The following is a 1,153,433-nucleotide window of genomic DNA, read 5'->3' on the forward strand; positions in this document are numbered from 1 at the left end:
GATGACTCCGATAGTTGGCTGTAGTGAACATCAAATCAAACACTTAGCTTTTCATTGAGAAAATTAAACAGGTTAGAGTTTTCCCAAATAATATTTTAGTCAGTCTGGATGTGGTCTCACTATTTATAAAGGTTCCTGTGGAGGACACATTGAAACTGTTGCCAGAGAGTTGTTTTCCTGTATCGCTAAAGTTGCTTCGACATGTCATGTGCAGCACGCCGACATATACTGATTTATATCTGAGCGCCCAGTGTTTTCACCATCCAGTAAAGAAGAGAGCGGCTTTAAATACAGTGGTACCCTAAGAAAAAACTATTCCTGGCGAAGACCACTTGGACTCCGAAATCAATCACCTGAAGTACGTGTTCCGGAAGAACAGTTAGTGGACACGTGATATCAAGTCAGCATTCACCAGGAAAAGAAACATTCACGTGATGAGCCACTTATTGCATTCCTTCCGCTCTGCGGCGCTATATCCAGCAAAATAGGCACAGTTCTAGGAAGACGACGTATCAGATCTGTTTTACAACGTCCCTGCTAAGGACAATCTCAGCCTCAGTATTCCTGGAATTTGCAGCACCCATGTGAATGCGGAAGCAGTTACATCGGTCAGTCCATCCGCATCGTATCCAACACCTGTGCAGGACATCAACGCACATTAAAAATCGTGAGCTGGAGAAATCCGCGGTTGCTGAGAACAGCGTCAAAAACAAACATAAAATACTGTTTCACGAAACAAAAGTTTTGTCCCAGGATCCCACATACTGCGACTCTATAATTAAAGAAGCTGTGGAAATAATAATGGATGAAAAAAACTTCAACCGTGAGAAGGTATATAATCGCATGGTAGCGAGCCCTCGATCCAGAAAAGACCCATAGATATTCGTCGCAAAATTTACGCTACGGTGGGAGCGCCACCAACGCAGAGGTTGACATATGCGACAGCATGACGTAACTACAGACCAATCAGCAGCCGTCTTTGGATTATATAAGGACACCACAGCAGCGATTTTGACAGTCAGTTGCTCGTGACGATGAAGACAGTGGAAATCGTCTAAAGCTCGATGTTTCATCCTGAGCTGACGTGGCAAGAAGTCTGAGAACGTTTTATACAATTTTCATAAAGTTTACACTGCTCTAACTGAAAAACGTTAATTCATAGTAAGATGAAAGCTGTAGGACAACAGGAGTGTTTCTTGCTTAATAATCTCATATAAGGTTGATCGCACTAGTTCTGATACTGACTTTTATTATAATTTTCTTGGAAGATCAGTAAATTACAACTCCTTTTTTCCGGTCTGTGCCTGGAACCCATGCATCAACTATTTATCTTACGTAGATGCTTGGAACTTTGAGTATACATTAAAATCTCGCATACCTTAAAGGTAGGCTACAATCACGTCATTTCAGTCACCATTTATTATTCTAGAATATTTACAACTGACAGTCAAAATTATGGTAACGTTTTCATAATTTTCAGTGTGTATTTTTCATCCTGTTGGAAGTACGTTAGCGTCTGTACTCTTCTTTCCTCCAAACAGTATCATGATGAACATCCCAAAAAATTTGAGATCTCAGGTGCAAATAGATTTTTTGTGCGTAAAATAAACTTGCCTGAAAATTCAGTTCTCATGAAATTCAGTATAAAGTTGTATATGATCACGACTCACCTCTGTTGTTCCTAACGCATTCCAGTTGCACAATCTTGGTTTACACTTGCCTCATTTTCTTTCTCCCTTGCCTTCTTTCACCTTGTTATTCTGGCCTCTTTAGTTGCGTCAAGAATGCTATTTTAACTTCCAGCCAACCTCATGGAATCAATTGCCGTTAGTGATTTTATGGTGACAACGCCATTCAGTAACAGGTAACCACACCTTTCCAAGTAACATCAAAGCCTGCAGCTAAGCCAGTGTCACATTCATTGCACACCACCGTCACTTCCAGTGCTTTCTTCAAAGAGACAGCAGTCGCATGACCAAAGCTGTCAACCAGTAACTGTATGTATTGCTTAAATCTTGGAGGTGATGGTAAATCCAGCTCTTCTACACTTCCCAATACCCCTCTCCATACGCTAGTCTGATATTTGAATTATAATCTTTTCCTTTGAACAGTCCAATTATTGAATCACATTCAGTTATATTGTGTTGATCAGTCCTCTTAGAAGTTAACAGTCTGCGTCTCAAAATATTCGAGCTTCTTGCTAGAGGCACTTGATGGAGTTGACTTAATACCCAGTCGACTTGTAGATGTACTTCACAGACTAATATCTGGTGAGGTGAACCGACTGCATTAAAACTTGCGTTTTCCAGTACCGAAACACCTCTTTGAGGGCATAATAACTTTGATAATGATAGAAAGCAACAACTCATACTAGACAAAACTTAATAAGCATAACAACGCACAAAAACTAAAGATCTACAACGAAAAATAGAGGAACATCACAAAGAGCATCTAATAGAACTGCCAACTCTAAAAACGGTTGTATAGTAAACCTTTCTCGAATGGGAGTGTAACAACAACATTTCAGGCGTGAAAGCAATCGAAACACAACAATGACTAACAACATCCCCATACCCAATTAAATACTTTTAACTACCAATTTGTTCATAAAACTCTAAACATCTACTTAAAAAAACAAAAATTCAGTGTTCTGAAGCCGATTCCCAAGCAAGTGATCTTTTGACAGTGCGTGATAGAGTATTTCTTGTAGAATCAGAGCTTTAAGAAGAAAGGCAATACAAAGGAGAGGCTGAACGGCGAAACAGAGAGAAACCTCAGAGAAATACGAGGGCTGACTGGAAAGTAATGCCTAAACCTTGGTAGCTCTTCAACAGTTGGCAGCATTGGGATGCGGCAGGTAATGGCTTGTTTCGTAGCCTCTTTTATACAGCTCTAGTTGGAGGGAAGCCTTAGCATTGAACGGTTCTGTTGTTGCAGTGTTAAGTATGGAACCCTGCGCAGACAGTCGGTCAATGCGATTTAAGCAACGTGCAGTCACTGAATTCTTGACAGCAGAAGGTGTCACCCCAAAGGAGTTTCAAATGGTTCAAATGGCTCTGATGTCCTTAGGTTAGTTAGGTTTAAGTAGTTCTAAGTTCTAGGGGACTGATGACCTCAGCAGTTAAGTTGCATAGTGCTCAGAGCCATTTGAACCTTTTTTTCTCTCACCCAGACTCATTTCAACTTATTTACAAAGCCAGTACACACACACACACACACACACACACACACACACACACACACACACACACACACAAACAAACAAACAATACTCGCTACCTACACCAAAAAGAAATGAAGAAATACAAACATTGTCCTGAGTGTGAAACACGTAAAAACCACAATACTGTGTCTTCTGGTGTTTACAAAAGGGAGGTGACGTGGAAAGCGGCACAAGTGCTCTGTGTAAGAAAAGGCGTTTCATAAAATTTGAAGAATTGCGAAAAGTAAATCTGCAACAAAGTCTTTTTTTATTTTTTACTAGTAACAAAAATTCTATTAGTAGATTCTGCGGCAGTTTTTTGAATAAATTCTGTTTTTACCTTCAGATACTAAAATGTAAAGACATATAGTGTATACCATACTTTATTTTCGTATATGAAATCCAAACGTGTCTGGTGAAAAATACTCTTTAATTGCAATAAGTAGAAGACGGACAAACCAAGTATTAAGAGGTTTGGAACTTAAATAGTGGCAACTATTTATTCACAACCGATACAAAAGAGTTACATGTTTGCACCTGTTACTGTCCTTCAAAGTAGTCACCAGCGTTGTGTAGAACCCGTTGCCAGCGATGTGGAAGGCATAGTATACCATTAGCAGAGCCTGATCTGTTGATGGGGGGAATGGAGCGGTCTACTGCCTGTCGAATTTCTGGAGCAGTTCTGAAGCGAATGCCACCGTCAATGCACAGTATTACTGTTCGTTTTTGGAGCATCACCTGCGACCAGCTTTGCAAATGAAACGCCGACACTTTTTGCACAACCGACCCATAATTTTGCACGACAATGCGCGGGCGCATAAAGTGCAGGCTGTGGCTACTCTGTTCGGTCGATGGAAGTGGGAACCTTCCACCATACTCCCCGGACGTAGATACTTGTGACTTTGATTTGATTCCGAAGATGAAGGAACCACTTCGTGGCATTCGCTTCAGAACTGTTCCAGATATTCGACAGGCAGTAGACCGCTCCATTCGCACCATCAACAGAACAGGCTCTGCTAACGGCATACTACGCCTTACACATCGCTGGCAATGGGTTCTACACAACTCTGGTGACTGCTTTGAAGGACAGCAGCAGGTCGAAATATGTAACTGTTTTGTATCGGTTGTAATTAAATAGTTGCCGCTATTTAAGTTCCTATCCTCCTATATTATGAAGTGACAGCGCTAGTTCTCCAGGCATTTAAATGTACCTGGGGAAAATTAGAAACAGCGGTCCCCTGTGCTGGTTTCGCCAGTGTTGTCAGTTACCAGGGAAGGGAACAGCTGGGACATTAGCGACGTCCCTCTCTGTGCAGAATACGTCACATTACCACCATCTTACTTGAACACCACTTCAGTAAGTGAACTGTTCGATGTGCTTCGTAGTCAGGTATATTTAGAATCCTCAGAGGTTCCTGACTGTACGGCAGAAAATAAATGAGACCAACTCACATTGGTGGGACCCATGATAACACTCTTTTATGTCCTAACTCCGGTTAAAACTATGGTACTGAGACACTAGGGTTAACGTCCCGCCTACAGCGGCACTCCAAGAACAGTCCACTCCCTTAAATGGACCTTCTCGGTGGTCTGCCACGCAACTCATGAACTTTGTCAATGCAATGGAAAAACACCATCACTCATGCATAACTTTCATGTGGGTATAAACAGTAGTTTTCCATTAATAAGGAGATGGTCAGGAGCAAAATTTTCTAAATGTCTATTCCAAGAAATCAGAGCTTAACCCCACAAATCGTGAGGACGTCTGTTACGGTGGAAATGAACTGAAACATGGTTGAAGGATTACTGCAAGTAAAAATGTTGCGAACGTCCATCTGAGGTTATCTTTCTTGAACAAATAATCGATAAAATTCATGGAATCATGATTGAAGACCATCGTATTACCATTTTGAGATGTTGATGTATGAAACGCTACAGAATATCATCAAAGGACAGAATACAATTTCTGGATATGGAGCCCTGCAGTGTTGGAAAATAACTAGCACTGGGCGATACCAACGCATAGACCATTGCTGCAGTGGCCACCCTCGCGGTTTGTTAACCGAGTTTTGTCACAGAAGCCTACATATTCATACATCAACCAAGTCCTAGAGAGTAGTCAAAATGAAATTGGCCAGGAAAGAATCTCTTGCACCTTAAAATAGACAACCCAACTTACATCATCCTTACCCTGGTTCTGATGATGTAAGTTCGGTTGCCTGTCTTAAGGTGAACGAGATTCTTTCCTGGTTACTTTTATTCTGACCACCCTGCACATATCAAAAACTGAGTTCGCTGGATGCCACGTTTCTTGTCTCCAGACCAAAACCTACATTCAGATACTCATTTTCCCGATTGACCACTTGCCTGTTAATTGTAGCAGATTTACACTTGCATCTAGATTGTTGTCTAGCTACCCCTACAGACTGATATATCTACTTAACGATGACGTACTCAGAAAAAAAATGTGGCCAGCAGTTTAAGCAACGCAATGGCCAGCGACCTTGAGTAATGATGCGAAGGCAGTGTCGCTGTAGTCCTTCACTACTGTAAAGTGACAACTTGTGATCTTGCATCCTCAGGGCAATGTTCTATCTAAGTTATATTCCATACTTACGTACAATTAATGAACTGAATATGAGAAGTAAATGTCGCTAGATCTGAATTAAATTTGATGAAAATCAAATTTAAGTGTTTCTAAAGTGACCAAGAGATTATAATAATAAAACAATGTTCCAGAGGATTGGGGTGTTTCCCCATGATTTCTGCAATCCCCCACATACAATGCGTATAAAATTACTTGGCTCCAAGTTTCACAGATGGCACTGTAGGGCAGGGGACAATAGTGGCGGTGAAGATTCCTTCCTTTCTGATAGGATACCATGGCATGGGGGGATGTAGCCTGAGGGGGGGGGGGGTGTATAGCCTGATAGCTGAAGCCTTCCCACAGTCTCCTATCTCGGAGCGCTTCTAAGCTACAGTTAGCAAGTCTGCAAATGGTAATGTTAACAGATTTTGCATATATGACCAATAATTCGACAAGTCTGCCGTTTAATATTAAAAACACATCGAGTTACTTAACTAATTTAGAGAAATCCTCTTCAGTTGTATTAATTATTTATTCAGACCACGATCGGTTTCGAGATTTTGAAATCCCACCTTCAGGTATACGAAACTATTGTATTTGATAACACATAACATGCGGTCGAGCCAGTCGGTGCTCCGGCGTGGTCTCCACTCGCTAGTAGTTGGCGTTCCTGCCATGTGGCTGCCGGCCGGAGGCCAGTGACTGGAGCTCGAGCACTGGCTGTAAAATCCCGAAACTGATCACGGTTTGAATAAACAATTAATAAAACTGAAGTAGATCTCTCTAAATAACTATCAAGTCTCTCAGATGCGGATGTTGGGTGGCTGATTTGGTGGAGGGGACCAAGCAGCGAGGTCATCGGTGGCATCGCGTGAGGGAAGGATGCAGAAGGAAATGGGCCGTGCCCTTTCAAAGGAACCATCCCGTCATTTGCCTGAAGTGATTTAGAGAAGTCACGGAAAACCTAAATTAGGATGGCCGAACGCGGGGTTGAACCGTCGTCCTCCCAAATGCAAGTCCAGTGTCCAAACCACTGCGCCACCTCGCTCGGTGTTGCAGATGTCATACGTACCATGTCTTCTGCAGTTGGTTGCAGGATTGTGCTGAAACTGCAAATGTAAGAGCAGTTGCAGTAGTGACATAATCCTGAAAGGCTCTGTTATTAAACGAGCAATTGAGAGCACGTCAGATCAATAGCTTATGAAAAACTTATGTTCGGTACGAGTGATTCCTTCACTTATGTTTTTACAAATCCACACTAATTATCATTTCATGAGGTTTCAGGAGCCCGTAAAATAATTATTTTGTTTTGTTGGAATAGTCTGTAGTTACTTATATAATGGCAACAGATAAGGAAGATTTGCGTGTTAACTGGATGGCATAAAATTCTCCACTTTGCATGCTATCGTTTGCTAAAAATACTTTTTGTTATTTCACACCGTTTATTAATTATGGAGGATGATATGAATATTTCACTTTCACTCTATTGCTTCCATATGTGATCATTAGTAAGTGCATTGAATACAAAATGTTTTCTAAAGATTGGAGATAAATACGAATATATAAGGGGCAATTAAAAAGCTTCCATTCAAAGGCCATATTAACCCTACATGTCGGTGGTCATACACCCGCATCGGTGTCGTGCTGGGTTACATATACGTTGTAGAAAGGACCTCAAATGGAAACTTTTTGATAGCCTCATATAGATCTCTTCTCAAGTTTTAATAAATATTAAATACATTAAACATGCACCAAATTCAAACTCAAAAACTAAAGCGACCACTATTCTTTATTGCAAACTTTTCGAATTTCATGTAGTGCCATACTTAATATCGAAATATCAGAATGACTCTGACCGTTAGCGAAACAATAGGGAGTTCACCATGAAGCTGACAAATGAAGCTGTGAGATGCCAGATAGTTATATTTTTATCATTTAATTTCTTTCAAATCGTCTGTGAAAGATTACTGAACAGGTGGTGTGCACACACCTCTGTTCCTGTAGTGTAGCCAAAGCAGGCAGAGAACGTGCAGTTGCGATAATACTGTGTCCCGGATGGCGCAATGGTTACAGGAAACAGGAAATCCCGGGTTCGAATCCCGTTCCGGTACATATTTTCACTCTTTTCACTCGTCGCCCCTGATTCCACCTAATGTCACGTTGAGGCTGAAAGCAGTGCTCTCTCTTCCATTCTACACATAGTGAACGTTTCGTTCAGAGAGCATGCAGCACACGGCTAAGCAGACGACAAGAAACTGAGGTAGACATCTCTTCGAAGCATGTTGTTAGACTCGCCGAACGCTGAGATCGAGAATGTATTTCTGCACAGAGGGGGTAGGGTTCCTGTACTTAACTTAGGATCCACTTGGCAACTAATAAATGAACGAAACTCGCCGTTGCCAAATTTACCTTTATTGTAATTTTAATTAACGTGGAAACCATAAAAACACCGAACATGGAGGCAAAATGTACGCATGTAAAGGCTACTTAAAAAAGGAATAAAATCACTTAAATTTGTCTCCACAAGAGGAGAATACAACGTCCCAATTCGGACCTGGCTAACAGTTACATTTTACTGACATTAAATATAACAAGAAAAATAATGATACATGTGACGCGAACAAATGAATAACACTATCAATCTTTACAGATGATAATACGACTATATCCACGAAGGTTCGCGCCCTGGCAAGGGAGATACTTAACTACAACATACAAGGTGAATACAGTAAGCCCTAATTCCACTCGACAAACATAGTAACGATATGAGCGAGACAAATGTACTGAAGGAGTACATCCGGATACGCCGTAGTAAAAAGGGTCACTATCAACCCCGTCAGGACGCGACCCCCGTGAACACGTCAGTTTCAGCTACATGCAACATACACAGAGTCATTTTAGCTTCTTAAAAACAATTAACATGAAAAGACACAACGCGTAACACGCTAATAAAATATAAACGACTATTTCATAGAACTAGCTCCTCTTTAGACAAAGCAAACAGCAGAATATTAATAACACGTAAAACACTTCTAACCTATAACAAGCTAAGGTACCACGTAATGGAATACCGTTTTGAGCTCATAGACTTGCCTGTTTATAGGTCTTACAACTCAACAGTGTGAGCTTAAGCAAACCCTCGAATACAAAACTCGAAATATGACAGGAATAATGATTGAAGCCACTGACAATGCTAGGCTGCCGCACAGAGGAGACAATATCAATTTACAGCCGCACACAACCGACCTTACATCTCCAATTTACTATAATCGGAATAAACAATTTTGTGTTTAATAATTACTTACAGTACCATGACAACCTCCGAATAACACTTATTACCTAAGGTAGGTGTTGGTATCGAAAGGCACCTTTAGTAATACAGAGTTCGAGTGCATTCACTTATTGGAAGGATTTCAACTTTACATCCCTTTCCTCATAGCTCTCTGTTTACACACTTCTATAACTTCTGCAACTAAAGAACGACGTATAAATGCTCATACAAGTGACACAGATTTAAGCAGCATAAACAGTACCTTAGTATGTCGCAAATGGCTTGATTTGCTTTACACGTGGGATATCTTCACTATTCAGTAATTCCGAAATATATTCAACAACGCGTGAGAGGAGGACTTCACCGTGGTATCAGCTATTTACTTCACGTAATTTCTTGCACAGACACAAGGCAGATTAAGCGTTTTCACATGCAACAGCTCCGAGCATCACACATTGAGCCACGGCTCAAGAGGTAAGTTCTTTTTCACAAGTTCTAATAGTATCAATAAGTTACAGATTATCGCCATGATGTCGATTTCCGTTAAAATGAAGTCTCCGTGCGATACAAGTCTTCCTTCTCAGGTAGTGTTGCACTTTTAAGGTGGAGTTGGCAGCTGAAAGACGACAGCCTGACAACATAACACCCCAGAGTGATACTTCCACACTCTGCTACGAGTATCCATTTTGACTGATAATCGAAAGTATTACCTTTCTGATCAGTCAATCGTTTTCTCGGGGCCAGACGTTTTAAATAGGATGCAACAAGAAAAGGCGTGTGAGTTTTTAGTTGGTTTTCGAGAAAATGAAACCGGTGGCACAATCAGCCTGTGAGTCGTTTGGAACTGTTGAGTTTGCCCGAATGTGTGTTGAACCCTCATCAGCTTAAGGCACACTGTATATTTTCGACGAGCAATCGTTTTAGTCATGTTAATGCTTGCTATTCACGATAACTCTCTTAGCTGACGTAGCGATGATGATTTGAACGTATGATTTACGCTAACATACGAGATCAGCCACGTTGCTGCTCAGGTAACAACGTTCTACTTGTACTGTATCATTATTTGACGACATATGTCTACTTCGCTTCATTATTGTAGTGTCTTTACTTATTATGGTCTGTATTCTCCAGCTGACAAAGTAACGATAGACGGATTAAATTCATGTTTATTTTAAACAACTTAAGCACCCATTGCCACTTATTTCAGAATGATTACATTTGACAAACATTAAGCTTCTTTCTAAATGTAACTGAAGATTTCAGTATACCTGTTTATTTGTGTCTGAATACGGCTCTTATTTCTATAGTGTTGTAAACATGTATTATGTTAATTATGGCTAAAGAAAAGACTTTGTTTAATTAAGACTGTGAGGAGGGAACGAAAGCCAAAGCTTAGATCATGGGCAGCATAGGACGCTACCAGGCAAATTTCCACTTCAACAGGACGTGACAATACAGGGGGGAGAATTTCGTCGTTTAGCGACCATTACACGTCCTGGTTTTTTACAAACTGTAATGTCCTAACAGAGTTCCACCCACAGCCTGCAGTGGCAGCCATTAGACGTCACGAGTTCCACGTGCCACGTCTACCCACTGTCGAATCCAGATTCCTACATGTTCAGAAATGAGGCTGGGCACTTCACCTTCCAGGTCCAAAAACACACCAGGCTCTCCTAGTTTCCTTACCTGTTAACATTCAAGTGTACTAAGCGAATTAAGGACTAAGCATGAGAGGCGAGCACTGGCAATTTCCTGGAATTCCAGAGGTGAGATCAAATTCTCATCGCCCTCTCCTGGTACTTATCTGTACCACGTTGTTCAGCGTTGTTCAACTGCGAGGTTTGAAGAAAGTGACAAAAGTAAAGCCATTGAGCGCTAAGCTCCTGGCAACTTCCCTGGGACCTTCATGGTAACAACTAATTTACACAGTCATCAGGAGACCCTTATTCAAGCTATTTATCTTGATGCAAGCATCTCAAAGGGTGAAAAGTTCTCAGTTTACTTTCCGCTTCTAATACGGTTAAAATCCAGAGCTTCCGATGATTGCCTTTATCATCGTTATCAGAGGGTTAGACTGACTGTCATGAAACTGACTAGGTTCCCACTGTTATGCCCAAAAGGCGGCATCTGATTGGCTACATTACGTCATGATGACATCACGGAAATGGCGCATGCTGTGGCGGTGTTCTCTATTTCCACAGGTTATGCTAGCGTCCTCTACCCAACGAATCATGCACCGCATGCACTTGCATGAGGCAGTGATCTACCTGAAATGTTCCCTACAGTCTCTCTTAATCATTTTCACGCTTCCATGCATTGCTAAGTGCATACATAGCAGGTGTCTCTATTCAAGTTGTTTTCAAAAATGGTTCCAATGACTCTGAGCACTACGGGACTTAACTTCTGAGGTCATCAGTCCCCTAGTACTTAAACCTAACTAACCTAAGGATATCACACACACCCATGCCCGAGGCAGGATTCGAACCTGCGACATAGCAGTCGCGCGGTTCCAGACTGTAGCGCGGTTCCAGACTGTAGCTCCTAGAACCGCTCGGCCACACCGGCCGTCCAAGTTGTTTTCACGTAACCTAATTTCAATTGTTTTCCTGATTACAGAGTCCAATAGTTTTATGCATGAGTAAGTATTCTCATTTGTTCGAACAATATGTTGTGTTTATTTTACAGGCTGTGCTCGGCAACAGCTGATTTTTCGAAATTCCTGTATTGGAGATGAAGCTGCTGCTGCTCGAACAGCGACTGGAAGCAGTCCATATAGACTGGCACTTACAACTCTGGACAAGGAATATTATAAATCTCTTACGCTCTCAGACTGCGCTTATCTTTAACGGGTCGGAACAATTCTTCCATTTCCCTGGATGGCGAGAAGACTGGTCTGATTCCTTGCACTAGTTGTTGCATCGCAGAATGGAAGCTGTGCTACATATTGATCCTCTGGACTTGGCTGAGTGGTATCACATTTTGATTTCCGCGACAGCGCTGACCTAATATCACAGACAGACTTCCAATTGCTTCTGAACTTCGTTATTAGATGGTTAACCTCAGAGCTAGAATCGAAAGTGTTCAGTATAGTTCTTTTCTGAGCTGGATGGTGAAAGTTACACCCGTTCATATACAAGTTTATATACATCCGTTTTCTATACACTGAATGGTCGAGTCAACCATTTCACTTCCATTCGACCAACACACCTATGAAAGGCAACTTCCTGTCCTTCTGCACTACCGCTTTAAATCTTGTTTTTGGAAGTATATCATTCACACGGTAGATTAACTGCCGTGGCGCCTTATTGCCATGTAGACAGGTTAAAAATGTATTGCCAACACATCTGAAGAAGCAGGATGGACATGAGGGAGCGTTGTTTAACACTTGTTCTTCAAAATCCTCGATGAAAAGTTATGCAAATAATAAGTGGACATAAAAGTTTTCTGGATATTGGGTACCGCGTCATAATGTAAAGAAACTACTGCTGCTGGATAAAAATTATGACGTAATGGCACGCGCAGTGAACAGTAACAACAAAATATAAAGGACACTGCATAGCTAGAACGCACCGTTAGACCCAGAAGAAGGCCGCTGCAACCGTGGCCGAAACGTTGGTTTTTCTCCAGCAGCAGTAGTTTCATACATTATGACGCAGTACCATACCCAGAAAACTTTTATGTCGACTGACTGTGGCCGCGGAAGCCTACGCAGTCATACAATATAATAAGTCGTTGTCAAGATGTGATGAAATGACTTTAAAATTTCAAGGCTAAAATGGGCGGTCAGTAATTTTAATATATCTTCCACTGGCACCTTCGTAAAATGACCTCACTTGAGCGTATCCTCATCTGCTTTATAATATCAATAAACATTTTTTGAGTTCTTAACCAATGTCTACAGTGGCCGATTATAGGTGCAAATAATTTATTTAAGTACTGCCAGCCTTTACTTGGGACAGCCAATAGCACTAACAATCGGTATCAGTGCTACACCATCTGTGTCTGTTTTAGGCAGACCATACAACCTATTTGGCCTGAGTGGACTTTGCCTAAAATTCTTCACAAGTCCGTAAGGGAGGCCGGAGTTGTTTAGTATCTCTCCTGCCATACCACTTTCAAAGTGGAATACACCTTGAAAATCCGATATGTGCTATATTCCAGTAACAGACTACTTCCTTATGACAATCTGTGGCACTGAGGATAACCATAGATTAGGTCTGCCGGTAAGACAGCAAACACTTCATGCTTCTCCAAAGATTTCAGGTCTTGTTTTTTCACATCTGTAATGTTGGATGTTTCATTGCTTGTTCTACTCCAGTAATAATCTTGGCCACTGCTAACGTTTGTGGAGCTGGAGAAAAGTTCAGTTCTTTACTGAGTACCGACGTGACAGTCCCGTAAGTCCAATATTAGCAGAATGGAAAAGCAAGGTCTTTAATCCTCAGAGAAGGTTTGAAGAGCTGTGTGCCTTACCAGTCAACAGGGGAAATACTACGGTTATCCTCAGTCGACAAATTACCGTATGGAAATGGGTCTGTTAGTGGAGAACAGAACATACTAGTTTCTCATATAGGATCCCATTTTGGTATTCAGCAGGAAGACAGAGGAGTGTTACTTGGTCTCCCAGATTACTGTTGTTCCGTCCCAGCACATCGTTCTCTGTCATCATGACCAGCATTTTTTTGAAGTTACTCTGTATTTCCATTGTATTCTTAATGCTGAACCAACAGACAGAAATACATCTTCAAAAACAAGTTAACGCTATGAAAGTGACGAGCTCCCTACAGCTACAACTGCCTCTTAAAGAGATATTACATTGCTGATGCAGGTAAGTTTGTTGACTTGTTACCAAACGCAGCTTCTTATTTCGAAAAATAATACGAATTTTATATAAATCATTGAATTTTGATGCGTAATACTCTGTTATTACTGTCATCAGTTAAGGCTGTAATGAAATGTAGCACCACAACTATTTTTTATGGTTAATTAAAGTGACGACACTGCTATGGCTAATGCAAGAGGCCAGAGAAGTGGCACAGACCAGGGCCGAACAGACGCTGTCGCTACGAGGCTGGCCAATTGCCACATCGCTGGACCAGAGTTGCTATATCATCAACGCAGCAGAAAGGCAGCGCCTCAGAGGCTTTGTAAACCTGATTGCTTCATGCCTGAGCTTGGGTTGTCTTGATACTTATATCATGGGAACTAATGCCTTATCAAAACAGACATGCACCAAGCCAATTTAAATACACCTCATATTTAGACAGATGCATGCAGTCTGACAACGGAAAGCTTCAGGAGGGGTCTGCGCCAGTCTATGGGTCGACATCGATCTACACTCATGTTCATAAATTAAGGATAATTGCAGAGTGTGGTGCCACACAACGTGGCACTACACAAATCTGACACTAATAGCATAAGCACATAGCGAACACACACGACACGGATCTGTAAGTCCACAGTATTGGTGGTAAGTTGAGGAAACCGTCCCGAAACGCATGTACTACAAAACTCCACCGTTTGCAGCGCATGTAACCCGACATCAATATGGATTATGATCACCATGCACAGGTTCGATGGGGTTTTGATCTGGAGAACAGGCAGGCCTCTCTATTCGCCTGATATCTTCTGTTTCAAGGTACTCCTCCACGATGGCAGCTCGGAGGAGCCGTGCGTTATCATCCATCAGGAGGAAGGTGGTACCCACTGCACTCCTGAAAAGGAGGACATACTGGTGCAAAATGACGTCCCGATGCACCTGACCTGTTACAGTTCCTCTCTCAAAGACATGCAGGGGTGTAGATGCACCAATCACAATCCCACCCCACACCATCAAACCACGACCTCCGTACAGATCCCTTTCAAGGACATTAAGGGTTTCGTATCTGGTTCCCGGTTCACTCCAGACGAAAACCCGGCGAGAATCACTGTTCAAACTATACCTGGATTCGTCCGTGTACATAACCTGGGACCACTGTTCCAATGACCATGTACTGTGTTCTTGACACCAGGCTTTAAGGGTTCTCCTGTAACCAGGGGTCAGTGGAATGAACCTTGCAGGTCTCCGTGAGAATAAATCATGTCTGTTAATTCGTCTCTGGACTGTGTATCTGGAGACAACTGTTCCAGTGGCTGAGGTAAGGTCCCGAGCAAGGCTACCTGCCGTACTCCGTGGCTGTTCAAAATGGCTCTGAGCACTATGGGACTTAACATCTATGGTCATCAGTCCCCTAGAACTTAGACATACTTAAACCTAACTAAGCTAAGGACATCACACAACACCCAGCCATCACGAGGCAGAGAAAATCCCTGACCCCGCCGGGAATCGAACCCGGGAACCCGGGCGTGGGAAGCGAGAACGCTACCGCACGACCACGAGATGAGGGCTCCGTGGCTGTCTTTGGGCACTGATGGTGAGATATCGGTCTTCTTGTGGTGTTGTACACTGTGGACGTCCCGTACTGTGGACACGTTTCCTGTTTGCTGGAATCGTTGACATAATCGTGAGATCACATTTTGTGGCACACGGAGGGCCCATGCTATGACCTGCTGTGTTTGCCCAGCCTCCAGTCACCCTAGTACCCTCATAATGTCATCAATATGTGTTCTTTGAGCCATTTTCAACACACAGTCAGCATTATCAAGCCTGAAAATGTCTGCACACTTACTCGCTGCACCGTACTCTGACATGCACCAGGACACATCTGCGTATGTGGACAGCTGTCAGCGCCACTGTGAGACGACCGCAGCTCAAATGCACCACACGGTCATACCTCGAGGTGATTTAAATCCACAAACCGCCAACCAGATCGTTCTTTCACAATGTATCAGCATTATCCTTAATTCATGAGTGTAGAAGCTGCCACCGTGAGACTTGGATTTCTGCAACTGCAGGCCTGAGTCGGATGTTGACTACGCGCCTTCCAAATGGTCAGCCACCAGCGAGCCTACTTCCAGTCACCCAGCCCCCTACCCTAGAGAGCTACTGTCCGAGAACAAGGCCGGGCAGCCACTCAGCACATTCGCCTGTGAGGGAACACTGCACTACACCTGAGAGCTGTCTTGCTTTACGGTATCCACGCCTTGCCGCGTTTCCTGGCCTGCGCTGTGAAGCTGCGTCCAGTTGTCTTACACACGGCCCAGGCCGTCCAGACCCCTGGAGCCAGTATCCTCACTGAGTTGCTGGCGTCACGCTTTCCCCGAGGGTGCGACACTGCAGACTGCCACGCACTGCTGGCCACTTGCTCGCCTCAGCTCCTCCACTCACGCTGTGTACAGCACACGCCCTGCGAAGGAGAAGAGGCCGATGCCACCGTCTAGCGTCGCTGAGGCTGTTTTAATTTGATCACTATTAAAATGAATGTATAATCAGTCAGAATACAAGAATAGTACACAGAAGAAAGAGAAAGAGCATTGAGGATGTGTTAAGTGACAATCAGTTTGGCTTTAGGAAAGATTAAAGACCAAGAGCAGAATACACTAAGCAGATTCAGAAGGATGTAGGCTGCAGTACGTACTGGGAGATGAAGCAGCTTGCTCAGGTTAGAGTAGCATGGAGAGCTGCATCAAACCAGTCTCAGGACTGAAGACCACAACAACAACGCGCAAGATAGTCAGTTCTGACGTTTTAGTTGATAACAGAAGCAAGACTAAAGAAAAATCAAGACACGTTAATAGGTTTTGTCGACATGGAAAAAGCACTCGACAATGTCAAATCGTGCAAGATGTTCGAAAGTCTGAGAAGGGTGGGGTTAAGCTACAGGGAAAGTCGGGTGACATACACTACGTACAAGAACGGGTGTAAGACAGGGGAGTAGTTTTTCGCCTCTAGTGTTCAATCTACACAGCGAAGAAGCAACGACGGAAATGAAAGAAAAGTTCAAGAGTGGAATTAAAATTCCAGTTCAATGGATATGTAGCGTCGATAGTACGATGCCGCAACGTAAGTGCACGCTCTCGTAAGTTTGGCACTACGAGAGAGGACTGACTACGCTGACCACAGCGCCCTCTGGCCGACGCTGTCTTGATTTCGGCCCATTTCATCGAGAACAGTAGGCCTGGAAACATCGCTTCTACTATCGAGTGGGCTAGCTTGCTATTGAAACTTTGTATTATTTACGTTCAGTTAAAGTTTGGACAGCAACGAGTATTTGTTAGATTTGAGATTATACAGAACAGTCATCCTAACTTCACAAGATTAGACATGAACTACGGCTTCACTCCTACGTGCTCATCCTAGACAAAGTTATTTATGCATTTGGTACTTACTTGTGTTTTTGACTCTATTAAAAGTGTTAAAGTTACCTGCAATACCGAAGTGCTTCACCTCTCCTTCTCCTACTGGCTTCCTTCACTCTCGGCATACATTACAGAAGCAGTTCACAGGAGCGGACCCACGCACCACTTATCCAGGTGGGATACAGAAGGATAGGAATGATAAGGTTCACTGATGACATTGCTACCTCAATGAAAGTTAACAAGAATTACAGGATCTGCTGAATGGAATAAACAGTCTAATGAGTACATAATATGGACTGGCAGTCAGTCGAAGAAATAGCAAAGCAATGAAATGAGCGGAAATGAGAACCATGGGAAACTAAACATCAGGATTGGTGATCACGAAGTAGAAAAGTTAAGGAATCCTGCTACCTAGGCTGCAACATAACCCATGACGGACAGATGAAGGAGAACATAAAAAGCAGTCTAGCACTGGCAAAAAGGATATTCCTAGCCAAGGGAAGTCCACTAGTGTCAAATATAGACCTTAATTTGAGGAAGGACTGTCTGAGAATATGCGTTTGGAGCACAGTATTGTGTGGTAGTGAAACATGAACTATGGGAAAACTGGAAAGAATGTTGAAAATTAAATGGAATGATAAGAAATGAGGAGGTTCTCCGAAAAATCGGCGAGGAAAGCAATATGTGGGAAACTGATAATAAGAACTGATAGAATGGCAGCACACCAGTTAAGACATTAGGGAATAACTTAAATGAAACTATAGGGAGCTGTAGAGGGTAAAAATTGTAGAGGAAGACAGAGATTGGAATACATCCAGCAAATAACTGAGAACGTACTTTGCAAAAGCTACTCCAAGATGAAGAGGTTGGCACAGGAGAGGAATTCGTGCCGGCCTCATCAAACTAGACGGAAGACTGATGAAAAATAATTATGTTTCCAATGACTTATCTGGCTTCAACCAGACAACCACCGGCCGCTCCTCTGCTGTCCTATTCAGGATGGTGAACTGCCGGCTTCCTGACACAACCTATTCCACCATCCGCTGTAGTGGCTAGCCACATCCGGCAAGAAGTAAAAGTAATATGAAATAAAAGTAATATTATCTTTAAAGAAATGAGACGGGGCGCCAAATGACATTTCTCTTGCATGAAAAAACTTTGTCGAACCGGTTCTGGATGCGCACTATTCTTCGATCCCTTTCTTCAGTACATTGCGCCATAAAATTCTTTTTAGCCGAATTCGATCCACTACCTCCTCATTTGTTATTCGATCTACCTATCTAATCTTTAGCATTCTGTTTCAGCACCACATTTCAAAAGTTTCTATTCTCCTCTTGTCTGAATTGTTTATAATCAACGTTCTATTTTAGCAAAAGCTTACACCTTCAGGAAACACATTCAACACTTAAATTTATATTGGATGTTAACAAATTTCTCTTCGTCCGAAATTTTAACCTCGCTATTGCCTGTCTGTAAATCACATCATTTGTTCTTCAGTCATCATCAGCCCGTCTATTACCTTTAGTGACTCAGTTCTTAATTTGATTCTCTCAACATCGTCTGATTTAATTCCACTTCGTTCCATAGCCCTGTTTTACAGTGTTAATGTTCATCTTACAAACTCTTTTTAAGACTCTATTCATTTCGATATACTTCAAAGTTCTTTACCGTCTCTGACAGAATTAAAATATCATCGGAAATCCTCGAAGTCTTTATTTTTTCTCCCTGAACTTTAATTCCATTTCCAAATTTGTCCTTGATTTCCTTTACTGCTTGCTCAGTGCACAGACTGAATAACATGGCGGATGGGCTACAACTCTGTCTCACTTCCTTCTCAATAACTCATTCCCTTTCAAGTAGTTCATTTCTTATAACTTGATTCTGGTTTCGGTTAAAGTTTTTATCTCCCTGCATTTTATCCCCGCTACCTTGAAAATTTTTAAAGGTTAGTCAATCCAACATTGCCAAAAGCTTGCTCTGAGTCTACAAATGCTCTATAAACATATGCCTGTCTTTCCTTAATTTATCTTCTAAATTAAGTCGTAGAGTCTGTAGCATACAGTTCTCTGCCTACAGTTCCTACAGTTCTCTAAAAGCAGTGTTTTTATTCCCCGAGGTCGCCTTTCACCAGTTTTTCGATTCTTCTGGCTTATTATCACGGACGTCCGCCCCCGGTAGCTGAGTGGTCAGCGCGACAAAATGTCAAACCTAAGGGCCCGAGTTCGATTCACGGCTGGGTCGGAGATTTTCTCCGCTCAGGAACTGGGTGTTGTGTTGTCCTAATCACTATCATTTCATCCCCATCGACGAGCAAGTCGCCTAAGTGGCGTCAAATCGAAAGACTTGCACCCGGCGAACGGTCTACCTGACAGGAGTCCCTAGCACACGACATTCACATTCGTTATAAGGAACGATCAAAAAATTACCGTTCTACGCTCGTGTGGTCTAGAATCGGTACGCCAATCAGCCAAAACTGCCATGAGTATTGAGACAATCATCCCACCGAGACACCAGGTTTAAGATACGCGTTTGACAGAACACCATGTCCCGTTGCATGAAGCAGTCCGCAACTCCCTGCTGCACATCCTTGTCCACAGGAATCCTCTACCCTTTAAGGCCTTTTTTAAGGGACCGAAGGCTTGATAAGAGCATGAGGAGAGATGAGGACTACGGGGCAGGTGCCCGTTTGTCTCCAATTTGATGAGACTTGCCTCCCAGGTCGACCTGAATCTTATGTCCAATCGCGACCAGCGCCGAAGTTGGTGCACCATACCACAAAGGTGCAGATATTTTGCACCATACGCTCTTCATTCTCCGATAGATGTCTGCAGGTGTTTGTCCTTCGGCAACCAAGAAAAGTATGGCGGCACGTTGGTCCTGTTTGGATGCATTTCACGCATCCGTATTTACCGCATGCATGTCGGCGAGACAAATATGCCACTTTAATCCGTTGCCTACACGTCGGTGCTTGTGTACCTGCATCGGAGTCGCCATACGCATATGCGCTTCAGTAACGTCTTTAAAAGAAAACTTTTTGATCGCCCTTGAGCAGTTATTTTTTATATTTAGCAATACAGGTCTTTTTTTGGAACTGGAACTTTTACATTATTCTTTAAATCCAACGGTATTTGGCCTGTTACTTGTGTCTGACATACCAAGTGGAATAGTTTTGTCATGGCTGCTCTCCCAAGTTAGCAACAAGGCTCAAGAGAGAGTCATAAAGAACAGTGTCTGATGACACCCAAGTAATCCCTCTGGACACGAGGCCCGGGGAACGTTTACTGAGACATAACGCTCAGTTACTTTGTTCTCTTCACTTGCCTTTTGATCCTGGAAAAGAGGACAGGAGATGGGCGTAGAGCAAAATCAATGACCTGGGCTCCTCAGAGACCGAAAGTTTTGGAAGCGCTGATAGGTACAAACACAATGTTCTCACCGCTGCTAGCCAAACACGTGTAGGTAATTATGTAAGTGGCGTGTATAAAAGGTCGCTATGTGTAAGGTGCGTGCAGCACACTTTGAATGTATCCTGATGTCTAAAAAAGCCACGCGCACTTTCAATAAGAAAAAGTTATCCGACATTGAAATCAACATAAAAGATTGGGTCGAAACCAACTCTAGCCACATCGACAAATAAGGAGTTGGGCTGAGTCGGAAAGTTAATCAGTTTATTCACAAAAAAAAATCATAAAAGAGCATTCATTGCAAAAGTCACTCATAAAGAATGCGATGTAATTATTATTATGGTCTAGGCATTGTTCCCATGAATCAAATATTAAAATAAAGTAAAAAGTGCGTGAATACTGTGCATAAGAGCAGTTTGCAGCAACACTTCTGAAAACAAGATCTATTCTAAAGCATTTGTTTTAAATAAAAAGGGAACACTAATCAATGGACCTGTAGGCATGAAAACGCCATGGATGGGCTAACAAGGAAACTACAAATTAATGTGACTTCGTAGGCTTTCCCGGCGTAATAAGTCTTGAAAATCTCTTCGGGTTTGCTGCCGAATCCTAAAATCAACTTGACTCGATATTTCGGCGATCCAACTGGTCGCCATCTTCAGGAGAATGCTGCTTGCTGATGAGTCCCGCTGAGAACTAACGCCTGGCTGCAAAACGACGTCCTATATAGCCCACCGTGCAGTACACGGCGCGTGCGCCGCCCGTCACAGTTGCTGCCCTCCAAGACAGGGAAGGGGCGCCGCCCCTGGTAGAACTTTGCGGCAACGATATATCGCACTCATGGTCGCACCGAAGAACGTTCAATTTTGATGCGGGATAGTACCGGATTCCACGTCCTGCTAAGAGGAAACCCATTGTCTCTATTGATTAAATTATCCGCCAACCTAATTTCAATCGCCTCTTTATAAACACTATTCCAAAAACGGGAAATGTTGGCAACTACCACCGTTTCGTCATATTTCATGCCGTGTCCCTCATTTAAACAGTGTTCTGCTACTGCCGATTTTTCCGGCTGTTGTAGCCTCGTATGGCGTCGATGTTCCACACACCTGTCATGAACTGTGCGAATCGAACGACCAATGTAAGCTTTCCCACACTGACACGGAATTTTGTATACACCGGGTTTCCTAAGCCCCAGATCATCTTTTACAGAGCCAAGTAGTGCCCTAATCTTAGAAGGCGGTCGGAACACACTTTTGATGTTAAAATTCCTTAAAATTCGTCCAATCTTAAACGATATACCTCCTGTCTTGGAGGGCAGCAACTGTGACGGGCGGCGCACGCGCCGTATACTGCACGGTGGGCTATATAGGACGTCGTTTTGCAGCCAGGCGTTAGTTCTCAGCGGGACTCATCAGCAAGCAGCATTCTCCTGGAGATGGCGACCAGTTGGATCGCCGAAATATCGAGTCAAGTTGATTTTAGGATCCTGCAGCAAACCCGAAGAGATTTTCAAATTACAAATTAGATTGCATAGGTAATAGAGACGTGACATCAGTACACAGGACAAGATTGGCGGCAAAATTATTTACTCCTTAAAACATTGAGGTAATGCATCCATATAACTGCTGTTGCCTGGTAACTAAGTACAATTTCTTGTGGAACGGTACACCATTTACAATACAGTCGTATAACCACGTGTTTTTCGGGGACACAGTTTCTACGAACAATTGACATTTTTCAGAAAGCATATGTGAATATACAAAGGGTAGCGGCAGTGGACCAACAAACTCTAACATTAAACCACGTGGATGGTTTCCAACGGACATAATGTAAATGAGACAATGAAAATTCACGAAGAGGCAAAATTATTAACATTCAGGAAAGATTAGAAGGTATACAGACGCAGCTGCAGGCAGACAAACATTCACACTGAACCGAGGGAGCAATTCTTACATGTGCAACACATTTGTGTTACGTTCTTCTTACGGATTATAGTCTGCATTGGGAATCAAACTGGAAGTCTGAAAAAGCTCCCCTCTCGCTACGATACAACGCGCCACCAACTCACCCTCCTTCGGTGCGAGCTTGGCTGCAGACCCTCAGCACGCTGGAAGCAGACTGACCGTCTCACACACTCCAACCTATCCCACGCGACCCCGTGGCTAGGAAAAACCCAGAGGTGAGGATTCCGCCACCAACCTAACACCGGTAACTTTCACACAAGGGGAGCAAACCTCTTTGTCGACCTAAAAACTACAAGGATTGGCCATTCTGTGCGACTACCGTTGATTCCCTGCAACAGACTAAACCACTGTCTAGCAAAATAAAACACATCCACATTCATTCATTCACTCACGCATGCCAGAGAGTTCTGTTTCATTGGAAAGCAAATAAAATGATAATGAAATGGGACCCTTCAATTATTACACGGAATTTTATTTCTGAGGGAATTTAAAGAACTCTAAACTCGCTGAACTGCATAGATTGAACTTAATGGGAATTTTGTCGAAAAATAAACATTTATTCTGAAAAAATATGTTATTTATTGTGTTTTTAGCAAACTTATCAAGTGAATCTAGTAAACCTATCGCCACACAGTATCGGGTGATCAAAAAGTCAATATAAATTTGAAAACTGAATAAATCACGGAATAATGTAGATAGAGAGGTACAAATTGACACACATGCTTGGAATGACATGGGGTTTTATTAGAACAGAAAAAATACAAACGTTCAAAAAATGTCCAACGGATGGCACTTCATCTGATCAGAATAGCAATAATAAGCATAACAAAGTAAGACAAAACAAAGACAATGTTCTTTACAGGAAATGCTCAATATGTCCACCATCATTCCTCAACAATAGCTGTAGTCGAGGAATAATGTTGTGAACAGCACTGTAAAGCATGTCCGGAGTTATGGTAAGGCATTGGCGTCTGATGTTGTCTTTCAGCATTCCTAGAGATGTCGGTCGATCACAATACACTTGCGACTTCAGGTAACCCCAAAGCCGATAATCGCACGACTGAGGTCTGCGGACCTGGGAGGCCAAGCATGACGAAAGTGGCGGCTGAGCGCACGATCATCACCAAACAATGCGCGCAAGAGATCTCTCACACGTCTAGCAATACTTTTTTTTTGTTCGAATAAAACCCCATGTCATTCCAAGCATGTGTGTCAATGTTTACCTCTCTAGCTACATTATTCCGTGGTTTATTAAGTTTTCAAATTTATACTTTTTGATCTCTCGGTACTTAATCTTTGACCATAGTAGGGCACAATACTACCAAAAGCTACTTCGTGTTAAAGCGTCTGACGCTGTTTGAAATACGAGACATTTAGTATAAGGTTATCGCTTCGAGAATCTACATTCGTATAAAACACTTGTAAAATCAGTCCATTTTGAACGCAAGACTAAGAAATTTTAGGTGAAGTAATAATAGAGAGAGACCGAAAGTGCTTTGCGCATAATTGTTTGAAAGCTTAAAAGCGTCTTTTCAAATAGAGGATTACTGTTTCCAATTTGTGGCTGTCTAAAGGACAGGAAGGCTGAAATTGCAGCAGCAGCGTCAGCTGCGTAACGCAGAGTAAAATTGCGAACGACTCTGGGCATTAAATTGCGCGACAAATAACGGGTCCGCTTTCAGACCACCTCGTATTCGAGTAAAGCTCTACACAGCTGCAACTGAGATGCTCTTCCTTTCGTATTGGAGAGGCTGCGGCCTAATGGGACACCATTAGGAGTACAAAGAGCAGCTCTCTCTCTCTCTCTCTCTCTCTCTCTCTCTCTCTCTCTCTCTCTCACACACACACACACACACACACACACACACACACACACACACACACAAGTGGAACTGTCCTTTCGTCATGCACGAAAGGAAAGAAGAATGGTAACGATAATAATAGGAACTGTTCAAGCATCAACAGTAAATATAACTTTCTAGGATGAATTTTCACACTCTGCAGCGGAGTGTGCGGTCATTTTCTTTCTTTTCTTTTCTTTTTTTCTCAGACTGCCTGGCAGATAAAAACTATGTAGGAGATATTACTTTGTACTATAATTATTAATAAACCGGGGAGCGTATATCGCGAACCGGGGGTCGAGGATGCAACAGTTTGAAAAAAAATCGAGAACATAGTGCCGCACTGCCCCTCTGAGCGCCTAGCGAGTCGGTGACGCAACCCGCCCGACATCGCTCGGCACACCAGGGTACGCGTGCTGCGAGCGCGACTACAGCTAGAATTCGAGCCTGGGCCTTTGCAAGTATTCTACCATCTTATATATCCTAGGACTACTCGCAAGCCGCCCTCACAGCTTCACTTCCGCCAGCACCTCTTCTCATTACATTTTAACTAACTCTGTATCCACAAACTCTGATACCTTTCTGTGTTTAGGGCAGTCAAATTACGAGGGCTATTCGTTTACCAAGGACGGAGTGAAAATCAGAAATGTTTTATTTCCTACATCTTGCAAGACCTTCCAGCTATTTCTCCACGTAGTCGACACTCCGACTTAGACGTTTGTCGTAGCGTTGTAACAACTTCGTTGTTATAGAAGGCAGCTGATTGTCTTACTCCGGTCTGCAGCTCGTCTGTGCCACAATGTTGTCTTTATAGCCAGCGGTTCACATGAGCAGAGACGAAACTCAGAGGGAGCCAAGTTCGGGCTGTAAGGTGAGTGATCAAACACTTCCCATCGAAAACGCTGCAGGAGCATCTTCATTGCCCTTGAAGTGTGTAGCTGAGAATTTTCGTGAAGAAGAAAATGCATAACAGTTACGTTATGTGTTCTGCATGAAATCAGACGAAATCTGCCAACAAGCTCTCAAACTAGCAGGAGACACTATTTTAAGGCGTCTTTAAATTTTCATTGGGCGCTCAGAAATGCAAAAAAAGAGTGACATGACTCGATGGATGAGCATGCTAGAGACTCTGCCCAACACATTCGTGCAAACCGTCATCGGATTATCACCGTGGATTCAGTTTCACGACCGGTCGGACGCTAATAAACGAACTGTCCTTGCATATGTGTGCTGCGGACTCCTTCCGGTGGCATTGTGATGAAGGTATTACGTGAATTCTGTGGAGGTATTGCCGATAGCAGCTGTGTTTGAATTTCTGTTTCGAAGCAGTCCTTGTAAACTGGTCTCTAGTTGCCTTTGCCAATGCAGTTAAGTTTCGTAGCCCACTTTTCAGCGCACCATTGTACGTTTAGTATATTTGGGTAGATTTGTGTGTACTAAGCACACTTCTTCTGCAGACTTCGGCCTTCCACCATTTGGTCCACTACCTTCCACTTGGTCGTCCCTCTCGTCCCCAACAATCCCGGAACATACACCGGCGCGTACAAACGACGCTTTTGTACTGTTTCTTCGAACGGTCACATTCACAGCACGCGGCTGCGTCCCCTGTTCGTGACTGCGTGTAGACCAGAATTGTGGACCCATTCACCTGATCGGAATCCGGCTGTTTTATTACATGACTTACCACCGTTTAGCGGTGTTTTATTCTGACGGACCACGAATGTGTTTTAGAAAGTTTCGAGCTTCTCAGCTCTAATGTTTTAGTTATATGCTCATCTGAAGATATAAGTTTTAGTGCCAAGAAACAGGTAGTGACCTAAAAATAAAGGACTAAATATAACTGAAGCAGGTTATTAATACCAAAAGCTTGTTCATAAAATGCCGCTCAGAGCATCTGGAAATGGCGTTTGAAGGCCTGCAGCCGTTATGATTCTACCATTAAAAAGCGATTGTGCTTAAAACAAAACATAATACTTCACAAAGGTTTTGTACCATTAACACTGAGGCAAGTGTCGTTAACACTGAAGCACTATGTTTTATTTCTGAAAATACAGCTACAGAAACGGAGTAAGATGGCGTAGTGGTTTGCACACTGGACTCGCTTACGAGAGGACGATGGTTCAGATCACCGTCTGGCTATCCACACAAAGGTTTTCCATGATTTCTCTAAATCACTCAATGCAAATGGCTCTGTGGTTCCTTTGTAAGGACACGGTCGATTTACGTCCCTAATACGAGTTTGTGCTCTTTACTAATGACCTCATTCTCAATGAAATGTTAAACATTAATCTTTCTCCCCTCTTTCTTCAAGTACAGAAGCACAGCTGTAATGGTTCTATCTCACTGAATTTTAGCCAACTAATACCTTTTATCACACTTTTGAAATTCTTTTCAAGAGAATACAAAATTCACTGTTGACTTTTTTTCATACACAGATCCATTTTTGGGATCAGATGTTGCAAAGATTACTATAAAACTCCCTGTGCTGTCGAGGAAGAAATGACAATATCGTCTTTCTGTCATGCAACTGAAAAACGTGGCTCGTTTTTCATGTAAAATATGGCATGCCATCCATCAGCTGTGGTCTTTCCTCTTTTGAGCACGAGTACATTCAAGTTCTCCATTCCTATGTTCCAGAGTAAGCAATTTTAATAACAATTTGAAATGACTATGAGACACTTTGATGATACCAAATTTGGAGCTCTCACACACTTGCATTGACAACAGCGTTTCAGGAGCATCTGGAAGGAAATCAGTGCTATAAATTGGGATAGATAAAATGGGTTCATAGGTATAGCTGACTAAATAGTCTTGCGTAGATCTTGCTGAACGAAGACTTTAATGAACGGCACTTGGAGTTCCAGAGGGAAGAATTGCTTCGCGTAGAGACCTTGCACCCTCTATTAGTGAATGTCTTAAACATTCTCTCAATTATCTGGCACTTTCAACAAGTCAAGAGACACACAACAGAGTATCGAGAAAACAATAAAGCTAAAAACGCATTTCGTTAAAAAATGGCACTAATGACGTTTGCATTTCCGCTATTCACATGTTTATGTACCAAAGGCACACATGATGCATCAGAAATCGTTAAAGTTCAATGTGCCCACCTTGTATGTCAACACAAAGAGACCATCTTTCCGCTATAGCCCGGAAAACGATATGAAGTTTCAGCACCATCAGTGGACTTTTACTTTCTTTCAATTAATCAATTAGAAAAATGCTCTTTACTACGAAGGCGTGCTGGAAAATAAAGTCTCCGAATTTTTATGTGGAAACTATTAAAGCATTTTGAATTAAGCAAACATCAGTCACATTCTGTCTCTTTATTCTTCATGTGTAAATATTTGCAGCCCTCTACTACTAGAAGGCTCCGAATTCTAGCGCGTTACAAGGCAGTGTGTAACGTAACTATGTCGGTGGGTGAAAAACAGTGTGCTCTAATCGAGTTTCGAATTCGAAGAGTTAGTCCACACATTGAGTACCCCCTCCTTCAGCATGACAATGCGAGACCACACACGTGAGATGCGACATCTGCAGCAATACGACGCATTGTGTTCGCAGTCGTCGATAGTCCTCTATATAGTCAGGACTTGGTCCCATCCAAAACTTAAAGAACACCTTCGAGGATTTCACTTTGATGGTGATGAAGTCGTGCGAGCAGTTGTGGCTCTGCTGACAAAATCAAACATTCTACAGTGACGCTATCAGCAAACTGGTCTCCCTCATTGGGAGAAATGTGTTCGTCGCCACGGTGACTATAATGAGAAATAAATATGTAGACATGAGGAATAAAGAAGCAGCATGCTAATAACGTTTGTTTTATTTTAAAAGCGTATCTACTTGTACATACATATATCCTATTTTCTAATATTGTATTTACAAAATTGAGAAACAAACAAGAATTTGTTTACATATCTTGTTACCACAAGCCGCGGTTTTTCTGTAGTTTTCTATTTCTTTAATTTTGCGTTACAGTTGTTTTCGTTTCACGCTTTATCATCTGCTATTATATAACTTAATGTACAAAAGTTATTTTCGTCGAGATTTTTACAGCTGGGAATATTATGCTTGCACCTACCGTCATTAAATTCTCTGTGGAATTGTGTGTGTTTGTATATGTACGTGTGTGTGTAGGTGCGTGTGTGTGTGTTTGTGTATGGGTGTGTTTATGAATTGCTGTTATCAGATAGTTCTTTAAGGGCAGTTCCTCCTTCTTCTACAGAGAGCATTTCGATTACGCATGAAAGAAGAAACGATTACATTAATGTTTTCATGAAAAATGAACCATCACTTTTAGGACACGCCGTATTTGCTATGGTAAATGGTAGTTCTCTTCGTCCTTACCAACTGACATACATGTACATCTATGTGATTACCGTGCAGTTCACAATTAAGTGCCTGGCAGAGGGTTCATCGAACCGCCATCAAGCTCTTTCTCTACCGTTGCACTCACGAACGGTGGGCAGGAAAAATAGGCACATAAATCTTTCTGTGCGAGCTCTGATTTCTCTTATTTTACCGAGATGATCGTTTGTCCCTGTGTAGATGGTCACCAAAAGAACATTTTCGCAATCGAATGAGGAAGTTGGTGACTGAAATTTCACTAGCAGATCCTGTCGCAACGAAAAACTCATTTTTTTAGTGATTGCTACCCCAGTACACGTATCATGTACTTGTCACTCTATCCCCTATTTCGCGATAATACAAAACGAGCTACCCTGCTTGGAACTTCTTCGATGTCCTCAGCCAGTCCCATCTGATGCGGATCCTACACCGCACAGCAGTACTCCAGAGTAGGGCAGACAAGTGTGGTGTAAGCAGTCTCTTATTAGACCTGTTGCACAGTCTAAGTGTTCTGCAGATAAATAGTAGTATTTGGTTTGCTTTCCTCACAACATTATCTATTACTCGTTCAAAAATGTGTCAAATGGCTCTGAGTACTATGAGACTTAACTTCTGTGGTCATCAGTCCCCTAGAACTTAGAACTACTTAAACCTAACTAACCTAAGGACGTCACACACTTCCATCCCCGAGGCAGGATTCGAACCTGCGACCGTAGCGGTCGCGCGGTTCCAGACTGTAGCGCCTATAACCGCTTGGCCATAAGTTACTCTAATTGTAATACCGAAGTATTAGTTGATTTCACAGTCTTTAGATTTGTGTGATTTATCGTGTAACCGAAATTTAGCAGATTTCTTTTAGTACTCGTGTAGATGAGTTCACACGTCTCATTATATACGAGTAGTGTCAGCTGGAGATGGTAACTGCAACATGGAGAGTAAGTGCATCATTATTGCGATATGGTCAACTTGCATCATCGTGCCGAATCTTAGCGCCCTGTCAATGGCTAAGAGATTCACGCGAAAACTGGCGCTTCTGTGTATAGAGTGATGCTTTTTTTTTCTTTTTTTAAATTTTACATAGGCACAGCCAGTGGACTCATCCTGTTCAGACTGAGCATTTGGTCATTGCTGGTAAAGATTTTCAAATTGCTGTTCTTGATCACTAGGTTAGGGGAGAAGTCTGCAATAAATTGTCATTCTAGTATCTGGCGGAAGACTATTGTTGCCGAATCTTCAGCATCTCACAGTTTGATGAATCGCACACAGAGCGGCATCGGCTTCAACGGTGGCCCTGTGAAGCAACTCCTGCAAGTTGTAATAATTTAAGAATTTTTAGCATATTGCAGCCCCGTCAGCAACTGTGATAGACTACTATATTGAAATATCCGCCTCAGTTGCGAAAATTTTTGGTCCTTACCCAGGTTTCGGCTACAATAATCTAGCCTTCTTCAGAAGCATAGAATTACTGTAACATGCCAGAGTAAGGCACAGTCAACATCAAAATTAAAACCTATAGTATCGTGGTACCCTGTCGAATTAAAATTAAGTAATGCCGGGGCTGGACTTCAGTTAAGTAGTTTTAATTCGACATGGTACCACGGTACTATAGGTTTTAATTTTTAATGTTGGCTGTGCCTTACTCAAGGATCTTATAGTAATTTTATGCTTCTGAAGAAGGCATGGGCAGCTGTACCTGTACACGCCATCCAATTTCTGTTTGACTCAATGCCCAGCAGTATCAAGGCCGTTATTACGGCCAGAGATGATTGTTCTGGGTACTGATTTCTCAGGATATATGCACCCAAATTGCGTGCAAATGTAATCACATGTCAGTTCTAGTATAATATATTTGTCCAATGAATACTCGTTTATCATCTGCATTTCTTCTTGGTGTAGCAATTTTAATGGCCAGTAGTGTATATCAGAATTAACCGTGCGCTGTACATTCTAGTACTGTTTAGCAATGTTATCTCCAAGCCAAGTAAAGTTATTGCAGCAGAGATAAGATTATTAGATTCCATTTGTGTGTCTACGGAATTAGTTATTTCCAATGGAGTTCGAACTGAATTCAAAAATTCATCGTCAGCACCAGATACGCACTTCGATAAACAGCGATGCGAAGAAATGAAAATTGTTTTCGAAACTGTGTAATACAATTAACTGCATATCATCGATAATCGGTTTTTCATTCCAAGTAGGTGAAGTTACGCTTCATCTAATTGATAGGGGAATGTGTGCGAATTCAGGTCGTGTCTAACTGAGCCATTAATCGTTGAGATTCAGATGCTTCATTTTAGCGTAAAAATTGTGCCGACACAACACTCTTGGCATAACCGTATGATCCATTTTTATTCCACATTACGGGTAATTTGTAAGTACTCGCATGTGTAAGCATTTCTAAAAATTTTAATTTGAGTTTTGTTGATATTATGTCAATGCATACGTCTTAAAGAAACAAAATTTGCTACTGTACGTATATTTGCTGCCTGAGGCTGTGTAAGAAGAAAATAAAACAAGTCGAAAGAGGCTTCTTATGCGAAGTAATACTAGGTGATAGCCAATGTACAAAACACAATAAATCAGTAATATTTTGTTCGAAAAACGATGAATATTTGCTATAAAAGGTCATTTTAAATTTTACAACATGGAAATTGCCTGTAAATGTAAAATTTGACACGACACAAAGTGTTCAGTGCGAATCAAAAGTGATAGAAAATTTTGGACCAAACGTTATAGGAACAGATTTTTCCCACTACAAAGGAAACCAGTGTGAGCATTACTCTATTGACAAATTGTTTTGTGAGGACGTTTGTTTCACTTGAAGGAAAACTGTTTAAACGAACCCGCAGCTTTAACAGGTTAAAATTAGTGCGCTTTGAACGTTCTAGGACACCTACTACATGATTTATTCACATAAACACAGCTCCTGAAGTACTATACTGACGGCTTCCATAAACATTGCAGAGCAACGTATTTTGTCATCTGGGAGAGATCTTAACCTTCAGAATATATTATATAATGCAAAAATTGCCAATACTGTGTTGCGCCTTGTAGTTGATCGTCGAAGTTATTATCCATTGAAGACATCGCAGGGAGAAGAATAAAAGGAAACAAAAAGAGAGATAAAGACGAAGAACAGGGTAGGGAGAGAGAGAGAGAGAGAGAGAGAGAGAGAGAGAGAGCTCTACGAGAGCAGTGTCATATACGGGTCAATGACTTTGACAATTAACTGTCACTTCCACCTTCCATCTGCAAGTAAATAAAGAACTCGTCTCATAAATACTGAATTCAATAGGATCCGAACATTTATCGTAAGAGTTCCAGAAAGGTTGAGTCTGCCCTCTTGGGTAGAGAAAGGAAAATGAAAGAATGGGGTCACATTTAATCTTCTGCAGAGAAAGTTGCTCAGTTCATTGAGTGACGAACAGAAAATAATATGTTTCGATAGATGAAAATGAAATGAGACTAAAGTGTTTTATTCCTTTGTTTTTGTAAATGTTTCGGTAAAGATTAAAGGCAACACGAACAGCATTTCATGACATTAATGAGTACTAATCTCTATCAAACTGGTTGTGATACAAATATAAACTTTAATTTTACGACTAGCTATGTCTCGTTTTGCTTCTGTTGTGCGTTACTGGTATTTTGCTACTTTTTAATATTTTGCCTGATGCTCAGATTTCATTCTCAATCAACAAAGTATTGTGATGTTGCCTTCAGATTGACGTCTTCAACAGAACATTTCTATTTAAATGGAAATTTCCAAAAATGAAACATTTCAGACATTTATTGTCGATTGGTGCAATTATTACTACTTTATGTCAGCAGAACATAGCAACCAACTAGGTAGTTTCGTGAGTAATTACGGAATCGACAGCAAGATGGCCACGGTAATTAGATCCTACCAGGAAACCCTGCCACTCCCAGTCCTTTAAAGAAACGAATCCCCATGTATAAAACAGTTTCAAAAGACTGATTATTTTACAAAGAGAATTTAAGAGAGAAACGTTTAGAAATGCTTTGAAATGACGTTTAAGATTTGTTGTAAGTCACTAAGTGATCTCATCAAACAGTGGATTGGTTAGTCCGGATAATTTGCGGTCTATTTTAAGCAACACTAAGTTTTGCAAGGATCTCAATGTTTATGGTACCGTATGTCATGAACTATGTGTCGTTCAATGATATTATTTTGCAGGTACATGCAGTAGTATCTGGAAATACTGTATGCAAAATGTGTTGTGAATAACATTAGTAGTAAAGAAATAATACATTGAAACTCCATGCCTGATGCTGAAGATTTGCTGCATGAAAAGTGAAAATGCACTAAGCGATAAACTTTTTTCTTCTTGTCATCTTGCAGACGTATCAGGGAGAAACACTTTCGAAAACGTTTGAAATTATGTGTAAAACTTGTTGAAAATCGCTAAGTGCTCTCATTCTCAAATAGTGGATGAATATAATGTGTAATTTGTGTGCCATGAGTTACACTGCCTCCAAATGCATACATAGTTTCTAACTATAGCACTTGTATTAAAGTGTTAAGCTTTAAGATAAGATTATAGCTCTTAACGAGCAGATTATGACAACATTTTAAATTTGTTCTGTAGTTATATGGAATAATAAAAATCAAATTTTTGTTACTATGGAAGCTGTCAGATACGGAACCTGCAACTGGGGTCGTGCACCATCTATCCGGTTAGCCCCAGTCATTGACCTCCATCCACACCTACACATACGCTAAGACGAAATGCATGCGTCAGGGGAAACAAACGAAGAAGAATACGATGAGCTCTTTGGTACATATCTTCCACGAATGTCGCGAGATGATGATGAGAACATTTCTTCGAACGTCACCAAGGAAGATGTATTAGAAATCGCGTGCAGCTCCCCTGCTAGGAAATCTCCAGGGCCTGATGGACTGCCCATTGAATTCTATAAATTATTTTGGACCCTAATAGGAGAAAAGTTCACCGAAATTGTCAATGAAGTCTTACAGGGAAAGCCAGTGCCTCCAGAGTTCAAACAATGCAAAATCGTCTTGATCCCGAAGAACAGAGGCTGCAAAAAAATATACAACCTACGGCCGATTTCGCTTTTAAATTCGGATTATAGAATTATAGCTCGAGTAATTAACAAGCGCTTTACACCATGCACCGCTGACATCATAGGCCAACAGTATACTTGTGCTTTCGGAAGCACAAACTGCGGCTTTATATCGCGATGTCCTTGCGCTAGCACTGGCAAGTAACATAAAATGTGGACTGCTTTTCATAGACTTCCATAAGGCATTTGATCAAATTAATCACAAATACCTGATAGAGACAATGCGCCGAATGGACTTCCTGCCAAAAACCATCGACATCATCAAGAACATGGCAATGGGTGTTACTGCACAAATCTCCGTTAACTGTGAACTGACAAAGCAAATAGAAATAAAAAGGGGTGTTACCCAAGGAAGCTCCTTGTCCATGCTCCTGTTCGTTATATCGCTGTAAAATTTCTGGAGACAGCTACAGCACAGGCTGACAGGCTTTACCAGTCAAGGAACAAAGACCGTGGTAGGTGCTTAGGCGGACGATGTAGGCGTAATCATCAGAGACCAAACAGATGTGACACAACTAGAGATGGTACTTGCAAAATACTGTTCCGCATCAGGTGCGAGGGTAAATGAAAACAAAAGAAAATTTCTAAATATGAAGCGGATTGCTAGCTTGCGCATTGAATGGGCAAACCATGTTAATGAACACAAAGCTCTTGGAATGGCATTGACAACTCCGCTTTTAAAAATGATAGCAATAAATTGGCGGGAGGTGGCAAGAAAAATCAAGGGAACTTTGATTGAAACCCGTCAACATAACATAGAGCAGTTCCAGAGAATACTGTTTATCAACACGTATATTTTATCCAAGGCCTACTACATAGCACAGGTTCTCCCCATTCCATCAATGGTGGCGAAGACGATCATGTCCACCTTAGCAAAGTTCTTGTGGAAAGGGGAATTGTTTCGAGTGCCGATGAAGACAGCAGTTTTGGATCCAAGCAATGGAGGAAAGGGTGTAACCGACATCAAGTCCAAAGCGATGGCATTGTATGTCAAACGAACATGGAGCATAATGTGTAATGATCCAGGGTGCATTACAGCAAAACTATACGATATTGTCAGGCCAGAAAGTGTAGGGCCGCCGATAAATACACAAAAATAAGTTTTAAGCTAAAACACATTAGGGAGTATTATCTTGAACTAAGTTATCTCAGCAAAAAGCTTTTAAGCTCCAAAAACGTTACAGCAAAGGCGATTTTAGCTGAAAGACGGAAACATGAAAGGAAAAATAACATAGAAACTAAATATGCTGGAATAGAATGGAATGTGGTCTGGAAAAACATCAGTAGTGATGTCCTTTCGTCTGACGTGAGAACAGCGTGGTACAAGGTAGTCAATAACATCATCATCAGCAATAATGATCGTCTCTTTGCCATCGGTTTTAGTGACACTAACCTCTGCAGCAAATGCAATCTCGTAGATAGTGTGCCTCATCTTTACACATGTGGAGATCGGACTACCAACTAGAGGTGAACCAGGGAGATAATTGCTCAAATAACAAGAACTTCAGCAAACAATGTACCGAGTAGCATTTTCTTCAGACCAGAGGAAAGTTACTACCCTCAGGCAAAAAATAACGCAGTGATTTGGTTAATGGGTAAATATACAAGTTATGTTTTTAACAATATTGGTAGTTTATTTAATAAATACATGACATTTATCGTAATTATAATTGCTACAATCGACGATAAGAACAGCTTTTGGTTTACACTCATTGTTGAGTTATAGCGATTGTTATAACTGAAGGTGTAGCACGTCAACAATCACCACTCGCAGTCAACCGGTAAACAGTGTGGTGAGTGGGAGGTAATATCTATGTGGCATTTGACAGAATGTACAAGAAGATGAAATTGACTGATGACGAAATTAGAAATTTGCTTGAGAGTTCAGACAATGAATTTAGTGGTGAACTATCCGAAAGCTCAGGCAGTGAAACTGCAGATGTAGTCATGGAAATTCTAGATCACGTAGTTTCTGACAGCAGCGGGTTGGATGAAAGTGAACAGGGTAAGTATTGGCTTTTATTACTTTTTGCAGATTTTTTTAGTATATTAGGATGTGTGTCTCTGTAGAGTGCTTAGTTTGTTAGTGTTCGGTTCTGTTTTCATATTTTTATAGATCTTTAACCAATAAAAAGACGACCCAGGCCGAAAGCACAAAATTGATCAACTTGAAAAAGACCCGTCAGGTATGATATGGAAGAGAAGCCCTTATGTAAATCAAAGGAGGAGGTCTGTTGCTAACGTTATGAGAACCCCGAAAGGAACTAATCCAGGGATAAAACCTGATACACCAGGTAAATCTTTTCTCATGTGATGATGATAACATCCTGGATAACATTTTTATGTGCACCAATCAAAAGCTTGGAAATCTTAGGGAATCATCCGAAGATATTTTCGTAAAAAATTCGGAATCATTTGAAAGGTAAGAAATTGTGTCAGTAATTTGAATTACATTTAGTAAAGAAAACTTTCCGATGTACCGAGCTTCATTTTCGGAGCACAGACTGAGGCTCTTACTGAAGTGTTTGCGTTTTGATGATGCTCTAACTCGAGCAGCTAGAAAACAGACCGGCAAATTTGTTCCTATCGGGGATATATGGAACACGATAGTTAGCAAATTAACTGAGTTTTATAATCCTAGTGAGTCAGTCACAGTGGATGAAGAAAGTGTGACCTTCTATGGGCGATGCCCATTCAGGCTATATATTCCAACAAAACCAGGAAAATATGGAATAGAGGAGAACCTGTTATGTGATTCAGATACGAAATACTGCTTCGCTCCGGATCCCTACGCTGGAAAGCACTCTAATGAGAAGAACCGTAACAGTGGCCCTGAAGTAGTTAGAAGATTGTTTGAAATGTCTAACTTGAAACAATCTGGAAGAAATTTTGCCATGGACAGAAAGTTCACTACCGTTCCACTCACATCTGATCTTTTGAAAGAGAAAATAGCTACAGTTGGTACTATTCGAAGTGACAAACGCGATGTTCCTACAGAACTCCGTCCTGTTTCTCTAACGAAAGCTACACCGGGAACAATCCGATTTGCCTTTGGTGATGATGCCACTTTAGTCAGTTATGTGCCTAAGAAAGGAAAGGTTGTTACAGTATTGTCAACCCAACATCATGACATGAATGTGACTGAAGAGAAGCCAGACAACATCCTATTCTACAATTGTACAGAGTCAGGAGTGGATACATTCGATAAGTGTGTAAGAACGTACAGCTGCCATCGAGTAATGCGTCGATGGCCAATGGCGGTGTTTTTCAACTTGACTGACATTGCAGCATACAATTCATATGTTGTATTTCAAGATACACGCAAGGAATGGACATAGAAGTACCCGACAAAGAGTTCTGGAAGAAAGAAGTACCTGAAAGATCTTGCTCGTGAACTTTGTGACCTCAACATGAAAAGACGCATTCAAAATGCTGTAGGCCTACACTCATAATACACTACAGCGTTATCAACTTTTGGGTATGAGTGTAATCAAAATCAAGGTACTGTGAGCAGAGGAATCAACGTTACGGAGCCGCAAAGGAAAGTAACACGTCAGCTGTGCATAATCTGCCAAAGAAAGGACGCTGTTACTTATGCACCAGAAGCAAAGACCGTAAGTACGTGAAGGCTTGCACTTCTTGCAGGAAGTATATCTGCCCTGCACACACCAAGAAAGGAGAAGTAGTTCGTATTGTAAAGTGTTCTGAATGTGAATGTGAGTAATCCGTGTAATTGTGAAATTAATACAAACAAATGTAAAAAACTTTTTATTTTTTACTAAAAATGTCCCAGAAGCCCTTTCCCAGTAATAATAATCAACATTTTAATCTTCTAATCCGCCAAAATTATGTAAATACATAAGTAATGTGATTTATCCTAGATAGAGAATGTGTGATGGTTGTGTGGTCAGTCGCTGACCCTTCCTATTGGCGTTGGCCAGTGCAACATACAGCATTGGTATGCAAATGTTAATTTTAATTGATGTTGGTTCATTCCGGTGTGAGCTGAGTAAAGTTAGCCGCTTACTTCAGGGTAGAGGGGTAAGTAGCACAGGCCCTGCAGGGTTAGAGGGTGTGAGAGAGGGAATTTTTTGTTGTTTCTCTTCCAGTACTTCCAGCTCTGAAAACTCGCGGGCTTGCGCCAACGTACCAAGTAGCTGCTGAAAGTAACATGGATTCAAAAATGCGCATTACGCCGAGGTGACAAATGTCAAGGGTTACCTCCCAGGCATAGTACAGCATCTCGACGTGGCATGGACTCGACAAGTCGTTGGGAGTCCCCTGCAGAAATACTGAGCCATGCTGTCTCTATAGCCATCCATAACTGCGTAAGTGTCGCAGGTTTGTGGACGAACTGACCTCTCGATTATGTCCCATAAATGTGCGAAGGGATGCATGTCGGGCGATCTGGGAGTCAAAGCATTCTCTCGAATTGTCCAGAATGCTTTGCAACCCAAACGCAAACAACTGTGGCCCGGTGATATGGAGAACTGTCATCTATAAAAATTCCACCACTGCCTGAGGACATAAAGTCCCTGAATGACTCCAGATGGTCTCCAAGTAGCCGAACATAACGATCGATTCACTATTTGATGTTGCTGAGCAACAGGCATACAATATTTTTTTAAAGGAACACACCGCCTTTTGCCTATTGGTTTCGTGAGGAGCCAATATTTTTCTTCATTTATGCTCAAATTTTGAGCCTGACAACATGTTAAGTGTCCTGCAATATACAGGGTGTAAATTTTAAGTTGACAAACCAGAATAACTCGAAAAATAAGCTTCACTCGAAAAAATGTGTAGAATCCAAAGTTTATTATTTTCGAGGTGGACATCTGCTGGTGGTAAAATTAGCCCCCCCCCCCACCCCAGCCCCAGGTGGTGGGGCAGGATGTAACTTTCAAATTTCAAGTGGGAACCCCCATTTGTTATTGCAGATTCAGATTCTAACATAAAAAACTACGAACATTTTGTCTTGGTTCAAAAATGGTTCAAACGGCTCTGAGCAGTATGGGACTTAACATCTGAGGTCATCAGTTCCCTAGAACTTGGAACTACTTAAACCTAACTAACCTAAGGACATCACACACATTCATGCCCGAGGCAGGATTCGAACCTGCGACCGTAGCGGTCACGAGATTCCAGACGGAAGCGCCTAAAGCCGCTCGGCCACACTGGTCGGCGTACATTTCGTCTTAAACATTTGTTTGATTCTTGGTAGTTGGCGCTGTAATTCAAGAAAATCCATGTTCGCATTTTTTCGTGGAAAATGGTTATGGGTATATAAAAATTTTGATTCGCTAAAACTAAAACTGTCCCTCTTTCTCCATCGGGTGGGGCTTGAGAAAGAGGAACTGTGGTTTTATAAATGTTGACCCAAACAAGAGTTATTACTCCAAAACTAATAAAAAATTAGGTTCGTGAGTGAGTTAGTTTTTTAGCTAAAGAGTTGACTCGTTAGTAAGTAGTATGTTTGGTTAGTTAGTTAGATAGTCAGATGATTTGTTTGATAACTTAAAGTTATGTGGCCTCATGACCACAAAACAAACAAAACTTATGCCAATCTGCGCAAAAAATTAATATTTGGGTCAACATTTGTAAAACTCTAATTCCTGTCTCTCAAACCTCACCCTATGAGGAGAAAGGAGGATTTTTAGTTTTAGCGACTCAAAATTTACGATTAAATAGGTATTTTTATTTATCCGTAACCATTTTCCACGCAAAAATGAGAATATGGATTTTCTTGAATTACAGCGCCAACTACAAAGATTCAAAAGAAATGTTTAATATAAAATTTACGTAGTTTTTTAAGTAGTTGCTGATTCTGTAATAAAAAGTTGGAGTTTCCATTTGAAAGTTTGAAGTTGCCTCCCGCCCAACCCCCAAGGGGCTGGGATGGCGGGCTAATTTTAGCACCATCAGATGTCCCCCTCGAAAATAATCAACTTTGGATTCTACACATTTTTTCACGTGAAGCTTATTTTCGAGTTATTCTGGTTTGTCAGCTTAAAATTTACACCCCGTATATTAAAGACATAAAATCAACTACTTGAAAATGGCATAACATGTAGTTAAATAAACAATGAGACAGTCAAATGGTGGTGTCTTCCTTTAAAAAAATGATCGATTCAGTTGAATCAGAGGACTCAGCCCATGCCATTATATAGTCACGAATAGTTTGCATAGTGCATTTTTGACAGGTTTTGTCCATGGCTTCGTGGTCTCTGCGCCTCACTCGAATCCGAGCACTACGTTTTAGCAAATGAAATCAGGACTCATCTCTCCAGGCCACTATTTTCCAGTCCTCTATGGTCCAACAGATATGGTCACGAGCCAGGAGAGGCATCGCAGGCGATGTCGTGCTGCTTGCAAAGGCTTTCGCGTCGGTTATTTGCTGCCTTGGCCCATTAGCGCAAAATTTCGCCTCCGTGTCCTAATGGATACGTTCGTCGCACGTCCCAGATTGTTTTTTCACGTAATGTTGCTTGTTTTTTCCACTCTGTACAAAGGCCGATCCTCTCGGTCGACAAGTGAAGGATGTCGACGACTGCGTTGTCTGTAGTGAGAGGTAATGCCTGAAATTTGGTATCTCATGCGTCTAGCTCCAACCACTATTCCGCGTTCAAAGTCTTTTCATTCCCATCGTGAGGCCATAATCACGTAGGAAACCTTTTCACGTGAAACATCTGACTGTAAATGTCAGCTCCGCCAATGAACTGCACTTTTACACCTTGTATGCGCGATACCACCGTTATCTATACAGAGTGAGTCACTAACTATTGCCACCACGAATAACTCCGAAAGTATGAAAGAGTCTGAAACGTTTGTGGGACAAATGTTGCACGGGACAACGGGGGCCGCAATATGACGTTCGTTTTTTGTTGCTAGGTGGGGTCGCTTCAGAGATATGAAGGTCAACTTTGTCCTTTTAAATGGGATGCCATAGTTTGGTACTTATTTTCTGATAGCGGCTATCGAGACGAATCCAATGATGTGTAACAGTAAGATCTTTGAAGGTCAACGAAGCTCACAAAGGGAGAATAAACGTCCATTTACAGATGGTGTTCGAAGTGATGACTAATGGTATCAGTGCAGTGCTCCAATCTTCTCATCATCGACTGAATGGTATTCCTTATCACATCAGCACATATAGAAGTACATGCGCTGACAATTCTCTCTCGCATATCTTCAGGTGTAGTTGGAACGTCTTTATAAACAATGTCTTTTACGAATCCCCACAAGAAAACATCCAGACATCCAGAAGAGAAGTCCGGCGAACGAGCCGGACACGCCACGTCTCCTCCGCGTCCAATCCAACGGTTTGCGAAATGTCTCTGCATCTCATTTCTAGCCATCAGTGAAAAATCTGCCGGACACCAATCGCGTTGATACCACATCCTGTTCCTTGTTCCTTAAGGTATTTCTTCCAATAACACACTTAATGTTTCTTGCAGGAATGTGGTGTACTTCCTACCATTAAGATTTCCTTCGAGGAAATAATTCTGTCCTCCAAAATCCCACACCACACATTCACTGACCACGGTTTTTGGTGTGCAACTTGTCGCAGCAAACATGGACTTTCAGTTGACCTATCATGCACGCTACGCAAATTAACATTTCCATGGTTCATGAATGTAGCCTCACCAGTAAATAAAATCAATTTAATAAACGTGTCATCCCTCTGAATCTGAAGTTGAGCCCATCGGCAAAATTCAACGCGACGCATACAATCCCTACCAGTTAATTCTTGGTGGAGAATGATATGGTAAGGATGATATTTATGGCGATGCAGAACACGAACAACACTACTCTGGCTCAAGCCAGATTCCACTGCGATTTGAAGCGAACCAACACAAGCATTCGAAACATTTCCTTTTCCTCTTTAATAACTTTCTTTTGCCGAATATGTTTCCGATGCGTTAAAGACCTAGTTGTTCTCAATTTATCAAGCACATATTTAAATGTACGATGTATAGGTTGGGTACGTTGAGGGTATCTTTCATTATATAAGTCTCTAAATCTCACTGAATTTCGTTGGCATTCTCCGTAAATGAGAAGCATATCGACTTGTCCTTCGAAGGAATGCATCATTCACATTCGCTTGATTCGACGATACAAGTCTTACCGTTCCTATTACTGTTGTATTGCGAAACCGTCGAATGGTGTTTACATGTCAATGGCACGATAGATGGATACGCCGTATTCCACGAATATTTACCATTTGCACGATATACGAGACAGAATTGTCAAAGTATGTGCTTAAATAAGTGCCGATGTGGTAAGGAATACCGTAGGTCTCTAGAAGAGCGTAGCGTTCCAAAAGATTGGAATAGGGCACAGGCCATCCCCGTTTTCAAGAAGGGACGTCGAACAGATATGCAGAACTATAGACCTATATCTCTAAAGTCGATCAGTTGTAGAATTTTGGAACACGTATTGTGTTCGAGAGTAATGACTTTTCTGGGGACTAGAAATCTACTCTGTAGGAATCAGCATGGGTTTAGAAAAAGACGATCGTGTGAAACTCAGCTCGCGCTACTCGTCCACGAGGGCTATAGATACGGGTTCCCAGGTAGACGCCGTGTTTCTTGACTTCCGCAAGGCGTTTGATACAGTTCTCCACAGTCGTTTAATGAACAAAGTAAGAGCATATGTACTATCAGACCACTTGTGTGATTGGATTGAAGAGTTCCTAGATAACAGAACGCAGTATGTCATTCTCAATGGAGAGAAGCCTTCCGAAGTAAGAATGATTTCAGGTGTGCCGCAGGGGAGTATCGTAGGACCGTTGCTATTCACAATGTATATAAATTACCTTATGGACAAAATCGGAATTTCACTCTAGGTTTTTGCGAATGATGCTGTAGAACATCGAGAGGTTGTAACAATGGAAAATTGTACTGAAATGCAAGAGGATCTGCACGAATTGACGCATGGTGCAGGGAATGGCAATTGAATCTCAATGTAGACAAGTGTAATGTGCTGCGAATACTTAGAAACATACTTTATCATTGAGCTACAATATAGTCGTTCAGCAACTAGAATCAGTTAATTCCATAAATTATCTGGAAGTAGTCATTAGGAGTGATTTAAAATGGAATGACCATATAAAATTGGTAAAGCAGACGCCATACTGAGAGATACATTGGAAGAATACTAAGGAAATGAAATCCGAAAATAAAGGAAGTAGGTTACAGTACGCTTGTTCGCCCACTGCTTGAATACTGCTCAGCAGTGTGGGATCCGTACCAGATAGGGTTGATAGAAGAGATAGAAGATCCAACGGAGAGCAGCGCGCTTGGTTACAGGATCATTTAGTATTCGCGAAAGCGTTACGGAGATGATAGACAAACTGCAGTGGAAGATTCTGTAAGAGAGACGCTCAGTAGCTCGGTACTGGCTTTTGTTAAAGTTTCGAGAACATACCTTCACCGAAGAGTCAAGCAGTATATTGCTCCCTCCTACGTATATCTCACGAAGAGACCATGAGGATAAAATCAGAGAGATTAGAGGCCACACAGAGGCATACCGACAATCTTTCTTTCCACGAACAATATGAGACTGTAATAGCTGGGAGAACCGATAGAGGTACTCAAAGTACCCTCCGCCACACACCGTCAGGTGGCTTGCGGAGTATAGATGTAGATGTAGATGTAGAATACCACTCAATCCATGATAAGAAGATTGCTGCACTGCATTGATACCAATGGTCATCACTTCGAACAGCTTCTGTAAATGGACGTTCAAGCCCCCTTTGTGACCTTCGTTGACCTCCAAAGACATTCCTGTTACACATCATTGGATTCGTCTCGATAGCCGCTTTAAGAAAATAAGTACCAAACTATAGCATCCCGTTTAAAAAAACAAAGTCCTCGTGTCTCAGACGCGATCTCACCGAGCAAGAAAAAAACCAACATCATATTGTGGCCCCCGTTGTCCCATGCAACATTTGTTCCACAAACGTTTCAGCTGCTGTCATACTTTCGGAGTTATTATAGATGGCAAGAGTTAGTGACTCACCCTGTACATGTGCATATCACTATCCCATTACTTTTGTCACCCCAGAGTATTTCAGAAGGTAACTCAAAGAAATACTCAGTGAAACGAACAGAAATGATACATTACTCAAGAATTATATTTACGCTAAAGTCGCCGCGATTCATGATGGTCTCACAGATGTTACAAAAGGTGGGACTTCGGTCGTAAAACGTTGTGTGATCAACACAGACAGCATTGCTTGCTCTGCCAATTGCTCCCATGCTGTCCACATGGTTGGCAAAAAGTTCTTGTGGAAGGGCATTCGCCGGCCTCGGTGGCCGAACGGTTCTAGGAGCTCCAGTCCGGAACCGCGCGACTGCTACGGTCGTAGGTTCGAATCCTGTTTCGGGCATGGATGTGTGTAATGTCCTTAGGTTAGTTAGGTTTAAGTAGTTCTAAGTTCTAGGGAACTGATGACCTCAGATGTTGAGTCCCAAAGTGCTTAGAGCCATTTGAACCATTTGGTAGGGCATTCCATTCCTCCACCAGCGCAGCTGAGAACTGCAGAATGGTTGTTGGTGCGTGTGGACTTGCTGCAATAAGCCTCCCCAACGTATCCCACACGTTCTCGATGGGATTGTTTGCCGCGGAACTAGACATGTCCGTCCATTGGCCAAGTATTCTCTCGTTCCAAGATCTTCATCTGCACTGTTCGATGCGGCGGCGCATTGTCATCGATAAACATGAAGGCAGGGCTCAATGTGCCCGTAAAAAGACGCACAGTGGGAAAACGTACCGTGTCACAATAATGTTGAATGGCAAGTGTACCGTACTCAAAGATTTGAAGTTCACTGCGCCCTTGAAACATTATACCTCCCCTACGCCATAGCTCTCGGACTATCAAAACGTTCGCAAACGTTCCTGGCTGCATTACATGCTCACATCTGTCGCCATAAGAGGGTACGTACATATTGTGGAACATGGTCGTTTTAGTGATCCATGTGTTATGTTGCAGGGACGCATAATGTTACATTGGCGTACTTGAGAGGTTCCATGCCCTCTTTTTCATGTCGCCTCTCATTTTCGTTAATTTTATTAATGTTCTATGTCATTGCACGGTAGTAACAGACCGAATAAGGTTATTGTAATGAGAGTATTTGTACTGAGAGATCAAAAAAAAACCTTTTCATTTGGTTCCTAAGCATGCTGGGTTACTTCCCTAGGTGGAGTGTGCGAGGCAAGCAACGGAGGACGCGGCACACTGTGTTTCCGGTTGGGGGCAGCACTTCCCTGAATTCTGTGGGGTTCGTACAATAGGCTTAAGTGCCTGGCGGGACGGCTGACGTCGGTCGAGTTTCGCCTATTGTATGCAGGGCGAAACGACCTGCGAGACGTCTGAGAGTAGCTGCAGTTTATGTGTTTACCGTTCTGGCGCATATGGAACGAAGACTCCTGGCACCGACTGACTGCATTGTCCTCCTGATTCTGAGAATCCTTGTGGACTGTGCCGTGCTGACCGCGACTGCCTGACGCCGGATAGCAGGTGATCTAGGCAGGTTGTTTTCGTAGCCGGTCAAACGGCAAGTTCAGTGCCCTCAGCTGAATGGCAGAGGCACGGTCAACTTAAACTGAGGACAGTTGACATCATAAATCCCTGCTCGAAATTGGAGGGAACGGTCGCTATTGGCGCGAATGATGTTCTGAGAAAGTGTAGGGGAATTTGGGAATTGGAACTGAATGCTGGTTCGTGCTTTTCGAGGAGTGTAGGGATTTGAGCAATGTTGGCTTCGCTCTTGCGTTGCGCGGGCACAGAGGGGATTGGGGATCTGATCTTCGTGGGAGTCGGACAGTCTTGCGACTTGGTTGCTCTTTTTCGGAAGGACTTAGAATTCTCGGGCAGCCTTCGAGGCCATGGTTTGACACAGAGTTGCCTCACGGCAGAAGTCGGCGCCTACATCATCAGGACGCTGCCTATAGACGACGTGCTGCAGACTTCAATACTGGAACAGTATTTTTCAGCTCCGGCATTGTAGGACCTTATCAGTTTTATACTGAATCCCTCAGCAGCACGCGCGCTCACTTTGCTACAAGTCCACCTTGCTTGTTTCTCCATGTGATCCCATTTCAGCTGTCACTGCTAACTGCGATACTGCTTTATAGTCAGGAGATTAATATTTGATTCATTAGGACCTCCAGTCATTATTGTCAATCTATTGCATCCCTAGTTCTCGAGCCAACTCTTATTCTCATAATATTTCAGTATACCTATCTTTTAACCTACAGTTTGTGTCGATAATCATGTGCATTTATGTTCTGATGTATAATAAATGTCATTTTAATATTTAATCAGCATATCATTTCGTAGATATATGCAGAATCCCATTTCCTGTTGTTTATTATGATAAAGTTCTCTTTTGTTGAGTAGATTACGATTTTTATTAAATTATTGTGAGTGTGCGCCCTTTATTTTACCAACTAGCAGGGTCCACCATCATTTCCTTCCGTTAACGTTGTGAGCATAATTAATTAGCTGGTAGATAAGGAGGGGGTCGGTTGCATGTCTCGTTCTGATGCAAAATTCGTCTGAATTAAAGAAATACAAACTCTTCTCCACTCCGGCACCTCACATACTGACCTCCAAACCTTTGAACATTCTCGCTATATGTCCCAGCTTGGGGCACTTTGGTAGTAACTCAGTGAATACACTTACAAATCAATTTATGAACACAATCAGTTTGTGTTCACAAAAGTAATTTCTGTGTTCCGTTAACAATTCAAAGCAAAAAAGAAAAATTCTTCTTGAAAATAAAGGAGTGGCTTCTTTGACAAATTAAAGTTCTTGGAAAACGATATAAATAAATCTTTCCGTGAGACTATCCTCTGAAAAGTTCTCTTGCAAACGAAAACGACTATCTTCTTAGACACGCACAGTAGGCAGAAAATTCAAGTCCCATCTCACGAACAGTACAAGGACTTCCAGCCTGAGAGCTCACAGCTGGAGCAGTGGGTCGCGATGGTCCGGGCGGCGGCGTCGTGGTGGCGAACTTCTGCCTGCTGCTCGCAGCGCAAGAGCAGTTATACGCACGCGGCGGATGACTGCTAGATAGCTATTGGTCTAGTTATACGGGCTCGAATTGGCTGAGGAAAACGGCCCGGTGGATGCACCGAAGGAAGCCTCTATTGCTCTTGTGCGTGCCCCCAGAACTATCCTGCTTCCCGCAGTCCATGCTAAGTGCTGCTGACTTCAGCCGGTGCGCCTGCGGAGCTGGAGCGATGACCCGCATAGCGTTGCAACGTTGAGGGTTAGTGGCGTTGTAGGAGCCTCCGGAAACACGCCAGTTTGTACTTCTTCCCTATGTGCAATTTTTCGGGAATGCATTCGGCTCTGACTTCAGTTTTATGGATGACAAAGCGCGACCGTGTCTAACTGCACAGGCGGCATAGCTCTGGAACGAGAGGATAAGAGGTGAATGGACACCCGTCGAGCACGCGTGGAATTTCTTTGAAGTGGCTTATGTCTATTCAGAGCAGCGTAGCCAGGCCAGGATTCGATTTCTTTTCCTTTGCTAAACAAATTCAGTATCCCAAAGATATCTACCGTGCCTATTGGTGGGATGTTTCCCTTAAAAAAAATCACGATCTATTTCCTTTGCCACCTTGCCCAGTTCAAGATGAAGCTCACTTTCTAACGTCCTCGTCAGCAACAGAAATTTAAATCCTAATCATTCTTTCTTGCACTTCATATTTGATAACTTACCTCGAGAAATGACCTTTCTGGATGCTCTAATTACTAACAGACATGGAAACCACGTTGAGTGAAAGCAGGGGGAAAATTCTGTAATGAAATATCATCTGATATTGCAATTTTTGTATTGATAACTAGGTCCTTGCCGAGATACCATCAAAGTACAAGTCACACAGATGAATAAAGGGGACTGTGCTCCTTCAATAGCCGAGGCTGCTAATGTATGTTATCACAGTGGCGGTCGACTAGTAGATAGTCTTTCAATTCCTGGTGGTTCAAATCCAGGTGGTGAAAGAACTTTACACCAGCAGTATTTGACAACCAAGGACACGAGAGGCAGTTTTGTTTAGTTCCCCATGACCAAACTTTGCACCGGTGTCCTGTGCTAAATTGCAAACCTCTTCACAGTGTCTCGTTCGAATGGGGACATTTACCTCTACATCTCCCTTATCCTTAATAACAACGCAAGCACGATACTAGAACTCCACAAACATTCATCACAGGCACTTACAGTCAACGGATATTTTGAGACCCTATTGTGCGTGAAGAAAGAAAGTCTTTCTTATTTGTGTCTTTCAGCCAAATACGTCTCAATACGTCGCTTTTAATGTGGAAAACCGTTGATTCTCTGAGTTGTTTCACAACACTTCTCGTAAATGGGTATAATAGGCATTCTGTATATGTCTAAAACAGAACTCCTCTGTTCACAGATCGAGATGACTGGGTGTTTGTGTTGTCCTCATCATTTCATCATCATTCATGAAAGTGGAGAGATTGGACTGAGCAACGGGTGGGAATTTATACGGGCGCTGATAACCGCGCAGCTGAGCGCCCCACAAACCAAACATCATCGTCATCATCATCTGTTCATAGCCAATTCCTGGTACTGAACAGCTCAGTACAAAATTAATCCTGAACAGACAATAAAATCCCCGAAATGCACTGCATGACAAAAAAGTGAAGCACCCAGAAGACACAGTAGGATGTGAATATTACTTCGTACACGAAAACACCGCAAGCGGGTGTGTAGATGGTTCTCTCTGAAAAGTAGAACGGTCGCCAGAGTGCATTAGTGGCGTTCATGCTTACTGTTGTTACCAGACCCGACAGACTGTGTTATGGGCGTGAACAGCGTAATTCTTTGAAAGAGATCTCATTTTGGGCCTCCATTTGATCGGCTGGTCGAATAGTGCAGTACTTGTGAGGCACTCAGATGTGACAGTGGTCCATGTTGGACTGCATGGGAGCATGAGGGCAACCAAGGTTGCGGTCGACCACGTTTCTCCACCACAAAAGAGAATTGCCGCTTTGTGTCTCAGGCACATTATAACCGCTTCAGCATCTGCCATCCAAGAACAAGTAATTGATTCCTTACAACATTCTGTGTCATCCGTACCATTAGTAGAAGTCTAGCAGCAACTGGACTAAGGACTTATTGTCCCAAGTGTTATGATGATGTTTAGTTTGTGGGGCGCTCAACTGAGTGGTAATCAGCACCCATACAAAGTTCAAATTTTTACACAGTTCAATTTTTTTTACACAGTCCAATCTAGCCACTGTCACGAATGATGATGACGAGGAAGAGGAGGACAACACAAACACTCAGTCGCCGAGCACGGAAAATCCACAACCAGGCCGGGGATCGAACTCAGGACCCCATGATCCAGAGGCAGCAACGCTGGTCATTATGTCACGAGCTGCGGCCGGCCCCAAGCCTACTCTACCGTTAACACAGCAACACAAACAGCTGTGTTTGCAGTGGTGTCGTGATAGGGAACCATGGACTGATGATGAATTGTGTCACATAGTGTCAAGCCATGAATCGCAGGTCTGCTCTACCCCCGAGGACCATCGTCCTCTATGACGGCGACCTCGGGAGAGGCTCCGCTCTTCCAGCGTTTTGGACAGCGTCATGGTAAGGGGAACCATCGCGTATGACTCCGGATCATGGCTGGTGGCGACTGAGGGAACTCTGGTGGCAGAGTGGTGTGTCACAGCATCCTGTTTTCTCATGTGTTTCATATTCTGCAACAGTATAGTAACGACTTTTGCATGGCACATGTCTCTATGAACTATCTGCATCATGTTGTCCTTCCGTGACCAGAAGGATGTGTCACCGATGTGAAGTACCAGCTCGGACGTCAACTCTATCTAATTCAGGATATCAAGGAGCATTCACAACAGGTGAGACGAAGCTAAAAGTTAATTGGGATGGTACCGAGTTGTAACACTGCTTTACGCCTAAATACCTTAGAGTTACTTTATATAGGTCTTTAACGTACCGTAAAAACTGTCTCGTCACCAAGCTAAAAGTGTGAGACTGAAATAATATCATTTGGAAAATCATTGGCGGTAACTGGGATCAGAACGTCCGCCTTGGAACTCTGTTTCTCTGCAGGGAAGGTATGCGTGCAGCGTACGGTTCATCTCTACCCTTACAAAGGAGGTCTCGTCGAAATGAATGAAATTAAACGATTGAAAAATGCATGTCTGAGACCGGCACCTACAGACAAGGTTACCTGCTTGGCAGATATTACGCGTAATGTTATATGACGTAAAGTAGTCGCAGACGTTGAAAGGAAAACGTTTGAACCAAATCATTTACACTTTCTCCATGACCAGCGACCACTAAGATCGAGGCTGAAATCCAGAAGCAGTTTCATGCCAGAGGACAATTGAAGGCAGCCAGATGTGACCCACTTCAAACGCAGATGAAATTTGCTGAGTGTTTATTGTACGGAGGTACGAGGGTAATCCCAAAAGTAAGGTCTCCTATTATATTATAAGTACAGAACTCTGTTTGTGTGGCAGTTGGTCACACTGCTATGAAGAGTGGTTCACGCGCAGTGTGTAAGCATGCGCACGCCGCGCTGAGGCGCTCAGTCTTGGCTTGGCAGCAGTTGAGAATGGAGCTCCCGTTGGATGTTACCACCAAGTGTGAATTGCGCGCAGTTATTCGGTTTTTTAAAGCAAAGGGCACTGCGCCGATTAAAAGCCATCGCCAACTGACGGAAGTGCATGGTGAGTGGGGCATGGATGTCAAAAATGCTCGTAAGAGGAGTAGAGAGTTTACAGCTGGTCGGACCGAAATTCACGACGAACAAAGGAGCGGGAGACCGTCAATTTCTGAGGAGACAGTGTTGAAGGTTGAGCAAAGCATTCGTGAAGATCGGTGGATCACCCTGGATGATCTCTACACTTTGGTTCCTGAGGTTTCCCGAAGCGGCGCTCACAAAATTTTAACAGAAATATTGAACTACCGGAAGGTGTGCGCAAGATGGATGCCACGCATGCTGACTGAGGACCACATGTGGTAACAAGTTGATGCTTCCAGCGCATTTCTTCACCGCCTTGCAGCCGAACAGGACAACGTTCTGGACTGGTTAGAGGAACATTTTGCTGGAAAGTGATTCATCTCCGACGACGAGGTGAAAGAAGAGGTTCATAACTTTCATAACAGCAGGGCGGCGTGCTGGTATGACATGGTCATACAAAAACTGCCACAGAGCCTACAAAAATGCAGCGACAGAAATGGTGATTATGTAGAAAAATAGATAAATGTTCAAGCTGTAAACTGATGTAAATCATTGTAGAAATAAACAGGTCTATGTGGTTTTAAAAAATAGGAGACCTTACTTTTGGGATTACCCTCACAGTTTTGATTGGTCCACCTGGAGATCTCTGAACTGGCTACGATTAGGTGTTAGTGAACCCAGGGACACATTTGTGGAATGGGGATTTTCCGGAATGCCGATACAATCTGAATACAGAAGGGAACTGACAAGGGATCACTTATGCCACTCTCCATGCTGCCCTGAGTCACGCAGTGATGAACAGCTGATGATCGCTGAAGGTGGTACAATTGCTGTTGCTCAATTCTGAACAAAACGCACTTAGTTGATTATGTTAACCATGTAAATTGTAAACTGTGGAAATTTTTGTTTAAATAGTATCCCTTAATATTGTTCATTCGAGTGATGTGAAGTTTTGTACAGCTTCTGACTCGAATAAATAAATGCAACAATTGTGGGTCAGTTCGCCTGAGGAGAGGATACAATGGCTTCATGACACCCTTCCCAAGAAAATCAATGCAAGCGTCCCTCCGTGCATCCATCCTGATAAGTGAGTGCTTACTGCCAAGTTGTTCGTAAATCTGACTCTCTTTTGTAAACACTGAAATAACATCATACACCTTCATTACCTTTGAAGTTCCCTCTTCCCAACCAGGGAGCTTCACTATCTTTTTGTTTTTGTTTTTTAGGTAGAGGATAATCTGCTCGAGTTGAATTATATCAATAGAGTTATCCCAACAAAGTCATCATACTGGGTAAAACCCTATCTCTCCTTCTATACTTCCCAAGTGCTATGGTCTTTGGCTGTACGCAATCATCTTGCGTTTTTTTTTTTTTTTTTTTTTTTTTTTTTTTTTTTTTTTTTTTTTTTTTTTTTTTTTTTTTACGGCTTCTCCTCGCCTTCTACTGCGTTACACCGAGCGAATTTGCGCACTGGTTATCACGCTAGACTCAGTTTGGGATGACAACAGTTCAAACTCGCATCCCACGTTCCTGATTTAGGTTTTCCGTGATTTCTCTAAATCGCCTCAGGCAAATGCCAGATTGGCTCCTTTGTGTGGGCACGACAAATTTCCCTCCTTCTCCGTTCCTAATCCGATCTTGTGCTCCGTCTCTAGTGACCTCGTTGTCGACGGGATGGTACACACTAATAAAGAACTTCCTTCCTCCATCTGCCGTTCATTCGTCTGGCTACATGTTCTCCCCACCAACACTCCAATTGCATTACCATTGTAATTACACCTGCGACTCTAGCCTACTAGCTGATCCATTTGTTCGATTTCCTCTCTCTCTCTCTCTCTCTCTCTCTCTCTCTCTCTCTCTCTTTCTCTCTTTCTCCCTCACTCTCTCCCCCAAAATTACAGACCGATATCATTAACGTCAGTTTGCTGCGCAGTTCTTGAGCTCAAATTCTTAAGTTCGAGTGGAAAATTTTTTCTTGAGACAGAAATGTTTCTGTGCACAAATCAGCACGGATTTAAAAAGCATCGCTCGTGTGAAATTAAGTTTGTCCTTTTCTCGCACGATAGTGAACCATGGATGAAGGGGAACAGGCGTACTCCTATATTTCCGAAATGCATTTGTCACTGTGCCCCACTGCAGATTTTAACGAAAGTCTGCTGAGGATTCGGAATAGATTCTCAAATACATGAATACAGTGCAAGGCGAATGTTTATCAAAGATCTGGGAATCACAAGAACTTTCCCATGGAAATATGATACGACGTCTCTTATTCTTTGTGTAACTAAACAATCTGACGGACAGGGATGGCTGGTGTCACTGTACTGTATGGTAAATTGCTGTCGTTGAGTGATTGTAGAAGGATGCAGGATGACTTAGGTAGAATTTTTGTTCAGCACGATGTAGAGCAGCTTGCTGTAAACGTGAAAATATGTGAATTAGTGCAATATAGTATTAGTGGTGTGCTGCTGGACACAACCATGTCGATTAACTACGAGTGGTGTAATGTCGCAAAGCCATATCAAATGGAACAAGCAAGGAAGGACAGCAACATGGAAGGCGAGTGGTCCATTTCTGTATGCTGCGAGCGTTTTAGGAAAGTGTATTTATTATACAAATGAAACAGCGTATAGATTACTCGTGGGGCCCATTCTTGATCACTACTCGAGTATTTGAGCTCCCCGCCATGTCGAATTAAAGGAAGACATCCAAGTAATTTAGGGGTCTGCTGCTGAATTTCTTACCGGTATGTTCGACCAACCCACGAGTGTTACGAGATGCCTCGTGAACTCAAACGGGAATCGCTTGAAGGAAGGCAACGTTCGCTTCATGAGGCACTATTGAGGAAATCTGAGGAACAGGCATTTGCTGCTAACCATAGAAGGATTCTACTGCAGCTAAAGTACATTTCGCGTAAGGTTCAAAATGGCTCTGAGCACTATGGGACTCAACTGCTGTGGTCATTAGTCCCCTAGAACTTAGAACTACTTAAACCTAACTAACCTAAGGACATCACACACATCCATGCCCGAGGCAGGATTCGAACCTGCGACCGTAGCAGTCGCACGGTTCCGGACTGCGCGCCTAGAACCGCGAGACCACCGCGGCCGGCTTCGCGTAAGGACCGCGCAGAGGAGATAAGAGAAATTAAGACTAGTGCGGAGGCATACAGGCAGTCGTCTTCCCCTCGCTCTATTGGCAAGTAGAATAAGAAAGTAAATCAATATTATTCATATAAGATACCCTCAGACACACACCAGACAGTGTCTTGCGGAGTATGTATGTCGATGTAGAGTAACACCACAGTGCCTCTCGGAATCTTTGGAAGAATGGGACCAAAAATGTTCAAATGTGTGTGAAATCTTATGGGACTTAACTCCTAAGGTCATCAGTCCCTAAGCTTATACACTACTTAACCTAAATTAACCTAAGGACAAGCACACACACCCATGCCCGAGGTAGGACTCGAACCTCCGCCGGGACCAGCGCCTTAGAGAATGGGACCTCTCCCATAGTCGCCGCCATACTTGTTGGTGATGGTCATCGGAGGCAATGCAGAAAATTGATTCATCGCTGAACGCAATGCGACTCCACTCATCAGCACATCATACTTCTCGGCCACGGCACCACCCCAGGCTATACGTTCGCGTGAAGGTGTTAACGAAAGACTATACGTGGGACGGTAATTTTCTTGTGTGGTTGCTACCTGGTCTCCGGCTAGTAGTGTGGGATGACACACAATGTTGCTGGAACCCCGTTACTCGTTCTCCTCCGGCTGAAGACCATATCATGTGGTTGGTGCAAAATAAGGCGATTCTTCTCTCTATCTCTCTCTCTCTTCCTTGTGGTGATCATACACGGTCGACCGGAACTTTCACGATGCATGTGACTGCTCTCGCTTTCCCACGCAGTCTAACATTGGACCACTGTCACATCCGAATGCTCAACAAATCAAGATATTGTTCAATTCGACCAGTTAACCAAATGGAGACTGACAGTGAAGCCATTTTCAACTCTTGTTGATGCACTGTTTCACAAGAGTAAATGGCATCTCGGGTATGGATGTGAGTGTTGTCCTTAGCGTTAAGTTAGTTTAAGTAGTGTGTAAGTGTAGGGACCAATGACCTCAGAGGTTTGGTCCGATAGGAATTCACTCACACAGAATTAAGGAAGATGAAAGTTGCTTTGTCAAGAAAGTCACTAAAGGCGAATGCTAAGACACGAAAGGGTTGAGGTTTATTCGGACGTGCTAAGCTGTGAAAAGAAATCACGAAATAAGAATTTACAGAAGGCTTTACAGACAGCTGAACCTATTATTTTTCGAACACCACTCTGGTGCCTTAAGAAATGTTTGCATATATTGCATATGGCTCTTGTACGAATCGTTGTTATAAGCAAGGAAAACATTGGTACAGGTTTACAAGACAGCATAAAGAGATTAAAAACGCACTGTACTCGATAGTGTCTTTACGTTACGTAAAAACTGTCTAGGGATTAAAACCACCAAGTTTTCAGTGCAGATATCCAACATAGAATCAGTGTGTGAACCGATGTACATTTCCTCATTTCATCTTTCACGAATGTTTGTGTAGTATCGATAAATGGACGTGAAATTGTAATAGACAATGGGTGACAAAATGACGTCATAGGACATTTCCACAGAAACCATGCTTAGCATTGTCGTACTTCTATATAAGGAAAGACGCTGGAAAGTCCAGGCAGTGTTTCAGAGAACAGATCGCTGCGAGCAGACACCATGCCGCAGAAGGCGAAAGTATTTCGACGACGCCACATCATTGTACAGGTCGCTGGAAGCAAAGCTGAGGAGGTGGCGGCGTCGATGCTCTTAGCGAACGATACAAAGGTATGCTGTGGTGTCTGAGTACGTACGAGCTCCCACGATTCGCAGTAAACTTTTGCTCATGTACTCTCGTGTTTTTCAGATACTTGCATTTATTTGAGCACGAGGACGATGCCGCCTTGTGTACAACTCATTGGAAGCGCAAAAGTTGGCGAGATTGCGCTTCACAGCTGTTCCGAACGATACGAAGAATTTTTCAAAAGTACGATTGGTTTGACGTGTAAGTACGACGACTCGGCCACCGTGTACAGTGTACAGTTCGCTAGCAGAGCGACAGCTGAGGAGGTGGAGGTGCCGAAGCTGTTTGCGAACGATAGGTAGGTATGCTGTAGTGTCTGTGTGTGTACAAGCTCCCACGGCTCGCAGTAAACTTTCGCTCACGTGTTCTCTTCTTTTTTCACAGGAGTGGATTTACTTGAGTACAACGACGACTCGGCCGCGCTGTACAAGTCGCTGAAAACCCAAAAGCTGAGTAAGTGCGGCATCGATGATGATTGAGAACTATACGACGATATAGCATGTTGTCCGAGCACATACGAATTCCAACGATCCGCAGTAAACTTTTGATTATGTACTCTTTTTTTCTTAATTCTAACTATCCGCAGAAAACTTTTGATTAATGTACTCTTTTTTTCAGAGACTACGACGACGCACCGTACTAGCCGCTTGTAGCGTAAAACCTGGGGAGATGGCTGTGTCAATGCTGTTTGCGTCCTCTACCTTATTGTGTGAGCACGTACGAGCTTACATGATTTGCAGTAAATAGTTTCTCATGTACCTTCTTTTTTTTCAGAGCCTTTGATTTATCTGAGTACGACGACCCCACCACCGTGTGCAATTCGCTGGCAGCACAAAAGCTGAAGAAGTGACGGCATCGAAACTTTTTGCAGACGACGCGAAAGTATACAGCGATGTCTGACAGATTTGACCATTAGAAGACTCAAGACACGTGGTGATGGCGGAGGAGCAATCTAAACACCCTGTAACTGAAGAGCATAGAAGACGGAGCGTGCGCGCTTAATTTCTGGACTCAATATTAATGCATTTGAAAATAACGTAAAATAAAACTGTAATAATTAAACTAATTTTGTTATACCTGCTACACCGGTAGACATATCGAAGATATATTGGTTTAAGTACATAATATTCACAAGATACGCAAAAATATTTCCTCACACTCTTGTAAATACAAAAAAAAACCGTACATAAAAGGGTTTAAGTTTAAATGTGATAATTGCTCTTGTTCTGTCACACGAATAGAACATATACAATCAGACTCATAATACCAATCTGAGGCTCATAATTTGTACCTCAGAAGCAAAAATAATACCCCCATACACAGCCCATACGGAGGAACGTTATAGAAAGCCACATGTTTCTCAGAAATGTGTTGCCAATGAAGAAGCGCCTACGATTATTGCTTATAATTGTATCGCACATAGAGCCTATGGCTGCAACTTCTGTACATGCTGGCGCCACGTTGATCTTTTGTGCAACGTGGCATCGAGGTAATGCACAATTCTGCTTCCAAACGAATGATCGCTGACACACAAGACTCGGAATTGTTAATGGATGCAAACAGGTTTTTATATGTGGATGCGAACAGGCTAATGGTCACGTAATTCAGGTGTGGCCGGCCGGGGTGGCCGAGCTGTTCTGGGCGCTACAGTCTGGAACCGCGTGACCGCTACGGTCGCAGGTTCGAATCCTGCCTCGGGCGTGGATGTATGTGATGGCTCTGTGCACTATGGGACTTAACTTCTAAGGTCATCAGTCGCCTAGAACTTAGAACTACTTAAACCTAGCACAAACATCCATGCCCGAGGCAGGATTCGAACCTGCGACCGTAGCGGTCGCGCGGTTCCAGACTGTAGCGTCCAGAACTGCTCGGCCACTCCGGCCGGCGGATGTACGAGGTGATATCCGTAGGTTAGTTAGGTTTAAGTAGTTCTAAAGTTCTAGGGGACTGATGACCTCAGCAGTTAAGTTCCATAGTGTTCAGAGCCATTTGAACCAATTCAGGTGCCGTTGACGGCAAACGCGACGATGATAATACAACTCAGTGGGTCCCGGTATGTTTCTTTTCTTCGGGATGGTTTTCTTCCCCATAGAGTGGAGCTGTCATTCGTGGTATCTTTGGAGATCACACAGAATCGTTCAGTCAGTAGCATGTTACGGGTGATAGGGCACTATGGTATCAGATGACTGACTATTCACTATGGCACGAAAATGTGTAACCACGTTCCGTAAGCAGATCTTCTTGAAGAGGTATGACGGTAAATCAGTCTTCATTGAACAACAAGTGGCATTTAGTATACCAACATAGAAGAAGACATATTGCAGATATAGTGGAGAACATCCCTGAACAACAAATGCACAGAAAATTCCTCGTCGCAATTTTTCGTCTTCACTTTAATCACCTCTGTCGTCTACAATGGACGGTACCATACAACATTCAGTGTGTGTGTGTGTGTGTGTGTGTGTGTGTGTGTGTGTGTGTGTGTGTGTGTGTGTGGTGTGGTGTGGTGTGGTGTGTGTGTGTGTGTGTGTGTGTTGACAGTAGCCCAGAGCTCTCCCCTTAAGTTATAATCCAGCTAAGAAGTATGCGTTGCGTGTATTCACGCAATCACGACTCTTAATTACATCTGGCTGACGTATTAGGCCGAGAGTAATAGTCTTCATTCTCCCATTAACTTCTGAAACAAACTGTGTTTGTAAATTATTAGAGAGCAAGTAACCAAATAACTGGATCTCGTAATAGTCATTAGCTAGCAACTGAACATAGCAATGTAGTGTCCAAATACAGCTACTTTTGATCCAGTACACCATTTGAATACGACATTTACTGAAAACTCCCCTCGAGCCGAACACGCGAACAACATCTGCAACAGACACATACTTCCCCCCCCCCCCCCCACGCTCACTCTCTCTCTCTCTCTCTCTCTCTCTCTCTCTCTCTCTCTCTCTCTCTCCCTCCCTCCCTTCCTCCTTCCCTCGCTCCCTCTCCATCACCCTCTCCTTCCCTCCCTCCCTCCCTCCCTCTCCATCTCCCTCTCCCTCCCTCCCTCCCTCCCTCCTCTCTCTCTCTTTCTTCATCCGCTTCCTAAGGAAACTACCCCGGATTCGATCCATTGCGGTAAGTTTCTCGACCTTCGTATGGAACTTAGCGATAGTACCTTGGTGTACATTGATGGCCACAAGACTGACCGTAGTGTGGGGTGTGACTTCGTCATTGGCACAGACGATTTTAGGTGTCGGCTTCCTGAACACTGCTCAACCTTTACAGTAGAGTTCTTCACCTTCTATCAGGGCACGTTGTACATCCGGCGACACAGGCTTTTTAATTATGCCATGTGCTCCGATTCTCTCAGTGTGCTTCAGAGTCTCTGTGTGCTGTACACCCATTAGAAAAAGCTGTCACTTGCTCGCTCTTGATGGAGCCACTATGACGTTTATGTGGGTTCCTGGGCACGTCGGTCTGACGGGAAACGAAGCAGTCCTACCTCGGCCCGCTAGCTCTGCCATTCCTTCGGATGATCTCTGTGTTGCCGTTTGACGACACGCGGTGTCACTTTGGCATCATCTCTTGTCTTCTGTTCACGGGAACAAGCTCCAGAGAATTAGACCTCTCCTAGTAACATGGTCGACCTCCTCTCGACCCTCTTGCAGCGATGAGATTATTTTAGCTAGGTTGTGGAGATTATTTTAGCTAGGTTGTGTATAGGGCACTGTCGTTTTAGCCATCGTCATTTTTTAGGCGGTGATCCCCTGGGACTATGCGCTCATTGTCGTCAGTCTTTGCGGGAGCGCCATTTGCCGAATGTATGCCCCATGTTGTGTTTTTTTGGTTTTTGTTTTTTGTTTTAACCATTTTTCATGCTAGTGATTCTTTGCCGTCTGAGTTATTCGCCATTTTAGTGAACTTCGCACGGACTGTCAACCACGTTTTACTTTTTATCCGTATTAGTAATATGGCGGACCTTTAGTTCTGGGCCTCTGTTGCCTCTATGGGGTAGGGCCGGCCGAAGTGGCCGTGCGGTTCTAGGCGCTACAGTCTGGAACCGCGTGACCGCTACGGTCACAGGTTCGAATCCTGCCTCGGGCATGGATGTGTGTGATGTCCTTAGGTTAGTTAGGATTAAGTAGTTCTAAGTTCTAGGGGACTGATGACCACAGCAGTTAAGTCCCATAGTGCTCAGAGCCATTTCTCTACAGGATATTTTGTGCACGTTTCGCCAAGAGGAAGCCTTTGTCCTTAGCTCTATTTCCTTCCATCGATTCGGTTTAGCGTGTAGTGACTTTTAACTTCTTTTTCGTATTAGTGTTCCAAGGTTTTGACAGAGGCATGGATGACCTCAGGTGTTTTTGCGCCCTAAAACAAAACAAAGCAGAACATAACAACCCCATACCCCTCAATGTACATTAGCGGTTACTTCTGTTGTGTAGCAGGCTGTGGCATTACGAAGTGATGTGAGAAAGGCCGAAAGCTTCAGTTAGTGAGCTGCAATTGAAATTAACGAACTTCAAAAGCGCCAATAATATTGTTAAATTTCTAGATCACACCATCATTACTATGAACCAAGAGAGGCAGTACTTTTAAGGCACACAGACTGAAATTTTGTTTCAATATTTGAGTTTCGATTACTTAGACCTTTAAAATAAGACATTTATTTTGTGGAAAATATCGATGTGGTAGAACAAGATACAAGGGATTTCCAGAATCTGTGTTGGTTGCAGAACACATATTTTTGAGAAATCGTTCTCCAAAAATTTTTAAAACATAGGCTTGTGTAATCAACACTGCGCCACACAACTGAAGGGCCAGTTTTTCGAAATGCCTTGATTGAGTGTCACTGCAGCGTATATACACTCCTGGAAATAGAAATAAGAACACCGTGAATTCATTGTCCCAGGAAGGGGAACCTTTATTGACACATTCCTGGGGTCAGATACATCACATGATCACACTGACAGAACCACAGGCACATAGACACAGGCAACAGAGCATGCACAATGTCGGCACTAGTGCAGTGTACATCCACCTTTGGCAGCAATGCAGGCTGCTATTCTCCCATGGAGACGATCGTAGAGATGCTGGATGTAGTCCTGTGGAACGGCTTGCCATGCCATTTCCACCTGGCGCCTCAGTTGGACCAGCGTTCGTGCTGGACGTGCAGACCGCGTGAGACGACGCTTCATCCAGTCCCAAACATGCTCAATGGGGGACAGATCCGGAAATCTTGCTGGCCAGGGTAGTTGACTTACACCTTCTAGAGCACGTTGGGTGGCACGGGATACATGCGGACGTGCATTGTCCTGTTGGAACAGCAAGTTCCCTTGCCGGTCTAGGAATGGTAGAACGATGGGTTCGATGACGGTTTGGATGTACCGTGCACTATTGAGTGTCCCCTCGACGATCACCAGAGGTGTACGGCCAGTGTAGGAGATCGCTCCCCACACCATGATGCCGGGTGTTGGCCCTGTGTGCCTCGGTCGTATGCAGTCCTGATTGTGGCGCTCACCTGCACGGCGCCAAACACGCATACGACCATCATTGGCACCAAGGCAGAAGCGACTCTCATCGCTGAAGACGACACGTCTCCATTCGTCCCTCCATTCACGCCTGTCGCGACACCATTGGAGGTGGGCTGCACGATGTTGGGGCGTGAGCGGAAGACGGCCTAACGGTGTGCGGGACCGTAGCCCAGCTTCATGGAGACGGTTGCGAATGGTCCTCGCCGATACCCCAGGAGCAACAGTGTCCCTAATTTGCTGGGAAGTGGCGGTGCGGTCGCCTACGGCACTGCGTAGGATCCTACGGTCTTGGCGTGCATCCGTGCGTCGCTGCGGTCCGGTCCCAGGTCGACGGGCACGTGCACCTTCCGCCGACCACTGGCGACAACATCGATGTACTGTGGAGACCTCACGCCCCACGTGTTGAGCAATTCGGCGGTACGTCCACCCGGCCTCCCGCATGCCCACTATACGCCCTCGCTCAAAGTCCGTCAACTGCACATACGGTTCACGCCCACGCTGTCGCGGCATGCTATCAGTGTTAAAGACTGCGATGGAGCTCCGTATGCCACGGCAAACTGGCTGACACTGACGGCGGCGGTGCACAAATGCTGCGCAGCTAGCGCCATTCGACGGCCAACACCGCGGTTCCTGGTGTGTCCGCTGTGCCGTGCGTGTGATCATTGCTTGTACAGCCCTCTCGCAGTGCCCGGAGCAAGTATGGTGGGTCTGACACACCGGTGTCAATGTGTTCTTTTTTCCATTTCCAGGAGTGTATATTATTCTTGTCAGTAACTTGGATGCATGGGCTGTTAAGCTGATTGTGCGAAAATTCACGAACTTGTCAGTTCTTTCAGTGTTCGGAACTGTGTGGATGATATTTTTCCAAAAGTCACATGGTATGTCACCAGACTCAGTCATTCTACACACCAATGTGAACAGTTGTTTTGTTTCTGCTTCCCCCAATGATTTTAGAACTTCTGGCGGGGTGTTATCTGTCTCTTCTGTTTGTGTGATCGTAAGTCCCCAAAAGCTCCTTTAAATTCTGGTTCTAATACTGGATCCCCTGTCTCTTCTAAATCGACTTCCGTTTCTTCTTCTATCACATGAGGCGAATCTTCCCCCTCATAGAGGCCTTCAATGTACTCTTTCCATCTATCCGCTCTCTCAGCTGCATTTAATAGCGCCTTCCCCCTTGCACTCTTGAAGTTACCGCTCCTGTTTTTATTTCAGCGAAGGTTGTTTTGACTTTCTTATATGCTGTGTCAGTTCTTTCAAAAATTATTTCTTTTTTGATTTCTTCACTTTTTCGTGCAGCCATTTCGTCTTAGTTACCCTGCACTTCCTTTTTATTTTATGCCATAGTGACTTGTAATTCTATATTCCATTTTTTTACTTCCTTCTTTCATCGATCAACTGAAGTATTTCTCGTTGCCCATGGTTTCTCCGCAATTGCCTTCTTTGTACTTATGCTTTTCTTGCTAAATTTTGTGACTGCCCTTTTTCGAAACGTCCATACTTCTTCAACTGTGCTACCTATTCAGCTATTCCTTATTGCTGTATCTATAACCTGACAGAACTTCAAGCAGGCCGCTTTGTTCCTTACTACTTCCGTATCCCACTTCTTTGCCCACTGATTCCTCCTGACCGGTCCCTTAAACTTCAGTCCTTTCTTCATCACTATTAAATTGTGATCTGAGTCTATATCTGCTCCTGGATACACCTTACAATCCAGTTTCCGATTTCGGAATTTCCGCCTGACCTAACCGTAATCTTCCCGTATCTCCCAGCCTTTTCCAAGTATACCACCTGCTCTTGTGATTCATGAACAGAGTATTCGTTGTTAGTAGCTGAAATTTATTGCAGAACTCCATTATTCTTTCTCCTCTCTCATTCCTAGCACCAAGCCCATACTCTCCCATAACCATTTCTCTTACTTCTTCTTTTACAATCGCATTAAACTCCCTCATGACTATTACAGTATCATCTCCTATTAGATACTGAATTAACCGCTCAAAATCCTCATATATCTTTCCTATATTTCCATCCTCAGCTTTCAAAGTCGAATTTATACATCAACTATCGTTGTTGGTGTTGGTTTACTGTTAGTTCTGATGAGAACAATCATGTTTACAGCAACAAACTCTCTGTACTACATTCCTCTTTATATCGACTCCTACTCACATTATAACATTTTCTGCTGTTGTTTATATTACCCTATACTCAACGGATCAGAAATACTTATATTCAACCCATTTCACAACACTGATATCCACTATATCCTGACTAAGCCTTTGCATTTCCATTTTCAAATTTTATACCTTCCCTACTGCATTCAGATTACTGACACTCCACTCCCCGACTCGTAGAACCTTATCCTTTCACTGACTATTCAGTCTTTTTCTCATGGTCACCTATCCTTGGAAGTCCCTCCCTGAGATCCGAATGGAGGGCTATTCCGGGATGTTTTGCTAATGAAGAGATCATTATGACACTTTTCCAGTTACTTCCCAAATGTCCTGTGGATACACATCATGACTTTGAAGCAGCAGTTCCCATTGCCATCTGCATCCTCATGCCGTTGATCAGTGATAGTTCTTCCGCCTTTAGGGGCAGTATCACACACCAAGGGCAAGAGAGTGCCATGAACCTCTCTCTGCTCCACCATGATCTTTGACAAAGCTGTTGGCAGAATGAGGGTGATTTTTTGTGCCGGAAGTCTTAGAGCCACTAAAGACGATGATTTTTACTCAAAATTTTAGTGGTGGCATAGTTCTAACCATGAAAAGAGCATGTTTTGATAACTAATCAAAGATGCTGCCCCTACACTATGGGTTCGCTATTCCAGTATATCTCAGACAATAAAATCCTTACACATGTATGCATATCATCAACAGAAATAAGCCTTTTTCGCTGTACAAATGCAGCAACATCAAACAAATGCGACGCTCTGTGCTTCATGAATTTATGGAAATTATGTGAACTGTTACCAATTGAAACCGGATCCGCCGTTTTTCCATGCATCCAATTCACATGTAACCAAACTGCTTCATGTTTTCGTAGCAGGGAAACCATTTCTTTTTAACTACAAGACTAGCACATTATAGCTATTGTAATAACTGTTTCCTTTAAATGACGCTTGATATGGTACCCTTTCCAATTGTTTTTTCTTCCCATAAAAATACATACTTTCGTCCACTCAGTGAAACATTGATGCTAAATCTGCACCATGCCACTATTACTAATTTTCCAGGTTTTAACAATATTTTATTACTCAATCATTCACATAAAACCTAGCGGAATATTGACAACTTAAGCAACAAATTTCTTTTGGAGTTCACTCCCAAGTGTGGTGTGAATAACAGTACTCATTTGCAATAGTTTCAATACACATCAAAGACTATAACACTGAATACACTGAACTGCTTACCCTGTAATTTTATCAGCACCACAGTAGCGAATTGATTGTTGACTGATGCATCCAATTCACACGTAACCAATTTGCTTCATCTTTTTGTAGCAGGGGAACATTTCTTTTTAACTACGATACTAGCACTTTATAGATATTGCACTTTATAGGTACGGTACGACAGTCCATCCAAAAAAATACAATGAAGATTTGTGGTCGCCAGCTCTGAAGGAGCAATTTAACTCTATTCTTTCAAAAATTATTAACTGTTACTGAAACTTCGATGTCCTGCTTGGGGTCCAGATGCATACAGGCTGTGAAATTCTTACATAGCTCAATGGCTCAAACTTTAATATTTTGCAGTTATGTGTTACTGAAACCTGGATAACTAAACATTAATTAAACTCACTCTCAGAATTTGTAGCTTTAAGTAATGATCAATGCGACCAGTTTATTTTGTATCCACACAAGTAAATTTAAAGCTGAGTTTTACACATATTCATTCTTGTGACAATCTTCCATTGTCATGGATCTGAAATTATTTTGTATTATCTTAGTTAGCACCATTCAGAATGACCCAAAACTATTTAAACAAATTAACAAGGAATTTAGTATTCATTTCGGTTACTCTAACACTTAAAAAAATTAATATCTTCAGTAATTAAATATGATGCCTCTGACTGTAATATCCAATACACTTCGTAAACGCTTTTGCTTGACTATTACAGTTGATGTGGTGCTATAGATGACAGTTGCAGGATGATAACTGGGTAGATTCTTCACATCCCCAGAGAGATGGGTTTAATAATTTGTTACTACCATGTAGCTATTTTCTTTGAAGTTGCTTTGGCTCCTCATCCCACTGTAGATAAATGTTGGATACTCTAACTGATCAAATCCCCATAACTTCTAGAGAATACTTTAGGACACAAACACCACTGTCAAACTAACTTTAATTCACATAAGCACCGATAGTTACATCGCTAGACATAGCACAACCACATACTAACACATACTAACGCCACACTACCCTGCCTGTAACAAAGAGATGTAAAAGCAGAACAGACTTTTTAGCAAGTCTTGATTAATGGAATGGACTTGATATCAGATAGTGAGAGTCAGGACTTCAGTAGGATATTAGACCTAATAGAGAAATACATGGAAGAGACTAGGTGGTTATTTCCAACTTACTGCCAAGAAAACTACTGATTTTGGCGCAAGTATGTTACAAAATTTCAACAATTAATGAACACATTAAATCATGAAAGTACATGTTTTACTCCTGAAGAAATTTTAAAAAAGAGAGAAATCAAAGAGTCTAGTGGAAATCTTCCTAGATTTTTTTCCATTTAGGGAATTCATATGGTTCAAATGGTTCTGAGCACTATGGGACTTAACATATGTGGTCATCAGTCCCCTAGAACTTAGAACTACTTAAACCTAACTAACCTAAGGACATCACACACATCCATGCCCAAGGCAGGATTCGAACCTGCGACTGTAGCGGTCAAACGGTTCCAGACTGAAGCGCCTAGAACTGTCATATTTGGCGAATCTCTTTTCAAGCCGTCGGCCATTCTACTACCATTTATAGCAACAACTGCCAAATTACTCTCTTACCCATCTCTCATCCCATTTGGTAGCACCCATTCGCAATTAACTGTAAAATTCGACGGATGCCAACCCCTCTATTTTATTTGAGAATTGTATTTATCCTCTTTGCTCAGTAGTTCCGAATTGTACACAACCAAGGCAGTACTACTCGCTTTATATTGCAATTCAATACGTAATGATTCTACGTCATAACGAATTTGTGTAGTCACATAATCTACACTGTTTAGTGCATGTGTAAAACCGGAAGGTACTTTCGTAAATCTGTCTTTGAGGGGCCGGCCGCGGTGGTCATGTGGCTGTAGGTGCTGCAGTCCGGAACTGCGGGACTGCTACGGTCGCAGGTTCGAATCCTACCTTGGGCTTGGATGTGTGTGGTGTCCTTAGGTTAGTTAGGTTTAAGTAGTTCTAAGTTCTAGGGGACTGATAACCTAAGATGTTAAGTCCCATAGTGCTCAGAGACATTTGAACCATTTTTTGTCTTTGAGGGCTATGAAAACAGCTGTTGTTTCGTCTGTACTAAATCTCTGCTACTGGAACGAGTTCCTGCAATTTATTCCCTGCAATCAATTCTATTTGTCTTAAGTATGAAGTCTACTGGTTACCTCGTTCTGGACTTCTATCAAGTCACTTTTTACTGAAGAAATAGAAACACTTATTTCAATAAACATTTGGCTCTGTAAATTCAATATTTCCAAATTCTATTCTGCCTTATTCGTTAATTTCTCATACGAATTTGAACTTTTAGTCACCAGTTTCTGGTTTTGAATTTCCAACTTTTGGGTCTCATTATGTATTTGATTTGTGTTGTAATTTGAGTTTCCAACATTTGCATCTCAGTTTGAGTATGACTCATAATATTAGTTTGAAGAAACCCCTGTTTCATTTCACTGTAGTCCTGTTTATTGACATGTCTTTCAACATTTCCATAATGTCAGAGATAGACAGTCGCTGGTCTGTCCCCATTGTTCCCACCTGGTCAACGTATTCCTGATCGAAAAATGTAATTCCATTCTCTATTTTGATCAACACCAGTGTGGATTCGCTCAGTAGGTGGTTAATCTCAAGCACGCTGTCACTAGCCAAAGGTGGTGACCATTGTCAGCTCTTGCTTTCTGTCTCTCCAGTTGCACATATGCGATCAGCAACTCCTTTGTCATTTCTAACACTGTCGAGCAACATCTTGATTTTTTCTGGTCCCCGATTGTGATTAGGATTTGCCATACTAGCTCATTCTTTTTCTTGCCTCATTAGTATCCTAATCCAATACAAACTGTCACACTGTCCTGAACTGCTTTCTTTTCGATATTTTTCAAGTTGTTCTCCCTTAGTTTCAAAATTTCTAGTATTTCAATTTTTTCGTGAACAGAACTAAAGTTCTTTTCATCAGAAAAGTTGAAATAGTCCTCATATGGCCGCGCCATGTACCAGAACCCACTGATTCCTTGTGCAACTGTTGTTGTTGTTGTGGATTTCAGTCCAGAGACAGGTTTGATGCAGCTCTCTACACTACTCTATTGTGTGCAAGCTTCTTCATTTCCCAGTACCCACTGCAATCTACATTCTTCTGAATCTGCTTAGTGTATTCATCTCTTCGTCTTCCTCTACAATTTTTACCCTCCAATACTAAATTGGTGTTCTCTTGGTGCCTCACAACATGTCCTACCTACCGAACCCTTCTTCTAGTCAAGTTGTACCACAAATTCCTCTTCTCCCCAATTCTATCCAGTACCTCCTCATTAGTTATGTGATCTATCCATCTAATCTTCAGCATTCTTCTGTAGCACTACGTTTTGAAAGCGCCTATTCTCTTCTTGTCCAAACTATTTATCGTCCATGTTTCACTTCCATATATGGCTACACTCCACACAAATACAAATACAATCGCAAAACTCATCAACTACTTTAAGTGTCCCATTTCCTAATCTAATTTCCTCAGCATCACCCATTTCATTTGACTACATTCCATTGTCCTCATTTTGCTTTTGTTGATGTTCATCGTTCAAATGCTCTTCCAGGTCCTTTGCTGTCTCTGACAGAATTACAATGACATTGGCAAACCTCAAAGTTTTTATTTCTTCTCCATGGATTTTAATTACTATCCCAAATTTTTCTTTTGCTTCCTCAATAAAAAGATTGAATAATGTTGGGAATAGGCTGCAACCCTGTCTCACTCACTTTCCAACTATTGCTTCCCTCTCATGCCCTTCGACTCTTACAGCTACCATCTGGTTTCTGTACAAATTGTAAGTAGCCTTTCATTCCTTGTATTTTGCCGCTGCCACCTTCAGAATTTGAAATAGAGTATTCCAGTCAATATTGTCAAAAGCTTTCCCTAAGTCTACAAATGCTAGAAACGTAGGTTTGCCATTCCTTAATTTATCTTCTAAGGCAAGTCATAGATTCAGTATTGCCCCATGTGTTCAGACGTTACTCCAGAATCCAAACAGATCTTCCCCAAGATTGGCTTCTACAAGTTTCTCCATTTGTCTGTAAAGAATACGTGTTAGTATTCTGCAGACGTACATTGTTAAACTGATAGCCCAGTAATTTTCACATCTGCCAACTCCTGCTTTCTTTGGGGTTGGAATTATTATATTCTTCTTGAAGTCTGAGGGTATTTCGCCTGTATCATACATCTTGCTCACCAGATGGTAGAGTTTTGTCAGGGATGGCGCTCCCAAGGTTATCAGTAGCTCTAATGGAATGTTGTCTACTCATACGGCCTTGTTTTGACTCGGGTCTTTCAGGGTTTTGTCAAACTCGTCACGGAGTATTGTATGTCCCATTTCATCGGCATCTACATCCTCTTCCATTTTCATAATGTTGCCCTCCAATTCATTGCCCTTGTATAGACTCCCTATATATTCCTTCCACCTTTTCTTGGAACTGGGTTTCCATTCTAGCTATTGATATTCATACAAGTGGCTCTCTTTCTTCAAAAGTCTCTTTAATATTCCTGTAGACAGTATCTGTCTTACCCCTAGTGATATATTCCTTACATTTGTCCTCTAGCTATCCCTGTTTAGCTATTTTGCACTTCCTGTCGATCTCATTTTTGAGACGTTTGTATTCCTTTTTGTCTGCTTCATTTACTGCATTGTTATATTTTCTCCTTTCATCAATAAAATTCAATATATCTTCCATTACCGAATGATTTCTACTAGCCTTCATCTTTTTACCTACTCTTCTACACTATTTCCTCCCCCCATTCTTGTCAATCGTTCCCTAATGCACTCCCTGATACTCTCTACAACCTCTGATTCTTTGAGTTTATCCAGGTCCCATCTCCTAAAAATTCCCACCTTTTTACAGTTTCTTCAGTTTTAATCTACAGTTCATAACCAATAGATTGTAGTCAGAGTCAATATCTGCCGCTGAAAATGTCTTAAAATTAAAAACTGGTACCTAAACCTCTGACTTAGAATTATATAATCTATCTGAAACCTTCCAGTGTCTCCAAGCCTATTCCATGTATATAACCTTCTTTCATGATTCTTGAACCAAGTGTTAGCCTATGATTAAGTTATGATCTGTGCAAAATTCTACCAGGCTCTTCTTCTTCCATTCCTTACCCCCACTGCATATTCACCTACTACTTTTCCTTCTCTTCCTTTTCCTGCTATCGAATTCCAGTCCCCCAATGTCTATTAAATTTTTGTCTCCCCTCACTACCTGAATGATTTCTGTTATCTCATCACACATTTCTTCAGTCTACTCAACATCTGCAGAGCTAGTTGCCATATAAACTTGTACTACTGTGTTAGGCATGGGCTTCATGTGTATCTACAGTAATGCATTCACTATGCTGTTCATAGTAGCTTACCCATGCTCCTATTTTTTTTATTCATTATTAAACCTCCTCCTGCATTACTCCATCTTGAGTTTGTATTTACAACCCTTTATTCACGTGACCTGAAGTCTTGTTGCTCCTACCACCGACCGTCACTAATTCCCACTATACCTAACTTCAACCCACCCATTTCCCTTTTAAAATTTTATTACTTACCTGCCCGATTAAGGGATCTGACGTTACATGTTCCAATTTGTAGCAAGCCATCTCCCGAATGGAATGCCATGCCCGAATGGAATCTCCCGGTAACCATCTCCTCCTGAGTATTCCCCACCTGGAGATCTGAATGGAAGATTATTTTCCTCCAGAATATTTTACCCGAGAGGTAAAGCTGCATGCCCTTGGGAAAAATTTTAGTTGCAGTTTCCCCTTGCTTTCAGCCATTTGCAGAATCCATCAACAAGGATGTTTTGGTTAATGTTACAAGGTCATAGCAGTCAATCATCCAGACTGTTGCTCTTGTAACTACTGAAAAGGCTGCTGCCCTTCTCAAGGAACCACACACTTGTCTGGGTTCTCAACAGATACCCCTCTGTTGTGGTTTCACCTACAGCACACAATTCCCCCACCAACGAAAATCTACATTATTCGTGGGGGAGTATCTCTATAGCATGCCCTACTCGAAAGTTTTAACATTTTCGCTGGCCACAGTTGCCGAGCGGTTTTAGGCCCTTCAGTCTGGAACCGCATAACCTCTACACTCGCAGGTTCGAATCCTGCCTCAAGCATGGATGTGTGTGATGTCCTTAGGTTAGTTAGGTTTAAGTAGTTCTAAGTTCTAGGGGACTGTTGTCCTCAGATGTTAAGTCCCATAGTGCTCTGAGCCATTTTAACCATTAACATTTTCGTAGCAGGGAAAATATTAATTTTTAAACATGAAACTAGCAATTTTCAGTTATTGTAATAGCTGTGTTTGCTTTAAATGATGCTTGGTACGATACAGAATAATCTTTTAAATTAATAGAAAGGCAAAACATCGATGTCTGTGAGACCACAGAAATCACATGTTTACATTGTCCACTTTTAGGACAGTGTGGCACTTATCGCCAGAGAAAATCAGTTCCCCCTTCGCACCTGTTTTTTCTTCCAAAACAATGCAGACTTTCTTCTCCTCAGTTATGCTTTGACATTAAATATGCACTATATCATTTTTGCTACTTTTTCTGATTTTAACAATATTTTATTACTGCATGGAACATGTATAACCAAAACAGTATTTTTAACTTAACTTACACAGTGGGTTAGTTTAGGTTAGCACTCCCAATTGTGTTGTGGGTAATGGGGCTCCATTTGCAATAGTCTTGGTACACAACAAAGAACATTCCACTGAATGTTATGCACTGCCTATCTTGTAGTTTTATCTGCACCACAGTAGCAAACAGACTGTTGCCCGGTATAGCCTTATTGTAAGGCAGTGCCTCTGAAAAGATACTAATACCACGAATATTTGTGGTTGTCAGTTTTGAAGGAGCAGTTTAACTTTATTCTTTCAGAAGTTATTTAACTGTTACTCAAATGATCTTGTGTTATTACTGCTAAATTTGAATGTTCTTCTTGAAGTCAAGATAGATACAAGCTGTGAAATCCTTACACAGTACAATGGTTACCAACTTTAAAATTTTGCAGCTACATATTACTAAAACTTGGATAACTGAACATTATGTAAAAGAAATCTCCAAATCTGAAGCTTTACGTGACATAGCAATATGACCAGATAATTTGGTATCAACACTAATAAATTTGAAATTGAGTTTCAAAAGTATATACTTCTGTGACAATGTTTCTTTGCAATGAATCTGAAATTATTTTGACCATCTTTTGAGCGTTGAAAATTATTTATACAAAACTGGTGAGGAATTTAGGATTTAGTTAGTTACTATATGATAGTGACTTTAATAAAAACTTCAGAATAAAACTTAATATAATGAGTAATTAAACATGACACTTTTGTCTGAAGTATCCATTACATTTCTCATTACTTGGGTTAAATAAAAAGTCTTGCCTCAATTATTGCAGTCTATGCAGTGATGTATGTGATTCTTGCAGAATGATAGCTCGGTAGACTCTTCACATCTCCAGTGAAATGTAACAAATAATTCGTCACTATGGTGCTGCTTATGATAGCCATTTTCCTTTAACTTGCTCTGACTGCTGATTCCATCTTACATAAATGTTGGATATTCTTGCTGTCCAAAAACCTCTATTTCAGGAGTCGACTTTAAGACACAAAGGCCACTGTCACACCAACTTTCACTAGTACAAGCATAAGCAACGTTTTAGCATCTACAGTACTGTTGAATCGCCAGGCATAGCGCAACCATGTATGTACACATGCTACCTCGCTGCAACTACCATATTTTCGTTTTGTTCCATTCTTTCCATCGAACCACTAGCGCCAAGGTTATCTATACAATAGCCAGTTGAAAACCCAAACTGGATACCCAGCTTTCTTACATACACTGTAAAAATGAATATACACTTTTAAATAACTTATGAATATTAAAATTAATAAGTTTATAAAAAAAATACCTTGTAACGTTTTTGGGTTCTTTAAACAATATATACTACTTAATTTGTTTTTTTACAACTTCTCAGAGACCTTCAACATAGTTCGTATACATTGATAACCTTAACATAATTAGAAAACATCGATAATTTTGTGTCGACTTTTGTATTCAAAATTTAAATGAGAATTTTTATTAAATTTTGTATGTAAATTAAGCAGTTACATTACACAATGTTAACTACCTCCACATAAATCGCTACAAATCAATGTTCTAACACACTGTTTATATGTGAACCAAGGCTGCAAAAATACATTCAGTAATCACACTGTCTGAGCACTTATCAAAGAAAGTACATTCTAGAGCTAGCAGTTGTGAACTTTGTATCATAACAACTTTTCACATCTGTTGACAACATATAGTTATAGGTGATGACATAGTCACAACGTGCAAGGAACAAGATAGCAGAATTTATTGGTAACAGAAGAGCATGAAAATACATATGTTATCTGTTCTAAAGGTTTCACACACACACACATACAGAACACGACAGCAGGAATCTTACATGTTACTTTGTTCATGTATACATTGCATCTAATCTTACCCCTATCAGTCTACATCTGCTCATCTCTTCACTAATCTATACAGGCTGTTATAAAAAGGTACGGCCAAACTTTCAGGAAACATTCCTCACACACAAAGAAAGAAAATATGTTGTGTGGACATGAGTCCGAAAACGCTTACTTTCAGTGTTAGAGCTCATTTTATTACTACTCTTAAAATCATATTAACCATGGAATGGAAACACACAGCAACAGAACGTACCAGCGTGACTTCAAACACTTTGTTACAGGAAATGTTCAAAATGTCCTCCGTTAGCTAGGATACATGCATCCACCCTCCATCGTATGGAATCCCTTATGCGCTGATGCAGCCCTGGAGAATGGCATATTCTATCACAGCCATCCACAATACGAGCACGAAGAGTCTCTACATGTGGTACCGGGGTTGCGTAGACAAGAGCTTTCAAATGCCCCCATAAATGAAAGTCAAGAGGGTTGAGGTCAGGAGAGCGTGGAGGCCATGGAATTGGTCCGACTCTACCAATCCATCGGTCACCGAATGAAATCATGATAACGTGCTCCATTGAGCATAGGTGGAAGAACATGGGGCCCAATCAAGACATCACCAACAATGCCTGTCCAAATGTTTACAGAAAATCTGTGTTGATGACGTGATCAATTGCGTGCGGGTTCTCGTCAGCCCACACATGTTGATTGTGAAAATTTACAATTTGATCACGTTGGAATGAAGCCTCATCCGTAAAGAGAACATTTGCATTGAAATGAGGATTGACACATTGTTGGATGAACCATTCGCAGAAGTGTACCCGTGGAGGCCAATCAGCTGCTGATAGTGCCTGCACATGCTGTACATGGTACGGAAACAACTGGTTCTCCCGTAGCACTCTCCATACAGTGACGTGGTCAACGTTACCTTGTACAGCAGCAACTTCTCTGACGCTGACATTAGGGTTATCGTCAACTGCACAAAGGATTGCCTCGTCCACTACAGGTGTCCTCGTCGTTCTAGGTCTTCCCCAGCCGCGAGTCATAGGCTGGAATGTTCCATGCTTCCTAAGACGCCTATCAACTGCTTCGAACGTCTTCCTGTTGGGACACCTTCGTTCTGGAAATCTGTCTCGATACAAACGTACTGCACCACGGCTATTGCCCCGTGCCAAACCATACATCAAATGGGCATTTGCCTACTCCGCATTTGTAAACATTGCACTGACTGCAGAACCACGTTTGTGATGAACACTATCCTATTGATGCTATGTACTAATGTGCTTGATGCTAGTACTGTAGAGCAATGAGTCGCATGTCAACAGAAGCATTGAAGTCAACATTACCTTCCTTCAATTGGGCCAACTGGCAGTGAATCGAGGAAGTACAGTACATACTGACGAACGTAAAATAAGCTCTAACATGGAAATTAAGCATTTCCGGACACATGTCCACATAACATCTTTTCTTTATTTGTGTGTGAGGAATGTTCAAATGGCTCTGAGCACTATGGGACTCAACTGCTGTGGTCATTAGTCCACTAGAACTTAGAACTACTTAAACCTAACTAACCTAAGGACATCACACACATCCATGCCCGAGGCAGGATTCAAACCTGCGACCGTAGCAGTCGCACGGTTCCGGACTGCGCGCCTAGAACCGCGAGACTACCGCGGCCGGCTGAGGAATGTTTCCTGAAAGTTTGACCTTACATTTTTGTAACACCCTGTATATCTATTTTAGTGTCAGTTGCACAATCCAGGGTTAGGTAACTGGGGAGTAGGCTAGCCATGGGTTAAATTGGTGTGCATGTTGTATGGCTCTATTTTATTCCCTGGCTTTGCTAGGTTTCGCCAGGTATAAATTTCTTACATTTATATATGTAAGTTGCGAAAGTTGAAAAATGTTCTACTTTCTTGCATGATATCAATCCCCACAATTGTGTATGAACTTCAGCTACTGCTGGGGGGCAGACCTGCTCTCATTGTGCTCTAGTTTATTCCGCAGCACACATCCTGAATCGTTTCGTTATGTACATGGAAGGCTAGCATCATGACAGAATGATTGGCTTAGTGTTCAACTACGTAAATAAATGCTTTCTAAAGTGGGAAAACCTTCTTCAACAGTTTAATAGAAATTTCATTCTAATATTTAACAACTCCTTATATTCACGTATTTCTAACAGAGTAACACACCATGATCTGAAGTGATGGAATGGATTAAAAAGTATTTAAACTGAGGTTGGGAACATTCTGAGGTCTGTATTACTGCAAAATAGTCAATACTGTAAGGGTATTTTTTTATTTTAGTGCACTTATAACATTTTGTTGCTGTTGTCTTTGAGTGTAAATATAACTGTGAAATGGAAATTTATTAGTGGCTTAGAGATTTTAAATGATTCTGGACCTCATAAAAATCCCTTGTAAATATCACAGTGTTTGTATTGGCGCCATCATTGAGTATGACTGTTCTGCACATTAGTACAATGTCTGGTTACGAAATACAGTACGATACCGGTTTAAAAACGTGTATTTACAGCACCTATAACCTATCAGAACATTGACTAACTCTGAAAATCAAAATAAACTGAACTGTTGAGATAAACACAATTCATATTCAGTGTCTTATAGATAACATACAAATTCACAAATAGTGCTCTCCAGAATACAATATGCATATTGCAGTGACTGAAGTTCCCAGGTATTCCGGGTTATTTGTAAGTAATGCCACCTGCTACAACATCTTGTAGTAGTGTATTACACTCAAAAATATTACAAAATTGATTTTTATCATTTGAAAATGATTTTCGAACGAAATATCGTTGTCCAAAGATACCTTTATTATTAGTGTACTGGATGTTTTGAAATGATTCCTACTAGTGCGTATTTCCATACCAAACATCACTGGGTACTATCTATGGCCTTACGCCCTTTGGATGTGATCTATGGCTCTACTCCCATGAACGACATCGTACAAGAAAGACAAATGCCTTTTAACTTTAGTAACACAATCTAACACACACACAGTCGCAAATTGTTACAGTCTGACACCTGGTGCAACACTAACGCCCCTACCGGTGAGAAAGCCGTAAGATTAATGTCTGCGTTTAATTCTTTTTCTAATTAATTAGCGAAAACGTTCTGAAACTTTAATGTTACAAACATTATTAAATTAATAAGAGACATGAATTATAATGAAATAAATGTGAAAACAGGCGAATCTCACTGAGTCTGTGACGTAACCACAACTTATGGATGAAATACTTTCGAATATGTGAGTAACTGCAGCTTACTCCACTAGACACAAGAGAATATAAGCACATAAGTCATGCATGAGAAGCATATATAATATTTTTTTGTTGTCTGTTCTTATTATCACAGGCACTTTCCTTGACATTTAGCAGCTTAGTAGGGAGCCTAACGTTTCGCAAAGACTCGTCTTCCTAATACGTGAATATTTTTTGTAAATGTAATAACATTTGATTTAAATGCGGATGTGTTGAAGATTCTTGCCGTTTGGAGCTCAGATGCAACAACAGTTTTGGAGTTGGTTTCTCCTTTGTGGGGAAACAGATTTATTGCTTTTGTTCTTTTATTACCACTTCTCTGTAGTTTTTTCCTTCAGTTTCAGCTGTGGCGTATTATCTCGTACGTTAAAAAAGTAAGTATTGTATTCCATACATGTTTTCTATGTTCCACATTCCGTGATTTCGCTGGAAGTCTAGTGAAGATAACTTCACATTCCGGAAGATATATATGATGTCTTTCTGCAAATGGTCTGGTCTCCTGCTGTTCACGAGCATTTTTTTTTTTTCTTAAAAGAACACCAGTTTCTCCAGTAAATAGCTGTAAGTTACAAGAAAATTATGAATGAACATGCGTGTTATGTAGCGGTTCACACCTCCTACGGTCCTTAGGAAACCTTCAAAAAAGACAGATGTGCTATCTTCTTCTTCTTCTTGTTACTGCAACTTATTGGGCTAAAGACGCTCCCGTTCGTAAAAGACATTCAGCAGACCAATACAAACAATTACAATTCTCTTTCACTTTCACAAAATTACGCTGAACTCAACAGTGTAACTCCCCGGCCGACTATCGGGCTGTTACCACAGTGGGTAACAAGAAAGAGAGGTACTGTCGCGGCATTTGTGTGTGTGTAACTCTTTCTAACTCGTTCGTATCGATCTGACGGTCGACGTCATTACAAACCCGTAAGCATCGCTTCGACATTGATACACTTTGACCAACTGAAGCGGGTGTTCAAAGCATCATGAAGGTTATGTTTACTTTCGATAATGGCTGAAAGTGCGCACTAATGTACGAAACACACAAGAAATATGAAGTTCAGGGGTAAGATGACGGAGGTATTATGTATAAAGCAGTTTTCAAGTGAGTAAAGTTAGCTTAATGAGATACCATTGCATAATCTATATGGTAGGATCTTTTATTAATTCTTTCTGCACAATTCTTCATAACAGATATAATCGGAGCCTTGGCAAAACTGGCGAAAGACTGCAAGTTGCGAATAACACCGGACAAGATATTTTTCACTGTGTCGGATGGTTCGACTCTGGAGCGACCATTGGCATATTGTATTATAGAACAGGCCCATTTCTTCAACGAGTATACAGTGGTCGGTGTCTCCAACACACACAACATGATATGTTTAATTTTTTCGCCAGGTAAGAATGCCGACAGTAAGTATTCTTACTATGTCATTTAATCAGAATGTTAACAGCAGTTCCCTTGTTTCAGACCTACTGGCGCGGGCTACGGCCAACTTGAGGACATCAGCGAGTACTAAATCAGTGAAAATGAAACTGACCAACAAAATGTCACCTTGCCTCACTTTTGAGATAGAATCGGTAATTTAGGAAACTTTTCGCATTTGTTTTCGATGACTAATAATGATGTTCTTATTCTTAGTATCGAAAATTTGTCACGTAAAGGTTTAAGAGTGTGTTTTGCAGAGAGTATTGTAAATCTAATCCGGTCCCTTTTTTTTCTAGGGACAATCACGGCTTTGTGTACACGACATTCCTGTGACTGTTGTCCCACGGAGACAGTGGGGGAGCCTTGAAGACCCTGTCCTGCCAACTTTTGATGTATGCCACTGTTTGTTTTATTTCCATCTTATTAAGGTTTAGTTACTTACAGTATTTGTGATCAGCTTTTCAGTTTCGTTGAACCTGTTTGCTCTTAAAAGAATCAAAAATGTCACTAGGCCTAAATAATTTACGAAGGATAGTAATTTTATTGTATTATTTTCTCGGGCTTTAGAAATCAGTTGTATTCAGAGAGTCATATTGTAGTTCCCTTCAAGTATTTGTATCTTATTTGTGTTGTTTATTGTCATTGTGACCATTGGAAGGAATGTCACCGGGCTGACAAATGCCTTAACAAATGAGTTAAGCTCCACTGATCGTAGCATTATGTTCTTGGCATTTGTATGCAGACAACAATAGCATGCCAAAAGATAAAACAGTGTGATAATACTGAGATGAACAATGTGCATAAAAGTTGTAATTTAAAATAGTCCTTACTGCAAGTAATTTAATGAGGGCCAAGAGGAATGTTAGATACAAGTTGTCAACTTTGCCTAGTGACATAGCTTTAGTGGCCACTGTCACGTCTCCTTTTGGCGCATATATTCACAGTTCTATTGTTAGTTGGAAGGTAACAGTGTGGTTGTAAGTTGGCAAAGCCAACAAATGTGATTCTGAAAACACCTGGTTGTGGCAACAGACTGGTCTGTAACTTTGCAACGTTTGCCATGTGTTCCCTATCTCCTTGATCCATGCCAATGACTTGTATCAAACATTCCTGTTATCCATTTGCTGATTTATTATGTGATTATTTTATCTCCCCTAACACAGTGACTAGTCTGTAGCAATTACATTGAGGAATCCATCTTTATGAGAATAGAATGCTGTACAGCTGCAGGCTATATTACTGTTTAAAAACCCATAGATATTCCGAATAAATTGATGTTATTGCATTAATTTTGTGAAAATGACTACTCTGTTTCCTTTGACTGAGTAGGTGTACTAGGTAAATAGCAAAACTTTAAAAAGTAAAATAGAAATTGACAAAAAACATCGATAGAAATATCTGTTAAACCCTACTTCTGTTTAGAAATGTCTCTTATTCACACTGTTTTAATGCAGCGTGTTCTGTTGCATTACATGCATGAAGTAGTGTGAGCATAATTCTCAACCACAATACATAAAATACATAGCATGTTTCTGGAGTAAGCAGAAATAGGAGTCGGCAGTATAGCGAGAGCTTCTTATTAATACAGAGGGCTCTTGCCTTTGGTTAACATAGACCTTGACACTTTCCACATCACTAAAGATTTTTCTGCTAAACTTAATCTACTTGGAACACAACGAATAAAGTAATTAATTTACAAACAATGGAAAATCCAGGATAGAACAATGACTCACAACCACCCAGGAATGGAGTAACTGAATCACATTCTCTGCCAGGGTTTCTACCACCTCTCATTGTTATTCCACTGCCCACTGAACCCACACAATGTTGTTCTCCATCCCTACATAACCCATGCTCCGAACCCCTTGCCTCATGGTCCCCTGTAATGGACTTTGATGCAAGACCTATCCCATACATCCTCCCATGACCACCTACTCCAGGCTGGTCACAAGCATCGACTATCCCATCAAAGGCAGGGCTACCTGTGAAATCAGTCATGTGATCAAGAATCTCAGCTGCAACCACTGTGCTGCATTCTTTGTGGGCATGATAGCCAACAAGATGTCTGTCCACATGAATGATCACTAACAAATTCTGGCCAGAAAAAAGCTTGACCACGCAGTTGGTGAGCACACTGCCCAATACAATGTTCTTCATTTTAATGGCTGCAACGCAGCCTGTGCCACCTGGATCCTTCCTACTAGCAGCAGCGCTTCTGAATTGCTCTGGTGGAACTCTTCCTGCAGTATATCTTACATTCCCATTCCCCTCATGGCCTCAGTGTCCTACAATCATCTGTTCCCACAAGCAGCACTTGACCGTGCTCCACCCCTACCGTGCTATCTATGCCCAACCCACCCCAGCCTCCTCCTCCTCCCCCTCCCCCCCCCCCCCCCCCCCATATTGATTCTCCCATCATGTGCTGCTGTTTGTAGTCTGGCCCAGTAGCCAGAGTCACTGTTTTTTGTGTGTGTGTGTGTTTTATTTTGCATAATTAACGTGTCTAAAACACGCACACGTACACACACCTGTGTTTTGGTGGCTGCCTGCCACAAAATATGCGTAATCTAGCGCAAAAAGTGTTTCTCTGGAAACTAGCTAAATTTTCAGTTTTCTTTTTGTGCCTTTTGATGATTCAACACCTCAGCTATTCAGTTACTTTTACTTCTTATATGATTTATATTGTGTTCTACACTTTAAAGCATAGTATGCGTAGAGCTGTGTAGCAGTTAAACATTTAGAAAAAACACGAAGTAACTTGTAAAAAATTGGCTGTTTCCCTTGATTCACTTTTGCATCTACATCTATACTCTGCAAACCACTGTCAGATGTATGGTAGAAGTTGCATCCCATTGTACCAGTTATTATGGTTTCTTCGTGTTCCAACCATGCATGGGAAAACTGACTGTTTCAATGCTTCTGTGAGTGTAGTAATTATTGTAATATTATCATCATGACCCCTGTGTGAACAATACATATAGGGTTGTATTATATCACTAGAATAATCCTTTAAAGCTGGTTCTTGAATATTTGTTAATAAACTTTCTTGGGTGGGCTTAAGACTGTCCTCAAAAGTCTGCCAGTTCAGCTCCTTAAGTATCTTTGTGACACTCCCATGAAGTAAACACACTAGTGACCATTCATGTTGCCCTTCTCTGTAAATGTTCAATATCATCTGTTAGTCCTATTTGGTTCGGGTCTCACACACTTAAGCAATATTGTAGACCCAATAACACGAGCGATTTGTAAGCAATCTCTTTTGTAGACTTTATATCCTTTTATGTACTGACTTTCTAATGAATAGTAGTAAGATATGGATTTTCACCAGCAGCTACAGTAACTAACCACACTTAGATGGACATAATATTAGTTATTTGGAGATGATGAGGCTCACACAGGATAGAGTACCATCGAGGCTGCATCAAACCAGCCTTCATTCTGAAGACCACAACACAGACACAACATGCCTCTATGCTCTATGATGGTGGATTTTAGCATTTAATTTGCAACAGCCTTGTGGTGGCATTTGGTTACTGCTGTCATTAGACCTGTAATTAAGATCAAGGTTAAGTATGTGTTATTACCTGTCAACATAAGTACAAAACATCTTAATTACAGATCCGATTATGGCTTTCACCATGATCATGGACTCCATTAGGAAATTTATTTCTTTTATTAATAAAGTCATCATTAATTTATTGGTCAGAGAGGAACAAAACACAGGTATTACTAAAAACAGTGAGTTGCTCTTTACTGAAAATTTGGAACTGATCCTTTACTGGTACGGTAGAGCCCTGGTATTTCAAGGTTCTGTGTAATTCGAGCTGGTCTTAATAAAATTAAAATTTGATGTAGAACTAGAGAAAAAGTCCGTTCTAATATGTTGTGCACATGTGCATATTACACACTTTCGAATGCATTACATTTTGAACTTACTTTCAACTTTCAGTGTACAGTACAGGTAAAACTGTCCCACATAGAGCTCTTGTTCATAATGCACAGAAACAACCTTAGCCTCAGGCTGCTAATGCATTTCTATAACTAATGGACAGGTACTGTTAGGTATTGAGGAGTGGGATGCTCTTTGTTTGTGGAACCAACACTAATTGAGACTGCTTGACAATCAGATGTACAGTGCATACCATTGTTACTGTTGAACCTTACTAGCACCAGTGTTCATTAAAGTACAGTATGCCTAACTAACAATACAGTACACATTTTACAACATTGACTGACTGTTGTTGTGTGTACTATAGTTGGTTGTGTAGTAACAGCAGCACTGTCGTGAACCCATCTGTCTCACATTAATTTTAAAGTTTTTTTATGTATGTACAGTGTACTGTATGTATGTAATTTTATGCATTTTAGTGTTTTAATTCACACATTGCAGTGAGTGGTAGATGTAAGAGAAAATTTGAGCCATTGAACGTAAAGTCAGTAAAGCACTTTCCCACATAAGGCAAAGGTCCCAAGTTTGAGTCTATCTCCGGCACACAATTTTCATATCAGTGCACTCTCCGCTGTGGAATGAAAATTTTATTCTGTGAAACTGGATGCTTTGAAAGGACCAAAAGAGAAATATGAAAAAGTCTTGTTGCTATGGAGTTGGTGAAATGACAGTTAGAGATTGACATTGAAACAGAGACAAAATTGAGAAGTTTTCATCGGGCAAGTGTTTTATTTCATCATATGAGGAAGTCAGTGAAGAAATCTGAGTATGAAAAAAAATGAGTGAAGCTTGTTTCGTTTTTACCCAACAAAGACGAAACAGAAATCTAATTTCAGGGCCTGTTCTGCAAGAAAAAGCTGATTTATGAGTGAAAGGATGGCGAAGAAGATTTTACTGCAAGTTCAGGATGGTTGTAGAAGTGGAAGAAGTAATATGGCATAAGGAAGCTTGAAATTTGTGATTGAAAACTTTCTGCAGATTCTCAGTCTGTTACAAATATTTGTGAGAAATTAAGAAAAATCATAAAAGAAGATAACCTTATCCAACCAACTGGATAATTGTGGCGAAACAGGGCTAAATTATACAATGCTTCCATCTACAGCTATAGCCTCAAAAGAAGAAAAGGCTGCCCGTGGCTACAAAAAACTTAAAGGAGGTCAACAGTTCTTGCTGCATCAAATGCAAGTGGAGACCATAAACTGAAGCTGCTGGTAACAGGGAAGCCTCGAGCTTTAAAAAATATCACTACTTCTGCATTGCCCATGACATATGTTCACCAAAAATGCTCGTGTGGACAAAAATATTTTTAACAAGTGGTTTTATGGCAATTTTGTTCCAGAGACTGCCTTTGAGAGCAGTCTCAATACTTGACAACATTGCTTCACACCCCAATGAGGAAGAATTACAATGTTATAGTATGTCCGCATTATTGTTATACCCCCCTCCCCCCCCTAGCATGACAAGTTAAATGCAGTCGGTAGACCAAGTTGTTTTACAGTGCTTGGAAAAAGGTATCGTCGTCATTTGCTTCGGGTGCTTCTACAAACAACAGAAGGTGAAGGGACCATCAAAGAACTTCTAAAAAACAATGATAGCTGATTGATGGTCTGAAATAAAGGTGGAGGCATTGAAAAGTTTTGGAACCAGATTTTATGGAATGAAACAGATACCTACATTACAGACGAAGATGAGTTACGGTTGGCAGAACTTATTTAATGACAAAGCTTGCTGGATCTGAAAATGTGAATGCGTGTGATGTTTAGGAATGGATGAATGGTTTGAAGTGACCAATCTTGCAATCGCTGAAATGGTTAGTGAACCTGCTGAAGACAGTGGTGATCTGGAATTGCACAAAAGAAACTGTACCAGTGATCACTCACACCAAGGTTTTGGCAGCACTAGATGTGGCACTGTGTTATATCGAAGAGCAAGCAGAAGCTACCACCACTGACACAATGCTTCTTAGAAAACGGCACAACATTGTTGCTAAAAAATGAAGCTCTATTTTAAAACAGAGGGCAACGGACTGTTTCTTTAAAATGTAACTTACATTTTTTGCAGCTTGGAAATTTGTACCTATTTATGTACATATAACACAGATAAGAACTGAATTGTTTTTTATTTTTAATGGCTATTGTGCTTATTAAACTTTTATTCATGATTTACCCTTTGATTTAGTGATAGTTAACTGATTTTTGTAATTTGAGATAGCCTCAGCCTCGGTTAGCTCAAATTACCATGGGATTTACTGTATTCCTTCATAGAAAGAAAGGGAGAAGTAGGTATGAACCACTCCTTCTAAATTATCAGCAAAAAGAAAAATAGAAATATCTTTACTCTCAACAGAATACCCGGCTGTGTCCTGATCCAAGTCAGTGAAAACCTGAAAATTGTGGCATCACATGTTGGCTTTGAGCTGTAACACCTTCAAACTGGTGGACATCCTTATTTCAAACTTATACAACATGGTGACCATGACGTCACTCATTGCACACAAAAAGACACATATAATACAAAATATAAATTGCAGAAACAAGATGAAACTAATAGGACAACCACATGAATTACAGGATTTCTAAAATATGTGGCAGTCCTAATAACAAAGAAACATCAAAACAGAGATGAACACAAAAAGAAGCCCACCAAATCTTTAGCAACCAACAAAACTGCACTAAGAAAAACCTGAAGATAAAAAACAAACCAACAGCAACACTGGTGTCAGAAATTTTCCTCAACCTTTATAACTCAAACAAAGTCCACTGCACCATGAATTGACACGCAGCTCCAAAAAGTTGTACCAGAAATTTCACTTGACCCGTAAAGCTCAAAATGAAACCCACGATATAGCTAAAATAATAATAATAATAGTGACCAGTCACATTCCATCATAATTACCTTCAACCAACAGTGCAACCCAAGAAATGCATAAAAAATTGTGTTAACACTAGTTTTGATACACAAGAAATACACAGTTATGCGCATATACTATACATACTGCAATTTAAAAAAAAAAAGCATATAAATGTGCTTCCCATCCAAAGTTAGCTGACACGCAGATATAGGGATACCAAAAATGTTTCAGCACAATCTTTCAAATGGCCTGTCTCAAACCAGGAAACAATCGAGCTACTATGCCATACATTGTCCTGCTGATGTCATATCCTGATGAAAGAGGCAGCGATTCAAATGTTCTCCAAAAATTTACAGCTTCACATACTCAGTAATTAGACCAAACAACTGTAGAAATGTAATATTAATCACATGCTGTCCCCCATTGTGGCATGCAGGGATCCACTCATGTAACACTTTGTAATACTCATGTAATACTTTGTTACATCCACAATTAACAAAATATGATACACGAAATTAAATGTCCAAGCATAAGCTACATACTGCACTAATGATTCTAAACCCAAAAATGACTATTGCCTACAAGTGCCAACCTCAAAATAACTCCGTAACAAACTGCCTGAAACTCTTACAATATCTCACAAACAGCACTCAAGCAGTCCAGTGAGTCATTAACAGGCTCACAAACCATTTAAAAACAAATGACCCACACAAGGAAGTGCCGCCACATACTCCAACACACTCTGTACAAACACATTTCACACACACCGCATTGCCATGACATTACACAACACAGTTAAATCGCTGGTCAAAGCAGACAGGTGGTACTGCAAAGTTTGGTTGACCCCAAATAAGTTGCTGTTGTGTAATATTATTTGGTGTATATGGCACACCTGTGAAAGTTGTTTGCACTGCAAGAGACATCATGAACATGAAACAAATGTGAAAATTCTGTTCTGTTTTTACGTTGTCAGTCTCAGTGAATGCAAGTTGGAGAGTGGGAAACTGAAATACACATTGGTTTTGTATATTGAAAATGTGTGTATTTTAGATCTTTTAACCTCATTAGTGTCTAACAAGATTAGTAATGGTACTGACAACTCTAGCATTGAACTGGCTAATATCAGCTTATTGTCATTAGCCATCCAGTTTGTATTCACAAGTGCCCTTAATATATAGTAACTTGTTCAGCAACTACAGTTTTGATCTGATCTAATATTGTTGCACAACAATTGCACTGAAAACCATTTACAACAAAAACAATTGCTTAAGGAGCTCCAAATACAAGAAACTTCGTGATTTTCTTGAAACTGTGTAGATAAATCTCTTTGTGTATGAAACTACATTTAAACTGCACAAGCTCTGTTGTGTTATTTCTTTTCTTCCCCTTACATTGTGATTGTCATGCAGAACAACACTGGAAAGCTATAGACAAATCTCAATGTACAATCTGTATGCCTGCTCCTCAAACTTGTCAAATCTTGGTAGTATAACTGATTTTTCTTATTCTTAAATGTTGAATATTATATAAAAGTGATCACAACAGAAACTCTGCCATAGTGTTGTGCAAATCCCAGATTAAAATAGTCTGTGGCTAGCAGTTCATGCTTCAGCTGAACCAAATAATGATATTACCAACATTACAAATTATACAAACAGTAAATTTTCTGCATTTTTTCATGTGATATTTAAGCTTAAAACTTAGTATCTGAACATGAAATTTCTTTTATGTGAAGCAATTGCATATCAGAAATGGCATAACTTTTACTTACAGCCAATTGAGGAATATATTTCAAAGTTCTAATTTTATTCTTTACTGCGTTGAAAATTCATTATTCATTTGGACAACTTGTATAATTTTTCATTTAATTGATATTGTAGTATATTTGCCTTTAGCCCTTTACTCAGTATTCTGGTTTCCTAATATGACTGCATTCTTTCTACTTGTGAAGCAACTTTTTGATGTGTTTGTGCTCAATGCTACTGGCAGCAATTTGAAGATTAATGGTGGAGAACTACACAGTTTTATATAAATTTCATTTGCAAGGGAATTCAGTAACATTATTTCAGGAAATTCTAGGAATGAAACTTGATTTAAAGGTCAGCTAGGACACATTTCCCCCATTGTATTTGAATTTTGATAGATTTCATAGTGCAAATAAGTTCATTTTTAATTAATTAGTCAACCTAAATATGGTCACATTGTGATAAAACCGTGTTTTTTTTCCCACACACAATGATTCAGAAACAAATTTCTGTCACATTTGGAAAGAGGTATATTGCTGGCAGTTACATTGTCTTTATTTCATGGTATCCTATTTGTTAGGTAATTGATGAGCAGTTTTCTCGTGGATATTGGATCATGCAAATGACTCTCAGCTACTTATAGACAGGACATTCAGTGTGCAAGTATTTAATTGGCTTTATGAAGATAGGTTAATAAAACAGTTAGTGAAAGCTGAGTGTGAAGAGAACAGCAAACAACTCTGTTCTTGGAACATATGTTGCACCATTGCTGTGTAAAATTGATGTGACATAAAATTACTGGTAATGGCTATATAGAATAGCAATAGGTTTAGGTATGTTCATTTTTGGATATGCTTTTTAAATAAATATCATGCGAAAAGAACCTTTTCTAAGTAGAATCTTTAAGGATTTTTACTGTGCACATCACTCTGGATTTCATAAGTCTCATATCCCGAAGTAGCTGCTGAGCATTTATCATCATTCATGATGGTAAATAACGTGTCGATGTTTACTACATCCACACTATTCCTTAAGTTGATACACTTATCATAAATGATCCTCATAAATCTGAATGTGGCTCTCTGTGGAACACACAAGGTAGTGCTGAATGGTTGGTCCATTAAGTGCTTATTATGACAGGAGAAGGGTTATGGGTTATGATGGCAATTTCTGAAGACTATAAGCTGTGGTGCTTTGTCTGTCATCACTGGCTACAATGCTGTGGCATTCCTTCTTAAAGAGACTTAAGACTCTTGTTGAATGAAGGAAAGTATCAACAATATGTTGAGCTTACCATATCCATAGTGCTAGATAAGAAACACACACAGTCTTGTTCTGCCAAATGGTTAAAAACTTGAGAATGGTCCAGGAAATATGATATGGCTATGCCAAAGCCAAAGCAGCATGTGTAACATAACATATTTACACTAATATCTTTAGCAAGGATTTAATACACAATTAGCATTGTTTTGTGTTTGCCAAAGACAAAAACAGATATATTTATAAGATACAGAAAAATTGGAAACGATATCATTTTTTGTGCTGTATATGACTTTTTTCAAAGTAAAAAATTCTGCTTAAGTACAGCTTTACAGTTGGCACCAGTGTAACTGCTAGATGAATCTTGTATACCATCACATCTTGAGGTGCTCACAGCCATACTGGAAATATTTTATGGGAGAGTGTCTGCTATTTCCCCTGTGTCTCCAGGTAAAAATATACAAAACTAATGAAATCTGACAGTATCTGGTTGCATATTCAGTTATACAAATACCTATTTACTCAAATGAGCTAACAACTACAATTAATTACATCATGGACCTGCACAATTGTTTGAGACTCGTGTAAAGAAGAAACTGTCATATAGATGGTAATATTTGATATAGCGGTGTGGGGCAACAACACATTGTCATCATTAGACACTGTGTTATTAATATCACCCATAACTGAGTCAAGCAAGAAACTGTTAGTGGCCTTTATAAAGAAAACAATGCTCCTTGCACAGGGAAATTAATTTTGGTTCTGCACACAAGAGATGCATTTTACAGTGTGTGCTATTTTTTTATTCATACATTCCATATTTTATGTTGCTCATATCACAAGGAAGAACCTTCAGGGATATGAAATTAATCACAAACATAAAAGAAGCAGTTCTTAGATTTAATAACTAACGTATTGGACTTCTACACTCTGTTTGTTCACACTCATGCTAAAATTATGTATGTTTGAATGAGCTGCTACTTGCTTGGTTACAATAAAAAGCTTCTGTTTCTCCTGTTAGTGTCTTCGGCTTGATACCTCTGACATTTGTCCTACAAATGTTGCTTATGTGTCACGAGAATAGAGAAAAAGCACTGCTTGTAATGGAATTAACATGAATCTTAAATCCTTGAATCTGGATACTCAGACAAGTTTTAGGAGGGCTGGCGACTAAGGTACTTTTCATTTTGTAGTATTTATTTTTTGTGTTCCTCTAGGTCTTGCATTATTAGACGGGATCATGTCAAAGACTTTCACACCAGAACACAGAAACAAATTCTGAACCCTACATAAGAAGGCAAAGTCTACATGCAGATTATTTTCCTGTTTTGTTTTTTATAGTTATGGTCTTCATTGTGAAGAATGGTTTGATGCAATCCTCGATAGTAGTTTATCCTGTGCAAGCCTCATCATCTCTGTATAACTACTGCAGCCTACATCTATTTGAACCTACTTCCTTTAGTCAGGCCTTGACCTTCCTTCATAGTTCAATTGTTACTCTCCTCCTCCCCCCTCCCCCCCCTCCCCCCCCCCCCCCCGCTCCAGAACACACACACACACACACACACACACACACACACACACACACACACACACACACACACACACTCTTTCACTTCACTACCAAAGTGAAGAGAAGATTCCTTGATACCGCAAGAGTTTTATGGATTGTGAATCAAAATACAACCCATGCTCAGTTTATGGTAATGGAACAGCTTTGGTGGAATATAAATAATGCAAGAAGTACAGCTAACAGCTCATCGTGCTGTTGAGTTGTTGACCGGAACATAAGATAAGACTGAGAATGATGTTAAATTTCATACGAAATCTTCCTCAGAGCTCCTGGAAGATTCATGTACATGCATGGTTGTATTGTCTTGACTGACTATATCGTGCTGGCATTGCAGCTCAACTGGGTTCAGGAGCTGTGTCAGATGGAGTGAACAAGGAGAGAATGGAGGTGAGAAATGGAAGGGAGGGTCGGGAAATGATGACTGACAGCTGGGGGGGGGGGGGGGAGGTAGTAGTTGTATGTTGTAGGTCTGTGGCACTGTTGAGCCTGTTCTGGCTTCAGGCAGGAGGAATTGTGCACAGCACATAGTAAAATGGAGGGATGCTTTGGGAAGGGGAGATAGAAGAGAGAGTTTGCAGAGATAAGGTTGTCATTGCAAAATGAGTGAAGCTAGGGTCATGAGGCAGGAGTGAAGGTGGGATGATGATGATGATGATTAGTGTTTTAGGGCGAACAACAATGAGGTTATCAGTGCCCGTTCTCAAAAGAAATTTTGACGAGTGCAGCCAAGATCTGTTAAACAAGGATCAATTTAGAGTCGATTTGTGCGAGAATTGTAAATGCTTGAATTTACAGACTGGACACAGCACATCAATACAGGTAGATAAAACTAAAAATAAAATAGCAGTGTGAAGGTGGGGCATGGGCTAGCAGAGATTGAGGCTAGGAAGCTTATGAGATCAAAGAAGATAAGCTGGTGTTGGGGATAGAAGGATTCAGAGGGCTCTGGTTGTGAAGTAGCCATTATCATCAGGCATCTTGTGCTAAACTGTATGTTCTGCCACTGGCTCATCAACACTGCTATTAGCCACAGTTTGGCAGTGGCCATTCATTTTGATAAACAGCTGGCTGGTGGTCGTGCCCATGTAAAACACTGCAGAAGTTACAACAGTGTATGATGCGACACCCTTTCACAAGTGGCTTTACTTTTGATAGACTAGGATATGTCTGTGACAGGACTGGAGTAAGATGTGCTGAGTGGGTGCATTAGACACGTCTTGTATCCTCATCTTCTACATCTACATGTAATCATAGGCAAGGTGGCAGCATAATACTGCTTTGAGAGGAATGGGAGGGATGGAGAGTAGGAGGAGCAAACAGTCTATCTCCAAACCATTATTCTGAATTATCAGTTCATAATACTCACTAAATATGTAAATAGCAATATAAGCTGTGCTCCAAAGCTAAAATATTGTTGAACTATATTAAGACTGTAATGTTTATGTTACTGCATGATCTTAAGAATATGTCACGTCTTTCTATTTTTCAGGTTAGTATAGATTTCCCAAATTTCAGGATTTTGCGAACAATAGCAGAACGTATGCGTAACATCAACTTGTATTTGGAAGTTGGGGCCAATTCACTGGGAACACTTGTAATTGAAACACGAACGGATATTGTCAGACTAAGAACTCAGTTCAATGATCTCAATATAAACAGCACAGCAAGTAAGTTTATTGAAAATTGTCTGTAAATGCTGAACCACATGTGCTTTATACATCATAAGTTCAATTTCAGCAATGCTTAACTCAGTTAATGTGTAGATGATTGCATGAATTAAACTTCTGGCTTTTACCAAAACTTTCCTACTTCTGAACATATAATTTTTGGGTATTATACTAACTAATCTGCCTGAAATAGTTTTCTGTTTCAAAGTCCATTGAAACACTGGATTTTTATATGACTAATTTAATATTGCCATATGATAATCAAACATGCTATTAAAAATTAAAAAATACTAATCAAGTCATAATTATAATGTGGATGTGTAAGATATACATGTTTCACATAGCTATTGTTTTGATTTTTGCATGTGATTTTTCTCATTTAGTTCATTTAATAAGCATATCTATGTTCTGCAAACCACCTTACTTTGTGTGGCAGAAGGAACTTTGGTAACATTTCCTTTTCCCACCTTGACTGTTCCATTTATAAATGGTGCATGGAAAGAACAATTGTCACTCTAGCTTTGTGTGAGCTCATAATATTATTTTCTCATCATGACCATTTTGCAAGGGATATGAGGGTGTAAGTACTATGTTGTCCAATTCTTAGAATTTCAGCATTAAATCTTTCTGTGGTGCACAATGCCTCTTTTGTATGATTTGTCATTGGAGTTTGTTTAGCACCTTCAAACTCTCCTACACTGAATAAACGAAAGTATGATGGAATACATCACTTTTCTATTAATCCTACTCAGGAAAGCGTTCCAGATTGAATAAGTCAAACAAGTAATTGACAAGCATAATCTATTATGAATGAATTACATTTCCTTAATATTCTCCCTACAAATCTCAGCTCGACTTCCTGTAGTATTTGTTTTATATGTTCAGGCCTTCTTATGTCAGTACAGATAGTTTCTCATATTTATTTTGCGGTAGTTAATATTTCCAGTGATTTGTCGCCTATAGTGTTATTAAACAGTAGTGGATTTCTTCACCTTATTGTGCACAATATATTACATTCATCATTATTTGCCAAGCCCTGCATCAGTCATCAATTCTCTATAGCTTTTCCAGCATTTTTCTACAGTCTTCTGGCATTGCAACCTTCTTACAGACAACAAAGTTGTCCTTGAATAGCCTCATGGGACCTTCAACATATCCACTAGAAAGATCATTAATATAAACTGTGTCCGCCGGGGTTGCCGAGCGGTTCTAGGCGTTACAGTCTGGAACCGCGCGACTACAGTCGCAGGTTCGAATCCTGCCTCGGGCATGGATGTGTGTGATATTCTTAGGTTAGTTAGGTTTAAGTAGTTCTAAGTTCTAGAGGACTGACGGCCTCAGAAGTTAAGTCCCATAGTGCTCAGAGCTATTTGAGCCATTTGAATATAAACTGTAAACAGTAACAGCCTTGTAACACTCTCTTGGGGTACTCCCAGAGTTACTTCTAAATATAATATGACTGCAAGGTGTCTGTTCTTTTGAACATGTCCAAAAGAACAGACACCATACGGAATCTGCAGCTGTGATGCATGTTATGTGTATTAATTTAATTGGATAGATAAAAAATCCACTCATCAATCTGTGGCTAACACACATAAAAGAAGGTTATAATTAAAGAAGCTTTTGGAGCCAGGGCTTCTCCTTCAGGCAGAAGGGTCAAAGGGGAAGGAAGAGGGATGAAGGAAAAGGACTGGAAAGGTCTAGAAAAAAGGGTAGACTTCAGGAACGTCACCCTGAACTGCAGGTAATGGGAGACTTACCAGACAGGATGAGAAGGAAAGATCAAGTGCTGGGGACTGCATTGTATGAGATTTGAAAACCTGAGATCTCAAATGTGGAACACAGGGTAAAATGCAAGACAGTGATTACTGCTTAAACATCATGCTTGAGTTAGTAAGAGTAAAAAGCTAAGTGCATTATACGTAACAGAGGTGGGAAGGGGAGGGGGTGAAAAATAGATGGTTAACACAATGAAAGATGTAGAAAACTAAAACAGAGCGAAGAAAAAAGCAGTTACTGTCAGGAAATGCTGAGACAGAAGAAATTAAGGCCAGGTGGGTGGCGAGAACCAAGGACATGTTATAGCACTAGTTCCCATCTGCGGATTTCTGTGAATCCAGATGGCGCATGTCGTGAAGCAGTCATCGAGGTCACGATTGTCATGTTGTAGAGCAACAGGATATTGCTTGTTGCCAATATACACTCCCTGTGTGTGTGTGTGTGTGTGTGTGTGTGTGTGTGTGTGTGTGTGTGTGGGCGCGCACGTGCGCGTGTCTGTGTGTGTTCTGCTACCACTTGGTGAGACTATTGTTGTCAGCTGCAAAGAGACTTCACGCGAAATTAGATGCAACAGGTGAAAATGTATACCAGACCAGATTAGAACCCAGGATCTCCTGCTTACCAGGTAGTAGCTTTAAGCACTGCACCACCCAGACACAATGTTTCTCACACTTGTGTGGACTATCTCCCCCCCCTCAGTGCCAGCTATCTACAGTCTCTGTCCATGCCCTCCACTTTGAGTTTCCCACATGAGGTTGGAAGTTATTGTGCATCTGCACTGAAGCCGGTGGATTCATCACCCGTCAAGGTGAATTCGTATAATTCGATTCATCTTGATGGGCAATGAATCCACTATCTTCAGTGTGGATGCACAATAACGTTCAACATCCTGTGGGTATCTCAAAGTAGCGAGCATGAGGGACATGTATAGGGCTGTGGATAGGTGGCGCTAAGTGGAATGTGAGTCTGCCGAAAGGCGTGCCAAATAGAGCACACATTTGCAATAAACACTGTGTCCAGGTGGCTCATTGATTAACGCAACTGTATTGTAAGCAGGAGATCCTGGGTTTGATTTCTAGTTCGGCACACAGTTTCACTCATTGCTGCTGATTCCACTGAAGTCCTGCTGCAGCTGACATTAACAGTACCTTTCCTTTTTATCTCCCCCCCTTCACCTTCAATCTGCATAACCTTTAAATGTACTGATTTTATTCCGTTAAGGCTGATATGTTGAATTCTGTCTGTAAGAAACCCCTGAATCCAAACACAATTCTGATCCAATACTTGTTAATCTCATATTGTGTTCCCTAAAAGACAGTGCAGTAATGTGTCGAACGCCCTCCGAAATTCAAGGACACATGGAACCAACGTAGATCTCGTGGGTGAACAGAGTGAACTGGGATTCAAAAGATCTTTGTTTGCAGAATCTGTGTTGGTTTTAATAGATGAGAGTTTAAACTCTTCAAAAACTTCAAAATCTGTGTTAGCGTTAGATGTGTTCCATAATTCTAGAACAAATTGACGACTATGATACGGGCCTGAGCATTATGTGGGTGAAGATGGGAATGACCTGAACTTCTTTCTGGTCATTATGTGCTCTTAATTCCTTCAGTGACCTACAGTAAACTACTCTTGGTAGAGGAACAAGTACTTTTGCATTATGTCTGTAGAAGTAAGTGTCCCTTCTGTTCCAGAAGTCTATCACTGCTGAGCCATTTTAGTTCGATTTCTGTTTTGCTAGGCTTATCCCAATATATATGCCAATTTGGCATTCATGTTGTTGTTGAACAGAGGAGCAGTATTACATTTTTTTAGCAGTGAAACAAATTCAAAAAACCAAATTTGGTGTTTCATCCTTCTCTCTTTCTTCTGTTTTTGTGCCAATATGGTCACCGAGTGGCTGTATAAATGATTTTAATCCACTTACAGATTTTAGATAAGACTGAAACTTCTGAAGAGTTTTAGTCATATAATTTGGCAAAATTTTTCTTTAAAATTAATTGAATGTGTAGTGGTTGGCGTCCTTTGTTTGTTGTCCTCGGTGCTGACGTACTGGCTAAAAAAATAGGAGGTGGAAGTACAGTACTGTCTTCTGTAAATTATGTAGCCGACAGATGCACAATTGCATTTCACAGTCTTTCACTTTTCACAACCACCCAATAATGCACAGTTATATATGGCCACTGCACTATTGTTCTAACTTCCTATAAGCTTCACTAATAGTTAGTAGGCAAGCCATCCACATAATGCTACAATAGTTTACTGTTGAACATCTGCGAGCAGTAAAAGCCTAACCACAAAGTTCACAGTTATTGAAGAATAGAAAGGTACATATGGAGCAGACACTGTCGCTGCTTTAACACACGGCCTGATTAGGTAACACTTACTACACTGTTAAGTTGATGCATTGTTGCCGCTCTAACGAACACTGGTTCCTTGTCTGAAACTCGGCCGTGGACTGACTGTCTCGTGATCAAAAATCGGGCCCTTATATATTGTCACAATAATAGGTACTGAACTTACACATTGTTTGAAGTTAAATTAACAGAAATTACAATTAAAACTTACTTCACACGATTAACTGTGTACATCAAAAAATTGATTCTTTTTAACAGTTTCTTTTACTACTGGGGTTGTGACGAATTATTGTTTTAAATCATGAAATTAACTTATATAGTTACGTAAACAATACTTTTGACACAGCTGTTAATTACTTTGGAATTAATTGTAGGCTGGCTTTGCTAACATGTTTACAAAAAGAGCTGAATAGATACTTTTAAGATTACTAGTATTTCGTATTCCAAATGTTTATAAGTAGTATGGAATTTATTTGTTTATGCATCAACAATAGAATTTAAGTAATGAAACAATTATTGATTTCACCCTATAATGAAAGATATTAACTAGGCATAGTCAAAATAAATTAGAAAATCAATTACATACATAAAATGAGGGTAAGGAATGAAAGAGGAAGCCGCCTGGTAGAATTTTGCACAGAGCATAACTTAATCATAGGCTAACACTTGGTTCAAGAATCAAGAAAGAAGGCTGTATACGTGGAGACACTGGGAGGTTTCAGGTAGATTATGTAATGATAAGACAGAGATTTAGGAACCAGTTTTTAAATTGTAAGACATTTTCAGAGACAGATGTGGACTCTGACCACAATCTATTGGTTATGAACTGTAGATTAAAACTGAAGAAATTGCAAAAAGGTGGGAATTTAAGAAGATGAGACCTGGATACATGAAAGAACCAGAGGTTGTAGAGAGTTTCACAGAGTGCATTAGGGAACCAATGTTTCTAGAATTTGTAGACTTACAGAAAGCTTTTGACAATGTTGACTGGAATAATCTGTTTCAAATTCTGAAGGTGGCAGGAGTAAAATACAGGGAGCGAAAGGCTATTTACAATTTGTACAGAAATCAGATGGCAGTTACAAGAGTCGAGGGACATGAAAGGGAAGCAGTGGTTGGGAAGGGAGTGAGACAGGGTTGTAGCCTCTCCCCGATGCTATTAACTCTGTATATTGAGCAAGCAGTAAAGGAAACAAAAGAAATGAAATGAAAACTTTGAGGTTTGCCAGTGGCATTGTAATTCTGTCAGAGATAGCAAAGGACTTCAAAGAGCAGTTGAACGGAATGGACAGTGTCTTGAAAGGAGGATATAAGATGAACATCAACAAAAGCAAAACGGGGATAATGGAATGTAGTCGAATTAAGTCGGGTGATGCTGAGGGAATTAGATTAGGAAATGAGACAAAGTAGTAAAGGAGTTTCGCTATTTGGGGAGCAAAATAACTGATAATGGTCGAAGTAGGAAGGAAATAAAATGTAGAGTGACAATGGCAAGGAAAGCGTTTCTGAAGAAGAGAAATTTGTTAACATCGAGTATAGATTTAAGTGTCAGGAAGTCATTTCTGAAAGTATTTGTATGGAGTGTAGCCATGTATGGAAGTGAAACATGGACGATAAATAGTTTGGACAAGAAGAGAATAGAAGCTTTCGAAATGTGGTGTTACAGAAGAATGCTGAAGATTAGATGGGTAGATCACATAATTAATGAGGAAGTATTGAATCAGAAGGGGGATAAGAGAAGTTTGTGGCACAAATTGACTAGAAGAAGGGATCGGTTGGTAGGACATGTTATGAGGCATCAAGGGATCACCAATTTAGTATTGGAGGGCAGTGTGGAGAGTAAAAACCATAGAGGGAGACCAAGAGATGAATACATTAAGCAGATTCAGAAGGATGTAGGTTGCAGTACGCACTGGGAGATGGAGCATGCACAGGATAGAGTAGCATGGAGAGCTGCATAGAAACAGTCTCAGGACTGAAGACCATAACAACAACAGCTGTGAAAAGTGTAGTTACTAGCTATTTTACAGCTGATGCATTTCAGGCCATACATCACCTCATACCACATATAGCTAATGTATCTCAATTGTTTATATTCCATAGCGCTTGCAGCATATTATAAGTCAGCAAGTGACATTTATAAGGAGTGTCCAGCATCACTGGAGAGTGATATTAATTTTTATTTCTTTACATTTTCACTATGTATCTGTTTCAGCTAAACTGTTGTTATCAGGCGACCTGTGTCACAATGTCAGTTACATTATTTTCATTATATATATTTGTGTTACATTAGGACATGGTACATGGATTGCTACTTACATGTATATTGTCTAGATGGATTGACATACATATAACATTGTTGGCAACAGTATTTTGACTGCTCTGTGTATGTTGAATTAAGGTAGTAATTAATTTCTTATGACAATAACTTGACTGTTTTGGGGCTATGATGTTGAATGTTTACATAGTACAGTGTGTTTCACAACGTTTTGACATTCTAAAATTTGAATAATATGCTCAATAAACAAGATACAGCAATGGCGGCACCATCTATAAGTAGCACAGAGTGTCAAGTTTCATCCCATATACAGGGCAGTAATCATTTCATATTGGTTGAAGCAACTTTGTGATGGAGTGCTGTTTCCACTATGACAAATCTATTGTGCATTTTCAGCATGTCTCTCTTAAGCATTTCAAGATTCACCTATGATATCCAATTCCTGCTCGGAGAACATTGTTGAAGAGGATGAGAAACTTCCATGCAACTACCAGTGTATGGAATCAAAATCAAACAGTCTTTGGAAAACCATATGACCTCCAGAGTGCATTGAACATGTGTGTAGCAGTTTACAGGCAAACTCTCACCATTTGTTACCAGAACTTTCTCAAATGGCTGGCCAAGTAGCTATCAGCAGTTAAAAGATAGAATTCGCAATGAGATTTCCAGAATCCCTCCAGCAGTTATGAAAGATGTGTTCAAAAACTGAGTGAAATGCCTCTAGTGTTGTCTAGCTGTGAATGGTCATCATTGTTCCAATATAGTGTTTATAAGTAAATGTGGGTAAATGTTGTTCTTTGTGAAAATGTTCAGCTTTGTTTTGCAACTAGTTTGCATATTATTCAAATTTGAAATCGACAAAACTTTGTGAAACATCCTGTATACGCACTGTTACACAGATGATATGTACATTATTTAGTTGTGTATATATATCTGTGGTTGCTGTATGCAGTAGTAGTAGTAGTAGTAGCAGCAGCAGTAGCAGTCTGTGTTTATAGCAATTGTAGATGCTATTAATTTTTGTGTGTTTATTGGGTAAGAAATTTTTTTACTTGTATGCTTTTGTTAATTTTTCTTTTCAATAATACTGTTGCCGATGATATTATATGTATGTTAATCCGTCTAGACAATATGTATCATAAGTATCAATCCACGTTCAGTGTTCTACAATAACATTTATATATAGTGAAAATAATGTCACCCACATCATACCGCAGGTCACTCAATAATGGCAATTTAGCCTAAACAGATATTTAGTAAAAGTGGAAGGAAATGAAAATTAATATCATACAGCAGCGAATCTGGACATTCCTTATAAATATGTCATACTTAAATTTATTTTAACGTTGAAAGAAGTGCCATGCTTCCTTCCACTCTTAAGATCTCTCTTGCATTTCTCTTTTTCGTACACTGCTGATCCAAGCTTAAGCACTGCCACTCCAGCGATGGTAACTTCAAATCCAGCAATGTTTCTTCTGAATACACCTCAAGCTGAAATGTGTATTACTTTGTGAAACTGAAATGTTGTAGAAATACTATTCTAGATTTATTAACTTGCAACCATTATTTATATACGTACCACATGGTATTAATGATGATGTAAATAAAATAGAAAGAAACTTCCACATGGGAAAAATATATTAAAAACAAAGATCCCAAGACTTACCAAGCGGGAAAGCGCCGGCAGACAGGCACATGAACAAAACACACAAACACACACACAGAATTACGAGCTTTCGCAACTGGCAGTTGCTTCGTCAGGAAAGATGGAAGGAGAGGGAAAAATGAAAGGATGTGGGTTTTAAGGGAGAGGGTAAGGAGTCATTCCAATCCCGGGAGCGGAAAGACTTCCCTTAGGGGGAAAAAAGGGACAGGTGTACACTCGCACACACACACCCACACACATATCCATCCGCACATACACAGACACAAGCAGACATATTTAAAGGCAAAGAGTAAGGGCAGAGATGTCAGTCGAGGCGGAAGTACAGAGGCAAAGAAGTTGTTGAAAGACAGGTGAGGTATGAGCGGCGGCAACTTGAAATTAGCGGAGGTTGAGGCCTGGCGGATATCGAGAAGAGAGGATATACTGAAGGGCGAGTTCCCATCTCCGGAGTTCGGATAGGTTGGTGTTGGTGGGAAGTATCCAGATAACTCGGACGGTGTAACACTGTGCCAAGATGTGCTGGCCGTGCATCAAGGCATGTTTAGCCACAGGGTGATCCTCATTACCAACAAACACTGCACTGTCTGCCTGTGTCCATTCATGCGAATGGACAGTTTGTTGCTGGTCATTCCCACATAGAAAGCATCACAGTGCAGGCAGGTCAGTTGGTAAATCACGTGGGTGCTTTCACATGTGGCTCTCCCTTTGATCGTGTACACCTTCCGGGTTACAGGACTGGAGTAGGTGGTGGTGGGAGGGTGCATAGGACAGGTTTTACACCGGGGGCGGTTGCAAGGGTAGGAGCCAGAGGGTAGGGAAGGTGGTTTGGGGATTTCATAGGGATGAACCAAGAGGTTACGAAGGTTAGGTGGACGGCGGAAAGACACTCTTGGTGGAGTGGGGAGGATTTCATGAAGGATGGATCTCATTTCGGGGCAGGATTTTAGGAAGTCGTATCCCTGCTGGAGAGCCACATTCAAGGTCTGATCCAGTCCCGGGAAGTATTCTGTCACAAGTGGGGCACTTTTGGGGTTCTTCTGTGAGAGGTTCTGGGTTTGAGGGGATGAGGAAGTGGCTCTGGTTATCTGCTTCTGTGCCAGGTTGGGAGGGTAGTTGCGGGATGCGAAAGCTGTTTTCAGGTTGTTGGTGTAATGGTCGAGGGATTCAGGACTGGAGCAGATTCGTTTGCCACGAAGGCCTAGGCTGTAGGGAAGGGACCGTTTGATATGGAATGGGTGGCAGCTGTCATAATGGAGGTACTGTTGCTTGTTGGTGGGTTTGATGTGGACGGATGTGTGCAGCTGGCCATTGGACAGATGGAGGTCAACGTCTAGGAAAGTGGCATGGGATTTGGAGTAGGACCAGGTGAATCTGATGGAACCAAAGGAGTTGAGGTTGGAGAGGAAATTCTGGAGTTGTTCTTCACTGTGAGTCCAGATCATGAAGATGTCATCAATAAATCTGTACCAAACTTTGCGTTGGCAGGCTTGGGTAACCAAGAAGGCTTCCTCTAAGCGACCCATCAATAGGTTGGCATACGAGGGGGCCATCCTGGTACCCATGGCTGTTCCCTTTAATTGTTGGTATGTCTGGCCTTCAAAAGTGAAGAAGTTATGGGTCAGGATGAAGCTGGCTAAGGTGACGAGGAAAGAGGTTTTAGGTAGGGTGGCAGGTGATCGGCGTGAAAGGAAGTGCTCCATTGCAGCGAGGCCCTGGACGTGCGGGATATTCGTGTATAGGGAAGTGGCATCAATGGTTACAAGGATGGTTTCCGGGGGTAACAGACTGGGTACGGATTCCAGGCGTTCGAGAAAGTGGTTGGTGTCTTTGATGAAGGATGGGAGACTGCATGTAATGGGTTGAAGGTGTTGATCTACGTAGGCAGAGATACGTTCTGTGGGGGCTTGGTAACCAGCTACAATGGGGCGGCCAGGATGTTTGGGTTTGTGAATTTTAGGAAGTAGGTAGAAGGTAGGGGTGCGAGGTGTCGGTGGGGTGAGGAGTTTGATGGAGTCAGGTGAAAGGTTTTGTAGGGGGCCTAAGGTTCTGAGGATTCCTTGAAGCTCCGCCTGGACATCAGGAATGGGATTATGTATGTAGAGTTGTCTGAAAGCTGACGCAGTCCCTCAGCCACATACTCCCAACGATCAAGTACCACGGTCGTGGAACCCTTGTCAGCCGGAAGAATGATGATGGATCGGTCAGCTTTCAGATCACGGATAGCCTGGGATTCGGCTGTGGTGATGTTGGGAGTAGGATTAAGGTTTTTCAAGAAAGATTGAGAGGCAAGGCTGGAAGTGAGAAATTCCTGGAAGGTTTGGAGAGGGTGATTTTGAGGAAGAGGAGGTGGGTCCCGCTGTGATGGAGGACGGAACTCACACATCCGTCCACATCAAACCCACCAACAAGCAACAGTACCTCCATTATGACAGCTGCCACCCATTCCATATCAAACGGTCCCTTCCCTACAGCCTAGGCCTTCGTGGCAAACGAATCTGCTCCAGTCCTGAATCCCTCGACCATTACACCAACAACCTGAAAACAGCTTTCGCATCCCGCAACTACCCTCCCAACCTGGCACAGAAGCAGATAACCAGAGCCACTTCCTCATCCCCTCAAACCCAGAACCTCTCACAGAAGAACCCCAAAAGTGCCCCACTTGTGACAGAATACTTCCCGGGACTGGATCAGACCTTGAATGTGGCTCTCCAGCAGGGATACGACTTCCTAAAATCCTGCCCCGAAATGAGATCCATCCTTCATGAAATCCTCCCCACTCCACCAAGAGTGTCTTTCCGCCGTCCACCTAACCTTCGTAACCTCTTGGTTCATCCCTATGAAATCCCCAAACCACCTTCCCTACCCTCTGGCTCCTACCCTTGCAACCGCCCCCGGTGTAAAACCTGTCCTATGCACCCTCCCACCACCACCTACTCCAGTCCTGTAACCCGGAAGGTGTACACGATCAAAGGGAGAGCCACATGTGAAAGCACCCACGTGATTTACCAACTGACCTGCCTGCACTGTGACGCTTTCTATGTGGGAATGACCAGCAACAAACTGTCCATTCGCATGAATGGACACAGGCAGACAGTGTTTGTTGGTAATGAGGATCACCCTGTGGCTAAACATGCCTTGATGCACGGCCAGCACATCTTGGCACAGTGTTACACCGTCCGAGTTATCTGGATACTTCCCACCAACACCAACCTATCCGAACTCCGGAGATGGGAACTCACCCTTCAGTATATCCTCTCTTCTCGATATCCGCCAGGCCTCAACCTCCGCTAATTTCAAGTTGCCGCCGCTCATACCTCACCTGTCTTTCAACAACTTCTTTGCCTCTGTACTTCCGCCTCGACTGACATCTCTGCCCTTACTCTTTGCCTTTAAATATGTCTGCTTGTGTCTGTGTATGTGCGGATGGATATGTGTGTGGGTGTGTGTGTGCGAGTGTACACCTGTCCCTTTTTTTCCCCTAAGGGAAGTCTTTCCGCTCCCGGGATTGGAATGTCTCCTTACCCTCTCCCTTAAAACCCACATCCTTTCATTTTTCCCTCCCCTTCCCTCTTTCCTGACGAAGCAACTGCCAGTTGCGAAAGCTCGTAATTCTGTGTGTGTGTGTTTGTGTGTTTTGTTCATGTGCCTGTCTGCCGGCGCTTTCCCGCTTGGTAAGTCTTGGAATCTTTGTTTTTAATATATTTTTCCCACATGGTATTAAGTGCCATATTATGTGTTCTTATTAGAAATAAGCTTTTGATAGTGTCATTTTTAACGACACTGAAATACTCGCACAAATTTACTTTATTGTAATGAGCAGTTTCTCAGTAAGTTGAAAATTTTTGTCCTGCCTTGTCAGAGTAGCTGACACTAGTTGCTTCAAGAAGTGTAAGCTATCTGGAGTCATTTATGGTATTTCTGTTTGCATTGAGAGAGTTAATGAGAAACCACAATGAAACTATGTTTGATATTTGTAGCGCTGAACAGGTGCTCCAAGTAATTATGGTTTTTCAGTTTTCGGAGCTTTAAATAATGATAAAACACAGTGTGAGGGCGGTCTGAAAAGTGCTCAGCCCAATAGCGTTAATGACAATTTATGCTTTTAAAGAAGTTTTACTTTTCCATATAAACTTCTGCAATATTAATATGTTTCATCCAGTGGTGATCCAATGCCATTGCCCCTTCTCTGTTGTGTTTCTCCAGAAGAGCTGCAAAGTACCCATCCACAGCGACAGTAGCTTCTTGACTGGAGGAAAAGTGCTGACCAGCAAGTAATTTATTCAGTTTTGAGACTGAGGGAGCCAAATCTGCAGAATAGAGTGGATGTCCCAGCACTTCATAATGCACATCCCTCAGATTCCCCATTGCCAAGACACTTTTTTGTATGGAATATGACTATTTTGTACCTTTTTGAAGATAGTCAACCAACAAAATTCCTTTCGCATGCCAAAACACTGATTCCAACATCTTTCCCATCGGTGGGACTGTCCTTGGGTTCTCTGGAGATGAATAACCAGCTTCTGTCCACTACATAGACCACTGTTTGGATTTGGGTGTGGAGTGGTAAATTCATGTTTCATCCACTGTCACATATCAATGCAAAAAATCACTTCTGTCCCTTTTTTTTATCGTCACATCAAGCACTTTTTGGAAAGTGTTGTGAATGCATTTGTGATCAGCAGTGAGAACATGTCACCCATCGTGCGCAAAGCTTTCTGGTGTCCTTGGCAATTTCACTCACTTTAATATGCTGACCTTCCAAAATCATATCATGCACTTTGTCGATGATTTCTGCTGTGCTTGCACTTTTTGACTTTTCAGACATCCTTCACTTGGATCATGTTGTAGGCTTTCATGACCATGTTTAAACTTAGTTGCCCATTTCTCCATGATGAAGATTGATTAATTAATTCTTCTTGTATGAAGAATTTAATTGCTGCACAATATTCAGTTTTTTTTTCCATTTTCAACACCATGGGTGTCACAACTGTTTCAGATGACTTGCTACAGTCAACTGCTGCCTGAAATTAATTGCATCTGTATATAGCATCTACTAACATATGTACCAATGTAAGGGGAAGATGCACACAAGTGGTGCTGCAATCTCTGGGCAAGGCAGAGAACTTTTCGAACAGCTAATGTAACATCCTCTTTTGAACAGTTCATGATAGCAACTCAAGCAGAATGTGATTCGTGATGTGTTGTTGCCTGCTGTATCATTCCATTGTAAACATTAGTGTTGCACAGATAAGCATCACATCATGCATATTTTATTGTGATGTATTGTATCACACATCACTGGTATCCACACCTTAGGGTTTAAACTATGTGATATAGCTTACTTTTAACTTTGATTTGACTCCTAGTGGGATCCACTGTGGTTGCCAGAGCCATAAAGTGTCATTGTGTTGGTAAGTATCGTAGTTCCTGTGTCTGAGTGGAATTCCATTTTATAGCTGTTGATGATCAGCTTGACTACTAGTTTAGCTGACTCCATTTACTGGCAGGAGTGGTGTGATGGCGTAAAACAGTGGTGCTGATACAATGTAGTTATGCATTTGTATGTGTGTGTTTCCTTTTTAGTCTATTAACTCTGGATATTGTACAAATTCTTAAGAATGACTTCATTCTTGTTTGCAAGAGTGTCAACCACTCTAATGTAAGTTGAGTTACTTTTCTTTTTCCATGATTTGTATTCTGTACAAGTGTATCACAATATCCAAATCCTCAACCAGCCATTCTTATGTAGGTATGCTGTGATTTTCCTGAATTACTTGAAATGAATAACAGGGTAGTCCATTAAACAGGACATCAATTTGTTCCCCCAGCTCCTACAACACTCCATTTATAGTGACATAATCCTCAGTGAAATAGTGGACTCTATCCATAATTCTTTCCTTTCTCTCCCTTCATAAAAATGATGTTCCATTTATTACAACGAAGCAGGCTTCTCTTTGTGTGTGTGTGTGTGTGTGTGTGTGTGTGTGTGTGTGTGTGTGTTTTAGCTTAAACTAATATCTATTTTATTCACCTGACAATGAAGGTTCAATTATTTTTTCAGGCTTTCATAATTTCAATGAGTTTTTCTCTTACAGAATTAAATGTAATTACTCTCATTGTTCCAGATGCATTGCCTGATCCAGAAAAGATTCGATCAGTGAGAGTGGATGTCCGAAAATTTGTACAAGTTCTGGCTAGTGAACAGTTGCACCCAAACAAAATGCAGTGTGATATAGCTGATGGCCGCTTGTTGCACCTCTTAGTCATACATGAGGATGTGACTTTGCATTACTTTTTGTCACATTATGACAGCTGAGATATGGAAGTAACGCTTCTTTCTTCCTCAAGTAGTGCGGGAGGAAGGGGGGGGGGGGGGGACAGAGAGAGAGAGAGAGAGAGAGAGAGAGAGAGAGAGAGAGAGAGAGAGAGAGAGAGAGAGCTGTTGGATCACACATCTATCAGAGTCATGATTATGGTGGATGGACTACTGTGGGATAGTAACTTACTGATGTGTGAAAATGCATTTCCTAATCATCTACACAGAAAAGTTTGTCTGCCTGTGGGCAGTAATTGACATGTACAGAAAGAATGTTTGAGCGCATGCTGCTCACGCTAGAAGTGATGGTGTAACACAAATATATTGTTCCTGAGAGAACATGATTGTGAAATTGATTGTACTGAAATATTTCTATTGTAGTGGCATAACAGTATCGATTACCTTGTTCTATATTACCATTTACTACTACTACTACTGTCAAGGAGAACATGAAGTTTGTTATACAGTTTATATTATTCACTGGTGTCAGCTTTATTATCAAGCATACAAGTTTTCCCTAACCATATAACAAAATTTTTGTTTATATGTGCATATACGTAGCATATACGTATCAGCATATGCTGATACATATAGCTTCTTAGTAATTTATTATTGATTCTGTATTATCTTTATTAAAGGTGTTGTCTTGCTAAGTTTGTGGTTATTGTGCTCATTGAGTAGAAAATCAACAATATCAGGAATACACATACTGGATTCTGTTGGTACCATTCCAAGCTAAGTTACAAATAAAATGCACTATACAGGGTGTCTCACCTAACTTTGCCACCTCAAATATCTTTGGAACAACAATAGCTATTCAAAGACGGTTTTCACCAGCATGCACGTACGACAGAGACTTACGAAACCAAATACTATGCAAAATTTTAAAACGTAAACAAATACTGTTTTCAACAAAAACTTGTGTATTTTTTAAATGGACACCAACTATTATTTCATATACAGTTAATAGGATGAAAAATCAAAAAATAATGGCATTGGTTGCACTGTAATACATCAGTCACATCCAGAAAAATTGCAAAGCGAAGTTGATGCTTGAAATAAATAAAGCGCACAGCTAGCGCACGTCCTGAGATTCAAGCATACACCTCTCGCTGTAGGTAATTGTGATTTGGTTGACATACTATGTCAGTAGAGTGTTAATGTATGCTGGGGTATTGTATGACAACACATCATTAACCCATATTTCATTTATGGCTCTCCTAAAGGGGGATAGTTTAGCTCCTACTTGAGCTGGTCCACCTCTTATAATGTATCTAATAATGTGGTATCAGAATGATGGATGTCCTGCACATAATGTTTATTGTTGCAAAATCACAACTAGAGGTATAATTAGTGGTAACACACTTGGTTTCACATTTTTAAACCTCATAAGTTCTGAAATGTGTGGCTTGTAAAGGATAGCAATGGCGTCACACATTCTGACGTAATGCATCGCATGTAGCACTGTGCTCAGTGAAGTGTACACATGAGTCTCAGGACATGCGCTAGCTGTGCACTTCATTTATTTCAAGTGTCAACTTTGCTTCACAATTTTTCGGGATGTAATTGACATATTGCGATGCAACCAACACCATTATTTTCGTGATTTTTCATGCTATTGATTGCATGTGAAATAATTGTAGGCGTCCATTTAAAATACACATGTTTGTGTTGAAAATAGTATTTGTGTACATTTTAAAATTTCGCGTAGTATTTGGTTTCCTAAGCCCATGCCGTACATTCATGCTTGTGAAAACTTTTTTGAATGTCTATTGTTGTTCCAGAGATATTTGGGGTGGCAGAGTTAGGTGAGACACCCTGTGTAATGAACATTCATCATCATCATCATCATCATTATTATTATTATTATTATTATTATTATTATTATTATTATTATTATTATTATTGTAGCAGTTTGACTATTGCAGGTGCAGCAACTACATTTGCGATTGAGTGCCGAGTAGAATTGTAAAACTACCGTAGGCATAAGCAAGCATACACTATGGTGATTTTCCAGTATCTTTGGTCAGTTACAGTTGTACCCACGTCACCTGTATGTTAGGTGTGTTGCATATCTGTCGGGCGTTACGTCATAATGACCACTTCCTTTCCATATGTGATCAGTGCCTTACTAGATTCCCGTAGAAACAGGAAGCGGTGAATCTTCTGGAAACTGAGTGAACATATATAAAGGGTCATGGAATGTACAGAACATTTTTCTTCTACATAGTTATCCTTTGAGAGCTACTTAAAAGTAAACATTATTTATAGCAAAACTGAAGCTCTCAACATTCAATGCAGGTTTTATTCAAGAATGGTTGATTTGTGACCAGTAATGGTGGGATGTTGTGAAAATATAGAAAATAAATAAATAAATGGCATGTGACAAGGGCCTCCCGTCAGTAGACCGCTCACCTGGTGCAAGTCTTTCGATTTGATGCCACTTCGGCGACTTGAGTGTCGATGGGGATGAAATGATGATGATTAAGACAACATGACATCCAGTCCCTGAGCGGAGAAAATCTCCGACCCAGCCGGGAATCGAACCCAGGCCCTTTCGATTGACAGTCTGTCGCACTGACCACTCAGGTACCGGGGGCGGACAATATAGAAAATGATACAGATTTATCATATTGCTCTAAAAAATACAATTTCCTTCACAAAAAGGTAAAATAAATTAAAAATGCTAAACAAAATGTATCAACTATTGCTTTAATACTTCATCAAAGTTATATAAAACATGTTTCTGTTATTCATAAACAACTTTCGCATTTATCTTGTCTTTGATCATGATGAAAAACATTCTGTTGAGTAAAAAATAACAACAGTAATTGTATTTTTTGTGTGTGTATATTCAAACTGTACTTCCATCAAAAGTAAATGCTTTGCTTACATAAAAGCTCAAAATTTGAGTGATCACCTAACTTTTATTTCTTACAAAATGCAAGTGAATGATATGCGGCTCTAATTATGTCAAACAAAAACAAAACAAAAAAATCATTGGCTTGCAGTTTCTCTCTTAAACACTGAGGTGACAAAGGTCATGAGATAGCCATAGGCACATATATAGATGGTGGTAGCGTAACTTACACAAAGTATAAAAGGCCAGTGCATTGGCAGTGCTGTCATTTGCACCCAGGTGATTCTTGTGAAAAGGTGTCCGACATGATAATGGCCGCACAATGGAAATCAACGGACTTTGAAGGTGGAATCGTAGTTGGATCTAGGAGCACAGAAACTCACTATTCATGGATCCACAATGTCAAGTGTGCTGAGAATACCAAATTTCAGGCATTACCTCTCACTGCATACAACACAGTGGCCAATGGCCTTCACTTAACGACCGAGAGCAGCAGTGTCTGCATAGAATTAATAGTGCTGACAGACAAGCAACTTTGTGTGAAATAACCGCAGAAATAAATGTGGGACATACGACAAATGTATCCATTAAGGCAGCGTAGCGAAATTTGGCGTTAATGGGCTGTTCCAGCTGATGACTAAAGGGAGTGCCTTCGCTAACAGCAGATCATCAGCAGTGCCTCACCTGGGCGCATAAACATATTAGTTGGACCCTAGATGACTGGAAAACCATGACCTGACATCCCAGGAATCATGAAGCCATGTACCCAAGTTATTATCAAGGCTCCATGCAAGCTGATGATAGCTCCATAGTGGAGTGGATGGTGTCGACATGAAATGTACTGGGTCCTCTGGTCCAACCGAAGCAATCATCGACTGGAAATGGTTATGTTTGGCTACTTGAAGACCATTTGCAGCCACATTTGGACTTCATGTTACCAAACAGGTTAGCAGGCCACAGTTTTTTGCAGTTAGTTTGAGGAATGTTCTAGGCAATTCGAGCAAATCATTTGGCCACACACATCGCCCGATATGAACCCCATTGAAGAAAGGGCATAATCAAGAGGTCAATTTGTGCACATGTCCAAAAGAACAGACACCATGCAGTCTTAATAATTGATTCTCCTCAATGGGCGTGATCTTCAGTGCAGATGCACAATATTGTTTGACCTCTGGCAGGAATCTAGAAATTAGCAAGTACGAAGGATGTGAACAGAGACTGCGGATAGGTGGTAATGGGGGTTAGTTGGGTAGTGTGCCAAGACATCAATGCATTTGTGATAAACACTGTGTCTGGATGGCACAGTGGATATGCAACTGCCTGTTAGGTAGGAGATCCTGGTTTTGAGTCCTGGTCTGGCACACATTTTCATTCATTGCCGGTGATTCCATATAAAAGTCCCGGTGCAGGCGATATCATCAGTTCCTTCCCTTTCCTTTCTCCCCCTGCCCCCTTCCACCTTCAGTTTACATAATACTATTGAGTTGTGTTGCTTTGAACTAGAACTTGGAGTACTACATCAATGCCCATTGAGTGCAAATTTCAAATGAAGGTTTAATAGTCACAATTTATCACACTTGTCAATTATGTGTGGACCATCATGGATTAAAATGTTTAAACATTCCTCATCAGAACTAATAGGTCTTTTTGAATGCGAATAATCATTTATATCATAATGACTCTTCTTGAAATCGGACATGGTGGCACTCGCCCCATAAATGTTTCAAGCTGGCTTTGCCCACTAAACCCAAACAGAACAGCACTTCACAAGTGTTAGGGCTTTGGCACTTGATGCACCATTTTCCAACATTTAAACAACACTAGAACTTTAAAGAAAATAACTACTGAGAAATGCACTCATAGCAGCCTTTGCATAAAAATACAAAAACAATAAAAATAAAAAAATTTACAGACCTGTGCAATGGTAGTTTCTTTACGTAAATTTTAACTGTGATGATAAATCACATTTGTAAACGTTCCTTGGATTGTGTGTTGAGTGAGCTGTGGCCACATCGTTGTTGTTACTGCATTGTTCATGGAAGATATTGTGCATGGAAACTCACTTTCCTTTTATCAGTCCTCTGACTGTTACGAAACAGCCTGTCCCAAATCATACTGTCCCTCCTCCTCCTCCTCCTCCTCCTCCTCCTCCTACTACTACTACTACTACTACTACTACTACTACTACTACTCACCAATGTTTTCTCAATGTCCCTCTCCCCAGCAACCTCCTCGTTTCTTATCTTATCAGCGTACCTCGTTTTCATCATCCTTCTGCAGCTCCACATTGCAAATGCTTCAGTTCTCTTCTTTTCCAGTTTTCCCACAGTCTGTGACTCACTTCCATACAATGATGTGCTCCTGATGTTCATTGTCAGAAAGGCCAATTTTGGACGCTAGCAGGTTTCTTTTGGCCAGCAGTGCTCTGTTTTATCTGTGCTAGTTTGCTTTTTATGCCACACTTGCTTTGACCACTATGTATCATTTTGCTTCTGAGGTAGCAGAATTCCTTCACTTAGTCTAATTTTTGGGCACCAATTTTGATGTTGAGTTTATCATTAACCTGATTTCTGCTACTTATTACTTTCTCTTTCTTCATTTGCTCTCAACCTGTAACTTGTTTTTATTACATTGTTCATTCCCTTCAACAAATCCTGTAATTCTTCCTCACTTACACAGAGGATAGCAAAAGAGAATCTTATCATTGATATCATACTCTTTCTAATCCAAGCATTTCCTTGTTGGTTTTTAATTTATATTTTTTCCACTTCGTTCTTGTACATGTTGTATACTGCTCACCTTTTGCTAAAACTTACATTTATTTTACTGACAATATTGAATTTCTTGCACATTTTACGTTGCTGAACGCATCCTATGAACATGTCTTGATTTTTCTTAAGTCAGCTTCGATTGTCAAGTACAGCACACAACAGTCCCTTCTTATAGTCTAACTGTTCATCATCAAACAGATCCCCAGTTTTCTTTTCCATTTTTCTGTATGTTAGTCTTTTCACCAACTTTGATGTATGGCCTCTTAAGCTGATAGTGCAGTAGTTGCTGCCCATATCTGTTCTTGCTATCCTCAGAATTAGATGGATGATATTTTTCTGAAAATCAGGCTTAAAAATTCCACAAACCAACTTGAGTAGTCACCTGGCTGCCACTTCCATCAAAGGTTTTACAAATTTCGAAGGAATGTTAAATTATACCCTCCACCTAACTTATCGCAAGTTGTCCAAAAGCACTGATTCTAGTACTGGATCCGTTTGTCTTTCGTACTGATTCCCATTTCTTCTTTCATCTTGTCATCTGATTTTGGAATCTCTGTCTGACCATGATGTAATCGAGCTGGATTCTTCCCCTGCCTCCAGGCTTTTTCCAACTACACCACCTCCTTTTAAATAGTGTTAGCTGAAATTTATTGTAGAACTCACTTTATTGTAGAACTCAATTCATTACTACCAAGCTCATATTTCACTGTAACTCTGTCTTCTATTTGTTCCATTGCCACAGCATTCTAGTCACCCATTATTAATAGATTTGTACCTCTCTTTATATACCGGATTACACATTCAGTATCCTGATATATGTGTTTTTATTTCTTCATACTCTCATTGCGAAGTCGGAATGCATACCTGAACTACTGTTGCTGCTGCTGCTGCTGCTGCAGCTGGTGGTCTTCTGTTGTCAAAGCTGATGAGAGCAATCCGATCAGTGAACTGTTCACAGGCACTCATTCTCTGTCCTGCTTACCTATTCATGGCAAATCCTACGTCTGTTGCACCATTTTCTAATGCTGTTGATAACCCTACTTTCACCTGACCGGTTCATTAACTGGCCATCGAGCGAGGTGGCGCAGTGGTTAGCACACTGGACTCGCATTCGGGAGGACGACTGTTCAATCCCGTCTCCGGCCATCCTGATTTAGGTTTTCCGTGATGTCCCTAAATCGCTTCAGGCAACTGCCGGGATGGTTCCTTTGAAAGGGCACGGCCGATTTTCTTCCCCATCATTCCCTCACCCGAGCTTGCGCTCCGTCTCTAATGACCTCGTTGTCGACGGGACGTTAAACACTAATCTCCTCCTCTCTCCATTAACTGCCACTATATGTAGGGAAAGCCTTTGCATTTCCATTTTCATATTTTATAGCTGCCCTATCACACTCTGCTTTCTGACCTTTCACGCTGAATGATTTTTAGAATATTACCATTTTGTTGTGTATTCCATCATTTTTGCATGGTACCTCCCTTTTGGCAGTCCCATGTCAGAGATGTGGGGGGACTAATCCAGAACCTATTGCTAATGGAGAGATCATCCTGAGACATTATTCAATTACAGGGCACATGTCCTGAAGATACATGTTATTTGTCATTAGTGCAGTTGTTTACATTGCCTTGTGATGTTGATCATTGCTGACTCTTCCCCATCTTAGGGACAATTTTCCACCCCAAGGGCAAGAAGGCACCTTTAATCTCAGTCATTTCAACACCGTCTTTGATGAGGCCACTGTCAGAATGAGGGTAGTTCCTTACACCAGAAGCATTCAGCCACCATTGCTGATGATTTTTGTATTCAAAACCTAGGGCATTTTGATTACTAGCCAAAGACACTACCTCTGGATTGTAGTGATTGATGGAGCCCACATTACAATCATAGATAAATTCATGATTGTCAAAATTAGTTCAGCAATATGCACTGTAAATCACAAGTGCATGGTAGTATGTTTCACTATCACCTGCAGACAGCATCCAGTGGCTAGTGATCACTGCTTGAAATGCAAACTCTCAAGCAGATAATGTCTCAAGCTGGACAGACAGTTACAAGCTCTTTCAAGGAAACATTTTTGGAAGCTTTCATTATTACTGGCCGCTGGTCAGAAAGTGAACTAAGTTACTGTGCTTCTATCAGACTAATACTATGAGTTATGAAGGAAACGCTATTTTTAAAAATTAGGAAGTAGGTGGGCTCAAACTTTCCTTTTACATTGTGCATTGTTTTCCACTAGCCCACCAATAGATACAAAACCATAAATGCTCAAGTGGAAGAAAACACTTCGTCCAGTACTTCAGTATCCAAGCGTTGTCACCTCACGCAAAAGTTTAGGATAAGGAGTCTGAGTTTCAGTTAAGTTTATTGCCATCTTAAGTGAACAATTTGAACTTGCAATTGTTCTCTGCACTGTCTAGATTTTATGTCAAAGACATACATCTCTGAAGCAAAAATCACTAACTTTTCACTATAATCATGAAGGGCCAAAATAGCAGTGAAGCAATCAAGTTTGTCAAATCTCACGTTTCTTTGCTTTGACAATGAAATTTTTTTTTCTTTTGTATTTGGCCCCTGAGCACAAATAAAATTGAGTTGGTTTATTTACGAGATATCTCATCAGGTAGTGTGCTAGAAAATCTTAAAAGATAGACGATTTATACCGGCCAATTTGTGTAACTTAGGATTGTTACCAGAATGAGATTTTCTGCAGCGGAGTGTGCGCTGATATGAAACTTCCTGACAGATTAAAACTGTGTGCCCGACCGAGACTCGAACTCGGGACCTTTGCCTTTCGCGGGTAAGTGCTCTACCATCAGAGCTACCGAAGCACAACTCACGCCCGGTACTCACAGCTGAGCCAGATTTACTGGCAGAAGTAAAGCTGTGAGTACCGGGTGTGAGTCGTGCTTCGGTAGCTCAGATGGTAGAGCACTTGCCCTCGAAAGGCAAAGGTCCCAAGTTCGAGTCTCGGTCGGGCACACAGTTTTAATCTGTTAGGATTGTAACTTCAAGCTTCTGTAAAAAAGCCATGAGCATTCTCACTAGTGAGAAGTCTCTCTCTCACTGTCAGCTTTTGTATGCCAAAAACTACTACTTATGCTGATGTATGATTTTATTAAAGAAACAGAGATGTACATTGCCTTTGTGGAAAAGTACTTTGCCTGTGTGGAAAAGCATAATGAAGAGGTGCAGCACAAGGCTACAACAAATACTCCAAGTGAACAAATCATACTGCAAGGTGAATAGGATAGAAATATGGCTCTCTGAATTGAGGTGGCCACAGCACGCAGATAACTCAGTGGCAGTTTATATATATCCCAGCATTCAGAGGCTGAGTAGGTAGCATGAACACCTACAGCTGTTTAGGAATAGCAGATTGATGCAGACTATGACATCCACAGCAATCAGTGGGTTATTAATTGTGTGTTTCAAGGATTCTGTACCCTCATCATGACAGTAAATACATTTCTCCTGTGTTCCCATAATGACACCTACCCTTCCTTGAAGTAGAAATGTAGAGAATTCTATTGGCTCACTTTGCCACAGACTGTACCAGAAACCTACCAGTACTGATACACACGTCTGTGATTGAGAGGCCATGTGACAAAAGTGTGTTTAGTAAATATTTGACTAAGTTACTTATAGGCATTTGTTATCGTCATATCAGTATTGGAAAGTGTCAACAGGTTGATGATAACTGCCGGCCGCTGTGGCCGAGCGGTTCTAGGCGGTTCAGTCTGGAACCATGCTGCTGCTATGGTCGCAGGTTCGAATCCTGCCTCTGGCATGGATGCGTGTGATGTCCTTAGGTTAGATAGGTTTAAGTAGTTCTAAGTTGGGGACCTCAGCTGTTAAGTGCCATAGTGCTTAGAGCCATTTGAACCATTTTGCTGATAACTTCTCATTGCACAATGGACCTTTGCATGCAAGTTTGTTCATTCCGTATGCCAAGATATTTTAGAAATACCTTTGTACCACCTCTTCAGGATGGGAATCTCTGTGCCCCTGAGGCAGATCAGTAAGGACATAAACCCCGAGGCCTACAATTTCAGTATAATAGTCTGTATTGTAAGATATTTATGAGTAAGGTAAGAATAAAAGACACACTGTTGTTCCAGCCACCACTGGGTATCATACAAACATAATACAACACCAGCATAACAGCTTGCCCCTCATTTTTATAGCAGTCAATAGGAATTAAAATGAAACTAATGTCAGTAAAAAACGCCAGTCCCACCTCTCCACTCCTACTACCAAATTAAAAATAAGGTTCCAATACTTTCTTGACACACTGCATCAAAGAGAAAATGAAAATTACGCAATATAATATCAAAATGTGGCCCTGGCTGAGCAGTAATCACAACACCCCTGAGGCCATTTGAGTTTGGGAGCAGAGAATGTGTTATAGGGGTAACTCCAATCTTCACAGTTCAGAATAGCTGGTGGTGGAAAGGAGGATCCAGATGGCCTAAGTTGTGAAACAGCCATTGAAATCAAGCCTTTTATGTACAGCTGCATATTGTGTCACAGAGTGGTTTACATTGCTCCTGACCACAATTCGGCAGTGCCCATTCATCCTGATGGCCAACTGGTTGGTTGTCATGCCAATATATAAAGCTGAGTAATGATAGGAACAAAGCTGGAATATGACATGGCTGCTTTCACAGGTGGCCTGGCCTCTGAAGGCATAGGATAAGCCTAGACCCTGCCTATCTGACCTTTTCAACTTGGATCTTCCCAAAAACTCACATCTGGCACTCGACTAAATCCAAAACCGAAACAATCCCAGAACACTTTTGTTAACCTTTCCACCAAAATCCTCAGTCCCACAGAAGTTTCAGTCCTATCCAGTGGCCTCACCTTCAGCTTTACATCGAAATTTCAGCTTGCTGGACTTGTCAGTGACTTACTCTCTCCCTGCAATGAAAACTCTTCTTTGTTACCAGTTCTTCCAACCAAAGCCAATCTGATCCCAACACTGAACCTTGCCCCTTGCAGTTTGCACCAGCTGTGGTCCTCCCCTCACCTAACCACCGTTAGTCTCTTCCAGGAATTCCTTACCACCAACTTGGCCTCACCATCCTTCTCCAGGTCCCTTCCAAAAAACACCAAGCTTCCAGCAGAGGAAAGGACACCATTCACAGCCTCAAAGTACATCCCAACCAAGTCATTCTACTGCAGACAAAGGTTCCTCCACTGTTATTACGAATTACAGTGGCTACCTGACGGAGGCCTCTGCCAATTGTCTGACACCTCCACCTTTAAACTCCGCCAGAGTGATCCCATCCCAGAAGTCCTACATAACCTCCGATAACTGCTCAAAGTCTTAGACCCTACCCAGAATTCTCTCCTCAATCCATTTCCCTCCTCATTGTTACGATACTCTGCACACCCACTTTCTACATGCTCCTGAGAATCCAAAAACCCGATTATGCTGGACGACCCATTGTAGCTGGTTATTGTACCCACACTCCCAGCCCTCATTGAACTCACACACTACAACCTATTGCCTCCCACATCAAAGATACCAACCACTTCCTTCACCTACTGTCCACCATCCCCACCTCTTCACCTCTTGGATCCCTACTCATCACTATTGACGGCACTTTCCTATACACCAACATGTCATGCTCATCATCTTGTACTACTAACACTACCTCCCCAACATCCTTCACATTCAAATCCACTACCCCATTCCTTACATCTTACTAACTATATACTAACACACAACTACTACTTTGAAGGGAAGATACACAAACAAATCCATTGGACAGCCATGGGTACCCACATAACACCCTCATGTGCCAACCTGTTTATGGTCCATCCAGAGGAAACCTTCCTAGCTTCCCAAAACCCCAAACCTCTGGTCGGGGTGGTTCAGGTTTATCAATGATATCTTCACGATCTGGACTTACGGCCAGGACACCCTATCCTGATTCCTTCACAACCTCAACACCTTCTCTCCCATCCAATTCACTCAACACAGTGTGCCACTTCTGCACATTGGCCATCTCCTTTCTGATGGCTCCATCCACACCTTCGTCCACATTAAACTCACCAACCACCAACATTACCTGCTTTTTGACTGCTGTCATCACTTTCACATTAAACAATCCCTCTCATAAAGCCTGCCACCCTGCGACAATGTATATGCAGTGATAGGAGCTCTGTTCCCTGATTTGCTGAAGGTCTCACAGGGATGCACTATCCTCTAGATCCAGTACGCAAACAGATTTCCCATGCCATATCTCCACATACTCCCAATTCTCCCACCACCCCAAGAACCAGCTACAAAAAGCGCCCTATCACCCAATGTCACCCTGGAATGGAACAAATTAACCACATCTTTGGTCAGGGCTTTGATTATCTATCATCATGTCCTGACGTTAGGGGCATCGTACCTGAGATGCTTCCCACCCTCATAAAGTGATGTTCTGTCACCCACACAACATCCTAGTCCATCCCTATGCCACACCCAATCCCATCCCATCGCCACAGGGATCTTATCTCTATGGAAGACCAAGGTGCAAGACCTGTCCAGTCCACCAACCCAGCACTTCCTATACCCATCCTGTCATGGGCTTATCCTATCCCATCATAGGCTGGACAACCAGTGAAAGCAGCCTTGTCATATTCCAGCTGTGCTGCAATAATTGCTCAGCTTCTTCTATTGGTGTCATGACCATCCATTTGTCAACCAGGATGAGTGGCCAGCGTCAAACTGTTGGCAAGAGCAAAGTGGACCATCATGTGGCACAATGTGCAGCCAAATATAATACACTTCATTTCACTGGATGCTTTACAATCCAGACCATCTGTATCGTTCCCTCTACCACTAGCTTCTCTGAACTGTGCTGATGCCAGTTATCCTTACACCACCACTCCTGAAATCATCCTGGCTTCAACCTGCAGTAACCTACTGTCCCCACAGCCTCCTCATAGCTGTTTCGTCTCCCTCTGTCCTCTCATCTCCTCACCATTCGCCTGCCCTCATAGTCTTTGTGCACTGCTCTCTGCCTTTCCCCGCTCATGTCCTTTCTGCTCCCTGTTTTCTCCTCTCTTCCTCCCCCACAGCCTCAAAGTGCTGCACCTGGAAGCCCTGCCCTGCCACATTTAGTCCCTGCATGCTCCATCAGGCAGTGCTGATTCTGGTTCTTCACCCCCCCCCCTTCTCCCACTTCCCTCCCCCCTTCTCCACCCCATTCTCGATTGTTCCTCTTGTTTGACGCATTACTGTTGCAGTCTGGCCTGAGATAGTGGTCTTGTCTGTGCGTGTGTGTGCATGCTTTTCATCATCCTTCTAACCTGTGCAACATATTTGTCAAACTATATTATAGTCCCAGACTATTTATCCGTACTTTTCTAAATGCATGAGACACAATTGTATTTATAGTCTTTTATTTTTGCTGGTTTCGCTGTTGTACAATCATCTCAGTATAAACAGCTCAGTTTTTAATCACATGTCATATCATCTATCATTATGGAAATCCAAATAATGTGTGTCTTACATAAACTATTACAAATGTCAAAGATGATGCTACAACACCAGTTGGTTTTGTGTATATGTGCAACTGTTTAGTTGGCACATGTATTATATGGATTTCCATATTGATAAATAAAATGATCATATGGCATTGTTGCCTGGGAGACCCCATCTGGGGTTGTTCGACTGCCTAGTGCAAGTCTTTATTCGACACCACTTAAATGACTTACGTGATGGTGGTGGTGATGATGATGATGATGATGATGATGATGATGACGACAACACAACAACCAGTCCTTGAGTGGATAAGTCTCTGAGCAGGCTGGTAATCGAACCCAGATCACCTACTTGGCAGCCAGCCGCACTGACCATTCGGCAAGAGAGACAGATGTATTGATAAATTATATGACATACAATTGATGACTAAGCTTTTCATAATGAGATGACGGTGACAGTAAGAAAAGACTATTAATTCAGCTGTGTGTCACACACTTAAAAAAAAAATACATTACTGCTATTGGAAATCGCCCAGCAAACATTTATTATCACTGCCCCAAAGTTCCTACAGTTTGTCAATGATCAGTTGACGATTGGCACAGTGGCTCTTGGCAATGGCTATGGCCCCACATTACGGCAGTCGATGGGAGATGAGTGGTGAGGAGAAGGCAGTGTCAGTTGCTTGCAGCAGTGCTGGCACCATTACTTGCATTTTGTGCCCAACAACAAATCAGAGGTGGCACTTGAGGAAATATTTCGTGCCTAAGTGACACGTCTATTGCACTGGAAACCACCAAATTTGTTGACGTATTCATGTCAGAGGTTTACCTAAAATTTATGTATTATTATGTATGTATTATTATTATGATTTGTGTCGTAACAAAAACAAAAGTAGATGAATGCACAACTTAAGATACAATTAACTGATTGTTGGAATCTGTAAACACAGCACAGCAGTAATGTTTAAAAGGTGTAATTAACTATGCCTGAAAGAATTGTCAAAATGATGTTTACTAAAGATAACTGCCATTTATGTTTTATTCAAGATCATGACCACCACCCCTGCCCACCACCACCTGAGGGTGTGGCACTACTGATAACTTCATCGATACCCACTTCCATTATTTCATCTTGTGTCCATTACTCTTGCCCCAGCTGCACTTTCCTGCAGTAATTTTGCCAGTCCTGTGGCAGTAACTTAAAGGAAAGCAGCATAACAACATTCTGCAATACTTTCTTCAAAATGTCAGCAGTGACTTGTTATCCTGAAATTGTGTTTTATTTTGTCCCAGGCCAGTTCTATGTAATCTTGACAGCAGTTGCAGGGTGGTAAACTGATTGCTTTGTGGCCTCTGCTGTCAGCGGTTTTATCCATGCTATACACTTTTCATGGCTGGTTTGTTGTCCTTTCTTTTAGACAACTATTCAGCCTTCCTCACTGAGTGATTGCAGTTTATTTGCCTGTCTTGGAACCACTCTAACATCGTAATCATGAAATCATGGCTGTGTGGTCTGAGACAAGGTCACGGTTTGCATGGCTCCCCCCATTGGAGGTTCGAGTCCTCCTTCAGGTGTGTGTGTGTGTGTGTGTGTGTGTGTGTGTGTGTGTGTGTGTGTGTGTGTGTGTGTGTGGTGTTGTTGTTGTTGTTGTTGTTGTTGTTAGTGATAGTTTATGTAAGCTTAGAGACCGATGACCTCAGCTGTTTGGTACTATAAGATCTTACCACAAATTTCCAAATTTTTCCTGGAATCATATTTATTAGGCATTCTCTCGAATTTTTGCTGTGGTGTGGCACAATACGTACACAATCACAGAATTGGTTGGAATACTAGGAACAACAAAATCTTAAACACACCCCTCCCCCCTTTCTAGTTTATATTAGTCATATTTGTAACTTCATGAAAGTTCACAAGTTAATGAATTTCGACTGATTGCCAGATGTGGTTTCCAGGTTAAAGTCCTGGTGCATCACACTGTTTTAATTTATCAGGAAGTTTCAAATAGGTGCATGTTTTGCTGCAACATGAAAATTCAGCCAAGATTTTTGCATCTTGCACCAAGTTCTTGCATAAGTTTTCCTCAAACTGACAGATGTTGTGTTCGTTCAGCACTGGTTTGAAATTATCAGTGTTTAAAAGTAGAATGGCACAAAGGCAGATGGTCTGAAACAACTGTACCATTGGAATCCTTAAACACATGTAACTGACCACCAGTCAAGAAAGTGGGAAATGAGTTTACAAATCAATTTCAGAAAGTAAAGTAGAATGTCAGTACAGAAATCTTTAAACTTTAGCTGTTTTTTTTTTTTTTTTTTTTTTTTTTTTTTTTTTTTTTTTTTTACCTCTAACTAATTAACTGAATTGTGTTTCTTGGTAACTTCAATATGTACTCGCCCAACATATTTTTTCTATTTTTTTGTTTTGTCTTTGATTTTTATTCATTATTAATAATAAAGCAACAACAGTGGCGACTGGTTGAGTGTCTAAGAATAAATGCTCTTCTGTAACGAGTATTTCTAGCAAGTTCCTTACTTCAGTGTCTTAAAGAAGTAACTTGAGAACATTTTGTTCTAATGTAGACACCTCAGTAAGTGCTTACAGAAATTACTTGCTGGAGGGGACAAGCCTTTCTTAATACTTTGCATCTAGGGGAAGCTTGATGTTGGCAGCACTTACAAAGAAATAAATATATTTCACGTAGTGCCGATTTTCTCCACTTCTGGCAGCACTAGCAAAACTGTCAAGTTATTGTGGCTAGACACTACATCTCCAGTTGTTATCACTGTAAAACCTGTCCCAAGCATCCAACTTGCTCTTACTCTAGGCTCATCACTGGTAATTCCTGCACCACACAGGCCAATTGCATCTTCCAACCCAGCACTAGCTTCCCTGAACTCTGGATATGGAAGCATTCTCTCCAACATGTCCTTGCATCCAACCATCCTCCTAGACTTAACCTCTGTTAACACACTATCACCTTTCTCATTTTTTCCTGCATTATTATTTATTTTATTGTATGTTTATTTAAATTTATTTATTTACGTACATCAGTTAATTTCTTTGTTGCCTTCTAATTTGTATTTTCTTCTCTCACTTCAAACTGCCTATTCATTTCACTTCTCGTTTCTCTTCCTCGTAATCCAGTTTTACTTCTCACTTGGTAAGCTGTGCTTGCTATTCGGTTCTCTCTGATACCTCCTCCTCCATCTTTGTCTCCCCTCTTATGCACAACATGAGATCTGAGTGATTTTCCACTGTTTTCTAAGCTTCCCCATCCAATCCCTCTTTCCTCCCACAGAAAGGAATTAATAGTTACAGAATGTAGAGTTTTTTTGTACCTTTAAATGTATATATTAGCGGAATTGGAATTTTGGCTGCTTAAGATACATTCTGTCCAACTATTCTTTATATTTTATAGTTTATAGTTTTCTCCCTTCTCATATGTTATACATCATTTGGCACATCAACCATAGCTGTAACAAACATGAAACAGGGTACCTCCACTCACAATGGCAAGTAATCAAATATATGCATTTTCCAAAACACTCATGAATACAGAATTAAACTGATTAGTCTATTAAAACATGACAAACATTTAAAAAGAATAATTGTTCAGTTATCAAAATTTGTAATACTAATGATTATGCAATTCATCCATAAAATTTCCTGTCTTTCACATTTGGAAAATTATGCTCACTTTTTTCCTACAACAGATTCTATTATGCGGGTAATCACTTCTTTATTTAAAGAAACAGTGTTTCTACCAACCTGAAGTTTTTAACCAGAGAAGTGAGAAAAATCACTTGTGGCAGAATCAAAAGTATAAGGCAGTTGAAAAATCAATCCAGTGCCAACTGTTGCCTTTGTTACTATTTTCATTGCTTCTGTGTGGCCGGTATATGTATCCTAATGAAAAAGAAGCACATCCTCATGTGCTAATTAAGGGTTGTTTTTAAACAATATGTTCCCAATTATTCAACAGTCAGGCATCTGTTTATTATACAGTAGTAATTCTAAAATCAGTGGTTATTAATATTCTGGCTTGAAAATGTTTTTCTGTTGTGTACTCTCACAATAACTTGTATATTGTTTGGACTCTTGGAAAGTTATGGATCCAAAGTGCAGGGTTTATCCCAAAAATAAGTTGAATAATCCAGGAGAACAAGTTATTGAAAATAAAAATACAAATGTTTACCATTCTTCAAAATAGCACCCTTGGGTGTCAATACACTTTTATTAGCGATTTTGCCATCTCTGATAGGAACCTCCTTCAGACACCTCATCACCGTGACTTTAAAAGGATCTACCATCCCAAACCAATGACCGTTTAAGCTTCTCTTTATTCAAGGAAACAAAAAAAAAGTCTTCTGTATGGCGGCTGGGGCAGTGTTGCCACACCATGCCTGGTCGGGAATACACTAACAATCAAGGAGGTATGAGACAATGCATTGCTGTGATGGAATCGCCATTTTCCACTGATCTGCTTCCTGGTGTGAAGCACCCTGTTTCAGAGTCTTTCAAGGTCTTCATGTAAAACTTGCTGTTGACAGTTTATCCCTGTGGCACGAACTATGAGCGGACAATGCCTCTGGGATCGAAAAAGGCAAAGGGCATTACCTGCAATTGAAATTTCAACATTCTTGCTTTTTTGGCTCATTAACATTGTGACTGTCATGGAGCCTGACATAACAGGGAATGTAATGGCATTTTGCTGTTCAGTGAATCATGGCATTTGGATCTCCCAGTGCGTCACTCGAAGGCAGGTATATACCATGAACAATCTGCTCTGGGCAACGGCCAGCAGGGAACTGTCAAGGGCTATGTTGGCCACACTAGTCACAATGTTGCAACCTTCCAAGTTGGCAGAAAAATCATTCCACTTACTTTCCAGACACACTCTGTAAAAAAAAAAAAAAGACCAATTTCCACAAAAATTTTGTGGATTTCACTATTACATGTTAGTAATTTTGGTACACAGACTGCAGAAACCTTCTCTTGTGCAGGATATGCAAAATATCCTGCTATGCCTACCATTACCACTTTTTTGGAATCAAAATGATTCACCCAATAGGTGGAATTGAGAGGGTGCCAAAGCTGAAGAACAGACAGAATGTTCTAATCTCCTTTGCATGGCATGATACAAGCCATAACCCTTCCCAGTCAGTGAAATTGGCCATCTCATGAGCTGTATGTGGAAGTAATATGTTACCAGACTCTTGAAACATACTCCTTGAATTTCAGCAGTAAATCTCTCTGTGATGCACAGCAGTTATCTTGTAAAGGGTCCAGCAGAAAGAACACGCTTATTAGTGAATCTAAGAAAAATGAAACTAAGTAAGATAGGAGACTTTTATTATCTATAAACACACAATTTTGTTTAGGAATACCCAATATTAATATGTTTTAAACAATATGTCACTCAAGTGCCTGCCTCTATTGTTGATGCATTGGTTGAGCCATTTTCTGAAGCTGTTCATTACTCTGTGAGTCATGTTGGGTATGGATGCTTCAACTTCTTGAGTTATTATATCCTTGAAGGTTTCTAAAGTTTGAGAGCAATATTGGTACACATTGGATTTTAGATAGCCCCACAGAAAAAAATTACAAGGTGTCAAGTCTGATGAATGTGGTGGCCACCCAGTATCACCACACAAAGAAATTGTGTGTCTAGGAAACTTTTCCCTCACTAGTGCCAGTGATGGAGGTGTTGTATGGGCTGTAGCACAATCTTGTTGTAACCATACGTTCTCAAGGTCATCAAACTGTTCACCTAGTTTTCACTGTAGGAAGTCACAGAGCGTGGTACAGTACAGACTGCTGTTTACAGTAACACACACTTCATTTGCTTCACAAAAATATGGACCAATCACACAAAAATTAAAAACAGCGCACCACTCTGTTACTTCGGAACTATGGAGTGGTTGTTGATGGAGATCCTGGGGGTTGTTTTCAGGCTAGTACCTGCAATTTTGTTTGTTTACTGTAGCTGACAGAAAAGACAAAAATGTCTCTCATCTGAAAAAAAATCATGACACCTTCTTGATGAACATTCTGAAGCATGTCTCCACACAATCTTGTATGGACTTTATAATCTCTTCCACTCAGTTTTTTGACCAAAACAGTCTTGTAGGGATGCATTTTCAAACCTGAGTGCAAGATTCTCCTTACACTTCAATCAGATAATCATAAGTCTAATATGTACTTTCTTGTGGAACATTGAGGAGATTATTGAACTGAATCTCTCTCAGCAGCAACATTTTTGGAACCTGTAGCAGTCTGTTTCGAACCTTGGGGTTTACATTTTAATTCAGAATGGATCTCTCGAAAATTCAAAACCCAAGAATAAACGTTTTTCTTATTGGGAACAGAGTCTCGTTGACCAAGCGCGAAGCAAATACAGAAGCCAAGTTGAGTAGCTAATGGCACTCTGCCTTTTTGAATACACTGCAATGTTCATCTGACCAAGCCATGGCATACATTGAAAACAACACATATGTAGTAAGTCAAGGACACGTCTCCATCACTTTACTCTGTCATTGCATACTGCCTCTCAAATCAGTATGTTCTTTCTGCTGCACCCTGTAACTTCTGCCACTGGAGCTCAATGTGCACCTCCATGATCTTCACATTTCCTAAATAAACTCATGATGCATCATGTCAATATTCTTTGGCCCTTCTCTACCTCTTCTATTAGTTCTATCTGCTGAGGATCTCACACCAACTGACAGTATTCAATAATCAGTCGAAATGGAGTTCTGTAAGGCAAGTTACATTTTCTTAGGATGTTACCAATGAGGTTCAGGATGGCGTCTGCTGTTCTTGAAACCATGCTTAATCAGAAAACAAAAAGCAGCTCAAGCTTAACCTCCTGTGTTGCACAAATTGCAATAGCCAGTTGCAGTACTGATAAAAGGCAACAGCATCTGAATCAGTCTGTGATTGCACAACCAAAAGTAGAATCTGAAAATTTAGCATCTATTTTTGGCAAAATTTGCATCTGTTTTTTGTCAATGATCAGATATACATGTTGAAAAGTTTGTCACACTTCATGCCTGCAGATGAAGCCTTATTGCTTTGTAATTGACTGGAGAAAAATGGGTGAAGTGGAATGTTTCTGACTGGAATGTTTGCTTTTGCAAAAACTTCAACAATTTTCCAAAACATTCTTTGCTTCTTTGTTTTGGCTCTATTTAAGTTTTCAGTAAGTGATTGGTTCTCTCAGAAGCAGCACGATTTTCATGCCTTTGATGTAAGTGCTTTCCCATTATCATTCTTCTTTTCCCGCCCAGTTCAATAATTACAAAATATGTTAGAGTACTGATTTAGACTTTACATGGGAATTCATATCCACGCAACCAATATTTGACAGTGCTACAGATAGAACCAACATGGTCCCCTGGAAATAACTCTATTTGCATGTTTGAGGAACACTTTTGGCAGGGTCAAAATACATTACCAAGTTTTGTTTGCCAGAGTGCGGAGAGTATAAAACGGCAGTTGACCACAAGCATAAACAAAGTAGAATTGTTACACCCAGAAGGAAGAGGAGCAATGTGAGGAAACAAGTCCTTTCACAGGGCAGCCATTATACAAGTGTGTTCTGTTTTTCTGGAAAAGCAGAACTTGATATGGTTATAGGGATCACAGATCCCTCCTGGTATTTGGTAGTTGTAATCACGTTCCTTGATGGACAAGGATTAGTTTCTTCACTCATTTCAAAATAAGAGAAGAAAACAATGCACATTGCAAAGCATTCATTAACAGTTATTGTGCAATTGCTTACTGATGCTGCCAGTATCTTAAAACAAGGTGGTTAAGGCTCAAGTTCAACCACAGTTCAAAACACCAGCCACTTCAAACTGTCATGTTAAAGTTCTCCACTGGCTCCAAAAGCTTGCTTAATTGTAATCTTTTATGCATGTGTTCTGCCAGCGCTTGGTGAGTAGATTCTTTTTATCCATCTAATTACATTTTTTTGACAAAAATTGATTGTTTTTATTGTTAAAGAACTAAGTTTGTCTGCTAGCCAAATTTCAAAAGTCAGTATAACGTGGGCACTGCAATGTTCCACAAGAACGCACATATTAGCCTTATGATTATCTGATTGAAGTGTGAGAAGAATCTTGCATTGAGGTTTGAAAATACATCCCTACAACACTGTGTTGGTTCAAGTATCTGTCTCTTTGATAGTGTAAGTTTTGCCGGTTATCGGGCTGGTATAGGTGGCGGTGGTGTAGCATCGCGGGTTAATCTGCGACCGCTGTTTTTTCCAATACGTTTTGTTGCATTATGACAAACTGTATTGGAAGCCTGCAGTATAGCAGCATCCAGCGGCGGCCGACTTGTGGCCTACCGATTGTGTCATCAACCACCTGCCCTTCTGCCCAAGCGTGTGAATGCTTTTGTGTGCCACATATAGAGTCCAATTATTCACCTCACCTTAGAAACAAGATAACTATGTTAAATATCATGTTTTATTCCAAAAGTGGTACAGGACCTTTTGTTATTCAGACAAATAGCGTGTCAAAATTTGATACTGCTACCTATAATAACTTCGGAGATATGAAAAACCCATTAAAAAAGTACTTGACCAAAACAAACGAAAGGAAATTCAGATAGGAACCATAACAGTTTATATTTCTTTTGTTATTTGAAAACAGTAATAGCACTCTGTGTGCCAATTTATTTTTTATAAAGATTTTCAATTCTAAACTTTCGATAATCTTTCTTTTGTAATGAAAATAAGTTAATATTTAATTTTTATATTTTGTCTTAGGGTGGTGAGAGTGAATGTGAGTGCATATGGGAGACATGTGTAAAATTTCAAATTTATATGGTAATACACCTTACATTACCAGCAAGTGTTACGCCACCAGGGTGTCATGAAAATTGTAAATAGCAGCCATCCAGAAAGTCGGTAATGATATAATCAGTTTACTAAAGTTATCTCAAGATTAATTTTTGTTTAGTTTCAATTAATAAACATTATAGTAATAGTTTGCTTGTCGAAGTGATGCCAATGAGTCTGATGTAGTGATTGGCTCAGAACATTTTTGGTGCGAGTAAGATCTAGAATGTATGATCAGATTGCCTGGCCTTCTTGAACAGCCAATCGGAATTCAGTATGGTTCCAGTGCACTGCAAGATACTTAGGTCGTATCAGTAACTGGAGGGGAGGAGTCATGGACTAGCTTTTCAAACGCAAAGGTCATGTTAAATGTGACCGTCCATGAAATGTGTAAGATGAAGAAAAGTTCAGTCCTTCGCAGTCAGATGGATTTGAAATGGTAGATTTTCTTGGTACGAACATTTTGTAAAAGTTCGAGAGACACACATGTGACTTTTTGTACTCAGAAATTTCCAGATGGCGATGTTTTGCGTTTTACTTCAGAATATATTCAGCGCGCAATCTTTGTGAAAGAAATCCACTGAATGACTTATGTAAGAAATTAACATTATGTGTAGAAAGTAACTGTATATTCAAGTGATTATTTCTGGAACGGACTTAGGAGAATTCTGGGAACTTATAATAGCAGTTTTGCATATTAAATGTGGGATGATGACATGTTTCAGCAAAGAAAGTAAAACCTACTTTTACCAGATTTCCGAACTTTCAAAGAGGATCAGGACTCCGTTTTTCCACCTGAAAATATATTATGAATATTTAAAGGAACAATTATAACGAGATTTACACAGCCTCAGTAATTGTAGATATTAGGTGCTGTTTTCATCCCCCCCTCAGGGTAGCCGAGGGCACTAACACGCTTCTTCCTGGACTCAGGTAGGTGCATGCCCCAGATTGAATCTGCCCAGCGGATTAACGATGAGGGCCGGTGTGCCGGCCAGCCTGGATGTGGTTTTTAGGTGGTTTTCCACATCCTGCAAGGCAAATACTGGGCTGGTCCCACATTCCACCTCACACAGCTCGCTCGCATCTGACCACATTCACACTATTCCATGGATTATACTAGATGCAGACAGTTGGGGTACACTAATTCCTTCCCGGAGGGGTACGTAGTGGAGACAGGAAGAGTGTCTGCCATCTCTTCAAATTAACATGCTACATCCAATTAACCAGCAGACCCTGCCAGTTAGGATTAATGCTTAGGAGAGGGGGGGGGGGGGAGATGCTGTTTTCATCAATGATGCTTTTTCATCATCCCTTGTAAATATCTACGTTGCAGACTGAAGGGACACTGAGCAAATGTTGATCAGAGGTAGGTGAATATCAATTTGTAGCTTGCTTCAGTGACAGTGGACTAAGAGACAGTTCTGTCACAGTGGCAGGGTGCATAAGGCAAGTCTTGCAGTGGGGATGGTCACAGGAGTAGGAGCCATAGGGTAGGAGATGGGTGCAGGAGCAGCATAGGGTCTGACAAGAATATTGAGGAGATTTAGGGGAGGGGGGGGGGGGGGAGACAAAACGTTATTTTAGGTGTGGTGGGAAGAATCTCAGACAGAATGTATCTCATTTCAGGGCATGATTTTAAGGAGTTGTGGCCTTGTCGAAGTAGCTGATTAATAGTACCAGGTTTGGATGTGAACGGCTGGGAAATCTGCTTTTGAACGAGGCTGGTGGGGTAATTACGTCCAGTGAAGGCTGAGGTGAGAATGATGGTGTATTGGTGTAAGGTGTCTGCATCCAAACAAATACATTTACCTTGAATGCCAAGGCTGCATGGCAGGGAACGTTTAATGCATTAAGCAGTAATCTCTGCCTTGCATATTACCCTGTCTTCCACCTTTGAGCTCTCAGGTTTTCAAATCTCATCCAATGCAGTCTCCAACAATCCTTCTTATCCCAACCGGTAAGTCTCCCCTGAACTGCAGTTCTGGATGACTTTGTCAAATCTATCCGTTTTCCTAGACCTCTCCAGTCCTTTTCCATCACCCCTCTTTCTTCCCCATCAACCCTTCTGCCTGAGCTACTGGCTCCAAAAGCTTGTTTAATTGTAATCTTTTATGTGTGTGCTCTGTCACCACTTGGTGAGTACATCTTTATTATCTATCCACTTACCTAATATTAAAGGTTCCTTTGTACTGAGATGGTAGCTCCAATGGTTGATTCCTATGTTGCATTATGTGGCATGTATTTTGTACAGACCATTCAATGGCCAAAACTGGCATGACCCCAGAGCATTGATTGCACTAGTACAAAATTGCATGTGTGCACTTTTTATTTTGGAAACATGTTCTTACACACATTATCCTTAGAAACTGTGCTTCACTAGATGATTCTCAATAGCAGTAACCAAAAACTGAGTAAATTTTCAGTATTTATACATAAAAAATAAAGCTATTTTAAACTCTCGCACAAAAAAGAGTATCTGGATACTATTTACCTAATAGATGCTATTTCATAGTAATGTTGTGTTTTTGTATTTTGAGACAGAATTAGTGTCTGTCATATATTGTGAATTTTTCTGGTCCCTAAGCATTACTTTGTACAGTTTCAGTGTGTGTGTGCAGTTCTGTTAACATATACTGCTAATACTCTGATTTAAAATGCTGAATATTGCAACAATATTCTCTGAATTCTTTCCAAGGTTACTCCTATTTCACCTAGTTTAGCTAAAACCAATATAATGCCTAACAAAATGTGTATGCGGCCATATCACTTTGACTGTATGTGAAACACCCTGTGCTTTCAGCTATCAGAGAAAAAAAACTGACAGTATGTGAGAGTTGGCATGAAGCTGCCTCAGTAAATGGATGCGATTTTACATCAATTGAAAGTAAATTGTACATTGTTACAATCAATAAGAAAGAATAATATCTCTGGTATTTGAGGAGATAAATAAAAATACTAACATAATATTTAATTTAATTTACTTTTGAAGCTTTGCTTCTAATTATTGCATGCATTTGTAACAAATTTTAATATTTCAGTAAATTTCCTAAAGAGTATTATATATTTGATTCTTTCTTAATAAATCTTTTGCTGTTCCACATTACAACATTTAATTCTTTATTCACAGGAAGCTTTCATTCCTCACTTTACAAAGCAGCAGTTTAGCACCACAAGCAGTTACAACTAAATCAATTGCATTTTACTTAGAAGACAGTGAAAAAAGAAACTGCATCTATTTTTAAGAAAAAAGTCAAAGTAATGGACAACATATTTGTGTTTACAAATGAATAAAAGTTATCATCACAATATACATTTGTCTTCTCTCTCATTGAAAAAATCTGTAGTTGATGGACAAACGTAATCCACAGATTTTTTTCTTTGCACTAATGGACTACTAACTAGGGGAGTTAAAGAGGTATAACTCAATCCATAAGATATGCGAATGCCATAACCGGCATGGTAGTCTGAAACCAGAACAAGACACTCTGTGCAACTGTGAAATTTTTTTCCAAATTAATTTCAAATATCTAGCAACCATGATTTCAATAGTGGAGCCACTGGGAAAATGTAAAAGTCTATTCTTTTCAACATTTAATACTAAATCCAGCAACAATACCCCAAGAAACAGGAAAAAATATAAAGTTATAGTGTCTTTAAACAAAGACTAGAAAGGTGAATATATACCAGCCACTAAAAGAAATAAACTGTCTTATTACTCATAACAATGTGGCATAAAGCATATACATTTCATGATTTTAGAACCATGTCAGAATTTAGACAGATGAGAAATATGGGCAACTGGAAGAAAAGCACACAATGTGTGAAATATGTGATGAATCTTTCAGGTAATTTTATGTAGCAGATAGTGGTTAGAAATGAAACTGTCAGAACTATGTTTAGTCTCATGATTTTCAAAGCTATGATGGGGGTACCAATATGTTTTAACAAATCATTGTCAGCTCAGTAATGGAATGAACTTTTGAGTACATGTGACTGCACATTATAATTTATTTTACATGGGAAATTGATAGTTGTGAATTTCACAGCAGTGTTTCAGGTGAATAATAAATTATTTATTTCAGGAGAGAGAGAGAGAGAGAGAGAGAGAGAGAGAGAGAGAGAGAGAGAGAGAGAGAGAGAGAGAACAAAAATGACAGACTACTCAATGGATTGAGAACTTAATTGTGATGTACAGTCAAGGCTAAAATGACTATAAAACATAGTTCTGTTCACACAATTCTGATTCGTGTGCACTTGTAATTATGCATATACATAAATAAAGTTCTGATAAATAACAAATAAAACTTAATACATGCAGTTATAAATTTATAATACAAGTAAATAATATATACAAATATTTATGTTGCAGGTCAGTAAGAGGATTTTAAAAACTGAATCAAATCTGTGTTTTGTTAATTCAGTTTCTGTTTATAAACAATAGCATAAAACAAGGATCAGGTCAGGATTTTCTTTACAATAATTTTGTGAAATATATCAAATAAAATCATTTTCTCTTTATGATAAACATCTGCTTTCCCTAATCGAAAGCAAAATTTAATAACAATTTATTGCAATTTACATATTAAAAGTATATTGAGAAAGTGGCAATGTAATGCAAAAATTGAAATTTACTGTAGCTGCCAGGATTTCATGCAGTGCATTTCCTTCAACCAATATCAGATTTTTTATTTAAATTTGAGTCTTAGGTTTTGGGCCAACTTCTTGCTCAGTACAAAAGTACAGTAGTATGTGTAAAGCTTGTGAGGGAACTGACTGTCAGATTTTGAATTTTAAAGTAGAATTGTAATTATTTGAGTTTTTTAATGCTGACTTAGAATGAAATTAGCTCTCAAAAGATAACATGAATTATGCACTTAAACTGCCAAGAGAAGAAGAGTAATTGCAGTAGTCACATCATCTGCTGTACATTTTCTGTGAGGCATTTTCCTATAAAAATGAAGCAGTTGACAAGTATCAATAAACAGAGAGAGAGAGAGAGAGAGAGAGAGAGAGAGAGAGAGAGAGAGAGAGAGAGAGAGAGAGAGAGAGAGAGAGTGAGCACGCGCGCGCGTGTTTTGTCAGTTACAGCAGTACAAGTAATTGTAGACTTAAATATAAGCTTCAATTTGCAGTAAGTTATGTTAACTGCATCAGACTACCTTGTGCGTGTTTGCAAGCACGCCAATGGTAGAGTCTGCTTGCAATGACAATTATTTCATTTCATATTGCTGATTACAGACTGATGATATCACGGCAAAAACAGATGGCTTTCTTAGCAGAAGATGTCAGAAATGTTGTAAGTGAAAATGTACTGTTATATTATGGCAAGGACATTATTTATTCATGAGAGAGAGAGACACTTTTGTATCTGATGACTGGGACAGATCATAGCTGTTACTGTTATAATGTGCCACACTGCTGTGGAAAGAAAATAAACTGGAGCATTCATCAATAAGACCGAGCTGTCGTAATGCTTCCACTTACAGTATTTAATCAACATTATTGCTACTTAGACAATCCAAATATAAAATTAGTAATAAAAAGGACATAGTTCAGAAGAGATATTTATGAGAGGGCACTCACATCTTCTAGCGCTGTGTATGTAGTTTCTCAGTCACATTTCACATAGGAAAATCAACAACAGGTGCTAATTTGTAGTGTACTTAATAGCATAGTGACATTAAATAATGTAATTTTCTTATGACATGGCAATTTGTTCATTAAATTTCAATAATCTATGTGCATTCTGACTGTGTGAAAAACTCTAATGCATTTCCTTGTTTAGGCCTTTGTTGATAATCTTTGTTTGCACATCAAAATTCCTGTTTGCAGTCTCTTGCACTGTTACTACAAATCTCTTCTACAACCTTTTTAGGCTCTTTTCCATTTCAAATTTTTCTGGGCATTACACCAAGAGTTTGAGATTACAGTTTATACCTTTTCAGCCTTATACCCTAAACAATATATACCCCAAAGAGATACAATATACTTCTCCATTCACTTGGCATGTTATTGTGCCATGTATTTTCCTGCAACACGCACTGAACCTGATAGCTATGTCTGACAAATAACCTTTCACTCAGGACTACCTGTGTCTTCCTGTTGTAATTCTCCTTAAAATTTTGAAAAACCCCACACTTAAGTAGAAAAATCTTATTACTGGCTTTAAAAATCAACTGAAACAACTAAACGCACAGTTTCAGTTGTCATCTAAGTGACAATTTGTCATTAACTAAGACTTCATTCCCAGTTCCCATTTCTGTTCACTAGGGAATTTACTGTTTATTAAAATTTGATGTATCTAACAAATTAATGTAACCTTTAGATATATTGGGCATCCAATCAGATTTGAATATCAGATTTCATCATTTACCTGACAAGCTAAAGCTGTGGTGGAGGCACACAAAGAGCTGCTAAAACAGAATGAACTTTACCACTTTGTAATTGTTATACAAACGTTTCTGTAAGGGCAACAGTACTGACCAGTAACAGAGCACCAAGTAATCACTCTTTCAGTGTCCATATGAAAATAACGTAAGAACACTATTCAATACAAATGAGCTACAGGAGATACACAAAAACCTGTATTAAATAAAAATTAACAAATATATCCTATTTACAAAATTTAGTGCTGTATAATCACACCTTACATCATTTTACCTACAAGAGAGAAAGATAAATGTTTATATTTAAGAGAAGAATTACATGAGACGTATTGCATAGTTTTATATAATGTGCTACATGCAAATCTCAAACACTATTTCTCAATCAGATAGCAAAACCTGATTTATTTTTCAATGACTTAACCTGCTATTCAACTGATACACTGCTTTTGCCAAATGCATTGAATGCAAATGCAATAATGCTTTGCAAGAAAGTTTGGCCAAGAAAATGTTCTCTCAAAAATTTGTATCATGTGAGAAATAGAAACTGAGAGTTACACAACTTGCATTTACTTACTTTTACTTCACAATGAACAAAGGTATTGCTAAAATTGCTCCATTCAGTAGAAACCACAGAAGATATAAAATGAATAACTGCAACCTTAAAACAACTGCAGTTGATGAAACAACATTAACACTTTATTCAAAAGGTCTGCTTAGTTTCTAGTTCCTCAAGGATCATTTAAAGGCTAATGACATATGTAACACAAGAGTAAAAGTACAAAATATGTAGATATTAAGTGTGCAAACACATTATTGTACATCCCACAGAGTTACAATTCTTAATCTTGCTATGACTGTATCCAAAATATATTTAATCAGAGAAGCTTCTAAAGCAGTTGTACTTCAACAATTGCCTTCAAGTGAGACAAATGGAATGAAAATAAGTATTATAATCCTAACATACTGTGGTAATATGTACTATTATGTTTTTTAAAAATGTCATGGAAAATAAGGTTCAGCTGCTTGAAATGGAGGGAGGAATGCATTTTCAAATAGTTGCTAGCACACAGCATATGTTATTCTACAGAACGGAAGTTCTGAAACTAGATTCACCGCACCCTCCATAGGTTCAGCAGGGTAGATGTGGCAGTGGATGGACACCATGGACGGGGTGTAGCATATGCTATGCTCAGTCAAAATTCACATTTCTGTGAGTTGTGTCAAACTGGAGTACCAAAATCAGGGTCACCAAAGCTGTCAGTACCCACAGAGCGAGAAGATCCACTAACTGAAGGAGGAGAGATGTCTTGTGCAAGGCGTTGTGCCCTCCCACTTCTGTGACCAGTATCTGCAAACTTTGTCACCCCTGTACTACTCCTACCAGTTCTTTGTCCATGGGTTTCCACAACAGAAGTCCCTGCTGAACGCTTTTTGTGCCCTCGAGTCTTTTGACTTTCCCTAGATTTGCTTCGGCACTTTTCAGATATCAAACTTGATGTGTCACCAGGAGATTGATCACTTGTTGAATCTATACTAGAGGTCTTCTTAATTTTTGCAGAATGTCTCTGCACATCATCATGTTTGGCACCAGTGGTAGCAGTATTCTCTAAACTGTTCTTATTTGAATCAAGAATAACACTTCCTAGTGAAACACTGTCTACTGCATCAGATGAAATGTGGTTTTTTGTGTCTGGTGATGCAGAGGGATTAGGGAATGTGTTTCCAAATATATGTTGTAATGTGGTGACACCAATGTTCATCAAGTTGTACTTGTCATCTTCATTAGTGACAGACTGTCTGTTATTATTATTGTTTGGAGTTGATGGAACAGAGATGCTTGTGTCACTATCTTTGTAGTAATTTTGGCCTGTGTGGTCTTTAATAGGACTCCTGACCAATGAATCTTCACTCACAGATGATCTGCCATCTGTTGAAACTTGCATTGGTGAGTATGGAGAAGGATCCATGTTCACAGCAGAGAAATTTGTATCTGAGTGGCTAGGAGAATTTGTGGAACAGCTAACAGCAAAAGAAGATGAAAGCTGTTCTGCAAAGCCAGCTTCATGCTCTCCAGCAGAATGTGGCTCAAGCTGTTCCTTTTCATTCATCAATGGACTTCCCGGGATGCTGCAGTCTGAGTAATTCCTGGAAACATAATTAATTCCCCTTATCAGGCTAGCACAACTGGAGTTCAATTATTTAAGTAAAAATGATAAATAAACTGTTTATTATCACAAAAGCTGCTTCTGCATTTGCTGCAATGAATGACAACACTTTTAACAAATTTTGTTTGTAGTTCACTGTTGAAGATTTTTTTAGGTTTATTCATTGTGTTCCAAAGGAATCATCATGAGATGAAACATTTAAGGAGGTGATGTAAGTGAAGCTATATATTAGACAGGGAGAAGTAGCTGTCAAACTACTCATGGAAGCTATATTAATTATTCACTAATAAGGGAATGGTCCAACCTGACATGTTGAAACCTACACTGAAATTTTTCACGTGGGGAAAAAATACACTGAAAGGAATGCACTGTCAAAATTCTCACTGCTAAGGCACACTAAGTTTTTGTTCTTTTTTATTTTATTTGCTTTTTATGTTGAATATTGTCAAATTCACAGCTCACCTGGTGGCTGGAGAAGTATACACCTGCTGTAGCTATAGCCAATAGTGCACATCCACCAGACAGTGGGCACAATGCGATCATAATTTGTAAAGTGAGTTTCATTTTCCACCGATATTTTTATTGACACAGTCATTCACAGTTACTATTCACTCAAATTTGTAACTCATTTAATATTCATAATGATTAGCAGTTGTCTCTGCAACATCACTAAGTGTTAACAATGGGCGTGAAACTGAATTAATTCTTTTTGTTTTCTTCATATATTTTTGCTAATATCATCTGTCGTTATGCAGGTTCCAGAGTTTCACAGTAATGTGGTATCCAATTAATATTTCCAACATTACAAAATAGATGCAACAAAATGAAACTTGCAAAAGTGTGAAAGTTTTCGAACTGATTATGAGAGTTAATGCACCATTCCTAAAACAATTCTATAAGACTAGGCACTCCAAATTGCACGTGAGATGAAAATTACTGATGTCCAGATTTCTTTGACACGGTTAAGCAGATTCAGAAAATTAAGCAGAAATTAAGTTGCAAAATTATGAACTGCAAAGATGTACAGGTGATGTCATTAATAGGCAATACTACAGACAAATTCATAGCTTTTTGTTATTCCTTAAAATGCTGTGTATAAAGCCATCCAGTAATTTTTTCCCCCAATTTGCATGCAGTTCTTGCACAAAAAAAGACAATTTCACTTGTGCAAATGCCACATTCGTATACAACAATATCAGTGATAAGTATCAAAAGATTACTGTTACTGCAGCTTTATCTCTGTCTTCAAGAAGCTCAAGGCAGCTTAGGGCTGACAATTCAAAAGCCTGCTTAGCTGCAAAAATCTTGTAATCTACCTAGCAAACTTTGAAAAAATCAGAGGAATAATTTTACATCTAAAGCACCTACTTACCAGCTGCAGAAAATAGTCATTGCTTTTGGTGGATTCTTAAGGACGATAAAGACAAAACTGTTAATGTAATTCAGATTCAGCCCTCCATAATGAAATTTGACAGCTTTAACCATTCTTCTGAAAATTTTTGGACAGTATAATTTCCAAAAGGTCTTTGTCATTTCAGATTATCAACAGAACAGTGCTGTTAAACTTCCAACAATTGTGCACTGTTAGTCTGCATCATCTATCTAAAACTAAATTCCATTTAAACTGGCCTTGAAGGCCCAATGAACGGAACCAACTTGATGGCGTTTTATGAATTTTACCAAATATACCTGGTACACAGCACAATATGCATAAGAACAGCCAAAACTGTTCCTTTCTCCATCCCAATCCTGTCTAAATAAAACTTGTAATTACTTTGAAGTGCCTGAATGCATTAATTTTTCTTTTATCAAGTGTGCTGTGTGTAGGGAAAATGTCTGGTTTAGCCATCCAATAGATGCTTTGTATTTTTGAGACTATCTCAGGGAATAAATAAGGAACTGTTTCAGTGTCAGTAAAATATACATTATTTAAAAATCATTATAAGAATTGTACTACAGGAATTGTTATAAATTTTACATGTCAACAAATTAAAGTTAATTAATACAGTGTGTCAGTTTTGTCTCTTCTACTGATCACTTGTGTAATAATCATGTAGTTACAAAAAGTTGACAATGTGAGACATTTTAGGTATGTGCTTAATATTCACATATGTACATTTTTGACTTATGCTATACTGCATTATATTGTCTGGTCATGGCTGTGTCTGCTTATTAATTGATCCATGCACTAGGCAGCAAGGGCTGCACAAAATTCTGTTATCAGCAGTTCTTTGTGTGACAAAACTGGGCAATATTTTTTTTTTCTTTTTAAATGCTTGCATTGTGTCTTTAAAATTTTGACAGTGCATTTCTTTCAATGAAAACTTTCATGTTAGGTTGGACATTTCCTTGCAAGTTTAATGGTAACATACTACGTTGGACTCCTGTTTGAAAAGACCCTACAAATGGACATTTATACAATTACCCACAAAGATGCATTTTAACAGGCTACTGTTTAAGGTATTTTCATAGCTGCTGTTAATTCACTATTGCTTCCTTAACAATCATATAAGTGCGTAATCATCAACGAATAACAGCAAAATTGTACACTGGAAAACTGGTGGTATTATTACTACCTGGGAATCCAAGAATGTAAAGAATTTGTACGACATTTGACTGATATAACACTTATTAAAGCATTACAGTTATTAACATCCTAAAAAAAGTGAGGCCTACTTACTAGAGAATCTCTTAAACATAGCTGTTTAATCCTCAAATAAAAATACTCAGATGGCTAGTATGAGATGTTTTTAACCTACTTTTACATGTATATAGGTTCCTAAATTACTGCATTAAGTCTGTAGCCAACTGCCAAAGTATTTTGCACCCAAAAAATGAATCCCCCATTCTGAATCCAATACAGGGAAAAACAGTTTACAAGGAAATTGCTTTTGTTTTCTATTATATTATCTGCAAGGAACTCTTTGAAAAACAGCCAGCTAATCTTTATCCTGGTAAAAGTAGCCTCTGAATTGTCAAATTATTTAAGTGGTGCTCATACCAATAATTTTAGAGTCAACATCTATAAGCAGTTCACTAACTTTAACAACTCTTATATTTTGATGAAATATGCTAATTCCTTCTCTACTTGGAAACATGAAGTCCTCTAAAGGTGATTCCTTAGATAATGTTTGAGAAAGGAAGGAATTGGTTTTTAATATCACATTGATAATGAGACCTTTAGAGACAGAGCACAAGCTTGCATTAGGGAAGGCAATTGGCTGTGTCCTTTCAAAGCAGTAATCTTAGCATTTGCTTTAAGTAATTTAGAAAAAACCTAAATGTGGATGGCCAGAGTAGGATCTGAAGCACAACCATCCTCAATGTGAGTCTAATGTCTTACTACTGCTTGGTGTAATGTCTGGCCTCCACCAATATTGCTATAAACAGCAGTTTTATGTATTTGATACATTAAGTATGAAGATAAATAAACTAATAAATGTTTCAAATGGCTCTGAGCACTATGGGACTTAATAACATCAGAGGTCATCAGTCCCCTAGAACTTAGAACTACTTAAACCTAACTAACCTAAGGACATCACACACATCCATGCCCGAGGCAGGATTCGAACCTGCGACTGTAGCAGTCGCGCGGTTCCGGACTGAAGCGTCTAGAACCGCTTGGCCACTGTGGCCGCCAATAAATTAATAAGTGAGCAGTATATTTTTCGTTTTTACATTATTGGCAGTAATTCACTTGTAACATGTGGCTTTCTGTTTCTCTTCCAGAAGTCAAACCAAAGGTCTCTTAGCAAGTTCTCAGGAATACAAACCAGGCTGTTATTGACTTTAAAAAAAGACTATACATTCAATTTAGACATCATGAAATAAAAGACTTATTCTCTTTCATCCACTCTGTGCGGCTGAATTGCTTCTTTCCCACTCACCCTGGTGTCTGAAACGCACCCGATGTCTATGACCTTCCTGCATTTCCATAGTACCATACTTTTGTAGCCTTCCAGAAATTCCTCACCTCCAACCTTTTGTTGTCTTCATTCACAGGTTCCAAACTGTTTCCAACCTGACTGTCTTTTAAGTAATCAGTCTACTGACTGCTTTGAGTAGTATACCACAAATTCCTCTCATGTGCCAACTTTTTAATCTCAGAGTATCGCTTTTAGTCTACATCATCAATTATTTACTGGATATATTCCATTATCTGTCTCCCTCTACAGTTTTTGCCCTCTACAGGTTCCCTTATATCATACAAGTTATGCCATGATGTCTTAACACATGCCCTATCATCCTTGTCACTGTTATCCTTTGGTTGTTTTCCTCACCGATTCTATGGAGAACCCCCCTTTCCTTACATTCTCAGTTCACCTAAGTTTCAACACTCTTCTGTAGCACCACATCTCAAATGCTTCTATTCTGTTCTAGTCTGGTTTTCCCACAGCCCGTCTTTCACATTGTAATGATTCATTCTGCTCCTCCGTTTTAGACAGGTACGTGCCAAGTAAAACTGTGAGGGAAGGGAAAAACCCACCGTGGTTCAACAACAAAGTTAGGAAACTACTGCGAAAGCAAACAGAGCTCCACTGCAAGTTTAAATGCAGCCAAAACCTCCCAGACAAACAGAAGCTAAATGATGTCAAAGTTAGCGTAAGGAGGGCTACGCATGAAGCGTTCAGTGAATTCGAAAGTAAAATTCTATGTACCGACTTGACAGAAAATCCTACGAAGTTCTGGTCTTACGTTAAATCAGTAAGTGGCTTGAAACAGCATATCCAGACACTCTGGGATGATGATGGCATTGAAACAGAGGATGACACGCGTAAAGCTGAAATACTAAACACTTTTTTCCAAAGCTGTTTCACAGAGGAAGACCGCACTGCAGTTCCTTCTCTAAATCCTCGCACAAACGAAAAAATGGCCGACATTGAAATAAGAGTCGAAGGAATAGAAAAGCAACTGAAATCACTCAACAGAAGAAAGTCCACTGGACCTGATGGGATACCAATTTGATTCTACACAGAGTACACTAAACACCTTGCCCCCCCCCCCCCCCCCCCCTTCTAACAGCCGTGTACCGCAAGTCTCTAGAGGAACGGAAGATTACAAATGATTGGAAAAGAGCACAGGTAGTCCCAGTCTTCAAGAAGGGTCATCGAGCAGATGTGCAAAACTATAGGCCTATATCTCTCACATCGATCTGTTGTAGAATTTTAGAACATGTTTTTTGCTCGAGTATCATGTCGTTTTTGGAAACCCAGAATCTACTCTGTAGGAATCAACATGGATTCCAGAAACAGCAATTGTGTGAGACCCAACTCGCTTTATTTGTTCATGAGACCCAGAAAATATTACATACAGGCTCCCAGGTAGATGCCATCTTCCTTGACTTCCGGAAGGCGTTCGATACAGTTCCGCACTGTCATCTGATGAACAGAGTAAGAGCCTACGGAATATCGGACCAGCTGTGTGGCTGGATTGAAGAGTTTTTAGCAAACAGAACACAACATGTTGTTATCAATGGAGAGACATCTACAGACGTTAAAGTAACCTCTGGCGTGCCACAGGGGAGTGTTATGGGCCCATTGCTTTTCACAATATATATAAATGACCTAGTAGATAGTGTCGGAAGTTCTGTGCGGCTTTTTACGGATAATGCTGTAGTATACAGAAAAGTTGCAGCATTAGAAAATTGCAGCGAAATGCAGGAAGGTCTGCAGCGGATAGGCACTTGGTGCAGGGACTGGCAATTGACCAATGTGATGTTGCAGATACATAGAAAGAAGGATCCTTTATTGTAGGATTATATGATAGCGGAACAAACACTGGTAGCAGTTACTTCTGTAAAATATCTGGCAGTATGCGTGCGGAATGATTTGAAGTGGAATGATTATATAAAATTAATTGTTGGTAAGGCTGGTGCCAGGTTGAGATTCATTGGGAGAGTCCTTAGAAAATTTAGTCCATCAACAAAGGAGGTGGCTTACAAACCACTCGTTCAACTCGTTGCCCATCAGTGTGGGATCTGTACCAGGTCGGGTTGACAGAGGAGCTAGAGAAGATCCTAAGAAGGGCGGCGCGTTTCATCACAGGGTTATTTGGTAAGCGTGATAGCATTACGGAGATGTTTAGCAAACTCAAGTGGCAGATTCTGCAAGAGAGGCACTCTGCGTCACGGTGTAGCTTGCTGTCCAGGTTTTGAGAGGGTGTGTTTCTGCATGAGGTATCAAATATATTGCTTCCCCCTACTTATACCTCCTCCCGCAAACCATACGCGACTGGAACAATAAAGGGAGGTAATGACAGTGGCACGTGAAGTGCCCTCTGCCACACACCGTTGGATGGCTTGCAGAGTATAAATGTAGATGAAGATGTAGAAAATTACCTTTTACTTAAAGAGAGAGAGAGAGAAACAACCGATACCATGTATACTCTAAAATCTTGTATAGGTTAAAATTATCTCAGCTGTTTCATTAAAAGAATTCATATGATTTTGTATGTGATGTATTATATTTCAGGCTAAAAGGTATAAAAAGAAATTTATGTACGAGGGCATTTCAAAAAGTAAAGATACAATGGCTCTCAGTCCTTAAATAGAACATTTATTTAGAAAATGTCAGTTACATCCTATTAACTGCATTATTTATTATTTTTCGACATAATCACCCCCGTTATCCAAACATTTGTTAAGTTGGTGCACAAGCTTTTGTATCCCACAGTCATAGAAGGTTGCCGCCTGTTGTCAGAACCACATTTCAGATTCATCTTGGATCTCTTCATCGTCGTGGAATGATTTTCCACCAAGATGTGACTTCAGGTAAAGGAAGACATGGAAGTCAGTGGGCGCAAGGGTCCGGGCTGTATGGCGGATGGTCCAATACGTCCCATTTGAATTGTTTGAGTAGTGCTTTGGTTACGAGCGCTGCGCGAGGCTGAGCATTGTCATGAAGCAAGCGGACTCCACTTGTCAGCATTCCCCTGCATTTGTTTTGAATTGCCCTTCGAAGGCGTTTCAAAGTCTGGCAGCAGCATTAATTGTCATTCCAGGAGGCATAAATTCCAACAGAAGAATGCCTTGTCTGTCCCAAAAAACAGAAGCCACGATTTTCTTCGCTGAAATCGACGTTTTGCATTTCTTGGCTTTTGGTGAATTTGAATGGTGCCATTGCATTGATTGTTGCTTGGATTCAGGTGTATGGTTATAAACCCACGTCTCGTCACCTGTCACAATGTGATCAAGGAACTCACCAACTGCTTCAGCATAGCATGTGAGGAAGTCGAGTGCAAAGCCCATCCTTTTCTTTTTGTGTTCTTCCGTTAACAGTATTGGAACCCAGCGCGCACACAATTTCCTGTACCCTAACTTGACAATCACAACGTCATAAAGAGTTGTCACTGACCCGTCTGGTATGATCTGATGCAATGCTTTCAATGTGATACGTCTATTCGCATGAATTGCTTCCTCCGTTCTCCAAAGAAGGGCATCAAAGATCATAGATGGCCGACCTGTTCTTTGTTCGTCAGGAACATTGGTCCTACCTTCAGAGCAATGATGACACCATTTTGTTAGATTTTGTTGACTCATAATTTTCCCATAAACAGAAACAATTTCTTTGTGAATATCCACTGGTCGCTGACCTTTTTGCATGAAGACAACGTATGATGGAGCGCACTTCGCATTTGGCGGGATTCTTAATTGGCGCAGCCATTTTAAACATGACCTACTCCAACCAGAAGCAACATTCAACTGCCGAACGACTGCAAGGAGAAAGCTAACGGTTCAAGGTTGACACCAGTGTTGCCAACTTGCTCGCAAAACTCTTCTGTTCCTCTGGCGTACGGTATATCTTTACTTTCCGAAATACCCCCGTATAACATTGATATGTACTAACAGTTAAAATTATGCTTCTTTTAAAAAATATTTGAAATTACAAAATTTGTGGCATATTTAAAATTCATATTATTAATTGTGCAGTCAAACACTAATTATTAAATTTGTTTGTGTATTAATTTATGAAATAATGATATAATTTTGGAGAAAGTTTGTAAACTCTCTTACTTTGTTAACTCTCTGGAAAGTATGAGTACTGCAAAATGTAAGTAGTGGTGGGCATGCCTCTGATGGAAATGCATATTTTTGCTTGTCAACAACAATGTAATTATTGGTTTTCTTGAATATGGAAATTGTAAATTCAGTGTGACTTAGAAGAATGGAATAAAATAAAAGGATGTTCATAGCAACAGGCAGTTCTTCAGCAGTTACTATGTCATCACAAACGTAAGAAATCGAAATTTTCAGCTGCAAGAAAGTATTCTTAGACAAGACTTTGAACGATCTACAACAACAATGAGATAATCAAGATCAGTAAAACGCTCTTCTTTTGTAATCTTACTCCTCTCATAATTTGCAAAAAATTGTGCAGAAAATTATAACTTTAATGGTGATGTGTGGGAAGGTAAGATTACAATATCCATACAATGCTGTACTCCAAACGTACATTCTTACAAATATCTTCCTAAATTAAGGCCTATGTTTGATACAAGTACATTTCTCTTGGCCAGGAATGCCCTTTTTGCCAGTGCTAGTCTGCTTTTATGTCTATCTTGCTCTGACCATCCTGGGTTATTCTTCTGCTTAGGTAACATTCCTGAACTTCATCTACTTCGTGATCAACACTGTAAGTTTCTCACTCTTCTCATTTCTGCTACTTCTAATTACTTTCATCTTTCTTCAATTTACCCTCAATCCATATTTGGCACTCATTAGATTCCGCATTTCATTCAACAGCGCCTGTAATTCTTCTTCGTATTCTTTGAGATTAACCATGTCATCAGCAGATCATCTTATTGATAACCTTTCACCTTGAATATTAATGGCACTCTCAAACTTTTCTTTTATTTCCACCCTAACTTCTTTGATGAACAGGTTGAACAGTAGGGGCAAAACACTACATCACTCTCTTACCCATTTTTAACTAAAGCACTTCATTCTTGGTCTTCCAGTCTTGTTGTTCACTCTTGGTTCCTGCACACGTTGTATATTAGTAAACCTGGCATTGCTTCACAACTGCTCAGAAAGTACTGGAATTGGACACATGTTGTAATCTCCTCCTCTACCCTCTCTCTATCCACCACCTTCTTCACAGCTCTCACGATCCCCTCTTTCCCTTGTTTCTTTGTCCATCTCCCCCTTCTCCCTTTCTATGTCCATTTCCTCCCTCCTCTACAACCCTCTCTCTAACTTTCAGCCTTGAGTATTGCTATTGAAAACAAAACTTTGATTGGGAATTTTAGTTACTTAAAATAAGTGGGTAAATCAACTGGGATCATTGATATACAGCTTATCAGAGAAACCTCTCCAGCAGCTGGATCTATGAGGATAGTAGCTTCTAGGAGGTATTTTGCACAGTTTTAATCTGTGAACAGCTAAGATTACAAAGTTTTGGATGATTCAGATTCTGAAGTAGTATTACACACACACACACACACACACACACACACACACACACACACACACACACACAGAGAGAGAGAGAGAGAGAGAGAGAGAGAGAGAGAGAGAGTATTTATGGGAAAAATTACTTGTCTAATGTCCTAATAACATAGTTACTTTTTCAGTTCACAGGGCAGCATTTTCTTTCTCACAGCCAGTTTTAACAGAAAACCTGTATATTTTTTATTAAAAAGATATGCAGTCTATGTCCATATGAATACTTATAGAGTAACATGTAAAAATTTGAAGTAAAGTGATCAAGAACTTTCTGAGATTTTTGCTAACAATTTTCCCCTTTACATATTATACATATGTTTATATACTATATGTATTTTAATATATGAAGCTTATGTCTGTCTGAACATTTATCAGAGCATCATGTAAATATTCAAAGTTAATCACTCAAGAACTTTTCAAGATTTTTGCTAACAAAGTTTCCCTGCTATATGACATATTTGTATTACATATATTTGAAAAATCTATAGCTTATGTCCATTCAATTGTTTATTACAGGGAAGCTAGAAAATCTGGAAAGGGAAATGCTACGGCTTTGTCTAGATATACTGGGGGTTGCTGAAATGAAAAGGGAAAAAAAGACAAGGTTGAAGTAAAACAGTCAAGAACTTTTCGAGATTTTTGGTAACAACATTAAACAACAAATTGCCTTTAGTACAGATTACCCATCTACATCTATAGTTTATCCCTATTTCTCACAGAATTTCAAACATCTTACACCATTTTACATTAGTGGACGTTTTTTACAGGTCGACTAATCCTCTCAACGTGTTTGATTACTCTTCAGTGTTGCTTCCACTAACAACCCCAACATCAGAAATGCCTCTCTGTTGCTTTTATCTTTCTTAAAGACCAAACTGATCTTCATCTAACAGATTGTCAATTTTCTTTTCCATTCTTCTGTATGTTATTCTTATCTGAAATTGGACTGCATGAGTTGTTAAACTGACTGTGATAATTCCCACACTTGTCAGCTCTTACAATCTTGGGAATTGCATGCAAGGATGTCTGCTGGTGTATCACCAGTCTCAAAACCCTACACCCAAATGTGAATAGTTGCTTCGTTGCAAGTTCCATAATGATTTTAGAAATCCCTGTGGAATGTCATCTATCTCTTCAGCTTTATTTGATCTTATTCCGATTCTATTACTGGATTTCCTGTCTCTTCCCTTTCGACTCCTATTTCTACTTCTGTCATATCATCAGGCAAGTCCCCTCCCCCAGAGGCTTCCAATATACTCTTCCAACCTATCCTCTCCCTCCTCTGCATATTAGATTGCAATTCCCACAGCACTCTCTTAATGTTTCTGCCCTTGCTTTTAATTCATTTTGACTTTTCTGTTTTCTGAGTCAGTCTTCTGGACAATCCTTTCTTTTTTTATTCCTTCACTTTTTTCATGCAGCCAATTTGCCTTAGCTTCCCTGCACTCCCTATTTATTTCATTTACCAGTGACTTTTACCTCTGTGTTCTTTAATTTACCTGGACATTTTTGTACTTCTTTCCTTCTCGTATTAACTGAAGTATTTCTTCTGTTACTGATGGTTTTTCATTGTTATTTCTTTTTACCTGTTTTTCTTTCCAACTTCTGTGATTGTCCATTTTACAGATGTCCATTCCTCTTCAACTGAACTGCCTACTGAACAATCATTAGTACAGTATCTATAGTCTCAGAGAACTTCAAGCACATCTTATCATTTCAAACTACTCCTGTAGCCCACATCATTGTGCACTGATTCTTCCTAACTAGTCTGTTACACTTCACACTACTCTTAATCAAAGTCAAATTATGCTCCATACCACCTCCTAGGTACACCTTACAATCCAATATTTGATTTCGCAACCTCTGACTGAGCATGATGTAATCCAATTGAAATTTTCCCATGTCCCCTGCCCCCCCTCCTCCTCCCCTTCCCCCCCCCCCCCCCTCGACCCTTGTGATTCTTGAAAATTTATTGCAGAACTCACTTAGTCTGTCTCCTCTCTTATTGCTACTACTAAGCCCATATTCTCTTGTAAACATTTCTTCTGCTACTTTCCCTACAACTGCATTCCAATCCCCCATGAATATTAGAATTTTACCTTCCCTTACGTACTGAATTACCGGTTCAATATCCTCATACTTTCTCTCGTCATCTTCTCCTAATGTCAGCATATATACCTGAGCTATTGCTGTCAGTGTTGGTTTGTTGCTGATTCTAATGAGAACAACTCTATCACTGAACTGTTCATGGTAACTCACACTCTTCTTTACATTCCTATTCATAACAAATCCTACTCCCATTATACCATTTTCTGCTGCTGTTGATATTATACTATACTTATCTGGCCAAAAATCCTAGACTTCTTTCCATTTCACCTCACTGACCCTGCTACATCTAGATTGATCCTTAGTATCTCCCTTTTCAGGTTTCCTAGCTTACCTACCAAATTCAAACTTCTGACATCCCATGCTCTGCCTCACAGAACATAACGGTTTCATTGGTTATTCCACCTTTTTCTTGTGGCCACCTCCCCGTTGGCGGTCCCCTCCCAGAAATCCAAATGGGGGGCTAATTCAGGATTTTTTTCCAATGGCGAGATAATCATGATACTTTTTCAATTACCTGCCACATATCCCGTGCATATTAACTGTGCTTATTTAATGTAGTGGTTTCTGTTCTACATCCTCATGCCACCAGTAACTGCTGACTTTTCCACCTTTTAGGAGTATTTTGCCACTGCAAGGGCAAGATAGTGACCTAAACCTATGTCTGCTCCTCCACTCCATTTGACAATGCCCTTGTCAGAATGAGGGTGGCTTCTTACGCTGGAAGTCTTTTGCCGCCATTGCTGGAGATTTGTATTCAAAATTTAAGCACGGTTCAAACCCAGGACCAATAACATTTTAATTACTTGTCAAAGACCATAGCTTACACCTTACTTGCAGATAAAGCCCCAACCATTGTAGTGATGAACTGCAGTGATTAGTGAGTGGGCAATTTATGCCAACACCTTCACTTACAAACTTCAGTAACTGGTCACATCCTTAGGCTCATCATCTGACATTTTCACATGAGTCCAACCTGTTCCCCTCCATTCCTACCACCTCATGCAATAGCTCCCCAGAACAAACAGTCACAATAAATTCCACAATTTGCCTGTTTACTCTGTTGCCATTAAACATAACGCTTAATCCTCATCCCTTGTATCACTACATGTAACACAGAACTGCCTTTATGTACACCTAGATAAGCATTCTCCACACTTGTTTTCTGAGTAATTCCATTTCAAATAAAGTTTAGTTTCATTATCTAATATTACTCTAAACTGCAGACTTATCTGGTCATTGGTTATTTAAAAACTGCATATATTGTATTTCTGGCAAGATTATAATATATCATGTGTAACTGGAATGTATAATCAACGAGTTGTTCATTGTAATTTTCTGTCACTATTTTTGTTATGTGGCACAATTAGGTGAGGGTTCAGTGGATAGCGGAATAATAAAGCAGACTGAAGAATTATTTAATTACACCAATAGAGAGCAAAAAATCTTGCCAATTTCACACTAAATCTTTGTATTCAAGCTCTTGTCCCTTTAGGGACTACAAAAGATAACAATTTATAATACGTTTTAAGTTAGTTCCACGCAATCACAGTGCCAATAATATTTCAAGATACTATTACATTACTCCTGGTATGTATAGCTGAATACTTGAGGTCATGACCTGCCACAACAAAAATCATAAATCATACAATCTTACTTGTGTGGCAGAAATAATACCCTGCATTAGTTCACTGTCAGTAACAGTAATAATAAATCTATATAAAGTAAAACTTCATTTATAAGTTTTTGGTTGCCGGGAAGTGGATCGGTAAGGCCGATATTAGACTATAATAAAATTTGATAGTGTAATAAGGAACTTTGTCAAAATTAGGCATTGGCCAAATTTTCTTTGATAAAATCTAGCGCCCCCCCTTAGATGTTTTATCAAAGGAAGCATTCACCTTATGTTTTATTGCATGGAGAAATTAACCACGTGGAGCACTAGCATTGCTGCAGCTGTCTGACACACAATGTTTATCAATATGACTCCCAGATTTACATGGTGCATCGCATATATAACGAAATTGACAGAAATATTCAAGGCTGATGAACCACTGTGTAGCTTACGACATCCCGAGTACAAAAACAGAATAAAAAGTGAAAGCTACAAAAAAATTGCTGATGCTATTAGCCTTGAAGTATGGCCAGGATATACCCCCCAGAATATAAAGGAGAAAATCTACAACTTCTGTAGATTTTTCATGACTGCAGTATGTATTAAATTTATTTGCCTTCATGTATTCCTCCTCCCGTGTGTTATAAATAGCTTCAAACATTTCTGGTATTATTTTCGTCAATGTGCACTGCAGCATTAGTGTGCTATAACGGTACTATAAACTAGAGTAGCTACAAATCGCAGTATTATGGTAAGTCTGTCTTTTGCTGATGTAGCACTTCTGAGGAGAGTGTTTAGCTTCATAATATGAGGAGCCACTTTCTTGAGCACATACTGAAATGCAGTTTCGTCCATTCCCAAACAGATTTTCATGCAACTTTACATCTTCGGCTTGCAGCTTCTGAAGCAAATTTTGTTGTGTATCTTTTGCATCTCGCCATGAAGTTTACAGCTTAACCCAAGTATCTTTTCTTTTCTTCTCTTTCTCTTGCAAATGGAATGACAATTTCAATTGCAGTGCATACAACTGCAGACTATGTATAATTTTACTTAGGGCATCAGTGACTTAGTGTGTTGATGTTGGCAACGACCATTCATTGCTGGGGATTCATTTCACCACAAAGTAAATAGTTAAAGCTGTTCTTGCTCTATGGTTTACAGATTCTTGTATGAACCCTTGTCTGCTCAGTAAATTAGTTATACTCATAAAATGAACATTTCATAACAAAACTTTTGCATTATATGAAGATGGTGTTGCTAATATCAGCACACTACACCGCCGATTCTGTAAGTAAAATTAAACTGCAGAGAATAGTATTAAGTTGTTATCGGCCATTATGAAGGAACTTTGAGGAAATATTTGATGACAGTGAAATGCCTCTTTTTGCACCACGTCAAAGATCATTGTGAAAGAAAATTTGATAGCATAATACTGGCCTAAACTCCATCTATTAACACAGCACTGCGGTTGACAACATGAAAATCTCTTTGTCTCGAGCATCTGAATACAATAACACTTAATTTTTAATGTGACAGATACACAACAACAGTATAAACTGCAATTATAGAGTCATCACAAAAACCAGATGTTACACAGAGATTGTACAGTATTGGAAAGTACAGTACAACATATGAAGCTTACTACTACACAAGTGGTGACAGCCATAGGGAAGGCTGGTAGTGGGTGTAGAACTCATTTGTTTTCCTAAAATTACATGACTTCTGCTGAACTATGGCACAACTGGACAAGAATTGTTGCGTGTCACTCGGGAATCACGAAACACATCACACCTCATACTGTATAGGCTAAAGTACTGTATTACTGTATTTCTAATTATTTTGAGAACTGGTAACATGAGTGGAAGAAAAAAGAAAAGCATAACTATTGATGAAAAGCTATAAATTTTTAGAGTTGTGAAGGAAAACAATAATTGAAAGTGAGTGGATATTGCTAAGGAATTAGGAATTTCTGCATTTACTTTAAATTCTATAGTAGCAAAGGCAAAGGAGATTGAAGATAGTGCATGTGTGTTCGGAATTTCTACTAGTAAGCAGACATGCATCTAGGGCAGGAAATATGAGGGCATGGAAGATAGATTGTTGCAGTGGTTCAGACAACATAGAGCAGAAGGCCTTCCTATTAGTGGGCCAATGCTTTGTGAAAAAGCAAAGGATTTTGCAATTCAGCTCGGTGGGGAAAATTTCACTGCTTCATCAGGTTAGCTGCACAAATTTAAGATAAGACATGGCATCAGCTGTCAGAAAGTATGTGGAGAAAGCAAAAGAATTGATCCCGAAACAGTGAGAGATTGGAAGGAAAACCATTTGAAAGAACTGACATCCCAATATGCTCCTAAAAACATTTTCAATGCAGATGAGACAGGCTTGTTTTACAATATAATGTCTGACACACAGTGGCATTCAAACCCAAGAACTGCCATGGAGGAAAACAAAGTAAACAACGTGTAACAGTGCTGTTATGTGCTAATAGTGATGGGAGTGAGAAACTCCCCGCACTTGCGATCAGCAAATTTGCCATGCCCCATTGTTTTAAGAACACTGTCACATTTCCCACAAAATACACCAGTAACAAGAAATCATGGATTATGACAAAAGTTTTCAAAAGCTACCTTTGACATGTCGATGCAAAAATGGGTGCAGCAGCCCATCCTTTCCTTACTTCCTGTTTGAGAAATGTGACTATGAAATTCTTTCCAGCAAATTGCACAAGTGAGCCCCAGCCACTTGACTTTGGAGTAATACATAATTTCAAGCTGCATTATTGCAAAATGTTTGTGCAGCATGCCATCAGGTGTGTAAACATTGAAAAAAAGTAAGAAATGAAAACAAACATTTTACAGGTAAGAGTTTTACTTGCCATTTATTTCATGTTGTGCTACCAGAGCCAAAGAACACTTTGAAAAATTATTAATGACTTTGTTTCTTCTGATAAGCAATGTACTACACTGAAGCTTCACTGCACTGTTTCAGACGATACCATTCGGAATTGTTTCTGAAAAGTCGGATTTGGAAATGAAGTCCATGATCATGGTGGAAATGATCACACTGATGATATTTACTTAATGATGATGAATGGAATTAACTTGAACAGGCATCATTTGAGGATTATGTGAACGTTGATAAAACCTCGTCACTACAGAACCCATGACTACCACTGAGATAGTTCAATGTGCATCGCAGGACCTGGACGAGGAAGAAACTGATGATGAGGATGACACAGAAGAGCCTCAGCATTCCTCCATGATGTTTAACAATGCAGTAAATGCATTAGAAATAATTAAACAATTTGTGATCTGCCACAGTCTTTCTGACAAAATAATGACAGAGTTATTCCGTTTTGAGAGTACAGTGTACGCTGTTGCCACATCAAAGAAAAAACGAGCAAAAATTATCAACTTTTTTTACAAAATGACACTTTCTTCTGTGTAGAGGTTTACATTTTTCTTTATATCTTTGTTCAGTATGGTACCTAGTAAGCCTGTATAACATTATGTAGAATGTAACTTTTTATTTACTGGATTGTTCATTTTTGTTACCAATTAATTTGATAGAATGGTGCTATATTTCATATATACATTTTTCACACTTATACTTTTTCCTATAGTCCATTGAAAAACATATAAACGAAGTTTTAATGTATAACATTCGTTCTCAGGGTCTGCTTTTATTCTTTAGTAAGTACGAAAATGCAGTTATTAACCTTCTGCCAGTAAATTCATTCACCTGTTTTGTTCATTTGGTGATTCTGGTGTCCTTGGTGCAGTAGGTGTTGTTATTAACGCACAATCAGTATTATTTTTATAGCTGATATAACCATTCTGTAATGGATGCAGGGTGACAGGATCGCTTCCATCTAGAACCTCATCATCAAAAAATCTGTACCTGCAACAAGGTATTTTTCAAGTTATTTCATTTCTGTTGTAATCATCAAATAATGAAACATACTGTGTGAAACTTTATTGACTTGTCCCATTAATTTCTTATAATTAAATACAGTGAATATGTCTGCCTTTAGAGGGCTGTTGCAGGAGATCACACAATTTAAACATATTATGTACTGGAAAACTTAAAATGACCCTGTTTCCTTATATTGCTAAAAAGACGAAAAGAAACAAATGTAACTGATAAAGATGTAAGTGGAAGAAACTTGTACCAGTGCAAATTACTCAAGTATTTTCTCCACAGATAAAACCAATGCCGTCAAATTATTATCTAAAACTTTGCATAGGTTTACCCTCTATAAGGATAATTGAATACAGAACCTCAATGACAACAGCTTCCGCTTCCTTGTTTTTATGTATATGCCATCTTCTGGCATTGAAGACTGCAAAACTTATTCCAATGTTTGCATTCTATCATTCATGATTTTGTAGGAAACTTATATAAAAGATATGATGTATCATCATGGTCAATTTGTTGTAAATTGTGTTGTAACTAGCTCTCAGTAAGCCTATAATAAATATGGATGTGGGATCTCACTTTTCTAAACAGTGTATCCTGATAAAACTATTGTCTTGTTCTACTACATTGGCTACTTTTTTTGCAACTTCTGGTTCATGACTCCCAACAAAACTGTAGCCAAAGAGGGAAAAATTTACTACCTACAGCTTTCTGGATTCTTGGGCAGACATTAAGTAAAGGGTCATGAGTTGTGCACTTGTACATAAAAGGCAAAGGTCCCAAGCCCGAGTCTCAGTCTGGCATACAGTTTTAATCTGCCAGGAAGTTTCATTAACTGTTGTATCAATTTTCTTATGATTATTTGGTCTCATTTGCATAATCTTGTCTCAGATGCATGTTTAAAAATTTATTTGGTCAATGTCAACATCTGTTGTGCAGCTGAAATTCGTGATCCTTATTTATGGGATACATGCTCTGCCATCTATCTAAAATGACATGTATACCAAACATTTTATTTTGCACAAGTATTTTCAGTAATCTGAAAATGCACTATAATTGTGAATAGTGTAAGAGGAGAATATGCTCAAAATTTATGACAATTTTGATTCAATTTTCATAAACTTTCAATGCACACAAATCTGTCTTAACACCAATAGAGTAAAATAAAATCAACAGATAATGAATCATAGACATTATTTCTATGATTGGTGTAAGTGCAAGAAAACAACATTTTGATTGATTATTAAATAAAATTAGCTGGTTACATGCCACTGCCCAGTTATTTATTTGTCTTGATCTTATATTAGCTAGGAATAACAATGAAACCTGTATATATATTGCAAAACCAAACTTAGTTTATTTAGATCACTTAAAAAATACAAAATCAGTATATAAATTATACAGAAAAAAACTTTTGCAAATTCACTGCAGTATTAATATAATACAAAACTTGATTATCTCCAATTCTGGTTTAAACTGTTCCAAACGCTTTATATTTATAATTTAGACCAAAGTCTTCCATACTTACACCCCCACCCTTAGTAGGTTAATGTCACCAGTCCACTTATATACTTTCTTCTCAATTATTTTTACATGGCATCACTTACAGGTTGTTTATTTCATGGCAGCTTCATTTATAGCTTATGTGTCACCCATTTTCACTCCAATCATCACAAATAAGAGTTACAAAATGTTGTACAGTGAAGAGACATTATGAATAAAACTTGTAAAATAATAAATTTAGCTATGATATTCTTCAGAAAGGTAACTGTTTGCAGCTTCTACTCCTTATCCTTTTTCCAACCAACTACATAAAACAGTCTGCATAAAATTTCCACTCAATCTGACAATTGTTAGGTGTCCTCTTAACTGCCCTGAAAGTAGTATGTGCTTTGATCAGGTTCATTCACAAGTGTTATCTCTTCTCCATTTCCATCATTTGCTCTTTTATTCTTACAAGGAGAGGTACACATGGGTGGGACTGACATAAAAAAAAAACTGAACATAATTTACCACATAATATAATCCAAAATTTCCTGAAAATGTGAAAAATTCAAGAAAAATTATATATTATTTAATAATACGCAATATTTCTCTAACAGAAATGTATTTTTATTTACAACTTCTATTGAACTAAAACATGATGTGAGCAAACAGATATCTAAGATTATTTTTTTCCTAAGAAACAATATGGTAGCAGCTGTATACTGTGTGTGTTCTCCAGCAACCATTTGGGAAACAAATTATTCCTCAGTTTCATCTTTTGTGAGATTACTCCTGTAATATTGTTCGAGTATGAATCTCTTTTCTGATTTTTTTTCCAATTCCACTGTTACAACAAGGAGCATTGCTTCATTGTGAAGGGATTTTGTGCGCAGAAGTCAGTTATGATGCACAATCTCCTGAAGAAAGTTTTTGTACCGAATGTGGCAAAAGATGAGAACTAAAAGTCTGTACAAAATACAAAATCTCTTCAAAGCAGACTAATGTGTGTTCAGCCGTCTCCTTCCTTCCATCTTGTTAAGCTTCATCTGGTTGCCGCATAGCTTTTACTATAGTTGCCACAACATACCTAAGAACAGAGTCTCAGATTCATGAACTATGTACCAGAGATAGTTGTAAAATCTTATCACAGCAACCTTATCAATTATCCAATCAATATTTTGATGGTTTTTGGTTGACTCATTAATAGGAACTCATGATAAAGTGTGTACATAAATTTGAGCAAGAAAAATATACCTTTTTCTTAAAGAGTTATTCCTCCCATAATTGAAAATGATCTTGAAATAGATCAAGTTCTTGAATGCCTTTGTCATACAACAGGATAGGCTTACAACTAATGAAATAAAAAACAATATCCTGTTGTTCTAAAAACAGTTATTTAGCTCCAAAAGTTCTCTGTAACCATTTTGCTGTTATTTCAGTGTGGGGAAGTAGTTTTCAAGCAATCCAAGAATAATAAAGCAGATGCCATCATATACTACAATGCTGCCAGTTATGTAAATATAACTGTTGTTTTCTGCCAAGGTTTTCTCTGAATCTTTTGGAAAGCATCATGTCAGGACCAGAGCATCAAAAAAGCTTCTCTAAACTAACTAAAATGTGGCGACAGTAAGGGAAGTACAAGAGATCATGACCAAACAATTTTTTCTTTACAATTGTACTGGAACTGTTTAGTCAACCTGAATTTCTTGCTGTTGTATCTCAATACAGTGCCTGAAGCAGGGCTTTCACCTTGGAATTGCCAACAAGTGGCCACAAAAGCTTCAAAATTTTGTGGATTATAATCCAATTTTCAACTGTTCAGTAAGGAGCCATGGCTTGCTCTTCTCCTGAAGATACTATTACTGCATCCTATCAATCTTTTCAACAGCTCTCTATGGTGGGAGCTTATTTCCATCATACTGCAACACTAACTCTTGAGTCACTGAGGTTAAATTATCTGGTTTTGCTGTAACAAGCAGATGAATGGTAAAACGCTGTTCCATTTCTTCATAAGTCCTGTCGCTCCTGGCAGTTTACAATGCCGTGGACTTCAATGATCTGTCTTCCTTGTGTTTTTTATCTGCAGCAACCATGGAGGTCACTCAATCTTTTTGATGTGTAAATGGTGGTGGTTAGTGTTTAACGTCCCGTAGACAACGAGGTCATTAGAGACGGAGCGCAAGCTCAGGTTAGGGAAGGATTGGGGAGGAAATCGGCCGTGCTCTTTCAAAGGAACCATCCCGGCATTTGCCTTAAACAATTTAGGGAAATCACGGAAAACCTAAATCAGGATGGCTGGAGACAGGATTGAACAGTCGTCCTTCCGAATGCAAGTCCATGATGTGTAACTGTTGTGAAGAGAGAAAAAAATCTTGTCTGCAGTTCAAGTCCAGTATATTTGTAAACCTTACTTTTCATCATAGACTTTGACTAATTTATCAATGCCATGAAACAGAAACTCTTTGGATCATTAATGCTGTGCTTCCATTTTTTTTAGATTTATGGCTCTTAAGTTTTAGGAAAAAGGTTTACAATTTTTTGACTTGAAAGTACTTTGACTACAATGACTTGTTTGGAAATATAGCTAATAACAGAGATATAAAATGATTTCTTAATTTCTATGATGAACTACCAGAATAAGCTAATGCTATTTTACAAACCTAGAAAGGCCACACTACAGATAACACAAATTGTTTGGAACAACAACTGAAAAATCACCTACAAAGAGAACATAATAATAATAATAATAATAATAATAATAATAATAATAATAATAATAATAATAATAATATGATGGCTTTGTTTTTTTTTTCAACCTCCCATTGTTTAGTATAGACACTATGCAAGCAGCAGAAAGTGGACATGCACTGTAGGCTACTGCACAACTCTCACACTACACACTTCGCCACTGCCGACCTCAAGCGACATAAACATGACTGCCTTCATTGTTGCTCCCGCCAAGTGTCAATTATGAAATGTAATTCAGTTTCTGCAAGTAAAAGGGAATAGTGCAGCAGAAGTTCATCGGAGAATGAGCCGAGTGTATGGTGATAACTTCATTACTGACAATGTTGTGCATGAATGGTGCCGAAAGTTTAAAGATGGCCAAAATGACGTGCATGATGAAGGGGCCAAGGACGCATGTCTGTTGTTACAGCTGACCTTGTTGAACAAGTTGACAGAATGGTTACAGAAAATTGTAGGTTCACCATAACTGCTTTGTCTATGGAAATTCCAGATGTTTCAAGATCTGTCTTACACTCTATCGTTACTGAACATATAGGCTACAAAAAATTTTGTGTCACTGGGTTCCAAAAATATTGACGGGTGCCCACAAAAGTCACCGAATGTCATCAGCTTTGAATTTCCTTGACCGTTATCACGATGAAGGAGCACACTTTTTGAAATCAATTGTTACTGGAGAGGAAATTTGGATCCAATAAGACACGCCAAAAACAAAACGACAATGACAACAATGGATACATCCAAATTCACCAAACAAACCAAAAATATTCAACAAACAGTCAACAACAGAAAGGTTATGGCTACAGTGTTTTAGGACCGAAAAGATGTTGCTTGTAGAGTTTATGCAGCCTGGAACCACTATCTATGCAGCTGCTTATTGTGAAACTTTACGACTTTTGCAGAGAACCATTCAAAATAAACGAAGAGGAATGCTGACTTCAGGAATTGTGTTGATCCATGACAATGCTAGTCCACACACTGCTGGCACAACCCAACAGCTCCTTGAACAATTTCAATGGGACATTTTCAATCATCCGCCATACAGTCCTGACTTAGCAACCAGTGACTTTCACCTTTCCCTGAACTGAAGACGTGGCTAGGATGGCAGCAGTTTCAAACCAATGAAGATCTTCAAAACAATGTCAATGCTCATTTGAAATCATTGGCGACAACATTTTTTGAAGAGGATATTGCAAACCTAGTCCACAGGTACGATAAATGTATCAATCTTTTCGGTGATTATGTTGAAAAGTAACCATTAGTGTACAAAACTTTTGGTACTAAAATAACTGTTTTCTATGAACTTGTCTTTTACTTATAGTATAAGTCTCATAACAACAGTGCAAGTTAACCTACAATTATTTATGAAAAATCAGTCAACATAGTTCATATGGAGAATATTTGTTATTTTTTCCATCTTATCTTAGTAACAGAAAAATCATGTATTACTGGAAACAAAGCTCACTTGTTAATTAAGTTAATGAAAACTCACATTATTATCCATTACTGGTGCCTAAAACTAATTTCAAATAAAAGTGAAAAAACAATTACCTGAAATAAACAGTTATCTGGAAATGATGTTCAGAGTGAAAAATTCAGAACTTCTGGGTCATTGTAGATTTTCACTCAGTTGTTTGATTTGGCTAAAATGTTGCACACATTTTATACTGGAACAAAATAATGGCGTGGGAATTGAACTTTTTGAAAGGTGAAAAAATAAGGCTTTGTCATTCCTGTTTAATCTTCCAGAACTTATCCCTCCTTCTTTACCACAGAAGGAACTAACATCTCCAAAAGCTAGGATTGTGTTGTGTACTATTACTTTTAAATCTGTGCATCTGCTGTGCTAAATGTTTTGCCTCCATAAGGCAAGTACTGGTCAGCAATGCATGCAGCTACAGATCACGTGCTGCCTAACAGAAAGCACGGCGGAACTCGCAATAAGGAAAGTAAATTAGAAGTGTTACAATATTTTACAGTAAAGAAACAGTATAAATAAAATTTGTGAAATAGTGTTGTTAGAATCATTAATTAAGAAATGTCTAATTTTGATCTTTACCAGTGGGCCAGTCTATGATTTTTTTGGGTACATTTCCTACTGCATTACTAATTTGATTTCAAAAGTATGCAGTTAACACAATTATTTGTGAACTTGACAGTTAATTTAATTTGTCCATAATTAGAAGAGCAGGCAATACGTGAGACTGGCTTCTAAAAATTTTAGTGCATAATACATGGTCAATTTTGTCATTATATATTACAATATTTTGTTATGAGGGGAGATACGAAAATACTAAATCTATCAAAAACATGTAGACAGTTTCAGAAATACAGTCACAATATTTTCTATTGCTATTGTACATAATCTACTGAACATATCTGTTATCCTTTAACAGAGTACACATATTTTAAGTAGGTTATTTACCGGAATCCATATAAATCTTCTCCCAGAGAGTTGTCTTCATCACTGTCTTCAGTTGATACATATTGCACTTCAAGAATGATATCACCCGTTTGGGCTGATAGGATTTCCACAGCCTCTTGGTGGCAAGCCTGTCAAAGAAATTTTTCATTAATCAAGCTTATTCATAAACCATGCTATATGAACCAAATACACACATTTATAGTAAATCAACACATTGCATTATAAAGAAAGGTACATAATTTTGCTACATTTGTGCAGGAAAAATCCAGCAGGGTTTCCAGGAACACACACAGTGAAAATCCAAGGCATGGAGAGTCACTGTTCAAACATTCACTGGTCAGTCAAAGAATGAGTAAATACAAAATGCCAGTGGAGTGTAATTTTTCAACTGAGCACCTACTTATCAATACTAGTAGGAATTCTGAAAAGATCAGGGCAAGTTGCAACGGCACTTTTGTAGAGGGGACACATTTAGAAGCCGTTGCAGGAGCTGAATGCAAATATTAAGGTGATAATATCGAAGTATATCCTTTCACACAAAAAGAAAAGTTTTAGACCAAAAGCAGACCATTTGTGCTGTTAATTCACAGGCCTTACGGTACGCCACTGTTTCACAAGCTAATGATCTTTCACTGGTACCAAAGCGCACCTACCGACTCGTGAGATGCATGTCTGACAATGTGTACTTGATTAGGGGAAACAGCAATGTTTATTAAAAGAATATGGCACAGATGATCAATGTTTTATGTGATGAGCACATTTTGAGATACATCCAAAATAGCGTGCATTACACTGGGACCATTATTTCCCATGGACATCTATGAAACAGTGTATGAGAAACCACAGGATTTTTAGACTTTTCTCCTGATAAGATTCTTTTCCCTGTAGTGATATTTTAGACACATTTCACTGTGTTATTGGAAAGTAATTCACTAGAATGAATGAAATAGTAGACTGTATTGTCCATGTACAAGTAATTTAGGTCTATTTGCTAATGATGTTACAATTATAACCCACCAAAATGAATTCAAAGATAGAAAAATCTTTCCTCGTATAAAGGATTCATGGCTTATTTGACACAATTGTCCGATTCAGGTTTTTTACTGTTCCCCAAATCACTCTATGAAAATTCTGGGATAGTTTCTACAAGTAAGACATGGTAAATATTGTCCCCTTTCCTTGGGCAAATTTATTTTTGTTTAACTTTATATTTGTTCTGGAATTAAAGAGTTTAGTGTGATATTTTCTGATTTTATTTGAAAAATTTTAGGGTATGATGTGACATGTTCTATAACATTATGTAACTGATATTGGCATCTAATTGTATTCAAATAAACTGCAGCAGACATTATCTCTTGTTTACTGCCCTGCAGAATGACATAGTACTTTGCTAACAGCAGAATTGCTAAGAAAATCAACCCAAACCAAAAGCAGTTGCTTTTCTGGAGGTGACTTATGCATGCACAAGCCAGTACTGATTGTCCAGTCAGCAATGTAACTCCACCGTGTCAAAACACATAATCATGGATTTAGAAGTGGTTTTTTGAATCATCAGTCTTTTGACTGGCTTGGTGCAGCACCCATGAATTCCACTTCTGTGCCAACCTTTTCTTCTCAAACAACATCCTCAATTGTTTGTTGGATGTATTTCAGTATCTGTCTACCTCTACAGTTTTTACCCTCTACAGCTCCCTCTAGTACCATGTAAGTTTCCCCTCTAGTACCATGTAAGTTATTCCCTGATGCTTTAACAGATTTCCCACCATCCTGTCCCTTCTTCCAGTCAGTGTTTTCCATGCATTCCTTTCCTCACCAAGTCTGTGGAGATAAATTAAGGCCTATGTGTGATACTAATAGCTTTCTCTTAGCCAGAAATGCCCATTTTTCCACTGCTAATCTGCTTTTTATGTCCTCCTTGCTCTATCTGTCATGGGTTGTTTTGCTGTGTAGGTAGCAGAATTACCTAACTTCAGCTACTTCATGATCACTAATTCTGATGTCAAGTTTCTCACTGTTCTCATTTCTGCTAATTCTCTTTACTTTTGTTTTACTTTGATTTACCTTCATACATATATACCTAGAAGAGGGAGAGAACATGAAACAGACAAACACCTTTCCATGAATCATTTCACTGACACAGTGGCAAAGTGATAGTATGGACAAAAATCAATAGGCCATAAAGCAATGCAAGGCTTATAATGAAACAATGCTACACAATTAATTAATTAATCAATTAATTAATTAATTGTTAATCCAATACCATAAATGCCACAGATTATGGTAAGACAGCTGACTTTTATATTATGTCATTCAAATGTCAAAGCACCAAAAGAGGAGGTGCAAATTTATGGCAAACACTGCCATGATTTCTTAATGAAGTTATATTCTCTGTTTAACTAATGGTTCCAGTTATTTGTTAAAAACAGGCTCACTGTACATGGACACAAAATAATCACTGGAACTGAATTATTCCTGAACCTTTCACCTAACAATTTTATTCTCCACAAACATGCACTCTTCCAGTGTTTTCTACATGTTCCTCCTAACTCACCCTCCGAAATAGGTCAATAACTTTTCATGGACTCTCAAATGTGGTACTTGTCCACTAAGGAATATCACATACTGTAGCCTACTGACTCCATGATTCTGGAGATAGTATAATCAACAATCACAGTAACTGACAATGAATTCAGGAACTAAAAGTCAGCATGTCTAGAATATAAATAAAACAGTGTTTAAATAGTAATGAGTCATCATCAGAATTTTTTCCACTGCAAGATAACCATTAGTATTGGACACAATTTGTTTTCAGGACATTTACTTTAATAATCATGAGGATCAGCAGCTAATACACCTCATACACAATTATCTGTGTTTGTGTCTAGCACCCACTGTCAAGCCTTTCAAAAACATAAGAGAACTATCTGGAAAGCAACACCCCGATTTTGATGTAGTGTGTGAAGCTGTGGAGCAGGAAACAGTGAGGGGACAACAGAGTTATGGTAGCAGTAAAGTCACATGAATGCTGGTTCAACTACAACAGTTGTTCTAAATGAGCACTGCAATTGAAAATTCCACCAAATGCGAAATCCATTCCTTAATACCATGTTTAGTGGCTAAAGAATCTCAAGCTGTTAAAATTCACCACAAAATCTGTGGTGTATATAGCTCAAAGGTAATAAATTAGGATCTTTTACATTAATGATGAGTTTAAGGATGAATGGAAAAATGTTTCTATGGTTGTCATTCAGTAGCCAGCAATGATCTCATATAGGCAAGTGACAAATACTTCATGGAACTTAGAATTTTATGCAAAGAGCTTAAATAACTAGGTTGAGAGGGTGACAAATAGTTAAATCTGAATGGGGATTACATAGAAAAATTATACAAGTCTGTCAAAAGAAGACTTCTCACATAAGTTACTTTATTGCAGCCAAACAAAGTTTCCTTCCTAGATAGCCCTCAGTAATGTTTCTAGAGGTGTCAGTTTGAGGTATGCGAGTTCGTTTTGTTAGGTATCAGACCCTCCATTTGTCAAAGCAAAGTGATATTTATCAGCTACTTTTGTCTTTTTCATGTGTAGAGTTTGCTTATGTCATTAGACTGTCCATTCTGGAGTAGCAGTTGTATACATAATGCTTATGCAAGTGTCTGTACCACATCCAAAAGGCTATTGACAAAAGAAAATAGAATACTTTTCTAATCATAATATGAAATGTTCCAAGTAATTATTTCATTTTTATTTATGGACATTTGAATACAGATTAATAAGACAGCCTATGGCAGTTATGTGTGCTCTTTTTCCAACAAAAGGTGGGTACTGAAGCTTATGTGTAAATGTCTTTAAATTGTGTCTGCCCACAACTTAATGTGTAATGTTTACAATAAGTAGCAATCTGTCTCTTCCTGCATTACTGATATTCCTACCTGGAGTTCTCACGGTCTTGTATACTATCTTTGTTATGTATTGGTAACTATAAATATCTGTGACAAATTTTGGTGGGATCCTGTATCAAAAAGCCACAGTTCTCGAATGACAACATACGAGTGTAATTATAAAGTTCAATTTTGTGATTAAAAATCAAATGTTTTAGCTCAGATTAAATAAAATAATGCCAACATAAAAAATTCTGAAGAAATTAATTTCCAACAAAACTGTAACATCACTAATTTCACTGACGCATACACAAATTAAGAAAAATCCAGGACAAGAATGGAAACTACAAATCATCACCCTGCAATAAAGCTTCAAGAAAAACAAACCCAATATAAAAGATAAGTAAAAGGCATATCATGCTTCTTGTTATCACATAACTTTTGAAACAGTGCAATTATCCCATTATTTTGGTGGAATATCACATTAAAAATCAGACCTTGAAAATTTTTAGTACTTGGGAATGGTAACAGAAGTGTTACACCTCTTAAAAATACATTCTATGCTATGTCCTCTCATTGTTGGGGTACCCACATAAGGAACCATTTAATTGGTATGCATAGCAAATTCAGTATTAGGTACATGACTCATGAAACTCACATCAATGGAGATCTATAGAAGATACCTGCGAACAATGACAGTAGTGGTGACAAAATTGTACTGTTATTTCCAATGAACAGTAGTTACTAATTATGACCAAACAACCCTTTCATCTGCAATTACTCATAAGTAAAATTTCCATTTGAAATTCTCTTGCTCGAATTTATAAGGAATGAAAGTACACCAGAGTATAAGAAAGTGACAATAATAGTGTCTCAGTTTCCAGACTATCACATTTAAACATAAAACAATTTTTCTCTATTAAAAGCTCTTACCCAATAAAAAATATGGCGTAGACATACCTGTCTGAGATCAATACTATTAACACACAGCACTGCATCACCTACATATAGGTTGCCACATCTTGCTGCAGGTCCATCAGGGTCTAGTTCAGATATGAGAATTGGAACTCCATGCTCCCTACCACCCTGCAACCATTTTTGAATTAGTTTGACATTACTGATAAACTATTTTGCCATCCACAGAATCACAATTAACAAATCATTGCAGGAGTCATTTACATATTTATATGGTAATCACACAATGAATGACACAGAGAAAAATGGCTCTAAGCACTATGGGGCTTAACATCTGAGGTCATCAGTCCCCTAGACTTAGAACTACTTAAACCTAACTAACCTAAGGACATCCCCAAGGCAACCTGTGACCCCAGCAGCAGTGCAGTTCCAGACTTAAGTGTCTAGAAATGCTCAGCCACAGTGGCTGGCACACAGAGAAAAATATGTTCCATGCCTTCATCAGAGAGAGAGAGAGAGAGAGAGAGAGAGAGAGAGAGAGAGAGAGAGAGAGAGAATGCTATGGAAATAATAATTAACTACAAGCCAAGGTTCAAATTACAGAGCACTTCTAGCAATAAGCTGTTGTAGTCAGTGAATTATAGAATGAAGGGCTGTGGAAGAGAGAGAATAGAAAGGTAAGCATATACTACATAAATGTGAATGGCAATATCCAAGTTTACCTCTGCATCTTTGCAGCCTTGGCCTGCATGGCTCACAAACAAAAACTGCAGACTAGACTTTCTACTTGATAAATAATCTCCTTATTGGTAAGATCTTCTACATGCACATAGAGGTTTCAGAGGGTGAACTTGCAAAATAATAATGAACTGAATGCTCCATCTGTTAACTGGTTTAAAACTATGAATACCTCTGGTTCCAAGAGTTGTCTGACATTCTGCAAAGTGTTGTGCAAGGTTAGAAGTGAATGATTAACAGCCTCTTCAGAAATTAAATAAATGTTAACTTTGGTGACATTAATATTACAAAACAAAGTAATCTGCTGCAGATAAAATTTGATTTCCTAAGGATCTTTGTAAAATTTCCTTTTGTGTTAATTGCTTATAACTGTTGGTCCTATGCCACTACACTCAGTTTTTCTGTGGCTAGTTGTAAAGAATGACCACCAAGCACTGGTTTTAAAATCATTTTCGTAAAAGTTGATTTTAATTGGCCTGCAAAACCATCAATTTTTTTAAAAATAATTTTACGTGTATGTTTGATGAATCCAGTCACAATTTCTTGAATTTTGTGAACCATGGAGACATGTTTCTTGTCATTAGATATAATGCAAAGACACTGTAGTAATCTATCACATTCAGTTTTTTTTATTCCCACATTAATTATAACAGTATGTATAATTCAATGTGTCTAATGGTATCGCTGAGCTTCACTGTGGATAGTAAAAAAGAGTGATTTTTACTGAAGTCCATTATTTCTATGGTAACACTTGTAACAGATAATTCTTTAACTGTTTTATTTTATTTTGATTGAGACTTACAAATGTAAGAATGTGTCACAACAATATTAGGAAACGGACAGATGGAACCACCAGAAAGGTGACCCACTGAGATGCAGAAAGCTACAATGAAAAGACTGTTACACATTTAGCTTTCAGTCACAGCCTTCTTGAGAACAGAAAACACACACACACATTCATGCGAGCAAGCACTCTTCACATCTCCAGCAGCCTGGACTGGTGTATAACTGTTACATTAAATGAAAGTAGCAATCTGGAATGGGGCCAGGAAGGGGAAGGGTTATCAGGGTACATGTAGAAGGCGAGAAGAGCTGTCTGGTGGAAAATGCAAGAGCTACATGAAGGCATGACAAATCCTGCTAGGTGCAGTGTTGGGAGGCTGTGAGGCAGGTAGGTGGAGGGGAGTGGTGGGAATGGGCGCAATGAGGAGCAGAAAACGGGAAAGACAGGCACGTGCATCAGCAGAGAGGGTTATGCACCATTAGATTGAATGGATGTGAACAGGGAGGAAAGGATAGGACAGAGGGAGCAGAAACAGTTGGGAAGAGAGTGCAGGGAGGGTAGGTTACTGTAGGTCGACAACAGAACAATTTCAGGAGTGTGGGAATGCGTTTTAAGTGTAACTCACATCTGCACCGTTCAGAAAAGCAGGTGGTGGAGGGGAGGATCCAGATGGCCTGGGCTTGAAGCAGCCATTGAAATCTAGAATGTTTTGTTCAGGTGCATGTAGTGCCACAGTGCGGTCTACTATGCTCCTGGCCACAGTTTGGCTATAGCCATTCATGCTGGTGGACAGCTAGATGGTAGTCATACTAGTATAAGAAGCTGTGCAGTGGTTGCAGTAGAGCTGGTATACGACGTGGCTGCTTTCACAGGTGGCCTGGCCTCTTAAGAGGTAGGACAAGCCTGTGAGAGGAATGGAATAGGAAGTGCTGGGGGGTGGATTGGACATGTCTTGCACCTCGTCTTCCACAAGAATTTGATCCCTGTGTCAACAGCTTGGGATTTAGAGTGGTATAGTTGGTGGGAAGCATCTTGGGTATCACCTCCCTCATTTTAGAGCATCATGATACACAATCAAAGCCCTGATGAAGAATGTGGTTCATTTGTTTCAGTCCTGGGTGATGAAGGGAGCACTCGTTTGTAGTTGGCTCCTGGGGGTGGTGGGAGGACTGGCAATGTGTGGGAAAATGGCACGGGAGTTTATGGACTAGGTCTGGTGGACAGTGCCCATCTGTGAAACCCTGGGTGAGACCTTCAGCATACTGGGCAAGAGAGCTCTGTCGCTGCAGATACGTCATCCCCATGTGCCCAGGCTGTATGAGAGAAAGTTTTTGGCATGAAAGGGATGGTAGCTATCAAAATGCACGTACTTCTAGTAGGTGGGTTTAATGTGGACAGAGATGTGGATGGTGCCATCAGAGAGGGGGAGGTCAGTGTCCAGGAAGGTGGCACACAAGATTGAGGAGGACCAGTGAAGTGAACAGTAGAAAAGGTGTGAGGTTGTAAAGGATTGAGGATGAGTGTCCTGGCCCTGCACCCAAATCATGAAGATATCACTGATAACTCTGAACTACACCAGGGGTTTGTGGTTTTGGAAGGCTAGGAAGGTTTCCTCTAGAAGGCACATACAAGTGTGCCATGCGGGTGCCCACAGTTGCGCTGTGGACTTCTTTGTATAGCTTCCCTTCACAGGAGAGGTAGTTTGTGTTAGGATACAGTTAGTAAAGTGTATTGGGAATGAGATAATGGGTTGGAGGCATAAGGACAATGGGAGACGTAGTGTTCAGTAGTGGCAGGACCATAGGTATGAGGGATGTTCGTGTTAGGAAATTGTAGTCAACATTGACAATTAGGGATCCAGGAGGTGGGATGGCGATGGTGAAGGGAGAGGTTGGCACCTTTGATGTGAGAGGGTATATGTCAGGCAGTTGGTTGGAGGTGTTGGCCAATGAAGGCTCAAATTCTTTCAATGGGGGGCACAATAACCAGCTACAATAAAGCATCCAGGATTGTTGGGTTTGCAGATTTTGAGAAGCATGTTGAACTTGGGTGTGTGGCATGTCATAGGGGTAAGGATGGAAATGGATTCAGAGGAGAGGTTCTGAGAAGGGCCTAAGGTTTTAAGCACAGACTGGAGCTTATGTTAGACTTCTGGGGTGGGATCTCTCTGGCGAGTTTATATGGGGTTCATTCAATTGAAACCTTGTCAGTGCATCTACATTTGCCTTATAGGAAACGTGGCAAACTTATAACTGCGGGTATGGTGGCACCATCTATTGGTAGAGAGACTGACGCGTGCATACTGTTTGATGCTGCTTAGTGCCAGTGTGGTTTCAAGCTGAAGAGAAGGTGGTCACACAAGCTACTGTCCACTACTGAATATGCAAGCAAGCAAGCAGGAACAATTAGGACCAATTCGATTTTTGGTGGTGGAGGGAGTTGGAGGCCGTGAATTGTATTGACAGATGAAGGCTGTGTATGGTTAGTACAGTCCGAATCATTCAAGTGTTGTGGAATGGTGCAAACAATTCCTTGAGGGGCATGAGTCACTGGAAGATGATTCTCGTCCTTTACAGGCTCATCATGTCACAACACTGGACATGGTTGTGGAAGTGAATACTTTAGTTTTGGACAACTGCAGAATCATTGTGGATGAGATCCATTGGTTACTGGGTATTAGCGTGGGCAACTCCCACACCATAATGCATCAACACTTGAACTTTTGAAAAATCTGTGCCCCAGTGGGTTCCCCAGTAACTGACCACTGAACTGTGCAATACTCGAATGTGTCTTTGAGTCATCCGCAATTTTATCATGAGGAGGAACATGGCTTTCTGTCATGTATTGTCACAGGTGATGAAACATGGCATCACTGTTTTGAACTGGAAAGCAAGAAGTGGAAACATGCAACTTCACCACCTCCAAGGAAATCAAAGGCCATGCACACCAGTTCTGGTAAGGTCATGATGTCCTCCTTTTTTGACCACAAGGGCCCATTGCTTGTAGAGTTCCTGGAATGGGAAACCACTATCAATGCCCAGCAACATCGAGTTGCTTTACAGTACCTTAGAAGAGCTATCAAGTCGAAACGCCGTGGCATGTTGTCCAATGGCATTATCCTCCTGCATGATAATACCCGCCCACACAGCCAAAGCAGTGAAGATGACACTACCAGTTTCAGTGGGAAATGTTGGAACATCCATCATACAGTCTGACCTTTCACCAAGTGACTTTCATGTGTTTGGCCCTCTAAAACAAGCTATTTGCAGACATTGATTTGCAATAGATGACAAAGTGTGTGACTGGTTCCAGGCCTGGATCCAACAGCAGCCTACTAGCTTCTTCAAGGATGGAATCAACTGGCTAGTGTTGCAATGGGATAAATAGGCCAACAGTTTTGGTGACTATTTTTGAGTATGTGTACTGTGTATAACTACATTTTTAAGTTAATAAAATCATTACCGTTACTTTACACCAGTGACCAGGTTTCATTTGAATGCCCCTTGTACATGGAGGTGTCAGTCAACTGGCATAGGTCTTCCACTAGGTACTCACTGAGATTCAAAAGGACAGTGGTAGAAAACTTTGTCTGCAAGTAAGATGATAAGGTCAGGATATGTTTTGAGGCTGTGCAGGGCTTTCCCTTCTTCTTTTTCTTCTTCTCCTTCTTCTGAAAAATTGGTGTTCTTAAGAGAGGACCGGGGGAAGGATGGTGAGGCCAAGGTGGAGGTAAGGAATTTCTGGAAGGAACCAAGGAGTGGTTGGGGAAAGGGAGAGGGGAAGTATCACAGTTTGGTGGTGGTATGAATTCTGAGAGGAATGGTTCAGTGTTGGAATTAGGTTGGCTTTGGTTGGAGGTATTGGTGGCCAAGAAGTGATTTCCTTTCAGGGATCAGGAGGAGGACAGTAGGTCTCTGACAAGTCCAACAAGGATAGTTGTGTGTTCGGCTAAAGATGAGGCCTTTGGATAGGACAAACTTCTATGGAGCTAAAGATTTTGGTGGAAAAATTGACAACAGTGTTCTGGGATTATTTTTGGCTCTGTATTTAATGGAGTGTTGGTAGGGAATGTGGGGGGATGCAGCAAGTTGAAAAGATGAGATTGACAAGATCTAGGTTGTATAAGGGTTCGACAAAGACAATACTGTGGGTAGGATAAGAGCCGGATAGTGGTGCCCCAAATAGCAGTAGAATGTTAGCCAGTTGGATAAATTATGGAGACCAAGGGACACAATTTCAGTGAACTGATGTTCGTACTCATTTGTTTGCTAGAAATTTGTTACTAAATCAGTTACTTAATTTTTCAGTTTCTTCCCTCTTTTCAGGCTTCATTTTGCAAAGAAACCATTTTTTCTTTAAAAATATTTTGCGATTGGCATACTGAGTATTCATTTTATTTTGAATTTTTTGTCTAAACCATTTAAGTGAGATAGGGATAGTCATGAACTTAAACTTTTTTCTTCAAACAAAGGCCTATTGTTCCTTATGTTATTAAACTGCATGTCCATATCCCATCAAGGCATGTACCTTGTATAACATTTACATCTGTGGTGCTTTAGGATAAATAATTTAGCTAAGTACAATAAACTTTGATGTTATCGTACAATACACGCATCCTTCAGGACCTTCACCATCATTGCATTGACCAAGGACATTTGCCCTGCTTCTATTCCTCATTTGCTTTCTGTCATTTTAAGTCCTAAATCACCAACTGGAAGAAATTGTCAGTTTTCAGAAGAGTGTATGTGCTCCCATCAGAAAATATTGTTGTTTCTACTGTATATAGTATTGTTCAAAAAACTGGATTAATTTAGACTTCTTGCTGAGCCAGTTTCTTTTATAAGTTTAACCACTTAAAATACCAGCTCAATCAAACGTGTATCATTTGGGACCCTTGAAAACTTCAATGTTATATTTTATGTTCAAGACGCAATGAAAAACTATTATTTGTTGTAAAAGCAAAGGAACAAAACACCATTCACTTCCTTTTCTCAAGTCATAATCCATAGTTTAAGGATTATCATTAAAAAACTTTTTGGAGGTTATTTCTTTCCCTTTATGTGACAGTCAATATGTAATTGTGAACTGTAGTTTTTTGCAAAATAAAATACAAAAATGTCAGTATACATTTTTTCCTGTGTTGATGCTTTTACTTAAATGCACAACATATTGTTCTCTGCAGTCCTTACACTGTAGGAGAACACAAACTCCACGTTTCACATTATTTTGATTATTAAGTATAAAAAAGCAATTTATTTTAAAATTTTTATCAAATGTTGTTTTGAGCCGTTACAGTGTTAAAAATGACAAAACTTCCAAACTGTAAAGTACCATACCATTAAAAAAACAAAGACAAAAAGCTGAAATTTGCTGAAGTTATTTATCTCAATAGGGAAAACAAATAAGCCAATGATCCTATTGTAAGTTTCCATACCAGATATCTTAATACTTAATTTCAACAATTATAAGTGTGAGTAGATTAGCTGTAGTCATAATGTGTTGTTTGTATATATTAAGAAGTAGCTTGCTATGGCTTCTTCAGCCTAAACAATGGATAATGTATAATGTAACTCATTCCACATTCTTTCAGGCTCTCTTCTGGACATGATTTTCAGCTAATGATGTGCTGAATAATATATCTCAGTACAATGGCTTTTCTTAGATTTCATTATGACAGAATTCACGATTGATGGAGGAATCTGGAAAGGAGATTTCATACTACCATACAATTAGCAGCAGTCCTAAGGCAAGTTTTCAGATCCTGAAACTGGGAAAATGAAGAAGGAATACAGTATCTGATCACAGTTGTAAGTGGGTATTAATATAGGATGTCCCAACCTCTGCCATTATGACAATTTGGACTCTACTGGGGACACTTTCAATGAGATGTCTGAACATCTGTAAAGGAATGGCAACACATTTCTTCTGAAGTGCCAAAACAAAGAAGGGAGTGATGTTCTATGCTGGATCTAGAGCAAAATCAATGTTTTCTCTCTTCCTAAATGTGTTCCACTACGTTCAGGCCTGGACTTTGATTAGATAGTGTGTGTGCGTGTGTCATTGTAACATATCAAGTTATCTCTTATTTGCTAATGACATCACACTGCTTGTCTATAGTGCAAATAAACTTTAACAATGAATGGAAGAACATAATAGAAGAAGCCTGAAATGGTTTGCAATCAATTATATTAAGGCTCAAACAATGTACGAACAACATACTTAAAGAATTCATTATCCAGGTTGCCGCGGGTTTCCCCAAGTGAAATTCCACGATATTTCCCTAATTTCCAGACAAGTGTTAGCATCTTTCCCTGAAAAATTTTGAAATCTCATGGGTGAGTTAAGACGTAAGTTGACAATCTGTCTTTGCAGGTAAGGTACAAGAAACGTTAGTACAAACAAGGAAATACCTAAAGGAAAAAAAAAACAAAAAGAAAAAAAGACCTTCAAGCAAATGGCATTTCATGATTTGAGCGAAAATCTTAAGTACTAACATCAACGTCTTTTGTAATGAATTGTTTTCAGGTGCAGAAAGTAAGCCAAATGGTGTACGTGTTCCATTAAGACCACTGATGTTATTTTATTTCAATAAAACTAAACAAATTTGGTGACAAAAATATGCACTTCCTTGGAATCACAAGACATATTTAAAATACTTTCACTGATTTCAGAAATAACCTAAGAAAAAGTAGGCCTCTTGAAAGAAGTGTATAAGGCGGAGAAGAATTTTGCAAACCAACACTGTAGGTGAGTGCCAATAAAATGATGGTTCTACTATGTTTGTTATTGTTGGTTATTACCCACTGTGTTAATTAATATTTTACTGGTATTGTGTGATTTTTCTTGCATAAATATATGTGTACATAGCCTACAAACTGCCAGCAACTAACACAGTTTTCTTCTTCTTCTTCTTCTTCTTCTTATCGTCCATACTTTCAAACATATAAACTCCTTTTTAAGTGCCAAAATGTACTAGAACAAATAAAATGTGTATAAAATGCCACACTGTACAATTCACTTGTGGTGAGACAGCTGCAACGGATAAACCATGAAAGTCCGCTGCATTATGCCACACACAAACAGGCAGTGCCCAAGCATTTGTGGGAACTGAACAGCTTCAGATCAGCAGGCCCAATCCATTACAGATACCCACAGAAATGGCCTGCAGTTCTGGCCCATCATGGAAATCCACTTGTTTGGCCAGCTACTGATGAGCCACAGACAGCATGTTGATGACATGAGACCATGGTGATCAATTAATGCAACAGATAACTTATTCAAATACTCTGAGAATCAATAATAATGAGGATAGGTAGCAACTCACTGTAAAGATGATTGCTGAGCCACAGACAGGCATATAGAAAAGACAATCATACTCTCACAACTAAATTTTCAGTCATAGCTTTTGTTAGAAAACGAGAACACACACACATTCACAAAATCACTCAGACACATCTCATGCACACATGACCACCATCTCCAGCCACTGCCACTACAGTCCGAGAATCAGATCCAAACAAACCCCTCCTGATGCCTCCCTACTTCTTGTCAGGAGCAGCTACGCTTGTGGCAAGACATGCTGGGAGCACTGACTGCAAGCTGAGGGGAGTGGTGGGGAGGGGAGAAGCAGTAGTAATGAGGGAGTAGGGAAGTGGTGAATGTACTCAGCTGCAACCAGCCAGTGATGATGCATGACACCTTAGTAAACTGACTATTTCATCTACCGAGACAAAGACGAGGTTTTTCCAGTGTTTTTTTCAAATTTCCCTGATATTTCACTAATTTCCCTGGCACTTGAAATGCCCTGATTTCCAGAACCTGTGGCAACTCTGATTACAAATTACAAGTGAGGTCACAAAATTAGTTGACAAGTTTTTGTATTTGATAAAGTTGAAGATGAATACTCAATGAACAACAAAAGAAATACACAGAAAAACCAAAAATTGTAGTACTTTCAGAAAACCAAATAGCTCTTAAAATAAAGCTCAGAGTGTAATAAATTAAATAATTTACCATCAGTGTGACGTATAACAGTGAGGCATACACTTATAACCCAATGGCATCACATTTAAATAGTCTTGGTTGCTGTGAAATCAGATTCAATATGTATCAGTAGAACAACTGCTTTACATACCAAATAGTATGGTAGAACTCAAAATAGTATTTTAAAAGTAGAACACCACCACACATTTTACACTGCCATTCACTTTCACATCTTTCCTCTGTGGCTACTGCTCATCATTCAGTGTGACTGGGTTAATGATAAAACCGTTCAGAGGGGTGCATGTTGCCAACTATGAGAGGCAAGAAAACGAATGATTCAAGCAATGGCCTGATGTCAAACACACAAGCATGACCATAAGACTGGAGGTGGACAGGTTTCAAGCAGTTGGAAAATGGCTGAATACTTCACAAAAAATGTCTAAAAATGAGGCATAGATACACATCATACTAAATGTTTAGTTCTGGTGAATTTGACAGCATGATGTTGATGGGGCAAAGCAGGAAATGGCAGGATGGTTAATTCTTTTCAGGTAAGGCAAGGGAAACATTTTGTAAGTTGCAAATATCAGTTAACTAGCCTAGCAATGGATCATCATAGCCATCAAGAAATTTATGAAGTATCCATTTACAGATGAGATTTATTGACATAATATTTTCGCATTTAGTTGAAAGTAGCACTGAGAAGCAATGCCTTATCCAAAATTAAGAGAATTCTGTAAGAAGAATTTGCACATGCATTACACATTGTCTTCTTGAACTGCATAGTTGCAATCAAGCACTGTAATACCAAGTACTTAAAGAAACATGAAGATATGAACCGAGCAAAATTCATGGAAAACATTTTAGAAATAAATCCATTTTACAGAAAGATTGCTTTTCTTTTCGAACTGACATATTGCAAAGGGAAACAACATCCAGTACTGATGTTCATTTTTGCTAACAGTTTTACAGCATACATTTTCATGAAGTTTACCAGTCTCAGGACTGAAAACCACAACAAACAACAACTAGTGCATTATCACCAACTGACTGAAATAATCAAAATGCTAACCGTGATGGATATCCCAAGCCCTTCACCTGGCTCCCTCCGCACAGTAACTGTCCGTGGCTCCCCAATTCCCTGTGACCCACAGCTAGTGCTGGCTACTTCTGCAGCAGCCTTCTCTGATGCACTGGACTGCTGCTGTTCTTGCTGCTGGTGTTGTTGCTGATGCTGGTTCTGTTCTTGTTGTTGTGGCGATAATGGCTGATGCTGCTGTGGCTGTGAATGCGACTGGGAGGTATTCAGTGGTGGACCAGAGGTACCTGATCCAGCATTCCTACTTCGACATGCCCTTACAACTGTTTTGTGCCTATGCAGTAGTATCTCTGCCTCAAGCTGCCTCCACAGTTTATCCCGTATTTCACCACGCATCTCTCGTCCCAGCAGTTGGAGCTGCTGGATCCTGAAAATAATCAAAAATAGAAATCACAATGAAACATATGAAACACAAGAAACCCTACAATGAAATATCTTATCAATAAAAGTATAGAATTACTATTAACAATAATAAACAGGAAAATTAATTTGTTAATGTATTGAAATGTTTGATTCCACAGAAGATAAACTGTTAACAGTTAACAATACCTCTTTTCATACATCAATGTTGGTTGCACATGCATTATTTGATGAGACACGATTACTATCAACTGCACTAAATATAACACCGAGTATACAACAATCTTACTGGTTCAATACTACTGCTTGAAAGTAGACACTCATAATCACAACTTATCATGAAACTTATCTATTCGGAGAACACGTATACATATAGGTAAAATAAAACAATAATAAAAGAGGTAATCTAAAGTACAAACTTTACACAAAGCACATTAGTATCATGTTAAGAAAAAGGAAGTTTGCCTCGCTCACCTGCCAGCCAGTTCCTTATCAAGATACTTCGCAGCTAATTTAGCACCATAGAGCTCAGAGTGGAGTGCAAGAAGTGTGTTGCGCAGAGCAGTATTCTCTCGTCTCAGTTGTACTGCTTCACTCTGTAATGTTGCTACTTCAGCTAAGCCCAGTTGAAGACTGCCATCCTTATCTATTAAATAAATTAAATAAAATAACTGAAGATTACTGATTTATAAATGTAAGTACAAATATAAAAATTTTTATGACAGTATAGGTTAACTGTACACTTTGCTATGATAGCTTTCCTATTATTGTTGTGACAAAGTAAAGAAAATACCTTTGGCAAAGTATATTTATTTGTAGAGCTCTAGTAAACATATAGTTATTCAAATGTCTACTGTTATATATAAAAATGCTTCTTGATGAGTCTATCACTACCTGATTTCTATATAGTCCTCAGCATTTTTTATAAGATGAATTGTTAATTGAAATTTGAAAACTTATTGTTTATTATGTTACACAGCCTGTATAAATTGTAGACATGACATGATGTAACACCTTAAGCTACTGTTCCATTTATTTTGCGACCAGTTTCGGTCAAAGAGCATTTTCCACCACAAATTTTTGTTAACAGCAAGAGTTACATATACTCTTCTATGTACATGTAAACTTTATTTAGAAATACTGTAATTCTGATGCTGTGTTTTTAACGTATATAAGTAAATTCTTGCTGTTAACAAAAATCCATGCTGGACCATAGTCTTTGACCAAAACCAATAGCACAATAGCGAATAAAATGAACAGCAGCTTAATGTGTTTCAGGTGGCCTTTCCACAATCTGAAATTTGATCACCAGGATAAGGTGAGAAAACTGTCTGAAGTATGCATAAGATTCATACAGTTTGAGAAAATTGACATGATTCAATCTGGTAAACCAATTAGAGATATCAAAATGTAGCTTGCAATGTGTCTGAACAGGGAAAGTTATCAATCAGTGCAACTCACAGAAGTGAGACATTAAATGAGAGTTCTTCAGGGAGCAAAGGAAAAATGCATGTTTGAAATTACCAGGCAGACAGAAAAACAACCAAACCGATCAAGGAACAAATTGAAGAGGAAGACATGTCTACAACAACAATGGCCCACATAATCTACAACAAATTTAGGCTACTTCAAGATTTATATGCATATCAAAGGGCAGACCTTGGCAATATTGATGGTTTTGAAGGACACACTTTGGCATATAAACTTTTAAAAATGTGTGTTCCAAAATAAAACATAGCAGAATATATTTCTCAGGCTCACTGGGAAGTACAAAACAACATCTGCAACAGTTCTGCAACTGTTTCTTGGCCTCTACTCAGTAAATCTATGTATGATGCGACACAGTGCCACTGGTTTGTTCCAAACAGGAAACAGAGGTAAGACACGCGAGATCATAGAGTGCAACTGGGGGGAACATGAGTGAACTAACACAATGGATAAAAAATGAATGATTGCAGACTTTTTTTGGAAACAGCAGAAGAGTTCCTCGGCTACTTGTCGATATCAAGTAATGGAACAGAACCATCTTTTTTTTTCTCCTCCTCCTCCTCCTCCTCCTCCTCCTCCTCCTCCTCCTCCTCCTCAGCCTAACACCCTTCCTGCCAGAAGTTATCAGTTTAACTAAGAGAGCTACATTGTGTGGGCCACTTGTCTGTGAATTGTATGAAGTTTGTTTTCTGGTTACCTTATTTTAATTGTTTGCAAAGTGTGGTTTCTAAGGCAGACACTGGGTACAAGTCCAGTGTTTAGGAAACTGTGTACAAATGACACATGCTGGTAGGTGTCTGGCTCACCACTCACTCTCATAAGCAGTAGTGTGGGGCAATACTGGATTTGTAATGGATGCACCAGTAGCCAATATCAATGCCTCTGACAAAAACAAATCAGAACTGCAAATTTTGAGATGTGGCGCTGCAGTTGAAGCGATGTAATAACTATGTCTTTCAGCTGAACGAACAGTATACAATTAAACCATTTCATGAGTAGCTTTTTGTGAAGTGTGAGAGCTTTGGTGGAAATTATGAAAACAAAACAAAACAAAGTATCTCACAAATTTGCTTCTGTAGACAACTAACATCAAGAAAATTTCATTGTTGTCCAGTGAACGTGAAGGAGGGTTTTCCTCAAATGATTCTGATCATTACTGATGGTAGAGCCTCTCTGTCAACAAAAAGAGTTCTTCACTACTTTTTCTGAAGCTGAATGGCCCATAACTGGTGTGTGTTGACCCTACAAAGTAAGTAAAATATTGACTGGTACATGGACGATATTCCACTGTGGGCACAAACAGGAAGGAAAGAGAAAGTGGAGGAACATACAAAGAAAACATTTCAAAGCTTTGGACAGTTTACACGGGTTCATCTTACTGAAATTTCTTTTCTGGAAAAAATCGTAAATTGAGCAATAATATTAACTTAATCAATAAAACATGCAATAAAAGATAAAGATAAAACTTATCTTTTACCAGAACAAATGCTCTATTCACACTTTTAAAATGCTCAGAAAACCATTAAAATGACAGTTTCAAAAGTCTACATTCCAAAAACACTCCTCCCTCCCCTGGAAGGTCACAGTACCAGGACCTCTTTTTTTAAATATCAAGTGCTGTTATGGGGAAACATTATACAAGCAATCATAACACAATAGAGCAAAGCACTTAAAATCAGTATGGGAATGAAGCTGTAACAGGGCACAGACTTCACTCCAATTAACTAAGATTTACAGCAAAACAGATGTCAGCGTGAAGCTGCTAGTATTTCTTAACATGCAATGTCTGGAAAATGGCACTGGTGTTGAAAGTGAAGGCCTAAATTCTGTAAGGAAGTGGGTGCACAACAGTTAACGAATACTTACAAATAAGAACAGGGAATCAGTGATCATAAGGCCGTTGCAGCATCCCTGAATATGGGAGTTGATAGGAATATAAAAAAAGGGAGGAAGGTTAATCTGTTTAGCAAGGGTAATAGAAGGCAGATTTCAGACTACTTAACAGATCAAAACGAAAATTTCTGTTCCGACACTGACAATGTTGAGTGTTTATGGAAAAACTTCAAGGCAATCGTAAAATGCGTTTTGATAGGTATGTGCCGAGTAAAACTGTGAGGGACGGGAAAAACCCACAGTGGTACAACAACAAAGGTAGGAAAAAATGGCTCTGAACACTATGCGACTTAACATCTGTGGTCATCAGTCGCCTAGAACTTAGAACTAATTAAACCTAACTAACCTAAGGACATCACACACATCCATGCCCGAGGCAGGATTCGAACCTGCGACCGTAGCAGTCGCGCGGTTCCGGAATGTGCGCCTAGAACCGCGAGACCACCGCGGCCGGCCAACAAAGTTAGGAAACTACTGCGAAATCAAAGAGAGCTTCACTCCAAGTTTAAACGCAGCCAAAACCCCTCAGACCAACAGAAGCTAAACGATGTCAAAGTTAGCGTAAGGAGGGCTATGCGTGAAGCGTTCAGTGAATTCGAAAGTAAAATTCTATGCACCGACTTGACAGAAAATCCTAGGAAGTTCTGGTCTTACGTTAATCAGTAAGTGGCTCGAAACAGCATATGCAGACACTCTGGGACGATGATGGCATTGACACGCGTAAAGCTGAAATACTAAACACCTTTTTCCAAAGCTGTTTCACAGAGGAAGACCGCACTGCAGTTCCTTCTCTAAATCCTCGCACAAACGAAAAAATGGCCGACATTGAAATAAGTGTCCAAGGAATAGAAAAGCAACTGGAATCACTCAACAGAGGAAAGTCCACTGGACCTGACGGGATACCAATTCGATTATACACAGAGTACACGAAAGAACTTGCCCCCCTTCTAACAGCCGTGTACCGCAAGTCTCTAGAGGAACGGAAGGTTCCAGATGATTGGAAAAGAGCACAGGTAGTCCCAGTCTTCAAGAAGGGTCGTCGAGCAGATGCGCAAGACTATAGACCTATATCTCTGACGTCGATCTGTTGTAGAATTTTAGAACATGTTTTTTGCTCGAGTATCATGTCGTTTTTGGAAACCCAGAATCTACTCTGTAGAAATCAACATGGCTTCCGGAAACAGCGATAGTGTGAGACCCAACTCGATTTTTTTTTTTTTTCCATGAGACCCAGAAAAATATTAGATACAGGCTCCCAGGTAGATGCTATTTTCCTTGATTTCCGGAAGGCGTTCAATACAGTTCCGCACTGTCGCCTGATAAACAAAGTAAGAGCCTATGGAATATCAGACCAGCTCTGTGGCTGGATTGAAGAGTTTTTAGCAAACAGAACACAGCATGTTGTTATCAATGGAGGTACGTCTACAGACGTTAAAGTAACCTCTGGCGTGCCACAGGGGAGTGTTATGGGACCATTGCTTTTCACAATATATATAAATGACCTAGTAGGTAGTGTCGGAAGTTCCATGTGGCTTTTCGCGGATGATGCTGTAGTATACAGAGAAGTTGCAGCATTAGAAAATTGTAGCAAAATGCAGGAAGATCTGCAGCGGATAGGTACTTGGTGCAGGGAGTGGCAACTGACACTTAACATAGACAAATATAATGTATTGCGAATACATAGGAAGGAGGATCCTTTATTGTATGATTATATGATAGCGGAACAAACACTGGTAGCAGTTACTTCTGTAAAATATCTGGGAGTATGCGTGCGGAACGATTTGAAGTGGAATGATCATATCAAATTAATTGTTGGTAAGGTAGGTACCAGGTTGAGATTCATTGGGAGAGTCCTTAGAAAATGTAGTCCATCAACAAAGGAGGTGGCTTACAAAACACTCGTTCGACCTATACTTGAGTATTACTCATCAATGTGGGATCCGTACCAGATCGGGTTGACGGAGGAGATAGAGAAGATCCAAAGAAGAGCAGCGCGTTTCGTCACAGGGTTATTTGGTAACCGTGATAGCGTTACGGAGATGTTTAACAAACTCAAGTGGCAGACTCTGCAAGAGAGGCGCTCTGCATCGCGGTGTAGTTTGCTCGCCACGTTTCGAGAGGGTGCGTTTCTGGATGCGGTATCGAATATATTGCTTCCCCCTACTTATACCTCCCGAGGAGATCACGAATGTAAAATTAGAGAGATTACAGCGCGCACGGAGGCTTTCAGACAGTCTTTCTTCCCGCGAACCATACGCAACTGGAACAGGAAAGGGAGGTAATGACAGTGGCACGTAAAGTGCCTTCCGCCACACACCGTTGGGTGGCTTGCGGAGTATAAATGTAGATGAAGACCTCGTGCACAGTTTTATAGAGTGATGAATAATTATTCACTGACAACAAACATACAACAATACTAAATTTCAGAGAGAACAGGTGAGTTGAAGCTACGGAATTAGCACCAGCAAGCAGAACAGATGTAGCTGTACAAGGTTAAGTAATAACAAAATAAGACCTTAATAATAAAATTGCATGGAAACATATACACACACACACACACACAACGAAAAGTTGTGTTGCAGGATGAACAATGGTTCCTTAACTTTATGCCACAAAGGAGTCATGATCTAGTCGTATGCACCCATACAGTAGTGTATAAGCTACTGCTACACCTCTTTTGATGAATAAGAACAATGAGGATTATTTGCTTTTATTTCGTAAAAAATTACATTTTATAGAATCTTCAGCACACAATGAACAAACAGCATGGAGACAAACATTAAAATAAATTATCAGTGTACGAGGATGAAAATATTGAAATACAGAAGGCACAATGTCAGTGATAGTGACAATGACAGTGGCATGTGTGACCAGGATGCTTGAGAACTGAGACAGTGAAACAAAAGATCACCCAGGCAATTTGTGTCAACAGGCATAAGTGTTGAGGAAATTGTCACAGATGTCATCATTCATCACCAATCTACATAAAGTCCTTGTTTAGGACCTTGGCTAATGAATGTATTGAACATATTGAATCAATGAGGATCAAGAAAGCTGCCCGATTGCCTGTGTGTGTGTGTGTGTGTGTGTGTGTGTGTGTGTGTGTGTGTGTGTGTGTGTGTGGGCGCGCGCGTGTGCGCGTGTGCGCACCACCCAATGTCTTGGTTGAATTTGGACTAGGTTTCCTCAATTGAACTTTGACCGGAGATGAGTTCTGTGTGCACATCACAAGCAAGAGAGAAAGAGATTATGAAAGCAGTGGCAGCATGCATCATCTCCATTCAGGAAACAATCAGAGGTGCAGGCATCCACTACGAAGTTATACTGATGAACTTTTGGGTTGTAGGAGGAGATGACGTCACTAGAGATGGAGCACAAGCTTGGATTTACAGAAGGATGGAGAAGGAAATCATCTGTTCTGTTTCAAAAGAATCATCCCAGCATTTGCCTTAAGTGATTCAGGGAAATCATGGAAAACCCAAACCAGGATGGACGGACACAAGATTGAATGGTCGTCCTCCAGAAGGCAAGTCCAGTGTGCTAACCACTGCACAACCCCACTCAGTTTTTTGGGTTGTAAGGCGCCCTACCCTGGGTGTTTTTCCAGAACAATTAGCGAAACAGTGACCAGTATTCCTTGCTGTCAGATCGTCAGTTGAAGTTCTGCTAAGTCCCAGTCACAAGAGATGCCAAACTGTCACATTCGCAATGGTGACAAGAGGGGTTTCTCTCTAACTCAGCAACTATCTTTAATTCAGTGCACATGTATACCTGTGAAATAAATGGCAGTTTATCAAGATTTAAGGGAGTTTGAATGTGGTGTAATAGCTGGCGCACGAGCGATGGTCACCATATGCTGTGAGGTAGCGATAAAATGGGGATTTTCCCATATGACCATTTCAAAATTGTACCGTGAATACCGGTAATTCGGTAAAACATCAAATCTCTGACATTGCTGCAACCAGTAAAAAATCCTGCTTGAATTTCATTGGATTTCTTTTCACGTGGAGCGGAAAGCCAAGCTGTTTACAGCCACATACGACCATAAGGATCTGTGATGTGTTACATGGACATAAAATGAGCGATAATGCTCAGCTTTACCGGCGCATTAAACTAGGACAGCATTGGCCAGCCAGCGGTCCAACTAACCAGCAAAGAAACAATATAGCTTCGAATGTCATTTAATTTTTACTGATAGTGAAATAATATTCGGCAAAACTTCAGCACTACCGCACGCTTCTTAGGTGACCAGACGGAAAGCATAAAATGCTCTCGTTCCCATCTGACATTGCATTCTAATTAAAAACAAGAGTAATGAAATTCCTAACTTTAACATAGGATACTTTTTCTCAACAAGCCAAGTGTGACGCAAAAGCATACTTAAAGGATTTCACCTTACTGTTGAATACTGAAGCCACTGAAGGTATTTATTACTGTCAGTCATCTGTTAATCTCTTAGCTCCTTCCTTATCCGAATCCGAGAAATACATTGCAGTTCTGGAACCGTCGTCTGCTACGTTGATAACAACAAAACCAAGAAACCAACCAAGCGCCGCATTTTCTTCTTTTGAAAAAGCTGCGTGCGTTCGTTCCAGTATTCTGGCAGCTTAACAGTCTTGTTATTTCTCGGGCCAATTCCCTTAAATTGGCTCCTGATCAGTTCTGTTTGGTTCATATTGTAATCGTACAGTGGAAAATGTAAAAATGCAGCATTTGTTTGGTGTGTTCGATGATGTGAAAATGATTGTTTTTCATGTTTCTACGACATGTTTCTGTGGTACAATGAAGAGTACTTGGTTTTTCATTTTTGCCTTAAAAAATTAAACTTGTGTTTTCATAACTTAAGCAGCTTGTATTAAATGTCTTTCATACAATATCGATAACAAATAATTTATATAAACAGGAATTTCACGTGCAGTGCGTAATTAGAAACAAGAACACGTGCATTTTTCATAGAAATGATGACGAATTTTACAATTACGAGACGTACGTATTTCAAATTGAGTGAGAAAAAAAAAAAATGACTCAGGGGAGACTTGGACCAGCGAACAACGGAAAACTTTGAAGCCGGTTACCTCTGTACATTTATGAAAAATACTAAGAACTACATATTTCGCCACGCTTTTAACCATGTTCCACACACGTATTTCACTACGGAACATCAAGCAGCCTCAGCCATTTTCATACCACGTATTAACAGCGCGACAATCAGAGCACAACAGTGCGGAGACTGTGACTGTACACGATTTTTTAAATAAAAACTACTTAGCTAAAGCGTAATTAAGAAAAAACGTTAATGGCTGTTAACAGATTTGAATATCTTGACGTTTCATTTAACGAAACTTAGTAATAACATATCTAATACATAAGTAGGATCTACTTCCGAGAGCGTAACACCACCAGCGTACGTGTGCTAGAGCAAGACTAATCTAGGTCTGCCAACAAACATTTCTGAGTTAATCGTAAGAGCAAATAGACATGTAACGTGTCTCACGAGGTGGTAGTATGTGGATTCTGCATGTGGTCATGAAATAGACTTTGCTTGAGGCCATGGAAGCACCGAGAATTAGAGAAAATCAATGATTCACAGTTTATAGATTTTTCACTCTAATGCATTATATGCGTTCCAAACAAAAAATATATTAACACTAGGAGACATCAGAGTATTACCTCTTAACACTACCTCTCGTCATGATAATGGCATTCTTTCTTCAGGTATGCCACATCCAGCTGAAGCCACTGCTACCAAACTGTGGGGATGATTATTACTACATTGCATCCATGGTCCCAGTAATATTACAGTAAATGTCTGGAACCAATATTGGGTGACTGAGTGTGCCAGTTGAAGTGTGAAACGCTGCCTGAGTGTTCATGAAACCAAGAATGTATGCATGCAGCTCTGTCAGCACAATCTTTCTCATCTTGTCGTGAAGATGTACACGTAAGAATATTGAAATAAATAGCCTGCTTCATATTCAAAGTAATCAGCGTGAGTGGTTCCAAGTCAAGATACAACCCCCCCCCCCCCCCCCCCCCGAAACATCACACAACCACATCTGGCCTCAACTGCGCCCTAGATACAACACAGATTAAATGCTTCATTGTTTCATCTGTGCCCTCAATGCCATGTAGCATTTTAAAAACGGTTAAATCAATAAATGTTAGTTAACATTGCCTCCAGTCAGCTACTGTCCAGTTTCTGTGTTGTTCTGCCCTTTCAAGATGTGCTGATTTATGTGCCACTGCAAGCAGTGATCTTTTGCATGAAAGTCGACACCAAATTTCGACTGTATGCAATTCTCGTCGAAATGTTCCCTCAAAAACTGGTCGATATGAACCTGCACTGACTAACAGCAGAAATTCTTGTCAACTTTTAACTCAATTGTCATTGGCAAGGCGTGAGACTTGGGCCAGGTTTATGTTGGTTAGGATCTTCCTGTGACCACATATGTTGCGGCACACACCGTGTTGGTACACCGTTTACTTTATTCAAGGCGTGCTCGTGGGCACACTCAAATATGATAGGGTTTTTTTTTTTTTACTGTTGGTCTGCCAGCTACTCAGCCGTCCGCCTCGATAGCAGAATGACCAGCGCGACGGAGTGCCATGCTAAGGGGTCCAGATTCTGAAATTTTCTCCGCTCAGCGACTGGGTGTTGTGATCTCTTTATCATCATCATCATCATCATCATCATCATCATCATCATCGACGCGCAAGTCGACAAAGTGGCGTGAACTCAAAATACATTCACCAGGCGACCGGTCTACCCGATGGGAGGCCCTAGCCACATAACATTTCAGCTATTCAGCAGAGTAGTTGTTTCCATTTTACACACAACATTTCAATGAGTGACCCTGATGTGTTCTTCTGACTGGTGGAATCCAGACACTACGTACATAACCACTAGCACCCAGAACAGATGATTGGGTCAGTTATCAAAACACCGAGCATAAATTGGAAGCAACAAATCGGCCTAATAACCAGAAGACCACAATTAACCAATCATGCTGAGAAACCTGCCAGAACATGATAGCTTCTTTTCGTCAATCTACCAAATCTCAACGCGGATCCCACTTTATTACACCGATTCCATACAGCCGCTTGGCACATACTACTGGACTGCCATGACTTACACCAGCGGTGGAGCAGAAAGTGACCACCTGGTAGAGGTCTGCATCATTTACAGCTCTCAACAGCAACCAGTGTGCGCAGAAAGAACGAACACCTATATCTTTCCTTACGAGCTCTTATTTCCTTTTTTTTATCGTGGTGATCGTTTCTCCCTATGTAGGTCGGTGTCAACAAAATATTTTCACATTCGGAAGAGAAAGTTGGTGATTGGAATTTCGTGAGAAGATTCCATCGCAACGAAAAACGCCTTTCTGTTAATGATTTCCAGCCCAAATCCTGTACTATTTCAGTGACACTTTCTCCCATATTTCGCGATAATACAAAACGTGCTGCCCTTCTTTGAACTTTTTCGATGTACTCCGTCAGTCCTATCTGGTAAGGACCCCACACCGCGCAGCAGTATTCTAAAAGAGGACGGACAAGTGTAGTGTAGTGTAGGTAGTCTCCTTAGTAGATCTGTCACATTTTCTAGGTGTCCTGCCAATAAAAAGCAGTCTTCCCCACGACATTTTCTGTGTGTTCCTTCCAATTTTAGTTGTTTTTAATTGTAATTTCTAGGAATTTCGTTGGATTTACAGTCTTTAGATTTGACTGATTTATCACGTAACCGAATTCCTTCCAGCACTCACGTGGATGATCTCACACATTTCGTTATTTAGCATCAACTGCCAATTTTCGCACAATTCAGATATCTTTTCTGAATCTGTTTTACAATTTGTTCTGATATCCTGGTGCCTTTATAAGTAGTTAAGGTACAGCAAAGGGCCTATAACAGTACCTTGGGGAACGTCAGAAATCACTTCTGTTTTACTCCATGACTTTCCGTCAGTTTCTACAAACTGTGACCTCTCTGCCAGGAAATCACAAATCCAGATACATAACTGAGACTATATTCCATAAGCACGCATTTCACTACAAGCAGCTTGTGTGGTACAGTGTCAAAAGTCTCCCGGAAATCCAGAAATGCGGAATAGATCTGAAAGCCCTTGTCAATAGCACTCAATACTTCATGCGAATAAAGAGCTAGTTGTGACTCGCAAGAACGATGTTTTGTAAACCCATGTTGACTGTGTGTCAGTAGACCGTTTTCTTCAAGGTAATTCACGATGTACGAACACAATATACTGATATGAGCCTCTAATTAACTGGATTACTCCTAACCTTTCATGAATATTGGTGGGACCTGTGCAACTTTCCGGTCTTTGGGTACAGGTATTTTGTCGAGCGAACGGCTGGTTATGATTGTTAAGTATGGAGCTAATGCATCAGCATACTCTGAAAGGAACCTAACTGGTATACAATCTGGACCAGAAGACTTGCTTTTATTAAGTGATTTAAGCTCCTTCACTGCTCCGAGGATATTTCAAAAAATGGTTCAAATGGCTCTGAGCACTATGGGACTTAACATCTGTGGTCATCAGTCCCCTAGAACTTAAAACTACTTAAACCTAACTAACCTAAGGACATCACACACATCCATGCCCGAGGCAGGATTCGAACCAGCGACCGTAGCGGTCACACGCTTCCAGACTGAATCGCCTAGAACCGCACGGCCACATAGGCCGGCCTCGAGGACATTTATTCACCGTTACTGATGTTCGCAGCTGTTCTTGATTCGATTTCTGGAAAATTTACTTCGTCTGCTTTTGTGAAGGCATTTCGGAAGGCTGTTTTTAGTAACTCTGCTTTGGTAGCTCTGTCTTCGATAGTTTCTCAATTGCTATCGCGCGGAGAAGGCACTGATTGTTTCTTGCCGCTAAAATACTTCACATACGACCAGAACCTCTTTGGATTTTCTGCCTGGTTTCGAGGTAACGTTTCGTTGTAGAAACAGTTACAAGCATCTCGCATTGAAGTCAGCGGTTAATTTCGATCTTCTGTAAAAGATCGCCAATCTTGGGGATTATGCGTACGTTTAAATTTGGCATGTTTCTATCGTTGTTTCTGCAAGAGTGTTCTGACCCGTTTTGTGTACCAAGGAGGATCAGCTCCGTCGTTTGTTAATTTATTTGATATAAATCTCTGAATTGCTGCTGATACTATTTCTTTAAATTCAAGCCAAATCTGGTCTACACTTATATTAGTAATTTGGATGGAGTGGAGATTGTCTCTCGGGTAGGTGTCAAGTGAATTTTTATCTGCTTTTTTGAATAGGTATCTTTTCGTTTATTTTTGGAAAATCTGGGGTTTACAATATTCAGTCTGACTCCGACAACCCGGTGTTCACTAATCCCTGTATCCGTGTTGAGGCCCGTTATTAACTCAGGATTATTTGTTGCTATGATGTCATGTGTGTCTTCCCAATCTTTTACTATTCACGTGGGCTCATGAACTAACTGCTCGAAATAATTTTCAGAGAATGCGTTTACCACAACTTCGGATGATGTTTTAAGAGTACCTCCGGAATTAAACGTGTATTTTGTCAAAAATTGAATGAGTCGAGTACATGTTTGAATCAAACGCAAGTTTTCTTTGACCCTTCCAGCAACTGTATCATCTGAATTGGGAGGTCGGTAAGAGGATCCAATTGCTATTTTATTCCGGTTGCCAACGATGACCTCTGCCCATACTAACTCACAGGAACGATCTACTTCAATTCCACGAAAAGATAAACTACCTGTAACAGCTACAAACACGCTTCCGTCAACCGTGTTTAGCATATCCTTTTGGAACACAGTTAGGTTATCCGCAAAAATTTTGGCTGAGCTTATCTCCGGCTTTAGCCAGCTTTCAGCGCCTATAACGATTTGACCATCAGTGCTTTCTATTACCGCGTGGAACTCTGGTACTTTCCCAACACAGCTACAATTTACACATGTTATACCGATGGTTCATGTATCTAGGTTCTTCCTGTGTTCGACCTGCACCCTTTGTGACAGAAGTCCTCCTTGTGTTTTGGCAGGACCCTCTAACCTACAAAACCGCCCAAATCTGTGACAGATTCAAGTTAGACGGACTGGAATGTCATAGTGGTAAGTGGGCGCAGACTGCCAAGTTCTTTGTAAATCTGACTTAACTTAGTAATCACCGAAATAACACCCCGTACCGTCTCAAACTGTACAGTTTTATTTCGTTTTCTCCTCCCCTGCTGGGTGTTCCACGTAGTACTTTATCTGGCGAGTTTATCTAACAACGTGGTCACGTGTTTTGGATTGTCATACACTACCTGCTTAAGACACTAGTCGGCAGGTTACAAAAGGAAAAAAGTGATACTGACTGGAGCGCTGCTGGCGGGAGGGCGATCTCTGCAGCTCCTCCTCGAGCCGGCGGCGGATGCGCTCGGCATCTGCGTCCAGCGGCGCGGCGCCGGGCAGCCTCTGAAGCTGGATGGCGTGCAGCCGCAGCAGCAGCGCGTGCAGCTCCTCCTCCAGCGAGCCGCGCCGCGCCACCGCCTCCACCAGCTCCGCGCGCAGATGCACCAGCTCCGCCTGCAACAATAGCACTTCGTCTCGTACACACACAAACACACACCCTGGATGGCAGTCACTAGGCACCAAACAAGAGCACAACACTGGGAAAGTGCGCACCTATCTTTACATACACCAGTAAAAATGGTTCAAATGGCTCTGAGCCCTATGGGACTTAACATCTATGGTCATCAGTCCCCTAGAACTTAGAACTACTTAAACCTAACTAACCTAAGGACAACACACAACACCCAGCCATCACGAGGCAGAGAAAATCCCTGACCCCGCCGGGAATAAAATCTGGGCGCGGGAAGCGAGAACGCTACCGCACGACCACGAAATGCGGGCATACACCAGCAGTTCCCAGGCTTTTTTTTTTTTTTTTTTTTTTTTTTTTTTTTTTGGTCATCAGTCTACTGACTGGTTTGATGCGGCCCGCCACGAATTCCTTTCCTGTGCTAACTTCTTCATCTCAGAGTAGCACTTGCAACCTACGTCCTCAATTATTTGCTTGACGTATTCCAATCTCTGTCTTCCTCTACAGTTTCTGCCCTCTACAGCTCCCTCTAGTAACATGGAAGTCATTCCCTCACGTCTTAGCAGATGTCCTATCATCCTGTCCCTTCTCCTTATCAGTGTTTTCCACACATTCCTTTCCTCTCCGATTCTGCGTAGAACCTCCTCATTCCTTACCTTATCAGTCCACCTAATTTTCAACATTCGTCTATAGCTCCACATCTCAAATGCTTCGATTCTCTTCTGTTCCGCTTTTCCCACAGTCCATGTTTCACTACCATACAATGCTGTACTCCCGACGTACATCCACAGAAATTTCTTCCTCAAATTAAGGCCGTTATTTGATATTAGTAGACTTCTCTTGGCCAGAAATGGCTTTTTTTGCCGTAGCGAGTCTGCTTTTGATGTCCTCCTTGCTCCGTCCATCATTGGTTATTTTACTGCCTAGGTAGCAGAATTCTTTAACTTCATTGACTTCGTGACCATCAATCCTGATGTTAAGTTTCTCGCTGTTCTCATTTCTACTACTTCTCATTACCTTCGTCTTTCTCCGATTTACTCTCAAACCATACTGTGTACTCATTAGACTGTTCATTCCGTTCAGCAGATCATTTAATTCTTCTTCACTTTCACTTAGGATAGCAATGTCATCAGCGAATCGTATCATTAATATCCTTTCACCTTGTATTTTAATTCCACCCCTGAACCTTTCTTTTATTTCCATCATTGCTTCCTCGATGTACAGATTGAAGAGTGGGGGTGAAAGGCTACAGCCTTGTCTTACACCCTTCTTAATACGAGCACTTCGTTCTTGATCATCCACTCTTATTATTCCCTCTTGGTTGTTGTACATATTGTATATGACCCGTCTCTCCCTATAGCTTACCCCTACTTTTTTCAGAATCTCGAACAGCTTGCACCATTTTATATTGTCGAACGCTTTTTCCAGGTCGACAAATCCTATGAACGTGTCTTGATTTTTCTTTAGCCTTGCTTCCATTATTAGCCGTAACGTCAGTATTGCCTCTCTCGTGCCTTTACTTTTCCTAAAGCCAAACTGATCGTCACCTAGCGCATTCTCAATTTTCTTTTCCATTCTTCTGTATATTACTCTTGTAAGCAGCTTCGATGCATGAGCTGTTAAGCTGATTGTGCGATAATTCTCGCACTTGTCAGCTCTTGCCGTCTTCGGAATTGTGTGGATGATGCTTTTCCGAAAGTCAGATGGTATGTCGCCTGACTCATATATTCTACACACCAACGTGAATAGTCGTTTTGTTGCCACTTCCCCTAATGATTTTAGAAATTCTGATTGAATGTTATCTATCCCTTCTGCCTTATTTGACCGTAAGTCCTCCAAAGCTCTTTTAAATTCCGATTCTAATACTGGATCCCCTATCGCTTCTAAATCGACTCCTGTTTCTTCTTCTATCACATCAGACAAATCTTTACCCTTATAGAAGCTTTCAATGTATTCTTTCCACCTATCTGCTCTCTCCTCTGCATTTAACAGTGGAATTCCCGTTGCACTCTCAATGTTACCACCGTTGCTCTTAATGTCACCAAAGGTTGTTTTGACTTTCCTGTATGCTGAGTCTGTCCTTCCGACAATCATATCTTTTTCGATGTCTTCACATTTTTCCTGCAGCCATTTCGTCTTAGCTTCCCTGCACTTCCTATTTATTTATTTCCTCAGCGACTTTTATTTCTGTATTCCTGATTTTCCCGCAACATTCAGAGCTAACATATTTCTGTTTTTCGTAAGGGTCTTACAATTACAAATCTGCATTCCGCTCTACTCCAACCATCGTCACTTACGTGCAGTTTGCTGCCCAAATAGCAAAACTCGTCTACTTCTTTTAATGATTCTTTTCCTAATCTAATTCCCTGAGCATCATATGATTTAATTTCGTTCCATTCCATTATCCTTGTTTTATTTTCTTGATATTCATCTAATAAACTCTTTTCAAGACACTGACCGTTTTGTTCAACTTCTCTTTCAGGTCCTCCACCGCGTGTGGCAGAACTACAATCCCCTTTCCAAATGTTCTTGGTGTGGAATTGTACTTTCTCAGCTAAGTACAATGTAGATAGATGGCTCAAATGGCTCTGAGCACTATGGGACTTAACATCGATGGTCATCAGTCCCCTAGAACTTAGAACTACTTAAACCTAGCTAACCAAGGACATCACACAACACCCAGTCATCACGAGACAGAGAAAATCCCTGACCCCGCCGGGAACCCGGGAACCCAGGCGTGGGAAGCGAGAACGCTACCGCACGACCACGAGCTGCGGACTGTAGATAGATCCGCCACTATTTACAGCGTAACAAATGATCTAGCTGAAAACATTGGAAGCTCTTGGAGACTGTTGGCAGGTGATGACAAAGTGGTAACACCAGAAGGCAGTATCGATTTTCAGGATGACCTGCAGAGGACTGATGAGTGGTGCAGTCCCTGTGCAATTGACTCTGGTCGTGAATAAATTCAACATATCGCGCATACTTAAGAAAAAAAAGAGAATTACTGATGGAGACTTGCTGGAAACAGTATCTACCGTATAATATCTGGAAGCAACTATTCAGTGCGACCCTAAGTTGAATGACCACATAAAACAAATAGTACGAAAAACAGATGGTCGACAAAGCCATACAAACAACCTTAACGGAATGCAACTCATCCACAAAGGACGTGGCTTACACGACGTTTGTTCGAGCGATTTTTGAATATTGGGCTTCAGGCGATCAGTTAGCAGTGCCAGAAGTACACTCGAAGTGGTGGCATTCACGGACTGGATTAAGTCCGTGTAGCGCGTAAGACTGTGCACAACGCCTACAACTCAGTTTTAATAATCTAGCAGTCGGCTACTCTGCAGGGAACTAAAGTCGACTCTTTGTTGTTGAGTTTAGTTGCAGCGTTGCCAATTTAGCTACTTTGTCACTTGATTAATCGATATTTTGACATCAAAAGTGACATTTTGAAGTTGTTTAGCGACTAAATTTATTTAGCAACTTCTCTTGCGACTTTTTGAACTACGTTTCTTCAACTACCACATGCAAATTATCTTGAGAACATATACGCCGTAACTTTTAGTTCAACCCGAAAACGCTAACCAAACTGAAAAAGAACAGCTGTTTGATGCTTCAAAAAGCTACAGCAATTCACTTTGAAATCGGCATTTGTCTCGTGCCACTTCGAAACTTTTCGGGTAGCTTGGAATCGTTAGCTGTCTCATGCCATTTCGGAAGTGTTCGCATAGCTTGGGGGTGGCATTGTTCGCTAAGGCTAGGTTCTTGTGTATTTTTGCACGTATTCTTTTCTTTGTGTTGCGTCTTGTATGGTCAGCTAATACAATCGGGTGTAATGGAATTACCGGTGAAGAAAAAGTGCTACACTCAAGAATACAAAAAAGAAGGGTATAAAACTGCATTTAATTGACAGCTGACACCCGTTCCGGAAATATTAAAGGTATGTGTTCCTACGGCCAAACTGAATTTTATGCTGAAGTGGCGATATAGAAGAACAGGCTGAAACTAAAAAGCATAAAATGAGACTTCACATAAAATCGGTACAGAAAAAAATTGCCAGTACAAAGAATGGACAATATTAGACCTTCCAGTAAAGCAGAAGCATCACTTGCATTTTTCATTGCTGAACAGTGTTCGGTTATGACTACAGAACATCTGGGAGAATTGTATAAAAATACGTTTTCTGACTCTAAATACACCACAAACCTGCAATAACATCGAACGAAGTGTTGGGTCCATATTTCAAAGAAGTACTGCGAGCTGATATCGGCAACGAAAAATCTAGTCTGCTGGCAGATGAATCCACTGACTCCAGTGTTGTAAAGCATCTAAAGGGAAGAAAGGGAAAGGGGAGAAGGGGAGAAAGGGAAGAAGTAGGAAATAGTATCCGAGACCTTTGCAAGAAGCAACGGAACCCACAATTAAGAGAAGAAGAAGCAAAGAAACAAAAGAGAAAGCTGATTCTGATCAAGCCAACAAAAAGAAAACAAAGCAAAACGTAAAATACATCGACGGAAAATTCACAAACTTCCACTGTCCAGGTTGTGCTGAAAAGTACAATAACCCAACCACAGAACACTGGATTCAAAATCTAATTTGCGAGCAGTGGTGGCATGAATACTTCTCGTCATGAAGGTTCTGGACAGTTCATTTGTAATATCTGTTAAACAGCATTTCCTCAATTGGAATATTTTCGCAGTGTTTTGTTCACAAACCCCAGAATTGTCCATTAAATCAAATAATGTGTTAACAGTAACTGTTATGAAACTTCCTGGCAGATTAAAACTGTGTGCCCGACCGAGACTCGAACTCGGGACCTTTGCCTTTCGCGGGCAAGTGCTCTACCATCTGAGCTACCGAAGCACGACTCACGCCCGGTACTCACAGCTTTACTTCTGCCGGTATCCGTCTCCTACCTTCCAAACTTTACAGAAGCTCTCCTGCGAACCTTGCAGAACTAGCACTCCTGAAAGAAAGGATATTGCTAAGACATGGCTTAGCCACAGCCTGGGGGATGTTTCCAGAATGATATCAGCGCAGAATGATATCAGAATCATATCAGCGCACACTCCGCAGATTTTGCAATGTCTTACAGTACGCTGCTGCATGATTGTCTCATTACGAGGAAGAAATTCCACAAGCAGTACTCCTTTTCTGTCCCAAAAAACTGTGCAGATGATTTTCTGGGCAAAAATTGTTAGCTTAAACTTCACTTTTCTGGATGAATCTCAATGCCGCCATTCCATGGACTGTTGCTTTTATTCTAGTGTGACGTAGGCCATCCATGTTTCATCTTGAAGAAACACCTGGGTGATCAGCGTCTTCAAGACGACGACGAAGTCAAACAGTGGTGATGCAGTGGTTAACAAGTCAGGCGGCAGACTTCTATGAGGAGGGTATTCAAAAACTGTTACAACTTTATGAGAAGTGGCTCAATATCGACGGAAATCATGTAGAAAGGTAGATCAAGGTACAGGCTTTCATGTAAAAATAAAATTATTGAGATATCTTAGTACGTCATTTTTTAATTTCAAGACGGTACTTACTTAAAAAACACGCCTCGTGCTAGGACATGAAAATGCCAAGAAAATGTGCCGGAAATCAGATATAGAAACAAAGGATCCTGTTGCGATGGCACTGACCACAATACTCGCTTAAATACCATGCGGGTACGTGAGACACCGCGTGCTGTAATGGTGTCTCTAACCGCAAAAAACATCTCCTTCAATATGAAAATGCCAAACCGCACAGCAGCGATGCGACATCTCCAACAATCCAAAGCCTCTGGTTCATTGTCATTCATCATCCTCCATGCATTCCCGACTTCGCCCATCCGAGTTTCATCTGTATTCAAAACTTAAAGGGCATCTTCGACAACATTACTTTGAGTGGTGCAAGCAGCGGTGAAACTGTGGCTCCGTCGAAAAAGTCAAACATACCTCAGTGACGGTATCAACAAACTGGTATCTCGTTGGGAGAAATGTGTTCATTACCAGGATGTCTAAGTTGAGAAATAAGTATGTAGACACGAGGAACGAAGATGCAGAATGTTAATAACGTTTGTTTTAATCAGCTTTAAGCCTTTTCACATAAAAATTCGGAGACATTAGTTTCCAGCAAGCTCTCGTATTTAGGGGTAATACTAACCGTAGAAACGAAATGGAGAAAACACTTTAAATATGCAGTATGGAAGATGAGTGGAAAATAGATTTCATGCAAGGATTATGGGAAAGTGTAATCTAACTGCAATGGAAACTGCATAGGCGGCGGTGCTCTACCAATTCTAGAGCACTGTTCCAATCAATTAAGCACGGCAGGAAATACCGAAATCACGGAAGTGCTACTTACACAGACTGGTATACTCAATACTAAAATGTAAAAAGGATCGCGAAGAACAGTTGGCTCATTTTAGAGAACTGGTGTTCGAGGGTGTCTACAATTCTGCTGCCTATGCCTTGCCTAGGGCTCACGAGACTTTGGTAAGAGAAGTTGGTGCGCGAAGAGTGTTTCTTTCCTCGTTAAATATTTGCGACTGCTATAGGATAAAAATAGATAATGTTGGTATGAAGTAAACTACGCTACAGACTGTGCAGCAGTGGTTTGCAGAATTTATACGTAAATTTGTATGAATGAATGCCAAAAGTTATTCTTTCCGCGCGATATTTTCGAACTCAATTGAAAAGGGGTAAATCAGTACTGGTTATGGTAGCCACCATTCCTCGTACACCGTGGCGGTGAGCAAATGTAGGTGTGTATTACATTACCGTGAGATTGAACACGTGAAACAAATAAAGTAGCCGTAATTTTGAGTCAACCTGCAAATTTACTTCTATACAGTATAGAACAGCGAACGCAGTCTTTCTACAATTATCTTACCCCGGCCTGATTACCCCAGACACAAAAAATACGCTGGGTGACTATGTCTGTGATGGCATCCGCGACATTCTGATCGGAAACAGGCTGAAGAGAATTTTTGATGGCACCAAGCACGCAACTCTCGCTGTTCGGTTCCGGCATGGAATTGGAACCTAAATATAATTGGTTGGCTCTGGCCTAGTTCTACAGCACTACTAGCATGGGTCGATAACTCGGAAAAGTCTATATCAGGATGAGCTGAGGGGAGCAAGTTGGTTCAAATGGCTCTGAGCACTATGGGACTCAACTGCTGCGGTCATTAGTCCCCTAGAACTTAGAACTACTTAAACCTAACTAACCTAAGGACATCACACACATCCATGCCCGAGGCAGGATTCGAACCTGCGACCGTAGCAGTCGCACGGTTCCGGACTGCGCGCCTAGAACCGCGAGACCACCGCGGCCGGCGGGGAGCAAGTGTACGGTTCCTGCTGAGCGGGAGTTAACATTACCGCTTCCCTTGCAATAAAAAAATCAGAAGTCTAATAAACAGTATTCTAGAGGCATGAGGTTTTTGGGGTGATTTTAAGGTCAAGTACGAGAAAGTCGCACTTATTTAAACATGAAATGCGTGACAGTACCGTCTTGCGTGGATCAGTGGTAACTTCAAAAACGCAAATGTGGGATACGTTTTGACAGCAAATGTAAGTTTGGCGGGGAGGGGGGGGGGTGCGAAGGGAACAACGTCCACTGGAAAGATCGTTGCACAGATTTTTCTTTTAGAAATCACATCTTCTCTCTCTTGATCTTGCTACGACAGGACTCAGACAATCACAATAAACTCCGTGCAATATTCGTTGGTGGACGCTCATGCTTTTATATTCTTATTCGCATCACGAAATTTCAAATGACGCTAGTTTACTGATTCTGCTGAACGTTCGAATAATTTTGGAGACGTTGTCACTAAAGTCATAAAGTCTTACTTTATTTGTTTGTAGATGCTGTACTTAAAAGCCATTAGTATTGGATCAGCATTTACAGACGACTGAAACTGTAGCATTCTTTTCAACATTAACTCCATATAGAATATCACCTATTGCTACACCTTCCCGATGCATATAGCGCATCGTGATGGCGCTGCCTTTCACTGCTTGCATCCATAAAGTGTAATTCGCCTCATCTAACTTAAGTGCTGGGACTATAAGTGTTCCTTCATGCAGTTATCACATCACCGCTGACAGATTTTATTGTAGATACACTCAGTTTCAGAACATTAAGACGGGAGAGATATTAGCGGATTATATGACATGCTTGCAGGTCATTAAGTACGTATTACTTACACATAATGCTTATTATAGAGTACTGTACGTAGATGTGTCGTTCGCGGTAAATCTTAAACCTTTAAATTGTAACCTAATCAGGTATTACGGATAGATTATGTTGCAATAACGGGTCCAGCTTCCTTCTGATGAGCTGTGTGGAACGATATTCATACCTTCGTCACCCTCTTCCCCATTATTTCCACTTAGACAATCTATGATCTACACAAAAGCATCGCAAATTATTAGAACCCGCAAATCATTTCACGCAGTCTTCTGCAGTTCCCTTTACTTGTGCAGCGTGATGTCAATCGCTTCAGAGTTATCAGCTGCAGGCTTGTAAATGTTTCTTGCTGATATGTTTTCTTTAATTGTGCTTCAAATCAGGTAAAGTGGATTCTCGTCGCTGTGTTGGGATGAAACCGTACAAAGGAAGAACTGTTTTCTTCTGAAACCTGCCCACGATGTGCACAGTGACTACAAAAGAAATTAGAGGTCATGGGCGTCCGCGGAAATTTCTCCAAGAGGGAGTGAATTCTACAAATGCCGTTTTTCATGCAGCTAATTCAGAGAGTTTGAGAACGCAACGTACTTTTAAGGTAGATTACTTAGGTACCTAAACGACATGTATATTTAAATAACGCAGATAGTTTTCTGGTACTATTTATATTAAATATATGAATTTACCATTTTTAATCAACAATCTGAAATTATGTCATCAGGGTAACCAATTAATTGTGAATATAGGTATAAAGAAACTTTCAGGACGTCTCAGAAAATCCTGTTGGGTTTCAAAAAAGTAACTAACAGAAAAATTCCACTTTAATTTTCAACGAAGTGAAGAAACGGAAATAAACTTGAACAAACATTAGTTGAAGTTTGATGTTACCTACCACACCTTGTCTGCTTACGAAATTTCACATCTGACCACGATAATGGATTTACTGCATTTCTTCTTTAAATGTTTACTGTTGTAACTAAAACCGAATCAAATGTGTTTTAAAAGCTACTTTTTTGGGTTGGTTGAATAAAGGATATCTCAGGGCTCGACTAGATGAACGCTGAAATTTCCCAAAACCATCCTCAAATTAACCGGTGGAACCGACTTATCTGCCTGGGACTGAATCAAGACGATCATTGTGTCTTCACTTTGCAACATTATTGTGCAGTTAGGCCAATTGTAGTCCTCAGTTTCTAGATCTATGAATTTTGGGACTGTATCGCAACCCATAGAGTTTGAAGCTTTCGGCACCTGCAGAGAACATATGTTCAACCTTGAAATTTCAAACTTTTTGTCCTCTCTTCTACCGCAGAAAACAGCCTTTTTTCGAACAATTTATTTAACTTCCAAGTGCAGTACAGTATGGTATGGTCGTGTCCTCCATTGAGTACTGCACTAGCTCTGCTGAGTAAAACCGAATATTATCCAGCATGTCCTCACGGGGCTTTTTCATCAACAGAAAACTATAAGCTACTGCTGTGATTTCGTTGTGCAGTCCACAGATACTTAAGGGCTCTATGGAAAACTGACAAAATACTGATGACTTTATTTCGACATGTCTGAAAAGTTCTGCTCCCATCGCAACTGCAGAACAGTGGCGAAACCGTCGCCGCAGAGTCGCCGATAGAAATATGACGAATAACTACTCTCCTCCTAAATATCAGGAGGTGGCAAGTGCCCACCCAGTGGACGCCTTCGTTTGAGATATGTCGTTCCAGTAACCAGTTATCATGAACATGCTTGCTTTTTACTTACATAGGTTGTAACGGGTATAAGCGTAAATAGTTTTATATATTGTATCTTAATATGTGCATACACCAGCGTGTTGGCTGTTTTTTTTTCCGAACAGTCTTCCCGCAAACACGTCACATAATATACTACCTGATGTTTTCTGCGTTGTCGTAACTGCGACACTAAGCGGACTGCGCCCGTCAATATAGAGCAACCGTTTTGCATCCACATTTGAGCACCTGACCTGCTACCCTGGAGAAAATAAGCATTAATGGTTTGCTCTTACGACACGTGCTTGGAGGTAATAACCAACTTAACAACATACTCTCCTAATAGCTATAATTCTTAGCCTGCAAATGAAGTAGATACTGATGTAACTTTGTTCAGTCCACCGTTCCACACTGTTCTCAGTCACCAATAAAAATATCTGCACTTATACAAATTAAACCTCATATAAGGAAAAAAAAATGTAGCAAGCATTCTTCCGTTTTCTTTAACAGTAGCTGCGGTAAGGGTTGTGCCTGCCGCTTATAGGAGGACATACGATACTCTCGCTAACCAGTCCTTGCCAGATCACAAGTTCTTGCAGCACACTAATGAAATATAACTCAGTCTCTAGCCATGATAATGAACTCAGTTCGGAAAAAACGAGAGTGCAAAAGTTTCTTCAGGTGCTCCAAGTCCATTTGACGCCAGATTTACCAAATTCCAGGCATGCTGACTGCTACGTTTCAGCTGCTGTTCCAAACGGCCCCAGACATTTTTCTATGGGATTAAGATCGGGTGATTAGCGGCCCACTCGATGTGCGATTAGGTGCGGGAGCGTTCGTCAATCAGGAGCGTATACGTGCAGCCATGTAAACACCTTGGAAGACAGGAGTGTCCTGAGCAAAACCATAATGAAGATTTAGAAGAAAGGGCAACACTTGCTCACACAGAATGTTAATTTCAACATACTGCTTCGAGTTCACTGAAACCTGAATGAGTGCGCCCGCGTGGTAATACGAAAATACCCCCCCCCCCCCACCCAAATAAAAAAAAAGCACAGAATTAGCTTGGGCCTGACACCACCCTTCCCAGAGTACAGGTTCAATACCATACTGGGTCGTTTGTGTGCGCAACGCCTTGCGCCAGACTATACGTCTCCAGTCAGCTACTGTCCAGTTACTGTGTTCTTTGTCACATGGATGACGTGTAGCTTAGGTGCCGGAGTGAACAATGGATTTTTCCGAGTTACCCGAATAGTAATGTCCATTGAATGCAGTCCCCTTCGCTACTTTCGCTTGAAAACTAGGCAGATGGACCTGTATTCATTGACAGCAGCAGTTCCTGTTTGGTTTGAAACGAACTGTTACTGATAACGAGTGACCACAATTCTTACGCCCTGTTGCATGGCTGCGAGTTGTACACCGTTCCTTGTAGACGCGCTGGACGGACTGCGTTAATACATCTATAAATCGGGCAACTTAAATCAATGTGTGGTCGTGGCCGTTTCCAAACACACACTCCGTAATGTCTCCTCGTTGACCCTCTTACTGCGTTGACTACATACAACCGATTCATACACACACATCACTTTGATACCATGCTTCACGTCTGTGGTAGAGGGTCTCATGATTGGCCGGTACCAATGATACTTATTTACAGCGCTCCAAAATGACCGGTTTGTTCTTTTAACGGCGTGACTAATATTCTGTTCGGATATACTGTTACAGACAGACTACAAAAATTATGAGTTTTTAGAATGAGATTTCCACTTGGAGTGCTAGTTCTGCAAGGTTCGCAGGAGAGCTTCTGTAAAGTTTGGAAGGTAGGAGACGAGGAACTGGCAGAAGTAAAGCTGTAAAGACGGGGCGTGAGTCGTGCTTGGGTAGCTCAGTTGGTAGAGCACTTGCCCGCGAAAGGCAAAGGTCCCGAGTTCGAGTCTCGGTCCGGCACACAGTTTTAATCTGCCAGGACGTTATATGCAAGTTTTTTATTTCATGTCGCCATAGTTTGGAATTCCCAGGTGCTCTGACTTTGGTAACAAAAATTAGTCTATCAACTAGCCATATTGAGAAAAACTGGCCCTAAGTACTGGTTCCTACAGCATGGAAAATTAGACCATAATTATTTCAAACCTTACACTAATTTATTTGTAATGCCATCGCAGTGTAAGTCGTTTCAAAAAATGTTTCAAATGGCTCTAAGCACAATGCGACTTAACATCTGAGGTCATCAGTCCCCTAGACTTACAATTACTTAAACCTAACTAACCTAAGAACATCACACACATCCATGCCCGAGGCAGGATTCTAACCTGCGACAGCAGCAGCTGCGCGGTTCCGGACTGAAGCGCCTAGAACCGTTCGGTCACAGCGGACGGCGTAAGTGGTTTCTTTTTCTCACTGAGTTCATTTTTCTATCCGCTCAAATCATGTGATTTTACCCCAAATCAATTTTAGACCTTATTTACAGTCTGATTACAGCACTAATTACTTGCCTCGTATGGAATTGGGTAGTCCACAGTTAACCTTGGGGAGCTACAGATGCGCTCCGCCTATGCATGCGTTAGAGGATCCCGCTCTTCACAATTGAGTCCTAGTTCGGCGTGCTAAGTGACAGGAGACTTAATTTCGATCTGGCGAAAATGCGGAACTCATTATCAGTCATCTAGCATCTGCGGAGAGGATGCCTTTGAGCAAAGCAGAGAGAGATATGGTACAATGTCGTAGTGGTCTGACAGACCTACGCAAGCTCGTATATAGATCTCTGGCAGAGTGTGGCTGTAGGGAAGACTACCTCCGCAATGCTTACGTACGCACTTATGCCGATGCACGGTAGTGATTTCATCTTGCAACATGTGGACGCTCCACCATGGTCGAAGGATGGAATGAGCCGAATTAAGTATGCAGCTATACAGAGAGCTCGTAGGTCTGATTCCGCAACGCCCAGTTTAGACCATCTTAATGAAGATTATCTCTAGCTGCAAGCCAATGGGCGAGATATTTCGGTTAAAAGTTAATAAAAGGACAATAAGAGAAATGGTACGCAACCGTCGCGCCATGTGCCTGAGCAAATCGCAGCGACTACGTTATACAGTTCCCAGAATGCGTTTACAACGAACCGCAGTAGTATTATGAAGTTGCGCGTTACGATTCGGCTACTTCCGCAACCGAATGAGCGTCCGCTTTGTTAAGTACCGCTGTATTGGCGTACAAACACGACAGTTATCCCTAAAGACTCTGTAATTACCGTACGGCAGACGCAGAATGCTACAATTAAAGCCTCCGTCTTTGGAGGTCCTTTGCACTGGGCGGCAATTCTTGCTACCTATGGCCTCCAAGGGTGCTTATTACGACCTCGAAAGGCGCGCAGGTCTGGAGCGGATTCAGCCTACACGCATTATCGCATAACGTGTAGTCCATGTCGACCAGCGCAGGTGCCTTGCTAAAGTCCTGCAGGGGCATGTTTATAAGGGGCTACACGCCTTTCAGAGACGGCAGGCCAAATCCTGCTATTCCGATTAGATGAAGTAGGGGAGAACGGAACAAACTATGCTAGTAAAGTAGGCGGGGATCAATAATAGCGGCCTAATGCTTCACATGTTTTCCCACCTCATCATCTGAAGATTGACAGGAGCGTACCGACGGGAAACTCATGGAAACCAGTCTGCTTTTGTACGCTGGGCACTTTCGTAGGTAGGCATCCTCTATGTCTGCCAGTACTCCGCCGTGAATGCCTGCACCGTGAGGAATACAGTGGCGTCATCTGTTCTCAAGCGCAACAAATGAACACTGGAAACCGGATATTACTGACGCTATGTAAATTTGAAAATGGCTTTATTCAGCTTTCTCCCTCGGTATTACTATTCACTATAAACAAACAATTTGTCAGACAGGATCAGCAGCACTATGACACTGTTAGCCGACTAAGCAGTTGTATACAGGAAGAGATCGTTGTTAGAGGCTCGTAAGGAACTGCACAAAGATTTTGACAAAACTTTCACTTGGTCTAGAGAAGAGTGGATGTCTTTAAATGTGAATGTATGTTAGATAATGCCTAAAACCCAAAGATAGAATCCAATAGTATTCGATTAGTGGTGCACGACTTGCGTACGTCACATCGTGATAGTGCCGGCCGCTGTGGCCGAGCGGTTCTAGGCGCTTCAGTACGCATCCGCGCTGCAGCTACGGTCGCAGGTTCGAATCCTGCCTCGGGGATGGATGTGTGTGATGTCCCTAGGTTAGTTAGGTTTAAGTAGTTCTAAGTTCTAGGAGACTGATGACCTCAGATGTTAAGTACCATAGCGCTTAAGACCACATCGTGAAAGTGTAAAGGGTAGTCAAACGAAAACGAAAACGAGACGGATGAAAAAAAACAAAACAATAAGTAAACTTAATTGTTGCAAAAGTAATCGCCATAAGAAGTGAATACATTTATCCCGCTGTAAGACAAGACGGTGAATGCCTTCATGGAAAAATGTTTGCGACTCTGCCGGCCGCGGTGGTCTAGCGGTTCTAGGCGCTCAGTCCGGAACCGCGCAACTGCTACGGTCGCAGGTTCGAATCCTACCTCGGGCATGGATGTGTGTGATGTCCTTAGGTTAGTTAGGTTTAAGTAGTTCTAAGTTCTAGGGAACTGATGACCACATATGTTAACTCCCACAGTGCTCAGAGTCATTTGAACCATTTTTTTTGTTTGCGGCTGCCTATGGAAAAATGATTCTACCTGGTATGAACCTCTTCGTCAAGCTCCAAAACTGTGGAAATCACATGCGGAGACATCGGAGCGGTATAGAAGAAGTGTAACGACTTCCCAGCTCAACTCCCACATGTTACCATGGTTGTTTCGACTACGATGTAGAAGTTCCACTGGGAAGCGCTTACATATCTTCCATGAAGTCCCGATCTCTCCCCTAAACGTATTAATAGTTATGCCGATTAATTTTGCAATAATAGTGTAAGCACTTTTTTCCATCTGTCTCGTTTTCATTTGACTGCCCCTTGTAGTTAGGGGTAGGTTAAGAAGCGGTATGAAGTATCAGTCGGAGTGGCCGAGCGGTTGTAGGCGCTTCAGTCTGGAACCGTGCGACTGCTACCGCTCCTGCCTCGGGGCATGGATGTGTGTGATGACCTCAGGTTAGTTCGGTTGAAGTAGTTCTAAGTTCTGGGGGACTGATGACCTCAGAAGTTAAGTCCCACAGTGCTCAGAGCCATTTGATTTTTGAAGTATCAGCATCAAGAAAGTCAAATCGAAGACTTAAAATTTCTGGTAAATAAATGTCGTGTGACTAGGGCGTCCCGTCTGGTAGACCGCCGGGTGCAAATCTTCCGATCTGACGCCACTTCGGCGACTTGCGCGTCGATGGGGATGAAATGATGATGATTAGGACAACACAACAACCAGTCTCTGAGCAGAGAAAATCTCCGACTCAGCCGGCAATCGAATCTGCGCCCTTAGGATTGACATTCTGTCGCGCTGACTACTCAGCTATCGGGGACGGACAGGTTTCTGGTAAAATGCAATCATGTGTAAAGGAAACTACGTACAAGACACTGATGCGAGCAATTACAGAGTACAGTTCCAGAGTACTTATCTTATAGGCATGACAACAGACATCGTTCTAACTCAGAAGCGTGCGGCCAAGATCGTGACAGATCAGTATAGTCCATAAGAAAACGCAACAAATGCTCGTGGAACTTAACGGGTAGCTGTGGAAGGAAGACGATATACAGGATGTATAAAAAAAGAATCACCCGATTTGACACATCTGTATTTCTGAAACTAATAAAAATATAATATGTATTTTGTTTTTTTGGTGAAGGCGAAACTCAAAAAGCATTTTTCATACATTTTCATAGGTGTTCAACACGTCTCCCTTGAGATGCACGGCATATGTCAATGTGATATTCAAATCGTTCCCACACTGCGACCGATCCATCGTTCAGTAATCCTTTGACTTAAAAGTTCCCACACTTCCTGATAGATGCCAGTGTGGCGTTGCCCCATCGTGTTGGTAAATGAAGTCGTTTGAATCAGTCTCCAACTGTGTAAAAAGAAAGTTCTCAAGCATATCGAGATACGTGCTTTCTGCAACAGTGTTCTCGGCAAAGAAAAATGAACCATACACATTTTCCCGTGCAACTGCACAACACACATTACATTTTGGAGAGTCCCTCTCATGTTGTACAATTTCATGTGATTGTTCCACACACCCCATATTCACACATTATGTCGATTCACCTTTCCATTTAAATGGAATTTTGCCTCGTCACTAAACATTAAGCGTGGAAGAAAACTGTCATCCTCCATCACGCCAAGAACAAAATTACAGAGCTCCACACGCTGTTGTTTGTCACCTTCACTAAGAGCTTGCAGCAGTTGAATTTTGTATGGTATCGTGTGTAAACGGCGACGCAACACACGCCAGATGGAGATCGGGGGCATGCTGAGCTGTCGTGCTGCACGGCGAACGGATTTCTGCGGGCTCCTTGCGAGACTACGGCGGATGCGTTTGACGTCCATGTCAGATACTTGGGGATGTCCGGGCGATTTATCTTTACACAAACAACCTGTTTCTCTGAATAGTTCATGCCATCGTCTAATGCTCTGTGCTGGAGGAGGATCCACACCATACCTAGTACGAAAGTCACGCTGAACAGTTATTACTGACGCGCACTGCGCAAAACGTAGAACACAAAACGCTTCCTGTTGTCCCGACACCATTCTTACCAGAACTGACGTGGGCGCATGCTGCTGCTACCTATGGGGCACCATGTGAAAGTCGAGTGTTTGCTCTTCCCAACAGTACTTTGTTCACGTACATGTCTCAAATAACATAAGTTACGATTTTTGTTAAATCAGATGATTCTTTTTTGGTACACACTGTAATTGTCACAAAACGCTGTTGGGTAAACTAAGAAACCCCGTATTCGAATATGACTACGCGCCCGTTATGCTGCTACCAAATTATATTCCGTGTAGGGGCAATGAAAGAAAAGATACTGAATAGGAAAGAAAAAATAATATTATCCTTATGATCTACCCTCGGCCACGATCCGTAGTGTGTATTGCCGGGTGTATAAAAAAGTATACGTGAGACGGTGTACGCACTACGGCCAAGTTCGACTTTTCTCTGCCTCGTGATGGCTGGGTGTTGCGTAATGTCCTTAGGTTAGTTAGGTTTAGGTAGTTCTAAGTCTAGGGGACTGATGACCTCCGATGTTAAGTCCTATAGTGCTCAAAGCCATTTGAACCAAGTTCGACTGCTCTGTGCCTCGCTTTTTACCAGGAATTGCTGAAAAGTAGTGTCTCCGACATTTTTTTTTTCTTTTCTCAAAATCGGCTGAGGTGTTACATGTCATGCATATTAATCATTCAACTTTCCCGCTTCGATGGTGCAACTTGCAACTATCTGCCGATAGAGGGCTCCGAATTTTAGCGTGTAACATGGCGGTGTGTAACGTAACTATGCCAGGACGTTAGAAGCAGCATACTGTAATAGAGTTTCTGAAAACATGAAGTTGGAAGAGTTCGTGCATACATGAAGCACCCTCTCCTTCAGCAAGACAATTCCATATCACGCACGAGCGCTACGACATCTGCAACAACCCGAGGGCTTTAGTTCAGTTTCATCGATCATCCGACTTGGTCCCATCCGACTTTAATCTGCTTACCGTATCACTTTGATAGTGATGAAGCGGTGCATACGCACGCGAGCCTTTGGCTCCGTCAAAATAATTCAAACATTCAACGATGACGTTATTAACAAACTGGTCCCTCGTTGCGAGAAATGTGTTCGTCACGAGGGTAATTATGTTGAGAAATAAATACGTAGATAAGAACAGAGATGTAGAATGTTAAAAAATTGTTTTATTTAAAAAGCTTTAAGCGTTTTCACATGCAAAATATGGAGGTATTAGGAGATAAAAGAAATTATTCAGGTTGTGAAGGGAGACGAAAATTTAATAGTCATGGGTGACTGGAATTCGTCAGTAGGAAAAGGGAGAGACAGAAACATAGTGGGTGAATATGGATTGGGGCTAAGAAATGAAAGAGAAAGCCGTCTGGTAGAATTTTGCACAGAGCATAACTTAATCATAGCTAACACTTGGTTTAAGAATCATAAAAAAAGGTTGTATACATTGAAGAATCCTGGAGATACTAAAAGGTATCAGATAGATTATATAATGGTAAGACGGAGATTTAGGAATCAGGTTTTAAATTGTAGAACATTTCCAGGGGTAGATGTGGACTCTGACCACAATCTATTGGTTATGACCTGTAGACTAAAACTGAAGAAACAGCAAAAAGAAGGGAATTTAAGGGCATGGGATCTGGATAAGCTGAAAGAACCAGAGGTTGTACAGAGTTTCAAGGAGAGCATACGGAAACAATTGACAAGAATGGGGGAAAGAAATACAGTAGAAGAAGAATGGGTAGCTCTGAGAGATGAAATAGTGAAGGCAGCAGAGGATAAAGTAGGTAAAAAGACGAGGGCTAGTAGAAATCCTTGGGTAACAGAAGAAATATTGAATTTAATTGATGAAAGGAGAAAATATAAAAATGCAGAAAATGAAGCAGGCAAAAAGGAATACAAACGTCTCAAAACTGAGATCTACAGGAGGTGCAAAATGGCTAAGCAGGGATGGCTAGAGGACAAATGTAAGGATGTAGAAGCTTATCTCACGAGGGGTAAGATAGATACTGCCTACAGGAAAATTAAAGAGACCTTTGGAGGGAAGAGAACCACTTGTATGAATATCAAGCGCTCAGATGGCAACCCAGTTCTAAGCAAAGAAGGGAAAGCAGAAAGGTGGAAGGAGTATATAGAGGGTTTATACAAGGACGATGTTCTTGAGGACAATATTATGGAAATGGAAGAGGATGTAGATGAAGATGAAATGGGAGATACGATACTGCGTGAAGAGTTTGACAGAGCACTGAAAGACCTGAGCCGAAACAAGGCCCCGGGAGTAGACAACATTCCATTAGAACTACTGACGGCCTTGGGAGAGCCAGTCATGACAAAACTCTACCAGCTGGTGAGCAAGATGTATGAGACAGGCGAAATACCCTCAGACTTCAAGAAGAATATAATAATTCCAATCCTAAAGAAGGCAGGTGCTGACAGATGTGAAAATTACAGAACTATCAGTTTAATAAGTCACAGCTGCAAAATACTAACGCGAATTCTTTACAGACGAATGGAAAATCTGGTACATGTGGACCTCAGGGAGGATCAGTTTGGATTCCGTCGAAATGTTGGAACACGTGAGGCAATACTGATCTTACGACTTATCTCAGAAGAAAGATTAAGGAAAGGCAAATCTAAGTTTCTAGCATTTGTAGACTTGGAGAAAGCTTTTGACAATGTTGACTGGAATACTCTCTTTCAAATTCTGAAGGTGGCAGGCATAAAATACTGGGAGCGAAATTCTATTTACAATTTGCACAGAAACCAGATGGCAGTCATAAGAGTCGAGGGGCATGAAAGGGAAGCAGTGGTTGGGAAAGGGGTGAGACAGGGTTGTAGCCTCTCCCCGATGTTATTCAATCTGTATATTGAGCAAGCAGTAAAGGAAATAAAAGAAAAATTTGGAGTAGGTATTAAAATTCATGGAGAAGAAGTAAAAACTTTGAGGTTTGCCGACAACATTGAAATTCTGTCAGAGACAGCAAAGGACTTGGAAGAGCAGTTGACCGGAATGGATAGTGTTTTGAAAGGAGGATATAAGATGAACATCAACAAAAGCAAAACGAGGATAATGGAATGTAGTCGAATTAAGTCGGGTGATGTTGAGGGTATTAGATTAGGAAATGAGACACTCAAAGTAGTAAAAGAGTTTTGCTATTTAGGAAGTAAAGTAACTGATGATGGTCGAAGTAGAGAGGATATAAAATGTAGACTGGCAATGGCAAGGAAAGCGTTTCTGAAGAAAAGAAATTTGTTAACATCGAGTATAGATTTAAATGTCAGGAAGTCGTTTCTGAAAGTATTTGTATGGAGTGTAGCCATGTATGGAAGTGGAAAATGGACAATAAATAATTTGGATAAGAAGAGAATAGAAACTTTCGAAATGTGGTGCTACAGAAGAATGCTGAAGATTAGATGGGTAGATCACATAACTAATGAGGAGGTACTGAACAGGATTGGGGAGAAGAGAAGTTTGTGGCACAACTTGACTAGAAGAAGGGATCGGTTAGTAGGACATGTTCTGAGGCATCAAGGGATCACAAATTTAGCATTGGAGGGCAGCGTGGAGGGTAAAAATCGTAGAGGGAGACCAAGAGACGAATACACTAAGCAGATTCAGAAGGATGTAGGTTGCAGTAGCTACTGGGAGATGAAGAAGCTTGCACAGGACAGAGAAACATGGAGAGCTGCATCAAACCAGTCTCAGGACTGAAGACAGCAACAACAACGGTTTTCAGCACGCCGTCGTAGTAATTGATTTAAGGTGCTGACTTCATGAAGCAGAAACTAATCGCAAGAATAGCTCAACACAGTTTCTCCTTCACCCCAGGCACGATGGAGACAGCGCTCTCATGAAGCGAACGCTTGTCTTTCACCGTGTGGCCTGTGATGCAACAGGAAGACCAACACGGAAGCTCTAAACAGACCCACGTCAAAACCCACTGGCTGTCAGCAATCTGAATCACGTTCCAAATCCAGCTTGTAGGTCAGGCAAACGCTAAACAACAAAAGGACTATCTCTATTATGTAGTCGTCTTTTTGCTGTATAAATGTTTAATTATTTTTATTGAAGAATTCCTCCATGGTATAGGAGGAGTCGTGGGAAACTTCTTCAATAGACATTTCAAAACACTTCTATCTGTCAAAGATTTTATTTCCACCAGCAGATCGTCAAAGAGTTATACAGCTGAATGTTTCACCCCTTTCTGTGCCAAAATTAGGTTCACTTTAGGGTAATGCACATCACTTTTCTGTTCGTTGTCCTATTTCTGAATATCTGTTACAAACAAACTCAGATGGATTGTTGATAGCATATTTCAGAAGCGAACAAATGTACTGCGAAGCTGTGAAAAGTATGATGGTCTTGTGTGCGTCTCCTACTACATCTGGGTCTTTTGGATATTATTTATTGTAACAGAAGCTATGTTTTTCTAGTTACACTGAAGTTGTTCGCTTCAAATCATGTAGTGACAAGATGGTTACGCTTTGCTTCTGCTTGATAATAGTGCACTCATCGAAACCGGTAACATTGGGCATAAAAATAAAAAGCTGACGATCACCACAGTGAAGTTTCACATTCCTAGTCGTTTAAAGAGATGTCCACAACAACTACAGGTGTCAACCGCACACAAATTCTAATCAATTTATTTTGTGCAATAAACAAATTTTGACTAAGTGAGGAGTTACCCCAAAACATTATGCCGTAAGACGCCAGCGGATGACAATGTGCAAAATATGTTAACTTCTTGACTTCAGTATCTCCAAATTTACTAATTATTCTTATGGCAAAACCAACCAAACATAAAAGTTTTAGCAGGTTTACTGTAAGGTGTTACGGTTTCAAGCTTTCACCAATGTGCACACCAAAGAACTTGCAATTTTCTACCCTGTTTATTATGATACGTTAACAGGAGGTGGAACATTTTTGACAGTACAAAACTGAATGAGGCTAATTCGGGCCCATTTCGAAAAATCGTTAATTTTCACAGAAACTACGTTTAGGATTTTCTCTGTTGCCTTTTCTTTGCTCGGCTTCACATCTATCACTGTATCATCTGCATACATGACTCGTAATGCCTGTTGATTCAAATAAAATGGATGCTCATTAACAAAATGCAAGAATAGTACTGCGCAAATGATCGAACCCTGTGGGTCTCTAATTGTAATTTCTCCCCGTGTAGATGATGTGGCGTCGCTCTCCGTATTACCGAGCAGCGTAGGGTAGCTTTGTGCGTTGTTATTTAAGTAACAACTAAATCAAACAGGTGCTGAACTATGTATTCCGTAAGTACTTAATGTCTCTAATATGTCTGAAAAGGCCGCTCACAATATGATGCTTTGAGAGGAGCGGTTGGGGGAGGGGGAGAGGGTCTTGGCGCTCGGTTCCAATTTGATTGTGAGATAGGAACATGGAATAAAAAGATTTTGGTTTAGCCCGGACCAGCGGCTATTTTTATACCCATTCGAACATCTGTCTTACTGTAGCTATGTTACAATACGTGTATTAAGCATGGTTTGAACAACTGAGCTGGCGCCCAGACAAATTGTGCGCATCGACTAATTCCTCTTGCAAGATATTTGAAACGAGCTGAAATTAATGCAGTGCTAATGGCACCATCCTTATGTCCAGCGCTCTGATTTTAAGCGCAAAATCAGTCACTCGAACACCGGAGTGGAGCGAGACTAATGGTTCAAATGTGGGTCCACCAGTGTATCGAACCTTGGTCTAAAAAATGTTTCAATCGTTTCAAAAAATCCTGCTTCATCTGGATTTTACGTGCGAAAGACACGTTTTTCCTGGAGGTTTTAGAAACGAGCCAGTTCAAAACTAAACTTTTAGAAAGCGGTTCGCACATTGCGCAAAAGTGGATAAACAGCTTTTTATCCAATTATCTTTGTCCACTGTAGAGATCCTACAGTTCAACGTCGAGCTAAATGTAAAACTTAAATTCGTTCTTACGCGAACTGAATGGGGGAAACGATATAAAGTGAAAGAAATTTTAAAAAATGCATTCTTACAGTATAATTGAAAACTCGCTTTTAAAAATACAGAGTGTGTATAAACTCTAGGAACACTTTCAAATATTTATAGCACAAGAACCAAACATTGTACAGCTATCATACATACGTCATTTTGAAGAGAACCTCTGAAAGCTTTTTTCATGTTTACCGCCACAGCGTAGTTTGGTAATTTGGCGATAGTCAGCGCTAGCGGGGAACATGGCGGCCGTGCTACAGAAGGAGAAAGCCGTTTCATGAAATGGCCTCCTCGATCGGCAAATCTCACTCCGCGTGACTTTTTTCTGGGGGACACATTGAAGATCTGGTGTATGTACCGCCTCTACCACTTGATGTAGCAGAGCTCCGGAAGAGAATACGAAAAGCGACTGCCACATTCGACGATGCCAGGCTGGGACGGATATGGCAAGAATTCGATTAGCCATTGACGTCTGCCGGGTCACTCGTGGTTCGCATATCAAATGTTTGTAAAAAAAAAAAAACTTTCACAGCTTCTCTTCAAAATACAACATGTGAGACATCTGTACAATGTTTAGTTCTTGTGCAATAAATAATTGAAAATGCTCCCGAACTTCAAGTACACCCTGTATTACTTCATCCAGATTTTATATGTAAAATAAAAACCGTTTTGTGAGCTTTTTTAAGCGCATCTTTTCTATGTTTCTAATTTCTGCAAACAGTTCAAATTTTGTAAACCGGTAGACAGATACATGTAATTAATGGTCATCCTGTTGTTTTGTGAAAGCTTTATCCGTTGTCACGATATAAGCAACGTGGTTCGAGCAACGATTAAAAAAAAAACTACACCGTATTAGTCGTCGCCGGAGTTAACTAAAATCAAAATCGGTTGCCAAGATACGGAGCTCTAATGTCAAAATTATTCTAAAGTAAAAGCTGGGGACTAGAACGAAAAATGCTCATATTGTAACAAGAAAATGGGCAGAGCTAGAAATGCAAGAGAAGGAAACTAGCTTTCCGACTTGCCTGGCAGCTTCAAAGACATTGAAATCAAGACATGTTGACATATTCGAGCTTTTCATTAGCTAACCGTACTTCCCCAGTGCAGGGAGCTACCTTAGACCCGCCCCCTATTACTCGTATGGTGAGGGTTGTAAGAACAAATAGACTCACATTTGTGTGTTTCAAGAGAGTGAATTCGTCTGAAAAGTATCCGGCATTTGGGGTTCACGCATCCTAAACATTAATGAGATGTTGCGCCATATTGCATGACATGAGAAATGGAATGTTCGATGACATGACGACATGTGCCATGTTATAAGACATGACATCATGTATGATGTTACCTTACCTGACATGATGCGCTGTATTACGTGACATGGGTACTAAAACTAACTAGTAAAAAGGCGCGAATATGTCAATATATTTCGATTAAATGTCTATGAAGCTCCCAGGTAAGTTGAAAAGCTAGTTACCTGCTTTTACATCCCGACCTCTCCTCAGGAGATATTTGCCTTTTACTGCTACGATAGGAGCATTTTTCATTCTAGTATAATACAGTTAAGAGCCAAAGAAACTGGCACACCTGCCTAACATCATGTGGGGCCCCCGCGAGCACACAGAAGTGAAGTGCTGCAACACAACTTGGCATGGACTGGACTAATGCATGAAGTAGTGCTGGAGGGAACTGACACCATGAATCCTGCAGCGCTGTCCATAAATCCGTACGAGTATGAGTGCGTGGAGATCTCTTTTGAACAGCACGTTGCAAGGTATCTCCGATATGCTCAACAATATTCATGTCTGGCGAGTTTGGTGGCCAACAGAAGTGTTCAAACTCAGAAGACTGTTCCTGCATCCACTCTGCAGCTCTTCTGGACATGTGGAGTGTCGCATTGTCCTGCTGGAATTGCCCAAATGCGTCGGGATGAACTATGGACATGAATGGATGTAGGTGATCAGACAGGATGCTTACGTCCGTGTAACCTATCAGACTCGTATCTAGATGTATCAGGGGTCCCACATATATATCACTCCAACTTCACACGCCCCCACATCACTACAGAGCCTCCACCAAATTGAACAGTCCCCTGCTGACATTCACGGTCCATGGACTCTCTAGGTTGTCTCCATACCCGTACACGTGAGACCGCTCGATACAATCTGAAACGAGACTCGTCCGACCAGGCAATATTTTTCCCAGTCATCAACAGTCCAATATCGGTGTTGACGTGCCCAAGCGACGCGTAGAGCTTTGTGTCGTGCAGTCCAGTCGTCAAGGGTACAGGAGTGGGCCTTCGGCTTCGGAAGCCCATATAGACGATGTTTCGTTGAATGTTTCGCTCGCTGACACTTGTTGATGGCCCACCATTGAAATCTGCAGCAGTTTGCGAACGGTTGCACTTCTGTCACGTTGAACGATTCTTTTCAGTTATCGTGGGTTCCGTTCTTGCAGGATCTTTTTCCGGCCGCAGCGATTGCGGAGATATGATGTTTTACCGGATTCCTGATATTAACGGTACATTCATGAAATGGTCGTACGGGAAAATCCTCACTTATCGCTACATCGGAGATGCTGTGTCCCATCGCTCGTGCGCCAACTGTAACACCACTTCAAACTCAATTAAATCTTGATAATCTGCCATTATAGCAGCAGTAACCGATCTAACAACTGCGACAGACACTTGTTGTCTTATATGGGCGATGCCGACCGCAGCGCCGTATTTTGCCTGTTTACGTATCTCTGTTTATTTGAATACGCATGCCTATACGAGATTCTTTGTCGCTTCAGTGTCAGTGTACTATGACTGACAGAATTAAATTCTTTCGGCGAATCACCGGACATCCCAACTGGCCATTTTTTTTCATTTAATGATTGCATTATGCGCTCAGAAAATGTATAAATATCTGTGTCAGTAGAGTGGCTTCTATGAAATACAAATTATGACTGGTTAAGTCTCCCATCACTACACAGATGGATGACAAGCCTAGAGTACATTATCTTATCAAAAATTTTAGAAAATGATGTGGAGAGTGACACTCTGTAATAGTTGCTGACCTCTGTGGAGTTATCCTCATTTTACGGAGGACTAACAGTGGCCTGTTTCAGCCTGGCTGGGAACACGATCTGAGTTAATGACAAGTGACTGAGAACGTTACATATTATAGCGTCCTAAGAATGTTATTTAGGAAATTCATGAAAGGCTTATACCTGGTGCGCCAGATTGAGGTTTGGAATCCCGTTTCTTCCAAGATGACAGACCTCTGCCGTAATCACTGTGCCATCTCGCTTAAAAGAAATCCTGTAAGTTGAACTGGTAACTGAAATACTGTATACTGGTAAGATACAGGCATGTTTTACACACGAGACTGGAGCAGAAGCCACTTTCTTTACTACGTTTGATGTCGTTAGTAAACAATTCGAATGTAGTGATTCTACATCTGAGGCATTAGTTGCAGCATCGACAAATATAACTGTTGGCTAACTTTGGAAAACGCCGACGAGATTTTTTTTTTACGTAAATATTTAGGTGTTCCGTTTTTATAAGTGTAAAACACTTCGTATTTCCTAGGCAATAAGCTTATTTGTCGTAGATGACATGTAATGATACTATAGTTCTATGGCAAGGTGTGTTTTAAAACAGCTACTAGCCAATAAACAGGTGAAATATTTTAACAGTATTTTATTCTTTTTTCCATTTCCAGTCTAGAACATTTTGTTAATCATCAGACGACTGCAAGGCATTTACAGCACGAAGTCTTAATCAGCTGTTGAACATCTCTGTATAATGAGCGATTTTAAAATAAGAAATATTCGAAAAGGAAATGAAAATTCCTTGTATTAAATTACTTGGAAACATTCCCTCCAACCTCGGGTTCATCCTGTGCGTATATGTAACTTATATGATTTGTATAGAGCTATCAAACAATGGAATATATAGGTCAGAATGTAACCATATTATAAAAAAGAAAGTTGCTACTCAGCATATAGCGAGGATGCTGACTGGTAGATAGGCACAACAAAGAGACTTGTCACAATATAAGCTATATGCTGAGTAGCAACTTTTCCTTTTCATAATGTTGTTACGTATGGTAACGGATTATATATATATATATATATATATATATATATATATATATATATATATATATAGAGAGAGAGAGAGAGAGAGAGAGAGAGAGAGAGAGAGAGAGAGAGAGAGAGAGAGAGAGCGAGAGAGAGAGCGAGAGAGAGCGAGAGAGAGCGAGAGAGAGCGAGAGAGAGCGAGAGAGCGAGAGAGAGCGAGAGAGAGCGAGAGAGAGCGAGAGAGAGCGAGAGAGCGAGAGAGCGAGAGAGAGCGAGAGAGCGAGAGAGCGAGAGAGCGAGAGAGCGAGAGAGAGAGAGAGAGAGAGAGATGAGAGAGATGAGAGAGAGCTGAGAGAGAGAGAGAGAGAGAGAGAGAGAGAGCGAGAGAGCGAGAGAGAGAGAGAGAGCGAGAGAGCGAGAGAGAGAGAGAGAGAGCGAGAGAGAGAGAGAGCGAGAGAGCGAGAGAGCGAGAGAGAGAGAGAGCGAGAGAGAGAGAGAGAGAGAGAGAGAGAGGAGAGCGAGAGCGCGCGCGCGCAAGTACTGATTTGTCGTTCCCCATCTCTGTCCCTTTTTCTATATGAAAGGTATTGTCTTACGACGGTTTCCTTACATTAACTTCTTTAGAGTTTGGGGTAACTTTAAGTGAGTCTTACATTTTCATGAAACTGTTTTATTCTTTGACTATAGCAAAGACCAACAACAGCTGCACCGGGCTTTGGCTGAACTAGAAAGTAATGGAAATTATTAAGGCTTTGGAGAATAACGACGCTCTATATCGCATCACCATATTAAATCTTTGTAAAACATTTAAAAAGACCAGCGCTTTTATATACACTCCTGGAAATGGAAAAAAGAACACATTGAAACCGGTGTGTCAGACCCACCATACTTGCTCCGGACACTGCGAGAGGGCTGTACAAGCAATGATCACACGCACGGCACAGCGGACACACCAGGAACCGCGGTGTTGGCCGTCGAATGGCGCTAGCTGCGCAGCATTTGTGCACCGCCGCCGTCAGTGTCAGCCAGTTTGCCGTGGCATACGGAGCTCCATCGCAGTCTTTAACACTGGTAGCATGCCGCGACAGCGTGGACGTGAACCGTATGTGCAGTTGACGGACTTTGAGCGAGGGCGTATAGTGGGCATGCGGGAGGGCGGGTGGACGTACCGCCGAATTGCTCAACACGTGGGGCGTGAGGTCTCCACAGTACATCGATGTTGCCGCCAGTGGTCGGTGGAAGGTGCACGTGCCCGTCGACCTGGGACCGGACCGCAGCGACGCACGGATGCACGCCAAGACCGTAGGATCCTACGCAGTGCCGTAGGGGACCGTACCGCCACTTCCCAGCAAATTAGGGACACTGTTGCTCCTGGGGTATCGGCGAGGACCATTCGCAACCGTCTCCATGAAGCTGGGCTACGGTCCCGCACACCGTTAGGCCGTCTTCCGCTCACGCCCAAACATCGCGCAGCCCGCCTCCAGTGGTGTCGCGACAGGCGTGAATGGAGACGTGTCGTCTTCAGCGATGAGAGTCGCTTCTGCCTTGGTGCCAATGATGGTCGTATGCGTGTTTGGCGCCGTGCAGGTGAACGCCACAATCAGGACTGCATACGACCGAGGCACACAGGGCCAACACCCGGCATCATGGTGTGGGGAGCGATCTCCTACACTGGCCGTACACCTCTGGTGATCGTCGACGGGACACTGAATAGTGCACGGTACATCCAAACCGTCATCGAACCCATCGTTCTACCATTCCTAGACCGGCAAGGGAACTTGTTGTTCGAACAGGACAATGCACGTCCGCATGTATCCCGTGCCACCCAACGTGCTCTATAAGGTGTAAGTCAACTACCCGGCCAGCAAGATCTCCGGATCTGTCCCCCATTGAGCATGTTTGGGACTGGATGATGCGTCGTCTCACGCGGTCTGTACGTCCAGCACGAACGCTGGTCCAACTGAGGCGCCAGGTGGAAATGGCATGGCAAGCCGTTCCACAGGACTACATCCAGCATCTCTACGATCGTCTACATGGGAGAATAGCAGCCTGCATTGCTGCGAAAGGTGGATATACACTGTACTAGTGCCGACATTGTGCATGCTGTGATGCCTGTGTCTATGTGACTGTGGTTCTGTCAGTGTGATCATGTGATGTATATGACCCCAGGAATGTGTCAATAAAGTTTCCCCTTCCTGGGACAATGAATTCACGGTGTTCTTATTTCAATTTCCAGGAGTGTATTTCAAATGGCTCTGAGCACTACGGGACTTACCTTCGGAAGTCTTCAGTCATGTTGTTGATGTTGTCTTCAGTCCTGAGACTGGTTTGATGCACCTCTCCATGCTACTCTATCCTGTGCAAGCTTCTTCATCTGACAATACCTGCTGCAGCCTACATCCTTCTGAATCTGCTTCGTATATTCATCTCTTGTTCTCCCTCTACGATTTTTACCCTCCACGCTGCCCCCCAGTACCAAATTGGTGATCCCTTGTTGCTTCAGAACATGTCCTACCAACCGATCCCTGTGCCACAAACTCCTCCCCAATTCTATTCAATACCTCATTTGTTATGTGATCTACCCATCTAATCTTCAGCATTCTTCTGTAGCACCACATTTTGAGAGCTTCTATTCTCTTCTTGTCTAAACTATTTATCGTCCACGTTTCACTTCCATACATGGCTACACTCCATACAAATACTTTCAGAAACGACTTCATGACACTTAAATCTATACTCGATGGTAACAAATTTTTCTTCTTCAGAAACGCTTTCCTTGCCATTGCCAGTCTACATTTTATATCTTCTCTACTTCGACCATCATTAGTTATTTTGCTCCCCCAAATAGCAAAATTCCTTTACTACTTTAAGTGTCTCATTTACTAATCTAATTCCCTCAGCATCACAAGATTTAATTCGACTACATTCCATTATCCTCGTTTTGCTTTTGTTGATGTTCACCTTATACCCTCCTTTCAAGACACTGTCCATTCCGTTCAACTGCTCTTCCAAGTCCTTTGCTGTCTCTGACAGAATTACAATGTCATCGGCGAACCTCAAAGTTTTTATTTCTTCTCCATGGATTTTAATACTTCTCCGAACATTCCTTTTGTTTCCTTTACTGCCAATATACAGATTGAATAGCATCGGGGAGAGACTACAACCCTGTCTCACTCCCCTCCTAACCACTGCTTCCCTTTCATGACCCTCACTCTTATAACTGCCATCTGGTTTCTGTACAAAATGTAAATAGCCTTTCGCTCCCTGTATTTCATCCCTGCCGCCTTCAGAATTTGAAAGAGTATTCCAGTGAACATTGTCAAAAGCTTTCTCTAAGTCTACAAATGCTAGAAACGTAGGTTTACCTTTCGTTAATCTTTCTTCTAAGATGAGTCGTAGGGTCAGTATTGACTAACGTGTTCCAACACTTCTACGGAATCCAAACTAAATCTCCCCGAGGTCCGCATCTACCAGTTTTTCCATTCGTCTGTAAAAAATTCGCGTTAGTATTTTGCAGCTGTGACTTATTAAACTGATAGTTCTGTAATTTTCACATCTGTCAGCACCTGCTTTCTTTGGGATTGGAATTATTATATTATTCTTAATGTCTGAGGGTATTTCGCCTGTCTCATACATCTTGCTCACCAGCTGGTAGAGTTTTGTCATGATTGGCTCTCCCAAGGCCGTCAGTAGTTCTAATGGAATGTTGTCTACTCCCGGGGCCTTGTTTCGGCTCAGGTCTTTCAGTGCTCTGTCAAACTCTTCACGCAGTATCGTATCTCCCATTTCATCTTCATCTACATCCTCTTCCATTTCCATAATATTGTCCTCAAGTACATCGCCCTTGTATAGACCCTCTATATACTCCTTCCACCTTTCTGCCTTCCCTTCTTTGCTTAGAACTGGGTTGCCATCTAAGCTCTTGATATTCATACAAGTGGTTCTCTTTTCTCCAAAGGTCTCTTTAATTTTCCTGTACGCAGTATCTATCTCACCCCTCGTGAGATAAGCCTCTACATCCTTACATTTGTCCTGTAGCCATGCCTGCTTAGCCATTTTGCACTTCCTGTCGACCTCATTTTTGAGACGTATGACACATACTGCATTTTTGTATTTTCTCCTTTCATCAATTAAATTCAGTATCTCTTCTGTTACCCAAGGGTTTCTACTAGCCCTCGTCTTTTTACCTATTTGATCCTCTGCTGCTTTCACTATTTCATCCCTCAAAGCTACCCATTCTTTTTCTACTGTATTTCTTTCCCCAATTACTGTCAATTGTTCCTTTATGCTCTCCCTGAAACTCTGTACAACCTCTTGTTCTTTCAGTTTATTCAGGTCCCATCTCCTGAAATTCCCACCTTTTTGCAGTTTCTTCAGTTTTAATCTACAGGTCATAACCAATAGATTGTGGTCAGAGTCCACATCTGCCCCTGGAAATGTCTTGCAATTTAAAACCTGATTCCTAAATCTCCGTCTTACCATTATATAATCTATCTGATACCTTTTAGTATCTCCAGGATTCTTCCATGTATACAACCTTCTTTCATGGTTCTTAAACCAAGTGTTAGCTATGATTAAGTTGTGATCTGTACAAAATTCTACCAGGCGGCTTCCTCTTTGATTTCTCTCCCCCAATCCATATTCACCTACTTCATTTTCATCTCTCCCTTTTCCTACTACCGAATTCCAGTCACCCATGACTATTAAATTTTCGTCTCCCTTCACTAACTGAATAATTTCTTTTATCTCATCATACATTTCATCAATTTCTTCATCATCTGCGGAGCTAGTTGGCATATAAACTTTTACTACTGTAGTAGGCGTGGGCTTATCTTGGCCACAATAATGCGTTCACTATGCTGTTTGTAGTAGCTTACCCGCACTCCTATTGTTTTTATTTATTATTATACCAACTCCTGCATTACCCCTATTTGATTTTGTGTTTATAACCCTGTAGTCACCAGACCAGAAGTCTTGTTCCTCCTGCCACCGAACTTCACTAATTACCACTATATCTAACTTTAACCTATCCATTTCCCTTTTTAAATTTTCTAACCAACCTGCCCGATTAAGGGATCTGACATTCCATGCTCTGATCCGTAGAACGCCAGTTTTCTTTCTCTTGATAACGACATCGTCTTGAGTAGTCCCTGCCCGGAGATCCGAATGGGGGACTATTTTACCTCCGGAATATTTTACCCAAGAGGGCGCCATCATCATTTAATCATACACTACAGCTGCATGCCTTCGGGAAAAATTACGGCTGTAGTTTCCCCTTGCTTTCAGCCGTTCGCAGTACCACAACAGCAAGGCCGTTTTGGTTAGTGTTACAGGGCCAGATCAGTAAATCACCCACACTGTTGCCCCTGCAACTACTGAAAAGGCTGCTGCCCCTCTTCAGGAACCACTTGTTTGTCTGGCCTCTCAACAGATACCCCTCCGTTGTGGTTGCACCTACGGTACGGCTATCTGTATCGTTGAGGCACGCAAGCCTCCCCACCAACGGCATGGTTCATGGGGGGGGATCATCAGTCATATATTGCAGAAATGGTACCAGCGAGATTGAGGTGCGCAGGGCATGTTGCAACGGTGCGTAATACTGACGTAGCTAAAACGATGTTAGACAGAAATCCTCGGGGTCAGAAACGACGAAGTCGGCAGAGAACCACATGCATGCTTGACAAAAGAAGTGAAGCAGCCAGAAAGGGAGGAGGAAACGAAATGAGATTTCACGGGCTTGAGAGGGTATGCGTTGTAATTTTAGTGACTATATATCGAGTCAGATTTACACAGAAATTGAAAGTATGCGCCCACTTATCAGTATGACGCACTGAACTCCCTCTGGTCTTGATGCATGCACTGTTTGTATTCGGAAGAGAGTCATAAAGCTTTTGCATTCTCACCTCAGGCGAAATGGCCAGCAAGTGTTGTGACTGTTCCCTGATATCCTAGATACTGGCATTGGGCGAAGTTTAAGTCCGAGCTGGTCCCATACATGTTCTATCGGTGGCAGGTCTGGTGATCTCGCTCGCCACGGCATCAAGTAGACCAATCATAGGGCCACGTACCATGTGTGGACAGTTGAAAATGGGCACCACGATACTGTCACATGAGGGATAATACACAAGGATACTAGATGTACGTGACGAACCGTTGCGACGGCGTCTTAGTACTTTCAGTCACTTCCAACCGTTCATCTGAGGTAATGCAGACCGTGATTCGTCGCTGAACACAGAGCGGTGCCATTAATCAGCAGTCCATGGTTTCCCATCACGACACCACTCCAAACGCAGCCGTTTGTATCGTGGTGTTAATACGCATGGGTCATAAGTCCATAGCCCGACTGCTACTAGTCCCCGGTCAATGATGCGGGATGAGAGGATACTGTATTGTGCAGGGAGTCCATTACTTGCTTTAGGACGGCGGACGCAGATGTGAAGGAGTTACGGTGTGCTTGGTGCACAATATCGCGAGACCCCCCCCCCTCCCGCCCATTGTGGTGGTTACATGTGTTCGACTGAGACCTTGACGACGAGTATATTTGCCCTAATGTTCCCATACAGACAAATATTGGGCCATTGCCCAACAAATTAGGATATTGCGCTAGTAGATCGGCCAGCCAAATGGACACTTAACAGAGCTCTTTCAAGTGCTAACAACGCAGTGTCTCACGAGTATGTGGCTTCTCCTCATCTTTGACAGTGATCACTCAACATCTGATGCTGTTCACGCTTCTTATATAGCCTATAAGGCCTGGTAACAACACTAAATACTAACACCACTGAAGCGCTCTGGTGGTCGTTTCCATACCTGCTGGTGTTGTATACGAAGTTACGTTAACTTTCTTTTTTTTTCTTGTCTGGCAGTCTTGTTAGGCGGTGTCATGGAAGGCCTCCAGAAAATAAGCTGTAGGGGATGGATAGCTCGAGCTTTGGATCGTGGTAATTGGCAGCGAATTATTTACGATATTACGGTTCGCAACGATCTGTCGAGCCGCCGAAGAAGAAGAACAACAACAACAACAACAACAACAACAACAACAACTATCAAGCCTGAGCTGTTTACATTTCTTCGTTTGATCCTGGTTGTCGCTTTTGGGACATTCCTGCGAGCAATAAGTTGGCTAAGATACCAGCCGTCTTCCCGTGGAGTTTAACTTAATTTAATTTATTCCCTGTTATTGAAGTTGACCAGCGGTATCTTCTGACTTGTGGCCGTCGACGTTCCGATTACCTGCCCTTGTCGTTGACGTAATTTTCGGCAGCGTATTTTCCTCGTCATGTTGTTGCTGTCAACTGCGGAGTGTAGATCGACAGCTGAGGTGTTGTTAGTCGTTGTGGGCGCCAATATTCTGTGTGCCGTTGTATTGAAATCTTGTTGTTTTGCTGACTGCGTGGAACGGAACTGATCTTGTTGATTGGTCGGTCGGCTGTCTGTCGGTTGGATTACCTTCAGATTAGGAAGTCGTTGGACAGGCTGCCTGTCTCACATAAACAGGTGTTCGTGTTACAATCACAGGCCGACCCTTGGAAACTTCTAAGCGCCCTTCCTTGTGTGTTACGTAGTGATTTCCCTGTTTGTGTTTTAGTTATTTGGTTGATGTGTGAGTATAAATATCTCTTAAATTTATGTTCTAGTCTTGCCCTTATGGCACGCGATTGTTATTGTTTTATGTGGGGCCTTCAGCCGAATTTTGCATCGAATGTTTTAGGATAAGACCTGCCTTTTGACTGAAATTTTTCTTGTTGCTCAATATGCTGCCTCCAGCCAAGTTGCATTAAAATTAAATTGCTAAGGCCTTCAGCCTGTTTAGATTAAGGGTTTAGAAAATATTTTTGGGTGAAACCTACAGAAGAACTTCGTATTTCGAGTGTGGCCGTCAGCCGATCTAAAGTTAATCAAAGGAGGTGAATAAGTTTTGAGTGATTTGCATCATAGTTGTAATATTGTGTGTTGATAAATAATTTTTTTACGTTGAGTGCAACTGACAGCAACTTATTTTGGCCCCTTTCCACAACCTAATCCGCTCTGTCCTGCTAGCCTAGGCATTTCAAACAACAACCAACAACAACAACCACAGCAAGGGAAGACGATAGGAACAAGCAGAAGAAGACGGGAGACAATCATAAAGGCGGCGCATAGCGTGTCCCACTCACAATTTGGTTAGAAGCCGAACAGGGAGTAACGAAATCTGCACTTGATAGCTGGCGAAGACAACGAGGGAAATTGTCGAAACATCCTGGAAGGACTGGCTGCAAACTCAGACAATCAAGTGTTAATATTGTTCGCTACCTTGTAGGAGAGCCGACCTCGCTGTTGTAAACAGATATCCGCCCGCAAGCGTCCGCTGAGAAAGAACCAGAAGGGGCAGGAGGGTATTCTGCGACCGGCATACGAATGAGCGCGGTATGCAAAGTGGTGGTGCGCCGCCTGGCCTCTGTCCAGGGCGGGGGTGGAGTGGAGTGAGGTGCAACACAGGCTGGGGGACGTGATTTCCGGCGGCTGCCGCAGCGGGGGATACCGGCACGAGTGCTCGTACTCGCGGCGGTGGTCGCGGCGGCGGCGGCGGCAGCTCTGACAAGGGCGCGTCTACCGTCCGCGCGCGCATGCGCAGAATCCTGGAAGAGCAGCCAGGCACGCTTACCTGCATATTTACTACGAGTCTGGCCATATTCACGACGTGGACAGCAAGATTCCACGCGGCTTCTTTCAAAACCTCTGCCAACGCCGACCACAGAACGGGCGGATTCATCATCGGTTCTGTTCAACACTATCACCGTTAGCCTTTTTCCAACCGACAATCGATGCAACTATTATTATCGTCGTTTTGCTTTTACGGAAAAATTCTTTAACAATCAATCACCACAGATGAGTTTCACGTTAGCACCTTGATGAGACACGTGAAAAACAACTACGACGAGTAAAAATGTCCCGAATACACAATGTTAAAAGTGAAAGGTTATAACGCGTCTGGCTTGCCTTCTCCCATTTATATGCTCCTCCTTGTCACAACTGGAGCTAGGCCGCACACTCTAGTTTCATCACAATATAAGTCTCCTGACGTTATTGAATGCGGGAGAAAGAAAATGTATCTTATAAAACTGCAGTGGTTGTCGATCAAAGCTTGCAACTCCAGTCTACGAATGAGTGAGAACCTCTGAGTTTGCACTCAACTCTGAGAGCGACAGGGGAGACCACAAGACGTTCAGAGGCTTTATTCCGGCTTATTCGTGCTCAAAGAGCCACCTGACGGGGCTTACGGAACTCTCCTATCAATCACATTAAAGACTGCTTCGCGGTATCCGGGTCTATAGAAGGCTGTAGTCTCAAGTGCTGGCTGAAATTTCACAATTTATGGCAATGGAAATGAGCGTCTGGAGTCATTGGCCAGGAGGCCCCTTAAGGGGCAGGTCCAGCCGCCTTAGTGCAGGTCTTTATTACATTCGACGCCACGCTGGGCGACCTGCGCGCCACATGGGGGTGAAATTATGATGAAGACAACGCAACACCCAGTCCGTCAGCGGATAAAATCCCCGACCCAGGTGAGAAATATCAAGTCGGAAAGTCTGGATCTATGCGATGTGGGAAGCACCGTCGCAGAGTTCCTGTCATGTTAGTTACGCTTCTGGAAATTCAGAACAAAGCTATGATTTGAAACTTCCTGACAGATTAAAACTGTGTGCCGGATCGAGACTCGAACTCGGGATCTTTGCCTTTCGCGGGCAAGTGCTCTACCAACTGAGCTACCCAAGCACGACTCAAGACCCGTCCTCACAGCTTCAATTCTGCCAGTACCTGTGAGGACGGGTCGTGAGTCTTGCTTGGGTAGCTCAGTTGTTAGAGCACTTGCCCGCGAAAGGCAAAGGTCCCGAGTTCGAGTCTCAGACTGGCACACAGTTTTAACCTGTCAGGAAGTTTCATATCAGCGCACACTCCGCTGCGGAGTGAAAATCTCGTTCTGGAAACGCTAAGATTTGTCCATCGCCTACTAACGCCAGACGGGACTTTCCCGTACCTGGACAAATTCTGTGGTGAGAATACATTAAACTTGGCAGTTTTCACGACATTGACGGAAAACGTACCATTTTTTCTAACTTGCGGTTGCGGCCGGAATAGCGCAAACAGCAGACTCGGCATTAGGGACACCTGGAGATCGACACTCTTGGTTTGTATGCAGAAGGCGAAAGGTCGCTGGTTTTAGACGTCGAGTGGATGGGAATTCACGCCGTCAGAGTCCTGACAAGGGAGATTCTGGTTCTTCACATGCGACACTGGTTCCAATGACAGTATTGTTCTCATTTATTATTCAATCAACCACTGGAGCAACTAAAACATTTGGTGTGTTGCATTCATATTAGTGACTCAATGTGTAGCTAGGATATGGTAATGCTTCTCCCAGTTTCTTCATATCTTTACTGCAATCTCAATGTCTCCGAGTCTTATGCCATCTCATTCCTTTTAATGTAATAAAACATCAGTTTACTTTTATTTGTATTTCATTTGAAGAAACTTGTGGTTTCCTTCAGTTCATTATTTATTATTTTTGTTGTAATTTGTCGGTTGAGTAAAAATAGTCATTCAGTAGACTTTATAGCAATTCTCTACCTTATGTTTCAGCGTCATTTTCGAGATAGCGATTCCATTAAGCAATTAAAATTTAACATCGGGTCGTAAGGAGTGTGTGCGGAGTATGGGCAGTTCCACCATGCGGGTAAGATTTCACATTTATACACGGTGGCTGATTTGAACATCGAATTGCTTTACTAGGCATAATCCCAATGCATTTCTCCGACCGTAGAAGTGACAGGCAGCCAGTTATAGCGGGACCTACAGTTTAACGTGGACGCGGAACCATTGTCTGACTGAGTATTTTAACATTAACAAACAGTGTCAAAGAATGAAGTGGAAAGTCACGGATGAAAACCCTAGGACTGTCCGAGAATCGAATCCCGAAAATTTCGTTCCGGGAACTGACGCTTAACCACAGAGCCATCGCTGCCATGTCACCTACAAGAAATAACACACGGAAAACCATATCAAAACATATTAGAAGGGAGCACCACGTCATACAAAACACGCTGTACCACCATCAGTGCCCCACTGATTGAAATGAACTGAACTCCTCCATCAGGTCAACACGACCGCGAGATGCTAAACGGCCGCCATGTTGTCGTCATCTGGATGCGGTATTTACGAGCATGAGGTGAACACACCGCTCTCCCGGCTGTTGTCGGCTTTCCAGACTTTAGAGTCACTACTTTTCACTAAACAACCACCTAAAGTCTGCTGTTGAAATTCCTAACCTGGAAGTGTCGGGAAAACGTCAATTTCTCAGACACACAGGTCTCACGAAATGACCACAAGCAGAAAAACATGGCTGTCGGGGCTAATATCGAGATTTACAGACTTCCCATGTTTCATTTGGGAATGGAATGGGGAAGGGGGAAAATTTTGTGGAATCAGAATTACCCTTCGCCACACACGTAACGTGGGATGCAGAGTGTAAGTGTAAATTCCTCATTCCATCCTTTCCTACTCCTAACTAATGATCCTGAAGTTAAACACAACTCTAATCTGCCTTAATTTTTTATGGAGCGTATCGCGTACATCAATGTATCGTAAGTGTTGTACATGAGCAAATATCTGTTTCAATTTGAAAGAAATTATCACGAGTGCTGGGCTGCGACAATTTGGAACTGTAGCAACTCTCTGCAGAAAACGACGGATCAGGCACGGAGTGCGACGTAGTGATAGAAAGTGAACAGAATGTAAAAGATTGTCCTCTTTCATGAATTGCTTCGTCACAAATCAACCATCCACGGCGACCTTGTGACCCCTCGGCGAACTGTGCCACCGACGTCACAGTCGCTTCATTGTGTGTTATCGCTATGGAGTAGCCTCTTAACTGCCCATATATTAATCAGCGTGGTCATTTGTTGGAAGCTTCGCCGCTGTTATCAAGGAATTCCATTCACTGTGTCTTAATGCGCCTTATTCCGCATCAGATACCCCCAACGGAAATTTACGGCATCAGTAAAACTGTAGCGCACAGCACTGTTCGCTGGTCCGTTTACGGCCGAGCGTTCCGACACACGCATGGACGATGTATCATCAGCATAAAGCCTATCGGGGAATGCATCTACTCATCTAGATTTCGGGCAGGACAGTCTCCATAAATTTATAGTTTCGTACACTTGGTCTGACAGACACTGGGAATAAGTACCAGTAACGTGTGAGAGCCGTAAATATAATCGTAAAGTTTCTTATGCCATTACGCAGCGCCGATAAAATACTTCTGCTCATCGGAGTTAGCGATAGCATCGGTCTTGGCTTTTACCTGACTCAAGAGCAAAAATCTATCAGTTTTTTTTGTTTTGTTTTGTATACTGTGAATTGGCGTTTACATACTTGTTCTTGAGCAACACGCCACTACGAATCGCGCTGGATGTGTTGAACTTAATTACAGACTGTTGATATATGCGATATCATACTTCAGTACTACGTAACGTGTTTGTTGAGAGTCCCGCATTCTATCCAAGATCACAAAAATTTGCCATAATATCTAAACAGTGTGAAAATCACCGTTGTATCAAGGAAACTTATCGTACTGTACATTATGCATTAATTGGATAAAACATTTTTTATTTATTTTTCCACGGAAGAAAAATTCTTTTCTGCTCCAGTGCCTCGTCTAAAACGTGACAAAATTCTACGTCTATGCAGGATATCAGTTATCTTTTTATCTTAGGCAGCTAATGCTTTTTATTGTAAGCGAGCGAGATAGCACAAATGCTATGTCGGTGTTAGAGAAATGGGGTTCAAACAGCCAAGCGACCATCCAAAGCTGGGTTCTCCATGATTTGCCTATATGGTGTAATGCAAATGTATGAGCCATTGCTTCGAAAAAGATCCTATCAATTCATTTCCCCAACTCCAATTTACACTGTGTAAAACCAAGTGCAGCTAAATTCTGTGTATATTTGTGCACATAGGTTAATAATGTGCATTATAGGAAGAGATCTGATATGGATTCCACAAGGCAGTGCACTCACCAGCACTGCATCAAGCTACACTTGGTCTGCAACATAATGTTCTTGCACCTCCATCTGATAGTGAGCCTGCAGGGGCTCCAAATCAAGTTGATGGTTGAATAAATCGTAAAAAAAAAGCGATTGGTTGCATATTTATTACAGACAAATCGCCAATTTAAATCACAGACGCAGTTCGTCATCCACAATGAATATACTGAAAATAATAAATAAGATATAAACTTCAAAATTCTTAATTGTACATTTTGATGAGAATTAAATGTGGAAAAAACACATTTTTGAATTCCTAAAACAACTTCGTTCAGCGACATTTGAAGTTAGAATCATTGCAGATCTTGGGGATACACAAATCAGTAAGTCGATGTATTTTGCATATTTTCATCCTATAATATCATACTGAATGATGTTCTGGGGTAACCTATCTTTAAGAAAGAAAGTCTTCATGGCTCAAAAACATGCTTTAAGAATAATATGTGGTGCGCACCCACTGCTTCACAGATTATTTATTCCTCATGGAAGTTTGTTGTAAATAATCCTCTGTAATTTTAAAAGCAACAGTGATGAACATAATTACAATACCAGAAGGAAAAATGACATTCATTACTCCACATTAAGGTTGTCTTTAGCACAAAAAGAGGTGCAGAATGCCGGAACTAAAATTTTTGAGCATTTGCCCAGCGATATGAAAGTCTAAGAGAGAGAAGGTAATTTGAAAACAAACTGAAATAGTTTCTGGCAGACAATCCCCTCTATTCCATACACACACGGTCCATTAATCGTGACCGGGCCAAATATTCCACAAATAAGCCTCAAACGAAAAAACTACAAAGAACTAAACTACTTTAGCTTGAAGGGGAAACCAGATAGCGCTATGGTTGGCCCGCTAGATGGCTCTGCCATAGGTCAAACGGACAGCAAATGCGCTTTTTTTCCACTTAGGAACTCCCATTTTTTGTTACATATTCTTGTAGTACGTAAAGAAATATGAATGTTTCAGTTGGACAACTTTTTTCGCTTTGTGATAGATGGCGCTGTAATAGTCACAAACACATGGCTCACAATTTTAGACGAACAGCTGGTAACAGGTAGGTTTTTTTTTAAATTAAAATACAGAACGTAGGTACGTTTGAACATTTTATTTCGGTTGTTCCAATGTGATACATGTACCTTTGTGAACTTATCATTTCTGAGAACAAATGCTGTTACAGCGTGATTATCTGTAAATGGGTCTGAGCACTAAGATTACCTGTAAATACCACATTAATGCAATAAATGCTCAGAATGATGTCCGTCAACCTCAATCCATTTGGCAATACCTGTAACGACATTCCTCTAAACAGCGAGTAGTTCGCCTTCCGTAATGTTCGCACATGCACTGACAATGCAATGGCGCATGTAGTCAAGTGCTGTCGGTGGATCACGATAGCAATTACCCTTCAACTTTCCCCACAGAAAAAAATCCGGGGACGTTAGATCCGGTGAACGTGCGGGCCATGGTATGGTATGCTGCTTCGACGACCAATCTACCTGTAATGAAATATGCTATTCAATACCGCTTCAACCGCACGCGAGCTATGTCCCGGACACCCATCATGTTGGAAGTACATCGCCATTCTGTCATGCAGTGAAACACCTTGTACTAACATCGAAAGAACATTACGCAGGAAATCAGCATACATTGCACCATTTAGATTGCCATCAATAAAGTGAGGAACAATTATCCTTCCTCCCATAATGCCGCAGCATACATTAACCCGCCAAGGTCGCTGATGTTCCACTTGCCGCAGCCAACGTGGATTTTCCATTGCCCAATAATGCATGTTATCCCATTTTAAGTTACCATTGTTGGTGAATGACACTTCGTCGCTAAATAGAACGCGTGCAAAGAATCTGTCATCGTCCTGTAATTTCTCTTGTGCCCAGTGGTAGAACTGTACACGACGTTCAAAGTCGTCGCCATGCAACTCCTGGTGCATAGAAATATTGTGTTCAAGCCTTAAGAAATTTTGGTCTAATGTAAAGTCAGATAACGGTTGGAAATAATCTATTCGGTCGCTCAGTGAACGTACTGGCGCCGAAACAGGGCCTGGCAGAGAGAAGGTCGTTGTACTGAACTCGGTCTTTCGAAACTGTTTCACCGCGGAAGATTGTAATTCGTCCCCTCCCTTCAATCATTGCACAAACGCCGGAATGACACTATTGAAATACGTTTTCTCATAACAGAAAAGCAACTAAATCGGTTAGTAATCCACTACTGTACGATTACACTATTGTCGACGAATCACTGGAAACAATAAGAACCGTAAAATATTAAGAAGTAAAAATCTAGAGCGACCTAAAGTAAAACAAACTCTAGGAACAGCATATGCTAGGCTGAGGTTTATTTTGGAAGAATCCTACGGGAACGCAATTCTCCAACAAAAGAAATGCCTTGCAAAAAAACTTGTTGGGCCGATTCCTGAGTATTGCTCATCACTCTGGGATACGGATGGCGGATATCGCTGAAAAAAACCGGTTTTTGGTTACACATTTTTTTCCTTCTCCAGATTAAACTGACTTAAAACGGTTCAAAATAACCGTTTTTTCAATAACCATTTTCGTTTTTTAATTATTATTATTATTATTGCCGGTTATAAATGTAGACGTCGAAGAAAGGCTGAATAATTCTTACACTCCCTCAGACTTTTGCGGTTTTGTTTCAAGATAAGTGGAATTAAGCTATCAAGTAAAATAGTAAAGTAAAATAAAATTTAGTCCGTCCACCGTTCGCTGCCTTTTTAGAAGAGTATTTCGGGACTGAATAGTACAAAAAAATCAGCGGTATTCTCCTAATGATTTTAATTTTTTGAAACTCTGCTCCTACGAGGTGCATTCAAGTTCTAAGGCCTCCGATTTTTATTCTAATTAACTGCTCACCCAAAATCGATGAAACTGGTGTTACTTCTCGACGTAATCGCCCTGCAGACGTACACATTTTTCACAACGCTGACGCCATGATTCCATGGCAGCGGCGAAGGCTTCTTTAGGTGTCCGTTTTGACCTCTGGAAAATCGCTGAGGCAATAGCAGGACGGCTGGTGAATGTGCGGCCACGGAGAGTGTCTTTTATTGTTGGAAAAAGCCAAAAGTCACTAGGAGACAGGTCAGGTGAGTAGGGAGCATGAGGAATCACTTCAAAGTTGTCATCACGAAGAAACTGTTGCGTAACGTTAGATCGATGTGCGGGTGCGTTGTCTTGTTGAAACAGCACACGCGCAGCGCTTCCCGGACGTTTTTGTTGCAATGTAGGAAGGAAATTGTTCTTCAAAACATTTTCGTAGGATGTACCTGTTACCGTAGTGCCCTTTGGAACGCTATGGTTAAGGATTACGCCCTCGCTGTCCCAGAACATGGAGACCATTTTTTCAGCACCCGAAATTTTTTTGGTGGCGGTGAATCTGTGTGCTTCCATTGAGCTGACTGGCGCTTTGTTTCTGGAATGAAAAATGGCATCCACGTCTCATCCATTGTCACAACCGACAAAAAGAAAGTCCCATTCAAGCTGTCGTTGCGCGTCAACATTGCTTGGCAACATGCCACACGGGCAGCCATGTGGTCGTCCGTCAGCATTCGTGGCACCCACCTGGATGACACTTTTCGCATTTTCAGGTCGTCATGCAGGATTGTGGCACAGAAACCACAGAAATGTCAACTCTGGAGGCGATCTGTTCAAGTCATTCGGCGATCCCCCAAAACAATTCTCTCCACTTTCTCGATCACGTCCTCAGACCGGCTTGTGCAAGCCCGAGGTTGTTTCGGTTTGTTGTCACACGATGTTCTGCCTTCATTAAACTGTCGCACCCACGAACGCACTTTCGACACATCATAACTCCATCACCACATGTCTTCTTCAACTGTCGATGAATTTCAATTGGTTTCACACCACGCAAATTCAGAAAACGATTGATTGCACGCTGTTCAAGTATGGAAAACGTCGCCATTTTAAGTATTTAAAACAGTTCTCATTCTCGCCGCTGGCGGTAAAATTCCATCTGCCGTACGATGTTGACATCTCTGGGACGTATTGACAATGAACGCGGCCTCATTTTAATACACTGCGCATGTTTCTATCTCTTTCGAGTCCGGAGAAAAAAAAAATTGGAGGCCTTAGAACTTGAATGCACATCATAAGTCGTGTTGTAATCCAGGATAATATCACTATACTGGACATTACGAATAGTTGATGCTGAAGGGTGAAAGTTGAGATTGGAGAACTCAAGTTTTCGTGTTCAGCTGTCCGTTTCCGCGGGCTACAAGCAGATAAGGGCACATTGTCTAGACATTGCAAAACAGCTACTTTCTGGCTTTATATAAAACTATGAATGAATTTTTAAGATTTTAATTAATATTTTTACCATAATTTCATTTCTCTTTTATTATTTCTTAGAAGTGACAAACAATTATAAGCTTTTGTGTAAAACTTGTAGCGTTCTTTTTCTTCATCTACATCTACATTTATACTCCGCAAGCCACCCAACGGTGTGTGGCGGAGGGCACTTTCCGTGCCACTGCCATTACCTCCCTTTCCTGTTCCAGTCGCGTATGGTTCGCGGGAAGAACGACTTTCTGAAAGCCTCCGTGCGCGCTCTAATCTCTCTAATTTTACATTCGTGATCTCCTCGGGAGGTAAAGTAGGGGGAAGCAATATATTCGATACCTCATCCAGAAACGCACCCTCTCGAAACCTGGACAGCAAGCTACACCGCGATGCAGAGCGCCTCTCTTGCAGAGTCTGCCACTTGAGTTTGTTAAACATCTCCGTAACGCCATCATGGTTACCAAATAACCCTGTGACGAAACGCGCCGCCCTTCTTTGGATATTCTCTAGCTCCTCCGTCAAGCCGATCTGGTACGGATCCCACACTGATGAGCAATACTCAAGTATAGGTCGAACGAGTGTTTTGTAAGCCGCCTCCTTTGTTGATGGACTACATTTTCTAAGGACTCTCCCAATGAATCTCAACCTGGTACCCGCCTTACCAACAATTAATTTTATATGATCATTCCACTTCAAATCGTTCCGCACGCATACTCCCAGATATTTCACAGAAGTACTGCTACCAGTGTTTGTTCCGCTATCATATAATCATACAATAAAGGATCCTTCTTTCCATGTATTCGCAACACATTACATTTGTCTATGTTAAGGGTCAGTTGCCACTCCCTGCACCAAGTGCCTATCCGCTGCATATCTTCCTGCATTTCGCTATAATTATCTAATGCTGCAAGTTCTCTGTATACTACAGCATCATCCGCGGAAAGCCGCATGGAACTTCCGACACTATCTACTAGGTCATTTATACATATTGTGAAAAGCAATGGTCCCATAAGACTCCCCTGAGGCACGCCAGAGGTTACTTTAACGTCTGTAGACGTCTCTCCATTGATAACAACATGCTGTGTTCTGTTTGCTAAAAACTCTTCAATCCAGCCATACAGCTGGTCTGATATTCCGTAGGCTCTTACTTTGTTTATCAGGCGACAGTGCGGAACTGTATCGAACACCTTCCGGAAGTCAAGAAAAATAGCATCTACCTGGAAGCCTGTATCTAATATTTTCTGGGTGTCATGAACAAATAAAGCGAGTTGGGTCTCACACGATCGCTGTTTCCGGAATCCATGTTGATTCCTACAGAGTAGATTCTGGGTTTCCAAAAACGACATGATACTCGAGCAAAAAACATGTTCTAAAATTCTACAACAGATCGACGTCAGAGATATAGGTCTATAGTTTTGCGCATCTGCTCGACGACCCTTCTTGAAGGCTGTGACTACCTGTGCACTTTTCCAATCATTTGGAACCTTCCGTTCCTCTAGAGACTTGCGGTACACGGCTGTTAGAAGGGGGGAAAGTTCTTTCGCGTACTCTGTGTAGAATCGAACTGGTATACCGTCAAGTCCAGGTGATTTCAGTTGCTTTTCTATTCCTTGGACACTTATTTCGATGTCAGCCATTTTTTCGTTTGTGCGAGGATTTAAAGAAGAACCTACAGTACGGTCTTCCTCTGTGAAACAGCTTTGGAAAAAGGTGTTTATTATTTCAGCTTTACGCGTGTCATCCTCTGTTTCAATGCTATCATCATCCTTGAGTGTCTGGATATGCTGTTTTGAGCCACTTACTGATTTAACGTAAGACCAGAACTTCCTAGGATTTTCTGTCAAGTCGGTACATAGAATTTTACTTTCGAATTCACTGAACACATCACGCATAGCCCTCCTTACGCTAACTTTGACATCGTTTAGCTTCTGTTTGTCAGAGGTTTTGGCTACGTTTAAACTTGGAGTGAAGCTCTCTTTGCTTTCGCAGTAGTTTCCTTACTTTGTTGTTGTAGCACGGTGGGTTTTTCCCGTCCCTCACAGTTTTACTCGGCACGTACCTGTCTAAAACGTATTTTACGATTGACTTGAACTTTTTCCATAAACACTCAACATTGCCAGTGTCGGAACAGAAATTTTCGTTTTGATCTGTTAGGTAGTCTGAAATCTGCCTTCTATTACTCTTGCTAAACAGATAAAACTTACTCCCTTTTTTTATATTCCTATTAATTTCCGTATTCAGGGACGCTGCTACGGCCTTATGATCACTTATTCCCTGTTCTGCACATACAGAGTCGAAAAGTCGGGGTTGTTTGTTAATAGTAGGTCCAAGATGTTATCTCCACGAGTCGGTTCTCTGTTTAATTGCTCGAGGTAATTTTCGGATAGTGCATTCAGTATAATGTCACTCGATGCTCTGTCCCTACCACCCGTCGTAAACATCTGAGTGTCCCATTGTTCTTCAGTTATTTCCGGTGAAAATATCGTTTTGCAGTCAAATTTACTTTTCAACTAAAATTTGAATTCAGTTAATTTTTTGCTAAAAAACAAAGTTCTCTTTCAAAAAATTCAAATGAACAGTTTAGGTAACGTGCAAAATTCTTCACCACGAACAATTACATGACAGTAATTAAAATTTCGATAATTAATTAATCCATTGACCACTATTTATTGTTCAGTCTGTTAATAAATACTCGATTATGATGTGTTGTTCTGTAACTCGACCCCTTTCGTCAGAAACATTCAAATCGAACCATTGTTTCAGAGGACGACGGTTCAATCCCGTCTCCAGCCATCCTGATTTAGGTTTTCCGTGATTTCCCTAAATCGTTTCAGGGAAATGCCGGGACGGTTCCTCTGAAAGGGCACGGCCGATTTCCTTCCCAATCCTTCCCTAACCCGAGCTTGCGCTCCGTCTCTAATGACCTCGTTGTCGACGGGACGTTAAACACTAACCACCACCACCACCACCACCACCACCACCACCACCACCATTGTTTCAGAGGCCACAGAACTTCCTACCAAAGATAAAAATTTTTGCGCTACAAATGAAGAGAAGCCTGGCACACACCGTTTACACTGATCCTAAAGAGCGAAAGATCACTACTGTTTCCGGACAGTAAAAATGCTGAAACTAAAGCTCTGTTTCCTGCTGAGACAAACTTTCACGATGTTGTGTAGACACCTTTCCAGTCCTCCCAGGAAAGGAAAAAGGCCCTGGCTGTACCGGGAATCGAACACAGGTTCTCCGTATGGCAGTGAGACACGCTGACCGCCTCAGCTTCGGAGGCGGACCAGTAGCCGACTAATGTAGCTTGGAAAGCCTTAGTTAGTTACTTTCATGTTTCACGGATCATTCTTAATGATAAATCGTAAATATGTGCAACGAGTCATTCTACATTCACGTCGCACATCAATTTGTAAATACAGGGTACCGTTTCCACGCAGACATGAAAACATGTCTGCAAGGTAGGTATGCAACTGGGTAGTCACTGTGTGTGTGTGTGTGGGGGGGGGGGGGGGGGGGGGTTGATTACATCGCATCGGCTAATGTCATTGGACGTCTGTCCAACCCGCTCACCCGGTTCGAGCCTCATTCAAGTGTCTGTCAGTGTCAGAGCAACATGGTTAAGTACGCGTTAGCAGAATATTCAGATATGATTCTCCTGTATGGCGAAGCTCACGGTTATAGAAAAGCCGCTCGTCACCTTTATCAAGATTGTTCTCCACAACGTCCGACTCCACCGCACACCCTTTTCGCCATAATTACTCAACAGCTTCGAGAAAGAGTACCTTCACGTCAGCAGCCGTGCCTCTGGTATGCCAAAAAGATACCGCGCACACCAATTGGAAGGTGCCGTACTGCATCACGCTGAAGACAACCAGTCAACGAGTACAACAGCAATTTCTATGGCTACTGAGGGGAATCATAAAACAAGTTCAAATGTTCAAATGTGTGTGAAATCGTATGGGGCTTAACTGCTAAGGTCATCAGTTCCTAAGCTTACGCATTACTTAACCTAAATTATCCTAAAGACAAACACACACACGCCCATTCCCGAGGGAGGACTCGAACCTCCGCCGGGACCAGCCGTACACATAAAACAAGTGATTTACTGCTTCACGCCGAATTAATTACTTTAAAGTAGTCGCGTTTCCAACATGTTTTAAAATTGTTATGGCGCGGAAGCGGTACGTTTCCAGACATGCGTTCAAATTCAAAATATTATCTACTCACTCCCCTCTACAGACCTTAGGAGTTCGTAACGGGAATTGTCGAATGGGTATAACACTACACTCTTAACATTCATAAGGTTTATATACAGGGTGTTACAAAAAGGTACGGCCGAACTTTCAGGAAACATTCCTCACACACAACTAAAGAAAAGATGTTATATGGACATGTGTCCGGAAACGCTTAATTTCCATGTTAGAGCTCATTTTAGTTTCTTCCACCTACGCTCAATGGAGCACGTTATCATGATTTCATATTAGATACTCTACCTGTGCTGCTAGAACATGCGCCTTTACAAGTACAACAGAACATGTGGTTCATTTACGATGGAGCTCCTACACATTTCAGTCGAAGTGTTCGTACGCTTCTCAACAACAGATTCGGTGACCGATGGATTGGTAGAGGCGGACCAATTCCATGGCCTCCACGCTCTCCTGACCTCAACCCTCTTGACTTTCATTTATGGGGGCATTTGAAAGCTCTTGTCTACGCAACCCCGGTACCAAACGTAGAGACTCTTCGGGCTCGTATTGCGGACGGCTGTGATACAATACGCCAATCTCCAGGGCTGCATCAGCGCATCAGGGATTCCATCCGACGGAGGGTGGATGCATGTATCCTCGCTAATGGAGGACTTTTTGAACATTTACTGTAACAAAAAATTGAAGTCACGCTTGTACGTTCTGTTGCTGTGTTTTTCCATTCCATGATTAATGTGATTTGAAGAGAAGTAATAAAATGAGTTCTAACTTGGAAAGTAAGCGTTTCCGGACACATGTCCACATAACATCTTTTGTTTCTTTGTGTGTGAGGAATGTTTCCTGGCCGGCCGGTGTGGCCGAGCGGTTCTAGGCGCTTCAGTCTGGAACCGCGCGACCGCTACGGTCGCAGGTTCGAATCCTGCCTCGGGCATGGATGTGTGTGATGTCCTTAGGTTAGTTAGGTTCAAGTATTTTTAAGTTCTAGGGGACTGATGACCTCATCAGATGTTAAGTCCCATAGTGCTCAGAGCCATTTGAACCATTTTTGAATGTTTCCTGAAAGTTTGGCCGTATCTTTTTGTAACACCCTGTATACAGGGTGGTCCATTGATTGCGACCGGGCAAAATATCTAACGAAATAGCGTCAAACGAAAAACTACAAAGAACGAAACTTGTCTAGCTTGATTGGAGAAACCAGATGGCGCTGTGGATGGCCCGCTAGATGGTGCTACCATAGGTCAAACGGGTATAAGCTGCGTTTTTTTAAAACGGAACCCCCATTTTTTATTACATATTCGTGTAGTACGTAAAGAAATATGAATGTTTTAGTTGGACCAATTTTTTTTGCTTTGTGATAGATGGCGCTGTAATAGTCCGACAAACTGCGCGAGAATCGGGGATCTCAAAACTGTCGGTGTTGAGAATGTCGTCGGCACATTTTACTTCCAAATTCATTGAACGCTTCTCGCATCGCTCTCCTGGCGCTCATTTTCGCTAGTTCAGTTTTTGTTTGGCAGCTACGCTTTGAATTCCCGCTCACCTTGTTATGAAGCTCTCTTTGCTTTCATAGTAACTTCCTAGCGCGACTACTGAATACGGAACAGCAGTTTGTCTTTCCCATTCCTTAAAACCTTGTTCCAAGGCAAGCCCTCTCTTCGGCTCCCAGCACTATGTTCGCTACTTTACCCATCTGCGAGTGCAGCTCCGGCGCGTGCCTAACGATAGTTCCTGCTCCTGGGCCCGATAACTATCGCCACTGCGCGTATCTTTCAGAGACGAATGCACCAACGATCACCACTTGAAAATGTCGAACAGCTCTCTCGATGAAATATTGTGGGCCTCGCACAATGTTACAAGACAAGAAAAGTCACAAAGTGCTTCTTCATGTTGGACAGCTAAGAAATGGATGGTTGCATCCAATCATGACGTACGTCTTTCGAAGATGATTCACTAGAAGTAAGTCTCAAAATAGCAACTACGTACGATCATTTCAAGGTAGCACAGGACGATCGGAAGTATTTTCAACTGACGGTGTTTGTAAATTTTCGATGTACTGCGGCAAACGCAAACAGTTTCAAAATCAATTGCTTTAACATCTATCGCGATGGTATTTAGGAGCTGCCGTTGGCCGTCTCTACTATGAAGCACAATATTTCATCGGGCACCTGCCAGAAATCTTCCTGCGAGCCGCTGAAGAGCGAGATTGGAGTGCCACGTTGCATTTCGCGCACCCAACGATGTTGCAAGTGCGAACTTCAGTTATCCCGTGGGTTACCGTTCGCCGTTGCCCTCAACGTATTCTCTCATCTTCGCCGAGAGCGGACTGCGGAAATAATGGGATTCCATGCATTATCCAATTACTCACAGCCGCTGCCCCGGTAAATACAGTTTGCCGGCATGCCTATACCCACGGACCCTTTAATAATGGAATCCCGAAGCGATGTAACCAGTAGCCAAAATTCTGCGTGATTCAGAAAGATTCATCCGATTTCAGAAGACTTCAACCATACAGAAATGAAGATAGAAAGTTGGGATGAATTTTAACTTACGCATAGCACTTGGATGTTTTTCTTTTCAGAAGAAGCATCAGATTCACAAGGGTGTATCTTTTACATGATCGCACATACAGTCCAGTGTAACTTTTATGATAGAAGCTTTCAGGTACCTTTTACTAATATTCGAAGTTCCCTCCAGGTAGCTCAGACTCAGTGTTATCGAAAGAAACATTGTACTGCATTTTCTGTTTTGTTTCCATGTTATAAGTTTTTGACTGGTTCCGATCTAGTTTTCAGTCGTTTACTATCTTACTCTAACCTTCCTATCTCGACGTGCTCAATATCTTCTACAATCTGTTACGCATATTCTAGTCTTTATCTGTCCCAGTATATTCTCCCCTTCTATTTCACCTTCCTCTGTGAAGTTAACCATTCATGGATTTTACTCGAGTTGATGACAGTGAGAATGCTTTGGACGTCCTATTTGCTCAATGATGACCAGTAGAAAAGCAAACGTAAAACAGATGTTGGACAGTATTAAACATCGAGTCTTACTATTTCTACCGTTGATACCAGCTCACTTCCATTCATTTGCACAGCTAAAGGACTTTGTGGCTATAAAACACTTGGGAGGCGAGTGAAGAATTAAACTTATTCGTCTGGAGCTCCGCAATGAGTAAATAAATTAATAAAAACCACCGTAGATGTATTTTAGGCCAGGGCTGGTTTCGCTCTAAATGAACATCTTCAGGTGACCTGCAGTTCAAGGAGATAAAGATTACGCTACAAGGCACTAAAATATGCAAATAACGCTATTACACATATTGTGTATAAGCAACTAACATCGAAAATAGTACTCTTCGTAACTAGTTCTCACAAAGTGGCATGAATGTGTCCATGTCATGACTCAAATGTGTCAAACCGCCATACCAACGGTAAAAAGCACATCCTGAAACTGATTACATGCAGGGAGCGTGACGGCTGCGCTATACTGGAATGTTGCGAAAGAATTAAACGTGTAACCATCCTACTCGTCCATCTAGCGAGTGTGGTACATCGATTTTAGGATATCACAATCGAGTCAGACAAAGGTAATATCTAAATACGAGAGTGAAACCTAAGAAATGAGTATAGATACTAAATCTAGCTAAAAGTAAAATACAAAAAAATGGTTCAAATGGCTCTGAGCACTATGGGACTTAACATCTGAGGTCATCAGTCCCCTAAACTTAGAACTACTTAAACCTAACTACCCTAAGGGCATGACACACAGCCACGCCCGAGACAGGATTCGAAACTGCGACCGTAGCAGCACCGCGGTTCCGGACTGAAGTGCATAGAAACGCTCGGCCACAACGGTCGGCTAATAAAATACAAAATTGCTTTCTACACTATTTAGCAAAAAGGAGAAGTAATTCAGAAATTAGTCGCAAATCCTATAATTTTAGTGCATATCTGTTTTTCAGCTATTGAATAACTGTCTTTAGTCCATTTAACAGGGTCGTATTGTCTCGTCAAGTATATGACAATATACGTTACTTACTACACGACTTTAAAGACGTATATGGACAGATTCTAACAATCTGGTCTTTAAAGTTCTGCACTACAATGTATTGTCACAAAATTGACGAGTCTACATGACTCTGTTAAAGACACTACAGATAGCTATTCAACAGATGAAATCTAGAGCTGTAACAAAACTACAGATTGGATTTGTGAATGATTGTGGTACATTTCAACAAGAAAAAGGAATTCAGCAGTCGCTTTGCACAACAGTCCCATGGAATCTAACTTCGTTACACTATTTACGTCGTCAATCAGCACATCTTGCATGAATGCATAGGCGCAATTTCTCCATGAACATTGCTGGAGGACGTTCAGTGTGAGTTACGTTATATTATTTGTGTACGATATTACGTGTATTTTTAATGGCTTTTATCTGACTCTGTATCTTAATGAATATTTTGTTGAACTCCATGTCATCAAAAGAAGTACATTTAGACCAGTGCTTCCCAATTTTAGGTAATTATCGCTTGCGGGATAAAATTAAATTTTCCGAGGCGTAAAAACAAAAGGGTTCCATTGTGTTTTGGTCACGACATTAAACCATTTTAAAAGATCATTAGTTTACCACTATTTCGCAAGCCTGTAAAACTAATTACATATATCACCAATAACTACATTTTTTCCAAATACTAGTATTAATCCGTGACAGAATATGGTAGAGGTTAAAGCTTGCGAAACGCATGTGTGAACATCCTAATCACTATGAAAGTAAAATTGAGCCATTTATCACATATGCTTAAATATTTCACGAAAATGAGTTGCAGGTAGTTCCAGCAATAGGCCACATATTGCTTCATTACTGGCTTAGCAACAATAAACTAACCGGCAAAAATTGTTCAATTGGCTCTGAGCACTATGGGATTTAACATCTGAGGTCATCAGTCCCCTAGACTCTGAACTACTTAAACCTAACTAACCTAAGGACATCACACACATCCATGCCCGAGGCAGGATTCGAACCTGCGACCGTACCGGTCACACGGTTCCGGACTGAAGCGCCTAGAACCGCACGACCACAACTAAACTTACAACCAGCATAATATAACGGTTCCTGTGTAGTGGCTAGTATGCTACTGCACAGCCTCCCCATCACCACCACCACCACCACCACCACCACCACCACCACCACCACCACTTCCACCACCATTGTTATTAACAACGGCAGTGATCACCACAAAGCACTGGCAGCCCGAAATCTTTCGATTTCCGCCATTCCAGAGGTAATGATTTCAGCAATCATATGACTTACAAACAGTAAATATAGTGAACACATTTTAGCTTGATTGATTTCAAATAGGGGTTTAGTGTGTCAGAGAAGCATGTGTTAAAGGGAGAGCAGTGTCGCAGAGGAAGCATATTTTGTAACAAGTCTCTACCGTAAATAGTGGATAGTTGGATTTCTTTTCTGGCAAGGAGTTGTACGTAGCACTCGCGATGCATTTATAATTGATTCAGCATTCTAGAGAGAAAAAGTTGTTAGAAATAAGCAGCACGAACACGCTCACTCACTAACCAATGCCTTGTTTAATAAAACACCCACAAAAACTACGGATCATTTATCTTACGTTATTCAAGAAGTCAGAATCTTCCTTTTGGTTTTAAAGTTTAGTTAAGCGCTAATGCTGGTGATAAGGGGAGGGGGTTGTAGATAGTATCTGGTTGCACTCATAAGTAATGGCGACAGAAACATTGGGAACCGCAGATTTAGAACGCAAATGGTGTGTGTACTTGAAATACAGCTGTTCTGGTTTTCATTAACATTAACATTGACATTTACGAAGTTTTCGCAGCCGCATATTTTGCAAAACTTCCAGAACACGCTTGAGGGATGGAATGAACTAACCGAAAAAAAGACAAGAATGCACAGCTCTAAAATACCACTGAGTTGAAAAATGTAAGTATTTTTGATCAATAAAACAAACAGTGACTATTGAAGTTTTACAATAATTGAAAACTGCAGCACTGACTCGCACTATTCTGAGTCCCAGAAACAATCCTTCGTGCGCTACCTCAGTTGTGTACGTACAAGAAAGCTACATTCTTCATGCAGCAGATCGGATTTCAGTGAGTTTTATCTTCTCGTCACATCCCTCCAGGAATTCGGCTGTTTACCGATTCCAAAGCCATCGTATGGTCATACGCGCCACACCTACTGCTCGAACATAACATGTCCCCCATGCTAGTACGTTACAGAATAAGAAAGGACAAGACACTCTATACGTGATGACTTGCACCTAAAGCGTTTAGAGGCAGTGTTGATATCATCTTTTAGAGATAGATGTCACTTAGAACTGCAACTCGAAAGCAGCTAATTCTTAAAATGGATTGGAGGTTATGGTCGCCTCTTGTCAATGATTTTAATGCAGCCAAGGTGAGATTGCAAAATGAAAAACCATAAACGTCCAGCAAAGTTTTTTGTTACCTATTACGTCTACGTAGTATCTTACCAGCAACTAAAATTGACACTTTTTTTAAAGTGTTTTACTAAATGGTACACTATTCCGGCATATGGACGCGATCACCCATCCTCATAGATTTCTTTTGTGTGTTTGTTTGCTGATCGTATCTCCAACATTCCTGTTTTCGTCGAGTGATGCTCAACTGCCTTAAAAATGTTTTCAGTTATTAATTCGGCAATCCCACGCCTTTCGTTTTATACCAGAAAGGAAAATAAGCAAGTGAACTATTACGGGTAACACATAGTGGGATATATGAAGCGTTGTTCGGATAGCCGAAGCGAGTAAGGGGACAGCTCGCGTAAAGCGGGAAATCCGAGTTCGAGTCCCGGCCCGTCACAAATTTTCATTTGTCTGCAATAAACTGTGCATGCATGGATGTCCGAAGGAACATTGCATCGAACTTTACAGAGATCGTAAATACAGACACTGCACTAATGTATTACCTGTGCGCTACCTTCAATCTTCTATGCCCACTGAAAATCCGGTACTAACATGAAGCAAAGCAGTCCCGTTTTTAGAACTTTTGAACAAAAACGGTTCAAATGGCTCTGAGCACTATGGGACTTAACTTCCGAGGTCATCAGTCCTCTAGAACTAGGAACTACTTAAACCTAACTAACCTAAGGACATCACACACATCCATGCCCGAGGCAGGATTCGAACCTGCGATCGTAGCGGTCGCGCGGTTCCAGACTGTAGCGCCTACAACCGCTCGGTCACCCCCGGCCGGCAACTTTTGAAAATCCGCAGGTTGAGAACAACTCTTCTAGTCAGTTTCAACCCTGCCATGTCACAACACTGTTCCCAACTAAACACTATGTTTTTTTTTTTCAGGATATAAAAAAGAAAGAGTGGTGAAAGCTGTTTCCAGGAAACCGTAAAAAAGCGTACCAGGTGACGGTAAAATACATCCAAAAATTAAATTTTGCACGAACACTCTTGGCGAAACAGTCCGTTGACAAATTTATACTGCAACCTTACTTCATACAACTAGAAGTAGAGAAAAAAAATAGAGGATCCAGAGGACAGGGTCAAACGCCATTGTAACTTCGAGCACGAACGCACAAGCGGTGGGTATGTAAATTAATAGCTTGCAGTGCTCTCTGAAAGCTAAAATGGCCACCAGAGTGCATTAGTGCTGTTCGTGTTCGATGTTGTTACAGAGCCTGGAATGGGAAAATAAGAGGCGTGAACAGTATCGGATGGTAAGTGATCACTGAAAAGGACACGGAAATGCCGCGTACTTGTGAGACAGTACCTGACAGTGTTTGAAAGGGGCGTTATTGTAGGTCTCCATTTGGCCGTCTGGTCGAATAGTGAAACATCCAGATTTCTGGGGCATTCGGATGTCAGCCACCATATGTACCAAATGAGAACGATGGAATTTCATAGGTTGGAAGTTCTGATGTGAGACTCTACGAGGGATTCACGCGAGCAGCAAAAAGAAAGAGGGCTGGAATGCTATGAGAACAGTCGGAGCTGTTAGCGGACCAGACAAGGGCTTCATTTTCTCGCCCTTCGCTCCCCTTCTGGCAGCCGTATCGAAACGGGTGGAAGACGTCGGAGCTGTTTAAGAGGCTGCCCCGCCTACTCACCCTCCAGTCATCCGACACCCTTGTTTTCTCAACACGCAACGGCTGACGCCGCGCCTGCGCATTCTCCACCAAGAACAACATCTCTGCGGGAAAACATTGCCTCCATTCGCCACAAATAAACCGCATATTTCAGTTCCAGGCTATGCAGCACTCATACTTAATTCATGCCAGCTATGGGTTGATTACACTACCCACGATTTGTCTGACGACTAAATAAGCTGCGTAGTTACTTCACGACTAATAGGAAAAGTGAAGCGTTCTTTCCTGCAAATAAATAAAATTAAAATCCGTCAGCAGCTACCCCTCACCACACATAAGAGAAAGGAAGCAGAGAGCGCGAGCTTTTCTTCCCTGCACAAATTTTTACCCACCACTACACTGCTAATGCTAATCAGTAATATGATTCACCTTTCACTATTCGTTGTAAATGGTACCCATCATATTTTCGTATTTACACACATAAAAAAAATTTTTGCATCACCCCAGTTCCAAGAACTCCTGAAGATAGACGTTGACAGTTCACAGGTGTCTCTCAACCCGCCCAAAGGTGGAAAAAAAAAAAGAAAAAAAAGCCATGCATGAGCAGTGCCTATTAGACCGAGGGGGTCCGACAGCCGATCAGTTTCCGTCATTTCACCAGAAAGAAGGTACACGGCTCGTGTTGCCTGTAGTTCAACCATGCCTAGACGTTCAATACCGCGGTTCGATAGCGTCCGCATTGTTGGTTTGTGCCAGGAAGGGCTCTCAACAAGGGGAGTGTCCAGGCGTCTCTGAGTGAACGAAAGCGTTGTTGTTCAGACATGGAGGAGATACAGACAGGAACTGTTGATTACATGCCTCGCTCGTGAGGCCGACGCATGTCGCTGGTGGTCATGGAGGGCGCCGTAACGGCTGTACGATACGTGAATGCCATCCTCCGACCGACAGCGCAACCACATCGGCAGCATATTGGCGAGGCATTCGTCTTCATAGACGATAATTCGCGCACATCTTGTGAATGACTGCCTTCAGGATAACAACGTCGCTCCACTAGAGTGGCCAGCATGTTCTCCAGACATGAACCCTATCGAACATGCCTGGGATAGACTGGAAATGGCTGTTTATAGACGAAGTGACCCACCAACCACTCTGAGGGACCTACGCCGTACCGTCGTAGAGGAGTGGGACAATATGGACTAACAGTGGCTTGGTGAACTTGTGGATAGTATGCCACGACGAATACAGGCATACATCAATGCAAGGGGGTATTAGAGGTACCAGTGTGTACAGCAATCTGGGATACCACCTCTGAAGGTTACGCTGTATGGTGCTGCAACATTCAATGTATGGTTTTCATGAGCAATAAAAAGAGCGAAAATGTTTATCTTTATCTCTATTGCAATTTTCTGTACAGTCTCCGGAACTCTCGGAGCCGAGGTGATGCAAAACTTTTTTTGATGTATGTATATGAAATCACTTCGACAAAATGTTTTACTTGCAATTACTTTCAACCCCATGAGATTATTAGCTGACTCAAATTCGACATTTCAGCTCTTGTCCATTTCAAACACAACGTCTAAGTACGCGCAAAAATTTGTGTTTGAACTATTTGTTGGCTTGCGTTAAATTTGGCAAAACCGAAGTATTTGTACAGATTTTGACGTCACTACTGTCATCCAAAAACACCGCAATGTTGAATTTTTTTTGGAGCTCATGAGTACGATCTTACGCGGATTGAAGCCGTTTGCAAATAAGTTGCCTCGAGGCAACTTCAGTTGTCAATATGACGCGAAACAAATTTTACTATTTAGAAGATGATTTTCTTAATTTTCATATATATTTACATCTACATGACTAGTCTCCAATTAATACTTAAGTATCTGGCATCGAACCACCTTGAAACTATTCCTCTACCGTTCCACTCTCAAAAAGCGCGCGAGAAAAACGAACACTTTTTGCGTGCTAGCTCTGCCTTCTCTTATTTTATTACAATGTTCTTTTTCCCTGTGTACGTGGGCGTCAACAAAATACTTTCACATTCGAAGGAGAAAGTTACTGATTGAAAACCCCTCAAATGATTTCGGCAAAATGAAAAAAGCCTTTGTTTTAATGAATGCCATTCCAACTCGCTTATCATATCCGTGAGACACTCTCCCCTATTTCGCGATTATACCGAACGAGCTGCCCTCTTTTAGACGTTTTCAAGGTCCTCAGCTAATACTGACTAGTAAGGGTCGAATTCATGAAGCAGTTCTGCAGAAGACGTGGTACAGGCAGTCTCTTTAGCAAACCTGTTACATCTTTTAAGTGTTCTGCCAACAAAACACAGTCTTTGGTTCGCTTTCCCCAGAATATTATTACGGGATTGTTCTAATTCAAGGTGCTTTCAATTGTCGTTCCTGGGTATTTAGTTGGATTAACAAACTTTGGATTTGTATGATTTATCGTGTAACCGAAATTTAACGGATTTCTTTTAGTACCCGTGTGGGTAAATTCACACTTCTCATTATTAGAGTCAATTGGCACTTTTCGCACCATAAAGATATCCTGTCAACATAATTTTGCTATTAGTTGTGATTTTGCGATGAGTTTACTAGACGGTAGATGACAGCATCATCTGCAAACAATCCAAAAGGCTACTCAGATTGTCTCTTAAATAGTTTACATAAATTACGAACAGTAGAGTTACTTTAACACTTGCTTGGGGTACGCCAGATACCAGTTTTGTTTTATTCGATGACTTTCCTTCGATTACTACTGTATTGTGAGAAGATAATTTAGTTGGTTAAGGTTTTGGGCGCAAAACTCTTTAAAACTAGTACTTATCTCAACGTATCATGAACACAGATATTAAAAAAATATCGGAGAAGAACTGCATCCTTGTCGTAAGCCTAAATTTGTCTCACTTCAACATTTTCTTCCCTGGTAATAGCAGTTTTGGTTGAAGTCTTGGTACATTTATTTTATTACTCTTAGCAACTGCTGTAGTGTGTGCCTCTCCTGTCTAGCATTTTAATTTATTGTGAATACTTGCATTTTTATACGATTAGTAAGTGGAAATTGAAAGTAAAAGGTTTTTTATTAAAATTATCATTCAATATCTGTTAATTACCACTTCAGTTTCATGATAAGTTCCGAAATCAAATAAAAGTAAGGAAAAAAAGATTGTTGCCAATTAGATTCGAATCAATGCTATTTCAAACATGGAGCGCTACACAGACTATTGCCTTGTTAAAAAATTCGAAATGTTTCACACTTGACAGTGCTTGGATATCCTCTAAGTTGTTTTTTTTCTTTTTTTTTGAGAAATGCGTCGTACTGCATCAGGAAATTCATGTCCGAAAACTGACCTTGAAACCCTAAAAGCATGAAGGAAATCTGAAAGGGCCCATCCGTGAGGTCACCCTGCTAGAAAATTTACGTAAGTTGTTTTCAGGCTGACATTCGCTCATACACTGCCCGTCCAAAAAGTTTCGAGACTGCTTTATTCCTGAGGTATAAGTGACGTCAGCTCAGTAACTGCGCTGGCAACTGTAACTAACAACTGTAAACAATAAACATGCATTCGACCATTCAGTTGTGAGCAGGCAGTGTTAAGTAGTGGAGGTGCGACAGTGGAGTGTCAGTGTTGTTCCGTCAGAAATGGGCAATGGACCGACATCTCTAAGACATGGGTTCAGGTCGTTCTCCAGAATGCTTGCAGAAGAGAAAAGTGTGTGTACAGTCTGTCCCGCATACCTTGACCCCGCCGGAAAAGTACTACGCGGGGCGCCTGCCGCCACCTGACTGAAAATGCAAAACCTGGACAATTCAGTTCTGGAAAAAACTGATCACAGGTGACGATACTGCTGTTATCAATACGAACGTACCACAAAATAACGAAGTGCAGAAATTCACATGAAAAGTCAACGCCTTGACGACACAGCCGCCAATCAAATCAATGTGACGCGAGTGTTGAAAAACATCCGAAAGAAAAACTTGTTTGGCAGTTTAACATGGTTGTTTGTACGTATGTGCGTTGACCTTAAGTGGAGGGATACTGTGTAGAATATCTGAAGCATTAAAACCATTATATTTTTATTAATCCAGTCTTGAAACATTTTGGACTGACAGGCTATTTTTAGTCTCCTTACATGTCGTTCCCATAAAGATTACGATAAAATAAATCCGTTAACACAACAGAAAGAAAGCTTCAATTAAAAAAAAAATTGTTCAAATGGCTCTGAGCACTATGGGACTTGACATCTGTGGTCATCAGTCCCCTAGAACTTAGAACTACTTAAACCAAACTAACCTAAGGATATCACACACATCTATGCCCGAGGCAGGACTCGAACCTGCGACCGTAGAGGTCACGCGGTTCCAGACTGAAGCGCCTAGAACCGCACGGCCACACCAGCCGGCGCTTCAATTAAGGGAATATCAGAACTACCATCTGCCACGCAACTTATAGCGATATGCTGCATGCAGGTATACATGTGAATTCCTGTAAATGTGACTGAGCTCACGATCTAAAATTTACAAAACCGATACCCTGTGAATATGATTGTTGAACCTGGCTCCTAATCACACACTTACATGAGGTACAACAACGGTGCTTTGTTACGGAGAGAGTTACAGCGGTTTCTCTAAACTCATGACCAATACGTTGACCTCAGAAGTTTCTATTTATGTAGGTTTCTAACTTTTTGGTCTTGCTGCGCTTCACGAAAAATGACTGTGATGTTCCGCAGTGATTCGATGAGTTGACGTCATGCACAAGAGAGGAGGAACCAGAAGGCGGCGAGGAGGCATTTAGCACTGCATCGAGAGACGAATATGATTTACAGCGGTGTGCAAGAACTGACAAGAAACGCAAAAGGGCGAGTCGCCTGCTGCACACACACACACACACACACACACACACACACAGTGGGACAAAAGGGACAAACTAACGAGAGGAGAAGGTGGGAGGTGGGCGAGGTATACAGGGTAAAAAACAATTATATGCAAAATTTTAGAGTGTTCAGAGGAGCTGAGCGTATCTGGGATGCCTTGCAACGTGCTGATCAGATGAAATCTCCACCGCTCCTACTCTTGCGGATTTATGGACAGCCCTGCATAATTCATGGTGTCAGTTCCCTCCAGCTCTACTTCAGACATTAGACGAGTCCATGCCACGTCGTGTTGCGGCACTTCTGAGTGCTAGCGGGGGCCCTACACGATATTACCCGGGTGTACCAGTTTCTTTGGCTCTTCAGTGTATATTCCTGTCGCATGACTAACATTCTATAATCAATGTAGTCTTAGACATAAAAACTGACCGCCGTCCGGCTGCCACAGAGACTAAGTTCGAGTCGTTCACTTAAGATGGCCAATAAAACAGACTGCCCCTGACAACGCTAAGTCCGGCCATCTGCACGATCTGTCAACACTGCTACATGTGGAACTGCAGGAGGAAGTGTTATCTACTTCCGAGGTGTAGTTGTGTTGGGTGAGTCCGTGGTATAGTGGCAATCGTCGCGAATTCTAAACTTATAGTCGCGTGTTCGCATCCAACTGCATTTTTTTTTACCCCATTTCTGCCCTCGTCTAAACTTATGAGCCTGATTAAACATTGAAGATAATTCGCTTCACATTCTACCCACCAGCAGTAACTAGTACCCCCAGAAACAATTCAGCAGGACAGCTCGTGGCTGCGTCACGATCATAACAGCTTAAGCTCGAGCGTTTCCTCGCGCTGCAGCGGCTACCGGCCACCGGGCCAGACGCCACCCGCCACCTGCCGCCTGAAATCCGGCGCCGCCCAAGTGAAGGCAAAGCGACGCTGTTAGTGTGTGTATCACGAGTCATTGTCGAATTTGAAGTTCTAGTTATCATCTTGCAGTTAAGTATTGGATTTTGCATACTTGAAAATCATGAACTACGGTAAAATGTTGTAAAATTGAGTCACAAGTGGAAAAAGGTGTAACATCTGCAACACTATATTTGCTTTTGGTATAACAGAGGGGTGGATGCAAAGGAGGCAGCTAGAAAGATTTGAATTGTGTGTGGAGCGAGTACTTTTGGTAAAAATAAGCCAGAAAAAGATATTCTTGTTTCAACAAAGATCGTTCTGGCATGAATGATTTTTCACATTATGGAAGTCTCGACTACTGATATATGTGATGGACCACCATTGAACCGTCATGCGACATTTGCATTCAACAGGCATAGTTCAGAAGTCTGGTGTAGGAGTACTGGATGCTCTAATTCTAAACAACAAAAATCATTATTTAACATCATCAGATCGCTCATTGAGATTCCTGTGCAGTACTGTTACTGGTGACGAGTTATGATACCTTTACCGTTAACTTCCTAAGAAGAAATGAAAGGCTGAGCCTCACCAAAAGACGTAAACTCGAAGAAAGAGTAATGTGAACATAATATTTTACATCCGGTAGCTCTGGAAGTGTGTTTTGCGCTACGATTTCAGCCCCAAGGGAGTGTGCATCACAGCTGAGACACCTTGCGGTCGCAGTGTAAGAAAATCAACCGACAGCACTACATCACGTTTGCTACTGCATGATAAGGCACTAAGGGGTACTAAAAGTAGCAAGACGAATTTCACTCGACCGTTTTCTTACGATTCCGTTATTGAGTTTCTATCTGCCTGCATGTAGCTCTGCTACAAACGAAATAAAAATCTGGCTTCCATAGTCTCGAAAGGCGAACGAAAGAAGCTTGCACCTGGTAACCAAGCATGTTACCTGGGAAATGGTTTTTTCCTGAAGTGGGTAGACATCATTTTGAGATTGAATTGTTGGCAAATGTCAGTCAGAGATGTGCCGTTGGTGTAAGTGTTTCGGTGTGTTGTATTTGTGCCAATAATTTATGTATAGGCTTTTTCTGTCCCAAATAGAGAGTTGAAGTCTCCCATTAGTATTTTAACGTCTTCTTGATGAATTTTGATCATGGTGTTTTCGAGTGTGTTCCTGAATGTTCCGACATTTTTTGGTGTTTTTCTTATTTTCGATGATGGTGGGGGCATGTGGATTGATGAGTGTATATTTTTTATTAGGGGTTTGAATGAGCCTAGTCATAAGTCGATAGTTGATTGGTGTGATTTCTTTGACAGAGTTGACGATAGATACCTGTATATGTGCGACTTCGCTACCTTTTGTTGTGTTTTGCTCTTGAAGATGTGATAATTTCCGTAATGCAAATTAATTGTCAGTTAGTCGTGGCTATTGAAGAGCAAGGATTAGAATTTTTTGTCGGTCAATTTCTTATGTGAGATTATTTAGTTTTCGTATTTGGATCAATGTATCGATGTTTAATTTTCAAATGCATATTTTCTGCTTATAGGGAAATTTACCAGAGATCTTCGATATTCTCTGCCGTGCTAGCCTGGACTCTCCAGAATCCGAAAATCCAGCTGCCGCCTGTCGACCTGCGGGTTGTGTACCACTTGTGGTAAAGTTGACTTTGCTTGCTCATTTCATGTTTCCTGTGTTTCATTGGTTTGACCTGGGTGATACCAGGACCGGACAGGACCAGAGGGTGTTGAAGCCTTTTGTATTGTGAAATATTACGTTCACACTACTCTTCGTTCGAGTTTACGTCTTTTGGTGGGGCTCAGCCTTTTATTTCTTCTTAGGAAGTTAACGATAAAGGCATCATAACTCGTCATCAGTAACGGCACTGCACAGGAATGCTCAATGAGCGATCTGATGATGTTAAATAATAGTCACTTAGTTGAATTTTGTTGTTTCGAATTAGAGCATGCAGTACTCCTACACCAGACTTCTGAACTTTGCCTGTTGACTCCAAATGTCGCATGATGGTTAAATGGTAATCAATCACATATATCAGTAGTCGAGACTACCCCTAATGTGGAAAATCGTTCATGCCAGAACGATCTTTGTTGAAACAAGAATATCTTTTTCTGGCGTATTTTTCCCAAAAGGGAAATCCACACACAATTCAAATCTTTCTAGCTGCCTCCTCTGCATTCACCCCTCTGTTATACCAAAAGTAAATACTGTGTTGCAGAAGTTACACCTTTTTCCACTTGTGACTCAATTTTACAACGTTTAACCGTGGGTTCATGATTTTCAAGTATGCAAAATCAAATGCTGAACTGCAAGATGATAACTAGAATTTCTATTTAGAAAATGCCAGCTGATACACACACTGACAACGTCGCGCAGCGTTCACCTGGGCGGTGCCAGATTTCAGGCGGCGGGTGACCGGTGGCCGGTAGCCGCTGTAGCGCTAGGAAACGCTCGACCGTAAGCTGTGCTGAACGCGACGCAGCCACGAGCTGCCCGCGGAATTGTTTATGGAGGCACTTGTTATTGCTGGTGGGTAGAAAGAGAAGAGAACTATCTTCGATGTTTAATCAGACTCATAAGTTTATCCGAGGGCCGAAATGTGGTAAAAAAAAAAAAAAATACAGTTGGATGCGAACACGCAACTATAAGTTTAGAATTCGCGATGATTACCACTAGACCACTGTCTCACCCAACACAACTACATCTCGTAAGTAGATAACACTTCCTCCTGACAGTTCCACATCTAGCAGTGTTGCCAGATCGTGCAGATGGCCGGACTTAGCGTTGTCAAGGGCGGTCGGTTTTATTGGCCACCTTAAGTGAACGACTCGAACTTAGTCTGTGTGGCGGCCGATCGTCGGTCAGTATTTATGTCTGAGACTGTACAGTATGAAAATTGCCAATACCACAGACACCTCTATGACCATAGCTAGAGTTTATCATTTTGTGGAAAAGAAACAATGTGGGGAAATTTGAACACGGATCTCCCGCTTTGCAGTTCAACAACGTAACCACCACGCTAAGGTTACTGCAGTGCGCTCCATGTTGCATCTCTTGCGCTTGGACTGTTCACTGTTTCTATTATGTTTCTTTTTCACAGTTCAATACAATTCCTTCCTGTTTTTATGCTTGATCGGTGTTCAGTTTTTGACGGGCTATCCACTCGGCTATTTTACCACCAAATCTGAAGGAAGGGGTCAGGGGAAGTTTCCCTTATAAGTATACCCTACCTTCCGCTATTTACGCTAAGTGACTTGCGGATAGCAGATCAAGAGCAGAAACCAGCGAGTAATTACACCCCGAGGGGTAAAATTGAATTTTCTGAGGGATAAAAACAAAAGGGTTCGCCTTTATTTCCGTAAAAAAACTAAATTACATTTCAAAAATCATCAATTTCATAAGAACTGTAACTCGGATCGAATATTTTTTTCGATCTCCGGCATTAATAAGTGACACAATGTGGTGGAACTGACAACTTGTGGAACGAATCTATGAATATCTTCGTCACATAGTCCACTCATTACACACGTATTTTCTAATTTGTACCATGCGGTTACGATAGTAGAACTGAGACATATACGGTCACACGTGCTTAAGTATCTCACGGTAAAGCCTACTCCGAGAATAGGTAGTTCCAGTAATGGACCAGATATTGCTTCATTATCACGTCGCAAAGATAAACGAATTAAGTGGCAGCATAACAGTTACTATGCAATGGATAGTACACTACTGTAGGTCTTACACTTAATAATAATAATAATAATAATAATAATAATAATAATAATAATAATAATTAGTGGTAGTCATTGGGCACAAAGCAACGGAGGCCTAAAGTGTTCCAGTTTCTGTCCGTTCGAAATTAAGGAGGCCAATAATCAAGGGATGTACAAACAGTAAATGTAATGGACACATTTTAACTGGTTGGTTTTAGATGGGAGTTTTGGGTACGGGTGATGAAATTGTCGCTAGGGAGAAGAGAAGTGCAGAAAAAGTGTGTTTTATGCCAAGTGTCTATCCTCATGTTAATAGTTAGCTCGCCCTGCACTGAGCATTGTTTAATCATTCTACAAGAAAAGGGTGTTACAAACAATCAGTATGTGTTTTCTCATTGACTTATTAGTTCTCAGTTTAATAAAGACCGAAAAAAGCTGAATAATCATTTATCATTCGTCCTTTTGTAGTGTTCGAAGAAAATTCTTCTTAAGTTAATATCTTCTGGATTATTAGGCCGCATCATATTTCTTCAAACGATCGCCGTTTCAACCCTTCTGCTTGCATTTCTTCAGGTTTTTGTGGTGTACATTGTAAGATTGAGCACTGTCAGAGACCATTGTCGCCTTCTCTTATAAAAGAGAGTTTAAACTCGCTTTTGCTGGGGAAGTGGGGTTATTGGCTAAAACACTTGCGGCTACCATTGGTGGGCCAATGTCTTTGGTTAGAATTGAGTTTTTCCCACACTTACTCTGGAGAAGAGCTATTGCCCTCTCAGACCCTCTGGCTATAATAGTGTACGTTAACATTAAGCGTCTATTAGCTGCAACCTAAGTATTTTTCCTCAATGGTATCCTCATGCAGACATCTATGAATGTTCAATCTTTTCATCATGCACAAGTGCTCCCGCCTGTTGGGCATCACTACAAAAATATCAACAAGCGAATGTACTAGTCCGCATCATCTTGTGACCACCAAAATTCGAGGAAGTTGTTCGCTAGTAATACTCCACGGTATAAATGAATATTATTAGTGTTATTTTGCATGGTAATTCAATTATCAATTTATTTATTACAACAGTAAATATTTCAAAATTATTTGTTTCTCCATGAAAAGAAGCCGCATGTTCAGAGCAAGTACTGAAAACTAGTACATATATTTGTATAAATAATGCATCTAAATCATTAAAAAATCACTTAAGAACATTAGAGCACGAAGAAAAATTTTTCTTCCTCCAGAAAAAATTCAGGTCTGGAAGGGTTCAAATTCCTCCCGCTGCTACTGGTGAGGGAAAATCCCTTTCTAACCGATGAGGTTGGCCCACCAAAGGTAGCTCAAGAGTTTTAGCCAGTAACCCCCCCCCCCCCCCTTTTTCGGCACCAGAGCGGGGAAACTTCTCTTAGTTTCTACCCAATGACCATGGCCCACCAACGGTAGCCAAAGATTTTTTACCCAATAAACCTACTTCTCCAACTCGAGCGCGCATTAGGAAACTTCCTTCTATAAGAGAAGGCGACACTGGTCTGACAGTTCTGAATTTTACAGTGGACACTACAAGATTGTGAAGACGATCCCAGCAGAGTGGTCGAAACGTAGGTCATCTGAAGAAGTATGACGCGGTCTAACAACTCAGAAGATATTAAATTCAGTGGCAACGGCCACAAGTTACATAAATGATGAAGATGATGATTATGTATTTAACGGAACGTCACTACTGGGTCATCAGTCCATCCTTATCACGAGGTAAACACACAAAAAGGTAAAAAGCGAAAAAAATGGGTCCTTGGTTGCTCCAACTACATAAGCAAATCAAAGAATTTAAAAGGGCGTCACAGTAGTTGAATCACGATAGGTAAAAGAAAACACAGATAACCCAGGCAGTATCTTGCACGAGATAGTCTAAAGGCACAAGAAAAAGAAGGGTGAAGAAAGTAACCTTAACTTGCGGTCGCATACGGTGTACACCCCCCCCCCCCCCCCCCCCCCCCCCCACACACACACACAAACACACAAGCGCCTCTAACACTGGAAGCGGAGGACTATAACAACTTAGTTCAAAAACTGCTCTCCCTCAGCAAATGCAACTCCTTTGGTAGTGACTATTTCGTCATCCGCAAGCATCCGAGGTAGTGAGGTAGGCAAGCTGAGAGCGTGTCGCAGATCGACCAGCAGGGCGCACTCAACAAGAACACGCGCTATCGCCACTAGACTATCGCAGCTGCAGTGAGGAGGATCGTACCAACGCAGAAGCAACTTGTGGGTAAGTCTCTTGTAGTCGACACAATGCTATAGCATCTTTCCAAGAGGCCTGGAAAGATGTATACCACACCTTAGTGGACCTTTTAAGCTCTCTTAAATTGTTTTGGATCGTAGTAGCTTGCCATTCCAATTTCCAGAGCCTCAAAATATTTCGTCGAAGTTGTAATTGTTAGTCTGTGTCCGGTATCCTGACGTCAAGTTGATCTCCTGTAGTCGCGTTTTTAGCTAGACTGTGCAAGTTCATTTCCTGTTATGCCTATGTGGTTCCGTGTACAGATAATGGTCACTGTTTTTCTGAGCTGTAGAGGTCAACCAGTAGGTTCTGGATGTTGGCGACGAAAGAGTTCTCGGATAGCAAAGGGTGACGCCTTTTGAGCGACTCATGGAACCGCTACAGATAAGGAAGTTCGCCGCGGCCTGGGATTTGACGTACGATTTGGGAACCGACTCTACAGTGTATGCACTGCAGGCACTCGGTAGAAAAGTTTACTAAAGCGCTAATGTTGACGCTAGCGGCGGGAGGGAGGGAGGGAGATAGCAGCCAGTTTCTGGTTACACTTAGGGGCTATGGTCTCAGGAAGATTGGGAACTATTGATAAAGAGAGCCTGTGAAACTGGTTATGATCCGTTCGTAGGAAGTGGGCAGTCTAGGTTCACCCGTTGGAGTTGCTCCACAGTGGTCGGTTCGTATCGGCGGTGGTTTTTAATCTCATCTTTCCTTCTAATTATCATCGTGTAATTACACGCTGAATAGAGAAGTTGTTATATCTGATAATAGAAAGCGTTCTTCTCGTAGTGCAACTACAAGTTCAACTGTAGTCCAACTGTGCAGACCAATTTTCACGAAATGAAGAAAACCGCAACAGTTGTTGAACCAATGTGGACGAGCGGTTCTAGGCGCTACAGTCTGGAACCGCACGACCGCTACGGTCGCAGGTTCGAATCCTGCCTCGGGCATGGCTGTTTGTGATGTCCTTAGGTTAGTTAGGTTTAAGTGGTTCTAAGTTCTAGGGGACTGATTACCTCAGAAGTTAAGTACCATAGTGCTCAGAGCCATTTGAACCATTTGATTTGAACATATAATATTTTATTTGTTATAGGTTCAACAACTGTTGCGGTTTTCTTCATTTCGTGAAAGTGGTTAGCACAAAGGTTTTTGTCAGACTTTTGTAACTTTCAAAGTCACTAAGAAAATGCTACAGTTCTTCATCTTTCAGGACACTATATAAACAAGTACAAAGCCATGAGGAAGAAATCGTGAGAAGCGAATGGAGCATGCACAGAAATTCAACTTGGGCAATAACCGAGCGGCAGCTGAAGGAGACTAATGCACCTGTTCGCAAGTCTTCCAGCTGAGAGCCGAAGCGCAACTAGACAAAACGCCACGCCACGCAGGTGGGCCATAAATTACGACAAAAACAAACAAAACCATTGGTAGCCTGCTAGCCCAGCGTGTATGAAAAATTAGAGGTGGCCGCACCCCGCCATAAATCGCGCTTTATCGCAAGCACTGACTGCAGGTCGCGGGGCGGAGGGAAGGAACCGAAAGAGATTCACCTGCACAGCGCCCAGGTGGCGCCCCCGTCAATACGGCGGCGGCCTCGTAAAAATCTGGCAGATTGGCCCGCGCCTCTAACAAGCACGCTACACGACCGGGCTCGTTAGCGTGTCTAATTAAAAACCCCGATAGACGGCCGCACCCATCGATCGATATTCCTATCAGCCTTATTAAACGGAGGCTCTATCAGGCATGACAAGTACTAGGTCTTATGATTGCTCATCACATTGCTCAAATGAGCAACACGTCCAGGAGAATTTTTTTTTTACAAGTGTCAGCGGCATTATTAGCTTGAATCGAATTAACATACTACTCTTTAGTTTAACTGTGAATAGCTCTTTGTAAGCCTCTGAACTGTCCCCAAATCTTAACACACTAAATATAGACGGTGCAAGCATTCGTAATTTGGCGAGATACTGATACTTCTTGTCAATTTTATGGCAGAAACAGCCTTTTTTTGTTACGGTCATGAACTTCACATATGGGCGAGTAAGAGCCCAAACCCTACCACTGACGTTTACCACAGTCTGCTAATGCATTGCTGCCGCGGTTGTGAATAGCTACATCATTACGGGATTTTTTCCTTCTTTTGGGTCATTTGAACGTAACAATTTTTGTGCCATAGTGTTTCCCGTTTATTCAAGGCATCTTCAGCGGCGCGTTTCGCGGAGGTTCTTCTGCATGTGTTTTTGTTCCACTGTTATCGCTGTTCTTCGTCTTACAATTGCCATTTGAAATTTAGTTTTCAGACTTCACAGCAGTAGGAACTGGACACTTGTTTTGATATTATATTTTCTGTCCAGTTCCTGGTGCTGTGAAGAAAGGGCAGCGAAACTTGAAATCATCATTACGTGCTTTGTGGGCTTTGCAGGAACACAAAGGACTTAAATCTGATGCTTCCCTCCTCCTCCTCACTTATCAGTTCCCAGTACTGTGATACCCACTATATATCAATCTTGCACTTGGTCGCCCCTTCCAAATAAATTATACAGCAAACCGCAACGTAAACTATTTAAGACCAGAAAACTCAAGAGGTTCACAGATGAATTAAATAAAGAAAAGATTTTAATAGCGGGGCTCCAGGAAATGGGAAACACGATAGAGGACAATTTGGAATCACAAGGATATAAAATTTATAACGGGAAACCAGGACAAAGGCTTCTTAAGCAATGTCCCCAATCTGTAACAGGATTTATAGTAAATATAAAAATAACACAATAACTGATTTTCAAGCAATGCGGCCAACAATTGCAGCTCTGATTTTTACAAAATACGAATAAAACTTACACAGTTATGACTGCTCACGATCTTACAAATGAAAAAGGTTTTCTACCAAAAACGAAGGAAGAGAGACAGAAATTTTGGGACCTTCTCGAACAAACTGTGAACGGAACAAATAAAACGAATGTAAGAATCTTTCTTAAATGCTTCAACGCCCAGCAGGGAAAATAAAGGAAATATAAAGAAATAATTGGAAAATGTATTCCACATAATTGTACAAACAAGAATGGCCAACTTTTGTCTCAATCAACATACTTGACGAGGAAGCCAAATAAATTTAAAACATGGAAACATCCAGACTGGAGGAAGCGGCAACGGCAGCTGGACCATGTCTCTAGGAAAAAAAATTTCTTAAGCAAATCTACACTGTTACAGTATTGAGAGGAGCAGACACAGGCTGACACCAGTACTTACTTAAAATAAAAATCAAGTTCAATCCATTAAGTGGAAAGAATGGAACAACTAATAAAACGAAAAGGAGGTATGAACCGCATCGGCAAATTAAAAATTACAAATACCATCAATTAACAAAAACTATTAAAATAATAGATGAATTAGAAGAACTGGTATCAGGTCTCAAGAAACAGGCCGACGATCTAGCTCCCTTGAATCCACCAAGGAAACATGCATGGTGAACATAAGAATGTGACAAATTCCATGAAAAGAGACACCAAGCACAGTTAAAGTTTCAAACACACAAAACATTAGAATAATTAGGAGAGTATTCCATACAGACATAATAAATTTCATAGAAGATATTTACCACAAGACAAATTTAAGGAACTAATATAAAATCTTTGGGAAGCAACAACAGTATGAGCCCTCCACGCTAATACTAAAAGATGAAAACGGAAGAATGGCACACAATATCAAATAATATTTTGGTATCACGACGAAAGCATTTAATAAACTTTTGCATTGTGAACAACCCAAAGAACTCCTACAAATCGACGTAAATACCACTTAAAAACCGAACCTAACAAATTAGACTCTCCAACTTTCTAAGAAGTAGGAAGAGCCCTCAAATGACGAAGTTTTAGGCATGCGGAGAAAATAAGGCTTTTGTTGAAATGTGGAAATATTAAAGGGACGCATTTCAGACCTCTTTACACATGGCTCTAAGAAAAACCTGGATAACAGAACAATTCTCTGGACACTGGACCATGGTCATCATCCTCCAACTACACATGAAGGGAGATAAGAATAATCCGAACAACTGCAGAGGAATCTCTCTCCTAGACTGCACATACAAGATTATATCCAAGATCCTACATGGAAGAATCAAGGAACAGCTAGAATACGAGTTAGGGAAGTAGCAGGGACGATTCAGACCATGGAGAAGACGTGCAAAGCAGATCATTAATTTAAAACTGACTACGGCATACTAGAGGAAATGGAGCAAATCTATGGCAATAACAATCCTAGATTTTAAGAAGACATATCAGTGTCTCCACAGATCTTCAGTATCAAAAATTTGAAGGAATCTCCGATCCCGCTAGAAACTAAAAAAGTAATACGACTTAATCTAATAAAAACCAAATCGAAAGTGAAGTTTACAGGAGAAATTTCTAAAACATTCTCATGAAACAGGCTTAAGACAAGACGACTATCTATCACCATTACTGTTCAGGTGTGCACTGGAATACTTAATGAGAGAATGGTACAATGATACCCCACAGAATATATGAACTGGAAGTACGAAATATTCAAGAAACCAGATAACAAATCACTATAAGAAATAGCACAGAAAATTAGCCTTAACATATATCATTTGAAAATTAACAGATACTATGCGAACTGACTCACCACTTGCAAACAGAATTATAATAGAAGAACAAGAAATCTCAATCGTTCATAGATTTAAATATTTAGGTAAAATTACAACACAGAATCTAAATGAGAAATCCCCACAGCAAAATACAACAAAAAACTGAACAAAGAAAATTAAATTAGCAAAAATATATACACCAAAAAGGTCTTCCATATATGTGAAATTAAAACATTATAGAACATTTACACAGACATAAATAACGTATCAGCAAAAAACCATCTACAAAAAAAAAAAAGGAACACAGCAGACACTGAAAAAATACTAACGATAAAAGGAAGAATAATTAAGAAAAGCATAAATAAATTATATCAAGTAAATGGGCATTGGAGAGTAGCTTCAAATGAAACACTCTACAATAAAATAGAACCAGTAATGAGCACCATCAAGAAGAAACGCCTTGGGCATCTGATGAGAACGTCAAAAAACAGAATTAGTACGGAAATCATGGAAAAATTGCGGAATAGTAAGAGTAACATCAAATGGATCACAGAAATTACGGAAGATACAAGGGAGCTCCAAATTACAGTAGATGACCTAAAAAACAAAACAGAGGAAACCAAAATACCGCAAGCCACACAAACCAGACTACAAAAGGATAACGATAACAGCACTACAGGAAGAGTAATTTCATATGAAGAAAGAAAGGAAATATCTGAAAGAATTAAGCCGCATAAGGCAGAAAGAGGAGCAAAACACCCTTCATATACTAAATTATAATAATCCTTGTATGACTACTATGCTATTTAATTGTCGAACTATTAATGAACTGAACTGTATTAGTAAATAACAACAACTTGTATGAACTTTTGTTTAACTGACCACAGTGGTCCAAAATAACATAAAATACAAAATATAAAAATAAATAAATTCGATGTTCTCCATAAAGCAAACAAAGGCATGAAAGTAACATTAGTTGAAATTCTGGGTATCAAACACAAACCACAGAATCCTTAATTTATTCTTAATGATCAGAGTTCAATTATTCATCCTTGTTAAAATAGCAGCCGTTAATATTTTTCACATCATAAGATAACAAGCATATAATAAAGAAAACAACTGCCTCCCCTTCCCCAAACCCCGCACATTCCACTGACTCCTTTCACCCCTCTGCCTCCCCTCCCTTTTTCGTCTGCTCACCACAATGAGCAGTTTTTTGTGAATGTGAGATAGTAGTCTGTGCTAGTAATCACTTGGCACTTTTTTAATATTACGCTCTTATACTTCCAATCTTCCAGGGTAATATAATGTAAGGTTTATTTGTTCATAGCTTCTTTGTGCATTACAAATCAAAAATGGTTCTAATGGTTCTGAGCAGTATGGGACTCAACATCTGAGGTCATCAGTCCCCTAGAACTTAGAACTACTTAAACCTAACTTACCTAAGGACATCACACACATCCATGCCCGGGGTAGGATTCGAACCTTCGGCCGTAGCGGTTGCGCGGTTCCAGACTGAAACGCCTAGAACCGCTCGGCCACAACGGGCGGCTGTGTATTACACTATGTTTCTTCGTGTATTTCAATAAGCTTGCGTTTTTCGTTCATAGATATATATAGTCGTAGACGTTCACGTACATTCGGAAAAACAATCTTTGTACAGATACAAACTCTCGCTGATGTTATGTAGACTACCTGATTAGTCTTAATCCGTGTGAGGACGGGAAAGAAAGTCGAAAGCCGTTTCACAAAGAACTATAAAATAATCAGATCCAAATCCATATGATTCCGTTAAGGTTAACAATCGTTGAATACAGACAATGGAGGAAAGAACGGCTATCGATCGCAAAATCCGTTCTTTTATTACAGCAGATCTATTTTTCAATCTATTACATAGTCATCTTCAGTGTCTATAACAACAGGTGACGTTAGTCCAAAGTGTCACGTAGTAAACAATATTGGACTAACGCCACCTGTTGTTATATGCACTGAAGATGTGTATGTAATAGTTGAAATTTAGATCTCCTGTAACAAAAAGACGGATTTAGAATGCTGTTTTTTTCTCCACTGTCTACAAAATGCATAGTATTGTGGAACAATTTGCCTATGTTCGTCCAGCAGCGACGGAATACTATACAACGTGTTCGGAAATTACCATTACAAACTTCTAGGACTTGTGGAGAGGAGTGAGTGGATGCTATTTTGAATTGGAACCGACGTCCGGAAACGTACCATTCCCGTGCTACAACCATTCGAAAACACGTCGGTAACATGACCACTTTTACAAGTAATTATTTAGGCGTCACCCAGTACATCACTTGTTTTACAATTCCATTCATTAACAGCCAAATAAATTGCTGGTATACTCGTTGACGGGTTCTGTTCAGCGCGATGCAGGACGTCGTCTTCCAACTCGCGTGCACAGCGTCTCCTTGGAGCACCACAGTCAGGCCTGCTGACGGTGAAGGTACCGTATCTCGAAGCCGTTGGGTAACTGTGGCGAAAAGGGAGTCGGACGTTGTGGACGACGATAGTGATAAAGCCGAAGAGCAGCTCTTCCTCTTCTTTCAGCATCGCCATTGAGAAGGATGAGGTCGGTGTACTCTGCTAACGTGTACTCAACCCCGTTGCTTTGACACTGACACGTGGATGAGGATCGACCGAGGTCAGAGAGATAGGATCCACGTCAAATGACATCAGCCGTTCCGACGTAACCACGTCCCACTATGATTGCCCTGTTGCGTAACTATCTGGCAAACACGTTTTCAAACGGCTATAGCACGGACACGGTACGATTCCGAGACATGGGTTCCTATTCAAAATTTTATGTACCCGCTCTCTTCCACAAGGCGAAGAAGTTTGTAACGTGAATTTCCGAACACACTGTATAACTGATATCTTAATATATTATAATGTTTTAGGAAATAATAAAAACAACAGTCGACTGAACATTACGCAACACTGTGACAGCTGCTGAGCACTCTTCTATTGCCGTTTGGGACCAGGTGCCGAACGCACCAGCAGGATAACCTCACGAAGCATTACAGAACATGTGACATGATATCTGAACTAGAATTCAAGTCAAAATTCTCAAGAAAACATTCAAGACATTTACTCTCCGCAACCTAACATGAGGCATTAATAGCATGAATGAGTGCAGTTACGAAAAGTGATAACACGAATATAAAGAGTGAAAAGAAAAAGATAGTATTCCGCTTTAAAATCACATACAAAAATTAGAGCCCATTTTTTCTGTAACATTTCTCGATAACTTTCGAAATTATTCGTTTCCGTGTCAAATTTTATATCTGAAAAAGAAGGAAGGTAAGGATTTAACACCCCGCCGACATCGTTGTCATTACAGATGGACAAGTTGCCTCACTACAGATTGTTGGCGAAGGTCCGAGCCTACGGATCGCATTTACAGATACGTGGATGGCTCTAAGACTTTCTAAGTAAAGAACCCAGTATAGTATTGTATTGTATTGTATTGTATTGTATTGTCCGCAGCTCGTGGTCGTGCAGTAGCGTTCTCGCTTCCCGCGCCCGGGTTTCCCGGCTCCGATTCCCGGCGGGATAAGGGATTTTCTCTGCCTCGTGATGACTGGGTGTTGTGTGATGTCCTTAGGTTAGTTAGGTTTAAGTAATTCTAAGTTCTAGCGGACTGATGACCATAGATGTTAAGTCTCATAGTGCTCAGAGCCATGTGAACCATTTTTTAGTATTGTATTGTACTGTACTGTATTGTATTTTATTTTATGTTAACCGGGGGCCTAGAAGCGACGGAGAGGCTCCGTCCTCGCCGCACCCGCAGTGGTCCACAACCCCACGACGACTACCGCACTACACTTCACCCCTCCGCCACCCCACACCGAACCACTCTTTCAGAGTTATTGTGCGGTTCGGTCGTCGTCGTCATCCAGAAATGAGTCCAGTGTCTTACTACTGCACCTCTTCGCTCGTTACATGGTTCAATAATGGTTCAAATGGCTCTGAGCACTATGTGACTTAACTTCTGAAGTCATCAGTCCCCTACAACTTACAACTACTTAAACCTAACTAACCTAAGGACATTACACACATGCATGCCCGAGGCAGGATTCGAACCTGCGACCGTAGCGGTCCCGCGGTTCCAGACTGTAGCACCTATAACCGCTCGGCCACTCCGGCCGGCGTTCGTTACATCTGATATTCTTAGCGCAAAAGCGTTTGCTTACAGTGGAAACAGAAGCCACACGAAATATATCAGTTTCCCTTAGACTTTACGATACCAACACATTGCGCCGTTTGTATAACACAACCATATCTGTTGTTATAAAATTTTGGTACTAATGTACCATAAAGTTATAACAACTTATGAAGATACCATGATTACGAAACTTAAGATTTTAACAGTCACTATTTGCTGGGTTATCATCTTTTCGATTGGTCACAAGATTTCTGCTCTCCTCGAATTTAGAAGCCTATGCTGTATCTCATGGCACTGGAAGCTCTATAAAATTCAATACATATCTCATTGTAAATCTATTTTGAAATTTAAGACATACATATCTTCATAACAAAGTGCCACAGCTAAAAATGCATAGCTGCTGTATCTTTCTTTATTTACTTTGCGTCAGATCTACAAGAAACCAATGATGGGTCACGGGTTACATGTACTTAAAAAAGCGAAATAATTATTACAAATGACCGCAGAAGAAAATAACAGACCAGAATACACATAAATAATAAACATCACAGGGTTTAACTATAGCGGGCCAAAGTGAAGACATATGATAAATAGCACCAGACTAAACTACTCACTCAGCATGATTGAGCTGATAAGTACACAAAGACAAAAATGCTTCGATAAAATCTGTGAATATGCAATCTTTTATTAAGCCACAACACAAAAATTTAAGTATTAAGTGATTTTTCAAGATTTCTGTGTTCCTCCAGGACATGAACATAAATTTCTGTGAAACGATTTTTGCTGTATGTGAGAGGTCAGGGCCGCAATTTGTTATTTTTTAGCACATTTGAATTCTAACTTATTACTGACTTTTCAGCTTCCATCTTGGACTGAGAGCTAGATATATTCGAAACAGGTTATTTTTATTGTTCAAGAAATAATGTTCTGTCGTAAGAACTGGTAACAAAGTTATTGCAGAAAACTTATAAATTTCTTTGTAATACAGTACATAATATTCCCATTGTGAAAACTCAAATTAGAGATACAAGACGCAATATTTCGTCATTCAGTGTATGACAGTCTTCCACCAATGGTAACACAGGTGAATACAAACAAAATCACAGTATTCACGAACGCAGTTATATGACAGATTCACTCCCGTATTACACACAGATAAAGCAGTGGAGAAGTGTCAACGCAGCCCTACAATCTACGGACAATAACAAAGACTCCCAAGGTAGATGAGTGCACGGAGGATGCTTAGAGTGAGCAACAAAACAAAACGCACTGCAATGCTTCGTCTTTATTTACGTGACGATTCCGTAACTGACAGTTCTGCAACAATAAATCTGATCAAGTCATTTGTAATAAAACTACTCAAGATATCGGTTTCAATCAGCGAACAAAATTGCTCTGAGCACTATGGGACTTAACTTCTGAGGGCATCAGTCCCCTAGAACTTAGAACTACTTAAACCTAACTAACCTAAAGACATCACACACATCCATGCCCGAGGCACTATTCGAGCCTGCGCCTATAGCCACTCGGCCACTCTGGCTGGCAATCAGGGAACAATTCAAACCTGTAAGCCCTCCAGCGTGATTCTTTAAAGAATCCAACTCCCATGTATCAAATGTGCTATCTCATGAACTAAGTGCCGTACGATGATATATTTTCGCACGTACGTATACGTGGCTACTGTATGCAAAATGTTTCGTGAAGAGAGTTAGAAGTAATGAATCAAAACGTCGTGCCCGATCCTGCAGTTTTACTACATGAACAGCGGAAATGTAGTAAGCGATAGACTGTTTTCCGTTCATTATTTAGGAGGAGTTTCGGAAGGCTTGAAATTATGTTTAAGGTATGCTGGAAGTCGCTAGTGTTCTCGTTCGCAAACACTGGACGAATATTGTCTGGATAATTTGCGCGGCATGAGTTACACTGCCCGACGACAAACACCGTTTGTAACATTAATACTTAACTTATTGTGTTAAAATTTCAACAGATGATTGTACTTGTTAATAAGAAGATCATTAAAAATTTTAATTTTAAATTTGGTCAATAATTATATGAAATACTGAAAATCAAATTTCTCTTGTCTCTGGAAGTCGGTAGACAACCAACCTCCAGTTGGGACCGTGCTCCGATTAGAATTTTTCACGAATTCTGGAGTCTTTAACACCCTGACTTCTTAAAGCAAATCTATTTCCCTCATAATTGGACGTTTTTTAGGCAAATCACCAACCTAGCTGATACAAATGTAAGCAACTTTGGCCATAGGCACAAGACAGCAACATCGAAAGGTGCAACTAATTCCAGAAACGAGGTACGACCCCTGTGTCGTTTCATTATCGTTTCCGGGGGAATCCAATGTGATACACACGGCACGTATCCGGCGGTCTATCTATAGGTACCAGTTGCCTCAGCCGTAGGCAAGATATCAATTCGGGAACCGCAGATGCAATCCGATACAGTCGACTCCATCTACGGCACGTCCACTGTCAGACTCCTCGTTCTCTTCTTTCACCAACCCAGCCGTCTTTCGAGTATCCTTTTTCTTTTATTGCCTCGCCACCGAGTCCGAAGACCGCACGGGTGGCCGTCTCCTTTAGAAGCAGCCCGCGGGACCTCCGCGCATGATGGATGCAGAGAGCCTCTGTCGAATACGAGACGACCAGTGTATGGCGAGACTATCAGAATAATGTGACACTAATACACTGACGAGTCAAAACACCGTAACCGCTGCCCACCACGAAACTGAACGCCTCCTGGTGCTGTTACGGGCACGTGACGCAGTAAGGAAAGAAGAATGTAAGCGGAAGAGAGACGAATGAGTACTGATTATAGCGAAGTTACTGGCGGCAAATGCGGAAATCCACTGATATAAGCGGTTTTGATAAACGGCACATCGTTGTGGCGCTGGAATTGAGAATCTCTGAAACGGTGAAGATGGTCGCCTGCTGTTGTGCTACTGTCGTGAGCACATACGGAAAGTGGTTGAAGGTTGGTGAAATAACGAGTAGGCCATATGGTATTAGACGACCACGTCTCATCACAAAACGTAGATGTCAGAGAATCACCCACAATGCAATTCAGGACAGGCAGTGATCTGTGGCAGATCTGACGTCAGAGTACAATGTTGCTATCGGCACAAGTTCCGGAGCACACTGTTCAAAGGCCATTGTTGAACATGCGAGCTCCACATCTCAACCCTACGTGTTCCTGTGTTGACCCAACGGTATCGTCGGTTACGATGGCAGTGGACAGAGCATCACCGCGGATCAATAGAAACGTGTCGTCTGAATCGCATTTTTCGTTACACCAGATCGATGTTTGTGTCACTACACGCCGCCATGCAAGAGAATGGCTGCTTGAGACGTGCACCGCGCCACAGATGCAGGCCGGTGAGAAAGAATTACACAGTGGGGTACAGTGAGATCTGCGGTGATAATCGAATGCACCACGACATCAGTGAACTACGTGAACATTAATGCTGACTTCTTGCATCGCTTCATGCTTGAAGTCTCCCCCTACGGCGATGGAATCTTCCACCAGGATAACTGTCGTGTTGCAAGATCAGAATCGTGCTACGGAGGTTTGAGAGACATTGTAGTGAACTCACACTGATGTCTTGAGCAGTAAGTGTGCATGATCTGTACCGACTGGACACGTACCAGGCGCCAGCTGCGTGTCCACAAACCACCACCACGTAATGTGTAGGAATTTCTTGATCTGTGCGTAGACACCCGGTGCCACACACTTCTGAAATCCTGTCAAGGACTAAGCAGAACCTCTGCCTTGCTGTGTTCGAAAAGTGGAACAACACGCTATTAAACAGGTGGTCATAACGTTTTGGCTCATGGGTGTATTAGGCAAGCGTCCAGCATGCTAAGCTGTTATGGGCGGTTTCTGATGTTGACCGGAACTGAACAGATGTCGCAACTCGCTCCTCTCCTTCCGTGCTGTATTTACCAAATCTCTTGGGGACGGCCCTCCTAGTCCTGTTACGGCATCATGAATGTATCTGAGTCATTTCACATCATTATTTAAAGTTATAATTCATGTATTCGGTGGCCGCCATTGGCTACTTGTCGGTCATTTTATGTCAATTGTTCTTGCCCTATGGTTCACAGCGCGTGGCATGCCCGTACCAGCATAGGCTATTCTCCGGAAGCTTTTCTGCAATGTTTGCTACCTTCAACGCGCCACGGATATGGTCGTTTCTTACTATTGTCTTTCAGGCCCACTCCTCAAGGCCAGCGCAGCACCGTTCTTCTCGTAAACGGAAGCTTCCATTCTTCTGATGTGAGCATGGTCCAACATTCTTAACCCTGCTCTTATCACTTGCTTGTATACAAACTGGTGTGTAAAACTTACGAGCGAAAGTAACTTTCGCATGACTTGTCACTGCCATGTAACATAGATCGACACACAGAAAGAACTGCTACAATACAGTACTCACGATGACTGAAAGAAATCCGCAACGTGATGAACAGAAATGACACCTTCATTTAAACTCAATAATTACACTGAAATCACAGCTGCATCTTAATAAAGGTGAGACATCGTTTTTAATAGAGTGTGTACGGACGCCAATACGTGCCGTGCAACGTACTCCCACCCTGGCCACAAGGTTGGTTAGAAGTTCTTGTGATAGGTCGTTTCATTCCTCCACCAGCAGCTGGATGGTCATTGGTGTACGTGGACGTGCTGTAATACGCCCCCCAACGCATCCCACACGTATTCCATGGGATTTAAGTCCGGGGAGAGAGAAGAGCAGTCCATTCGCCAAATATCATCTCGTTCCAAGAGCTGCTCCACTGCACTGTTCGATGCGGTCGCGCGCTGTCATCCGTAAAACTGAAAGAGTGGAATGGATCCCTCGAAAGACGCACGTGGGGAAAGAGTACAGTGTCACAATAACGTGCTGGACGTAGCCTCATATGGCGAGAGGTGGGAACGCGTGATGCACCCAGGAACACTGTCGGATATGATCATTTTGGCGCTCTAGATGTTACTGTCTGGGGAGGCATAAACTTGAATAGGCGTACTGACCACATATCTGACCACGGTACACTCACAGGTCAACGTCATTGTGACACGACACTGTGATACGTTCGTCGGAGGATGACATTGCGCTCGACTGACATCTCCCTGCTATTCGTGAGGAGCAGGCTGTGTGTCGATGCCAGATTCCACGACACTCCATAAATACCCGCTGGCATCCACACAATTCCGTCAAACATCTGATTCATGATCCGCAATTCCAAAGAACGTAATGTCGTACCACCGTCAGCAGGACCATATCAAATAAACAATATGGGCTTTCCACACAATGTTATCGGGTTCAAATGCATCAAACAGTGTAAGGGTGCATTCATACGCACTGAGTTGAGTCATGAAAAATGTAACGTCAATTAAGGGGTGCGATGATGTGTTAAACATTTTTGTTTTATTTGTCCGCCCCTCATAAGTAAGCACAGGCGCACCAAGAACCCGGTATGTTGCAGTGCCATCCACCTACACCTGCTGCTGTTAACGTTGAATACTTCAGCTGCCTTTCTTTGTAAGTTCATGTTCAACCGAAAACGAATAGCTAAGTTTAAGATTGTGTTGCCTGGCACCTTTTCTTCGCTGGAACGTGATCCTTGTTTACTAAGTAGTCTGTGTAAAAAATGTGTTTCTGGCGTCAACATGCGAGAAGAAAGTTACATAGCAATAGTCGAAGTTACGCTGAGAAGCAATCACGTCTAACCTATATAGCTCGCCAGTGCAAATAATGCCACTCCCCCCTCCCCCTTTAAGTCGCAAAACAAAAGGAGACATTGAACGTTCCGACTTATCATGTATACAATAATACGTAATTACTCGTGTTTGAAGACATCACTCTTCGAGACTGCTACTCTAAAGAAGAGGATCCGACGACGACTGGGGAAAGGTGACGGACTCTTCCGAAATGCGCTCTAGAGATACGATACGACAAACTTATTTCGTGTTTGAAAGGAGACTTAAATTCTTTCTCCGTATTTACTAGAGAACAGCTGATACAATGGAGAAATGCCTGTATGAGGAATTGATAGCTTCTGCAATACTACTGCGCTACCTGCAGCTGATTTTCCGTTAAATGCCACTGTTTCTAAAGCGCTGTTTTCTAATAATAAGCCAGTCCGCAATGCGGTGCTAGGGACAGAACGAATAACAGCAACATCACAATAGCCGGCGGTGGCTAACAATGCAGCCGCAGCCATGTATAACGACTTGTGCTCAAAAGTGAACTGCTTTCAGTCACTCGATCAATACGAGACATGCAACACGATCAGCATGGCGCGAGACCTATACAAACTTCATTACAATGAAAACAGAGTATTCAACGCCGAAGTTGTTTTGATGCGAAATGTGTCTTTTATTCCCGGCCCCTCCGTCCCCCGCCACTCACGGAACAAAAGCTCATAAGAATTCACAGTTTTCACGTATCAGATAAAATGTGTGTCCGGAAATTTGTTTTCTCACAAGGTGTCATTCGCTAACAGATAAGGAAAAATGCTCAGCGTGACGGGTTTAAATAAAAGTGTGTTTAAAAATGAATATACGAATTTTTAAGGCTTTATAGCATTTAATAAATTCAGCTTATAATTATAAATAATACGTCAAATGAAAGAGTAACTCAAACAGATTCGTTTGTATATCTGTGCTGAAAGAGGAGAGTATGGAACGACCGCAAGTGACTGAAAAACGTGTTGAATGAGTGAGATTTTCACGCTTAGCCGCAAGAATTCAGTTCGGAAGGCTTGTCGTGAATCAGCAATTCCACTGAAATCTCTGTGGGAATTTATGAGGACGCTTACAGTTACGTCCTTATTGTTTGCAGTTGGCCGGCCAGTGTGGCCGTGCGGTTCAAGGCGCTTCAGTCTGGAACCGCTTGACCGCTACAGTCGCAGGTTCGAATCCTGCCTCGGGCATGGATGCATGTGATGTCCTTAGGTTAGTTAGGTTTAAGTAGTTATAAGTTCTAGGGGACTGATGACCACAGATGGTAAGTCCCATAGTGCTCAGAGCCATTTGAACCATTTTGTTTGCAGTTGTTACAAGCTCTAACGACTACATACTACGGTTTAAGTGCCAACTTTGGAAACGAAATGTTGTAGCATGAAGAAGATTTTCTGGATCGTGTCGGCTTCAGTGATGAATCGACATTTCACTTAAGTGGAAATGTGAACATAACATGAAGTGCGTATCTGGGGGAGATGATACAGTTTACAACGGGCACCCCTAACTTGAAAGTTTTTTGTGGCCGCATCCCGGCGGAAAGTTTAGGGGCCTTTCTTTTTCGATGACGCAAATGTAATACGTGTTTCTTATCTTGATGCATAAGAACTATGGTTCAACCCTCAATTGGAAGCAACTCAACCACAGAATTTTATTTGGCAACAAGATGGTGTGTCATTTCGTTGGCATAACTCAGTACGTAATTGGTTAAATGGCGTTGTACCTAACCAATGGATTGGCCGCAAGGGGCTGGATGACGGATCTTGTTTTGTATGACCTCCACATTCACATACGATCTGACGCTATTCGAATTCTAGCTCTGGGGTTTCATGTGTATGTGCTGCCACTATTACCTGATCCACCCGAGTATATAAAGAGTATTGTTGGAACAACTGACCCAGACACTCTGATCAAGAATCGGGAAGAACTCGCTTATTGGTTCGATGTGTAACTAAAATAGTACTCACGTTGAACACTTGGAAGAAAAACTATTTCATTTGCTGTATCATTTGATGTATTATTTATAATGTTAAGTGGAATGTACAAAATGCTACAAAGTCTTAAAATCATTATTCCCTTAGAAACTCCTTGCGTTTGTTTAAGAAAACGTATTAACTGTTAAAGACGTATGAACACATGTCGCCACAGGAGAAAAGTACATCAGAAAATTTTGTGTATAAAAACAGTTTAAAATGATCAGAAGGTAAGTCATCTCTCTCGGTGGATGTTAAGCTGCAAATTAATCAGACACTTGTGTTCAAATGGCTATGAGCACTATGGGACTTAACTTCTAAAGGTCATCAGCCCCCTACAACTTAGAACTACTTAAACGGAACTAACCTAAGGGCATCACACACTTCCATGCCCGAGGCAGGATTCGAACTTGCGACAGCAGCGGTCGCGCGGTTCCAGACTGTAGCGCCTAGAACCGCTCGTCCACTCCGACCGGCAGACATATGGGAATGTTGATCGTAAGTATTTATAAACAATCAGATAAATACTTTAACTCTCGGGTAAGGAGTATAAATGTGAAGATCGTCTACCTTCGAAGTTCCGAATTTTTAAATATATTTAGATAAGTGTCTATTGTTCTACACTTGCGCATTCAAATAAACAGAGTATTTCATTATTTACACATGCCGTAGGAACTGCTGTGTGTTTCGAGCATTTTGGTTGCGAACAGACGAATTAATTGACAAGTTTTCAGACAAACAATAGATTGTTTCTAATTTTCGACTGATATTGATCAGCCAACCAGGTATAATTCGTAGCTAACTTGGATTCTTGCTTATGCAAGTTTAACTGTTTCTCCTGAAAACCCTTTACGTCATGGAGTATCGACTCAGCTGTGTGGCTGGACTAGATTTCCTGTCACAGACGTCAGAGTTCGTAATAATACACAGGGAGGCACCTAGTCGCCGGTACGGTAGCTCGGCGTGTTCGGTCAGAGAACTGGGTGGTCTCGGTAATAAAAAAAACTGAGTGAACGGATCAACAACGAACTTCGACGGATGTCATTTGACACCCGCTACGACCAAACACAACGAACAATAACCAAGGAAGATGTTAAAAAAGAGGGTCAGTGCGACGGAATGTCAGTCCTAATGGTCCGAGTTCGATTCCCGGATGGGTCGGAGATTTTCTACGCTCAAGGACTGGGTGCTGTGTTGTCCTAATCATCATCATTTCATCCCCATCGACGCGCTAGTTTCCGAAGTGGCGTCAAATAGAAATACTTGCACCCGGCGAAAGGTCTACCCGACGGGAGGCCCTAGTCACAGGACATTTTATCTAGTAAAACCGAAGTGATATCTACGGTTCCCCAAAGGCTCTCTACGTTCCCAATCTATATACGACCGTAAACGATTTAAGACACTATGTGCGCAGCCCTCTCAAATGGTTTGTAGATGATGTCATTTGGCGTCTAGTAAAGTCATCAGAAGATCAAAAAGAATTTCAAAGTGATTCAGCAAGAAATCTGACGGTGCAAAAAGTAGCAACTGACGCTAAACATAAAAAGTGTAACGTCCTCCATATGAGTACTAAAGAGACTCCCTTAAATTTCGATTACACGATAAATCACACGAATTTAAAGGTTATCGTCTCAAAACATACCTAGAGATTACAGTTGCTAGCAACTGAAACTGGAATCATGAAAGAGGAATTGCTTTGGGGAGAACGAACAGGGAACTTTGTTTTATTGGCAGACGACTAACAGCGGGCAAAAAACCACCAAAACGTCTGCCCACCCTATGCGTTTCTGTTCTTGTCAGGAGCATTACTGTGCGGTATGGATTCCTTACCAGATAGGATTGACGGTATGCATCAAAAAAGTTCAAAGAAGAGCAGCTCATTTTGTATTATCACGACCATGCGCAATAGTCAAGTATATGATAAGAGGGTGGGTGGGGGGGGGGGGGGGGTGGCAAACGTTAGAACACAGAGGATTTTTGATTTGGCGACATTTTTCCACGATATATCAAATACCAAAATATTTTGTCGAGTGGCACCAAAATAATGGAAATCGTGATAAAATAAGATAAATTACAGTTTGCATGTAAACATTTGAATTTTAATTTTTCCCATGTGCTTTTTCGAGAGAGGAATAGTAGAAAAATAGTCTGGAATTGGTTCTATGCACACTCTGCGATGCGCCTAAGGGTGGATTCCTCGATGATGCCATTAGATACGATAATACAATTTCTCAAGAGAAACAAATATGGATACTCAAGGATGACACTGGCCACTATGCGGGATATTTAGTAGTGTCTTGCTCCAGGTTGTGACGCACTGTTGTCCAACCGAGCACAGGAGGGTGTGAGGAAACATTTTATGACTTTCATGTGGAGTGCGATGTCCAAACAACGGCTGGGTCTTATTCGAATCAACTTATGTCCATTCACATTTTGCAGCCACTTAGGGCGACGCAATATCAGCGAAACAGTAGAGTTTTCAAAGAACGTTCGCTTGAAATATCCAGAATTCACTCTACAGCATTCATCACAGTCTGTAGCGGTCGCGTTTGTATGGGGTGAGCCACATCACAGGGGGATCACATACTCTGCGGGAGAGAAGCTGACAGCGCAGAATTGGCTGTGCTTCTTATTCGCAGGAGATAAATTTTCACGGAACGTTAATTCCGGATGTGATTCGCTGTGAGGGAAGCAATTTGATTATATCGCTGATTTTAAAATGCTCTCCACAAGTGAACGGAATAAGTAAAAGCTGGGTGGTATTTATGGTCATTTCGGCTAGGTCACTTACTAGCAACAGTGGATCCATGCGCAACAGTGGTAAAACATTCCCATTCGCCCACTATGATTTACTTTTTCCGTATCTCCCCGGCGTCAAATGTGATGCTTTATTCAACAAGACCAACGAAGAATATTTTTTTGATAGCCTTCCAAACTGAGTCAGTGTTTCGTGTATTTGATTGTCGACTAGACCTTCTTCCTGATAAATAACAGATGTACGTGAATCAGTTTAACCTCATTTTGTGGACCCCGAGCACTATAATACATAAATCAGCAGGAATCAATGTCAACTGCGCGGCAGAGGGCACTTTTTTTCCCCTTCCTCCACGAAAGGACGGATTTTGACAAACAGGACAGTTTGTAGCTGTATGAGCTGCTTCTTGTATAACTTTATCTAAATGTTATCTATGATGTTTCTCGTTACTTTGAACTTATGTCTACCCCACACACATCAAAATTCCAATAAGTGTCATACACACAGTCCGTAATCAATTTGTTTGCTACACAATCCGCAGTATCCCACTATTCTACTAATGAATTGTAACGTTCTATTTTCTTTACCTACAGCCGAGTTCATGTGGTAGTTCTATTTCATATCGTTATATACTCGCGCATTGTTACTCCCCGGTACTTGCAGGACACAGCTGACGTAATTTCTCCGTTGTTGTTGTTGTGGTCTTCAGTCCAGAGACTGGTTTGATACAGCTCTCCATTTTACTCTATCCTGTGCGAGCTTCAACATCTCCCAGTACCTACTGCAACTTACGTCCTTCTGAATCTGTTCAGTGTTTTTATCTCTTGGTCTCCCTCTAAGATTTTTACTCTCCACACTGCCCTCTTATACTAAATTGGTGGTCCCTTGATGCCTCATAAAATATCCTACCAACCGATCCCTTCTTCTAGTCAAGTTGTGCCACAAACTTCTTCTCCCCAATCCTATTCAATACTTCGTCATTAGTTATGTGATTTACCAATCTAATCTTCAGCATTCTTATGTAGCACCACATTTCGAAAACTCCTATTCTCTTCTTGTCTAAACAATTTATCATCCACGTTTCACTTCCATACATGGCTACACTCCACACAAAAACTTTCAGAAACGGCTTCCTGACACTTAAATCAATACTCAATGTTAACAAATTTCTCTTCTTCACAAACGGTTTCCTTGCCACTGCCAGTCTACATTTTATATCCTCTCTACTTCGACCAGCATCAGTTATTTTGCTCCCAAATAGCAAAACTCATTTACTACTTTAAGCCTCTCATTTCCTAATGTAATTCTCTCAGCATCACCCGAATTAATTCGACTACATTCCATTATCCTCGTTTTGTTTTTGTTGATGTTCATCTCATGTCCTCCTTTTCTCCTTTATTATTTGTTAAGTCCAAGATTATAATATTTATCGTAACGGGAGCTGCACGATCTATCAAGACATAATCATCAGCATCTGAACCGGACAGAACTTCTTTCTTGATCTACTTGGCTATTCCTAAATCTTTTATCGGATAACATTCCCTAAAGTGAATAATGACAGCCCCAACACATTTGCCTTGGTCACATCCCGAGTTACTTTCAGTTCACGTCGAATACCGCACAGAAAAGCTTCTTGACCTAACGTTCTCAGATAGTATGGGTATACACAGTACATCTACCTCATAGTCCACAAGCCACCTAACGGTGTGTGGCGGAGGGTACTTCAGGTATCACTAACTGACCCCCTATCCCCCTGCACTTGCGAATATCGCATGGGAAGAACGACTGTCGGTAAGCCTCTGCATTAGCTCTAATTTCTCGAATTTTCTCGTCGTGGTCGTTTCGCGGGGTGTATGTTGAAGGAAGCGACACGTTGTCAGACTCTCCATGGAAAGTGCTCTTTCGAAATTTCGAAAGTAAACTTCTCCGTGATGCACAACGCCACTCTTGTAGCGTCTGTCACTGGAGTTTGTTGAGCATCTATGTAACACACCGTTGGGTGGCTTGCGGAGTATAAATGTAGAATGTAGAACGCTCTCGCGTCGACTAAACGATCCCATGACGAAACGCACCGCTCGTCGTTGAATCTTTTCCCTCTCTTGTATCAGTCCTGCCTGGCAAGGGTCCCATGGTGACGAACGCTACTTGAGACTCGAACAAGCGCCTTATGAGGCACTTCCTTCATGGACGAGTTACATTCCCTTAAAATTCTTCCTAAGAATCTCAGTCTGACATCTGCTTTTTCTATAATTTATTTTATGTGGCCATTCCACTTAATGTCGCTCTGTATAGTTACTCAAGATACACTCATGCTCATAAATTAAGGATAATTGCAGAATGTGGTGCCACACAATGTGGCACTACACAGAACTGGCGCTAATAGCAAATGGATATAGGTAACACACACGACACAGATGTGTCAGTCCACGGTATTGGTGATAAGTTGAGAAAACCGTCCCGAAACACATGTGCTACAAAACGCCACTGTTTCCTGCGCATTTACCCCGACATCAATATAGGATATGATCACTATGCACACGTATACAGGCCGCACAACGCGTTGGCATACTCTGTATCAGGTGGTCGAGCAGCTGCTGGGGTAGAGCCTCCCTTTCTTGCACCACTTCCTGTCGGAGCTCCTGAAGTGTCGTAGGGGATTGAAGACGTGCAGTGATACGTCGACCGAGAGCATCCCATACGTGCTCGATGGGGTTTTGGGGCTGGAGAACAGGCAAGCCACTCCATTCGCCTGAGATCTTCTGTTTCAAGTTGCTCCTCCACGATGGCAGCTCAGAAGGACCGTGCTTTATCACCCATCACGAGGAAGGTGGGACCCACTGCACCCCTGGAAAGGCGGACATACTGGTGCAAAATAAATGAAGTCCCGATACACCTAACCTGTTACAGTTCCTCTGTCAAAGACAGGCAGTGGTGTACGTGCACCAATCATAATCCCACCCCACACCATCAAACCACGACCTCCATACACATCCCTTTCAAGGACATTAAGGGGTTGGTAACTGGTTCCTGGTTCACTCCAGATGAAAACCTGGCGAGAATCTCTGTTCACACTATACCTGGACTCGTGCATGAACATAACCTGCGACCACTGTTCCAATGACCATGTACTCTGTTCTTGACACCATGCTATACGGGATCTCCTGTGACCAGGGGTCAGTGGAATGCACCTTGCAGATCTCCGGGCGAATAAACCATGTCTTTTCAGTCATCTGTAGACTGTGTGTCCGGAGACAACTGTTCCAGAGGCTGCGGTAAGGTCCCGAGCAAGGCTACCTGCAGTACTCCGTGGCCGTATGCGGACGCTGATGGTGAGATATCTGTCTTCTTGTGGTGTACACTGTGGACGTCCCGTAATGTAGCGCCTGGACACGTTTTCTGTCTGCTGGAATCGTTGCCATAACCTTGAGATCACACTTTGTGCCACATGGAGGGCCCGTGCTACGACTTGCTGTGTTTGACCAGCCTCCAGTCGCCCTGATATTCTAGCCCCCATAACGTCATCAATATGTGTTCTTTGAGCCATTTGCAACACACAGTCACCATTAGCACGTTTGAAAACGTCTGCACACTTACTCGCTGCACCGTACTCAGACATGCACCAAGTCGACAGCTGCCAGCGCCACTGTACGACGACCGCAGGTCAAATGCACCGCTTGGTCATACCCCGAGGTGATTTAAACCCACAAACCGCCCACCAGAGCGTTGTTTCACCAAGTATCATCATTATCATTAATTTATGAGTATGGGTGTATTTTACGGTAGATACTGCTTCCAACAATTTATCATCAACACTGCAGTTGTACAGTAGTGGATTTCGTATCCTATGTATGCGCAATGTATTACATTTATTTACGTTCAGGGTCAACTGCCAGAACCTTGTCCATTCATCACTCCTCTGCAGGTTATTCTGCAAATAGTAAACCTCTTCCGGCGTTGCTTCCTTCATATGGACAACAGCATCATCTGCTAAGAGTCAGAGAGCTTCCGATACTTTCTAGTAGACTACTTATAAACACTGTAAACAGGAAATGTCCCATAACAATTCGCTGGGGTACTCCGGAAATTACCTGTACATCTGTCGATTTTGTTCCGTTACGAGCTACGTGTTGAGTTCTATCTGGAACGAAGTCTTGAATCCAGAGGCAAATCTGGTCCGATACGAGATAAGTTCGTAATTATTCAATTAACCGGCAGTATGGAACAGTGCCAAATGTCTTCCTGCAGCCAAGGAATACAGAATCAAACTGACCGCCGTTGTCTACAGTGCTATGGATACCATGTAGTAACGTTACGCCGTTAGAATATCGTTGCGAAAGTCATGATGTCTTCAAGATCATCATCGTAGGCAACTCAGTATAAATAAGTAAATACAGAGTATGGCAATCTGCTTGGATTCATAACCGTTACCAAGAAGGCAGACATGCAATATGTCAACATGCGCTAAAGACCCGCCATACAAGTACTGCCGTTATTGTCATGGCCCCACATTTGCTAGCTTCACGAACTCGCAACCTAGATCTAGAGCTATGCTAGAGATCATTGTGTTTGAAATTAATAAACTGCCCTAAATGAAATCAGAGGATCAATGGAGATATAATTAGTGAACATGCAACGACATGAAATTGCGTCAGTACATACCATTCAGATATCCTGTAATGTAATGACCATATATAATGACAATCGAAAATTTTCTCACATCGTATCAGAATGCCACCACAGCTGAGATTACGCTTTCAGATTATTGGCTTCACAAAATCATGACTTTCTACTGCAGCCAAGACCTCAGTCTACACCACTTATCAGTTTGTCATCAGAACATACATTCCAAACAACTAATACAGGAGCAAAATAAATACTGCGAACTGTCTCTCTTCAGCAGTTGGCGCCCCACACCTTGCAGATATATACGGAGTACCGTGTTGTGTTATCATCAGCTGCTACGAAAACTTATCATTGCTACTGGTTTCGATTATTACTAGTTATTACACACAATAATAATTCGATCACAATATCTGTGTGGATACGCACACGACTACCCATCCGACTCTGCATAACGTTAAGAACAAGAACTTCGACTTCGTGCTTTTGACATTATGCAGCGTCGGATGGAAAGTCATGCGCGTATCCACTGTAAAGGAAACAATTCTCGTGGCCAATAATCAGTAATAATCCAAAATAGCAGCAATAATAAGTGTTTTTTACGGTAGATACTGCTTCCAACAATTTATCATCAACACTGCAGTTGTACAGTAGTGGATTTCGTATCCTATGTATGCGCAATGTATTACATTTATTTACGTTCAGGGTCAACTGCCAGAACCTTGTCCATTCATCACTCCTCTGCAGGTTATTCTGCAAATAGTAAACCTCTTCCGGCGTTGCTTCCTTCATATGGACAACAGCATCATCTGCTAAGAGTCAGAGAGCTTCCGATACTTTCTAGTAGACTACTTATAAACACTGTAAACAGGAAATGTCCCATAACAATTCGCTGGGGTACTCCGGAAATTACCTGTACATCTGTCGATTTTGTTCCGTTACGAGCTACGTGTTGAGTTCTATCTGGAACGAAGTCTTGAATCCAGAGGCAAATCTGGTCCGATACGAGATAAGTTCGTAATTATTCAATTAACCGGCAGTATGGAACAGTGCCAAATGTCTTCCTGCAGCCAAGGAATACAGAATCAAACTGACCGCCGTTGTCTACAGTGCTATGGATACCATGTAGTAACGTTACGCCGTTAGAATATCGTTGCGAAAGTCATGATGTCTTCAAGATCATCATCGTAGGCAACTCAGTATAAATAAGTAAATACAGAGTATGGCAATCTGCTTGGATTCATAACCGTTACCAAGAAGGCAGACATGCAATATGTCAACATGCGCTAAAGACCCGCCATACAAGTACTGCCGTTATTGTCATGGCCCCACATTTGCTAGCTTCACGAACTCGCAACCTAGATCTAGAGCTATGCTAGAGATCATTGTGTTTGAAATTAATAAATTGCCCTAAATGAAATCAGAGGATCAATGGAGATATAATTAGTGAACATGCAACGACATGAAATTGCGTCAGTACATACCATTCAGATATCCTGTAATGTAATGACCATATATAATGACAATCGAAAATTTTCTCACATCGTATCAGAATGCCACCACAGCTGAGATTACGCTTTCAGATTATTGGCTTCACAAAATCATGACTTTCTACTGCAGCCAAGACCTCAGTCTACACCACTTATCAGTTTGTCATCAGAACATACATTCCAAACAACTAATACAGGAGCAAAATAAATACTGCGAACTGTCTCTCTTCAGCAGTTGGCGCCCCACACCTTGCAGATATATACGGAGTACCGTGTTGTGTTATCATCAGCTGCTACGAAAACTTATCATTGCTACTGGTTTCGATTATTACTAGTTATTACACACAATAATAATTCGATCACAATATCTGTGTGGATACGCACACGACTACCCATCCGACTCTGCATAACGTTAAGAACAAGAACTTCGACTTCGTGCTTTTGACATTATGCAGCGTCGGATGGAAAGTCATGCGCGTATCCACTGTAAAGGAAACAATTCTCGTGGCCAATAATCAGTAATAATCCAAAATAGCAGCAATAATAAGTGTTTTGAAAACAGCTGACTGCGATTCATGTGTTTCGACGTTCTATCTTTGGGCACGAATGACGTCAAACAGCCCTTATGTCACAACCCATAGCCGATGCACGATATCGGTAGATTTAACCCGCCCATAAATATACGTTATGTAATGAGCAAAAACAGCCGAAAACAACCGATATCTTTTGAGTAGACTAGTCAACGGAATCTCTTTCTATATCCAGGTATGGATGCACCAAAAAAAAGCAAGACATTACCACGCCTAATACGGTGTAGGAAAACAGTTGGCGCTCGAAACAGCTTGCAGCCGTCTCAGAATGAATAAATATATGTCCTGTATGGTTTTCAAAGGACTCTTAAAACCATTCTTCCTGCAAAATAGTGGCACATTCAGATGGATGGCGACCACGCACCCTTATGACAAAAGCTCAATAATTTTGAGAAATGATGATTGTGGTGGCCGAGGAAGATGCGAAATTTCGTCCTAGTGCTCAAAAAATTAGTCCAGGAAAGATGCCAAGCTGTGTGAACAGGGACCCTACTGTCTCGGAATACATCATCGTTGAGGAACAAACTTTGTAAAATGAGATGGTCCTGACCCGCCAAAATGTTCACGGTTGGTTGATTTTGATTTTTTTTGGAGGGGGGGGGGGAGGGGGGAAGAGACCAAACAGAGAAGTCATCGGTACCACCGGACTAGGGAAGGACGAGGAAGAAAATCAGCCGTGTTCTTTCAGAGGAATTATACCGAAATTTGCCTGAAGCCATTTAGAAAAATCACGGAAAACCTCAATCAGGATGGCCGGACGCGGGTTTGAACCGTCGTCCTCCCGAAAGCGAGTCCAGTGTGCTAATCACTGCGCCACCTCGCTCGGTGGCAGTAGTGCGATCTTGGAGTACCACGGTATCACTTCTAAAATCATCACCGAATCCCCGTCATGTTTCAGACTCGGCACGAAGCAGTCTACATCGTAGACTTGGGGCGGCTTACAGCAGACAAACTGGGTCAGAAGTTGAAAACAGCGTGAAAGAAGATTCATCCAGTCAAATGACGTTCTTCCATTGCTCCATAGTCAACGTTTATGGCTTGGGCTTCCTTTTAAGGACTTTCGAGTTAATGACGTATGGTTTCGGAATTCACACTCGCCCTGCAATTCCCAGTTTATGGTGCTCTATTGGTGTTGTTTTGGTGCTGACATGGTTCGCGAGTGCGACATTCAGTTCTGCAGTGACTCTTACAGCTGTCTTCATCATCATCTTAAAATGTCACATTTCCCCTCAATGATCGTCTGTCACAATCACTCAACACACATTTTCGTTCGCGTTCTTACATAGCGAAAGATGATTCTCCTTATTGCCTGTAAGCCGTATAAATTTCGATACGATACCTTTTTCAGACATCAAATACAGGGTGTACATAAAGTCCGGGAACACTTTCAATTATTTATTGCACAAGTACCGAACACTGTACAGATATCATACCTATGAGAAACCCTGAAAGTTTTTCTTTCCTCCAAGTATACCGCCAAAGTGTAGTTTGGTAATTTGCAGATAGTCGCAAACATGGCGAGTTCAGGTGCAGTGCGAGCTTCCTGTGTATTGGAGTTCGACAAAAAGAAGTGTGCCACAGTTGTTCAACGGATATTTAGAACCAAGTACGGTAAGAAGCCACCGACAAGGAAGACCATTTACCACTGGCACAACAAATTCGTTACGACGGATTGCTTGTGCCCCGCAAAGAGAAACGGACGTCCCAGTGTAAGTGAAGTGAATGTGGAGCGCGTACGAGAGACATTCATAAGGAGTCCAATTGTTGCATATCGAATGTAAAAAAAAAATAAAAATTAAAAATGAAAAAAACCACTTCCAGAGATTCTCTTCAAAATGTAATATGTATGACATCTGTAAAATGTTTAGTTCTTGTGCAATAAATAATTGAAAGTGTTCCCGGACTTTATGTACACCCGGTACTTTGGCTGCCTTGGCTACGGAGGTACCCACCACGCGAGCACTATTTGCTCATGATCGAATTCACTTAGCTCAAACGTAACGCACTCACAACTAAGCAGAACAGTGTTCTGAGCACTGCTCACACTTTTATCGTATTGAGGACAATGCACCGGTGCAGTTCGTGGAAAAATTCAAGAGCTCAAGAAGTTTCCGTATTTATTTATTGAAAGAATCGCAAGAAAACGTATTTCATCCGTAGAGCAATTCACTTACAAATCCGTCGTTCAATGAACTCTTTAGTCGTTTTTGTCGGTTTGGGGTGCTAACCAACCGACTAGGATTAACAGATGAGGCAGAGAAGAATCAAAGACGATATTTGCCACTTCGCCACGGGGCTAGTTAACTCAGTGCACGCGTGGCACAAAAATGTTAAAAACATTGCTGTAGGGAACAATACGAGAGAAGTGCTGTAAATCGTGGAGGGCATTAACAAAAAAATAAGTGAGACCACGTCACATTGCAGTATGACTCAAGAAACTTATTTTGACAATCCAGGTGTATATAGTGTAATGACCACGAGGGCAAAATGAGAAAATTCCGATATGCACAGGGGAGCAGTGAAAACATTTTCTGTGGACAATGAGCGAATGAGAAACGCTAGAGGCACAGGGAAGTGATGATAATTTTGATTGGACGATGTCCCTCCACCGTACTTCGTACGGTGACCTGCGAAGTAGAGATAGAGTTGTTGTACTTTTGCATCTGACGATCACTCTCCTTCAATGGTAAAGCGCTGTGTACCACGTGTCAAAAGGATCCGAATCCGGTCACAAATCTCGCTGCAAATCCCACACTAGCGTCCTTCCTTAGTACCCGTCAGCATTTTCGAAAGTCTACGAACTCCGAATCCACAGCCGCATATGCTCACTAACTATTCAGTAATTCCCAACAAACCTTTCTTTTTACCACGATTACCTTCCATTGTGTGCCTCGTTTCTCCGTCAAGTAAGCTGTATGTCCAAGTTTGGAATAAAGAAAATTACTCTGTATGAACGAGAAATGTAGCTGAAGGCAATTTGAAATTTCAAGGCAGCAAAATAAGTCTTCTTTCCAACACACATGGAAACACGTCAGACTTTAACAGACAACTGAGTCTGGCGGCATAACCATTGCCAAGTGGATCGACCGGTGGGGGAAGACGTCAGTCCCCTGTTCGGCAGAAATAACGGACACTGAAACTTCCAAAATGGAGAGGCTGTCGCGGAACAGAGACGCACGAAAAAGTGACGTCTTTCCGCTGTGATTGTAAGGCCGACACTCTGAAGAACGGCCGAAGTCTCTAATCCACCACAAACACAGGGTATAACCACTTTTCATTACTATATGTAGAAGTAATAGTAAAATGTAGTTGTAGTAGTAGTAGTAGTAATTGTTGTTTATTAATCCGTGGAGCACTTTCATAAGGATATTTGACGCGTGTGTATGTGTGTGTGTGTGTGTGTGTGTGTGTGTGTGTGTGTGTGTGTGAACATTTTTTCAGGTCTAGTTGGACAAATATGGGAGAGGTATTTGCCCGTGGCCTTTTAGCAGGAACCATCCCGCCAGGTCCTGTAGATCTCTTCATCTAATAGCACTAATATGTTGCCAATCTCTCGCTCAGAGCGTAGTCTCGAGGGACTGAACGAAACTGGCCAGGTGCTAGTACGACTTCGCACTGAGGGTTCGCTACAAACTTAATTATGTATACAGACAGTTCACCGACTACGCGAACCGAGAGTTTCGGACATTTTTTGCCTGTTACCGACATTGCGATTGGCAAGATATCGATCCCAGGGATTCCAATATTTTCAAGAACGTTTTAATTAAAAATATGATAACAAATGACGAAAGAAATATTTTTCTTGTGATATAATTACAAAACAGTACTTTCCGGATTTTTTCGCTTACTTGTACTGTGAAATCTTTCTTCTTGCCAAATTTCATGAGTCTGGGACAACCCTATAGGTTACGATAAGTGAGTTCGCAAGTACCAAAACACGTGACATAAATGGCCCTATCTTTTTATTGCATTGGCTTAGAAGGAGCATAGGTCTTAGTAAGTGACAAATTTCAAGTTCACACGTGCACCCTTTCGTGAGAAAAAATGTTTTTAACAGACGGACCGACTGACTGACTGACAACAAAGTGATCGTATAAGGGTTTCTTTTCTACCGACTGAGGTGCAGACTCTATTAAAAAGAGCAGGTTTCTCCCGTATATAATAATGGTAAAGAACTGACCCGCAAAATTACAAACCAATATCCTGCAGAATTTTTGAACATATTCTAAGCTCGAATATACCAAAATTTCTAGATACAGAAAAGCTTCTGTCCAAAAACCAGCGCGCATCGAGAAAGCATTTCACGTGCAAAACTCAGCCTGCCCTTTCTTCACATGATATCCTGCGAACCTCGCTCAGTTTGCGGGAAGAACAGGAAAGGAGATGAGTAGTAGTGATACAAGCGACTCTCCACTACACATCACACGGAGGCTTGCAGAATATGCATATAGATGTACAATTCATCAGAAAGGTCCGCCTAGATAGCTGAACGGTCAGCGCGGCAGAATGCCATGCAAAGGGGCCCGGGTTCGATTCCGGCTTGGTCGGAGGTTTTTCCGCTCAGGGACTCCGTGTTGTGTCGTCGTCGTCTTCTTCTTCTTCTTCTTCTTCTTCTTCTTCTTCTTCTTCATCATCATCATCATCATCATCATCTCCTCCCCATCGACGCGCAAGTCGCCGAAGTAGCGTCAACTAAAAAGACTTGCACCAGGCGACCGGTCTATCCGACGGGAGGCCCCAGCCACACGACATTTCATTTCGTTTCATTTCATGAGAAAGGCCTCAATCATAAAAACAACATTACCGCATTTGATGAAAACAACATTACCGCATTTGATGAAAACAACATTACCGCATTTGATGAATCATTACTATCTAGAGCAATGGGGGCCAAATACCCTCTACCTTAAGCTACAATCATACACTGCATGTCCAGTGTAGTAAATCAAGCTAGGCGACTGGCTTAGTGCAAGCAGTGCCCTACGGCTTGAAAGAAATAAATCCCGAAAAATTTTGCAGAAGTATCCATTTTACGGGATCCTGGAGCATGTAACTTTTAACGTAGTGACCTTCCTTAAGAGGAAGCGGCGCCATGCTGAACACTGGTCGCCATCTTTAACATGATGTATTACGTAACGTCGGCACATTCGAATTCGAAAAGACTGATTCCGTCTTCCAAGATCAGGATGAGGGAATGACATCATTCCATTTCGACGTCTGAAGGGGTGTAAAACGCCTTCTTTCGATCAATTTAACCAATGGAGACGGTACTGATGAACCGATCTTCAAAATTTTTTTTAGGTCATTTTACCCCGCTTCTGAATGAAAGTAGTTCTATTTATCTCTGTCACTTATCTCTCACAGGGATCAAAAAACTAGTGTAAGAGAATTCAGGGAGCGTACTTGCTCCGTACGTGAAAATTTAACCGAGTGAGAACTAACTAACATTGATAGGAAACAGCTTCCGCCATGTATTAAACAGTCCTTCTGAAGTACTCATAGATGCTGACTTTCCCGAGAAAGACTATAATGAATTTCCAGGCTGGCACTCGTTCATTAAATCACGCATCTTATTCCGTAAGCTGCGTTTTTTTCTACTACCTCAAAGCATTTACGTAACTATAGTATCAGCTGTCTGTACTCTGGAAAAGTCAAGGCTTATTTTATATAAAAGAGTTATTCTGAATCTACATTCCTGAGTCTAAATAGTCTGAAAAATGGTAGGAGGAATGACTAACGAGATATTCCTAAGTTCTTGGATAGCTGGGCATTTTCTTTTCCTGCGTGGTGTGTGCAGTTAACGTATCATACAGTTTTGCTCCAGAAAATACAACTAATTCTGCTCAGTATTCAGGTGGAAGCCAAGCACCGAATCTTCCAGCATGCCGTATGCAATCTTTCCCAACTTCGAATTTAGTATTGTTCCTGTCGTACCACTTGTTAGTGTTACTCTGTTTTCTATTGCTAACGTATGACTCCAGTTATGCAACGCGAATACCTTTAAAGCGATGCAATTTTAGTTTCCCTGGTAGAATTTATGATCTGTACAGGGAATAACTTAGCGAAAGCACAAAAAACAACAAAAGGCTATTTTTCTTGTTTACTTGTTTCATGCATGTGAGAGATGTATTTCCATCTACGCACAGAATTACTAACTGAACTACTGTTGAAAGATAATTCTGTGGCCTGGTGTATGAAACCGATAAGCCACATTTTCTAAGAAAATCGTTTAACACTAATGAGTAGCTGCTAATGCCATCCGTTACCATTTGCTAAATAACATAGTTCACATCTCTTTCCATTCTCACTCCACAGAGGCCACTAGTAGTTCTGTGTATTTGTAACTACGCATCAGCTTGTGCAAGAACCTCTGGAAAATACTTAACAAAATAACAACAAATTTTCTGCTACAAGAAAGCTTGACTTTTCAGTGTCAGCGGAACCAAATTAACCAGGTAATCTACTCTGGGTTTCAAATATTGAATTATATTATTAATTCGATAAACATAAGAATTTATTTATTGCGAAATTCACTGTTTCAATTAACATAAACAAAGGTGGGTACCGTGTCATCACTAGTGGCAAAATATAATAAGCTTACATTCTATTTTCCATATTAATTTCGGGTTAGAGAACATCTAAAGAAAAATGAAGAAAGCATAAGCATAATGAATCACCATGCGACAGTAACAAACAAGCAATGAATCGTAGACAAGGAAAGATGTACATCGACTAAAAAGGAAGGCATGTTTCTGAAATTAAAGGAGATAAACGATGTAACTGCCGGAAGAAATGCTTCAACATTCAACAATACGCCAGTTCCAAAATCCGACTTCAATATGACAGCCTTCCTCACGCCACCGCTTAGAGATTATTTGTCTCTAAATGCATTATTCTCTTGTCACCTGCCCGCCTGCTTAGCTGGGTGGTAGCGTGCTTGCCTCCCATGCACTGGGCCCGGGTTCGATTCAGGGCCGGGTTGGAGATTTTCTCCCCTCAGGGACTGAGTATTGTGTTGTAGTGCGCATCATCATCATCGGCCGCAAGTCGCCCAATGCGGCGCCGACTGAAATTAGACTTCTACTTGGTGGCCGAAACCGACTGGGATCTCCCGGCTAACAATGCCATACGATCATTTCATTTTGACACCGAAGACGTGTTGTGCAGCTAGTCCACAAAAAAAAGAACTAACAGCGTACAATATAGCCTATATGTAAGTACAGAAAACATTATAATTTGTGAACAAGCGCTAACCAATTGTCTTGGAATTAAAATAGCAAAAATTTATTATACAACCGATATGATGAAAGTGAATGGAACTCCGACAACAGACAAAAGGGGGAAAAGACCAAACAAGGAATCTGAAGAATAGAGACATATTATTCGAGATTTCATTAACAGAATACCCAAATGCAGGAATCATTACACAAGGAGACATAATCCTATTAGAAAATACCTGTCTCGAAAACTCCTTGAAAGAAAGCTATATGATGGAAAGTTGTACTGGCAACGCACAAGAAACAAGAACATTCGCCTTCTTCACGTAAGAACTGTTTACTAGTGGATGAATATTCTCTTAGCAGCCATCTTTTCAAAAATGGCCAAGAATACGTAGAGGAAGCAGATGAGTACATAATTGGCAGTCAGTTGTCTGACTTCTCTTTCGTGCTGTCGTCGTCTGCTACTACTACTACTACTACTACTACTACTACTTCTTCTTCTTCTTCTTCTTCTTCTTCAGTCTGAAGGATGGTTTAATGTTGCCGTTCACAATAGTCTATCCCACGCAAGCTTCTTCATCACTATCTAACTACTGCAATTTACATCCATTTGAATTTGATTTCAATGGCTGCACTACCATCCATTACGAGCGCATCAGCTGATCCCTTCTTCTTTTACTCCAGTTGTGCCATAAATTACGTCCACTGTCTCACTAGTTATAAGATCCACTGAACTAGTATTCAGCATTCTACTGTAACGCTGTATTTCAAAAGTTCCTATTCTCTCCTGGTCCTAACTGTTTATCGCCTACGTTTCACATCCGTATTAGTCTACACTCCAGGCAATTACCTTCAGAACAGACTCCCTAACACTTAAACTTATATTTGATCTCCACAAATTTCTCTTTCTCAGAAATGCATCTCTTACTACTGCCAGTCTGCATTTTTCATCTACTCTAGTCCCGCCATTATCGCCGGCCGAGGTGGCCGAGCGGTTCTAGGCGCTACAGTTTGGAACCGCGCGACCGCTACGATCACAGGTTCGAATCCTGCCTCGGGCATGGATGTATGTGAAGTCCTTAGATTAGTTAGGTTTAAGAAGTTTAGAACTACTTAAACTCTAGGGGACTGATAACCTCAGAAGTTTAAGTCCCACAGTGCTCGGAGCCACTTGAACCATTTGAACCGCCATTGTCAGTTATTTTGTTGCCCGAATATAAAAACTCATCTATTACTTTTAGTGTCTCATTTCCTTATCCAGTTTTCTCAGCATTGCCTGATCAATTTCGAATCATTCCAATAGCTTAGTTTTGTTTTGTTGTTGATCAACATATAATGAATTTGAAGACACTATCCCATTCCGTTCAGCTGCTCTTCCAAATAATCTTCCACCTCTGATGGAATTACAGCATCTTGGGCAAATCTCAAAGTTTTTATTTCTTCTCCCTTTCCGGATTTCTCCTTAGTCCCTTCTACTACTTGTTCGATGAACAGATTGAACAACATCGGCGATAGGCTACAACCGTGTCTCACTCCATTCACAACTACAGCTTCCCTTCCGTCCTCCGACAATTAGAATTGCAGTCTGGTTTCTGTACAGGTTTTAGATAGCCTTTGGCTGCCTACAATTTAACCCTGATACCTTCAGATTTTCAAAACGTGTATTCCAGTTAACATTATCAAAACTTTTATACATTGGCACTACGATTACGTATTTCAGACTCACTCGGCGACTGGCTATAAAGCTCAAACGAGTTATGGTTTTCAATTACTGGTTGACAATCGTAATTTCAGACATAGTGCACCGTTGCCAGATGCCTCCGCGAGAGGCTGCTCTCTACGTAACGCGATAGCTCGGTTTGGCGGCCCTGTCGCTGCAGCTATCGATCGGCGATCGACCGGCCCGGCTGACGCAGCGCTCTGTCAATGAGAGGAGGCGAAGAGGACGTGTCTGGCTATTCAAGCCAGGCCGCGCCCGCCTTGCCACTGCTCGCCCCCTCCGCCTCCTCCGCTTATTTCTCTATCCCAGCAGCCCTTCAGCACCAGCGTCGCATTCAGCGACCGACAGCGGCGAGGCGACTCTTTCGAGCCGCCCTCACAAGGGACGCGAAGGCCGACGAGAACGTGGAACTGGGCTATTTTTGTGGCATCACTATATGGAATTTCACGTTACGGAGCATTAAAAGCGTGAAAGGGAGAATAAGACGCGTCACATTTTTGTGACCTGGAGAGTACCGTAGCTAATGACGAGGTAAGATGATCTTTACGTCACGAGCAGAACTCAATAGATGCTATATTTGGATTACGTCCTCTGTAGTTTTAGCTTTATTTGGTGGTTTCTACATTATAACTCAATTGCCGCAAAGCACGCCACAGCGAGGGACTGTCTAAAACGTGTCATTTTTTTTCTTTAGTTTATTATAGTAAAACGATGGTAAACGACGTATCGCTGGTTAAAGGCTTCTCGTATTTGAAATATAACTTAAGAGTTATGAAATTAGACCGTTTCAAAGAAAAGGAGATGGAATATTTAACAGAAACTATTTTTGGTACGATTTGTTGTAAGTAAATGTCAGGTAATGACATACCGGCGTTTAAACCCTTTCACGGTCATGCCTTAACATATGATCATGCCGAGAACCTGAGAAAATTTTGGTCCTAGGTAAAATCGCTTTTTTATGTACTTATTTATCTATTTACCGTATCACATACAGCGCCATTCTTATACGCTTTATATACAATTCAATCACAAACTGACATCCAGGCAGTGAATATAATCGATAGCCTCCTCTGTTGCAGCTAGGAAGTCGATGATGTTCACTTGAAAGCTCGAACTGGCCATTCTTCCACCATGTGCTGGATCGTTAGTTTTTCAGCACAGCAGTCGCAATTCGGAGTTGGTATCTTTCCCTACTTGTAGAGGGCGTTAGCATTTCTTCAGTGGCCAATGCGTATTCGGTTTAAAGTTTTCCACACTTTCCGGGACTGACTGAAACCGGGCGGATTTTCATTTATATCAAACCTGGAGTAGTGGCGGCCTTCTCGATTTAAGCCTTCTGCGCTCCAGGTCAGCTTTATCATTTATGAACAGCTGAAGGTTATAAATATTTTTGTTATATTCTCAGAGGAGATAATTTTTTCGCCGTATCTCTTATGGTGGTATCTGACTCAGGGTTGGCAGCCATACGGTAGGAGTAGATTTCATTGCGCCACTGATTTGCCTGGTGTCCTTTAATACCACATCGACCCTGTTTGTCTAAGGGCTATTAACGTACTATATGATCAAAACTATCCGTAAACCTGGCTGTAAATGACTACCAATTCGTGGCGCTCTCTATCGGCAATGCTGAAATTCATATGGTGTTGGTCCACCCTTAGCCTTGATGGCATCTTCCACTCGCAGGCATACGTCCAATCAGGTGCGGAAGGTTTCTTGGGTAATGGTAGCCCATTCTTCACGAAGCGCTGTACTGAGGAGAGGAACCGATGCCGGTCAGTGAGACATGGCACGAAGTCGGCGATCCAAAACATCCAAAGGTGTTGTATAGGATTCAGATCATGACTCGCATGTTACTGTCGCGTAACCACTCCACCACAGGCCGTGCATTATGAGCAGGTGTCCGATCGTGTGCAATCGCCAACCCCGAAATGCTCTTCAACAGTGGGCAGCAGGAAGGTGACTGAAATATCAATGTAGGCCTGTGCTGTGATAGTGCCACGCAAAACGACAAGAGGTGCAAGTCTCCTCCATGAAAAATACGAGCACAACACAACACCACCGCCTCCAAATTTTAGTGTTGGCACTACACACGCTGGCAGATGACGTTCACCGGCCATTCGCCATACCCACATCCTGCCATCGAGTCGCCACGTTGTGTACCGTGACTCGTCACTCCACTCAAAGTTTTTCCACTGTTCAATCGTCCAATGTTTACTTACACCAACCTACTTACACTAAGTGAGTCGTCGTTTGGTATTTACCGGCGTAATGTGTGGATTATGAACAGCTGCTTGACCATGAAATCCAAGTTTTCCCACCCCCCGCCAAACTGTCACAGTACTTGCAGAGGATCCTGGTGCACTTTGGAATTACTGTGTGATGGCCTGGATAGATGTCTGCCTATTACACATTACGACCCTTCTCAACTGTCGGTGGTCTCTGTCAGCCAACAGACGAGGTGGGCCTGTACGCTTTTCTTCTGTACGTGTCCCTTCACGTTTCCACTTCACTATCACATCTGAAACAGTGGACATAGGGAGGTATGTGGAAATCTCGCATACAGACGTATGATACAACTTACACCGAATCGCATGACCACGTTCGACTTCCGAGAGTTCTACGGAGGGCCCCATTCCGCTCTATCGCGATGTCTAATGACTACTGAGGTCGCTGATATGGAGTACCTGGCAGCACAATGCACGTAATACGAAAAACATATGTTTGTGGGGATGTGCGGATACTTTTGATTATATAGCGCACATACTGGAACGCAGTATTCTGCCACTTGAGTACACAAGCCTAATTGCCGACGTGAGGAGAGTGTTTGCTGTAGAGCCCCGAGTAGTGTCGCACAATTGATGGATGATACGATGTTTTTGTTGTCGTTTTGCCTGCAGTCTTTCTCAGGGCTCCTTGTGAGAGAGCGCCCTGACTCCTAAATATTTGGGGTAGTTGTTATGGTTAAGGCGTTCACTTACAAGAAAACATTGAGATCTCTTCTTGCCGAGTTGCGGATTCGGCTGAAGTGAAGTGTAAAAGTAGCCAGTCGGCGATTTCAGATCGGAGCACAATATGTTTTCAGTGGCCTCAAATGATCCGTGTTGTGCAGCTAGGGCCCAGTAGTCAGTGTAGCCAAACTTCCTAGATTGTGTGTTTGGAATGTAAAGACTGAGTAACAATGGGGGGCAAGAACTGGACCCTGTGGTAGCCCTTTGTTGGAGCCCGTTAGTGGAGCTCTTTTTTTCCCTAGCGAGCACTTTAAAAGCTCTCACAGCAGACATGTTACCGATCAGTCTGAATCCTGCTTGTTCGCCTGGAACTGATTCCAGTATTTTTGGGCTCAATTTGTTATACAGGAGTCTCTCAAGCACCTTACGTATGACACTGGGCAGTGTGATTGGTCTATAGCTCTTTGGCTGGTCGCTTGGTTTTTCCCGCTTAACCAGTGCGATGATCTTGGAATTCTTCATTTTCTGTGGTATGTCCGTGTTGTCATTACAGTTGTATAAAATTCTGAAAGCCATTTTGTGCCGTACTTCCCAAAGTGAAGAAGAAATTTGGATGTATTACATCTGGTTCAGGTGCCTTTCCTGCCTTGACGTTCTTCAGCGCGTTTCTGATTTCAGTAGTGGTAAATTTGGAAAAATATTGATGCAAAGATGTGCTGCTTGTCTTAAGGGCACCCTTAAGGGAACTAAGGTCACAGCATATTGTTCTTGTGTGGTTTCTGTTCCTTGGATCCCCGTATGTAGCCTGTATGTGAGCTGCAATCCTATTTGCAGAAATATCTGGACAGCTATGATGTGTTAGCTCCACCTAGTTTTCGGAGGAGACACCAGGTCTTACTACAAGATGTTTTGAAATCAAGCGACTCTAATAAAAATTGCTAAGCCGATCGAAGGCTTGTATCTAGTCACTCGTCGATAAATCGGGCATGGCAGGACGAGGCAGCAAAAGGAAAACTGAACTTTTAAACTTCGCATCTAAGACATCGTTCAATCACGACGACCCGTACACAGATCCCATCGACCGACCGTCGCACAAACTCCCGCTTGAAGGTTATAGTAGTAGGCATCCCTGGCGCAGAGAAACAACTAAAAGAGTTGAAAACAAAGAAGTCGCCAGGTCCGGATGGAATCCCAGTTCTGTTATACAGAGAGTACGCTACGACATTCGCCACTTACTTAAACAAATCTATTGCCCAGCGCAAAGTCCCAAGCGACTGAAAAAATGCGCAGGTGGCTCCCTCATGCAGGGTGTCTCAAACTTTTTGAGTCAAATTGAAACGAGCGGGTCGATAATGGATTACATTGAGATAAGGAAGCTATGGTCGGAAAAGCATATTTATTTTGTTATGTACATACACAGCGTACAATGCTTAACAACTTACAATTAGGATGACGCCTGTTGGGAAAACATTCTACGTACATTCGTGCTGTTTTACGGGCGTTACACCCGCCGCAACGTACATTAAAGTCTCATCTGCCAATTTTCATGATGAGTAACGTTCGATATTTGACTACTGGTCATGCACTGTACACAGTAACACACATGCACATAGGCACATCACAAGTTGTCTGATGCAATAGACAACTGACACCACAGATTGTGGTGTGCGCGCAGCACAGGTTAATGGGTCGGTACGATGCACGCAGTCGTCACGTGACACTTGTGCTTGGAACTGAGTTGCGTACAGTATATCTATCTGATGGTCAGGATGTACGCTGTTTATCACCCGCTGCCTGATGCGCCATTGTAATACATGTACTGAGAGTGGCGGTCGCCACTTTCAACAATTATTACCATGAGCTACTTGTTGTTATGCGGTTTATGCCCATAATACAGTAAATATGCATTTGCGACTATTGGTTCCTCATCTCATCATACTTGGTTGTGGTTGTGAACCCACTATCAACTGTCTAAAATTTGAACCCTGTCCCTACTAGGCAACAGGACAAACGCTAACCGAGGTGACTGAAATGCTAATCATTTCTGCATAACATACTAATAATGCACATGTCCTGTGAATATGAACGTCATATCTCTAGTCGCTTAAGGTGTTCTGGTTTTTATGAACACGAGTGTACAAAGGAGACGTTTTATTCCCAAACGTCTATAAAATACATTTCGCATTACATATAAATTATTTTAAATTGAAATTTAAAATTGAATTAGAGCATAATCTATGATATAATTCTTGTTACTAGACTTCTGGTTTGAAATTGGTGTACATTTGTGAAAGTCAGAACCGGAAGCCTAGAATCGGATTTTTATGAATGCCACAAGTTAAGACATATTTGTTTAACGCATTACGTTGGCACCCAGTGATAGAAATATGTCCTATTTAAAGGGACTGCAGTTCCCCATGCTGCTTGCATTCGCTATGAGTATCAACAAGGCACAGGGCCAATCACTTGGTGTGGTAGAACTTACCGGATCTGTTGAAACAGAAAGAGAAAAAGAAACCGTGCTGTGAAAATGTGTGGTCAGTTTCAACCGCAGCAACAAAGCATTTAAATTCTTACACAAATTGTTTCTCCCATGTCTTGATACATTCAAAATGCCATAGGCGTCTTTAGTTGTTTATGCATAAAAATGCGACAGGCGCCTTCGGTTTCTTTGTGTGTTCATATGCTCTTTCTCGAGTTACAACTAAATATACAGCTCCTTGATTCGTAGGTAGTGTATTGACAAAGGTGCCAGGTATTATCGAACTATTTTATAGATTACCGATGAAGCACGAAACATTTTAAAAAGCCGAAAAAATGTTATATTTAAATTTGGACGGTTTGTTTATCAATTTGTCCGGCTCCTTTAACTTCTGTTTATATATTTCCAATTCCTCAAGTGTATGTAACTTTGTTTCTGTATGTGGCACTTGGATACAGGCTACACTGATGTGATGTAAAAACGTATTATGTAAAGGAAAACATTACAAATGCTAGTGTGTGATAAAATATTTATATTACTTCTGTAATCTGTGCAAACTAAATCTTTGAAACGCTGTATTTCATGTTTTGTTAATAACATCATAGTTTCTAATGCAGGCAACAGTTAAAGAATGGAAGAAAATGCTCTTAACTAATCACTAATGAAAATATTATTTTCAACTGTGATGGAAACCTAAGTACCAACACATTGTTGAAATTATGAAAATTATATATGCTACCCTGAAAATCTGAGAGTCATGTTTTTGTGTGATTCTTTCCCTACTGACTTTGAACTACATTCATGTCTTTTTTTGCGGTGATTATGGGCGAGGTATCCTAGAAACCAGGTGCCGATGGTGTATGCAACAGTTTGAGGTGAATACATTCCAGTCTGGCGGTAGAATTTAGGAATTTTTTCTTAAATAATTATGATAGTTACAGGGCTTTTATTTCTTGAGTATGGAATTGTGAAAAACGTAGCTCTGTTTAATGGGTCAAAGTGAGGTTGCCGAGCGTTGCTTAAAATGATTTTACATGTGAAACAGTGCAGATAATTAATCTACATTCACCAATTAACGTTTCCAATTACATCTGTGGAGAAGTACATCACTTATTTGTGGTTGGCGCAGCATATCGACAAGAGAGGCGCTGCCTATCAACAAGAGAGCGTGGATTCTAGCCGTGGCCACCAGCTTGATTTCGCGCGACCCTACGGAAGCTGACGGAGACTGTATGGAATAAAATATGTCTTGCAGCGGCAATCATCTCTTGTAGACCATTTTCATCTCTGCACCACCACTTTAAAGCCTCGTCAACTCCAACGTACGTTAGAATATAGTAACCGACTTCATCTGCAACGGAAAATTTGTTGGTATTCCACTCCTTGAAAGAAAATGCCCAGTTGCAGCGTCAGCCCTTTCTGCTGGAGGAAGTATTAAAGGAAAAATGGAAATCGAACGTAGCTTTCCTTTCAATAACAACGAATTCCTCACAATACCACTTCCAAAGCCTGGGACTATTCTTGAAGAGTTGGTCCCAGATAAATATGCTCCAGATACACAACGTCAAATCCAGAACTGAAGTATCGGAAAAGACGAGCACTTCATCCAAGTCCATCCAACAAATGAGGTGTCATTACAGAAGCTAAAGCTCAAGCTGTTAATTACTATCACCGTTATAGATTTGCAAATATGAGAGGCTACAGTAATAAAATATTTTTAATTATAAAATTTGTAGCTATTTTACTGCAAACAGATTGAAACCGAAATACACAGACTAAATTTCGCTGTCTGTCAAGAGACACTTTGATATTACGGACCCTTTGTTTACGGCGCTACGTTACGGAGTATTAACGTACGACGGCGTCCTGAAAAGTAATGCCTCCGAAATTTTTATTCTGTCCTCAACATCGGTTGAGGTATCACATGTCATGCATATTATTCGGTCGATTTTCCGCCTCGCTGATGCAAATTGCAAACCTCTGCCGCTAAAAAGGGCTCCGAATTTTAGCGTATAACAACAGGGCGGTGTGTAACGTAACAATGTCGGTGCATCAAAAACAGCGTGTTGTTATCGAGCTTCGAATTTGAAGATTTCGTCCACACACTGAGCATCCTCGTCTTCAGCGTGAAAATTCCAGGCCACACCTGAGCGAGACGACATCTGCGACATCCGACGCCCTAGGTTCACTAAATCGATCATCCTCAATACTGTCCCGAGTTGTTCCCATCCGATTTTCACCTTTTTTCAAGACATAATGAGCACCTTAGAGGACTTCACTTTGATAGTGAAGAATGGTGCAAGTAACTTTAATAGTGGTGAAGTGGTGCCACGTAGAAGTGAGGTTGTCGCTCCGTCAACGAAGTCAAACATTCTAAAGTGACGGTATGAGGAAACTGGTCTCTCGTTGGCAGAAATGTGTTTGTCGCCAGAGAGACCGTGCAGAGAAATATGTATGCATACGTGAAGAATAAACTTGTGTTTCATTTAAAGAGCGTTAAAGAGTTTTCACACAAAGAATTCGGAAACATTACTTTTCAGCGCGGCCTCGCAATATCATGATTTATCCTATTTGTTACACCAGTTACCAGTGTTTCTGCAAAAATACGTTCACTACAATGCAAAGACCATAATACGCAATCATCAGAACGTACAGCACAAAACATCCAACCCTCAATGCGGAAGAACTGTAATGTGGTTTCTGTCGATACGGGAACGTCGAGCATAGCGTAGCGTCGTCGTGGAGCTGTACCGCTGCTTTTGGTGGAACCAAGCAAGAGGTGTATATTGGGCAAAACTTCATCAGCAAAGCTATGCACACTGCTGTGTACCACTGTTGACGAAAATTAACACCGACGGAAAACCACATCAGAGTCAGAACTGTGCAGTACTGAATACCAGCTTGAAGACAAAGAGTGAAGTGGACACTACTGTTTTCAACAGCAAGTGCCGTAAAAGAACAGAGTAAGTTTATTCCCCAAGAAGACACACAGCGCACACAATCGACATTTGCAATACTGTGCAGATACGATCAGTGAAATATAGATACAAAGAAACTGGCGGTAAGAAATAAATCGAAATTCAATTACTCTTCAATGGTGCACCGGAGACCACGGGTTCCATATATCAAAACACAAGGGGAGGCCACGACGTTGGGATCATCGATTTACTTCAAACTTTTGTACAACTTTAGAAGGCGATTAAAAAGAACATAATCTACAAATAGTAAGGTGCGCTCCTGTAGCAGCTTCGAGAAAATCACAACAGCAATTTTACGCGTCTCTTATGTGGCTTACGTATCCGTGCTTAGGTGCCGGACGTTGGACTTCATGGTGGTCAAGGTAGTATTAGCATTCGAGCTTCGTAAGACGGACATGTATGGGGGCGACGGCTCGACTCTCCCTCAAATTGGATTATACATCTACTTTTTTCCATCACTGGTCATATTTAATTTCTATGACATTTCAGAGGTATTATAATGAGAAAAAAACACGTGTATTTGCATGAAATATTTGAATGAAATTTCAGTTATGTTTTCCATGTATGTATGAAAAATACCATCCTGCAACGTGTGATGTCGAGAGCACATCCAACGAATAATTATACATTACTCTTGTGGGTTGGCACATTGTGACTTACTTTATTATTGCTAGTGGGTAACGTCATTCACATCATTATTTATCGAGGTTTGACTCGAGCTTTCCAAACCTGTCCTTAGTCCTTGGCCGGCCGGGGTGGCTGAGCGGTTCTAGGCACTACAGTCTGGAAGCGCGCGACTGCTACGGTAGCAGGTTCGTATCCAGCCTCGGGCATGGATGTGTGTGATGTCCTTAGGTTACTTAGGTTTAAGTAGTTCTAAGTTCTATGGGACTGATGACCTCAGAAGTTAAGTCTCATAGTGCTCAAAACCATTTGAACCTTCGTCCTTGAACATTTAATAACAAATAGTAAATAGTCACGGAACATATGAAATTCATTACAACTTGGTGAAAATGGACGTGTTTTCTCATTATATTACTTCTCGAATGTCATGTACAGGTAAATTTAATAATGTATCCAGCGATCAAAAAATACAGATTAAAAAAGTAATTGACAGCGGGATTCAAACAGTCGCCTCATGAGCAGCCGCCGAGAGAGGACGCGCAGCAGATCAGCAGTAGCACTTGTGTGATAAACTGTAAATTAGTTTAGTCTTTTTTTTGCTCAAGTCCTTCTGCAAAGAAGTGAAGTGTGTAATTTACTGTGTAGACTAATAATTAGAAAAATAATCATCGTCTTTCTTTCTGCGTAAGTCTTGTGAATATCCTCGTATAGGGTGGCTCTCTAGTGTAAATTTTCCGTGCAGAGAAATTTATTTCTGTTTAATAGCTTGCGGTCTCAGAGTTCAGTGAGAAATCTGCACACCAAATTTTAGTGTTACTTTATTCTCCTTTGGTATATTTTCAACCTCAGTAGCGCTATTTGAGACCTTATATCTATTTTATACGCAGTACGTTATGACTATGGACTGTGCTTGTTGTAAGCGGGCACAAGGAGAGTTGGCTGCTGTCCGTAAACAGCTGGAAGATGCGTCGGCTACCGTCGACAAGCTTCTACCTAATGCTCGAAGTTGCGGTGACGTCGGGGGGCCAGTGACGAGACCTGCGATACCTTTGGTGTCACTGGAATCCCCTGGTGGCCCCGACGTCGCTACGGCTTCGGATACGCAACATCTGATTGGTCCGTCCTCACTCCAGAGCGGATGGCAGACAGTGTTGGGTTCGCGTGTCAATGGGCGGAAAGCGAAAGAGGGAGCAGGCCTTGCGGCTGGTTCCCTACTTCTTAGCAACAGGTACGCGGTGCTTCCCAGTGATGATAACTCTGAGCCAGCACGGGATGAATCTCCTGTTGGACCAGCGGTCGATTTTCCTGCGCAGTCCAGACAAGTAAAGAGGGTGGGGATGTTAGTCATTGGGAGCTTCAATGTTAGGCGGATGATGGAGCCCCTCAGGGAGATAGCAGTAGTGATGGGGAGCTCGTGAATGAGTCGCTCAAATGAACGCTTCACTCCAGTGAAGTGTGAACTAACCACTCAGTTTCAATGAACTGCTACTTCAAATTCCTCACAGATAGCACACTCCACACTTTTTTCTAGTTCATTCACTCTCTTCCCCTCTCCCTCTTCCACTACATCGGCGTTACGTCACTCATCCCCCCTTCACTTCATTCCTCCCTCTACTGCCTGTCGACGAATCGCGCGGTGTTTGTGGGGAACGATAGGTTTACGCGGGGTTGAGGAGGTGAGGGGCGAGGGGAAGGCAACGTCAGCTGCTTCCTGCAGTGCTGACATCATTACCCGTGACTATTTGTGAAGTTAAACTTCGCGTCTACGGGTAGCCTTCTGTGTGAGCACGCACAGTCAACATGAAAATAAAAGGTTTGTAAATAACACTGAAAGTGGTATTTCACCTGAAATCGTACCAATGACTACAGGTGACAGTTAACGTTTTGAATCTGGAGGTTTATTATTCACAACAAAAATAAAATCTACAGGAAAACTTCTGAATAATTACTTAACGTAAGTATATAGACTTTGTGACAGTGGTAAACATACTCATTCTATTTTGGATTAAATTTTAAAAGGAACATAAAATTGGACTGCATTTCGTTGGTAGCACTAGTTTTCAGTCCATGAATAAATGGTTCAAATAGCTCTGAGCACTATGCGACTTAACTTCTGAGGTCATCAGTCGCCAAGAACTTAGAACTAATTAAACTTAACTAACCTTAGGACATCACACACATCCATGCCCGAGGCTGGATTCGAACCTGCTCGGCACCAGACTGTAGCGCCTAGAACCGCACGGCCACTCCGGTCGGCAGTCCATGAATCCAACAAATAATGTTTCATTTGGCAGATAAAGACTTTTTTGGGTGCTTCATGAGGAAATGTCGAGCAAGATTAATGTAATACCTTCTTTATATGTGACATGCTTATCTGTTTATCTTTCCTTTGTCCCCTACGACCATGCTCTATTTAAGTTAACTCAGACGCTGTAAGAGCGTAAAACGTTGCGTGCACGTTACTGCATAGTTCGGCCATCTGTTGGTAAAATTATGAAGTATTACAAAGCTTTATTGTACGAGCGAGGCAAACCGAGCGAAGCCGCGGCTGAGTGGCGAACTTCGCCAGGCTTCCTTAATTCATGAATGAACTACCTCATTTGAACGCTTCACGGCAAAGAGTGAAATGAATGAAGTAGTTCACGGCAATGAACGAGTTCAACCCATCTCTAGATAGCAGGCAAGGCGGGAAAGAATTCCAGTGAACATTCGGTATGTTTGCCGGGAGGTCGCATCCGTGATGTGGAGGAGGCTCTGCCGGCGGCTATCGAGCGCACTGGCTGCAACCGGCTGCACGTAGTGGCACATATCGGCACGAATGACGCCTGGCGCTTCGGTTCTGAGGCCATCCTCGGTTCCTTTCGGCGGCTAGTTGATTTGGTGAAGGCAACTAGCAACGGACGCGGGGAGCAGGCTAAGCTGTCTATTTGTAGCATCGTACCCAGGGTTGATCGCGGTCCTCTGATTTGTAGCAGAGTGAAAGGTCTAAACCAGAGGCTCAGACCGCTCTGCGACGGTATCGGATGCTAATTTCTCGACGGTATCGGATGCGAATTTTTCGACCTCCGCTATCGGGTGCAGAACTGTAGGTTTCCCCTACACTCAGGAAGTGGCTACTAGGGTAGCGGAGTACGTGTGGGGTGAACATGGAGCTTTTTTTAGGGTAGAGGACGCCTCTCTTGGGAGCAAACACCATTTGCCTGTTAAAAAAGCCACACCGACCCCAGAGAATCTTGGCCCTCGCAGATCAGAGATAGAAAAGATTAATATGATTTTAGTAAACTGCAGGAGCATCCAAGGAAAGATCCCAGAATTAGTATCGCTTTTTGAAGGTTATAATGCACAGATAATATTGAGAACAGAAAGCTAGTTGAAGTCCGACGTCAATGACAACGAGATCATAAGTTCAACTGGTTCAAATGGCTCTGAGCACTATGAGACTTAACAGCTGAGGTCATCAGTACCCTAGAACTTAGAACTACTTAACTAACCTAAGGAAATCACACACATCCATGCCCGAGGCAGGATTCGAACCTGCGACCGTCGCGGTCGCGCGGTTTCAGACTGAAGCGCCTAGAACCGCTCGGCCACACCGGCCTGCCCCTAAGTTCAAACTGAAATATTTATCGTAAGGATAGGTTAGTCGCCAATGGTGGTTGCAGTTAAAAAAATTCGATAAAATCTAGCGAGGTTATCACGGATCCCGAATGTGAATTAATGTGAGTGAAATTAAGTATTAAAGAACAGTCAAAAACGGTGATCGGATGCTTTCATAGACCACCTGGGTCAGGATCTGTAGTTGTAGAGCGCTTCAGACAGAGTTTGCAGAATATAATTAGTAATTTGCTGATGATGCCGTTGTCATAGGGGGTGATTTCAACTTGCCAGGTATAGATTGGAAGCGTTATGCCATCACCAACTGGTGCCAGAGATGGGCAATTGTGTAGCATTGTTCTGGATGTCTTGTCCGAAAATTAGCTTGAGCAGGCATATAGAGAACCAACCCGTGAGGATAAGGTCTTAGACCTCCTGGCAACAAACAGACCTGAACTTACCGAATCAGTTAACGTAGAGGAGGGTATCAGTGATCATAATGCTGTAGCAGAATCTATGACGACTGATACTACTAGGAATGTTAAGAAAGGTAGGAAGATATATTTGCTTAGCAAAGGTGACAGGATGCAAATTTCAGAATATCTCATCAGTTAGCATCAAATATTCGGTGATGAGGACGAAGATGTGGAGAACAAATGGAAAAAATTCAAAGGCATCGTTCAATATGCCCTAGACAAGTATGTTCCGAGTAAGGTATTAAGGGATGTGAAAGCCTCACCATGGGTTAATAGCCGTGTTAGAAAAGCGCTACGTAAGCAAAGAGCACTTTATCTCAGATTCAAGAGAAGTAAAAACCTAGCTGACAAACAAAAACCGAAAGAAGCGAAAATAGCGTAAGGAGAGCAATGAGAGAGGCGTTCAACGATTTTGAAAGTAAGACGTTATCAACCGACCTGATAAAAACATTTAGATTTTTTGGTCGTATTTAAAATCAGTAAGTGGGTCAAAATTATCTACATATTCTCTCAGCGACCACGCGCGCACCGAAACGGAAGATAACAGAGAGAAGGCCGAAATACTGAATTCGGTCTTCGAAAGTTGTTTCACCGCGGAAGATCGTAACACTGTCCCTCCTTTCAATCGTCGTGCGAACGTCAAAATGGCAGATATTGAGATAACCGATCGCGGAACTGAAAAGCAGACACAATCGCTTAGTAATGGAAAGGCTTCAGGACCAGATGAGATACTATAAGATTCTGTAAGGATTATGCGAAAGAACTTGCTCCCCTTCTATCAGTAATTTGTCGTAGATGGCTTCAGCAATGAAAGATGCCTAACGACTGGAAAAAAGCGCAGGTCATTCCCGTTTTTAAGAAAGGCCGTAATACAGATACACATAATTACAGACCTATGTCTTTGACGTCAATCTGTCGTAGAATTATGGAACATGTTTTATGCTCTTGGAAAATAAACATCCTCTATAAAAATCAACACGGATTCCGCAAACAGAGATCCTGCGAAACTCAGCTCGCTCTGTTGCTGCATGAGATCAACAGCGCAGTGGACAACTGCACTTAGGCCTGTGCCGTGTTCCTTGACTTCAGTAAGGCATTTGACACCGTCCCGTATTGCCGTTTAATGAAAAAAAAAAAAAAAAAAGAGCTAACGGAGTATCGGAGCAGACCTGCGATTGGATTCAAGACTTCCTTGCAGACAGAACTCAACACGCCGCTCTTAACAGATCTAATTCAAAAGACGTAAAGGTAATATCCGGAGTACCACAGGGAAGCGTGATCGGACTGTTGCTGTTCACAATATACATAAGTTATCTAGTAGAAAGCGTCGGTTCTCTTTAAGGCTATTCGCAGGTGATGCAGTTGTTTATACCAAAGTAGCAACACCATAAGATAGTAAGAATTCGCAGAACGACCTGCAGAGAAGTGATGAATGGTGCAGACCCTGAACGTAAATAAATGTAACATGCGCGCCCGCCCGGTTGGCCGTGCGGTCTCACGCACTGCTTTCCGGGCGGGAAGGAGCGCCGGTCCCCGGCACGAATCCGCCCGGCCGATGTGTGTCGAGGTCCGGAGAGCCGGCCAGTCTGTGGATGGTTTTTAGGCAGTTTTCCCTTCTGCCTCGGCGAATGCGGGCTAGTTCCCCTTATTCCGCCTCAGTTACACTATGTCGGCGATTGCTGCGCAAACAAGTTCTCCATGTACGCGTACACCACCATTACTCTACCACGCAAACATAGGGGTTACACTCGTCTGGTGTCGCCGAACCGCACAATAACCCTGGGTTCATGTGGGGCGGCGGAGGGGTGAAGTGGACTGGGGTAGTCGTCGTGGGGTTGCGGACCACTGCGGCTGCGTGCGACGGGAACGGAGTTTCTCAGTTGTTTCTAGGTCAACGGTTAACTTAACATAACATAACATAACATACTGTGCATACACAGGAAAAGAAATCCGCTACTGTACGGCTACACTTACGATGACAAACAGCTGGAGACAGCGTGTGCCGTAAAGTACTAGGCGTAACTATGGAATGACCATATGAAACATATAGTGGGAAAAGTAGACACCAGACTCATATTCATCGGAAGAATCTTAAGGAAATGTAGCTCATCCACGAAGGAAGTGGCTTGTAAGGAGCTTAGTTCGCCCGAGAGAAGATCCATCGAAGAGCGGCGCGTATCGTCACGGGATCGTTTAGCTGGCGAGAGAGCGTTACGGAGGTGCTAAACAAACTCCACAGGCAGACGTTACAAGACAGACGTTGTGCATCACGGAGAGATTTGCTACTGAAATTTCGGGACAGCACTTTTCAGGAGGAGTCAGACAACATATTACTTCTCCCCATAGACATATCGCGTATTGACCACGAGGAGAAAATTAGAGTAATTAGAGCCAATACAGAGGCTTAACGACAATCATTCTTCCCAGGCACTATTCACGAGTGGAACACGGGTGGAGGGATTAGACAGTGGTACCGAAAATACTCTCCGCCACACACCAATAGGTTGCTTGCGGAGTATGATTTAGATGGAGACTCGTAAAACTTCCCTCGCGATTTTCTTGCATCCGTGATCCCAAGGTTCGTGGCCTCCTCTTGTCACAAAATATTCAACAGCCACCGAAACGATGGAGGCGGTTTTAGGCTCACCCTGCATATCTAATTTTGCCCAACTACTAATATGCTAAAGAAGCAAGAGTTAGTGTAGTGCAGATAGAAGCCCCAGTCGTGCACTCGGCAGATGTTAAACTCACAAGAAAAGAGAATGCTGGTAAAAAAAAAAACGAATGCCGTTATCTTGACAGGAGGAGGAGGAGGGAAAGGGAGGGAAAGAGAGAGAGGAAGAGAGAGAGAGAGAGAGAGAGAGAGAGAGAGAGAGAGAGAGAGAGAGAGGAGATGCTCTCCACCGGATGGTACAGTTACACGCCTAAGGGTAATGCGGATGGGATTCAGCCGGCAGCTAAAAGTGGCGGAAGCTGAGCCGGAAGACTTGGATGTGGCGCAATACTTGTGGTCTGCTTGCCTCTCGAGGCCACTGACGCTTCACTCTACGCTTCTCCTGCGTAACGGTTCGCTGACGGGCAAGCGGGCAAGCGCGTAAGCTCCTCTTCGGGTCCTACCTTCCATCTCAGCAAGAAACTATTAAGTAACACAATATTTTCCCCTCATTTGGTTTTATTTATTAGTCTACAAAGCCTATCATGATTTAGGCCTCGATGTCCATACTCAAATGTTCAATATTGTACGAATAATTCACAAAAATCGTGCGTAAAAACCAAATTAAATCAGTTACTCGCACCTAAACCTTAGTTTATTTACCCAGTAAATAATGCATTTCCGTATTCATTAACAACTTACACTGATGTACAGATGTCAGTGAGGCAGCTATCTGGTCACATACACTGATCACTTGATACTAGTCATAAATGCTCAAATCGTAAAAATACAACCCAATCTGTAAAAAATGAAGTCGATAATTTTATAAATGCTGTTGACCACAGTTCTAAGAAAGAAATGGTTGTAGGAGGGTTGTTTGTTTTCTTTTTTTAATCTCCACTGCTTATGTAATGATGCGTTAACATCAGAGGAAAACTCTGGTTTCATGAAGGGCGAATCGTTTACAGGCAATAAACCCGCCACTGAAACGATTGAGAGGAGGGAGAACAGTGCTAAAAACATCTTGGCTCTTACAGATAAGCATTCAACAACCTAGACAAGAATGTTCTCGAAACATGTAGTAGCAGCAAGAAAGAAACTATCAGAGGACAAGGACCCTGACTCAAAACCAGTCGAGTATATCGAAAGAGATAACTAACGCGATTTATCACCAACACTTTTTTTTTTACATTTACATGGACTACGTACCTACAAGACGCTATCAAACAGTCGTCTCCAACCTTGGAAGTATTTACCCACTAAGTGATACGACGTAATTTTTGGGGGGATAAAAACCAAAAGGTTCAATCGTGTATCAGTCACGAAACTAAATTATTTTGAAAATATCATTGCTCTTATCACTATTTCGTAAGGCCGCAATACTTACTGCTGATGTTACCAATATTTTTAAACAAATGGTATCATTAATACTTGGCATAATGTGGTGGAGGTCACACCATGAAACGAATGCATGAACATCTTTCTCACATAGTCCACCCAATAAACACACACTTTGACCATGCATTTATGACATCAAAACTGAAAGATATACGTACATAACATACGCTTAAATAACTCATGAAAATACCTTATCCGAATTTTTGGTAGTTCTCGCAGTTGACCGGAAATTGCGTCATGATTCACTTCGCACAATAGAAGAACTGACACCACAACCCAACCGTAACTATGTAAGGGGTAGGGCCTAGCACTAGTTTAGAGCCTACACTGTTTTATTTTCTTATTATGATTATTACTAACACATTATCAGCCTGAAGCCTTCCAATTTCTGCGAATTAAAAGTATGAAGTCCATCAATCACGTGGTTTACAAACACAAGGTCTGAGAAATGCGCACGCATTTTAAACTTGAGTGCAAGGGGTGTTGCAGCAAGTGCCGCTAAGGAGAGAAGCATTGCATATTTATAGTAAGTGTCTACCCCATTGTGAGGAGTTTGTTCCCTTCAGCTACTCCTCAGAAAAGGAAGCTCCCGCAACACTCTTAGACCTGCTTCATCATTCTACGGAAAAAAAAATAGAAATAACAGTACCAGTTGTCTGACTCATTAGCTCATGTTTTAGTAAAACAGCTACAATAAATAAGATCAGGTATCATCTGTCTTCCGTCATTTTAAAAATGAAAGTGTTCCAAGAAAATTCTTTTCCGTTCTAAAGTTAAGTAACGGGCTAATGTTGAGAAAGGTGGAGTGTGATTACACTCAGGGAAAATGGTTTCAGAAACGCTGGGAAACACTGCTACTTCCTCTTTTCTGAGGAGTTTTGATGATGACGCCGACGATGATGGACGTGGAGGGCTCAACAGCATGGTCGTCAGCACCCTTATGACGTGTCAACATGCCATTCCACAGGTGGAGATGCTTATAACGCATGACAGTCCGCCTAGCAGAGAGAGAGAGAGAGAGAGAGAGAGAGAGAGACCGCAGTCATGACACACTGAAAACCGACGAACAAAAATTCCAAACTGCCTGAGCAAGCTAGCATCCACAGCACGCTGAATTCCCTCCCCAGCACTTTAGGGACAGTTAAGCAGTTTTGGCAGACTATGAAGACAACTTGCAATGAGTCACAGACTACATGGAATCCGAAAATATCTCCACAGAAACCAAATGTCACGGCTTTCAGGTGACAACAACTCGTCGGTGACAAGAATGTTGTAGATAATTTAAGAAGTCAATTTCTGTATCTCTTTTTATACCACGATAGAATCGCTTGCGTGTTCATCTTAGTTGTTATAATTCAATCAAAACGTAAGACAGTACGCAGGCAGCTCTTTGGCGATATTTACATAACGAAACAAGGTGTTCAATAGGAAATATTAAGTAAAAGGGGCGAGTACTCAGACGTAAGGTAGTTAACTTCTTTATCTATCGGGATACTAAGTTAACGATTCATAGCATCTATTAACCAGGTTACAGCAGTATAATTTTTTATGTTCGCAGAAAATGACATCTATTACGTAAATATAAATTAATCTGACCCTTGCAAATAAGCATACTCCACAAAAAATTATTCACCCCCTCCTCTCCCAGGCAACTTGCAAAGAGTGAGTGTCTACATGCAAGAACTACGATCCGAAAATACCCGTACAGAAACCAAAAGTCGCGGCTAAACAAGAATCTCGTGTGTCTTATCGGCGTGAATGTATTAAATTCGAAACCTAATTGTTGAGAACACATAAGAATGTCCATTATTATTTTTATTGGTTAAAATGGCTCTGAGCACTATGGGACTTAATTGCTGAGGTCATCAGTCTCCTAGACCTTAGAACTACTTAAACCTAACTAACAGTAAGGACATCACACACATCCATGCCCGAGGCAGTATTCGAACCTGTGACCGTAGCTGTCGCGCGGTTCCAGACTGTAGCGCCTAGAACCGCTTGGTCATCCCGGCCAGCTATGATTTTTATTCATCCTAGACGAACGAACATCTAAAAATTTTGCCGCACTTTATGCTCATTTACTATGTAGTTCTTTTGTTGAGGATATTAAACACCGCCGACAATGCTTTAAAGACAGGGATCATGCTCAGGAAATGATTAGAATGTAGGGAGAGATATCGTATTGTGGGGATCACTCCAACGACCATACCTTCATTTACCCAGTGCGTTTACTAGTAATGTTAGCACCTTTCGGACACTGATACCGAATACACGTCCCTTACATCTACACATCATTCTATCGCACAGTGTTAACTGCCAATTTCTCCACATGGAGTAAACTGCAAATAAAACCAGGGCTTTAACGATGGAAAGCAAGGATACAAAAGGAAGCAACGCTAACGGAAAGCGTAAATAGGTGAAGGATGGTGGCACAATAAAGTTGGGTAGGAGCGTCGACCGACAACATAATCAGCATTGTCCGTCCGGATAGCAGCTGCTTCCGCAGGAAAGACTCGAAACCCACGTCATCTGGAACGTTTTCTGCGTTGTTCCAAGCGTAATGTAGTACCTCTTACATCTACTTACATACCGATATTCAGAGAACGACATTTGACTTAATAATGTATGGTGCTATTCAGCAGATTCATAGCCGTGATTTAATAACTTTACCATCGTATCATTAATTGAAGTCCAATATATCGACATAAAGGTAAATAAATTTTTTGTGGACAATTCAAGTTTTACATCTCAAAAAATAACAGCAACATAGAACTTTTGATAGCAACGTCTAGTAAGAGCTTATATAAGCACAATTCACACTAAGAACTCAAGATTCTGGCCGCTTTATAACGTTTTTACATCATTTTTCGCGAAATAAGTAACTTGGAGACTAATCTTTATTACACTAACGTGAAACGCTCCATTTACAAGAAACTTAAGTCTACTTTTAAAGATAGTGCTTTCCCTACACGTATTTCTTTCTTCTTTGTGCTTTGAAGTAGATAATAAACATACTGCAAAATATAAAACAGATTTTAATACATTTTAATATTATTACTGAGAGATTTTCTCAGGCTCCACTCTTCTTTCATCTTCTCACTATACATGTACTTCTTTTTTTCCGGCCAAGTTGTTCCACTTGAATTTCTTGATCTTAAAGAGTCAATTCCAACGAGAGTACTTCGTGGATGAATGCTTGTGTCTTGTATTTGAATCTGTCATCGCAACATCCTTCAGGTTTTTCTCTGACTTCGGTGATCCACTTCGTTTTCTTAATGCTATTTGTGTTCTTAAAGATTTATTTACTTTGTCGGGTTCCGGCTTTCTCTTGATATGCCCTTAAAACTTCTATCGACGCTTATTCATACCTTGTGCTATGTTAGATATCTGTTCGGTCTCCTAACTACTCCGCACTTGTAGCCTTCTCCTGCTTTTTGGTCCCTTGGATTTTTCTAGTGTTTATTCTCTATTATTATTATTATTGGTATTATTATATTCAAATGCGGTTATTTGAAGAATTATACTCAAAAGAATAAAAATTTTAAAACATTTTCTTCGTGCGGCATCGTATTTAAACTACAGATCGCTACCGAACACACAATACTTTTAAAGGCTGAATCAAATGCAGGGATATGAATAATTTACTAACCACTCGGTACATTATTTGTACTAATTACTAGAACGGTACTCTTGTATCCAATATTTCATCCCATTTACTGAGGGTAGCTCTCTCCATCGGTAGGATCAAATTGAATTCCGTAATTATAGTTTATTATTACGTACGAAAAGAAGTAAGGCAATACGAAGGAGACCACTGCACATTTGGCATATTATTAATCAGTTTATAATGGTCCGTCATAGCCAACAACTTATTGAGGTACTTACACTTGTTAAACAAACAATTGTTTCTAGATAAAGTAACACTGGCATTTCAATGCGGGAGATCCTTACACTTATTGAATGAGCGACGTTTTTCTGTGTTAAGGCACTCGCATTCTGAAGGACCAGACTTCGAATCCACGTAACTAAAGCTCTTGGTCGTAGTTCCGTTAATAAGGGTTGGTTTGGTACAAACTAAAAAGTCATTCGGAAGTCAAGAAATACTGAATCCAACTGACTGCCTTAATCTACGGCTTCCACGATGTCGTGAGGAAAAAAGAAAAAAAAATGCAAGTTGGGTTAAGCACGAGCGAAGTTTTCCGGATTCATCTCGGTTAGCATAGAGGTTATTCTGTTGGAGATACTTGATATTTTTTGGCAAATACCATAATCGTCTCCAGGGAAGACAGCGATCCTGTAATTAATGTACAGATAAATCGCCACAGGTCGGGAATTATTTAGTTTATTTGACAGGTTTCACTTATCAGGCTCGAGCACTCACATACACTGCCGGAAATAGAAAGTAAATACACTCATGGACAAGACCATTTTATTGACGTGACAGGTAATTCATCACTGTAGGAGTACACACTGAGGTAACAAAAATTAAGGGATCATCCTAATATCGTGTCGGACTTCCTTCTGCCCGGTGTAGTGCAGCAACTCGACGTGGCATGGACTCAACAAGTCGCTAGAAGAACCCTACAGAAATACCGAGCCATGCTGCATCTATAGCCGTCCATAATTGCCAAAGTGTTGCCGGTGCAGGATTTTTTGCACGAAATGACCTCTCATTACATCCCTTAAATGTTCGAAAAGACGTCGGGCGATCTAGGTGACGAAATCATTCGCTCGAACTGTCCAGAATGTTCTTCAAACCAATCGCGAACAATTGTGGCTCGGTGACTTGGCACATTTGTCAGCCGTAAAAGCAAATCGTCGTTTGGGAACGTGAAGTCCATGAATGGCTGCAAATAGTCTCAAAGAAGCCGAGAGTATAGAGAAACCAGTCCATTCCATGTACACCAGCCCATACCATAACGGAGCCAACACCAGCTTGCACTGTGCCTTGTTAACAACTTGGGTCCATGGCTTCGTGCGGTCTGCGCCACACTTGACCATCAGCTTTTACGGACTGGATTCGGGAACACCTGACCAGGCCACGGTTTTCTAGTCGTATACGGTCCAACCGACATGGTCACGATCTCAGGAGATGCGCTGTAGGCCAGGTTGTGCTGTTTGCTAAGGCACTTGTGTGGGCCGTCTGCTGCCGTAGCTGCCATAAACGCCAAATTCCATCGCACTGTCTTAACGGATACGTTTGTCGTACGTTCCACATTCATTCCTGTGGTTGCTTGTGTGTTATCACTGACAGCTCTACACAAACGTTGCTGCCGTCGGTCGTTAAGTGAACGCCGTTGGCCACTGCGTTGTCCGAGGTAAGAGGTAAAACATGGAAATGAGCGTATGGCATCGTTGGCCGGGAGGCCCCTATTCGGGGACGTTCTGCCGCCAGGTGCAAGTCTTATTTCATTCGACGCCACACTGGGCGACTTGCGCACCAGTGATGAGGATGAAATGATGATGAGGGCAACACAAAACCCAGTCCTTGAGCGGAGACAATCTCCGCCGCAGCCGGGAATCGAACCCAGGCCCTCTTGGATGGGAGGCGAGCTCGTTACCACCCAGCTAAGCACGCGAACGAGGTAAGAGGTAATGCCAGAAAAGTGGTGTTTTCGGCACACTCTTGACACTGTGTATCTCAAACTATTGAATTCCCCAACGATATCCGAAATGGAATGTCCCATGCGTGTAGCTAGAATTACCATTCCGCGTTGAAAGTCAGTTCATTCCCGTCTTGCGAACATAATCACGTCGGAAACCTTTCAGCAGCATACTGCCATCATCAGGTGCTTTAAGAACTGTAACATCAACTAACTCGCACAACTTTGAGAATCTCATAATTTACATAACGTGAAATAGAAGTGTGCACTCAGTGTTACATGTTTTTCCAATTAGTACTACGGTTGTCAGTACAAGTCTGCTGAGTACGTCTACAAGAACGCGTGAATGGAAAGGAGTGCTGTTTCTTTCGGTCTTACACGTATTTTTGGTAAGTCAGACTTGGCATTTTTTGTTACTGTAGGGCTTTCCCCTTTCTGGCTTAGACTATCTTACTAAATGTTCTACTTGTAGTCTTTCCACCTGAGTAGAAACGACACATTCGCCAACGCAACGCCCTTTCATACCTTGTGTATACGATACTACTGCTATCTGTATGAGCGCATATCGATATTCTATGACTTTTGTCACCTCAGTGTTTTGACAAGTGGAGTAGCACGTAGTTCCGTCATCGTATAAGCGGCGTCCAAAAAGAAACGAGCCGGAGGCATAATTACAGAAACCAGTACCTGTATGTTAGAAGTATTGACCCTGGCTGTTGAGACACTTGTCTCACTACGAGACAACGCGGTGAATGGCTGTCTCATAAAATTGCTGGCGCTCCGATATTAACCAGTTCCGCACGTACAGCTGGATGTCATGTCGTCGTCCAAGGTGAATCGTTTGCCCCTCAGAGCCTTCTTAAGGGGACCAAAAATGGCGTAATGGCAGTGAGAGAGGTCCAGACTGTATGGACGGTGGCCGAGAATCTTCTATTTGAATTTCTGCAGGAGTGCTGCGACTGTGTTGGCCGTATGAGGCTTTGCATTGATGTGGACCACAATGACCCAACGGCTGAGATTACCTGCTTGCTTTGATTTGATCGCTTGGCAAAAGGTGATCAAGGTTTGCGAGTAACTCTGGGCATTCACTGTTGTCCCGAGCTGCAGGAAGTGAATCAGAAGGCGGCAATCTTGGTCGAAGAAGAACGTCAGCCTAACCTTTGCTGCACTCGTGTGGATGGCCTTGGCTTCTTTTTGGTGGTGGTGACCCGGGATGCTTCCACTGGAGACTTTGTCGTTTTGATTCTGGTTCGAAGTGATGACACCATGACTCATCTCCAGCCACCACTCGTACCAGGAACGCATTCCCTTCCCGAGCATAGCGTTGCAGATGAGCAAGACAGTGGGCCGTTCGACATGCTTCCTGGTGTGGTTGAAGACTGTGGGGCACCCATTGGGCACACACTTTGCGCATGTGCAGTCGTTCGTTCAAAATAGTTGAACACTTTCGACGCTCAATCCCACCACGGCGGCTATGGCTTTCACTGTGCTGTTTCTTTCGGTCTTACACGTATTTTTGTTAAGTCAGACTTGGCATTTTTTGTTACTGTAGAGCTTTTCCCTTTCTGGCTTAGACTATCTTACTAAATGTTCTACTTGTAGTCTTTCCACATCCCTTGTCATTTTTGATGAGCACAGTATTCATGCTACTTAATTACTGTTGGAAAATTGGCTGAAATATTTAAAAAGTATCAATGCTTTGCGTGAACTACTGTTTGAGGGAGGGGTGGTCATGACCCTCATGAGGCACCTCGCCGCTCCCGCTTTGGATCCGCGTCTTCTTCTGCCAAAATACTCATAAAATATAGTTCAACAACTTCCAAAATTTAGTCGGTAGAGTTTGGCCTCACTCCGTATTATTCGCAGTGTCCTGTATGCTGAGAATGAGATTGCTGGCCCAAGACATACATTCACATTTATTACAAAACGAAGAAAAATTCACGAGAGTACTTTCAACGGTGACAAAAATAGTGAAAAACAAAAAATAAGAAATTAAAAAAACTGCGTAACAGCCCACAGTGAACCTTATTTTCGTGACGCTCCAGTCACAATCGTAGCTGCTGCTCTATTTTTCGACTCGTCCTGAATGCGTGAGTAGATGGAGGCTTCATTAGTTAGCAGCACGTTCATCCAGACTGAGAGGGCAACGCTCCAGGCGTTCGAAACGGGGCGATCGCGGCGGCCATCAAGCGAGGGCGAGAAGAGCTGCTCGGGAATGCGAGAAGGCGCGCGGGCGCGCACAAGAAGAGGAAGAAGAATCGCCGACACCGCCGAGGCGCTCCCGCGGTTGCTGCTGCTGTTGCTTGCTACAGAGCGCTGTAAACACGCGCTCCGTTAGAGAGCCGGCGCCGGTACCGCCAGGCCGAGATTATAAATCAGCAGCAGGCCGGCTGCACCAGAAGAAAACGTCTGGAAAATAAAACATACGCCCCTTGCGCATGCGCGCGCCGAAGGTGCGAGCTTCGTCTCGAGTAATTGCCGACTTGCTGGCGAGAGAAGCAGCACAGTGTTTTACTAAACCTGCGCTTTATCAAAACAACGATTTGATAGTTTTGGCAGAGGACACAAGTGACGCTGTGAAACGAAATGAAATAATTGTGTGGCGCTGTTGGCCGGGAAGCCCCGTCGGGGGAAGTACTGCCGGCGGGTGCGAGTGTTATTTCGGGTGACGTCACATTCGACAACTTGCGCGTCGATGATTATGACAACACAACAGCCAGTTCACGGGCGGAAAAAATTCCATACCCGCAAGGAATCTAATCTGGGGCTGCTGCATGCTAGGCAAGTTTGTTACTACTCAGCTAAGCATGAAATTGTACGATTTCGGTAGCACTGGTAGGGAAAGAAGAATGAATGTGTAAGAGAGAAACTGGGAGACGAAGTTTTTTTTTCTCCCCTTCACCTAATCAGAACCGCGCATCTTTCGTTGCTAGTCCAATGTGTATTTTACATCCTTACAGAATACCAACTGCATTTTACAAGTAATAAAAAGTAACTGATCGCGTAGCTTCTGCGTTTTTTATGTAACCAAAGCAATTGTTTTTTATGCAAATACAGTTTACACACACGCACACGCGCGCACACGCACACACACAACATACATGTGTAATCGTTATTATTTTGTGTTCAATAGAATGATCATCGTGATCAAGGCAAGAGTTGCCTGTTATTACTGATAAATGATAAATTTTTTTTTTATGAATTACAGAAACATGTTTTACATTAAGTCGATGAAGTACTGAAGCAATGTTTGGTATATCTTTATTTATGATATATTTGTATTGTTTTCTTTGTTTTTTACTACGACGTACCTGTGATCGATGTCACAAATCAATGTTTTTCGAACAAAACTTGAATGAAACATTGGCATTTCCAATGTGTCTATAAATACTGTTTATTTTAAGTAGCGTACGGGAGGTTAACCACGTGGGACAAAAATGTTCCGTAGATGGCGCGGTAGTTTGTATATCCTCACTGTTTCTTGACGGTTCTCCGGTTTCGCTTTCTTGAGGAATCTAGTAAGACTGATTGCATACGTAAAGGAAGCGATCGCTATGAGGTAACGCCCACTCGTTATGCAACACACCTAACGTACAGGCAACCTATGTATGACCCTACCGATCAAAGCTACCACGACAACTAATTAGTCCACGCGTACGTGTGAGAGGCCATGGTAGCCTCCTGAAATTTTAAAACACTAGCTTTAACACGTAGACTCGTGACACTCCTGCTTATTTCTTCTACATACTGGCGAAAGAATCGCGCCAACGGCCAGTAAGCTGCACGGAACAATGCGACGATGCGAATACTATCGTTTATATTGATTTGTAACGTGGCTTGTACAACACGGAGCGTACGTATCGCAATAAACTGTAGGAGAAATAAATAAATTCTTCAAGGCCCATGGCAGATGCGAACAGAACATTATAGGACTGTTTAGTTACGGTTCTCTTGTGGCACACACAATTTACTATGGAATAACGTTATTTTTAAGAATAAGAAATGGATCATAAATAACAGAAAACAAGATCTACTGCTAGGGATGGACAAAAATACGGAAACACCTCGAGAAAGGTACGCTTGAACATAAATGGATGTGCTAATCAGGCACGGATGTTGCGCTGTTGTATCTGACCAGGAACGGCACCTGTGCAGGACCCTCAATACGTTGCAAGTGTCAGTCGTACTCAGAACTCGGTGTAGAAATGTGGTGTGTTAAAGGGAGTGGCTACCCCGAGCAGTCAGCAACAGAAATCTATGCTTCTTATGCGAGAAATACCGTGTTTATATTGTCTTTGTCTCAGCAGCGTTAAGTTGCCGTTTAGTGCAATTTCAAGAATATTTCTTAATCAAGACATTGTAGCCAGTTCATTCATTCTAGAGTTTTGGTTCGATTTAAATTTATTTTACAATCGTTGAAGACTCTCAATTTCCCTATCAAGTGTGACGCAAAAATACAGGCCTACTATGAATGACTCATTTTCAAAGCTCTAAATTCTCCAAAGTATTGTATGTCCGAATATGACTAATGTCTATTCCAACACACAAACACTTTTTTCCACCCAGCTCCGTGTCCGATGTCCCAAACGCATGCTTGTGCGGTGGCGCTCGACCCGGGGGTAAGCCAGTGCGAATCCTGGTACTGGAAAAAAAATTTCTCTGCCAGTATTTGGCCGTCAAGGGGAGTAGAGGTACTGGTACCAGGTTTCTGACCACCAGACTTTGCGCCCATGTCCTGGTTTACAAACCAAACCTCTCCGCAGTGTCTCATGAAGTGAGGGCATGCGAGACTGTTGATGTTTATCTGTCACTTGGGGGGACATTAAGTTTGGCGGACCCTTCGTGCTACTAGCTAGAAGTAAGCTATGTGCCGGCACCTAGTTTCACTCTCTCCCTTCTCTCATCATCGCGAAGATCATACAACGCGCACATTAGACTCCACTCCTCTCCTCTGCAAACACACACAGGCAATGCAAACATCTAGTCTTCTAGTTTTTGTAAGGGAGCATTTTTGAAAATAAATGAACAAAAAAACTCTCTTCCTTGCTTTGCCGTCATTTTGTCAAGGAACTGCACGCCAACTGGTGGGCACAATGCAAACTTAGTGAGTTAACGGTCGCGTTCATGCATCAGCCGTATTTGAATATGCAATACTTTGGAGAAAATAGAACTTTGAAAGCGAATGAATTTTTATAGTAATCCTGTGCAGCAACGATTTCGTAAATTAAGTAGAAAAAGAATGATAGACAAGTATTAATCTTATGAGACGCAAGACGTTAAGGGGAGACGTTCATGAAACACACTATTCAAAACATGCACCAAATCCACAATTTTGAAGATACGGCAATGAAATTTTGTACCGTGATTTATATGAAATTAACACGTCTACTGTTGAATTTCTTGGAAAATATATTATGGAATTGAAAGTTTTATTTAAAAAATAATAGATACATTTCTTTCTCAGAAACTGTTCGAGAGATTACTACGAAATTTTCTCTGTTTAATCTCTTTACATATAGCAACCTTCTGTGATGAGGTTTTTTGAATATATCGAATACACGAATTTTTAAAATTTGAAATTGTAATTCTGTAAGTATAACATAAAATTGATGCAAAATTCGAATCACTTTGCCTCATATCTCAGCTTACACTCAGAATTTCGAAATTTACTCTTGAGACAGCATTTAATGAGCCTATAGAACTAAAGGAGAAAGAGGTACATCAACTTAAAAAAAATTCTAGGAAATGCAATTAAAATTACAACCAAACGTTCTTTCTTATGTGAACTCTTCAGAAGACCACAGATTTGTACTCAGGTTCCTCTTTCGCTTCAAGGCTTCTCTTCTCGTTTCTTGTTTTCTTCCTTACTTTCTTTCCTGTGTGTTCAATAGGCTTTTCAGTTGCAAAGAGACTCTGTAAATTAATTTTTCTCTGATGTCTTGAGTGAAATTTCATATCTTCCCGTTCTCTCTAATACCTTCATCCTCCCTACCTTCCAATCATTGAAAACAAGAACTGCATCATAAGTTTCAATGCTGACAACTTAGCAGATGAAAATGATGTTTCAGGGCGCGCTCCCACGCGAGTGAAAATCAGACTCACATGGATTCTCGATTTTGCCATGAACACACTTTCTTAGAAGTTCAGGATCAGTCAGAAACCTGTAAGTGGGCTTCGAAACATTCACGATACAGTCTGGAAGCCGCCTCCTCTTGTGAATGCCCACTGATCAACTAGAACATTGTGACCACCTACCTAATAGCCGGTATGTCCACCTTCCAGCTTTGGCACGGATAACAGTGTCGATGCGTCGTGACATGGCCTTGGTAGGTCGCTGGATGGAGTTGGCACCACATCTGCACTCTCGAGTCGCCGAATTCCCTTAGGTTCTGGGAAGGTGGCGATGAGCTCTGACACCAAGTCCAATCACGTCCCACAGGCGTTCGATGCGGTTCAGATCTGACGAGCCGAGGAACCAGCACATCAATTGAAACTCGTCAGGGTGTTCCTCTAACCACTCCATCATACTCGTGGCCTTGTGACATGGCGCACTATCTTGTTGAAAAAATGCCACTGCCGTCGGGAAACATGATCGTCATGAAGAGGTACACGTGGTCTGTAACCTGCAACCTCCTTGTCCATCATGCTGCCTAGTACAAGCTCCACTGGACCCATGGATGTCCACGTGAATGTTCCCCAGAGCATAATGGTCTCGCCACCAGTTTGTCTCCGTCCCGCAGTACAGGTATTAAGGAGCTGTTCCACTGGAAGAACGACGAATTGGCGCCCTCGCATCTACATGATGAAGGACGTACCGGAATTTATCAGACGAGACGATGGAACGCTCTGCCACCACGCCAACGCCCAATGCCGATGGCCACGTGCTCATTTCAGTCGTAGTTGCCGATGTCGTGGTATGAACATTGGCACATGCATGGGTCGTCGGCTGCGGACGCCCATCGTTAAGCCGTCGGCACACGGAGCGTGCTGTCGAAGGTTAACGTTGAGTGTGCCAAGTTCAGCGTGCTGCTGAACGTTCAGGAACGATGCGACTTGTGCATACGGTACATGGGCCCCAACGTGGTATACGCGATCGCAACGCACTCCAGCGGCAGTTGAGGGATGCTTCTAGTTCGTACACCATACTGTTTACTCAACGCACATTTCCTCCACCGTCCACGAAAAGGAAAGTACCATGTCCAGTCAATAAGGACACAGGCTAATAAAAGTTCCATTGCAAACAGTGCATTACAAATTTAGAATATTTCCCCGCATAAGATAAACATTATTTCATAATTCCCACATTTTAATAAAAACCCCAAGGTCAGCCTTACTTGATCACTGTAGCAGAATCTTTGCAACATGTGAATTACGAAGCGTAAAAGAAAAAGGAGCAAAATATCTTTATACAAGTAGCGCAAGCTGTCTTGTAGATTAAGCCAATCGAACAAAGTCACCCCTCAAAAAAAGGTTTACACAACATCAAATACCAAAGTATATATTTATATTAAACTACTAATGAAGTATCAAAACATGGTTCAAATGGCTCTGAGCACTATGGGACTTGACATATGTGGTCATCAGTCCCCTAGAACTCAGAACTACTTAAACCTAACTAACCTAAGGACATCACACACACCCATGCCCGAGGCAGGATTCGAACCTGCGACGGTAGCAGCCGCGCGGTTCCGGACTGAGCGCCTAGAACCGATAGACAACCGCGGCCGGCAATAAAGTATCAGAACCTAATAAAAACGCGAATGTCAGAAAAAAAATTTGGTTGTATGTAGACGCGAACCACCGCCCCAACTAGCAACTCTGTACAGGACAGTGAGCTACTCTTTACGCTAAACCAACATCACGCTCTAAGCATATTACCTTACCCTTCCTGAAAACCTTAATCGTAGATATGTTACTAATTGAAATTTAATTGTAACAAATTGTACCAAGAACATTGCGTTTTGGGTGGATCTTCAGTGTTTTATTGGAACGAATCACACAGTTAACAATCGGGTTTTCCAGTGTTGATCAATCTGCTGGTGCTCAGAAAAGGCATATATATATATATATATATATATATATATATATATATATATATATATATATATATATATATATATATATAGGCTTGAAATGAATGCCAATATGGCGCCTCACAACTCTGTACTGAAAGGAGACTGTGTGTTTGTGACGTAGGCGGCGTTGACCATCTCATTGATCAACGCTCACACGCACGCTCAGAATATCTGACATGCCAGATACTGCTCTGCACGTTCGGAAAGACTCCCAAGCGTGCTATTTCACGCTATGACGACAGAAACTCGGCTCGCTCAACGTTCGGATGCACGGTCCGTGTGCCGACGGCTTTAGGAGTGTTCGGTGCACTGCGTGTTCAAACACACTCACACCCCGGCCAGCATTAAAATCTGATGTTAGTTCCTCCACAGTTGGCCGCCTGTCCTGTTTTAACAGTTTGCCCAGCCTTCGACGTCCGACATCTGTAATGAGGCCTGGCCGCCCAGCCACACGACGTGTGGACGTGGTTTCACCTAGGTTTCGCCACTTCTTGAAGACACTCACCACAACACTCCTCGAACACCCGACAAGCCATGCAATTTCCGAAATGTTCGTATCGAGCCTCTGGTCCACCACGACACACACACCACGCTCACTGATACCACATACGTGCACCGCGCGTGTGTCTGATTGTTAGTCATTCCTCGCTAGGTGACGCTGCTGTAGCCTGGACAGTTTTGTATCTACTGTAGGTTAGTGGTCATAGTATTCTGGTTGAACAGCGTAATCCACGAAATCTTGCTAGTATCGAAGTGTTGCTTTAAAAAGTGCAGTCATGTATAATTTTTCTAAGGGGAAATTTCATTATGTCGACCCATAGCCGAGGATACCTCACTGGAATCTTCTGATTTTTTTTCTTTTAGTTTGTGTAATTAGTGTAGATTTTGTTTATTGCTAGCGGTAATTGTAGACAGAATCTCCTTTGTAGTTGTTGTCTTTCATTGTTGTACAGTAAAACAAGTGTGGCACGCATGTAAATTTGCACGAAGTATTTCGCAGCTGCGCTTGCTATTAACTAGATATTATTTTCAGTGCTATGTTAATGTATTTTCTTATTTTGCTCTTTAAATTCTGGTTTTCTGTGTTATCGTGTGAAATACTGTGACAATAATGGCGTGTGAAAAACGTAATACTAGGCTCCAAAGTAAACTGAGAAATGACAGTGAAGTTATGAATTAACTAATGTTCAAAGTAGTAATTTGGTAATTGTGCATAGGGAAATGGAGCGGGCGGCAAATAATGGCGTAGACAGTGAAACAGGTTTGTGAACAGGGAAGCATTATCGATCGATCGGTCGGCAACAGCTCGCCTCAGGAATCCGAAATGACAGGGCACAATCTTGCAAATACTGTAGATTCAGGTTCTGCGTCTTCACCGTTTTCTCAAATAAGTCAAGACACATTTTCTGCTCTTCAAAATGCGAATATTGCCGGTTAAAATACACTGCCGAATAGCACTGAGGAACATGTTTTAGACACCAGTGCATTGTTATTACAGTTAATGCAACAAATGGGACAAAAGCTTCACAAGTTACACACAATGGAACAAAATCTTCGGAGCTTAGACACCACGCTTGAACAAACACGCGAAGATTTAACTAATGAGTTACATAACATTGAATCGAATTGTCAAAAAGTCTGTAATGACATAAAAACACAAATTTGTGAGCATTTTCAACCTATTTTTTCGCGGCATGAAAATGCATTACAGAATCACGAAGCAGCCATAAAAGAACTGCAAACTATTGATCATGAAAATCATGAGACCTTGCAAGCTAAAATTGACTCAGTTGCATCTACCGATTCGGTTACGCAATTTGCAAAAACTCAGGAAAATTTAAAGGACACAGTAGATACGATTTCAACACAAATGGACAGTCTGAAACTTGGTTCAGAAAATCACACTGAGGAAATTAGTTCATTATCAGAGTAACTAGTTGAATTTTCGGATCAACTAAATAATTTATCTACGAAGGTAGATCATAATCTGAATGACACAAAACCGGTAGTCTTTAATGACACAGAAGAGTGCGAACAAATTAGGAAATTCAAACAAAATCAGAATCAAATTTACACGCAACACCAAACAGAAATCCGGAAAGTAAAAGATCAGCTGACACAGGTAATACAAGATTACGTATTTCAGAGGACACTCGCGCTCCAATACGGGAAGAGGGACATAGAAATACGGAATAGCCACAAAATAACAACACAGGGCACTTCGGAAATTATGAAAGAAATTGGCAAGGTACACCGAATTTTGAGATGGAACCGCCGAAACGACGTAACAATGACCGACATGCGACTCGTCAACATGATGATTTTGACTATAAGCTGTTCATTACTACACGTAAATTCAAAACATTTAAGAATTCTGGCAACGACATTCATCCACAAGCGTGGCTTCATCAATTCTCTTATTGTTTTCCTCCCAACTGGTCATTAGAACACAGATTAGAATGTGTGGCTACTTAGAGAATGAACCAGTTGTAAGAATGCGATCGGTCAGTCACGATTGCCACAGTGAAGGAGAATTTTACATGCCTTCCTCTCAGCATATTGGTCTCAAGCCACACAAGACCGAGTAAAACATGGCATCATAATGATTAAACATTTCGAACAATCTGAATTTTCCTGTCTTGTGAAATATTTTGAAGACATGTCGCACAAGAATCAGTATCTTTCAAACCCATACAGCCCCTCAGAACTCATCAGCATTTGCTTAATCAAATTACCTGAACATTTGCGACATATTATTTTGGCAGGACGTTGCAAAGACAACACTGAAGCTTTTCAGGGACTCTTACAAGAATTAGAAATTGACACTGACAATCGCGGAACCCGAAAACAGGAACACAACAATTACAGTCACATTCATCACAATTCCGCGATGAAAGAAATAATAACTGGACACGACAAGGCTATTCTCATAACGCAAATAGTGACCAAAAAAGACACCACCTGTATGACAACCGTTGGCAGAGTAGTAATATTACAGAGAAAAATCGCATTTCCGTAGTAATGAATATGACAGAGACAATCACAGAAACGGACAATATGGCAACCAGAACTATTATTATCACGGGAGACAGAATAACTTCAGACGCAACGGTCCACCGTGCAGTCATAATTCATGGAGAAATTCTCCACCACTTAACCGACAAGAAAGAACCTACTGGCACTACCGACATGACGACAGACGATATCATCATAACGACAGACCTGAATTGCATCAGAACTGGCGAGATTCAAACAGAGCAGGGCACTCTCGGCAAGGTGAATTTGTAGAAGTTAGGTCTCCTAATCCCAATAACGACGCGCGCCAACAAAGAGACAATGACTCGCACCGCAGGCAGCCATGTGCGCCGGCTGGCTCACAGAAAAATAACATAGACGCTAACCTTGAGAAAAATAACATAGACGCTAACCTTGAGAAAAATTCCAGTATTCTTTACCGACGTATACCGCAAGATAATTGCATTCAAGTTCAAACTCTGAGCACTATGAAGAGTAAAGGATTGCACTACACTTCACATGTGAAACCGTTTATTGAGAGATAATCTGCGTTATAACTTTGTCTTAGCCATAAAACCTTTCACTTCACATTTCTAGTATGCTTTGTGAGATTTAAGAAACTGTTAACATGCAACAATGTTTCAAGTTAAATATCCAGTCTAGGGAACATTTTTAAACAGAAATTACGAATGCATTGTTATAGTGAACAGACGACATAGTGTTGTTATTTGAACATTCTTGCTTGTTAGTTGCACGATTATGTAACGACTATCAGGCTTACATACTTAGAACATATACTGGTACTGCTAATGAGATTTTAATGCAACCTTTTGATTTACTTGAAAATACATTCTGGATTTAAAGTACTTTCTGTGAGATACCAGATGACACAGTGGTTAGTGTGTATGTGACAGCTACACGATTATATCACGACGCTACTAATGAGTGACAATTTATAATGTTGCTTTTGCGGTGTATCTGTTTTATATCTGCACAGTTTTTCTGAATTATTCTGAAAAGTAAAACATGTTTTACTAGTACGTTTTGTGGTATAGCTACAATGAGACAGCCTTTTCCGTAGCACAACAATACGTTACAGCACAGTACTTTCTTCATCACGACAATAAGCCTAACAACTAAGATATTTATACGCAAAACATTTCACTTTTGTTTATCATGAGGTAAGTATGAGGTAAGTACATTGACTTCTGCAGAACTTAGCTTTTGGAGGACGACAACTACGACACTTCCACAGAGATTATCTTACAACATGACGCACAGTTTAGCGCTACAGTACACGTATTTGAGTGCTTAATTTTGTACTTAAAACATTTATTTTTAAAGATATTTGAAGTACAATGATACAAAGGTTTTCCGTGATACATTTCATTCCATTGCTGTAATCTGTAACAGCTGAGGATATAATTACATTAATCCTCACGGGGGGTACACGCCTACTTTGTGTACCATCTGTTTGGCAAGCACAAGGAGCGCTAGCTAATATGGTATTTGCTTATACAACTTTACACATCGGTACCATATTTCTCCAACACAGAATTACACAGCTACCTGGTTATTTAACAGAGAAACAAACATTTTTTTTTGCTGCGTCAGTGACAGATGTTTACGCAATTACACAGTTGGATAACTTCACACTTACGAAATTGTATTTTGTCTGTACTTTGTGAACCATTGTGATACTACGAAAGCTTTGAATGATGTATTTGGTATGGGATCATGATTTTTAAAGTACGTTTGAGGTAGATGACACTTTTGACAGGAGCAGAGAATTTTTTTAGGTTTTGAAATTATTGAAGGAAGCTACGACGATTTTGAGATTTGGCTGAGGTTTTATGATGTTATGCTGACGATGTGTATTACGCTGTTGCGGTATGTTTATGATCAATAAGGTGATGCTATATGAGGAATTTGATTATGCTACGTATTTATTATGATGAAATATTGAAGAAGTGTCTACGAATATGTATATGTATAATAAGGTAAAGAATAATGAGTAGTGGTTAGGGACTCTGATCTGTGTAAAAGGATGTTGGAAACCGAGAATCGTACTTTAAGAGTTATGAAATGCGTGTATATGCGTGAATTTATCACTATGCTGGCGAAAATTTTTTGGACACTGTTATATTTACAGGATTTTGTTTCTATAGATTTGAAATGCAAATTCTCGACCTGTGAAATTTTTATATGACACTGTCACTGCTGTCGTAAATATTTCGGTAAGAAAGTTAAGTGACCACCTTCACGTAATGCGTCGTGGGCACCCAGCTGCGCGACCATCGCCTGGAAAAAGCCATTAGTGTGTGCCTTTCAGAGGCACAGGTGAGAGAAAAAATAAAAAAAATGCCGTTATCCTCGATATTGACATTTATTTGGCGAAAGCATCGCAAATACGACGCGCTCAAACTTGAAAACATATGATTATACTGTGGAGCTCTTAATTTATGATATTTACTAAAATGCCTAATGAAACGTTGAGGAACATTTCACAGCTATTGTCTTGCTAGTTGAGAGAAATGCCATATGACTTGCTTTATGTATTTATTTACTCATTTTGTTTAATATCTAATTTCTAGCTACACTGCAGCATTGGTTAAAATAAAATTTAATAGATGTAATAATATAGTTATTTTATGCCTACAGATCCAGTAAAAAAAAAAATTCATGATCTACTTCCAAGAAAACGAGGGAACATTAATAGACATTTCCCTTCACAGGAACTGCATAAATAATTTTTTTACAATTTGGTAACTTCTCTGTTAGAGTAGGTTCTCGTGATGCATCACGCTAGTGTCAAGATGTAACATAGGTATTAAACATGGCCATTTTTAATGTAATATTTTTTTCTGCTTGAGCTTTGTCATGTTTAGATATAACTTATTGCATTTGCTGCGGCTGTTTGCCAGGCATAGTGCTACTAAATTTCACTTTGTATTACTCTGTTAAGCTAGTTTTACTACTGATTCATTTTTCTTGTTGCTGCACATTGGCTCATATTAGTTGTGATGTTGCATTGCTTGGTTATTTAGATTTACTGTAGCTTGCTTTGCCAATTTCCATTTTTTTGTCATTGCTGTTTGTGTTAATCGTTTTGTGCTGCTGCATTGCCTCATCCCTTAGTTTATGCATCTGAGCTCAGTAGATTTAAGTTAGCTTAAGAGGGGGGAGCCTTTATAAGAGAATAAGTTGTGGTGAATTTGAAGAAATGCACTGAGAGGTTATACGAGAGAAGTACAGAAAGCAGGTATAGATACGACTTTTTGGAAATAATGAAAAACGAAGGCAGATCTCTGAGAAGTAAAGAAAGTTTTCTTTGCAAAATACTGCAGTAAAACGAACCCTGTCCTTTCCTTGTGTTATCCCACTATGTGTTTGTGTACTCTTGTGTATTAATATTCTTCCTGTCTTTATATGTTTATCTGATAAGACTTATTTTGTAGAATTTTTCTAATACTCCGCTACATGAACTATGATGAGGAATACTGTTATCCTCAAATATAATTTGCATTAATAATACGTTATTTACTTTGTAAAGATGTTAGACATTATTAATTATGCTCTGTTTTCATGCTCATGTGTGAAGTTGATGTTTCAAAAGTTATTCTGATCTTTTATGTATGTACTTATGTCATAATTCTTGTAACACTGATGTACATGTTTATTTATATTCTTTTGTAAATCCTGTCTTACTACAAATGTTATCTATATTGTTATGTTCTTTAATGATGTATTTTGTACCTTTGTTATTATATTCTTATGTTATAAAATTGTAATTGATACCAGTTCATCAAATTAAGTAACTTGTAAGGTACATTTCACTGCACACGTTTCTGTTGGTCATAGTACATGGACAATATGTGAGAAGTAGGGACTGATAGTGTTTGCACGTGTGTTGACAATTCAGCAAAGGACTGGTTAACAGCATTGCTGGTTCTAAGGATAATTCCAAAACTTTGTGAGTGCAAAGGTGGTGGTTTATGGACTTGCTATATTCTCCGCAAGACCTTTCGATGGTAATTGTGCTCCTGCACAGTCGCAACACATGGCTGCTGGCCGTCTCTACATGGACTACAGTCGGTGTGCATCTTTGATGGCCCACCAATACCATAATCTCTACCAGGACTCGAGTAGGTCTGTTCTGTGATGACCTACCTACCAATATTCTTCAAAACTTCGACTGACTCTGCGGTGGGTTTGCTCTGTTGTGGCCCATTACCTGTCAAGAGTCAGCACTGTCTTTCCGTTGGAAGGACAACACTACTTCTTCAAGACTGCATGGAAATCCACTACTTCCGTGTGCACTGTCTTTTACTGCTCAGACTTTGAGAAAACAAATGGCAGTTTTACTGTGATGAATGATCAGGACTGTCCTTACGCAATGTGAGAAAATTTTACCTTTTGACCAACATTGTATTAATAAGTGCGTACATTTGATATGTTTGTTATTGTAATTATGAAAAAAATTTTCAAATCTGTATTGGCCAGTGCCCAAAACAATTTGTAAAATTTTTTGTGAGGAGCATGGGGGCTATGTAAGTAGGCTGTTTAGGTTCTTACGTTGGTAACGCCGCCGCCATGTAGCACTCTGTATGAAAATCACTGGCTGTGCTGTGTGCAGTCTGTGGCTGGTTTGCATTGTTGTCTGCCATTGTAGTGTTAGGCTGTTGGCTGTTAACAGCGCGTAGCGTTGCGCAGTTGGAGTTGAGCCGCAAGCAGTGGTGGATGTGGGGAGAGAGATGGCGGAGTTTTGAAATTTGTAAGACTGGATGTCATATATACATTATGACTTTTGAATACTATTGAGGTAAATACATTGTTTGTTCTCTATCAGAATCTTTCATTTGCTAACTATGCCTATCAGTAGTCAGTAGTTTGAATCTTTTATTTAGCTGGCAGTAGTGGCGCTCGCGGTATTGCAGTAGCTTGAGTAACGAAGATTTTTGTGAGGTAAGTGATTTGTGAAAGATATAGGTTAATCAGTCAGGGCCATTCTTTTGTAGCGATTTTTGAAAGTCAGATTGCGTTGCGCTAAAAATATTGTGTGTCAGTTTAAGCACAGTCATGTATAATTTTTCTAAGGGGACGTTTCAACCGTGCTAGTATTGAAGTGTTGCTTTAAAAAGTGCAGGGCAGGAAGGTCGCGTCACACATTTAATTATTTTTCAGGTACTTCGGAAGCGATTTCACTATCGAAAATTTGGGAAGTCAACGAGCATGAATTGTACTAATAAATAAAAAATAAATTGCAAACGGACATTCTTGTTCAGTTTCATGAACGTCCCTCCGTAAGTAACGGTCGGCTTTCTCGCCGCTAGGGGCGCTAGTGTCTGTCCAACTGTGAGACGGTAACAGCAGAGCATGGCGCGACTGTGTATGTCCGACTGCGGCAGAAGATAGAGGAGTGTGAGCGGCATTCGGCATGCGATTCGGCCAGATTAGGGCGGTAGCCTCCCGGGACAGGAGACAAGCACCTTCATTGAGCGGCGGCGGCAGCGCCACGCCGGGATCAGCGGACAGGGGCGGCACACACAGAGAGCGGCGTTCAGGGGCGGCGCTACATGTAATGGGCGGCGGCGACGACGGCCCGGCGCAGGTTTTTGTGCACCGATCGCGCCGCCGCGCTTCTTGCTCGGCTGACTTTACTGTGCGTCGTAGCACAAGCGGCGCCTTGTGGACCGGACAGTGGCCGCGCGGGCTCAGAGTAGCTGTAGGTGACGGCGTCTCCTTTAGGTGATAGATTGTCTTTCCACTACAGTGGCTTCTACACAGTACGTCTCAATTGTATTTGGCCTGCAACACTGCTCGATCAAAAAATGTTCAAATGTGTGAGAAATCTTATGGGACTTAACTGCTAAGGTCCTCAGTCCCTAAGCCTACTCACTACTTAACCTAAATTATCCTAAGGACAAACAAACACACCCAGGCCCGAGGGAGGACTCGAACCTCTGCCGGGACCAGTCGCACAGTACATGACTACTGGATCGATTTAACTACCCACCTAAGGCGGTGTTGCATGGCGACTTGAGCAAGAACCAGTGTTACACAAGGCTAAGTGTTTAAAGAAAGCTTCGCCACAGCCTCATGGGCAACAGAAACTGAAAGAAGAATTTGTCTTTTTTTTAGCTGTGCGTGAAGCGTTCAACGAATTGTAAAGTTATGTCTACTGCCTTGAAAGACAATGCTACGTAGTTTGCTCTTAACGTCGAATCAGTAGCCCACTGACGCTATTTATCCACAGACACTGCACCCATAATCCCATCAAGACAGAGGATGACACAAACAAGCCTCAATTCTAAACGTCTTTTTTCCAAAATCGTTTCACTGAGCAAGATCGTACCGTAGTTCTTCCTTTATATCGCACAAAAACACTAAAATGATTTATCGAAATAAGCGAGAATGGAATAGAAAAGCAACTGAAATCGATGAACAGAGGCAAGGCAACTGGGCCTGAGGGGATACGACTTCGATTCCACACAGTTTGTCCGAAAGAACTTACCCCTCTCCTACCAGTAGTGTACTGCGCGTCGCTAGAGGAATAAATCGTCCCTTCTGATTGGGAAAAGCCACAGGTCATTCTCGTTTCCAAGAAGGGTCGTCCAACAGACCCAAAGGCCTATAGCCCAGTATCTCTGACGTCGATCTATCGCAAAATTTTGGAACATGTTTTATGGTCGCGTGTTATGACATTTCTGGAAATCAAGAATCTTCTCTGTAGAAATTAAAACGGGTTCCGAAAACACCCCTGTCTCTGTTCGTACCCGAGAGCCGGAAAGCAATAGATACCGGCCCCCGAGTTCATGCTGTGTGTACTAACTTTTGGAAGACGTTTGATACAGTTTCGTTTCGAAATATGGGCGTACGCAATATCCGGCCAGCTGTCTGACAGGGATGAAAAGTTTATACCAAACAGGATACAGTATGTCTATTGCAATGGAGAGAAATCTTACGATGTTAAAGTATCGCGCACGAACAGGTTTAACACCCACTATTGGATGATTAGACGACTGCAGAACGATCACTCAAAACAGTCACGTCTATAAAATACACCATGTGATCAAAGTATCCGGACATCTGGCTGAAAATGACTTACAAGTTCGTGGCGCCCTCCATCCGTAATGCTGGAATTCATTATGGTCTTTGACCACCCTTAACTTTGATGACAGCTTCCACTCTCGCAGGTACACGTTCAATCAGGTACTGGAAGGTTTCTTGCGGAATGGCAGCCCATTCTTCACGGAGTGCTGCACTGAGGAGAGGTATCGATGTCGGTCGGTGAGGCCTGGCACGAAGTCGGCGTTGCAAAACATCTCAAAGGTATTCTATAGGATTCAGGTCAGGACTCTGTGCAGGTCAGTCCATTACAGGCATGTTATTGTCGTGTAACCACTCCGCCACAGGCCGTGCGTTATGAACAGGCGCTCTATCCTGTTGAAAGATGCAGTCGCGATCCCTGAATTGCTGTTCAACAGTGGGAAGCAAGAATGTAGACCTGTGCCACGTAAAACAACAAGGAGTGCAAGCCCCCTCCATGAAAAGCATGACCACACCATAATACCACCGCCTCCGCATTTTACTGTTGGCACTACACACGCTGGCAGATGACGTTCACTGGACATTGACCACACCCACACACTGCCATTGGATCGCCACATTGCGTGTCACACCAAGCGAGGCGTCGTTTGGCATTTACCGGCATGATGTGTGGCTTATGAGCAGCCACTCGACCATGAAATCCAAGTTTTGTCACCTAGCGCCTAACTCTCATGGTACTTGCAGTGGATCCTGATGCAGTTTGATATTCCTATTGATGGTCTGGATAGATGTCTGACTATTACACCTTACGACCCTCTTCAACTGTCAGCGGTCTCTGCCAGTCGACAGACGAGGTCGGCCTGAACGCTTTTGTGCTGTACGTTTCCACTTCACTATCACATTGAAAACAATGGACCTAGGGATGTTTAAGTGTGTGGAAACCTCGCCTACAGCCGTGCGACACAGGTGACACCCAAACACCTGACCACTTTCGAAGTCCGTGAGCTCCGCGGAGCGCTCCATTCTGCTCTCTCCTGATATCTAATGACTACTGAGGACGATGATATGAAGTACCTGGTAGTAGGTGGCTGCACAATGCCCCTAATATGAAAAACATATGTTTCTGGGGGTTTCCTGATACTTTTGATCACTTGTATCTAGGAGCAATTTAAGATAGAACGATCACATGTAACTAATCGCACGTAAGGCAAATGTCAAAACAGGGATTTCATCCTCAGGAAGTTCAGTTCACCCACAAAGGAGGTAGTTCGTAAAACTTTCGTTCTGTCAATACTTGAATGTCGCTTGTCAGTCTGGCATCTGCACCAAATGCGGTTGATAGGGGAAATAGAGAATATCCAGCGAAGAGCAGCGCGTTTCGTTACACTTCATTTAGTAAACGACAAAGTATCACGGAGATTCTCGGCCAACACCAATGGCAGACGCTGCAGAAGACGCATTCTGCATCACGGAGTGCTGTAACACTAAAGATGCGATAGCTTAATCTCCTAAAAGAGCCAACCAACATACTGCTTTCTCCCCCGTACATCTCGAGAAAATATCCTGAGGATAATATTTGAAAGATTCAAGCTCACACAGAGGGTTACCAGCAGTCGTTCTTACCGCAAACCTTTCTCAACTGGAACGAAGAAAGAGGAACTAGCAGTGGTACACAGTGACGTTCTTAACACTTTGTAATGTGGGTTGTGGGATACTGAGGGTGTAAACGGTAACTGTTTACAACGTACAGCAGTGGTGTAGAAGTAGTGGAGACGCAAAACTTGATATAAAACGCTTGCGATCTGTCAAGCCGCAAAACCATCTAAAATCGGCCTGGGAAAACCGCCTACGCTACAGTGTATGCGCGTCGCGCCCCATTTTTCAATATTCCCTATTCCCCCTCTCCTTCCTCTCTCTCTCTCTCTCTCTCTCTCTCTCTCTCTCTCTCTCAAAAACTATTCGTTACAGAGGAAAAATAGAACCTTTTTTCTTTAGGAAACTTTATGCAGTTTAATTTTGTACTGGGACGGGTTTTACTGCAAGCCGCGGTTTTCGAGTTACTCAAGAAAAACCTACGTAAGATACCTTCAAATGCACCCACGCAATATCCCAAACTGGTCAGCATTTTTAGTATGTTGTTCATCGAACATCCTCCTACCACTGTACAAAAATTTGCGACTACACGAATTATTTCCGATATTCGACCTTTTTTAGTCTTTGATTGCGTCCTTAGTAAGTATATTTTTTTTTACATTAGTGTGTCCCTAATCTATTTCTATAGTTATACATTCTTCAATCCATAACAAAACCAATGGCCACAAATGAAGAAACCGCTGAATCGTATGACTTACTGTTAAACGTACCTGTTACCATCATTTCCATTACTTTTGGGGTTAGACATTCTTCCCTTCTCTATGTTAAACACAAATCTTCTGTTTCGACGTCACTTACCTGCAACAAAAAGAAAGTTCTTTTATAAAACATCATTGTAAAACCTAACAAAAAGTAGTTCTATGAACTTTATATACCCAGTTTAACATTTTACTTCTGACAAGGGACCCCCTGAATACGAGGTCACATGTTCAATCTTCAGTAAGGCAAAAATGACTCACCACGTGGATCAGGAGAGCGACAGAAAATGAGTGTCCTTGAGTTGCACAGGCCAACGTTTTATGGAATGTATGTATTACACTTTACAAAATGGACATCGTCGACATTCGCGGTATATTCAAAACCAACTTTCACAACGAACACTGAATGAAAAATAGCGCGACACAGTAATCACATAGGTTCGCAGCATCAAGATCGAAGGTGAATTCCCTGCGAGTTACAAAGCGTGCACAACGTTCAGCTAGGTATCCACTCTTACAGAATGCATATTGGTATAAAGAGGTGATGAGAACTGATGGAATATAATGGCATGCAAACGAGTGCGAAACAGTCTGTCGTGAAGCTTATCATGAAATTGGCCGTCCTTTAAGGTGTAGCCGCAGTTAGAGCGATAATATGCTTTATAGGCACTGAAAAAAGCATCCACGTGCTGAATTTGTCCAGTTGTTCCACATGGTACGAACTGCAACGTCACAAGTTTTTCAGGAGGGATCGTTTGCTCTTTTATAGGCAGACCAGGAATCAGCAAAAGCAAGTTACTTTGATCAGCTATTGGTCAAAAGCAGTGCTCATACCATAGCTGTGGTGCTCTTACTCCCATTTTCTCACTCTCGCTTGCTGTGACGTACAAATTTCCTGATGTCTTTGCAAGATGACGAACACGAGAAAGAATCGCAGGGGCAGAGCACCTCCAACTTCTAGCAGCACGCAGCCAATTTGCCGGATTAATAGTCGGCATAATTAAATACGGATGCGTCAAGGCATTGATGTTAGCTGCTCTTGTGAAGACTCTCTTGGTACCTCTAATTTGCAGGGTTCCTTTCATAGGCATTTCCTCTTCAAATCTCTAGAGGTCGGAGTTGTCTAAAATTCCTTACTGAACGATGGGATAACTTTGTTTATCTCACCTACAAATTTTCAGTCTGATTTCGCAGTTTGCTGAGCATCGTCACCTTGACGCTCTGTTTGAAATTTCGTTACCTTACGTGCTCCGATTCTGTAGCACTGTTTGGAGTTATGTAACCATCCACTGCTTCCCTTGAAATCACTGCAACCTTGTTACGCGCAGTTTGATGCGCATAATGCAGTAGGTCACTATTATGTACATGCTACAAACTGTATAGTGCACCTTTAAACGGGCAAACAACAGTTTTTGTAATAAGGGCGCCTTGTCCTCACTTTAATTTCCGTAGTTTTTCTTGTGCACTACACTGTCATACTGCTGCGGACTTTTTCGAAATCTTTTCCGAATTGTTTTTTTTTAATATCATGCGAAATATCTTCCATGTACGTAATGATGTTTAGTAACCGCTCGTTGGACAACAATTGTCATCTACTACGTTGCACTGGAGACGGGATATGTGGTTACTTGCCAGACAAGGACGAAGAACTATGTGGCTAGACACAACACTTTACTCGCTAAGGATGTATAGTATCGTCATCAGTGCACTCCTCATGTACACCGTCCGGACACTCGAGCGTGTACGAACCACACATTCCACTTACTCATCTTGTAGAAACGCTAATATTTATCTGTCATTTCTTTCTCGCCGTTGCCATTGTTCTGCTTAGTATCAACACCACTAGAACTGTACACTTTTGTGAGTCACTCAACGACTAAGCAGTTCAACTACGCTTAATAACCTCATGACGTGCTCACTATTAGATCACTCCGGTCCCACCCCCTGTTGCCATTAGCACTCAATATTCTGGTTGCGCGGTACACAACATGTGCGGCTTCGAATACTATAATCATCAACGGCCTTCCGCGACTTCACATTCAAGGGGTTCCATGCGAGTCAGTAAGTAATGAGGTTACTCAATAGATTTTTGCTTCAGTAATGTGTAGTCCCATTTGGTTCTGCCCCATTTTTTCCACTAAGTCTCTATTTCTCCTTGGTGCTGACAAATAACTCATTTTTTCGTTTGAGTATGCAGAAGTGTTCCCATTACATTCCTGACATTTCTCTTAATCTCAGGCTAGCCCAAGAGCTCTTGCGAAATTCGAAACCTTACCTTCCCCAAGCGCTAAACCACACTGTTTACAGAATTGAACTCCATCTGTTATAGGGTGCCGACAAAAGGAAGTATTCATTCTTGCACATGGGCTGGGGACACATCTGGTGCGAAATGGCTTCGAAAAGCAATAGTTGAAAGGAAATCATCCCCTTGTGCAGTGGTAAGTCGCGCCCATCCCTCACAATACCAGCACCACCACCACCACCACCACCACCACCACCACCATCTACATCATCTACGGATTAGGTTGCTACACATGAACGCAGGAAACAAGTGTTCCGTTCTGGGTTACTATCTCCGATTTTTCTACAGTGGAAAGAAATGGAATGGGGCCCACTCAGCATCGCGAGGTCAAAAGAGAGCGTAATCGATAAAAGAAGTGAAACCTGCACGTTGAATGGTTCGCATGCTGACGCTTGTTGATGGCCCAGCATCGAAATCTGCAGCAATTTGCGAAAGGATTGCACTTCTGTCACGTTGAACGATTCTCTTCAGTCGTCGTTGGTCCCGTTCCTGCAGGATCTTTCTCCGGCCGCAGCGATGTCTGAGATTTTATGTTTTACCGGATTCCTGATATTCACAGTACACTCGTGAAACGGTCGTACGGGAAAATCCCTACTTCGTCGCTACCTCGGATATGCTGTGACCCATCGCTCGTAGAAGTTGATAACTTGCGATTGTAGCAGCAGTAACCGATCTAACAACTGCCCCAGACACTCGTTGCCTTACATAGGCATGGCCGTCCGCGGCGCCGTATTCTGCCTGTTTACACATATCTGTATTTGAATACGCATGCATATACCAGTTTCTTTGGCGCTTCTGTGTAATTCACTATTGTGAAAAGCCTACTATATAAGCTCAGAAATGGTGCAGCGAAATTCTACAGAAGAAAATACAACGTCACCTACTTCTAGAGTAAGAAAATTACCTAGAATTGAACATTTAGCCCTGTTCCGTTTCATGGAATGCGAAAGCCTCGCTTGTTACACCAGAAAACAATCGTTGCTCGACGAGCTTACGAATTTATTCAGGTACTCGATACAACTGACAAAGACAAACTGTATGATACCTGGATCGGCGCATGAGCACATGAATTCAAGTCACGATCCCTGCTTATAGCATTCCAGCCTGTTACCGCTGCACCACCTTCCCCGTCGTCACTTCCACTTCAGTACGCCTCTCGCAGTGCTAACTTCTGTGGCGGCATGCGAAGGACCAGTGCGTTCAAAGGTGTAGATTTCTGCCAAGTGGCGGCAGCAACGCATTCGCGTGACGCACGTGCCTCAGCCCACTGGGCGTACAGGTGGGTCGGCCGCAGTGCCGCGCGACGCCGGCTCATTATGCACGCTTAGGCCACGCCGGGGCTGTTATGGGCTATATACGGCACCGCCCCAGCAACGTTTTATTGGGCTGTTCAGACGGCCTACGTGCTACTCCCTGGACGGCATTAATCCGCCCCTTAGTCCTCGAGCTTTAAGCGCTACATCTCCTACTGGAACTAGAAACGGGGTAACTGTCGTGATATCCATGCTACGAAATATCGGCAAATTTCTGGCAGGGAATTCTTTCTTACATTGCTCACACGAAAAAAAAATTCTCTCATGAAATTTATCTTCAATTATCATTAGTGTGTGACATTTTAGAATTTCAGGATAAAAGAAACTTTTGCAGTAAAAATCGTTCGGCAGCGGTTCGTTGTTAACATACGAATTATTTTGGAACCATCAGATATCTTTAGTGGTACAGTGCCGTAAACCGGTTGAGTTAAAAAAAAGGGGGAGGGGGGCATGTGTTACTTCCATTGCACAATATATTCGTATTGTAGGAACATGTTGAACCCGAAATTTCGTACCAGATAAAACTGCAGAGCTGGATTGGGCTCTGAAACATAATACTTATCTTCCAGGAGCACCATTCTTACCAACGTAGGCTAATTACAAAGGTTTGCGGGATTAGATGTTTGGGTTGTTATCTTGGTACCGCCACGTAGTGCTCTGTATGAAATCGCTGACTGCGCTGTGTGCAGTCTGTGGCTGGTTGGACTCACTATTGGAATATTCGCTAGTGTAGCGTTGGGCAGTTGGATGTGAACAGCGTATAGTGTTGGGCAGTTGGAGGTGAGCCGCCAGCAATGGTGGATGTGTGGAGAGAGGTTACTATGAGCGGACGATCTGGACGTGTGTCCATTATATATATAACTTTTGAACACTATTAAAGTAAATAATAGTTTGTCCTCTATCAAAATCTTTCATTTGCTAACTGTGCCTATTAGTCGTTAGTGCCTTCAGTAGTTAGTATCTTTTATTTAGCTGGCAGTATTGGCGCTCGCTGTATTGCAGTAGTTTGAGTAACGAAGATTTTTGTGAGGTAAGTGATTCATGAAAAGTATAGGCTATTGTTAGGGCCATTCTTTTGTAGGGATTATTGAAAGTCAGTTTGCATTGCGCTAAAAATATTGTGTGTCAATTTAGTGATGTTTGAAAATCAAATAACTTAAGAGTTTTTCCAGCACTGTCATTCTTTACATACAAAGGGGAAGTTTGGCCTTAAGTGCGAGAAATTCATTTTTTATTCTAAAGGAACTTTCGGTATTTTTTCATGTTCTGTTACTTGCTTTGTGTTTTCGCATGGTCTGACGCCGTTTTGATTTTTTTCGTCGTTGTACCTCGTCTTTTAAACATTTATTGCTTTCTGTTACATAAAATTATGTTTCGAATTTATAGCCATTAGGGCTAAGTCTTTTCAGAGCTGATTCCCGAAAATTTGATGATCATTACCACCACCAGTAGCAGCAAAAGTCCTTTCACGCTAGACACACAACCATGCATTACGGTACTCATGTATATGCATTACCGTGTGAGGTCGCGCAGTGGTTAGCACAGTGGATTCGCATCCGGGAGGACGACGGTTCAAATCAGCGTCCGGCCATCCTGATGTAGGTTTACCGTGATGTCTCTAAATCGCTTCAGGCAAATGGCGGGATGGTTCCTTTGAAAGGGCACGGCCGACTTTCTTCCCCATCCTTACCTAATCCGACGGGACCGATGACCTCGCTGTTTGGTCCCCTCCCCCCAAATCAACCAACCAAACATGTATAAGCTCAAGTAATTTCTCTTTGCCACCTACTCTCTAGACATTAGATAGTTGACTCAGTCATGCGATCCACTGAAAGTATGATTAGTGCATCTACCATCTCCACGGCTGCAGGTTTCACCCACCTCCTATTTAACGTCGTGATAATCATAATTACGTCTTTGGGCTCAATCTGTCCCTGATTTGTTTGTTTCTCTTTGCATCGTCTCTTGTGATCCAACTCGCAAATATCTATCACTCGCCGACTAACCGCCAGTTTGAATCGTTTTCTTATCGAAAGTCCGTTTCTCACTGCCCTGAAGTCACAAATGGCAACATGCCCAGACACTAAACTTCACGCTTTATATTTGTCGGAATCTTAGTTTTGGAAATTCTTTTTAACCTGGAAAGCACCCCACGTCATTCTTTTTCTACCCAACCAGCCGTTAGATATAATTCCCTTCAAAATAAAAATTAAGAACTAGTTCTATGTTTCACTGTTATCTTTTCGATATATTTATTTTACAGTATTTTACTCGTATTAGAACTGTTTTATAGGTCTCCATTCAAAGTTTCTCTCTATAGCGTTTCCATTCGCTGCTAGTGTCCACCTGCAGATATAATGACAACCTCGAAAACGAAAGGTTAATGTATGTTAAATTAACACGAATACCTTCTCCGTTCAGGAATCTCAAAATTTCCTCTAGGGCTAATGCGACTAATTTTTGTGATAAGAATGTCCCTGTCTGAACCGTGTTTACTGTTAAATGTCACTGCCCTGATGATCTAATGAAAGATGTAGCACTGGCTAAGATACTCTTCAGTATACTTACATAGCTAAGTGTTTGATTCAGTTTTAACAAAATCTGTAAGAATTGCCGCTAAGAAACAAAGTGAGTACACTGAAGAATGTATTCTCCACTCTATTTCAGTTCCATATTTAATTGTATTGTCACAGAATACTTGGGTATAATTTCTTTCTTCGACTTCGCCCAGCTATGCACCACGTGAAGTTAACTTCCTTATAGTGTTCTTTCCTGATTTTTATTCTTTCCAAGATTTCTTCGTTGTTTCACTGGTTTTTTTTTCTCCATTCTTCTGTCCATACAGGGAAGCGCTTTCCGATCTTTCCCTGAAAACCCTCATACTTCCTAATATTGATTCGAAAAACTGGCCTGATTAGAATTTCTGCTTTAGTAATGTTTATTTCTGCTAAGTCCTTTTTCACTTTCCAGAACCAACTGATTTGTATTTTGGGATTTCTGTCGAAACGGTCAAATACTTTTTAGTCAGTCTTTTCCGGCTCATGAGAACCAACTGACCATAAAACGAAATTCTGCTTTTCCTCAGGAGTATCATATTGCATTTCAGTTTGGATGTAGATTTCTTCATTACTTCTTGTCATCGACTTTTCTTGGACCGAATATTTTCCGTAGTAACTTTCTTTTGTTTTTCTCCAACTATTCGATTAAGATTTTTTTGAGGACCGAACATTCCGCTCCAGAAAGGCACTCCAACTTTATGAGCGTTGTAGCGTTGGATTTTTGTTTTCACTGGGAGTGATTTTTAATAATAAATATCCTCCGTTAACTGACAAGTCATTTCCATTTTCTGGGCTTCATTTTAATTTGCTTCTTTATCCAAACCATTTGGCTCTATTATTTCCTGTAAGTACTTAAATCTGTTCACTGCGTTGATTCTATTGTATCTTGTGCTTAGGAATCTTTGAGTATATTCACAGTGTGATTATTTTTGCGGGGACTCCACTACAACTGCCCAGAACTCGCATTTTGCGGTGCGATTCACAATTTTCGTTTTGTGCCTTGAAAATATTTAAAACAAAAACCTGGCATGATTGCGTATGGTTTGGTTCAACTCCTTCCCACTTACACCAGATAGGAATGAAACCCTTTCTGCGACTGTCGGAAGGAAGGAAGGAAGGAAGGAAGGGAATGTAAATCACTTCAGTTTTCCGGCATTTTCTTCGAAGCATAGCAAATCTGCTTGCCACAAAACCTTGTGAAATGAAGGTGCTCTTTGGACAAGTGCTCCTGTTTCACTCTGTCGAATCCACTTCTTCTGTTATGTGAGATAGTAATTTATGAAATTTGTTATTCACTCAGTGATTAGCGCAATTTTTTAACCTTCAAGCGTATGTATTTGTATCTCCAATGAGGTGTTATTAATGTTCCATTCTGTACACAGTTGGTATCATTTCAGACTTATTTATTTATACTTACTGATAAGTAAGTGTACGGTAACAATTTTAAATCACTGTTCAGCTGTTGGCAATATAATTCAATAACTACAGTAATATCATTAAAAAGTTTGAAAAGATGGTGAAAATGTAAGAAAGGTTTAAATTAAATCACAACAGCCAATAGGTATGAGCACATATTATTCTTCATCAGTCTTGGCGACGTGAGCCTACACGCTACGCTACGTTGCGCAGTGGTTAAAACACTGGACTTGCGTATAGGGGAGAGCGTGGCTCTAATTCTCGTCCAAATTTTGTGGTTGCCGTGGTTTCTCTAATCCACTCAAGGAAAATCCCTGGATGGTTCCCCTGAAAAAGAACGTGTCCCACATTTCCCTCAAATTCGAGCTTGTGCTCTGGGTCTAATGACGTCGTCGTCGACGGTACATTAAACCCCTAGACTTTCCTCCTCTTTGTCTTTTCTTGTACGAACAGAGGCCGTGCCGAGGGGTTAGGATCCTTTCGTCAGTAAGCTAAGACTTCAGATTTCGTGTCACATACGCTTGTACCTTCGCCGCCACCGAACAAAGGCCGCACACACACAGAATCTCAAGTGTAGTAAACGCAGGCGGTCCGCAAGAAGACGAAAGTCCGGTGACCGTGAGCACAGAAGCAACCGTGAATAACGAACAACAGTGTGGAAAGCGATAACTCTGCGTCAGATTATGTTGCCCAGTGAAAATGATGTCAACTGCAGCCGCAAATGCTTTTATTTTAAGACTGTGGCACAAACACGGTTCCTACTGCCAGAGAGAAATTGTAACTGAGAGAGTCGCGTAGCAGAGTAAAAGGATGTCCTTAAATGGAGGAAGTATTAAAATGAGAAAGGTTGAACAGTGTAATGAGCGAAAAGTAATCCGTATGCTATTGTTTACGTGGGAATTAAGAGTGTCAGCCGCAGCATGTCTCCTGCCCTGAAGCGTAGTTCAACTCAAGAGTCGAGTCCCCGCACTAGCAATGACGTACGGCGTGGCAGAACATGTTGAAAACCTCAGGTGTGGGAGGGTGCGTTCAGCATTTTTTTGGTGAATAAACAATGCACTTTAACGTTCTCGCAACAATTGTCTGTGTGGCGCAATTTCTGGACAGCGCCTTGTGTGGCTGGTCCTGCGTAACCTTATTTTGAATAACTTAAATAGTATGGTAATGGATTTACTTACGAATCATTTTATTCTGTAGATCTGGCTATTTAATGTTTATTTGTGTAGGATTTCGCTGTGCGCACAGTTTTTTTATGAGGTGACATTATGCACGATTTGGTCTGGTTGATCCATGCTGTTTTTTTTTTTTGTTTTACTCGAAGAAACAGTCTCTCTCTTTTCGTGAATGGGATAGTTTTGGTTCACATCATTTTGGTACTTTCACTCAGTATTTTCTACGCTGATTTTTTTAATGCATTTTAATACGGACATTTTTAATACCGATCTTTTTATGAAGTTCGTACTACAGCAAATTTCCTATTACACGGTTTAATGCGGGCCTGAGATTGCAGCGATTATCGAAATGCATAGACAATGGCAAGATACTAACGATTTCGGTGGAGACTAAAATTTACTGTACTTTAAAGAAAAATAATAAAAAAAAGGATACGTGACCCATTTGAAATCGCACTACATAACTATGCGTTACGCGCCAGAATCGGATGAATTATTTACCTAATTATCCTTAAAAAACCATATTCGTATAATTTGTTTTCAATTCAATTTCGGGAAATAACAGTACAGTTTTCTCTGTTCGTGTTCTTCATTTCCTTTTCTCTTTACGATGGTTATTACCTACCAGAGAGTTAACGCACATATGTAGTCAACAGGATTTTGTGCTCCATGCTGAGGGAATTATCTTAGGTAATGACACACTGAAGAGAGAAGATGAGATTCGTTATTTAGGTAGCTAAACATCTGATTATGGTCGAAGTAGGGGGGATATACAATGCAGAGTGGCTAGAGCAAGAAAGGCATTGACGAAAGAGAGGATTTTTTTATGTAAAATAAATTTGTGCTTTGGGAAGTCTTTTCTGAAGAAATCTGTATGGAGTGTAGCCTTTCAAAGAAGTGAAACATGGAAACTTAGCAGTTCAGACAAGACGAGAATAAAAGATCTTGACATATTGTGCTACAGAAGAATGCTGCAGATTACATGCGTAGATGGAGTAACTAATGATTCTGAATAGAAATGAGGAGATAAAAGGAATCACTTGACTAAAGCCGGCCGCGGTGGTCTAGCGGTTCAGGCGCTCAGTCCGGAACCGCGGGACTGCTACGGTCGCAGGTTCGACTCCTGCCTCGCGCATGGATGTGTGTGATGTCTTTAGGTTAGTTAGGTTTAAGTAGTTCTAAGTTCTAGGGGACTGATGACCACAGATGTTAAGTCCCATAGTGCTCAGAGCCATTTGAACTTGACTAAAAGAAGGGACCACTTGGTAGCAAACATTCATCAGCATTAATCAATCGCCAGTTTGGTAACGGAGGAAAGTACGAGTAAGTGTTGTTGTTGTCTTCAGTCCTGAGACTGGTTTGATGCAGCTCTCCATGCTACTCTATCCTGTGCAAGCTGCTTCATCTCCCAGTACCTACTGCAACCTACATCCTTCTGAATCTGCTTGGTGTACTCATCTCTCGGTCTCCCTCTACGATTTTTACCCTCCACGCTGCCCTCCAATGCTAAATTTGTGATCCCTTGATGCCTCAAAACATGTCCTACCAACCGATCCCTTCTTCTAGTCAAGTTGTGCCACAAACTTCTCTTCTCCCCAATCCTATTCAATACCTCCTCATTAGTTACGTGATCTATCCACCTTATCTTCAGTATTCTTCTGTAGCACCACATTTCGAAAGCTTCTATTCTCTTCTTGTCCAAACTAGTTATCGTCCATGTTTCACTTCCATACATGGCTACACTCCAAACAAATACTTTCAGAAAGGACTTCCTGATACATAAATCTATATTCGATGTTAACAAATTTCTCTTCTTCAGAAACGCTTTCCTTGCCATTGCCAGTCTACATTTTATATCCTCTCTACTTCGACCATCATCAGTTATTTTACTTCCTAAATAGCAAAACTCCTTTACTACTTTAAGTGCCTCATTTCCTAATCTAATTCCCTCAGCATCACCCGATTTAATTTGACTACATTCCATTATCCTCGTTTTGCTTTTGTTAATGTTCATCTTATATCCTCCTTTCAAGACACTGTCCATTCCGTTCAACTGCTCTTCCAAGTCCTTTGCCGTCTCTGACAGAATTACAATGTCATCGGCGAACCTCAAAGTTTTTACTTCGTCTCCATGAATTTTAATACCTACTCCAAATTTTTCTTTTGTTTCCTTTACTGCTTGCTCAATATACAGATTGAATAACATCGGGGAGAGGCTACAACCCTGTCTCACTCCTTTCCCAACCACTGCTTCCCTTTCATGCCCCTCGACTCTTATTACTGCCATCTGGTTTCTGTACAAATTATAAATAGCCTTTCGCTCCCTGTATTTTACCCCTGCCACCTTTAGAATTTGAAAAAGAGTATTCCAGTCAACATTGTCAAAAGCTTTCTCTAAGTCTACAAATGCTAGAAACGTAGGTTTGCCTTTTCTTAATCTTTCTTCTAAGATAAGTCGTAAGGTCAGTATTGCCTCACGTGTTCCAACATTTCTACGGAATCCAAACTGATCTTCCCCGAGGTCTGCATCTATCAGTTTTTCCATTCGTCTGTAAAGAATTCGCGTTAGTATTTTGCAGCCGTGGCTTATTAAACTGATAGTTCGGTAATTTTCACATCTGTCAGCACCTGCTTTCTTTGGGATTGGAATTATTATATTCTTCTTGAAGTCTGAGGGTATTTCGCCTGTCTCATACATCTTGCTCACCAGCTGGTAGAGTTTTGTCATTACTGGCTCTCCCAAGGCCGTCAGTAGTTCTAATGGAATGTTGTCTACTCCGGGGGCCTTGTTTCGACTCAGGTCTTTCAGTGCTCTGTCAAACTCTTCACGCAGTATCGTATCTCCCATTTCGTCTTCATCTACATCCTCTTCTATTTCCATAATATTGTCCTCAAGTACATCGCTCTTGTATAAACCTTCTATATACTCCTTCCACCTTTTTGCCTTCCCTTCTTTGCTTAGAACTGGGCTGCCATCTGAGCTCTTGATATTCATACACGTGGTTCTCTTCTCTCCAAAGGTCTCTTTAATTTTCCTGTAGGCAATATCTATCTTACCCCTAGTGAGATAAGCTTCTACATCCTTACATTTGTCCTCTAGCCATCCCTGTTTAGCCATTTTGCACTTCCTGTCGATCTCATTTTTGAGACGTTTGTATTCCTTTTTGCCTGCTTCATTTACTGCATTTTTATATTTTCTCCTTTCATCAATTAAATTCAATATTTCTTCTGTTACCCAAGGATTTCTAGCAGCCCTCGTCTTTGTACCTACTTTATCCTCTGCTGCCTTCACTACTACATCCCTCAGAGCTACCCATTCTTCTTCTACTGTATTTCTTTCCCCTATTCCTGTCAATTGTTCCCTTATGCTCTCTCTGAAACTCTGTACAACCTCTGGTTCTTTCAGTTTATCCAGGTAAGTATGGTTTGTGAAAGGAAGGAGAAGCAGGTGGACGGGGGGGGGGGGGGGGGGGGGGGAGAAGGCAGATTGGCGAGGGAGACCACGGGATGAATACAGTAAAGCAGGTTCAAATGAATGTAGCTTGCAGCAGTTTGTCTGATGATGATGCTTGGCGTATGGGAAGGTGTCATCTTTGAGTGACTCTAGGAGGATGCAAGAGGACTTGATCAAATTTTCTAGCAGCTGTGATGAATGACAGCTTGTTGAATAAGGAAAAACAACCATATTATGTTCGAATGCAGCATTAGTAGTTTACTGCTTGACACACGTCGTTTAAATGTCTACGGGTAACCAGATGAAGTTTCCACTCTGAAGCGGAGTGTGCGCTGCTTTGAAATTTCCTGGCAGGTTAAAACTGTGTGCCGGACAGAGAGTCGAACTCAGCGCACACTCCGCTGCAGAGTGAAAACTTCACGCTTGAAACGTCCCGCAGCCTGTGGCTAAGCCGTGTCTCCGCAACATCCTTTCTTCCAAGAGTGCTGGTCTTACAAAGTTTCGCAGGATAGTGTTTGTAAAGTTTGGAAGGTGGGAGATTTGTTACTGGCGGAAGTAAAGCTATTAGGACGGACAGTGAGTCGTGCTTGGGTAATTCACACGGTATAGCACTTTCCCGCGAAAGGCAAAGGCTCAGAGCTCCAGTCTCGGTCCGGCAGAGTTTTAATTTGCCGAGTGGATTCATCTAGGCGTAACGGTGCAAAGCGATATGAAATGAACACGTAAGGACGTTAGTAGGAAAGGCGAATGGTCGACTTCGGTTTATTGGGGGAATTTTAGGAAAGGGTGATCCTTCGGTAAAAGACAGTGCATACAGAATACTAGTACGACCCATTCTTGAGTACTGTTACATTGTTTAGGACCCTCACCAGACCGGATTAGAGATACATCGGAGCAATTCAAAGGCGGGCTGCTAGATTTGTTACCTGTAGATCGATCAACACGCGCATATTACGGTCGTGCCTCGTGAATTCAAATGACAATTCCTGGAGGGAAGAAGCCGTTCTTCTAGCGGAGCGTTCTTGAGAAAATTTAGAGAACCGGCATTTGAAACTGACTGCAAAACGATTCTACTGCTACCAACATACATAAGGACTGCGAAGACGATACAAGAGAAATAAGGGCTCGTGCGGTGTATGCTCAGTCGTTGTCCATTTGCGAGTGCAACAGGAAAGGAAATGACGTGCAGTGGTACTGGTACCCTCCGCTACGCACCATACCGTGGCTTGTGAGTTATGTATGTAGGGGGCACATGTACGCAGAAGTGAAGAGGCCTGCACAGGATTAGCGTGCAGAGCTGCATCGAAACTGCTTTCTGACCGACGACAAAGGCGGCAGCAGCAGCAGCAGCAGCAGCAGCAGCAACAACAACAACAACAACAGCAGCGAGTTTAACTGTACGTCAACGTATTTCACTTCCGCTGTGTAGGTAATGAAACACGTGTCCAATGTATGTCAGTGTATTCCAAACCGAACTATTCCTTCAAATTATAACTAAAAACTTCAAACTTACTCTTAACTTTTCCAAAGAACAGCCAAAATACGCTCAGTTAATCCTTAAATCTGATAAGTCGCACCCGGACAATCAGGAGCTTGCTGTACTCATAAATCTTGTTTAACAAATATTGTAGGGTCGTGACCAAGGCACCACTGAAGCATTTCTCACATTTACCGCTCAGAACATTTCATATTACTCCAGAAAGCAGCAATTACTCAGAGGCTGGCAACCGCTGCTCTTAATCCACATACATTCCCAGATATACAGCTGGTGCAACACTTATTTTGAGTCGTTCTTTTTTTGTGTGTGATGCAGCGTCTTGAACTTGTTCTCACAAACCGTGGTGTCATCAATACAATTCAGTGTAGTGAAGAACTTAAAGCTGTATTCTTAAATGTAGCGCTGAGTAACGTATGATAGAATTCAGCACAATGAGGAAACAAGCAGACAGGCGTCAACATAAGGAGGACGAGACCTAGCCCGCTAACCTCCCTTTCGTGGCAGCACCGCTAATGAAGTAATTACTTGCGAACGGCCGCCGCCGGTCGCTTTAAGTTACGACCACCGAGAACGCCGCAGTCTCCTAGGAAGGGTATCTCACCGCGCCCATCGGAGACATCGTAATTAGGAGCAATGAGGGCCAATCTGGAGGAGGACGGGCCTCTCTCTGTAAATACCAAGGCGGCCAGAGCGCGCCTAATGAGCGGAAGCAGACTTTCCTGCTCGGCTCCTGCCTCTAAGAGGCGGCGGCGGTGGCAGGCTCGGTACTCCAGCGGATGTACACGGACATTGTACGAGGGAAATGTTAAAGATTATATTTTTATGTCTAAGGTCAAACTTTCTGAACTTTAGTTAATTTAGCTGCACATCACAACTATGCAACATTCACTACTTAAGATCAAGTATCCAATTGTCTTCATTATATCTGAAGTACTAGGTTAACAACAGGAAGACTTCAAACGAAACAACAGTTTTACTGTTACCAGTCACTGTTTATTTCCACGACGCGTTTCAAAGGTTTAAACTTCCATCATCAAGTGGATTTACATTTGTTAGTATGACGTGTGTGTTGTGTTACGATTTTTGGTGGAACTTATTGCACTGTCTAGTGGAGAAACAAAACACAATTTCAGACATGGTTTTGTGTTTCTTTTGACAAGGAACTAAACATATATCTAACGGTAAAAATACGTAAAATAGAGTGCTTCCAGTGGTCAAAGGTTCCTTTCACTCTCGTAACACATCACACGTATACTGTCAAACGTTGTAAATAAATATGCCGTCTGAAAACAATTTGGTGCAAGGGACATCCAGCAAAAGAGAACCACTATCACAAAGCACAAAGAATACACATCATAACATTATTACAGAATAAGTTTGAATAGATTCCACACTGGAGGAGCAATTCTAAAAGACCTGCAAAGTACCCATCTATGGCTGCCCTAATCTTTTCAACAGACTGAAGGCATTTCAGATCGATCTATTGACGTGGAAACTGACGGTCGTCAGAGTGTGCCGGATCTGAAGCAAAAGGTGCGCGTTCCGAAAGTTCCTACTCCACTTCTCCTGATTTGCCATTATCAATACAGCTGTCTCGGCAAGTAGATTTGAAATACTACTACTTTAATTGCAGTGTTAGGAAATATTGGAGATCATGACGGGATTGATTAACGGCCGAAGAGCTCCGTTTAGTGCACAATACACACTTATCACCTACTACTAATTTTCTGTTCCACTTAGTATATGCTGAAGCCAAATGCTCGTAAAATTCGAGATTCTGTTCGGTTTTATAACTACCTCGAAGCTAACGAGACTTACAGCTGTAACAACAGTTGTTCATTTCGAGCTCTCAGCTGTGAAACGCGTTCGCTAGCTTTTCGAGACACAGTGGGGCCGACAAGTAATGAATAATTCGTGATAAATGATTTGTGACTGAAAAACGGATCACCTGTTTATTTCTCGTCTCCACATCGACCTTAACTTTGTTTGATTTTCCATCTGTTTTACCTCTTTTTAGGAGCGGATAGTACGGACGTCCGTAGTTTACCCTGCTATAGGGATATAACGTATTCGCCTGTTGTATTAGTTCCACTGAAATGTAGTTACTGGAATGGGTGGAGATTACATTCGAGAATTATAGTGAAATCCAGTTTGAAATTTTGGGCATGCAATGTGAAAAAAATTTCGGGAGAAATGAGGCACTAAGCTTGGCCTGTTTCGAAACGCGTCACAGGCTCATCGCGAGCAGTTGATTGCTACCAATAAGCGAATCGAGCACACTCGCAGGACCGACTCCAATTTAGTGTCACTGTTGCTTCCTGCCTGTTACTCCTGACCGCGACAACCGCGCCCCATTGTCTTAGGCAAGAGTTCCATACTTCTTAGGAAAGGAGGTCGTAAGACACACTTGATGATGGTACTGTCGTAATGGACGTTTAGGCGCTCTCCTGGAGCTAAGTCGGAATTTACCATAGTTAGCTGGTTAGTTATTTGCATGTTTCCTGAACCCTATTCACAATGTCGAACGTTAAAGTGATACAAAAGTAGTCCTTTTCTTCTACGGAATATATGGATTAATACATGCTCGACATTAGGTGAGTGACTTTTATTGTATTTAAATTAAATTTAATCTATGGTTTAATTTTATGACTGCAAACCACACAAAAATGTTGACTTCTGTTTAATAATCTCACTTTGGCTCGACAGGAACTGTTAAGAAAACTTTATTTGTTTCCAGTTTGTTTTGTTTGTCAGGATCTAAGACCCTTGGGAGGCTAGTGAATGTCCTCAGAATCCAAAATCCGCTCTCATTTTCCTGAGACTAAGATTAACTCGTTGAGAGCAGATGTTATTTGTACAACGAGGATATTATTTTACTGCCGAAAAAGTGTAACAAAGTTCAAAAATGTAGCAGGCTCACACTCGAAGGAAGACGCCATACAATCCGAGAGAATCTGCTAGTAAACTGGAAGATCCTTCTTTCAGAGCTGAACCTACAAATATTCTGCAGCTCCCTATGTATCTATCCATTGGGTTATCAGCAGAAAGAGGCGAATAACAGCTCACACAGGCGTTCGTGCAGCCGGTCTTCCCACTCCGTGCACTGGACGAATCGTTGTACACACATCAAAGGAGTAGCACGTCCTCTTGCATTCACGCATGCTTGTATTCGTCGTGGCATACTACCCACAATTTCATGAAGGAACTGTTGGTCCAGATTGTCCCACTCCTCAACGGCGATTCGGCGTAGATCCCTCAGAGTGGTTGGTGGGTCACGTCGTCCATAAAGAGCTCTTTTCAATCAATCCCAGACATGTTCAAAAGTTTTCACGTCTGGAGGGCATGCTGGACACACTAGTCGGGCGATGTCGTTGTCTTGAAGGAAGTCATTCACAAGATGTGCACGACGGGGGGAGGGGAGGGAGGGGGGGGGGGGCGAATTGTCGTCCATGAAGGCGACTGCCTCGCCAACATGCTGCCGATATGGTTGCACTGTTGGTCGGAGGATGGCATTCACGTATCACACAGCCGTTACGACGGCTTCCATGACCACCAGTGGCATACGTCAGCCCCACATAATGCCACCCCAAAACAGCAGGGAACCTCCACCTAGCTGCACCCGCTGGACTGTGTGTGTAAGGCGTTCAGCCTGACCGGGTTGCGTCCAAACACGCCTCCGTCGATTGTCTAGTTGAAGGAATATGCGACACTCTTCGGTGAAGAGAACGTGATGCCAATCCTGAGCGGTCCATTCGTCATGTTGTTGGGCCCATCTGTACCGCGCTGCATGGTGTCGTGGTTGCAAAGATCGACCTCGCCACGGACGTCGGAAGTGAAGTTGCGCATCATGCAGTCTATTGCGCACAGTCGTAACACGACGTCCTGCGGCTGCACGAAAAGCATTATTCAACGTGGTGGCGTTGCTGTCAGGGTACCTCCGAGCCATAATCCGTAGGTAGCGGTCATCCATTGCAGTAGTAGCCCTTGGACGGCCTGAGCGAGGCATGTCATCGACAATTCTTGTCTCTCTGTATCTCCTCCATGTCCGAACAACATCGCTTTAATTCGCTCCGAGAGGCCAAGACGTTTCCCTTGTTAAGAGCCCTTCATTGAACAAAGTAACAATGCGGACGCGATCTAACCGCGCTATTGGCCGTCTAGGCATGGTTTAACTACAGACAACACGAGCCGTGTACCTCCTTCCTGGTGGAATGACTGGAACTGAACGGCTGTCTAATAGGCGTTGCTCACGCATGGTTGTTTACATCTTCGGACGTTTTTAGTGACATCTCTGAACAGTGAGAGGGACTGTGTCTGTGATGCAACATCCACAGTCAACGTCTGTCTTCAGCGGTTTTGGGAACCGGGCTGATGCAAAACTTTTTTTGATGCACGGATTAGCATCTGCCCAGCATAGAGTAGCGATGTAAATGCCCACTACCTCGTCACAAGTATCAAGGAACATATTAGTGGACATTAATATGGTGTGCGTTCAAAAATGGCTGTGAGCACAATGGGACTTAACTTCTAAGGTCATCAGTCCCCTAGAACTTAGAACTACTTAAACCTAACTAACCTAAGGACATCACACACATCCATGCCCGAGGCAGGATTCGAATCTGCGACCGTAGCGGTCACGCAGTTCCAGACTGAAGCGCCTAGAACCGCAAGGCCACACCGGCCGGCTATAGTGTGTGTGTCATGCGTGACACTTTCAGTAAGGTGATTGAATGCCTGTGGAGGAATGACAGCCCATTTTCCTCGGGAACCAAAATCGGAGAACGTAGCGATATTGAAAGCTGTGCTCTGGAAGGAAATGACCGTCCAACTTACTCTAAAGGTGTTCCATTGACTTCAGGCCGGATCTCGAGGCGGACCAATGTATTTTACGAATGTTGAGGTCCACAAACCATTATCTCACAGACGCTGCTGCTTTATGAAAGGGTGCCTTGTCATGCTGACACTAACAAGTAGCATATCCGATCTACTTCTCTACTATCCGCAGTACATAATGCTGTAAAATATGTTCATACCCTTCCTTATTTTTCTCGGGAACAGTAAGTGGACAACACCCCAACAACGAAACGCAACGCCATAATATAACACCACTTCCTTCGTTATTCACTTTTCACAGTACACATGATGACAGAAAACGTCCCTCACGCAGTTCACCAAACTGAAGCCCTTCTATGTGATTGCCAAAGGAAATATGAAACGTCCCCTTAGAAAAATTATACAGGACTGTGCTTAAACTGAAACACAATATTTTTGGCGCAACGCAATCTGACTTCCAAAAATCCCTACGAAAGAATGGCCCTGACTAACATTAACCTATACGTTTCACAAATCACTTACCTCACAAAAATCTTCGTTACTCAAGCCACTGCAATACAGCGAGCGCCACTACTGCCAGCTAAATAAAAGATTCAAACTACTGAAGGCACTAACTACTGATAGGCAAAGTTAGCAAATGAAAGATTTTAATACAGAACAAACAATGTATTTACCTTAATAGTCATAATATATATATATATCAGTTCATGACACCAATTCTTACAAATTTCAAAACTCCGCCATCTCTCTCCCCACGTCCACCACTGCTGGCGGCTCACCTCCAACTGCGCAACGCTACGCGCTGTTAGCATCCAGCTGCCGCTGCCCAACACTACAATGGCAGACAACAATGCAAACCAGCCACAGACTGCACACGGCACAGCCAGTGATTTTTCATACAGAGCGCTATGTGGCGTTACCAATAAGAAAACCTAAACAGCCTACTTACAAATAGTGTGATTCATCACTTCATATCACTTTCTTCCAGTCACCTACTGTCCAGCAGCGACACTCTTTATAGCACCTCAAGCGCCACTTGGCACTGACTGTAGTAACTTGTGGCTAATGAGGATTTGCTCGAACATTATACTCTACAACTCTTAACTTCCGACGCACAATTATTGTGGTAGTTCGGCCGCTGGTAGAACTCAGGGACCTAGAGCGATTTCATCCGCTGATTTCATGCCGCTTTTACATCCTCCGTTGACAATGCTTGACGGTTTGCTTCTGTCAGTTCATCTTTAGTACGTTATAAACTGCTCTGCATGTGGGGACAGCCTTCATCCCCAACCATCAGATTTCATGTTGAATTTTCGTCACGGCGCTGATGACCGTGATGTCGAGTGCCCCCTGAACCCCAACTCCTCGTCTGTCAGTTTATGAGGTGTCCCTGGTCTTAGTTTAGAAGTGCTTGTTTCTGTGCATTTCCACTTCATAATAACGTCACCGACAGGAGAGTCGGGCAGCTTTAAAGAATCAAAAAATGTCCCTGATGAATCTGTTACTCGGGTGACATCCAATGACTAGTCCACGTTCGAAGTCACTGAGAGCTCGTGACAGATCCATTTCGCCATTACTGCTTCGCTTGGCACAACAATACTCTTCACGTCCTTTTATACTGGCGGATCCGCCTCTAGTGACATCTCGTGGTCAATACGGCATTAAACAACGGCGCTCAGATACTTTCCTTCAGATAGTGTATGTAAGAAGCTGCTACTAGTGTTAGATTTTTATGACAGTCATCGACGAACTTCATACTGGAACATTACGAGATTGTCGAGAATACGGCTTTGGAATTTTCTGATAAGAGGGCGTTTCAGCATGTACTCTAGATAATGCACCAAAAGCATAGTTTTGTGGGATGATTTCTTCGTGTTAAAAATGTTGCAGAATTTCATACGACATTAAAAATGGAAAACGTAGAGCAAACGCTCTGGAATGGAGTTTACGATATTTCTAGTGCAGATATTCGTCAGTTTTGTTTCTGTTTTAGGTGTAATTTTTTCCCTGGATCTCAGTTATCTACAGATAATGACCTCGCCACATTGTTCTTTGAAGAGTACTATGGTTTTTTTGATGTGTGAGTGTACGCTCATTGCTGGAATCCCGTTCAGTAAAATTCTTTTGACTGTTCCAAGAGTGATAGTGACGTAAGTTACTTACAGTAGAATGAAAGAAATGGTAGAAGCAGACGTCGTGGGAAGATCAGCTTGCGTTCCAGTAACATGCAACGACTGTCGAGGCAGTACTGACTCTCTGACCTTAAGTGTAGGTTGAAGGACAAACCTACGTTTACAGCATTCACAGGTTATAAAGAGTTTTTGACAATATTGACTGGAATATACTCTTAGAAACTCTGACAATAAGGAGGGAGCGAAAGGTTATCAACAACTTGTTCGTAAACCAGATTGTAGTTAAAACGGCCGAACGACATGAAAGGAAAGCAGTAGTTGAGAAGGGAGTGAGACACGGTTGTAGGCTGTACAGTGGACAAGCATTAAAAGAAATCAAAGACAAATTTGGAGAGGGAATTAAAGTTGAGGGAGAAGAAATAAAAGCTTTGCAGTTTGACAGAATTACAACGTCGTCGGCAGACGGCGAAGGCCTGGGAAAAACAGTTGAACGGAGTGGATAGTGTCTTGAAAAGAGGTTATAAGATGAACGTCGACAACAGTTAAACAAGGGTAATGTAGTGCAGTGTAAACATTGACCTGCACTATCTGACGACAGATCAAAATAGCAAATGAATGAATACGTCACATATTAAAATATCTTTCAAAAAATCCCACCAAGATTCAGGTTTGTAAATATAATTAAATAAATAAACAACTAGCGTTCGACTTCTCGTTTCGTTTTATCATCAGATAGCCGAAAAAAACTGCATCACACTAGTAATTTCAAAATTGACCCTGAGAAAATACGTATACGGGTATTAATGTTAGCTGAATCGAGTCAGTCAGCTAATAAGAAGATTAATAAATTTATCTAGCTCACTGTCCAAGATGGGTAATTTAATATTGCAATATAAGCAATACACATTGTAATATGACATACAGAGGCGCTAGTCGTATAAACATCTAACCTCTGCAGAACAAAATGAAGATTTTCTCAGATATAATTTACTCGTATATTTTTAATATTGGAGCGAGGAAAAAAGGCAGCTGACAAAGATTCAAAGCTCCCATACAGAGGTCGATGTATTATTACGATCGATACAGCACAGATTGTTTACTGTAGCAAGAGGTGGTGGGGAGGAGAGGGGGATAGATGAACAGACAGGGACAGGATAGACTAAGCAGAGAGCTATCGAACCAGTCACTGGACATCAACAAGAAAAATGCGAGTCGTCATAAGCGAAAATAAAAATAATATTTCCATTTTATTTTCACAATGAAAGTTATTATTTGTTCAGTCACAGAGATTTAAACAGGATACCGAAGGATTGTACCTCGCCACACATGTCTAATTTTAGAATTCATTCGCAGACAAGCGCTATGGCAGAGGGAGATAAATACGTTGTGTGGTCTGCTGTTAGACTTGGAGGCTAATGAATACACAGACATCTCCGCGGAGTAACATGACACATAATTAGATGGCACTGCATTGTCTTGTAAGATTTCGCTTTATGTGGACAGTCCCGTTACTGAAGGCTGATTATCTCGGTTAGGTCTGTCGTACGCTCTGGGTAAACGGTCCATCTCCGCGCTTCCAGAGCAACGCCCGACTTTATGACGACCAACGCGTTCGGCTCTTTGTATGCATATTATACACGGCTATTGCGTAGGAACTTTAAGCCCTCCACGCTTTACCGGATGGAACTATCTCGGGAAAAGCGGCGCCATTGCTTTCCTCACAGGTAGTTCCCTTATCTCTGGGAAGCAGCTATGGACTTGCTACGCCGTTGCGTACGTCGATCAGATACTCGAGCCCGAACTTCGTGATGGCACGAAATTACAGAAATTTCGTGGAAACCCTTCGCTTGCCGAGCAACGATGTTTTTTTCTCCGCTCTCTCCGGAAGGCAGGAACGACCTTAGCGGTCATAGAAATTCTGAAACTGATGTAATCAGATTGGGTAATTTTTTCACCTTCACTGGCGGACGCTGGAATCGTCTAGTCGGAAACGGAGGCACAGCACCGCAGTGCTACGCGCTGCCTTGGAAATAGATAATGAAAAACAGAGGAGATTAGCTAAAAATTTATTTACACTGTAAGCAAACATTTACACAATATTCCTTTTCTAAAATAATGTGAGAGATCTCATACGCAACGCTGTGCAACAAAAAGATGGCCTACGGAGTCATCTGGCGCTACTGACAGAGAGATCCGAAGTGTAAGTTAAGCTGCCTAACCAGAAAGGGTATTCTTCTTATGCACAGAATGGCCCCTTTCCACATAGTTATCAAGTTGCTTCTTAGAGAGTAGGAGACTGTATCGCCGAGTTTAAAGTCCTCATCTTATTGGACGGACCATCATCAAGTGTCACATGTCCTCACATCAGAGATTTAAATGCAGTCTAGTAGCCATGTGACCAGCGTTTTCGACCATTTTTTCTTTCGCTTTCCAGTCGAATTCCGGTGGTGAAAATTCTGACACCAGGATTCGAACCGTCTACATCCGACTCGAGGGAGTGCGTTAGTGACCTCAGCTATGGAGGCATGTGTCACCTATGAAGAACAATTGCACTACTTTTTGTTTTGGTTTTGATGGGCTGTGCAATTTATAAGTTTATACAAGATAGTACTCAAGGGTAAATGAAGATTGGTAATGATGGTTCATGCTATTGTCTCTTGCATCGATAAGATAGCGGAACACTGAAGGGGTCGCAAGAGAAGAGTATTCGTACAGTTGTATGAAGACTGCCAGATTTGTGACGATAAAAAGACTAACTCCAACGAGATGTACTTACACTAAAGAGCCATCAACGTAATAACACCCACGTCGTCGCTATTACAGGATTATTCTGAATTGAAAGTTTAAGATAAGATTGCGAAGTAACTTACTTTTCTCAACCAAGTAGCAAATTAACGGTAATGGGAATCTTGTATGCGTTAAATGACAATATTCTTGGTGAAACTTCATAACTTTTCAATCCAATCAGTTGTCTTCCGCTATTTTCGTGGAAGCCGTTTTTCCTCCCTTCTCTCTCTCTCCCTCTGTTTCTCCCCCCCCCCCCCCAAATCCATTATCAGTAACTTACATAGATATAATAGCAACAAAGCGACCAGATAAAATAATCCGCGCCAATCAGACATCCGCTCCGGGACTCTCTGCTCATGACGTGATATTCTTAAATTACTCAGTGCATACTACCAAAGAAAAATCTCACCTGGTAACCTACAGAAACTTAAAAAATGTTAACCATGACGCTCTTCAAAAGGATTGCTCAGACATCCCTTGGCATGATATAAGCAATGAACCGACTTTAGACGGAAAAATTCGGCAATTATGTAGCAAAATTATTGCACTGTATGATAAACATGCTCCTCAACGCACTGTCAAGGTAAAGAGAGCTCCTGCTCCATGGCTCACCACTGCATTACGCCAGTTAATGAATAAACGTGATGCTGCACACAGGGCCTTCAAGCGTAACCCAACTCCCGAGGCGTACGAAGCTTATAGGAAACTCCGAAACAGAACGAGGCAAAGCGTGAGAAATGCCAAAATCAGACATGCCCGCTCTGTCGTATGCGGCATATCAAAACCTGCTGCACTGTGGAAAAAGCTGCGCAGTTTCGGTATAGGGAAGCGAAGATATGACGCTGTTTATCAAGCGTCTGCAGAAGAATTAAACGATTTCTTCTCAACAGCTGTAATCTGCCACGCAGCGACAAATTACCAGCCCCAAGATATCAATCTCTTGAGAGACAAGTTTTTCCTAAAACATGTCACTACCGGCACAGTACACAAGGCAATTATGAGAATCTCTTCCGAGGCAGTAGGAAATGATGGAGTGAGCATTGGCATGATTAAAAACGTCGTAGCCACTATTATTCCAGTTATCACAGACATCTTCAACCTGTCTCTTGTCAGTAGTATATATCCTACTGAGTGGAAGCAAAGTTTAATCCAGCCTATACCCAAGACTGACAACCCTAAGTCGCCAGGTGACTACAGGCCGATCAGCATACTACCTGCAATATCTAAAGCCCTAGAATACATCGTCCATGAACAGCTGACGGATTACCTCAAAACTCAGAACATCCATGACGAATATCAGTCAGGCTTTCGAAAGCACCATAGTACAGCAACTGCATTAATCAAAGTAACTGATGACATTAAACATGCTATGGACAGACGTGAAGCTACTATCCTAACACTGCTTGACTTTAGCAAGGCTTTTGACACAGTTGACTTCGATATATTACTAATTAAAATGAAACAGCTGAATTTCTCAATCAGCGCAATACACTGGTTCGACAGCTACCTCAAAAACAGAAGTCAACAAGTCGTTTGTGGGTCGGAAAAGTCATCATGGAAAAGCGTGCACTCTGGAGTTCCCCAAGGCTCCGTCCTTGGTCCACTACTCTTCTCACTGTATATTAATGATATTTCTTCAGTGATTCACTCCTGCAGCTACCACCTATATGCTGACGACATCCAACTGTACATAAGTGCAAGCCCCAAAAACATTGCTGGCGCAGTAGCGAGTATGAACGCAGATCTTTGCTCTGTTTCTCGATGGGCACAGAACCTAGGTCTGAAACTAAACCCCAAGAAATCCCAGGTCACACTTATATCTCATCCAAAGTTAATCAGCCGGTACTTTCGCGAAACGGACCCTAAAATACTCCTCAATGGTACCCAACTACCATACCAAAAAACAGTAAAAGACCTTGGAATAATCTTGGATGAACACCTAAACTGGGAAGAACAAACAGTCACAGCTTGCCGGAAATCGCTCTCCTCCCTACATGCAATTCAAAAATTTAGAAAAATATTTCCAACCCATGTTAAACAAAAATTAGTCCAAACACTAGTCTTGCCTAATCTTTACTACTGCGATGTAGTTCAACACGGCACGAATAGTGAAAATTCTAGATGCCTCGAGCTAGTGATGAATGCTTGCGTCAGATACGTGTGCAATATTCGGTTGTATGATCATATCAGTCCTTCATACTCCCAGCTAGGTTGGATACGCCCACATAAGGCACGCGATCTCCACACGATGTGCTTACTTCATCGATTTCTTAGCCACTGGTGCCCTCAATACTTATCTTCTCACATTAAACATCTATCACCATTCCACAATCGCAATACCAGATCGGATACGTCTATCATCTTGGCTGTACCTTTACATAACACAAAATCTTTCTCCGTGTCATTCTCCATCTCAGCCATACGACTATGGAACGCACTCCCCTGTGATCTGCGTCTTATCCAGAACTACTCAACATTCAAGAGGGAACTCAAAACTTACATATTAGGGACGGTATAGCCACCATTGTTGTGCCCCTAACATCTCTTTCTTTCTTCTCTCCATCACAGCTTCGAATTTTACCATTCTTTTTCTCTTCTTCAAACCTATCTACCTCTTATATATCTCTTTCACCCCATTCTATCGTCTTATGTCTCTGCTCGATGAGAATAACTCACAAGCTGCAAGAATATAACGAGAAAATTCCCAACTAACTGACATTCACAAAAGAAATGTATGTTTACTTTCATATACTTAGTCACTATTATTATTATTATTACTATTATCATTATTATTATCATTATTATCGTTGATTGTTATAATTATTTTTATTGTTATAACTATCATTGTACTACTGTTATAATCTCAAATTTTTTTCGTTTGACATCAATACTGCATAATACGTTAAATGTTCTTAATGTTATTTAGTAACTGTAACTCGTTCAATCTGAGTATGCCTGGTCAGGTGTAAGAGAGGGCCTGAAGGCCCTAATCTTGCCAGGTAAAATAAATGCATAAATAAATAAATAAATAAATTAGTAGAGTAGAACTCTAAGATGCTGGGGAAGACCGCGAAACATAGGAAACGCTGGTACAAAGATGGTGTTAGTAACAGAAAAATATTTTTGCTCTGTTGGTCCATGTCGCACAAGAACATTAACTTGTTCTGCCAGATAGAGGGTGGGGGTGAGCGACAGCGACAGTGACAGCTCTCTCTCTCTCTCTCTCTCTCTCTCTCTCTCTCTCTCTCTCTCTCTCTCTCTCTCTCTCTGAGAGCCAAGTCGTATAACGTAATTATCGATTGTAGTCGTACCAATATCTTAAACAGAGTCACTTTGTGCCATTACTAACTTAATGACGGTGTCCCGAATTGATAAGTATCCAGTAGAACACCAGTGTAGTCTTCACGGTTATCTCTTTCTGAAGATATTACTCTTTTCATTAGGGGTATTCAGACTCTGAATTGCTTATTTATGTGGCCTGTCGTTAGCTTAGATCCGTAAAGCACTCGTCACTGATATGGTTCTGAATTATATCTGATGTATCTGAAGATACGCTGTATCTGAAATCAGTCAAGTATTTATTTCCTCTTGCACGTGTTTGTTAGATCACTTTTCCCATGCATGCAAGGCCTAATTTTTATTTTATTATTTTATTTGTGTGAATTTGCTTTGTTGTCAATGTGCGTTGCAACATATACAGTCTTTCATGGCTCAACGTATCTTACATAAAATTTAAATATTTAAGACCTTTAGCTACATAATTATATATCATGTATTTGGTTTTTGTTTTGCTGATAAGCATTGGGTCTAACTCAGTTCCTGTACTTTGTAGCAATCTCCTTAATTTGCATTTTCTCTTCAGCCACCGTGCTTTTATTTTTAAATAGTCAGATTACTGTCAATTTGTGTGTTTATTGCGCTCGTGTCTCATGCCTGTAGTTGCAAAACCGAACAGAATCTCGAATTTTACGAGCATAGGAGAAAGAGGGGAACGTAGCACTTCTCGCTGCAGCTGATCACTTAAAAATAAGAAAAATATACTTTAGGACGGTTCAATGTGGATTTTAACTCACCTGTCGCAAACAGGAGTCCACTGTCTTAACCTGTGTTACCTCACTCAGTCTGTTGTCAGGTTTCGAATCCCACTGCACATATACGTCTTATTACTTTAACCACTTACATAAATTTATTGAGCATTCTGCATCAAGAGCTTACTGAACAGCAGTTACAGAACTCGGAGAAGCGTCAATATGTATGTCTACAGCTAAACGCTTATCGATATTTTGTCTACGAAAAAATTGCAAACTACCTGCCACTGAAATACAATAGTTAAATGAATGCATCTAATTTATTTTAATCACTGACAGGACTGGTGTGTTCGAGAAACAATAAAATCCGTCAGCCGCAATTATTAATGAAGAAAAAAGGGCCGGCCGGAGTGGCCGTGTGGTTCTAGGCGCTACAGTCTAGAACCGAGCGACCGCTAGGTTCTAGGCGACTGATGACCTCAAAAGTTAAGTCGCATAGTGCTCAGAGTTTTTTTTAAGAAAAAAGGACGCCGTTACTTGGGGACAAAACAATGGAAAATAGCGGTTGGTAAGAAACTATTATCTCCTTATATATACATATGATAACTGCTATCGCAAAAGAGCCTAAATATATTTCTTATGCAATCAGTGCATGTAAAAGCATTACACCATTACACATCCATTGTCTGGGCACAAAATTATGAGATACCTTCAGTGTGATTCCATGGCAAATGATCTATTATTTTAGTTTGCAGCCTTGGCTCACAAAACTGATATTATGACCGGTTTCAACGTCTTTAAAATATCAGTCGTCAGAGGTAACGAGAGTCGTCATGTTTTTAACTACTATGTGACAAATTCAAGTATCATCTGATGACTTTGTAACAAATCGAAACCGGCTACGATACCTCTGCTGTATGTCCTACACGAGAAAAATAAAATAAATTTGTTTTCAAGACAGTCCTTGTATTTACCTTTTGCAGTCTACCTTGGTTATCATATGGTATTATGTGAAAAGTTTAACTGCAGTCTGGGTTCTCTTGAGCTTTCTCTCTTAAAATTCAAAGGGTCAGTAAACGTGTTGTAAAACGCTTTGTCATACACATAATTAATGAGACACTAAGTTCAATAAGCAGTCAAGAAGCATTTGTTATTAACTTCGATTCGACTTAGTAACAGCGGCTCCAGTTTCAATTAAACGTGAGTACTTAAACTGCTCATTACACACCACTGTAGTTAGACTTGAAAGAATAATAATTCACATTTCGATTCATGTTAAGAAAATTTGAATACGCACACGCATATCAAGGAATCGGTCCATTAAAACAATCTCAGCACAATTTCGTGTCTCTCAGAGGATGCTTTTCCCCGCTTTCAAATCACAGTGGCTGAGTATAATCAGAGCAGTTCATGCACTGTTCGCCGCTATGACTCATCATTGTTAAAGCGACTAGCAGATGCTACTTGACTGCTTGTGAAACTCCTGCTTGATTTACTTTGCCGGACATATCGTTTTAAGTCACGTTATAATTGACTATCTTCGAATTTAAAGAAGTTCCACCGTAAATCCAAGTACTGTGAAACGTTCAGATAACTTCCGACAAGGTTGCCGGGTGATATCGTTGACAACCGCCGATATTTCGACAGGTGTGTGTGTGTGTGTGTGTGTGTGTGTGTGTGTGTGTGTGTGTGTGTGTGTACTGGATATACTAGTTCTTTCGTGAAACAAACTCTGCAACGTCACGACGAAGTGCCCCGTTTGCAAGGAGGGTTGCATATCCACCAGGCGTACATGACGGGCAGTAACATTCATACAACATCCACATGTGGAAGCCCGATATTGGTAGCACTGCTTTAACCAGGAACTGAAATGAATACAAGTTACAGCAGGAGTAACCTTAACGGAAGTATGAGCAGGTGAAGTAACAACGAAAACGATGGCTACTGAAGCTGCCCTTGTCTTCTTACAAGCTGCTTCCAGTTTGGAGCGGAAATACAGTTCAGGCGCTTTCATAGTTACTATGGAAGTGAGAGAACCAGTTTTTTTTTTAAGTATATAATTACTGCTGAAAGGGGACCATGAGGCAATTTCTGGAATAGTGCGTTTAAATTTTGATTTCTGTTTTCGTGGCGTGAAAGCTAGGCATATGAGCACGTATGTGAACCTACCTCGTACACTACTAACAATTACTAGATATTAAAATGAATAAAACGAGTCTCGTGGTTGATTGACCGGTGAGGACGGAGAAAACAAGGAATCAGCCACTCTGACATTAAACTCTACCTTTAATCACATGATCAGTAGCTTGATCAATATACAAAACTTTAAAACGATTCTCACATACTAATCTTACTGCCTCTTTAAAATGGAAATAAGATCAGTAGCATACTCTCCAGCCGGCCGCTGGTGGCCGAGCGGTTCTAGGCGCTTCAGTCTGGAACCGCGCGACCGCTACGGTCGCGCACGTACGAATCCTGCCTCCAACACTGATGTGTGTGATGTCCTTAGGTTAGTTAGGTTTAAGTAGTTCTAAGTTCTAGGGGACTGATGACCTGAGATGTTTAGTCCCATAGTGCCCAGAGCCATTAAGAAGCATATTCTGGCCGTGGCCTCCCGTCAGAGTACAAAACAAAGCCTGAAAAATGTGTTGTATCGCTTAGAACACACGCTGCATGCTGAAGAGGAAACCGAAATCTGGATAGGCAGACCGAGATTTTAAACTCCGTCCTCCTTAATGAGAATCCAGTGACTTCACACAGCCCCAGTTCGATGGCTCGAGGATTGGATCCTTCCTTCGAAATAGTTCAACATCCTCTATGATGAGGACTATTTTGTTCCGTGGAGACTGAGGACGATTATTCTCCCTGAAAACAAGAAAGAAATTAATCAAACAATTCAGAGCTGTGTAGCCCGAATATTCTGAGGAAGCTTGTCAACCACGTTAAAACATTTCGACCATATTTCATACTATTCTTGTTTCCGGTGAGTCACTACAATCTGTTAATCTTCCGTCTATCGTCCTGCCCGAAAATGGAGTACACTTTACTACATTATGAGATACCGAAAACTATACGACCCAAGCATCGAAGTAAATAGGGAAGCAGTGGCCAGTTCGGAGGCACGATGGGATGGCTTTGTACCGTTCCAGTCAGCGGAAGCACGGTGTATTGCGGGTGTTAATTTGACGATGTAGCTTCTTAATCCATCACTTCCAGAGCCTCATTCTCCCATCCCACATACACTGCTTCGTCCTAGAAATATGTAGGAGAGAACACAATGAGCATGCGATTAAAAATGTCATCTTAATGATAAGGACTTTAAACTTTCTGGCTGGTGACGGGCCGGGAGTCGAACCTGGCACATTTGCCTTTCGCGACCGAGCTATCCAGGCACCACTCACGTACCGAGCACACAGCTTCAACTTTGATAGTCTGTCTCCCCTACTTTCTAGACTATACAGAAACTCTCCTGCGTATCTTGCCAGTCCGCATTCCTGGAACAGACGGGTCTGGTGATCTTAAATTTATCCATGTCATACAATGTTAAAAAGAAGCATGCAATTAAGCTATACCAAATTTATTTCTTGATGATGACATCTTGCAGGAGAGCTCTATTTTTGGGCAAAAACCTGCAGTCTCTTAGATAAATTGACCACGGTTCTTAGGTTAACAGGAATATCAGCAATTGCTTCTCCGATCTTAAATTTAATTTCTTCTGTGTTAGCAGGTCGACTACGATACGCTTCGCTTCAAAGGTGACCCCATAAGAAGAGATCGCACGCTGACAGATGAGGGAACTGGGGCCATCTGAAATACCACCGTTTCTCGGAACTACTCGGTTGTCAAACAACTGACGTACAGCACTTTTGGATATTCGTGTTGTGTGTTACGTTGATCCGTATTGCTGAGATCAGCCGTTCTTAATAATTTATGGAAACGTCTGCAGTTTCTGCGCAGCAAAATTTTGGACCATATCTGAAGAAACTTGGCATCGTACTTCTGAACAGCACAGGCACTATATCACAATATTTACCCGCCGAAATCGGGAAGGCGACATTACAGTAAAATTTCTCACCTGTACGGACATGTACACAATGGATGTACGAATGAAGGCAGTAGACACATGACTGGCGACATACGGAAGTCTGTGTCTGCCCGTGAGTTTGCCCGGATCGCCTAATGTTAAGCCTATGTTAAGCTCACAGTAAACGGGGAATTCCGATTCGAGTCCTCATCCGTTACAAATTTTTATTGTCGTCATTCCTTTATATAGCTGATTGTTGTCCATATTCCCAACTGCGAATATATGTCATGTATTTCATCTATGCTGTGGAGATTACAGGTTCCTCACGTAGTCCACCGACTATATACTCGGCACTTTATGCAGTACTCAGATGGCAGGGACATACTCTATGTGATCAAAAGTATTCTGACACCTGACTAAAAATGACTTAAAAGTTCGTGGCGCCCTCCATCGGTAATGTTGGAATTCGATAAATTCAATACGGTGTTGGCCCACCCTTAGCCTTGATGACAGCTTCCACTCTCGCAGGCATACGTTCAATCAGGTGCCGGCAGGTTTCTTGGGGAATGGCAGCCCATTCTTCACGGAGTGCTGCACTGAGGAGAAGTATCGATGTCGGTCGGTGAGGCACGGCATGAAGTCGGCGTTCCAGAACATCCAAAAGGTGTTCTGTAGGATTCAGGTCAGGACTATGTGCACGCCAGTCCATTACATGGATGTTATTCTCGTGTAACCACTCCTCCACAGGCCGTGCATAATGAACAGGTTCTCGATCGTATTGAAAGATGTAATCGCCATCCCCGAATTTCTCTTCAACAGTGGGAAGCATGAAGGTGCTTAAAACATCAATGTAGGCTTGTGCTGTGACAGTGCCACGCAAAACAACAAGAAGTGCAAGCTCCCTCCATGAAAAACACGACCACACCATAATACCATAGCCTCCGAATTTTACTGTTTGCACTACACAGGCTGGCAGATGAAGTTCACCGGCCATTCGACATACCCACACCCTGCCATCGGATCGCCACATTGTGTACCGTTATTCGTCACTCCACATAACGTTTCCCCACTGTTCAATCATCCAATGTTTACGCTCCTACTTCAAGCGTGGCGTCGTTTGGCATTAACCGATATGATGTGTGGCTTATCAGCAGCCGCTCGACCATGAAATCCAAGTTTTCCCCCCTCCGCGAAAGTGTCGTTGTACTTTCAGTGTATCCTGATGCAGTTTGGAATTCCTGTGTGATAGTCTGGATAGCTGTCTGTCTATTACACATTACGACCCTCTTCAACAGTCAGCGGTCTCGGTCAGTCAAGAGACGCGGTCGGTCTGTACGCTTTTGTGCTGTACGTGTCCCATCAAGTTTCCACTTCACTATCACATCGAAAACAATGGACCTAGGGATGCTTAGGAGTGTGGAAATCTCGCGTACAGACGTATGACCCAAGTGACACCCAACCACCTGACCACGTTGGAAGTCCGTGATTTCCGCGGAGCTCCCCATCCTCCTCTCTCACGATGTCTAATGACTACTGAGGTCGCTGTTATGGAGTACATGGCAGTAGGTGACAGCGCAATGCACCTAACACGAAAAACGTATGTTTTTGGGGGTGTCCGGATACTTTTGATCACATGGTGTACGTATATGTAACAAACACTAAATACCTCATGAAAATGTCTTCTCCAAGTCGGTGATAGTTGCTGCAATAGATTAGAAAATGCTTCATCACTCACTTCGAAACAGATAACCTAATAGACAGCAAGACAACAGTAACTACGTAAGTGCCACTATAGCGCTGCGCACATTATTAACAGCCTGAGGACTTCCAATTTCTTCCAGTTCGGATGTAAAGAGTCGAGCAATCAACTGATTTAAGGACAGTAAGTATAGTTCAATATTTTAACTCGTGGCTGAGAGTGTATGGTGCTGGTGAAGCAAGTGCAGTTGGGGAGTGTACACAAAACCTGGAAGATGTGGTATTCAAAATTCAGCTGAAAATAGATTTTTGACTACGACAGCAATGAAAATAAAAATACAGAACTGAATGGATTTGGAGCATTATTTATTATGTACACGGACTCGGAAAAACTCAAATATGAAAACAAGATTGCTGGTCGTAAACAGTACCAATTCTCCCATGGTCTCATTATTTCGAGGCTTAATGAAAGAATCGCAAAAATTAAATACACTTCTCAACAGAATTAGAGGAAAATGACTTGGGGCGTCTGCCATACTGTATTGAGTAACTTTCGAGGACAGGCTATGTCACCATATTATATCTTTATCTATCACAAATTAAGAACAGAACCGAACATTCTCGGTCGTTTACATAAAAAGACCTGAAATGTCCGACAGGACAAAGTGGAAACAATCATTCATCCACTAATCCCGGCTGGTTCTGATTGCACTTTGGGAGCTTCAGTAATGTGTATGCCCTCAGTGAGCGTTTATCATTGCCTGAGACCTACGTGGCAGGCTCCGTGGAAGTCTACAGCGGTCACCCTGTCGTATCCGTTCCCATTCTTCAGTGAGAGCTCAAGAGAGCTCTTGGAGAGTCTACGGTGGAACAGGACGGCCACGAACACGTCTCTCAAGGAAGTCCCAGACATGCACGATGGTGTTCAGGTCGGGACTCACCGCTGGTCATTCCATTTCTTTAATGTCCTGGCTTCCCACGACTTTCCTACTGACGCCCGCCACACATGCCCTGGCGTGGAAAGGAATTCAGGGCGATCACCGTATGCAGCATCCACCACAAGGTCCAACACGATATGTTCGATTTATTGCATGGCCGTTAGGCGACCATGTACAACGACAAGATCCCTATGGCTGTTAACACTAAAACATCGTCACGACACCACAAAACCTTGTAAATACGTCGATTTCCTGGACAACGTTTGGTAGGTACCGCACACCAAGTGTGTCGACACCGAACATGGCCATCACCTTGCGTCAGAGAATATACGGATTCGTCCGTGAGTAACACGTCTCGCCAGTGAGGAAGTCGCCTGTTGATATGGGAACAGCATAAGACGCGCAGCAGGATGTTGTCATGTCAAGCGAAGTAATCCAACAGAGCGTCTGAGTCATAAGGCCCTTTCTCGCAACCTGTTCATGACAACAGTCTGATCAGACACAGCGATTCCAGCGACCCTTCTCAGATCATCTTGTAGTACTCCGGTGGTATCCGTGCGACGGTGCAACGCAGAAATTGTCGGATATAGGTCTTCACATAGGGTTGTAACGCGTCGGCGCACTTGTCCATCTCGCGTTATGTAACTACGTGAATCCGTATAGCATTGTCCACAACGTATGGATGGCAGGTGGAGAAACATTGGCATCTGCAAGCAATACGACGGAGTGTTCGTCCTTTTTTTTTTATCAAACTTAACGCCCTTTGCTACTTGTATTGCATTAAGATGTGGCATTGCATGTGCTTGATTGAATACAACGTCCACGAACTAGTAGTGCCATCAGTGTACGTCACTAAAAACAATGGGACACGAGAACTCACTTCTTCTGAGGTGTCACCTGATACTGTAAAGCACACCACGGCCAACAGATGGTGTATGACTTCAATTGTTGCACACGCTGAAAGCGAAGGTCTCAGACCACGCAACAAGATCACAGGTACCGCTTGCATCAAAACAGATGTAACACACAGGTCGCCCTAATTCTTTTGAACAGGGTATCATTCATCTTTCGTCATTTTAAGAACAAAAGTGTTGGCAGAGAAGTGTAAGTGTTGGCAGAGAAGTGTAAGTGTTGGCAGAGAAGTGTAAGTGTCGGCAGAGAAGTGTAAGTGTCGGCAGAGAAGTGTAAGTGTCGGCAGAGAAGTGCAAGTGTCGGCAGAGAAGTGCAAGTGTCGGCAGAGAAGTGCAAGTGTCGGCAGAGAAGTGCAAGTGTCGGCAGAGAAGTGCAAGTGTCGGTAGAGAAGTGCAAGTGTCGGCAGAGAAGTGCAAGTATCGGCAGAGAAGTGCAAGTGTCGGCAGAGAAGTGCAAGTGTTGGCAGAGAAGTGCAAGTGTTGGCAGAGAAGTGTAAGTGTTGGCAGAAAATTCTTTTTCATTTTACAGTTTAATTAGGCACTAAAGTTGATTGATTTGGGGGGGAGAGGGGATGGAAGGGAGATAATGACTAATATCAGATTGCACTTAGGGCTAAGGGTCCAAGAAAGTTTGGAAACCACTGGTGTTGTAGCTCTAAATGGGCATAATAAATGTTGTCTTCTCTTTCCCGGGATACTTAGTTGTGGATACTCCGTTCCGTTCTGCTTCGCTGATGACCTATGTGATGGCAGCCATTTGAAATGCATTGCGCAATGTTTTGAGGTCCCGTTCCGTCAAGTGTGAACTGCATATAAAACGCAAATTACCAGCGCTACCCCATTCCGTCTCCGGGGATCACGGGGTCCCGCCGGCTGCCATGTGAAACTGCCGCCTAGGGGAGATAGGCATCGCAGGTAGGCGCCGGCCAACGACCGCCCCGGGCGCAGCCCAACACGCGATGCGGAGCCCGCAGATTGGCGCGGTTACTGCCGGCGCCCTCGGCGAGTAGTGGCGATTACGTCGCGCCTGAAACGCGCCGCCCGGCGCCTCCTGGAACCACGCGGCGGTACGGGGGAAGAGGAAAAACGACGAGCGGCAGGCAGGAAGGGGAGGAAAGACGAGAGCCCGCCTGATGGAGATACGGCGTCGGCGCTGCGCCCGCCAGTTTTACGCGCAGCTCGTACACGGGCCTAGCTAATTGAGACATCTCCCTGCCTCTTACGTCAGCAGGGGCGACGTAAAGCGCGCCAGCAACACAGTCCAAACGGTGTTGCCTTTCGCTTCTACTGCGCGTTCGTACGGGCTACCAGGTGATTCGAAAGCATCAGAAAACGTGGAACCTCAGTAATTCAGTGGTATACTATTATCCTGAAACACTTTTCACAGTAACGCACCCAAAGAGACAGTAAAGTTCTGAGCTAATACTAACAAACAATACAGCATTACAGACCATTTCTTCAACAACAGTTCTACAATGGTAGAATCTATTCTCAGCTTAAACTTCATTATGCATACTGAACAGAATGAGCCTGCCATGCCGACCAGCAAGGATTCCGAAAACATATGTCGAGGGAAAGTGAACTCTACTACCACCACCACCACCACCACCACCACCACCACTCCTCGGCATTTGTCACGCAGTGCAGCAGAGTTCGCTGTCTCTGGCTCTGTCTCCACTCGACGCGATCTAGCATATGGTCAAGGATTGGCCTGCTATCATCTTGGGGTCAACATCTACATCCACAATTGAAGTACCCGACAGAGGTTTCTTATTACCATCTTCAGACTGTTCCTCTACTGTACGAGCTCTGATTTCTCTTATTAATTACGATGACCATTTCTCTCCACAAAGGTTGGCGACAATAAAATAGTTTCGCATTCAGAGAAGAAAGTCGGTTATTGAAATTTCTTGAAAAGATCTTGCCGCAACGAAAAACGCTTATGTTTTAATGATTGCCACCCTAACTCGTTTATCATATCCGTGACCCTCTCTCTCACAGTTCGCGATAATTCAAAACGAGCTGCCCTTCTTTGGACTTTATCGATGTTCTCCGTCAATCGTATCTTGTAAGAATCCCATACAGCACAACAGTACTGCATCAGAGGACGAATAAGCTTAGTGTAGGCAATCTCTTTAGTAGACCTGTTGCATCATCTAAGCTTTGTGCCAATAACGACATTGACCATGTCATTTCAAAATGGTGCAAATGGCTCTGAGCTCTATGGGAATTAACATCTGAGGTCATCAGTCCCCTAGAACGTAGAACTACTTAAACCTAACTAACATAAGGACATCACACACACCTATGCCCGAGGCAGGATTCGATCCTGCGATCGTAGCGGTCGCGCGGTTCCAGACTGTAGGGCCTAGAACTGCTTGGCCACCCGGCCGGCTGTCACAGTTCAAACTTAAGTTTTTCATAATTGTAATGTCTAGAGATTTAGTGGAATTGACAGCATTTAAATGTATGTGATTTATGATGTAACCGAAATTTAACAGACTTCTTTTCGTACTAATACGGATGTCATCACATTTTTCCTTATTCGGAGTAATACTCATTTTTCACACCATACGGATATCGTGTCTAAGTCGTTTGTCAGTTGGCTCTGACCTTCTGACTTTTCTAGACAAAAAATGGACAGCATAATCTGCAAACAACTATTTATTTACTACATTCCATTGGAGACTATTACTAACAACTTAAACACAGACTGCACTGTCTCTTACAGAAAATATATAATATGCATTACTACTTAATTTTATCCAACACAATACTACCTGCCTGGTTGCAGGGAAGGATTTCCCTGTTGTGAGGGAGCATCGTTATCGCCGGCGACGAGTGCAGTCACAAGGAGGCCCACGTCACCCCGGTTCTGGTTGCTTGGGTGGCCAGATAAGGACCAAGGCTGCGTTTCTCTCTGCTCTTGTTACGATGGCTGCGCATACTGTGTTGGCAGTTGTTCTGCCGCAACTGTTTACCTCGCCTGCCTTCGCTCCGCTGCTTCCCCATCTTCTGTCACAACCCCTCGCAGTGCAGTAAACGGGGATTGGTTCACAAGATAGCGTGCTATGCAAGCCTTTCTCAAAACAGCGTCAACAACGCTGTCCGACTTCTGCCATTCTGTTTCGCAACGCGGTATCTCCTTGACATCGGGTCTTCCGTTTCTATTCATTTGCTGCTGATCGGTATCAACTACATCGACATACAGCGGACATCTCCAGATACTGTGTTGAGGAATACCTCCTCCTTCACCACAGGCACACTCGGAGGTCTGTCTTCTACCAATCCGACGCGAATAGGCGGCGTAGGGCCCATGGCCACTCAAGAAATGTCAGGCCTCTTCAACTATTCAGGTGCTTCATTCCCAGTCTCTCTATTATATCTGTCGAAAAACCATAGGTGGGCATCGCTGGTTGGGCACCATCCTATCGTTTATGCCGTAGGTGGAGGATCTGAGCGTGAATTTGCTCTTTACCTTATGGCCCGTATTCCTATTAAATTCAGCACTTCATGATATTGTACATATGTAAACACACTGCGAGGGCTGCTCAGACTGTCTCCAACATCAGTAATATAGATGAGGAACAGCATGCACCCTACAGCACTTCCTTGGGGAATGCCAGATAATATTTCTGCATAACTCGATGACTTTCCTTAGATTACTATAGCTACTGTGACCTTTCTGTCAGTAAATCACGAGCATAGACGCACAATTGAACTGATAATCAATAGGCACACAATTTGAATTTAAGTGTCTTGTGAGGAAAGTTGTCCAAAGCCTTGTGGAAATCTAGACATATGGAATAAATCTGAGATCCATCGTTGATAGCTGATTATTTCGTGCGAATAAGAAGCTAGTTGAACGATATTTTCAGATTCCATGCTCTGTTGTGAGCGTACAACCTGTGGCAGGAGATTAGAGCGGCAGTTTCCCGCCATAGAGCACGTGGCTGGCGTTGCCACGGGGCCATGCGAGCAGCTGCAGTTAACGTGGTCTTGGAAAAACCGGAGTGGAAGTTGGCAGGGCGCGTACGGACGTGTTTTCGCGCTTGGAGGAATTTATATGCCAGAGAAAGATTGATAAGAACAGAACTAAAAGTGACATGGATGTGCGAGTTGGCACTGACGGAAAGAAAAATATGTAAAGCTACATTATCTAGGCCGGCCGACGTGGCCGAGCGGTTCTAGGCGCTTCAGTCTGGGACCGCTACGGTCGCAGGTTCGAATCCTGCCTCGGGCATGGGTGTGTAATGTCCTTAGGTTAGTCAGGTTTAAGTAGTTCTGTAAGTCCCATAGTGCTTAGAGCCATTAGAACCATTTAAATTATCTAGACGCCCCACAAAAATATATAATAGTTTAAAAGTTATTGTTGTCTTAAAGTAGTAAATTTATGAAATTCAAAAGCTAGCATCTCAGCAACGTTTTGGCCGATTAATATGAACCAAGTGTTTAAGGATGGGCAAGTAGAGCTGCATCGAGCAATCATAGCCGATTTAGCAGAATATATACCATGAGTGGTCGGAATAAGGGATTCGACTGAGAGAAACTGTGTTTTTGGTAATAAATAAATTTAAAGAGATGAAATTAGCGGCGGTACTCTAAAATTTACAGAGGTACGTGAGTAATTAAGTAATTTTTATTTGTTTATTATGTTTAGTATCAAAAATCGGGGAAAAGCAATATCTTGTCAAGAGCTTTATTTGTGAGAAAACGGTCACAGATGCAAAAAAATTGGGCTTTAGATTGTTACTGCCCGGAAAATTTCTGTATCTTTCAATGTATCATGTGTGTTTTTGTGTTTAGTTTTAGAATATTCGTAATTTTTTGTCAAACATGAGTTGTGCAATCGTTTTGAGGGTGCACAGGGCGGCCATCTTTGACGAAAGATGAGTTGCGTTTGAGCGACGCGAAGAGCAGAACGTGCCGCCCATCTAGAGGTAATATTGGAATGGTAGCCACGATCTGGGACAAGTATGTACGTAGCGACGTCCGAAAACTATCAACTTGAGCGCAATATAGTGGTTTAGGACAGCAGACAAGTGTATTTTGTGAACTGTGAACAGACTGTCGAGTGCCGTGATCGCGACATATGAATTATAGTGAACTGTTGTAGCATCGGTTATTAACGACCGCTCTTACGTAATAGCCCCTCAGACTGCATTTTAAGTGTTTAGTCAATATATTGGAGACTATTCGCTGAAAAATAGAAATAAACTACTTGTTCAAATTATAAATCAACGTGAGTGATTCAATATTTTCAAATTTCACCGCAATACCTGATTGCATTGTTTTTTTATATTTTATTTCGGCTTGAAAACTGAGTTTACGACAGGTGAGAGCTGGCACCCTATGACGAAAAACATAGTCAAACACTGAGACCAGCCCCAGCTCTGGGCCGCTCAATTAACCCGAGTGTTGACTGTAACAAATATATAAATTTTCGTGCCATAGCACGTGGGGGCTCAAGCCAAACTATTTAATCTACAGAGCGTAGTGCCCAGTACCATTGTACTGTGTGTCAATGGACCGTTACATTGGAGGTAGTTCATAATGTTAGAACGCAGCAGATGTTCCAAAAGTCTACCGCAAATCGACGTCAGCTTTACCATTGGTATCGCACAGTGTCTTGCCGCTGTTGTATTTTACATAAGACCGGAATCTCTTTCGATTTTCTGTCTGTCAGATTTCGATACATAGTTTCCTTGTGGAAGCTATGAAAAGCATCTCGCATTGAAGTCTGTTTATATTTTACTGAAGCTCGAAACTTAACGCAATCTTGGAGTTTTTTGTTCTTTTAAATTTAGTTTGCATTTTCTTTGCTTCTGCAAAAGTGTACTGATTTTTTTGTGCACCTTAAGGGTTGAGTACCATCATTTATTAATTTACTCGTTACAAAAGTCTAAACTGCCTTAGATACTGTTTTTTTGAATCCACACCGCATCTGATCTAAACTTACACGGTTAGTTGGGAAGCAGTGGAGACCGTCTCTTAGGAAGACGTCAACCGAATGTTTATCAGCTTTTTTTAATAATACACTCCTGGAAATTGAAATAAGAACACCGTGAATTCATTCTCCCAGGAAGGGGAAACTTTATTGACACATTCCTGGGGTCAGATACATCACATGATCACACTGACAGAACCACAGGCACATAGACACATGCAACAGCGCATGCACAATGTCGGCACTAGTACAGTGTATGTCCACCTTTCGCAGCAATGGAAAAAAGAACACATTGACACCGGTGTGTCAGACCCACCATACTTGCTCCGGACACTGCGAGAGGGCTGTACAAGCAATGATCACACGCACGGCACAGCGGACACGCCAGGAACCGCAGTGTTGGCCGTCGAATGGCGCTAGCTGCGCAGCATTTGTGCACCGCCGCCGTCAGTGTCAGCCAGTTTGCCGTGGCATACGGAGCTCCATCGCAGTCTTTAACACTGGTAGCATGCCGCGACAGCGTGGACGTGAACCGTATCTGCAGTTGACGGACTTTGAGCGAGGGCGTATAGTGGGCATGCGGGAGGATGGGTGGACGTACCGCCGAATTGCTCAACACGTGGGGCGTGAGGTCTCCACAGTACATCGATGTTGTCGCCAGTGGTCGGCGCAAGGTGCACGTGCACGTGCCCGTCGACCTGGGACCGGACCGCAGCGACGCACGGATACACGCCAAGACCGTAGGATCCTACGCAGCGCCGTAGGGGACCGCACCGCCACTTCCCAGCAAATTAGGGACACTGTTGCTCCTGGGGTATCGGCGAGGACCATTCGCAACCGACTCCATGAAGCTGGGCTACGGTCCCGCACACCGTTAGGCCGTCTTCCGCTCACGCCCCAACATCGTGCAGCCGGCCTCCAGTGGTGTCGCGACAGGCGTGAATGGAGGGACGAATGGAGACGTGTCGTCTTCAGCGATGAGAGTCGCTTCTGCCTTGGTGCCAATGATGGTCGTATGCGTGTTTGGCGCCGTGCAGGTGAGCGCCACAATCAGGACTGCATACGACCGAGGCACACAGGGCCTACACCCGGCATCATGGTGTGGGGAGCGATCTCCTTCACTGGCCGTACAGCTCTGGTGATCGTCGATGGGAGACTGAATAGTGCACGGTACATCCAAACCGTCATCGAACCCATCGTTCTACCATTCCTAGACCGGCAAGGGAACTTGCTGTTCCAACAGGACAATGCACGTCCGCATGTATCCCGTGCCACCCAACGTGCTATAGAAGGTGTAAGTCAACTACTCTGGCCAGCAAGATCTCCGGATCTGTCCCCTATTGAGCATGTTTGGGACTGGATGAATCGTCGTCTCACGCGGTCTGCACGTCCAGCACGAACGCTGGTCCAACTGAGGCGCCAGGTGGAAATGGCATGGCAAGCCGTTCCACAGGACTACATCCAGCATCTCTACGATCGTCTCCATGGGAGAATAGCAGCCTGCATTGCTGCCTGTGTCTATGTGCCTGTGGTTCTGTCAGTGTGATCATGTGATCATGTGATGTATCTGACCCCAGGAATGTGTCAATAAAGTTTCCCCTTCCTGGGACAATGAATTCACGGTGTTCTTATTTCAATTTCCAGGAGTGTATTTCTGAAAACCCAAGGAAATTATGGTCTTACGTAAAATCAGCTCTATACATCAAGGTGCTTCACTCTTCCATTTTCCGAATGAACTTCTGTATGAAACGTAGTTAAGGTTTTCATTTAGACCGCTATCGTAAAATGTTTGCTTACTTGACGCCTGCACTACATAAATTATTTTGTGGGCCTCTTACCAAAACATTTTCCCGTTAAGTTCAACAACAGAACCTGCTAACTGCGAAAACAAAATGAAGGGATATATACTAAATGCGACGGGTAGGGAGCGATGTTCAGTACGCAATTGAAGGTGTGTTACATGACTGAAATAATGGCAAAAATGACAATAGTATTCCATTTCTCCCTTATTGTATTCTATAGAACACATATTCTGGTGAGTACTGAAGTGCATACGAGTATCTATGACGCGGTGATGTAGGAAGCACCCGTGATCTAGGGGTAGATTCTTTAATTAAAAATCACAACGTCCTCGGTCCCGTGTTCGTACAACGCCACCGCTTAAACTTTGAATAAAAATCATAAGCAATGACATACGAAGTCGTCCGCACTCTGTCACGGTCTTGTCACAGAGAACGCTGAAGCGGACAGAGGTTCGGGGCACACTGTTGCCCAAGGAAGAAGGAAACTGACCCTAAAAGCGGAAGCATAGGCAATGATCAAGGGCATGAGGAGGAAGAAGACATTGGAAACCACTGCATTGAAGACATACTGTATATCCGCAGGACATGCGGCCTGTAAATAATGAAGTGTCACGATGACATCTCCACTGGCAAGAGATTCCAGACTAGTCCCTCATTCGGATCTACGGGAGGAAACGCCAAGGAAGCGGTGATCATGGGGGGGGGGGGGGGGGGGGGGAGAGAGAGAGAGAGAGAGAGAGAGAGAGAGAGAGAGAGAGAGAGAGAGAGAGAGAGAGAAGATGGGATAACCAACGAAAGGGTAATGTTAAACAACGAGTCGGTGTGTGAAAAGTCGAAAGTTTGAACGTGGTAGGGGAACTAGAATATCTGTAAAGGAAAATGCTAAGGGTGAATCTACTTATACTGGGCGTCATTGTAAAATGGAAAGCAGAAAGGCTTTCTGGTCAACTGAGTATACGGTAATATCAACAGTAGAAGCAATTGGTAAAACAGGAGTGGAATTCTTCATGAATAGGAAGCTAGGGCAGAGAGTGAGTTACTGTGAACAGTCCAGCAATAGAACTGTTCTCATTAGAATCGACAGCAAATCAACACCGACAATAATATTTCAGCTACTTATGTCGACGTCGCAAGCCAAGGATGAAGAGACAGCGTATACGAGGTTACTGAACGGGTAATTCAGTATATAAAAGGAAATAAAAATCTAACAGTCTGGTTGTAGGGGAAGGAGTAGAAGAAAGGGTTAGGGGAGAATATAGGCTTGGTACCAAGAAAGAGGAGAAAGATTAATTGGGTTCTGCAATAAATTTCACCCAGTAATAGCGAATACTCTATTCGAGAATCACAAGAGGAGAAGGTATTCTGGGAAAAGGCCGGGAGATCTCAAAAGATTTCAGTTACTTTACATCAAGGTCAGGCAGACATTCCGAAATCAAATACTGGATTGTAAGACGTACCTAGAAAGACATATACACTCAGATCACAATATAGTAGTGATGAAGAACAGGCTGAGGTTTAGGATATTAGATGGGAATATGAAGGTGCAAAGTAGTGAGATGTGGAAGTACTAAGGAATGAGGAGATAAGATTGAAGGTATCTGAGGCTATAGATACTGCGGTAAGGAATAGCTCCGTATACAGTTCAGTGCTTCCCTTGATCTGGCTGCGCTGCTTTACCTGTTTCTCATAGTAAGCCGACGGTCTTATTCGAACGCTTTATGCTACTGTTTTAATACACTTTCCTTTTAGTTTGGATCCCACGTTTACAAAACCCAGCAAGCAAGAGAAGCAATTAAAATGCTAAATGAGATTCTGTGGAGCCGGGAAATAACAAAGGAGACAAAGAAGAGTATTCTGCAAACAGTTGTGGAAAATATTTTAAACTACGGCGCATAAGGATGGACCCTGCGAGAACTGAAGAGGAGCAGAGTACAGATAGAGATGGTTGGAATAAGGAGGCCAGCCAAAATATACAAGACAGAGCGGAGAAGAACTGAGGAAATTAGGAAGATAATGGATACGGAAAAACAAGTCGTCCAAAGAATTGAGCTCTTCAGTGGTACAGCCACATACGGCGAACGGAGCCAGGAAATGATGGCCACAAGCAATCCTGGAGTGGTCGCCGCCAGGAAGGAGGAAGCGTGGACAGCCGATATTAGCACAGATAGCGGGCATAATTGGGACGACAAGGAAGAGAGGTGTGAAAGGGGAAGACTGCCATTATCGTGGCAGCTGGCGAATGGGCATACAAGGCAACTGATGGAGAATGGAGATGCACTTAAAATTAAGTAAGTTAGACCTTTTCTTTTGAAATTGTCTGAAGTCCATTCTTTTGAACTTACAAAACCGTATTCAAGTTCGTTGCGCCTGGCTGATAGGTAATCAACATACGTTAGTGTTTTGATGGTAACATAATTGGTAGAGTATAGCGTGAGCTACCTGTGACGCATGCAGGCGCGAACGTGTTAACCATCGAAGGGCCTAACTGATGAAACAACTTCTAGACTAACGTAGAATTATGTATTTTTTGTTTTAGTCAGAGTTCGACTTCCAGCATAATTTAGTTATGACTAAGATCAGTTAGTTTCTTGAACTTTAGTCTATCGAGTGTGTCGTCAACAGCAAAGAAATGAAGAATAACAGGCGGTAAGTGATCGGGAAGATTTCACATCGAACAGCCCTGCTGCTATATTGGAGGGCGTGACCACAACATATTTCTTGCTGCCATCACGGACCGAGCACCTGCTCTCATCTACTCAACAGAATTCATAGTGATTATCTCTTGACGTAGACAAGCCAACCGGGAAGTGTGTTGCTGCGCGCCGAATACAGAAGCAGGTAGTTCCCGCCGCGGAAAGAGGGCGTAATTGGATGCGGTGCTGAGTAAAGAATATATGCACCAATGACGTTCAACGGACCCAAAGCGAAAGCCGTAGATTCAAGGGGCCATCTCGCGGCCGTCAGTAGTGGCACATATGGCGCTGTACAAACAGGAAGAGAACATAATAACCGGTCAATGACCGATCAGCAAACCTGCCGCTTAGAAGACCTGTCCCAGCTCCGTTCGCCGTCCTATCGAAAACTGTCGAATTAATTCAGCAGGCGGGCGGGCTTCACCGTCCGGTTGCCATCAGTGTGATAACGACGCCAATAACAGGCTCCTCTTTTTGGCTCGGATCTGCGGAAGAAGTCTGTGGAACGCGATAAATATCAACGGTAAAACGCACAGCATAGTTGTATAATGAAAGGTTCTTCGAAAGCATCAGGTTTATCACCAACAGCCTCGCACACAGTATAATTAAATTACGTCTAAACGCGCTGTTAGGAAGATAAACGTTTGTTAGTGTTATGTTCCTTCCTCGTACATTGGTGTCGCCATTAATATTCACAGCCCAAAATGTGGACTCTTGGCAACCCCTCAGAAACATCGAAGAGTCGGCCCGCCTTCTTCGGGCCCAAGGCACTGTTACGAAACCGTCACATAAACAAACGGATAAACTGTCCACCCACAGCAGCATACCCGTGGCTTTCGACATAGTCTCAAGGTGCGATTATGATGCAGCCTCGCTGTCCGCAAATCGCCTGCACGGCTTGATGGTGATGAAACAGGCCTGCTGTGGGTCTTAAAATTAGCATCCATCTTCAAGTGTCTGTTCAGTATCCTTAAATAGGTTGCCCAAGTGTCTAGTTTACAATCTCCTTCGTAGAGCAATTGCATTATCGCAATATCTTACCAAAGATATCACCAAACGCAGATAACAGTGCTTCTTGTCCGACTAGGACATAATGTACACAATACAAGTGACATTTTACAACTGTTACTTACTTCAGCATTATCTGAATGGACATTTAACTGACATGAGAGGGCCCGCATCTCGTGGTCGTGCGGTAGCGTTCTCACTTCCCATGCCAGGGTTCCCGGGTTCGATTCCCGGCGGGGTCAAGGATTTTCTCTGCTTCGTGATGGCTGGGTGTTGTCTGATGTCCTTAGGTTAGTTAGGTTTAAGTAGTTCTAAGTTCTAGGGGACTGATGACCATAGATGTGAAGTCCCATAGTGCTCAGAGCCATTTGAACCATTTTGACATGAGAGGCTTACAGATAACCACAAACCACTTCTTAGAGTACACGAAGGGCGTTCAATAAAGGATGCAACACATTTTTTCAACCAATTTTGGTTGAAAATGTGGGACATCGTGTAATATTCCCACTTCATATAGTTTCATGAAGATAAGATACGTGATGGCTCAATACGTAGCCTACAAAATAGCGACTGTAACGGGAGTGCGTTCCAATCAGAAAACTTGTCATTGAGTATATCTTATTATTTCGTTTATTTTTTGCGGAAACACAGTTTCGTGATATTCAGAGGCGCCTGCAGAAAGCATACGGACACCTGGCAGTGAACACAAGCACGGTGAGTCGTTGGACGAGGCCTCTGTCACTACGGCAGCAAGAACGCCTAATCGCGTCGCATCTCCCGCGTTCCGGCCTGCCGCACACAGCTGTGACTCCAGTAGTGTTGGAACGTGCGGACACACACTTTCGAGGTGACCGGCGGATTACTGTTAAACGCCTCACTGCAAAACTAAACGTCTCCGTTGGTAAAGCTGATACACTCGTCCACCAATTGGGGTGGTCAAAGGTGTGTGCCCACTGGGTTCGTCGCCGCCTAACGAAGGCCATAATGAACAACGAAGGAACATCTGTGCGGAACTGCTTGCTCGTTACGAGGCTAATTCTGACATTTTTTGTCGAACATCGTGACAGGCAATGATATAAGGGTTCATCGCTTCGAACCGGAAACAGAACGGCAATCCGTCAAGTGGCGACACACCACCTCTCCTCCGAAAAAACGTTCAAAGCAGCACCCTCACTCAGCTAGTGAATTCTCGACGACTGTCTTTTGGAATCCTGAAGGGTTATTCAGTTTGATGTCCTCCCTCACCGCGCAAAGATCACTTCGAAAGTGTACTGTGATACCCTCAGGATATTGAAGACACGAGATCAGCTTATTCGTCGCCATAAAAGTGCAAATCAACTTTTCCTTCTCCGTGACAACGCAAGGCCTCACACAAGTCTGCGCCCCAGAGAGGAGCTCAAAAAATTCTGCTGGACTCGTCTTCCTCGTTCAACCTACAGGCCGGATCTTGCACCTTTCGACTGTCATGTGTTTGGCCCAATGAAGGATGAACTCCGCGGGAATCGATACGTGGATGAGGGGAAGGCTACTGCTGCAACAAAACGTTCGCTCCGACGTCGACCTGTACAGTGGTACTATGCAGGTATACAGGTCCTCCCAGTTACATGCCGTAAGACAGTCGCATTGAACGAAGATTATGTTGAAAAAAAGGATTTTGCAGTCAGAATAGTGGGTAATTATATAGTGTATTCGAATCCTGAATAAAAAGAATTTGCTTTCAGAAAAAAATGCGTTGCAGTACTTACTGAATGCACCTCGTAATATTAGTTCTAATATTTTTTTAAATGTAGGCCTCTGTTTCAGTCAATTTATCGGGTTTATAACCCCGTAAAATATCACGATCAAAATGTTCCTGTGGAAGATGTAACGCATGAAATGGTTGCAGATAACTAACGAAATATTACCTCAGAGGGAGTAATCCTACCAACAGTTCCATCATAGAGATTGTATTAAAAATGTTACATGCAGTATCTTCATAGGTTTAACCTGTTTCTGGGCCAATAATACTTAAAATAAACAGAAAAATTTGTTGTGACATTCTTTTAAAACCCAGTAGGTGATGGCCTGGAGGTCCATGCATCAGGTATCTACGATCACATGCGCTGATTTCTGAGCTGTTGTTACAATGGTGAAAGTGTCGACAGCGTGAACGCTTCTGTATCCTTTTCTCTGTCAAAGGCATTGAGCGCCATTTCATCAAGAACGACCACTGTTAGTATCGTCAGACGATGTGGAGACTATCGTTCTCGCTTCACAACAATACAAGAAAGGCAAGATTAGATTGTTTGCAGATAATTATGTTATTTACCGTCTTGTAAAGTCATCCGATGACCAAAACAAATTGTATGTTGCGAAAAGTGGCAGTTGACCCTGAATAAAGAAAAGTGTGTAGTTATTCATATGAGTACTAAAAGAAATCCGTAAATTTTGATCACGCGACAAGTCACACAAAATTTCTCAAGGCTTTAAATTCAACTAAATACTTAAGGATTACAATTACAAAGAACCTAAATTGGAACGATCACATAGATAATGTTGTAGGTAGAGGAAACCAAAAACTGCGATTTACTGGCAGAACACTTAAAAGGTGCAACAGGTCTACTAAACAGACTGCTTACGCCACGCTTGTCCGCCCTATTCTGCACTATTAATGTGCGGTATGGGATCCGCATCAGGTGGGATTGACGGATGTATTATCGGAAAATAGGGGAGTAGTGCCACAGACATGATACATGAACTGGAGTGGCAGTCATTAAAACAAAGACGTTTTTCGCTGCGACGAGATCTTCTCATGAAATTTTAATCATCGGTTTTCTCCTCCGATTGCGAAAGCGTTCTGTTGGCACCAACCTACATAGGGAGAAATGATCATCACGATAAAATAAGAGAAATCAGGGCTCGCACAGAAAAGTTGAGTGCTCGTTTTTCTCGCGCGCCGTTCAGAAGAGGAACGGTAGAGAAACAGCTTGAAGGTGGTTCATTGAACCCTCTGCCAGGCACTTTATTGTGAATGGTAGAGTAATCATGTAGATGAACTAGCGATGTGAGCATTACAGGATGAAGGCCCCCTGTGAGCAGGGCGTGCCAGCAGCGAGACTGCAGCATGAATGCGCCCTTACTGCGTCACTGGCGTGTACGAGCGTGGTATCGCGACTCGTCAGTGCATGTGTTTTATCACTGTTCGAGGTTCCGATGATAGTTGAGTTCCTAAGCCTCGCGCTAATGAATGGTACGGCTATACAGCAATTTTTGTTGTCTACTACCGAACTGACATGCTATTCGAGACACTGTGGCTTGTCTAGTTTCCATTACAAACAGCGATAGCTGACAGTGATGTGTATCATCAACAACTGTTCGTCGTAGTCGTCGACTCTGGCGGTGGCAGATTTCTCAGAATCGAAATATTCGTGGCACATTTTTGTCACGATGAAACTTTTAAAACCCAGTAGGTGATGGCCTGGAGGTCCATGCATCAGGTATCTACGATCACATGCGCTGAAGTCGCATGTCTTGCCCATGATGCTTTCAACTAAATCCCAGACTAGCTGTGGCGACATGCCTGTTACGTGACACGCCAAAATATTTCATTCCCCTTGGCGATGGCACAACTCTCTTTCAAACATAGCAGATATAATTAAGTCTATTGCTTGGACTGCACGTATATTTCCTCCTCCACTCCACTGAGAAACTTTTTATCATACATTTATCGTCGTGCAGACATCCTTAACCGTTTGCTTGTGTGACAAACCTGTGTGCTGTATACAATATGTAATCATTAACCGTGCACGTCCTCTTTTTGCTTCCTGGACTTAAGGTCTCAAACGGGCCTGCGTTGTGTGGGATTTTTGTGGTTTTCTTAGGATTTGCTGACCTGGAATAAGCGTTCGACAACGTAAAATGGTGCAAGACGCTCGAAATTCTAAGAAAACTGGGGTAAGCTTTGGAGGAAGACAAGTAATTTACAATGCTTACAGGAGCCAAGAGGGAACAATGAGTGTGGAAGATCAAGGACGAATCGCTGCGATTAAAAATCTTGTAAGACAGGGATGTACTCTTTCGGACCCTACTATTCAATATATACATCGAAGAAGCAATTATGTAAATAAAATTAATATTCGAAGTGGAATTAAAGTTTAAAGTGAAAGGATACCAATGATAAGATTCACTGATGACATTTCTGTCCAACAGTGAAAGTGAAGAAGAATTACACTGTCCGCTAAATGAAGGGTCTAATGAGTAGAGAATATGGATTTAGAGTAAATCGAAGAAGGAAGAAGGTAATGAGATGTAGTAGACATGTTAACAGCGAGGAACTTAATTGATGGTCACGAAATAGATGAAGTTATGGAATTCTGCTACCTGGGCAACATAACAACCCATCACGGACCGTGCAAGGAGGCCATCAAAAGCGGCACTGGCAGAAAGGGCATTCCTGGCCAAGAGAAGTCTACCAGTATCAAACATAGGCCTTAATTTGAGGAAGACATTTCTGAGACTCTACGTTTGGAGCACAGCATTGTATGGCCGCGGAACATAGACTTGTGCGAAAACCGCAACAGAAGAGAATCGAAGCATTTGAGATGCGGTGCTATAGATGAATGTTGAAAATGGACAGATAAGGTAAAGAATGACGAGATTATGGTCAGACTCAGAGAGGAAAGGAATATGTGTAAAACACTGATAAGGAGCAGGGAAAGGATGATAGGACATTGTTAAGACACCACAGAATAACTTCGATGGTACTAGAGGCAGTTGTAGAGAGCAAAAACTGTACAGGAAGACAGAAAGTGGAATACATTCAGCAATTAATTGAGGACGTAGGTTGCAAGTGCTACTCCGAGATAAAGAGGTTGGCACAGGAGAGGAATTCATGGCGGGCCGCATCAAAGCAGTCAGAAGACTGAGGTCTCAAAAGAATCTGCTAGTTGACACGTAAATGGGAGTCACGTAGAGCATCGATCGCTAAACTCCACACGTGTTCGAGACAGATGAAATCATGACCTGGGGCCAGTTCGCAATTTAATAGTCTACTCAGTGATCTTGTCACAAATTTACCGGAAATGTCCAATGGAAGATGTGTTCTCTTCAAATATGCAGTCACCACAGAAACAGAGAAATCTCTCTCTCTCTCTCTCTCTCTCTCTCTCTCTCTCTCTCTCTCTCTCACACACACACACACACACACACACACACACACACACACACACACACTTACTTGCCTAGGTTTACGGCAACCCGTGAATGGAGTAGAAACTGTAACGTTTCATACAGTAAAAAAAATTCTTTTTCAGGGTCGATCGTGGAATTGGCATGCTCGTTGCGCGAGCATAGTCATTTCCATTTATGAGCCTACGTGACGTCCGAGTGATGCAGTAGACGTCCTTCTGAATAGCCACTACGTGAGGGAGTGGAACGTATTGTCATGAGAGATACGATCAATGTTATTTTGAGCGGACAACTACCCTAAAGGGTCTCTCGATGCATACCAATCGCTGAAACCGGAGTGCGCCTGTGCTAGCAGCTACAGCCTCAGCTGTCCTTGCCTTCTGGGGATGCCGTTTCTTGACTCCTCGGAGCTGAAACCAATCTGTATACCTTCAAGTTCGGGTGAGCACTAACATCGAGCAACAACAGCCGTCGGTGAGTCGTAGCCCAGGGTATCTACATCCTGACTATCATATCAACCCCAGATAAATTTTTCAATTCCTTAATCATGTCTGAACACTAGCTATCTAGCAGCTAAGAGCGACTTTTTTATCTTTATTATGCACATCAAAGTAAGATGATTACTGGAAAGCGACAAGTAAGCATACGGGCAGAGCTAAAGAAACTGCCTTCGATCATCGTAGAGATATTGTGGACATTCGCATAATCACTCTTTGCACTTGCCATCTTTGTTCCAGTAAAATAACAATAAATACAAGATAGTTCTTTACATGCTAAACTGACATCGTTCTTACTAAAAGAGGCACTACAGCCCGTTTATTCATCCAGGAATACCTACTGCTCGTAAGTTACGAAATCGATGTTTCTTTAACGTGAACGGACACGATTTAGACTGTCTTCCAGTCATTTTCACCAGCACTCTGTCCCGTGTCAAACATGTCGCGCGTGTAGTTTCCTTACTATTATTATGTAGCTTCAGATACAAACCTGAATCAACACAGAGTTCGCTTTCACAGGCGAATAAAAAGTTTAAAATTCGCGCGCCAAGGGCGGATGATCCGAAGTGCTATTAGACCCAACTATCTTCTTCGTTCTGAAAACCAACACTTAGTTAAGCAGTTCCACAACGAATAATTTTCATTTTCTCTTTCACACTATGCACTGGATATAATCAGCGTTGCGACTAGAACGTGGCCATCGGATACGGAATTAACGCCGTCTCAGTAAGTGTATTCTGACAAGCGCAAATAAGCCCTTTTTCTAAGGAATAAGTGGAATTTCTGACATTCCCCGCAATGTAGGGGCATAGTATTAACAGACCGTTGTCATCTACAATAAAACTTTTCCGTGTACACATCATCGTCATGTTTTCTAACCCACGCATCGGTCATTTCTGCAAATGGTATTCATAATGTGTATTTACTACTGGAACGGCTACGTTCAGATCTTATATAGTGTAATTTCATTCTGCTGTTAGTACCAGTTTATAAAGAACGTCACTGAATCGCCTTTTTCATCTGATACTATAATCGGGGAACTGGGTACTGCCATCCTTTGATAATAGTTTTTAATTTAATTTCTGTTCACTGACTTCCGCCAATGACGAGCCAAGCCACTACAATGACGTAGTGTGCACAGCTGCGCAAAACGTTAGGACGAAAACAACTTTCGCGTCTTGTGTCACTGCCAAGTAGCGCAGCTCGATGAAACTTGGACCACACATCGAAAGAATGCTACAGCACAGTACAGATAGTAACTGAAAGAGACGCACGGCAAGACGAGACAAAAAGACACTTTCATTGAAGTCATCGCGATTTATGAAAATACGTGGACATTACAATAGGCTACATATGGTTCATCATAGGGAGAGCGATCACCGAGGACGGCAATGTTGGCCAGACGGTTAGTAACGAGTTCCTGTCGTAGGTCCCGTTCCTCCACCAGCGCGATTGACAATTTTTTTTTCCTTTTTTAAAAAAGATGTGGTAAGTTCCTATGGGCCAAACTGCTGAGGTCATCGGTCCCTAGGATTTTTTTTTTCATCAGTCTACTGACTGATTTGATGCGGCCCGCCACGAATTCCTTTCCTGTGCTAACCTGTTCATCTCAGAGTAGCACTTGCAACCTACGTCCTCAATTATTTGCTTGACGTATTCAATCTCTGCCTTCCTCTACAGTTTCTGCCCTCTACAGCTCCCTCTAGTACAGTGGAAGTCATTCCTTCATGTCTTAGCAGATGTCCTATCATCCTGTCCCTTCTCCTTATCAGTGTTTTCCACATATTCCTTTCCTCTCCGATTCTGCGTAGAACCTCTTCATTCCTTACCGCCGACCGCGGTGGTTTCGCGGTTCTAGGCGCTCAGTCCGGAACCGCGCGACTGCTACGGTCGCAGGTTCGAATCCTGCCTCGGGCAGTTAGGTTTAATTAGTTCTAAGTTCTAGGTGACTGATGACCACAGATGTTAAGTCGCATAGTGCTCAGAGCCATTTGAACCATTCATTCCTTACCTTATCACTGCACCTAATTTTCAACATTCGTCTATAGCTCCACATCTCAAATGCTTCGATTCTCTTCTGTTCGGTTTTCCTGCAGTCCATGTTTCACTACCATACAATGCTGTACTCCAGACTTACATCCTCAGAAATTTCTTCCTCAAATTAAGGCCGCTATTTGATATTAGTAGACTTCTCTTGGCCAGAAATGCCTTTTTGCCATAGCGAGTCTGCTTTTGATGTCTACCTTGCTCCGTCCGTCATTGGTTATTTTACTACCTACGTAGCGGAATTCCTTAACTTCACTGACTTCGTGACCATCAATCCTGATGTTAAGTTTCTCGCTGTTCTCATTTCTCCTACTTCTCATTACCTTCGTCTTTCTCCGATTTACTCTCAAACCATACTGTGTACTCATTAGACTGTTCATTCCGTTCAGCAGATCATTTAATTCTTCTTCACTTTCACTCACGATAACAATGTCATCAGCGACTCGTATCATTAATATCCTTTCACCTTGTATTTTAATTCCACTCCTGAACCTTTCTTTTATTTCCATCATTGCTTCCTCGATGTACAGATTGAAGAGTAGGGGCGAAAGGCTACAGCCTTGTCTTACACCCTTCATAATACCAGCACTTCGTTCTTGATCGTCCACTCTTATTATTCCCTCTTGGTTGTTGTACATATTGTATATGACCCGTCTCTCCCTATAGCTTACCCCTACTTTTTTCAGAATCTCGAACAGCTTGCACCATTTTATATTGTCGAACGCTTTTTCCAGGTCGACAAATCCTATGAACGTGTCTTGATTTTTCTTTAGCCTTGCTTCCATTATTAGCCGTAACGTCAGAATTGCCTCTCTCGTGCCTTTACTTTTCCTAAAGCCAAACTGATCGTCACCTAGCGCATTCTCAATTTTCTTTTCCATTCTTCTGTATTTTATTCTTGTAAGCAGCTTCGATGCATGAGCTGTTAAGCTGATTGTGCTATGATTCTCGCACTTGTCAGCTCTTGCCGTCTTCGGAATTGTGTGGATGATGCTTTTCCGAAAGTCAGATGGTATGTCGCCAGACTCATATATTCCACACACCAACGTGAATAGTCGTTTTGTTGCCACTTCCCCTAATGATTTTAGCAATTCTGATGGAATGTTATCTATCCCTTCTACCTTATTTGACCGTACGTCCTCCAAAGCTCTTTTAAATTCCGATTCTAATACTGGATCCCCTATCTCTTCTAAATCGACTCCTGTTTCTTCTTCTATCACATCAGACAAACCTTCACCCTCATACAGGCTTTCAATGTATTCTTTCCACCTATCTGCTCCCTCCTCTGCATTTAACAGTGGAATTCCCGTTGCACTCTTAATGTTACCACCGTTGCTTTTAATGTCACCAAAGGTTGTTTTGACTTTCCTGTATGCTGAGTGTGTCCTTCCGACAATCATATCTTTTTCGATGTCTTCACATTTTTCCTGCAGCCATTTCGTCTTAGCTTCCCTGCACTTCGTATTTATTTCATCCCTCAGCGACTTGTATGTCTGTATTCCTGATTTACCCATGGTTTCTTCGCAGCTACCTTCTTTGTACCTATGTTTTCCTTCCCAACTTCTGTGATGGCCCATTTTAGAGATGTCCACTCCTCTTCAACTGTGCTGCCTACTGCGCTATTCCTTATTGCTGTATCTATAGCGTTAGAGAACTTCAAACGTATTTCGTCATTCCTTGGAACTTCCGTATCCCACTTCTTTGCGTACTGATTCTTCCTGACTAATGTCTTGAACTTCAGCCTACTCTTCATCACTACTATATTGTGATCTGAGTCTATATCTGCTCCTGGGTATGCCTTACAATCCAGTATCTGATTTCGGAATCTCTGTCTCACCATGATGTAATCTAATTGAAATCTTCCCGTATCTCCCGGCCTTTTCCAAGTATACCTCCTCCTCTTGTGATTCTTGAACAGGGTATTCGCTATTACTAGCTGAAACTTGTTTCAGAACTCAATCAGTCTTTCTCCTCTTTCATTCCTTGTCCCAAGCCCATATTCTCCTGCAACCTTTTCTTCTACTCCTTCCCCTACAACTGCATTCCAGTCGCCCATGACTATTGGATTTTCGTCCTCCTTTACATACTGCATTACCCTTTCAATATCCTCATTCACGTTCTCCATCTGTTCATCTTCAGCTAGCGACGTCGGCATGTATACCTGAACTATCGTTGTCGGTGTTGGTGTTGGTCTGCTGTCGATTCTGATTAGAACAACCCAGTCACTGAACTGTTCCCAGTAACACACCCTCTGCCCTACCTTCCTATTCATAACGTATCCTACACCTGTTATACCATTTTCTGCTGCTGTTGATATTACCCGATACTCATCTGACCAGAAATCCTTGTCTTCATTCCACTTCACTTCACTGACCCCTACTATATCTACATTGAGCCTTTGCATTTCCCTTTTCAGATTTTCTAGTTTCCCTACTACGTTCAAGCTTCTGACATTCCACGTCCCGACTCGTAGAACGTTATCCTTTCGTTGATTATTCAATCTTTTTCTCGTGGTAACCTCCCCCTTGGCAGTCCCCTCCCGGAGATCCGAATGAGGGACTATTCCGGAATATTTTGCCAATGGAGAGATCATCATGACACTTCTTCAACTACAGGCCACATGTCCTGTGGATACACGTTACGTATCTTTAATGCAGTGGTTTCCATTGCCTTCTGCATCCTCATGTCGTTGATCTTTGCTGATTCTTCCGCCTTTAGCGACAATTTCCCACCCCTAGGACAAGAGAGTGCCCTGAACCTCTATCCGCTCCTCCGCCCTCTTTGACAAGGCCGTTGGCAGAATGAGACTGACTTCGGCCGCCAATGCTGATTATTTATCAAAATTTAGGCAGTTGCGGGGATCGAACTCGGGACCCAAGACTTTTTGATTATGAATCAAAGACGCTACTCTTAGACCACGGCACTGCCGAGGCTTACACACTACTTAATCAAACTTACACCAACTTACGCTAAGGATAAAACACACACACACACACACACACACACACACACACACACACACACACACACACACACACACACCGATGCCCGAGGGAGGACTCGAACTTCCGACGTGGGAGACGCGCGAACCGTGGCAAGGCGTTTGAGACCGCGTAGCTACCTCGCGCGGCGTTGACAATTTGTTGATCGCAGTTGATGCATGACGATGTGCTGCAATAAGTATCCCCAACGCTTCCCACACGTGCTCTATGGAATTTACGTTGGTGGAAGGCGTAGGCCAGTTCATTCGCCGAATGTCCTCTCTTTGCAAGAGCTTCTCGACCTTCGTTGCTCGATGCGGTCGCGCATTATCAGTCATTGAAATGAAGTGAGGAATGCGTCTCTGAAAAGATGCACATGCGGAGGGAGTAGTGTCGCAAGATTCGGAGTGCGTTTAACGTTATGTCTCCCCACACTATAACATATGAACCACCAAAACGATCATGTTCGACAATACTGTACGTCCCATCATAAGGTGAGAGGAGTGAACACGTAATGCAACACGGAAAACTGTCGACCATGATCGTTGTGGTGATCCAGGTGTTATAGTGTGGGGAGGTATATTGTTGCTTGGACGTACAGACCTCCAGATCTTTGAACACAGTACACTCATTGGTCAACGATATTTTGACACTGCACTCCTTCCTCATGCGCGTGTATTAGACACTAACTTCATTTTTATGGACGACAATGAACGACCACATGGAATTGCGCAAGTGGAGCAGCTCTTGGAACGAAAGCATATTTGGCGAATACACTGGCCTGCTCGTTCCCCCGACTTGAATCCCATCTGAGGCTTTTAAGCTGCTGTGAGGAGACGCACGGCACTACGTCACGTGCACCATTGCCCACCCAGTAGTGTCAACAGTCGTGATGGGGGAGTGGATCGCCCTACCGCAAGAACCCCGTACCTTTTCGCCAGCTTGGCAGCAAGTTTCAGACCATGAATTTCCAGCTATGGTTATCATACACACTATTGAGAACCATGTCTCGCAGTTTGTTGTGACCAGAGGACAATTGCAAATCGCGGTGATTTCAATGTAATTGTTATCTGTGAATACAAATGTCATTCTGTTCGTCTCATTACGTATTTCTTTCAGTTACCTTCTGCACTATACTGCAGCAGTTCGTTCTCTGTATGGTCCACGTTTCATCGAGACTTATTCCAGCACCTCACGTGTGTGGCGATGACACGTACGGCGAAAGTAAGTTTCGTTCTGAAGTTTTGTACACCAGTGTAAGTTACCGTTGGCCGACACTTTTACTCTCAGCAACCAAGACGATTCGTTCTTTGTCGCGTTTCACGTCAGTAGGCATTAGTGCTTTCAGTCTCCTTTCCACCTTTAAGCGAGCGGCTCCCTAGCTAATATTGGTGTTTCCCTGAACAAGTTTTTCCACAGTCATGATGATGATCCGCCATCGTTGACAAGCGTTGTCAGAGCAAAATGTGCCTCTCGTATTCCTTTATTCGTGAGGTAATAGGACGTTTGATTCCAACAATATACAGCCAACTACTCCACACTCGCAGCTGAATGTTGATGGCAACACTACTGCGGCCAAATTGCCGTAAACTACGGCTCGTGTAGACGAACCTTCGCCACTGACAACTGTTTACCCTCGAATTGCTGGTGTTAGGGCTGGAGTACAAGTTTGACTTCTGACATGCAAGGTGCATTCAAACACAAACAAGCCAGGGGCGGTAAAACGAAAACCGCTGAAAGGTTCGCAATGCCATTGCCTGCGGAAGGAAACATGCCCATTTACGGGCGGTGACGTCCCAAACTCGCCGCTAGACACACACGGGTGCACACTGACGTCAGACAGAGTGAATACGTGCACGCATCGACCGTCCACTGCACTCAGCCGTGGTGAAAACAGAGAACGGGAGAGTGCAAAAGAACATTACTTTAATGTTAGCATGTTTTCTGACAACGGAATGCGTACGAGAAACGGAAATTCGTCGAAGAATGGCACAAGTGTGCGAAGCGCACTTCTTGTCTGTTGGAGAGGTTTACAAGCTTTTCAGGAAAGGACTGTCTGTAACGCTGCACCGCATTACCGATGCCACTGCCCAGCACGTGGGTGCTCTATTATTCGAGACTAGCGAGTTACGGCAGCAGCCATTGCCCCAGAGAGAGGGTTGAGCGTAGGAAGTGTTCACGCCACCATTAAGGACAAACTGGAACTTCGCCCGCGCAATGCCTCACAGTCCTCAAACTAGCGCAAGAAGCATGTTGAATGGGGCTCTCTTTTGGACATCTTGAAGGAATGAGTTCCTGTCACGAGTGATCGCTGGAGATGAGACATGCTGTCATTACTTTGGGTGAGTCAAATCCTTCGCATAGTCGCCCCCGACCTAAATCGCACTACACCGCTTTGGTCTTCTTTCGAAACCTCCAATCACTATTTTTAACACGACAGAGTGCGTGTTATCACTCTGCCTTCACGTGACCTCAGTGCTCTTATATTGGTCGTAACTTTTTCCGCATTACTGTCCTTTCGCCGGTTTTCATTTGACTGCTTCTGCCTTGTTTCTTTCTGAGTGCACCTTATACAGATTGTCCCAGGACGAACGGTCAATATTCAGGCATATGGCAGCAACGAGCATTCGAAGAATAAAAGTCTAGTTAACATGGGCTCTACAATGTGTATCTTACAAGCTATGAGCACTTGTTCAGTAGAAGAGACGTGTTTCACAGCAGGAAAATGAACAAGTGTTCATAGCTTTAAAGACAGGCACTTTGGAGCCTATGATTACTGGCGGTTTCTCTTCGAGAGGTCATTCCCATCATATCCCTGAATATTGACCATTCCTCCTGGGCACCATGTGTTAGTCAAGAAAGAGTGGGGCCCATAAAAGAAAAACAACAGATTACTTCCATCTCACTTCAGAACTGTCATAATCAGACAGGCTGTACTGCTTTAACGCACTAAAAACTCGCTCTGTGGTCCAGCTTTAAGTGTACTGGCGACGAATCGGGAGAATAAGAAGCCGAATGAGGCGGTTGTTGGGTAATTCGAAACCACATAATTGATATGGCGGGGCGTGTCAGTTGACACACTGCGGCACGTGATACATGACAGAGACGCTGCACCTACAAGGATATCGGCTTTCGCGGCGTCCTCGAGCGGTGACGGACGCGGATTAAAACGTACGCGCGCCCGCCCGTACCGCTACGCGGGAGGTCCGCACCGGTCGCCTCTCGAGCAGTATGTGACTACCGACCCAGGAGTGGAAGCTGCGCGCGCACCTCTTTCAGCCACTCGTAACTCGTCGACACAATGTCGTTCCGTGCCGGGGAAATGACAAGACGAGCAGTCTGCCCGCAGAGCTTGCCAACAGGTGCTCGCACTGAGCGTGGGCGCGAATCCATTAACGAATTCCCCGCTCGGCGTTTGTTTTCTCGCTAGTGAGGTCACTTCCGCCAACCCGCGCCACTCGCTTGTCTTTCCAGTCTGCCGCTCTAAATATACAGCTGGGCAACTGGCGGAGCAGATCTCAAAAGTGCAGGGCGGACAGCACCCGTTTTCGCTAACAGTGCTGGCGACAGTCAAATTCTCTGGTACAAACTTGTTATGAGAAGGTAGCCAACTACGAACAATAAATAACACACTGGACCTAAGTGAACTTTGTGATATCACGACAAATACGTATACCACCCAACTGTGAGCTACTGACAATTTCGTCTATCTTTACTGTTAAATAGGAAGGCTGTTAATTTAATTTTGATTAATCAAGTGTTAAGGAAATCATTTATACGAATAACAAAAGACATCATCAAATTTATACTGACAAATTATCCAAATAAAGGCCGCAGTGGCGGAGCGGTTCTAGACGCTTCAGTCTGGAGCCGCGCGACCGCTACGGTCACAGGTTCGAATCCTGCCTCGTGCATGGATGTGTGTGATGTCCTTGAGTTAGTTAGGTTTAAGTAGTTCTAAGTTCTAGGGGACTGATAACCTCTGATGTTAAGTCCCATAGTGCTCAGAGCCATTTGAACTATTTTTTATCCAAATAAAAGTAATACGAAGTTACAACTGCAGAGTACTTTATTCACCTTGAACAACCCAAGTAGTAGTTGTAGATTTCCCACTAAGAATATACACTGAGAAGCCAAAGAAACTCGTACACCCACCTAGTGCCGCTTAGGAAGTGCCGCAACACGGCGTGGCATGGACTCCACTATTGTCTGAAGAAGTTCTGGAGGGAATTGACACCATAAATGCTGCAGATCTGTCCATAAATCCGTAACAGTAAGAGCGAGCGAAGATCTGTTCTGAAAAGCCCTTTACAAGGCATTCCACATATGCACAATGATGTTATGTCTGAGGAGTTTGGTGGCCGGCGGAAGCGTTTAACTCAGAAGAGTGTTCCTGGAACCACTCTGTAGCAGTTCTGGACGTGTGGGATCACGCATAGATATGCTGGAATTGCCCGTCCGTCGGAATGCAACATAGACATGAATGGATGCAGATGATCAGACAGGATGCTTACGTATGTGTCAGCTGTCAAGAGTCATATATAGAGGTATCAGGGGTCCCGTATCACTTCAACTGCACAAGCCCCACACCATTACAGAGCCTCCACCACCTTCAACAGCCCCTTCAGACATGGATTCATGAGGTTGTCTCCACACCCGTACTCGTCCATCCGCTCGGTACAACATGAAACGAGACTCGTCCGACCGGGCAACATGTTTCCTGTCATCAACAGTCCATTGTCGATGTTGACGGGCCAAGGTGAAGCGTGATGCTTTGTGTCGTGCAGTCATCAAGGGTACACGAATGGACCTTCGGCTCCGAAAGCAAATATCGATGGTGTTTCGTTGAATGGTTCGTAAGCTAACGCTTGTTGATGGCCCAGCAGTGAAATCTGCAGCAATTTGTGGAAGGGTTGCACTTTTTGTCACGTTGAACTATTCTCTTCAGTCGTCGTTGGTCCTGTTCTTGTACGATCTTTTCCCGGCCGCAGCGATGTCAGACTATGTTTTACCGGATTCCAGATATTCACTGTAGGTACGTGAAATGATCGTGTGGAAAAATCTCCACTTCGTCGCTACATCGGAGATGCTGTGTCCCATCGCTCGTGCGCCGACTATAGCACCGCGTTCAATTCAGTTAAATCTTGGTAGTCTGACATTGTAGCAACAGGAACCGACCTAGTAACTAAGCCAGACTACTGCTTGCATACAGGCGTTGCTGACCGCAACGCCTTATTCTGCCTGTTTACAAACAGTATCTTTGTATTTGAATGCACATGCCGATACCAGTTTCTCTGACGCTTCAGTGTACTTGACCAAATACCATATAAATCTACCTTTTTAGCTGTAAAAGGCTCCGTTTCAAGTCTATATGAGATGAAACGAGCACGCAAGGATGGTAGTAGGGAAAGTGTATGATCGATTTCGCTTTACTGGGAGAATTTTAGGACAGTGTGGTTCATCTGTAAGGGATACCGCGTCCCTAACACTCGTCCGAACCATTCTTGTATACTACACGAGCGTTGGGGATTCCCATTACGTCGGATTTAAGAAAGACATCAAAGCATTTCAGAGGCGTGCTGCTAAGATTTTTTACCAGTTTGTTCGGTTACCACATGTGTATTACGGAAATCCTTCGTGAACTCAAATCCCTCCTCCTTTCGAGGAACACTGTCGAGAAAATTATCGAGAGATACGACACTTGCAGAACGATTCTACTGCTGCCAACGTACATTTTGCGGAAAGACTACAAAGACAAAACCAAACAAGACAAGAGAATTTAGGTCACGTAGTCAACACACTAACCATGGTATTTCCTCGCTTCGTTTTCGAGTGGACAGAAAATGGAAAGGCTACTAGTGGTACAATATATCCTCTCACCACGGAACCTATGGCGGTTTCTCGGGTACGTATGTAGATATAGAAAGGTACATTCCTCAATCAATTAAAAGAATACCATTATTTATATTATCCACCCTGGACGCTACACTTCGCCACTGGTTAAATAGCGGATGAGTTGTGTGAAAGATGCAACCAATCGCTTCACAATATCTGAAAAATTCTTGAGTGTCCCATTAGCTAACTTTCAGCTTAGAGCATGTTCATCATCAAACGGTGGATATTCACGCAAACTTTATATGCTACAGCAGACGCAACTAGTCGCTCGGATTGCTGCGATGTGAATTAATCGTGTAAGTAGCGAGTATGGCATTTCAGGAAGATGCATTATATACTGGCGCAAAATACGCAGCGCTCAGATGCACGCGGTTTGTCGTATGATCAATAAAGTGCGTGTACGTGCCACAGTCCCAACTTGCGCGGGGTTGTACGACATCGCCAAAACCCCAGTGGCACAATATAAACACTCACAATGACAAGTTCGCAGTGGCTCGAAAACTGAATAAGGCTAAAATTAAGTTTTTAAAAGGATACCGAGCGATTGGTCGCAGTTTCCAACAATCACTGCTGAAGACAATATTTAATAAATATCAGTGACCTTAGCGAATAATTACAATCAGCTATAGAAATACTACTGCCACAGCACAGTGTCGAATAAATATGATGAACAAAATTTTCAGATTTTTGTGTAATAATTTTATACTTTATATAATTTTTGTACTTAAATATGCAACAATTTCTGTCGGCGTTACTGCCTAAAAAGTGATGGTGTAGGCTTGTTCTACTACCCATTTCTCTAAAGCGTTGCAGGTGGATAATACCCTTTAGGCACTCACCTTGCGTTTTCTATAATTGCGCCCCCTTACGTAGAAGATACCACACGGTCATAAGTTAGTTCTAGCACTCATGCTTGACAGCAGTGAACATCGCTACAAATGATTAACCACTTAGTGTCGAGTGTCACGAATTCGCATCATATTAAAGTGAAGTTAATGAATGCAAGGTTATTAGTTTTTGAATGTCAGTGACGGCAGGTGCAGGTTCGTGCATGCAAGATATGGAATCAAATGAAGTGAAAGCAAATATTTCCGTTGACCTGTAGCTACAAAATACTTCAGTGACCAGCTGTGTTCGTTATTCACTTATACATTCAAAACGGCTCCAAGCACTATGGGACTTAACATCTGAGGTCATCAGTCCCCTAGACTCAGAACTACTTAAACCTAACTAACCTAAGAACATCACACACATCCATGGCCGAGGCAGGATTCGAACCTACGACCGTAGCGGCCGCGTGGTTCCCGACTGAAGCGACTAGAACCGCTCGGCCACACAGCTGTAGCGTACGTATACAGTAATTTATTTCAAGTGTCCAATAGTTGACGTGAATATCCAGCCCAAACACTGTTTCGACTGATTATATTTCAGTTTTACTGAGATTTGGAAATTCTAATAAACTGCTAATGCTCTGAAGCTTTTATTTAATTTGCAATGGATCTCAATGTTTTATGCCCCACGAAATGTAAACGAAGATTTGACAACTCCTGTGCCATCTGCGGAGAAGGACTGTGACATTTCAAAATTCCGAGTAACAATCAAAATAAGACTAGAATTCAAACCCAGAGTAACAAAAACACTCAGGAAGCAAACAAAAGACGTGGCAAATAAAAACAAAGAGAGGCCTTCAGACAGTATGGTTGCACAAATACTATGCAAGCAGCATCAAGGTCCAACAAAACTGGTTCAAGGTAAGTCTAGCCGAACTGATACAGCAGGTCATTGGTCTCAGCTTATAGACATAAAACAAAAATGTAAAGGACCAAACTGTAAAGGGCAGACTGTATTCACGTGTAGTTTAATCTGTGTCTAAACATAACAATAAACTACAACATTCATCTGTGTCCAAACAAGAGAATAAACTATTTTGAAGACTTTTACAAATAAGGCTATTTTGTGTGAAATGTAACTATTTAAAATATGTGCAATCATGTTTTTTTTTTAATTTTTAGTCATGTGAATCCTATCAATGTGTCCTCAAAATGTGAAATAATTATCTATTACTCTATGAAATGCTTTAGGAATTCAGTTTCTCAATCGCCTGATGTCGCAGATCTACGACATATGCGTTTATACCTGACAGGTATAACGTTTGAAGAGATTTCGGGACTTCAGCCGGTCGTCGCAAACTTTACTCCGTGATATTTCGACTCAACATCTGCCAGTCATCTGCAGGTGAGCATCTTCGATGAACCGGCTCCAATCCAGAAATCTCTTCGAACACTGAATTCGCCGGGAAAACTTTAAATTTCAAGAGTATAACGTATCTTAAATTTGACATTACGTACGTGTACGTACGTGTACGTACGTGTACGTACGTGTACGTACGTGGTTTTTAATTTTTCTTTTCAAGTAGAAATTTATTCAGGTATGCTTGGCTGTTGGAAATGACTCCTGAAGCATTTCTTGGAATGTCTGGAAGTTTTTTTATTATTTATCACGAGAACTATACTTGTCGAATGCGTATCACTCGTATTCACAATCACTGTGGAAATGCATCACTGACGACTCAAGTAACACATAATTAAAATCGGCAGCATTTACAAGTGCTGTGTAAATCACTCGACGAGCGTGTAATCAGAGGCGAGGAAAGGCAACGATTTCTTATAAGGATGTGCTTTGGGCAGCCAATGGGAGACGAGGAACGTGTTTCTCACTTGTTTTACATATTTGGCCACGCATTCAGTGCATGATCACGACTCAGTAGATGTCACACAGTTGACGAGTTTCACACATTACGCAATATTAGATGTTACACACGTTGCATTATTTGGCTGGAAAGATTGTCTCCAAATAAATGAAAATCATGTTTAAGATTTAGTAGGTCTCAGCACAGGGCCAACTAGCCATCAACATTAAAAGTGTACATATTTCAGATGAGACTTTTACAATTTTATGCGGTGAAACAACATTCACTGTCAGTTTGTCACGATTCTAGTTATTCCTAACTCTGCTGGACACCATATTTAGTTGTATGTCGTATAAATACGGGCAAAGAAAACACTCAGCTGGTAGGTTTTAGTGACAAAAACAAAGTAAAGGACTCTATTCTCTGTGTCCGTCCGTTTCACAACACAAAAATGGGCCCTGCGAAATGATAACACAACGTTTTCTTCTCTAATGAAGAATTATTTATCCTCGCCACCGGACGTCCTTTCGACGTGGTCCCGGTTTGCAATCCCAGGGATTGAGGTGTAAATCTGCGCTCAGAGCCGGCCGCTAAGCGTTTCGCAGCTGTTCGCAGCCTTCGGCGCGGCGCAGAAATAGAAGGCCACCTTCAAAGGCTGTGTATATTTGTTCGCCATTCATGTGGCTAGGCATTTCGTACCGCCGCTGTTTTGATACTTTCTCCGCTCTGAATGAATGAGGCCTCTTACCTCCTCCTCCTCCTCCTCCCCCCCCCCCCCCCCCCTCACACACCGGCTCTCTTCACTCTCCGGAGTCCGGTTGTTGCTCCGGTGTTGCCTGGTTAGTCTGATTGATCTTCCATCATCAGAGATTTTAGTTATTCTTATACTTAGTAACCACTTTCATTAAGTCCAATGTTTTGCACTTCGAAAACACAGTTGATAATTTGTTTTTCTGTTCTTAGTACAGTGCATTGCGAGTGATATTTTTTTCTTTTCTCTAGTTTCTTTTCACTACGCATTTGTCTTTGACGGTTCAGATTTTTTTGTCCTATAATATGGACTGTAACTATGCTTTAGTTCATTCATGTTACACCACAAATCTCTTATTAATTGGCAAGCATGCGACAGCAAGCGCCAACGAGTGCGTTCCAGAACACTGCGCATACGAACAGGATTCTTCCGGCGTTCAAACTTCGAGTTCTCTTGGTGGCAGTATGCTACCGTCAAGTGTTTTGGAGCGTCCTTGGGCTACAGACAATTTGTACATCTAACTGAAGTATCGTTTTAATGTCATCATCCTACAGTACAGGGGCAGAATATGAATACTGAACACTTCGTCCTACTTAGCAAAATGGAAGGAATCAGTTGGTTCTTTCTGCGTTCGATGGAGTGTGCAGTAAGCCTTAACGGACTTACGGAGGCACCAGTAGTACCCAGGCGATTCCTTATAACTACGAAAACCAAGCCGCGGATTCAAAGACAGTTATTCACAGCAAATAGCTGAAATTTTTATGATATATTCCTAAGATCCAGATCTCGAACAAACTTTAAGATTATATTGCTTTCTTTATCTGTTTCTGGGATACATGGGTTCTTTTTTTTTTATCTTAGGCGGGGCAAAAAATTATTGCATATTGCGTGGAGAAATACAGGGTGGCGCAAGAAATGTGTTACCATTTTGTTTTTGAATATAAACTTTACTGTCAATACAATCTGAAAGTAACATATACTACAATGAAGAGCCGTCCATGGAGATTTGCTCTAACACAGCACATGCTCAATATGTCCACCATTTCGTTTCCTAACTTCCTTCCACCATTACGTTTCCTAACTTCCTTCAAACGAACACAGAAGTTAGTGATTAACCACACGGCACATGTCTTCCGTAATTTCACTGCAAGCTAATCCCTCGCGGCAGAGATAGTGACAGTGAAAAGAGAGGGAAAGAGTGAATGAGATAGTAGCAGTGACAGAGGCCAAGAGGGAGACAGTGACAGTGTCATTGAGAGGAGACCGAAGCCGGACAGAACGAAGGAGGCTGTGGCTGTCAGACAGAGAGAGAGAGAGAGAGAGAGAGAGAGAGAGAGAGAGAGAGAGAGAGAGAGACAGAAATAATGACAATGAGTTGGGCTGAATGAGTGAGTGAGGATGGGCAACTGGAACTCGATGGGTATGGGCGACTTAAAGTGATGTACTAGCGGGTGTGCGCGCGTTATAGTAAGGGGAGCTTGTGGGAGTGAGAGGTGAGTTGCGTGTTAAAAAGAGCGAGAATACTCAAGAGACCTTTTACAAAGGAGCGAAATCGCCTTTTGTGTGCTCCGATAGAAATATTTACCCTCTGGTATTAATACAAACGTCTCAAAAATGATGTCGACACGAAGTGTAAGATGGCTAAGCAGGGATGGCTAGAGGACAAATGTAAAGGATGTAGAGGCTTATCTCACTAGGGGTAAGATAGATACTGCCTCAGAAAAATTAAAGAGACCTTCGGAAAAAGGAGATCCACTTGCATGAATATCAAGAGCTTTGATGGAAACCCAGTTCTAAGCAAAGAAGGGAAAACAGAAAGGTGAAAAGAGTACATAGAGGCTCTATACAAGGGCGATGTACTTAAGGACAATATTATAGAAATGGCAGAGGATGTAGATGAAGATGAAATTGGAGATATGATAATGACACTGCGTGAAGTGTTTGACAAAACTCTACCATCTGGTGAGTAGGCGAAATACCCTCAGACTTCAAGAAGAATATAATAATTCCAATCCCAAAGAAAGCAGGTGTTGACAGATGTGAAAATTACCGAACTATCAGTTTAATAAGTCACAGCTGCAAAATACTAACGCGAATTCTTTACAGACGAATGGAAAAACTGATAGAAGCCGACCTCAGTGAAGATCAGTTTGGATTCCGTAGAAATGTTGGAATACGTGAGGCAATACTGACCCTACGACTTATCTTAGAAGCTAGATTAAGGAAGGGCAAACCTACGTTTTTAGCATTTGTAGACTTAGAGAAAGCTTTTGACAATGTTGACTAGAATACTCTCTTTCAAATTCTGAAGATGGCAGGGGTAAAATACAGGGAGCGAAAGGCTATTTACAATTTGTACAGAAACCAGATGGCAGTCATAAGAGTCGAGGGGCATGAAAGAGAAGCAGTGGTTGGGAAAGGAGTGAGACAGGGTTGTAGCCTATCCCCCATGTTATTCAATCTGTATATTGAGCAAGCAATAAAGGAAACAAAAGTGCGGGTTACGTATTAAAATCCACAGAGAATAAATAAAAACTTTGAGGTTCGCCAATGACATTGTAATTCTGTCAGAGACAGCAAAAGACTGGGAAGACCAGTTGAACGGAATGGACAGTGTCTTGAAAGGAGGATGTAAGATGAACATCAACAAAAGCAAAACTAGGATAATGGAATGTAGTCGAATTAAGTTGGGTGATGGTGTGGGAATTAGATTAGGAAATGAGATACTTGAAGTAGTAAAGGAGTTTTCCCATTTGAGGAGCAAAATAAATGATGATGGTCGAAGTAGAGAGGATATAAAATGAGAATGGCAATGGCAAGGAAAGCGTTTCTGAAGAAGAAAAATTTGTTAATATCGAGTATTGATTTAAGTGTCAGGAAGTCGTTTCCGAAAGTATTTGTATGGAGTGTAGCCATGTATGGAAGTGAAACGTGGACGATAAATAGTTTGGACAAGAAGAGAATAGAAGCTTTCGAAATGTGATGCTACAGAAGAATGCTGAAGATTAGGTGGGTAGATCACATAAGTAATGAGGAGGTACTGAATAGAATTGGGGAGAAGAGGAGCTTGTGGCACAACTTGACTAGAAGAAGGGAGGACATGTTCTGAGACATCGAGGGATGACCAGTTTAGTATTGGAGGGCAGCGTGGAGGGTAGAAGTCGTAGAGGGAGACCAAGAGATGAATACTCTTGCAGATTCAGAAGGATGTAGGCTGCAGTAGGTACTGGGAGATGAAGCTTGCACAGGATAGAGTAGCATGAAGAGCTGCAACCAGTCTCAGGACTGAAGACCACAACAACAACAACAACAACATTTTTATTCTTAGTTTTGAGTATGCAAATGTTTAAATTTTCGTTTATCTTACATGTAATACCTTTATGAAATACAACGCGTAAAACTGAATGTAGCGAATAGAACTCCTACAAGAACTGTGATACAAGTGCGATAACGTTATTTACAGTGAACAGAAACAGCTAGTGTGTGTGTGTGTGTGTGTGTGTGTGTGTGTGTGTGTGTGTGTGTGTGTGTACGCGCGAGTGGACAGTGATTGTCTTCACTAGAGCCAAATTGTTTTCCAGTTAAGGGAGTTGCAGAAACTAATGAAGTTTAAGGGTTTCATTCGATTTGCAACTTCAGCGCACGTTAAATTGTTTACCGTCGCTACAGAAACCGTTACACTATTTACTACATGTGAAACTGTTTCGTCGAACTGTGAATTCGCGAATGTTCTAGCATGTTGAAAACTGACGAGCGTAAGAACGGATGAGCTAACTTCAATTAACAGGGAGTTATAGTGGATTTTAAATTCTGTCGAAGCTGTGTATTCGATATTATCAGCTTCAACATGTGTGTCAGCAACGTTATTGGCGAACAATAATGGATTCCAATTCAAACAGTATGAAAAATTACTAACGACATCCCTTTGTCCAAAGGAATACGACGGACGATAATATTAACGCCAGCAGAATCACATACCGAGCAAGAGTACGTATCCGCTGCAAATCACAAGTGATTGACATATTTCAATTATGCAGCCGCCACCGACAAGCTGTCGACATTTTCACGCATCACCGACCACTCACAAATAAGCCGCAGCGCGAAGTTCTGGCTCTCTACAAAGACTCAGAAAGAACTTTCAACTTGTTAAATGTAATTTCTTTCTTTGTAACGAACTTTTGGCAATCAACGGTTTTATTTAAAGAAGCAAGTAGTTTTTCAGTGGAAGTATCTACAATCAAGCGCTGTTTATCGTATTATTAGTGGTAGTGATTACTGGTAAGAGGAATTCCGCCTTATGCAAGACACCTTTTCTCTCTTTTGTTTCACCCAGCCATGTTTCAGCACTTTTGTGCCTTCTTCAGTGGGTTATTTTTATTTTCTCACTGTAAAATTGTTGTTACATGTTAATATTTAGCGAATCTTTTGGTACATCATATTTACAATTGTGAATGAATAATTGTTGTAAAATATTATACATCATTTGTTCATTGTTTACAGTTCAGATATTTATTAACGACCTGATGCACTACGTGTTGTTTATAACATTATGTCAAAAAGAGTAGATGTATGCATTGGTTTACATACCTTACATGATACTACTGGACATTTATTTTAGTGGTTATTCTGCTGCACAATCTACAACTTCTCATCTGCAAAACAGCAAAACGTATTTTTTATTTTACTGTTTATTATGTATTTACAAACGGATATATATATATATATATATATATATATATATATATATATATATATATATATATATATATATAAACGTTTTTTCGTGTGTAACTTACGGTTTTGATATTGTGGTCCTTTCTCATATGTTGTTGGCGAAGTGAATAGACATTTCGTGACCTATGGTCGCTTCACTCTGCACTTTTTCCGATTTTTCAAAACATAGGCAGAATTTTCGCCCCCAATACGTGTGGCTGTGTAGTGTTCATTTGTTTCGTAGAATGTTTGGCTAGATGAGGCGCCCGAGTTTGAAGTGTATTTGGCATCTGTGATCGGTGTGTGTGTGTGTGTGTGTGTGTGTGTGTGTGTGTGTGTGTGTGTGTAAGACGAACATTATTGACATAATGTTATAAACAACACCGTAAGGTCTTGATTTAAGGATGTGTAAGTCACTTTCAATGTTGGTTGAGTGGTGATTGTGTGCTGTCAGGTAGTCTGCGAATGTTGAGTATGAGCTATTGCTGTTCAGTGCTCTGAGGCGTTCTGTGTTCCTGGTTCTGAAATTCCTGCATGTTTGACCCACATATACAGACTGACAGCAGTTGCAAGTAAGTTGGTATATACCGGACTGGCTGTATTTGTCAGTATTGGTGGTATTTCTTCCAAGTCTGCTTTGTATTGTGTTGTTGGTTCTGTATGCTATGTGGAGTCCTTGTTTCTTTAGTATATTACCCACGTGTGTGTGTGTGTGTGTGTGTGTGTGTGTGTGTGTGTGTGTGTGTGTATTTTGTGGCTTATTTTGTCTACTCTCTTTGCATCGTATCCATTCTCCTGGGAAATTTGTTTTACTGTGTTCAGTTCTTTTGTGTAGAAGTGTTTGTTCATGAGTATTTTGTTCAGTCTGTGTAGTAAATATCTGAAGGTGGCTTCTTTGTGAGTTAATGGGGTGACTGGATTGGTTATGAATAATGGTGCTGGTGATTGTGGGTTTTCTGTAGATTGTGAATTAAAGTTTGTTGTTTCTTTTCTGTATGGTGAGATCTAAGAAATCAAGTTTTTGATCTGTTAGTGTTTCAGTAGTGAACTGTATTTGTGGGTGGATGGAGTCTATGTTGTCATGAAGTTGTTTCATGCGAGAGAGGATGTAGATTGTGTAGCAGAATAGCTACCAAAATAAATGTCCAATACTACCATGTAAGGTACGTAAACTAATGCATACATCCACTCTTATTGCCGATTACCTATAAATAGAACATTATATCAAAATTATAAACAACACCGTAAGGTCTTGATTTAATTATCATTTCATAGTGCATCAGGTCGTTAATATCTCAACTGAACTCTGAACAATTAATGTATAATATTTTACAACAATTATTCGTTTATAATTGTAAATATTATGTACCAAATGTTTAGCTAAATGTTAATATGTAACAACAATTTTACGGTTAGAAAATAAAAAATAACCCACTGAAAATAGCGCAAAATGTGCTGAAACATACCCGGGTGAAATAAAACGCTGAAGAAAAACGAACTGCATGTAGGAGTGGACATGGTCCGCAAGGATAAACGAACACTTGTTTTGATCCACTGTGCCTTCCACTATGACGAGATCACCCACGGAACCCCAGAAAACACCGCCGAGACCAAAACACTCCCTCCATATTTGAGTTCAGACATGCCACGCCAAACATGTCAACAGCCACCTGTCCAGTAGCGTTACTGGCGTGCAAATTCCAGCCTTCGTCGCCGATGAACACCGCGTCACCGTGGATTCACGAACCAGGCGCATGCTACGGAGGCCCAAAAGCAGTAACGTTCGCTGAACGGTCGCTGAGAAGACACTGTTGGTAGTGTTTAGCTGCTTAACAGTTGCACATCTGTTAGCCCGTACACATCTCCGCAGGCGTCGTTCAGCCCTGCATCTGTAGCTAGTGGTGCGGGATGCGAGCGGTTTACAAATTTAGCCGTTTCAGAAATTCTTCCGCCCCTGGCCCGAAAACCAGTGATTATGCTCTTGTGGACGTCAGATAAGTCGCTCCGTTTCGGCGTTACGATAATGACTGCACTGTTTTCCGTGTCCCGCCGACACGCTTCACCTTCCACTGCTAATGCTGCAACGTGCCGTCTGTATGTTGACGTCACACACAGGCGGTGGTCGCATTAACGTGACCTTGCAGTTTCCAGTTTTGGAGTATAATAGTTCAAATCCCATACCACCAGTCGCACTTTGATTTTCCACGGTTTCCGTAAATCGCTTAAAGCGAATTCTGGAATGATTCATTTGAAAAAGATACGTCCGATTTCTTAACCCATCCTACTCACACCAGAGTTTATGATCCGTCTCTTTAAACCCTCTCTTCCTCCCTTCCGTTCTTTTTCCGTAAGAATAGGCTATGGTAAAGGGTCCCCATACATGTTTGTTTCCTGATAAATATGAATTCCTGGCCGCCTACTGGACGGTTCGAGGTCGCTTTGAGTCCCCTAGGGCCTGAGGCAGACATGGGGAAGCAAGGGCCGAGAAACGCCCTGTGTTCGACAATAGCGACAGATGCAGCTTCCAAATTTCCATTAAAGAAGCGAATATTATACTTACTTACATACAAGTACATACAAGTACATACATTCGAGCAGTCTTCAAAGAAACCTGTCCTCCTCCTAATTAATCGTTTGACTTCACCATAAGCAAAACTCTAATGTAAATATATTTTAAAGTATGAACGTTTGAGGCTGAGGTGAAATGAGTTACATACGTGTATCATCTGAATTACGGTTACCATTGTAATTCCCAACGCATAGTAGAGCTGAAAGTGCCACCTTAGTATGGGGACATATTGTAACCCTCCCACTCTAAGATACTGGTCATTCATATGTATGCTTAATAGGTCGAAAAATCATGGCTATCGTCGTCAAAAAACGATTATAAAAAGGGTAAGTGTGCAGTCGGTTAGTAGACTAAGCAATGAAAACATAGAACATTATATAAAATTGTGCAGTTACGCACTACGGAATAATAAAAGCAAGACATACTGTAAGCTGCCCACAACATAACGTCATTGCCTAACCAGTTTATTATTCGATTTGTATTTCTAGGCAATTATTTTGAATAATTATTTTGAATCCTGTACACTGAAAACATATTTTTTGCCTGTACTTAGTATTTATCGATCATTATACAAAATATGTCCAAACTTTCTCAAAATCCTCAAATCCAAAGTAAAGCTACCTGAATAACAATCCTTGTCTACTAAAGGCAATCTGGTAGATGGTATTCAAGAACTAATCGGCGAGTGTTTTACTTCGAAATATTGTCTGAAGAGGATCTTCCCTCACTTACAGCGGGGTTAAGAAACCCCAAATCTTTCAGCAAAAAGCGGATCTATCACAGACTATACTCCTTTGGTGCTAGTATTTTGTCTTTCGGGCCGTAGTCTCATTAGATCTCACCTTTAAGGACGGAGAGATTTGCAACATACTGGCAAACTACTCTGAAGAGCCAAAGAAACAGGTACACCTGCCTGCACGCAGAAGTGCCGCAACACGACGTGGCATGGACTCAACTATTGTCCGAAGTAGTGCTGGAGGGAATTGACACCAAAAATGCTGCAAATCTGTCCATTAATCCATAAGAGTACGACGGGGTGGAGATCTCTTCTGAGCAGCACGTTGCAAGGCACCCCAGATATGCTCCATAATGTTCAAGTCTGTGGAGTTGGGTGTCCAGCAGAAGTGTTTAAACTCAGAAGAGTGTCCCTGGAGTCACTCTGTATTAATTCTGGACGTGTAGGGTGTCGCATTGTCCTGCTGGAATTGCCCAAGTCCGTCGGGATGCACAATGGATATGAATGAATGAATGCAGGTGATCAGACAGGATGCTTACGTACATGTCACCTGACAGAGTCGTATCTAGACGTATCAGGGGTGCCGTATCACTCCAGCTCCACACGCTCACACCATTACAACACGTCCACCAACTTAAAATAGTCCCCTGGTGACATGCAGGGTCCATGGATTCAATGAGTTTGTCTAAATACCCATACACGTCCATCCATTCGATACAATTTGAAACGGGACTCGTCCGCCCAGGCAACTTATTTCCAGTCATCAACAGTCCAATGACGGTGTTGACGGGCCGAGGCGAGGCGTGAAGCTTTGTGTCGTGCAGTCATCAAGGGCACAGGAGTGGGTCTTCGGCTTTGAAAGCTCATGTCGATGATGTTTCGTTTGATGGTTCGCACGCTGACACTTGATGATGGAATCTGTAGCAGTCGTCGTTGGTCCAGTTCTTACAGTATCTTTTTTCAGGTCACAGCGATGTCGGACATTTGGTGTTTTACTGGATTCCTGATATTCACGGAACACTCCTCAAAGGAAAATCCCCACTTCATCGTTACCTCGGAGATGCTGTGTTCCTTCGCTCGTCCGTTGACTATAACACAACGTCCAAATCACTTAAATCTTGATATCCTGCCATTGTAGCAGCACTAACCGATCTAACAACTGCGTCAGACACTTGTCTTATATATGCGTTGCCGACCGCGGCGGCGTATACTGCCTGTTTACATATCTCTGAATTTCAATACGCATGCCTATATGAGTTCCTTTGGCGCTTCAGTGTATATCGTCTTAAACAAAAGCGTCAGGTCTTAAATATAACGACGCCCGACAAACTGAAGAAAGGCAATGAGGCACTTACTGCAGCTCTTCGCCAACAGCAAAAGTAAAATTTATTCTTCCACTGCAGCAGCCGCTGGTGAAGTTTCAGTGCAGCAGCGAGTCGCATATTTAGCTTTCATATATGTTTTGTAGTTTGATTCTTCTTTCCGAGTATTTGTGCGCTTGCATATTTAATTACATAAAATTCTTGCGTATTCTCGTATTTGAGAGGAGTTATATTGCTTATTGACAGCTGTAAAGTATAAATTCGCGGAGTCGTTAGTCAGTTGTTTGTTATGGACAGCCAGTGCTTTCTGTTTATTTCGTAAAGTCAGTCAGCAGCAGACAGAGGCCAGTGCAGTTTCATCTGTGCTTGCAGAGTGACGTGTGCGAGCAGCAGTACCAGAAACTAGTCTTATATTCACTTTATCCTATTAGTTCCGCAGGTTTAATTCAAATTACTTTGTGTGTTTGTGAGCCTACATGGCGAAATTTTTCGGATCTTTGCGTATTTTCGAACTAGAAAGGGTAGTATCAAATTTTAATAACGGTAGAGTGTAACATCGCGTAGGCGGTTGTCATTTGTACTAAGAAAGGGGTAGGATCACACTGTAATATCTGTATAGTGGCGTAGTCGTGGTCATTTGATGCTTAGTTCGTAAGCAATTGTTCATATATCGCAGCTCAGTCTGGCGGTGGTGACGCAACTGTGCAGTCGCATATTGCTGTTTTATTTGTCGCAACTCTATACGTCCAGATATTAGCAGTAGGATGGATAGGGTGTGTGCGTGCTGTGTCTGGCACGTCGCTTCAGACACCCCAGGTGTCGCTTGCTGCGTCCACTAACTCAGTCGCCGAGGCACCTTCTAGTGTACCCGGCGCATTGGTGCCACCCTCACCTCAGGATGAGTGGCGGACTGCAACGCGTTCGCGTCGTTCGAGGCGGAGGGCCAATGTGGAGGCTGGGCGGCTGGCCTCGCCCGTTCATCCTGTCAGTGGGCAGGTGGCCGCTCCTTCAGCAGGGCCCGAGCAGGCACACGGGGCAAAGGCTTGCTGGTTATTGAGAGCTCCAACGTTAGGCGGGTGATGGAGCCCCTTAGCGAAACAGCGCACAGGACTGGAAAGAATTCCAACGTACACTTGGTTTGTCTGCCATGGGGCCTCATCCAAGATGTGGAGGCGGCCTTGCCTGCGGCTATCGAGCGTACGGGGTGCAGTCGTCTGCAAGTAGTTGCTCACGTCGGCACCAATGATTCCTGTCGCATAGGTTGAGGCGATCCTCAGTTCGTACAGGCGACTGGCAGATTTGGTGAAGAGCGCTGGCCTCGCACGCAGAGTGCAAGAAAAGGTCTCTATTTGCAGCATCGTTCCCAGAGTGAATCGGGGTCCTTTGGTTTGGAGCCGAGGGGAGGGTCTCAACCAGAGGCTTCGTCGACTCTGTGACGATCTTGGTTGCAGACTTCTAGACTTACGCTATTGGCTGGGGAATTGTAGGACGCCCCTAGACAGGTCAGGGGTGCACTACACAAAGGAAGCGGCTACTCGGGTAGCAGAGTACTTGTGGCGTGCACATGGCGTTTTTATAGGCTAGGCAGTAGTGCGAGATGTCCTGATGAACATTCACCAGTCTACGCGCAGGCAGGGATATCAGGACGCGCTCAGTGTAAAGACACTTCAGCTATCAAGATATTAGCAGCAAATTTTCAGAGTGTTCGGAAAAAAAGTTCCTGAACTTGCTGCCCTCCAGGAAGCGTGTGGCGCAAATTATTCTCGGGACTGAGACCTGGATGAACCCTGAGATAGGAAGTTCTGAAATATTTAGTGAGGGTTGGAACGTGAATCGGAAAGACAGATTAGATTCCGTAGGAAGTGGTGTCTTCATTGCAGTTGACAAAAATATTGTGTTTACTGAGGTCGAAGTAGAGTGTGATTGTGAAGCTATCTGGACACCTTTAACAGGGCAAGGAGAAATGAACTTAATTGTTGGATGTTATTATCGGACACCAGGTTCCACTGTGACAGTTCTAGAATCCTCCAAAGGGAGTGTACACTCTGTTTCGCAGAAGTACCCGGATCATGCTATATTAGTCGGAGGTGACTTCAACCTACCTACAATAGACTGGGATGTGTATGGATTCATTACAGGTGGTTCAGACGAGCCGTCGTGTGAATTAATTTTGAACACATTATCCGAAAACTGTCTTCAGCAGCTAAATCGACAGCCAAAGCGTAATGGTAATATTTTAGATCTGGCAGCCACGAACAGACCAGACCAGACCAGACCTCATCGACGGTGTCAGTGTTGAGACATGCATTAGTGATCATGATGTTGTCATTACGACTATGGTTACGAAAATTAAAAAGTCTGTCAAGAAGGCTAGGAGAGTATTCTTACTAGAAAGATGAGATAAGCAGTTGTTAGCATCGCACTCAGTAAATGAATCGACTTCATTTACTTCCGGTACGATGGACGTGGAAGAACTATGGGCAAATTTGAAACGCATTGTAAATCACGCCTTGGATAAGTATGTGCCGATAAAGTGGGTTACGGACGGAGAAGACCCACTGTGGTTTAACAGTGCAATTCGGAAATGCTCAGGAAGCAAAGACAGTTGCACTCGCGGTACAGGGAAGATTGGGAGAATGATGACAGGCAAAAGTTAGTAGAGATTCTTGCTGCTGTAAAAAGAGCGATGCGCGAAGCATACAACCACTAACACTGTCATACCTTAGCAAAATATACACTCCTGGAAATGGAAAAAAGAACACATTGACACCGGTGTGTCAGACCCACCATACTTGCTCCTGACACTGCGAGAGGGCTGTACAAGCAATGATCACACGCACGGCACAGCGGACACACCAGGAGCCGCAGTGTTGGCCGTCGAATGGCGCTAGCTGCGCAGCATTTGTGCACCGCCGCCGTCAGTGTCAGCCAGTTTGCCGTGGCATACGGAGCTCCATCGCAGTCTTTAACACTGGTAGCATGCCGCGACAGCGTGGACGTGAACCGTATGTGCAGTTGACGGACTTTGAGCGAGGGCGTACCGCCGAATTGCTCAACACGTGGGGCGTGAGGTCTCCACAGTACATCGATGTTGTCGCCAGTGGTCGGCGGAAGGTGCACGTGCCCGTCGACCTGGGACCGGACCGCAGCGACGCACGGATGCACGCCAAGACCGTAGGATCCTACGCAGTGCCGTAGGGGACCGCACCGCCACTTCCCAGCAAATTAGGGACACTGTTGCTCCTGGGGTATCGGCGAGGACCATTCGCAACCGTCTCCATGAAGCTGGGCTACAGTCCCGCACACCGTTAGGCCGTCTTCCGCTCACGCCCCAACATCGTGCAGCCCGCCTCCAGTGGTATCACGACAGGCGTGAATGGAGGGACGAATGGAGACGTGTCGTCTTCAGCGATGAGAGTCGCTTCTGCCTTGGTGCCAATGATGGTCGTATGCGTGTTTGGCGCCGTGCAGGTGAGCGCCACAATCAGGACTGCATACGACCAAGGCACACAGGGCCAACACCCGGCATCATGATGTGGGGAGCGATCTCCTACACTGGCCGTACACCTCTGGTGATCGTCGAGGGGACACTGAATAGTGCACGGTACATCCAAACCGTCATCGAACCCATCGTTCTACCATTCCTAGACCGGCAAGGGAACTTGCTGTTCCAACAGGACAATGCACGTCCGCATGTATCCCGTGCCACCCAACGTGCTCTAGAAGGTGTAAGTCAACTACCCTGGCCAGCAAGATCTCCGGATCTGTCCCCCATTGAGCATGTTTGGGACTGGATGAAGCGTCGTCTCACGCGGTGTGCACGTCCAGCACGAACGCTGGTCCAACTGAGGCGCCAGGTGGAAATGGCATGGCAAGCCGTTCCACAGGACTACATCCAGCATCTCTACGATCGTCTCCATGGGAGAATAGCAGCCTGCATTGCTGCGAAAGGTGGATATACACTGTACTAGTGCCGACATTGTGCATGCTCTGTTGCCTGTGTCTATGTGCCTGTGGTTCTGTCAGTGTGATCATATGATGTATCTGACCCCAGGAATGTGTCAATAAAGTTTCCCCTTCCTGGGACAATGAATTTCAATTTCCAGCAGTGTATTTCTGAAAACCCAAGGAAATTATGGTCTTACGTAAAATCGGTAAGCGGGTCGAAGGCTTCCATCCAGTCACTTACTGATCAGTCTGGCCTGGCAACGAAAGACAGCAAAACGAAAGTTGAAATTTTAAATTTGGCATTTGAGAAGAATCTTTCACGCAAGAGGATCGTACAAACATACCGCCGTTTGAGTCTCGTACAGATTCCCGTATGGAGGACATAGTGAGAGACATCCCTGGGGTTGGGAAGCAGTTGAATGGGTTGCAAATAAATAAATCGCCAGGTCCTGAAGGGATTCCAATTCAGTTTTACAGAGAGTACTCTACTGCATTGGCTCCTTACTTAGCTTGCATTTATCGCGAGACTCTTGCGCAACGTCAAGTCCCGAGCGATTGGAAAAAAGCGCAGGTGACGCCTGTATACAGGGTGTTACAAAAAGGTACGACCAAACTTTCAGGAAACATTCTTCACGCACAAATAAAGAAAAGATGTTATGTGGACATGCGTCCGGAAAGGCTTAATTTCCATGTTAGAGCTAATTTTAGTTTCGTCAGTATGTACTGTACTTCCTCGATTCACCACCAGTTGGCCCAATTGAAGGAAGGTAATGTTGACTTCGGTATTTGTGTTGACGTGCGACTCATTGCTCTACAGTACTAGCATCAAGCACTTCAGTACGTAGCATCAACAGGTTAGTGTTCATCACGAACGTGGTTTTGCAGTCAGTGCAATGTTTACAAATGCGGAGTTGGCAGATGCCCATTTGATGCATGGATTAGCACGGGGCAATAGCCGAGGCGCGGTACGTTTGTATCGAGACAGATTTCCAGAACGAAGGTGTCCCAACAGGAAGACGTTCGAAGCAATTGATCGGCGTCTTAGGGAGCACGGAACATTGCAGCCGGGGAAGACCTAGGACGACGAGGACACCTGCAACGGATGAGGCAATCCTTCGTGCAGTTGACGATAACCCTAATGTCAGCGTCAGAAAAGTTGCTGCTGTACAAGGTAGCGTTGACCACGTCACCAAATGGAGAGTGCTACGGGAGAACCAGTTGTTTCCGTACCATATACAGCGTGTGCAGGCAATATCAGCAGCTGATCGGCCTACACGGGTACACTTCTGCTAATGGTTCATCCAACAATGTGTCAATCCTCATTTCAGTGCAAATGCTCCCTTTACGGATGAGGCTTCATTCCAACGTGATCAAATTGTAAATTTTCACAATCAACATATGTGGGCTGACGAGAATCCGCACGCAATTGTGCAATCACGTCATCATCACAGATTTTCTGTGAACGTTTGGGCAGGCATTGATAGCAATGTCTTGATTGGGCCCCATGTTGTTCCACCTACGCTCAATGGAGCACGTTATCATGATTTCACACGGGATACTCTACCTGTGCTGCTAGAACATGTGCCTTTACAAATACGACACAACATGTGGTTCATGCCCGATGGAGCTTCTGCACATTTCAGTCGAAGTGTTCGTACGCTTCTTAACAACAGATTCGGTGACCGATGGATTGGTAGAGGCGGACCAATTCCATGACCTCCACGCTCTCCTGACCTCAACCCTCTTGACTTCCATTTATGGGGGCATTTGAAAGCTCTGTCTATGCAACCCCGGTACCAAACGTAGAGACACTTCGTGCTCGTATTGTGGACGGCTGTGATACAATACGCCATTCTCCAGGGCTGCATCAGCACATCAGGGATTCCATGCGACGGAGGGTGGATGCGTGTGTCCTCGCAAACGGAGGACATTCTGAACATTTCCTCTAACAAAGTGTTTGAAGTCAACGCTGGTACGTTCTGTTGCTGTGTGTTTCCAGTCCATGATTAATGTGATTTGAAGAGAAGTAATAAAATGAGCTCTAACATGGAAAGTAAGCGTTTCCGGACACATGTCCACATAACATATTTTCTTTCTTTGTGTGTGAGGAATGTTTCCTGAAAGTTTGGCCGTACCTTTTTGTAACACCCTCTATAAGAAGGGCAGAAGGACGGATCCTCAAAATTACAGACCAATATCCTTAACATCGGTTTGTTGCAGGATTCTCGAACATATTCTCAGTTCGAATATAATGAATATCCTTGAGACAGAGAAGTTGCTGTCCATGCATCAGCACGGCTTTACAAAGCATAGCTCCTGCGAAACGCAACTCGCCCTTTTCTCACATGATATCGTGCGAACCATGGATGACAGGTATCAGACGGATGCCATATTCCTTGACTTCCGGAAAGCGTTTGACTCGGTGCCCCACTGCAGACTCCTAACTAAGGTACGAGCATATGGGATTGGTTCCCAAATATGTCAGTGGCTCGAAGACTTAAGTAATAGAACCCAGTACGTTGTCCTCCATGGTGAGTGTTCATCGGAGGTGAGGGTATCATCTGGAGTACCCCAGGGAGGTGTGGTAGGTCCGCTGTTGTTTTCTATCTACATAAATGATCTTTTGGATAGGGTTGATAGCAATGTGCGGCTGTTTGCTGATGATGCTGTGGTGTACGGGAAGGTGTCGTCGTTGAGTGACTGTAGGAGGATACAAGATGACTTGGACAGAATTTGTGATTGGTGTAAAGAATGGTAGTTAACTCTAAATATAGATAAATGTAAATTAATGCAGATGAATAGGAAAAAGAATCCAGTAATGTTTGAATATTCCATTAGTAGTGTAGCGCTTGCCACAGTCGCGTCGATTAAATATTTGGGCGTAACATAGCACAGCAGTTGTGGGGAAGGAGGATAGTCGTCTTCGGTTCATTGGTAGAATTATGGGAAGATTTGGTTTATCTGTAAAAGAGACCGCTCATAAAACACTAATATGACCTATTCTTGAGTACTGCTCGAGCGTTTGTGATCCCTATCAGGTCGGATTGAGGGAGGACATAGAAGCAATTCAGAGCGGGCTGCTAAATTTGTTACTGGTAGGTTTGATCATCACGCGAGTGTTACGGAAATGCTTCAGGAACTCGGGTGGGGGTCTCTAGAGTAAAGGAGGCTTTCTTTTCGTGAATCGCTACTGAGAAAATTTAGAGAACCAGCATTTGAGGCTGACTGCAGTACAATTTTACTGCCGCCAACTTATATTTCGCGGAAAGACCAGAAAGGTAAGAGAGATTAGGGCTCCTACAGCGGCATATAGGCAGTCGTTTTTCCCTCGTTCTGTTTGGGAGTGGAACAGGGAAAGAAGATGCTAGTTGTGGTACGAGGTACCCTTCGCCACGCACCGTATGGTGTATGTATGTAGATATCACTATTCCACCAGTATAGCAACAATAATTCCAAAGGATCTTTAACGTGCTTTCCAAAATATGGAAGAACTGATGATCATATTGACAGGTTAAGTCATACAGCGTCGTTAATGGAATCACAATGGTAGATATTTTTGTTAAAGAGCCACTCACAACATAGAATTTAGCCACGGCTGACTACCTGTTACCGATTTCCTACGAAGCGCTAAAGATCTTTAACTAGATAAGTATCGAGCATGGTGGGAGTCTTCTACAAGTGTGGGAAAACACTTCGCACTTACTCTCGCTAGCAGTGTGTCACGGATATGGCATCTGCACGGCGCCGGTTTCACACCATTCTTACTGTGTAAATAAGGGTTATAATGAGGATAATATCCGTATCTTCCTCGATTAAATAATTTTTCATGATTACACAAATTTCCTGTTGAAATATTTGTTGGAAATGGCTTGCCGACAATAGTTATCATCAGACAACGTACACAAGATGTTACGTATGTTTCAGTCTACTTGGAAATCCACATTTAGTAATGAAGGTTGTGGAAAACTGATATCAAGTTGTAAACTGATTATTAGACAGCAATGTACAGGATGTCCCACATACAACCGGTGTGTCTCACGTACCGGTTCATCATGTCTAGTTTAATTGCTCTTGAAGTGGCAACAATGCCGCCAATGTTGGCTACACTGCATTTTATCGGAAAGTTGAGTGCAGCTGTATGATCAGTTGTTGTGAGAAGCTCATATTATTGAGTTGTTACAGAAATGGGGCAGTTTACTTTAAAACAGCGAATTGGTATTGTGGAGTGTTAAACAAAGACAGGCTTCAGCAAGGCATGTAAAGAAGCGAAGTATCCTGGTACAAACTGCCGGCGACCTGCACTGTTCGAGATCTGTATAAGAAATCGAGGGCTGTAGGAAAAGGTAATCGACAGTAAGCACCCCTGAAACTGCATACAGAATTCGCACGGACATTACGAGACATCTCCGCCAGTCGGTGAGAAGGTTATCGCAGCCGGTTTGTGTATCTCGTTCATCGTGCATTAAAACATATGAAATTAAAACCTGTCGTGTGAGTATGGTGCAAGGGTTAAAATTTGAGGAGCAGTTCGGAGGAAAAAAAATTCGTTATTGCAGCTGGTTCCCTTGCTTTATACTATGTCAGAAGAGACCTGGTTTCATTTGTCATGTTATATAATTAGTATGCAGATACTAATCGCAGGACAATCCATATATTCTGTATGAAGAATCTCTTTAGACGTAACAGGTGTTTGATGTGCGTCGTCCGGCATGCGCATTATTGGCCCAATATTTTTCAATTACACCTTAAAACAGTACTGTATATATAGAGTTCTTTGACTCTTTCTATGCACAGTTAACAGATGCAGAGAAGCTGTAAGCAGTATTCAAACAAGATGGGCCAACCGCTCACGCATCAACCCGAAGTATGGCAAACATCACCAAAGTGTTCCCCGAAGACAGATTTGTCAATAGAGGCCTCTGGCCCCCCCAAGCTTCTTGGACTTCACATCGTGTGATTTTTATTTATGGGGCGCACTAAAAGCAAATTGCACGCTGGCGGTCCTCGCACAACAGATGATCATAATGGAACATTACTAGAGAAATTAACATCATCATTCCTCCAGAATCATTATGGTACGTGTTCCTGGTAACGTCATCAGATGACGTCAGCGAAGTCGTCGGGATGCCCACGGCCACCGCTTCCAGCATGTCTTTTAACAAGTAAGTATATTTTTAACGTTACTATTATTTATTCTTTTCTAGTTAGTTCATTGTTATTTGAATCTTGGGCGTGAGGCGCACCAATTTTATGTGGGGCACTCTGTACAATTAATTGTAAGTAAAATAGCGGGCCTGCCGTTGTGCCCAAGTGGTTCTAGGCGCTTCAGTCTGGACCCGCGCGACCGCTACGGTCGCAGGTTCGAATCCTGCCTCGGGCATGGATGTGTATGATGTCCTTAGGTCAGTTAACTTCAAGTAGTTCTAAGTTCTAGGGGACTGATGACCTCAGATGTTAAGTCCCATAGTGCTAAGAGCCATTTAAATCATTTTATAACAGTGCCGCCGTATGAGATCTGACACGCCAGTAATAAAAACAATGATGACGACAGACAAGCTAAAAGAAAGTGAGACTTGACTGATACCGATTCGACTCTCAGCACAGCAAATTACGAACAATAGGACCTGTTGACTCACAATCACTTCTCCATTCTCTCCATGTAGGTTCATTTCTCCTATTCTTGCAGCTCACTATATCCACCGGTATTCTGATAGAAACGGTGAATTTCGTGTATGTACGAATTTATATGGTGTTAAATTAGTTCGGGATCTAAGCAGTCTGAAGGCATTACTTTTAATTATGTTTATGGGTGGAGTTCCACTTGCTATGTCAACACAACTATTATTGCTTGTACAAGTATTTCAGCAACGAAAGTCAAGCGCAGAGCATTGTTGCATAAACTAGGTCATTCAACAAACAGTAGGATAATGCCCCATAATATTACATGGAAATTAGTATCGTTTATTATAACTGCACAATATCGTGCCAAGGAATACTACAGAAAGTGGTGAAGTTTTAAGTACTCTCAAGCAGCTTTCTTCCGTTCTTGGCGCAAATTTGCAAGACATTTGCACCGCCTTCCGTAACACCTGTTGATGGTGCTGCAATTAATGACCGCTAGTCACGGAACATGGAAATTAGTTCCACAAGGAAAGCGACGGACAAAGGCGAAGCCGCTGGTAGTAAACCGTACTGACTCAAAGGTGTAAGAGAAACTATCTCAGCGAAATATATGTTACATTAATTAATCTTTCTCTTACGCGCTGCCACATGATGTCCCAATTTCGTCAACTTCTGTTTCTATCTCTTGATCGACGTCATTTACGTTGAGAATTTCATTTTAAGCATGTACAAAGATGGTGTTTTTCTAGTCACGTTCTGCTGTTCGGAATCGGAGAGCAAACTGGTCTGGTTACATCCCCAGCTTACATTAACATTACTGCCGGATATTTTTACAGATCTGTTTCACAATACTGCACCGCTCTCTACTGAATTATGTCTATTTAGAATGCGATTCCTAATCAGTACCGAAGCAGGGAAAGGGAAAGTAACGTCATATTACGTATCTTGCAGAAATATTTTTGTTTAGGTACCTTTCAACTGCAGCAACACTATTAAACTCATTAAATGTTAGACATTGAATTACGTACTTGCATTTCCTTACATGACCTGCGGAAATTGCTCGTATTCCGGGTATTATTCTAGTGATTGTATTTCCTGTCTGTTTCATGCCGACTGCAGGATGAACCATTTTAGTTATACCAGCTTAACTCGACTCAATGACATATCAAAACTTATTACATGGACTGGTTCTTTGGTATAGTCGTTAGGGTTACATGTTATTTATTAGGACATCCTACTGTCGATTCTTCGGAACCACCTCGATTTTTATGCAATCGGAAGATTTGGAAAAGAATCCTGTAGAGACAGGCCAAACAAGAAGCTATTTCTACAAATAATAATCAAAACTGATGCGAACGCCGCCGGAGTGATTGCACCAGGATGGCAGCTACATAATTCGTCAAGTGTGAAATATTTCTAGCACCAAAAATCTGCTGTGCGCACTTTTGTTTACGTTTTATATTTTCTCAAAGCCCACAGAGACCATGACAATATTGTGAAGTCGCATCTTTAACATAATTTATACAGGTGAAGTCTTTAACGATTCGAGAGTGAACTATGCCTTAAGAATAAAGTATGCATGTGCCTATCCCAACGAGGGAGAGACGACTAGTTTCTATTCGTGTGCGAATATACTAATTCTACCCGCATTAATATAAAATTAATAAGATTCCATTTTCACAACTCAATACGACCACAAAACGTGAAAACTTTGAAAATTATAGGAACTATGAAATACTGACGCGTCCCTTTCTTCTCTCGAGGTTACTTACCGTCGGCTTGGAAGAATATTAACGATATCAGAAACAGAAAAAAAGCTTTGGCACAATGTTTTAGATTTACTCAATAGAAGGTACACTTATCTACAACAACAGACAGAGCAACATTAACACATACAAGCTACTGATACCGTTGTGATCTGTCTGCTAGACAAGTATAACGCCTATCATTCACTCATTTAAGTTAACCCATCACGGACTTTGGTATCTTGAAAATAACGCGTTTCATAATGTTACTTGGGCTTGTGCGGCCCATGTATCTAATGGCTGTCTGATCTTCTAGTCTCTCCTCAGCAATTCGAATATCACGGTGCTGATTTTATCAAAGAAGGAAAACTTTTCAATATTAACACGTCTGCTTAAATTGTAATTATTCACAGTACACAATTGTCATCTGACACAAGACAGATGGATTCCAGGACTTCTAGGCGAATCACTAAAGAGAAATTGGACCTTAATTTTGCGAGGAACACAAACGACGTTACTTTCATAAAAGAAAAGTAAAAAAAAAAAAATCTGGAATAACGAGTTTGTTGAGCTCGATTTATTGTTGTCACACTCATTATCCATGAACAGCTCGAGTGATGAAATGTCGCAATACTCAGCATTTCCAAACTCGCCTCAGTGAGAACTGGATGTCTAAAGAGCACTGGGTAGGTAACAGATTATGTGAATAGAAGTAATGGTCGCAGACGAAGGCTTGTTGCTGCTGAGCGACAGGAACTTGAAAACTGTGTGTTCCATACTGGCGTTCATCTACCGGATGAAAGTGTGATGGTAACTCTCAAACGTTCCGATGATTATTACATATGTAGTGAAATAAAGTAAATGATGGGAAAGTGGGCTTTGCTAACCACTGTTGCAGAAATTAAACGGAATACGGAGCATCAGTAGGGAAAGATACGCAATAAGAGACATGAATATTGCGTGTTCCGTGTAGAAGTCCACTTAGAGCTGGGTGTTACCACTTGAGTCAGTCAGTTATAAATGCAGTATTGTTTAACACATTACGTGCCGCTGTCACGAATTTGTTAAAAGACAGCTCCATTTTCAACTTTGGTTGATATGCAGACACTGTTCTGTATATTATACGATCAACTGATTTCAGTGCTGTCCCATTTTCGAGTCTTACTCTTATTCTCGTGTAAAATTACGATACGAGTAAAACCTGAAAATTGTAACGTGTTTAAATCAGCTGATCGTGTAATATACATGACAGAGTTTATGGCACACAGAAGTTGGAAAATGGAGTTCTCTCTTAATAAACGCAGTAAGAGCTAGAGTCGGATAAAATTAGTACTCCTCATTCCAAAATAATAATTTCACCTGTTTGTTCCTGTAGCGTAGCAGTGTTTTGCTCTGGATGTGGTTAATTGCTTGAAATCACTGCCCACCTGGCAGCTTCCATACTGTCCTATGTACAGCCCTAATTTCAGTGGATACTCTGCAAGTAGTACGTGGCATCACTGCACCTGAAGTTTCACTCTTATCATGTCGACGAACCCTCGTGTTGTGGTTTTGTCGGAACCGTGTCAGAAAGCAACGCCAAGGCTCGATGCACACGAACGCTGTATTATCGCCAGCTCCCAGCACTACTTCTTCTTCGAGAGGTTAGCAATAAGTGTAATACTTAAGGAGCAATGCACACTTTGGCAGTGAAGTTGCGACCTCGCCGCGAAGACGCAAGCAGAGAACTGGGCGATGCACAGGTATGCGCAACCCTAGCACCAGCTGCTGTCAGCCTGCCGTGGATGTAATCGATTTGGATGTGGAATTAGTCACTGAAAATGTGAAGAAATACCCTGAAATTGGGACACTTCCCGAACGAGTATCACGATAAGATGAAGAAGAAAGCCTCTTGGTTACAAGTGTATGAAAAGTTTTGTGACTTTTGCTGTGAAACCCGATTAGGGGAGAAATAGTATAGGCAATTATCACTGTTAACCTATTTTGTAGAGCACCAGCCTGTGAAAGGCAAGGTCCCGACTTCCAGTCTCGATCCGGCATACAGTTTTAATTTATCAGCGCACATTCCGCTGCACAGTGCAAATTTCGTTCTGGTACCTATTTTGTGTTTTTGCCCGAATGCGACCATTCAAAACTTGAAATAGCCGAAACCATCAAATGGTTGCAACCTGGAGAGTGTCCTTTTCATCTGAATGAAGCTTCACAATTTAAAATACACTGCTCTGCAAAACTAGAGGAAAATAACTTCCGTGTGATGTGTCACTGCCGAGTAACACGGTTCCATGAAACTTGCGACACACATAGAAAGAAACGCTGCAGTAGAGTTGTTGTTGTTGTTGTTGTTGTCTTCAGTCCTGAGACTGCTTTGATGCAGCTCTCCATGCTACTCTATCCTGTGCAAGCTGCTTCATCTCCCAGTACCTACTACAACCTACATCCTTCTGAATCTGCTTAGTGTACTCATCTCTCGGTGTCCCTCTACGATTTTTACCCTCCACACTGCCCTCCAATGCTAAATTTGTGATCCCTTGATGCCTCAAAACATGTCCTACCAACCCTTCTTCTAGTCAAGTTGTGCCACAAACTTCTCTTCTCCCCAATTCTATTCAATACCTCCTCATTAGTTACGTGATCTATCCACCTTATCTTCAGTATTCTTCTGTAGCACCACATTTCGAAAGCTTCTATTCTCTTCTTGTCCAAACTAGTTATCGTCCATGTTTCACTTCCATACATGGCTACACTCCAAACAAATATTTTCAGAAATGACTTCCTGACACTTAAATCTATATTCGATGTTAACAAATTTCTCTTCTTCAGAAACGCTTTCCTTGCCATTGCCAGTCTACATTTTATATCCTCTCTACTTCGACCATCATCAGTTATTTTACTTCCTAAATAGCAAAACTCCTTTACTACTTTAAGTGTCTCATTTCCTAATCTAATTCCCTCAGCATCACCCGATTTAATTTGACTACATTCCATTATCCTCGTTTTGCTTTTGTTGATGTTCATCTTATATCCTCCTTTCAAGACACTGTCCATTCCATTCAACTGCTCTTCCAAGTCCTTTGCCGTCTCTGACAGAATTACAATGTCATCGGCGAACCTCAAAGTCTTTACTTCGTCTCCATGAATTTTAATACCTACTCCAAATTTTTCTTTTGTTTCCTTTACTGCTTGCTCAATATACCAGATTGAATAACATCGGGGAGAGGCTACAACCCTGTCTCACTCCTTTCCCAACCACTGCTTCCCTTTCATGCCCCTCGACTCTTATGACTGCCATCTGGTTTCTGTACAAGTTGTAAATAGCCTTTCGCTCCCTGTATTTTACCCCTGCTACCTTTAGAATTTGAAAAAGAGTATTCCAGTCAACATTGTCAAAAGCTTTCTCTAGGTCTACAAATGCTAGAAACGTAGGTTTGCCTTTTCTTAATCTTTCTTCTAAGATAAGTCGTAAGGTCAGTATTGCCTCACGTGTTCCAGCATTTCGACGGAATCCAAACTGATCCTCCCCGAGGTCCGCATCTACCAGTTTTTCCATTCGTCTGTAAAGAATTCGCGTTAGTATTTTGCAGCTGTGACTTATTAAACTGATAGTTCGGTAATTTTCACATCTGTCAGCACCTGCTTTCTTTGGGATTGGAATTATTATATTCTTCTTGAAGTCTGAGGGTATTTCGCCTGTCTCATACATCTTGCTCACCAGCTGGTAGAGTTTTGTCATGACTGGCTCTCCCAAGGCTGTCAGTAGTTCTAACGGAATGTTGTCTACTCCGGGGGCCTTGTTTTGACTCAGGTCTTTCAGTGCTCTGTCAAACTCTTCACGCAGTATCGTATCTCCCATTTCGTCTTCATCTACATCCTCTTCCATTTCCATAATATTGTCCTCAAGTACATCACCCTTGTATAAACCTTCTATATACTCCTTCCACCTTTCTGCCTTCCCTTCTTTGCTTAGAACTGGGTTGCCATCTGAACTCTTGATATTCATATAGGTGGTTCTCTTTTCTCCAAAGGTCTCTTTAATTTTCCTGTAGGCAGTATATATCTTACCCCTAGTGAGATAAGCTTCTACATCCTTACATTTGTCCTCTAGCCATCCCTGTTTAGCCATTTTGCACTTCCTGTCGATCTCATTTTTGAGACGTTTGTATTCCTTTTTGCCTGCTTCATTTACTGCATTTTTATATTTTCTCCTTTCATCAATTAAATTCAATATTTCTTTTGTTACCCAAGGATTTCTAGCAGCCCTCGTCTTTTTACCTACTTTATCCTCTGCTGCCTTCACTACTTCATCCCTCAGAGCTACCCATTCTTCTTCTACTGTATTTCTTTCCCCTATTCCTGTCAATTGTTCCCTTATGCTCTCCCTGAAACTCTGTACAACCTCTGGTTCTTTCAGTTTATCCAGGTCCCATCTCCTTAATTTCCCACATTTTTGCAGTTTCTTCAGTTTTAATCTACAGGTCATAACCAATAGATTGTGGTCAGAGTCCACATCTGCCCCTGGAAATGTCTTACACCTTAAAACCTGGTTCCTAAATCTCTGACTTGCCATTATATAATCTATCTGATACCTTTTAGTATCTCCAGGGTTCTTCCACGTATACAACCTTCTTTCATGATTCTTAAACCAAGTGTTACCTATGATTAAGTTGTGCTCTGTACAAAATTCTACTAGGCGGCTTCCTCTTTCATTTCTTAGCCCCAATCCATATTCACCTACTATGTTTCCTTCTCTCCCTTTTCCTACACTCGAATTCTAGTCACCCATTACTATTAAATTTTCGTCTCCCTTCACTATCTGAATAATTTCTTTTATTTCATCGTACATTTCTTCAATTTCTTCGTCATCTGCAGAGCTAGTTGGCACATAAACTTGTACTACTGTAGTAGGTGTGGGCTTCGTATCTATCTTGGCCACAATAATGCGTTCACTATGCTGTTTGTAGTAGCTTACCCGCATTCCTATTTTCCTATTCATTATTAAACATACTCCTGCATTACCCCTATTTGATTTTGTGTTTATAACCCTGTAGTCACCTGACCAGAAGTCTTGTTCCTCCTGCCACCGAACTTCACTAATTCCCACTATATCTAACTTTAACCTATCAATTTCCCTTTTTAAATTTTCTAACCTATCTGCCCGATTAAGGGATCTGACATTCCACGCTCCGATCCGTAGAACGCCAGTTTTCTTTCTCCTGATAACGACATCCTCCTGAGTAGTCCCCGCCCGGATATTCGAATGGGGGACTATTTTACCTCCGGAATATTTTACCCAAGAGGATGCCATCATCATTTGATCATACAGTAAAGCTGCATGTCCTCGGGAAAAATTACGGCTGTAGTTTCCCCTTGCTTTCAGCCGTTCGCAGTACCAGCACAGCAAGGCCGTTTTGGTTAATGTTGCAAGGCCAGATCAGTCAATCATCCAGACTGTTGCCCCTGCAACTACTGAAAAGGCTGCTGCCCCTCTTCAGGAACCACACGTTTGTCTGGCCTCTCAACAGATACCCCTCCGTTGTGGTTGCACCTACGGTACGGCCATCTGTATCGCTGAGGCACGCAAGCCTCCCCACCAACGGCAAGGTCCATGAGTACAGAATGTAAATGAAAGAGGTATGCAACGCTTTTACTACACTGTAGAAAATACTGCAACTAGGCACAAGTTTTCTTGGAATGATTATTTTATATCATTGCCCGTTTAGGGCCTGCAGACGCTAGCGTTGGCTTCTTTTACATGTGTGTCATTTGCAGTACTGCACTTTCACGATTGCTCTTCATTTTCGCTTCAATATACTTTGGAATCGCCTTTTAAGCGAGACATTTTTTGTTTAATGCTATAGCAAGTATTTATTTTGGTTAGCAGCCGTGTTCTCCAACCAAAATGGACAAAATAATGTTTTTATTGCCACGCCATAAAAGAGAACTACGCATGACTTCAGAAAATGCATGCTTCAGCTAATAACACTTACTTCTGCATTTAACAAAAATGTATAGCTGAAAAAGTGATTCCAAAGTACATCAAAGTGAACATCAAGAACAACTGTGAAAGTGCACAATTATCAAAGGACACAAATAGAACAGAAGTCAGCGCTACGATCTGATGATTGGCTCAGGCCCTAAACTAGTTATCGTATAATAAAAAAATTCAAGGAAACTTGTTGCTGGTTGCAGAACTTCCTACAGCGTAATTTTCAAAAACAGCTGCGGTGTTCTCCAACGAAAATGGATAGAATAATTACAGTGTTATTCGAAGGCAATACATACACTTTAAGTCATCGCGGTTCATGATGGTCCGCTGTACAGTACAAAAGGCGAGACATGGTTCTCAATATGGTGAGTGATCGCGAAGGACGATAGTACATGTCTTGCCACGCATTCGCATGCTGGCTACAATGTTGGTTAGCGGTTCTTATGGTGGGGCGTTCCCCCAGAGCAGTGACAGTTGCTGGATGCTCGTTCGTGGACTTGTACGTCCTGCAGTATGTCTCCTTAACATATCTTCCACCACAGGCGCGACGTGATTTGAATTGTTTCAAGAGCTGCTCCACCTCCGCAGTTCAGTGCAGCCAGACACTGCAACCGATAAAAATGAAATCAGGGGCGAGCGTACCCCTGAACATCCGCAGGTGGGGAAGAAGTATAGTAACACAATATGCTGATTGCTGAATGCACCGCGCTCAAAAGCCTGGAGATCAGTACAACAATGCACCATTATTCCTCCACACACCATAAAATCTAGACCACTAAAACCATCATGTCTTAACATGTTCGTGAGTGCACTGTGTGTTCGCATCTGCCGCGTTATGTCGATACGTACAGCATCACTACTCAAGACTGTATCTGCTCTCATCCAAGAACAGCACGCGAACCCACTCCTCGCTGGTCCAGTCTCGATACGCTTGACACCGTCGCTCGAAGTACTGGTCGTCGAAAAGAGAGACCACCTCAATGGAGTCATCGTGCAACTACGAAGCGTTGGATTGCGTGCCTTGCAGTCCAGTAAATCTGGTCGCAGCTGCACACGCTGTTCGAAGCGGATATTCCTTTTTGCCAGTTGGACGACGTATCAGTGATCTGCTGCTACAGTTGACCGTGATCACTGAGCACCTCTCCTTCGGGCACGTCCGCAGCCCTGAGTCTTGTGCCTAGCGTTGCTGCCTCTGGATCGCGGGGTCCAGAGTTCGATTCCCGGCCAGGTTGGGGATTTCCTCTGTCCGGTGGCTGGCTATCTGTGTTTTCATCATCATCATCATCATCATCATCCTCCTCCTCCTCCTCCTCCTCCTCCTCCTCCTCCTCCTCCTCTTTCGGGCAGGGGTGCCTGCGGTTCGCAACGCTTCTCATGCACGTGACACAATGCTGTGAACAGTACTAAACTCCTGAACTACACACTTCGCCCTCTTCCAGTTTCCCCATAATTCTTCCCCGTGTGAGAGAAGTCAACCGAATGATGGCTCCGGGCCATGTTTTAATGAAGAAAACTGCCACAATGCACGGTAGCTGCTCGCTAATGATCTTCTTCTGTCCCTGCAAATGCCTAGACTTGCGGGGCCAGCCCATGAGGCGCTGTAGTCATGCTGGTGTGTGTGTGTGTGTGTGTGTGTGTGTGTGTGTGTTTTTGTGGCTTACGGGCGCTCAACGTCGAGGTCATCAGCGCCCTGACACATTAAAAGAAACGAATCTGGACTTAGCAAAACCTAAGCGCACACGAAAAGAAAGCAGCAGAAGACGGAAAATGCTATATAAAAAAAGGAAAACTTGAGGAAAACGAAAACGTAGCATCAAGAATGCCACAGGAAATTGTCATTGACTGGCCACTTACATAAAATATTGGGGAGCTTGTCACACACTGAGCAAATTAAGACCCTCTCCCTAAAATCTTTGTAAAAACATTTGACAAGTCACAGAACTTTAAAACTTTAACCACATTCGTTCGAGTGTTTCCTAAAAGAGATGGCAGATCGGCCGGCAAGTCAGCCGCGGCCCGCTGACCAGAAAATAAAACGCAATCCAATAAAACGTGGCGCACAGTGACCTGGACGCCACAAGCACCACACATTGGAGGGTCCTCTCGCGGAAGCAGGAAGCAATGCGTCTAGGGCTGTGGCCTATCCGAAGCCGAGTGAGGAGAACCTCGTCCCGTCTACGGGACTGAAAGGAAGTACACTACACACGCGTTGGGGGCTTGACTAAACTCATCCTACTAGGAGACCCCCCTGGCAACTTGCCTCTGCACTTTCATTCGTTTTAACCGAGTCGTTACTACGTTACGTTACTCTGTCCATCTCGTCCTGTGGTTTTACAGAGCAGTGTCTATCCTGTTAATTGAGCCGGTTCAGTGCAGTCACTGCATTATTGCCACAAAGCCTGACTACTAATGCCTAGGCCCACACTGGTTGCCTTCCAGTCTAGCACAGTTGCGCGACTGTCGCTGCGATGTCGCCGTGTCGCGACCACGCGAGGTTATTACTGGATACTGTGCATCGAGCCTACTTCAGCTCTTCTCAGCAGCTTTCTCCAACGGACAAAAACGAGGTACAACAGGCTCCAAGGTGCTTACATTTTCTCAAATGAATCACAGATGTGCTCAGCAAAATATCGGTCAGGAAACTCAATCGTCACGCAAGCAACTACGCAGTATACCCAGCACGGTTTGTGTTCTATTTTCCCTAAGTAAACTTTGCCAGCGAAGAGCTCCAACGCTAGAAACTCCTATAGAAGACCGCTGCGTAGGTCCGTGTGTCATTTGTCTGTGAGAATTGACAGTAGACTTGACATTTCTCCACAGAAGTCACAGTTAAGAGCCTGAAATATAACCTACCCGGCCTTCGTGGCCTTATTGTAACACTGCTATTTCATACACGACATGATGTGGTAATAAACATGCGTTCCAGATGACACCACACTAATAAAATCAAAAATGTTTGAAGGACTCGCCCCCTTGCGGGCGGCGTAGCTTCAAATACATAGATTCATCAATTCAATGGAAATATTCCACGTTTCGATGGAAATATTCCATCTTTCGGGCATCCAATAGCGGTGTTACTCTTCTCGAACTAATCTGTAATTCTTAAGTCGCCAATGGTACGCCGATAATGATGTGTGTTCGGCAATTCTCAGGAAATACTGCAATATGTGACATCTTGGGGCCGGCCGCGGTGGTCTCGCGGTTCTAGGCGCGCAGTCCGGAACCGTGCGCCTGCTACGGTCGCAGGTTCGAATCCTGCCTCGGGCATGGATGTGTGTGATGTCCTTAGGTTAGTTAGGTTTAAGTAGTTCTAAGTTCTAGGGGACTTATGACCACAGATGTTAAGACCCATAGTGTTCAGAGCCATTTGTAACCATTTGACATCTTGGGTAAGACGGAAACCGAATTTTGGAAATCATTTTTCACTGTTAAAGGCTGAAGTGAATTTGCGAGCCCAGTCAAACATTACGTCTGGGAGAAAATTGGCCCAGATTCTGATTTAGTCAGAAAACCACTTTCTCTTCAGTCAGATAGTAGAGGTGTATACAGCTTCATGGTCAGACTAATATTTCTGCCTCTCCCTCACTGTACAAAAAGCCACTCCGTACAAATTAGCCGAAATTTTTTAGAAAGAAGACGAAGCGTGACAACACATACACGATTCAAAAACGTCTGTGGAGTTACATGGGGGCGAAAATCGACTGTGGTTGTGCAAAACCGGCAGCTACAAACGGATTTCCAGAGTCAATTTTGGAATATTTATTGACAAATCAGATGAGTTTTTGGGAAATCGGTTCATGAAATCTGATTTTCGGAGTCAATGGAAAAACAGTGAGTGAGGAGCTAATTCCAAATAGGGTGGTCGCTTCGCTTTCCTTTTCGGTTGCTTGTAGACTGTATTTAAGGGAGCAGCTGTCTGCCAAGTAGCCCACATAATATTTTCAGCCAATGCCTTGATGACCGACCCACGGTGTGAATGCCGTACCTGTGTTGCATTAGGTAGCTGTTCGCCCTTGCCTTAGGCAATTACGTATCAGGCGCCCCTGAATGCCACTGACGCAGACTGGTGGCACAAGGGAGTTAGCGGCGATAGTAAGTATCAGCCACCCCGGCTGGGCAATACCATTAGTAGTGCGTTTTGGTCCAGCAGTAAAGATATCACAGGTGGCGCGACCGCAGAGAGAGCCAGCGGGCAACGTAAGTGAGGACGCGCTGAGGACAGCCGAGGCCGGCCGGTGTGATAGGCGGTGTTTTCTCGGGACTGACGACGGGACTATCTGCGCCGGAATCCCACAGCCGGGACACACACGAAGCGAGCTGAGGGGGGGGGGGGGGGGGGGGGGCGCTTGGCTGGCGCCGTCCCGAGTTCCACGCAGCTCTGATGCATCATCAGCTGCGGCACGCAAGCACGCACGCGCCCTGCACGCAGCCGGCCCCTGTGGGTGGGCCATCAGCAGGGGACCGAGAGGTGGTGGAGGGGAGCGGCGGGAATGGGGGGGGGGGGGGGGATCTTGCTAATCGACGGCATCGTCACAGTCTCGGCTGCGCTTCTCGCAGCTCGCCGGCAGCTGCGCGCTCTGGGTCTCCAATCGCCGTCCAACTAGCAAGAGACTATTCTACTTGTTCTTTCCAGCGACGGGAACACAATCCTGCACACGAGCGACTACCTTCAAGCAAATATCATCTTTACGAATAAATCCATCATCACACGACAGAAAAACATACTTTATTAAGAGAGATGACACCTTCAGCTGTATTTAAGCGACTGGCGTTCAAATTATTTCGGAAAAGCTGGTTGGTTTTATTCAGGATTCCAATTCATCATGTTACTCCCCATTCTTCTGGCTACAAAACACTTTTTTCTCAATACAATCTCCGTTCAATGCAATGGCCTTATGCCAACTTAGTGGTTGGATCTGTACGCCTGCAGGTTACCACTCTACTGGTCGACGTCAGAGCCAACGTCTTTTTGCATCAATAAACTCGTCATCCACGTACTGCTTCCCACGGAGTGCTTCCTTCATTATGTCAAACAGATGAAGTCGGAAGGTGAGCGAACCCAGCAGGTAGACACCTTTCAGTATCCCAACTAATGGACCAAAGTGTCAGCACTACCAGCAGAAGATGTCCAGTTGTGCAGCGAGGCGTTTGTTTGTGACCCGTCGATCACCTCGAATGAGAGTGTCCGCACGTTCCAACATTGAAGGAGTCACACCTTTGTGCGTCCAGCCGGCACGTGGGAGGTCGGACAGGTTTGCGCTACCTCGTTTTCATGACGGCAGGCGCCTCGCCCAACAACTCACTGTGCTTTTGTTCAATGGCAGGTTTCCGTAGACATTCTGCAAGCGTCTACGAGTATCTGCAATGCTCTGCTTTTCCGCCAAAAGAAACCCAGTGACAGCTCTCTGCTTGAAATGCCCCTTCCTATGCAGACGACATTTTAAAGATTAACTGTCGCGCCGACATCTATGGGAACTCCAACAAACTAGAAGCTGAGGCGGCAATAATCCACGCTGCCCCACAACAAATTCCCTATTTTTCGATCGAAATCGGCCGAAAAAAAGAGAGTGTTGCATTACATATCAGACGTCCCACGTAAATCTTACTTTATTTTCAATCGTTTTCAATGTTACCAGCGAATTTCGAGCGTGTGGTCAGACAGGAATCCAAGAGCACAACTTAAATTAATGCGAATGAAACTAGCAGCAATCGTCTTTATACTTTAGCTTGCCAAGTATTTATCTACGACCGAATCCTTAACAACAGAAGATAGAGACGAAAGATTCCCGCCACAATATCTATAGACTATACCACCATATACGAAACATTTTGATTCATCAGATGCATCTTATAAACTACAACGAATTTCTATAGCTTCAATCGCCACACGGTCTTGAAAATACGATTTCTTTTTGAAATTTTGTTTTTATGAACCAAATCGTAGCTTCATCATATAATGAAGTAGGCTGATTCATCATTTGGATCTCCAGGAGCGAGTTACAACCACATTCTATGCATGTTCTTATTCAGGTTCGTGGAGATGTGTTCCGTCTATGCAACTAACTGAAAACAGTTTGTTTATTGCCACATGCGTTTCGCTTCTTTTATTTGTGAAGCATCTACACGAATATAAGAAGCGACACGAATAGGGCATGGACGGAAGGTACCTCCAGCCGGCCGGTGTGGCCGAGCGGTTCTAGGCGCTTCAGTCTGGAACCGCGTGACCGCTACGTTCGCAGGTTCGAATCCTGCCTCGGGCATGGATGTGGGTGATGTCCTTAGGTTAGTTAGAAATACTTAAACCTAAGTTCTAGGGGACTGATGACCTTAGATGTTAAGTCCCATAGTGCTCAGAGCCATTTGAACAATTTTTTGAACGTACTTCCATGAATTTGGAAGAACTAAGGAACGACGGAAAACAGAAAAAATGAATTTTTCTGGTATTTCTATACATGTATTTGTACTATGTATTAATACACTCCATTCCTAACTCATATTCCGAAATGTAAAATCCAAAACAAGACGTCGATGTGAATGAGAATAAAATGACATAATGTGATATTTATGACGATTTCCAGAACACAGTCAATATTCTATCTTTACCACGCATTTATGGAAGCACATGGTCACATTTGAACAGTATTACGCACTGTAACCACACTTTTCGGCACGGGTGCCTGTGTCGGCTCCTAGCCGCTTCAGGTTCGGGCTGCTATGGCGCTGCAGTGCGCTAGCGCGGATCTGAGGCAGATTGCTTTTGATTGGTTGGCGTGAAGAGAACTGACAACAGCGTTTCGGTTCGCTGGACCGTTCGGTATCGCTTATGAAATGCTTACAGAATAATGTTGGGGCTCTCCTTCGAAAACAAGAGCGTTCGGTGCGTTCGCGTACAGAGTCGTTCGGCAAAATGGAGGAAAGATACAGAATTAGTCGCCTAGGCAGTACACCGGTCTCCCGCGGTTTTTGCAGAATTTCTGCGCAGTGGAACCGCTACTATTCTGTTACGGAGATCCACAACTGACATTACAAGGCTGAGTGCACTCCCTACTACCTTCTCACCATGCAAAAATCCTTGACAGTACCGGGAATCAACTCTGTTCAAAAAAATGGTTCAATTGGCTCTGAGCACTATGGGACTCAACTGCTGTGGTCATCAGTCCCCTAGAACTTAGAACTACTTAAACCTAACTAACCTAAGGACATCACACACATCCATGCCCGAGGCAGGATTCGAACCTGCGACCGTAGCAGTCGCACGGCTCCGGACTGCGCGCCTAGGACCGCGAGACCACCGCGGCCGGCAACTCAGTTCCTGCATGGCATCTATCTACAGTAACAACATAGCTACACAAGCGGACTGCGAGGTACATTGTTTCTCTTTAAATGTAAGATTACTCTTGAGTATATAACTCTTTCGAATATTTTGAAAAATTATGTCAGTAAGAGATTTGGATGGTAATTATTTAACTCTTTATGAACAGGTGTAAAAGTTGCCTTTTTTAATCTCTCTGGAAAAAATCCCTGTGCCAGTGATGCATTCTCTTATCAATAAGCACATTACTTAGCAAGTTATAACCACTTTTCAGAATTCTGTTTGCAATTCCATCAACACCACATGAGATTTCGTTTTTTAGAATTTTTAGAATTCTATAAATTTTTGAGAGCGATATTGGTGCTACTTCTAGTTGCTTAAAGTTTCGTGGAAAGACATTAAAGTATTCATTTGCTTCTTTAACTGTAACAATTCTGTTTCGCTGCTACTTGTCACAGAGGTTACAACAAATCGCTGTCCTCTGTATGGAACCTTCTTTCCAGCTATGTGCTGCCGCTCTTCAACCCATTAACAGGAATGGTGGCTCAGCATAGAGGACGTCCATTTTTTTTACTGCCTATGAGACGTATAATGATTATTATACGGTATCTACATGATCACCTGTAATCACATATGGGTCTGAAGACATCGAAATGACTGCACATGATGTAAACCTATACATGTACCTGAAGGTGTCATCCCTTCTACAATGAAGCGGTATAAAGTGGTATAGGCATGCGTATTGAAATACAAAGACATGTAAACAGGCAGAATATTGTGTGCGGTCGCCAATGCCTTTATAACAAATCAAGCACATGGCGCAGTTGTTAGATCAGTTACTGCTGCTACAATGGCAGATTATCAAGATTTAAGTGTGTTTGAATGTGGTGTTATAGTCAGTGCACGAGCGATGGGACACAGCATCTTCGAGGTACCGATGAAGTGATTTTTCCCTACAACCATTTCACTTGTGTACCGTGAATATCAGGAATCCGGTAAAACATCAAATCTCCGGCATTTCTGTGGCCGGAAAAAGATCCTGCAAGAACGGGACCAACGACGACTGAAGACAATCGTTCAACGTGACAGAAGTGCAACCCTTTCGCAAATTGCTGCAGATTTCAATGCTAGGCCATCAAGTGTCAGCGTGCGTACCATTCAATGAAATATCATTGATATGGACCTTCGGAGCCGAGGGCCCAATCGTCTATCTTTCATGACTGCACTACACAAAGCTTCATTCCTCGCCTGGGCCCATCAAAACAAACATTGGACTGTTGATGACCGGAAACCTGTTGTCTGGTCGGACGAGTCTCATTTCAAATTGTATCGAATGGGTGGACGTGATAGGTATAGAGACAGCCTCATGAATACATGGACCCTTTATGTCAGCAGGGGACTGTTCAAGCTGGTGGAGATTTTGTAAAGATGTGGGGGGCGTACAGTAGGAGTTATACGGGACCCCTGATACGTCTAGATAAGTCTCTGACAGGTGACACGTACGTAAGCATCCTGTGTGATCACCTCCATCCATTCATGTCCATTGGGCATTCCGACGGACTTGGGCAATTAGAGCAGGACAACGCGATACCCCATACATCCACAATTGCTACAGAGTGGCTCCAGGAACACATTTCTGAGTTTAAACAGTTCCGCTGGTCACCACACTCCCCAGAACATGAACATTATTGAGCATATCTGGGATGCCCTGCAACGTGCTGTTTAGAAGAGGTCTCCAACCCCTTGTACTCTGATGGATTAATGGACAGCCCTGCAGGATTCATGGTGTTAGTTCCCTCCCGCACTATTTCAGACATTAGTCGAGTACATGGCACTTCGTGTTGCGGCATTTCTGCGTACTCGCGGGAGCCCTACACGATATTAGACAGGTGCACTAGTTTCTCTGGCTCTTCGGTGTGCAAAAAAAATGTATTTAGAGCAGTTGTGTCATGGTATATAGGTAGACAGACAGAGAGAAAACCATTCGTCGAAGCAATCAGCCTAGAGCAACTATAGCAAAAACGCTCCGGAGCGACTCTTTTAGTTGTGGTCTTCTGTCTGAAGACGAATAATAAATGTATGCAATTCTCCACGTTAGTCTATACTGCACAATACTCTATCTCTGCGGAACGAAGGACACTCATTCGATAGCTTTTTTAGCTTCTAGAGGGGGAGGGGCTAGACTTGGAGTTATTAACTATTTTTAATATTTTGGAAGACGAACAGAGGCATGTAAGTAGCCATAAAATAATTCCGGTCCTGACCCTAATAAAAAATACGTAATACAGACTTTGAAATTATTTTCTTGAAATAAAAACACTTGACTACACAATTTTTTCCTTTCCCTGAGAGAATAGGGGAGAGGTACCCCCAACCCCTTTGCCCCTAATCATGAGTGCCATTCTGTATAACCTCTGCAATCTATATCCATTTCAACTTCACTTTAGTGTCCCTCTAAGTTTTACGCTCCGTTCTTCCCTTGGTTACCAAACTGACAATTCCTTGATGCCTCTTGAAGCGTTCTATCAAACGATACGTTCTTTCGCTCTTGCTGTGCCACACATTTCCTTTCTCCTCAGTTCGATTTAACACCTCTTTGGTTATTCGATCTGTCGGTCTAATCTTCAACAGACAATTTTCTTCAGAAAAGTCTTCCCAACATTAAAATTCATATTCGCTGCTAAATTTCTCTTTATTTTAGAAACCATCGGTGAAGAAACAGTACATAGTTACTGATACACTGCTGATTTTCCGCGCAAATGGAAACGCGTTTGGCAGCAGCATATAGTTGTTGCTCTTAGAGAGTAGCGAATGAAGTAGAGTATTGTTTCTGAGAGTGACTGAAACCTATCAGTCACTGCACAAATCGTCGATCCAATACTATATCTTCCTATAGCATTCAAGCGTTGGAACTTCCTTACAGAAAACAGCATCGTTCGCGAACAGCGTCACGCAGCTTTTGACAGTGCAGATACACGGTACTTCGTTGTTTTGCAATTATTCAAAATATACGCTTTTTATTTTTTATTTTGCAGCCCGAATAAAATAGTATTCTACTATCTTTAATTTTTTTTCTAATCTAATTTCCTGCGCCTCGTCTGACATAATCTGACTACATTACGTTACTATTGTGTTACTTTTATTGATGTTCTTCTTATGGTATCTTTACAAGACGCTATCCATTTTAATCAACTGAGTTTGTTATTATATCTTCTCCCTGAACTACCTTCGACGAAACACTTTCAACAGCGAGCAGCTACCCCGCGCGGCGCGCCAATATTTGCAACGGTACTACGCCCGCCGCTTGCCACAGCAGTAGTATACAAAATCCCTTGCACTTGTGGCCAAGTGTGTGTATACAAACAACAAAACGAAGCATTAGCACCTGTAAGGGACGTACGAGCAACTGTCGCCAGGGCAGTAGCAAATAATGCACTGGAACCAGGGAACCACCAAATTCTCTTCTCTGATGTTGTGGTATTTATCGACGTCTAATCGTTACTACACCAGGCTGTACAGAGGGGTCACACCAATTCAAAAGCACAAAAACAAAATTAACAGGAAGGACTGAGATTAACAAGTTGTGGGTCTTAGTGTTACACGTAAATAAAACCAACAGCGCCAACTCCTCCCCACTACAAGCTCGTAGTACACGTCGATTCGACTCCGTGATCTCAGGAGCGGTCTGATGACGTCACGAACCGACCGCTGTGTGGATGCGTACATATAGTTCGGCTTGCTGAGCGCGTCTGAGACTGTAACTGTTTTCCGAGTCCAGCCGAGCGGTCTAGGCCGCTGCAGTCATGGACTGTGCAGCTGGTCCCGGCGGAGGTTCGAGCCCTCCCTCGGGCATGGGTGTGCGTGCGTGCGTGTGTGTGTTACGTAGTGTGTAAGCTTGGGGACTGATAACCTGAACATTTAAGTCCCATAAGATTTCACACACATTTGAATATTGTTTTCCGAGTCGTTCAAGCCTCTGATGATGTACCCAGCATTGGAATATGAAACGCCAGGAAGAGAATTATGCCGAGGACCACGGATTAATGTCCATGAAACAAACATCATCAAATAGAGTGTAAACACCTTGGAAAATGTTACAATTTACAATAATTCATAAATTGCTTCAAATTATTTTAGTAGTTCCCACTAGGATTATTTTTCTATTTTAATTTCCGTGGTACACTGGATAAGTTCAGTCTTCTCATTGTACCACAATTATTAACAAAAAGACTACTGCACACCGATTACTACAGCGTACGTTACGACTACTCCTACATCCCAACACCATGAACCCATACTTGGTCAGCTTCTTCATGGTTTTGCATCCGATAGAGGACAGGAGCCTTCTGATATTCGGGAACTGTGCGTTTCGCTCGGAATCCCCGTGGTCGTGAATGGTCTTGACGCCCGCTGTCCTGCCTGGAAATCAAAACAATTATCTTCCCAACGTATGATCAGAATCTTCATACAATATCACTTAACTAAACAGCGACAGTCAAGGAGGTAATGTATACTAAACATCAGCAGCTAATGAAATAGGTGGCAAACGCACATGTCCAACGTTGAATGGTTGTGGGCGTTATATCTGCAGCATCCGTCGGTTTTACCATGTCAATTCTTCACACGCACAATTGAGAGGGCTGCAGCCAAACAAGGTATGTGACTACCACACGCGATGTTTACTTTACTAACTCCTCTTCGCATGTGCATCTCAGTACCTCGCATCAGAGATTAATCACCTGTCACCTCACTATAATGGAAATACCGATCTCACATACTTATATGGGTTGACGCCGTTCGCTATTTATTGAACCTAGCAATATTACGGCCAGGAGGTGGTCTTTTACATCTAGCGAAGAATTCTGTATGTTCTACGTTATATTCATTACCCCAAGCATATCATAAGTTTTATATGAGTTCTAAAATTTAGAAAATCCTATAAGATAAACAGCACAGAAAGAAGCGAAGACAAATTGCATGCAGGTAGATTTAAATTGAGTACTAATAACAGCTTATACGAGTAGCGATGGAAGATGCATATCAGCGCCCGGTAGCTGCTGAAGGTATTGAAATATAATTCCAATTTCGATCTCACATACATTATCAGAGCCACAAAACAAAAACATTCGCAAGCCAGTCCTCTGCTGCTGCCGTCCGCATCCGTAACGAGCTACCCTGCACTCAGCGCCCGATGCTTTTAAGAGTTGAAGCGTTTCGTTCGGTCAACCTCAAAACGTCTGCACAACTACCTTCTAACAAACAATGAAGCAATTCCTCCCATCTTCGTCCAATCTTTTCCTCACCTTCAGAAATTGTGTGTTGTCATATTCCTCCTCCTCCTCCTCCTTCTCTCTCTCTCTCTCTCTCTCTCTCTCTCTCTCTCTCTCTCTCTCTCTCTCTCTCTCTCTCTCGGTGTTATCATCACTCAATTTAAATCTACCTGCATGCAATTTGTCTTTGCTTCTTTCTGTACTGTTTATGTTATAGGATTTTCTAAATTTTAGATCCCATATAAAATTGTGATATGCTTGAGGTAATGAATATAACGTAGAACATACACAATATCTCGCTAGATGTAAAAGACCACCTCCTGGCCATAATATTGCTTGGTTCAATAAATAGGGAACGGCGTCAACCGCCTGGCATGTATAGAAGAATTTCTCTGATCATACCAAGGTTTGCTAAGTAATCTAGTAAACATGTTTCTATGTGTGCGTAGTATTATCTAAGGTCGGAGGCTGCATCTTTTTGGTCCGTGGATATGTACAATGCAATACAAAAGTTCTGTCCGTCAGCAGTTCTTCTCATATTGTCGCTTTAGTTATACTTCGATTAAAACAACCTTATGATTGACGATTCAAGTGGAAGAGGCTAAACAGTCTCAGTTGTTCACAGAGTGCAACGTTATAGATAGCCTGCCCGTTTCGTACGTACATACAGAGATCGGAAAGCTTAGCTCGCTGCACGCCGCTGTACTCTGCCAGTCAGCAATTCACCATCAAGGAATAACAGTTTCTTCAAACTGAGGATACCGATCAAACTTGCCTAAGTGGACAATAATCGTAGTCAGTGTCCTCCATAGGAAAAATTCCTTCATACTCACTTGCAGTAACGTATACAGACATGGGACTTGTGATTGGCACATGAACAAGTGTTCTCTGACAACAGCGAGGTACTCCTTACACTAATATTGCAACTATTTGCGTTACTGGGCCGTAGGGGTTTCTGTGAGGGCGCGCGAGATCCTACTGGCGCCACTTGTGCGCGCGTTCCATCGATTCTGGTCCTCTTCGTATCATCTTTGCTTGGTTGTGTGTTCCCTCTGGGGCGGTGTGGTAGTGAGTGATGTTTGGGACACGGAGTTAGACGGATGCGCCTGAGCACTCGGCGTCCTGGTGATTGCAGCGAATTGAAACCGTTGAGTTCGGCTATGGGGCTCGTGTTTTCCTACAGCGGTGACAGTTGCTACTGGCGAGTTTGGCGGGTAATGAGCGGCTCTCTTCGCACGCAACCTGGTCACGAAGTGCATCAGTCAGTTGTGGTGTGCTAAATACCCCGGGATGTACTGAAGAACTTGCTGGCAGCTACGAACAGGAGGGCAGTATTATCCGGTGCCTACCCGTAGTGCTGAAGCTATTGGCCTCCTTGGCATTTATCTGAAATTATGTACGAAGACTGTTCAGTAAGTACTGTACTTAAAGACTTAATTCTGCCACGGTGTGAGCTGGCAGTTCCTTTATGCCTTTCAGTGACCCCTTTTGGGTCTCTCTCTCTCTCTCTCTCTCTCTCTCTCTCTCTCTCTCTCTCTCTCTGTGTGTGTGTGTGTGTGTGTGTGTGTGTGTGTATCATTGACTATTTGACACTACTGACTCAAATTTATTTGTTGTCGACCTTGTGGCCTTTCCTGGGGCGAGTTATTAGATTTTGCCTTTGACTAAAGTTGCGTGCGCTCAGCCTAAAGGTATGCACGTTTCGGTAACGTATGTCCGCTCGTGCTTGTATTTGCACACACTCTTATTCCATGTTGAGGGTCTTTCCGGTTATAGGTATACATTTTAACCGCCCATATGCCACTTAGTGTCTGTTTGTCCAAAATTAGGCTCCATTAAAGGAATACCTTGACTTATTTAATGTTTATTTATTATGAGGTGATTATTCTTTTAAATGACTTTGTACATCGGTTCTGGTTATTGATAGAAAGGCTAACTTGCAATGATTATGAGCCGGCCGCTCCTGTGATAGTTGGTTTCCTTGAAAATAATCTTTAATTGCCCGTTTAAGTACTGCTTTGTATGTTAACTTCTGCCAAACTTGTGCTGTTTCTTGTTTGCTACACGCTGACAGCCTTGTATTGGCACAAGTTCACGATTTGCTGTTCTGCTGGTCCGGGGCAGGGAAGCGTTTTCCTTCCGTTTCGGACGCTTGCCCGTCATCGCAGGAGACCTAGGTGTTGGCTGATCACACGCGCTTTTGCGCATCTCCCGTTCCAGCCCCACGTTGAATGGTTTATTGCCGTTCTTTTAGAATCGTGCTGCGGCGGGGTTGGACCAGGACTAGTTTTAGGGACTTTGAGAAGGCAATTTACTCTGTGTTTCTATTATTGTAAGGTCCTTGTGGGCGTGTGAAGGAAGCCTTTAGGCAACCTGAGCACTGAATTTCTTGATTTCTTTAAAGAAATGAGTTTAATTATCATTGTCATTTTAATGGTGTTCTACGGGACTGGTAGTTTATTTAAGTAGTTGGTTTATGTGTAACGGCCTTGTGGTTAATCAGTGAAGTATTACTGTCTCTTTCGGGTTTTACACGTGGGTAGCGTTTGGTCAGCTTGGTCGTATTTGTCTATGTGGGAGCAGAATAACATTTTCTTATGACACCAAATTATCGTCATTTGCTTTACGCTCGCTGGTATTGTTAGTAAAGGGAAAATTTAAAGTGAAGGTTTACCTCTAGTGATGAGGCGGCTAACGGACTTTGGACACCAACATTATATGCACTTGTGTCTAATTTACTGCCTTGGTGTAGGCCTGGAGCTTACCGTTGCAGTGGTGATGTATGACCTTTAATGTATTTTATTTAACATTTGTTGAACTTCTGCTCAAGTCCTTGTGGGATCAGCCTACAGTTGTGGTGATAGTCACGCGGACAGTGTGTAGCCGCGGGTTTATTTAGTCAATTAACTGTTTGTAATCGGACCCCCACTGTATTGCACATTTGATATGTTCTTGGAGTACCATTTTCAATTTTATGTGTAATGCAAATGCCCTTATCCGTTGTGATATTAACTTAAAAACCTTAACTATTGGTATGAATTGGACAAGAATCTTGGTAACTCTTAGTCTGATTATGGTTGAATTATTATTAATAATAAATATTTGTTAGGGAATGGTAAATAAAGCATAAAGTTCGGCCACCCTTGCATTTGTTTTCCTTAAACTAATTCCAATCCTTTTGCCGGGTCTCAGATCCTTTCCAACGCAAAGCTAGGTTGATAAAAACTCGGGGGGGGGGGGGGGGGGGGACGTTGACGTTAGAATTCACACATTAGAACTAAACAAATTTACACGTGGCGATCAAAAGTTTTCCGTTTGAGGACGTTGCTGCAGCGTATATGCAGTGTAGCACGACACCGATGCAGATATACGGTTCAAATGGCTCTGAGCATTATGGGACTTAACGTCTGAGGTCATGAGTCCCCTAGACTTAGAACTACTTAAACCTAGCTAACCTAAGGACATCACACACATCCCTGCCCGAGGCAGGATTCGAACCTGCGACCATAGCAGCAGCGCGGTTCCGGAGTGAAGCGCCTCGAACCGCTCGGCCACAGTGGCCGGTCAGATATACGGGATGAGGCTTTTAAAACTAAATATTTAGCGAAATACACGTCGAATTAAAAAAAAGCAGTAATAAACGTTGTTCACATCCACTAACATAACGCTGTAATCTCTCTTCACCACAAGCGGGCTGGGAGGGGGGGGGGGGGGGGGGAGGGCTGACTTAGAAATCTTAAATAGGAACCCCTTTTTTTTATTGCAAATTTGGATTCTACGTGGAAAAGTATGTAACTTTTGTATGAAACATTTCTTTCGTTTCATGATAGATGGCGCTGCAGTCGGCAAACATGGAAACAAGGTGACAACTGTTGCAAAACGGTACTATCTCAAACAAATGCACACCCGAATACGGCAATCAAAGTACCTTTTAATATTTCATGCGACACATCCCACAATCGAATGAAACACAAACTGTGATCCTGCGCTCAGTCCGCTGTCAGACTGTGCGTGTTACTTCAATGATTCGGACTGTACACATCTCGTCGCAATTGTTCCACGACGTTAACGATTGCAGAGAGCGTCGATATCATTGTCGCATACGCTGAGACCCAGAAAAATGTTGGCGGAGCTCGTCAAGGGTATGGTGCTGTTACCCGATAGGAATGTTCCGTTTTCAAAGACGTTTCGTAGTATTGTTCACCTGTTAGCTGAAAAGGGAACTGTTAAACCTAGAGGAGTCCGACCGCGGCCTGTGACAAATGAAAATAACAGTGAATGTTTTAGCTGCGTTGCTACAAATCAAACTGCGCGAGGTTCACGAATTTCGCAAAAAAAGTGTTCCATATATATTGCATGCACACAAATGGCATAAATTCGATTTATCGCTGCATGAAAAACTGCATGGGGATTTTCACAATCTCCTGAATTTCTGCAACTGGATACAGGTACAATAGGCAGTCAATGTCATTTCACACACTTTTCTCTGATTAATCAAATTTTACGAATCGTAGCAAGTGAATCTACATAATATGCATTATTGGTTGGTGGAGGACCCCCATTGGGTAAGGCAAGCTGAACATCAACGCCCATGGACTGTCAACGTCTGGTGCCGTATTTTAGGTACGCAGGTAATTGGATCATACTTCATAGAAGGTAACCTGACTGCTCAAGTGTACACGACATTGTGGATAATGTTTTACCCATACTAATGGATGATGTTCCACTTCAAACAAGACTGGATATGTGTTTTCAAGATGATGGATGCCCAGCGCATTATTCACAACTAGTTCGAAGAGTTTTGAATCGAAACTATCCGGTTTAACGGATTGGACGTGGCTCGCGCTTTCACCCGGTTTCACTTCTGCCGATTTTTTACAATGGGGATGGCTAAAAGAGTGTGTTTACATAGATATCAGATTGTCATTCAGACACAGAGTTGCAATGTGCATTACAAACAACGGACAACATTTGGAACATTTGCTGGACTGAAACGCTTGTGAGAAGCATGGGGACTCTCACTAATCATGCACCCCGAGATAGTGAGAGGCAAGGGGCTCATCAAAATCAAGCACCCAGAAGAGAGCACATTATTACTACGTCCACGTCGTCTTTCCTGGGTAACGCTAAATGTAGTCTAAGGATGCACTGCGGGGTGGGGGGGGTGATATTCTGTGCCACATGACAGCATTCTCCCAAATATCAAATAATTTACTTTGATTTCCAACAATTGTCACCCCATTTTCTTGTGTTCAGATTGCACCATATCTATAATGAAACGAAATATGTATGTTTTATACAAAAGCCATATTTTTCATGGAAAATCCAAATCTGAAAAAAAAGAGGAGTTCCTATTTAGAATTTCAAAGTCTCCCCCGTCCCGCCCCCGCGAGTGGTGCAGGTGGGTCAAGTGTTACGTTAATGGATATCCCTCTACGAGGTGAACAATGTTTATTACAACTTTTTTTAATCCGATGTGTATTTTGCCAAGTATTCCGAGTTTTAAATGCCTCACCTTGTATTAGTGTGGCATTCGTCTCTTTCCGACAAGGGCACGGTTAATTTGGAAAATTGAACTATGGCGACGTCATTACCAAATGGGACCAAACTTGGACAAACGTGCTGCTGTTCTTTTCTTGTCCGCCGAAGGAGGAACACCACCTCATCCCTCCCCATGCAATTATCACACTTATGGTCCATTCAAAAGGCTTTGACCGATGACGATTCTCGTCAGAAGAGGCACTTATAGACTACTTCACACAGCAGGACACAGTGTTAGCACACATGTATCATCAACCTGGTGTGTTGGTGGTGTGATTGTCTCAATGCTCATGGCGACTCTGCCTGAGTGGCATACCCATTCTGAGTGGCGTCCGTCTTACATTGATCTTTGCAAGAAACATGCATTCCTTAAACCGAAATGGTCCAGTTTGGAGTCTGATAATACCGGCTTTGTACAGGACACGTAAAGTCGCACGGAGAAATAGTTTTCAACTGCTGCTTTGCACCTCTATCGAAATCCTGGAAACACGAAATAGCACGGAAGATCCCAATACTGGCAGCAGTGAGATGAACGTGAACAGGAATTTAACAGTCATATGTGCCTAACCTCGTAGACAAATTCGATGATAGGTAACTTCTGGGCTAAGAGAGAGGGGGTGGAGGGAGAGGGGCATGCAGGGAGAGGGGCGGAGGGGCGGTGGAGGGAGGGGGCAGTGCATAAGGAGAACGAGGGGGAGAGGGGGTGGAGGGGGTGGAGGGACAGTGGCGGTGGAGGGCAGTGCATAAGGAGAGGGAGGGGAAGAGGGGGCCAGAGGAAGGAGAGGGGCAGATAAAGAGAGTGGGTGCGGAGGGTAGAGGGGAGTGGTGGCCGCGGAGGGAGGGGGGTGGACAGAGAGAGGTGGGGGTGGACGGAGAGGGGGGGGGTGGACGGAAAGGGGGGGTGGACGGAAAGGGGGGTGGACGGAGACGGGGGGTGGACGGAGACGGGGGGGGTGGACGGAGAGGGGGGGGTGGACGGAGAGGGGGGGGTGGACGGAGAGGGGGGGGTGGACGGAGAGGGGGGGGGTGGACGGAGAGGGGGGGGTGGACGGAGAGGGGGGGGTGGACGGAGAGGGGGGGGTGGACGGAGAGGGGGGGGTGGACGGAGAGGGGGGGGTGGACGGAGAGGGGGGTGTGGACGGAGAGGGGGGGTGGACGGAGAGGGGGGGTGGACGGAGAGGGGGGGTGGACGGAGAGGGGGGTGGACGGAGAGGGGGGGTGGACGGAGAGGGGGGGTGGACGGAGAGGGGGGGTGGACGGAGAGGGGGGGTGGACGGAGGGGGGGGGTGGACGGAGGGGGGGGGTGGACGGAGGGGGGGGTGGACGGAGAGGGGGAGTTGGACGGAGAGGGGGGGTTGGACGGAGAGGGGGGGTGGACGGAGAGGGGGGGTGGACGGACAGGGGGGGTGGACGGACAGGGGGGGTGGACGGACAGGGGGGGTGGACGGACAGGGGGGGTGGACGGACAGGGGGGGTGGACGGACAGGGGGGGTGGACGGACAGGGGGGGTGGACGGACAGGGGGGGTGGACGGACAGGGGGGGTGGACGGACAGGGGGGGTGGACGGACAGGGGGGGTGGACGGACAGGGGGGGTGGACGGACAGGGGGGGTGGACGGACAGGGGGGGTGGACGGACAGGGGGGGTGGACGGACAGGGGGGGTGGACGGACAGGGGGGGTGGACGGAGAGGGGGGGTGGACGGAGAGGGGGGGTGGACGGAGAGGGGGGGTGGACGGAGAGGGGGGGTGGACGGAGAGGGGGGGTGGACGGAGAGGGGGGGTGGACGGAGAGGGGGGGTGGACGGAGAGGGGGGGTGGACGGAGAGGGGGGGTGGACGGAGAGGGGGGGTGGACGGAGAGGGGGGGTGGACGGAGAGGGGGGGTGGACGGAGAGGGGGGTGGACGGAGAGGGGGGGTGGACGGAGAGGGGGGGTGGACGGAGAGGGGGGGTGGACGGAGAGGGGGGTGGACGGAGAGGGGGGGGTGGACGGAGAGGGGGGGGTGGACGGAGAGGGGGGGTGGACGGAGAGGGTGGGGTGGACGGAGAGGGGGGGGTGGACGGAGAGGGGGGGTTGGACGGAGAGGGGGGGGTGGACGGAGAGGGGCGGTGGACGGAGAGGGGCGGTGGACGGAGAGGGGCGGTGGACGGAGAGGGGGGTGGACGGAGAGGGGGGGTGGACGGAGAGGGGGGGTGGACGGAGAGGGGGGGTTGGACGGAGAGGGGGGGTTGGAGGGAGAGGGGGCGTGGAGGGAGAGGGGGCGTGGAGGGAGAGTGGGGGTGGAGGGAGAGTGGGGGGTGGAGGGAGAGGGGGGGTGGAGGGGGAGGGGGGTGGAGGGAGAGGGGGGGTGGAGGGAGAGGGGGGGTGGAGGGAGAGGGGGGGTGGAGGGAGAGGGGGGGTGGAGGGAGAGTGGGGGTGGAGGGAGAGTGGGGGTGGAGGGAGAGGGGGGGTGGAGGGAGAGGGGGGTGGAGGGAGAGGGGGGTGGAGGGAGAGGGGGGGTGGAGGGAGAGGGGGGGTGGAGGGAGAGGGGGGGTGGAGGGAGAGGGGGGTGGAGGGAGAGGGGGGGTGGAGGGAGAGGGGGGGTGGAGGGAGAGGGGGGGTGGAGGTAGAGGAGGGTGGAGAGGAGGGTGGAGGGAGAGGGGGGGGTGGAGGGAGAGGGGGGGGGTGGTGTGAGAGGGGGGGGTGGAGGGAGAGGGGGAGTGGAGGGAGAGGGGGGGTGGAGGGAGAGGGGGGGTGGAGGGAGAGGGGGGGTGGAGGGAGAGGGGGGTGGTAGAGGGAGAGGGGGGTGGTAGAGGGAGAGGGGGGTGGTAGAGGGAGAGGGGGGTGGTAGAGGGAGAGGGGGGTGGTAGAGGGAGAGGGTGGTGGAGGGCAGTGCATAAGGAGAGGGAGGGGCAGGAGAGGGGAGAGCCAAGATGGAGGTTAAAGACCAAGAGGGGGTTGGGTGAGGGCCAAGGAGTGTTGAGAATGAGAGAGAGGGGGAAGGAGAGGGGACCAGAGGGAGGGTAGTGTGTGGGAGATGATTGAAAAGGGGGGCAGGAGAGGGTCACAAGAGGATGGAAGAGGGGGGCAGGGATAAAAAGGAAACAGAAGACCATAAAGAGCAACAAAAATTGGCCCAATGAAGGAGGCACTCTGTGAGGGGGAGTACGTGAATAATGGGCATGTTATTGATGCAGCAAGATGTTGGCTCCAACGTCGGTTATTAGAGTGGTAGCATGCGGTTATACAGGTCCTCTCAGTAGGTTGGCCGAAGGAGGTCGCACTGAACGGATTTACATTGAAAAATAAGATTTTTTAGGCGAAAGAGTGGGGAATAGTATGGTTGTATCCCAGAATAAAACCACACTGCTTTCAGAAAAATAGTGTGTTCCATTACATATTTAATGTTCTTCGTTTGTTGTCTCTTGGTTTTATCTTCTGTCCTGTTAGTTCTAGATATTTCCTAAATTCTTCATAAATGTCTAACCCAAAATTGGAGTATGGACTATATCGTAATATTTTGTTGGGGATGATTAGATTTCATTCTGTGTTTGCCATTCTGTTGGCTAGGTGGAATGAGCTGTTTGTTCACCTACCTCGAATGTACTGCATTCTCTCTCTCTCTCTCTCTCTCTCTCTCTCGCACACACACACACACACACACACACACACACACACACACACACACACACACACACAATACGCAAGAGTAACCCTATATACATTTTGCGTGTGGTTGCGCTGAAATGTTTATACGAAAGTTCATCTACACTACAACACAAAGACAGATCGGTGTTTAACGTTCCTGACCTATTTATTTCAAACACGACACACTATTGAACATTGAAACGGACATGGGCTCTATATTTTTAAACGATAATCTACACGTTTTCTATTACAACCGACTGCGAGACTGAAAATACTGTGCTGTGAAGATGCGTGGTTTCGTTTCCTTTCTCGCAAACAGTTTCAGCTGACAGCAGGGGGGACAAATTGTTCTTCCCATGTGTGTTCTTTTGATGTATAATTCGGAACAGTGACTGTGTACACGTACTGTTTTGTATTTTGTCTTCTTCCTCGCAACACTATTTTAACAGAAAACAGGTTATTTGTGTTTATGGCTTGTCGCCTTATTATTTGAATACTACTACAGTATTTGAATAGTCCGAAGTCTTGTAATCAAACCCATTTATAGATTAGTACTATGAAAAATCTTATCAATGAAGCTACTGTCCTCATAGATCCAGCAGCAACATGAAATGTCTCATACCCTGTAAACCAATGACCCCAACCAATATATCTATTCATTTTAAGCGACTTTATTTCCCGTCTAGGTCTCGTTGGCAAACACAATGAACATCGCTCAAGGTGTGAGACATTGGGAGGAATGGGCATGGAAAGGGGGAGGAGGGAACGGACAGTGAGGTGGGAGGGAGGGAGGGAGGGAGGGAGGGAGGGAGGGAGGAGGAGTGGCGAGAAACGGACAGAAAGATGGGGAGGTGACGATACACAGATGGAGGGGTTGGAGGAGACGGACAGAGAGAGAAAAGGTGGGGGGGGGGGGGGGGGTTGATTAGGACATATATCCAGTGCCCATAGGTTTTTTTTTTTAAGTTATTGTAAAGCACTGCCGGGTTCGTTAGTAAACTTATGCTATCAGTTGTACGGAGTTCATGTGGTAGAATTAGATTCTCATGGGAAATCTTGAGACAGTATCGTACTCATAGCCATCTTGATGCCGTTGTAACCAGCTGATTTCGACCACGACAAAGTGAAATAATGATATTCTTTCTGAGAACGGCTGCTAGGCGGATTTAGGAAACGTAATTATTTTTGCTCCCCTCCCTATAATGGAACGAGACAGGGAAAGAGTGTCAGTTAGTGATAGTCCTCACTGTCACTTACCATGCGCTGTGAAGACTCTTCCGCAATATTTATCTGGCTGAACAACAAACGCCATGCCCAATGCCTGTGTGTTTCAGTCAGCTTCTAAACGCAATATGTAAAAGCACACTCTGTTCTTGACTTGTCTGCTGCTACGTATGAAAAACACATTTTAAGAAGGAATTTTCCGTTGTCTGGACGGGAATTTTTCTAATTACAACGACAAGCCACGCGTTACGCGGATACAAGCATAGCTTCTCCCTATTATAGCACACATTGGACGCTAGAATATTCTCGTACTTAAAGGGTATTCCATGTCCCACCAACGGTTCTTCATTCCAACTGGTATTCCTGACACGTACCACTTGAATGCCTCACGTCCCAACGAGACAAATGACTCCCACTTCCAGTGGAACAACTCTTCTCAATCGTGAGCGGACCACACTGCTCGGTTCCCAACAAACATTCAAGCATGCCGCACAGATAAAAATAAAGACACTTTACGGTCTTCCTCAGTGCAGGTACCGAAAGGCATTTCTTTCCCGAACAGTACTGTAGTGGATCTCTCGATAACAAGATCATCATCAATATCAACAACGCTACAAGATGTCCTTTTACTATAGTATGACAAAGAAATGGCACAAAGAGCGTAAAAAAAGAAAGCAAGCTTAGAAAAGAATACGCAGCGAACCCGTCTCAAAAACAATTTGTTTCATTGTTAATTAAGCTAAGACCGAGTTACTTTGCAGCACACACTTAGTCTACCATTAGTTTACAACTGTTTAATTCTGCAGTTTACTGGTTGTATGGTCAATTAAATTCATGTACACTTTTATTAAAGTAATTATATGAATAAAGTTCAAAGAAAAAATTTTTCCTCCTAACGAGGTTTAAGTTAAGACTCTAAGAACTGTTGGAGTACTCTGCAGTACAAAAATTCAAATTGGTCTGAGCACTATGGGACTTAACATCTCAGGTCATCAGTACCCTAGAACTTAGAACTACTTATACCTAACCAACCTAGGCACATCATACACATACATGCCCGAGGCAGGATTCGAACCTGCGACCGTAGCAGTCACGCGGTTCCGGACTGAAGCGCCTAGAACAGCACGGCGAACGCGGCCGGCTGTTCTGCAGTAACATCACAAATCATAAACAATCAAATGTATAAATTTTCTGGTTGCGCTTGACTGGGTTACTTTTTGTTTGTTTGCGTGGTCTTTATCCGCAGCTAAAACAGAAATATTCGTTTTGTAAATGAAAACCACCTTTTCTTTCTGCACTGTTATTTTATTTCTTCCAGACGCTTTTCGCCTTTTACTTGAAGACACCTTCGGTGAAATCTAGAATTGTAATTCTGTTTTGATATGCGGTATCTGTAGATTTTAACAGTTCACGTCTTATTTATTACGTAAGTAAGTGATTACTTACAGTTCTTCGCATTTTTGATTAGTCTCTGCGTTTTCTCTCATATTGTCAAATGCTGGAGGTTACACTACTACTTCACTTACGGAACAAACACGCTTTCATGTTACGAACATTTTTCTTCACAATTTTCGTGTTCTTTGCCCTTATTGCTGTGGAGCATTATTGTTCGTAAAATGAAAACGTGTTTATTTTGTAGGTAATAGTGCGACGTCGAACATGAGACCAGATGGAAAGAAACACAGAGGCCAACCAAAAAGAACTGTAAGTAATCAATTATTTACGTAATTAAACGAAACGTGCTTTGTTTTATAATCTGCAAATATCGCATATCAACTGTATCACACTAGATTCCACTGAAGATGCCTTGACGTAAAAGGCGAAACGCGTCTGGAAGAAATGAAACACATTTCAGCAAGAGAAGACTGTTTTTATTTGCAAAACAAATGTGGCTTGCTTTTATTTCAGTACATTCACACCGATTTCCATTTTTTCCAAGATGGAAATCCCACTTCGCTTAACTGTTAAACGCCTCAGACATCACCGTTGTGTTTCCGACTCCAGAACTGCTTACAGAGACACTTTAAATGAGCTGCCACCTTCAAATAAATACAAAACTCCAGAAGTCTAACTACATTAATAAAGCTCTGTTGGTTCTTATTAGTATTAACAAGAATCAGAACTGTAGAGCTCAGGCTGATCAAGGAACACGAGCAGTAATGAAAAAAATCCACAGAGGCGAATGTCTCACTTTGCGGCTCATATGTGGAAGCCGTGATCTTCACTCAACATCTATTTATATAGAGCTCTAGATGGCTAACTGGTGTCACCTCTCTACTATCTTGAAAGATAAATCCACAGTCCTCTCCTGAACACTTTTCCACTTCTGTTTAACTTGTGCTACTTTCATTCATCCTGCAGTAAGATGTCTTCTGTCCCATCTCTTATTACCGCTACTTCGTATTCGGTGACACCTCTCAGAAATGAATCCAGTGTCGAACAAAATGGTCAAGCGATCAGATTTCCGCATGAACAGTTAAATCTAGATGGGGTGAAGCCCGCGTCCTGTGATAGAATGGATCGTAACCCGCGATGGAGGAATGTATTTCATCTGATGTCTTTCTCTCACATTGCAAGGAACACACAGATGCATCGTCCCATTGTGCCTGCATCTCAATTATCCTACCACTCCCGCATGGTTCTTCCAAAAACTCTGCTCTTTGTTCTAATATCTGTCACTTTTACTGTGCTGCATTCTTCACAGTTAGTCGCTTTAAGGGACACAGAACTAATATTATGGAAAGAGCATCCACAGCAGTGGCCCTATACGCACCTTTATATTACTTCCACAGAATACCAAATACTTGCAACCATTCATCTGCGCTAAAATAAACCTCTGCATGAATAATAATAAGACAGAAGAACACGAGGTGTAAAGAAGTTACAAGGGATATCCGAATTAATCCAGAAGGCGACTGCCACTCAGAAACAAACAGAAAAATCCCAAAGGTTTCCATGATAACTTCAAGAAGACTGTGCCAAGGGTCAGAAGGAAGATAGAGAAATGTGGTAGGAAGTTGAAACAGTTGCTACAACCGTAGTTCATAATGGCTAATGCGTAAAAGAAGAAGATAAAAAAGAACGAAGGAACGAAATGAACGAAAATAGTGTTCACTATGACATCTTATGGAACGGTCTCACCAAATATGGCGAGAATATGTAAGCCTCGAGCCATCAAAACTGCATTCCAGGCTAATAATTTAGTGACGTATAGCCTGATACATGACGCTGATAACAAGAAATACAAAATTTAAAAGTTTGCGGTATATAAAATACAGTGCACGTCCTGTGTTGCAAAATATGCTGGACAGACTGGAAGAACATTTTCGGCCAGATACGAAGAACATTGAAACGCTTCCAGAGTGAGGAATTACAACTAATCAGCAGTAGCCAACACTAAGTCATCAAAAAGCATAGAAAATGACTTGGAAATCCTGCACATGGAAAGGAAAGAAAGAAACCTAAAGTTGCTCAAAGAATCAGGAATAGCCATTCAGGGGGGGGGGGGGGGGGAAGTTTAACAATCATCTTAACGTGCCAATGAATGACAACAGAACTACACTTTACAGATTATTTAGGTTTATTTATCGTAATGCAGATGAATAAACGCATTTAATACTTCAGGTAAGTAATAGCCAGAGGGTGGCTCAATAAAGTATTTGGAAACATACTCAAGTTTGCATGCACAGTGGTACTTCCCATGGACACAGTAACTCACAAACCAGGAAAGAGAGTCAAGTTGGTACTCTTAGACACTACACACGAAGAAGACACGGCCTGCTGCGCGGTTGCCGTGTGTGGAATGGACGATTTTATGTAACACGAGGTTCCATAGTTCAATGCATATTTTATTTTATGAACGCCACAAATTGAGGGTCAGGGCAATGAGAGCATCGCCTCTTACAACGCATAATTTAATTGTATCAAGTATGTCTGAGAGCAAGTAATTATTACAGACCCTAAGCCCACTGGCGGACAATTTTTGTTTCGCAAAATTTCGCTTCTCATAAAAAACAGCAGCGCGTATGTGGTGGGATTTTAGGCGCAGGTCACACCAATATTCAAGAAAGGAAACACGGGTAATCAGCTGTATTACAGACCACACTGACATTTATTTACAGTAAGATTTTGGAACATGTTCTGTTTTCGAACATTATGAAACACATCGTATAAAACGATCAATTGACACACCGTCAGCTCGGATTCTGGAAGTATGATTATTCTGAAACAAAAATGGCTCTTGAGTTCTATCAACAGGTATCTCAAACTTATACTATAGTACTATATTCCGGAATTCTTTTCAACCGTTACTCACACGCGCTGTCTAATCAAATTGCGTGCCTATCGAGTATCTCAGTTGTGCGACTGTTGTGACTTCCTGTCAGAAAGGTCACAGCACGTAAAGTCATCGAGGGAAACGTATGTCATATCCGACTTTCCACAAAGTATCTTCTTGGTCTTCTGCTGCTCCCAATATAACTAAACGATTTAAGAGACAATCTGAGCAGTCCTCACAGACTGCTTGGAGATGATGCTCTCGTTTATCGTCCGTAACGTCATCAGAAGATAAAAACCAATTGCAAAATGATTTCGAGACGATATCTGCATGGTGTAAAAAGTGGCAACTGACCAACCAATAAGAAGTGTGAGGTAATCTACATGAGGACTAGAAGGAACCCGTTGCATTTCGGTTACTCGATAAATCACACAAACCAAAAGGCTGTCATTCAACTAAACGTTTACTACGAACAACTTGGGACGATCACGTAGATAATGTTGTGGGGAAGGCAAACAAAATCCTGTGTTGTCTTGACAGAACACTTAAAAGCTGCAATAGATCTACTAGAGAGACTGCCTTCACTAAGGCTGCCTTCACTAAGACTGGCCGCCCTCTTCTGTAGCATTGCGGTGTGGGATCCGCATCAAATAGACTGAGGATATCGGAAACATTCATAGGACAGATCTTTTTATACTACCGCGAAATAAGGACCAGAATGCCACGGACATGATAACGCGAAATGGGGTGACAATCATTCACACAAAGGCGTTTTCCGTTGCAGCAAGATCTTTCCACGAAATTTCAAAACTTTCTCCACCGGATGCGAAGAGATTGTGTTGACTCCCAACAACAAAGGCAGAAACTACCATTGCGATAAGGGAACTGAGCTCGCACGGAAAGATTTAGATGTCCATTTTTCCCATATGATATTGGTTCAAATGGTTCAAAAGGCTCTGAGCACTATGGGACTTGACATCTGAGGTCATCAGTCCACTAGAACTTAGAACTACTTAAACCTACCTAACCTAAGGATATCACACACATCCATGCCCGAGGCAGGATTCGAACCTGCGACCGTAGCGGTGCGTTTCCACACTGTAGCGGCTAGAACCGCTCGGTCACAGCGGACGGCTATGATATTGGAAAGTGGATCGATTTAAAAGCAGCCTGAAAGAACACGAAATGCAATCACAAACTGAGAATACGATAATACACCAGCTGAACCATTTACTAGAAACACATGAAAATTTGTGTCGGACTGGCTCTAGAACCCGGATTCCCGCCTTACCACAAACTCTCGCCTTTACCACTTTGGCTATCCGAGCACACCTTCAGGTCCGATCCAAATCTCCATCTGTCGTCCTATTTGGAGGCGTCCTCGGACAGCCGAAGGTGTTAAGGCGGCCGCTCGCCAAAAGCGCGAAATCCGGGTTCGAGTACTGCCACGGCGGCTATCCGAGCATGCGCGCAGACAACACTATGTCAATGTAGATATGTATCGGACCTGGAGGCGTATAGCTGAAGAGATTGAGGCGACAGCTAGCGAGTGAGGAGGGAGACGTGTTAAGGTTGTCCGTACAGTTGTGCAAAGCCACAGCAACAGAATGGCCTAGGGGTTAGTGCATCTGCCTGCTGAGCAGGAGGACAGGGTTCGCATTACCGCCTTAGCATAAATTTTCATTCATAATTTCAGTCTACATGTAATGATGACGAGATCCCATACTCAGAGGCGCGTAGGGGGACGATGCGGGAAACCTGCTCCGCCCACTAGGCAAGGAACTAGCGGAGTTGGTTTGCCATTGCCTTCCTACGACCGTAATGGGGATACATCATAAATGTTCACGTGTTTCTAGTAAATGATACAGCTGGTGCATAATCGTATTCGCAATTTGCGAATAAATTTCATGATTTTAATACAGCAGTAGACTGTAAGCACTGTCTCTTCCTTCACATATGCATGCATGAATGAGAGATTTACATCGAACTACAAAACACTGTAAAATGTAGACACTGCTATAACTGTAGTTTGCTGTGAGCCTTCTGCCAAGCACTGAAGTATGAATTGCACAGTAGTCGTGAAAAAGTGAATGCAGATGCGGATAAGCGCGCACCTAAGGGGGCGACGTCCTGGCTCGGGCTCCAGCGACGTAGGCGCCGTCGCTCTATGAGGCGGCGCCGGTCAATCTAGCATCGCAGGCCGCGTCCGGCCCCACTTCACTTGTTGGGTCGGCGGATCAATACGAGCGGCTCGCAGCCAGACGGGCGGGCGGGCTAGCGAGAGGACGCAGACGGAACGAGCTGACAGGACGCACGTGAGCAGGAGAGGACTCTTGGTCGGCACACGGGGCGTGGACGCGTCTTAGAGAGCAGACCCAGCGATGCCGCCCGTACACACACACCTTCACGGCGCACGGGCGGCCTCGGAAACCGCGCCGGTTAACGAGCCCGTCTCAAAGCGCCGGCCCTCGGAATGGCTTGACCCGTAGGTTAGCGTTTCCTGATTACCTCGCTGCCGCGCTCGTCCGTCCCGATCTGATGACCCCCCCCCCCCCCCACACACACACACACACACCCCCACACAAAGCGAGAAGAGGAGGGTGCCCGCCGCGCTGTTTCGACGAAGCAGCAATATCTTCCCCTAACGCCGCGCTTATCAGCAAACTGTCTAGTTCACCCACGTGTGCAACTACATCTTGCGACTGCTGAACAGGTGCAGAGTGTGCGTCAAGATAGACAAGGTGTGGACGTTTTTAAAGAATTCGTGTACAGGGGGCTCTGTGCAATGAACTGAAATTTGCCTTCTTGAGCCAATTAGCTTCGGTCTTCTCACAGACAGACAGCCAGAAGAGACAATGCGGACCAACTGATGCGTGTCCAGAGCAAAAGGATGTGACGTGCCATTGAGGGGGGGGGCGGGGGATATGAATGAAGGAAATATTCGTTCTTTAGACAATTTTATTCAGCATTCGTGTTTTAAGTCCTATTATAACCGTTTAGCGATTTTTTAAAATTCAAAATTACTCATGCACGCCATCTGTGAGAGTTTCCGCCTTTACGAGCGCTAGGACGAATGCTTAACTTTTTACATGCTTGAAGTCTTCAACAGTGTTTGTCAGGTTTTACTATACTGCATTTAAATGAAGCCAATGTCCGTAATTCTGTACGAGCGGTCCTATTGCAGCACCGCCATACCTGGCTTTGTGTTTGTGTGTCGCCCTATTCAGCGCGATCTTGACCTTACAGCATAGGAGTAAACAATCATATGATGCCCTAAAACGACGGAACATTGTGTTAAACAGTAACTATTGCATCCAAAACTTTTTCTTCAAAATAACCTTTATACGTTTGCTGTAGCATCCAACCTGATGGAAAGGATACGTCAACACTGACATTGGACTGTTGATGACAGGAAACATGTTGTCTGGTCGGACGAGTCTCATTTCAAATTTCATCGACCGGGTAGAGGTGTACAGGTATGGGAACAACCTCATGAATCCATGGACCCTGCATATCAGCAGGGGAATGTTCGAGCGGGTGGAGGCTCTGTAATGTTGTGGGGCGTGTGCACTAGGAGTGATATGGGTCCCTGATACGTCTAGATACGACTGACAGGTGACACGTACGTAAGCATCCTGTCTGATCTCTTGCATCCATTCATGTTCGTTGCGAACACCGACGGACTTGGCCAATTCCACCAGGACAATGCGACACTCCACACGTCCAGAATTACTACAGAGTGGCTCCAGAAACACTTTTCTGAGTTAAAACACTTCCGCTGATAACCAAACGTCCCAGACTTGAACATTATTGGGCATATCTGAGATTCCTTGCAACGTGCACATATCCACCACCTAGTACTCTTACGGATTTATGGACAGCCCTGCAGGATTCATGGCGTCAACGGCTTCCAGCACTACTTCAGACATTAGTCGAGTCCATGCCACGTCGTGTTGCGGCACTTCAGCGTGCTCGCAGGGGGCCTACCGCTATTAGGCAGGTGTACCACTTTCTTTGTCTCTTCGGCGTATATAATCTTCGTAAATAGCTTTACGTCGATTTCATTTTGAATCTATAGTTTCCTGTGCAAAGTAGTTTTCTTAGCCGCTGTTTCTCCTTCCGAGTAGTTTGTGTCTAATTTAGAATTAGGGACATTCGTGTTTTTTTTCTGTCTTCTACATCCCATAGTCCCTTATTCATGAGGTATGTGCATATCGCACTGACTTTTGTATACGGTGGTATACGGTTGCAGAAGAAGCATTCACGATGTGGCTGCGATAAGCCTTCTTTTACGTTGTAAATTACAGTTAAATTCAAGTTATAATTTTCGTATGTATTTGGAAACCACTTCTGAAATCAGTTGCGTTGTTGGATTTAGAATTGACGATCATCAAACTTGAAAGTCCGTGTGAGAGTGTTTCAAATTTAAAACTGTCTTGTAGGGTCTGCCAATGGAGTTAGTTGTATGTCTCCATAATGCTCTTGCGTTTACTTTGCGATCCCAAGAAGAGATTAAGCAATTTTCAACGAATCTTCTCTATCTTATTAATGGAAGCGTGTAACGGACGTAGACTGAAGAATCGGTCGAGCGAGTGTTAAGGCCTGACGTATTTAAATGCCGACTTTTCCTTATTAACGCAGCATGACGAATTGGTCTGCACAAAGAGAGAGCAGGAACATAACGAATGAGTGAAATGAATGGCATATATTATATTATGAAACGGCTTAGTTTAAGGCAGGCTTCAAAACATTATTCAAGTAGTAGAACATGGGCGGGTTGGTAAGCACCTGCAGTATTACAAATGAATTGGCATGGATAGAACAAAATTAATGTGGCATATTTTGAATTTGATAGCCTGTCTTTGTAGCAGCAGTAACCGATCTAGCAACTGAGCCAGATAACTGTTGTCTTATGTAGGCGCTTTCGACCGTAGTGCCGTATTTTACCTGTTTACATATATCTGTATTTGAATACGTATGTATATACCAGTTTCTTTGGCGCTTCAGTGTAATTGTAATACGTCTATTCAAGATAAGTAAAGCCCCCAAACTTAACTTGGGATAATCGAAGTGGCTGGTTGCTGTACTGTATATGTTAAAGCAATAGAAGTGTATGATAGATTAGTTCAGGCAAAAGAAGAAAGATTTTATTGCAAGGAAGCTTAGAAATCATGGATTTTGTCAACGTTGATGTCTTCAGAGATGGGGCGCAAGCTCCGATTGGCTAAAGATGGGGCAAGGAAATTGGGCATGGCCTTGTTGCAATGTGAAGCTTCGACTTACTTACGGACACAGCAGAAACCTCACATCTGCGTGGCCTGTTGGGACTAGAATCCGGCTCCTCTCCAATAGGAGTCCGCTGCGCCACCTAGCTTGATGGTGATAGTCAAAGCCATGGACGCGAAAAAACAACTAGAGAATTGGAAGCTAAAGAGTTCTTGACTGATTAAAAAAGGGAAGAAAATGACAGGCAACGGAACCCAGTACAACTGGGGCATTATTAATCAGTCACGGTGATCTGAGCAAGAGCATTACCTAGGCGATAGATGTATTACCAAAAATTTACAGTTTAACGACAATCATACCTGTCATTCCAACTTCATCACTTTTAGAGGATTCCACAGAATGTACCTTGCCAGCATCGATGTCACTTACCTGGAACAAAATGAAATAATTATTGTAAACTGTGTAATTTTAATTTCAACTACACAAATAACAAATACAATAATCTATAGGGTGACCCAAAGATCAATTAACATTTGAAAATGCACTAATTCGCGAAATAATGTAAGTAGAGAAGTAAAGATTGTCACATATAGCCGAAAACACATGGCTGTTTGTTGAAACCCGAAAAGGATGCAAAAACTGGACAACAGATGACGCCGAATGAGAATAGTGTATAGGATTAGCTATAGTGAGCGAGGGAGTGGGATGTGCCATAAATCGCGCAGTCTTCACTTTACCACAAAAGGCACAAGAACGGTATTCGAACGTGTGAAAGTCCCGTGACAAGTTTGGCTGTGAACAAAACGATCACGAGGCTAGAAGCCACTGGCTGTTTACACGATCAGCCCCGCAGTGGGCGACCAGACACAAGTGCTACTCCTAGTCGCACGTTCAGGAAGAAAAAAAAGACGTTAGAGGCGGTTCATCTCCGTATGGTGGCCAGCGTCCGCCAAGTCGCACATCGCACCGGCATTCCGCGCACTGTGCTTGAAAAGCACTAAAGCGTTCCCCCGCATGGTATCCGTACAAAATCCGGCGTCGTCATAATTTGTCAGCCACCGATTTTGTGACGCGGAGAGTATCTGCGGCGTAGGCACTTCAAAACCTGGAGAAAGATTACGATTGGCTGTCTAACGTGTTGACAGACGAAGTCCACACTCCGAGGGTCTGTCAACACCCTCAACTGCAGAACTTGGGCTACCGAAAATCTCAGCACTGTCATGGAAAACCTCTGCATGATGAAAAATTCACAGTACGGTCTGGTTTACCACATCAATCGTGACCGGACCAATTTTCTTCGAGGAAATGCGAAATGCTGCTTTCTAGACTGTTAGCGTGAGGGGTGCGAGGTACGCTAGTATTGTACCAAATTGCATCATTCCTAGCCTCGCTGATGAATACGACTTTTCTGCAGTTGAGGGTGTTGACAGACCCTCGGAGTGTTCAATGGGTTTCGCTTGTCACAGTACGTTAGGCAGCCAATCGTAATCTTCCCCCACGCATTATTTGTTGAGGATCGCGTGTCAATCCACCATCTCCGTCACGCTCGACTTACCAGGTCCGCAGAACTCATTCCGTGTTTGTGGTGTTACATGAAGTCTCAATCTACCGCGACCGTCCGAATCATTACGGGAGATAAAAAACAATATTCGACGACAATTTCTCGCCGTACCTACTGATATGCGGTACAGTGTTGTTCACAACATTGTTCCTCGACTACCACTATTTTGGTGAATGATGGCCGAAATGTTGAAGTTGTTATACAGAATATCGTCTTCACTAAAAATTGTTATGCTATTTATTGCTTTTGTTTCACATGAAGAGTGGTCTGTTGGTTAACTTTTGCACTTCTTTTCTTTAAATAAAAGCACATGCTATTTCACGTTTGTGTGTATTTTTCCTCTCCACCTACATTATTTCATAAAGAATTAAATTTTCAATTGTTAACGGACTTTCGGGTCACCCTACATAAAACAATAGTAATCAGTGGGTACAGTAAAAACCGTAAAAAAAAATTCGGCAGTATGAGTGCGGAGCGCCTGAAGTGGGACAACTACATGGAACAAGTTCGAAAAGCAAATACCAGGCTAGTTTCAGGGGTAGACTTCTACGCAGCTTATTTCATCCCCGAAAGAAGTGGCTAACAATGATACGAAGGTCCGAAAGAAAATCGGCTCGCTTTGTCACGGGTTCCGAAAGTAATCGTGAGAGCATCACACAGAGATCCCCATCAACTTTCTATGGTAGACGTTAGAAGAGAGGAATTGCGTCACGGATAGGTTTACTGTTACAATTCATGGCATTTACGTTCCAAAAGCTGTTGCACAACATACTCGTATTACCTCCACTGGAAACTAACATGACACGACAAACTTAAGAAATTAGAATTCATACAGAGTCTTCCTACAACTGCTCTTCCCACGCACCAATAGGACAGAAGAATGGGATGGGGAAATTATATTGGTACCAAAAAGACTCGTCGCTACCCACTGTAAAGTGTCTTTCGCGGCGTAGGTAGCAAAACTATGCGAACTATAACATTTTGGGAACTAATATGAAAAATACACAAACATTAACTGTAAGTACTCAGCAGTGATAAAACTTAACGAAAAAAAAAACTATTTAGATGTGAAAAATATGAAGCAAATATTGATTTTCATAAGTATTACTATTTAATATGTGTCTAACAGAAATGAACGACTGCATAAAGCTCGCAATACGTATAAAGTTCACTGTGTAATAACACTGGAATTGACTAGATTATTACTGTTATTTCGAATAGGCCACATTACAGAGAAAATTTAGTTTTCAGCAAACTTATGATGGAAGAACGAAATACAGACGAAATCGAATATAACAGTATTACATAGACAGAAATGGGAAGGGAGTGAGCGTAGATGCGCGCCGAGAATAGATCAAAAGGGATGCAGAGAGGTTAATTACGTTCTGAATGATTTTGCACAGCAGACTGCGACAACAGCGTAGCGTCGGTAAATTGCATGCAGTTTTTTAAGTTCCACTGTGTCTGGATCGGTTCAAAGGGCGGTATTCTGAATACGAACACAAGCGTAGTAAAGTATTCGCTATCATATTAAGAGTATTAAACATAAGACAAAAGCAAGCGCGGTACAGCCGATGCATCACGTATAGATTACTGAGGAATAGCGTGTAACTGCGTTCAATTCGAAGAGAAACAGCAAATGGATCAGCTAGCTGAGAATGATCCGTGACCACACTTTAAAACAAAAACATTTTCGCTATAAAATCTGTGACTGTCTACAAAAGACAGTTCAAGGACACGGAAATAGAAAACACAGTTAATTTACTTTTTACAGCCACATTTTTCTCCGTTTCACGTTCGGACGTCGTGTACAGTTTGTTGTTGTTGAATACTTGCAAATCAGGTTCCCCACAAATCTCGTTCACGGCATTCGAACCACTGCAAGTATGTAGCGAAGTGTCAACATGAGGAATGTCACGCTGAAGATGCCCACACAACGACGAGAGACTCTCGGGATACGTGTGTCAAAAGCAATCACAGGGCTGTTGACGCGTGCAATTTTTCAGAACAGGACAATATCTCCTAAGGAGTTCATCACGGACACACTTTTTCTGCCGCCATCATTCACTGTCATGTCGTCAAAGATTATCGCGGAAAATATGTCGTCAACTACACATCATTGAGAGGTACGACGAGGTACGACTTAAATGTTGGATTAGTATTTCTTTTCTAAAACGTCCCCGAAGGAACAGATGATGCGACATAATGTACATTTGGAATACTGAAACATTATTTATTCTTACAGGCAAAGTGTGTGCACCATGTCCTTTCTATGCCACATTAAGAACTTCAGTACCGAGTAAGGTGGTGCAATCGTCATACACTGGACTCGCAATCGCGGTTCAAAATTTCGTCCGGCCAACCAGATTTTGGTTTCCCGTGCTGTTTCGTAATAGCTTATGCCAAATTCCTCAACAGTTCCTTTGAAAGACAACGGCAGACTTCATTCCCCTTCCTTCCTAATCCACGTTTGTACTGTCTCTCAAGATCTCGTCGTCGACAGATAATTAAACTCTGACATTTCTTCTCTCCTTCTACGAACTTTAATGCATCAAAACTGACACTCAACAGATCTGAAAGGCAACCGATTCTATTTTGCCACAGTGACAAGGTTAACAAAAACTGTTAAGTTGGATAACAACAAATTAGAAAAAAGTCTTGACTTATACTGATACGCAATAAAGAACGATAATAGCATAAAAACTAATTCTCAAAAGATTACGAACCAAAAACTGGTGTCATGCAATCCCCCGAATGCCTTACACAGATGTTACACCTTCATGGCAGTTATACTGGAGATAACAAAACGTTAAAGTTATCAAGAAATGAAGGGGAGAGTACAAAATAGAAAAGAATGGTTGCGCCGGAAAGCTGGTGACTGATGACGGAGGTAACACAGAATGACAAGATGGGGTGAAAGGGAACGGGGACCCCAGTGTACAGAGTGTCATTTATAAACATTGTAACTCCTCGTCATCTTTAATGGTGTGTGTTGTACAGGGTGCTCAGAGAGGGATTGATAAAAGTTGTTGCAGCATACGCTCTGCCGAGAAATAATTCTTAAGAAAAGAAAAATCGATACGTGTGCCGTTTCGAAGTTAGTTAGCCAATCAAGCCGTTGTAGGCGCAAATTAAAGCGGCCCGCCATATACAATTAGTGTCCTTTCTTCTCTGAGCGTAGATGATAGCGAACGAGACTATTCAGCCTTTATCTCGGATTCGATCTTCATACCGTCCCAAGTTCAACAGTTAGATTTTAGGGACAGAAAAAAAGAACACGTTAGGCGACACCGTCCCAGGCGCGCGGCTTGAATTTACGTGCAGTGCAACGGCCTGATTGGCTACCTTCCATGCTAATTAACTCGGAAACAGCGCTACGTATCTAATTTCTTCTTAACAATTATTTCTACGCACAACCTACCCTGAATCGTCTTTACAGTCTTTTCAGACTGTTTCTGACCATCCTTTATACAGAGTGTTACAAAAAGGTGCGGCCAAACTTTCAGGAAACATTCCTCACACACAAATAAAGAAAAGATGTTGTGTGGACATGTGTCCGGAAACGCTTAATTTCCATGTTAGAGCTCATTTTAGTTTCCTCAGTATGTACTGTACTTCCTCGATTCACCGCCAGTTGGCCTAATTGAAGGAAGGTAATGTTGACTTCGGTGCTTGTGTTGACATGCGACTCATTGCTCTACAGTACTAGCATCAAGCACATCAGTACGTAGCATCAACAGGTTAGTGTTCATCACGAACGTGGTTTTGCAGTCAGTGCAATGTTTACAAATGCGGAGTTGGCAGATGCCCATTTGATGCATGGATTAGCACGGGGCAATAGCCGAGGCGTGGTACGTTTGTATCGAGACAGATTTCCAGAACGAAGGTGTCCCAACAGGAAAACGTTCGAAGCAATTGATCGGCGTCTTAGGGGGCACGGAACATTCCAGCTTATGACCCGCGACTGTGGAAGACCTAGAACGACGAGGACACCTGCAATGAACGAGTCAATTGTTCGTGCAGTTGGCGATAACCCTAATGTCAGCGTCAGAGAAATTGCTGCTGTACAAGGTAACGACAACCACGTCACTGAATGGAGAGTGCTACGGGAGAACCAGTTGTTTCCGTACCATGTACAGCGTGTGCAGCCACAATCAGCAGCTGATTGGCCTCCACGGGTACACTTCTGCGAATGGTTCATCCAACAATGTGTCAATCCTCATTTCAGTGCAAATGTTCTCTTTGCGGATGAGGCTTCATTCCAACGTGATCAAATTGTAAATTTTCACAATCAACATGTGTGGGATGACGAGAATCCGCACGCAATTGCGCAATCACGTCATCAACACCGATTTTCTGTGAACGTTTGGGCAGGCATTGACAGCGATGTCTTGATTGGACCCCATGTTCTTCCAACTACGTTCAATGGAACACGTTATCATGATTTCATACGGGATACTCCACCTGTGTTGCTAGAACATGTGCCTTTACAAGTATGACACAACATGTGGTTCATGCACGATGGAGCTCCTGCACATTTCAGATGAAGCGTTCGTTCGCTTCTCAACAACAGATTCGGTGACCGATGGATTGGTAGAGGCGGACCAATTCCATGGCCTCCCCGCTCTCCTGACCTCAACCCTCTTGACTTTCATTTATGGGGGCATTTGAAAGTTCTTGTCTACGCAACCCCGGTACCAAATGTAGAAACTCTTCGTGCTCGTATTGTGGACAGCTGTGATAAAATACGCCATTCTCCAGGGGTGCATCAGCGCATCAGGGATTCCATGCCGTGGAGGGTGGATGCATGTATCCTCGCTGACGGAGGACATTTTGAACACTTCCTGTAACAATGTGTTTGAAGTCAAGCTGGTACGTTCTGTTGCTATATGGTTCCATTCCATAATTAATGTGATTTGAAGAGAAGTAATAAAATGAGTTCTAACATGGGAAGTAAGCGTTCCGGACACATGTCCACATAACATATTTTTTTCCTTTGTGTGTGAGGAATGTTTCCTGAAAGTTTGGCCGTACCTTTTTGTAACACCCTATATCCCATGTAAGCCAACTTTCAGAGAAAGTGCTATAAAATTGATTCAATGGTTAGCAGGAGGTTCGCTAGGACCAAATGCACCTATTCTTAGTATTACGCCTGGCACAGTTAAAACAGTTGACAAATGTGGTGGATGATACTGACCTACTACCCGCAGCTCAAAAGCTTGTGACCAACAGGAATGAGAGCCGGTGACAAGCTCCAGGCAGTAGTACGTGCCATTCTTAAACCACTTTCAGAAATGCAATTACATGAAGATTGTTACTTCCACCTGAATGGTTTCGAGGGATGTAATAATAGGGTGTGCCTGAATTCCGTTTTAAGACTTTGAGGACGGGTTCCTCGCATCAGAACAAAAAAAGAGATCAAGTAAACATCGGGTATAAAACGCTTACTTCAATGGGTACGAGCACTTGCTCATCTTCGCCACTTGTGGAACACGTGTTTTATACTGAACAAGTGGTTATAGCTCGTAAGGTACGCATTTCAGCGCCTATGTTTCAAGACTTTTTCTCGTTTTCTTGTAAGGAACCTGACATCAAAGTCTGTAAACGGAATTTAGTTACACTCTGTGCTGTATATTAATCAGTGTACTGATATTTCTAAAATAATCAAAGTCTCCATTTGTGTCTAGGTAGTATCAATAGCTGCTGCTTCAGTAGCAGTAGTAATAGTTTGATTCACCCACAGATGTCTTTTATATGGTTACTGGGCATTCATGGTATTACAATTTAAAAACAAAGTAATCAAAATATCCACGGGTGTACTGCCGGTCTAGAGTGTCCAACGGGCACAATATTTCGGCGATCAAACATGTCGCCATCATCAGGTGAACTGACGGACTGAGCTCCTGTGAACGTGCCGGCACGGAGATCCGTACGCTATGGCTGCTCAGGGGGAACTGGGTTCGGTCGCGGCGGCGGCGGATTTAAATACCCTCCGCCCGCGGCGCGCTCCCTCCGCCGTCCGCGCCCCGCGCCACGGTCTCGCGGTGGAACAGATTGCGACGGCGTCTGAGATGACGTCGGTGTGACAAAGTAATTCATATACACAGGCTTACTGGTTGCGACAAATAATAGTCAGTGGGCTTCCAGTAGGAACCATCCCGCCATTTGCTGAAGCAATTTAGCGAAACCACAGAAAACCTAAATTAGGACGGCTGGATGAAGATTTGAAACCTCCAACCTGCAGAATACAAGGCCACTTTGATTACATCTAGTGTACAAAACTGTTTTACAAAAGTTATTTAATAATTTAAAGGCTAATGCTACACTGCTCATTTATCACTCCCAGTCACTGTACACACTACACACACAATATCAGCCGAAGGCAGGACCATTTTATTTACCGCCAGTTCCCATTTGCTAGCCTGAAAAACTGAGTCGTCATCCCTCTATAATGAGTGAGATGTTCAGCTTAGAAAAAGGATAAGTTAACAGCATTATAACATTGCATACCTTTGGGAATGGATTTTTCCAGAAAATGGAAAAAAGAAGGAAAAATACAGTGTGAAAGTGTTGGGTCAAATAACAGATGTTTTATTAACGTTATTATTATTTATTTCTGTTACGTTTTTTACCAAACAATTCGAAAGAATGATTTGGCCCCCGAGATCGACCGAGCCAGCCAGAGTGGCCGAACGGTTCTAGGCGCTTCAGTCTGGAACCGCGCGACCGCTACGGTCGCAGGTTCGAATCCTGCCTCGGGCATGAATGTATGTGATGTCCGTAGGTTAGTTAGGTTTAAGAAGTTCTACGTTCTAGGGGACTGATGACCTCCGATGTTAAGTTCCATACTGGTCAGAGCCATTTGAATCATTTTAAGATCGACCGACATGAATCCCATCGAACATTTATGGGACATAATCGTGAGGTCAGGAAGTGTACAAAATCCTACATCGGAAATACTTTCGCAATTATGGACGGCTATAGAAGAAGCATGGCTCAATATTTCTGCAGGGAATTTCCAATGACTTGTTGAGTATATGCTGCGTCGAGTTTCTGCAGTATGGCGGATAAAAAGAGGCCCGAAACGATATTAGGAGGTATCCCATGACTTGTCACCTCAGTGTATGGCATGCAGAATAAATCTGAAGAATTTGCTTACAGACAAAACTTCATGAAAATGGCAATAGAGTGCACAAACTTTTTGCCGGGGAGGTTATTGGAGACGTACTACCGATTCAGCTGAAGGAGGATATGAGGAAGAATCTCTCCTGATTTCTTGAAGGAATCATTTAAGCATTCGGCTCAGAGTATGAAACGTAAGTACTGTAAGTTGAGAACGTGATTACCACTTGTGAAGAACGCCAGTGCAGTATCTTCGCCACTGTGGCACATCAGCGAAGTGCTTTGAAAGCACGAAGTTATAAAGGAGGCTATGTAATAAGCTATTTTGAAACCTATTCCGAAAATAGCTAATTTTCAGTTGCGTGTTGCGGCGCAGGGCAGACTTATTGAACTTTTTGGCACGTCGCCGATTCGTAGAAGACTTGGCTTCTATCCGCTAGCTAGGTCCTTTGTACTGCTATCACGACGAGGTGCGAACGGTTCGCCAGACGCTCGCGCACGCATGCATTCATTGTGCGTGGCTGCAGCACGCAGGAAGCCGCCTCGCCTCACACGTGAATGTCGATGCTGAATATTACTGACACTGAATGCGTAACACCTGTCTCTGGGCAGGAAACGACACGTCGCGAGAACTGTCAACCGCTGTTTCCGGCACCACCTCGAATAGTTTCACTGTGACGCGTCTGTTGCATATTATTTCCCGGGACATGGCTGCAGTGTATTACTCTGTGCTTCAAGGTCTTTATAGGAGCAGAATGTAACTATAAAAAATCAAGAAGATACATGCAGATGTACAGATGAAGGAACAGATACTGCTGGCATTAAGATGCGCTACCTGTGCGGGGTTTTAACCTTGAAGATCTCTCTATCCTGTCTCAAGTCTCTGCCGGATGCCAAAAAGTGACAAGAGGAAATTACGGGTTGGTCCTTGTCGATTTTATTATCATACTTTTCTTATTAGAAATGACAAGAGTACTCGGTCCTACGATGTATAATGCAATTCTACAAAGTACCAAAGATTTCCAAAGTTTTAACATAGCTGCTGCTAGGTGGGCGCGTCGGTCCAATAACTACACTATGTGATCAAAAGTATCGAGCACCCCCAAGAACATACGTTTTTCATACTAGGCGCATTGTGCTGCCACCTACTGCCAGGTACTCCATATCAGCGACCTCACTAGTTATCAGACATCGTGAGAGCAGAATGGGGCGCTCCGCGGAACTCACGGGCTTCGAACGTGGTCAGGTGATTGGGTGTCGCTTGTGTCGCACGTCTCTACGCGAGATTTCCACACTCCTAAACTTCCCTAGGTCCACGGTTTACCATGTGATAGTGAAGTTGAAACGTGAAGGGACACGTACAGCAAAAAAGCGTTCAGACCGACCTCGTCTGTCGACTGACAGAGAGCGCCGACTGTTGAAGAGGGTCGTAATGTGTAATAGGCAGACATCTATCCAGACTAGCACACAGGAATTCGAAACTGCATCGGCGTCCACTGCAAGTACTGTGACAGTTAGGTGGGATGTGATAAAACCTGGACTTCGTGGTCGAGTGGCTGCTCATAAGCCACACATCACGCCGATAAATGGCAAACGACGCCTCGCTTGGTGGAAGCAGCGTAAACATTGGACGATTGAGCAGCGGAAAAATATTGTGTGGAGTGGCGAATCACGGTACACAATGTGGCGTTCCAATGGCAGCGTGCTGACATGGCGAATTCTCGGTGTGGTGTTATGGTGTGGTCGTGTTTTTCATGGAAGGGGCTTGCACCCCTTGTTGTTTTGTGTGGCACCATCACAGCATAGGCCTATATTGATGTTTTAAGCACTTTCTTGCTTCCCACTGTTGAAGAGCAATTCGGCGATGGCGATTGCATCTTTCAACGCAGTCCGGCACCTGATCATAATGCACGGCCTGTGGCAGAGTGGTTACACGGCAATAACATCCCTGTAATGGGATGCCCTGCACAGAGTCCTGACCTGAATACTATAGAACACCTTTGGGATGTTTTGGAACGCCGACATCGTGCCAGACCTCACCGACCGACATCGATACCTCTCCTCAGTGCAACATCCGTCAAGAATGGGCTGCCATTCCCCAAGAAACCTTCCAACACCAGATTGAAAGTATGCCTGCGAGAGTGGAAGCTTTCATCAAGGCTAAGTGTAGGCCAACAATATATTGAATTCCAGCATTACCGATTGAGGGCGCCACGAACTTTTAAGTCATTTTCAGCCAGGTGTCCGGATACTTTCGATCACATAATGTATGTCGCTGGTTGGAACGTCACTAAGCGTCGTTTTTTAAAACTATCAATTCGGATTCAGTATTTGTTTTCAAACTCAAATGTTAATTGAAAAGGGTGCATCTACCCTTCGTGTTTATGACGGCTTGCACTCTGCTGCGGACATTTTCAATTGTGTGTGTCGATTTCTGCGGAGGAATGGCAGCCCATTCTTTCTTAACAGCAGAAACCAGAGGACGGTAGCGGTGCTGGACTCCGACGTCTGGAGTTAAGCTGACATTCTAACTCATCTCAAAGCTGTTCCATTAGATGCAGTCTCCGCACTTCACTGTTGGCGCTACATGAGATGGGAGATAGCGCTCTCCAGTCATTCGCCAATGCGAAACCCTTCCATCGGACTGCCACAGGGTACAGCATGATTAATCAATACAAATCATTCGTCCTCAGCCATCCACTATCCAGTGACGTCGCTCTTTACACTACCTCAAGAGTAGCTTAGCACTGACTACGAAACGTGTGGCTTATGAGGAGCTGCTCGACCATCCTAGATGGACTACTTACTAGTGGCACTCGAACTCGCGGGTGATTCCTTTCACCAATTTCATGCGAATTTTTACAACCACCTTCTGCAATACTCAACAGCCCCTTTTCCTTAGTATGTGAGGTTTACTTGGTCTTGCTTTGTATGTGAATGTTTCTTCGCGTTTCCATTTCACAGGGTCATCACCAACTGCCGACATGACCAGATTTAGAACAGTTGCAATGTTCCTGATAGAGTTGTTACTCAGATGACATGCATTGAGTGACCCGCCATGTTAGCCGAGGGCGCTTATGTGCTGCTCCGTGGACTCGGGTACGCGCGCCGACCCCGGATCGAATCCGCCCGGCGGATTAACGACGAAGGCCGGTGTGGCAGCCAGCCTGCATGTGGTTTTTCGGCGGTTTTCCACACACCCCTAGGTGAATACCGGGCTCGCCTCCACGTCCCGCGTTAATTACACAACTCGCAGGCACTTGAAAACGTTCGCACTCTTTCATGGCTTACACTAGACGCAGACAGATGAGGTACACTATTTCCATCCTGGGGTGTTCAGTGTGGCGACAGGAAGGGCATCTGGCCACCACCTGACATCATCATCATTGTTGTTGTTGTTTTCAGTCCTGAGACTGGTTTTATGCAGCTCTCCATGCTACTCTATCTTGTGCAAGCTGCTTCATCTCTCGTCTGACATTAACAACGCCAAATGCATAGTAACAAGGCCGACCTCGCATTTAAGTGGAAAAGACCCAAAGCAAATGATGACGACATGCACTGAGTAGTCTACGTTTGGAGTCGCTCAGTTCTCCAGACCGACCTATTACGCTGTTAGTGCCTCTCTACTGGCAACACAACACTTCTCACCTCCTTTTGTACTGGCGAGTCAACCTCTCGTGTCATCTAGTGGTCGATTCTGCGTTACATAGCGGTTTTTTGCTGCGGTAATGGTTGTGTAATAAACTACGCTACGACGAAGTGAAACATTGGTAGCATCAACGGCCAGAATTTAAATGAAATTAGGTGCTTATATCAAAGTACTGCTCTCAGTGCTGCGTTCGAAATACAATCGTTGCGATTCTTTTCCCCTTTACACTGAGGAGACAAGAGTCAAGGGATATCACCTAATGTCGTGTCGGACCTCATACTGCCCGGTGTAATACAGCATCTCGATGTGGCATGAACTAAACAAGTCGTTGGTTATTCCTTGCGGAAATATTGATCCAAGCTACCTTCATAGCCGCCCATAATGGTGAAAGTGTTGACACTGCAGGATTCCGTGCACGAACTGCCCTCTCGATTACGTCCCTAAATGTCAGATGGGATTCATGTCGGGAAACCTGCGTGACCGAATCACTCCCTCGAATTGTCCAGTGTTCTTCAAACCAATTGCCGACAATTAGGACCCGGTGACTGAGTACTGTCATCCAAAAAAATTCCGTAGTTGTTTGGGATATGAAGTCCGTGAATGGCAGCGACTGGTCAATGATCGGTTCAGTTGGACTAGAGATCCCAGTCCATTCCGTGCAAACGGAGCTCACACTGTAAGTAGGCTGTTTAGGTTTATTTATTGGTAACGCCACGTAGCGCTCTGTATGAAAATCACTGGCTGTGCTGTGTGCAGTCAGTCGCTGGTTGGCATTGTTGTAATACTCGCCATTGTAGTATTGGGCAGCTGGATGTTAACAGCGCGTAGCGTTGCGCAGTTGGAGGTGAGCCGCCAGTAGTGGTGGATGTGGGGAGAGAGATGCGGAGTTTTGAAATTTGTAAGACTGGATGTCATGAACTGCTAAATACATTATTACTTTTGAACACTAGTAAGGTAAATGTATTGTTTGTTCTCTATCAAAATCTTTCATTCGCTATGCCTATTAGTTAGTGCCTTCAGTAGTTCGAATCTTTTATTTAGCTGACAGTAGTGGCGCTCGCTGTATTGCAGTAGTTCGAGTAACGAAGATTTTTGGGAAGTAAGTGATTTGTGAAACGCATAGGTTAATGTTAGTCAGGGCTATTATTTTATACGGATTACTGAAAGTCAGATTGCGTTGCGCTAAAAATTGTGTCAGTTTAAGCACAGTCGTGTACAATTTTTCTAAGGGGACGTTTCAACACCACTATGGAGCCACCACCAGCTTGCACAGTGCCTTATTGAAAACTTGAATCCCTGGCTTCGTGGGGTCTGCGCCACACACTAACCCTACCACTAGTTCTTACCAACTGAAATCGAGACTCCTCTGGCCAGCCACGGTTTCCAGTCGTCCGCAGTCCAACCGATGCCATATGGTCATGAGCCCAGGAGAGGGGATGTCGTGCTGCTAGCAAAGGTGCTCGCGTCGATTATCTGCTGCCATAGCCCATTAACGCTGAATTTCGCCTAACGTTCTAACGGATACATTCGTCGTACGACGTCCCACTTTGGTTCCTGCGATTATTTCACGAAGTGGTGTGTCTGTTAGCACTGACAATTCTACGTAAACGCCGCTGCTCTCAGTCGTTAAGTGAAGGTCGTCGGCCACTGCGTAACCCGTGGTGAGAGGTTAATACCTGAAATTTGGTATTCTCGGCACACTGTGGCTCTCGGAATATTGAAATCCCTAACGATTACCGAAACTGAATGTTCCGCGAGTTTAGCACCAACTATCAATCACGTTCAGAGTCTGTTAATTCCCATCGACCTTTCCACATGAGTCCCCTGACTACAAATGACAGCTCCGTGAGTGCCCTGCCATTTTATACCTTCGGTATGCGGTACTACCACCATCTGCGTATGTGCATACCGCTATTCCATGACTTGGGTCACGTCAGTGTTAAGTTACAGCAGGTTCGCTATGCTAAATCTTGTTCAGCTCCCCTCATGTAGCTGCGTTACAAAAAACAGTTTCGAACGTATCTTCCTGTTACAAAAAGACACGTAATCAACCATCTGCTGAGCTGCCTGCAGAACGCTTCAACCTCTGCAGTTTTCTTTTTAACCTTTCCTGGAGGAAACGGCTCCATTGTGGGAACAGCTGGATTTTATTATAGCGATGCATCCGACGTTAAAACAAGACAGTCCGTTTTTAGACCAGCAGAAGCGGTGTACGTTATTAATGACTGTAAACACTGATGTGCAAAATTGGAGCAACAAATAGGAAGTTTGCAAGGTTGAGTTTATTTTCCACAAAACGGTATAAACAGGCGACAGTATAGCAGAAAAAATGTAAAGAATACAAAACGTTATCAATTGCAACATGCATGACGATGGACAAAAACGTTCTTCCTTTTATTCCACGTTAGTAGATTTGCACACACATTCTGACAACTGATTAACGTGCTCAGTATGGCGCATGAGTATCTCTGGCACCAATACACGCCTAACAACGACAGGACATGCTGTGAATGATGCAGAGCTGCTCAGAAGTCTTGGAGAGTCGTTGGTGGATGCTGACTTGATGCAATCCGTCTCCCTAGTGCATCCAAGACATGCGCTATGGGATTCAAATCGGGAGAGTGAACGCCGCGCGTGCCTTAGCTTCCTTGGCCAAAATAACATCAACCACCCGAGCTCTATGAGGCCGAGCGTTGTCGTCCATCGATACGAAGTCTGGGCTGACAGCACCTCACAAGAACCGCGCATGAGATCCCAAGAGCTCTTCACGGTATCTGACAGCAGTTAAATCTTGCTGATTCACCCGTACAATTTTCTGAAGAGGTGTTCGAGTGGTCAGCATAACCCCTTCTCACACCATTAGGAATCTTCGATACCGTTCTCTTTCCACAATGTATGGATCCCGAAACAGTGTTCCACGTGCCCTTCAGATGCTGTTACTTTCGAGACCAAATCGGGACTCATCTGTGAAAAGGACATTGGCCCACTGTTCGACTGTCCAGATGGCATGTTGACGGCTCCGTTCTGGACGTTCCCTTCTGTGCAAACATGCCATAGGTAAACAAACAGCAGACCTCCGACTATTAAGGCCACTCTACGGAAGCCTTCTCTACACCGTTTGCCACGAAAAAACACGTTCAGGGGATGGTGCGAGGTCCGATGCCAGTTGCATTTCAGTACTGAGGTGGTACTGTCGCGCCCTTACAGCCAAATAACGGTCCTCTCTCTCTGGCCCTGTCCTGGTCTCCGGGACACAGTTTCAGTCTCTCTAAATTATCGTCTCATCCGAGAAACGACAGGAGAGTTAACATTAAGCCATCGGGCCACATCAGTTTGTGACTGTCCTGCTTCCATTCCTCCTATGGCACTCCACATCAGAGTCTGTAGGCGTCTTCTCTGTGCCACGCTGCACTGTCTGTGACAGTGTACATAACGATTGTAGATGTGGGACTATCCTGGAAATACTACCGCAGCTTGCCCTGACTTCATTGTTGACATTGTTGTCTGTTGATCGCAATGCCATTTTCCGTGCAGAACACGATCGTAACGACATCTGATGACAATTGACAGTTTATGTAATTATATCGTGAATTATACGCAAGACGGGGAAACAGCAGTTTGTTGCCTAAATTGTGGATACCAGTATGTGGCTGCGCCCACTACCTTGTAAACTTTTCAGACACTGACTACTGCCAGGTGCAATGTGGTATGTTCGAGCACGACAGGTCTGCACCTGAGGCAACTGGTCCCAAGGTCTGTAACTGTAGGACTACGCCTGTTTCCAGAATGAATTTTCTCTTCGCGATTTAGTGTGGCTGATGTGAAAACTTCCCGGCAAATTAAAACTGTGCGCCGGACCGGCGCTCAAACGCGGTCAAGTGTTCTACCAACTGGGTTTCAGTATGTCTGTTTCTTATAGTTCACCGTTAGCCGTAATCTGCTAATTATTATTCATGTTTTCGCGCTGTTCCACAACGATATGCAGATGGACGTGTCACGTAAAAGCAACTAAGAAAACAGAAGAAGAAAGAGGAAAAATAGAACGAAAGAAAGAAAAACTATACGAAACTTAATTATTCTTGTACTCAACAGATTAAAAATTTATGGACGATGTCTGTTCCTAAGTGGCCGTATTAAAGAGGAGAACACTTGTTATAGATCTGCTAAGAGTAACAAAAGCAGCTAACTGAATTCGTTCGAAGAAACCACAACAAACAACCCAATATTGCCAGTGCTAAGAAGTGAACTTCGTTTCTTCTTTGCACGAATGTTCGGAAGACGTATCCACCCTCCCCGTAGCTCTTTACACTGTCCACGAAACGCTTATATGAGATGTCTAATCGAATCGGGGAGAAAAAATTTTATTTCATGGGTAATTGTGCAGAGTCAGTCTCTCTCTTTCCTAGAGCAGATAATAATAGATACCTAAACAGAAATGCAAAAATTGAGGATTTTTCCCTCAAGCACAAATATACTCAAGCACATAAACATACTTCCCAACATTGCACCCGTGGAACGTCATTTTTGTATAGCCTGTCGGCTATTTAACTGTTGTTTGAAGTGCAGAAATGATCAGACATGTCATCGTAGAAATACTGCGATCTTACCGACTAATTCCGCATCGCCGAAGGCTCTTCCTAGAGTCATTTAGCGACTTTGGTCATGAAATGTAGTTCAGTAGGCTTTTCTCATATTTGCCACCTGTGGAAACGCAAATCATTTTACCATATTCAGCAATTCCCTTTGTAAGATTTTTTTCCAGCCTCATCGTTTTAATGAAGTACTGCTGTATTTACTAGCAGTTTGAGATGCAAGATACAGTCAAAGACGAAACTGCTCCTGAACAGCTACTTAGCGAAGTGTGCCAAGACTGCACTGGCACTAAGCAACAATATCCCATCGAAGTAAGCAATCATGTAAGGTCAAAAGTATCAGAATCACAGTATATAACGAAGTTCATTATAAATAGAGATTTGCTGATTTTTAAATTTTAAAAATCTCTACACGAATTCTGAAGGAACAGATGTGCAGGTATCGATGAAATAAGAGTGGAATTCGTACGTCCATTAGACCAAACGGCGAATCAAGTGCTGTGCAAGATAGAGAATGAAATTTATTTAACTGGGAAAGTTCCAACAGATTATGAAAAAAGAGTGGATGGATTTGTAAATTAGTCCTCAATCAGATTCGTATCACATACATCAAAAATACGGAGAAGATTACTGCTTCCAAAAAGGGAGAGGGAAGCAAAGAACATTAGGAGAGGGAAAGTTTGGTCTTAGGAGAAGCAGAGATACTCCACAAGAGATTTCAGCGCTCTGACTAATAACAGTTGGTGGTTTTCGGAAAAACAAAGAAAGATTGCAGTCGCACATGTGAAGAAGGCTTCCGATAATGTGTAATACGATATGTTTCCCATTCGTAGACAGCGTAGTATCAACAGGAAGGTATTCCACTCTTATTTACGTTCAAGCGGACGGAAATGGCACTGACTGAATTGTACAAATGCCAAAATCAGGACTAGCGTATATCAGGGTTATTCATTATCATCACTAATATTTTATTTGTACATTGAAGAGGCAGTCATGGAAGTAAAAGATTATCTCAACGCGGAAGGAGTCTGGCAGAAAATGAGCGTAACAGTATTTGCTCGTGGCACAGCACCGGTCGCCGAAAATGAATAGGAACTGAGTCGTGCACTCAGTGAGATGGGACGTTTGTTAACACGGTACTGGTGTGCGTAGTGGGTAAACATGCTGGATGGCTACAATTCATCTTAAATCGTCTAACTCCTCAATGGTTACTTATCTAATATTGTGTCGAAAGAAGAATAGATAATGAAAGACTACGCAAGAAAAACATGAAGTAGAACAAATAAAGAAGGGCTATGCAAGAAAAGCATAGTAACAAAGGCCGGCCGGGGTGGCCGAGCGGTTCTAGGCGCTTCAGTCGGGAACCGCGCGACCGCTACGGTCGCAGGTTCGAATCCTGCCTCGGGCATGGATGTGTGTGATGTCCTTAGGTTAGTTACGTTTAAGTAGTTATAAGTTCTAGGGGACTGATGAGCTCAGCTGTTAAGTCTCATAGTGCTGAGAGTCATTTGAACCATTGTAACAAGACACGGACAAGGCAAATGAACGTTAGTTAACAAGAAACAGCTGTTAACATCCAAAAGTACAAATCTTGAGACCAAAAAAATTTAGTGAGCACAGTTCCGGAGACTTCGAAATGTGGACTTGCAGGATATTATTGAAGATCAGTAGGACTGAGCGAAGTAAGAAATAAAGTGTTCTTAAATGAGTGAAAGAGAAATAAATACTAATAAACTAACAGGTAAAAGAGAGTAAATGGGTGCTGAATACTGTAGTTGAAGGTATGTTGGAAGGAAAAAAAATCAATGGGGCAGGTCTAGTCGTATGGCGTTGTTGGCTTGGAGACCACGGGGGCAGCCTCATGCGCATAATTGACATGGGTTTTCGTATCCTTCGCGCACATTGGCGCCTTTCCTTTGCGAAGCGTTAGAGTATATGATACGTGTAGATGACGCGCGCGTGTGTGTGTGTGTGTGTGTGTGTGTGTGTGTGTGTGTGTGTGTGTGTGTGTGGGAGAAGGTGAAACCGGGTGCCGGCATATAGTCTACTCCTCTCGACAGCACCAAGGAGGCCGCCGATCGTAACGCCCCCATTCGGCGGACGGATCACCGCCAACAGCATCACATGCCCTCACTCCATGAGACACTGCGGTGAGCGTTAAAATTTAATCCAGGACTAGAGCGCAAATTTAATCGGGTCAAACGTGCAAAGTTGTTGAGAAGATAAGGGTACTTCCAACTGCATCCAGCAGAAAGAACTAACACATACTGTTGGTTCTTGATATTCATTTATTCTCATAAGTGTAAAGAGAGGAGAAAAAAAGCAGGTTGGGGGAGTCAGATCTTCGTCTGCTGCTGTAGGAGACGTCGCCAGGTGACCTACAGCAAACTTGCAGTCTTTTAACTGATAATTCCACACTGAATTGTAGCAACGTATGGTTATTTTGACAAGAAATCATGGAAGTGCTTCTATTGAGAGAGCTTGAGTAAAAGGTCATCAATTTTTTGCACTTTTCTTCACAGTATCTAAAAGTATCCGCTCCAGGAGCCGAAACGTCAAGTCACATAGGCACTCCTGCGACAAGCTGAATATACCAACAATAACAAAACTAACGGCTGCAAAGGCCTGAATTGCGCTGAACGTGCTCACCCGCTGCAAATCTTTAGAAAAAGGCCTGCATGTTACGGCACGATCGCTGGAGGCAAATATAAACACAACGGGGAAGGAAGGACGAAAGAGGAAGAAAGAGAGAGGCTGCTGTTTCACACGGCGTTGCTCAAGCAGCTGTCTCGGCTGGGCTGCGTCAGCTTCTAAACGGGCGTCTTTCAGGAACCTTCAGTACCCGGACGACTATATCCTTTCCTTGCGCAGGCTAGGCGCACGCTCAACTTCCAGGTCTCTTCAGATGACAATTTACTAGTTACCATGTACCCAAGTCATGTGGTGGCGACGAGTTGCTAATAGATCGAAACCGATTACGGCACTATTATGTGACCTGAGCGTGAAAAATGCAGGTGTCCAGCTTGTTATTTTCTCACATGGTATCCTGTGAACCATGGATGAAAAGCAATAGGCACGGTGCCCACTGCCCACTATTAACGAGTATACGAACATACGTAATAGGTTCTACACCTCCACCTACATCTACATTGATACTTCGCAAGCCATACGGTGCATGGGGTGGGGTGGGGCGGGGGGTGATGATACCCTTTATCACTATCTAGTCATTTTCTTTCTGTTCCAGTCGCAAATAGGGCGAGGGAAAAACGGCTATCTATATGCCTCCGTATGAGCCCTAATTTCTCGAATCTCATCTTCGTCGTTCTTACGGGCAACGTTTTACTTATTTCTTTCATTAACAGTACAGAGTAACTCGCCGCCACGAAGTGTAAGGTGGATCGGATGTTCTAAATCTAACCGCAAAGAGTTATTATTACAATATTATTGTGAAGCACTTGTTAACGCTATTTTAAATAATATAAAGAACACATTCTGAAATCTTAGATACATACACACCTGGAGACGTACAGATTATATACAGACTGAGCATTTGAAGCATGCAATACATAAATTTTAGCTTTACGTGAAGAATACACTGATGGTTGTAAATCTGTTAGGAGAAACAGAATGTAGTTCATTGATACTCAAGTGCAGCATCCCTTAAATAAGTTAATACATTACACTTTTAGTTTTATAATGGTTTATATAAAAATACATTTTATATAAAAATACACTGATTGTAACTTTACATAAAAAAGCGGCTATACTTCTGTCTACACCTATTAAGACGATTAATACATTACTGCTTGTGTGCAATATACTTTAACCATATGCAATCTGTCATTGGGGAAGTCGAGCCCCGGAATAGAAGTTCTTCGGGGTCTTCTCCTCTCAAGCGACGTTACCTTATTACTGGAGTCTTAGTACTTGATGTCACTGCTTCTATCCGTGTCTGTTTGTTTAATAATTGTTACTGGTTGATGTGTTATTTGTGACTGCGTTATGGCATGCACTGTCACGTGTTGGTTTGGGACCCTCCCGTGCTGATCCCTTCTGAGTCATGTTCACTTAGTGCGTTGGTTCCTTCCTCTGTTTCGGAGTCTGTGGTCGTGATTGTGTCCTCCCATGCGGTTTGTTGTGTTGTTCGCGCTTGTCTACGCCTCTTTCCGTATGGGTTTCGGCGCTTGTATTCTCCGTGCAGTGTGTTCGATACAATACCGGCTACGCTATTTACTGTGTTCCAGTCATCGGAATTACGCGCTGTTCTGGTGATGTCACGGCCGTTCTGTACAGGTCTCACTTGTGCAAGCGTGTTGCATATATGTGTGACATGTTCTGGTATCCCAGCTTCTCCGCAAATGCGTATTTTAATGTTGTTAGTCCAATGCGGTTTAAGTGCACCGGGTACGGCCCGTGTTCGGCAAGGAAATTGACCATCCCTCGGCTTCGGTCGACATGTTTTAGCTGTCATCTTTCGGACATGTTTTAGCTGTCATCTTTCGCGTAAGCCAGGAAAGAAAGAGTGTTCAATATTTAATCCGCCACTGTTTCATTTAGGTTTTGTTAACAATGTTGGTTCCTGTAATCTCGGTGACTTTATCTAACCTGTCCGTATTAAGCCTGTAAACTGCAGCTCTATAATGTATGGACAAGTCCCTATCACAAAGGAAAGTGCCTCTAGTGATGCGGTGTTGAAGGCTCCGCTCATTCTCAGCAGCACACTACGTTGACCTCTTCTTCCAATTGTCTTGTTAGTCTGTATGTTCGTCTTTGAGCCCAAGCACTTGCGGCGAAGCATGCGATAGATTCAAATATCACAATCTGCTAGGTCTTTATCGTCTTAACAGGTAATGTTCACTGAGTCGTGTTGAGTCTAGCTAGTTTCTGCTTAATTTTGGAGGCTTTGTTAATTGTCAGTTTGATATGACCGTTGAAGGTTTGTTTTTCGTCAAGATGCAGTCCTGGATAACGTGTCCTTATATGCTAGTGCTGTCTAATTTTAGAATTAGGTTCCACTGTATAGTGTCCCTCTGACTAGTAAATATAAAGTTTTGTTAGGCACAATTTTTAATTTATTTTCTTTCCACCAACCGTTAATTTTCTGGAACAGTTGCGTGCCTTTGGTCTCTACTGCTGCTCTCGAGTTGGCTGCACCACTACAAGCAGGACATCTGCCTACGTCACCACACGTTTTACCGCGTCGTCACCGCCCAGGGTGTTCAGTAAGGGCTCGATTGCTATACCCCCAAAATACTGGTCCGCAGATCGAGCCCTGTGGGCATCCCTTTGTTGTTCTCTTTACAACCTTGCGTGTACCAGCCCTCCACTCCGCCACTCTGCCTACGCAGTAGTCGAGGAGGCTGTTCTAGAGGGACGCTGGCAGCCGCACTTCACTTAACCTAACCTAGTGAAGAGGGATGGCCACCACACGTTATCTAAAGTCCCGGCTACGACGATTAGTATGGCGGCCACGCATTTGTCGCCGATGTCATTTGTTACTGTCAGTGCTTGGTTGACCGTGTCTTCTATTGCTGTACCTTCCCTGTAGCTGAATTGATGGGGTGTTAAGCCGAGGAGGCGATTGTAGGGGGTCACACAGGAGCCTGCCCTGTACCTTGGAGAGAGTGTTTAAGACGCATATCGGTCGACAAGTTTTGGAGTCTGTTGGCTCTTTGTCTTCTGATTTCCTCCTGATAATTACTAGATAAGCAGTTTTCCAGAGGTTTGGAATTCTGCCTGTTAGTAGTGCCTCGTTGAACATACTCGTAACAAAGGATGTGATTTGTGTTACTGTTTGTTTTAACTGAAAGTATTTTGTCTGGGCCCGGTGCTTTTCAGTTTTTAAGCATGCTGATTGCCGTCGCGATCTCTTCTTGTGAGAATGGTATGGTTACACTGCCACTGATGTGTGGAGCCTCATCCTTTCATAGTGGTGACGCTCGTCTAGTGTGGGATCGCCATCTGGGAGAAGGCTGTTCAGGAGGTATTCTGCTGCGCTTCTCCTTCCTCTGGTCATTGTGCCGTCAGTTAAGTGTTGACAGAACTGTCTGTGTCTTAACTCGTTCTGTTTCTGTCTTAAATGGTTGTCCCCAGATGTCGTTCTGTAGTTAGGTTTTGAAGACATTGGTCAAATAGTCTTGCCTTGTTGTCTTTAGGTGATTTTGGTATTTCTGTTTAGCGTCACGATACAGGTCGAGTCTTATCTGTCTTTCAGGAGCTGTCGTTGTTGTTGTTGGTATTACTTTCTTTTGTTCCGTGAATCCTTCCTTAATCTTTCTAGTTCTGTCGACCACGGTTGCTTCTGTCGCCATACAGTTTTTGCTCGGGATATAGCTGCTTCAGGTGTTCTTTGTAGGACCTCTGTCAGAAAGTGCACTTTGTAATCTACATTGCCTTGAACATTGTGTAGTGGCGAAGCTTCAACAAGGTCTCTTACTTTTTCGCAGTTCGTCCTTCCTTTGAGTGGATGCTGCTGCTAATAACAGATGTTATGTATACTTACGTATCTGTCTGCGCTTATGACGATTGCGTTGTGGTGGCTGTGCATGGTGGCTCTAATACCCTTCTTATGTTGACTACTGGAAGAGATTTTGAGTTCCCTAGACACAGATCTATTTTACTTACGGCACCAGTGTCTCCGCGGTAGGTAGGTGGCTGTCCCTACCTTTCAATATGGAGAGGTTTGATTAATTTACCACGTCGAACACTAGTTGTCCTCTGACGTCAGTTCTGAATTCCAGAATGGGAATTTTGCATTCATACTAGTTCTAAGTTTTAGGGGACTCATGACCTCAGATGTTAAGTCCCATAGTGCTCAGAGCCATCTGAACCATTTTTTTTTCCTATCCGCCTGTTATTTATGTTGTGCAGATGTGTTCAGAGCAAAACTGGGTGATCTGTGTTATTGTGAGGTTTTTATTAACCACTATTATCGTGGCTTTCGCATTTGGCTATTGTGATGTAACAAAAGGGTAGCCCTGCAAGTTTCTCGCCTCGCGGGCGATGTCTGCTTCGGTTTCGTCTAAGAGCCTGTTTAGTTCGATGTTTACTGGGGTACTACCCTGGCAATTTTGTTGTGTCCAAAAGGGGTATCTAGTGAAGAAAACACTTGAGTGTGGTTACTTTAAAATCCAGAAACACACGTCCATGTTCCCCCACCAAGTCCTTTTATACTTTCCTTAGGTTTAGGCCCTCTCCTCTTCGCGCACATGCCTCCCCTATGTGCCGTACGTCGAAACCTTCCGCAAAGTATGATATTTTTTGACTTTGTACCTGTCTGGTGGAATCGCTGGTTGTATATAATCCCTTTGCCACAGAGGCTTGTGGTGCGAATGTGTTGGCCGGCACCTCACCAGTCCTTCGCAGTTCCTAACATACCACCCTAAAGGTTTGCATGGTTGTTTGTGGTTCGGTGGCAGATTTTCAACCCTTTGGATCATGCTGTCAGTTTGTTCTGTAGTTGGGAAACAGATTTCATGCTTATTTCGTATTACATAGCGAACAGCTGTTTCAAATATATCCGTGTTTTCTAGTCTGCTAAGCCATATGCTAGCTTATAAGTTTTCATAATATATGTGATTAACGGTATTCAGCTTGGTGTCCTTCGTTGTGTCTGGTAGGTGTTCTTGACTGTCCGTTTGTTGCCCCGACTTCGAGTAATTTTGTAGTGTTGCGTGTTTCCCTGTTTTATCGTTTCTGGTAATGTGGAGATTGAAGTGTGTTCGTTGAGCATTTCTCCTGACAGTGACTTGTTGGTTTTAATCTCCAACGGGCACTTACTCATGAATGCTGGCTGTGTGTGGTGTATCTGGGGTGGCTGTGTGTGGTGTTTCTGGGGTGGCTGTGTGTGGTGTTTTGACGGTGCAAGGTGAGTCTTTGTGTTCAGCTACCTTCCTGTTTTGTTTTTCATAGTAACTGTGTATTTGCTACCACCCTTAGACAAAACAAACTGGTGGTGAAAAGCGTGTACACTTGTTTGAATCATATTCTACTTGTTGTGCAGGTGCTGTGTAGTTTGTTTGTGCTTGCCTGTGAGATGTTGCATTTCTTTGAACTCTGTAACATCTTCATTCTCAGGACGTTTACGAATGTAGTTACATTTCTCTGTACGGTCTCGCAGTTTTTCGTCTTCCAGTTCGTCAAATTGTAAAGGAGACCAGCCTGGAATCAAACATGTGACGTTTAAGATGCCTAGACACTTCATATTCAACTATACTCTGCTTACACATATCGTCTACGTAGTCGGTAATTCTGAAGTACCTAAATTTTATTGTCTCCCAAGACTGAGGCGTTACATTAGTATTAATGAGGAAAATTCGGCGACAATGCAGTCGAAGGACATTTCATCCTCACGCCTTACAGTGCGGATTTTCATTCTTAGCTTAAAAATATGCGTCTGTCTTCGGGTAAAATGCATTTGTAACGAAATAATTTTTTTTCATCAGAATGACATGACAGTAGTTTTGCGTAAACTATGCATAAATAACGAACAAAGGTTGCAATTTTTCGTTGTACCTGCTGTTTATTTAGGCCAAGTACTGCCCTATTATCCGTAATGTCCTTGTAGCAAGTAGTGGAGTGCGTCTTACACATTTACTGCTTCCAGGAGGTTCCATCGTGGCACTACAGTTAAAGCTAATCCGACTGCATCAAAGCTCCTTTCTTCCAAACTTGACACACTGCCTGAAACAGACCCGAGGAAAATTATAGACATGATGCACGACAGTTTTGTATTAATGAACTGGAGAACACGTCTATTGTCCGTGCAGTACGTTTCTGGCTTACTTCCGACCGCCTTGTTCTTAAGAACAGCAGCACTGAACTGCCAAGTCACCGCAGCAGGTAGAAGGGAGGTGATAGCTAAAGTGGAAGGGAGAACAACCTGTTTTAATCTTGTCTCAAGTTTAGTAGAGTCATAACAACGTCATAAATTATAAAACTTTGTTGCCTCAACCGATGAGACAAGTGCTTAAAATTAAGCAACAGTTGTACCTCCTGTTTGCTGAACGAAACCAACCACACCCACAGTCATAACCGAAAGTTTTCTGTACAGAGGCAAGTTGAAGAAGCATTACAGTTTGCAACGTGGAGCTAAAAATCTCTGCCTAGAACTATCTACTCTAGACGTAACGTGTTGAATCCTAAAACTGTTAAATTTCATGAGGCGTGTTTAGGAAAACGTATGGGAGAATATTTTATCCGCAGGTACTGACCATGTTCCGGAGCCATGGCTGTTCGTTCATCGCTCTAGCACTAGATAGAAAAACTTAAAGGCTGTCACATGTTACAAAACGTAAACCGGAGTACATATTTATTAGAAGGCCATTCCATAACACACTTACGATTGTGCTAGGTCTGCGTCGTGCTCAGGCTACCTGACGTAAAAAAAAAAAGGCAAGGCAATATTGCAAAATTTTCCTGGTCAGCTTATCGTATCACCTAGTCGTTCTACGTGCATTCATTTTTCACGCGTAATACAGTGGACACAGAGCATAAAACAGAAAGGAAATTATCAAGAACTAACCGAGCGGCGGAATGTACGAGAAACTACGGGGCTCGCTACTGCACTGATATAACTACAGAGTCACTGTTTTGTATGAAGCACTGAATCGCACGAATATTGTTTACTCACAACACATGTCTGACGCCTGTCTACTGATACCCTTTCTTCTTCTTTTTCCTCGCCTTATTCCGTATCTCCACATGGTCGGCATCTTTACCTAGATTTGACAATGTTAGCAGTAGACGTTGACCGAATGTCCTTGTCCCTATCCGTTCCCCACGGGGACAAGATGTGTGTACCTCGCGTCTGCGTCTAGTGTGGAAGTGTTTTTCGAAATGTATGCGAATCGTTTAACTGAGGCGGGACTTGGGAATCGGGCCTGTAGTTACCTAACAGGATGTGGGCAAACTGTCTAAAAACGACATCCAGGCTAGCCGGCACACCGGCTGTCGTCGCCAATCTGCGGATTCGATCCTGAGACGGCCCACCTCCCCGAATTCCGGTAGCGTCGTGCTAATGCGCGTAGTCATCCGCTCAGGTCTCAATTCTGTCTACTGACGATTCGGATATGTATTTCAAAGATGACTGCACGTTTTCCAAAATCAGTTTCTTGGCACGAGTGATTCACAATTACGTACTTAGATAATTCTCATTTCTTATCCAACTGAAAGAGTAACTTCAAGTCACACTAAATCAATGAATAAGATCTTCTAAAAAATCGAAATAAACAGTCACTGACAGTGTATGCTAGAAGCATAGAAATACTAGTGCAATAAGACACCCTTCTACGAAGTTTCTAGTTCTGAACAAAAGAACATTTCCAAAAGTGTTTTTGAGAAGTGTTATTTATAATTCGTCTTGATTGTAAAACTGTTTATTCGCATGACCGGTTTCGGTTCCTCTAGAAAGATATTCAGATCTGCAATTTCAGTTACAGGAGTAACCCGACCACACACAGCAACCTTCACAGGCTGCGTCACAGATCTGAAGATGGTTCTAGAGGAACCGAAACCTGTCATGTGAATAAACAGTTTTGCCATGAAGACAGATTATAAGTAACATTGTATAACCAGTGATTGCGGTATCCCATCAGACATTTTGTCTGTTTTTGCAAAATTTATGAGAACTGTTTAACTGGTAAACAGTTTACTACCTAAGAAGAGGACACAAACAGTTATTAAAACTTATCAGTGAACGGGATATTAATTTCATTTATATAAAGTTTAATTACTATAAATGAAATTATCCATCGTTGGTAAAACAAAAAAGTTTTGCACTGAGGAATGAATGTGCAGAGAAGGACTAACACCTAGTTTCAAGATCGCTGTTATATTTTTTCTAGGGTCTGCACTGCCAGCTGCGGTATTGCGCGCCTCGGGGCAGCGCAGTGTTGGCGCCGCTTCGCAAGCACGCTCGTGCAGGCGCGCAGTTGCGCAAATATCTGCGGGTGTCTGGCAGGCGGGCAGGAAGCTCTTTATCCAGCTATCGCAGAAAGCAGCCGTCCCCCAGAAGGGCGGCTCCCGTCCGGTACGTATCGCGGCAGAATGGGCGCTGGTTGGCTGGTGCGGCCGGACCACCTCGCGGGCAGACACAAAGGGGCCTTCTGACGCGCTGCGCCACTGCCAGGCGGCGGGGGCTGCGCCCATTAAAGGAGCTAATTTCACCAAGGCGCCGTAATTAAACACTTGTTGCACAAGAAGACCGGCAACAAGACACTGAAGGAGGAAGGGGAGGAACAGGTAGTCTTTGTCATCACACTATTCCTTCATCAACACTCTCTCTCTCTCTCTCTCTCTCTCTCTCTCTCTCTCTCTCTCTCTCTGTGTGTGTGTGTGTGTGTGTGTGTGTGTGTGTGTGTGTGTGTGTGTAAAGGATGCCGCCGCTTCTGCTTATTACCAGCTCTTCCCCTACTATGTAACGCAAAGTAAAATCAATAAAACCAATCCTTACACCACCTCACCGACAACTTTTTCCTACAAAAGGCTACGAGAGCTAGTTGAGTAAGCAACAAATAAAGTACCAGGAAAATTTTTGAAACTGTCCGTTTTTCTTTTGTTATCGCACGGGTGATCAGCACTGTCGGCGAGGTGATTGGTAGGATGGAGGAGGGGGTTGGACGAGTAAGCTGGGAAAATGTGTATGAAAGAGCCGCCGCAGGTCCAGAGGGGAGCTCATTAATTTACGGCTGGCAGCGGGCGGACGCGCGCTCCTCTCTTGCGATCAGCGTCGTGAATGCTCGTAGTTTAGCCTCATTAGCAGCAGATACCTGGAGTAATGGCGTGTCTCTGCCGACAGCAAAGAGGAGGCAGGGTGTACTATGAAACAGAAAGGGGGCCTGTCTCCGCAGCTGAGGTCGCTGATGCGTTCAGAGCCCGACAGCTCGAAACTTGTTGACGGCAAAATGTCCACCGGTAGCTATTGCCTGGAAAGGGTGAAGGGCTGATGGCCTATGACTAAGCACCAGTGTCGAGGGCTGAATCCCAAAATCCTTTCCTCAGCGAAACACGTTTTATAACAGCTACCAGCCACTAAACCGATGGAATAGTTTTTTGATCATTTTCACATATTCCTTGCCGATGCCAGTTTCGAATGTTTCATTCGTCATCAGATAAGTGCATTGGATACCGACAACTAACTATTAAAATCAAATGTTCCCCACTCGCAGCGTCTTTGTTTCCATCGCGATGTATAGTAAGGAACACACTGCTGTGTAGTCACCACACACCACCTCACGCTCTTCCGTGAAAAAAATTATATACCTTCAATAGTTTAATTTTTAGTTGGGACAACACACTCAATCAAGGACGAAGACTCAGAAATAAATTAATGTTTCAAACTGCCGGTTCCGACCAAGCGCTTCGAGACGTTTCCCTTGGATGTAAGGCGTATGCCGGAACAGGTAAGCCCTACCATTTATTCCCAACTGGGATCCCTCATTTGTCCCTCAGCTTCTCTGATAATTGGCTGAAAAGAACCTCGACTCTTAATGAGCCGCATGTCAAACGTCCCGCTTCACTCCTAGGAGTGGTAAAAAAATCTATGCAGTCACCTTCACGTCATTCCGCACAGTAATGCCTACGAACACAAGCTGCGGCGTTACACAAGCTGCGGCGTTACACAATACATATAGAGTCAAAAATACTCTTAAAACACCATGTCTTTCGTATTACGGTAGGGGTAAAATAGGCATTACATGGCAGGACGGTGACGATGTATCATATTATTCATCACAGCAATTACAGATAATAAAAGTAGGTATTTAAATATACGTCATCCATTTAGTAAAAACTTTCCCAGGTTGCTCTAAAAAGCTCGGCAGGAATGTAAGGTTATTCTTTGTCGAAGAGGAGGAAGAAGAATATTGATGTTTAACGTCACGTTGACGACGATGTTAGTTGGTTGATTTGGGGGAGGAGACCCAACAGCGAGATCATCCGTTCCATCGCGTTAGGGAAAGATGGGAAAGGAAGTTGGCCGTGCCCTTCGTAAAGGAACCATCCCGGCATTTGCGTGACGATGTTATTAAGAGTCTAAGCGTAGTGAAGGGTTGGGTGGGAGAGTGGAGGAAAATAGGGTGTGTACTCTTTAATAAACGATCCCTGAAACTGCTCTAAGCGATGAAGGGAATGACAGGAACCTTAAACACGGATGGTGTGACCGCAGTAGGAACCCCGCCCACTCCTGAATGTGTGTCCAGTGCCCTAATCCAATACGCCACTTTGGTCGGTGATCCTTTATAGTCATAGACAATTTACTGTCATAAGCCGCCGCCAAATCTATTACGTGTTACATTTGTGCGCGTTGGACTGTGGATAAATTTATTTATACAACGTGAAAAAATAAATGTGTAAGTCTCCTTAATCATATAAAATGAACTATCCAGAAATACTGAATCTTCAGGGGAAAATGTTCAAATGGCTCTAAGCACTATGGGACTTAACATCTGAGGTCATCAGTCCCCAAGACTTAGAACTTCTTAAACGTAACTAACCCAAGGACATCACACACATCCATGCCCGAGGAAGGTTTCGAACCTGCGACCGTAACAGCAGCCCGGTTCCGGACTGTAGCGCCTAGAAACGCTCGGGCACAGCGGCCGGCAATCTTCAGGGAAATAAAGAAGAATAACATATGGAACGCTTTACCATTTGCGTGTCGTTAGTATTACTTTATGCACAAAATCGAATATTTGCAGCTTACGTCAAAACAGACTATGCACTTTTGTCCTTCAGACAAGTTCTCATTTATAAGAACTTTTATTGCTTACAGGAGATAAGTTATTCTCCAGCTATTTTCTTTTCGCATTCTACCATACATCCTTTATGCAAATAAGCCCTCCAAGAACAGAAGTATAAGTTCCTCTTCCTCGCAAGAAACCGGTAAGGCGAGTCTGTACAGGAAACATACTTCGCGATTTAATTTTAAATGGAGGTTTTCTGCTTCAGAAGTCAATGAACCCTGTTTCGTACCACCGTAAGAACAGTGCGTCCCAAGAATTTCTCGTCAAAAAATTTAGTGTTTCCTCCTAAACGACAAGTGACAGAAACTGAAGAATAAGGGGGAGTGCGTTTCGAGGTTACGTAATACTGTCTTAAATGTCAGAAGTAGAGTCAGAAAAGTCGTCTGTACGTGTGTGCCACGGACGTTGTACGACTTACGTTTCTTTTTAACTCCGGCGCGTTTTGTTTCTCTAGCGTGAAAGTTTGGAGACTGCTGCCAGAGAGATACGCAGCCGATTCCATGCCCGCCGGCAAGCGCACTCGTCAGCTTTCGCTGAGAGACTTCGTTTCTATTCCAAGCGCAACCGTCAGCAGCGACCTTCAAGTAATGTTTCCTGGTCCAGCCACGTTGGTCTGTACCAAACGTTTAGAACTACGTGGAGAGCAATTAATAAGTGTGTAGAAATACAATGATTCATGTTCCTCTTTTTCTCAATGTAACTTTTTTTCTGAAACATTTGCATTTGGAAGCTCTGTGGCAAGAACATTAGGTCAGATATCCTACCTCAGAAGCAATTTATAATAGTATTTCTCTACTTGCTTTTGTCAGGCAAGACGCTTCTGGCAGCTGACGACGACGACGACGACGGCGACGTGGACGATGATACTAACAAATGTTTTTGGCATTTATGATTGGCATAGGAAGTGATAATATGTAAGACGTAAACAAAGCTACCTTACGATTGACTCTTCACGGGAAACAGTGTCACATTTTTTGTTTAAACTTTACACACTTTTTAAACAAATGCTCCGAATTGTAATTGTAATTAAAAAGAAAATGCTATTGCGCAGGAACATAAATTGTTTTTCTAGCAAACAGATCTAACGTTAACGCTCATTAACACAGTAACAGTTTCTTTAGCTTAATTCATCAAGGACTACATTATTATTATTTCATAACGAGCTACAAGCGTTTTTTGATTATTTGCTTTTTGCTGGAGTTGCCACTCATTAAGTGCATGATACGACAATGGAATCCTTAATAAAAATCAACTGCAGTAGACCTTCATCCGGCTTAACTGTAAAAATGGGTGTATGGAAATGCAAGAACCGGGATATAAATTTGGGATCCACTATGTATAATCCAGAGCGCCCAGATTCTTGCTGAACTCCGTGAATCCGCAAGCTACTTGCTGCACAAGGGAAAATCAAAATGAATATTGCGATTACTAACGGGTATATTTAATGCATAGCGACACATCGATAAAAATTACAGACTGTAAATGCAAGTTCAAAAAATTTTATATGCTTGGTAAGTGTTCCATATTAGTCTCCTTGGTCATACTGACAACATCTAAAAGATATCCATTTCACGACTTATGGTGTTGTGGCCTTCACTCCAAAGACTGACTTGGTGCAGTTCTCATTCTATCTTGTGCGAGCCTCTTCACTCCGAGTAGCTACTGCAACCTACATCTTTCTGAATCTGCTTACTGTACTTATCTCTTGGTCTCTCTCTACGATGTTCACCCCCCACACTTTCCTCCAGTACTAAATTGGTGATTCCTTTACGTCTCAGAATGTGTCCTACCAACTGATCCCTTCTTCTAGTCAGGTTGTGCCACAAATTTCTTCTCTCTCCAGTTCTATTCAGTACCTCTTCATTATTTACGTAACACACCCATCTAATCCTCACTATTCTTCTGTAGCACCATATTTCAAACGCTTCTATTTTCTTCTTGTCTAAACTTCCACACAAATACTTTTAGAAAAGACTTCCCAACACTTATTCTATATTCGATGTTAACAAAGTTCTCTTCTTCAGAAATGCTTTTCTTGGTCGGTCTGCATCGTATATCTGCCATCATCATTTATTTTGCTACCCAAATAGTAAAACTCGTCTACTACTTTAAGTGTCTCGTTTCCTAATCTAATTTCGTTAGCACCACCTGATTTAATTCAACTACATTCCATTATCCTTGTTTTGCCTTTGATGATGTTCATCTTATATCAACGACGTAAATCCTCAAGCGTACGTTGAATCACTGACGCTGGGGCGTTATGCACATTTTGAGTTGTGCAATTGTTTTCGGCAAAGGAGGCACATATACAGCATATTTTCATGGCGTCGTTATGTCAGTACAATCAATACAACGGTTTTGAAAATGTCGATTCAAAAAATTGCGAACCTCCAAACGAAAACTAAGATCATATTAGTTTCTGACAGTTGAGTGTTGGAAGCAATTTGTCTTCTCAAGGTCTTACTAGTTCTGTGCCTTATGTGTCCGGCATGAACTTCCGAGCTGAGGTAATATTTATTTTATTTTCTTACAGATTTATTTAAGCCGGTAATATTTGGGGGCCATCACTTCCTCTTTTACATCGAAACAGGCATTTTACGCCTCCGCTCTTAAAGCTTTTTAAATAAAAAAAACAGTATTATCTATTACATGTCTACGTATTTGCAGCCCTCTGGGGCTAGAGGGCTCCGAACTGTAGCGTGCAACCTAGCAGTGGGTAGTGTTATTACGCACGCACAGTCCCAACTTCGTCCAATCCGATTTTCATCTGCTTCTAAGACTTAAAGAAAACCTTGAAGGACTTCACATTGATAGTGATTAAACAGCGCAAGCGTAGGTGAAGTTGTGGCTCCGTCAACATTTCTACTGTGACGGTATCAACTAGCTGCTATCTGGTAGGGAGAAATGTGTTCGTCACCAGGATGACTATGTTGAGAAATACATATACGTCTACGTGATTACTATGGAATTCATAATTAAGCGCCTAGCAGAGTGTTCGTCGAGTCACCTTCAAAGGTTTTTCTCTACCGCCCCACTCTCGAACGGCGCGCGGGAAAAAACAAGAACGTAAATCTTACTTTGTGGGCATTCATTTCTCTTTTTTTTATCATGATCGTGATTTGTTCCTATGTAAGTGGGCGTCAACAGAATATTTTCGCAGTCGTAGGAGAAACTGGTGACTGAAATTTCACGGGAAGATACTGCCGCAACGAAAGACGCTTTTGCTTTTATGATTGCCACTCCAATTCACGTATCATGCACATGGCAATCTCTACAACACGGTAAACGACAGCATCATCTGCAAACATTCTAAGATGGCTGCTGAGACTGTCTCCTATCGTTTATGTAGAGCAGGAACAGCAGAGGGCCTGTAACACTTCCTTGGGGAACGCACGTATTATTTTTGTTTTAATCGATGACCTTCTGTCAGTCGCTACGAACTGAGACCTTTCCGACAGGAAATCAAGACTCTAGTCACACAACTGAGACGATACTACACAATCAAGCAATTTGATTAGAAGGCGCTTATCAGGAACGGCGTCGAAAGCCTTCTGGAAATCTACAAACGTGGAATAAATTTGAAATCCCTTGTCGACAGCACTAATTACTTCACGGGTATGAAGAGGTAGTGCGTTACCCAGGAACGCTATTTGCTGAATCCGTTCGAACACACTACATGTTCCAAAATCATACTTCAAATCGATGTCAGTGATATGGGTCTTTCATTCCAACGGATTGCTCCTATTTCCTTTCTTGGGCATTGGTGTGACTTGGCCAACTTTCATTCTTTACGTAGAGATCTTTCGACCCGCGACCGATTGTTCGTGACTACTAAGTGTCGAGCTAATGCATCAGCATACTCTGAAAGGAACCTAAGTGGTATAGAATCTGGACTGGAGGCCTTGCCTTTATTAAGTGACTTAAGCTGCTTTGCTACACCGAAGGTGTCTGATTCTAAGTTGCTCATGCTGGCAGTTATCCTTGATTGGATTTATGGAATATTTACTTCGTTTTATTTGACGAAAGAGTTTCGAAGAACTGTGTGTTACTAACTGTGTTTTAGTGGCACTGCCATCAGTGACATCCCCATTGTTAATCGCGCAGTGATTGCGTCTTGTGGCCGATGTACACACGACCAACATCTTTTCAGTTTTCTGGCAGATTGTGAGACGCGAGTTTCGATGTGGAAACTGTTAAAAGCATGACGGATTGAAGTTCGCGCTGTATTTCGAACTTCTGTAATACTTCGCCAAACTTGGGGCTTTTGCGGTCTTTTAAATTTGGCATGCTTTTTTCCTTGCTTCTGCAACAGTGTTCTGTATACCGTGAGGTATCAGTACCATCTGTCATTAATTAACGTGGAATATGGATCACTCAACTGCCGTCGAGATTATTTCTTTGAATTCAAACCACAGCTGGTTTACGCACACACAGTCAGATCGGAAGGAGTGGAAACTGTGTCTCAGGGAGACCTCAACCGAATTTTTATCAGCTTTTTTTAAATAGATGTATTTTGCCTTTATCTTTGGTGGGTTTGGATGTTACGGTATCAAGTCTCGCTACAACAACTTTGTGGTCACTAATCCCTGCATCCGTGATGATGCTCCCTATTTTCTCAGGATTATTTGTTGCTAATAGGCCAAGTACGTTTTTGCAACCATTTGCACTTCGAGTGAGCTCCTGAACTGATTGTTCGAAATAATTGTTCGAAATAATTTTCTGAGAAAGCATTCAGTACAATTGCGGACTACTGCTACGCCTATCGCCGGCTTTAAACATGTATTTTTCCCAAAATATCGAGGGCAGACTGAAGTAACCACCAACAAAAAATGTATGGGTGGGGGTAGGGGTACCTATTTGAAATGAGTTTCAAATTTTCACTTAACTGTTCAGCAACTGCATCGTCAGAGTCAGGGCGTCGGTAAAACGAACCAATTATTAATTTATTCCGGTTGTCAAGTATAACCCCCATCGATATTAACTCTCAGAAACTAACTCAATATCACTACAAGGTAAACTATTTCTGGTGACAATAAACACTCCACCGCCGACTGTATTTAATCTGTCCTTCCTTAACACGATTAGGTTCTCTGAAAACATTTTGGCTGAACTTATTTCCAGTTTTAGTCAGCTTTCCGATCCTACACTATGTCATCAAAGTATGTGGACACCCCCCAAAACATACGTTTTTCATATTAGGTGCGATGGGCTGCCACATACTGCCAGGTACTCCATATAAGCGACAGCAGTAGTCAGTAGACATGGAGAGCAGAATGGGGCCCTATACGGAACTGACTGACTTACTTCGAATGTGGTCAGGTGATTGGGTGTCACTTCTCATACGTCTGTACACGACATTTCCACAGTCCTAAACATCCCTAGGTCAACTGTTTCCGATGTGATAGTGAAGTGGATACGTGAAGGGACACGTACAGCACAAAAGCGTATTGTCCGACCTCGACTGTTGACTGGCATAGACGGTCGACAGTTGAAGAGGGTCGTAATGTGTAATAGGCACACATCCACCAGATCATCACACAGTAATTCCAAACTGCATCAGCATCCACTGCAAGTACTATGACAGTTAGGCGGGAGGGGAGAAAATTTTAATTTCATGGTTGAGTGGCTGCTCATAAGCCACACATCACGCTAAATGCCAACCAATGTATCTTTTAGTGTAAGGAGCGTAAGCATTGGACGATTTAACAGTGGAAAAACATTGTGTGGAGTGACGAAGCACGGTACACAATGTGGCGATCCGAGAAGAGGGTGGGGGTAAGGCGAATGGACGATGAACGTCATGTACCAGCGTTTGTAGTGCCAACTGTAAAATTAGGAGGTGGTGATGTTATGGTGTGGCTGTGTTTTTCATGGAGGGGGCTTGCACTGCTTGTTGTTTTGCGTGGCACTATCACAGCACAAACCTACATTGATGTTTTAAGCACCTTCCTGCTTCCCACTGTTTAAGAGCAATTCGGGGATGGCCATTGCATCTTTTAACACGATCGAGAACCTGTTCATAATGCAGGGCCTGTGGCATAGTGGTTACACAACAATAGCATCCCTGTAATGGGATGCCCTGCGCAGAGTCCTGACTTGAATCCTATAAAATACCTTTGAGATGTTTTGGAACTCCGACTTCGTGCCAGACCTCACCGACTGACATCGATACCTCTCCTCAGTGCAACGCTCCGTGAAGAATGGGCTGCCATTCCCCAAGAAACCGCCCAGCATCTGATTGAACGTATGCCTGCGAGAGTGGAAGCTGTCTTCAAGGCTAAGTGTAGGCCAACAATATATTGAATTCCAGCATTACCGATGTAGAGCGCCACGAACTTTTAAGTCATTTTCAGCCAGGTGTCCAGATACTTTTGATCACCTAGTGTAAAGCGATTTGAGATTCGGTGCCTTATAAGTAGCGCCTGCAGCTCTACTCGTTTCCTAACACAGCTACGACAATTTGCAACTACAATACCGATTATTGCTAAGTCTACCTTCCTGTATTTGCTTTGCACCCTTTTCGACTAATGCCCTTTCTGTAGTTTTCCGAGACCTTCTGATCTAAGAAACAGCCCACACAGCCCCTGTTGCCCGTATAGCCACTTCCTGTGTGTAGTCGACCCCTGATCTATTACGCGGAACTCAGAAATCCACCACACGACAGATCAAGTCGAAGAATCTGCAGCCTACACACTGGCAGAAGCATCTGAGCCTCCGATTCAGACACTCCCCATTTGGCTCTGTAGCAAAGGAACACAATCTGTTCTGTCGAAGATGCTGCAGGTGATGAGCTCCGCCTTGGCCACTTCAGCTATCCAGCTCAGTCAGAATCTGTTCAGATCCAAAGCGACACACTTCACTGGTACCGACATGAGCCATTACCTGCATTTGGCTACACTGAGTGCTCTTTATGTCATCCGGCAGCACATGGTCTTCGTCAGCCGCAGACAGAGTCAGAAACCCGTTTGGTAGACGGACTGGGGAGGCCCTCTTATCGGACTTCGGGAAATCTTTCGCTGCCCACCACAGCTTGGAACGACATTCCACTGTACCAAGGGCGAATGGTCAACCTCAGAGCAAGCATTACCCGGATGGCCTCAGTTGTGGAGCGATAGGGGGACTCATGTGATGTGCTGAACGTCTCTTGGATCCCCATGTCTAACGCCCCCCTCCCCCCATCCCACCCCACTGGCTCCTTAACTCGTCAGATCTGAATCCGATCGAATACATCTGGAATATTACTGAACGTGGAATCAGGCCTCATCGCCGCCCCCCCCCCCCCCTTTATGTGCTCAGATGTGGAGCCAACAAGCTCCAATGACCTACGAAGGTCTCAATGCTTTCATGTCTCGACGCGCTGGCTGCTCAGTGCAAATTTTGCACGCTGCAGGCACTTCTCCCTGTCGGTGAACTTGTTGCCACGTTAAAACAAGTAGCAGACAGGAACTCCATACAGAACCACGTTTATTGCGAGAAAATGTCCTTACCGTCACAGCTATCCAGGCACGACTGATTACCCGTTTCATTTTTGCCAGTGCTTCACTCTCACCCCCGAAATACCATGAAGTTCCCTGACAGCGGAATGCAAGGTGTCGAATTAGAATCTCGGTCTAGGGCACAGTTTCAGTCTGCAGAGCAAATGATTCATTCTGTAAGAGTTTCTCCTAATGGCTTATCGTGTAGGGGCTGCCAGTAAGTTTCAGAGGGAAAGCTGATTATTAGCTAACTGCCGGCCGGAGACAGAAGTCTGTCCAACTCTAAAGACTGTAATTATCCACTTTACGACCATAAGCAGTGACACGTTGGCTACGGAATTCGCTGTTCGGTGTATGGCTCAGTGCGTGCCCTCGGATGTGCACAGAAGAAAAAAAACCTAATTTGATTGTTAGTAATATGAAGTCAGACATGGTGGCCTAGCCGTAAAATGCGTGCCTGGAAAGGTACCATTTGAAATCCAGGCTTTGTACGCACTTCTGAGTCTCGCAGCTACTCTTACACTCTACACTAGACGGGAAAGTGCAAAGGATAGCATCGGCAGTGGATGGAAGAGGAGCAGAAATCCAGGAAGAATGAAAGACGGAGGGACGAATAGCGCGCTAAACGGTTCGTCGATGTCAGAGTCTTTGGAAACTGCCCTACTGTTCAGTTGGGCAAGAACGGAGGAGAAATATAGTTTCTATCAGCTTACCTTCCATCCGGAAAGTGAGTGCACTCAGCGGCTGTTATGTGGCAGTCAAAGAAATGTGACTGACGCCCGAACAACAGGGACTTACATGCATCGTGAACAGAAAGTAGTACATTGAGAATGGCTATCCACTTGCCGAAATCTGGATTTCCGTAATAAAATCTAAAAAAGGACGACTGATTGCTTCATTCTATAACTTATAAACTAGTTTCTACTTGACAAAGGAACTACTACAACTTTAGACGGAAGTACTTACTGGAACTAGAGATAACCTTTCAAATCGTCAAGGGACACTGAAATAATAAGAGTAGCCAATCGTTATAAAGCAGAACTAGCCAACTGCAAACTCGAGTTTGCATCTGTTACTTCCACTAGTTCTTTTTTGCCTGCCAAGTTTTCCCGATGTCCTCCCCGGTAGCTGCACGTTCAACGCGGCGGATTGCTAATCGAAGAGGCCCGGGTTCGATTCCTGGCTGCGTCGAAGATTTTCTCCGCTTGGGGACTGCATGTTGTTTTGTCCTTTCATTCGTATTGTCGTAACTGGCATTCCACTATTAGGATAGCTCTATGGGCATGTCCCGGAAGCCAATAAAAGAAGCTCTTTCGACAGCGACTTATGTCCAGGACTGCTGTTGCAACACGCTGCTGTCATCCTTCACAGATCGCTAAGGTATTATTTCGAAAGTAGTATCTGCGACAAGAGAAAGCTCAGGCTGCGATCGCTCAGTAGACTAAAGACTGGTGTTACAACTAAGAAACAGCGTCATATTCTCATTCAGCTGCTCACTTTTAATTTACGACGACGAACTAATATAAAGTCTTTGCATGAAGGGTATATTATTTTCCTCGTATTTTTTACTGGGGTAAGGTCTACCTTCTGGTCAAGTCAAATATGAGTGAATATGTCCTACACCGAATAAGTAATAGTTATGTACTCAGTGCACTTCTAATTATAAGTAAGAATCAGTGTACACGGAGAAATAATATGAAGAGAAAAGATAAGAGAGAGAGAGAGAGAGAGAGAGAGAGAGAGAGAGAGAGAGAGAGAGAGAGCAATAAGGAAAACAAACATTAAGGGCAACAAAGAACACCAGCACGAAAGAAGCTACTGCTTTGTCCATTTTACACAATACGGCAATGACAACAATCTGATCCATGGCTAGGAACCCCCTGGGGGCTGTGTTTACAACGTGGGCAAAATATAACTAGCGCAGAAAATGCGACCCCAATGTCGCATTTTGCGGCAATGTGGTCTAAACAGCAAAGAGATCATTATAACAGGGATAGACCTGGAGCAACAGCATACAACGGACATGCAACACTAGCGGGTTTAACAGTACTCTTCACGATGTTCCTTCGAGTTGCTATTTTCATAAAATGGATATAAATCTCGCCAAGACAGTCTGAGAGATCACAACATTGGCAGAAGTTCATCTGTTACTTAAAAAAAAAAAAAAATTATGTCCTGGTCAGATAGATGTGAAGGCTTAAACAAGGCTTGGAAGTTTTACACCCAGGTGTGACTTACTTTGTTATGGTAAAGTTTATTATTGACACAGCAGTGTCAGTATTTCTTTTTTAAGACCTGCATTCGCTTTACAGATAAGGGAAAACCTCCCTGGTGAAAAACCGGCTGCGGTTGTGTGGCTGTTGTCACACCGTGATGTGCAGAACTTAAGGGGGAAAATAACTATATCTTGGTGATTCATTGTCAAGTAACATTTCTCGATGAAATTTGGGCCATACGTAGAAACAACTGCTAGAATATAGTACGGAACGTAGCTGAAAGAAATAGACAATGGGGTGAACACAAATGACACTTTTACTCAAAGACAATAACTACACTGAAGCCACTGCGATTCATGATTCCTAGCCATAACAAAGGCGGAACATGGTTCTTAATGGGTGTATGTCACCCAGTTCATGCTCTGAAATTTGCTCCAATACTGGCCATGAGGTATGTAAGGACTTCATCTCGTAGGGCCTTCCATTCCTCCACGAGGGCGGTTGACAATTGCTGGGCGGTGGTCGGCACATGTGGACGTACTGCAATGCCTCTGCATCCCACACGTGATCAGTAGGATTTATCTCCATGTGTTTTTTAACCTAACCTAACCTAACCTAACCTAACCTAACCTTGAGCTCCAGACAGAAGAAATTTCCTCAAGTTCGCTTCAGTCTTGCAAACAGCAGCAGCTACACCAAACAAAATTGTAAATTGTAAATTTCTCGGCTTGAGAATAACACTACCTGGTCTCTCTCTTGAAAAACCGTCCCACCTCGTCATGAACGGAATGGATCGTGTGAAGGTCACTCCATCGTCATCGCTCTCGAGTTGGAAGATTCAAGACTAATCTTCACAAAAGGTATTTCTCTGTGGATACCAGCAACTGTGACTGCTGAGAACCAAAGACCATGGAGCACACTGGATTGTCAACAGTACCCTGCATCTTGTGCTGAAGAATCTTGTGCTTCTGACTCCCAGCGCAATAGAATTTTCATGATTTTGGTCAACAGTAGTGTAACATAATTTTTCTTTTATTTTCTTTTTATGATAACAACCATGTATTGTATCTGTTTCTGACTGGAGCAAATAATAAGCCATCTTGTAGGTTTCTGTCACCAATAAAAGGAATCTAAAATAAAACAGGGCATTCCAGTACTGGACTGTAAAGAAAAATGTAACAGAAAGAAAACCTCCCACTACCCATTAACAGTACGACTGCAGCTATCGAGCAGGTTTGTGACGGTACAGATCGAAACCGCAATCGGACGGGGTATGTTTCTTGCGGGCGGATCGGCGAAGTGTCAAGAGGTTAAATACCTTACGAGCGCGTAATCACGAAAACGTGAGTTCCTCCCAAAACCTTCCTCCCCGCTTCCCTCCCGCAGTTCCCAGCCGGCGTCTTCTTGTGGATGGAGACGTGCGTGGGATCGCAAGGAGGCGGAAGTCTGCACAAAGCACGTGGCTGCCCCCTGCCCACACATTAGGAGCATCGGCGGCCGATGACCTCTTTCCACTTGTTACATATAAGCTAGCACACAATTTCGTTTCTCGTCTAGTTTGAGGTCATTACTGGCGGCGCAGCCGTGGCCTGTCCCTGCAGTTAATTGATAAATCCTAAAATTAACTGGTGAAACCTAAGACTTGCCATCACGGAGTGGTTAAAGTCCGAACTTTTTTACTACATGCATAGATTTCGAACTTTTACCAAGAGACATTGGTAAATCTTAGGATGTATCCATACCAGTTGGTAAAACCGTATTCATTAAAAAAAACAGTTTAGCAATTTATTGAAATAGGTTGTATTTAATGTAAATTTATGTATGTCAAACATTCTTGCATTCCAATTCGATTATAATGAGTAATATTCCATGTTAGTGAAAAATGTTGTAACATAGCTGACTATCGTGGCATTATGAATTACATAATGAGGAAGACGATTTACAGAAGCATTGTTTAGTTGAACACTTTTTAAAGTAACTGCACTTTTTGATCCATTGTCCTCCATCAAAATATTGTTTGGCAACCACTTCCCAGAGACTAATTTCTTCTCTTGCTACTTCTTCGACGTTGATAAAATTTTCTTTGCACAATGTAAATTGGTTGCTACGCAGTGGTGGGCGGATTGGGAACTCGTAATTTCCAACATAGAAACTTACATGAACACAAATTTGGCAACAATGAAACTTGTCTGAACCTGAACGACGGAGGCGGGAATCTTCGATCCCGCTATTACCACTTTGCACTGGTAAATCTTAGGACTGACCAATGTCTCTTGGTAAAAGTCCGAAATCTATGCACATAATGAGAAATTTCGGACTTTTACCATACCATGATGGTAAATCTTAGGCTTTACCAATTATTTAACTTTTACAGTAACACCAGGCTTCCCGAATGGGTATTTGTACCCAGCTCTCCTCAGTGGAGGTACCAGCCCACATAAATTCTGTATCACAATATCTTGTAGTTGCCCAAAATTTGTTTTATTTCAATTGATTTTGACCCTGTACTTATACACGCATGTACACACACAATTTCTAATCCTTACTACTCAATTCCTAAACTGTCTTAGCATCTTTTTAATTCACGTCAATAGATCGCATACATCGTTTTTATTATTAACTAGTTGGAGATATGTAACGAGTTAGAACGAAGGCTCAGAATTAGACACTATGTGGTGTCACGTTAGGTCTGTTAAAGAACTTGAGGCAGCAAAAGGGAGATGAAGTCGTAATGTAAGTTATTCTTACACAGCCAGGTAATTACTAATTTATATAAGAAAAGTGAAGTGCCATGAAGTACTGGAAAGGATAAAGGAACAAACAACTCACCTGTAACTGGCTAACAGAAGGAAACCAACTTGGGTGGGACATATATTGCACGAAAAGAAAATATAACAACAGGAACGGAATGTACAGTAGAAGGACAGAATAAAATAGAAAGGAATAGCATCAGATAGAGACAGCAATAGCGTCAGGGACCTGCCAACAAACTGAACATAATGATTATTATTATTTCTTTCCTTTTTCAGACGTTGTGTCTGATTAAAAATTGAGAGTGACGCGGACCTTGATCAAGCGTGACTTCCTTTTAACTGTACGGTATAGGTTACATTGCATTTAGGAACTTTCGGATAATTGAACATGTATCAATAATTACAGATTTCTGTAGTTGTATACATACGTTTGGAAGTAGCTGTATTGCGTTGATGTGGTATGGCTCTTGTAGTTGATAGTACAATTGGTATAATGTCAACTTTATCCTGGTGACACATGACCTTGACTTCCTCAGCCAGTTGGATGTATTTTTCAATTTCTTCTCCTTTTTTCATCTGTGTATTTGTTGTATTGGGTATGGATATTTCAATTAGTTTTGTTAATTTCTTCTTTTTATTGGTGAGTATGATGTCAGGTTTGTTATGTGGTGTTGTTTTGCCTGTTATAATGGTTCTGTTCCAGTATAATTTGTATTCTTCATTCTCCAGTACATTTTGTGGTGCATACTTGTATGTGGGAACGTGTTGTTTTATTAGTTTATGTTGTATGGCAAGTTGTTGATGTATAATTTTTGCTACATTGTCATGTCTTCTGGTGTATTTGCTAGTATTGTACATCCGCTTGTGATGTGATCTACTGTTTCTATTTGTTGTTTGCAAAGTCTGCATTTATCTGTTGTGGTATTGGGATCTTTAATAATATGCTTGCTGTAATATCTGGTGTTTGTTTGATCCTGTATTGCAATCATAAATCCTTCCGTCTCACTGTATGTATTGCCTTTTCTTAGCCATGTGTTGGATGAGTCTTGATCGATGTGTGGCTGTGTTAGATCATATGGGTGCTTGCTATATAGTGTTTTCTTTTTCCAATTCACTTTCTTTGTACCTGTTGATGTTATGTGATCTAAAGGGTTGTAGAAGTGGTTATGAAATTGCAATGGTGTAGCCGATGTATTTATATGAGTGATCGCTTTGTGTATTTTGCTAGTTTCTGTTCGTTCTATAAAGAATTTTCTTAAATTGTCTACTTGTGCATAATGTAGGTTTTTTATGTCGATAAATCCCCTTCCTCCTTCCTTTCTGCTTAATGTGAATCTTTCTGTTGCTGAATGTATGTGATGTGTTCTATATTTGTGCCATTGTGATCGTGAAAGTGTATCGAGAACTTCTAGTTCTGTGTTACTCCATTTCACTACTCCAAATGAATAGGTCAGTATTGGTATAGCATAAGTATTTACAGCTTTTGTCTTATTTCTTGCTGTCAATTCTGTTTTCAGTATTTTTGTTAGTCTTTGTCTATGTTTTTCTTTTAGTTCTTCTTTAATATTTGTATTATCTGTTCCTATTTTTTGCCTGTATCAAATGGTTCAAATGGCTTTGAGCACTATGGGAATCAACATCTGAGTCATCAGTCCCCTAAACATAGAACTACTTACACCTAAGGATCACACACATCCATGCCCGAGGCAGGATTCGAACCTGTGACCGTAGCAGCAGCGCGGTTCCGGACTGGAGCTAAAACCGCTAGGCCACTGCGGCCAGCTTGCCTGTATCCTAGATATTTATGGGCATCTGTTTTTTCCATCGCTTCTATGCAGTCGCTGTGGTTATCCAATAAGTAATCATCTTGTTTAGTGTGTTTTCCTTTGACTATGCTATTTTTCTTAGATCTGTCTGTTCCGAAAGTATATTTATATCATTGCTGAATACTTCTGTTATATTTAGTAATTGGTTGAGTTGTTGATTTGTTGCTGCCAGTAGTTTTAGATCATCAGTGTATAGCAAATGTGTGATTTTGTGTTGGTATGTTCCAGTAATATTGTATCCATAATTTGTATTATTTAGGATGTTGAATAGTGGGCTCAGAGCAAGGCAGAACCAGAAAGGACTTAATGAGTCTCCTTGGTATATTCCACGCTTAATCTGTATTGGCTGTGATGTGATATTATTTGAATTTGTTTGGATATTAAGTGTGGTTTTTCAATTTTTCATTACTATGTTTAGGAACTGTATCAATTTAGGATCTACTTTGTATATTTCCAATATCCGTAGTAAGCATGATTGGGGTACACTATCAAAAGCTTCTTGGTAATCAATGTATGCGTAGTGTAGCGACCTTTGTTTGGTTTTAGCTGCATCTATTATCAGTTGCTCTTTACATCCTCGTGCTCCTTTGCAACAGCCTTTTTGTTCTTTATTTATGATTTTGTTCTGTGTTGCATGTGTCATTAATTTCTGTGTAATGACTGAAGTTAATATTTTGTATATTGGGGCGATAATTAGCTGGGTTTGCTGTGTCTGCTTGATCTTTAGGTTTCAGATAAGTTATTCCTCGTGTAAGTGTATCAGGGACTGTGTATGGGTCTACAATGTAGCTGTTAAATAATTTAGTCAAATGTGAATGTGTTGAGGTGAACTTCTTTAGCCAGAAAGTCGCTATTTTATCTTTTCCAGGGGCTTTCCAATTGTGCGTAGAATTAATTACTCGGGTGACTTCATGTTGCAAAATTATCACTTGAGGCAATTGTGGTATCATCTTGTATGTGTCTGTTACTGCTTATATCCACCGTGCATGTCTTATGTTGTACCGGGTTTGACCATATGTTGGTCCAGAAGTGTTCCATGTTTTATGTTTGGTGGATTGTCTATTTTAATGTGTGTGTTATCTATTGTCTGATAAAATTTCTTTTGGTTTGTGTTGAATGTTTGGGTTTGTTTCCTTCTATTTTCACTTTTTTTGTATCTTCCAAGTCGTTTGGCCAATGCTTGAAATTTCTGCTTCTTTTCATCTAATTGCTCTATCGCATTATGTTGTGAGATTTTACCTAACCTTTTTCGTTTTGTCTGATAATTTCATTTCTTATAAATTGTGTTACCTGTCCAAAGTCTTATCTCAGTTTTTCTATTCTGATCTGTAGCCTGTGTTGCCATGCTTTTTTTTGGGGGGGGGGGGGGGGGTTTCTTCTGTGTGTTGGTTGGTTCTGATCTCTGCCTAGTGTGTATATTTAGTGTAGTGAGTGCTCCTATATAAACCAGTAGTTGTAACTCTTCCATAGTTGTATCTTCATTTATTTTGTTGTGTATGATTGTGTTGATAGTTGTTATTGTTGTTCCGACTTGTGGGTTATTTGGTGGTCTATGCGAGAATGGTCTAATGTCTGTATTTGCGTCTTTGTAATCTATATATGTAACACGTGTGTCGCTTGGTGTTCTATTTGTGCTTGTTCTGGTGGCTGTCTTAACATTTCGTTTTCCTCTGATTATTTAATTGATGCGTGTTTATTATTATTATTATTATTATTATAGTAACCCCATTTTAACAACGGTTCATCACATTTTCTCTCCGATTTATCGTATCTTATCACATATTTAACCTTGACTCACACAGAAGGAGAAGAAATTGCTTGTATGTCATGTAGTCTCTTGTCACCAGGACAGTCAGCACATAAGCTTGAAGATATGAACATTTTGACAACACGAGGCGACGAATCGATATTGAGATTGTTGTACTCAATTATGCCATCTGAAGAGCAGGCAGTTCACATGAATAGGTGGTTCGCATCCGCCGCGATTTCAAAACTGTGTGAATGCGGTGTAGACGTTGGCTGAAGCATGCATGACAAACTTAATCTTGCTACAGTAAAAACAAATTTCCCTGCCGGCTAGTTCTTCGCGTAGCGAAATCCGGTTAGTATTTCTGGTGATATAATGGCATCTGCTTTCGAGAATTCTCCCAATTCTTTGTTGTACTCATTCCTCGTTAGTTTTCTATATTTTTGGAGAAAGACGTTTGATGATACTTGAAGCTTTTCTTCTCTGTCGTACATTGCCTGTTTGGCGAAAGTCTCTGTAGTTTCGTTTCCTTTTATTCCACATTTACCATGTCGCAATACATTTGCTGTTGCCATTTACTGTCTTGGATTTTTCTCAACACGTCCACTATTTTGTATTCTACGGAGTGATCCTTTCGGTGTTGCTGTTCTTTGGCATACTGAGTGGTGGTGATGTTTGGTTAGTGGGGCGCTCAACTGCACGGTCATCAGCGCCCGTACAAAGTCCCAATTTTTACACAGTACAATCTTTTTGGACAATCAAATCTAGCCACTGTCAATATGATGATGATGATATGATGAGGAAAACTCAAACACCCAGACCTCGGGCAGAGAAATCCCCAACCTGGCCGGGAATCGATCCCGGGACCCCGTGATCCAGAGGCAGCAACGCTAGCACTAGACCACGATCAGCGGACGGCATACTGAGTGCTGATCTGAATCAGACAAATAAGGACATTGCTTTCGGTAATGTACAGAATAGAAATAAGAGTTTAGAAGCTGTCATGGCGCTTTGCTAATTTCTGAAAGTTTTAAGAAAAAAATCGTACTTTTTAAAACGATATAACGTTGAAGCGAATTTTGCTCTTAAAATTGGCTATCTTCATAAAACTGCGGTTCACTAACAGCGTGCAGGAGGCCGCATGAATACTACACGAACTCTTTCTGTATCGATCAACAAGAATATCAGGCACTATACAAGATGGTGATTAACAGGTGAAAACAGTTACTTTAGTTTTCCTGCATAAGTTGTACAACAAATTTGAGACATTAAGCAACAGAAACTTGATAAAAGACCTTTATAACTGCTGAACAGAATATCTTTAATCCTTACACATAAGGATCTGAAGTCATTTACTCAGTCTTTCTTTCTGAAATTGAAAATAATTACGTACTGGTTACGTAAAATATACTGGTTCAGGTTTTACAAGATTACACATAAAGAAGATTGAAAATGTGATAAGTTAGAGGTTGTTTTCGTCTGTTTCCTACTATCTTCAACGCACACGAATTTTTAAAGCCGAAAATAAAGCCTTTGGGCAGAATTTACATGGCCTTGTCCAAATTTTTAGTTGTTAATCCAACTGACGTAAACGAATAAAGTAAGCCAGTAGTCAGTTTCACGGTCCTGCCTACATAGTATCTACCAGTAAAACGATAGCTCTATTAAAAATTGATTTCAAGAGCAAAACTCAAAAATTTTATTTTACTACATATTATGCGCTCTTAAAGTTTTGGAAATGCATTGAATGTTCTAGAGCAAGATTAAAGCACCTGCCATCCCCCATTTTTATTCTACGAGAAATCTGTGTTTCAACCATTGCACCACCTGCTTGGTATTTTATTAAATACTGTTTGCATCCAAATGATGAGCTGCTTTTACACACTTGTGAGTTGGAATGATGAAGCTGTAATAATACGATCAATTACAGAATGTTCAGGAAGTATGCAATGATGAATCTATAAATTTGTATGCGTCGCAGTACTATACCGTTGAACATATCTTATCCGCAGCTTACAAAGTAAATTTCCACAATGTTTGAGTAGGCCTACTGGCTACAGAGGCATCATCAGAGTAGCTGGATGACATTCCCAGAAAATCGAAGTATTTTACGCCATTCCGATAAAGCTGTACACAGAGTGTCTGAAAATAAGGTATGGAATGTGAAGTCTACTCTGATTGGAACGAAAAAGCGTTCTCCAGAATTGTTTCTTCGGTGGATACAAAAAGGTGAACAGCGATTCGGGAGAAAATAGTAACTTCAGTTGGGAGCTGACGCGCTGCACGTGTAGTAGTACGTATCATCCTCTGCTGTTTCATAAATATCTACCAAATAGTAACTAAGCCCAGCGACTATACTGAGCTGATTGTCAATTTCTTGATCCTATCTGCGCTTTGTTTTCCAATAAAATCATATTCGTTACGAAATTTTTATGTTGTTATCAATATTCAACGCCAAAGTTTAGTTGCATATTGAATGCTGGACGGAGTAGGTCCCACATTATGGAAGAAACCGACAACGAATACAGATCAAACCATTCAGGACCAATGAATGAAGGACCCTTTCTTACATTGTTCGGAATATGAGATTCATACTTTTCTAGAAATTTATTATATATCATGCCTATGCTCCTTTCTTCGCACACGGAGTATCTACTGGAAGATGTGAACACCGATTGGGTGTTTTTATCCGTATTGTAATTAAGTAAGAGAGGATTTAATTTTTCATACACCGCACAACACATTCTAATCGAGTATTACAACACTGCATAGGTTGGGGAGGGAGTCAGACACTGTGCTACATCATCATTCATCAGCATCTCCAGACACATTTTTAGCATTTTTCCTGATAGTGACACAAAAATAACGTTTTTGTCCATTCGTTATTGGTTGACTGGACACAAAAACTGTGCAGGGGTAAATTTAATGGGCAGAACAATATTGTTTGATGATATTTTAACCAGTGAGTAATGTGTTGCACTAAGACGCAGTAGGACGGATCAATGGGTATTCGCGCTGGGCACACAAAGCACAATTTCACCTCGCTTGTCTTAGACGAAACGTAATTTCTTGGTTCGTGTAATTTTCCAAGTCACAAAATCGTAAGTTACATTTGGGTACATGAATCTGAAACATCTCAGACAATGATAAACAATGTTGAAATGCCGCTGGCGTTCACAAAGACTTTGTTAAAATACCTGCAATTTCTGTTATTTCACTTATTTTGATGTCAGTGGCATGTAGTGTGTTGTATGAGAACTGGATTCTAGACACTTACAGGCTTTAAGAAGTTCCGAAATTTCGGTGTTACAAGTATTGTTTTTCATTCTTATTTTTAACCTCGTACGGAATCACATTCTGTCTCAGTCGTTCCTCATAGTATTTGAAACGAGCTTCTCGCAGTATCTGAAGACTATGGATTTGTACACGTATCTATGTACAAATGACATAGCAAGAACTTTCTACGAAACGAGAAAATATGACTAAGAAAAATGCCCCTTTTCCTGTAAGACTCCTGTAAACTTTTGCTCGACTGAACAAGACAATTCCAAATTATATATATATATATGGCTCTTGAAGAAGGGAAATGATTAGAAGGTAAATGGTTGACATGGCTCTGAGCACTATGGGACTTAACATCTGAGGTCATTAGTCCCCTATAACTTAGAATACTTAAACCTAACTAACCTAAGGACATCACACACAACCATGCCCGAAGCAGGATTCGAACCTGCGACCGTAGCAGTCGCGCGATTCCTGACTGAAGTGCGTAGAACCGCTCGGCCACACACCGGCCGGCTTAGAAGGTGACTAGGAAACTTACGGCATCGAGATCTTCGAATAATCTCTTATTGGACTAGGATTTGGCTGTGGCCTTGTCGGTGGAAGAAGCAAGACAAAGGTTTAACGTTCCATTGACGGTAGCTCATTACAGACGGAGCAGATACTCTTGATTAGGAGAGGATGGTGGTAGGAAATGGGTCGCGACCTTTTCAACGGAACGATTTATGTTCAGCGATTTGGAAAGATCATGAAGAAATGAAGATAACAGGGCGTTGGTTTCAACCACCGTCCAGTCTGCTAACCACTACACCACACACTCTCAACCTCTTCAGTGGGCTCATTTTTTTATGATTTCGGAATCTATGGCTGTGGTTTTGGCAGCATATGACACTAGTAATACTATAGTCCGATCTTTGGCGTCCTACACAGATTCACTACGGGACTGTTAGGTGGTCTTTTTACGCGCAAGCAGCGGGCTTTGTTGCCCTAGTCTCTGACGCCGGAAGCTGTCAGTTCCTTCCATTATCACGCAAAGCCCTCAAGAGCCTGAAGGACGAACGCAAGCTGTCGCTTATGTCTTCAAGTCCACAGTTTTGCTCTCTCTCGGGTCGTCAGCATCCAGCTCGTAGACGACTATTATTCCCGGTTCGTTCACCAACGATAAGTAAGAGGGCAGAGTCCAGTTTCGCTCCAGCAGCACTAGCGCTAGCAAAGCTTTGCGAAGACAGCTGACAGCACGAAGCGATGGGACTGAACAACAGTACAGAACATGAAGCCTGCTATAAATCATGGCCTCCTGGCAAAACTACCGTTAATTGCTTTGTGTTACACGAAACTGAACAAAATTCGTCTCGGCTTCACATAACCGTGCGACATTTACGGGCAGGTGGTTACCCTCATTCGCCGGTTCATGTGCGGATACACCGTCAGAGTATCTGCATATCTGCGTCGCAAACTGGCGACTGTGGACAGAAAAAATACGAATTATAGCGTCGTAATAGAAACTTATTTTTCCGGAGAAGCTGTGAAATCCACGAACTAAAAACGCATGACGTGGATTATAATAAAGATACACACTGACTTACGTAATACAGAACCGCTACGATGACAGCGACCACTATTACTTCAAGTTGAACGCGAGCATCATTAAATAAGAACTGCGGAAAAATATGAAGACACGTACGGAAACATACTACAAATTACCAGTAACATCTAATGATGCCATAACAAAAAGGTCAACAACGGCATCGACATGGAGGACGCTATAATAATAATCAGATTGTAACCGATACCCGCTATAAGCATCGCATGATAATGAATTAATCGTCCCCTGATATCTCGCGAAATGAATGAGCGATGGATTCGTTAGCCAAGCACTATTGCCCATCTCCACCTATGAACCACTGTGTCTCGATTAATTCAGAATCTTTTGGCGCCAATACTGTGTCATGCGGAAGCAGCCGTTACTGTCCGTCTGCACTCAATTTACTAACGAAAAATTCTTATGTATTGATGACACTGGAATCATGTATCCTTTAACCTTAAGTGTATTCTGTACAATGAAAAGAAATGTGAAATGTGCGTGTGGTTAGGGCCTCTAGTCAGGTAGACCGGTCGTCTGGTGTAAGACTTAAGTTGGCGCCACTTAGGCGACTTGCGTGCCGAATCTGTACAATATATGCTTTTTTAAAAAACATTTGTGCAACACTGATAACCTCTCAGGAGGCAGGACTGTGTGGTAACTATCACGTGGGATACTGCAGCAAGCAATCTGAGAAGATACGTACATGTAAACAGAAACACCTATTACGTCTGTGACCTATCAAAATGTCGTCAAAGTGAAAATGGTTCAAGTGGCTCTGAGCACTATGGGACTTAGCAGCTGAGGTTATCAGTCCCCTAGAACTTAGAACTACTTAAACCTAACTAACCTAAGGACATCACACACAGCCATGCTCGAGGCAGGATTCGAACCTGCAACCGTAGCGGTCGCGCGGTTCCAGACTGAAGCGCCTGTCGATTTCGCCCAGCTAAGAACGACGTGTTGAGTACGCTCAGATATAGGAGATCGTAGGGGTGGTTACAGTTTGTTTTTCCCCGCCCGCCCCACCCCCTCCTCCTCCTCCCTTCCCCTGAATCAAAGATAACATGCCCTCAAGCTCATTTTTAACAAGCCACAGATGCCAAAGATTTAAAAACTACTATTATTATTATCACTATTATTATATTAAAACATTTTATACCATTTGCTTACATCAGTGCTTAGTGCAACTTGCAGGAAATTGCACTTCAAATAACTACATCAAGGATGTGGCTTGTAACGGTCTGAAGAACTGCAACAACAGACTTCCACAATTGCGACAATTTCGTAATTTATACGGAACAATATCGAAGGTTTGGGTTTGGTTGTTTGGGGAAGGAGACCAGACAGCGTGGTCTTCGGTCTCATCGGATTAGGGAAGGAAGTCGGCCGTGCCCTTTCGGAGGAACCATCCCGGTATTTGCCTGGAGTGATCTAGGGAAATCACAACAATTTCGAACTGAGGGCCTACAGTTACCAGCATTTCACTTTGTTCTAAGATTCTGAATGCAGCTCTGCAGGCTTCGCCTACGCGACTGTACACAGGAAGCCCCCAGGAGGAATGGTCAATATTCTGAGATATAACAGGAACGATCACTCGAAGAAAAAAGACTTCATATGGTCGTATGCCACATTCCAAATGGTTTCCGAGATAAAACACATTTAATGTACATTGTGACTCTTTTTTGTGTTATTCAATAGACAAAAATGACTTCTAAAGCAGAATTTTATGCGGGCATTCGATAAAGAGGTCCCAGATTTGTCTAGCGCGATACTCGCTTTATCTACATGTATTAATAGCGACAGCTCAACATCAAGAATATCCAGTATTCTAGCAACGACAGCACCGCCTTCGTCTGCGCTGATTACTACCAGTATAGTGCAGATTATTATTATGTGTGTCTGACTGACCTTGCCAATACATGTCGATAAACAACTACCGCAGTGGACTAATAAGACTGTTCTGTCGAATGGGCCCGTAAAATTCCTATTTAAAAATCATTTTTTCTGTATTGAATATACATTAAATGTTTTCTATCTCGGAAACAATTCAGAATAAGGCCTATGTCCAAATGAAGTTTGTTACAGACGATCGTTCCTGTAATATCCCAGAATACTCACCATTCCAACCTGAGACACCCTGTGTATGCTGTATCTTTCCGTCTTTTGCAACTAGGTTCGGTAAAAGTCATCCTTTCTATTAAATTTTCCTAATGGATTATCTTTCCTTTTCTTTCTTGCTTTCCCTCAACTTCCTGTAGAGTGAGTGTGTGTGTGTGTGTGTGTGTGTGTGTGGTTTTCCCATGTCATGAAGCGTGTGGGTGTATTGTTGGCTGCAGGTATGGTCACGAGCCGGTGAATGGGCGAGTTTTCCTGGCTGAAATGCTTTACGTAGCCAGTCAGCCTGCAAAACAAACCACTTGGAACGCAAATGGACAGAATCTTGTGCTAAACGAAACTTCAGAATTTCATGTCTTTTTCGAAAAATCTGGAAATTAATGTAGGCAAAAAATGCTTTTACTTAAATATTGTTAGGTGGAGGGGCGTCATGAACCCCATGACTTAGTTCGCCCTCCTCCGGCTTCGGATTCACGCTTGGTGTTGTGTACTGTTTGTTATACATCTGCTTCGAAAGTCGGCCAGTTGGTATGGTATTTTTTCACTAAACAACATTGCCGAAGCCGGCCGCCGTGGTCTCGCGGTTCTAAGCGCGCAGTCGGGAACCGTGCGACTGCTACGGTCGCAGGTTCGAATCCTGCCTCGGGCATGGCTGTGTGTGATGTCCTTAGGTTAGTTAGGTTTAAGTAGTTCTAAGTTCTAGAGGACTAATGACCACAGCAGTTGAGTCCCATAGTGCTCAGAGCCAGCCAACATTGCCGAACACTGTCGAATGGCTTCCGGAAGTCAAGGAACAATTCAGCAACTTAAGCGTCGTTCTAGACAGTGCCCTGGATCTCATGGAGGAACAGCGAGCTGTTTGCGGAATCGAGGTTTAATATTATAGAGGAGATACTTGCTCTCCAAACCGGTCAATTTGGGGTTTTTATGTTGCGACTACAGGGGATATTCATACGTTCCGCGCAGCAGCTACCAACACTTCCCAGGTCGTATCCGTAGCTCGTGGTCTTGTGCTCGGCCAGGTGCCTCTACATCATGGAGTCCCGGGCTCGGTTCTCGGCCGCGCCGATTTTGTTCCCTCGGGGACAGCGCGTATGCGTCGCCCTAATGATTTCATTTAATCTTCTTCAACACGCAAGTCGCCGAAGTAACGTCGAGAAGAAAGACTTTAACCAGGCGGCCGAACAAGCCCGGACAGGGTGCCGAGTTCCTCTAACTCAATTTGCCATTCCTAGCGCCTGTTAGCAAACTGGACGCGTCAGCTTTTCAAGTATTAGCTGGTCCCTGTCTGGGAATCTCGCAACTGTATTAACGAGCGCCTACCCGTACCTTTGTTCCGGGGGAGACAGGTTCTGTTGAGGAGCTGCAGTGATCGGACGAGGGAGTTACCTGGACAAATATGCAACGAGCAGATGCGTCGCAGCCAGGCAAGCACCTCATTGAGAGGACGCGAGAAGTGGCGTTTGTTCGCTGTTGTAGCTGTGGCGTACGGGAAGATGTCTTCGTTGGGTGGCTGTAGGATGATACTCGATGAAAGACAAAATTTCTAGTTTGCGTGATTCATAGCAGCTAGCTCCAATTGAAATATGGGTTAACGCGGATTAAAATTTAAAAAAATCTGTTTGACAGTTACGTCGTTCCAATATCTAGGCGAAACGTTGCAAATCTATATGAAATGGAACAAGCGGGGGAGTGTGGTAAGGTACGGCGAATGGCCGAGTTCAGTATATTGGATGACCTACTCTTGAGTACCGCTCGAATATTTGGGAACCGCACCAGACGCCAAAGCAATTCAGAGGCGGGCTGCTATATTTGTCACCGGGAGGTTCGAGCAACACGCATTATTACGGAGATCCTTCAGAAACTGAAATGGCAATACCTGGAGGGAGGCTACGTTCTTTTCGAGGAATACGCACTATTGAGATAATTTAGAAAATCGGCATTTGAAGCTGACTGCCCAACGATTTTACTGCCGCCAACACACATTTCGCCTAAGGAACCTAAGAGCAGAGAAATTAGGCTCGTACAGAGGCATGTAGACAGTCAATTTTCCCTCGCTCAATTCGAGAAATGAAAAGTAGTGGTATATGGTACACTCTGCCACGTCCTGTATGGTGGCTTGCGGTGTATGGATGTAGATATGTAGGTGTAGACTTAGCAGTTAGCAAACGTATGCCTCGAACAGCGAAGGGACGCAGCTCGCGGACACCATGTACACTTTGTGAAGTATAACAGCGCCTTGTACAGTTTCTGAAGTATTAGGGATGTAACATGTTGTTTTGGAGTGGAAGTAAAGCGAGAGCAATGAGCCCTCACGCACTGTCCGTTCAACATTCAAAACTTAAATGTACCAATGCAGGACGACAGTCCAGGAAGTGAACTGCCTACACATTGTCTCCCGGCCAATAATGCCATACGATCATTTCAGTTCATCGGGTAAGTTCACTTTCTTCTGATCAGATTCAGTGTAACAGACTGGGCGGCCGGTGTGGCCGAGCGGTTCTAGGCGCTTCAGTCTGGAACAGAGCGACCGCTACGGCGGCAGGTTCGAATCCTGCCTTGGGCATGGATGTGTGTGGTGTCCTTAGGTTAGTTAGGTTTAAGTAGTTTTAAGTTCTAGGGGACTGAAGACCTCAGATGTTAAGTCCCATTTGAACCATTACATTCAGTATAACAGACTGTTCTGTAAAAGCAAGTGAAGAGTCAGGGGATAAGTCACCCGTTACGAGGTAGGTCAAAGTAGGCGCGGTAGGGAAGTGTTTGGTCGAGCCAGTAGTGACAGCCGAGCACCAAGTGGAGGAAGCGTCAAGTGTCAGCAGAGTGAGATGGCTCGAGGCGCACGGCGCAGCCTTCGCCGGCCGCCCGGCTGGACCAACTGGCTCAGCTGTGCGGCTGGTGTCTGGTGGGGTGTGGTGGTGCGTGGTGGGGGCAGGCAGAAGCCCGCTGGACCTCCTCCGGGCGCCGCGGCTGCTGGCAGCAAGGCCACACCAGTCTGCGGCGGCCCGTCAGCCGGGCACTCAGTCAGTGAGGGAGTCGGTGAGTCGGCCGCACCACCATGTGGCTGGCCGCGTTCGGCCCACTGTTGCTCGCAGCTCTGCTCGAGGTCGCGGTCGCGGCCGAAGGCGCGGCGTCCGCAGCGCCGGCGGCCTCTGCCGGGACGGCGGCTTCTGCGGCGACGGCGACTCACGGGCACCACCACCACCAGCAACAGCAGCAGCAGGTGTCTGGCGGCAGCGTGGGGATCGCCGCTGCGCAGTCGTGGATCCCCTACCGGCACTCCGCGCTATCCCTCCAGGTAAGGCGACAGGGCGCACCTCATCACACGTCCAAATTATAGCACCCGACATTTTTGTTAATGTATGTTTAGCGGGGCAGTACCTATTCCCAAAGATTTTTGCTTGATGGAAAAACAAATCATCATCTCGAAGGGGGAGGCGGCATAACCCGCCCCTCCCCCCATCACCACAAAACATTATTTTAGTCAACGCATTTACATTCCTACCTACGCCAGTTTCTAAATTCCTCAGCTCATGTTCGGAGAAGAAAGAAGCCAGAAAAAGGAAGAGTCTGCAAAATGCCAAGGAATTCCTTGAAATCACCGGCTACGTTTAGCAGGGACACTTGCTTGAGGGACTGTTCAAGTCGATGGGCTTGCAGCCTGACTGCCTGTACAGGCAAAGGCTGACTACCTGTTGTCAAAAACAAACCGGACATGGTTCCTGAGTCCCGGTATACAATCGGCGAACAATAGAATGTGGAGTGAGGGAACACAAAAAGGGATAAACCCTTCACTAAGAAATAAACTAACGAGAAGAGTGACATCTTGACTACGCAAAAGAGACTGGAAGAAGCAGCATCGCCATTTACAGTCTCGCGTCGACAGTCTGCACACTTATGTTCACAGTTGTGGCAGAATATGCATAATGTTGAGTGCAGGCTTCGATTTTATTATGTAATAATGACGTCTACGGATTTGTGAAAGTGCGTGGGTATTACAGCTCTTAAATAAAATGCATTATATATCTGCCGGCACTCTTCAAATTTTCGTACGAATACTTTTTCCCTGATCTGAAATTTCTTGCACGTTACGGTAAAATGTACTAACCACTGATACAAACAAATTATTATAATATTGAAACATTTTATATATCTGCTATTGTCTTTAAAATCCCGGGCATCTGTGTTGTGTTAAAACAAGGAGTAACGTCAAGAGAGAGGGGTAGACAACAACAAAATGGAACCCCCTCCCACCCCAATCTCCCCACCCGCCCAGAAACGAACCCTTGATTCACGCAGCGTCGTGAAGACAATTGAAGAACTACTCGAAGCCCAACAAACGGTCTTGGCTTAAATGGCTCTGAGCACTGTGGGACTTAACAGCTGAGGTCATCAGTCCCCTAGAACATAGAACTTCTTAAACCTAACTAACCTAAGGACATCACACACATCCATGCCCTAGCCAGGATTCGAACTTGCGACCGTAGCGGTCGCGCGGTTCCAGACTGAAGCGCCTAGAACCGCTCGGCCACACTGGCTAGCCAAACGGTCTTGGCTTCGATAGTTCATGTTAATGGCCGGGTGCTAGCGATATGGAGTTCCAATATTCGCGTTCAATGATGCGTTAGGCCGAGAACGAACAGCCGTCAGTAACCAGCATCGCGATCTCTCGTAAGGCCGAATCACAGTGGCACGTTCTCTGTGTTGGACAAGAGCGTGTGGAACCATATCAGCGATCTTCACCGCCCGAATTCTGGCTGTTATGAAGAAGTACACTCCCAATGTGAAGAACAAGCTGTTGACAACTGTCCTGTACACTTCCTGTTGCTTCATCCATGTGGCTACGCGTAACATAAATGCAACCCTATTATCGTTAACTGGTTAAGCGGAAATGGTATACCTCACAAATGTACTTCTCATGTCTGGTGTGCATCATTTAAGATTCACCGATGCATCGTTAATTCAGATGCTTCGTGTCATCAATATGGGAAAAAAATTATACATTTTCACCGGCACCAAGTACTACATCGACGTCCTTCAGTGTCAGCACGTGTGTCCTGCCAGTGAAGAGGGAACGCTTCAAGTGAGCAAAAGAAACTCACATCGTTGAGACTAGACGAACGAAAACTGCAGTCTTTACGACTCTCACTGCAAACCACGTATTAGTTCGTTTGCTGTTATTCTTCTGTCAACTCCGAATCTTGCTTTCCACGATATTCCATGTTAACACTAAACCTACGCCTGTCAGGTATTGCTCAGGCAACTGTGCTATCGTGTCAAAACTGAAAACCTATTATGATGTGGTCAAGGTCATTTGTTCTGTATGTGACGAGACAAAGTTTAACAGTTCAAGACTGTGGATGTAACGGATGTTATGAAGTCTTGACAATTTCGCCTACTTGGAAATGCTGACTTAGAATATACGAAAAACCTGAGGGAATTAATGATTATGGTTTCACCCACAAAAATTCTCTGAACGTAATCATCCTAACAACAACGAATCTTAATGTACTAATTCTCTGAAGAAGTTAAACCACAATCTTCCTTCCTTTCATTAATATACTACGCAAACACGTCAAATAATAAGATGATGGAGCTACCACGGTTGTCACTACTATGAAGCCCAATGGGATAGAATCACTAAGTGTATGGTATTCACCTGCCTTGTCCTCTGTATAAAACTTTTACAGTATCCATACTAAGAAAACGAAACACTTCAGTTAGCCGGGTAATGTTTTGCTAAACTATGATATTAATAGTTAGTGAGCGCCAAATACAGTAGATAAAGCGAAAATGTGACTTCAGAAACACTCATTAGAAGGATCTCATGAACGGCGTAATCACAGAACCAGAAACAGTAGAACAGTCATGCAGGAGTACGGAACATTACCACAGAATACTACTTTAAGATTCCATGAGGCGCTCTCTCCTCAGAGAAGCTTTACTGACGACAGAAGCTGTTACGACGTGCCACAGGCGCTACGCTATCTCATAGCGGACGCGGTTCACGAATTGGGCTGGCCCACCAGATAACCCACTAGAAGCGTCTCCAGGTTGCGTTATACTAAAAAAATCAAAGTCAATAATTTCTGTCTGTGACGTCCGCTGCTGGTCTGTCATACTGGAGTAAAAACACACCATCAATTAAACACGTTTTAATCTCTCACACTAACGATTAATAATTTCACTGGCGTGAATTAGTCTGATTACATAAACAGCCGAGTCTGAAGTATCTGAACTACTATGCTTATAACAAAAATAAGAAATTATTTACTTTAAAATAGATTTTTTTTCTTCTTAGACAGCCACTCTCTAAAACATGCACTGGTAAAGCGCCAGATGTCTACAGGACATTTGTGATCGATTATTCTTCTGCCACACATTCACTGCTGTCAATATTAACATCGAAGATACTATAGTGCACATGTATGAAAATTCTGCGAAGAATAAAAGCGTTTTTATTTACATATACGCAGCTTTATTCTTAACTAAGTTAGTCTTATTTCGTAATGGCTAGCCACATTTCAAGTAATACCTGCGAAGTATCCAGCGTACACACTGTATCAAATAAACACGATGTAACTGGTGCATGTGCAGATAATTTCATATGTGGTACCTTGATATGTACACACATCAGTATGTTGATTATATTTTTCCGCATCTAACAATCCTCCCACAAATACATCACAAACTTTATGTTCTGATGTTTTCTGCATGGTCTTACCTGTCCACACAGCCATCTGCACCACTAAGTGGACTACGCCTGTAACTATGGACTACACGTTTTGCGTCAATGTTTCAACACCTGACCTGCTGTTCGGAGTAAATAATGCATTAATGGTTTGCTCTAGCCAAATGTGCTTAGAGGTATTATCTAACTATAGAACATACAATTTGAAATAGCTGTTATTATTATTATTAGTTTGTGAATGACGTAAATACTGATGTAATATTGTTCAGTGCAGCGTCCTCTGCCAATAAAATTATCTGCAGTTACACCCGTCACTCTCTGTATAACCAAAGTAGTATGGACAGTGCACCATGGGATCCTCATTGAAAATAAGCACGAGATGTGGGAGCACTTATATGTCTCATGCTTTTGTTCTTCTTTGTAAGAGAGTGAACTGTGTGTGTGTGTGTGTGTGTGTGTGTGTGTGTGTGTGTGTGTGTGTGTGTTTATAACATTTGCATGTGGTACAAGAAGAGCTGCGTGTTGACAAATTGGTAGATGTGTAAGCTACATGATCAAACCGTAGTAGTATACGTGTTTAACGTCGAATGAAAGTAGTAGTATAGGCAGAGTGGGTTGGAGTTTCGTTCGAGATCGAATACTACTACAATTTGACGAGCGTAAGCGTGAAAATTACTTGTCTCGCTGCTGGATCTTTTATTCGCCCCAGTATTTAGAGAAGCAATGCGAAAGCTAAATCAAATAGCTTGAAACATAGTTGCCACTCCTGAATGAGTGTTCCGTGTCTTAAACACTATGCCACTTCGCCCACAATAACCTAGGAGTAAATACGGGTATACACTGGAAACCTTAGAGAAATTGTGCTTCTTCCCTCCTGTAAATTTCTGGGTTTTGATGCAGAATCAGCCGGCTGCTGTGGCCGAGCGGTTGTAGGCGCTTCACTCTAACCTTAGGTTAGTTAGGTTTAAGTAGTTCTAAGTTCTAGGGGACTCATTACCTCACATGTTAAGTCCCATAGTGCCCAGAGCCATTTGAACCACTTTTTTTTTTTTTAGCAGAATCGATTGAACTACAAGTCATTGCGACACGTAAGAGGCAGTATAAACACAAGGTGTTTGTAAATGCGTTTCACATACTCGGAGTGGTTGTAATTGGTGGCGAATGCTAGACATAGGTAAGTGTGATGTATACACATATTGTTTTTCAATTTGCTGGCTTTCCAGATGTGCTTATACAGCTCAATAGCGGGATGTCAATTATGACGATACTGAATTAAGGAGAACACAAAACCCATTCACTAAGCGGAGAAAATCTCCGACTCGGCCGAGAATCGAATCTGGGTCCCTATGGTTAAGGAATCCGCCGCGCTGACCGCACGGCTACGGAGGCGGACCATTTTACATTTGTTACCGTAACTTTCCTATTTGAATCTGTAAAATATCTGTCCACAGTACAAGCCCTTAAAGATTATGTTTTGTACTGACCTTTAATTGCAATGTGCAACGAAATGTGAGGTATGTGTGCAACGTATCTTGGACGAAAGCTTACAAACACTAAGAAATTGCCATATACACCGCGGGTAAAATATACGAAATAGTGTACATTTATAAGTATTCACAATGCTCTTTAAGTCGATAACAAACTTCAAGTCGAAAAATTTTGGCGTAGTATTCGCGGGTTAAATGATCTTTAAGTTCGCTGTATCACTTCAAGGTAAGAACAACTGTCTGACAAACACGGTGTTACATTCCAATATGAATTCATGGCCTATACATAGGAGGAAGGTATACAGTGCAGGCTCTACACCTACATATGTACTCATTAAGCTAGTGTACAATGTGTGGTAGTGGTATACGTAGTATTGCAGTATTATTTCTCGCCATTCCTTTTACACAGTGTACAAGAAGAAACCTGGTGATAAGCGGGAATTTCTCAAATTTTACAGATTTGCAGATTATGGATCGTGCATGTTGGAAGAAATAATATTCTGCTCGACTCGTTTAGGAACGTGTGCTTCCAGAATTTCTTGAAACGTCTCCTACTGCGTTTTGTTGATCATTATAAGCATTTCCATGGGCAGCGTGCAGCTCTTCTTTCCATGACCCCCCCCCCTCTCTCTCTCTCTCTTTCTCTCTCTCTCTCTCTCTCTCTCTCTCTCTCTCTCTCTCTCTCTCTCTCTCTCACTCATACGACTTTGTGAGAGTCATTCCCAGGCCGCCGAACAATGGTAAACAAACAAAAGAGCTTTGCAAACTGCTACCTCCGTGATGAATTACACTTCCTTAAATTTTTTTCAATAAATCTCACTTCGTAATTTGCCTTCCCCACTATTAGATTTACGCTGTCGCTCCGCCTTAAAGCGCTACAGAGATATACGGCAACATATGATTGACGCTGTTTCCAGACACTAATCGCTGATCATTTAGGTAACCGCTACTGCACCTTTTTGTGTATTTATGCGATCCACATTAAATTTAACCTTGCAGTGGCCCAGTTTGCCAATCTTTCAGACACGTGCTGATCAGTACACAACCCATAGGTGCACGAGTTGTGCGCATGAGCAACTAGTGTGATAATGTTTATTGCTCATGACGCTTGCAGCAGATACATTCAATAGTGATGATGTCAGCGGAGAATTGCGGCACACGTTGATGGCTCGCAGTTAGCGAACTTTGTTTACTGGTCTAACGAACTGGAAGTCTCTGGCGCTCATTGGACAGGCGTGTGTTTACAGATCGGCCAGTAGTTCAGCTGTGGTTTAATCGCCGCCCTGAATGCGTGTATTCAGGCGCCAGGAATACACGCCGGCGCCGAGCTGAGGAAACAGTGATAACTCTCGTGACAGCTGTAATCAGCGCCGCTGTTGTATCTGTATAGCTGGCGCTCTGTCAATAGCGTTGGCGCCTAATGTGGAACTCGGGGGTGACAGACGCGGCTAAGGACAGATTCCAACGCATGGAATTCTGGCCACAAAGAAGGAAACCTTCCTCAAGTGTCACATAAAACTGAACCACAACAGGTAATTATTTCATTGGTTCAAAAGAATTTTTTTTTCTCTAAATGCGAGCTTCGTTTACTAAACGGCAAGGATACGTGAAACACTTATGTTTTGCCTGGAGTGCCAACGAGCCTCAGAGAAAGTAATTTCGACATTCGTGATGTTTCAACATTTTTTTAGGATTGACAGCTTTTTATACAGCGATATTTTTCTATTCCCTCACGCCCTTCCTAACACGCACGTGAAAAAGACTATCGCTACTGAACAGTGTTTTACATTTTTAAATACACTCAATGAACTTCATACAAAGTTTAACTGATCTTTGCATTTATCAGTAAAAGCGTTCATTTCGTCTTGCTGCGAACTGGCAACTTCAAATGCGCTTAGCTATTGCGTGGCATTCTAAAACATCACTTTCACGTATCACAATGTAAGCAGCTTGTATAAATCATAATGAAAGCAATGCGTTAATTGAGCCAGCTAAGTGTACTGACATTTCACAGTGGGCGCGTCTTCACTAGTCTTGGGTAATAAATGCTATTTTAGAAGTGTATGTTTGAAAACTACACAGAGCTGACAGAAGTCAAACGATACCTACTCATCTCGTGTCGGACCTCCTTTCGCCCGGTCTAGTGCTATAATTCGAAGTAACATGGTATCTGCAAATCTTTGCAAACCCCCTGCAGAAACATTGAGCCATGCTGCCTCTATCGGCGTTCATAACTGCGGAAATGTTGCCGGTTCACGATTTTGTGCACGAGCTGACCTTTCGATTATGTCCCATAAATGCTTGATGGGATTCATGTCGGGCGACCTGTGCGACTAAATCATTCGCTGTAACTGTCTGGAATGTTCTTCAAACCAATCGCCGACAATTCTGGCCCGGTGACAATGGTACATTAACAGCCATAAAAATTCGATCGTTTTCAGGAACATGGGAGTCCATGGCTGCAAATGGTCTCATAGTAGCCGAACACAAAGACTTTCAGTCAATGATCAGTTCAGTTGGAACCGAGGATCCAAACTATTCCGTGTAAACACACCCACACCATTATGGAGTCACTACCACCTAGCACAGTGTCTTTTTGACAACTTTGGTCCACGGCCTTGTGTGGTCTACGCCATACACTAAACTCCACATTCAGCTCTTACCAAATGGAATCGGGACTCAGCTGATCAGGCCACGGTTTTCTAGTCGTCTAACGTCCAAGCGATACGGTTACGAGCCAGGAGAGGCGATACAGGCGGTGTTGTGCTGTTAGCAAAGGCAATCACGTCGGTCGTGTGCTGCCATAGCCCATTAACGCCAGATTTAGCCCCACTGTCCTCAAGGTACGTTCGTCGTACGCCCCACATTGATTTCTGCGCTCATTTCATACAGTGTTGCTTGTCTATTAGCACTGACAACTGTATCCAATTACTCTCGGTCGTTAAGTGCAGGCCGACGGCCACTGCGTCGTCCGTGGTGAGGGGTGATGCTAGAAAGTTGCTACTTTCGGCGCCCTCTTGACACTGTGGTTCCTGAAGTACTGAATTCCGTAACGATTTCCAAAATGGAATGTTCCACGCATATAGCTCCAACTAACATTCCGCGTTGAAAGGCGTCCTCGTTTACGGCCATAATTACGTCGGACACTTTTCATGTGAATCACTTGAGTACAAACGATAGCCCGCCAGCGCATTGTCCTTTTATATGTTGTGTACGCAGTGCTACATTTATTTGTAATTGTGCATATTGCTATCCAGTGACTTGTCAGCTCAGTGTATACAAGAGTTAAATGTAAATTGATAACTGTAGTAAGAACGTTATATGCTTTCCACTGGATGTGCTTTCGTTCTGACGATCGAATGAATGCTGCAGTTAATGGTTCAAATGGCTCTAAGCACTATGGGACTTAACATCTGAGGTCATCAGTCCCCTGGACTTAGAACTACTTAAACCTAACTAAACTAAGGACATCACACACATCCATGCCCGAGGTAGGATTCGAACCTGCGATCGTAGCAGCAGCGCGGTTCCGGACTGAAGCGCCTAGGAACCGCTCGGCCACAACGGCCGACTGCTGCGATTAATGAAAAAAATCTAATTATGGTCAAAATACCAGGTATGTTAAGATGTGCAGACCGATGATGATTGATAAGCATGAATACAAATTACAAAATAGCAACCGCATGTAATTTAACCAAACAGACATTAATCCCTGTTACTTCAACAGTGTACTCAACTGGATTGCTTGGAGATGCACAGTTTTACATTAGGTCCGCTCTAAGAAGGGTTTCGCTTTCTTCCGAGAAAGAAGAATGCAGATTTGTGAAGAGATACTTAAAATATACTTTTCTGATGTACGAAATGTACGCGACCGAAACAGAAATCTTTAAGACGAGCTTTCTTCCGCATCGCGTCTATCTTCTTGTCGCCGGATGCAGTCTACACTGAACTTTCTATCCATTCCCCTGTATTGTGGCGCAATGGTTTAAGGCAGTGGATTCATATTCCCGAGGACAGGAAATCCGTATCCAGTCGTCCGAACTGAAATTTTCCCTCATTTTCGTAAATTCCTTTAGACGAATACCAGGAAGGTTCCTATAATAAAGCTTTGGACGTGTCCCTGCAAGAGCTCTCCCAATTACACAGTGCTCAGTCTTTAATTATGACAATGTCGACGAGGCTAACTAAGCACTATTTTGTTCCTCCTCTAAATAAAATGCCGGCCGGGCCGAGCGGTTCTAGACGCTACAGTCTGGAACCACGCGACTGGTACGGTCGCAGGTTCTAATCCTGCGTCGTGCATGGATGTGTGTGATGTCCTTAGGTTAGTTAGGTTTAAGTAGTTCTAAGTTCTAGGGGACTGATAACCTCTGATGTTAAGTCCCATAGTGCTCAGAGCCATTTGAACCATTTGAAATAAAATAAAGTTACGTACTTTTCGAAAGTGTTTTGGAGTGGTTAAGATTCTATTTTAGGACTCTCTGTTGCGTACTACCTGAGAAGATACGTTAAGATCTTCGCTTGTCTCACTTTAACGGCTGTGAAAGTAAAATGCGCCTCCTTAAAACGCAGAGCAGATACAGCGCTATGCATCTACAAACAAGTATTTCTGTCAGAGGAGGCTTCGTCGAAAGCTCGACATCCAAACATTCCACGGACGAAGCATGCACGCGGTGAACGGGAAGCACCTTGACAACTGTTGGAGGCGAGCGGTGATGGCGAAGGCAGTGACACGGCGGCTTACGTCATTTCTGACGCCGCGTCATGACTGCGCGATCCACACGCAGTGAGAATGTCTAGGAACTCGCCCGTGCCGACAAAGAGTACAGAAATAAAACTTTGTTTCTGACTATCAGAAGGTCGTGAATAACTCCGAAGAAACACAGACACGCACGACAATTACAAGGTGGCTTTACCGTCGACAAAATGTACGTGCCTCTCAAGCTGATTAGGTATGGGCAGTTCATAAATACTACACATAATTATAATGTATGTAACAGCTGCGAAGCTGTCATTCGGTATGACGCCGCTTAGGCAGACAGCTTATTTTCTTAGGAGCTTTTGATTTCGCTTCGCGTGGAACGCCGTTCCACAGTATCCTGCGGTACAAAAATTCCAGGTCAGCGAGAAGAGAACAACTCGACCGCTGACGGATTTTTTTTTCCATTAGAACTGTAGATATTCCGTTTCATCGTGTATTAAATCATCGACTTGCTCTGATCTTTTAAGCACTAACCTATTCTTTGTCGTCTAGAATGTATGCCAGCGACTCACTCTTATCGTCAAAATGTGCTCTGCAAGAGCGTTGCTTGGTGGATTATGGAAGAGTATCACTAAGAATGGGTTACTTACAATCACTAAACTGTTCACTTTTTTACGAATACTCGGCTCTTATTCGCTCTCCGTTCTGTTCTGGTAAGACTAATGAAAGGAGGGAAATATGAAGTTCCTCTCAACATCAAGGCCTCTACTATAGGAGAATACGTTTATGAGCGAGCCTGGTGTCGAAATGAATGTTGAACCAGGAAGGGCTCGCTATATGAGTGTCTCCTCAGCACCACGACTGTGCTACTGACGCCAACTTGCAGTTAAATGAATATCCGAAAGAAATTTGGTAACTTTACAATTTAGCATGTAGCCGATATACAGTTTACTGGAAAGGAAGCACAAAAACGCATAAAAATCTGTCGTGATCTTTACAGAGGGCCCATCCGAGAAATCGCCACAAAGAACACCTACACATAGATTTCTTCTTCAATTCAAAAGACAATTTGTGAACTACTACTTGTACAATGTGAAAGTCGGGGAGCAGGTGCTTCCCTGGTAAATACCGCAAACGTGTCGCTACCCAGTTTCGTACCTGCAACAAGGAAGGCGTTTTCTTGTACAGGGATATTAGCGACCAACATCATTCCAGGGCGTTTAGATTTGAACGGCGATTCCGCAGCGCTGATAATTCGCCGTCTTTGAAAAGTGGTGACGACAGTCGTACACTATGTACTGTCTGCCACACAGGAACGCACAGTATTAAAGACGACGTAAGATGCCTTTAGTGTTTCAAAACGATGGTACGTCTGTGATAGCCCTGAAATCCTGCTCTTTCAAGCATGGAAAGAGGACTTTTCTTCACACCCAGTGAACGTAGATAGGGTCCCTGCCTCTCAAAAACCAGTCACCAAAAAAGTGTTTGGAAAACAATGCCAGCAGAGGCACTTACAGACTTCCGTCAAAAATCAGGACCCATTGTACATTTTCCTCGGTTTGCCAGCATGATTGTGCGGATGTGATGGACGCCATCGCTCGACGCAGTCCATGACAATTCCCCAGTGCCACATGCCACTGGGAACAAGGTTACTCCCCTCGTCTGCAGTCACTGTTCTATTCCCCGCGGAAGCTACGCCTCGCTAGATAAGCCGCGACCACCCAGTTGTGTTTTGCCGTCGTCCGAAGCGCCCTCTTCCGAACCGAAACAGCGGTCAAACGAAACAAGTTCACCCATTACACGGCGAAGTATACGGAAGTCTTTATCCGAGTGGTAGCACTGTCATGTTTCTGCCTGAGAAAAGGTGAAGGAGGTATTGACGGACTACAGTAGTCTTACAAGTTGATCGCTGTTAAACGCTACACGTTTATTCGCCAGTGCCTTGCATAGTAGAACAATTAAACACTGATCGGCAATTCCAAGTAACAACATTTATCGCAGACAACATTTCGTTTCGTTTGAATAAACTTCAGGCTGCTTTAATTCTGGCCCATCTTATCGTGAAAATCGCAAGTAATATTCTTTTTGTAAACTCTTGCGCATACGTGACGGCGCATTTATTTAGGCGCCTTCAAGACCATGTCTATGGAAAGAACATTGTTTCTCAAAGTTCCCTTTCTTCCCCTTCCACGATGGTCGTGAAAGACTCTCAAATTACCATTTTTACGCAATTAAGTTGGTCAGTTTCGAGATGTGTCAAACCACGAAGACTATTTTCTACAGGTACTAGAATTGGCTAAACGAGATTCTTAGCAAAATACGGGAACTATCACTTCTAGACGTGCGTGAGAGTTGGGTAATGAATAAAAACTCTGCACTTCAGAATACGGAGGGGGGAAGCGCGATGACCGCGATGACAAGTCCCACTCCTGAACACTGCGCACCACCTGCTGTAATTTGCAATCCACTGACTTGCCCATTCCGTCACTTCGTTCGCGAGTACCGTCATTCCATTTACCATCAAGTCATCATCAATAGCTTTAACACTTAACAACACCAGATGTTTAGACTGACGTTAGTAACTTTGTGGGATAGTTTTCGACTCCAAAAACAAAACCCTCTGAAACTAACCAACTGCTATGTTTCTCGAAAATGTTGTTGACGAATCAATAAAAGAAATGCTTGTATTTACGAAAAATTAATCTTTATTGAAACAGGAAACATGACCTTACCAACATTGAACTCTTAAACGGAACCTTTGGAATTAACTTAAAAAAAAGAAAAAACAAAAATCATCTTATTTTTTGTTCAGAAACATTTTTGACATGAAGTGATGATCAATTAAGTAAACCATAAAAAATAATAAACGGTTACTTTCAATAAAAGATGATAGTAGGTATGTAAACGAATCAAACAACCACTTATTTTCGGCCATCACAATCAAGGTATACGTTTTTATCAATGGAATTGTCGCATCGTTATACCTTTGATTTTAGGGTGACTCGGTCGCACTTGCACTGCAGATTCATCTACCCCGGTATCATTTTCGAAATTTTTGCAAAGAACTTCGTCCATTGCTCTCTACGAATTTCTACAAAAATTTCTGGAATTCATTTCCCTCTTTGATATTTGCTTTGATCAATGCAGTGCCGGCTTATTTTATAAAATCTTGGTGCACCATCTTCTTACTCTTTTTTATACAAGTTTTTCCATAGAAATAGCCCGACTGTCTTAGTACTTCTTGGTTTTCTATGCGAACATTCTCGTCTTCTGGCCCTTCAACGTCCTCTATTTCACGGTCAGTTTCGCGAGTAGATATTTTTGTTTCAATGTCACTAAACCTGACTGCACCTTGAAAAGAATCTTGCGTATCTAATGAGTCAGTAGTCTCAACAATAGCTCGAAAATTTGATGATATTCGAACGTTGCTCCCTTCTGTCTTAAAACAATTAAAAAGAATTTTTTATGAAAGGTAAGGAATGTAAAGTTTATAACGTCATGAGGTAGATTTCGACACGAAGTGGTACGTACCTGCGGAAATAATTATCGCATATGCCTACATAATGCAAAAGTGCAGCGGGTATTAAGATTATAGAGAAGCGGAGTGGCAACGCTGCAGTAGGAACGGAAATTTAAACGAAAGAGCGACGCATGGGGCAATAAATTAACCCACGATACAGTTAAGGGTTAAATTTGGTGACTAGCTATGCTTGCACTGCGAGGTGACGGCGCGCAGTATGTTGAATTGGAACTTGACTTAACCTGGCCGCAACATCCGAGCATATGGTTCGATTCGTGGACTAATATACTCCTCAAATTGGTTTCAGTTCAGGAAAATAACACCGGTATAATGAATTATCAATTCTTTGCTACTTTCACACTCTGTTTATTTTAACGAAATACAGCGTTGTGTTGTGTGTGGCAAGAAACGTTTTTATTACAGTTAAGTCTTCATTAATTATTTATGCACAGCCTTATTTCGAGAGTATAAAGGCAATTACCATCACTGAAACAATACGAACGTCAAGGGTGTCAACAAAAGGCTTTGTACGTAGAGTGATGAAAGCTACAGGCGAGTCACATAATGACGGTACATTAACGACAACCTGTAATTTTTAACGCAGCTCTTAATTGACCTCTTACAATAATTTCATTCCCGTTATCCTCTTGAACATTCCTATACTGAATATGGCAATCGAGTGCCGGTGCTGAGAAAATTACATTAAAAAGGAAGCTCGGTTGACGCCTAGTGGGCCGTCGACTTCTAAGTGCTTAGAAACGAAACAATAACGTATCTGAAGATTGTGGAAAATATTCCCATGGGAAATTAGGGAACCATGGAATACATAGATTTAGACTTCCGGGCGGATATTTTATCATCTACTTGGATGCGGAACTTGGTGCGATTGCATCAGTTTTCGATAGGAGCATATGCCCATTGAAGTGTGTACAAAGTGTCTCGTTATTCTTGTAATAACTGTGACTCAAAATTTTCCAAGCAATAACGACGAACAACAAATATGTACCTCAGAGTCTACTGCAAAAACAAGTATGAGATAATATGAAGTGACGTCGACAAAGAGGTCATTACAATCGGCGCACAATCTTGCACTAGAGATGGATGAGTCTGAAAACGGGTGCTATGTTTTTCGCAGGATCTATCCCAGCATTCGTTTTATTCAATTTAGGGAAAACTAAACGTAGCAGAACAAGCATTTGAACCCTGCTCCTCGCTAATGAGACTCCAATGTACTGCATTGCAATAATGTTTTAAAATCATAGCAGGCCTACTCCAAGAGACTCTGAAGATAAATAATTAAAATATATTACTTGTGCATGTCAACGGTTCCTTCAGACGTTCCTTCCCAACTCTAGGCATCGTGAGCGTGGTTGTGTCCATGCGACACACACTGTGCAGTGTTTCCTCTATGCATTAGAATTGAAAAACAATGTATTTCATTACGAACAAGTAAATATGTCAGTCATCCTCCTCCGTAGGTGAGTTATCAGTAAATGACTGCCACGCGTAGGACCCGGGTTCGATTCTTGTTACCGCCAAGGATTTTCCCCTCGGTGTGCGGTCTAGTATGGAGTGCACTCATTTGTCGCCCTCGTGAAGCCGATGGAGAAGCTACTTGACCGAAGAGTGGCGGCTCCCCGGGATGGAAAGTCTACAAAACAGCCGGGAGAGCGGTGTGCTCACCGCATGTCTTTCCACGCCGCACTCGCATGACGCCGCAAGGCGGAGGATGACGTGGCGGCCGGTAGACATCCTATGGGACTCCACGGCCTGGACAAGGAACTTGTTAAATACGTCATTTCAAAGTATCTTCCAGTGCCAGAGTGCGTTAAATTTGTGTGCGTTCTGTAATTTGGAAGGGGGCATTACTTACAGTATTAACTGTGGTGCAGGCAGGGCTGGTTCAGATGGGACCACGATCAAGCTGTTCGCGGGCTTTCTGTTCTGAGCAGTCGCGGCGAGCATTACTCTTAAAAGCAATAAAGTGAAGTATTTGTTCTAACTGAGGCTTTCTTTCTGCTCAGACAATTGCGTGGACTTTAAAATACTAAAATAACCGCCGAGTGGGAAAGTACCACCCATAAGCTCATCTCCTAGACAACAAGAATTTGAGCCCTTGAACCCTGACAACTTATTTATTTTACGCGAAAAGAAGAACGAGAATATGCCATACAAGGAAGTCATCAGGAAAAACGTTCCCACACCAAAGACATGCACAAAATAAACTAGTATTGAAAACGATTAAGGGTGATAAGTACAAATGAAGGAGGTTACCTTATCCACTGGCTTGTGATTTAAACCGCAGTTTATGACGAAAACTGCGTTACAAAATGACTAGAGTTTGATCTTTTCCTTAATGTTACATAGTGACTACAGCGACTCATTTTTTCTACTCCCCATGAAGAGTGAGAACTTACAAAGTCTAAGAACGTGCTTTTTCACATTGCGGAACGCGCGGTTGCAGAAGACTGTGTAAATCAGAACAAAATGATCATGCAACAACTGAAGGAGAAAAAAAAAAAACTTCGCGCACTTGGAATGCCTACAAAACATGTGCTCTCAGATTGGTTCAGGATTTCATCATCTGACTGACATACAGCTACACCAACAAAGCGGTGCTATATAGTAGCCAATACGAGTACAAAGAGTAAATATATACCAAAATAGTTTAATATATTTTCAGAAACACTGCCACTAGTCAGCAGTGTCTCATCAGAACAACATACAGTAAAAGCACCAGTAATTTCCTGCAGTTGTGGAGGAATGGCTAGTTTGGTATTATTAACACAATACTGGAAAATTCTACAGCGCTGTTCTCCGAGAAGGAACTTGAATTACATGACCTAAAAAGGAGAACCTCGGTACACAGACATCACATAAATTTAGGGAACTATTCCTAAAATTTTACGGATACCTATGTAGGACAGATAAAAACAGAATAACAAGTTTTTTAACATTGTTAATGCAAACAAATTAAAGATTACTCGGATGGAAGGAACAAAAGAGGACCTGCAACAATTTAAAATTGCGGATGAAGAAATTCAGAACAGAACACAGTTCAGAAGTAAAATTAAACGCAAGAAGCTTGAACAAGTCAACAAAAGAAACAACAGGGAAAAATGGACAGATGAAAGGGAGGAAAAGCACAGTGACTTAATGAGGATGTTTAGGAGAAGAAGGAAATGAAATGAAGTAGTGATTGACTCAAGCACAAACGCTCTCAAAGTGAAAGAACCGAAAACTATGTATACACTTCATAGGGACCTCGTTTCAAGATAGAGAAAGTGAAGCAACTCTCTAACTAGAAGCGAGGTCTCCTTGAAGTGTAGAAATCATATCGTAAATTATGCGCTCTGAGAACATAAAAGTAGCCACGTGCCATGTGAGTTGTGCCTAGATGACAAACTTCAATCCCTCAAGATGACAAATTTAACAGATGCTTGGAAAACATTCTTTTTTGTAGGCGCAGGTTCTCAGACACTTTCACCCTTCACGAGTAGGTTACTCACGCACTCCGAAAAAGGACGTTTGAGGCCAACACGCACGGTATACGCAATGTGTGTGTTTTTGAATAGCGCCTCTTACTGCTTTCGTAAACACTACTACCAAAACATCTGAAAGCATTCAGTAGGGATCTCGTGCTCACGTGAGTTTGGAAACACAGCAAAAGGAAAGCAGCCTCGAACTACCGCACGGATGTATATTCCTTAACTTCTTGCTGTTAGACGCGTTAACGGGGCAGAAAATAAGTTAATTCGGTGGGAGTTATTTTTATAAGACTAAATAGAGACCTTCCTCGGTTTTAGCCTCAGTGTTAGGGTGAAGCGGAAGAGACAATTTACCGAAACCAGCATGACATAATTCCATTCACGAAGATGTCGTATCAACCAATAAGAGCTGATTAGATATGGAAGATGGCTCTGAGCACTATGGGACTTAACATCTATGGTCATCAGTCACCTAGAACTTATAACTACTTAAACCTAACTAACCTAAGGATAACACACAACACCCAGCCATCACGAGGCAGAGAAAATCCCTGACCCCGCCGGGAATCGAACCCGGGAACCCGGGCGCGGGAAGCGAGAACGCTACCGGACGACAACGAGATGCGGGCAATATGGAAGATGCCACGGAGTGTTACTCGTCCCCCTCTCCTATGATACTAACTCGAATTTACATTTTTTAAAGCTCACTCCTAGCACATTAACAGTAACTCAATCCATTATATATAATGACTCAATCGTTATGATGTTATACCATCTTCATTCGTCACGGTCTACTTACTTAGCTGTCGTGTGCGTCACAGCGGACAGTGAGAGAGCGAGTACTTATAACGGCAAGTGTAAACAGAGGCTGCGCAACTTACGGATTTAATCGACCTGTTTTTCGACAGCGACTGTTTTAATACAATCTTCGCCACCATTATTGAGGCGTATTTTTATACGAGCCAACTGGTTGTCAAATGGAACGCTCCTGCAAAGTCAGTCGCAAGTAAAGCAAGTGACCGACTTCGGTTTATTGCTACGATACTAACAATCAGATCATGCAGTCTACAAACGAAATTGCTTGCAAAACACTCGTGCGTGCAATCCTGGAATATCGCCTACGTATGCGGGCCATCAAGTCCGAAACCAACACAAAAACTGAACTAACAAGGGACGTTAAACATCTAAGGTAAATGAAGATATTTTCGTAATTCAGATGATTGGTGGTAAATTTTTGTTGGAGGGGTGATGCGCCACTTCGGCTTGTTGAGTCCGGAGACATCACTGTTGGCAAATAACGTGGACCTAGATGAATTGTGAAAATTCGAAATCGGTAACGGTATGTTTTGAATAAAGTAATCTAAAACCAATTTGTGACTGACTGCTGTACATCAACTATTTATTAAGATCACGGGTTTGTCCGACCCACTAGAGAGAGTAACGGAGTTGCTGAAAAAACTGAAGTTGCAGACACGTTAAGATGCACACGAACTATCTCGAGAAAGCGTACTTACAACGCTACAATAACCAGCATTAAGCAAGGAATGCAATCATGTGCTAAAACCTCCTACATGTCGCTCCTTTACAGATCGTGAGTACAAGATAAGGCTGCTTGCAGCATGCGGAAAGGCGTTTAAGCCGTCAGTTTTCCTCACATTCCATACGTGAACGGAACGGGAGGAAGTTGTAAGAACTGGCATACGGGCAAGTACTTTGTCATGCACTTCACAGTCGTTTTACCGAGTTTATATGTAGATGAAGATACTACTGACAAATTCCGCTACAGCAAGTGAAGCGGCGACGTAAATACTGTCGTCAAAAGCGTCTAACAGTCCTGTCATGTATCGGTAACTTTACGTGTTTGGGGTAAAGAACAAACATGGACAGAAATTCCACACTGACGTCACGGAGCGACTTTGGTAGCACAATGAGGCGCCGAATACGGAGTTTGTGCTTTTGCTGGAGACTGCCACACAATGCGACCCGGCTGCCGTGGCGCGTTCCAGAACCACCGTGTTCGCAGACGGCAGTTCTTTTTCCTAAGAAGGCGTCGCGAAAACACACGCCATTTCTTCTCTGCCGTTTCGCCTTTCACGATATACGCCAAAGGGAATTAAGTGGGAATAACGTGTAATAAATTAACGACGCTGTCCATGACAATATTTGGAATTCTTTTCAACTGCCGTTTCAGAAGAAAGGCTGTAAGTTCTCTCAAAGGGAATTAACTGATTCTGAAGATGCATAATATATTGAATAGTCACAGCAAGGCAGTAACTTCGAAGTTTAAGACAAATCCACCACGCCGGCCGGAGTGGCCGTGCGGTTCTAGGCGCTTCAGTCTAGAGCCGAGCGACCGCTACGGTCGCCGGTTCGAATCCTGCCTCGGGCATGGATGTGTGTGATGTCCTTAGGTTAGTTAGGTTTAATTAGTTCTAAGTTCTAGGCGACTGCTGACCTCAGAAGTTAAGTCGCATAGTGCTCAGAGCCAATTGAACCATTTGAACAACTCCACCACCTACTTTGCCCATGGAACGTTTCTATCGGACTCAAACGTTGACATTTGACTTACCGAATTAAAATAATAATTTTTATGTTGCATTTAGCAGTCACGTGGTGGCTGTTACGCATTAATTGTTTGCCCAACTATGAGCCCATCAAAACGAAGTTTTCAATAACCCTGAACTGTCTCACAGCGACAAAAATTTTCCACTAAATTACTCACAGATATGTCCGTCTTTGTAGCGGGACTCTACGGTCGTGATGCTCACTCGAAAGAGAGAGTTCGACTTATAAGGGACACTGTTGAGGATGATTCTTGCGTCTGAAGAAGAACCTTAACATTCTTTACCCCCCCCTCCCCCCCAAAGATCTATATTCTACAGAAGTGGGTTACAAGCCTATAGAGTATCCTATTACATACACCACTCTTGTCCCTTCATTCCGTATTTATGCAAAAAAAATCTTTTACCTATGGAGTTACTTGAAGGCGACAGTGTACTCCGACCGGCCGAGAATCTCCAATTCACAATGAACTATCCAAACTCCCTCCAACAGTTACGAAAGTAGTATTTCGTAAGTAAATCTGAATAAATATTGCACCATGTGCAAAATTTTAAATTTTATTTCGCGATTAATTTGTGCGTCATTCAAATCTGAAATCGTCAAACCATTGTGAAACAGCCTGTAGCAGCGTGTTTGGTCCACCACCAGATGTATTATACACTGAAGAGACAAACAAACTCTTACACCTGCCTAATATCGCGCACGCCCCCGCAAGCACGCAGAACTGCCGCAACAGGACGTGGGATGGACGCGACTGTCTGAAGTAGTGCTGGAGGGAACTGACACCATGAATTCTGCAGGGCTGTCCGTAAATCCATAAAAGTACGAAGGGGTGGAGATCTCTTCTGAACAGCACGTTGCAAGGCATCCCAGATATTGTCGATGATATTCACATCTGGGGAGCTTGGTGGCCAGCAGGAATTTTTAAACACAGAAGAGTGTTTCTGGAGCCATTCTGTAGCAATTCTGGACATGTGGGGTAACGCATTGTCCTGCTGGAACTGCCAAAGTCCGCCGGAATGCACAATGGACATGAATGGATGCAGGTGATCAGACAGGATGCTTACGTATGCATCACTCCAACCGCACAAGCGCCACACCATTACAGAGTCTCTACCATCCTGCTGACATGGATTCATGACGTTGTCTCCGTACTCGTACATGTCCATCCACTCGATACAATTTGAAGAGAGACTCGTCCGACCAGGCAACATGTTTCCGGTCATCAACAGTCCAATGCCGGTATTGAAGAGCCCAGGCGAGGCATAAAGCTTTAGTGTCGTGCAGTCAGCACGGGTACAAGAGTGGGTCTTTCGGCTCTGAAAGCCCATATCGATGTTTCACTGGATGGTTCGCGCGCTGACATTTGTTAATGGCCCAGCATTGAAATCTGCAGTAATTTTCGGGAGGGTTGCACTTCTGTCACGTTGAAAGACTCTTCAGTCGTCTTTGTCCCGTTCTTGCAGGATCTTTTTCCGGCCGCTGCGATGTCTGAGATTTGATGTTTTATCGGATTGCTGATATTCACATTACATTCGTCAAATGGTCGTACAGGGAAATCCCCACTTCATCGCTACCTCGGAAGTTTTGCGTCCTATCGCTCGGGCGCCAACTATAACACCACGTTCAAACTCACTTAAATCTTGATAACCTGCCATTGTAGCAGCAGTAACCGATCTAACAACTGCTCGAAACACTTGTTTGCTTATATGGGCGTTACCGACTGCATCGCGATATTCTGCCTGTTTAAGTATCTCTGTATTTGAATACGCATATCTATACCAGTTTCTTTGGCGTTTCTGTGTATGTCTCTAACGTTTACCGTTTCCTATAGGCGTAGAGCGTACAGCTCTCCAGGAGGAGTATCTTTCGGCAGTCTCTCTCTTCTTTCTCACCTCGTGACGGAGATACTAGCTGCAGGCAAAAGATCTCATCAACAAAAGTGAAATTCAGCTTTATCCCTTAAGATGACAGACTTAAGCGATGCTGTTCCACGAGACTTACGATAGCAGCAGCAACAGAAGCACTGCCGGGAAAGCCTGAAACAATCCCGACCTTTTGCTGTTTATATTCACTGTTCACTTGCAACGCCTACTGTAATGCCTTGATCGCTGCCTGAACAGCATCGGTTACACTGATACTGATAACGGTGTTAGTGCAATACACTGATGTCGTTATTGCTTTTTTATAGGTCTGAGCGTGGCGTATTTGTGCAACAACGGGACTATCAGCGGGATTTAGTAGGATAAACTGGGCACTATTAACACCTAACTCGAGCAACTTGAAACCGGTCTTTCGACAGAGAAAAAAAATCTCCCGAAACTCCATCCAGAGCACTGCTCCACAGTAACGTATGACCCATCGCGATCTTTTACCGCGTGTCTTTTTCTACAAGACGAAGCACCATCACAAATGAAGCTTGCATAAGCAAATCATCAATTAAACTACTTGAAAGGAAAACGAAATCTTGAGTGAAGCAGAAAAACAGCTGCTGCGTGGTAAAAAAAAAAAAAAAGTTGTGACCAGCCACCGAAGAGCCGCCTGTGTGTACAGAAGTTAATTTACTGGGCCCGATGGGCCAAAGGCATTCCACCGCAGAGAGAGAACGCCAGAGCTGGCTAAAAGCGTCGCCTGGTGCTCGGTTTCACCCCCCATCCCTTTCCGCCACCCTTCTATCCTGCTGCAGACACCGCCCCCTCTGTTTGGAGTCTGCTCATACAATACTGCCGCTTGTTAGTTCCTTAAGCTGTGTTTTCTGTAACGGATATGGGCACTGTAGAAACGCATGCCTCATTCGGTTCGTAAATGACGGCGCTGTCTATATAACTAGAGCTGTATCAGTTATCCTCAAACTAACGTACGGTATACGGGAGAGAGTTTTGCTTCGCATTACATTCACAACCAGCACCCGAGAAGAATTTATCCTCTATTTCCTCCCATTTTACCGTCGTAAGGATTACTAAGTATGTGGGAGAAACTAATATGTTTCTGAACACTGAACTGCTCCAGGGTTTCGGAACATAAATTTTTCGAACATTACGAAATACCTCCAAGAAATCTATTTATTGACACAAAACCAATAGGGATTCACAAAGTGTGAGACACAAATGCCTCTTCATTCACACTAAGTAGTGAATGCTTTCGACGGGGGATCTCAAGTTGATTCCACATTTCTCGGTTTAAGGCTTTTAACACCGGTCTCCGTAAGGAGCTTCCAATCACATTGCGTACGACTGGATTCGTGATTTCCTGTCAGGAAGGTCATAGTTTTTAATAACTGACGATATGTCATCAGCTGGAAAAGAAGTAATATCTGAGGTTTCCCAACGAAGTATTATTCGCCCTCTACTGTTCTTTATCTATATAAACGATCTGGAAGCCGATCTGAGCAACCCTTTTCCATTGTTTGCATTTGACACTTTTACCCTCTAGTTTAGTCATCAGAAGATCGAAGTGGATTGCAAAATAATTTAGACAAGATACCTATATTCCACAAAAAAGTGACAATCCCACACAATTCAAAGTAGGAGCCCTCCACACGAGTTTTACAAAAATGGTATATTTCCGTTACACTATAAATCACATTATTTTAAAGGTGTTCTATTCAATCAAATACCTGGAGGTTACAATTATGAACAGCTAAATTGGAATACCCCATAGTAAATGTTGTGGTGAAGGCAGACAGAACACTTAGAAGGTGCAGCAAGACCCCTGGAGAAACTGTCTCCATTACGCTTTTTCGTCCTCTTCTGGATTACTGCTGCGCAGTGTTGGATTCTTACCAGACAGAATTGACGGAGGGCATCGAAAACGAAGCAGAACAGCTCTTTCTCGCGTAATACAGGAGAGAGTATAACGGATATGAGCGAGCTGGGGTGACAATCGGCAAATCAAAGGCATTTTACGCTGCGGCGCCGTTTATATGAACTCGTCTCGGAAAGGACGCTCTTGTGATCTTATCAGTACCTAAGCTTTTGGCTGATACTCGACGTCTCTCATGTTCCTTCGCACACGGAAGACGATGGAGTAGTTATCGCCGCTACTACTGTAGCTGAGAAAAAGCCACATAGCACGACATTCATTCCTTTTCTATCTACTCCATCAATCCAACTTTATCAATGTTCGACCCTGATCACGTAACTCAAGAATCGGCGGAAAGTATTTTCTCGGAGGCATTTACGTTTGTGAAATACACTTCCTTAGTATTATCCAAATCTGATATCTATCTTCCATATACTTACTGTTACGGAATAGTCCTATCTTATAACACTCAACGGTACAAGACACATAGCAAGACTAAATGACTGAAAGTGAACTAGTAAAACACTTTCCACAACACTTCTTGCAAACATACGACCTAGACGAATGCATTCAGACCGTGGACAACAGGAAACTATTGAAAACGATTCTAGTGGAGGGGTCGAAACGTCGAGTATTTTAATAACTAGAAGAGGGAAATGTCGCGGTCTGATAGCACAGAAGCTCTTTTTTCAGTATGTGTAGAAGTCTGGAAGAGAAGTTTCCTCATCTGTTGCTGAAAACTGGTTCATGATGACGGAAGTATAAAAGATCCATTACTCCCGCACCTTTTGAAGTTCTCGTTTCTGCTCCCTTCGTGACAAACATGCAATGCCGATAGCTCAGACACTGGAAATATTTTCTTTTACCTGACTGCCTTGCCTGCTGTCGCTCAACCCCTTTCCTGTTTGTGGTGCGGTTCTGCTACCCCCTTTGTTTTAAACAAGGGTTACCGCTTTCAGTGCGTTATTTGTTTACTATATGACGCGAATGATGGGTAGTGGCTGTAAGGCGATGATGTATTAAAAAGAATCGTTATCGCCTGACGATGCTGCTCCTAGTGGCGCTAAGCTGACCGTGACTTTTTTAATAAAAAAGTCTTCTACAGCAAATGCGGATTATTTCTTTCAAAATCTTTTACCTACGCTCTCGTGTATTATTCTCTGAAACAGTACGTCGGAAACTGCTCCGTTTTTATGGTAGTCTCTGAATTTGATTTTCTAGTAGCAGATAATTCTTACTGACCTTCATAATAGTCGCTGTAGCAACACTAACAATGCAAAGTGTGTGGCACAGGAACACATAGATACCACTCATTCATTAGAGCGTAAGTTGGATAAAAACGCTTGGAAGAACCCATATAATACGCGTTAACAAATACCAATCTGTTTCTCAGCCCGGTACACAGAAAGATTCGCTGAATAGTGTTCTACACGAACCGGTCGCATCCTGGTTGACTTTTGCGGTGAACTGTTCCACGATAGCGTGTAGAATGTCCTTCACGCACCACCATGCTACATGTTCCTCTCTGATCTCAGAAGAACGCCGAGTTTATCAGTACTCGCAACGATTCTTCACTACATCCGCCCACGCCACACTTGGAACAGAGACGCACGCGAACAGCTGAAAAGCTGTAGCGAAAACACTCCTCGTCACCTGCAAAGATGTTTATGATCATGATCATACATTTTTCGAAGTCAGATGAACCGCTTCACTTCTGCTGACGTAAGCTGTGAAAATATGCAGGAAGTCTGTCAGTTACAGATAATTTTAAAACTGGGACAACCACAGCTAACATATTTATACATGACTAACTGACAAATCATGCAGTAGACTTGTTTAAATACAGATGTTAAAACTATTAAATATACTGGGCCCGAAAGCCGACACGCTCATGTGTGTCACCAACGTAACAGCTGACAACGTAAGTTCGAGCGTCCCGTGTGGTGTCTAAGCGTGTCTTTTTGGTTGCTGTCTGGGTACACAAATGAGCATTTCGGCTTTTGGGCTCAGTACTTTCTCGGATAATGTCTATGAGGCGCATTGCATATTGCTTTGCATAGGACGACTAGGACGTATTTTAATCAGTAAACTGATGACAGTTCCGTGATTTTAACACGGAAATGACATTCATAGTTGATTATGCTTCTTTATCTACAGATAATGTTTTTCATCAACTGAGGAGGATTGAGAAATTTGCCTAGCCACGCCAACTGTTACTCCCCACACCATAACATAGCATTTACACTGGTGTCCAAAATTAAAGCAACAAGCGGAAATTTTATAAGTATCTGTTTATTTTGCCACAAAATAGTACAAACAGGTGATAGTAAAGTGGAAACAGTGTACATCTTCTGAATGACTTCCTTCAGGTTAACGACATCGCTCGACTGGAATGGCTAACATGTTCTCCAGACATGAACCCTATCGAACATGCCTGGGATAGATTGTAAAGGGCTGTTTATGGAAGACGATACCTACCAACCGCTCTGAGGGATCTACGCCGTATCGCCGTTGAGGAGTGAGACAATCTGGACCAACAATACGTTGATGAACTTGTGGATAGTATGCCACGACGAATACAGGCATGCATCAAATGGCTCTAAGCACTATGGGACTTAACATCTGAACATCTGATGACATCAGTTCCCTAGAACTTAGAACAACTTAAACCTAACTAACCTAAGGACAGCACACACATCCATGCCCGAGACAGGATTCGAACCTGCGACCGTAGCAGCAGCGCAGTTCCAGACTGAAACGCCTACAACCGCTCCTATGCCAACTATACCGTTCCAAATAGGCCAGTATTCTATTTTAAAGGGGTGACTAATACTGTTTTGTAGGTACGGAGATATTTAATAATGTCTCAGCAATTGGCTAAAAGCCGGCCGGTGTGGCCGACCGGTTCTAGGCGCTTCAGTCTGGAACCGCGCGACCGCTGCGGTCGCAGGTTCGAATCCTGCCTAGGGCATGGATGTGCGTGTTGTCCTTAGGTTAGTTAGGTTTAAGTAGTTCTCAGTCTAGGGAACTGATGACCCAGATGGTAAGTCCCATAGTGCTCAGAGCCATTTGAACCATTTGAATTGGCTAAAATGACTGCGAACTCTACAATGCAGAGACCGCTGTAAACAGTTGAGTGAGCGGTTTACGGTTCCCACATAGTGCTATTTAAGTAACGACAATATTTTGCACTGTTTCTATCCCGTATCGTCGAGAAACAGACCCGTTGCAAAGTATTCACTACTCATTGCTTTCGTTCTGGACGCCATTACTGAACTGGTCATTACAGACAAAACATTTTCCTACCTTAATAAGTTGCGTGTATAACCGCGTTTGCGAACGCGCCATGTGACTGCGATCTCTTTCGTGAACAGACGTTTCTCTTCCATGTAACTGTCACCATGGCTGTACAGGTATTAATGGTAACAGGTGAGGTTGTAGGAATTGAACTAGACATGTTTTTAAAGTAATTCCAGTCTGAATCGCGACGCCACTGCGTCACCTAGCACACGACAGGGAGACACGCGGGAAACAAATCTGTCTTACTGCGGCCGGCGTCTGCAGTGACAAGGGACGGCGATGCATATTCGCAGGAAAGAAGTACCTGCGCTGCAGTCATTTGCCGTAGTCACTGTTGAAAACCCCGTCTGACGCTGTGGGCTATCGAAAAGACATCGCTCATGCAAAAGCGCTCATCTGGAAACCGAGAGGTCGCGGGATCGAATCACGGTTGGACTACGGAAATCTGCCTTTACTCTAGCCTTTATCTCTGAAAGATATGAGCAGTCGCTAGAAACGACACGTGGTTCGTCGTTGAACGGTAGGTCCCCTTTCGCTCGGTAGGCTAACTGGGTTACATTAGGAACACGCAAGTAGTGCCCAGTCGAAACACTGGCACCTGGCAATTGGGCCGCACGAAATTCTTATCGAAAATAAGGAACTCGAGGGGGGGGGGGGGGGGGGGGGGATGCGAACAGCGCCGATTACGCCCGAGCCGGACACTAATTGTTCGCGGGAAAGAAAATGCGTCGAATGAGAGAACGTATTGGTTATTCACGACTTGCTCGGCTGAGAATAAGGACTTGGAGGAGTAAGAAAACTGTGGAAACGGCACAAACGTATGAGAAAGAAGATAGGCGAATAACGAAACGATACTTCCGCTCTCGTGGAATACTCGTTACTCACAAGAAAACCACACGGCAGTCGGACTTCTGTATTTTTATAGTTATGTTACGTGCTGTTCAGAACTCTAATACCAATCCCTAAAAACGCTTCGATGCAGCTCTCAAAAATTCTCCAAGCGTCTTTAATACCCTAAAGCAAGGGTAGTTTTCCAATGGTACGTGAACGCTAGCGTGCCACATTGGGGGAGGGAGCGCATAATCAATGTTCAGTTCCCGGCCGACGCAAATTTTTTAAACGAAGTTGCATCTTGTACGAGCATTTCCGTGAAGTACATAAACACAAAAAAATTTACTTCGTAAACTTATTAAATTCAAACAATTTTTGTTAACAATATTCTATAAAAGATCGGTAATTAAGGATTTATAGTTGCAATGAAAACTATTTCTTGTGCGATAAGTTATTATAAATATGAAGACGATCATTTTGGTAAAAAGTAACAAATATGTCTTGAATAGGATATGTAATGAATTGTTTATTTAAATAATATAGGTATTCAAATTCACCGAGAAACAAGAAAAGAAAAAATAAACAAAACAAGCCTGCCAGTTTCGAGTGATACCGATTTCTTTTTTGCATCTTTACGTATTTTACGCTTCTCGGTTCAAGTGGCTCTGGCACTACGGGAATTAACTGCTGAGACCATCAGTCCCCCAGAACTTAGAACTACTTAAACCCAATTAACCTAAGGACGTCATACACTTCCATGCCCGAGGCAGGATTCGAACCTGCGACCGTAGCGGTCGCGCGGTTACGCTTCTCGGAAGCGCTCGCAGAAATGTACCTTTGTTTAAAAATTTGCACTGGTCAGGAGTCGAACCCAGAGCCCCGAATTGGCAGATTAACATTCTACCAAAGAACCACACGCCCTATCGAAAAGTCCACCGTACTTTAGTGCATTAAGGAGTCCCGGATAATTTCGAACTTACAACCACCACCACCACCACCACCCCTCCCTGACCACCTCCTCCATCCCCTCCTTTCTGTCTATCTCCTACACTCTCCGCCCCCTCTCTTTCCATCTCTTCCTCCCCCTTTCTCCGTCCATATCCTCCTCTCCCCTCTTTCTGTTTATCCCCCTCCCTTATCTCTGTCAATCTCCTCCACTTCCTCCTCCTCCTCTTCTCTGTGCCTATTTTCTCCCTTCCCCTCACTGTCTGCCTATCTCCTCGTTCTGCCTTCTCTCTCCGCTTTATTACGCTAACCCCAATAGGTGGCTTGCGGTTCTTACCCCTACAGTATTTCTTTCCAGACTGCAACTAATATGTCTACCAAATCTGATTGAAATCCTTCCAGGGGTTTAGGATGAGCTTTTTACTCGTGGCTTTGGCCGCCATCTCAAATATATTTCACGAACATTTGACATATTTCACGCGTATCTGTACACTTGTTACACCTGTATGTGAGCGAATTTCGTCACGCACTTTCATTTTGACACATCTCAATGTTTATGGCGTCGTATCTCTTGAACCACATGGTGTACAATGATATAAATTTGCATGTACATCCTGTGGTACGTGAGCCTACTGTCTGCGAAATGCGGTGTGAACGGAGTTAGTGATCAAGAAGTAATAAATTAATATGTCATGCATGATGCGACAGTTTCTGACGCATCTCAGTGTTTATGACATCTCTCCTGAACTATCTGTTGTAAATGAAATAAATTTCTGGTTCATTCAGTGGTATACGTGAATACCATCTGCAAAATGTGTCAGGAATGTAGCTGATAGTAAAGAAGTAATAAATGAAAGGATCATGCTTTGTGTTGTTGTTTTAATGTACGGACAGCGAATTCTGTGGGGCTCGAAGCGAAAAACGTTTTCACATATATTTCAAACTGTATGTAAAGATTGTTGCAAATCTCTTAAATGCTCTCATTCTCAAATTGTGGATGACTATAGTGTGGGTATTCTCGTGACGTGGGGTACACTGCATTTCACCCACCCGCCCTTCACAGGTGAGCAGTTCTTACCCCACACTGATTCTTTCCAGTCAATAAGAGATACGTGTACTAAGTTTGGTTGAAGTCGGTCGAGTGGTTTAGGAGCAGATGCGGAACACACATGCGTACATATATTTTTATAATCCGAATGGGTTACAAAACTGCGACTGGCGTGTGACCACCTTGCCAGTGACGGATACATACGATGTGCAACAGCCCTGCTCCGGAGTTGCGCCCGCCACCGGCAGTACCTAATGCGACTCCGCCACGTGTCTGACAGCACGGGGCCTCGCCACCGTACGCATATGTCGCGCATGCCTCCGCGTCTCTCCGTCTGGGCCCTTGGCGGCTGGGATCGTGACGTCCAGCCGACCGCTCGCTCTCACTCTGTAGCAGGTCTTAATGATGCCCGCCTCGGGCCGGAAGGTGATGGAAGAGCACAAAAAAAGCTGGAAGGAGAAGGTGGGAGGTAGATGCCGAACCGCGGTCGTACCGCAATAAAGCCTTAATGTCTCCAAATTGCTGTACAGTGAGAGGGGGGAACTACAGACTCGAACGGCGCGTTTCGTAAGACATGGCGACACGAGCCGAACTGTACCTCACTGTTCCCACAGCGGAGTGCGCTGGCCGAACTCAACAACACGGCAGCTGCTGGCAGGTAATTCGGTGAATTAAGTGATGGGCTCCCAGAACTGAATTATTGAAAAACTACAACGTTCTGCCATACATTGCTGTAATCAGTGTCACCGGGCCGAACACTGCACATCAAAAAATGTGTGTGGGGGTGGTGCTGGGGGGGGGGGGGAGAGAGAGAGAGAGAGAGAGAGAGAGAGAGAGAGAGAGAATATCTTTGGCGCAACCAAGCGGAATTTTATAGGAAACGGACTATAAATGAAAGCTATTATGCAACAAGTAGCATTATTATTATTCATCTTTTCAATAGCGCAAGACCAATGTAGCCGTTCCTCTACAGGAAAAAGGAGAGCAATAGTGCTGTTATGCCTCACTGGGGGAGCGGGAGACGGCGAGATTAGAGTTTAACATTCAGTCGACAGCGAAGTCACTAGAGACGGGCCAGAAGCTCAGATTACCGAAGGACCTAGAAGGAAAACGGCCATGCCCTTTTTAAAGGATCCATCCAGGCATTCGCCTGGAATGACTCAGGGATATCACGGAAAACCTAAATCTGGACGGACGGACGGGGATTTGAACCGTTCGACTCGTTTCTCTCTGGTTTGTTAGTTACACATCTCCACTCTCCTCCCGCCCTCCACACACTCTCTCTCTCTCTCTCTCTCTCTCTCTCTCTCTCTCTCTCTCTCTCGTCTGATACAGGCATGTTGAAAAGAAGATTTTCATTTGGTGTCTAATATGTGCCTCATGGTCTCTAAGCTCTTGGGTACCTGGACAGGGGACAAATGTTTCAATTTCTTCTTCGTCTGAAAATTGTTCTTTCATCATTTATCGATATTGCTTTCATATTATATAAACGAGACAGCGACTGAAAATAAGCCAGATTTTCTTTTGTAACAACTTTGAACAACAGCAACTCAGTTTCAAGCAGACAGTGTTATGTCGTGGACTTTGGTCTTAGTGTGTCAACGTCGTTGTTGTTGTTGTTGTCGTCGTCGTCGTCAATCGCAATGGAGCAACATCTTTAAATCAAGTGTTCAAAATATTCTCCGGAATGTTTTGAAGAAGAGAAAACGGTGTTCACTTTGTTCCGCACAAAAAAAAATGGTTCGAATGGCTCTGAGCACTATGGGACTTAACATCTTAGGTCATCAGTCCCCTAGAACTTAGAACTACTTAAACCTAACTAACCTAAGGACATCACACAACACCCAGCCATCACGAGGCAGAGAAAATCCCTGACCCCCCCTGCTAACAACTCTGTTAAGTGTGAAGATTGTATAAATGTGCTCGAAGGTTCGACCGGCTGTATGAGAAGTTGCTCCATCCTGTTGTAAGTAACTGTAGGTCGCTTTGTCCTCCGTTAATTACACACTATATTCAGGTCCAATCGTAACCACTCGCCCGGGCCACTATTATTTGACCCACTTTGTTTAACGAAACAGGCATGTGTATCACTTAACTGAGTATCCTTTCCTGTAAGGCGATATCATGTCAAAAAATATTAACAATGACTATGTTACCACTCAGATACTCCTTGCACTCTCGGTTATTCCCAAACTTCTAGCCATCTGCTATTTCTTAGCAATCTCTTGGTGCTAAGGAGAGTATGCAGAACGTGACATTTTTCCTCCTCAATGTGGATGTGCGTCGCCGCGGATTATAATGCAGCGACAGCACGACAGTACTCAGCAAATCGTGTCGCCCTTAGCTAATTACAGGCTGCAGTTCGTTGTCAACGAGTGACAGAAAGATGATCTAAATATCGTGTGAGAGTTACAGGTTTTGCAATTCAAAAAGTAGAAACGAGTACTTTACTGAAAAGTAACGTCCGGAATCTCCTCGGTTCCAGCGAAAATAAATGCAGACACTGTTCGTTCTCTCTCTCTCTCTCTCTCTCTCTCTCTCTCTCTCTTGTTGCAGTTAATTACGTACCTCAGTGTCATGCAGTTATGGTGCACCTGCACTTACATGCATATTCTTTTATTTATTTTTCGAGTTTTGGGTATATTAGTTTTGGTATCCTCCTAATGGAAACTTTGTAGTGTTGTAACATGTTATTGGATCAAATGGGTCATTACAGCCACGACTATTGCCAACTGTCCAATATCCTCCAGTGGTCCCCGCCGATTATCTTGTGTAACTAACTATTTAAGTGGCGAGTGTAAAGCGATGCATGTCGAAATACCACTTCCTTGACACATATGCTCGTGCACTTGGTGAAACTGAAGACCGGTATTCTCCTGTTCATCTTGGAGTTGTGCGGAGTATCTTTTCTTTCTTGCCCTTAACATTGGTAGGTGTGATCATGACACGTTGCTTCTTCCTTAAATATGGTTCCACCGGGTATTCTACTTTCTACATTTACTGATGTCGTATCAGGTGGTTGTAATGAAAGTGCGGACACAAAGTTCCAGTGTGCACTGTAATTATCGTACGGCAGCGAAACTATGTTTCGCATTATCTCATTACATTATCTACAGACTTAAGATGGAAAAAATTGCTTCCAATATTAGCCAGCAGGTCCAAATCTGGCAATATAAATGCAAGAAAGGACGAATAGAATTGTTTCCATATGTTACGTTTTACGAAACAGACAAGGGGCGGGAAAGGTCAAGCAAGTGAGGGAAGGAATAATTCTGGTCTTGTTACTAACCGCCGCACACGCAGTTTATCAGAAATAAGCACTGGAGACGTCGACAAGATGCTGCATCCGAAATACGGCGTGATCAACTGTTGCTCGAAGCAGTTCGGGTGGAATATGATCAACGTATTCCTGTGTACTAGCCTTCAGATCAGGTAGAGACCTAACGTGTTCCTGATTAACGCTTTCTTTTAGACATCCCACAGAGCCGAAAGTCATATGGATTTAGATCAAGTGATCCTACAAGCCATGCAACTGGAAAACCTCAGGAGATTGCCAGTTCACGGAAAGTAGCATTAATCACATCTTTCACTGGGCGAGCACGTGAGGTGTTACCCCTTCTTGCGTGAAACCAATGGTTTGCAGCCAGTTGTGCTCTACAAAAACAGGGATGATATGCTGCACAAGGTGGTCTCTATAACATGTAAACGTCATGGTACACCTCATAGGCCCTCTTGGTATAGTCTTCTTAAAGAAGAACGGACCTAGAACAAAATTGGGCTTGTGAATCCACGCCATTGTCACAACGGCGACTGCGATGGCCCTTCGTGCAGAACACGCGGCAGTTCTGTCTATTCACTACTTCCTGTAATGTAAAATGTGCCTTCTCACTCTACAGAATACTGCCCAGTCACATACTGTCAACTTCAACCCGTGCCAGAAACCGAAGAATAAATTCAGAATGTTGCTGCGAATCACGAGGTTTCAGTTGCTGCACCGTTTGGATCCTGTACGGGTACCAGCGTAAAATAGCCCGCAAAACTTTGCGCACTGTTGACAATGCAACGGACAATGCTCGTGACACTCCACGAGCACTACCTGGGGCATGTGCTGCATGGTTATTTACGGCAACAGCAACCTCGTTAGTAACTACTACCACCACGATAGGCCGCCTTTCTCTTCCAGGGGCCACACCAGGCTTACCCGTGTTTTCGATTTTCATTATAAACTTCTTTAAACCATTTAAGTAAATCGGACCTCTCCTCAGACGTTTCAGTTGCAGCACTGTAACTGCTGCCGTTCACATACAGTACTGTAACAGCGCACGAGTCTCTCTTCTTGATAGCCTTACCGTTCACTCGAATTATGACTTCCAAATGACAACGTGACGTCATACCATCAAACAAACAGTGCACAGCGCCAGATTTGCACCTGGTGGCCCAAATTGTAACGAATTTTTTTGCAGCGTAAATCGGTTCCGAATCAGCATATCTACTAAGCTTCGCTGCCGTACGATAATTTAATCCCATACTAGACCTCTGATAATTTAATCCCATACTAGACCTCTGTGAGAAGCTGCACTTGAATTATAAGCACCTGGTACTTTTTCGTAACATCACGGTCATGGAGACCTAAAACGTGTTCGTATCCCCCGCTTATATGCAAAGTTTAACTTCGTAGTTCAAAATATGAGTTTTATAGCTAAACTACGGCTGTTTTCCGCCTCAGCCCGTGTAAGATACGTCGTCCTTCTAGTTAATGATCCGAAGAACATGAAAACGGAACGGTATTAATGTTCCGAGCTGGCAGTCGGTAAGTCTGTTGCCACTAATAAGAGGAACATGCTGAGCGGGAGCACCTGAGTACGCCCACACACGCAGCCAGGCAGCCCGACAGAACCACTGGGGAGAATGGCGGCCATCAGTCGCGACGGAGAATGCGGTCGAGCCCCGGATGCCGTGTAGCAGCGCCGTGATTAACGACGCGCAGATACCCAGCAGGTTCCAGAGGTGGATGCTGCGCGGCGGTCGCCGCTGCCGGCCGGGTACGGGTCAGCCGACGCGACCCGTCTTTGTCGCTCGCGATTAGTGTTACCCGAGAGGCCATAAAGAGCGCCGCCACGCGACACGGGAGGACCGCGCAGCGTCGTGTCGCTTCGTCTCGGACCCAACCTGTTCGCAGTGTCGCCACCATTTGCTGTTCCCTGGCTCATTCGTGACCGCCTGGTTGCAGTTCCACTGACGCCGAAACCGTGAGAGAAAAAAAGAACTTCACGGTTTGACGTCCCGTCGACGATGATATCACAGAATAAGTATCTGCTCTGGGGAAGCACAGTTGTAACGTACATTTCCTCGATGCGCCCATACAGTCCTCCTCCGGCTATCGTGAACGTCAGAGCTAGTGAAAAAATGTTCAAACGTCTTATAGAACTTAACTGCTAAGGTCATCAGTCCCTATACTTACACATTACTTAATCTAAATTATCCTAAGGACAAACACATACACCCATGCCCGAGGGAGGACTCGAACCTCCGCCGGGACCAGCCGTGCAGTCCATGACTGCAGCGCCTGAGACCGCTCGGCCAATCCCTCGCGGCTCAGAGCTAGTCTCCAGAATCCAGAGAAAACGAAAGGGATGGCGAGGAGAGGGCAGTATGGTGCCCACGCTGGACATGATTGATTGGTCTTTCCCCAATAAATCTACACACTAAAATATCGGAACACTAGAAACACAACACATTACCATGCAGGAAAACTGTTCGAGTTCACAACGGTTTCCAGTCGTCTCCATACCGATAAATACAGATACTGAATGGTTTTCAGCGAATCAATCTTACATCATTCTTCCTGCAAAATAGCGGCAAGGATATGGAAAGAAATCACGCAACCTTCTCTTCAAAATAAACCACAAACGGTCAATAATACTGTGATATGGTTACTGCTGTGGCCTTGGGGAGGGGGTGGGGCAGGTGCGGCGATTCATTCTCGTGCTCATAAAACCACTCCTGGACGATTTGAGCTTGCGGAACAAACTCTGTACGATGGGATACACTTGGTCAGTCAAGTTGGTAACATTATCCTTGTCAGTAATGCGACCCCACAGAGTACCAGTGGGCCCCAAGCAATACCACGGTACGGCTGCCAGTATCACCATCAAACACCCGAACCCCCCCCCCCCTCCCCCCCACACCCACCCACACACACACACACACACACACACACACACACACACACACACACACACACACACACACCGGGTGATCTAAAAGACAGTATAAATTGACGCACGTATGGAATGATATGGGGTTTTATTAGAACCAAAACAAATACAAAAGTTCACAAAATGTCCGACAGATGGCGCTTCATCTGATCAGAATAGCAATAATTAGCATAACAAAGTAAGACATAGCAAAGACGATGTTCTTTACAGGAAATGCTCAATAAGTCCACCATCATTCCTCAACAAAAGCTGTCGTCGAGGAATAATGTTGTGAACAGCACTGTAAAGCATGTCTGTAGTTATGGTAAGGCATTGGCGTCGGATGTTGTCTTTCAGCATCCCTAGAATGTTGGTCGATCACGATACACTTGCGACTTCAGTTAACCCCAAAGCCAAAAATCGCACGGACTGAGGCCTATCTTTCACGCATCTCGCAATTTTTTTTTTGTTTGGTTCTAATAAAACCTCATGTCATTCCAAGCATGTGTCAATTTTTACCTCTCTATCTCTATTATTCGTGGTTTGTTAAGTTTTCAAATTTATACTGACTTTTTGATCACCCGGTATTTCACTCTTGGGACAAAGTCTGCTAGAATTTGTAAACAGCGTTAAACAAGACTGGTCCGACCAAGTGACTTTCTTCCGTTTCTCCATTTCTCTTCAGCAACACGTTTTGTGTTAAGAGAATTTGCTTTAGTGATTACTGGTTTTGGAATTCCAGCTCACCTGCAATTCCCGCTTATAAAGGTCCAGTCGTGTTGTTTTGGTGCTCAAAGAGTACGTGAGTACGATATTCTGTTCTGAAATGTGTTTTGCAGCTGTATCCTCTTGTTTTTCGTTACAATTCTATTCAATGACCGTCTGCGTTGTGACTTGTGGATGATGTCTTTCCGCCTCTCGTACAGGCGGTATAAATCTTCGATGTTGTGTCTTGAAACACCGAACACCTTCGTTACGGAAGCGTTAGAATTCACTCAGCTTCCTCTTAAGGCACTCACAGTTCTGACCACGACTGACACTTGAAACGTAGTGAGGACAATGTACACGTGCAGTTCGCTGTCACGACAACAGCGCAACATGAAGGCTTGATTAGCATCTGCACTGATGTTCAAGCAGGTGTTTCTCGCATTGTTTCCATATTTTTGCCTACCCCCTGTGCGCTGGCCTAGAATCTGAAACGGCGTTCCAGTGCGCGGGAACGGAATTCTGACTGAGGCATTTCCGCTTTCCTGGACGAGTTATGCAATTTTGCGAGACAGCACGTTCTCAGAAGGCAAAGATCTAGTTTCACACCTCAGAGTCATCAGTTACCAGGAGGTGGTGGTGGATGAAAGTGACGGACTTGGCAAGGCTGAATTTAAGCCATTAAATTCTATTTGTTGCTACGAAAACTGGAAGCGTGGTGTTTTTGTGTGTCTTCAGACCAAATGAATTTGAACTGAATTCCTGTTTTACTGTTGCGGAGATTACCGGCGTAATTTTCTGAGAGCCGGCTGGTGCACATTTTCCAATCCAGGAGCAGAATCGCACAATTTTTTCCGGAATTAGACTGCTACACAGGGTTCGCTAGTGGTACAAGAATAGTGGCAATTTAATCCTGCCTCACAGGTCGAAGGGCGCCGACCCTCATTCATACTGACTGAGTAGTGTAGCACTGCCACAGAGGATTAATCCGGCCCCACCAATAAAGGTTTCCGAGCAAAACTGCTGGGTAGCTCGTCGCCTTTTTGTTTCGTCTGTCGCACCTAGCTATGTTTACGCTACGGCCGTGACTTGTACTTTAAACGGCGCCACGGAAGCTCCGAGAACGGAGGAAACGAACGTTTCATGGTGAAGGAAATCGGCCGAGTCCAGTTCAAAAGAACCGTTCAAGCATTTGCCTTAAGCAATTTAGAGGGCCGTTCTTCTTAAAAAGAACCCAAAGTCTTACCGTCAAGCCGCCTCGCTCTTTAATAACCGATGGAGGAGGTGAGGCGAAGTAGCGAAGACAGTGTACTCGTTTCCGTGAAATGCGGCCATCCTAGGCTAGATTTTTCCACTGTTTCCCTAGTTTCTTCAGCAGACTGTCACGGCTGTTTGGTTGCCATCGACTTTCAATATGCCTGTAGCCATGGCGTGGAAGGTGTAATGTGTATCAGAATCATTGCCATTGGCATCTCTCCCAACACCCTAATGTAACGCTATTCATTGATGGATGTAGAAACAGCGATTTCGAATTACAATGAAGCAACCATTATGATTTTTTACTCTCACTGGGAAGTTGATTTTCGGAAGTTTCAGAATAGTTTTTACACGATGCATAGCGCCTCTCTTGCAGAGCCTCCCAGTGCTGTTTGACCATTTCTGTTTGACACTTGTTGCGCATACTAAACAAACCTGTGATGAAACAGTAAGTACATTTTTGAATTTAATTTGCGAACGGCCAGAAAAATTGTTCAAATGGCTCTGAGCACTATGGGACTTAACTGCATTGGTCATCAATCCCCTACAACTTAGAACTACTTAAACCTAACTAACCTAAGGACATCACACATATCCATGCCCGAGGCAGGATTCGAACCTGCGACCTCGGCGACTAGAACCGGAAGGGCCAGAAACCTATGAACGATACTCCGCAATTGGCTGACTTAGTTTTTTTTCTAATATGTGGGTTTTTCGCATTTAATCGCTCCAGGTAGTTAGTCAGTCTCAGATTTTTGGTTGCCGAGGATGGCGCCAAGGACTGGTTGTCGATCGTGGTCTTTTCGCCTCTCTGTCATCTGCCTCCAGATACTACGGGCGCTCATTTCGTCTCTGATGATGTGTTCCAATTACAAACGATATACTCATTTCTCTTTCCTAGGTAGTGTTCGATCCAATGGCTAATCTATTCCAATCCAAGCTTGTACTCAGTCTCGAATGAGATCAGTGTCAATCGCTATTTTCGACATAACCTCCGCGAGAAAATTTCGTACAAAATTTTCAACTGAGAAGAAATTGCACGAGTAAAAGATACATGACAAATTCTACTTGCGAAGGATTCAATTCAGCCCAGTTACGTCATTATATCAACCAACAAGTGGTGGAAGTATTATGATAGTTACCTGCCCTGGATTCGTTGCTATGCGGTTTTTGAAAATGAAATAGAATACTGAATTGAATGAATATGCGAAGCAGATACGGCTCATGTTGAACTGTGTTTCGCTACGAGATCGCTATGTAACTGCGATACTGAAGGAAGAAGATAGTTTAGAGGTTAATGAGCGGCTAACATCGAGATAGTTGGAGAAGCAACAACAGCTTATTTTGTGGAGCAAAGTAAACATCGAGTGAATTCACACTTGCACAGCTGGGATAGTAGCACAGCCCAGTCGGAAGTTCAACATTCCTACTCAAGAACTTTAAATGGGTAGTCCAGGTGGACTGTGCGATAAAGCCGCTGTCTCCATCGTAGGTTGATGGTAAGAGAAGCGATATTTGCCCGTATACATAGCCATGTAACCCTGTTTCTCCGACACTCCATACGTGAATCGAAGAGGACAAACAACGGCTAATACTGGTACGAAGAACTCGCAGCATGGTTTACGGAACATTAAGTGTGTGTACCGGTGGTCTAGGGGTAGCGTCTTTGATTCATAATCAAAACGTCTTCGGTCCAGGGTTCGATCCCTGCCACTGCCTAAATTTTGATAAATAATCAGCATTGGCGGCCAAAGATTTCCGGCATAAGAAGTCAGCCTCATTCTGCCAACGGCCTTGTCAAAGAGGGCGGAGGAGCGGATAGAGGTTCAGGGCACTCTCTTGTCCTAGGGGTGGGAAATTGCCCCTAAACGCGGAAGAATCAGCAATGATCAACGACATGAGGAAGCAGAAGGCAATGAAAACCACTGCATTAAAGACACATAACGTGTGTCCACAGGACATGTGGCCTGTAGTTGAAGAAGTGTCATGATGATCTCTCCATTGGCAAAAGATTCCGGAATAGTCCCCCATTCGGATCTCCGGGAGGGGACTGCCAAGGGGGAGGTTACAATGAGAAAAAGATTGAATAATCAACGAAAGGATAACGTTCTACGAGTCGGGGCGTGGAATGTCAGAAGCTTGAACGTAGTAGGGAGACTAGAAAATCTGAAAAGGGAAATGCAAAGGCTCTATCTAGATATAGTAGGGGTCGGTGAAGTGAAGTGGAAGGAAGACAAGGATTTCTGGTCAGATGAGTATCGGGTAATATCAACAGCAGCAGAAAATGGTATAACAGGTGTAGGATACGTTATGAATAGGAAGGTAGGGCAGAGGGTGTGTTACTGTGAACAGTTCAGTGACCGGGTTGTTCTAAACAGAATCGACAGCAGACCAACACGACAACGATAGTTCAGGTATACATGCCGACGTCGCAAGCTGAAGATGAACAGATATAGAACGTGTATGAGGATATTGAAAGGGTAATGCAGTATGTAAAGGGGGACGAAAATCTAATAGTCATGGGCGACTGGAATGCAGTTGTAGGGGAAGGAGTAGAAGAAAAGGTTACAGGAGAATATGGGCTTGGGACAAGGAATGAAAGAGGAAAAAGAATAATTGAGTTCTGAAACAAGTTTCAGCTAGTAATAGCTAATACCCTGTTCAAGAATCACAAGAGGAGGTGGTATACTTGGAAAAGGCCGGGAGATACGGGAAGATTTCAATTAGATTACATCATGGTCAGACAGAGATTCCGAAATCAGATACTGGATTGTAAGGCGTACCCAGGAGCAGATATAGACTCAGATCACAATATAGTAGTGATGAAGAGTAGGCTGAAGTTCGAGACATTAGTCAGGAAGAATCAATACGCTAAGAAGTGGGATACGGAAGTTCTAAGGAATGACGAGAACCGTTTGAAGTTCTCTAACGCTATTGATACCGCAATAAGGAATAGCGCTGTAGGCAGCACAGTTGAAGAGGAATGGACATCTCTAAAAAGGGCCATCACAGAAATTGGGAAGGAAAACATAGGTACAAAGAAGGTAGCTGCGAAGAAACCATGGGTAACAGAAGAAATACTTCATTTGATTGATGAAAGGAGTAAGTACAAACATGTTGCGGGAAAATCAGGAATACAGAAATACAAGTCGCTGAGGAATGAAATAAATAGGAAGTGCAGGGAAGCTAAGACGAAATGGCTGCAGGAAAAATGTGAAGACATCAAAAAAGATATGATTGTCGGAAGGACAGACTCAGCATACAGGAAAGTCAAAACAACCTTTGGTGACATTAAAAGCAACGGTGGTAACATTAAAAGTGCAACGGGGATTCCACTGTTAAATGCAGAGGAGAGAGCAGATAGGTGGAAAGAATACAATGAAAGCCTCTATGAGGGTGAAGATTTGTCTGATGTGATAGAAGAAGAAACAGGAGTCGATTGAGAAGAGATAGGGGATCCAGTATTAGAATCGGAATTTAAAAGAGCTTTGGAGGACGTACGGTCAAATAAGGCAGAAGGGATAGATAACATTCCATCAGAATTTCTAAAATCATTAGGGGAAGTGGCAACAAAACGAATATTCACGTTAGTGTGTAGAATATATGAGTCTGGCGACATACCATCTGACTTTCGGAAAAGCATCGTCCACACAATTCCGAAGACGGCAAGAGCGGACAAGTGCGAGAATTATCGCACAGTCAGCTTAACAGCTCATACATCGAAGCTGCTTACAAGAATAATATACAGAAGAATGGAAAAGAAAATTGAGAGTGCGCTAGGTGACGATCAGTTTGGCACGAGAGAGGCAATTCTGACGTTACGGCTAATAATGGAAGCAAGGCTAAAGAAAAATCAAGACACGTTCATAGGATTTGTCGACCTGGAAAAAGCGTTTGACAATATAAAATGGTGCAAGCTGACCGAGATTCTGAAAAAAGTTGGGGTAAGCTATAGGGAGAGACGGGTCATATACAATATGTACAACAACCAAGAGGGAATAATAAGAGTGGACGATCAAGAACGAAGTGCTCGTATTATGAAGGGAGTAAGACAAGGCTGTAGCCTTTCACCCCTACTCTTCAATCTGTACATCGAGGAAGCAATGATGGAAATAAAAGAAAGGTTCAGGGGTGGAATTAAAATACAAGGTGAAAGGATATTAATGATACGAGTCGCTGATGACATTGTTATCCTGAGTGAAAGTGAAGAAGAATTAAATGATCTGCTGAACGGAATGAACAGTCTAATGAGTACACAGTATGGTTTGAGAGTAAATCGGAGAAAGACGAAGGTAATGAGAAGTAGTAGAAATGAGAACAGCGAGAAACTTATCAGGATTGATGGTCACGAAGTCAATGAAGTTAAGGAATTCTGCTACCTAGGCAGTAAAATAACCAATGACGGACGGAGCAAGGAGGACATCAAAAGCAGACTCGCTATGGCAAAAAAGGCAGTTCTGGCCAAGAGAAGTCTACTAATATCAAATACCGGCCTTAATTTGAGGAAGAAATTTCTGAGGATGTACATCTGGAGTACAGCATTGTATGGTAGTGAAACATGGACTGTGGGAAAACCTAAACAGAAGAGAATCGAAGCATTTGAGATGTGGTGCAATAGACGAATGTTGAAAATTAGGTGGACTGATAAGGTAAGGAATGAGGAGGTTCTGCGCAGAATCGGAGAGGAAAGGACTATGTGGAAAACACTGATAAGGAGAAGGGACAGCATGATAGGACCTCTGCTAAGACATGAGGGAATGACTTCCATGGTACTAGAGGGAGCTGTAGAGGGCAAAAACTGTAGAGGAAGACAGAGATTGGAATACGTCAAGCAAGTAATTGAGGACGTAGGTTGCAAGTGCTACTCTGAGATGAAGAGGTTGGCACAGGAAAGGAATTCGTGGCGGGCCGCATCAAACCAGTCAGTAGACAGATGACAAAATGTGTAGATGTAGAGACAAACGCGTTTGTAAGGCTGTTGAAGGAACCGTCCAGGCATGTACAACACCTGATTTAGCGAACCCACAGAAACCACTGGGCGCTAAAATGCCTGTAGCACAAACAAAAACGTAAATCCTATGTTCCCGGATACTAGTCCCGTGACCAACATCGCTCAGGTACGCAGCACTTGATAGCCGCACAAAAGATACAGGACAAAAATCGTTAATATACACTACGTGATCAAAAGTATCCGGACACCCCAAAAACATACGTTTTGTATGTTAGGTCCATTGTGCTGCCACCTACTACCAGGTACTCCGTATCAGCGACCTCAGCAGTCATTAGACATCGTGAGAGAGCAGCATGTTCTGGGGCGCTCCGCGGGGCTCGAGGACTTTGAACGTGTTTATTTGATTGGGTGTCAGTTATGTCATACTGTGATGCGAGATTTCCACACTCCTAAACATCCCTAGGCCCACTCTTTCCGATGTGATAGTTAAGTGGAAATGTGAAGGGACATTTATAGCACAAAAGCACACACGCCGACCTCGTCTGTTGACCGAGACAGAGACCGGCGACAGCTGAAGAGGGTCGTAATGTGTAATAGGCAGACATCTATCCAGACCATTACACAGGAATCCCAAACTGCATGTAATATGACAGGCGGGACATGAGAAAACTTGGATTTCATGGTCGAGCGGCTCCTCATAAGCCACACATCACGCCGGTAAATGCCGAAGGATGCCTCTCTTTGTGTAAGGTGCGGAAACATTGGACGATTGGGAAAACGTTGTGTGGAGTGACGAATCACGGTACACAATGTGGCGATCCGATGGCATGGTGTGGTACGGCTAATGACCGGTGAACGCCACCTGTCAGCGTGTGTAGTGGCAACAGTAAAATTCGGAGGCGGTGTTGTTATGGTGTGGTCGTGTTTTGCATGGACTTGTTGTTTAGCGTGGCACTATCACAGCACAGGCCTACATTGACGTTTGAAGCACCTTGTTGCTTCCCACTGTTGAAGAGCAATTCCGGGATGGTGATTGCATCTTTCAACACCATCGAGCATCAGTTCATAATGCACGGCCTGTGGAGGAGTCGTTACACGACAGTAACATCCCTGTAATGGACTAGCCTGCACAGAAACCTGACCTGAATCTTACATAACTCCTTTGGGGAGTTTTGGAACGCCGACTTTGTGCCAGGCCTCACCGATCGATATTGATACCTCTCCTCAGTGCAGCACTCCATGAAGTATGGGCTACCATTCTCCGAGAAACCTTCCAGCACCTGACTTAACGTATGACTTGCGAGAGTGGAAGCTATCGTCAACGCGAAGGGTGGGCCAAGACCATAATGAATTCCAGCATTACCGATGTAGAGCGCTACGAACTTTTAAGCCTTTCAGCGAGGTGTCCAGATACTTTCGATCCCATAGTGTAGGTACGTGGCATGTTTATGAGAAGTGACCAGCGTCACAGGTAACTTACGTTCTGTTGCGAAGCCAGTATAAGAATTTGCGAGTACATATATTCGTTTTTATATCGCAGACTGACGTTAACAGAAATACAGTAGCACTGACAAATGACAAAACAGTGTCGGTCGTTTTCGCAGTATTTTCATTTACTCAACGTAACTCAGCACTACTGGACCGAATAATTTATTTTTGCTTTCAATTCCGTAATCAAAAGATGAATCGATGTTGAATTAACGGAAATCATTGTTGCATCTTGTATCTGCTGGCACGTAATAAGACAATCAACAAAAGGCTCTAGACAGCAATTTGTAGCGTCCTGTGATAGGGTCGGAACACCCGACTGCAGGAGCACATCAGCTGAAACATCAACGAATCACTTGTTATAGGGTACATGCGATGACTCATTGACAAGAATATTCTTAAATAATCTAATAGGGTCTTCCGTTGGAAGACCAAGTAAATGTCTCGAGAAACGTTCCTTGCCCGATTATTTACCGGAATTTGAAGCCCAAAAACTACAAATATTTATACTGTGTTCCTCTCGTTGGCCACAGATCGCCTCATCGTTTCACCTGAGGAATATAAACAGTTCCTTACATATACAACGAGATAGATGTATGTAGAGAATTTTCTCAATTTTCAAGCCGAGTCACGTCTGAGGTGAAGCTCGAAGTCTGGAAGATATTCACAAGCTTTCGTGTCAGTCAGCTCCCGATGAAAAATGTAGTGATAGGTCAAGCTTTTACGCCGACATAATGGCAGAATGGAAATAGAAAGGAGACTGTACAACGTTACTACTCCGAAGAACACAAAGGCAGACAAATAGATAGTTTCATAGGGCCATTCCAACCTATAACTTCCACTCGCGGTTATTTTCTGACGACGCTGGAAACCTGAAGTATAGTTCGCAGAAAATGTCTATGAAACAATGTTAGCCAAGTCATTCAAAGAAGTAGGCGTTGCAGTGAAGGTGTCCGCAACAGAGTGCTTGCACGGGAGACAAACGCGTGGCTACTCGAGTGGGTGTTCGGCATGCAATGGCGAATGGGTCGCTTGCATCCACGAGCACTGGTTTCCTACAGGAAGACTTCTGAGCCGCTTGGAAGTTCTCTCGTGGTCGTTTGTTCTTTCGGTTTGGTTTGGAACCGGGGAGTCAACAAACAATGAAGAGGCAGATGCAACCACAGCGCCCTCCAAGTGCTCAAGGCACCGGCAGGGCGTGCCTAAGGACTGGGGAGCGAAAAAGTGCATTGTAGAATGTGATAGACAAAACCTGACGCTGTTATAGCAGTGCTAGACATAGATTTGGTAGTAGGTGTAGTTCTCATTCATAGTAGAAATAGATAGTAGTAGTAGTAGTAGGAGGAGGAGGAGGAGGAGGAGGAAAAGTTGTGATGTTGATGGGAGGTAGTATAATGTAGAATAAAATTAAGTATAAATGAGTATTGCATAATTTCTGTACGAATCAATGCGGCGTGTGTTTAAATTACTGGTAACAGGCTACAATGGAATGGAATGGGATGGATGGATGGATGGATGAATGAATGAATGAATCAGTAATCAATCTCACTGAAGTGGCACTTCAATTTGCCTCACTAGCGTGGGTGCTTCCTGTTCCAGTTCTCCCACCACAGAAAAATTCCTGGCAGTACGAGGCATGAAACCCTGATCCTCTGCATAGGAATGGGACACGCTATTCGCTGAGATACGGAGGGGGACCCTAAACATGTTTGTTTATGCAGCCCTTTTTTTAGTTTTGCAGAAGGGCACAGCCTAATGCCCTAAAGGAATTAGCTCGAAATGTCCAGTAACGGAATGGTGAGCACGTCGGTGAAGGATACGCCTTTTCTGGCAGTCCAATTTGGATCTTATTGAACCACTAGACTCCGTATTACAAAAATATAGGTCTATTAACCTCTGCAGTATCTCTCTGCAAGCAAAAATATAACCTTTCCTACACCACAATTCAAGATTTACACGTATCGGTTCTCAGAAACATTCAGAATGTGTGGATGTCTTGGTTGGCCCAATACCGTATTACGTCGGTGTTCATATTGAAACATTTAGTCAACCTTGATGCATCCTGATACATGTGACACAACCGTGAGGCTCTACTGCAAAACGACGAGGGACGTTCGAGAAGTAATGCAACACTTTTTTTTTTATGGCAACTATTCCACACTTGTTGGCTACAGAACCTTATTTTTGAACATGGTCTCCTTTCGATGCGACGGCCTTACGTCACACAACTGGAAGGCCTTACGTCACACAAATGGAAGCGACTGTATTCCCGCATAATACCACTCTACTGGTCGACGCTGGAGCCAACGTCTTGCTACATAAATAATCTCCGTATCGGTCTCATAGTCTCATAACGCTCAACCAATTCCACACAGGTGGTCCTTCGTTGCTTTTTATGGCCTTCTGTTGGGCGGCGTGGATCCCAGCGGGTACACACCTTTTGAGTGTGTCTACTACTGGACGACTGTGTCTCTACGAACTACAGGGACGTCCAGTTAAGCTGTGAGGTGTTTGTGATCCCCGTCTATCACCTCGAATGACGGTGTCCGCACGTTTAGACACTGCAGGAGTCACAGCTGTGCTCGCCTGGCCGGCACGTCGGTCATGGACAGGTTTGCGCGACCATGTTGCGATGATGACCTACATCTCGACCAACAACTCTGCGTGCCTTTGTTCAGTGCCAGTCTATACACATTCTGCAAGCGCCTCTGAACATCTGGGATGTTCTGGTTTGACGCCAAAAGAAACTTAATGACAGCTCTCTGCGTGGTACGCACCTCCGTTAAAGAACCATTTTGAAGGCCACGTATAGCGCCGCCACGGATCGGAACTTCATGCACGTACACGGGCTGAAGCGGAAATATTCCAAGATGTCCCACAACAAATCCCGAACGTTTTTCAACCGAAACTGGCCGATAAAAAAATGTGATGCGCTACTTACTAAATTCCACTCGTACCGTACGTTTGGTTCCTAGCGCCAAGTGTTTCCGCGGCTGCCGCGCGTCGCTTTCTCTCTGCAGCGATTTCCGTGCCAAAGCCGACCGCACCTCGGCGCCGGCTGTATTTATAGCGGCAGCAGTGGGAGTGAGGGTTTTGACACGCAACAGCTGCTGGCGTCTGTTTATGTCTCCAGCGCACGACGGTCGATTAACGGCCCCCTGAACGACTTCCCATTTTCTATGACAGACGCGCAGACTGCGGGGAAGGACGCAACACTGCGAACCGAACATTCACCGCAACAAAGTACGTCTACAGTTCTGTGCGACATGTTTGACAAGTTTTACTGCTGCGATATTGCATTTATCTAGTCGTGTACGCATTTCAATCTTAATTAACAACTTGTTTACGATAAAGGAAAAAACTGGTTGCGTAAAATAATCAAAACAAAAAAAGCACGAAACACTAATAATGACGTGAAAACATACATCATTACATACAAAAATTGAGAACATTGTGTCCAAAATTGTGCTACGCAAAATAAGCAAACGCCGCAATCCAGCGGGACTGCATTCCAATTCCGTTATCTGCATAAGGCAATGCTATGGGCTCACTGCTTCATGATCGAAGATCTGTCTTCACAACAGAATCTTTTTATTTATTGTAGTTAAGGTGCATCGGATCCTTCATATTATTATCTTCTTTGGGATTTGGCGTTTCTGAGCTTCGAAACCACCATATTCACTTGTAACTGCACACTGAACTTTTAATAAAAACTACTTCCCCTTCAGCAGTGTTACAAAAACAATCTCCACAACAGTTCTTCCGCCAAGACTGCCCATTTTACGTTACATTCCCGCCATTTACAACTAACCTTCCGCCGAGACTGTCAACAGCAAAGAACAACAGAGATATAATATAAAATCGAAGCGTTTACAACTTTGTCCGTAATAATCGCGAGACATCTTTGAAAAAATTAATACAAATGAATTTACAGATATTTAAATAAAATGCTCCACAGGTAATTCAAATTTATGTATTATGAATACTAAATGAAAAACAACTATTTTTTATGAAGTTGTATATATACCAAGTTTGTTTGGTTTTTTTTTTTTTTTTTTTTTTTTTTTTTTTTTTTTTTTTTTTTTCATCCAACTGGCGTTACCGATACTCACTGGTACCTTACATTTCTTACTGCTTTATTGACTTTATTCCATTACAGTAGACAAATGCGAGTTTAAAAACAGGACCGATGTACGTGCGTGCGTGAGCTATAGTATGGGGACCTATCGATGTGTACCGGTAACCGAACGATCTACAGCTAATATTGAAAAGAATCTGAAGGTTATGAATTATTTTTCACGCCAACCATTATTTACGAAGCTATCGCTACTTTTTTCTCTAGCTTACGAACGACACATTGGAATAACAAAGCGATTCATTAGAAAAATTATCACTTTACAATGATATCATGGATAGTCGTTTGTGATCTGCTTTCGGGATTCGGAAGAGTGCGCCGGCCACCGAATGGAATCCACCCAGCAGATTAACGACAAGAGCCTGGTTCAAATGGCTCTGAGCACTATGGGACTTAACTTCTTAGGTCATCAGTCCCTATAACTTAGAACTACTTAAACCTAACTAACCTAAGGACATCACACACATCCATGCCCGAGGCAGGATTCGAACCTGCGACCGTAGCGGTTGGGCGATTCCAGACTGTAGCGCCTAGAACCGCTCGGCTACCCCGGCCGGCGCAGATGATTGGCTACTGACCAAGTGGCACATCGTATGCAAATTAGTCACGGTTCTGCCTACAAAATCATCCACAACGGACTTCGGTTTCATGAATTTTGAGCAAGATAGGTCGCAAAACAACTCACGCTGTTGCATAAACAAACGTGCTTAAACATTTGGATCGCTATGGTAACGAAGGGGACAACTTCTTAGACAGGATCTTTACTAGTGACGAAACATGGATCCACCATTACGAGCCGGAGAGTAAACGGCAGAGTATGGAACGGAAACATCCAAATTCGCCGTGCAAGTAAACGTTTAAGACCCAACAGTCCCAGGAAAACTAATGCTTACCGTTTTTTGGGACGCACAAGGTTCAGTACTGGAACATTATGAGGAAAGGGGCACAACAATAAACAGTGTACGTTACAGTGAGATGCTTACTGCCAGGTAAAGCCTGCAATTCGAAGCAAACGCCGAGGATTGCTGTCAAAAGGTGTTGTGTTGTTGCACGCCAATGCACGTCCGCAAAATGCTCCCCACACTGCTAAACGCTCCAGAAAATCAAATTTGAAGTACTGGACATCCTGCATATAGTCCCGATCTGGCCCCTTTCTATCTATTGTTTGGTCCACTCATACAGGTATTAAGGGGCCGTCGATTTGCCTCGGACGTAGCAGTGAAAGAAGCGGTGCATTCATGGCTCACTGCTCAACCGAGAACCTTCTTTTATGAGGGTATCAGGAAGCTTGTACAAGGATGGACCAAGTGTGTTGAAACGCAAGTAGGTTATGTCTAAAACTGATGATCTTTTAAGTTTCCTATTTGATCACAATAAAATTTTATAACTACTTTTCGGAGAATAATTGACTTACCCTCGTATTTGAGTTAATGTAGCGTACTTACCCGTACTTGTATGGTGTTAGTTATATCGGATTGTTGGTCTGTTTTCAGCTATGAAAAAAGGTTAGACGTGTTTTGCTAGTATCGGTGATTATTTATTTTGTGTAAAAATGAATCAGAGATTTTATATTAAATTTTCCTTTAAGAACGGAGTAAAACTGCAGCATAGCTTCAGAAATTTTGAATGCTGCTTCTTGCGGGTCTGCTATGGGTGGAATAAGGGTTTACGAGTGGTATAAGCGGTTTGAAGATGGCCACGAAGACTGAGTTGACGAGCAGCCTGGACGCCCCAGTATGTCATCAGCCGAAGAGTTTCTTTCATCATCAAGACACCAAAAATTGGTTTCTAACGTCAGGCGGGCCGTTCTTCCCCTGCCTCCCCTCTGTCAACACGTTTTCCGATGTGATGCGTGCGTGAATTTGGCAGAAACTACTTACAGTGACAGGCTCACATGTACTGCATTTTATATTCTCCCATCCTCCGCCCCAAACCCATGGGCTGTAACGTCATCGGGGCTGTCATGTATGAACGTAGAGACCCCGAAAACTACGGATTCTGTATCATTCATAGAATATTTTAAATGTCACGGCTTCTCGTCCGCAGCCCTATCTGCGTGTAGTATGGGTATATCATCCCCCCCCCCCCCTCCCCACAATATTTTTAAGTAAATAATTAGTCATACATATAAAAATTTGGTTTACATTGCTCCACAAGTTTGGAAGGTAAGTGGCTCTTACCTCAGTACTTCTTCCAGACAGCAAGTGATGTGTGTACCAAGTATAGTTGAAAAACTGATCCAGCTGTTTAGTTGGGGGTGTGGTACATTAGACGAGTTCCGTGATCCAAACAAAATGGAACGAATGAAAACAAAAGTTCACGGTGTTGGAACGCATTAATTAGCTGATCAAAACGTAACCGGCAAACTGTCGACGTGGTTGGCGGCCGGCTTTACGCGCTGGCGTCTCACGGGCACCTACCTGGAGAAGTCTATTTAGGGAAGAAAGCGGCTGGTGTGAGGCGGGCTTGCGACAGCGCAGGCACCGCCGGCGCCCGTGCCACCTGCTGGTGGTGACGTCACGGCGCCTCGGAATGCCCGGCGCGCCTCGGCGGCTGCTACGGCCACGGCAGACAGTGCGACGCCACGGCACGGCTCGGTGCTGGCGCTGCCTACCTCCAGATCGCAGATCGCGCCCGCTGGCGCGCTTGGCAGGTTGCGTAAGCCGTGCCGAGCACGGCCTCCTTCGCGGTCGGACCGCTAGCGGCGATTAGGGGGCACCGCGCACCTCCACGTGAGCGAGTCGATACCGCTATGTCACGCCAGCCACGTGCAGGGAAGACGATTCCTGCGGAGCTGTTTTGTTTTACTCGCCGCCAGACATTTTACCGCTGGGCCTCTCGAGCGCACAGCCCGACTTCTCAGACGCAGGCACTGACGGTTGCGCTGTACGAGCAAATCGTCGTCAGTTTATACCAACACGACGGCTAAAATTCTCAAAGTTTCGACAGCTGTTTTTGGTGTGATGGTGCACACAGTACCGTATTCCGGATGGGGCCTGTTGAGATTCGTGATTCCATGGTGTTATCCATAAGCAGTTGCTTATGTACCAATATCAGGTTCCCTGCGATTACTTCTCTCCCCTCAGTGCCAAAACTAACAAAAGCAACACCATTACATTACCCACTGACACGCATCGACGACAAACCCACCCACTAAAGATCCTGAAAGTTGACTTAATTCACAGGCATGGCACCAAAATTTAGTAAAACAGGAAGTCTAATAAATTAATTTGTCCTCTAAGTAGTGTTCAGAGATATATGTATATCCTTTATCTCGATGTATTATAATCGCTGGCTTAAATTCGTTCTTTTATATAAAACAAAAGAAATTCCTCAGAGTCTTAAGCTTCCACTTCTTCTTCTTGTCAAGATACATGTAAGAACCCACCTCTCTCAGTTAATTATAAATAATAATCTTGATACTGAATTACAGTGGCTTATTATTTATTGAATGTGTACCTTAAGTAACACTAAATGGTTCGGATGGCCCTGAGCACTATAGGACTTGACATCTGAGGTCACCAGTCCCCTAGAACGTAGAACTACTTAAACCCATCTAACCTAAGGACATCACACACATCCGTGCCCGAGGCAGAATTCGGATGTGCGACCGTAGCGGTCGCGCGGTTCCAGACTGAAGCGCCTAGAACCGCTCGGCCACAGTGGCCGGCCAAGTAACAATTGTTTGTGCAAGCTTCAGCAGCTTAATTCTACTAAGAAACCATATTCTGTGATGTGACTATTTCGCGCCATCGGCGTACTACCATGTGCATACTTACATCTTTTCTCTTAGAACGTGGAGTCTAAATTGTTTGTTATTCAAAGTCCGATTATTCTTGTCGAACACTGCGACATATTTCACCGCATTGTACTACTTTTTAACACGGTGAACCGTCTCCCAGTTTATCGCTTCCCTGCAAGTTCCTTGGGTCTGGTTTCATCACAATAAGAAAAATTAATGGCAAAACGCGCAGAACCAGTTGCAGTGGAATTTTGTTCAAATCATATCTTAACTGAAAACTAAAGACAATCATTTTCACTCCTACTGCAGCCTTTCTGGGTTTTCCACCTCAGAACAATTATTATTTGAGACACAATGCAATCAAGCTTTTCATTTTTATTTACACTTCCTGGGAAATATAATAAAAGTCTTTCACCAGAACGTGAGCCACACGAGATGATGATGGTGATGATGATTGGACTTCAGTTAGTTGGCTTGTTGCTTGCCTGCCAATGAGGGAAATAACACAAAGTAAGAACAAAACGAATTAAACCGTAACAGGTACTATTTAATGAATTTTTCCTTACATTGAGTTTCTAGCCTTAATAAATCAAAAGAAAGGAAAATGATGACGTGGCGTTCAGACGACGACAAGGTCGCCAGAGATGAGTCAGTAGCTCAAATTGAACAAAATAGAAGCTTACCTAGTATCGGAACAGATATGTGACTGCATCCAGGGGCTTCTTGCAGACATTTGCTATTAACGTAACAAAATCCGCAGACCCGTGTAAAGGTATTTCAGGAGTAACTCAAGTGAGTGCGACAGGACAGTATGTATAAATGATGTAATAGATAAAGTCGGAAGCTGTAAACCTGGTCGCAGATGCTGAGGATGCCTAGAAGAGGTAGTCAGGACACTGTAGCGAACTGCATCGAGGTATGCAAGAGCACTGGTGACAGGTGCCGGAACTCGTACGTGACCCTGAATAACATAGTATAGTGCGCTTATAGGCGAAGAAATCCACTACTGTACCACCAAAAAAAAAAAAAAAAAAAAAAAAAAAAAAAAAAAAAAAAAAAAAAAAAAAAAATCACTGGGGAACAGTAACCACCGTAAAATAATTAGAAGTAACCATCTGGAGAGAGCGAATGTGGAATGACCACGTGAAGCTAATGCTACGAGAAACATATCAGGCCGAGATTAATTGCGAAATGCAATTTATTTCCTAATGAAGTGGCTTGCAAAACACTTATTAGATGTTCTTGAGTACCGCTCATCAGCCTGCGATCCCTTCCAGGTTGGATTAATACGAGAGATGAAGACTATCCGACGAAGACCGGCGATCGTGTAGCCTGACGATGACATTATGGAAATTGCCATCAACAACAAGTGGCAAACACTACTAGACAGGAGCTTTGCACACGTCTGTTATTCAAATTCTGCTAGACTACTTTCTTGGAAAGCCGGTCCATATATTAATATCTCCTACATAAGTCTTGTGAAATCCGAGAAATTGAGCTAATAAGGAGGTTTACCAAAATCATTCTTCCCAGACGACATTCGCGAATGGAACAGGAAAAAGGGTGGGAGGAAGGGGGAAGAGAAGGAGGGGAGGGGGAGAAGGAGGGGAGGGGGAGAAGGAGGGGAGGGGGAGAAGGAGGGGAGGGGGAGAAGGAGGGGAGGGGGAGAAGGAGGGGAGGGGGAGGGGGGGAGATATATATATATATACCAAAAATACTTTCCATTACTGTGTAGCTTGTGGAGCAATAGATGTACACGTAGATTAGCGAAGGCCAAGGAAGGAAATGGGACGTATTCTTTACCAACGAACCATTCCGGCATTCATCTTAAGCGGTTCATGGTAACACGAAAAGCCTAAAGCTGGATGGAAATTTCAACCTTGTAACGGTTTCCAATCGGAAATCGTTTAAACTAATCTGCGTTTCGTATACGTCCAGCTAACTATATATTCACGGCGACTGTCACGATTTTTATCAAATTGCGTTTATATTGTCGCTAAATTTTTCAGAAACGCCGTGTGGTCTTCCTCCACGGCGAGAGCAAATAGAAGATCTGCTTGACGCTGGGCAGTGCAACTGACTGTTCAAGTTGCTACAAGGCAACGTGTATTTCAACACACTAAAAACAACTTATCTCCGTGATTAGGCCCATAGAACTGCGCGATGACGACCGGCCACCGTGTCATTCTGTCGTATGGCGTCGTTCGAATGCGGTGTGGAAGAGCAAAGGGTTAGCAGCACACCGCTCTCCCGGTCGTTGTCGGCTTTCCAAACCTTGGAGCCACTACTACTGATTCGAGCAGACCCGAAATGGCACAATGAGGTTCAGCGGATCCTGTTCCGGGCTTCCCATTAAGGAAAAATCGACGATTTGACCATGCGAGAACATTTTATTCGACGCTCCTTTTGTACATTCTTTTAATTTTATCTACCCTGTGTGACTCCTTGTCCTTACCAATTTGGGGTCTTTCAATAAACTTCAGATCAACTGTTACATTTGTTTGTGGTCATTAGTAATGTGTTATCATACAGACATCGCGTTGCCACAACAAAGTTGCTACGTGAATCGGATACCACAGACATCAGCGAGCTCTCATAGCAATCCGCAACGATGTATGGCGAGGCGCTCCTGAAGACCAAGCCTTCCCTCCCAGCATAGCACCACCCTCACGCTGAGATGAGTATGGAATGTTCGGAAATCCCAGTTACAGATTTCTGGGACTTTTAGAGGGGAGCGATCAGACTATATTTTGAACAGGAACCCAAGTTCGGTAACGTACCATTCCCATGTTACAACCATTTGAAAACCTGTTGGTGACGCGACCACTTGTAAAAAGCAATTGATTGGGTGAGCCAATGCATCACTTGTTTTATAATTCCACTCATTAATAGACAAATACATTGCTCGTGCACTCGTGCAGTAGGGCCTCTCTCAGTTCGCGTGTGCGGATTTTCCTTGGAGCACCACAGTCACGCCTGCTGACAGTGAAGGTGCCCTTTTTTGAAGATGTTGCGTAATTGTGGTGAAAAAAATGTGCGAAGGGGTCGGACGTTGTGGACAACGATCCTGATAAAGGCGACGAGCAGATCCTCCGCTATCGTCAGCTTCGCCATTCAGAGGAATAACGTCGGTGTATTCTGCAAAGGTGCACTCAACCATGTTCCTGTAACACACACAGACACGTGAATGAGGCTACAACTAGGTCAGAGAGGTAGGACCCCAGATGACATCAGCTGATCCGACGTAACCGGCCATCTCCCATGACAACCCTGTTGCATAACTACTGTTTTCAAACGGCTGTAGCACGAAAACAGTAAGTTTTCGGAAGCCCTAGAAGTTCGTAACGAGAATTTCCGAGCGTCTTGTATGGATCAAAACAAACGCCAAAACGATTTAGAAGAAATATCGGAATGGTGCGAAAAGTGGCAGTTGACCCTAAATAACGACAAGTCTGAGGTCATCCACATGAGTGCTAAAAGGACCTCGTTAAACTTCGGTTACACGGTAAATCAGTCTAATCTAAAAGCCGTAAATTCAACTAAATACCTAGGTATTACATTTACGAACAACTTAAATTGGAAGAAACATATAGAAAATGTTGTGGGGAAGGCTAACCAAAGACTACGTTTTATTGGCAGGACACTTAGAAAATGTAACAGATCTACTAAGGAGACTGCCTACACTACGCTTATCCGTCCTCTTTTAGAATACTGCTGCGCGGTGTGGAATCCTTACCAGATAAGACTGAAGGAGTACATCGAAAAAGTTCGAAGAAAGGCAGCACGTTTTTTATTATCGCAAATATGGGAGAGAGCGTTGGAGAAATGATACAGGGTTTGGGCTGGACATCACTAAAAGAAAGGCGTTTTTCGATGCGACTGAATCTTCTCGTGAAATTCCAATCACCAACTTACACCTCCGAATGCGAAAATATTTTGTTGACACCGACATACATAGGGAGGAACGATCACCACGATAAAATAAGGGAAATCAGAGCTCGTGCTTTAAGATATAGGTGTTCATTCTTTCCGCGCGCTATACGAGATTGGAATAATTAATTGTGAAGGTGGTTCGATGAACCCTCTGCCAGGCACTACTTAAATGTGATTTGCAGAGTATCCATGTAGATATAGTCGAGGTAGCAAGAGCTTTGCCCCAGTTTGAGACCTCAGCTATAGCAGTCAACGTCATCGGGTAGGATAGTGATAGCTTAAGTATCTGATGGACTACTTCATTTAAAAGTCTAACATTGTACTGCAAGACAACAGTTTGTTAATTAGTCCATCAAGTAACGAAAAAAATGGCTCTGAGCACTATGGAACGTAACAGCTGAGGTCATCAGTCCCCTAGAACTTAGAACTACTTAAACCTAACTAACCTAAGGACATCACACACAGTCATGCCCAAGGCAGGATTCGAACCTGCGACCGTAGCGGTCGCGCGGTTCCAGACTGTAGCGCCTAGAACCGCTCGACCACACCGGGCGGCCATCAAGTAACGCTTTGCAAGTCAATGACAGTTGTATATTATCGACTACTCCTGTGACAAAGAAGTGTGTCAAAGTTAAGTAAATCTTTTATTCGTTTATGTAAGTTGTAGCGTGATGAACCTTCTCCCAGAGTAATCAAAGAACACACAGATGTGGCCGGACGGAAGTAGTTTCGCTGGTCTCAACAAGCTATTTCTTATTTTTATCTACTTTGTTGCATTTTTATCGGGAGAGCTTCCTTGTGGTTTCCATCAATCAGCTTCCGTCACTTCTCATTCATTTATCTGGCACTGACGCACTAGAATCAGCTTCGCCTACACTCTGAAAGAGAGCATTGTGAAATAATGCAACAGATTAAATAAAATGAACTAAAATATGGAAAAATCGTTACAACCGCATTCCTCCAGAATAAAAAATGGGCTCCCAGCGGCCGACAATTTCAATACACTACCCGAGAGTAACACTGGATAAAACAGTGATATCAAGACAATTTGTCTCTATCACTGCTGACACAGAGAGCTCATAAATCTGGCGGCAAAATTCATTAAGTAGCAAGTTATGAAGAAAGAAATGGCAAACCCGCTTCATATTTTTAGTAAAAATGACCCATACGTTTATAACACAAATTTCGTTGTCGACGGTAAAAACAAAGCAACCACAATATTTTGTAACGCGCGAGCAGGAGTAGCAACCGTGCACACAAGAACGGGACGTATAATTTTCAGGAAACTGTACAGGCGTCATCCCGTTCCCAGGATGAGGCGGTAATATATGCGCGCTCTCCCTGTGACCCAGGGCCTGGGGACGAGGGACCACTGACCAAAATCGCGGAGCCGCATTCCATCTGGTGGAGGGGCCCGCCCGGTGACGGCGGCCGCGCGCAGAACAAAGACGCGCCGATGGCCGGGGTCAAACTAATCACCGCAGGGTCAAGCGGCGCGCGAACCGAGCCGAGGCACGCCCCTAAATTAATGGGACGCTCCAGCGCTCCGCTCTGCTCAGGTTTATGCATACGGGCGAAACCGCAACTTACCTCGACACTAACATGCTACTAATGATATGGGTATCGCCAACATACGAGCCTCTAACGAGGACTTGTAGCAGCGTTCTTGAAAACAGAAGATGCTGTGACAGAAGAAGACGAAGATGACGATGACCACGGCGACGGTTATTCCTGGGCGCTCAACGGTATGGTTATCAACGTTCTATATTTTGCTTTTAACCAAACACGTTTCACCTTTTCATACTGGACATCATCATCAGCTTTTAATTTTCTATAAAATGCGTGAATGTGGCGTACGATCAATTGGAAACCTCTTCTGTGTGCATATAGTGCCTACAGAAGAAGCAATGGATTAATCAAAATAACAGAAACTACCATGCCAACATGAAATATCGGGAAGCTTTTTTGTAAAAGAATAAAAAATATTTTTGATGACTAAGTCGTCTTATTAAAAAAAAATTATATTGTACAATACAATCATTTCCTTGTAATATTGTGGTAAGTAAAGATTCATTCAGACAAGAAATAAGAGTAATTGTCTAAGATCTCAGTTGCCAAATAATACAGAAATAATATACCCACGTGTAGGGAACGAGGCAACATTAGTAACACATCTTGCTTTTTTTTTAGAGCCACTGACTTCCTTCTTTGTGACTAGGATGATGTTGACCGTGACAAAATTGTACGCCTCATCAGCCTTAATTTGTTGTTTTGTACCTCCGTTCCCCATACGACTGACATCCTAACGCTACATATTCCTGTCGCAGAAACCCTTCTGTCCAACCCACGTGGAAGAAGAAAAGCTGTTTACAATCTGAGACTCCAATTATCCCTTCGGATGAACAATTCAGAGATATCGCACAGTCGGGTGAAATACAGGATGGGTCCAATTACTATGTACCGCTGCATTGTACGCAAATTGCATTCTTGGAGAGTCCGTAATTATGTCCACTTGAATTACACTCCCAGCGTCTCTAAGTGTTGTCATTGCATTTCAAAACATACGCTGTTAATGTAAAATCAGACTATTCATCGTCGAAGTACTAATGGCGACTCACCCTCCCGAAACATTCGTGGCTCTGCTTACAAAAGCAGACTCTACTGTAATAGGCAATCAACGCCGACTTTGAGCTACATGGATAATCCAAGTTAGCGGAAATATGCAGATAATTTTAACATCATGGCACCATAAATATTCAACTGCTCGTTATTAGTTAGTCCTGACAATGTAAAGCGTCATCTGATGAACAACGTATTTAGAGCCGGTAATGGCAAGACATAATAAAGTTACAAAAATGTGTTGTGAAATCAGTGGTTGTTACTGTTACAAAACGTGATTTACTGACAAAAGTAATTTGGTTATAGTTGTCAAAACAAAAATATGACAAGGTCAGAACAGGCACTGTGTGTGTGTGTGTGCGAGCGCGCGTGTGTGCGTGTGCGTGTGTGACAGGGGGGGGACGGGGAGGGGGAGAGGCGCTTCCACTTCTAATTCCACTACTGGTTGTCAACTTTGTATGGGAACTTTACCATTCGTACAACGTGTGACAGTAACAGATTAAGTGGGATACAGAAATATCACAAATTTCTTCGTAATATATGTAGCTTTCTGAAAAGTAAGTTGAATTTGCAAGCTAGCCATTTAAAAAATTCAATATGTACATTCGAGGATAGCGTTATTTCTTTCCAAGAATTTTACATTAACTAGACAGTTTCCAATCGTCATTACTGATTACTTCATATTTCAAAACGTAGGCTACAACTTAACTTCTGATTATCTTGCACAAGAAACTTAACAAAAGTATCAAACCGCTGGTTTAGAGGTGATCGCTCTCTGTTGCCGTTAAGAGATTCCCTCAACTTAACGACGAAAAAATTACTTCCAAGCAGTAGTGATTCTAGCCGTACCCTAACATGAGGCGAGGTGGAAACACGTAATGCACCTACGAACATGATCGTTTTGGTGGTCCAGGTGTTATGGTGTGTGAAGGCATAATGTTGCAAGAATCTTTGAAAACGGTACTACATTGACTGGTCAGTGTTATTCTGACAGTGTACTACTTCCCCATGTTTGTCTTTTTAGGGGTACATTCTTCCCTCACTTCATTTTTATGGATGGCAACAAGTGGTCGCGTCGAACATCGCAGGTGGAGCAGCCCTTGCATGGGGAGGATATTTGGCAAATGAACTCATCTGTCAACTTTGTGGCCAGCACGGCAGCACGTTGCAGTCGCAGTGATCATCATACAACCTACTAAGAATCACATGCCGCTTTTTGTAATGCCTAGGGGACCATCATAAATAGCGGCGATTTCGGAGTAATTATTGTCTTTGAACAAAAGTGCCATTTCTGTTCGTCTCATTGCGTATTTCTTTCAGTTACCATCTGTACTACATTGTAGCAGTTCTTTCTACGTATGGTCCAAGTTTCATGAAGTTATGCTTCTTGGCAGTGACACATGACACGAAAGTTAGTTTCTGCCTTAAGTTTTTCGCACCAGTGTGTTTCCTTCAGCTTAGATGTCTTGTAATGTTCACAAGGGTAAAATTAACGGAATTCGGTCGTCTACAGGAAGTAACCTGCCTCACACCCTACCATGGCCTGCGAGGTACAGACCTCCCCCAGTCGCCTAGACCTCACACACAGCCAGTTTCATGGGACTGAGATTCATTGGAAGAATCCCAAGGAAATGCAATCCGAAAACAAAGGAAGTAGGATACAGTACCAGTACGCTTGTTCGCCCACTGCTTGAGTACTGCTCAGCAGTGTGGGATCCGTACCAGATAGGGTTGATAGAAGAGATAGAGAAGATCCAACAGAGAGCAGCGCGCTTCGTTACAGGATCATTTAGTAATCGCGAAAGCGTTACGGAGATGATAGATAAACTCCAGTGGAAGACTCTGCAGGAGAGACGCTCAGTAGCTCGGTACCGGCTTTTGTTGAAGTTTCGAGAACATACCTTCACCGAAGAGTCAAGCAGTATATTGCTCCCTCCTACGTATATCTCGCGAAGAGACCATGAGGATAAAATCAGAGAGATTAGAGCCCACACAGAAGCATACCGACAATCCTTCTTTCCACGAACAATACGAGACTGTAATAGAAGGGAGAACCGATAGAGGTACTCAGGGTACGCTCCGCCACACACCGTCAGGTGGCTTGCGGAGTATGGATGTAGATCTTCCCGTTTTGGTTTCCGCCATTGTGTGAAAGTCCTAACTTTTAAGCTGGCAGGGACCCTCTCCCCATCTCCTCCAGTTTACATCTTCGCAATGGCGTGCGCTACCAGGGATATCATATAATTTCCGCCTTCGTATACATGCGAGGAGAATATGCTGGCAGATCTGTTAAAGAGATCGCACAGGCTTTTTTTCTAAGTTTTTTTTGCCTCATCCAATTCGGTATGAGTTGTGAACCGTGACGCAGTGTCAGCCTTTGGTCGCCGAGATTTTCCAGTACACAATCAACCAATCTCGGGCAATTAAATGAAGTAAGTAAATATGCACCGACGCACTTCATCGTGAAATGTGCTACTGACTTTTAAGAACAAAAAATAGTCTGTGTCGAAACTATTTTTATATACCGTTTGCAAGGAAACACTGAACGAGTATGCCATTTCGGAGCTCTGCAAGGTGATAAACGTGGTTTGTCTCACAACTGACGTACGACCTAGATAAACTGCTACCGACTAGGGAGCGCATGGTAATAAACTGGACTTGGCTTCGGCGGACCAAATGCCCATCCAGCCATCCAGATTTTTCGTAGTATCTCCAAATGGCTTAAGGTAAATGGTGAGATTGTACTACGAAAAGAATATCACCAACTACCTGCCCACAGCCAGAGTTTGTGTGCCGTCTCTAATGATCTTGCCACTGATAAGAAGAGGCAGTAAGCCCTGAAGTTCCTTCCTTCGACAACATGCTGTCGAAGCTAAATCGTACAGCTGTTCTACGTACTGAAGGTTTCAAGTTCAAAGCTGGTAAGCTCGAAAATTCGTTTTTTATGTTTTCCGCTGTAAATTTCTTTAGTGCCACACACAATTTCGCCTTTGAACGTAAGCTTAATATCCAACACAAAAGGCACAATACGGTACAAAACGAAGATCAGTACAATTATGATCACACCAGCGTACGTTATTACGATGAAAACCTTTAAAGTATAATTGACTCTTCTAGGAACTTACGCTCCCGGAAATTTGACAGCGACACACACCATGACGCTTAGTGCCCCTCTCGTAGCGTCTGTCACTGAGTCGCATAATGTTTTTCGCACTTACTAAACGAACATGTAGCGAAACGCAATGGTCTTCTTTGCACGCCATCTTTTTCCCCTGCAGTCCTCTCTGGTACTGGTCCCATACAAACGACCAATACTCAAGCATGGGTCGAAATAGGTATTTGTAAGTTACCATCTTCGTGAGGAGAGTACACTTCCTAACGATTCTTCCAGTGAAATTCCATCTGCCGTCTGCCTTTCCTATGGTCACTGCACTTACAATTGCACCGTACGCATACTCCCAGACATTTTATGGATGCGACTGCTACCTGTATCTGTTCGACAATCGTATAGTCTTTCAATAACCAAGCGTCGATCCTCGGCAGAACGCCAGTTTCCTAAGTGACCTCTGCCGTGGGTGGTCGACGGTTTCTCTGAATCGTCTGCAGGTCTTCCTGCATTTTCCTACAATATCTTGGGGTTGCAACTTCTCTATATACAACAGCATTGTCCGCAAACAAGCGTCATCGAACTTCTGACTTTATCAACTAGATCATTTATACGTATATTGCTGGAAAAAAATTAATACACCTGGAAAGACGACATGGATTCTGATCAGACGACGGCAAATGCCACCCGGGGCACAGTAGATATAATGGTTTGAACGTACACTGTTGACCGGCGATATCGTTCGTCAACAGACAATTTATTTGCATAGCTACCAGAATGCCATCTGTGTCCACCCTTTAGTAGGGCATGCTCACAGCCAAAAGGCTCGGTGTGGTGCAAGCGGGCAACCATGCCACGGAGGCGCAATAGTGCTTCCTATAGCCAACCGAGCGAGTTTCAAAGGAGCCAAATTATGGCTTTACAAGTGGCAAGATGGTCCTTTACGGAGAATTGCCAACACAAGTTGGGCCCGCCGCGTCAGTTGTGACACGATGCTGGCACGAATGATGACGTGAACATTCTCACACCTGTAGACGAGACTGAGGAGGTACACGCAGTGCAGACGCCGGCCAGGATTGTCGTATAGTAAGGGCAGCAGTGGCAGTGGCTACCAAGCATAGCTGACAGAGCTTGGCACCCCAGACGTGTGAATACGAGCCGTTATTAACAGCGGGACGACAGGCACGCACACCTCTAGCCTGTCTTCCACTCACGCCATAGCATCGACGTGCAGAGCTCAACTGGTGCCTCACAGGATCACTTGGAAGATGGAATGGGACACCATAGTCTTCACCGATGAAAATAGATTATGGTGAGCACTGTCTCGTAGAGTACATCATCCAAGATACACTGGCCTCACCCCAGGCCTTTACGGTCTGGGGTGCGATAAGCTACGACTCTTTCATTTTCGTTGTGTCTAGGGACGCTAATCAGCGCTCGGTAAGTGCAGAATGTTATTACATTCGTTCTTTAACCGTTTTTGTAACAGAAAGGTCGTGTATTGTTCCAACAGGATAATTTTCGACTATACACTGCCCGTGAAATTCATGTACTCTGCCAGAAGTGCAGCAGCTTCCCTGGCCAGCACAATCTCCAGACTTGTGGGACGTAAAGGGACGAGAAGTGACTTGTGCGACTCGTGATCCAACAACTCTTGCAGAACTATGTTAATAGGACGAGCAGCTGTGGCGAAACGTAACCGAGGGCAGTATTCGCCATCTATGCCATCGACTGGACGCGAGAAAAAAATGGTTCAAATTGCTCTGAGCACTATGGGACTTAACTTCTGAGGTCATAACTCCCCTACAACTTAGAACCACTTAAACCTAACTAACCTAAGGACATCACACACATCCATGCCCGAGGCAGGATTCGAACCTGCGACCATAGCGGTCGCGCGGTTCCAGACTGTAGCGCCAACAACCGCTCGGCCACCCTGGTCGGCGACTGGATGCGAGAGAGAGCGCCTGCACTGCCCCGCCCCTGGAGGCTCCACCAAGTAATAATATGGGTGTTTCAGCATTGGTCGATACCTGGTACCTCAGAACCGCTATCGTTTTATGAATGTAATCATTTCATGTAATCAAAACGCACTGTTGCAACAATAAATCTTGAGTGCATGGGAAACCTCTAAAAGGATGTGCTAATTTTTTTCCCCGGTAGTGTGTATTGTAAAAAGGAATGGTTCTGTAACACCCCCCCCCCCTCCCCCCCTGGAGTATGCCCGAAGTTACTTTTACGTCTGAAGATCTCTCCTTTAATAAAAACGACATACTGTGTTTTGTGCACAAGGAACTCTTTAGTCCAATCACACAGCGGAACTGATATTCCGATCGGTTGTATTTTGTTCACTACGCGTTAAGTTTACTGTACTATTATATAACTGTTGGTTCTCCAGTACAATCTCTCTTCCTTATACGTAACTTCCCATCTCGCAACACTGTCACAATGCATACTTTGTCACTGGTTTCTCCATAGACGGCAGACCGAATGAGATTTTGAGAAAGAATATTTCTGTTTTTAAAATTTAGTCCCGCATTGCGACGCTGAATAATTTGGGCGCGAATTTCAGAACTCCTGTAGAGAGGATAACGGGTAATGGATAAAGCGAATGGAAGCTGAATGAGTTGGAATGATCATCTGACCCCTAAGTCGTCTAGCAGACTTGAACTGAAAGTTTAGAGGATTCGATCTAAATGTGTTGGGAAAACCAATGAAACGGTACGCACCTGAGCAGGCGCTGGTTCTTGATAGGAAATTATGACAATGGAATGATATTATTCACATCGTTGACCAGGAAAGCATGGTTGGTGAGAGCGCGCGCGCGCGCGCGCGCGCGCTTGTGTTTGTGTGTGTGTGTGTGTGTGTGTGTGTGTGTGTGTGTGTGTGTGTGTCAGATGCACGCACGCACGTTCCCACGCACAAGCTTTACGCCTCCCTCTAGCCGCAGCGTGACGCCGGAAGGTAACGCGTCAGGGGGTACGGCACGTGACAGGAGTAATTAAGAAAGATGCGCCGCGGCGCACAAAAGCCGCCGCCGGCAGTGTGTTAGCGTTACAAGGTGAACTCGCTCAGCGCCGCTAACGGCTTTTTCATCTGACGCTCATCTGTCATCTGGGCGAAAGCGCTCGGCGGAGGCATTAAAGTGTCATCTGTTGCAGACTAAACGATCTCTCATTACCAAATGAAACTTTGCTTATAATTTACTGCATGGACGACATTTCATGAGTTTCAATTTAATAACATGAACAGTGTGGTTCCAAAAATCTCATTGCTTTTCGCAGATAACCGAGAAATAGAAAGAGGCAATTTAATTAAGTATCCTTTGGCTATATCATTACACTTTCCACCTCTTTTGGCGCCGTTTCAATACCGACAACGCAGCCATGTCGTGGATCGTAATGACCACGTCAACATTCATTCTCTGCACGCCTCTTTATAACACATGGCGAAGGGCATAGACGCGCGAATGGTAGCTTATATTATGGGTAATAAAAACTTTTTCGTCGTTATTTTTTCTGTCCTATTACCAGTATTTGTTGGTTTCACTGTGATCGATCTCAGAGGGCAAAATGCTTCATCCGCAGGTCCTCCTCTAGTAATCGAGGTACAGGATGGTCATAAAAAAACTCTCTCTACTTGTGAGTGACACCACGAAAAACGAGTAAATCATTGAAAGAAACATTTTAATTTTCCCAAAAGAAGGTAACATTTGAAACTTCCTGGAAGATTAAAACTGTGTGCCGGACCGAGACTCGAACTCGGGACCTTTGCCTTTCGCGGGCGAGTGCTCTACCATCTGAGCTATCCAAGCACGACTCACGCCCCGTCCTCACAGCTTTACTTCCGCTGTGGCTTAGCCATGTCTCCGCAATATCCTTTTTTCCAGTAGTGCTAGTTCTGCAAGGTTCGCAGGAAAGCTTCTGTGATGTTTGGAAAGTACGAGAAGAAGTACTGGCGGAAGTAAAGCTGTGAGTCGTGCTTGGATATCTCAGGTGGTAGAGCCCTTGCCCGCGAAAGGCAAAGGTCCCGAGTTCGAGTCTCTGTCCGGTACACAGTTTTAATCTTCCTGGAAGTTCCATATGAGCACAAACTCCTCTGTAGAGTGAAAACCTCATTCAGGGTAATATTTGGTCATTCCATGCCATGTTTAAGTTCGAGGTTACTAACGTCGTTAAATATGACGAGTATCTGCACGCACGACAGCCTGGAACCATACTAGAGTGTGCTGTAACGCTGCCTTTACGCCACAAGCAGAACATGCGAGACGCCATGTTGGTATTTGCCGTTTTCGCTTCAAGCGCATATTTGTTGCGTTTATAATACAAGTTACGTGCTGCGAATATATGTTGTTTGTAAGCATGAGCACGTCGTTGATCTCTCGAAAACGCGTTCTTGGTACGGTTTGCTGTAATAAAACGACGGGAAAGAATTTTAGCATTTAGTCTAAGTAGACTAAATTTTTGCATAAATGACTAGAAATAATTTCTGTAATATTCGATGGTATACAAATGTAAGTGCGCTCCTCTCTCTCTCTCTCTCTCTCTCTCTCTCTCTCTCTCTCTCTCTCTCTCTCTCTCTCTCTCTCTGGAGTGAGTTTGTCCGATTTTGTAAAGTTCTATAAGCTGATTTCATTACTGATTTGAAATGCAACTTCCGTTATTGTTTTATAGCGTGGTTCATGATTACTGAAGTTTTTATTCATGTTTACTACAGACGGTACAACGTTAACTAACATATGGACAAGGGAACAAATGCAAATTTTAATAGAGCTAACGTAAGAATTTTACGCGCATCCATGTCCGTGAACTAACGTTATGGTTTGCGTAAATTGCTTATGCGCGCGGAACACTGCAATGGCTTGCTGGTAGCCTACACACCAGGCGTCTCTAGTAGCGGCTGCTCTTTACCGTGATTTTATACCGTAACGTTGTTCGGAACTATGATCCTGCCTGATAATACATAACATCCCAACTAAAAAAGCATTTATAAATGATCTACCAGGAGATTTCGAAAATGAAGTTACACATTATTACAGCGGGCCAAGTAACTTTTTACTGAATGCTGCACTGCACTTTAGAGTTGCACAAATGCGAGAACATGACACTTTTTTTCAACATAATCGCTTAAGCCTCTATAAACAACGCACGGAAATTTCTATCAATCGTTCATTTCTCGACGAAAGAACTCTGCCCCTCTGTCACCGTGCCAATCGAAAACCACTGTGTGGAAGTCCTCATCGTTGGAAAGTTCACCCTCCCCCCGATGTTCCTCCTCGACTGACTAGAGATTGTCGTCGATGTCTAAAACCTTCCTTCTCGATCAGCAGTACTCACGTCTGTGCGGCTTTGGTCACATTTGCATATTTCACCCTGGTTGAGTGCTATATTGCATTTGGTCCACAAATTGCGGAACTTTCACAGCGAATCTATGCGTATTTGAGATGGTTTTCCGACAAGAATCACACCGTCTCGCGTACTGAAACTTTGGAGTACGTTTCCTGCGTAGTGCAGCAGAACTTTGTCTGCAGGAAAGCATACTGTCATCTTACAATGCACCACTCCTGTTCCGCAATCTTCAGCGTTGGACGGCATGTGTAATTTACTTTCTAAAGTCCTATGGGTTCCACAATATTACTATGTAGTTACTGTAGTCTTTAATGATGCAGAGAATAGCATTGCTCAGCAACTGCGGACGCAATGCACTACACAAGACTGGTCTATCGTTGATGGTCAGAGTGGCGAGCCTTAATAGTTGGAATGGTTTTTCGTACACTATCGTGGACAAAATAATTATAAATAGTTGCTCTGTTCGAGACAATACACTCCCAGAGCTACGGCGACGTAAAAGTTCGGCATGTCAGGTGACTGGCATGTTGGCAGACCTAATGCTGATCGTCGGCATGACACTCAATGGAAGGATGGGCGAGATGCCGGAATCAGTGAATTTGTTCGCGGCATAAGTGGGTGCTCGACGCACCCAAAATACCAACCTCCACGGTCCTGCTGGCATTGGACTGTTCATGTGACACTGTGTCAAGGGAGTCACTTTATTAACATTCAGGAAAAGCCGTCACCGCAACGAGGATTACCACACTGAGCACAGGGATCGCCTTCGACTGAAGCGAGTTTTAACACCAAACATAGGAAGACACAGCCATACAACCCGGAACTACATCTGCGGTGTGGGTAGAAAAGCCTCTCCCAATTACTAGTCACAGCGCTCACATCAAGTTGAGCACGAACATCGCCACAGGACGCTTCACGTACAGAAACAAAATGCTTAGGCTGACCACCCGCGTTATGCGTTGGTACCGGTCGGTGAGAGACACAGAAAAAGTCGAATACGAAATGAGGCCAGGGATCTGAATGTTGCTTACCAACCAGGCACCTTTCATTCAGAAGTTGGATGAATTGTCGTAAGGGGAAAGTTGTAATGGGATGAAATGCGGCTTCTGATAGTAACAATTATTTCGAGTCGTTCAAGGGCCTGGTGCAAGCCTTTCAATTGGACGTCACATTGGTGACTACCTCACCTCAATAACATAACCACCAAAAGGAGATATTGAGTTAAACGTGGAATCCAAACGACGTATCGCTTCTAGCAAATCTTCCTGTTAAGAGGTGAAGCAGACTGAACATTACGTGCTCTGACCATGATTCGATCCTGCGACCATTCGATTACCTGCCACGTGCTCGATCACTAGACCATCATGCCCAAGCCGATTTCTGATGCAACAACTACCGCCTCTCACCGCGACCGGAACAGAATGCTGTGTATCAGTTTGTTCGACAACAGAATCCATGGGCGAAATGCACTTTTACGCAGCCAGTACACCACCCCATCATATCTCAATATTAGAATGCTTCAAGGAACACTCGATTACATATCGATGCTTCTGGGGTTCCCTCCGTCACGTGACCTCAAACCCGTAGAACGTGTCTCTAACGCCATCGTGTGGGGCTTGAACTCATCTTCGACAAATCTCTGAATAGTTGCCGGCAGCTGAGCCGCCACGAATCAAGATGGTTCCAAAGCGGTTTTGCCATCTCACGGAGTCCCCAGCATGATGCGGCGCCGGCGCCACTGTCGTCAGAACGAAACTATTAGGCAGATGTCGCTAACTGAAATCATTGCTCACGAGTGTGAGCCCAAGTTGGGAATCTCGTAAACTCATTTTCAGTAAGTTATTACATAATTATGGGTTATCTGCCACAGATTCAGTTACGTTCTGCTCCACTTCAAGCTGCTGTTGTAGGCAACAACATTGTAAAGAGAACTTTAAGTAACACTCCAGTAGGAATCGCCGGAAGATTCATTATTCGCTTTGTTGTTTACAAGTTACAATGATCATTTGCAATTTTTTATCAAGATGTGAAACGAATCAGTTTAGCGACTACACATTTCAATTCAACTGCTGGTCATATGTTGTTGCTTTTGCTGTTGACTTCAGTCCGGAGACTGGTTTGATGCGGGTCTCCATGCTCCTGTATTCTATGCAAGCCACTTCATCTCCGAATAACTAATGCAACCTAGATCATTTTGAATCTGCTTACTACTCTTGGTCTCCTCCTATAATTTTTACCCCCCATATATCCCTACGGTACCAAACTGGTGATCCCTTGATGTCTCAGAATGTGTCCTATGAACCGATCACTTATTCTCTCTTTTCTCTCAATTATATTCACTATCTCTTCATTAGTTACGTGATCTATCCGCCTACTCTTCAGCATTCTTCTGTAGAACCACATTTCAAAAGATTCTATTCTCATCTAAACCGTTTATCGTCTATGTTTCCCTTCCATACATAACTGCACTACATACAAAAATTTTAGAGAAGGCTTCCTGACACTTAAATCTATATTCGATGTTAGCAAACTTCTCTTCTTCAGAAATGCTTTTTTTGCCACTGTCAATCTACATTTTATATCATATCTACTACGGCCACCGCTTTTTTTTTTGCCCAAATAGCAAAACCTATCGGCTACTTTAAGTGTCTCGTTCCCTACGCTCATTCCCACAGGATCACCTGATTTCATTAACTTACATTCCATTATCCTCGTCTAGCTCTTGTTGATATTCATCTTGCATCCTCCTTTCAAGACATGGTCCATTCGGTTCAACTGCTTTTCGATGAATTTTGCTGTCACTGAGGGAATTACAATGTCAACGGCAAACCTCAGAGTCTTTATTTCTTTTCCCTGGACTTCTATTCCTACTGCACATTTTTGTTTTGTTTCCTTTACTGCTTCTTCGATGCACAAATGGAATAACATCTGTTATAGGCTACAACCCTGTCTCACTCCCTTCTTAACCACTGCTGCTCTTTCATGCCCATCGACTGGTCTGGTTTCTGAATAAGTTTTAAATAGCCTTCCGCTACCTGCATTTTACCCCTGCTATCTTCAGCAGAAGCTTTTCGCAAGTCTACAAATGCTGTAAACGTAGGTTTGCCTTTCCTTAAACTATCTTATAAGGTAAGTCGTAGGGTCAGTATTGCCTGGCGTGTTCCTACATTTCTCCTGGATCCAAACTGATCTTCCCCCATGTCGGCTTTTACCAGATCTTCCATTCTTCTGTACGGAATTCAAGTTAATAATTTGCAACAGTGACTTATGAAACTGATAGTTCGGCAATATTCACACCTGTCAGCACCTGATGTCTTTGGAACTGGAATTATTAGATTCTTCTCGAAATATGTATTTCGCCTGTCTCTCAGATCTTGCACACACATGGAAGAGTTTTATCATGGTTGGCTCTCCCAAGGTTATCACTAGTTCTGCTTGAATGTTGTCTACTCCCGGGGCCTTGTTTCGACTTAGGTCTTTCAGCGCTCTGTCAGATTCTTCTCGCAGTAACGTATCTCCCGTCTCATCTTCCTCTACGTCGTTTTCTTCAACACCGCCCTCGAGTACATCTCCCTTGTATACACTCCTTACACCTTCCTGCTTTCCCTTCTTTGCTTAGGACTGGTTTTCCTTTTGATCTCTTGATATTCATCCAGGTGGTTTTCTCTTCTCAAAAGGCCTCTTTAATTTTCCTATAGGCGGTATCTATCTTTTTCCTAGTGATATATGCTGGCCACATACAGCTATCAGCTATCAAAAGCTAAAAAAATATTTATACATGATTATTCGTAGATACGTCTGGGGTTACACATGATGACTCCACGAAACCCAGAAGGAAGTACATAGTCTCTTCAAGTTTTTAACTCACATTACAGGTGCTGAACAAGGGCAACCTTTGTGGCGGTGCAAACGTCAATACCTGCCTGCAGCTCATTGAATTTGCTGCTGCTGCTTCGGAAAGCGCGTCGACAGCAGCCTGCTTCAGAAATCTGTTTACTGGGACGCCTCTCTGCAGGCGCGAACTAATTCGATGCGAAAATACGGAGCGGTGATTTTTTGTACATGTTCTGACGCACCGTCTCTTTTGGCGCGCTCTACAATTACGCAAAGTCGAATATTACGAATCGAAACTTGGAGAGAGGCTCTATCCACTGTTATGTGTCGCATTCCTGTAGGTGCTTTAGCTTTTGCACGGACGGCTTCTGAAACCCCTGGGGTACTTCTGAATAACCTTATATTGATGTCAGTTCCACTGCCGGTCTGCTTCAGTACGAGAGATCGATTCGACGAGTACGAAGCGACAGTAGCGCCACTGTTCTCAGACTCATACTCACATAACTACAGTGTGAGCCAAGGACGCCCGTTAGCGCCTTGATTTCTAAGGTATGCAACCTGCAATGTTCGAATCTCAATCGCTCCATTTCTGTTCTCTACTAAGGTTGTGGGTGGGGTTCGGAGAGAGTGGCGTAAGGCACAGTTCTGAATTGTTCGGAGAAATTTCGAATAAACTCAGTACACACATGGGTTGCCACATTCTGTGTCGGAGGAGTCCCCCACGAGTGAGGTCTGAACGGGATGAGGTGACATGCCAAAATGAGAACGACTTATGCGTTTTACACAACAGACACGCTTCACTTCTTTTCTAATATCAAACTATGATAAATCTGTGGCCCACCAAAGCAGGTCTAACAATCAGCACTACAACAATAATATGCTGATACATGGCGAACTGCTTTTTCAAGTTTCTAGCTCCAAATCTGTTACAGATGACATGTTTGTGAGCATGAAGCAGCATCCGAGACTCTTCGATTAAATATCGGAAAGGCCCTTCCTTGCTGCCAGTTTCAGAAGATGGAAAAGAGAGGCAAAACCCAGGAATCGTTTGCAGCTTGACAAGCTGGAGATGGTGTGCCTTACACGCGCGCTGGCAGCCAGACCACACATTAGGGCCATTACACAGGCGAGAATAAAGAGAACGAGCTTCAAAGCGGGGAGTAAGCGGTAAGCCGCTGCTAACGGCAGCTCAGCCATGGACGGCACCAAGGCGTAAGCCGTCAAAGGGGCTTATCTCGGAGAGCGCCTCGGCGGAACTCATTTCACAAAGTGCCGCCGCTATAACGGCCGTGCCTGGCGCTGCAAAGTGACTGCAATATCCGCTCCGTTCCCGGGGTCCTCACTCGCGTTAATCGAAAGCGAGGCCTGTTGTCGGAATGCCGTCCTGGGACAGCCCTGCAAACACATCGCGAGAGCGCAGTATCCATCATGACGGAGGTCGATATACACGGAAAAGCGATGGGTCCCCAGTTGCCCCTCAATAAAGATGGTATCATTACAGGGTACACCGACCGTTTGTCACCGTTAGGCTGACAAAAGTGTTACCCCTTGGGTGACTACGGTGTATCTGCAATGCACGGCAAATTAACAAAATTACAGTTGTAAAATAGCAGTTATATATGTACCTGGGGCAATAAGTTACGCGAAAGTGATAGTCACCTTTCTCAAATTAACAACAGCGTTTGTTTACTTCCAGTAGCTGTCAGCCACAACTGACAAGAGACAATGAAGATACTTGGACTTCTAAACAGGGTCCTACAAAACGATATCGACAGACTTCGAGGGGTTGTAGGTGGAACAAAATGAGTGCAGGTGCCCATCCAAAGACGCTACAGAGCGTCTACATCTACATCGATACTCTGCAAATCACATTGAAGTGCCTGGCAGAGGGCTACATAGCGTCCAAGTTATAGGCGCCGGTACCTACCGTTAGGCCACCCCTTCGGCAGCAAACGTGACTTTGTACGCTAGCCGAACTGTCTGTGGAGCGTCTCTCATTAGACCTGAGTTGTTTGCTATTCAGAGATTGTGACCGATTGCCCTGATTGCCGGTGGAGAAGATGGAGAAGCTGCTGCGTAGATAGGCCCAGTCTCCTACGAATGTGATGCTCTGTTGTCTCGGTGGATAATTATTTCGGACACGGCTGTCCATCCGCAGTTTATTGTTCTCATCGAATCCTCTGAACTCTCATATGTTTTTCAGAACACAGGATAATCATTTTACTAAGGTTTGAAGCTCCTCTTTTTGTTCTCCTGTGTTTTCGATTTAAAAACTGAGATGATTTGAAAATCAGCCTTATGCAAACATAATTAGTTTATTTTTATATTTACCCAGACATGTTTGAACACCTATGTGTCATCTTCTGTGGGTCATGTAAATACAGAAACGTACATAACCTCTAACTTCGAAACAGTTCTTGAGAGATACGCAATATTCTTCTTCATGGCTAGATTGCAAATGACACGTTTTATATATACAAAAAAAAAAAAAAAAAAAAAAAAAAAAAAAAAAAAAAAAACGGAAACGAGCACTAAGACCGGTGCATAATAATAGTGCTCAGTTAACGATGTAATTTTAATGTGAATGTCCAAACAAAACAAAGCAAAGCAAACAGCACATATTGTCATTCTTCGGCGTAGAGCAGTTAATTTATCACAAATGTGATATTGTACCTTAAAGAAATAAAAAAAATTGAGCCACAGAAGACGACACATAGGTGTCGAAACATGTCTGGGTAAATATAAAAGTAAACGAATTGTGTTTGCATAAGGCTGATTTTCTAAAGAACCCAGGTCGGTATGCAACTGTGACATACCGACAGCGTCGAAATTGCAGGGGATCGTGTCTCATCTACGCAACAGCCACTGCCGTCGAATCCGCTAGAGTTTGCGGGAATCAATTGCGTTCAACGAATAGAGATTTCGAGAATTCGGTGCTTTTACTCAATTTACAGGAAAGGAAATATGACTGCAAAGGAAAGAAGAGAAAACAGAGTATTCACTGTAGCAGGCAACAGGAGACAAATGTAAACGTACGCTTGCGCGGCCGTTGTCACTATCAATAAAATTCTTCTGTTTAAGGCCGCATTGTCAACTACAAAATTCCGACGTTTCGGCGTCTTGCAGTAGTATTTTATAGTTGACAATGCGGCCTCAAACCCAGAAGAATTTTAATGACGGCAACAGGAAACAAGTTTCAAAGGGTGAACATTACTATTTACTCTACTGTTATAAGAATTTAAAATTAAAGAAGGTGTTCACAATGCCTGCGTCCAGCACTGTACGAATAGCATGCCTCATTTCTGCGTACTACTGACTGACGCACTCTAAGTTACTGGCTACGATGCGACCATCTTCACGTGCTGCATGTGTCCTTCACACTACGCCTTGTACTGCCTCCACTGGTGTTTCATACATCAAATTCTTCGGAGGATATCACAAGAAAATGTCCAGCGGAATGAGGTCAGGCGAGTGAGGCGGTCAACTCACACGGCCATTTCGACCAATGCAGCGATCTCGAAACATCTGTCCGATCGGGATTGTGCTGGTAGCTAGACTGAAATGTGAGGCTGCCCCTTAGTCCTCGACGGACTGCAAGTAACACCTCCTCCAGTAATTCCTGCAGTACTACTCGAATGAACGTTTGATAGCTATTGTGTGTGTCGAGAAGGAAGCATGTAGGAGTCAATCAAATAATCTTGTAGCATGCCAGTCCATAAATTTATGGTGAACTTTATTACCATGTTCGTGGGTGACGTGGACATACCATTCCACACAAATATGACAATTGTAATGCGAATACACTCGCCTCATGCAAGCGTAATACCGCAGCGTGGCACAACGCTGCAAGGACCACTGCCCGAGCTCCACACGCGGATCACTAATCAAGCTGTTATGTTGTTGCTTTGCAATGCGTGTACCACAGTGCGAGTGCTTCTGGGGGGAGGGGGGGGGGGGTCTATGCCGGATATCTCTAATACGTCTTCTTCAAACTGAAGTGTCGGTACGCTTTCCATGCGACCTCCGCAGTTTCCAAATCCTCTGAAACCATTCATTTCACTCAGATGCTGGTAAATAGCCGCAAACGTAGAATAATGTAGCTTAAACCTTTCTGCATACCTTTGCCTGTGGCAGCGAACAGCTGCATACCTATTTCCTTTCGCCCCACTACGAACGGAATGCACATCGTACCGCTCGGACCACGAAGTTCTTCATAACGTGGCATAACAGGACGAGACAAACTATGAATGAGTTTTTACAGGATATGTTCCTTTGCCCTCTGCCGCCACAGCTGATGGCGGTCTCTACAGTGTTGTTGTGAGACAGGCGCGGACGTGTTCGGAGTCATCTGATGTCCAGAGTGCTGTCAGGTATATTGCTAAACGATTCGCCTGCGGGCCGACAGCGTTCACTGCCGAAAAGCTGGCTCAGCGGCTGGCGCCATCGTCTGCAACTTCGACGCTCTGCAGCAGTCTTCGAACGCCGCGCCAAGAACTATCCGGGTGGCGCTCTTTTGAGCTAAGGTGCCACTTTCATTGGACAGTGTGGGATGGCTACTTAACAGCATTTACTGCCGAAGGGATGGAAACCAGGTATCGAATATCAAGGATATAATCTACTCACTGAAAGAGAAGAAAGTGCGCTGGTCCCTAAAGGGGTTATCTAAAAAATTTAAAAAATCTAAGAATTCCAGTCTTCGAATATCACGCCGAAAACTGTCCTGATAGCGCTCCTTGAGCTAAGTACATCTTTCATTGGAGAGTGTGGGATGGCTGCGTAAGTGAGACGCGACACACTACGTTTTAACAGGGGCGTTGTTCTCGTTAACGTATTCGTATATTGCTGTGAGCCGAAGGAGTCTATTTATCGTGTCGTCTCCTGAGAACTCGGATGTCACTGCTGAATGGACTCGTTCGTCTGCACAATCTCACAAACTACCGCAATCTCGCGGACATTTCATGTTTCAAGAACTAGAGGTAGGCCTGCCAGAGCCTCGTTCTCCTTCATGCGTCACTCACTGCTGTTCGCTGGCGAGGCGGTGTGTCGGAGAAGATAGCATCAGAGGCTGGAATACATGAAACGGAGACCAAAAGCTGCTTTCAGGCTAGTCCACCTCCAAGCATCGCTTGTCTCCACAGTAGTTAATTGGTTACTCTTTTTCACTTCGTCTATCCAACGAACACCACCTCACAGCACGTGGAGTTGGGTACATCGCGTACCACTATCACTCCTCCCTCCGCTCTTTTCCTGTCCAATTTACGTAAGTATCCCAGGAAGAACAACTATTGGTAAGCTTAGAATCTAATTTTACCTTCAAGTTTTTTCTGCTGAGATGTAGCGGGATGCATTATGCTGGTCGACTCTTCTAGGAGCCATTCAGAAAAAGACCCCCAAAACTCGCCAAAAGGCAGGCATAACACGTGAGTCCACTGTATCAAGCATCATGGTTTTATAATATCGTACCGTTTACTGCTATCAGAACAATGAGCGCCCACAGGGTAACGCAAATATGACTCTGGACAAAACCATAAAACCGTTGAACACAATAAAACGATTCACAGGTTCACATAGATGAATGAAGCCCACTCCTGTGTATTAGTCAGAGGCTTCAGGAAGGTGAACCCATTGAAGTTATCACCATGACAAAGGACGCACTAACACTGGTAATGGTGCACTACTTAGCTAATTGAACATGTTTATAGTTTTTTGTACTTAGAGTATTTATAGTTTTATCCAAAGCCACTTCTACGCTTTAAACAGGCACTCTTAACTACTTTATTTGATGTTCACAAACAGAACTGTACTGGGAAAAATGATACTTGATACAGTGGACTATTGTGTTACGTCATCAATTTAATGTCAATGACCGGCCGGGGTGGCCGAGCGGTTCTAGGCGCTACAGTCTGGAACCGCGCGACCGCTAAGGTCGCAGGTTCGGATCCTGCCTCGAGCATGGATGTGTGTGATGTCCTTAGGTTGGTTAGGTTTAAGTAGTTCTAAGCTCTAGGGGACTGATGACCTCAGATGTTAAATCCCATAGTGCTCAGAGCCATTTGAACCATTTTTTATGTCTAGGAAGCGTCCTACCATGTCAGATTCATAATTTTTGTCGAGCTCATACTACTTAAAATCAATACTAGTCACAAACAATACTATACAAAGCATCATCATCATCATAATCTTACGTCGCCTTTTCCAAATTCTTTTGTAGGTTTTAGGTTGCCTTTTACAAATAATTTAAGAGCTTTGGAGGTCAGCTTGCTTAAAGTACCGCCCAGGGCTTGCGCGCTCTGAATTTTAACAGTTAAGCATAACGCCTATATTGTAAAGTCTGCCAGTGGAAATGTGTAACCATCTATGTGACGCTATAGTACTACTTAAAAGAACCCGCGACGAAACGCGCTACTCTCCTCTGGATCTTCTCTATTCTCTCGATGTATCTTACATGGTAGAGCTCACAGACTGGAGAATAACTATCAGTAACTTATCCACCGAGAGTTTAGCACGGTATCTCCTTTCTGGACTTCCAGAGAATTATTCCAATGAATCTCAGTCGTGTTTCCGTCCTCTATTAGCGCAATACGTTAGATATACTATGTTGAGGATCGACTGCCGAAACCTGCAGTATGCATAGGTCCTCTGCGCTTCGCTACAATTTTCCAGCCTCCCGAATTCTCTACATACAACACATGTCATTCATTAACAGCCCCTGGAGCTTACGACCTTTTCCACAACACGGGAGTCATTTAGCTGCCCCTAGCCATGGGTTTTATGCAACCAGCAAGGCAATTAACTACCACGCTCAAGATGTTCATATTCTCTCGCTCGCTACGCGCAAACGACGACGGTTTCCCACAAAATTATGCACCGCATTTCTTTTCTCAGCCGAAAACAATGCTATGAATTTGTTATTTGAAGTCTCCTGAGTGAGTGCGTCAAGTTTCCGTCTCTTCTGACAGATAGCATAGCTACAGGACAGTTTCAAAACGGCATCTGTAGGTGACGCACGTTACAAGCAACGTGTCTTCCTTGAATTTCACACTGAAGACAAAGAAACTGCGGGGAATATTCACAAACGCTTGTGGAAAGTCTATGGAGCATCTGCTGTCGATAGGAGTGCAGTTAGTCGCTGGGCACAGAGGGTGAGAACATCAGAAGGCAGTTCGGCGAAGCTCAAGGCAGTTCGGCGAAGCTCACGATTTACAGCGGTCGGGCAGACCATCCAAGTTAGTCACACCTGATACGTTGCAGCCAGACAATATGGTCATTCGCGAGGATAGAAGCATTACGACTCGGCAGTTTTAAGATATTATTAGGACGCCCTCGTTTCGCGGTGAAGGAAGGCCATATAACGAGATGGAGATTACGTGGAAAAATGAAGTGTGTAGATAAAATACCATTCTTTCGTGCGTCTAATTCTCATTGCATTAAATAAAGAATTGTTGAAGGAAAAAATGCGGTGCATAACTTTCTGGGCAACCCTCCTATTAACCCTACAGAAAAACATGAACAGGAACTTTTTGTAGGAAATTTAATATATTATGTACTGGGACTTTTTTTCAGTAGAGGCCGTATTTATGAATTATTTAAGAAAACCATACAAATGTGACGTTCAAAAATAGTTTTTTTTAATAACTCGGAAACTGTAGCCCTCAGCGAAAACATGTAAAAGTTAACTACATTAAATTTCTTACAAAAAGGTCCTGTTTATTTTTCTGTATGAGTAATAGTTTGCACATTGCAAGCGAGGGGCTAGGAAAATCTCGCACGTGGTTTTTGAAGGCGTTGCAGGCTGCATAAAATCTATCATTAGGAGCAGCTGAATCACCCTGTGTATATAGAAATGGTAATGATGCTATAACAGTTCCTACGAGTAAGCCTGTTGCCAACGTCTGGAGACTTTTCATAATTAAGACTTTTGTGATCATTTTGCTAGGAACTATTCAGTACCATCACAATGCTCGACTAATGGTCCGATCGGTTGTATTTTCTTCATTAGGGGACCGTATTGTACAATGTATTTGATGTGTAGTCCAGTTTCACCCTGCGTATGTTGTACTGGGGATTATAATTAAAGTGCAGCTACTAACAGAGATCCAGCAAGGGCTGTAATTATCGTATGGCAGCGAAACGTAGTAGATATTCTAATGCGTTATTGTGGAACCGATTTATGGTGTAAAAAAGTTTTTCAATTTTGGCCACCAGGTGCAAATCTGGCACCGTGAATGCAAGAAAGATGTAGAGAAATAGTTCCCTACCTAATGGATTAGGAACGAGACGTGGGCGGAAAAAGTCAACCAAGTCAGAAATTCCCCGATATTGGTTTTATTATTAAACGCTTACACAACTTGTTCACAATACGAGGATCAGAGACGCCGACGAAATGCTTTACAGCACCACATTTGCAACTGGTGGCCAACACTGGAACTAATTTTTTCCCAGCATAGCACGTCTACCAGGTTTCGCTGCCATACGACAATTTGAGCCCACACTGGATCTCCGTGAGTAGCTCCACTTTAATTACAACCAACCGGTATATGTGGTCTAAGTGGGGTTAAAGCTCTCGTTAGTTCTGCGACCTATTGTCATCCTGTTTCATACCGAATTTTATTCTATGCTTCTACCTTTTTTTTGGTTTCTAGTTAGAGTTTTGGTTCTTTGATTCTCGATTGAGCCATGGTAAAAATTACTGTTTTGAAGAGCGCGCCGCAGCGCGTTGTGTGAAGCTGTCGCCCTCCATTTATGGCGGTGGCGCAGCTGTGGCAATCGCAGCTTTGGTGTCTCCCTCTGGTGGGAAGGGGGAAAGGTTGCCTGTTCACGTGCATTTAAGGGGCGCTATGAGCTCGCCAGTTGGTCAGTCTGAGGTCAGTATCTCGTCCCCAGCTTGCTAGTTTGCTTCTCGTCCGGATTTGTGGGGCAGTTAGTGTATGTCTGTCGTCCAGAATGTTAGTATGTCTTTCGTTCGGATCAATCTTTAAAGCCGGATAAATGAGAGTCTTTCCACTCCGCCAGTAAAAGAACTCAGCGAGTGGTCGCCCGGTCGGGGCTTAGTTCCTGCACCTGAGTCTGCGCGTTAGGCCGACAGTCTGCTCGAGTTGCTCACGCAATGGTCATTGGCGGTTGGATCGATCGGCTGGTCGGTTCCGCACTGAGACACAATATGACTTGTCTGCCTTGAGCGTCGTCACATGTGAGGACGCCATGTCAGTCCAGTGGGCCGCGCCGTATAGCGAGGGGTAGTGGCTTCGCGGCCGACACGACAGCAACAGGAGTCAACCCACGACATCGATCTGGCCGGTGCGAGCTGCGACGCCGTGAGACGTGAGATCGGCGCGCTTTGCTACGTCCGTTAAAGCGGCTGGCAGCGGACGGCTCGTGAGAGCGTTTTGGGGGTGCTGCGCCAGGTATTCTCCAGAAATCGCAGTTTATTAGAAGTTGACTGTTTCGTGATATGTTGTTTGATTTACTCTTGTTAAATTCTATTTGTTTTCTTGGTGAGGTCACCAGCCGCTTTGTTTTGGGGTCGTCCCACCATTCTTCTCCGTTTGTCCACCCGCGGGAAAGGGCTTATTTATGATTTTGTGTGGTTCGTTTTTCCCTTGTGGAGTAGGGGCGGGATAGAGCAACCTACAGTTCGGGTTGTTCGGTAATCTCCCTATCAATCTGCCGTACGTTAGTAGCTGCCTCTGTCATGTTTGTCGGATTCGGTGTGTTAACGAATTCATTGCTTGGAGTGTAACGGCCTAAATCCCGAAATATGTTTTTATCTTCCAGAATGAGATTTTCACTCTGCAGCGGAGTGTGCGCTGATATGAAACTTCCTGGCAGATTAAAACTGTGTGCCCGACCGAGACTCGAACTCGGGACCTTTGCCTTTCGCGGGCAAGTGCTCTACCAACTGAGCTACCGAAGCACGACTCACGTCCGGCACTCACAGCTTTACTTCTGCCAGTATCCGTCTCCTACCTTCCAAACTTTACAGAAGCTCTTCTGCGAAACTTGCAGAACTAGCACTCCTGAAAGAAAGGATACTGCGGAGACATGGCTTAGCCACAGCCTGGGGGATGTTTCCAGAATGAGATTTTCACTCTGCAGCGGAGTGTGCGCTGATATGAAACTTCCTGGCAGATTAAAACTGTGTGCCCGACCGAGACTCGAACTCGGGACCTTTGCCTTTCGCGGGCAAGTGCTCTACCAACTGAGCTACCGAAGCACGACTCACGTCCGGCACTCACAGCTTTACTTCTGCCAGTATCCGTCTCCTACCTTCCAAACTTTACAGAAGCTCTTCTGCGAAACTTGCAGAACTAGCACTCCTGAAAGAAAGGATACTGCGGAGACATGGCTTAGCCACAGCCTGGGGGATGTTTCCAGAATGAGATTTTCACTCTGCAGCGGAGTGTGCGCTGATATGAAACTTCCTGGCAGATTAAAACTGTGTGCCCGACCGAGACTCGAACTCGGGACCTTTGCCTTTCGCGGGCAAGTGCTCTACCAACTGAGCTACCGAAGCACGACTCACGTCCGGCACTCACAGCTTTACTTCTGCCAGTATCCGTCTCCTACCTTCCAAACTTTACAGAAGCTCTTCTGCGAAACTTGCAGAACTAGCACTCCTGAAAGAAAGGATACTGCGGAGACATGGCTTAGCCACAGCCTGGGGGATGTTTCCAGAATGAGATTTTCACTCTGCAGCGGAGTGTGCGCTGATATGAAACTTCATTATGATTTCATCAGTTACTCCCTGACAACTACTTCCACGCTCACATAGTGTGATTAAATGTGTTAACGTTCTTGATGAATCGCTAGTAAATAAAATAAAATTTTAAGAATATTCTTTGAAATTGAATCCACTGTTCACTGATTTACAACGACTTGAAGATGGGATCTTACGATTCAGAAATATATCGCAATGTGATTTGAATACCAGCGCAAACACGAGACAAAAAATATATATTTGACACAATAAAGAAACTGGCAGTTGAGAGCTCCGGTTCATATTCAGTCATAAATACAAAAATAAGAAAAACTTGCCAGTACTTGCGACAGAAGTTGCTTCTCCACCCCCCGCTAGCCTCACGGCGTGCTGGCAGCAAAATCGGAGCCTGATGTCCTTTCGACAGTACGTCGACGCGCCAGCCAGTGTCGGTTCCCGCTGCGTGTCCGCCGTCCTGCTCTCGGAAACAGCGAGGACCGTGGGGAAATTACTCCAGGATTCGCTCTCCCCTTCCCACTCTCACTCGTCCCTCCCTCTCCCCAGCCGCTTCGCAGCCAGAAAAACGGCCCGGGGCCGTCGTCCTGTTCGCCAGCCAGTCCTGGAAGCCGGGAATTTCGTTTTTCCCCGAAGCCTTCGGCAGACGGCAATTATGCCGTCCGGCAACCAGTATTCACCGCCATTTTTTTCCCTTATTGCTCGTATCATCCTCCTCCACTGTAAATACGCAATCTGGTCATCTGTAACATGTTTTTAACTTCCAACAGCAGCCTTTCCTGTATGCCTAAATGATGGCATACACTGACGTGGCTGCTTCACTGTGTACTTTCCTACGGTCTCGTGATACGTCACAAGTTCTTATCGTATCAGTAACCTCGATTGTTTTGCTGCAGATCATGTCGCACCCTTTCAATACATTCATGAGCCAAAACATTACGACCACTGCAGAGCGCGACAATGGATGCTGTCTAGTGCCATTGAGGACAGGTGACGTCGTAAGGATAGTGAATAAACGCACCAGAGACGATTCGGGAATCCTTCTAGTGACGATACCAGGGCCGCATATTAGGAAATTCAATGACATAAGCTACGACGAGCGTTCAGTAGGTCATGTGACGTTTTTCATGGGACATCGTGGAATATTCCCTCTTCAACCCCTATAGTTTCATTAAGTTCCGATAGATAGCGGCGCTATACATAGCCTTCGAAATGGCGTCTGTAACGTAGGTGCGTTCCAGGCTGACAGCCGTCATTGAATTTCTTTTGGTGAAAAAAAAAAAAAGAGCATCGCAGACATTCATATGCGCTTGATCAATGTCTACGGAGACCTGACAGTGAACAAAAGCACGATGATTCGTCTGACGAGGCGTCTGCATCATCGCAATAACATCGCGCAAACCTGTCCGATTCCCGTGTGCCTGTCGGCCGCACACAGCTGTGACTCCTATGTTGGAACGTGTGGGTTCTCTCACTCGAGGTGATCGACGGATCACGATCAAACGCCTTGCTCCTCAACTGGACGTCCCGGTTGGTTGTACTGACACAGTCGTCCACCAGTTGGGGTTCTCAAAGGCGTATACCAGCAGGGTTCCTCGCCTCCCGACAAATGACAAAGAGCAATGACGGATCATTTGTGCACATTTGCTTACGTGTTACCAGCTTGATGTGACAATTTTTAGTCTAACATAGTCAAGGCGATGGCCGGCCGTATTGGCCGTGCGGTTCTAGGCGCTACAGTCTGGGACCGAGCGACCGCTACGGTCGCAGGTTCCAATCCTGCCTCGGGCATGGATGTGTGTGATGTCCTTAGGTTAGTTAGGTTTAAGTAGTTCTTTGTTCTAGGCGACTGATGACCTCAGAAATTAAGTCGCATAGTGCTCAGAGCCATTTGAGTCAAGGCGATGAAACATGGGTTCATCACTTCGAATCGTAAACAAAACGGCGATCCATGGTATGGCGTCACAACACCCGTCCTTCGAAGTAGTAGTTCAGAGCCGCAACCTCAGCCGGTAAAATCATAGCGTCGGTCTTCTGGAACTCTAAAGGAGGTATTCCACTTTATGTCCTGTCTCGTGACGTAGCTAGCATCTCTGAATTTTACTGTGCTGTCTTTAGGAAACTGAAGAAACTACTTTAGCGAGTTCGTCGCCACAAAAATGCAAACGAACTTCTCGTTCTCCATGACAACGCAAGGCCTGACCCACGTCTGCGCATCCGAGAGTTCAAAAAACTTCACTGGATTGTTCCTCCGCATCCACCCTACAGCCCTGATCTCGCACCTTCCAAGTTCCGTCTGTTTGGCCCAATGAAGGATGCACCCGTGGGAAGCAGTACGTGCATGATAGACAGGTTATTGATGCAGCTAGGCATTGGCTCCGACATAGACCAGTAGAGTGGTACCATAAGAGCATATACGTCCTCCAGTAATGTGGCGTTAGGCCGCCGCATTTAACGGAGATTATGTTGAAAAATATGGTATTGTAGCCAAAAGAGTGGGGAATAATGTGGAATATTGGAATTCAGAAAAAAACCAAGCAGCTTTCAGAAAAAAATTGCATTACCTATTTAAGGCCCCTCATACTTTCACAAGGTGCGGACTGCTTGAGCGCTGCGTTTGCAATGGCGTAACTCGAAAACGGGGAAGATGATAAGGGGTTCGCGTACTGCTCTCGTGAGAGTCTATGTCAAGTACTTAAAATCCGGCTAGTAGCTGAAAGACGGTGAACCCACGAGTACGTGACAAGGTGTTGGACGTTCACGTCTGATACCTTTGTCGGAGGCTTGCCAGCTCTATGAAGCTGGACAGGCGCCGATTTATGGCTGGTGCAGGCACACTGACGAGTCAGAACATTATGACCACCACCTCAACTGTATGTCAGTCTACCTTTGGAACACAATACAGTAGCTATTTTGCGTGGCATAGATTCTTAAGTCCATGGTAGGTCTGACTGGTATGTGGCAGGAGTCGTTTCTTCACAGGTCAACCAATTCCTGTAAATTACGCGCCGATAGTTTGTGTGCGCGGAGCTAGTGCTCGATTGAGTTCCAGATGTGTTCCGTCCAGTTCTTGGTGGTCAAGAAATCAACTTGAGTTCACTACTGTGCCCCTCAAACCATTGTGGTAAGATTCCTGTCTTGTGACAATGACAGTTATCCAGCAGGAAGATGCCATCGCGATCGTGAAGACACCAAGAATGAAGGGATGCAAGTTATCCGTGCAATAGTGTTCGCGCAGTCCAGAGCTGTCATGGTGCCTTCGACTGTTACCACAGGTCCCACGAAAGCGCAGGTGAATGTCCCCCATAGCACAATACTGCTCCACCAACCTGCGCCTGTGGCGCGATGCATGATACGAGGAGCCGTCCGTCAGGATAACGGCATATACGGGACAGAACAATCGAAATGGTGTACAAAAGAACGTTATTCATCTGACTAGGCGCACGATTCCATTCATCCACGATCCAATCTCTAGGATCCCATGCCCAGTGCAATCGTGATTGACGATGTAGTTTCATAACGCTCTTTGCAGCGCCCCACACTCAACATGCTCTGAACGGTGTCCTCCGAAACACTCGTGACTGCACCAGCATAGTACTCTGACGTCAGATCTATCACCAATCGCCACTTATTCTGCCTTACAGATCGGACAAGCCCGTGACCTCCACGTTCTGTGACGAGACACAGATGTCCAATACCGTGGCTCCTCCTCCGTGGTTTCACTGTACTCACGGCAGTAGCACGTGAACAGCCGACCAGCTTCTCCGTTCCTAGATGCTGCTTCCAGGCGCTGGACCATAACAATCTCCCCCTTTTTCAAAGTAACTTATGTCGTGGAATTTCCCATTTGTGGCTCGTATCGGCGCTAAAATAATTTTCATCCGTCTGTGTTTCGCTTATTGTTTTTCTAGCTGCGACACGTGTCTGCAACACTACCATGCTGCATTCTATCTTGCGGTCGCCATTGGTCATAATCATGAATATTTGTGGTGAAAGAAATGGGATAGGAAAGAGATAGGGACGAAGTAAAGACTTGAAGCCCCACAGGGCATTGTGGGGAAGCAACGGCGAGAGAAGAAAATTTATGCCGCACAGAGACTCAAACCCGGAGTTTCCGCTTCTTCAGCACGGTTGCCGTAACTGCCTTGGCCATCCGGACACGCTTTCTGTCAGAGCCAAATTCCCACACGCCGCACCGCAACGCCCTCACCTATTAACCCTCTACTGGTAGATTTCTGATTCCCTTTGGAGTTCGGACGTTGGTTTGTGCATTCCGACATAAATGAGACACCACTTCTATCTACAGCAATGGTCATAATCTTTTAGCGCATCAGTGTAATTAGTAGATAAAGTTTTACACGCGAAGATCGTACGTGAAGTGTGTGTTTCATTTTTACCATGGGAACATTGACTCGTGGAGCTAATATTGACTTTTTAAAATAGTTTCGTCTGCATCAGTTCCTCTCATAAGACGATCACCTGCGTACTGAACATCCGTCAAGAAATGTGGTTCAAACACGATACTGCGACACCGTATTCTCCATTTACCGTGAGGGAAAATTTTGTAATTCAGTTAAATCTGCGATATTTTTGCAAAACACTGTCCGTATTGGACTCGTCCATTTTGTTCATACTCTCTTGTTACCAAAAAACACAAAGAGCAAAAAGGAGGAATAAATCGACAGTGAAACGTGGAAGAATAATATTGTAGGCTTCTCTGGAAAAAATAACACTGTAATTCCCAAAAAATAATGACATGATAGGTCGTAAAATAAACGAATTTAAACTTCTACCAACTAGGTTTACACACTGACCGTCATGAAATAAAAATACTTTCTTTGTATTTCCCAACGTCGGGTCGCACAAATAGTATCATCACCGATTTCGACTTATTTGTAAGTCCTCAGATAATCTGTTTAAAAGAAAAAAAGGGTAGTGCAATACTAATAAACTGCATTACAAATGAAACTAACACGTACGCAACTCTATATGCACTTTAAACTGTTACGCAGCATCATGTCAACTGGAAAGCCTAAGACAGGTGCTCATAAGTGTGTGTGTGTGTGTGTGTGTGTGTGTGTGTGTGTGTGTGTGTGTGTGTGCGTGCGCGCGCGCGCGCGCGCGCGTTTTAGCCGCTCTATTCATCAGATATATAAATTATAAATTTACATTTCACGTAACTTTTTCTACGAAATAAGTAAAAAATGTATTCCGGTGTCACAGTCACATGCAAAACCAAATGAATACTATTCTTTTGATCTGACTCCATGTACACATTACAAAAATTAAATTCAAAATGCCTTTCGAAACACATGGAGATATACAAATTTATATTAAAAAATGTGGAACGTAACAATGAACCACTTTTATTACACACTACTGTACAAACTAAAATTTTTACTGCTGTTTCCGGTTCTACTCATCCTTCGAGCATTTTTATCTTTGGTGAAGATTCAACTACGAACAAACTTCGCTGCCCAACGAGAGATGCTGTCTCGATTACGGCTCGTACTGCAATCACAACGTTACACAGGTAAGGGAAGAAGAGCGGCTGGGAGATGAGTGCGGATGTCCCAACTTGTCATAAAGAGCGAACATGCTTGTCTGTCTTTCAAGACCGTGAGTGATTCGCAGTTAATAGCTGACAGAGATCGTCGGCGTCCACTGAAGATAAGGCACGTAAAGAAGACGCGTACCTCTTCCAGACGCAGGTCGTCTTTCTGTATTACGAAACGGAATGTGGACTTAAGTCTTATCAATCTTCATTAGGAACTACCTCCGACATTTACTTGGAGTATTTATGAGTGTTTCACAGTATGTTGCTGGTCTGTAAATTTAACACCACTCGTGCTCCCCCCCTCCCCTTTTCTTCCCATTACACGTACCATTACATACCATTACGTACAACGCCGCTGAGCTTAGTTAAAACTAATTTAATTGTTTTAACGGGAGGAGCCCTCTCCTACGGTGGTCCACGGTTAAGTATTTTCTTCAAAGTAGACTCCGAGCATGCGCGTTTTTTCTGTGTAGAATAACGTGCTATCTGCGCGGACGACAATGTGTAACAACTGACTGACGGGACAAACGCTGAGAATTAATCTCCGTGGTGCGGGATGCGCAAATATTGTCGCAGCAGCTCAGGTTGCATTAGTTTAACTGCGAACATGCGCGTCTGACACTGTGTGACTAGTGGAAAGAGTGAAACAATTTATTACTGTAAAACAAGTGATCACGTGGCGTCAGCATCCGGTATGTAGGACAATACGTATTAAAAAATCAGTCGACCTCGGTTGTTTTCTGAAGTGGAGGCATGGGCTCGATTCCTGCCTCTGGCATCTATCCAAGTCTTAAATTTTGTAACTGTGTTAATATGATTCCATACCAAAGGGTGTATACGCAACTGTATGACTGCACACCAATTTAGCCGAACCAGAGATGCTTCACATACTAAGCTGGCGCAATAGGTGCACAACCAATAGGAAAGAAAGCAAACCTGAATTAAGATTTTACACCATGGTGAACTCTAGTTGTTAGCGTCTGGTCGCAACACTACAATTAAAAATATCTCCGGATCCACTCACGAGTTGAAAAGGCAATGACTTCTGACTTCGTTTCGACTTTTTTTGCATTAAAAATACTACCTGCAGAGAGAGAATTTACAATTGTTTTCAGCAGATTCTGTGGCATTTGTTATCGAAACAACGATAATTACCCAAATAGCGACGTAAATTTAATTTTTACTCTCTTTTTTCAAAATGAATTCTAGTGTTTTTGCTGTTAACGTGTTCTTTTTCTTGATGGGGCGAACTTGCAAAATTGCAGTTTTAGTGACAGGCAGGCCACTAGTTGTAAGAGACGATCTCTCGATGTTAGAAATAAGCGCGAGTAAAGACGAAGAAGCAACAACTATTAATTGATTTCTGAGTACTTCCAAACTGTGATCATTGTTAGACTTCTTCAGTAGTGGCAAGAGGCCTTCCAGAGGAGTCATTTTTGTATTCTAATAATGAACGCACGTTCCGTATGTCACTCGAACCTGATGCTTGTCCTCACAGAAGAAAAAAAACCGTAGCTTAAATGTACAGCCTTTCCTCCAAAAGTGCTTGTGGTATTTCCGAAACTGATATGTCTGGGAATTCATATCTTTTAAGGACTGCCAAGTATATATTTAAACTGTGGAGTTATTATATCAGTTACGTTTTTCATGGGTACCACATCTCTTGTCAAGAATCTGCTATTTTCACAAGCAGCGGGAAATTTTACATTAATCTCTGAATATCTCTGCGTGTGTTTTGTTCTGTTAGGTTAGGTTAGTGTTGTTTAACGTCCCGTCGACAACGAGGTCAGTAGAGACGGAGCGCAAGCTCGGGTTAGGGAAGGATGGGGAAGGAAATCGGCCGTGCCCTTTTCAAAGGAACCATCCCGGCATTTGCCTGAACCGATTTAGGGAAATCACGCAAAACCTAAATCAGGATGGCTGGAGACGGGACTGAACCGTCGTCCTCCCGAATGCGAGTCCAGTGTGCTAACCACTGCGCCACGTTTTGTTCTGTCTTAGGTATTTCTTTTCAGCTGAAAAATTCGAGACGACAATAACTATCCTGTCCTTGCCAGTGAATACATAATAAACGAAATCTTCGAAGGGTTTAAAGGTATTTGAGACGAGTAGTGGAAGTGATTCAAATCATAGCCAAGCCGTCACCAACTCAATGGTTGGTTTGAACGCCACTGGGAGTTACTAAACAAGATTCTCTTTCGCTATTTTTTTTCGACCTAATAAAACCGAATAAGTCCGTCGGTATTATGCAGCTCTACAATTTAACATGTTGAATAAAAAGTCTTCCGCTTAGGCTGTTAAAGGTCTTTAACTGTAACGTATTTACTCTTCAGCATAAACAGTTTTAGAAAGTGGCTATCATAATTATATATGGGTGCTGAGTATAGAATACTTACGTCAGTTTTAAAACACTGTAGTACCCAACCTTTGACGAAGAACGACGAGACGCGACAATAACTGTTTTTCCTGTATACTACAATGATTTAAAAGATAATGTGAGTACACTATTCTTAGCGACCTTATGAGATAATGATCATTTATTTTTAAACAACTAATTATTCCGAAGGGTAAGTGTGTTATTCCTCCAATGTTTAGATCACCTAGTGGTGAATTTCAAGAATGTGAAACCGGTCGTGTCCTCTCAAGAAAGGACTGTAATGGCCTGAGCGTAATACTTTATTCAACACGCAGAATATCGGATGTGGTTGCCCTGATTTTAAAGTTACAGTTAAACTGGATGCTAGCCCACAGTACATATAATTTCATTCACATACAAAAAGCGTCCTTGTGACCCACTCGTGTACCCTTGAGGACTGCACGACACGAAGTTTTAAGCCTCATCTGCGCCCGTCAAACACTGACACTGGACTGTTGATCAATCGAAATATGTTGCCTGGTTGGGCAAGATTCGTTTCAAATTGTCTCGAACGAATGGCCGTGTGCGGGTAGGGAGACAACCTCATGAATCCATTGACCTTGCATGTCAACAGAGGACTGTTCAAGCTGGTAAAGGCTCTTTTATGGTGTGGAGCATGTGCAGCTGCCGTGATATGGGACCCTGATACATCTAGATACGATTTTGACAGGTGACATGTCTGATCACCTGCATCCATTCATGTCCATTGTGCATTCCGACAGACTTTGGCATTTCCAACAGGACAATGCGACATCCCACCTGTCGAGAATTGCTACAGAGTGACTCCAGAAACACTCTTCTGACTTTAAACACTTCCGCTGGCCACAAATTCCCCAGACATGAACATTACTGAGCATATCTGGGATGCCTGCAACGTGCTGTTCAGAAGAGTTCTCCACCCCTCGTACTATAACGTATTTATGGACAGCCTTGGAGGATTAAAAGTGTCAATTCCCTCCAGCAATACTTCAGACATTAGCCCAGTCTATGCCAAATCGTGTTGCGGCACTTCTGCGTGCTCGCGGGGGCCCTACACGATATTATGAAGATGTACCCGTTTCTTTGGCTCTTCAGTGTACGTGAACAGCCTCATGGATCTTCCGACGTTATCAACTACGTCATTTACACACAGAAGTACTGATACTGTAAAATTCCCTCGTTGCACGCCTCGTATTACTATTATGTCCGATGATTTCTCTCGGTTAAGTATTTGGCTGCCATCGTCTCTACTTTTTCGAGGCGAATTAATTTTGACAAACAAGCTACGGTGAGATGTCTACAGATTAAGTAAATTAACTTCGAAGCCTACGGGCACCGCAACGTTCAGACAGCAACTATTATTGGGACCCAGCAAGTTGCCGAGGCAGTTGGATTTTTTTTTTTACCTCCATTGCATGTATATGGCCGTAATTTACATGCCTTGTTAATAGATTGTGTCACGAACAGTCACGCACACCCACAGGCCTGCAGGCTACAAAATTGGAGCGTCGACCGCAGTCGACTGAAAATCTTACTTCTTGGGAAACCTGAACAGTTGTTAAACGAGCGTAGTCATTATATATAACAAATTATGGGTAGCCCTTTAACAGTATCGACAAAATTTGTGACAATAACATTTGGTTTCATTTTACCAGCAAAAGTATTTTTGCATAAAATCGCGAAAAAAATATGTTCCTTAATATTTAGACGAACAATGTACAGTTTTCATATATGATGGAACTACAACTTTCATTCGTTGACAATGAGCGTACAGATATAACGACACGTTTTACACCGTTTCGTGTTTTGTAAGCATTCAACAAGAAATGAAACATCTGGAATATCACGATAGACATAATAATGACCGCAAAGAGTGCTGTTAAGTGTTGATCTGTTAGTGGATCTTACAGTTTGTGATTCTTATCCCAAAGTAAATTTTTTTTCTCTACTGGAATAAGTGAGACTTAGTATACTTGGTACAAATGGATATGTTAATATTTGCGTGGACAAGATCAAGTGCCGATTCCGCTGCAAGATATGCGTATTTTCTACCACAGCCCGACAGCTTACGTTGTGACTCGCTTTTTGCTGGTTGGTGAAAGTAGCTCGAGATTCTGCAGCTCAAACCACCTGCAACGATTTGTTACTCATGCACCTGACTTGTCCACAACCGAAGTGAAAAACATTGACCTGTTTACAAGAAGTAAAGGCTCCAGAATACAGCCAAAGTTTAGTTAGCTGAATGAAAAAATAATAAAACGGAAGCAACAAGACGAAATATTGGAAGAGCACACAATACCGGAGATAACGGTGATGCGGAGGTCGAGCCATGAAACAAGGAAGCTTTGGCCACTCGAGAGAAGGCGAATGGATGAAAACGTACCAGGGGTAGTGGTCATAATGAAATTGGGTTTTTCGTAACGGAGTGGTAACTTAATGGGCCAAACCCGCAACAACGCAAAGGAAAATACACCTTAGTTTAGGACCTTCAGGCTACTATAATACTGTCTGCACTGAACTTTTACAATGCTTTGGCTCTAAGATTGTCAAACGGACAAACCAGACAGCAGATAATGGTGATAAGCCACTACCTCATATCTACATCAACATTCATACTCGAAAGCTATCATACGGCGCATGACGGAGGGTACCTTGTACCATTACAAGTCATCCCACTTCCTGTACCACTCACAAATGGTGGGAAATAAAAATGACTTCACAAGCTTCCGTATGTGCCCTGATTTTCCTTGTCTTTGCGGTCCTTAAGCAATTTATGTTGGTGTCAGGAGGATCGATCTGTAGTCTGTTTCAAATTTCAGTTCTCTATACTTTCTCACAAAGAAACACCTCCAACTCGGCCTTATATTAAGAAGGGGAAAACAAAGAAAAAATAAATACAAGAGCACAGGACACAGCAACCGACCCCGTGCAAAAATTTGGTCTTACTTCTGATAGTACGCATTTATGACCTTCTGAATGTGCCACTTTTAAATACTTCCGCGCACCTTTCGTTTGCCATTCGCTCCGCCCCACTGCAGCCAGTGGTTAGCACACTGGACGGGAGGACGCTGGTTCAAGCCCGCATCCGGCCATCCTGATTTAGGTTTTCCGTGATTTCCCTAATTCGCTTCAGGCAAATGCCGGGATTGCTCCCTTTAAAGGGGAGACCGAATTCCTTCCCCATCCTTCCCTAATGCAATGGAGCCAATGACCCCACAGTTTGGTTCCTTGTCCCGAATCAACCAACCAACCACTGCAGCCGCCTAATGCACGAGCGCGAAGTACTGCACAGCGTTGGGGCAGGGCGTCACGTCAGCCGAACATGTTTTGAAATCTTGTTTGAAAATAGACTGTTTTACGGTGAAATGAAATGATAGATTGGCATTTATTGGCTGGGATATCCCCTTCACGGTTCGCCCGCCGAATTGCAAGTCTTTTTAGTTAAAAAGTACACGAGATATCTGAAGTTCAGGCATATGTGAGTTCAATTTTATTTCGGCATTATTCAAAATTAATAAACTGAAGAAACCGAACAATTGTGAAATGAAGTACATGATTTCGATTTACAGTTTAATTTTGTCACTAACGTTTTAGAACGGCACAGCTCCTCCAAATGTACTTTATTTTAACAATGTCAGCGTTACAATCCAAACAAACCTGCGCACAGCAGCGATCTTAGTCGTTAACTGACGCCACGTCATTTCTTTAATGACACATTCGTTTATAATGCTTTTAGGAACAGCAACATAAAATTTTCAAAAGACCAATCTCTGACGGTACCTACAGGTTAGAAATTGCGAACTTCGACACAATGAACAAAGCAAAGTGAAGTACTTCGCGCTCGGATATAAGGCGGCTGTAGTGGGACGGACCGTGTGACAAAGAACCCGCGCGCGCGAATATTTAATAGCTGTACATTTAGAAGGTCGTAACTACGTATTGTCAGAATCGTGGCACAACGTTTTTTATTGTATCTATTTCTGTGGCTGATATAATGCAAGTCTGTTTTTCTTCTTCTTGAAATATGAGGTCAGGTGGTGATGTTTCCTTTCAGTAGTGTTTCGCGAAAAGCGTACCTTCTTTCCTACAGGGATTCCCGTTTGGGTTCACGAAGCAACTTCGTAATATTCGCCTGTTCATCGAACGTACAAGTCAGAAATTTAGCTTTCATGTTTTCCACTAATCCGACTTAGTGGAGATACAAACATCTGTGCTGTGCTCAAGAAATGGTTGTACAGCCGCTATGTACGCCGTCTGCCCTGCAAACGAGCTAGATATCTCCCAATAAAGTAGAGTTGACTGTTCGCCTTCCCTATTACCGACCTTACGCTCTCTTTCAATTTCGATCGTTTTGCAACGGTACACACAGATAGTTAATCGATGTGGCTGTGTCAAGCAGCACACTATCAATACTGTATTCGAACGTTAGAGAACTGGTTTTGCTACTCATCTACATTAACTTACGTTTTCTCACATTCAGAGCCAGCTGTCATTCATCAGTCGAAGCTGTTATTCTACAGCCAACCAATGGCAATATATTCCCGTACGCTACAGCTTCATCAGCAGTTGCGCACTATCCGTTAGGTTATGTCTGTATACAGTGTACATTTATCCGCTACTACTGAACTTGCAAGTAGTTAAATTCGCTCAGTTTACGTACCTACTTTTTTACGAAACTATTTTAAATTCATCGGTAAAAATCTCTCTCAAACACCTGACGGGACACGTCTAAGAAATTGCCGGTGGCGCCCCCATCCATCTAATAATCTTTTGACAAAAGCGGGAAGAGAGAAAATTTCACTTGCTTTTTCTATCCTATTTGTAACCATAAATTTCGGAATGAGAGGCTATGATGTTACAAGCTGTGTTTTGCATCATATGGAGACGAAGGATTAAATTTGTCCTATCCTGCATATTAGCAAATTGTCCACCACTAGAAAGAAGACAAAAACCGAAACAACGAGAATGAAAATGAGAAAGTGAAGGATGAAGTAACTGAGAAACAAAAAGAGGGTGTTAAAGATGCATGACGAGGAAATTCGAGAAGTTAATGGAGGAAAAAGAGAAGAGGAGGGGGGGGAGAGGAGAGGAGGAGGAGGAGGAGGAGGAGGAAAGCAATTTACGAACACGTCTTCTTCCCGATTGCGAGTAGTATGTGCTAAACAAGCAGGCACTTCACCCGATGGAGAAAGAGATGGGAGGGAAGTAGGGGAAAGCAGAGCTGATTGGGGGGGGGGGGGGGGAGGAGGAGGAGAAAATGTATAGGATAGGAGAGAGGAAAGCAACTGGGGTAAGAAACGGGGCATAATGCAGTAGCGAGGGACATGAGGAGAGAAGCGACGAGGCGGTAATGAGAGGGCGGACCCTTGTGTTGTAAGTGTCACTGGACACTGGGTGCAGCTGGCGCCTTCATAGACAACGAACGAGCACAGCTCAGGGCTCAGGCGGCCTCGGGGATCATCGTTACAGCAGACACGACAGCAGAGTTCGCGCCCACGGGTTGCAGCCCGCTAGCCGTTATCATTATTGTGGCCTCTAGTCGCGGACGTGGAAGCTGCCATTCTATGAATTGTTCTCGATAAGACGGCGATTCCCCTCCACCCAACCCAATAAATTCTCATGAAAGCCTGATTTAAAGGACACGGCCACAAATAAACTCCATGATAAACTGACATTTCTCGTAATTCGAGATAAGTAGGAGCCATCCGTAACTGCTTTGGAGAAAATTTAATAGCCAAGTACTGTTTCATCGGTTAACCATGTCATCTTCCGGTCTTAAAAAACTTGTGTTGAACTGTGTACGTCAAAGAATGCGGATCCATAATGTATTTAACTCGTCATGTAAACGTAAGCAAGTACAGAAAAGGGCACCGTTACGCAATTTAGCATCCAAGAAGCATCACTGTTATGTTATGTGCATGGTCATCCCTAGTTACACTAGGTCCTTTTAACGGTCATGAACATTTAATTAAAACAACACTATCATTTAATGAATTAACAATCAATAAGAGGGCAATGTTGCATAAAAAGGCTAACATAATAATTTAAGTTTGTTAGAATTACGTAGGCCTACCTCAGTATACATAGCGTAGAAATAGTTTGCTTTTCACCTCACTAGTGTGTATTGCGGTAGTAAAATATTTTATACAAGAACCCATTGACATCCCATCTTGAAATTTTGCATGCGTGTAGTCAGTCAGACTGGACAACACATACAACTTTTATTTTAAAAAATCCGAAGGTACCTATTTTGGAAATTTCAAAAAATGTTTTTTGGAATAGTTTAAAATTTTCAGATTTAGGTAGCATAGTCATGTTACATATCAAATTGAAGGGATTCTGTAGAGGAAAACAATGGTGCAAGTTGAGCTCGCTACATTTTATAGTTTTTGAACTACAGCATTTTTAAACAACCATCGCTTAATCAAAAACAGTTTTTTTAAAAAAAACGTTGAAACTCAAAAAACAAAGGTCAGAAAAATTTGAAATCTCAAATTTAAACTAGTGTTAGTGGGTACATTACCTGAAAAAAAATCATCTAAATCTGAGATATCAAGTTTCAGACTGTCAGTTGATTTGAGATGGAATGACCTTACAAACTAAATACGGCATATGTAACAGTGTCATAATGGAAAACGACGTATAACAAGTTTTTTAACGATCAGAAGATTAGTCTTAACTGTTGAATATATAGTACCGAATGCGACCATGGTTATTAAATTTTCTCCAATTCAATTGCTTTGAATTTTCGTCTTTTACCCGACAGTGCAGGGCTTGAAATTCAGTTAGGACAACAACGGTCTGCAATCAGGAAATCTGGTCAGAATCAATCTTTCACTCTGCGAGGCAGGACGCACATTCCGAAACATCCATTCTTGCACCAGGAGAGGTACTTTGAAATCTGGATGCTACAACAGAGGTACGAACAGAAGTAAAGCTGTGCCGACTGAGGCTGAGTCGTGTCTGGATAGATGTGTCGGTAAAAGTACCACTCGTGAGAGGAAAAACTGGTTGGTTGGTTGGTTTTTGCGGGAGGGACAACAAACAACGAGGTCATCGGTCCCATCGGAATAGGGAAGGATTAGGACGCAAATCGGCCGTGGCCTTACAAGGGAACCATCTTGGCATTTGCCTAAAGCGATTTAGGGAAAACACGGAAAACCTAAATCAGGATGGCCGGAAACGGGCTTGAACCATCGTCCTCCCGAATGCGAGAGAGGAAAAGATCTCGAGTTCAAGTCTTGGTCCGATATACAGTTTAAGCTGCCTTTTTTTGGTGGGGGAGGGGGGAAAGAATCATCAGTTTTTTGTCTAGTTTGATGCGGCCCACCAAGTATTCCTCTCCTACGACAACCAGCGTCTCACCATTGTATTGACACCCAACATCCTCAATTATTTGATGGATGTATTTCAATCTCTGTCTTGCCCTGCAGTTTCTACCCTCTAAAGCTCCCTCTGCTAGCATGGACGTTATTCCCCGAAGTCTTAAGTGATGTCTTATCATCCGGTCCCTTATTATTGTCAATCTTTTCCACGTACTGTATTGCTCCCATAGCCAGTTCTACGGAGAACTTGCTCATTTCTTATCAGTCCACCTAATTTTCATAATCCTTCTAAAGCACTTCATCTCTTACACTTCCATTCTCTTCTTTTCCACCTTTCCAACTGTCCATGCTTCACCGCCATACAATGCTGTGCGCAACACGTCCAGTCTCATAAATTTCTTCATCAAATTAAGGCCGATGTTTGATACTAGTAGACTCTAATACCCTCTTTGCCTCTGCCAGTCTGCCTTTTACGTCGTCCTTGCTTCGTATGTTGTGTGTTACTTTGATTCCAAGCTAGTATAATTCCTTCACTTCATCTAGTTCGTGGTACCAAAGATTATGTCCCGTTTGTCACAGATATCATTATTGCTATCCCTCACTTCTTTCGCATTTTTCAGTTTACTCTCTATCCACAGTGTGTGCTCATTGCAGCGTTTGTTCCATTCAACGGCTGCTGTAATTCTTCACCTCTTTCACTTAGGATTCCCATCAGATCACCCAAGTTAAGCGCTGTCGGGCTTGTCTAGCACTTAGATGAGTCACTGTCCGGGTCTGCCGAGTGCTGTTGGAAAGCGGGGCGCACTCAACCATTGTGAGACTAATTGAAAAGCTACTTGACTGAGAAGTTGCGGCACTGGTCACGAAAACTGACAACGGCCAGGAGAGCAGTTTGCTGACCACATAAATGCCCCTCCGTATCCGCATTTGCTGCGCGCCTATGGGCTGAGGATGACACGGCGGCCGGACGGCACCGTTGGGCCTTCATGGTCTGTGTTTTTTACTTAGGATATCTATTTCATCGGCTACTATCATTGGTATCCTTCCACCGTGAATTTTGACCCCACCCTTGAACGTTTCGTTTGTTTCCGTAACTGCTTCTTCGGTGTATGGATTTAACAGCAGGGGTAAAGCCTATTCCCATGTCTCAGGAAGTTAAAAAAAATGGGTTATTTTTCATTAAAGGGTGCGCACCTTTAAAATTATGCAACAGTCTAGTTATATAAACTATTGGTTGATGCATCATTAATTTTTTAGAAAAAGACTGTTGCGACTCGATGTTACGATAAGTCACCATGCAAACACACACAAAAAATCCAGCCCTTGGCCGACTCAAATGCATCAAGTGTAAATTTATGAACTACTTGATCAGCAACAATTTATAAGAATAACTCAAGAGGACTAGTGGAGAGTCCTGCAAGCAACCCCTGTCAGTATTGGGGAATCACTTCTCAAGATCAATTGCTTCTAAGTCCGGGATTGCATTACGTGTTTGCTTCAAGAGAGACGTTTCATCTTACTTCACATGTGAAAGACTTTTTTTGTGTTTCAATGTCCCAACTCAAAAGTACCTTTAACCTACTGTTTGATTTTTTTCTCTACGCATGTGTGAAATTTTTACTTAAACATTCTCTGTAACTCACACCTTGACTCTGCATACTCATGATGGTGCTACCAGTGCGCTACGGACAATTCTGTACACACTATGCTTTTTCAAGTTTCGTATTTATTTAACACGATCCTCTGCAGTCCGACTCGCAACAGCCTACAAAATGATAAGACACGCTTGTCAGATAACAGAAAACGACCGTAATATACCACGATAAATGAGCATCAAAGCAGATCTTTTTTACTGTTAACTACCAGACACAGATGCCGTTCAACGCTAACAAAGAAGGCGCGTAACCGAAAGTGTAATGAAGTGATCCTTGTAAGATGCTGTTAGCTACACAATCTTCCTTACAACAGACTGTCATTTCAAGACATTCTGCCATTACACAAGACGACGACGACAAACTTTTTCACCCGCGCTTCTGACGAACATCCTTACTGGTCTGAACAAAGAGCCCGTTCACGCACAGTGGATAACTACTGTTTAGCGGGGGTTTAACGTCCTCTTGACAACGACATCGTTTGAGATGCAATACCACCGGAGATGAACAGTGATGACAGACGTAACCCACAACAAACTAATGAAATGTTGACTCTGAAGTCTATTAAGGAAATTAGGGACAGCTAAATGCAAATAACTAGCTCGGGATTTAAACCCGACTCCTGCCAAATGGTTCCTGAAACTCTTCGCTGTGTTATAAATTTTATTACGTTCTACGCTAACAGTCCAGCTCAGTGGATTACTGGAAACAGTATGTACCTTGAAGTCCACAACTCCATTCAGTAGGCATCATTATAAAAATTATATCGCGCATTACGTGAAATATGTGTGCTTGGAGATTTCAAAATTAAGTTGGAATTGTAGCCGGGAGTGCTGCAGTTACAATGCATGTCTGAACAATGAAGAACTGCTTGTTTTGCACATCATAAGCATATACATACAGACACTAGAACAGAAGATTAATCTTAGAAGTCCCGTTGACTGACAGACAATTAGAAGCGGGGTAACTTGCTCAGACTGAACGAAGACTGGGGCAGGAGATCCACAGTGTCCTTTTTCATAGCAGTCAAAAGCAATTTACGGAAACTAAATCACGATTACAAGACAGGGTTTTGAACCCTGGTACTTCTGAATGCTTATCCAATAAGCTTCTCAAAGCACCACCTCATCGTTGTCAAAAAGAAGTGCTGAACACTTATTTAGACCTTCTTTCAAATTTCCTAAAATTGTGTTGCATTTGTTTTGTAGTATCATTAATGCAATTTTTTTGAGGAAATATGCTTCAAGCATTTTAGAGGAACATCCAAATTCAAACTCCACTGGGATATAAACTAACAAAATTGTCATAACTTCTGAACGGTTTGCGCCAGGACGTTCAAATTGCACGGTTGGCCGCGGGGCAAGATGAAAATTAGTATTGTTTGGTTTAGCGATGAAGCCCACTTTCATTTGGATGTGTTCGTCAATAAGCAAACCTGGCGCATTTGGGGGACATAGAATCCGTATTTCGCGGTCCAGAAGACTCTTCACCCTCAATAGGTGACAGTGAGGGGTGCAATTTTCCGTCACAGAATAATCGGTGCGATATTACTTGATGGCACGGTGACTTCCGAACGGTACGTGTAGGTTTTAGAAGATGACTTCATCCCCATTATCCGAAGTGGCCCTGATTTCGACAAGATGTGGTTCATGCAAGACGGCTAGTCTGTGGATGGTTTTTTCGCAGTTTTTCATCTGCCTCGGCGAATGCGGGCTGGTTCCCCTTATTCCGCCTCAGTTACACTATGACGGCGATTGCTGCCCAAACGAGTTCTCCACGTACGCGTACACCACCATTACTCTACCACGCAAACATAGAGGCTACACTCGTCTGGTGTGAGACGGTTCCCTTGGGGGGGGGGGGGGGGGGGGGTGTCCACCGAGGGCCGAACTGCACAATAACCCTGGGTTCGGTGTGGGGCGGCGGAGGAGTGAAGTGGACTGTGGTAGTCGTCGTGGGGTTGTGGACCACTGTGGCTTCAGCGGGGACGGAGCCTCTTCGTCGTTTCTAGGTCACCGGTTAACATACAATACAATAAGTAACATAAAATTCTGGATCCTTTTGTAAAGCAAAGCATCTCCTCTGACATTCTTTTCGTTGGAAGAAACTGTAATAGATTGCCCAGTCAATATACTGTCTGCGATGCAAACCCAGTGAGTAGCGAAGTATAGTAGTTTTATTGCTTACAGAACAGTTATTAAAAATTTATAAACAAAAGAGTCATCAGCATTCAGACTAGTTTGATACGGCCCATCACGAAGTCCTGTGTCACCCTTTTATCTCAAGGTATAAATTGGAACCTACGTTATCTGCAGAATGTATTCCAATCTCTGTCTTCCTATTTATTTTTTATCCACAACTCCCTCTACTACCACGGAAATTATTCCCTGCTGTCTTTAACCCATGTCCTATCATCCTTTATCTTCTTCTGGTAAAGGTCGCCGATTCTGTGGAATTCCTTCTCATTCTTTATGTCATCAGCCCACGTAGTGTGACATGACTCTAGACATGTAGCTGCAAAAACAAAAACTGCATACCTATTTTTACGAGGTGATTATTAAAACCCTACGAGTCGTATGTAGACCAGCACGACTCCACCCGACAGTTTTCGCCGTCAAACCGCGAGGCGGTCCGCAGTCTCGTGTGTTTACGGAGGTGCCTTCCGCAGCCGAGTGTGTGTGTACTCTGAAGCCTGCAGATAAGGCGCCAGCTTCCACGTGACGCACGCCTCAGACGTATCGCTTCCCGGCTTATCAGTCCAGCTGGAGCCTGAGGCGTCAGAGCGCTGGAGGAATCCTCCGCCAAGAGTGGAGAGAGTGGAGAGAGTGCTGCCGGCTTAAGACTAACAAGACGCCGCACGTGCGGACCAACAAAGCGGAGATTAGCAAAAGTAGCCGGAACAGGTAGTTGTTGTCAAGGGGGCTACTTGTGGCACCAGTGACAACACACAATGAAGACGCACAAGGGGATTCGTCCCCTACTTGGAGATCACTGCCTCATCACCAATTTCGCAAGGCAATAAGACGCGCCTCAACAACAAAAAAGTATCGACAAAATCACATTTCAAGGCCTGAAGATTTCCGAGCGTTGTTAGCTGCAAAACTTTTCGATCATTGTAACACAGGCGCCGGTACCTGCGGGCGTAGATAGTAAGTCTAGAAATCATTAAGTTGCAGTTTCGACTCTTGCTGGTAACTTTCTTTACTGTTATTTAAATTATATATATATATTATCAAACGTTAATTTTAATTAACACATACTGAATCATAATTTTTTACTAAAAACATTTTGTAAAAAATATTTACTATCTAAAACAGTCTTGATAAATTACTTATTCCGGTGACTGGTTTCGACCACAACTGTAGTCATCTTCAGACCAATGAGTAAGAACCTCCTCCTTGTGGTAAATCACCAGAAGGAGACTCTTACTCATTGGTCTGAAGATGACCACAGTCGTGGTCGATACCGGTCACTGGAATAAATAATTTGTGATCAAAACTGTATTTCATAGTAAATATTTGTAACAACATTTATCACTGTTCACTCCCACAATTTGTTCAAAAGTAATCTCTTTTTAAAATTAGTAATCATTTGAAAATGTATTACCAATTAATTAAAAATCAGATACAAATATCGAAAAAGACAGATGGAAAATAAAATACTCTTTTTATTTCTAGAGACTGATCAATATTACGGATGAATGTAACTTTTTTCTCGTTTGTCAATAGGGAATTTTGTAAGCTTCTATGGAATTTTGATTGTCATAAGACCAGTAATGAAAAATTTTAAAATAATATGATTAAATATTTATGACTCAGTATTTCTTAATGAGCATGTGCATTTGAAAATCAATATAAAATTCAGAAAAAGTAAAAAATATTGCTACTATCAAGAATAGGAACAGAGATTTTGCGATTACAAGATATACGCGCAACCCAATCAACTACCTGTGGCTCTGTTAAAATGGTAAATGGTCGGTGTTGTATACGTAACAGCGCTTGGATATCTTCAAAAGCGTTTTTTAATTTTTTTTAAGTCCGCCTACAGCAGTATGGAATTGAATTCTGCATTTTACAATCCATCAACTTCGGCCATCGTCACCTATTTTGTGCCCGAATAGCGAAACAGATCTACTACTTTTAGTGTGTCGTCTCCTAATCTAATTACCTCATCATCCCGTGATTTAATAGGTCTACAGTCCATCTCCCATGTTTAGCATTTGTTGATGTATATCTTATACCCAGGCTTCAAGAGGCTCTCCAAACCGCTCAACTGCACTCTAAGTCATGTGCCGTCTCCGCTAGAATTATGATGTCATTGAGGAACATCAAAGTTGTCATTTCTTGACCATGAACTTTCTCTTTCTTTTTATTCACAATCTACCCACTGTACAGACTTAACATTTTGTGTAGGGTATAACCCAGTCTCGCTTCTTTTTCAGCTGCTGGTTCCTTATAACGGCCCTAGGTACTTAGAACTGGTATATGCACAAGCTGTAAATAACCTTTCATTCTCTTTATTTTATTCCGCCTACCTTCAAACTTTCAAGGAGTATACTCCAAACGACATTTTCAAAAGCTTGCTTCAAATCTACAAATGCTGCAAACATTGATCTGCCATTCTCCAGCCTATGAGTTTGGTCAATAACTCCTGCGTTTTTGGAGTGAAAATTTTGCGCGAAAAATAAAATTTTTGGTAAAGTGTTTTATGTTACTCAACAGGGAATTATGTGCGCTGCAAAATAGTGAGCTTAATTTCTTACGCTGATATGCCTCCTGATCTTTTCAGGTCATTAAAATGGAGTGTCAGTTCCACAGCAAAGAGCGATTTCAACAACTTCTATTTTTGCGATTAATCGAGCTTGCAAAGCCACAGAAGCTGCTCGAGAGATTTATGAAGTGTGTGGCGAAGAAGCAATGCCTCTCAGGATGGTTTATAATTGGTTTAACCGATTGAAAGACGGCAATTTCGACGATTCGCTCCATTCATGAGGAGCGACAAAAATACCTTACTCACGGAGATTCACGCCAAACGACGAGGGAATTGGCGGAGATAGTGAAATGCTCCCACAGAACCACAGAGCGCTACCTTCACTCGATGGGAAAGGTTCTAAAGTTGATCCCTTGGTTTTCGCATGCTCTGACATAACAAGGAAAATCGACGAACCACGATCTCCGCCGGTTTGCTTGTTTGTCACTGGTGGACACAAGCAGTGTGTCCTCCGACGAATTGTTACTAGTGACGACAAATGGTACCTGTATGTCTATATGTAGCAGCACAAAGAATGGCTTAGCCCCGACCAACGCTCAATATCGCGAGCAAAACAAGCTCTTCGTTCGTGCAAAAAGATCATGTGCGTGTGGTGAGGTTGTGAAGGCATGATCCACCACCAGTCGCTTGATCGGAAGCAAAAAGTGAAAGTGCAACTTTACAACCAACAGATGCAATGACTCAACATCATGACTGAAGCCGAAGAAATGAATTAAAAACTGTGCCACCGACCTAGTACGCAAGGAGATCAAGGTTTAAGCCCCGTCCAAGGCACAAATTTTAATTCATTTCTTCGGCTTCACTCACTATCATACATAAAGTTGAGATTCGAATGTCTCAAGGGATACTTAATTACATCGGACTCAACAACGCTGTCCAGCAAAAACGACGTGATTGACTCCATGGCATCCTGTTGCTACAGGATGACGCCCGCCCTCACACCACCAATGTGACCGAGCAAACTTGGTTGGAAAGACTGTTACTATAATAATCAGCAGTACTGCATTCAGGCTGACTACGTCGCAATGGTAAAGTCAAACACCAGGCAACGAATGACTATTGCTCATACGACGCATTTCGCAATCTATCCTGTCTAGTCTGCGAATTCTTGTTTCTTACACAACTAGAAATGCCATATGTACGTGCAGTAATCGCTCCTGGATATCTGATGATGGATAAATTTAGAAAGGCAATAAAGTCATTCCTTGCCTGATATTTGACTACCATTGCGATCCAGTCAGCATGAATCCAGAGCTACTGACTGTTTTCAAGTTTGGCGTCGTGTAACAAACGTCAAAAGAAATTTTTTCGTGGAATATAATTAAAAATTAAGAATTTTCAGATTTTTATCGTTTACTTGTACTGTGAAACCTTCCGTTTTGGCAAATTTCATCACTGTAGATCAATGGGAAGTAGCCTATTGCATTTGCTGGGTGGGTCTGCAGGTATAAAAATATTTATCACAAATGGCCGTACCTTTTGATCCCACTGACTTAAAAGCGAAGGGACATAGACCTTAACACAAGTTTCAATTTGATACGTCTACCGGTATCTGAAAAAAAAAGTCTTAAGAGAAGGACGGGTGGACGGACGGGCAGTCTGATAACTAACAAGAAATTTTTTGTGTGATGTACACTGATCACCATAATAATTATGAGCACTGTCCACGGAGACGTTGGACGTCGCAGGTGGCGTTGCGGGCACTTGACGTGGAAACGAAAGTATGTAAATGGAGCAGACGCCGATGTGAGAGTATCCTAACGAATATATGGACTGCAAATGGGGAAATCCATTAAGAAAAGCAACTATGACAAGGGACAGATTATTATTGCGCACAGCCTGTGAACGAGTATCTCGAAAATGGCGAAGCTGGTCGAATGTTCACGTGCTACTGTAGCGAGCATCTACGGAAAGAGGTAAGAGGACAGTGAACGTAACACCACGCGCTAAAAGGTTGGACCCCTACGACTCTTCGCAGAACGTGGGGTCCGGAGGCTTGACTGCTCTGTAAAGTACGATAGATGGTGATCTGTGACATCTCTGTCGAAAGAGCACAAAGCTGGTGCACGCACTAGTGATTCAGAGCACATCGTTCATCGTACCCTGTTGAACATGGCGCTCCGCAGCAGATCACCCGTACGTGTTCACATGTTGTCCGAACGACATCATCAATTACGACTGCAGTGGACACGGGACCATCGGAATTCGACCGTCGATCAATGGAAACGTGTCGGCTCTTCGGGTGAATCATATTTTTGTTATACTGAGTCGTCTCCACAAACGCCATCATCGTCGTGAACGGCGGCTCGAAACGTGCAGCGACCCACGGACGCAGGCTGGTGGGAGCAATGATATGCTACGGGAGACATTCCCCCGCATTTGCATGGGATCTGTGGTAGTAATGGAAGAGACACTGACAGTGCAGATCATTTGCATCCCTTCATGCTTGATGTCTTGCCCGACGGCGATGTGGTGTGGCCGAGCGGTTCTAGGCGCTTCAGTCTGGAACCACGCGACCGCTACGGTCGCAGGTTCGAATCCTGCCTCGGGCATGGATGTCTGTGATGTCCTTAGGTTAGTTAGGTTTAAGTAGTTTTAAGTCCTAGGGGACTGATGACCTCAAATGTTACGTTCCATAGTGCTCAGAGCCATTTGAACCGACGGCGGTGTCTTCTTTCAGCAGTATAATTGGCCGTGTGTCGGACCCAGACCCGTGCTACAGTGGTTTGAGGAGCATTATGGTGATTCGCCTGATGTAAATCCTATGGGACCCATCTGGGTCCTATCGGGCGCCATCGCCGCGTACGCGTATCAGCGGCCCGTTATTTACGCGAATTACATGAACTGCGCGTAGACGTCTAATGCCACATATCTCCACAACTTACCAACAAACTGGCGGATCCTTTACGCGGAATCAGTTATCTATTTCGTTCCAAAGACGGAGAAATAAGTTATTAAGCAGTTGGTCGTAATGTTTGTGCTCATCAGTTTAAATTTAACGAAGTACCTTTTAGCTTTTGATGAATGAGTTTACAAGTATCAAAATATGTGACAAAGTATTGAAGCTTTTCGAGGCACTGACTTAGAGGCTTAGGGGTCTATATTTATTATACCGCCAAGGAACTGAAGACCCTGGCATGTGCAAGACGCTGTGGTCCTTTGACTTTAATTGCTTACATATTCCGCCCTCACAATCATATTCCGCACATCAAGACGCTTCATTCGAACCCAAACTCGGTAAGATAAAGTCAATGTATGAATTCATGTAAACGATATGCAAATAACTAATAAATCGCTAGTGCACACCGTGGTTGGAATACTCGAGGCTGGCGTACACACATACATTCCAGACACGACGGTCACAGGAGCTTTTAGTTCGCGAGAGGCAACCGCACACCAGAAGGCCGGTTCCAACTGATCTACGTCAGCCGGTGACCGCCCGTAGAGCAGACAGCGTTTGCCCAAGTCAAAGGACGACCCCGTGTTCGGCTTAAAAGCAAATTCCGCTACATTGTGTGGGAGCGGCTAGCCTACGCATTCTTTACACATAGTACGCAGTTTCAGAGATTTTCACAGGGAGACAGCAAACGGCAATACTACAGATTTCCGGGTTGGTTGCCTTAAAGAAAACGTCATTCTCCCGTTTTAGAAGAGCAATGTTGATTGGCAGACGATATTTCTGACGCCTTGAGCTGAAGGAGTAATGGAAGAGACCGGAAGATATATCCCTTCACGTCTGACGTGGAGAGGGGCCGTTCCGTTGTCGCTCTTGGAGCGAGAACACGTAACAAGAGCGTGCGCGCTCCTACGTGTACTCAAAGAGCGAGGAACAAGTCTCTCCTCAGTACTTCACTGGGAGAGCATCTCTGACAAGAGCGCATCGAAGTGCGACTCTATATTGAGTCCTTGCAATTACGTGTTGTTCACTATGTTGGCCGCCACACTTTTTGTGCGGTGTGAACGGACAGAGTTATACTTAAACGCCTGCGAGCGAATTTTGAGTGGCATCGCGGTGGACTGGTTATCTGACCGGTGTACCACGCCAATAGTTAGACTAGGGGGCGAAAAGGAGTCCTTGACTTCATCAAGGTGTAGGGAGAGTTTGATTCGCGAAGGTCAATCCAGATAGAACAAGAGTTATCTTATTTGTCAGCAGCGAGCGGCGCAGACAGCAGTCATCTCAGCTTACGGTATTGTGCGCTACAGCTCTTGCGAGCCCCAAATTTCCTCCATAACAGTACACTCCACTGCATTTCATACGCGACAGCCTCGACCGTACCTAGCAACATTTTAACGGATAATTATTCAAGTTGAGAAGGCGCGCCTGTCAGACATTCTGCCAAGTCAATAAAAATCTTAAACTTTGTACAGAAATTTCATTAGCGAAACCTATCCTTAAGAGGTAACTTCACATTCCGAAAAGAACCCGGAAATAACGTGTTAAATTCATAACTAAAAGTGCCACTGTGATTCCTCAGAATTTTTGCAAAAATAAGTAAACACACGCGAGACAGATCCTTCATCCTAAATGAAACCTTCCTCCAACACTGTCTCTCCATCTCTACAGCCCCTTATAGACATTTTGTGAACTTTTGTGTCATTTCCTTACAGCGGACGAATCCAGAAGATATTTATTGCTGAAAGTTTTTCAGGCATTTCTCTTTAGAACGTTCGGAGCATCTGTCTGACTTCCGTAGTAGTGTGGGGATGGAAATTGCATCTTGCAGGAGCCACAGGGTAATGGGTACATCTCAGATTAATCGGTTGCGCAGAATGACAGAATAGCAATCCCAAACGCTCACACATGTGACAATTTTCAACTTGATACGTCTATACGTTCCTTTGATAAAGGGTTTTTAACAGTCGGACAGACACACGGAAAACAAAGCGATCCTGTACAGGTTCCTTAAAAACACCTGAACTTGGGGGAAAACCCATTACATTCTAAGACAAGTCGTAAGGTGTTGCCTGGCGTCTTTATACTTTTCTTCAGAACCAAAACTGATCATCCCCGAGGTCAGCTTCTATCAGTTATTCACCTGTTCTGTAAATAATTCGTGTCAGCAGTTATGACCATGATAAACTCACTGCCGACTGTATAATGGAGCACCCGTATGGCTAGGGAACGTTACGTTACTGACGACTCAAATTCGTCTCGGGGAGCGGCACACGGACGCGAACCGCAGACCGCCCGCGGCGGCGCGGCGGGTCCGAGGGAGCAGGAGGAATGCTGCCTGGCTTATCTGCCTCCAAGGCCGGCTGGACCAAATGCGTGCCCGCTAGTCGCGGCCCGCGCCCCTGGCCTCTCACAAAGGCGTCCACATCGCGCGAGCGCCAATTAAGTGACCGCCGGCAATGGCCAGAGCAGGGTCCGGCCCGAGCAGCCTGCGAAAACAACAGGTGTCTGCAGCCACCGTCAGAGTAACGGCACAAGCCGCTCTCCCCGCCATGTACTCGATCCTTCCAGACCGACAACAGACGCGTAAATTACTAATCGAGTGGCGAACACTGCCAGTCTCTTCTAGTCCGAGCCTTCGACCGCTTTTATCACGACGTAGCCTCATGTAATTTACTTATTAGCAAGCAGCAAATTCACAATCAGATCCAGAATGAGATTTTCACTCTGCAGCGGAGTGTGCGCTGATATGGAACTTCCTGGCAGATTAAAACTGTGTGCCCGACCGAGACTCGAACTCGGGACCTTTGCCCGCGAAAGACAAAGGTCCCGAGTTCGAGTCTCGGTCGGGCACAATCAGATGATTCCCACACAGCGAGACACCTAGCGTTCTTCCAAACATCAAAGAGAGATTGGGAATTATACATTTAAATACCTCAAGAGCCCTTAGCTTATCTCTTGACAGGTCATCGATCTCAGGCCACCCATTGGCACCGAACTCGGCAAGAAAAAACCTCCGAATGTTCCATTGGTGAAGAAAGCACACTATAACATGCTACCTGGAGACGTGCGGTGTAAGCCGATGTAGCTGATTCCGATCGGCAGCAGCTCACTGGACACACTCGTCTTCCAAGGTTTCCATCGTGTTCACAGGGCTGCACGCATACGTTCCTGGTTTGACGATCAATGACTCGAGCATACCAGAGCACTTCGGCTGGCTATTGTATCACCCGATCTTAACACCACAGAAAATGTCTGGGACTATTTGGAACAGCAGGTGAAACGAATCAATGCATTTGATAGCTCAGTGGGATCTAACAATCAAGAGTTGTCTCAGCTAGATACCCATACCAGAATAAACTGGAGGGTACAATTTCTCGCGGCACTGTAGTTTTTATTAAGGTCTCATTAACGGGACGCGCCATATTATTGCATTCACTGTGGCGACAGTATAACGTACTGATGTAATTAATGTCACTCACAAGGTAACGAGGCAACCTGAATCAACGAATCGTTCATTTAACTTCAGCACTCTTTATCAGTGTTGTATCTCTGTAAAACAAGCAATCAGCAATACCAGAATCTTCACCACATACCTAAATTTCCCAACAGATTTCAGTAAACGTGTCAGGTAAGGGAAAATGAAAAGGTTTTTTATCTGCATGACAAATGTTTGTGTCTTTATGCGGCAGGCATGACCTAACTCCAGCTACGCGTTAAGTCAATGACGACTTCCCTGTTTGCTCTGTCATTTAGCGCAAAGTAGATTCTCGTTTCCATACCACTAATTAAATTCGTAAACAAAGCTTTAGCAGTTACGAAAACGCCACTGCAGTAACTTCCAGAGAAGAAACGGCAGTTAAACACAAAACAAAATCTCTCACTTTATGTAAAAATATCGACTGTTTCCGCTAATCACTAGCAAAAGATTATTTCTATAAAAAAAGTTACAATTATTTAATCAGTAACACTGCTATAATCGTATTTTATTTCGCCTTTCAAATGGCTATAAACTCATTCTGACACCACGGTCATTTTCGAACTATTTGCAGAACACGTAAGATTTTGGTACATAATTTTCGTACCTTTTGATTAGTTTCAAATTATGTTGCAATTTTTACCTTACAATTTGGAACTTCATACGTCCTTAGCATATCGCTATCACTGGTGCTGTAGAAATTTATTATATATTAATAACTTGATGGCGTTTCATTAATGTCCAATTGCTGAGCACTATTTTTGAAACGTTTGATTTGTTTTTAAAACTGACGAGTGGTAAGGATATACTATGGTTACATCTCTGGTTTTTAATCTATGGATTTGTGTGATGATATCTTCTTTGTATTGTTTACTGCAGACTACTAAAACTCTATCAAATTAATAACGCATAATTGATTTCGGCAGCACTAGCAATAACGATTTAGTAAGGATGTGAGTTCTTCCAAATTGTAAGGCATAGATTACGACGTAATTTCTAAGTAATGAAAACGTACAACAATTATGTACCAACATCTCATATGTTTTGCTGGGAGCTTGAGAAAGACCATGGTGCCGAAATGAGCTCATAGCCGTGAGCTCAGCCGAATAAAATACTATTGTAACGGTGTTACTGGTTAAAATGATTACTGTCTGTACAAGAGATTTACAACGCTGCAGGCCCACAAGAAATTAAAAAAAAATCTGTGCTTTAAAAGAGTTAGCATTAATTCCTGACTTTTTAAGGAACGTTATTGCTAAAGCAACTGCGAATCATACATTAAATTACTTTCAGTTTTGGACCGTTGTGGTCACTCTAGTATCATACTTAATAACATCCGACACCAATTAAAGTTTCCGCAGGAATAATTAAGGCTGGAAAGAAGATTAGAGTTTACTCCCTGTGACGACTAAGTCAAGAGAGGAAGCACAAGCTTGGATTGAGGAAGAACATCGGCCGCGTTCTTGTCACACGAGCCATCCAATCGTGTTATAATGTGATTTGTGTAAACCATTGGAAATCTCTGTCTAGATTGCAGGGCGGATATTGAAGCCCAGACCTTCAGAATGTGAATCCATTGGCGTAATTACCACCGACACATCGCACGACGAGTAAGAAAGGTATAATTTCAATACCCAATCTGGTTTTAAAAATTTGGACTTGGTTGGTTGTTTAGGGGAAGGAGACCAGACAGCGAGGTCATCGGTCTCATCGGATTAGGGAAGGAAGTCGGCCGTGCTCTTTGAAAGGAACCGTCCCGGCATTTGCCTGGAGCGATTTAGGGAAACCTAAATCAGGATGGCTGGGCACGGGTTCAACCGTCGTCCTCCCGAATGCGAGTCCAGTGTCTAACCACTGCGCCACCTCGTTCGGTTCAGTTTGGACTTATCACACCACTTATCTATAAGGCAAGTATTTTCCCTATCATCCTAATCTTTCATGCTCTCTTTTACGCACTTCTGAAAATGTGAGCTTTTATTACTTTACACTTTCAAAGGCACTTTAGCTAAAGCTTTTAGGTGCAATATGTTTCAGAGAACGCAACAATTCTTCTAATAATTTCCGGGTATGCAGCCGGATCCCGTCGATATTCTGCCACGATATTTCGGCCCAGAGACGTCCGGCCATCATCAGGTGAGTACACAACTACTGAAGAGCCCAGGTGCCGTCGCGGTATTTATGCCGAATCTCGCGCATGCGAAATGTACTGGCATCCTACAGCGCATGCGTCAGGTGTTGACATGCGCGGCATTGTCGAGTTTTACGTGCTGCCCTCGGTTGTGAAAATAAAAGATAAAAAATTTAGTACATTTCGCATGCGCGAGATTCGGCATAAATACCGCGACTGCACCTGGGCTCTTCAGTAGTTGTGTACTCACCTGATGATGGCCAGACGTCTCTGGGCCGAAATATAGTGGCAGAATGTCGACGGGATCCGGCTGCATACCCGGAAATTATTAGAACAACAAATACGCCGGGAAAATTACAGAAGTCACAACGCACCAATTGTTTAAGGGCAGGGAAGTATGTACAGGTTCGAGTAATGAAGTTTAATTCTACAAACGTTTGCCTAGTTTTGAATATAGGAAGATACCGATGTTTTGCATCTGGCCCTTTTAGCAATTTCACTTGTCTTCGCAGCCGAAGGCAACGACCAAAGTTAGAGCGGTGGTGCTCTAGCGTGGTCGGTAGACTTCATGTTCTAAATCTCTCAATTCACGTGTAATGATGATGATGATGGACGGTATATATGAAAAATGCTACATTTTACGGAATAGGTTAGTCTGACAGGTCCCTTGGTGCCATGTAAAGGGAGCAGGCTACATAACTGTAGCAGGTTCATAGTCTACTGTTTCTTCTAGAATTCTGGCGCTTCTGAAGAATTTGCTGGCCTGTGCTGTTTCCAGGGACACTTGATTTAGTTGAACAGTCCACGCGACAGTTGTGCCACATTTGTCTTGCTACATGCAATGGAACTCTAGTACATCTGGGATTTCCCTGACGACCCAAGATTTTTCCAATCCACTCCTGCCCTTCATGTACTGTCCAGCGTTCCTAGAAAGAGTATATACACCGTAACAGCCCAGTTGAGTTGAAATTGCCCGCTTTTGGTCATTTATCACGTTTTAGTTATTTATGAAATATGTATTCCCATAAATGTGATGCTTCTCATTCGATTAATAATAGTACTCGTAGCTTTCTTCATCGGATCCACTATAGATGACGAACTGCAGTTGTGATGTAGGTTGTGGGTTGATTAAAGTATGATACGCAATCGGTCGCTTTTTGAATTTGATGTGGCTTACTGTACCATTAAGAAGCCACCCCATGCTCATCTGATGGCAACAGACCATATGTGGGTAGGATTTAGGGTCTTGGTGATTGCTTTATATCTTGGTACCCATGACAAATTCATTCTGGTAAAGTTGAGCGCGCGTGCGCGTCAATGCAAGCTGACTAGAATGTATATTATCGGAATGAATTTGTAATTGGTACCAAGATGCAAAGGTATCACCACGCCCCATGCGTCCAGCTGCACATGGTTCAGAAAATAATGTTTCTTTAACATCTCCATCTGATGATAGGTCAGTAACGGCCCGAAACTGGTTAAGGGTATAGTATATCGTATCGAATTCAAAAAGCTACTGGTTGCATATCGTACCTACATGAATCGCCACTTTCTATAACTGTGCGTTACAACATAAATACAGCACTATATTGCACAATACATCATCAAAGTTATTCTTCTGACGCCCATTCTCACCTAAAACGCCCAGAAAATAGTTGTGATACGTCACACATATTTCAATATTTCCGGCGAAGACGCATGTCTAATGCCCGTTTTCTGACTGAACACTGCACAGGGAATCATTAATCGACATTTGATACCACTAACAGCGACCCCTAACGAAGTTATAGACAGGTGACAATATCTTCAATCTTTCATCTTTTACATCACGAAAATTATCTAATTTTTACTATAAATCCTCTTTAGATGTGTTAAGCGCGGCGATAATCGGTTGGTTTGATCTGTTGTCCTACAGTCAACTTAGTTGGATCTGTAAGTGAACTTCTTGTAGAATGACGTCACCTTTCATTGTGACGATCTGATGAAGCACTGTTCGTATGCTTCTATCGAATTTCCGCACTAGACATCAACGTAATGTAACTTTATCGAACGTTCGACGTCAGTTCTGGCCAATTTACAACCTTGGATCTTGGTCCACAAAAGGTTTATTTGGTAAATGAATATATAGCGAAGCTTACATAGTACATGACGCGAATCAGCCGATCCCATTGAAAACAGTAATGTCCTCCTCTAACAGGAAAGGAAAGGCAAGCCAAACTTCAAAGAAGATCGGTAACATTGTGGAGAAAGCTTTAAAATGCAATGACAGCAGCACTGTTACAAAACACTTAATCTGAACTGGTGTATATTGTCACTAGTTATTAATTAAAAAACAAAAAATATGCAAGCCATTATCATTAGAGTATGATTTGCTTTATATGTAGCGTATGAAGCATAGTAAATCCACGCCTACTCATAAGTAAACACATTCATATGTGGTGTCTTATCTTCGAAAGAACAGACACGAGGTATACAATTAAGGCACATCCCAGGTTCAAACTCTTACGGAAATAAACGAAATGCCACGAGTATGAGGATAACGGGAAAGGGGCATTACATTAGCAGTGGGTGGGTTAGTTGAGAATTTTTGTATGACGGGAGGCGTGCTAGGGAAGTCCGTGTCGTTGCGATGACCACCATGTCCGGATGGCGCTATGGTCAGTACATCTGCCTGGTAAGCAGGAAACAAAGGATTGAATCCTGGTTCCGAACACATTCTTAACTTTCTCCAGTGATTTAAATCACTGATCACTAGAGGCTAATCATTAATACCTTTGTGCCTTGATTCATAATGGCTTAGAAATCAAAATGTGTCCGAAAACAACCAACACCACATGCACTGAAGCGCCAAAGAAATATAGGCATGCGTATACAAATAGATAGATATGTAAACAGGCAGAATACGGCGCTGCGGTCGACAACCCCTATGTAAGCAAACAACTGTCTCGCGTACTTATTAGATGAACTACTGCTGCTACAATCGCAGGTTATCAAGATTTAAGTGAGTTCGAACGTGGTGTTATAGTCGGCGCACGAGTGATGGGACACAGCATCTCCGAGGTAGCGATTAAGTGGGGATTCCTCCCGTACGACCATTTCACGAGTGTACCATGAATATCAGGAGTCCAGAAAAACATCAAAGCTCCGACATCTCTGTGGCCGGAAAAAGATCCTGCAAGTACGGGACCAACGACGACTGAAGAGAATCTTTCAGCTTTACAGAAGTGCAACCCTTCCGCAAATTTATGCAGATTTGAATGTAGGGCCATCAACAAGTGTCAGCGTCCGAACCATTCAAGTAAACATCATCGATATGGGCTTTCGGAGCCGAAGGCCCACTCGTGTACCCTTGATGGCTGCACGACACAAAGCTTTACGCCTCGCCTGGGTCCAACACCGTCATTGGACTGTTGATGACTGGAAACACGTTGCCTGGTCGGACGAGTCTCGTTTCAAATTGTACCGAGTGGCTGGAGGCTCTGTAATAGTTTGGGCCGTGTGTAGTGATATGGGGCCAGTGATACTTCTCGATACGACCGCTACTGGCGACACGTACGTAAGCATCCGGCCTGATCACCTGCATCCATTCATGTCCATTGTACATTCCGACGGACTTGGGCAATTCCAGTAGGACAATGCGACACCCCATACGTCCAGAATTGCCACGAATGGTTCTAGGAACACACTTCCGCTGGCCACCAAACTCCCCGGACATGAACATTATTGAGCATAATTGGGATGCTTTGCAACGTGATGTTCGGAAGAAATCTCCACCCCCTCATACTATTACGGATTTATGGACAGCCCTGCAAGATTCATGGTGTGAATTCCCTCCAACACTACTTCAGACTTCTGCGTACTCGCGGGGTCCTACACGATATTAGACGGGTATACCAGTTTCTTTCGTCTTCAGTGTATATCAAACGTAAATGTTTAATTAACTTTCCTACCCACACTTGTTCTTACTGGAGCATTCACATATATCAATGTTTGCCAGGACAAACACTGGTGAACAAGAACTGCCTGTCCTTGCTACAGACTGCGGGTTTTCAAAGAGTTGAGCTCATTAAAGTCGACAATCACTTAAACGAGAAGGATGGAATGAAATAGGGCTTGAACTGTGCAGTAGGAGCTTCGATAAAACCTCGTTTACTTGTAAATCGAAGAGTAGACAAGGGCAAACACTATCGTAGCAAATACAATACTCATGCAACTAAATGAATTTTGCTACTTGGGAAGTATACATCAGATGACAACAGAAGAATTGCCATGACGACGTAAGATTACCGAAATGAGAGATATTTATTAACAAGGAAGCACCTTAATACTGAAACAAGAAATAAATTCAAGACATTTGTTTGGAGCATTTTAAACAATGGCTATGAAGCGTAGGCTTTGGGGAAAGAGAAGCAGAAAAGTAAGTTGAAGCAACACAGGTGTGGATACGCCACAGTAACATCCCGGTATGAAAGAAAACACTGTGGGCAATTACTAAAAGGAAATTGAAACTTATTCATCAGGACTATGAGTAACTGTCCGTCTCTGCTCTATTCCTGTTCCTGAGCAATGTGGTTTGTGTGTGTGTGTGTGTGTGTGTGTGTGTGTGTGTGTGTGTGTGTGTGTGTGTGTGTGTGTGTCATTCAGTTACAGAGTAATACGCGCCGACGAACAAACCATCACTTCGTGGAGCGTGTTTCTGTCCGCAGCGCCCTAAAAACACTGCGAGGCGAAACATCGTTTGGAGCTGCTAGGTTCCGAAATGGCCGGGCGAGGAGCATTTTATGTCCCAATAACCTGCAGGCTTGGGATCGTAAACGCAGCGCAGCGCTCGCCCGCAACAACGGATAGGCGGGCTTTCCAGGCGATGGCCCTGCGCGGCTGCCTCGTTACTTCCAGCGACGAAGCAGCAGCAACCCGTGTGCCCAGCTGCAGTACGTAAGATACTATCCCGGTCTGTTCTTCATGTCACATAAAGAAACAATGCTGGTCATAGAAAAGGGAAGCATACAGTCTGGAACAAATACGAGGGATGGGTATACATATATTTTCGATAACCGATCGAGTGCGACATTAAAATCACAATGAATATCCGATGACGCTTTGAGCAAATGTTTTGCGCAGTATCTTTAGTCAATCACGTACGCTCTTGTCAGTTCTGAGCGTGCAGTGAGCACGTACACATGCCTAGAACAATAGTGTCTCGCGCCAAGTAATGAGTGCGTGCTGTCATTCGATTGAAATGCGGCCAAAGTTCGTTAACGTGTAATTAATGTATATGGTGTAACATTCATGAGTGACAGCAAACTGCGGCAGTGATACAGGAACTTTGAATCAGAACACACAAGTTCATGATGCAGGCAGTCAGGAAGGAAAGCGAGTGTCAGCCGATGATGATCAGCGAGTGGAGAAAATCATCGGTTCACAATTTTTGTTTTGAGCAGAGTATTAAAACTACCGTAGACTACCAGAGTACATCAGGTGTGTTGCGTACCTATCTGGCATTACCTCATATCAAACGCTTCGCTTTCGTACGCTATCAGTGCCTTACCAGAATTACCTAAGAAAGGGATGCAGTGGAGCGTCTACAAACTGAATGGGGATTAAAAATGAACACTATTTATAGAAAAATCGAAATGGTTAAAAGATTAATTCAAGTTTTATTCGGAACTGTTGACTGGTAACATCAAACAGAGGAATGTGTTATTGAAAATTAAAAAATACAGATTTACCATACAGTGCTACAAAACGTAAATTCCTCAAAATCAGATGAAATAGAAAACCGAAAAATCGAATATATATCAAACATCGCCTCAGTACTTCTACAAGCTTACGTAAGACATATGTCTGCTATTCATCAACAATTACAGGGAGCCCTTCCCTTTGATCATGATGAACTACGCTGTGTTGAGTGCAAAATAATAATATATAGCTTTTTTGTGTTTGTGCGTGTAAACTGCACTGTATCAAAAGTACCTGCTACGTTTACATAAAATCGTAGAAGTTACGCGATCAACTAAGTTTTGTTGCTTATAAAATGCAATATATATTCTTTATTGATATAATTTACACAATGAACAAAGAAACAAAAGTGAAGCCGTCAGCTCCCACTTTCTTTCTTGCGCATTCATTCATATTAATTTCCCTACCAATGCTACCAACACAATTGGTAATCCGACCATCTGCTACGTCGTTTATGTACTATACCAAAATAACCGAAACGTTTGTTTGGTAGAGTGTTGAGATATTCGCTTTCCGAAATCTCAAGGTCAGCTCTCAAAACCATTGTGAATGAAAGACTTCAGTACCCGAAACTCTGTATGAGATGGCTCCCCAAGATGCTGTCCCACTATTACAAAACACAGCGAATAGGCGTCGCCTTAATGTTTCTCCAGGGCTACCATGATGGAGGAGAGGATTTTTTCAACAAAATTGTCACGGAGGACGAAACATGTGTATTTCGAAAATTAAGAAACAGAAGAGCGACAGCGGATGCGTTCTCATTGCCCGGGTAAGCGAAAGAAGTACACGTGAACCTTCTCCGTCAGGAAGTTACTGTGTTCTGGGACCGAAAAGAAGTTTCGTTGACGGAAATCATGGAACGTCACGACCATGCCTCTTACAACGCGACTCTTCGACGTCTACGAAGAGCAGTTACGAACACAAGATGATGAATGTTGTATTGGGCCCTTGTGCTCCTTCATGACAGTGTTGGGGCTCAGTCTGAAACTGCAACAAACATGCTCCTTAAGCGTTCCCGACAAGTGTGTTATCACCCACCATACAGCCTGGACTTTGTTCCCTCTTATTTTCATCTCTTTGCTCACATGAAAACGCTGGCTATGAGAACAGCATTTTAGCACAGACAACGAGCTGCAGATTAGGGTAGAGCATTGGCTGAAACCGCAGGCGGATGCCTTCTAGGACGAGAGTATTAGAAAGTTGGCACCACGCTACGACAGATATCTAAGTCGGGAGCGGTAATATGCAGTGAAATAGCTGGAAGCTGTAGCTAAATGTTTCAAATAAAACAATTTTCTTGAGGTTTCCATTTCGCGACAGAAAAAAAAAATGGTCCCGTATTCAGCCACTGGCTTAAACACAAGCATTCACACTGCCCATTCTGACCATCGAAGCGTTTGCATTGATATCACGTTCAAAGGGCCAACTGTATAAAACAGATGATCTTACATTAGCAGCGAAAACTGAACTCGAACCAACGTAAACTCTGAAGTCTGCGTTACTTAAACATTAACATCAGGTTATTACGCAGTAAACTATGGTCAACGTTGGCGAGGAAAATTTTGGGAATCAAAACAGTTTCAACCGAACTGGTAAGATTAAAAACGGAGAGATTCCACGTTTGGGTGAAAGTAAACCGTGACAGCCATTCACGTTCCAAAGGGTAAATACAGCTAGAGAGTTAATACAAGAAAACTTTCTGATGCTGCTAATGCATTTTGTAGGCTAGCGGTCGCGAAGAGAAAGAAGGGGAAAGAGAATATTTCTGGAATATTTTCGTTCGTGGTCTGTTTCCTCTCACGAGATCACGATTTTACAGTACCAAAGACTGTTTTACGCTTTCCTGACTGAATATATTCAAGCGGTCTACATAACGAACTGATACATAAAGCCAAGAAGATATCACTAGCATTGGAAAGTCATTTTCAGTTAGGGCGTAGGCTAACCAACTTCAAGACATGAAGTTACGCAAAGAAATTTTTCACAAAAGAAAATATAAACATTTTATGTGTATTCAAGTAAAGAAGGTTTGTGTCACTTATGGCACTGATCGTTTGATTAGCGACGACTTTAAACTGTACGAGGGTGGTGGGGTTGCCCTCCCTACTGTTAGTGCGTATGACGAGAAAATACGGAAGAAGAAGAAGAAGAAGAAGAAGAAGAAGAAGAAGAAGATCTTGCAAAAATGTCCGCTATCTCTTGATGACTACGCCGAACGGGCAGACAGAGTGGTTAGTACACTGGACTCGCATTCGGGAGGACGACGATTCAAATCCGCGTCCCGCCATCCAGATTTTGGTTTTCTGTTATTTCCCTAAATCGTTCCAAGCAAATGCCAGGATGGTTTCTTTGAAAGGGCAAGGGCTACTTCCCTTCCAACCTTTCAAACATTCCGCGCTTGTGCTCTGTCTCGATCTTTCTTCCTTCGAATTCTTATTCGAACAGTTATTTTAATGTTTGTGTAACCTAAGTGTATATAATATTTATGTTCCCTGTGCACCTCCTGGAAATAAATGTGGGCGATAACCGTCATGATTCTGTATTTTCATCAACTGACTTCAAAAAGGAAAGGATTCCAACACCTTTTCCTCTGTTTCTGAACGGAATCTGTACAATATTTGAATACCAGCATGCTGTCACTGCTTCTTTTATTTGGATTAACTTTGTAAGTTGGGATTTCTAATTTAGTCTACTAAAGATAATTTTTTCCCGTTAATCTCTCTGAAAGAATTGCTATCGTCAGTTCACAACCAAATGACGCTGCAAAAGAACAGATTTCCTTTCGCGCAAGTACGTGCGAAATCAAATAACGAAGAAGCTGTTTATGCTCACACACTGCAGGAATTCGAAATAATTTTTCCGGTCCGTAACGATAAGGAGAATAACAGAGACGTAAGTAATGAGTGCAGGTAATAGTTTCTCACATAACAAATCTTGGAGATATTCGTAAGCGATGTGGAACATTTTTTAGATATTTCATACGCACTCAGTAAAAGGAAATTCAAACTATTTTCAGTTAACGTTTAAGTGCATGGAGTTCGGCAGCGGCCAATAATGACTCAACATCTCTTACAAAACTGCTGTATAGGTTTCAATAGCAGTAATTAAGCAACAAGCATTACATTTTTAGCTACTGAAAATGCGCCTTCACTGCTATGACAACCGCACGCGCGTTGTTGAACACAACAGAAGTAATAAATTTCAGAATACAATTCAGTCGCCACTTGTACAGATTTTTTCATTTTGTTTTACCCGTTTGAACAAATTAGTCATCTTCAGAAGCCTACAAAATTAGAGACACTTTAAATCATTGGCTCTTGGCCACACAATTACATAAAGTACAAGAGGCGTGTTACAAAATCTTACTTTTATGTTAACTGGGGACCTAGAAACGACGAACAGGCTCCATCCCCGCCGCAGCCGCAGTGGTCCACAACCCCACGACGACTACCGCAGTCCACTTCACCCCTCCGCCGCCCCACATCGAACCCAGGGATATTGTGCGGTTCGGCCCCCGTGGACCCCCAGGGAACTTCTCACACCAGACGAGTGTAACCCCTGTGTTTGCGTGGTAGAGTAATGGTGGTGTACGCGTACGTGGAGAAAATAACCACCCCGCATTCGCCGAGGCAGATGGAAAACCGCCTAAAAACCATCCACAGACTGGCCGGTTCACCGAACCTCGACACAAGTCCGCCGGGCGGATTCGTGCCGAGGACCAGGCGCTCCTTCCCGCACCGGAAAGCCGTACGTTAGACTGCTCGGCAAACCCGGTGGGCCGAATCTTTCTTAGTATCACCAAGGTCTAATAATTTATACTCTTAATTTTGTAGGCTTCTGAAGATAACACATTAATTGTTTGAAATCGGTCAAGTGAAATAAAAATATCTGTGAAACTGGCGACTGACTGAGTTTTATTCTGAAATATTCTCTCTCTCTCTCTCTCTCTCTCTCTCTCTCTCTCTCTCTCTCTCTCTCTCTCTCTGTGTGTGTGTGTGTGTGTGTGTGTGTGTGTGTGTGTGTGTGTGTGTGTGTGTGTGTGTGTGTGTGTGTTTCGGCATAAAAATGTTTACTGGCCAAGTATAATCGATATTAGGTCTCGATACTGCAGTGGTTACATATTGGACTTTACATGTATAAATATGTGGTTCAATTCCAGATTTTTTGATTTTTTTTGCTTGAATCCCTTCTTTTGCATCTGGCAATGTTTCTTAATATGTAAAATGCCAAGCTGCGTCATGGTTTGGTCTTCTAAGTCTGAGCGACACTGAGAGGACACTGTGGCAGTCAAATCAATCATTGGGTTGCTCAAAGCTCTGCCTTAACCGACAACGCTAATGTAAACTTCTGCCGCTCTCTGCGACGATTGTTTCTTTAGTGGTGAATAAAAACGGCTTTAGAACATACAGCTATGGAGACTTTTGTTAACACTGAAAACCAAGTAAATCCATGGCCAACAATCAGTACTATGTATGTTTTCGGTATGCTTGGTAAACTTGTGAAGTTTGACGCGTCGCTACGTCGTCTACACAGCTTGTGTTCGCAGTCAATTCGGCAGCGCCAACACGCGCCTAACAACGTGTAGCCCTGAATTATCAGCTCTGCAACGATTTATTCTCTACGAAATTAGTTATAAAGACATCTACGTTCTAAAAACACATCACCTAAATACGTCAAGTGCTCTTTCCCTAACTTTCTGGACCACTGTCTTCAGAGGCCGTAAGTGCTAAGAATAGTATATCTTTTTTTCGTTTGTTTTTGTGCGTTCTGACTATTTCGATGTTTTTCAGCTATAGAGAAGTTTCTTGAAGAAGTCTGGAAAGTTTCTTCCGCATGTTTTCCACTACCTTTATAACACTAAACCTTTAATTACAAACACCATGTATTAAAGATGTAGGATTAATTCCTGCCGTAGAAGCGCAATAATTGCAAGAGTTTTTGCTTCAGCAGCCAAGCTTGCATCGTCCTAATTTAACCTCAAACACTGTACCTCTTTACTTGATACAAGTTCAGTGTTACACAGTACAGGGAATTTGTGAACTGGATTCGTGAACATCTCCGGTCAGTGACGTTTATACAACCGGCCCTTAATCTCCCATTCCAGCATTTCATTGACGCCATTTGTACTCTTTACATGTCTGCTGATATTTCGAACCCTTGCTTTAGATCGAATTATAAAGAAATGGACACACATTTCGCCTCGAATTTCAAAACATTTAGAGCCCAGTTCCTCATACGTACATTTATTCAACTCAAAAAACCAAACAAAGCTTTATCGTCATTGGATCGAGACGATTTAAATGCGTAACGTATTTCGGTGCAACACTTGCAATTAAGAGTTTTCATATATTTCTTTTCTATACTCTAAGTACATCGATCTGTTGAACTTGCAGCATCTGCTGCAGCTTTGATCCTTTTGCTTCAAGCAGCGAAATAACGTAGCACATAAAACGATGAAGACAAAACAAAATCGAAGGCGAGAGATTCGATTTCAGAAACGATGTTTTGCTTGACATTCTTCATGCTTTGCCTGGAAGGGGTGAGGGGATACCAACGTTTTTGAAGAATGTTCCGGCAACAGAAAATATCTTTACTAACAGACTCCGTTACTGATGGAATGAATATAGTTACCGTCAATACTCGAGAGAGAGCAAAACGTCATTTTAGGTAAACGAAAAATGCTGTTTAAAGGTATTACAAGACTTCCATGCATACGAATGAAATCACAGCACCCCACTTAAAAATATGCTGCGGGAATACCGCTGATATCTAGCTAACTAACGATCGTTATGCTAATGAAGAGCTTACCACTTATCTTCTTCATCTCTGCCGCTGGGATCAGATAACGTGGCCTGTTTCATCCTCACTTACCTGGAACAAAAATGAAAAAGGCATTATAAGTAACACTATCCTCATTACTGAGAATAAAGGAATGTGTGTAATAGTAAAGTTGCACAGAAAAAAACGATCGAAAACTGTGTGGAGCAATAGCTGTATATACCACACAAATATTTACCATATATGTGGAAAAGCAAACTACGAAGATTCACCTTCTTTGAACCTAAACAAGAAGCGGCGGATATTTATCACACATCATGGCGTTCATTTTTTATTACACAAGAATCTACTTCGACTTAGTCGTTAAGCCGCCAAGCACGTATTCAGATTTCATTAAAATCTTGCAGGTTCAGTACTATCCCCCGCTGCTCTCGCAACACACACACACACACACACACACACACACACACACACACACACACACACACACACAGAGAGAGAGAGAGAGAGAGAGAGAGAGAGAGAGAGACAGAGAGAGAGAGAGAGAGAGGTGTGTGGATCTTGTCTTAATACCTTCACGTTCACCTCTCGTGATGTGTTACCAGATTTTTATTTTTTTTTTAAATCGAGGACGTGCCTCTCTTGAGACGACCACACCCGTACTAAACGCATATCGCGTTTATTCACGAGAACGGGCACAGTAAAAGTACACACGTGCTACAGAGTATCTAACTAGTTACAATACTGACACAGAAACAAATTTAATTGTCCTTACTGCGGCATGAAAGCAGCCCCGATGAAAGTGTGTGATGGGGGAGTCGAGACAGCCCGAGGCAAACCTCTCGGTTTCATTTATCCGAGCCGACGCGCGTGTCTCAGCATAAGAGCGTTTTTATAAATGCATACACGTCATGTACCGCCGGTTAATACTGTTTCCTATCTCTATGTGAGTATACGGAGAGAAACGAGCCACGCACGCTACGGCCGCAGCGAGCGATCGATAACAAACGCGGACTGAGAGAAAGGGGAACGACGGGGAGGCACCGGCAGTGATAAATAATTGAACATTAGCACACAAAGGGTGAAGTTAGATGGATCAACTACAGGCAGCTGCCAGACTGGGAGTAGGTCCTAAGTCACAATTCACAACCTGGCGAGATGCCAGCAAGGACGACTTCAGTCATCGCGAAAGGGAGAATCACGTATTTCGTCAAGTAAAAAGCAATGCGACACAACCAGCAAGTACCGATCCCATATGGTGGCTTAAATTAAATGCTTTACTCTCAATCTGAGCACCAAAGCAATATCGTCAAGTCTAGAAACGTTACTATAAAACAAAATGGTTCAAATGGCTCTAAGAACTATGGGACTTAACTTCTGAGGTCATAAGTCCTCTAGAACTTAGAACTACTTAAACCTAACTAACCTAAGGACATCACACACATACATGCCCGAGGCAGGATTCGAACCTGCGACCGTAGCGGTCGCGAGGTTTCAGACTGTAGCGCCTAGAAGCGTTCGGCCACTCCGGCCGGCTTATAAAACAAGGAAACTAGTGTGTAAGCCGTAGCTCTTCATAATTGTCGAAAACTCAAATCAGTTAACAAATTCTTCAACAGCCAATCGTTGGCCAGACACCATTATAATGGGCAAATCCGCTTTAACCCAAACTGTCACCTAATGCTTGCTGCCTAAGACGAGGAAAATCAGACTTCTTGTGAATCAGGTACAAAAGAAAATGGAAAGAACGTCATTCACTGTGATCTGGTAACAGAATGTCGCAGCAGAGTTAAACTATTGCAGCTGGTGATTTTGTGCTGCTAAGTATAACGGTAATTGTGGATATGTGTGCCTTAGTATGAGCGTGTTCCAGAGAGTCGAATATCAGAGAAAACATTGAGTCTCTCAAACCGATTTCTGAGCTCTCGAGGGAACGAAAATGTACTTCGGCACCAGATTAAGTATACAACAATCAAAATTCTACTACTGACGTCTAAACACACAGCACACATAATCGCCTAGAACTCCCACTTTCACTAATTATAAACTTCATCGTACACTGACTGCACCCCTTCACCGTCTCCCCTTAATACGTTCCGATGGTATTAAAGAAGTTCTGTCATTCATGACTGCCTGCTTTGGTTCAAAAATGGCTCTGAGCACTATGGGACTTAACATCCGAGGTCATCAGTCTCCTAGAACTTAGAACTACTTAAACCTAACTAACCTAAGAACATCACACACATCCATGCCCGAGGCAGGATTCGCGCGGTTCCGGACTGAAGCGCCTCGAATGCAACAATTTCTTGAAGTGCGTGGGCTTTTCTTGTAGGTCAGTATTCCACATGTCAAATGTAACACTACGCTTACATAGTTTCTAAAGAGTCACTGGAGTAGGCACTGTCAGGTCTCTTACGACATTTACCTGTCATCTGAATACTTACACTGTAGCTAAAAAAACGTCTTCTCCAAAATATGAAATGAAATAACACGAAAAACAAACAACAACGATGTAAGAGATATAGATTAAAATTTGTATGACTTACAATCGGTTCAGTACTTTAAATGGTATGTGAATAAGGAGTTGGTAAGCCAGGCGACAGATTTCGAGGAAAAGAAAATGTCATGCAAGATGGATGGGAAGTTGAAAGAGTTGAGTAAGTAGGGCGAAGAAGTGGGGCTTGTGAAGAAGAGTAGGGTGAAAAAATTAAACAAGTCAAGAGGACGAGGAATGCAAAAAAAAAATGAAGTGAATGGAGAGGAAGCGGAAGAAAATAACACGAGAAACATTACTGGAAAAACGCAAGGGAGACTGGAAAGGGAAAAAATGATGACAGGAAATGTGGAAAAGAGAGAAAAAGCATTGCTAGCGAAAACGACAGAAAAGTAATACTGTTAAAAACGAAGCAAAAGGGAAGTCACTGAAGAAAGGAAGGATCCAACGTGGATGCGGACGAAGGTCCAAATGGAGGAAAGAGTAAATACGAGAAGAAAAAGGGGATGAACTGGAAAATGGGAAAGTTGGTGGATTGGGTAGGGCAAAAGGGATGGATTTTGTGGAGAAATGAGGGGGATTCGGTGGAGTAATTGGAAGGAAAATCGACGTACAATAATGAGGAAGAGGATAATGAACGAGTAGATAGAGTAGGGCCTCCCTGTGGGGGCAGATAGTATGCCTCTCGGCCAGTCCCGTAGGAAGTGCAGACTGTCGTCCAGCGCTCCGGGGCTGCTGGAACGGCCCGGCGCGGCGGCAGGTGGTGCGTAATGTATTCAGAGTGTCCAGCGGCCCCAGGGCGGCGGCCGCGTGCGCCGATGCGTGACGCCCCTCCGACATCTCGCGGCCAGGCGCACACAGCGCCCCACAGCAAGCCTCCTGCTATCCGCCTCTCTACACTAATCCCAACGGGCCTCCAAGTCCTGCGTAGAGGGCACAGCGTAGTCTAACATCGAACGGAGGAAGCTGCTTGTGCCAGTTCAATGACCGCATTCCTTTTTCGACGGAAGCATGGGAACGCGATTACCTACAAGCCAACAAGCGTTATAAAAACTGGTACGACAGCATCTTGGTAGGACAACACTTTTTGTTTAGAAAACAACGTACGTCATTTCCCATGTTACTTCACGAGATGCACCAGTAAATTCACACACTGGTAGCTGCAACTAACTGAATGTGGTGTTTATAGACAAGTCGTTAGATCAAATTCGTTTTCAGACTTTGTGTATAGTGTAAGTCAGAACAATTACTGCTCATGAGACGTTTCAGGCGACGCCTAGCATCGATAAAAAAAAACGTCGTTTGCCTTTTATTACAGGCAAAATGTTTATCTAAGGCCTATTTTCAGAGTACACACGATAGACCAGTCCCATGTTACTTCAACATCATATTTCCTGAAAAAATACACTACTGACCATTAAAATTGCTACACCACGAAGATGGCGGGCAACAGACGCGAAATTTAACCGACAGGAAGAAGATGCTGCCATATGCAAATGATTAGCTTTTCAGAGCATTCACACAAGGTTGGCGCCGGTGGCGACACCTACACCGTGCTTACATGAGGAAAGTTTCCAACCGATTTGTCATACACGAACAGCAGTTGACCACCGCCGTTGTCTGGTGAAACGTTGTTGTGATGCCTCGTGTAAGGAGGAGAAATACGTACCATCACGTTTCCGACTTTGATAAAGGTCGGATTGTAGCCTATCGCGATTGTGGTTTATCGTATCGCGACATTGCTGCTCGAGTTGGTCGAGATCCAATGACTGTTAGCAGAATATGGAATCGGTGGGTTCAGGAGGGTAATACGGAACGCCGTGGTGGATCCCAACGGCCTCGTGTCACTAGCACTCGAGATGATAGGCATCTTATCCACACGGCTGTAACGCATCGTGCAGCCACGTCACGATCCCTGAGTCAACAGATGGGGACGTATGCAAGACAACAACCATCTGCACGAACAGTTCGACGACGTTTCCAGCAGCATGGACTATCATCTCGGAGACCATGGCTGCGGCTGAATCACAGTAAGGAGCGCCAGCGATAGTGTACTCAATGACGAACCTGGGTGCACGAATGGCAAAACGTCATTTTTTCGGATGAATCCAGCTTCTGTTTACAGCATCATCATGGTCGCATCCGGGTTTCGTGACATCGCGGTGGACTCACATTGGAAGCGTGTATTCGTCATCGCCATACTGGCGTATCACCTGGCGTGATGGTATGGGGTGCCATTGATTACACGTCTGGGTCACGTCTTGTTCGCATTGACGGCACTTTGGACAGTGGACGTTACATTTCAGATGATTTACGACCCGTGGCTCTACCCTTCATTCAACCCCCTGCAAAACCCTGTATTTCAGCAGGATAATGCATGACCGCATGTTGCATGTCCTGTACGGGCCTTTCTGGATACAGAAAATGTTCGACTGCTGCCCTGGCCAGCACATTCTCCAGATCTCTCGCCAACTGAAAATCTCTGGTCAACGGTGGCCGAGCAACTGGCTCGTCACAATACGCCAATCACTGCTCTTGATGAACTGTGGTATCGTGTTGAAGCTGCATGGGCAGCTGTACCTGTGCACGCCATCCAAGCTCTGTTTGCCTCAATGCTCAGGCGTATCAAGGCCGTTATTACGGTCAGAGGTGGTTGTTATGGGTACTGATTTCTCAGGATCTAGGTACCGAAATTGCGTGAAAATGTAATCACATGTCAGCTCTAGTAAAATATAGTTGTCCAATGGATACCCGTTTATCATCTGCATTTCTTCTTGGTGCAGCAATTTTACTGGCCAATAGCGTATGCAGTACAACGAAATAATTTTGCAGCCACATTCTGTGCTATATGTGGATACTGCCTGCAAAATGTGTTGCGAATAGAAATGGTAATAAAGAAGCAGTAACTTTATACGACATGCCTGACGCTGCAGTTTTACTGCAGTAACAGCGAAAATGTAGTATTGTGATTATTTTTTCTTTTATTATTTTGTGGGGGGCATCAGGGAGTAGTACTTTCGATAAGCTTTGAAATTATGCGCAAAGCTTGTTGGAAGACGGTAAGTGCTGTTATTCTCAAATACTCGTTAGTTATAATCTGGGTAATTTGCGCACCACGAGTTACATTGCCTCTATGTACATACGCAGTTTTTAACTTTAACGCTTAACTTACTGTGATAAACCTCTAAAGCAGGAATGTACAGACTTGCTAGCACCGCGGGCCTCAAGCCCCCTCTCTTTGACTACGTAAGAACGACAAGTTCAAAGATACCGTGCTGTCAGCCAAGTCATTATTCTGAAGTAGGATCCCCTGCCCCCGATGCCAGCTAGAATGGGCTCAAAAGAACAACTCTTGCCACTTCGGGAGGGAATGAAAGACGAGTATAAAAAACTGGCAATCGCAAGTAGGGCTCACAACTCGAGGGTTCCAGTTAGGCGTATAGACCGTTCGTTCATCCCGGGAATACAGGATATCTACGATTTTTGGCTGTTGTCTATATCGATACTGGCAAGATATCAATGCCTGGCATTCTAAGATTTTCGAGAATATTTCAATTTTGTGTTTAAAGTTTTGTGCACTTTTTTGGCATTCGCTATCTTAATTTTTATTTTATTAATTTTAGAGTTACATTAACATGCTATGCTAATTGGCTAGCGCACATGTGTTCTCCTCGACTACTCTCGTCCCTGTTACAATTGCTGGCAACATCTGATGGGAGTCTCCAGGTAAGAAAACATTACAACCGGGCGCAGGGTTATTACTGTTACACTAATGTCGAGTTGTTCAGTGGAATGCTTCAGCGGATATTTCACGGGTCATTGGAACTCCATCCCAAACAATTGAAAGTGCACTCCTGCAACCGTCACCAGTATTAGTTTCCTCTGGAAGCTTACAGACGTTGAATGTGTCGTAAATGTACACCGTCAGCGAATGAGTAGTTCGTAAAAGACTGCGACGCGAACGCCGGCGTGGCGCCGTAGACAGGCGGCATTAATGGGTATTACCGCTACACTGCAAAGGCATCGTTTCAACAGCGGCAGGGGATTTCAGTTCATTGGAGCTCAGCGAACCAGCACGAAATATTTGTGATTTATATGTACAAACCTTCCTCGTGTATCACTACCTGTTACTGAAAACCAGATCAAAAGCCCAAAAGTAGTTCCTAAATTTTTTGGTTTACGTATGCAATCTAAGTTTGTACCGTAAAGTATGTTTTTTTAGGCTATATACAGGTAATTACAAATTAACAATTTTTATGCTTTCCTTTACTTTTACTGTGAAACCTTGCTACTTGCCAAATTTCCTGAGTCTAGATCCGCAGGAGGCATCCTACCAGGCTGTGATGAGCGAATTTGCGAATATCAAGAACTGGGCGTATTTTCTTAATTACATTTACTTACAAGCTTAAAATTTTTATGCCCCTTTAGTATATGGCATACATTTTAACTTGATACGTCGATCCGTTCCTAAGAAAAACGGTTCTTGCCAGTCAGAGAGATACAGAGAAACAAAGTGATCCCATCCGTGGTTACCAAATGAGGTATGGAAACCTAAAAACGAAAAATTTACAAGAACGAACTGTGAGGAACGGGCCGCCATCAGATCAAGGGCGGTCTGTGCACCCCTGCCTCTTAAGCAGTCGATTATGACAGCACTTTAAATCTTTAAATTCCGTCAATAGTTATAAGAATTCTGAAAATCAAAAGTTTGTTGGCCCTGGACGCCGCTAGTTAGGCAGTACTCCAGCAGCGACCGAGTGGCGCGCAGCTGCATTGCAGTAGCGAGGCGCAGGGCAGTACAGGCGATTGTCAAGCTTTCGCAGAATGCAGTGAAACTGATATCTGTGCAAGGATTGCTCTCTATCTATTGATAAGAACAACAGACACTGAAATATCGGTAGGCGTGCGCCAGCCTGGCTCCATCTCGTTCTAGCCGTCGGAATAGCGCGACTACACTAACCTAGACGAGCTATTTTCCATAAATTTAATACGTTCGAAATACTATTTTGTAGTTTTACCAAACACACATTCGGGTAAGGCAAGAATGCTCTATTTCTCCTTCCAATTGATAGATCAACTGGGTTTCAGCTATCTGCAGAGCCCTAAAGCTGTTTTCTGGAAGCCACTCACATCTTACAAAATTTTCTAGGAGCAAAAGAACAATTCGTTTTATCTATATGACAAATACTGTATGCTGTGGTTCACAATTAATACACAATTAGCGATTACTTTTTTAAGTTATACGAATCAAAAGTATACTGAAAGTCCTTTCCTTCTTTCCGACCCCCTGCAGCCAGCCAATTCATAGTCGAAACTGGTAGGAGACTTCTGCAATTCCACGGAGAACCAACCGTACTTGCGCATAGGCTATTATTACAATGGGGTCGCCACTCCCAATTTTTGAAATTTAGGAATGAAGCCAGTCTTGCTGAACGTGCAGAAAATTTTCATTGTTCACAGGTTTCGGGCAGCCGACTGTAGGCTCGTCACAGACCTCCCAAAACAAAAGTAAAAATGTTCTACTGGAGAACTATAACTATTAAAACACAGTAATGCGTTTCTGATGCATTATACTAGTGGAAACTATTTCTATTGAGTCTCAGGTACTTTCAGGTACAAAAATTATTGTGATGGACAGGGAAAAGTAAACGTAAGGCGCGTTTCCGACAGACGCTATAATATGCGACTGTTGATACGACGCAAAAACAAACCGCAACGGTGGAACGAATAGAAACCTACTTTAAGCAACTTAAGTGGTTCACACTGGAATGACAGCGATGTAAGACCAATACAATTCTCTGTTGTGTCCCCCAGCTCAACATGGCAAGCTGGTTGCTCCATGCAACTGTATCGAATGATACATGGGAAGGGAAATTTCAAACTGCATGATGTTCCCAAAAGAAAATGTTTTAATGTAGATGGGGCAATGCTACATCCATCTCTGTGGTTAGTTTCTCAGTAAAATTTCTACTTTTCAAAGAAAAATTCAATAATCACAGTTTTGTGATTCGCTCGGGTTCTCCACCAAGCAATCTTTCTCGTTCGATTTTGAGGAAACCATTCGAATTTTTAATGTTATCACAGCTTGATAACGAACTGAAATGATTTTCGTTTCGCTATTTCCATAAGTACTGTAATACTTCGAAATTAAGTAAAACACAGCGCATATTTTGAAAAAGTTTGCCACAAAAACTGTAGTAGCTGGTCAGATCACTTTTGGTACATGTTAGGTCATACAACGCTGAGTACCAAATGTAGCTAACTTATCGAAAGGCTGCAAGAAGAACCATACCTCGTTACATTCTCGAGTAACTACCTAAAATGGTTCTGTGACGTGGCTGGAACGACGCATCACACGCGATGTTATACTGCCGCCCACTGGTCGGTTGGCTCCCGTGGGAATACAGAGTGTGGCACGGATAACCGTCGCGTCGCGAGGCCTTTACTGCAACGTGTATCGTGTATCGCACATCGTACCGCACTGGCCAGAACCGCGTCAATCTGAACTTCGTGGGTGGAGTGCGATTACGCATCGAAAGCCTGCCGACGAGCTTGAAACAGTTAATTCCGAAATACTGGAAAATTCCTCTGCAGTGAGAGCAGAGAATAAGCCGAGATGGTTATCTTCAACAACCTTGACGCCGGATGAAAATTACTCCCGCTTTCAGCCAAGGACAGTGCGGCCGCACTGCCGTTCACAGGAATGCTGCGAGGTGAAGTCACAGCAGCGGAATGCGACGCGGAAACGAGAGGGAGAGTTGTTATCAGATGCGACACGTTCATGCAGAGTCTGCCACCTTGCAATCACTTTCCACTCCACACCCTAGATAATTTTTTGCTATACCTTCCTCTGCAATGGTGCAAAAGCGTGGCGCCCTACGTCACCCTCTGGCTCGACGAAGCTTCACACAGCAAGATGCTGACATATGCGGAAAAAAAGAAAAAAGAAAGAAAAAAAGGTCAGAACCCACAAGTTCATCTGAGGCGTAAATATGTGAGAAATCAACGACCCAGGGAAAGGGATGGTTCCGACGACGCCCTTCATGCCACCCCTACGGCCTTTTCGTGCCGTTTCTGAGTGGCACTTAAAGTGTGAGAGTATTTTCACAGCATCTACACAACGATATTAATTAACAACGAGAGTTCCCCAGCAGTACGGCCGACACCTTGAAACAATCCATATGGTGATGCACGCTAGTGTCCAAGGAATCACACCCTGCAGCCATTCACCCTGGTCTATCTTCATTTGTGAGTAATCGAGGAAAAAAACATAGTTCGGAATTTCGCTTGGTGCTCTATAGAATTAAAGATGGTGACAATTTACAGATGGGTTGCATAGTATAATGAATAAGATACTGGCCTTACATCCGAAAGGTTGTCAGTTGGAATTTTGTCAGGTAAACACTTTATTTCTAAATCCTTATCGGGCGTGCTTTGATTATTATTTTATTTAGTTAATTGGTTTAAATGTAATTTTTCCTACTTATTTGTCACGGCATATTAATCATCGTATGAAATACAGCTTGAATTTCATTTTACTTATTGCCCCGGCTTTCGTTTAGATCGTCGTCCGTAGTGCAATTAGAATTTATGTTTTAAATGTTTGTATGAGGATTGTCATCGAAAAAGAAGTACATCTTGTAACGAAAACTACGTTCTTGACATCACTTCCGTTTTTTAACAGACAGGTACTTTCACATATTTAACCATTATGGTGGATAAATGAAAGTAATTAGATCCACATGCACAACGGTTCCAAGTGGAAGAAGAATGAGTGGGAGAAAAAAATAAGGGCAATTTGAAGAAGTTAAAGACTTGATTAAAGTGATGTGAGAAATGAATACAAATAAAGGAAAGTGCGCTTAAACCAATTAACTGAATGAAAATAATGATCAAAGTCATTCTGATAAAGATTTTAAAATAATAAAAAACTCATTGTACCTGAGAAGATCCGAAGCGACAACCTTTTGCATGTGAGGCCAGTTGTCTAGCCATTAATCTACGCAACCAGTCTCTAAACTTATTTTTAAACCTACACAACATCAAGCAAAATTCCAATTTATTTATTTTTTCCATCCCACCAGGCGAATGGTGGCACGCTGTAATTCATTGCACCTTAACCTACATCTTCGTAAAGATTGTTTCAAAAAAGCGATCCCACCCCTAGGGACCTCTCCTTGAAGTACATTACGTACTGTAAGTTTTTATGAGTTAAAAACGACTTATCACAGAGGCAAAATGAAAGACCTTATTGCATTGTTGAACAAGAATGTTCAAGAAACAAAATAATTAAGGAAGACACTGTTGATACATTAAGAATATTGTGCTTTCCTGCTACGAACAAATCTAACGAACTACCAGTTTAACGCTACGAGGCCTGGATTGTTTTCCTCAGCCCCTCATCAGAAGACCGCGTGATTTCAACATCGCCGTTCTGACCTCAATCGCAGAGGCGTTAATAGAAAGGGTTAAATGGAGGTAAGAGGGCGTGTGACGACCTGCCCCTCGCGTGACACATGCACCGTGTAGAACTGTGGTGAAATTTGGTGTCATTGTGACATCATTAAACCACCTTACATCTCACATTAACTTCTGAGCTGTGGCCTGTGTTTTGCGTGTGACGACACCTTGCTGTTTGAAGCGTCGCTAGCCCCAGGGTGAAGTCGCAGGGTGCCGCGCTTTCACACCATTAGAGACGAATGACGTACGCACCTTTCTGCTAAATCGAAGACAGTTATGAGATTTCGAAAAAGTAATCCTTTATTTCTGCCGCGCAGTATAAGTCGATTCTTATATCTAAATCCTCTGTAACAGAAAGGTAACGCTGTCATAAAACCCAACTGATACGCTAATATCTGAAAGCGCTGAATGTAATGTGCAGTTTGTAGTGTTGCATTTTTTAACTGTTCTTTCCTTTTGTTCTTAGCAGGAAAGCCCAGTGTTCTTAACGTATCAGTAGTGTCTTCCATAATGACTGTTCCTTAAACACACTTAACAGTTACACAATGCAATAAGGTCTTTCACTTTGCTGCTGTCATAAAATTGCTTTTTTAACTGGCAGAGCTAATTAATACATTTCTATACAGTGAAAATACTGCCCCATCTAAATGACGAAAGAACGTACTATCGCGGTACACGGGTATTTGTTGGTTCTTTTTCTTATGCGGTATTTAGTAAAAATAAATATCTATTAAATACTGCAGTATTATTTACTTTGTTAAATATTGTGGGCTAGCATGAGACTTTGAAATAACTCAATACCACGATAACGAACGTACGGACCGCGGCTATTCCAAAGTGCGTACCGAATAATATTTTAAACACAATGCGCGACTCATCGCCTTCTAATAGATACTTCGCGTGAGCGCTGCTATTTTGAAATGAAAATGTGTGTGCTTTTTCGCAACCTGTAATAATCCGGTTCTCAGGGGTCTATTGGTCATTCTGTACTAAACTCCATAAAGTAACTGAGATATTGTTATGCTCGTTGAATGGAATATTTTTCATTATGTATTATTCGTTATTTGCAAGGAAAAACTGGAGAGAATCTCATAAGCCGTTAAGCGGCCAAACTTAACACACTGAACTCATTCAGTATTCTAAATATTAATAAATGAAATTTTTACTCTGCTAACTCAAACTATTGGAAGATCAAAATAAAGAAATCTCTGACATTTACGTTTAATATTATGACATGAATTTCTAATTATAAAATATCGTCAGCGTAATGGCCGACCAAATGCTGCTAGGGGAGATGATCCCCCTGCAACACGAAGCTCTGAAAATAAATTTGTTAATTATAATTAATGATTACTATCGTGAGAATTTCCCACTAAATCAATAATACACACTTTCTCATAACAATGATATTTTGCTAAATTACAGCCAAACTTACATTAAATACCAGACTGCTGTATAATGGCGGCCTTTTGATAGACGAAACAAAATAGGAGAGAGTGTCCAATAAAACAATAGGCTCTGGTCACGTTCATTTTCATTACACAGAGATTATAGACAACAAATGTTTTTTGTTAATCACATCGCTGTTTGTGAGCTTTAGTGGTAATAATTACACTTTTTAATATTTATTATACATCGTGCACACGTACGCAGTCTTGAAATAATTTCTAGTTCACATGTCACACAAGCAAAAGCCATTTTCTTTTTTAATATGTGAATTTATGTGACGTACCATCACAGTACTATTAAATGACATTACAAAAATATGTACATTGGATTTGTGGTCTGGCCCTTACTTTTCTTTTACGCGAATATTACTTTTTGTCTACAGGCATTTAGACATTGGCCAATCGTCTGGGGTTCGATCCCGGGTCTGTTCCATACCGCTGCGGTCGCAGGTTCGAATCCTGTCTTGGGCATGGATGTGTGTGATGTCCTTAGGTTAGTTAGGTTTAAGTAGTTCTAAGTTCTAGGGGACTGATGACCTCCTATGTTAAGTCCCACAGTGTTCAGAGCCATTTGAACCAATTCATCGTCTTGAAATAGTTCTTATTACAACTGTGGATTCGTTTGTCCTCCCCAGGAACCAATTAACAGTTATTCTTCAGGCAAATTTCGGACATTATCTATTACCCTTGACAACGCAGCAGCCGAAGGCGTTCACTTAACGACCGAGAGCAGCGGTATTTTAAAACATTTGTCAGTGCTAAAAGACAAGCAACACTAAGTGAAATAACTGCAGAAATCGATGTGGATGTTCGACGAACGTATTCATTAGGACAATGCGGCGAAATTTGGCGTTAATGGATATGGCAGCTCCGACCAAAGCGAGTGTCTTTGTTAATAGCACGACATCGCCTGCACCGCCTTTCCTAGGCTTGTGACCATATCGGTTGGATGTTTAACGACTGGAAAGCTGTGGACTGGTCACATGAGCCCTATTTCAGTCGGTAAGAGCTGATGGTAGAGCAGACCCCACGATGCCACGGAGCCAACCTATGAACAAGTAACTGTGCAAGCTCACGGTGGCTCCATAATGGCGTGGGTTGTGTTTACGTGGGATGGACTGTGTCCTCTGGTCCAACTGAGACAACTGAGATTATGTGAGGCCAGTCATGGACTTTATGTTCCCAGACAACGATGGAATTTTAATGGGTGACAATGCGCTGTGTCACAGGGCCATAAGTGTTCTTGAATGGTTTGAAGATGATTTGACCACCCATATCGCCCGACATGAGCCCCAGCGAACATTTATGGAAACATGACCTAGAGGTCAGTTCTTGCACAAATTCCTGCTCCAGCAACAGTTTCGCAATTATGGACGGCTACAGACGCAGCAATACTTCTGTAACGGACTTGCTGCGACTTTTGGAGTCTATGGTACGTCGAGTTGCTGCACTACACTGGACAGGTGGTGCTCCGACACTATATTGGGAGGTCTCCCATGACTTCTTACACCTCAGTGTAGCTCATTCCTCGGCTGACACACGGCAAAAATGGTGTTTTCGCCCAAAACCTTGGCTATTTCGAGCTCCCACTTTTTCCACTTTCATTTTTCGCAAAGCACTGCATATACCATAAATTTAGACGAAATTCTTGATGACGAGTATGCATGTTCCCATTGTGAGATAGGAAAAGCTTAGCTCAGCGCCAGAGTTTGTGGATCGATAACAACCTAGGCCGCAGGCACCAACGAGGAGACGATTCAGCGAGGGCGCAGCAGTCTCTCATTTCCCGCAGAGTCGGGTTGTTTTGAGTGTCCCCTGCCGGTAGGACAGAAGCGGAACACGCGCCGGCAGCCGGCCCGGAACATGTGGCTCTAATTGGCCCTCGCGCCTGTTTAATAAACAGACGGCCGTCGCCCCCGGCGCTTCGTTCGGTGTCTCTGTCCCTACTCCCCTCTCTCCACGCCCAGCCGCAGACACTTAACGCCCGGCAAGAGCAAACATTTGTCCTTGCGTATGACAGCCCAAACGGCCACAGGCGGTGGCGGGAGGAATGGGAAGACTCCCGAAAATTCGGCGTATGTCTGAGGAGATGTGCCAACTGCTGCAGCACGCCAGCCGTGATATCACTGAACAAATTTCTAATACTGTCCGTGCTGTGACTGGTGGCTATCAACTGCATAAAAAATTATCAAAAGACCCGTAAAATAGAGGCTATCGGCACTACTAGTTTTCAACAATAAAAAGCCAACTAACGACAGGCAATGTTTTAGTCCGAACGTTGGTCGCTAACGTATTCGCTCCTCATCCTCAACAAACGAGAGGGTTGAGGGCAAGGGATTCTGACAGGTAGAATCGCTGTTGCCTCTTGCAACTTGTCGGCGTTGCCCCCATTTTGTTATAAAGCAGCATTTTACAAGCTATTTCATCTGTCGACATTATGAAGAAAGAGGAGGATTTAGCAGTTGTTGCATTCGCAGTGTTGTTTACGTTAAAGCAAGAAATTATTCATCAGAAGAAGAAACGACACTGGTGCCTTTTTAAAAACTACTTTTAAGAATCAGGGAACAGTACTGCGGGACAAGATTAATGACTGTCCTTAAAGCTGAATTGCAATATGAGCTATTTCATAATTTTTCCGAATGAAAGCTACAGATGTCAATACAGACTCCTTTTCCACATCGTGCACATTACTTGCTAGCATTTCACTTATCTCTCCCCCCCCCCCCCCCCCCCCAGCGTCTTATCTTTTCGATTTGGTTTTATAATCGCAGTTTTTAGGTTCCACACAAACATTCACGTTCACGATGAAACTCCATCAGCTTCAATACTGCTGGTATCAGGTTGGTATCGCACCGCTGTCCAAGGTGTCTCCAGACACATCTTCTAGGGCCACCGGGGCTAGTTTCGAAGCGGAACAATTACATGCGATTCCAGGTGGAAGACGTGTCTGGAGACGCCCCAGTCAGTGTTGGGGTACCAGTCTGACTGTAGCCCGCCATATGGTCCGACAACCAGGTGTGATGGTTTCAGGTGCCATTCTTTTCATAACAGGACGACGTCCTGCATGCAAGCAATCCTGGGCTTATATTTCAGCAAGACAATGCCCGCCTGCACACAGTTAAGGTCGCCAGATCTCTCCCCAACTGAGAGCGTTTGCAGCACTATGGCCAAGGCTCTCCGATCACCTCGAGATTTTGTGATTTATCACGCCAATTGGATACAATCAGGCACAGTATCCCTCAGGAGGACATCCAACAACTCTGCCAATCAATGCCAAGCCGAGTAGCTGCTTGCATATGGGTCAGAGGTGGACCAACGCGTTATTGCCTCGCTCAAATTGTGAAGCTCTTTATCCTGAACAAATCATCCTGTTTTCCTAATATTCAATTCACTTGTGAGGTTTGTCGCTACATGTACGTCAGATCTACACATTTCCGTCCCATTCGCATAATTCCTTCGTGGTATGTATGTCTTCTTCTTGGAGTGTACGTTCGTTTTGAAGTGACGTTTCGACAAGTTCACCATTTCACGCCAGAAACGAAACACTATCCATGCTAGACGACGGAAGTCCCTGACCGTTCAATAGAATTTCGTCCAGCGTAAAGGTTGTGCCCAGTGTCCTACGGGGCAAATGGAATTGTTTGTACTGAAGACAATGAAGGCTATTAAATTATGAACAAATAGTAGAGAAGTCTTCTAGATGAATTATACAAAAATATCTAAGAAGAAATTGAGCTAAAGAAGAAAAGAACTGAAAAATCTTTCATCAGAACAATGCGCGTCTGCTCCCAATCGTGTTTTGGCAATGGATGAACTGAGCAATTTGTGATACGAATAGTGAGGAAAACGCCACCTGTTTTGAGTCATCAGTCTTCTGACTTAGCTTATACGGCCCGCCACGAATTCCTCTCATTCGCCAACTTCTCCATCTCTGAGTAGCAACTGCGTCCAACGTCCTCTGTTATTTGTTTGATATATTCCAACCTCTGTATTCCCCTGCATGGTTCACAGCTTCTTCAAGTATCCCTTCTTCTTGCCAGACTTTCCCCACGTGCTACTTCTATTGCCAGTTCTGTGGGGAACCTCATTTCTTACCAGTTCACCCAATTTTCAACGTTCTTCTGCAGCACCCAGCCTCAAAAGCTTCGAAGCTCTTCTTGTCAGTTTTACTCGCTGTCCATGAGTTACTTCCACATAATACTGTGGTTAAAGCGTACATTCTCAAAATAATTTTCCTCAACTTAAGGGCAGTGTATGGTTCCAATAAACTACTTTTACCTGGGAATGCACTATCTTTGCTAACCTGTCTTTATGTCCTTCTCGATCTTTTCGCCATATGCCACAATGCTTCCAATAATTCTTTGGTTTCGTCTTCTTCCACCACTTTCACCGTATTTGGCAGCCTCTGGCTTCCACCAATTCCACAAATAAAATAACGTGTTCCCGAAAATCGCTCAGTCCAATGAATACTGTATTTTTTTGACACCCCAGGATCGCACCTCTCGGAAAAAAACGTAGCTACCGGAGAAAAAAAATAGAAACTAAAAAAGTGCATCGACCTTAAAGGGTACTACGTGGCAAAAGAATGTATTTTCGATCTTCCATACGGACAACTTTTCCCTTCCATTTAGTAAGTTGACAGAAATATACTAATTGTTTTACTGAAGATGCTTAAAACAAATCATAAGCTGTCCCACCCCTGGAATACGTGAAACACGAGTAAGTATCACAGCTTAGTAAGAGAGCAAAATATTTACTGCTCTTTGTGTGCATAATTCCATAGCCACCAGCCAAAGAATGCCTGTGAATAAGCCCAAACGAGTTCCCTGAGAATGAATGCAAAAAAAGTGTGTGTAGTTAATTTGAGGGATTGAAGGAAATCTGAAAATATTTTCAGTTCTCTTGTCTCGCCGGCTGCGAGGTTGTGGGGAACAGCAGGTAAATGACCTGCTTTTAATATTCTATAATCTCTGTTACGTTGCTGGGCGCATTATTTTTTAAGATGCTATCATTTCATGCAAAGGAACAGTGGAACTGAAATACTAGCATTCAAATCTGTATTAGTCACGAGGGAGTGTCCCGGTCGCTGTTGGAAGGTTTCCCGGTCGGTGTCCCGCTATTAAGGCGAGAGCGTGACGTAAAACGCGTCACGACCAACTTTACTGCTCTCGCGGGCAGCCGAGTTACACAATCAGCGCTACAGGTGCGACCCTGGCCGCCCGTTCGCTGGCTCGCTGCCATCGCCACTTGCAAAGTAGCCGCGGAACCACTCACGAACAGCGCCTTGCCGAGATTCACGTCCGCGACCGCCCAGTGTAAACACAGCCCGCGCGCCGAGATCGAGAGTTCTGCGGTGTTTACGAGCTACCAGCGCCGTAAAGTAGTTACCATTGTTAGTTAGCCACGGACTTCAAGCGGAGCACGACCGCCCTCTACGCCTTGCACAGTGTTCAAAGCATACTCTCCGACTAGAAGAAGAAGAAGAAGAAGAAGAAGAAAGGAGGAGGAGGAGGAGGAGGTCGAAGTTGCTCTTCAAGACAAATAATGATTCGAAAGCACTGTGTGTGGCACTAATGGGCATAACTCACGAAGTAAACTGCAACATTATTTCATGAAACAACGGTATTATATGAGAACCAGGCTGTTACTCGATACAGAATGTTGATGGTACACAGCAGCAACCAGCCACAGTCCGGTTTTTTGTTTTGTTTACGTATCAAAGGGCAGCTGCTGGTTTCAGATTCATACGTTCGTCGTCAGGCAGTTTACATGCTTTTATCATGACGCATGGGCGTAGGTGGTAAGATGAGTCGCCCTAGAATAAACAGATATCCACACTTTAAAAAGCCTGACGGTGAAAAGAGTCTTCATTTCTCGCGACATTTTACTTGATCCATAAAATTGAGGAAATTCAACCGTAACCGAACTTTGTCTGCTGCTAATGTTTTGGCTGTAAACTATTCGGCCATCTTCGAAGAGAGTCGGAGAGAGTGACGGTAAAGCTGCTTTAACTTTTGTTGTCCTGTCGTCATCAGTTGCGTATGATATTATGTGGATAATTTTCAGATTAGGTCAGTTTATACACAGCTGAATAAACTATAATTATCATGCCGTATGCATTCCGCTTTTATTTTTTTGAAGGTATCAGTCGCAAGGTTTGTAGATGCTGCTCTATATGTGGTCTTCTGGTCCATGTCAGTCATCATAAATACATAAATAAATAATGAACATCATTGGTCTGCCCAAATAAAATTCATCTACTACTTTTAGTGTGTCATTTCTTACTCTGATATCTTCTGCATCCACGTCGACGACGAAGACGACATTCTGTTACCCTTTTTGTACCTCCCAATGACATCTTCCAGAATAGAAATGGCTCTGAGCACTATGGGACTTGACATCTATGGTCATCAGTCCCCTAGAACTTATAATTACTTAAACCTAACTAACTTAAGGACAGCACACAACACCCAGTCATCACGAGGCAGTCTTCCAGAATAGACTCCAGCTGCAGACATGAATTGGGTGGGGCGCTATTTTACTACGGAATATTTTACGCAAGAGGAAGCCATCACCATTTAGTACAGCTGCATTTCCTCGGGAAATATAACGGCTGTAATTTCCCTTTGCTTTCAACTATCCTCAGTGCCTAAATAGTAGAGTCATATTCATTAAAGTTACAAGGTCAGCTCAGTCAATCATACAAACTGCTGCCCTGCATATAGTGAAAATAGTCTGCCCTTCTTCGGGAAACATACGTTAGTCCTGCGTATCCACAGATACCCCTGAGAAGTAGCTGCGCAATATGGCGACATATATCGTTGACACTTCAAGGCACCCCATCCGGCACAACCCGTCGTTCGTGGGCACGATGATTTGAAGGCGTATTTCATTTAGCACGTTCAACATACTCAATGTCATAAATGCTAGTAAGTGGAATCCATTGCGTCATTTGCTGTTCGACGTACTCTTACACAGCCACTGGCGGGCATGAACGTGTACCGCACAGGTTGACTTACAGAGAAGACAACAGCAACCACCCACTTTTAACAATGCTACTTATTTATTTAAACAGCGCTGTTACCGGTTTCGAAATGAAAGCTTCATCTTCAGACCGCTAGTTCACGTTACGATAACTTTTACATGAGCTTTCACTTGTTTTATAAAATGAAAGCTAATGCAAAATGTATCGTAACGTGAACTAGCGGTCTGAAGACGAACCTTTCGGTTCGACACCGGCAACGGCGCTATTTAAAATAAATAAATAGCATTGTAAAAAGTGGCTGGTTGCTGTTGTCTGCTCTGTAAGAGTCAACCTGTATTTTGTACACAGCCACGGGCTCAGAATGTCAGCTTTCGACAAAATAGCTTTCTTCTAAGGTTCCAGTTTCAATAACCATGTTCCCTACGGCCACGCTAAGCGCTATACCCAGCAACGCATCGTGAACAGATGTGTACAGGGTGCTGGACACAAGAAACTCTTATTTAAAAGCAAATTTATTAAAACAACTACAAATGAAAATTCTTTTACATGTAAGTAACGGTATCTTTCGAGAGTAACATCTACATCTACATGACTACTCTGCAATTCACATTTAAGTGCTTGGCAGAGGGTTCATCGAACCACAATCATACTGTCTCTCTACCATTCCACTCCCTAACAGCGCGCGGGAAAAACGAACACCTAAACCTTTCTGTTCGAGCTCTGATTTCTCGTATTTTATTTTGATGATCATTCCTACCTATGTAGGTTGGGCTCAACACAATATTTTCGCATTCGGAAGAGAAAGTTGGTGACTGAAATTTTGTAAAAAGATCTCGCCGCGACGAAAAACGTCTTTGCTCTAATGACTTCCATCTGATCTCGCGTATCATATCTGCCACACTCCCTCCCCTATTACGTGATAATACAAAACGAGCTGCCATTTTTTGCACCCTTTCGATGTCCTCCGTCAATCCCACCTGGTAAGGATCCCACACCGCGCAGCAATATTCTAACAGAGGACGAACGAGTGTAGTGTAGCTGTCTCTTCAGTAGACTTGTTGCATCTTCTAAGTGTCCTGCCAATGAAACGCAACCTTTGGCTCGCCTTCCCCACAATATTATCTATGTGTTCTTTCCAACTGAGGTTGTTCATAATTTTTACACCCAGGTACTTAGTTGAATTGACAGCCTTGAGAATTGTACTATTTATCGAGTAATCGAATTCCAACGGATTTTTTTTGGAACTCATGTGGATCATCTCACACTTTTCGTTAATTAGCGTCAACTGCCACCTGCCACACCATACAGCAATCTTTTCTAAATCACTTTGCAACTGATACTGGTCTTCGGATGACCTTACTGGGCGGTAAATTACAGCATCATCTGCGAACAACCTACGAGAACTGCTCAGATTGTCGCCTAGGTCATTTATATAGATCAGGAACAGCAGAGGTCCCAGACGCTTCCCTGGGGAACACCTGATATCACTTCAGTTTTACTCGATGATTTGCCGTCTATTACTACGAACTGCGACCTTTCCGACAGGAAATCACGAATCCAGTCGCACAACTGAGACGATACCCCATAGACCCGCAGCTTGATTAGAAGTCGCTTGTGAGGAACGGTTTCAAAAGCTTTCCGGAAATCTAGAAATACGGAATCAACTTGAGATCCCCTGTCGATAGCGGCCATTACTTCGTGCGAATAAAGAGCTAGCTGCGTTGCATTACTCGATGTAACGCCTTCAGCCGCAATAACCGCCTTCAATCTTGTCCTGAAACGAAAGCATGCACTATTTAAAACAGCGCTGTTCATATTCGCGGATTCTGCTTAGACTAGGGCGCGCAGACATGCGAGATTATTGTGCCTCGTCTTATCGGTAACTCTTCGAGTATGCTCCAAACACAGTAGTCGAGGGGACTCAAATTCGAGTGGAACTCCTTTGACCAGAACATGTCAACGTTATCTGAAAACCAGTTTTGGCCTAAAAGGTTCATATGAGGTGGTCCTCTTCCATCCGATGACACTCAATACAATCGCTCGCTGACACTCAATACTCACGCCAATTTTCTCAGTGATCGCCCCGGGTTCTCTGAAATTAGCGGCCGATCCTTTTCGATGACTACAGTAGTTCGTGACACGCGTTTCCTCGTATGAGATTTCCTCCCCGGGTTAGCGGAACCTTTCCCAAACATCTCCGGACCATTAATCTTGGCCAAAACATCGTAAACAGTTGATCTCGGGCATCCTAAGAATCGAACTATTTCAGTGGACGAAAGCCAAGCGCGAAACTCTTCGGTTGTACTTCACCCTTGTCCGTAACATCTCGGCCATTTTGAGATTCTAACTGTTTACTAGAGGCCTATGGCTTTCGGAACACCAATCCCGACTTCCGGCGGAACTATGATATGGCGGGAAATTCAAATTGAAATTTGTCCAGATGTAAGCGGCGCACCCTGTACGCTTGCGACGCGGCTCCAGCTTTGAGTTAGGAGTGATTTGCTGAACAGTGACCCATCTATACACTTAAAATCCGCGACAGTCGATGGCGATCCCTGCCAGCTACACCATGACGAGTCACACCTTAATCTGGAGGTGGCGGTTTCACTCGAATCGAACCACGCTTGGTACCCCTCACATGGTGGCAACGTGAAAGTGCCAGTGCCTGCACGACCTCAGACACAGAGTTACAGACTTGGGGAAATGAGAATCTGGCCACTATTGAATGAGCTGATGTTTGCACATATTTACCATCGGTGGCACCGAAGACCGTTACAAGGCCTGACGGTATCCATTCCACTCGCCATGATGCAAGGGGAACGGTCCCCATACAATCACCCAACCAACCCCCCACCCATGTAGTTACCAATGTAGCTAGCTAGCCACCTGCGTATGAAGCTAGGTAGCGTTGATTTGTCAGGGTTGTGACCATGATCAGCACGCCTGCACGGAACCGAAGTGCGTGAACTACGATTTTCATTAAATCAGTGCGCCTTAATTCGGAAAAGGATTCCTACCAACTTGAGGCGAACTAACATCAACCAACGACTAACGGAGTAGCAGTTTGTGGTCACAGTGGACGATTTCTCTGAAGAACGAATGAAGTAGAACTTTAGGGTCTAACGTCTCGCCCGACAAAGTCATTAGAGATGGATCACAAACTTAGATTGTGGAATAACGAGCAATGAAATCTGACTTGCACTTTTTAAAGAAGCCATCAGAGCGTTTGTATGAAACGATTTACACATAAATTGCCCGAGTGCGTACCACCACAGCGCCTCCATACTCGGATACAGAAAAACTAATGTCGTCTGGTGAGAGCACCTCTTTTCAACTTAGAAATAAAAGCCGCGATCAACTACGCAAGACCATTGTACAGTTGTAGCGATCAGCAAAATGAGTTGGTTTGCCTGCTGTCAGTTTCAACACAGCGTGTTGTCCCCGTTCGCATCCCGCCTCACTGAGACCGGAGATTGGTTTCACGGTCGTTGTTTTAGAGCGGCGCGACGACTTGTTTATGATAACTACATCGCCCGCGAGCACGTGCGTTCTGGCGACCGTCCAGGCGAGACGAAAGCGGTATGCAAAACAGGAGATTCCGCGCCCCAGGGTCAGGGTCCCCACTCGCTGCATATTCATGCCGCGGGTCTTTTAGCTGGACAGCCGCTGCCGTTGCCAGCGAAAGTGTCGCGGAGGAGAAGGAAAAAAAAATGCAAATGTCGTTACCTTTTGTGAGACCAGTCTACGGACATAGAGCGGCGACACGAAAATATCAGGTGTCGCGAAAGGCTACCAGCGGCATTTTTATCGACAACTCTGTAACATTCAGCACATGCACCAGAACAGCAACTTTCATAGTTGCAATCCGACAGAGGTAGCAAGACGAAAAGATCGGAAAAAGTTTGACTAGATTATAGGCGATCAGTCATTGCAATCAGTCACAACCCACAATTACATATGATGTTGTGTTCAGAGTGATTCGAGGTGGAACCATAACGTAAATGTGGCCTTGGATAAGTAAGTTGTCTCATACAGTCATACAAGAAGGCATCAAAAGTTCCTTAAATGTATTAATTACAATCATTAGGATCTTATTCTGCCCCATTACCTCCAAAGTAGTTCCTTTCGGAGCGAATATACCGATCCCAACGGTTGTGATACTACTGAAATCAAATCCGTTTGAATCTCCTCCACTGTATCAAATCTCGACACCTTCCACTTTATTTTGGCCTTAGCGAAGAGTCAAGTCATAAGTACGGCGGGTGGGGAACAACTGTCACCTTGATTTTTATCAACAACTCGTGAGTATTGTAGGCCGTATGCGATCATGCTTTGTTGTGCGCCACTTCTGTGGACGTTTTCGTTATGTCCTTTCCATGTGTGTTCGTATACTGTGGTAGAACTCTTTCTGAACACACACAACCAATTTTGACTGAGGTGAAGAAGGGCTCTTCCACTGAGACGACTAAATCTTAAGCTCAACACAACTTAAACACAACTTTATTCGTCAATGACACCATTTAAAAGAAAAAGTGGATCGTCTTGAAGCAGGTGTTGAAATGGTTACCTGCATATTTACACGCGATGCTGCTTCTGGTAAGCGCTTGAATCAGTCTTGGCATAAATTTCGCTGCAATCCTTCCAGTCTTTAATCCTACCAACACAATCCATTTAGATATACCATAACGTATTACGAAGGTGCTTAGAGGTCTATGATGGTCTTTCTGCGATATTACATAATCAGATCCCCACATTTTCTGGTGTGTCGCCAACTGACGACCGGCTGGAACGGCAGTCGTCATGAGCCGATGTTTGCCCTTTTCTGAAACGCTTCTACCATTTGTAAATTTGGTCTGATCTAAGCGTTGGCTGCAAAAGCTTTCTTCAACATTTGGCGCGTTTCTGAAATTTTAAAACAAAGCTTCCTTACAGATTAGCTACCACAAAACTGCAAACTCTCGGTCACTCGATAACGGTAACAGGCTTACCAACAACTAACCGAACTGCTCATTTCGCAGCCACTTGGTCACACTGATTCAAGAAGGATGTATGGGCGAGACACACACTGGTGTTTCGGAGTATTTCTAACCATTCGTGCACAAAATCCACATTTCGGGAACTTCTGTCTACCTCTTTGTACTGGAAGATTCCCGAGGAAGTGTAATTAAGGTACGAAAGAGGTCTCTTACAGTATCCTCATTCGATTAGTTCTTGGGTACTATTCGTCAGTCAGGGACCATTACCAAGGTGGAATAACGGAAGAGCGAGAAGATTAACAAAGGTCTCTGAGCTTCGTCTCAGGTTTCTTCAGTTGTCGTGATAGATAACGTCACATAAATGAGAAGTGCAAACGGAGCCGTTATAACGCATGCAACGGTTGCGGTGGTGATGGCGGCGGGGCGGTAGAAAAATTGTCATGCTTACGTGCAATAAAACTTTTTAGGAAACAAGGAAATTTCGCCTTTCTGCTAGGTGACTTAAGATGTTACATTAAACTGTAGCCCGCAGTGACTTACGACACAGTAACACCTACGTATTACACCGAGTGTGGCTGCGTGCATCTCACACTGTGGCCAAGTAAAGCTACCCCGAACTGTGTTTTTCCGACATTTCGTGACAATGTAATCTAAACGTAACTGCATGGGTAGTTTCAGCAAGTTGGAACTACAGCACTCACAGCACATGAAACCATGGTAGAGAGGAATGTATCATATACATTTTCAATGCTCCGATATCTAGATTTGCGTTTGTAGTAATTGTGCAAATGAATGGATGAACTGGTTGTTTCAGAGGACAGTAAACACTACGCCAGCTTACACTGTGACGGGATAGATACGTTGCTTCCTAAATTGGGAGTTGTGGGTTCGTATCCTGTCGTAGACAAAAAATGGATTTTAAATTGCTGTCACTAAATGTAACAGACAGAAAAAACTGATAGTACTGATTAAACATACTTATAACGACAAATGACAAAGTGGAACGTAACAACATTTGTGATAAAAATATGCGCGATGAACAACAAGAGCACATGAGACGTATCACTGTTACCTGTTTAAGAGACAAATACGGAAACGCATGGTGGTTTCAGTTCAACTGGACCCTCGAAAACTGCCACATTACGCAGGTCAGTACGTTGCACAAAGCCAACGGTGCAGCAGTTTCATCAGGGTAATCTGGCTTTAAACCAAATTTACATGTCAAAGAGTTCTGTAACAGTTATTTTCTATTTTATTCGTCTATGGGCCATTTAAGGTCCACAACATGCTTACAACCAATACAAAAGTAGTGGTGTTTTTTTTTAGTCTAAGGTAGACAGTTGTCACCAATTCAGTGGGTCATAAACAGCGTTCATCTCACCATTTCGCAGCAGTTGTCAGTTTTTGGTCTCGGAGAGTCCCAAATGTCAATACACTTGTTTTGAGATGTTTCGGTTGCGTATGTGTTGGTTTAGTGCCTATTTGCTATATATTGTTTTTGACGCCACAGGGAACTATTCTTTTCGGTTTCGATACAATGATGTTGAAGATGCAGTTCGTGCATTTGGAATCATTCTCCACACGAAGCCAAAAAATCCAAGTTTTTGTTTGCCCATAAACATCTATATTTTTAATGCAGGTCCAGTTTTTATAATTTGGACTCAGTTCGCTGTATAAGATCCCTCTCTTTATGTTCTTATTCTGCTAGTAGACGTTTCCAAGGCAATATGAGATAGATGTACGTATGTAAACACACTGGCTTTATGACTGAGTCCTCACGATTAATTTCAGTACTTAAGAACTTTGTTATAAATGTTTCGTGTGGTCTGGGAAGCTACGTCCATTTCCATGACACTTGTTCTGAAGGATTCTTTGTCAAGCCCATTGACAATAATCTATTCGCCTACTTTTCACACGTTTCATTCCTTCCTATCTGGTGCTTAAACTAGAATGCACTGTCGTGGATATATGAGATTACTATTCCAAAAGATACTTACAAATAAGTAAATTCTGCTACTTCAGTTTATTTCCACACAAATCTCGATCTTTAAAAGTTTAAAGGCGTTCCTTGTGCTATTTTTGTCTAATTTTTCCACCGCCCAGTTTTACAAAGTGGCAAGAGTCTAACTTCTATTTTTATTGCGCAGAGGTTACGTAGAAACATTTGGAATTTTATTTCATACTTAGTGTTGTTTTATTTATAAACCCTCACAGTTTTTCATCACCTACAATTTCCGCTTGTATGGAGACAAATGGCTTTTTAATATATATGCAGATACATATAGTCTTCCTCTCAGCAAGTAACATCTTATTAACGTTATCAGCTTCAGCATTAATTTTACTGTCGACCGACCTTTCCGGAATGGTACCTAATATTCTCCCGCTTTATACTCTATTTCTTGCTCTAGTCGTTTTAAGGTCGGACAGTGGCAGGACCTTGTACACTACTGCGAGTTCTGAGATACCACGGGAATTATTCACCTCTGTAGTATTTTCTTCCTCCTCCGCACTTCCATATTCGTTTCTGGCGTTACTCAGGTACACAAACTTCCATGCACTGGGAGAATGAATGCTCACATTTCAAGTGGTGCTGTGCAGGCTCTATTCAATTCCGCTTAAAGGTTAAAAGGCGCGTTGCTTCTTCGCCAGTGCTGGGAAGCAGAGCCACGATTCTACAAAGCGACGCTAGGCCTCATCTTACTATAAAACAGTTTGCTAAGACCTTCCTCGGATCTTTCCAGCTGGTGTTTCCTCATTACAACAGCATCATATAATAACTGCACATAGTTCATAACTGAATATATGAAGTCCACAGGGCACTGTGACCGCTTTCAATGTATAGACTGTGTCCTGTTACACAATAAACGTGGACTAATGAGACGACACCTGCTAGCTATCATCGATTTCATCCAAATTTATGGTACATACAGAAGAGGGAGGTCTAGATGGCCAAACATTTAGATGAAATATTATTTACGGCACAGTTCGAGTGAGGCATGAGCTATTTATTCTAGTACAGTCACTATGAAGAGGTTGGCACAGAACAGTAATCAGCGAGTTGTGGTTTTGAATCACTATGAAGAAACAACTTTATTTACAAATTTTATTTGAATTACATTGCAAACGAACTGAACTAATATTTACTATATTATATTTATTAATCTGTTAGATACATAAATCAGAGTGTGTATGTATGTATGTAATCTCCTCCCAAACCCCTTGATCGATTTCAGTCGAATTTGGGATAGAAATAGCAGGCCTCTTAGGTATCAGTACTGTGGGATTTATAACCTACTAGCTCCAGTAGGGGCTGAGGTACAGACAAAAACGTGTTTTTTCCAGGCCCTGCAAAACAGGAATGTTGCATAGGAACAGTATCGACCTGCCAAGTCAACCTGCTTTACAGGGGAAACCTATGTGTCAGGGGCAAGAAAATTTTCTGAGCCCCAGTATTTAGGCTATCCTGCATGACACGTATGCTGTGTTTGAGTAGCATTGGCATGCTTTATCAACCTGCTTTGTACGGCGACTGGTACGTCAAGGGCAAATAACTGATTTTCAAGCCTCTGAGGTGTAACCTACCCAGCATGACACACTTGTTGTGGAAGTAGTCTCAGCCTGCTTTACTAAACAGTACTGAAAGGGCTGCACATGCTGATTGGTATGGCTGGGACAGTTTAAGCTGCACAGAGGAGGGCATGGACAGAGCAAGGGGGAGGAGGAATGGACGGGGGGGGGGGGGGGGGAGAGAGGATGGGGAAATGCTGAGATCGGTTGAAGGTGTTGACGGGCAGTGGGCAGGTCGAAAATGAACAGAGGCAGTCAGATATGGAAAGAAACATGGGGAGGGGACAGGGAGACAGATAGGGATGGGAGCATGAGGTGAACACACAGAGGGAGGAAGAGTTGTTGTTGTTGTTGGGATGTTTAAGGGGGGACTAAACAGCTAAGGTCATCAGTCCCCCATTCCAAAAAACCGGCGAAACAAAATTTACGGAACAGGTAAAACCCCAAGGGGGGAGGAGACGCCCCTCCCCCCCAGTCACTGAAAGAACACCAATGTGTCAGCGAACACTAGAGACAAGAAGAGTACAGACGAACACTGGACAGAAAGAAACGGAAGAACATAAGAGGGTCGGAGACTGGTTGACTGACCATGGGTACAAAAATTGGGAAAGAGTCAACCATCCGAATACACACATTAAAATCTGCAACCAATGAGACACTCGAGGACAAGATACACAGAAAGGGAAAGGGACAGGTCCCCCCTAAATGGAACCATAAAAAGGACTACCACGGATAAAATTTAAAACGTCGTCAGCCATGGAGGCATCGTCGCATAAAACCAAAGGCAACGTGCCCGGGAGATTAAAAGTCTGCCGGAGGATGCGCAGGCAGGGACACTCCAACAAAATGTGGGCGACCGTCAACCGGGACCCACACTGACACAGGGGGGGATCCTCCTGACGCAAAAGATGTCCGTGCGTCAGGTAGGTATGGCCGATGCGGAGCCGACACAGGATGACAGAGTCCCTGCGAGAAGCCCGCAGGGAGGACTGCCACACATCGGTCGTCTCCTTGACAGCCCGCAGTTTATTCGGAGAAGTCAGGCTACGCCACTCGTCACGCCACATCTGAAGCACCTTACGGCGCAACGCCAGCTGCAAATCACGAGCCGGGAGGCCGATCGCCAAAGTGGGGGCGTCGACCGCCCCTTTGGCCAGCCTGTCGACACGTTCATTCCCCGGGATGCCAACGTGACCTGGCGTCCAAACAAAGACCACCGAACGACCAGAGCGGGTAATGGCAAAAACAGACTCCTGAATAAAGGATACCAGAGGACCAGAGGTATAGCAGCGGTCGATAGCCTGGAGGCTGCTCAGGGAGTCACTGCAGATGACGATGGACGTACCTGAGCAGGAACGCATATGCTGAAGAGCGCGCAATATGGCCACCAGCTCTGCAGTAAAAATACTGCAGCCAGCCGGCAAGGAGCGCTGTTCAACATGGGCAGCGTGAGCAAAAGCGTAGGCAGGACGACCATCCACCAGGGAACCATCAGTGTAGACAGGCTCACAGCCTGAAAACGAGGCGACGAGCGCAAGAAAACGGTGACGGAGGGCCACATGCGGAACCGAGTCCTTGGGTTCCCGTGCCAAGTCCAGGCGGACGGACGGACGGGTCATACACCAGGGAGGCGTGGGTGCACAGGCCCGGAAGGGCGGCAGAAGAGGGAACGACCCCAGTTCCGACAGCAGGGACTGGACACGGACAGCAATGGAAAGCCCAGACCTAGGTCGCCGGTCGGGCAGAGGGAGGACCCTGGCAGGGAAAAGCAGGCGATGATTGGGATGGCCCGGTGAGCAATGCACGTGGACAGCATAGTCGGCGAGCAGTCGGTGGCGGCGAATCCGCAGCGGGGGAACCCCGGCCTCCACCAGCAGACTATCCACGGGGCTCGTACGGAAAGCACCAGTTGCAAGCCGAACCCCACAGTGGTGTATGGGGTCCAACAACGTCAACACTGAGGGCGATGCAGACCCATAGGCCAGGCTCCCATAATCAAGCCTGGACTGCACAAGGGCTCTGTACAATCGCAACAGCGTGCTGCGATCTGCACCCCAAGACGCATGGCTCAGGCAGCGGAGGGCGTTGAGGTGCTGCCAGCACTTTTGCTTCAGCTGAGTAATATGAGGAACCCATGTGAGCCGGGCATCAAAGACGAGTCCTAAGAAGCGGCTAGTGTCCACCACTTCAAGTAGGTGACCGTCGAGGTAAAGATCCGGATGAGGGTGGACCATCCGACGCCTGCAGAAGTGCATAACTCGAGTCTTGGCCGCAGAGAACTGAAATCCATGAGTCAGAGCCCATGATGCCGCCTTGCGAACGGCTGCTTGCAGCCTGCGTTCGGCGACTCCCGTAGTCGTTGAGCTAAATGAGATGCAGAAGTCGTCGGCATACAAAGAAGGAGACACCGACGACCCCACAGCTGCAGCCAGACCATTAATGGCCACTAGAAATAAGGAAACGCTCAATACCGAGCCCTGCGGGACCCCATTTTACTGTATATAAGATGAACTAGAGGCGGCACCGACTTGCACCCGGAAAGAGCGGCGCAATAAAAAGTTGTGAAGAAAAGCTGGAAGCTGACCACGAAGACCCCACTCACGCAACGTAGCAAGGATGTGATGCCTCCATATTGTGTCATATGCCTTCCGCAGATCAAAAAATACAGCAACGAGATGCTGACGGCGGGAAAAGGCCGTACGGATAGCAGATTCCAGCCGCACCAAATTGTCCGCAGCAGACCGGCCCTGACGGAAGCCACCCTGGGATGGAGCGAGGAGACCGCGCGACTCAAGGACCCAACACAAACGCCGCCCCACCATACGTTCGAGCAATTTGCACAAAACGTTGGTTAGTGTAATGGGGCGATAGCCGTCCACCGCCAGAGGGTCCGCACCGGGCTTCAAGATGGGAACGATAACACCCTCTCGCCATTGCGACGGGAGCACGCCCTCGCTCCAAATGCGGTTAAAGATGGTGAGGATGTGTCTCTGGCAGTCCCTGGAGAGATGCTTCAGCATCTGCGCGTGGATGCAGTCCGGTCCTGGCGCTGTATCAGGGCAATTGGCGAGGGCAGCGAGGAATTCCCTCTCGCTGAAAGGAGCATTGTATTTTTCAGAACGACGTGTGTGGAACGATAACGGCGTCCGCTCGGCGCGCTCCTTTAGAGAGCGAAAGGCAGGAGGGTAAGTTGCAGTCGCAGAGCTCGTAGCAAAGTGCGTGGCAAGGTGGTCAGCAATGGTGGCGGCGTCCGTGCAGACAGCGCCATCCACGGAGATTCCAGGGACACCCATAGGGGTCTGGTATCCATAAATCCGCCGGATGCGGGACCACACGAGCGACGGGGAGACACGGGAGCCCAAGGATGAAATGTACCTCTCCCAGCATTCCTGCTTACGCCGTGCAATAAGACGACGGGCCAAGGCACGGAGCTTCTTAAAGGCGATGGGGGTCTCCAGAGACGGGTGCCGCTTATGACGCTGGAGAGCCCGCCTACGGTCGCGAATAGCCTCAGCAATCTCCGGCGACCACCAGGGGACAGACTTCCTCCGAGGGAGTCCAGAAGAGCAAGGGATGGCAGTCTCGGCCGCAGAAATAATTGACGAGGTCAAGACACGGACCACCTCGTCAATGTCACCCTGTGGGAGAGAAGCAATGGTGGCAGCGGAAGTAAAAGCCGGCCAGTCAGCCCTGTTGAGAGCCCAGCGGGGCAGCCGCCCAGAAGAATGACACTGGGGCAGTGACAAATAGATGGGAAAATGGTCACTACCACACAGGTCAAGATGCACTCTCCAGTGAAGGGATGGGACAAGTCCGGGGCTGCAAAGAGAGAGATCGATGGCCGAGAACGAGCCATGGGCCACACTGAAATGCGTGGGAGCACCGGTGTTCAAGAGGCTAAGGTCGAGCTGAGCCAACACATGCTCCACAGCGCGACCACGGTCATCGGAGACAGTCCCACCCCATAGAGGGTTGTGGGCATTGAAATCGCCCAGAAGCAGCAATGGCGGCGGGAGTTGAGCCAGCAGCGCAGCCAAGACATGTCGGGGGAGTTGCCCATACGGAGGAATGTAAACAGAGCAAACAGTAATAGCCGGCGAGAGCTCAATCCTGACAGCGACTGCCTCTAAAGGCGTCAGAAGGGGTACTGGTGAGCTACAGACAGAGTGGTGAACAAAGAGGCAAACTCCACCTGAAGCTCGTTGACAGTCAGCGCGGTTCTTATAGTATCCCCGATAACCGCGAAGGGCAGGGGTCCGCATTGCTGGAAACCAAGTTTCCTGAAGAGCAATGCACAGAACAGGGGAAACACTCAAAAGCATCCGGAGCTCAGGCAGGTGGCGGAAATAACCGCCGCAATTCCACTGGAGAATGGAAGCAGGAAGGGACTGGGAGGGCGTTAAGGCCACTAAGAGGCAGACGGCGCCGCAAAGTCAACGGCCGCCACCGAGCGAGAGTCAGCTGTGTCCATAGGAGACGTCCCCGAGGGTTCCGTGAGGGCGAGATCCGCGGCAGAGGCGAGGATCTCCACCGCATCCCCAGAGCCAGAGCTATTGACAGCAGGCGGTACTGAAACTGCCGGAGCGTCCTTCTTCTTGGACACGTTCCGGTCCTTCTTCTCGCGTCTGTCCTTTGGCTTAGAGGGCTGGGAGAGTTTCTCTGAAGGAGCGTCGGAGGCTGACGACGACGCAGAAGCCCTACGACCAGCAGGTGGATGAACCTTCAGCCACTGGCTGACATCCGGCGGGGTAGCAGAAGAAACGGAAGAAGGGAGGGCCCCGAGGGACCCCTTCCGCGAGAGAGGAGCCGGCAGAGACGACGCCGGCGGAGACGACGCCGGCAGAGAAGGGGGAGGGGGAGGGATCGAGCCCCCTGGTTTTGGAGCAGATGTCACTCCTGAAGCATGTGCGGGGGGAGTGACAGAAGGGGGTTTGCCCCCAACTGCTAAGGGGGCAACAGAGGAAGGCTTGCCCCCAGACACAAGGGGGGCAGACAGAGATGGACGGCCCCGAGGGCCAACTGAAGGCGGCACAGAGGAGGCGACAACTGCCGCCCGCGAGGGCGACGATAACGTAGCTGCAGCATAAGAAGTTTGAAGAGGGACAGGATGCAACCTTTCAAATTTCAGTTTTGCCTCGCGATAAGTAAGCCGGTCCAGGGTCTTAAATTCCATAATCTTCCGCTCCTTATGAAGAACGGGGCAGTCCGGCGAGCATGGAGAGTGGTGTTCCCCACAGTTGACACAGACAGGCGGAGGCGCACATGGAGAATCGGGATGGGAGGGGCGTCCGCAATCTCGACATGTGGCACTGGATGGGCAACGGGAGGACATATGCCCAAACTTCCAGCACTGGAAGCACAGCATCGGGGGAGGGACGTATGGCTTGACGTCACAACGGTAAACCATTACCTTGACCTTCTCAGGCAATACAGCACCCTCGAAGGCCAAGATAAAGGCACCGGTGGCCACCCTGTTGGTCTTGGGTCCTCTGTGCACACGACGGACAAAATGCACACCACGTCGTTCCAAGTCAGCTCTCAGCTCGTCATCGGACTGTAACAAGAGGTCGCGATGGTAAATAATCCCCTGGACCATATTTAAGCTACTGTGGGGCGTGACGGTAACAGGGACGTCTCCCAGCTTATCACACAAGAGTAACGCCCGTGACTGGGCTGGGGAGGCCGTCTTGAGGAGGATGGACCCATTCCTCATTTTAGACAAACCCGCTACTTCCCCAAACTTATCCTCCAGGTGTTCCACAAAAAACATAGGCTTTGTCGAAAGAAAGGAGTCACCATCACTTCTGCTGCAGACAAGGTATTGTGGTACATAAGGCTCCTGCTTGGCAAAAGATCTGCGTCCCTCCCATGGCGCAGCCAACGAGGGGAACGACTGAGGATCATATTGTGCAGCATCGAATTCAATTTTACCTCGCTTAGAGACGCTGGTGGCAGTGCGGCCACCAGCTTGCTGAGATTTATTGCGCTTCATTGCGCCACATCCGCCCAGAGGCCACCTACTCCGAACGAGGGCTCTCCCCAAGGGCGCCACCCAGCCAAAGCAACGGGTACCTGGCCGATATCCCATTGCCCGGAGTCCCCGTGCCCCAGACAAGATGGGCACATACTCCTTGGCATGCATGGGGAGGAAACAGCTCTGGCATCTGTAGTGCGATCCCTGCGTGGTCAGGGGGCTACCACCAAGAGGGTACATGACGACCCCACCACAACGGACTGGCTACCGTGCTGGATTTTAGGTGTTGAAAGGGTCCACAATTGCCGTGGGCGCTAAGAAGGGGATTGCGCACAAGACGAGGAGGCAACCCAGAAGACATGGGGTGTAAATCCCTCCACACGACAATAGATAGCATGCAATATGGAGGTGCACGATGGACCAATAGAAAAACACCACATAAGGCGTCCTTCCCCAAATGGCACGCACTAACAACGGAAATTTTGAAAATGGCAGGTCAAACCCAAGTGGGGACCATCACATAAGGCCGAAACTTTGAAGACTCCTTTTAGTCGCCTCTTACGACAGGCAGGAATACCGCGGGCATATTCGTACCCCCGAACCCGCAGGGGGGAGGGAGGAAGAAATGGACACAGAACAGAAGGAGTATGTATGTTCAAAAATATGTGGCGTAAAAAGCTAGTATTTTCATGAAAGATATGAAAGTAAAGGCACAGAAAAATTTTAGAATTGCAAATATATTTTCAGGAAGGTGCTGTAATGCATATACAAATACTCCATATACAAAATTCGATAGCTCCGTTATTTTACAGTTAATGAATTATATGTATTGGTTTGACACTCATTGTAAAAAGAATGAAAGCAGTAACTGTCTCGGCAGCTTGCACACGTTATAAACGCTGTAATTGTACTATTACATGGCTGTTTTAAAGTTTCTATAAAAAATTTTGGTTTATATTCACGGAAGGTTGGCTTTCGTCGCACAGGCTGGCAATAAACGACGTGCAATGCATCATTTAGCCAAAAATTCGCAAGGATAGTTGGTGACGTACAGTGGAATGTATTCTGATATAGTGTTTTCAGGATGTGATTTCTTTTTGTCTCTGGATATTGTTTGCGTGCAGCTGCCATGACCTACTCGAGGATCAAAATGAAACTAATGAATATTAAGTCCTGTATGCTTTACTTAAATCCCTTCTTGCACACCTTAAGTACAATCCTCTCTTGGAAATTAATGTGTACTCCCAAACTTTCCTTTCATGACTTCTATGAATACATAAATACAACATATTGAGCATTATTTCGGTTTATTTGCAGTATAAGTAACGTAAAAATTAAAAATAAAACATTTTCCCCTTGGGATTTGAGTCCTTTACTCTCGGGTTACTGTTTTGCGCTCTTTCCGCTGCAACACCGTTGCCTTGCGGCTATGCTAATATAAATGGCTCATGTCTCGTGCAACCTGTGCCAAACATGATATATTTTCTAAAGACTTGGCCGTCTGGTGCAGCCACTATTGTCACGTTCGTTTCTGGCGAAGGCCTGCATATACCTTAAATGTGACGATTAGGCTCGGTCCCCTTGTTAGCCAGAGAGGAACATCGAGGAGTTAACACAACACGAAACGGATAAAATTTTTCTTTCTGACAGTCGATTCAAAAAGAATAAGATCCCCGCAATTTAATACACCGTACTTTTGGCTCCAGAGTGATGTGAAACAGTCGACACTGTTGATCAGCGAGCAAAATACGAGTCTGAGGAACATCAAACCAATTTCGTGATCTAATTGAACAGTTACCAGCAAATATAAACAACAGTCATTCTTAAAGAAGCAAAATTTTTAGATGTTAAAGTGAGTGTTGCATGATTTTTACTGTTGACGATATAACATACTGTATACTGCCAACAGTGAAACGCAGACAGATGGCAAATAATTTGAGGGTATGTAATATTATGCCGGGTTGGTAACATCAAATATACTCTTGTCATTACGAACAAGTGCTTTTATAACGACATGTTGAACAATAATATAATACAGTGTGCTATAAGACAGGACATTACAACACTTTGTATCTTCCAGTGTGTCGCAATCGCATGCCTTACGGCTGGTATTAACGTGTAACACTTCAGTCAGCTTAAAGTATCGGTGCAATCAGCCTATAGATCCACGTATGAACATTTCGAATAAGGAAGATTTGACAGAAGCAATAATATGCGTTCAAAGCAGCCAAGACGCTGGGAGAGTATCAATGTGCATGGGGACCCGAAGAATGCTGAATATTGTATGGTTATTTAATGTTATTCGCATTATTTAAGCACTAAGTAGGAATACTGGTATATTACTCTTTCAACAGAAGTACAAATATAAATGGCACATACTGCATATCAACGCAGGATATGACTAACACTGCCTGCACTGTAAGATCACAACATGCACTCGCCACTCAACGGCTTGCGAACGCATTGATTAACTTCACAATGCCGTGGAGGCAGGCTAAGCTAGTTTGGCAACAGGGCGTACGTGAACCTGGGAATTCTAAAAGGTGTTTAGTCAGTTGTTAGACTGTAACGTTCCATTTCGTAAGTTTCATTTGTTGATTTGTAAAGTCACGTAAACAGTTGGAATATTGCACCGAAGGAACTGCCATCACGTACAGCACACGGCAACACAATGTACGGGTATAATGCACAAGTAGATAACGACTAGTAATAAAGTTCGGATCAACTGAAAAGCCGGACTGGTCAACGTCATATCTGAATGCTATGCGAAAATGAAAAGTAATTCATCGACGATGAGGTTATTATAGACGGTAGACGCGCACGGAGGCTGAGGAAGGAACTTAGCAGTGCCCTTTAAGAAGAATCATCCCGGTATTTGACTTAAACGATGTAGGAAAATCATGCAAAACATAAATCTGAATGGCTGGACGGGCATTTGAACTGTCGTCGTCCTAAATGCGAGTCTCGTGTCTCATACTACGCCACCATGCTCTGTGGAACTTAATTCAATGTGTTTTCGATAGAATAACTGGGTATCTGTTAGCATTCACGAGGTGTGAGTCATACAAATCACTAATATATGTCCGTTAAGGTCGAAGCATAAGAGAACTGCTCGTACAACGTAAAGTGCAGCGCGCTAGCTTGTGGGCCTCGGAGGTAAGCCAGACCCAGATCGAAATCGTGCGGCGCTTTGGAGATTATGCCGGTGGTACACTGGCTAGGCTAAGTGAGAGTTCTGAGTTGTTTCCCACGCTCTTTTACGCAAATACTGGGCTGGTCCTCAAATTTCGCCTCAGAGAATATGATGAATAATCGCATTTTGCAACAAGGACCACTGCGAGATGTGTCGGAAGAGAAACAGTGAGGTTCTGGAAGGTACCGACAGGGATGTGGAGTCATGCTGATTCCAGGGACGTGGCCAGCTGTGCTGAATTACTCGGCTGTGGCTCCATGGAAAAACAGTCCGGCCGAGGTGGTCACACAGATTCTCAATTGTGTTTAGAATCAGGAGAGTTTGGTGGCCAGGGGAGTGCAGTACACTCATGCTGGTACTCTTCGAACCACGCACGTCCACCTCAAGTAGTTTGACACGCTGCACTGTCCTGCTGGTAGATGACATCGTGCCGAGAAAAAATAAACTGCATATAGGGGTGGACATGGTCCCACAGGATAGATGCATCCTGGGCTTCCAGTATAAGGAACCAATTACGGAATGAAAAGAAAATATTCTCCAGACAATAACGCTCTCTCCCCCGACCTGGATCATTCCGAAGACTATTGCAGATGTTTACTTTCATTCATTCCAACCCTTACACACCAAAGGCCATCTATCCGATGGAGCATAAAACGTGATTCTTCTGAAAGGCCACCTGTCGCCATTCAGCGGACGTCCAGTTGCGGTATTGGCGTGCAAATTCGAGCCTCCGGCGCCGATAAACAGCAGATAGCATACTCTAAGTGATCAGAAGTATCCAGACACCTGGTTGAAAACGACTTACAAGTTCGTGGCGCCTTCCATCGGTAATGCTGGAATTCAATATGGTGTTGGCCCACCCATAGCCTTGATGGCAGCTTCACTCTCGCAGATATACGTTCAGTCAGGTGCTGGAAGGATTCTTGGGGAACTGCAGCCCATTCTTCACGGAGTGCTGCACTGAGGAGGGATATAGATATCGGTCGGTGTGGGCTGGCACGAAGTTGCTGTTCCAAAACATCCCAAAGGTATTGTACAGGTTTCAGGTAAGGACTCCGTGCAGGCCAGTCCATTACAGGGATGTTGTCGTGTAACCACTCCGCCACAGGCCGTGCATTATAAACAGGTGCTCGATCGTGTTGAAAGAGCAATTGCCATCCCCGAATTGATCTTCAACATTGGGGACCAAGAAGGTGCTTAAAACATCAATGTAGGTCTGTGCTGTGATATTGCCACGCAAAACAAGGGGTGCAAGCCCCTTCCGTGAGAAACACGACCACACCGTAACATCATCGTCTCCAAATTTTACTATTTGCACTACTCACGATCGCAGATGATGTTCATCGGGCATTCGCCATACCCACACCCTGCCATCGGATCGCCACATTGTGATACGCTCCTTACACCAAGCGAGGCGTCGTTTGGCATTTACCGGCGTGATGTGAGGCTTACGAGCAGCCGCTCGACCATGAAATCCACGCTCTCTCACCTCCTGCGTAACTGTCATAGTATTTGCAGTGGATCCTGATGCAGTTTGGAATTCCTGTGCGATGGTCTGGATAGATGTCTGCCTATTACACATTACGACCCTCCTCAACTGTCGGCGGTCTCTGTCAGTCAACATACGAGGTGGGCCTGTACGCTTTTGTGCTGTAAGTGTCCCTTCACCTTTATACTTCACTATCACATCGGAAACAGTGGACCAAGGGACTTTTAGGAAATTGGAAATCTCGCGTACAGACGTATGACACGAGTGACACCCAATCACCTGAGCTCATTGGAAGTCCGTGAGTTTCGCGGAGCGCCCCTTTCTGCTCTCACTATGTCTAACGACTACTGAGGTCGCTGATATGGAGTACCTGGCAGTAGGTGGCAGCATATGGAAAACGTATGTTTTGGGGGTGCCGGATACGTTTTATCACATAGTGTAGGTGCATGAACCAGATACCTGCTGTGGAGGCCCAAAAGCACCAACGTTCGCTGAACGGTCGTTGAGGCATGACTGGTAGCCCCTTCATTCATATGGGCTCAGCTGTTTAACAGTTGCACGTCTATTCGCCCGTACACATTTCCGCTGTCGCTTGTCACCCATATCATCTATGGCCCGTGGTACACCGCAGTTGCCTCGGCGGCGGTGGTGCCATGTACGGTATACTTTAACCATGGCTGCACGTCAAAAATGTCCAAACCTAGATGTTTAGGAAATGCTTCCACCCTTGCCCCGAAAGCCAATGATGATCTCCTTTTGGACGTCAGAAAAGTCCCGGTTTCCGCATTACAAAGACTACTTTTTACCGCGTCCTTCCAACACGTTTTTCATATCCACCGCTAGTGCTACCGTCTGTGAGTGGTTCCTGCACGCTGACGTCGAACACACGCGGTGGTCACATGTGAGTGGACAGTTTATTTGGCAAATTATGAAAAAGCGGATCTCGCACTAGACAGGAGAAACGTTAGGGGAATATAACATAGGTCAGAGTGTAAGAGACAGTATTTCATCATTGTTCGATAGTCTCATATTGTACCAAAGGAGAAGGGAGAGAGGGGGGAAGAGAGTGGGAAAGTAAATAGTGAGCAGGTCCAGAAGTCTTGTACTGCGTGGACTGTATGAAGGTAATGATTATGGTTGCCTAGAAGACATTTTACGAGGGCTGCGCGTTGAGGCCTGCAGTCGTTCTGCAACTTCAGGAGGTGGTGTGGATCGGGATGACTCCCTTTTCCTACGAAAGACAACTGATCACGGTCGCTACGAAGCTATAATGCATCATTTGAAGCGCTTCATTTACACCAAACGAGGAGTCAGGATAATCTATTTGCCCATAATGTAAATCATTTCAAGCTTAGCCTGATGAGAGCTTTACAGAATTACGATAGTTTAATCATCAGCTTCATTCGATGCGACAGTAAACGAGGAGGTGAAGACAAGTGTTCTGAGCCACATTTCTGCACCTTCAAGTCGCAGAGGAAGACGTATATCCATTGGTGAAATATACATTACAGTCTCCATTTGTATCCCAAAGAAATGAAATGTTGATATCGAAATACTGCACTTCGGTTGTACTAGAGGGGGTTCGTCTGGTATTAAGATACGTTGGCGCGTCGAAAATTGGAAATTTTATGGAAAACACAGAACTAAGGCAATTGTTTGGGCACAAGTGATTTGAATATATTCGAACGAAGTTCAGAGTAGTTCCTGTCGCGTTCGCAGTTTGTAACAAAGGGCGCAACGCCATTGTAACGAGGCAGAAAAATGGGTCAGCCCTCCTTGGGCGTTCTAATAATCATGATTTTGTAATTGAGAATTATTCTCAGGCGTATCACTGCGCACTGCACACAGAGTGACAGACACCCTTGTAACAACGAACTGTTTTCTGAATTTCTACATAAAGAGAAGCGGGAGCACGTGCGAGTGTGGCAGCTTAGGGCTAAAAATCGCTTCTGTGCCAACATTGCTAATGGTCCTTCCGTAGCCGTTTCGTAACGAACTTCGCACAAGCGAAGGAACGAAGATTAGGCTGGTTCAAATGGCTCTGAGCAGTGTGGGACTTAACATCTGAGCTAATGAGTCCAGTAGAACGTAGAACTACTTAAACCTAACTAACCTAAGGACATCACACACATCCATGCCCGAGGCAGGATTCGAACCAGCGACCGTAGCGGTCTCGCGGTTCCGGACTGAAGCGCCTAGAACCGCACGACCAGCGCGGCTGGTGAAGATTAGGGTTTAATGTCTCGTCGACGACGAGGTCATCAGAGACGTAGGAAACTTTCAGGTGGGGGAGGAAGTCGGCCATTTCAGAAGCAACTTTGGAACATTTTCCGTGAGCGATTTTGGGAAACCATGGAAAATCTGCATGTGAATTGTCTTACAAGGCTTTAAACCGCCTTTGTCCTAAATGTGAGTACCGTCTCGAAAAAACTACGCCGGCGCTCTTGGCGACTGGAGATGGATCATCATCAGTAGAATACTCGGAGCTTCATAACTATCGCAGGTGTATCACTCCAGACCACAAACGTGACCACTTACGAAGGGAGAACCAGCTGCGGACTATGGACGAAAGAACTCAAAACTCAAGAGTTCCGCTCGATGAGATCTGCACGACGCAGACATCAAAGAAGTGTTGTCGGTGTGCAAGGGTGGAACAAGCTACGATAGGTCCTGTGGTGTGTGAGATTGTTTGAATTAGCCAGAAAACAGGTTAGCTGGTTGTGCTGACAGGAAGCTAGAATCAGAATGGCTATATCGAGCTACCGGAGAAACGGGTTTCGCTGTCTGTTCACCTTAAGGATGACGATAACATTAGCTGCCTACACAGGCTGTCATCACCGACTACACAGCACAAGCTTGCATGCCGCAGCCTTTTGATGCATCAATTCAGGCTTTCAAGTAAACAGAATTCGCGTCCACCTGCGTGGTTCTACGCGCGAGAAAATCAGCAATCATGGATCTAGATTACAGTGGTATGTATCTGAGACGGGAGAGGGGGGGGGGGGGGGGGCGACGAGCAGCAGCAAGAAGACAGTGTATCACACTTGACGCTCGAGCCAATGGTGACATTCTACCGCGTCTGTTCGTAGCTTGCGCTTAAGGGTGCGCGTAGAACATGTTGTTTCTATTTTCATGTTAGCTTATGTACGAAGGTACTTACCCACTGCTAGTGTTCATTACGGGTGGAGTAAAGCAGACACGACCAATTTTACATTAAAAGGCGACGACGACAGTTTGAGGAAATAAATGTGTGCCATGCGATCCTGCCCTCCGAAGATTTCGAAATCCCGCCACCTGCTGTGTACGGCGCTGCTGTTCAAGTGACACACTTTGGCGGCTGTTTTCGCGACCTGGAGCGTGCAGCAGCCAGGCTCGACAGCGAGCAGTGCGGGCAATATGGGCCGCCTCTAGCGGTTGTGTGATAGTTTTCATCGTCGCGGAGGCATGCAGTCATGAATACACGCGGGGGCATTCAGTGAGTAATGCCACACATTTTTTTTGTCGGACAGTTTTGGTTGAAAACTGCGGAATTTGTTGTTTAACATCGTGGAATATTCTCGCTTCAGCCCCTATAGTTTCATTAAATTCCGATAGGTGGCGGCGCTGTACGTAGCCTTGAAAATTGCATCTATAACGGAGGATCGCTTCAAGCAGAGAGCTGTTAGTTTCTTTTGGCAGAAAACCAGAGCGTCGCCGGTATTCATAGACGCTTGCAGAATGTGTACAGAGACCTGGAAGGGATCAAACGAACGGTGAGTTGTTGGGCGAGACTTCTGTCAACATCGCAACAAAGTCGTGCAAATCTATCCGATCTCCCGCGTGCCGGCAGCCTGTAACTTCAGCAATGTAGAAACGTGTGGGCACACTCATTCGAGGTGGTCGACAGACCACAATCAAACACGTCGCTGCACAACTGGAAATCTTCTGTTGGTAGTGCTGACACTTTCGTCCACCAGCTGGTGTTCTCGAAAGGGTGTGCCCGCTAGGTCCTCCTCGTCGCCTAACAGAAGACCATGAAGAGCAAAAAAAGGACCATTTGTGCCCTACGAAGGATTCACTCTGCGGAAAGCTGTACTTGGATGGTGGGGAAGACGTTGGCTCCGACGACGAGCATACAGTCGCTCTCAGTAAGATGGCGTAAACCCGTAGCATTGAACGGAGGTTTTGTTGAAAAATAGGGTTTTGTAGCCAAAAGAGTGGGGAATAATATGATGGGTTGGAATCCTGAGTAAGACTAACTTGCTTTCAGAAAAAAATGTGCTGCTTTACTTATTGAATGCCACTCGTAGGTTGTTACAAGTTATCGATCACGCCGCTGCAGGCACCCGAACCTAGCTACATGTTTACAGTTCTTTTGGGAGTGGAAGCGCTTTCTGTATTTTGCTCGGTGTTTTGCTCGTTTGGTTACTGAGTGGTGGATTCACTGAGAATCGTTTAGAGTCGCTAAAATTTAGTGTTTAGTGTTGTTGTCCCCAGCTTGCTGACGCCTACGTGGTTTAGCATCGGGTTTAGTGCTTATCTGTCAACTATTAATTAATTATGTATCAAGCATTCGGAAATTTGTTTTGGGTCCTCTGTACTAATACACGTCTACGGGACATTCCAGAAACACAAGTACGTTTGTTTGGTATATGAACCGTGTGCAGCCTCACATGGTCAGTTTGTATTTGTCGGTTGGATGTCGTTCATCAGTCAACATGTATTCTGGTTGGTTTAGGCACAACGCTTTGCGACATTCTTTTTGATTCGATAATGTCACTTAAAATCCGTCTTGATTGCATTTTTTATTTATTTTTTTATTCATATGACCGGTTTCGGTTCATTTAGAACCATCTTAAGATCTGATATTTCAGTTACAGGAGTAGCATGTGAAAATTGCTGGATTTGAACGGGTTACTCTTGTAACTGAAATATCAGATCTGAAGATGGTTCTGAATGAACCGAAACCGGTCGTATGAATAAAAAAAATGCAATCAAGACGGATTTTAAGTAACATTATAAAATCACTGATTGCTGTTATCCCATAAGACATTATGTCTGTTTCTGCAAACCTTTTGATTCGCTTTGGGAGGTTTTCTCAGTGACGTGCGGTTCCTAATGGAGTGACGTTCGCTGAGAGCGTGAAACGTCGGGAGGCTTGAGTATCTATATCTATTAGCCGATACTTCGTACGGTCAGCTGTACTTTTAGATTTTTTCATGATTGCGCCGTCTTAATGTAATGGAATATTGCATTCTACTCTAGTCAGCTTTGTGATGTGCAATGAAATCTGCACAGAGTTACCTGTCACGCTGTATGCTCCAGAAGCTACAGTGCGTGCACCTTGAATTATTGTCTTGGCTGGGACATGGCTTGCTAACTTACGTACACCTGCTTAGCTAACGCCATCGGAGAGGGAGGGAGAGAGAGAGAGAGAGAGAGAGAGAGAGAGAGAGAGAGAGGAGGGGGGTTACGTTGTCGTCTGCGCTGATACGTCTTGGTTGGTTGTAAACAACGACATAATACATATGTCTGTCGTGATGTGAACTTTTTGTAAACTTGTTGGTGCCGTTGTGCGAGCGTACTTGTATTTTATTATGCTTTTGCTTTGTGGTGTGTACGGAACAGTGGACGTGTGTTCGCCTTCGAGGTTGTGTGTTGTCGTGAGTGGCGAATCTGAACTCTTATACCAAAATCATACCAGTTTGACGGGTTTTAATACTTTCGGTGTTGACTTGGCGTAGAAGTCTGATTAATATTAGTACTGTCCTATGCTTATGGTGTAATGAAAGCAACCATGCTAGCGTGTTAGGTGATCAATAATCTGGAAATTTAAGTTGTGGTTAGTGCCGGTTAGAAGAAAAGAGTGTTACCACCCTATAGTTCGATTATTTTCTAACTGTTGTCTACTGACAGTGTAAATCACGCGAAGTTAACAGTGAACGCTCTGGTTAAGTAACTTGGGTTTGGAATATTGTCTAACAATTTGTGGTCAATATTGGTACTGTGTATAATTCAAGTATATTTTGTGTTTTATATTTTACGGGGCCGGAAACTTAAATGACGGCTCAGTGCTTTTGTTCAAGATTAATTTCTGCGAGCAGATGTTTGTATTTCCTTAATTTAAGTGTTCTCAACCAGTGTTGAGATGGTGTGGGACCATTTTAGTTGTATAGATTTTTGTTCCGGCGCGTCCGGTTCACACACGCAGGTCGTGCACACAGCTTTTTGAGGGATGCGCGCCCTCGTTGCTACCGGCGTCGCACCGCTCGAGATGGGAGGGTCTTTTCGTGTGGTACATGGTTCACAACTACGTCGGGTGGACCACACTGGCATCAGATCGCAATCTTGTAATGAAGGTTAAGCCGAATAGGGGGAAAAATAAGTCAAAAAGGAAAATGACAAAATGTTTCAGTCCGACCATCGCTCAGTCACAAAATTCCAGTGCTCCACCCCCAACCCCGTTGCCCTGCTGCAAAACGTTTCTTGGGAAAATGACAATCAGAAGAAGCAGTTTGATATGTGGAGCCCGCCCCCAGGATAGTACAGCTGCCTTCTACTTGGACGCCAGTACAATAAGGTGACAAGAGTCATGAAATACCTCTTGTATCGTGTCGGAGCTCTTTTTGCCCGGCTTAGTGCAGCAACTCTACGTGGCAACGACTCAAGTCTTTGGAAGTCCCCTGAAGAAATACTGAGCCACGCTGCTTCTACAATAGTCCATAATTGCGAAAGGGTTACCGGCATACGACTTCCTACACAAACTGGCATATATTATGTCCCCTAAACGTTCAAAGGGATCCGTGTCGGCCAATCTGTGTGACTAAATCATTTGCTCGAGTCATCCAGAATGTTATTCAATCCACTCGCGAGAAACTGTGGCGCAGTGAATAATTCCGTCGTTGTTTGGGAACACAAAGGCCATAAATGGCTGCAAATGATCTCCAAACAGCCCAACTTAACTATTTTCAATCAATGGCCGTTTCAGTTGGACCAGAAGGCCCAGTCCATTCCATGTAAACACAGCAGGCATCATTATGGAGCCACCACCAACTTGGACAATACCTTGTTGGCAATTTGGTCCATGGTTTCGTGGGGTCTGGGCTACACTCGAACCCTACTATCAGCTCTTGCCAACTGAAATCTGGACTCGTCTGACGAGGCCACGGTTTTCCAGTCGCCTAGGGTGCGACCAATGTGCTCACGAGTCCAGGTGAGGCGTTGCAGACGATGTTGTGCTACTAGCAGAGGCACTCGCGTCGCTGCCACAGCCCCTTAACGCCAAATTTCGCCGCACTGTCCTAACGGATATGTTCACTGTACATCACACATTGATTACTGTGGTTATTCCACGCTGTGTTGCTTGTCTGTTAGCACTGACAACTCTACGCATATGTCGCTGCTCTCGGTCCGTAACTGAAGGCCGTCGGCTACTGCGTTCTCTTTGGGGAGAGGTAATGACAGATCTGGTATTCCTGGCACGCTCTTAACATTGTGGCTCTTGGAAAATTGAATTCCTTTACTATTTCCAAAATGGAATGTCCCGCGACTTAAGCTCCAACTACCATTCCGCATTCTGAATCCTTTAATTCCAGTAATGCGGCCATAATCACGTCAGAAACCTTTTCACGTGTATCACCTGAGTAAAGTGACCTCTGTCGTCTGTATATGTGCATGTCACTATCCCATTATTTTCATCACCTCAGGTTGTAACAGACTTAGTTGGGCATTGACTTCATCTATAATCCAGGCTTACGCCAGTCCATTGGAGCAGTTGTAAAGGTTCGTGCAGATCTGGATCTTGTTTCGCGGAATACGTATTGACTGATGGCTTTTGTATGTTACTTCTTTTTTTCCCCATAACCACTTGGTGGTCTTTAACGTGCACCACTTAAAACGCAATTAGGGGCGCAAATGAACATTTTAAAAACATGACACCTATTTCTTGCGCCACATACGGTTCTCCAGAGCCAAGCGTGGAACGTTAATCTTTGGCCCCACACCGCCTTTCGCGCGCCAAGGCCAGCAGGTACATGTCTCATACCAGACGCGCGGGCGATGAATCCGAGGCAGCGAGGGAGGCAGTGGAAGCGGAACGAAATCCGCCACGCCCCCTTATCTGCCGCACACCCAATAAAGCACGCACGCCTCGGAAGCGCGGACTACCAGTTTTTTCTGGGCAAGCGCTCGCAGGCGCTTGTCTGGGTGTCGACGCGGAACCCTGCGGTCTACGCACAGTGGTTACGGGCTCAGCCACGGTCGCGGCTACCTACTAATTACTCAGCGGCCGCCTTTCTAGGGTACGTACAACGGCAACACTTTGAAGGTCCGCGGGAACGAATTCGCAACACCGTGCAACCTGTATCATCATCTCTCGACGCGGTCAAGCCACTCACAGAAAGTCGTGTTATCTGCTGATGGCATTCGCTACGCTACGTCTGAACAACGCCCTTTTGTTTGCAGTTCGACAGTCTACTGTGCAAACAATATACTATAAGAGCCGACGTTTCGCGTCGGTTTAAAGCTACTACCTTCCGTGCTTCGAAATAGTTTCGAAACCGCACAGAAGCCCGCTGAAAGCCGGCCAGAATGAAACATAACTTTTGGGAATGCAGCCGAGTAACATCCTGGACAAGCACCAACATTTTGAACTGATTATAGTAAAGAGCTGCGACGACCTAGAAAACCGGGCGAAGAAGAGCCCAAGTGGGGCGCGGCATTGTTGGGATCAAACGTCTGCCGTAGCGATTGGCAAGAGTGGTGCCTTTGCTCACTCCGGTTGTGGCGGGTACGACGCAGCCGTGATCATCATATGGCTCTGAGCACTATGGGACTCAACATCTGAGGTCATCAGTCTTCTAGAACTTACAACTACTTGAACCTAACTACCCTAAGGACATCACACACATCCATGCCCGAGGCAGGATTCGAACCTGCGACCGTAGCGGTCGCGCCCGAGAACATTGCTCGTTAAAAGTTAATTTGGCAGGACGCACAGTATTCGGCGTGTCCTCTGTTATTGAAGTTGCAAGTGCCGGCCCGTGTGGCAGAGCGGTTCTAGGCGCTTCAGTCCGGAACCGCGCGACCGCTACGGTCACAGGTTCGAATCCTTCCTCGGGCATGGCTGTGTGATATGTTTAGTTAGGTTTAAGTAGTTCTAAGTTCTAGGGGACTGATGACCTCAGATGTTAAGTCTCAGTGCTCAGAGCCATTTGAACCATTTTTTGAAGTTGCAATCAGTTTGTGTCCATTGTGGTGCCGGGTTGGAGTCCGGTCTGACTTTTGCGAGTACTAGACGCGGTGGCGTCTGCTCGATGATACCCTTGAGTTTCAGACCACTAGTGATCTTCGTTACATCCTCCTCTCGGCGATCTCTAAGTAAGCGTTAGTCAATGAGCGCTGAATTTTACGAGAAATCACGATGAGCGTCCGATTAGTGTGCACGTTACTTGTTGTCGAGTGGTGGCTATTTTGACTCCATATCCTGGGGTTGCTTGTTATGTAGATCAATGTGTTATTTATGAAGGTTTTGCCTAGTACTTCGTGAGTCCATTTCTGTGAATGTGTGTAGCTTGTGGCTGTCACTGCCCCCCAAAAAGATTTTAGAATCTAAGGGTACAGAATGCAGACGTAATTCTTCAGATTTAGGAATTTTACTTTATAGTCAATGAAAACTATTTAATCTAGCTACTTTTCTTCTGTCCGCTCCCGGTAGATGAGTGGCCTGCCGGCGCGGTAGCTCAGCGTGTTCGGTCAGAGGGTTTAGCTACCCTTTGTAATAAAAAAACTGAGTGAACGGATCAACGAACTACCTGAACGGGTGTCATCGGTCGTCCGCCAGAAACAAATTCAACGAACAATATAGAACAAACTGAGATTAAAAAAGTGGTCAAGCGTGGCAGAATGTCAATCCTAAGGGCCCGGGTTCGATTCCCGGCTGGGTCGGAGATTTTCTCCGCTCAGGGATTGGGTGTTGTGTTGCCCTAATCATAATCATTTCATCCCCATCGACGCGCAAGTCGCCGAAAGACTTGCACCCGGCGAACGGTCTACCTGACGCTAGTACCTAATCACACCACATTTATTTATCTTTTTCTGAGGCATGTCTATAGTTACCTGCTGGCTAGTATCACGAGCTCGAGCTGTTTAGTAAACTCTGTGCAACCACAAAAAAAACTAAAGAGTTTCTGCATTTGTAGTACGTTCATTTTTACTAAATAATTAATGAATTGTCCCTGTTACAGGATAGGTAGCTGTATCTTTTGTTAACTGTGGTCTTGTTAAAGATGCCTAGTACCATGACAAATAGTTAATAAAAGATTCTAGTACTGTGGTAGCGGCAACCGTCGTCCTATGTTAATAGAGAAGAAATTATTGCTACTGCCGTCGCCTGCCACCGCCTCTATCATCATAAATTTTAACTACTTTTGTTTGTCGTTTTGATAATTAGTGGTAATAGCCAATGTTTGATATTTGTGACAATCATTTGATCATATGTTTTGCTGTCTGTAATGTAAATGTACTTTTTTAATAGTCTTTACAAAAGGAAGTGATTTTATATTGATGCCCTTTAGAGGTGTTTGCCATCAGTTGGTTACTGAAATTCAGTTTTCTCAGTAAATTTTATTCTTGGATTTTTGCTTTAAAAATGAATTCATTACTGTTTTTAGAAACTTTAATAAATTTACTATGGCTCAGTATCTTTCCACTCAAGATCCCTACAGAATTTCAAGAATAATCCCCGCCGCCTCCTACGCTGCCGAGTCCGCCTCTAGATACATCTATTGGTGAATTCCGCTTTTCACAGGAATTTCCGGATCATTGCGATCAAATCTGTAGCACAGCTATGCTCTTCATGTATGTTTACATCTGTTACTCCGAAAATCACTATTACTTTGGCGAATGGTGCAATAGCATAAAGGTTGTCGGTATACGTACGTTAATGTCCGTGTTTCCCTGATTTTCCAAGATACATAACGCTGTTCTTGTAGCGACTTCTAGTGGAGTTCGTGGAGTATCTCTCGGATTTTCTCGCCCTGGATAAATAAGTGTGATGACATGCGCAGTTGTTCTTCGAATCTCTCTCCCTCTCCATCCATCCATCCTCTCCTTACTTCCACAGCATTCTTTCAATAAATCTGTATCTGCAATCTGCCTACCCTGAACTAGATTTAAGTGGTCGATCAAACTGAAATCGCACCAGAGGGAAATTTACAGACACGTGATTGGGTTGTGACTGATCGGCGAACCAGTAGTCAAGCGATATCAGATCGTTTGGTCTGTCAACACCCAGTACAATACATTTATTTATGCTGGCCAAACTCTGTCTGTCGTTACATCGATCGCTGATTATTTTCAAGGCTTGCGACTTTCCACAAAAATTTTCTACATGCGTGGTCTCCGAACAGTTGCAGAGCAATAACACATTGTGTACCACATTGTTAATACACACGCGTGGAAGTAAAAGTCGAACACACTTAGCTGAGGTACTACGGACAATATTTTCATTTCTCACGATGTCTCTTCATTACGAACGACATACTGCATCCTCTTTACTACTACGTCGTTAATCCTGTTACATACCTGTTCTGATGTAAAGCAGGTGTGTATTTTGCTTACTATGCGGCGGTACGGAACTGCATCAAGTAATTTTTGGTAGTGAAGAAACACGTCATCAGTGTCATCTCCGTTATGTGAACACTTCTGGATCTAGTGTAAGGACACAAATTTTGTTTCACACGAATTGTGCTCGTAGAGTACTTGCTACTACTACGAAGAGGCTCACCACTCGCGAGAAAAATGTAAGTTCAAAATTTTAAAAGTAGGTAGCGTAATTCATAGTAAAGTTCTCGTAAGTCCAAAAATAAATTAATTAAAACTTGCAGACGACATGCTGGAAACGAATGTTCAAGAAAATTAACAACATATAGCAACCTTATCATGTAATAATAATGTACATAAAAATTGTTAAATAATTTTAGCAAGTACTGATCTTTATTTCAGAATAACTATTAAAACAATTAGCTGTCTTAGTATACAGAAGACGTATTGGGAATCTTTAGAGAAATTATAAGCTCTACCTAAGACGGATGTAACTTCAAAACGCACTAATATGTGTACGACATTCTTGGTGTTGAGGCCGCATCATGGTTGAGTTGAACGACTTCCACCAACTTCACCGTCGTTTATTGTCTGGCGTCAACGATGTCCGGCAAACATTACGTTGGACAATCAGAACCGCGTTAGAGAGTTGCGTTGGACAGAGATGATAAATCAAATTTAAAAAACTCTAAAATTTAGCAGTAGCTGCTGAGCACAGCCTACGATGGGCACGAGATGATTTCTTTAAGATACCAAGACAGTACTACCTTAAGCTTCGTCCTACTAAGGCGGTATGGCAAAAAAAAGAAAGTAATAGATGGGATGTGTACCAATACATTTTGATACATTCTGGCAGACACAGAGCCTACAATCTTAGTCTCGACTATAGACAAACGCTGAAGAGGAAGCGATCGGTTGGTTAGTTGGTTGGTTGGAGGGGGTTGGGGAGGAAGGGATCAATCCACAGGTGTCCGACCCCTGATTTATTACAGTCAAGAGTGTCCACTACTGAATGGAGTACGACACCTAGAACAGAGAACGGGGTGCGGCAGAAAGGAGGCAAACCGAATCTAAAAGCGATTACAACAGAGCAAAAGAGCAAAACAGGGATCGAAAAACGAAAGGCTGGGAAACGTAATTTAAAATCCTAATATCACAGACTAGTCCCGGTACTAGAGGGGGCGTCTTTTCCACTTCTGCTCTATACTTCCGGCCCGGGATCGGTAGGGGTCAAAACGCCAGACACTGCCGATATCCCCTCATTAGCTAACAAATTTCGCGTCCTATCTCAAGTTAACCAGATATCGATAATTTAATAGCCATGCATCCGTCTCGACAGTCATCAATGATAACAGATCTAAACTTCGAAGATGCTACTCAAGTGTGAAATTTTACACAAGGGTGAAAAATAACCATATATCTCGTCATAGCAACATGTTAAACGATATGGAAGGTTTCTCTGTTAAGTCTAAAATTTCGCTTTTTTTTTAAATCAGAAAACTAATTACTAGATATGATGTTTAATTTATTTCACTTGTTGATCGACGAGTATTTACTAAATTCCCAAATTTTGTTTAGGTGTAATATATGTACAAAGCTCAGCTTCTCCCTGAGTGAATGTTCATTATGTTCGAACTCTCTTGCAGCCATCCCAGGAGAAAGGCTAATTTTCTCCATCAGAGCTATTTTTCCTTTTTGGGATTCTGTATCTCAACTGTTAAAAAAAAACGGCACCCTTATGAAATCACACTTGCCCGTCTGCCTGTCCGTATGTTAAGATACGTTTATCTTAGGAACGGGTACAATTTGAAATTTACTTCAAATACTCAGGTCCCATGGTGGCGTAAAAGATTTAAGCTTCTAAATCAATGAAATCAAAAGATAGTGCCCTTTACGTAGCAAATTTTGATATCTTCAGACTCAGTCATCAAAGCCTATAGAACAATCATCTACATATATAAATTTTTACGGGACTCTCACAGCGCGAGTCATGGGGATTTTTATTCTTTTCCCAATACCCTGCACCGAACGAGATTTATCTGCGCAAAAGAATTGATCGAAATATGCACAGTTTTCGTCAGGATTCTTTTCCTTGAGTAGCGTGATCAGTGAGAGTAAGCTGTGTTCACTGTTGCCCACCCCTCTGACCGACGGCCATTCCTTATACCAATTAAAATCCCAGCTCGCTTCGGTTTGTGACGGTCAGATCAAAGTTTCTAAAGTAAGACAGCAGAAGATCGCGGACCAAACGCTCCTCTATGTCTTGGTGGAGAAATGTCCTTTTACCAACTGACCTGTCATATTCCAGGACGTGCTGAGAAGTAATGCGTCCGAATTTTTTACGTGGAAACTCTTAAAGCTTTTCCAATAAAACGAACGTTATTGACTCTCTACGTCTTCATTCTCCATGTCTACAAATTTGTAGCCCTCTATCGCTAGATCGCTAGGGGACTCCAAATTGTAGCGTCTAACATAGCGACGTGTAATTTAATTACGTCGCTGGGTGAGAAACGGCAAGTTTCGAATTCGAAGAGTTCATCCACACATGGAGCATTTTCTCCTTCAGCATGACAGTGCCAGACCACACAGGAACGCTGCGACGTCTGCAACAAACCAACGTCATGTGTTCACGGTCCTCGATCATCCTCCATACAGTAGCGACTTGACCGTATCCGAGTTTCACCTGTTTCCAAACAAACACCACCTTAGAACTTCACGTCGACAGTGATGAAGCGATGCAAGCATAGATAGAGATTGTGGCTCCATCAACAAAATCAAACATACTACAGAGACAGCATCAACAAACTGGTCACTCGTTGGCGAAATTTGTTCGCGCCAGGGTGGCTATGTTGAGAAGGAAATGTGCAGACATGAATGAAGATGTGGAATGTTAATAAAATTTGTTTTACTTAAAAAGCTTTGAGAGTTTTAACAAACAAAATTTGGAGGCATAGCTTTTAAGCACGTTCTCGCAAAATCCTTGTGGTCAGATTTGAATGAAGAATATTTGTTGGTACGTTGAAACGCTTCGCAACTATAGCTGCAGCATCTTATTTTCTATAACGTATTTTATTGGTGCAATATCTTCTATAGTCTATATTACACATTCCAGAAATACCTCTAGTTCCGAAAGGAATCTTTCAATGTGCAGTGCAGTACACACGGTTTGGAAACTTCCAAGCAGATTAAAATTTTGCACCGGAAAGGCACTCGAACCTGGAACCTTTCCTTTCGCGGGCAATGTTGTTACAGGCTGAGGTATCTAGGGACAATTCACGACCCGTCGTCTCAGCCGTATTTCCGTCAGCAACTCTCTGCTGCCTTCCAAGTTTCACGGGGGCTTTACCCGTGTGAGCGCTAGACCAGCAAAGTACGCACGACAGCTTCTGTGAAGTTTGGAAGGCAGGAGAGGAACCAGTAAAATGCGTTCTACAGCTCTGCTAGAAACTCTGATAGCTCATACCACACACACACACACACACACACACACACACACAATGAGAGTTAAAGGGTTAAAAAACTGACAGATCAGATAGTCACCTCAGCTCTGTTAAGGTACATTTATTATGACAAGGCCTGTTTCGTTCTATGATCGTCACTTGACACTGCCAACGGCTTTCGTAACAATTGCTCGCCTTTTTTGCTACCCCTGTGAAGCTGGGTCACTTTCTGGAAGCACGGGTTATGCTACAAAACATAAAATCATGTCTGTCAGAGCATTTTCCAGATAATTTAACAGCATTTACATGGTGCACGTGGAAAAATGTGTTAAGTTTCAAATGCATAAAACAGTAGGCGAAAACGTAGCAGTGATGGGTAGAACACTGCAAGAAAATACGTAACGGTACAAAACGAGGCTCTAGAAGTAAAGGAAGGAGACCCGGAAGGCCATCTAAAAGTCTAATTATAATAAATCTGAAGCAAAATGCAAATGGCTCTGAGCACTATGGGACTCAACTTCTGAGGTCATCAGTCCCCTAGAACTTAGGACTACTTAAACCTAACTAACCTAAGTACATCACACACATCCATGCACGAGGCAGGATTCGAACCTGCGACCGTAGCGGTCACGCGGTTCCAGGCTGTAGCGCCTAGAACCGTTCGGCCAATCCGGCCGGCTACATCTGAAGCCATTAATGCTTTGACTAAAACACTTTTTTAAGCCGTACTCGAGGTTGATTGCTGTTTACATTACAAACGTTATAATTATCAAAGAATTCTGTGAGGATGTGTGACAGACTGTTGGCAGTGTCACCTGATGATGTCCTTTGAACGAAACCTGTCGTGATGTAAAAAATGTACATTACTACAGCTGAAATGGTTCTTACTAACATTAATGCGAGTCAGCTGAAGCGCACAAGACGATCAAGATTAGAGGGCGGCGCACCCCTGCATCTACATCACGCTCTGCGAGCCACCTAATGGTGTGTGATGGATGGTACATCTGGTACCACGCGTGGAATGGTGCGTGTGAAGAATGACAGTCGGTAAAACTCTGTTTGGGTCTATTTTCTCGAATTTTCTTGTCATGGTTATTAAGCGAGATGTGTGTGGGAAGAACTAATACGGTGTCCAACTCCTCGGGGAAATTTCAATAGTAAACCTCTCCGTGATGTACAATGTCTCTACTGTAACGTCTACCTCAGTAACGCTCTCGCGCAGACTAAACGATACCGTGACGAAAGACGCCTAATTTAGCTGTCCCCCCTCCCCCCCACTCTCTCTCTCTCTCTCTCTCTCTCTCTCTCTCTCTCTCTCTCTCTCTCTGTCTCTCTGTCTCTCTCTCGTCAGACGTACCTGGCAAGAATCCCTTATTGATGAACAGCACTCAAGAATCGATCAAGCACGCGCCTTCCCGTGAACCTGAGAATACAGCAAATTTAGAGAATCAGTGCTTTCATATGTACGGTGGCCTACGATTTCACCCTGAACTACACCGCGATGCCTTGACTGGAGACTGGTGCGGTTATGAAGGGGGACGGTGCTGTTGCCGTGTTGCAGGGAGTGCAGAGCGTGCTGCTGTCGATCGAGGAACGCCTGCGCAGCCTGGACGCGAGCGTCTACACCTCGCGCTACGCGCCGCGCTGGGAGGTCAGCCTGGAGCAGCAGGGGCGGCGCCTGGAGGCCGTCGAGGCGCGGCTGGGGCGCCTCGAGACGCTGCTCGAGATACGGCTCGACAAGCTGGCCGAGGTACGCAACAACACAACTACCGTCAACCTAAAGAGTCACACTCATTGAAATATACGAAAAAGTGTGCACACACTTTATTCAACATGTAAACGCCACCACAGGTACTCGGATTTAGGTTCGATATGTCTGCCATCAACGGCGGTGATGTGGCGCAGACGAATAGCGACGTTCTGCTTGACCTGCTGAAGTGGCGGAACATCGATCTCCTGGATGACTCAGAATTGGTTTTAAGATTTTTGTTGTACATCTGTAATATAGCCCCACAAAAAGTAGTCGCATGTTTTCAGAACCGGAGAATATGGCGTCCAATCAAGCTCCATGCCAGAATGCGGTCCCCAAACTGCTCCTCCAGAACATCAGAACACAGTCACCCATTGAGGGTAAAGAGACTTCTCGAGCGCGAAAATCGGATTCTCAAGTCCCCCAAATGCGCCAATTTTGCTGATTGACGAACCCATCCAAATGAAAGTGGGTTTCGAAAAATGGTGCAAATGACTCTAGGCACTAAGGGACTTACCAGCTGAGGTCATCAGTCCCCTAAACTTAGAACTACTTAAACCTAACTAACCTAAGGACATCACACTCATCCATGCCCGAGGCAGGATTCGAACCTGCGGCCGTAGCAGCCGCGTGGTTCAGAACGAAGCGCCTAGAACCGCTCGGCCGCTGCGACCGGAAAAGTGGGTTTCGTCGGTAAGCCAAAGCATACTAATTCCCACCATGCCCCGCAGCCAACTGTGTAGTTTGTACATCCTAAAGCAAACCGTTAATAACGATTTTATTTCATACGCTTCAATAGTTCTCACTCAACACTATCCACAGTTGCTGCCGCACTCATCTCGGGGGCAACTTCACAGACGCCAACCAGTACAAAGGACGAAGTTAAATTCTTATTAGGATTACGAGGTGCAGCTAAGCACTGGTTTCTAATACCAAGCTGACAGGGTACAAAGTAAGTAGAGATAACAAAAACCTCAAGTAACGTTAAATTCATAATGATTCAGTCGAAGACTCGTTTGACGCATATCTCCTCGCTGGTCTATCCTATATAAGCCTCTTCATCTCCGAAGAACTGTCTTAACTACATTCACTTGAACCTAGTGACTGTATTCACTCCTTGCTCTCCCTCTAAAATCCCCCCCTCCCCCACCCACACAAACGCTTTCCTTCAAGAGCGAAGTAAGAATCCCTTGGAGTTGGTAGGGAGTAGTGGGGCATCTTAATTTTCGAAGGAGATAAATACAGTAATAAAAGACTTTCTCATGTCGCGATCTATCAACTCCACACGTTTGGTACAGAGACTTTGGAAAACACAAGGTGGAAAAAAAAAAAAAAAAGAAACCCACGAAGAAATTACGAAATTATCCGAATCGGGTTGAAATCGGTAGAGGTGACGTAGATGTACAGACAAAAAAAAATACAATTTCCGAACAAAAAGAATTATTCATTCATGAAAGTGAGCTTCATAAATTGAAACGGTCAAAAACGCTTAGTTCCAGTTTTTCCCCTTGGGCAAGCAGTTATTTGGCTAGGCACTGATTGATAAAGTTGTGAATGTCCTCCTGAAAGATATCGTGCCAAATTCTCTCAATTGCCCCTTTAAATTGTCAAAATATTAAGATTTTTGGAGGGCCCTGCCCATGATCCTCCAAGCGTTCTCAATTGGGGAGAGATACGACGACCTTGAGGCCTAAGGTAGGTTTTGACAAGGACGAAGACGAGCAGTAGAAGCTCTCGCCGTGTGTAGGCGGGCACTATTTTGCTTAAATGGAAGCTTAAGATGGCTTGCCACGAAATGGCATTCCGGTTGTCGGGCCGTACCCCAGGCAAGAGCCTGGTTGGTATCCACCACAGCCTGTGTCGTCTCCAGACACGTTTCCGGATTGGAATCCCTCTGACTGGAATAGGACTGTCTCCTGCGATGAGTCCCGCTTGGAACTGAGCTCCGATGACCACCGAAGACGCGTGTGGGGATGCCCTGGACAGTGGTGGGATAGCAAGCTGACTGTCGCTCGCCATGCGGCCCGACAACCACAAGAGGTCTAGTTTGCCGTTTCTTTTCACAGAAGAATAACTTTATCACCCGCAGCACTCTTACAGCACACCAGTGTGCCGACGGTATTCTACGCCCCTTTTTGTTGCCCTTCATGACAAGCCATCGTGGGCTTACATTTCAGCAAGATAATGCTCGCCCCTACACAGCGAGAGTTTCTATTTCTTATCTTCGTGATTGCCAAACCCTACCTTGGCCAACTAGGTCGCTGGATCTGTCCCCAATTGAGAACGTTGAAAGCATTACGGGCACGGCCCTCCAACTATCTCGGGATTTTGACGACCTAACATGTCAATTGGACAGAATTTGGCACGATAGTCCTCAGGGGGATACCCAACAACTCTGATAATAGATGCGAATAAATTGCTTGATAAGAGCCAGAGGTGGACCTACGTCTACAGATTCCTGATCCATCCGGATAATATCTTCGTGGTGCGTTGTATTTTCTCTTACAGTGTATTTTCATTTCAATATCTTTCAGCATGTCACAGCATGATGTACGTAAGTAAGAGCTATTAAAATATGGACAAACTGTTTATGGACTTCCGGAAACACCTGAAACTGCAATAATTTGCTGAAACCATTAATGTGATGATTTGTAGAAATTAGATGATTTTGACATCATACATTATTATACTGACACAATAAACTATTATATCAACTTTTTATCATTATAAGGAATATACGGTGCCCATGTCCGTGTGGGCACAAAGTGCCAATGCGGTCATGATCTGAAAAGTGACCAAGTGACGAGACGAAATTTTAAAAAAAGACAGACTTAGTGGTGTGTTTAAAAAAGTGTGTACTTTCCAGTCGGTCAGCTCGCGGCAGCTGAAAGAAGAGCTGTCGAAGGACCAAATGAGCCGCAAGTTTGACTCTGCTTATGAACGACTGAACCACCGCCTCGGTTACATGGAAGCCAGGCTGGACGTGGGGGTCTCCAAGCTACAGGTACGTGTACTTGTCCGTTATCGCCAACTTCTTAATAAATTCTTGTTTAGGTGATTAGCTCTAAAATAAATGTATGCCTGCGAGAGTGGAAGCAGCTGACATGAAGGCTAAGTGTGGGACAACACCATATTGAATTCCAGCAATACCGACGGTGGGCGCCACCAACTTTTAAGTCATTTTCAGCCAGGTGTCCGGATACTTCTAATCACATAGTGTACTTCGTCGATGTATCATTGTGCTGTAAGGGTGCCGCGGATGACAACCAAATGTGATCTGCTAGAAAATGAAATGGCATCCCAGACGATCACACCTGATTGACGGGCCGTATGGCATGTGACAGACAGGTTGGTATCCCACCACTGTCGAGGGCGTATCCAGACACGTCTTCGGCCTGGGTGACTGACTGGAGTGGAATTTTCTTCCGTGATGAGCCTCGCTTCGAACTGCGCCTCGATAACCAGCAAAGACGTTTCTGGAGATGCCTTGGACAGCTGTGGGATGCCAACCTGATGTCACCCGCCATACGGCCCTATAACCAGGAGTTCATAGCAGGACCACTTTCTTTGTCATTCGCGTCATCCTTAAAGCACAGCAGTACGTCGACGATATTCTACGCCCCGTTTTGTTGCCCGTCATGGCAAGCCATCTTGGGCTTACATTTCAGCGAGATAATGCCCGCCCTCACACGACGAGTTTCTACTGTTTGTGTACATGCTTGCCAAATACTGGCTTGGCCAGCATTGTCGGCGGATCTGGGATAGCAGTAATAAACCATACACACAAATCTTGCTCGGGCAAGTCTGTTTATTAGCGAAAACCGTAACAGAATCCTTACAGTATCAAGTTACCTTCCATTAGAAATGTGGAATGCACTCTACGACTGTGATATTACTTTCAAAATGATGGAACACAGCAATCCGTTTTCTCTTCCTTTCAGGCTTCATTAAAGCAAATCTAAATTTCGTCTAGTGCCTAGTCTTCATCAACGCACCATTTCATAGCTTCGAGATATGTCCTAGTATGTCAGTCCCCTGCTGTTCGGGTTTCTGTCACAATTCATTAAAGACTAGAATGAACTGTGACAGAAGCCCGAACAACAGGGGACTGACATACTAGAACAGGTCTTGAAACTATGAAATAGTGCATTAATAATGGCAAGATACTAGCCGAAATCTAGATTTGCTTTAATAAAGCCTTAAAGGAAAGGACGACTGACTGGTGTGCCCTATCATTTCGAAAATCCTTACATTAGTTACTGAGATTAGCCTTCACATACTGACCGGAAAACGCATTGGGGGACTGTAATTTATGATGTACAGACGGTGCGCTAACACTGTGCTGGAATGCTACATAGTAAAGATAGAACAATTAGAACACTCCAAGTGCAGAAGTTGGAGGGCGACAGGCAAGTGACACGCCCCCCCCCCCTCCCCCTTTCCGAACAAAGCAATGGAATAGCCCAGTGCGCAGTACGAGAATGGGTTTCTGTGCATGTGCTACGTTATCTTTCGCTAGACCAACTTCCCACCTATTTCTCTCTACTATAACCAGCCAGCTTTTCATTTCACTTTGCCGAGTAATACTAGAGGGACGACTTTCGTGTTGTGAGGAGCTACTACAGTAGCCCTTCGTCATTGTTACGTAATGCCGGCCTGTTGCAGTCCAGCGTGGAGATGGCCAGCGAGCGTGTTGAGGCGGCGGTGCGGGGGCGGCAGTCCGGCGCCAGCACCGACGCCGCCCTGCTGGACCTCAGCGTCAACGTCGCGGACCTGCGCCGCCGCGTCGACGATTGCCAGGCACGCAGCAACGACACCGTGGTAAGAGCCGGCGACCATGGGCGTCCGCAGAATTTATCCGGGGCGGACCAACACTCAAAAATTGCCACTTTTGATATAAATGAGTTGCTCAGTTCCGAGACGTGTCACGCCACGAGAACTAAATTTTACAGGAAAAAAAAAAACACTAGCTTTTTGTATCCCATATAACCCATGGTTATGCACACATTTCTTGAAATCTGTGTTAATTCTCTAATGAATAAGAACTCTGCAGGCCAGATTCCAGGCGTGGCCACTACCGCTTTAGGGCGCCTATGCTTACGACCCCACCTCGGTGTCCGTTGAGAACCACGCTGACGGCTGCGATGCCGTCGTCACTGGCCATATCTTTGAATGATAAGATACGCAGCAGCTCCCTAACAGAGACAGCCGGTCCAAACAGAAGAAGAAGAAACCATCGCAGTCAAAATCTGTTACGCAAGCGATGGGAACAGAGTAGCGAGGGAGACATAAGTGTGCAGTGCCTCCCTTCAATTGCAGGTAGCATCCAAAAGTTCTCGAAATATGATAATTAAAAGTATTACTAAACATTGTGAAGGTAGGGCATCACAGACCGCAAATTTTTGAAAAAATGTCGTACATTACGACCAAGAGCTGGAAATAAGTAGTTTGTTACAGCCGGTTTCAGTCCTCAGACTTATCAGGTATCTTAAGACATTTAAAACACGATACATGGCGATATAAAACCTATGGCGTCAAATAGCATAAAATACATAGTAAATCACTTGCCAAGTACTGTCAATAAAAAATGCAGAACGAAGGCTAACAATGTTTGACATTTTATTACTGACTGTACATTATATTTTACCACTTGACACATAACATTTGATGAATTTTATGCTATGTGACGCCACAGGTTTTACATCGCTATGTTAGCCGTTTTAAATATCGTAATGTACCTGATGATGGTATCAGGACTCAGACTTGTTGTAATAAAGAAGTATTTATTATAAGCTTTTTGAGGTGAACTGTGAGTGCAATTTTATATTTTGTTTTTAATATTATTACGTCTTGCTTAGATCTTATTCTGTACCATCACCTTCAGTGTAGTCCTCTTGATAGCGAATACACCTATCTCAACGTATCTGCCACTTTTGAAACACTCTGATATTTCGTTTCAATATTCCCCACGAATCAAATGTTCGGCCGTTCAACACTGTTTTCATCGTGAAGAAGAGGAAGGAGCCACAAAACGCACAATCTGGTGAGTGTGGCTGGTTGACGAAAAAGTGGAATTTTGTTTTTGGTCGAACAATCCTGAACAATGTAGGCGGTACGCTACAGTGCTTTGTCATGGTTGAGTAGCCAGTCGTTCGAACGCCACTTTTGTGGTATCTTCTCTTCATGTGCTCCCTCCACCTTCTTAGAACATCTTTATTGACCATCTAACCAGGAGGAACGATTTCCTTATGGCAGTCTTTTATATACACGGTCCAGTCACATTAATGTGACCACCGCCTGCATTCCACGTCAACGTTCAATAACCACTCACAGACGGCAGATGGCAGCACTAGCAGTAGAGGGTATATACAGCGTGTTCGGAGGATGGGGAACTCCGCAAGCCACCTAATGATAGTCAACGGATGGTTCTGGTACAAGTAAGTGATAACCCCCTACGTTGTTCAGCTCGCGAATAGTGCGTCCGAAACATGATTGTCGGTGAGCCTCTGCATTCGCTCTTATTTGTCGAATTTTCTCGCCGTGGTCTTTGGCGAGATGTATGTGAGAGGAAGTAGGAAGTTGTCGGAGAGTCAAACAAGATATTACTTTTGCCCATGTGCCTCTCAATGACCACGACGAGATATAAGAGCCAACACAGAGACTTACTGACAATCATTCTTCCCACGCACCATTCGCGAGTGGAGCATGGTAAGGGGGCGGTCACTTAGTTGTATCCGAAGTACCCTACGCGCGAACCACCATCTGGTGGCTTGCGGAGTATGTTGCACATGTGGACAGTACTGGCGTTGTCGTAATGCGTAAACGGAGCAATTTGTCTTAAGTTCAAAACTGCATGATCGTTGGCTTTCGGATCAAGAGTGGAAGCACTTCCGAAACGGCTGTTTGTAAACTGTAAAGGTGCCGCCATGGTTAAATGTGCATGGCAAAATGGCGTTACCTAAAACTGGAACGATGGCTGCAGAGATGTGTACGGGCGAATAAACGTGAATCTCTTGAGCAGCTGGTCGCCCAAATGAACCAAGTGGCTACAAACAGTGTCTCTACAAGACCGTTCAGCGAAAGCTGCTGTATATGAGCCTCTGCAGCAGGCACCTGGTTAATGAGCCCTTGCTCTCTGCTATTCATCGGCGACAAAGGCTGGAATTTACGCGCCAATACCGCTATCGGACGTCCACTGAATGGCAACGCGTGACCTTTTCAGATGAATCACGTTTCATGTTGCATTGGGCGAATGGCCGTAGGCATGTACGTCGTATAACTTCTGACAGCTTACACATCAGCTGCAAGCAGGAGCGTGAACAGTGAGACCCACTGGAAGATTCATTCGATTAGGAACTGAAGTTCCCTGCAAACTCCCCGGCGATGTTGTCAATGATGCAGACCCGTTTTTGAAATGCTTATGTCTGTCCACTAGCTTGCTTCAACGTTTGGTGCGAGTTTCCCAAATTGACAAAAAAAATTCAGAAAGAAACGCTGCTCTTTCAAGTCAGACACCGCTAAACCGCAAACTAATGGAACCAACAACGAACCAAACCCCGCAGCTCGCAGCCACTTGCCACACTGATTCAAGACGCACCTAGCGATATTTCTGTGTGGTTACTCGTATAAACATTTGAGTGCAAAATTCAAATTTCGGGTTCTTTCGCATACAGCAGATCACAGAAGAAAAGTAAAAAACTGTACGATCATAAATAGTGCCTAGAGATAAATTACGGGAGCGATATTTATGAAGTAGGTAGTGTTGGTAGGAAAACTCTTTCTCAAAAATATTCCTTCGGCACACTGAGTCTTGGTTCCTCTAAAACAAATAATGGTAAAAATCAAAAATAAGTGAGGACAAGAGAATGATAACTCCTGCGCTTAAGGCGTCTTATGCTAGGAAGAGTGCACTCTACCTAATTTAGAAGACAACTATAGTCAAGAGTTGAAAAACAACATTATTGTAAAATCAATCAGTCTGTTATTATGAAGTAAAACTTGCGCACGACGTAAAAAAAAAACACTCCAACGATAAGGCAAGAACTATTTGGAACACTATAAAACAAAACAGACAAGAAACAATTTGAACGAAACTGAGCCCTCCGCAAATAGCTCTGCAACACAAGTACAAGTTATTGGTCACCAAACTGAATTATTACTTCCACACACTGGGCACCAACGTTGTGCCCACTAAGAATCAACCAAACACAGATGCATTATATTCATTTGAACAGATACTGTATAAACCACCAAGATACCTTAGTTGCAAACATACAAACCGAACAGACATTCGTAACAGGCATTTCGTCAGGAGCTGAGGAAATTACAAAATTAATCAAGTCACCAAGTAACACTAATTCTACTGGCTATGAAGATGTTTCTAGGAGATTATTGACATCTCGTTCTGAATTTGCTATGATTACACTCGAGCTATCTTTAATCAGTCAATGACTCAAAGCATTTTTCCTGACATTTATGTATGCTACATATGCTGTGGTAGTACCCACCTATAAAACTGAAGGTAAGCAAACAATATCTAATATATTTTTAAAGGTGTCGGCGAAAGTGGCCTAAGATGGACCATTAACTCGTTTAACTGAGCTGACACTCTGTTTGCCATGAATGAATGAATGAGCCCAATTGTTGAAGACCACCATTTATAGTTCTATGTAGCTTACAGTTGTAGCTCCTCTGTGTAACGAGTGGCGGTACGAGAATCGTTTCAGGTGCGAAAGAATGGTTTCCAGGTGGTACGGAGTGAGAGGAACTACGTGTCAACAGCAGCAGGTATATTCCGTATGTACAACAGGCCTAGGTTTGGCTTATCAAACTGATATTTCCAACATACTTTCTTCTACTACAGAATTTGAGACTGATAACAGTTTCAGTCACTGGTGTTATCAACCTACAAGTACAATACATATACATTGCTATTTTTTGCAATGATTACAGTAAGTTAACTGGCCACGATAGTACTGAGTATGCTCTGCAGTCGTACAAACGATACAGGGAGTGAACAGTGATGTAACAATATCTAAAAAGGACAAAGACAAGGTGTACAAATACACCACCCTGTCGAAGTCAGGATGGGACAGTATTACATTTACCATGGTGTATTAGAACTAGGCGTATACAGAAATGTCTTACAATGCTGGCAACTATTGTGACAGAAAAACGACAACAATAAGCGGTAAGACGAGTGCACAGCCAACTCTGAGCCAGAGGCCCTAGTTGTCGGCTCAATGCAGATCTTACCTTTGGCGACGATTTGAACATTGATTTTAAATGCGTCACCACACATACGAAAAAAATAGGACACTCGGGGAAGTAAACAGTTGGACCTAAAGAAAAAAGAAATCGAATAAAGACGCTATCAAGTAGTTCGTTTGTTGAATAATAACAAAAACTTGTAGTCGCAGTTTTATGGACACACTACCAAAATTCAATGGCGAACAACGTGATTATAGGAGTAAATTTTGAAACTGGATGAACTGTATAACGAGGAACGGTGGAACAAATCCAAGACAATTATCACATGCAAAGAATACGGTTAAATGAAAAGAATGTTCTAGTTTTTCTTTCCATGATCTTCCAATACGCTTGTAACAATCGAGTATTACTCTTATATGCCAAAGAGCACTTCTGTTAGCTGTTCTTTCGACTGTTGAAAGTCATTCTGTACAATAATTCTCCCTCTTCGAACACGGTCTAAGTTATTCCCGGTGAAAGACATTCTTTCTAACTATCACAGAATAACGCAAAAGAGTAAGTATCTGAATTTCTAGTGAACTTTAAGCAACAAATCCGACACGGAAACTGTTAATTGCACCTTAGCCGCTACCCAACTTTTATTACGAAGAGATTCACAAATACTTTCAAGGTGTCAATAAATTAAGGTCATTAAACTGTCACAAAAGCAATTCTGATGTCCAGCAGTAACTGAGACGGTCTGGGCAACACCGTGTTTATGAGCAATAAATCATTTCATGCAGTTGCTATGTTATATAAGATAACAGCTTGATATTAAATTCAGAGGAAAAACTGCTCCCAGACGGCATTTTAATGCCTAACACAGTGTGACAGCATGCATTTGTCTTCAAGCTTTAATTTTAATTATGCGCTACTCATATAATCCATCGACAATTGATGTAAGACAAGGTAGTTTCGTTCTCATTGCATAACAAAGATAACAGTTGATGGTATGTAAATGAAGACTGAATGTGTAAGCCTGTTACGTCACGCAACCACCTTCCATAACCCCGAATTAAAAACGCAGCACCACAGGCACTCAGTAAGAAATGCCAACAGTGGCACTTTTGATGTACGTTTCATGCTAACACATGCTACGGCCGGCTAGACGCTTCATAGATCTGTTTCAGAAAATAAAGTGAAGTTTGAAAACTCAGTTTGTCTTTAGTGGTTGTGATTTACTTCTGCAGCTTACACCCATCTGCGTCTGGTAAGTGGCCTATACAGTACTTACTGTGAACTGAAATTCAAATATATTATTCTGTCTGTGCGTAATACGTTAGTTTCCAGTATGTTGGTTGGTTGGTTGGTTTGTTGGTTTAAAAGGGTGGGGGGGGGGGGCGGTGGAGGGAGGGACCAAACTGCATCGTCATCGGTCCCTTGTTCCTGGTAAAACAAACATAAAAGGGAAAGAATGAAACAAGCGAGACGTAAAGCGCAAGACCAAAAGGAAGGAAAGACGACAAGAACGACAGAAAGCCAAGAAACATTACAAGGAACAAATGAGGGAAATAAAACCACAGAAACACTCAAGGAACAGGCAGAAAAGATTAAAACAAGAAAGCAGATTACCATGGCTGGTTGACCACGAGAATAAAAAGAAGCCAGCCACTCCAACACATTAAAACCTCCCCCCTAAAAGCACAAGGGTGGAGGCACAGAGGGACAAAGGACATGCGCGAAAACTTAGATCAAATGATAAAACCCGCCCTCGCGTATAAAACTGAATCAGCCCATGAGGCGCTGTCAAAAAAATTAGCGGCTTCGAGTCCGGTAACCGAAGATTTCGTCGCAGGGCAGTCAAGGTAGGACAGTGCACCAGAATATGGGCCACTGTCAACCGGGCGCCACACCGACACTGAGGTGGGTCTTCACGGCGCAGACAGCCGTGGGTGCCCCAAGCGTGGCAAAGGCGGAGCCGGCAGAGAACCACACACTCCCTGCGAGAGGCCCGCATGGCGGACTTCCACACATTCGTAGTCTCATTAATGACACGCAGTTTATTGGGCTTACTGAGGTAACGCTATTCCGTTTCGCAAAGCCGAAAAACATGGCGGCGAAACAACGAACGCAGCTCAGTTTCAGAGATGCCCATCTCCAGAAGCGGTTTCCGGGTAGCCTGTCAGCAAGTTCGTTGCCTGGGATTTCAACGTGTCTCAAGGCCCACACAAACACCACTGAATGACTGGACCGCTCCAGGGCATGGACTGACTCGTGGATGGTGAATACCAAAGGATGGCGAGGGTAGCACTTGTCGACAGCTTGGAGGCTGCTAAAGGAGTCAGAACAGAAAAAACGACTCCCCAGGGCATGAACGGATGTGCTCAAGAGCAGGGGATATAGCCACCAACTCTGCAGTGAGAACACTGCAGCCTCAGGCAAGAAACGCTGTTCAATATGGCCCCTGTGAACGTAGGCGAAGCCAACAAGGCATCAGCCATCGAGCCGTCGGTGTGAACCACTTCAGAGCCCCGGAATCGGGAGGAAGTGAGAGCGAAGAGCCGCGGGGTAACTGAGTCCTTAGGGTCATGCAAAAGAACCAGACAAAGCTGTGGCCTAAGTGTGCATCATGGAGGCGTTCGTGAATGGACTTAGAGTATAGGTGGTAAAGGCACGGACTCCAGTTCGGATAGAAGCGATCGGAAGCGAACAACAATTGTAAGCCACGACCTGAGCCGCCGATGCGGGAAAGAACCGCCTTGGGTGGGAAAAGGAGACGGTAATTCGGATGCGCAGGAGAGCTACGAACGTGTGCAACGTAACTGGCGACTAGTTGTGCACACCTAACCTTCAATGGAGAGACTCCTGCCTCCGGCAGGACCCTGGTCACCGGACTCGTCCTAAAAGCTCCCGTCGCTAGTCTAACGCCACAGTGGTGTACTGGGTCGCGTAAGCGCAACGCTGAGGACGTTGCCAAACCATAAACCGGACTCCCATAGTCAAGGCGGGATTGAACAAGGGCTCTATAGAGCTGCTGCAGCAGCGTAGAGCGATCTGCACCACAGTTGGTGTTGTTCAGGCAACGGAGAGCATTGAGGTGCTGCCAGCACTTCCGCTTACGCTGACGAAAGTCAGGAAGCCAAGTCAATTGGGCGTCGAAAACCAGTCCTAAGAGTCGATATGTCTCCACTATATTGAGAAGACCGGCATTAAGGTAAAGTTCTGGTTCCGGATGAACGGAACGTTGCCAAAAGAAGTGCATAACAAACGACCTTGCAGCTGAAAACTGAAAGCCGTCGGCTAGAGCCCATGACTGCGCCTTGTGGACGGCTCCCTCTAGGCACCGCTCAGCAACACCAGTACTGGAGCAGTAGCACGAAACGCAGAAGTTGTCTGTATACAGAGAATGTGAGACGGACGGCCCTAAAGCTGCTGCTAGGCCGTTAATGGCCACTAAAAATAGAGATACACTCAATACAGAGCTCTGAGGGACTCCATACTCCTGGATATGGGGGGAACTATAGGAGGCACCAACCTAGACACGGGAAGTACGGAGCGACAGGAAATTGTGGATAAAAATCTGAGACCCCACTCGAATAATGTGGCAAAGATATGACGACAATTCATGTCGTAAGCTTTTCGTAAATCAAAAAAGAGGGCAACAGGGTGTCGGCGTTTGGAAAAGGCTGTTCGGATGACAGACTCGAGGGACACATGATTATCAGTGGTAGAGCGACCCTGGCGGAAACCGCCCTGGAATGGAGCGAGTAAGCCACATGACTCACAGACCCAACCCAACCGCCGTCACACCATACGTTCTAGCCGCTTACAAAGAACGTTGGGAAGGTTGATGGGCCGATAGCTGTCTACGTCAAGAGGGTCATTACCGGGTTTGAGCACTGGTATGATATTGCACTCCCGCAATTTCGATGGAAAGACGCCATCGCGCCAGATCCGGTTGAAGATGACGAGGAGATGACGCTTGTAGTCAGACGAGAGATGTTTAAGCATCTGATTGTGGATCCGATCTGGACCAGGAGCTGTGCAAGGGCACTGAGGGGCTCAAACTCGGTAAATGGGGCGTTATAGGGTTCACTGTGGCGTGTAGCGAACGAGAGGAGTTTCCCTTCCATCCGCCGTTTGAGAGTGCGGAAGGCTGGGGGGTAATTCTCCGACGCAGAGGCTCGAGCGTTGTGCTCAGGAAAGTGCTCGGCAATTGCGTTTGTATCGGTATTTAACACGCCATTTATGTTAACGCCAGGGTCACCTGTTGGGGTCTGGTACCCAAAAACACGTCAGATTTTAATGCAGACTTGGGAAGGTGACGTATGGCACCCAATGGTCGAGACATATCTCTCCCAAAACTGTTTCTGTCTTTTATAAGCCGGCGAACGCGGGCCCGGAGCAGTTTAAAAGTTATTAGTTGTTCTAGGGCAGCGTGCCGTTTATGTCGCTGTAGAGCTCGCCGATACTCCTTAATTGCCTCAGCGACTTTCGGCGACCAGCAAGGGACTGTCTTTCGCCGGGGACAACCTAAAGAGCGAGGAATCGCGTTTTCCGCCGCAGAAACGATCGTTGTAGTGACCTGCTCAACCACAACATCGATGGCAGCATGTGGGGGGAGGGGGGGAGATTCAACGGTGACAGCAGAGTTGAAGGCTTTCCAGTCTACGTTGCTTAAAGCCCATCTGGGCACGCGTCCGTGGGCATGGGGCCATGGGAGTGAAACTACGATGGGAAAGTGGTCACTACCACGCAGGTCGTCATGAGCTCTCCAATGGAGAGACGGGAGAAGGCCAGGACTGCAGACGGAGAGATCATTGGCCGAGTATGTGCCATGTGCCACACTGAAATGTGTGGTGGCACCTGTATTTAAGAGGCAGAGGTCGAGTTGGGACAGTAAATTTTCGACATCTCTACCTCGGCCAGTTAGCACGGCACCCACAGGGGGTTATTGGCGCTAAAATCTCCCAAAAGTAGGAAAGGTTTAGGGAGTTGATCAATCAATGCAGCTAATACTCTCATGGGGGCTGCACCATCTGGGAGATATACATTGCATACAATTATTTTCTGCGAAGTTATTCTGACAGCCACAGCTTAGAGGGGTTTGAGGGGGCACAGTCTCACTACAGACTGAGTTCAGGACATAGACACAAACTCCACCTGACACTCGATTATAGTCGCTATGGTGTGAGCGCGCGTGCGTGTGCGTGCTACTACTACTACTGAGGGACACGCCCCCTGTCCGGCAGGCGGCGATGGCCAGCTCGAGCGCGCACCGGCTGGAGGACATCGCGTCGTCGCTGGCGCAGCTGCGCTACGACTTCAACCGGACTCTGGCCTCCGCCAGCACGGAGCTGCACGACGCCAGCGACCAGGCGTCCTCCGGACCTGGCGTGCCAGACCCCAGCGACTACGTCGAGAAGGTCGTCGTCGCCATGGAGAAGCAAGTCAGCAACCTCGCCAACAAGGCAAGTCAGCGCTCTGCTGCCGAGTTTTTATTTTATCCATTACCAATGAAACCGGCAAAGCTTCGCAACTGCTAAATATGTACGGATCTACGTCCTAATCTAATTGTCCCCCCCCCCCCCTCCCGCCGGTCTTTCTGTCCTCCTCCACCGCCACCACCTCCTCTCTTACCAACACCCACCCTATCTGCCGCTCTCCTTCCATCTGCTGCTCCCACCCCCTCCTCTCCATGTGCATGTCCATTTCTTCCCTTTCCCCCTCTGTACATCTCCTCCTCAGCCCCTCCCCCCTCTGATCTTATTCATTGTTACTGCAAACGAAACTTTGATTGGGAACTGAAGTCACTTAAAATTAATGGATAAATTGGTTGGGATCACTTACATAATGGGGTATGCGAAAGAGCTGCATATAGGAGGATAGTAGCTACAATGACAGAATTTTGCATAGTTTTAATCTGCGAACGGGTAGGATTAGCTACGAAGTTTCCGACGATTCACACTGCATAGTAGTAGTCTAATCATAAACCGAAAAGCCACAAATACAACATTCCTGTTTTCAGTTCACAAATCGACTGCGAGGAAGAAGACAAAACAGCAAACTGCTGTGTATATAATTTTTGTTTAAAATTATATGTAACGAGAAACAAAATGGCTCTGAGCACTATGGGACTCAACTGCTGAGGTCATCAGTCCCCTAGACTTAGGACTACGTGCACGTAACTAACCGCTGGCCGGAGTGGCCCAGCGGTTCTAGGCGCTAAAGTCTGGAACCGCGCGACCGCTACGGTCGCAGGTTCGAATCCTGCCTTGGGCATGGTTGTGTGTGATGTCCTTAGGTAACTTCGGTTTAAGTAGTAGAAGAATGCTGAAGATAAGATGGGTAGATCACATAAGTAATGAGGAGGTATTGAATAGAATTGGGGAGGAGATTGTGGCACAACTTGACTAGAAGAAGGGATCGGTTGGTAGGACACGTTCTGAGGCATCAAGGGATCACCAATTTAGTACTGGAGGGCAGCGTGAAGGGTAAAAGGGTAAAAGACCAAGAGATGAATACACTAAGCAGATTCAGAAGGATGTAGGCTGCAGTAGGTACTAGGAGATGAAGAAGCTTGCACAGGATAGAGTGGCATGGAGAGCTGCATCAAACAAGTCTCAGGACTGAAGACAACACCAAGTAGTTCAGAGTTCTAGGGGATTGATGACCTCAGAAGTTAAGTCCCATAGTGCGCAGAGCCTTTTGAACCCAACTAACCTAAGGACATCACACACATCCATGCCCGAGGCAGAATTCGAACCTGCGACCGTAGCAGCAGCAACGCGGTTCCGAACTGAAGCGCCTAGAACCGCTCGTCCACAGCGGCCGCATAATGTACGGAAGGACAGTGCACCAGCGAAGGTGTCACTTGTACTCAGGTGATTCGTGTAAAAAGGGTGCCAACGTGATTACTGGCGCACTACGGGACTTAACAGACTGTGAATGCGGAATGGTAGTTGGAGCTAGACGCATGAGGCATTCCATTTCGGAAATCATTAGAGTGTCCAATATTGCGAGATCCAATATTGCGAGATACAGACACTACTTTTCACACGACAACTCAGTGGCCGACGGCGTCAACTCAACGACCGAGAGCAGCAGTGTTTGCATACAGTTGTCAGCAACACTGCATGATGGCAGCAGTCGACCGACGAGAGCGCCTCTGCTAGTAGCACGACATCGCCTGCTGCCCGTCTACTGGGCTCGAGAGCATATCGCTTGCACCCTAGACGTTTGGAAAATCGCAGCCTGGTCTGATGAGCCCCGATTTCAGTTGGCAAGAGCTGATGGTACGGATCGAGTGTAGCACAGACCTCACGAAGGCATGGACCAAGTTGTCAACAAGGCACTGTGCAAGCTGGTGGTGGTTCCATAACTGTGTCTGCTGTGCTTACATGGAATGGACTGTGTCCTCTGGTCCAACTGAACCGATCATTGACTCAAAATAGTTATGTTCGGCTACTTGGAGACCATTTTCTACCTTACATGGAGTTCATGTTCCCAAACAACGATGGAATTTTTACAGACAACAATGTGCCAAGTCACCGGGTCACAACTGGACGCGATTGGTTTGAAGAACATTCTTGACCATTAGAGCGAATGATTTAGCCATCCAGGTCGCCCGACATGAATCCCACGAACATATAATGGACATAATCAAGAGGTCAGCCAGTGGACAAAATCCTGCTCCGTCAACACTTTCGCAATTATGGACGCCTGTACGGGCAGCATGACTCAGTACTTCTGCAGGGGACTTGCGACGACTTGTTGAGTCCACGCCATGTCCAGTTGCTGCACCAGGCGGGGCAAAAAGAGGTGCGACACGATATCAGGAGGATCCCCTGACTTGTCACCCCAGTGTATTATGGCAGAAACGACATGTCGGATGGTTTCGATGCTTTGCTGTCGCAGTTGAAACTATCTGCACAGCATTTCTTTCTCGCAGTTGATTTTAAATAAAACCAACACTCTGTTCTTTAAAGAAATATATAGCCTATGCCCGTCTGAATGTTTATTAGCGTACAGAGAAAAATTTGAAGAAAATCGGTCAAGAACTTTTAGAGGGTTTCGTTACCAACGTCTTGCTTTTATATATTAGTATAGACGACGCTTTTCGGCTCAGTTAGTGAAGAAATACGGAGACTATCCAGTTACCTGCATTATTTCGGCAGAGTGTGTTTCTATCTTTCACCTAATCTTCAGGAGGGTTAATACGCTTACGATGGGTATTACTGTCGCTGTAGCAACTGCGTTTTGAATGTTGCAACCGAGAAATAACCTGCATACAGAGCGTAAAAAGTCCCTTCCGTCCATCCTCGGAGTTTCTGTAGTGGGGCACGAAATCGCAAAAGCGTCCGCGGCCACAACGCATGCACTCCAACCCGTCCCCAAACGCGCCGCGCTATCACCCCGAAGCGTCGTGGCTGCTGCACGCTCCGAAACGACCTGGTAACATCCCACAGAACGTGTTCTTTACCGCGATTTGCGATCGCAAATCTGCATCTGGAGAGCAAATCACACAGTCTACGAAAATGAACGCGTGTAAAATAGGTGCCTTAACACTGTTCGGAATCGACGAAGAAGAGCGGAAAATCGCGAATATCTGTTGTGGTAATTCGTCCTTTAGCGCTAAATAAATACTGCTGCTCCTTGATTGAGTCTATGAAGATATACATTTGTTCCCGTGCTAGCTATGTTGCCCTCTTACAGCATGAACTTTACTGAACGGCGAGTTAAACAGCCAGTAATGTAGTCTGCAGTATTGCAGTTCATCGGCCCATGTTCGCTGGCACATTCACAAAAACGAAAAAACTCTCCCGTGAACCAATAGCATTTTTATTTATAGTATTAAATACATAAGAACGCCCCAGAATCTTTTAGAAAACTCAAGGTGTAAAAAAATATAGATTAGCCAACTGCGAACCTGTTCCTTTCCCTTTGCAATTCACGATTCTCCAATCTAGGCTACAGTTTTAACACTGTAGTAGTCTAAGTTGTGTTTATATAATTTGTACGAATATCTGAAGGCTGTAACTATAGACGTCATTATTTAATATTTAATTGTAACGCTTCGTACCAAAAACGACGCCCTTTTGATAAATCATCAATGAGTCCTAGTATTGAAACTGCATAGTTTCACAGAACACAAGTTATAATACAAAAAGCACCAATTAAGAGAAACCTTTACTACACTTATGTAGTTTACAGTATTCATACCAAACAAATCGCTCCAAAAAGATGCGTTTCCGAGATCCTCAACGCGCCGATGCTTGGAAACAGGTTCTACTCGTAACACGTACTTTCAATACCAAAGCCACCAAATACAGAGTTCAACTATATGGCTTAATCCAATATGGCGTCTACTATGTTCTGCTTGCAACGTAAAACCGATGTTGTATCTCACTAGTCACATTCCTCTTCACGAGGCAAAAATATGACTTGACAGTCTTCCTTTCAAGCTTTGCACTGTTGTGAAACTTGCAATCCGCCGATGCTGAGACGTCATTAAACTAGCAGTTCCTCGTCCATGAATGCATTCCACGTCCTGTGAGAGGATGCCTTTATAGCGATTTGCGGAGCGCGAGGCAAATAACGCGACGTAGTGAGCCGCAAAATTAATCGAAACGTTTATTGGCAGACCCGATTAATTATCTGCACTGCTAAGCTTGCTAAGTCAATTCAAATAACGGTCGCCAGCTTCGCTTTGACCCGTGAGGCATGGTTAAATTTCCCACTACTCCAATATCTATCAATAGCTGAAAGCTCGGTGGCTACCCTAATACTCATACGAGATTATACCACTGGACTGGAAAATACTATCTGATCTAAAGTATCCTGAAAAACGTATGTAAAGTGGAATCGACCGTTAGCTGTCACGAGAGGCGGACCACCCAGTATAAAAGGAAGTGCGGAGTATTTTGCTGTCAGTGGAGAATCAGTAGCACCAGAATGGTTCTATCAGGGAAACTCCGTGACTTATAACGTGGGCTAGTCGTTGGACGTCACCTTAGTAACAGATCCATCAGGGACATTTCAACTCTTACAATTCCGCCCAAGTCGATTGTTGGTGATGTCATTGTCAAGTGGAAACCCGAAGGCTAGACAGATCTCTTGTACTGACGAACAGAGGACGTCTGGAACTGCCGACGATGCCGCAAAAAATGCACAAAATCGGCGGAAGGAATCACGCCTGAGTTTCAAAGTGTGCAGCAGTCAGCTAGCAGTTACTGTGCACACACACACACACACACACACACACACACACACACACACACACACACACAGACAGAGAGAGAGAGAGAGAGAGAGAGAGAGAGAGAGAGAGAGAGAGAGAGAGAGAGAGAGAGAGAGAGAGAGAGAGTGGGGTAAAATCGACAAGCAGCTCCTTAAATATCACACATTACTGTAGTCAAAGATTGACTGATTGATTAATTGAGAGGGATTACGGGACCAAATGGCGAGTTCATCAGCCCCGCGATTCCAAAGTGAATTACAGAAGAAAGAGCGTCTGCTAAAAGTGGACGCATCCAGTCAGGAGAGTCAAATAATAAGATAATGATCATTAAACACACACAGTAAAGACATAAATGGGGAGACCAAATATAAAAACTGGAAAAAAGGGGCCGGTCATGGGGTCACAGACTGAGAAGACTAAAAGAAGTCCCAACCGCCCCCAACCTTCCACTGCTCCAAGACTAAGGCAGAACCTTGTATTTGAAAAGAAAAACCACCTTCATGGAGGAAACTGAGGACCAGTTCAACCATCCGGGGATCGTCTGCTAATATTAAATTTAAGAAATCGGGAAGCACGAAGGGCCGAAAGAAGGGGACATTCCGCCAATATGTAACAAATCGTCAGTCTGGCTCCACAGTGGGTCGTTACGTAGGGGGGAAACAATGGGTGAGCCGGGTATGATTAATGCTCAAACGGCATAAAACAGTGGCCTCCTTCCGAGAAGAGCGGAAAGAAGAGCGCCAAACTGCAGTAGACTTCTTGATTGTGCGGAGTTTATTACTATGAGCAGTAGCGCTCCAGGTGGAATTCCACTTTCGGGCAGAGAGAGATTTGACGTACATATGAATATCCGCAGCTGGAATCGTGAAAGGAAATGGGGAGGGAGGAGGGAGGGGTAAGTATCTGCTTCTCTAAACAAACGATCAGCCAGTTCATTCCCTGGGATGCCCGCATGACTTGGGACCCAGAGATAGACGACTGAACAGGCGGCACGCTCAAGGGCGGGGAGGAGGTCATGGATAGCAGAGACTAAAGGGTGACGAAAGTAGCATCGCTTGATAGCCCGTAGGCAGCTCATGGAAAAGCGTCAAAGCTAACCGACGCTTGACGGAGTGTAAAAGGCGACGTCACTGGACTGTGGTCGACGGTAAACAAGGGATATGGTGTGATGAATCACGCAATCCGAAAGAAGGTTCGGTTTGGCGAATGCATGGAGAACCTCACCGCCATTATGGGCAACACCAACAGCGAAGTGTGGAGGAGGTAGTGTAACTGTATTAAGGTTTTTCTTGCAATTAGTTTCTGCTCACCTTTTCGCATTTAAGAAAGTGATGAAAAGGCTGAACACGTTTTGCAGCATTGTGTACTGCATAAAATATGGGAATAGTCAGAAGACGACGATTGTATCATCATGACAACGCATCTTGTCGTAAAGCACCATTTGTGAGGCAGCGGTTTGTAGACAATAAAATTCTGGAAATGGACTGGCCTGCTACGGGTCCCAACCTGAACAGAATATAACATTTCTTATGAGTTAGAACGTGGGCTTCGCTTCAGACCCTTGCTTCCAACATCAATATCTTCTATGGTTTCGGCTCTTGAGGAAGAATGGATTGTCATTTCTCCACAGACTTCATCGAAAGTGTTTCCAGTTGAGTTCAAGCAGTCATAAAGGCAAAGAGTTGACATAATAAGTGTACGGATACTTCTGATTAGATGTGTATGTGCGGCGGTAACGTTCGTGCGTTATAGCAAAGGGCGTGCTTTTGGGTAGTATTATTCTTCATCGTTTGATGCTGTCTGACAAGGAATTGGCCACTGATTGGGAACAGCGTTGTCTATCAATCTGCTGTTGCTATCCACAGTCGTTTGCAATGACCCCATGGTCAATAGTTTAGCTCATCCTTGGTCCCATGCGTTTGGAACTCACGATGTTGTCGCGACCAAATGCGCTGGTAATCTTGAGTCTTGCCCAGCCTGCTCTCGACAGTTGCGCCGACAGCCAGTACAAAGAATGACATATTGAAGTATAACATTCGCTGAAGAGGCAGTTTCGCCCTTCTTCCGTGCTAGCAGCAAAATGACTCAATTACCGAGATGATGATTGGTTTGTGGGGGCGCTCAACTGCGCGGTCATCATCGCCCATACGCAGTCCAATTTCATTACGCAGGCTAATATAGCCACAATCACAAATGACGATGAAATGATGAGGGCAACACAAACACCAGTTCCCATGCAGAGAAAATCCTCAACCCGGCCGGGAATCGAACCCGGGACCCCATGATCCAGAGGCAGCAATGCTGGCCCCTAAACTACGAGCTGCGGACCTCAATTACTGAATCTCTATAGTGTGCGCTATCGAGTGAACAGCTTATATTAATCTCCGCGCCCAGAGACGAAAAATAAATGATTTCTACTCCCCTCGTTCTGTTGAAGTTTTAACAGACAGTTGTGAACAGATATTTATTTTAAATGATCGAATTCCAGCTGCCCATGAAGAATGCTGTAGTATCTCTTGTTGTGTTTCCTCGTTGCTCAGATGACTGGAAGTGAGTGAGGTGTGGGCGTGTCCGCAGGTGACCAACATGTACAACGAGCTGTGGCGGCGCACGCAGGTGCTGGAGACGCTGACCAAAGACTCCATGTCGCTGTCCAACGCGACGCGGCGCGAGTTGCAGGATGGACTGCGGTCCCTCAGCCGTCGGGGGGCCTTCCACGCCGACCGCGAGAAGCAGGACACCGTAGGTGAGTGCACTCGTTGCCGGTCGCTTTGGAAACAGATCGGCGATGTCTAAGCCCAGATGTGTGCATAATATTACCCAGAAGTCTGCGGAACTTTGGAGTTTTGTACGTGAAAGGTTGTAAGCATAGGCATAAGCATGTCGATGTGGTTGTGGTTAGAGCAAGGGGGGGGGGGGGGGGGGGAGGGGGAGGAGGTACTTCTCACTACATGGAAAAGGTTGGCTTCCGCGTTAGAGTCCTGGTCCAGCTCACGGTTTCAACTTGTCACGTGTGACCAACTTATCACATACTTTGACCACAAATTTCTTTCTCACGTTTCTTTCGTATCAGATCTTTTGACATACACTCAGTGGTAAGTATCCCAAAACTCACGTGGAATGGTTATATTCACGTAAGTGTGTACCTACAGAGATGTCTATGGTCGTGAGGTTCCCTCTGCTGCGAGAAAATTCAAAATTTTGTTGTGCATTTCTTCCATCACATTTCGTTGCACTGTAAGCGACCTAAGTGCAGCAACTATCACTAGTCAATGAAAACTTTTTCCTTACAGATAAGACATAAAATCCATACGACACATGTCTGCTGAGGCGCATAGTGGCCAAGGTAACGTGCCACTAGAGGCAAGGTCTTTCTTATTTGCACAAATCCAGCAAAGAAGCCTGACGAGTCTCGAAAATGTCAGTACAGTTCAGAGTATCTCTCTGCCTCAGCTGACTTGCTATCTCTGCCTCTGCTGACTTGCAAGACTGATGTGTCAAGACACAAATGAATTACTGATAATGGCTGCGAGAGGGAATTGATGGAAATTAATAGGGTAAGACGAAAATTTGTGCCGGACCAGGATTCGACCCCGTGTCTCCTGGCCTGTGGGTTCGAATCCCGGACCTGCACAAATTTTAAACTTTCTCTATTGATTTAAAACAATGCCCACTAGCAGTCAAAGTAAGTAATTCATTTGTGTCTTAATTAGTAGTGGCTGGTGAGTCATTCTTATGTGTTAAACAAGGTTAACGTTATACACTTCTGGAAATGGAAAAAAGAACACATTCACACCGGTGTGTCAGACCCACCATACTTGCTCCGGACACTGCGAGAGGGCTGTACAAGCAATGATCACACGCACGGCAAAGCGCACACACCAGGAACCGCGGTGTTGGCCGTCGAATGGCGCTAGCTGCGCAGCATTTGTGCACCGCCGCCGTCAGTGTCAGCCAGTTTGCCGTGGCATACGGAGCTCCATCGCAGTCTTTAACACTGGTAGCATGCCACGACAGCGTGGACGTGGACCGTATGTGCAGTTGACGGACTTTGAGCGAGGGCGTATAGTGGGCATGCGGGAGGCCGGGTGGACGTACCGCCGAATTGCTCAACACGTGGGGCGTGAGGTCTCCACAGTACATCGATGTTGTCGCCAGGGGTCGGCGGAAGGTGCACGTGCCCGTCGACCTGGGACCGGACCGCAGTGACGCACGGATGCACGCCAAGACCGGAGGATCCTACGCAGTGCCGTAGGGGACCGCACCGCCACTTCCCAGCAAATTAGGGACACTGTTGCTCCTGGGGTATCGGCGAGGACCATTCGCAACCGTCTCCATGAAGCTGGGCTACGGTCCCGCACACCGTTAGGCCGTCTTCCGCTCACGCCCCAACATCGTGCAGCCCGCCTCCAGTGGTGTCGCGACAGGCGTGAATGGAGGGACGAATGGAGACGTGTCGTCTTCAGCGATGAGAGTCGCTTCTGCCTTGGTGCCAATGATGGTCGTATGCGTGTTCGGCGCCGTGCAGGTGAGCGCCACAATCAGGACTGCATACGACCGAGGCACACAGGGCCAACACCCGGCATTATGGTGTGGGGAGCGATCTCCTACACTGGCCGTACACCTCTGGTGATCGTCGAGGGGACACTGAATAGTGCAGGGTACATCCAAACCGTCATCGAACCCATCGTTCTACCATTCCTAGACCGGCAAGGGAACTTGCTGTTCCAACAGGACAATGCACGTCCGCATGTATCCCGTGCTACCCAACGTTCTCTAGAAGGTGTAAGTCGACTACCCTGGCCAGCAAGATCTCCGGATCTGTCCCCCATTGAGCATGTTTGGGACTGGATGAAGCGTCGTCTCACGCGGTCTGCACGTCCAGCACGAACGCTGGTCCAACTGAGGCGCCAGGTGGAAATGGCATGGCAAGCCGTTCCACAGGACTACATCCAGCATCTCTACGATCGTCTCCATGGGAGAATAGCAGCCTGCATTGCTGCGAAAGGATATACACTGTAGTAGTGCCGACATTGTGCATGCTCTGTTGCCTGTGTCTATGTGCCTGTGGTTCTGTCAGTGTGATCATGTGATGTATCTGACCCCCAGGAATGTGTCAATAAAGTTTCCCCTTCGTGGGACAATGAATTCACGGTGTTCTTATTTCAATTTCCAGGAGTGTATATTGTGGTTGAAGAACCAATACCGCGGACAGCCATAGCACATTGTCATTGGTTGTAAAGTATCTCGAGTCGAAGCTGCAGTTGATGGAAGACGTTTTTTTCGCTCAGAAAGAAAATCCTTGCTTACTTGAAAGTAGCGCATCAACGTGGAGATTTGTTTCTGAAAGTGAGTGACAGCTGCCAGCCACAGCACGAATCGCCGTTCCTCTTCTGCCTTTCGTGTATCCTTCTGGAGTTGCAACTTCGCTGTAGCCAACAGTATAGCCAACGCACAGCCTCATGGAGCAACCAAGCTCCAATTGCGCATTGTTTCATTCTTTTGCAGTTACATGAAATTTAAACTTTTTTTTACTTTGTTACGCAGTATTATTTCAGCTTCATTTTCATGGCAATAACTGAAATTTAACCGTTCCCGCGGAAACAGCGTATGCGCTAATTCCGTTATGGTAATTTACTGATACCTCTAAAATCAGAATAGCCAGTTACGGGGTATAGTTTCTTGAACGACGACATACTGCGTACACCCGAATACAGACATTATTTGGACGGTGTTCAGGGATATATTCAGAGTATTTTAGTATCAGGGACCCGTCGTCTCCAATGGCTCGTCACAGAGTAACATACTGAAGTGACAACAGTCATGGGATACCTCCCTAATATCGTGTCGGTCCTCCTCTTGTCCGCCGTAGTGAAGCAGCTTGACATGATATGGACTGATGAAGTCTTTGGAAGCCTCTTGCAGAAATACTGGGTCATACTGCTTCTATAGCCTTTAATATTAGCGAAAGTGTTGCCGTTGCAGGATTATGGGTACGAACTGACATCTCGATTACGTCCCAAGTGCTGTGATCTGGGTTGCCAAATCATTCGCTCGAATTGTCCAGAATGTTCTGCAAACCAAACACGAACAACTGTGGCCCAGTCCATAAAACTCCATTGTTGTTTGGGAACATGAAGTCCACGAATGGCTGCAAATGTCCTCCAAGTAGCCGAACATTACCATTTACAGTCAAAGATCGGTTCAGTTGGACCAGAGGACACAGCCCATTCCATGTAAACACCGCCCATACGATTATGGACTGACCAACAACTTCCAAACTGTTTAGGTGATAGCTTGGGTCCAAGGCTTCGTTGCGTGTACGCCACACACTAACCTTACCGTCAACTCTTACCAAATGCAATAGGGTGTTATCCACCCACGCCACAGTTTTCCAGTCGTCTAAAGTCCAACCGATATGGTCACAATCACAGGACAGGCGCAGCAAGCGTTGTCGTGCTGTTAGCAAAGGCACTCGAATCGGTAGTCTGCTGCCATTGCCCATTAACGCCACGTTCCGCAGCACTGCCGTAACGGATACGTTCGTCGTACGTCCCACATTGATTTCTGTGGTTACTTCAGGCAGTGCTGCTTTCTTAGCCCTGACAATTCTACGCAAACGAAGCTGCTCTCGGTCGTTATGTGAAAGCCGCCGCCCACTGCGTTGTCCATGGTGATAGGTAATGCCTGAAATTTGTTATTCTCGGTACACTTTCGAGTATGTGGAGCTCGAAATACTGAATTCCGTAACATTTCCGAAATGGACTGTCCCACGCTTCTAGCCCCAGCTGCTATTCCGCGTTCAAAGTCTGTGCTGTCATAATAGCGTCGGAAACCTTTTTTACATTAATCGTGTGAGTAGAAATGACAGCTCCGCCAATGCACTGCGTTTTATACCTTGTTTAAGCGACACTAAGGCCATCTGTATTTGTGTATATCGCTATCCCATGACTTCTGTCACCTCAGTGTGTAACTAACACTACGGGGAAAAAATCCAATACGAGCAGTACTGAATGCAAGCTTGAGGGCGAAGTCTGAGTTCTCAAACAATACACAGAATACATCCTGTCGATATTTCTACTGTTGTGTAGATATGTTCGGTGCAATACAGATACAAAGTTAAATGGCGGCAAGAAATTTATCGAAATGAAAGTACTCCTTAACGAACCACCAGGGCCCACGGGTGTCTCACATCCAAATACTTAAATATCCCTCACAACTTCCGAAACTTTTTTGAATGATTTCGTGATGCTTTCAGCGGTCATTCTCTTTATTTCACGTACGGTTGTACAATTTCGGCCTTCGACCATTCTGAACTATCTAAAACGAAAGCATTATACTGGATACATTGGTGACACTTGTGATGCTGACATAGGAACAAATTATATCTGTAGGCAGACTAGGCACATTGTAACTTACTCGATGGATGATTCTTTACCAGTGTATTATGCCATGTACGTCCTTGCTCCTATGACTGCATGTAATGGTCATAAAATAAATCAGATAGTTTTATCTCTATTTTAGGAGCAGTTTCTTGCAAATCGCGTATACAACAGCTCCGCCAATGCACTGCAATATACGCTCTATGTTTTATCGAACTTAACACTAAGAAGATTCTATTTATTTTTCTGAAACTCTTCAATTAACCTACGTATTGTTCTGAATTATATTTCATTATTGTTCGTCGCTGGTGTAAATATAACTATGTAATTTCTTTCAAATGGTTCAAATGGCTCTGAGCACTATGGGACTTAACAGCTGCAGTCATCAGTCCCCTATAACTTAGAACTACTTGAACCTAACCTAAGGACATCAGAAACATCCATGCCCGAAGCAGGAGCGGTTCCAGACTGAAGCGCCTAGAACCGCTCGGTCACAACGGGTTCTGTCGCTCTACCCCATCATCCCATAGTATATCGCACATGAAGTGCTATTCGTCCAACTCTACATACATACAAACATGCATGCATGCATGCATGCATAATCCTTTACCACCATATCCTACTTACATACAACTAACACTGTACACTGTTAACAAAGGCTGAAGAGACGAAAGAGTATTTAATCGTATAAACTCCGCCCGAACAGCCCATGAAGGCCCGACAGTACTGACCACCCGCCGTGTCATCCATACTGTGAATTAATGAAAACGTTTTCTTTATAAACACGACGTGTACCTCATATGACAAACATTTTAAGTGGTTTACAGTGAGAATGTTAATGGGCCACTGGAGGCAAGAATTCCAAATTTTTGGGCGCTCAGCAAAGAATCCTGATGATCATAGAAATAATCGTTGGAGTTCAGATTCGTCCCCTTCTACATGCACGTGATAAAAATCATCTCTTTAAGGGGAGCCGGAACGATCCATGTCCTCCATGTTAATTTTAGCACATAGAAGGAACATTTTTTCTAAAACCATTAAACATATTGCTCTGAAATTTGGACTACATGTTCAGTGAATATTTCTCTACGAAGTTATAATGCCATGTTAAGGAATATTTGTTTTACAATTTTTTTAAACAGATGCTTATTTTTTCTATAGAATTTTGCACTTTTTCTTCTATAACTCTTGAATTATCCATTTTTTTTACAATTTGTTATCAAAATGAAGGAAAAGTAGTAAACAATACTGTGTATAAATTTCATTGATATACTGTTAGCAGGTTTTGAGAAAATGTTCCTCAAAGATGAAAATTTTAGAGTTACGGGAAATGGCTTCCAAAGTTTTTTAAGTTAGATAGGGCGCAAGTAGCTTCATTCAATCTCTTAACAGAAAGAGAATAACTTCGTGGCGACATATACTGGAGGATTGTGTACAGAAAAAAACAGTTGCTAACATCAGCGCAAATATTTACTGTCGAGGCAGCCTGGTCACCAATTTCTGTAATGCGAGTTTGTTGGTGCCACCTGGAAGGTCCTAAATAACAACGGCTTCAATCGTTGAAATAATTCAACTTTACGTACGAAATTAGTATGCAATTTAAAAAAAGTTATGAGTATTTTGGTACCTGATAAATACAACAGCACTCAATTTCCAGATATGAGAGAATAGATATTGCCTGTCCATAACGCAGTGTTCATCACACCAACGAGAAATTACTGTCTCGTGTTCAGCACAGAGGCTACCAGGTTATGCCTCTTTCCAACGTTTCTCCAGATACTTCTGAGAGATAAAAGCAGGCACAGCTCAAGCCACCCGATGTCTGCGATCTCCTTCACCACAGGTTTATGCGTTTGACGACCGGCTTGCTTTGCAACTACGAAAACTTCCTTCAATTTCCTCGAGAGACGACTGCCAAACACACACGTTAGCACTGTGAAAACAGCGCCCTACGAACGAAAAAAAATGAGACGCAAATGTAAAATAAAATGAGCAGGGAACTTTTCTTGCGACAGACCTGACCTAAACAGAACAGAATACCATGATACTAAATACTCCACAGTCAAACTTTAATTAGTATACAATGTCGCGTATACACCTCAAGAAAAGTGGGTTGTAAAATGCAGGGCCATTATGGTCACTTGACGCCAACAATGTCTCCGCTGTGCTGCCATATCCTGCTAAACTGGAAAAATCAGCCTGATAGTTTAAATTCCCTATCCTATGGCATAGGCTTCAGCTTTCATTTCCTAGGAGGCAGTCGTGATTAACCTTAGACTTTTGCCAAGTAATAGTTAGTTTACTATTAGAAAATAAGTGCGCGTCCGCGCTTGCGTGTGTCGGGGAGGGCGTAGAGAGGCGGCTTACAACACACACAAGTAAGAGACGTGTTCAAACTAACATACGAATTGTGAAGTTTCCAATTATTAGGGCTATTCGGAAAGTAAGGAACCATCGTTCGCGAAATTTAAACCACAATGAAAATGTTGGGACTTGCCAACTCGTCTCGTATAGGGTGCCTAAGAGATGCTGCGTTCTCGGAATGCTATACAACAATTCAAGCAAATAACATTAGTAGTTTTATTTCAATAAACCAGGTTGACAATACTTGTATTTACAAAGGTGTCGCAAGCGATGGGCAACACGCAACCAAGTCAGGGTTCAAGCATGTTTGTCGATCACTAATAACAGAATTTGTAGCACACACTGCTAGAACGCTCTAATGCTGTCCACTCGTGTCCGGCCGAGGGAGGATGTCAGGAGAAGCGCTTACATTCACTTCCTGCAGAGGTCGCTCCTGGCGCGGTGCGGTCCTTGTCAGCGGGCTACTGGCTAACGTTTCCTCACCTCCTACTCTGGTACTGCCTTCTTCCTCTTCGTTCCGGCGCTTGTAGTTAGCCAGAACAGAAAATCCCATGTAGCTTTGCACAGATGTGTTGGGATTGTCTCCTTTACGCCCAGAGAGCTTCACGTAGCTCTTCTCAGTTCTCAACGGACAGTGAGCGCGTGAAGATGACTAGAAAATTGTGCCTACCGCCAAGTATCAATGCCACGAACAGCGCTACAGAAAAATTCATGCCCCAAATATAATCATCATTCTCTTTTCTACTATGCTAAACGGCGTGTCGCTATCATAATATAGAATATTGACCTCCGAAAAATATTCTGCTTCTTCCTTTTCCTCTTGTGTCAATTTTCAGTGAATCTCAGTCTATAATTTGTATTTTGCCTTGAAATGATTCCATTAATGTGAACACGTTTGTGCTACTAAGGATCGAGCCCTTGTCCTTTGTGCAGCCATTACGACACACAGAACAAGGAGATAACACAAGTTTGTAAACGAAGACGAAATACAAAATACAACTGCCACCTATAACTCATTTTTTTCTGTGATGCCAAATCGTGAACTAATTGGGGAATTGAGACGTTGCATATGTAGACTAAGGAATACATGAAAACGATGTTATCTCAAATGATGAGTCAGGTAACCAATGTACAACTCATCGGTATGTCCTACAGGTTCGCTGCAGGAGTCTATGGACGTGCTGGCTGGCATCGTGCATCGGCGGATGTCTGAACTCGGCCGCAAGCTCGACTCGAGCTTCCAGATGCTGATGCTGGCGCAGAACTTGTTCCTTGAGAGCTGCCACAGGCTGCAGTTGGAAGAGCCGCAACTGGAGGCCAAGCTGACGGCTGTTCTGGGGAGAATTCTCGACACGCTTCACAACAAGTAAGCATGTGGCTCATTAAGGCGACGAGGGAGGCCGAAGATTACTGTAGTACCTAGGCGACTCTTGGTATGCAGGTAACGGCCATGAATGGGATGCTGCACTTTGCATGCGGTGCAATAGGAACGTTGTTGACAGAGTTTGTAAGGAGGCATAATGTCTGAAGGACAGCGGACAAACCATGAACCACGAAAGGGTACTGTAAATTACGTCGACGAAAAAAGTACTCTATGTGGCGGTTCACATTTAGATGATACGATATGCGATATGACTCGCCGCACGACAAGCAACAAGACAGCGAAAACTACGTTCTCGTTTTTCTCAATTAGAATAACGATCAGTTCTGAAGAGTACGTTATTGTGGCTTATTATTTAAAAGCTCAAAAAACTAAAAAGAAAATGAAGTACCGAGTGCACCCATACAATGCTATAAAAATATCAAACTTGTTCGGCTGTTTCTCGTCAGGCATCTCACCATGAAAAATTTCACGAATTCTACAGAAGGATTCCAGACAGTTTCCACATTTTGGAGCGACCAGTATCAGCTACTCTGATAAATCTGGGTATAAATATTTGTCTCGTCATTTCTCCTGCTGTGGAGCTACTCATTACAAAAAACGAAGCTGGTAAAAGTATGTGAATGGTGTAAAAAAATGCCACCACGAAAAGTTTATTTTTTTAGAAGGCCACCTATTTCGGTATTTTACTCAAAGTGATGCATATTTAAATAATGCTTATAAATTAATAAACCTCGGATAGTACTTATACAAATAACTGTTCAGTCCATGATTCAGCTTGAGAAGTATTCAGAAGAAACTTTGCTGGATATGAAGTGAGATCCGTCACCAAGAATGGTGTAGCATGGGTGGTGTACTCTAAAAAAAGTCTAAGAAGCCCATGAGAAGAAAAATCCAATGTCTCCTCCTAGTCTCCGTCCAGCTGCTAATTAAGAAGTAACATGACTTTATGCCTATAAACTTTCTTGATATTAGGGAGCGTAGACCAGAAAGCATCCAGTGAGCATTATCAGCTGATGGCTCCCAGTGTGTTTTTCTTTTCAGTAAGTTTTTTTTTCGTTTCTAGCTTCGGTATGTGTCGGCAATATAAGAAAAATAGAAACAAGAGTCAAGTTTCACAATCTGCATAGCATGCGTCAATAGGATCACGCGCAGCACATAGCTGTCAACCTCGGCACAGAAAAGGTCCAACATATCTCAAGCATTTTCTCGAGAACGGAAAGAGGTATTTGTCTCCTTCCACAATTTCGATATTTTGTGCAAACCAATATAAGACCTAAAACCCACCAAAAGTAAACTAACCAGTGACTACACTGTCTACTGCAAGCTTTTCAAAATATGCACAATGGTTTCCTTACTTGCGAAGTATCACAATGACGATGTGCAATAATGGTAAGTGCAAGCTGCGGAAAAACCAAATTTTTTTTTCTTTGTTAACGAATAGTTTCCTCAAAATTGAATGAGAGAGACTGCGTGGAGTAAAACACGCACGAATCTCGAAACAGTATTGCCTCAGTGTGAACAGCACCTACTGTTACGCGATTTGGTCACACCAATCTGATCTTACTGTCGACTACTGTTACGTCACTTTAGTTCCAGTATTACTTTCATTTTATTTGTGAAAAGAATAAAAACTCTAAAAGGAAGAAGTGAACCTGGAGGGAGTAATGGAAAAAGCAAAGCGGCTCGTCTGACCACTGAGACCACGTTTAATGAGTTTACCTTATAACTGCTTCGTCCTCAACACACGCATTAGTCTCTTTCCTAGCTTCAGAAGCATAAAGAGAAAAATTAGTAAAGAAAAAAAAAAACCTCCAACGTGTAGTGGTACATCATCATCTGTAGTGATATGTGCTCTATAAGCCGAGCAGCAGCTACGTGCGCCGTATCACAGCCGTCTTTCGATAACACTGAACTCCTACAGAGGGCCGCTACACACTATCTCCGAATTTTTTTTATCTAAATTAGATTCACTTTTTTGCAGATTTATGTGGGCAGACATATATATGTCCCAGCTTAGTACGGCGATGTTGATTTCAGTCACGTTTGTCAAATTTTCACCTTAGTATCTTTGACAGCGAGTTATCAACGCTATTAGCGAAATCAGTATGCATAGGTTATTAAAAATATCTCAAGTTATTGTGGAAAATCATTATATCTGGGTTTCGGGACTACTAAGGAACGGGTAATTTCCAATAATGATTACCTATGGAAGTCGCTGGGTCCAAACGATACATATCGAATGTGTGATCGTAAATCGATCATGCGACTCTGGTGGCGGGCGTTATGAGTATGTTTGCGGTTGTCGCTACAGCAACGGCAAAAGAAGAGTGTTACAAAAGTACTTGTAATCGCAAAGGAGACGACTTACCTTACTCTTCGTCGGTGTTCGCATCATCTGAAAGTCCATTTACAGTGGTCTGGATGGATAATTTGGAAAAGTCGAACCATGTATTCTTCATGATACTCGTTCGTTTTCCGCACTGTCCGCAATGAAATTGTAAACGGTATTTCAGCATCGAAACTGATCTTACGAAGTTTTAGACACTTCGCTCCACCACAGTCTACATAGTCCCTTCATTCCTCATCCGCTGGTACTCCTTATTTGCGACAAAAACCTCTAACAATTTTCTACGCTGGATAAACATGGAATTAGATTTTTCCAGTATCCGCCGAAGAAACATCAAGAACACCAGACATCCCACTCACTAACGACATAAATCTTCTGGGATTCCCTAGCAACTCACAAATAATTCGCTGAGGTATGTAATTTAGAGCAACTAAGGGAACGACGGAAAACAGAGAAAAATTAAGATCACAAATAATTGATCACAACGCCCGCCACCAGAGTCGCATGATAGATTTACGATCGCGTTCGATATGTATCGTTTAGACACCGCACCTTTGATAGGCAATCATTCTTGTAAATTACAGAAGAACGGAACAACCCGTCGTCTTTGACCAATGACATCAGAATTTGTCGGAGTTGATTTATTATACACATTTAACAGCAAAGGGGAGAGAGTGTGGCAGATATGATACACGAGTTGGGATGGAAGTCATTACAGCATAGACGTTTTTCGTCGCGGCGAGACCTTTTTACGAAATTTCAGTCACCAACTTTCTCTTCCGAATGCGAAAATATTTTGTTGAGCCCAACCTACATAGGTAGGAATGATCATCAAAATAAAATAAGAGAAATCAGAGCTCGAACAGAAAGGTTTAGGTGTTCGTTTTTCCCGCTCGCTGTTCGGGAGTGGAATAGTAGAGAGATAGTATGATTGTGGTTCGATGAACCCTCTGCCAAGCACTTAAATATGAATTGCAGAGTAGTCATGTAGATGTAGATGTAGATGCCCATAAACAAAGCAATGCAGGACCATACATAATACAGACCGCGCGCGCAACGATCTCTGCCATGACTCGGGGCAGCAAGCTAACTCGTAGGAAGCCGAATCTGTCACTAGGCGCTATGCGAAGTGTCGTGACAACTTTTCTCATTTGTATCTGATATCAGGCACAGATATCAACAATAAAATGGCTTGACGTATGGCTACTAAACGTTATGTACCAGTACAATTAAACAAATTTTTTCGAAATGCCTAATATTAATGCGATCGTTATCGTTATTTCAGGTGGCCATTTGAAAATTATTGACAGTTCTTTTCATAATAAACGATAAAATTACAGTTATTTAGTGAATGCCTGTTTTTGTTGCACTGCCAGCCTTAATTCACCATTTCCACAGGAGCAGAAAACGAACTATCGGTTTGGCAGGTAATATTCGTTTTCTGACGTTTCCTCAACAGTATGTGTAAACTGTTTTATTATGCTTTTATAAAAAACTAAATCAGTTTATAGCAATAATCTCCATTTTCCCCATAATAATGGTCTAAGGGTGCAAATGGCTCTAAGCATTATGCGAATTGACATCTGAGGTCATCAGTCCCCTAAACTTAGAACTACTTAAACCTAACTAACCTAAGGACATCACACACATCCATGCCCGAGGCAGGATTCGAACCTGCGACCGTAGCAGCGGCGCGGTTCCCGACTGAAGCGCCTAGAACCGCTTCACTACAGCGGCCGGTCAATAATGGTTTATATTTTATGACTTGCTTAACCCAGCACGGGTAGAAAAACAATAGACGTAATATATTAGAAAATATTGTAGAGAATTCCTGTAGTGAGTTGAATATTAATGTTCTGCCATTTTAAAACTTGAGCTTTTCACTGAATTTTATATCTAAGGACCAACAAACATACATTCTAACTTTCAGCTAATGGAAATATCTCTGCAAATATTTTGAAGTAGTTCAGTTTCACATCTGAGATACTCGTCAATTTACCTAATCTGCGGGATACAACGTAAGACTTATCGGAGTATGTGTAAAGATCATTTTCTGCTTTTAGTCAAAATACAACATTTGATTCGTACCAAAAACATCATAAAATGTACACTACGTTCATAATGGCATACTCAGCTTCGCGCCCCGCGTCACGTGACTTAGATGTCTGTTTCAGTAAAATGAAATCATCTGCAGTCTATGTTATGTACGTATATGGAGAAAACAGATGGTAGACACACATCACGTCCATTTATATTTCGAACATAATGTTAAGTACATCGCTTGCTTGAGTCCTAGTACTTCGGTAAAAAATGAAAAACGGAAAAGTGATAGACGTAACGTTAGCATGGAATACCTCAGTTGACATATACAGGATGAGTCATAAGGAAAGTTACAGGGTTTGAGGAGTGATAGTGTACGTGATTCTGAACAAAAAACTTCATATGGACATATGCCCTATTGCGAATGGTTTCCGAGATAGAACGTATGTAATAATACTTTGTTATTTATTTTCCGTGTTATTCAAACATCATTATTGTCCACAACGTAAGATGTTAGTTTAGAGGAAGCTGAGACGAACAGTTTGATACAGGACACTTGTGTTCCATCAGGTCGGGAAACTACTACAAATTGGGCTACAAGGAGTACCTAAGCTACAGTGCATGCACATCACGCCAGGTTTTTAGTATCCTCACGCTGTTTTTGGACAAACTAGGTTTTTAGTATCCTCACGCTGTTTTTGGACAAACTGTAAGTCCTAGAGAAACGGGGATTGGTCCTGTTTTTGCAGGAAACTGAACGTAATTTTGTACTGCGAAATGTTTTCGCTGGAGGGTGCGGGTTTCAAGTGATTCAAGAAATGACAAAAGTGATATTACATGCGATCTATCTCGGAAACCATTTGGAACATTGCATTTGCCCATATTGAGTTTTTTTTATTCAGAATCACTAATGCTATTATCCATCAATGCATGTACCTTTCTTCCTAACTCACCCTGTATATGAGTTGTATCCCAAAGTATATAGGTCAACTGAAGAATGGAACACTAGTGCTAACAAAAACGCAGAAATTAACGTACGCAACATCGGCACCCTGTACCTCAGCTGAACTATGTGAAGGCTAAAGAAAAAGCGATATGCATAAAATTTGTATCCCATACTTCAGTTAACCTATATAGGTAAACTGAAGAATAGGATACTAGTGCTAGCAAAGGCGAAAAATAGCGACATACATAACATTTGTATCCTGTTCTTCAGTTGACCTATACAGGTAAATGATACCAATGTTACGTATGTCGCTTTTTTCGTCTAGGTATCACCAGTATCTCGCACTTTAGTTAACGTACATACGTCAACTGAAGTACGGGGTACAAATTTTAAATATGCCGGTCTTTTCGCCTTCATTGGTGCTAGCATAGACTCGAAAAAATCGTAGCGATACTAGTACTAGGACAGGGAAACATAACAATAACTGTAAAATTTTTTGTTCCGTACTGCAGCTGACGAATCCACACTTAACGCAGAACAATAAGACAAAGAAATACATCAACATAAACAAATTCAGTACAACATAAAAAAAAACTAAACTTACCACATGCAAACTCCTCCGCAAAAAAACCAAAGCTCACCTTGAAAGACGTCAAGAAAACACACACACACACACACACACACACACACACACACACAAAAACACCACAAAAAACACACATACATAAAAATATATGAACCCAGAAGTTCACACCAACGGAATGAATTAAAATAATAATAAAATAGCCACAGAAGAAAATTATCTAACATAAGAAAATGAATGCTTGATCCACCACAAAAAATCCAGATCAGTATTTTAAACATCCCGACCAATCCCACCCTTTTCCTTAATTGTCATTTACCCCCGCCCTCCCCCAGCCCAACCTGAAATTAACTAACAAATTTTGGAGGATACATTTGCCCAACACGTTTGTGGAAAAACTCAAACGGACAATATGTATCCGGTACACTACGCCTCCGTGAATATTCACCTAAATGGCTCTGTAGTGTCGGAATGCATCGTTTTCCCCTTCCTACAACAGATTCTACGCTATTGGTACATGCCCCAGTTCATGATCTGAATTCAGTATTAAGATTGACAAGATGCTGAAAACCCCTATTCCCCAAATTCCTATATGAAGAAAAACCATCGGAAATAACTACAGAACCCTTTGGCATATGATCTTCAAGTAATTTCACCAATACTTTCTTCGTTCGATTAGGAACTACTTTAAAAACTACATCACATTCTGGACCTGAAATTACAGCCCTCCAAAATCCACAATCCCACCGCAGGTTCCCCTTGTTGTACTTGGTTTTGCCAAACAGACTCATCGATTTCGACTATAAACTCCCCGCCTCCCCCCACAAATGCCCCCTGTACTATATATTCCCAAAAGCTTCCCTACAAAACGAATACCAGTCTAAAACGGCACGTTCACTCACACAACATTCATGCGCACACAACCAAACGATACCTCAAACAAAAACAATTATGTAATTTTTACTATACCCCTCAAGATCAGCTTCGAATTCTCAAACGATGCTCCTCGTTTAATTGAGAGCCTTAGTCGATCTTTGCTACACCTCCATATGAGTATATCCAGACATTTATCAGACGCGTATGTTCGCCGCACTCACGACATCGAACGTAATCAAATGGTTCAAATGGCTCTGAGCACTATGGGATTTAACATCTGTGGTCATCAGTCCCCTAGAACTTAGAACTACTTAAACCTAACTAACCTAAGGACATCACACACATCCATGCCCGAGGCAGGTTTCGAACCTGCGACCGTAGCAGTCACGCGGTTCCGGACTGAGCGCCTTAACCGCGAGACCACCGCGGTCGGCCGAACGTAATCAGCAAGAACACCACACATTAGCAAAAATCGAATGGTTGCCATCATGTCTACGCCCAAAGCCTGCTTTAAGTCTTCAATATCCATGGGAATAGGTAAACCCATACCTACAAACGAAAATCAAAAAGTAAAAATTCTTCTAAGTGAAAAACTATTCTTCCGAATTATCTCAAACTCACTAAGAGCATTCACACAAGGTTCGCGCCGGTGGCGATACCTACAACGTGCTGACATGAGGAAAGTTCCCAACCGATTTCTCATACACAAACAGCAGTTGACCGCCGTTGCCCGGTGAAACGTCTTTGTGATGCCTCGTGTGAGGAGGAGAAATGCGTACCATCACGTTTCCGACTTTGATAAAGGTCGTATTGTAGCCTATCGCGATTGCGGTTTATCGTATCGCGACATTACTGCTCGCGTTGGTCGAGATCCAATGACTGTTAGCAGAATATGGAATAGGTGGGTTCAGGAGGGAAAAACGGAACGCCGTGCTGGATCCCAACGGCCTCGTATCACTAGCAGTCGAGATGACAGGCATCTTATCCGCATAGCTGTAACGGATCATGCAGCCACGTCTCGATCCCTGAGTCAACAGGTGGGAACGTTTTCAAGATAACAACCATCTGCACGAACAGTTCGACGGTGTTTGCAGCAGCATGGACTATCAGCTCGGAGACCATGGCTGCGGTTACCCATGGCGCTGCATCACAGACAGGAGCGCCTGCTATGGTGTGCTCAACGACCAACCTGGGTGCACGAATGGCAAAATGTCATTTCTTTGAATGAATTCAGGTTCTGTTTACAGCATCATGATGGTCGCATCCGTGTTTGGTGACATCGCGGTGAACGCACATTGGAAGCGTGTATTCGTCATCGCCATACTGGTGTATCACCCGGCGTGATGGTATCGGGTGCCATTGGTTACACGTCTCGGTTACCTCTTGTTCGCATTGACGGCACTTTGGACAGTGGACGTTACATTTCAGATGTGTTACGACCCGTGGCTCTACCCTTCATTCAATCCCTGCAAAACACTGTGTTTCAGCAGGATAATGCATGACCGCATGTTGCATGTCCTGTACGGGCCTTTCTGGATACAAAAAATGTTCGACTGCTGCCCTGGCCAGCACATTCTCAAGATCTCTTACAAATTGAAAACGTCTGGTCAATGGTGGCCGAGCAACTGGCTCGTCACAATTCGCCAGTCATCACTCTTGATGAACTGTGGTATCGTGTTGAAGCTGGACCTATACACGTTCCAAGCTCTGTTTGATTCAATACCCAGGCGAATCAAGGCCGTTATTACGGCCAGAGTTTGCTGTTCTGGGTACTGATTTCTCAGGATCTGTGCACCCAAATTGCGTGAAAATGTAATCACATGTCAGTTCTAGTATAATATATTTGTCCAATGAATACCCGGTTATCATCTGCATTTCTTCTTGGTGTATCAATTTTGAAAGCCAGTAGTCTAGATTCAAATATTTCAGACGACATCAAAATTTTATCTTTAAAAGCAAGTAAACGTCTTTGCAGAGACTGTAGACATTTCTTGGTAATTTTATTTCTTTCTCATACAACATGAACCATGTAACGTAAGTAATGATTATTCGTGGCATACATCACTAAACAACGGTATGGAGCAACAGCTCATCAGACACTGTCTCTATACATTTCAGAATTACGCGACATCTCTCTTCGTTTCTTTCAAAATCGTCGCTGTTGTGAGTCGACGCGCGCTTATTCCTTGTGGCCATCAACTGGATGGCAAAGGCAACCAGCTACTCTCACGTTTGACTGGGTGAATGGGTGGGTGGGTGGGTGGGTGGATGAAAGACTGCCTTCGTCTGCAATTGATACTTCGCTCATGGAACAGTCGCCAGATAAACGAACAAATTACGATGCACAAATAAGAAAATGTTTAACAGCTACACTTATCTGTTACAGTCTGAGTATGCTTTGCGCTGACCACAAAAGCTACTGAAGAATGTTCTTGTTCTATTACAGCCGTCAATACAAGTTTTCATCTCTCCTTTGTAGACCTTGCACAGTAATTGGTGACTCAAAATCTATGCCCAAACTCTGCAAAGCCACTCTGAAGTGCATGACAGAGGGTACTTCCCATTGTACCACGTATTATTTATTTATTTATTTATTTATGCATTTATTTCACCTGACAAGTTTAGGGCCTTCAGCCCCCCCCCCCCCTTACACCTAACCAGGCATACTCATATTGAACGAATTTCAGTTTGTACAGAACATTATGGACATACCACGTTATACAGTATTAATGTTAAAGAAAAAATATAGACTGTAACAGTAATACAAGGATAATTATAACAACCAAAAAATAATTATAACAATCAAGAATAATAAAAATAATAGTAATAGTAATAGTAATGACTATGTATATGAAAGTAAACATATTTTTCCTTTTATGAATGTCAGTCCTATTGCTAGTTGGGAATTTTCTCGATATGTTCTTGCAACTTGTGAGTTATTCACATCGAGCAGAGACAGAATGTGGTGAAAGAGATAGCTAGGTTAGAGGAAGAGAAATAGAATGGTAGAATTCGAAGCTATGATGGAGAGGAGAAAGAGTTGAGAGGGGCACAACAATGGTGGCTATACCGTCCCTCAGATGTTAAGTTTTGAGTTCCCTCTTGAATGTTGAGTGGTTCTGGATAAGACGAAGATCACAGAGAAGCGCGTTCCATAGTCTTATGGCTGAGATGGAGAATGACGTGGAGACAGATTTTGTGTTATGTAAAGGTACAGCCAAGATGCTAGACGTATCCGATCTGGTATTACGGTTGTGGAATGATGATAGGTGTTTAAAGTATTTGGGCCACCAGTGACTAAGAAATCGAAGAAGTAAGCACATCGTGGGGAGATCGCGTACTTTATGTGGGCGTATCAAACCTAGCAGGGAGTATGAAGGACTGATGTGATCATACAACCGTATATTGCACACGTATCTAACGCAAGCATTCATCACTAGTTCGAGGCATCTCGAATTTTCACTATTTGTGCCGTGTTAAACTACATCGCAGTAGTAAAGATTAGGCAAGACTAGTGTTTGAACTAATTTTTGTTTAACATGGTTTGGAAATATTTTTCTAAATGTTTGGATTGCATGTAGGGAGGAGAGCGATTTCAAGCAAGCTGTGGCTGTTTGTTTTTCCCAGTTTAGGTGCTCATCCAAGATTATTCCAAGGTCTTTTACTGTTTTTTGGTATGGTAGTTGGGTACCATTGAGGAGTATTTGACGGACTGTTTCGCGAAAGCACCGGCTGACTAACTTTGGATGATATATAAGAATGACCTGGGATTTCTTTGGGTTTAGTTTCAGACCTACGTTCTGTGTCCATCGAGAAACAGAGCAAAGATCTGCGTTCATACTCGCTACTGCGTCAGCAATGTTCTTAGGGCTTGCATGTATGTACAGTTGGATGTAGTCGGCATATACAGGGTTTTACAAAAAGCCAAACTTTCAGGAAACATTCCTCACACACAAAGAAAGAAAATATGTTATGTGGACATGTGTCCGGAAACGCTTACTTTCCATGTTAGAGCTCATTTTATTACTTCTCTTCAAATCACATTAATCATGGAATGGAAACACACAGAAACAGAACGTACCAGCGTGACTTCAAACACTTTGTTTCAGGAAATGTTCAAAATGTCCTCCGTTAGCGAGGATACATGCGTCCACCCTCCGCCGCATGGAATCCCTCATGCGCTGATGCAGCCCTGGAGAATGGCGTATTGTATCACAGCAGCCCACAATACGAGCACAAAGAGTCTCTACATTTGTTACCGGGGTTGCGTAGACAAGAGCTTTCAAATGCCCCCATAAATGAAAGTCAAGAGGTTTGAGGCCAGGAGAGCGTGGAGGCCACGGAATTGGTACGCCTCTACCAATCCATCGGTCACCGAATCTGATGTTGAGAAGCGTACGAACACTTCGACTGAAATGTGCAGGAGCTCCATCGTGCATGATCCACATGTTGTGTCGTACTTGTAAAGGCACATGTTCTAGCAGCACAGGTAGAGTATCCCGTATGAAATCATGATAACGTGCTCAATTGAGCGAACATGGGGCCCAATCAAGACATCGCCAACAATGTCTGCCCAAACGTTCACAGAAAATCTGTGTTGATGACGTGATTGCACAATTGCGTGCGGATTTTCGTCAGCCCACACACGTTGATTGTGAAAATTTACAATTTGATCACATACTGACTAAACTAAAATGAGCTCTAACATGGAAATTAAGCGTTTCCGGACACATGTCCACATAACATCTTTTCTTTATTGTGTGTGAGGAATGTTCCCTGAAAGTTTGGCCGTACCTTTTTGTAACACCTTGTAGATGGTAGTTGCAGGAGTGAATCACTGAAGAAATATCATTAATGTACAGTGACAAGAGCTTCTTCCCGTGTCATTCGCGTATGCAGCACAGCAAGAATGACTGCCTGAACACCTCTGTGGGCACTGCGGTTAGTCTAGTCTTCACGACACCTAGTGAGGTTGGTTTGTGTATCTTGTGATTGCAGGAGCGCCTCGACGATGCAGGAGGTGCAGCAGGTGCACGAGATGCTGAAGTCGCACCACAGCCACCTGGTGCGCACCGTGGCGCACAACACGAACACGGTGATGAAGGCGGCCGAGGAGGCTCGCAACCAGGGCCGCCAGATCGAGCGCGCCATCCAGGAGGTGACGGAGGCGCTCTCCGCCGCCGGCAAGGACCACGCCGCCACGCTGCGCCACGGCCACGACGCCGTCGACACCCGGCTCGCCAACATCCTCGGCGCGCTCCAGGTAGTTTCACGTAGCTCATAGTTTCTCGTTGCGGATGGATGTAAGAAGTCTCACACACCGTCGAGATAAACGCGGATCAGTTCCTCGTCGCCCTACACTCTACGAGCTGCTGAGAGCTGTGCTGAACGGCGTTGTGTATGAGGCACGCGCGGTTCCAGGGGCCGGGACTAGGGTGCGAAACGTAGCACTAACAGCAGACGAGTTTTGTTATTTGGTCAGCAAAACAACGAAGTAGTGAGGATATACTCTGAGGAGCCAAAGAAACTGGTACACCTGCCTAACGTCGTGTACGGCTCCCGCAGGCACTCAGAAGTGCCGCAACACGACATGGACTCGACTAATGTCTGAAGTAGTGCTGGAGGGAACTGACACCATGAATCCTGCAGCGCTATCCATAAATCCGTAAGAGTACGAGGGGGTCGAGAACAGCACGTTGCAATGCATCCCAGATGTACTCAATTATACTTATGTCTGGGGAGTCTGGTGGGGAGCGGAAGTGTCTACAGTCAGAAGAGTTTTCCTGGAGCCACTCTGCAGCAATTCTAGAAGTGTGGAATGTCGCATTGTCTTGCTGGAATTTCCAAAGTCCGTCGGAATGCACAATGGACATGAATGGGTGCAGGTAATCAGACAGGATGCTTACTTACGTGTCACCTGTCAGAGTCGTATGTAGACGTATCAAGAGTCCCATGTCACGCCAACTGCACACGCCCCACACCATTACAGAGCCTCCAGCTTCAACAGTCCCCTGCTGACATACAGCGTCGATTGATTCGTGAGTCTGTCTCCGTACCCTTACACGTCCATCCACACGATAAAATTTGAAACGAGACTCGTCCGGCGTAAAGGTCTGTGCCGTGCAGTTACCAAAGGTACACGCGTGGGCCTTCGACCCCGAAGCCGATACCGATGATGTTTCGCTGAATGGTTTGTAAACTGACACTTGTTGATGCCCCAGCACTGAAATCTGCAGCAATTTGCGGAAGGATTGCATTTCTGTCACGCTGAACTGTTCTCTGTCGTTGGTCAAGTTCCTGCAGCCTCTTTTCTGACTGCAGAGATGTCGGAGATTTGATGTTTTACCGGATTCCTGATATTCACGGTACACTCGTAAAATGGTCGTATCGGAAAATCCTCACTTCATCGCAACCTCGGAGATGCTGTGTCCCATCGCTCGTGCGCCAACTATAACACCATGTTCAAAGTCACTTAAATCTTTAAAACCTTTTCTACTGTAGCAGCAGTAACCGATCTAACAACGGCGCCAGACACCTGTTGTCTTTTCTTCAGTCTGGAGTCTAACCTGGTATGGAAGTGAAAAGTGGAAAATGAACAGTTCAGAAAAGAATAAATCTAAATCTGAATATTCAGAGACGGATTCGAGCTGTCATCCTCCCGAATGAGAGTCCAGTGTGTTAACCATTACGACTACCTCACTCAGTACTATGAGACGAATACTGTAAGCACGTTCAAATGGATATAGGTTGTGGTAGTTACGCAGATATTATGAGATTAGCACAGAACAGAGTAGCATGGAGAGCTGCAGTAAACCAGTCTTCAGACAGAAGACTGTAACAACAACAGAAAACATTGCTAAAATAATGCACCTAGTTCACTGGTTCCTGCGTACTTCACAGCCTATGTGGTACCTATTAAATTATTGATCGATTTCTGGAACCTGTCATCTGGTTGAAGCTGCAGTGTTGTGACTTGTTACTAGTAATTAATAGTTTAGGCACTCCCTACTAGTTATGATCCCTTTGAGATAGTGGTTAGAATACAGAAAGAAGCAAGGACAATTTTATCAGTGACACCAAATGCTCCTTTTGCAAACTTGTAAGGAATTTGTAGTAGTTGGTTGCAATGCTTAAAATGAGTATGTCAATAATGCACTTTCACACAAATGTGATACCGACTTTACTGATATTTGGAAGGAAATATACAGCACACTTGTAGCACCAAAACTATATGACAAAGACAGAGCTTCCTCCTATCTCAGTAAACGACATGTTGTACACTACTTCCATCAAAAAATCACAAAAAGTCAATAAATTTAGTACTATGGCATATACACTTATGGAAGTAGAAGTCCAAGATTTATCAAATTTGTAGAGTTGTCAATCACATAATTACTATTTTTATTCAATTCTGAACTATGAAGTATGTCCACCAATTACATTATTGTATTCATTGTGGCATGGAAGTAATCAGCCTCTGCATGTCCTGACATACCTCAAACGCTTGCTGTGTCATTTCATGAAGAGTGGTAGGCAGCATGAACATATATATACATATTACTATACCATCTCAGACATGCTCTATTGGTGACAAACCTGGGAACCAATCACACACCAGCCAAGGATCCATACTTCCCTTGAGGCATTTGTGCTGTGAATGGTGGTGTGGGTTCTTGCATTTTCTGCTGGACTATGCCATTTTGTACTCTATCCATGAAGGATATGGAAACATTGTGTGCCATTATTGTCCCACTCTGGTGAACATTCAGCTTCCCTTCAACAATAATCATCACATCAGGCATATTCTCATGTCCGTTAACTCCCCCACCATGATTCCAGGAGATGGAGAGACATGGGTCTCGAGAATCACTGCTTCATGTGACCTTTCACCAGATCATCAACAAGCAAATTGCCATCAATCTGGCGACCACAAAAGAAGTGAGACTCATACTGAACAGCAGGGAACACCAGGGAACACCACAGGATACCACTTAACAACCCAGTTGACATTGGCCTTAGAGCACGCAAATCTCTGTATCTGATGTGGCATCTGTGGTAAATGCTGCATGACAACTTGAGATCTCAATCCAGATTCTACTAATCTGTTCCAGGCAGGCCTATTACTTCTGTCTGGACTTCAGTTGTTGTCATCCATCTATTCGTTAGAGAAAGTCTAAGGGTCCTACGTACTCCTTGTTGTGCAGTCCTTCTGAAAGGACCCATACATAACCCTTTTTGCCACACTGTGGTCCAGAGTCCATCTTGTCCCCACTCATTCAGCAATTACTGCATGACAGCTACCTTTCTGTGTGAACTGACAGTTTAATGTCAATCATCCAATTTTTCTCAACATCCAAAATACGGTGATAAACTGCATGAGCATGTTCTCTAGGCATGTGTTGTGATCTCCACTTCACCATCAAAAGACAAGGAATACTGGCAAAAGAAAGCAGAGTACATATCCAATTTCTCATAGTGACACTCAGATAATTCTTTAGTGGCAAGAGAAAACAGATACCAAGAGACTGTTTTTCTTTAGATTTTAGAGTTAGGGAGAGACTTAAAAAAACCTGTACCATCAAACAACAGAAAATCACTCTTGAGATATGTCTTGCAAATAGTGTCCCAATCACATTAAGAGACTGAAGAAGAAAGGTTAAGGTAGAGAGAGTAGTCATAGTTGGTGTTCTGATTGTGATGGTGCTCAATGTATGCCTGAAATGAGATAATTAGCTTGCTTACTTCATGATCAAGCTAAGTCACAAACTAAAGGGCTAAATACTTCATTCTCAGTATTCTGAATATGTATTAGCTAGTTCCTTCAACCAATTTGTGCCAACTATTGCAATTAAAGTCACTCGTTATCAATCTTTAGCTTCTATGTGGTCCCTTCTTGAAGCCGATTCTTCTCTCTTCTCTCTTCTCTCTCTCTCTCTCTCTCTCTCTCTCTCTCTCTCTCTCTCTCTCTCTCTCTCTTCCTCGTCCTCCTCCTCCTCCTCCTCTCCTACACATGGCCACAGTTCTCAATCAATTTCATATGTGCAGACACATCAAGCAGGGATTTTCAAAATTCCTGAACATACAGTGTGTTACGTAAACACATTGCACTACTCAATTTCAAAATGGCAACTATGCACATGAAAGACACTTCTGGAATTAGTGATTATGTTAAACAGACCATTAACAAACCCTATTAGGTACCTATAATAGACATGCTCTACAATCATACTCCCATTACTTAGGCAGTTACAACTAAGGCTTACTATAAATAAATATAATTTGAAGTAGGCTACACCATGGGTGCTAACTGTGTGGTTAAGAAAATAGTGTAGCAGATGTTTTTAATAATCAGACAGAAAGCTCCACGTACTACTTTTAATCATTTTCATCCACTTTTATGCACAATAAGGTGTGAAACTTATAGATAAAACTCAGTATGCTTTTGTAACATTCCTATAAGCATACTACGTGTGCTGTATAAAGTACAATATGTAATTAAACATAGGTTGTACTGTTAGGCTATGACTTTTTCCTTTTGTAGATTAGGCCAGAGGCACCCCAAAAGGGCATTGAAGCCAATTGCATTTCTAAGTGAGAACTGTAAATTTATTGTTAATCTGTAGTTGTTTCAAACAAAACTTATAATATACACAAAAATTCTAAATGGAAAATTTACCTGATTATAACACAAATGTAATTTGTATGCTTTATTTCAGGACTTGCAAGATCAGCTTGGAGAAATGGTTCCAGATAGAAGTGAGACATCCAGAGAAATTATGAATGCAGAAGCATGTCTTGGAAATCAGAAAATTATTACAAGAATTGCTGCAGAAATAGAGAAACACAACACACTGTTAATCACAAGCTTAAAAGATAGAGGTGCTGTTACCACCTGTCCTTCAATAGACATACCTGAATTCACAGACAAGATTGCCTTGGCATTTGAAGGGAAAGGAATAGTAATGTGTAAAGCTAATGACGACTCAAATGATGTCTCTCAAATAATACAACCATTTGACAAAAGCTACACTTCAGAGAATGTATTCACACGAAGCAATGAACACCATGATAATGATGGTAAAAGTAATGATATCCCAGGACAACGTGATGAAGTGTGGGACAAGACAAAGGAGAATATTTCAAGTGCTTCTAATGGGAAAAGTGCATCACTAACTAGTAGCAGCAAAAGTCACCCGTTGAATTACAGTAACTTAAACGATATAACTGAAAATTCATCTTCGGAGTCAGAAGCATTATTTAAAACTGAAGGGAACAGAGAAAACTCTGAGTTAGGCACAACTGGAAACTTTGTATCACAGATCCAAGAGCAGCACAATAATTCATCACAAAGCCAATGGAAAAACATACTCGCCATCATTCACGATACAGATACTGGAGAAAGTAAAGAAGTACAAAAGCCATCACTAACTATTGTACATGAGAAGTCACCAGGGGAGAGGGTCAATGAGTTCAGTTCTTCCTTCCACATTCCAGATGCCATTCACGATCAGCATGACAGCAACACAACCCTACTGACCAGGACACCCACTGAGCAAGATATCCAAGTTATTGCATTCTTACGAAAACCAGAAGATGATGAGACAATTGAAAAAGAAAATAGCAGTAATGTAATGAGGAGATCAATGAATTACACTAACAAACCCAAAAGCGTAAATACAACAATGCTTCCAGAAGAAAAACACCAAAATGTATCCCATGATAATTCTGGAGGTGTGAGGACTTCTGGAAATAGCGAACATGTTAAACAAAGTGATGAAACAGAACATGCAATTACAGTAAGCACAAAAACAGTAAACTATACAAATGCGCACAACTTCATACAATCTGAGGCTAATGTCACAAGCAATGAACCATATAATTTAGAAATGAATTTTACGAACAGTGGCCCAATTGCTGTAGATCAGGAACACAACACTGAAGTGTATGTATCAGAATTTTTGAAAAAAATAATGGAAACCTATGGTACAGACACACAAGTAAATAAATCAATACAGGACTTCTGGAAGGTACTTTTGGAAAAGAATCATCACCTCAAAAAACTGATGAACACACTGTAGAAAATGGTACTAGTGCAGAATTACCTGATACTTCAAAAGAGGAACCAAATGAGAACAGCAGTTACAATGATGATTATATAAATTATAAGAATTTAGAATTTCATGCTCAGAGACTGAACATTTCTACCATTCCAGAAACAATAAAAGATGTAAAAATAAAGCAATATGTTAACAAGTTAGAAGAAATTGCTCATGAACTGTCAAACAGGAAGGAAAGTTCACTTAACAACACTGGAAGTACCATGAATCACACACACATTCATACAGAACAGCAGTATCTCTCTGCACAGCTGACTGAAGAGGATGACATGTCATCTTACTAACAATCTATATGTGAGCATGAATGGACTGTTTCGTGTGTGTGTGTGTGTGTGTGTGTGTGTGTGTGTGTGTGTGTAGAGAGAGAGAGAGAGAGAGAGAGAGAGAGAGAGAGAGAGAGGTGTATAAAAGCCAAAGAATACTACAAAATCTTGTCCAAAGAACAATGAAAATAAATTTGCAACAAACACATGTTCTAGAAAGTATGTGCTGTGAAGTTTGTAAAATATTGTACCATAGTTTAGCCTATTGTGGCTGCATAAGAAACTGTAAATTTTTTGTAATAAATACAAACAAAGTGGTGTGTTTTATATTTATTTGAAACAAAATAAGCAGGAAAGGTAAGATTAAAGCATCCACAGTACAAAACTGGGAATGGTAAACTTCTTACATGATACACTTCATGTAAATAATCATGCTAGTGGTTGGCTGAAGTAATCAAAACGATTATAAGTTCTATAACAATGGTTGTTTCTGTTTATATGATAAATTCAGATAATTTTATAAGATTGACTTGAAATATGGGCAGTGTGTGAAGTGCATTGCATTACTAAGATGCATCTTCAGAATGAATCAACAAGAAACCAGATTGACTTCCCAAAAACACTTATTTTCATACTCAATAGATGTTTTTTTCATTTGCAATTTACCAAGTCACTTGGAAGACTACTGAACAGCTTTAAGTTAAACTTTCTATGTAAATATGTGGTAAAGTATTTGTCCTTCGCAGAGAATTTTGCAGATGAATACCTTGAAACATGAGCCAACTACTTTAGATGTTTGTAGAATATAAATCCAATTCAGTTGCCAAAGATTTTACTAATTTATTCCACTACTGGTTTCAAAGTTTCAAAATGTCATCTTCAGGTGAACATTATGGGGACATGAGTATGTGGCGATCAAGTCAGTGAGTCATGGGTGATAATACCCATGTAAAACAAATGCCTGATAGCAAAGGACTAGCAACCTAGTGACCTGTACAACTCTATTTTAGTTGCAAAAAGACTATACCACCCATGAATTATGACAAAAAAAGACTAATGAGTGGTGTTCGTAAATACTTGCAATGTTAAAAAGACCATACAGATCTTTGCTAAAAAGCCGATACAGTGGTACTAGATTTCCCTAAATATAAAAAATACCAGGCGTGGCAAATGAAAATGAATATAAGAGTGCAATATGACTGTCAATCATTCAACATTTAACATTACTCCACAATTCAGCTAAAATTTATAGGCATTTGGAAATACCTAATTATGTTCACTTACAACAAAATAGAGAATTTATCATTTTTCTTTTTTTTTACCAAATCTATACTCAGTAAGCTTAGAAACACATATCGACAGCCTCTATTAATATCCAGAACATTATAAAGATAATAATCATCACATGCAGCATACCCCTAATCAATTATTTTATTTTGTAAATAACTTAAATTGATAACAATAACACAAATTCCTGATTGGAGCAATACATAAAATAAGGGAAGGGTAACCACACATCTAAAGAGCACAGATGTGTGGAGCACAAAAACCACACACACAACTACAGAGACACCCAAATGCATACTTCATGGTGAAACTAACTATTGATGCTCAGCTATTAAAACCGAGCAAGGTGGCGCAGTGGTTTGACACTGGACACGCATTCGGGAGGACGACGGTTCAATCCCGCATCCGGCCATCCTGGTTTAGGTTTTCTGTGATTTCCCTAAATCATTCCAGGCAAATGCTGGGATGGTTCCTCTGAAAGGGCACGGCCGACTTCCTCCCCCATCCTTCCCTAATCCGATGGGACCGATGACCACGCTGTCTGGTCTCCTTCCCCAACCAACCAACCATCAGCTATTAAAGAAGTTGTCAAAGCAGATGGAAGTGGGGAGAGGTAGTGGGAAAGAGGCAGGTCTTTGGACAGATGACTACAGCCATACAGCAAGACAAATGGATTGCAGAGGTAGAGCAAAAAGAGTAGAGAGAGGGGGAGAGGGAATGTCCACACTGGAAAGGAAGATTTGTGGGAGAAGGCAGTGCAGGATCTGGATGGGGAAGAAGTTGTGTCGACAGAACAGAGAACAGAAAATTTAAGATGAGGCAATGGGGATAGGTTAGTGGGGGTTTAGGCCAGGAGATTGTGAGAACACAGGATATGCTGGAGAGACAATTGCCATCTATGTAATTCAGAGAAACTTCTGTTGGAAGGGAGTATCCAAATGGCCTGGTAAGTGAAGCAGCTGTTTAAGTCGTGTTGTGGTAGGCAACATGTTAGGCAACTGGATGGTCAAGTTCGTGGTTTGCATAGTCTGACAGTGGCCTTAAGTGAATAAACAGCTGGTTATTTGTCATGGCCACATAATATGCTGCACAGTAAATGCCTGTGACTCGCCTGCGGTATAGGTGGTGGGAGGGTGTACGCAACAGGTCTTACACTTGTGTTAACCACAAGCGAATAACTCAGTGGGGTGCAGAGTCAGGAGTACGACTGGAACAGGTATGGACAAGGAGGTAGGGTGGGTAATGAAACACTACTTTGGGTTACTTATGTAGGATATAAAGTAGAATATCTTTATCTCGGGGCAGGATGAGATGTATATGACACCCTTGGGGAGGACGTGGTTGAACTATTCAAGGCCAGAATGATACTAGGTGTTATCAGAGGAGTGCCAGATGGTGACTGACTGACAGTTTTACTGGTGTCAGAGGAACAGATGGCAAGGGAGATTTGTTTCTGTGTGAGCTGGATAGGATAGTGCCTGTCAGTAAAGGTTAAGATAAGATTATCAGTATATTTCAATAATTCCTGCTTTCCACTGCAGATGTGGCACCCACAGGTGGTGAGGCTATAAGGAAGAGACTTTTTGACATGGAATGGGTGACAATTGTCAGTGCGGAGATACTGTTGCTTGTTAGTGTGCTTTTTATGTACAGATGCATTTATGGAGTCATCTGAGAGGTGAGGGTCATTATCTAGAAAGATGGCTTGAGTTGAGAAGGACCAGGTGAATTCAATTTGGGAGTAGGTGTTTAGGTTATGGAGGAAAGGGTGAAAGTTGTCCTTGTCATGAGTCCAGATCATGGAAATGTCACTAATGAATCCGAACAAAAGAAGGGGTTTTATGTGTTGACTGGATAGTTAAGGTTCCTCCAGATGGCCCTTAAATAAGTTGGCATAGGATGCCGCCATGTGAGTATATATGGTAGTACCACAGATTTCTTTATAGATTTGTCCTTCAAAAGTGAAATAATTGTGAACCAGGATGTGGTAGGCTAGGAGGATTAGAAAAGAAGTGGTGGGGATGGGGGTGATTGGTTTATAAACACATTACATCCACAGTGACCAACGAGTCTGATAGCAGCAGAATATGAATTGTGGAGAGGCAGTGCAAGAAGTGAACACTGTCTTGAAGGTAGGATGGGAGGTTACAATGGGTGCTTAGAGACTATAGCTTGGAGGTGTTTGTCAACCTGAGCAGGACTTTGACAAGCAGAGCAGGGGTTTGTTCTTTGGGACCACTGTTCCCAGCAACAATGGAACAACCAGTAAAGAGACCTTTGGGATTAGGTTGTGGAGTTTAGAAAGTAGGTAAAAGCTAGGAGTGCAGGGCAATGGAGGGTGGTTGCTGGGTGTGAGGAGGGAGATGGATTCAGGTGACATGTTTTGGGATAGAACTATGGCCTTGAGGACCTGCTTGGGTCTTATCAGACCTCTGGGATGTTCAGGCAACTGCTCTCAGTGATCAAATATCAACAACCAGTTTCACTGGGATCACAGGAATGTGTGTGTGTGTGTGTGTGTGTGTGTGTGTGTGTGTGTGTGTGTGTGTGTGTGTGTGTGTTTTTTTTTTCTTTTGCTAAAAAATGAGCAATGAGCAAAAGCTTCATTGTCAGTTTGTATGCTGTTTCCTATTATGCGTTTCTGTGCTCCAGGCATTGGTTCGCTATAGGTAAGTGGTGCGTTTCCCTTCTTTTATGTATAACTTGACAAATGGAGATCTATGTGGAGCGTATTGCGTATAACCTAGCTTAAACTTGGAAAATACAGTGTGTGAAATACATTGCAGAAAGAAAACATAATGCAGTGTGTGAAATACATTGCACAAAGAAAACATAATACAGTGTGTGAAATACTTTGCACAAAGAAAACATATCTTCATTAATCAAACAGCGATATCATCACTAATCCCAGCGAAGTGTTTAACGCTTCCTCCTAGAACTGCTGGAAATTTTATATCTTGCACAGTCATTTTAAAAATTAGCTTAATACACTTACAAAAACTCCATTTGCTCTATTCAATATAATTTTTTTGACAAGGCAGGCAAATGTGCAATTCTTTTACAAAAATGGTGGAAATGAATCCCTGTGACAATAACACAGTTTTTTGCACAGAAAAATGATCAGTCAAACAGAGAAAGTGCTATACCAACATTGTAGAGTTCATTTCACCATAAGGAATGAATCACAAATGACTTGCCAAATCAGTATGCACACAACAGTATACACTACTTTATATGTTGCCAAATTTCGTGCACAAAAACTAAATTTTTCCTGGGTTCTATTGGTGATATTTTGGATAGCCTCTTGGCTAGGGCTATGGATGATTAGTATACTCAATGGACGGGTTATCTTACTGTAACTAACCTAGAGGACAGGGTCAAAGTGTGATTATTACAGAGATGGTTCTTTTTGCATTATATGTGGCCTATAGTGCACTTTAAGGGGCTTATGGTGGCACCATTTAGTCCCTTGTCAGTTTTTGAAAACACGGTTTTTGGGTACCAAAACCAAGCTGCAGATTCCAAGTTGGCCATGCACAGCAAATGGCTATAATTTTTACAATACACTCCTAAGATCTCGATCTAGAACTGCCATGAAAATTTTCTTTTATCTTTATCCATTTCCGAGACAGGGGTGTTCGGTTTCTCTACTTCCACATATAAAATAAGCACATAAAAATATAGTGAGAGATATTTATAACATGATGAAGCATGGAGAAATATGCATTAAAGTGTTTCTGTTATCACCATACGAGTTCTGGGAACCCCATATTACTGTTATTGTTGTGCTGAAACATATGCAAAATTTTTGTGCACATAAAATCTGATTGAAGTGAAGAATTACGTAGTTTTGTATTATTTTTCAATTTCATATCCGGTACTGAGTCAAATGCTTTTAGTTTGTTCCTGACTAGTCAAAATATACAATGGTTCACACACAAGACTGGATAGGGGGTTCATCTGGTGCGGTATGAAGGAGGTTTAAAAGGACAGTGATGAGTTCAGAGGTGGATCAGTGTAGCTTTGTCCCACTGGAGTGGTGTAAGTATGAGGTATTCTATGACTGGACATGTCACTTCACAGATTGCAGCTTATCTATATACTATTGCAAAGAAGAAAGGAATCCAGTGTATTTTGGAACATTCAACTAGGTACATATGTTGTGATGCTTGTAGGACACACAAAGGAACTGCAGCAGATAAACTAATATTTTTCTTCAATTATTCCTCATCTCCCCTCCTCCCACCTCCTTCCACACTCATTTCCAGTGCCTTCATCACATACACAGTTGTGCACTACATATTATAAATTTGTCAGGAATGTGACTTCTGATGATACTGTTAGTGACAACAATTGGACAGTCAAGAGAGACCCCATGCCATACATTTTCAGTGTATACAATGACAAAATCTACATGCCTATATAAAATACTTTATAATCAGGATGTCAAACTTAACATTTAGATTGTATTCCTTTACAATCTAATCCGTTCTGAACTAATAAATAAATTCTAAAATAACTGTCTCCCAAGGTTTATCTCAGCACCTCACGTCAAGTCATGACACACAATCCTCGGCATAATAGCTAGGAGTAGGGGTGTTCCTAAAAGCTCACTAGCCAATCTAATTTGCATTTGGCTCAGCACTTCTAATATTTTTAAATATGATGGCCTAGCAAACTCATAAACCTTGCACACACATTTCACCAACAAAAGGCTGCGTGAAGGCTTTGTAAAATTCTAGTAGACATGCTTTGTCTGCTACCCACGAAATATGACTGGTACATTCTAAGGTATTAAGAGTTTTTAAGAACAGGTTCCTGGTCTCTAAACCAAAGCAATCAGATAAGCTTAAAATCAAATAAGTCCCAGAAACCATGTTATTTCTTTATAATTTGAAAGAGTATCACACATAGTTAATTTATTAAAGTTAAATATGCAAGGGGAACAAGCAGATTTCTTAGTTTAGAACTTAAAATCTTTCTTCTCTGCTTATTTCTCCAGCCCTCTCTTAGTTGTAGTTGACAGGTATTTGTTGTTCTGAGTTTGGAGGAAAAACAGAAGACATGGAAACTTTCTACACAGAACTGCTTACTGTGGATGTTATTTTGTTAATGGCAACAGCAAAGATGAAATGACACATATCTTGTTAAAGTAATCAGACAGGGTGCTGCCAATGGGAAACAAAGGCTGTATGAGGATGGAAAGACAACCTCAGGAGTCCAAACTGTGGAATGCTCCATAGACATAGTATCTGAAAGTATAAAAAGTGAGGTGTGAACAAAAAAGAACCTACATAAAGACACCTATGTGCCAGCAATTCCAGAAAGACACTTGTCACTCTATAAAGTTTTCATAGCTGGCCAGGATCAATGCTTTGGCTGTAAGGTGGAGCATGTTAGTAATACTACTGGTCAATTTCTTGACACTGGCACAATGCTCAAATACACTGAGTTGGCTGCACAACTTCCAATCTGCATAACTGGGCACCTATTTTGGACTTTCTTTTGCACATTGCTCTCTCAGGCATATCACCCAGATTGAGAAGTGCTCAGTGGAGTGCATACTGATAACAAGAATAGCCCACCAAATTGATTGGTTGGTTGGTTGATTGGCATAAAAGGGGAGGGGGGGCAAACTGCTAGGCCATCAGTCCCTTGTTCTGAATAAAACAATGCCACAGAAATGAGAATAAAACAAGTGCAACTGACAACACAAAACGGAGAGAAAGGAAAAACCACAATAACGACAGAAGGACAACCACACTTAAATGGACAAAAGGGGACAAGAAAACCACAGAAATGCAAGAAACAGGCAGAAGAGATTAAAATGGCAAAACAGGCTACCATGGCTGGCTGATCATGAGAATAAAAAGGAGAAGCCAGCCACTCTGTAACACATTAAAACCTCCACCCTCAAAGCACTAGGGTGGAGGACACACAGACGAAGGATATGCGCTAAAACTTAGATCAAATGATAAAACTCATCCTCATGAATAAAACATAAAACTAAATCAGCCGATGAGACGTTGTCAGATAATGAGTCCAGTAATCTAAGATTTCATCGCAGGGCTGTCAGAGTGGAACAGTGCACTAGAATATGGGCCACTGTCAAACGGGTGCCGCACCGACACTCAAGCAGGTCATCACAGCACAGGAGGTAGCCGTGTGTCACCCAAGTGTGGCAAATGCAGAGCCGACAGAACCACAGAGTCCCTGCAAGAGGCCCACATGGAGGTCTTCCACACATTCGTAGTCTCCTTAATGGCATGCAATTTGTTTTGCATACAGAGGTTATGCCATTCCATCTCCCAAAGCCACAAAACCTTGCAGCATACTACTGAACACAGGTCAGTTGGAGGGAAGCTGATCTCCATAAGTGGTTTCCGTGTAGCATGTTTGGCCAGCCTGTCGGTAAGTCGTTGCCTGGGATGCCGACATGACCTGGTGTCCAGACAAACACCAGTGAACGACTGGACCGTTCCAGGGCATAGCTGGACTCCTGGATGGTTGCTACCAAAGGACGATGAGGGTAGCACTGGTCGACAGCTTGTAGGCTGCTCAAGGAGTCAGTACACAGAAGAATCGACTCCCCAGGGCATGAACGGATGTGCTCAAGAGCACGGGATATAGCCCCCAGCTCGGCAGTGGAAACACTGCAGCCAGCGAGCAAGGAATGCAGTTTAATAGGTCCTCGATGGCCATACGTGAACCCGAAGTGATCATCAGCCATTGAGCCATCGGTGTAAACCACCCGGTACATGTGAAGAATTGAGAAGAAGTGGCAGCGGAGAGCCACATGGATAACTGTGTCCTTAGGGCCACATGAAAGGTCCAGGCGAAGCCACGGCCTAAGTGTACACCATGGAAGTGTACATGAATGGACCTCAAGTATAGGTGGTAAAGGCAAGGATTCCAGTTCGGAAAGAAGGGATCGGACACGAACTGGGTTGCCGAAGCTGGAGATGAACCGCCATGGGTGGGAAAAGGAGACCGTAATTTGGATGCACAGAATAACTACGAACATGTGCAACATACTTAGCCAGCAGCTGTGCACACCTAACCTGCAATGGAGGGACTCTGGCCTCTGCCACGACATTGGTCACCGGACTCATCCTGAAAGCTCCTGTTGCTAGGAGAATGCCACAGTGGTGCACTGGGTCAAGTAAACGCAACGCTGAGGGCGCCACCAAACGATAAACTCAAGGAGGGATTGAATGAGGGCTCTGTAGAGCTGCAGCAGCTTAGAGCGATCTGCACCCCAGTTGGTGTTGCTCAGGCAGCAGAGGGCACTGAGGTGCTGCCAGAACTTCCGCTTTTGACAAAACTGAGAAAGCCAAGTCAATCGGACATCGAAAACCAGTCGTAAGAGTCAATATGTCTCCACTACAGTGAGTGGATTGTCATTAAGGTAAAGATCTGGTTCAAGATGAATGGTACGACGCTGACAGTAGTACGTAACACGACTTATGAGGCTGAAAACTGGAAATCATGGGGTAGAGCCCATGACTGCACCTTGTGGATGGCTCCCTGTAAGCGCCACTCAGCAACACCAGTACTGGTGGAGCAGTAGGAAATGCAGAAGTCATCTGCGTACAGAGAAGGTGAGATGGATGGCCCTACAGCTGCTGCTGCTAGACCATTGATGGCCACTAAAAATATACACTCAATATGGAGCCCTGTGGGACCCCATTCTCCTGGATATTGGGGAAACTATGGGAGGCACCAACTTGGACACAGAAAGCATGAAGCAACAGGAAATTTTGGATAAAAATCAGGAGCAGGCCTCAAAGACCTCACTCATATAATGTGGCAAGGATATGATGTCGCCAGGTCATATCATATATGCTTTTCGTACATCAAAAAAGACGACAACCCAGAGTTGGTGTCTGGAAAAGTCTGCTTGGATGGCAGACTCGAGGGGACACAAGATTATCAGTGGTAGAGCGACCCTGGCAGAAGACGCCCTGACATGGAGCCAGTAGGCCATGTGACTCCATGACCCAACCCAACTGACACACCATACATACCATGAGCTTACAAAGAATGTTGGTGAGACTGGTGGGCCAATAGTTATCCACATTAAGCAGGTTTTTTACCAGGTTTGAGCACCGGGTGTAATGGTGCTCTCTTGCTCGCACCAGATCCCATTGAATATGATGAGGAGATGTCGGTTGTAATCAGATGAGAGATGTTGAATCATCTGACTGTGGATCTGATCTGGCCCAGGAGTTGTGTCGGGGAAATATGATAGAACACTGAGGAGCTCCCAACCTGTAAATGGGGCGTTCTAAGATTCACTGTGGCGTGTAGTGAATGAGAGGACTTTCCCTTCCAGCCACCGTTTGAGAATGTGAGAGACTGGGGGGAGTTCTCCAACGCAGAGGCTTGGTCATAGTGCTCAGCAAAGTGCTCGGCAATTGTGATTGCATTGGTAAATAACACGCCATTTATGTGAACACCAGGAACACCTTTTGCGGTCTGGTACCCAAAAACACATTGATCTTTGCCCAGACTTGGGAAGGTGACATATGATACCCAAAGGCCAAGACGTATCTCTCCCAACACTCCTGCTTCCATCATCTGATAAGATGGCAAACGCAGGCAAGGAGCCGTTTAAAGGCATCACATTGATGTAACCATGTGGGGAAGATTCAACAGTGACAGCACCCAGAGGTGAAGTTTCCCAGTCTGACATCTTTAAAGCCCATCTGGGCAGGTGTCCATAGACCTGACACCAGTGCAGTGACTGGAGGATGGGGAAGTGGTCACTACCACACAGGTCAGCATGTGCTCTCCAGTGGATAGATGGGAGAAGTCCTGGGATGCAAATCGATAAATCAATGGCTGAGTAACTACCATGATCCACACTGAAATGTGTGGCGGCCCCAGTATTTAAGAGGCAGAGGTCGAACTGGGACAGTAAAGTTTCATCTCTGCCTCGGCTAATAAGCAAGGTGCCACCACACAAGGGGTTATGGGCGTCAGGGGCACTGCACCATCTGGTTGAAGATACACATTGCAGACAGTTATGATCTGCATCATCCTTATTCTGACAACCACAGCTTCAAGAGGGGTTTGAAGGGGTAAAGTTTCACTACAGACTGAGTTTAGGACATAAACGCAAACTCCACCTGACACTTGAATATAGTCACTACAGTTCCTGTAATATCCCTTATAGCCATAAAGGGCAGGGGTCCGCATTGCTAGGAACCATGTTTCCTGGAGGGCAATGCAGAAAGCAAGTGTAAAGCTTAACAGTTCCTGTAGTTCATCAAGGTGGTGGTAAAAACCACCGCCATTACACTGGAGGATGATGTCATTGTGAGACTGGGAAGGCATGGAGCATTCAATGAGGCAGTTTACACCTCAGGGTCACCTGCTGCCACCTACTTATTGCCTGAGCAGTCTATATCCATCGTGTCCGAGGATCCAGCGAGATCTAGGTCCTCAGCAGATGCCAGAATCGCCACCTCATCCACAGACACACAGGTTGTAGGTAGCAGCAGTGTGGCTGCCACCCCATGTCCCTTGGTCTCGGGGATCTTCTTTTGGGGTTTCTCTCAGTGCTCCTTGGGTTTCCCTAGCTGGGAGTACCTCACTGATTCACTATCCAGGACTGAGCATAAGTGCAAAGCCCTATGACAAGCTGCTTTTGGGCTCTTCAGCCACTGCCAGGTGTCATCTTGACCACTAGCAGAAACCTGGGAAGGGAGTGACCCAAGGGACCCCTTCCTTGAGAGAAGAGCCGAAGAAGTTGTAAGCTTCTCCAGCTTAGAAGTGGGGATGGATGTCCCTGATGGCTGGGGCTGGGGGGGAGGGGGGGTTGTGTTGCTCCTGAAGTGAGTGGTGAATGAGGGAGCAACAGGGAGGAAAGTGTGCCCCCCCCCCCCCACCATCAAAGGGGCAGGTGTGGTTTTCTGGTTCTGAGAGGCGACAGGAATGCGAGAAACTGATGGGGTGTCAACTGTTCTCGTAGCAGCGGCATAAGAGGTGGTCATAGCCACGCAATATAGGTGCTCAAATTTCCTCTTAGCCTCAGTGTAGGTCAGTCAGTCCAGGGTCTTGTATTCCACGATTTTCCTCTCTTTCTGTAAAATCCTGCAGTCTGGGGAGCAAGGTGAATGATGCCCTCCTCAGTTGACACAGATGGTACGCAGGGCACATGGAGTACTGGGGTGTGATGGACATCCACAATCTCAACATGTGACACTGGAAGTACAGCGGGAAGACATACGGTTGAACTTCTAGCACTTAAAGCACCGCATCGGGGGAGGGATGTATGGCTTGACGTCACAGCGGTAGATCATCACCTTGACCTCCTCAGGCTATGTGTCATCCTTGAAGGCCAAGATGAAGGCACTGGTAACAACTTGATTATCCCTCAGACCCTGATGGACACGCTGCACGAAGTGAACACCTCGCCGCTCTGAACTGGCATGCAGCTTGTTGTGAAACTGCAAAAGAAGGTCCCAGTGGAATATAATACCCTTGACCATATTTAAGGTCTTATGGGGTGTGATGGTAACAGAAACATCCCCCAACTTGCAAAAGCAAGTCATGCCCATGACTGGGCAGAGGATGCTGTTTTTATCGAGACTGACCCAGAGCACATTTTGGACAAGCCCTCCACCTCCCCAAACTTGTCCTCCAAATGCTCCACAAAAAACTGAAGCTTCATGGTCATGAAAGATTCCCCGTCAACTCTCATACATACAAGGTATCGGGGCAAATAAACTTCACTGCCATCCTTAGCCTGGCGTTCCTCCCATGGTGTGGCCAGAGAGGGGAACAATTTGGGGTCACATTTATTAACACTGAAGTTCGACTTTGCTGGCTTAGAGACAGCTTCATGGCATGTTGTCTGCCCTGATGCTATCCACTCTGACCAGGGGCCCTCCCCACTGGTGCCACCCAGCCTCAACAAGGGCCACCTGGAAGGATGGCCATTGCCGTGAGTCCCGATGCCCCAGAGTGACAGGCATCTAATCTACTCCTTGGCATATGTGGGGAGTTAAGGTGCAGGCTTCAGTAGAGCTATCCCTGTGTAGTCAGGGGGCTATTACCAAGAGGGTACATGGCAGCCCCACCACAATGAACTGACTACCACACTGGATATGAGTTGCAAAGAATTTCATGGTCATCGTCGGCACAGAAAACGACACTGCACAGTGGCTGGAGGAAAACGCACACAGGAAGATGTCCTCACTCAAGAGATGGAGGATGAGCAGGACTGCAATGTCACAACGAGAAATAGGGCTAAAGATCTCCATGCACAATGGACACAATGCCCCAAGTAAGGTGTCCTTTCCCAATTGGCTCACTCTTCGGGAAAATTTTGAAAAATGGAGGTCAAACCCTACAGGGTTACCATCACAAAGGCCGAAAGGTGTGAGACTCCTTTTAGTGGCCCCTTACGACAGGCAGGAATACCTCAGGCCAATTCTAAGCCCCAGGCCCACAGGGGGGATCAAATGGAAGTCTAAGGCACTTTGCATATATTAAAATCCCCCGAAAGAGAAACAGTCACAGAAACTGCATGTCGAGTTTGGCAAGATCCTAGTGGCCTACAAAACCGTGTAGGTAGGTATATGGAACCTATACACAAGGATTTTCCCTGTGATTCAATTCTTCCACCTATATCTTGCATCCACTAATGCTCCACTGTAGATTAGGAGCCACTTAGCAGCAAGGGTTTTCATTAAAAGCTAGCTCACTTCAACAGTTCTTACTACCTTGATAGATAATACACTACAATATGCCTTTTCGTTGGCCCAGCATGAATGTCTAACTATGTGCACAGAAAACTGACAATTTTTCAAAACTACCTTCTTCCTTTCTAATAGTAATTAATATATTATTTATGAAAGGTAGTAATCTGCTACTGATACATACTTCTTTAGTTTTGAGTGACTTTTCAATGAGGAATAGATGCATGTGACTCAGACATCCTACTGCATGTCTTTCTTGGTAGCACAGGAAACAGCGTGTCTGACATATGCAAAGGAACAGTTCAATTCCCAGTATTGTCAAGAATTTTCCCTTGATGAAATGATTGGAACATGGTGTACTCTGCTTCATAATGCCCTTTGAAGACCTATTTGAGTGAGAAGTAGCAGTACCAAGTACTGGGAAACTGATTAACCTGGAAGAGTGGTGTGCTTACCATATGTCCCTCCATTCTAAATCTGAATGAGGCCATCGACAGGATGAAATGGCAGCCTGTCAGTGCTGAATGGCCATACCACTAGCACCGGATGAACATTCCACTAGCACGTAGGGAAACAAAAGTTATCTCAAGCTGATCATTGAATACTCATGCAAGATTGCTATAAATGTGATGCAAGAGGTGTGCCAGAGGATGCCTGTTAATGGCAGCTTTACCTCAACAGCCTACCAGCCCATCAGCACATAGCTCACTCAAATTGACTTATGATATAGAATCTTTGCCGTCCAGGACAATAATGTTCCAATGTTGTATTAACTGGTTGTCACTGAATCGTGTCCAGGGATAACAACACAGGACAGACAGCACTAAATGGCCTTCAACTAAGGCATTCTGGGTTTACCACATCATACTGAGACAAGGCTGGTAGGACTTCCCGAGGTTATCATTTGACAAAACCCAGGAGGCATGGGTAGATTATCAAATGCTGTATATACAGTCAGCATTACTCCAACCTCCCTCCACTTTTTTGAGTGATAAGGAGGATTGACAAATCTGATGGTTCTTTGAATAGGTGGAACATGGAGACACTACAATTAGCTAGTTAAGTTTGACTGTGACACTAACTCTTATACCACTTTTGACTAAAGTGGTCTTCTATCTAGCTTTCTCTTAAAATATGTTCCTGTAATTTCACTGTTTCAAACTGCTGTTGACAACTTTGAGCAACATAATAAGTAGTGTGCAGCTTGCTTGAACCTACAACATATCTACGTCTACATTCATATTCTACAAAACAATTAGATACTTCTCACTGCACTATATATTATGGTTTATGTTTACTTCATTACATATGAAATTTGGGAAGAATGACTGCTCTGTGCAAACTGTAATTACTTCAACTTTATGAAATGTATTCACATATTGTGAATACGATATTATATCAGGCATATGGTTAACTATAGACACATGAAAATTTGTGTTGGAATGGACCCAAGCCCAGACTTCCTACTTATTGTGAGTGGTCACCTTAACCACTTCAGCTAACAGCACATGCTCCCTGACTGATCCAAACCTCAGTATATCATAGTGTCTACACTCCATATCGCTCACACATTGCTCGTGTGAATCCTGCGAAGTGAGAGAGAACATGACAAAGCATGGACTTGACTAATATCCGACATAGTGCTGGAGGAAACTGACACCATGAATCCTGTAGGGCTGTCCTTAAATCTGTAAGAGTATGAGGGATGGAGATCTCTTCTGAATAGCATGTTGCAAGGCATCCCAGATATGCTAAATAATGTTGAGGTCTGGTGAGTTTGTTGGCCACTGTAACTGGACATGAGGGGTGTCCCATTGTCCTGCTGGAATTGCGTAAGTCCATCAAAATGAAGAATGGACATGAATGGACACAGGTGATCAGACAGGATGCTTACGTACCTGTCATAGTCATATGCAGGTATATCAGAGGTCCTATATCGCTCCAACTGCACACGCCCAACACCATTACAGAGCCTCCACCAGCTTCAACAGTCCCCTGCTGATATGCAGCATCCATGGGTTCATGAGGTTGTCTCCATACCCGTTCACGTCCATCCACTCTATACAATTTGAAACGAAACTCATCCAACCAGGCAACAAGTTTCAGTCGGTGCTGACTGACCCAGGCAAGGCAAGGCATAAAGCTTTGTGTTGTGCAGTCATCAAGGGTACACAGGTGGGCCTTCGGCTCTAAAAGCCCGCACTGATGATGTTTCACTGAACGGCTTGCACGCTGACACTTATTGATGGCCAGCACTGAAATCTGCAGCAATTTACGGAAGGGTTGCACTTCTGTCAAACTGAACAATTCTCTTCAGTCATCATTGGTCCTGTTTTTGCAGGATCTTTTTCCAGCCGCACCAATGTCAGAGATTTTATGTTTTACTTGATTCCTAATATTCACCATACACTCGTGAAAAGGTCATGTGGGAAAATCTCCAGCTCATCACTACCTTGGAGATGCTGTGTCCCATCACTCGTGTGCTGATTAACACCCCGTTCAAACTCACTTAAATCTAGATAACCTGCCATTCTAGCAACCGCAACTGATCTAATAACTGTGTCTGACACTTCTCTTATACAAGTGTTGGTGACTGCAGTGCCATATTCTGCCTGCTTACGTATCTCTGTATTTGAATATGCATGCTTACACTAGCTTCTTTGGTGCTTCAGTGTACATAGAACGGCTGAACCAGAAGTATCCAACATGACTTATAGATAGCAGTGATTTTTTCAAACAAGTGACTACAGTAAAAAGTACCAATATTATAATGCCTAACTTTGAAGTTTGACAATGCTATGTTGTTTAGTATTTGGTGTGCAACCATCAAAAATACACACATTCACTGAATTTGTAAACATAGATAAAACTGCTCATTGTTTTGTGATACAACATTTCTACTCTGCGGGAGTCTGCTCCTTGTTTTGCAACAATAAAATATTGATTGGCAGAGTTTACTAAATGAGATGAACATACCAGAAACTGAAGAAAATACACAAAATTATATTGGACGACTGTCGACTGGAATGCACAAGCTAACAGACATCGTAAGCATTTCAAAAAGTGATGCACTTCACATACTGACTGTAAATTTGGACATAAGAAAGCTGTGTGCGAGATGAGTTCCACGTTTACTCACAATGGAACATAAACAGATAGTGAGGATATTTCTATTGAGCATTCAGTCATGTTTCACTGCAATAAAACAGTTTTTGCATTGGTTCATAATTATGGGTGAACCGTGGGCCCATAAGATCACACTTGAAATGAAAGAACAGTTGAAACAGGAATTGAAAGGGGAGAATTGGCGCCAAAGAAGATGCAGACAGTTCCTTCTGCTAGCAAGGTCATGGTGTTTACTTTTTGGGATGTGCAAGGGATAATTTTCATTGATTATCTTCAAAAAGGAAAATCAATCAATGGTGAGTATTATGTGAACTTATTGCAGCATCTGAGACACAAAATCAAGCAAAATTGGCTTCATTTAGCAAAAATAAATAAAAGTTTTGTTTCATCATGACAACGCAGCAGTTCACAGTTATCACCATGGCCAAAATCAATGAGATGAAAGTTTGAATTGCTTCCTAATGCACTTTATTTGCCAAGATTTAGCTCCCTCTGCTTATTTTCTGCTTTCAGACTTGAAGAAATGGCTTAGTGGTAAAAAGATTTGCCAAAAATGAATAGGTGGAGTCTGCAGTCCATAGCTATGTTGCAGAGTTCGATGGTTCTCGACATAAACAAGGTACAGGAGCTATTGAAGGTTTCTGGGAGAAGTGTACTGAACTGAAAGGAGACTGCGTGAAGAAATAAAGATGTGTTTGTTAGGGTGGGTACTTCTGGGATAGCCATTGCAACTCATATTTGCAGTGCTATGAGAATTAAAATGGACTGCACACCCTTATCTTCCTTCACTAAGGAAATTGAGTTCTGCATTTCTGAATTTGATTCATTACCTTAATTTTTAGTTTCCTTATGATCCACAAGTCTCTGGACACTAATGTGGTTGTCACTGACAGTCTTTACCAATTGCCCAGAATTTCTTTGGGTTTTGCGAGAGGTGTTTTGTACAATTTTGATACAGTACCCATCAAAATATTCAGGTAGTGCCCTTTGGGCAGTCAAACAAGTTTCATTCAGCATCTCTGCTTCTATAACCTTTCTTTTTGTCTATTACAGAGTAGTTCCCCGGAACTTTCTTTACATTGACACTCTAATATGTAAGTTTTATCCCATCATGAACTGTTTTGCCAGGTATGTATCTCTCCAGAGCTTGATCAACCATCCTTTGAAAGTTGGGTCACAGTTCTTATTCATGCTTCTGCTCAAATCTAAATATTTCTCCTTGAGGTATAACTCTACTGCCATTTTATCTAGTTTACTGAAGAATGGTCCATCCTAAAGCCAGCAATGTTCTCAGTCTTGTTTACGTGCCTAGTGGTGATTCAGCATCTCAATTATTCGCTGAGTTATTAGGTTTCCTTCTGTCCGGTGTTCGTCTGTACTCTTCTTGTCTCTAGTGTTCGCTGCCACATTGGTGTTCTTTCAGTGACTGGGGGGAGGGGCGTCTCCTCCCCCCTTGGGGTTTTACCTGTTCCGTAAATTTTGTTTCACCTGTTTTTTGGAATGGGGGACTGATGACCTTCGCTGTTTAGTCCCCCTTAAACATCCCAACAACCACCACCTGTCATTCTAGCTTAGAGACGCAGGATGTAATAGTTGCTGTTTGTCAGTAGTGTAAGTAGCTGGAAATTGTACTGACTTGTTTCAAGAAGTTGCTTTCTAGTGTAGCAATGTGATCCTTCCTCTGTAAACAGTTACCTTTGGTAAGACCTACGAACTTTGTGTTTTGAATTTCATTCACATACAGCAGCCATTGAAGGAGTGTTGTGCAACAAGCTGCAGATTGAGATATACGAGGGCTATCCATTACGTTTTGGAATTAAAAATAAATAAAGTATTGGAAATTTTTTTATTATATACAGATGAAAGCCACACTTAAATACTACTTTTCTACATAGTTGCCATTTAAATTAAGGCACTTAACGTAGCGATGGACGAGCTTGGAAATTCCTTCGTCGTAAAATTCGGCCGCCTGCGCCTTCAACCATGTGGTTATTTACTTAAAATTCAAATCCTTCTACTTGCTTTAGTTGCCTTATTTAAGTTTGGTGATCATTATTCTACAACCACTTCACATTCACTAACACCAGTTTTGATGTAGACATCCTAAAAAAAGGTCAAGTCTATTTAATACCATTACATATAATGCATTTTCATCCTGAGGTGACTTCTGAGCCAGCTGTTCTGCACAGTTTTTGGAGAAAGCATTTAGTATTGTTTACAGGATGTCTTGTAATGCCCACCAATTAAGAAAATCTCATTATTCATCCTGACTTGGATGACTAAATTCTTCTCCACTGATTACAGAGTAACTAGAGAACAAATATACTGGCAATCTAAGATTCCTCTTTAGTATTTCTATTACTTCAGGGAGTGGGTATTTTGGTTGATAGAAGCACAACATTATATGAGACCTGTCTAAAAAAGTATCCAACATTTGGCCAGAAAAAATATTTCTAATACCTGTTTGGCTTGGGACCCTAATCTCCTTTAAAGTAGGCCCCTTGTGCTTGCACACACTTAGACCATCGATCCTTCTACTGCCTGAAACACCACTGGAAGTCTTCTTCTGGAATGGTGTTCAGCTCCATCGTTGTGTTCCACATTATCTAATCTCTACTCTTGAAACGGGATCCTTTCAGTGACATCTTCAACTTTGGAAACAACCAGAAGGTGCAAGGAGCCATTTTTTGATAGTAGGGAGGTTGGCGAATGTCTGTAATTCAATGTTTGGCCAGCAAATATTGATCAAGTGGGGTGAATGTGCTGGGGCATTGTCATGATGCAGTTGCCTGTTTTTCACCGTCCACATGTCTGGTCTTTTGCACTGAACTGCGGCATGGAGTTGCTGGAGAACATCTTGATAGCACTCCTTTGTCACTGTTTGTCCTTCTGGTGTGTATTCCTGATGCACAATTCTACAGACATCAAAGAAGACAGTCAGCACCGTCTTGATTCTCCTTTGCACCTGCCGAACTTTCTTCGGCCTTGGAGACTCGGGATGCTTCCATTGCAATGACTGTCTTTTTGTTTGAGAGTCATAACCATACACTCTTGACTCATCTCCAATTATCACGTTGTTCAGAAACTCAGGATCATTGTTGGTGGTGTACAGAAGGTACTGTGCAATGTTAAAACAGAGGTCTTTTTGTTCCAGTGACATACCACAACTTGGGCACAAATTTCGCAGCCACTCGGTGCATGTTCATATCATCACACAAAATTGCATGTGCAGAATCTATACTCATTCCAACCTCTTGGGCAATCTTCCGCATAGTCAAACGATGATCTGCCTTCACCAGATTTTGCACCCTCTCACCAACAGCTGCACTCCAAGCAGTTTAGGGCCTGCCAGAATGCTGGTCACTCTCCACTGATGTGCAGCCATTTTTGAATCAATTGAACCACTAATTTGTGTTACACCCATTGCATATTCTCCAAACACCTGCAGAATCTTACGAATCCTTTCGCTTTGAGAATCACCAAACTTTTGACAACATTTGATGCAATAACTTTGCTCAACACATTCAGTCATCTTGAGAGAATCGGTAATCCGACGAACACATTGTGTAGCACCTCACTCGGCGACCAACAGGCAGCAACTGATGCACTGGAAGATGGAGACCAAACTCACGCATGTACATAAAGGTCTTTTCCTCTACTGCGTACAGTGGCGCTGCACTATCGTCTCTATTTTGTGCGGAAAAATCAAAGGTTGGATACGTTTTAGACAGACCTCGTATATTTTTGCTCACCCTTGATCCTGAGTCTCGCCTACACAATCTCATATGCAGCTTCAGTTTATTGGATTTGAGTTTTTGTCTACTGTGATGGATACACAACTTGTATTTCTCTTTTATCTAGTCTGCTGAACTAGATTTAGATTGCTCCCAAAATATCACTACATTTAATTTAGGGGTTTTAATCAGCTTCCTGTGCATTGTACTGTGTGGGCTCCACTGCATTTTAGAAACACCACAAACTCTCACATTTTGTTGTAAATGCTGTGATAACTAATCACAAGGATTTTAATAGTCTCATCTGTGAGAGACAATTCTTAGGGTCTTACCCAACTACTTCCGGGTTTTCAACAGCTATCATTGTCTGGACTGGATGGAAAGTTCAATAACTTAAAACAAAGTCTTGTGTGCATCCTACGCAGGCAACTACCTGGGCAGCAGTCTATGCTGGGTAGTGCATCCCCCTTTGCCCACTTCTAGTTCTTTCCAGGTAATCACAGCCTAGTTTGTGACAAAATCTTTTATGTCTCTAGTTCAAACTTCCAGTTACCTGAGAACAGAGAACCATGACCAGATCTAGGGATGCTGCTGCAGACTGAATTTTACAGAGATTTTTTGAGCAAGGCTATTCTTTTTAATCTTCTCTGTCAGTCACTGGAACCTTTCAAGTATGAACTGTAAGCCCAGGTAACATGTATCATTTGGAATAATCTACGAGGGCTATCTACAAAGTACATTATGTTTTGGAATTAAAAACAAATAAAGTACTGGATTTTTTTATTATATACAGATGAAAGCCACACTTAAAATACTACTTTTCTACATAGTTGCCATTTAAATTAAGGCACTTATCATAGCGATGGGAGAACTTGGAAATTCCTTCGCCGCAAAATTCGGCTGCCTGCGCCTTCAACCACGTGGTTACCTTTTCTTGAAGCTGTGTGTCATCATCAAAACGCTGCATAGCCAACCACTTCTTCATTGCTGGGAATAAGTGGATGTTGCTCAGTGCCAGGTCGGGACTGTACGACTGATGAGGAAACAACTCCCATTTAAAAGATTCGAGAACTTCACAAGTGGCATTTGCCATTGTCGTGAATCAGCAAGATCTTTTAGCCCAACTTTCCCCTGCGCTTGTTTTGTATTGCTCTTCTGAGGTTGTGCAGAGTTTGGAAATACCTTTGAGAGTTTACTGTAATGCCTCTTTCCAGGAAATCCACAAAAATCACACCTTTTCTGTCCCAAAAGAGGTAACCACATGGTTGAAGGCGCAGGCGGCCGAATTTTACGACGAAGGAATTTCCAAGCTCGTCCATCGCTACGTTAAGTGCCTTAATTTAAATGGCAACTATGTAGAAAAGTAGTATTTAAGTGTGGCTTTCATCTGTATATAATAAAAAAATTTCCAATACTTTATTTATTTTTAATTCCAAAACGTAATGGATAGCCCTCGTATATCTCAATCTGCAGCTTGTTGCACAACACTCCTTCAATGGCTGCTGTATGTGAATGAAATTCAAAACACAAAGTTCGTAGGTCTTACCAAAGGTAACTGTTTACAGAGGAAGGATCACATTGCTACACTAGAAAGCAACTTCTTGAAACAAGTCAGTACAATTTCCAGCTACTTACACTACTGACAAACAGCAACTATTACATCCTGCGTCTCTAAGCTAGAATGACAGGTGGTGGTTGTTGGGATGTTTAAGGGGGACTAAACAGCGAAGGTCATCAGTCCCCCATTCCAAAAAACAGGTGAAACAAAATTTACGGAACAGGTAAAACCCCAAGGGGGGAGGAGACGCCCCTCCCCCCAGTCACTGAAAGAACACCAATGTGGCAGCGAACACTAGAGACAAGAAGAGTACAGACGAACACCGGACAGAAGGAAACCTAATAACTCAGCGAATAATTGAGATGCTGAATCACCACTAGGCACGTAAACAAGACTGAGAACATTGCTGGCTTTAGGATGGACCATTCTTCAGTAAACTAGATAAAATGGCAGTAGAGTTATACCTCAAGGAGAAATATTTAGATTTGAGCAGAAGCATGAATAAGAACTGTGACCCAACTTTCAAAGGATGGTTGATCAAGCTCTGGAGAGATACATACCTGGCAAAACAGTTCATGATGGGATAAAACTTACATATTAGAGTGTCAATGTAAAGAAAGTTCCGGGGAACTACTCTGTAATAGACAAAAAGAAAGGTTATAGAAGCAGAGATGCTGAATGAAACTTGTTTGACTGTTTGACTGCCCAAAGGGCAAAAAACAGGTGAAACAAAATTTACGGAACAGGTAAAACCCCAAGGGGGGAGGAGACGCCCCTCCCCCCAGTCACTGAAAGAACACCAATGTGGCAGCGAACACTAGAGACAAGAAGAGTACAGACGAACACCGGACAGAAGGAAACGGAAGAAAAGAAGAGGGCCGGAGACTGATTGACTGACCATGGGAACAAAAATTGGGAAAGAGTCAACCATCCGAATACACACATTAAAATCTGCAACCAATGAGAGACTCGAGGACAAGATACACAGAAAGGGAAAGGGGCAGGTCCCCCCTAAATTGAACCATAAAAAGGACTACCACGGATAAAATTTAAAACGTCATCAGCCATGGAGGCATCGTCGCATAAAACCAAAGGCAACGTGCCCGGGAGATTAAAAGTCTGCCAGAGGGTGCGCAGGCGGGGACACTCCAACAAAATGTTGGCGACTGTCAACCGGGACCCACACTGACACAGGGGAGGATCCTCCTGACGCAAAAGATGTCCGTGCGTCAGGTAGGTATGCCGATGCGGAGCCAATACAGGATGACAGAGTCCCTGCGAGAAGCCCGCAGGGAGGACCGCCACACATCGGTCGTCTCCTTAACAGCCCGCAGCTTATTCGGCGAAGTCAGGCTACGCCACTCGTCATGCCACATCCGAAGCACGTTACGGCGCAATGCCAGCTGCAGATCACGAGCCGGGAGGCCGATCTCCAAAGTGGTGGCGTCGGTCGGCCCTTTGGCCAGCCTGTCGACACGTTCATTCTCCAGGATGCCAACGTGACCTGGCGTCCAAACAAAGACCACCGAATGACCAGAGCGGGTAATGGCAAAAACAGACTCCTGAATAAAGGATACCAGAGGAGAAGAGGTATAGCAGCGGTCGATAGCCTGGAGGCTGCTCAGGGAGTCACTGCAGATGACGATGGACGTACCTGAGCAGGAACGCATATGCTCAAGAGCGCGCAATATGGCCACCAGCTCTGCAGTAAAAATACTGCAGCCAGCCGGCAAGGAGCGCTGTTCAACATGGGCAGCGTGAGCAAAAGCATAGGCAGTACGACCATCCACCAGGGAACCATCAGTGTAGACAGGCTCACAGCCTGAAAATGAGGCGAGGAGCGCAAGAAAACGGTGACGGAGGGCCACATGCGGAACCGAGACCTTGGGTTCCCGTGCCAAGTCCAGGCGGACGGACGTCCGGGGCATACACCGGGGAGGTGTGGGTGCACGGACCCGGAAGGGTGGCAGAAGAGGGAACGACCCCAGTTCCGACAGCAGGGACTGGACTCGGACAGCAATGGAAAGCCCAGACCTAGGTCGCCGGTCGGGCAGAGGCAGGGAAAAGCAGGCGATGATTGTGATGGCCCGGTGAGCAATGCACGTGGACAGCATAGTCAGCGAGCAGTCAGTGGCGGCCAATCCGCAGCGGGGGAACCCCGGCCTCCACCAGTAGACTATCCATGGGGCTCGTACGGAAAGTGCCAGTTGCAAGCCGAACCCCACAGTGGTGCATGGGGTCCAACAACATCAACACTGAGGGTGATGCAGACCCATAGGCCAGGCTTCCATAATCAAGCCTGGACTGCACAAGGGCTCTGTACAATCGCAACAGCGTGCAGCAATCTGCACCCCAAGATGCGCAGCTCAGGCAGCGGAGGGTGTTGAGGTGCCGCCAGCACTTTTGCTTCAGCTGAGTAATGTGAGGAACCCATGTGAGCCGGGCATCAAAGACGAGTCCTAAGAAGTGGCTAGTGTCCACCATTTCAAGTAGGTGACCGTCGAGGTAAAGTTCCGGATGAGGGTGGACCGTCCGACGCCTGCAGAAGTGCATAACTTGAGTCTTGGCCGTAGAGAACTGAAATCCATGAGTCGGAGCCCATGATGCCGCCTTGCGAACGGCTGCTTGCAGCCTGCGTTCGGCGACTCCCGTAGTCATTGAGCTAAATGAGATGCAGAAATCGTTGGCATACAAAGAAGGAGACACCGACGACCCCACGGCTGCAGCCAGACCATTAATGGTCACTAGAAATAAGGAAACGCTCAACACCGATCCCTGCGGGACCCCATTTTCCTGTATATAAGATGAACTAGAGGCGGAACCGACTTGCACCCGGAAAGAGCAGCGCAATAAAAAGTTTTGAAGAAAAGCTGGGAGCTGACCACAAAGACCCCACTCACGCAACGTAGCAAGGATGTGATGCCTTCACGTTGTGTCATATGCCTTCCGCTGATCAAAAAATACAGCAATGAGATGCTGACGGCGGGAAAAGGCCGTACGGATAGCAGACTCCAGCCGCACCAAATTGTCCGCAGCAGACCGGCCCTGACGGAAGCCACCCTGGGATGGAGCAAGGAGACCGCGCGACTCAAGGACCCAACACAAACGCCGCCCCACCATACGTTCGAGCAATTAGCACAAAACATTGGTGAGGGTAATGGGGCGATAGCTGTCCACCGCCAGAGGGTCCGCACCGGGCTTCAAGATGGGGACGATAACACCATCTCGCCATTGCGACGGGAACACGCTCTCGCTCCAAATGCAGTTAAAGATGGTGAGGATGTGTCTCTGGCAGTCCCTGGAGAGATGCTTCAGCATCTGCGCGTGGATGCAGTCTGGTCCTGGTGCTGTATCAGGGCAATCGGCGAGGGCAGCGAGGAATTCCCTCTCGCTGAAAGGAGCACTGTATTTTTCAGAATGACGTGTGTGGAATGATAACGGCGTCCGCTCGGCGCACTCCTTTAGAGAGCGAAAGGCAGGCGGGTAAGTTGCAGTCGCAGAGCTCGTAGCAAAGTGCGCAGCAAGGTGGTCAGCAATGGCGGCAGCGTCAGTGCAGACAGTGCCGTCCAGGGAGATTCCAGGGACACCCATAGGGGTCTGGTATCCATAAATCCACCGGATGCGGGACCACACGAGCGACGGGGAGACATGGGAACCCAAGGATGAAACATACCTCTCCCAGCACTCCTGCTTACGCCGTGCAATAAGACGACGGGCCAAGGCACGGAGCTTCTTAAAGGCGATGAGGGTCTCCAGAGACGGGTGCCACTTATGATGCTGGAGAGCCCGCCTACGGTGGCGAATAGCCTCAGCAATCTCCGGCGACCACCAGGGGACAGCCTTCCTCCAATGGAGTCCAGAAGAGCGGGGGATGGCAGTCTCGGTTGCAGAAATAATTGACGTGATCAAGACACGGACCACCTCGTCAATGTCACCCTGTGGGGGAGAAGCAATGGTGGCAGCGGAAGTAAAAGCCAGCCAGTCAGCCCTGTTGAGAGCCCAGCGGGGCAGCCGCCCAGAAGAATGACACTGGGGCAGTGACAAATAGATGGGAAAATGGTCACTACCACACAGGTCAGGATGCACTCTCCAGTGAAGGGATGGGACAAGTCCGGGGCTGCAAAGAGAGAGATCGATGGCCGAGAACGAGCCATGGGCCACACTGAAATGCGTGGGACCACCGGTGTTCAAGAGGCTAAGGTCGAGCTGAGCCAACACATGCTCCACGGCGCGACCGCGGGCATCGGAGACAGTCCAACCCCATAGAGGGTTGTGGGCATTGAAATCACCCAGAAGCAGCAATGACGGCAGGAGTTGAGCCAGCAGCGCAGCCAAGACATGTCGGGGGAGCTGCCCATATGGAGGAACGTAAACAGAGCAAACAGTAATAGCCGGCGAGAGCTCAATCCTGACAGCGACTGCCTCTAAAGGCGTCAGAAGGGGTACTGGCGAGCTACAGACAGAGTGGTGAACAAAGAGGCAAACTCCACCTGAAGCTCGTTGACAGTCAGCGCGGTTCTTATAGTATCCCCGATAACCGCAAAGGGCAGGGGTCCACATTGCTGGAAACCAAGTTTCCTGAAGAGCAATGCAGAGAACAGGGGAAACACTCAGAAGCATCCGGAGCTCAGGCAGGTGGCAGAAATAACCGCCGCAATTCCACTGGAGAATGGAAGCAGGAAGGGACTGGGAGGGCGTGAAAGCGACTAAGAGGCAGACGGCGCCTCAGAGTCAACGGCCGCCACCGGGCGAGAGTCAGCTGTGTCCATAGGAAAGGCCCCCGAGGGTTCCATGAGGGCCAGATCCGCGGCAGAGGCGAGGATCTCCAACTCATCCCCAGAGCCAGAACTATGTACAGCAGGCGGTACTGAAACCGCCAGAGCGTCCTTCTTCTTGGACACGTTTCGTTCCTTCTTCTCGCGTCTGTCCTTTGGCTTAGAGGGCTGGGAGAGTTTCTATGAAGGAGCGTCGGAGGCTGACGACGACGCAGAAGCCCTACGACCAGCAGGTGGCAGAAGCTTCAGCCACTGGCTGACATCCGGCGGGGTAGGAGAAGAAACGGAAGAAGGGAGGGCCCCGAGGGACCCCTTCCGTGAGGGAGGAACCGGCAGAGGCAACGCCTGCGGAGAAGGAGGGGGAGGGGGAGGGATCAAGCCCCCTGGTTTTGGAGCAGATGTCACTCCCGAAGAATGTGCGGGGGGAGTGACAGAAGAGGGTTTGCCCCCAACTGCTAAGGGGGCAACAGAGGAAGGCTTGCCCCCAGACACGAGGGGGGCAGACAGAGATGTACGGCTCCGAGGGCCCACTGAAGGTGGCACAGATGAGGCGACAACTGCCGCCCGCGAGGGCGACGATAACATGGCTGCAGCATAGGATGTTCGAAGTGGGACAGGATACAACCTTTCGAATTTAAGTTTTGCCTCGTGATAAGTAAGCCGGTCCAGGGTCTTAAATTCCATTATCTTCCGCTCCTTATGAAGAACGGGGCAGTCCGGCGAGCATGGAGAGTGGTGTTCCCCACAGTTGATACAGACAGGCGGAGGCGCACATGGAGAATCGGGATGAGAGGGGCGTCCGCAGTCTCAACATGTGGCGCTGGATGGGCAATGGGAGGACATATGCCCAAACTTCCAGCACTGGAAGCACCGCATCGGGGGAGGGACGTATGGCTTGACGTCACAACGGTAAACCATTACCTTGACCTTCTCAGGCAATCCAGCACCCTCGAAGGCCAAGATAAAGGCACCGGTGGCCACCCTGTTAGTCTTGGGTCCTTTGTGCACATGACGGACAAAATGCACACCACGTCATTCTAAGTCAGCTCTCAGCTCATCATCGGACTGTAACAAGAGGTCACAATGGTAAATAATCCCCTGGACCATATTTAAGCTACTGTGGGGAGTGACGGTAACAGGGACGTCTCCCAGCTTATCACACAAGAGCAACGCCCGTGACTGGGCTGGGGAGGACGTCTTGAGGAGGATGGACCCATTCCTCATTTTGGAGACTCCTTGTAGTCCTCTTACGACAGGCAGGAATATCGCGGGCCTGTTCTTACCCCCGAACCCGCAGGGGGATAGAATGACAGAGGACCTGCAGTGTGGCTGGTGCAATGTGTTTCTGAGTAGTAAACAAGCAACTTTACTGATTATTTTTACTTTTATGATATGTTACGCTAATAGAATTACTGGAGCCATTTCAGAGTCAAAGCTACAATGTCCAAGAGTTTGTGTGTGTGTGTGTGTGTGTGTGTGTGTGTGTGTGTGTGTGTGTGTGTGTGTGTGTGTGTGGGAGGGGGGGGGGCATTGGGGGGAGTCATTGCGGGGAGGCAAATCATTGGTTATCAGTGATTAGTCGATAAAATGTGTTAAAATGACATAAAACATGGAAGAGCAAGTCTTACACACATACACACACACACACACACACACACACACACACACACACACACGCTCGTCATCTGCAGAATCACACCCTAGCTCATGTCATCCTTTGTGACAGCATAAAACTGAGAATACACTCTAAAACTGTCAATTAAAACAAGTAGTATAAGACAAATGCTAAAATAATTGCAGAGGAAAATATGACTGACTGATCACATACATACATACATACATACATAGATAAGCCAGCCATCCTGATAATAATTTACAAACTTTTGACTAAAATTTGAGGAAACTAGTCGCATGTTTCACGTTACCTTACAAAATGTACCACAGGCATTTGATCATCAGTTAAAATAAAGAGCAAATCTGCCTGAAAATAAGCCACTGCCCTCTCACCTGTATATAAAACACAGCCTACTACAATGCGGCACATTGTGATTTGTAGCCACAAGCACCACACATTGGATGGTCCTCTCACCTGAGCAAGATTCCATGTGTCATAGGGCCATCTCCAATGTGAAAATGAATGAGAAGGCCTTATTTATGACCACATGGCTAAGAGGAGGTATGCCATGGCCAAGTTGCTGACTTTACCAGACATAGCTAATTGTCGGCCAGTCTTCTTCCCATCAACACGACTGTAGCTCAACAACAAGGTGAGGGCATGTAGGAGGATGGCACACTGAACTACCTGAGGATCATGACATACCACTTGCCTGCTGCATCTGTCATTTCATTTCCCATGTGCCCTGGCACTCAGCAGAGGATAGTTCATTCTCCCAGCCTTTGTTAGTTGAGAAGGGTGTGAGTGCTGTAGAGAGTGAAGACCACTGAGGGGGTTGGAACACATGAGGGATTGAGCAGCCGCAACACATCTCATATCCCCCCACTAACCACAAGATCACATATAATGCCACACCGAAGACAATGAAGTCTTGAGACAAATCTGATCTTCAGGACAAAATCGGGGAAAAGAACAGAGAAATCAACAGAGCCCCCAGTTTAGACACACTGATGAACACTGATGTATGCTTGTGTTACTCATTTAAAATGTCATAAGTTATTGTATTAAAAACAGATGCAAGAGTGCAGGCTTTCCTGTATTGCATTAAATCTGAAATTACTGTGAACCTCTGCAGTAACAAGGATAGCAGTCACTTAAAACCATGGATTTGGGTTTGTACGTGTTCCACACAAACAGGCTCTTCAAGGTGGTGCAGTAGTTAGCACACTGGACGACAATACTGAAAACACGCACCTGGCCATCCTGATTTAGGTTTTCTGTGATTTCTCCAGGCAAATGCTGAGACGATTCCTCTGAACGGGCACTGCTGATTTCCTTCCCCATACCTGAAGCAATCCAAGCTTGTGCTTCATCTCTAATTACCTTGATTCTGATTGGACATTAAACGAAATCTTCCTTCCTTCCAAGTGACTCGAGCACATACTTCACACAGATCCAGAATGCTTGTGTACCATTGGAGGAAAGGCCTCCCATAGCTGGACAAGCAGCAGTATGGTCTGCTGGTGCACTGGGAGCAGCGAGGAACTTATATGCTTGACACATTATGAGGTCTTGCCACCACACGATGAGCAGCTATTCCCCAGCCTCAGCGCAGAGGCTGGGGATGGGACTGGTCCCGTAAGCACTCACAGCCAGCTTGATTCCCTCATGGTGGGTAGTGTCAATGAGTCAATGGTCCTCAGGTAAGAAGGACTCAATAATATGTGCACTGTGCACTCTTACTCTAGCTTCCAAGATGACCCAAGAGCTTAGGAATGGATAAGTCAGCAAAATGGGGGATCACCTGTGAGATGTAGTCCACTCATTCTTGGATGTTGGCATAGTTTTCCAACACAGCTGAACAGTATCCAGTAAACTCTGTTGATCATCCATCTCAGTGGCTTCATTTAAAGGAGCACTGTGCCTGGTATATGAATCCAGGGTGAGACAGGGTCATTTGAATGAAAGTAACGTCCCACTAAGTGGGACCTGTAATGGCTAGGAAGCAGAATGAGCAGTATATGCCTGAGGGTGAGCCAGTAGAAGTGCTGAAACAAATGGGACTGACCACTTTGAGGATGCATAGCTCCTAAAACACCAAATCCCACAATACACAGCCAAAGATGCATATTCTACCATCTAGCATTCAGATCCATCAGTAAATAATGAGTAATAAAACTGAACAAAAACACCAGTACTTTTCAAACTCCTTTTGTATTTTAAGTTACTTGGCAGACACCAATCACTTTCCGAGGATCATGTTCATTCAGTAATAGTGCATGTTTATTAGGTTCTACATACAGTTATTCTCTTGTTGCAATTGAAATCTGTTTGGAATTTTCTACAACTATCAGATTATGAAAGCTTTGGCATGCTTCTTATCTGTTTTGCCCACTTGCACTACCATGATTCTTACTTATTATCCTTAAACTACTTCCAAATAGTGTAAGCCACAGATACACTCTTTTTGCCTTGCTTGAATTTCCTATCACGACAATTCAAAAGAAGAAATTCAATTCCAGCTCAAAAAGCAAACGGTATGCACCAATACAGATGTGTAACATCTCTTTCTTCATATGATGCTTTGTTAGGTACACTTAAAGGCCATCATCCCTGACAAGGAATTTCATCCTATTGGCCTTGTGCCCATGTTACACTCAGTGAATGAGACAGGCAGCACATGTTACTACCTCCATAGACTCTCTACAGACAAATTTCCCTATTGCAAGGGCTGTCCCATAGTTCTGCCTCATACCATGCCATTTGTGTGTGTGTGTGTGTGTGTGTGTGTGTGTGTGTGTGAAATTAAGATCAGGTTCAAGAGAAATAATAAGAAAAAAATTTCATGGGTGTCCACTAATGCATATCTTTTAGTTGTAACTTTATGTCCAAATTCTTACTATGAGATACCTGCTGGCTCATATTCACCTTCAGGAAGGAAAATATTAAATACTGTTTATCAACATATTTAAAATAAAATTTATAGTCCTAGTCTAGCTTACAGAATTGCTAGTTCCTTTTTCCAGGAGGAGGGGAGGATTCATTGAGAATGGTTAAAAAGGAATAGCAAGTCACTCGGACCTCAAAATCAGAGTGAGAATAAAGCACTACACAAAGATTGAGGGGGAGGCATCACAGTAGGAGGTAATAGATGGTACATTCCGTAAGTACTGTGCCAACTTGAGTCCGGAGATGATAAGAACAGAAATAAACATAGGTTAGGGGAAAAAATGAAAGCTGCAATGATGAACTAAGACAGAAGAAAAAAAAAGGGTAGGAGGGGTGGGAGCAAAACAAAGGGGAAACTATTAACACAGTTAAGAAGAAAAAAAAAACATAGTACATATGTATAAAAATAATAATAAGTATACTGAAAAAAAAAAGAGATAGGGGGATGTGTTAGAGGTGATTAAGACCAGCAGGGTGTCGGGATTTAAGAATGTGCCTGAGGGCAAGATCCCTCTCCTACTTCTCTTTTCATCTGCTGTCCTAGTTCGTAACTGGGCCATTGAATTCTTTCCCCTTCATCTACCTTTACTTCTCATGCTGTTGTATCATCTCTGGATTGAAGATGGTACAGTGCTTATGAATTTACTACCTCTGACCTGCGACACCTCCCTACATATTTACCTTCTTTATCCTCACTACAGGTATGTCTATCTTGGGTTATGAGTGACCTGCCCATTCTTTTTCAGTTTCCCCAACCTACCCCTCTCTCCTCCTCTGAGAAAGGAACTAATAATCTGAAAATTAGGGTAGTGTTGGCACTTTTATTTTCATATGGGTCAATCAGCAGTGATAAACATTTCAACCCCTGAAAGTTAATATTGGCCAGAAATTGTATTTTATTGGTCCTGTTCTCTACAAAAACAGCTTATACATAAGACACTCGGCAAGTCAATTTATGTGTATACTGGTGAAAGTGTTTTACATGTATACTTATTTAAGATTACAATCACATACTTGACACATTTAAGCGTTTATAGTGTACAGTTCATAAACTTAAACCTTCTTCAATGGAGTAAAATCAGTAATGCTGCAAACATGAATTTATAGATTTTCCAAAGGTTTTGGTAATTGCTTTTATGTTTTTGGGTAGTTTGTTATAATGTTTAACTGCCATCTGGAAAGTACCATTTTAGGTCATATATATAAGTTCTTGTTTTACCTGGTGAAGTGATCAAGAATATCACATTAAAAAATCTGCAGTCCTTACCTATTATATTTATTTAAATAATATAAGGTTTTCCATTATTTAGAGGCATGGTAAAGGAGGAATATCACAAATCCTAAGTAGAGGCTTAGTAAGTTCTCTTGGTTCGCATCCAAACATTATTCTAATAGCATGATTGTAATTGCAGTTTGAAAGTGCTGATACATGTTTTAGAGTTTCCCAAAAAAAGTGACCCCATATTTAAGTTGAGAATGAAAACAGACATCATATGCATTCATTACTGCTTTCTCATTGCAGCAGGATTTTAGTGAGCAAGGAATGTAGCATGCCTTGCTCAGTTTTGCTTTAAGGCATGCAGTGTGTGTGTTCCATTTTGAATTGTTTTGCAGTCACAGTCCTAAGAATTTAGTCCCTGTATTGTTACCAACTAGTTCATCATTGATAGCAATCAACTAGTTCATTATTGATAGAGACAAATCCACCCCATGAACCATGGTCCTTGCCATTGGTGGGGAGGCTTGTGTGGCTCAGCAATACAGATAGATGTGCCATAGGTGCAACCACAACGGAGGCGTATCTGTTGAGAGGCCAGAAAAACATGTTGTTCTTTAAGTGGGGCAGCAGTCTTTTCAGTACTGCAGGGGCAACAGTCTGGATGACTGACTGATCTGGCCTTGTAACATTAACCAGAACAGCCGAGCTGTGCTGGTACTGTGGACAGCTGAAAGCAAGGAGAAACTACAGCCATAATTTTTTTACCCAAGGACAAGCAGCTTTTCTGTACGGTTAAATTATGATGGATTCCTCTTGGGTAAAATATTCCAGACGTAAAATATGTCACCATTCAGGGACTACTTAGGAGGATGTTATAATCAGGAGAAAGAAAACTTACATTCTACGGATTGTAGTATGGAATATCATATCCCTTAATCAGGCAGGTAGGTTGGAAAACTTAAAAATGGATAGGTTGGAGTCAGATTAATGGGTATTAGTGAAGTTTGGTGGCAGGAGGAACAAGACTTCTGGTCAGGTGAATACAAGGTTATAAATATAAAATCAAATAGGGGCAATGCAGGAGTTGGTTTAATAATGAATAAAAACATAGGAGCACAAATAAGCTTCTACAAACAGCATAGTGAATGCATTATTGTAGCCAAGATAGGCATGAAGTGCACACCTACCAAGTAGTACAAGTTTATATGTCAACTAGCCCCACAGATGAAGATAATGAAGAAATGTGTGATTCAATAAAAGAATTTGTTCAAATAGTTAAGAGAGATGAAAATTTAATCATCGTGGAGGACTGGAACTTGATAGTAAGAAAATGAAGAGAGGGAAAAGTAGTAGGTGAATGTCGACTGGGTGTAAGGAAGGAAAGAGGAAGTTCCCTGGCAAAATTTTGCACAGAGCATAACCTAATCATAGCTAACACTTGATTTACATTCATGAAAGAACATCGTATATGTGGATGAGTCCTGGAGACACTGGAAGGTTTCAGACAGGTTACAGAATTGTGAGACAGAGATTTAGGAACCAGGTTTTGAATTTTAAGACCTTTCCAGGGGCAGATGTGGACTCTACCACAATCTATTGGTTATGAACTGTAGATCAAAACTGAAGAAAATGCAAAAAGTTAGTAATTTAAGGAAATGGAGCCCGGATAAACTGAAAGAAGCAGATGTTGTAGAGTGTTTAGATTGGGTAGCCCTGACAGATGAAATAGTGAAGGCAGCAGAGGATCAATTAGACACAAAGGCGAAAGTTAGTACAAATCCTTGAGTAACAGACGAGATATTGAATTTAACTGATGAAAGGAGAAAAATATAAAAATGCTGTAACTGAAGCAGGTGAAAAGGAATAGAAAAATCTCAAAAATGGGATCAGTAGGAAGGGCAAAACGGCTAAGCAGGTATGGTTAGAGGACAAATGCATGGATGTAGAGGCATATATCACTGCAGTTAAAATAGATACTGCGTTCAGGAAAATTAAAGAGACCTTTGGAGAAAAGAGAACCACCTGTATGAATATAAAGAGCTCAGATGGAAAACCAGTCCTAAGCAACAAAGAGAAAGCAAAAAGGTGGAAGGAGTATATATAACTTCTGTGTAAGGGCAATATTATGGAAATGAAAGAGGACGTAGATGAAGATGAAATGAGAGATATGAAACTGCGTCAAGAACTTGACAGAGCACCGAAAGACCTAAGTCAAAACAAGGCCCATGGAATAGACAACATTCCATTAGAATTACTGATAGCCTTGGGAGAGCCAGCCATGACAAAACTCTACCATCCAGTGAGTAAGATATTTGAGACAGGTGAAATGTCCTGAGACTTCAAGAAGAATATAATACTTCCAATTCCAAAGAAAGCAGGTGCTGACAGATGTGAAAATAACTGAACTATCAGTTTAATAAGTCACAGTCGTAAAACACTAACAATAATTCTTTACAGATGAATGGAAAAACTGGTAGAAGCCGACCTCGGGGAAGATCAGGTTGGATTCTGTAGAAATGTTGGAACACGTGGGGCAATACTGACCCTATGACTTATCTTACAAAATAGATTAAGGAAAGGCAAACCTACATTTCTAGCATGTGTAGATTTAGAGAAAGCTTTTGATGATGTTGACTGGAATACTCCTTTTCAAATTATGAAGGTTGTAGGGGTAAAAATACAGGGAGCGAAAGGCTATTTACAATTTGAACAGAAACCAGATGGCAGTTATAAGATTCGAGGGGCACGAAAGGGAAGCAGTGGTTGAGAAGGGAGTGAGACAGGGTCCCCAATGTTATTCAATCTTTATACTGAGCAAGCAGTAAAAGATACAAAAGAAAAAATTGGAGTAAGAATTAAAATCCATAGAGAAGAAATTAAAAATTTGAGGTTTGCCAATGGCACTGCAATTCTATCAGACACAGCAAAGGACCTGGAAGTGCAGTTGAATGGAATGGACAGTGTCTTGAAAGGAGGATATAAGATAAACACCAACAAAAGCAAAACAAGGATAACGGAATGTAGTCAAATTAAATCAGGTGATGCTGAGGGAATTAGATTAGCAAATGAGACACTTAAAGCAGTAAATGAGTTTTGCTATTTGGGAAGCAAAACAACTGACGATGGTCGAAAGAGAGAGGATATAAAACTTGGACTGGCTGTGGCAAGGAAAGTGTTTCTGAAGAGGAGAAATTTGTTAACGGACTATAGACTTGAGCATCAGGAAGCCTTTTCTGAAAATATTTGTATGAAGTATAGCCATGTATGGAAGTGAAACATGGACAATAAATAGTTTACACAAGAAGAGAATGGAAGCTTTCGAAATGTGGTGCTACAGAAGAATGTTGAAGATTAGATGGGTAGATCAAGTAACTATGAGGAAGTACTGAATAGAACTGGCAAGAATAGGAATTTATGGCACAACTTGACTAGAAGAAGGGATCAGTTGGTATGACATGTTCTGAGGCATCAAGGGATTACCAATTTAGTACTGGAGGCAAGCGGGGAAGGTAAAAATCATAGAGGGACACCAAGAGATGAATAAACTGAGCAGATGCAGAAGGACAAAGGTTGCACTAGTTATTCAGAGATGATGAAGCTTGCACAGGACAGTGTAGCATCAAACCATTCTCTATATTGAAGACAAGGACGACCACAACAACAGAGACAAATAGGACATACATTTATTTGTTTGGAGCATCGTGGTCCAATTGCTAAGTTGTTTTGTGGCAGTATTAACCAACTGCTGTAATTCTTCCTTTCTTTTCCCTTTAATAGAATTGTGGTATCAACTACTAATGACTGTCTTAAGGATAAACAAATAGTAAAGACCAAGATTTGCTATTAAAATTAAGAACCACTTGTGTTGACAAAAATTCTCCCTTACAACTTCCAGTAAATCTCCCCCCCCCCCTCTCTCTCTCTCTCTCTCTCTCTCTCTCTCTCTCTCTCTCTCTATCACACACACACACACACACACACACACACACACACACACACACACACCTGACGCAATTATATCACAAACAATGTTCATCTGACTACAATGACAGAGAGAAACTAGGAGGATTCACTGTGATGTTCCATGATGCACTTTTAACTTTGAAGTGCCTGTCCATCAGGTAGAAGAAAACCCAATGGTGAGTACTCAAAAATGTTGACAAAGAGGAACATCTATACAAGTCAGCAGCTTTGACCAGTGACTAACAAAACATGTGACTAACGACAAACAACAAGGCGGCTATAATGTGATATCAGTGACGATATTTTCAAGTGAGCTAAGCTAGAGATCAGTCTACCACCACAACTGCTTTTTTTAGTTTCACATATATCATCTTTGCCAACTTACAACCAAACTGAAACTGTTACCTTCCAACCTAACCCAGGCCTCAGACTAAGCCAGAGATCTAGCTGTCACCACAACCAGGTTTTTTTGCTTTCACATTCATTGGCTTCAACAACAAAACTATGAATAAATGCATCAAAATGTGACATGGCAACAGCTGTTAACATTACATCACTGGTCAAAGTGGATGACTCATATCAAATATTCCTCTCGACCTCAGAACATCGCCCATGGCGTGGGATCCTGTAGAGCATATAGGTCACATCTCATTGTTTCTGCTGTGTGAAGTGAGTGATTTGAAAGTGCCCTGATCTTAAAACTTACTTTATGTCCAAATAGTACAGTTCTGGACATTGGGTCCTTATCAAAACTTTATCTACTAAGCACCCTCTACAATCCCTAGAAGACTGTATAAGTCACAGAGCTTTGTAACCTAATTCTCTGTCTGTTATAATTGAGGCAAATACTCTGCTAAATAATGAATCACCCTTCAGAAAATAGGGAAAAAATCTATTTGGCAATTGAAGACAAAATCTGCAAAAACACAGACTATGTACCGACATATATAGGTTTTGATGTTGATCCCTACATCGGAATATTTTATGACCTGAAGACTGCAATGGCCTAACCGGTAATTGTGAAATGTACAATTTATGTGATCATGACTAACTTTTGCAGACACACTGTATTTGCTTAGAACAGTGATGTAACAGCTGTATCACAGGGTTTCTCTGTAAAGCTCCACAACTGCCATATCAGTTAACTCAAATCCTTATATATCAACATTTCCACACACTGAGTAGAATAATACTTCATTAAACTGACTTTTTGGGTGAACAGGGAAATCTTATATATTGTATGTTTCCTTGTCTGATGAGTTATACCTTTAGCGGAGTCTGAGCATACGAATGTTTTCCTAAAACACTATCTTGTCTGCACTTGTGAATTCCAGGCAGTAAAAAATTGAGTTCTGTTGGATGGCTATTGAAAATGAAATACGTGGCAGAGTAGTACACATCTTGCTTCACAGTGATTAAAGAAGTGTTACCTAAGTGAACATTGTTTTTCCCACCTAGTGCTCACTGTGTGAATGTGGTAGTTAATTTTAAATGAATTCATGTAGTTAACGAAACTTCCATGGGAAAAATATCTACAAGGATGGCACCATTAGAATTTACAAATGCTTGAGCAACCATCTGCACAAACCACAGACTGTTCTGGCTGCCCTTTTCTACACTGAGTATACTCCTTGTGAATGCAATGAGTTTCACCAAAGTATGATCTTGCACAATGTGATATAATGGAAGTACAACAAGTAAACAAGTTCTCACACTTTAGTGGGAGAGAAACCGGTGAGTATTCATACTGTAAAGAAAAGAGCATTTAGTTTTTGAACAGGATCCTTAATACTTTCAAGAGAGCTTTCATCAACTTCCACCCTAAGATTTTATTTGAATTTACTGAATATTATTTGATACCCCTGTGACCCAATTTTGCTTCTATGTGAGTTCTGTGTCAGAAACTGTACACACTTTTAGATATACGCTGATCTGTTTCCACTGCCTACAACTTATTCAGTTTAAATTTTCATTAACATGTAAGCTCTAGAACCTTTTTTTTCTTCAAGCTTATCTTTTCTCAGGTAAACAACAATACTTTTAATTTGTACAACAAGCAACAATTCTGTGAGAAAGGGCAGGCCGAGTAACCCTTACTGAATGGTGCACTATGCTTCACAATTACAGAGATACATGACACTATTTTTCAAAAAGTCTCTGCAAACAATGGTCAGAATGTTCTAGCAATCCTACAGTACCTCAACAACAGAAGTCCACTCTTTGTTTATTGATGAGATGAAATGATTAGAATAATACAAACATCCAGTCCCCGAAGTGCAGAAAATCTCCGATCTGGCTGGAACTGAACCTGGGACCCTGCGTTCTAGAGACAGCAATGCTAGCCACTAGACCCCAAGCTACGGACATGGAGTGAGGGAAAGAGGAAGACAATTCCAAACTACTTTTTTTTATTTGAATTGTTTCACTTTACCTATAGTCACTTAAACTTTTAAGTCCATAGCAATGAAGAAGCATTTCAGGTGTGAATTTCCAGATTAATATAAGTTGCTAAAAAGCATGTAATAAGTTAGAAGTCACAATCTTTGGATTAATTGAAGCATTTGACAATGCTTCATCTACCCACAAGAAAAGTGTCACCTTTCAACCACTCCAACATGTCAAGTTATACTTGAGATCATCCTATCAACACATCCTACAGTTCAGAAACTAATATAGATGTAAAACAGTGTTGATGTTATGTCTCAGTCTGTTTGTACACATATGGTTCTACTTGTCACACCATTATGTTGTGGGTCAAAGTCGATATTAAGTATTGATTAGTTCAATTGATCCCAAATCTTCTACACCACACATACAATTAACATCTGCCTTTTCCGTTACTCTCCCAAACTATTGAGTGACCGAAGTAAATCAAAAGATAACCAACACTACCTGAAATTCATGTATTTTTTCCTGCTTTACATATCTCTATTTAACATTCTGAGGGTGTCAATAGTTTTCCAATACATATACAATAAAACAAAGTCTATGTAGTACTGAACTGGTAAAATGTGGCATGAGAAAGTGACAAGTAATTTAGTAGAATATAAGGGGCATTCAAAAAGAAACGAGCCGGAGGCATAATTACAGAAACCAGTACCTATAAGTTAGAAGTATTGACCCTGGCTGTTGAGACACTTGTCCCACTGTGACAAGGCAGTGATAGGCTGTCTCACAAAATTCCCAGGGCTGCGATGTTAGCCAGATCCACACATAAAGCTGGACGTCATCTCCGAGATGAATCGTTTGCCTCTCAGAGACTTTTTAAGGGGACCAAAAGTGGTGTAATTACAGGGAGAAAGGTCCAAACTGTATGGAGGATGGCCGAGAATCTCCCATTTGAATTTCTGAAGGATTGCCATGACTGTGTTGGCTGAATGAGGCTTTCCAATGTCATGGAGCAGAATGACCCCATGGGTGAGACTGCCTGGTCATCTTGATTTGATTGCTTGGCAAAGGGTGGTCAAGGTTTGCAAGTAACTCTGGGCATTCAATGTTGGCCTGTGCTGCTGGAAGTGAATCAGAAGATTACACCATTTTTTGTCCCCTTAAAAATGCTCTGAGGGGGCAAACGATTCACCTCGCACGATGACATCCAGCTGTACATGCGGAACTGGTTAACATGGCAGCTCCGGGAATTTTATGAGACAGCCATTCACTGCCTTGTGCCACAGTGGGACAAGAGTCTCAACAGCCAGGGTCAATCACCAAAGTAAGTCAGCTACAAATCCAATACTTTCAGCATTTCGCAGCCCTGTCAGCAAATGAATAAATATTAAATTCAAAATTAACAGCCTCAGTTGCGGAGTTACCTAGATTTATCTAGGTTTCAATTGGGATAACCCAACCTTCTTCAGAATTACACATACTAATGTTTGACAATGTCCATTATGGACAAACAGTAGTATGTGTAATTCTGAAGAAGATTGGGTTATCCCAATTGAAACCTACGTAAATCTAGGTAACTCTGCAACTGAGGCTGTTAATTTTGAATTGAATTCAGCTACAAATGTTCTCATGTGGTGCAAAAGTTATTACATCAAATAATGTGACTTATTTAGCTTAATCTGTAATGCATAAAATTTTTAATTGTTAGTAATTTCATTTCCAATGATCTATCACACTGTGTTTCTATGACACTGCTGAAACATTTGAAAATATTTCTTATGCTGGGTGGTCCTACATTTTGATTTCATTTGCTTTCACAATTGATCAAAAACTATGTCCTATATACAATCCATTTTGAAGCTAGCAGAAAGTTAACCAATCTGCAAGCCATTGTATACAAATGCAGCAATGCAGTCTCGTAACCACTTTGGGTTTCCACATCAAATCATCAACAGTAAATCTTTGAATTTTATTTAAATGCTTCCACTCTGTAAGAGGATACTAAAAGAATAGAAAGATACTACATAATTGAAATGTTAGAACGGTCTGTCTAATCGTCTCAGAGGTGGGGAGGGGGGGGGGGGAGAAAATCAACTTTATGTTTAGCAGTGAGGTTTAAATTTAAAAATTTTACCGGAAAGCATGACAAAATGCCAATAAAAGCAGCACCTTAATTATTATATTGCCATTTATTTGTTTCATAATGTAATGTAAGACAGAGCGTGATATGTGGCAAATTAATGCAAAATTATGGTGCAAATTGTACTGGTAAGTACAGTTTTGTTTTGCCTTGTTACACGGTTCAATGGTTAAAGAAACGAATCATACTGTGGTCAATATTCTTTATACTCTACTCTAAATCTTTCTCTCTATTGTATATTGCACAACGCCAACACGCTTTACTATTTATTTCATTACGTTCCAAACTGACCACTGAATTAACGAAGGACAATTACTGTAAGGAGCAACATGAAATGCCTAAACACTCAGCTTCATAGTCGTATCGGAACACCAAAACGTTTAAATTCACATACGCTATACACGTAAACGTACCGGAAAATAATAAGAGTTCATTAGGGTGGCGACGAATTTTTATTTACTTTAAGTCTGGCTGATCAAAACCCACAACAATGCGCAAGTGGCGAATAAAATCGCGCTGCCAAGGAAAAAGATCTGAGAATAGTGAGTGCAATTTTAACTCACCTCAACCTTGGCGCTGTTCTGAAAAATTGTTTGAGCTTTATGAGTCAGCTGTGCGAAACAGGAGCTTAGTGTTGCCATTTTCTGTCGCGCTGTATAAACAACATCAGGCTCTTCAGAATCAAATTCATCTGTAACAAAGAAAGATAGCATCACTCAAGTGTGAAGACAGTGAATCACGTAGACGTAAATATTGCAATAATATGTCGCCTTCGCATTAGAAACGAGACTCTGGACCGGCACTCGCTAACTGCACGAAATTTTTCAAAGCTATCCCCTCCCCTTTCCTGTCTCTTGAGAAATGAACGAAGGTGTCATCGACTGTTTTCAGTACCGGAGCTTTATTATTTCACTCTTCCGAATTTTTTCAAGAAAACACAAACAGGGTAAACATGAAATTATTTTAGCATGACGATGTAAGTTTGGGGAATGGCACTCCTGTGAAACTTCTAGGAAAGTGCATTATCAATTTACTGTTGTTTTCTGTGCATGTCAATCGTTCCGATCGTAGTAACAATCAACCTCAACGCCTGTTGACATATCTGACAGGTGCTGTCAGTGCAACATTGCTTTCGATTGAAAATTATAGATTAATGTAGTCACAACCCCCTAACATCTCTATACTTCATTGCGCACGTATAGCACGTACCGATTAATATTTCTAAATCCACAAATGCCTTGTCAAATTCTTTTTCTAGTATGTCAAGCCACCGAAAGCTTAAACCCGTTGCAGCCATGTTTTCGTTTTAAGAAAGTCACGTGACTACTGAAGCAACGTCGGCAAAGAGAACCATCGCACAACCACAGCTTCGCGCTAGCATTTGTTATACAGATCCAGCTTCACCAACATACATTAACCAAAATATAAGAATATCTAATATGTATGCACCTCACGACGGATTGCCTTGCTATTTTTGCTGTGTAACTAACGATACATATGACATTTTGCGCTTTACTTGAGAATCTTCTTTAAATACAAAATACTGTTGAATATTTGTTGCCTTAATAAGCACTTTATTGTAGTAGTAACAGTTACTATTCATCCGTAGATCTATTTTTACAAGATTACAGGATATGTCAATGTATCTACAAGTTTCGACCTACTTTAAATAAGCTACTTCGTATACACAAACATTTACAGACTTCCAGTTAGAGACAATCATTAGATTTACTACTGGTATACAATACTTCTTTTACAAATAACTTATTAAATAATGTAATGTCACACTGTTCACTTATATCTCACTAGTAGTCACTGTATACACTATACACACATTGTTTCATATCACTTCACTCACCACACAGCCAAAGACACACACATTGGTCATCTCTGGGACGTTTTCTGTATCGCAACTTCCCATTTGCTATTCTGAAAAACTGAGTCGGCATCCCTCTATAATGAGTGAGATGTTGAGCTCAGAAAGAGGAAGAGGTGTTAGTGCTGCATTATGCATAGCGTGGGGGAAAGATTTTCTAGAAAAGGAGAAAAGAAGGAAAAAAACTTAGTATGAAGGTGTTATGTGGATTGTAGGATGTTTTATAATCGTTATTATTATTTACTTGAATAACTTTTTTTACCAAACCCCTACTCTGTATTATGTAAGTACTCCTTCAGTGCATAAAATATATTGCATAACCGGTACTTTTTAGCTGCCTTTGTAAATAAGTATTTTTGCGCAATTTCTTTAATCTTTATTGCCAGTTTATTGTACAGTTTTATTCCTTAGTAGAAAATGCTGTTTTGAGTTTTATATTTATTTTTTCTTGGTAAATGGAAGTTGAGCCTAGCTCTTGTTCCATGATCATAGACAGAGCTGTTTGTGCAGTAATTACCAATGTTATTTTTGATATGTACAACTGACTGGTAAATGTATTAACACAGATCAGTTAATATCCCCAGTGATTTAAACAGATCTTTACAATGAGCTCGACTATTATTTTTGGTTATTATTCTTATGGCTCTTTTCTGGAGTTTGATAACTGTATTCATAGTTTGTGCATTTGTTCCCCAAAAAAGAATGCCATAGCTAATAATTGAGTGTACATATGAATAGTATGTAATTAAAAGACACTGCATGTTACACACTGATGATAGGATTCTAAGGGCATAACATGCTGATGACATTCTGTTTGCAAGAACCTTTTCGCATTCACACCTCTTCGACTGAGAATCAATATTAATTCCTAGAAATGTTGCATTTGTTACACAGTCTATAGAGGTGCCATCTACATTTAATTTAACATTGTCATTTTCACTCTTCAAACTGAAATTCATGGCATTAGATTTATGTCCAATGCCATTTTATTGCTTACAGACCAATTGTAAACTACATTGAGAGTTTCATTTGCTTTATCTTCAAGGACTGTGCACTGATTAAGCAGCTAAAAACGGCAGGTGATCGTCGAATATGCAGAATCATGCGGAAGTGTACCATGTGACTCACAGCTAATCACGTGCCAGTGACGTTCCTGTCTTCGTTCTGTGTGAGTTGTGCTGTGTTCAGAAGTTTTAACTGTTTATTTCAGTCTTAGTGTTCTGTGCTGAGGGCTGACTGCCTTCATAGAATTCATTATGAGTGATGGTAAGCAATCACGCCAAGTGCTACACAAACAAGCAAGAGAAATAGTGTTCCGTGTCTACCAATACTTTAAGAGACAATCTACTGCTGAATCCACGCCGGCATAAGACGCAGGTGGCGCCATTGCCAAATACCAGGAGCAGGCAACTGAAGCCTGTGGTGTTGGTTTGAGGACCGTTCAGAGAATATCCAGTGAAGCTAAGAAGTCTATGCAAGCCTGTGTTTTCAGATCACCAGGGAAGCAACACAACCGCAAAAAAAGAAGAAGGTGAGCTAGAAGTTCTCCCAAAAAACGTCTTCAGCGCATAGTGTTCAGCATGTATGCTGAAGGCGAGTATCCAACAGCAGAGAAACTAGTTTCACTTATGAAAGAGGGGGACAAGAATAGACACTACAGCAAGCACACAAAACAAATAAAATTAAAAATTTGGCACTATTTTGTCTTAAATAAGTTCTTTTAATGGACGAAGAAAATACCTGTGGTCTCACTCGGCAGCCATCTTCTGCCAGTATAAGAAATACACTTTGATATAGGACTAGTCAGCAGTGATATTGTGAAAAGTGATTTGGATTAATTTGGTGATGGTTAAATGAAGATATAGTTACACGAATAGAAATAAATAAATAAAACAGAACAGTACAAACAGCCAGGAAGTTTCATATCAGCGCACACTCCGCTGCAGAGTGAAAATCTCATTCTGGAAACATCCCCCAGGCTGTGGCTAAGCCATGTCTCCGCAGTATCCTTTCTTTCAGGAGTGCTAGTTCTGCAAGTTTCGCAGAAGAGCTTCTGTAAAGTTTGGAAGGTAGGAGACGGATACTGGCAGAAGTAAAGCTGTGAGTACCGGACGTGAGTCGTGCTTCGGTAGCTCAGTTGGTAGAGCACTTGCCCGCGAAAGGCAAAGGTCCCGAGTTCGAGTCTCGGTCGGGCACACAGTTTTAATCTGCCAGGAAGTTTCATATCAGCGCACACTCCGCTGCAGAGTGAAAATCTCATTCTGGAAACATCCCCCAGGCTGTGGCTAAGCCATGTCTCCGCAGTATCCTTTCTTTCAGGAGTGCTAGTTCTGCAAGTTTCGCAGAAGAGCTTCTGTAAAGTTTGGAAGGTAGGAGATGGATACTGGCAGAAGTAAAGCTGTGAGTACCGGACGTGAGTCGTGCTTCGGTAGCTCAGTTGGTAGAGCACTTGCCCGCGAAAGGCAAAGGTCCCGAGTTCGAGTCTCGGTCGGGCACACAGTTTTAATCTGCCAGGAAGTTTCATATCAGCGCACACTCCGCTGCAGAGTGAAAATCTCATTCTGGAAACATCCCCCAGGCTGTGGCTAAGCCATGTCTCTGCAGTATCCTTTCTTTCAGGAGTGCTAGTTCTGCAAGTTTCGCAGAAGAGCTTCTGTAAAGTTTGGAAGGTAGGAGACGGATACTGGCAGAAGTAAAGCTGTGAGTACCGGACGTGAGTCGTGCTTCGGTAGCTCAGTTGGTAGAGCACTTGCCCGCGAAAGGCAAAGGTCCCGAGTTCGAGTCTCGGTCGGGCACACAGTTTTAATCTGCCAGGAAGTTTCATATCAGCGCACACTCCGCTGCAGAGTGAAAATCTCATTCTGGAAACATCCCCCAGGCTGTGGCTAAGCCATGTCTCTGCAGTATCCTTTCTTTCAGGAGTGCTAGTTCTGCAAGTTTCGCAGAAGAGCTTCTGTAAAGTTTGGAAGGTAGGAGACGGATACTGGCAGAAGTAAAGCTGTGAGTACCGGACGTGAGTCGTGCTTCGGTAGCTCAGTTGGTAGAGCACTTGCCCGCGAAAGGCAAAGGTCCCGAGTTCGAGTCTCGGTCGGGCACACAGTTTTAATCTGCCAGGAAGTTTCAGATGAATACATAATTACAGAAACAATTGTAATACATAAGCCAGTAAAACACACTGTTGTTACTAAATGTATACTGTCAAATGTGCGGGTTAAATAACCAAAAAGAAGTTCTAAACAAACAAAGGGAGATTTCTACCAGAGGCACCACCACAGATTTTTCGGACATAAATGATGATTTTCACGAAAAGTATAACAAGCGTGTTCTGGCACGTTACACACATTACTGGTCATCAAGTACAGATTTACTGATACCGCTGTTTTCAGTATACTTTATACACAGGTCCAGCGGAATTCCAGCGGTGGTGACTTATTTGAAACATCTATTCCATAGTCCTGCTGAATCTACTTTCATTGGGAACACAGTCGAACGAAAACCTGTTAAGGCAAATTGAACACTGAACTTGCACCCTCTATCATTGGGGTCCTGTATTATATATTTATGTACCTTGGCACGTCCGTGTCCCAGTAGTGGCACATATTGGCAGACAATGTAAGCTGTAACATCCACGAGATATATTTTAGCTACAGTACGATGAGAGGAAATTATGCCTCTAACAGTTATAAACATTACCTATCCGACATATGAAAAAACAGTGAAATAAATATTAATTATTTGTATAATATTCTATGATGTAATTGGACATATCGATGTGTATCATACAAAGACAATGATAATAGTAAATTCCTTTTATGATATTCGTTTGTCTTCCTTTTTTTTTTTTAGCTTTTGTTGGTTGGCTGTTGTAGGTTGCAGACGCATATCGAACTGAGGTCTGTTAAGAAACTGTAATTATTTGTTCGTTATTACTTGAAAATAGAGTTCATTATTATTATCAACATGAGTGAATAATTATTTGTAACTTTAATTCCTCTCCCAGTAAGCATTATCTGTGTTAATTATTTCTTTCCGCTGGAAGGAGCGCAACCATTGATGATAGCGATTTGTATCGCGTTTTTGTCTGTGTTTTCCTTAGAAACAAATCAAATGTTTGCTTGATGAAGTCTAAATAGTGCAGAATACGAAAGTAGATTTTATAGCGTTTAATAAGCATTTTAAATATTTACTTATTTGCTCTAACAATAGAAAGTCTCTATCAACTGTCTGCCGCCATATTAACAATTACCTCAGCAGCAAATTAAAATTAAAATTACGCACCTCTGCAGAATAAATGCCGAAGGTAATACAAATGAGTAAAAATAAATGTGCACCGGTGGTCCCAATGAAAATGATTCGAATCAGATTGGTTCTTTAAAAACAGTGCTCATAGCACAATCCTTAGAAGAAACTTTGCTAGCTGATGTATGGAGCTGAAATTAATTATGCACGAGTTGCAAAGAATATTGTTTCAGGTAACATACGCCAGTGTTGTGCTTGGCTGATATTTGGTGGTTTTAATTATCATTTTGCTGAAGATAACTGCTTCCATCTTAATCAATAGTTGTAAGAAATCTGTTGTACGAACTGTGATTTAGTGACACTTACACAACTTACAGACAACACTTTAACATGACGGTAACTTGGAGTTCTTTAGCAACTTGATCAAATCTTTAGCTTGGAGAAAAATTATTTAGTAATTACTCAATGTAATAAAATAAGATTATCATTTCCATTTACAAATTAGTTAAATACCAAGCCACTGAATAACACAGCAAGCGCCACAAAGCTCACGCCTTGACTAACTTAAAGCCCTGAATAAAGAAAGCAGCGATTACCTTTTATATCTGTGTAGCCAAAATGTAGTGCTGCCATTGGTCAATTGAACATCGCTTAGTCTGTATAAGGCAACTACTTTAGATGCAAGTAGAACATGAGACTAAATGAGAAAATTCATCTAATTAGCAGTTAGAGCAGTACAATCTCAGGACACAACCTCAAACTGTTAATTTCCCATATCCATACCTAACAGGTGTGTCAAACATACAATCTCATTTTATATTAAGAGCATAACAAATGCATCAACTTTTCAGTGGTGAAGAATACTGCAGCGAGTGTTAGTAGGGATTTTCCGAATGCTACACTGGGAAAGGAGTGTGGAAAGATGAAAAATATGGCTGCATCAAATTGGAAGGAAAGATATATTTCCGTATGAGTCTGCTAACCAATGTGAAACATACACAGTCCAGTCACATTAATGTGACTTCCATCTATGTACAATGTCAACATGCAATAACGACTCAGAGACGACAGGTGGCAGCACAAGCAGTAGAGGGTATACAAAGTGTTTCAGGGGGTATCAGAAAATAGTGCATGGCGCAGTCATCGTCGTATTGCAGGAACAGAGCGATTTATCTGACATCCAAAAGGGCATGATCGTTAGCTTTTGGACAAGGTGTGGAAGCATTTCCGAAACAGCTAGCTTTGTAAACAGATAATGTTCCACTATGGTCAAAGTATACCATGTATGGAAAAATAGTGCAATACAAAAGTGGCGGTGAGGCAGCTGTAGTGTACCACAAGCCATAGATGACAGAGATGAACGACAGCTGGGGAGATGTATACAGATGACTGTTGAGCAACTGACTGCTCTGATGAACAGTGTCTCCTCAATAACTATTCAGTGAATACCACTGCATATTGGCCTGTGCAGTACATGCTTGGTTCATGCACCCATCATGACTCCTGTTCATTGGCAATGAAGCCTAGAATTTCCACGCCAAGACAGCAACTGGACGCCTCTGAGAGGTGACAGGTGGCGTTCTCAGATGAATCATGTTTCATACTTCATCAGATAGAAAGTACACTCTGCAACGATCGTCAGAAAGGTCCAGGCCAGAGGTGGAAGCGTTATCGCCTGGCAAATGTTTTCATGGCATTCACTGTATGACCTCATCATTCTTTAAGGCACAATTGGTCATCACAAGTATGCATCTATCCTTAGGGACCATGTCCACCCCTACACACAGTTGGTTTTTCCTCAGCATCATGTCATCTACTAGCAGAACAATGTAAATGTCACACAGCTCACAGTGAACACGTGTGGTTCAAAGACCACCCGGATGAGTTTACCATACTCCTCTGAACACCAAACTTGCCAGACTTAAGCAAACCAAGAATCTTTAGAACCACTTTGATTGAGATGTTCCTGCCATGGTTCGTCATCTAGGAAATCTAGCTCATCTGGCCATAGCACTGGAGTTGCCACAGCTCCACAGCCATGTCAGTACCTTCCAGAACCTCGGTGACTGAGCATCTTGCAGCAGTCTGTGCAGCAAAAGGTATTTATTCAGGTTCAAATGGCTCTGAGCACTATGGGACTTAACTTATGAAGTCATCAGTCCCCTAGAACTTAGAACTACTTAAACCTAACTAACCTAAGGACATCACACACATCCATGCCTGAGGCAGGATTCGAAACTGCGACCGTAGCGGTCGCGCTGTTGCAGACTGTAGCACCTACAACCTCCCGGCCACTCCAGCAAGCCGTTCAGGCTTTTATCAGTTGGTCTCGTTAACACAACTGGATGTTGTAAATATTTCTCTCATGGTGGACTACTTAACAATGAATAAAATGAGCATACGGCATTGTTGGCCAGGAGGCCACCAAGTGCAAGTCTTACTGCAGTCGACCACACATTGGGTGACTTACTACACTGACAAGCAAGATAGAAATGGTCCCATCTGCACCGGTGATGAGGATGAAATGACGATGGGGGCAGCACAACACCCAGTCCACAAGCGGAGAAAATCTCCAAGCTAGCCAGGAATCGGACCCGTGTCTGCTTCCACGAGAGGCAAGCATGTTACCACCCAGCTAAGCAGGCCGTTACTTAACAATGAACATGTCTCTTTAATAAGCACCTGTATATATATAGGATAATGGGAAGAGTGCTGGAATACAAAAACAATATGTGTAAGACTGATTCTCATTCAACACAGTATTTTTTCCCTCTTTGCTTAATATTACTGTCTTTATAATTCTACTTTATTCATGACACATATCATATTACATTTTAATATCTCTTTTCATTTATTGGTATTATTTTACTCCTGGTCAATTTGAGGTAAATTCCAAGAATTGTGTTAAGAAACTACATTTCATGCCTTATATAATTGATATTCTGAGGGACTTGAGAAATAATTTAACATTTTCTGGCCATATTATTTTTTCCCCAAGAAGTTGCTGAAGAAAATATGTTGCCAATTCCAATGTTCTCCTTTAAGCCTATTGTAAAACTGTGATTTTCACAAAGAGAAAAAAAGATAATGACTCCAGACCAGGACATCAGAATAAAATGTAAGCAACAAGGCAGTCTGAGGGGAACAGATACAGATGGGCTCAGGCAGAAAGATGTAGGTCGACTTTATACAGTCAAATGATATTCTGGGTCACCCTGTTGAAGGCATCCTCCAGGATATGGTGAACTCACTTAACAATCTTATGAGGGACATAGTATGGATGTTCTAGACTCCATCAGTCTAGATTTGGAAAAGCTCATTGAATAGCTGGGATTCAAATTGCCTACCATCATCCACAGTAAGATGGAGTAGAGTACAAAAATTAGCCATCCACATACTCAAGAATGCTCGCCACACAATTTCATCCAAAATGTCAGGAATTGGTGTCGACTCTGGCCAGAACATGAAACAATCAATGATGGTTAAAAGATGCTAGTGGCTGCCAGAGATGTGAAGGGTGACAACTGTGCCAATATGGGCATGGGTAATCCTCCCTGTAGTCTCGGAAAAATCATCAACGGGAGCATGGGCATGCTGGCCAACCTTACTACACTGACAAGCAAGATAGAAATGGTCCCATCTGCAGCAGTCTGAGCAGAAGCAGTGCTACAGGAAATGATGGGTAACAAACCTGCTAGGGGCCTTAACACAAGGGTGGCACAGGTTGTGGATGCTGTCAAAGAGCTGCCAGCAGAAGGCAGCTGGTATGAAATGTTGTGGCTTTTCAGTCTTGCCAGTGCTGGTGTTACAGAACAGTTTTGTGTCTGTGTTAGGGATAGAAACAAACTCTAATCTGAGGATGATAAAACGTAGGACTAGTAGTGCTACAATGAATGTGGCAAAACAGATGCAATTGGCGATCCCAGCAACTCTTGAAAAGCAATTGCAGTAATATTGTCCATTTCTGAGGTGTTCTGAATGTATGCACTGAATTGAGAGATATACTCCAGTTGGCAAAACTGGCAAGGTGAGTAGTGATTGTTGGTCTGCTGGAAGTTGTACATTATGGGTTTGTGCTCGATAAATATCATGAAGTTCCTGGCCACCAGCGATCTACATCTACATAACTGCTGTGCAGTTCAAAGGCAAGTGCTTGGCGGAAGGTTCTTTGATAAACTTTAACACTATTTCTCTGCCATTCCATTCCCTAGCAGAGTGTGGGAAAAATGGAATTTTGAATTTTACCATGTGAGCTCTGATTTCTCTTATTTCATTTTATATTTGTAGGTAGGTATAAAAAAATATTTCTGCATCCAGACAAGACCATGGAGACTGAAATTTCGTAAAAAGATCTCTCTCAAATCGAAAATGCCTTTTTTAATGGCTGCCATCTCAGCTCGTGTATAATATCAATCACACTATATCCCCTATTTCGTGATAACACAAAACGAGTTGCCCTTCTTTGAACTTTTTTGATGTCCTCTGTCAATCCTGACTGGTAAGGAATCCATACTTCACACTAGTACTCTAACAGAGGACAGACAAGCACAGTGTAGGCAACCTACTTCTGTTGCATCTTCTAATTGTTCTGCCAATAAGACACATTCTTTGTTTTGCTTTCTCCACAAGATTATCTATGTGACCATTTCAGTTTAAGTTGTTCATAATTGTAACTTCTAGGTATTTTGTTCAACTGGCGGCCTATAGGCTTTTATGATTTATTGTGTAATTGAAATTTAATGGATTTCTTTTAGTATTCATGTGGATGATCTCACGCTTTCCATTATTTATGGTTAATTGCCACATTTTTATGATACAGTTTTCTTGGCCAAATCGCTTTGAATTTGATTTTGATCTTTTGAGAACTTTGCTAGCTGACAAATAACAGCATCACCTACAAACAGTCTAAGATGGTCGCTCAGATTGTCTCCTAAATCATTTATATAGATTAGAAACAGCAGAAACCACAGAAAATTATTCTAATCTAATCTAATCTAAGAGGGCTCATAACACTCCCTTGAGGAACATTGGGGATCACTTCTGTTTCACTCAATGACTTTCCATCAGTTACTACGAGCTGTGACCTTTCTGGCAGACAACATGAATCCAGACGCACAATTGAGAAGCAACTTGTGAGGAAGGGTACTAAAATCGAGAAACTTGGAATCAATTTGAGATCTTCTATCGAGAATAAAGAGCTAGTCGTATCACACAAAAGTGACGTTCTCTGAATTCGTACTGACAGTGTGTCAACATATCATTCTCCTCAGGCTAATTCATAATGTTCTCATTACTTCATTAGAAGAAAGAGCTACTTGTGAACGATATTTTCTCAATCCATGATGAATGTGTGCACACATATCAGTTTCCTCCACTCAGCTTGCTGTGCGGACAACAGGTTGTGCTGTCAAGCTACCATGACTAGAGTAGCCAGGTAGTTAGCCTACAGTTCATTTATCGCAACGGTGGAGGCACCACAATGAATAGGTCCAACTTAAGTGAGATTGAAAAAAATTGACAACTGGCGAATACATGCTTGCAACTAAACAGAGCACAAGTGCTGCATGGGAAACGTTTTCGTGTGTTTATGAGGCCACTTCAAATAAATCGGTAGGTGTGTCTCAATGCAAACTATGTAAAAAGCTCTTAAATAGTTATTCGGGAACCTCAAGGATGTTACATGTGTGCAAATTTGACAAGCAGTTCCCTCACTCCGTAAATGTCCTGAAAGAGGACAAAGATTTAGTGGCCGAAAAGTGTGTCGAAATGTGTGCTAAGGACCGGAGACCAATTAGCAGTATAGAGGGAGAAGTAATTCTTAATTTAGGGCAGACACTGATCGACATAGGTAAAAAAATGGCTCAGTTGCTAGTAAAAATATTATGCCTTCCCGAGTGACTGTAGCTAGGAAAGTGTGCAGCAAAATGCTCCCAGATATAGTGCATGTGATTCGTTCTGATATATGTGCCAGTACAATTGATATATGGACAGACAATTACAAAGGGGTGCATTACATGTCCGTGACAATGCATTACATAAATTCAGACTGCCGTTTGAATAAATATGTACTGATGTGTTCTGCGTTTCCTGGCTGCCCAAAAACTGGCTCGAATATTCGAAACGAGTTGGAAGATCGATTAGAAACTATGGTTGTTTCTCGTGAAGACATTGCCAAAATTACGTTTGTCACAGACCAGGGTAGTAACATTGTCAAAGCTCTCGAAATATATCAGCGTCTTCTATGTATGGATCATAGTATAAACACAGTCTTGAAACATGTTCTGAGCGAACATTTTTTGAAAGAAAATGTTCCAAATATATTAGCCATTCTTAATACAGTACGGGGTACAGTTTCCTACTTCAAGAGAAGAGGTCTCTGTGTGAGACTGAACTCATCTTTAAAGCAGTGAGTTTCAACTCGTTGGAATAGTTATTTTGACAAGCTTGTATCAGTCCATTCTCAGATTGATTCAGTGAAGACTGTCTTACATAGCGAAGGTGGCTCTGACAAGATGTTGGGTTATGACCACCATATAACTGGCCAGCTTATAGCATTTCTTAAGCCGTTTAAAGAAGCCACAGCTGATCTAGAGGGTGACAAGGAGCCAACCCTACACTTAGTTCTACCGTGGTTTTATGCCTTAAAAGTTCACTGTACTCTACAGGATAATGATGAAGATGTTTGCAATTTTTATTCCATCTGAATATTATAGAACCACTTGTGAAATATGTATGTTGATAAAATGTATTTCAGGACATGAAACCTTTGAAACAAGCCGCAGGTGCCTTCCTAGAACAGAAAATGTGCGTTAGTATATTGCATAAAAGTGCAACGTATATGGTGCCTAACTACCGCACATTAAGAAAGTTAACCGAGGATGAAAAAATTGATGTTTACCAAGCAGCACGACTGATGTGTGCTGAAGGAAAGCTCCTAAGATAATGCATATATTCTTCATCTACATGTACATGGGTACTATGCAAGTCACGCAAGTGCATGGTTGAGGGTTCATCGAACCACTTTCAACTTATTTGTCTTCTGTTATCGAATTTCGCTCGGGATAAAATACCTACATGTCTCCATCTGAGCGCTGCTTTTTTGTATTTTATTCTGATGATCATTGCTTCCAATGTAGATGGGACTCAACAATATATCTTCGAATTCAGAGGTGTAAGTTGGTGATCGAAATTTCATATATAGATTGCGCCACGTCAAAAAACGCCATTGTTGTAATGATTCCCACCCCAACTCCTGTATAATTTCCGGGGCACTCTTTCCCCTGTTTCACGGTAATACCAAACGATCAACCCTTCTTTAGACTCTTTCGCCCTCCTCCAGCAATCATACCAGAAAAGGCTCTCCATTAGATTTGACTGGTTGATCTTATTTAAATCGTCCTGCAGTTAGTTTTGATCTTCTGGTGACTTTACTGGAAGATAAATGATAGCATCATCTAAAACCTATTATAATTTCAACTATGTGTAGTACGATCTTCACATTATTCTGCAAATATTAATTGGAACCTCTATAGTACAAGTGCCCAATCACTGCACCCAAGAAACAAATCCAGGACCGTAAAAAATGCCGAAATTTGAGGACTGAGCAGAAGAGTCTCCTCTCCTACATGATGAAGTCAGCAGATACTTACAAGAACACTGTGTGAACCAGGGAGATATTCTACAGTGCTGGAAAAATAACTTCCAACGACTTCCTCGACTTGTGTGTGTGGCAAGAAAAATATTAAATATACCAGCCGCTAGTGCCTCTAGTGAGAGAATTTTTAGTTGCATTGGAAACCTAATTATCGAAAAACGATTACGTCTTAATGCAGATAGAGTTAACGATCTCGTCATAATCAATTCAAACACTAATTAGACACATTAAGAATACAGTAGAACAATAAACAGGAAACTATGAGTTTGAATGCAAATTTACTAATTAAGAGTGCAGTTTTCTTTCTTGTGCTTTCTGGGCGTCAATTTCTGAGATAGAAATATTGTAATGAATACAGTTCATTTTTATTTTAGACTAAACCTTTTGATTTCAATCCTCAGAAGTGACATTTATTATTGTTCATAAACCATTTTCTCTTACTTGTATTTGCAAAAGTAGCCAAATATTTTTAGGAGTTTCTGGTTTGGCCTAAATAATACTTTAGGGAACTGAAGGAAAATTTGTAAATATTTTATATTGAAAAGTGTTCTGCAGAAAAAATATTAGTTTGTGGGTTAAGGCAATACACATTATGAGTTTAAATTACAACTTATTTTGTTGAGTTCCACACACATTGCGAAATGTAATTTTATTCCTGCATTTCTAAATTAAGAGGAATCCCACAAGCACAGTCAACATGCTGAAGACCTAGACACTACAAATGCTTTTAAAATGAAGAGCGTCTTTTTCCATGAATGTATTGTAGTAGGAATATAATGGAAACACTGAGCCACTCTCCACAGCATCTAAGTCTGCGTCATGACGGTTCAGACTCGTCGTTTAGGTCTGTGTTATGAGGGTCTACAGTCGTCGTTTAGGTTTGCATCATGCAGGTAAACACTCGTCGTCTAAGTCTGCATCATGAGGGTCGGAACTATGGCCCCTCATGGCGCAGAACTAGACTACAAGTGTGGCCTCTCATGACGCAAACGTAGACGCCGCGAAAAATGGCTCGAGTCGCCATTGTATCCCCAGTACTATAGTTTTTAAACGAACTGGATACGAAATAAGTGCATCGATTTTGTTAAAATGCAGTTTGGCGATTTAGAATGATTTTGCCAACTTTGAATGAATTTTCAGAACCAGTAAAATACACCCTCGAAAAGTAGTTAAATGTTTGTATAACTGGTGTCATACTTGGCTGAAACATACTACAGTTAAAGAATCTAGACTTCCAAAATCTTAATTTGGTTCTCATTGCAGTACAGTGTTTACCAGGGACATCAATAATTTATTCTTCTGGGGAGGGGAGCAATCTTCTTTTGGGGGGTTCACTTTTTTAGTACAAATATCCATCCATTCAGTGTTGAAAACTGCAACACAGACTGCATTGCGTTCCACTAAAACAAAAAACACTATTTTCATGGGCTCAGGGGGGGGGGGGGGGGGGGACTCCTGCCCACCCTCCCCATTATCTATGCCCCTGGTGGTTATCTGTAGCTTTTAGTGTACAAAGGAACTCCATTTTCAGTGATTGTTCTGCTTGCACACAAACCTGTTTGAGATGTGATCTGATGGTGGTTCGAATTGATAATATCCAGTATTGAGAGATTGTGAAGTCTGGAAGAAATCCTTTTATATTGACAACTAGCTGAAAACCCTGCGTTGCCTGGGCTTTATTGTTTCCATACTATCATAGTCCATCTTCCCTCCCTTATTTTCTCTCTATACATTTATTCTTCTCCCACTGTCTCTTCGTTCACCTCCCCTCTCCCCATCCCTTAACCCATCTCCCCTCAACCTGCATTGAGGTTGTGTAGGCGTAATCATCTTTGAAAAGAAGGCCAACAGTTGACAGGAACGTCTGACATGGTGCTGCAAGCTTACACCTAAGGTTGGCACCGACCACCAGCGCCAGCTGTGCGTCATATCCTGGATGAGCCACAGTGTGGCAGCAGCAAGGCTTAAGTTCACGATCTGACCAGCAGATCGTAGTAGTGTGGCTGGCTGAAGTGTGCAATTGCTGGCTGCAGTCGCTGCACATTTCAAACGAGCTCGAAAGTAAATCATTACTGAATCCAAACCGAACTTGATCTTGTCTTTAGTTCAGTTCGGGGACAATATAACTCATTGCTGTTGTTGTAATGGGCCAATATCACATCTGTAGCCACTAATGATTATAACGATTTATATTTCCCTTTGGGCGTGCGCATCCAGAGCATATCGATACAACAGGAATAGCTACGGAAATTAGAATTCAGATGTGCATAAAAGGGTTTTTGTCAACATATAATGCTGCTCAGACCATGTAACTTTGTGGTGGGAAAGTGATTGTTCCTCGTTTTGCGTCAACAATTGCTCGCCACTACAGTTACAAATAAATAAATGTTTAAAACAGGGCGAATAGTGGGTTATTAAGATGTCAGTTTAGCTCAAAATATAAACAAACAATTTTACACTAAAATCATGTGATAATTCCTGTTTGATGCTGGCGTCATGTGCAGTATGCTATGCTCACACCATAGGTAGCCCTACTATATGGACATATAAGATAAATATCTGTTGGGTAGCACATGTGAATACTATGCTGTACAGGATGCTGCTAACAAAAATGCATATGGTTCTCATCTTAGAACATTATTCAAGAGTGAGGGTTCCAGACGAAATAGTATTAACTGGGGATAGTGAACATACACAAACAAGGGTGGCACAAATGGTAACAGGTTTGTTTCACTAGGAGGACACTTAGAGGAAATGCCTGAAAACCTTAACTGTCAGATACTTAGAGATAGATGTCAATTATCCCATCGAAGTCTACTAAAGAGTATTAAGAGTCAATATTAAATGAAGACGCTAGAAAATACTTCAACCCCTTACTTCTTGCAGCTGTAAAGACTGTGAATACAAGATTAGAAGGTTGACTGCTCGGTCAAAGACGTTTAAGTAGTCATTCTTCCACTTCCATTCATTTTCATAGAAATTGATTACACAGTACTACACAGTCTTTGACATAGACCAGAACCTCGTTGCGCCTTAACATACTTGGTAAAGTATATTTTCCCACCAGGATAAAGCCTGTGGCTGCTAATAATTCCACGCAATGCTACAATCACTAAAAACTTTGTGTCATATGACGATGAGTCTCTAAGCGATTTGCAATCGTAGCAAAATAAAGAATGAATCATCGAAAAGGGCTTATGTTTTAAGTTGTTTCTGAAAATTCGTTCTTGGTATTGCGTTAACGTTTCTGTAAGTTATTAAGCTGAAACGCGCACAATTACATTGACACCTGCACAGTTAATTTCGTTTGTCACTATACTGAATATAATGTCAGTAGAAAATAAGACCGCGTGTGTGGAAACACATTAGGTCGACCTTCGTGGGTGATGGTGACGGGATTCATGAACAAGTTTCCATTGTCTGTGGATACGCAGCTGCAAGATACAGAGCGGAAGATCGATACTACAATCGGTAGCTTTGCCTATCGATGTCAAATTATATTGTTGTTTTGTTATTGTTTCTGTTTCTAAATCGGCGAAGTTAGTGCTGGCAAGTGGAAGCGATGTGATTGACGGATTGTTTGTGAGTTGTGTAGATTGGTATAACTTACCGGATTAAAGTTAAGGTAGTCGTGCGAATGTGTGGTATACGAGGATTTAATGAATGTTTTCGTATTGTATCATTTGTTGCTGGTTCTGACGCAAATGTTCGGTGCATCCCTTAGAAAAGCGTCTCAGTGCAGGATGATGCATTTTAAGTGCCGAGGAGGTTTCTACCCCAGAACAGACAATACTGTTGCGAGATTTCCTGTACCCGACGAGAAAATCCACTGGGACATCGACTATCCTGAGTATGAACCAACAAATTACACGGCTGCTCATATCAAGGGCCAGAGTTGGGCAGATCCGGAGATTTCGCATCCTTCGTTTCATCCACAATGGAACCAGCTGGATGGCAGTGTTAACCGCAAAAGTCACTTAGGAGTTTACAAAATTGAAAATTTATTGCCATTGAATCCTGTGGGACGTACTGGAGTTTGCGGTAGGGGGTGTTTGGGTAGATGGGGACCAAATCATGCAGCAGACCCGATAGTAACGAGATGGAAAAGGACGTGCAACCATGAAATTGAGCTGCATCCAACATCTGAAAAGAAAATCCTCCAGTTTGTTGCAATACAGCGCAGGGACACACGAGAATGGGCAATACCTGGCGGCATGGTGGATCCTGGCGAGGTGGTAACAATCACCTTGAAGAGAGAATTTTTCGAAGAAGCACTTGATGCTTTAGGAAGAAAGCCAGAGCAGTTGAATGAAGCAGATGCAATCGTGGCGAAGTTTTTTGAAAGTGGAGAAACAGTTTATAAAGGTTATGTAGATGATCCACGTAACACAGATAATGCGTGGATGGAAACAGTTGCAGCGAATTTTCATGATGAGACTGGTTTGTCCGTTGGCAAATTGCCTCTTTCTGCAGGGGATGATGCCGTTAATGTTAGATGGATGGATGTGGGAAAGGATCTGGAATTATATGCAAGTCACATAGAATTTATTGAAGCTGTGGCCGAGAAACGAAATTCACATTGGTAGGGTTAGTTGGAATCCTAACTAAAAAATGTTTCCCATGGTGTAATTTGTTTATAACGAATTGGAAAAAAACCAGAAGTTAAGTTGACGATCTCTGCAATCTTTGTAATTTTCTTAAGGCTCATGTGTTTGTACTAAGTTTTTCAGCATTGTGACTTTATTATGATTTCGACAAAATCAGTGTAACACAAATGATTCAAGCAAAGGTGATAACCATATATAACGCTGTTTCCATGCAGCATCTACCTATTTTCTATATAGGGAATTCTTGTACATTTCCCAACATAGACCTTGGGTTTAATCTGTGCAACCATTCTGTCTCAAAAATATAATTTTCAAGGTTCTTTTGTGAATTATGTTAATAAATTTATTGCTTTTGTGAACTTGATCTGATTGTAATACTATTCTTTTATTACACTACATATGCTGAATTTGTGACATTTGTTGACATAGTAATGTGATGAAACTGAGGCATCTGTTTTGATACTCATCGGTAAGTGCTCTGAGAGAGTGATTTTGACTAATTGCTCATGCCCACAGTAAATGGTTGTTTTGCTGTCTAATCTCAATCTAGAATTCTACTTTTTATTTGAACTGTATTTACATTTTGTAATATAGCAAATTGAGTTGGATAATGATTTCTTCAATTTTAGTTTAATAGGTTGTGCTATCTACACTGAAATTACACTTAACCCATCACCAGCATTTGAGAATTATGTTGTTTGATACTGATGGCAACAAAGAACTGTAGTGCTCTTTACCAAGCTGTGTTACAGAGGCCAATGAAACGCCAGAAGTAAAATTGTTATGAACAACAAATAAAAGTTGAGGGGTTATAGAAAAAAAAAAATTGAGTGAGTACAGAGGAGGCATGTGAGTAAGCAGCTGGAAAATATACATTTATTTTATAGCACGGTGTTTCCTGACAGGAGTAAATAAGCAAAATGAGTGTTGGAAGACAGGTGTAGCAAAGTGAAATGAACTTTTCCTTTGCCTCACTTCAGTGTTGTCTGTTACAGCTAGCATTTTATGATTTGGGTTAACAAGTGAGTGTCACCTACCTTGTTACGTGGTTTTATCGTCATGCAGAATTCATGTGATATTTCTTTTTCTTCATTTAAAGCCACATTGATGTTGTGGTACTCAGCCCAGAGACTGGTTTGATACAGCTCTCAATGCTACTGTATCCTGTGTGAGCTGCTTCATTTGTGACTAAATATTGCAACCTACATCCTTCTGAATCTGCATACTGGATTCACCTCTTGGTCTCTGTGTTTTTTACTCCCCACCCCCCCATTTCTATGCTACTTCTTTCATTTTAGCTTTGGACTACCACTTTTAGCTTTCTATATGTTTACAAAATAATGTGAATAATTGGGAGTGGCTCTTAGGCAGTTACCTTTCTGCTATGAGTTGGTAAACTATATCTCAGTCACCTGATGATGCACTTTCAATTAACACAAAACCAGTTGTGGGTTTGAATAAAAGCATTCCACAACCAGTGTAGATAATTTCATTCACAGTTTAATACGTGTTTTACCCCTAACGGTTGAGGGACTCGGGGCAAGTAAGGCTAGCAACCTGCTTCCCTGATACTTTAAATATGATGCTGGCAACAATCAGAGCAAAATGCCTCGGACCTTTGGAGGTGACGGAGTCCCACCTCTAACTGACATACCAGGGACTCCTAAGATACGACTTGGCAATGAAATGGTAATGCGATGGGGAGCTATTAATATCAATGGGGGCTACCCTGGGAAGAAGGTAGATCTGGCAGAGGCTGCAAGTAAGATGGGGCTGGACGTTTTAGCTGTTAGTGACATTCGGGTAAGGGGTGAGAAAGAAGAAGAAGTGGGAGAATACAAGGTCTACCTGTCAGGAGTCAAAGCAGGAATAGCACAATGGGGTGTAGGGATTTACATCAGGAAAGAAATGGAACCCAGCGTAGTTGCAGTAAGCTATGTAAACGAACGACTGATGTGGATAGATTTGACAGTGTCTAGCAAGAAAATTAGGATTGTGTCAGTATATCCGCATTGTGAAGGGACAGATCAAGATAAGATGGATAGTTTTTATGAGGCACTCACTGATGTAGTTGTTAGAGTAAAGGACAATGACAGTGTTCTGCTCATGGGTGATTTTAATGCCAGGATTGGAAATCGAACTGAAGGGTATGAAAAGGTTATGGGTAAATTTGGAGAGGATATGGAGGCCAACAGGAACAGGAAACAACTCTTGGATTTCTGTACCAGTATGGGCTTAGTAATCACAAATTCCTTTTTTAAACATAAGAACATTCACCGGTATACATGGGAAGGCAGGGGAACCAGATCTGTCATTGACTTTATAATAACAGATCACGAATTCAGGAAGGCTGTGAGGGACACACGTGTATTCAGGGGATTCTTTGATGACACTGATCATTATTTAATCTGCAGTGAAATTGGGATTGTGAGGCCGAAAGTGCAGGAGGTCAGGTCCATATGTAGGAGGATAAGAGTGGAGAAACTTCAGGATAAGGAAATCAGGCTCAAGTACATAACAGCGATCTCAGAAAGGTACCAGTTAGTTGAATGTAGTCAATTACAGTCATTGGAAAAGGAAGGGACAAGGTACAGGGACACAGTACTAGAAGTGGCTAAAGAATGTCTTGGAACAGTAGTGTGTAAAATTAGGATGAAGCAAACAGCTTGGTGGAATGACACAGTCAAGGCAGCCTGTAAAAGGAAAAAGAAGGCGTATCAAAAATGGCTACATACTAGAACTCAGACAGAGAAAGTTATGTTGAAGAAAGAAACAAAGCCAAACAGATAATTGCAGCATCCAAGAAGAAATCTTGGGAAGACTTTGGAAACAGGTTGGAGACTATGGGTCAAGCTGCTGGAAAACCTTTCTGGAGTGTAATTAGCAGTCTTTGAAAGGGAGGTAAGAAGGAAATGACAAGTATTTTGGACAGGTCAGGAAAACTGCTGGTGAATCTTTTGGATGCCTTGGGCAGATTGAGGGAATATTTTGAAGAGTTGCTCAATGTAGGTGAAAATACGATCAGCAATGTTTCAGATTTCGAGGTAGAATGGGATAGGAATGAAGATGGAAATAAAATCACATTTGAGGAAGTGGAGAAAATGGTCAATAGATTGCAGTGCAATAAAGCAGCTGGGGTGGATGAAATTAAGTTGTAACTCATCAAATACAGTGGAACGTCGGGTCTTAAATGGCTACACAGGATAATTGAAATGGCCTGGGAGTCGGGACAGGTTCCATCAGACTGGACAAAAGCAGTAATCACACCAATCTTTAAACATGGAAACAGAAAAGATTTTAACAACTAGATAGGTATCTCTTTAATCAGCGTTGTGGGTAAAATCAACTCAGGTGTTGTTGAAAGGAAAGTGCGAGTATTAGTTGAGGACCAATTGGATGAAAATCAGTGTAGGTTTAGGCCTCTTAGAGGTTGTCAGGACCAGATCTTTAGCTTACGGCAAATAATGGAGAAGTGTTACGAGTGGAACAGGGAACTGTATCTATGCTTTATAGATCTAGAAAAGGCATATGACCGGGTTCCTAGGAGAAAGTTATTGTCTGTTCTACGAGATTATGGAATAGGAGGCAAACTTTTGCAAGCAATTAAAGGTCTCTACATGGAAAGTCAAGCAGCAGTTAGAGTTGACGGTAAATTGAGTTCATGGTTCAGAGTAGTTTCAGGGGTAAGACAAGGCTGCAACCTGTCTCCACTGTTGTTCATATTATTTATGGAGCATATGTTGAAAACAATAGACTGGCTGGGTGAGATCAAGATATGTGAACACAAAATAAGCAGTCTTGCATATGCGGATGACTTAGTTGTGATGGCAGATTCGATTGAAAGTTTGCAAAGTAATATTTCAGAGCTAGATCAGAAATGTAAGGACTATGGTACGAAGATTAGCATCTCCAAAACGAAAGTAATGTCAGTGGGAAAGAAATATAAATGGATTGAGTGCCAAATAGGAGGAACAAAGTTAGAACATGTGGACGGTTTCAAGTACTTAGGATGCATATTCTCACAAGATGGCAACATAGTGAAAGAACTGGAAGCGAGGTATAGCAAAGCTAATGCAGTGAGCGCTCAGCTACGATCTACTCTCTTCTGCAAGAAGGAAGTCAGTACCAAGACTAAGTTATCTGTGCATCGTTCAATCTTTCGACCAACTTTGTTGTATGGGAGCGAAAGCTGGGTGGATTCAGGTTACCTTATCAACAAGGTTGAAGTTATGGATATGAAAGTAGCTAGGATGATTGCAGGTACTAGTAGATGGGAACAATGGCAGGAGGGTGTCCACAATGAGGAAATCAAAGAAAAATTGGGAATGAACTCTATAGATGTAGCAGTCAGGATGAACAGGCTTAGATGGTGGGGTCATGTTACACGCATGCAAGAAGCAAGGTTACCCAAGAGACTCATGGGTTCAGCAGTAGAGGGTAGGAGGAGTTGGGGCAGACCAAGGAGAAGGTACCTGTATTTGGTTAAGAATGATTTTGAAGTAATAGGTTTAACATCAGAAGAGGCACCAATGTTAGCACTGAATAGGGGATCATGGAGGAATTTTATAAGGGGGCTATGCTCCAGACTGAACGCTGAAAGGCATAATCAGTCTTAAATCATGATGATGATGATGATGATGATGATGACGACTTAATACGTGTTTTCTGTAGTAAGCCGAACCATCTCTGAAAATTGATATGTTTTGCCCTAAAAACCTGAATACGTCTATCATACTTCAGTGCCAACTGAAGTAAGGTTGGGAGTCTGTTTTCTGTAACCTTAATGTGTTTCAGCGAGTGTATTCATTTTAATTTATTTTTTCAAGAAGCTACTACAGATTTGCTGAATTCATTCTAAGTGGCAAAAATAGTTCATTTTAACTACTCCAAATGCATTTTAGCAGGCATGTGGTTTGTTTTCTTTATTATGTTGTTAGTGCAGCTGGATGAACAGATCTAGTGAAGCTTGCCAGGCTTGGGGAAACCCAAGTTGGCGTACTTTAAGCACTGTGCTTCAGTATTCATGTACACTTGTGTCTCCGTTGCAGCAGGTTAATCCGCTTTAATGGTTGCGGCAGAGATAAGCACAGGCAGGCTTGATGGTGATTTTGTACACCTGTATCTACTACACATGCTCAGACTTATTATATGTTTGGAATCAACTCAGACTCTCCTTTTTTTTTAGTGCTGTGTGGAGTTGCAAAAATATCCCTGGTTTGAGAATTTTATGACTGCTGCTATGATTTTTAATTTTGGACCTGTATGTTCAACAATGCAGTTTTGAACAATTTCATACTGCTGTGCCTCTTTCAGCTGATCTTGAAGCAATCAGTGATGTCAGTTGTATGGTGTGGCTACCAATTGTGCCTCAACTATTCACTTACTATTACTTGTATGGCAACACAACAGGAGCACAGTTTTAGTGTGCGAAGTAACTTGTCTACATGTTTTTGATCATCTTATCTGTACTTGTTTTTTGTCTCATCGTTTATCACTAGGCAAAAAAAAGTGTGGATTTATTGTTAATCTGCAACAGGAATATAAATTTTTGAAATTGTGTAATGAAATTAATTATGAACATGTTTATAAAGTAGGAACTGTGATCTGGGGTGCGCTGCTAAAAGAGGCTACATTTTCATACCGCACTGTTAGACATGAACTCTGTTTAAAAACATCAGACAGCACATCCAAACTGGGCGAAAAGTTATGAGGCATAATTTTCATCTGCTAGAACCGAAATAGAGGCAGTTATCAATAATGTTATTTTGCCATTTATATTTGACAATTAGTTGCATTTTTTGGAAAACATTAATTATGTAACAGTAATGATGGATAGCTCACTCTGAAGTGTAATAAAACTTGTTCAGATTCATATAAGCTATGTAAGCCGGGAGGAGTGAATTGAAGTTAAGTTAAAAGTTTTAAATTTTGGTGATGTGTCAGGTAAATCTGCTAAATTTTGACGTGGAACCTTTTGCAGTGTGTGAAAAAATAGGAATTTGAAGAAAAGTTGGTTTGTTGTACTACATAGAATACCAAGAGTAACTTTTATGTTGTGAAAAGAGAATGAAAATGTGTTCAAAATAGTTCGGAATAAATTTGATAGACCTATTTTAGGAATTGGTTATTCAGTCAACATTGTACACAAACCATTTCTGAAAGAAGCCATGTCTATGAAAAACACAACTGAGTTAATAAAATTTAATGTCTCAGTAAAATGTTAAGACTTTCAAGTAATTTAAGAAATATGTCCTTAGTTTTAACCCACCCAGATAAGCCTACATTTTTATGCTAGTTCCTTGTTATTCTGCCATAGTTTCTTGTGCACTATGTTGCCATGACTATGTTTTCGTATTTTTTAATTTCTAAGATTGGAAAAATTATTGATATCTGTGAATAATGTGACTAAGGGATCAGTTTCTGCTCCAGATTTTGTTCTTCGCACACTCATTGCATAATTTCAAAATGCAGAAATTCTCAAAAGTAGCCAGTACATTTTACATAAGATGTTGTGAGGATGAGGGGACACAGTTCTACCTTTTATGGTCATTTATAAACTATAGTAGTACTGCTGTTGATGATGTTTTATAGTGTGCGCATTTTAGGTGAGAAGTAGCTGTTCAGAATTATACTATTTCATTTTTACACATGTATTTCCAACATCAAGTGCGCTGCTGCTGATATACAGCTTTTGATTGGGAATACCACAAAACTAGTCAACTTACTAAATGCTCGGATATAGTGCAGCTGTACACAACTTTCCAAAAAAGTAACAAGAACAACTGAGTTCATATTTTATGTACGATGTACCAGTTTCTTCTTTTTTATGAGCCTTCCAACAGAGAAAGGTGTGCGGAAATTGATGTTTTCAGGTCTTACACCAGCATATAAATGCAGTTACTAAACATGAGAACAGTAAATAGATCATTCCCATAAACTATTTCATGCTTTGTCTGCCTAATTTAAATGTCAAAATATTTATTTTTTCTATCAAATTCCTTAAACATAAGCAAGCACTGTTGTCATTCAAGAGGAAATGAGATCCTGATATGTGCAAAGAGGTACATGAGAGAAACAGAGGCACTGATATCTTACACTTCAGTGTCCAACATTATCTTCAGCAGCAGACTGATTACATTGCTACTATTGTATCTGTTCAGTACAGCACTGAAAAATAGTCAAAAGTAATAGAGCAGCACAGCAACATTAATAGAATGGAATGTCATCTAACTCTTTCATAATTTCAGTCTTACACAACTTTGTGATTAACTAGTGCTGAAATAAAACTATTTGAAGCGGCTTGGCTGTTTGAAAGTATCAAACGGATTTAAAAATGTATTCAGTACTGTGTACGAAGAGCAAACACCATTCATCAAAAAGAGCCCGCCTGGCTAGCCGTGCAGTCTAACATACTGCTTCCCGAGCGGGAAGGTGTGCTGGTCCCCGGCACGAATCTGCATGGTGGATTAGGGTCAACAAACGGTTTGCCGCCCAGCCTGTGGATGGTTTTTAAGGCAGTTTTGCATCTGCCTTGTCGAATGCAGGCTGATTCCCCTTATTCCACCTCAGTTACACTAACAAGGGGAAGACCTCAGACACGGACAACCGATTCAGCCCAATTTTGGCAGGTCGCTTGTGCACAACCTAAAACGAAGGAATCTAAGATATTTCGGGTCAACACCCCCACGTTTTTGAGAAAATCACCCCTAAAGGTTATCTACATCTACATCCATACTCCGCAAGCCACCTGACGGTGTGTGGCGGAGGGTACCCTGAGTACCTCTATCGGTTCTCCCTTCTATTCCAGTCTCGTATTGTACGTGGAAAGAAGGATTGTCGGTATGCTTCTGTGTGGGCTCTAATCTCTCTGATTTTATCCTCATGGTCTCTTCGCGAGATATACGTAGGAGGGAGCAATATACTGCTTGACTCTTCGGTGAAGGTATGTTCTCTAAACTTTAACAAAAGCCCGTACCGAGCTACTGAGCGTCTCTCCTGCAGAGTCTTCCACTGGAGTTTATCTATCATCTCCGTAACGCTTTCGCAATTACTAAATGATCCTGTAACGAAGCGCGCTGCTCTCCGTTGGATCTTCTCTATCTCTTCTATCAACCCTACCTGGTGCGGATCCCACACTGCTGAGCAGTATTCAAGCATTGGGCGAACAAGCGTACTGTAACCTACTTCCTTTGTTGTCGGATTGCATTTCCTTAGGATTCTTCCAATGAATCTCAGTCTGGCATCTGCTTTACCGACGATCATCTTTATATGATCATTCCATTTTAAATCACTCCTAATGAGTACTCCCAGATAATTTATGGAATTAACTGCTTCCAGTTGCTGACCTGCTATTTTGTAGCTAAATGATAAGGGACCTATCTTTCTATGTATTCGCATCACATTACACTTGTCTACATTGAGATTCAATTGCCATTCCGTGCACCATGCGTCAATTTGCTGCAGATGCTCCTGCATTTCAGTACAATTTTCCATTGTTGCAACCTCTCGATACACCACAGCATCATCTGCAAAAAGCCTCAGTGAACTTATGACGAGCAATCGACTCAAAGTTGGCGGGATTGATAGATAATTGTAAATAGAGCATTTTCCATCATCACGTATGGGGTCCGCAAACACATACTTTTCCAGTAGTCGAGGTAAGAAACTTTTACAACTGCCGCTTCTGTAACCACAAGGTCAACGCTTTTCGCCGATAGCGCAACGGCCAAGGTAACTGGCTGGGAATCGGAGATCCCTGTTTCGAATCTGGAAGAAACGTAATGGATGTTATTCTTTTCATTTGTATTTCTCCATATCTCAAATGACAGTGAAAGGAGGGTTAATAAGGTAAGTAAATCATAAGGAATGATGATAAAAAAAGGTAAGCAAATAAATTTCTCAAACCTCTTAGGATAGTAAACAATTAAAATTTTACCCCAGGTCACTTTACAATGGCTCTTCCAGTCACTGTTACTTGGCCTCACTTTTCTTCGAACAACTAGATGGATGGTACTTGGCATATAAACATTCGAAACAAATATACTCACGGCACCAAAAACATCTAATGAATGCAATCTTTCGACAGCTACACTATTCCTTCCACAGAGTTGGCAGAAAACAAACTTGGTTTACAGTTAAAAATATATCTTTTTCGGGAATTAATTTTGATGCGTACCACGCATACGATATCATTGCCTGAAAAATCGATGCTGAAAGTTGATTATGAATTATTCTGTGAATAGTTATTGCATCCGTGCGGTTGTGCAATTCCCGCTGGGTTTCCAGAAGCACACTGCAATTCTGAAGCCTGGAAATAAAGTTTTTAACATAGCGATAGAAATAAACATCACACGGTTGGCACAGTTTTCATTCACAAAACGTATTTCATTTGGCGCATTAATGATGGAAAAATCACTATATGTATTCGCAAGGTTCGCACAGCCTAATGATGGAAAACAACTCTTTCCGATTGACTTCTACAAGGCTCATGCTGGACACCTTCACTCTTCCAGGTTCACAACTATGACATGACGAAGAGGCAAGTGGGGCAACATAACTCTCCCCTTCATGAATTCTGTCCCGTGCCTTGCTGTAAACAACTTGCGCGGTTGGCTATCTGTGATACCTCGTGAGGAATTAGCAACACTCTTACTTGGAGTTGTTTTCATGTGACAAGGCTTAAAAGTTGAACACTTTACGAACTCATGGCATTTCGGAAATAGTTTGCATATCTTATTGTTATCATTCCTTATTGATTTACTTACTTATTAACCCTCCTTTCCCCATAAATAAAGATATGGAAAAATACAAATGAAAAGAATAACATCCGCTGGGTTTCGTCCATATTCCAACCCGGGTTTTCCTATTCCCAGCCAGGTACCTTGCCCGTTGTGCTATCGATGCTGTCGGCGGAAAGCGTTCACCTTGTGGGTACAGATGTGGCAATTGTAAAAGTTTCTTTTCTCGATTTCTGGAAAAGTTAGCATTTGCTGGCCCCATACCTGATGACGAAAAATGTTCTGTTTACAATTATCTATCAATCCCTCCAGTTATGAGTTGATTGGCCGTCATAACATTTAGGGGTGATTTTCTCAAAATTACGGGGGTGTTGACCCAAAATATCTTAGATTCCTTAGTTTTAGGTTGTGCACAAGTGACCTGCCAAATTTGAGCCGAATCGGTTGGCCATGTCCGAGGCCTTCCCCTTGTAAGTCGGCGATCTGCACACACACTATCTCCACATACATGTTCACCATAATTACTCTACCACACAAACATTTGGGTTACACTCAGTCTGGTATGCCACACAGTGTAAAACACCACAAAAAGACTGATACCTCACCATCAGTGCCCGAAGATGGCCACGGAGTACTGCAGGTAGCCTTGCTCGGGACCTTACCGCAGCCACTGGAACAATTGTCTCCAGACACACAGTCTACAGATGACTGAACAGACATGGTTTATTCACCCGGAGACCTGCTAGGTGCATTCCACTGACCCCTGGTCACAGGAGAGCCCGTAAAGCCTGGTGTCAAGAACACAGTACATGGTCATTGGAACAGTGGTTCTAGGTTATGTTCACAGACAAGTCCAGGTATAGTCTGAACAGTGATTCTCACTGGGTTTTCATCTGCCAGGAACCAGATACCAACCCCTTAATGTCCTTGAAAGAGACCTGTATGGAGGTCGTGGTTTGATGGTGTGGGGTGGGTTTACGATTGGTGCATATACACCCCTGTATGTCTTTGACAGAGGAACTGTAACAGGTCAGGTGTACCGGGACATCATTTTGCACCAGTATGTCCACCTTTTCAGGGGTGCAGTGGGTCCCACCTTCCCCCTGATGGATGATAACGCACGGCCCCATCAAGCTACCTTCGTGGAGGAGTACCTTGAAACAGAAGATATAAGGCGAATGGAGTGGCCTGTCTGTTCTCCAGACCTAAACCCCATCGAGCACGTCTATCACTGCATGTCTTCAAACCCCTACGACACTTTCAGTAGCTCCGACCGGCACTGGTGCAAGAATGGTACCTGATCCAGAGTATGCCAACCCGTTTTGTGGCCTGTGTACACGTGCATGATAATCATATCCTATATTGATGTCAGGGTACATGCACAGGAAACAGTGACGTTTTGTAGCACGTGTTTTGGGATGGTTTTCTCAACTTATCACCAATTCTGTGGACTTACAGATCTGTATCGTGTGTGTTTCCTATGTGTTTATGTTATTAGTGCCTACGTTTTTCCAATTTTACATCATCATTATAGGTATCTTTGTGTGGCACCGCATTCTACAATTATCCTCAATTTATGAGTATGAGTGTAGATGATAAGTTCACCAAACAAAACATTAGTCTCCCCTTTACAAGAACAGTCTGGTTGATTTGGAGTACTAGAGATGGTGTAGAGTTGGTACTCGTTCAATTGGTGTACCACTCAAGAGTTATGTAACGTGACATGAAAGCATGGTTCTAAAAAGATCCTACTGACAGGGCCGGAGACAAAGATAGTTCCTTGCCAACAGAATTTCTGCTGTCAGTGAATGCAGAGCCATCTCAACCAATTTCTACATGAACAATGTGAATGAAACAGCATGCAATGGACAATTGAAGGTGATTACTTGATGAAAGGCCATTGCTCCTAGCAGAATACAGAGCAGCAGGTCTTCGGTGGACCAAATAACATAGTAACTGGACAGTAGCCGACTTGAGGCGTGTGGTGTGGTCTGACGAATCTAGTCTTTTTACCACTATTCAAATGATGCAAAGCAACAAGTACATAATTCAGGCCTGATTTGGGCCCATTGTTTCAGGTTACTGTGAGCATGAACCAGGAGATCTATTTAAACTTCCTTGTTGATCAATTGTTGCCTTTTCTTGCACATGTTCAGGGCGAGTATTGTTTGGGCATACTCATCTTCAGAGATGACAACAGTTGTGTTCACTGCGCTGCACATGTGTTACATATTGTATTGCACCCCAACTAGCCTATTAAATCATCCAGTCTTAATCCCATAGAAAATGTCTGGGACTATGTGGAGCAGTAGATGAAAAACAGCAGTCAACATTCCCACTTTCTGGTAGCTCAGTGGAAACTGATCATGAATGATTTGCTTCAGCTGGTTATGAATGCCCGAAAAACTCGTGTGCCGTCTTCCTCACCTTATTAAGGCCATTACTGAAACTAGAGGTAGTGCTACATCAGCAGATATTTTAACTCTACCAAATTTTAACTCAGTCAATGTGAAATGTCAGCTAACTTTATTGCATCAAAATATTCGAGAACTGAGACATAGATGAATCAGAGTCTTCACACCCTGCTGACATAATCTGCCTCCCTGAACATCATGTGACCACTGGTATAGAACTTTTAAGTGTTACAGAGTTTAGGTTAGCATCTCACTTTTTTAGATCAGAAATGGAGAAAGGAGGCGTTGTCACATTCATCAGGAACTGTCATAAATTTAAGAACATAGACATTCATAAATTTTGCCTAGAACAGCATATGGAAGCATGTGCAACTGAAGTAGAATTTCACAAAAAATCCTTAACAATATTACGTGTAGATCGAGCACCTGCAGGTAACTTTAATCTGTTCGTAAACCACCTTGAAGCTGTACTGGCCCATTTAACAACCAAAAACAAAGAAATAGTGGTTGCTGGTGATTTCAATGTAGATTTCCTTGAAGACACTATCAATAAGAACTTATTTGAGTTAGTAACACTATCATTCAACTTAATTCCCACTGTAAAGTTCCCCACTAGGGTAGCCAATTGCTCAAAAACAGCCATTGATAATGTCTTTACAGGAAAGTCCAATGAACATAATTATATTACAAAACCAATAGTCAATGGCCTCTCAAACCATGACATGCAGTTCCTTCTGTTAAATGTGAATACTGAACAGGATATAAAATCTGAGCTCAAGAGGGTAATCAATAAGCCAAAAATTGATTATTTTAGGACACACTTCAGAGACATTCACTGGACTGATGTTTACAGTGCTCATGGCATGAATGAAAAATATAACACTTTTGCTAATAAATATTCGAACAGTTTTCCTCCAAAACTTACCAAGGTCAGAGCAAAGGATTGCTCAAGGAATAGGGGTATCTTGTAAAACAAAAAGAAAACTGTATCTGTCAATCCAAAACAGTTCCGATGTTGATGCTATAGCACATAACAAGAAATACTGCAAAATATTAGAGACTGTAATACGGACATGAAAGCAAATATATTACAAGGGAAAGATAGTCATATCAGATAACAAAATGAAGACAATATGGGATATAGTGAAGGAGGAGACCGGTAGAACCAGACATGAAGAGGAACAAATAGCATTAAGAGTAAATGATACATTGGTGACAGATGTGTGTAGTCTTGCAGAACTTTTTAACAAACATGTTATAACTGTTACTGAAAAAATGGGGTTGTCAGGTTCGGTAGATGCTGCTATGGAATACCTCAGACCAGACATTTCAAGTAACTACCCCAGCAGAAATAATGTCCATCATAAAATCTTTAAAATCAAAAACATCTAGTGGGTATGATGAAATATCAACAAAGTTAATTAAAGAATGTGATTCTGAGCTAAGTAACATATTAAGCTATCTATGTAACCAGTCGTTTATCAGTGGAATATTTCCGGAATGGTTGAAATATGCTGAAGTTAAGCCACTGTTTAAAAAGGGAGATAAAGAAATAGCGTCAAATTTCCATCCAGCAGTCTCAAAAATTTTAGAAAAAGTGATGTACGATTGACTCTACAACCATCTTATCTCAAATAACATACTGTCAGTCACAGTTAGGATTTCTAAAGGGTTCTGATATTGGGAAGGCTATCTACACTTGCAGTGAAAGTGTGCTTAACTAATTAGACAAAAAATTGCAGGCAACTAGTATATTTTGTGCTCTGTCAAAGGCATTTGACTGTGTAAATCACAATATTCTTTTAAATAAATTAGAATATTATAGTGTAACAGGAAATGCTGCAAAATGGTTCAAATCTTCTATCTTTGGCAGAAAACAAAGGGTATTATTAGGAAAGAAACATGTATCAAGCTATCAGGCATCATCCAACTGGGAACTAATTACACGTGGGGTCCCACAAGGCTCCATTTTGGGGCCCTTACCTTTTCTTGTGTATATCAATGACCTTTCATCACTAACATTACCAGATGCCAAGTGTTTTTTTTCTGATGATACAAACATTGCAATAAATAGAAAATCAAGTGTAGTCTTAGAAAGATCAGTTAATAAAATATTTCTGGACATTAATCACTGGTTCTTAGCCAATTCTTTGTCACTAAACTTTGAGAAAACACAACATGCAGTACAGAACTTGTAAGGGGTGTCCCATGAGTATATGACAAGCAGACAGAAGAAGTGGACAGCGTTAAATTCTTGGGATTACAACTTGATAATAAATTCAACTGGGAGAAGCACACCACAGAACTGCTGAAGCAACTTAACAAATTTCTATTTGCAATGCGAATTGTGTCAGACATAGAGGATATAAAAATGAAAAAACTGGCATACTATGCTTACTTTCATTCCATAATGTCATATGGGATTATTTTTTGGGGTAATTCATAAAGCCAAGCTAAAGTTTTCTGGGCACAAAAATGTGCAGTAAAGAGATATGTGGTGTGAACTAAAGAACATCCTGCAGAAGCCTGTTTAGGGAACTAGGGATACTAACTACTGCTTCCCAATATATTTATTCCTTAATGAAATTTGTCATTAAAATATATCACTTTTTTCAAACCAATAGCTCAATTCATGGAATCAATACTAGAAATAAGCCTAATCTTCACAAGGATTTAAAGTCACGTAGTCTTGTACAAAAAGGTGTGCATTATTCAGGAACACACATTTTCAATAACTTGCCAGCAGCCATAAAAAGCTTAACAACCAATGAAATTCAGTTTAAGAGAAGCGTAAAGGATTTATTGGTGGCCAGCTCATATATATATATATATATATATATATATATATATATATATATATATATATATATATATTCCAAGACTTACCAAGCGGGAAAGCGCCGGCAGACAGGCACATGAACAAAACACACACACAGAATTACTAGCTTTCGCAACCGATGGTTGCTTCTTCAGAAAGGAGAGGGAAAGACGAAAGGATGTGGGTTTTAAGGGAGAGGGTAAGGAGTCATTCCAATCCCGGGAGCGGAAAGACTTCCCTTAGGGGAAAAAAAAGACAGGTGTACACTCGCACGCACGCACGCACGCACGCACACACACACACACACACACACACACACACACACATCCGCACATACACTTGTCTGTGTATGTCTTGTGTCTGTGTATGTGCGGATGGATATATATGGATATATATATATATCCCCCATGAACCATGGACCTTGCCGTTGGTGGGGAGGCTTGCGTGCCTCAGCGATACAGATGGCCGTACCGTATATATATCCCCCCCCATGAACCATGGACCTTGCCGTTGGTGGGGAGGCTTGCGTGCCTCAGCGATACAGATGGCCGTACCGTAGGTGCAACCACAACGGAGGGGTATCTGTTGAGAGGCCAGACAAACATGTGGTTCCTGAAGAGGGGCAGCAGCCTTTTCAGTAGTTGCAGGGGCAACAGTCTGGATGATTGACTGATCTGGCCTTGCAACATTAACCAAAACAGCCTTGCTGTGCTGGTACTGCGAACGGCTGAAAGCAAGGGGAAACTACAGCCGTAATTTATCCCGAGGCCATGCAGCTTTACTGTGTGATTAAATGATGATGACGTCCTCTTGGGTAAAATAGTCCCCCATTCGGATCTCCGGGCGGGGACTACTCAGGAGGACGTCGTTATCAGGAGAAAGAAAACTGGCATTCTACGGATCGGAGTGTGGAATGTTAGATCCCTTAATTGGGCAGGTAGGTTAGAAAATTTAAAAAGGGAAATGGATAGGTTAAAGTTAGATATAGTGGGAATTAGTGAATTTCGGTGGCAGGAGGAACAAGACTTTTGGTCAGGTAATACAGGGTTATATATACAAAATGAAATAGGGGTAATGGAGGAGTAGATTTAATAATGAATAGGAAAATAGGAATGCGGGTAAGCTACTACAAACAGCATAGTGAACATTATTGTGGCCAAGATAAACACAAAGCCCATGCCTACTACAGTAGTACAAGTTTATATGCCAACTAGCTCTGCAGATGATGAAGAAATTGATGACATGTATGATGAGATAAAAGAAATTATTCAGGTAGTGAAGGGAGACGAAAATTTAATAGTAATGGGTGACTGGAATTCGTCAGTAGGACAAGGGATAGAAGGAAACATAGTAGGTGATTATGGATTGGGGCTAAGAAATGAAAGAGGAAGCCGCCTGGTAGAATTTTGCACAAAGCACAACTTAGTCATAGCTAACACTTGGTTCAAGAATCATAAAAGAAGGTTGTATACATGGAAGAATCCTGGAGATACTAAAAGGTATCAGATAGATTATATAATGGTAAGACAGAGATTTAGGAATCAGGTTTTAAATTGTAGGACATTTCCAGGGGCAGATGTGGACTCTGACCACAATCTATAAGTTATGACCTGTAGGTTAAAACTGAAGAAACTGCAAAAAGGTGGGAATTTAAGGACATGGGATCTGGATAAGCTGAAAGAACCAGAGGTTGTACAGAGTTTCAAGGAGAGCATAAGGGAACAATTGGCAGCAATGGGGGAAAGAAACACAGTTGAAGAAGAATGTGTAGCTCTGAGGGATGAAGTAGTGAAGGCAGCAGAGGATAAAGTAGGTAAAAAGACGAGGGCTGCTAGAAATCCTTGGGTAACAGAAGAAATATTGAATTTAATTGATGAAAGGAGAAAATATAAAAATGCAGTAAATGAAGCAGGCAAAAAGGAATACAAACGTCTGAGAAATGAGATCGACAGGAAGTGCAAAATGGCTAAACAGGGATGGCTAGAGGACAAATGTAAGGATGTAGAAGATTATCTCTCTAGGGGTAAGATAGATACTGCCTACAGGAAAATTAAAGAGACCTTTGGAGAGAAGAGAACCACGTGTATGAATATCAAGAGCTCAGATGGCAACCCAGTTCTAAGCAAAGAAGGGAAGGCAGAAAGGTGGAATGAGTATATAGAATGTTTATACAAGGGTGATGTACTTGAGGACAATATTATGGAAATGGAAGAGGATGTAGATGAAGACAAAATGGGAGGTAAGATACTGCGTGAAGAGTTTGACAGAGCACTGAAAGACCTGAGTCGAAACAAGGCCCCGGGAGTAGACAACATTCCATTAGAACTACTGACAGCCTTGGGAGAGCCAGTCCTCACAAAACTCTACCATCTGGTGAGCAAGATGTGTGAGACAGGCGAAATACCCTCAGACTTCAAGAAGAATATAATAATTACAATCCCAAAGAAAGCAGGTGCTGACAGATGTGAAAATTACCGAACTATCAGTTTAATAAGTCACAGCTGCAAAATACTAATGCGAATTCTTTTACAGACGAATGGAAAAACTGGTAGATGCGGACCTCGGGGAGGATCAGTTTGGATTCCGTCGAAATGTTGGAACACGTGAGGCAATACTGACCTTACGACTTATCTTAGAAGAAAGATTAAGAAAAGGCAAACCTACGTTTCTAGCATTTGTAGACTTAGAGAAAGCTTTTGACAATGTTGACTGGAATACTCTTTTTCAAATTCTAAAGGTGGAAGGGGTAAAATACAGGGAGCGAAAGGCTATTTATAATTTGTACAGAAACCAGATGGCAGTAATAAAGAGTCGAGGGGCATGAAAGGGAAGCAGTGGTTGGGAAAGGAGTGAGACAGGGTTGTAGCCTCTCCCCGATGTTATTCAATCTGTATATTGAGCAAGCAGTAAAGGAAACAAAAGAAAAATTTGTTGTAGGTATTAAAATTCATGGAGGAGAAATAAAAACTTTGAGGTTCGCCGATGACATTGTAATTCTGTCAGAGACGGCAAAGGACTTGGAAGAGCAGTTGAACGGAATGGACAGTGTCTTGAAAAGAGGATATAAGATGAACATTAACAAAAGCAAAACGAGGATAATGGAATGTACTCAAATTAAATCGGGTGATGCTGAGGGAATTAGATTAGGAAATGAGACACTTAAAGTAGTAAAGGAGTTTTGCTATTTAGGAAGTAAAATAACTGATGATGGTCGAAGTAGAGAGGATATAAAATGTAGACTGGCAATGGCAAGGAAAGCGTTTCTCAAGAAGAGAAATTTGTTAACATCGAATATAGATTTATGTATCAGGAAGTCGTTTATGAAAGTATTTGTTTGGAATGTAGCCATGTATGGAAGTGAAACATGGACGATAACTAGTTTGAACAAGAAGAGAATAGAAGCTTTCGAAATGTGGTGCTACAGAAGAATGCTGAAGATTAGATGGGTAGATCACGTAACTAATGAGGAGGTATTGAATAGGATTGGGGAGAAGAGAAGTTTGTGGCACAACTTGACTAGAAGAAGGGATCGGTTGGTAGGACATGTTTTGAGGCATCAAGGGATCACAAATTTAGCATTGGAGGTCAGCGTGGAGGGTAAAAATCGTAGAGGGAGACCAAGAGATGAATACACTAAGCAGATTCAGAACGATGTAGGTTGCAGTAGGTACTGGGAGATGAAGCAGCTTGCACAGGATAGAGTAGCATGGAGAGCTGCATCAAACCAGTCTCAGGACTGAAAACAAAGATTCCAAGACTTACCAAGCGGGAAAGCGCCGGCAGACAGGCACATGAACAAAACACACAAACACACACACAGAATTGCTAGCTTTCGCAACCGATGGTTGCTTCTTCAGGAAGGAGAGGGAAAGACGAAAGGATGTGGGTTTTAAGGGAGAGGGTAAGGAGTCATTCCAATCCCAGGAGCGGAAAGACTTCCCTTGGGGGAAAAAAAGGACAGATGTACACTCGCACACACACACACACATATCCATCCGCACATACACAGACACAAGCAGACATATTTAAAGGCCTTTAAATATGTCTGCTTGTGTCTGTGTATGTGCGGATGGACATGTGTGTGTGTGTGCGCGAGTGTACACCTGTCCTTTTTTTCCCCTAAGGGAAGTCTTTCCGCTCCCGGGATTGGAATGACTCCTTACCCTCTCCCTTAAAACCCACATCCTTTCATTTTTCCCTCTCCTTCCCTCTTTCCTGACGAAGCAACTGCCAGTTGCGAAAGCTCGTAATTCTGTGTGTGTGTTTGTGTGTTTTGTTCATGTGCCTGTCTGCCGGCGCTTTCCCGCTTGGTAAGTCTTGGAATCTTTGTTTTTAATATATTTTTCCCATGTGGAAGTTTCTTTCTATACACTTCTGTGCAGTTTCAGTGCAGTAATGTGTTCATTGTAAATAAGTATTATAATTGTTGTTTTACATGTTTATTACCTTATAAATAAATAAAACTGTTTTATTTTAAGTGCATCAGTATTTGTAAAATGACTCTTTCATATAGTGTTCATTAAAAAAATGGGGATCATTCCACTTGGGACCTGTGGAATGGTATATTAGCTTATTTGTTTTAGTTGTAAATATTTGTCATGTATTGTTGTCTTCTGACGTGTTCTGCATCCTGGAGTACCTCCTCATTATGGATCAATTGGAATGAAATTAAATCTAATCTAATCTGCATGATGTCTCATAGGAGTGAGTAATTGTTTGTCTGGTGTGCTAATTATGTTTATAACTTAAGTATTTTTACATATGACTTAGTACTATGATGTAATCAGTACAAATATTGACTCAGTTGCTGCCGAAATTTCAATCAAGCACAAAAATTGGCAACTGTCTCTACAGGTAGAAAAATATGAAGTGGTATGCTAACTGTAGAGATGCAGCTGCCTATGCTTACAAGTTGTAAAGAATATTTTTATACATGTAAACTAGTCAGAACCTGCAAACTTAAAAATTTCAATTGCTTTGCCTTAGAAGCAGAAATTCTGAACAACCTAAAATATTCCTCAGTAAATTATATTGTACGGTCCAGATTTTATATAACATATCATATTTTGACTTGTAGTCAATGAGTATATAAAGACATTAGCTTTTCTTTTTCCAAAGGAACACTGCAAGAATGTGACTTAAAATTTCTATATTAAATTGCATTTCATAATTTTAAGATTCACTGTATTTTTCATATTTGTGTTTGGCTTGTCCACATCCCCTGATTTCATTATTTGGCTTCCTTCTTATATTATTCCCTTAAACAAAAATCTTAGTGTTGCTGAAACTTAACACAATACAAACCATGTTGCCACTCTGATATCATTGCTATTTTATATTGTGGTTAATATACATCATTTTGAAAAAAGCATCAGCTCTATATTTGTATTTTTATTCTCTACTGGTTTCAGTTAATTATGACCATATTCACAGGAGAAAAACGGTACATTGTGTGAATATGGTTGTAATAACAGAAACCAGTAGAGAATAAATGTAAAATTTACAACTGATGGTACAAATATGCTTTCTTTTTTCAAAATATCTAACAGGCGAAGACAATCACGTATGATAAGTTTTATCAATTTATAGAGCATGTTATTTGAAAACTGCTTAGAACTGCCTTGCCTTCTTGTTGTCTCTCTGCTAAATGTAAATTCTTTTACATGACTATATTACTATTCTAAATACAGAAATGAATGAAGGTTCATTCTAGCACTACATGAAAATGGTTGCAGAAAACTTATAAATAATGATGTAACAATGGGTAACTGTGCATTTATTAATGATTATTTCAAGTGATTGGTTTAAAAAGAACATCATATGTCAAGATACATTTTTAATGTTGGAATGTAAGATCAAGTGATATATCTTGCACTATTATTTAATATACATTACAAACACAGCTCACAGTAATGATACTGTACTCAAACAGGGACTATATAATTGACAGGGCCTAAAGAAGATGCCTTTCTCTCAATATGATGTACTAATGAGTTACTTAGAATGTGAATTTTGTGCAATGCTATTTCCCATTAAATAATAAAAAAAATTACTTTTACTTGCACATATAGGTGTAAATTTAACGTAAAGTGAAACTTCCCTATGGATGACTTATGATGCATATGCTACATAAGAAAATAAGTTTCTTGTTTATTAGGACAGTACATAGAGAAAATAATTCAATAAATAACTAATAAATAATTAAATAAATAAATAAAAATAAATAAATAAATAAACAAACAAACAAATACAACGAGCATTGCGTGGTACAAAATACCTCAGTAATATAAAGGGACTTCAGTAACCAGAAAATCACAGAAAAATGGGGGATAAGGGCTTGCACAAATGGCAGTGTTGGTTTGAAAGTTCCTGTAAACAGTGAGCATGATATGAATTAATATACTGTTTTTGGAAGTTGCTGAAATGTGGATATAATGTGTGTTTTTACAAACTTTAATCTGAAGCACGAAAATAAAAGTGTGAATGCTTTAGAATACCCTTTAAGCAGGTACAGGTTCTCATTTCAATGATTTTGAAATCATTATCTGGTAACAGGTAAGTGAAATAACAAAATTTCAGTGAAGTATTCAATACAGTCTAAAAAGACAGGGAGCACTACTGCAAACTTATCATTAACAGGAACATAAGCTTGAATCCTCGGTAACTTCAGTTTCCATTTTAGGAAACAGTCAAATTGTAGACATTGATTCTAAGTACAATACCTGGAAAAAGTTCCCTTTGTATGAACACATTCAAATGAATTATTTACACAAAACAAAGTTCTACACAATTTTAGACAAATTATTTACAAACATTTTAACAACATTTTTCAATTTTCTTTTCGTTGGAGGTCTATAGTCTCCTTGTCTAAGTGGAATATATCACAACCCTGAAACACAACATTGATCTGGTATCCTACTCAGTTTTTAATTACATATAAAAGTGTAATTTGAATTCATTATTTCTTGTGCTAGTAAGTAGGGTTATATATTTCACAACTAAGAATACTGTTCAGGTCTCTGCTTCTCTCTTAAGAAGTGCCTTGTGAACACTAATACACAAAAGACATTTACATTTTTAATGAATTAAGGGCTTTGTTTTATAAATTTATCACCTGGGTGAGGATGGAACTGGAATGCATTTAAGCTTTCCACAAAAACAAAAAAAACTGTTACCATGTCAGTTTCACATGAGTCTGTCTGTCTCATTTTATCGAAGTACAAAAATTTTGTCATGCTGTGTGCAAAATCTCTTGCAAAACACCAGTTTATGCAGATAGGACACATGACCTGATTGTTTCTTGTAATACTTCTACCACCACACTTAGAGCTGCATATGAAAGTTCCTAGAAAATTTCTTAACTAATTCATCACCTAAAGCTAACACCGTAACGTTGTGTGACTTGTGGGCTGTGTGTTGAAGCAACAGCCAAAAGTAGTGGAATGTCATTTGCTTCTAATCCTAGAGCTGATGTCAGCGTTGCCACATCACAGAAGTCTACAGAGAGCAGCATTTCAGCCACTGCCTGACTTCGAAGGTAGAGTTCTCGCAGTTTTGATTCCACGTGTTTGAGGCACTGTCACAAAAACACGTAAAAGGTATTAACACATACTGTAAGTGATGATAAAAAGGGAGGAATGTTAACACAAAATACAAGTTATACAGGATACTGAGGCAACACAGTTCTCTAATGTAACAATGTAAATAATCAATTTTTAACAATATACTGTAATTGGATAGATAAAAAAAATCTACTCGCTAAGCGATGGCAGGAGAACACACATAAAAGAAGGTTACACTTATGCAAGCTTTCGAAGACAGTGACCCCTTCTTCTGGCAGAAGGGTTGAAGGGGGTGAAGGAAAAAGACTAAACTGCAGGCCAGGGGAGACTTACCAGACGGGATACGAAGGAATGACTGACTGTTGGGGACTGCATTGGACGAGATTTGAAAACCTGAGAGCTTAAAGATGGATTACAGAGAAATATGCAAGATGGAGATTACTGCTAAGACATTGTGCACAAGTTAATAAGAGTGAAAAGGTGAGTACATTTTATGTAACAGAGTTGGGAGGGGGACAGGAAAAATAGACAGGTCAGAAAATGAAAGATGTAGAAAACTAAAATGGAGTGAAGCAAGGAGTAGTTACTGTGAAAAAATGCTGAGATGGAAGAAATTAACATAAATTAAGGCCAGGTGGGTATCGTGAACCAAGGACATGTTGTAGTGCTAGTTCTGAGAAACACATGTCATATGCCACCTGAGAAACTGGTGTTTGGGAGAAGAATCCAGATGGTGCATATGACAAAAGAGGCACTGAGGTATGACTGTCATGTAGTAGAACATGCTCTGCAAGAGGATATTGTGTGTTGCTCGTATACACCTTCTGCCTATGCCCATTAATCTTCACTGGTAACTTGGTGTTAGCCAAGATGATGTAACAGGCTGAAATGTGTTGTCTCACAGGTGGATCTAACTTTGATAGTATATGTTTTGCCAGTTACAGGGCTGGTATAGGTGGTGGTAGTGAGGTGCATAGGGCAAGTCTTGCAGCAGGGGCAGTCACAGGGCTACCATAGTATAGGGAGATGGGTGCAGAAGGAACATAGGGACTGTCAAGGATGTTGCAGAGATTGGGAGGGTGATGAAAAGCTATTCTAGGTATGGTGGGCAAAATCTCACACAGAATGGAACTGATTTCAGCGCATGATTTTAGGAAACAATGTGTCATGTATCAGCTGTTATGCAAACAGTGTTTGGCCTTTTACATTGGCATGACTACCACCAAGTTATCAATTAGGATGAATGGCCACAGACAGAGGGTGTATACAGGCAACACACAATATCCTGTTGCAGAGCATGTTCTACAACATGACTTCAGTGCCTGTTTCACCACACGTGCCATCTAGATTCTTCCCCTAATACAAGTTTCTCAGAACTTCACACGTGGGAACTAGTACAACAACACGTCCTCAGCAGTTGCCACCCACGAGGCCTTAATTTACATTAATTTCTTCCATCTCAGCATTTCTTCACGGTAACTACTCCTTTCTTCACTACATTTTAGTTTTCTACATCTTTCATTTTCTGACCTGTCTTTTTTTCGCTGTTCCCCTTCCACCTCCGTTACATACAATGTACTTAGCCTTTCACTCTTGTTAACACACAAACTATGTTTTACCAGTAATCTCTGTCTTGCATATTACCTTGTCATCCACCTTTAAGCTCTCAGTGTTTCAAATCTCCTCTGGCGCAGTCCCCAACAATCAGTCTTTCCTTCCCTGCAGTTTTGTTAAACCTCTCCAGTCCTTTTCCTTCGTCTCTCTTTCTTCCCCTTCAACCTTTCTGCCAGAAGAAGGATCCACAGGCTCCAAAAGCTTGCATGAGTATAACCTCCTTTTACGCACATTTTCCTGCTGCCGCTTGGTGAGTCGATTTCGTTTTATCTATCCAATTACATTATTTCAATACACTTGTTTGGAATAACTGACACCATCAATAAATTTATGTAAATAGTATTTTCTAGAATGACTATAACAGACTAGGGAAAAAACATGAAAATAATCCTACATAGCTATTTTAAATTCTGTAACTATTTTCAACTAAACAACATAACTGTATCTAAACTACCACAGTAAAAGCACGATATATTGCAGGTTCAGATATAATGCAGTGTAAAAATCCTATTGCAGTCTGCATGTAGTCTTCCTGTAGTAGCATTTACCTCGGCAACCTTCAAGCTCTGAAAGCAATAACCGAAAGGGACAGGAGTAATTAAACAATCTTAAGTTTGTGTTGTTATCATTATATCACGACTGTCACTCAACAGAAAACTGAATACACATCTCAAAGTTAATAGTTTGATGCAATCAACAAAGTGACTAAAAAAGCTCGACACTAATTGAAATTAGTACAACAATAAGTTGCATCAAGCTTTATTCATTCAGAATCCACATTTCTGTACACCTGTAATGGTGTGAACAAAATTGAAAGCATTTCACGTGAGAGGTTATGCAGTTGTGGAGAGGGCAATACAAAAGCAAGTTTAGCATGTCAATTTGGTGTAACTGAAGGAACAATCAGGGGATGATATATATATATAATAAAAACAAAGATTCGAAGACTTACCAAGCGGGAAACCGCCGGCAGACAGGCACATGAACAAGACACACAAACACACACACAGAATTGCTAGCTTTCGCAACCGATGGTTGCTTCTTCAGGAAGGAGAGGGAAAGACGAAAGGATGTGGGTTTTAAGGGAGAGGGTAAGGAGTCATTCCAATCCCGGGAGCGGAAAGACTTCCCTTAGGGGAAAAAAAGGGCAGGTGTACACTCGCGCACACACACACACACACACACACACACACACCTGCATATATATATATATATATATATATATATATATATATATATATATATATAATAAATTAATATATTTTCCCATGTGGAAGTTTCTTTCTGTTTTATATATATATATATATGCTTGTGTCTGTGTATGTGCGGATGTGTGTGTGTGTGTGTGTGTGTGTGTGTGTGTGTGTGTGTGTGTGTGTGTGTGTGTGTGTGTGCGAGTGTACACCTGTCCTTTTTTTCCCCTAAGGGAAGTCTTTCCGCTCCCGGGATTGGAATGACTCCTTACCCTCTCCCTTAAAACCCACATCCTTTCATTTTTCCCTCTCCTTCCCTCTTTCCTGACGAAGCAACTGCCAGTTGCGAAAGCTCGTAATTCTGTGTGTGTGTTTGTGTGTTTTGTTCATGTGCCTGTCTGCCGGCGCTTTCCCGCTTGGTAAGTCTTGGAATCTTTGTTTTTAATATATTTTTCCCATGTGGAAGTTTCTTTCTATTTTATTTACATCATCATTATATATATATATATATATATATATATATATATATATATATATATATATATATAAACTTAAAACTTTTGTAAACAAATTTCAAACTGATGTGGGAATGGACAGAACAAGGAAAAGATGGTGACCTTGGATAGGAAGAAAAGTGTCGTAGAGTTGTTGGTCATTCAAAATGAGAAGAATGATAACACTAAAAATGAGATATAAACCCAATCATATTACAAATGTACTTCTAGATTTTTTTCAATAAAACAAACTTAAGCTGTATCACTTTTCAGGCCAATTATTAAAGCTCAAGCTGCAAAACTGAACTTTGATTTACATGGCAAATATGATGACAATGCTTCCAACAGATGGTTCTCTAGGTGGAAATATCACCATGGAATTAGCCAAAAAAGCGTAGAAGCAATGGTGAATCTTCTTAACAGTTTCCTGAAATTTTACATGAAGTAATGGCAGATAAAAATTTAAATAATTGTCAAGAGTAAAATTATCATTAGAAAACTCCTTATTGTGCTTCCAACTAGAAGTCTTTATGTACAAATTTCAGGAAATAAGTTGGGTTTCAAAATGAATACTAACAGAATTACCCTTCCCTATACCGCAAATAAATCAGGTAGCCATAAGCTGAAGCCCCTTTGCATAGGCAAAAGAAAAAACTTGAGTCCATGCATGTGAACCATGACTTTTCAATGCAGTTCACTTACATTCAAGAAACGCTTGGATGACATGCGACATCTTAATACAGTGGTTTCAAGAAGAGTTTGTTCCATCAGTGAGAAAGCACCTGTGACATTTAACATGAAAGAAGCTCTGCTAATTTTTTATCACTGTTCATCTCACCCACCTGCTGTGACTTGTGGTCAGAAAACGGAAAAATCTGTTTTGCCTAAAAACATGACGACCTTAATTCAGCCACTGTATCATGGTATCGATAATCTCGTTTGAGTGGAGTTTATCTAATTGCTATATTTTGTAAGGTTGTTAAATATTTTGCTCTAATGTTCTTTAAATTTAAATACTGTACTATACATTGTACAGGTAACATTGCATTAAGTGCTCTCCCAAACTTTCCATGCACTGTTTGTCATGCCGTAGCTCGCTCTTGATATTCAGTGGTCACGATATAACTCAGGGGTAAAGCATGCCTCCTAACAAATTCAATATATTGGGCTTCTATGTAGTTTCAAAATCAAGGGATTCATCTGTACAATACATTTCAACTCAGAATAAAGCATAGAAGCAACTAAGTTTCATATAGCTTTAGTTTTAGAAACAGCGAACAAGATGTTTCACATTAGGAATGTTACGCTCAAAACTCACATCTGATGGGTGAATACCTGAACAGAATCTCAGACCTACAACTAAGAAAGAATACTGTAAAATACTAGCATAAAATAAAGTTATAATCCAAAAACTAATATCTATGCTTGGGAGAGAATAGTTTTAGGGGACAATAACTTGACGCACTTTGGTTTTTCACAGATATTCCGTTTTAGCAAGATGGAAACAACACATCAAATACTGCTCATTATATATTGCTTGTAAAGCTCACCACTGACAGAAAATGTCAGTTTGTTTCTTGTTACAAACAACAAATTTTCCGAACTGGTATTTTGCGTGGCTGTTTGCGCATACTGGTCCCAAATTAGTTTTGTGCAGTATTTTATTCTACAGTATGGTCCAGCACCACCCAACTAGCAAACCCTCCCTCGATAAGCTGGCAAAAATACTTGTTCAAAACCGGTGGTAGGCAGGAAACATCTTCCGAGATTGTCCTAAATGCTTTCTCCGAAAATTATTTCGAGCAGTTAGTCCACAAATCCATGCGAATTGTAAATGGTTGCGAAAACACACTTGACCTCTTAGCCACAAACAATCCAGAGCTAATAAAGAGCATCATGACTGATACAGGGATTAGTGATCACAAGGTCGTTGTGGCTAGGCTCAATACCATTTCTAACAAATCCACCAGACACAAACGCAAAATAATTTTATGTAAAAAAGCGGATAAAGTGTCACTAGAAGCCTTCCTAAGAGACAATCTCCATTCCTTCTGAACTGACTATGCAAATGTAGACGAGATATGACTCAAAATCAAAGATATAGTAGCAACAGCAATTGAGAGATTCATACGTCAAATTGGAACACAAAACAGGTCCGAACGCTGTTGCAGAGGCAACCTAAAAAGCCCGCGAAATTTGGCACGGACTTCAATGCAAGATGCCTTTAATAGATTTCACAACGGAACAGTCTCGAAATCTGGTAGAAAATGCAAAGAAATTCTGGTCGTAGGTAAAGTACACAAGCAGCAAGACGCACTCAATACCTTCGCTGCGCAGTGGCGATGGTACTGTTACCGATGACTGTGCCGCTAAAGCGGAGTTATTGAACGCAGTTTTCCGAAATTCCTCCCCCAGGGAAGACAAATGGAATATTTCAGAATTTGAAACACGAACAGTGGCTAACATGAGTTTCTTAGAAGTAGATACCTTAGGGATTGTGAAGCAACTCAAATCGCTTGGTACGGGCAAGTCTTCAGGTCCAGATTGTATACCGATTAGGTTCCTTTCAGATTATGCTGATACAATAGCACCCTACTTAGCAATCATATACAACCGCTCGCTCACCGATAGATCTGTACCTACAGATTGGAAAATTGCGCAGGTCGCACCAGTGTCTAAGATGGGTAGTAGGAGTAATCCATCGAACTACAGACCTATATCATTGACGTCGGTTTGCAATACGGTTTTGGAGCATATACTGTATTCAAACATTATGAATCACCTCGAAGGGAACGATCTATTAATACGTAATCAGCATGATTTCAGAAAACATCATTCTTGTGCAACACAGCTAGCTCTTTATTTGCACGAAGTAATGGCCGCTATCGACAGGGGATCTCAAGTTGATTCCGTATTTCTAGATTTCCGGAAAGCTTTTGACACCATTCCTCACAAGCAACTTCTAATCAAGCTGCGGGCCTAAGAGGTATCGTCTCAGTTGTGCAACTGGATTTGTGATTTCCTGTCAGGAACGTCGCAGTTCGTAGTAATAGACGGCAAATCATCGAGTAAAACTTAAGTGATATCAGGTGTTCCCCAGGGAAGCGTCCTGGGACCACTGCTGTTCCTGATCAATATAAATGACCTAGGTGACAATCTGAGCAATTCTCTTAGGTTGTTCGCAGATGATGCTGTAATTTACCATCTAGTAAGGTAATCCGAAGACCAGTATCAGTTGCAAAGCGATTTAGAAAAGATTGCTGTATGGTGTGGCAGGTGGCAGTTGACGCTAAATAACAAAAAGTGTGAGGTGGTCCACATGAGATCCAAAAGAAATCCGTTGGAATTCGATTACTCGATTAATAGTACAATTCTCAAGGCTGTCAATTCAGCTAAGTACCTGGGTGTAAGAATTACGAACAATCTGAGTTGGAAAGGCCACATAGATAATATTGTGGGGAAGGTGAGCTAAAGGTTGCATTTCATTGGCAGGACACTTAGAAGATGCAAAAAGTCCACTAAAGAGACAGCTTACACTACACTCGTTTGTCCTCTGTTAGAATATTGCTGCGCGGTGTGGGATCCTTACCAGGTGGGATTGACGGAGGACATCGAAAGGGTGCAAAAAAAGGGCAGCTCGTTTTGTATTATCACGTAATAGGGAAGAGAGTGTGGCAGATATGATACGCGAGATGGGATGGAAGTCATTAAAGCAAAGACATTTTTCGTCACGGCGAGATCTGTTTCCGAAATTTTAGTCACCAACTTTCTCTTCCAAATGCGAAAATATTTTGTTGAGCCCGACCTACATAGGTAGGAATGATCATCAACATAAAATAAGAGAAATCAGAGCTCGAACATAAAGGTTTAAGTATTCGTTTTTCCTGCGTGCTGTTCGGGAGTGAAATGGTAGGGAGATAGTATGATTGTCGTTCAATGAACCCTTTGCCAAGCACTTAAATGTGAATTGCAGAGTAATCATGTACATGTAGATGTAGATGTAGATGTAGCACTGCTGCACGGCAATAGCATGTACACAGTGCAGTACTCACCGGTCAACAAGACAAAGCAAGTTGAGGAAGGAAAATAATAGTGAACAAATGTTTATTGATCTTCATTGTTTGTTGAGGTCATAAATTGATGAAGAGCAAGTCATGTGGCCACAAAGAGCTAACATAGCACAGTACATTCTCACTTTCCAGCTGTTTTGTGAAAACATTAACATCTCATTTGCTGGTCATCATTGCACTGTATGTTAGCTATAGCTATGTGAAAATTGCTTCTCATCCTGTTGGAGAACTGGTTATTCCCCATGTTTATAGTGACTTTTAATACACACTGTTAAAACCTAATACCTCACTAGTTTAATCTGTGACTACTCTGTGAAAGGCACACAGAAAATTCCACTTAAAAACCATTATATTAGTAAAGATATGCAAACTAACTTTTTCATTTGATGTTGGTCACCCAAAAAACACATGATCAGTAATATTTCATTGGTTTGACATCATCTATACACAGCTAAAATGAAATGTCAGAGATATGCTGATACATCAGGCAAAATGTGTGTGATGACCCTTAGGAAAGATACCTGGTCAATACATCACACTGCTTAGTTTAGCACGTTGGTGTAGGAAGGCAAAGGCAGAAGAACTGAGTATTACTTACATCTGCGCCTACATCTATACTCTGCAAACCACTATGAAGTGAATGGCAGAGGGTATGCCTCATAGTGCCAACTACATGGTTTCTTCCCATTCCATTCACATAAGGAGCAAGAAAAGAATGATTGTCTGAATGCCTCTGTGCATATACTGTAATTATTCAAAGCTTATCTTTGATCCTTAGGCAAGTGATACGTAGGAGGTTGTAGTTTATTCCTAGTTATAATTTGAAACTGCTGCTTGAAACTTTGTTAGTAGATTTTCTCAGGATAGTTTGTCTACCTTCAAAGATACTATTAGTTCAGTATCTTTGTGACAGCATCCAACAGATCAAACAAACCGGTAGCCATTCACATTGCCCTTCTCTGTATACATTCAATATCTCCTGTTGTCCTATTTGGTATGTGTCCCAAACATATGAGCAATATTCTAGAACCAGTCATATGAGTGATTTGTTAGTGATCTCCTTCAAAGACTGATTACCCATAAACTGATGTCTTACCACCTGCTTTACCTATGACTGAGCCTGTGAGATCATTCCACTTCATATTCCTACAAACTGTTACGCCCAGTATTTGTTTGAGTTGGCCTATTCCAATGGTGACTCGCTGATATTATAGTCATAGGATACCATGTTTTTTCATTTTATGAAGTGTACAATTTTACATTTTTGAACATTTAAAGCAAGTTGCAAATCTTTGCACCACTTTGAAATCTTATCAAGATCTGGCTGAATATTTAAGCAGCTTCTTTTGGATAGTACTTCATTACAGATAATTGCATCATCTGCAAAAGCCTGTTATTACTATTAATATTGTCTGCAAGGTCATTAACATAGAACATAAACAGCAAGGGTCTCGACACACCTGAAGTTACTTCTACATCAGACGATGACTCTCCATCCAAGATAAGTTGCTGTGACCTCCCTACTACAAAGTCATCAATCCAGTCACAAATTTCATTTGATACACCCTATGATCATATTTTTGACAATAAGTGTAGGTGTGATATTGAGTCAAATGCTTTTTGGAAATCAAGAAATACTGCATCTATCTGCCTGCCTTGATCCAAAGCTTTCAGTATGTCACATCAGAAAAGCATGAGTTAGGTTTCACATGATTGATGTTTTCGGAATCCATCATGGTTGGCATCTTTGAGATACCTCTTTATGTTTGAACTCAGAATATGTTCTAAGATTTTACAACAAACTGATGTCAAAGATACTGGACAGTAGTTCTGTGGATCATTTCTACAACCCTTCTTGTAGAAAGGTGTGAACTAGGCTCTTTTCGAAGAACTGGGCATGGTTTTTTGTTCAAGGGGGTCTATGATAGATTACAGTTCCAAAAGGGGCTGACTCAGCCAAAAATTCAGTATTGTATCTGGTACGCATCACGTTGGGCACTGGAGCTCTGTTCAGTTTTAACAATCTCAGCTGTTTCTCAACACCATTGACAATAATATTTATTTCGCTCTTCTTTTCAGTGGTATGAAGATTAAATTGAGACAATTCTCCTGGGTTTCCCTTTGTAAAGGAACATTTGAAAATGGAGTTATGCATTTCTGCTTTTGCTTTGCTGCACTCAATTTCAGTTCCTATCTAATTTGCTAAAGACTGTACACAAAGTTTGGTGTCACTAACAGCCTTTAAATATGGCCAGAATTTCTGTGTGTTTTGTGGAAGATTGTCTGATAATATTCTGCTATGGTAGACACTGAAATCTTCATGCATTACTCTCTTGATAGCTAAATGCATTTCATTCAACATCTATCTATTGTCCTATGCTTTGTTGTACACCTATCATGCAGCAATCTTTGTTTCTTTAGGAATTTCTTTACAGTGACTGTATACTGTGGCAGATCCCTCCTGTTACAAACTGTTCTACTCAGTAAAAATCTATCCAGTACATGGGCAGTTATTCTCTTAATCATAAGCTGTAGTTCCTTTACATACTCCTGTACTTTGCTGAAAGTTCCTCACTGAGATATAACACTACTGATTTTGTATCTAATTTGCTGGACACTATATCTTTCTGCATGTTTTAGTTGTCCTTTGCACTTTAGTAATCATTGTTGTTACAACCACATCATGGTTACTGATATGTTTTGATGTGGACATCCTCAAAGAGGTCAAGTCTATTTGTTGCCATCAGATGCAATATACAGGGTGTACATAAAGCTCGGGAACACTTTCAATTATTTATTGCACAAGAACTAAACATTGTACAAATGTCATACATATTGCATTTTGAAGAGAAACTCGAAGTTTTTTTCACAAACATTCAATACGCGAACCATGAGTGACCTGGAAAATGTTAATACAGTAATCAAATTCTTGCCATACCCATCCCAGCATGGCATTGTCAACTGTGGCAGTCGCTTCCCGTTCTGAATTATCTAATTTATGTAGTTTTCAGAAGAGTCATTTAGTAATGTTTCACAGGATGTCTTATCATGTCCACCATTAAGAACACTGTAATTTTCCCAATTGATTGTTGGACGATTAAAGTCTCCACCGATGATTACAGTATGATTGGGGAAGTTATGTGCAAGTGAACTGATGTTTCCTCTTAAGTCAGAAGATGAGTCTGGAAGCTGATAAAAGAAGCCAATTATCATTTTATGTCCAGCCCTGATCTTGCTCAAACAATCTAAAATGCAGCTTCAGTTTCTATCTCAGCGAATTTGAGTTTCTTGTCTACTGTGACAAACACACCACCTCCATTTCCCATTTGCCTATCCTTTCGATATACACTTCCCCAAAAATCTCATTGCTATTAACTTCAAGTTTAAACCTGCTTCTGTACCTAGTACTATCTGAGTGTCACTGCTTTTCAGGAGCTTTTTAAATTCTTGCAGTTTGTTGTGGATATTTCAGCAATTAACCATCAGGATTTTTATACTCTCACCTGCAAGAAGTATTTGTTTTGATCTTACAAACACCTCTGCGTCTCCTATAGCTACTATCTGGATTAGATAGAGAGCAACCTAATCTAAAAAAAAACCTTGTGTGTAATCCACTCACAGTTGGCTAGCTGAGTAGCAGCCTCTGGTGAGTAGCGCACATCAGACCCATTTAGGGGAACTCTACAATCTCAACCCTATGACGCAAGTCCACGAAGTTGCAGCCTAGCTTGTCACAGAATCTTCGAAGTCTCTGGTTCAGTCCTCCCACTCGACTCAGAGTCATAGGGCCATGATCAGTTCTGCGGTCAATGATGAAAATTGTGGGCTTCGTTTAAATTCCATGTTAACCATTAGAATTTTAACTACCTTCAGGAGATGAAATTTCAGCACCCACGAGTTGTGAGATCATAAGTGTGACATACTGTTCTTTTCTAAATTGCCCTAATTAGCCACATCTACATGACCGCTCTGCAGTTCACATTCTGGAGTTTGGCAGTGAACAACTTTCTTCCACTCTTCAAGGGCATTTGGGAAAAATGAACACCTGAATCTTTCTGTGCAAGCAAGCCATAATGTCTCATGTTTTTATAACAGCAGTCATTTCACCTTATGTAGGGGCAGTAAACAAAATATTTTTGCATTCAGGAGAAAATTGGATATTACAATTTCATGAAGAGATCTTACTGCCTGTGTTTTAAGGACTGCCACCTCAATAAATCTATCATAACTGTGACATTCTCTACTTCATTTTACAGTTACACAAAATGAGCTGCCTTTCTATGTATTTTTTCAGTGTCTTCAGCAATCTTATCTGGTAAAGATCCTGTATTTCCCAGCAATTCTACAGAAGAGAATGGGCAAGCATAGTTTAGGCAGTCAATTAGATCTGTTCCATCTTCCTAGTGTTCTGTCAATAAAACACAGTCTTTGTTTGCTTCTCCTCCACCATATCATCTTATGAGAGCAAGTTCCAGTTTAAGTTTTTCATAATTGGCATCCCTAGATATTTAGGTGTATCAGCAACCTTTAAAATTTTATCGTTCATCATGTAATCAAAAGTTAATGGATTTTTTTAAGTACTCATTTGGAGGACTCCACAGTTCTTATTGTTCAACATCAGTTGCCCGTTTTCACATCATGCAGATGTCTTTTAAAGCATTTTACAATTTGTCTTTATCTTCTGATGACTTTACTAGATGGTAAATTACAGCATCATCTGCAAATAATATAAGAGGGCTGCTGAGATTGTCTCCTAAATCATTTAAATATATTAAGAAAAGCAGCAGATCTATAACACTTCTTTAAGGAACACCACATATCACTCCTGTTTTATTCTATGATTTTCGATCAACTACTTTGAACTGTTATGTTTCTGACAGAAGATCATGAATATTGTCACATAGACGAGAAATTACTCTGTAGGCAAATAGTTTTATTGGAAGTAGCTTGTTACGAACAGTATCAGAAGTCTTCTGAAAATCTAGAAATACTGGATCAGCTTCGGATTCCTGTCGATAGCATTCACTCATTTCATGGAATCAAAGAGCCAGTTGTGTCCACAAGAATATTTTCTGAATATGTGCTGGTTAAGTGTTAACAGATAATTTTCTACAAGATGTTTCATGTGTAAATCTCAGTTTTCTTGCCGCATCAATTCGGGATAAAATCTCGAGCTTCTGATGAAAGCTTCCATCGTCATCGTCAGGAGCAACTGACCGTCTTCACTTCTGCTGTGGTGGCAATATATAGCCCATGAACAGCTTCTGATTGGTTGGCTTTTGATTGGTCATCGATTACGTACTGCTGTCACAGATGCTGTCAATGTCTGCACTGATGGTGCCACCACTTCCGTGGGAACATAAAAACAGCAAGGAATGTCTATGCTGCTTCTCTGCTTCAAACACTCGTTTCCATGCACTGCTCAGATAACATCCACTACCATGGTTTAAGTTCTTCTTGGTCATTCTTATTTTGACAGCGTCCTTAATAACAGAATCCCAATATGTGGAGGCAAGGGACAAAATTTTTGTTTCATCAAACAGTATTTTATGTTTGTTAGTGAGGCTGTATGGCAGTAAATTTTATGAAATTACGGATGGTATGGCAATTGGCTTTCTGTTGTCTCCATCAATGCCTAACTTTTTTATGGAGGATTTTGAGGAAAATTCATTAAATTCAGCTTCCTTCTGTCCATCCTTATTTTATTGTTATGTTGATGAAACATTTATGGTCTGGCCACACTGCACAGAAGCTCTCTAACAGTTCATGGAATACATGAACAGCATACATCCCAACATTTGGTTCATTGTTAAGATGGAGAAGGAAGGAAGGTTGCCACTCTTAAAGACGTTTTAGTACAATGACAGGCAGACGAGTGTCTCAGCCACTCTATGAACCACAAGCCAATGGATACCAATTTAATTCTTAATGCACAGAGTTTCCATCATCCTGCTAAGAAGAAAGCTGTTTTGAACACGTTACTATTTAGAGGGAAAACTGATGAGGATCACTTGAAGTCTGAAATTAACCATCTGAAGTATGTGTTCCAAAAGAATGGCTATGGAGCATGTGATATAAAGGCAGCATTCTCCAAGAAAAGGAAACGTGAAAATGCTGCACACTCACAGGATGAAACATCGACTGTGGTTCTTCCTGTGGTTCTCTATCCAGTAAAATAAGAAGAGTTCTGGGTAGATGGGGTATAAGACTGATTTTTCATCCTCTTAAGAAAACTAAGGAGCTCATATGCCCTGTTAAGGTCAGTCTCAGCCTCAGGGTCCCTGGAATTTATAATATCCCCTGTGAGTGTGGAAGCAATTATGTAGGTTGGACCATTTGTGCCGTTTCCGACCGCTGTGAAGAACACCAATGGCATATTAAAAATAGAGAACTAGAGAAATCAGCAATAGTGGTGCACAGCCCCACTAACAAACATAAAATACTGTTTGATGATACAACAATTTTGTCCTAAGCCTCCACATACTGGGAGTCTGTTATTAAGGAGGCTGTCAAAATAAGAATGAGCAAAAAGAACTTTAACCGTGATAGCGGATATTATCTGAGAATTGCATGGAAACGAGCACTTGATGCAGAGAAGCAGCCGAGGCACCACCACTCTAGACATCGACACTGTCTGTGACAGCAGTACATAATTGCCAACCAATCACACAAGCCATCCATGGGCTATATAAGGCCACCACAGCAACAGTGAAGACAGTCAGTTGCTCCTGACGATGATGATGGAGGGCTATCGTTGAAAGGTCAAGATTTTATCCTGAGCTGACACAGCAAGAAAAACAAGAATGTTTTGCATATCAGTGCGGTCGCAAAAGACTTCGTTCTCAATATGTTTCATAATGTTCAAACATAGAGTATGTTAAAAAAATCTGTCAACAAGGTTGATCTGTAATTCAGTAGATTACTTCTATTTCATTTCCTGATTATTGGTGAGACCTGTGCAACATCCCAGTCTTTAGATATCATTCTTTTGTCAAGCAAGCACTTGTATAATATTGCTAAATATGGAGCATACTATGAAAGTAATCTAACTGGTGTATAATCTGGACCAGAAGACTTGCCTTTATTAAGTAGTTTACTTCAATAAGCAGTGCATATTATTAATGTTGGTAGCTGTTCTTGCTTTGAATTCTGGAATAATTATTGCATCTTCTTTAGTGAAGGACTTTTGGAAAACTGTGTATAGCATCTCTACTTTTGTGGTGCTGTCATCACTAACCATTTCGAACCTAATGGGACATATATGTCCCACAAGAAGTTCCAAGTAGACTTGGGATAAAGGCTTCCCAATTTAACAATGAATTTGCACATTACAGTCTTTTTAACTTCCCTCCTTGTGTCTGGACTGTTGGCAGCATAGTTGTGAATAAATCACATGTTCGTGGTGATATTTGCATCGTTTCTTGAAGAAAATAATGGAAATAGAGTAAGAAAACGTGAGTGTCATATATAAGTATTATCTACACCCTTTTATGTTGTATTGATTTATAATTCGCATGATTGTGAAAGTTTATCGTGTGTGTGTGGGGGGGGGGGGAGGGGGGGGGGGGGAGAAATAGTGTTTTTGCGACTTGGGATGTATATGTCCCTGTAGTTCTTTTTCTTGGGACATCATTGTTCCACAGTTCTCAATATAAAGAAATACACTCTAATAGTTTTTATATTCTTTATTATTTCAGAAACACTGACACAGGACTGAATCAAGGATGGTTTCCGATATGGATAAACGTATCTTGCAGTGGCTTGATGAAGACAATGATGACTGTATTGATGATCCTGACTTCTCTTGCAGTTCTAAATCACATGATAGCAGTGCTTCTAACACGAGTGATTCTAATGACGGTGACCAAGACAACAATGAGGTTTCGTACATCGGAGGTTCAACTAACAATGTAGTGTTGTGGTCAAAGTTAGAGGCAATGTTCAGACCTCGAAAGACTATGCCAAACATGGTAATTCCAGTAGTATTAGCAAAATTGGATAGGAGTGCTTCAGAACCAGACGTCTTTGAGAAAATATTTCCTCCCAGTCTTTTTGTATTTCTCTCTCAGTGTACGAATCAGAGACTAAAAATGATAAAGAAAACCACAGTTCAGAGCACAGATCCTTGAGAAATTAAGTTGGTTCTTGGTGTTATGCTTGTAATGTGTTACAATAAGTGCCCTCATTTTTGGACTACTGGTCACACAATACTTCAATGAGAAATGTTGCTATAAAAAGAGCAATTTCCAGAGATAGGTGTAAAGTGTTACTTTCTAAACTGTACTTCAACTTCCCTCAGAAACCAGACACAGCTGGTAAGCTTTAATACCTATAGCCAGTAGTCGCTTGTCTGAAAAACACTTTTCAGAAAGCGAGGTCGGAAAGTACAGCACAAAGCATTGACGAGTCTATGGTAAAGTTCAAAGGAAGGGCAGCCTGGAAACAATACCTTCCTATGAAGCCAGTGAAGCATGGGATAAAGATATGGATGAGGCGTGATTCTGTAACAGGCTACACCTATGACTTCAACATATACTGTGGAAAGGATGCAAATAATCTGGATGGCACATTGGGTGAGTGTGTGATCTGCAGCTCTAAAAAACAATTAGAGACACTAATATAATGTTGTCATTTGATAGATTTTTTTACATCAATATGTTTGATGGATACCTTGCTGTATGCAGCTGTTGGTACATGTATGGCTAACAGGAAAAATGTGCCAAAGTCAACAAAGAAACTTGCTCGGAGGGGAATGTGAGTTCCTTTGCAATTCGTCTGATACGTTGTGGTGTAAATGGCAGGACACCAAAGAAGTAATGTTGGTCAGTAACTGTCATTCCAGTGATGTATGTACAGTGAATAGAAAAGCAAAAGATGGATCTAAATTGGTTGTAGAATGTCCAGTGGCACTGAAAATTTATAACGAGTATAAGGGTGGTGTGGACTTGGCTGATCAGATGAGTACACAGTATGATTTAGACAAAAAATCTGATAAATGGTGGAAGAAAGTGTTCTACAAACTGTTGCTAACTAATGCTGTAAAGGCCTGGATTTTACAAAAGGAAATTCAACATAAGACAGTGCCACTAAAACGTTTTCTAGTCAACTTAGCAGAGCAGATGATTGCCAAGGGACAAAAGACTGCCAAGGTACAGTGAAAATCCTCAACTAGGTGCCCTTCTAAGAGAGCAAGAGTTATGTAGAATGTAGGGCTACACCTCCCCGAAGAAGGATCTACAAGAAGGAGGTGTGTTTTGTGTTCCAGCAACAACAATGAAACAAGAACAAAAATTATCTGTAAAATGTGCCAGCATCCATTAAGTGCTTTGCAACAAATCATATGCAATTATAATAAATCAGACATGTGTAATTCTTTGATAGTGAATGTGTTCTACAAATTGTTACTAATTAGTGTAATAAAAAACTGATTGTAGACATCTTATTTTCTATATATATTTCAGTAACCGCTTTTGCTGTTGGGTACTGGTGGGACAATGTTTGTCCCACTGAGTAAGCCTAGTGGGACACCCGTGTCCCACTCAATAAGACTACCGTGACACCAGTGTCGCAGGGCCTAATTGCAGGAAGTGAATTCAGAATTGACAAAAATGTATTCGTAATATTATCAGAACTAATAAAACACTATGTGGTCAAAAGAAGAAGTTTCTATATAAAATTTAAAAAGTCCATCTTGAAAGGGTTAACATTACCACTGCAATTGAACAGTGAAGGTATTGAGTGTCTCTTGCTGCTGCTATACCATACATATCACTCTTTTCTTGAGGAGATAGGAACTAATGGTTCCAAAAGCTACAATCAGTGTTTTTTATTTTTAACTGTCTATTGGCAGCACTGGAATTTCATTTCCTAAAGGTAAGTGCTTGCTAGCTGTTCTTGCTCTCTTTATAATTTTATAGTCCTTTTGAGTGAAATTTCCTTTTGAAACAACTAGCTTTCATGGAAATGCAATAGCAAAGCCCTGCAGCAATCTTTGTTGTGGAAGTGAGTCTATCATAACTACCCCTAGTTTGTCTCCAGGGTGTGAGCACTACTTTGGCACCCCCAGCTGATAATGAAGTTAGGTTGACGAGCTAATCAAGCTCTAATACTCAAATTTTATTTGTATATTAGTTCTGTTTTTGGGTTTACACAAAAACACATTTAGTAGACTCTTTATTTATCATCTCACATTCAAAACTAGAACATACAATTCGTCGGTCGCTTTAAAAATACCAAAAATATTTAAGGAAAGTATAATTTCTAAGCTTTAGCATCTGCAACATCCTTGAAATTATAAGTTTCAATATAATGTTAAATGACAAAGGCAAATTGGTGAGTCTGCTTTGTGAAAATGGTGATATGAAATGCTTTTTATTTTTAGTTTAGAAACTGGTCATTCACTGTGAGCTACTGTGACAGGTAATATTAGGTAAATTCTATGTGCTGTTGATAAATTGGAAAATAGTGAAATTAGACTGCTTTACAATTAAAAATTCAGTATGATTATGGAGCTGTGCAACTGTCAAGAAATGTTGGCGCAAGCTCAGTTTCATTAAAGAGATTGCTTTGATATTATCAGAGTTTAAGCTGCTGTTCTATTTATTTTGTAAATTTAAGCAGAGCCTCTTCCGTTATTCTGAACTTTTTTCCAGTTACTTAAGTTTTGTAGATACAAGAAAGTTGCGTGGTTTTCATTTAAAAGTTCGAAACATTAAATTGAGCCTGGCACATGAGAGACAAGTTTGTTCTTTACCACTGGTAAGTGTGAGTGACATATTCACTCCATCAGCTACAAACAAGTCACAGCACTGGCAACAGGAGACACAGAAATTACCTCTCTGGCCATCGACTGGTCTGTCCTAATGCCACTTCCTACCACTCCTCAAAAACTGCAGGCTATATTGAGTACAGAAGATATTTCCAGCATCAAAATTACTGAAAGGAGTATCCAATTAAATATGCGAGTCCCAAGTGTTAACAAGCCTGTCACTCGAATAAAACAGGCCTGTTTCTCGTGTTCATATGTAAAATAAATTAGTAATATAGTAGCTTTGCATGCAAATTAATAATTAGCTTATAGTTCATTTCAAATAATTTACAACTTTTACAGTTCAGTACCTAGTGAGTGGAGGAAAGCGCAGTTGCCAGCACATACTGGGCATGTCAGCTGGTGACCACAGTAAAATGCCCTTGGCATAGAACCTGGCAGGCTCACTTGACTCCATGAACAGCAAGCCATGCAAGCCAGCCAATCTGTGATCTTTCTCAAACAATTTTAAAGAAACCATTCGGTAGCAAACTCTCATTCTTCAGTAATAAACTCTCATTTTAGCACATCTTATTTTAATTCATCAACTTCATGATGAATTGCCTATAATTTCATAAGCAGTCATAGTTACAGTGATATTTCAATAGTAGGTAAACTACTGCAAGCAATTCATAGTTTGCTGTCAAAAATAGGTGCTGCTATGAATTTGTGTTTGGTGCATGTTAGGTTACATGATGCTGCGTATTAAATGTAGATAATATATTGCATTATTCTTTAAACTTGGAACGACATCACCGTCTGTTCCCCATCTTGAGAAAATGGCATATCTGTAAAGTGCTCCATCACGAAATCGTGTGTCAGTGTAAAAAGCTAGAAGGAAATATTCATAAATACGAAACGAGATTTTGGCAAATGATAGTGGGTAAAGATGAGAGTGTTGCCATATGATTAATGTGCGAAACTTCCATATTTACCAAAACATTCAAGCAACCACAGATTTTTTCAATGAAATAATGTAACTACTGAGGGCCATAGATAGCTGGTGAAACAAGAACTACTGTGGGTTTTGTAACAATATAAGTAAAGAAGTTATAATTTTACTTTTATACTGAGAATGGACCATTTCATAAACTGTTGATCTGACTTGAACTCAGTTGTTAGTTAAATAATACAAAATTTCAGGATTCTATCGCAATTTCAACTGCATGCGAGTGTTAGTGAGACAAATATTTCTAAACTCTACTGTGATTTGACAAAAGAAGCAGATTTTAATATGGCAACAAGAGAAGTATTTATCAAAATTTGTCACAGTCCTTCATGAATCAATGTCCCCTCAACTACCTTCTCTGTATGGCTGATAACTCAAGACCATTCCTGCAATCTAACATTTGCAGCAGTTTCTTTTGTCATTATTTCAACCTTTGTGATCATAAACTTCCTGTTATTTTTTGCCACATTACTTTTCACCTAGGCCCATACACTCTCAGTCACATTTAAATGAACTTGATAGGGATGAAGTCTGATTAACTATGCCCTTCGCCATTAGCCTGTTCATCTACCTGGTAGCATGAATTTTGGTTTGTACAGCAGTACAAGCCCCATTAAGTTCGCTTTATACATGATAGATTCAACTTTATCTCATGGAAGGTTTCTCTATACCTAGAGCAAAATATCCGCTTTCCTGCACCGCACTGTTGGAGCTTTACATATCAACAGATTGGTAAGGTGTTCCATCCATCACTATTGTCAAATTCCAAGGAATGTTTTGCAGCAGAACATTATCTTCCCAGCCAGTGAATGTGTTCTTTGATGATACTTTTTATTGCAAATCTCATATTCAGATTGGCTGCACTCTCTTGTTATTAATGCAATGCCAACACAAAACACTTGTTCACAATACCTGATGGCTACAGAATACTTCAATTCCAGAAAATATGACTTTACAATGAGAGCTGATGAACCTTGATGCATCTAATGCATGACACCATGTGGTACTGTTTATTCATGGTGTGGCAACATGGCACTTTACCCGCAGAACTGCTGGCAGCGTGGTAGGGAAAGCCGGCTTGCCTTTGTGGGAATGTTGTAACATCCCCCTCCCAGCAGCCAAATGTCGAAAGTTGCAACTAATTTTAAATGCACTATAGTGAAGCTTAGCCTCTGGTGCCCCATGGAAATGGAGCCAGGGTGTAGTGCACACATCCTCCCTGACCTCCGATTGTAATTATATTTGTGATCACAATGATCATCTATTTAAAAAAAAAAAAACAATTCATTCAATCTACAGGTGACAAATGCAAAACTAATCTCTGAACCATAAATGTCTAACTTTATGGCAGCCAAGAAATAATAGCTGAAGTTTTTGCTAATTAGTTTCCATATCTGTTACAATGTAGGGACTCTTGTTAGAACATTAGTCTAGAATTGGATGCACCAGCATTCTGTAAGTGTTCATATCTGCAACTTTTTTCTAGGATCCTCCCACGGCATTTAAGATATTGGGCTTGTATTCAGGAGATTGATGGATCAAATCCCTAATCTCTAATGACCTTATCATCGATATGACATTAAACACTTAAATCTTCTTTCCTTTCCTTCAGAAAGATTCCAGAAGTTTACTGCTAATTTTCTAATCAGTTACTATTAAGTTCTTTCAATTCCTTATGGACATTATCTTAAATTTGACCTTTCTGTCCTGTTTAAATTAACATGCCAATAACTCAATGCAATACATTCAATTATTTTTATGAAACTTTGTGGTATTCCTTTTCTGTTAAACATATTACATTATTCCTTTCCTGTCAACATCGTCACATGCTTTCACGTCAAAAGTAAGCAGCAAATGCATTTCTTTGTTGTACTTCAAGTTCTTCATGGCACTGTCTCATGAAAAATGTTGTCTATGCTGGATCTGTATTTACTCAATCCAATTTTCTATCGGAGTAGTTATGTATTATACAATTGGCAAGCTCTGAGAAATTATTATTTTTGAAACTATTTTATTTCTACATCAACAACATATACCACTATAATTCTGAGGTACTTGTGTCTTGTTTCTGCAATTTGTATAAGAATTACTTCCCAGTTGCTAAAGAGCAGCAATTTGGGTTTAATGAGACTGGATGTTTCTAAATATTCATTTCCACAGTATGTCCATCAGAGATAGCCCTATGTGGAAGTGCAACAGGTGTGCCACATTTACATAACCATTCATACTGGGAAAAATCCAAATTGTGCCATTCCAAATCAATAAACTGGGTTGCAGAAGTAGTGATGAGGCTCCATTTGTGGAGTTCCAGGGTATCTAGACAGATAATAAACTGAGGTGGCAACAGCATATGGCTATGTTAACCAAAAAGCTCAGTTCTGCCTCTTTTGCACTCTGATATATGTTGAACTAGAGACTCTCACTCAATTTCTTCTGAAGATGTCATCTGGGCACTAAGGTGAAACAAGTCATTATGCCACCACAGGCTGAGTCCCAAGAACCATCACTAAGGCAATTATTAATTCATACTCAAAGGTACTATGTTATACATTTTATTTTCCATAAAAACATGAATAGCAGATCCATTTCAAATGGGTGACAACCTTCTGAACTTCGTGAATAACATGTTTAATTGAACCCATCCTTTACAGAAAGTATCTTAATACCTTCAGAAAAGAAAAATAACAGCAAAAAGTGTGAGGAACATAGAACAGTGAGCCTGATATAGCATGCAGCCAAAATCTTGCTGAGGACGCTCAACAGAAGGCTATATGGAAAGCTGAATTGTGTAACAGGAGATGAACAATTTGGTTTCAGGCGAGGAGTGGGAAATAGAGATGCTGTTAGGAGATATATATGGAGAAGAAAAGGAAGGTGTATGTTGTGTTCATTGATCTAGAAAAGGTTTTTGACTGTGTCAGATGGGACAGACTGATGGAAATCCAAAGGAAACATGGAGTTGACTAGGATAGACAGCTAAAACTAGAAATTTATATTTGAACCACAGAGCAAGAGTAAGAATAGGAGGTGTGATGAGTGGAGAAATAGAACTGGGAAGAGGTGTAAGACAAGGTTGTTGTTTATCCCAAATGCTGTTCAATATATAACTGGAGGAAATTATTAGTGAAAGTTTTGATGGAAAGAGAGGAGCTTGTATAGGGAGTCAGAGAGTAGAGTGTATAAGATTTGCAGATGACATGGTTGTGATGGCAGAGAGTGCAAGAGAGACGGAACAAATGTTAGATGATCTAAACACAAAATTGGAAGAATATGGAATGATGATTAACAAGAAGAAAATGAAAAGCATGGTAATTGGAGGAAAGGGGAGAAAATACAGTATGAAAATAGGGGGTGAGGAAATATAGCAAGTCAATAACTTCAATTGCTTGGGAAGTGTAATAATGGATGATATGTATTACTCAACACAAATTAGGAAAATTATTGCAATGGCACAAGAAGGATTCAAGAGGAAACAAATTACTTTGTGGACCACTAAACAAAGATCTGAGGAAAAGACCTGCCAAATGTTAAATCTGGAGTGTTGCACTGTATGCTGCTGAGACCTGACCAGTGAGGAAGGAAGAGGAAAGAAGATTGGAGGCACTAGAGACATGGATATGGAGAAGAATGGAAAAAGTGAAATGGGGAGACTGAATAAGGAATGGAGAAGTGTTAAGAAGAGATGGAGAAGAAAGAAACATGCTGAAAGTTATCAGAAAGAGAAAATGGAACTGGATTGGACATTGTTTGAGGAGGAACTGTCTATTGAAGGAAGGAATAGAAGGAATGGTGGAGGAAAAAGAAGATATCAAATGCTGGATAATATAAAGGGAGACAAATATTCGGAAATGAAAAGACTGGCTATGGACAGACAAGAGTGGAAGAGGCTTAACCCATGACAAGACCTGCTGTAAGGCAGAAAACCATACTACTACCTTTAAACTGAACTGAAATTAATACACTGTCAAGGATTTGGCATATACTACAGCTAGGAAAGTAGATTTTCTCCAATTTTTTTAAATATATAAAGCCTAAAATTAATATTCAAATAAATTTTTGATACCAACTTCAACATCAGCATGGGAATGCCAAGGGAGACAGTCATGCACCAGTGATGGCTAGGTTACAGCCATCTTGTATGGCATTTTATTTTATTTTTTTGCCATCTACGATACAACACTGAAACTGTTGGCTATAGTGTTTCCTATTAAATAATAATATGCATCCTGGGTCAAGGTATATGCTAAGTGGAGACACACTGTGATACATGTAGAAAAATAAATACTCACTTGATCTACAGGTGTGTGTAGTCGCCACAGAAGCAGAAGGGATTCTAGCATGTTAGCCACCAACTGTGACATTCCAACATGGACACCCAAAGTCCCTGGCCTGTCTGACACATAAGCATGACTGGAGAGTAACTGCACATCCCTGTAACAGGGAAAATAATAGATAATACAAACAGACAACAGAATCCAGATAAAAAAAAGATTTATTCAAACAGGCAATTGTGTTTGCCACAAAATCAGGCTGTTTTCGTACACAGTATAACTGTAATGAATAGCTGTAAATTTCCTTTTGTTGAAAATGTATTCACTTGAAATCTTACAGGAAATCTTATATTTGTGACTAACCAATTAACTTATTCACAAAAATTGGCGAAGTAGGATTCCAGTATTTAAACATACTGATGTGTTCATGTTATTTGTGTACTTCATAGCTCATGGTTTTCATCCTGTGATGCACACGGGTGAGGAAATGTTTACTGAAAAATATTAGGAAGCTATTTTTGGAAATATCACTAAAGAAGAAAATTGCAGCTAGCTACATTTGTTGAATGAATGATTCATTTTGCCGTAACTAGTTTTGAACCTAGTCCAATTATATCAGATAGCAGTGAGGATTTCTTGTACAAATTTGACATAGTGAATGTTCACTCCACTGTGGTATGCTGCGACTTCTCTTCCCTTTAAACGGTTTGATCCAGCCCACCATAACTTCCTCTCTTGTCGCAATCTCTTCATCTAAGAGTAGCATGTACACCCAACATATTAAATTATTTATTGTATGTATTCCAGTTTGTCTTACCTTACAATTTTTGCCCTCTCCTTTTGCCCCATATGATGGACGATATCCCTGATGTCTCAACACACACAATCTTCCTCTCCTTTCTTTTAGTTTGTGTTTCTTGTGTATTCCTTGCCTCACTGATTCTGCAGAGAACCTTATTTCTTATCTTATTACTTCACTTTTCAATAATCTTCTGCAACATCGCACTGTCAAATGCTTCATATTCTTCTTTTCAGTTTTTCTACCTTCCACAATTCACTTCGATGCAATGCTGTGGTTCAGACGAACATTCTTAGATATCTCTTTTTCAGCTGAGACCTGTGGTTGAAACATTCCTGTTTTGGTGAGAACTGATCTGTTTGCCTGAGGTAGTCTGCTTCTTATATTCTCCTTGCTTTTTCTGCCACGTAATAGCAGAATATATAACAGAATTATGTGGTTCAGATTCAATGACCAACACTTTTTCCTCATTCTGGCACAGTCTCCACACCTTCTCTCTGATCTACAGCAATTTCTCCTCAGCCCAATGTGTCCCCTTATTGGATGTTGATCTTCTCTGATGCTTCCTTAAAGATACTTGTCCACATCAAGCCTAAACAATGAAAATACTGCCTTTTCAATACCCGCCATCTTCCACACTAAAAAGGCTCTCCCTTACGGTCTGGCCACTTGCTGACATGGCATTAGCAGTAATAAGCAATCTCTTGCCTAGTATGCTGAAGGTCTTAACCAAGACCTTCACACACAGGCATACAGGTCATATAGTTGTATGGTTTGCCCCAAGAAACTGATCTCCGTTGGTATAATGAATGAAAAAACACCATTCGGGTCACTATTTCTTTTTTTAAATAATGATGACCAGTTTTGATGAGACTAGCAGATCGTCTTCAGGTCTGGTGCTGTAAGCTGCATTTCGTCAGATCAAAACAGGTTAAAAAAAACTGTGATTCAGAAACTGATCCAGACATATCTCCTACAACCTATCCACGCATGTCCTCACATGAACCAATTGCCAAGAACCCACACCACCCCAACTTTCCTTATATCACCCCAGACTGGAACTACTTAACCACATCATTTGGCAAGACTTCAAATATTTATCATCGTGCCCGGGAATGGGAAACATGCTACTCACAATCTTTTCCACCTCTTCCACAGTACTATACCACTGACCACCATAGCTATAAAACATTCTGAACCCACTGTCACACTACAACCTTGACACATGGCCTGCACACCTGTGGAAGACGTAAGTGCAAGCCCTGCCCTCTGCACCCTCCCAGCACATGCTTTTTAAGTCCCACCTATGGCCACTAGGAAAGTGATCATGTCATTTATCAGGTAGGGGTGTGTGTGTTTTCTGTGTTTGTTAGCCCTGAAGGACTAGGGGAAACTAAAGATACTGAAATTGCAGTACATGTGCAGTGGACACTGTGGGTACTACACTGACAAGTGTTTATATTTATTCACCCATATTCTTCATACATCTAGTTGTGAACATTAAACCCTTAGTCTCTATGATGGCTTGAACTCTGACTACAGAAATATATGGCTTATCAGGAGCTGCTCAACCACTGTACCCCAATTTCTTTCATTCCCCAGGCAGAGTCATCATGCCAGTTGTAGCACTTTGGATTTTCCACAGACGTCATGCAGTTTTTTGTTTTGCTTTTTAATTTTTTTTACAACACTCTGCAATGCTCAATTGTCCCTGACTGTCAGCACATGAGATCTGCCTGCTCTTCATTTAATATTCCACACCTCCTTTTTTGCTGGTGGGTGTACCTCTCATGACATCTAGTGGTCAGTTCTACATTACATACGGGTGTCCGATTACTCTGATGTGATAGTGTACAATTCTGTGCTAAATAAATGTCTTTTAATCATCCCAGTATTCACCATAAGTAATTAGGCAAAGCCACAGAAAATCTAAATTTGGAAGGATTGATGGTTATTTGAACTTCACTGCTCTCAGACATGAAGTTGCAGTCTAAATTGGTGCAGGCAAACATGTTCATATGCAAGGCTCATGTAACTAGCATAAATATATACCTTACAGTTAAACGAACAGACAAATTTTTTTGTGCTTCAGCATTCTGAAGATTCAGGATAAATTAACTGGCAAAGAAAAAAGTGAAAATTTCTTAAAAATATGACCACTAACAGACTCAGATGACCAGAGTGGACCTCTGATAAGATTGGAAAGGTGAAAGGGTCATAATCATCAGTTCAAAATTTCTTTGAAGCAAAGACTAGAGAAAGGAGGGAGGGAGGGAGGGAGGGAGGGATTAAGCATTCTAGTTCTGTTTGAGCACATACTCTAATGACATTTCAAAACTCTCTCATTCACTGTAAGAATAATTAAAAAACTTATCTGATACAAAATTCATTATGTTTTACTGAATATCAAAAATCATCACTTACCATGTGTCAGTGTTAGCCACAATGCATACAGCTTCAGACACTTCCTGATCGACAGGAGGATGGCGTGCAGATAGAGCTAGATCTCTGCGCAGAGAAGATTCCCAAGCTCGAACAGGCTGTATGCAACCGTGGAGAATAAGATCTGGAAGGTAGTGATCTGTTACTCCCCCTAGGAGAGAGGCTGCCATTCCAGAGCCTACTGGAAGGTTCGAGTCCTCACTTCTATTGCTGTTGGGCAGAACATAAGTAATACTGTATTTGCAACAGACTACACACTGCTTACGTTGTACATCTTGCAGATCATAAGAACTTGACAAGTAAGACTATATGATATAAGGATGTGTACACTTATTTTTCTTGCAGGTCAACATGAAAAAGAAAGATAACAGAGCAAAGTACTTAGCATCATGGAGCATAATTATATTATAACTCAAAGTTTTTAAATGGAATAACAAACCTTGTTTATTTTGCATGAAACCACGCAGCACAAACAAGAAACATGCTAAAACTTCAACCAACACATGCATGTATTGACGAAACTCACTTTTGACCCACGCCAGTGCACTGATTAGCAGTAGACTGCCGAAAAACACCAGCGAATGCATGGCTCCAGGTGCAGACAAATTAAACTTGTCAAGTGTCAGTCTAGCTTGCCAAAAGCGAAGTTGCACAATGCATCAGACAGTGCCAATGTGAGCCGATAAAATGGAAAAAATTTGTTTGGATAAAGCAGATTTCGGATAAATGTGATTCAGATAAACTGAAGTTCACTGCACTAAAGAGGGAGCTAATGGTTTTAACAACTTTAGCCAGAAAGCAGGTACATATGGGATGGCAGATTGTTTGGAATGCCTCAGCACCTCAATTAAATAAGAGTGCCCACACAAGGCAAGAGTCCTAGCTTATGTCGAGATGCCCTAGTTTTTTAATCTATCATGGAGATTCATTACCGGAAAAACTAATGTTGAATGAAAAATCCAGTCTGAAAAAGAACTCTGTAGCTAACAATAAGCCATTCTCCAACATGTCCATAGGGTGCTAGACTAGAAATATAGGCATCTGTGGAGTTTAAAAAGTAGGAGGGTCACAGGGACAGCTTAGAAGAATGTCAAAAGTGTGTTGTGTGCTTGGATAGCTCAGGCTGTAAGAAAACTGTAATGGTACAAAGCTGACATAAAATATTTATTTGTGAAGTATGCTGCACTGGATATCACCATCAGGTAAAGGTCTTCACATACTGCTAACAGCATTTGTCAAAAGCTAAAAAATGCTGGTGAAACTACTTGTACCTATCATGTCATTGGAAATGTCAGCACATTATCACAGAATGTAGGTTTTTATGAAGGAGTAAGCAGCAAAGCATAGTGCAACTGATAGTCGATATTGTCATGTTATGGATGACATGAGTGTTTTAGAGCGCACTATTCGTTCATTGTGTTCTGTGAATCACATCATGAAGGAGAATCTTCAAGGATGCGGAACAAATAAAGACAAATATTAACAAAATAAAGCAGCTATTAAAAATAATTCTGTAGTTTGTATTAACAATAAAATATTATTAGACAGCTACCTATACTACTATCTTTGCTTACCATAGTGAAATTACCAGGAAAGACATTCATCTGGAGAAAAAAAGGTTGTTGTTCCCTCTAATATTTGCTAGCTGCTATTTATTTACTACTAGCTTAAAATATACAAGACTGTATCAAGATTTAATTTGTATTTTCCATAGATGACAGTCATTAATGACCTGCTTGTATAACTTCACATCCACTGCACTAGCTTGTGAGAGAGGAAGTTAAGTTAGATTCGCATGTCAAGTCAGACTCGCATCAAAGCTACGTACCAGGATAACATTCCCTTGGATTGTCATACTTAGACTGACAGTGGTCTTTAGACATTTTTTCACACCCATTTAGGCAAATGCTGCTCTGGTTTCCGAGTTCTGCCCCACACAATATGACAGACAAACAGCTACAATATGATAAGCCACACAATGCAGTTCACACAATTCACATACAGATAGATGGTGCACGTGAATTCCCTTCTATGGTGAAAGGAAGGGCATCCAGCCACACAATTAAAATAAAGTATGATTTGCTAAATAAAGAAGACAATGGTACTAGCATGATGAGATAAATGCAAGGAAAAGGAGACATAACAGATCCATAGCGATTGTTTACTACAAGTAACACAATTCACAGATACAATCACATATGAGTAACCCAGTTGTGATTGGATTTAACATCTTATTCACCTTCAGATAGCTTTAATCTTCAGTTGTTCCATATTATAAACTGCCCAGAAATGTCACCCTGAAAAAGCATTTACAACTTGATTCTACAGCTGAACATAGAATATGGTCAGCAGCTATCTCTGTATGGATGTAAGATTAGGAGAATAAGGGCATCTCAAGACCAAATTCTTGAACTCACTTCCAGATTGATATATTGTATTTAACTGTGACTGTCAATAACGTTGCAATACTTTAACATTTACCACAGAATGACAGCCACTTGAAATTCCATATGTAATGGCCTGATTGAGCATTTCATACCTTGTGTGTGTGTGTGTGGCTGGCTTTGCCTTTTTTATTTGATTTTTTCTTTTTTCTTTGATGGTTTTTACCATTTCTTTCTTTGATTTTAATAGTTAGTTTATGTTTCTTTATCTTTTATGTGCTATTTCTTGTAGCTTTTCTCTGCACACACTTCCTGGGTAAGTGCTGCCTCCTTTAATTCCGAGTGAAATTAACTTTTAGCAGTTTCAAAGGCTTACTTTTGTAATTGTTGTACATATTTAGTGATGTTATTTATATTGTGGGTGGGATTTATGGATTGCAATGCAAACCTAGGAAGTTCAAGTGTAAATGGCTATCCAATGAGGAATGGAAGAGTGGCTTGGAATGTGTTGTTCAGTAAATCTATACATAACTGCACACTACATCAGTAGAGCAAAGATAAGTTGAAATTTTGGGTCTGACAGGAGGCTAGAGTAGTCTGTGCAGATGTGATGACCGTGCCCAGATGGTGTAGTGATCAGCACATCTGCCTGGTAAGCAGGAGACTTGGGTTTGAATCCCAGTCTGGCACAAATTTTCAACTTTCCCCATTGATTTAAGTCAATGCCCACTGGCAGTTAATGTCTTTAATTCCTTTGTGTCTTGGCATATGTTTCAACTGTTTTTAGAGTTTGCTGAATTTCAGGTTTTTGTGTCCCTCGATTCCTGAGGAAGCTGCATTATTTTGTTGGTTTTTGTTTTGGTAATGTTTTGTGTTAATAGTGCTGTCATTCACTGGTTGTTTCTAGAGGCTCATATTGCTACCATGTTTAGGGTGTCATCTGTCAATTAGCACAGTGTCCTATTGTTTACAAATTCTGGCACTACCACACTGCAATGTAAAAACAACTACTATATACTTTTCTCTTCTGCATTTACCTCATATAATGAAATAAATCCCTGTGCAAGATATACACTACTGTTAAATATACTAACTATTTCAAACATAAGAAATGAAGGAAGATTATATGTCTAGCAAGTTGGGGTGATTGTATGTGGCAGCATGTGTGTGTGTGTGTGTGTGTGGGGGGGGGGGGATGAGGAGACGGTTAATGTTCAATATCTTGTTGACAATGAGATGATAAGAGATTGGAGCTAAGCACAGATTTGACAAGGGTGGAGGAGGAAATAGTCTTCCAAGCATTTATCATAATCAATTTAGGGAAACCACAGAAAAGCTAAATTTTGATAGATGGGTAGAAATCTGAAGGCAGTTGTCACAAACATAATTTTGGATACAGCAAAAATTTCCATTTTATTCCTCTGATTACCTCTGTGCAAGTATGTCCTACACATAGAAGTATCTTTTCAAACATAGTAAATTCACTTTGCACAAATGGCAACCTTGAGGCAATGAGCATGTGATCCTTGTTATACACGAATAGTAGGAACAATGAAATATACAGCTCCTGCTTACCTTGGAAATGGGAGTTCAAGAAACGTTTTATTTTCAAACGGGTCCAGGTTGTGTTGACAATTTTCATCATCTTTAACACTTGAAGCCATATTTCCAGTAGGTGTAACTACATCTTCATCAGAGAGGGCACTGTACTCATCAAAGAGAGCATTTCCTTCCCTACTAGTATCTGTATCTACATATGTAGGTCTAGAGTCAACTGTCCGGTACTTAGACGGAGTGTCACTGTCACACATTTCACTATTTTTGCATTCACACAGTGAACACTTCAAACTAACGTTCACACTTGCTACCTTGTTACTTCCACACTGCCTACAGTGTGTATCTTCAGACAATGATTTAAGGTTTTCAAAGTTCTCCCTCGCTCCATTAATTTCATCTTCTTCTGGAGTTTTCTCCTGACCTGTCCCATCCACATAATTATTCAACACACTCTCACATCTTTCAAAATTGAATCTGACACTGTGATAGTTTTTTAAGTAACGTTCATTATGATGCACATACTCACTGTGTCTCCTGCATATAGATGACTGTTTGCTCGATGGCTTCTTACATAAGGGAAAAGAAAGTGACTGAGATCGAGTAACAGGTTTACTAGGCCTTATCACAGTCTTGCATCTGCTCTCCCTGCAGTCACCTTCATCCTCCAATTCAATATAGGATGAATGCACCATAACTATTCGTCCCTCACAATTGCTGTCGATCAGGCTCACCTTATCTGGGTCCCAATTCCTCTGACGGTCATCAGCACCACAATCAGTTTTCACACTTGGTATGACAAAAGGACTGTCATTGCAAGACAATGATTTACGACTAGTTTTACATTCACTTTCACAGCCCAAAATGCTATTACTACATAGAAATCTATTACCTATTTTGCAAATTTCAGAATTACATAAACTTTTCCAATGACTGTCCAAGTAACCATGCTTTTTACTACGTTCTTGCTCAACTAGCTGTGTAAAACCTGTACAACTGCATGAATCCCTACATAGAAAAGTACTTTTACTTTTAGGACAATTAGTTGGAAATTTATCACAATCTGTAGACTTTATATTACCATTACTATCTACAGCACTCACAACTGGTTTGTCCACTTCCTGATGACTTAAACTTAAATGTGAAGTCCGTGTTTCTCCATGATTATTGTTTTTAAGTCCCACTAGTTCTTCATTGTCTCCCAGTACAAATATAACATTTTCAGATTTTGTATTAGCACTACCGATATGACTATCAATGCCTGAATCAGGCTCATCAATACAGTCATATGAAGTATTATTAATGTGAGATTCAAATGATACCATGCTGTCAAATTTACCACTTGGTACAGGAGTCTGAGATGGAAAAACTGATCTACTAGTATCTGCTGCTGACATCTGTCGTTCACAGCTCACTCTTTCCAGAAGCCTGCTCGAGTTATCTGGTTCCGAATATTCCTTCTGGAGATGGTACATAACAGCTTCTGTTGGAATGCGACAGAGACGATTGACTTTTTCTGAAATCACTTCTGGATGAAGTGCATTGTTATTGACACTGTCCTCAAGAACTTCAATCGCTGTTGTAGTGGGATGCAGCTGAGAAGACACTGAAGCAGCACCAGCAAGAGAACTTGTCATCCGGTTGCAAAAGCTGGTGGACCGTTTCATACCACACAAACTCACTGGACTCTGTGTGGAATTTTCTGTCAATGTTCTAGAACTTTCTGTGCTCAGTGCCCTGTGGAACTGAACATCTGGCTCAGGGTTACTGTCTGATGCAATTACCTGAGAATAAGTAATAACTGGAGCTGGAGAACTATCACTGTCACATTTCTTCACTAGATTGCTGACATCATGGTTATCCCATTCAGCTCGTGCTGGAGAACACATATTGCCTGCTGTCATCTCACATGAAAATTTTGCTGCACTCTTTAACTTAAACAACTCCCTCGCCACACCTTTCTTTTGAACTGCCACCTCTGATTCAGTTACTTTTGAATCACTAATATTGTCACCCATTGCAATGTTAACACTTTTCTCACTTAACTGATAATTGGAAACATTAAATGGTGTTGCCAACATATAGTCAGCAGGCTTGTGAAGTACTTTTGATGACTTATGTAAGTCATCTACTGTCCCTTTGAGATGTAACTCATTGGTAGCTTCTGTGAGAGTTGACACAGAGACTGCACTGGATTTCACGCTGGCAAGTGGCGAACCGTCAAAGACACAATGTGCATCACTGGGACAAATTTCAGATGGCAAGGGGATGTTGCTATGCTTCTCTAGAGCTCCACAGCGTATGAAGTATGTCAGGCAGCTCACTATTTTGCCCACAAGATCGGTCTGCTTGCTGCTTGATGATGTCACTATGGTACGTGCCACTTTAGTTGGTGAAGAAATTGCACCACTGAGGTCCCCAAGTTGAGCCCACAAGGCACTGTACGGGTGTGACTTCGACAGTGAGTTGAGCTGTAGAAATAAGAAAAGTAATAAGCAAAAGGGTATAATAGTATTAGGAATAACAAGAATAAAAGCAATCGTATAACATGACATGAGGAAATTGGGCTAAAGGGGGGGGGGGGAGGAGGATGAAGCTCATGATGGTATTTATAAATTTAAGTAGTATAAATTTCATACTGGACTAGGTAAGCTCTTTTTTTTAAATGTTTCCAAGGAATGCAAGAGATCAGTTTTACAGATAACAAAGACAACAATGAACGATAAAAACAAGATATTTACCAATTGAGAAGAGCAACAATTTCTTGAAGCACTTTTACAAGTGTTTTTATCTGGCATTACTGTGGCTACCCAGCCCAAGTGATGTGTCAGTACAGCTGTTATCAAGGTACTCACAAAACTGAAACAAAGAAACCAACAGTGTAAGAAACAAAAGCAGGAATAAAGGTGGATGGGAAAGTTAATGAGGACTCGGGCCACAGACATTAATATGGCATACAGTATTTGTTGACTTTTCTTGATCACTGGCACTCCATCTTAAGGCCAAGAGTGGCCTACCAGCTCCTTATTCATTATCAGAAGAGTCCGTAGTGTTTGACCACTGCAGTCTTACCAATACAACAATAAAGATACTGTGTGCAACAATTTAGTATATATTATGTAACTCATGTCAAGTTGTGCTGTTTGTGTGTTTTTAAATGAATGATGAAGTAATTCTAGATTAATTACATGAGTTACCAATGACACCTTGGAAAAGTACAGGTTAACTGTCAGTTATACTTTGTACTGTTGTTCAAAAAGATATACCAAGCACATGGTTAGCACCAGCACTGAAGAACACAGAATTGTAACCCTCCCATCACACTCCTCTGCCCACAGTCATCAGTGCAGTCTGCTTCCTCTGATACCATAAAATATTTCTGCTAGTGATCAAGAAAAGTTAAACAAATAGTAAAGTACATAAATTAACAGCGACTTGTAAAAAATGACATTAAAAACATGCAATGCAAGCAGTGTTACAGCAGACATGGCAGCTGAATGAGAATACAATAGGAGGGACAATGGGAAGAAAAATGAAATATATCAAACACAGTATATATTCTGAATATAGTTCACACGGAAAGTGGAATAAAAATATCTGAAACCACATTAGTCAGATTAATGTATTGAAATCTAATCTAGTAAATTATAATTATTACAATCTGATCACTTTCCAGTAACAATGAAAAACAACAAAAATTTCCACTTACAAATTGTTGCTCTTAGTGTCAAGAGCAGCTATCAGGTGACAGAGGTCTTGAAGGAAGCCATAAGCAAGATTAGTATGCAAGTGTGTAGGAGCCATTCCAAGACCCATCCAAAGAGGACATGATGGACGAGGAGCTGAAAAAAGCCCTTCCAGCCACTGGCACAAGTCTTCCCAGGCTTCCATCATAAGATGGACGAACATATCCTTGCGGAGGTAAGCACGATCAACTGCAAGCTGCAGCCTCTCAATCATTGATTCCAGAATAGCCATGTGCTCAAGCAGAAATGTCTCCATGTCCCTAAGTGACATTTCCAGATGCAATGAGATACGAATAACTAAGATAACGAGAAAGTCTGTCTATTAAAAATATAAAAATAATGTTATGTAACAAAAATTTCACACTCACAAGAAATACTTGAACTATTAGCCATCATATTGCCAAGCTATTACACCTGATGCAATACAGTTTATTGTCACATCATCATACCAGTATTAAAATTTGTCACAACACGCATCCGAAAAACAGTGGCTTAAAGGCATCAAATTCTAAAAGTAGTGCCATACCTGATATCATATGTAAATCTATCAGCAGAACTTTTCTAGTTCTTGGGGAACCAGCCTACCTGGATGCATTTACAGGTTTAAATTTGTTGCTTTGTTTTGTATTCCAAGAATTTTACACTAAGTACCTCATTATTATTACAGTTACAGATCACAAAACGTTTATGCCGAGTTATTAATTTTGCTCAGTAATGACTATCTTGCAGATCTGAGTAACCGTCTAATAAGATGCTTCACAGAGTCAACAGGTGTGCTAGAATTGTACATGTAATACATACATTTCATACATAATAAAAGCGGACAGATAAAAAAATCTACTTACCAAGCAGCAGCAGGTGAACAAACACACACAGAAGTGCCAGTGGTTCCTTCTTACGGCAGAAGATTTGAAGGAGAAGGAAGAGGGTGAAGGAAAAGGACTGGAGAGGTTTAGGGAAAGGGGTACAGTTAAGAAAAGTCACCCACAATCCCTGATCAGGGGAGACGGAATGAGAAGGCAAGACCACATACTACAAAACTTATTTGGTTTATGCTTAGGGAACTTAAATGGGAATCCCTCACAGGAAGGTGATATTCTTTTTCAGGAACACTATTGAGAAAATATAGAGAACTGATATTTGACGTTAACTGTAGAGTGAGTCTGCTGCCACCAATATACATTTTGCAATTTAAGATAAGACCAGAGAAATTAGGGCTCCTCAAGAGGAATACAGATTGATCTTTTTCCCTCGCTCTATTTGCGACTGGAACAGCAAAGGAAATGAGTAGTTGTAGCAGAGTACCCTATGCCACACACCATACAGTGGCTTGTAGAATATGTTTGTAGATGCAGACCAACTGCTTTGACTGTATCCTTTATATATATGCTGATGTGGCAAGATTAGAAAACTGTGTGTACTCAGGTCTGAAGATGGGTCATTATTAACTGACATTAACAACCAGGCATGAAATTTCTGTCATTCACAACAACAATAAATATATAAATACATTCCTTCCTTACTGTGGATTTTTGCTGCAATTATATCACAGCTCCAGAAACCAACATCCTTAGTGAATCTGTAATTACAGAATGTATAGTTATTTGCAGTTAACAGAGGGACGAGGGCTGCAAAAATATGAGTGTGGGTGGCCTACCCAATAATACACCATTCATGATTTTACGGGCGAGTTTTCTGACGTTTCCCTTTGTTCCTGTGTGTACTCTTACATTTCCTGGGCGACTGTGCCTCTCAGCAGAGAAAGTAGCACAGGTATTGTTTGTAAGATGGTGAAGGTGTGCTGAGAAATGTGTTTACTTCTTTCTGTGAGTCTTCACAGTGGCGTGTTCAGTCCTAGTGTACTTAGTTGTGACATCATGTTGAGATGTGGTCAGAGCTGTTCCCATTATTGTGGGCTATTATTTGGACTGTTTTAGTCCCTATAGTGTAAAATGCGAAGTATTCCATTCTGATGAGCATTGCCCTATAAATGCCATTCTATGCTGTTTGGTGGAACATATTAGGCTGTTGATTGTGATTTGTAATGGGTTTTCTGTGTATTTTACATTTATGTTTACCATTGTATTTACTGATTTTTAAATCCAAGAAACTTATGCCATTATCAGTTTCATGCTCAACAGTAAATTTTATGTTTTATTGCAGTTAATTACACTCTATTGCAAACTGATCAATTTCTTCTGCTGTTCTATCAAACAAGATAAATGTAACAAAAAACATAGGTACAAGTATTCTTAATTATCAACTACCATTAAGAAACCAAATGTGCCTCCAAAACTTCATACACCTCTTATAATTTGAAGTGATAAAAATAATAATCAACTGACAGAGAGAATATTCTTAATTGGCCATTGCCAGCAACTTTCAAACCTAAATAATTAAATGTATAGCTTTAAAATGATCTGTACTACAAAGACAAATCTTTGCAATAGACCCCGAAATCTGCCTTATCTGTACACCCTTTGGCACATCAAACCAGCAGACAAATTAAAGTAAACAAATGTATACACCATCTTGTATTTAGCACATGGGTCAGCATGGTTTGAGAAAGAGAACCAAACCTCTAGAACACAAATTGGAAAACTTGCCAAGAAATCAACATTATTGTCCGACAATGGGCTCCACGCATAAAACTAGTAATGGTACAATAAAAACATTTCTAAAAAAAACTTGTCGCCGGTTGAAGTATTTCCTACAATGTAATGTATTATAATAGATTTCCACATATAATTCTGCACATAAGATAAGTTGTATGCTTTATTACTAAACATTTTTATGTAAAATAATCAAGTTGGCTTCTGAAAAACTCAGTCCATACACCCTTCCTGATTTTTTCCTGTTTTTCCCTTTTTTTAAATAGTAGCAAAGATCACTTATGATAATAAGCGCCAAATCAAGAGCAATGTTTTGCACATCACTATATTAAAATCTTTGTAAGATTTGCAAGTGCTTCAAGTATGACACAAATCAACTGGTTTCTCAATAAGGATTTGTATACTTCAGCTCAAGTCTCAAAGTATTAACTTAAATTAATACTTCAGGATATGAAGGACCTATCATATTTGCCAGCTTTAAATAGCTTTAAATACAGACACCAGAACCATAAAAAAATACTATATGCCTACTCTGCTAAATAAGTAACATACTTTTCTTGTCCTGATGAAAGTGCAATGGCCACTGCCAACCCCAGTTTAGTGCGTCGCTGGTTGGTCCCAACAGAGGATGAGGTCTCACTGCTAGAGGAATTTCTTGAACTGAACAGCCCAGAGCTAGCACTGCAGGCCACTTCAAGTGACGTACTAACACTACGAAGCCAACGTCTTCGCAAACTTGCCAAACTCCCTCCAGACACACCATCAACAGAACCAGAACCTTCAAAACAAACAAGACATACAATTTAATAGGAAGAAAAATGAAGACTGTGTTCACCCACTGAAATCTCAGCACAAACAACTTACACTCAAATTCCAAACACCAACATAGTCTCTGCAGTTACACAAAATGAAAGACTGATGTAAGAAATAAAAATAGTTTTAATCTCTTTTTTTTAGTTGTCCCAAAGTACAATGAAAATGACATATTTCAGCACAACAAATATTGAGAAATACAAACAGTTTACAATTATACATTTACGGATTTAGACACAAAGCTAATATGTTCAAATTCTTAAAAGTTAATAACAGAATAATACTAAAAGGAGGGCATTTAAACTATAAAATTAGGACTCTTAATTAAAACAGAAACATTTAGCCAGAGTTCAGCATCTATGGCGTTCACCTGCTTTATTTCTTTGTTGATAATCCTCGGTGTAGATGTACTAAGTTGTGATACTGGCTGAAAACTGGGGGGATGGAAGATAACACTGACTAATATAAATGATGTAGCTGACAAGTGCACAATTGCATTTCATAATTCTTTACTTTTACTGTTCATGACCCCCCCCCCCCCCCCAATATTACACAGTTATATGGCCAGTTAACTATTATTTCACTTTAGATAAGCCTCATTAATAGTTTGCAAGCAAACATCAACATACTGCTACAATAGCTTACTGTTGAACCACACATTTCACAGTCTTTCAAATAAATTGAACAGACACTGTAATTGCTTTAACACACAGCCTAGTGGTGTAACACTTATTTCAAGGTTAAGTTGATGCATTGTTGTTGTTACAAGCAACACAAGTTTCTTGTCTGAAACTCGGCCGTATACTGACCATCTTGGGACCAAAAATCGGGCCCTTATATATCAGCACAATAAAAGGCACTGAAACTAAACACCGTTTGATGTTTAATTTGCAGAAACTATAATTAAAACTTAATTCATTAAATTAACTGAATACATCGAAAAATTCAGTCTTTTTAACAGTTTCTTCCACTACAATGATTAAGCCATATTATTTGTTGAAATCATGAAATTAACAACTAAAGTTATGCAAACACTACTTCTGGCATAACTGGAAATTACTTTGGAATTAATTAGGGGCTGGCTTTGCTAACACGTTTTCGAATAGACCCAAATAAATACTTTCAGATTACTAGTATTACTTCTTCCAAATATTTATAACTAATACAGAATTTATATTTGTTTATAAGTCAACAATGGAATTTAAGTTAGAAAACAATTACCAATCTCATCTTATAATGAAAGATACTAACCAGGAATAGCCAAAATAAATTAGAAAATTAATTACATATATAAAAACTAAGCACAAAACTAGATCTGGTGTTCTATTGTTTAAAATTGAGGGCCAATCTTTCTCTTATATGAAAATGCAGATTATACTCATGTATGTTAGGGAAAATAAAAATATCCCAGCTTGCTTCATCACACATTTGTTGAACAAAGTCAGTTGACGGCAGAGGGAGCAGCATTAATAAGATCACGGAATGATCCTGGGTACTTTCTCAGAGAGCAGTCTCTGACAATAAGATGAACAGCTTGTTCTTGGGCAGGCTGGAGAGTCCCACATTCCCAACATGTGCATCACAGCACTGAACCTGGCGAGACTGGTTCTCATCCTATTCAATCATGACCACTCCTCTTCACGTCAAATCCTGGTAGAATGGCAGTGGATCTTTAACGCCTTGATGTTTTATTGTTGCAACATTCCATCTCCTGCACCACTCTTCTTTAAGGGGTCAAACTTCTTGTTTTCTCCATTATGCCACAGTGGACTGCATGTTATCAAGCGGTCTGGAGGAGAGTCACTTAAGACTGTAAGAACTGAAAGGTATTGGAGTCAGTTGGGGTGATGCGGCTTCCTCCATTCTCGGTCAGCTGCTTCTTGGCATCACAATTCAGGTGGTGGAATCTCATTGACGGTATGCAGCCAACAGATCAGTGTGGATTTTAGTGTACACATAATAATTCTTGTTGATTCATTCAGATGGTTGTCTAGTTTCCTTGTATGAACACTGTGTTGCTGTACTGGGGCACAGTATTCAGTTACTGGGTATATTAGTGTCAAAGCTGCAACCCAGAGAGTGGAAACTTCAGCACCCTCGGTTGTGCTAGCCAATGTCTTTATTATTTTATTTTGAGTCTTTAGCTTTTGGCTTCTGTTTTCCAGGTGTTTTTTTTTATATGTTAACGAACAATCAAGTCTGACACCAAGGTATTTAGGCTAGAAATTGTACCTAATCCTTTGCTGACAAAAATTCACACTGAGCTTTTGGTTGGTGATTCTGCTGTTTAAGTGGAATGAGTAGACTTCTGTCTTGGCTGCATCTGGTTGGAGTCTCCATGCTTTGTAATATGTGTTGAGATTTTCAAGTGTGTAAACTTAATATTTAGTAAAATCTACTGAGTGTGCCAGCTCTTAGTATCCCTTTCCAGCAGTAATTAGGCACGGGATCTGCCTGTTATCCTGATGGTCAATTTTACTAATAAAAAAGTTTTAACAAATATCTACCTAACCCCTATGACTTTTGCTGTTAATTTACTCAGTATCCCGGGTGAAATCCATTAAGTAAGTACAACTAAACACCAGAAACTACATATAAGGCTTGTTTAAATGCTTTGTGGTTAGGAATATGAGAGAAGGAGAAGAAGAAGGAGAAGGAGAAGAAGAAGAAGGAGAAGAAGAAGAAGAAGCAACACACAGCTCACATGTCAAAGGATATGTGTAAAACAGTCCTAAGATAATACTAGTCAAACTTGAAAATACATAAAAGGACAAAGTTTACATGCCAATATATATATATAAATAAAACAGAAAGAAACTTCCACATGGGAAAAATATATTAAAAATAAAGATTCCAAGACTTACCAAGCGGGAAAGCGCCGGCAGACAGGCACATGAACAAAACACACAAACACACACACAGAATTACAAGCTTTCGCAACTGGCAGTTGCTTCGTCAGGAAGGAAGGAAGGAGAGGGAAAAATGAAAGGGTGTGGGTTTTAAGGGAGAGGGCAAGGAGTCATTCCAATCCCGGGAGCGGAAAGACTCCCCCTAGGGGAAAAAAAGGACAGGTGTACACTCGCACACACACACACACACACATATCCATCCGCACATACACAGACACAAGCAGCTGCTTGTGTCTGTGTATGTGCGGATGGATATGTGTGTGTGTGTGTGTGTGCGAGTGTACACCTGTCCTTTTTTTCCCCTAGGGGGAGTCTTTCCGCTCCCGGGATTGGAATGACTCCTTGCCCTCTCCCTTAAAACCCACACCCTTTCATTTTTCCCTCTCCTTCCTTCCTTCCTGACGAAGCAACTGCCAGTTGCGAAAGCTTGTAATTCTGTGTGTGTGTTTGTGTGTTTTGTTCATGTGCCTGTCTGCCGGCGCTTTCCCGCTTGGTAAGTCTTGGAATCTTTATTTTTAATATATATATATATATATATATATATATATATATATATATATATATATATATATATATATATATATATATATATATATATATAAAGTAATTTGATAAAGACATGTTAGGGCAGATGAAAACCTGTTAGCCATGGGGGACTGGAGTGCAAGTTTGGGTGAAGAACTGGAAGAGGGGATTGTGGACCACTATGAACTTGGAAGAAGAAATGGAAGAGGAGCCCAACTACTTGAATTCTCCTCCAGGCATCAGTTAGTTGTTACAAATACACTTTTCAAACACCACAGTTGAAGAAGATACCCAGGAGACTTAAGGAGGCAACAGGTCGATTACATTTTAGTGAAATCACATATCAGAAACCAAATAAATGACTGCATGAGTTATTCATCTGTGTAAATAGACAATGATTACAACCTGATCGTGATGAAAACTCCATTCAAATTTAGATGTCTGAAGAAAAAGACAGTAAACCAGAAATGGGAAACAGAAAAACTGAAAACTGAGGGACTGGCAAGGCATTACGCACAGGAAACAACCAGCCTGGCTAAGAAATTCCCAATATGGCAGAGTAAGAAATGACTGGGAATGAAATTAAAACTGGTATATATAAATTAGCAGAAAGTATAGTTTGGAAAACTCACCCTAAAAGCAGATGAAATGGACTGAAACATGTGTCATTTGGCTAACTGAAGACAGAAGACTATGCAAAAACACAACTGGTGAACAAAGAAAAGCTGGATGCGTAAGAATGTTTTCTTGAGGAAATGTGCAGTGAAGTAGATGAAAATATGTGTAACGGAAGAACTGATATGGCCAACAGACCAGCAATTAAATTTTTTTACAAATACAAAACAATGAACTTGGATATGGTAGAAGGCTAGAAGGCAAAGAGGGGGGGGGGGGGGGATGCTGCTTGGTGAAGAATACACTGAGAAACTGTATGATGAAACACCTTTGTTGGAGGATGTAATAGGAAAACAGGAGGAAGCAGATGAAGACATCAAAGGAGATGATATTCTGTAAGAAGAGTTTGAAAAATCTTTTGAAGATCTACGGGGCAACAAAGCAATGGGTATCGATGACATTCCTGCACAGCTCACCGAGAATGTTGGTGACAAAAAGTGATTAGATCCATCTATTAGCACAGGAGTGATAACAACTGACTTTCAGAAAAGTCACAGTACCAGTACTAAAGAAGGTGCTATCAACAAAATTTGAACAGCACTGAACCTAAGGACCAATACTGCATGCAACAAAAATTCTCATAAAGTTAATTATGTGGGGAATTGAAGAAAAGGAGCAAGATATGCAAAGTGAATTCAGGATAGGATGGGGAACAGGAGAAGCGACTGACACTGAGGCTTCTTATCAAAAAGATTGATTGGTTTGTTTGTGGGATTAAAGGGACCAGACTGCTACGGTCATCGGTCCCTTTTTCCAAAACTTGAAAACACCCACAAAAAATAAAAACGAATAATGGAAACAACAACAGACGATACATCACAAGAAAGACAGACAGAGACCAGACAAAAGGAATTAAAATCACACAGTGTGTGACAGTGGTTGGCCGACCATAGAGACAAAAAAAGAAGCCAATCACCAAGAGACACATAAAAAACTCAGTCTAAAATCGTACGCCAAAGGCTAGAATCAACACAAAAAACGTAACAAACACTCAGATTAAATGATAAAAAAATACCTGCCCGAATAAAACACAAAACAGCCTGCCATGGCAGTGTCATCTGTTAAAAGGGCAGGGAGCATACCAGGAAGCACAAATGTCTGCCTGACGACAGCTAAAAGGGGACAGGCCAACAAAATGTAGGCCACTGTCAAAGCCGCCCCGCAGCAACATAGAAGAGGGTCCTCCCGACACAGTAAATAACTGTGCATCAGCCGGGTGTCACCAATGCGGAGCTGACAAAGGACAACTGAATCTCTGCAATTGGCTCGCATGGATGACCGCCACACAGTCGTCGTCTCCTTCATAGCATAAAAACTTTGCGGCGTAAGAAGGCTCGCAAATCAGTCTCCGGGAGGCCAACGTCCAGAGATGGTTTACTGGTGGCCTCTTTTGCCAGGTGGTCAACATTTTCATTGTCGGGTATCCCAACATGGCCTGGGGTCCACACAAAGACCACAGAGCGGCCGCAACGGGCAAGAGCATGGAGGGACTCGTGAAGAGCCATCACCAGACGAGAGCTAGGGAAACACTGGTCGATAGCTCGTAAACTGCTCAGGGAGTCGCTACAGATAACAAAGGACTCACCTGAGCAGGAGCGGATATACTCTAGGGCATGAAAGATGGCGACCAGCTCAGCAGTGAAAACGCTGCAGCCAGCCGGCAAGGATCGTTGTTCATAATGGACCCCTAGAGTTAGACCAAAACTGACGCGACCAGCAACCATCAAACCGTCAGTGTAAAACACGCCAGAGCCCTGATATGTGGCTTGATGGAATAAAAGCGGCGTCGGAAGGCCTCCAGAGGGACTGAGTCCTACGCGCCCTGTGCCAATTCGAGCCAAAGGCAAGGGCGAGGTACACACCACAGGGGTGTACGCAGAGGGCACCAGAAAGGAGATGGAAGAGGGAAAACCCCAACCCCCGAGAGAAACTCTCTGATGCGGACCATGATCGTACAACCCGACCAGGGTCGACGTTCTGGGAGATGGACACAAACATGCGCAGCCTAAGTGGCCAGTAAAAGTTGGCACCGTAACCGCAATGGAGGGACACCTGCCTCCACAAATATGCTGTCCATAGGGCTGGTGAGGAAAGCACCAGTGGCAAGTCGGATCCTGCTGTGAAGGATTGGGTCCAGCACACGCAACGCAGATGGGGATGCTGAACCATAAACTGGGCTCCCATAATCCAGACGGGACTGGATTAACATCTAGTAGAACTGTAAGAGGGTAGATTGGTCGGTGCCCCAGCTGGTGTGGCTCAAGCATCGCAGGGCATTAAGATGCCGCCAATACATCTGTTTAAGCTGCCAAATACATGGGAGCCAAGTCAACCAGGTCTTATCAAAAAGCAAATACAGAAAAATAAACCAACTTACATTGTCTTCATGCAAATGGAAAAGGCATCTGATAACGTTTTCTGGCAAGGGATGTTCAGAGTGCTGAAGAAAGCACGTCTCAAATACAAAGACATGCAGCTGACGCACAGAGAACAAAGTGGCTGTGATTATAAATTTTCGCCAGGAACAAGAAGCAAAAATTAGAAGCAGCTTGGGACAAGGATGTGCTATTTCTCCTCTTATATTTAATGCTTACATGCAAGTTCATGAAATTTCTGAGGTGGGGATTAAAATTAATGGACAGAAATACAAAAGAAGGTCTAAAGAAGGCCCTTAGCACAATGTAAAGAAATTTCTGTAATTAGTATGGTATTAGAATAAATAAGCAAAAGCCAGAAGTAATGATATGCAGTGCTGATTCCTCCACTTATTTCCCAGTGGATATTATGATTAATTCAAAAAAAACTGCAGCTTTGGCTGTATGAATAACAGACAGTACAGTGATTTTCACTTGGATAACACTTTCTTTAGCACTATATATAAAGGTGTACACTCTCTTATAGATTAAATTTATCAAAGGTTTCAACTAAAATTTTTTCAAATGTTTCAGCTAAAAATGAAAGGTACTGGTGACACACACACACACACACACACACACACACACACACACACACACACACACACACAGCTTTTCTAGAACTTACTTTATGATATTCCAAAAGCCAGTTTAGCAACATAGCTATAATGACGTATTCATCAAGTGGTATTAATATCAAGCATTCTTAAGTTATGTGTGGATAGACCATCACTGCTCTACATGAACTGTGATCTTCACTTATGAACAAAAGAAATATGGAAAATTAGGGTTTAATATCTCATCTTCACCTGGTTGCTAGAGAATGATCTCCCCCACAGCAATCAGCAAGCATATGAAACACAGCAATTATGCAGAACCCAATTTACGATTTTCTTGTATGACATCCTGAAAGCCATGGATCAAAGTAGTTAGTGACTTACAATATTTCTTGACTTCTGAAAAGCATTTGACTCGGTATCAAAACTTATGCTTAATAGTGAAAGTACTATACCATGAGGTATCAAATTTGTGGTTCAACTGAGGATTTCTTTGTAGGGAAGACATAACACGTTATCTTGTTTAGTGAATCATCAACAAAAGTAGAAGAAACTTCAGGTGCACCTCAGGGAAATGTGTGGGGAGCTTTGCTGTTTATGCTGTATATTAATGACCCAGAAGAATATATTAACAGTAGCCTAACTTTTTTTGCTAATGATGAAGTCATCTATAATGCCATACCATCAGAAAAAAGATGTATAAAGTCTTGTCAGAACGTGATAATATTTCAAAGTGATGTAAGCACTGGTAACTCACTTTACAGGTACAGAAATGCAAAATTGTACAATTCACAAAATGAGGAAAAATAGTATCCTATGATTACAATGCAAATGAGTCAGAACTGGAATCAGGCAACTTGTACAAATAGCTAGGTGCAACATTTTAAAAATATATGAAATGGAACAATCACACAGACACAGTTTGTAGCTAAAGTAGGTGGTAGACTTTGCTTCATTGGCAGGATACTAGAAAAATGCAGTTTACAAAGGAGACTGCTTACAAATCAATTATTTTCCCATCCTAGAATACTGCTCAAGTGTGTGGGAGCCCTACCAGGTAGGACTAACAGGGCATACTGAATGTATACAAGGAACGGCAGCACAAAGGACCACAGCTTAAACAACTCATGGTTGAGTGCCATGAAAATGCTGAGAAATCTGAATCAGTAGGCTCTCAACGACAGATCCCAATTATACCAGGAAAGACTACTTACAAGTTTCAAGAAGCAGTACTGAGTGAAGACTCCAGAGATATTCTTTTGCACCCTATATATTACTCCCACAGGGGTTGCAAAGACAACATTAGAATAATTACATGATACACAGGGCCACTTAAGCAGTTATTCTTCCCATGTTCCTTACCTTACAGAATGAGAGGAAACCAAGATGTGTGCTATAATGATAAGTAATCACTGTTATGAATTTCACAATTGAATGCGTATGTAAATGTAGAAATCAGCACTGTGGTCCGCTACATGCCTCAATCATATTTTTAAAAAAGTGCGGAAAAACCTAAATCTGAACAGTTGCGCAGGGGTTTGAACTTTGCTTCTCTTAAATGCTAGTACAGTGCATTAATGTGCCACTTCACTCAGTTTTACTTATGAACACTTTTCATAAGAATTCTACTTTACTTACTGTTACGGGAAGCAATGCTTCCTGTATAGCTTGGCCAATATCCAACTGAACTAACACTGCTTGGCGACTGAAGAGACGCATCTCCACAGAAACCGCTATCAGCTTCAAGGCTGCTGTACTGCCCTTTTGTGTGCAGATCTGCATATGGCACATCCAGTGGTCCACTTCCAGGCTTCCCTAAGAATGAAAATGAAAACTACAATGGCACAAAAATGTAGTAACAGCAGATTTTAGCTCGCAACACTTTAACAAACAGTGTTACAGTTTAATATCCCATCAACGTTGATGTCGTCTATGTAATATGTAGTTTCCCGAGTGTCACACCAAGGCCACAACAGTGTTACTTTGGTTGAGAACAACGATTTATACTTTTTTAGTTTTTATATGGGTATTCTCTCTATTTCAAACACAGTTCCTGTGTTCATCCTTTTACTGTCGTAAAACTACAACATTAGTAACTATCTACCTAGTTTCTGCTGACTTTACATAGATTTCTGACAAGATATACTACAATAACAAATATCTGTACCATTAACAACTATCAATCAATTTTGGAGAGCTTTCATATGTTCCAGTAAAAGAAAGAAAATTGTAGAGTGAAGAGCTTATTTAACTAACTTTAGAAAGCAGCAGTGTTAAAACAAAAAACCAAAGATTCAAAATGGAAATATCACAACACAAAAACTTTAAAATCAATAGCTCATGGAATAAGCAATAAGACGATGGGAAAAAAATGCTCCAACAATAAAACTACATAACAATTAATTAATAAACATAAATATTAATAAATGACAAAACAGGAAAAAAATTATAGGAGACCGTAGGATATATAACCTAAGACAAAAAGCTCTAACCACTGTTCAGTCATTGTTCTTAAGAGTAAACATTTTTTCCCTAGGTCACACTGGAAAACCACAACAATTTTTCCTCCTACAGGCCATGGAACATTTCTTTTATATTTTTGGCAACACTGCACAATTCATCACTGTCTGATGACTCCAATCAGCAACAAATAGTGAAGAGCAATATATGTTCAGCATGTTTAATCATTTATAAACCTGTTAAAATGTTATCAAATACATGTGGCAAAAGTGTTTCAGACTCTTGTAATTCTATATTACAACTGAAAACAAGGAGTAGATAGGTAGAAGTTCTTTCCGTTTTGACTTTATAGTGGTTCATTGATTTTGAACATACACGACAGTAACTGTAGCTTACCAGCAATTAAATCAGAGCTGCTAGACAGCAGGCCTAGAGTACCATCACTCACTGAACTAATCGAGCTACTGTACGAGTCTTCCAAGCTGTGGTCACTGTAACAAATCATATGAATAAGCCATACAGTATAATTTTCGGTAAATAATGAGTACAATACGTGTGATACAGAATACAAGTAAGAAACACTGAAGAAAAACTTACAACTTCGTGTAACACGCGCACTAAGATGGAAAACTAAATATAAGAACAATATTTTAACATAAATACCTGATCTTCTTCGTACGGTGGCTTGCTCCTGGTGATTGAAACACTTTAGTGCACATAAGTCTATCAGGGGACTTTAATGCGTGAACTTTAAATGCTGTACCCTTGAACGACATCGCAACTGATCCAAATATCATTTCACCCATTACAGTTACATCTTGATTTGGACGCAAATACTGAAATGAAATCATCCAGTTACAAAAAACGGAAAAAAGTATTAGCTACCTTTACAAAAATGAAATCGTGTTCATACCTGATAGCCAAATCCATTTGTAATTTCCACGAATGTTTCATTCTTTTTCTTTTTATCAGATTTTTGCTTTGATCCAAACTTCGTTTTAGCCTGTTGTGTTTCAATGGCAATTTTCTGAACTGTTTCAGAATCGAACAACAACTTACGTCCTCTCCAGTCACACTCTCTGAAGAGGATGACACGGACTTGATCCTTACTAAAGCTAAATGGTTTCCAGCTGTTAAAAAGGAAATTAAACTTTTTACAACGCGGAGTAAAAATCAAAATTATGATAAATTTTAACAATATGTTTCAATATGCGACCTACCTTACTGATTCATTTTTGCCAAACGAAACATAACCTTGTTTCTGATTTTTCTTCCTAGACGAGAAAATTTTGTTTAGTAAAGCCATTTCAAAATACAATTACACTCATTTCATCGCTCTTGTGTAGCACATCTTCATGGAACCTTATTTCAGCGCAGTGCAAACCAGTGCTATATTTACGTGCGCACCAGACTGTAAATAAACGTCACGTGTGCTGCCTTCACGAGTCAGTCATATGATTATTTGGTCACCTGCTGGCAAAACATCCGGTTAGTGTGGCAAACCTGCCAACGTAAAATACAGTGAGTGAGTGCCTTAATTGCTATAGGAAGAGCAAAGTACTTTAGTTTCAAGGATTGGTATATGTGGCACACTTCCCGTGGACCCGCTAGATGGCCAACAGCTCGAAATATTGCGACTTCATGCTTTGCGAAAAATGACGTCCATTTCTGACGTAGGTAGGCGGGGCCAGGCTTGGCTATCGTGCGGAGGCAAACATGCGACAGTGCACAGAAGCGTGTAGGAGCTAGCGCATCGTGGAATCGCGTAGGCTGTTCACAGTAGGTTCCGGCGTGCTCAAACAACAGTTACGAGGAAACAGACATATTCTTGCCGGCGGAAGTGCAATCTGCGTTACATGGCGCTACACAGTCTGCATACAGTAAACAATTTTTGCAGTGGAGTTTAAGAACTGTAAATGTATTCTAAAACAATCAGTAATTCTTGAATTTTCTTTCGTTTTTGAAACATCTATGCAGGCACTTGGCATTTTAGTTTTTTATAATCGTGGACAGTTGAAGCCAGAACAATTGCTTTTACAATTGTTAGAGGTGACCTAGTGTCATGATGATTATTATGGACGTTCATTTTATAATTAATACCCATTTTAAAATGCAGCACATGAACGCATTATCTTTTCTTTCTGTGTGTACACATGAAGGATATGTCGTTCATGAGAAGGCGAAGCACGTATGATCAATTGAAGTATTTTGTTTAGTCACGCTGTCATTCATTCATTGATTCATTCATTCATTCGTTATGTAGCGTAGGATCCACGTTCAACGAGAACTTGTAAGGGGTGTTCAGTAAGTCACATTAACAGTGGTATTGTACGGCAACCTATTTGTATTAGGCCAAATATAACAGAAGAGGCCGTTTTGAATAATATCACGTAATTGTCACAACGGCTTAGAATGGCGGGCTGTGGCTTAGGTGACTTTTGTAGGCCAATTTGAGTTTTTTTTCCAAGTTCATTAGAGCCTAAGGGTCCTATCAAATTGTTCGTATCTACTTCTCCTGAGCCACTGCGGTTGGTATACTGTAAACAGTTACCATTTACACCCTGTATGGAGATTTTGGCTTCGGAGACTGGTCTAGAGATGTTATTGCGCCAACAAAAAGGTTTGGAATATTATAATAACAAGAACCAGCCACAAATGTTCACATAAAGCAGAGCTATAAATGACTGTTCATTACTTTTAATTTGAGGTCTTTGCATATCTGTAGAGAGTTTTAAATTGTTGCCCCATAGTGTTTTCTCTCTGTGCTTTCCACGAGTTGAAGACACTACATCGAATCTAAGAGCCCTTTTCAGAATATTGCCTATAGAACGTTGGGCCTATGAAACGTTGTTACTGCCTCCCAGGAGATACTGGAGTGGAAACGGATATTTCAGCTCTTTGGCAGTATGTACGCTGTGTTGAATGTGTGGCTGTGTCACAGGTTAATGCTGGGTGTCGGACTTGAGAGATCATTTACTGACTCAGAGCTTCAGCAGACCACGTTTCTCCCAATACTTTCTATAGTTTACACACACTAACCTACATTACTGTAATACTAATATTCTTAGGGCAATGGTCGTCAAACGTTTTTGCTTAAGAGTCAATATTGACATTGTAGGACAACACCTCTAACCGCATACGAAAGGGCTGTGGTGTTGGGGGGGGGGGGGGGGGGGGGGGTGAGAGCGCATTTCATCAAATATGTTTAAGCGGAAAAGAAAATAATATAGTGAAACTACAAGCATTTTTCTCTTTTGAAGGCTTACATTGCGACTAACGTTCTGCACCGAAGCGGGTGCCATGACCAGTGCCATCGCAAATCACTCATATTTGTTTTCGTTTTCCCGGGCCCATTTTCTAACAATATTCACACCCTATCTCCAAAAAGAACTCCCAAGTGGCTGCAACAGACCGCTTTCAGTCAGACTTTTGTATTAGGCCAAATATAACAGAAGAGGCAGTTTTGAATAATATCACGTAATTGTCACAACGACTCAGAATGACGGATGACAGCTCTGTATATAAAGGGCTTACAAATGAGTTACATCTGTTATATTATATGTGTTTTAATTTTATTTCAATTTTTCTTAGGCGGAGTGGGAGGGGGAGGGGCTGGTGACTATAATTGGGTAGGGCACTGAATCAGCATTGGTTGTCTACGGAGGAAATTATCGGACAGAAGTAAATACCAAGGAACTACATTTGTAGGCCAAAAGAAATTGTTCAAACATTAATATTGTAAAAATTATTACTCTCCATACAAGTGAGGTAACAAGAATAATGTAAATCGCTTATTTTACATCAGACGACTCAAAGTTTTTGCTAAAAAAATTATGGAACAAGGTTCTTCTGTCAAACTCACTGACAATAAGGGCGATGTATATTAGACTGGTCTGACTTCTGCTCGGCAGGCAGCAGCGCCGTTCAGGGCAATAAACCACAACAGCCACTTTCCCCATCCGGGCCACTCAGAACACCTTACCCTATCCATCTTACTGTTAATTGCTAACCTATATAAATTAATATGTTACATTAATCACAGTAACTGCAATATGAACACGGTCACAAATGTTTATTAAATGTTACAAATGTCATTTTTATTTCACTCACTGCATTGTATTGCAACAACTTTAATTTGATATTATATTAGTTGCTTCAAACATGTACCACATATGAAGATGATCGTCTCTATACCACACTTTCAGGAATCCATGTGACTTCCGTCTCACATTTGTATCACAGGATCTGATCGGTGCCGGGTGCGCACGCTCGTGAGTTATTAGCAAAGGAATACGAACAGTAAAATATTCTTCCTCTCACTTCTACTAACGCCAAAGTGGTCGCGCTACATACCACTTAGCCCCTGACGTAAGCGCCAAACTTTACTTATTTCACGGCCGAATTCACCAACGTCAATTAAGATTCAGCACATTGTGTCTGTAAGTATTTTTGTTTGTTAATGAGCAACAGATATACGTTCTTAAGAAGCTCTTAACGTTAGTTGATGTTTCTAGATGCTGGAAATATTCCGTATTAAAATACGACTGAGAAGCGCAGGCCGCACGAACACTGAATTCTGGCCGCATGCGGCCCGCAGACCGCAATTTGACGACCACTGCCCTTGGGGAATCTATATTATTGTAGGGGAGTTTCTCATCTCCACCGCAGAACGGTTGCACTGCCATTAAAATTACCTCTTTTTCACGTGGTGTACACTATGTGATAAATATGTGTTCCATAGGAGGATTGGACGCTGCGTTCTTGCCGCTACTTGTGCTACCAGAACATACCTCACGGAATGAAGCTACAGTCTGAGAGAAGGTTCTGTTCATTTCTTCCAAACTTAAATCTGGCCACGAACCAAGTTCGTGTAGTGCTGTAAGTCGTGTATTGTGTATTCCACATTCATTTCCAACTGGTCTAGAAATGGGGTGGACAAGGGTGACTGAAAACTGTGTTGCGCAGACACCGTGGATAGTCGGAGAATTGTGTAAGTGAAACTAGCCTCGTTGGAATGTGCCATAAAATGTGTACTGAAGGAAGAGCATCATTTCGATTTTGTAACTTCCCCGAGGCTATGATTAATACTGAGTGCATAGTTTCTCCACAGAAACAAACTGAGGAGAGATGTTCTGCTTTCTTGAGTAACGTGGCATCTGTAGTTTTTTTGGCTCATAGAGGATGTATGCTGGGATGTTTCGTTTGGAAATCCTGCGGCCGAATTCCTGTGCTTCTTTGTTCACTCAGAGCTTGGGGTCAGTCTCCAGTGAAGTCGTCGACGAATATTCGTTGTATTCCATCTTAATTCTCGGTGACGACAGCATGCTTTCCATACAGTCAACACACTAGCTTATACTGCCAATTTAACTTCAGATGCAACTCTTGGCAAGATTAATAAGGCACAATGTATGTTATGTCTTTCAGCCAAATCATTTCCGAGACTGAACACTGGTAACAATTTTAGACATTTTTTCCGTGCGAAAAGGTCAGCAGTTTTTAAAATATTCATCAAAGGTAATCAGATTTGTGGTTTTTGATAGTTAGAGCTGATATCCACTTTTAGGCGTATGATTATGACCACCCAAATGAACAAGCCTTTGACCTTACATTTTAATGTTAATTTTGACATGCACTTATTTTAAGGGACTTTCGACATCCTCCGTGTAATTGTCAATAGTCAAGGCCGAAACTGATTAGTAGTGCAGAATAAAGCGCGCCAATTACAATGGAAGATTCCAAGTGAAAATTGTTTTCGTTCAACAGTAAAGAGGACGTCCAATGTTTATAAATTATTCTCGGCTTTCAAGCCGCGTAAAAATACTTATCTGCCCACGAGCATTCGGCAGAGAGCTCATCTGCCATTGTCATTTGGTTGACCGTCGTGTGAACGCCGCTGCCGTGCTTATATGGTTCTGCCAACACCAGTAACGTCAGTGGTTCCCAGTCCCGCTCCATAAACGACTGCCACGCCCCCTTCAACTCCCCAGTCACGGGATTCCGGGCAGTACTCAGCTGCAATCCACGGTCATTATTGAGGGTGTTGTCGATTGCCTCATTTATTAAGCTATCGCAGAAGTTGTTGGTCCGCTTAATAATAGCAGCATCGTCCCAGTGCACGCCCCGCTACATTTGATTTTTCGGAATAGCGTAGGCGTAAACATCTTCCATGTTTTATGCGGCGTTGTCTGGCCGACATAAAACTACCCACGCCCACACGTTATCCTGTGTACTCCAGGTGTTCTGAGGCGTACATTGTCTTTAACAGGCTTCGTTAGTTGCTGGCTCTTTGCTCGGGGCCTGAAGACTGTGTCGGTTTTATGTTTCTTCAGGAACCGGCTAATCTTTCCTGTTACCGAGACACAAAACGGTAAAAACGCAATCTTCTTCGGAAGCCATCTACATTTGCGGCTTAGATGAAACTGCTTGCAAAAGTTATTTGTTGTTGTAACGTTTTCCTTGAAAATTGTGGCTCAGTTCCCTCGGCAGGTTTTCGGCGTCTGACTCGGTTTCAGCTCGATGTACGAAGGTCCTCAGAACAGATCGTTTTTGTGATGGGTGGCCTTAGCTGGTTTATTTATTTACTCGTGTCCAGAACATAACACACATACACAGGGTGGTCCATTGATAGTGACCGGGCCAAATATCTCACGAAATAAGCATCAAACGAAAAAACTACAAAGAACGAAACTCGTCTAGCTTAAAGGGGGAAACAAGATGGCGCTATGGTTGGCCCGCTAGATGGAGCTGCCATAGGTCAAACGGATATCAACTGTGTTTTTTTTTAAAATAGGAACCCCCAATTTTTATTACACATTCGTGTAGTCCGTAAAGGAATATGAATGTTTAGGCGGACCCCTTTTTTCGTTTTATGATAGATGGCGCTGTAATACTCACAAACACATTGCTCACAATTTTAGACGAACAGTTGGTAACAGGTAGGTTTCTTAAATTAAAATACATAAGGTAGGTACGTTTGAACATTTTATTTCGGTTGTTCCAATGTGATACATGTACTTTTGTGAACATATCATTCCTGAGAACTCATGCTGTTACAGCGCCAGTGGAACACATGGGCAACATCCACGAGCACTTAAAGTTCACGATGGAAGTAGAGAAGGGCGGTCCCTTGCCGTTGCTGGACGTCCTTGTCCGCCGTAAACCCAATGGGTGTCTCGGCCACAACGTTTACCACCCGCACGGATCGGTATCTGCACGCTACCAGCTACCTGAAACCAAATCCCTCTAAAACACAAGTATGTGCTTCCCATTTACGGAACAGAGAGGCTAGAAGGAGCCTAAACATAACCTGGAGAGGACAACAACTGACCAACTGCGATACCCCAAAATACCTAGGGGTAAAGCTAGACCGTTCTCTCACCTTCAAAGCCCACTGGAAGGACACAAAAATGAAAGTATCTGCTTGGAACAACATCATTCGGAAACTGACAGGTAACAATTGGGGCGCACAACCAGATGTTCTTCGCACATCTGCACTGTCCATATACTTCTCTGCTGCTGAATGTGCAGCACCCGTGTGACAGAACTCCAACGATGCCAAACAAGTGGACATTGCCCTTAACCAAACAGGATGTATTGTCACTGGACGCTTGCGGGCAACTCCTATTAATAAAATACATCATCTATGGACATAGCACCTCCACATATCAGAAGAAGAACAGCAGCAGAACAAGAGAAGCAGAAACAGGAGACAGATCCAATACACCCCTTGTTCAGATCAAGAAAGAATTTCCTCCGTTCAACAGAACAACTCTTAACGTCACTTGCAAATCGTCGAATACAGCTTTGGCATATCTCACCATCAGAGAGGTGCTGGAAAAACCATAAAGAAGAGCTTTCTAAAGGATGTCAACTCCCATATAAAGCACGAAACGTCCTCAACAGGCTGAGAACTGGGGTATCCCGAAGCAAGGTCAGTTTGAAGAAATGGGGTTTCTCTCCAGGAGATAAACTATGCGAATGTGGGGAAGTGCAAGATCAACACCTGCTCAACTGTAGAAATCTCCCAGCCCCATGACCGATGGACGATCTGGTTATCGCCAATAATACAGCAGTTCAAACGGTGGAGATTTGGATGCCATATGGAATATAATCATGTACTTATATTGTATGTAAATTGGTCATATGGAATTTAATCACATGCTTATATTGTTTGTAAATTGCTGTCTATCGGCTATATGTGTATGTTATGATCTGGACACTAGTAAATAAATAAATTGAGAGTCTTGTATTAGGCCATCTCCCCCTTCCCCCCTCTCTTTGTCCAGCTCTTCCTTCACTTCTCTCTATCCATGTCGTCCACCCTCTGTCTCTGTCCACTTCCTCCAACCACCCCACTCTCCACTCTCTGTTCATCTTCTTGTTCTCCCATTCTCTGTGCATCTGCTCCTTAGCCCTCTGTCCATCTGCTCCTTACCCCTCTGTGCAGTTCCTCCTTCCCCCCTCTAACTCCGTCTCTCCTTCTCCCTCTCTTTTTCCACTCTCTGTCCGTTTCCTCCTCTCCCTTTTTCAGTCCCTCTTCTCCCCCCCTCTCCATCTGTTCCCGTTTTTCTCTGTCCATTTCCTCCTCCCCTCTCCCTGTCCATCTTCTCCTCCCCCTCTCTGAGCTTATCCCTTCCTTTCCCTGTCTCTGTCAATCTCATCCTCTTTCCTTTCTCTATCTCCTCCTCTCTCTGTTCATTTCCCTCTCACCCCATCTCTCATCACCCCTGTCTGTGTCCATCTCCTCCTTTCCCTAGATGTCTGTCTGCTCGCCCCTTCCCTCTCCACTTTATCACGTTCACCCTAATAGAAGGCCGGTGGCTCTCACCCCCACAGCCGGCCGCGGTGGTCTAGCGGTTCTAGGCGCTCAGTCCGGAACTGCGCGACTGCTACGGTCGCAGGTTCGAATCCTGCCTCGGGCATGGATGTGTGTGATGTCCTTAGGTTAGGTAGGTTTAGTTCTAGGGGACTGATGACCACAGATGTTAAGTCCCATAGTGCTCAGAGCCATTTGAACCATTTTCTTACCCCCACAGTATTTCTTTCCAGATCGTAACAAATATGTGTACCGAATTTGGTTGAAATTATTCTAGGGATTTAGGACTAGCTTTCTACCGGCGGCTTTGCCTACATACACACATGTCAAATGTATTTCACACATATTTAACATATTTCACATGTATTTGTGCAAATATTGCACCCGTATGTCTGGAGAATTTCTCGCTGCAGTTTCGTTTCCAAGAAGCTCAACGTTTAGGACGCCGAATCTGTTGAACTTTGGAAGTACAATGAAATAATTTTACAGGTACATTCATTGTTATGTGTGATTACAGTTTGCGAAATGTGCTTCGAATAGAATTACTAGTAAAGAAGTAATAAATTTAAAAAAAATCATGCATGGTGTGGCAGCTTTTCACAGGTCTCAGCATTTAAGACGTCATATCTCCTGAACTATGTGTCGTACAGTGATACATTTTTCTAGGTACATTCAGCATCATTTATATGGATATGGTGAGCGTAATGTGTTGCAAATAGGTACAGTAGCAACGAAGTAATAAATTTAAACGTTTTGCATGAAGCGACAATTTTTCATGCATCTCAGCCCTTGTGTAGCCATATCTCCTGAATGCACAATGATGTGATTTTGCTGGTACATTTAGTGGCATTTGCCGCGAATACAGTGAGTAGCAAGGAAGCAGTTTTACTGCATGAACAGCGAAAATGTAGAAAGCGATTGACATTTTTCCTTTAATCATTTTGTGGGACTTCTCAGCTAGAAAAAGTTTTGGAAAGATTTTAAATTGTGTGTCATGTTTGATGTAAGTCAGTAAGTGATCTCATTCTCAAGTAATGGATGACTAATGTGTGGGTATTTGAACGCTATAGACTGCACTGCTTTTAATCCCCCCTCCCCTTTTTGATATGAACGTGGTTCTAATCTCTACAGCCATACTTACCGGACAGTAAGTGGTAAGTGTTCCAAGTTTGGTTTAAATCAGTCAAGAGGTTTGGGAGATATGGAACATACATACACACATACGTACATCTATTTTTATAATTCGCGTATGTATGGATTTCCCGGAAATGTTTCGAAATTAAAACACCTACCTATGTCTGTACTTCTTTGACTAGAAACACGTTGGTTTTACTGCAGTTGGCAATGATCTCTGAGGTTTGCTATAGATTCGAGGCTTCCTTAAGAGTGCTTTAGAAGAGTGAAATGCCTGTCGCAAGGAAGTAAAGAATGATGCCTGAGTACATGTCCTGGTAATACGACTACTGGTCCGCCTTCGCTCTTACGCTAATGACCTCGCTTTTCATCCTACCACTCAGTCTCTTTTTCGGTTTGACCTCACTTTCTTCCTTCGCTAAACAATGGTCTACTCCACTACAGCGCACGACAAACAGCAACACTCTACTCACTCGTAGCGTACGAGGTAAGAAACAGTGGGAAGGCACGAAGTAAATAAGCGAATAGTGTATTCATTGTTGCCACTGGTATACGCATATGGGGATTCAGCCACAGACTCTACAAAAACTCATATTTAGATTTCTCCGCATTACGAGGATTGGACCGTGGTTCTCTTGCCGCAGTTCGTTGTGTTAGTACCAAAGAGTATTATTCTGGTAGTAACTCAGTTTCTCGAAAATTGTGATTGAGCTATCTCAATATGAATCGATTCAATTACTGCCAAGATCTGAGCTCCGATTACTGTTGCTGACACAAATGCCTCAGTAGATGGACTGCCTGTTTTGGCACTACTGCAGAATTCTTTACACCGGCGTTTAATGTAAAAAAATATCCACCAAATCAGCTGGAAGTTTCAAGCTGAATTGATAAACTGATTTTCAGAATTTGTCCATACAGGAAAATGTTCTGAAGAGATATACACACTTTAAATAATTTCCGTTCAGAAATCCGAGAAAATTGTTGGCAATACTGTAGCTACATTCTCTTGAACATTGTTCATGATAACATCAGTTCTGAGTATGTTTTTTCTATATACTGTTTATATAACACAACAGAGAAAGCAGTTCATAGGTGTGTGGTAACCATCAGGCATAAAAGGAATAGAACATACCTGATAAAAATATAGAGGACAGTCAAACGTAAATGACAGACTATGAAGCGTGGTTAGAAATGATCTGAGAAGGCTGTCACAGGGTAGGTTCTGCTGAGAAATGATATGTTGCGCAGTTTCCAATTTAATTATCATTGAAGTTAGCCAATCAGGTCATTGTGATAGCAAATTCAAGCACCATGCGAGACACAGTGTCACCTAACGTGTTGTTCATTTGGTTTCCTCAAACCGAACAAACGTAGCTTTAGCTCGCTTCCGAAAAAGGCAAGTTTTTAACTGGTAACTACTGAACAAGTGGTAACTCATGGACCCACAGATGCCTTCGCATTATCGCATTGTGGGGCGTGCAAGTGCTTGAATTTAATCACAGAACGGCCTGATTGTCTAAGCACTCCGTCGTCAAGCCACAAGTGGCCCCTCGGGACCATCCTAAGCTGCGAATGCAGATAGGAGGGGCTTGTGATCAGCACACCGCTGTCCTGGTCGTTATGATGGTTTTCTTTGACCGGAGCCGCTACTATTCGGTCGAGTAGCTCCTCAATTGGCATTACAAGGCTGAGTGCACCCCCAAAAATGGCAACAGCGCATGGCGCCCCGGGAGGTCACACATCCAAGTGCAGGCCACTCCAAACAGAGCTTAAAAAAACTTCGGTGACCTGACGGGAACCGGTGTATCCACTGCGGCAAGGCCGTTATGATTGGCTGAAGTCAATGCTAATTAAATCACAGACGGTGCAATGTATCCAAATTTTTTCGTAACAATTATTTTTCAGCAGCCGGCCGCTGTGGCCGAGCGGTTATAGGCTCTATAATCCGGAACCGCGCTGCTGCTACGGTCGCAGATTCGAGTTCTGCCTCGGTCATCGATGTGTGTGATGTCCTTAGGTTAATTAAGTTTAAGTAGTTCCAAGTCTAGGGGACTGATGACCTCAGATGTTAAGTCCCATAGTGCTTAGTGCCATTTGAACCATTTTTTTATTTTTCAGCGTAACCTATCCTGCAACACCTTTATAAGTTTTTCAGACTGTTTCTGACCACCCTGTATAACGAGCATGGCGCAGTCGTTGGTAACGCAGATGGTACGAGGGTCGGTCAAAAAGTAATGCCTCCCATTTTTTTTCTACTTAAAAAAATTAAGTTAAGTGAAAAATTTGAATTTGGCGCCATTCCTCAAACCTTCTTCTGCAATCCACTGCAGTAGTAACTTTCTGTGTCAACAGGTGGCAGCACAGCAGAAGTTTGTAAGAAGGCCGACATCGATGTTCGTTTGAGACAGCGTTGTGTGATTGAATTCTTGAATGCAGAAGGTGAAACGCCCATACGCATTCATGAAAGACTGAAGAAGGTGTATGGTGTTGTGACAGTGGATGTCAGCACTGTTAGACGATGGGTTCGTCGTTGTAAGGAAGCTGAAGGGCAAACACCGTTGACTGACGAAAAGCGGAGCGGCAGGCCGGTGAGTGCAGTGACTCCACACAACATTCAGCAAGTTGATGAGATCATTCGTGGTGACCGTCGAGTGACTGCAGATGAAGTGTGTCGCATTATTTCTCTTAGTAAAGGCAGTGTGATCACGATTATTAAACAATTGGGGTACTGAAAAGTTTGTGCACGGTGGGTTCCAAGAATGTTAACCGATCAGAATAAAGAGGCAAGGAAAACAATAGCCTCCCAACACTTGCAGCGCTTCCGTTTGGAGGGAGATGAGTTTCTGAAAAAAATTGTGACCGGGGACGAAACATGGGTGCATTTTTTTGAACCCGAATCAAAGAGGCAGTCAATGGAGTGGCGTCACACAAGCTCGCCGAGGAAGAAAAAATTCAAAACTGTGCGATCGGCAGGGAAAGTTATGGCAACAGTTTTCTGGGATACAGAGGGTGTGATTCTGGTTGATTTTTTGGAGCAGGGATGCACAATAAATTCTGTTCAATACGTCACAACCCTCAAAAAACTTAAAGCACGTCTTCAGCGAGTTCGCCCAACAAAATCAATGGCAGATGTTCTTCTTTTGCATGACAATGCAAGACCACACACCAGTCGTCACACCTCTGACGAGATTGTCAAAATTGGATGGGAAGTTTTGCCTCATCCCCCATACAGCCCTGACCTGGCACCATCAGACTTCCATCTGTTCGGGCCACTAAAAGAAGCTCATCGTGGGATTCATTTTGAAGATGAGGAGGCCGTCAAAACATCCGTGCGTCAGTGGCTTAGGAAGCAGAGCTGTGATTTTTACCGTGCTGGGATACATGCCCTTGTTCAAAGATCGACCAAAACTGTAGAGATGGGCGGAGATTACATTGAAAAATGACAAAATGATCCTCAATGTTGTGGTTTTCAACATATGTAATTGCATTTAAATTTCCTGACAATTAAACGTAGAAAAAAAATTAGGAGGCATTACTTTTTGACTGACCCTCGTAATATAGAAGTGTCCTGTATTGGAAATCAGTAAGCACCCGTGCGAACGCCCACAGCTGAGCTATTTGTCTTCTCGACTTGAGGTAAGCGAGTCGTGTGTGCGTCTGCTGCGTTCACAGCGGAGGCTGAGAAAGAAGAACAGCGAAGTGTAGGGGGATTTTTGACTGTAGGAGTGTCAGGTAGTGAAATCCACGCCCAGATGTCTGCTGTGTATGACGAACGAAGTGTGTCACGTGCTCGTGCGCGTTTGCGAAGAATAAACGAGTTTGAGAAGGTCGAGTGTCACTGAAAGGGACAGGACAGGTTCATCACGTCATTACCCCTTCTGTCCTTGCTGCGGTGGAAGCTGCTGTTACAAATAACCGACGGCTAACGTTTGGAGATATTCGTATCACATTGGGCCTCAGTAACGGTATCGCAGACCCTGTCATGACAGAGCACTGAAGTTCCGGAAAATCTGTGGGCGGTGGGTTCCCCTCATCGTGGCGTATGAGCAAATCTTGAACGGAATGTCGACGTCGCCTCGTCACCTGGAACTGTGTTCCTTTCTGTCACGAAAGATGACACGTGGTGTCAACATTTTGAGCCGGAGAGCAAACTTCAGAGATAACAATGGAAGCATAGGACTTAATCCCCGCCGGAAACGTCCAAAGCCGTGCACGACAGCTCCGGCAGTCATGATGACCTTTTTCTTTGCCTGCAAGGGCCCGCTGTTCATTGACTTTCTGGAACACGGCGCCACAATGAACGCACAGCCGTACGTGAACACTTTGCAAAAACTGAAGCTCGCCATCAAGTACACACGTTTAGTAGAGATGTCTCATTCGCGAGCTAACGGGCCCAAAGGAACGGTTCATCAAGATGAACGGAAGGAGCGACGAACGAATTCTAAGGATCGGTCTTTCAGAGTTCACTTCGGTCACAGCTTTCTACGTTCCTGGGAACGGGAAACGGCCGATCTCGTTCGAGCCTCGGTCCCGTTTGTCTCGGTATCGGCCTCCCTCGGCCGGATTCGTCCTTCTTCGCGTGGCCGCTCGTCGCAGTTCCACTGCCGACTGCTCCTAGTTAGTTCAGTATCGAGTTGCTGTGCGTTTCGTTCACTGCGCACGCCCATTCTACAACTGTTCCAAAGCTTTTTGAACTCTGGTTCTTTTCGTATTCTCTTCATCGTCCACGATCGGTAATTAAAATGTGTTACGTATTTACGTAAATTACAGAAAAATTAGGTGGTATGTAATACACACATCTTTTTGGGTAACAAAAGGGCACATAAGCTTACTTCACTATTTCGATAATCAACAGAAGAATAAAGGGGCAAGTTTTTTTGTTATTACACATGCAAAGGAAATCGGCACGGCACACACGAGTGGCCATTTTCCATCTTTTTTTGATCCAAGCTAAAACAGCATTTTCATTGTTACGGAAGGCAGACCGACTTAACAAGCGAATGAAGCCCGCGCTCCATAATCGAGTGTCTGGTGTCACATTTTGTAAAGAGGATACGATAACTTTTACAATATTATTTCAGTGGTACAGGGTGGCGCACGAAAAATCGCACCCGAGTACTAGATTGCTCATTGTCGCCCACCAATCGTCATCTGTTGTTTCGAAGTTGTTGTTTGCATTAGCTTATTTGTTATTTCTTTACTGCCTAATTATCACATGTTTGTCTATTCTGCTCGTAGCGGTCAACAAATCGTGCGTAATTGGCTAGCAGTCTGTACTCGGGGCCGGTTTTTCGTGCGCCACCTCATATCACTGCTATCAGCTACATAACGCTACAGTTGGCTAAACGAGAGGTTTTGCAGATCCCGAAAATTACTTATACAAGTGTGTGAGAGTTCTGTAATGAATAAAAACTCTGTACTCCAGAGGGGAGGCGAGTGCCCCCTCTTGGCGCCTTCCATCTTCAGTCACCTATGCTACTAATTCTCAGTTTTTCATAAGAATAATATACTATGCACAAATGAACGGTGAACGAGTAAAAATGAACGGTTCCCAAAAAAAGAGCGATCACCAGTGAACAAGTTACCAAGGATGAAAGAGTTTGCCCATTCCTAGTGTTCAGAAACGTCGACGGGTGGCACTATTGTGTTGCAGGATAGTGCCTGTACACATGTTGCCAAATGCAATTATGCTGCAAAAGACTAAGCTGCAAAAGATTCGTTGGGAAGCTCCTTTAGGCCTTCCATACAGTTCTAATCTCTCCCCATGCGATTTCCATATGTTTGGAGCCCTGAAGAAAGACATTTGTGTCCGTAGATTTGGTTCGGACGAAAAGATGCACATCTGTGCACAATCATGGCGCACCGCAAACGTTCTTCCACGATGGCATTGATCGTCTGTCTCACAGGGGGCGATTACTTTTGAAATAATAAACAGTACACTCAGTTTTTCCCATCAGACTCGATTTCATTTGACTTACTCTTATACTCTAACATGTTTTTACGTTTGCGGTATACTTGAGGGGAAACTTGATTTGCTTACGTCCATCAAACGAAACTACAGGTGATATGGTCAGTGCGGGATCGACAACGAAGTGGACGACTTGAACGGAGATACAATTATGTAGCGAAACGTCAGATGACATATTCTCTACTGTTACTTCGAATCTCTGCAGGATCTTGCAGTTTCATACCGATAAAACTACAACTTAGTTTCGAGTCAATTGACTGCAGTGACACAGATCGCGGTGTTAAACGAAAACAGCAGCATTACGTAACGGAATGAGTTGCACAACTTCAAGATAGGGAGTTATCGTGGTTTTTTGGTTTCCTGCTGGTAGTCAGCAACGGTATTCTTTAGTATGAACTGTCTCTGCTCTTTAGCTAAGGCAGTGTACAACCATGCGGCAAATATTACCTGTGCAGTGAGTAATGCATGTTGTGTCGCCTATGTTGTTGAGGTCTTCAGTCCATAGACTAGTTAGATGCAACTCTACATCGTAATCTCTTCATCGCTGCATAATTGCTGTGCCCGACATCCATTTGAACATTCAATCCTTTGTCTCCCTATACAATTCCACCCCGTCTATAGACCTACCCATTCTTCTAGTCAAGTTGTGCCATAGATTTCCTTTTTCCCCAGTTCGATATAGGACCTCATCATTAGTTATTCGGTCTACCCATCTAATACATAACATTTTCCTGTAGCACCACATTTAAAATTTTTCTATTCTCGTCTTGTCTATCAGTCACGTTTCACGTCAGTGTAAGGCTTCACTTCCTACAAATACTTTCGTAAAAGATTTCTTAAAAGTTAATTTATATTGGACGTTAACAAACTGCTTTTTTCACAAATACTTTTCTACCTGTAGCTAACCTGCATTTCATATCGTCTCTGACACGGTCATGGTCTGTTATATTGCTGTCCAAACAGTAAACTTCATCTATCACTTTTATTGCGTCATTTCCTAATGTACGAGTATGTCCTTCAGCGTCACCTGATTTAATTCGACTACATTCAGTTACACATCTTTTACTTTCGTCGATGTTTATCTTATAACATCTTTTCATGAAGCTCTCCATTGCGTTCATCTGATCTTTCAAATCCTTTGCCTTCTCTGATAGAATTGAAATGTCATAAGAAATCCGGAAAGTTTTTATTTCTTCTTTTGAGCTTTAATTTCCTTTCCAAATTGCTCCTTAGTCCCTTTACAGCGTGTTGAATGTACAGAGTGAACAACATCGCGGATAGGCTACGCCCTGTCTTATTCCCTTCTCAAATACTACCGGTACTTCCCTTTCATGTTCTTCGCTTCTTATAACAGCCGTCTATCTTATGTTCCATTTTTTGTTGTCTTATTGTTAATCAATATAAAGCTCTGACAAACAAGACGACAAACGCGAAATACACTCTTTCCACGTTCGTTGCGTTTGGCTTTTCTAGCTTGACTTTAACGAGAGTGGCTCCTTCTATTACCCGAAAATACGACAAGCGTTTCCTTATCAGGAACACATGCATCATGCAGAGCTGTTCCTCGGCACAGGCCAGTACGAATCTCCTCTGAAAACATTTGCAAAGTGTCTGCAACTAGTTTTCCGAGAGGCTATACATGTGTGCGGAGGATGTTACGTTATTGAGCACAAAAGCGAATTGTTAACTAAAACTGCCTTGTTAACATCTATGTGCAGTTTCTATATGTCAACAAACTCTATGATGACAATTGTTACTTATCATTCTAGTGCTGGATAAGTGATAAATAGTCGGCCATCTTTGATGCGAGACTGGCTCTTAGAAAATGTTCACTATAACACGTCCTTCTGAGACTGAAATAATAAAAGAATCAGGTGGTATCCGAGTGTTTTGAACTTTCATTATCGTATTGTCGTATTGTCACGTGTTACCTCAAAGATACACTGTGTTTGTTAGGATCTGCGGCCGACAGAGAATAAATCCAGTGGGGAGAACGAGACAGCTATACAAGACGTGAGGTAGGCATCCCACTCGTAATTCGAGCTAGGAGAGGATCTAGGGAAAATGCTGAAGGGTTTCTCACGAAACAGTCAACGTAGCCGTCGACATGCAACAGTTCAAAAAGAAAAACTCGTTCTATTAGCACGACCGATGCAGTAATATGCCATGGCAGGAACATTCCATATTCTCATGCTAATTAGTTACGAAGGGGTAAGAACCGCTACACGCGGCATTCCTTGTGTGGGACAACAACCGTTAAACAGGGCATATTTGGAATAGCAGAAAATATTCTCAATACTGGATGCTGTTTGTGAGCTTCGAAAATAGCCAGTAGACAGTGCGTATTTGTTGAGACAGAAAATATTTTAAACAGAGCTTACTACGTGCGAATTTTGAAACCCGATATTAGGCACTGAATAACTGATGTAGCAAAAAAAATGAATAATTAATATTAACTGTGGCAAAGTTTGGTTTAACATGGAACATGTCTTTTAGACAACTTTGATTTTGAACTATTGTAGTGGATTATGTTATTATGGACAGTGTCTGAGCAGACTTTAGTATGATAACAGATATTATGTCAGGTAACATTTATTACACTCACAATGAACATTAGTGAAGAACTTGGTAGGGAAATGAACTCTGAATTGGTGGACTAGAAAATCATGTTAATTTGCTAGGAAAATAGATAACGAAATAAATACTGAAAAGGAGGTAATTATGAGATGCTAACAGTAATGAAAATAAACTGTAGGAATATGAAGAGAAAATCAGAAAAGATGAGGTTCAGAATTAGGAATTGATCGTAGACTTCGTAAATTAAAATATGGAAACAGAGGTGGAACATGTGGAAAAATGTGTTGAAAAGGGGAAACAGTTTACTCTTAATGGTGAAATAATGCGTGGTGAAGTTAATTATTGTAGGGAGGGAAACAATAACATAACAATCGGAAAAGTAGATAACATGCACTAAGAGTACTTAAGTAAAGTGACTTGTGAGAAGAATGAGACTGTTTGTGACTTGTGATCCAGAGTGGGGACGTACTTATAGGTGTAACTATCCTGGATGAAAGAAAAATATTAATAACATAATTACTGGTAAAAAATGTCTGATATCTGATTACGATTAAAATGAAGCATCGATGACAATTTTGAGGAATCACCAGAAAATATTTTCTCAAATACCCGTTATCAGGAGGACTATGCTTTCAGGTTGAGGTTGAGGAGCATAACCCTTTCAGAGGACGGCTTCTGGTCATGGCATAGGAAGATGGGAAGCCGTAAGTAATAGTGATCAGCATTTTTTAGATCAATAAATGTATAATATTGCTATAATGTGCTGTAAAGTCGTGGTAATATTTCACTGATGATGTGTAGCGACGACCAGGATTGCTGTATTTTTTGTGTAGATTAAGAAAAAGACAAGAGCAGGACTGTCAGAGCAGCTGAGCGTTTTGTGGTGTGGCGGAGGGATTATGATATGTATCGGCTGTATTAGTGTGGCGACAGCCAACAGCCGTGTGCCCAAGGGCACCGTAACAACTTGAATGACGCACCACCTGCTGATATGCGTCAGGGTGACGTAATGGTAGATAAACAAACCATGTGGTTATTCGCTTACTTAATGAGAACACAAATAAAGTATGCATCATATTAAAGCTTTTTGGTAATAGTATTAAATATTTACATCAGTAATTTTATTGTGATTTTGTTTTTCAGGAAGATTACGCTATTGCACATACCTATTGTGTATATCTTTTAAATGTATGTTGCATGTATTGTGGTGTTGAAGGTGAACGGAAACGGGATGCTACATGACACCTGATTCCACGACCAGCGTCTGGAACTGTAGCTGGCTCCACAGGTACGATAAAACAAGCAATGGACACATGGTGTGACAGTGTCGTGAGTGAATTTGCTCAGATGTGTAACACTATATCTGTAAAAAAAAGCATATGATTGTTAAAACAAACTTTGATTATAATTGCAAAATAAAACAGAAGAGCCAGATGATACAGATGATTATATGTATTGGATATCAGTGTTATCCAACAGCAAGGAAGAATGCATTACGAAAAAAATGAAATTTTGAAGAGCTGATAAATCAAAATAGCAGGAAAACTACGAGTATATTGTAACAGTGTGGATAAGGCCATAGTAGAACTGGAACTTTGTTCAGTTTTTTGAAACTTTCCATTTTTTATAAAAACAGAAACTCTTAAAAAAATTCGGTTGGGCGGACATGTGGCATTTCTGCCCCATTTCAGGCTACATTCTATTATATTTTATCATAATGCATGAAGGCTCAAGTTGCTGAAAGTTAGCAAGCAGGCAAGTTCGACCTATCCTATCCCACAAACGACATATAGCTGGAGAGCATGAGTACGAAGAGTCCTACTGAAGAGTGCTTAGAGAGTGGTGATTCACCTGTTAGCATTTTCGCTAATCTCATAAATTTAGTATATTCACTGTTTAAGCGGAGATTGTACATTCGTAGAGGGCAAAATATAAAAAAAAATTTTGCTTATAAACATTCCTTGGAGTGTATTTTATTAGAGAAATATGTTTTCTAAAGGCATTTTAGCCATTTAAGGCTTTAAATATCCATTTACTTTAAGAGCGGCACGTTACCACGCCCCCATTTTGCCTTCTGTCAACTTCATGGAGTTCAAAAACCTAATTTGCTGATTTGTGAAAATATTTCGTGCTCACAGTTGTCTGCCCTGTTCCAACGCTACATTCACTTGTTGCTTGTCGTTCCAGAACCCAAATGAATCATTTAATACTGTCTTATGACCTAGAATTTCTAAAACATTATTTGTAGGTAAAGATACATCGAATTATGGTGTTTATGATGCAGATCTTTCATTTAATGATGCAATGTGGGGAGAGTTAGGCTGCTTCAAAAGTTAGGCATACAACCTGGGGAAAATATGGTGATGTTCCGAATTGGATGCTGTTCGTGTGAAGAAAACAATTTATGAAGTAACTATGGCAGTTAGGTAGGCAAGAGTGCACTCAAGGAATGCTAAGAGAGCCAGGGGGGATGAAGAAAATGCAGATGACCCAGGGTATGGAGCAGGGATGTTCTAAGGTCAGTAACACTCTATGTTCATCTTCAAAGCTGGATGCCTGAGTTTTTTTAATGACTAGGCACATTTTTTTTCAGGAACTTACCATCATAGAACTGCGAAACTTACACAACTTACGGAAACTGGGCTGAACATCAATGATGCATTTTTAAAAGAAGTTTCATTTAATATTGTAGAAATTATGAGTTAATAAAGATTAAATATATGGAAAAAATAATTTATAATATTATCATGAACCGTTCACTAGATAAATATACCCAAAATTGACAAATTTAACATCGTATGTAAGGTACAATCTCCCCTTAAACACTTGTGCCTTGCTCCAATTATGATGTTATCTCCACTGATGGCTTTGCACGAGGGTTGCCCAGAAAGTAATCTTTCCGCATCTTTTTTCAACAATTCTTTACTCAACATAATGAGTATTACACACATTAAAGAATGGTGTTTTATCCACACACCGTATTTTTCCACGTAATCTCTATCCCGTTTTGTGGCCTTCCTTCGTGTCTGCCCTGTTGGTACCAATCCTTGTCCTGGTGGCGGAGCCAGTGCTTCACTGTATGAATCGCCTCCTCATGGACCTCAAAATGTCTTCCCCGAATGGCGTCCTTTAATGGCCCAAAGAAGTGGAAGTCCGAGAGGGCTAGGTCAGAGCTGTAGGGTGGCGGGGTAAGACTGTCCAACCCTGTTTTGCGATGGGTTCAGTAGTCCTCAGACTTATGTGGGGCCGAGCGTTATCGAGTTGCAGAAAACATCTGAGTTGCTGTGGCGCCAAGTCGCTGGAAGCGCTTCGTGAGTTTTGTTAGTATGTTGGCATATGGTTCTAAATTAATGGTACCGCCTCGTGGCACCACGTCAATGAGAATCACACCTTCACAGTCCCAGAACACGGTGATCATGACCTTACCAGCGGAAGCTGTTGCTTTGAACTTTTTCTTCTGTGGGGAGATGGAATGGCGCCATTCCATCGACTGTCGTTTTGTTTTGGGCTGAAACTGTTTAACCCAGGTTCCATCATCTGTCACAATCCGGTACAAGAAGGCCTCCCCCTCAGCTTCAAAACGTTGCACCAAATCAAGACAAATGTGTTTCCTGTGCCATTTGTGATCCACCGTTGGACGCAGTGGGACCCACTTTGCACATTCTTTTGAGTACCCAAGAGTGCGGATAATTTAATCCACACGTTCTTTGCTCATTGACAGATCCAGCTCCAGTTGCCAAGACGTAACACGTCTGTCATCGCGAATGACATCAGCTCGCTGCAACATATCAGGTGTGACAGCCGTGGCTGGTGAGGCCAGACAAACGTGTGGTTCCTGAAGAGGGGAAGCAGACTTTTCAGTAGTTGCAAGGGCAATAGTCTGGATGATTGACTGATCTGGCCTTATAACACAAACCAAAACGGCCTTGCTGTGATGGTACTGCGAACGGCTGAAAGCAAGAGGAAACTACAGCCGTAATTTTTCCCGGGGGCATGCAGCTTTACTGTATGGTTAAATGATGATGGCGTCCTCTTGGGTAAAATATTCCGGAGGTAAAATAGTCCCCCATTCGGATCTCCGGGCGGGGACTACTCAGGAGAATGTCCTTATCAGGAGCAAGAAAACTGTCGTTCTACGGATCGGAGCGTGGAATGTCAGATCTCTTAATCGTGCAGGTAGGTTAGAAAATTTAAAAAGGGAAATGGTTAGGTTAAAGTTAGATATAGTGGGAATTATTGAAGTTCAGTGGAAGGAGGAACAAGATTTCTGGTCAGGTGAATACAGGGTTATAAACACAAAATCAAACAGGGGTAATGCAGGAGTAGGTTTAATAATGAATAGGAAAATAGGAATGCAGGTAAGCTACTACAAACAGCATAGTGAACGCATTATTGTGGCCAAGATAGATACGAAGCCACGCCTACTACAGTAGTACAAGTTTATATGCCAATTAGCTCTAAAGAAATGTATGATCAAATAAAAGAAATTATTCAGATTGTGAAGAGAGACGAAAATTTAATAGTCATGGGTGACTGGAAATCGGTAGTAGGAAAAAGGAGAGAAGGAAACGTAGAAGGTGAATATGGATTGGTGGTAAGAAATGAAAGAGGAAGCCGCCTGATAGAATTTTGCACAGAGCACAACTTAATCATAGCTAACACTTGGTTCAAGAATCATGAAAGAAGGTTGTATACATGAAAGAAGCCTGGAGATACCGACAGGTATCAGATAGATTATATAATGGTAAGACAGAGATTTAGGAACTAGGTTTTAAATTGTAAGGGGCAGATGTGGATTCGGACCAAAATCTATTGGTTACGACCCTTTAGATTAAAACCGAAGAAACTGCAAAAAGGTGGGAATTTAAGGAGATGGGACCTGGATAAACTGACTAAACCAGAGGTCGTACAGAGTTTCAGGGAGGCCATAAGGGAACAATTGACAGGAATGGGGGAAAGAAATACAGTAGAAGAAGAATGGGTAGCTTTGAGGGATGAAGTAGTGAAGGCAGCAGAGGATCAAATACGTAAAAAGACGAGGGCTAGTAGAAATCTTTGAGTAACAGAAGAAATATTGGATTTAATTGATGAAAGGAGAAAATATTAAAACGCAGTAAATAAAGCAGGCAAAAGGCAATACAAACGTCTAAAAAATGAGATCGACAGGAAGTGCAAAATGGCTAAGCAGGGATGGCTAGAGGACAAATGTAAGAATGTAGAGGCTTATCTCACTAGGGATAAGATAGATACTGCCTACAGGAAAATTAAAGAGACCTTGGGAGAAAAGAGAGCCACTTGTATGAATATCAAGAGATCAGATGGAAACCAAGTTCTCAGCAAAGAAGGGAAAGCAGAAAGGTGGAAGGAGTATATAAAGGGTCTATACAAGGGCGATGTACTTGAGGACAATATTATGGAAATGGAAGAGGATGTAGATGAAGATGAAATGGGAGATATAATACTGCGTGAAGAGTTTGACAGAGCACTGAAAGACCTAAGTCGAAACAAGACCCCGGGAGTAGACAACATTCCATTAGAACTACTGACAGCCTTGGGAGAGCCAGTCCTTACGAAACTCTACCATCTGGTGAGCATGTTGTATGAAACAGGCCAAATACCCTCAGACTTCAAGAAGAATATAATAATTCCAATCCCAAAGAAAGCAGGTGTTGACAAATGTGAAAATTATCGAACTATCAGTTTAATAAGTCACGGCTGCAAAATACTAACGCGGATTCTTTACAGACGAATGGAAAAACTAGTAGAAGCCCACCTCAGGGAAAACAAGTTTGGATTCCGTAGAAACGTTGGGACACGTGAGGCAAAACTGACTCTACGACTTATCTTAGAAGCTAGATTAAGGGAAGCCAAACCTACGTTTCTAGCATTGGTAGACTTAGAGAAAGCTTTTGACAAAGTTGACTGGAATACGCTCTTTCAAATTCTGAAGGTGGCAGGGGTAAAATGCAGGGAGCGAAAGGCTATTTACAATTTGTACAGAAACCAGATGGCAGTTATAAGAGTCGAGGGGCATGAAAGGGAAGCAGTGGTTGGGAAGGGAGTGAGACAGGGTTGTAGCCTCTCACCTATGTTATTCAATCTGTATATTGAGCAAGCAGTAAAGGAAACAAAAGTAAAATTCGGAGTAGGTATTAAAATCCATGGAGAAGAAATAAAAACTTTGAGGTTCGCCGATGACATTGTAATTCTGTCAGAGACAGCAAAGGACTTGGAAGAGCAGTTGAATGGAATGGATAGTGTCTTGAAAGGAGCGTATAAGATGAATATCAACAAAAGCAAAACGAGGATAATGGAATGTAGTCGAATTAAATCGGGTGATGCTGAGGGAATTAGATTAGGAAATGAGACACTTAAAGTAGTAAAGGAATTTTGCCATTTGGGGAGCAAAATAACTGATGATGATCGAAGTCGAGAGGATATACAATGTAGACTGGCAATGGCAAGGAAAGCGTTTCTGAAGAAGAGAAATTTGTTAACATCGAGTATAGATTTAAGTGCCAGGAAGTCATTTCTGAAAGTATTTGTATGGAGTGTAGCCATCTATGGAAGTGAAAAATGGACGATAACTAGTTTGGACAAGAAGAGAATAGAAGCTTTCGAAATGTGGTGCTACAGAAGAATGCTGAAGATTAGATGGGTAGATCACATAGCTAATGAGGAGGTACTGAATAGGATTGGGGAGAAGAGAAGTTGGTGGCACAACTTGACAAGAAGAAGGGATCGGTTGGTAGGACATGTGTTGAGGCATCAAGGGATCACCAATTTAGTATTGGAGGGCAGCGTGGAGGGTAAAAATCGTAGAGGGAGACCAAGAGATGAATACACTAAGCAGATTCAGAAGGATGTAGGTTGCAGTAGGTACTGGTAAATGAAGAAGCTTGCACAGGATAGAGTAGCATGGAGAGCTGCATCAAACCAGTCTCAGGACTGAAGTCCACAACAACAACAACAACCTGTACTTTTGTCGACAGCAGATGCTCCGTAGACTTTGCACAAGTGTTTTTGAATATCTTCCACAGTATCTTTCTCTACACCGAGAAATTCAATGACGACGTGTTGCTTGTTACGTACATCACCTACAGACGCCGTTTTGAAACTGTCCTGCAGCTACGCCATCTGTCGGAAGTGACGGAAACTTGGTGCGCTCATTCAGGAGACCTCAAATAATTCATACCTAGGGTTTGACATTCGTATCATTGTTTATTGATTGAGAAAAAGATGGGTTGGATTACTTTCTGGGCAACCCTCGTAATTTTGATTTCAGTAACTCTAATTTCCTAGTCAAAACTTAGCTAATGATTTCATTTAATGCTATTGATCATTTGGTGAACTGAAACGATCACTCACGACCGGGCTGCTCCTCTCTCAATTTCAGAACAAACTTTCAAGCAGTTCACTGACGCAGTATACGACAAACTGTCCATCAGTCTGGAACTATGTTTCACACACCAACCTGCACATGATATGAGTGGATACTGAGTCTTATTCAGATTAACTTAAACCTGAAACCAGCCTCGGTTAAGTTTGTAAAGACAGTCTGCAACTATTTTTCCGAGAGATGATGTATGTGCATGTGCAGGATGTTACGATACTTGGTATAAAAGTGAACTGTTAATTAAAACTGCATTTATGCGCGTTTACAATACCTAAACGATCTCCTATGATACAGTTGTTACTTATTACTGTGTTGCTCAATAAGTGATAATTAGATTCCGCGATCTTTGATGCAAACCTTACTATTAGAAACAAGCATGCAGGAGGAACATCCGCAACCGAACATTATAGCACAAAGTGTAAGTGTTCTGGTGTTCATTGTACATTTCTCTAAAGAGGCTGCTGTCCTTAGTATTTTATTGTCTGGTGTCACTTTGCCATTGACTTAGGTTTTAACGCACGTAATCCGACCACTGTTTTCTGTTATGTTATATGGAGCTCCTTCTTTTGCTTTTTATGTGTACTACTGCATGTAAAACCTATTATTAGTTCCGGTCACTTGTTTATTTTCAGTACAATACCTGATGATGGGCATGTAAGAACCCGAAGCCGGTCGTGATTTAACTACTGAAAAATAATAAGAACGTTACAACTGAAGCGATATTTTTAACATCTGCCTTACTACTAAACTGGTACTCATTTTATTGAGGTTTGAAGCTCCTCTAGATTGGTTCTTAGAAAATATTCATTATACCATATTTTTTCGTGATTGTGAAGTTGAAGTAATAAAGAATCATGGGGCATCTCAGTGTTTCGAAAATTCATTATCGTAGTGTTGAAATATTTCACACGTTACTCCAAAGATTCGCTGTTTAATGCTTGCATATTGGGATCTGCGATCCACAGAAAAGAAATCCATTGGTGCCAACGAGACAGCGGTGGAAGACACGAGGTAAGTATAATTCTCTCATTTCACGCTAAGAGGCGATAAGGGAAAACGGTGAAGTGTTTCATCGCGAAACACTCAATATAGCCCTCCATATGCAACAATCAGCAAAGAACAATTTCGGCTGTTAGCGTGTCCGACGCGTTTATGTGTCACTGCTGGAACATCCGTAACTTATCCTGATTGGTTAATTAGTTGATTCATGGCTCGCTTGAGGAACCATGGATCCACACTTTCTGCTTACCTGACGAGCTACTGATTGTGCCATTTATTTATAGGCAAGGAATGTTCGGTTCCGTCCGTGTTGCAACTTACTGTCAGGGTTCATCGTGTTTTACCCGATGATGTGACTTCTAGGCAACGAAACGCGCAGCTAAATAAATTATTCACAAGAGCATCCAAGCCATTATTATTCAACATATTTGTTGCATACATTCTCCGTCTTCCCCTATAGTTTTTGGCATTCTATGGGTCGACTCCCAAGGAAATTATTCCCTAGTGTCTTAACACATTTCCTATTACACTGTCTCTTCTTCTGCTCAGTGTTTTGCACAAATTCCTTTTCTCGCCGATTCTTTGAAAGACCTTCGTCCAGTTGCTTTTCAGCATTCTTCTGAAACACTACATCTCAAATGCTTGAATTTTCTTCTTTTCTGGCTTTCCGACGGTTCACTATTCACTTCCACACGATACTGTGTCCCACTTATACATTCTCAGCAACTTTCTCCTCAAATTAAGGTGTATTTTTGATAATAGTAGACTTAATTTCGGCGAGAAATGCCTTCTTTGACTGTGATAATCTGCTTCTTCTACAGAGTGATTATTATAGATACAAACGATAGGGGCGAGTAGAGAACAACGAAACTAAAACATTGGCCCAATAAACACAGGTCCGGAAACCAATGATTTCCCCGATACGAAATGTTCGCAAGAGCAATCGTGCAAATGTTAACGTATAAGGCTAAGTTTATTTCAATGAACACTGCATTTGAGGCATAAATTACGAAGTGATAAACTGCCCATATTTGATTTTATCGTCATTCCGGGTACCAACACCTTCAGTTCCCACACCCTCAGCTTAAACCCGTTCAGTTTTATTTTGCTTGGGTAAATTTAAATGCCCCCGTTGCTAGTCTCGAAGAATTCCAGGAACGCATTGTGTATGGCTGTCAGAACACGACTAAGATTTTTAATCGTGTGTGGGCATCGATGAGGAGACATCCTGAAGCCTACCTCCACAGGAACGGTGGGCATGTTGAACACTTGTATTGTATTTGTCCTTAACTGCATATCTACAGTTTCGATCCTCGCGGACACCCTCTTGTAAGGTGTTCATACAGGCGACACCATAGTTTCCGGCCATTTGTTTGTTAAGATTATTTGCTTGTTTCATTGTCTGTTCTTCCTGTTCGTTTGTACCGAGGACGGAACGAGGAATAAAACCGGAAAAGTTGTGTAAAAATACAAAACCTGGACAAAGTTTGTGCTTCTTCGTTTTCTTTAGTGGTGTCCTAGAACTACTATCAGATGGACCTGGCACGCCTGCCTCGCTAACAGGATGCTAGGAATTTGAGAAAAAAAATATGGCGACACCCTTGAAGGTTTACACTAACTAGGAGCAACGGAGTGTCCTTAGACTTCTGTTAACTGAACTGTCGAAACCAATCTAAATTCACCCTCGGATGGCGGTGCAATATGGTGAAATTTTTTGAGCCGAACACGAGGATACGAGTGAGAAGATCAGTTCAAACTGATTATTAAATGTTAAAGATTCAGCACGCCCAGGACACACTGCGCAGTCAGAACAATACTGCGAGCGCTAATGAGTTGATTCAGGAAAAGAGGGATGTTACAGTGAATGATATTGCAGCATCGTGAAAGTTATTGTCTCCTCAACACACCATATAGTTCACAACATTCTGATGTTCAAGAAAGTGTGTGTGAGGTGAGTTCAAAATATTTGACGTCAGAAATGAAAGAAAGTCGTATAGATGAGCGCAGGGAGCTTTCGCAGCGGTACGAGGCTGAGGGGGAGGCATCTCCTTAACGTATTGTAACAGGAATTTAAAGGGCATTTTTAATCGACTGAAAGAAGCTCTTCGTGGCTCAAGGTTCGCTGATGTGAGGAAGGCCAGGAGCAGTGCGCAACTGGCTACACACTCCTCCCAAGAATACTTTGCACGTGGAACTGAGAAGCCTGTCCAGTATTGGTATAAGTGCAAAGAACTTAAAGGAGATTACGTTGAAAAATAAATGTTGCATTCCATTCTCGTAATAGATTCTTTTTTTTTTTAAGAAATCGGGTTTTTATTGAGTGAGTATTGTATAATAGTCAAACACCTTGTATACTCCGTGTTCTGTCCGTCACGTATTGTTATCGTTCCGAGGGATTCCTTCGCCTCTCCCAATATGTGGTCCCCACTTTTGACGCTAAGGTTATTGCTAATCTCATTTCTGCTGCTCATTACTTTCATCGTTACTTGGTCTACTTTTAATTCATATTCTGTGCTCATTAGTGTTCAGTCCATTCGAAATACTCTGTGATTCTTCGTCAATGTCGTTGAGGATAATACGTCATCAGCAAATCTAAGCTACGATATCCTTTCAGTCCGAATTTTAATCACTCATGAACACTCTGTTTTATTTCCATAATTGGTTATACATCTACATCTACATCTACATCTACATGACTACTCTGCAATTCACATTTAAGTGCTTGGCAGAGGGTTCATCGAACCACAATCATACTATCTCTCTACTATTCCACTCCCGAACAGCGAGCGGGAAAAACGAACACCTAAACCTTTCTGTTCGAGCTCTGATTTCTCTTATTTTATTTTGATGATCATTCCTACCTATGTAGGTTGGGCTCAACAAAATATTTTCGCATTCGGAAGAGAAAGTTGGTGACTGAAATTTCGTAAAAAGCTCTCGCCGCGACGAAAAACGTCTATGCTGTAATGACTTCCATCCCAACTCGTGTATCATATCTGCCACACTCTCTCCCCTATAACGCGATAATACAAAACGAGCTGCCCTTCTTTGCACCCTCTCGATGTCCTCCGTCAATCCCACCTGGTAAGGATCCCACACCGCGCAGCAATATTCTAACAGAGGACGAACGAGTGTAGTGTAAGCTGTCTCTTTAGTGGACTTGTTGCATCTTCTAAGTGTCCTGCCAATGAAACGCAACATTTGGCTCGCCTTCCCGACAATATTATCTATGTGGTCCTTCCAACTGAAGTTGTTCGTAATTTTAACACCCAGGTACTTAGTTGAATTGACAGCCTTGAGAATTGTACTATTTATCGAGTAATCGAATTCCAACGGATTTCTTTTGGAACTCATGTGGATCATCTCACACTTTTCGTTATTTAGCGTCAACTGCCACCTGACACACCATACAGCAATCTTTTCTAAATCGCTTTGCAGCTGATACTGGTTTTCGGATGACCTTACTAGACGGTAAATTACAGCATCATCTGCGAACAGTTTAAGAGAACTGCTCAGATTGTCACCCAGGTCATTTATATAGATCAGGAACAGTAGAGGTCCCAGGACGCTTCCCTGGGGAACACATGATATCACTTAAGTTTTACTCGATGATTTGCCGTCTATTACTACGAACTGCGACCTTCCTGACAGGAAATCACGAATCCAGTCGCACAACTGAGACGATACCCCATAGCTCCACAGCTTGATTAGAAGTCTCTTGTGAGGACCGGTGTCAAAAGCTTTCCGGAAATCTAGAAATACGGAATCAACTTGAGATCCCCTGTCGATAGCGGCCATTACTTCGTGCGAATATAGAGCTAGCTGCGTTGCACAAGAGCGATGTTTTCTGAAGCCATGCTGATTACGTGTCAATAGATCGTTCCCTTCGAGGTGATTCATAATGTTTGAATACAGTATATGCTCCAAAACCCTACTGCAAACCGACGTCAATGATATAGGTCTGTAGTTAAATGGATTACTCCTACTACCCTTCTTGAACACTGGTGCGACCTGCGCAATTCTCCAATCTGTAGGTACAGATCTATCGGTGAGCGAGCGGTTGTATATGAGTGCTAAGTAGGGAGCTATAGTATCAGCGTAATCTGAAAGGAACCTAATCGGTATACAATCTGGACCTGAAGACTTGCCCGTATCAAGCGATTTGAGTTGCTTAGCAACCCCTAAGGTATCTACTTCTAAGAAACTCATGCTAGCAGATGTTCGTGTTTCAAATTCTGGAATATTCCATTCGTCTTCCCTGGTGAAGGAATTTCGGAAAACTGCGTTCAATAACTCCGCTTTAGCGGCACAGTCGTCGATAACAGTACCATCGGCACTGCGCAGCGAAGGTATTGACTGCGTCTTGCCGCTTGTGTACTTTACATACGACCAGAATTTCTTCGGATTTTCTACCAAATTTCGAGACAATGTTTCGTTGTGGAACCTATTAAAGGCATCTCGCATCGAAGTACGTGCCAAATTTCGCGCGTCTTTTTGATCCGAACGATTTTCCATTCTTACCCAATTTTTCTGAAAATTTCAAAGGTCTTGCACCATTTTTCGTTGCCGTACACAATTTCTAGGTCGACGAGCCTTGGGAAGGTCTATAGATTTTCATCAGGCCTTACCTCCATTATCAAGCGCTTCAGATCTACCTCTCTGGTGCCCTTGACTTCTCTAAAGCCAAATAATCGTGATTTAGCAGTTAATCAATTTTCTTTTCCATTCTTCTGTGTATTATTCTTGTCAGCAACTTGATGCATGAGCTGTTAAGTTGATACTCCAAGAGTGCTCGCGTTTATCTTTTATATCACTGAGATTATGCGGATGGTGTTCTCCAGTCTCATAGATACCTCTCTAGTCTCACAGATACTACACATTGATTTGAACACTCGTTTGGTTGTCACTTCCCCCAAAGATTTTAGAAATTTCAAAGGACTGCCATTTATGTCTTATGCCTTGTTTGATTTCAAATCGTATAAAGGTCTGTCGAACTGTCATTCTATGCTCAATACGGTGAAATCATTGAAGATAGATGTTATTGCTACTAAGCCAGCTCATCATTTAATACAGTAAGCTATTTGTATAGCCCAGAAGAATGCCAGTGCTCAGCCTCCAACAAAAGAAGTAGTTGAGTTGTCATCAAGTCTGTCGTGAAAGAATGGATTGGAAGGGGCTTGAGTTGTAACATGATATACTAGTACGTCTACCATTTTGTCGTGTACCACGCTGGCCATAGTATGTACCAATACTGTTATTTCGCCAAAGGCCTACTTCATGAAGGTTGTCAGAATACTTGCAGGATCCCCTTGAAGGTCTAGTTACTTTTGTAACGCAATCTTAATTTTTTTTCTTTGTTGTTATTTCACTTACCCACAAGATGGGTGGCTGGCAGCGGATAATACCGCTCTTCAGCCATACTGTAACAATTACATTGTTGATGCACTATGTAGGGTGATTCTCATTAGCATTTAAAAACTCCCAAAGCGACGTAGACGACGCCCAGACAAGTAATTTCATATAAGACATGTGGGGCCACAATGTTGGGAAATACCCCGGAAGTGGATGACAGGTCTTGAATATATGACATCACCAGATGACATATCTCGCCGTATGTGCAAAGGTGGAACCTATCGGTCTGTCGCACCTGATCGTCCCAACCCAAGTCCAGTATTCACGTCAGTGTAGCTCCGTGCCTACGTGCGCGAGTTGAGTGCGTGGAGTTACATTTTACACTGATGCAACATTCAGTATTTTCTTCAGCGGTATCGCAGTCTCCGCAGGTTAATTGCAAAGTGAACGGCCGGTGTGGCCGTGCGATTCTAGGCGCTTCAGTCTGTTACCGCGTGACCGCTACGGTCGCAGGTTCGAATCCTACCTCGAGCATGGATGTGTGTGATGTCTTTAGGTTACTTAGGTTTAAGTAGTTCTAAGTTCTAGGGGACTGATAACTTCAGATGTTAAGTCCCATAGTGCTCAGAGCCGTTTGAACCATTTTTTGCAAAGTGGAGCCCGACAAAAACGTTCCGTATTGCGTCGTAAGTGAATAAGTATAAGCTTCGCAGTTGCATCGCGACCAATAAATGACCAACGTGTTCTTCACTAAATAAAGTTACTAAAAAGTCAGAAAAATAAGCGGCAAAAGGGAGTAACACAAAATAAAGAACAACTTTTGCTTGGTTACAGCGAGGACAATAATTTTGTAACTTTTACGTTTACAACATATCACATTTACAAAAGGTGTTCGAAATTTGCACAGTTTACTTGAATGTAAATACTACATCGCTCAATAATTACTTCACGCACATATTCGAAAATACCCTCTATATTTGTGTCTCTGCTGCACGCACGACGGGGTACGTCATCTGCTGATGTCACACGTTTAACATTTATCATCCACTTCTGTGGTATTTCCCGACAATTGCGGCCCCATGCGTCTTCTATTAAATTACTTTTCTCAACGTCTTGTACGTCGCTTCTGGAGTTTTTAAACGTTAGTGAGAAACGCTCTGTATAAAACAATAAAGACAATAAAACTGGTTTAAAATTAAACGTAGGTGACAAGTTGACGAGTTTTCCACATTTACTTGGTTGTTCGTGATGCCAGTACGGCTACGTTATAAAAGAGATGCTGGTGATGGATGAAAAATAATTTTATTGAGAAGGAAAAACATTTATAGTATGAGACGATGGAGAACTGTTCGAGGAGTAATTTTAAGCACTCTGTTCTTAATCAGTTGTGTAAGATAAGCTGCAGCTGCATGATACAAGAAATTTACCCTCTTGATTTAACCAAAAACGTCTGCAAATTATTGGAACTGTGTTTTTGTCATTCTCTGAGAACTACTCTTCTGACCGACTGTTTCTGTGTAGAGGGCCATTTCACAGACTTTCTGTCTTTGCTTCGCTATCAGTTACGGAGCCAAATGCTAATAACCAGCAATAGCTTCACGCCGTCGCTTTACCCGTAACATGCCCGGCGGAGCTTCTCACTTCTGCTAACAGAGGGCAGGAAGAGTACCTTTCCGCGTGGCTGCATGAACGTGTAGGCTTCGTATTCCTCACTTGTCAGTCTCGAAGCGAAGATACTTTTCGAGGATTCATTCTAAAACACAACGAAAATACCTACCGAGTCAACGAGTGTCATTCACTTCACAGACTGTGTAATCTATTTTGCTTTCTAAAACCAGGAATTAAAATAGTTCAATGAACAGAAAAAGTGCCATTAACACATTTTTAACCGCTATTTGTTATAGGTATTTTACAAGGGCAAATTTCAGTTTTCTGAAGAAACTTTCAGTTAAAATAGTTTTCTGAATAGCTGATAAGTTTATGCCTGAGAAATTGCTCATGCTCCGACAAGGAATCTCTTGGAACACTTTAGCGCGGAAAGCATAGGCACTCTTTTTTTTTTGTGTGTTAGCGGAACGTGTATTGTTGGCTCTGGAATTTTTTTTTTAAATATCGGAATCAAGTAGAACTTATAATACCCTGTCTTAAGATATGAAGAATTGCTGGCTGATTTCACATCTATCTTTGCTTGCATACTTTTTAGCGAAGGACAGCTCGCATTAAGAAATTTAGAAGAGTCTTATTATGGTAAGTAAGATTAATCGGTGCCCTACAAATGGTTCGGTGCACTTTATGGTTGAAAAGTGATTTACGTGTACTACGTTTCACTAAGTTATCGAACTGCTTTCTGTTTGTTATCAATAGACAATACACGCACAGGCGTCACCAACATTTCCTTTCAGAGTATGCAGACTCAATACCACCTTTCTCAGGAATCATATACAACCGTTCACTTGACGAAAGGTCTGTTCGTAAAGACTGGAAAGTAGCACAGGTCACACGAATATTCAAGTAAGGAAATAGGAGTAACCCATTGAATTACAGAACTATGTCACTGACCTCAATTTGAGGTAGGATTTCGGAGCATATACTGTACTCGGAACATTATGAATCACCTTGAAGCAAATAAGTTATTGATACATAACCAACAGGGATTCAGAAAATATCGCTTATTCCCATGAAGTAATGAGTGCTCTCAACAAGGGATCTTAGATCGATTCCATATTCCTAGACTTCCAGAAGGCTTTTGATAGCGTTCCTTACAAGCGAATATTAATCAAATTGCATGCATATGGAGTATCGTCTCAGTTGTGTGACTGGTTTCGTGATTTCCTGTCAGAGAGGCCACACTTCGTAGTGACAGATGGTAAATCATCGAGTAGAACAGAAGTGATATCTCGCGTTCCGCAAGGTTGTTTCATAGGCCTTCAGCTGTTCCTGATTTACGTAAATGATCTAGGTGATAATCTGAGCACCTCCCTTAGATTTTTTGAAGATGACGCTGTAATTTACCGTCTAGTAAAATCGTCAGACGATCAATTCCAATTACAAAATGATCTAGAGAGAATTTCTGTGTGGTGCGAAAAGTGGCAATTAGCACTAAACAAAGAAGTGCGAGGTCATCCACTTAGGTACTAAAAGAAATCTGATAAATTTTGGATATATGATAAATCGCACGAATCTAAGGGCTGTCAATTCGACTAAATACGTAGAAATTACAATTACGAGCAACTTAAATTGGAAAGACCACATAGCTAATATTGTGGGGAAGGCGAAACTAAGACTGCACTTTCTTGGCAGGACACAGGGTGTTTCAAAAATGACCGGTATATTCGAAACGGCAATAAAAACTAAACGAGCAGCGATAGAAATACACCGTTTGTTGGAATATGCTTGGGACAACAATACATTTTCAGGCGGAGAAACTTTCGAAATTACAGTAGTTACAATTTTTAACAACAGATGGCGCTGCAAGTGAAGTGAAAGATATAGAAGACAACGCAGTCTGTGGGTGCGCCATTCTGTACGTCGTCTTTCTGCTGTAAGCGTGTGCTGTTCACAACGTGCAAGTATGCTGTGGACAACATGGTTTATTCCTTAGATCAGATGATTTTTCTGGTGTTGGAATTCCACCACCTAGAACACAGTGTTGTTGCAACAAGACGAAGTTTTCAACGGAGGTTTAATGTAACCAAAGGACCGAAAAGCGATACAATACAGGATCTGTTTGAAAAATTTCAACGGACTGGGAACGTGATGGATGAACGTGCTGGAAAGGTAGGGCGACCGCGTACGGCAACCAGAGAGGGCAACGCGCAGCTAGTGCAGCAGGTGATCCAACAGCGGCCTCGGGTTTCCGTTCGCCGTGTTGCAGCTGCGGTCCAAACGACGCCAACATCGACGTATCGTCTCATGCGCCAGAGTTTACACCTCTATCCATACAAAATTCAAATGCGGCAACCCCTCAGCGCCGCTACCATTGCTGCACGAGAGACATTCGCTAACGATATAGTGCACAGGATTGATGACGGCGATATGCATATCGGCAGCATTTGGTTTACATGACGAAGCTTATTTTTACCTGGACGGCTTCGTCAATAAACAGAACTGGCGCATATGGGGAACCGAAAAGCCCCATGTTGCAGTCCCATCGTCCCTGCATCCTCAAAAAGTACTGGTCTGGGCCGCCATTTCTTCCAAAGGAATCATTGGCCCATTTTTCAGATCCGAAACGATTACTGCATCACGCTATCTGGACATTCTTCGTGAATTTGTGGCGGTACAAACTGCCTTAGACGACACTGCGAACACCTCGTGGTTTATGCAAGATGGTGCCCGGCGACATCGCACGGCCGACGTCTTTAATTTCCTGAATGAATATTTCGATGATCGTGTGATTGCTTTGGGCTATCCGAAACATACAGGAGGCGGCGTGGAATGGCCTCCCTATTCTCCAGACATGAACCCCTGTGACTTCTTTCTGTAGGGACACTTGAAAGACCAGGTGTACCGCCAGAATCCAGAAACAATTGAATAGCTGAAGCAGTACATCTCATCTGCATGTGAAGCCATTCCGCCAGACACGTTGTCAAAGGTTTCGGGTATTTTCATTCAGAGACTACGCCATATTATTGCTACGCATGGTGGATATGTGGAAAATATCGTACTATAGAGTTTCCCAGGCCGCAGCGCCATTTGTTGTTGACAATTGTAACTACTGTAATTTCGAAAGTTTGTCTGCCTGAAAATGTACTGTTGTCCCAAGCATATTGCAACAAACGGTGTATTTCTATCGCTGCTCGTTTAGTTTGTATTGCCGTTTCAAATATACCGGTCATTTTTGAAACACCCTGTAGAAGATGCGACAAGCCCACTAAAGAGACAGCCTACATCCCACGCGCCATTCGAGAGTGGAATGGTAGAGAAGTAGTATGAAAATGGTTCGAACCATCTGCCACGCACTTAAGTGTAAATTGCAGAGTAACCATGTAAATGTAGATGCGCTCTACCCCGAACAAGAGCAGCGCGTGGAAGGCTCGTAGTGAAGTTTAGCCAGCAGTGACTGTAGCCATTATTTGAGATGATAAAAAAGGGAACACAGTGGAAAGTGTACGGCGACATACTGGAACAATAAAAACCGTAATCAGCTAAATAATGCCGGAGAAGGAATTCGTACGGTGAACTGGTTAATGACCTCTTCGATCTTTTCTACGTACATTTCATAAATGTGAAGAACAGCTTACAGAAATAAGAAGTACTAGGTATAATAGTAGCATCCTTTATTTTTGATTTCTTAAATATTAATGTACAGAGAAAACCGACAGAGCTTGCGTGTTATTTGCTAAATTGTCATTTTGGTCATCAAATGAGACCGTATTTAGATAGTCACTGACCTAAATAAATGTCGTGTGACGAGGGTCTCCCGTCGGGCAGACCGTTCGCCTGGTGCAAGTCTTTCGATTCGACGCCACTTCGGTGACTTGCGCGTCGATCGGGATGAAATGATGATGTTTAGGACAACACAACACCCCGTCCCTGAGCGGAGAAAATCTCTAACCCAGCCGAGAATCGTACCCTGGCCCTTTGGAGTGACATTCTGTCGCGCTGACCACTCAGCTACCGGGAGTGGACGTCACTGACCTAACTGCAACACACTTGAAGCAAATAATAAGCGAACTGGTGCGGTCTTATGTGTACTTATATTTCCAGCAGTCGCTGTTTCTCTTGGGTTTGCTCTGCTGATGTCGTAAGAACTGACGTCGCCAGATGCTTCAATTATGCAATATTACACTGAGACTTAAAGATGCATCGAACAGTTAAATATGACATTTTCGTTAGCATCTCGAAAGTAAATTATATAAAAATAATCGGAAGTTGTCACATAGCAACATATCCGCATGGAAATAATGTAAATGCTACAACATACTAATAAAAAATGATATTTCAAACTTTGTGAAGAAACTGGAAATCTAACTATTTTTTCACTTAATTTCAGCAAAATGCATTGCCCCTTGGATTTCTGACTTTCTCGTAACCTAAAATATATTACATATGTACATTTAATAATTAAATGTGTAATTAAGGCGCTACAGTCTGGAGCCGAGCGACTACTACGATCGCAGGTTCGAATCCTGCCTCGGGCATGGATGTGTGTGATGTCCTTAGGTTAGTTAGGTTTAATTAGTTCTAAGTTCTAGGCGACTGATGACCTCAGAAGTTAAGTCGCATAGTGCTCAGAGCTATTTGAGCCTTTTTTTTTTGTAATTAAGGCGGAGACGCCCAATGACCACTTCACTGCGAATGCAAACCACTCTCGAACTCGTACGGGAATCGTAGAAATGCCGCTAACAATGAGTATAATGGGAAAGGGGCACTGTGTGAATAAGTTGGGATAAGTTGAGCGATGATCCTTGTGTCGAGATGGGGCAGTGGTCAGTGCGTCTGCCAGGAGTCCCTGGCGTCCTAGGGCAGACCATGGAACTGCACAGACTGCTGTGGCTAGATGGAATAGTGGTCATTGCATCTGCCTAGTAAGTAGGAGACCCAGGCGTGCTAGTGTAGTCCACGCAGTTATGATGGTCACTGTGTCCAGATGGGTCCGCAGCTCGTGGTCTAGTAGCTAGCGTTGCTGCCTCTGGATCACGGGACCACGAGTTCGATTCCTGGCCTGGTTGGGAATTTTCTCTGCCCAGGGACTGGGTGTTTGTGTTGTCCTCATCATCTAATTATCATCATTAGTGACAGTAGCCAGATTGGATTGTGTACAGATTGCACTGTGAAAATATGGTGACTTTGTACAGACGCTGTTGACCGTGCATTTGAGCGCTCCGCAAACGAAACATCATCGTGTCCAGATGGCACAGTGATCAGGGGATCTGCTTAATAAGTAGGAGACACAGGCGTGCTAGGGTTGTCCGTGCAGTTGCAATGACCCCTGTTTCCAGATGGCACAGTGGTCAGTGCCTCTGTCTCAGTAGACACAGGTTCGAATCCCAGTCTGGCACATATTTTCAACTTTCCCCATTAATTCCAATCAGTGCCCACTGACAGCTAATGTCATTAATTCCTTTGTGTCTTTAAACATATATTGTTTCTACATTTTTAATTTTTTTGGATATAATTATTTGTATGTATTAGTGTCGCTAAGAGCAAGAGGTTGAAAGACGATAAACACTGAAGAAATCGTAATGCCATGAAAGCAGAAGAAGGTGCGGTTCCTATAAGAGCACTGAAGCCTCATCATTTCATGCCCATCGACGCGCAAGATGCTGAAGTGACATCAAATCGAAAGACTAGCACCCAGCGAACAGTCTACCCGACGGGATGTCCTAGTCACACGGCATTTACATTTCTACCAAATGAGCTGAGCCGTGAATGGAAATTTGAATTGGGGAGGGAGGCGTGCTAGGCTGGTCTGTACAGTTGTGCAAAGTTGCTGTGCCACTGTGGCATACTGGTTAGGGCATCTGCCTAGTGAGCTGGAGACTCGGGTTCGAATCCTGGTGTTGGTACAAATTTTGATTCGTTGTTGCAGTCTGCATATATACACCACAGACGGATGCTGATGTCACTATCTAGTACGCCCCTCTGCGTTACCGATACCATTATCCAGCAGGTGGATGCCTTCATTATTGAAGACCGGAGTTAAGGTGGCAGCCTTTGCCGCTCAGGTCGGATTGAACGTCGAAATTGCAACGGACTTGTAGTGCTCTCCGTATGCTTCTTCGATGAATTTCCGTTCCCCGCATTCCTTCCGCTATAAGGAAAGGCACTACACCCCTTTGCTTTTCTTTTAAAGCCTCGATTAGCGGCCGTGTCCCTCTTGCGGCGAGTTTGGGACCTCTGCGCTCTTACAGGGACCGCACCTTCCTCCGTAGGCAATGGCATTACGATCCCTTCGGCAGTTTTCATTTTGCAGCCTCCGACTCCTTTGTTTTTGAATTATCCGAATACTAATAGTGCCTTGTTCGCTTGGCTTAGAGTGTATGGCAGTGGTTTACCAGGTAGGATCGTTTCAGTAAACAAACGATCCTGAATGTGGAGTTTCGGCCTGGTTTTCACTTTTCGTGGCAAATACTAGCATCTGTCACAGAAACACAGCACACAAATAGTTTAAAGTATTCATATTGTCTTATAAATACTCACACATGATTATCAAGCAGATGTCACACTTGATTATCGTCTCTTGGGGATCACTAACGTATGTTCGACGGGAAATCCAACAAAAAAATTAAAATAAATGTAATTACCAAAGCATGGATGGACGATTCCTACCATTAGACGATATTGCTAAAGATTACCTAACAAAACAAGAGACAAGACGTGTGTCGTATAGCTGATAAATGTTTGTAGAACATATAATTATTCATGATGATCCATTTCGCATAATGACGCTTCGTACTTTCATTCGAATCAAAAATCAAATTGACCATCAACCGCTGGTTCTCTCCGAACACACTTTACTGCTAAATTTATGCAAATTGTTCCCTTGTTATATCTCAATTACTTGCTATTAAGCGCCTTTATTATGATTTACAAGTTTCTGATCTACGAGGGACGAAGAAGTAATATTGATGTTCTGTTAGAATCGACGCGGCCTGTAATTCGCTGCTTGAGTGGTGCTGCCCTCTGTCGACCTGGAGCTGAAGCTTCGACATCCACGTGAAGCAGCAACTCGTGACGCTACAGGCAAATGGCTCCAGTCTGTAACAAGTAATCAAAGCAAATCTTCCAGCAACGAAACGTATGTTCCAGTAGGTACTTTTATTAAAAATTAAGCTTGCAAATAACTGACTGGGAATGAATATCAATTGTGTCTTGTCGTTCAGTCACTGCAACATTTAAGAGATTTCTTGCATCTGACAACCCCCTATGAACTAACAGTTTAAAATGCTCTTGATACTATTTATGATGAGTAAGGTGATTCATAACGGAGATTTAAAATACTTCTCATCATATTTAATCTGTTCTAAATTGGACAGATTAATGTTGAAGATGTGCTAGGCAGAGTTTAAGAAGAAAGATTAATGTTGACTTTGTTTCACAAGAGGATAACTAAGTGAACTGTTCTTGAGAGAGAAGTGCATGTTGCGTGAAATTATTGAAGGAAACTTGGAAAGGGAGGCAGCAATTGGAAGAAGGAAGTTCAGTTACTGGAAGGCTTAAGAGAGAAATGAGGGTACAATCTATTGAAGAGATGCGCTGAATGAGGGGAGAAGTGAACAAGAAGATTCGAGTCACAAATAATTTGCCCGAACGTGCCATTAAAAGTAAGATTAAATATTAGTTTACTCACTTTGGCACCAAGTAATGCCAACTGAACGCTAGCAAATTTTTTCAGCAGAATTTTACAGTTTAGTGATATTCACTACTGCCAATGATCTCGAACGAGAATGATAATGTTTAAAGAAAACAACAGATAAACATCCAAGCCCTCTGCAGAGTCGTAGAGTACGCTGTGGCAATTCATTTGATAAAGGCCGTTTTGCATCTCATAAGACACTGAACGTTTTATGATTTAGCATATAGGAATGGCAATGGCAGAGTGATTTTCTTGTAAGGAATACGGCTTAGCTCCTTCCTCAGTTAGAGAACACGCTGCTTGTCCAAAGACTATTATTTGTATTCCTCTCCCCTTGTGCCATATCCATATCGCAGTCATTTTTTCTTCGGTTATACGCACTGCATCATTAATTTTTTTTCTTCACTCTTTTGAAAGCACTGTCGCAATTCTGAATGTTTTGAACATCGGCGGCAGTCTATCCACGAGGTACGTATCAAAGTTTACGGGTGTATTGTAGACGAGTCCTTTCAAACAACAACAAAGGAAAATAAATAAAAGATTTTAAATCTTAAAATAATATCGTATAGAGTAAAGCAGTTCTGTTTTAAGTATCTGATCCTACTGAACCGTTAAAAAAAATAAAAAGAAACATTACACTATTAACGTGTTTGCTGACTTTTGCTGCCAAATGTCATGCACCAATATGGTGATAGGAATCAGTGCTCTATAATGTGGTCGTTAGTGCTGTATTATTTTCGAACATTTTGAGCGTCCCCAAGTTTAACATTACGACAGACATTGTTAGATTCCTCCCACTCTACAAGAAACTTCGGAGACACTTAAGATTCACAAATACGAAAACAGGAAAAACAGTCGTACATATAATGTAAATGGGGTCAAAACAACTGCTTCGTGAACAATGAAAATATCTTTGAGGGTTGTGCACCAATTTGCAAAACTAGTGTTTTGTTCACGCATAGGTCATTGTCGCACCCCTCCTATGATCACGCCACAAGAGAGCACGAAATAGGAGGACTGAAGAATAAAGTGTCTGGCAGAGGGTTCAATGAACCACCATAAAGCTGTCTCTCTACTGTTCCACTCTCGAACGGCGCGCGGGAAAAACGAGCACTTAAATTTTTCTGTACGAGCCCTGATTTCTCTTATTTTTATCGTGATGACCATTTCTCCCTATGTAGGTGGGTGCCAACAGAATGTTTTCGCAATTGGAGAAGAAAATTGGTGATTGAAATTTCATAAGAAGATCCCGTCGCAACGAAAAACGCCTTACTTTTAATTATAGCCACTCCAATTGACGTATCGTGTCTGTGGCAGTATCTCCCTTACTTCGCGATAATACAAAACGAGCTGCCCTTCTTTGTACTTTATCGATGTCAGCCGTCAGTCCCACCTGATGCGGATCCCACAACGCACAGCAATACTCCAGAATAGGGTGGACAAGCGTGGTGTAAGCAGTCTCTTCAGTAGACCTGATGCACGTTCTAAGTGTTCTGCCAATGAATCGCAATCTTTGGTTGGTTCCGTCCATAATATTATCTATGTGATCGTTCCAGTTTAGGGTATTTGTAATTGTAACCACTAAGTATTTAGTTGAATTTACAGCCTTCGGATTTGTGTGACTTATCGCGTAATCGAAATTTAGCGGATTTCGTTTAGTACTCATGTAACTTTACACTTTTTTTATTCAGAGTCAATTGCCACTTTTATCACCATACAGATATCTTATCTAAATGATTTTGCATTTCGTTTTGGTCATCTGATGACTTTATAAGACGGTAAATGACAGTATCATCTGCAAACAATCTGAGACGGCTACTCAGATTGTCTCCTATGTCGTTCATATAGTTCAGGAACAAGAGGGGGAGGGGGGCTATAACACTTGCTTGGGGAATGCCGTATATTACTTCTGTTTTACTCGATGACTTTCTATCTATTACTACAAACTGTGACCTTTTTGACAGGAAATCATGAATCCAGTCGCACAACTGAGGCGATATTCCATAGGCACGGAGTTTGGTCAGAAGACGCTTGTGAGGCATGGTGTCGAAAGCATTCTGGGAATCTAAAACTATGGAATCACTTTTACATCCCCTGTCGATAGCACTCATTTCTTCATGAGTATAAAGGGCTAGTTGTGTTTCGTAAGAACGATATTTTCTGAATCCGTGTTGGCTAAGTATCAATAAATCGTTTTCCTCGAGGTACTTCATAATGTTCGAATACAGTATATGTTCCAAAACCCTACTGCAAATAGATGTTAGTGATATGGGCCTGCAATTCAACGGAGTACTACTCCCCCTTTGGTATTGGTGTGACTTGAGCAATTTTCGAGTCTTGAGGTACGGATCTTTCTGTGAACGAGCGGTTGTATATAATTGCTAAATATGGAGCTAGTGTATCAGCATACTCTGAGAGGAACCTGACTGGTATACAATCTGGACCGGAAGCCTTGCTTTTATTAAGTGATTTAAGCTGCTTTGCAACACCGAGGGTATCTATTTCTATGTTTCTCATCTTGCCAGTTGTTCTTGATTAGAATTCAGGTATATTTACTTCGTCCTCTTTCTTGAAGGAGTTTCGGAAAATCGTGTTTAATAAGCCTTCTTTAGCGGCACTGTCATCAGTGACTGTCCGCCCCGATAGCTGAATGGTCAGCGAGACGGACTGGCATCCAAAGGAGCCTGGGTTCGATTCCTGGCTCGATCGTGGATTTTCTCCGCTCAGGGACCGGGTGTTGTGTTGTCTTCATCATCATTTCATTCCTACCCGGCGCGCAAGTCGCCCAATGTGGCGTCAGATGCAATAAGACCTGCACCAAGGCGGCCGGACCTGCCCAGTAAGGGACCTCCCGGCCAATGACGCCAAAAGCTCATTTCATTTCATTTCCATCAGTGACTCCATCGTTGTTATCGCGCAGTGAACGTATTGACTGCGCCTTGCCACTGGTGTGTTTATTGTATGACCAGAATCTGTTTGGGTTTTCTGCCAGATTTCAAGATATAGTTTCGTTGTGGAAATTATTGAAAGCATCTGGCACTGAAGTACGCGCTATATTTCGAACTTCTGCAAAACTTTGCCAGTCTTGGGGATTTTGCGTTCTTTTAAATTTGGCATGATTTTGAACGGTATGTAGTGGTTCCAGTCTGTGCACCAGAATAAATATTGCAATCGCGCTACACTCCAAAGGAGTGCGATCACATGCATTGTGGATGCAGGCCCACGATGAATCGTTTGGAGGGAGTTAGCAGTGTTGAAGATTATGAAGAACATCATTCTGTAGCTCATCGCCCTGCGAGCTGTCGTTTTCGACGGCGACTTGTGGGGGTATCAACGCTCCGAGGGAAGGGGTGGTTTCACTGGCGCCATTTATGCACCCATTGAGGCCGTTTGTTGTTGATACAGAGCGTCGGTGAGTCTGAAATGTTTTCCTCGCCCTCTCATAAGAAAACCGCGTTATTTCAACTCTGAGAGTCGTGGTTCTGACCATCATCTCAAAAGCGTCAAAAGAAGGAGTGAAATCTGCCTAAGAGGGGGTGTGAACATCTCCCCACCGTGTGACACGTTCAGGACAGCATTAGGCAGAGTTGTGGTGAAATTTGTGCCAGTATGACGTCATTAACCCACCTAAGACATCACATGAACTTCTGAGCTCAGGCCTTTTTTTCGCATGAATTGACGTCTTGCTGTTTGAAGCGCCGCCGAGCCTGAAGGTGACGTAATGTTTTTTACACTATTACAGAGGAAGATTTTAGGCTTCTTTGAGGTAAAGTCGAAACTTCTACGTCGCAATGGTAGAACAATTACGGAGTTTCGGAAAAGTATCCCTTTAATTGTGTTACGCTGTGTATATTCTTCGGGTAGTTGTATAATTGACACTCCATGTATCTACCTTTGAATAACAAAATATTAATAATTTTTTCATAATGCGGGGACACAGTCATAATATATTTCTTTACAGTCAGTACCGCCATTAGACGGTTGTTTATTTACAGTGTTACATTTACACTTACACAATCATGATTTCGGTTTCAAAGTGCCATTATCAAGTGTTTTAAGTGTTATAAATTGCCTGGGATGACATTATTTGTCTCAATGCCATCTACGTTGCATTTTTTTAATGCTAATAAGAACCACCCTGTATTATGCATCAGCAGTGTAGTATGTCACAGTATAGCTGAAGAGCGGTATTATCCGCTGCCAGCAACCCATTTGGCGCGGAACTGAAATAAAAAAAAATAAAAAAATTAAATTACCTTACGAAAAAAACTACGTCTTCCAAGGGATCCTGCAAGTATGCTGATAACCCTTATGAAGTGTGGCGAAATAACAGTACTATGACCAGCGTGATATGCAACAAAATGGTACTCCTATTATTATATTACGTTACAAATCAAGCCAATTCCAACCCATTCTTTCACAACGGGCTTAATGACAACTCAGTAACGATTTTGTTGGAGGCTAGCACTGGCATTCTTCTGAGCTATACAAATAGCTTTCTGTATTAAATGATCAGCTGGCTGAGTAGCAATTACATCTGTCTTCAATGATTTCTATGTATTGAGCAATATAATGACAGTTCGACAGATCTTTATAAGACGTGAAATCAAACAAGGCGTAAGACATCAACGGCATTCTTACGAAGCAGTTGTTTTGACCCGTTTTAGATTGTATGTACGAATGTTTTTTTCTGTTTCCGTATTTGTGAACGTTAAGTGTCTCCTTAACTTTCTAGTACAGTGGGAGGAATCTAACATTGTCTATAGTGATGTTAAACTTGGGGACTCAAAATGTTGTTCGAAAATAGTACAGCACTGGTTTCTATCACAATTTTGGTGCATGACAATTGCTAGCAAAAGTCAGCAAGTGCGTTAATAGTGTAATGTTTCTTTTTATTTTTATTTATTTTTAACGGTCCATTAGGATCAGATACTTAAAACAGAACTGTACTACACCATACGATATTATTTTAAGATTTAAAATCTTATACTTATTTTCCTTTGTTGTTCTTTGAAAGGACTCGTCTACAATACACCCGTAGGCTTTGATACGTACCTCGTAGATGCTTTGCAACCGACCTTCAAAAATTTCAGAATCGCGACAGTGCTTTCAAACGCGTGAGGAATAAATAATTGATGACTCTTAGACATTGTCTTAGAGTCGATATTTCTGTCAGAGCCTACTGCTTTGTTTCATTACTCTGTACACCATCTTGACTGAAATTCAAGATGGTGTACACGGTAATGAAGCAAAGTAGTAGGCTCTGTCAGAAATATCGACTTAGCGTGTCTAATAGTGTATTTTAATACGACAGTAGGCCATCCCAGGCAATTTATAACACTTAAAACGCTTGATAATCGCACTTTGAAGCCGAAATCATGATTGTGTAAGTGTAAATGTAACATTGTAAATAAAAAACAGTCTAACGGCGGTAGTGACTTTCAAGAAACAAAATAATATTTACAAACGTTGTATTTCGATATTTGTTTTATGATGTATATGTGTCAGAGCTATTAACAAAGAATTGTATTGAACGTATTTGACGACACTTTTCGCATATTTTAATGAAAATTGTTCTGTAACAAAAACATTGTACAACAGGTACTGGAAAAAGGTCTCGGACGGAAATAGGCCGTACAATTAAAAGTAAATTGTGCAGCAGTTCCACGTGTTACAATACGCCGTTCCTACCATATGTCAAAGCTGTGGAACACAACCAACAAAAATTGTTGCATCATGTAATAAACTTCTCAGTTACGAGTATTTAACTGTGAGACTTTCAGTCAAGTCCTCTTTAGTCTCATTGTCAAATGGAACCTTAGAAAGTTAGCAACTGTTGTTTTTCGTATGGATGTCAACAATATGTGCAGCTACATCTACATCTACATCCATACTCCGCTAGCCACGGAGGGTACTTTTGAGTACCTCTATCGGTTCTCCCTTCTATTCCAGTCTCGTATTGTTCGTGGAAAGAAAGATTGTCGGTATGCCTCTGTGTGGGCCCTAATCTCTCTGATTTTATCCTCATGGTCTCTTTGCGAGATATACGTAGGGGGAGAAATATACTGCTTGACTCCTCGGTCAAGGTATGTTCTCGAAACTTCAACAAAAGCCCGTACAGAGCTACTGAGCGTCTCTCCTGCAGAGTCTTCCACTGGAGTTTATCTATCATCTCCGTAACGCTTTCGTGATTACTAAATGATCCTGTAACGAAGCGCGCTGCTCTCCGTTGGATCTTCTCTATCTCTTCTATCAACCATATCTGGTACGGAACCCACACTGGTGAGCAATATTCAAGCAGTGGGCGAACAATTGTACTGTAACCTACTCGTGTGTTCGGTGAGACTCCTGATCACGCTGCTTATAACCAGTTGTTCAGATGTCTTCGTATGTTAGCGAAGTGGAAAGACAGCCATCTGAAGAGGACGACCGTACTTGAAGCCTACCAGACGCGCACGCCCCATATGTATGAGGTGCCCACGCAGGGTAGGGCAGAGTCGGTGCGGAGATGATGCGACTGCGGAGGAATTCGTGAGTCAGTAACGACGACCGAGTGTCAACATGATGTTCGCCGTGGGTAGTCCTCTTACATCTCTGGGAGAAGCATCTGAACAATGAAGCCTTACTGTGCAACCCTGCTTAATTACACGGAATTTATTTAGTTTCCCAGCGATAGTTCTAGCCTTTATGTCCAAGTTACAGCTATACTTGCAGCTTTACATGACGCACTTTGCCCAGGAGCAAGGAACAGTTCTACTATAACGGATTCTAGAAGCTTCTTCCAAGATATTCAGACCCCACACCTTCACAATACACCGGTACTGTACATTAAGTAAGCCGCCAAGGAACACGAACATCAAGGGGAAGGAGGTTTGTTGAACAACGGACACGTTAACATTTAACATGATGAAATAGTCGATGATTAAGGGATACCGCCCGGCCGACCACTGTGACCGAGCGGTTCTAGGCGCTTCGGTCCGGAACCGCGCTGCTGCTAGGGTCGCAGGTTCTAATCCTGCCTCGGGCATCATTGTGTGTGATGTCCTTAGGTTAGTTAGGTTTAAGTAGTTCTAAGTCTAGGGGACTGATGACCTCAGATGTTAAGTCCCATAGTGCCAAGAGCCATTTGAACCATTTTTGGATACCGCCGCTCAGAAGGTCGTATATAAAAATACCAGATTACTGCTAGCAGAGCTAGAGATTGTATTTTACAGAAGATCAAGGCGCTGATGGGAAGACGAATGTCAAGTGTCGGAACGCAGTAAAGGAAAATACTATGGATAAATACCGCTGAACTTTCTCTCGAAACACTGGTTCCACACAGTTAAAGCGAATAAAAGAATTATAAGTTCCGTACTCTGCACGAGATTTAATCATGGATCATTCCCCAGAAATCATCATTCCTCATCAAATACACGTATGAAATATCCCGTACAGTGAATATGACGCAGTAAGATTACGAGATATGAATCATAATTTTCTCCGTATGGAAACCAGCAAACAGATTTATTGCAACAGCTAATCAGAAATGATCAACAGATGCCGAGTAATATGATGATTTTCTTCCTTCAAAACGGTATATTATTTTTTTTAAAAATCATGAAATTTTGGAATAAATGCCGGCTTACCCGATAAAGTCCTAGAAAATTCACAAAACACCGAGAGACTGCCGTATGGCTTGAAGGTCAAAAGGCAAAATAAATAAATAAAATTGAACCATATAAATTGAGTGTTGCTATTGCGTGGACTTTTTCTTCTCGAATTAGCTCAACTACGACGTGTTTTGAAGGCTAATATTTTTTCATTATTTTTGTCGTAAAATATCCGTTTAGTCTCCTCGCATTATGAACTGTTTTTGCCAAGTCGCAGTCACTTTGACATTTTCTTATATCGCTTCCCATTAACATTAAAAGTTAATTTTTTTTACCCAACTACGAACTAGTGATGACTGTCTTGTTCCCCTGTAATTTACTGGCCGTAAATATTACATATTTAATTTTGGTTGATTGTTTTCGGTACATTTTTCTCATTGAGAACATGGCACGCTGCCCGTAATTCACACGTAAAAACAGAATCAATATAAAATATCTAGTATTCGTCAGGAACGACTGATTTTCTATTCCTTTTGTTCATATTTCATTTACCAGCTTCTCACGAGCGAGGTTGAGTTAGCAGTGGTACAACATGTCTCTCTTTACCCAAAAACTGAAATATCAACATAACTTGTCTTAGACGTATTAGTACCTAATATATTTACATATATTTAAAAAAATGAAATGTAAACCATACACTGATTATCTTAAAAAATACAAATAATGATGAAGGATTTCCAGTAAAAGCGTAGAACATGCGCTGAGAGGTATTATTGTGGGAGAGGGGTGGTTGAATGTTTCTGACGGTGTAGAGTACCAATGGTGCAGGAGGATTGGTGTTTGAGAATGGGTGTAATGCGAGAAAGTGGGTGCTAGGGAAACACGGAATTTGAGATACCTGTAACTAGGATGGGGATCAGTCGATAATTTGGAGGAACAAACGAAATGGTGGGAAGCGAAGGGAAGTGGGAGTTGTTTTATGGGGGAGGATGGGGCATGAATTAGATCTAGATGTAGGGGTAAAGGTCAGGATGGATTTTTTTGTCTGGGAGTGTTGGTAGAGGGGGGGGGGAGGGGGGCGCGAGAGTGCGAGGTGCGAGTCGGAATAAAATCATTCTTAGTAAGAGGATGTGTGAGACGGATTCATTGCAACAGTCTTAACAAAATGCAACTCATCCACGAGCGAGGTAGTTTACGTGACATTTGTTCCGTCGATTCCTCTGTACCTCCAAACAGTTACATCCAATTCTTCATAGAATTGAAATTACTTGTATAAACCAGATTCAGACGTCGATTACTTTACTGATGAGTTAACGTGTAAATATTTGACGTTAAGCATGTAGGCGAGGAAAAGTTTAGAAAAGGTTTGAAATTATATTTAAAGTGTGCTGGGAGTTGCTATGTGCTCTCTTGAACAAACAGTGGATGATTATAGTCTGGGTGATTTGCGCTCCGTTTGCAACAAAAAGCTAGTTTTTCAAGCATGTTTATGTTTATGATGTCATAAATCCCGAAGTATGTATCGTACAAAGATGCAGTGACATGCAGTATGTGTGAATACAGTTTACAAAATGAGTTACGAATACTTAGTAGTATAGGAGTTAGTTGAACTATTTCGAGAAATAGAAGTCAACGCAATAGCAACACCCAATTTATATGGTTCAATTTATTTATTTATTTATTTTTCCTTTTGACCTGCAAGCCATACGGCAATCTCTCAGCGCTTTGTGAATTTTCTAGGACGTTATCGGGTAAGGTTCCATTTATTCATAAATGTCATGATTATTTTAAAAACTATTACGTGGACCTCCATTTGTGCCTTAGTGAATCATCACAAAAATATTTCATCTGTGTTTATGCCATGCTTGTTTATTAGTTTGCTGGAAAATATGAAAAGAAATATTTGCTGTGAATCCTTTTTTATATATTTCAGTAGTGAGGAGGATAGCGCGGAGAAAAAGGCTACAGTTTCACGGACAGACATACCAATGAATTTTACATACAACGAATCCTTCAACTTACTAAACGGCCACAGTTGAAAACCCAGATGTTTCTCTGAAACTAACAAAGATCATTTCTGAGTCACAGAAAAGAAAATCAACAAAAATCATTCGAGAGGGAAAAGGGAGCAGAACCTGATAAGATATCTTTACGGTTCTGTGTACATTGTACGAAATAACGTGCATACCTTCTACCACTGGTTTATCGAAGGTCGCTAGAGCAACAAGATAACCAAATCAGAAAACGGCGCAGATAATTTCCGTCTTCAAGGAGAGATATTGAACAGGTGCACATAACAACAGGCCTATATTGCTGACGTCACTCTGCTGTCCAGTTATGGAACATGTATTACGCTCGTGTATTATTATCCATAGATATTAAACTGGATTTCGCAAACGTAGATCTTGCGAAACTCAGCTCAACCTGTTCCTCCATGAGATCCAGAGCGCTCAGATTAATGCCGTGATCCTTGACGTCAGGCTGGCATTTGATAGATCCACAGCGTCATTTAGTGTACAAAACAAGGGTTTCTCGACCACCGAACCAAATCTGTGGCTGCATTTAGCATTTCCTTCCAAACAGAACTCAAAATATGGTTCTTGACAGATCAAAATGGACTGATGTAAAGGCGATTTCAGGAGTACGCCAAGGGAATGAAGTGCAGGAGTTGGGCAAAAATATGGAAACACCCTAAACATAACACATTACTATGCCTAACACGGTGTAGGAAACCCGTTGGTACTCAAAACGGATTCCAGTCTGGGAATGGATGAATACAGGCCCCTTATGGTTTCCAAGGGACTGTTATACCATTTTCCGTGCAAGATAGTGGAAAGTTCAGGTAAATAGCGATTACGCACACTTCTATTCAAAGCAGACACCAAAGGTTCAATAATACTGAAATCTGTTGACTGTGGCTACCCGGTGAGATGGAACCGTTCATCCTCGTGGTCACAGTACCAGTCGTGGACAATGTGAGCTGCGTGAACTGAGACACTGTCGTCGCGGAACATAACATCACCATTTGGGAACAAATATTGTACAATGAGATGGTACCGATCAGCCAAAATGGTCAGACTGTTTTTGGCAGTAATGCGATTTCGCAAAGTACCAGTGGGCCATGGAATACCACGATATGCCTGTTCAGATCATCATCGAACGCCCGCCGTGTTTCACTTTTGGAGCGTAAACTCGCCAGAAGTTCGAAACGTGAGAAACAAAACTCATCCGATGAAGTGAGATTGTTCCATTGCTCCGCGGTCCAGTTTTTATGGCTTCGGCACCACGATTTCCTGTTACGGGCTCATCGCTGATGAGTGGTTTCCAGCTCGTCCTGCATTTCCCGGCATGTGGAGCTACTGACAGGTTTCGCGTAAGCGACGTTCACTTCTGCAGTGAATTTTGCAACTGGCGCCCTTATTTTCGAACACAATCCTCTTCAATGACCGCCTGTCACGATCACTCCACGCACACTTTCGTCCGCGTTGTGGCTTAGTGGATCATGTTTTACCGCTTTCCCTGTGTGCGGTATAAATTTCGATACGGTGCTTCTTGAAACATCAAAGGTTTTGGCTCCTTTGGACACTGGAGTACCCACCATACACATACTAACAATTTACGCATGTTCGTATTCACTTAGCTCCGACGTAATACAATCACAATTACACATAACACTGTTCCGACCACGACCGACAGTTGCAAACGTATTGAGGACATACAAAAGTGCTGTTCGTAGCACCTGCAGGCTTGGCAAGCCTCAGCATGTATGTTAAAACATGCATTTCCGACGGTGCTTCCATTTTTTTGTCTAATCCTTGTAGGGCCGTTACTGTTTAATATATGTGTACAAATGGTTCAGTGGATGAAGTCTAAGCTGTGTGAAGCTGTTGGAAGATGATGCTGTTGACCACAGCAAACTGCAGTACTTGCTACAGAGACAGGGAGTCGAACGTTGACTCAAGTGAATATCGCTCATGAAAGGTTGAAAGTCCCATTACTGTTCGATAACGCTGTTTGTTATAAATCGCCGGCGGGAGTGGCCGACCGGTTCTAGGCACTACAGGCTGGAACCACACTACCGCTAAGGTCGCAGGTTCCAATGTTGCCTAGGCCATGGATGTGTGTGATGTCCTTAGGTTTAAGTAGTTCTAAGTTCTAGGGGACTGATGACCTCAGAAGTCAAGCCCCATAGTGTTCAGAGCCATTTGAACCATTTTGTCATAAATCACTGGAATCAGTAACAACGATAAAATTCCAACCAGTAACTCACCGGAGTGACCTAATGTGAAATGGCCACATACTGGTTATAACAAAAAGGTATGGTCAAACTTTCACTAGTAGAGGGAGAACATATCTTACGTGGACATGCGTCCGAAACGCTTTATTTCTGTGTTACAGCTCAGATTCTACAACTACCCAACACATTATTCATGGGAAATATACAGGAAAATATTTTCCTGAATGAAAGATTCAAAATGCACTCCGTCAGCAAGGATACATCCACTGATTTCGCAACCTTCCACAACACTTGTACGAAGACTCTTTATATATTGTACTGGGGTTCCGTACACACGAGCTTTCAAATACCCCCACAAATAAAACTCTAGTTGGTTTAGGTCCGGAAAGCGTGGAGGACAAGGAATCGGTCCGCCTTTATCCATCCAACTGCCAAAGAATTTGTTATTTAGAAGCGTATGAACATTAACACTGAAATTAGAAGTTTCGACGTGCATGAAGCAAAAGTTTTGTCGCGCTGATAAAGACACATGTTCCAGCAAAAAAGGTAGAGAATTCTCTAAGAAAGCGTGGTAAGTTTCGCCGTTGAGCCTAGGAGAACGAACGTGAGGCCCTAAGAAATACACTATGTGATCAAAAGTATCCGAAGACCGCCAAAAACATATGTTTTTCATGTTAGGTGCTCTGTGCTGCCACCTACTCCCAGGTACTAAATATCAGCGATTTCAGTAGCCATTAGACATCGTGAGAGAGCACAATGGGGCGGTCCGCCGAACTCACGGACTTCGAACGTGGTCAGGTAATTGGGTGTCACTTGTGTCATACGTCTGTACGTGAGATTTCCACACTCCTAAACATCCCTAGATCTACTGTTTCCGATGTGGTAGTGAAGTGGAAACGTGAAGGGACACGTACAGCACAAAAGCGTATAGGCCGACCTCGTCTGTTCACTGACAGAGACTGCCGACAGTTGAAGAGGGTCATAATAGGCAGACATCTATTCAGACCATCACACAAAAATTCCAGACTGCATCAGCATCCACTGAAAGTGCTATGACAGTTAGGCCGGAAGTGAGAAAAGTTGGATTTAATGGTCGAACGGCTGCTTATAAGCCACGCATCACGCCGGTAAATGCCACATGACGCCTCGCTTGGCCTAAGGAGCGTAAACATTGGACGATTGAACAGTGGAAAAACGTTGTGTAGAGTGCGAATCAGGGTACACAATGTGGCTGTCCGAAGGTAGAGAGTGGGTATGGCAAATGCCAGGTGAACGTCATCTGCCAGCGTGTGCAGTGCTACAGTAAAATGCGGAGGCGGTGTTTTTATGGTGTGGTCGTGTTTTTCTTGGATGGGGCTTGCTCCACTCGTTGCTTTGCGTGGCACTACCACAGCTCAGGCCTACACTGATATTCTAACCACCTTCTTGCTTTCCACTGTTCGGTATCGACGTTTTCATCTTTCAACACGATCGAGCCTCTGTTCACAATGCACGGCCTGTGGCGGAGTGGTTACACGACAATAACATCCCTGTAATGGACTGGCCGGCACAGAGTCCTCATCTGAATCCTATAGAACACTAGCGGTTCTAGGCGCTCAGTCCGGAACTGCGCGACTGCTACGGTCGCAGGTTCGAATCCTGCCTCGGGCATGGATGTGTGTGATGTCCTTAGGTTAGTTAGGTTTAAGTAGTTCTAAGTTCTAGGGGACTGATGACCACAGATGTTAAGTCCCATAGTGCTCAGAGCCTCCTATAGAACACCTTTGGGATGCTTTGGAACTTCTTGCCAGGCCTCACCGACCGACATCGATACCTTTCCTCAGTGCAGCACTCCGTGAAGAAAGGACTGTCATTCCCGAAGAAACCTTCCAGCACCTGATTGAACGTATGCCTGCGAGAGTGGACGCTGTGATCATGGCTACGGGTGTCTCAACACAATATGAACTCCAGTATTACCGAGTGATGGCGCGACAACTTGTAAGTCATTTTCAGCTAAGTGTCTGGATACTTTTGGTGACATAGTATAGTCACCAACAATGCCGGCCCAAAAGTTGACAGACAATATTTGCTGACAACGCGATTGCACAATTTCGTGAGGATTCTAAACAGTGCAGGAAAATCGGCTGTTGATAGCGCCTGCACACGCTGTACATGTTACGGATACAGTAGCTTCTGATGAAGCACTATCGAGACAGCGTTGTTGCAGCAAATTGTCTTGTGCTCACATTATGGTTGTCGCCAACTGCACGAAGAACTTCCTCCTCCAGTTTAGGTGTTCTTGTCTTTTTGGGTCTCCCCCTGTCGCGAGTAGTGGGCTTAAACATCCCAAGCTCCCGAAGACAACGATCAATTAAGGGACTGAGAGCATACAACGTAGTTGGTACAAATGATATTCCACAAAAAAATTATCTGAATGCGCATTCGGAAAGGTGAAGTGTGGATCTCTTCTGAGTAAAGAAGTACAAGCGGTTTCCTGCATAGTGCTGTGATGATAAAGTTTAAGCTCTAAGACAATGCCTGTATTTCATTTAGAATACAACTAGTGTACGTGTAATGGTGGACAGAAGGTGAATTGCCCATGTGTAAGCATTAAAGAGTACTTACGACTATGGTAATATTTTATGTATGTTAAACAGGTCACATTTTGAAATACCGATTGTATATCTTGAGGCACAATCGGCACATTGACATAATACTGCAGGTCCTTGAACGTGGCCATACATATGTAGTATGTGATAAAGATTTTGGTTTCTCTGAAAAGGAAAAGAAATACTTCAAATATGTATTTGTTCCCCAAGACATATGGAAACAGTGAAGCAGGTGAGCACAAAGTTTTCTGTAGTGGAAATGAAAACAGAAAACTTTCTTTCTGTTAAAGCTATGGATGTAATAGCAAAGGATAAAACAGATAAAGGTACAGAAGGGGAACAAAATACAAGGGAGGAATATCAAACGAATGTGAATCAGCAGAGAAAATCACCTAAGAAAGCTTTTCAAGTATTCACTAAACCGTGATACTGAGTTTATAGATGGGGATTTTAGGAGGTCCAATATTGGTTCCCCGATAAATACCCCTTCTGCAGCCTTTGCATCAAGACGAGTTTGAAATAAAGTTTGAGAAATGGAAAAATCTTCACATTATCATGAGTTCTGTAATAATATATTTCATTTCTAGACAGCATTTATCATGGATGGAAGAAGCGGGAGTGGAGGAAGAAGAGGACGAGGTCAAAAGTGGACGAGGAAGACTGGAAAATGCACAACACAGTGGTACAGTATCAAGAGTGTTGCCCAGGAAGGGCTTTCTTCAAGAGATAGTACAGATGGATTCTATTAGACACTGACTAGGAAGAGATTATAGAAAGGGACTATGAATAATATGCCATATTTGTTGTATTTACACTGATATATTTTTGTTCTGGTATTTTATTTTTATTTGTTATTCATCAATTGTTTTTCAGCTTGTTACATTAATTTCGGTTTAATTACATACCCTTGTTTCATAATGAACTGGACTTGTACTAGGTGTATCATCTGTGCTGCAACAAAAGCTCTTCAAAAATATAGCACTGAAAATAAAATGTATTAGCATCTGTTCGTGTTTTATTCTAAAAGTTTTAAGACGCAAGGAGTGCGAATATTTTTAATGTATTATGAAAGATAATGCAGAGGCACAACAGTCTCTAAACATGCCTACAACTATACACAGATTAACTGACCATTAGAAAAAGTCTGCTATTTCAATAATAACGGACATAATTTATAACTAGTCATTTACTCCGTTTGCTTCAGTTGGCACTTGAACCATTTGTCCTCGCAACCCCTCAGTTGCTTCAAACGGCCTCCCGATGGGACACCGTTGTTCGGAAGCTTTCTCCCGATACAAACGCGAGCGCCACGATCAATGCCATCTACTAACACGTACAGCAAATTGGCATCTGACAACTCTGAACCTGGGTACATTTCCACTGCACTGTAGGAGAAACCAAGTCCGTAATGAATACTAAACAGTTCATATGTAAAGGTTTTTTAAATTACCGCTACCAGTCATAACTTTGTTAACTGTTGTATTATTTATTTATTTTGCTACACGTTTCGAGGGAATACCTTATCTTCAGGCTAAATGGCATTACAAAAACAATTTCACGATAAGATTATACTGATGTTATATAGTCTTTTCATAAATGTTGTGGCTATCCTGTGGAAGAAGAGGAAACTAAGTTAGAGGCGATGTCACTTTGGAAGCTGGACTGATGTTTGCATGAAAATATTTTGTAACAGTCACTCACTTTGTTCTTCTGGCGTGGCAGTCTCGTTGTGCCACGTCTGTTGACTGACAAAGACCGCCGACAGTTGAAGAGGGTCGTAGTGTGTAATAGGCAGACATATATCCAGACCATCACACAGGAATTCCAAACGGCATCAGGATAAACTGTTAAGTACTATGGTAGGCGGGAGGTGAGAAAACTTCAATTTCATGGTTGAGCGGCCGCTCATAAGCCACACATCACGCCGGCAAACGCAAAAGCTGTTTCGAATTTTTTCCAAAATACTGCAATTTCCTACGAAACTTATAAAAAATTATGTAATACGCACTTCCCAATTGTAACAGATGTTTATATGACACGTCCTCTACAGACATTGGTCAAGGTCCCCATCAAGTAACGCAGCTGAAGGCAGCTTGACCAACAAGTAGGGTACTGAAATACTCATTGCATAAAACGGTTAACATATAAATTGAGAGACTACTGAGCCAATGTAAAATACGGGGTGTTCAAGAAGTCTCTCCGCAGCGCCGTATGATTGTTAGCCGCGCGTGCCGTATGATTGTTCACGTGCCTGTGTTACTTCCCTTCAAGTGGACTCTCTCAACATTCGACTGTATCGTTTATCTCAGGCAGCGTCAGTAGTATCGTTGGTGTGTCTTCGTTACGTGTTGACGTGAACGTTTAAGTTTAGTTCCTTCGTTCGTTTGTTTAGTTTTTGTCAGTGTTAAAATGCTGACCATTGAAGAACGTGTGTTTTTAGTCGGTGTTCAAAGCTGGTGGTAAATACACAGTTTCAGTTCGTCAAACATTTAATTCATTTTTCCCGGAGACAACACTCCCACATCGCGATACTGTGCGAGATTTGATTAACAAATTTCGAAGTACGGGTTCAGTGACAGATGCACGAGAAGTGGTCGACCTAGCGTTTTGTCTGAGGATAAACTACTCGATATTTCCGATAAAATGTCCATGAGTCCGAACAAGTCGGTAAGAAAACTCGCCCAGGAAATCGATGTTAGTGTCGGAATGGCCCACACAGCCGTAAGGAAAAAATTAGAACTTTCGCCATACAAAGTGACAGCCGTCCAAGAACTGAAAAATACTGATCATGGCAAGAAACTGCGTTATTGTCAATGGTTCGACAATTTCGTTCAACAAAATGGAAGGGATATTCTTAATGAAACGTTTTTCACTGACGAGGCGTGGTTTCATTTATCCGGGTACATGAACTCTCAAAATTCTCTTATATGGAGTACTGCAAATCCATTGTGTACTCATGAGGAACCACTTCATTCTGTGAAAATAGGAGTTGGAATTGCAATTTCTAGACGTCAGATTATGGGTGCCATGTTTTTCAACGAAACAATAAACGCACAACGATACTGCAGTGAGTTTGGGTATATTCGCTACGGCAACGGCACGTGTGACTAGCGTTCATACGGCACTGCGGAGAGACTTTTTGAACACCCCGTATATCATCCCCTTCGAATAAACAACTGTTGTCAGTGCAGCTGCTATCAATCAACTGTTTACGTCTGGCGCTCTCCCTTAGCACGAGGACTCCACTTATTGTTAGTTCAGACAGGGGATGTGATTACACACGAAAAAAGTTGGAGCAAGTTTGTTTACAATCTAGTATGGCACGGCAACAAAGCCAGACTTGGAACAGGCAAAATCTCTTGAGCTGATGAATGACATCATCGTTATATAATTAGTTCTGTAGATAATCTGGTATGTGGTCTACTGGCTAAGTCTAGACTAGAAAGGCAAAGAATTGCAATTCAACCCTCAATCGGTCGGTCGTAGAACTGTTTAATCGCTTCTTTCACCTCTGGCAGTCATTCACACACGGGAATACTTCTTTTGCATTGTAAGTTGGAGTCGACCAGCCGGATAGCCGCGCGCATTAGCTCAACCCCTCCGGGACTCGGGAAGCAAGGCAGCCGCGGACCCAATCCGCCTCGCAGATTGACGATGAGGGCTGGTGAGCCGGTCAGGCTGGATGTGGTTCTCAGCTGGTTTCCCATATACATGTATATGAAAATACTGGGCTGTTACCGACTGTGCGCCTTAGATATGCACTACGCAAACATTTAGGAAACTGGTCTATGAGGTTTCTCTATTCGCGATTTTGTTTTAGTAGAGTACAGGTGTTAGATCAATTCCTGACTACATATTGCTAAAGAATAAACTAGCGGGTCAAGTCAGCGATACAACAGATTATGCAGGATAAGATATAGGATCAGATCATTTACAAGTAATCTCCAGAGGGATCTTCTTCGAAATGAAACAAAATGACAAAACATATAAGCAACCAACAAGCCAAAACATGCAAGTAACCAACAAGATCAAAGCGTTTATGAAGTATGTTTGTCTTACAGGACAGCATCAAACATCTTTATTAATGTAGGAGAAGAGGCAGAATCCCAACCACTGCTTCCCTTTCATGACCCTCGACTCTTATAACTGCCAACTGGTTTCTGTACAAATTGTAAATAGCCTTACACTCCCTGTATTTTACCCCTGCCACCTTCAGAATTTGAAAGAGAGTATTCCAGTTAATATTGTCAAAAGCTTTCTCTAAGTCTACAAGTGCAAGAAATGTAGGTTTGCCTTTTCTTAATCTTTCTTCTAAGATAAGGCGTAAAGTTAGTACTGCCTCACGTGTTCCAACATTTCTGCGGAATCCAAACTGATCTTCCCCAAGGTCCGCTTCTACCTGTTTTTCCATTCGTCTGCAAAGAATTCGCGTTAGTATTTTGCAGCTGTGAATTATTAAACTGATAGTTCGGTAATTTTCACATCTGTCAACACCTGCTTTCTTTGGGATTGGAATTATTATATTCTTCTTGAAGTCTGAGGGTATTTCGCCTGTCTCACACATCTTGCTCACCAGATGGTAGAGTTTTGTGAGGACTGGCTCTCCCAAGGCCGTCAGTAGTTCTAATGGAATGTTGTCTACTCCCGGGGCCTTGTTTCGACTCAGGTCTTTCAGTGCTCTGTCAAACTCTTCACGCAGTATCTTATCTCCCATTTCGTCTTCATCTACATCCTCTTCCATTTCCATAATATTGTACTCAAGTACATCGCCCTTGTATAAATCCTCTATATACTCCTCCCACCTTTCCACCTTCCCTTCTTTGCTTAGAACTGGGTTTCCATCTGAGCTCTTGATGTTCATACAAGTGGCAGTCTTTTCTCCAAAGGTCTCTTTAATTTTCCTGTAGGCAGTATCCATCTTACCCCTAGTGAGATAAGCCTCTACATCCTTACATTTGTCCTCTAGCCATCCCTGCTTAGCCACTTTGCACTTCCTGTCGATCTCATTTTTGAGACGTTTGTATTCCTTTTTGTCTGATTCATTTACTGCATTTTTATATTTTCTCCTTTCATCAATTAAACTCAATATTTCTTCTGATACCCAAGGATTTCTATTAGCCCTCGTCTTTTTACCTACTTGATCTTCTGCTGCCTTCATTACTTCACCCCTCAGAGCTACCCATTCTACTGTATTTCTTTCCCCCATTCCTGTCAATTCTTCCCTTATGCTCTCCCTGAACCTCTCTACAACCTCTGGTTCTTTCAGTTTATCCAGGTCCCATCTCCTTAAATTAGCACCTTTTTGTAATTTCTTCAGTTTTAATCTACAGTTCATAACCAACAGATTGTGGTCAGAGTCCACATCTGCCCCTGGAAATGTCTTACAATTTAAAACCTGATTCCTAAATCTCTGTCTTACCATTATATAATCTATCTGATACCTTTTAGTATCTCCAGGATTCTTCCATGTGTACAACCTTCTTTTATGATTCTTGAACCAAGCATTAGCTATGATTAAGTTATGCTCTGTGCAAAATTCTTCCAGACGGCTTCCTCTTTCATTTCTTTCCCCCAATCCTTATTCACATACTATGTTTCGTTCTCTCCCTTTTCCTACTGACGAATTCCAGTCACCCACGACTATTAATTTTTCGTCTCCCTTCACTACCTGAATAATTTCTTTTATCTCATCATACATTTTTTCAATTTCTTCATCATCTGCAGAGCTAGTTGGCATATAAACTTGTACTACTGTAGTAGGCATGGGCTTTGTGTCTATCTTGGCCACAATAATGAATTCACTATGCTGTTTGTAGTAGCTTACCCGCATTCCTATTTTTTTATTCATTATTAAACCTACTCCTGCATTACCCCTATTTGCTTTTGTATTTATAACCCTCTATTCAACTGACCAAAAGTCTTGTTCCTCCTGCCACCGAACTTCACTACTTCCCACTATATCTAACTTTAACCTATCCATTTCCCTTTTTAAATTTTCTAACCTACCCGCCCGATTCAGGGATCTGACATTCCACGCTCCGATCCGTAGAACGCCAGTTTTCTTTCCCCTGATAACGACGTCCTCTTGAGTAGTCTCCGCCCGGAGATCCCAATGGGGGACTATTTTACCTCCGGAATATTTTACCCAAGAGGACGCCATCACCATTTAATCATACAGTAAATCTGCATGCCATCGGGAAAGATTACGGCCGTAGTTTCCCCTTGCTTTCAGCCGTTCGCAGTACCAGCACAGCAAGGCCGTTTTGGTTAATGTTACAAGGCCAGATCAGTCAATCATCCAGACTGTTGCCCCTGCAACTACTGAAAAGGCTGCTGCCCCTCTTCAGGAACCACACGTTTGTCTGGCCTCTCAACAGATACCCCTCCGTTGCGGTTGCACCTACGGTACGGCCATCTGTATCGCTGAGGCACGCAAGCCTCCCCACCAACGGCAATATTATTCCATATCACGTTAGTAATTTTTCCGTGGAGACCTACGTAAAAAATCTCTACCGCATTTATTAGATGTTTCGGATAATCGCTATTCGTCATCATCTTCTAAAGTTTTTGCCTGTTGACATTATGAAAAGCTTTTTGAACTGATAAAAGTTTGGGTGTTTCTTTAATATATTCTCTGCGTTTTTGTACTATCTGCCGTAAAATAAAAACTGCAACTACTGTGGAGCGTCGTTTTCCGCGTGCAGTGCTACTTCCGTTACGTTTGTAAGTCTGTCGTTTAAAATCTTAGTGTATATCTTGTATGCTGAGACCAGTAAACGTATTCCACTGTACTTATTATACAGGCTTTTATCTCCTTTTAAAAAAATTGATATCACTTTAGCAATCTTCCAGTCTTTGGGGGTAATCTCGCACTTCCAACATTCGTTTGAGAAGTGTAGCAACTGTAGATGTAACATCTTTCTTCCATAATTTTGGAAGTTCAGCATTAGTATATCTTTTCCTGTCGCTTTTCTGTTCGTAAGTAATGTTAAGACAGATGTTATTCCGTCATACTATATCTCGTCTAATCCCTTCAGATAGTTCAGTTTCAGGTTTTTCTGTTACATCATCATACCGTAACCCTTTGTAATAATTTATCCGTTGTTCTTCTTCAGTTTTACTTGTATCTTCTCTTTTCTGTTGGGTTAAAAATTTTTAAAAACGTATTCGCAAATTTCTGTGTCCCGTGAACATGATTCTCGAAATTGGAAATAAACCTATCCCAATGTTCCTCGTGTGCTTGTCTTAGTACACATTTAGCGATGTTTCTTGTCTCATTATACCATTGCTTTCCTCAGCCGTGTGGTTGTTTAAATGGTTTGTTTAAATGCTTTATATATGCATCCTATTTTTCTTCAACAGCTTTCGTGATATCCTCACTCAATTTTAGGCCGCTATAAGAGATTCGAATGATGCAAAATTACTTCAAAATTGCTGAGAAAACAGGATTAAATGTTAATGAAGAAAAAATAGAATACCTGCCCATAAGTAAGAAAACCAGAAAAGATGCACCTCTGACTGTAGATGGATTCAATTTCAAGAGTGTTGACCACTTCAAGTACCTAGGAAGTGTTTTTAGTAATAACAACAGAACAGGTATAGAAATAGATGCCCGTTTATCAACAGCAAACAAGACACTTTTTAGTTTCATCAAAATTCTAAGAAAAAGATCACTTAGCAGTAACTTCAAAATCCGCTTATATCAATCGACCATTATACCTATGATGTTATATGGATGTGAAACATTAATATTTATAAAGAAAGATGAAGAAAAACTGTTAATATTCGAAAGAAAAGTGCTAAGGAAAATTTTTGGACCTATATACGACGAAAATAACATGGAATGGAGAATAAGAAGAAATGAAGAATTAAGAGCGCTGTACAAACACCGTAACATTGTCGAAGTGCAGAAGAGCAGAAGGTTGAATTGGGCAGGCCATATAGCAAGAATGACAGAGAATAGACTACCTAGAATGGCATTCAGCAGAACACAATGAGGATGAACAGCAGCAGCTACTGGACGAACAGCGCATTGGACAGGCAGAAGTGGAAGAGGCTCATAGAGCAGGCGTATGGTCTATAAGGCCCTTGTCACATGTAAAGTAATACGAGATTCGAATAATAGAGAATTGTGAAGGTGGTTCGATGAACCCTGTGCCAGGCACTTGTATGTGATTTGCATAGTATCCATGTAGATGTAGACCCTTTCATTTTGCTATTTTTTTATTTTTTATTTTTTTTTAACCGACAGCTCCACCTGCTACTCTGTACACCACAGAGACAGGGTTGTAGTCTCTCCCCGATGTTATTCAATCTGTATATCGAGCAAGCAGTAAAGGAAACAAAAGAAAAATTCGGAGTAGGTATTAAAATTCATGGAGAAAAAATAAAAACTTTGAGGTTTGCCGATGACATTGTAATTCTGTCAGAGACAGCAAAGGACTTGGAAGAGCAGTTGAACGGAATGGACAGTGTCTTGAAAGGAGGATATAAGATGAACATCAACAAAAGCAAAACGAGGATAATGGAACGTAGTCAAATTAAATCGGGTGATGCTGAGGGAATTAGATTAGGAAATGAGACACTTAAAATAGTAAAGGAGTTTTGCTATTTAGGGAGTAAAATAACTGATGATGGTCGAAGTAGAGAGGATATAAAATGTAGACTGGCAATGGCAAGGAAAGCGTTTCTGAAGAAGATAAATTTGTTAACATCGAGTATAGATTTAAGTGCCAGAAAGTCGTTTCTCAAAGTATTTGTATGGAGTGTAGCCATGTATGGAAGTGAAACATGGATGATAAATAGTTTGGACCAGAAGAGAATAGAAGATTTCGAAATGTGGTGCTACAGAAGAATGTTGAAGATTAGATGGGTTGATCACATAACTAATGAGGAGATATTGAACAGAATTGGGGAGAACAGGAGTTTGTGGCACAACTTGACAAAAAGAAGGTACCGGTTGGTAGGACATGTTTTGAGGCATCAAGGGATCACAAATTTAGCATTGGAGGGCAGTGTGGAGGGTAAAAATCATAGAGGGAGACCAAGAGATGAATACACTAAGCAGATTCAGAAGGATGTAGGTTGCAGTAAGTACTGGGAGATGAAGAAGCTTGCACTGGATAGAGTAGCATGGAGAGCTGCATCAAACCAGTCTCAGCACTGAAGACCACCACAACAACAACGGAATAATAGAGGTGTACGAAAAGGCAGCCGTATCTCCCCAACTTTGTTCAACTTTGACATACATGAAATAATGCATAATAACTGTACCTGGATGTGATGACTCTATTAAACGACTTACTACTTGCTGGCGATATAGTGATCCTAGTAGATAAATATAAACCTTCAGAAAGGAATTTACTTACTGAAGTAAATAAGTTCGAAGTTTGACAAGGAGATCTCGACAGAAAAAAATCCGGAGCGAGTGGGTCTCACGCACAGAGGGCTCCGCCCAAACTTACGTGTGTGCATAGATAGTTTGTCCATTCCGGGAATCGAGAATTTCGGCAATTTTTACTTGCTACCGATATCGATACTGGCAAGATTTCAAAATATGTAACATAAATGGTCGTATCTTTTGATTGCATTGAAACGTCCCCTTAGAACAATTATATAAGACTGGTCTATGTGAAACGTCCTCTTTGAACAATTATACACGACTGTGCTCAAACTGACACACAATATCTTTAGCGCAACGCAATCTGACTTCCAAAAATCCCTACGAAAGAATGGCCCTGACTAGCATTAACCTATACGTTTCACAAATCACTTACCTCACAAAAATCTTCGTTACTCAAGCTACTGCAATACAGCGAGCGCCACTACTGCCAGCTAACTAAAAGATTCAAACTACAGAAGTCACTAACTACTGATAGGCACAGTTAGCAAATGAAAGATTTTAATAGAGCACAAACAATGTATTTACCTTTATAGTCATAATATATATATATATATATATATATATATATATATATATATATATATATATATATATATATATATATCAGTTCATGACACCAATTCTTACAAATTTCAAAACTCCGCCATCTCTCTCCCCACGTCCACCACTGCTGGCGGCTCACCTCCAACTGCGCAACGCTACGCGCTGTTAGCATCCAGCTGCCGCTGCTCAACACTACAATGGCAGACAACAATGCAAACCAAACACAGACTGCGCACAGCACAGCCAGTGATTTTGATACAGAGCGCTACGTGGCGGCGGCGTTACCAATAAAAAATCCTAAACAGCCTACTTACAGCATTGATTTAAAAGCTTAGATTTTTTACAGTGCCTACGGACCGTGGTCTTTAGTTTGTTGTTGTTGTGGTCTTCAGTCCAGAGACTGGTTTGATGCAGCTCTCCATGCTACTCTATCCTGCGCAAGCTTCTTCATCTCCCAGTACCTGCTGCAACCCGCATCCCTTTGAATATGTTTAGTATATTCATCTCTTGGTCTCCCTCTACGATTTTTACTCTCCACGCTGCCCTCTAATACGAAACTAGTGATCCCTTGATGTCCCAGAATATGCCCTACCAACCGATCCCTTCTTCTAGTCAAGTTGTGCCACAAATTTCTCTTCTCTCCAATTCTATTCAATACCTCTTCATTAGTTATGTGATCTACCCAACTAATCTTCAGCATTCTTCTGTAGCACCACATTTCGAAAGCTTCTATTCTCTTCTTGTCCAAACTATTCATCGTTCACGTTTCACTTCCATCACGTTTCACTTCCATGCATGGCTACACTCCATACAAATACTTTCAGAGACGACTTCCTGGCACTTAAATCTATACTCGACGTTAACACTCTTCTTCAGAAACGCTTTCCTTGCTATTGACAGTCTACATTTTATATCCTCTCTACTTCGACCATCATCAGTTATTTTGCTCCCTTAATAGCAAAACTCATTTACTACTTTAAGCGTCTCATTTCTTAATCTAATTCCCGCACCATCACCCGATGTAATTCGACAAAGTTCCATTATCCTCGTTTTGCTTGTGTTGATGTTCATCTTATACCCTCCTTTCAAGACACAATCCATTCCATACAACTGCTCTTCCAAATCCTTTGCTGTCTCTTACAGAATTACAATGTCATCGGCGAACCTCAAAGTTTTTATTTCTTCTCCATGGATTTTAATACCTACTTTCTTTTGTTTCCTTTACTGCTTGCTCAATATACAGATTGAATAACATCGGGGAGAGGCTACAACCCTGTCTCACTCCCTTCCCAACCACTGCTTCCCTTTCATGCCCTTCGACTCTTATAACTGCCATCTGGTTTCTGTGCAAATTGTAAATAGCCTTTCGCTTCCCGTGTTTTACCCCTGCTATCTTCAGAATTTGAAAGGGAGTATGCCAGTCAACATTGCCAAAAGCTTCAAAATGGTTCAAATGGCTCTGAGCTCTAGGCGATTTAACTTCGGATGTCATCAGTCCCCTAGAACTTAGAACTACTTAAACTAACCTAAGGAAATCACACACATCCATGGACGAGGCATGATTCGAACCTGCGACCGTAGCGGTCGCGCAGTTCCAGACTGAAGCGCCTAGAACCGCACGGCCACACCGGCCGGGCGGCAAAAGCTTCCTCTAAGTCTACAAATGCTAGACTTTAGTATGTGATATGAATTTCAACTTGATAAATCTACCTGTTCCTGAGAAAAAAGGGTATTAATAGACGGACGGGCAGATTGTCGGTTAAGAAAAAATGACAAAGAAAAATTTGTTCGGAGATACAATTACAGACTAATTCTTTTCGGATTTTTTTCTTCACTTTTACTGTGGACCCTTGCTTCCTGACAAATTTCATGATTCTAGGTCTGCGGGAAGTAGGCTACAGGACTTGATGTATAAGTTTACGAGCATCAAAATATGTGACATAAATGACCGTATCTTTTTATTGCATTACCGTAGAGCTTAAATTTTTTATACCGCCAAGGGATAACAGACCTTAGTATGTGACATAATTTTCAAACTAATCAGTTTCGCTCGTTTTTGGGAAAAAGGGTTTTTAACAGTCGGACATACAGACGGGCAGACAGATGGACAACAGGATCTTCCGTTTCTAGCTGCCGAAGTCAGGAATCCTAAAACCTGAGACAATGACCTTCACGGAGAAAGAACACTTACAACCAAAATAGCAATAGATCGGAAGATTGCAGAGAATTTGAGGTGACATGGCTACAGGAAACTATTGAAATTAAGCTTAGTAAATTCAGCTGGATATGTGGTATAATTATGAGAAAACTTTAAGACAAAACTTAAATTAAATTCTATAAAACTGTTGCAGTCCCCACACTGCTCTATGGAAGCGCGACCAGGGTCATTAGCAAACACCCAAGAAGGCCATATTCAGCCATAAGAAGTGAAATTCCTGAGAAGAGTAAAAGCTTGCACAGTAGAAGATGTTTGGTAAGAACTAAATTTGTTTATACTAAATGATAACATTTTAGATGACCGATGAAAATGGGACGAACTTCCAGAAAGAATGGAGAATGACAGAATCCCCTTACAGAGTCGAAATTACAAGTGCCAAGGAAGAAGAAATAGAGGAAGATTCTGGCAAAGGTGTGTACCGTAACAGGCAACTTCGTCTAATATATGAAGAGAATAAAACGCTGTTCTGATGGAGGTCAGCAGTCGATACAGTGAGAACTTACGCTTGAGTGACTGCTGCGAGGGCGCTAAGAATGAAGTGAGTCACAGCTCTGTATTTTGCGCAGTCAGCTTGCGGTTAGCGCGAGGCCGTGACTGAATGACCTGCTGAGAGTCTTTTAACATACTTCTCTGCTAGTTTGGCACACTTCTTAGCGTTTAAGCAAATCCGTTATAGCTAAACATGAATACTTCCTAATAGCAGATTTTCGCATCTATATGACGTCACACGGGGCATTAAAACCTCATCTTCTTCTTTTCTCTTTTACGTTGTTCTTACACCAGCCGTCATGCGAATGGCTATTATATTGCAGAGATATATGCAATATGATGATACGATTCGTTACCGACGATATTTAAAGGTAGTTGTGAGTACACAACAAACGAATTTTGACCTGAAGACGGAACTGCAGTGAAAGACGGGAAGGGAGACTTTAACGTCCCACTAATTTTATGGTGTTCGCGTATCCTACATTACCCTACCATACAACTTTACAATCGAGTTGATTCTATTGCTAGATTTCTCTCCGCAGTTATACGCATTCATTACTGCCTTCCTTGTAATATAATCGAACCACCCCAGTATTGTCTTATCTCTTTTTTCTAACATACCCCCCTGGTATGATTTGGGCAGACAGGCATCTGGCAGTCTTCATAGATGGCCCAGCTGTAAGAGAGCTTCCGTTTTCTATGTCATCATTTATTCTTTAATATTTTCCTTTGGAAAGCTCGTAAATTTTATTCACTGGGTTAAACTTAAAACTTCTGCCGCCAAGTAAGAAACATTTTCTTCAAAGTTTTAAAGATAGCAAATCTCTTTCCTCTTTTGATTTCGAAACTAAAATTTTGCAATTTTGCATAGCACGCTTTATATAGTTTGTCTGTTTTACGACTGTCTGCCATGTAACCACAATATTTAAAAGTATTTATATTTTCAAATTTTGAACGAAAACTACTTTACGATGACTGAATACTTGGTTGTCGGAGATACAGGAAGGGATCTTGCCAGGGTGATGCATCTATAGTAAAGTGTAGCTTATTACATAGGCCTAAATATTTAGGAACAATCATCTCGGACGAAGGTGGAAACAACGAGGTAATAAAACAGAGAGTAGGAAAGGAAACGGTGGCAATTAAGCTGTTACATACCACTACTTGAAATAAAAATATGTCAAAATGTGAAAAGTAAAATATATAACATTAAAGTTGAGAGCATTAGTCTGTACGGCGCCAAATTGTTGGAAGTCTCCAGGTTCAATCAGAAAAAATTGAATGGAATAGAAATGCAGCTTTTGAGAAAAGTTGAGAAATAACTAGAAGAGATAAAACAAGAATTGAAATGTTACGAGAATAATTCGGAGTTACCAAGGATAGTGAAGACACAGTTAAAAACGAACGGCTAACGCTATATGAACATGTTAGAATAATGCCAGAGGAAATATGGCATTCTAAAATATGGCACTGGAGACCTCCACGACACACAAAAAGAGGAAAAAATATCCCGGCTACATAAGAACGTTGGAGTAAGACGTGCGATGCAGGACAGAGCCATGCAAGAAGAGAAATGGCAAGATAGAAGAAGATAGAAACTGTGATGCACGAGACACCTCTTTGTGTAGAGAAATCATTGAAAGACGAAGAAAAAGAAGAAGAAACCTTTACTACTACTTTCTATAATCTTGATGTAGTTACCATACATGTTAGACACTATCTGATCAAAAGTTTCCTGACACTTGTTAATGGACATTAATATTGGGTATGTCCATTGTTCGCCTCTATAACCGTTTGATTTCTGCTGGGAACACTTTCAATGAGGTATCTGAGTGTCTGTGGAAACCCATTCACCCTCAAGAGCGGAAACCAGAGAACGCAGTGATGTTGCGCTCTGGGGTCTAGAGCGAAGTCGACTTTCTGCTTCATCCCAAAGATGTTCCATTGGATTCAGGTCGGGGCTCTGGACAGGTCGGACCGTTTCAGGAATGTTACAGCCTACAAATCATTGCCTTGTACGTTCTGCTTTGTCAAAGTGTGCATGGTCATGCGATACAAACAATCGTCGCCTTCGAACTGTGCTTCTGCCGTACGCAGTACACAGTGCTGCAAAGTATGTTCACATCCTTCCGCATTTAGCATTTACTTAAGCACAACACTAAGGCTACTCCCTAACATCAAACATTACCCCATACCGTAATATTCTCTGTCCTTCACTATTGGCACTACATATGATGGCAAGTAACGTTCTGCAGGCATTCGCCAAACCCAATTTTTCTGTCGGATTGCCAGAGAGAAATGTGTGATTCGTCATTCCAGATTGCACGTTTCCAGTCATTCGCTGTCCAGTTATGTCGCTCTTTATACAGCTTTATGAGTCGCTGCTCGACCATTGTTCTCCATTATTTTTAACCCTCAACGCACAGTCACTGAGCTAGCTGGACTGCTAATGACACTATGGAGCTCACGAGTGATTCCTTGTGCTGGTTTCGTTCGTTTTTTACAACCACCCTGTGCAACGCTCGATGGCTGCTGTCTACCAGTACATGAGCTGCGTGTGGTGGTATTTTAGCTGTGGTTGTTCCTTCGCATTTACACTTTACAGTAACGTCACAAACAACCGACTTGGACAGCTTTAGAAGGATTGGATGAAGTCCCAGACTCCTCGACAGAGCATAGGGGAACGATGCAGGAGACATGCACCGCTGTACTAGGCAAGGTCCTAGTGTAGGTGGTTTGCCATTGCCTACCACCAACCGTAATTGGGATGAATGATAATGATGAAGACACAACAACACCCAGTCATCTAGAGGCAGGTGAAAATCGCTGATCCCGCCTGGAATTGAACCTGGGACCCCGTGCTCGGGAAGCGAGAATGCTACGCGAGACCACGAGCTGCGGACTCTGGTGATATCCAACGAGTAGTTCACGTTCCAAATCACTGATCAACCCAATCTGCTGTCACTGCTTTTCTACTGACAATGCAATACTCCTCGCGTCGTTTTATACTGGTGGGTCAGTCTCTCGTGACGTCTTGTGGTCATTTCCGCATTGCATAGGGGTGTCCGGATACTTTTCATCAAATAATGTATGTTTTGTTTTCTTCTAACTGACTGAATTCTTATCCTAATGTAGAGCTCAGCCGTGGGGGAGTCTCTGGCGCCAGTGATTCTCGTATCCAGTAGGGGCAGTAATCCCGCTCGTGCTGGCATGCACGTTTTCTCTTTGGTTTCCATCTTCTGGCCGTTCTTTTAGCGCGGCGTTTCCGGCTCTGGCTCTCTTGGTTTTCCGCTACGAGGCCCCAGTGGTCGTGTTCGCCCGTTGCTTGAGCGTATGTTGTGTTGGCTAGTCTTGGAGTGACCGTTACGGAGGAGCGTTGGTTTCTGGCTAAGCTGTGTTACGATTTGTGGAGTGTGTCGGCGGGGGGGCTAGTGGCGACGGCCACCAATGCAGTAGCAAGTGTGTATATTGTACTGTCTGATGTTGGGTGCCTATGTATGCTACGCGGATTCTCACCGTTTGCTGCTACTAACGGTGGGCATCGGCTATTTCTTTGAAGTTGTGTTTGTGATCTCTCTGATCGTAATATGTGTTCACAGCCGGAAATAGTGATTTGTATGTGATTATCGCCTCCGTGGCGGGAATAAGGATCTCACTCTTGGTTCCGTTACAAGTTGAGTAGTGCTATTGAGTTTGTAAAACATTGCTCAGTGCCGGGAGCACTAAGCATGTGTAGCGTGAAGGCTGCATGTGTTATTCTAGGATAGTGCGCAGGCCATCTTTACTGTTAAGACAGTGTGCTTGTAATGTTACTTGAGTATTTATTCTGTGGTCTTCGTTTGGATGGGCCGTGACTTTGGTGTCTTGTATTACGGGTTTTCGTGCTCTTGGATCGGCAAGCCGTTAACTTCTCCAGACTTAATGCTTCTTATTGGGATCTGCCTGTAAGAGTAAAGAATAATTTTCCGTGCTATTTGTTTGAGGTCTTGCATGTGTTATGGGTATTAAATTTAAAAGGGAGGAGGGGACATTTCTGGGGAAGACGGGTTGCGTTGTGTCCTTTGGTTTGGTTGTCTGTCTTCTTTTTTTTAATGTTACAGTGTACTACGAGCGGTGGGCACAGTCAGTTCCGGATTGACCAATACAGGGGGCGGCGGCTTCATTGAAATAAGTTGGGACGGTGTTTAGCTCGGCCAGCTGCGTCTTGGTGACGCTCGGCGCTACTTGGCTGTATCCTGTCAGAGTCGCTGCTCGCCCCAGTAGTTGACAGAAGTTGAGTATGCTCTCTCGTAATTATCTGGAGATTCCTCTCGTTAATGTGTTCGGGCTGCGCCAAGGTGCGTCCCCTCTTCCTAGTAATTTTGGTCACTCTTGTTTTAGGGTGGGTCATCCGTTGGGCTGTGCTCGCTGTTGCGTGGAACTTAAACTGATTGTTTAGATAACTGTCTCTTCTGCCTAAAGTATTGTTGTTATACTTGAGAGGGATTTCACGAATGAGTTCAGTGGAGTAAGTCACTATATAATTGGTGGAATTCCGTTGTTCTATGATCTGTCTGTTGGTCTAAGATTCCCGCAGGGGATTTTGATCTTTTACTTGAAATGTGTTATTTAATGTTCTGTACTTGGCTTCAAATGGCTCTGAGCACTATGGGACTTAACATCTGTGGTCATCAGTCCCCTAGAACTTAGAACTACTTAAACCTAACTAACCTAAGGACTCCACACACATCCATGCCCGAGTCAGGATTCGAACCTGCGACCGTAGCGGTCACGCGGTTCCAGACTGAAGCGCCTAGAATCACACTGCCAAACCGGCCGGCAATGTTCTGTATTGTTGCTTGTTTTACCATTGGGGATTTATTCCCGGTAAATTCCTGTTAAATTTGTGGGCAATTATCGTTGTCATCTATATTTACCTGGGACTATTTGCTGTTTAGTTAAAAAGGAAGGATCTTTGCTTTAACTTGTTTCATTCCGTATAATCTTACAAATACTGTATAAGGTTTTTAATTATATTTGTTATTGGTGGCTGTTGGAAGGCCGGTTAGTAAAAGATTTTGTACAGCTGTTTTTGGGGATGTGTAATAAAACTTTGTGAACTACAAACCTGTGTCGCGTTTTCTTGTGACTCACGTCCCAGAGGATGTTCCCCTTAGATCCCTTTTCTATGTGATTCCTTGTTAAATTGTCCTGTACCTATATTTTTTTTTGGGGTGGGAATGAGTGAGCTACAAATATTTTGACACACCTCCATGTTGCTTTATGTATGTCAGACTTGAATACAAAAAGAATATATTCATGACACGAGAGGTTTGCATATTAATCGTCTAACAAATCTGTTAAGGTAAAGTAGGCAATGAGGTAACTGTATTTTGAAAAGTTGATATTCACGATACATGTAATAGTATTAGAAGTCATGCAGAAACATATTGGACGTGTTTCGCTGAGGTGAAGCGTGTCGAAGTCTAGTGGATGTCAAAAGGACAGATGATGATGATGAAGCTGATGATGATTGTGGTGTGTATCACTGTTTCTCAAAAAAATTGTTACTCGTTATTCATTATCAGATGAATTCGACACTGTCGTGGGAGAAATATGTGAAACAACATAATTATCTTTCGCGACTAAAATTTGTATTGCTGCGCGCCAGACATATTTCTTGTGTGTGCAGATTGTTAAAGAGCCAACTGATGAATTATTCGTTCCTTCTTTCAATGACAGGTTTGTATTTTTGAATATCTCATCATACCATCGTACTGCTGGCAGAAACGCCACGTAAGTTCGCAACTGATGGCTACCAAGTTGGATGAAACGGCTAACTCTGTAGCGCTAAAAATAAATGGTGGTAAAACAAGTAAGATGTGCATAATAAATGGAAACGTATCTATTGAAATTATATAGCGCAACAGAGGGTACTACAAGATGTTGACGGAATTCCACTGCTTGGTAGCTCTACTCTGTAATAACGGGGACGTAGTTGCAGTCATCAACAGTAGAAATAGGAAACCTGCAGTTTCCAACGAATGCGATACGTATGGCAATTAGACTGTATAAGTATGAACATAAAGCTGTGGCTGTACTCCACCGTCCTACCAATGACCATATACGCAAGTGAGACTGGAAAATGCCAGTAAAATCAGCACACAAGCTCAATGTTGCTCTTCAACGACACTTGAAGATCAGTTGTCACGACCATGTTTCAGACAGCGAAGTGCTGAGAAGTGGTCTATGCAACCTTCACGAAACAATTGCTGAAGCTCGTGAGGCATGCTCTAAGAACGAAAGATTTAAGAATCCCAAATATGCGCTGTTCAGGAAACCAACGGATGGATACGGAAGTAGAGGAAGATCTCTACAGTGCATGGACATGGACTGAGAGAAAACTGAAAACCTCGCTGCTGATCGATTTCGTTGGAGGCAACTTGTTGCCGTTACGCCACTTAGCTTCGGAGGAGCTACGCGTAAATAAGACAACCATACTCAAACCTTAAAGAAAGGGCACTGGTAGCACCTATGCAATGTCCTCGAAACGTTCTAAGTGTCAGCCGTGATCAGACAGCGTTTTGGGTATTGGTGAGAACATTATGTCGGAGCTGATTAGAACGTGAGAAAATTATTCACGTTCTTAGGGGGTGATCCAGTGGCTAGCGTTGCTGTCTCTGGATCACGGGCTCCTGGGTTCGATTCCCGGACGGGTTGGGGATTTTCTCTGCCCTGGGACTGGGTGTTTGTGTTGTCCTCATCATTTCATGAGCATCACCATCATTCGTGAAAGAGGCTAAAATTGGACTGTGTAAAGATTGGGACTTTGTATGGGCGCTGATGACCCCGCAGTTGAGCGCCCCACAAACCAGACATAATCATCATCATCATCATCATCATCGTGCTCTTATGGCGGGTAGTTCCGTAACCAAAGTAGCCAAAGTGTTTAGTGCTTCAAGAAGCATAACAAAATGGTTAAAATGGCTCTGAGCTCTATGGGACTTAACTTCTGAGGTCATCAGTCCCCTAGAACTTAGAACTACTTAAACCAAACTAACCTAAGGACATCACACACATCCATGCCCGAGGCAGGATTCGAACCTGCGACCGTAGCGGTCGCGCGGTTCCAGATTGTAGCGCCTAGAACCGCTCGACCACTCCGGCCGGCCAAGAGGCATCGCATCTTAGATTTACTGCGCTTGCAGGAAAAAACATCATTCCCTAAGTCATAACGTTAACTAAAGTGTGTGATGAGTGTTCATGAAAGACGATCATCGAAGAAGACCGTGTCTAAAAATAAGAGGACGGCAGCCTCAAAAGTCAGCGCGTAACTGAATGTCGCACTCGCGAGTCCTGTCAGCACCAAAACTACACCAAGGGAGGTCCATCCATAAGCGGGGAATGACAGGGCAAGCTGCAAATCCAAAGCCACCCATCACTAACGTAAAAGCTCGTAACAGGAAAAAAGTGCAAAAGCCATAAAATCTGGACTATGGAGCAATGGAAGAATGTCACTTGGACGGATGGGTTTCGTTTTACACTGTTTCCAACTACTGACTGAATTTACCTTCGAATAGTGAAACACGGCGCGTGTTTGGTGATGATCAGGACAGCCGTGTCATGCTATTCCATGAGCACCATTGTCACCCTGTAAGGTCGCATTACTGACAATGATTTAGTGACCATTTTGGCTGATCAGGTCCATCTCAGTGGTGATGCCGCGTCCTAAGATGACAGGCCCCCGTTCACACAGCTCGGATCGTCCAAGACTGGTTCTATGAACACGAGGCTGAAGTGTCACATCTCGCGCCTCCCCCCCCCCCCCCCTGGACACCACTGTCAACAGTTCTCAGTATTATTGAGCCTTTATGGTCTACTATGGAGACAAGGATGCGTTGTCGGTGTCCGCCTCCACCATCGTTACTTGCACTTGCCACTATTTTGTGGGAGGACGCTATAACGTTACTGTGGAAACCATACGCTACCTTTATTTATCAATTCCGTGGCCGCAGCTAGTGGTCTTGCCGTAGCGTTCTCGCTTCCCGTGTTCGGGGTCCTGGGTTCTATTCCCGGCGGGGTCTGGGATTTTCTATACCTCGTGATGACTGGGTGTTGTGAGCATTTCGTCATCATTGACTCGCAAGTCGCAAAAAGGACTTGCAATACGGCGGCCGAACTTCTCCGCATGGGGCCTCCCGGCCAACAATGCCACACGATCAGTTCATTTCCTACAACGTATCAGACGTCGTAGTGTGTTGCGTTTTTCGGTGTTTCCATACTTTTGTCCGCCCCAGTATGTAGATGTAAATCTAGAATAGTTGACAGCAAATTTCATCTATAAACGAAGATGGTATCTGTTCTTTCGGACAAATACCCACAAGACGTAATGTATCGCCAAGGCTTATAATTCTACTCATTCTCCCTTTTATGATGAGAACGTCCAACTGCTTGAAAAGATACGCCAGTTAATATTTCAAAAGCCCACCGACGAGTAAAAATGTCCAGTTTATGTTGATTACTGATTCCCAAGTATCTGAAGTCGGCGAATATTCTCATGGTTGAAGCAATGCTGAACTTAAACCTATTAGCAGGTCCACTGCGTGATCTTTCCACCTTAAGCTGTTGTCAGCTGTTTGCTTCTAAGCACACGGCATTTTACTGATATTTCTTGGTACGCATCGTTTACGGGTATCGCGATATTTTTTGATATTTAAAAGTATGATGAGTGTGTTTTCAAAGTTAAAAGGCAATCGATCTGTGAAGAGCTAATTAATAATTATCACAACACCCCTGTTTATTATTGTTGTCGCAACTTCGCTCGAATTAACAGCCACGAGAAATGACTTACTTTTGTCTTATTATAAATGGAAATCATAGACTGTGAATATCCTACGATGCTAATTCATTTAGAGAACCGATTTTCGGTTTACTGCTCTTTCTTGAGAATAACTGTCATCAGAGATGACGCGTTATTGGTGAACAACTTTTTAAAAAAAGGTATAGGGAATGTGTCAAAAAAAAGAGGAACTACCTTCTTCGGTAGTGTATTACGTTCCAAATGCAGTAACCTTTCAAAATTTTTCTTTAGTATTCTAGGGCACATGGATTTATGTTCATGTGATACTCATTGTAACTTAAGTTGCTAATTATTCCAATGCTTGTAAGAATAGTATCTCAGCAGTAATTTCATACCTACTGACATAAACTGTCATTCACTCCTGGCCAAAAGTTTTCGACCACCTATCGCAACTACGGATTTGTGGTTTAAACAAGGATTTCGTTTTGAGTATTCTATCACATCCACGTTGTGATGATAAAACAATTATAAACATGTAAAGACAAAGCGCCTCTGTTGTGTATTTGACTGGTTGTTCGCATAGAGGGACGCTCATGAGTATCCAAAACAACACTGACGTGCCTTTACCTAATGTGGTTCCATTCGAATAGCCCTCATTCCTTCAGCTGTCTGTGTAGCAATCAGTTCACATTAGTTTACAGTATAGGGTGCGCATCTACCAGTGTGTTTGTGGACCTGGTCAGGTTCATACCATATTATCTCCTAATGGGACGAAAGCAGCAGACTGGAATTGAAAATCTGGTGTAACTGTAGCTCTGCATCAGGAACGCTGTTCTGGTAGGACAACAGCAACAAAAATTGGCGTGGTATACATGGTGTAGCGGTCCAAGCAAACTAGTGTTTCGCGATTTCGAAGACCCCGAGTAACATCATACAGGGAAGATCAGTACATATGTGTACAGAGTAAACGTCAGAGGAATCGTATTAAACCTGAAATTCGCGGGGAAGTAAATAGTGTGCGAGCAGCTCTAATCTCTGTTCGAACAGTGCAACGTCGTCTTCGACGCATGGCCGAACAAACCTTACATCCTAAATTGGAATAACACTGGCCTTGCAATATAGTATTTATCCGACGATAGCAGGCAAGCGACTTTCGAGTAAAATGTCTCCCCTGTAAGGGAATATACATAATGGATGTGAGAGTACAGGTTGTAGACACACGGTTGACGACATATGGAAGCTTGGGTCTGACCGTGAGCCGTGTGCGGATAGCCAAATGGTAAGGCAACCGCATGCGATAAGAGGAGGGAAGTCAGTATCCGTGTCCCGGTCCCGCACGTATTTTCATCGTCGTCAGTCCATTATGCAGCTGATGGTTGTCTATATCCGCAACTGCGAATACATTTCATGTATTGTATAAGGGGGGTTCATAGTGGCCAAAAACCCTTTATTAAGCAAACAAAATAAGGTGCAAAGACTGCAATGGGCACAGAGACTTAAAACTGGAGCGTGCAACAATGGTCCGATTCGCTGTTCACGAATGAATCCACCTCTGAAGTATTTGGAAGCCATTGTCGTATATTTGTTCTTCGATTTCGTTGATAACGTATTTAGAACTAGTGTGTGACGCCAACGGTGAAGCATGATGGAGGGTCGGTCATGGTGTGGGGATGTTTTGCGGAGGATTAATGGAACACTGACGAAGGGAGGATACCACAGGATATTGATCAACAATGAAATTCCATCTGGAAAGAGACTTATTGGTCTTGGGTTTGTCTTCAGCACGACAGTCATCCCAAACGTGCTTCTAATTCTTACACTGGATGCGTCAATAGAAAAGAGAAATGTGGGGAACTGGAAAATATGGATTGGCCAAGTCACTCGCCTCATTTAAATCCCAATGACTTCTTATGCGATGTACTTGACAGGGAGATCTGAAAACAGAGCTCATCTTATGTTGAAGATTTACTGAATAATTCACATACGTTTTGGACCGCACTATCTGCAAAAACTCTACAGTCTTATCTACAGAATGCCAAGAGTTTGTGTACCTGTTCTCAGGGCAAAGAGTAGATATTTTGAAGAGGCTAAAATCTAAACAATATTCCATCGTACTTAGTGACAGAGAGAGAAAATATTTATTTTGTTGGTCTGTTTAGTTTGCACAGTTTGCTTGTGCATTGACATAAAGTATATACTTTTGTCAGGGGTGTTCGAAAACTTTTTTCGGTAGTGTGTGTGGAACTAATAACAGTTACAAATTTTGATTTAAGAGCAGAAGAGTGATTTTGTTTATTAGTATTGTCCTTCCTCTTCCACCACTATCCGCCGCTCAAAACTTGGTGATGTTCTCAAAAAAATGGTTCAAATGGCTCTGAGCACTATGGGACTCAACTGCTGTGGTCATCAGTCCCACAGAACTTAGAACTAATTAAACCTAACTAACCTAAGGACATCACACACACCGATGCCCGAGGCAGGATTCGAACCTGCGACCGTAGCAGCAGCGCGGCTCCGGACTGGAGCGCCTAGAACCGCGAGACCACCACGACCGGCGGTGATGTTCTCAAAGACTGCTGTAGGGTAAATTTAAAGAGCCATTATTCGAGGTTGATTGTCCGACAACTCTAGTGACTCGGATGTGTATCTCCCCTAGGAGCCCTATGAGTAAGATAAATCACGACATGTATGAAGGCATACAGTCATTTTTCCACTGTTAAGACAGGGAGCGTCGAACAATAGTACGAAGTACCCTATGCCATACACTCTACAGATGCTTGCATACAGATAAAAAAATTTACTTCGTGAGCAAAATTGAGAAGACTGTGGTTGTTAGACAAGTATCAATAACGAAAAAGTGGAGCATTCCATCGATTGTAAAGGATAGGCAATATATGATGCCGTGCTTACTAAGCGATTATAAAAACGAGGACACAGAAATTGTCTACGAATAGGAGTAGTTACGACTTTAAAACAAGGAATCCATAGGCAATTTTAACGCAACGATCAAATGGTTCGGGCCAGCCGGAGTGGCCATGCGGTTCTAGGCGCTACAGTCTGGAACCGCGTGACCGCTACGGCCGCAGGTTCGAATCCTGCCTCTGGCATGGGTGTGTGTGATGTCCTTAGATTCGTTAGTTTTAAGTAGTTCTAAGTTCTATGGGACTGATGACCACAGCAGTTAAGTCCCATAGTGCTCAGAGCCACTTTTTTTTGATCAAATGGTTCAAATGGCTCTAAGGACCATGGGACTTAACAATTTAGGTCATCAGTCCGCCAGACTTAAAACCACTTAAACCTAAGGACGTCACACACATCCACGCCCGAGGCAGGGTTCGAACCTGCGACCGTAGCAGCACCGCGGTTCCAGACTGAAGCGCCTAGAACCGCTCGGCCACAGCGGCCGGCGCAACGACCAGAGTGTGCGATCACTTTATCTTATTTGTAAATGATCATATTCAGTGGCGTAAATTGCATAACAGAAGCTTTCCGTCGAGCCTCAAGGATGGCAACTAATAGTATAACTCAATAAAACGTCTCTTACTCAGGCATTTAATTTCAGTTTCTGGTCGAGGAAGACCGTTTTGATGTGACGCCGCATGATACGATTGTTCCCAGAATGTATATTTCACTTTGCACCAGAGCGGACGTTGGTATGAAGCATTGCGAAATGTGTAGACAGATTAAACCTTCGGTACAAGCAGACATTCAAACCCTTGTGTTTCGACCTCAGAACTCCAAAGTAGGAAAGCGGGACCGACGTATTGAAACCCAGGAACAGTCGTCATTCGTGAGTAGATAATTCAATAATTAAGAACATTGCTAAGCGATATGGATTCGAACCGCCTAAAAAGGCTCATTTTTGATGTGTTAGCCAGTTTCGTCTGCTGAGGTCATTGTACTTCCAGAAGGAAATCAGTAAATGAAATTTGGCAGGGGTTGAAAGCAGGGGAGGTGGCATAGGAGATAACTGCTCTGAAGGGAACCACAGAAAGGCTGTCAAAACGTCAGCAATTTAGTTGTTTTAGTAGTTTACAGTGACGCAGCGCAATACTCAAAATTATTTTAACCAAAAGATGAAGTCTGTTTATATACCTCAATAACAGCATACGAAAGAGATGTGTATTGTCTCGGTAAGGGAGCAAACAACGTCCGCATTGCCTGTGACAGAATACCGACATTGCCAATTTCTGATTACTCTCGTAAAAGCAGTAATGCACATACAGCATAGCTTAAATCCTCAAGTGGTTTTCCCAAAATGTGATACCGATTATTTAAAGCTCTTCTTGAATACCTGATCTGATGTTGTCACATACATTTGCCGAGATTTCAGTAGATAATTGAACACGATTCGAACATCAACGTTGCTCAATTGCTTAAGGATTTTAAAATGCTACTGGATTATAGAACATGTAATTCTGTATTATTGGTAAATGTGTACTCCTCTTTGCGTTAATTACCCGCGCACCACCTTAGGGTACAACTTTATATCCTACTTACATTTCGATTTATGAACTTTTCATTTGCCGATTAACTACCGCTCATTGCGTATACGTCAGCGAGGATAACGAAACTGGGAAACGAAATGGCAATGGCGTTAAAAGGAAGAAGATAATGTTAATGAATACGCAAAAACGCTGAAAATACACCCTTTATACCAACAAACTAAGAATTTTCGTGTCTTATGGATCTTGGGCATTCTTATTCATGTTAAAAAGCTACATGAATTACGCTTCGGGTTCCATGTAAAAGGTACAGAAAATGAATTTCTGCTTTAGAGTTCCGAGAACTCCTGTGTGCAAGTGGTGACGTTTTTGCAGTCTGACCTTTCAAATTAAAGTGATGCCAATATAAGACGATGCACATTTAAAGGGCCTCCTACAGACAGATAGTCAGTACTACTCCTCAAACTTTAAGTCAGTCGGCTAGAGGAACTTAGTGTACATATAGTTATGCACAATTTAAGAGGTATATCAGCTTTCGTTTATATACAGCGTCTGGTTCATCTTCATCTCTAGAGATACTCTACAAATCCCATTTAAGTACCTGTCAGAGGGTTCATCGAACAACCTTCACAATAATTCTCTATTATTCTACTCTCGAACCGTGCGTGGAAAAAACGAACACTTATATTTTTCCGTGCGTGCTCTGATTTTCCTTATTTTATTATTATGATGTAGGTTGGCGTCAACATAATATTTTCGCATTCTGAGGGGAAAGTTGGTGACTGAAATTTCGTGAAAAGATCCCACCGCAACGAAAAACGACTTCGTTTTAATGGTGTCCACATCAAATCCTCTATCATGTCCATGACACTCTCACCCCTATTTCTCGATAATACAAAACGTACTATCCTTCTTTGAACTTTCTATGTACGTTAATACTATCCGGTAAGGATCCCACACAGCACAGCAGTACTCCAAAAGAGAACGGACAAGCGTAGTGTCTCTTTAGTTGATCTATTTTATCTCCTGAGTGTTGTGCCAATAAGACGCAGTCTTTGATTCGCCTTCCCCACAGCATTTTCTATGTGTTCTTTCCAATTTAAGTTTTATTGGTTTATCGTGTAACCGAATTTTAACGGATTGATTTTAGCACTCATATCTATGACCTAACACTTTTCATTTTTAGGGCCAATTTTCGCACCATACAGATATCTTATCTAAATCGTTTTGCAATTTGTTTTGATGTCCTGACGACTTTACTAGACGATAAACGACAGCATAATCTGCGAACGACCTAAGACGGCTGCTCAGATTGTCTCCTAAATCGGTTGTATAGCCAAGGAACAGCAGAGCGCCTGTAACACTACCTTGGAGAACGCAAGAAATCACTCGATGACTTTCCGTCAATTACTACAAACTGTGACCTCTCTGACAGGAAATGTCGAATCCAGTCGCATAACTGAGACGATATTCCATAAGCACGTAATTTGATTTCAAGCCGCTTGTGAGGTACGGTGTTGAAATGACTCTGATACTATGGGACTTAACTTCTGAGGTCATCAGTCCCCTAGAACTTAGAACTACTTAAACCTAACTAACCTAAGGACAGCACACACATCCATGCCTGTGGCAGGATTCGAACCTGCGACCGTAGCGGTCGCGCGGTTCCAGACTATAGCGCCTAGAACCGCTCGGCCACCCAGCCGGCAGGTACAGTGTCAAAAGCCTTTTGGAAATCTAAAAATCAATTTGAAATCCCCAGTCGACAGTACTCAACGTTTCGTGTGAGTAAAGAGCTAGATGTGTTTCACAAGAACGATGTTTTCTAAGCCCGTTTTGACTGCGTGTCAATAGATTGTTCTCTTCGAGGCAATCCATAATGTTTGAATAAAATATATGTTCCAAAATCCTGCTGCATATCGGTGTTAATAAGGGCCTGTAATTTAGAGGATTACGGCTATTGCCTTTCTTGGCTATTGGTGTGACCTGTGCGACTTTACAATCTTTGGGTACGAATCTTTCGTCGAGCGAGCGATTATTTATGGTTTTCAAGTATGGAGTTATTCCATCAGCATACTCTGAAGGGAACCTAATTCGTGTACGGTCTGGAACGGAAGACTCGCTTTTATTAAGTGATTTAAGTTGCTTTGTTACTCCGAGGGTGTCTACTTTTAAGTTACTCTTATTGGCAGTTGTTCTTGATTGGAATTCTGGAATATTTACTTCGTCTTCCTCGGCGAAAGAATTTCATAAGACTGCATTTGGTAACTCTGCTTTAGCAGTACTGTCACAGATAGAACTTCTATTGTTGTCGCTCAGATAAGGCATTGATTGTGTCTTGACACTAGAATACTGCACTTAAGACCAGAATCTCAGTGGATTTGCTGCCAGGTTTCGAGACAAAGTTTCGTTGCGGAAACTATAATAAGCATCTTGCATTGAAGTCCGCGCTAAATTTCGAGATTTTGCAACAGATCGCCAGTCTTGGTAGTTTTGAATTCGTTTAAATGTGGCATGCTTTTATCATTGTTTCTGCAACAGTATTCTGATCTGTTTTGTGTACCATGGGGGATCAGCTCTGTAGCTCTGTCGTCTGTTAATTTATTTAGTACCAATCTCTCTCTCAATTTCTGTTGATTCTGTTCGTTTGAATTCAAGACACATCTGCTGTACACTTACATTGTTAATTTGGAAGGAGTTGTTCAAATGGTTCAAATGGCTCTGGGCACTTTGAGACTTAACATCTGAGGCCATCAGTACCCTAGAGCTTAGAACTACTTAAACCTAACTAACCTAAGGACATCACACACATCCATGCCCAAGGCAGGATTCGAACATGCGAGCGTAGCTGTCGCGCGGTTCCAGAAGCGCCTAGAACCGCTCGGCCACACCGACCGGCGGAAGGAGTGGAGATTGCCTCACAGATAGGCGTCAAGCAATTCTTATCTCCTTATTGATTGGCGACTCCATGGAGTGTTCTCTGCACCACGATCAGATAATGGATATACTTGGAAGGAGAGACAGCATTGGTCGTATTATTTTGTTTTATTGACGGCAAAATCGATTTTCGATCATTTAGTGACCATCCTCAGTGTGCGTGATGTCCTTAGGTTAGTTAGGTTTAAGTATTTCTAAGTTCTAGGGGACTGATGACGTCAGATGTTAAGTCCCATAGTGCTCAGAGCCATTTGAACCATTTGAACAAGCTTGGTTACAGTTTTTTGAAGTAGGTTTATAGCGTTTACAGTCAAAGAAAAAATCTACGTCTTATGGAAAGCCATATTAGAACGAAAACCCTTCTTCATTACGTATGCTGAATAAGCGAGTAGGTCTGAACTTAGAATTACGCAGCAGTTTCCTGATTCTTCCTTCAGAAAACGGCACCGAACCACGAAGAGATGACACTGCACTGGAGTTATGTGTTATCACCGTTTCTAATTTAGTGTCACTTTGGAATACAGTGGGAGGTCGAGCAGACAAGAAAGAAACTGTACCGAGCATCCTTCTTGACGCTATAGGCATGTCTCAGCATTTTCGTCAGTGGACTTGCGCCACGGTTATTAAAGCCTGGCTAATGGCCACGTACTGCTCGGCCGAAATGCTCGTCACAGCCGATTGCGTTCGAATTTCAAACGGCGAAAAACGCAGTTGGTCGTCATCGTCATCATCGCCATACGCCGGCACGGCTTTCACCGCAGTCACGGATCTCGCTGCGTGTGAGAGTGTGATGATATTTGTGGGACCGAAAGGTTACCAGAGGAATGCCGTTGCGCCATAGCCGTGCTGGGCCATCAGGCGTGCCACACACACACACAACTATTGGCCGTAGTCGGAACACTCTCGCTTTCAGCGTGACGCAACAGCTCGGCGTCGGCTCTCATCTTCTCGGCCTCTCCTCCTCTTGTCCGCCTGGCTTCGCGGCCTCCGGACGCCCTCCGCCGACCGGTTCGGTGTACGTAGCATCTTCTTCTTCTCCGCTGTAACGGGAATCCAGTCGACCTTGACTCTGCCGCCGCCGCGGCAGATGCTGCTGCCGCAGAGTCCCCTCCGCGGCGCTTTCACGCCGCCCAATGGCGGCAAAGGTCGCGCCGGCGGAGATCCAATCGGCCGGCTCGCGCCGCTTCCCCCACCACAGCGCGCCGGCTCCAGAGATGCTGCTGCGAGGCGGGGAGGGGACTCCCCCTGCGCGGCAGCGACGGCACCTCTGTCGCCACTGCCGCCCACAGCGAGCGAGACGCAACAGGCCCGGCGCGACTCTCCTGCGTGACGCGACGTGTTTTCCTTTTTTAAGACGTTGTTGGCCTTCCACGGGAAAAATTACGCTCCCGTCCCGCCGTGCCCCGCTGACCCCGCGGGGGTACCGCGAGCTCCTCGGGCGGCATCAATAGGTCGGCTCGACATTTTAAAAGTAGGTAGGCACCAGCTGCCGGGATGAGTCCGCCGGGGGGAAGGGCAACCGCCAGGGTACTGGCGGCCGCGAGGTTGCGCGCATCCTCTTTTGCAATGACCCGCCGACATTTCATATCCGAGAGTGAAAGTTGGCGCTCGCTTCGGCGGCTTTGCTGTCCTGCTCCTCTCGAGGCCGCCGCGTTGTCTCCGTTCTCGGAGAAGACGCCACCTGCTCGGCGACCTAGCCTTCTACGCGCCTCCCACCACTCGCCGCCGTCCCGGCATTCTCAAGTATAAAGCGTCTCCGTCGCCGGTCGAGGTGTCCACTTCGGACGACCGCAGACGCGCGACACATACGGCGAGCGACTGACGTTGCTGCTGGCGTGTCGCGGCACTGTGTGCTTGTCCGGAGAGAAATGGAAGAGGAGCGTTCTAGTCCTTTGAGGACTGGGAACCTCTTGGCAGCCCAGCTCAGATGACCGCGTGCTACACGTGCGCGGTTTCTCTAGCTCGGGTGTGTATGCCATACTGACAGTACTGTTGGCGCTCACTCTTAGGTTGGCTGGCGAAATGGTCATCTCCTTCCTGAGAGCAACAGTCAACAATGATCACACCAAATGTGACCTATAGTAACATATACACGCTACTAAACAAATAAGCTTTCACGTACTCTAACCTTTCAAATTTTCACACATTGTCCCAGAATTAAATTAAAAAGTTTCATCCCCAGTCCCCAATCTGGCCAAGATTTTCGGGTCGTTTCATCTGGTTGTAAAGTAAATGTCAGATCTGGAAATCGCCTCCCTCACATTCCCAACGGGAACTTCCTAAGCCTTAACAACAACAGATGACCGCGTGCTACACGTGCGCGGTTTCTCTAGCTCGGGAGTGGATGCCATAATGACAGTGCTGTTGACGCTCACTCTTGGGTTGGCTGGCGAAATGGCCACCTCCTTTCTGGGAGCAACAGTCAACTATGATCACATCACCCGTGACCGATAGGATAAACAAATAAGCTTTCCCATACTCTAGCCTTTCAAATTTTCACACATTACCCCACAATTAAATTAAAAAGTTTCATCCCTGGTCCCCATTCTGGCCAAGATATTAGGGTCGTTTCCCTTGGTTGTAAAGCAAATGCCAGATCTGGAAATCTCCTCCCTCAAATTTTCAATGGGGACTTCCTAAGGCTTAACAACTGCTCGTCTGCTATTTGGGTGAAAAATCCCTGACTCTACACTGGTGACTCAAGTCCATAGTATATCATAGCAATCGGCAGCGCCTTAGGTACACTGCACTCTTCCAGCGAGTCATTGACCTTACCATGAATATACATAAAGAAGTATAGCTATTCCTACATTAGACTTTCAATGGTTTTGTTTGTATCATATTGCCCCAGAAATAAAAATGATACCCATTCCCGACTTAATGTTTCCGGGAGGCGCTTGGAACTAGAAACACTCTCATAAATATTCCCAATTGGGACTTTGTCCATCCCAATACCAGATTGATCGCTGTCTGGCTGAAAATACTCTGTCGTGGGTCAGAACTGTAACAGACCATTCTGTCTTTTAGGGTAGACACTGAAAAGGTTGGTAAAAGATAACAGGGGGCACTTCAAAGATACAAGATAGACAATTTCAGAGGCATGATTTATTTACTGTCGAAACAAAGTAACCATTTCAATCGCAAATTCATTATTAAAATCACGATTCATTTCAGAAATTGTGTAAACGCTGTCGTGCACAATTTTATTGCTAGTTCCACAAGAGGAATTGTTCTATGCAGCAATCCTGTTTCTAGGCCCCGCTCTAGATGCTAATTTATGTGGTGACATTATCCAGATTTAAAAGTTAATTTATATTATTACTTTTAACTACAAAATTGTGCTTTTTTGCAATCAACAGCATACAAATAGCTGCTGGAGTATAACTAAAGTACATTACAGTTGCTTTTAGTTTTTTTCTTAAAGTATCTGCTTTAGACCAAAACTACACTCATTGCGATTGCGTTACAGTTTACAAAACTCATTTAAAAAAAAAAGTTTTTCCACCAGACACTATGATTGTCAAGCAAACAATAGTACGACCACTGTCTTAGTAACTGTTGTAGGGTCGCATTCCAGGGTATTAATTATGAACTTTGAGACAACTGAAACATTGACAGGTACTTTTACTTGGTGCATTAGTGCAACTTATATCGTCAGCTACATAATAAAACTTATAAATTCTGACTCACTGCTGGTGTATAGCCGCTAGTTCTTTGCTAACATAACCTCACATTTTTGTATGGTTCTGTCTTACGGGATTCCAGTCTTTAGGATTTTTTTATTTTATTGAAGTGTCTCCTTTCTTCATCAGTAGTTAGTTGGAATCAGTTTTAAATTCATGGTGTTCATAAAGGAATGCTGACCTAGTGACACATAGCAAATCATATTTGTTGAAGATGAAGATTCATTTGCTTCAGAATTAAATAATGTATAAGAACAGCGCCTCAGTTCTAAACTGTATTTCCTTACCAGAGCATAACTGAGAAGGCAGTTTACGACCTTTTTGCATCGGAACTACAGCTAGTGTAATGCAACAAATATTTCAATATAGAATTACTTGCTTTCTAAATTATTTTACTGTCAATAACTTTTCAAAATGACATTGGGACCTAGGTACTTGTGATTGTGTCAACAACATAATAAAAGAATATTGTAAGTCAGTCAAATTTTGGCTGACACAATGTAAGTTTTCAAAAGGGCCAAAGTAGGTTGAGAATGTAGGTTTCAGTCCAGATAGCTTCACTATATATCTTGTATACAAGGCATTGTGAGTACAAACTATTATTTGCCAAAAACACAAGACCTAAAAAGAAAAAAAATGTGATTTACATTAAGAGCCCTGGCCACTAGGGAACAGTACCTAAAAGGTGCACACATCTTACTTAAAAGCCGGCCGTTGTGGCCGAGAGGTTCTAGGCGCTTCAGTCTGGAGCCGCGCGATTGGTACGGTTGCAGGTCCAAATCCTGCCTCGGGCATGGATGTGTGTGTGATGTCCTTAGGTTAGTTAGGTTTAAGTAGTTCTAAGTTCTAGGGGACTAATGACCTCAGATATTAAGTCCCATAGTGCTCAGAGTAATTTTTTCTTAAAATTCGACACTTTAATACAGCAGGTGCCATCTTGAATCTATAAACAAAAGATATGAATCAGAACCCAACTCCCACATTAGATAGCATCCGGAAGAAGCTACTTAGCGGGTCAGTATCCGAGTAAATCTACATTTACATTTCGCAAACTAACCTAGAGGCCACTACGTTACAGAGACGTAAGATAAATGCTCGTAAACAAAAATGTAATTTCGCCTCCTTCTCCTTTCTTTTTGAATCTTAGCGAGCCGCCGTTGTTTTGTTTAGAATTTATCTTCATTATTTTAACTATGTTTAAAGTTTTGAATATTTTATATTGTAGTAAACACACACACACACACACACACACACACACACACACACACACACACAAATACACGTCCTCAAAATTTCAGAAATACGTTCATAAAGGACAGAGAAAACGAAATTATGAGGAATTTTAGTACTTTGATCGTAATGAATATAAAAATAGTCGCTACGTAATCCTGGCCTCATGTTTAGTCATATTCTGAAACATATTAGATATTAGCAGATATTTTATGGTATTTGAAAATCTGGAGAAAGTTATAAGTTAGTAAGCTTCCAAGACCAGTGTCATTTTGAATAAAATAATTGTGGGAATTAGATCTCGGTTAATCGCCCTGAAGAGGACCGCTACAAGGTCGGTCGAAACGTCGTCAATTTAGTTGCTCTAATGTTTTATTATGACGCTGCCTAACATCCACACTAATTTTATTCTAAACTAAAGAACGTTCGGAATACAAATTGGTACGACATACCTCGAAACCATTAGGTAAGAAAGGCTGAAGAAAAATTATTTACAATCGTTATGGACACTAGCTCCGCCACGTACAGTCACCATAAAAAAGGCGAAAGAATAGCTCATAGCGGGACGAAGGAAAACTGTACTAATATCTGCCGTTATTGCCGTTCCGGTCTCATTACTGTAGCTACAAAACCATATGGAACGAGTGGAACCATATGTTTCCAATTTGGATCTGCTGTAGTCAAGAAGACACAAAAGTCACGAGGAATAGTAGAAACGACAAAAACACCCTAACAGAATACCAGGACTAGCAACATTCAGTTCAGATGGTAATTACATTCTTCAGAAAAGGATAACTCACAAAAGACGTATAACATTGCACAAATAACAAAAAACACGCTAACAAACTTAGAAGCGCTGAAAAAACCTTCTCCCGGAAGAAAGCAAAAATTGCGGAAGATGCTTATGATAGCGTTACAAAGAGAGTTAGTAACCTGTCTAGAACCTAAAAAGATGAAAATAATGCAGCGGTTCGTTAACGATTTAAGTTAAAAATTCAAAACTAAAAATTGTGAAGGTGGTAACTGAAGAGATCTTTAGAAAAAAAATATTGTGTAGGAAGCGAATGCCCAAGTAGTACAGGGTGAAGCTTCGTAAGAAAAGGGAAGTCTGTAGTTTATCGGACCATCGGCAGGGCAATTTTTGAGAAGGAGAACTGTTTTAAATCGACCGAGAATGAGGTGCGTCAGCCATGGAATTCATCTGAGGTGATCTGAGACGACCAAGAGAACAGATGTTGAAGTTCCAATGCAGACGGAATAAAATGCTGTAAAGACGGTGTTTCCCCCTTGCCCATTTCCACCCCTCTCCCCAATCAGAAGTTTCATGTTACAGTAGAAGTATCGGTTGTGCGCGTACTATACTGCTTTAAAGAAGCAATTTCACTGAAGATATAGTATAAAAAAAAGAATTACCAATTCTTCCTGACGATAATGAAGCAATTAATTCAACGGTAGATTTACAAAATGGCAATAGCTTCCTTACACCCTAAAAGGATTAGATAGAATGGGAAAAGCATCAACGTTAAACATTCTTTCCAATGCAGTTTTCATATATACACTGACAAAAAAATGATGTAAAATTCATATGCTTAATTTTGTGGGTTAATTTTCATTAACTATCCAGAATTTTTTACTCTGCAGCAGAAGTGCGCAAATCTAAAACTTTCTGGCAGATTGAAAACGGCATGTCTGACCGGGACTCGAATGTGGGATCTTTGCCCCTGCTTTTACCTTTGCCTTTAGAATGTGGGAGAAGAACTGGCATAAGCAAAGCTGTGAGAGCGGACCCGCGTAGATAGCTCAGTTGGTAGAGCACTTGCCTGTGATTGGCAAAGGTCCCAGTTTCGAGTCCTGGTCCGGTTCACTTTCCTTCATAGAATACGTTGGAAAGTTTATTTTCCGTATGATATCCACTGCAGTTCACCAGCGACGAGAAAAGAGACGTATTCGCTGAAGAAGTTACGAGAAGAGCGTAGGCGTAATTGCTATTGCGAAAAGCTACCTATTCACAAATAATATGCATGTATTGTTGTTGTGGCCTTCAGCCGAGGCCTAGTTTGCTGCAGCTTTCCATGCTACTCTACTGCAAGCTTCGCTCTACGCTTTTTATTTATTTATTTATTTATTTAACCTGATCAGATTAGGGCCATCAGGCCCTCTCTTACATCGGACCAGTGTTCCACACATGCAGCATTTCACACATCAGAGTTACATCATGACCATAGTTTAAATGAGACTATTAGCTTACTCTAGTGACAATATGAATAAAGAGTAGTGACTAAGACCTAATAAAGTAAATGCGGCAGTATTTTTACAACAGGTGCTATACATACAGATTATGATAAAAGCAACAATAATAACAGTAAATAAATGTAATGATAAACATGACTAAGACTTAATAAATTAAATGCTGGCAGTATTTTTACAGGAGGTGCTATACATACAGATTATGATAAAAGCAATAATAAGCAATAATAATAACAGTAAAAAAATCAAATAATAATGACAAACATGAGAAGGATTGGCAATAGTAATGAAGGTTTGTGCAGATGTACATAATATCTTGGTGTGTAAAGTAGATGTTTACTAGTTTAGCGTGTTCTGGGGAATGGAGATTTAAGGAGGGGGAAAGAGGGAAGTAATGAGGTGAAGTGCATTCATGTACAGAGGAAGGCATTACTGTTGCTTAAGTAGATACGTCATTAACTGTTTTTTGAACTGTTTTTTACACCCCCGCCTCTCACTTCCCTACAATGCTAAACTGGTGGTCTCTTCATATTTCAGAATGTGCCCTATTAACCGATCCCTTCCTTTAGTCAAGTTGTACCACAAGTTTATTGTCTCCCCAATTCTCTTCAGTACCTCCTCATTAGTTACTGATCTACAAATCTAATCATCAGCATTCCTCTGTAGCACCACATTTCAGAAGCTTCTTTTCTTGTCTAAACTTTTATCGTTCATGTTTCACTTGCATACATGGCTTCAATCTAGACTAATACTTTAGAAGACTCAGGTCTATATTCGATGTTAACAAATCTATCCTCTTCAGAAACACTCTTCTCGTCATTGCTAGTCTATATTCTATACGCTCTCTACTTCAGCCACCATTAGTTATTTTGGTGCCCAAATATAAAAATCTCAACCACTCCCTTAAGTCAGGTAACCTTCCATTCAGAAGACTGTTGCACTCAGCGACTGTTATATTGACTTGTAAATAAAAGATTGCAGCGATCAGTCGTCCTTTTTAAATTTTATTGTACAGATCTAGATTTCGGCAAGTGCATTCTCAATGCACTATTATTTTTGCTCAATGCATGTAATGCCTGTTGGTTACAGTTCATTGAACTGTGGATGAAGCCCGACCAACAGGCATTACAGGCATTGAGCAAAAATAATAGTGCATTGAGAATGTTTAGCTTCTAGCCGAAATCTAGATCTGTGCTATAAAATTTAAAAGGAAGACTGATCGCTGCAGTCTATAACTTACAACTCCCTTAAATGTTTTGATTGTTAATCTAATTCCCTCTGTACCATTTTATTTAATTTGACTACATTCCATTATTCTTGTTTTGCTTTTGTTGATGTTCATCTTACATGCTCCTTCAAAACATTGTCCATTCCATTCAACTGCTCTCCCAAATACTTTGCCTGCCTCTGACAGAATCACAATGTCATCGGAAAACCACACTTTAATTCCTATTCCAGATTTTTCTTTGGTTTCCTTTAGTGCTTGCGCAATGTACATATTGAATAACATCGGGGATAGCCTACAACCCTGTCTCACTCGCTCCCTTCTCAACCACTGCTTCCCTTTCATGCCCCTCGATTCTTTAACTACCGTCCGTTCACTTTTTTTTTGCGTATTGTAAATTGCCTTCCGCTGCCTGTATTTTATCCCTGCACCTTCAGAATTTCAAAGAGAGTATTTCAATCGACATCGTCAAGAGGTTTCTCTTAGTCTACAAGTGCTACAAACGAAGGTTTGTCTTTCCGTAACTCGTCTTCTAAGAGAACTTGTGGAGTTAGTATTACCTTGTGTGTTTTTCTATGTCTCCGGAATTCGAACTGGTCTCCCCCAAGATCTGCTTCTACCAGTTTTTCCATTCTTCTGTTAAGAATTCGTGTTAGTATTTTGCAACAATGGTCTATTAAACTGATAGTTCAGTAACTTTCACACCTGTCAGCAACTGTTTACTTTCGAACTAGAATTACTGCATTTTTCAAGTCTGATGGTATTAATATGCATGCATGGGTGCAGAGTGCCATCATGTATCAAGTGAACTGAATTTTTAGTGTATTAACGATATGCATGTACTTGTCAAAATAAAAATTCACTTAACTTGATACATCTCTGATTCCATAAATTCATTTACATGAATGTACGTAGGCCTCACTATCCTACGATTATACGCTACATTAAACTCAACTACATATCTATAATTCAGAGTAAACCGCAAAAAATCCGTGCTGGCTCATATTATATCATCTGTTAATAAAATGTTTTTACCCAAATAAACACTGTTTTTTGTCTTGTTTCACAAATTTTATTACGGTTACTGCGCACCCTAGGTTTCGGGTATTAGTCCATTTTCGTGTACATTACTGGTTCCAAAGACAATAATGCAAAGATAAACATGATGATAAGGCAAAGATAGTCATCCCACATTTTTTATTAACGTTTATCTACACTACCTCATCAAAAGTATCGGGGCACCTGTCAATGTACATTAATATGAGGTGTGTCGTTCTCAAGAGAAGAAATCAGGAGAGGTAGTAATATTGGATGCTGGAGTCTGGAGCGAAGTCGATGTTCTGTATTGGGCTCTGGTTGGGACTCCGTGTAGGCGAGTCCATTTCAGAATTGTTATTGCCCTTGTCTCACACCTGCTGTTTATAGCAGGGTGCGTTGTCAGGCTGATACAGTCATTGCTTCCGAACTGTTCCTAGACTGTAGGCAATACATAATAATATAAAATGTGTTGACGTACTCTAGCTTTGAGTGTTTTCTTAAGGGGAGTAGGACGTCAAAAATTAAAAAAAGAGATTTTTCAAAAATATGCCTATTTGTAGAGCATGCTTTCCTGAATAGTTTGATGTATAAAATATATGTATTTGAGAGATTATGAGGCACGTTATTTGGTCTTAAAGTGTACCAAGATGCAGTGTCACACCCCCTTTGTACAGCGTTCTTCTATCATATGTAAGTGAAGAATATCATCACAGGAATTCTCTACCAACTGCTCTAATGGAAGCCATCAAACATATAATCAGCGACCTTGCAAATGAAAAATTATTGAAGAAATGTCTTCATGGTGGTACCCCAGACCCAAATGAGAGTTGTAACCAAATTGTATGGGAAAGATAGCCATAAACCGTTTTTGTGGGAAGGAATGCACTTGCTGTTGGTGTTTATGATGCAGTTTCATGTTTTAGTGATGGTGTGCAAAGCAAAAATATGTTTAAGGGAAAATGGGAATTAAGCCCGGAGTGAACTGCATCAAAGATTTGTATGCGATAGACAGAGAGAGTGTAGCGAAAGCACATAAATAATTTTTGGAGGTTATAAAATCAAGATGAGTGCATCTTAGGAATGTGAAAGGAAGAAAACTGATTTAGAAAATGAAAAAGAACCTGTTTATGGTGGGGGACAGTTCTAAAAGAGTGCCAAATACAAACAGAAACTTTAACGACCATTTTCCACAAAACATAAGCTTCTGTACTTAGGCACGTGTAAAACCCAAAATAAATATCCTATTACTTTCAATCTTGGTATGCCTATTAAACACAAACTCCTTAATGCAAAACTCTAGAACATTTCAAATCTATTAAAAACTTTCGTATAAACTGAGATAATCCATATATATAAAATTCTCGTGTCACAGTGTTAGTTGCCACATTCCTCCGAAACGGCTCGGTCGATTCTGGTGAAATTTTACATGTATATTCGGTACGTCTGAGAATCGGTCGTAATCTATTTTTCATACCCCTAAGTGATAAGGGTGGATCCACCCCAAAAAAATTTTCTTATTTTTTGGACAGAACTTTTTATTTTTATTTTTTTATGATGTGGCATTAAAAAATACACGCAACCCTAAATTTTCACCCTTCTACAACCGACACCTATTTTTTAATAGCGATTTGAGTAATTTAATAATTTTCAACCCCGTTCGATAATTGATCAATTATCACTTGCTCAGTTATCCCCGCCAGGTGTCCACCGGTGATAATCTTTCACTATTCCATAGGTAGGTAATTGATGATAACGAACCAAAAACAACGACTCGAATATCCCTCTTTGAATCGACGTAACTAGGCCGAGATGTTCATCTAGGTAGCATGCGTCATTCCCCAAACCGACATTTAGGCCTATCGCACACGCATCGATTTTTATCGTACGGAAATATATCGAACGATCAAATTCTTTTAGTGGAACAAAGACGTTCCTTTGCTGTCCTTTGTTTCTGTAAAAGAAGTTAATCGTACAATATTTTTACGTGCGATAAAAATCGATGCGTGTGCGCTTGGCCTTATTCATAATGCTGGCGAACCCCTTTCGACACGGAATTGCCGCTATGTTTGTATGCTCATGGACGAGCCTTATCGGCTGCAACTGTTAAATCCACGCGATCTACCGTAGAAACGCTAAAACTACAGTGGCCGATACTGCCGGACTTCCCCCTAAGCCTACACAGTTTTCGGCCATTATTATTGTTTGTCACGAGCTCCCGCCAACAACGGCTATTGTGTTACACGTATGCATTGTGTTACACGTATACATTATTCTTATAGACTAGAGATAATTTATATGGCAAAACAACGTTTGCCGGGTCAGCTATAACATATAAAGATTTTCAGAGGGGGAAGGAAGTTCGCTGGGTGTAGCTAGTTAAATATAGAATTTGAGTTTTTTTTCTAAACATGAATTTTAAATTTTACAGCTCATAAATTAAATAAATTCGAGAGTTTCATACACCTGTAAGTATGGTTTGTATGCCGTGCAAAATTCATCGAAGAACCTCTGTTTCTTATGAGGAAAGGTTTACGTATAGCAACAAATGCAGCTAACAGTAAGTGAAAAAATCGAATCAATTCAGAGGTAGGCTGGTAGATTTGTTACCGACAGGTTGGAACAATACGAACTTGGTTCAGGAATTCAAATGGGATTCCCTGGAGGGAAAGGCGACTTTTATTTCGAGAGACACTACTGAGAAAATTTAGAGAACCGACATTTGACGCTGACTGCAGAACGATTCTACTGCCTCCAACAAAGAATCCGCGTAAGGACCACGAACCTAAGAAACAAGAAATTAGGATTCATAAGGAGGCATAAAGACAGCCGTTTTTCTTTCACTCTATTTGCGAGTGGAATAGGAAACGAAATGACTAGTAGTGGTACTTGGTACCCTCCGCCACGCACCGTTCTGTAGATTGCGGAGTATGTAGTAGATGTAGATACTCGACTGTCCTTGTGTGTCAGTACATGATATCTGCAAGGTCTTTGTTTAGCTGCCGTTTTTCCCTCGCGTTTGCACTTAACAACCACTTCACCGACATTCGACTTGGACAGCTTTAGAAGGGATGAACTTCCCGTGATGGACTCGTTACGCAACTGACATCCAATGATTATGCACTTTTGAAGTCAGTGTGCTATCCAGGCCGTTCAATAAGGCTGTTACTGCTTTCCTACCGACAACGTACTTCTCCTATCCATCATCCATATTGGCAATTCTGCCTCTAGTGACACCTAGTGGTAAAGTGAGCATTACAAACGGCTGACCGGATCCTTTTAATCAGTGAAGTATGTTGTTTTTGTTGTTGTGGTCTTCAGTCTAGAGACTGATTTGATGCAGCTCTCCATGCTACTCTATCCTGTGCAAGCTTCTTCATCTCCCAGTATTTACTGCAACCTACATTCTTCTGAATCTGCATAGTGTTTTTATCTCTTTGTCTCCCTCTACGATTTTTACCCTCCACGCTGCCCTCCAGTACTAAACTGGTGATCCCTTGATGCCTCAGAACACGTCCTACCAACCGATCCCTTCTTCTAGTCAAGGTGTGACACAAATTTCTCTTCTCCCTAATTCTATTCAATACCTCCTCATTAGATATGTGATCTACCCATCTAATCTTCAGCATTCTTCTGTAGCACCACGTTTCGAAAGCTTCTATTCTCTTCTTGTCCAAACTATTTATCGTCCACGTTTCACTTCCATATGTGCCCACACTCCTTACAAATACTTTCAGAAACGATTTCCTGACACTTAAATCTATACTCGATGTTAACAAATTTCTCTTCTTCAGAAACGCTTTCCTTGCCATTACCAGTCTACATTTTATATCCTCTCTACTTCGACTCCCCAAATAGTAAAACTCATTTACTACTTGAAGCGTCTCATTTCCTAATCCAATTCCCGCTGCATCATCAGTTTTAATTCGACTACATTTGACTATCCTAGTTTCGCTTTTGTTGCTGTTCATCTTATATCCTCCTTTCAAGACACTGTCCATTTCGTTCAGCTGCTCTTCTAGGTCCTTTGTTGTCTCTGACAGAATTAGAATTTCATCGGCGAACCTCAAAGTTTTTATTTCTTGTCCATTGATATTAATTCCTACTCCGAATTTTTCTTTTGTTTCCTTTATTGCTAGGTCAATATTCAGATTGAATGACCCCATCTCACTCCATTCCCAACCACTGCTTCCCTTTCATGCCCCAGTATAATCTGGGTAATTCGCGCGATGTGAGTTGTGCTGCCCTCAAGAGATATACATAGTCTCTAACTTTAATACTTAACACTTATTGTATTATACGTTTACCGCAGGATTATACTGGGTGGTTATAATTGAAGTGCAGCTATTCACACAGGTCCGGTACGGGCTGAAATTATCGTATGGCAGCAAAACTTGGCAGATATTCTAATGCGTTAATGCTCAAAAACTTAGTTCAAATTTTGGCCACCAGGTGCAAATTTGGCGTCGCGGATGCAAGACATACGTATAAAAATGTTTCCATATGTAATGGAGTGGGAACAGGACGTGGGCAGAAAAGGTTACACAAGTAAGCAAGGCATAAGTTGATTTCATTAACCGCCGCTTACGAAATTTGTCCAGTACGACCTCGAAGACGTCGACGAGATGCTGCATCTGTAAAACGACGTGATCGACATAAGTCGCTGTAGTTCGGGTGCAGCCTGAGCAACATGATTCTGTATACCGGCCATCAGTTCAGGTAGAGAACGACGCGTTGTGTTAGATACCCCAGAGCCAAAAGTCACATGGATTCAGGTTAGGTGATCTTGCACGCCATGCGCCTGGAAAACCTCTGGAGATAACACATTCGTGGAAAGTTGCATTAAGCAGATCTTCCACAGTCGTGCGATATGGCATGTTACCCCCATCTTGTATGAAAATAGCGGTTGCGCTCTTCCAAAGCAGGAATCACGTGATGCACAAGGAGATGTCGATAATGTGCAGACGCCACGGTACATCTGACAAGTTCTCTGGGTGTATTCTATTCAAAGAAGAACGGACCGAGAGTAAAGGTACTTGTGAATCCACACCACACGTCACATACTCTTCATGCATTACACGCAGTTTAACAGTGCCCCAAATTCGGCAGTACTGTATAGTCACTGCACCCTATAGTGCAAAATATGCCCCATCACTCCTCAGAATATTGCCCGACCACATATCATCAGTTTCGATCCATGCCAGAAACCGAAGATTTATTTATTTACTACAATTGTAAACAGAAACCGAAGTGCAAATTCAGTACTTTGGTGCGGATCATGAGGCTTCAGTTGCTGCACCGTCTGGATCGTGTACGGGTACCAGAGTAAAAGAGACCGCGAAACATTGCGTACTGTTGCCTATCGAATGGACAACTCTTGTTGCGCTGCACGACCACTGGCACGACCTGCGGCACGCGCTGCATGGTGACTCTGAAACTCCTTAATACACTCCTGGAAATGGAAAAAAGAACACACTGACACCGGTGTGTCAGACCCACCATACTTGCTCCGGACACTGCGAGAGGGCTGTACAAGCAATGATCACACGCACGGCACAGCGCACACACCAGGAACCGCGGTGTTGGCCGTCGAATGGCGCTAGCTGCGCAGCATTTGTGCACCGCCGCCGTCAGTGTCAGCCAGTTTGCCGTGGCATACGGAGCTCCATCGCAGTCTTTAACACTGGTAGCATGCCGCGACAGCGTGGACGTGAACCGTATGTGCAGTTGACGGACTTTGAGCGAGGGCGTATAGTGGGCGTGCGGGAGGCCGGGTGGACGTACCGCCGAATTGCTCAACACGTGGGGCGTGAGGTCTCCACAGTACATCGATGTTGTCGCCAGTGGTCGGCGGAAGGTGCACGTGCCCGTAGACCTGGGACCGGACCGCAGCGACGCACGGATGCACGCCAAGACCGTAGGATCCTACGCAGTGCCGTAGGGGACCGCACCGCCACTTCCCAGCAAATTAGGGACACAGTTGCTCCTGGAGTATCGGCGAGGACCATTCGCAACCGTCTCCATGAAGCTGGGCTACGGTCCCGCACACCGTTAGGCCGTCTTCCGCTCATGCCCCAACATCGTGCAGCCCGCCTCCAGTGGTGTCGCGACAGGCGTGAATGGAGGGACGAATGGAGACGTGTCGTCTTCAGCGATGAGAGTCGCTTCTGCCTTGGTGCCAATGGTGGTCGTATGCGTGTTTGGCGCCGTGCAGGTGAGCGCCACAATCAGGACTGCATACGACCGAGACACACAGGGCCAACACCCAGCATCATGGTGTGAGGAGCGATCTCCTACACTGGCCGTACACGTCTGGTGATCGTCGAGGGACACTGAATAGTGCAAGGTACATCCAAACCGTCAGCGAACCCATCGTTCTACCATTCCTAGACCGGCAAGGGAACTTGCGGTTCCAACAGGACACTGCACGTCCGCATGTATCCCGTGCCACCCAACGTGCTCTAGAAGGTGTAAGTCAACTACCCTGGCCAGCAAGATCTCCGGATCTGTCCCTCATTGAGCATGTTTGGGACTGGATGAAGCGTCGTCTCACGCGGTCTGCACGTCCAGCACGAACGCTGGTCCAACTGAGGCGCCAGGTGGAAATGGCATGGCAAGCCGTTCCACAGGACTACATCCAGCATCTCTACGATCGTCTCCATGGGAGAATAGCAGCCTGCATTGCTGAGAAAGGTGGATATACACTGTACTAGTGCCGACATTGTGCATGCTCTGTTGCCTGTGTCTATGTGCCTGTGGTTCTGTCAGTGTAATCATCTGATGTATCTGACCCCAGGAATGTGTCAATAAAGTTTCCCCTTCCTGGGACAATGAATTCACAGTGTTCTTATTTCAATTTCCAGGAGTGTATGATTTCACTTAGACTGGAACAACTGAGCAGGTGAAACTTCTTTATTTGATTGTGAAACTGCTGACTGAAATTGAATGCAAGTGGACCTTCTTAAACTGCTCAGTGAAAATGGTGTACTGTCTCTCTACTTGTTTTTATCAGTTCAACACACAGAGCGAGGTGGCGCAGTGGTTAGCACATTGGACTCGGATTCGGGAGGACGACGGTTCAATCCCGCGTCCGGCCATCCTGATTTAGGTTTTCCGTGATTTCCCTAGATCACTTCAGGCAAATGCCGGGATGGTTCCTTTGAAAGGGCACGGCCGATTTCCTTCCCCGTCCTTCCCTAACGCGAGCTTGTTCTCCGTCTCTAATGACCTCCTTGTCGACGGGACGTTAAGCACTAATCTCCTCCTCCTCTCAGTTCAACACTGACGTACAGAATTTGTCCTGACAAACTTTTCCTATTCATTAATTACCCACAACATTCAGGGATAACGCGATCTGACTGCTTTGAATTAAACTCATATGGTTGAAATGGCTCTGAAGACTATGGGACTTAACTTCTGAGGTCATCAGTCCCCTAGAACTTAAACCTAACTAACCTAAGGGCACCACACACATCGTTGCCAGAGGCAGGAATCGAACCTGCGACCGTAGCGGTCGACCGGTTCCAGACTGTAGCGCCTAGAACCGCTCGCCCACCTCGGCAGGCTAAAATTAACTGAAAACAATGGCCCCGAATTAGAAGTAATCTTAACAATAACCCATTTCATACGTCACTTACCTCACAGAAAATTTTCATTACACGAACTACAGCAAGACAGCAAGCACCAATCCAGCCAGCTAAATAAAAGACTGTAAGTACTGTAGGCTCTAACTACTAATAGGCATGTGGTTAGCAAAGGAAAGATTTTGTTGCACAGCAAACAATGTATTCGGCAGATTTTACCTTCATCATGTGACAACCAGTTCGAAAATTATATAATCGTCCGTGACATCCAGTTCCAAAAATCGTACAATCGTCAACAATATTACATTTCCATGACGGACACAGGTCCAGATCGTCCGCTTGCGCTAACACTCCAGACCTCTAACCTCCATCATAGCTAACTATAAACTTCCAACCTCCATCACTGCTGGCTATTCTTTCCTAACTTCCATCACTGCTGACTATTAACTTCCAACTGCCATCACTGCTGGCTATTCACATCTAACTGCGAATCTGACAAGCCACACAGAGTCTAAAAATGGCTCTGAGCACTATGGGACTTAACTTCTGAGGTCATCAGTCCCATAGAACTTAGAACTACTTAAACCTAACTAACCTAAGGACATCACACACATACATGACCGAGGCAGGATTCGAACCTGCGACCGTAGCGCCTAGAACCGCTCGGCCACCCTGGCCGGCTCACACAGAGTCTCTTACATAGGGCACACAGCGCTGTCAGAGTTATTAATGCAGACTTACAAACACATAAACAGCAACCTCGTCAATAACTTCCACCGGGATAGGACCTCTACCTCTTCCAGGTGCGACACATATTTCATTATCATCTTCTTTAAGCTAGTTAATGACATCAGGCCTCTCCTCAGCCTTTGCTCTCTCAATGCAGCACTGTAATTGCTGCCGACCACATAAAACAGTTTCACTAACAGGGCAAGGTCTCTTTTCTCGATAGCCATACTGTTCAGTACCGTTATGGCAGTGTACAGCGTCTTAGTTGCACCTGGTGGCCACAGTTGGAACTACTTTTTTCCAGCGTAAATTGGATTTGCATTAATGCAATAGCGTATCTACAAATTTTCGCTGCCCTAGGATAATTGTAGCCCACACTGTACCTCCGTGGGTAGCTGCACTTTAATTATAACCAACCAGCACCTCTTAATGAGTAGGTTACGTCATAATTCTACGTTTTTAAATTTGGGGTCATATATATATATATATATATATATATATATATATATATATATATATATATATATAATGAAAAACAAATACGGGGTGTATGGTGTATATAAAGTCCGGGAACACTTACAATTATTTATTGCACAAGAACTAAACATTGTACAAATGTCATAGATATTGCATTTTGAAGAGAAACTCTGAAAGTTTATTTACAAACATTTGATTTGGGAACCATGAGTTACCTGGCAGACGTCAATACGGTAATCGAATACTTTCCATACCCGTCCGAGCATGGCATCGTCGACTTTGGCTGTCGCTTCCCGTGTTCTCTCCCGGAGCTCTGCTGCAGCACGTGGCAGAGACGGTACATACACCATATATTTAACGTGAACCCACAGAAAAAAGTCACACGGAGTGAGATCTGGTGATCGGAGAGGACATTACATGAAACAGCTGTCCCGTTCCGTATCACGGCCGCCATGTTTGTGACTACCGCTGACTATCGGCAAATTACCAAACTACGCTGTGGCGCTATACATGAAAAAAAAAAAACTCTCAGGGTTTCTCTTCAGAATGACATATGTGTGATATCTGTGCAATGTTTGGTTCTTGTGCATTAAATAATTGAAGGTGTTCCCAGACTTTATGTACAAATGGTTCAAATGGCTCTAAGGACTATCTGAGGTCATCGGTCCCCTAGACTTAGAGCTACTTAAACCTAACTAACCTAAGGACATGACACAAACTTCCATGCCAGAGGCAGGATTCGAATCTGCGACCGTAGCAGCAGCGCGGTTCCGGAGTGATGCGCCTAGAACCTCTCGGCCACTTTACGTTGTCCTACGACGGTATTAGACAGGCAAGCCGCAACTGGTACTGGGTTCCGGGATAGCTGTTTAGTAACACAGATACCACGAATGGTGTAGAATGGTTCTTTAGAAGAAACCAGAGTCGTGCGCTTGGAGAGAAGGAAGGACGAAAAACTCGAGTCTCGTCGACGATGAGAGCGTTAGAGTCGAAGCTGGGGCTTTCACAGGACATGGCACTGCGGAATGGTTCCAAGGGAACCATTCCGCAGTGCTCCTTAACCTAAATACGAAAGGAAATGGTTAGAGGTGGACTTGGACATCTGCGAGTCCAGCTGACTTATTCCTTGCCTCGTCCTTCGCGCTGTCATGGCGTCTCGAGATATATCGAGCGCGTTCTTGGCCCGAATCCGCATTCTTGTAGCTGTGTGCTGCGCGCTAATCTAATTACGAATACCACTAGTTTGAGAAGGAAACGTTTATCGCTGGACTTGGACCAATTCTCGCTACTACTGCACTTCTACAATAGTCTTAAATAAGATAGCCACCGTCGCTTTGATACGCGAGACAATGTTAGACTAGTCACAGTTGTTGGATCAATAACAAAAATCTATAACAATCAAACTGCACTCAAAAAGAGTCCAATATTTGACAGTTGGACTGGAAAACATACACTACTGTCATTCAACTGTTCTTGCAACCTTTGAGGGAATTCCCTTAAAACAAAACAGGATAGCAATTCAAAGAATCACACTACGGGAGACTGGGTGGCAACGAATTAATATCGGAGGAAACACAAAACTGTATTTTCCTAAGATCCAACAGCGTTTAAACTACCAATAGCACTGCTCTTTACAGCTGTGTTAACAGGTCATGGAAAACTGAAAGATTTTTACTATGGGACTTCAAAAAGTAAGGTTTTCTTTGTTATGGCAGGCCAAGTACCTTTTACTAAAGGCTGCATTACACTTTTCATTACACAGATACATGATATAACACAGATTTATGACACTAGTTTTCAACATAGTCCAGCAAATCATTGTTGTAAACAACGGTCGGAACGTTCTTGTAAATTTTTAATTTCTCGATAACAGAAATCAGCTTCTTGGCCACGGACACATTGGCTATGTGAACATTTTCATTGCTGGAAAATTTGGAAAGGGTCTTGATATTATACGCTAGGCTTCGTTTAAGAAGGGATTCCTTTAAGTACAGGGGATGAAAGGTTTATTGAAAATTTGTTGCTATTAAGGCAATTTTGAAACTAGAACTACGAAAACTGGTGTTTGGTTACTCAGTCAGAAATAAAAAATAAGATTATTTGAATAAAAATGTAGATAGCACGAGAGTAGTATATATTTCGTTTGGTGATGGGTTTCTGTCTGTTATCAGACTATCATCAGATCGTTTATTTCTCTGTAAACAAGAGTATTACATATTTTAAGTGCTCGAGGAATGAATACAGTCACAGAAGTAAAATAACAGAAAATAAACGAAATGACTGTTATACCCTTGGTGATCTAAAAAAAAAAAAAAACCAGAAACCTTGTCTAAATTTTTGGAAATTCAACCCGTAAGGGGGTGAAATAGTGGGTAAAAGTTTTTTTCAAAGTAAATCATTATTAAAGAACTACTAAAACGCTTTTCAAGCTACATCTACGAAAATTTGTATTTGGCTTATTCGTGAGAAAATTCAACCTCTTGGTGGGTGGAACAAGGGATGAAAATTTTTAAAAAAATATTTAGTTATCTTAAAACATGTTAATGTTCAATCAACGAAAAGGGGTACTTAACTTCTCGATTGGAAGTGACGGTACATGTTACGAGATAAAAGTGTTATGGAAATATCACCGTAACTCAAAAGTTAGGATTAACAAGAAGATCCGGCTACCAGAACTGCTTCTTGGTCACAAATAAATTGGTGAAAACATTCGGAAAATACCGTGCTTCTGAGGGCTCAATAAGTGTGAAAAGTTTAGAATGTGCTGCAATTTGTGAACTAAATCAAAGGACGATATTTAACTCTCACCTTTGTCAGAATTGCTTAGAAAAAGAAATGGTTCTTTAATACATTAATTTTTCAGTAGTTCTGATGAACGTTTAGAACATTATTTTTGTTGTAATTGTTACGGGAACGCGAGAGAAGTAGCGGGCGATAAGCTAGTGTAGATATAAATTTGATATTTAAGTAAACTGTTAAGTCTTGATATAATTTAATTTTACGTTTGAAAAGTAAGGCGTCTTAACCCAATGAGTTTATTATCTTTTTTAATGTAAAGTTCTACGATAAGTTATCCTTCAAACATGTAATGAAACATTTTAAATAAATTAACTGGGAATACAAAAAAATCAAAACGGAAGTTTCTAAGGAGATAAATGCGATCTATTTAATTTAATCGCTCAAGTCCGTCTCTTACGTCAGCACTACCTCCATATAGCTAATAGCTGGATCATCTTTGGTATTACAAATTATGCATATGAATGGACTGGCAAACTCGCGTAGGGAAAAGCTTTGTTGTCTTCTTGCAATCTTCCTTCTAGTGAAAGAAATAATTTTGAGCACTAGCACTGGAGCACTAATTCCCGGATTCAGCAACCAGTAACACTCTAGAACATCGTCATAGGCAAGTTGTTGAAAGTCAAAAACAAATAAATAAAGATGGGCTCCGAGCTACCTTTCACACCAAGGAAGGCTGGAGATTCGCACCTCTATTTCGCGGGGTCCATGTAAGTTATAAATATGTGGGTGAAATAATAGAAGCAGACTCTTTATGCAAAGATGCTATCTTAGCATGGGCAAGGAAATAGTGCTTTTTCAGTTAATACAAAATCTGTGCCAGTATAAAAAGAAATCTATTTCCCTAAATGCGAAATTCTGGCACTACAACACTGTCATTAGACCAAAATACCCTTATATTTCAGAATGTATTTTGTTGCATACAGTTAAAAAAGATTAGGTTTTTTAGAAAAAAAGAGGAAAACCTGATGAGAGTATGAGAATGGGAAATGGAAAATTAAGGAATAAAAAAGAAGTCTGTGGAAGAATAGTACGAATGTTAGGCACAATAAGGAACAATTGCATTCAGATACCTAACACAGCTGGACGAAAAGAAAGACGATAAAATTTTGTATTTCTTTTTGAGGAACTCAAAAATGTCAATGATGTGAATCAAACAAGTGAAAGCAGACCTGGCGAAAATGGAAATACTGGAGGAATAAATAGGAGGTAGAGAAAAGTTCAGAGCGAAAGTAAAGAGTTACAATGGCTTCCAGGAGAAAAAGGAAAAGCGCAATATGGACAGAAACAAAAAGAGGAAAGCACAGGGAAAGAATGCAAATTAATGGAAAGATAGAAAGGAGAAGAAAAGGAAGTTATTACACGTGGATTATTAATTGTGGACCTCAGTAGGCCAAACCAATTAGAAAAAAAAAACAAAAAAAAGCTGTTATAATTCAGCAGATTATTTCTACCTTGATTCTTTCGTTTCAATGCGCAGAATAACCTGAAACGCTATTGGCGGCGCGGGTGAGACCTGTGGGGTGACTAACGGGATGGGGAAAGCAATTCGCCGCGAGCGGAGACGGCAGCTGAGTCAGACCCCATACACGCGACGCAGCGCTGAGCTGGCGGGTCCGTTCCTTGCGTGGGATCTCCGCGCCGCGCCGCTGTTCCCGCAACTCGCGCCAGATGGCGGCCTTGGCTCCACTTGGCGAAGGAGGAGGTGTGGCACGTCTGTCAGCGGCTATTATTGCACAGACAGGTCACGCGGTCGTCTGGCAAGCCCAGAGCAGGCGTCCAAGTGAGGTAGCCGCGCCGACTGCTGTTGCATGTAGCGTAATTGGGGAATTTCTGCCCCCGAGACACAAAGAGATTGAGATCGCCGCCGTGGACCGAACCGGAAACGGGTGCACAGTGCCGTGAGGACGGGAGACCTGAGTAGAGGTGAGATTCAGCCACCTCATAGAAATCATGCGGAAGCGAAGTACACTCATGCTCATAAATTAAGGATAATTGCAGAACTGGCTCTAATAGCATAGCACATAGGGAACACACAGACACAGATCCTTAAGTCCACGGTATTGGTGATAAGTTGAGAAAACCGTCCCGAAACACATATGTTACAAAACGTCACTGTTTCCTGCGCATGTACCCTGACACCAATATAGGATATGATTACCATGCACACGTGCACAGGCCGCACAACAGATTGGCATGTTCTGGATTAGGTGGTCGAACAGCTGCTGGGGTATAGCCTCCCATTCTTGCACCAGTGCCTGTCGGAGCTCCTGAAGTGTCGTAGGGGTTTGAATATGAGCAGCGATACGTCGACCGAGAGCATCCCACACGTGCTCGATGGGGTTTAGAACAGGCAGGCCACTCCATTCGCCTGATATCTTCTGTTCCACGATACTCCTCCACGATGGCAGCTCGTTGGGGCCATGCTTTATCATCCATCAGGAGGAAGTTCAAATGGCTCTGAGCATTATGGCACTCAACATCTGAGGTGATCAGTTCCCTAGAACTTAGAACTACTTAATCCTAACCAACCTATGGACATCACACACATCCATGTCCGAGGCAGGATTCGAATCTACGACTGTAGCGGTCACGCAGTTTCAAACTGAAGCGCCTAGAACCGCACGGCCACACTGGCTGGCTCAGGAGGAAGGTGGGACTCCTGAAAAGGCGGACATACTGGTGCAATATGACGTCCCGATACACCTGACCTGTTACAGTTCCTCTGTCAGAGACATGCAGGGGTGTACGTGCACCAATCATAACCCCACCCCACACCATCAAACCACGACTTCCATAGAGGCCCCCTTCAAGGACATTAAGAGGTTGGTATCTGGTTCCTGGTTCACGCCAGATGAAAACCCGGCGAGAATCACTGTTCAGACTATACCTGAACGTCCGTGAACATAACCTGGGACCACTGTTCCAATGACCACTTACTGTGTCCTTGACACCAGGCTTTACGGGCTCTCCAGTGACCAGGGGTCAGTGGGTCAGTGGAATGCACCTTGCAGGTCTCTGGGCGAATAAACCATGGTGGTCCAGTCGTCTGTAGACTGTGTGTCTGGAACACAACTGTTGCAGTGGCTGCGGTAAGGTCCCGAGCAAGGCTACCTGCAGTACTCCGTGGCCGTCTGCGGGCACTGATGGTGAGATATCGGCCTTCTTGTAGTGTTGTACACTGTGGAGGTCCCGTACTATAGCGCCTGGACACGTTTCCTGTCTGATGGAATCGTTGCCCTATTCTTGAGATCACACGGAGGGTCCGTGCTATGACTTGCTGTATTTGCCCAGCCTCCAGTCGCCCTAGTATTCTATCCCTCATAACGTCATCAAAGCAATTTCTTTGAGCCATTTTCAACACGCAGTCACCATTAGCACGTCTGAAAACGTCTGCCCACTTAGTCTCTGCACCTTACTCTGATATGCACCAACACACATCTGCGTATGTGGGACTGCTGCCAGCGCCAACGTGCGACGACCGCAGGTCAAAAGCACCGCATGGACATACTCCAAGGTGATTTAAAACCGCAAACCGCCCACCAGAGCGTTGTTTCAACACGTATCTGCATTATTCTTTATGAGCATGAGTGTAATATCAGTTGGCAACATAGGGAAACAAGTTGTTTGTCACCTGCGTAGCGGCTGATGCTAAACGACAGACATGGTAGTTTACCCACATAGCAAGCGTAGTACATGTTACGAGCCTGTGCTGTCACGAACCCGGCAGTGCTCTAGCTACTTGTTCCGGAAACGCACACTATCTGAACGATCGTCCGAACACCCTGTTGTAAGCGGAATTGACCACTAGATGTCACAGCCCTCTATAAAAGCGACTGTAACAGCAGAATGGATCAGTCAAGAGAGCCTGAGGAACAAATCTATCCGACGCACCTCAGCTCTACTAAAGCTCTCGCAAGAAACCTTGTAGACATGGCAACCACAGCTATTAGTGATCTCCTTGGGGATTAAGAAGCCGCTTCAGCTGTGTTTAATCTTTTTATCATCAGATCACAACCGGTATCGTGGCACTGAAAACCTCATCCTCTGGTGACATGTAACTAAGTCAGAAGATCTAAGTAGCCCAGAACATGGACCCAAACATTCGCTGACAGACCACGCTAATAAACCGGTATATGGTGCTCATCAGATTTTTTGATTCACTGACTTATCGCCATTTACCGGTTTAGGAGGTTGGTCTGACATCGAGTGTTGGGCTCCATGTTCCGAGTTACTTAGCTCTTCTGACTTAGTTGCATGTCACCTGAGGATGTGCTTCTCATTGTCACAGAACCGGTTGTGATCTGTTAATAAAAAGATTAAATTCTGCTGAAGCGGCTTCTTAATCCCTAAGGTCTACTACAGCTGCCCAATACGATTCTTGGTGATGTGACTGTGAAGTAGAAACGCGAATAAATAAACATACTCTACAAACCAATGTGAAATGCACGGCAGAGAGTGATTAGCGCCGTGCCACATGTTAGCCTTTCATCGGTTTCTAATCGCGTATGAAGGGCGAAAGAATGGTTAAATGCAACTATACGAGCTGTAATTTGTCTCATCTTCTTGAAACTTCGGAATAATTTGCGTCTTTTACCAAGAGTCTATTGCTTTACCGAGCGAGGTGGCGCAGTGGTTAGCATACTGGACTCGCATTCGGGAGGACGACGGTTCAATCCCGCGTCCGGCCATCCTGATTTAGGCTTTCCGTTATTTCCCTAAATCGCTCCAGGCAAATGCCGGGATGGTTCCTTTCAAAGGACACGGCCGACTTCCTTCCCCATCCGTCCCTAATCAGATGAGACCGATGACCTCGCTGTTTGGTCTCCTTCCCCAAAACCAACCAATCTATTGCTTTGAAGATTTTTAAAACATTTCCAATACCTTCTTCTGTGAATCAAAGAAAGCTGTGACTATTTTTGTTGTCCTTTGTACTCGTTCAATATTTCCTGTTAGTCCTCTTTGGTTTTCGTCCCACATTTAAGCAACAATCTAGGATGGGATGCACAAGTGTTTCATCAGCGGTCTCCTTGGTAGAGTGACTGCATTTTCTTAGCATCCAACCGCTGAAAGACAGTTTATCATTTATCTTCCTGGGACTGAGCCGACAAATTGTCACACCTAATTGCTTCTATGAATTGATAGATTCCAGTTATTAACCGATATGTAAATTCTGTAGAAAATTTACATTTCTGAAAAAAGTAAAGCAAGTATTAATTGTCGTAACATTTTGAAATCTTATCTTACGTGGCTGAAAATGCAGCTTTATTGAGACAGCAATTCATTTCGCACCCTCGAAACGTCTGAGGTTGTTATTAATATTGTCTTGATAGTCACTGATATGCAGCATCAACTGCAAGTGTCCCAGCCCACTTCGCTGGTGTACGCCTGAAGTTACTTCTGTGCCAGTCTCTGCCTCTCTAGCCTTCGTCTTGCGTACCAAGAACACAGTCACAAAAATCGCTTGATGCTCCATGCGGTTGTACTTTCGATAACAAACGTTTGCGTGGCAGCGCTAAGAGAACATCCTCTGACGTAAATACACGATCTTGACGAAATTCGGCGGGTATGCAGAGGGAGCAACATAATGCAATACATATTCTTTTGTTTCTGTCTAGTTTCTCTTTTAAGGGGCAAACGCACTCCAAAAGAGAATTTGGCTTATTAGATTTACAGGGAATATCTACGAAACGATGGCACATAAAAAAGTTTTTCATGTAAAAGTTGACATATAATTAAAGTTCTTGAAAACTGTGTAATCACGTTCTGTAACAATTTGAAATTTCGCGAAGTACCCCCGCCACTATTAATTAATTCTGAAAAATGAAGCCGGCCGCGGTGGTCTCGCGGTTAAGGCGCTCAGTCCGGAACCGCGCGACTGCTACGGTCGCAGGTTCGAATCCTGCCTCGGGCATGGATGTGTGTGATGTCCTTAGGTTAGTTAGGTTTAAGTAGTTCTAAGTTCTAGGAGACTGATGACCAAAGATGTTAAATCCCATAGTGCTCAGAGCCATTTGAAACATTTTTTGAAAAATGAAACTTTTGTTACAAAACAAATTAAATAAGTTTTCAAGCCATTTCGTCTGTAATAGAGCTGATTTATGAAATAGCATTTTTGGAAAATCAGCTCTGTACAATGTGATTGTCTAAGTGTTTTCAACTAATCTAATTACAATACCTAAACATTCACTATTATTCTAATTATCTATTTTACTTATATTTGTGTTACTTTTTAAAAGGTTATTTTACGTTTAAGATTCATATTTTTTTGTATGTTAGTTTACCGTTTTAAATACATATATTTTGTTAATTGAAAAAATAAGTAACTCGTTTTTATGATACAAAATCATTATAACAATGGTAATCTAAAAAGACATAATTAGAAGATTATTTTTTTTACTCCATGAACATAAACTGACCGAAATTTCTTCACATAATATGCTTGATGGAGAACACAACGTAAAACAAAATTCAACGGCATCTCAAATCGTCGCGGATGATCCTCTAAATATCCTGATTTGTACCAGGCGCATTTCAGTACATTCAGAAACCTTGACTTTGAGAATTGATTATGTAATAGTAACTGCCGATTGATTATATTATTTCTCAAGTGGAAACTGATGTCCTAATCATTAAACAGAACTAGATCTGAAAATCATCTCACAAAGTTCTTCCAACATCGAAAGCCTTATACATCTCGTGGTTCTACTTGCGCCGTAGAGCCTTCTGGGATTACCCGATGAAAGAGTTCCTTGTCCTCAGGTACAATGCTACAACGGTTCCTTCACATTGACCACTCCAAGAATCTAACGATAATACAGATTTTTACCCATCACTGGGGAGGGAAACATCTTCCAAATATCTTTTGACCTGGCCAGACGTTGTTTGCCAGATTTCGATTCTGTCGCAAGGATATTTGGGTCTTCAAAAAGGGATTCTCGAATTCTTGGTCCGAAGTCACCACTAGTTTTATTTTTTTAACTATGAAAAGGGGGTTGGTCAGAGTGAAAAAACCGTTTTGACAATCGTGTCTGAGGACAAGGAACTTGTTCACTTGGTGATCCTAAAGGGCTCGCCATGGGAGTACATGGATTTCGATGCTGGGAGAGCTTTGTGAGTTGATTTTCATATCTAATTCTGTTTAATGATTATTATATCAGTCTCCAGTACATAATAAATTCTCTTCGACAAGGTTTTCCAGTGTACTGAAATACGCCTGGCACAAATCAGGATATTTAGAGGATCACCCGCGACATTTTGAAATCCTGTTGAATTTTGTTTTATGTTGTGTTCTCCATTATGTATATTATGTTAAGAAATTTCGTTCTTTTTATGTGCATAGTATACAAAAAGGTACCGTTTAAGCATTTATTCACAGATTATCATTATTGTAATGGTTTTGTAGCATAAAAATGAGTTACTTATTATTTTCAATTAACAAAATACACGTAAGTGAAACGGCAAATTAAATACAAAAAAAACTAATTTAAAACGTAAAATACCAATTTCTACCATAAAAGAAAAATAAATGAAATAAATAATTAAAATAATAATAAATGTTTAGCTATTTTAATTAGGTGTGTTGAATAATACTGCGACAGCGCATTGTGTGCAGCTTATTTTCCAAAAAATGGTGTTTCAGAAACCAGTTTTCTTATAGACGGATGTATGTAGGTTGAAAGCTTCTCTAATTTAAGCTACAAAAAAGATTTAATTTTTCAGAATTAATTGACGGTGGTGGGGTACTTTGCAAAATTTAAATTTATTACAAAAATTTATTATACCGTTTTCAAGAACGTTATTTCCGTATCAAGTTTCATATGAAAAACATTTTTATACATCATCGTTTCGAAAATATCCTTCTAACTTAATATGTCGAATTACCTTTTGGAGTGTGTTTTGACCCCCTGGACACAAAAAATACGGTTTTCAATACTTTGCCGTGCTCTACACTCCCGTCGATTTCTATCAACGTCGTTAATTTACACTTGGGAATGTTCACATGAGAGTCAAATGCTTTTCCGTGGTCAAGAAACAGTGTATCTACCTGACTGCTTTGAGCCGTGAGCTTTTCCTGTGTCGTCAGGGTGGTAGATGTGAACAGAGGTGATCAGCTCCGCATTAGACATACGCCCACAATCGTGGAAACACCGCTAGTGATGCAAGCTTGAATACAAATGCAGATGCTAGTCTAGTCTTGCAGGTCGCGCTGTTGTGTTTGACCACGAATGACACATATGCAGTGACCTCTATACCTTGCAAGGATCTGTAGTGGTAAATGGAAATGCCACGTGGTTAGGGTCTCCCGTCGGGTAGACCGTTCGCCTGGTGCAAGTCTTTCGAGTTGGCGCCACTTCGGCGACTCGCGTGTCGATGCGGATGAAATGATGATTAGGACAACACAACACCCAGTCCCTGAGCGGAGAAAGTCTCCGACCCAGCCGGGAATCGAACCCGGGCCGTTACGTGTGACATTCCGCTGCGCTGACGACTCAGCTACCAGGGGCGGACATCTGTAGCGATCAGGACAGTATTCTGGGTAGCTGCGAGTGCATAATGCCAGAGCTAAGTGAATTCGAACACAGACATTTTTTTTGGAGCTCGCACGCTGGGTGCTGCCGTAACCAAGGGAGTTGAAGTGTTTGGTATTTTAAGAGCCATTGTATCAAAGATTTATGCCGCGTACAGGGAGATCGGAGGAACACCATCCGCTGAGTCACATCGCGGACGAAAGTGTTGAGTGATCGTGACAGACGAGCATTGAAGAGGACTGTGTCGAGAAATTAGAGGACGACAGCAGAAGTGAATGTCGCCGTCGCGAACCCCGTCAGCAGCAAAATAACACAAAGGCGGCTTCGTAAACTGAGGAATTGCAGGGTGAGTTGGAATTCCAAAACCACTCATAAGCTATGCAAATGCCCGTAACAGGAAAACGTGGTGCGGAAGGCATAAGACCTGGACTATGGAGCAACGGATGAGTCTCGTTTCACATGGTTTCCAACTATTGGCCGAGTTCACGTATGACGAGTGAAACATGACGAGGGTTCAGCAATGATTTGGTCAGCCATATAGTGATATTCCATAGGCCCACTGGTTACTCTGCAGCACTGCCAAGGATTATATAACCATATTCATCAGGTGCAGATGCAGGGGAATGGAGGATGAGGTACAACCAAGAGCTTCAGGAACTATACCAGCAGCCCAACACAGCAAGAAGTATCAAAACCAAACGAATGCAGTGGGCCCGCCATGTGGCCCGGATGGAGGATCACAGATGGCCTCGGAAGCTCCTGGATTTCACACCTACAGGAAACAGACCGCCAGGGAGACCCAAGAAGCGTTGCAAGGATGGACTCCATGAACATTTAAACCAAGTGTCAATAGATGTGGACGGATGGCGGATAGCAGCAATGGACAGTTTGTTTGTTTGTGGGAAGAGACCAACCAGCGAGGTCATCGGTCTCATCGGATTAGGGAAGGAAGTCGGCCGTGCCCTTTCAAAGGAACCATCCCAGCATTTGCCTGGAGCGATTTAGGGAAATCATGGAAAACCTAAATCAGGATGGCCGGACGCGGGATTGAAACGTCGTCCTCCCGAATGCGAGTCCAGTGTGCTACCACTGCGCCACCTCGCTCGGTGCAATGGACAGAATACAGTGGAGGAGGATGCGTGCTGTCCACTGGGCCTGATGACGTAGTAGTAGTAGTAGTATTCATCAGGTGCATCCCATGGCGACTTCTTTATTCCCCATTCGTAATGCTGTGTTCCAAGACGACAGCGCTTCTGTCCATACAGTCCGCCTCATCCAGGACTGGTTTCGTGAGCACGAAGATGAATTGTTGCAACCACAGCCACCAGGCGTCAATATTGTTGAGTCTGTGTTCTACTTTGGAGGGAGCACTGCATCAACGTTACCCGAAATTGCCACTGTTTTGCACCGAACGTGTGTTTACGGACGACTGGAATCTGTTTGTAACGCCAGTGCTTTTCTTATATTGTATTAGGCTTGGTAACGTGTTGTGTTTGTGTTGTTTCCGTATTTTAGTCCAATCCTTGTAGATTGTGACATCCTACCTGCTTTGTGCGATTGCGCTGTAGTACTAATTATTTTCATGTCCATGCATGTTGTCCGTACTCTAGAGGCCCTGTTCTGCATTCAGATCTTATTCCAGAAATATGAAGACATGAACTACAATGTCTATGCCTGTTTTATTGGCTATGAAAAGGTTTTTGACTGATTTCCGTATTACGACTATTAATCTACTCGAAATAATCTTGGCAACATGTGGACGGGCCAGCATGTTTGTGGACTGCACTGCAGAATTTGTGGTGGGAAGCCGTTACACATACTCCATACAGTCCTGATCTCTTCCCGCCCGCCCCCCCCCCCCCCCCCCCTGTTACACATATTCCACACAGTCCTAATCTCTTCCTGCCCCCCCCCCCCCCCGTTACACATATTCCATACAGTCCTGATCTCTTCCCGCCTCCCCCCTCCCCATTACACATATTCCATATAGTCCTGATCTCTTCCGTCCCCCCCCCCCCCCCCCCCAGTTACACATACTCCATCTCCATACAGTCCTGATCTCTCCCCCCCCCCCCCCCCCCCCCCTCCCCCGGTTACACATACTCCATACAGTCTTGATCTCTTACATACGTTGTGGAGTCCTGAAGAAAGATTTCGGGCGAAGAGGCGCAATGCATGGTTACAGTCATGGTTCCGAGGCAGCTGTAAACATTTTTGCACGAAGGTATTGACTGTCTTGTCTCACAATGATGAACAGATATTTACATTTTTGGCGATTTCTTTTGAAATAATGAACAATTTTTTCCATCTACTTTCCATATGACTGTGCTTTATAGAACCATTTGCTTTAAAGCTCTATGCAAAAACAGGTAACTTGATTGTGATTGCTACTGGTCGCATTGGCCATTCAGAAACAGCGAGGAAAATAGCAACACCCCAAAGAAGAATACAAACTTTTGTAGAAATGTGGAAGTGATTTCGGTTTACGACTGAATCCTTTTACATCATAACAATTGTTGACACTAATTTCTTGAGTACTACGATAGAAGGCAAAATAATGAATCAGGAATTCAGTCTCTTTCGCTGTCTTATCCTGTGTAGGTGTGGTTTTCCTGCTCTGGGTTGTTATGTGTAAACGTATGCAGTCTGATGAATGAAACGCTTGGCATTGCCGCCAGTGATGGTGGAAGCGTCAGAGGCGCTACGCGACCGCCATCGCACGACAGTTACCTGCACATCAAGATTTGTCCGCTAGATGGCACTGGCTACCTCTTCTGAGACAAGTGCAGCAATGAGCGCTGAATGAACAACCAGCGTAGTGTCGCCTCAAGACACTACTCTGGTTTTTCGTTCAGTGCACATTACTACAGTTTCTACTGAATAATAGCTCATGAAATATTAGTTATCCGTCGATGCCTGTTACTATACTGCAAGCCACAAATTCGTTGATTGTGGATCAACATAGGGAAATCTATACTCACCGGAATTAGTTTCACTCGTTGTTAGCTAGGTTTCAGCGTACATATCGCATTGAAACAAATAGCATGTTGGACATAACTCACTGCTTCACATTGAAAAGATGTGTTTCATTTTGGCTTCTTTCATACATCAGTAGGATTTGCTATTTTAGTACTGTTACTTTGCATGATATTTGTTGGCGTACCAGGAAAATGACTGCTAAACAATGACGGATTTATTGCCACACTTATCCTTCCTCGTTCGGTGTCGTCTGTATTCTACCTCATTTCTGAGCTAATATGCTTTAATATTACTGAAATTGACTTTCTTGACAAATGATGAGTTTTGACTGTTATTAAAAACGTGTAATACTTATTTGACATAGTTTTCCGTACTGTTTGTTCATACGAGCACTTGCTTCATGCCTCCAGCTTACTAGAGGGCTTAATATTTGTTATGCTTAACAACTGTTATGTGACTTGGCGTATTTATTTAACCTAACCTGATGTACTGGTTTATATATTTTAAACTGTTTTGAGGTGTTACAATTTGGTCTATTTGGGTTCCGTACCTCAGTTGGTAAAAACAGAAAACTCATAGGATCATTTTGTTGTCCATCTGTCTGGCTGTCTAACTGTTCAAAACCCATTTTCCTTAGGAATGGATAGATATATCAAGCTGAAATTTATGTCATATATTAAGGTCTATCATCTGTTGACAATGTAAAAAGTGAAGCTCCTAAGTCAATGAAGATAAAAGATACGGCCATTTATTTCACATAATTTGATATTTGCAGACTCAATTATCAAAACCTACAACGTACTTCTGGTTGACGCCAAGAAGCAAGGTTTCATACTACTAACAAATGAAAAAAATCATAAAAATTTTAAGCTGTACTGTCACAAGACATTTTTTTGTCATTTGTTATCAGATGGTCTGTCTGTCCATCTGTTAAGACCAGCTTTTCTCATGAACAGGTGGACATATCAAATTGAAATTTATGTCACGTCGGATTGAGGTCCGTTGGCGAGACGATAAACGTCAGTGCATCCAAAAGTACGGCAATTTATGTCACATACACTTAACAGCCAAGAGGGGATAATAGGAGTGGACGATTAAGAACGAAGTGATCGTATTAAAAAGGGTGTAAGACAAGGCTGTATCCTTTCGCCCCTAGTGTTCAATCTATACATCGAGAAAGCGATGATGGAAATAAAAGGAAGGTAGATGAGTGGAATTAAAATTCAAGGTGAAATGAGATCAGTGATACGATTCACTTATGACATTACTATCCTGAGTGAAGGTGAAGAAGAAATACATGATCTGCTGAACGGAATGAGCAGCCTAATGAGTATGCATTGAGAGTAAATCGAAGAAAGGCGAAGGTAATGAGAAGTAGTAGAATGAGAACAGCGAGAATCTTAACATCAGGATTGATGGTCATGAAGCAGATGAAATTAAGAAATTCTGGTGCCTAGGCAGTAAAATAACCAATGAAGAATGGAGCAAAGAGGACATCAAAAGCAGACTAGCACTGGCAAAAAGGGCATTCTTGCCCAAGAGAAGTCTACTAGTATCAAACATAGGCCTCAATTCGAGGAAGAAGTTTCTGAGAATGTACGTCTGGAGTAGAGCATTGTATGGCAGTGAAACATGGACTGCGGGAAAACTGGAACAGAAGAGAATCGAAGCATTTGAGATGTGGTGCTACAGACGAATGTTGAGAATTAGGTAAGGAATGAGGAGAGGAAAGGAATGTGTGGAAAGTACTGATAAGGAGAAGGGACAGGATAATAGGATCTCTGTTAAATTATGAGGGAATGACTTCCATGATATCAGAGGGAGCTGCACAGGGCAAAAACTATAGAGGAAGACAGAGATTAGAGTACATCCAGAAAATAATTGAGGACGTAGGTTGCAAGTGCTACTCTGAGACGAAAAGATTAGCACAGGAGAGGAATTTGTGGCGGGCCGCATCAAACCAGTCAGAAGACTGAAGAAAACAAAACACTTAAGAGCCAAAGTAACTGGTACACCTGCCTAATTTCGTGTAGGGCTACCGCGAGCAAGCAGAAGTGCCGCAGCACGACGTGGCATGGACTCAACTAACGTCTGGAGTAGTGTTGGAGGGAACTAACACTATGAATTCTGCAGGACTGTCCATAAATCCGTAAGAATATGAGGGTGTGGAGGTCTCTTCCGAAAAGCACGCTGCAAGGCATCTCAATGTTCATATCTGGGGAGTTTGGTGGCCAGCGGAAGTGTTTAAACTCAGAAGAGTGTTCGTGGAGCAAGTCTGTAGCAATTCTGGACGTGTGCGGTGTCACATTGTCATTCTGGAATTGTCCAAGTCCGTCGGAATGCACAATGGACATGAATAGATGCAGGTGCTCAGACAGAATGCTTACGTACGTGTCATCTGTCAGAGTCGTAGCTAGACGTGTCAGTGGTCCCGTATCACTCCAGCTGCAGACGCCTCACACCAATACAGAGTCTCCACCAGCTTGAACAGTCGCCTGCTAACATGCAGGGTTCATGGAGTCATAAGGTTACCTTCGTACCCATCCATTGGATACAATTTGAAACGAAATTCGGCCGACCACGCAACGTGTTTTCAGCCATCAACAGTCCAATGCAGGTGTTGGCGAGCCCAGGTTGGGCGTAATGCTTTGTATCGTGCAGTCATGAAGGGTACATGAATGGGCTTCGGCTCCGAAAGCCCGTATCGATGGTGTTTCGTTGAACGTCTCGCACGCTGACACTTGTTGATGGCCCAGCATTGAAATCTACAGCAATTTTCCTGAAGTTTGCACTTCTGTTTCTCTGAACGGCTCTCGTCATTGGATCCCTTCCTGCAGGATCTCTCTCCAGCCGCAGCAATGTCGGAGAATAGATGTTTTACCGGGTTCCTAATGTTCACGGTACACTTGTGAAATGATCGCACGGGAAAATCCCCACTTCATCGCTACCTCGGAGATGCTGTGTCCCATCGCTCGTGCTCCGACTGTAACAACACGTTCAAACTCACTTAAATCATGATAGCCTGCGATTGTAGCAGCAGTAACTGACCTGACAACTGCGCCAGACACTTGTTTTATTTAGTCGTTGCTGAGCGCAGCGCCGTATTCTGCTGTTTACATATATCTGTATTTGAATACGCATGGTCTGTATTTGAAGACGCATGCCTATACCAGTTTCTTTGGCACTTCAATGTATTTTGCTGTTAGGAAACTCACTCATCAAGACCTATAGTGTACTACCCGAAGGTCTAGACTGATAAAACTTGCTAAGAAATAAGGTTTCGCTGTATCTGTAAAGGAAAAATACGAACATTTTGAATTTGTAGTTATATCACATGCAAAAAGAAGGTCCGGCTGCCTGTTAATATCCCTTTTTCTCACGACTGTGTAGGCGGGTCGAGTTGCTCTTATGAAAGGAGGAGTCGTGAAACTGTCAATGGTGTCAGTGGGATGAGGACTTCAAAAACGGCGGTTCCTGTGGTGCTATTCCAGAGAACTAGGAAAGTCAGATGTGTGCCGGTAGCGCCGGCCGGGGTGGCCGAGCGGTTCTAGGTGCTACAGTCTGGAACCGCTTGACGCTACGGTCGCAGGTTCGAATCCTGCCTCGGGCATGGATGTGTGTGATGTCCTTATGTTAGTTAGGTTTAAGTAGTTCTAAGTTCTAGGGGACTGATGACCTCAGGAGTTAAGTCCCATAGTGCTCAGAGCCATTTGAACCATTTTGTGCCGGTACCGAATTCAGCGTCTCCCTTCTCTCATCATTCGACAACACAAACATGACAGCTGACTATTCACATTGTGGCCTCAGCACACAACTCTCATACTCCGCCATCTACTTCCGCTTTGCGTGGAGGAAGATCCTTTCTGAATAGGTGACTCAATTACTCTCCGGGGTTTTCCAGTTCCTCGATCCGTGCTGTGGCAGGAATAGGCAACTAGAACCGGCAGCCATGACACACTCTCATACCACATACTGCCTCTCTCGTGAATAATGCCATTGTTCCAAGTACGCAGGTTACTGCAGCCTACTAATGAATTGCTAGTCAGTCGACAGTTTGCCGGATGTTCCAGCTGACGTGTGCACGTTACATCGTCTTCTGTTAGCTGTAAGCGGCGGCCAACGTTAGCAGAGTAAGGCATTTTACAGTTAGACACTAGAGGCTAGTAGGCAGCTGCAGAAGGAAACTAATGACAGTTATAGCTAATTAGTTTCAGAAAATGGTGAACACAGGCGCCGGCGAAACGATGGCCGTCTTAAAGTACACTCGTCAATCCGAAGACCCGTATCATTTCCTGTGGGTAACTCTTTTATTTTGTTCAAGAAGTCAAACAGCTCTCTCGTTTATATGATTTTATGGTTTGGACATCCACAGCTTAGATACACGAAAATATAATTTTTTTAACTATAAAAGTCTTTTAAAAGCTTTTGGTAGCCGCATTAGCTGTTACTAGTTTCTTTATTACAGTATCATACAGAAACGGTTTTTCGGTTATTTAATCACATCCTCAGGTGTATGCTTGTAGCTAATTTAACACTGGTTCGTTAAAAATATACGGCTCCAACGTTGGATTGGCGTTCGAATTGTCAGAATTGCCAGAATCGGATGTTCCAAAATGAATTTTTGATGTTTCGTCTGGCAGCTTAAAATCACGTTTCACGTACCATAACGCAACATAAATCTGAATGTCATGCTCGATACAAGGTCACATGTCATCTCCTTTTCTTTATTAAGTTGCAAGGATATTGCTATAAACCATTACCAGAAAAATGCCAATTTCATCTTTATGTAATAATTTATTCTATACCTTACTATCAAGACCAAAGAGACGATCAAATTAGAACAAGATAAAACACGTTTTCTGATTACTTAGGGGACAGTGCTGTACCTAGGAACACACGATGTTTTTGGCCAGTACTCCAGTCTCAATCCAATGGCTCAAATGGCTCTGAGCACAATGGGACTTAACTTCTGAGGTCATCAGTCCGCTAGAACTTAGAACTACTTCATCCTAACTAACCTAAGGACATCACACACATCCATGTTCGAGACAGGATTCGAACCTGCGACCAGGCTGTAGCGCCTAGAACCGCTCGGCCACCGCGGCCGGCACTCCGGTCTAGCGACCGATTTTAGGATTACATGAAGAACGCGCAATGGAGGCCACCATTAGCAATTTCCGCCATTTTCTACAGTTTTTGTTATTATTACATATGAGGTTGTCTTGTATAGCATTTGTAAATATTCCGCTATCTACACAGTTAAGAATAATGTTGTATATTTAAGCTATTTGAACTATATCATGTATCTTCATATACAGAATTTAATGATGAGTAAAATGCTATATATTTTTAGAACTATTTATATCACACGTGGACAGTTAGGGCGTACTCTGTCGATCATGCACCATCTCGTATCTTGAAACAGAAGAAGGTCTGTTACCATGGAACATACGATACTAACAAATGCACTGAGTTTCTATAGTGCATCTGTCTTCAAAATTGAAAATTGTGTTGATTTACAGTAGCTTCTACTTTAAAATGTTTTAACTTGTAACTGGTTTTTGGTAATACTTCTGCTTACTTTGATTTCACTTACTGATTATTGGTGTGCAGTATACACTAGGTGATCAAAAGTGTCCGGACACCCCACAAAACATAAGTTTTTCATATTACTTGCATTCCGCTGCCACCTACAGCGAGGTACTCCATATCAGCGACCTCTGTAGTCATTAGACATCGTGAGAGAAAAGAATGGGACTCTCCGTGGAGCTCACGGACTTTGAACGTTGTCAGGTGACTGGGTGTCACTTGTGTCATACGTCTTTACACGAGATTTCCACACTTCTAATCATCACTAAGTCCACTGTTTCCGATGTGATAGTGAAGTGGATACGTGAAGGGACACGTACAGCAGAAAAGCGTATAGCCCGACCTCGTCTGTTGACTGACAGAGACCGCCGACAGTTGAAGAGGGTCGTCATGTGTAATAGGCAGACATCTATCCACACCATCACACAGGGATTCCAAATTGCATCAGGATCCACTGTAAGCACTGATAGGTAGGCGGGAGGTGAGAAAACTTGGGTTTCAAGATTGAACGGCTGTTCATAAGCCACACATCGCGCCGGTTAATGCCAAACGAAGCCTTGCTTGATGCAAGGAGCGTAAACATTGGACGATTGAACGGTGGAGAAACGTTGTGTGGAGTGGCCAATCACGGTACACAATGTGGCGATCCGATGGCAGGGTGTTTTGCGTGGCACTGTCACAGCTCGGGCCTACATTCATGTTTTAAGCACCTTCTTGCATCGCCGGCCGGTGTCGCCGAGCGGTTCTAGGCGCTTCAGTCCGGAACCGCGCGACCGCTACGGTCGCAGGTTCGAATCCTGCCTCGGGCATGGATGTGTGTGATGTCCTTAGGTTAGTTACGTTTAAGTAGTCTTAAGTCTAGGGGACTGATGACCTCAGATGTTAAGTCCCATAGTGCTCAGAGGCATTTTTGAACTTCCTTGCTTCCCACTGTTGAAGAGCAATTCGGGATGGCCTTTACATCTTTCAACACCGCCTGTTCAAATTGCACAGCCTGTGGCGGAGTGGGTACACGACAATAACATCTCTGTAATGGACTGGCCTGCACAGAGTCCTGCCCTGAATCCTATACGCCACCTTTCGGATTTTTTGGGACGCCGACTTCGTGCGAGGTCTTACCGACAGACACCGATATCTCTCCTCAGTGCAGCACTCCGTGAAGAATGTGCTGCCATTCCCCAAGAAACCTTCCACCAGCCTGCGAGAGTGGAAGCTGTCATCAAGGCTAAGGGTGGGCGAACACCATATTGAATTTCAGCGTTACCGATGGAGGGTGCCACGAACTTGTTAGCCACTTTCAGCCAGGTATCCGGATACTTTTGATCACTTAGTGTAGACATTACATACAGTACTGACAAGACGTTCTCGGCTGCAACGCTTTTAAAATTCAGTCGAATATTTTTTCCCAGGTACTTGAGCAGGTTGTGCCTTAGAACAGATTTCTGCATTTGGGAATACAATTTTTCGAAGTAATTTTTGTAATTTCAGAAGAAGACTGCAACACACCAAAAGTGTATGCCATCATTTAAAACTGGGCTAAGAAAACCGTATTAAACTTCTATTACAGAGGCGTACGCCAGACAACTGTATCACACTCACCCCTAATTCAAACATTCATAGTGCAACCGATCGTTGCTGTCACATTACTAAGATAGTGCTGGAAGTGTATCGTTCACCTTAGCCAGCCTTTCTTGCCGTGTTAATTCTCCATAAAGTACAACATGACTAGTAGTGCGTAAAGCAGGTGGTAGATTTCGTTTTATAGGTAAAATACTGGGGAAACGCAATCAATCTACAAAGGAGATTGCTTACAAATCACTATGCGACCGGCTCTAGAATATTGCTCAAGTGTTGGGACCCGTACCATATAGGATTGACAGGCGATACTGAACGTATAGAGAGAAGGGCAGCACGAATGGTCACAGGTCTGTTTAATCAGTGGGAGAGAGTCACAGAGATACTGAAGAATCTTTCCCGCGCTCCATACGTGAACGGACGACCGAGAAACCCTAATAACTGGTACAACGGGACATACCCTCTGCCATGCACCTCACCGCGGTTTGCAGAGTGTAGACGCAGGTGCAGATGTAGATGTAGATGTAGTCTGGACGTTACGCATTGTTAGACTCAACCGTGAGAAGACTGCTTGGTCAGATGCCGGAACGTGGACGCGGGGTGCATAGATACCGCGTTTCCGGCGCCTTCTTGGAAGAAGTACGGCGTCAACCCGAATGCCACATCATACAGTCACTGGCTGAGTATGTAACAGCTTCTCCGTAATTACTCGATGGTTTTCTGTGCCCCAAATCGTGTAGTTTTGCTCTTTCTTGAAGTCATTCAGCAAAAAGTGCGCCTCTTCAGTGAACATCATTTTCTTGGTGAAACTGTTGTTAGCTCCTTGTTTCGCAAGCACCGGGTGCGCAGATGCTTGGCGCTTTTAGTGATCGTTTTGCAACAGCTCTTGGGTCATTTAGAGTTTATAGGCCTAGAAGAGGTGGTGTCCTTTCATGATTCGTGGCATGGTCTTTCTGGACATACGCAGTAGCTGTAGACGTCGGACTCACAGTAACATTATCACTCACGATTTGTGTGTTTTCCACAGAAGGACTAACACGAGCGCCAGCCGTGGTGCCCGAGCGGTTCTAGGCGCTTCAGTCCGGAACCGCTCGACTGCTACGTTCGCAGGTTCGAATCCTGCCTCGGGCATGGATGTGTGTGATGTCCTTAGGTTAGTTAGGTTTAAGTAGTTCTAAGTTCTACGGGACTGATGACCTCAGATGTTAAGTCCCATAGTGCTCAGAGCCATTTGAACTAACAGGAGCACAGCCCGAGGATTTAAGATCTTCAACCGAATCGTTTTCTCAGACTTAACAAACACTCTGAGCACTGTCAAACCAAACAGTTTGCGAACAGTCTCTGCACAACATTCACCATCTTTATAATAAGTTTTCAACATGACAACACGTTGCCCCCTCCGTTACTAATCACAAGGAAGATAGATGAAAATCGTACCACGCTTAGGGCTGCGATCTTACTAGAACGGAAATGGTTCTCTTTTCAAAAGTTGTATTGTTAATGGCATACACTATACGTATCGTAATAATGACTTTAAGATTGGTCGTATTGGTATAGGGCACGAGGTCATTGTTAGAAGCAAATACGACGAACGGATGTGAGTTCTCCTACTGACTGCCAAAAATTAATTAAATTGTGGCAACAATTTAATAGCGCAGAGCTTAGAATGTACACTCCTGGAAATGGAAAAAAGAACACATTGACACCGGTGTGTCAGACCCACCATACTTGCTCCGGACACTGCGAGAGGGCTGCACAAGCAATGATCACACGCACGGCACAACGGACACACCAGGAACCGCGGTGTTGGCCGTCGAATGGCGCTAGCTGCGCAGCATTTGTGCACCGCCGCCGTCAGTGTCAGCCAGTTTGCCGTGGCATACGGAGCTCCATCGCAGTCTTTAACACTGGTAGCATGCCGCGACAGCGTGGACGTGAACCGTATGGGCAGTTGACGGACTTTGAGCGAGGGCGTATAGTGGGCATGCGGGAGGCCGGGTGGACGTACCGCCGAATTACTCAACACGTGCGGCGTGAGGTCTCCACAGTACATCGATGTTGTCGCCAGTGGTCGGCGGAAGGTGCACGTGCCCGTCGACCTGGGACCGGACCGCAGCGACGCACGGATGCACGCCAAGACCGTAGGATCCTACGCAGTGCCGTAGGGGACCGCACCGCCACTTCCCAGCAAATTAGGGACACTGTTGCTCCTGGGGTATCGGCGAGGACCATTCGGAAGCGTCTCCATGAAGCTGGGCTACGGTCCCGCACACCGTTGGGCCGTCTTCCGCTCACGCCCCAACATCGTGCAGCCCGCCTCCAGTGGTGTCGCGACAGGCGTGAATGGAGGGACGAATGGAGACGTGTCGTCTTCAACGATGAGAGTCGCTTCTGCCTTGGTGCCAATGATGGTCGTATGCGTGTTTGGCGCCGTGCAGGTGAGCGCCACAATCAGGACTGCATACGACCGAGGCACACAGGGCCAACACCCGGCATCATGGTGTGCGGAGCGATCTCCTACACTGGCCGTACATCTCTGGCGATCGTCGAGGGGACACTGAATAGTGCACGGTACATCCAAACCGTCATCGAACCCATCGTTCTACCATTCCTAGACCGGCAAGGGAACTTGCTGTTCCAACAGGACAATGCACGTCCGCATGTATCCCGTGCCACCCAACGTGCTCTAGGTGGTGTAAGTCAACTACCCTGGCCAGCAAGATCTCCGGATCTGTCCCCCATTGAGCATGTTTGGGACTGGATGAAGCGTCGTCTCACGCGGTCTGCACGTCCAGCACGAACGCTGGTCCAACTGAGGCGCCAGGTGGAAATGGCATGACAAGCCGTTCCACAGGACTGCATCCAGCATCTCTACGATCGTCTCCATGGGAGAATAGCAGCCTGCATTGCTGCGAAAGGTGGATATACACTGTACTAGTGCCGACATTGTGCATGCTCTGTTGCCTGTGTCTATGTGCCTGTGGTTCTGTCAGTGTGATCATGTGATGTATCTGACCCCAGGAATGTGTCAATAAAGTTTCCCCTTCTTGGGACAATGAATTCACGGTGTTCTTATTTCAATTTCCAGGAGTGTATATCAATGAAGAATGAGCATGACGATACCTGACTGCAAGATCTGCGAGTAATGCTACGAAACAGTATGAAGTAGTATGCCTCTTGAAATGAATAGTGTGAATGGCGAATGGATGATTCAGGTTTGTTGGGAGAGGAAACAGTATGTGGGGCATTAGTCTGACCAAGCCCGATATTTGGCGGGAGATGTACGAATTCAGAGAAGCACTGCTACGATGTTAAACAGCTCAGGACAGAGACTCTCGGGAAACATGTAATGGGAATGTTTGAAGAAGGCTAACGTTATTCTCGCAAAACGTCGTTGGATCAATTTAGAGAGGAAGACTGTGCAATATGTCTTACTGCCTCAATCATATCTGGTGTTTCCATGTTTCCCTCTGCAACTTACAAAATTAAAAGTCAAATAAATGTTTATTTAGACCGGTAGACGCAAATTACAAGACTCTTTGTACGAAGTTGTGTGTATAGCTTATTTAGTTATTTTGCAGAGAGTTACAGGAACGAGTTACAAATTTTTAAACAGAACTGTGTTTGTGATGTAATTGATGTACCTAAACCAACTATATGCAAATCAGTCTAAGTCAAATTTCTATCAGTTGAAAATTTTCAGAATGTCAGGCTTGAATGTAACATGCAGTACGTAACTAGCTGCGTTCAAATGGAAGTGCTAGTAGTGGAATATTCATTTAAGTGAGTTGTACGAACGAACGTCCATTTTCCTGAATGCACAACTCAATACTCCTTCTAGAACCACCTGAGGTTGCTGTTGTCACGGAACGACAAGCTTCCACCGTGCACAGCAACTATAAATCTCGTCCGTATGTGGTTCTAGAAGGTGCACTGTGTTGTCCATTCAGCAAAATGGACACTAGTTTGTGCAACTTACTTAAATGAACATTCCGTCACCAGCGCTTCCATCTGAGCGGAGCCAGTTATGTGCAGCATTTTGCATTAAACCCTAGAACTTTGAACATTCCTAGCTCCAAAACTGATAGAAATTGGATTTAGACTGGTTTGCACACAGATTGATTGCATTACTTACGTAATAGAAGAAATAAAGTTCTATTTTAAGAAATTATAACTTGTTGCTGGCCGGCGGCTGTGTCCGAGCGGTTCTAGGCGCTTCAGTCTGGAACCGCGCTACTGCTACGGTCGCAGGTTCGAATCCTGCCTTGGGCATGGATGTGTGTGATGTCTCTAGGTTAGTTAGGTTTAAGTAGTTCTAAGTCTAGGGGACTGATGACATCCCATAGTGCTTAGAGCCATTTGAACTAACTCAAATGGCCTTGGCAGGAAAACATGGTACTGCAGCCATAAAATTTGGACTGTGGATCAATGGAAGGAAATAATTAGGTCGGATGACTCCTGTTTCACACTGTTTTCAACTTCTGGCTGAGTTTACGTTCCAAGGGTGAAACAAGGCGAGGGTTCGGTGATGATTTAGGCACCCATGTCGTAGTATTGCATTTCCTCATGTGTTGTTGCTAAGGATTATGGGACCATTTTGGCTGATCGGGTGCATACTGTGGTACAATGTTTGTTCCTCACTGGTAATGCTCTGATCCAAGACAACAGGGCCCCTGTCCACACACGTCGCATTGTCCAGAACTGCTTTTATGAGTACAGGTATGAATCACTATCCCATCCCCCCTGACCACCGCAGTCGCCAGATCTCAATATTACTGAGCCTTTGTGGTCTACTTAGGGGAGAATGTTGCAAATCGCTATACACGTCCCTTCGGTTACCCGAACTTGTCACTATTTTGCAAGAAGAATGTTATAAGAGTCCTTTGAAAACCATATAAGATCTGTATTTGTCTATTCCGAGACGAAGGGAACCTATTTTAAACGCCAATATCGTATTATATACCTTATTAGGCTTGGTAAAGTGATTGTGGTCTTTCCATACTTTTTACCCCCTCTGATTCCCTCACGAAAGTTTACAGCTCTGCAGAAAGAATGACGTTTCTTACGTTTGCCTATCTAAGTAAATAGGTCATTTAGTGATTAATTTGTAGAATGAGCTTTCTACTCTCCAGCGGAGTGTGTGCAGATATGAGACTTTCTGGCAGATTAAAACTGTGTGCCGGACCGAGACTCGAACTCCGGACCTTTGCCTATCGCGGGCAAGTGCTCTACCAACTGAGCTACCCAAGCAAGACTCACGATCTGTCCTCACAGCCTTAATTCCGCTAGTATCTCGTCTCCTATCTTCCAAACTTCACAGAACGTCCCCTGCATACCTTGCAGAACTAGCACTCCTAGAAAGGTCCCGAGTTCGAGTCTCGGTCCAGCACACAGTTTTAATATGCCAGGAAGTTTCATTAATTTGTAAGTTACAGAGAAAAACACCTCATTTTAAACACCCTGTGTATCTTACGAAGAGATGCTGAGAACAAACTAAAACAGATTAGGCTCCTATAATTTCTAAGATCTGTATTGCCGTTCAGTTATGTACCCAAACTTGGCTTCATTATCTCACCTTGCTCCTCAAGATACTGTCTACAGTCTCTCCTAGTTTGCCAGTATTGTTTTGTTACATCCTGTTGACAGAGTTTTTTCTGTTGCCCCATTAGCGAATGGAATGGTGCGAGGGCCATTTCGATAAGTATCATAGGGTGCGATCGGTCGCGAAGCGGAAAACGCTGTAAAAATCAATATTTTTTTGTGCAACTGTTAGCTACACCTTCCAGCTCCTTGTCTACGTCGTCGCCACTCTGACTTAGACATTTGTCGTGGCATTGTACCAACTTTCCAATACCCTCGTCATAAAAGGCAGTCGCCTGTGCTTTCCGCCAATTCTCTACGCTGTTCTGCAGCTCGCTGTTTGTGCCAAAAACCCAGGAGGAGTGAGTTGCGGCTGTGTTGTGGGTGATCAAACACTTCCCATCGGAAATGTTCCAGGAGCATCCTCATTACTTCCCGCAGAGTGCTGCTGAGAACTGTCTCGAAGGGGGAAACGCATGACAGTCATGTTATGTGGGCCACATGACTTGGGGCGAAATCTCTCACCAGACCCTCAAACTTGGCAGGGGAGGCTAGTGTTCTAGGCGTCTCTGCGTGCTAATTGTGCGCTCAGAAGTGAAAAGAGTGACGTGACGCGATCTACTGTCATACTAGAGACACTGCCCGATGCATCTGTGCAAAGGCCTGTCGGTTTTCACTCTGGTTTCCATTTTGCTCCCGATCGGACCTTACTTTGCGAATAGTCCTCGTATATAACTGGTGTTGGTACGAAGTATACAACGTCTTGCAGAGAATGTTCGCAATGGTAGAAGTTGCTTTCAGTCTGAGCTGACTTTTTATCCCAGAAACTGAGAGTCCTACATGTGACAACTGTCAGCTCAGACGTCGAGCAAAGTAATAATGAGATTGCAGGAAGGTCATGAGCAAGTCAACCCCTCGGTAAAGTGCACTAAAAGGAGGAGGTGACATCAGTGATCCACTGCGCAGGGATGGCGAAAACTACTGACTTTTATTTTAAATTGATGGTAAGTATCCTGTGCCATAAAAGTATGGAAGAAGAATAGTCTTTTAGAATGACAGCAGAATAGGAATTACTCAGGTTAAGGCTACCAGAACGAGTGAACGCAGGAACTTAACGATCTGCTAATAAGACATTGTTACTATGGCTCGCCGATGTCTGATTGTTTGAAAGTCATAAACATGTCGTCGGCATTTACTAAAGGACTTGATTTAAGGAGAAAAATCCGAATACGACTTACTCAGAAGTTCATTTTACGGGGACGTTCAGTTCATTATTGAGAACGTCATCCTTTCAAAAACTGTAGAGAAAATGCAATTAGTATTGCGGTCAGGAGGTAGTTTTGCATTGTACGTAACGGCGCTACAAATGAACAGCCGTTCGGCCACATATGCCCAACATACACAAGCGTCACCTTCAGGTGTGCCAGCAGCCATTGCAATTAAAGCACACACTCTGTCTACCTTCAAAGATCGTTTCCCCACCAGAACACCCATCTGAAGGCAGCCAATTACAAATAGCATGTTCCACCCATCCCTGAAACTTCAAATGTTTCTAGCTACTAACTAAAATACGACGGTTGGAACTTAAAAACAGCAAATATTTATTCACAACCGATACAAAAGAGTTGCATGTTTGCATCATGTTGTGAGTTGCTCTGATTTATTCCCTGCCCTAAAATCAGGAACCTCTGAGGTTTCTAAATATACCTGACTACGAAGCACATCTAACAGTTCACTTACTATAGTGGTGTGCAAGTGACATGCACAGAGAGGGACGTCGCTAGTGTCTCTCCCGTGCCACAAGCTCCAGCCGTTCCCTTCCCTGGTAACTGACAACACTGGCGAAACCACCACAGGAGACCGCTGTTTCTAGTTTTCCCCAGGTACATTTAAATGCCCGGAGAACTATCATTGTCGCTTCATAACTTAAATAGTGGAAACTATTTATTGACAACCGATACAAAAGAGTTACATGCTTGCACCTGTTACTGTCCTTCAAAGTAGTCACCAGCGTTGTGTAGAACCCGTTGCACAGCGATGTGGGAGTCGAAGTATGTCGATAGCAGAGCCTGTTCTGTTGATGGTGCGAATGGAGCGGTGTACTGCCTGTCGAATCTCTGGAACAGTTCTGAAGCGAATGCCAAGAAGTGGTTCCTTCATCTTCGGAATCAAATCAAAGTCACAAGGACTTAAGTCCGGGGCGTATGGTGGATGGTACGCCAGCCGTTGTGGCCGAGCGGTTCTAGGCGCTTCAGTCGGGAACTGCGCGACCGCTAGGGTCGCAGGTTCGAATCCTGCCTCGGGCATGGGTGTGTGTGATGTCCTTAGGTTAGTTAGGTTTAAGTAGTTCTAAGTTCTAGGGGACTGATGACCACAGATGTTAAGTCCCATAGTTCTCAGAGCCATTTGAAACATTTTTTTGTGGATGGCACGGTACTTCCCAGTCCCATCGACCGAATAGAGCAGCCACCGCTTGTACTGTATGCACCCTCGCACTGTCGTGGAGTATGACGGGTGGGTTGCACAGAAAGTCTTGCCGCTTTTTTCGCAATGCTGGTCGCAGGTGATGTTCCAAAAACGAACAGTAATCTGACTTAAGTCCTTGTGACTTCGATTTGATTCCGAATATGAAGGAATCGCTTCGTGGCATTCGCTTCAGAACTGTTCCAGAGATTCGACAGGCAGTAGACCGCTCCATTCGCACCATAAACGGAAAAAGAGTCTGATAACGGTATAATACGCCTTCCACATCGCTGGCAACGGGTTCTACACAACGCTGGTGACTACGTTGAAGGACAGTAACATTTCCACACATCTAATTCTTTGGTATCGGCTGTGAATAAATAGTTGCCACTATTTAAGGCCGGCCGCAGTGGCCGAGCGGTTCTAGGCGCTTCAGCCTGGAACCGCGCAACTGCTACGGTCGCAAGTTCGAATCCTGGTAACCTTAGGTTAGTTAGGTTTAAGTAGTTCTAAGTTCGGGACTGATGACCTCAGATCTTAAGTCCCATAGGGCTCAGAGCCGTTTGAACCATTTGAACCACTATTTAAGTTGCAACCCTAGTATATATCTACAGGAAGTAGCAAAACGATACTGGCAGAAACTCAGAGCTGTGCTGTAAATATTTAACGTGTTTCCACAAGGGCAATATATATATATCTGAGGATGTTCACGTCTGTGACGCGGAACTAGTGAAATAAATCAAATAATGCGCCACCTGTGGCGGCTTGTCTGTACGTTGGTAGTCATAGACACTAACTACACAGTGGCACCCCAGCGTCAACACGAGCACGCATGAAAGCGACCTTGTCGGCTACCCGGAAGCGGGCGATCTCTTTAGCGGTGGGATGGCCCAGGAAGTGGCCACCACACGAACGTGCGTGGCTAGGCGCCCACTGCTGAACGGCCCCTGAAGGCCACACTCTGGGAATTACCGGATCTGTTGGTAAAGACGTGGGTGATCACGGCTTGACGATGGTGGCTGTAGTTAGAAACTAAACTTCAACCGTGCTGCACGGCAGCTCTTTGTTTAGTATTCCGATCATGCAGAGGTCGGACAAAAATATCCAAACACTACGAGAAATGAATGCTTGAACGTAAATGCTGGCGCCAGCCAAACTTGCAGGTTCCGTTGTTAAATTTGATGACGAACGGCAACTGCGCAGTGACTTTAATATCTCGCAAGTGTCTGTTGTGGTCAGAACTGTGTAACTATGAGTGCATTGTATTGGAATGTGAGCAAACGGTTGGTACTCATATGGTGGCGCTTGAGTAACCAACATGGCCAAAGCGTTTGATGTTTCCAGAGGGACCGTATCGAAGATTTATACCGTATACAAGGAAAGGGGAAAACGTCTCCATTGAGCTGCAACGCGGACGAAAGTGTGCGTTGAGTCGTCGAAACGGACGGTCATTCCAGAGGATAGTGACGAAACATAAGAGGACGACAGCTACAGAAGTCATTGCAGAAGCGAATGTCGCACTCGCGTACCCTGACAGCACAAAACAAAAGGAAGGGAGCTCAATAAGAAGGGAATTGCTGGGTAAAGTGGAATTCCAGAACCACTCCCCAGTGCCAGCCGGTGTGGCCGAGAGGTTCTAGGCGCTACAGTCTGGAACCGCGTCACCACTGTGGTCGCAGGTTCGAATCCTGCCTCGGGCATGGATGTGTTTGACGTCCTTAGGTTAGTTAGGTTTAAGTAGTTCTAAATTCTAGGGGACTGATGACCTCAGAAGTTAAGTCCCACAGTGCTCAGAGCCATTTGAACCACTCATCAGTGATGACATGCCAGGAAAATGTGGCACCCGTCATAAAACCTGAACTATTGAGCAATGGAATAATGTTATTTGTTCGGATGAGCCTTGTTTCACACTGTTTCCAACCTCTGACTGAGTTTACGGCCGAAGGGTGACACATGGCGGAGGTTGTGTGATGACTTGAGCAACCTATTGTGGTACTCCATGGATCTCATGGTTACTCTGTAATGTCGTATTACTGTCAAGGACTTCGGCTGAGCAGGTCCATCCCATGGCACAATGTCCTTTTTTTAATTTTAATCTTATGAGGCTTATCTGCTAACATCATCAGTCCCTAAGCTTACACATTACTTAAACTAAATTATCCTAAGGACAAACACACACAACCATGTCCAAGGGAGGACTCGAACCTCCGTCGGGACCAGCCGCACAGTCCATGACTGCAACGCCGGAGACCGCTCGGCTAATCCCGCGCGGCGAATGGGAGTCCAGAGGTGATCTTGGAGGTTAGACTGCAGACTTTGGTCAATTGTTTTGGCATGTTCGATGGCGTTTTGATTGTTTTGACGTTTTCCATGGCGTTTTACAGCAGTGGAAAGATGTTAGTGCCCACCATACGTCTTCCACATTCTCCAACCATAGGCTGCGAGTGTAATTTGAGTCCTTTAGATTGAGACCTAATCGAAACGTTTACACTTCTTATACATTTGTGTACTGAAGTCAGTCATTAGAAATTATAATCTGTCAAACGCATCGATTGCGGATCCATGTTCACTGGAAAGTTTTCGCTTGCATTGCCCTATGCTTCACCCGTGACCGAGCGAGGTGGAGCAGTGGTTAGCACACTGGACTCTCATTCGGGAGGACGACGGTTCAATCCCGTCTCCTGCCATCCTGATTTAGGTTTTCTGTGATTTCCCTAAATGGTTTCAGGCAATTGCCGGGATGGTTCCTTTGAAAGGGCACGGCCGATTTGCTTCCCAATCCTCCTGTAACCCAAGCTTGCGCTCCGTCTCCAATGACCTCGTTGTCGACGGGACGTTAAACACTAACCACCACCACCTTCACCCGTGATAGTTTTCGTTACTAATATGGTGCACCATGTACTGCTGTTACTTCACCCTGAATTCTTTTACTGATGACGACTGACGGCTGTGTCACATGCAGAGTTGGACAAAAATAAGGAAACACCAAAAACACAGCACGTTATTAAGCCTGGCACGGTGCGGAAACCTGTTGTCTTTCAAAAGAGCCTCAAGTCGTGGTAAATACATGACCTGTATAGTTGTTAAGAGTATCTTACACTGCTCTTCCTGCAAGACAGCGCCAAGTACAGGTAAAGATGGAGGATGTAGTTAACGATCACGGAACCTTCTCTCGAAAGTAGGCCACAGAAGCTCAGTAATATTGAGATCTGGCGACTTGGTGGCCAGGGGAGTTGAGACAATTCATCGTCATCCTCAAAAAGCTAATGTCATAAATGATGCGAGCTGTGTGAATAGCTGCCCTGTCGTCGTGGAACACAACATAAGCATTGGAGAACGAACATTGTGCCGCGCGGGATTAGCCGAACGGTCTGGGGCGCTGCAGTCATAGACTTTACGGCTGGTTCCGGCGGAGGTTCGAGTCCTCCCTCGGGCATGGGTGTGTGTGTTTATCCTTAGGATAATTTAGGTTAAGTAGAAAAGTAAGCTTAGGGACTGATGACCTTAGCAGTTAAGTCCCATAGGATTTCACACACATTTTTTGACTCGCATTGAGGAGGACGACAGGTCAAGTTCCCGTCCGGCCATCTAAATTAAGGTTTTTCGTGATTTTACTAAATCGCTTCAGGCAAATATCGAGATGGTTCCTCTGAAAAGGGCAAGGCGGATTTCTTTCTTCCTTTCGTAACCCAGCTTGTGCTACGTCTCTAATGACTCCGTCTCTAATGACCGCTCTGTCGACGGCACGTTAAACTCTAATCTTGCTTCCTTCCAAGATCACCTGAATCCAGTTTACTGGATTTTTGTTCCTGGAATCATCTCAAGAGTGAAGTGTACAGGACTGCTGATACGGTCAAAGAATTGGAACAGCGAATTGTACAGACTTGCCGAGCTTTTAAGATGAGCCGGTGGGTGTTTAAAGTATTCCTGATTTAAAGTATCCCTAACTCACTGCAGAGACAAACAGAGTATTGAATGCCCGCCCGCATGTTGCAAAACTTGTTTCGACTACACTGCAGAAGTTTCGCCGGAAGCCCTTACACATCTTCCATTCAGTTCCTATCTCTCCCCAACGACCATCTGTCCGACGGAGCATAAAATACGTCTCATCTGGAAAGGCCACCTGTCGCCATTCAGTGGAAGTCCATTGCAGTATTGGTGTGCAGTCAGCATGGGTGAACCAGTTGCCTGCTGCAGAGGCCAACAACAGCAATGTTCGCTGAACGGTCGTCGAGGAGGCACTATTGGCAGTCCCTTGATTCGTCTGGGCGGTGAGTTGCTCAACGATTGCGCGTCTGTGCGCTCTGCAGCCGTTGTTCACTACTGTAATCTGTGGCTCTTGGCGCACCACATATCTCGTCGCCTGCTTTGGGTATCGCCATTTTGCCATGCGTCGTATACTTTAACCACGCCATGCGTGATATACTTTAACCACGGCGGCTCGCGAATAATTTACAAAATTAACCACTTCGCAAATGCCTCTACCCTTGGCCCGAAAGCCAATGATCATGTCCCATTGGAAGTCACACGAATCGCGCCGTTTCCTCATTACGACAACGACTGCATTGTTTTCCTCGTCTCCTCGACACACTTTCGTACTGTCATCTGCCACCTGTGAATGGTTATTGCACGCTGACGTCGAACGTAAGCGGTCGTCACGTTAATGTGACTGGACAGTTCATAGGTTTACAAGTGTTTATTACGTCTAAGGGACCCCGCTGTTTTCACGACTTTGCCTTTTTTTTGTTTTATCTCTACGTTACTACAGTCGTCAATATAACTTAAGGGAGGGAAATTGTGTACGCCATTTGCCTGTGAATCGTCTACAGGGTATTCTGTGTCATCATGTTTCAGATTTTTGCATACCTTTGCATACCTGGGTCGCTATTTGTTTATTAATGATGACCGATTTCGATCTGACTAGCAGGTCATCTTCAGATCTAGTGCAAGGTGCAGTTTGTCAGTAGTGGCACGAATGTAAAATAAAGCTATGTGGTTTTGTGCTTCATTCCTACCACTACAACGAAACTGCACCTTACATTAGATGATCTTCTAGTCAGATCGAAATCGATCATTAATGAAAACTGAGCCAGACGATGTTTTTCATTTGTTGTACCGACGGAGATCCCAGTTTCCTGAGACATATAATCAAGTTTGTATCTCTTTAGGGAGCAGCTCAACATTTGCCTAAACGAGCGTGTCTGACTGCCCTCTCTGTCTCGCACTATAGCGCGCTGTGTGTTCAGCTATACGAACACGTCCTGTCGTGATTTACAAGGCTTCACATCTATGACACACTTCACTTTTTTGGATGCACCTCAAATTTTACGGAAAGCAATAGGCAAAGAAGTAATGAAATCTTTATTTCGGACGATAAACCTCACATACATGAAGTGAGGGATTCCTAACTTTTTTTAAGCAAAGGCGAGTGAGAAGCATTCCAAACATCAGCACTACAAAGCAGTGTGAACGGTATACGACACTTAGCGTTCTGTCATACACCTACTAACTAGAATTCCTACCTTCGTATGGAAATAAGAGTGTCAGAAAGTCTACCAGACGACTAGTTTGGATCTCGACGGAGCCATGGGACATGAGAGGGAGTATTCAAATGTTCTTGCGTATGCATAGATTGAGATTAAACTGAAGAAAGGCAAAAACAGTGAAACGGAGCTGAAATGAAATTTGTGATGGACTTAACATCACAACTGGGACGGCGAAGTAGACGAAGCAGAGGAATTGCGCTACTTTGAAAACAAACGAAGCAATGAGGACATAAAAAGCAGACTATCACAACTGAGAGCTCATTCCTGGCTAAAATAACGTAACTAGTATAAAAAATCAGCCTTAATTTGAGGGAGAAAATTTTGAGGATGTACTCGTACGTTTGGAGCGCAGCACTGTACAGAAGCGAATCATGGACTCTGGAAAATACGGAAAAGAAGGGGATCAAAGTGGTTGAGATGTGGTGCTGTAGAAGTATGCTGGAAGTTGTGTGGACTGATGAGAAATGAGGTTTTCCATGGAATCGACGATGAGAGGAACGTGTGGAAAACATTGACAATAACAAGAAAGAGGATAATAGGACGAGTGACAAGATGTCAAGGTACAATCGCCATGATACTTCAGGAAACTGTAGGAACATTCAGTACTAGAGGAGAATCTTTAAGACATAGTAATCAGGGAGTCTTAAAGGAATACTGAGGAAAGTTGGTGGGAAAAGTGCATATATCACCGATAGGAGAAAGAATGTGGTTCACAAGGTACTCTACCATCCACGCCAGTTCATTGATCGATGAAATGAAGAAAGTACGACCAGTACACGAATACAGAAATTCATAGACGACATTAAATTCCGCAGGAAATACTAAAAACAAAAAGTACAATCGCTAAAGTTCCAGCATGATGCCGAAATAAAGAGATTAAATTGAAAATATGGCCGGCCCCACTAACCTTCGAGCTGAGAAACAGTAGGAGGGAAAAAAAACGAAATTAGATAAGAAAGGATAAAATTGATATATGCATTGCTCGGATGCATCTAGATTCGTGACAGAATAAATTAGGGAAGTGCTAAAATAATTTAATAAAAATACACATAAGGACCTGTAAGAGCAGATGAACGGTATGGACACTGTCTTGAAAGGAGGATATAAGATGAACATCAACAAAAGCAAAACGAGGATAATCGAATGTAGTCAAATTAAATCGGGTGATGCTGAGGGAATTAGATTAGGAAATGAGGCACTTAAAGTAGTAAATGACTTCTGCTGTTTGCGAAGCAAAATAACTGTCGATGCTCGAAGTAGAGAGGATATAAAATGTAGACTAGAAATAGCAAGAAAAGCGTTTCTGAAGAAGAGAAATTTGTTAACATCGAGTATAGATTTAAGTGTCAGGAAGTCTATTCTGAAAGTATTTGTACGGAGTGTAGCTGTGTATGGAAGTTAAACATGGACGATAAACAGTTTAGACAAGAAGAGAATTGAAGCTTTCGAAATGTGGTGTTACAGAAGAATGCTGATGATTAGAAGGCTAGATCACGTAACTAATGAGGAGGTAGTGAACAGAATTGGGGAGAAGAGGAATTTGTGGCACAATTTGACAAGAAGCAAGGATCGGTTTGTAGGACATGTTCTGAGGCATCAAGGGATCACCAATTACTATTGGAGGGCAGCTTGGTGGGTAAAAATCGTAGAGGGAGATCAAGGGATAAATACACGAAGATATTCAGAAGGCTGTAGGTCGCCGTAGGTACTCGGAGATGATGAAGCTTGCACAGGATAGAGTAGCATAGAGAGCTGCATCAGACTAGTCTCTGGCCGGAAGACCACAACAAAACACACATAAGGAACTAAAAGTCTTTTTTTATCCTATAGTAGTGGACCAAAAGCATGTTCCCTGATTTTGCGAATCAAGCTGAAAACTTTCCTTGTAAGGGGAGCAACACTCTGCGTAAGAAAATGAAATTTTGAGAGGAAGTACAGTAGACAGAAGACTACCGACGATTTTTCAAATTTTTGTCTAATCTCTTTTCTTTCGTTCGTCTTATTAATTCGAGAGGTCGTATTTTTCCACATATTGGGAGATATATTAAACCTCATAGCTACGATCTTTAGCCACATGCAACTTGGAGACGGTTTTTCAATCTTCGTCCAAGGCTAACGCTGTGCAAGGTTGGTAAAGTGAATTACCTGTGCGAATTGCATGCGGCATCTCTCATTAGTTCTTCCACGAAACAAACCGCAGTCTACTACGCAGAACCGAAGCGTGATACCTTACGTAAAGTGCTGTTGGAACCCAAGGAATGACAACAACTGACGGTCTACGGCCTTCCACATTTTTACTGAGGAAATGTTCTCAAGGACATTCACATTATGACTATTTAGAACGTAACTCTGGGTGTAAAAGAGGAGGTATTCCAACTAGCCTGGTTTTAGTTGACACTGATATCCAGCCCTGTGAACAACTGTAACGGTGTCTTGTAAATTAAATAATAAAAGACGGAATAAATTACATATTTCCGTGCGTAACTGGGCATATTTCAGAAGTTTAGTCGCATTTCCGAGTGTCGTGGGAGTTTTTTTATTACTATTGTAAGTGATGCCTGTTTTGTGTTGTTCTGCCTCTCTTTCCCTGCAGTATCCATTTTGTGTTGTCATTGCAACAGGAAAACCGAAAAAAAATTTGGTATTCTGATGCTGATGTTATAGGACAGCACTTCTTGTGTATCCATTTATATTGTGCCCCTTTCATCACGCATAAATTCACCAACACGCAAGATATCATTTCACAGTGTTTATTTCCGTTAAATAATTTTGTTATTGTTGAAGTCTTCAGTTCGAAGGCTGGTTTGATGCTGCTCTCCATGCTGCTCTATCCTGTACAAGTCTTTTCATGTCCGAATAACTACTGCAACTTAGGCCGGCCGGTGTGGCCGTGCGGTTCTAGGCGCTTCAGTCTGGAACCGCGCGACCGCTACGGTCGCTGGTTCGAATCCTGCCTTGGGCATGGATGTGTGTGACGTCCTTAGGTTAGTTAGGTTCCTCAGATGTTATAGTGCGCAGAGCCATTTGAACCTACTGCAGCTTACATCCTACTGAATCTGCTTTTACCATTCACATCATCTTCGTCCCCCTCTACGATTTTTACCCCCCCCCCCCCCCACACACACACACTTCCCTCCAGTGCTAAGTTGGTGATGTGATCCTTGTATGTCTCAGAATGTGTCCCAACAACTGATCCCTTCTTGTAGTCAGATAGTGCCACAAAATTTATTTTCTGCGCAGTTCTGTTCAGTACCTACTCATTAGTTACGAGAAATACCCATCTAATTTTCAGCATTCTTCTGTAGCACCACATTTCAAAGGCTTCTATTCTCTTCTTTTTTAAACCATTTATGTCCATGTTTCACGTCTTCCACACATGGCTATGCTACATTAATTACACGTACTTTCCAAAAAGACTTCTGACACTTAAACCCATATTCTATGTTAACAAATTTCTCTTTTTCAGGAAAGCTTTTCTTGTCAATGACAATCTACATTTTATACCCCCTCTACTTCGCCCATCATTTGTTATTTTGCTGCCCAAACAGTGTCTCATTTCCTAATATAATTCCTTTAGCTTCACCCGATTTAATTCGACTACACTCATTATCTTTATTTTGCGTATGTTGATGTTCATGTCCTCTTCTCAAGACACTGCCCATTCCGTTTAACTGCTCTTCTAAGTCCTTCGCCGTCTCTGACACAATTTCAATGTCACCGGCAAACCTCGAAATTTTTGTTTCTTCTTCCTGGACTTTAATATGTCCTTCAAAATTTTCTTTGGTTTCCTCTACTGCATGCTTAAGGGGGGTAGGATGTCAAACGGGCCGACTTGGAGCAGGGGATGCACCACAGAACACTTTAATTTCCACTGCCTATACTTTTACAATTAAATTCATAAAACTTTGTCAGCAGGACCAGGAAGTATTGAGGATTCACACTCATAGAACTGGAAGTACGAAAACACAACAAAATATTTTTTTTACAGGTGAAATTTCATCGTTTTTTCACTTACTATTGGCTGCATTTGTCACTGTAGGTACACTTTTCTTCAAAAGTAGGAGAGAGTCTTCGATGAATTTTGCGCAGCATACAAACCATACTTACACGTGTATGAAACTCTAGAATTTATTTAATTTATGAAAAAACGAATGAGCTGTTACAGTTTAAACTTCGTGTTTAGAATAAACTCAAATTTTATAGTTAATTATCTCAGTTTTTAATACATTTGAAAAATTCTAGTGCTTCATGCGCCTGTAAGTATGGCTTTTATGCTGTGCAAAATTAATCGAAGACTCTTTCTTGATTTACTATAGTTATACATAAAAATGTCGTTTATGACCGATGAAACTAAATAGTGTCTTGTTTGGTGACAACGAATAGTAACAGATTTTTTCGGGTAGCATCACAATCGGGAAAAGAATAAAAAAGTCATTCATAAGTACTTGTTTGCAAGACAGCTACCGTAGCAAAAACCAAAAGAACGAGTTTGGTCACACTTTCTGTTACGTTAAATGTTGTCGTATCTCCCTGAGCCTCATGTCTCATTTACCACACACAACTGCAGAGATTTCTTTTCGTGTTGTACTTTGTGTATTTGTACTGACTTTTTTACTGACTATTTTAATCCACGCAACATAATGTCAGTTCTGAATAAAACAGCTGACGCTGCCGCATCCATATTACACCCACAGCTAACGCGGAACCATCGCCGACTCCTTCCGCGCGCAAGTGTCACTCACCTGGTTGTTCTAGACTACACATAGTAATAATGGATAACGTCAGATTTGCATATTCAGTAATAAGCGTGATTAGAGAATAACCTGATCAGTTTTATGAACTGAGTATATTATTTATCTAATCCCCAACAGTTTAATTAAAGCCGGCCGCTGTGGCCGAGCGGTTATAGAAGCTTCAGTTCGGAACCGCGCTGCTGCTGCTACGGTCGCAAGTTCGAATCCTGCCTCGGGCGTGGCTGTGTTTGATGTACTTAAGTTCGTTGGGTTTAAGTAGTTCTAAGTCTGGGGGACTGATGACCTCAGATGTTAAGTCCCATAGTGCTCAGAGTCATTTGAGCTATTTATTTAAATTAAAGCGTTCCATGCTCATGAGTGACTAGCCGCTGTTTGCTTCAGTGGTTATCAAGTCATCATGACTTGTAAAGTTGAATAGAAAAGGCAGGTGTTTCATTCAAATTAGACGAAAAAAGACAACAGGAAAATATAATGTGCTTGTTGCAAGTTGAAAAAAAGTTATGCGTAAGAAGATACTACCCTTGTTTATTCCTCAAAGTGACGACCACTACACTAATTTGTCCGATTACTTCTCAATGTACGATACTAATGTAAACTTGTAAGGTTTTTATAAAGGAAAACAAGTATTGTAATGTAGGTAAGTCGAAATATTCGTTTGTACTGAGCATGTCATCGACCAGAGTGTGGTGAAATGTTTATCTTGAAACTGAATCATTCCTCCCTCTTTATATTTTATTCGCAAATGGTATGTAGGAAGAACGAATATCGCTCCAAATACCAGATAAAATCAAAAATACTTTCAAGCACTTCCATCAGTGGACTTTTCACTGTGGCGGTTTTTGTAGCGAGAGCTTGTAAACAGGCTAATTACGAATGATGTACTTCCGTTGTACTGGAATTATACTCCGTACTCCCTTCCCTGAAGCAACAGAAGTTTTCAGCTGAAAGAAAATTAGCCTTTGCGATCATTATTTGCAATTTATTAGTGTGTCAAGGGGGAATGGAAACCGGAGAGAACGATTTGCCACGTTGTATAGGGTGGGGTCAATAACACTGCCCGTATAAGGTCGAAAACAACTTTCGCGCGATGTGTCACCGCCAAGAAACATAGCACGATGAAACCTCGACCATGCATAGAAAGAACTGCTACAGTATAGTACAGAAGGTAACTGCAAGACATACCCATTGAGACGAACAGAAATGACACTCTTATTCAAGGACAATAATTACACTGAAGTCACAGCGACTCCTGATATTCCTCTAGAAAATGCAAAAGGCGAGACATGGTTATTAACAGGACGGTGATGCATGCTCTGCAACGTGCTCGTTCCGTGCTATCCACAGGGTCTTGTGGTACAGTGGTCCATTCCTCCACTAGCGGTGGTGCATGTGGACGGTCTATAGTACGAACACCAACGCAACCCATACGTGATCGATGGGATTTAAGTAAGGGGAAGGGCAGGTCAGTTCATTCGCTGAATATCTTCGAATTCCTACAGCTCCTCCACCTGCCTTCTTCGATGCGGTCGTGCGTTGTCATCCATAAAAATAAACTCAAGTCGTAATGCACCTCTTGAAGACATACGTGGGGAAGGAGTATAGTGGCATAGTAACGTTGACCGGTGAGGATTTCGTGTTCAAATATTTGGAGATCAGTACGCCTACGCAACATTATGCCTCCCCACACCAAGGAAATAACACCTCGAGAATCAAAACGACCAAGTTCGACAATTTTCCTGGGTGTGTTACGTGTTCCATCTCTCGCCATACTAGGAGCACCTAGTAGATTCATCGTTTTGGTTGTCCCGGTGTTATGGTGTGGAGAGGAATAATGCTGCATGGGCACATTGACCACCAAGTGTTTGAGCACGGTATACTAACAGGTCACCGTTATTGTAACACTATTCCTTCTCCATGTGCGTCAGTTCAGGACTGAAATCGTCTCCGACTTCCTTGTTACGGCTGAAAATACGCGACCGTTTCGGATTGGCCTGCCCGTTCCAGATATCCAGGTACTTAAATATCATCCAGCACATGTGAGATGCGTTTGGGAAACGAATCCAGCACGTCCACATGCGTCAACGACCATCCAACCTCGCTGGTGGGGAAATGGAACCCCAAGAACTTCTTACCAACCTCGCCTTTACACGAGGCACGTTGTAGAGGACTGTTTATGAAAAATGGTTCAAATGGCTCTGATCACTATGGGACTTAACTTCTGAGGTCATCAGTCCCCTAGAACTTAGAACTACTTAAACCTAACTAACCTAAGGACATCACACACATCCATGCCCGAGGCAGGATTCGAACCTGCGACCGTAGCAGCAGCGCGGTTCCGGACTGAAGCGCCTAGAACCGCTCGGCCACAGCGGCCGGCCATGCTTTATCGTCCGCAGTTATGACACCCCATATTACATACCATGTCCTGCCGTTTATAATGTCCAGGGGACCATCAAAAATCTGAGTGATAATACTCTTTGAATAAAACTGTCATTTATTTTCGTATCATTGCGTTTTTTATTTCAGGTACCTACCGTACTATACTGCAGCAGTTATTTATCTTTATTGTCCAAGTCTCATCGAGCTATGTTACTTTGCAGTGATAAATAATGCAATAATTACTTTCGTCCTAATGTTGAACATCAGTATGTTTCATGCGCGAAAATGTTTCATACAACTAAAGATGATCAACCCACTGGTTCAAATGGTTCTGAGCACTATGGGACTCAACTTCTGTAGTAATCAGTCCCATAGAACGTAGAACTACTTAAACCTAACTAACCTAAGGATATCATACACACCCATGCTCGAGACAGGATTCGAACCTGAGACCTAAGCGATCGCGCGCTTCCAGACTGTAGCGCCTAGAACCGCTCGGCCACCCCGGTCGGCTGATCAACCCAACTTACATCTTCAGTGCCCGGGTGGATGATGTCAGTTGGTTGTTTATCTTAAGGAGCGTGAAATATTCATCAGGCTACCTTCCATTCAGAAAGCTGTTGCACTCACCGACTGTTATATTGACTTCTAAATTATAGATTGCATCAATCAGTCCCCCTATTTTAAAATTTTATTGTGCAGATCTAGATTTCGGCTAGAAGCTGGACATTCTCAATGCACTATTATTTTCGCTCTGTGCATGTAAGTTCCTGTTGAACGGGCTTTACCCACAGTTGATTGAATACTCACTTCATTGAACTGTGAGTGAAGACCCATCAACAGGGACTTACAAACATTGATGGAAAATAATAGTGCATTGAGAATGGCTAGCTTTTAGCCGAAATCTAGATCCGCACAATAAAATTAAAAAAAATATATAATAGGACGACTGATTGCTGCAATCTATAATTTACAAGCGTGAAATATTTTCAGGGCCAATTTTAATTTGGCCACCCTGTATATTTTTCTGGAGAAAACAGTTGTAAGTATTAGACAGAGATGCTGACTTTATTCACTCGCTATCATCTTCAATGCAGGAGTTGCTCAAAGCAGTGATTTGAGCACAGAAATGTTATGAATGTCTTGCGAAGGAACAGACACCACGCAGATCCCGCAGCTGTGAAACACTATATGTAAATGAAAGGGGGATCACTGCTGTCAGCTGCAGCGGTACATTAAGTGGAATCAGCGGCGACGAGCAGGAGATCCCCGGTTCGAATCCCGGTCCGTCACACATTCTCGTCCCCGTCGCCGCTGATTTATTTAACGTTCCGCTGCAGCCGACAGCACTGAGCCCCCTTCCATTTACATATTGAGCACAGAAAAGATAGCGGCGCTAATTCCCAACAAGAAGGCACGAGTTTCATATGGGGTGACGAAAAGGAAACAGAACATTTAGCTTTGATTAATAAAGGAATGACTGTACATATGCGATATTGCGTGAGAGCTTCAGTAAGAGAGTGAAATAAAAGCCTTAATTCTTCGTAATTACTGCCCGATGCACTGAGGTAAAGTTGAGCATGATATACTTACACCTCAAAGGCTGACGTCTGTGTAGCCTCTGGTCAATCCTCGTTCTTCATTGTTTAGAGCAGGGATTCCCAGAGTGGTCGATATCGACCCCTTAGGGCAGATATCGGTTTCCTAGGGATCGACATAAACGAAAACTGATTTTAGGGGTCGACGAGGTCTAAAAACCGACCCCTATTAAATTAACACAAGTTATGAATAACAGTCTGCTAACTTAAAGCATTGATAATTCTCACTCTGTCTTCTTCTATTGACCTAAGTCAGAATGAAAAATAACACTCTGTAGCAGCTGTTTTAAATTAGCGAACCATTATGAATAAGGGGGTTGATCTTAAAAGTAGGTAATTTGGCCATGGGGGTCTGATGTAACAGTTCATTTTGGAAAAGGGGGCACTTGTCCATAATAGTTTGGGGATCCCTGGTTTAGAGCCACTGATAGTACGTCTCACCCTTGTAAGAACACATTCTTTTCCAAACGCGCGTTATCATCTTCTTCTCTCTGGTTCGATTACTTATAAGTCGTTATTTTTGTTTGAAATAGAACTAATTAAGCCAGCCTTCCGAAGTCCTCATATTAAGATGCAATGCATGAGAAATAACTGCTTCTCTGTGAGATATCATTTTTAGCCACACGATAAATCTAAAAAGATTGCAAATGGCGCAGCAGAAATGACAAAAAACGCTTCCTTATTCCTTGGGGATCGTTGTAATCCAATAGGACGACCTAAGCGAACAGCAGGTGCATGCAACTGGCCCTTTCGGTTCAATTATTATCTATAAATTTAGAAGTTATGTTATGCTTCTGGGGGTACAGACGATGTTTGCTTAGTTTTAATCGAACATTCGCCTTCCGGTGTAAGCTATTTGTTTCAAGAAATGGTTCAAATGGCTCTGAGCACTATGCGAGTTAACTTCTGACTCATCAGTCGCCTAGAACTTAGAACTAATTAAACCTAACTAACCTAAGAAGATCACACACATCCATGCCCGAGGCAGGATTCTAACCTGCGACCGTCGCGGTCGTTCGGTTAGAGACTGTAGCGCCTAGAACCGCACGGCCACTCCGGCCGGCTATTTGCTTCCATCAGTCAACAGTTCTCCGTACCAATCTCATATCTGAGACATACGACGGGTATTCATAAAATTTTAATTATAACCTTCAGCTAATAAAGTCATTAATTGTTTGCTTGCATGTTCGCAGGTGCAGGCCTGCATTCCTCGCAAAAATTGAAATCCTAGCAACACAGTATCTTAGAAGCTTAGAACCCCGCCAGAGGAGCCAAAATAAATGGCGCAGCCCAATGATAAATTGGAGTATTGTGCGATAATTCGTTTTCGGCATTCGGAGACGAACGACGCTGCAACGACCCACGCTGAATTAGTGGAACTGTACAGCAACAACACAGCATTGCGTGATGCAGTGGTTACGTGCGCTGACGCGTCCAGTATGGTCAAACAAGACTAAATGACGAAGAACGAAGTGGCAGGCCATAGGGATGGGAAAATCCGGCCTGCTAAAGCCGATACCAGTATTTTAGTTCTGATAAACGGTGTTTTTCGGTATTTTTCGGTCTCGCTTATAACAGGTGTTGATTTATTACTTGCTAATAGCTGGACAAAAAAGAGAAATTCGATTAGCCTTCGCAGCAGCGTTAAAATTATTGGTTTTAAATAAACGTTTTATAAAAAACGAGTAACTTTTATTCCCAAAATGTCCATTGATTTGAAATATTGCTTTATATTAGAAAATGGGTAAAGTGATCAGTGATATTATAATAAGTTGTCAACAGAAACTAGCAACAAACACGTGGTATAAGAATTGTACAGCGTTGCGGAGGCAATAATGTACCTGTTGCCATGTGGCGTGGCCTATGCATATACATGCAGTATGTAAGACTTGTCCCCATATTGTCTATATGGCAGTTTCTCACAGTCGTCGTTTTGAACGTGAAAATTTGCGTGTCGGGCAAACAGGTAGATATTTCTCCACGAGATTCAGAGGGCACAGAAACATAAGCGAGAACTGTAAATCTTCGTTTAGTGCACTTCTACTAAACTACAGTCATAACACCAACAGCATCGAGGAATCTTTAAAGGCACTACATAGGTTAATGGACGCTCTAAAAGAAATTGAAATTTGTAACGCCTGCAGAGAACAATCACAACACATACGCAGTGAACAAACGCACCTACGAAAAAAAATTTCTCGATTGTTTTAGACATTTACTCTAATGTATTGTAAGTACACAGTTTTACATGTGCGATACATACAATCCACTCAAAATTGCAATACATAAAAAGGAATATTGATTAATATCGCTGATTAGCTGTTCCTTGATGAGCATATTACGTTGTTATCTCTGCCTAACGGAAACCTGTATGTAAAAATTTTGCAAGTATATGAATGTCAATAAACTACAAAATTTGTTGTACCAACTGTTAGCTCCATTTTACTTTGTTCTCGTTACTATGGATTTATTTTTTATTTTTTCATTTTTCTTTTTTTTTTGTAGATGCTTTGAAGTGGCTTAATGCTGAAAAATCTCAAAATAAAAAATTTTAGCTGCTGAAAGCAAGGTGACACAATTTAAATAATTCATGTAAGCTGTCGATCCATATTACAAGAAAGTACTGCGTATGTTACCGCTTGAGGCTGTTCACTTACCGACAGCAGTTGTGTTCAGATACGAGGAGAAACTGGAGTTCAGCTCAATAGGTAGCTCCAAACTCTTCAGGTGAGACCTCTATCACGTCCTGTCCGTTTCCTGACGACGCACATACTAAACAGTAATTGAGCGCGGGTGGAACTCAGCGGCCCAGAGAACGAAAACGTAGTCCGTGGCGGAGGCCCGCAGCGGCCGCACAAGTACCGCCGTGTTATCAGGGCGCATGACTCTGAATATTGGGCCGCGTGACCGGTCCCGTTTCCCTCAATTATCGTATTTACTCTTCGGAGCTCACAAACACTGATAAAAGGTGCTCCTTCTGGAGGGAATACGGCCGCTGGAAGCTACGTCAGCACCTTCTGTTTTCTTCTCTCATCGCCACTGCTATCTGCGGAACGTGGAGAAACAGCTCTTACCGACTTAGAGGGATGAATACATGTAAACAAACTAGCTTAGAAAAAAACTAGGCTAGAAAAGAAGTCAAAACTTCTGAGGTCATCAGTCCCCTAGAACGTAGAACTACTTAAACCTAACCAACCTAAAGACATTACACACGCCTAATTTTCAACATTCGTCTGTAGCACCACATCTGAAATGCTTCGATTCTCTTCTGTTCCGGTTTTCCCACAGTCCATATTTCACTACCACATAATGCTGTACTCCAGACGTACATTCTCAGAAATTTCTTCCTCAAATTAAGGCCTATGTTTGATACTAGTAGACTTCTCTTGGCCAAGAATGCCCTTATTTCCAGTGCTAGTCTGCTTTTGATGTCCTCCTTACTCCGTCAATCATTGGTTATTTTAATGCCTAGGTACCAGAATTCTTTAAATTCATTTACTTCGTGACCATCAGTCCTGATGTTAAGTTCTCATTTCTGCTACTTCTCGTTACTTTCGTCTTTCTTCGATTTACTCACAATCCATATTCTTTACTCATTAGATTGTTCATTCCACTCAGCAGATCATACAATTCTTTTTTACTTTCACTCAGCAAATCTTATCATTGATATCCTTCCACCTTGAATTTTAATTCCGCTTCTAAATCTTTCTTTTATTTCAATAATTGCTTCTTCGATGTACAGATTGAACAGTAGGGGCAAACGACAACATCCCTGTCCTTCACCCTTTTTAATCCGAGCACTTCGTTCTTGCTCGTCCACTGTTATTATTCACCCTGGCTCTTGTACATATTGTGTATTACCCGTCTTTTCTTACAGCTTACCCCAATTTTTCTCAGATTTTCGAACATCTTGCACCATTTTACATTGTCGAACACTTTTTCCAGGTCGACAAATCTTATGAACGTGTCTTGATTTTTCTTTAATCTTGCTCCCACTATCAATGGCAACGTCACAATTGCCTCTCTGATGTCTTTACCTTTCCTAAATCCAAGCTGATAGTCATCTACCAAATCCTCAATTTTTTTTTTCGATTCTTCTATATGCTATTCTTGTCAACAACTTGGATGCATGAGTTGTTAAGCTAACTATGCGATAATTATCGCACTTGTCAGCTCTTGCAGCATTCGGAATTGTGCGGATGATATTTTTTCGAACATCAGACGGTATATACTGTCAGACTTGTACATTCTACACACCAACGTGAAAAGCCGTTTGGTTGCTACTTCCCCTAATGATTTTAGAAATTCTGATGGAATGTTCGGATCTCTTCTGTCTTGTTTGAACACAAGTCCTCCAGTCCGCCCCCGATAGCTGAGTGGTCAGCGCGACAGACTGTCAATCCTAAGGGTCTGGGTTGATTCCCGGCGGGGTCGGAGATTTTCTCCGCTCAGGGACTAATCATCATCATCATCACTTCATCCCCATCGACGCGCAAGTCGCTGAAGTGGCGTCAAATCGAAAGGCTTGCACCAGGCGAACGGTCTGTCCGACGGGAGGCCCTAGTCACACGACATTTACATTTACAGGTCCTCCAAAGTTCTCTTAAATTCTGATTCTAATACTGGATCCCCTATCTAAATCGACTCCTGTTTCTTCTTGTATCACATCAGACAAATCTACCGCCTGATAGAGGCCTTCAATGTACACTTTCCACCTACCCGCTTTCTCCCTTGCATTTAACAATGGATTTCTGATTGCGCTCTTAATGTTACCGCCCTTGCTTTTAATTTCACTGTCGGTTATTTTGACTTTCCTATAGGCTGAGTCAGTCCATCCGACTATTTATTCCTTTTCGATTTCTTCACATTTTTTATACAGACATTTCGTCTTAGCTACCCTGCAATTCATATTTCATTCCTCAGCGACTTGTATTTCTGTATTCCTGAATTTCCCGGAACATATTTGTACTTCCTTCTTTCGTCGATCATCTGAAGTATATCTCCCATTAGCTGTGGTTTCTTTGCAGTTACCTTCTTTGTACCTATGTTTTTCTTTACAGCTTCTGTGGTTGTCGTTTTTAGAGATGTCCATTCCTCTGCCTACTGGACTATTCTTTATTGCTGTATCTAAAGCTTTAGAGAACTTTAAGCGTATCTCGTCATTCCTTAGTACTTCCGCATCCTACGTCATTGCGTATGGTTTCTTCCTGACTAATCTCTTAAACTTCAGGCTACCCTTCATCACTGCTATATGATCTGAGTCTATATCTGCTCCTGGGTACGCTTGATAATCCAGAATCTTATTTCGGAATCTCTGTCTGACCATTATGTAATCTAACTGAAGTCTTCCCGTCTCACCCGCCCTTTTCCAAGTCTACCTCCTCCTCTTGTGATTCTTGACCAGGGTATTCGCTATTTCTAGTTGAAATTTATTACAGAACTCAATTAGTCTTTCTCCTCTCTTATGCCTTGCCCCAGGCCCTTATGTTCCTGTAACCTTCTCCACTGCTCCTTCCCCTACAACTGGTGTAAGGAGCGTAAACATTGGAGATGAACAGTGAAAAAACTTTGTGTGGAGTGACGAATCACGGTACACAATGTGGCGATCCGATGGCAGCGTGTGGGTATGGCGAATGTCATCTGCCAGCTTGTGTAGTGCAACAGTAAAATTCGGAGGCAGTGGTGTTATGGTGATTAAGATTTTCATCCTCCTTTGCGCATTGCATCACCCTTTCAGTATCCTCATATACTTTGTCTATCTCTTCATCTTCAGCTTGCGACGTCTGCGTGTGTACCTGTACTATCTTTGTCAGTGTTGATTTGCTGTCGATTCTGTAAGAACAACCCCGTCACTGAGCTGTTCACAGTAACACACACTCTGCGCTACCTGCCCATTCATAACGAATCCTACTCCTCACTCACCAACGATTAAGCAGCAGTCGTCTACCTGTCTGTTGGAGGAATCGAATGCCCTACCCCCAAGCGCTTCCGACCAACCTTGAGGCCAGCATGGAAACACGTTGAAGGGCATGCATTGTCGTCCTTAGTGATCACACATACCTTATTAAAAATCATGTCCCTCCATTTGTAATTTCCAGGGCACCATCATGAATTGCGGTGACTCCAATGTAATTATTATTTATGAGTAAAAGTCTCATTTCCGCTCGGCTCATGGGGTATTTCTTTCAGCTGTCTTTTGTACTATACTGTGGCAGTTCTTTCTATGTATGATCCGAGTTTCATGGAGCTATGTTACTTGACAGTAACACATCATGCGAAAGTTACTGTCATCCGCAAGTTTTGTTCACCAGTGTAACGTTTTAGCGGCTGAACACATCATGATTTAACTAAAATATTTGCAACCAATGTAAATATTCTACGCGAGTGAGTGTGAATGGACCTGTCTTTTACGTCATAGCGTATCATGTATCATAGGCTGGCTTAGTGGATTACGGCCGAAGGCCACAAAAACATATAAATAAATAGATAAAACTTCAAAGTTACGGACAAAACAGCAGTGTCAGAGAAAATGATCCTATCTAGAAAGCAAGATATCACAGTACGACATAAACAATGAATATGTTAGAAATAGGTTGCCAGACTGAAGAAAGCTTTCTTCAGTAAAAGAACACAGCTGGTATCAGATGCTGATTAGGAAATGAGGAAGAAGTCTTTGGAGCACAGAACTGTATGGAAGTTAAACATGGACTGTCAGAAATTCGGAACAGGATGAACTGGAAGTATTAGAAATTTTATGCTGTCGTTGGATCTTAAAATTAAGAATTACAATTCTCAATTACTGAAAATGTTATACCAGGAATGGAAGAAAAGATTAATGGGTCGTACATTATGTGATCAGAAGTATCCGGACGCCTTGCTGAAAATGGCTTACAAGTTCGTGGTGCCCTCCATCGTCAATGCTGGAATTCAATATGGTGTTGGCCCACCCTTAGCCCCGATGACAACTCTCCCAGACATACGTTCAATCAGGTGCTGGAAGGTTTCTTGGGGAATGGAAGCCCATTCTTCATGGAGTGCTGCACTGAGGAGAGGTCTCAAAGTTGGTCGGTGAGGCCTGGCACCAAGTCGACGTTCTAAATCCCAAAGGTGTTCTATAGGATTCAGGTCAGGACTCTGTGCAGGCCAGTCCATTACAGGGATCTTATTGTCAAGTAACCACTCCGTCACAGACCGTGCATTATGAGCAGGTGCTCGATCGTGTTGAAAGATGCAAGGGCCATCATTCCGAATTGCTCTTCAATAGTGGGAATCAATAAGGTGCTTAAAACATCAATGTAGGCCTGTTCTGTGGTAGTGCCACGCAAAGCAATAAGGGGTGCAAGTCCCCTCCATGAAAAACACGACCACACCATAACACCGCCGCCTCCGAGTTTTACTGTTGCAGTACGCAAACTGGCAGGTGACATTTACCGGGGATTCGCCATATCCACACCCTGCCATCGGATCGCCACATTGTGTACCGTGATTCGTCACTCCATACAACGTTTTTCCACTGTTCAATCGTCCAATGTTTACGCTCCTTACAGCCAAGCGAGGGGTCTTTTGGAATTTACCGGCGTGATGTGTGGCTTGTGAGCAACCGCTCGACTCCAAGTTTCCTCACTTCCCGCCTAACTGTCAAGCACTTGAAGTGGATCCTGATGCAGTTTGGAATTCCTGTGTGATGGCCTGGATAGATGTCTGCATATTACACATGACGACCCTCTTCAACTGTCGGCGGTCTCTGTTAGTCAACAGACGGCGTCGGCCTGTATGCTTTTGTGCTGCACGCGTCCCTTGATGTTTCCACTTCACCATCACATCGGAAACAGTGGACCTAGGGATGTTTAGGAGTGTGGAAATCTCGCGTCTGGCGCAAGTGACAGCCATCACCTGACCACGTTCGAAGTCCGTGAGTTCCGCGGTGCGCCCTATTCTGCTCTCTCACGATGTCTAATGACTACTGAGGTCGCTGATATGGAGTACCAGGCAGCAGGTGGCAGCAAAATGTACCTAACATGAAAAACGTATGTTTTGGGGAGTGTCCGGATACTTTTGACCACATAGTGCTTGTTACAGCAAGAGGGAGTAATTAATTTGGTGCTGGCAGGAGTAGCAGAGGGGAAAAATAATAAACACAGACAAAAACTATAATATATGTAAGAGACTGTACAGGTTATTGGATATATTAACTACGCAGAGACTGTAAGATGGGCACCCGATAGAAAGAGACAGAGGACAGGAACAAATCAGTCCAAAAAGACGATAAAAAAGGAAGTGTGACTTAAATCTTTTCCAGTCTCAGTTTTGAACATCGTACACTCTTTTAGTCATCTATTCTTCTTTTAAGGGAGTGATCGTTATCTTCAGGTGGTCTTGCATGTGACAAGAGCCTTTCGTTTCCCACATTCTTTTGCACAGAATCGTTCTCGGTCCTCGTCAAGTTTCTTGTAGCTTCGAGCGAGGTGGCGCATTGGTCAGTACACTAGATTCGCATTCGGGAGGACGACCTTTCAACTCCCCGTCGGGCCATCCAGATGTAGGCTTTTCTTGATTCCCTTAAATAGCTTCAGGCTAGTGCCGGGATGGTTCCTTTGAAAGGGCACAGCCGATTTCCTTCCCCATCTATCCTCCCTTTGAGTTGTGTTCCGTCTCTAACGATCTTGCTTTGGGATAGACGTTAAACACTAATTTCCTTATCTTCCTTTCGTGTTGTGGCTGCTTTAAAACAAGCGCAGTGATCTGGAAATCAGTATTATGCGAAAGAAACAGTCATATACGAGGGGCGTTTAGTAATTAATGCAACACTTTTCTTTCGACAGCAGATTGGTTTTGTTCAGGATTCCAATACAACATATCATTCTCCATTCTTTTGGGCACAAAATTCTATTTTTTAATGTAATCTCAGATCAGTGAACGGCGTTACGTACGAAACCTTAAAAAATGTTCAAATGTGTGTGAAATCTAATGGGACTAAACTGCTAAGGTTATCAGTCCCTAAGCTTACACACTACTTAACCTAAATTATCCTAATGACAAACACACACACCCATGCCCGAAGGAGGACTCGAACCTCCACTGGGACCAGCCGCACAGTCCATGACTGCAGCGCCTCAGACCGCTCGGGCAATCCCGCGCCGCAAGCCACCTTTCTGTGAGGACTTCTGTGCCCGCATGCTATCACTCCACAGGTCGACGTTGTATCCAACGTCTTCCTGCATCAAGAACTTCCACTTCATCCAACAGATGGAAATCTTAAGGTGTGGGACCTAGGGGGTAGGATGGACGAGGCAGAGCAGTCCAATGAAGTTTTGTTAACGTCCAATGAAGTTTTGTTAACGCTTGCGTTGTTGTGGAGAAGGAAAAGTTCGTTTTCGTTTTTGTGGCGACGAACACGCTCAGGTCGTTTCTTCAGTTTCTTGAGGCTAGCACAGTTGTGTGCGGTCGTCGGGTGGACATCTTTGCGTGACAGTTACGATGATGACAGACGTATTGCCCAAAGACTCAACGTGCTTTTGTCCACTGCGAGGTCTCCGAAAGCGACTACGAGTATCTACGAATCTCTGATTTTCCGCCAAAAGGAAGTCAATGGCAGCTCTCTGCTTGGAACACACTTCCATTACAGACGCCATTTTGAAGACTACATATAGCACTGCCACGTATCAGAGGTTGAAGTGGGGCTAAAGTGGGAGTATTCCTCGATGTCCTACAACTAATTTCGCATTTTTCAACCTAAATTGGCCGAGAAAAAATGTATTGCATTACTTATTGAACGCCCGTCGTCAAAACCTCCATCTTTAAATGAACATTACTCCATGTGTATTCAGTGCATTGCCTGGCAGCATATTTCCACACTCGATAATTTATCTGAGTTGTCAATTATGGCCATACAGTCACACACATTAACAATATATTACATGGTATTTATCGACACATAAACGGCCTTTAATTAATATGATGATTGTAATTATTCTTTGTGATACTTGCCTATGAAAAGTACTTTCAGTCCTATGAATGTGTTCGTATGCAGCAGCGATAATTACACAGTATTGTTGTTACTAATACATAAATGTGTAAAAATAGTGCAAATGTGGTTAACAGTAAAGCTCTGGTATTACCTCAAAATGTAAACAAACAGTGATGTATCCAAATGTGGTGACCATTTCGCTTTCGTGTTGGAGACATGCGCTGCACGGTAGTCTCACTTGACAGATATTGCTAAAGTGTGAGTGTCGCAGCATTCTGTACTTGAGTATGCAGTTAATTAACCCACGAAGGAGGTGCCTTACAATAGTCTCGCTCGAACAATGCTTGAGTACTGCTCGTCAATCTGGGATCTATACCAGAGAGGACTGGCAGATGAAGCAGAGAAAATGCAAAGAAGATCAGCGCTGCTCCGATACTGAGATGTTCGCTCTGAATTCAATAGGCCATTCCCGGCTTAACGCAGCATTAATCGTTCATCTGCTTCAGCACCAACAAATTATATATATTCTCGAGGCATCTGCTAACGAGATCCTAATCGCCGTTCGTTATGTACGTCACTGAAACTCCCTCTTCCTTGGTCTTCCGTAGGACATTTCAAGATTCTCGTTATTCTCCGTCGACATCTACAAATGTGTCACTCATTCTAGATAACAATGTTCCATTCACAGTTTAGCGGTCAGTGGATAATGTTTCAATTCTCATAAAGATGGTAAAGAGGTATGTTTCATATCATGATTCCGTAACACAAAACAGAAGATGGACTTCGATATATCATATAGAGCTGTGTCCCATATTCACGACAGACGAAATTAATTCAATCTCCAGCTAACCCAAGGCAAGGTCAGTTGGCCACTGGTGATCGAGCTTCTACTCCGTACATAACATACGAATTTATATGGTGAATAATTTTATTAGAAACAAGGCAATAAGTTTTACATGGAATTTGATTTAATTTTCTTGAAAACACTGTCCTTTGCTGGCAAAGCACTGAAGCCAACGTTGAACCCATGACTGGAAGCATGTCTGGAAGGCTTCTTTTGAGAGGGGGGAATAGCTGCTCTGTTGTCTCTCTCTCAATGTTAGGAATGGTGTCAAAACGTTTTCCTTTAAGCATAGCTTCAATTTTTTGGAAAGAGCCAGAAGTCGCACGGTCCTAAATCTGGTAAGGCGGGTCCACACCCACACAGGAACATATTTTCCGGCCAAAATCTCGCGAATTGTCGTGATGCAGAAGGAAACCATTGGCCCATTTTTCTTCGTGCATAGTTTTGCAAACGTTGCATTATACTCTTGTAAAATTCAGCGCTTACAGTTATTCCCCTAGGAACGAACTCTGATCGCACTAAACCACCAACATCGAAAAAACAATAAGCATGACTTTTAAATTCAGTTTTGACTGACATACCTTTTTAGGGCGGGGGAATTTGCGGGTTTTCCAGTTACATTTAGTTTTGGACTTGTCGTCCTGGACCGAATAAAGAAGATTCTTCAACTCCGCGCAGACTGACACGATTTTCCTTCTCTTCATCACTCAAAAGTCTGCGAACAGATACTGCACTCACTCGTCCCATCTGCAAATTGCTGGCTGCAATACTTTTGCACGGATCCTTGTGAGATGTTCAGCTCTTCGGTAAACTCTCGAATAGCCATTCGTTTGTATGAACGAACAATTTTTGCCACTTTTTGTACGTTTCTTCTGTTTTTGAGGCTAATGGACGTCACGAACGTTGCTCGTCTTCTGCCGACTCATTTCCGGTTTTAAATCGCTCACACCACTTGCGAAGAGTCTACAGAGTTACAGAATTTGGAATCGCGTCTATACTTACCATGGCAACCAGTAGCTTCTAAGTGGTTCTGCAACAGCCCCAGAGAGGCCAACCCATGTACTGTCGATCATACAGCGTTTTGGTAATTCATCGTTTTATAACTTTGTAGTTTTATGTAACTTTCTTCAATGTATGTAGCTCTCTGACCAGACTTTGTATTTGACGTATAGGTCTGCATATGACCACAGGCGTGGTCGAAGCCGGTTACCAGAATAAATAAATTTGTGATCAAGACTGATTTTAATAGTAGCTATTACAGAATTGTCGCTCTACACCAGGGGCCGTCAAGATATCGGCTCGCGAGCCCCGCCCAGCCTCGTGTGCCAAAGCACTCAGCCTCGATCACGTTTCCCCCTCCGCGACGCCACGCTGTCCCAGCACGAGAAGGGGAAAGGGGGTAAAAACAGCGAATGCGCCCGAGGTAAATGTCAGTGCAGTCGCAGTACATACAACTTGGTTTCATATTTCACCTTTCTCAACAACATAGCCCACAAACAAAACAAATTTTCAGTATTATTTAACTAGCTGGCTCTGAGCACTATGTGACTCAACTGCTGTGGTCATCAGTCCCCTAGAACTTAGAACTACTTAAACCTAACTAACCTAAGGACATCACACACATCCATGCCCGAGGCAGGATTCGAACCTGCGACCGTAGCAGTCGCACGGTTCCGGACTGCGCGCCTAGAACCGCGAGACCACAGCGGCCGGCATATTATTTAACTATTTTGGTGTACTGAAGACATATTATAATTCTTATCTGGTACAAACTATCGGCGTACGGACAGATGTATACAATTTCTCAGAGTATACCACCCTAGTTTCCACGTAATTGTGGCTGATTTAGTTTCATAATTGAAAGAAAATCTTTTACACAAATATGTCGATCGAAATATTGTAACCCTTTTGCAACCTCAACATACAGACTTGGAAACTCTACCTGAGGAAAGCAATGTAGACGTCCTGGACAGTTTTAACTGAAAAAGATTTGTCTTTAAAACTGGAATTACCTTGCAGGTGAATCAGTTATATCTGCACATGCACAGGGGCACTTTCAACTGAAACAGAAAACGGAATCGAAAACAGATGTAAGAGTGACAGTGCCTTCAAAAACTTTATAAAACTAATCTTGAAATTATATGAAGGCCACAATGAATATTTCAGGCCTCGTGTTTTCTTTGACGCTAATGAGCTTAGGGAACTGGACTGTCATTGTCAGAATGTGTCCCCGCTAAACCGCGATTTTCTTTTCCAACGTATCGCCAACAAATAAAAAAGAATTTACCTTGCGATTTCTTACTCTGAGCAGTGCGCAGTGAAGTCCACCTAACATGCGAAGTCTGCAACCCACTCTGGATGTTCTAATTTTCGTTCTGGTACGCCTGTTTCCATCACCGAATCTTAAATCGAAAAATCGTTCCAGGAATGCCCCTTGACTTAACCAATTTACTTGAAGTGAAGTCTTCATACTCTTCGTTCAGTTTCACTCAGCACTGTTGCAACTGACAATGGAATAATGTATGTGGCTTCAGAAATTTCTCTAATCGTAGCACCAATTTCTTCACGTGATCCAAGCTTGCTAATTTAGCACAGAATGTTTCTTGATGCACGGAAAACTGAATCCCGTATCTCGATCGTCGTAATATTTTGCTCTTTCATTGTCAACTAAATCGATAAATTCTTCCTGAGTGGCATTGCAATATTCTTTCACAGCATATATGCAGTACCTGCACCGCTTATGCGAACTGAGAATTCTCATCCCTCTCTTCCGTCATTTCCATTCATCGTAAAAGATTGTGACGTAAATTATCAGACTACCTCTTTTTGTGCAAACAGATAATGGATCTGTGAACGTCCGTAACACAAAAAATAGCGATGGAAAAAAGACAACCCTGACACCATGATTCTGCCGAACTTGGAGATTTGTTTTCCGATTGCAAAATTCCGCACCGCAGTGCTAAATGAAAAGCCAGTCTGTTGCTGGTACTTCCGAAAAAGACTGAGCAAACCCGAGTGACACGCCAGACCCCATTTCATGACTTTCTTTGGCACTTTTTTACGACTTGAAAAGGAACCTACGTTCACATGTTGGTCGAAATCAGTGATGAACGACGGACACGCTAAACAAAACCTCCCTCTAGCTCTTCTGGATGCTGACTGAGAAGTCAGAACGTGTCCCAACTTGACGCTGCCTGTCTCAACGGATCTGGCTATCAGAAAAATCACATCAAATGGTTTTAGTGTCAGCGGCTGCTGCTAAAAAAATCATTCACCGTTTTTTTATCACACTTCGTACATCTTTCACCTTTGGAGTCTTTTTAGCGAACAGTTAACGAATGAATTAGAACAGAGATTGCAGTTTATTTTTTTCCATTTTGGATGTGCAGCACAAGAAAATTGAGTGAGAAGGAAGGAATTTAAGCTTTGGATTAAATGTGCCATCGACTATCTACTCCATTAGTGGCGATGCATACGCTGGTGTTGGTCAAGGAAACGAAAGGAAATCGCGAATGCGTTTTTCAAAGGACACAACCTGGAATTTACGTTAAACGAATTTGGTAAGCCACGGAAAACCTAATTCTGGAAGACAGAACGGGGATTTTTAGCGCCACTTTTCTGAGTACGAGCCCAATGCCTTATTATTGCATCACTTCACTTGGTTAGTAATTGTGTGCTACTCCTGAGATACAGAAAGATCTAAGCCCTCATTCATTTCTCACACGAAACCAAATTTCCGACTTTCAATAACGTATTTGTGCACAAAAGTTTTTTTTAATAATGCTACCTGTTAACAAATTAATTTCCTGAATTGGAGCAAAATCATTCGAGAATTTACAGAATATCCATCATTTTGATTTGCAGCTCCTTGTGTTGGCCGTGTTTTCACTTAAAATTTTGGATGTGAGGTCCGCTAGTTATGCAAAACACCGTTTTTCTCAGTACCCAAACATGTTTCGGCACCACTGTGCCATCATCAGTGGGTTTTAGTTTTTATTTATTCTGCAATGTGAACATTTTTGTTAAATGATTATAAAATTATGTGCATTTTTAGTTCAAACAACAGATTGTTTCTTTTTGTAAATACTTTTACATTTCGTGTTCATGAATTTTCTGGATTACTTGTGTGTTAATTACTACAGGTAGCTTGTCATCTGCAACCAAACGATGTTGATGAGAATTTTTTTGTTGTTGCTGGGAGTTAACCTATCTTCTAGAATGTAATTCAGTTTTTCGCGATGTTTTCGCGCCTATATTCGTTTTTACTTACGTTTTTAAGTGACAGGTACTTCCATTCTCCGCATAATGCTGAGGTGTTATGATGCACACGTAACCATAACAAGTATTTTTCACAAATAACGTAGTAAAACATTTTTCGCTTCACCAGAACACAGTGTGATTGTGGTTTGTTATGTGTCCCAGCCCAGTCAGTGTTCACCAGAGAGTTCGGCGCCAAATCAGAATTTTCTTTGCATTTTATCTTTGTGTCTGTAATTTCTGTGCACTTCTTAACTGTGTGTGTTGACTTTTATATGGTATGCCTTTTGTGTGTAAATGGTGCGTCTTTGCAGATCTTAGTTTGTCTATTTCTCATGAATACGATATTTCATAATAATGTGTAACGAGTCAAATTTTCCAATACATGACATAATTAAGTTAATTTAAGAACATAATTAAGTTAATATAACAACTTTTTTATTTTTTGTTTTTATAATAACTTTTTGTTTTTTTTTTCTTAATTTTCATCTAAATATTCCTGTATGGAGTAGAAGGAGCTGTCATTCAGAAATTCTTTTAATTTCTTCTTAAATACCTGTTGGTTATCTGTCAGACTTTTGATACTACTTGGTAAGTGACCATAGTGGCAGTATAATTCACCCCTTTCTGTGCCAAAGTTAGATTTAATCTTGAATAGTGAAGATCATCCTTTCTCCTAGTACTGTAGTTATGCACACTGCTATTACTTTTGAATTGGGTTTGGTTGTTAATAACAAATTTCAAAAGAGAGTATATATACTGAGAAGCTACTGTGAATATCCCTCCGCCACACACCGTCAGGTGGCTTGCGGAGTATGGATGTAGATGTAGATCCTTAAATAAATGTCTGCAGGGTGATCTTGGGTGGATTCCAGCTATTATTCTGATTATACACTTTTGTTCAATAAATACTTTATTCCTCAGTGATGAATTACCCCAAAATATGATGCCATATGCGTGCAATGAGTGAAAATAGGCGTAGTAAGCTAGTTTACTAAGATGTTTATCGCCAAAATTTGAAATGACCCTTATTGCATAAGTAGCTGAACTCAAACGTTTCAGCAGATCATCAATGTGTTTCATCCAATTTATTCTCTCATCAATGGACACACCTAAAATTTTTGAATATTCTACCTTAGCTATATGCTTCTGATTAAGGTCTATATTTATTAATGGCTTCTTACCATTTACTGTACAGAACTGTATGTACTGTGTCTTATCAAAATTCAGTGGGAGTCCGTTTACAAGGAACCACTTAGTAATTTTCTGAAAGACATTATTGACAATTTCATCAGTTAATTCTTGTTTGTCAGGTGTGATTACTATACTTGTATCTTGCCTCTTCATGAATGTAGAATAGCATGTCATTAATCTATTTTAAGAATAGCAAAGGAGCCAAGACCGACCCTTGTGGAACCCCATTCTTGATAGTTCCCCAGTCTGAGGAATGTGCTTATCTTTGCATATTATGAGAACTGCTTATTTCAACTTTCTGCACTCTTCCAGTTAGGTACGAATTAAACCATTTGTGCACTGTCCCACTAATGCCACAATACTTGAGCTTGTCTAGCAGAACTTCATGATTTACACAATCAAAAGCCTTTGAGAGATCACATCAAAAGCCTTTGAGAGATCACAATTTTACTCAGTCTCGTGTGCACTGAGTTTTATGGCCCTGTGCTATAAACTGATGAAATTCCCTACTCAAATAAACAATGCAATACATTTTCCTTAGTTCTTGAGTCGCAACGGATGTACTCTTGACATCCTGTTCTCTCCACAGTAGGCATACAAAATATTCAATCTTGGCTAAGAGAAATGCAGTGGCGGCCGTAAAACAGCTTCATACAACAAATGTCACACGACATGGTAGAGGATGAGGTACTGATAACAGGATATGCTAAGACCGAAATCTTCATTTAGAAAATAGTATTCAAAATAAAGTTTCTCCATCACAAAATCTGATATGAAACATTTTAGATTAACTTCAAAATCAGTGAACGCCTTGATTGTGTAAATAGGTTATTCAGGTTTTTTTTATTGGTAACGCCACGTAGCGCTCTGTATGAAAATCACTGGCTGTGCTGTGTGCATTCTGTGGCTAGTTTGCATTGTTGTCTGCCATTGTAGTGTTGGGGAGCGGCAGCTGGATGTGAACAGCGCGTAGCGTTGCGCAGTTGGAGGTGAGGCAGATGGCTGCTGGATATATCTACAAGGACTACAGTGGGTCTACACCTTTGATGACTTACCAATACCATTATTTCTACAAGGACTGCAGTGGTTCTGCATCTCTGGTGGCCCACCAATACCATAATCTCTACTAGGACTACAGTGGGTCTGCTCTGTGATGACCAACCTTCCAATATTCTTCAAAGCTTCGACTGACTCTGCTGTGGGTTTGCTCTGTTGTGGCCCATTACCTGTCTGCATGTCAAGAGTCAGCACTGTCTTTCCGTTGGAAGGACAACACTACTTCTTCAAGACTGCTTAGAAATCCACTACTTCCGAGTGCATTTTCTTATATTGCTCAGTCTTTGAGAAAAACACCGCTATTTTACTGTGATGAATGATCAGGACTGTCTTTATGGACTGTGAGACAATTTTAGCTTTTGACCAACATTGTATCAATAAGTGTGTGCATTTGATATCTTTGTTATTGTAATTGTAACTATGAAAAATTTTATCAAATCATTATTGGCCACTGCCCAAAACAATTTGTAAAATTTTTTGTGGGGAGCATGGGGCTATGTAAGTAGGCTGTTTAGGTTTTTTTATTGGTAACGCCACGTAGCGCTCTGTATGAAAATCACTGGCTGTGCTGTGTGCATTCTGTGGCTAGTTTGCATTGTTGTCTGCCATTGTAGTGTTGGGCAGCGGCAGCTGGATGTGAACAGCACGTAGCGTTGCGCAGTTGTAGGCGAGCCGCCAGCAGTGGTGGATGTGGGGAGAGAGATAGTAGAGTTTTGAAATTTGTAAGAATGGATGTCATGAACTGATATATATATATATATATATATATATATATATATATATATATATATATATATAATGACTATTAAGGTACATACATTGTTCTCTATTAAAATCTTTCATTTGCTAACTATGCCTATCAGTAGTTAGTGCCTTCCGTAGTTTGAATCTTTTATTTAGCTGGCAGTAGTGGTGCTCGCTGTATTGCAGTAGTTCGAGTAACCAAGACTTTTGTGAGGTAAGTGATATGTGAAACGTATAGGTTAATGTCAGTCAGGGCTATTCTTTTGTGGGGATTATTGAAAGTCAGATTGCTTTGCGCTAAAAATATTGTGTGTCAGTTTAAGCACAGTCGTGTATAATTGTTCTAAGGGGATGTTTCAACTGTTCTACAATTCTCACTTACTGACGTAGTTAACAATACTTGGAGTGTTACATGACAACATGTCTGACATCGTTGACAAAACAGATTCCAAAATTTAGCTTGTCTGTATAAGGGTAACAAAACACACAAAATATTATAATCGGGAATACCAAATCAACCGATACATTAAATCTGATGACAAATACTTGGTTCCTACATTCAAGTGTCAGTACTGTAAAATTAGCAAAAGCCACTTTGCATTGCAGCATACTTAAAACTAAATATACAAAATTTCATTACCTTACAAAACCATATTATGCTGCATCCATAGGCCAACAGCTGAATTCTCATAGCTAGTCACTAACTTAAACTCTTACATCTTACCTTTAACAGAGTGCAACGGCAACTGCTACTGCGATATGTGTGCCCCTACCTACAATTGATTCTGACATTCAGGCAACATCTTTGATTCAGTGGTGATACAATCTCTTCTACATGTGACAACCATTAGATGTCATTTGTCTTGAAATGTATTACAAAATCGTGCTCCACGTACAAGTGGACCGCTCCCAACCTGACTCCAGGAGCATTAAAGGGAGGTGTTGTGCATCGTAATGTGGTTTGCGGTTAAAGTTTTTAGAGAGTACGTATCTACAATAGTCAATGAATATATTGCTTCCCTCTAGGCGTACTTAGCGCGAAAAGATTATGAAGGCAAAATTAGATAGATCAGAGCTCACACATAGGCTTAACAACGAACTTTCTTCCCGTGCGTCATTCGAGATTGGAACAGGAAAGGCAGACAAAATGGTTCAGTTGGCTCTGAGCACTATGGGACTTAACTTCTGAGGTCATCAGTTCCCTAGAACTTAGAACTACTTAAACCTAACTAACTTAAGGACATCACACACATCCATGCCCGAGGCAGGATTCGAACCTGGGACCTTAGTGGTCACGAGGTTCCAGACTGTAGCGCCTAGATCCTCTCGGCCATCACGGCCGGGAAAAGGCAGACAGTCACAATGATACTCAAATTATCCTCCGTCACACTCCATAAGGTGGCAGGCGGAATGTGATGTAGATGAAGACGTAGAATGGGCGCTTGAATCATGGGACGCTTCAAGGGTGACTGGGCGTTTTCGTTTCTTGTCATCAGCGTGGTGACTGGCTGGCCACGATTTCTTCTCAGGCGTCAATCTCTTCGCCTCAGAGTAGCACTTGATTCGAGATACAAGTTGGTATAGAGCGGTGGTTGGGTACGAATTCGCTGAAGATCACTTCGGGTGATTCATCCCCTCTACTTTTCAAGCAGTTACTGAAGGTATTCTTGTATGGGTGTCATTTATAATGATTGAATGAAGCTGTACCTACCATCGTGTATGACTAACGACCGATACTAGAGCTTACTGACCATGTGCATGCATTCGTCTGTCTACAGAATGGCCGGCCTGAGTGGCCGAGTGGTTCTAGGTGCTACAGTCTGGAACCGCGCGACCGCTACGGTCGCAGATTCGAATCCTGCCTCGGGCATGGATGTGTGTGATGTCCTTAGGTTAGTTAGGTTTAAGTAGTTGTAAGTTGTAGGGGATTGATGACCTCAGAAGTTAAGTCCCATAGTGCTCAGAGCCATTTGAACCATTTTTGAACTACAGAATGCCACTGGGGACCTGTGCCTTCAGCAATACAGTGCCCCACGTCATCGTTCCAAAACTAAACCAGAATGGTTTTAAGTGAGCCCCGCGCCAAATTTTCCTGTCCTCACTTTTACTCTCTTACTGCAAACATCTGGGACGGATGGTTTGTATGTCTGGGACAAATGTTTCGATCAATTTACTTGAATCGGTGGAGCTATCCCGAATCACGATGGTTCCCCACCAGTTTCAGTGTCCTGTGGAGTCCATTTCACCCTACAATGAGTCCATGCAAATTCACTCAAGTACTGATCATTATGTCGTGCTGAAAGGGCAGAACAGATTGAGGAACGGAAAATTGAAAATCTTGTCTGGAATCTGCTAGATCTCCTCGCGCTTTGGGCAAGTAACCGGATCTCCAGGAAGGAAGGCGTAAATTTTTTATTCTTCGCATTAGCGAAACGTGGCACGAAAGTAGCCAAGGGGACTACAACGACCGTCGGTATAGCTTGTAAATTTTCCACGGAAACGGCGCGCTCAAAAGAAATTGGCTCTCATCGCCTCGTAGCCCGGTGGTCGGCGGTTGACCCCCACACGGCCGTCCTTGAGCGTGTTTCCTGCGGCCGAAAACACCGCGGCAGCTGCGCGGGGTGCGTCGCTCCCGAGCGGTCGCTGCCCCTAGAGATCCAGTTCTCCAGCACCGAGAGCGCCCCGGCCCGTCGTCCCGTCTCTCGGCCAGCCGTGAACTCGTTCCCGGCTTCTGACCGCGCGCTCTTGACCTTGGGATCCGGGCACGCCGCTTTCACTGCTGGCTCCCACACCGACGCCGCCGCAGGGGGCGTCCGCGCGCCGGCCGGGACGATTCGTTATGCGAAGGCCTCGCGCAGATTACGGCGCACGCGATCTAGCAGCTGCAGTCCGGCTGCCACTGAGGGGGTACAGTGCGTTACGTATCGAGCAGTTTATCGACTTTACTCTGGCACACCTAAACGGGTTCACAGCTTTGCTGAGCAACAGTCAAGCAAGAACTGCTGAAGCGTCTTAACAAATCTGTGTTTGCAATGCGAATTGTGTCAAACATAGGGGATATAGAAATGAAAAATCTGGCATACTATGCTTACTTTCATTCCATATGGGATTATTCATCAAGCCAAGCCAAAGTTTTCCGGGCACAAAAACGTCCAGTAAGAGTTATATGTGGTGTGAACCCAAGAACATCTTGCAGAAGCCTGGTTAGGGAACTAGGCATACTAACTACTGCTTCCCAATATATTTATTCTTTAACGAAATTTGTCATTAAAAATATACCACTTTTTCAAACAAACAGCTAAATTCATGGAATCAATACTAGAAATAAGAATAATCTTCACAAGGATTTAAAGTCACTTAGTCTTGTACAAAAAGGTGTGCATTATTCAATAACACACATTTTCTATAACTTACCAGCAGCCATAAAAAGCTTAACAACCAATGAAATACAGTTTAAGAGAAGCCTAAAGGATTTATTGGTGGCCAACTTCTCCTACACCATTGATGAATTTCTCAGTAGAACCAACTGATTTGTGTGTGTCTATATATATACTTCAGCACAATTTCAGTGCAGTAATGTGTTAATTGAAAATAAGTATTATAGTAGTTGTATTACAGGTTTATACCAAACAAGCAGCAACCAGTCGCAAGATCATGTTTTCTTTATTTAATTTTGCATATCGATTTCAACTGATTAACAGCCATCATCGGTGCTTTCAACGTGTATGTTCGCTGAGTAATAACACTGTCTTAAACAGTGATCTTGCGACTGGTTGCTGCTTGTTTGGTAATTTTATGGTTTACGGAAGCTGCACAACTTGGGAACCATATGGTGTCCCCCCATTCAGAAATAAAAAAAACTTTTTTTTTTAAATTCAGTGTATTAGTATTTGTAAAATGATTCTTTCATATAGTGTTCATTAAAAAATGACTATCATTCCACTTGGGAACTGTGGAATGGTACATTAGCTTATTTGTTTGAGTTGTAAATATTTGTCATGTATTTTTGTTTTTCTGACATATTCTGCATCCTGGAGGACCTCCCCACTACGGATCAATTGGAATGAAAGTAAATCTAATCTAATCCAGTAATTTTTAAATGAACACATAGCCGTTTGACTGTATTATTCTTTACTTAATTACTGTCAAAATTTCGCCCCTTTATACCATTTTCAAGTGACTGAGTTTATGTCGATAACACATATTGCAGAACATCAAGCTCAAAATTGGCTATAAATAAAGAAAAATATTCGCTCCTCACAAAACGTCATATGCAAAATCATCATCTTGTAAAAAGATCAGTAAATAAAAGCGGGAACATGCATTCTGTGGCGAGTGAATATTTTTCTTAATTTATGGGCAATTTTGAGCTTGTTGTCTTGCAATATGTGTTAATGTCATAATCTCAGTCACTTGAAAATAGCATAAAAGGCCGAAGCTCGGGTCGTAATTATAGGTTCACTGGACAACATCGGTCTTGACATGTTTGTCTGGGACGTACTGTTTAGGAAAAAATTGTATAATTAATTCCATTCCCCCAGTCACGATCAAGGCTTTCGTCACGTTACCATTGGTTGTACGGCAAAGACGAAGCAGCAGTACTAAATTTTTTTCGTTTTTAACTAACCGAAGGACATCACACACATCCATGCCCGTGGCAGGATTCGAACCTGCGACCGTACCGGTCGCGCGGTTCCAGACTGAAGCGCCTAGAACCGCTCAGCCACCCCGGCCGGCAGCAGCAGTGTTGCTGCCTAGCTTGTCATCGGTTAATAAAGATCACGTCACCGAAGGAACAGTTAAAAAATGAATGAAATGCAGTTGTAAATATGGACAACCATCAGGTCTGTAACGGAATGACGACAGTGAAAATTTATGCCTGACCGGGTCTCGAACTCAGACTTACCGCTTATCGCTGGAGGTCGTCTTACTATTTGGCTATCCGAGCACGGCTCACTGCCAACTTCCAACTTCCACATGTCGGTAAACATACGTCTACAGCCTCTAATCGTATACCCATTATGTATATTTTCGGATAGGCGAGACATTTGACGTGATAGTGTCGGCGGGTAAATACGATATTGGAGTGCCTTTGTTGTTCACAAGTGCGATGCAGCGTTCCTTGGGATACGCATGGTCTTAATTCGGAATAACACAGGCACTGCAGTACCGTAATTAAGTGGTAGTCTTCCTTTTTTTCGTTGTTCCCACTGAGGTAACAAAAGTCATCGGTTGCCTCCCAATATCGTGTCAGACCTCCTTATACCCAGATAGTGCAGTAACTGGACCCGACAAGTTGTTAGAAGTCCCCTGAAGAAATATTGACCCATGTTGTCTCTTAGCCGTCCACAATAGCAAAGCTGTTGCCGGTGTAGGATTTTGTACACGAACTCACCTCCCGATTATGTCCCATAAATGGGTGGGGAAAGCATTCGCCCGATCTGTTCAGAATTTTCTTCGAACCAGTCGCGAACATCTGTGGTCCTGTGACTTGGCGCACTGTCATCCGCAAAAATTCCATCGTTGTTCGGGAACATGAAATCCACGAATGACTGCAAATGGCCTCCAGGTAATTGAACGTATCCATTTACGGTCAGTGATCTGTTCGCTTGGACCAGAGGACCTAGTCTATTCCATGTAAACACAACCCACATCCTTATGGAGCCACCACCAGCTTGCACAGTGGTTTGCTGACAACTTGGGTACATGGCATCGTGAGTCAACCCTACTAATAGCTCTTACCAATTGAAATCGGAACTCATCAGACCAAGCATGGTTTTCCAGTCGTCTAGGGTCCAGTTGATATGGTCACGAGCCCAGGAGACGGCCTGCAGGCGATGCCATTGTGTTAGCAGAGGCACTCGGTCGTCGTAAGTCCCACTTTGATTTCTGCGGTTAATTCACGCAGTATTGCTTATCTGTTACCATTGGCAACTATACGCAAACGCTGCTGCTCTCGGTCGTTAAGTGAAGGCCGTTGACCACTGCGTTGTCCATAGTGAGAGGTAATGCCTGCAATTTGGTATTCTCGAAACACTCTTGAATGTTTGGGTCTCAGGTTATTGAATTCCCAAGCTATTTACGAAATGGAATGTCCCATGCATCTAGCTCCAACAGCCATCCCGCTTTCAGAGTCTGTTAATTCCCGCGTGCTGCCGTAATCACGTCGGCCTGAGAAGAAATGAGAGCTCTGCCAACACACTGCCAGCTTGTACCTGTAAGTAGGCTGTTTAGGTTTTCTTATTGGTAACGCCACATAGCGCTCTGTATGAAAAATCACTGGCTGTGCTGTGCGCAGTCTGTGGCTAGTTTGCATTGTTGTCTGCCATTGTAGTGTTGGGCAGCGGCAGCTGGATGCTAACAGCGCGTAGCGTTGTGCAGTTGGAGGTGTGCCGCCAGCAGTGGTGGACGTGCGGAGAGAGATGGCGGAGTTTTGAAATTTGTAAGAATTGGTGTCATGAACTGATATATATATATATATTATGACTAAAGGTAAATACATTGTTTGTTCTCTATTAAAATCTTTCATTTGCTAACTGTGCCTATCAGTAGTTAGTGCCTTCCGTAGTTTGAATCTTTTAGTTAGCTTGCAGTAGTGGCGCTCGCTATATTGCAGTAGTTCGAGTAACGAAGATCTTTGTGAGGTAAGTGATTTGTGAAACATATAGGTTAATGTTAGTCAGGGCCATTCTTTCGTAGGGATTTTTGGAAGTCAGATTGCGTTGCGCTAAAAACTATTGTGTGTCAGTCTAAGCACAGGCGTGTACAATTGTTCAAAGAGGACGTTTCACATAGACCTGTCTTGTACAATTTTTCTAAGGGGACGTTTCATACCTTGTGGATGCGATACTGCCGTCATCTGTATATGTGGACATCGCTATCGCCTGAATTCTGTCACCTCAGTGTGTATCGTTATGTCGACTAATATACGTCAGATAATTTATGTATACAGAGAACAATAGCGGTCCTATCACCCTTCCTTGGGGTACTCGTGACGATACAACTGTCGCGAGGACAAGTTGCTGGATCTGTTGCTTAAGAAGTCTTCGAATCGCTCACGTATCTGGGAACCTGTTCCGTGTCCTCGGACCTTCGTTAAGAGTCTGAGCTGTAGCACCGTGTCAAACGCTTTCCGCAACTCTAAGAATATATCTGTTGCCCTTCATCCCTTGTTCACTAATTCAGTGCTGATTTATGGACAGAAGATCTCCCTTTTCAAGATGATTTATTATATTCGAAATGAGAATATGTTAAAGAATTCTGCAGCAAACCGATGTTAAAAATATAGATATTTAATTTAGATCTTTTACCCTTGATATGTACAGGTGTCATCTGCGCCATTTTCCGGTCGTTTCGGACTTCTCGTTGGGCTAGAGATGCTCGATAAAAGCAAGCTGAGTAGGGGTCAGTGCCGTAGAATGCCCTGTGTAAAACTGGATTGGGGGCTGCCACTGGCAACTGTCCGATTCACCTCTGTTTCACACCATGCAGTTCTACAGAAGCCGTTAAAGCTACAGTATTGAGCAATTTAGTGTGATCTTTTGTCACGGAAAACGCTTGCAAAATTATTGGCTCGCCGCGTTGCTCATTTTCATGATGTGGCTGATGCACTGAACAACGCCAACAAGAAGAGACAGACTGTCCTTAATGCTTTTAAGGTATTCCAAGTCAACGACTTACACCAACGAAAAACCAACATGTCATTTTCGAACGTTTCTACTGTTACCCTTTCTCATCACCACACCCACTGCTAGCGGTAGCAGGGGATCGTAGTTTCACAGTATTTTATACAAATAATGATTCAGGTGTCTAACAAATCTGGTTGGAATTACTCCACTCGTTTCTGAATTTAACTTCCATGTCACACCCTGAGCTACAGGGGTGTGAGGAGTATTTTAACATCACAGTTAATTTTTCTTGTGATACGTATGCCAGTTTTACTAGAAATTCCTTCAGATGTTACAGAGATATGCTGATATGTAAATCTCTTTGCACCCCGCCTCTCCTCTACACCCACTTCCAGAGGTGAAACGTCATTGTGACTATCACCAAGAAGCCCAGTTACCCCAGAAACTATGAATTGGATATTAATATCGGCCGTTATGACGTTTGGCTAGCCAAGACTCCCAACTTTAGGAGAGTTTGGGGTATACTTCCTCATAATTTTGTCTAAAAATAATTATTCAAATAATGAAACATGTATATACAAAATTTGACTGAAAATGCTCCAGACATTACTGAGTGGAAAGAGTTTGCTCGCTCGGCCATTACTGAGTTAAGCTTCTATGTTACCTCTTTTCAGTCCTACCTCTATGATAGGGAAACCTTCGCAGGCGCACATCATCTCACCAGTGTATCATCGTAAACGGATGAGTGGATACGTATAAGACCAACATCGGGGAATAACTTCTAGGATACTAGAGCGAGCTGTAGATGGTAAAAACTAGAGAGAACGAGAGAGTTGGGAATACATCCAGCAAATAACAGAGAACGTAGGTTGCAAATGATGCTCTGAGACAAGGAGACTGACACAGGAGAAGAATTCGTGGAGGGCCGCATCAAACGAATCAGACTGATGATAAAAGAACAAGAAGATCAAAATTCAGATATTCATCTTTATATACAACATTTTATGTCTGTCATTGTTATTGTTACTATTAAACCTTAGGCAACAATGTTTCTTATGTTGAAAATAAGAGGGACAAAATATACACTAATGGGAAAAATCGCAACACCAAATAAATAATTAACGTACAGTAATGAAATTGTAGGAATACATTTGTCTAGGTAACTTAATTAAGTGATTAACATTGCAAGATCACAGGGTAATGTAAGCGCGAGATAGGCTATGGTAAATGTGAAATGCTGGTACGTTAGTAACAGGTGTAACCACCCGAATGCTGAATGCAAGCATGCTAATGTGCCGCATTGTGTTGTGCAGATGCCGGATGTCAGCTTTTGGGAAGGAATTCCATTCCTGTTGCTCGTGGTCGACCAGTACAGGGGCGGTTCATGATGTTTTGGGTGATGCTGGAGTTGTCGTCCGATGATGTCCCATAGGTGCTTGATTGGAGACACATCTGGTGATCGAGTAGATGAATGCAACATTTGACACTTTTTACAGCATTTTGGTTTACAACAGAGGTATGTGGGCGAGCGTTATCCTGTTGGAAAACACCTCATGGTATGCTCTCAATGAATGCCATCAAAACGAGTCGAATTGCCATTGACGTACAAATGTCATTCAGGGTGCGTGAGATAACCATGAGAGTGCTCAAGCTGTCATACGAAATCGCACATCAGACCATAATTCTAGGTATGGGTACAGTTTTTTCTAGCACGCAGACAGGTTGGGTACAGTTCCTCAACTGACCTCCTAATCAACAAACGATCATTGCTGACACCGTAGCAGAACCATCCTACACCAGAAAAAACAACATCCACCCCGCACTGCAAAAAAATGGTTCAAATGGCTCTGAGCACTATGGGACTTAACATCTATGGTCATCAGTCACCTAGAACTTAGAACTACTTAAACCTAACTAACCTAAAGACATCACACAACACCCAGTCATCACGAGGCAGATAAAATCCGTGACCCCGCCGGGAAACGAACCCGGGAACTCGGACGCGGGGAGCGAGAACGCTACCGCAAGACCATGAGCTGCGGACTCCGCACTGTAGTGAGTTTTCGTTTGACACCACTGAAATCGCAAATGGCGGTAGTATGGGGTCAGTGAAATGCACGCTACAGGGTGTCCAGCTCGGAGCTGTTCTCGAAGTAACTGATTTGTAACAGTTACTTGTCTCTCTGTGGAGTCAACTACTGCTCAAATTGCTGTTTTAGTACGATGTGCCAGAGCCATATGCTGAATATGATCGTCTTTCCTCTCGGTAGTGCCACATGGCCGTGAGGAGTCCTGTCTTCTTGCAATCGTATATCTTCGTGACCACTTCTCCCACAACCATCTAGAGGGGCTACATTCCTGTCAAAGTCTTTCTACAATATCGCAGGAGAAACATCCATATTCTTGTATCCGTAGTAAATGGCCTGGTTCAAATTCAATGGGGTATTGACAATGGCGTTTTTGTCGCCTTGAAGAATGCTTCACTAAGATCAACTCACCATGTTCAGTCTCAAAAGTAACTAACACTTATGACCGTTACAGCGTGCATTTAAAGCAAACCTGCTTTACATCTTCGTTGCGGCGCTACAAATGGCTCTGATCACTATAGGACTTAACATCTGAAGTCATCAGTCCCCTAACCTAACGACATCACACACATCCATGCCCGAGGCAGGATTCGAACTTGCGACCGTAGCAGCAGCGCGGTTCCAGACTGAATCGCCTAGAACCGATCGGCCACAGCGGCCGACCGCTCCTGGCGCCATCATCTTTCAGATGTAGAAACACGCCTACCAACTTCCGATTACATGATTGCGCACAATTGCTTCTTGGTGTTGCGATTTTCCTTCTGGTAGTGTATTTTGATGTGGTGTGGCTGGATGGGAGGGGGGGGGGGGGGGGGGGGGGAGGGGAGCTCGGAACTGTGACCCTCCCCAGAATCCAACTTTTGATATGCGGTTCCGGCATAGTCGAGGCATGTGTCTGCAGCGATCATAGAGTCATCCACACCCGGCTAATAACTCAGTATTTACGCACTTCAAGGACTCTCCTCATTTATTGCATCCCGAGCGCATTATAGATGGTCCGTGGTTAATAAGACTGACTACGAACGTGGTTGTAACAAGAGGAATGCGAAGAGAGACTGGCAGTTTCCGACCCGTCCTTGAGCACAGTGACATCTCAGACCTTGGCGGGAGAGCGTTGCCGCAAGCAGCTGTGGTCTGCCATTCCCAAGAAGGACGCGCCGTTAGACAAGTACGGCACCTGTTCGGTTACCAGAGGCAACGGGATCTGTTCCGTCACGGCCGCTGCTCATCCTCGCTTTCACAGTTTCGCGCTGACGTGTCGGCGTCCGCTGAGTGACGCAGCGGTTGTGTCACAGACACCTGCTACTATCCGCGCACCACTTTATCGGCCGTGACCCACGCCACATATTAATTCACTTTTCGACACACCCAGTTAGGTAATTAGAAGAGATTAGATCTAGTTTTCAAAAGAAGTTGCTTCCATTCTAGCAGCTATCGTAGTTCACTGGAACAACGAAGGGACCTAGCGAATGGAAGTAAGACCATGTCATGCCTGTTTCCAAGAAGGGTGGCTGGAGAGATGCACATATTTTTGGACTATACCGTTAACGTCAGCCTGTTGTAGATTTATGGAACATCTTTATTGCTCAAGAATTGTGACGTTTTTGGGAAAAGAAAAACTACCGTGCAAAAATCAACGTGGATTCTGCAACCAGCTCTCTCTGTTCCTTCGTGGTGCCCTTAGCGCCATAGACAACGGGACTCAAGTTGTGTTCCTTGGCTTCAGTAAGGCATTCGACGCCTATCCGCTGGCAAAATGAAATACAAAAATTACCGAGTTTTGGACCAGATTTACGACAGGATTCAGGATTTTGTAGCTGATATATATATATATATATATATATATATATATATATATATATATATATATATATATATTCTTTTTTTTTGGGTCATCAGTCTTCTGACGAGTTTGATGCGGCCACCCACGAATTTAGCTGCTGTGCCAGCGTCTTCATCTCAAAGTAGCACTTGCAGCCTACGTACTCAATTATTTGCTCGATGTATTCCAATCTCTGCCTTCCTCTATAGTTTGTGGCCTCTACAGTTCCCTCTAGTGCCATGGAAGTCATTCGCGCGTCTCTTAACAGATGTCCTATCATCCTGTCCCTTCTCCTTATCAGTGTTGTCCACGTATTGCTTTCCTCTCCGATTCTGTCAGAGCCTCCACATTCCTTACCTTATCAGTCCACCTAATTTTCAACATTCATCTGAAGCAGCTGGCTTCGATTCTCCTCTGTTCCGGTTTTCTTACGGTCCATGTTTCGCTACAACACTGCTGTACTCCAGACGTACATTCCCAGAAATTTCTACCTCACATTAAGGCCTATGTTTGATACTAGTAGAATTCTCTTGGCCAGGAATCCCCCTTTTGCCATTGCTAGTCTGCTTTTGATGTCCTCCTTGCTCCGTCCGTTTTTGGTTATTTTACTGTCTAGGCAGCTGAATTCCTTAACTTCATCTGCTTCGCGCCCATCAATCCTGATGTTAAGTTTCTCGCTGTTCTCATTTTTGCTACTTCTCATTACTTTCGTCTTTCTTCGATTTACTTTCAATCTATATTCTGTGCTCATTAGATTCTTCATTCCCATTAGCATATCCTGTAATTCTTTTTAACTTTCACTCAGGATAGCAATGTCATCCGGGAATCGTATCATTGATAACCTTTTACCTTGAATTTTAATTCCACTTCTGAACCTTTCTTGTATTTCCATCATTGCTTCTTCGATGTACAGATTGAACAGTAGAGGCCAAAGAATACATACCTGTCATATACACTTTTTAGTCAGAGTACTTCGTTCTTAGTCGTCCACGCTTATTATTCCCTCTTGGCACTTGTACATACAGTACATTACCCGTCTCTCCCACTAACTTACACCTTTTTTCCAGAATTTCGGACATCTTGCACCATTTTACCCTGTCGAAGGCTTTTTTCAGTTTGACAAATCCTATGAACGTGTCTTGATTTCTCTTTAGTCTTGCTTCCATTATCAACCGCAACTTCAGAATTATCTCTCTCGTGCCTTTACCTTTCCTAAAGCCAAACTGATCGTCATGTGGCACATCCTCGATTTTCTTTTCCATTCTTCTGTATGTTATTCTTGTCAGCAACTTGGATGCATGAGCTGTTAAGCTGATTGTGTGATAACTCTCGCACTTGTTAGTTCTTGCAGTTTTTGGAACTGTGAGTATATTTTTTGGAAGTCAGATGGTATGTCGCCAGACTCATACATTCTACACACCAACGTGAACAGTCGTTTTGATGCCACTTCCCCCAGTGATTTTAGAAATTCTGATGGAATGTTATCTATCCCTTCTGACTTATTTGATCTTAAGTCCTCCATAGCTCTTTTAAATTCTAATTCTAATACTGGATCCCCTATCTCTTCTAAATCGACTCCTATTTCCTCTTCTATCGCATCAGACAAATCTTCCCCTCATAGAGGCTTTCAATGTATTTTTTTCCACCTATCCGCTCTCTCCTCTGCATTTAACAGTGGAATTCCCGTTGCACTCTTAATGTTACCACCATTGCTTTTAATGTCACCGAAGGTTGTATTGACTTTTACGTATGTTGAGTCCGTGCTACCAACAATCATTTCTTTTTCGATTTCTTCACATTTTTCCTGGAGCCATTTCTTCTTAGCTTCCCTGCACTTCCTATTCATTTCATTTCTCAGCGACTTCTATTTCTCTATTCCTGAGTTTGCTGATACATTTTTGTACTTCCTCCTTTCACCGATCAACTGAAATATATTCCTTATTACTGTATCTATAGCATTAGAGAACTTCAAGCGTATCTCGTCATTCCTTAGTACTTCTGTATCCCACTTCCTTGCGTATTGATTCTTCCTGATTAGTGTCTTAAACTTCATCCTACTCTTCATCACTACTATATTGTGATCTGAGTCTATATCTGCTTCTGAGTACGCCTTACAATCCAGTTAATGATTTCGGAATCTCTGTCTGACAATGATGTAATCCAACTGAAATCTTTCGTATCACCCGGTATTTTCCAAGTAAACCTCCTGCTCTTGTGATTCTTGAACAGGGTATTTTCTATTTGCAGTTGAAGCTTATTACAGAACTCATTTAGTCTTTCTACTCTCTCAATCGTTGTCCCAAGCCCATATTCTCATGTAGCCTTTTCTTCTACTGCTTCCCCTACCACTGCGTTCCAGTCTCCTATGACTGTCAGATTTTCGTCTCCCTATACGTACTGTTTTACACTCTCAATATCCTGATATACTTTTTCTATCTCTTCATCTTCAACTTCCCACGTCAGCATATTGAGAGTGTTACAAAAAGGTACCGCCAAACTTTCAGGAAACATTCCTCACACACAAATCAAGAAAATATGTTATGTGGACATGTGTCCGGTAACGCTTCATTCCCGTGTTAGAGCTCATTTTATTACTTCTCTTCAAATCAAATTAATCATGGAATGGAAGCACACAGCAACAGAACGTACCAACGTGACTTCAAACATTTTGTTACAGGAAATATTCAAAATGTCCTCCGTTAGCGAGGATATATGCATCCAACCTCCATCGCATGTAGCTCATTTTAGTTTCGTCATTCCAACGTGATCAAATTGTAAATTTACACAATCGACATGTGCGGGCTGACGAAAATCCGCGCGCAATTGTGCAATCACGTCATCAACACAGATTTTGTGTGAACGTTTGGGCAGGCATTGATGATGATGTCTTGATTGGGCACCATATTCTTCCACCTACGCTCAATGGAGCACGTTATCATGATTTCATACGGGATTCTCTACCTGTGCTGCTAGAACATGTGCCTTTACAAGTACGACTCAACATGTGGTTCATGCACGGTGGAGCTCCTGCACATTTCAGTCGAAGTGTTCGTACGCTTCTCAACAACAGATTCGGTGACCGATGGATTGGTAGAGGCGGACCAATTCCATGGCCTCTACGCTCTCCTGACCTCATCTACATCTACATGACTACTCTGCAATTGACATTTAAGTGTTTGGCAGAGGGTTCATCGAACCACAATCATACTATCTCTCTACCATTCCACTACCTAACAGAGCGCGGTAAAAGCGAACACCTAAATCTTTCTGTTCGAGCTCTGATTTCTCTTATTTTATTTTGGTGATCATTCCTACCTATGTAGGTTGGGCTCAACAAAATATTTTCGCATTCGGAAGAGAATCTTGGTGACTGAAATTTCGTAAAAAGATCTCGCCGCGACGAAAAACGTCTTTGCTCTAATGACTTCCATCCCAATTCTCGTATCATATCTGCCACACTCTCTCCCCTATTACGTGATAATACAAAATGAGCTGCCATTTTTTGCACCCTTTCGATGTCCTTCGTCAATCCCATCTGGTAAGGATCCCACACCGCACAGCAATATTCTAACAGAGGACGAACGAGTGTAGTGTAAGCTGTCTCTTTAGTGGACTTTTTGCATCTTCTAAGTGTCCTGCCAATGAAACGCAACTTTGGCTCGCCTTCCCCACAATATTATCTATGTGGTCTTTCCAACTGAAGTTGTCCGTAATTTTAACACCCAGGTACTTAGTTGAATTGACAGCCTTGAGAATTGTACTATTTATCGAGTAATCGAATTCCAACGGATTTCTTTTGGTACTCATGTGGATCACCTCACACTTTTCGTTATTTAGCGTCAACTGCCACCTGCCACACCATGCAGCAATCTTTTCTAAATCGCTTTGCAACTGATACTGGTCTTCGGATGACCTTACTAGACGGTAAATTATAGCATCATCTGCGAACAACCTAAGAGAACTGCTCAGATTGTCACCCAGTTCATTTATATAGATTTGCCGTCTATTACTACGAACTGCGACCTTCCTGACAGGAAATCACGAATCCAGTCGCACAACTGAGACGATACCCCATAGGCCAGCAGCTTGATTAGAAGTCGCTTGTGAGGAACGGTGTCAAAAGCTTTCCGGAAATCTAGAAATACGGAATAAACTTGAGATACCCTGTCGATAGCGGCCATTACTTCGTGCGAATAATGAGCTAGCTGCGTTGCACAAGAGCGATGTTTTCTGAAACCATGCTGATTACGTATCAATAGATCGTTCCCTTCGAGGTGATTCATAATGTTTGAATACAGTATATGCTCCAAAACCCTACTGCAAACCGACGTCAATGATATAGGTCTGTAGTTAGATGGATTACTCCTACTACCCTTCTTAAACACTGGTGCGACCTATGCAATTTTCCAGTCTGTAGGTACAGATCTATCGGTGAGCGAGCGGTTATGTATGAGTGCTAAGTAGGGAGCTATTGTATCAGCGTAATCTGAAAGGAACCTAATCGGTATACAATCTGGACCTGAAGACTTGCCCGTATCAAGCGATTTGAGTTGCTTCGCAACCCCTAAGGTATGTACTTCTAAGAAACTCATGCTAGCAGCTGTTCGTGTTTCAAATTCTGGAATATTCCATTTGTCTTCCCTGGTGGAGAAATTTTGGAAAACTGCGTTCAATAACTCCGCTTTAACGGCACAGTCGTCGGTAACAGTACCATCGGCACTGCGCAGCGAAGGTATTGACTGCGTCTTGCCGCTTGTGTACTTTACATACGACCAGAATTTCTTCGGATTTTCTACCAAATTTCGTGACTGTTTCGTTGTGGAACCTATTAAAGGCATTTCGCATTGAAGTCCGTGCCAAATTTCGCGCGTCTGTAAATTTTAGCCAATCTTCGGGATTTCGCGTTCTTCTGAACTTCGCATGCTTTTTCCGTTGCCTCTGCAACAGCGTTCGGACCTGTTTTGTGTACCACGGGGGATCCGTTCCATCTCTTACCAATTTATGAGGTATGAATCTCTCAATTGCTGTTGGTACTATATCTTTGAATTTGAGCCACATCTCGTCTACATTTGCATAGTCAGTTCGGATGGAATGGAGATTGTCTCTTAGGAAGACTTCTAGTGACACTTTATCCGCTTTTTTAGATAAACTTATTTTGCGTTTGTTTCTGGTGAATTTGGAAGAAACGGTACGGAGTCTAGCCACAACGACCTTGTGATCACTAATCCCTGTATCAGTCATGATGCTCTCTATCAGCTCTCGATTGTTTGTGGCTAAGAGATCAAGTGTGTTTCTTCAATCCTCTTGACTTTCATTTATGGGGGTATTTGAAAGCTCTTGTCTACGCAACCCCGGTACAAAATGTAGAGACTCTTCGTGCTCGTATTGTGCACGGCTGTGATACAATACGCCATTCTCCAGGGCTGCATCAGCGCATCAGAGATTCCATACGACGGAGGGTGGATGCATGTATCCTCGCTAACGGAGGACATTTTGAACATTTCCTGTAACAAAGTGTTAGAAATCACGCTGGTACGTTCTGTTGCTGTTTGTTTCCATTCCATGATTAATGTGATTTGAAGAGAAGTAATAAAATGAGCTCTAACATGGAAACTAAGCGTTTCCGGACACATGTCCACCTAACATATTTTCTTTCTTTGGGTGTGAGGAATGTTTCCTGAAAGTTCGGCCGCACCTTTTTGTAACACCCTGTATATCTGAACTATTGTTGTCGGTGTTGGTTTACTGTCGATTCTGATAAGAATAACCCCGTCACTGAACTGTTCACAGTAACACAATCTCTGTCCTACCTTTCTATTCACAACGAATCCTAGTCTATTATACCATTTACTGCTACTGTTGATATTACCCTATTCTCATCTGACCAGTAATCCTTCTTTCCATTTCACTTCACTGACTCCTACTATATCTGGATTGGAATTTGCATTTCCCTTTTCAGATTTTCTGGTTTCCTTACCCCGTTCAAGCTCTGACATTCCACGCCCCGACTCGTAGCACGTTGTCCTTTAGCTGATTATTCAATCTTTTTCTCATTGTAACCTCCCCTTGGCAGTCCACTTCCAGACATCCGAATGGGTGACTATTCTGGAATCCTTTGCCAATGGAGAGACCATCGTGACACTTCTTCAGTTACAGGTCACATGTCCTGTGGATACATGTTACGTGTCTTTAATGCAGTGGTTTGCATTGCCTTCTGCATCCTCATGGCGTTGATCACTGCTGGTTCTTCCGCCTTTAGGTTCAGTTTCCCAACACTAGGACAAGAGACTACCTTAAACCCCCTTTCTCCACTCCTTCGCCGTCTTTGACCATGCCGTTGGCTTTAACGGAATAAAATCTACGGATGTAAAGGTAATGTCCGAAGTACTCCAACGAAATGTGATAGGACCATTAGTGTCTAGGCTACAGTATACATAAATGATCCAGTAGTGTCGGGTGCTCTTTAGGACTCTTGGGAAATGATGGGATTGTCTATAAGAAAGTAGCAACGGTAGAAGACAGTATCGATTTGCAAAATAACCTACAGAAAATTATGAATTGCGTAGCTACTGGCAGTTGATCCTGAATGTAAATAAATCGTTATATTGAGCATACCAGTGAAAAAAAAAAATCCACTGCTTTATAACTACAGTGTTGATGACAAATTGCTGGAAACAGTGTATGCTGTAAAATATCTAGGAGTAACTATCTAGAACGGCCTCAAATGGAATGACAGCATAACACAAACATTAGGAAAAGCAGATGCCATACAAAGATCCATTGGAAGAATCTTAAGGAAATGTAACTCATCCACGAATACAGTGGTTTACCAGGTGCTTAGACGCTTGTTTGACCGGTTCTTTGAGTGTTCTTCACCAGTCTGTGATCCTTACGAGGTGGCAGCGGGTGCGAGAGAGGCGTTATACATCACGGAGAAGTTTACTATTGAAGTTTCTAGGAAACACTTTCTCACACGTACATCTCCCGAAATGATCACGATGAAAAGATTCGAGAAATTGGAGCCAATATAGAGGCTTACTCACAATCATTCTTGCTACGCGCAACTGGGCAGTGGAGCAGGGGAAGGGGGGCTCAATTGTACCAGAAGTACCCTCTGCCACACCATTAAGTGACTTGCGTAGTATGGAGTACACGCAGATGATGTAAAGGTAATTTAAGGAGATGTCTTTACAATTTTTACAGGGTGCCCCACGAAGAGTCGTCATTATTTAATGATATGACACGAACTATCGTTCGATGCAAAAAAGTGTATTAAACATGCGCTCGAAAAGGTTGCCTAATGAGCTATGAGCACTTGTCCATCTCAGCCACCGCAAATCACGTGTCTTCTACTGATCTAGTGCTCATAGTTGTTAAGGTATGCATTTTAGAGTCCATGGTTACTAGACAAATTTTGTACTGTTTTGGTCCATACTAATCTCGTCCCAAAATATGAGGAGCAAAGAGCGTGCAGCAGAAGAGATTGTTTCACAGTATCGAAGATGAAGATGTGCTCAGAGCTCTTAAGGAATGCATTTTAGAGCTCATGTTTACTAGACAAATTTTTCTTGGTTTGGTGCATACTAACTCTTTGCAAAATATGGGAAACGAAAAGCTTGCAGTTGAAGATACTTGTTTCACAGCATCAAAGATGAAGAACTGGTCATAGCCCTTAAGGTATACATTTTAAAGACCATGTCTACTAGTCTTTCTTGCTTCGAATGGTCGTTCCTGTCATATCCCTGAACACTTGCACGCTGTATAAATGATCTTCTAGAAACGTCGGAATCTCTGAAAAAGGTTGTGCAGGCGACGCTGTCGTTTATACAAAGATTGCAACACAAGAAATCTGTATCGAAATGTAGAATGACCTGCAGAAGATCGTTGATTGTTCCAAGGATTGGCAGCTGATGCGAACGTAAATACTGGGAGTAAATAGGCGAGGAGAGCCATTACTTTTCGATTATGCTATTGGTGAAAAATCACTGGAAACAGTAACAGATGTAAAATCGTCCGAAGCGACCAACAGTGCAACGAACATGTCCAACAAACTGTGGGGAAAGCATATGTCAGGCTGAGATTCATTGGGATAATCTTAAGGTAATGTAATTCACCCACGAAATAAGTGGCTTACAAAATACTTGTTTGACCGATTCTTGAATATCGTTCATCAGTCTGAGCCCCTCATTAAGTACGACTAACAGAAGAGATAGATAAGATCCAATGGAGAGTGGCAAGTTTCATCACTTACTCGATTAGTAAAGGCAGTCGACACAAGAGAGGCGTTGTGTGTCACGGGGAAAGTTACTGTTGAAATTCTGATAACGTACCTTCGAAGATGAGTTGGGCAACATACTACTTCCTTCCACCTATTTCTCGCGAAATGACATCGACTAAAAAATCAGAGAAGTTAAAGCCCATACGGCAGTTTGTCGATAGTCGTTTTTACGGGCACCATTCGAGTGTGAAACAGAGAAGAGGAAAATTACAGCGGTGTCTTACGTACCAACCACACACACTGTATATTGACTTGGAGGGTTTCGGTGTAAATGTGGATGTAAGCTACATAGACTGCTTCAGGACAGCAACAGGACGTCGACCATTTAAAATCACGAAAGAAAGCAGCAAGTAAACGACTTACCATTTGACAGCTGAGAATTTTTCAAATGCGATTCCTCGGACAGATTTTCTGTTGGAAGCTAATCCGTGCGTGAGACGAAAGATGACGCATTACAAAGAATCGCATGAAGTACTGTTGCTCGTTTACTGAAATGGCCTGTCGACTTCACACGCTGTTCATTACAGTGATCACTTGCTTGTTTTAATCTACATTTTTGTTTTTCTTATACATCGGATTTCCTTTGTTTCCGAATGTTGATTCTTCAACGCTCGCTTTGCTAACGATACGATCAGATAATGCATAACAATTTTCAACGAAAATGGGTTTTCTGCGCTGCCTCCATGTACCGCAACATTTACATCGAACTCTGATAAAGCTGGTTGTACATACAGGCGATATGCAAAATAAAGTGAACAGTGGTAGTAGTGGGATGGCTGTGTTTGACGGTCAACAGTGCAGGTTAGGCACGTGTCGCTCTGGACAGTGCGCGTTCAGTATGGCCTAGGCATCAGTGTGGGTTGTTTACGAGTAACGCACATTTCGTATTTGCATTCAGAGGACGAGGTCGACGTGCAGTGAAAGACCTAACAGAGTTACAAAGAGGGCAGGTTGTGGGGCCCGATTAGCTGAAGCATCAGTAACCAAGACAGCCAATTTATTGAATGTTTCAGTACCAACTGTTTCAATAGTCATGTCAGCTCGCACGAAACATGGGAAGACATCAGCGTGTAAACGTAATAGGGGGCGCAAATCAAAACTAGATGATAGAGATCGTCTTACGCTAACACAGTGTCAAAAACAACACAAAACTACGGAGGCTAAAGTGACTGCAGAACTCAACAGCCATCTTCGAGACCACGTGTCTATCGACATTGTCCGCCGAGAAGTCCATAAAGCGACTGTTGACGACAACCAACGCAAAGGAGAGTAAAACATGGTGTCAAGGCCGGCCGGAGTGGCCGAGCGGTTCTAGGCGCTACAGTCTGGAACCGCGCGACATCAAACACATCCATGACCGAGGCAGGATTCGAACCTGCGACAGTAGTGGTCGCGCGATTCCAGACTGGAGCGCCTAGAACCGCTCGGCCACATCGGCCGGTCCCATAGTGCTCAGAGCCATTTGAGCCATGGTGTCAAGTGTATAAATCCTGATCGGCTGATCAGTGGAAACACGACATTTGGTCCGACGAGTATGCGTTTTCGTTATTTCAAACGTCTAGAGAACGCCAAAATAAGCCTACAATCCTGATTGATTGATTCCAAAGTTTAAGCATGGGGGTGGAAGTGTGATGGTGTGGGCAGCCACATCATGGTATTCTGCTGGTACCATTATTACTCTCAAAGGCCGTGTTACCGTCAACGATTATATGAACATTTTAGGTGATATGGTGCACATCATGATTCAAATGTTGTTCCTCAACAATGATGCCATATTTCAGGACGATAATGCACCCATTCACACAGACAGGACAGTACCATCGTATGAGGAGCATGCAACTGAACTGCAGCGTCCTCACTGGACAGCACAGTCCCTTTCGGGAGGTACTGGGGCGCAGACTCCGAAGCCGATTTCGGCCTCCCTCGTCATTACAGGAGTTAGAAGAGGTTCTGATCGAAGAACGGTAAAAATTCATCTGGAGACTATACACTCATTATATGCTAGTACAGCTGTACTACTGGCGAATGGGGGTTCAATCCCTTATTAATAAATCATTCCCAAGCAAGTACAGGTGTTCACATTATTTTGGCTATCCCCTCTGTATACGAGGGACTTTCAATAAGTAATGCAACACATTTTTTTTCTGGAAGCAGGATGGTTTTATTCAGAATTTCAATATACCATATTATCCCCCACTATTTTGGCTACAAAACCATATTTTTCAACATAATCCCTGTTAAATGCGACTCGTCACGCCACCTTGCTGGGAGAGCCCATATACCAGCACGTTACCACTCCACTGATTGACGTCGGAGCCAACGACTTGCTGCATCAATAACTTATCCATCTCTCATTAGCCTAGTAGCTCCCAAGCAATTCCGCGTTCTTCGTTGCTCTTTATGATCTTCTGTTCAGCAGCGAGGCATCCGTTAGGCACACGCATTTGAGTACACTAACTAGTGTATGTGTGTGTTAGCTCTGCCAACAGAGACGTCCAGTGAAGCAACGAGGAGTTTCACTCTGATCCTTCGACAACCTAGAATAACAGTGTCTGAACATAACAACACTGCAGGAGTCACAGCTGTGTGCGGCCGGCCGGCATGAGGAGATGGAACAGGTTCACTCGACCTTGTTGCGATGATGACAGACGTCTCTCCCAACGACTCACCGTGCTTCTGTTCACTGTCAGGTTTCCGGACAGATTACGCAAGGGCCTTTGAATACCTGCGATACTCCAGTTTTCCGCCAAAAGAAACTCAATGGCAGCTCTCTACTTGGGAAGCACCTCCGTTCAAGACGCCATTTTGAAGGCTACGTATAGCGTCGATAGCAACCGGAACTTAATGAAACCACAGGGGCTAAAGCGGGGATATTCCACCATGTCCAATAACAAATTCTGTATTTTCTCAGCCGAAAATGTCCGAGAAGAAAAATGTACTGCATTACTTATTGAATTTCCCTCGTACAAGAAATATGTCTGCCAAGAAACCATCCAAAAAGTATGAATTTTAACTTTTTATCCATCATTGCGCAACATACGCATGCAATAAAAACAAAATGTTTATTGATATCATCGCCATTTCCGTATATAGATGGAAACTTTTCACATAGTCACCTCTTTATGAGAAAATTTTATAACAAACTACTGCAACTGCATTACCGGTATAAAGGCTGGCACATACGTTTTCGAACCCTGTTGTAAGTGTGCAAGAACACATTGGAAAAAAAGGAAGATAGGTTAGATATCTTCATCCTTTGTTCCATGGACTAATGCTGCCAAATTCTGGAACGACATGCTCTCCCATTCACTTTCCGTATCCTGTTGCCTTCTGCCTCCCTCATCCTGTACCAATTCAGACATCTTCAAACAACTTCATCTGTTCTATGTTTCCTATAAAATCATATCTCTTAATTTTTAGAATCGTGAACTGCTATCATGCTGTATCACCACGTCCATTCCACTTCCAAATATTCCAAATCATTTCTCAGCCTAACTTTAATCGCCCCTCCTGCCCCTTGCAAATCATTCACGAGTTCTGAGCTTTCCATAATCCATAGCACTCTATACTCCTTCCATCCTTAAACCCACATCTCTTTAGTTCGGTCCCCTAAACACATCCAGCATCATTCCTTTAACGTTCTTTGCAATCCAATAACTTTGCTTAGCTCTCCTGCCTGGTATTACGAAGAGCTGGCCGGTGTGGCTGAGCGGTTCTAGACGCTTCAGTCTGGAGCCGCGCGACCCCTATGGTCACAGGTTCGAATCCTGCCTCGGGCATGGATGTGAGTGATGTCCGTAGGTTAGTTAGGTTTAAGTAGTTCTACGTTCTATGGGACTGATGACCTCAGATGTTAAGTCCCATAGTGCTCAGAGCCATTCGACCCATTTTTCTTATTACCAAGAACCATTATCATCATCATCACCACTGGCTAAAATCAAATCATATCAACAACGCCATTCACTTTATCATCATTGTTTTGTCTTAATATAAATTGTTTGCATTTTAATAATTTTTAACGAAGTCTAAGAGTGACAGAATGCCTGTTCCAACCTGCCCCCGTGAGGGGGAATGCAAATGATGCGTAAATAAAAAAATATATTCAAACATTTATATCTTATAACGGTAGGTCACGTATCGACGGAGTCTCAGCATAAATGGCGGTAGAGAAGCGTTGGACGTTGTATATCCTTGTTCACCAGGTGAAGATGTAGAATAAACTCGTAGAAAACGTTTCGGGAATGTATCTGAATATGGAAAATAAAATGTTTTGCATCGAGGCGAAGTTCCATGCGGCTTTTCGCGGATGATGCTGTAGTATACAGAGAAGTTGCAGCATTAGAAAATTGCAGTGAAATGAAGAAAGAACTGCTGCGTATAGGCACTTGGTGCAGGGAGTGGCAACTGACCCTTAACATAGACAAATGTATTGTATTGCGAATACATAGAAAGAAGGATCCTTATTGTATGATTATATGATAGCGGAACAAACACTGGTAGCAGTCACTTCTGTTAAATATCTGGGAGTATGCGTGCGGAACGATTTGAAATGGAATGATCATATAAAATTAATTGTTGATAAGGCGGGTACCAGGTTGAGATTCATTGGGAGAGTCCTTAGAAAATGTAGCCCATCAACAAAGGAGGTGGCTTACAAAACACTCGTTCGACCTATACTTGAGTATTGCTCATCAGTGTGGGATCCGTATCAGGTCGGGTTGACGGAGGAGATAGAGAAGATCCAAAGAAAGGCGGCGCGTTTCGTCACAGGTTTATTTGGTAAGCGTGATAGTGTTACGGAGATGTTTAGCAAACTCAAGTGGCAAAATCTGCAAGAGAGGCGCTCTGCATCGCGGTGTAGCTTGCTGTCCAGGTTTCGAGAGGGTGGGTTTCTGGATGAGGTATCTAATATATTGCTTCCCCCCTACTTATACCTTCCGGGGAGATCACGAATGTAATATCAGAGAGATTCGAGCGCACACGGAGGTTTTCCGGTAGCGCGAACCATACGCGACTGGAACAGGAAAGGGAGGTAATGACAGTGGCACGTAAATGACCTCCGCCACACACCGTTGAGTGGCTTGCGGAGTATAAATGTAGATGTGGACGTAGAATCTACAGATTTTCCACGCGGTAAGGTGATGTAAGTGAGAACTATTGATCGGCGGCACGAAATTACGCTGCCGTGCGAGGTTTCCACGGAGACATTTGTTTGTGTGTATTTTTTCCGGGAGGTACTTCTTTCAGAAACAGCAATGGAAGATGGGATTCACCTCTTCAACGTCGCTAGTAAAAGCGTGAGAGTTATGACGGTGCTGCTGGTAACACACCTGACATTCTGTGCGCCACAGACGCTACGGAGATAAGACTGATGTCGTTCACGGCGCACGTGCACTTACCTTGCCGTCGCATCGGTTCGCGTCGTGGGGACGGAGCCTTGACGGAACTGTCGCAGACAGTAACCGGCGCTCGCGCGTGTGTAGCGCTCGGACGCCCTTGGCCGGTCTTGTGATCTGCGCACGTGACGGCGCGTCACCCGTCATCTGACTGCCGCCTAGCCTAGAGGTTTCCTTATCGACCCGGGAGGCCGCCGTCCACACCCAGCTCCCACTATGCAACCGGAGATATCATGGGTGAAGGATATGTTCTTCGTTTTCAGACTAATGATCACTCTTTCTACGTCCCGTCAAGGACGTTCACACGCACAGCAGCCCCGGAAAATATACGCACTTGTACATGCCAAAAATAAGGAAAACACCGAGAGGCGTCCACGAAACTCAGAGGGCCATAGACACAGGTTCCCAGGTAGATGCCGTGTTTCTTGACTTCCGCAAGGCGTTCGATACAGTTCCCCACAGTCGTTTAATGAACAAAGTAAGAACATATGGGCTTTCCGACCAACTGTGTGATTGGATTGAAGAGTTCCTAGATAACAGAACGCACCATGTCATTCTCAATGGAGAGAAGTCTTCCGAAGTATGAGTGATTTCAGGTGTACGGCAGGGGAGTGTCATAGGTCCGTTGCTATTCACAATATACATAAATGACCTTGTGGATGACATCGGAAGTTCACTGAGGCTTTTTCCGAATGATGCTGTGGTATATCGAGAGGTTGTAACAATGGAAAACTGTACTGAAATGCAGGAAGATCTGCAACGAATTTACGCATGGTGCAGGGAATGGCAATTGACTCTCAATGTAGTCAAGTGTAATGTGCTGCGAATACATAGAAAGAAAGATCCCTTATCATTTAGCTACAATATAGCATGTCAGCAACTGGAAGCAGTTAATTCCATAAATTATCTGGAAGTACGCATTAGGAGTGATTTAAAATGGAATGATCATATAAAGTTGATCGTCGGAAAAGCAGATGCCAGACTGAGATTCATTGGAAGAATCCTAAGGAAATGCAATCCGAAAACGAAGGAAGTAGGTTACAGTACGCTTGCTCGCCCACTGCTTGAATACTGCTCGGAAGTGTGGCATCCGTACCAAGATAGGGTTGATAGAAGAGATAGAGAAGATCCAACGGAGAGCAGCGCGCTTCGTTACAGGATCATTTAGTAATCGCGGAAAGCTTTACGGAGATCTCAGATAAACTCCAGTGGAAGACTCTGCAGGAAAGACGCTCAGTAGCTCGGTATGGGCTTTTGTTGAAGGTTCGAGAACATACCTTCACCGAGGAGTAAAGCAGTATATTGCTCCCCCCTATGTATATCTCGCGCAGAGACCATGAGGATAAAATCAGAGAGACTAGGGCCCACACAGAGGCATACCGACAATACTTCTTTCCACGAACAATACGAGACTGGGATAGAAGGGAGAACCGATAGAAGTACTCAAGGTACCCTCCGCCACACACCGTCAGGTGGCTTGCGGAGTATGGATGTAGATGTAGATGTAAAATAAATTTTTGTTTGGATTTTTTTCTGATTCGAAGACCATACACTAGCATGTGAGTTCCAGAAAATGACAAGTTTGTTTGTGTGGCCATCTTCCGCAGCAAGCATATAAATACTTGTTTTGTAAATAAAACTGCCTTTTCCTGCTGCTAGTTACTATATTTATCACATACGCGTTTTGTCTCCTCCTGTTCTAAGGCATCATAAGTGGGATCTATAACAATACAGTTTTGTTAGTTATAGATTATCAGACAGTTCACTTCGCGATTTTGTGTAAAAAAAAAAAACGTAATTACTTACGATTTGCTGATCTGCGTATCCTCACATCTGGTCTGGAGGTCGCATTACCACTTTTATCATTGCCATATAATTACATCTTTGTGTTCTCGCCTTTCACACACTGCTCACCATGTTTCTCACTGTTTTTTTGTGGTGGACTATCGTTATTTCGTCACTCGATACAACTATTTCGTCGTACACTGCTTTTCACAGCTTAAATATTGCGACTCCATTACGTGTTTCATTTTCTTTGGTATGTTTACCTATTTGTCTCCAACTTAACGAAGTGTATGTTCGTTACTAACTTCTACTTATGATGTTTATACCGACAGTTTTTTATTGTTGACTCTAATTATTTTCATGTCATCTTCTGTAGTGGTTGGTCTGTGGTCATTTTTTCTTAGGTGTTCTGCAAATGTGGAGTGGTTTGTCCCATATTTGCAGGCTCTTATGTGTCCCTTGTATCTGTTTGCCCTATGTAAGTGTAACACTGCGGAGATTAGTTGTAAGAAGTTGAATAAAATCAGCAGAAAGAATCACTCGTTAGAACCAGAGCACTACTAGCAGACCACCCATAAACGGGATACAATGGTCGCGCAGCGCTTGATAAGCCACACGTTTCTGCAGTCACGCCGCGCCACGCTTGAGATGGTCTAAAGAGCAACAGCAGGAAACAGTGGATGACTGGAAACTAATTGAAACGTCCCCTTAGAACAATTATACATGACTGTGCTTAAACTGACACACAATAATTTTTAGCCCAACGCAATCTGACTTTCAATAATCCCTACAAAAGAATGGCCCTGACTAACATTAACCTATACCTTTCACAAATCACTTACCTCACAAAAATCTTCGTTACTCGAACTACTGCAATACAGCGAGCGCCACTACTGCCAGCTAAATAAAAGATTCAAACTACTGAAGGCACTAACTACTGATAGGCATAGTTAGCAAATGAAAGATTTTGATAGAGAACAAACAATGTATTTATCTTACTAGTGTTCAAAAGCCATAATGTATATAGCAGTTCATGACATCCAGTCTTACAAATTTCAAAACTCCGCCATCTCTCTCCCCACATCCACCACTGCTGGCGGCTCACCTCCAACTGCGCAACGCTACGCGCTGTTAACAGCCAACTGCCCATCACTACAATGGCGAGTATTACAACAATGCCAACCAGCCACTGACTGCACAGAGCACAGCCAGTGATTTTCATACAGAGCGCTACGTGGCGTTACCAATATAAGAACCTAAACAACCTACTTACATAGTGATTTGCAGTGATTAATCATGCTGTACCCAGCGGCAGACCGACGGAAGAGCTTATGTTTAGGGTAGGCCTGGAGAAAGTTATCTGTTGTCATTTTGTAGTGCCAACAGTAAAGGACAGAGGAGGTCTTGTTACGGTATTGCGGTGTTTTCCGTGGTTAAGGTGTGGTCTTCGTATTGCGCTCAAGAAAACGCTTAATGCGGAAGAATATTAAAACATTTTACAGAATTGTGTTCTGCCTACAGTAGAGGAACTCCATCAGCATCACAATGCACCTTGTCATAAGCAGCATCTGTGGGCCATTAGTTTGAGGACAGTAACATTGGTGAAGTGGACTAGACTGTCTAGAGTCGCGTCTTGAACCCATTTGGACACTTTTGGGATGAGGTAGAACGAAGACTTAGATCCAGACCTCAGCGTCCGACATCGGTTTGAGCTCTTGACGAAGACGTTCGGACATCTCATTGAAAGTGTCACCGTCAGAGTCGAAGCATTTATAAAGGCGAAGTGTGGAAACACCCCTATTAACGGCATTTCAGTATATGTCGATCGAGCCATTATATGAGAACATGCAGGCTTTCGCCACGGCACAGCTGCGGTTAAACCCTGAATCTCGTGCAACATGTAGAAGATGATTACGAACGAAAGCAGATCACAGGAGAGGCTTTCATTGATCTCACACCAGCGTACAATACAGTCTAAAGGAAACTGATAAGAAAGGTATACGTACACTAAGGTAACAAAAGACATTGGATATCTCCTAATATCGCGCCTGACCTCCATTTTCCCGGTGGAATGCAGGAACTCCACGAGGCCTGGACTCAACAGGTCATGCTCCCTTTGTAGCCGACCATAATCGGGAAAGTGTTGACGGTGCAGGATTTTGTGCATGAACTGACCTATTGATTATCCCACATAAATGCTCAATGGAATTCATGTAACCCTATATGAATGACCAAAGCATTCGCCAGACTTGTCCACAATGTTCTGCAAACCAATGGCTAACAACTGTAGTCCGGTGACATGCCGCAATGTCATCTATAAAAATTCCATGACTGTTTGGGAATATGGAGTCTATCACTGGGCTCCAAGTAGCCTAACATAGCCATTTCCAGTCAGTGATTAGTTCAGTTGGGCCAGAGGACCTAGTCCATTCCACGTAAACGCAGACCACACCACGAGGAAGCCACCACCAGTTCGCATTCTGCCTCGATGGCGACTTGGCTCAAAGGCTTCGTGTGGCCTGCGTCACACTCTAAGCCTACCATCAACTCTTATCAATTGAAACAGCGACTCATCTGACCAGATCAAGGTTTTCCAGTAGCCTAGGATCTAGTCGTCATGGTCTCGAGCCCAGGAGAAGAACTGCAGGCGATAAAATGAGCTGTTAGCAAAGGCACTCGCGTCGGTCTGCAGCTGCCATAGTCCATTGACGCCAAATTTCACCGCAATGTCCCAACGGGTAAGTTCGTCGTACGTAACACATTTTCTTGTGCGGTTATTTCACGCAGTCTTGCTTGTCTGTTAGCACTAGCAACTCTATGCAAACGCTGCTGGTCTCGGTCGTCAAGTGAACTCCATCGGTCACCGCGTTGTTCGTGGTGAATGATAATAACTGAAATTTGGTATTATTGGTACACTTTTGACACGGTCTAGGAATATTGCATTCCCTAACGATTTCCGAAATGGAATGTCCCATGCGTCTAGCTCCAACTATCATTTCGCGTTCAAAATCAGTTAACGTGCGGCTGTAACCACATCGGAGACATTTCCCTACGAATTAACTGTGTACATATGACACCTCCGCCAGTGCACTGCTGTTTTATACCTTGTGCACACGATGCTACTGCCATATCGCTAGCCGATGACTTTTGTTACCTCTGTGTACAGTAGCATGAGCGGTTACAGATCGGCACAATTTCTCCAGTACTTATTACAAAATAGACGTTTTTTCTTTACTCTATAGACAAAAAGGAATCGACGGAGAATCCGAAAAAAGAGCCTCCAGAAAGCAAGAGTTCTCTCCCCACTCCTGTGTAACATATACAGGGTGTTACAAAAAGGTACTGCCAGACTTTCAGGAAGCATTCCTCACACACAAATAGAGAAAAGATGTTATGTGGACATGTATCCGGAAACGCTTAATTTCCATGTTAGAGCTCATTTTAGTTTCGTCAGTATGTACTGTTCTTCCTCGATTCACCGCCCGTTGGCCCAATTGAAGGAAGTAATGTTGACTTCGGTGCTTGTGTTGACATGCGACTCATTGCTCTACAGTACTAGCATCAAGCACATCAGTACGTAGCATCAACAGGTTAGCGTTCATCACGAACGTGGTTTTGCAGTCAGTGCAATGTTTACAAATGAGGAGTTGGCAGATGCCTATTTGATATATGGATTGGCACGGGGCAATAACCGTGGCGCGGTACGTTTGTACCGAGACAGATTTCCAGAACGAAGGTGTCGCGACAGGAAGATGTTCGAAGCAATTGATCGGCGTCTTAGGAAGCACGGGACATTCCAACCTATGACTCGCGACTGGGGAAGACCTAGAACGACAAGGACACCTGCAATGGACGAGGCAATTCTTCGTGCAGTTGACGATAACCCTAATGCCAGCGTCAGAGAAGTTGCTGCTGTACAAGGTAACGTTGACCACGTCACTGTATGGACAGTGCTACGGGAGAACCAGTTGTTTCCGTACCATGTACAGCGTGTGCAGGTGCTATCAGCAGCTGATTGGCCTCCACGGGTACACTTCTGCGAATGGTTCATCCAACAATGTGTCAATCCTCATTTCAGTGCAAATATTCTCTTTACGGATGAGGCTTCATTCCAACGTGATCAAATTGTAAATTTTCACAATCAACATGTGTGGGCTGACGAGAATCGGCACGCAATTGTGCAATCACGTCATCAACACAGATATTCTGTGAACGTTTGGGCAGGCATTGTTGGTGATGCCTTGATTGGGTCCCATGTTCTTCCACCTACGCTCAATGGAGCACGTCATTATGATTTCATAGGGGATACTCTACCTGTGCTGCTAGAACATGTGCCTTTACAAGTAGGACACAACATGTGGTTCATGCACGATGGAGCTCCTGCACATTTCAGTCGAAGTGTTCGTACGCTTCTCAATAACAGATTCGGTGACAGATGGATTTGTAGAGGCAGACCAATTCCATGGCCTCCACGCTCTCCTGACCTCAACTCTCTTGACTTTCATTTATGAGGGCATTTGAAAGCTCTTGTCTACGTAACCCCGGTACCAAATGTAGAGATTCTTTGTGCTCGTATTGTGGACGGCTGTGATAGAATACGCCATTCTCTAGGGCTGCATCAGCGCATCAGGGATTCCATGCGACGGAGGTTGGATGCATGTATCCTCGCTAACGGAGGACATTTTGAATATTTCCTGTAACAAAATGTTTGAAGTCACGCTGGTACGTTCTGTTGCTGTGTGTTTCCATTCCATGATTAATGTGATTTCAAGAGAAGTAATAAAATGAGCTCTAACATGGAAATTAAGCGTTTCCGATGTCCACATAACATCTTTTCTTGATTTGTGTGTGAGGAATGTTTCCTGAAAGTTTGGCCGAACCTTTTTGTAACAACGATCATACCGAGCGAGGTGGCGCAGTGGTTAGCACACTGGACTCGCATTCGGAAGGATAACAGTTCAATCCCGTATCCGACCACCCTGATTCAGGTTTCCCGTGATTTCCCTAAATCGCTTGGTCTAGCGGTGCTAAGTGCTTCAGCCCGGAACCAGGCGGCTGCTACGGTCGCAGGTTCGAATCCTGCCTCGGGCATGGATGTGTGTGATGTCTTTAGGTTAGTTAGATGTAAGTAGTTCTTAGTCTGATGTTAAGTCCCATAGTGCTTATTGCCATTTGAATCATTTGAATCTAAATCGTTCGAGGCTAATGCCGGGATGGTTCCTTTGAAAGGGCACGTACGACTTCTTTCCCCGTCCTTCCCTAATACGATGAGACCAATGACCTCGCTGTTTGATCTCCTCACCCAAAAACAACAACCAACGATCACCTGATCGGACCGGATATCCTTTCTTTGATCTATGCGGAAAACTCTCAAAGGGGTGGAAAAGAAACTAATGTTAGTGTTGGAAAACTTAGCTGCTTGTTAGAACAATAATGATCTAAAGCCCAACTCTGAAAAAAGAATAAAAAACACGTCTGTGGCTCCTATTTGCGCATCAGAGATGCAGAAAGAGAATGTAACATGTAATGGATATCGTCTCACTTTGCGGACCCGAAATATCTAGGAGTCAAGCCTGATCGCACACTTATTTGTGATTCTGGGGTGATGTTACAAACTTTCAGGGATGATGGAACAGGTTAAAGGAATCAATTTGGGGTAAGGGATCCTGGTCCGGAAACGACTGAGTCGAAAGTTCTAAGCGAAAATCCTTGTTATACCTCTGACAGTGGAATACATCAACCTTACTGTTGTTGCAGGGTTGTAGGGTAGGCAGATTTCTGAGGTGGCAGTACAGATCAAAATAATGAAAAAAATGTCTGGTAAACGTGGGCTGTAAGATGCATACTTGGTCAAATTCGATACTGTGAAACACATTTCTTCTACTGCAAAGCTCTTTGGTTTCCATATTTTTGATGAAGTAGTATGAATCCAAATACGAAAAAAAATCCAGTAAATATGAGCTCTCAAATTCAGCTATGGGCACTTGTTCAGTGGAAGAGATGCGTTTCACAGCAGCGAAGATGAAAAAGTGCTGTAGCTCTTAAGGTATGCGTTTTAGAGACCATGTTTAGTAGGCTTTTTTTAGGTTTTGGTCCGCTCTACCACTCTGGAGGCTGCCTACCCTACAGTCTTACCAACAAGGGCACCGGCACACGTACTCCTCTCTCAGAAGTATGAGAGTGGATTTCTCTTTAATTGATACATTTACCCCTCTCCATCGTCCCTGAAAGTCTGTAACACCATCACGGGCACACTGTATAACACGTAAGGTAATGTGTGAATGTAAAAATGAAAGTACATGCCCGGAACAACGTAACACGAAATCTGAGGTTCTACACAACCCATCATCCTTTGTTTGCGTGCTTTGTGTTTTTCCGCCGCGGAGCCTAGTAGTATTCATGCAAAACAAGATGATCTTAGTATGGATGAGAAAGGACGTCTTCATCCTACCTCTAAAAATCTGGGTGTAACACTTCCACATCAAGGAGCAGAAAGGCTGTAGAGATTGAAAAACCGAAGGAAGAGACGGATTCCAGATTTGTTCCTCAGCCGATGTAGCTGAAATAAAAAAAAACACTGTTTTTTGCCTTGTATTGTGAGACCTGAATTTCTCCTGGCGTACACAACTTTCAAACAACTTACGGCAATTCAGCCAGGTGAAATTTACAGGACCACCGATATATCGGCGGAAGTACAACCCGCCATTTTAAAGGCACAAACTGCAACGGATAGGCAATGTACAGGCAAATTTAAAACCTCGGTTCTTAGAGATATGCAGGAAAGATAACACACACACACACACACACACACACACACACACACACACACACACACACACAGCCGGCCGCGGTGGTCTCGCGGTTCTAGGCGCGCAGTCCGGAACCGTGCGACTGCTACGGTCGCAGGTTCGAATCCTGCCTCGGGCATGGATGTGTGTGATGTCCTTAGGTTAGTTAGGTTTAAGTAGTTCTAAGTTCTAGGGGACTAATGACCACAGCAGTTGAGTCCCATAGTGCTCAGAGCCATTTGAACCATTTTTGAACACACACACACACACACACACACACACACACATACACACTGAGCACTAGTGCCACGAAAGATGAGCAAAGTCAGAGATATCGATAGTGGGACTACGAACTAGCAGGTGTTAAGACAAACCACTTTTCTTCAGGGGGCTGTCGGTCTTTCTCTTCACACTTTTTGTGGGGCCAGCATCGATTCTGCGATACGCTCAGTCAGACAATAAACGTCTCATCTTTTGTACATAATCCTGTTTGTTTTAAACAACGGTGGCATTTTTCTTGTCCGCAGGTAAATTAACCATATCAGGATCAACTTTGAGAGAGCGTGAACTTGTTTAAACTCTGCCTGGAATCCTGCTCTCTCCCTTGTCAAAAAACAGAGGGAGAGTCAACGTTACCTCACCAGCTAGTTCGTAGACTCACTAACGGTATCTCTGACTTTGGTCATCTTTGGTGGCACTACTGTCCAGTGTGTGTTATCTTTCCTGAATCACTCTAAGAACCAAGGTTTTAAATTTGCCTGTATATCGCCTGCCAGTTGCAGTTTGTGCCTTGAAAATGGCGGGGTGTGTTCCCGTAGAAATATCGGCGGTTTCTGTAAATATCACCTGGACGAATTCTCGTAAGTTGTTTCAAAATCTTATTATGGTTACTAAATAACCTAAGTTTCGGGTTACATGCCCATTTTCAAGTACATTACTGATTCCAAAGTTGACAAAGCAAAGACAACCGTGATGGTGAGGCAAAGATAAACATCTGAACTTGTTAATGTATCGATCCTTGCACTCCGTCTTCAGGCCACTAGTGGCCTACCGGAACCATTCGGCCGCCGTGTCATCCTCAGTGGAGGATGCTGATACGAGGGGCGTGGGGTCAGCACACCGCTCTCTCGGTCGTTATGATGGTATTCTTGACCGAAGCCGCTACTATTCGGTCGAGTAGTTTGTCAATCGACATAACGAGGCTGAGTGCACCCCGAAAAATTGGCGGCCTGGATGGTCACCCGTCCAAGTGCCGACCACGCCCGACAGCGCTTAATTTCGGTGATCTCACGGGAACCGGTGTAACCACTGCGGCAAGGCCGTTGCCTGTATCGATCCTTGGCTTAATGTAAAATTACTTCAATGACTACTTTCTGACAAATTACAAATGGAATTACACAATTGAGCAATTATCCCAACATGACTAAACAAACCTAGGAATAAAGTTGTGCATAAGACTAGAACTTGTTATCTAATCAGGGGTTGAGGCCCAAAGTTTTGCTTCTGCCTGGGAATTGTGACATCGTCTAAAAGAAGCGAATAACTGAATTGGCATTGCTCATTTAATAACACGTGTGGCGGGGATATACACAATTGTTTTTTTTTCTGGGATTTCTAACTGGTCGATTTTTGTCCCCCTTCCCTCTGTGTGTAAGGGTTCTACATCTATTTTGTATTTGTGATTTCTGTTAAGGCACTGTTCCGCAAAGGCTGACTCAGGCTTCTTCAATCTCCACATTCTGTGATGTTCTTTATGCCTGGTGGAGTTTGAACTGTGGCGGAATTCGTCTCCACTACGCCCATGGAACGATTGGAAGGAAGAATTTTCTGGGAGTTTCGAATTTACTTATACTAAACGTAGAGTCGTGATTCACGGGCGTATGCAGTGCAAAGAAAGTCTGGAGAATTGGGGTTTCATTATTACTGATCGCTATGAATGTGGCGAACTGCAAGATCCACCCCGCTCTGCTAATCTGCACAACGTTGGATGGACCTTGCAACTTAGATGCCTTGATTGCAGCAGATAACAAGACTATTCGGTTTGCTATTTTCTGGACTAATTTTGAAATCTGAACATTTGAAAACCTTAGTGGACAACATATTTATTTGAGATGACATATTATAGTATTATTTAATATGTTTCACTGTGTCTAAAGGGTCATGTTAACTAAGCTTGTTTCAATGCTATGTATTATAATTTTAATTAATGATTTCAATGCTTCTATTATGATGTCTTGGACAAGAATAAATAAGTAAACAACCAGCAAATGCAGAATGACAGGACATGTACCACGAAGAAATAAATATTTTCTGTGAGAATTTCACCCAGTGATGTAGCTAATGATTCATATGCTTCAAGAGGCCTTGGCTTGTTGACGCCAATCTAGCAGCTACACTGCAACTTCCTCTGGACTTTCAGCTTGTTGGCCTTTTTGATAAAAAGATAAATTTTCCTTGCGATAAGAGAGATAACACTTTCCTCGTGACTGAAGGCCTTTTGAAACCACTTGATAGTTCTGCTGTTTGTAGCACAGTACTAGAGCTAATGCATCAATTCAGTATGTACAAAGCACGCTGCAACGCGAATAACTGGGCGAGCCCCGAGGTGAGATAAGAAGAGTAACTTACGGAGAAAAAAGCGATTAGTCAGCGTGGTAGCATACACCAGGTACACAACAAAGCTTCTCTTGTGGAGTCTCGGGTTTTACTAGGAAATCCTTAAATCTGGCTGCGATTCCATACGTTTGACGGGTGAGTCTTCCTTTGTGGTGTTCAGAGTACTGGATTCTCATACGAGGACAAAGGAGCAACATCGTGACCCGCGAGTAAAAGCGTGTAATGGGACACTCTGCACCAGCAAAGATATTGCGAACCGCACGGCAAGATTTTTAACCTTCTTGCGCGCTGGACTGTAACGAAATAAAACGGAAGTCTTTTTTCCTCTGAGACTGGTTCAGAGAATACGCGAGACATTACCATACATTACGGCGCCATTAGATCTGAGTAGCACCTGATATACTGAGAAGTGGTCGGTGTCGTGTTTCAGGGTATCGGGAGTAAAGTACTGTCCGTGACGTCGCAGAAACTGCCACAATGTTCGAGCTATGCACGATCGGGATAGATAACGACGGGGAACCGGTTGCTGTCCTTCACTGTCTGATGCTCTCCGGATTAAATCGAACACATAAGTGAGAGAATTTGCCTGCAAATTGCGTGATCATTCTGACTAGCGGCCCAGAACGATCCCTTTTTTCCGAGGGAAGATTTCGACAGATTTTGAGCTTCATTAATGAAGCTGGGAGTCATTGACATCTACAGCCACGTCCACAACCACCTTACGATGTCTGGCGAGAGGGTGTGTTTGTCACAACGTTTCCTTCGTTTACTGTTCCATTCGCGAACGGTGCTCTGGAAGAATAGTTGACATTAACACACCGTAAGACCAATAAAATGCCACCCTTCTCATTCCACGAAATATATATATATATTTTTTTGGTCATCAGTCTACTGACTGGTTTGATGCGGCCCGCCACGAATTCCTTTCCTGTGCTAACCTCTTCATCTCAGAGTAGCACTTGCAACCTACGTCCTCAATTATTTGCTTGACGTAATCCAATCTCTGTCTTCCTCTACAGTTTTTGCCCTCTACAGCTCCCTCTAGTACCATGGAAGTCATTCCCTCATGTCTTAGCAGATGTCCTATCATACTGTCCCTTCTCATTACCAGTGTTTTCCACATATTTCTTTCCTCTCCGATTCTGCGTAGAACCTCCTCATTCCTTACCTTATCAGTCCACCTAATTTTGAACATTCGTCTATAGCACCACATCTCAAATGCTTCGATTCTCTTCTGTTCCGGTTTTCCCACAGTCCATGTTTCACTACCATACAATGCTGTACTCCAGACGTACATCCTCAGAAGTTTCCTCAAATTAAGGCCGGTATTTGCTATTAGTAGACTTCTCTTGGCCAGAAATGCCATTTTTGCCATAGCGAGTCTGCTTTTGATGTCCTCCTTGCTCCGTCCGTCATTGGTTATTTTACTGCCTAGGTAGCAGAATTCCTTAACTTCATTGACTTCGTGACCATCAATCCTGATCTTAAGTTTCTCGCTGTTCTCATTTCTACTACTTCTCATTACCTTCGTCTTTCTCCGATTTACTCTCAAACCATACTGTGTACTCATTAGACTGTTCATTCCGTTGAGCAGATCACTTAATTCTTCTTCACTTTCACTCAGGATAGCAATGTCATCAGAAAATCGTATCATTGATATCCTTTCACCTTGTATTTTAATTCCACTCCTGAACCTTTCTTTTATTTCCATAATTGCTTCCTCGATGTACAGATTGAAGAGTAGGGGCGAAAGGCTACAGCCTTGTCTTACACCCTTCTTAATAGGAGCACTTTGTTCTTGATCGTCCACTCTTATTATTCCCTCTTGGTTGTTGTACATATTGTATATGACCCGTCTCTCCCTATAGCTTACCCCTACATTTTTCAGAATCTCGAACAGCTTGCACCATTTTATACTGTCGAACGCTTTTTTCAGATCGACAAATCCTATGAACGTGTCTTGATTTTTCTTCAGCCTTGCTTCCATTATTAGAACGTCAGAATTGCCTCTCTCGTGCCTTTACTTTTCTAAAGCCAAACTGATCGTCACCTATCGCATTCTCAATTTTCTTTTCCATTCTTCTGTATATTATTCTTGTAAGCAGCTTCGATGCATGAGCTGTTAAGCTGATTGTGCGATAATTCTCGCACTTGTCAGCTCTTGCCGTCTTCGGAATTGTGTGGATGATGCTTTTCCGAAAGTCAGATGGTATGTCGCCAGACTCATATATTCTACACACCAAGGTGAATAGTCGTTTTTTTGCCACTTCCCCTAATGATTTTAGCAATTGTGATGGAACGTTATCTATCCCTTCTGCCTTATTAGACCGTAAGTCCTCCAAAGCTCTTTTAAATTCCGGTTCTAATACTGGATCCCCAATCTCTTCTAAATCGACTACTGTTTCTTCTTCTATTACTTCAGACAAATCTTCACCCTCATAGAGGCTTTCAATGTATTCTTTCCACCTATATGCTCTCTCCTCTGCATTTAACAGTGGAATTCCCGTTGCACTCTTAATGTTACCACCGTTGCTTTTAATGTCACCAAAGGTTGTTTTGAGTTTCCTGTATGCTGAGTCTGTCCTTCGGACAATTATATCTTTTTCGATGTCTTCACATTTTTCCTGCAGCCATTTCGTCTTAGCTTCCCTGCACTTCCTATTTGTTTCATTCCTCAGCGACTTGTATTTCTGTATTCTTGATTTTCCCGGATCATGTTTGTACTTCCTCCTTTCATCAATCAACTGAAGTATTTCTTCTGTTACCCATGGTTTGTACCTATGTTTTCCTTCCCAACTTCTGTGATGTCCATTCCTCTTCAACTGTGCTGCCTACTGCGCTATTCCTTATTGCTGTATCTATAGCGTTAGAGAACTTCAAACGTATCTCGTCATTCCTTAGAACTTTCGTATCCCACTTCTTTGCGTATTGATTCTTCCTGACTAATGTCTTGAACTTCAGCCTACTCTTCATCACTACTATATTGTGATCTGAGTCTATATCTGCTCTTGGGTACGCCTTACAATCCAGTATCTGATTTCGGAATCTCTGTCTGATCATGATGTAATCTAATTGAAATCTTCCCGTATCTCCCGGCCTTTTCCAAGTATACCTCCTCCTCTTGTGATTCTTGAACAGAGTATTCGCTATTACTAGCTGAAACTTGTTACAGAACTCAATTAGTCTTTCTCCTCTTTCATTCCTTGTCCCAAGCCCATATTCTCCTGTAACGTTTTCTTCTACTCCTTCCCCTACAACTGCATTCCAGTCGCCCATAACTATTAGATTTTCGTCCTCCTTTACATACTGCATTACCCTTTCAATCTCCTCGTACACTTTCTCTATCTGTTCATCTTCAGCTTGCGACGTCGGCATGTATACCTGCACTTTCGTTGTCAGTGTTGGTCTGCTGTCGATTCTGATTAGAACAACCCGGTCACTGAACTGTTCACAGTAACACACCCTCTGCCCTACCTTCCTATTCATAAAGAATCCTACGCCTGTTATACCATTTTCTGCTGCTGTTGATATTACCCGATACTCATATGACCAGAAATCCTTGTCTTCCTTCCACTTCGTACTTGTAAGGTGTCAGGCAAATCCAACACCTTACATGAAAACCCTGACATGATAAGCAAATCCAGTAGTATGTCACATAGTTCCGAATAAATCGTGACATTAAATTAACCAAAGTAATACGAGTAACGAGTGAGCAAATGGAATACCACAGACTAACACAAGAATGCCAAAATGCATGTTGTACCTTCCCACCGTGAGGCAGACGCAGTTCCGAGGGGAGAAACGAGGACAGAAGCCGAGAGCAGAACCGTGTTAAGCTAGAAAGCCCTACGATAAGGGACGGACACCCACGTCGACAGCCTACCTCTAAGTCTACCACCCGCACGTTTTAGCGTGAGACTTTTTCGCGTCCCTGTTACGTCAAGGACCATCCCCCAGCCCATGTTAAAAGCTAGAGCCCTCCAGAAAAACATTATAGATCTTACGATAACACAAAAAGGGCCACTACCACCCGCAAGCAAGTTTTAGCGTGAGACTTTTTCGCGTCTCAGGTACGTCAAAGACCACTGTAATTTACGACAAGTTAGATAAGTAATTAAAGATAATTGAGGGTCACTGTAGACCATTTTGATAGTTTTTTCTTTTGTGAAACTTAAATTTAACCTAGATTATAGATGTGATATGGCATAGGTTATCCTTCGATCGATTGTAGAACTTGGAAACCCATTCAGGGAATATTCGTTCACATTTTTGTTGAATGCAGTTGGTTTTTACCATCCTGTATTAAAATATTTCCTTTTATCAATAGTGCAATTTATAAACGATGTTTTGTGAGTAGAATAATATTTCCATGGCAAACTTAACTGCTTTTTCGACGTTATTTTACCAGCTAACTAAAAATAGGAAAGCCTTGTACCCTTTCCACTATATTTAGTTAGTATTAAGATTCTTTCACAGGGAGTGCAGTGGAGCTGACGCTGAGATCATTTAGCATTTGGTTATATCATCGCTAGTCTCACTGTACTCTTCTGAATTCTACATGTCATGTGTGGTCTGGCGTCTCCTTACCAGCAACAGGTCCCAGGTTCAAACTAGTTAATTCCCTAAAAAACACGCTCAGAGCGTCGTTGCGCGAAAGTGGTAGGGAGACACGATATAGTACAAACAGACACCACCATGAATGTTTAGAAAATGGCGACCCTGCGAGGATGGTAAAATACCATGATTGAAGGTCGACCACATGCCTAACTAGGTCAGAAAAATAACTTGTTGAAAAATATTTGTAAAAAAAAAAAATCCTAAAGTTATACATAGTCGAAAGCAGTAGCTGCAGCGATAGATAGTAAAAGTATTCAAGAAAGACATTCCAGCAGAAACAATAGCATAATTAAGTTATGAATTTTGAAAATTGTTAGAATTAAGTTTTCTCTCCAAAGCAAGCGCACAGGTGGCGGATACATCGTTGACAAGTTGTTTCTGACCCAACAAGTAAGTGAATGGATTGTCAGTCTTGGTAGTGTCAAGTCGTGTGAACAAAAAATTTATGAAACGCGTGAGATCGTACGAGCGCATGTTGACGCGAATTAGGGCGCGTGAATTGCTTTTAAAACAGAAAATAAGGGATTCGGAAAGATTAGCAATGGCAGATCGAGACCTTGACCGAATTGAGGTAGAGACCCAGCATGAAATTGGACAGAGAATACAGTACAACAGACGATGCAGTATCGCGAGAAAGAGGACATATAACGCACCATAACGAGGATAATGTACGCCAAGGCACAGAAAACCTAGGTCAGCATACGACAGAGGAGCAGGAAAGTAGTGAGACAGGCGATGAGGATTCTAACTTGCGTCTTGAATACGTAGAACCCATAGTACAAGTAATCAGAGCTCCTTCACCACAGAGTACAAGGAAAGTGAGCAGAAACGTGTCACAGCAGAGGTCAATGCAATCGGTTCCGAACCAACACTTGGGTGAAAACACAGAGCGTAGGACGTCGGAAGAAAACGCAATAGGATCCACCAATTTGGCAGAATTATTACAATAAATTACGGAAACCATGACAAGGCAAAATAAAGACATAGCGAACCAAATTCAAATTCAGAATGCGGAAACCACGAGACAAATGCGTGAGATTAAAGAACAAAACAAAAAAAATTCACTTACACCTAAGTCATATTGAAGACGAGGCAAAAGAATCTCGAGAAGTGATAGGAAACTTAATAACAGGTTACAATCAATTGAGAACAGACACTGACAAGGTACAAGTGGACGTACAAGCATTGCGTAATGACACTCAGGACGAGATCAAAACATTACGTAACAACACCCAGGGAGAAGTCAAGAAACTAAAGAAACAGATAAACGTAATTACTAGACAAGCAGCAGGTACAGCGCTTGAAATTGTTGAAAAAAGTGTGTTACACAAACGTATCACAAAAGCAGCGCTGAAAAGATATGATTACTTTGAATTTTGATTCTAAGGCAGATTCTAAGCGCAAACGAAGCGACAATTTCAGAAATTTCGAACAAAGTTGTTGCAAACCATTGGAGAGCGTAGTGAACAGGATCGAACAAGCACAGAGTCTGCAACCACGTCCGTATCTGCAACAGCACCGGAAAAACAAACAATCAACGAAGATATTACGCATTTCCGCGACAGGTGGAAAGTAACATACGTGAAATGAGACAGCCTGCACCGCGGGTACGCGAAAGTTATAGTGGACAATACCCAATGGATCTACCACAACCGGAAAGAACGACGGGAGAAATGATCAGAAACAAAAGTGGCGAAGAATCGCGAATTTCATATGGAACTATGACGAAGCACGACAACGATTATTTCCTCACAGTCAGAAAATTTCAACACTTTCGAGAAGGAAACTCATTACATCCACGAACTTTTATTGATCAATTCCGAGTAGGATTACCAGAACACTGGACGCTAGCACACAAATTAGACTTTATATGTGCACACATGTCAGGAACAGTCGCAGAAACCATGCAAATGTTGCAGCGACATGCGATCGTACGAAGATTTCAGAGAGAAGTTTCTCTCACGATATTGGTCCAGCGAAGCACAGAACAGAGTGAAGTACGAATTATTACAGAACCCATATTTTGAAAATTCAGGAGAGAAGAGTCCCGTGAAATTTTTCGAAGTAATGGCAAACAAAAATCAATGCTTAGATATACCAGACAGTGGCGGAGAGTTGATTAAATTATGTGCGATGAAGCTACCATTGAAATACCAGCAATCATTAGTAGGTCGCGGAGTCGCGGAGGCAATGACGTCGAAGCATTTAAAGGTATTCTAAGGGAACTAGAGTTCATATTTTCGGAAGATGACGCAAGAAAAAGACGAAGCGCACGTGAAAACGAAAGCAAAAAGCAGTGGAATCCACAAGATATAGTACGAAGAAACAATAATTACGAACCACGTGATAATTTCGCACCAAGAAACGACAATAGATTTCAACAAAGAACCGGTTATGGATTTAGAAGAGAATATGGCAATAACTATAATTCACCCAGGAACGGCAATAACTATTACAGAGGGAATAACGACAACCGGAACAGGTACTGGGGAACCAATAGACCGACAAATTATCAACAAAGAAACCACTATCAACAAGCTGAACAAGAAAAGTGAATACAGATAGAAGACGTGGAGGTAAGACCACCAAACCCCAATAAAAGTTCGATTTGACAGCTAAGCGCCCATGCCAAACAGAATGACGCACCGACCCAGCACAATTGCAGCACCTTGAACAGAGAAGTAAAAATCTTATCACGAGAAGAGAATAAGGAAGAAACAAATACGCAGGGACCAGATGAAAACAAAGACAAGAAAATAACAATATCGTGTTGGGACGAAATTAATTGGGAGAATACTGACGAGGAAGATGAATTACCAGAGGCATGCACAACGAATGTAGGAAGAAAGGACGAAGTAATGAGTATTGCACAGCTATTCGAGATGGAAACCAGGGAAAGCGAATTCAATGAGGATAATGCGCAGTCAACAGAAGTTGAAAATAAGTTACGAGTGGGCACACAACCCAACGTATATAATGAAGGAAGTTATGAAGCGATAATTAGTGCATTTAGATGCGATTATGTGGAAGTAGCGACGAAGAAGGAGAAAATAGACGAGGATGAGGAAGAAGTAGAGGATGTAGAAGATAGCGTAAATGAAGGAAGAAATAGAGAAGAGGAAATAAAAGAGAGAGAAGTAGCAGTCGAAGCTTATCCTACAGAAAGTTCGAATTCACAAGGGAAATTCCTAAAAAGACTCATGTATGATTCAGTGGAGGATTCGTTGATGCAAGAAGAAGAAGAACAGAACCAACCCTTTCAAATTCAACCAATTGTGAAGGCCATGGTAAAGAATATCCCAGTCAATATTGTAATTGATAGCGGAAGTGAACTGACTGCGATCTCAGAAAATTTATTCATGCAGTGTAACGCCAATGAGGAATTGCCAGTTCTGAAAACACGTAAAATTAAAGTAAGAGGTCCTATTAGAAACAATGCTGCGGAAGTTACAAGACAAACAAGGTTAACTCTTTCGTGTCAAGGTCAAAAGATCGAAGCCAACTTCGTGATTATACCTAAACTAACTGTAGATTTGATTATAGGTGCAGATTTTTTTAAATGAGACGAGCGATAATAGATATGGGGAAAGGTAGCGTAACATTCGGGAATGTCACACTTCTCTTTGAGCAAAAGCTAAAATTAGAAGAAATACCAGTTATAAACAAACAATTAAGAATGATGCGAGATAAAGAGGATGAAGAATTAGAATGGTATGCACAAAAGGGGGAATCGCCTCAACTCATGTTAGAAGTCCATAAAAATCGACAAAAAATTGCAAGAAGTTCAAAGTATTTCGGAACACAGTAAAAGAGAATTAGAGGGTATTTTACGAGATAAAGCAGAGGTACATTTACCTAAGGCTGGCAGTATAAAACACGTTCAGTAGAAGTTTGAAGATTAATTTTATTACTGGTAAATAATCAGCACAATATTTCAAGATTATGTTGCAGATAAGATCGTCAGGAGAAAGAAGAATGAAGAGAGAGGAAGGTGGGAAAAAGAAAGTAGTTTCAATAATAACACCAATAGTACCATAGCTTAAGGTGAAGGGATAAAGCGTAGATAGTCTAACAGCATGAAATACTAAAATGCCATACACCATGACACTACACAAAAATAAAATAAAAACGAATTTGAGGATTCTTGAGTAGACGTTAAGACTCCAAATATCATAGAATTGTAACATGGAACGGGCGCCGAAATTTGTAAAGATTTTTAAGAAGGCGTAAAACAAGTAGATACTAGACATATGTTAGATGATTATAAGTAAAACTTTTTGTAAGAACCTTTGTAAAAACTCCAACAAAGACCAGATGTAACGATCCACGAGTTGCTACGCGAGATGTATCAAGAAAGAAAAGGACGTAATTAGCAGGACAGGATTCCTACATAGCAGGAGCGTCGAGAGAAGGGAAAGGACAGCGAAACCAACAGAAGGTCCTTGTAGCGAAAGTGGGCAATAAATTTGCCCGCTAGGAGGAACCCTGCAGGGATGGAACACCGAGCCGCACAGTGACAGACCACTGCTGAGACGTGGCGGGACGGCCCTGGGACGGCGAACGCCGCAAGGGTCTCCGAGCCCCGAATGAACGGAGCGAGCAAAAAACGGCCGGACAAGAAGACCGCTTGGGCAAGCCACCACTGGCAAAAAATATGCGTAAAAGTTACATTACTGCTATTAAACAGCACGCTGATGCACGAAACTGAAGAGAAGTTCCACAAAGTAAAAATGACATGCCCAAAGAATTTATCAAACTGTTACTAAGAGGAGAACTTCAAAGCGACTAGTTATCAATAAATATTTCCATATCCTGCCCAGAGAAGAACCAGGACGCAAGTAAGAAGCAGAGAAAAAGCAGGAAGGACAGAAGTTGAAGATTCGCAAGATTGAGACCAAGAAAGAAGATGGGTGAAGAATAGACGACATACCTTCCCAAATCCCTACCCTATTGTAAACTAGTCGTCTGCGAAGTATTACAACGAAAAACGACCGCTTTTAGCTACATATAACGATGACTCTCACGCATACAAAGCCAGTAAACCACGAGATTCTGCACTCACAGCTCCTTTCCATTATGGGACCTCCACAACACCAACACACACTTGCAAAGCCATCAAGGAACGACGAACGAAGCTGTACATCAAATAATTGCCCACATCCATCTCGCTCAAGTCCATCACCTTCTTGCAAAAACATTCGCCAACCTCATGCTTAAACATTCACAGGATTGTGTGAACGTGTGAAATCAAACTATGCGATGTAGGAATTATGCAAAAGAAACGTGTGAGAAACTAAATAAGTAAAGCACACCAGACAGCTAATAAACTAAAAAAACATAACAGTCATTGACTATGGACTTAAACAAAAAATAGACTATCGATAAAAATAAGTCATTAGTTCTGAAATGGACAGTATATAAAGAAACAAAATGCCACTTATTTTCTCCTCATAAAAATGAAAGAATAACTATATTTTACTTAGTTTCTCCTTCTGAAAACAAAGAATAAAAAATTATCTTGTTGGATGTTTTCCTTTTTTTTTAACATTTGTACCATTTAGTAGGATAATATCTCAATACTTGTGTATGTATATTTCTTTGTCAAAGCAATTCTTGGAAATAATTCTTATTTGTTAGTGTAACAATGTTGAAATGCGTGTCTAGAAACAAAAACATTTTACTTGTACATGATATTCAGAAAATGTGTTAGGAATAGATTTTACTGAATTACTACATTTATAAAAACAATATTTCTAAGAAAATCGATGTGAAAGACTCCTCACTTTCGATAACAAACTTCTTAAAAAAAAAAAAACCTCACACTTAAATAAATAAAGCAAATAATTAAAAATTAATAATAGTATAATAATATTCTTCTCTTGTCATTTTTAATTATAATGTGGAAGAATATAAAAATATAAATTAATAATACAAACTAGCATAGAACAGAATAACGTGGCTGAACAGTAGGCAACAAAATTTAGACACCGGAATAATTTTTGACTGACTTATACAACGATTCAATCATTGCCTAAATTCAGTGCAAAAATTAAGTTCGAAGGGTGGTGATATGTAAGGTGTCAGGCAAATCCAACACCTTACATGAAAACCCTGACATGATAAACAAATCCAGTAGTATGTCACATAGCTCCTAATAAATCGTGACATTAAATTAACCAAAGTAATACGAGTAACGAGTGAGCAAATGGAATACCACAGACTAACACAAGAATGCCAAAATGCATGTCGTACCTTCCCACCGTGAGGCAGACGCAGTTCCGAGGGGAGAAACGAGGACAGAAGCCGAGAGCAGAACCGTGTTAAGCTAGGAAGCCCTACGATAAGGGACGGACACCCACGTCGGCAGCCTACCTCTAAGTCTACCACCCGCACGTTTTAGCGTGAGACTTTTTCGCGTCCCTGTTACGTCAAGGACCATCCCCCAGCCCATGTTAAAAGCTAGAGCCCTCCAGAAAAACAGTATAGATCTTACGATAACACAAAAAGGGCCACTACCACCCGCAAGCAAGTTTTAGCGTGAGACTTTTTCGCGTCTCAGGTACGTCAAAGACCACCCCCCAGCCCATGTTAAAAGGTAGAGCCCTCCAGAAGAACAGTATAGATCTTACGATAACGCTAAAAGGACCACACCAGCTGCAGGTTTTAGCGTGAGACTTTTTAGCGTCTCTGTTACGTTGCAAACTTTAAAAACATTGCCCCACCACGAAAAGTATAACGTTTCTCATTGGATAGACAGAATTTTTGTAGGCTGAGCTTAAGGTTAACATTGAGACCCTGATTGGTCAGATGAAAACACAGCCAGATAGTTTTTTTTAAACCAACTTCGGTAAATTGTAGTAAGGAGAAGTTAGGAGAGAGTTGATTCCGAGATAGCGAGGTGAGCGGAGCTGTGCTGCCCGCCGCTGCCCTGACGCTGCCTAAACACCGACAAGGTAATGAACGCACGTTATGCCGCATTTTGAGCGCATAAGGCTTCACTCAGAACTGCAGAAGTCTCATCTGTTACACCCCCCTTTTTTTGCGTAATACTAGTGTCGATCGTTAATTAAAACTCATGGTGTTCACATTTGCCACTTGAAGAACAGATCTGAAACGCGATGATTTTTCTTTTATATAGTTATTGAGAAGCCACATCAGCCACTGTAATTTACGACAAGTTAGATAAGTAATTAAAGATAATTGAGGGTCACTGTAGACCATTTTGATAGTTTTTTCTTTTGTGAAACTTAAATTTAACCTAGATTATAGATGTGATATGACATAGGTCATCCTTCGATCGACTGTAGAACTTGGAAACCCATTCAGGGAATATTCGTTCACATTTTTGTTGAACGTAGTTGGTTTTTACCATCCTGTATTAAAACATTTCCTTTTATCAATAGTGCAATTTATAAACGATGTTTTGTGAGTAGAATAAAATTTCCAATGGCAAACTTAATTGCTTTTTCGACGTTATTTTACCAGCTAACAAAAAATAGGAAAGCCTTGAACCCTTTCCACTATATTTAGTTAGTATTAAGATTCTTTTACAGGGAGTGCAGTGGAGCTGACGCTCAGATCATTTAGTATTTGGTTATATCATCGCTAGTCTCACTGTACTCTTCTGAATTCTACATGTCATGTGTGGTCTGGCGTCTCCTTACCAGCAACAGGTCCCAGGTTCAAACTAGTTAATTCCCTAAAAAACACGCACAGAGCGTCGTTGCGCGAAAGTGGTAGGGAGACACGATATAGTACAAACAGACACCACCATGAATGTTTAGATACTTTACTGGCCCCTACTATATCTAGATTGAGCCTTTGCATTTCCCTTTTCAGATTTTCTAGTTTCCCTACCACATTCAAGCTTCTGACATTCCACCCCCCGACTCGTAGAAAATTATCCTTTCGTTGATTATTCAATCTTTTTCTCATGGTAACCTCCCCCTTGGCAGTCCCCTCCCGGAGATCCGAATGGCGGACTATTCCGGATTCTTTTGCCAATGGAGAGATCATCATGACACTTCTTCAACTACAGGCCACATGTCCTGTGGATACACGTTACGTGTCTTTAATGCAGTGGTTTCCATTGCCTTCTGCATGTCGTCGATTATTGCTGATTCTTCCGCCTTTAGGGGCAATTTCCCACCCCTAGGACAAGAGAGTGCCCTGAACCTCTATCCGCTCCTCCGCCCTCTTTGACAAGGTCGTTGGCAGAATGAGACTGACTTCTTATGCCGGAAGTCTTCGGCAGCCAATGCTGATTATTTATCAAAATTTAGGCAGTGGCGGGGATCGAACCCGGGACCGAAGACGTTTTGATTGTGAATCAAAGACGCTACCTTTTTTTTATCTCATTTTGTTCGCATGTGTTCGTTGCATCTGTTCGCGGCAGACGTCTTAAGACATCCATTTATGTTCGTTGTTGATCGATTGACTCAGTTTTTTTATTACAGAGGGCGCGTAACCCTCTGATCGAACACGCTGAGCTACCGTGCCGGCTAAAATTTAGGCAGTGGGGGATCTAACCCGGGACGTTTTTGATTATGAACAAAAGACGCTACCCCTAGACCACGGGTAACAGAGTACCCCTAGACCAAGGGCACTACTACGAAATACATACAGGACGGAAAAGTAGTAAAAGCTGGTCACGCGGAAGATCACTATGGGTTCCGGAGGAATGTAAGAGCACGCGAGGCAATACTGGCCCTATGATTTGTCTTAGAAGATGGGTTAAAGCAAGGCAAATCTACGTTTATAGCATTTGTAGACTTAAAGAAAGCTTTTGACAATGTTGACTGAAATACACTCTTTGAAATTGTGAAGGTAGGAGGGCTGAAACACAAGGAGCGAAAAGCTATTTACAACTTATACAAAAACCTGGCGGCAGGTATGAGTCTAGGGGCATGAAAGGGAAGCAGTGGTTGAGAAGGGAGTGAGACGCCGTTGTAGCCTATCCCCGACTTTATTCATTCTGCAAACAGTAAAGGAAACCAAAGGAAAATATGGAGAAGAGATTAAAGTTCATGGAGAAGAAACAAAAATAAATAAAATCTTGTGGTTTGGTATGGTATTGTAGTTGTGTCAGAGGCGGCAAAGGGCTTGGAAGAGCAGTTGAACGGAATGTACATTACCTTGAAGGGAGGATGTAAGATGAACTTCACAAAACCAAAACAAGGGTAATGGGATATAGTCGAATTACATCAAGCGATGCTGATGGAATTAGATTAGGAAGCAAGACACTAAACGTAGTAGATTGGTTTTGCTCTTGGGGCAGGAAAATAACTGATGATGGTCGAAGCAGGGAGAATATAAATTATAGACTAGTAACGGCAAGAAATGTGTTTCTGAACGAGAGAAATGCATTAACATCAGTGTTAGGAAGACTTTTTTGAAGGTATATATCTAGGAGGCATGAAAGTGAAACGAGGGCGATAAGCAGTTCGGATAAGAAGTGAATAGAAGCTTTCGGAATGTGATATGACAGAGGAATGCTGTAGATTAGGTTGGTACACAGAGTAACTAGGTAGGAGGTACTGAATAGAATTGGGGAGAAAAAGAAATTTGTGGCACAACTTGGAACAGTTGACTCATCTTGAGGCGTCAGGGAATTGTTAGTTTGTCACTGGAGGGAAGTGTGTAGGGTAGAAAATGTGTAGGGAGACCAAGCTATGAACACAGTCGTAGGTATAAATGTATGTAGGTTGCAGTAGTTATACTGAGATGAAGAGGTTTGCACGGGATAGCGTGGAGAGCTGCATCAGACGCGTCTTAGGAATGGAGACCATAACAACAACAAGTAATACGTTGCCTATTCTTAGAATGTGCATTCTCAAAATTTCAATAGTAAATCTCTCCGTGTTGAATAACGCCTCTGTTGTAGCATCTGCAAAGCTGTCGCAGACACTAAACGTATCCGTAAAGAAATATATATTCGTCTTTGGAACTTCTCTGTTTATTTTTCTATTATCCCTCCCTGGTAAGGGTCCAAAATGGGTTCAAGAAAAGTACGACCAACTCTTTTGCAATTCACTTCTGTCGCGAACAAGATAAATTAATTTGAATTAATCCAATGGCAGCTGTTTTTGCTGCAAGTGAGGTGGTTATTTATAAATTACGTTCCTTCGGCTCTTGAAAAATAAGCAAAATAAACAAATGCTTGTAGCTTTATGATACCTGAGTGTCCCGAAAAGGAGACTTTAAAGGTCACGTTGTGCTAGTTATCTGTCTGTTTCGTTCGAGAAAGCGTAAGCTGTAAGTGAAATAAACGGTGTTACTGCGTCTCCCGCCAGTTGCGAGGTGCATTCTGCCATTCTCTTCCTGCAAGCAGAAGGAGTCAGTGTAGACGACGTTCATCGTCGGTTATGTCATAGCAACGAGGATGGAGTTATGAGTGATGGCGTTGTGAGGAAGTGGTACCGAAAATTCAAGGCTGGTCGCGCAGATGTGCGTGAAGAAATTGGTCGCGGAAGGCACTCAGATGTCTGAAATATGCTGACGAAATTGTGCATACGAGGAGTCGGTTCACGATTTCCGAATTTTCCGAATATGCGCCTCAGATTTCCAGAACAAGTGAAACAAACGGCGCGAGATGATTACCGAATGAATCAGTAACCTTCACCACAATGTGCGATCCCACAATGCGAATCGAAAATTCAGATTTCTTTTTTGCTCCGAGATCTGTCAGCATCCTTCGTGTAGTCAGAACTTGGCCCCAAGCGACTTTCATCCCTTTCGCCAGACGAAGGCGTCGCTGACTCCTAAGCATCTTACGATCGATGATGAGCCCGAGAATGCTGTCAACAATTTGAAATGAAAGTTAGTTTATTTACGCAGCCAGTTTCGGTGTTCCATCACACCATCTTCAGGCCACTTGAACAACGTAAACTGGAACGAATCCGATTTCGTGTGCAGTGATAACAGGAGCCAATATTAAATAACCTCTATCCGTAGATCTCTGGTTTACACGACTCATCGGCTGACGGTTGATGAATGAGGGGACAGTGTCATGTAAACCAAAGGTCTACGGACGTCCATTATTTAATACTGGCTTCTGTTACGAGAGTACGCGAGACTGTATTCCTCCGAATTTACGATGGTAAGAAGGCCTGAAAATGGTGTAATGGAACATCGAATCTGGTTGTGTAAATAATTTAAATGCAAAACAGACGGCAGCAGGTGTTATAATTTTGATTTCGTATTGAACAGCCGAAGTCCTCGCAACCATCCGTTGCAACGACAAACATACAAAGATTAGCTGTCAATAACTGGTTGACGAAACAGGCGACACTACTCTTTGGTGAAGGGATAAATGAACTGCTATCACGGCGCGACAAATGTTTGAATTTGAATGGCGACTATGGGGAGAAATATTGTCCAAGATATAAATGTTTATGTTTTTGCCTTTTTCTAATAGCCAGTCCCAGGTCAATTTATGGATATCTCCCATAGTTTTATGTGGTTTTTCCTCTCCTGGTTACGGGATTCATCTGGATACCCTAGATATTTTACGGTTCTTGCTGTATATAGCTATTCACCGTCAATGGTGTAGTCAAACAGTAATGTCTCATTTGCCTCTTCATGTGAAATTCATTACATGTATTCATATTGATGGTCAACTCCGTGTCCTTCCACTAAACATCGATCCTCTGTAGGTATTTAATTAGGAGCCTTGGCTGGCTCATGCTATGCGCTGGATTAAACCTTGATTGCGATTCTGTGTTTAGTCTCCCGCGGTTATCGCGATTATGCTGTTAGCTCACCTTCCGCTGGTTGCTGCAGCGGTGTGTATTGATGTTCGCACCTTGGACTATCTTTGACCTGGCACTTACAGTTTCCGGCTGGCCGGTGTGCGACCAGTCGGTCGGTTGGCGCGGAGCAGCGAGGAATTCTCCGCGGGACGTAGTTTGGCCAGGCCGCTGGCGGTCTCTACGCGGAGTGTGTGGCGCTGTTCCCATTGCTACGAGGTCTGTGGCTCACCGAACCTGGACACGAAAGTTGAGTTTTGATTTAGTCTATCAGCAAGTCAAGACTGTTCACGTTGTTTCGTTTGGAATTCGTTGTCGGCTGTTGGGATACTCCGGCGAGCAACAACGTGGTTTTCAAGTTGGAAAATTCTAGCCACCCTCCCTTGGAGTTTCACTGTATTTGGTTATTTGAATCGAAGTGAACCAGCGGAATCTTCTGCCTTGTGGCCGTTAACGTTCTGGTTACATGCCCTAGCCATTGACGTAAATTCCAGGCAGTATAGTTTCCTCATCGTTTTGTTGCGTGGAAGTTACCTTGTTGGTGGGTCCGTTGACTGTCGGTCGGTTGGGTTGTTGTCCGATCGTGAATGGTTGTCCCGACTGTCTGTCTCACCTAAGCGAGCGTTAGTGTTTGAATTCCAGGCCGACCCTCAAACATCTGAGCGCCCTTGGGTGTAACGCCTTTTTTTATTGTTCTTGTTGTTTGTACGTGTATGGCTACTAGCCGATTTTTTTATAGAATTAAAGTTGTTTTGCCCTTAAGGCGTAAGATTCTTAAGGCCTTCAGCCTAATTTAAAGAACTGTTTCACGTAAGACCTTTGGCATTTTAAAGGCTTTAATGTTCTTAAATATTAAGTGTTGGTCCTTCAGCCAGTTTTGAGTTTGAGTTGGTTTACTCTTAAGGCTTTCAGCCTAAAGAACTGTTTCACGTAAGGCCTATGATATTTAAAAAAAAATAATGTTATGGTGTTTTAAGTGTTAGGCCTTCAGCCGATTTGAATTTAACTTGTTTGCTCTTGAAGTGTGTTCTCTTTGGGCCTTCAGCCCAACTAAAGAACTGTTGTAAGATAAGGCTTTGCCTTTTAAATTTCTGTTTTGGTTGAATTTTACCTAATTAAGAATTGTTTTACGTAAGGCCCTCTTTTAAAAAAAATTGATGTTGTTTAGCCTTGTTCAGCCGAGTTTGAATTCTCTGAAAATCTCAGATTCTTTGGGCCTTCAGCCTAAATAAAGAACTGTTGTAAGATAAGGCTTGCCTTTTAAATTTCTGATTATGCTTGCATTTTAAGTTATTGGCCTTCAGCCGTTTCTAAATTAAGGTGGCTTTCAGCTGGTAATTAAGTCCCAAAGATTAAAGCTGTGCGTTTTTAAAAAAACTTTTTTGGGCTCTTGTAATGTTTGATCAAATAATAAAGTTGTATGTTCGAGTGTAACTGACAGCCTCTTATTTTGGCCCCTTTCCACAATTTAAACTACCTGTCCTGTCCTGCAGGTTAAGCTGGGCCTCTCAAATTACATATACTCCAGTGAAAAGAAACGGTGACCAGGAAGGAATAATCCCAATGGGAAGGCAATCGGTAGATGTAACGTGCGTTTGCAGACAAACAAATGACTGCAGTTTTAGAAAAAATGGATGATTTATTCAAGAGAAAGAGCTTCACAGTCAATAACGCAATGGTCCTTATGGAAGCTGTTATTTAGTTTGGTATTGATTGATAGAGCTGATGAATGTCCTCCTGAGTGATATCGTGGCTAATTCTGCACCACTGGAGCTTTACATCGTTAAAATCGCGAGTTCGTCGGACGGCACTGCTCATTACGTTCCAAACGTTCTGAGATGAGCAGGTACACAGCACACTTACCGGCTAACGTAGGATCTGGCGAGCGCGAAGACAAGCTGAAATGTAAGCCCAAATGGTTTGCCATGAAGGACAACAAAATTTCGTCGATGTATGGCCTTGCTGTAAGGGTGTCGCAGATGGCAACCGAAGGCGACTTGCTATGTCTATCAGTCCTGGTTGTGGGGCCGTACGGTGGCGACAGACAGGTTGGTAACACACTGCTGTTCACGGCGTCTCCTGACACGTCCTTGGCATGAAATCTCATTGGCACTTGTAGAACTGTCTCCGGTGATGAGTCCTGCTCCGAACTTAGTCCCGATGTCTAGCAAAGACGCGTCAGCAGACGTCCCGGACAGTGATGGGATATCAAGCAGACTGTCATCCGCCATACAGCCCGACAAGCAGCAGTGATGGTACCATTTCTTTTCATAGCAGGATCCATTTGGTTGTCATCTGCGGCAGCCTTAGAGCACAGGGGTACGTTGACGACATTATGCGCCCCGATATGTTACATTTCAGCAAGATAATGCCCCCCCCCCCCCCTCCCCACACACACACACGCGCGGCTAGAGTTCATCTAAATCTACATGGTTACTCTGCAATTCACACTTAAGTGCCTGGCAAAGGGTTCATCGAACCATTTTCATACTACTTCTCTACCATTTCATTCTCTAATGGCGCGTGAGAAAAAGGAACACCTAAATCTTTCCGTTCGAGCTATGATTTCTCTTATTTTATTATGATGATCGTTTCTCTCTACGTAGGTGTGTATCAACAAAATATTTTCGTATTCGGAAGAGAAAGTTGGCGACTGAAATTTCGTAAATAGATCTCACCCCAAAGAAAACCATCTTTGTTTCAGTGACTGCCACCCCAACTCGCGTATCATATCAGTGGCACTCTCACCCCTATTGCGCGATAGCACGAAACGTGCTGCCCTTCTTTGCACTTTTTCGATGTCCTCCGTCAATCCTACCTGGTAAGGATCCCACACCGCACAGCAATATTCCAGCAGAGGAAACACAAGTGTAATGTTGGCTGTCTCTTTAGTGGGTTTGTTTCATCTTCTAAGTGTTCTGCCAATAAAGCGCAGTCTTTGTTTCGCCTTCCCCACAATATTATCTACATGGTCTTTCCAATTTAAGTTGCTCTAATTGTAATTCATATGTATTTAGTCGAATTGACTGCCCTTAGATTTGTGCGATTTATCGGATTTCTTTTAGTGCCAATGTGGATGACCTCGCACTTTGTGTCTGCATACTCTGAAAGGAACCTGGCTGGTATACCATCTGGACCGGAAGACGTGCCTTTCTTAAGTGATTTGAGTTGTTTCGCAACTCCTAAGATGTCACTCATGCTAACAGCAGTTCTGCTTTCGAATTCTGCTTGTCTTCGTGCTTGCCTAACACTACCTTGTCCAGCAAGGTCTCTGGAACTCTCTCCAATTGAGAACGTTTGACGTTATGGGCATCTTGGGTTTTTGGCAATCTATCTTGCCAATTGGACCTAATTTGGCAAGATATCCCTCAGGAGGACATCAGACAACTCTGTCAGTCAATGCTAAGGCGAACAACTGCTTGCTTAAGGGCGGAGGTGAACCAATGCGCCTAGCACCGTACGGCCACTCCGGCCGGCTACATCACATCTATCTATTTCCTACCGTTTGCATAATTCATTACTGGTGAGTCGATTTTTAAATCTTAGAGTGTCTTTTTAGCGTTCAGCTTCTCTATAAGCACCTGACGGGGCTTCCGACAATATCCATCACATGCTTTATGTACAACGTGAGCAGTATGGGCCTCATAACGCTCCTTTGGGACACTCCCGAATTAAATTTTACAGCGGATGATGTCACTCCGTTCAGCGGTGAACATTGTCCCATAGGTTGTTGAAACAGTAGTTTGTAAACAACAGATCATTTCCAGGTATAGTTCGGCTGCGTATTACTAATCTTAGCGCCCAATTTACATCTACGTGATTACTCTGCTATTCACAATAAAGTTCCTGGTGGAGGGTTCAATGAACCAGCTTCAAGCTGTCTCTCTACCGTTCCACTCTCGAACGGGAAAAACGAGCACTTAGATTTTTCTGTGTGAGCCCTGATTTCTCTTATTTTATCGTGATGATCATTTCTCCCTATGTAGGTGGGTCCAAACAGAATGTTTTCGCAATCGGAGGAGAAAACTGGTGATTGAAATTTCACGAGAAGATCCCGTCGTAACGAAAAACGCCTCTGTTTTAATGATAGCCACTACAACTCACGTATCATGTCTGTGACACTAGCTCCCTTATTTCGCGATAAAACAAAACGAGCTGCCCTTCTTTGTACTTTTTCGAAGTCATCCGGCAGTCCCACCTGATGCGGATCCCACACCGCACAGAAATACTCCAGGATAGGGCGGACAAGCGTGGTGTAAGCAGTCTCTTTAGTAGACCTGTTGCACCATCTAAGTGTTCTGCCAATGAATCGCAGTCTTTGGTTTGCTCTACCCACAATATTATCTATGTGATCGTTCCAATTTAGGTTATTTGTAATTGTAATCCCTAAGTATTTAGCTGAATTTACAGCCTTCAGATTTGTGTGACTTATCGCGTAACCGAAATTTAGCTGATTTCTTTTAGTACTCGTGTGAATAACTTCACGCTTTTCTTTATTCAGGGTCAATTGCCACTTTTAGCACCATACAGATATCTGATCTAAATGATTTTGGAAGTCGTTTTGATCATCTGATGACTTTACAAGTCATGTCTGTGACGCTGTCTCCCCTATTTCGCGATAAAACAAAACGAGCTGCCCTTCTTTGTACTTTTTCGATCTCATCCGTCAGTCCCACCTGATGCGGATCCCAGCTTCATCTGCAAACAATCTAAGACGGCGACTGAGTTTGTCTCTTATGTCGTTAATATAGACGAGCAACAATAGAGCGCGTATAATACTTCCTTGGGGAACGCCGGATATTATTTATGTTTTACTCGATGACTTTCCGTCTATTACTACGAACTGTTACCTTTCTGACAGGAGATCACGAATCCAGTCTCACAACTGAGGCAGTTTGGTTAGAAGTCGCTTGTGAGGAATGGTGTCGAAAGCCTTCTGGAAATCTAAAAATATGGAACCAATTTGACATCCCCTGTCGATAGCACTCATTATTTTATGAGTATAAAGAGCCAGTTGTGTTTCACAAGAACGATACTTTCTGAATCCGTGCTGAATATGTGTGAATAAATCGTTTTCTTCGAGGTTCTTCATAATGGTCGAATACAGTATAGTTTCAAAAACCTACTGCAAATCGGCGTTAGTGATATGGGCCTTTTTATTAACAGTTAAGAAAAAACTATTGTGTTTCATTGGATCAAGCGATCCTGACGTTCTCGTTGTCATTCGACGCTCGGTAACCATTGCGGCAAAGACCTTCTTTTGAGGTCATTCGCCACCTAAGGACGCCCATTAGCATAACAGGACCGGCTTACGGCGCGACACAGCAGCTGGGCAGCTGGTGCGCATCATTTACCTCCGGCAGACTTCTGGATCGCGAGACAGCCGGATCTGGAGTCTCGGCGAGTGGTACCGCTTCGCACACCCACGTACTTGCTCTATCACTCTCTGGGTGCCAAAGAGACGGGAGTATTGTTTTGACAAATGGTGTGGTGCAACTTCGTAGAAGGTTGTAACGAAATGATGAACATCATCTCTGTCGTGGATAACGAAACTGACAACACTGGAATCTTGTCTGGTCTTGGCAACTCTGCACTGGTTTGGTATTACAGGGCGATCTCCATGGCTTTTCGGCAGATGGAGTTAACAGCTGCAACGTAAGCTCACCTTGTAGCTGCCAAATGATGAAATGCGGTTGAGACGTCCGCTGGCGCCAGATTTACAGGCCCAAAATTTCAGAATTGGCTCCATCCTCAAGCACCTGTATACAGTCACATGTAATAGACAAAGAGGTATAAAAATATAGAGAAATAATGACCATTTAGAAAACAAACATCCATCAAGTCTAATATAAGACATGTCTTTAGAAATTTAAATTGTAGAATTTATAAGAATATTACAAACACAAAAAGGCATGATCATTTACTAACATGATTTTGTACTTTTTAATTATCCTTGCCGGTGGATGGTATTGTTATCGATGTATGTACGAGTAACAGCAATAGTCATTTTATGGATGCGACCACAGGTACAAAAAATTTGTAAATTTTTTTTTCATGAACGTTCCCCTCTCTCGTTTTGTCTTGTCTCGCTACCCGTTCAGTGTCGATGGCACACAAATGGCAGCCGGAATTTCACCCAATAACTCCATTTCGCGACTTTCTTTTTTAATGTCGCTCGCCACGAATTTCTCACCTTCACCCACCTTTTCATGTCAGAGTAGCAATTTCAGCTTACGTCTTCAATTGTTTACTGGACGCTTTCCAATCTCTGCCTACCCCTGCAGTTTCTGCCCTCTACAGCTCCCTCAGTGTTTCACATATGTTCCTTTCCTCGCCGATTCCTTATCTTATCAGTCCATCTTACTTTCAACATTCTTCTTAAGCACCACATCTCACTTTTTTCCACTGTCCATGAATCACTACCGCACGATGCCGTGCTCCAAACGTACCATCTCAGAAATTTTTTCCCGAAACTAAGGCCTTTGATACCAGTAGACTTCTCTTGGCCAGGACCGCCCGTTTTGCCAGTGATACTAGTCTGCTTTGTATTTCCCCCTTGCTTCGTCCATCATGGATTATCTTGCTTCGAAGGTAGCAGAATTCCTTAACATCATCTATTTCGCTCAGTTTGATGTTAAAGTTACCCGCTACTCTCATTTCTGCGGCTTCTCATTACTTCCGTCAATTTCCGATTTACTTTCAATCGGTATTCGGTACTCATAAGACTATTCACTCCATTCAACAGATTCTGTAATTCTTCTTCACTTTCACTGAGGACAGCAATGTTATCAGCGAATCTTAGCATTGATATCCTTTCACATTGGATTTTAATATCACCATTCCCTTTCTTTTATTTCCGACATTGCTTCTTCGACGTGTGTATAGAACAGTAGACGCGAAAGGTTGCATCTATGACTTAAACCCTTTTTAATCCGAGCACTTTATTTTTGGTCATCCAGTTTTATCATTCCTTCTTGATTTTTCTGCATATTGTGAATTACCCGTCTTTCCCTTGACAGCAATGAGCTGTTAAGGTGATTGTGCGATATTACACTTTTCGGCCCATGCTATGTTCGGAATAGTTTAGATGATAATTTTCCTAAAGTCTGATGGTACCTCGCCAGTCTCATGTATTCCGTATACCAACTGAAATAATCGTTTGTTTGCCACTTTGCCCAATGATTTTAGGAATTCCAATGGAATGCTATAGATCCCTTCTGCCTTATTTGATTTGAATTCTACAGGAGCTCCTTTAAATTCTGACTCTACTACTGGGTCCCCTAAGTCTTTCAATCGACTCTGATTTCTTTTCCTCTCATGTCATCGCACAAGTTCTTCTCCTCATAGAGACCTTCCGTGTACTCTTTACAGCTATGCGCTCTCTCCTCTGCTTTTAACAGTGAATTCCTATTGGACACTTAATAACACTGCCTTTGCCTTTAATTTAAACAATGGCTGTTTTGACTTTTCTATGTGCTGAGTCAGTTCTTACGACAACCATTTCTTTTTCGATTTCTTCACATTTTTGATGTAGCAATTTTGCCTTATCTTCCCTGCACTTCCAATTTATTTTATTCCTAAGTGATTTTTATTGCTATATTCCTGTCTTTCTAAGAACATGTTTGTACTTCCTTCTTTCGTTGACCAGTTGGAGTATTTCTTCTCTTACCCAAGGTTCCGTCGCAGTACCTATTTTTGTTTGTTCAACATCTTTGATTGCCCTTTTTAGAAATGTTCACTCCTCCTCGACTGAACTGCCCAATGTGGTATTCATTATCGTAGTAACCGCTTCATTAGCGAACTACAAACGTTTCTCATCATTCCTCAGTAATTCAGTCTCCCACTTCGAAGTTGGTTCTTCCTGTTGATTATCTTCAGTCTGCTCTTCATCACAACTATATTTTGATCTGAAGCTATATCTGCTCCTTGGTACATCTTACAATCTAGTATCTGGTTTCGGAATATCTGTCTGACCATGATGTAATCTACTTGGCGTCTTCCCGTATCTCTTGGCCTTTTCCAAGAATACCGCTTCCTCTTATAATTTATACCTCGTCTTCTTATGATTCTTGGACAGAATGTTCGCTATGACTAGCTGAAATTTACTGCAGAACTCAGTTAGTTTTTTTCCTATTTCATTCCTACTGCATAACCCATATTCTCCCGGAATAATTTCTTCTACTCCTTCCCCTAAAACTACATTCCAATCACTAATAACTAGTAGAGTTTCATCTCACTTTACATACTGAACTGCCCGTTCAATATTCTCAAACACTTTCTCTATCTCTTCATCTTCTATTTGCGACATCGGCATGTATACCATAACTATCGATGTCGGCGATGATTTGCTGTCTGTCCTGATGAGAGCAACACTAGCACTGAACTGTTTACAGTAGCTCAATCTTCGCCCTACCCTGCTAGTCATAACGAATCCTACTCCTGTTACAGCACTTTCTGCTGCTGTTGATATTATTGTATATTTGTCTGATCAGAAATCCTTATATGCTTTCCATTTCACTTCACTGACCCCAAACACTTCTTGACTGAGCCTTAGCAATTTTCCTATACAGATTTTATAGCTTTACTAGTAAGACATTTCAGGTTACGCCTTCGTTGATTATTCGATTGTTTCTCATGATCACCTCCTTCTTAGTAATCCCTTCTCGGAGATCCGAATGGAGGACTAATCCGCTATTTTTTGTCAGTGGAGAGATCATCATGACGCTTTTCCAATTACAGGCCACATGTCCTGTAGCCAAATGTGTCTTTAATTCAGTGGTTTCCATTGCCTTCTGCATGCTCATGCCGTTGACAGTTGCTTAATCTTCCGCCTCTTCTGCGCAATTTTTACCCCAAGGGCAACAGAACGCTATGGATTTCTGTCACTCCTTCGCCCTCTTCGGAAAGGCCGTTGACAGAACGAAGGTGACGTCTTACACCACTGATGATGACTGTTGTTCAGAAGTTAAACAGTGACGGATTTCGAATGCAGGACCCTAAACGTTTTATTGGTACTCAAAGACGCGACCCCTAGACCACGGGTACTTCGTCGCGAGAATAAGCGTGGGAAAGCTACCTTCTATAAGTGAACGCGACATTGGTCTTTGACAGTGTTCAACTAACCGAGAACACCAGAAGAACCTCCAGAAGACCTCAGCGAAGGAGTCGTAACATCAATTGTGTAGGAAGAAGTTCAAGAGGAACATTACGCGGTCTAGCAACCCAGATGTTAGCTATACCCTGAAGGCCCTAGGGATCTCGGTGTATTATTCTCCCACATATGTACGACGTCTTGTATCAGATGTCGCTTGGAAAATATGGAGAAAAGGTCATCTCACAATAAAGAATTTGCAATCGTGTAAGAACCTGGGAACCACACATTGCCGACGGTGACAGACTGTACAGGTACGTGCAGGTTGGGCTGTCAGCTGGTAGAGCGGCCGGCACAGACTACAACAGTGTGTGCAAAAAGTGTAGCCTTGCCGACAGTGTCGCACACGAGTCGTTGTCTGCTGGAGTATTGTTTATCCATTCTCTTATCTTACTACCTTTCTAAATAAAATGAATTCGCACTAGATCAATTTGGAACTGCTCTACCGAATAGGCATGTAAAATTTCGCTTAAAAAAATTTTTTTATTACGTGAAACAGAGAGACGTTTTCCATTCGACTGGATGTCGCATGAAAGAAATAGCTGCAATCGGCTACATATTGCCAAACCACAAGAGAAAATGCGTCTAACAACCATTAGGAGATGTACCGGGTGTTTACATATACAATTGTACACAAGTTGTCGTTGACCTCATACGGAGACCTCCTGCTATAATTTTTCTCGCAGTTCGCCTTCATTTCAACTGTCGCACTCAAAACAGTACTTAATTGTATCACGTGTAGAATAATGACTTTCTTCTAAGTTCCTTAAAAAACATTTTTAAAACATCCTAACTTTCTCCATCAGAGTGGAGATGGGATGTTGAGACCGTAATGGGAAGGTCTAGAACATGTACCGAATCTTTCTTTACAATGACTACTTTATTCATTTTCGTAGAACACAACCGGTTTTGAAGATCATATGGTTACAGTATAAAGTTCTACGAGTGGGGGCGTGGAATAACATAAGTTTGAACGTGATAGGAAAGATAGGAAATCTGAAAAGGGAAATGCAAAGGCTCAGTCTAGACATAGTGGCGGTCAGTGAAGTGAAGACAAGGATTTCTGGTCAGACAAGTACAGAGTAATATGAACGGCAGTAGAGGGGTTGGGTTGTTTGGGGGAAGACACCAAATAGCTAGGCCATCGGTCTCTTTGGTTTACGGAAGGATTGAGAAGGAAGTCGGCCGTGCCCTTTCAAAGGAACCATCGCGGCATTTGCCTGGAGCAATTTAGGGAAATCACGAAAAACCTAAATCAGGATGGCCGGACGCGGGATTGAACCGTCGTCCTCCCGAATGCGAGTCCAATGTGCTAACTAATGCGACGGCGGCAGAAAATGGTATAATGGGGGTAGGATTCGTTATGAATAGGAAAGGCATAGAGGGAGTTATTGTGAACAGTTTAGTGATAGGATTGTTTTCATCAGGATCGCCAGCAAACCAGCACGAACATTTGGTAGTTCAGGTACACACGCCGACATCGCAAGCCGTAGATGAAGAGACAGAGAAAGTATGTGAGGATATTCAACGAGTAATTCAGTACGTAAAGAGAGATGAAAATGTCATGGTCATGGGGTACTGGAATGCGGTTGAAGGGCAAGGAGCAGGAGGAAAGGTTACAGGAGAATATGGGCTTGGTAGCAGGAATGAGAGAGGAGAAAGACTAATTAAGTTCTTTAATCCATTTCAGCAAGTAATAGCGAATACTCTTTACAAGAAACACAATAGGAGGAAGTATATTCGGAAAAGGTTGGTAGACGCTGTAAAATTTCAGTTAAATTACATCATGGTCAGACAGACATCCCGAAATCAAGTAATGGAGCAGGTATAGGCTCAGATCGCATTTCAGTAATGATGGAGAGTAGGCTGAAGTTTAAGAGACTAGTGAGCAAGAATGAATGTGCAAAGAAGTGGGATAAGGAGGTACTAAGGAATGAAGAGACACGTTGACATTCTCTGAGGCCATAGATACTGCGATAAAGAAGAGGTCAATAGCTAGGTGAGTTGAAGAGGTACGAAGAAGTAAACGCGAAGAAACCTTGGGTAATAGAAGAAATACTTCAGTTGATCGATGAACGGAGGAAGTAAAAAAATTTTCAGAAGATTCTATGAAACGTCCCCTTTGAAAAATTTATACACGACTGTGCTTAAACTGAAACACAATATTTTTGGCGCAACGCAATCTGACTTCCAAAAATCCCTACGAAAGAATGGCCCTGACTAACATTAACCTATACCTTTCACAAATCACTTACCTCACAAAAATCTTCGTTACTCGAACTACTGCAATACAGCGAGCGCCACTACTGCCAGCTAAATAAAAGATTCAAACTACGGAAGGCATAACTACTGATAGGTATAGTTAGCAAATGAAAGATTTTAATAGAGAACAAGCAGTGTATTTACCTTAATAGTCAAAATACATATGGTAGTTCATGACATCCAGTCTTACGAATTACAAAACTCCGCCATCTGTCTCCCCACGTCCACCACTGCTGGCGGCTCACCTCCAACTGCGCAACGATACGCGCTGTTAGCATCCAACTGCCGCTGCCCAACACTACAATGGCAGACAACAATGCAAACTAGCCACAGACTGCGCACAGCACAGCCAGTGATTTTTCATACAGAGCGCTATGTGGCGTTACCAATAAGAAAACCTAAACAGCCTACTTACAAGGTCAATAGCTAGGTGAGTTGAAGAGGTACGAAGAAGTAAACGCGAAGAAACCTTGGGTAATAGAAGAAATACTTCAGATGATCGATGAACGGAGGAAGTAAAAAGTTTTTCAGAAGATTCAGGAATATAGAAATGCAAGTCAGTTAGGAATGAAATAAATAGGAAGTGTAAGGGAAATGGTTGCATGAGAACTGTGAACAAATCGATAAAGAAATGATTGTCGCAAGGACTGACGCAACATATACACTAAAGGCCTCTATGGAGGGGGGTGGGGGGGGGGACTTGTTTGATGACGTGATAGAAGAAGAAGAGGCGATATAGAAGAGATACAGATTATGACAGCTTTGGAAGACTGGATGTCGAGTAAGGCAGAAGGGGTAGATAACATTCTATTGGAATTTCTAAAATCACTGGGGAAGTGGCAACAAAACGATTATTTACGTTGGTGTGTAGAATGTACAGTGTGGCGATATTCCATCTGACTTTTGAAAAAATTATCATCCACACAATTCCGAAGAATGCAAGAGCCAACAAGTGCGCGGATTATCGCAGAATCAGCTTAACAGCCCAAGAATCCTAGTTGCTGACAAGAACAATACGCAGAAGACTGGAAAAGAAAATGGAGGATGTGTTAGATGACGATCGGTTTGGCTTTAGGAAAGGTAAATGCTCCAGAAAGGCAATTCTGAAGTAGCAGTTGATAATGGAAGTTGGGCTGAAGAAAGATCAAGACTAGTTCATACGAGATGCCGACCTGGAAAAAGCGTTCTGCAGTATAAAGTGGTGCAAGAGGTTCAGAATGTTTAGAAAAATAATAGTAAGCTATAGGGAAAGACGGGTAGTATACAGTATCTACAAGAGGCAAGAGGGAACAAGAAGAAAGGAAAATCCAGAGCGAAGTGCTCGAATCAAAAAGGGTGTGAGACAATGATATAGTCTTTTGCCCCTACTATTCAATCTGTACGCCAAAGAGCAATGACGGAAATAAAAGAAATGTTCAGGAGTGGTATTAAAATTTAAGGTTAAACGATGAGAAGATACGCTGATGACATTGCTAACCTCTGTGAAAGTGAAGTAAAGTTACAGGATTTGTTGAATGGAATGAACAATCTAATGAGTTCAGAATACTTTTTGAGAGTAAATCAAAGAAGATGAAAGTAATTAGAAGTAGGAGAAACGGGAACAGTGAGAAACTTAACATTATGATTGGTGGTCACGGAGTAGATTAAGTTAAGGAATTCTATTTCCTAGACAGCAAAATAACCCATGACGCACGGAGCAAGGAGTATATAAAAACCATTCTGGCACTGGCAAAAAGGTCATTCCTAGCTAAGAGAAGTTTACTAGTATCAAACATAGCCTTCATTTGAGAAAGAAAGTTCTGAGAATGTTCGTTTGAAGTAGAGCATTGTAAGGTAGTAAAACAAGGACTGTGGAGAAACCAGAAAAGAAGAAAATCGAAGCATTTGAGATATGGTGCCAGAGAAGAGCCTTGAAAATTCATATTAGTTGGATTCATCCGGTAACGAATGAGGAGGTTCTCCGGAGAATTGGAGAGGAAACGAATATATGGAGAAACGGATAAGAAGGACAGGATGGTAGGACCTCTGTTAAGATATCAGGGACAAACTCTCATGATACTAGGGGAAGCTGTAGAGGTTAAAAACTGTAGAGGACGACAGAGATTGGAATAAGTCCATGCAAATAATTAAGTCCGTACGTTATAAGTGCTACTCTGAGATGAAGAGGTTGGCGCAGGACTGGACCCGTGAAGGGCCACATCAAATCAGTCAGAAGACTGATGACTAAAAAAAAAAAAAAGGTTGTATTCCAGTCGCACATCTTCGCTATACTCTTTCACCTACAGTAAATACATACTGCACTGTGCTTTCTAAAAAGAAGTTATGTTTTTCCTAACCGCCATGCTACGAGAAATGAGAGACTAAAATCGCTGTTGGAAACAAAGAGGTTTCTGCGTAATTGTGTTCATCGTCAGTTTTCGTAATCAGCAATTTATGGTGTGAAAATCACCTAATGCTACTCGCTGATATTTTTTGCGAAAATCACGTAGTATGAGCTCTAAGTGAGGTTTTGGGATTACAACTGCATGACGTTGTCCGGTAGCAACTCTGAATCCTGCTACTGTGACGTCCATATAGGCAAGTATTGGTTTCACAAATGACTATAGCATTCACCTCACTATCACTACTTTTAAGCTCTGAGGCATTTTATACTACTAACGACTAAGGACACGTTTATGAACTATGACCGATCGCAGCAGTTTCTGCACAGGATGTACGCTGTTAGATGCTACATAAATGTTGCGCTATGAGACGTTCACTCTTTTAACAAATTATTTCTTTCCTTTTTTCTGTGGGTTATCACCGAACACATTTACTACACTGTCCTCAATAAAATATTGTAACTTTAATATCTTCTTGTCTCCACAATTTTGTCAAGTGTTCGGACACGACCTAAATTTTCAATGTCAGTCGACGTCCTCTCCTGTATGTCGAACATTAATCACTATCAGCAACACTGCAAATTGACAGAGAAATAAGAAGTGTACTCGCGAAGTTTATTAACAACGCGACTGTCCGCTGAAAGAAGGAAAACAACATTAGAATGAAACTTCCTGGCAGATTAAAACTGTGTGCCAGGCCGAGACTCGAATTCGGGACCTTTGCTTTTCGCGGGCCAGTGCTCTACCAACTGAGCTACCCAAGCACGACTCACGCCCCGTCCTCACAGCTTTACTGTCCCGAGTTCGAGTCTCGGCCTGGCACACTGTTTTAATCTGCGAGGAAGTTTCATGTCAGCGCACACTCCGCTGCAGAGTGAAAATCTCATTCTGGAAACATTAGAATGATGATCCCAGCGCAGTTTTCAGTTACCATCCCAGATATGTAGTTATTATTCAGTTTCGTGTTATTATCTGATGTTTGACCTGTGTTGCTGAAATGAACTGTAATTCGATAAACCATTTTCCTTGCTTCGTCTTCTGCGAGTAATCTCGCTTTCTAGACAGGAAGTAGTCTGCAAACGTAAGCATTAGGGCACATTTATTACGGTTCTGGATCTTCTTTCACTTATTTTAACTGCGATCTCAATGACGACAAGCTGTAACTTTACCTTGCATCCTTGTTAACAAAATCCTACCTTTCTTGATTTTAATGTTTCAATACGCCCTCTTGATGTTTTTAGATGTTGTCCGCTCTACAGTTTATCTCATTCATCTCACCGTTTCAAAAATCTTACATTGTTGAAGATTTTCCTTCAGATCAATAAAACCACAAACTCTAGAACCATAACTTTCCTTCAGTCTCTATTCCCTTACGAAACAAAAGGTCACACTTTCACTAATATTCAGTTTGTACCTCCTCCCAGTGAATAATTTCTTAATGAGTAGAAAATACTTAGCCATGTCAAATGTCACAAAAGTAGAAGATTGTAATATTTACTTGTAATAAGGTATCCTTTGGGCAAAAGGAAACCTGCCAGCTGATTCTTCAGTTCAAACTCATCCTTTTAAAAGTCGTAAACGTATCTAGAGGGTTTCTAGGAGGAAAATGACAGGAACAATCATTCGAAGCAAAAAAGTCTAATAAACATGGAACTGGATCGCCATAAGAACTATGAGCACTGCAAGCTCCTTGTTATCCATATTTTGAGAGGTGGTAGTATGGACAAAAAGCAAAAGAAAAAAAGAAAAAATGGTCCAGTAAACATGGGGTCTAAAATGCGTACGTTAAGAGCTATGAGCCCTTGTTTATCTTTGCTGCTGTGAAACACATTTCTTCTACTATACAAGTGTTCATAGGTCTTAACAAATGCATTTTAAAGCCCTTGTTTACGAAGTAACTTTTTCTTGTCCTGGTCCATACTAGCTTCTCCCAGAATATTGAAACCAAAGAGCTTTGCAGCAGAAGAGATTTGCTTCGCAATATCAAAAATGAAGTGTTCATAGCTTTTAAGATACTCCCTTTTAGAGTCCATGTTCGCTAGATCTTTTTTCTTCGAATGATCATTCCTGTCATATCCTGGGACACCCTGTGTATTACACAATGATTCAATCGGTGCACGGTTACATTGTCCCAGCAGCAGGTTATCTACTTAACGGCTTTCAGAGCGGCAAAACTTCGATGCTCGCTGTTTCTTGTAATTATTCACGGCATTTAAAAATACTTGTCACAATCTACTCATTCCGTTAAATGTTTAACACCGTAAGATAGTATATCAGAAATTGTGTACGAGTATATGTGCTGAGGCAGCCTAATTCAATGCGCGCTAATTAGCAGGACTATATTCACCCATCATTTGAGAATGAGAGCATTTAGCGAATTCCAGAAAACTTTACACACAATTTCGAATCTGTTTGAAACTTTTTCTCGCTGACACCCCTAGGAAAATAGTGAAAGGGAAAAAAGTTATCCCTCACTACATTTTGGCTGCTTGTGCATTAAATCTTCAACATTTGGTATGACATTTTAACTTATTACTACTTTTCTACAAACTCCATCCACAACATATTTTGCTGACAGTATCCACATATACTACTAAATGTACGTGCAAAATTATATCTGAATATGACACATACTTCAGTAGAGATGGCGTTGAAAACATTGAGAAGGCTCGGTCCATGTGGTGGTGGTGGTTAGTGTTTAACGTCCCGTCGACAACGAGGTCATTAGAGACGGAGCGCAAGCTCGGGTTAGGGAAGGACTGGGGAGGAAATCGGCCGTGCCCTTTCAGAGGAACCATCCCAGCATTTGCCTGAAACGATTTAGGGAAATCACGGAAAACCTAAATCAGGATGGCTGGAGACGGGATTGAACCGTCGTCCTCCCGAATGCGAGTCCAGTGTGCTAACCACTGCGCCACCTCGCTCGGTTCGGTCCATGTCAAAACGCTTAATTTCGGAACACGTTCCTTCTCAACCACCACGGATTTCGACTACATTTTGTGTGGACTGTGGCACAGGTCCACAATGGCAGGGTTTAACGTTCGTCTACGCAATACCGGTGGAGATACGACGCTCGACTTTACGCAGGGCGAGCATGAGTGACTTTCTGGCGACATTTATATCTCGGGCAATATTTTTTTGAAGAAAAATGAAATTTGGCGATCTTGTATAAATTTATGACTTCTCTTAGGAATAGTAACGCAAAGAATTTTTAGAGTCATATTCGACCGGAAAATCTTGAACAAAGTCTCCCGAAAAAGCTGCACCAGGAAGATTTTCAAAGTCTGACTTCTTATATCTCAGGGACTCAAGGAACGACGAACGTGAAACTTGGCATGTGGTAATCTAATTACACAAGATTCTCAAATACAAACGTTCATTTATGTACCACCTTCCAACACTGAGTAAATTAAGCGCAAAATTGAAGATTTTGTGAAAAGGTAAAAAGATGCGGGATTTTTGAGCCGATTTTGCAAAAACCTATGTAGTATAAAACTTTCCAATCTGGGCTCATTAGAAAGACTATGGTTTTAACCGTCAAAAATAGTGCATTTGATTATCCAACGCTGGCTAACAATGCTAGACAATTTGAATCAAAGTTGGGCAAAAATCGCTGCGTGAAAGAAATGTGAAATTTTGGTTCTTATATCTTGTACAATAAACCCATGCTGAAAATGGAACTTAATATGGTAGCACAAGAATGTGGCATACAATATTTTATTCCTCTAATATTTTCCAGTAATGTGCAAATTCGTCGAAAATTCACGATATTAGAGAAAAGGTGAAAGCAGAATACATGTGACACTTGTTTTTCAATTACCGTTTTCTGTTCAAGCTTCAAAAATCAGCCTCACCCGAAACAATATATCGTAACGTCTCCGAGAATAGTGGGTAAAATTTACAATATGGGCTGACATTGCTACATAAACTGAAGTAAACTAGGCGCAAAAATCGAGCTGCGAATAAGGTTTTCACTTTGGCTTCCTGTATGCCTTTGATTAAAGGCATGATAAACATGAAACTTTGGATGCAACAACTTAGTAAAATAGGGTTTTCCAGTATAAAATACCATTCACGTATTGTTTTCAAAATTTCTATAAAATCAGTTCAAACTCGATTTTCGTAAAAATTACGAAAAAGAATCTAAGCCTCTTGCTTTTAGAAAAACTTTTTTCCATAATTGATTTCAAGCTAATCAAAGTAGGGAAGAGCATTTTTTCGAGCATTCAGAAAATCACGTTCGGTTTTCCAATGAGAGCTAACAATATCTGAGAATGATGGACAAATTTTAGGGAATGCACCACGGCAACAGGTTACATGGGAGCAACCTATTGCTAGTGTTTCGCTATATGCGGTTTTTATTTTTAAGCTGACAGTAATACCTCACTACACTGCGTGGGTCCATGGAGACATTGTCACTACCGATTCAAGAACACAACCTGAAATCCCATCGCCATAAGGGTCTCGCTTTATAGCTGTGCAATACCCATCACAGCTGGTTTCTTCATTCAGGACCTCAAGCACGTAATTTATTTTTCAAATTTAAGTTCCAAAGCTTTACGGTGATACCTCCTTGCTTTCTAAACCATTTGCTGAGTACCTGATCTCCGATTCTCAGATGTGTTGGAGTATCTCACCTAGGCGGCAAGCAAAAAGTCATATAAACCTATGCTTAAAAAGCTAGCTTTTGCTTATGGCAGACTGCAAATTACCCCGACTATATTCATCCAGTGTTTCTAAATGGCACAAGCTTGTGTTAGAAAATATTGGACAATCTTGTTTAGTTGTCTCTACGTAGTCATATGATAAGCGACCTTGGCATTCGGGGCCAAGGCGTTTATACTGCAGTCATATGACTGATAGTGGCTTCCCTTACCACAAAATGAACTCGTGCTCGGTTTCGCCGCGACTGATGGCACAATTTCCGGCTTTATTTCAAGATAAGATATGACCACTCTTCAACGAAATTCTCAATGTCTTCTAATCAGTCACCTGTGTGAAGGAACTGAAATCTGAATGAACATTTAGCACACGAATTTCGGTGATTGGTGAACGAAGGGCAATTCACAGTAAACCGTGAGTCACAGTCTCAATATTCCGAAAGCATACTACTTATGGAAAGGAACAGAGAGATAGCCTCGCAAAAAGTTCAGATATTGTCTACCAAATTGCTCAAGGTGCTCATTGCCGTAATTACATTTCGCAAAACGCTCTTGGCCCATCACAAAACAGGAAAGAACGAGACTGATATGAGAGGAGAGAATACTGTTATAAGAAAATTACATTTTGCTTCTCACGTCTGTAAATCATGTTTATAGCTACAGCCCGGAATTTCTTTGTCGTCATTGCTTATTTCTAAAGAAATATTTTTAAAAGTCGGTTACAGGCCGGCCCTTGTGGCCGAGCGGTTCTAGGCCCTTCAGTCCGGAACCGCGCTGCTGCTACGGTCGCAGGTTCGAATCCTGCTTCGGGCATGGATGTGTGTGCTGTCCTTAGGTTAGTTAGGTTTAAGTAGTTCTAAGTCTAGGTGACTGATGATCTTAGATGTTAAGTCCCATAGTGCTCAGAGCCAATTGAACCATTTTTTTCGGTTACATTTTTAGAGCTATCGCAATGAGCACTAAGTTTCGTATTCCCCCGAATTAGGTGTCAACCAAATTGTAGGCCGAATAAGCTTCTTGTTTCCTTATGGTATTTCTGTGTTTCAAAGCAAAAATTCTTTTCACTAAAAAGTACAAATATTGGATGATAATGCATGCTTAGTACCATAGTGAAAGAAAAACGGGGCAGCGAATAGAATAGTTTTGTGATCGACATTTGGGAAAGGATAAAGTTAACGCTTTCCTTACATGCTATACGTCAAGCTTCTGTGTAGAAGAGGTAATACAGTGTCACATTGCTAAAGAAACTCAGTCGTTAATTACAGATTTACTCTGCGGGATGTGCATCGATATCGTAATTCACACTCTATGTAAATACTTTTCCGTGTCATTGTAGCTCTGTCTCGTTCTTTTTTTTAATAATGTCTACACACGAAATACTCAGAATTTTGCAGTGTGAAAATGTATCAGAAGTTACTTCGTAAAACTCGAACTTCAAAGGCCGAAAACATCTTTTATCAGAACGGATACAGTGATTGACATGCTCTTAGTTTTACTGAGTGAATTTCGGAGACGAAATGGTGTTGAGGATCTGTAAGGAACTGTTATAGCGAACAGGCAGCATAGAAACTGAGAAATAATCGGGGGAAATTTGCAGTTGATTACTTACCTATCTCGCTATATTTTGTATTAGCAATGTTTTGGTATTTACGGCAGGCACTGCGAAATTTGGTGCGCCTGATGAATGGCATGGATTATTAGAAACTGTTGAACATACACTGATGGTATGTTCAGTACTACTACATCTATCTTAATGATTCGTTCTATCTCCTTTAAATCACGAATACCAGAACGTGCATCTGATGTTAGTATTTATCCGTTAACGGTGTAGAATTTTTACTTCGTACAATATAGAAAGTACACGTCAGCTCGTAGACTGGTTTAAATGTCATAGTTACTACCTACGTTCACATTGTGAGCCGTACTGTGTGATCTGCGAACAACAGTACAAAAATTATTTTCAGAGATCATTCGCATGAAGTGTCGGAAAGAAAAACTGAGGACTGATTGAGAAAAGAATCCATAAACTTGGGATTTCACATATGTTCTTTGGAGTACGTGCCCTGTCTACTACATGTGAGGCGTTAAGAGAGTATTTTGCACACTGAGTGGAACCTGTATTTCCCGAGAAATTACCTATCGTTTGAATGAACCGAGAACGCACGACATATTAAGAAATATTCGTGTTGCCGTACATTCCTGTCTATTTTTTTCAAACTCTGCAATATTTCTCGTATGATACTCTGTGAGTATGTATAAGTGAGAAAGACTGGTTTGTGTAATGTCACGGTTGTTACTGAGAGGGATTTGTAGCCCTGTCATTTTGGTTATGCACACAAGTGACGAACGTCATGGGGTACGTCCTAATAACGTGTCAGACCCTCAGACCCTCTTTTGCTCGGTGTAGTGCAGCAACTCGGCGTGACATGGACCCAAAAAATCATTGGAAGTCCTCTGCAGAAATATTGAGCCATGCTGCGTCTATGGCCGTTCTTAATTGCGAAAGCGTTACCAGTGCAGGAATTTGTGCACGAACTAATCTCTCGACTACGTTCCATGAATGTTAGATGGGATTCACTTCGTGTGATCTCGGTGACCAAATCTTTCTCTCGCACTGCCCAGAAAGTTCTTCAAACTAATCGCGAACAACTTAGGCCCAGTGACGTGGTGTATTGTCATCCATCAAAATTCCATCCTTGTCTGGGAACATGAAGTCCAGGAAAAGCTGCAAAATGGTCCCCTAGTAGCCTAACATAACCATTTCCAGTCTACGCAAACGCCACTGCTCCCGGTCGTTAAGTGAAGCCCGTCAGCCATCGCGTTGTCCGTGGTGACTGGTAATGCCTGCAGCTGGGTATTCTCGGCACTCTCGTAGTAGTCTGGATCTCGAAATACTGGATTCCCTAACGATTTCTGAAATGGTATATTCTATGCGTGTACTCTAACTACCATTCCGCTTTGGAAGTCTGTTAATTCCCGTCGTGTGGCCACAATCACGTTGGAAATCTTTTCACATGGATCACCTGTGTACAAGTGACAGCTGTGTATGTTCATATCACCATCCCCTGACTTGTCAGCTCAGTGTACGTGACGAATTACGAGTAATTGTGTATGTATCGCATTGCCACGCCAGACTACACACGTGTCTGTGTACCCAACGCAATGCATACCCTGAAAAATAAACAAACTCAGTAACAGGAATAATCCTGACGGTATGGAAAATTCAAGAAATCTATCTCCTAAGCACGATGATTCCACAACATTCTAATAGTGACTCTGCATCGTTTAGAAAAATGCGAGAAGAACCACTGCCAAGATGAATCTCTGCTTCGGTCCTTGAGGCGTACCACGATGAATAGAAAGGAAGACCACACTACCCGTTGGAGGTAGATACGCAGGTTAGAATTCTGATGTCATAGACAGCCATACACTGCATTCTCCCCTCACGAGAATATGGGAGCAGATATTTATTAGTTTCTCCCCAATTCTCCCTGATTATGACGGCAACGTGATTTGGTGTAAATAACAAAAACGCCGAAAGCATTTAGAGGCGCTATTAAAAAACGACTGCGCGACTGGCAATCTGTGGGAATGGCTCACAGGGGTTTCAAATACTGCTCTTGACGCCGACCTTCACAGCCGGCTTCTAAGCGAATTGAATGCTGTCGGATATCGTTTCAGCTCTGTGCTGGATTCTTGATTTCTTGTCACATAGCTCACTGTTCGTAATAACTGACTGAAGCCACATAGAAAAACGAAAGTTACAACTGATATTACGCAAGATAGCAAACCTGCAAACTTGACAAGAGAATTAGAAGCTGATCAATAAAACAGACAATAAAAACACACAAATTCAGCATAATCTCAAAAAGCTGTACATAGAAAAATTACAGCCAGAAAATTCCTTAAGTTTCAGTAAGGTGACCCTATATTTATTATAGAGCTTGCTGGGGATCGCCTGGTTTGGCAATAAAATGGTCATCCTTTGATTTGATTCTGAAGCGGTAGAATCAGTCATGTTTGCTTACACACAAACAAAATAAAGCAATTAACAATAGAGAATGGTTTTGGTAACCACATATAATAGAGAAATTAATCACAGGTTATGCAAACGAACAGGGAATGAGCGTGCAACATGTACACAAGACCTTGCACAGCACAGAAGAAGCCAATACATAGGCAATAAATATTTACAGGAAACAAACGAGCAACTACCCACACACAAAACGAAGCAACACATACTCAAGCACAAGAATAAAATAGTTCTCAGATCAGACAACATTTTACAGAAACAGAGACTTCAAATTGGATACAAAACTGAAAAGACAAGACAGAAAATGTTCAGAATGTAGGAAACACCCACAGACAAATTAAATAGATCAGTCAAAGACCATCTTATATCCAACTCTTGTCAGTCACTACCCATGGGGCAAACATGAAGAAAGTTAAAAAATTAATTCAAAACCACTTACAGCCCGAAAAACTACCAGTTCCCATTGCAAATAAGTCCATCACTTAACAGCCTGCAGCAGCCCTCGAATTAAAATTCAAAGTACTAAACTCTAACCACAGCCCTACATTCAAAATCTTACAATAGAAGAAACCTTCCGCATACAGAAGAGTTAGCAGAAGGAAAGCAGATATATGCTACACTATAGAGTGGCTCACCAATTACCACATTAAAAGAACTATACAAAAAAGCAACAAAAATAGATGAACAACTAAACACACACACACACACACACACACACACACACACACACACACACAATCACACAAGCACACACAGAATGAGAGAAAGTAAACAGAACAATAATAATGAAGTGTGAAAGTATAATTTGCGAGTGGAATTCCTGAAAAACTTGTATCATGTTTCCGTCTGGATTTCCACAACGGATTTCCTCGGCATACGCATGAGGACGGATGCTACAGAAATTACTGTTAGTAATCTGAAAATACAGTGACGAACTATTTTGATGCTATAAACTACGTTTATAGATGAAGTGTATGGTAATTTATAGTAACATCATTTGGTTGATGACCAGATACCGATGCCCAATAATGTTGAGAGGGTCGTACAAAATCCAACAATGTAGAAAATAAGATGATCACCACAATAGACTTAAACTCGTTTTAAACCTAATTTCGTTAGAATATTTAGTACTTAAAACATATCTGTATTTTACAGAACTGAATGAAAGTACTCTTAGTTGATGGAACATGTCTAGGCATTTATAAACAAAAATTGTTTGAATTATTGGAGCACCTGAACTTACACATTTTAGTTTGCAAACAATTGCTGCCGCTACAGGTTCAAAACCAAATTATGATTATGTTCATAATAATCCGTTGAGCAAGAGTGCACGTTGCTGTCGATGTATAGCATTAAGTTCAGTAAATGTCTATAATACAAGCATGCAGCACAAACCATAAGAAACATGTAAAAGTGATGTTAGGAGCGATTACATACTATAAATTACTGCCCCTTGGAAATCTCTTGAACTGTTTGGATCTTAACTAAAACAACAAAATTAAATGTCAGGTGAGTCCTATACGCCTTCATCTCATCAGCTTTAGTCAAAAAGGTTTCTAAGGACATTCTCATAACGGCACTTTAGTGTACTTTATTTAAAAAGTTATTTAAAAATTTTCAGGAGTGAAGCATACATCTGTTTTCATTAGTTTCGTGCATATATATACATAAATGACCTGGTGGATGACATCGGAAGTTCACTGAGGCTTTTTGCAGATTATGCTGTGGTGTATTGAGAGGTTGCAACAATGAAAAATTGTACTGAAATGCAGGAGGATCTGCAGCGAATTGATGCATGGTGCAGGGAATGGCAATTAAATCTCAATGTAGACAAGTGTAATGTGTTGCGAATACATAGAAAGATAGATCCCTTATCATTTAGCTACAAAATAGCAGGTCAGCAACTGGAAGCAGTTAATTCCATAAATTATCTGGGAGTACGCATTAGGAGTGATTTAAAATGGAATGATCATATAAAGTTGATCGTTGGTAAAGCAGATGCCCGACTGAGATTCATTGGAAGAATCCTAAGGAAATGCAATCCGAAAACAAAGGAAGTACAGTACGCTTGTTCGCCCACTGCTTGAATGCTGCAAGGCATTGTGGGATCCGTACCAGATAGGGTTGATAGAAGAGATAGAGAAGATCCAACGGAGAGCAGCGCGCTTCGTTACAGGATCATTTAGTAATCGCGAAAGCGTTTCGGAGATGATAGATAAACTCCAGTGGAAGACTCTGCAGGAGAGACGCTCAGTAGCTCGGTACGGGCTTTTGTTGAAGTTTCGAGAACATACCTTCACCGAAGAGTCAAGCAGTATATTGCTCCCTCCTATGTATATCTCGCGAAGCGACCATGAGGATAAAATCAGAGAGATTAGAGCCCACACAGAAGTTACCGACAATCCTTCTTTCCACGAACAATACGAGACTGGAATAGAAGCGAGAACCGTTAGAGGTAGATCGTCGAAGTCCTGAGACGGTTGAAGGACCATGCCCATAATGCTCCAAACGCTCTGATTTGGGGACAGGTCCGGCTACCTTGCTGGTCAATGTAGCGTTTGGCAAGCATGAGAACAAGCAGTAGAAATTCTCTCAGTGTGCAGGCCGAAATGCAAGCCCAGAACGGCTTGCCATGAAGGGGAACAAAACGGGGCGTAGAATATCGCTGACGTACCGCTGTGCTGTAAGGATGTCGCGAATGATAATCAAAGGGGTTCCGCTCTGAAAAGAAATGGCGTCCCCAGATCATCACTCCTGGTTGTCAGGCCGTATGGTTGGCGACAGTTAGGGTGGTAACTCACCACTGCCCCCCAGGCGTCTCCAGACATGTCTTCGGCTTGGAATCTCACTTAATGGAGTAGAATTGTCTGCATTCAGGAGTCCCGCTTCGAACTTAACCCAATGATCAACAACGATGTGTCTGGAGACCTCAGACAACAATGGAATACCAACCTGACCTTCGCCGGCCGTACAGCCCGACAACCACCAGTGACAGTCTTGGGTACCATTTGGTCTCACAGCAGGAGCCCTGTGGTTGTCACTTGTGACACCCCTACAGCACTCCACGCCACGTTTTGGTGCTTTTCATGGTAAGATATCCTGGGCTTACATTTTAGCAAGGTAATTTACGCCCGCAAACTCAGAGTTTCTACAGCTTGTCTTCATGCTTTCCAAATCCTACCTTGGCCACCGAGGTCGCCGGATCTCTCTCCGACTCAGAACGTTTGGAACGTTATGGGCAGGGCCCTCTAGATACCTCGGGATTTTGACGATCTAACGCACCAGTTGGACATAAGTTGTCACGATATGCTTCAGCAGGACATCCAACGACTATAGCAATCAATGCCAAGCCGAATAACTGCTTGCAAAAGGGTCAGAGATGGACTAAAGCGTTATTCGCTTGCTGAGTTTGTGAGTCTCTTTCTCTTCACTAAATCACCCAGTTTTTTTGCGAAATAAGCTGAAGATATGAATTGAAGTTTGTGTTGGGGAGGGCATTGAACTTAGGTAGTTCGTGCAGCGATGTTAACCATAGTGCTCTGTTGTGTAACGGTTAGCATTTCTGCCTAGCAAGCAAGAATACCCGGTTTCGAGTCCCGGCTGCAGCACCAGTTTTAATTCATTTCTACTGCTTCACTCATTATCGCAGATTTTCTGGAATTGTAATCATTTGTTTGTCTGTACAGGTAAATCACACCTACTAATTTACATTCGTCTCATTTGGATAATTCTTCGCCGTGGGTCGGTTTGTTCCCTTAGAGTGTATTCTGCAGTAGCGCCACAGTCGCGTAACTTTCTCTGACTCTGTTTTTTCTTACTCCTGACTGTTTTGTTTGTATTTTTTGCGATCTTATTCAGTTTTTTTTACTTGGTATGTTGGGGCTAGGGACTGTGGTTGTTGTGAGCAGATACAAAAAGAACTACTCCCTAAAGGAATAATTCACACTGACAGTAGAATACTTTTTATTTAAAGTCACAACTGGTTTCGCACCACTAGAAGACGCGTCCTCAGATGATAAAGCTGCCTTTTAAGCCACTCACCATCATACGTGTCAAGTAAACGAACAGCGTGCTAAATGCGGTAGCCCTTATTCAAAACGAAGAGGGTAGCAGACCGCGCCACAAGCAGGAAGGTGGATGACCGGCTGCAGGCAGGGAAGTACTGACCGCCTTGCAATGGGAAAGATTTGTAAATAATAGATTTCAGCTATCAGTCGTGCTTTTGAAATTTTATTGGCAGATCTAGATTTCAGGTGGAAACTAGCCATTCTCAATGCACTATCATTTTTGCTCAATGCGTGTAATGCCTGTTGGTCGGGCTTCATCCAGAGTTCATTCAACGAACTGTGGATGAAGCCCGACCAACAGGCGTTACATACATTGATCAAACATGATAGTGCATTGAAAAAGGCTAGTTTCTAGCTGAAATCTAGATCTGCCAATAAAATTTCAAAAGCACGACTGATAACTGAAATCTATTATTTACAAGTCAATATAACAGTCGCTGCGTGCAACAGCCTTCGGAATGGAAGGTAACATAATGAGGAAGATGTTTAAAGTAACATACACAAGAAGAAATTTTTGTTATCCGTAAATAGCTGGAAGCTGCATTGGCCACATTCGACAGGCTTCTTGTTAATGCTCAAAGCTGCAGCTACATCGAGGCGCCAGTGAAGAGACTTGCGACACCTCTTGAGACCATTGTATCCCCTAGTGAGCTGGTTGTCGCTGCGTCTTCCGATACGCAATATCCGACCTATTTAACTCGAAAGGGAATGGTGAACAATGGTGAGTTCACCTGTCACTGGACGGAAGGCGGAAGACTGAACATGCCACATAGCTGGCTCCTTATGCCTTAGCCTTACGGGAGGATCAGTTTGTGGTATCAGAAACACCTTCTGCCACACACTGTCATGAGGCGTGCGGAGTATTGAAAAAAATGTACATCTCGTGTCCAGTCTTACATAAATATTCTTTCAATATTTTGCTTCCCTTGGTCATTTATTTGTAGCTTAACTGCATTAACGCTACTGATACTTTGAAGCTATTACACGATCGCACAATATAATGTATACCTTTTGGCGATACTGATAGATTAATTCTACCGTTATCACATGATACTATCACATTCTGTTCTAAGCAGGCACTTTCAGAAAATAAGGTGAGTGCGTCGCTGGTACAACTTACAGAGGTGCTCTACGTGCTTCTACGAGAGCGTTGATATTCAACGGTTAACATTTAACTGTTATAATAAAAAATGGGGGCTTGGATCCCAACTGTGCCATCACCGACTGTAACTAGGATCGAAAAAAATTCACTACTGATGGAATATTGGAGATGACTATTCTTGTTAACTTTTGTTCAGTTTTCTGTTGCTGTGACGCGCTATTTACGTAAGCGTTTTTCCTCAGATAACTTTAATTTTACATTTAGTAGTCAGACTGTTTTCTTTAATTAATTACATGTGTCATAACTTTGGCTATGATAGGGCATAACTCTACAAAGCAGGACAGGCTAGGATTTACTTTGGCTTGAATCCAAATCCAAACAGAGGTTCAAATGGCTCTGAGCACTATGGGACTTAACATCTGAGGTCATCAGTCCCCTAGAACTTAGAACTACTTAAACCTACTAACCTAAGGACATCATACACATCCACGCCCGAGGCAGGATTCGAACCTTCGACCGTAGTAGTCAAACTGATGTCATACCCATATTTGAAATTTACCCCGTTTCCTCTGCCGTTCTTTCTCTGCCAACGTAACAGGAGACCGCCACAGAAAATAGTGTATTCTGACCACATACCTCGTCATACTTCTATTTTCACTTTTTATTTCGTCATAAAAAATATAGAATTAAAAAAATCAATTTGATGATCGTAGTCTACCCGCATCGGGCCCGTCAGCCGACATGGACTGCGTAACTAATTAGATACGAAAAAATGCAGAAGTGCTGTGAAGACTTAAAGTATTTATTACGTAGAGTCACTGCTCAGGGTGGTTAGTTGTGGTTCTTCCTGCGAGACAAAGGTGCGTCGTAATTCAAGCAGACGAGAATAATTAACTTGGACATAAACACTGAGAGATCTTCATGGAGATAGCTGACCGGTTCGTACATCACTCGACGAGGCGTGGCCTGCTACTGGTGTTTGCGTAACTGGAGAGGAAGCGTCGCCAGGCTATTGCCGTTCATCCTTACGTAAACGGTATTGTGTGTGGTACCTGTTAAAGAAAGCTTATCGTGTGCTTTTCCGGGTCCGCCACTTTATTTAATAGTTTGTTTATCTATTTAATTAAGACACAGGTGTAATTACTTTGTCGCAGCGATTTACAGTTTCGTTTAAATTGTTCCTTCCTTAACCGTTTTAGGGCTTCTTCGTATAAGAAATGGACTTAATTACGAGCATGGTTCAATATGTAATGCGCCACATTTTTTTTAAAAAAGCCATTAATATACATACACTCGTCCTTGTTGGCGCTTCACATTTTATCTCTGTTCTGTGAGCCGATGAAGCTTTGAACCGTTCTGGCAGATGGCAGACGTAGTAAGCGTTAAAATGGCGTCTACATACGAATCATGTTACAAGCAGCGTGCTGTTATTCAATTCTTGTGTGCAGAAAAAGAAATCGTGGTGAACATCCATGAATGTTTCAGTGCAGTGTATGGCGATGCTGCAGTTGATAGTACAGTTGGACGATGGGTGAAGAAAGTTACACTCAGGAAATGCAGGAACAGAGCTCCGTGATCAGTCATTCTCGGAATGTCCTTTCAGAGCCACTGCTCCAGACATGCTGAATCGTGCTGATCTCTGTGGCTCACTTAAAGATTCTCTACCGGGAAACACATTTCAAAGATGACGAGAGTGTCAGTTATGCAGTGGAAACATGGCTACACCTACAGGACAAGAGCATTGAACAGCAGGGAATACATACTCTTCCACAACGTTGGCGTATGGCCATAGGAAGTGATGGAGACTACGTAGAAAGACAGGGCTTGGACAAGATATATTGATGTATAGTGACACCAAGTTCTGACTGTTAACAACAAATATGTTGTGAGAAAAAAATGTGGGCATGAATTATTGAACGACCCTCGTAGATATATCGACTGGTTACGCTGTGTTGCTGCGGAAATTCCGCGTAGCAACCTCACAGAGCCGTGTTACGGAGTTTTGTTCAAACTAGCGAGTAATTTTATACAGACAGCTTCTAGCGCTTTAACCGTAAAATTTACATATATCAAAAATCTGAGAGGCCCGTCTTCCAATAAAGGAAGGAAGGTTTACTTTATCGCGTCACATCATTAGCTCGGACTGGAAAAGCGTGGGGAGAAGAAATCGCACATCTCTTTCAAACAGCCATCCCAGAATTAGCTTTAAGTGATTTAGAGAAACATTGGGAAACATATATGTTGATGGTGGCATGGGAAATTGAACATCGGACCTCCAGAATGGGAGTTTAGAGTCTTACCCTCTGCAAATCGCTCCGGATCTGAAGTAGTGTCTGGAAGGGAGACTGTATCGGATATTCAGTATCTCATACACCATAAAAGTAGAGATGGTGAAATGGGAAACACATAAACACCTCATTGACTCGTTTTCGGATGCACGAGACTCCTGAAGCTAGAGTGAAAAGCGAAGTGGAATGAGAGTACCCTAGCCTGTGAAATTGTTGTTGTTGTGGTCTTCAGTCTTGAGACTGGTTTGATGCATCTCTCCATGCTACTCTATCCTGTGCAAGCTTCTTCATCTACCAGTACCTACTGCAACCTACATCCTTCTGAATCTGTTTAGTGTTTCCATCTCTTGGTCTTCCTCTACGATTTTTACCCTCTACGATGCCCTCCAATACTAAATTGGTGATCTATGGATGCCTCGGACCATGTCCTAACAGCCGATCTCTTCTTCTAATCAAGTTGTGCCACAAATTACTCTTCTCCCTAATTCTGTTCAATGCCTCCTCATTATTTACGTGATCTATCCATCTAATCTTCAGCATTCTTCAGTGGCAAGCACATTTCAAAAGCTTCTATTCTCTTCTTGTCCAAACTATTTATCATCCACGTTTCACTTCCATACATGGCTACATTCCATTCAAATAATTTTAGAAACGACTTCCTGACACTTAAATCTAAATTGCATGTTAACAAATTTCTCTTCTTCAGAAACACTTCCCTTTTCATTGCCAGTCTACATTTTATATTCTCTCTACTTCGACCATCATCAGTTATTTTGCTCCCCAAATAGCAAAACTCATTTACTACTTTAAGCGTCTCATTTCCTAATCTAATTCCCTCAGCATCACCCGACTTAATTCGACTACATTCCATTATCCTCGTTTTGCATTTCTTGATGTTCATCTTATATCCTCCTTTCAAGACACTGTCCGTTCCATTCAACTGCTCTTCCAAGTCCTTTGCTGTCTCTGAAAGAATTACAATGTCATCGGCGAACCTCAAAGTTTTTATTTCTTCTCTATGGATTTTAATTCCTACTCCGAATTTTTCTTTTGTTCCCTCTACTGCTAGATGAGTATACAGATTGAAATTAGTGAAGGTTAATCAGAAAAATGTCATAGTATAGGGAGTTTCAGAATTTAAATTAGACATTATTATTGTTGGCCAAATGACTTCTATTGAATGCTGCGAAACTCGTCAAAGTGACGCAGATATATGACATTACTTTTGGACACGTTCACCAAGTCTCCGTAAACCACTCTGGGAATGCTCTACCCATTAATCATTTCCTTGACGATACATTGGGTTGGTGCATAAGTTCATACTTTTCCATTAATAAACACGACAGATACACGTAACAGAGATTGTACTCGCCAATGACATATTCTCTTCCACTATTTACAACAGTCTCAGCTGTAGAAATCACGTGGTCTTGCGGTGAAGAACTCGCACTTTCCATCCAGAAAGGAAGTTCCTTGAAGGTTGTTCGACAGGAAGCTGGAAAGATAAGGGCACAAGATCGGGTGAATGGAGTTTGGTTTGGTCTGTTATGTGGGACTCCCAACTGCGCGGTTATCAGCGCCCGTACAAATTCCCAACCTTTGCTCAGTCCAATCTCGCCCCTTTCATGAATGATGATGAAATGATGACAACACAAACACCCACTCATCTCGAAGCGGGTGAAAATCCCTGACCCCAGGGTGAATAAGGTGGGTGTGACTTCCCAACCCCACTCGTGAACTGTGTTTTTTGTCGGTCTAGTAGAATGCGGATGGGTGTTATGGTGGAGTAGCATCACTTCACACAGTCTTCCTGGTCTTTCTCCTTCGATTGCGTTTGCAAGGCGTCTCAGTTGTTGAAAATAAATGTCAACACCTCGGGGAAGCAAATCGTAGTACACCACACCGTCCCTGTTTCACAAGATGCTTAACACTATCTTTTCTGGATGAGAACAGGTCTTTGTTGGGGGAGTTGTTGCTTTGTTTGGCCTCAACCATTCCTTTCCTTTACTTATGTTAGCGTAAAGACATCGTTTCTCGTCACCAGTAACGATACAGGATTCGAGTGGTCGGTGTTGTTCACGAGCCAGTAGACGACGAGCAAGCAGAGACGCACATACTGCCACCAGCTAACTTTCGTGTTTTTGGCTTAGAGCATGCGGTACCGACAAACCCAATTTTTGACCCTTCCCCATGCAAATGTCTCAGAGTGGTGGAATTATCACAGATCAACACATCTGCCAGTTCTCGAAAAAACTTACTTGGATCATTGCAGATTAACGCGTTTAAACGATCTTTATCCAACTCTGAAGGTGTTCTTGAACGTGAAGAGTCTCTAATGGCGAAACGATCCTCCTTGCCGTGCTCTGTCCAATGGCATTATTTGTTTCCGCTGCTGTCACCTTTCTATTGAAGTCAAACAGAAGAATACGTTCCGATTTCTCTACTTGGCAAACTATTTTCTACCATACATAACTCCATTTACTGTCTCCAAATGACCAAGTGGAAACTCAAATAGCAACAGTGAACTACAAATAAAAATAACAATCGATAAATAAATCCTTAGTAACGGGATACCAACACGCAAAACAAAAACGCCACGAACTTATGCATCAACCTAATAAATCCGATCCTTGGTCGCGGACTCATTCGAGAACCCCCTAGTGAACATCCTCATTGTCGGAAAATCTGAGAGTGCTGCAGATCAGTTCCTCGACGGCACGGACAGAATCGTCTACGGTCGACTTTGTTGGCCTTCCTTGCTGATCAGTATCACACACGCCTGTGCGGCCTTGGTCAAACTATTGCCGGCCGCTGTGGCCGAGCGGTTCTAGGCCCTTCATTCCGGAACCGCGTGACTGCTACCGTCGCAGGTTCGAATCCTGCCTCGGGCATGGATGTGTGTGATGTCCTCAGGTTAGTTAGGTTCAAGTAGTTATAAGTCTTAGGGGACTGATGACCTGAGGTGTCAAGTCCCACAGTGCTCAGAGCCGTTTGAACCGCCTGAACCGTCAAACTGTTGACAGCATTTTACCTCGACTGGACGTGACATTACATTTGGTCCATACACCGCCATAATTCCGCGGTGAGCCTGTGTGCAATTTAGATGTTTTGTCCACAACAATCTTTCTGTATCGCGTGCTTCAACTCTGGAGTACGTTTGCAAATTGCCGTTGCAGTAGCCGCCCCATCTCACTCCTACACTGTGACGCATGTGATATCCGTACCGCAGCAGAACTCTGTCTGCAGGAACGTACTTTCTTCTGAAAAAGCGCCATTCTCGTTGCGCAGTGATCTTAGCATGTGTAACTAACTGTCTGAAGTCTTCTCGTGTTTGTCGCCTCTATAAAGTTTTTTTATAACGACAGTTTTCTTTCTTTTACCTTCCTGTTCTTTATATTCTCTCTCGCTCATTTTTTATTTTTATTAACCATCTTTCATTATTATTATTATTATTATTACAAGCCTTTTATGTCATCTTAGTCGAAGGATGGTTTTAATGGGTGGGTCTACTGGATAAATTACGAGGGACGTTCAATAACTAATGCAATACATTGTTTTCTAGGTCGTTTTCGGTTGAAAAAATGTGGAAGTTGTGAGACATCGTGGAATATTCCCGCTTCAGCTCGTATAGTTTCATGAAGTTCCGACAGGTGGCATCGCTACACGTAGCTCTCAAAATGGCGTCTGTAACGGAGGTGCGTTCAAAGCATAAAACTGTCATTGAATTTCTTCTGGCGGAAAACCAGAGAATCGCTGATACTTATAGGCGCTTGCAGAACGTTTACGGAGACCTATTAGCGGACAAAAGCACGAGGTGCCTGGGCGAGGTGCCTGTCAACCAGTCCGATCTCTTGTATGCTGATCGGCCGGCCGCACATAGCTATGATTCCTGTAATGTTGGAAAGTGCGAACACTCTCACTAAAGGTGACCGACGGATGACAATCAACCCTCTTGCTGCAGAACTGGACGTCTCTGTTGTTAGTGATGATACAATCGCCCACCAGTTGGGGTACTCAAAAGTGTGGGTTCTTCCCCACCTAACGGAAAACCGTAAAGAGCAACAAAAGACACAGGCGATGTAACATGGGTTGATCACTTCGAACCGGAAACAAAACGGCAATCAATGGGGTGGCGCCAGACCACTTCTCCTCCGAAGAAAAAGCTTAAAGCCGCACCCTCGGCCGGTAAAGTCACGACGAATGACTTCTGGGACGCTGAAGATGTTACTCCGTTAGATGTCATCCCTCCTGTTGCAGTGATCAATTCTGAAGTGTGTTGTGCTACCCTGAGGAAATTGAAGAAACTACTGCAAATTATTCGTCGCCACAAAAATTCAGATAGACTCCTTCTTTTGCATGACAGCTCAAGGCGTCACGTAAATCTGCCCACCCGATAGGGGTTCACAAAATTTTATGGGACTGTTCTTCCTCATCCACCCTACAGCCTGGATCTAGCACCGTTCGACTTCAAAATGGCTGTGAGCACTATGGGACTTAACATCTGAGGTCATCAGTCCCCTAGACTTAGAATACTTAATCCTAACTAACCTAAGGACATCACACACATCCATGCCCGAGGCAGGATTCTGACCTGCGACCGTAGCAGCAGCGAGGTTCCGGACTGAAGCGCCTAGAACCGCTCGGCCACAACGGCCGACCGTTCGACTTCCATCTGTTTGGCCCAATGAAGAATGCACTCTGCGGGAAGCAGTACGTGGATGATTGGGACGGTACTGACGCAGCAAACGTCGGCCCTAACGTCGAACAGTAGAGTGGCACCATGCGGGCATAGAGGCCCACCCAGTAAGCTGGCATAAGGACCTCGCATTGAACTGAGAGTCTGTCGAAAAATAAGGTTTTGTGGCCGAAAGAGTAAAACCAAACTGCTTTCAGAAAAAAAGTGTTGCGTTGCTTGATGATCGTGCCTTGTTGTATTAGCTGAAAACTAGTTCTTAGAAGAAACAAGTGCAAAAGAACATACACCATCGGAATGGTTGTCCACCGGCAAGTAATGATGTCAAAAAATGGTTCAAATGGCTTTGAGCACTACGGGACTAAACATCTGAGGTCATCAGTTCCCCAGAACTCAGAACTACTTAAACGTAACTAACCTAACGACATCACACACACCCATGCCCGAGACAAGACTGAAGCGCCTAGAACCCCTTGGCCACACCGGCCAGCGTAATGATGTCACCCGCATACATGAGGTGCTCTCAGAAATAGCAACCAAAATGTGTTTTTTGGTTCACCTTGTTTCAAAACGTTGTTGTTGTGGTCTTCAGTCCTGAGACTGGTTTGATGCAGCTCTTCATGCTACTCTATCCTGCGCAAGCTTCTTCATCTCCCATTACCTACTGCAACCTACATCCTTCTGAATCTACTTGGTCTCCCTCTACGATTTTTACCCTCCACGCTGCCCTCCAATACTAAATTGGTAATCCCTTGATGTCTCAGAACATGTCCTACCAACCGATCCCTTCTTGTACTCAAGTTGTGCCACAAACGTCTCTTCTCCTCAATCCTATTCAACACCTCCTCATTAGTTATGTGACCTACCCATCTAATCTTCAGCATTCTGCTGTAGCACCACATTTCGAAAGCTTTATTCTCTTCTTGTCGTCCATGTTTCACTTCCATACATGGCTACACTCCATACAAATACTTTTAGAAACGACTTCCTGACCCTTAAATCTATACTCGATGTTAACAAATTTCTCTTCTTCAGAAATGCTTTCTTTCCCATTGCCAGTCTACATTTTATATCCTCTCTACTTCGACCATCATTAGTTATCTTGCTCCCCAAATAGCAAAACTCCTTTACTACTTTAAGTGTCTCATTTCCTAATCTAATTCCCTCAGCATCACCTGACTTAAATCGACTACATTCTATTATCCTCGTTTTGCTTTTGTTGATGTTCATCTTTCAAAACATAATGTGTAAAAAATGGTGAGTTTGGTTTTGCTAGATGATACCCCATCCATAAAGATAAATCAATGTAATAACCATAATTCGTCTATGCCCTTCGGATATAAATGTTTGATGTACTACGATCTGAATGAAGTTTCATCGACTTGGTGCCTGACACATTTAGATGTTGTCCCAAGAGGAAAAACATTAGAAATATTTGCTTTGGGCAAAGCGCATCCACTTACACACCCAACTCATAGCCTCTTGTGCGAGCGACTTAGCTATCAAGTTGCTATGGAAACCATTATCAGAAGAGAACAGGCATGAACTAGCAGTCTATCAGCCGTTAGCAGTGTAGCCAGTTAACGCGAGGGACTCCAGCTGGGATCTGCTCTCACCCCTTGTGAAGGGGTGGCAACAGCGGAATGGGTTCGTAACAAACACGACTTCCTTTGATCGTCAGCTTTGTTTATTCCACATAGCACATGGCTTACTTTCAGTCATCTGATGTTTCAAGGTGTACTAATTGTTTAGTTATTTTAGATTGACACTCCTTAGATTATCTTAGATAATCAATTCATAAATAAATTTACTGAATTTATTTCAATTAACTTTATACTCCTTGTGCTTTTGTTGAGTTAGTCTTTCTACACCATATTTTCCATTAATTAATAACTGAAACATCCCCTTAGAAAAATTTATGAATGATTGAGCTGATAAACCTCTTAAATTATTTGATTTTCAAACAGCTGAGCAGAACTGAACGTACTCAGATATTTCGTTCTTTACCTGTTCTGATCAACAGTAAACTGACACACAATATTTTTAGCGCAACGCAGTCTGACTTTCAAAAATCCCTACAAAAGAATGGCCCTGACTAACAATAACCTACACCTGTCATGAATCTTCGTTACTTGAACTACTGCAATACAGCGTGCGCCACTACTGCCAGCTAAATAAAAGATTCAAACTACTGATGGGCATAGTCAGCAAATGAAATATTTTGATAGAGAACAAAAAACCTTAACAGTGTTCAAAAGTCATTACACACACACATACACACACATAAAAGAAGGTTGTATACATGGAAGAATCCTGGAGATACTAAAAGATATCAGATAGAATATATAATGGTAAGACAGAGATTTAGGAATCAGGTTTTAAATTGTATGACTTTTCCAGGGGCAGATGTGGACTCTGACCACAATCTATTGGTTATGACCTGTAGATTAAAACTGAAGAAACTGCAAAAAGGTGGAAATTTAAGGACATGGGATCTGGATAAGCTGAAAGAACCAGAGGTTGTACAGAGTTTCAAGGAGAGCATAAGGAAACAATTGACAGCAATGGGGGAAAGAAACACAGTAGAAAAAGAATGGGTAGCTCTGAGGGATGAAGTAGTGAAGGCAGCAGAGGATTGTTGTTGTTGTGGTCTTCAGTCCTGAGACTGGTTTGATGCAGCTCTCCATGCTACTCTATCCTGTGCAAGCTTCTTCATCTCCCAGTACCTACTGCAACCTACATCCTTCTGAATCTGCTTAGTGTACTCATCTCTCGGTCTCCCTCTACGATTTTTACCCTCCACACTGCCCTCCAATGCTAAATTTGTGATCCCTTGATGCCTCAAAACATGTCCTACCAACCGATCCCTTCTTCTAGTCAAGTTGTGCCACAAACTTCTCTTCTCCCCAATCCTATTCAATACCTCCTCATTAGTTACGTGATCTATCCACCTTATCTTCAGTATTCTTCTGTAGCACCACATTTCGAAAGCTTCTATTCTCTTCTTGTCCAAACTAGTTATCGTCCATGTTTCACGAAATGTAGTCAAATTAAATCGGGTGATGCTGAGGGAATTTGATAAGGAAATGAGACACTTAAAGTAGTAAAGGAGTTTTGCTATTTAGGAAGTAAAATAACTGATGATGGTCGAAGTAGAGAGGATATAAAATGTAGACTGGCAATGGCAAGGAAAGCGTTTCTGAAGAAGAGAAATTTGTTAACATCGAATATAGATTTATGTATCAGGAAGTCGTTTCTGAAAGTATTTGTTGGGAGTGTAGCCATGTATGGAAGTGAAACATGGACGATAACTAATTTGGACAAGAAGAGAATAGAAGCTTTCGAAATGTGGTGCTACAGAAGAATGCTGAAGATTAGATGGGTAGATCGCTTAACTAATGATGAGGAGGTATTGAATAGGATTGGGGAGAAGAGAAGTTTGTGGCACAACTTGGCTAGAAGAAGGGATCGGTTGGTAGGACTTTTTTTGAGGCATCAAGGGATCATAAATTTAGCACTGGAGGGCAGCGCGGAGGGTAAAAATCGTAGAGGGAGACCAAGAGATGAATCTCACTCCCGACATCCACCACTGCTGGCGGCTCACCTCCAACTGCGCAACGCTACGCGCTGTTCACATCCAACTGCTCAACACTACAATACCGACTATTGCAACGATGCCAACCAGCCACAGACTTCACACAGCACAGTCAGTGGTTTTCTTATAGAGCGCTACATGGCGTTACCAACATAAAAACCTAAACAGCCTACTTACATAACGTGTCCAAAATCTACTCCTGGTGGAAGAGACGTGTTACGGCTGAAATAATACTTGTCCAGTTTAAATGTATTGTGTTGTAGATGTGGCCTTCTCTCTGAAGACTGGCATGATGCATTTCTCCTCTCTAACGTATCCTGTGGAACCCTCTTCATCTCAGCATAACTACAGAAACCTACAGCCATTTGAAGCTTCGAGCTTCCTCTACAGTCAATCGACCCTTTCTTTTGGTGAAATTGTACCCAAAATTTCTTTTTCCCCGATTCAATTCTATGTCTTCTTATTAATTATTCGACCTAACCATCTGTCAAGATTATTCTGTAGCGTCACATTTCAAAATCTTTCCTTCTCTTCTTTTCTGAACTGATTACCATTCACATTTCACTTGTGTAAAAGACTTCACTCCGTACAAACCCCTTGAGAAAACACTTTCTGATATTTTAAGTTTATGTACGACGTTAACAAATCTCTCTTTTTCAGAAATATTTTTCTTTGTTTTGCCACTCTGCATTTTTACTTCTACTTTGGCCATCATTAGTTATTTGGATGCCCAAATAGCAAAACCTCATTCATTAGTCTTGCCCTCATGTCCTGATCTGATTCTATCACCATCACCCTAAATCCCATTACTTACTCTTGCTGATGTTCATCTTATAACGTCTTTTCAAGAACGATTCATCATGTATAACTGCACTTCCAATCCCTTTACCATCTCAGAAAGAACTGCAGTGTCTTCGGCAAACCAGAAAGTTTTCTTTTTTTCTTCCTGAACTTTAATTCTTTCTCCGAATTAAACTTTCGGTTTACTTTACTGCTTGCCAATTGTAGAGATTGAGTAACATCGGGTATGGGCTACAACCCTGTCTCACTCACTTCTCAACTACTGCTTCCCTTTCATGCCCCTTGACTTTTCCAATAGCCGTCTGTTTCTGCGCAAATTGTAAATAACTTGTCGCTTCCTGTATTTTGACCCAGGTACCTTCAGAATTGCAAAGAGAGTACTCTGGTCACCACTGTCAATAGCTTTTCCTAAATCTACAATTGCCACAAACGTAGGTTTGCCTTTCTCCAATATATTTTTTAAGACAAATCGTAGGGTCAGTATAGCCTTGCGCGTTACGGTATTTCTACGGAAACCGTACTAATCTTTCCCGAGATCAACTTCCAGCAAAGTTTCCATTCTTCTGTATTAGTATCTTACAACTGTGACTTATTTAAGTGATAGTTCGGTAATATCCAGATCTATCAGAACAGCCTTCTTTGGAGTAACAATGACTGAATTCTTTTGGAATTCTCAAGGTACCTGCTCCCGTCTGGTATAACTTGCACACGAGATGCAATAATTTTACCATTTCCGATTCTCCCAAGGATCTGAATAATTCTGCGGGAATGCGCTCTACTTTAGAGACCTTGTTTCCACTTAAATCTTCCACTACTTCGTCAAATCGTCTCACATATGTCTTCAGTCTCACCTTCATTTAATTCCCAGTACGAGCCGTTACTACGTCTCTCATGATCTCGTCGCTGACGGGACGCCTAACACTCATGACTTTTTCCTTGAGCACCTTTACTGTGAGTTATTTTTGTTCTTAGTTACTGATAAATTCTTTAAGTTAGTGTGGACCATAGATATAAAAAAAAAGTACAGACCAGAATCGTAAACTAGTTCATGCTCTTTTGCAAGTCATGATAGCGAGGATGAAAAAAAGGGAGTGTTTGTAGAGAAGGACCTAAATCGTGCTTTATACGGCTGATATATGTAACAGCTGCGCTCGTAACTGGTTCTGCCCTGGTCTCGAAAGAGTAAGTTTTTCTTGCTTTCGGACACGTCTCAATAAAAAGTTTAGTGCTACTGTCTGGACGTGGTAACAAGCAGCTTCGTTACTCATACGATAAATGTAGTGTTTATTGCCGAAAGTGTCTCGACACTGAAGGTCAGCTTCGTCCAGTTCCGTCTCGAATCCGGAGCTCGTTCAAGGAGACGCGTTTTTACTAGTGCCAGAATAAGAGCTTAAATGTTAAATTTGCTATCTTCTTGCAGCTCTACGCTATTTAATGAAGAGAATCTTCACCCACGTTAGCTAGCCAAAAAGTAATTAAGTGGCATAAATGGTTACACTGTAACTGTGAATTATCCTCAGACAAAGATTTCCTTTAATCAGTTCCAGTCCATGACAAAATTATAGGAACACTAAGTCTACTTTCCAAATTGCTCGCGAAGTGCTTAGCGTCTTTTAGGCAACCATTATTATTTTATTTGCACATGTACAAAAAATTACTTTCAAAGGCAGGTTATTCTATCTGGTCTTTGTAAACGTTCACAATACCTGACAAAAAACCAAAGTACCTAGAAGGGGAGAAAGAAACGAAACTTTATGCTTTGAAAGTAAGTGATTACAAAATCGAGTCAGATTTGCGAAGAACGTTGTAGTTTGAGCCCACTTAGTTGTATGACGTTGCAGCCACTTTGGCTCAGACGCATGCACTGGTACAGTTGCGAAGGGTGCCATGAATCCGTTTTGTCCTCTCCTGAGCCAAGATGTACTACAACTGTTGTAACTGATACTTGATATTCTGAATACTGACCGTGTGACAGAATTGACGCTGGAGCTAGATCCACAAATGTTCTAAAGGGCACGAGTTTGGGGATCTTGCAGCCCATAACAATAACTCGACATCAAGCAGGCACTTCTTGGAGACACGTGCCATGTGCGGACGGGCATTGTCGTGTTGAAGTACGGCATCTCATACTGTCTAATGAGAGGTAACACATGAGAACGCAGGCTGTCCGTGACGAACCGTTGTGTCGTTTGAATTCCCTCACTCGCTACCAGACGTGACCTGGAGCCTTGACACTAGGAGCTGCTGCTCTCCAAACCATTGGAAGAATTGGACGTCTTCCCAGATCGCCGCCGTTTTCGCCGACGATTGTCATCCTTGGTAACAGAGAACCGCGATTCATTGCTGAACACAACGAGATACCACTCACCAGCGGTCCATGCTTCCCTGTCACAGCACCACTAAAAATGCATCTGTTTGTATTGTGCTAACGGCAGGGTACGTTTGGAAGGGTAATTTCCTTTTCCAGCTGCTGCTAGCCTTCGACAAATGATGTGGGACGACATAGACTGTTTCAAGGAATCGATTACTTGTTCTCGGATTGCAGGCACAAGTATGAAGGTATTCCAGTGTGCTTTGTGCTCAGTGCGGTAATACTCCCTTGCAGTGATCAGACGTGGTCAACTGGAATCTTTATGGCGAGTATTCCTGCAGTTATGTTTCCATGAAGTCCAACATCAGGTCATCGTCACATCAGAATGCCTCACAGATCTGGATACAGCACGATACGATCAACCAGGCAAATGGAGAACCGCCCTAAAGACCCCTTCTAAAGACCCCTTTCAAACTCTCAGGTGCTTATATCGCTGCCTAACAGGAGGGCGCATAATCTCCATAGCCTTCACCGTACTCACTGAACATCTGGTTCTTTTCGTGCCCCATACATAGTCTATCATGACTGGTAAGGACACTAAACACGAACAACGCTAATGAACTCAGTGGCTGTTCTACTTGTTACAGAGAATTGCAACTATAATTATTTACATACTCGTCGATGGTGAGTGCAGGTACGAAACAATATTGACATCCGACTATGGCTTCTGGTTGCTTCACATTTTTGTCAGGCATTGCACATCAAACATAGAAGGGTGAATTCCTAACATCAAAACAAATGCTTGCATGATACATTTAGTACAGTGCGTGCAAGAAACAAGAGGGAAAATAAGAAGAGACAAAGAGAGATGTGTAAGGATTACTGTTCCGCTGGTAGGTTGTAGCAACGAAGAAATTACACTGAAGAGCCAAAGAAATTGATACACCTGCCTAATATCGTGTAGGGCCCCTGCGAGCACGCAGAAGTGCCGCAAAAAGACGCGGCATGGACTCAACTAATATCTGAAGTAGTGCTGGATGGAAATAACACCATGAACCTTGCAGGGCTGTCCAAAAATGCGTAAGAGTACGAGGAGGTGGAGCACGTTGCAGGCCATTCGAGATAAGATCAGTAATGTTCATGTCTGGGGAATTGGGTGGCCAGCGGAAGAGTTTAAACTCAGAAGGGTGTCTCTAAAGTACCTCTGTAGCAATTCTGGACGCGTGGGATGACGCATTGCCATGCTGGAATTGCCCAAAACCGTCGAAATGCGCAGTGGACATGAATAGACGCAGGTGGTCAGACAGCACGCTTACGTACGTGTCACCTGTCAGAGTCGTATCTAGACGTATCAGGGGTCCCATATCCCTCCAACTGCACGCGCACCACACTATTACAGAGCTTCCACCAGCTTGAACAATCCTCCGCCGATATGCAGGGTCCATTGATTCTTGAGGTTGTCTCCATATACGAACATGTCCATCTGCTCGATACAACTAGAAACAATGTCGGTATTAACGGGCCCAGGCGAAGCGTAAAGCTTTGTGTCGTTCAGTCATCAAGGGTACACGAATGGCCCTTCGGGTCCGAAAGCCAATAACGATCACGTTTCGTTGAGCGGTTGACACGCTGACACTTGTTGATTGCCCAGAACTGAAATCTGCAGCAATTAGCCGAAGGGTTGTACTGTCACGGTTGAACGATTGTCTTCAGTTGTCGTTGGTCCCGTTCCTGTAGTATCTTTTCTAGCAGCAGCGATGTCCGATAGTTGATTTTTTACCAGGTTCCTGTTTCTCACAGTACGCTAGGGAAAATCCCCACTTCATCGCTACCTCGGAAATGCTGTGTCCCATCGCTCGTGCGCCGACTATATCACCACGTTCAAACTCACTTAAATCTTGATAACTTCCATTGTAGCAGCAGTAACCCATCTAACAACTGTGCCAGAAACTTCCTGTCTTATATACGATACGCCTGCCTATACCAGTTTCTTTGGCGCTGGCATTGTGAAAGAAAGGTATAGGAGTGGAATTAAATTTCAGAGCGAAAGATTTTGAATGGTATGATCAGTTGTTGGCACTGCTATCCCGGCTGAAAATGAGGTAGAATCAGATAACTTGTTGAATGCAATGAATTCTACTAAACACAAAATATAGACTGTGATAAACCAATGACGAAATTACTGAGATGTAGCAGAAATGAGATAATCATAAATTTAAGCGGAGTTGGAGGCTACATAGTAGAAGGAAGGAAGAAGATTAGAGGTTAATCTACAGTCGGAGCACTAGTTCGGATTGCGAAGGGATATCTACTAAGTTTCGCTGCCACACATTAATTACAGCCCATAGTGGAGTACTGTGAGTAGCTGCACATTAATTATAATGGCCCGATAATAGTGGAAGCTGTATAGAGTCAAAACGATATTTAAACCATTAACTCAGCACTGTTGTGCAAAATTTTTGTTTTCTCTATTATTTGCAGATACGTAGACATTAATGGGCATGACAATTATGGTATGCGACGACGCATCATCCTTTGATAAATACGTTATTTTTGAAGCCACATGCGCTTGAAAATATTGTTGACACTCAGAAATTACAGAAAAATAAGTTTTTCGTTGTTTACCAATACACGTACATCAAAATGTGTTACGATTATGAAGAAGATGAAACAGAAACAAATAAAACATGATTTACTTCTGTCAGTTAAAGATGTTTCACCTATCGCGTCCGTCTTGCACAATTTTCGACATTACTTAATTCGCTCTAACAACGGAGCAGAGTTGCTTGGCGTTTTTCCAGCAGAGAAAACTCGATTCATCTGGATTGCACTGAAGGAGCAAAGAACCCGAGAACTTGTTCTGCTCAAAGATGGAGCATCCAAACTGGTTTAAATTATGCCTAATAGAGCACAATCAAGAAGTTCAACGTTGCGTGCAGAGCTAAATTTATGGTGAACGAAACAGCTTTGCCGAAAGAGTCAGGTGATCGACGACTGGTTATTGATCTGAAGATGGAAATTTATGAAGTGTTCAGGTGATCAAATGTCTAGTTAACTGCAACACACGTTATTTAATTGAAGGCTTACACATCACTTTCAGAGCACATGAGTTATGAGGGCGATATATTTTCGACCATAGAGGCAAGTGAACACTTAAGCTGCATAGACAAGTCAGGAAAACTGCTGATAATGTGAGGCGTTAACCACGGAAAATAAACTACTAAATTACAACAATGGTAAATCTGTAGCAATAATCAAGTCTGTTACGAAATTTAATGTAGGCGTTAATGGATTATTTGTAAGTGATACTTCGGAAAACATTATTAACAAACCATGATTCAAGTAAACGATTCCTCATAATTCGAAAATTATTAATAGCTACAGCATCTGTCAACTACAACGTTGAAACTACCTTTGAACCAATAAACAATTATGTGTCTTATAAGTGTAACTTTTTTTGCATAGATTAGGTTTTTCGAAATGGTATGGGAAAAGCAAATAGGTATCGAGATTCCAGATAGAAGATCTTCACATTGTCTTGAAATATATGTATGATGCAAGGTTCGCAGGAGAGCTTCTGTAGTTTGTAAGGTAGGAGACGAGGTACTGGCAGAAGTAAAGCTGCGAGGACGGGTCGTACTTGGGTAGCTCAGCTGGTAGAGCACTTGCCCGCAAAAGGCAAAGGTCCCGAGTTCGAGTCTCGGTCCAGCACACAGTTTTAATCTGCCAGGAAGTTCCATATCAGCGCGCACTCCGCTGCAGAGTGAAAATCTCATTCTGGAAACATCCCCCAGGCTGTGGCTAAGCCTTGTCTCCGCAATATCCTTTCTTTTAGGAGTGCTAGTTCTGCAACGTTCGCAGGAGAGCTTCTGTAAAGTTTGGAGACGAAGCACTAGCAGAAGTAAAGCTGTGAGGACGGGCCCTGAGTCGTGCTGGGGTACCTCAGCTGGTAGAGCACTTGCCCGCTAAAGGCGAAGGTCCCGAGTTCGAGTCTTGGTTCGGCACACAGCGTTAATCTGCGAGGAAGTTTCGTATGATATGGTTGTTTCTAGAAACGCATTACACGATGATAAATTCCACATTCCTATATCACCGTCATCCAAATCCGACGCCTAGAAATCAGTAGAGGGAGTGTACCAGTTCTGTGGCAAGGACCTCATTGTTCTGCTTAAGTAAACAAATCAGCCACTTGCCCTAGCTCCTCTCATGTAAGCAAACCACTAGCTTCGGTCCTTCTTTTCTTTATCTGAGATGTAATTAATAGACAATAGCTGTCATTATAATTGTCATAATTTATAGGCAATATGGCGGCCGAGTGGCACACTTCGTTCATATTTACCCAGGTGTCTTAAAACTGGCATAATAAACATGGTAATTTATTCCCCAAAAATGGCTTCTCTCCCTCGCACAAGGGCAGTGTGCTCCTCTAGGTCCTTCCCCTCCACCACCCCTCTTCGTGTCTCCAGGACTTCTTATTCTGCACCTCGCTTGAGTAACACCATGAAATATCAACATTTTCAGTCTGGCAATACATCCCAAAGCTGTTTAACGATTTTTAAACAGTACAGACGTAAATATAGAACTTAAAGCGTCAGTCCACCGAAAATGCAGTCTTTCTGCTTTCGCGCTGTAATATTACCGCAAATAACGCTTCTCCAGATGAATATGGGACCTAGCAACTAATGACATAGTACAAGTTTAACTAATGTCACACCTGCAACAAAAATATGGCCTTGCTACTTTGACACTAGAATATTTTAGCAAAAAACACTGGGATATGTTAGCTGTGACTGTTATTGTATATCTTACACACACACACACACACACACACACACACACACACTAGAACTCTGTTCAGCTGGGGGATGATGGAGGTGTCAGCGGTTGGCACCTCCTCTCGGCTTGGCTGGTGTTTACTGGATTGTATTGTGGTTAACACAAGGTAGGCAGGGTGGATTATAGTCACCCTGTGTCTTCCTCTCTTCCTCTTCAAGCACCTGAGTAAACACTCAGACATACCACCACACTCTCTCATAGCAGCACACAACGTCTATCTCGCTGCATGATTTGAATTTATTTCGTAGTGCTTAAACATGAGCTGCTGGTTTAGCACAATCAGTATGGCACTTGCAAATTGAAACCGGGAGCAGTCCGCATTACTAACTGCTTGAGCTAAATCAGTCATACATTTTATATGAAAAAATGAAGACATATTAAATATTACAGAAATCAGGCATCAGTGCTTTAACAAACCGTTAGTAACCCGCTGCATTCAAATTACAGCACTCATCCATCAGCTTTTTATGAATTTATAAAGTAAATTTACACTCATTTTTATATTTAAGCCATTTGAATATACAGGGTGGTCCATTGATTGTGACCGGGCTAAATATCTCACGAAAGAAGGGTCAAACGAAAAAACTTCAAAGAACGAAACTTGTCTAGGTTGAAGGGAGAAACCAGATGGCGCTATGGTTGGCACGCTAGATGGCGCTGACATATGTCAAACGGATATCGACTGCGTTTTTTAAAAATAGGAACCCCCATTTTTATTACATATTCGTGTAGTACGTAAAGAAATATGAATGTTTTAGTTGGACCACTTTTTTGGCTTTGTGGTAGATGGCGCTGCAAACATATGGCTCACAATTTTAGACGAACAGTTAGTAACAAGTAGTTTTTTTAAATTAAAATACAGAACGTAGGTACGTTTGAACATTTTATTTCGGTTGTTCCAATGTGATACATGTACCTTTGTGAACTTAGCATTTCTGAGAACGCATGCTGTTACAGCGTGATTACCTGTAAATACCACATTAATGCAATAAATGCTCAAAATGATGTTCGTCAACCTCAATGCATTTGGCAATAGGTGTAAAGACATTCCTCTCAACAGCGAGAAGTTCGCCTTCCGTAATGTTCGCACATGTATTGACAATGCGCTGACGCATGTTGTCAGGCGTTGTCGGTGGATCACGATGGCAAATATCCTTCAACTTTGCCCACAGAAAGAAATCCGGTGAAGTTAGGTCCGGTGAACGTGCGGGCCATGGTATGGTGCTTCGAAGACCAATCCACCTGTCATGAAATATGCTATTCAATACCGCTTCAACCGCACGCGAGCTATGTGCCGGACATCCATCATGTTGGAAGTACATCGCCATTCTGTCATGCAGTGAAACATCTTGTAGTAACATCGGTAAACCATTTCGTTGAAATCAGCATACATTTAGATTGCCATCGATAAAATGGGGGCCAGTTATCCTTCCTCCCATAATGCCGCACCATATATTAACCCTATTAACCCGGCAAGGTCGCTGATCTTCCATTTGTCGCCGCCATCGTGAATTTTCCGTTGCCCAATAGTGCAAAATTATTCCGGTTTACGTTACCGCCGTTGGTGAATGGCACTTCGTCGCTAAACAGAAAGCGTGCAAAAAATCTGTCATCGTCCCCGTTGTATGTTAGAATTATGTTACATGACACCACCTACATGTTATTGTGTTTATAATCTTGAATCACATGTTCTACTCAGAAAATCCTCATTATAGTGATATCAAAGTCATAATACTGCTACATTAGGGGATGCAGATTACTGAGATGTTCATTTGAATTGGATAAGCTCCTTCACGGATATTAGGTGATCATAAAGTTGCCTCAGGTAAGTTTCCAGGCACAATTAAAATTTATAGCGAAAAGTAATGCACTTATCTACAGGAGTAGACATTTAAAAACTGAATTAAAGTCAGCTGTGCAATTCAGTATGCTCCAGACAGGCACTTAAGCTTACAACAATACGTGTACAGATTCAGAGAGAAAATGGGGACCAATTTGACGGAGTTGGCACACCAACGTTCTAATCTGTCGGAAGGAATGACTGCTCAATTGCATGACACATACTGTGCGTCAATACATGCGAATATGTATAAAGCAGCCACGCAGGTACCAAACTATGAGCCTATTAAAGTGTGTATATCTCAAATACGGTGCATCCGCAAAGTCTCTCCATAACAGCGAGTTCCGCATGTTTCGCCTTGTGGGTCATGTTAGGTTGGCAGCACATTTATGTCGCTGTTTGCACTAGGGGACTGGATTCACTGCTAGTGGCTGCAGTTACATTTGGAGATGGGATCAACTTTATTACAATTAAAATAATGAAATTAATTTAGTATATTAATTACAATTAAATACACTGTAATCACTAATACCAAGTCGATTGTGTAAATGTTCTGAAGGCATATGTCTTGAAGGCATAGTTCAACATGTTTCAATTTATTTGTGAACACTTTTCACGGTAATCTAATGAAGATAATCAATTATTGCTTTTTTCAGTTCACATATTGTCTTTGGGTTTTTTGATACTCAAACGTTTTAACTACAACCAAAAGGAAATAGTTGGGTGGAGATAGGTATGGGGACCAAAAATCTCCCATAATTACTCTGCCTGCAAAGATGACATCTAAAAGCCGCAGGGACTGGTGCGCTGTATGAGGAGTAGCGTTGTCTTGTTGGAAAAATGGTTAATTGATCTCCTTTTCATTCAGCAGGACAATAAATGTAAATTATCTGGGCTCTATAGACATTGGAACTGAAGGTAGTGTCGAAAAAGATCGGCCCTATAATTCGCGTTTGCATTGTGGCAGCGCTCTCTCTGATTTTCTCCGAGTGCATTGGCGTTTCTCGTAAGACATGTGGATTTTCTGATGATCAAATTCCTGGATTTGGAGGTTAATGTAGTCAGGTAGGTGACACCAAACCTCATCAGTGAAAAATGTTCGATCTAAAACACCAGTTCCATGTCGGTTAACAACTTGCTGAAACCATTCACAATACGCGATTCGTTCTCTATGTCCCACTCTATGTAACTGTTGCACAGCAGTAATTATATACAGATGCTTCTCCAGTTCTTTTGTTATAGCCTTATGTGCTGTGGTAAGAGAGACTTTAGCCTCTTGCAATAATCTCCTCTTTGTTAGGCTCCACCAGTCCGCAGCTCGTGATCTCGAGGTAGCGTTCTCACTTCCAGAGCACGGGGTCCCAGGTTCTATTCTCGGCGGGATCAGGGATTTTCACCTACCCCGAGATGACTTAGTGTTGTTGTGGTGTTTTTACCATCATCATTCATCCCCATTACGGTCGGAGGAAGGCCACGGCAAACCACATTAAGACCTTGCCCAGTACGGCGATGCGGGTCTTCCGCATCGTTCCCCTTCCCTCTGTCAAGAAGCATGGGAATTCATTTCCATTTCCACAACATGAAATCCAAAATGTGGTGGGCCTACCAAATCAGGATGCATCATGAACTGAACTGCCTGGAATTTGCAGATTAATGGTTCAAACGGCTCTAAACACTATGGGACTTACCGTCTGATGTTATCAGTCCCCTAAACTTAAAAATACTTAAACCTAGCTAACCGAAGGACTTTACACACATCCATGCCCGAGGCAGGATTCGAATCTGCGACCGTAGCAGCAGCGCGGTTCCGGACTGAAGCGCCTAGAACCACTCGGCCACAGCGGCCAGCTTTGCAAATTAAATCACATACAGTGTCATTATATGGACACATCGAAGCAGCGAACATAATCTAGATTGCCATCACACATGTTCCATAAAGCTTCCTCCTGCATGGAAAACCTCTAACTAAAAAAGCTCTCTCTGTAATAGTAAGCATTTTCACTACATTTAGCTTACACAAGAAGCAGACAATGAAACCATTAGCTGGTACAACGTACACATAGCACTACTTCCCCACCTTGTCGCTGCTGATCCACGGAACACATGCAGGTGAGACTTAAATGTGCTGCCATCTTTACGTGCCCCACAAGGCGACACACGCAAGGATCACCGCTGCGGAGAGACTTTGTGGACGCAGGGTATGTAAGAATTTATAAAGAATAAAAATGTGTAAGAGCAATGTGTGTTCTCTTTCTCTATAAAATCCCCTGCATACTAATACAAACATGTATTCTTCCTCATGGCTGAGTGCACAGAACATCCTCGTCACAAGGACTTCACAGCAACCACCTGGTCTTGCAATGATGCTGAGGTTGGGTAGAAGAAGAAAAAATTGGATCACTCCTTCCTGAAAACATACATGCTTTAATTATTGGGCCTTCTGACAGGGTGAAAACTAATGTTGTTTTACCACTGTCAACACTTTCTGAGAGGGACTATTTTGAGCATGTATATATATTTTCAAAAACATTATTTCAACCCAAGTACCAGCAGTTGCAGGAGATCCTGAATGCTTCTATAGAGTAACATACCAGACAGTGACCGAAAGCAATGAACTTCCACCACCTGAAAAATTAACCCGAAAGAGCACACTGGTATTCGTAATTGATGATACTGCATTGTAAAACCAGGGTGAGATCCCGGAATATTTCTGATTTGGCCACCTTATGAAAGTCAATGTCTTTTATTTATGCCAGATACACTTCAAGGACTCCGAAACAGTTGGTCAGGGATAACGCAGACCTCTTTATCGCTTTCAGACAGGACAATCTGAATCTGAAACATATATATCAAGTACATGTAGGAACTGACATGATATTCAATGAATTTGTAGCTATATGTAAGAACTACTGGATTCATTTACAGTATAGGTTTCTGGTAATAAAACAGCAAAATTGAATAATAGCCGATACAGTTTCTGTTTGAAAAGGTAGTGTAGCGATACCTAGCTGGGTCAGTATATTGTTTGCTATGAAGAAATTCACAAGAACGTCATGCGCTCCCATTCTGAGGATGTGATGCACAGACCAAATGTCCATCTATGCGTCGATACAAAGATTGAAGCAGTAAACATATTTTAGAAGCTCTAATGAAAATATCATCGAAGATCTTAAATGTTATAATGCAGAAATGCAAATGTTGGAAGGTGGCCTTAAAATGCAACTGTAAAGGCCTATGAAATTGGAAAAAAAGTTAGAAGATACAAAAAAACTCCTCTAAGTATTGAATGAAAGGCGTGGGAAGAAAGCGTTGGAACTGTTCTGAGGTGAATGAAACTGAATGAGTTTATATATATAATCTCGAGATAATGCACAACTTAGACACACACACACACACACACACACACACACACACACACACACACACACACACACGTTGTGCACTATCTCGAAGTTAGTTTAGTATACAGCAGCACGTCAACTAAATTCAAACTCATTGAGGAGCTTAAGGCTATGTGTCATAAGTTATGGTTACTAAAATTAGGACAGTACTTTCTCGGGGGCCCTTACACCAGTAACTGAAACTCTTAAATGGCACTCACACATGAGTGACGAGGCAGAAGAGGAGTAGAAAAGCATGGAGGAGAAGTGGAGTATGCTATTACCGATTACATTCAGTGCTAGCAAAATAGGATGTAGGGCGTTGCCAGGGCTATACAGCATACATTGGGAAAGTATCCTGTAAGTTTAACCAGGAATTCAATACATGATGGAGAGGAGTATCTTGAATGAACATCTGGTTTTGTGGATCTAACATTCTTAAAAACATTGAGTCCTATCATGTATTTCTCAAAAGAGATCTGAGGCTTTGCGAAATATTGCATATACCTAATGCACAGGGTTACACAACACCACAGATCGATGAATAAAAAGCCCAGAGAGCAAGAAATGTGTATATATTATTAGACTTGCATTAGAAGATGTGAACTGTGTGGGTGAACGCATCGAAATCCAACATAAGAGAATGAAGATCTCTAGAATACATACTCTACAGTGACCATAATGAAATCATAGAATGATTTTGGCTGCTCACAGCATCATCCGTCACAGGGAATATGTTCACGTGAACAAAATCACATCACTCACTTGAGAGCTTTGGCAAAAACACATTACCAAATAATATGGAGACAGCCATCCAAGATCTACATAAACTAGCACAAGAAACCTTTACGTGCAGGTGTGTTTGTGTATATGGTTTGGGTGATTTGTGGCAGGCAGGTCTCATAATTATGAAGCAATACTCATGTGCAGTTAAGCATTTCAAACATGTTTTAATGGTAATAGATACATATTCCAAATTTTCCTTGCCCTGCCTGTGAAGGTGAGGACTGATAAGGAACCTGCAGATGTCTTTGAGCAACTGCTGCAGACAGAGATGAATTACTGCACAGACAACCTTCCAACAAACCATGGGGGCGTATTCCACAAAGGTATTTTTGGACAGCAATGTGTCGATACAGATTATACCGCCACACGACATTCTCCCACATTTCTTAATATTCGAATAGAATTATAAAAAATTATATGTGGATGAAGTTTAATGTCTGAGTATCGTACCAGCAGGTCATCGTTCTCCAACATATAATTGCACAGTATTACTGCTCTCAACATAAAGTCACAAAAAAGAGGCCAGTTGATGTCTGTGATAATGATCTTTGAAATACTGTATACAGTCATAGTAAAATGCTGGTGCAACACAAGCAGTAATTTATTATCGGTGACTGATGCATATTTAAAAATACATGACAGCATTTGAGAAATCTTTTCCACTGATTTGGCCTACAGAGATTTTTAAAGTTTCCAAAGTGTGGGAAACAAACACAAGAACTTTTTAAGGATAGTGAAGGTGAATAAATTGCTGGTGGTTACTACTTAGAGGAATTTCAGAGAAGCTCTAAACCTGATGTGTTCCTTATAGGGTGCATTATAAGATTTTAAGTGAACAAGACCTTAGTCAAATAGCTTGGAATTGCGTCCTTACACAACAGCTGGGCGAATGGTAAAGACGTGGAGTATAATAATGAGCACAAATCCTCCAAACATGCAGCATCGTAACGCGTATCATAGGATGTGTATCGTGCACAGTAAGTGTAAATGTTCTTGAGAGTTTACCAACTGAATTAGACTTATCTGGATATAATAATTGTGGAACTGGAACAAAGCTGCAAACGTTTTTGGCTCATGGTTATAAGGGGATTGATCTGTTAGAAGAACCATCAAAGAAGTAAGATGGGGGTTTGATCTTCTGAGGAAGGAGCATGGTGACATTGATGTCTACATAAACAGTAGAATTCGCAGTGTCATATTTTTTTTATTAATGTGCACAAATTACCGATTTCAGCTTTACGGCATCTTTCTTGCCTTTGCGCCCACAGACCAATTGATGCGGTTCATCACTTCTGTGCCAACATTTTCGTGTAACAGTAGCACTTGCACCCAAAGCACTCAACTAGTTGTTGGTTTCATTCCAGACGCTTTCTTCCCTTTTTCCGTCTATAGCTCCCTCAGTCTATATGGAAATTAGCCCTTTGAGGTTCTGAAACATATGATATCATATCCCTTCTTCTTGTCTTCGACACACATTCCTCTCCTCACCGATTCTGCGGAGAACCTCTTCATTTCTCGTATTATCAGTTCGTCTGACGATCACGAAAATTACGAATTCAGTACTCATACCGGTCATAATCGAATTACTATACAAGTCACAGCTTTTCTTCCCCACTTCTATGTATAGTAGAGCTGTGTTCCTGCTTATACAAGTGATGAGTTCAGCATCTTAAAATTTTGATTTAAATTATTCAGGCAAATGTCCGGCATACCTGAGTTATACCTAGACGCCCACCCTTATGGGAGGTAGGTGGACTCTCCTCACGCAGTACTTCTCCGCAGATAGCAACTGAAATGTGGACCAGGTTTCATTGAAACTGATCCATTAGTTTAGGAGGAGACATGGAAAGTGCCTAGAAACATACAATGATTTTTATAAATACATATATTTGTAGATAAATATTTTGTTTCAACGTTCGAAATTAGTTAACTACATCACGTTTACAATGGCCGTGAAGTTATAAACAAAAATGATTGTTAAGGGAATAAACTATGAAATGTCTCAGCAGCTATAAATCACATTATCACAATTTTCGCACTGCTACAGATTGACAGAAACCGGTCGGAGACTAAATTCTTCGCTTTTCGTCTTTCTCCAGCGTCCTTCAATGGCCTTCAGCGGTGCTGTACCACTGGGACATTTTCTCCTGGACGCGGCTGTCCCAGTTCATTAAGGACGTTAAATAACTTCTAGCAGCCGGAAGAGGTACACCGACAAACAAAAAATAACGGACCGGCTCGGAGATTACGCGGTGAAAACGAGAACAAAGACGAGGCGCGATGTAACAGGGAAAGGGAATTCTGGAGCTAGGCAGCCGTCAGGAGGTGTCGCTAGAAGACCTGCTGCGTCTCCCAGCAGATGAGTCGGCGGCCAGCTTTGTGACTCAGCAGGCCATACCTGGGAGAGGGTGCCAGGAGGCAGCAGGGGTTCATTAGTATGCGGCTGCCTTTCGCCTCCCCTGGCCAAGAAGCTTCATTCACCTGTCCACTGCAATTAGCTTAGAGACGAGACCCCACTATTGTTCACGTGCATTTCCTCTTCTTCTCATACGCCAGACAATGCATAAGGCAAAACTTGTTCAGCTTAATGATAGCGCAGTTTTACAACGTAGGTATTGCCTTGTTTATGTGAAACAGTTCGCAGATAAACAGGTCAGTAAATTTGTTTTAAAATGTTTTATACGGACCACTGAGTACTGTATGAGAAATGATTGGCGTAGCTGAATCACACTCAACAGGAAAAGCTCGAGCATAGAAGAATCTTTTTCGAAACCTGAAGGAGGATGAAATTTCATTAGTCGGTATTGGGTTGGCCGCGAATGGAGATGTAGCGAAACTACTCTTTGTTCATCAGCTTACGCGACTTTTGTACATGCGGATTAACCTCCAAAGTAAACTCTGTCCTTAGCCAAGATCTAAATAGAGACGACAACCGGTGTCAAAATCCTTTCAAGAAGCATCAGATTTCTTTTCCTACTGTTAGTGTTACCTTAGTCCTGTTTTTCCTCTTAGTCACGTTTAAAGTAATTAGCGACACATATAAAAGAACAGTAGATGAAGAGCGTTTTATAAACATAGACCGCCGAAAAGTCGTACTTAACACTCGAAAAAATTGATGAATTATGATCTTACAGATTGCAGAAGTATTACGACCAGCAGATTCACAATAGTGTGCACACTTAGCAAGGGCAGCACGTGGACATACATCACTTTCGGAGTAACCGTTGTGTCCAATATAAATCGCTTTAATTAGATTTTTGCCATGAGACGTTTCATCCTGCTGAGCTTTACTCACTTTGTTCAAAGTCCGCCTTTTGCACTTCATTGACGAGTAAAGGAAGAACATAAGGCTAACACAGCGACTCCTGTTTTGGGAAATACGTCTAAGTAGGTACTTCAGGTGTTAACATATATAATTTTAAACAAAATTTTAGCTGAAACTTCCTGGCAGATTCTAACTGTGTGCCGGACCGAGACTCAAACACAGATTTAATCTGCCAGGAAGTTTCATATCAGCGCACACTCCGCTGCAGAATGAAAATCTCAGTCTGAAAATTTTAGCTTTTTGCACAATAATATCTCATTTATGACTCGCGTCGATCTGCTGGTCACAACTGTATGTTGCAATGTGTTGTTTATTCGGTAACTTAGTCTTTAGATACGTTAAACTCCAGATCAATCCTACAGATAAACGAAATCGATAGATAGTAGTGCAGACAAAGCTCAGTATTTTGAAATATATTGCATTTAGGTCTAGTCGTACGAACTGAGGTACCTCTCTAGTGAGATATACATACTATCTGGTCAAAATTATCGGGACATCACTATGTAATGTGGAACTGGCAAGTAGCCGTCACGAGAGGTTAACCCCCCACCCCTCCCCCTCAATATACACTGAAGCGCCAAAGAAACTGGTATAGGCATGCGTATTCAAATAATTAGACAGAATACGGCGTGCGGCCGGCACTGCCTATATAAGACAAGTGTCTGGCGCAGTTCTTACATCGGTTACTTTTGCTACAATGGCAGGTTAGCAATAATTAAGTGATTTTAACGTGGTGTTATAGTCGGCGCACGAGTTATGGGACACCGCATCTCCGAGGTAGCGATGAAATAGGGATTTTTTCCGTACGACTGTTTCAAAAGTGTACCCTGAATATGATGGATCCTGTAAGATATCAAATCTCCGACATATATGTGGCCGGAAAAAGATCCTTCAAGAACGGGACCAACAACGACTGGAGAGAATCGTTCAGCGTGACAGAAGTGCAACCCTTCCGCAAACTGCTGCAGATTTCAGTGCTGAGCGATCGACGTGTGTCAGCGTGTGAACCATTCAACGAGACATCATCGATATGGGCTTTCAGAGCCGAAGGCCCACTCGTATACCCTTCATGACTGCACTACACAAAGCTTTACGCTTCGCCTGGGCACGTCAACACCGACATTGGACTGTTGATGACTGGAAACATGTTACATGGTCGCACGAGTCTCATTTCAAATTTTAACGAGCGGATGGACGTGTACAGGTATAGAGACAACTGCAGAATCCATGGATCCTGCATGTCAGCAGGGAACTGTTCAAACTGGTGGAAGCTCTGTAATAGTGTAGTTGGAGTGATATGGGATCTGTTATACGTCTAGATACGGCTCTGACAGGTGACGCCTACGCAACCTGTCTGATCACCTGCACCTATTCATATCCACTGTGCATTCCTACGGTATTGGGCAGTTCCAGGATGGCAATGCGTCGTCCCACGCGTCCGGCATTGCTGCAGAGTGACTCCAGAGACACTCTTACGAGTTCAGTCACTTCCGCTGGCCAACAAACTTCCCAGACATGAACATTATTGAGCACATCTGGGCTGCTTTGCAAAGTGTTGTTCAGCAGAGATCTCCACCCCCTCGTACTCTTACGGATTTACGGACACACCTGCAGCATTCATGGTGTACTTCCAGTACTACTTCAGACATTAGTCGATCCCATACTAAGTCATGTTAAAGCAATTCTCGCGGGTGCCCTACACGATATTATTCAGGTGTACCAGTTTCTGTGGCTCTTTAGTGTAGAATGAGAAGGGGGATGTTGTCAGCAGAGAAGCAGTAAGAGCACAATGCCTCGGTCAGGAGGGCTCAGTGACTTAGAACGCGGATTACTCATTGAATTTCACCTGAGTAACAAATCCATCACGGACATTTCTGCCCCTCTAAAGTTTCCCAAGACGACTGATTATGTTGATACTGAGAACGCGAAGGAGCACCCACAGCTAAACCAAGATTTGGCAAACCTCATGTACTGTGTTACCAACAGTCCAGCTAGCATAAAGACCGTGCATAAGAAACTGAAAATAATGTGGTGCAATAGTCGAGCTACACCCCATAAGCTACACATGTCTGTAGTCAGTGCGAAATGTCGACTGAGGTGGGGCAAGGAACAATCCCACTGGATAGTCGGTGATTGAAAACAAGTGGTTTGGAGTGGAAAATGAGCGTTTGGCGTCATTGGCCGGGAGGCACCGTGCGGGACAGGTCCGGCCGCCTTGGTGCAGGTCTTATTACATTCGACGCCACATTGGGCGCGCCGGATGGGTATGAAATGATGATGAAGACAGCACAACACCCAGTCCCTGAGCGGAGACAATCCCCACCTCAAGCTGGAATCGAGCCCGAGCCCACAGGACGGCAATCCGTCAACGCTGGCCACTCAGCTATCGGGGCGGACAGTGGTTTGGGGTGATGCATCATGTTGTATCCTATAGAAATCCGACTGAAGAATATGAGTTTTGCAGATGCATGGAAAACGTTACCTTCCATTCTGTGTTACGCCATGAGTCAAGTACACGGGGGGTGGTGTTACATATGGCAGGGCGATCTTCATGGTCAGGATGTGGTCCACGAATTGCGCTTAAGAAAATGCGAAGTACCGAAGGATATGAACACACTGCAGAGCACTGCGTACTGCCACATTATAAGAACGGTTCAGAGCTGGTCATAGTACCAGCACGACAATGCACACTGTATTAACGCTGGGTCTGTGAGGCAATGGTTTGCGGACGCTAACATTCCTGAAATGGACTCACCTGCCCAGAGTCCCGACCTGGACTGAATGGATGGCATTTGGGTAGAGTCAGTGCGTCGACTTCGCTCCAGACCCTACCGTACAACATCACTACCGTCTGCCATTGATCCACAGACCTTCAGACATTGAATGTGTCTCCACAGGATTCAGGCCGTCATAAAAGTGAAGGGGAGACACACCTTTCTTAATTTACAATAATAAATGAATCTGAAGCCAGATCATTCTGGGACACATCGATGTACGTAGAATAAATACGAATACATAAAAGGAGTTCTACATCTACATCTACATGGATACTCTGCAAATCACATTTAACTGCCTGGCAGAGAGTTCATCGACCACCTTCACAATTAATTATTCCAATCTCGTATAGCGCGCGGAAAGAATGAACACCTATAGCTTTCCTTACGAGCTCTGATTTCCCTTATTTTGTCGTGGTGATCGTTCCGCCCTATGTAGGTCGGTGTCAACAAAATATTTTCGCATTCGGGGGAGAACGTTGGTGATTGGAATTTCGTGAGAAGGTTCCGTTGCAACGAAAAACGCTTTTCTTTTAATGATTTCCAGTCCGAATCGCGTATCATTTCTGTGACACTCTCTCCCATATTTCGCGATAATACAAAACGTGCTGCCTTTCTTTGAACTTTTTCGATGTACTCAGTCAGTTCTATCTGTTAAGGATCCCACACCGGGCAGCAGTATTCTAAAGGAGTACGAATAAGCGTAGTGTTGGCAGCCTCCTTAGTAGGTCTGTTACATTTTCTAAGTGTCCTGCCAATAAAACGCAGCCTTTGGTTACCCTTCCCCACAAGATTTTCTGTGTGTTATTTCCAATTTAAGTTTTTCGTAATTGTAATACCTAGGTATTTAGTTGAATTTACGGCTTTTAGATTTACTGAGTTACTGTCAGAAGGAAACGGTAGTGTCCAAAAAAATGTCGTATTACCAGCAGTGCAGCAGATGTTGTGGAGCGTGAAGAAGAAACACAGAGAGTGGAATGGCGTGTTATTATAAACTCAAATGAAAAGCCAGCCCTAACATCACGTGGATGACAATTAAAAAAGTGAAACCAAATATGACAGTGCGTTGTGAATGTTGCATACATGCAAGAGAACAGATCTAAGGAAGCGTTGATAATTTATGGGGCACTGCTGCGGCTGTGTATCATCGGAGGTCTCAAAGTATCGGCCTTCGTGAGAAGAGATCTGATCTCGTTAGGTGATACGCGACCAGGTTGTGACTGTAAGAATGACACAAGCTGGGAGAAAGACGGAAGCGCACCGCACGGGACCGAGGTGTTACGGGGTGTCGTCCGGATTTACGACCGTGTGGCAGCCGGACGGGTCCCGAGTACGGGAGAAGCGGTCCGGATGCCTCGGAGTTTGATTGATGGAGACGGCGGAGCACAGAGCCGTGGTAGGCGGCGGCAGGTGGAGGCCACTTTCTCCAGGCGCGAGTCAGGGCCACGGCCGAGACCTTACCTCCAGTGGCCGCGCCCGGAGGCTCTGGAGCCGGCAAACCGTGATGCAACAGCTCCTGCACTGCGGCACCTGCGTAGTCTGTGTCCGTGGTGGGCCTCTTCCTTCCTTTCCATGAATGTGGCCGACTCAGTTCCGAGTTTGAACTATTGGTGCAAATCACGAAGGGCTGTCTTCAGGCCTCAATATCTGGACCCTTATTTTGGTACACAATTCTTGAATTCCTTGTAAAAGATATGGAGTATTGATTGATACGTTACGATACCAGTCGGAATCACGGCCGAAACCTTAAGTCCACCTGATGCGCCTGGAACCATTAGAGCCAACAAACTGCTCCAACTGTGATGTTGGAGTCGCACAGTTCCTGTGCTGCTGCGTATTCGCAGTAAGTGTAGCTTTTCGTGGAGGTCCTCTTTCATCCTTTCTATGACTGTGGCCATCTCAGTGCCGATTTCGGTGATTATCAGCAGCAATTGAACCTTAGCTGCAAATCACGAAGGTTTCACAGCACATAAATCTGGAATTTACTGTGGAAGAAGTGGAGAGCTGCTATGGTACATTAAGACCGCTTTCTCCAGGAGCGAGTCAAGGCCGCGCCAGAGACCTTACCTCCACCTGGGCCGGCCGGAGTGGCCGAGCGGTTCTAGGCGCTACAGTCCGGAACCGCGCAACCGCTACGGACGCAGGTTCGAGACCTGTCTCGGGCATGGGTGTGTGTGATGTCCTTAGGTTAGTTAGGTTTAAGTAGTTCTAAGTTCTTGGGGACTTATGACCTCAGATGTTAACTCCGATAGTGCTCAGAGCCATTTGAACCATTTTGAGCCTCCACTTTCCACGTTTGGAGTCACTGGAGTCGGCAAACCGTACAGACTATGATCTAGGATTCACGACAGCTCTTGCACTTCGGCACATACGCAATATAGTATACCTGCCAAATATCGTGTAGGGCCCCCCGAGCAAGCAGAAGCTCCGCAATACGCCATGTCGTGGCATGGATTCGACTAATGTCTGAAGTAGTGCTGGAAGGAATTGACACCATGAATCTTGCAGGGTTGTCCATAAATGCATAAGAGTACGAGGCTGTGGAGATCTCTTCTGAACAGCGCGTTGCAAGCCATCCCAGATATTCTCAATAATATTCATGTCTGGGGAGTTTGGTGGTCAGCGCAAGTGTTTAAGGTCAGACGATTGTTCCTGGAGCCACTCTGTAGCAATTCAGTTGATGTCGCATCGCCCAAGTCCATCGGAATGCACAATGGACATGAATGGCTGCAGGCGACCAGACAGGATGCTTACGTACGTGTAAACTGTCAGAGTCGTATCTAGACGTGTCAGGGGTTCCATATCACTCCAACAGCACACGCCTCACATTACAGAGCTTTCACCAGCTAACACGCAGTGTCCAAGGATTCATGAGGTTGTCTCCATACCTGTACACGTCTGTCCACTAGATTCAATTTGAAATGAGACTCGTCCGACCAGGGAACATGTTTCCTGTCATCAACAGTCCAATGTCGGTGTTGACGGACACAGGTGAGGCGTAAAGTTTGGTATCGTGCAGTTTGATACTTCTCTTATCCAGGAATCCCGTTTTTGCCGCTACTAGTCTTCTTCCTCTGCCCGTCATGGATTATTTTGCTGCCTAGTTAATTGAATTCCTTAACTTCGCCTACTTCATGATCACCAACTCTGATATTAAGTTATTCGCTGTTCTAATTTCTGCTGCTCCTCATTACATTCGCCTTTCTCGATTCACTCTCAGTCCACACTATGTAATCATTAGACTGTTCATTCCATTCAACAGATCCTGCAGTTCTTCTTCAGTTTCGCTGAGGATATCAATATCATCAGCGATTCTCAGTATCGATGTCCTTTCACCCTGAATTTTAATCCAACTCTTGAACCTTTCTTTTATTTCTACCATAGCTTCTTCGACGTGTGGATTGAAAAGTGGGAGCGAAAGATTACATCCCCGTCTTAGACACTTTTTAGTCCGTGCACTTCGTACGTGGTCTTCCCTTTTGGTACCTGTACATACTACATATTGCCCGTCTTTTGCTATAGCGTATCCCTATTTTTCTCAGGATTTCGAACACCTTGCACCATTTTACTTTGTCGAACGCTCTTTTCAGGTCAAAAAATCCTAAACACGCGTCTTGATTTTTCGTCAGTCTTGCTTCCGTTTTCAATCGTAACGTCAGAATTGCCTCTCTGGCGCCTTTACCTTTCGTAAATCCGAAACGATCGTCATCTAACAGATCCTCAATTTTCTTTTCCATTCTTCCGTATATTATTATTATTATGAATGAGCTGTTAATCTGATTGAGCGATAATTCTCACACATGTGGGCTTTTTGTAGTCTTTGGAATTCCGTGAATAATGGTTTTCTGAAAGTTGGAGGGTGTTTCGCGAGGCTCATATATTCTACACACTAGCTTGAATAGTCGTTTTGTTACCACTTCGCCCAATGATTTTAGAAATTCTGATGGAA

The 1,153,433-nt window shown here is 42.5% G+C and overlaps 5 protein-coding genes across 5 annotated transcripts; 3 read left to right on the forward strand and 2 right to left on the reverse strand.

Annotated features, from left to right (window-relative positions):
* The first annotated feature begins 77,262 nt into the window (after positions 1–77,262).
* LOC126284773 (checkpoint protein HUS1-like) lies at positions 77,263–108,096 on the forward strand. The gene is made up of 6 exons (XM_049983934.1): positions 77,263–77,424; positions 77,514–77,717; positions 77,791–77,900; positions 78,045–78,140; positions 90,616–90,793; positions 104,999–108,096. The coding sequence occupies exons 1-6, from the start codon at positions 77,373–77,375 to the stop codon at positions 105,187–105,189; spliced, it is 831 nt and encodes a 276-aa protein (XP_049839891.1). The 5' UTR covers positions 77,263–77,372; the 3' UTR covers positions 105,190–108,096.
* A 26,113-nt stretch (positions 108,097–134,209) lies between these two features.
* Positions 134,210–786,793, reverse strand: LOC126284775 (uncharacterized). The gene is made up of 9 exons (XM_049983936.1): positions 786,615–786,793; positions 785,969–786,096; positions 188,924–189,134; positions 175,669–175,840; positions 174,808–175,201; positions 164,276–164,401; positions 159,440–159,567; positions 152,608–152,766; positions 134,210–135,680 (listed from the first exon to the last, which is right to left on the reverse strand). The coding sequence occupies exons 1-9, from the start codon at positions 786,700–786,702 to the stop codon at positions 134,756–134,758; spliced, it is 2,331 nt and encodes a 776-aa protein (XP_049839893.1). The 5' UTR covers positions 786,703–786,793; the 3' UTR covers positions 134,210–134,755.
* LOC126284774 (uncharacterized) lies at positions 517,639–745,263 on the forward strand. Its single transcript, XM_049983935.1, has 9 exons — positions 517,639–518,035; positions 696,024–696,212; positions 699,079–699,216; positions 700,878–701,033; positions 710,654–710,872; positions 718,219–718,387; positions 726,543–726,753; positions 738,562–738,826; positions 743,280–745,263. The coding sequence occupies exons 1-9, from the start codon at positions 517,796–517,798 to the stop codon at positions 744,639–744,641; spliced, it is 2,949 nt and encodes a 982-aa protein (XP_049839892.1). The 5' UTR covers positions 517,639–517,795; the 3' UTR covers positions 744,642–745,263.
* Positions 786,794–802,180: 15,387 nt separating the features above from the next.
* On the forward strand, positions 802,181–804,144 carry LOC126284776 (ADP-ribose pyrophosphatase, mitochondrial). Its single transcript, XM_049983937.1, has one exon. The coding sequence runs from the start codon at positions 802,834–802,836 to the stop codon at positions 803,758–803,760; it is 927 nt and encodes a 308-aa protein (XP_049839894.1). The 5' UTR covers positions 802,181–802,833; the 3' UTR covers positions 803,761–804,144.
* Positions 804,145–824,505: 20,361 nt separating this feature from the next.
* Positions 824,506–875,698, reverse strand: LOC126284777 (folliculin-interacting protein 1). Its single transcript, XM_049983938.1, has 12 exons — positions 874,821–875,698; positions 874,514–874,730; positions 874,264–874,436; positions 873,997–874,091; positions 872,779–872,955; positions 863,800–864,025; positions 860,599–860,895; positions 859,631–859,748; positions 856,911–859,360; positions 852,934–853,161; positions 849,729–849,870; positions 824,506–826,326 (listed from the first exon to the last, which is right to left on the reverse strand). Exons 1-12 carry the CDS (start codon positions 874,904–874,906, stop codon positions 826,120–826,122), a joined length of 4,416 nt encoding a protein of 1,471 aa, XP_049839895.1. The 5' UTR covers positions 874,907–875,698; the 3' UTR covers positions 824,506–826,119.
* Positions 875,699–1,153,433: the final 277,735 nt, after the last annotated feature.

Source organism: Schistocerca gregaria, chromosome 8 (genome assembly GCF_023897955.1).
Source record: "Schistocerca gregaria isolate iqSchGreg1 chromosome 8, iqSchGreg1.2, whole genome shotgun sequence".
Taxonomy (NCBI): domain Eukaryota; kingdom Metazoa; phylum Arthropoda; class Insecta; order Orthoptera; family Acrididae; genus Schistocerca; species Schistocerca gregaria.

Bases quoted from the DNA above. Each gene is read 5' to 3' on its own strand.
- LOC126284773 (XM_049983934.1), top strand. From the start codon at position 77,373: ATGAAGTTCAGGGGTAAGATGACGGAGGTATTATGTATAAAGCAGTTT. The intron at 77,425-77,513 runs GTGAGTAAAGTT...TCTTCATAACAG, and splicing joins ATGTATAAAGCAGTTTTCAA to ATATAATCGGAGCCTTGGCA. The intron at 90,794-104,998 runs GTAAGTTTATTG...TCATTGTTCCAG, and splicing joins CAATATAAACAGCACAGCAA to ATGCATTGCCTGATCCAGAA.
- LOC126284774 (XM_049983935.1), top strand. From the start codon at position 517,796: ATGTGGCTGGCCGCGTTCGGCCCACTGTTGCTCGCAGCTCTGCTCGAG. The intron at 696,213-699,078 runs GTACGCAACAAC...TGTACTTTCCAG, and splicing joins GGCTCGACAAGCTGGCCGAG to TCGGTCAGCTCGCGGCAGCT. The intron at 701,034-710,653 runs GTAAGAGCCGGC...CCTGTCCGGCAG, and splicing joins CACGCAGCAACGACACCGTG to GCGGCGATGGCCAGCTCGAG.
- LOC126284775 (XM_049983936.1), bottom strand. From the start codon at position 786,702: ATGGCTGCAACGGGTTTAAGCTTTCGGTGGCTTGACATACTAGAAAAA. The intron at 175,841-188,923 runs GTCAGTATCACT...TTTATTTAATAG, and splicing joins CTCCCGCCAGCAGCGCTCCA to ATAAGGATGGCAGTCTTCAA. The intron at 135,681-152,607 runs GTGAATGAATTT...TTATGTTTCCAG, and splicing joins TCACCAAATGAACAAAACAG to GAATTACTCAGACTGCAGCA.
- LOC126284776 (XM_049983937.1), top strand. From the start codon at position 802,834: ATGAATGTTTTCGTATTGTATCATTTGTTGCTGGTTCTGACGCAAATG.
- LOC126284777 (XM_049983938.1), bottom strand. From the start codon at position 874,906: ATGGCTTTACTAAACAAAATTTTCTCGTCTAGGAAGAAAAATCAGAAA. The intron at 874,731-874,820 runs GTAGGTCGCATA...CCTTTTTAACAG, and splicing joins GGCAAAAATGAATCAGTAAG to CTGGAAACCATTTAGCTTTA. The intron at 826,327-849,728 runs GTGAGTATTTAT...TTTTTGTGACAG, and splicing joins TACACACACCTGTAGATCAA to TGCCTCAAACACGTGGAATC.